Below are 1,126,972 nucleotides of genomic sequence, written 5' to 3'. Positions count from 1 at the left end.
GGGCCTGCATTTTCATCTTGCACTGGGGTCACAAACTATGTAGTCAGTCCTGCCCCTCCTCTTCCACCCACGGCCCCCCAAAGCAAGAAAACTAAGAATCGTTAGGAAGAGGGCAGCAATGGGGCAGCTTTGCCAGGCAGGAATGGCCCTGAAGGGATCAGCCCAATGCAGAGTATTGCCATGGACCTCCCTTCCTCCTACATAGAAAACCAGAACGTGGAACTGGCCATAAGCGTCATCTGTATCAACCTTCTCCCTCTTGGGAGGCTTGGGGGCCTGACTCATGCCGGGGTGTCTCACCATTCCTGCTAAGCACTGGGCTCCTCCCTGCTCTTAGGGCTCAGGTGGAAACGTGGGCTGCCCTGGAGTGGATGTGGAAACCATCCAAACACCACCCGACATGGCAGAGCTGGGCAGGATCTCAGGGAAGAACCCAGACAGCCATCACAACCCAACTTCCTTTATCAGTGAAACAAACCGCAGCAGATTAGAGAAAGGACTGACCCAAGTTCACACTGTGAGTCAGTTTCCCAGGCTGCTCTTGTCATTGATTCTCTTTTAGATCCTTCCCCTTTCTATGTAGCTGGGATCCACACGGGGGGAAAAATACTATTCTTCGGTCACACAGATAACGTAGTCCCACACCCAGTGCAGAGACCAGCAGGTTCCGCTCCTCAATTTATATTGGTCAAATTAAATCAAAGATGATCCTGATATCTTAAAACTGCAGCAAGATGAAATGATTACCATTGGGTCTCTTCTCCTATCCCAAGTTCTTCTGAGAGCCTGAGTCATTTCACATGTCTCAGCGGGAAAGAAATCAAAGGAGGAGGGGAAGCTTGACAAAATTTAAACATGTAAATAAATAGAGTAATGTAAATTACAATGCAAATAAGACATGCTTTTGAAACACTGAGACTCCAAGGAAAATAGGAAGGGCACTAGTTAGGATAAAAGGTATTGTACCTCTGTGTAGGTATGGAGAGTTACTTCTGGGTCCCAGTTCACTAACTCTCTCCGGGTGTTCCTGGGCAAATACATCTTTGAGAAAGTTTCTCTCTCTGGCCTTTGGCTTCCTGGTCAACCACATGAAGAAGATCAGACACACTCAAAGTGAAGTCCCTTCGAGGGCTGGCATTCTATGGTTCTAAGTATCAACTGTTATCACCTCCATGTCAGTGTCATGACCAAAAGACTGATCTTCAGAGTAAGATTACATTCTAGAACCTAAGTTGGTGTGGCAAAATAATGAAGACAGCAGAAGAATTCAATTCAAAAAGTTGAGCTCTGACTATAGGAAGTGACCCAGAGAAGAAACTGCTACAGAATTCTTCTGATGCCAAAGAGGATACAACTCCGAGTGACAAAAGCATATCGGAGTGGGTTGGGCCCCCAGATCAAGCCTTGGGCAATAAGGCTCCCACTCCTAAGTGACTCAGTTTGGACTGACACCCCCAGCCCAAGCACAGTCACTTGCACAGTCATTCTGTTCTGTTGGGACATGTGAAGATGAAGGGAACAGTGGCCTCTGAGGCCAAGGCCATATTACTGAGGGACTTCAACACTAGGCCAAGAAATTTGTTCTTAATTTTCATCTTTATTATGTTTTGAGGACCATATTCCCTGATTGTCTTGACAGTTGATGAGTTCCTGTGAGATGTGACAGCCTCAGATAGCCTCCCCAATCCCATGGGGAAGGGGAGGGAGTGTCCCTTTTGTCTCACTTCATCCCTGACCCAGCCACACCCCTGCAACATGAGGGATCTGGCATGTCGGAAACATTCTGTGACATCTGAACCAAAGCCAGAGCTGCAGTGTGGGCTTCGTGACCCCAGTCTCAGGCCATACCTTCAGCTCAGGGCATCCTTTAGTGCCGGGTCCAGGAAAGACAACCCTGAAGATATTTGATGTGCGGGCAGTCCGCACCACTGGCTTGAGAACTTTTCACTAAAAATGCATATTCTCGGGTCCCATTCTTGATTTGCTAGGTGAGAACCCCTGGGGCGGGCCCAGGAATCTCCATGTTAAGAAGTTCTGCCAGAGAGCTGTTCTGCACACAAAAGCTTGAGAAGTAGAGTGTTAGACTTTCTCAATCTACTACAAGAAAATTCCAAATTGGAACAGCCTGTGAAAAACTCAGGGGCAGGAGCTTCGAGGCTGAATCCGTCTGCCTGCAAGGAGGCAGTGGTGAAACCCACACAGCTGAGCGGTGGGCAGAGTGGAGTGTGTGATAAAGTTAGAGGACAAATAATTTGTCCATAGATGACCCACAGCCCTTTTATTTCTGTCTTGCTCCTGACTCCAGGATGTTAGAGGTCTTAGTTGAACTCTGAGTTTCAACACTCTCCATCCCAAATTCATAGCTGTATTCCTGTTCTCTCGCTGCCTTATTATACACAAGAGAGGTGCTTGCTTAGCAATGATAATAAGAATTAAAGATGCAAGGGACAGGGGCCAGAGCCACCCACATGATGGGAAGGTTCACAAGAGAGAAAGCCTGAAGGCTCTAGTGAAAGGAAGGAGTTTGGCCATCCGTGCTTCTAGAGAGGCTCTCTGCCACGTTCAGGTGTGGGGTCAGTGAGGACAGGCTCCCACTCTCTAGAGTTTTCTTAAAGCACCCAGGTGACGTGGGACTGCAGAGGGAACCTGCCACACAACATGCCATATCCGTTTTCAGAGGGTGTCAACACCCTCCTTCCCACACCTGCTGTTCCCAAATATCACAACCTGATTTTTTTCTCCAACCTCCTGTCTTGATGATGATGATTAAATATTCATGGGATGCTGTGATGCCAGCATACTTTGTGAAATTTCAGATACCTTTTTTTAAATGGAAGCTTTTTTTTTTTCTTTCAGATGATCCCAATTTTGAAGAGAGGTAAAAAGAAGGACAAATGCCAGTGACTCAAAAACTAGAAACTGAACCCAAAAATCTAGTATCCTAAGTTTTCACAAATGTGTACCAAGCCCACAGCATCCCACTTTAAGAAGAAGAGGAAAGCACAGAATCTAGAAAACAGAGACATCCAGGAGTTGTTCGTACTACAAAAGAATTTTTCATTTTAGCGTGGGGTCCACTTACATAGCAAAATCCCCAGCTCTGAGTAAAATACAAGTAAATTTATTCCTGTCTGTATATATTTATCATTTAGTTAATTATCACGCAAAAAGAAGTTCACCTTATTTGAAAATAAATGTATATTTTTTAGAAGCAGAGTCTGTTAGCTAAAAGCATCATCTTACCCAGTTGTTTTCAGAATGAGATTCAGGGGGCCCTGGGTCAACCAAGATGCCTTGGGGGCCACCATGAGACATAGGCTGAGCCCAAAAGGGTAGAGCTGGGGGGTGACCATCCCAAGTCACCCAGCACGATGCTACTCCCCCCAGGGTATATATTAGAGGTACTTATAGGATTTAATTTTTAAGAAGTTGGGCGGAGGTCTCAGTATACACAGAAGCCTAATTCCTTAATTTTACATTTTGGGAAACTAACACAGAGAAGTGACTTCCCCAGAGTCATATATTTTAGCTTCAGTCCAGTATTTCCTTTTACACTGTACCTTATTGCCCCACAGAATTTGATTAAAGAAGCTTGTTCATCTCCTAGGAAAGTTAGGGCTTAAGCCTGAAATCAATCATTAAAATAACCAGTCATAATGCCCAGCTCAGAAATAATCATCAACCGAAGGTAAATCGCAAAACATTTTCTTGTTGAACAAGCCTGACATTCTCAAAGGTCTCCAGATGAGCTGGATAATGTCAGTGTTGATCACAGCTCCGTCTTGAATCACAACACAGATAACTTGAGCTAGCACCTTCTAAAATGTTATTCAAAATAGCAACTAAAGTAAGGCACCGTCAAGTTGAATCAGTGCCTCAGAGAGAAGTCACTCAGAGGAAGATGTATTCATAAGAACCTTATGTTGGATCAACATGTGTCCTATATTCATTTATTTCTAATTATTTAACAAATACCTGTGTCGTTGCTTGCTATGTGCCGGGAACTGCTGTAAGCGACTTACGAATATTAATTATTTCATCCCCACAAAAACGCTGTGAGGAAGGTACTATATATCATTGCCATTTTACAGGTGGGAGAGCTGCTCCCCAGGAGACTAAGTAACCCTTAGTTACCACGATCACACAGCTGTTCAAGTGACGAGTCTCAGAGACAGTCTCCTAGGTCACATTCAACACAAGGGGTACTAGATCGCCATCAGGATTATTTCCCCAACCTCCTCCGAAGTTACTCCAAGACCTCCAAAAAGCAGAATTAGAATCTGTGCCGTTCATTTCATTATTAACATTCAGCTGATAATATCATCTAATATCAAGGCCTTGTAGTCTGCCAGCACCGCGTTAATATACTTAGAGGCATGACAAGTCTATTAGGGAGACAGCATCATTAGACCCATTTTGCAGCTGAGGAAAGAGGCATAGAAAGGTTATGAAATAGGCCCAAAGTTATGGGAACCTAAAAGGTAGAGTTGGAATTCAAAAGCAGATTTATCTCACCACACGATGTGTATTCTAGTAGCGTTCTTTAACTGACTCCTGCAGATTTGTTTGTTTTGCCCAGAGTGTTTTTACAATTTTTTTTGAATGAGATGCTGAAATCTACTAACTGAGAAATTCCCATGAAAAATCCAGAGTTGGTAGGAGGCTTCCCTCTTTAGAGGAGGCATATGCCCTTTCCAGGATGTCGTGGTTTCCCATCTTCGGACACCCAGCTGGCTTCGTGCCGTTATGTTTCTAGCCTGGCTCCGTGAAGCACTTAAGCTTGAGCTGCTGGGCAGGATACTCCGGGAGGCTCCCCGTGGCAAGTGATCCTTGGCAGACCCTCAGAGTTTTTCAAACTTGAGAAATGTATGGACAGGTTTCACAAGGAAAAAAAAAAAAACAATAGTGGCGCGAACCTCTGAAATACATCAAAAATCTCTGAGTTACCAGAGCCCTATTCAAAAATCACTACGTTGAGATGTAATTGCTGTGACCTACGCAAATATTTGCAACTGCAAATTATCACTGCACAGCATAAAAATTGATGCCACTTGTCATTACCACTGAAATAATACAAAATATAAAAGCTTCTATGGCATAATGCTTTCCAAGGTCATCAGCCATGGTGGAGCATGTATCAGTCCTTCGTTTCTTTTAGGGCTAAATAATATTCCACTGTACGTCTATGCCAGATTTTGTTTATCCATTCATCCATCTGTGTTTGTCAGAGGCTGGGGGAAGGGGAGAGTAGGGAGTGGCAGCTTAATAGTTATGGATTTCCTTTTGGGGTGATGGAGAAGTTCTGAAACCAAATAGATGATGGTTGCAACAACATGTAAATGCATTTGATAGTTCAATGGTAATTTTATGTTATGTGAATTTTACAGCAATTTAAACAAAACTTTAATAGCATATGAACCTTCCAAGAAAACTGACTTCAAGGAAGCAGTAATCAAAGTTAACTTATTTAGGTTCTTTATTTGATAGACTTACACGTACTCTGATCTCTTTTAAAATAGAAACCAGCATCACTGATATGAACCCTCAGAATCCCATTGTCTTTACTTTAAATTCATCTGGTCAGTTCCCCTACTTGTATCTTATATTCACAGCATCCTGGATTAACCTGTTTTCAAACGATTCCCAAGGCTTTCCCATCTCTGAGTCCTTACTGTCTGCTTGACTTAGAACTTGGAATGCTGCCATGCTAGCCATCACAGACCCAGATAAATCCCATTACCTGGCCATTGCTAGAGCCAGAGGTAAACATCACTTCTGATACAACTCACTGTACCTTTCTTGTCCTCTCAAAATAGCTCTTAGTGTTTCCTCATTGCAAATCAAAATGAGTACAAAATTAGTATCCTGTCAATAAAGACTCTTAACAATAACGCCTCACCTTTATTCCCCATTATGTCCCTTTATATATCATATCTTCCATCCAAACCAAACTGTCACCATTCCCCAAATGTGTCTCATGCGCTTCTACGCCCGAGCCTTTTCTCAGGATGTTCCCTCTGCCTGGAGCCCCTCCCCATCACCTCCACCTAGAGGAAGTCTTCATAGCCCGAGACTTTCTCAACTGACCTTCTCCACCGAGTTTCCTCCAATTGTCACCAACCTGCCACCGCCCAGGTGCTACCTGCCTCGACTTTTACCCTCCACATTCTTTCACCTCTTTTCCAGCACATACAGTCTCTGTCTCATTATATAATTATTTCTGGACTCTGCCATTCCCTGATCTGGGAACTCTTTGAGAGAAGAACTGTCACTTTAATCACAGTAAGTCCTGTCATCCCTGGCATATAATAGGTGCTCAATTAACATTTATTTCATGGAAAGGAATGGTATAAAATGGAACAAATAAAAGGTGAAAAAAACCAGATAAAGACCTAGGCACAATCATTTAGACCTAGTGCCAGGGGCTTTTGATCCTAGAGAATGAAATATTTTGTACAGTCGTGGCACCTGAAAAAAAGTAGTTGGTGAGGGGAGGCAGGCAGATGTGGATAAGAAGGACAAAAGGAAGAACTTACTATTTATTAAGCTAGGGAGCCAAGTACTCTGTTGGGCAGTTGGCATATTTGTATCGTTTGGTTCTCACAAGATCCCTGCATTCGATGGCTGAAGAAAGCTAGGAGAAGCAAGAGTGAATGCGTATGTCCATGCCACTCTCTCACGTCGTCCCAGCTTACCATATGTACACTACCAAATGTAAAATGGATGGCTAGTGGGAAGCAGCTGCATAGCACAGGGAGGTCAGCTCGGTGCTTTGTGACCACCTAGAGGGGTGGGATAGGGAGGGTGGGAGGGAGACCGAGGAGATATGCGGACATATGTATACGTATAGCTGATTCACTTTGTTATGCAGCAGCAACTAACACACCATTATAAAGCAATTATACTCCAATAAAGATGTTAAAAAAAAAAAAGAGTGAATGAATTAGTTGCTCACGGCCACACAGGCAGTCTGATTCTAATGCATGTGCTATTTCCCGAAGCATGTGGTTTCTCGTAACAAAAGGGGAGAAAGACCACCGTGCCTATTCCCTCTAATCTTGCCCTCCATGCTGATCTTCTACTAGATTTACGTCAGCAGTCATAGGTAATAAAAAATTAACGATAGGGCTTCCCTGGTGGCGCCGTGGTTGAGAGTCCGCCTGCCGATGCAGGAGACACAGGTTCGTGTCCCGGTCCGGGAAGATCCCACATGCCGCGGAGCGGCTGGGCCCGTGAGCCATGGCCGCTGAGCCTGCGCATCCGGAGCCTGTGCTCCGCAACGGGGGAGGCCACAGCGGTGAGAGGCCCGCGTACCGCAAAAAATAATAATAAAAAAAATAACGATAAAAGCTGTACATGTACATGTCTACCACGTACTCAGTGAATAGGTACTTCACACACATTGTCCTAAAATTTCCTGATCATCCCATGAGGTAGGTATTACAAATATCATTACAGGGAAGGAAACTGAAGTTCAGTGATGTGTCCATGGTCATGCCACAGTGCAAAGCCAAAGATCCAACCCGGATCTCTATGAGGTGCCCTTCCAGTTAAAGCTCATTTCCTCTACTCCATAGATTCTAGTCATAAGGGATTTAAACACAAAAACAAAAACAAAACACCCTAGAAGGAATCATTGCTTTGAATACGAAGCACACAAGAATCTTCCATTTGGTGATCTACATTTTTATCCCCCAGAGAAGAATATACATGGAAACAGTTCTGGCAGGTGAAGAGGGTGGGGCAACGCCAGCATCCCAACACTTCCTCTGAGCTTTTATCTTTCCCTGGAGTTCTTTTATTTTGATGCCTGTTGCCACCACCAAGCTAAGTCCCCATCTCCCAGGGCTGGGGAGGCAAGGAGGATGAGAGAGAAATACTTTCCCGCTTTTCTTCTTCCCTCAAGGTAAACATAATCTTTCTCCTTGTTTTTCTTAGCACAACTGAGACAGGCTGACATATTCAAGATGAAAATTTACCAAACACTGAGAAAAACCTAAAAGTAAACAACGAAAATAACAGTACAAAATAGACGACCGATCCTAAGACTTCTAATTAAAGAAGGGGTTTATTGAGCACCAAAGTCTATTGTATTCCGCCAACCAAAGATTATCGTAAATAATATAGCTGCACCTTGCATGGGGTCCCCACCCCCCTGATGCCCATGTGGGATTATCTTCCCACCGTGAAGAAGAAATCGCCCAATCAGATCCCCAGAGTCAACTCACAGACTGCCTAGGGTCCTTCCACTCAATTTTATTTTTCTTTCAGAAAATTCAACTCATAGATCATTTGTCAAGAGGTGCTAACTGACATCCCAGACATCTGTAAGTCCCAGTGAGGTCTGTAGCCCATCTCAGTTCAGGCTGACAACTCCACCCACTTCCTTCTCAGCAATGTCTACCCCTCCACCCATCTGCCCACCCAACCACCAGAGAGGTGTTCCTTTGGAATTTGAATTTTAGAATTTATTATGACATGAAGCAGAGAGTGGCAATGTCTGAGAAGGCCACCTCCTACACTCTTTTGCAATGCTTACAAGACTGATGACAGTGAATCTTTGCAGCTCAAACTCCACAAAAAAACTTTCCATCAAAGCATCACCTACCACAACAGACTTTACCCCAAAGTTACGGGTATGAACCTGCAGGACCTGAGAAAAACAGAAGTCCTGTTTCTCATTGTCCATCCCACATTGCCTTCCTAAGACCAAGAACAACATAGAAGATAATTTAAAAACACCAGCCACTGAATCAAATCATTCCTGTGTGGGACTCGTGGCTGACTTCAAGTCATTGATAATAACAATGACAAGAACACGTGAATAACAATATCGGTATGAGCAAACGCAGCTGCCTTATATTAGTGCAGCGCTCCATAGTCTATGAAAGCTTCCCATCATTCATCTCTATTGGGCTTGCCGTCAGTTCTAAGAAATCACCAGGACTGGGGATATAACTCTGTCCTTCTATCTTCCCAGCCCTCCTCCTCCAGAATCATCTCTCACTTTCCCCTGGTCTCTCCCTCTCTATGACCTTGACACACCATGCTTGCTTATGCTTCTCTAATTTTGTCCATCCTATTTCCTCTACCTGAAATACCACCGCCATCTCTTCCTTTACCTGATGAAATATGCCACCTTTGGAGACCTATTGCTTGGGTAACTTTTGTAATTCTCAGAGTTGGTTCTTCCCTTGCTTATCTCTTTATCTGAAAAGCTGGAAAGAAACTTTATCTTTTTTTAAGTGTATTGCTCAGATTAATTACCATTTAAAATATTTTTTAAAGAGTATACTTTGATTCAACATTGAAGCAAAAAGTTGTGAGCACAGAATGGCACAGACCCAGGGCAGCAGGGTGTAAATGTGGTGTGAGTGGAGTACATTTTTATCATTTTAAGAATAACTACCAGCTACTCTGAAGAAAAGTCTGGAGGCAATAAGCTTTATTGTCTTCACAGCTTTCACAATAATTCTTCTTAAGAAGAAATTTGCCTTTGTCTAGGGCAAAAAGAAAAAAAAATACCTTGATAAGCTCTTGAGATAGAAAATGTGTTTTTGCGGACAGCTTCAGAGAAGTGGGCAAACCTCTGCAGTGAAAATGAGAGTAATCTGGTTTTATTCCTCAGAAGAGGGAATGAGAAAAGAAGCCAACAGAGCTGTGAAAAGAAGGAAAACAGAGAGAACCCAACAAGATGGGAGCAAACTGAACTAAATAAATGGAGGCCAGTGTAATTCCACGTTGGTGGGAAGGATGGTTTAAGAAAGGTGATGCCTGCTCTTCCCATTTGATGGTATTAAAAGGCTTTAGGTCCACTTGATTTCTGGGAGCCTCAGTTTCCACAGCTGTCCAAAGAGAATAATAATGAAACCTAGTTCACAAGGGCTGTTTGGTGGACTGAGTGATGCAAATTAGTAAGAACAGTTTGAAAACCAGGAAATAATGATAGTGACTATTTCCTACATGAGATGGTTTGAGGGACCCTCCCGTGGTGATGGTGAATAACTATGAGGTCGTCATTCAATATCTTTTCCATCACAAAAGGTTTGGGCAGAGTCTTTGTTTTATAAATGTAATCCCTGAGAACAGAAAGAGTGATGTAACATTAATAAAGTCCTGCAGTAAATAGACAATATCCTTTTAATCCATTTGCTTATTTATTCAAGCTTTTATTAGTCTCTATAATACACATTGCACAATACACGGCACTAGTAATTCAGTCTTTGGTGTTGTTAGACAGATCAGGTTCCCCACAGCCAGAAAGGAGAGAGGATGGTGGAATTTATGAGAACTTCTGTCACGTAGACCCAGCAGGCTCCAACTCATCAACCTGGTCCAGGGAAGAAGATGGGGGGCACATTCACAAAGCAGATGTGCCCGTCCTCCTGGGAGGCAGCAGGAGGGTGTTTTGTTTTGTGTCTTATTTTCATGGACATGTCCTCCCTAAAGGTAAAGGATTTCTGCCACACTCTCTAAACAGTCTAATCCCTTCCTTCTTTGCTTTTTCTCTTCTTCCTTGTCTTTCACCAAAAGCATCATTAGGCAAACCAGAACAGAAGGTGGCCGGAACCTGCCCTGTGTGTCTGCCTCAGAGAGCTCCGAGCCAGAAGGAAGGTGCCCCTCACCGAGTCCCTGGCATTTGATGTCCAGTCTTGGAAAGGAAGTGTGGCCATCTGCCTTGGACTCTACTGAATAGATAGAGCCTCACAGCTCAGTCCTGTGGACATGTGAATCGCGGACCACTTGGAACAGAAACAAGCCCTCTAACGCAGCCTAAGAAATGATCACTCCAGGGTCAGAATAAAGCCCAGTGGGACGGCAGGGGAGAGAAGATGAGAGAAGCAGGTCAGTGCCTGCTCCTCAGAATGCAAGACAGAACCATGGCTGGCTGAAGGCTCGTTCAAGCTTCTAAGACACACCGCTGATATTGGTGAGAACCAGAGAACCAGGTTCAAGGAGCCTCATGGAAAACATTGGCTCCGGAACTCTCAATTTACAGATGAGGAAACTGAAGCTGAAGATGAGAGAGGGACAGCAGGTGAGTAGCAGAGCCAGAGCCAGAGCCAGAGTCAGAGGGGCCTGTCACTTCCCTCACTACTCTAATAGGACTCTGGTCACCTGCTGAGGATAGCCAGAGAAGGGCAGTGTTGTAGGCGGCTGTTTCAGTGATGCTCTGTGTAAGGAATCTATCCCACAGCCTGAGAACCCCATCAGCAGACCATCAACAGGCCTTGAGATAATACAGTTTACGTCAAAATGACTTATTTCCTGAGTGTTTTCTCGGCTGTGCCTTAAAATAAAATATATGTGTCTAATCTCATCCAGCTCTGTGCTACCTGCTGGCATCAGAGCACAGTGAGGGAGTGCTGATAGAGAGAAGCTGCAACAGAGTGTGAACTCTGCCGGGAAATTAGGGGAAGGGTGATGGCAGTGGAGAAACCCATCTGCCCAACTGAGCTGGGTGCATCTCCCATGAATGTCATCCTGGCTCAGCTCTTTCGCATAGTAAGAGGAGAAAGGGCACAGCCAGATGGACCTGGTCTCACTGTCACAGAGCAGGTCTTCCCCATCACAATAAAGGACACCCTTCCAGTGACTCCATCACAGACTCTCAAAGTTATCCCCGACTTTCTTTTTCTCCCATTTTGCATCCATTCCATCAGTAAACACTGTTGGTTCTAACTCTATAATATAGCTTATATTTCTTCCCTGTTGCTGCTATAACAAATCCCCACAAATGTAGTGGCTTAAAAACACAACACAATTTATTTTGTCTTATAGCTTTGGAGGCCAGAAGTCTGCAAGGCTGCATTCCTTTGAGAAGCGTTAGGGGAAAACCTTTTCTTTGACTTTTCAGAGAAGCTTCTGAAAGCCAGCTCTATTCCTTGTCTCATGGCCCCTTCCTCCATCATCCAAGCCAGCAGTGTAACATCTTCTCTCTCTCCTTCTCTTATCCTCACATTGTTTTTTCTCTTTCTCACTCAGCTACATCCCTCTTATAAAGACCCTCGTGATTACACTGGGCTCATCCAATAACCCAGAATAATCTCCCCACCTCAAGATCTTTAAACACACCTGTAACATCCTGTTTGCCATAAGGCTCTAGGGATTAGAACACGGACATGTTTGGGGACCATTATATAGCCTCCCGCAGAGCCCAACTCTGATTATATTCTCAGCAAGCCTAGCCTCCACTATCACTCACCTGGTCTATTGCAGTAACATCCTAACCGGTTTCCCTGCTTTTGCCATCCCTCTACCAACACTGCCCTCCCCTACCCCCAGCCCTACACACAGGAGTTCTTCTAGAAACAGCAGTCGGAGTGATTTATTTGAAATGTAAGTCAGATCACGTCAGTTCTCTGCTCCATACATTTTCTGATCTCCAAAGCCCCTGTGATCTAGCCCAGTTACCTCCTCTGGCCACTCTATTCCTTGCTCGCTCTGCCCCAAACACACTGGCTTCCATGCAGGTCCTTGAGCAGTTTGCACTTGTTGTTCACTCTGCCTGAGAACACTCCTCTCCAGACCCTCACATGCCCACCCCCTTATCTCCTTCAGGTCTTTGATGAAATGTCACTGTCTTAGCGAGACCTACCTTGACTGCCCAACTTAAAATGGCAAAATCTTCACAATAAGGCCGCTTCCCTCCTCTCCTTCCCTGAGTTATATTTCTTTCTAGTATTTATATTGATCTGATATACTGCAGGATTTACTTATCTATTATTTTCTGCCTCTATCACCCCCAACACACACAGACATGTACACTACATGAGGGCAGGGATTCTTGACGATTTTGCTCACAGCTGAAACCCCAGCACCTAGAAGAGTACCTAACACGCAGTAGGCACTCCACAAATATCTGATGAATAAATGATTGAAGGTTCTTAACCTCTCTAAATCAGTGAATGAAGTTACTCCTCTGAACCTCAGTTTTCATACCTATAAAATGGGAGTAACAATAGCCATTTTGCAAGTTTCTCAGGAGGTGTTTTGCACATGCCTTCCATTTTCTGTCCAGCATCCAACCTTTCTTTCTATTTCTGAAGAATATCCCACGACATGAGTTATGGATAAGATGAAGTGCCTTCTTCCCATCCAAGAAAAACAAAAGAGTTTCCCTCGCTTTATTTCCAGACATTCGGTAAATGGACATATGATCTAGATTTGGCCAACAGATGCTTCTAAGCAGAGGGCCGGCTTTGAAGGCATGATGGGATTTACTCACAGAGGCTCTGGTCCAGTCCAGTGGCATATAGACATGGTGCTGTCTTAGCTAGTCAGTTGTGGCTGAAAGATCCTCACTGCACTGAGGGTCTTCTAAGACGTGATCCTCTTGGCCCTCTTAAGACTGCGTTGGCTTCTGCCAATGGTCCAAATCTAGTCCCCCTCCCTCTCCTCAAATCAGTCAGCCCTCTATGGCTTCCAATCAGTTCTTCTTTTGCCTACGCTAGTCAGAGATTTTTTTGCCTGCAGCCAAGCCCCTGTAGTAGACTCAGGGGGGAGATCTGGAACAGATGCTACTGGTGCCCCATCCAGATCCCGCTTGCCAACTGGTGCACCCATCTTGCAGCCCCTGAAGGTAGTGCAGCTAACAGTTTACACACGTGATGTTCAAAGAACCACCCTGGGCTAATGGAAGCTGACTCCCCAGAAACACTTGCGAGGTTATCCCATCCCTCACCCCTTATATTCAATGACTGACTGATCCAGGAGTCAAGAAGCCCAGACCTCTTGCTTCAGGTGGGAACCACTCTCCTGTGTGAATTCTACTCCAGACCTGCCCTGAATCAGAACAAGCCTTGATGTCACCTGAGATCACATTGTTGCTTGGTTCTTCCCTTCCCTCTCCTTCCCTTTCCTCATTCCCTTGGTGACATTTTTCTGCAGAGCATACCCTCAATTCACCATGTGCACCCAAATCCCTTCTCAGTTTCTGATTCTAAGGAACCTGAATTAAGAAAGATCTTGACTGATAACCAGATGAAGAGAACTAAAATATTTACTTGAAACAACCCTAGCCAGTGCTTGGCACGTAAATGCCCAATCAGTGCTAATGATGATACCTGTCAAAGTCTGGCAATGGTAAACTCATTATCTGATATAACCTCCAACTCCATCTATATTGTGCTCTGACTGTCAGAAGAAATATTTTCCTTAAGTTAAAAGATGTTTCCCTATATACGTCCTGTTCCTTTGTCCTATTTCTCTCCTCTAGAGTGATCTGAGACACACCTGATACCACTTCCATAAGATAGCTGTGTAAATACCAGTGTGGCAATCCTAGTTCTTCTAAGGTGTTCTCTTCACCGAACGAACATTCCCAGTCAAGCAGACACAACTGCCCCACCATCACACAGTCCTCTGTAAAGGAAACTACCCTTGTACCGTCTTCACTGAGTGATGGGATCTCCCTCTGGGTTTAGAGTAGTTATGTTCATAGGCTAGAACCTGGCTTCTGGCCAAAGCTGTTTAGACCAGGAAGTGCCCATGACCTAAGGGTTGCTGAAATATAGGCTAATCAACAACTATGGAATGACTTGAAGAAAACAATCTACCCAGCCAGGGGTTATGGTAATTAACCACAGTAATCAGATCATGTCTCACCAGATTTTATAACGTGGACTAAATGACGAAGCTTGGTAGCATGGAGAGAAAAGGATAGATTCTGAGAGAAGCAGACATGACAGCAGCCGAGCTGCACTGAAGACGAAGCGCAGGATCAAAGCAGGTGTGCCTTCCTTCCCACAGTCCTTAGAGCAGGTCTAAGTCAGTCTGTTGGATCCAGATCGCCTTCCCTTTCCAGGCGCTGGGTGAGGCCCGATGGTTAAGATTCACCTGGCTTCCAGTGAACCCAGAGGCCTGTTTTCACATGTATGCACCCTTAAAATTAATCCTCCATCGCTCGATCTAACTGGAGTGACTTTCCCTTTGTCCCAACCAAGGGAACTTAACACCCTCAGTTACTAAGTACAAAGTAGTACCCTATTCTAAAGGCCTTTGCAGTGCAGTGGTTTTAGCTATATTTCGGGTCAGTTTTGACTCCATAGAACATCTCCAACGTACCTACATTACAAAGTGAGAAGACTGTTACTGGATATCAGCTCTCCCTCTCAAGTCAAATCAGTTTCTTCAGCATTGGTGAGTGCCTAATAGTACAGGAACTGCAAAACCCACCTGCTCTTCTGAATGCTGGAACCTATTGCACCCCAAGGACAAGCAGCGCTAAGGGACTCGTTTTGGAGGCATGCATGCCATTTGAATTATCTCCACTGATCTTCGCCCAGACATCTTGAGAAGCGGATGGGAGCCAACACTGGACTTTTACTAATTGAAAATTACTCAGCAGTTTCAATCAAAACGTTGGGGGTTTTTTGGTACCTGAGACAAAACCAACGAAATCCAAGGCACTGTCAGAGATGGAAGGTCCTGGAGAGTCGATGTCCTTATTTCACAGGTGGGAAAACTGAGGCCCTAAAATGAGTGACTTACCCAGGGTCACGTATGCAGGAGCTGGGAGAGCCAGGGCTCTAATACAGACGTCAGAACCTCCAGCCCCGCCTCGCTCCCTCAACATCCACCCCTCCCTGCCCTCAGGGAGCTACAAAGGAAGCTGAACAACCCCAATGCATGAGTAGCACTGCATTGTGTTTACTTATTGATTTTCATTTGAAATTATTCCAGAAAAAAAAAAAAGGGACATCCGGTCTTAAGGAAACTCTACTGAGGGCCCACATGTCTTCTGTATCCATATGGGTTCTTATATTGAACATCCATTGAAAAAGTAGTTATTGATCATGTACTGTGAGCCAGGTCCCAATCCAAGCACTGAAGGCTTCTTCCTTCGAGGAGTTCAGAGTTTAACAAAGGGAGACGAGCATCAAAACCAACAGTTACAACTGAGTGAGGTCAGTGAGCAGTGGATATTCATACGAAAGCTAGACAGTGCGCAAAGACACTCCAGTCTCGCCTCGCTGCTCGTCAAGGGCTATAGGCTAAGTTACGTTTCCACTTTCTCTAATAAAACAGAGAACGGCGCCAACCCATTCACTCCAAAGTGTGATATTCACTCGGTTAATGTTTACTGAACTTGGCACTGGGTGCATAAAAGGACACTGGCCAATGTGTCCTCAGGAAAATAACAATTAACTTAAGTAATACAGGCAAGAGTCTATGCTAAAGTACCTGTTCAACCATGTGGAAAATTCTGGGTACATGATCAAGTCCTGGGAAAAGACTGAATGGAAGTTAACATCTTTTTGTGAAAGCTTCCAAGAAAAGGTGGGAGCCTGAGTTGGAAAGATGTGGCAGATGTCAGCTGCCAGATGGCAAGAAGGAGGCAGTTCCGGACACAAGCCTGAAACAGAGAAGCTAGTGTGGGAAGGTGAGAGCAAACTGACCCCATCGTGCAGAAAGAGTGGGCAAGGCGTGAGGAAAGACAAGGAGCAAGAGAAGGAATGAGAGGAAGTGCTGTAGGGTGGGTGGCATTTGTGTTTTGAATATGAAAGTGTAGATCTGAAAGGGTAGAAGGATAACCACATCAGGGGAACAAAGCAGCTTTTGGCCATCAAGGGAACAGTCACTATTGATCAATTAGACTGAAATCCCTCTCCTTGTGGCAAATGCCATCCAGAGGCTACGCATCTTTACAGAACAGAAAGACCTGCAGCTCTCCATAATTCAGCCACTCATCAAAAGGCTCTTGAATACTTTCCCAGAGTGCAGTTCTTAGAATGAAAGCAACAAGTTGCACGACATTAGTGAGAGCCAAAAGATTCCTTCTCAAAACTCCTTCATAGATGGTCTGTGGGCTGAGGATGGAACATATGCTGTAGATACTGAATGTGAGTTAATATACTGGGCAGTAGACAAATGATGCTTAATAGACACTGCAGAGATGACTGGTGTCTAGTCACCTTCCTACAGATGCCCTCTTATAACGGGAGCCAGGGACCGGGTGATATAGGTTTAGTGTTTAAGAAAGTTAATTTACTCATAAAATGGGGGTTACCACAAAATGGGGTTTTCAGAACTGTAAGCAACTCTAGTAAAAGGCATAAGAAAGAAGTCAATCTGAAAAGGGTACATACTGCATGATTTCAGCTATATGACTTTCTGGAAAGGCAAAACTTTGGAGACAGTAAAAAGGTCAGTGGTTACCAGGGAGTGGGGAAAGGGATGAACAGGCAGAGCACAGAGTATTTTTAGGGCAGTGAAACACTAATGCGAACTGTGCACATTGGTTGATTATGACGTGTCAATGGAGGTTCACCAGTTGTAACAAATGTACCCCTCTGGTGATGGATGTTGATAATGGGGGAGGTTACACATGTGTTGGGGCAGGGAGCATATGAGAAATGTCTGCACCTTCCTCTTAATTTTGCTAAAACTGCTCTTAAAAAAAAGAGTATTTTTAAACATCAAAAATAAGTAACACATTTTTTTGATTAATTTAAAAGATAGGAAAAGATCTAGAACCTAGTATATGAAGACCCATGTCATAGGAGGGAAGGATGTAGTTACCTTCAAAACCAGGCAGAGATGATCATGTTAGCTAAGGGACCCTTCACAGTGGTAGGTATCAAACCATGTTTTGCTGGGCCTTAATATTGCCCCAGAGCATCCGTATATACCAAGGATGGGAGATGGGAGAGGGGAGACAATTCTTCAGGCTCTGGACTGTCACTTCTGCTTCAATCTGAATATCTATGGCTTCACCTCGTTCACATAATGGATTTCCATAGAAGATTTCAAATAAACAAGAGGGTCCAGATGCTTAAAATCATACGTACAGACACTTGTCTATATTACTTTACCAACGAAATCTGATCCCATCTTTTCCTGCTAACTCATCTTGAGTGGACTCATTCCCTTGCTCAGACATTCAAGGTCCTTCGTGGTCTGGCCTCAAACTTCTTCCAGCTTTTTGTCTATAGCTTCTTTCCCACGTTCCTTACCAACCAGACTACCTAACAACTTACACTTTACACTCCTAAAATGGCGCTTTTTAAGTTAAAATTACTTGCTAACATGTCAAGTGCTTCCATTAGACTGGGAACTCTTCAAAGGCAGGAACCATGTTTTGTTCATTACTGCTTCGTAACAAACGGGAGAACAGCCTGGCCCCTTCTAAGCGTTCGTTGAGTAAACGTTCTCATTCAAATTGCAGTGACCAACAGTTCCCACCAGATGGCAGTGTGTGGATACCAATCAGAAGGGAGGGGAAGGGTTTAGGGCAAGATGCCTTTCATCTCTGTCCTTGCAGACCTGACAAGCAAATCTCTGCAGACATCAGGGCTTGTGACTGGGCAGGAGAATTCACATCGCTGAATCAGAACCTCAGGCGGCCGTTGCATTCCCTCGATACTGCCTCTCTCTGCAAACGTTCCTCCTGGAGGCTAGGAAAGGATTATGCTGCTGTGTTCTAGGAAGGACGGAGGAACTTGGAGTTGAGTTTGATCGTCACAGGCACAAGGTGACCATCTTTTCAGCACTTAGGAAAAATGGCCACCAACACCCACTGATTGCTGCCATCTGTCGAGGTTCTTTAACCTCCTGCCCACCCCTGTCTGCCAGACCCAGGCAGCAAGCAAAAGTCAGCCAAACTTGCAGGCTGACTTCTGAAGACAGTGTCTTCCTGGGGTTCCTGCCTTCTCCACTTGAGAGTACTGGGATGGTCAGCTCAGCAGACCTGAGGTGCTCTGAGCATAGAGCACCTCCCCTCTTTACCTGGGGACCCTGTGCTCTGCCCTGGAGCTTCTCAGAAGCAAAGGGCTCCCAAATGGAAGACATCCCCAGTCCAAATGAAAAGCAATGAGAAACATCTCCAAAGAAGGTCCCAGACTAAAAACGCCCAGGGGCAAAAGGGGCCTCACCTTTTCACGTCCTTCTGTTTCTGTGAGTCTCTCTCCTCACCACAGTCCTGGAAGGCAGGAGCCTTCCCTTCTTGCTACTTTGAAAGCTTCTATGTTGTTTCTGCCATCATCCTAGATGCTCTAGCTCCTCTAAACTCATCCTATTCTTACAGACCTCTCCTTTCTCACTGCTAGAGCAGAATTTATAATGGGATGTGAGTCAAGAAGATTCTGGACAGTTCAGCTTCTTTTAACCATGCAAGGCTCTCACTTCTAAGGGGGGGGGTCTCCCTGGAGATGGGACTCACTGGCTAACTCTGCCCCGCCCTGGGCGACATGCCTCATTCAGTGAATAGCAGGGTGGTTAACACTCAGGCTTTGGAGTCAGCAGACCTGGGCCAATTCTGGCTATGCCACGTCCTAACTGTGTGACCATGGGTGAATTGCTGAGCCTCTCCAAATCCTTGTTTCCTCATCTATAGAATGGGGAGAGTATCTGCATAGCTCAGAGGGATGCTGTGCTAGTTAAATGACATGTAAAGTGTTTAGCACAGTACCAGTTCAAAGTGCACTGAATAAATGCTAGCGATCGCTACAAGCATTAACAGAAATACCCTGCAGAAGACACAGCTCCCTGGGAGTAATTCTTGGTGTTACACTCAGCACAGCTTCAGAAACATCTAAAGAATCCAAAAGCTCTTCATAAATCATGTCAGGACCCATCCCTTAAATGAGAGCCGTTTTGCTTTTATTTATTTAGTCTTTCGTTCAATAAGATCTAACTGAGTCTATAAGCTGGGGCAAGCTCGGGGGAGGCCATGAAGATACCCGTTTGTATGAGACATGGTCTCTGTCCTCAAGGAGCTCACAGCGCATGGAGAAGCCCACCCATAAGCAATTACAGTGTAGTGGGATCCGTGCTCTAACCTGGGTATGCACATGATACAGCAGATGCAGAGGGAAGGAGCCTGAGACCTGATGACAAGGCATTGCCATCCTTCATGCTCTAACCCTTGCCTTCCTGTCAGCGTCTGCTCCCAGAAATAACTGTCTCCCTGATGATACATTATGATATCTCAGACATCTAAACTTGGCACTGACCATGCTCTCTTATGGAATGCCCGCCTGCCTGGAAACGCCTACCAATCCTCCAAGTTTCTGCCTAAAGGTGGCATCCTGTGAGAAGTCTTCCTCAGTCCCCCCAAGGAGACTTCGGGGCTTCTTCTCCCCAAGTAGCTGTGGTCTCACTGAAAGTGGGACCCGCACACTTCCACGTTGGCCCTCAGCACTTGACTCAGTGGCCAGTGCACAACTGGCATTCAGCAATGGTGATGCACAAATGAAACCTGCTTCCATGCTCCCCACACCGTCCCGCCCCTTGCAACTAGCACTGGCCTTATTTCAGCCAGTCCAGGGAAACTCAGGTCGCCGAATAGAAGGTCCACCGTCTGTCAAATCACCTGGATCCGTTATAGGAATGCTCTATTGCCACAGAAAGTTTTCTAACGTCATCTGAAGTTTCTTTCCTACTAACGCCCACCAGTTTGGGCCTGGTTTTTCTCTTTAGAACAATGCAGAATAAATACGTTCCTATTCTCTTCAACACGGCAGCCCTTCAAATAAATGAAGATATCAGAAAAATATAATATCAATATAAAATCCTCCTTTGTGCTTTTCCTCTTCAAACACACACAGCTATTTAAGCCATCATTAACACACATTATTTAAGTGCCTAACATACGCTGAGCTCTTCTTAGAAGCTTTTTTTTTTTCACAGAGATATATTCACGTTTGGTCCAATTTCTTCCTAAGCAAGAAAACGGTGAATGGTAGACAAATTTACGATAGTGGTTACCTCTGGAGGGGAGATGAGGAAATGGAATGGGAGGCTCCCTTCTCCCCAAAGAAAAATAAATTAATCAGTTATTACATCCCCAGAGAGTATTCACTGAATTTTTTCTCACACACAAACACACACACACACACACACACTGTACTTTATTTTTACAAGAGATAAATAAACTGACACCAAGCATTGTAAATGGGTGACCACAACAAAAGCAACAATGATTGCACTTACCAAACACGAAACACACTCATACTACGTCATAATATTGACATTCAGTCCAGGAATCCTCCACTGTAACAGCTCCTTTACTTTGCAGTGAAAATTGATTTGTATATTTCTTGCCTCTGAGTCCTTGTGGGTTCTTAGAAGCTTTGAGTGTCATAAATTTAGTCCTGATACCTCCAACACCACCAGCATACACATACCTAAGTTTTGATTTATTTCATCATGTTGGTTTCAGTCCCACGTTCTAGAGGTTCTAGATCATTTTAGATACTAAACCTTCATTATTGTTATTAATATTTCATTAATTTATTAAAAATACATGCCAAGCATATTAGGCTTCTTTTTAGCTACTCATATTGAACTGAAAGGGCAAGCAACTCTATTGCTTCTTTATAGGTAATGAGACTGAACCATCAGAGATTAACCCCTGTTCAATGTTACCTTGCTGATAAGGGTCAGAGACAAGAGACAAGGTCAACCCAGCCTTCCTCCAAGACCAGGCCTCCTTCCACTGTATGTACAAGGCCATCTCTTTGTGCCAGTCTGTGGCATTTGCTTTTCATTTTAGTTTGGTGTCATCTGCAAATTTGGACATTTCTCCTTCTAGAGAACCTTTCAAGTCATGAATAAAAAATATTGAAAAAAGCCTTTGGTCCTCGCCAGGGATCTCTTTCTAGCCGACATGGAGCTGCTAGCAACCCTTAAGAGACATTTTTGTTACCTAACTGTGAAACCAGTGAATACATGACACAATCCTGCTCATATGTCACCATCTTATGCAAAATCACATCACAGGAAGCCGTGTGAAGTCCGTTGCTAAAACTTCCTCATCCTGCTGATTCACCAATTTAGTGGCACAATAAGAAGAGAAAATGTGGTGTGTCTAGCATGACCCGTTAGTGGTACACTTGCATGAACTTCCAGTGATCAGTGCCTTTTCTTCAAAATGCCCACAGATCAGCTGTGTAATGATCTGTTTCAAAATTTCAGCAGGAACCTAGATAAACTCATTATTTCCTGGCTTCAGTGTTTAGTCTTGTATTAGGATGCCAAGTAAACCCCTTTATTCAAAGGGGAAACCCTTATGAACCTGTCAAAATGTTACCTGTTCCCAGGGCTATTGAGAAACATCACCAGTTACGTCGAATGCTCAGTTTGACAGCAGAACCTCCTGCTTCTTCATTTTGGTGCACGACGTCACATCTGTATTTCATGTCCCTTTTTCTTTCATTGCCTATTTGTCACCTGGCAGATTTCCCTAACCCCCAGATTGAAGGCTAAAAGCTCTTTAAAACTGTAGGAATAAATGGCTGCCTATGAGGTATGCGGATCTCAGAAGTCCACTTACAGGAAACAGCTCTCTTGCCCCAAGTGTGTTAAATCCAGGAGGATGTGGGTGAGGTCAGATTGTTCATCATTGTATCCCCAGTGCCAGGAGCATAGTAAGTGCTCAGGAAGTATTCTTTTCAGCAAGTGGGGAGAAGATACAGCAGCTGCAGACCAAAGAATAAAAATACGAAAGTACGTATACCTTTAGGAGAGGGAACTCAAAGTTTCGAACTCATACTAAATTATGTGTGATTGATCTGAGAGACTTCCTAGAAACTAGGTCTCGTTGGAAGACTGCAGGAAGAGTTCCTGAAAAGGGAAGGATGGGAGGATGGGAAAGCTGCGGAGAGAGGAAAGGGAAGGGAAAAGTAGAAGGGCCGGGGAGCTGCACTGGAAACAGTAGAATAAGCTATAATGTTGGAGACAGAGGTCCAGGGTTTAAGCCTCCAGGGTCCACTGTTGGCTGTTTGCCCTTGAATAAACCTCACACCTTAACAGAGCCTCAATCCTAAGTGATGTGACAGAAATAAGAAGTCACATCTCACAGAAGCGCTGTGAGCATCTAATGAGATAAAGAATATGAAAGCACTGTTATCAAATCAGTGTCACCTACACCCAAATCTGTGTTGGGGTCAGCCTGAATAGAAGAGCAGTGGATCACAAGAATATAGCTAGGATGGATTAAGAGACTGCTGTCTAACTGTGAGCTTTCAGGCAAACTTGAAATGTTTCTGACTTAGGAGAAACGTTGATCCCCACCGGGTTGAGAAGACAGTGCTTATGCAGTATTGGAGCAGCTGAGAGACAAAGCCATACACTACCCATCCAGCTCTGGGTCCTCCAGTCCACTGAAACTCAGTACATCCTAAATTGAATTTAGAATCTTTCACAGAGAATCAGTCATCCCTATTTCTGTTACTGATAGAACTGTATCTCAAGCCACTTGAGCCTGAAATCTGTGTCTTCATTATCAACCCTCTACCAGTCTAAGTGGGGGGGGGAGGGGGGGAGGGATGGAGAGAACTGATGCAGATAACTGCCATCCTGAGACAGCTTTTCTCTGCTCTGAGCCCCATTATTCTCATCTGTTGAATGGAGACGACTCCACCTGCCCCACTTGATTTCAGCATTTTATGAGAATCAGTGATTAATGTGAAAGCTTTTTGAAAACTGTAAAATGCTCTGAAAAAAAATAAAGATGTTCTTAATATTTGCAATAGTTAAGACTAAACTTGCAAGACTGCCTTTGTCTAGCTTGTACGCAGAAAACTGAGTCCAAAACACTGCTATTTAGTAATACCAAAAGATATTGTCACAAACAATTCATACTACCACTTGTCTAATTGTTCTACTTGTTGTCTAGCTAAATAGCTTGAATCTACAGAGTTCTGATGCTGAAAGAATTAAGGAAATCATTACCACATTAAAAGTGCAAGATTTTTTAAAATATATTCATGAAGTGGTGGGAAGCAGGCTGAGAGTAAAGTAAGTTTGGAAGTGTTTGCTTTCCCTAATTCAATGGAGCCAATGAGTTTCTCCACTGAGCCTCAGTGCTGGGCTAAACAGTCGAACAAGCCTCAGATTTCTGTGATCTCAATAAGAAATGGCCAACTGGCAGCTGAAAATAACCTGCATCATGGGGTGACTCATCCTTCACACCTTTGGGTGAAACCTTTGCAGCAGAAGGCAGCAAGTCGCAAGCACCACGCAGGGCTGAAGTCAGATCCTCTGGGGTCTTCAGAAGCTGCAGATTCCTCGTGACGAGGGACCTTAGCATCATGTCACGACGAGGTACAGAGAATCACAAAGTGAAAGCTACCCTAGATCACGGATCAGAACAAAGTGGCAAAGAGGAGATGGAATTTAATTTAAATGACGTTCATTGAGCCTGGAGGTGCGGAGTAGGATACAGAGATATAAAAGGCATAGCCCTGCCCTCCTCCTACAAGCTTTCGAACAAGCTGAGGAAATAGATATGATTTTTAAAAATTAAAAGACAAGGGGCTTCCCTGGTGGCGCAGTGGTTGAGAGTCCTTCTGCCGATGCAGGGGACGCAGGTTCGTGCCCCGGTCCGGGAGGATCCCACATGCCGTGGAGCAGCTGGGCCCGTGAGCCATGGCTGCTGAGCCTGTGCATCCAGAGCCTGTGCTCCGCAATGGGAGAGGCCACAGCGGTGAGAGGCCCGCGTACCGCAAAAAAAAAAAAAAAAAAAAAAAAAATTAAAAGACAATTTAGAGCATCCTCAGGGCTTCCATGGTGTCTCCAGATATAAGCAATCCCTCAGCATAGTTTATGAAGCCAGTTATGACATGGCCCCGCCTCCCTCTCCATTTCTGGCCTGGCCTTGGAGAACCATCCTTAGTGAGGCCACATGGTCAAAGCCCTTCCCGGTCACCCCTTCTGGTCACTCTGTTTCTCCCAGTTCCTCAAACTCTCTGTGCTCATTCGCCTGTGGGACTTTGCGCATGCACTTTCCTGTCTCTCCCATTCTTGTTCCTACTCAACTCTCAGTGTCCACTTAAATACAGCATAGAGAAGCATTCCCTGACGCCCCACCGCATCTAAACCAGGGCCCTATCTTCTTGTCAGCTAGAATCCTGTTTTCTTCCTTCATTACACATATGGAAGCTTTCAAGTGAGTAACAAGTAATAAATTGTGGCTTAATCTGTCTGCCAGCTTCCTTGTGGCAGGAATGGATTATTTACCACTACATCCCTAGTGCCTAGCACTGTGTCTGGCACACATTTTTTTTTTTTTTTTTTGCGGTATGCGGGCCTCTCACTATTGTGGCCTCTCCCGTTGCAAAGCACAGGCTCCGGACGCGCAGGCTCAGCGGCCATGGCTCACGGGCCAGCTGCTCCGCGGCATGTGGGATCTTTCCGGACCGGGGCACGAACCCGTGTCCCCTGTATCGGCAGGCGGACTCTCAACCACTGCGCCACCAGGGAAGCCCACAAATAATTTTTAAGAGACTAAATGAATCAATGAATGAATGAGTAGAATTTCTTCCCCCATGTTGTCCCGATCCTCCAAAGTACTCTTCAAACGTTGAAAGAATATTATGCCCCAGGTCTCTGGTGTTTCATACACCTTCTGTGCCTGTGATTCCCGCTTGGAGCACATCCAGTAAAATGTATAAAACTTCCTATTTAAAGAATAGTTGCACAACAAGAGCATCAACTACCTTGAAATAATGATTTTTCTCCACAAAATGATGCAAAGACCTGGAGGCATGACGCTTCCCTCTCCCACTGAATTTAAAGCATCATGTGATTTACTGAAAACTGGTATCTTTGAATTTCCCAAGGAGACGTCTATTCTGTAAAGCTTGATGTAGTCTGGCAAAACATCACTCATCACCAGATAGGACCCAGCAGATAACACGCCCCCTCCAAATACTGTGCTCACTGTGGCATGGACACGCCCCAAGCAAGTCCGAGAAGAGCGGCCAGGCTGGAAGGGGGGCTCAAAGCTGCACCGGAACAGATGAACCGGTTTGCAGGGCAGAAATTGAGACACAGACGTAGAGAACAAACGTATGGACACCAAGGGAGGGAAAGCCGCCGGGGGGCGGGGGGATGAATTGGGAGATGGGGATTAACATGTATACACTGATGTGTATAAAATGAATGACTAATAAGAACCTGCTGTATAAAAAAATAAATTTAATTTAATTTAAAAATTAAAAAAAAAAAGATGCACCAGAATAGGAAGCTGAAGGTATAAGAGGTGCTGCATGAGAGTAGAGAATGTTTGCAGGGTGCCTGATAGCCTCTCCAAATACCAAAGGGCTACCACCCAATTCGACTTCTGTTGTGTGTCCCAGAAGAAAGGCTCAAGCTGGGGGTGAGATTTGTGATTAATATAAGGAAAAACTGTTTCACAGAGTCATACAGAAGAGAATGGGCTGCCTTAGAAGGGACTGACATCCTGGACACCAAAGGGATGCGAGACCAGAACAAGAGAACAATGAAGGGTGAATCTGTAAGAGACGTGAAACATCTGATTTGGGAATGGGGATGGTAGGGAAGAGGCAGTGAATACTAAGGGGCATAACCGCTTGAGTCAGGTGTGTGCTTAGGCATTTAATCCTCACAACATCCTAAGTTGTGAAGGTACTCTTAACACCCTCCATTTCATAGATGAAGAAACTGAGTTACACGAAGCTTCAGAAAGTGCCCTATGGCATCAATCCAGGGATGGCATCAAGATTCATGCCCAGGTTCACCGTACTTCAGAGCCAGTGCTCCAAAGACTGCTAAAGTCCCTTGCAAACCTAATATTCTGTGACATTTTGAACACAGAGATATCAAGGAAAAAAATCAATAAACCAGTCTCAAATGTAACTCATGGAGCTGAGTGAGTCCTTTGCCTTCTCCCTTCCTTTGTCCTCCAGTGTAATGCCTATGCTTGTGAGTACAGAGCATCTAACCAGGTTTCAAGTTTCCCGTGTGTCTCTGTGTGTATAGATCTGACAGGGCTAGTTCATTTCAAGTAACCAAGTATGTCTTTGGACAGCTCTTGTCAAGATCCAATAGAAGAGCCAATTCCAAAAATATGTTCCTTTAGTGGTTTTTTAGGGTTCTCTGCTCTGCACGGATTGACAATGTGGTAACAAGAGACATTCTGGAGACTGGATTTAATGCAACCATATGCTAGACAGAATGAGAACCCATATTGCAGCAGACCAGCCGGTACATTTCCATGTTAACAGAAGCTTGACTGCAAATTACATTTAGTCTCAACAGCTCAGTTCACTGCACACAGATGCCATGGGGGACTGTGAAGTTAGCGAGATGTGGGGGAGTACGACTAACATTTTTTTGTTTGGAAAAAAAAATCCTTCAGCTGATAGAATGCCAAGGAGCATCAGCGCTGATGCTGAAAAGAAAATGCTGCTATATTTGTTTTGCCAGGAAAGGAAAAGTAATCATTGTCGCGAGTTGTTAGTCAAATTATGAATATGAGCTCGGCTGGTAATTGTCTGATAATACAAACAGTGATATCAGGGCTATCAGATGCTTCATGTGCTGTTTGACAGCTAACCCGTACGTGCTCTCTGAATGAGGAGTTGGTTCACTAATTCCAAAAGTTAAGCAGACAGAAGGGCGGGTAATGGAGGAGAATTTCCCCAGGCTCCTGGCTTCATATCCAGGACTGGATCTGGGTCAGCTTCCTAAAGTGTGGTCAGTATCTCCCCCATGCAGAGGCGGATCTGTGGAATTATAGAAAGAGCACAATATGGGTTTGAGTTGCAGGTCTATCTTTACTTGCTGTGCAACCCCGGGTAAGTCATCTAACCACTCTGGGCATAGGTTTCTCCACTTCTAAAATGGGGATGATAATATTCAACCAGGTCCTCTTTCCAAGGATATTTTGAAGATCAGCTGAGAGCTGGTGTGTGAACATACAGTAAACACATGGTGCTCTAAATGTTGGGGCTATAATTTGCCTACTTGGCTGCGTTTCTTTTTGTTCCCATTTTAAGAGCTGAGCTGAAATGATTTCTTGTCCATTGTCTCGTGCCTGGAGCAGAATTTTTTTGTCTAGGTACAAACACTTTTCAGTTAGGATCATCCATCTTCTTTCTTTGAGGAGTCTGGCAACCGGGCACCTCTCACCCAGAGCCTGACTTGACTCCTTTATCAGGTGCTTTTCCCATAGGGAAGCTAGAAGGCTTTCATCAGCTCTCATCAAGGATGCAGAATGCCTTTATTCTCTCCACCCTCCTGTACTCCAGACTCCAAGCTGTGGTAGAGACTGTTCCATTCAACAATACATGTTCTCCCCTTAACCGCTAGTTCCCAGAACCCCATTGCAGCTAAGTGTGGCCACGTAGCTAGGTTCTGGCCACAGGAATATGAACAGAAGTAAAGTCTACGACTCCCTGGTCTTATCTTTAAACTTCTTGCCTCATTCTCTGTTGCCATCCACCAGCTGAGTGGCAAAGACTCAAGGATCTACGGGAGGACAGAGCCACAGATAGAAGGAAATTGGGCCCCTGAATGGCTATCTGGAGCATAATTCCCTGCCAACCTGCTCTAGGGTCTGAACTGAGTGAGAAATGAAAGTCTACTCTCTTCATCCACTGAGGTTCATTGGTTGGTTGTTAAAGTCGGTAGCCTACCATAAAACCCAAGCAATCATCTATTTTATCTTACCATATAAAATGTACTGTTACCAGAAACACAATGAGTATCTCATCAAACACACCCCCAACACAGCACGCACATTCACACGTTTCCTCTGCCTCCGTCATGCCCCTCAACCCCAACTATATACTTTTCTACTGAGCAAACTCCTACTTCCAGGGTTCAGCTCTGAAGAACCCACTCAGATGGAGTTAATGGCTTTCTTTTGGGGGGTTTCACAGAACTTGTAAATGCCCCTTATTGGATTATAGTGGAATTATGGTTGACATACATCTCCCTCCTCTTAAGGCAGAGAAACTGTCTCACTCAAACCCTCAGTGACTGTGTGAGAAAGCATCTTTCTTATTTTGCTTCTGTTTTCTTTCGTCCACTAGCTGTGGGATTGGGGGCCCTGGGGCTGTATCTTCAGCTGAAAGATGGAAGAGCACAGAGGCAAATGTAAATGCCCATTTAACTTTACAAGCTCTCTCCCTACAGCTCAGGAAAAGAAAGATCATATCTCTCTTTCTATACATCCACCCACCCCTGCACTTGATACCTACAGAGATGTGAGGAGGGGGCGGGTACTGGCCTGAGAAAAGCCTACAGAATGTGTCATGGGCATGAAGCATGCCCCATGAATGGAGGCCTCCTCCCTCTCCCTGCTCACCCCGTCTCCCACTGTCACCCCACTGGAACCCCTATTGATCATCCTTCAAAAGGCAAGAGGTAAAACCATGGCCTTTTCACATCGGCGTCCAGCTCAGCCTGTCAATCAGGGATGCTTGGAAGATACAAATGTAGAGCTCTGTCCACAGCAGGATGAGATGCTCGCATCAAACACCGCCTTGTACAACTTAAGGACACCCTGCTGGGTCCCAGCTCTAAGGGAACAAACCATTCTTGTTTTTGTTTTCCAGTGGCTATTGCTCTTGTCCTTGTTTTGGTTTGTGATCTATTCCCCTTCCCCCACTTTGGGGTTTTCAAGAATTGCTTTATTTACTTACTTTCTTCTATTTGTTACTTTGGGCTTTTCTATTTGCTGCTCTCACATCCATCTGCGGTGGCATTAACTATTTTTTTCAGCTAACACCTAGGGGAAGCTCAGGGATTTTCCAACGGCGGTGAGACACAAGGATGGCTACATTAGGGTCCTGGATTGGGAATGGGCAGTCCAGCTGAGTTCCAGCTCTATCACCTACCAGGGGCAAATCATTTCACCTTCGTCTCCTTGTCTCTACGAATAAAAATATGAACTCGGTCCCTCTAGACTGTAAGCTCCATCAGGGCAGGGGTCATGTCCATGTTGTTCAAAACTGAACACACCCAGTGCTTGGTATGTTGTAAGCCCTCAATAAGGATTGTTCAGTGACCGACTGTCTATGGTAGAGACCAAATAAGGTAATAGACATAAAAAAATCTTTGTAAATCCTGTAGTGGTATACCCAGGAAAGCGTTATTATTGCACAGATGGGGAATGCATGGACTGTCCTCAAATTGAGAGTTGCTTAGCTATTTTAAGATATTGAAAGATACTTCGGCAAATACGTTTCAAATATGCATAATATCCTTGGAGTGGCCCAGGGATGCAATTCAAATGGGAGACAGGGCGGAGAGGTAATTGCTGTCTTAGCAAAGATGAAGAGAGGAGAAAGCAGCATGTGTTAGAGAGGCCTGGAATGTTCCAAAGCAGAAGAGTTACATGCCAGAAGGGAATCTTATGCTCACTTGTTCTAGCAGAACAGGTTTTATTGGCTGGCCAACGTCACTGAAATCTAGAGTCCGATAAGGATTTTCCCAAGGAGTCATTATTTCTTAATGTGTTTTATATTTATTTATAATCCCACCGAGTCTGAAAAATGACTTACTTGTCAAAATAGACCATCCCAGCTGACACTTGAGCTGGTCGAATCTCTCATCTCATTGATGGGAGGAGAATTAAGAAAATGATGTGCCCAAGGTAACTCAGCTGGTGTGATATTCAGTGCTAGCCACATTCCGAACACAGCTTTCTGAATCACAAATAGCTGGGAACCATGATATTGGCCTATAGCAAGAAGGAAGATTAAAACACAGAAAAGGCACACAGAAAGAACAAGGGCAAAAGTAGAGCCGCTTCTTGGGTTCCCTATGGCTCTCCATCCTTTGGTTCCAGCTCAGTTCAAGGCCTAGTTACTTCCTTGCCCCTGGGTTCTGACACCCTCACATTCTTAAAATAAATTTATCTTTGTAGCCTGGCTAGCAGAGTTGGGTTTCTGTTCATGGGAACCAGGAGTCTTTACCAACCCAACTACTTGCGAGATGCTCCTTGAGGGTTCATATGTTCCCACAGCTCTGGCACAATGCCCTGCACAGAGAGGGTGCAGTAAATATAAGACTTGATACTGAAGCTTCAGGAATCTTCCCCAATATCCTCTCTCCAGGAGTGGCTCTCCTTTCCCCGAAGTCCCCTCCCATACAGATCTTGACTGTAATTGTATTGTATTGTAATTGCCAATAGACTCATCCCATCTCCCTTTCTCAATGCTCCCCTGTCCCAACATAACCCCCACAGGTTGCCATCCAGACCAGGTAGTAGTGGTGGAGGTGAAGAGGCTGGAGACCACTGTCCTAGAACTGTAAGCTTGTGTATTACATGAAGTTCATCAAGCATCCACCATAAATTACTCAATGAATGTCAAAGGAACTGAAAGGGAACAGAATCACCATTCCAGACTTGTGACAAAGAAATGAATAAAATATAGTCCCCAGCCCTTAAGGAGCTTAGAATTTGTTGGGAGATACAAATAAACACACACAACTAGAATATAACTTAAACATCGTAAGAGACACAAGTACAGGGTCCTCTGAGAGCTCAGACATCATTCTGGGACGTGGGATCAAAGAAGGCTTCAGAGAGTAGGAGACATTTGAACTGGGCCGTGAAATATGCATAGGACTTCCCCAGATGGCCAGAGTCAGGGAGAAAGGCATTCTAAGCAGAGGAAATAACAAGTGCAGTGACAAAGAGGGGTGGACACATGTGCCAATGATGGGGGGCTACAATTCATCTGGAATGGCTAAACTAGTATTTTCCAGGAGATGCTCTGGAAAAAAAAAAATGCTCTATGGCCAATAAGTACCGGAAATGCATCCTGTATTCCCATTTAGAAATTTTAAATGCCTATTTGCCTATCCAAGTCTCTGAGAAACAAGTTAGGAGACTACGTAGCTAGTCCAGGGAAATATGGCACAGGGCCTGAAGAGGGGCAGCGAAAGTGAGGGCAAAAGGGCATGTGTGTGAGAGAGACCTCAGAGGACGCATAATCAAGACTTACTAAATGCAAAAGAGGGAGGGATTTAAAAGGACCAAGTTTTAGCTTGTTGGACTGAATGGGTGGCAGTGCCATTTGAGAAGAGAAGTATTTGAGGAAGATAGCACAGATTTTGCTTCAGTCCTGTTGAATGTGAGCTGACAATGGGGCAACCACGTGAAGATGTTAACAGAGAGCTGACAATACAGGTCTAGGTTCCAGAAGTGCTGCTGTAGTTCAAGAAGATGCTGGACAACCATTATAACCATTATGGAAGAGATCAATCGCTGGACAGGGCATTGGATTGGATAAGCTCCAGGGTCCCTTTTGGCCCAGAACTAGTATGATTTTATGGCCAGAGGGGCCCACACTGAGGAGTGTAGATGGTCCAGCCTCTGCCTGATCACGTCCAAGTACATAACCTCTTGCAGCTGGTCATGGAAGTAATGACTGCAGAGGAGTCTGACATCTGCACACATCCCAATGAATGGAAGCGGTTTTAAAAGAAATGTCTTTTACTAGTAAAACTTTCTAATGACCCCGTTAAATGGTTCCATTTCTTATGGCCTGGCCTCACTGGGGAGAAACAATGGAAATACAGGATATTCAAGAACCATCATGGAAATTGAGTGTGTTCCTTTCAGTGTATTTCACTGACCCTTCCTAGGTATCCATGCAGCCTGGGAGAGTGGAGACAGCACTGGGCTGAAAGTCAGGTAGCCGAGGTCCTGACTGTATCATTAAACCACTTTACATCCTTCGGAAAATTACCTACCTTCTATGTGTCTCCATGCTTCGATTTACACATCTGTAAAATATGTTAAAATAATGTTACCCTCACTGCTTATTCCTAAGGTTGTCAGGAGGGTTCAATGAGATGGGTTTGTATTGTGAAAGATAACATTAACAATGGAGACCGCCTGTTCTAAATATACATCTTAAACTAGTGAAGTCTCATGGGGCCCTGGACACCAAATCACAGAACAGGCTCATTTTGCAGATGGGAAATCAAGTCCCAGGGAGGGCAGGTGATTTACCCAAGATCAGACAGGAAGCAGAGCAAACCCAGCATACAGGTATGTGCTCTTCCTTCCAAGCACCACTGCCTTCCAAAGACCAAGAACTGGGATCATGGTTGGAAAGGAACCACAGGCTGGAAAAAAATGTGGTTGAGTAGCCAACCAATAGTATTCAGAACCCCAACCAGCAAATCAAGCCTTCAGTGTGAGTAGGCCAGCTAAAACCTATTTACCCCATATTTCTACAAACTGAGCAATCTTCCTTTGTTTGCGTCAAGCTGAGTTGGCCACAGCTGAGTCTCCCTGACCCCTCAGCTCAATGACTTCAACATACACTAACACATTCTATGATGATGAGCATTTTTATATTGATATCTTCACTGACTAGATGAGAAGTTTAGACATACGAACTTCACCCTCTCTTGTAGATCTTCTCCTCTCTAACCCCAGAGGGAATGTTCTAGGTGGGGAGCCACGAGCTGTCCTCTGACACCAAATGTGTGTGGGATGGTTTCCTACACCAACCAATTGTCCAGCTATCTAACGCTAATGACTCAGGATTAAGGTGGACCCCACGGGTTAAGAGCTCATTTATGCAAGACTGTCCCCACTTCAGATGCCAGTTTTACCATGTATACCTCTGACCAAAGAGTTATCAATTCAGGGGCTTCCCACAAGCCTCTCCTCACGTTTGATAATTTGCCACAGTAACTCACAGGACTCAAGAAAACACTATTTACTATCACAGATTTATCATAAAGGATACAGGTCAGGAATAGCCACATGGAAGAGACGCATAGGGCAACACATGGGGGAAGGAGCATGGAGCTTTTCTGCCCTGAGTGTGTTACCCTGCCAGTACCTCAATATGTTCACCAACCTGGAAGCTCACCAAACCCCATTGTTTAGGGGCTTTCATGGAGGTTTCCTTACGTTGGCGTGATTGATTAAATCCTTGGCCATTGGTGTTTAATTCAAGCTCCAGCACCTCTTCCCATTCCAGAGGCTGGGAGATAGGGCTGAAACTACCAACCCTCTAATCATATCTTGTTCTCTTTCTGGCAACCAGCACCAATCCTGAAGCTATCTAGGGACCCCCAAACACCAGTCATCTCACTGAAAAAAAAAAAAAAAGACATTCCTATCACCCAGGAAATTCCAAGGGATTTAGGAGCTCTGTGTCAGAAGATCAAAAGATGCTCTTATTACTTCTATCACTCAAGAAATGACAAGGGTTTGAGGAGCTCTATGAGAAGAACCAGGGACAAAAACTGAGTGGTGTATATTCCTTATTATGCCACAGTGGTCCCACTTTATTTAGGCAGTGTCTCCTCAGTGACCCTCCTGGATCTGACTTCTCTTTCATCTCTTCTCCCCACACTTGACTTGTTATCTTCCCATAGTGTCACGCTTCTCCCCCTCCCCAACTCTACAGAATACAGGGCAACACCCAAAACTTCATCTTGGCATTCAAAAGCCTTTTGGATCTGGTCCCAATCTGTCTTTCAAGATTTCTTCTACTCCCTTACTTGTACCCGACACGCCAAACTAAACCTGGACTCTTCACTGAATCCTGAATACACACAGGCCTTCCTTCACACTAATCTCACACTCCGGTAGGCCATTCGTCAAGGTCCACCTCTGTTTCCTTTGCACCTTCATAGTCTCATGTTTTTCCTGTTTTCAGCGCACATTTTCTTTCATAATACCATGATGTGTGTACTTGTCCCACTTCCTCATTAGATGGTCCTCATGTCCATCCCCCACTGCACTCAGCTCAGTGACTGAAAACCAAGTCTTAGCCAGAAAATAACATATTATTTGAGAGAAAAAAAGATACACACACTGCACCAGAACTGAAGACCACCATACTCAAAAACAAAAGCAAAAACAAAAACAAAACACCACTGGCTAAAGATGAGAGCAGTTCCATGCAGCTTCAAATCAGAGCTAAGTAGCTGGCTCTCCAGACAAGCACTTGGAAAAACTGTTTTACCTGTTCCCCCTCTTGTCTGTTCAGTTGCCTAAGTTGCTTTGAAGTCTGTAAAATGGCCAATACCTCCAATCAGAGCGGCATTTCCTTTCCAGACAGGAAGACTGCTAAGGAGAGAAGCCACGCTTGTTTTTGAGGTCTGGGCTGCTGCGGTGACTCATCCAGTAAAGCCAGAGCCTGTCTATTTTGATCTTTCTATGTTCAGAGTCTATTTACGGTTGTAATTTTCTTTCTTTCTCTTTCTCCCTTCCCGCCTATGGTGACTTATCGGACTGGTCACACACATTTGACAAACGGAACCTGTATGAGGAGAGAGTGAGCAGAATGGAACAGGCTTTCAGCTAAAACCCAGGAATGAATGAATGCTGTGTTTACAGCTCTGATGATAGTGTTCTGGTAACGACTTGGCCTTTTTCTCCTTGACTGAATATTCCCCTGGGTCTGCCAGTCTGGGCTCCTGTTATTTAATGAGGACATTGGAGCACAACCTCAAGATGTATGCAAAAATGACCTTTTCTTTGGGCTCATTCCAAATGCAAAGAAAAGTAGAGCCCCAATTAGACAGGGTGCTTCTGGAATAGAGCTTTGGAATCCACTCTTTTCCCCAGAAGCTCAGAAGCTTGGAATCACACCCTCTCAGAGCCAGAGAGAACCATAGAGATGATCCGGTTACCCATTTTCATTCTGTGGATGGAGAAATCCAGGACCAGAGAAAAAAAAGCAAGTCGTCATAAATCATCACCGGGCAGGCATAATCACAACAAAGTCAGGCTTGGGGCCTAAGTCTCTACATTGTAGTCAGTCTACTTTTGAATGGGTCGAGATAGAAATTAACAGCTGGCTAAATGGTGGCTTACAGAAAGGAAAAGCTTCTCTTAATTTCCCCTGTGTGATACTGTGGCAGCATTACGTTCTCCTTTAGCTGTGCTCACAATGAGAGACTAGCAGCATGAGCAAAGGAATTAGCCTCTAACTACAAACTCTAACTATAAACTCAGTGTCACACTTATAGCTTTAAAACGCAAGAGGAAAGAGATATGGGAACATATGTATATGTATAACTGATTCACTTTGTTATAAAGCAGAAACTAACACACCACTATAAAGCAATTATACTCTAATAAAGATGTTAAAAAAAAAAAAAAAGCCAATATAGGATTAGCATAAGAGTCAGTGGTGTTGAGTCTTAAATAGGACAACCTCTGGGGTCCCAGAGTTGCCTCATTCACTCTACACCTGCATTTTGGCTTCACCTGCAAAATGGGGAGGTAATTCGTTTACTGACTGTGAGCTTTCTTATAAAGTTTAAATGAGAAAACATGGTCAGAAAGTTCTTGGCAATATAAAGCTCTGTTCTACTCGTGAAAAGGATTTTATTATGTTGTTAGACTTCCACTTATAGGGTCTTATTTTCTTCAACTTGGTGATTTCATAGTCTCCTATCAAAGGAGACCCCTTAATTCTAAATGAGAGATTTTAAAGATTATTTTTTGCTACAAATGTTTCACATGCTCGTTGTAGACTACCCGAAAATCCAGAAACGTATTTTTAGAAAAGAAAATCAACCATCTCATTACCCAGCTATAACCACATGCTTACACTGGGACTAAATTACTATAATTTTGCCTTTTTTGTGAGCTTTTTTCCCAGGTCATTTAATGTATGTATATAATATGTATCTGCATACTATTCCATCAGAATGCATCATAATATATTTAAATGACAATCATTTTTTAAATATTTAAGTAGTTTATTAGTGATTTCCTTAACATAAGTTTAAAGACTGCATGCAACCCAAGTTGGAATTTCTCTGAGCCGTCCTATAAATAGGGTGACCCTATGTTCTCTGGTCCAAAACAGGGCATTTTTTTAGAGTAGAAAGTCAAACTATTGATAATTATGCCGTGACAGAAAGCATAAATCTGAACCATTTTGGGCTAAGTGGGACATATGGCTACTCTACGTACAGTCATAAAGAATTTTGAAATATCACTGCCCCCAGGCAACACTGCCTAAGGTAAAAAATACACACTCTAGAATCAGAGCATTTGGGTCCAAGATCGGGATCCACCATTGTTAGCAAAAATAACAGAAGAGCACTGGACTTCAGTTTCTTCATTTTAAAATACAGGCTACTACCTGAATCGCAAACTTATCTGCATTTGAGTAAGAATGTAAATGAAGGCCTGTTGTAGTTGGAATAAGCTCAACAGTTGGGAAGATTTTTTTGTTTTTTTTAATGGTATTAGTGCAATGGAGCTGGGTTCTCCTCACATCAGCATTCTTCATGGGGTGTTCTAAACAATTCACATTGCGCCTGAATATGCAAAGCATTCCTCCAACAGGAGGCAGGACAGTAAACCACTGACCCACACAGGGAGAAGCGACATCTGCCCCTAGATGGATCTCATTACACTGCACATAAAAGGACAATTAGTGTTCTCTTTAAAGCTGTCCTTTAGCTTTATTGACTGCTGCTTAAAATAACAGGCTACAGCTTAGAAATCGTTTGACCATGCCAGTCCTTTATCCTCTGATGATATCTGGGTCACTGGGATTATACCTATATGGTCTGTTTCAGTCCCCTGTTAAGAAAGAAAGCACCAAGAACAGAAGTTTAACTTTTCCAAGTAATTTCCAATTTCCTACTGAGGAACAATGCTTGAATTCTCTGAAGCCTCCTAGTTTCTCTCAGGCAGGAAAGGAATTGTGTGTCCCAAAGGCAGTCAAATGGTTATCTTTTAGTTGGGTTCTTCTCTCTATCAATTAAGAGAGACTACGGTGCTTATAACTCTATGAACGAAGGCATCCAAGATCTGCACATACATCATCATATGGCTGGGGTTGCTGTACACTACGCAGAGCGGGCCTTGCAGTGAGAGCTTGATAACTGCATTCTGGATACACCTGCTCTTGCCATAACCACCAAAGCAGTCATTTATCCGTTCAGTATTCAACTGAAAAGCTTCATTATCACTTTCATAAAGTGCCTTAAGTATTGACCTTTATCAGCCTCCTTGAGATATGTGTACATCTTTCTTTTCTTCACAGTGCTTCACCCAATGCCTTATCTAGAAATAAGTGTTTGATCCATACTTGTGAAGTGAACAAAATAATTCCCATTCCCTTTCCAAGGCACACTTGAAACAACCATACGTTTACAGTAAACCAAACCCTTTTACTTTCTCTTTCACCTGTGCTTTAGTGACAGGAGCAATAAACTCAGAATTACAATAACTGAGTTTAAATGAGAGTGAAGCTACAACTCTTGCCTACAGAAGAATTTCAATTAATAAATGTAGAAGGAATAAGAAAAATAGAAAATGGCCAGAATACCACAGTAATCGTGCGGTAAGCAAGGTCCACCAATAGATGCTAAAATTAGTTGGTGAAAGTTTAAACAGAAACATGGTATTTATACCTCCTCAAGGCATGTCCTTTCAAAATATTTAGTAATCACAAAGGAAAAAAAATAGTAAATTTACAGTGGAGAAATCCAGCAGATGCCTTTTTTTACCAAGTGATTAATGTTAATGTTTCCAGTAGTACCTATCAACGTAATCTGATATGCCTTGAGAAATATACATCCCCTCTGCATTATCCTTCCCAATACCTTCAGTATAATCACAAAAAAAACCATGGTAAGCCAGAATTGAAGGTTATTCTACAAACTAACTCATCAGTACTCTTCAAAACTGTTAAGATCATGAAAGACAAGGAAAAACTGTGAGGCACGGTTCCAGATGGCGGCAGATGACGAAGGAGATGTGGCAATGACAGTAGTGTGGGAATCAGAATTGGATCCTGGGAAAGAAAAAGGATATTAGTGGAAAAATTGGTGAAATCTGAATAAAGTCTGTACTTCAGTGAATAATACTGTACCAAGGTTAACGTCTTAGTTTTGTTTATTGTTCTATGGTTATACAAGGCATTAATGTTAGGGGGAGTTGGGTGAAGGGTAAACATAAATGCTCTGTACTATTTTTGCAACTTTTTGGTAAACCTGAAATCTCAAAACTTGGGTGCTAACTGCCACCATCCATGTCATGTCCTTGGGTAAGTTGCCTAACCTCTGGGACCTTCCCCTTTCACCATCTCTAAAGTTAGGAGACCTGTCCTGCTATTCATTAATGTGAGGTCAAAATGAGACAAGAGAACTAAGGGCACTTTTAAAATTATAAACTCTTTCTTTAAAAAGGTGTTTTTATTATCATTTACCCCCCTTAGACTTTTCTGCCTCATCCACCTAAGGTTGCCAGATAAAATACAGGATGCCCACTTAAATTTGAATTTCAGATAAATAATAGATTTTAGTATAAGTATGTCCCACATGATAATTGAGATACACTTAAAAACCGTATGTTTGTTTATCTGGAATTCAAATGTAACTGGGTGTCCTATATTTTCATTTACCAAATCTGTCAATGGTACCTCCACCCAACTTCCAATACTCTGTCCCTTTCTTTGAGACAGCCATTCCTTCGCTCATTCAGTCTCTCTATACAATGCTGATGCTCTCGGCTCTGAGTATCCTCTAGCGCAAAGATTCCACCTATGCACTACAGCAGTCCCTGCTCCAGGAATCACCCACGAAGGTTAGTCAATAACAGGATGCAACTCTGGCAAAGTGAGCTCACAGGGAATGTGTGACTCCGAGGAATCTCTTCTCTCTGACTTGTGATTGTACGCAATTCATTTTTTAATTGTTAGGGTATTTTTATGATTCACCGCTCACAACAGCCCAATGATAGTCTTAGGCACATTTTTAAGCCACAAGGAAAAATCGGAACAACCAACAGCCCAGATGATAGACCACCTCTTGAGACCTGTGGTCTGGTTTGGGGAGGGAATGAGAAAAAGAGGGAGCACTGAGCACAACACTTTCACATACATCACCTAATCACGTGGGGAAGTGAGCCTGTTCTCTCTTTCCTGAGTAACTGAGGCTGAGGGAAGATGAAGAACTCAGACTCTCTTAAACTTGTAAGGACATGACCATCTTTTTGCTTTAGGTCTTTCATTGCATACACTTCTTATTCCTCCATCATGTGGTCATCAAGGTTCTGCTCAAGGGCTACCTCTTTTTGTGAGTCTTCCCCCCTGATTCTCCAAAACAGGTATGGTTTGTTTTTTTTCTGACTTTCCACATTACTTTGAAAAGAACTAAGACCTTTACCTGGGATTGTAGTCACACATGTCCACATCTGATCTCGTTTTTTGGCTTTGAGGGCAAAGACTGTGTTATGTTCATGTCAAGATTTCCTACAGTGCCTCCAAGCAAAGGTGAGACTTTCTAAATTGGGGATCGAGAGGTCAAGTCCTGGTTCAGATTAACCACGAACTTGGCCCATTGGTAACAGTACATACTGTTACAGGTAGAATTTCAACGTCGGTAAATAGTGTCTGTTTATTCACATATATAATTGCCTAGATGATTTCTAAGATCCTTCCAGGTCTGACATCCTGCACTCCGGGACCCTGATGTCTGACGGAGCAGGCATCTGAGTAACGGTCTTGCGCTGCCTGGTTACTGAAAACAACTTCCCGTATCACAATCTTCCCTTTAGGTTGAGACTCCCGCATTCCTTCTCTCCACCTCGGAGGTGTATCAGAAATACTAAAAGCAAGGATCTTCTGTAGGGGATGCCCCAGGCTCCAAGCATGCCACTGAGCGAGCAGTAGGCTTTCCGTGAATCGATAGCATTAAATCTCGGCTGCCTTTTCCCCCAGGTCATCTTCAGGAACGATGTTTGCTGCCTCAAAGGGCAGATGTAGTTTAATTCTAACCAGCAGTGGTCACAGGCTCTAAGTTTATATGTTGCTTTACAGAATATTCCTGCTAGATTTAAGTAGAGTAACTTCAATTACATTTCATCTTTCGGGGCCTTAGGTTACCAACTGTCCCACAATGGAAACCATGTGAAAAAGAGATGCTCTTCTTTCCTCACAGTGTTAGGTAGAAATCAAATAAGATATAACTAGTAACCACTTAGAAAGTGCACATCACAAGCCAGGTACTGGGTACTTCACATGCATCATTTAATCCTTCTAATGCCCCTGGAACTTTGGTATTACAATTCTCATTTGAACAATGAGGAAATCCATGCTCAGTAGGTTTAAGCAAAGTGTGCAAGGCCACAAAGCTAGGATATAATTGGAATGGGATACAGATGCATTGCTGCCCCACAAACCCATGCTCTTAACCTCGTGCTCCCCACTTCTTACAAGAAAATGCTTTAAAATCAGAAGGCATCACGCACATGAAGGAATTGTCACTTAATCCTCACAACACATCAGGGGATGGTAACGCAGTTATTTTTATCCCCACTTTATAAATAAACATAGATCGGACCTATTTTTGTCCAGCTAGTAAGCTGTAAAACTAGGAGCCAAACTCATTGCCTGGTTCCGTGACCAGATTCCCTCAACTAAAGAAAGAGGTATATAGTTCCCTGTGCTATACAGTAGGACCTTGTTGTTCAGCCATTCTCTATATAATAGTTTGCATCTGTGCATAACTGAATCATTTTGCTATACAGCACAAACTAACACAACATTGTAGATCAACTATACTTTAATAAATAATTTTTATGTAAAAAAAGAATAAAAGGTATTGCAAAAAAAAGAAAAAGAGAAAGTCATAACCTTCAAGCTCTGTCTGAAAGTAGAATGGTATATATTTTTAATACTAGAAGAAGGTCATGCCACCTAACAAGAGCATGGCTCTCCCCTCCATGTGTCTTCTGAGTCAAATTGACTTATTTCCTCTGGAACAAGGAATTTTCCCGATGTCAGCACCTCATAGCTCGAAATGGGCTTTTCTGTCTCATGTATCATCCCCCAAACCTAAACTGCCAGGAAAGTCCTGCTTCCAGAATTGTTATTATCTATAATGATGCTCTAAACTAAGGGAAAGAGCCGACCTCTGTTCCAGGCATCAGCAGTGCTTGTTGCGTTGGCAGGGAGAAATCCACCTTGCACTTTGTCAGGAAAGTTAATCTGACATGAGACAATAAAGATGGAAAGCCACGAGGGCGATGTTCCCGCAGAAGCACTTTGCTGATCATGAAAGACATTTTCAAAATAAAACAAAATATAACAACAGCTAAAAACCAGAAGCTCCATTTTCTGAGCAGATAATGAAATCTCTCACTGAAGAAAAAATGTAAAATCTGCCATGAAGCATCTTGCAGAAGAAGAGGATGGTCTGCTCAGAGGTCTGAGGTCTTGGAACTGCCAGGATCCTAACGTGGGGCTGGAAGGTGCCGTTTCCTTTGTGCCTGTTATTAAGAAGACACATGAATAGGGAGACCAAAGAAGGATTAAGTGGGAGAGAAGCTGTTTACATGAAGCTGTAGCTTTTCATTTCTTTGCCAATCCCCTACGTCTGTGGACCTCAGAAAGCAGTAGAAGCAGGGAGGAATTAATCAACTATAAACAAACAACCCTGGAAAAGATCATATGGTCTGGCAGGCCCAGGGCTCAACAAATAATAAGCACCTTCACTTATGTAACACTTTATAGTTCACGGTACACTTCCCGTTAGATTATTTCTTTTGATCCTCAAAAACAATAAGGGAAGTCAGCTGGGATTAGAATCCCCATTTCATATGGGAGAAAACTGAAACCCAGAGAAGGAACGAAATTTTGCCAAGGTTACACAGCCAGTTTGTAACAGAACAGGAATTTGGAGCACTTTCTCTGACTCTAGAATACGGGTTTCCCCCCACTATGCAACATTATTATCATAAAGTAAATGCTTAAAACAATAACACTTATGGTTTGAGTATAAGCACAGTTCTTCATATAGCTGCATAGAAATTAATCAAGTAAATAAAATCTACCTTTATCATCCAAGATTAGAAAACAGAAAGTATAAGCGAGCACTTAGTGCAGGCAGGTACCTAAAAGATCACCTATTAAACCGAGTCAGGATGAATCACTTAAGATCTCATTGCAAGATCTATTGTTGCTTTGGTAGAAAGTTTATTTCACTTTCAAGATAACAGGCTAAATGTCACGATTTCTTTAACGTGGGTCTTCTATACGAAAATAGGTCTAGTCACTGCAATGGTTCACCCATTCAACAAATATTTAAGGGCTTCCCTGGTGGCGCAGTGGTTGAGAGTCCGCCTGCCGATGCAGGGGATATGGGTTCGTGCCCCGGTCCAGGAAGATCCCACATGCTACGGAGCGGCTGGTCTCGTGAGCCATGGCCCCTGAGCCTGCGCGTCCGGAGCCTGTGCTCCGCGACGGGAGAGGCCACAGCAGTGAGAGGCCCGTGTACCGCAAAAACAAAACAAAACAAAACAAATATTTACCTTGCTCCTAGCCAGTTGCTAACCTTCCCAAATTGAATGCAAAAATACTTCAGTAGGTAGGTTTCATGGAGGAAGAACTAAGGATCACTATTTTTAGCAATGACTACAAAATAACAAATATTTATTTAAGATAAATATTTTCCTCACGTGTGAAACGTGGAGGATATTGACTCGTGCTACCAGGAGTTAATAAAGACAACTTATATTGTTTGTCTGTATTTTTTCTATAAAGTCCTTTGCTCTCAAAAACTCATAAGAGTGGAGAAAGGACAGCCTCTTCAATAAGTGGTGCTGGGAAAACTGGACAGATACATGTAAAAGTATGAGATTAGATCACTCCCTAACACCATACACAAAAATAAGCTCAAAATGGATTAAAGACCTAAATGTAAGGCCAGAAACTATCAAACTCTTAGAGGAAAACATAGGCAGAACACTCTGTGACATAAATCACAGCAAGATCCTTTCTGACCCACCTCCTAGAGACATGGAAATAAAAACAAAAATAAACAAATGGGACCTAATGAAACTTCAAAGCTTTTGCACAGCAAAGGAAACCATAAACAAGACCAAAAGACAACCCTCAGAATGGGAGAAAATATTTGCAAATGAAGCAACTGACAAAGGATTAATCTCCAAAATTTACAAGCAGCTCATGCAGCTCAATAACAAAAAAACAAATAACCCAATCCAAAAACGGGCAGAAGACCTAAATAGACATTTCTCCAAAGAAGATATACAGACTGCCAACAAACACATGAAAGAATGCTCAACATCATTAATCATTAGAGAAATGCAAATCAAAACTACAATGAGATATCATCTCACACCAGTCAAAATGGCCATCATCAAAAAAATCTAGAAACAATAAATGCTGGAGAAGGTATGGAAAAAAGGGAACCCTCTTGCACTGCTGGTGGGAATGTGAATTGGTTCAGCCACTATGGAGAACAGTATGGAGGTTCCTTAAAAAACTACAAATAGATCTACCATATGACCCAGCAATCCCACTACTGGGCATATACCCTGAGAAAACCAAAATTCAAAAAGAGTCATGTACCAAAATGTTCATTGCAGCTCTATTTACAATAGCCCGGAGATGGAAACAACCTAAGTGCCCATCATCGGATGAATGGATAAAGATGATGTGGCACATATATACAATGGAGTATTACTCAGCCATAAAAAGAAACGAAATTGAGCTATTTGTAATGAGGTGGATAGACCTAGAGTCTGTCATACAGAGTGAAGTAAGTCAGAAAGAAAAAGACAAATACCGTGTGCTAACACATATATATGGAATTTAAGAAAAAAAAATGTCATGAAGAACCTAGGGGTAAGACAGGAATAAAGACACAGACCTACTGGAAAACGGACTTGAGGATATGGGGAAGGGGAAGGGTGAGCTGTGACAGGGCAAGAGAGAGGCATGGACATATATACACTAACAAACGTAAGGTAGATAGCTAGTGGGAAGCAGCCGCATGGCACAGGGATATCGGCTCGGTGCTCTGTGACCGCCTGGAGGGGTGGGATAGGGAGGGTGGGAGGGAGGGAGACACAAGAGGGAAGAGATATGGGAACATACGTATATGTATAACTGATTCACTTTGTTATAAAGCAGAAACTAACACACCATTGTAAAGCAATTATACCCCAATAAAGATGTTAAAAAAAAAAAAAACTCATAAGAAATATGTCCATACAAAGCAAGAAAAAGAGGAAGTCTTCACTTGAGGGGAGGCGGGCGGTGGCGGGGACGGCAGAAGAGTTAGCCAAGCCCTCCTGGTCAGCCTGTCTCCAGCCTTCTCCTGCCAGAGCCCCATTAGGGAACCGCTGCTTTATTCCCTGTACAAGAGAGCCCTCAGACCCCTCCGAGCCCCCTGTGCACGTTGCAACTGCCTCTCTTCTAAGCCACTGTGTTTTACTATCATAAGGAGTTTTCCTGCCTGACCTCCCCCCCGACCCCACCAGACTGAGCGGCCCTTGAGGACAGGTCCCATGTCTTATTTCACGCCCCCACGCCAGAGCCTTCCCCATACTGTCTCCCACACTCTGGAATCCATTCATTAATGCGTTCTGAATAAAAGTCTGAATTAGTGAGTGAGCGAATGAAAAATAAGTATCTTTAAGGGGGAAGGCAACATTCCTGAAAGATCTGATCAGAACAAATACAATCAGGGAAAGACAATATTCTGTGGCATCGCTCTAATGCGTTTTGAAACCTAACTGACCATAGGGTAACATCCCTATTTTGTAAATGGAGGAGACGCCCGCCTCGATGGACCTGCCAAGACCAGCAAGTCAGGGTCTGGGCCAGAGGGCCCCCGGAGAATCGTTCCCAGGCACATTCTTGTCCTTAAGGAGCATGGCTGCTGTCAAGTGAACCAGCCAAATCCTCCTGATTACCGGAGGTCAAGAGCACAGGCAGCAAACCATTTCTCTGCTGGCTTAGGCCAAGGAAAGCCTTGACAGAGTGCCAGGAAGTACAATGAATGTTTTACCTTACAAATGCTGAGGAGACAACATGTTCCTTTTAGCATTAATTGCTTAATTCAAAAGAAGCCATTTAGAATCTGAGCCTGGTCTTTTTCTTTGATGAGTAATTTCAGGCTGCCTACCAAAGCTTTTGTTTGTTGGGAGGAGAGAGGAAGAGAAAGCATTTTGTTAAGGCATTTTAATTTTCATATTTAATGAAACAGACTGGGTAGCAGGTTCCTTTGATTTTATTTTTCTGTTCTCTGAATACCTTCTTGTGTATTCCATATTCTGCTGGAGCTTCCTGCAAGAACTTTTCAATATTTCATGAGTTAAGGCTGTCAAACGTTACCCACTGAATCAAATACATTTCTTGCACAAATATTTGGTTGTTATTATTATTGTTACAGACCAATCATAAAAAGCTGGAGAGAAAGGGAACATGTACTGACGTTGCCCCATATTCTCTTGAGCACATAAAATTATACAACTCTCTGAAGCCCTGTTTTTATTGCTGCATCTAAAAGGCTTTGCATTCTTTACAGAATAATTTTTGAAGGGGTTATTTCTCCTTATTAAAAGAGAATTAATCAATCAATCAAGTATTTCATTTGTTTTAGTTAATTAACAAAAACACCACTGGATTAGCGTCAGGAGGCAAGCTCGCTCATTTCAGCTATTATTTATTATGGTGCTTTCTCTCTCTTTCTCCTGGATAAAAGGAGGGCAGAGACTTTGTCTGTTTCATTCATAATTATAACAAAACAAGAACAGTCCTTGGACCACAAAAGGGGCTCAATCAATATTTGTGGAATAAACGAATAAGATAATTCAACGATTTGACTTGCTTTTTCTGGGCCTCAATTTCCTTGTTTGTGAAAACCCAAAAGGATTGACAATGTCTGTGTTCTCCAGCTTACATAGTTATTGTAAGGATCAGAAGAGATAAATAATGGCTTTGTGAAACTGTTGAGTTATGCACATAATTAAAGAAGCAACAGCATTAGTAATAACAGAGGGTCTGTACCTAATCAGCTCCTGTGGCCTTGGCCTAAACATTCCCATTCCCTAGGCTTTCATTTCATCATCTATAAACAGATAGGCTTGGACTTGATGATCCCTAAATTTCTTTCCAGCCCAAACCAAGATCTTTAAACCAGTCAGCAAATACTTAGTTAGTCCCCACTCTATGCAAAATACTCTTCTAGGAAAAAACACCAAGGAATAATGGAAGAGATTTCAAAGAAAAACAAAAACAATAACTTTTCTAAAGTACTTCTTCCTGGTTATTTTTTGAAATATAAAAGCAGCCATTAAGCGAAGAACATGGGAAGATGTGAAAAGCAGATTTCACAAGAAAAAAGTCATTTGGGGAAATCAAAAATTGAGTTAGCTGCTGGTACATATCTTGTGGACATCATTCTGACCTTCCAAACTGCTTGTGCAACAAACTTGGATTTGACATTTTGTGTTGGCTTTTACCATCTATCTAAGGAGAACTATCTTTAAAAAGAGCAAGAGTATGGTGCATAAAAATGTTCAGGAAAATGTAGATTTGTGGGGAGGGGGAGCCAAGGAGAAAGGAGCACAAATATGCTATTATGATTTAAACAATCTACTCCCTTTGAGTGGGTGGACAACTCAAGGCCATTCCAGCACAGAAAGAATAAGCATCTTCACAGCTCTCTGGGGAATTCATTGAACCAAGGAATCAGAAAAATTCCTCCAGAATTCAGCTGAGCCATGAAGGAACCAACCCATCAACAAATGTAGGTGTTATATCCATAGATTCTACAGGAAATTAAACCTATAAGACCACAAGTATATACACAAAATACCCTCAGTGATATTTATAAGATCATTCATGATATAAAGCTAAATATTCTTCTAACATAACATGTCCAAAATTAATTTCATACTTTTAATTCTCAGACCTACTCATTTCAATTCACCATTTCACCTACACAAACCAAAAAACGCAAAAGTTTTTCTTGAGTTTTGCTCCCTCACCTTCTATGTCCAATGATTGATCAAGCCTTATTTTTATAAATGACCCTCACAAAATCCAAAGAAGGGCACGGGAATACCTCTAAGTGGAGGAGTGTATTTGTCAGAGTATGCCAAGCTATGCCTCAGTAACAAATAATCCCCAGAATACCAGTGGCTTAACACAGCAAACATTTACTTCTTGCTCATGATACAGTTTGACGTAGTTTATCTCTACTCAGTGTTTCTCCTAAGCCATGATTCAAGGATTCAGTTGCTTCTGCTTTTTAGATACAAAAAATATATAGTAGAAAGGGAGACAATATATGAGATATTTTCACAGGCCAAGCTTAGAAGTGGTTTACATTCCATTGGTTAAAACTCAGTCACACAATCCTAATCTAATCCTTAATCTTAATCAGTCACTCAGTCCTAATCTAGCTTCATGGAGGCTGCTGAGAGATGCAGCCTTCTAATGTATCCAGGAAAAGGAAGTTGTGCAGTGAACTCAGAGCCATAAGGACTGATACTTAAATTAGATTATCTTATCCTATTAAAAGAAATTTATCAGGCACTAAGATTCACAAACACTCAGGGTTCTCTACCTAACTGACAAAATCCACTCCTACTTAAACTGTTCCTACAATTCTTATGGTTTTATCCCCCAAGAAAATTAAAATATACAAATCTGTGTCTTTATTGTCACTTATCTCATTCTGAGACAAAAGATTTCTGCACATACAGTTCTGCACAATTTAATAATTTAGCTTTCCCACAAGTGTAATCCTTTCTCCATTACACAATAAAATGCTTTACTAGTCAACTAAATTTTCCCATTTTCCCACATTCCTTTGAAACTGCAGAGATCTCAACATAACCTGGGCTCAGGCAGAGGTGTCTGACAATGAGGAGAAATTTAGATTTCAAAACCCTGAAGTCAGTTGACCCACACCATCAAGGTTGACCAGGTGTGCCTTTCAGCTATAATTTAGACAAAATTTCCTGAGTCCTCTTAACATTTTTGCCTCTCCAGCCCCATGTAGCCAACCAACCCTCATTCATCTTTCAGGTCTAAACCTAGATATCACTTTTCTCTGGGAGGCTTTCCTGGCCACCAAAGTCTGTTTGGGTGTCCCTTTTATGTGAACTCAAAGTACACAGTTCTTACTTTTCTCATAGCAATTGCCATGCTCTGTGTTCAAAGCATCAATTTTTTTTTCCCCCCGATGGGGAGGTGGTCAGTATTCCTCACTAAACTGTAAGCTCTTTGACATAAAGATGAGTTCTGGTGGCAGTGATGGTGGTGGCGGTGGTGGTCATTGTGTCTCCATCTCCTAAAGCCACGTAGATCCTCAAAACCATGTTTGTTGAATGAATAAATGAATGAATGAATGCATGCACGAATAAGGAAAAGTAGCAGCTAAATAAATTTTGGAGTAATTTAAGGGAGGCCAAAGAGTGTGGCAATTGGTGATCACCACTGAAGTCCATGTAGATGGGAATAAGAAAGTTTCAGAAGGATTACCTCTGGAAAAGAGCGATGACTTTCAAGGCACACTTGAACAACACTTCTTTCACAAAACTTGCTCTGGTCACCTCAACTTAGAAGTGGTCATACTCCATAATCATAGGACCTATATAATACATGGGGTCTTTCTTATAGTACTGAATATATGTGATTTTGTGTCATAGTGTCTTTTTCTTATGGTTCTAACTAGATGGTGAACCCTTGAGACAAGGAATATACTGTGTTTTAGTGTATTTCTCAATACTTAGTTCACTGCCCTATGTGTAGTAGGATTCCTAAATATACGTTGTAGATATTATACCCTATAAATGTATGTTGAATTGAGTGTAGATACAACATACAGTAGAATTTTATTCTGAACACACAATAAATTTTTACATCTTTAAATCTGTTCTTGTGTGTTTATGTTGTTTCAAATCTTATCTTGAAGACTCTGTTTCCAGTCTATCTCCCATTTCATATAATTGTTCAGGAATATCAATGACTAATAGTTTATAGACCATAAAGTAGCTGCATGACTTCTGGCAAATTCTTACACCCTGTGTTTCATTATTCGCCTTTGGAAGAAGAGGATAGCAAACCTCTTCCTAGATAAATCACAATGTGGTCTATAGCTCAAATTGGATATTGTTTATTATCACACTTAGAGTGTGAGAAAGTCTTTTAACCATTTTACATTACAGGCCACCTGAAGACAGACTAGCTGTTCACTTTGAGGGAAGAGACCAGCAGACTCTTGGGGTAATATAGCTCCCACCTTTATGACAGTTACTCTTAAACAACCAAGTTGTTCCTTTGTGTATCTTCTGGGACCAAGGTGGGCAGTTTACCTTTTGCCTATAAAATATTCAAATGGGTAAGAAGAGGAATTCATATTATACTGTAGACGAAACATTCTCTTGTCATTCTAAATTATTCCCTTTAGCATCATTCAATATATATAGAGACAATGAGGTCAAAGATAATTTTTTTTTAAATTCAATATAAAAATGTTTCAGATTTGAACAATAAGAATTTCAACCTATTATCAAATTCTCATGCAGAAATTGAGATCCAAAGATTAATGTCCTTTCTTATTGTATGTTTTGTGCCAAGAGACAAAATCTTCCCTATTTCTTTTTCATTTCAGCCAGAAGGTCGATTGGCTCAGAACCCTGGACAGAGTCTGAGTTCCGGTATCATCCTCAGCCTGAACTCTGTTAATAGAATAGGGTAGTTCCTTAAATACCTTCCAAATTAAATTAATCTAATCACGGCTTTCTCGTGGCTCACGAGTTTTAAACACCAGAAAGTTAATAGACACAAATATCACAATGCCTGCTCCACACCATCAAAATATAAAAACCACAAGCAAATTCCCAGCCCCTAGAACAAAGACACCAGTGAAAATGATGCCCTAGATCTCAAGTATAGAACATTAAGACGTGTAGCTGTTGCCAGGGCACAAGCAGATAACCAGGATATCTGAGTAGAGGAGAGTAAAGAGAAAAAAATAATATCCACACCTTTCAGCCTTACGAATCGCTTTGCCCAGAGTCTACTTTGAACAAAACTTGGAACTTATACTTGGTAAGAATAAAAATCACTAAATTAAGAATAAGGATATTTACCCTAACTGCATGTGGGGAGAATTCACCTGTGCATACTTTCAACTTTTCTTCAGAGAGTGACTTTCTTGCTTTTTTTCCAGGTTTAGAAATTTTCAGTGGTCGCAGCCCCAGGCATCAGTCATTGTTGAGTTTGTTTGTTTTCCTCAATCCAACATACTAAACCTCTAAAAATAGCCAACTCTACCTTGAACCTGTGCTCCTGATACATCAGCTCTGGATTGAGAGCTAATGTAGCCTCCACACTCTATCTTAAGCAGGCATTGTAAGCATAGTGGCTATTGCCACTGCCTCTGACAAACACTGCATGTCTAGTGTTTTTGCAGTAAGCACCTTTGCTATAGACATTTTTGCCACAAACTTTTCATTGCATAACTAATTACCTTAAGGCAGTTTTGCTGTGAAAGATAAAATAACTTGTTGACAGTTTTTGGTTTGACAGTTTGGTTTTAACTGGTTGAAATGTGTTAGTATTTCTTCCAGTTACTGATATTACTGATGGCTTTATTGAGCTGACAGATGATGTTGATTTAGCCCAAGAGTTGGTTTCTTATTTTGAAACACACTACATTGGAGGAGAGAGGCCCAGGGCCTCATAGGTGCAGAGTTGAACCCATATTTCCCATAGAACTCCAGAATGTCTGTCAACAAACACGTGACAAGATGCTAAGAGCAAACAACACAATACAAAGCTCAGTTACAAACATTCATCCTAGTATTTGGAACTGATACCTCTCTTAATGAAGGAAGAAATTTTAGCGAAAAAGAAAAAGTGTGATGCCGAACAAGGAGACGAATCAACACGCAAAAAAAAAAAAAAATGTATAAACACTATGAACCAAAGACTTGAAAGACAAATGCTTAGGTACAACCCACAAAACAAAGCCATTTATTTGCACAGTATTGCCACGAACGTACACACATTTTAAATGTATTCAAATATTTTGTATTTCACAATGGAGTCTTTTTAATTTTGTTATTCATATCTCATGTTTCATTACATTCTTTTTAATTCCCTCTTTTATTTTTCATGATTTTCTCTTTTACAGCAAGTTAGTTATACAGCAAAAATGCTTGTGGCAAAGATGCTTAGAACCCAAACACTGATATTTGGGGTTTTGTTACAGCAGCTGGTATCACTTACCCTTACTAACATAGGGACTCCTTCACAGAGAAAGTTATGAAGTCATGAGTTCTGAGTTTTCCAATTGTGTTTATTTTCAACAGGATCTGGTCTGTCCACATCTCCCAGTATTCCATGGTCAGATTTTGAACATGCTGTACCATCAGATTAATATTTTTATCAAGTCTGGACACCATCTCTATTGACTTAGTATTTTTCCTTTAGTATGTCTCTGTGTTTGGCACAGTTAAAATGCCCTTTCAGGTCTCACACTTTCTCACTTGTTTCCCAGATATTCAGCTCTTCCCCGTGGAGAGCTCGGGATGCCTCTGCCATCTCCAACACCTCCTCATCTACTAACATGGTCTCCACTGTGCCTGCTCTGGCTACAACCAGAGTAGCTCCAGAAGCCAGGTCACAAAGGTGCTGCTTCCTTCTACCACTTCTGGACTTGGATGCAGTGCAAACCCATAGGGTATGGAACCCGGCTTCCCCAAGGACTAAGTACAAGGGAGTCTCTCTGTAATGAGAAGTTTGAGTAACAGGTGGTTGTAAGGAGCTGACAGGTTAATTCCTCTCCCTCCTCCTTCCAGAGATGACCCCCCTGATTGAACAACCACTGATTGCATATGAAGATGTGGACAGCTCAGTAACTCCCACCTTGTATTTCCTTACCCTCTTTTCCTCTTTACCCTCTTTTCCCTCGCTCTCTCTGCCTGAGACTGTACCTCCCAGTGAAGTATTTGTATTAAACTTTGCCTCAGGTGAAGGAAGAAAGACTGTTTGAACTAGAGAAAGAGAGATTTCCTTAAGGGAAAGTCTGAGATCTTGGAGGACAGGCAAATTGATATGAAAGGAAAGGGGGATACAGCCAAGTCTAACTTCTCTTTGAGAAGAATATTTTTAGTGCCTTTTTTTATTATTTTATTTTAAATTGTGTTAAAATATGTAAAACATAAATTTTATCATCTTAACCATTTTTAAATGTACAGTTCAGTAGTGTTAAGTACATTCACATTGTTTTGCAACCAATCTCCAGAACTCTTTTCATCTTGTAAAACTGAAACGCTACACTCATTAAACAGGTCTCCATTCCTCCCTTCCCCCAGCCTCTGGCAACCACTATTCTACTTTCTGTCTCTATGAGTCTGACTACTCTAGATGGCTTATATAAATGGAAACATACAGTACTTGTCTTTTTGTGCCTGGTTTATTTCACTTAGCAAATGTCCTCAAGATTCATGCACGCTGTAGCATGTTTCAGAATCTTCTGCTTTTTAAGGCTGAATAATATTCCATTGTATGTATATGCCATATTATTTATTCATTTACCTGTCAATGGACACTTGGGGTGCTTCCACCCTTTGGCTATTCTGCATAATGTTTCTATGAACATGGGTGTACAAATATCTTTTTGAAACTGTGCTTTCACTTCTCTTGGGTATATACCCAGAAGTAGAATTGCGGGGTCATAAGTTAATTCTATTTTTAAATTTCTGAGCAACTGTCATACCATTTTCCACAGTTCCTGCCCCATTTTACATTCCTTCCAACAGCACACAAGTGTTCCAACTTCTGCACAGCCTTGCCTAAACTTGCTATATCTGTATTTATCTATTTTATAGTTGCCATCCTAATGGGTGTGAGGTGGAATCTCAGTGTAGTTTTGATTTGCATTTCTTTGAGAGGGATTTTTAAAAGAGATTTTTCAGTTGATAGTAGATTCAAACAGGTAATGAGCCCAAGGAAAGTCTCACAGAGAAAGAGAGGGATGATGATAAGAGTTAGAACTCTATTGTTCTCTCCTTTGCCCCAGAACCAAATGCAATTTCAAATAAGATAAAGAGTAAGGGAAATAAGGCACGTTGATCTAATGCTAAAGGCTAACACCTAATACAATTTAGACACCATGTCTCACCTACTGTTACTTTGTGGAACTCAGTTTTAGCTTTTATAATTTTAAAACCCAGCCTGCAATCCTGGAAAAATACACAGCAGGGAACCATTGGTCAACTATTAATACTTTAAAGGTTTGTATAATGAAACACCAGCTGCATTGTACAAATCTATGCCTTCTTTTGTCCAAAGTACACTGTAGATGTGTGTACTAGTGGAAATCCAGCTACATGGGTAAAAGGTAAGCCAGTGCCAATCACCTAAGTCAGATACACACAAGAATTTGGCTTACCAAAGTATCAAAGCCTACACCTATTGCTCTAGCTATTGTGCAAGGCTCAATTTCTCCTGGAGGTCAGCTTCCAAACACCAGCCCTTGGGATTATTGCTCAAGGTGCTCAGCCCATGTACCAATCTGTTGAAGTTTGCATTGGGAGACAGTACGTAACACTCCTTTCTCCTCTCAAGATCTGATCCATTTAAGAAATGACTCAGGAATCATCAAAGATCAAAATATCAGTTTTACTACATAGAAAGGGCTTTTCTTCCTCCTCAGTTTCATGCTCCACTCCTGAATTGAACACATATATCCTGCCTTAAGCAGAGCTGGGCAATATAACCACAAGCTCCCACCAAGCAGTGTGTGTGTATGTCCTGGGATCAAGTCTCTCCAACAGTAGGTGACTGGAGCAAACATAAGTGTTGTCGTCCCCTTACTTCTGCAAAAACAGAAATCCCTACTTTACGTACTTTACTTTCTCAAAATATTATCTTTGTCTATTAAGAAAAGTTACCTCCAGTGCCTGAATGGTTGAGAAAGGCTCTGGAAAGCATAAGGGAGATAAAAACATTTCCCACTTTAATATCTCCAAAAACTGCAGATGCGCAGGCTCAGTAGTCGTGGCTCATGGGCCAAGTTGCTCCGCGGCATGTGGGATCTTCCCAGACCAGGACTCGAACCCGTGTCCCCTGCATTGGCAGGCAGATTTTCAACCACTGCACCACCAGGGAAGCCCCTTATTTTTATTTCTAATTTAAATTTTCTATAACAATCATGCATTATCTTTAAAATCAGAAAAGAACACTAGAGCATTTTTTTAAAAAAGAGTGCAGTGTTATCATTTGGACAAGTTCATATAAGAAGAAAATTACCAGATTTTATGAAGTACTGGTTCCCCACCTATGAAATTTTTTTGAAGTCAAAAAAGATAACCTGAATACACAGCACCTAGATGTCTGGCATAATCTCTGTGCCCAACAAATTGGTTTCTTTCTCTCCAAAAGTAGCAAAGCTTGCCCTAGAGCTGGTGCCATTGGAAGGAAGGAAGGAAGGGAGGAAGGAAAGAAGGAAGGAGAGAATATAATTATATAGCAATATCTCTTATGAATATAGATGCAAAATTTCCACAAATTACTATCAAATAGAATCCAATAGCATATAAAAAGGATTCAATTGATCCTTTTTGTATTCATCATGACCAAATAAAGTTATCACAAGAATGCAAGGCTGGTTCAACATTTAAATATCAGTCAGTGTAATTCATCATATCAACAGAATAAACAAGGAAAAAATAGATCACCTCAATAAATACTGAGAAATTTTTTGGCAAAATCTGACATCCATCCTGATTAAAAAGAAGAAAACCTCTCAGTAAACTGGGCATAAAAGTGAGTTTCCACAATCTACTAAAGAGTACTCACAAAGAGCTAAGCTAACATCATACTTAATGATAAAAGACTTTCTCCCTAATGCTTTTCCCCTAAGACCAGGATCAAGAAAAGAATGTCTGTCCTCACCACTTCTATTCAGGTACAAGCCAGTGCAACAAGACAAGGGGGAAAAAGGCATATAGGATAGAAAGGAAGAAATAAAAGAGTCTCTATTCACAAGTAAGATGATTGCATAAAGACAGAATCTCAAAATGTATCCAAAAAAGTAACCAGAACTAATATACGAGTTTAGCAAGAGTGCAGGATATATGGTCAATCATATTTCTGCATGCTAACAACAGATAATTAGAAATTTAAAATGTAAAGGTCTTATTTACAATAGCAGCAAAAAGCATGAAATACTTATGTATAAATCTTTCCAATTATCTAAAAGATCTTTGCTGAAAACTATACAATACTGATGAAAGAAATCAAAGAAGACCTACATAAATGGAGTTATATACTATGTTTATGGGTCAGATTACTCAACGTTATTAAGATGTTAATTTTTCCTTAAATTCATCTACAGATTTAAAGCAATTCCAGTCAAAACCCAGTGGGATTTTTTTTTTAGAAATTGACAATCTGATTCTAAAAGTTACAAAGAAAGGCAAAGAAGGCAACAATGTTGAAAGAAGAAACAAAGTTGGAAGATTAATACTACTATTTATACGATACTATATATAGTCAACTACTATAATAATCAAAACAGTTCGGTATATAGAGAAAGGTTAGACATATAGACTGATGAAATGCAGCAGAGACTCTGAAACAGACCCACACATGGTCAATTGAGTTTCAATAAAGGTGTAAAGGCAATTTCAACAGTCATCTTTTCAACAAAAAGTCCTGGAACAACTGGATGTCCACTTGCAAAGAAACAAACAAGCAAACAAAACAAAACAAAACGAAAAGAACATAGATCCTTGTACCTTATGCAAAACTTAAAATGGGTCATAGACCTAAATGTAAATACTATAAAACTTCTAGAAGGAAAAAGGGGGAAAAAACCTTTATATCTTTGGAATCAGCAAAGAGTTATTAGATAAAGCATAGGCCATAAAAGAAAATTTGATATATTGGACTTTATCAAATGTAAGAACTTCTGCTTTTTAATGACACTTGGTAAGAGCATAATACGAGGCATAGATTGGGAGAAAGTATTTCCAAATGATATGTCTGATTATGAACTTGTAGCCAGAATATATTAAAAACTCTCAAAATTCAGCTACTAGACTAAAAAACAATTTAAAAGTGGGTAAAACATTTGAACAGATAATTTACCAAAGATATAAAAATGGCAAGTAAGTCATGTAGATTAAAATCACAATGTAGTACCATTACATACTCATTAGATTAACAAATAAAAAACAAACAAACTGACAATACAAAGTGGAGCCGGTAGAACTTCTCACACATTGTTGATGAGAATGTGAATTGTTATAGCCACTTTGGAAATTGATGTGGCAGTATCTTATAAAGTTAGGCATAAATCACACAGTGCAGCAAACCTATTTCAAGGTATTTGCTCAAGTAAAATGAAAACCTATGTCCACACAAAAACCTGTGTGTAAACGTTTATAGCAGCTTTATTTGCAGTCACCCAAACCTGGAAGCAGCCACGGTACATATGTACAATCAAATACTACTCAGTAATAAAAAGGAACAAACTATTGATACATTGCAATAATGCAGATGAATCTCAGACGCATTATTCTAAGTGAAAGAAGCTGGACTCAAAAGGCTTCAATAGTTTTGATCCCATTTAAGTGACATTCTTGAAAAGCCAAAATCACAGGGAGAAAAAAACAGATCAATGGTTGCCAGGGGAGAGGGACTGACTACAAAGAAACACTGGGGAATTCGGGGGAGTGAGAGAACTGTTCTATATCGTGATTGTGGTGATGATTAAAGACTAAGTATTTGCCGAAACTCACAGAACTTTGTACTAAAAGAATGAATTTTACTATTTGTAAATTTTATCTTAATTTTTTTAAGTGAGAAAAACAGTTCTTGATTGTACAGCAAGTATGCCTCTCAGTCCTCTCACCTAGGTGTACAATAAGCATTCATTTTCTATAATTCAATGTAATATTTCTATCTTGAGTTTCTATTCTGGTGGGTTGGTGGACAAACTTACTGCCAATTCTTCCTGAGACTTATCCCCCTATCCTTGTCTCTCCCAAGCTTATGCCATAGTTAGGACTCCATATGCAGTAGCAAGGTGAGAGGGCAATTACAATAGAGTTACAGTCATAAGTCCACATGAGCTGCTGTATCCACTGTCCCATGGTGCATGGCTCATTATATCTGATAACTCTCCATTGTTTCCCTATCACTCTTGGGGAAAAGAGATTTTTCTTACAAGGCTGCTGCGTATCAATTTTTACATTGTATTCCATGCAGGAGGCTGCCATTTTCTCTTTAGGATATCCTTACTGCTCCATCAGTGCTGCTGGGAAGTAGGGGGGAGGGGTCCTTCTTCCCTCTGGACCACAGAGCTCTCTGAGTCATCCTTTCTCTCTCCCCCTCTCCCTTTTCCTCTCTTTCTTTCCCTCTCTCTCCCTCCCCCATTCTCTCCCAACCCACACACCCTCACAGGCTTACAAAGTGCCCAGAGGAATACTCTGCTCTCTCCTCTGCCTGCTTCTGGCCAAAATACTTTGTCTATATCCTTAAATACCAACCTTTCACCTTCTCTACAAAACTCTCAAAGTTCCCCTGAGGGCTTAGGCTTTTCAGTGACAAATGTCAGAAGGACAAGCAGGCTATTTCTGAGCTCAGCCCTTTCCCTGCCTCCCCTGAAGCCGTCAAGTGCTGAGTTAACTACAGGGGTGCAGAGAGAGGGAAGGGAGAAACACTGGTTGGAAAAAAAAAAAAAAAAAAAAAGACGGATATCTTAAAATATTACTCCATCTCATTTGGATAAAAAAAATCTAAAGGTGCTACCTTTATTGCAGTTTCCTCTACAGGTAGATGGAAATATCTGAGCAAACCACATCATTTCACAAGGTACCATAAATGTTGGGTTTTGATTTGACATGGTTAAAATTATGTTATTATGTTATAAATTATGTTATTCTACAGAATGCAGAAACGAATGTAAGGAATAATGTGTGAACCAACAAGTGACAAAGAATGTGCATAAAATCTTACTTAGAAAAGTTGTGGTTCCGGGCTTCCCTGGTGGCGCAGTGGTTGAGAGTCCGCCTGCCGATGCAGGGGACACGGGTTCGTGCCCTGGCCGGGAAGATCCCACCATGCCGCGGAGCGTCTGGGCCCGTGAGCTGTGGCCACTGAGCCTGCGCGTCCGGAGCCTGTACTCTGCAACGGGAGAGGCCACAACAGTGAGAGGCCCGCGTAGTGCAAAAAAAAAAAAAAAAAGTTGTGGTTCTATCAGCATTCTGGACAGTTGTTCTGAAGAAAAAAAAAGAAAGAAAAAGAGATTCTAAAATCTACAATTTATTAAAGCTGTACTGCCCAACGGTAAATAAAAAATAATCAGTGAAAAAGACTAATTAATTCACATATTTACATATTCCCCTTTTTTTAATCCTCCCCACTGGCAGTCATGTACTTTTGAGGGGGACATCTTGAACCCCAGGCTCACTTAAAACAGTCTTTTTCTAGCAAACAGCTAGCCCGGAATCTCCATATTCTGAAAGCTGCTGTCAGCTTACCCGTGCTTCCAGCCCCACATGAAGTCAGCCTGCCTTGCTACCAGACAGTCCAAACAATCGCGCACTGGCTCTGAGAGCAGAGAGCACTCTCCAGGTGTCCAAGATTCAGGGAAGCTACTGTCCAGACATATTGAAGCCCCGTACTGCACAAGCCAGCAACTCGCTGGAGGGTTAGAGGGACCACATTTAGTTGGGTAGGCAACCGACCTGGTTTACCCCTGGGTGTATATGGTAGAAGTGAGGCGGTGACTTCCCCATCACACAAAGTACTCAAGCAGGCAAAAGATGACTCTGGAGGACACAGTGCAGAGGAGATTCAAAGGTAGTTGGTCTAAATGACCTATAAAATCTCCTGCCACCGTTAAGACCTTATGATTCTATGAACTTCCCTTTTTTCAAAGAAGTGAGAAAAAAATACTACATGATAAGAAATTTCTCTTCTTTAATGAATCAAAGCCTGGCTGATTCCATACAGAAATGAAAATAAATGATACCATATTCAGGAATTATATAACCTGAGATATAAATCAGAGATAGTATACAAATTAAGGAATATTTTTTTAATATACATCAATTCAGTGAAATACTTGTAGTGATATACATAACTCTTCATTTGAACTAAGTTTGTGTTCTATGACTGTTCTGGGTTTCTATGGTTTTCTGAATGTAGGAGAATAAACAATAGACCTTACTAATTTGAAACAATGAAAGAGTAGTATGACTCAGTGGGGAAAAAAAGGCTAATGTATGGAATTTCTATAGAGGAATTTCTTGCATTGCTTTCAAGTCTCCACATTATTGCAAAGCAATGACAAAGTGAAGTAAATAACAGGAAAAAAAGCATAATTTGTAATAGACATATTGTGATGCAAAAGATATGTTTGAGAGTATTTTTAATTTTTTAAGCCACTGGCTTGATAAAAACTAATGTTTTCATTTTGACCAATTGCTCTCATAAGAAAAATACATTAAATGCATTCAGATGGAGACACTGTTTCCTTTAATCAATATATATTACATACAGCCTGTGTGAAGTTCTGTGAACCCCAAAGAAATGGGATCAAGTCAGTGAAATCCTCCCCTCACATTCTTCTCTAGCATAGGTCACATGAAGAAATCAAGTTTTAAAAGTCATGGGGTTGCAGGAGACAAAGGAAAATTCTCTGTACGTTTTGCTCAATTTTGCCATGAACCTAAAACTGCTCTAAAAAAATAAGTATACTGGAAAAAAAAAATAGGAGATTATATTTTACCTAGATCTTTCTAGGAAGCGGTTACTATTTTCTTCCAGGTTAAAAAAAAATTCACTTGTGGGCATTAAATCATTTCTAAAAGAAACTATTTTTAAAAATTACTAATAGAAAGAGCACTAGAAAAATAAATAAAAGAACAAAACAATTTTGTCAAATCAAAAAATTTATTTTAATTAAAACAAAAGCACTAAACTGAGTCAACAGCTCCACATGTCACCAGCTAAGTGAGTGTGTGTTAGTTCCTTTTTCTGGACCTCAGTTTCATCAGACAAAAACTGGGACAGTAATGACCACCCTTCCCTACCTAAAATGACAGGAACCTGAAAACCCTTTGAAAACAACAAGGCCACATACAAATGTAAGCAAGGAAGAAAGACAACAGTACGCTTTAGGAATCATTCATTCATTCCCAACATAAACCAGGCTCTCCGCCAAGTGCTGGGATTTTCACAATAAATGAAGCAGACAGAATTGCAACCTTTTCGGAGTTTACAGTGTAGGGGAGAAGGCAGGTGCTACATAATCATACAAGTAAACGTATTTAAAACTGTGATGTTTGCCATGAGGAAAAAGTAAAGGCAAGTTGGAAAATATATCATGATGGGTGACATGATTTGCATGGGGACTGGGAATAAGGGGTAAAGGAATCAAAGAAAAGTTTCTCAGAGGCTTGAAGCATGAGGAGTTGGCAGGCAAATTTTTGATGAGAAGAGGTTGCAGGGAGTATTCCAGGCAAAGCAAAAAACACGTACAAATGCCTTGAGGTTAAAAAAAGCTTGACACATTCAAGGCACTAGCAGAAGGCCAGGGTTGCTACTGATGGTTTTTGTGTTCCTGCTACCATGATAATGATTTCATACTACTTTTGAGAATAGGCTGGAATAACTATGAATATTGACACACCAATTTTTACTTAGGCTAAACTTTCCTCAACCAATGTTTCCAATTTAGATGTCTCTATATCCAAAGCAAATCCTAATCTCTACAGTTTTAGTGTTTATTATGCCTAAAGGACATTTGAAATATCCTCTATTCTGTAGGCTTCAAAGAGAAAGTCAACCCATTAAAATTAAAAATTTTAAAAAGAAAATTGATACACCAGAATCTATCCTGAGAAAAGCTAAGTGAACCCGAAACTATAACACATGAGCGACAGTTGAAGGTCCTAAGGCTGGTGGTGCTGAAAAAGAGAAAACAAAGGAGACACAGTCTTGATCCCACGTACCTCCTCGAGCTGTCATGTGGAGAAGAGGCGATGCTGACTGTCTTTAGTGGACACCAGAGGATTTCACAGTTAAAGCCTGCAGGAGGGCAAAATGTTCCTCAGTGCATAAGAAAGAACTGGATAAGAGTGGGAGATGCCTAATTTTGCAGAGGGAAGAAATAGGTATTCCTCTAGAAGTCACAAATAAATCATAAATATAAGCACAGATTACATCGCTCCTTCGGGACACTTAGAGAAGATTCAGGTATCTTTAAAGACCAATGTAGTAAACAACCTCTAAAGTGTCTTCCGGCACTGAGAGATGCCATTGAAAAATGTCACCTTAACAGAAAGATTTAAGAAACTATTCTCAGAAACAGAGAAGTTTCATCTCCCAAAACCCTTAACCATTTAAAAGACTGGCACTGTGATGTAAAAGAATGAAATTAGAACACTCCCTAACACCACACACAAAAATAAACTGAAAATGGATTAAAGACCTAAATGTAACACCAGACACTATCAAACTCTTAGAGGAAAACATAGGCAGAACACTCTATGACATAAATCACAGCAAGATCCTTTTCGACCCACCTCCTAGAGAAATGGAAATAAAAACAAAAACAAACAAACAGGACCTAAAGAAACTTAAAAGCTTTTGCACAGCAAAGGAAACCACAAAAAAGACGAAAAGACAACCTTCAGAATGGGAGAAAATACTTGCAAATGAAGCAACTGACAAAAGACTAATCTCCAAAACTGACAAGCAGTTAAGGCAGCGCAATATCAAAAAAACAAACAATGCAATCCAAAAATGGGCAGAAGACCTAGATAGACGTTTCTCCAAAGAAGACATACAGATTGCCAACAAACACATGAAAGGATGCTCAACATCACTAATCATTAGAGAAGTGAAAATCACAACTACAATGAGGTATCACCTCACACCAGTCAGAATGGCCATCATCAAAACATCTACAAACAATAAATGCTGGAGAGGGTGTGGAGAAAAGGAACCCTCTTGCACTGTTGGTGGGAATGTAAACTGATACGGCCACTATGGAGAATGGTATGGAGGTTCCTTAAAAAACTAAAAATAGAACTACCATATGACCCAGCAATCCCACTACTGGGCATATACCCTGAGAAAACCATAATTGAAAAAGAGTCATGTACCACAATGTTCATTGCAGCTCTATTTACAATAGCCAGGACATGGAAGCAACCTAGGTGTCCAATGACAAATGAATGGATAAAGAAGATGTGGCACATATATACAATGGAATATTAGCCATAAAAAGAAATGAAATTGAGTTATTTGTAGTGAGGTGGATGGACCTAGAGTCTGTCATACAGAGTGAGGTAAGTCAGAAAGAGAAAAACAAATACCATATGCTAACACATATACATGGAATCTTAAAAAAAAAAAAAAAGGTTCTGAAGAACCTAGGGGCAGGACAGGAATAAAGACGCAGACGTAGAGAATGGACTTGAGGATATGGGGAGGGGGAAGGGTAAGCTGGGACAAAGTGAGAGAGTAACACTGACATATATACAGTCCCAAACGTAAAATAGATAGCCAGTGGGAAGCAGCCACATAGCACAGGGAGAAAAGCTCGGTGCTTTGTGACCACCTAGAGGGGTGGGATAGGGAGGGTGGGAGGGAGACACAAGAGGGAGGGGATATGGGGATATATGTATATGTATAGCTGATTCACTTCGTTATAAAGCAGAAACTAACACACCATTGTAAAGCAATTATACTCCAATAAAGATGTTAAAAAAAAGACTGGCACCATGATCAGGCGTGGGATGGCCTTGATACCATGGCCATCTGAGAGTTGTTGAGAGCTTTGTAAACCATAAACGGTTTCAACAAAGTATTTGCCAGTGGAGAGAAATTTTTATTCATCAGAAACCTTCTTTAGCATTACCCAGTATGGGTTTAGAAGAAACAGTTTGGTAATGGAAACTGGGGTAGGAGGTGGGAGCCCCAGGTATCTGGCTTGAGCAAAAATCCCCAGGTCTGGGGAAAAGTTGTTTTATAATTTCTGGAGGTAGATGGGGATGGGTCAGGAAAGTTATAGAGCCAGAACAGATACTGAACGTTGAAGAGCTATGCAAATGAAGGTAATGGGGCAGAAGAATGCATTTCAATATGAGATAAAGAGCAAGTGTGACCCGAGAGAGAAGGTATGTTCAGGAAAGTACAAGAATCAATAGTTTGGGTGCACGTCGTGTGAGCTAGTTTGGTGAACAGGTAAGCTAGAGCTTTGCTCATGAAAAAATAAAAGTTGACCCAGTAGGTCAGGGATTCTTAACCTTGAGTTTCTGTTAGCCTTCTGAACACATGAGTATAGTCACTTATTGGTACAAACGAGGGCTTTGTTCTGTGGTGCCCGAGATTTTTCTTAAGGAATCTGGCAACTCAGGATGAGCCAAGGGCGAGTCCTGGCTTTATTTATGTTGACTTAAGTATGATTATGAGACAAGATGGGGCATAGAGACTGACAGAGATTTTATCAGGTCATCATGCTGATGAAATTTTTAAAAGGTGACCTGCTATGATAAATTGTCCTTAAATCCTCCTCCCAAATCCACCCCAAATGAGGGATTAGAAAGTTAGATAGCATTTACTGAACGTCTATTACCTACCAAGTATTGTATAAGTGCTTTATTCTCAACTCAAGCCTGTAAAATAAATGCTATTCTCATTTTACATCAGAAGAAGAGGTTAGCTCCTTTACTCATTTCATTTAGTCATTCATTTATTGAGTCAACTTATATTAGTTAAGTGCCTCTTATATGCTACTATAGGTGGGGGCATCTATCAGGTGCTATTACAGGGGGAACCTGCCAGGAGCTACTCCAGGAGACACCTATCGTTTTATCTGTTCAGCACCTCTTCTTCTGAATAGTACCACTTCTGTTTTTGGATCTTCTTCTTTCTCCAGTCTGTATGTATCACTAAAACTTCCATTTTCTCATCTACCCGTATTCCCTGACCACAAGCGATGGTCAACTAACTTTTGGGATATGGGACTAAGAGAAAATCAAAACAAGGTCTGGTCAATAGCTGAAAGCTATAAGGTGAAATATTGAGGAGCTGAGATGGGCCGTGATTTTGCCAGCTAGAGGAAGTCCGTAGTGAAAGGGGAAAATGAAGTTGCCATAGCAACAAACAGCAGAGGCATGAGACAGAGACCAGATCCTGATAGCAGTCATTTATCTGGTCCATTGTATGCCTTTCTCTAGGTGTTCACCTCTTCCTGAGATTCCATGAGTATATCCCAGGGTCCTTCAAAAATTCTTTCTACATAATCCTGTCTTTTTTTTTTTTTTTTTTTTACTTCTAATTGCTCGTTACTGTGCTCGGCATGGAAGACACAAAGATGAAAAACACACAGTCCCTGCCTTATGGCACTCTTAAGAGGTGTTTCATAAGGACACATGTGTGGACATAGACCATTACAACATTATCAGTGGGATGGGCGGGGGGACATGATCCCCTACGTTGTGTATCTGAATCAGCCAACTACCCCTTTCCTAGCCACTCATCCTCTGCAAGATCTTGATCCGCTTCCTCCCTCCAGGCATGGGCATCTCTGACTAAGAATCTGGCTATAGTGATGCACAGTAATTGATGCAAGGTCAGGGGCCTGCAAACTTTTTCTGTAAAGGACCAGATAATAAATATTTTGGCTTTGTGGACTATATAGACTCTGTCACAACTATTCAATTCTGCTCTTATAGTGCAGAAGCAGCCATGGAGAATATTTACATGACTGATCTGGCCTGTGTTCCAATAAAACTTTATTTACAAAAACAAGTGAGAGGCTGGATTTGGGCCCATGGGCCACAGTTTACCAACCCTAGCTCTAGGTGTTTGGGGCAAAGTGAAGTTCAGAACCATGATGTGCTGTGTTCATCGATAGGCAGACGTATGTACCAAGTGCTGTAGAAACTCAGAGGCAGCAACAAACTATGCTATGAGCATCAGGAAAACACATTTCTGCAAGAGATGACATCTGAACTGAGTCTTTAAAGAAACACAAGGTGGAGTTGGCCAGAGCAAGAAAGGATGGTAGGAAAAGAAGCATTTACAAATGCAATGAGCTTTGAAAGACACTGGCACTTGAAGGACTGCCAATAGTTCCCTACTAGTGGGGCAAAAAGTAAAATGTTAGGAGGATAGTAAAAATAAGAAAAAGGAGAGAAGCAAAGAGAATATTTTGTAAAAGACTTAATATGCTAGGAAATTTAAACTTTATCCTGAAAGTTTGGGGGCGCCATGGAAGAATTTTAGGCAGAAATTATCTGCCAAAAATCATTAATCAGACATCACCCAATTCCTTTTTTTTTTCTCTAACAATCTTTTAGGACTATAAAAAGTAGAAGCAGGAATTTTACATAGGAAAACATTGCAATTGTTCAGATATGAAGTGATAAGGGCCTGAATGTAGGCAATGAAGTCAGTTGAAGCATTAGAATCAACAGGATCCAACTTAGAGACAGATTGTATAGACAGAAGGAAAAAAAAGATACTCATAGGGCAATTGGGTAGAAAAAAGGGATAGTCATCAATATTGAAACATTTGGGGCATGGTGAGTTTAGTTTGGGACATATTGAGTATGAGATACCAGTGAGATTCAAGGTGAGATGCAGAAGTAGAGTCATCAAAGGGCTATGAAGGTAGATCAGCTTTTATATACATCTCCTTACTACATATGACCCTATGAGGTAGGTGCTGTTCTTATTTCCATTTTGCAAATGAAGAAACTGAGGTAAAGGAGAGGCAAGGGGAAGTGGTTTTTACAACAATTCCAGCTGGATTACAGAATTGCTACTTAACTGAATACAGGAGCAAGTGACAAGTTCATATGGAAAGAGTATGTAGGATGAGAAGAGAGGAAGACTGAGGCTGAAATCCCAGGAACAAAAACTCACAGGAGATGGGGACAGTAGTGACTGTGGTTATACACTAAAGCCAAAATGTCTGAGTTCAAATCCAAGTTCAGTTGCTTATTAGCAGCTGTGTGATTTGAACAAGCCATTTAGACACCTCCAGCCCTGTTTCCTCATCTGCAAAGTGAGAATAATAATAGCGCCTAACTCCTAGGTTGTATGCATCAAATGAAAGGACGTATGTGAAAATCTGTCCAGGTAGCATGGCAATAGTGATTACTCAAGAAATAGTTGCTATTATGGTTATTACTAACTTGAAAAGGAAAAAGAAAAAAGAAATGACTGGCAAAATAGGAAAAGTAGGAATAGCTACAGTCCCAGAAGCTAAAGAAAGAGAAACTTAAAGAGACAGGAAATACACAAAGCATCAAATACTATAGAGAGGTCAAGAAAAACAGGTCTCAACCAGATCTGTTTGGTTTACCCGCTTCAAGGTCATGTATGGAGTTGTGGAGGCAGCAGCCAGACTGGCTGGTTGAGGAAAGAGTGGGTGGTGAAGAGGCAGAATCAACAATAGCCAAGTATACTCTCAAACGGTTTGTAGGTGAAGGAGGCAGGCACTGTTGGCTAAAGGAGGTATCGGTGGGATGTAGTTCTTAATCAGTTTGGGTTGCTTAGAGAGGAGAGATGGGCAATTTTCTATGCTGCAGGGAAAAGGCAAGTAGTGAAGAAGATGAAGATTCAAGGAACAGGAGAGAACAGTTGGAACAGAGGGCTTGAGGAGCAAGAGGTACGTAATGAAATCCAGAGCTCAGGGGGCAATTGACCTGAAAGGTAAAGAGATACCTATCTGACAGAGGCAGGTGTGGACAAGATAAGGAATGATCCCAGATACACTTCTCATCTGATAACATCAACATCACTGTGAAGTAGCAGATATGGTACATTGCTGACAGTGATAGAGCCATAGGATAGAGCAATTGAGTCTCTAGAAAATTCTACAATGTGTGTTGTAGGAAATAAAAGGAGGTCAAATTCTGGATACATAAAAGACTTCACAGGTGTCATTGATGACCAGACTGAAGCTGAAACCATGAATTTGTAGTGGTTACAATTTATGATTTTCCCCAGTTGGCTCAGCGGTCTAAGTGCAGGAGCAGAGGAAACAGAGTGGAGTTGATCAGAATGTGCAGTGGTCAAGAAAAGGGATGTATGATACCAACAAGAATGGCTCTCTAGGCTGGACAGAAAGAACAGATGGACAGGAAAACAGAAAACTGGTAGGTGAAGGAAGGTAAGCATGGACATCACAAGGAGTGTCGAAACTTCAGGGAATAGATGAAGAGGGTGAGAGGTGGAAAGATAGAGGTTTGTGGTCAAAGGATGAAATGCTGAAGTTTTTGAAAATCAAGGAATTGGATAGCCCTCTAGATAGTGACCACCCAGTACAGGGGTAGGACCTAGGGAAGGAGGGAGAACAGCCAGTTGCGTGCCTAAGTCTCCAATGAACGTGGAGAGAGATTAAAAGGGCCATGATTGGCAGTGGGGCTGGGGTGGAATGTGGAGGATTTGGGTGGTGTAGCCAAAGACTATGGTATCTGAGAGCAACAGAGAGTAGGAGGAAGGATAATGACTTGGAAGCAGCAATGTGGGACGCAGGAAAAAGTCCCATTGCTCTGACGTCAGGGTAAGACTTCAGAAAAATGTGTTGGAAATTCAGGTAAGAGAACTTCCAGACAAGTGGTACACCCTGGGGAGACCAGCTTTCAGTAAATGCAGAAGATAAAGAAAGAACTCAATAAAGAAACTAAAAATACGAGTTTGTCGGCATGGACAGGCAAACTTCAATGGAGCAATGCAAATGGCTGGGAGGGGTGATGTGCAAAAGGGAAAGGGAGGAAGCAAAGCAGGACAGGGATGCAGAGATGTGCCCGGACGAGCAATAATGACCCAAGGGCATGATTACCAAGGAGAGCTGTGATGTGAAGACTGGCAGAGCTCACTGCCTACGAATTTCCAAAAGAAACTTTGGAATAAACCTGTTCTGATGCTAGAAAACCATGGCATTTACTCAGAGTTCCAAAAAGCATGTTGGTAAAAATATGATGCCTCCAAAATAATCTTTTTCTGTGTGTGCAGGGCAGCATTTTCTTTTACCAAAAACATAGCTTGTGGTGGAAACTGTAGTGATTCCACTACCAAATAAGAGGGCGCAGATCTCTCCAGCTGGCACCAACAGCTACCTGGACTGATCAAACCAAGTGTCCCAGCTCACCTAGTCACCCAACAATAAAGCTTATACTCAAACCCTTACCTAACGGAATCAAGGTCTGTGCTTACTTTTTTTTTTTTTTTTTTTTGCGGTACGCGGGCCTCTCACTGTCGTGGCCCCTCCCGTTGCGGACCACAGGCTCCGGACGCGCAGGCTCAGCGGCCATGGCTCATGGGCCCAGCCGCTCCGCGGCATGTGGGATCCTCCCGGACCAGGGCACGAACCCGTGTCCCCTGCATCGACAGGCGGACTCTCAACCACTGCGCCACCAGGGAAGCCCAAGGTCTGTGCTTTTTGTATTAGTTTACCTCTATTTAAAGCAGACTATCAATAACTATTCTAGCTGTTTCTCAGGGTTACTATAGAGAAAGAGTTAACATTTGGAAAAGCAATGAATTTTGCTAGCGGAGATAAGCTACACCGTACAAATATTAGTCACCACTACTACCAAATAATTTATGGTGTAACAGTTTGAGGTATATACTATAAACAAAATATGAAGTGCAATAGAGTGGGGTAGAGAGGTAAGGCCAAGAGCCAAGGGGAGTGACTTGGCAAGGGTTTCTGGAGGAGGTGAGACTGGAGCTGGCCATCGAATGATGTGTTTCATTTTTCCCAAAGGTCCCTCTCCTCTAAATTCCCAGCCATACCTTGCCTAACTCCATTTCAACCAAGCTGAGGAATCCTGACCTTCCGTAGGGAATGGGGGGAAAACCAGCAAGGCCTCCCTCTGTTCACTGGAGCTGGGTGTGGGATGGGAGAGCAGGGCCCACCTACCTCACAGGCCATCATCTTCCCTTGGCAAAAACACGTCTTGCTGCTCCAGCACAGCTCCTGTGGCCTGACCTCTTTTTCAAGCCTGTGCTCAGGCTGCTTATCGGGCCTGACCTCCTCCAGCTGGATCTTGTTTTCCACTTGGCGTCTTTCTTCTCAGCTGTTTCCATTTTAGGCCTCTGTTACTGATTCTTGAAAGCAAAGTAGCCAAGCCTCTTCCCTCTGCCCAGGTCATGGCAAAGGGATAGTATTTGGGCACAGTGGACCTAGGTGGGACCAAGGTGTCCATCATTGGCCTTCTGGTAGAGCTCTCATTTGGGTACAGCTGTGCCTTCTCTAAGAGTCTGGGGCTCAGAAGAACAGGACTAGATAACCTACTGTGTAAGAACAAAATGAAGAGAGACTCAACAGGGAGGAACCGCAAAGACTTTGTTTTTCAAAAAAATGTCTAAAGGACAATCCAAGGCCAGAGGGAGTAGATCCCGGAACAGCCATTGTCCACCTTCCTTCCATTTTGAGCAGCTGAGCTACCAAGCGGCACTCAGTCCAGCCCCACGCATTATACAGCGTTTTTCCAGCTCTGAGGCCCAGCACGTACAGAGCCAGAAGCTCACCCATGCTGTCACATAAACAACAAAGACACACAGAAACCTTTCTCTACATTTTTGTGCCACAGATTTTGTGTTGTGTCTCCACCTCCAGGAGCAAGCGGCTTCCTGGAAGGCTCAAGGGGATAAAAGAAAGCAAGACTGGTTCTCCCTATTACCCACTGTCACGCCACCGCCCTGCCCGCCTTCCCCTTCCCACCCACAAGCCCTCCTACTCCCCAGGGTGCCATTCTGGAGCCAAAATCCACTTTGTCAGTGTAAGAACAGCCCTGCCTTCTCTTGCTCCACACACCATGTGACCCTGGAGAAACTCCAGGGCATATTTCATCTGGCATCAGCAACTAGAGGTCACCGTGACCCAAGACTTCCTGCATTCTCGGGCCTGGCAGCCCCTGCCAGAGCCAGCCATAGCGGGGGAAGGAGAGCGCCACTTGGTGGGGAGCAGACCACGTGTGGTGTCTGTCGCCCCGGCTGCCAGCAGACAGCAGCACTGGTTTTCCACTGCCGGCCATTCATTGGACTTGGAGAGATTTGTTCCTTCCCTGGGACCAAGTCAACAAGCTGAGACCAGAGGAGCTGCAGCCCTGGCATGCAGAGTGAAGCCATTTCTGTTTGCATGCACACCGTGGGCAGCAGCTGTGCTCCGTGGCCCCCAGAGATGCTGATTCCCCACCTGTCCTACCTGCTGGGCACTGCAGTGTGACAGGGTTCAGGATTCCCAGGGATTGCTTTTTTTTTCCTACATAAGAAAAAACAAATTGTTATAGAGCCCAGAGACTTCATGTTTAAAGAGGGTGAAGGTGAACCTCTAAGGCTGGGAAACAATTTTAGGATTGGTTCGCAGAGGCCCCTTGCATGCAAGAACCATGAAGTTTTAGGGCAAGAAAAGATCGTAAACCAACCAAGTCGGTGGTTCTTCATCCAGTTTGGTAAAGAGACCCTTTGGTAACTGGTGAAAACAACTCACTCCCTGCCCTAAAATAACCCATGGACACACAAGGTTTGCTCACAATTTGGGGAGTGCAGGGACTCCTGGAGCCCACCTGTGGAAGGTCTTGTCTACCTCCAGTTCCATTCCTTTCCCACTTAGCCCTCTCATTTTGCAGAAGGGGAAATGTGAGGCCCAGAGAGGATGTAAACTCTTGCAAGAATAGAGGCTATAAGTGGTCCTACTGAACCCAAGCCTCCTACTCACATCTTTCTAAGAGATCGCATGATGCCCTCTCACCCCTGGAGCCTCTCTTCCCTTTGTCTTATTTTCTTTACTCTTATTGTCTTTCTTTTTCTTCATTTTTTCCCCTTTCTGCCTTCTCTCCTTAGTTCTTCCCTCTTTCATTCTCATATGCTTCCTCTTTAAACCTTGTTTCCTCTGTGCTTTCTCTGACCCCACTCTCTTTTCTTTCTTTCTGCCCTGTACCTCAGGCACTCAAGCAACTGATCAGTCTTAACTCTGGGGTCCTCTGAATAGGTCACCAGCTCCTGGTGAATCCAGAGACATAACGTGTAAACCTAGGAAAGAAGGAAATTGCAGAAAGTAGTCAAATCAAGAAGAAAATCTCTCTCCCCAAATCTTCAGGATAGATCTAGCATAAATGGGTCTTTTCTTCCTTAGTAAAGAAAAGATGCATACATAAAGAGGGAGAAATACAAAATCAATCCTATAGGTCAGTGGTTCTCAGAGTATCATCCAGGGACCCCTAGGGATCTCTGAGACTCTTTGAGGGGGTCTACAAGGTCAGAACTGTTTTCACCTTACGGTGAAAAGATAAGATATTCTTTGCCATTTTCACTGTGTTAACGTTTGAATTGATGATACAGAAACCACAGTGGTTAAAATTTTCTGGGGCCTTAGCATGTGTCAAGGCATTGAAACCAAATTGGATTCATGGTCACTGTACTCCTCACTGCTATGGAAAAGAGTTTTTTTAAAAAAGTAAATTTTATTTAAGAATGCCCTTAAAGAAGTGGTTCAAATTATTTATTTTATTAAATTTAGAACCTTGAGTACACATCTTTTTCTGTTTCATGACAAAATGAGAAACAGGTGTAATGCACTCCTACTGCCTCCTGAAGCATAATATTTGTCTTAAGGAAAAGTAGTCACGTAACTGAGAGGTAAGCTATACCGATCACCTTTTCCAGTTTTATCTGCAAGAATGACTGACAAACTGTGGTTATTTACACCTGTGTGTTTAGCAGATGTTTTCATAATAATGAACAAAGTGAGGGAAAGGATGTCACTTCAAGGGCAGATTGACAATACTTTTTACCAATCGTACATTCAAGCTTTTGGTCAAAAATTAGAATGTTGGAAAATGTGTATCCACCACCATAAACTTCATGGCTTCACAATACTTAAAACTTTTCTGATTAGATCAGTGGAGATGGTAACAAATGGGACTACTTGAATTTTGGAATCAAATATGTTAGCATTTGAAAGATCAGTGTAAGTCAGTAAAGCAATGTTTTCCAAATGACCAATGCCTGCATTGGAAAAATGTCCCCTTGAAATGTAAGATAGATTAATAGATTTCACTATATCTGAGTACCAAATGTTCATTAATATGGTTTCAGACTCCACAATGCAGCTAAATTTTAAGAAACTACCACATATTGAATTTTTGACGTAGTAGCAAAGAAAAATGTCTACAATTATCTGAAAATGTTATTAAAATATTCCACCCCCTTTCCCAACTGCATGTATGTACAAGGCAGAATTTCCTTCATCTACTTTAACTAAACACCGTATTATTGCAGGTTGAATATAACAGAAGATAAAAAAAAATCTACCAGTTTCAAGTCAGACTTTAAAAGATTTACAAAAATGTAAAATAATACCACTCTTTCTTTTGGAAAATATGTGAATTGGTGAATTTTTTTAATTTCTCAGTTTTTTGTTTTTTTGGTGTTTTTTTTTTTGCGGTACGCGGGCCTCTCACTGTTGTGGCCTCTCCCGTTGCGGAGCACAGGCTCCAGACGCGCAGGCTCAGTGGCCATGGCTCACGGGCCCAGCCGCTCCGCGGCATGTGGGATCTTCCCGTACCGGGTCACGAACCCGTGTCCCCTGCATCGGCAGGCGGACTCTCAACCACTGCGCCACCAGGGAAGCCCTAATTTCTCAGTTTTAATTTCTAATACAGTAAATATGAATAGGTATAACCCATACAAGAAAAACTCTCTAGAGTCCTCAATAACTTGAAGGAACACAAAGGAGTCCTGAGGCTAAAATATTTGAGCACCCCTGCTATAGACTGTCCTAGGAGGAAAGAGGGATAAATCAGTGCAGCACTCATTTGCTGAGCATCTAGAATGGGCAAGGCTCAGTGCTAAGTACTATGGGGGATCGAGCTCTTACAGACCTCACGGTCCAGTGAGAAGACAAGACATTAAGGTCAATAACTACACTACGAGCACAGGAGTGCCACTGGGGAGAAGAAATGAAGAGCCACCAGAGCGTCACGTGGGGTATAGGGAAGAGGTCTAGAAAAGTCTTCACAGAGGAGATAACAGTCGAGAAGCCCAAATAGAAACTGAACATTTAGAAAAGAAAACCAAAAAGAGGCAGAGGGGATGGGGAGGGGTTGTGCCTACCAAGCAAGGGGAAGAACCTGGGAACAGAAGAGCAGACGGTTTATTGAGTGGAGAGTAAATATTCCATTAGGACCAACTGAGGTACAGTATGCAAAGCCTCATGGTAGAAGCCCCTTGTACAGTTAGTGCTCCAGAAATGTGTGTCAGATGAATCTATATATAAAAACAATGATTGACTAAGCCATGGATGGGCTTATCTGTATCTTATCAAGCCCACTTCCCACAGTGTAAAGGAGAAAGTTTTATGGATAAATCTGCTAGAGGCCAAGAGAAGTGACATAATTCATACAAAAGCAGAGGCAGAGCTGGGCCCTGATCAAACTTCCCTATCCTGTCTTCAAAGTCTCCTTCACCAGTCAATTCCTTCTGAAGTCAAGTCCTGGCTGGAATTTCTCTGCCCAACTTGGAAGTGATACCGAATGAATAAGGGTGAGCCAGATAAAAACTTGGAGATTTAGCATTTGAAGCACTTCCTCAGAATACCCATACCCTGATAGGAGCAGTGAGTACTCAGAAATGAAAACATACTGCTCTTGTCCTCATAGTCTCTTGAACAAGACATTCAGGGGGGCAAGACCCATCTGACCATGACTGAGAGAATAAGTACAGAGCACAGAGAAGACCTCTGTCTAAAGACCTCTGTCTAAAGCTTCTAAAGAAGCTTTCAAGAGGGATGGAGAAGATGGGAGTGATTCAAGAGACTTTTAAAGGATACAGGCTGATTAGATACATAGATACAGAGCACTCATTCACAGCCCTGCAGGGCTGTGAGTCTGTCTTCTTTGTCTCTGGATCCCTAACACTCAGCATAGGCCTATCATAACAGAGACGTTCCATAAATGTTTGATGAGCTACTCTGAATACAAGGGTGAGAAAGAGATATGCTACTGAGACCCAATTTTTTTCCAACTTTATGAAGATATTTTTGATGTATAATATGTGTAAGTTTAAGATGTACAACACGATTTGATACATATATATATTGCAAAATGACTACCACGATAAGGTTAGTTAACACCTCCATTGCCTCTGATAATTACCATTTTTGTGTGTGTAGTGATCACTTTTAAGATCTACTCTCTTGGGCTTCCCTGGTGGTGCAGTGGTTGAGAGTCCGCCTGCCGATGTAGGGGACACGGGTTCGTGCCCTGATCCGGGAAGATCCCACATGCCACGGAGCAGCTGGGCCCGTGAGCCATGGCCGCTGAGCCTGCGCATCCGGAGCCTGTGCTCCGCAACGGGAGAGGCCACAACAGTGAGAGGCCTGCGTACCGCAAAACAAAAACAAAAACAAACGAAAGATCTACTCTCTTAGCAAATTTCAAGTATGTAATACATTATTGTTAATTATAGTTACCGTGCCATACATTAGATGCCCAGAACTTTCTCCTCTTATAAGTACAAGTTTGCGCCCTTTGACCAACATTTCCCCATTTCCCCTACCCCCCAGCCCCTGGCAACCACAATTCTAGTGTCTATTTCTTTGAGTTTGATTTTTTTTAGATTCCACATATAATGAAGAACATAGAGTATTTATCTTCCTCTGTCTGACTTATTTCAGTTAGCATAATGCCCTGAAGGTCCATCCATGTTATTACAAGTAGCAGAATTTCCTTTTTTATGGCTGAATAATATTCCGTTGTAAATATAAGCCACATTTTGTTTATGCATTCATATCTTGATGGACACTTAGGTTGTTGCCACGTGTTGGCTACTGTGAATAATGTTGCATTGAACATGGGGGTGCAGATACCTCTTCAAGAGAGTGATTTCATTTCCTTTGGATATATACCCAGAAGTGGAATTGTTGGTCATATGGTAATTCCATTTTTAATTTTTTGAGGAGACTCCATATGATTGCACCAATTTACATTCCCACCAACAGTGCACAAGGGTTCCCTTTTCTCCACAGGCTCACCAATACTTGTTGTCTCTTTTCGATAATAATCTTTCTAACAGGTATGAAGTGATACCTCATTGTGATTTTGATTTGCATTTCCCTAATGATTAATGATGTTGAGCATCTTTTCATGTACCTCTTGGCCATTCCTAAGACTCAGTTTCAAATATGCCATGTTATCTATGCTCTGGTCTGACTCCGCACTCTCCCCTTCTCCACCATTAGAAATCTTGCCGGTCATTGGGACCCAAATCTGCCACTTCAGGCAGCCTCTCCTGGACTGGCATTCGAAAGGTAGAAGGTGTCTGATTTCACTGCAGACAGAGCTTCCTAGGCAGCCACGACAAATGAGACCGTAGCCACTGCAGATCGAGTCTGTGTCACCTTCACACAGTCTTTCTCATCTCCCTCTCTCATCAGGCAGGGACCACAAGAACTGCACTGGTACCCTAGGCGTGAGTCAGAATCTCCGCAAGAAATGCTACAGTCAATACACATGACACAAGACTGATATGATGCCCTGGAACCGGGGGAGCAACCTGCAAAGCTGATGCCAATCACCTCCTGAGGTCGCGCACTGTGCTCCTCCAGGATGGACGGGCTGCTCCCCAGCTTGCCCAGAGCAAGGAGGAAGGCTTCAGTGATGGAGACAGCAAGAGGATGAGCACCGCTAAAGAAGGGCTATTGCGTACTTCTCTCACTGCCCCATCAGCACTGACGTGCAGAGATTCAGCCCTACCCATCATCTCCAAAAATGCCCACATTTAAAACACTTCCCCTCTGGGGGATTGGCTGACAATATAAGTGACACCATGAGATAGTTAATTACACCTGGGTGAACTTTGGTGCTGTAACTCACAGAGCTGTGCTCATCAGAACAAATGACACAAACTTAAGATGTAAGCAGGAGTCAGTGAGCTTTCAACAGGATAAATAGCAAGCCAATTCCAAACCCATGGACCTGAAGCAGTCTGGTCAACCCAAGACTTCCTAAGCACCATTTAAAGGGGAATCTCAGAGCACTTTCAACAGATATTTTTTGTTTATCAACAAAGCTTTAAAAGTGGGGGTTTCAGAGGCATGGTGGAGTGAGTAGGAGAAGCGGGGGCAGTCATGGAGTGCCTGAGGATGTATAAGAAAGAACTAACTTTACTGAAGAATATCTATTCATCTTATGAATCCAGGTAGAAGGTTACCTGTCCTGGACCCCCACTTACTCATGTGGAGTGACGCCTCCTCTCAGCTCATCTCATGTGACACCCTTTGCATCACCTTCTTACAACACACATAATGTGTCATAGTACTCTATTTCCAACTCTGTCTCCCTATAGGACTCTGATGGCCCCTGAACTCAGGGACCTGGTGGAATTATCTTTGTGTCCCAGGGCTGGAACCTAGGGCTGGGCCCATAGTAGGAGCTTGGTATATTTAGAGGCTGTATTTTGAGTGAGACTCAAGTGAAAAACTGAAAAATGAACAAATTGATTAGAAGTGGAGATAAACCTAAACAAAGCCAATGTCCCAAGGGCTGCTCTGACCATGTCTTTCTGTTAAGCTGCTTTCTTTACCAAGAATAATACTGTTCGATCTTAATTAAAAACAGTTAGAACAGCTCTTGGAGGCACAGTAAATCTCAAACTCTAAAGAAATAGATTTTGATAAATATAGAGAATTGGGATTGTGTTTCCTTTGTAAAACAAATACCTTTAAAAATAGGGGAGACATTTTTAGGTGTGTGAGCTTTGAAATTCCCAGAACCCAACATACTGGAAATTAGTGGCCTGAGCCCAAAATACAGATGGTTTCAACTGCCTTTCCATTGTCCATCCACATCCTGAAAATTATAGGAACAATCCCTATGATAAAAGATCACATTGAGCTGCAAATTCAAATCAGTCAGGTTCCAAGATTTAAATGGCTTCCTCTTTGGCATCTAGGTAAATATTACCAGTAAAATCCCTGCAAGCCCACAAAATAAAAGACCATTTTATTTAGCTCACAGAAACAATCCATACAACACAGGACAAGATGCCTCTCCAATAAACTTATGAAAATCTGCCTTTTTGTAAGCCGAAATTACTATTCCCCCCGTTCTCCCGGGTTACGTCTCTAAGGTCACTATAGCCAGAGCTCTCTCTGAATGTCAAGGGCTACTCAATTAATCTTCTTGTTTGCAGAGATTTGAAAGCATTTAAGGAAGGTCAAAAACTAACATCAAGCAAATGCAGCTGAATTCCCCACTCTTGTGCAAATTTCACCTTCATTCTGTTCTTCTTTCCCCTTTCACTGTCTTTTCTTTGTTGACACTTCCTCCCCAACTTCTTTTTATTTCTTCTTTCTTCTCTTCTCTTCCTTTCTCTCTGTCTTTCTTATTTGCTTTACTCTGTTCCCTTCCCATTATGCAGGGTTTGGCTTTTGGGTTATTATCCAATTACCCTGGAATATTTGGTCTATTTCATCCAAAAAACTATGTCTTCAGCATCCTTCCATTTACTCCCAGGAGTAAAGAAAGAAAAGAGTGTAGGATGAGAATAAAGACAAATTGTGTTCCTCAATCTAAGTAAGTTAGAGGGATGAAACATACAGAGAGGAAGATTGCTGTGGTTTAGATTTTCAAGGTTTGACAAGTTCCATCCATTAAGTGAGTTAATACATGTAACACTTAGTGCCTTTCATGCCACAGACACTCAAAAATGTTAATTTAATTGTTTCTGTCATCTTAATTATTAGCTGTGCTGATCAGCCCTATCCCCAGCTTGTGATAAACAGCTGGTAGCAGTGGTTTGCTCATATGCTAAAGCAGTGAAAGGCCACTCTGAAGTTGGGAGGGGGCTGGATCTAGAAGCCCACATGCTACCATGCACTCCTCTGAGCAGAAGGCCTGTTCCTCCTCCACCACACAGGAGCAGGTAAGCAACAGGTAACTGACAACCAACTTAAAAATAAAGAGAACAAAAGAAAAACACGAAAGGAGAGCTTCCCTGGTGGCACAGTGGTTGAGAGTCCGCCTGCCGATGCAGGGGACACGGGTTCGTGCCCCGGTCCGGGAAGATCCCACATGCCGCGGAGCGGCTGGGCCCGTGAGCCATGGCCGCTGAGCCTGCGCGTCCGGAGCCTGTGCTCCGCAACGAGAGAGGCCACAACAGTGAGAGACCTGCGTACCGCAAAACAAACAAACAAACAAAAAAACCCACTAACAGGAGCTTCAAGATGGTGAAAGAGTAAGACGCGGAGATCACCTTCCTCCACACAGATACACCAGAAATACATCTACACGTGGAACAACTCCTACAGAACACCTACTGAACGCTGGCAGAAGACCTCAGACCTCCCAAAAGGCAAGAAACTCCCCACGTACCTGGGTAGGGCAAAAGAAAAAAGAAAAAACAGAGACAAAAGAATAGGGACGGGACGTGCACCAGTGGGAGGGAGCTGTGAAGGAGGAAAGTTTTCCACACACTAGGAAGCCCCTTCGCGGGAGGAGACTGTGGATGGCGGAGCGGGAAGCTTCAGAGCCACAGAGGAGAGCACAGCAACAGGGGTGCGGAGGGCAAAGCGGACAGATTCCCGCACGGAGGATCGGTGCCGACCGGCACTCACCAGCCCGAGAGGCTTGTCTGCTCACCCGCCGGGGCGGGCGGGGCTGGGAGTTGAGGCTCCGGCTTCGGTCAGAGCGCCGGGAGAGGACTGGGGTTGCCGGCGTGAACACGGCCTGAAGGGGGTTAGTGCGCCACGGCTAGCCGGGAGGGAGTCCGGGGAAAAGTCTGGACCTGCTGAAGAGGCAAGAGACTTTTTCTTACCTCTTTGTTTCCTGGTGCGCGAGGACAGGGGATTCAGCGTGCTGCTTAAAAGAGCTCCAGACACGGGTGCGAGCTGCAGCTAACAGCGCGGACCCCAGAGACGGGCATGAGACGCTAAGGCTGCTGCTGCCGCCACCAAGAAGCCTGTGTGCGAGCACAGGTCACTATCCACACCTCCCCTCCCGGGAGCCTTGCAGCCCGCCACTGCCAGGGTCCCAGGATCCAGGGACAACTTCCCGGGGAGAACGCACGGCGCGCCTCAGGCTGGTGCAACGTCACGCCGGCCTCTGCCGCTGCAGGCCCGCCCCGCACTCCGTGCCTCTCCCTCCCCTCGGCCTGAGTGAGCCAGAGCCCCCGAATCAGCGGCTCCTTTAACCCTGTCCTGTCTGAGCGAAGAACAGACGCCCTCAGGCGACCTACACGCAGAGGCGGAGCCAAATCCAAAGCTGAGCCCCGGGAGCTGTGAGAACAAAGAAGAGAAAGGGAAATCTCTCCCAGCAGCCTCAGGAGCAGCGGATTAAATCTCCACAATCAACTTGATATACCCTGCATCTATGGAATACCTGAATAGACAACGAATCATCCCAAATTGAGGAGGTGGATTTTGGGAGCAACGATATATATTTTCCCCCCTTTTTCTCTTTTTGTGAGGGTGTATGTGTATGCTTCTGTGTGTGATTTTGTCTGTATAGCTTTGCTTTTACCATTTGTCATAAGGTTCTGTCCATCCGGGGGTTTTTTTTGTTACTTAAAACAATTTTTTTTCTTCACAATTATTTTTTATTTTAATAAGTTTATTTTATTTTATTTCATTTTATTTTATCCTCTTTCTTTCTTTCTCTCTTTCTTTCTCTTTCTTTCTTTCTCTTTCTTTCTCTCTCTCTCTCTCTCTCTCGCTTGCTTTCTTATTTTTTCTCCTTTTATTCTGAGCCGTGTGGATGAAAGGCTCTTGGTGCCCCAGCCAGATGACAGGGCTGTGCTTCAGGGGTGGGACAGCCAAGTTCAGGACACTGGTCCACAAGAGGCCTCCCAGCTCCACGTAATATCAAACGGCGAAAATCTCCCAGCGATCTCCATCGCAATGCCAAGACCCAGCTCCACTCAACGACCAGCAATCTACAGTGCTGGACACCCTACGCCAAACAACTAGCAAGACAGGAACACAACCCCACCCATTAGCAAAGAGGCTGCCTAAAATCATGATAAGGCCACAGACACCCCAAAACACACCACCAGACGTGGAACTGCCCACCAGAAAGACAAGATCCAGCCTCATCCACCAGAATACAGGCACCAGTCCCCTCCACTATGAAGCCTCCAAAACCTACTGAACCAACCTTAGCCACTGGGGACAGACACCAGAAACAACAGGAACTATGAACCTGCAGCGTGTGAAAAGGAGACCCCAAACACAGTAAGTTAAGCAAAATGAGAAGACAGAGAAGTACGCAACAGATGAAAGAGCAAGGTAAAAACCCACCAGACCAAACAAATGAAGAGGAAATAGGCAGTCTACCTGAAAAAGAACTCAGAGTAATGATAGTAAAGATGATCCAAAATCATGGAAGTAGAATGGAGAAAATAAAAGAAATGTTTAACAAGGACCTAGAAGAACTAAAGAGCAAACAAACAATGATGAACAACACAATACATGAAATTAAAAATTCTCTAGAAGGGATCAATAGCAGAATAACTGAGGCAGAAGAACGGATAAGTGACCTGGAAGATAAAATAGTGGAAATAACTACTGCAGAGCAGAATAAAGAAAAAAGAATGGAAAGAACTGAGGACAGTCTCAGAGACCTCTGGGACAATATTAAATGCACCAACATTTGAATTATAGGGGTCCTAGAAGAAGAAGAGAAAAAGAAAGGGACTGAGAAAATATTTCAAGGATTATAGTTGAAAACTTCCCTAATATGGGAAAGGAAATAGTTAATCAAGTCCAGGAAGCACAGAGAGTCCCACACAGGATAAATCCAAGGAGAAATATGCCAAGACACATATTAATCAAACTATCAAAAATTAAATACAAAGAAAACATATTAAAAGCAGCAAGGGAAAAACAACAAATAACACACAAGGGAATCCCCATAAGGTTAACAGCTGATCTGTCAGCAGAACTGCAAGCCAGAAGGGAGTGGCAGGAAATATTTAAAGTGATGAAGGAGAAAAACCTACAACCAAGATTACTCTACCCAGCAAGGATCTCATTCAGATTTGATGGAGAAATGAAAACCTTTACAGACAAGCAAAAGCTGAGAGAGTTCAGCATGACCAAACCAGCTTTACAACAAATGCTAAAGGAACTTCTCTAGGCAGGAAACACAAGAGAAGGAAAACACCTACAATAACAAACCCAGAACAATTAAGAAAATGGGAATAGGAACATACATATCGATAATTACCTTAAATGTAAATGGATTAAATGCTCCAACCAAAAGACATAGACTGGCTGAATGGATAGCAAAACAAGACCCGTATATATGCTGTCTACAAGAGACCCACTTCAGACCTAGGGACACATACAGACTGAAAGTGAGGGGATGAAAAAAGATATTCCATGCAAATGGAAATCAAAAGAAAGCTGCAGTAGCAGCTCTCATATCAGACAAAATAGACTTTAAAATAAAGACTATTAGAAGAGATAAAGAAGGACACTACATAATGATCAAGTGATCGATCCAAGAAGAAGATATAACAATTATAAATATTTATGCACCCAACATAGGAGCACCTCAATACATAAGGCAAATGCTAAGAGCCATAAAAGGGGAAATCGACAGTAACACAGTCATGGTAGGGGACTTTAACACCCCACTTTCACCAATGGACAGATCATCCAAAACGAAAATAAATAAGGAAACACAAGCTTTAAATGATACATTAAACAAGATGGACTTAATTGATATTTATAGGACATTCCATCCAAAAACAACAGAATACACATTCTTCTCAAGTGCTCATGGAACATTCTCCAGGATAGATCATATCTGGGGTCACACATCAAGCCTTGGTAAATTTAAGAAAATTAAAATCATATCAAGTATCTTTTCCAACAACAATGCTATGAGACTAGATATCAATTACTGGAAAAAATCTGTAACAAATACAAAAACATGGAGGCTAAACAATACACTATTTAATAACCAAGAGATAACTGAAGAAATCAAAGACGAAATCAAAAAATACCTAGAAACAAATGACAATGAAAATACAATGACCCAAAACCTATGGGATGCATCAAAAGCAGTTTTAAAAGGGAAGTTTATAGCAATACAATCCTACCTTAAGAAATAAGAAACATCTCAAATAAACAACCTAACCTTACAGCTAAAGCAATTAGAGAGAGAAGAACAAAAACCCCCAAATTTAGCAGAAGGAAAGAAATCATAAAGATCAGATCAGAAATAAATGAAAAAGAAATGAAGGAAATGATAGCGAAGATCAATAAAAGTAAAAGTTGGTTCTTTGAGAAGATAAACAAAATTGGTAAACCATTAGCCAAACTCATCAAGAAAAAAAGGGAGAAGACTCAAATCAATAGAATGAGAAATGAAAAAGGAGAAGTAACAACTGACACTGCAGAAATACAAAAGATCATGAGAGATTACTACAAGCAGCTCTATGCCAATAAAATGGACAACCTGGAAGAAATGGACAAATTCTTAGAAATGCACAACCTGACAAGACTGAACCAGGAAGAAATAGAAAATATGAACAGACCAATCACAAGCACTGAAATGGAAACTGTGATTAAAAATCTTCCAACAAACAAAACCCCAGGACCAGACGGCTTCACAGGCGAATTCTATCAAACATTTAGAGAAGAGCTAACACCTATCCTTCTCAAACTCTTCCAAAATATAGCAGAGGGAGGAACACTCCCAAGCTCATTCTACGAGGCCACTATCACCCTGATACCAAAACCAGACACAGATGTCACAAAGAAAGAAAACTACAGGCCAATATCACTGATGAACATAGATGCAAAAATCCTTAACAAAATACTAGCAAACAGAATCCAACGGCACATTAAAAGGATCATACACCATGATCAAGTGGGGTTTATCCCAGGAATGCAAGGATTCTTCAATATGTGATACACCATATTAACAAACTGAAGGAGAAAAACCATATCATCTCAATCAATGCAGAAAAAGCTTTCAACAAAATTCAACACCCATATATGATAAAAACCCTCGAGAATGTAGGCATAGAGGGAACTTTCCTCAACATAATAAAGGCCATATATGACAAACCCACAGCCAACATCGTCCTCAGTGGTGAAAAACTGAAACCATTTCCACTAAGCTCAGGAACAAGACAAGGTTGCCCACTCTCACCACCATTATTCAACATAGTTTTGGAAGTTTTAGACACCACAATCAGAGAAGAGAAAGAAATAAAAGGAATCCAAATCGGAAAAGAAGAAGTAAAGCTGTCATGTTTGCAGATGACCTGATACTATAACATAGAGAATCCTAAAGATGCCACCGGAAAACTACTAGAGCTAATCAATGAATTTGGTAAAGTAGCAGGATACAAAATTAATGCACAGAAATCTCTAGCATTCCTATAAAATAATGATGAAAAATTTGAAAGTGAAATGAAGAAAACACTCCCATTTACCATTGCAAGAAAGAGAATAAAATATCTAGGAATAAACCTACCTAGGGAGACAAAAGACCTGTATACAGAAAATTATGACACTGATGAAAAAATTAAAGATGATACAAATAGATGGAGAGATATACCATGTTCTTGGATTGGAAGAATAATCATTGTGAAAATGACTCTACTACCCAAAGCAATCTACAGATTCAATGCAATCCCTATCAAAGTACCACTGGCATTTTTCAAGAGCTAGAACAAAAAATTTCCCAATTTGTATGGAAACGTAAAATACTCCAAATAGCCAAAGCAATCCTGAGAAAGAAAAACGGAGCTGGAGGAATCAGGCTCCCTGACTTCAGCCTATACTACAAAGCTACAGTAATCAAGACGGTATGATACTGGCACAAAAGCAGAAATATAGATCAATGGAACAGGATAGAAAGCCCAGAGATAAACCCACGCACATATGGTCACCTTATCTTTGATAAAGAGGCAAGAATATACAATGGAGAAAAGACAGCCTCTTCAATAAGTGGTGCTGGGAAAACTGGACAGGTACATGTAAAAGTATGAAATTAGGATATTCCTTAACACCATGCACAAAAATAAACTCAAAATGGATTAAAGACCTAAATGTAAGGCCAGACACTCTCAAACTCTTAGAGGAAAACATAGGCAGAACACTCTATGACATAAATCACAGCAAGATCCTTTTTGACCCACCTCCTAGCAAAATGGAAATAAAAACAAAAACAAATGGGACCTAATGAAACTTCAAAGCTTTTGCACAGCAAAGGAAACCATAAATAAGACCAAAAGACAACCCTCAGAATGGGAGAAAATATTTGCAAATGAAGCAACTGACAAAGGATTAATCTCCAAAATTTACAAGCAGCTCATGCAGCTCAATATCAAAAAAACAAACAACCCAATCTAAAAATGGGCAAAAGACCTAAATAGACATTCCTGCAAAGAAGATATACAGATTGCCAAGAAACACATGAAAGAATGCTCAACATCATTAATCATTAGAGAAATGCAAATCAAAACTACAATGAGATAACATCTCACACCCGTCAAAAAATCTAGAAACGGTAAATGCTGGAGAGGGTGTAGGGAAAAGGGAACCCCCTTGCACTGTTGTTAGGAATGTAAATTGATACGGCCACTATGCAGAACAGTATGGAGGCTCCTTAAAACAGTAAAAATAGCACTACTATACGACCCAGCAATCCCACTACTGGGCATATACCCTGAGAAAACCATAATTCAAAAAGAGTCATATACCAAAATGTCCATTGCAGCTCTATTTACAATAGCCAGGACATGGAAGCAACTGAAGTGTCCATCAACAGATGAATGGATAAAGAAGATGTGGCACATATATACAATGGAATATTACTCAGCCATAAAAAGAAACGAAATTGAGTTCTTTGTAGTGAGGTGGATGGACCTAGAGTCTGTCATACAGAGTGAAGTAAGTCAGAAAGAGAAAAACAAATACCGAATGCTAACACATATATATGGAATCTAAGAAGGAAAAAAAAAAAAAGGCCATGAAGAACCTAGGGGCAAGATGGGAATAAAGACACAGACCTACTAGAGAATGGATTTGAAGATATGGGGAGGGGGAAGGGTAAGCTGTGACAAAGTGAGAAAGTGGCATGGACATATATACACTACCAAACGTAAAATAGCTAGTGGGAAGCAGCCACATAACACAGGGAGATCAGCTTGGTGCTTTGTGACCACCTAGAGGGGTGGGAGGGAGACGCAAGAGGGAGGAGATATGGAGATATATGTATACATAGAGCTGATTCACTTTGTTTTACAGCAGAAACTAACACACCATTGTAAAGCAATTATACTCCAATAAAGATGTTAAAAAAAAATACACTAACAGTGGCTACCACTTACTGGGCACCAACGATGTCCCTGATATGTTGTATATTTGTTTTTAATGACCCTGACAGGAGGTGTCACTATCCTCATTACACAGATGAAGAAGCTGAGGGTGATAGAGATAAAGAACCGTGTTCAAAGTCACAGAGGCAGTGAATGACAAAAATAGGACCTGAAGCTGGATCTGCCAAGGATCACAGGTAACGACATGCTTATGATTCCACATCTAGAATTTGTCAGAAGTAACTTGACATAGAGCACTTGGAAAACAGTTGTTTAATTAATTGACAAGAGAATAATAATTTCAGGAGATGAATAATGTTAGACCTACGAGGATATTTCAGATCAAATCCAAAATCCTCATTTCCCAGACCACAGAACTTTGAAAGGAAAGGTGACCTATCTAAGGAACAAAGCAAGTCAGTGACAAAGCTGATATGAAAAATTAAGTCTCATGATCCCTGCTCCAACTGTTCCCTAGATCCTTGGACAAGACCACACGCCAGGCCCATGAACTAGTCTTTCAGCTACAGTGACCATGAGGTGCCCATCTTGGCCTTCCCTCTCCTTCTCTGGGTTCTGCTGGTTCTCCTCTGTTGCCCTCGAACCTTCTAGAAGAAGCCTCACCGTTGCTGCTGTAGCCCTGGTCAGAACGCAACATTCCAGCCACAGTGGTCAGAGTTTCCAGGCCTCTGTCTCCAGGGCTGTGCTGGCTTCCAGGCAGCGTCCGTGAGAAGTGCCTCTTCCACAGCTCAGTGCTACCCTTGGTCACCTGGGCCCCAGTGGTTCTGCTTATGCCAAGAATCTCACAAAATAGTTTTTAAACAAGACCTGCCAGCTTCCTCCACCCTGCCCACCCCAGTCCACACTAATTATAGGCACTCAAAGCCATTCAGTGGAAAGAATGAACCATGCTGTCTTCTCTTTTTCTTGTCTTTCTCTTCCCAGACTCTGTCCCCACCCAAACTTCATCTCTCTCTCCCCCCAGTTATGTATGTGATAAGACACAAATACCCATAAATATTTCCTCCGTGTGTGTGTGTGCGAATGTGTATAAACGCAGCAGTGATGCTATAAGCAGTCAAATATTCTGTTATGCTCGGTATTAATTTGCTGGCCTCTTTTAAGGGTCAGTCACACAGTTAATGGCTACTACAGCTGCCTTTATTAAAGTTCTGACCACTGGAATTTCTCTCTCTGAGCTCAAGAAATTCAAAGTAAATTGTAAAGCTTGACACAGAATCAGTCCGAGAAAAGGGCAGTGAGTGACAGGGCACCTGAGAGTATTTGTCTCTGTTGCTCAAGTACTATAAGATGTCGCAAGTCTTGAACTGGACTTGGAATCAGTTGTAGGGACTCCATTAATGGGGGTGTGTACAGGTAAAGCCCAGAAGACTTCCTGCAACCTTGAGGAGTTAGGCAGAGAATTCACCAACTGCTGTGTGGCCTTCTGACAAGAAGCCTAACAGGTTTCTAGGTTTTCATCTTACTGGGTGAAGTATATTAAAAAAAAAAAAAAAAAAAAGAGTTCCACATATTCATCTTCCCTTGGTAGATCCTCTCAAAAGCTATGTAAGGTCCAGAGAGGTTAATTAATGATCTGTCCAAAAACATGCACCCAGGGATGGCAGAGCCAGGCCAGGAAGACCCAGGTCTTCTCATGTGAAATAGCATGCCTTTCCTGTGCACATACTTACCTGCAGACCTTCTTTCCACATATGAGACACTCCCTCTCCTATTTTCCCGTCTTGTCACTCACCACTAACAGACTCCTCTCTGGAGAGACAGTTATAGAGTCTACTCTTCCCACTGAGCTGAGGCCAGTAGATATTGATAGCTTATTATCAAATGGCCTCCAACTCTTTACAAATGAGTTTAACTCCCTCCTAAGTCTCTTTTTGATCTCAGAACAGAAATTAATTGAACCTAGATGACTCCCAGGCAAATTTCAACCTCTGTAGGCAGATAAATAGTACTACAAAAAGAAAGTTTCACCTATATGGAGTTACAACCAAGGAAACCTAAAACATGTAACACCATTAATGTTGCAGGACATTGTAAATTTTGACATACAGTTTTCACAAGGAAAGAAACTGGAAGAGAAGATAATTATATTGAGTGTGTGTATGTGTGTGTGTGTGGTGGATTTTTTTAATGGAAAGAAATACATCACTACATTTTAACAAAACTTGAGAATAGAGAGGTAATCTTTGTTACTAAAGGATACAGCGTAAATCCAGCAAGAGGTCTTCTTGGTCTGCATTTCCACCAAATTCTCTGTATCATTCAACACTTTATGACCATACTTTGTTCTTTTCTTCTATTCTTTCATTCAAACACGAATTTTGGCTTGCTTATTATGTGAGGACACGTTACCAGTTGAACCATATTCCCTGCCCCTGTACAATACTGACTCCCCAACGTGTCCTGACTTGTCTTTTCATTTTCCTTCTTAAATTCTACATGTCTTCCTACCTTTCTAATTACACTCTGTTACCTTTATGTCAGAAAGAGAAAAACAAATGCTAACTCCTTTTTATCTCCTGCTTCTTAGGACATTAGCCAAGGCTAGTCCTTTGCTCTCACAATAATCCCTCTCCCATGCATTCTCTTTTCATCTCCTTTTTATTCATTCTCCTAGCCAGCTGATGACCTCCAAAACCACACTGCCACTTCTGTTCTTTCAACTACGTGCCAGTAGTATGTCTGTTTTCCTAGATTTGTCTGTTTATATTTTGCCATTATCTCAAATCCAACTCATCCAAAGGGTATACATCATCTTCTTTCACCAGCTCATCTCAATTACAGTTATTCTTCCAGTTAGTCAGGCTGAAAAATTGGCATCATTTTTAACTTATTCTTCATTTTTACCTCTTATAATCAGAAAAGTTTGTCAAACACTGAAGTCTATTTATTCCTCTCTATACCTGCTGCCATTACCTTGTGAAGACTTGCTGGTCCACATGTGAATTATTGCAGTGGCTAGATTTGTGGCTTCCCTGTCTCTGGTCTCTTCTCACTCCAACCCACTCTGCATAACCCTTCGAGAAATTATTCCTTCAACACCACTTTCATCATGTCACTCCTCTACTCAAATATCTGTGATGATTTTTTTATAAATAATTCTGAAGCTCCTTGTCAGGTTTTCAAAGCATACCATGTCATGGTATAATCCTGTTGACTAGATTAATCCCAGTACTACTCTACATGCACTTCCTCATCTACTCAGAGTGGCTTTCCTATTCTGTCATAAATATGCCACACACCACTTTGTATTTGCTCACGTAGGTCCCATTTTCCACAAGTGGCTCATTCTTGACCCTTCAAGTCTTGAAATTCAACTTATCCTTCAAGACCTAACCCATGCTCCTCTTTCTTTAGGAACCTCTGTTGGTCAGCTGCCAGTTTGCTCCCGGGTCCATACTCTTCCCTTGTGCTCCCTGTATCATTACTAGGGAACTAGGCTCCTTTGCCCTCAAGCTTCTAGGTAGCTTTGGGCCCCAGAACCCATAGGAAAAGAGTAAAGGGGAAGAGGAAAACTAGCAGCATTTTTCTTTTCTTTCTTCTATGCTTTCTGTGATGTCTCCAATAATGGCTATGTCTCCTCCATGGCTCTGGCTAATATGGACAGTCCCAGCTTCTTAAGTCTGGAAACAACACCACCTTTCTTTGGTCCTACCAGGTTAAGGGTGGTTTTTGTTTTCCGTGTTACCTCAACAGCCCCTGTTTGGTTTCTCAGCTCTTCTATCACAGGTATGGCCAATTCCCTACATTGAAATTCCCTCTATTTAAATATTTAGCATTTCTGTTTCCCTGTCCAGACTCAAGCAAAGTTGAACAGATAACTTTAAACATCCTTCCTTGCTCTAACAGTCTTTGTCCATTACCACATAATGTAGCCCTTTGTTATATAGGGGTTGGAATTGTGCAATACTTTTTCTCATTTATGCATTCATTCAACAGATGTCTATTAATATATATAATGTACATTCAACCATATCAGGTCTTGGAGGTTGAAGGGCGGGCACAAAAAACTATTGGGTACAAAGCATTTATAATCTTGGTGGTAGGGAGAGTTATCCACACACAAGTCAAGCACCAACATAGCAGTACTTGGATAAGGGTAGAGTGAATGCAACAGAAAATGATCGCTGTCCATATTTAAACTTTTTGCCCTAAGAGATGGGGTTTTAAATATGTGCTTAGAGGATGAAGTTTATGTCCAGAAGGTCATTAAATATCAACTGGTTTATTTTTTCACTGTAGAAATTGCATATGGTATTACTGGGTTATGGGAAGTATAGAATGTCAACCAAAACCAAGAAAATCAAAAAGATTTATTCATTTGGCTGCTCTGGGTCTTAGTTGCAGCACATGGGATCTTTAGTTGTGGCATGCGAACTCTTAGTTGCAGCATGCATGTGGGATCTAGTTTCCTGACCAGGGATCGAACCCAGGTCCCCTGTATTGGGAGTGTGGAGTCTTAGCCACTGGGCCACCAGGGAAGTCCCTCAAAAAGATTTTTAAGGCCAAGAATCAAACACCAATTAATCCTTTCAAAAATTATTATTAGGTTGCATGGCTATTGAATTAATAATGAAAAGAGATCCTTAAAATGAAACAAATTATTTATTCATTTATTTTTGAACTATACTGGGTGCTGGTGAAAAAATGTAAGGCATGGTCTCTGCCCTTGAGAAGCTTACAATCTAGTATGGGACACAAACAAGTAAACAAACAATAATGTATAGCCTGATAATGATAATAATGGCTACCTACTATGTACCAAACATTACACTATTACTTTACTTAAATTATAAAAACAAACATTTTTGCAGATATTATTACCACATATCACATTATTATTGTACAAGAATAAATACATAAATAAAAACATAGACTCAGAAATTGAAACTTTGTTTAAAGGACACAGCTAGTGTGTGCTGGAGCCAAAATATTTAAACCTAAGTATGACTAAACTCAGAGTCATGAGTCACTAATTACAGTGCTTCATACTGTATCTGTCACCACCAGATCATTTTCCTTCATACAACCGTGAATCTATACAGCAATAAAGAGCTTATAGGACTTACCTTACAAAGGAGTTTAGACTACAACCTAGCTAAGGGAAAGAGCTTTCATTGCTAATCTCATGTTTCCTCTTCTTCCCTCATTCAGTAGGAGGTATGTAGGAAATTAAGAATGCATTTGTAGGACATTCTAATTATAGAAACACAATTTTAAGGAAAAAGGTTTCAGGAAAAATGTAATGAGACAGTGTTCTTCAGAGTAGATTAGCTGGAGAAAGTTTCTGTGACCAACTTTGTTGGGAAGAAACCAACTTTGTTAGCTTTGCTTGAGGAACACTGCATTAAATTTGAACCACTATATGTTTGGTTCTGTTCAGGTACAGAGCGGACAGTGCAATTTCTCAGTTCTCCAACTAAAACAAAGTTCAAGAAAACATGTAGTAAGAGATATTTATATTTCAACTAACCCATACTGAGTTCTTGAAAAGTGTAAGGTGTGAATAGCAATAGGCTGGCTCGACTGGAATTTATGTTTCTCTATGTCACTTTTTAATTGAGCTATAATCAACATACAATAAAATGAACAAATCTTAAGTGTTCAGTCCATTGAGTTTTGACAATTTTATACACCTGTATAGTCACTCCCTCAAATAAAATACTGAATAATTTCACCATCCCAGAAAGTTCCTTGTATCCTTTTCCGTCAATTCTTTCCATAGAGGCAACAACTTTCTAACTTCTAGCCCCATAGATTAGTTTCACCTGTTCTTGGGCTTTGCCTAGAAACAGATAGTATGTATTTTTCTTTTGCATGTAGCTCTTTTCAGTTAATATATTTTTTATGTCCACCCATGTTGTTATGTGTCAGAATAATTCATTATTCTTTATTGCTAAGTAGCATTCCATTGAATTAATATACCACAGTTTGTTTTCTTATTATTCTGACAGGGGCATTTGCATTGTTCCCAGATTTTAGCTTTATTAATAGGTTTTCTAGAAACATTGTTGTTTAAGTTTTTGTGGACTTATGCTTCATACATTTTTGAGTAAATACCTACAGATGGAATTGCTCAGTCATGGGGTACATACACATTTAACTTTAGAAGAAATGGCAGAACATGTCTCCACAGTCATGTACCATTTTACACTCCCATTAGCAATGTATGAGAGTTCCAGTTGCTCCACACCATCACTGACAATTTACTGTTGTTAGTCTTCTTGATTTTTGCCATTTATACCTTATCTCACTGTGGTTTTAATTTGCAGTAAGCACTTTGTCATGTGATTATTAGCCATTAATACATATTCTTTTGTGAAGTGTTTGCCCATTTGTCTACATTTTAAAAATTTAACTTATCTAGTCTGATTCAATGTCATAATATTTAATTTGATAGTTCAGGTATTCATATATCGATTCCAGAATAAACAGCGATAGATTTGCCTAGGTGGCCCATTAGTGTATCCTTGGAAATTATTGGGCATGTTTTGCTTAGTTACATGACTTTACCTCTTCCAGTAATAATATATATGTATTTAAAAGCAGGGAAGGAGAGATATTAGCCCAGGGGTTAACAGAAACTTCCGTGTGGAATCATTAAATCACTTACTAACCATCTGCTTTTGGTGATGAGCCCATTCTGTTTTATTACAGAAGGTTTTTTGTAAAGAACAGTCTTAGTGACACATAATGCACATATCTTAAAAATAAGTGATATTTGACAACCTATAGCTTGTTGAGAAAGGAGCAAACTAAGGTGATTCAAAGACCATTACAGCTGGAAGGGAACTTAAAGCTCATCTCAGCCAAACCACAAAGTTCTAGAAAAGACTGAGGCCCATAGACTTAAGTAACTTCCCAGCCAAGAACAGAACCCAGGTAATTTTACTTATAGCCCAATGCCCTTTCACCGTATTATGATGCTGTTAAAGAAGAAAAGTACTCTCATCTCATTTATAGTCCAAAGTATTAAAGAATGTCTAAACTCAGTAGAAGTTTAAAAAAATACTAAATGGAGAAATAAAAGCCAACAGAAAGGCTACTTGGAGTCACTAATAAAAATGTGGAATCTGAAGCCAGGAAACCCGGATTTGAATCCCAGCACTTTCACTCATTAACTGCACTTTAATATCCTCAACTGAAATTTGAGGTTGATGACAATAAATATGTTGTTATATTGAGAAACAGAGCAGAAGTGTAAATTGGGAAGGGGATGTTGAAACAGAAGACCTGCTGGCCTCCAGAGCCAGAAGTCAGGAGTGGCAAAGAATAATGGGATAAAAGTGTTTTATGTAAGATGGGTGACAAAAACTAGGCTCACTGCTTGAGGCTAGGGATTTGCTGTAGGGGGTGTCCACATGCATAAGGGACAGGGGGGAAAAGGGTTGACAGTTTTATCCCTGAAGCTATGTTTTATAGTTTATAGAAAGCTGTGGAGCCAAGGAAGTAGGACTACAAAAACACAGCCTGATGTGGAACTGAGCTAGAAACCCACTGACTCAAAGATTGGATCTCGGACTCTCCGGGTGGTCCAGTGGTTAAGAATCTGCCTGCCAATGCAGGGGACACAGGTTTGAGCCCTGGTCCGGGAATATCCCACATGCCACAGGGCAACTAAGCCCATGCGCCACAACTACTGAGACCGTGCACCACAACTACTGAATCCCATGTACCTAGAGCCCATGTTCTGCAACAAGAGAAGCCACTGCAATGAGAAGCCTGTGCACTACAACGAAGAGTACCCCCCACTCACCACAACTAGAGAAAGCCTGAGTGCAGCAACTAAGACCCAGTGCAGCCAAAAAATTAATTAATTAATTAATTATTTTAAAAATATTGGATCTCGATACCTCTAAAATCCCATAGAGCTGAAACCTTAAAATGCCATTATAATATCAGGCTTGGGACTGGGTTTATAGGAGAGGTAGTTTCAAAGGCCTGTGAAAATAAAAAACTACTGACTATGAAGAAAAAGAGACAAAAATAATCCCTCTGACTCAAAATTGCCCTATTAGCCCAAATTTGAAATGAAATGATGAAATCTGTAGCTAAGAAAGACAACCAATGAAATCAATGATTAGAACATGAATTAACTCTTTGTAAAATTAATTTTAAGAGACAGTGTGAAAAAGACTTAAATAAGAATGTTAGCCTAGCCAGAGATAAAGGAAGGCATAACATAATTAAAATGAACCAAAGATATGAACAAATGATAAATAATACAAGAATAAGTAGATATGACAATATGAACTTAATTGAAAAAGAACAGAACAGAGATAACAGAGATATAGAAATAGAAATATTAAAGAACAGTTAAGAACCATGGAGAATAAACTGAGATGCTCCAACACACATCTAATAGGAGTTACAGAAGAAGAGAAGAGAAGAAAGTTAAGAGAAATATCAGAGAAGTTTCCCAACTTAAAGAATAAAATAAGTTCTTAAAATAGAAAACACTCCAAATACCAATGTGGGTTAATAACAACGAATCTACACTACAACACATGAAGCTGCAGAATTTCAGGGACTAAGAGAAAGGCCAAATTCTACAAATAACAATTATACTAATGGCATGAATGAAAAAATAACACATATTTGTGCTTACATTTCCTAAAAGAAACATGGAAAGGATAAACCAGAAAATAATCAAATTGCTTACCTACCAGGGACACAAGGGACAAGGGAGAATGACACTTCTATGAGTATCCTTTTTTTGTAATGTTTAACATATGAGATCATGTTAATTACCTACAAATTCAAAACATAAAATTAAATCAGCAAAGATGGGAAAGGGAACAATAAAACCAAGTATAAACAGAAATCAATGAACATAAGTATACCAAATGACTCACATAATCACATTAAATGGGAAAGAAAAAGAGCTTATTCAGGTAACTTTTGACACTGTCCTTTGTCTATATATCTTTCATCTAAAGAAAAAAAAAGAACTGGAAGCAAATCTTGAATTTTTTAAAATTGGTTTGTTTTCATAGTGTTATAACAATATTTAAATAATTTTTTTGTGTTATGGGATTGAACAAAAGAGTAAATATATTGAAATTTTGGGGAGCTAGCGTTCTTACTTGGAAGGAAGGGAATACAGACATGGAATGTGGGAAGGGGAGGATTAACTCTGTGGGGGTGAAATGGAATTGGAGGAACCAGTTTAAATTCATGATTTCATATGGATGTCTATTTCCTGGACCTGTCCACTGAAAGGTCTTGAAAGAATGACACTCCCATAGCAATGAACACAGCTAGTGCCCAGATCTTGGATTCTAAATATCATTCTCATTAAAGAAACCAGTGCTCCTTGGGAAGAATGGCTGATTCGAGAACTGGAACAGGGGAAGTACAAAATAAGTATGAAACATCTTGTGCCAGAAAGTTAAAAAGTATCTAAAAAATGGAGGCATATACAAATACACAGAAGTCTACTTGAAAGTGCTACCATTTTAAAATCTAGGACAATTTGAGTGTAAAAATTAATAAGGATTGTTGTGGATTATAACCAGTTGAATATAAGAATCCATCAATCCATACTAATAATAAATAGGTAGATGGATAGATAGATATAGTTGGATGGATGGATGGAAGGGTAGACAGTTAGATAGGAGAAATGCTTCCTTACAGATGAATGCCAACTGGTAAATATAGAAGAAATGATGAAATTGGAAAATAACAGTTTGAAACCATTATAGTAAAAATTAAACTTAGGCAAAAAGCAATAATGAATTTTGGCTAGAGGAAGGTAGTTTTGTGAGTAACAGGACATCTACAAATCTAGAAGTATATCACTACAAATTACTTATAAATTAAGAAAGGAAAAAGCTGGAGAAACCAAACACTTTAACCAAGTGATCAAAATTAACCTTACCAATGAATGGGAAACAAGACATGTGTGTCTGGATGTGAGGTCCCTGAGAAAGACACAATACCATTTATAGAGTAAACGAACCAAAAGGAATATTATCATGAGGGAACATCTGAAAAATTCACATTGGGGAACAATCTTTGAAACAGTGGACCAGTATTTTTCAAAATTATCAATGACATGAAAAACAAAACTGAAGATTTGTTCCCAATTAAAAGAAAATAAAGAGCCATGGCATCTAAATGCAATGTATGACTCTAGATTGGATCCTGAACTGGGGGAAAAATAACAGTTATAAAGGACATTATTAAGGCAGTTGACAATTCTAGAATATGATTTGTAGATAAAAGTATTGTATCAGTGTTAAATTTCCTCAACATGTTGATGAAAGAAGGGAAATCCTTGAGTAATAAGCCCATCTGTTATGCCTCTTCCTCCATATAGTTTAGAATCCAAGTTCAGTAAGAATATTAAATATTCATTTTCCCCCTTCATCACTGTCCAGTCTGCCTGATGAGGCCCAATATGGCCAACATTTCACATTTCCTGATCACTACTCCTCAACTAATTGAGGCTTAGCTGTATTCTTTACACACATGCCAAGGAGGAGAGAGATGATACAGGGCTTTAAGAGTCTGCAGCCTGCCTGAACCCAGCTCCGTGGAGACTTTCATAGAGATCCAGGTCCTGATTGTATTCGTGGGAACCGAAGCTGGATTGAATTGAGCACACAACCTAATTAACAGATTTTGAACCTTAGAAACCTTCATTATGCTAAAAATCCCACATCATCTTTTGAAGCTAAAAAAAAAAAAAAAATGTAGCTCTATTCATTACTTTATTGCAATAAGTGCATCATCTCTGCCTTTGAATATTCTGAGGCTAATGGTATGCCAAAGTATGCTGAAAAGAAAGATTCCAAATGTAAAATAGATAGCTAGTGGGAAGCAGCCGCATAGCACAGGGAGATCAGCTCGGTGCTTTGTGACCTCCTAGAGGGGTGGGATAGGGAGGGTGGGAGGGAGACGCAACAGGGAGGAGATACGGAGATATATGTATACGTAGAGCTGATTCACTTTGTTATACAGCAGAAACCAACACACCACTGTAAAGCAATTATACTCCAATAAAGATGTTAAAAAAATAAAAAGGATTCATAATAGTTTTTCTTGTAGGGAGTTCTCTGTATGTATACACATATGCCAATGTGAATGAAATTTTTTATACCTGTGTGATGGCCTCTTTCAGCAGTGTGTGCACACGGAGGTGTGTGTTTACAGATGCACACTGGTGTTTGTGGGTGTAGGTTCATGCCTCTGCACAGGCATGTGGACACCCCTGCACTGATGTATTTCTGTGTGTACATGAAAACTTACACACTGCTGAGTATAAGGTCGATAAACAATATAACTATTCAGGATCTCACAATTGCAAATGACATTAAATCAAACTGAAAACTGTTTAAGCAAAAAGGAAATTTACTGACACATTTAACTGAATTGTCCAAGGTTAGCTTTAAATCCCCATTTGGGAAAGGGAGAAGTAGGGACCCGCACCTGGTGGTGACTAATTCTCAGCACAATGCTGCTGAGCAGGAATGCCCAGGATTCCCTGACCAGGAGTTCTTGCTTTTGGTCAGCTGATCTGGGAGCCTCCGCTGAGCTCTCCCCAAGGCACTTTGCATTTTTTGAGTTTTAGGCTCTTTGCTTCTGGGGAATTCCTGGGGCAAATAAAAAATACAGAAGTCTTATCAAATCACCATATTTGAACCCAATAATTGGTCAGGGAATTTCTGTTTCCTAGCAACAAGCCTCTCTTCATCCCCTTCACCCTCAGCTTTGTGGTCTGTCTTGATCAAAGGCCAGTTTGAAACAGTGGTCTCCCAGGGAATCAAACTTCTTCAAGCCCTAATTTAATTTCCTGCCATATTTCTTGGGCCACTGCATTTGCTCATACTAACTGAAGATGAGGGACATCTGTTTTTTCAACACTAAGACTCTGGGATTCCTGGGTACTCAGATATCTGAAATTTCAAGTTATAGGTAGAAAGGGTTTTCAGAGCAGAACTGTATTGTCATTCTCTCTTTCTCTCTCTCTCTCTCTTTTCTTTTACTATATGTTTATATAATTTAAATTATTATTGAGATTATTGTTGATTTACATGTGGTTATAAGACAAAGCACAGAGATATCCTCCAGACACTTTTCCCATTTTCCCCATTGGTAACATCTTGCAAAATTATAGTACATTACAATCAGAGTGTGTGGACTTTGATGATATAATCAAACCAATCTTATTCCAATTCCTCCAGTTTTACTTGTGATTATTTTTGTGGTGTGTGGTCTTTGTGTGTGTGTGTGTGTGTGTGTAAGAAAAGATGTTCAACATTACATCATTAAGGAGTTGCAAATTAAAAGAACATGGAGATAACACTATACACCTATTAGAATGACCAAAATTCCAAACACTGACAACGCCAATGCTGGTGAGAATGTGAAGCAATGGGGGCTCTCATTCATTACTGGTGGGAAAGCAAGATGGCACAACCACTTTGGCAGTTTCCCACAAAACTAAACACATTCTTACCATATAACCCAGCAATTATAATCCTTGACATTTACCCAAATGAGTTGAAATCTATATCCACAAAGAGCCTGAGCACGTATGTTTATAGCATTTTATTCATAATTGCCAAAGCTTGGAAGCAAGCAAGTTGTCTTTCAATAGGTAAATGGGGAAATAAATGGTGGTACATCCATACAATGGAATATTATTCAGCACTAAAAAGAAATGAGCTATCAAGCCATGAAAAGACATAGAGGAAACTTAAATGCATATTAGTAAGTGAAAGAAACCAATTTGAAAGGCTACATATTTTTTGATACCAACTATATGACATTTTGGAAAAGCTTAAACTATGGAGACTTAAAGCAATCAGAATTTGCCAGGAGTTGTGGGGAGACAGGGATGAATAGGCATAGCACAGAGGATTTTTAGGGCAGAGAAACTATTCTGTATGATACTATAATGGTGAGAACATATCATTATATATTTGTCAAAATCCATAGACTATACAACTCCAAGAATGAACCCTAATGTAGACTATGGACTTTGAATGATAACAATGTGTCAGTGTAGGTTCATTGATTATATTGTTATTGGTACAATAGCAAATGTACCACTCTGGTATGGGATGTTAATATTGGGGGAGGTTTTTGCAGGAGAGGGCGAGGAGGAAGTATGTGGATTTTCTCTCTACTTTCTACTCCGTTTTGCTGTGAATCTAAACCTGCACTAAAAATAAAGTCTATTAAAAAAATTAGTTTGGCATATTTGTGTGGGTCTATCTCCAGGTTCTCAATTCTGTTCCATTGATCTATGTGTCTATCTGTCCATCAAAACCACACAGTCTTGATTACTATAGCTATATGCCTTAATAGAATGATTCCTCTCACTTTATTCTTCTTCACAAATTCCTTTGCTTATTCTAGAGTCTTTGGATTTCCATACAAATTTTGCAATAAGCTTGTCTATGTCTACAAAAGACAGTTCTGGGATATTGAAAGAAATAACATTTTAGGAGAATTAACACCTTTAAGATGTTGAGTCATCCAATCCATGAACACAGTATGCCTCTCCATTTATTTAGGTCTTATCTGATTTCCTTAACCAACATTTTGTAATTTTCATATTCTTAAAAAAATTGTAACTATGTGAGGTTATGGATGTTAACTAAACTTATTGTGGTAATCATTTTACAATATATACATACATCAAATCATTGTGTTTTATACCTTAAACTTATACAATATTATAGGTCACTTATTTCTCAATAAAACTGGGGAAAAAACACCTGTTTTGTTAAGTGTAGACACATAAGTGTTTTATTTTCTTTGGAATGATTTTTGAGTTGCAATACCCAATGAAAACTTTGAACTTTTAGGCTCAGGCAAGTTTCCTTGACAGATGTTTTACATATGCAGTCACAATTCACTGCTGGAGGAATTAAGTGCATCCTGTGTGACTCCACTAGGAGAAGACTCTTAGAAGCTTGTGCCTGATTTCCTTCAGACTTTGCCCCATACACCATTCCCTTTGCTGATTCTGCTTTTTATCCCTTCAAAATAATAAACTGGAAACAGGAGTATAAACACTTGAGTCCTATGAGTCCTTCCAATGAATCACCAAACCTGTTTCTAATGTAAGCATTTTGGTGCTACAAATTTTCCTCTCAGGACTGTTTTAGATGCCTCTTACATATTTTGGTGTATTGTATTTTTCAATATAATTTGGTTCTATATATTTTTTAATTTCCTTTGAGATTTTCTTTTTTACCAATGAATTATTAGAAGTGTGTTATTTAACTACATAGTTAGAGATATTTATTTCCATTATGGTCAAAGAACACATGTTGTTAGATTTCAATTCTTGTCAATTTATTGAAATCTACTTTATGATCCAAGATATGGTCTGTTTTGGTGAATGGTTCACAGGCACTTGAAAAAAAACTGTTTATATTCTGCTGCTGTTGAGTGGAGGATTTTTTTTTAATATGTCAATTAGATACTATTGGTTGATTATGTTATTCATATATCTTATATACATAAGATACTTTCTTATATATACTCTCTGATTTTCTGTCTAGGAATTCCATTATTTGCTGAGAGGAGGTGTTGAAGTCCTGAATTATAGATTTAACTATTTCTCCTTTCAGCAACATCAGTTTTTGCTTCATGTATTCTGAGGTTCTTTTGTTTAGTCTGTACACTCTAAGAATCATTATGTCTTCCTGGTGGATTGATCCTTTCATATGTAATTTAACTCTTTTTCCACTTTATCAGGTATTAATATACCCACACCTGCTTTTTGTTTTGTTTTGTTTTGCTTTGCTTTGCTTACTGTTCTCATAGCATGTCTTTTTCCATACTTTTATTTTTGATATAGCTATGTCATTGAGTTTGAAGTGTATTTCTTATAAACAGTGTAGAGTTCTTATGTACTTATTTTTCTAATCAGCTCTGCCAATCTTTGCCTTTGATTGGTATATTTAGACCATTTACATTTAAGATAATTATTGATGTGCTAGTACTTAAGCCTGCCATTTTATTATTTGTTTTCTGTTTGCTTTCTGTGGTTCTTCTTTCTCTGTTTTTCTTTTCTTGCCTTCCTATGGGTTACATGAACTTTTTTATGATTCCATCTTGATTTATTTACAGTGTTTTTGAGAGTATTCCTTTTTATGGTTTTTGTAGGATTTCTTTGGGTATTACACAGATCATATATGGCACATCACATACTACTGGCATCAATATTTTACTACTTCAAGTGAGGTGTGACAACCTTTCTTCCATTTAGGTTCCTTTACCTTCCTCACTTTTAAATATCATTGTCTTGAGTATTAGATGATGTTAGAATTTTTGTTCAATCATCATTTATGATTTAGAAAACTCATGAGGAGAAGGGTAGCCTATTGTATGTACTCATATTTTTGCTCTTTTTGCTATTTCTTTTTCCTCTCTAATACTCCAAGATTTTTCTTTTTTTATTGTTTCCTTTCTGATTGAAGAAATTTCATCAGCTGATCTTTAAGGGTAGGTCTGCTAGCAACAAATTCTCCTAGTTTTTCTTCATCAGTGAATGTCTTAATTTCCTATTTATTTTTAAAGGACAGTTTCACCTGATAAAAAATATTCAGTTGACTGTGCTTCCTTTTAACACTTAAAAAATGTTGTGCCAGGATTCTCTGGTGGCGCAGAGGTTGAGAGTCCACCTGCCGATGCAGGGGACGCGGGTTTGTGCCCCGGTCCGGGAGGGTCCCACGTGCCACGGAGCACTGGGCCCGTGAGCCGTGGCCGCTGGGCCTGTGCATCCGGGGCCTGTGCTCCGCAACAGGAGAGGCCACAGCAGTGAGAGGCCTGCGGACCGCAAAAAAAAAAAAAAAAATGTTGTGCCTCTTTCTTCTGACCTCTACGGCTTCATGTGAGAAATCTACAAGTAATGCCTCATTTCTCTCTGGCTGCTTTCAAGATTTTGAAGCCATTTTGAAAACTAGAGATTTTGTCTTTAGTTTTCACATATTTAATTATGAAGTGTCTTTGTGTGGATTCGGGGGAATTTATCCTGCTTGTGATTTGCTCAGCTTCTTGAATCTGTAAGTTTCTGTTTTGGCTTAAGTTGTAACATCTTTGAATACTCTTTCAGCCCCATTCTCTTTTGCTCAGCTGTGGAACGCTGATGTTATGACTGGTGGTATTTTTGTTATTGTCATACAAGTCTCTGAGGCTCTGTTTTGTTTTCTTTTTTTCAGTCTGTCTATTTTCTTTCTGTTGTTCAGATTGGGTGAATTCTATTGATCTGTTGTCAAGTTCACTGATTCTGTTCTCCTGCTTCTATTCAGCCCATGCAGTAAGTTTTTTTTTTTTTTAAATGTCTGACATTTTATTCTTCAGTTCTTTAAATTCCATTTGGTTCTTTTTTGTAAATTCCATTTCTTTGCTGAAGTTTTCTCTTTTTTCATTTGCTTCAAGGGAATTTGTAATTGATGTTGAATCACTTTTGTGTGGCTGCTTTCAAGCCTTTATCAGATAATTCCAACATCATATTCATCTCCAAGTTGGTGTCAGCTGATTGTCTTTCTCATACAAGTTGTGATTTTCTTAATTCTAAGTATGATGAGTAATTTTCTATTGTATTCTGGACATTGTTTCTATTATGTTAGGGGAATCTAGGTCCTATTTAAATCTTTTTACATTATCACTTTTTTTAGATTAAGCATGCAGGTAGGTCCTGGCCTACATTTTTGTGCTGTGGTTCTAATGATAGCGTAATTTGCACAGCACTTTCAACGTTACTTTTGTCTGGTTTATGTGAGGTTATTGGGGCTGGTCCCTGCTGGTGCTGCCTGAGGTGGTGGAAGGATTTCTCTGGGCTGGGCCACTGTGTGTTCCTGGTGGGAGAGAGGAGTTTCAGGCCTATGGACACCAAAAGGGTCTCCTGTCCAGGCACTTGTTGTGGTAGGACCCCCTACCTATGCCCTTCAGGTCCCCAGTGTCTCTGGGCAAGAAATGGAATCTCAGGTTCTTATTCTAAGAGGATTCCCTGGCTAGTCCTCTTCTTTTTGCTAAGTTTTTCTTCCTGCTTCCACCCCCACACACTGATGTCTCTGGGCAGTGGAGGAAATTCTCAAGTCCAGTTAGGAAGGCCACTTCCCTCAGCTGCTCCAGATCAATCGCCCTTGCTGGTGATGTTTGGCACACCTGATGTTGTCATAGAGACTCCTATTTAATCTAGGAAAGAAGGAGTCTACCTGGGCTGCCTTCCATTGCTAGGTTGGAGGTCAGGAAATTCTGGGATTCCTTTTTCTGTTTTGGTGGAGGGGGGACTATATAAGAAAACTTGCCACTGTGTTTTTCCTCCAGTCCTGGGGTTCTAAATGAGTTTGCCTCTTTATTACCACTTTTTAGAGCTCTCCTTTTGGTTGCTTTTATTAAATAATGTAAGAGGGTTTATACTTGTGCTTAGTGAGGAGGAACACAATCTATGCCATCTTGTCCAGATGTCATTCTCTTTTCACCAATAAGCCAGCTTTAATCTTAGCTGATCTCTTTCTTACAGAGCTTTTCTGGAGGCCAGATGTTAGCCAGTAGACTCTAACATCATGAAAAGTACTGCATAGTCCCCAGAAGAATAAAGGAACTCCTCTGCCTTTCATCCAACTCAGCCAGTTCTACATTTTTTTTTCATCAGTCACTTGCAACATCTCACTTCCTGGATTAATTTCTATATCCCTTAGGACCATGGCATAAGCAAAACAAATTGACTAACTAAAATGTTTAAAGGATTTTATTGTAAGAAGAAGGATCACTTGCAGAATTGAAAAAAGAGGGGAACATGTGGAAGAATCAGGCTTGATAGGTCATAAACAGGTAATCCCAAAAGTCTCAGTAGGACAAACATCCTGAGAACTTCATCAGTCTCGCCACTGAAATAAATGAAGAGGAAATATTTCTTCTATTTTGGGGTTATACTATTAAGACTCAAATTACCAGAAAAAAGGGGTCCCTTTGCCTACATTTGTCACAGACCTATTCCTTGGTCAAAAGATGGCAGAGCTCTTTGATTAACAGCCTTTCTAAGACAATGCATGATGGAGGAGAGATAATTCCCTCAAAGAATTTTGCAGGGCTCCATCAGCCCCTTACACTCACTAACTAGTTCTCTTATTTGTAATCATCTCTTGGTCTATACCTAAATCCTGCCTTCACATTTTCTTCCCTAAAATAATATAGTCTTTGAACTAATTGATCTTGTCAAGATTCTTTACATTCCAAGTGATAGAAATCCAACTCAACCTAACACATGTATACAAAGAAAATGTATTAACTTAGATAGCTAGGAAGTTTACAGGAAAACCTCAGACAAAACTGGCTCTAGCAGTTCAAATGAAGTGACTAGGATCCAGCCTCTCCTCTCCACCTCTTACCTCTCCTTGACTCTTCTTCAAATGTAGGATAAGCTTGGCTCCTTACCACGATTTCTTAGCACAAGGTCTTCATGACCTGGCACTTTTCTAGCCTTATTGCCTGTATTTTGTAACTCTGACTTCAGATACTGGCAACTGAAACTCTCCGTATTCCACAAAGATGCTACACCTAAAACACTTTGCTCACCCAACCCGTCTTCACGTACTAACTCCTCTGACCCTCTCCTTCCTGTGCTAGAAAAAACAAATCCCCCTTCCTCAATGCAGGTTTGTTAAATTATTAGTTACTCTGCATGCAATTTACATAATGTCCTAATTTGTCCTTATGTATTGTTCTAAGAATACAATAACAATACAGGTAACATGTAAGAACCTCTGGAGCCAGACTGTCAAGGTTTGAATTGCAGATACACAGCTATGGACTGTATGACCTTAGAGAAATTATATAACCTCTCTATGCCTCAATTTCCTCATTTGTCAAATTGAAACAATAATATTATCTCTCTCACAGAGTTGCTGTAAGGATTTAATTGAGTTTATACATGTGAAGTTCTTAGAACCGTGCCTAGTACATAGAAAGAGCTCCGTAAATATTATTGTTATTGTTAAGACCTCCTTATGTGCTAAACACTTGGGACTATGTCATATAATCCTCACAACAGACCTGTGAATTAGATAATATCATTATCCACATTTTAGATATTAGGAAACTGAGGCTTGAAGTGATTAAATAACTTGCCCAAGATCACAGAGCTAGCAAGTGATGGAGCCAGTACTGGTACAAATCTGCCCTGGCACATCCTAATGATCTTGGAGTCTTTGTGCTAGTGTGCAGAGGGGCAAAACTAGATATGTTCATAGAAGGAGGATTGTCCTCATAAGACTTTCCTCAGTCTGTGTTTGCTACATCTTGCTCGTGAACTGGTCTCTGCACATATGGGCCTTCTCAAAGCCTCTGAGTGTGTCCTCTACTTAGTATATTTTGAGGTCCATTTCACCAATGCAGCCTGAGCAGCAAAAGCATAAATCATCCATCTCTTCCCCAGCCTCAGGAGTAAAGACGAAACGTGTGTGTTAAATACAGCTGCTGTAAGTTAGCCACATCCTGGGTAAATCACCTTTACAGAGAACCTACTGCTTTGCCAAGAAAGCATTAGCTTTAAAAAACCAGCATTAAGGATTATTTTTCTTAAAACAGTTTCATGATGCATGCCTCTTTCTTGAGGATGCTTATCTGTGGAGACTGTGTTAATCCTAACAGTACCTTGACCCTTCTAAATTCACTGATCCAGTGGGATGCTCTATGAGCCCCACAAAGTGGTCCACACACAGATATGTATGCATACAGAATAACTTAGTCAGTTAGGTTGGATATTTGGTACTATGTTATAATAACCAGCTAAATTCTTCATTTTCTACCTATTACACTGTCAGCTGAGGCCAGACCACTTTGTGGAGACTTTTTATGTCCCAAAATTACATGCTTTGATCACACAGAAGGAGTCCACTGATAAACTGGTCAGAGTTGGCTTCAAGGAGAACAAAACACAGGGTGGTGGAAAGATCCCAGGCTGCTAGGTTAAAACCTTGGCTCTAGCAAATATTTAAATTACTTGTCAACTCTAAGGCCTCATTCTTCTTGTATGAGTTGTGTAGGTGAAGGTGTATTAGGTAATATCTAAGGCACCTTTCTGGCCAAAAATCTGTGGGTGCAGAGCTCACCATCCAGGTAAAGAGTAGCCCAAATCAAATGAGTTTCAATTAACACTTTGGAGGTCCAGAAGTTCCTGACATACATATATTCTTATGTTAATACACATATAGAGATATGAACTGTGCCTCAGAAATAAGAAGCACAGTTGTTGTTGTTGTTTGGGTTTTTTTTAAATTTATTTTATTGAAGTATAGTTGATTTATAATGTTGTATTAATTTCTGCTGTACAGCAAAGTGATTCAGTTACACATATACATACATTCTTTTTCATATTCTTTTCCATTATGGTTTATCACAGGATATTGAATATAGTTCCCTGTGCTATACAGTAGGACCTTGCTGTTTATCCATCCTATATATAATAGTTTGCATCTGCTAATCCCAAACTCCCAATCCTTCCCTCCCCCACTCTCCCTCCCCCTTGGCAACCACAAGTCTGGCGAATAGCTCTCTCTTGTCTTCTATCAGTGGGTCCATTTCTTCTGGTGTTTTATTTACTTATTTTTTTTTCAGCGAAAGGTTTGCCCACAGCTGTTAACACTTTCTCCCTTGGGCCACACAGAAGGGTGGTTAAAGAACTCACAGAAGGTGATGGGATTGTAAAAATGAGACCATAAAATGTGTAAAGAGCGATCATGTCTCTGTAGGAAGTGCATCTTCTCGCACATGCCGTCTTATTATCATCTCTGATGATTTTCTTTTTTTCTTGCCTCGTGTCTAGACAAAATAAAACTGCTGGAGGTTTCTGAAATAATTTCCAATCCGAAAATCTTCGTTTTCAAGGTATAGCCCAGAGGAGTTATTTTCTACTTCAATGATTTAGACCCAAAGAGACATGGCACACAAGCAGGCACCTCATGGCTGAAGCATACATCATATGCTGGCAACACAAACAGTAATAAGCCCAGGGCTTCAAATGCCACTGTATATAGAACATTTTTGGATTCACTCACTGATTTCCGAGGAATATTTTCTTGCTCAGCCTTTACTATGCCCCCAGCAACTCCCCAATCCTAATGGGCCTTAGAGAGCTTACAGAAAGCCTGATAGATGTGATGTCAAGCTGTTAATTTAGCAATGCTCCAAGGAAGAAGAGAGAGTGATTAATTCTTACACTTCAGAAATTATCCCTCTGGGTGGGGAGGGAGGGGGGAATCTCAAGATGCCGTTGGAAGAAGAAAGAGTTAGTGGGAGTAAAAAGCTTAGGCAGTTGAGATTACATACCTTCTTCGATATTCACCTGGCGTTGGTACTTCCCAAAGGTTCTGCCATCATTTTGATTAGTAGCCCCAGACAGTGCAGTCCCCAAAGGAGTCAGCATGAACCAGAGTAAAAACTAAAAATCCCATCCTGGTCCAGGACTATGTATTCAAGCTGTCCATCTGTCAGCATTGAGAGAATGGTTCAACCATTCCAGATGGAGTTGCACACAAGCGAGGGAGAGAGAATAAACAGCCATACGTCTAGTATTACAACAATGGGAGTAGGCATGAAGTGCCCTGCATGTCCTCCTCTCCTTCTGGGTCCCACTTCTCTATATCCTTCTGGCTGCTTCTGGAAACACTTCCTTTAAACTGGCTTCTTTAAAACTGAAATTTTGCCACCTGGTCTGCTTCTGGGACCACAACCCAAGTAGGGAACATTACTTAGAAAGAAGATGGAAAAGGAGATGACACTAAAGGCTGTGGCATTGATGACTTTAGACTGGGAACTGGGAGATGCTTTCCCATAGCCAATTGGTAACCTTGGAAAAGCACCTCCTACTTCTGGCCTAAGTGTTCATACACAGAACTTTTAATTTGGTCCAGAGGAACTACATAACTAAATACCAGGTAAGATTTCATTGGAAAAGATAATTTAGGGCAAATGGATATTTATAGAAGACCACACATATACACATGTCTCAGTAATATACATGTTAAATCTCTTACATTGATATCAATTTTTATAGCATCCTTCTCCATCTAGTTGGCCTTGACAGAAAGAGCCATACCTATATTTTCAGAATAAAATAAAATAAAGCTGCCTGGATTCCAAGCTCTTTCTCTGCCTTCAACAGGGGCTGTACTTGTTCCAATACTTTTTTTCTTCCCCTCGGGGTTCAATGAAGACTCAGGTGTTTTTGGTGGTAGTCTGGTGGTAGTCTGAGGTGGTATTAAGGGATGCAGTTGAAAGTGTTGACTAATAGCCATAAAACAAAAATTGCCTTCCCTGGACAGCTTCCACCACAGGGAAAGAAGAATGGAAAATGTCTTTAATCTTCAAACTTTTTAGAGAAACCAGTAAATCTTTTCAAGAAGCTTTAAAACCTCTGTTGTAATGTTTCTGTTATACAATCTTTGGATTTTCCCTGGTTTGTCAGATGAATCATTCCCTTTTCACTGTATTTCCCTGCTGGGTTTTTGACTTAAAGAATTCCCTGCATAACTACTCCCTACATCTCAGGCCAGGAAATTTTTCCTAGATATTTCCAAGAGAAACAGCTAACTCTGCCTCACATATTTAATCATTGGATTTGCAAGAGCCCTGAGAAGCAGACTTGATCATCCCTCTTACAGGACTGCATCGTGTTCTCTGAGCCCACATGGGCTGTGTGTAACTCAGTGCCCAAGAGGAACAGAGTTTACCAGCCATATCTGTCTGCCAATCAGTGGACTCTGAAATTAAATCTTACTGTCACTAACCTAGAAATTCAGTGTGCACACGAGGAACCACTGATCCCCAACCAAGACTCAACTGGGCTTTTGCCTCAGTTTCCTCAACTTGCTGGTCCCCGCACACTGCCTCTTCACAAGGCCCCAGGAGTCTGCTGACCTCCTACCAGTTCCATTCTGGGAGTGGTTTCCTAGCTGAGACCCTGAATCACTATGCTGTACACCAGAAACTCACACAACATTGTAATTCAACTATACTTCAATAAAAATAATTTTTAGGAATTCCCTGGTAGTCCAGTGGTTAGGACTCCAAGCTTCTACTGCAGGGGGCAGGGGTTTGATCCCTAGTCGGGGAACTAAGATCCCACACAAAAAATTTATTTTTAAAGAAAAAGAATTTAATATTAATGATAATGATTAAAATTCTACCATTTAGCAGAGAATTACTCTCTTCCGGCTCCTATTCCATGCACTATACAAATATTTTCCCATTTTACAGATTAAGAACTGAGGTTTAGAGAAATCAAGAAATCTGTTCCAGTATTACTGTTATAACTGACAGAGTCAAAATTGAATCTAAACATCTAATTCCAGTATCTGTTCTTTTTTCCACTTATACCACAAAATGTATAAATTCTGATCTTATTATTTAGAACATTTTGAGACTTATTGCCCTTCTTTCTCCTAGTGACCAATAGCAGTTATACAAACCATTTGCCCATGAAGATGAAATGAAAAACTGGACCCAGACATCAATGAATCTACTGTAATTCTTGCAATAGAATGCTGTGCAGTTGGCAATTCGATTGTATTAGCGCTGAACATAAAATCATATTTTATTTGGGAAGTCCTTTTGTTTGGGAAGTCCTTTAGTATTCTTAGAACTGAAATATCATGTTTGCCATTCACGGTATTTATCTTTACTGTAGTGCTTTAAAAATATATATATGAGCATTGGTTAAAAATAGACCTTAGCCAATGAAGGGCACGGTTAATAAATAAGCTCTCTAAGGGTATATTTCTGCTTATGCTGGATAAATTAGATCTTCCAGGGTAGCAGTTTTATTTGGTCATTTTCCAGGAGTACTAATGAATACTCTGAGTGCCGGAAAGAGTTCATTTTCTTCACCCAGGATGAGCATTACACTTTCAAAGAACAATCACACTTTGACCTAAAATGTAATACTATGGCCCTTTTACGGTATACTAGCTTAGGTTTAAATGAATGAACTCTAATCCTTTGTTCTGATCATAGCCTGCCCCTTCTCAAAAATGTCTAGTGGCTCTCCACTTTCAAAAGAAGTCCAAAGCTTCTGTCATTCTAGTTTCTTCTCAAGACCACCACCAACTGACTTGATTTCTTCCCCACCTCATGTATCCTAGACCACAGCTCTTTTCTGCCCAAAATAGTTCCTTCCTGCCTTTGCTATGCCTTTCTTAACCTGGGTCTCCTCTCCTACTCTTTACCATTTTTACGTATGAAAAACATACCTGTCTTTCAAGGCTCAACTCAAATTCCTTCTTTTTCATGATGTCCCATTTAATCTCTCCAGCTCTGAAGTCCCTGGGATACTTATCTCTTTCTTATAGTACAGGTCACAGGCTACCTTGTATTTATTAATTTATGTCCATGTCTCCTCTGTCTCTTTCCTGTTAATTCTTTGAGGAGATGTACTGATTTTAGACATCAAGATTCATTTATTTACCCAACATTCCCTAGATATCAGCTTTGTGCCTACTATTTATAGAAAATAGACACCAATGAAACACTAATATTGGATCATGAGATAGAAAAATGAGACATGAAAAAAGTTCAGTTCCTTGTGTTAGTTCCCTCTCCTGGGTATAGCTCAAATGCTATAGATGGCACTCATCATTCAGAGACTTCGTTATTTCGAAAGAGCCGGCTTTCTCCTCTGGTAATGAAAGTCACTTCTTGCAATGGCATTCTTGTGGAAACTTTTGGCTCCAGTCAGTAGCCATCTTTGGATCACAACCCAGCTACTACTTTTAAAGGGCAATTCAACCACTAGCCCCAAGCAGAGATGCCAATGTCACCGTGCCCTTCTCCAATTCAAAAGAGTGGGCGTCATAGAATTCCAGGGCCATTCCAGCACCAAAATTGAGGTGGTGAATGGCATGATCTCAATATACACAAGCCAGACCCTGCAGGAAGTTGTCGCCCAAAAAAATTTCAACAAGCTAAGCACAGGATGGACTTTGGTGACAGACTGCTTCTTAGTAAATCAACAAATTGTTCTTTCACCTGGGGAAAATATGAAAAATAAAGAGAATACTTAATGTCACAGAAGGTCAAATCCCATAAAAGGCCTGCGTGATATGTGGTTCAAACTTGCCATGTTGGTGGATGGAAAAACTGAGCCTCAGAGAGAAATGGCTTGCTCTGCGTCACAGAGAAAGCCAGGGGAAGTGTTGGGAGCCTCTCCACAGCCTGACCCCCCGATTCCCCGTCTTGGGGTCGTTACAGTGCTCCTTCTGTGTCCCTTTTCCTTTGCACCCTCTCCATATTTTTTCCTCAAAGAAAGAATCTTATTTTTGTAAAAACTCAGACTTCATTAGGCCCTATTATATTCAAGCCAGTATTTGATGCTTATCTCTTAGTTTGGATTTAGTCTGTGTATATTCTGGCCTCTGTTTTCTGAGCAGGACCCATTTATTTGTGACCTTAGAAGCGAGATGAAACTAGAAAGGCCTTATAGTTAGTAGGTGCAATAGTATTCTCTGTGGCCTGACAAAGGAGACTAAACAGTGGATGGTCAGTGTCACAAGTGGTGGTGGGAACCGGGCCTACTATGGCTAGTTGCCATTGTCCCCTTTATGTAGGTCTTTGGGCCAAGACCAGGGTTCTAGTGCCCATCCTGCTGGTGAGACACCGTGCATCTCACACAAGTAACTCTCCCCCTCTCTGGGCATCGGTTTCCTCCTCTGTAAAGTAAGGTTCCTCCCAGCCTTAGCAGATCATATGTTGTGATATAAAGCTTTATCTAAATGTCAAAAGAAACTATTGCATTTTCTATTTTTTTGGCATACTTTTCTTTGGGCAAGACTGAGTTCATTTTCACCAGGGATTGTCAAGTGTGCCCTAAGCAGCTGAGATATAAAGAAGCAGTCAGAAGCCCTGGACGTGAGAGTCAACTCTGACACTTGCTAACCCAGTTATTACGTAACCTCTCTAGGACGCTGTCTGCTCATCTGCAGACATGAGATGACAGACACCTTCCTCCTTGCTCTTCATTCAAAACCCATTTATTGAAAATCTACAGTGGACCAGGGTTGGCGTGAGGTTTTTGAGATGTAGCTATCTAAATAATCTATAAATTGTGAAACACCTTATAGATGGAAAATGTTACCAATATTTTTATTCACTTCTAATTTAAAACTTTTTATGTGTCTAGCAGACTTGGATGACTCAAAGGGGGATAAAATACATGCTAAGATGGTAGAAAAATAAATGCAACCAAAAAGCATGAAATTGGCAAAGACACTTATTCTTGATAGCTTAAAAACTCATTAAAGTTGCAATCATGTCACCAAACTTCATCTTCTTTTGGCTTTCTGATACTTATTTGACCTAGGATAGTTTCCAATTCCTAAAGATGAGAATATTTTAGTGTTTCAATGTTTGGGGCCTCTTAAGGACATAACCAGCCCTGATACCCATCAGGTAACTCAATTCGCTTCAACCATTGGTTATGGAGCACCCCACTACGTCAGGCCTCTAAGGTTGACATTAATGACCCAGAAGGATCCCAAGCTTAGGGGAGGGGGTGTTGATTTTTATAGCAGAATCCAGATTATTAGGCTTGAGATTTATGTCTGGATTTGTATCTGACATTCAGCATTCTAAAGAAATAAACAGACCTGAAGCAACAAGGACAAGACGGCTCTGTGTGTAAAGGTGAGGGCTCTGTGCAAGGCAGTTGCAGAATCTGCTGGGTTCCTCCCCCATTTGAAAGCCTAGCAGAGAGTAAGCTCAGGTGGTCCAAAAGAAGTTACTCTTCTCTGCCACCAGAGAGCCCCATCACCAGGTAATAGGGCAGAATATTGCCAACATCTGTGTGAATGACTCAGACTAGGAAGTTCCACCTCCCCACTTGAAGAGGTGGTAATCCATGCCACGAGCACCTCACCCCTGCCCTGTGTGTGATTTTGGTTCGCTCCCTAATTAATAACGGAAGTATCTCCCGCATATTGGAGGCTCCATGACATATGTTACTTAGTTAATCCTCACAGTAGTCCTGTGAATTAGGTAGTATTGCTAGTCGCCTTTGACAGAAAAGGAAATTGAGACTGAGCGTGGTTAAACAGTTTGCCCAAATCACACAGCTAGAAAGGGACAGAGTCAGGATTTGAACCGAGGCTGATTTCAGAGTTCAAATTCTTAGCCATAATGCTGTGTTTTCCCTGTTACCTGGATAACTCAAGCAGCTTTTAGTTCATCATCTTGGACCCGGCAGTGAGTTCAGAAAATGTAATGACCATGCTAAGTGAAACTTCAGCTTGTGAAATGATCCAGTTTCTAGAGGAAGGTGAGCTCCTCTTTAACCAAGTGAGAGAAAGCAGAAAAGGGAGGAAGGGAGACCGGTGCTGTCCTAAAATAGCTGCGGCTGCTCTGCACTTCAATAACCCCTCCCCCATTCTGTTTTCATCCATCATATCTAGAGCTGTGATGTTATGCAGATAAAGGGCAAAGGAGTCCCAGTTCAAGCTGCAGCTACTTTCAGCCTATAATTGAGACAAGTCTGGAGAAGCCCACACCTATATAGAGGGGGTGCTCAGGACTGAACAGACCTGAGGAGTCTCCTGGGAAATAAGTCAGTCTAAGGAATGTTGCCAAAACCCAGGCAGAGATGCCTGAAACTGCATCTGAACTGGAAAGAGGAATAATATTGAAGACCACTCTTCACTCAGCTCAGTCCCCAGGGACTTGTGCCCAAATCCTGGGGAAAGAAGACTTGCAAGTAAACCTTTAATGGGACGTTTTCACCCATTGTCGCCATAAGGTTTTGGGTGTAAGGGGATAGATACACCACCATGGAAACAGTGTAAGAGACAAAGGCACAAAGAGGCGGAAGGGATTTTCTCCATCTCATCGACATCAGCAGGAGTAGCACCAGTATCAGTAGTGGTACCAGCTTTAGAAGGCAGGCACAGAAATGCTCTTAATGGTGGACAGAACGGCATTTTGATTCCATTGGTGGATGCCAAGGACCTCAGCCACAGCAGGAAGGAAAGCAGTTTGCCTGAGGTGGGATTTAGAGGACAAGAGAAAAGCCCAAGAGAACCCTTGGCATAACTCTCTTGGCACCATCCACAGGGCATACCAGCAGCAGGCACAGTGACGAAACTACCAGGGAAACGGGCACTTTGGCAACCATGACTGAGGAGGCTTATTTTTGCATCCGTAGGTGTACCTGTGGGGATGCTTAAAAATAATTGGTGGATGGTTAGAGAGTTGAGATCCAATATCTCACTCTTTTCTTGAATTTCTAGGGAGAGAGAAAAGTCAATTTAGTCTTCATTAATTCATCTTCATTAAAGTTCATTTTATTCCTCACCACGATGAGGACATCATATGGAAGATAAGATTTATAAGAAATGTGATCTCACTTCACAGAGGGAGGTGAGATCCGAGAGTTATAACCAGGTCCCAGGGAAACTCTCTTAAGGATGGGACAACGTCTCTTAAAGGAATGGATCAGTGGCCTGATTCCAGTAGATTCTTGAGATTAACTTATTAGGGAATGGATATTTGGGGAGAGAATTCCATAGCAGGCTAGAGCTATGTTAGCTAACTTTTTGGAAGCCACTTCCAGCTCTAATGTTCTGTGGTTCTTTGAAAAAAAAAAAAAAAAATCTGGAATGAGAGGGAGATATCTGAGAATGATCTCCTTTCTGAGGTTCCCTCTGAATTGAGACAAACTTCACTTATTTTCTTGGTTTTCCTGAAATGACAGGAAAACAAGGAACATTTTTGTTTTAATAACTTGGTGTTCAAAACTAGATTTGTGGGCTTCCCTGGTGGTGCAGTTTGATTAAGAATCCGCTTGCCAGTGCAGGGGACATGGGTTCGAACGCTGGCCTGGGAAGATCTCTTAGTTGCCGCAGAGCAACTAAGCCTGCGAGCCACAACTACTGAGCCTGTGTGTCACAACTACTGAAGCCTGTGTGCCTAGAGGCCGTGCTCCACAAGAGAAGCCACCACAAAGAGGAGCCCGTGCACTGTAACGAAGAGTAGCCCTCGCTTGCCGCAACTAGAGAAAGCCTGCACAGCAATGAAGACCCGACGCAGCCAAAAGTAAATAAATTAATTCATTCATTAAATTAAAAAAAAAATCACAGACCATTACTTAAAAAAGAAACTAGAGTTGTGCTAAAACTGAAAAAACTTTGTGGCTCTTGGTACATGTTTTCACAGCCATATTCACTTATGGAGTTGCTTCCCTTTCACTATGTGAAGGGAAAGAGCAGAAGGGGGTCTCCAAACTTCTAAACCTCCTGTCTGCACTCAGAGATGTCATGGATTTCTCTTATTTGGCTGTCCCTGAAACCTATATTCTATCTACCACCACCACCATTCCCCTGGGTTAAGAATTGCCTTCATCCTGTGCTAACAACAGTTTTTTTAAATGCTCCGCTATATTCCTAATACTTTTGATGTATTTAACTTCCTAGATAGTTTCCACAACAGAGCACTGAAAAGTTTGGAGAGTGCCGGAGAAGGGGCAGTATATGGGCCTTGACAGTGTCCTAGGACTAAGGTAGAATGGGGCAATTACACTCCAGATCCAGCAAGGAATACAAGCCTGCACACTCAGGAGAGCCTGCTCTAGCTTTATTATGTTTCGTTCCTCGCTGTTGTTTCCACCAAGCAACATCTCCTGACCCAAACTATAACGCTCTATCCTTGTATATGCCATCTATGGCTCCGTGTAAGTTTCTCTAGGGTATAGATCCAGAAGAGGAATTTCTGGCCATGAGATTTACACATATTCAATTTCCTGACAGATTGCTCTACAGAATGGCTCACCAGTTTACACTCCCACCAGCAGTGCATGGGGATTCTCATTTCCCCACATCTGTGCCAACAATGGTACCATCTGACTTTCTAATTTTTACCAATCTGGTGGGTGTAAAATGAGTCTCATTGTAGTTTTAATTTATATCCCTCTCATTGCTCGTGTTGTTGGGGATCTCTTCATGAACATGTAGGTAATTTGGGTTTCCCCTTCTGTGAATTGCCTATTCATAGTCTTTGCCAGTCCCTCTCTTTTTATTGTTGATTTGCGGGAATTGCTTAATTATTCTAGATATTAATCCCTTGTCAGTTTTAAATGCTGTAATTATCTCCTCCCAGTCTGTCTCCCATCTGCTACCTTTATCTACAGTGTCCTTCGCTGAACAGAAATTCTTAATTTTTAATGTAGTCAGATCCATTTTTCTCATTATGGTTTGGACTTTTTGGGTACTGTTCAAGAAACATTTCCCACCCCAAAGTCACCAGGCTGTCTTCCAACGTTTTCTCACTAGCTTATAATTTATCTATAAATTTAGGAGTTCAATGCATTAGAAATTTTATCAATTCTTATTTTTCTCTATTTATTAAGCCACTTTTGGCAATACTATATGCTAAAAAAATCCATCTTTCCTTCACTGATTTATTGCATCAATCTAGTACATACAAGGACATCTAATCATTTATAATCCAAACTGAGAGGGATTTGAGAGTAAAGGGGTCTATTATTTGTAATTTTAGTAGGCCAACAGGCACAAAGTTAGGACTTTGCCAGGCAAATTGGAATAGTCACCTTAATTTTATACCATATATCATAAGGGACTGTTTATGGCTCTTTAATCTTTTCCATTATTCTATTTATCTGTTAACGTTACAGGCCGCATTGTTTCTTTTATGGTTATGTAGTAATACAGAGTACAACAAATATGCCCTTTTGCTTTTCTTTTCCAAAATTGTCATTTACTTGTGGACTTTTATTTTTCAAAATATATTTTAGACCCAGTATTTCAGATGTCTCTGCAGAAGTCTTGCTTACAATTCTAAGCGCAGTTTATTTAAGTTGGGAGAAATTTGACATCTTTAAAATGTTAAGTTATCCCATCCATGAACATGGTTTATCTCTACACTTATTTAGATCTTCTTGTATGCCTTTAGATAGAGACATTAATTTCTCCAAAATCATCTTATACAATTTTTATTAGGTTAATACACATATTTTAAAATTATATTGGTATACTGTGAATAACAAACACATTTTACTTATTTATTCCTGGTGTGAAGAATGCTGTTGGTGGTTGTATCCATCATTTATCCAAATTATGATTCTACACCAAATAGCATAAAAGGTTGTATTAGTTTCCATAAACGGTTATGTCATCTGAAACTCTTTCTCTTTCCAATATTGATCTCTCACTGTGTTTCTTGCTTTATTATACCAGTTATATTATACCAGTTATATCCTGTAGCATTAGGTAAACTAGTAGTGTAAATAAGGCTTTTTTGTCTTATATGAAACATGTCTAAAGTTCCTTCTTTAAATAAGATGTTTGCTGGAAATATTTCATATATAGCTTTTAGCTAGTGATGTACTTTCCTATGCCTGTCTTTGTGAAAAAATTGTATAGTATGTAAAATCTGAATTTTATTCAGTAATTCTCTACCTCTATTGAATTAAGCATATGATTTATTTACTTAGTAAACTAATATGCTATTTACATTGATAATTTTTTGATGTGAAAAAGTTCTTGCATTGTTGAGTTAAACCATATAAGATCATAATGTGTTTTTTTTTAATTAATGTAATTTGTGATCTAATGATTACTTTGGAATTTTTACATCTATGTTTATAAATAAAACTGGCCTTTTTTTAACATATAACATTTTTATACAGTCAAAAATCAATGCTACACTAGCCTCAGAAAATAATTTAAACACTTCAGCCTTTTTTATTTTTTTATTATCTAGGACACCTGTATAAAGAGGATTATTTGTTTCTTAATTTTTATTTTAAGAAATCACTTACAAACTGTTTAGTAGAGGATAGAGGTTGGGATGGGGACCTTTCCAAGAACCATTTCAGTTTCTTTTATGATGTCTGAATGTTTTATTTATTTATTTATTTTTGGCTGTGTTGGCTCTTCTTTGCTGCATGTGGGTTTTCTCTAGTTGCGGTGAGCGGGGGCCACTCTTTGTTGCGGTGCGCAGGTTTCTCATTGCAGTGGCTTCTCTTGTTGCAGAGCACGGGCTCTAGGCGTGTGGGCTTCAGTAGTTGTGGCATGCAGGCTCAGTAGTTGTGGCTCGCAGGCTCTAGAGCGCAGGCTCAGTAGTTGTGGCTCAAGGGCTTAGTTGCTCTGCGGCATGTGGGATCTGCCCGGACCAGGGCTTGAACCTGTGTTCCCTGCATTGGCAGGCGGATTCTTAACCACTGTGCCATCAGGGAAGTCCCTATGATGTTTGAATTTGAAATTATTTTAATTTCAAATTTTCTATTTCTTTTTCTGCTGATTGTAGATTTTTTTTTACAAAAATTTAATTATTCCATCTAGGTTTATCAGTTTATAGGTCTTTCATGTATTTACTGTTTTTGTAATCTCCTTTACACATATAATTTATATTACACCTATAATTATAATCATACATCTGCTCATTATATCTATAGTTATATCTTCCCATTTTGTATTTTTCTAACTTTTATTTTCTTTCTTATCAATATTACCAAGTACCTATATATATTATTTATCTTATCAAAGAATTAAAATTTATTTATTTGTGCTTATTTATATATTTTTATTGTTTCTTATTTCATTAATTTTATTTTCTTCTTTTTATTATTTCTTTCTTCCTCACTTATATGGGATAATATTATGTTGTTGCTATTTTTCTTCTTCAGTGGAAAATAAGTTTTTATTTTTATAGATGTTTTTAAAGCACCAAATTTCCTTCTAAATGCTGTTGTTCCAATCTTTTATTCCTTTTCTTCCTTTCATCTGTTTTAACTAAGAGTTTTCAAGGACTTCCCAACTCCAGATATTAATTTACCTTTATTCCACCATAGTTCTGTCAGTTGTTGCTTTATACATTTGAACATACATTGTTACGTTGGAAGCAAATATGTTTATGATTGTTATATATCTTCATCTGTTGTTTGGGTTACCAGTATGTTACATCTATCTTTTTTTCCTGATGATAATTTTTCTCCATTTCTAATTTGTTCAAGTTTGAAATTGCTATTCTGACTTACTATCAGATTGTATTTGTCTAGTGATTTTTATGCCTTATTTTTAATCTTCCTGTACACTCTTCTTTAAATGTAGCTTATATAGATAACATAATGGTGTTTTTAATCCAAACTGAAAAGGTCTGTTTTTGGTGGGCAAGTATAATCATTTATATTTATTGTAACTACTACTTTGTTAGAACTTACTTCTACCAAATTGTTTTGTGTTTTTTATTTATAAAAATTTTATTTGTTTCCTATTTTCCCTCCCAATATACCTGTCATTGGATATGTCAAAATTTCTTCTGGTTGTTTGGAAATTATGCATTTGATTTTTAATATCCTGAAGTAATTCTTAAATTTTCAGGACACATACCTGTATTTAAATCACCAACAATTTAAAAGCTAATCAATATCTGTATATTTTCCTCAACCAGACAAATGCTTTAATGTGCTCTGATGAACCTTTTGTCTCCCCCTGCATCTCCCCAAACCTTGTGGGTATCACTGATAATCTATACATAGAATATTCTACATCTTTTTTCTTTTATTAAGAGGGATAGCAATTTTACTGTTACTTGCTTAGTTGTCTCCAATATCTATTCTCCCTCTTTCCTATAGTGAGAGAAACCTGGCTTTTTTTTTTTTTTTTTTTTTTTTTGCGGTACGCGGGCCTCTCACTGCTGTGGCCTCCCCTGTTGTGGAGCACAGGCTCCGGACGCGCAGGCCCAGCGGCCATGGCCCACGGGCCCAGCCGCTGTGCGGCATGTGGGATCTTCCCAGACCGGGGCATGAACCCGCGTCCCCTGCATCGGCAGGCGGACTCCCAACCACTGCGCCACCAGGGAAGCCCAGCCCTGGCTTTTAATTGAGCACACAGCTACTCAAAATAAAGACTACATTTCCTAGCCTCATTTGCAGCATGACTATGTGATAAAGTTCTGGCCAAAGATATGTGAGAAATTATGTGTGCAATTTCTGGAACGTTTACTTCAAGAGAAGGAACATGATTAAATAAGTGGTGCTGGGAATGCTGGACATCTACATCTAAGACAATGAAATTAGAACTTTTTCTAACACCATATACAAATATAAACTCAAAATGGATTAAAGACCTAAATGTAAGACTGGAAACCATAAAACTCCTAGAGGAAAACATAAGCAGAACACTCTTTGACATAAATCGTAGAAATTGGGGGTGGGGGGGTGGGGAGGGAAGAATCTGTCTCCTAAAGCAAAGGAAATGAAAGCAAAAATGAACAAATGGGACCTAATTAAACTTAAAAGCTTTTGCACAGCAAAGGAAACCACTGACAAAGCAAAAAGACAACCTACTGAGTGGGAGAAAATATTTGCAAATGATATGACCAATAAGGGGTTAATATCCAAAATATATAAATAGCTCATACAATTCAACCTCCAAAAAAAAAACAACCTAATTTAAAAATGGACAGAAGAACTGAATAGACATTTTTCCAAAGAGGAAATGCAGATGGCCAACAAGCACATGAAAAATGCTCAACATCACTAATCATCAGGGAAATGCAAAACAAACCCACAATAAGATGTCACCTCACACCTGTCAGAATGGCTATCATCAGAAAGAACACAAATAACAAATGTTGGTGAGGATGAGGAGAAAAGGGAACCCTCCTACACTGTAGGTGGGACTGTAAATTGTTGTAGCCACTGTGGAAAACAGTATGGAGGTTTCTCAAAAAACTAAAAATAGAACTACCATATGACCCAGCAATTCCACTCCTGAGTATATATCAAAAAAACCCCAAAAAACACTAATTTGAAAAGAGACAGGCACCCCAGTGTTCATAGCAGCATTATTTACAATTGCTAAACTATGGAAGCAACTTAAGTGTCCGTCAGCAGATGAATGGGTAAAGATGCGGTATATATATATATACACACACACACAATGGAATACTACTCAGCCATAAAAGAGAATGAAATTTTGCCATTTCATTCTGGATGGACTTGGAGGGCATTATGCTAAGTGAAATAAGTCAGAGAAATACAAATACTGTATGACGTCACTTATATGTGATATGCAAATATAAAAAATAAAAGAAACTAGTGAATATAACAAAACAGACTCACAGATATAGAGAACAAACTAATGACTACCAGTAGAGAGAGGGAAGAAGGGAGGGGCAAGATAGAGATAGCAGTACAAAGATAGAGGTACAAAGTATTATGTATAAAATAAGTAAGCTATATGAATATATTGTACAACACAGGGAATATTGCCAATATTTTAAAATAAATATAAATGGAGTATAACCTTTTAAAATTGTGAATTACTATGTTGTACACCTATAACTTATATAATATTTTATGTCAACTATACTTCAAAAAAGAGAGAAGGGACATGACCTTTCTTTTCCTTTTCTTTCATCCAGCTGCTTGAAACATACTTTAGTTTTGAGACATTTTTGATCATTAATGTAATCAACATTTTTAAGAGGAAAGATGAACAAGCTATAAGCAGCCAGGATTCTTGACAATCCTGTGGAGCAAAACCATCCCACCAGTCCTGTACCACCTACCACTTGATTCTTCTTAGGAAAAAAATAACTCATCCCTTGTGTATTCGTTTTCTATTGTTCCTATAACCAACTGCCACAATCTTAGTGACTTAAATAAATTTATTATCATACAGTTTTGAAGATCAGAAGTCACAAAGTCATGGTGTAGACAGGGCTATATCCCTTCTGGTGGCCCTCAGGGAGAATCTGTTTCCTTGCCTTTTTCAACATCTAGAAGTTACCTGCATTACTTGGGTCGTGGACCCTTCTTTGGATCACTCCAATGTCTCCTTTGGGCATCGGATCTCCTGTTCTGACTCTGAGCCTCCTCCCTCCTTATATTACACTGGGCCCATCCACATAATCTATGGTAATCTCTTTATTTTAAAATCTGCAACATAACCCCATCTGCAAAGTCTCCTTTGCCAGGTAGTAACAATAGTCACGTGTTACAGAGATTAGGATGTGGACATCTTTCCAGGCACCGTTAAAATACCTATAATACCTTATTTAAATAACTGTTAACTTTGGATCAGTTTTACACATAGCTAGACCTAAATTCTAATATTCCCTTTTTTCCCAAACTCTATTAGATTCTTCTTATTATCCCTTGTTTTTATTATTTTTTTTGCTTCTTTTCTTGTTAAGATACTTCTTCCAAGAGTGCCTGCAGGGAAGATTGTTGTTTGGAAAACTCTCTTTGACATGTCATGTACAGTCTCTGTCTCCCCACTTCTCAAACAAGAGCTGCCTGAAATTTCCTCTCTTGGTCTTGACCATCCCTCCACAAAGCCAATCATCAACAGTATTAATAAAGAACCCAGTCTGTGCATATTTATATTTCAAGAGCCTAAAACAGTGCCTAGAACACAGTACTTACTCAGTAAAATTTTGCTAAATGAAGCACTGAATTTGTTTTTATGTGACATCCACAGCAAAAAGAGAAAAGCCAACAACATAAGGGATAAGGCAGGAGAGACGCTAGAAAAAAATATTCATTTACCTCTCAATATTGCATGCCTGGACTTCCAGAGATATGCACATCTATATAAAAAGGCTTGATATAAATGTATAGATATATATAACATCACTCACGCACATATCAAGTACATGTATACCATATATCCTGTAGATAGGAGTTGTCTTGCCCACTTTTCAACTTTACATAGTTTTCAGTGCCTTTTTTAAATTTTGTATTGAATATTTGCTCCAGCAATTGGTGATGGAGTGTCAACATTGACGACAAGAGACCTCTAATATTGTGGTCAAGGGCACAGACACTAGAGCCAGATACTCTGGGTTCAGGTGCTGAGTTTGTCTTTTACTAGCTATGTGACCTTAGACAAATTACTCAACATTTGTGTGCCTTAGTTTCCTCACCTGTCAAGTGGGATGACAGTGATAATAGAAGCTCATTGATAGGATTTATGAAGGGTTTAAATGAGTTAATAAACATAAAGCATTTAACTAGTTGCAAGTAGTAAGCTCTATAAGTGCTAGCTATTATTTTTTTAATGGCATTTATGAGGCCTTCAATCAATTTTAAATGAGTAAATTAAATCACTTTTCCCTTATACTGTATTGTGAAGTTTGCAGGAGCAGCAGCGAAATGGAATCCATCCCATTCCATGAAAGATTGTCATAGACGATAATCTGCCCATTAACCTTTCTTTATGCCTCTAAGAGCAGTGGTCCACTCCCCTCCCTAGGGTGGACTAGAGTGGGGTGGGGTATGGGAGCATGTTTGGAGTAAACCCTCCAGCTCCTCTCTTTGCTTCTTCCCCTGCAGGGGGATTGCCTGCATTTAAATTTTAGTAATTTTAATTGGGAATAATCGTTGCAAGAATGGGAAACTGGTTGTAACTCAAAGCCAAATTATCCAGTCCAGATTTATTAGGGAAAATAAAAAGCTGAGCCTGGTGTATTTTGACTCCTGAGTCCAGTGACTATTCAAAACTCATCTGAGAAAAGGGTATGACTGACACCTCAGAGATAGTGTTGCCAGATAAAATAGAGGATGCTCAGTTAAATTCGAATTTAAATTTAACTATGTGTTGGTTTTGTTTTGCTTTTATTTTCGTCTTCTGCTAAATCTGACAACTCTATTCAGGAACTCCAATAATCATCTTACTCAATTCCCTCATTTTATGACGGGGAAACTGTGACATTGATGATGAAATAAAGTCTCTTCCATCTAGCAAATGGGGCCCGAGAGTCAAACCCAGGTCTTATTATGTCTTTTCTTAAGTGAAGCACAAAAAATTTCAGGAGTATTGAGGTTAAAAAGCAAGTAAAGGGGGGGAGAAACATCTCTGGTTTCTACCTCTGACCTAAAAATATCTTAAATTTGGGATTCAGCTTCCCAGTCATTTGTGAAGCCCTATACTACCTTATTGTTGTTCTTAAAATCATTGACCCATTAATTAAGATCTTGTAGGCCTGCTCTGGAAAAGCTTATTGAATTGCTTTTATCTGTTCTACAATAAACGACAGACAGAGGCAGTTTGACATTAATTACGTTAAAGCCCTATCCATCTCTATTGATGTTAGCTCCCGTGAAATGTTTTATAACATCAATATTTTATACTGTTTATTCCCTGCTCTTTTTATCAGAAACAGCAGCATCATAAAACACTGCACCTCTAAGTGAATCACATTTCCACAAGCCTGTTTTTGACTGTGAAATCACACCTCACACATAAACTGATTCTCTGTTTTTCTCCTTGAACAAATTTAAATTTCAATAAAGAGGTATTATTTTCTCTGGCTCCCTTAGCACAGGCTAGCAGACATTATCATATTAACAACTTTAGGACAGAAAAAAAAAAGTTTAATTTTCATTGAACTTCTTCCACAACTGTTCAACCTACCTAAAATAAATTCTCACATCCAAGCCACTAAATCATTTTGTTTTTTCCATCGAAAACACTTATTCGATTCCATTTTCAGTAAGAAGTAGACCATGACTGGGGACATGCAGAAACTTAAATTAGTCTCCCTTGCTCCTCTATTCTAAGATTCTTGCTGTTTTCTCTAAAACGCTTGTCATAATCTGCTCTGTAGGCAAACTATTTATGCATGTGTCTGTCTTGTCTGCTGGAATGGGAGCTCCCTGAGGGCACGGGCTATGTTGAACCCCAACCCACATAGTAAAAATAAAGTATTGTATTTGTTTATCACTTCTCTGTTTACAAAGACAAATGACCATGCTAACTGCCGTTTATTGAGCTTACCACACTTCAGGCAATGTGCTCAGCATCTTATCCAAAGTATATCACAACAATACTGAGTAGTGAGAAATATTAGCACACCTCCCTTACAGGTTAAAAACAAAACAAAACAAAACTGAGGCTTCAGGGATAATTCAAAACAACTAGAAAATGCTAGAGCAGGAATTTAAATCTAGATCTCTTTGCACCAGAAGTTCTTTGTTTGCTTAATCGTTAGTTATAATGGGTGAAGACCTCAGATGTGAGACCATGACTGTGATCCTTCTCCATCCTTCACTTGGTACCAAGGAGTGCAAAAGCAAACGCATAGAGAGTGATGCTATGGCCCTGGAGAAGAGATCATTAAGTGACACGACTGGTCATCTTCCAAGGCTTGATTATCTGACCTTTCACTGTTTTCCCCACCTTTATACAGTGGGCAATATGAAGAATGCCCAAGGGTCTACCTCAAGCGCCACTGTTACGTGGCAAGTAGGGCACTGGAATGGGGATCAGGGAGCTGGAAGCCTGGTCCTGACACTATAATTTACCAGAGTTTCTCCATCTGTAAAATCATGAGATCAAACTGTATAATCAAAATATAGATAACAGCTGTATCTTCCTATAATCCATGGGAATATGAGCTTCCTGAGAAACCCAGCAACTGGCACACAGTAAGTCCTCAATAATAAATACTTGGATAAAGTAATGAATACATGAGTGAATAACAAAAATATGGCTCTTACTCCAGTTCCTAGGAAACACAAATAAGGTTTCCCTTCACTTCAGTGCATGAGAGAGGATGCGAGCTCACTGTTTGCAATGCTGGTGTTTTTAAGCCTTCCAACACACTTCCATCTGGCCCTGGTTTTCCATTTTTCCAATCTGAAACAACTTTTCCCACTCACTGGAATCACTTCTTATGTTTACAAAACAGATGATTTGGTGATTTTACATAATTCATCCTAAACATAGACTAACTCAAACTGAGTCCAAGTGCCATCCACCAGCAGCAGGGAACATTGCATTGGATGTAAAAAAAAAAACGATTCTGTATGCCTTTGAAAACCTAGCGAAAACTGCAACCTGACAATATTTTTAATCTCAATAATGTTGCCTCTGTGAGCTTGTCCTGCATACACCCTGCATGCGTTTACATTCCTATACAGGGTTTATAGTGTTTTGGTCCATTACAGATGGGTTGTTCAAGTGAATCCAGAAAAATGAGATTTTTAAGCATAGTTCTGGCTTTCTATTTACTTACCTTACTTAGTCCAGATGTAAACTTTTAGAACAGCTGCATCCCTGATGCAAAGGATTTACTGGTTGCTTACAGGCATTCTGGGTTTCTGGTGGGGTATATTTTGAGTTTCTCTTGGCAGGGTCAGTGGAGGCAGAGTGGAGCAGGCTGAAATCTAGTTGTTTACAGAAGTAGGCCTGAGAGATAAATGTAGTGGAACCACAGGCGTCATTAAGTGAAAAACTTTTATTTTCTGGTTGGTCAGGGAAAAAAGAAAGTGTTGATTTGGGATTTTTGTCTAGTGCTTTCCCACCTTCACTATATAAGCAAACATTTATAGAGCATGCCAGGTACCTTTCTAAGCACCTTACATATACTGACTCATGTAAAACTCATAACACTTTGATCAGCCCTGCCTTTTTTTTTTTTTTTTTTTTTTGCGGTACGTGGGCCTCTCACTGTTATGGCCTCTCCCGTTGCAGAGCACAGCCTCCAGACGGGCAGGCTCAGCGGCCATGGCTCACGGGTCTAGCCGCTCCGCGGCATGTGGGATCTTTCCGGACCGGGACACAAACCCGCGTCCCCTGCATTGGCAGAAGGACTCTCAACCACAGCAGCCCCAGGGAAGCCCCTTTGCCTTTCTTACAAAGAAACAAAAGCCCCGAAAAGTAATTCCATTTGCCAAAAGTTATTCAGTTATATAAGTGGTATAAATCAGGTTTGAAACCAGACAGCCTGGTTGAGAGTCGATGCTCTTACCAACCATACCGTACGTACCAAGCTGTATCTGGACTATCCATTCTTGATTATTTCAGTGGCTTCCTAACCAGCCTCCTTACTTCCCACCTAATACCCACACCTTCCAACCCATCCTTCACCAGCATAATCTGCTTATAATGTAGCTTTGACCCATGTCGTTCCCCAGCTCAAAATTCTTCAGTGGCTCTCAGCCATCTTCCCAAGTCAAGTGATACATCCTCACCCTGCTACTCCAAGGCTCTACAACTCTGTCCCACCTCCTTTTTCAACCTATTTCCTGTATCTCTACCTCCACAAGTATTCTGTTCCAGCTAAACTTAAACCCTACTTGCCACTCCCAAAACACAGTTTTGATTTTTCTATGTCCATGATCTTGTCCATAGGGCATGGAAAACCCTCCCCAATACCAAGCCTAATACAAACCTCACCTGCCTTCCAGTGTGCAAGAATCCCATGCTGTCTGTCATGGTCTGAATTAAATCCCCCTAAAATTCATATGTTGAAGCCCTAACCCCCAGTGTGACTATATTTGGAGATAGGACCTCTAAGAAGGTAAGTAAGGTTAAATGAGGTCATAAGGCTGTGTCTAAATCCAATATGTCTCATGTCTTTACAAGAAGAGGAAGAGACACCAGGGATGCACACGCAGAGGAAAGGCCATGCGAGGACACAGCAAGGAAGCGGCCATTTGCAAGCCAGGAAGAAAGGCCTTCCCAGACCTCTCTGGCACCTTGATCTCGGACTTCTAGCCTCCTCAAGTATAAAAAAATACATTTCCGTTGTTTAAGCCACCCAGTCTGTGCTATTTTGTTATAGCATCCCAAGTAGACTAATGCACTCTCCCTTACTCCTTAAGGTAGGGATTCTCAATCTTGTGTTCAGTGACTGTTTTTGAGTCCTTTAAATTTTGGTAATGCCCTAATAGCAGACTAAAAATTTAAAAAAAGAAAAAAAACTCAAAAAATCACTATTAAAATCAAAACGATCACTTCTGAGGAAAAAGTGTCTTTGAATGTTTAAATATCACATTTTTTTGCACTTTTTCTGGGTCGTTGTACTGAGCTGTATTTGTTTTTATTTTAGACACGTTGACTGATCTGATAGTACTTTCTTAAATATTTGGAAGACAACATTCTTACATATTCTAGAGAACATTCCAGAAAGCAAGCACAGGATTGATTATGCCAAGTCTCTTCCTTCTCACTGTCAGTAAGTTTCTCCCTGCTCTTACCCTTATTTCAGGTGAGATGTCAATCACTGGAGTGTGTGTAATCACTAAGACCACAATTTAGTTTAACACTGTTCACATTTCATCAGCACTCCTGAAAAGCACACCAGCAAACCAGTTAAGAATTACTGCATTTGGGCAATGACCATCTGAGAATCACAGGATAACACTATAGGTAAATATTAGGCATAAATATTAGATTTACTTCTCTTGGCAAAGGACTTTGCATTAATAAATGAATAGAAACAAAGGACCAGAAAGTGTTGGTAAGTAGAAGGAAAGATTACAGGGTGATTTTGGTGTAGTTTTCTTTTTTTAATGTCTCTCTGCATTTCCAAATTTTCTCTGGTGATCAAGGATTACTTTTTGAATCATGGGGAGGGGGAGGGAAGAAATTTTTACTGAATAGAATTCCTAGCTCTCTAGTCTCCAGGGTCCTTCCTTATAGGATGTCAATGGGTCTTCCTTCCATAATTAGCACGTTTCTTGCCCTGCTCCTTGGTCTAGCATCCACCCTTAAGCATCATTTACATTCACCAGGTCAATGTCCTTTCCCTCAGGTCAGTCAAATAATTGACCATATTAATGGGAACTAATGAATTAGTAGGGTTCAGTGCGCTACAACCCTGATTAATACATCTGAATTTTGATCATGTCTTCAAAAAACACCCCCCCAAATTTGGATTTTCTAGCCTTAGTACTAGCCAGTGGTCCATGAAAGTATGGGTGGGGCTAGACCAGCCTTCTAATCACTAACCAGAATGTGGTCGCTTATTCAGTAGCTCTTCTCTGTGCTGGAATAAATCATTAGTCCTGTGGTATCAAACAGACAGCTGCAGCACCACGCCAAATTGCAAGGCCCTAATTAATTCCCTTAACCTTTCTCGTAACCACTTTTGCTGATCCACTCACTGTCAATCTGGAGAAGTCAAGAGGCCTTAGAGAGACAAGAGAAAGTATTGAGATGTCTATGCCTTACCCTGCTGGGACACAATAAAGCATAATGCTTAAGGACTCTATTCAAACAAACAGATTTTGTTTTGATTTGTTTTGTTTTACTTAGCACATCTTAAATTCCAAATGGACTTGCCCCATGACTGTTCCCTTTACCATACCCATTTGATGCCTTCCAGAGCCCATACACCCTGCCATGCATCATGCATGGAGCAAGAACAATCTCTGACAGCAAAGAGCAAACCCAAAATAAGAATGACATTACTTTTGAGCCTGCCAGGCATCCTCCCAGCCCAAGGAAGACAGTAAAAATTCTTGCTTTGAAAGAAGGCAGAGGATACCAGTTAATTTCTCATTGAGACATTCCACTATTTAGTTAAAATAAAATAGTGCCAGAGCTTGGGTTAGAACTATATTTCAGAAACCCAGGCCAGGGTTACTGTCACCACATTAATGATTCTCAACCTCGGCTGCACATTGGAATTACCTATAAAACTTTAATAATTACCAATGTCCGGACACACCCCAAGAGATTCTGATTTAATTGGTGTGGAGTACGGCCTGTGTATCAAGACCTTTAAAAGATCCCCAGGTGAATCTGGTATGCGGCCAAGCTTGCAAACCACTGATCACAGTGTACTGCCTCTCCTAGTGACTAATGGCCAACCATCCAGGTCCCATAGATAGTGAATGAAATAGTAGATGGACCTACAATTTTCACCCCAGCTTCCCCTCTCTGCCCCCTCTCCCTGTTCGCGTATGTGCAAGTACATACTTAACACAACGAGTTGTTTATTTAACCAGTGGCTGTTGCATGTGTCATTGCATTGGGTATAGTGGCTTTCATTTAATAGATGCCCAATTAATGCTGAATGAATTGGATTAGTTTACTAATGATTTGTTTATATAGGCCTATATTTAAAATTTCCTTCTACTCTTAAGCCTTTTAAGAGTAATAAAAATATCCCCAAGGGTAGAAGAGAATTAGATGATTTTTTATAAAAAGACAACACATAAAGGGAATTTCCTTCCCAACTCAAAGTAGAATCTCCTTGGCCAAGTGCACATGCCCAGAAACACTTTTGTTAACGACTTAAAATAAGGGAACATAACTCCCAGCTGATTTCTCTTCCTTATAGAATCGTTAATGCTTAAAAGGTCACAAAAGCAAAGCTGTCAGCAGGATTTTCCTGGATGCGTAGATGTTCAACTTTGGCTGAATCATCAGTAAAAATGATAATTTCCTCTTCATTTAGAATTTTTCTTTGAACACACCTCAAAATACCCCTGGAGCGCTCTGAAGAGGGTCATAAGTTCCGCCTCAGAGCTTGATTTGCAGATACCTCACCCCAGCTCCCCAGTCACCTCTCACCTGCTCCACTGGGAAATCAGTAATTGCTTAATTAAGACTATGAGCCCCCACTATGCATCAGACACTTTACCGGACACCGAGGTGATGAAAGATCTATGAGTTCAAGCAGTTTATGATCTGATGCATAAGAACAGATGTACAATTCTGGAATGGACTCTAAAGTATTCTATGGGGTGTTGGCTTCAAATTCCAGAGAGACAGACAGACGGAGCAAGGTGGGCCAGGGTAGGCGGAGAAAGCTTCCAAAGGCAAATTCCCAGCTGCAGACTTCTAGTGGTATGTGTATTTGCACTGAGTACAGGCCTCTGGGCAGGCATTTGAGGAGATAATGGCTAGATGAAAAGGAAGAAGCTTTCCCAGCTGGCTCGAAAGGACATCTGAAGAGCAGGTTCCTAAAGAGTTCTGCTCCATGCAATCAGTGAGGGTCCATGCTATCTTGTGACTCTCCCCTCCTCTGCATCCCTGGGTTCCTCACCATTCAGCCAGATGGTGAGTCCTAGGAGAGACGGGATCAATGAGAAAGGTTCTTAAGGGCCAAGCCTGGAAGTGGACACATGACTTCTATTCTTATTCCATTGGTCATAACTCAGTCATGTGGTCACCCTGGACCACAAGGAAGATGAGAAAAATTTGTCTCCAAGCTCAGGAAGAGGAGAATAAATCAATATTAAAGACTAGTAACAGCTTGCACCACAGTGTGCTGTTCTGGCCATCAAACTTCCAGTTTACTTTTTTTCAACATATTGAACACACTTACATCCTCCCCAAAAAACACAACACCAAGTCCTATCCAGTCACTGCACCAAACTCAAAGTCCAGGATGTCTGAATCCATCCTCTCTGTCCAATCGGGATATATCTCCTCGTGGTCCAGCGACCTACAAGCTACATGGAATATATAATAGTGAATAAGGAAGGATTACCAAAATAGAAATACTCACTCAACAAAAAAGAATGGGAGACATGCAAAAGTGACGCATCCGTATTAATTCCTAAATCTCTCTAGGAAGGCATCTTGAAGGCCTCCTACTATGCGGGTGGGGAAGGTTAGTTGACTAGATGTTGAAGCTGCCCTTGGGAAGAGCTCTCCTGTCTATTTGTTTCTATGACAGCTGGCTCCCTCTCTGGGAAGTTCTTGCCTGTCCACTACCCTATGGCCATATCTGAAGTGAATGTGCTCTTTTGGAGCTGTCCAAATTTCACAGCCAATTCGCTGCTGGTATAAATATGAGAACCTGAAGAAAATAGAGCAGCATTTTCAATCCTGGATCATAGTTTCTCTGACATTACAATGCACTAGAAAATTTGATAGGTTTATAATCTATTTGCTTCTTGTCAGTTCCTCATGCAAATACACACACTCAAGGTCTTTCCTAGAGAGAGGAGAGATGAATGTTGGTGAGCATTACTGGTTTCTGCTATAACTACCCAGTGTGTAAGAAAGGGGGGGGAGATAAGAATATGCATTTATATTTACTTGTTATTTTAAAAATAAACAGTAGAATGATAAGTACAATGAGCAAGGGAACACAAAGTGAATAGAGACAGGGTGGGAACGAGATTCTCAGTTTACATCTGTTAACACTGTTTGGATTTTCGAAACACATAACTGTAATATTACCATTATGCAAAAACGTATTACTATTTCTAAAAAATAGCAACTTTTAAAATGTACATAAAGAAAACCTGGTGCTCACATACATCCCAATAGCCTGTCTTCCTTCAGCTCTTCAGAAGCATCAGTTCTCTTTGTGGGCTTCACTGACAGTGTTTATTTTCCCTAAATTTTGCTCAGATAAAAATGTGAGCACATTGAATCAGGGGCAAGAACCAGGTGGTCAGATTCACTCCGAAATCCTCAGCCTCTCTCCAGCTCCCCAGAGGAGTGATGGCAAGACCTAAACGTATAGCTACAGGTACACCTAAAAAATTACAACAAGGAAAACTCTGAGGAAAAAATAAGCCATGGCATTCTCTGGCATACATGAAGGGTCTTTTTAAAAAGTTACAATTGGGGAATTCCCTGGCGGTTCAGTGGTTAAGGAATTCGCGCTTTCACTGCCAGGGCCCAGGTTCAATCCCTGGTCGGGAACTAAGATCCCACAAGCCACTCGGTGTGGCCAAAAAAAAAAGTCACATTTGGGTAAGTAGAGGAAAGGAGAAAGGACTTCTCAGACTAGCCTACAAGACAAGAGGAAACTGTGAAACCAACCCATCCAAGGATCAAATGAAATCTCTAATTCATACCCAGACACCAAAAATGAAGCAGGGATTACACAGGGTCCTGCTCTTAGAAGGGCCCAATCTTGGGTTAGTGCTCACTCTACCATCTTGAAATTCTTAATAATTTTTGAACGTAAAGCTGTATAGTCTCATTTTGCACTGTCCCCCACACATTATGGAGCCAGGCCTGCTCTTAGATAAAATTTTCATATCTTACTAGAGCTTATAAGACTTTCCTAACCAGGTCCATTTTCTCTGTCTTGTCAGCCACTCATCTTGCTCTTTCTGTCTGAAAACACACACACACACACACGCACATGCATGACTCAAACATTTGCACCCCATCGCCAGCCCTTTATTAAAATACTATTCAATCTGTAGATCTCTGTTTCAACATTATTTTCTCTGCCTTGTCACACTCCATTCCATAATTAGTCCCAATCACAGGCTATCTCTGCTGCTCCAATATGGCACTCATCTCCCTCTATGGTAACTGTTATTTGCTTTTCTGTATCTTTCAGAGAATGCTAAGATCCATGCCACTGTGTACTACTTCATCCACAGTGTATTATATAGCTCCTATAATATTATGGATATATGTACCTAATACTTCATAGTGAATGGTTAACAAACAGTAATTGTCTTTTTAAATTTTTTTCAAAAGAAATAAATATGCAAATGCTAAATAAAAGAAAAATAATGAAGCAGGGGACTAGGCAACACAAAATGACCCTGAAGTCAGTCAATATACTAGGCACAGCTCTGCGACAGCATTCCACAGTGATGAGCTACAATAAGTCTCCGTAAGTTTAGAAGCGCGGTCTTAAAGAAGAGGGCGGAAACTTGGTCTGTATGGTCCCAGGCAACAGAAGTATAAGCCTAGATGAAAGTTCCAAAGTGTCCCCAATTAAGAAAGTTTAAAAACAGTGGTCCAGACATGGAATGCACTGCTTTGCATTTTGAGGAAGGAGTGCCACGGAGGCCTGGGGCTGCACTAGCCGGAGAGCTGCAGGAGCCCTTGGGGCCAGGAGGTCTTTCAGTCCATGCCAACCCTGAAGCCCGGGGACTCAACACCTTGTGGATGACTTTGGCACTGTAACTCTCTCTCATTCTCTCCCTTTCTGTGCCACTGCTTGAACGCTGTGCCTGGGACGTGGTGTGGACCAAGCAGTAAGTAGTACACAAACACAATCACTGTTTCTGAAACCACAGCTGCAGAAGACAACGGCATGTGAAAAAAAAAGTGTTTGTTTCACCTTTAACACAACTAAGGGGATAAGCTGTGGGGAACACATGACAGAACTTCATTTGGAAGATTCAAAAGCCATTAAAAAGATAATAATAACAGCTAATATTATTAAACTCTTAAACATATATGCTAGGTGTAGTTAAGTGTTTTTTATATTTTAAGTCATTTAATCCTCGGAGGAAGTGGCCTTTGAGCAAGTGCTTAAAAAATAAAAAAAGAAACTGACATTCAATATAGTGGGCAGGTAGAACATAATGACTGAATTCAGGCCCTGGGTGAAGCCTGTGTTGGTTCAGAGCAAGGTCCCAATAATGTCCTCTAATCCTTTTCGGTACTGGAGAATTCTGGCTCAATATTCATCAGATGAAGGGTGACATCTACAGACATGAAACATGTAGATTCAGAAAGCTCCTTAGGGTCATCATTTATCAGCGTATAGCTACAGGGAGAATGGAGTAAGCAGAGTTTTGTTTTGGTTTTTGGTTTTTTTTTTTTTTTGCGGTACGCGGGCCTGTCACTGTTGTGGCCTCTCCAGTTGCGGAGCACAGGCTCCGGACGCGCAGGCTCAGCGGCCATGGCTCACAGGCCCAGCCGCTCCGCGGCATGTGGGATCTTCCCGGACCGGGGCACGAACCCGTGTCCCCTGCATCGGCAGGCGGACTCTCAACCACTGCGCCACCAGGGAAGCCCGTGTTTTTTGGTTTTTGTTTGCCTTTTGTTTGTTTGTTTTTAAGTTCTTGAGTTTGGAGAGACATTTGGAGAGCTTGGTATGAAGTACTCTGTTCTATAGCTGGAGCTGCTAAACCTTCAAGGATAGACTTAAATGCTTTTGTTGTGGTTGTTGAGCATGAAGATAAATAGATTGAGCCAACCTGATTGGCAAGACTCTCCACAGCTCAACAACTCGTATCTAAGAATTACAAATAACTCCAAATCACAAACTCCTAAAAAAGAGTTTGTAGTCTAACAGCAAAGGAGAATGGTGAAGACAGGGACTAGAAGCCAGAGAATCCTGCCTTCAAATCCAAATTTTGCTACAAGTGTTGATAACACTTGGACACAATCTCTAATCCTCCCATTCAGCAAGACTCTTGTGATGGATGTGAAAAGACATGTCTTTGATCCCCCTGCAAGGAAGGTTTTTTCGCTCCAGTTGCCGGGATTGCTGTCACAAGTCACCTCCAGCAGCCAACCCTCATGGATTGCCTCCCATGAAGAGCTGCCTTACCCAAGGTGATACCCTTCCTATTGAGGCACACATCCAAGAATGGAGGCTGGGCTGTAAAGGCCTGGCCATTACAGTCAAGGTGGGACAACTCTGATGGACCACTTTAGCTCCAGAGCTCCTTGCGGTATTAGCTGAAACTATCAGTCAACTGTGTTCCCTTATGGCCGCTCCACTTCTCCCTCTGCCTACTCCTGCGTTGGCCCCCTCCCTCCCACAGGCACTGATCCCAAGGGTGCTCCCTAGTAAACATACTGGTAACTAATCTCTGTATCAGAATCTGCTTCCCAGAGAACTCAAGCTTCCATGGTCACTAGTATTTATCTGCATCATCCTTCAATAAAACAAAGGTCAAGAGGGCTTCCGGGAAGATGGAGGAAGAGTAAGAGGCGGAGATCACCTTCCTCCACACAGATACACCAGAAATACATCTACACGTGGAACAACTCCTACAGAACACCTACTGAACGCTGGCAGAAGACCTCAGACCTCCCAAAAGGCAAGAACCTCCCCACGTACCTGGGTAGGGCAAAAGGAAAAAAGAAAAAACAGAGACAAACGGATAGGGACGGGACCTGCACCAGTGGGAGGGAGCTGTGAAGGAGGAAAAGTTTCCACACACTAGGAAGCCCCTTCGTGGGCGGAGACTGCGGGTGGCGGAGCGGGGAAGCTTCGGAGCCGCGGAGGAGAGCGCAGCAACAGGGGTGCGGGGGGCAAAGTGGAGAGATTCCCGCACAGAGGATCGGTGCCGACAGACTGGCACTCACCAGCCCGAGAGGCTTGTCGGCTCCCCCGCCGGGGCGGGCGGGCCTGGGAGCTGAGGCTCGGGTTTCGGTCAGAGCGCAGGGAGAGGACTGAGGTTGGCGGCGTGAACACAGCCTGCAGGGGGTTAGTGCACCACGCCTAGCCGGGAGGGAGTCCGGGGAAAAGTCTGGACCTGACGAAGAGGCAAGAGACTTTTTCTTCCCTCTTTGTTTCCTGGTGCGCGAGGAGAGGGGATTAAGAGCGATGCTTAAAGGAGCTCCAGAGACAGGCGCGAGCCGCGGCGGAAAGCACGGACCCCAGAGATGGGCATGAGACACTAAGGCTCCTGCTGCCGCCACCAACAAGCCTGTGTGCGAGCACAGGTCACTATCCACACCTCCCCTCCCGGGAGCCTGTGCAGCCCGCCACTGTCAGGGTCCCGGGATCCAGGGACAACTTCCCCGGGAGAACGCACAGCGCGCCTCAGGCTGGTGCAACGTTACGGTGGCCTCTGCCGCCGCAGGCCCGCCCCGCCCTCCGTGCCCCTCACTCCCCCCCCCGGCCTGAGTGAGCCAGAGTCCCCGAATCAGTGGCTCCTTTAACCCTGTCCTGTCTGAGCGAAGAAAAGACGCCCTCCGGAGACCTACACGCAGAGGCGGGGCCAAATCCAAAGCTGAGCCCCGGGGAGCTGTGGGAACAAAGAAGAGAAAGAGAAATCTCTCCCAGCAGCCTCAGAACCAGCGGATTAAAGCTCCACAATCAAATTGATAATTGAGAAGGTGGACTTTGAAAGCAAGATTTATGATTTTTTCCCTTTTTCCTCTTTTTGTGAGTGTATGTGTATGCTTCTGTGTGAGATTTTGTCTGTATAGCTTTGCTTCCACCATTTGTCCTAGGGTTCTATCCATCCGTTTTTTTTTTTTTAATCTTTTTCTACTCTTAATAATTATTTTTTTATTTTAATAACTATTATATTTTATCTTTATTTTATTTCACTTTATCTTCTTTCTTTCTTTTTTTCTTCCTTCCCTCCTTCCTTCCTCCCTCCCTCCCTCCCTCCTTTCCTTTTCTCTTTCTTTCTTTCTTTCCTTTCTTTCTTTCTTTCTTCTTCTACTAATTTTTTCTTTCTACTTTTTCTCCCTTTTATTCTGAGCCATGTGGATGAAAGGCTCTTGGTGCTGCAGCCAGGAGTCAGTGCTGTGCCTCTGAGGTGGGAGAGCCAACGTCAGGACACTGGTCCACAAGAGACCTCCCAGCTCCACATAATATCAAACAGCGAAAATCTCCCAGAGATCTCCATCTCAGCATCAGCACCCAGCTTCACTCAACGACCAGCAAGCTACAGTGCTGGATATCCTATGCCAAACAACTAGCAAGACAGGAAAACAACCCCACCCATTAGCAGAGAGGCTGCCTAAAATCATAATAAGTCCACAGACACCCCAAAACACACCACCAGACATGGACTTGCCCACCAGAAAGACAAGATCCAGCCTCATCCACCAGAACACGGGCACTAGTCCTCTCCACCAGGAAGCCTACACAACCCACTGAACCAACCTTAGCCACTGGGGACAGACACCAAAAACAACGGGAACTACAAACCTGCAAGCATGCAAAAAGGAGACCCCAAACACAGTAAGATAAGCAAATGAGAAGACAGAAAAATGCACAGCAGATGAAGGAGCAAGACAAAAACCCACCAGACCTAACAAATGAAGAGGAAATAGGCAGTCGACCTGAAAAAGAATTCAGAATGATGACAGTAAAGATGATCCAAAATCTTGGAAATAGAATAGACAAAATGCAAGAAACATTTAACAAGGACCTAGAAGAACTAAAGATGAAACAAACAACAATGAACAACACAATAAATGAAATCAATAATTCTCTAGAAGGGATCAATAGCAGAATAACTGAGGCAGAAGAACGGATAAGTGACCTGGAAGATAAAATAGTGGAAATAACTACTGCAGAGCAGAATAAAGAAAAAAGAATGAAAAGAACTGAGGACAGTCTCAGAGACCTCTGGGACAACATTAAATGCACCAACATTCGAATTAGAGGGGTTCCAGAGGAAGAAGAGAAAAAGAAAGGGACTGAGAAAATATTTGAAGAGATTATAGTTGAAAACTTCCCTAATATGGGAATGAAATAGTTAATCAAGTCCAGGAAGCACAGAGAGTCCCATACAGGATAAATCCAAGGAGAAACACGCCAAGACACATATTAATCAAACTGTCAAAAATTAAATACAAAGAAAACATATTAAAAGCAGCAAGGGAAAAACAACAAATAACACACAAGGGAATCCCCATAAGGTTAACAGCTGATCTTTCAGCAGAAACTCTGCAAGCCAGAAGGGACTGGCAGGACATATTTAAAGTGACGAAGGAGAAAAACCTGCAACCAAGACTACTCTACCCAGCAAGGATCTCATTCAGATTTGATGGAGAAATTAAAACCTTTACAGACAAGCAAAAGCTGAGAGTTCAGCACGACCAAACCAGCTTTACAACAACTGCTAAAGGAACTTCTCTAGGCAAGAAACACAAGAGAAGGAAAAGACCTACAATAACAAACCCAAAATAATTAAGAAAATGGGAATAGGAACGTACATATCGATAATTACCTTAAATGTAAATGGACTAAATGCTCCCACCAAAAGACACCGATTGGCTGAATGGATACAAAAACAAGACCCATATATTTGCTGTCTACAAGAGACCCACTTCAGACCTAGAGACACATACAGACTCAAAGTAAGGGGTTGGAAAAAGATATTTCATGTAAATGGAAACCAAAAGAAAGCTGGAGTAGCAATTCTCATATCAGACAAAACAGACTTTAAAATAAAGACCATTAGAAGAGAAAAAGAAGGACACTACATAATGATCAAGGGATCAATCCAAGAAGATATAACAATTGTAAATATTTATGCACCCAACGTAGGAGCACCTCAATATATAGGGCTAATACTAACAGCCATAAAAGGGGAAATCGACAGTAACACATTCATGGTAGGGGACTTTAACACCCCACTTTCACCAATGGACAGATCATCCAAAATGAAAATAAATAAGGAAACACAAGCTTTAAATGATACATTAAACAAGATGGACTTAATTGATATTTTTAGGACATTCCATCCAAAAACAACAGAATACACATTCTTCTCAAGTGCTCATGGAACATTCTCCAGGATAGATCATATCTTGGGTCACAAATCAAGCCCTGGTAAATTTAAGAAAATTGAAATTGTATCAAGTATCTTTTCCGACCACAACGCTATAAGACTAGATATCAATTACAGGGAAAGATCTGTAAAAAATACAAACACATGGAGGCTAAACAATGCACTACTTAATAACGAAGTCATCACTGAAGAAATCAAAGAGGAAATAAAAAAATACCTAGAAACAAATGACAATGGAGACACGACGACCCAAAATCTATGGGATGCAGCAAAAGCAGTTCTAAGAGGGACGTTTATAGCAATACAATCCTACCTTAGGAAACAGGGAACATCTCGAATAAACAACCTAACCTTGCACCTAAAACAATTAGAGAAAGAAGAACAAAAAAACCCAAAAGTTAGCAGAAGGAAAGAAATCATAAAAATCAGATCAGAAATAAATGAGAAAGAAATGAAGGAAATGATAGCAAAGATCAATAAAACTAAAAGCTGGTTCTTTGAGAAGATAAACAAAATTGATAAACCATTAGCCAGACTCATGAAGAAAGAAAGGGAGAAGACTCAAATCAAAAGAATTAGAAATGAAAAAGGAGAAGTAACAGCTGACACTACAGAAATACAAAGGATCATGAGAGATTACTACAAGCAACTCTATGCCAATCAAATGGACAACCTGGAAGAAATGGACAAATTCTTAGAAATTCACAACCTGCCAAGACTGAATCAGGAAGAAATAGAAAATATGAACAGACCAATCACAAGCACTGAAATTGAAACTGTGATTAAAAATTTTCCAACAAACAAAATCCCAGGACCAGATGGCTTCACAGGCGAATTCTATCAAACATTTAGAGAAGAGCTAACACCTATCCTTCTCAAACTCTTCCAAAATATAGCAGAGGGAGGAACACTCCCAAACTCATTCTACGAGGCCACCATCACCCTGATACGAAAACCAGACAAGGATGTCACAAAGAAAGAAAACTATAGGCCAATATCACTGATGAACATAGATGCAAAAATCCTCAACAAAATACTAGCAAACAGAATCCAACGGCACATTAAACGGATCATACATCAACATCCAATGGGGTTTATTCCAGGAACGCAAGGATTCTTCAATATCAATCAAATCAACGTGATACACCATATTAACAAATTGAAGAAGAAAAACCATATGATCATCTCAATAGATGCAGAGAAAGCTTTCGACAAAATTCAACACCCATTTATGATCAAAACCTTGCAGAAAGTAGGCATAGAGGGATCTTTCCTCAACATAATAAAGGCCATATATGACAAACCCACAGCCAACATCGTCCTCAATGGTGAAAAACTGAAACCATTTCCACTAAGATCAGGAACAAGACAAGGTTGTCCACTCTCACCACTCTTATTCAACATAGTTTTGGAAGTTTTAGCCACAGCAATCAGAGAAGAAAAGGAAATAAAAGGAATCCAAATCAGAAAAGAAGAAGTAAAGCTGTCACTGTTTGCAGATGACATGATACTATAAATAAAGAATCCTAAAGATGCTACCAGAAAACTAGTAGAGCTGATCAATGAATTTGGTAAAGCAGCAGGATACAAAATTAATGCACAGAAATCTCTGGCATTCCTATACACTAAATGATGAAAAATCTGAAAGTGAAATCAAGAAAACACTCCCATTTACCATTGCAACAAAAAGAATAAAATATCTAGGAATAAACCTACCTAAAGAGACAAAAGACCTGTATGCAGAAAACTATAAGACACTGATGAAATAAATTAAGATGATACAAATAGATGGAGAGATATACCATGTTCTTGGATTGGAATAATAATCATTGTGAAAATGACTCTACTACCCAAAGCAATCTACAGATTCAATGCAATCCCTATCAAACTACCACTGGCATTTTTCACAGAACTAGAACAAAAAATTTCACAATTTGTATGGAAACACAAAAGGCCCCGAATAGCCAAAGCAATCCTGAGAAAGAAAAACGGAGCTGGAGGAATCAGGCTCCCTGACTTCAGGCTATACTACAAAGCTACAGTAATCAAGACAGTATGGTACTGGCACAAAAAACAGAAAGATAGATCAATGGAACGGATAGAAAGCCCAGAGATAAACCCATGCACATATGGTCACCTTATCTTTGATAAAGGAGGCAGGAATGTACAGTGGAGAAAGGACAGCCTCTTCAACAAGTGGTGCTGGGAAAACTGGACAGGTACATGTAAAAGTATGAGATTAGATCACTTCCTAACACCATACACAAAAATAAGCTCAAAATGGATTAAAGACCCAAATGTAAGGCCAGAAACTATCAAACTCTTAGAGGAAAACATAGGCAGAACACTCTATGACATAAATCACAGCAAGATCCTTTTTGACCCACCTCCTAGGGAAATGGAAATAAAAACAAAAATAAACAAATGGGACCTAATGAAACTTCAAAGCTTTTGCACAGAAAAGGAAACCATAAACAAGACCAAAATACAACCCTGAGAATGGGAGAAAATATTTGCAAATGAAGCAACTGACAAAGGATTAATCTCCAAAATTTATAAGCAACTCATGCAGCTCAATAACAAAAAAACAAACAACCCAATCCAAAAATGGGTAGAAGACCTAAATAAACATTTCTCCAAAGAAGATATACAGAGTGCCAACAAACACATGAAAGAATGCTCAACATCATTAATCATTAGAGAAATGCAAATCAAAACTACAATGAGGTATCATCTCACACCAGTCAGAATGGCCATCATCAAAAAATCTAGAAACAATAAATGCTGGAGAGGGTGTGGAGAAAAGGGAACCCTCTTGCACTGTTGGCAGGAATGTAAATTGATACAGCTACTGTGGAGAACAGTATGGAGGTTCCTTATAAAACTACAAATAGAACTACCATATGACCCAGCAATCCCTCTACTGGGCACATACCCTGAGAAAACCATAATTCAAAAAGAGTCAAGTACCAAAATGTTCATTGCAGCTCTATTTACAATAGCCCAGAGATGCAAACAACCTAAGTGTCCATCATCGGATGAATGGATAAAGAAGATGTGGCACATATATCCAATGGAATATTTATTACTCAGCCATAAAAAGAAATGAAATTGAGCTATTTGTAATGAGGTGGATAGACCTAGAGTCTGTCATACAGAGTGAAGTAAGTCAGAAAGAGAAAGACAAATACCATATGCTAACACATATATATGAAATTTAAGAAAAAAAATGTCATGAAGAACCTAGGGGTAAGACAGGAATAAAGACACAGACCTACTAGAGAATGGACTTGAGGATATGGGGAGGGGCAAGGGTAAGCTGTGACAAAGCGTGAGAGAGGCATGGACATATATACACTAACAAACGTAAGGTAGATAGCTAGTGGGAAGCAGCCGTATAGCACAGGGAGATCAGCTTAGTGCTTTGTGACCACCTGGAGGGGTGGGATAGGGAGGGTGGGAGGGAGGGAGACAGAAGAGGGAAGAGATATGGGAACATATGTGTATGTATAACTGATTCACTTTGTTATAAAGCAGAAACTAACACACCATTATAAAGCAATTATACTCCAATAAAGATGTTAAAAAAAAAAGGTCAAATTTGCATGGAGTGACCTTGAAAAATTAGTTTACCTCTTTGGGCCTCAGTTTCCATCTGTAAAATGGGGGCACTGCATATAAGGGCTCTTCTATATGTATGAGCCCATATAATATGTGGAATTTTCCCAGTTACCAGCAGAACAAAAAGCCCTACCTACGCAGTGTGAATCCAGAAACTGAAAAATTCACCTTGATTTAAAATATTACATTTCTGACCCAGGTCTCTAATGCCTACAGAGTCACATTTCTGCTCCATGATTTAGACTTCAGGTTTGTCAATAGCTAAAATACATTAAACTGGTATTAATTCAAATAAAAATGTTATACTGTAGGATGTAATATGTAACCTTCATGGTAACCACAAAGAGAATAGATATAGAATACACACAAAAGGTAATGAGAAAGAAACTTAAGCATTTCATTACCAAAAATAGAACTAAACACAAAATAAGAAAGCAATGCAGGAAATGAGGAACAAAAATGTATACCACATACTGAAAACAAATAGCAAAATAACAGAAATAAGACCTTACTTATCAGTGATTAAATATAAATGGAGTCAGTTCTCCAGTCAAAAGAGAGACTGCATCAGAATTGATGAAAACTCATTACCCAACTGTATGCTGTTTATGGGAGACTCACTTTAGCTCCAAAGACACAAACAGATTGAAAGTAAAAGTTTTAACAAAATTGACAAGGCTTTACCCACCTGTACTGAAAGATAAGAGAGAAGAATCTAATCACTGAAATCAGATATGAAAGTGGAGACATTACTATCTACTCTATAGAAATTATAAAAGGGTATATGAACAATTGTATGCAAACAGATTTGTTAACCTAGAAAAAATGAACAAATTTTAGAAATACAAAATCTACCAAGACTAAATCATGAAGAAATATAAAATCTGAATTGAATCTATAACTAGTAGTGAAAATCAGTTTCAAAAATCTCCCAGCAAAGAAAACCACTGGTCCTGAGAGCTTTACTGATGAATTCTAACAAACAAATAACTAATACCAATCCTTCTCAAAATTTTCCAAAATACTAAAGAGGAGGGAATAGCTTCTAACTCATTCTATAAGGCCAGTGTTACCATGATTCCAAACCCAGATAAAGTCACAAGAAGAAGGAAAAAAAAAAAAAAACGGATTAATATCCCTTATGAACACTGATGCAAAAATCTTCAACAAAATACTAGCCAACCAAATTCAGCAGCATATTAAAAAGATTACACACCATGACCAGTGGAATTTATTCTTGGAATGCAAGGATGGGTCAAGAGATGAAAATTGATCAATAAAATACACCTCATTAACAGAATGAAGAAAAAAAAAACAAATGATTATCTCAATTGATGCAGAAAAGCATTCGACAAAATTCAACACCCTGTCATGATAAAAACGCTCAACAAACTAGAAATAGAAAGAAACTATCTCAACATAACAAAAGTCACATATGGAAAACCCACAGTGAACATCATAATCAAGGATGAGACACTAAAAGTTTTTCCTCTAAGATCAAGAGTAATGCCAGGATGTCAAATTTAAACATTTCTAAATAAAGTAAAATCAAAATGCAATAAAATTGGAAAGGAAGAAGTAAAATTATCTCTGTTCTCAGATGATATAATCTTATATGTAGAAAACTTCAGAAATTCCACACACACACACACACACACACACACACACACACACCAAAACAAAACCTGTTGAAACTAATAAATGAATTCAGCAAAGCAGCAGGATTCAAGATCAACGAGCAAAAATCAATTGCATTTCTATATACTAGCAATGAAAAATCTTAAAGTAAATACAAAGACAAGTTCATTTACAATAGAATAAAATACTTAGGAATTAACCAAGTAGGTGAAAGATTTGTACAATAAAAACTACACAATAGTGGTGAAAGAAATTGAAGACATAAATAAATGGAAACACATCCATGTTTATGAATTGGAATATTTAATATTATTAAGATATCAATAGTACCCAAAGCAATCTACAGATTCAATGCCATCCTTATCAAAACTCCCAATAATTTTCTTGCAGAAATAAAAAATCCACCCTAAAATACATATGGAATATCAAGGGACCCCAAATAGCCAAAACAATCTTGAAAAAGAACAAAGGTGCAAGACCTGATTTCAGAACTTACTACAAAGCTACAGTAATCAAACCATGTGGTACTAGAATAAAAACAGACATATACACCAATGGAATAGAATAAAGAGTCCAAGAATAAACTCGTGCATATATGATCAAATAATTTTTGACAAGGGTGTCAAGACCATTCAATGGGGAAAGAACTATTCAACAAATAGTTCTGGATATCCACATGCAAAAGAATGAAGTTGGATCCTTACCTAACACCATATACAAAAATTAACTCAAAGTTGGTCAAAGACCTAAATGTAAGACCTAAAACTATAAAACTCTTAGAAGATAAAGTAGCGCAAAAGCTTCATGACATTGGATTTGACAATGATTTATTGGATATGACACCATAGGCACAGGCAACAAAAGAAAAAATTGATAAATTGAAATTCATGTATATTTAAAAAATTTGTATATCAAAATATCAACAGAGTAAAAAGGCAACCCACAGAAAGGAAAAAAAATATTTGCAAGTCATATATCTGGTAAGAAATTAATTTCCAGAGTATATGAAGAATTCCTAAAACTCAGCAATAAAAAGACAACTCAATTCAAAAATGGTCAAAGGACTTGAGTAGACATTTCTACAAAGAAGACATACAGGTAACCAATAAGCACATGAAAAGATGCTCGATATCACTAAGCATTAGAAAAACGTAAATCAAAACTGCAATAAGTTACCACCTCACACCCATTACAATGGCTACTACCAAAAAACAAAAACAACAAGTGTTGGTGAGGGTGTGGCAAAATTGGAACCCTCGTGCACTGTTCGTGGGTGATTATAATGGTATAGCTGCTGAGAAAACAGTATAGCAGTTCCTCAAGAAAATTAAAAATACAATTAACATATGGATGATCTGGCAATTCAGCTTCTGTGTATATACCCAAAAGAATTGAAAACAGGATCTCGAAGAAATATGTGTACACCCATGTTCATAGCAGCATTATTCACAATAGCAAAACACAGATGTGACCCAAGTGTCCATCAACAGATGAATGGTTAAACAAAATGTGGTATATACATACAATGAAATGGTATTCAACCTTAAAAAGGAAGGAAATTCTTCAATATGTTATCACATGGATGAAACTTGAACATTATGCTAAGAGAACTAAGCCAGTGACAGAAAGACAAATACTGTATGATTACACTTATACTAGGTACTTAGAGTAGTCAAAATTATAGAGACAGACAGCAGACTGGTGGTTGCTAGGGGCTGGGGAGAGGGGAGAGTGAGGAGTTGTTTCATGGGTACAGAGTATTTGGTTTTACAAGAAGAAAAATGGTTAAGGAGATGGATGGTGGTGATGGTTGCACAACATCACCAATGTATTTAATATCCCTAAACTGTACACTTAAAAGTGGTTAAGATGGTAAACTTTATGTGATAGATATTTTACCACTGGGAAAAAAAAGTTTCTTCAAGGGAAAACATTCTTCTCCTTCCCCTTCTTTTGGTTTCTTTGTTTTATTTTTGGTTTTGTTTTTGCTGTTTCTCTTTCTAGCTTCAATATCTCAACACAAATTTATTGAACCTGAGGAACACCTAAATGAGTGAATACACATCCCTGGTTGGGAAGATTTGATATATTATGTTGTTAACATTCTCCAAAATTTATTTTTACATTTAATATTATTCCAGTCAAAATTTGAAGGTCTTTTTGAAACGAGTGTTCTTTGGAAGACTTACACACCCAGAAATAAAATGGGATTAAAGAGCTACAATTCTTTAAATAGTGGAGCAGGAACACAGAGATGGGTAAGTAGAATGGAGAAGAAAGCTAAAAAAACAGAGCCAAACACGTATAATAATTATGTATTTACATTAAAAACGAGGTAAATGCATTGCATTTTTAAAATCCAGTCATCTGTATACTTATATAGGAATTTCTGTAGGTATATCTCAATAATTTGAGAGGGCAAGCATTTTAAATTAGAGAAGAAATAAAAGATTCAATCGTTAAAGTGTATTGATCAATTTAACTATTTTGAAAAATAAAACCTTAGATATTAAACTTATACCATAGACTAAAATAAATTTTAGTTTAATTAACCCTTTAAAAATATGACTGATATTTATATGATATCAGTATAAGGCAGGCAGCTGTAATATAGTAAAAGATGTACACATTGAATCCAACAACAATCCACTGGTCAAATAAATTAGATTGAAGCATATGTAGCAGTAAACAGTTGTTACAAATTGAAAAAAAAAAGTCAAATACTCCAATAGAATAATGGCCAATGGCTAATTTTTATATATAACTTTCAGTCTACTCAATATTTTTAAAATATCAGTTTAATCAGTAGGGACGTGTTATTTTTTTCTATCAAATTGGTAAATTTGTTTCTCTTTTTCTTTATGATAATGTCCAAATTTGGCTACAGTGTGAGGAAATACACAACTAGTGGAAGTATAAACTGGTTTAATCTTTGGCAATATGTAGCAAAAGCCTTACATCTTGCATCTTCCAGAGTATTTGAGCCAGCAAATCCAACTGTAGGAATTTATCTTAAATAAATAATCATATGGAAAAATAGGTATGTATGTGAAAATTGTTTACTACAGTACTATAGCTAATAGAGATTATTGGAAATAATCAATGTTTGACAAAGGGGAATATCAATTATATAATCTACAATGTATTCATACAATGGATATCATACAGCCATTATAATTATTTAATAAATGCAATAACTTTCATTTCTTGCCAGACATTTTTCTAAGTGCTTTACATGTGTTAATTCATTCAATCCTTATGAAATCCTATGAGATATATACTACTTATCCTTCATGAGGAAATGGGCAAAGAAGTTAATTTGACCTATATCCACGGTTAGGAAGTGGCAGGATGGAGTACAAAGTTGAGCAGTGTAGCTCAAGAGCTACAACTCCTAACCACCATGCACAATCCCATATTGTGGTGAAGGAATATTTAATACACTGCAGAAATGCTTTGCTCCCTTCAGAATCATATCTCTTTTTCAGTAGCTCTTATTATAGGCATGCCATGAGTGCTATGATCAATGAAGAGTGTTCAGACACAAAAAGCCATTTTTTTGTTCACGTCAAGAATCCAAGAGGCATCCTTAATTCTTCCTAATCTCCCACCCCTATGCCATCTAGTCCAACAGAAAGTCCTATTATCCGTACCTCCAAAGTATGTCCCAGATATGACCACTTCCTTCCTTCACTGTTCCCACCCAACAACAAGACAGTTTTTACATTCATTTGAAAGATCTCAATATCTCCCTAATTTGGTCTCACTGCCTCTACTCTTAATCCTATGATCTTTCCCACACAACAGTCAAAAAGATATCTTTCTTTTTTAATATTTATTTACTTATTTGGTTGCTCCAGGTCTTAGTTGCGGCAGGCGGGCTCCTTAGTTGTGGCATGCAAACTCTTAGTTGCAGCATACATGTGGGATCTAGTTCCCTGACCAGGGATCGAACCCAGGGGCCCTGCATTGGGACCTTGGAGTCTTATCCACTGCACCACCAGGGAAGTCCCAAAAGATACCTTTTTTTTTTTTAAACATCTTTATTGGAGTATAATTGCTTTACAATGGTGTGTTAGTTTCTGCTTTAAAACAAAGTGAATCAGCTATACATATACATATATCCCCATATCCCCTCCCTCTTGCGTCTCCCTCCCACCCTCCCTATCCCACCCCTCTAGGTGGTCACAAAGCACTGAGCTGATCTCGCTGTGCTATGCGGCATCTTCCCACTAGCTATCTCTTACATTTGGTAGTATATGTAAGTCCATGCCACTCTCTCACTTCGTCCCAGCTTACCCTTCCCACTCCCCGTGTCCTCAAGTCCATTCTCTACGTCTGCATCTTTATTCCTGTCCTGCCCCTATGTTCTTCAGAACCTTTTGGGTTTTTTTAAGATTCCATATATATATATATGTTAGCATATGGTATTTATTTTTCTCTTTCTGACTTCACTCTGTATGACAGACTCTAGGTCCATCCACCTCACTACAAATAACTCAATTTCGTTTCTTTTTATGGCTAATATTCCATTGTATATATGTGCCACATCTTTATCCATTCATCCGATGATGGACACTTAGGTTGTTTCCATCTCCGGGCTATTGTAAATAGAGCTGCAATGAACATTTTGGTACATGGTTCTTTCTGAATTATGGTTTTCTCAGGGTATATGCCCAGTAGTGGGATTGCTGGGTCATATGGTAGTTCTATTTGTAGTTTTTTACAGAATCTCCATACCGTTCTCCACAGTGGCTGTATCAATTTACATTCCCACCAACAGTGCAAGAGGGTTCCTTTTTCTCCACACCCTCTCCAGCATTTATTGTTTGTAGATTTTTTGATGATGGCCATTCTAACTGGTGTGAGATGATATCTCATTGCAGTTTCAATTTGCATTTCTCTAATGATTAGTGATGTTGAGCATCCTTTCATGTGTTTGTTGGCAATCTGTATATCGTCTTTGGAGAAATGTCCATTTAGGTCTTCTGCCCATTTTTGGATTGGGTTGTTTGTTTTTTATATTGAGCTGCATGAGCTGCTTGTATATTTTGGAGATTAATCCTTTGTCAGTTCCTTCATTTGCAAAAATTTTCTCCCATTCTGAGGGTTGTCTTTTCGTCTTGTTTATGGTTTCCTTTTCTGTGCAAAAGCTTTGAAGTTTCATTAGGTCCCATTTGTTTATTTTTTTTTTATTTCCATTTCTCTAGGAGGTGGGTCAAAAAGGATCTTGCTGTGATTTATGTCATAGAGTGTTCTACCTATGTTTTCCTCTTAGAGTTTGAGAGTGTCTGTCCTTACATTTAGGTCTTCAATCCATTTGGAGTTTATTTTTGTGTATGGTGGTAGGGAGTGTTCTAATTTCATTCTTTTAAACATAGCTGTCCAGTTTTCCCAGTACCACTTACTGAAGAGGCTGTCTTTTCTCCACTGTATATTCTTGCCTCCTTTATCAAAAATAAGGTGACCATATGTGTGTGGGTTTATCTCTGGGCTTTCTATCCTGTTCCATTGATCTATATTTCTGTTTTTGTGCCAGTACCATACTATCTTGACTACTGTAGCTTTGTAGTGTAGTCTGAGGTCCGAAGCCTGATTCCTCCAGCTCCGTTTTTCTTTCTCAAGATTGCTTTGGCTATTTGGGGTCTTTGGTGTTTCCAAACAAATTGTGAAATTTTTTGTTCTAGTTCTGTGAAAAATGCCATTGGTAGTTTGATAGGGATTGCATTGAATCTGTAGATTGCTTTGTGTGGTAGAGTCATTTTCACAATGTTGATTCTTCCAATCCAAGAACATGGTATATCTCTCCATCTGTTTGTATCATCTTTAATTTCTTCCATCAGTGTCTTATAGTTTTCTGCATACGGGTCTTTTGTCTCCTTAGGTAGGTTTATTCCTAGGTATTTTATTCTTTTTGTTGCAGTGGTAACTGGGAGTGTTTCCTTAATTTCTCTTTCAGATTTTTCATCATTAGTGTATAGGAATGAACGAGATTTCTCTGCATTAATTTTGTATCCTGAAACTTTACCAAATTCATTGATTAGCTCTACTAGTTTTCTGGTAGCATCTTTAGGATTCCCTGTGTATAGTATCATGTCATCAAAAGATATGTATTTTTAATGTGATTCAGAACATATCACTCTCTGACTCAAAATCATGTAGTGTCTTCACCCAAATTCTTTACCATAGCCTTCAAAAGCCCTAGCATGCTCTGGTTCCCTCCTTTCATCATATAATAGCATATTTGCTTCCTGTGTTCCAGCCATATTGACCTTCTAGATGTTTTTCATACAAGTCAAGCTTGTTTGCATTTAGGAATCTTCATGTACACACTTTTCCTTTCTCTCAATCTTTTCAAGACTGCCTCCTCCTCCTATTTCCAGCTACAGCTCACATTCTACCTCCTCACAAAGGTCTTTCCTTAAAACCTAATTTGAAATACACCTCATTACTCTTTAACCACGCCACAGTTTTATTATTTACATCTAAATTATGTTACTCTTGTATTTCACACATTTGTATGTTGGCTGTCTACTCCCACAAGAACATAAGTTTCACATACTTTAAACCATTAACCCCCCAGAACCTAAAATAGTGTCTGGCACATAGTAAAAATTCCATACATTTTTAGTTGAACAAATGAGTGAATGAATATGAATTTTTTTATTTGTCCCTGAATTGTTTTCACTCACAACACTTCCAACACCGAATGTGTGGTTTTTTTTTCCTCATGTTAACCAATTCTGACACCAACTGGATGTGTTACATTTCAATTCTGACACTAACTACCCCAAGTTAGCTTTCAGGGCTCAGTTCCACAAGACTGTCCCCACTTCAGATGCCAGCCCTAAGTATTGGATCCTCAAGTTACCCATGCTTCTGTCTAACTTAGCTACAAGTTTAACGGTTCCCATAACCACCCCCCCAAACCCCATCCCCCTGCAAGTTTCAATATTTGCTAGAACAACATACAGAACACAAGAAAATGCTTTACTTACTATTATCAGTTTGTTATAAAGTCTACAACTCAGGAAGAGCCAAGCGGAAGAGATGCATAGGACAAGCTACTGCAGGGTGACGTGGAGGCACAGAGCTTCCATGCTTTCTCCAGGAACACCACCCTCCCAGAACCCTGCTGTGTTCACCAACCTGGAAGCTTTCTAAATCTCGTTGTTCAAAAATGTTTATAGAGCTTAATCTCCGACCACACCCTACCCCTTCCTGGATAGGCTGAAAGTTCCAACCCTCTATTCTCTTGGTCTTTCTTGTGACCAGCCCCATCCTTGAGCTGTTTAGAAGCCCTATCATAAATCCCTTCATTAGCATAAACTCAAGTGTTATGAATAAACAAAAGACATTTCTACCATTCAGGAAATTCCATGGGTTTTAGGAGCTTTGTGTGTCTCAAGAACTGAGACAAAGACCAAATATATTTTTATATTATATCACAGTCTCTAAGAGTAAAGTGAAATCCTGGTGTGAAGAAAAAGGGTATATCTCTAAGGTAAAGCAAACTGAGGGAGAAGAAGAATCATACATCTCAAACAAGACACTGGGGGAGGAAGCGGAGGGCATCCGGGGATGGCAGGAGGAGGCAAGGAAGATTGCAGATGAACTGCCGAGGGGAAAGTCTCCCTCTTTTGAGTTGGTAATAGGCAACAAGATGCATAGGAGATCACTCCTGAACTATAGTCATTCAGATGTTCCTTCCCTGGATATATCACCAGGAGCTAGAAAAATAACAACTCTTTTCAGGAACCTGAAACTTTGTGCTAGTTCTTTGAGGCTGCAGGGTAAGTATCTCAGACAGTGAGCTAATTGGGCAAAATACAGGGTGACCAACACATCCTAGTTTACCTGAAACTCCCAGTTTTAAAACGGAAATTCCCATGTCCCAGAAACCTCCTCAGCCCCTGGCAAACTAGGATAATTGGTCACCCTAAAAGATCAGAACTTTGCATGTTCATAAGCAAAACTTTATATTTTTCTATCTTTGACTTGAGTTCCCTATAGCTTTCCTCTGACTTTAATATATTTAAAAATCCCAGGAGCAACTTTCTGCAATATACAGAAATTAAGAGTGCTTAAAAGGGACCATCTGATGGTGTCAGTGTGATTATAGTGAGTGAGCCCCAGGGGAAAAATGACATATAAGGAAACAGAATTGGTGCTTCTTGGCCTAGCGATTCTCCTACCTATGCCAAATCTTGAAGACATTTTGCCAAGAAAAAAATGAATGGAGAGAAGGAGAAAAACATAAATGATTTTAGAAACTTTTAGCTTTTAGAAACTTCTGTTTGTCCATGTGGTTCTGGATCTTTTTCATTCATTATGATAGGCACCACAAGTACACTTCCAACCTCAAGTGTCATGTGTTTTGGATTGGGGAGATTTTATAAAACTGATACTTGAATCATTTCTTCTCCACTGTTTACTCTGGTCTTTCTGGAGTGCCTAGTTGTTGGGTGTTAGAGCTTATGGTTTGATCTTCTAATTTTCTTTTGTTTTCTCTTGTATTGATGGTCTCTGTGCTTTTATTCTAATAACTGGCTTATTTCCTTAATTTTATATTTCAACTATTTTTCAGACATTTTTATTGTCATATTTTTAATTTCTCAGAAACTCTGTCTTATTCTCTGGTTGTTTTTGTTTTATCTTTAAATATATTAATATAAAACATCTTTGTCTTATTTTTGGGATGTTTTATTTCTTCTTACCTCTCTGAGGAAACTATTTATAGTATTTTAGTTGGCTTTTCTATTAAGTCTGCTTGTTTCAAATTCCTTTTTGTTATTTATTTATTTATTTATTCTGTTTTGTGAGAGACTCTTCTCAGATGTTTCTCTTTTTCCTTGGAATTGTCTGTTTCCTTTGCCAAATTTTCTGTTAGTCTGAGAAATTTCTCTTGTTGCTAATAAAGAACTCTTTATATATTAAGAATATTGTAGGCAACCATTTTCCTACTGAATAATCATTTGTCTTATTTGAATATCTGTATAGAAAATTTTTAATTTTATGTGGTTAAATTTAGTTGTCATTTTATTCAGAAGTTTGGGTAATATTGAGGCCAGCCTTCCATAATCCAAGATTGTATTTCATAAAATGTTACATTTTTTTCTAAAACATTTATTTTTTTAACATTTACATTGTTATTCCATCTGAGACTAATTCTGGTGTAAAAAGTGAAGTAAAGGGCTTCCCTGGTGGTGCAGTGGTTGAGAGTCTGCCTGCCGATGCAGGGGACGCGGGTTCATGCCCAGGTCCGGGAAGATCCCACATGCCGCGGAGTGGCTAGGGCGCGTGAGCCATGGCCGCTGAGCCTGCGCGTCCGGAGCCTGTGCTCCGCAACGGGAGAGGCCACAACCTCTCGCATGAGAGGCCCGCGTACCGCAAAAAAAAAAAAAAAAAAAGCGAAGTAAAGGTTCCACTTTGTTTTTTCCCAGATGACCAGGTACATGTCCTAACATAATTTATTGAGAAATTCACTGATTTGAAGGGTTACATTTAGCTGAATATCTTAGAAACCTGATCAAAGTGATTAAATCAAGTAGGTGTTTTTCCCCATATTTAACCAGAAAGCTGAAAATAAAAAAAGTCTCGTAGTGGATTTTGTAATGTCATTAATATCCTAGTCTCTCTCTATTATTCTCTTCCTTGTAAACTTTATTTTCATGATTGCTTCAAGTCATATAAAGACTGTCTGACCCCTTACAGAAAATCAGCTTATTCAGGGAGGAAGGGAGAAACGAGAGGATAAAGAGAATAAAGGGAAGGAGAAGTATCTTATGGATCTTCTTAGGAGTATCTCATGAACAATATTTGCTGCAAGAGAGGCTAGAAAATAATTTTTTAAGCTATATGTATTGCTGCCCTAAACAAATATTAGGCTTCCATTAATAAAAGAAAAAGGGAGAATAAATTTTGGATGCACTACTAACAGTTTTGTGTACTAAATTGTTACCTGTGGACTTGGTAGATGACCTAGTGCATTTGCCTACATATAAAATAATAATGCAGAGTATTTTATAAAGCTGTTAGAGCACATGGGGATTAATTAGTTATATGTACTTAAAAATGAAGAAAATTAATAAGGCAATCATTAACTCCAGGAAAACCAAAGAACTGTATACAAAAACTCAAGCAATCAAGATTTACTATTTATCTCAACAATAAACCTTGCTTCTATAATCATGATAATGTAAATATTGAAGTCTTTCTGACTTCAGGAGAAAAGAAAAAACATTTCAAACAGCCTTGAAAGTTCCCATTTTTCCATCCTTGCTCATCTCCTGGGTTCCAGGTTACAGTGCATCAAGGACCTCTGTGAGGAGACTAGTAACAAGAGGAATATCACAGACTCTATGGATTCCAGTGGACTTCACATCATTTAGGACACTCTCCAGCTTAACTTTTCTCTACAGAGTCCCTGATAAATGGTTACTTGCCTTCTGCTTGAACATATCCACATATCCACTGACAGGGAGCTCACTATTCCTCCAGACAGTCTATTCAATTCCTGGACAGCTCTAATCACTGCCAAATCATTTCTTATAATTAGGTTAATGTCAACCAATTCTACTTCACTCTAGTCACCCTTTTCTGCTCCATAAAGTTTTACAGTATATGTTCAATTCCTCTTTCACAAGAAAGCAATCAGTTATTTGAATATTATTGTCAAGCTACTCACTCATAATCCTCCCCATGTCAAACTCTTCCTCAGGCTCAATCATTTGATACGGTTTCACATTCCAGTGACATTTTGGGCATCTTCTTTTGGATGCACTTCATCCAGTTAATGTCCCTCTTAAAATACGGCACTAGAACAGAACACGATTGCCAGATGGAGTGGGAAAAAATATGAAATACAAAGTTTCTGAATTTCACATTATATTTAGAAGGTACCTTGTAATATGTTTCCTTTTGGGGTCTTTTTGGAGATCTTTTGGCAAAAGATAGGACTGTTTGTCTTTATAAAAACTTATGGAAAACCATGCATTTCATCCCCCAGACTTTTACCAAAGACATCTGTCCCCTTTCACTATCCACAATGCTAAAAAAGTGCCCAAATCTAGGCATGGAGTGAAAGAGAACGGGGTCTGAGTGAGTCATCCTCTCTTTCACGAATCAAAGGAGAATTGTAAACTAGGATTCTTTTAACAATGTTGAATATCAAAGAAGTCCAGGATGAGATCTTTTTCCAACACCCTGCCCTGCCCACAAGAGACCATGTCCCAATTTGCTGGATTCAAACAGCCAGGCTCTGTTTCTGATCTGCAGCCTGTCAGTATTCTTTTTCTTCGTATCTACTCATTCCTCTTCTTTATACTCATTTAGAATACACTAATGGAAGTAGCCTGCCACGAGGCTTTCCTTTCTGCCACTTTTTCTCGGGAAATGTGATTAAAGAACTTGGAGTGGGCTGTTTTACGCACAAATATTCCGACAGTCTCTTAGCGATAAATGGCTGTCGCTTCTATTATCTGTCTGGCTTTGAGTTCTATTATCTGTTGTGAATTGTTGCAGGGCTCTGTAAAACAGTTTTTAAGCAGCCTCATTACTCCCTTCCACACCTTCTGCTCCATCTGAGAGTGCTGCTGCTGTGATTGCTGGGTAATGTTTGCCATTAGACAAGGCACATAAAAGAATCAAGTTATGACTAATTCACTTGATGGCTGTGTGCCCTGTGTCATGCTCATTAACACCTCTCGACTTCATTATTAAAGAGAATCACAGAGCAGATCTCAGTGGGCTCACATTTATACTATAGTATGCTTTAGTTTTCCATCTGAGCCACATCCTTAACACCAACTTCTCCTGATCACCCTTACATTCTACCCCAGGCCTATTCCACTCAGCCACACTTAACTAGGTCTTTCACTGAATAAATAAATGTGTATGGGGGTCTGTGGCCGAGAGGCCTTTAGGTTATCTGGAAATGTGAGTTTATGCCCTCTGAAGAATCATCCAACCAACCTTCAACTGAAGAAGTCATCAGACATGCTCCTGATGGAAGTCCAAAGGGAAAACAATAACACCTTAAAATACTGACGTCTACTCAGCCCTTTTGTAATTATTATTTAATTTGAAGTTTACAACCACTTTTTGTGGTAGACTGAACAAATAGTACTCTATCCGTAGCTTGAATACTAGATTTTCTAACTCTGAAGAAGCATCATATAGAAGACAAACAGGTTATCTACAATTACAATGCTGGGCAAAATAAAAAGCAGTAGTATTATTTATGCTCGACTTTCCCAAGCTTAGTGATCAAAGTAATGGCAAAAGAAGAGAGAGAGTATTTTCCTTAGTACTGACTCATAATGTTCTCATCCAAGATTATAGGGGCGACATACTTAGCTGCCTTAATCATTAACTCCAGCTGAACAGTCATAAGTTCACATGGTAACTATGACTATTGTTCACTATTATCTAGGTATCCTCTACTTCTGAGTCCACGGAGGATTGCACTGATCTGCCTCTTGAAGTTGGGCATGGCCATGGGATTTGACTTGGCCATGAAATGTGAGTGGAAGTGACAAGCATGATTTTCACGTGGAAACATTTATTTGCAGATGCTTTCATCTATAGCTTAGCTCTTCCCTTGCCATGAGAATTACAGAAGCATGTAACCATATGGCGATACCATAAGATCTAAACAGCCTAAGATACTGAGTTAGCACGTGGGAGACAGTAGCTCTGGAGAAACACTTGGACTTTTAGTAGAATTTGAATGAGCACTAGACAAAATTTTGTTATGATAAATTACTATGATTTTGGAGTTGTTTGTTATCACAGAGTGTATAGTCTATACTGACTGATGTAGTTTTCATTTGCTCTAGATGTATCATAAAATTAAGCCATTTGTGGAAAAGAAAAATAGATGCAGCATGGCTGAAGGCAAAAGGAAATAACTGAACTTAAAGTCAAAATTTCAAATCCACACTACGACATGAACTCTGCGGGTACCAAATAATGGTTGGCAAGGTTTTACAATGCACAAGGACAACCATCTGGTATGGACAAGTGACATCTGAAATCTAATCCATGTTTTTCTCATCATGGTTCAGTGCTATGCCCAAGAGTGGGTACCTTTCTCCAATTTGCACAAAAGTGCTTTACGTGAAAGCCGATCTCACTTTTTTTTTTTTTTTTTTTTTTTGCGGTACGCAGGCCTCTCACTGCTGTGGCCTCTTGCGTTGCAGAGCAGTCTCCGGACGCGCAGGCTCAGCGGCCATGGCTCACGGGCCCAGCCGCTCCGCGGCATGTGGGATCTACCCAGACCGGGGCACGAACCCATGTCCCCTGCATCGGCAGGCGGACTCTCAACCACTGCGCCACCAGGGAAGCCTTCACTTACCTTTTAGATGTCCTATGAGCCATCACTTAACTTCTCTGAAGTTTTCATTTTTTTCTCATCTTTAACATATGAACAAAAATCTTCACCTCTTTGTCTGTTAGGAAATTTAAATTAAATAAGAGATATAAAAGTGCATATATAGTATCCATATGATAGACCAATAGCATTCAAACCTGAAGCGTTAACTTTGATTGTTGAAAGAGCCCTTCAGAAAATGTGGAGGTAATGTTTGTATCACAAATGACCACTTTTCAAACTCTTTGGTTTGGGAAGCTTCACAAATGTGAGTTACATTGCACTGGTTCCAGTGTTATGATAACATGTGTTTCCAAGTGACAGAAATCTGGTTTGAACTAATTTAGTAAAAAAGAGAAGGGGGGGTGAGTGGGAAGAGAGTGGTAATTGGTTCACATAAACAAAACAAGATTTGAGTAAGCAAACCACCAGAAGAGGAGAGATGAAGCTGGACTTTGAAACAACTAGTATCAGGGACTTGAACATGACCATACCCCTCTCTTTTTTCATGTCTTTTTCTTTTTTGCTCTCTTCCTCTCTATTTGTCACTTTCCTTTCCCCTCACTGCACACTTGCTTGTTCCAGGTAACAAGAAACAGAGCTGCAAAGGTTTCCTGAATTTTCCACCAGAAGATAAAGACTTACTCTCTTTCTCAACAACATTTCAAGAAATTCTAGAAATAATTCTGATGGCCTAGTCTGATCAAGGACACACACTTAGACCAATAAATCATTTCCACATAAGAAAACACCCTGGGACTTCCCTGGTGGCTCAATGGTTAAGAATTGCCTGCCAATGCAGGGGACACGGGTTCAATCCCTGGTCTGGGAAGATCCCACATGCCGCAGAGCAACTAAGTCCATGTACCACAACTACTGAGCCTGCATTCTAGAGTCCGTGAGCCACAACTACTGAGCCCATGTGCCACAACTACTGAAGCCCACGTGTTCTAGGGCCCACATGCCACAACTACTGAGCCCATGTGCTGCAACTACTGAAGCCCACGCACCTAGAGCCCGTGCTCCGCACCGAGAAGCCACCACAATGAGAAGCTCGTGCACCGCAGCGAAGAGTAGCCCCCACTCGCTGCAACTAGAGAAAACCCCCACACAGCAATGAAGCCCCAACACAGCGAAAAAAAAAAAGAAGAAAAGAATACACCCTGACTGCCCCAATTTGAGTAATATACCATCCATGGACCAGTAAACTGGCCAAAAATGGGATCAGGGTCATAGAAAATCATGGTAGCCCCAACTAAAACCAATCAGTTGGAATGGAAGAAGAAACAAAGAAATGAAAAATATAGATTAGAAAATACTATAGATGTCCAGTTTAGATAGTAATTTAAGGTGAATCAGGTCGGTAATGTGAAAGTAACAAAAACAAATTCAACATTCTGATGGGAAAGGAAGATCAAATTATCTTTATAATGGGTTCAGTGACAGAATTTAGCAATGTATTTCTAGTTGTTTGAGTAATTTTCCAGAAAGACAGATTGTCTGGGCCAGCTGGATGTTTTCCCATCCATTACCTCTCCCATTATGGGGCACTATCCACTCATCAGGGAGATTTAGATGAACCAGAAGCCATTTAACTACATTTCTCAGAATCCCCTTTGTTATATAGTTCTAGATAGAGTTTGTCAATAAGAAAAACTCACATGAGATTTTGGAAGGCAGATGTGATTTAGGAGGTCAAGGTGGCCACACAGAGGGCCAGAGGAAAGTAACACAGCCAAACAAAACACTCGATTGGGAGCCTTCCCTGAGACTCAAGAATTACAGCAGTTTCCTGGTGAAATCTTTGAAACTACTCATTATAGGGTTTCAGGCTGTTTCTCTGATATTTTAACTGCACCCTTCCTAATCTTCCCTTTCCCAGAAAAATCTCGAATTCCTATATTAAAATATTATTCTATATTCTACATAGAATTAAAAAACTCTATTCTTTATATAATTCAATATTATATACACTTATATTCAATATAAAACATACTCCTGCATTGCTTAGACTGACTCTGGTTTCCTGTCCTAACAAGACTGGTACAGGTGAAGATCCAGTTTGGTACAGGTGAAGATACAGTTAGATGCAAGTAAAGAGATTCTAGGCTGGTTCACTATAAAGTACAAGAATCAGAGTGAATTTGGTGAAGAAAAAGAATGAAAGATAGAATCGGGGGATTGATCGCCCAGTAAAATAATACAGCAAATCTCAGGATGCAACATGACAGAAAGAATATACTTACCTATAAAATGTCCAAGTTTTTTTTCTTGTGCTACAAAGAATGTTAAGTGGGACAACTGGTAACTGTAAGATTAGATAATATTGTATCAATGTTAATTTCCTGATTTTGATAATATACCACGGTTATGTAAAAGAATATTTTTGTTTTCAGGGTATACATACAGAAGTCGTTAGGTTTTGCAACTTATTCTCAAATGGTTCAAAGAAATTGGGTGGAAAGAGAGAGAGAAAAGAAGGAAAAGAAAAGAAAACTGGAATTCCCAATACTACCCAGCAGTAACAAGGAGAGGAGCTCACCAATTGTGTGTCAATGGAGACCAAGTTGGGAACTTAGCTTCCAGCCCTACATGGCAGTAGCAATGCAGCGTCCTCCCCTCTCCGTGCCTAAGTCGACTCAGTAAAAGAAAGCTAAAACAGAAGGTTTTAGTAAGATCCAGTTTCTCATAACATAGTTCCAAAATGTCCACGTTTCAACTAAAAAAGAAAACAACCCATTCATGCCAACTACAAGGAAGATCTCAAATTGAATGAAAGAAGACAATCAATAAATGCCAACACTGAGATGACAGTGATGTTAGAACTATCTGACAAATATTGTAAAGCAGCCATCATAAAAATGCTTCAATGAGCAATTATAAACACAGTTGAAGCACATGACAAAATAGGAAGTGCTAGCAAAAAAATAGGTCTCAGCAAGAAACAGAAAATACCTCCCCTCCCCAAAATTAAAATTTTAGAACTTAAAAATACAATAACTGATATTTTAAAACTCAATGGATGGGATTAACAGCAAAATGGAGGGAATATATTAATTAGTGAACTTTAAGAACAGTAGAAATTACCCAATCTAAACAAAAGAGAAAAACAGACTGAGAGAAAATGAGCAAAGTCTCAAGTACCTCTCAAAGTCTCAAGCAAAGTCTCAAAGTCTCAAATATAACAAAAGATCTAACATTTGTGTAACTGGAGTTCTAGAAGGAAAGAGAAAAAGGGTGGGACTGAAAAAATACTTGAAGAATTAAGCCTGAAAACTTCCCAAATTTGTCAAAGAAAATGAAAAAAAAAAACAAAACACATAAATTTCCAGATTCAAGAAACTGAGCAAACCCAAAGAAGGAAAAAAACAAAGAAATCCCCAACAAGATGTATCATAGTCAAAGTTATGAAAATTGAATACAAAGAAAAAAATATTTGAAAGCAGCAAAAGAGAACCCAAAGCAAACCTCTATGAAAAACACCATTCAAATTACAGTGGATTTCTCAGCAAGAGCAAGTGGAAGCCAGAGCAAGTTGCATAACATTTTCCAGCATAAATAAAAGAACTGTCAATCCAGAATCCAATGTTCAGTGAAAATATTTTTCAGAAGTGAAAGGGAAATCAAGACATTCTCAGAAACAGGAAAATTAAAAGAATTTGTCATCAGAAGACCTACCATAACAGAATGGCTACGGAAGTTCTCTAAAGAGAAAAGAAATAATAAAAGAAGGAATACCAGGAAGGGAGAAAGTACATGTAAGAAAAAATATGGATAAATAAAAATAGACTATCCCTCTCCTCTTTTCCAAATTATTCTTGTTTTCTAAATTATTTTTGACAGTTGAAACAAAAAATCATAACACTATGTGACGAGTATCTAAAGGTATGTAGAGAAAATGTTTAAGAAGTTATATTTTAAGTGGGGGAAGGCAGAGAAATATAAAGGGAGGTAAGGTTTCATATGTCACTCAGACTGGTAAAATGACACCAATAAACAGTGATAAGTTATGTGCATATAATGTAAAACCTAGAGCAACCACTGAAACATCTATAAAAAGAGATAACATTCAGTTATAAGTCACAATTCTAGTTATTACTTTAAAATGTATATCTCAGAAATAACTAAATTTCCTTGTCAATTGCATTATTATGAACTTTCATCAAATCTTTAACCATGGTCATTTTTAAGTCTTTTGTCATTTACAGACAGTTCTGGGTGTACTCTGATGCTTTTGCAAATATGTTCCTATAAAAGGGTTTCATCTTCAAGGAATTCATGGAAAAGACCCTGACAAGTACAGGTTTCTGGTAACTGACTATACTGCTGAACTGAATGAATAAGCATTTTCAGAACTCTAATGGAAAACTGATGAACTCATAAAGTGCTAACGAAAGATCAAGATGAAAAAAAAATTAATTACATGGGACTGAGTGAACTGATGAGGATGATTATAATTTTTGTGACTTTCTGTTTGAATTAAAAAAAAATCCCTCAAGGACTCAGAGGCAAAAAATATACAAATCAATTTTCACTGCAAAGTAAAAGAGCTGTTACAGTGGAGGATTACTGGACTGAATGTCAATATTATGACATAGTATGAGTGTGTTTCATGTTTGGTAATTGCAATCATTGTTGCTTTTGTTGTGGTCATCCATTTACAATGCTTGGTGTCAGTCTATTTATCTCTTGTAAAAATAAAATACAGTGTGTGTGTGTGTGTGTGTGTGTGGAAAAAAAATGAGAGGGCAGGATATTCACCCCCAGAAAATGAAGAGGGGGTTGGGGGAAGGAAACCAAGGAAGGATGAAAATCAGGGACATAGCCTGCAAAACAGATGGCTAGCATTTCATATTTTTATGGTTTGGAAATAGAGGTCTTCAGAACACTGAAAAAAAAAAGAGAGATAACATTCAGAAAAGCTATAGAAAAATCAAAATGGAATTCTAAAAAACTTTCAAGTAACCCAGGGGACATTAGGAAAAACAAAAACAGAAACAAAAAATAGACTAAAAAGACAACAAAAAAAAATGGCAATCTTAACCCTAAGATGTCAATAATTATAGTAAATGTAAACAGGCTAAATACATTAATAAAAGGCAGGGATTGACAGAGAAGAAAAGAAGAAAAAAGTGATATAAATCATGCAACTTGATATTAAGGCTCAGTATATACTTTCATTAATCAATTCAGTTTAGTATTCATAGAGGAATAGACACATAGATCTATGGAACAAGATAGAGAACCAAGAATTAGATTCACAAAAATATGCCCAGCTGATTTTTGACAAAGGTACAAAAACAATTCAATGGAGGAAAGACACCCTTTTCAATGTATGATGCTGGAGTAACTGGACATCTACAAGCAAAACTAAATAAATAAAAAGAGGGCTTCCCTGGTGGCGCAGTGGTTGAGAGTCCGCCTGCCGATGCAGGGGACATGGGTTCGTGCCCCGGTCCGGAAAGATCCCACATGCTGCGGAGCGGCTGGGCCCATGAGCCATGGCTGCTGAGCCTGCGCGTCCGGAGCCCATGCTCCGCAACGGGAGAGGCCACGACAGTGAGAGGCCCGCGTACCGCAAAAAAAATAATAAATAAAATTAAAAAATAAATAAATAAAAAGAACTTCAATATAATCCTCACATCACCTTATATAGAAATTAACTCAAATGGATTATGGACTTAAATGTAAAATAGAAAACTACAAACTTTTATTTTAAAAAATAGGAAAAAGTCTTCAGTATCTCGGGCTAGGCAAGAATTCTTAAAATTGACACTAAAAACATGATCCTTAAGGAGAAACAAATGATAAAGTGGACTTCATCAAAATTAAACTCTTATTCCAGGAAAGACTTAGGCTATGGTAGAACAAGATACAGACTGGGAACAAATATTCACAAACCTCATATACAACAAAGGACTATTATCTAGGATATATAAAAACTCTCACAACTCAATAGTAAAAACAAACAAACAAGTAAGCATTTAAAAGATGTCCATTGTCATTTGCTAAGAAATTTAAATCAATACCATAATAAGCTATCACTACACATCTATCAGAATGGCTTAAATAAAAAGTAGTGACCACACCAAATGCTGGTGAAGCTGCAGAGAAACTGGATCACTCATACAGTGCTGGTGGGAATGTAAAATGGCACAGTTACTTTGGAAACAGCTTGGCTATTTCTTTCAAAACTAAACATGTAATTACCATACAAACCAGCAATTGTACTCCTGGGCATTTCTCCCAAATAAATGAAGACTTGTATTCATTCAAAACCTTACACACAAAGTAAGGTTTATGGCACTGTGTTAGTTTCTAGTGCTGCCATAACAAAGTTGCACAAACTGGGTGGCTTTAAAAACAAAAATTTATTATCTCACAGTTTGGGATGCAGAAATCCAAGATCAAGGTGTCAGCAGAGTTGCTTCCTTGGGAGGGTCATAAGAGAGACTCTGTTCCATGCCTCTTACCTAGCTTCTGGCAGTTTGCTGGCCATTCTTAGTGCTTCTTGACTTGTGGAAGCATAACCCGAATCTCTGACTTCATGTTCACATGGTGCTCTCTCTGTGTGCATGCCTGTGTCCAAATTTACCTTTTTTATAAGAAAAGTCAAACTGGATCAGGGCCCATCCTAATGACCTCATTTTTACTTGATTACTTCTGTATAGATGCTGTTTTCAAATACAGTTATATTCTGAGGTACTCGGGGCTAAGACATCAACATACGAATTCTGGGGAGATGAAATTCAATTTATAACAAGCACCTTTATTTGTAATATTCCAATACTGGAAACAATCCCGATGTCTTTCAATAGGCAAATATTTAAACAAACTGTGGTATGTCCATACCATGGAGTATTACTCAGCAATGAAAAGGGGGAGGGGGATCTATTGATACACACAAGAACCTGGATGACTCCCCAGAAAATTATGCTAAGTGAAAAAAGCCAACCCCAAAAGATTACATACTGTATGATTCTATAACATTCTCAAAATTATAAAATTGTAAAAATAGAGAACAGATTAATGGCTGCCAGGGGTTAAGGAGATAAGAGGGCGAGCCAGAAATGGGTATGGCTAAAAGGGGAATAAGAAGGATCCTTGTGGGAATGGAATGTTCTGTATCTTGACTCTATGAAAGTCAAAAATCCTGGTCATAATATTGTGCTATAGTTTGGAAGGTCTTAGCATAGGTAGAAACAGGGTAAAGCATACGCGGGATCTCTCTGTATTGTTTTTTATAACTGCATGTCAATTTTAAGTTATCTCAAAATAAATTTTTCAATACATACATAAATACATAAATTAAATATTAGTTTTAAGTTTGTGCTATTTTTCTCAGATTGCAATAATCATATATGACAAAAGCTTAAGACTTAGAAAATAAAGGATAATACATGGGGAAACATTTTTAAATCACTCATAATACACATAAGGTTGGACTGTTATTTCTAAAAAGTAATGAGGTTACAATACATACATCTGGGATCACCCTTCCCCTTTAAGGGGAAGACAAGATTGAGTCAAGTACATCCTTACTTCCATGTCCCTTTCAGTGTTCTATAAGAATTGAAACAGGCTCCCCAGATTTCTGTTCTTGCCTGGAGATAGGAGCAAGAAGTGATTAGAGCTCACAGATGCCTGTGTTTCTGAAGTCCTGCTTCGGTTGAATCAGTTCTGTTTGTGGATCATCTATCAATTCTGCTCATGACATATCCAAGTTGTTGCAGTCCCACCCCTTTCCTAATACTCTACTCTCTGGAGATAGGTATGTGCTTAATATGTTTAACTAATGATCAAAGGAAGGAAACTGAAGAGAGAACTACATCATACCAACAAAAATGTACTAAAACTGAACACCAGACTTCTTTGTTCTAGAAAGCCTTTGATTCTCCCACAACTGGATATTGTCACTGTCCAACTTTCTCCTGAGGTCTTCAGCCTTATGCTACCTTCTAACATCTTGTCTTTTCCCTCTTATTCGTTCACTTTTCTTCCCACATTCCCAAATTCCTATTCATCATTTATTCAAAGAAGGTTTCCTTCTCCTTTGTTGTTCTAACTCCTGGTAGCCCATGACCTCTGAGTATCACTTTTCCAATAAGCATCTTGTCAAGGATTTTTCTAAACTAAGACATTTTCTTCCTTAAGAGAAATTCCTGTACCATTTGTTAAGGAAACCCATCTATTTCACTTACCACAGTACAAAAGTATATGGTCTCAGTGGATTCTGACTAGCCATGTGTCAAGGGACATTATCTAGAGACAGAGGTGATCAAATACTCTGATCTTTGGTTTCTCTGAATCATTACTAATATTGGCCTGCTCCAAACTGGTTAAGTTTGGGGAAATGAAGGATTTCAACAATCATTACATGAAAAAATAATAATGCTAATAAGCGAGGATATCTGCTACAGTCATTCTTCCTTCTTTCTTGTTAACAAAAGCCAATGTTGCCTGAGCAGTAATATGCCAAATCCCAAAGTATCAATCATGATGGATATTATGAGCTGGACTGTATCTCCCCAGAACTCAGACTATATTGAATCCCCATTACCTCAGAATGTGACTATATTTGGAGATAGGGTCTTTAAAGAGGTAATCAAGTTGAAATGAAGTCATTAATGCATTAGAGTGGGCCTTTGTCCATTATGACTGGTGTCCGTATAAGAAGAGGAGATTAAGACACAGACACACATAGAGGAATGACCATATGAAGCACAGGTAGAAGACAGTTATATACAACCCAAGAAGAGACGACTCAAAAAATAAATAAATAAAAAATAAACAACCCTGTGGACACTTTGACCTTGGACTTCTAGCCTCCAGAATCATGAAAAAATTCATTTCTGTTGTCTGAACCACCCTGTCTTTGTTACGGGTAGCACTCTGTTATGGCAGCCTTGAGAAACTAATACAATGGCCCCAAGTCAATCATGGAAATGTATTTATATTTTGCATATGGCCTGGTTATAAAAAATTAGGTATAACAGGAAGTCTTTAAGAGCTTTCCCAAAACTCTTATGTTGTGCTTTAGACATTATTCTATGAAGATATGATGCTTGGAACTGTAACAGCCATCTTGAAAGCATGAAAGAAATACAAAGAAAATTCCAGGAACATGGGTCTCAACCTTTGACACTGATGAATTGCTGATCCAACCCGAGAACTGCTAATCTCTGGATGTCTTATTTTGTAAGTTTCATTAATAAATCTGAACTGTTTGGATTGGTTTTGAGAGGTACTCACTATTTGCAGCCAAAAGCATCCAACTGTTACACCTGTAAGCATTGCTACAACTGTTTTCATGTGAAGTCAGTCCCATTCTTTGTCTGAAATCTGAAAGACTCATTTTCAGAGGTAATATTAGTATAGCAATCACCAGAATGGATTTCAACACGTTTCAGAAAGTGGAGGGAAATGGGTAGAGGTACACTAAAAAAATACCATTAAATTGTATCTAAAGCCTTTTGGTAGCAGGTATTCCCTCCCTAGTCTTGGCATATTAATTCCTTCATTCCAGAAACATTTCCCAAGCATCGTCTACTTATACTATGTTGGTGCCATTTCCATTGAAAGAGATATTGGGCTTATTTATACTTTTTCCTGACTCTGGTTCAAGATTGTTTACTGTGTATATGGAGACTGAATATTTCAGCAAGACCCCTTTGGCTGACGAACAGAACCAACTGAGTGAGGTAAAACCTGGCCTGGTGACTTTGGCTCCGAAAGCAGCCAGACACTGTGCCTTCCACTTTCTTCCCCACACCATGATAGAGCATCCACACCGGCCCTATCAGAAAATACCTGAAGGGACAATGTTAAAATGCACAGTCAGTTGGTGGCCACAGAGGGACGGTGCAGCTGTGAGTCTCTGCTCCGGGGAGCCTCGCAATGGCACAGGCTGCTTTCCAGAGAACAATACCATTTGCAAAAGCACGCTGACGCCACCGACACACGGTCAAGCGCCATTCTCCCTTGAGTCTTGCTGCTCCAGAGGTGAGAAAACAGCTGACAAAATTGGTGGCAAGTTAACTCATCCTTCTGAACCAAGCAACTCATAGCTGGAGTGAAGAGGGAAAAGTAGAATAAGCCTTGGGTTTTTGTTTTTGTATGTATGTGGTGATGACAGCCAAGGAATCATTATCTTCTTTCCAGGTGCCCAATAACTGAACAGCCACTTTTGAGGGAGCCAACGCTACCAGCTCAGTATTGTTGTTACCCCATTAAGGGGTGGGTAGAGGCTGGCAGTGAGACAGACTGTTTTAATTGGCCTCCTGGAAGGGAAAGCACCGAACGTTTGCGGAATGCTTATTTGAGCCAGTTTCAGAGTCATAAAAGTGCATCTTTGATACACAGAGAGTTTATGTTCTTCATAAAAATGCTAATTGCAATCTTTGCAGAAAGGAGTGGCTTGAATGCTTACCCCTTCATCTTTTTAATATGAATACGGTTTACTATGTGGATGACCTTGTATTCATTAACAAGGGACAAGGCTTAAGTCCTCTCTGCAGCCTTACAAAACCCACTTCAAGGATTCTACCACTGCGAGTCTGAGAGCATTCAAACTCTTTTCATGGAAAACTGGAAAGCAATCTATTTGTTTCTTTAAAAAAAAAATCTCTTAATACAAATACAGAGGGGGAGTTTAGAATATTTTTTTCCTTCAGTGAGTATGTTTTTCCAAGGTCAATTTGGAGATTCTTCCTATTTGGCTGAGAAAAACTGGAGCCCCAGTAAGCGTGTTCACAGCCCTCTCTGTGGCTTGGAAGCCTTCCCCACCTACAGATGCTACAAGAAGTTGCTGATGTTTCTCCAGGGCCCCACTATTTGCTTCTCTCGCTACAGAGAAGGAAGGCAGGGTGATGAATGAGGTTTTATTTATCCTGCGGGATGACTCATTCAAGGAGACTTTCCAACCCAGAATCCTCATCTTTCTTTGCTCTATTCATCCACACTCCCAGCCCCTTTTAGTTTTTGGTCCTTGGGTGGGTTACCATTCACCCTCTCCTGTTGAGCTCTCCCTCCAATCTCAAAAAAATAATAAGAATTTTTTTTAAGTTAAACTTCCCACAATTGCACTCAATTTACTCTGGGAACGCATTTAAAGGGCACGGGTTTTGAAACATGATCAACAAAATAATCAGTCTGGGTTACATTAAATACCATCTTTCCAGACTGAGCCAAGCCTTAAGAGGGAAAACAGCTCCCTTCGATCCCTCCCACCATGAATGGGACTCTGTTTCTCAAAAGGGTTTATTGAATATTTCCCGAAATGATGTCGTCTTTCCAACCGGGCCTATGCGCAGTCTTTCTCAGAACCCCGTCCCATCTTTGGTCCAGCTGCAGGCAGGTGTTACCCAACGGCGTTGGGCTTCTCTGCTGCTCACAGCGTCTCCACAGCAGATGCTCTGTATTCTCAGGAATCCTGCTCTTTTTTTTTTTTTTTTTTGAAAAGGGGTGGGGTGAGGAGACACTAAACAGAAGGGAATCAAAACGAAGTAGACTAACTGGACCGACAAAACATCACATCATCTAACCAGTTTTTACTGCAGCCACACATCCAGGAGATCAAATGTCAAAATCTGGGTTCATAAAACCAATTTCTAACATCTCTATCATCTTTTCTAATTAATTAGAAAACATACAAGATATTGCTCTTTAAATTTTGTCCTTCCCCATCTGCAAATCAGACAAAGAGAAAGAAGGAACACAGAGCAGTAATATTTCTTATGAGATGCTGCCGCCCAGTCACATAATAAAATAGTCATATGGAAATCGTCTCTTCTGCCTGTTCTAGGCCTGGCACAGTCCAGTACTGACCAAGGAGCCTGGGTTAATAGTAGCTTCTGTGGACTGCATCTTATAGGAGGTCAGGCTCTACCCCAGGCAAAAGTGACCAAGGCTGGGAGGGATCAGACAAATCAGACTGTGTGTTAGGGAAAGCAGGGGGGGGTTTGTTTTGATTTGGTTTGTTTTTTTGGTTTCTTTTGAGTGTAACTGCTTTACAATGTTGTGTTAGTTTCCGCTGTACAACGAAGTGAATCAGCTATATATGTACATATACCTCCTCCCTCTTGGACCTCCCTCCCACCGCCGCCCCCATACCACCCACCTAGGTTATCACAGAGCACCGAGCTGAGCTCCCTGTGCTATAGCATAGGTTCCCACTAGCTATCTATTTTACACATGGTAGCGTATTTCAAAACACGGGTTTTAACTCAAGGAAGGCATTCTACAAATACCAAGTTTAGGTCAAGGCTAGCATCACAGAGCCAAGAGTTCACAGCCAAATTAATCAGTATCGAATGCTACTATGCTCTCCTAAAGAGAGGACAGGTACTTAATGGGGGGCGGGGGGTGAAGCTGGTGAGTATGTTATAGTTGTGAGGAGTGGAGAGGTCTTCCTAGAAGTATTGATACCTGCATTAATGAACGTGTCTTTAATTAACCAAGTGAAGAATTGCTGGGTGTCATGAGGTGAAAAAAAGTAACAAAGGAAGTAAGAACCACAATAGCAAGAGTATGGAGACAATAAACAGCATAATATGAGGGAGAAGCACAAGAATATATAAATGATGAATGAACGAACGGCACGAAATGAGTAAGTAATGGCAAAGGGCATTGATGGCATTTGAGAAGGAAAGCAACACAGTCAGATAAATAAATATAGCAAGAATGTGTTGCAGGATCTTGGGAGAGTCATAAGACAGAGAAACCTGTGACCTCCCCTGTTTTACTCCTGTGGTCACACTATGTGCAGTTTTATAATTTGAAAATTTTAATGTATATCTTCTCCCAGGTACAATTCTTTTTTGTCTTCACCATGTCGGCATCCCCAACACCAGCTAGATATCTAGCACATAGGAAATATGCAATCAATGTCTGTGTTAAACACATGAGTATATGGATAAATGAATATAGAAAGTGTATAGAAACCCAGAGCAATGACAGCCACGATAGAAACAGAGATAAACCCAGGCAAGTCTCTATGAGGTGATAAAATCCATAGCGCTTGGTGATTGATTCGATTTGAGGAACAAAGAGGGAGAAGTCAAAGGTGACAGTTTAGGAACTCAGTGTCTGAGTAAATTCCACAGGTTTGGGTGGAGATGATAGGGGGCTACATTCCCAGGACCCAGAGTAAGACCAGGTCCAGATGGAGAGGAGGTTGGCTTTGGTCCTGCTGAGTTAGGGTAGTGATAGTTTTTGCTGAAATGTCTAAAAGAGCTAAAAATACAGAACTGGGGCTCAGAAAAGAGGTCAAAGCTAAAGAGAGAGGTTTGATTTTACCTGTGGAGAGTTTGTTCGTTAAAGCTATGGGCAAGGATGAACTTGTCCAAGAGGGTGGACAGAGAAGAAAAAGCAAAGACAGAGCCTTAGGGAGGGTGGCAAGATGAGCTGGTGTCTGAAGCTTGGGGACTGTGTCTTGATATCCTGATTCAGTTATCTGATCTCTCAGCCACCCAACCAAGCCAGAAAACAGCGCAGATCCTTGTCCTGCCTAGGGAGAGGAGGCCTTTAAATGCATGTGGCATTCCAGCCCTTCACTACAATCAACAGTTCCCGCATTAACAATTAACAGCCACAGTGCAGCTCAAAGATTGCCACTCGAGCCTGTACCTTGCAAACTTATTTTTCCCTCTGATGCTCTTTAGTGTCTGACAATGTTATTAAAATGAAAGGATTTTTTTTTTTAATGAGCTGGAAGGAAATCCATTTAACCAAATTGTTCGAAAAAGGAATAAAACACATCAAGACTCTTTGCTTTGCGCCAATCCACCAATATAGGATCCTGCAAAAACCTTCTTATGTAAATATTTACAAGGAGAGTAAAAAAGGAAAGTGGTTTGGGGAGCAACCAGATGGAATAATACAAGAACAAACTTGAATACAGTCAAAATGGGATTCGGCAACAACAGGGCATCCTCTCAGGGATCTACTACTGCCTGGGGGGAGAGCAAAGAAAAATACAGAGTTAAAAAGAAAACCAGCTCTGGGAGAGCATCTCTTGAGCCCCATTTCAGCTAATCTCTGAAAACTGGGTTTTTGTTTTTATAAAATCTTCAAAAACCAATTATAGTAGGCTCCCTAATAATAACATGTATGAATTAATTCATTATTCATCACTCCTCCGGAACCAACCTCTACCCTCTCCCGAAGTCTTTCAAAAGATGCCATTTTTGTGCCTGGGGGTCCATGAGCAGGAGTGGGGCTTCCTCCTGGGTTGTGAGCCTACGATGCTTTCTCAGTTTTCATTTCTCCATCTGCCTTGGGTAGTTTGATTACAAAGAAAGGGTCATTAACAAATATATCAATTATATAATGTTTCTGTAACTGCTTTCCTGCCCTCCCCTCACCTCTCCCTGGGTTTCCAGTGCAACCCTCTTCCAACTCAGGGAACATTTGAAGCAAGCTTGGCACACGATGCATTTTGCAAACAAACCACAGAATAACATGATGGTAAAAATGTGAGCTGCAAATTTAATAAATAAGGAAATAAATAAGTGCGTAACCACAGAGGCTTGTCTGGTTCCTCGGCCCTCTGACCACAGAGGCCCTCTGCAGCCTGTCCTCACTAGCGGGGAGGCCAGGAAACTGGGAAGACACTTCAGCCTTGCCCAGGGGTCTCAGGGGTGGAAGTTACTCAGAAATAGATTTTTTTCTCTCTCTCTCACTGTGAGGTAGACAGTTCTATGTCAAAGCTATCCAACAACAAAAGATATCACCAGAGAGTGGGAGAGGTGGGCTTCTTGCCACCGTTGTCTCAGATTCACCCACCATTTTTGAGCACATAATAGGGGTCTGTGTCTCAATGCATTCACAGGACATCTCTTTAGTAAGTTGGGGAAGAGGATATGATTAGTTCTATTATGCAGATGAGCAAACTGAAGCCCATCAAGAAACAAGTAGAGGTCAGATGACAACATTTCACAGATGCTATAAAATCTCCCTAATAACTGGAATGGGGGAAGGGAGCATAGAAGAGCCATGTGTGATTTTTGTTTTGTTTTGTTTCGGGGTTTTTTTGGGGTTTTTTGCAGTAAGCGGGACTCTCACTGTTGTGGACTCTCCCGTTGCGGAGCACACAGGCTCCGGACGCGCAGGCTCAGTGGCCATGGCTCACGGGCCCAGCCGCTCCGCGGCACGCGGGATCTTCCCGGACTGGGGCACGATCCCGTGTCCCCTGCATCGGCGGGCAGACTCTCAACCACTGCGCCACCAGGGAAGCCCGCCATGTGTGATTTTTTAACCCTGCTTTCAAGACTGGCTGCTGACACTATTTATAATAGCCAGGACATGGGCAACCTAAATGTCCATCAACAGAGGAATAGATAAAGAAGATGTGGTACATATATACAAGGGAATATTGCTCAGCCATAAAAAGGAACGAAATTGGGTCATTTGTAGAGACGTGAATGGACCTGGAGAGTTTCATACAGAGTAAAGTAAGTCAGAGAAAAACAAATATTGTATATTAATGCATATATGTGAAATCTAGAAAAATGGTGTAGATGACCTTATTTCCCAAGCAGAAATAGAGACACAGACGTAGAGAACAAATATGTGGATACCAAGGGGGAAAGGAGTGGGGTGGAAGGAATTGGGAAATTGGGATTGATACATATACACCATTGATTCTATGTATAAAATAGACAACTGATGGGAACATACTGTACAGCACAGGGAACTCAACGCACTGTGGTGTCTTAAATGGGAGGGAAATCCAAAAGGGAGGGGATACATGTATATCTATGGCTGATTCATTATGCTGAGCAGTAGAAGCTAGCACAACATTGTAAAGCAACTATACTCCAATAAAAATTAATTTAAAAAAATTAAATGTATCCAGAAGACAAAAAAAAAGACTGGCTACTGAGATATCGTCATTTACAAAGATTTTGAGATGAAAACACCAAAGTCAAAACACCAGGCTTGCCAAGTTTTTCCCTAACTTTTACTTTGAAATCCTGATGGCCCCAAACTCCTCTTCACCAGAAGACTTCTGTGGCTGATGGGTTCTGCTAAGAGTATGACCACTACAGTCCAATCAAAGATGCAATGGGAAGCTGAAGGTTGGGCCTGAAACTGAATAATAGAGTGCAAAATTTTTGATTCAGGGCCCAGAATCCAGTATTCACTAATTTTTTATGCCCTAGGACAGGGCTTAAGTATCAGGAATAGAAAACAGAATCCCTCATGTTTAATATTCACAGAGACAGCAGCCTGCTAGGCACTTTAGTTGGACCTCCTGCATCACACAACCATAGAGGACCCCATTCACTGCATGGTCATATGAATAGTGTTGGGCAGTACACATGACCTGCAGTGCCATTCAGGAAAGTCTGTCTTCAAGGAGATACAAAAAAGAAAAAAAATCAAGAAAAACACAACCTCAAATAAGTTAACAATCAAATGAGGGAGACAGATGTGGATGCAAATGATGCTTAGAGGTGGGGGTAGTTATAAGCGCAATGTATAGGCTGAGAATGAAACCACTGTCCAGTTTACTAATCTCACATCAATTAATGCTTTTGGTTGTCACAACTACTCCATGAATAAGAGGTATTATCCCCTTTTTTTCCAAAGAGGAAAACAGAGTTTCAAAGTAGGAAAGTGAGGGACTTCCCTGGTGGCACAGTGGTTAAGAATCCGCCTGCCCATGCAGGGGACATGGGTTCGAGCCCCAGTCCGGGAAGATCCCACATACCACAGAGCAACTAAGCCCGTGAGCCACAACTACTGAGCCTGTGCTCTAGAGCCCACGAGCCACAACTACTGAGCCCATGTACCACAACTACTGAAGCCCATGGGCCTAGAGCCCATGCTCTGCAACGAGAAGCCACTGCAATGAGAAGCCCACACACCACAATGAAGAGTAACCCCCATCTGCCGCAACTAGAGAAAGCCCGCACGCAGCAACAAAGACCCAACACGGCCATAAATAAATAAATAAATAAATAAGATTCAGTGCTTCCTTGTAAAAAAAAAAAATAACAATAAAAAAACATAACAATAGAAAAACAAAGCAGGAAAGTGATTTTTCTAAAATCTCTGGCTCTTAGGTAGGAAGCTAAGCCCAGCCCAGGTCCCGAGGCTCCGCCTCAGAGCCCCTCCCCTGCCCCTCCCTGTCATGTTGGAAATGCTGTAGAGAGGGAACAATAGCATCAGGGTGCCTGCTGCTAAAAGCCACAGTCAGGGAAGAAGGAAAAGAAACTTTAAGAATGCAGGAGGCATAGAGATGATGCAAAGGAGACTGGAAGATGGGGTTGTGACATATCATGACTCACAGCACTTCTGGATTTATTAAAAGTCAAACCACATTATTCCTTGTCTAGAAGGTAACATTCCAAATGCTGAAGCTTTCTGGCTTTAATACAAATTTTATTGTAACTCAATTGGGAAGGAACTCTTTCTAAAATCGATTATGCATTTGTCTGTATTCTAAAACAAAGCATAAAGAATATAAACTGGCCGTTTCTGAAAGGACTAGAGGCTGTCATTTTCTTCACTGAACTCTAACGTCAGATGACATTCTAGAGGACTCTCTCAATTTCAGGACTGCTTGACTCCCACACTCGACCCAGAATGCTGTGATTTTTCCATTCTTGAGGATTTGTGGTAGGGTTTTGTTTCGATCTTCTGTCTCCTCTGTTATCAAGCCATCCCCCTTGTATTTCTCTCCATTTTCAACAGCCTACCTGTAGTAGTCCCTTCTCTCACTTTTAATTTGCTGGTTTTGGTCTCATGTGTATTTATAGGTGACCAAATTTATTAGCAGTTTGTATAAACTAAAAGTAATCAAGCTCTGAGTGAAGACTACAGCCCATCAGCAAACCGTAAACATTTGTGCATTAAGCGTGAGCCCTTCTTGCGGCTGTGCCCGCGTCCTTTGCTCTTACTTGCAGGGTTTACTTGTGTTCTTCAATGAGTGGCCTTCAAGATCTAAGTCAAGTAAAACCTCCTTCAGAAGACATCCCATGAGTCCCCAGCAGAAATCACCTCTGCCTCTGAACTCCCAAACCACCAGATGTGCCTCTGGGGCGGGGCGGGGGGCACACTGCCTACCTCTGGGTTATCGTCAGTGGGGCTGCTCCCTCTACTACAATGGAAGTGTAAAGACATGATTTGCACTTGACTTGTCTTTAATATCTTCCCCCAACCAGGGCTTTGTCCATCGTGAAGACATACATGTTGTCTTTAAGGGGATTTCATCCTAGTAGAAGAGGCAAAAGGGAGGAGGGAAAAGGGGAAAAGTTGGTGGGGAAGGAAGATAGGGAGGAGATGGGGAAGGGAAGAAGAGAAATAAGCGTGGTAGACCCTTTATTCCATTAGCTCAGTTCGTTTTTCCAAACCAGCTATCAGCAGCACCAAGTGGGGCCATTTCTGGCATTTCCTGAGTCTCTTGCTGGATTCTGTCCAGTGGCTGCCAACAAATGTAGACAGTTGCCACCACAGCTAGGACAGAGGACTGAACGTGGGCACCCAGGTGAGCGCCCCCCCCCCCCCCGCAAGCCTGCCTGAAAGGACACCAAAGGCCAGGAGTTGCGTGCGCGCACACATACACACCCGCTGCCTGGAGGCTCGCGGGAGGAGAGGGCTGTCCCAGCTGGCAGGAGGCTATACAGTCCGGTCACTGCAGGCTCTGCCTTTTCCTGGCTCCATAGCGCTGAGCTCATCCTGGGGTGAGCTCACCAGAGGCCCTCCCGCTTTCTCACAGATATTCAAACGAGCGAATGTTTTATTTTAAAAGACTTTGTTCGGGGCTTCCCTGGTGGCGCAGTGGTTGAGAGTCCGCCTGCTGATGCAGGGGACACGGGTTCGAGCCCCGGTCCAGGAAGATCCCACATGGCGCGGAACAACTGGGCCCGTGAGCCACAACTACTGAGCCTGCGCGTCCGGAGCCTGTGCTCTGCAGCAAGAGAGGCCGCGACGGTGAGAGGCCCGCGCACCGCGATGAAGAGTGGCCCCCGCTTGCCACAACTAGAGAAAGCCCTCTCACAGAAACGAAGACCCAACACAGCAAAAATAATAAAATTAATTAATTAATAAAAGACTTTGTTTAAAAACATGGTCTCAGAACTTTCTCTGTTCCTCCTGCTCTCATGCTCACCAATGCCAGAGTAAGAAAACTAGGCCAGTTTGAAATCAACAAAATGCAAGTTGTTAAACATTTGGTTGGACTCCCAATATATGCCCTATGAATATCCCCGCTTTGGAACTTCCACAACCTGTCTTCTTCCAGATTTGCTGTTAAGTGAATTGATATTCTGATTCACCACGGTATCTTCCCAATGTGCGAAGCATGGTGTTGCCACATAGCATTCGCCTTTTAAGCTCTCGTGGCTCGGATGCTGCAAAGTCTCTCTGTTGTTTTGACCTTTCCAGTACCTACTTTCTCCTATTCTGGCAGCAGCACTTCACTTTTCCTTTAGAGAACCACCGCTCCGGCTCTCAATCCACGTGGTTTATGAAGAACTGACCTCACTCGTCTAGGCTCTATTTGTGGAGGAGACCCAGGCTTGGCCAATCAGCATATCTAAACTTGCTGGCCACAGTGACCGACCCAGATGGGCACATGCCCGTGTCACTCCATGGAGAGTTAATTGTGGAAGTTTTGCCAAAATTACTTGGGGAAAATAAAACAACTTCCCGTTACCGTTTGTGAACTGATAGGCTATAAACCTGCAGCTGCTGAGAAACACCAAGAAAAAGACGCTTGATAAAGAAGCCAGCACAGAGAAAACCATAGCTGATGGAAAAAGAGAAACATCGTTCTGATTTTCTCACTGGCTATCTGTTGCAATTATTTCGTTAGGTGGCCAAAGCATGATTTTTCACTTAGTCGACTTTGAGTTGGGTTTCTGTTTGTTGCAACCAAAAGTGTCCTGATTAGTACAGGTGCAGAGACACATGTAATATAAAATTCTTATCGTTATAATGTTTTATAGTTTGTAAAGTACCATCATATACATTATCTCATTTAAATATCATAAAAATTCCCAAAGGTGGCTATTATCATGTTCCCTATTTAATAAATGAGAAAATGGAGATTAACGAAATTACCTAAGCTCTGGTAGCCAGTAGGTACCAGAGCCAGGACTGAAATCTTGTGTTCCTGCTCTAAATCCAGTGTCACCCACCCTCGTTACAATCAAAAGGAGGCAAGGTGAGCCCGTGTATAACGTTAAATAGCACAAAACATGACAGTCCGTTCGATGGTAAAATATACCAGATAAGGCAGCATTTGTTTGGTGGAAACATTGATGGTTCTTAGAGTAAATGATGTGTATCCTCAGAGGCGAGAGAGCGCTGAGGACTGGCCGGCATTGGGAGAACGTATGGAGGGGAAGGGATTGCACTGCTGGTAAATTTTCCTAGAGGATTTTAAGGCATCTTGTTGTATCACATTCAGAAAGGCCTCTAAAAAGTCTTCTAGTCCAATCCCATCTTTTTACAAAAAATAAATAAATAAGGAAATAATAAAATAAATAAGGAAATAGTAGGATTGGTAAGAGAAAGGGGTTTGTTATTATTATTATTGTATTATTGGTCTTTCACTGACTATCTACTGACTTCCAGGCTCTATTTATGTACAGTATCAACACTGCAAGTTAAGTATTATTATCCCCATTTTCCAGATTTGAAAAGCAAAACCCAAAAGTTTTTCCCTTGGTTCTTTTGTACAAGCTGTGCTTTTACCACAGATGCCCTTCCTTTTTTATCCAAATAAGGAGCACCTTCTTATCTTCCAAGATGTCCCTGAAGACGCCTTCCACAGAGACTTTTCTACCCTCCACTCAAGCACCAACGAACCCTGACAAAGCACAACACTTCATTAGACCTAGAGGTTTCCATTCACCCATCCGTCTCCCCTCTACCAGACTGTGGGTTCCTTGAGGTTAGATACTTTATTTTATTTACCTTTGCATACCCAGTACCTGGCTTAAAAGCTGGCACCAGAGCTGATGAGAGGAGTGAGAGAATGAGAGAAGAAAAAACAGAGGACACAGCCTTAAGTTTAGGGACATGCGCAAAGTTAGGAGGCTGTGAAAGAACTGAAGACGGTCAGGATGGAGATGTTTGAGTAGAACCAGAGTAACGTTGGGTCTCAGGAAACACTGGGAAAGAATGTCAAAAGTATGCAATGCTGCCGAGAGATGCAAGAAAACCGACAGGAGAGGTCAGACAGTGGATAACCATGCTGGTTTTGCAACCTGCTGGTAATTCTTTGGAACAAATTATCAGGGCTTTTAGATTTATTGAGAGAAAAGCTTTTTTCTGCAAGCGATCTGGAGGATTTATAAAGTTGAGCGATGGTGTAATTACACTTCTGTCTGGTTTGCCTAAATGACCTAGGGTGAAAGACCTTTGGGGCTTCCGGTTTGTTTCCATCTTCAGAGCAGAGAGACGGGCTGTAGCAGCTTTGCTCTCCTGGGGGAAACCCAGCACAAACGATAGCGAAGCACATTTCGTATGCCAAGGATATCAGGGTTCAAAACCAAAGTGCAAGCCAAACTGATAATAAGCTTCACCAGGGTTTAGTTAAACTCATAGGTGAGAAATTCTTAATGGATTACTTAAAAAAAAAAAATCTAGAAATACAGGAGCGACTCTCCTCGTTTTAGTTGTTGCAGTGAGAGAGACAACCCAGGTCCTTCTCCAGAATACTCTCCCTGGCCACTATCAGAGACCCAGTCCGGGGTGGATTAGCCTTGGGTCTCTTCCCAGGGGGAAGAAAGAAGAGTAAAGCAGAAGACCTAATTTCAGTGTTTCTTCTGACCGGAGGTGTAGTGGTTATGCAGGACATTTCCCTGCTCTGAACCTCGATGTTTCTACCTGTGAAGTGGGTAGTGTAATAATAGCTGTACCACAGGGCTGGTGTGGGAATCCAGCAAGATACTGGCCTTAAAAATTATTTCTAAACTCTAAAGTGTTATCCCAATACTACAAATTTCCAGCCTGGTAGAACTGCTTTCTTTATCAGTAGAGGTAAACGGTGGAAAGGGCCCCAAAGTGTGAAGTCCAAACCCACACAACTCAATCTTTTTTCCATTTATCTTTTGACCTTTAGGATTCATTAATCTCAGTATAAGCATCTGCTGAGATAGGGACTTACATTTTTATTCTTTCATCACTTATTTACTGAATACCTATTATATGCTAAACAGTGTTCTAAGCACTGGACACATGAAGGGAAGAAAAACAATAGTAAAAATAATAACAACAACAACAATAAATACCCAGTACACCTTGAGCATTGTCTATGTTCCAGGCTCTGTATTAAGCAGCTGACATGTACTCCCACATTTAATCTTTTTAACACAATAGGAGTTGGGCATATTTATTAACTTCATATCACGGATGAGAAAACTAAGACTTGAAGACATTCAGTAATTTGCCCAAAGTCACACAGTAAGTGGCAAAGCCAGGGCTAGAACTAGGACTGCCGCAGGCTGCCTGTCCCTAAAGCCTGTACGGTCACCACCGGGCTAGAGTGCCGCAGTGGACAGACAGTACCCTTCCTCTCACAGCACTTGCAGACTAACCGAGGGTGCAGACAGGTCGTCGGGCAATGACAGTAATTGCCTCCACGGGGAGCACCTGGGGAGAGCAACCCCTCTCAGGCAGGGGGCCCTGTGCCTGCCGGCCAGGATCTGAGGCAGAAGGCAGCGCCTGACTCTAACCGGATACTTTCAGTACGGAATATTTTCCTCTGAAATGGTTACAACCTTTTAGATCTAATCATAATACTACCCCCCTCACGTTTCAACCTTTTAGATCTAATCATAATAACTACCCCCTCACGTAGGGCTTCATGTTTCTGACCTCTGTTTACAAGGTATTTTACACTCATGATCTCATTTGATCCCACAGTGATGTAAGGATGGGCAGGGCTGGGACAGTTAGCTCCATTTTACAGCTAAGAAAACGGAGGCCCTGAGAGAGAAGGATCCCGAGTCATTCCAAGTAGCAGACCGGGACTTCAAACTAAATCATCAGACTCAAGTCCAGGCTCTACCTAATACCATCTAGCATCTTGGTCCAGAAGATGTGACAAACTGAATTACCTCTCTTGTCAAACCTGCAGATGTGTTACAACAGACCTCAGAGTAGGGTTTTGAAGCTCTTCTTTCCATAAACCTATAATTTTTTAGGTAAAGCTACTTTGTAGTTATAGAGTGTCTTTCGTGACTTCTAAACACTTTCAGCCTCAGAGTTGAGAGAATTCTGTACCCCCAGGATTACTTAGCCATTAACTTTGATTTCCCCCGACCTTGTCTAATGTGATCATCTAATGTGATCACCTTAGTAATTTTAAAACATTGCTGATCACAGTACATATCACTTAGGGATGTCTGGCACACACAGAGCACATCAGTATCAGAAATGCACTGTACTTATTCTCTAGGGCAAGGAGAGCCCTCCAAGCAGATTTTTCCATGGGCCTGAGCTTAAGAATAGCATTGGGATATGAAATCGATTTCCAAGTATCATGAAAAAGTCTTCAGAGACTTTGAACACATTTTCTACTTGCTGAATATAGTCAATATAGTTTTAAATACCAGAATATGTTATTTATTTCCACCATTTCTCTCTCCCTCTTTCCCTTCATCCCCAAAAGGCACCCAGCCATCTTGCCAGGGGAAACTCCATGCAGGCTGTCACTTTTATAGTGATTAACACTTGGTGAGGACAAAAATTATTACCTCTGACTTCTATGTGTCTTAGTAGTTATGAAGGATAAGAAGGTGATGAATGAGGGGGTTCTCTATAGAGGTCTGAAAGCTATTAATGGAAATATAAGGCTCTTTCTCTTCTAAATCTTATCCAGGATTGTTCATGTAACCAAACATCCCTGAGTTTGATTTCTGTTGGTCCTGGGCATGTCGGAGAGTTTGTGGGATGACCAAGCTGAACCACCGATTCCTTTTCTTAGGAGACGCAGGTTGAAATACTTTGTTATTCATCAAACTCAAAATTTGAATATGTGATCTGAAATGTATAAGTATCTTTACAGTGACCACAGAGCAGAAATCCAATGCAACCTGTAAAACCCTGGGCATATGATGACTGCCAGGAGGGGAGGGTGTGGAAGGGAAGGCCCAGCCAGACTGCAATTGGAATACATATCTGGAGGACTCAAGGCTACTAGGGCAAGCCACTAGACATTCTAACCCTGTAACTGAGCACTGCCGAAATCGCTACTCTATCCTCCAAAGCTATCCTTTGAAAAGAGCACAGCTCTGATCATGGTACTCAGCAGTTCAAAATTCATCCCTTTCCATCTAACTCCAGAGTGGTCCATGTTGTTTGTCGCAGATGTGATTCCCTCCACCTGGAATGCCCCCTCAGACTTTTTCTCCCTGGAAAACTCCTACATCCTGATCTCCAGCAAGCTCAAATGTCACCCCCTCTGAGAACTCTTCCCTAACTACCAGTACAGTTAGTTGTTCCTGCCTCTGTGCCCCCTTAGCACTTTGTACATACCTCCAGGCTAGAAGCAACTGTTGCATTGTAATTTTTTTTTTTTTTCTTTTCTTTTTTTTTTTTTTTTTTGCGGTACGCGGGCCTCTCACTGTTGTGGCCTTTCCCGTTGCGGAGCACAGGCTCCGGACGCGCAAGCTCAGCGGCCATGGCTCACGGGCCCAGCCGCTCCGCGGCATGTGGGATCTTCCCGGACCGGGGCACGAACCCGTGTCCCCTGCATCGGCAGGTGGACTCTCAACCACTGCGCCACCAGGGAAGCCCGCATTGTAATTTTTTATAGGTCTCTCTCCTTGGCTACGTTAGACTAATATCATACCATATATATATATATATATATATATATCTCCTCTGTGTCATACACAATGGCTGACACATAGCAGGCACTTAAATGTTCGATGAAAGAAAGAAAAGAGAAAAAAGGAAGAAAGAGAGAGAAGAAATCAGGGAGGAAGGAAAGGAATGGAGAGGTGGAAGCAGGGAAAGAAAGGAGAATGAAGGAGGGAGAAGGAAACAGAAGAAAGAATGAAAGGAACTTTGTTTTCCCAACTGATAATCCTACTGTGAAATAGGAATAATCTCTCCTCCCTCTTTGCACATATGAAGAATCCATATTTATTTCACATTCTCTCAATTAAGTTGCTCATTTGGATCTACTAAGACATTTATTGATTCTTGGTTTTCTATTGATTCTGAAGAGGTCCTTAGGAAGATTTGATAAGTGTAGAAAAGATAAATAAGTGTACAACTAATAAACTCTAGATTACATAAGCAAACATTACTTAATTACATTCCTATTAATACACAGACTCTGTAATGAATCTTGAGGCATTTAATTATCAATTTGACAAGATAATCTAAGGGTAGTCGATGATTATACCAGTAAATTGTTTTTAAAAAATCACTGACAATTATTAAGTCTTGTAACAGACATCAAATTAACTTGCTGGAGCTGTCTGGTTAAATAGACAGCAGTTAATTATGAGGTACTTACACATGCCTCACATTTTAATGTGCAAGCCTTTTAAATCGTGTAACGTCGAAAATGTTGTGTAAGGGAACAGTTTACCCATGGGGAATAGTCCTGTTCTGTGCAGTGTGGCCACTGGACAGCAGGAGCATTATCTGTGATGTCCAGTCTGGCTTGTCCCACTTTTCACCTTGGAACAGAAAGACAGAACTCCCTGAGAAACAATGATTGTCATATGCAGTCCGGCCTCTGGGGCCATTCAAACTCTCTCTCTCAAAAGGAGCGATGGAAAAGTGGTCACATGACAAAAGTTTAGGATAATAATGGTAACATTTGCTACCTTATGAGCACCAGCTATGGGCCAGACACCATGCAAGATGCTTTATATGGACTATCTCTTTTACGGTCAAAAGGTAGAAAATCCCATCAATAGGCAGGTTTCCCTTGGAACGCTTAGTGGAGGAGGAGGCATAAGAAATTACATGTACCAGGCCACTGAGATGACTTCATCTTAGCTCAAAAGAAGGCTGCTGGCCACAAGGTCTGGAACCAGACACAGAGCAATGGTCCCAGTGTTGAAGACATAAACCCAGCCAAAGATCATTTACTTTTCAGGAATCCCAAGTACCTACTTTTCCAACTCCCCTCCAACCTGGATTCTGTGGTCCCAGGAGACACCTATTTCCCCATGGCTGGGCCACTTTTTATTTAATGAGCAGAGGAAAGGTGAGACTTTATAAAGCATCTTTATTCTGACCCTCACAGTTCCAGATTTGACATTCTTTCTGGAGACTGACTTATTCACCCTATATCTTACTATCATCAAAACCCACAAACTAAACACTGGCATAAACTAAACACTCAAGAGAGTATTTCTTCAATTGAAATGAATTGAACTGAATAGGATTGGACTGGATTGAACTGGATTGATTAGATTGGATTGGATTGGATTGGATTGGATTGGATTGGACTGGATGGGCCTGCACTGGATTGCAATCCATTGGACTGGACTAATGGAATTGAACCTTGTAAGGAAGGAGAACAGACTCTAGAACCTATGTTTCTTTACTTTTAGGCCAAGGCACTTTCACTGATAATAAAGCAGTATGAGAACTATGCAGGGACTCTGTCGTCAGACTACAAAGTCCTAAGTTAAAAGTTCTAAGTTCCTAAGTGGTGATCAGTGCCACCACTTATCAGCTCTGTGATGTAGGGTAAATTCCTTAATCTCCTTGTACCTCCCTGAGTAAAGCTAGGACAATCGTTGTACATACTTTATAGTGCTGCTATGAAGATCTATTCAATTAAGTCCTTGGAATAATGCCTGGCACATAGAATGCACTATATAAATGTTTCTAAAATAAAAATAACTTTTAAAAAATCATCACTTTGAATTGTATTCCACTTTACATTTTACACAGCCCTTTCACATATGGCAATTCACATCACAGATGCATTGGAAGGATTATCCCTATTAATCCCTATCTTGCGAATAAGAAAACCAAGGCTCATAAAAGCAAGTGCAGATCAAGAAGTCAAGCAGAACGTAAATAATCATAGGACTTGAGCCCAGTTCTGTCTTATTTAAGGCATATTTTCAGTTCAGTTCAGTATGATATCCCTGATAGTTTTCATATGTAGTCCTGACTGCGGTGTATGCTGTTAGTTGCCTGATAGGCAAGACTTAAGTAAAGTCATAGCATCCTCAGTGTTACTGGAATAGCCTTTTTCTTACCCAGTACTCAGCAAAGCAAAGGATTGCAGCCTGGACTAAGGTGAAAGGTCTGTGATGCGGTGTGATAGAAACAGCTCCACTGAAGGAGTCAGGAAACCTGAATTCTGGCCTTGACTCAACCACTAACTTTTGTCATACTGATAACTAAGATTGATTGAGGGCTTACTCTGTGCCATGCACTATATTCATATCTTTTAAACCTCACAGCAAACTGTGGGCATTGAGACTTTTATTATTCCATTTTTCAGGTGAGGAAACCAAGGTATAGAGTAAATAAGTAACCTGTTCAGGTCAAATTGCTAGTAAGTGCCAGAATAAATCTTATTTGTAGAATGAGGGCATTAGACCACTGTGACCTCAAAGGTACTTTCCAACCCAGTCCATCCATAATTCAGGGAGTTCTTGCCTAATCCTCAGTCCCCTGGGAGGTAATTCTGTGGTTCTGAGCAACGCTACATCAAACCTCAGACATCTCAAGGTCTCCCAGGACACCAAGGTTGAAAAACTGGTGAACTGTTGCATAACGTGGGATTTTTCTAATCATTGAAAGAATGAAACTTAAGTGAAAAATAGTCAGAAAATAAAAAACCCAACTCTCCCCCAGCTTACCAATTTCACGTATACATTTATTGTATTTGTAATCATGAAGTTCATTCCATTTTGCATTTTTCTTTCTTCACTTAATTTACTATCACAAACATTTTTCCAATAATTATGGCTAAAATTCTTCATAATTATCATTTTCATGACTATATAAACAATCAGCAATAACTACCAGATGATATTTGACCAAAATATCATAATAAAATAATTACCCCTTTGCAAAATTATTTAAGCAGTTTGGGGCGTATTTTTTAAATATATACTGCTGCAATGAACCTCTTTGTGCAGTTCATTTTTCTCCTCAGGTATGTTGTTTCTATAGCATACATTCCCCAGAAGGCAAGGCTAAGCAAAAGGCGTACCTATGTTTGTGGCTCATACACTCTGTAAAGACAGAGTGTAATGTTGATAGTGACCACAAACGGCCCTGCATTGATGAAATCTTAAGACAATGAACAGTGAATCTGGTTCCAGATTTTGAGTGAGTATTACTGGTTTGCTAAGGTGAGCAAACATTAATTTAATAGAGGTTTTGAATGCTGAATTCTTGGTGATTGGCTTCAAGGGGGAAAAGGTCTGTAAGAAGTGCTTACAAGAAACAGACTTACAGGAGTAAAATGAGATTTTATGGGAAGTTAAAAAAGCCAAACCTTCAAGAGATCAGTACTCAGGAGACATAAGCAAACCAGTTCTCTTGGACCCCACTGGGATATTTTTATCTTAATACTAAAGAAACACACTGCCATCAGTGTCAGCTAATCAGAAAATGTGGTTAAAGTTGGGAATCATCTGATATATTTTAACTTAAGACATTCTATTTGCCAGTCAGTAGGCCAAGTCCTTTCTCTAAGCATACCTTTTCTAATTCCAGAGTTCCTTCTCATTTTTCTTGACTAAACCACTCCCATGACATATACTCTATTATTTCCAGTTTCAAGTGTTTTTGTTTTTATTTTGTCTGCTTTTGTTTTATTTGTCTTAATGGAGGAAATCTTTAAAAACCTGCAGAATTCTTCTAGATTTTCATTTTTGTCATCCTTTACAGTTGTTTCACCCACAAATTGACTATAGAGTATTTTTTGGCAACTCATCCCCTTTAAGCCTTTCCAAAGCAATTAATTATCATTGAAACAATCTCTTTATTTTCACACTCATACTTCATTTGTTTGCATAATATTTAAGTTATATAATTACATTAACTGATACAATTGGCATAAATAAGTTTGGGGGGAAAAAGTCAACTGACCCTTGGTAAGCATACAGTTCACCTGATGGGAGGAGATGGGCCCAGGACACCAGAGAGCAGCCTCACAGCCATGAGTATTTAGTGTGCCGTGGGCATCTGTCAGAATGCTTTACAAAGGGAATTGAGGGCTTCTGTCAGCTAAGTGGGAGTTACGTCTACTGACTAATGAGTGTTCCTCAACATGGAAGAGGAGAGAATGAGAACTGGATTCCTGTACCCTGAATGCAGAAGCAGTATATATCTGCTGTCTCCATGTCAACAAGGGGCTAAAGAGACACTAAGTGTAACTCTATGAAAAGAGTTAGAGCTTACATCCTTCACTTTCTTGGAAACCTAATTCTAAGGTTAACTTGGTGATTTATATGAATTTTAGGGTGATCCTAGACCCTTCTGGTGAAATCTAAGGAGGTTTTTTCTCTCTCTCCAAGAAAATTCACAGAAGCGTTAACAACTACATGCAACTTCAGAAAGCTCATAGGTCTCCTGGTGCAGCCTGATCCTATAGGATTCTGAAGATCCCCAAATAGGGATTACTATTCTAAAAGGGAGGAGTGCTTTTGTAATGGTAACAGTGCCACCATTTGGGAGGAACTCTGTGCCAAAATACAATGTACACTTGAAAATCTTAAACATTAGCTCTGGACCAGCCCTTAGAGATCAAGTAGTTTCCCTCATCTTAATAAATTGGGGCTCTGTCCATGAAACAGTGCTCAGAACAGAATAAATTATTTTTCTGTACTCTACTAGCTTAAGAAAATAACCTCTCCAATGGCTAGTGAACAGGGCCGTAGGTGTATTTGAAGCCTAAATATCTGGCCAGAGTCCATCTTCCAGATTCACTGAAGGTGAGAGATTCTGGAAGGTGTAAGAATTGGATCCTGAAACTAGAGCACCAGCAAAAGGTCCTGGGCTCCACTTCAAGCTTTACTACAAAGTCACTGATGCTGGAAGTCATTTCTATTCATGTTTAATTAGTCCCAGTAGATAGTTTGACTAGGAAATTTCTAAGATTCATTACCAATCCCCAAAAAGAAGTCTGGGTTTTCCTCCTTTTCTTGGCCTTTTTTCCCTTTCGCACAACCCAGAGATGATGGCCACTAGGGGTCAGACTTGCAAGAAAGAGCCCTAGTCTTGGTTTTGGTTTTGGTTTTTATAAACTGGGAGAAAATGAGAGATCTCTAGCCTGGCAAGTAGCACCATGTTTAAACTCTTTCAACATGGGAGACTCTATAATAGTCTTAAGACTTCTAAGAAACAGAGGTTTCCACAACCCTCTCTTCCAAGAAAGTCTTCCTTATAGTTAACGTAGATCTCTCAAATATAATTTGAATCTCTTACTGCAGTGCTTCAGTGGATACTGGTAATTCGTGGCTGTTATCCTCTGGGTAAGATGCATGTTCTTCTGAGCAAGCATCAGTTTATGTCTCACTCTTTCAATAAATACCACCTAACCACCTGACACTGTTCACAGGATACACAGACATGGACCAGCCCTCAGAGAGTTTTGATGATCTCCAACAACTCTGGTGTTGGCTCTAAAGTTCAGTAATGACATGAGATTACGTGTCATTTTCTTAGGTAGGGCCTCATTTTACACTTTTCAAAATAGAGGAGTCACAGTAAATGTCCCTTAAGCCTCTTTCAGGTCTATGGCTGTAGGATTCTATGGTTCTACTTGCTGGGCTATTCTAATCTCCTTGTAGCCTTCTTTCAGAATTCTTTCTTTCAACCATCTTAACTATGCTTTATACTTTGTTTCCCCTCAAAACGTGTCCATATTTTATGCTTCAGATGCACCTTTTCTCTAAGTATTCTTCTCACCCAGAGTTTACCATTTGCACTCATTTTCCAGGCTCTGTTCACCTAGGAGCACAGAGGGTGCCCTGGCAGAAGGAGAGCCCAGACACATGCTCCTCAGCTGGACACAGCACAAGACCCTCAGCCTCTTCCCATCCCACAAGGAGCTTAGTTTAGTTGTTGTCTTGTTTTTAAAATACTTGTTCTATATTATAAATTCTCTGTATATGTGTAAAAATTTCAACCAATAAAAAAGTGTCTAGGGCTTCCCTGGTGGCGCAGTGGTTGAGGGTCCGCCTGCCGATGCAGGGGACACGGGTTCGTGCCCCGGTCCGGGAGGATCCCACATGCCGTGGAGAGGCTGGGCCCATAAGCCATGGCCGCTGAGCCTGTGCGTCCAGAGCCTGTGCTCCGCAAAGGGAGGGGCCACAACAGTGAGAGGCCCACGTACCGCAAAAAAAAAAAAAGTATCTACATTCAAGAAAAAAATTTCCCGTTTCTTCCTCTTGCTCCAATTGCATGTCTCATAGGTAAAGACTATAAGCATTTTGGTGACTTTACCTCCATATTGTTTCTTTTTGTACACACACACGCAAGCTTTTTGTTTTTACCAATTCAGAACTCTCAAGGAGGTATGCGCGCCGCTTACTAAAGATAGCTTTTTAGTGGGAATGAACAAACCGCCAATACATACAGTAACAAGAACGAGTAACTGAAAACATTACATTGAATGAAATTAGACTCATACAGACATGTACATACTATATTATTCCATTTATATGAAGTTCTAGAACAGGTCAAACTAACCTATGGTGAAAAAAATCAGAATAGAGTTCCTCCCTAGTTGGGGAAGACAGGGATTGACTGGGACGGGACATGTGAGAACCTTAAAGGGTGATGTTAATATGCTATATATCCTAGTAGCGGTTTGGGATACACAGATGTACTATATGTCAAAATTCAGTGAATGTGTAATTAAGACTGTTCATTTCATTGTATATAAATGTATATTAAAAGAAAAAAGTCAACAAATATTGATCTCTAGCTAACGATATTCATGCTGAAGAATTTAAGAAGTGTACTGTTATCTGCAGTATCTGCTATCTTTGAAATACATAAAGTGTGGATTGATGGATAAAGGAATGGATAAACAGATAAATGATTAAGCAAGTTGGTAAAATGTTAATGGTAGAACCTAAGAAGTGGATATATGGGTGTTATGAAATTATTTCATCTTTGCTGTAGGTTTAAATTTTTTCACAATAAATGGAAAAAAAGACTGCCTTAAAATTTTTTTAAACATACAAATAGAATAGACTATTATTGATAATTGATTATTATTATTGATAATAACGATAAGTCATCACATTTTTGAGCCCTTAAGAAATAGCATAAAAGCGAGAGGCCCAATGCGGTCCTCTAGATCCTCACAAATTAGTAGCTACGTCATTCACATAGGCTCCAGGAAGAAGAAAAAACTCTCAGGAAATAGTAGTAATAGCTATGATATATTGGACACTCCTGCTATAAACTTCAAATACATTATGTTGCTAAATCCTTTCACTGTGAAAAATATTAGTTTTCCTATTTTAAGGAAAAACACGATAATAAGGCTTGGACTTAAGGCAACTAATTCAAAATCACATGACCAGTGAATGGCTGGGCCAAGATTAAAATTGAGTCTTACATAACCCCAAAGCCCATGTTCTGCTCACCAGAATACACTCTCTCTCACACAATGCCCCTCCTGGCCTCTGCCTGCCAGGGAGAACCACAGACCTGGCCTCAAGGAATGCAGAGGATGCAGAGAGAGGGGTCCCCAAAGTTATAATGGAGCAGTAGCTGTCTTGGTCACTTGGACTGCTGTGGTGATGGCTAAAGTTAGCTCCAGAAACCCTCAGCATCCATCAGTGCAGGCTTCGACATGAAGTGACAGCCTCAGGCTTTGTAGAGGAAGTTAAAGGCAGTAAACTCTAAGCCAGCAGTAAAAATTAAATGTGTTCCGATGTGTTGGATCAAAACTTGGAAACCTCATGGGTTCCACCCTCCCCCTTCCCTACATAACAGCTGCACATGTTTGTTTTATTTCTCTCACATCTGGCCAGCCCATGTGTAAACAGAATGAAGGGTCAGTGTGAGGATCTCTGAACTCCTCATTTCTCATAGCCTCTTAAGGATATAGTGAAATGGGGCAGAGCCTGAGTTAGGAAATGTTTTTTAATTTCATTGGGATTTAAGCAGCAGTTTCCAAAGGCACGTTAGGATCTCTAACATATGGGTCCTTTTTCACGCCTTTGTAGGGAGGTAGTGTTGGGGAGTGGTGAGACCTCTGGATTGAGAATTGGATGACCCAGATTCCAATCTGGGCTCCTCCAATAACTGCCCTTGAACTTTTGGGAGATTTTTTCTTTCTAGGTCTCATTGTACCATCTGGGTTATGAGAGGGTGAAATCCTCTCTAAGGTTTCATCCAGCTTTAATATTCCATTTTTCAGCATAATTTCAGTGTTCACCATATTACTGCCTCTATTTATTCAGTGAGTATATTCCTAGCCACTGCCTTTCCATTGTCTGCATGGTACTTCAAAGAGTATCAACCCCCCAAAACTTTTTAAAGTTCAGTAACTTTCGCCTTGTTTCCCTCCAAAGAAAATGTTAGAACTAAACTCAGTGCTAAAGATAGGGTTCAATCTACCAATTATTGCTTCTGTTTAAAAAGCTAATTATTTAAGCAAGATCTTTTGCCGTGTTCAAAATTATAAGCAGATTAAGTATTTGCTGAGCCTGATTTTTAATGTGAAATGTATGACTTTGATATTCAAATATACTTTTAAAAATTTCAATACATTTTCATTTCCTAAAAACTAGATCAAGGTAAAGTTCTTGTTTAAAATAAGCATGCTATTAGCCTTGATAAATGAAATGCAGACAAAATAATGCATTATGAATTTATAAATATACCTTTAATATAAGGTAACGACTGTTGACTTAATTTAGTGAGCAATGAATGGCTGATGACAGTTTTTAATCTAAGGAGTAATACAATCTGAGATTAGAAATTGAGTTATTTTAAGAAATTGCTCTTTGAAACCCAGCCATTAGGCCTCAAGAAAGTAGAATCCATAATTTTATGCCCATTTCACTAGACCTAGTTTCCCCTCTTTAAATCCTATTTTTCCACCCCAAGATGATCTTTTAGGCTGAATTACCACGGTGGATTCTTTCCCCAAATACTAATCAGCAAGATGAGACAAAAGAAAGAAATTGAAATAGAGGGAATGAGAAATGGAGAGGCAAGAGAACCTCGTGAAATGGATCTATCTTATTGTGAGCTTGTATTTAAATAGGGGGAGCTCGGAGCTTCCCTGAAGGGGAACCCATGTCTCAAGGAAATCCCAATCCTTTTTCATCCTTTCAGAGTCCCCGTTGGCCCCATTTCCAAGATGGTTGAGACTGCTGGGGCCTGCTCCAGTCCAGCAGAGGGCACTCTTGGAACAGAATTAAGGACAGTGGTGGGAAACTCTGGGAGGACAATCTCAACCTCCTTCAACACAGGGCTGGCTGGTGTTATCTGAGCCTTCTGTGCTGACCTGAAAGACAGATCATTGGTCCTTCTTGCCTTGTCATGTAGAATTCTGCCATAGTCCAGTTAAACTGCTGAAGACCCCATTTTCCAGTTCTACCTCTCTTCCCACTACCAAGAAAAAAAAAATGACTAACTGATCCTTAAAAGATAGGAAATGAGCTAAGAAATGTGGCATCCAGGTGACTGCACAGAAAAGCTGCTGAGAGCTGAGAATCAGGAAAAGGTTAACCAGGTTTGGTATGTGTCAGGGAGAGTCAAAGCAGCTTAAGCAAAATCACCTGTCTGCCTCTCCTTACCTCACCATCCACAAGAAAATACCTACATTTTTCTAAGTGGTGGCAGATATCATGGACAGAGCCCAAATAATGACACAAAATGAACCTTAAATTAGGAATGGGTAGCAGAAATCCACAAAGGTTTTTGAGCCCAAGGATGATGCAATCAAAGCTTAGCAACTGGGTCGCCTAGCAGAAGATTTATCCATTGCAACCCAGCTAGTAGCCAAAAATAAGCACCAAGGAATAGTGCAGATCTGGGGTCCAGCCCTGCCTCTGAGGCTTCCTGGCTCTGTGTCTTGGGCCAAGTCCCTTGGGTAAGTCTCTTTAAGCCTCATTTTCTTCGTCTATCAACTGAAGGAATTGAATCACACAATCTGTCAGATTCGTTTCACATTTTATATTCAGAGTATGGGTTTCTAGCATCTTAGAATTACAATTTAAAATATTTGGGGGGAATCCATGTACGGCAGGTTAAGGGTAGCTGTCCATTCATTCAATCACTCATTATTCAGTGAACGCACATGTCATTCACAGGACAGAAGAACTGGTGTCAGACTTTCAGCCACATCGCCACTCCCCTCCAGATACGCCCTTCATTCACCAGCAGTAGGGTTGTGGTGTGGGGCTACAGGTAAGGGAGAAAACATCAGTTTCTTAGCTGGTTTATAGACTCTGAGGTGGATTGTGGAGCTCCATCAGTCAACTCATGTAGAGACTTGTAGGCAAATAGGACATGAGTACTAAAAGGGACCTCAAAGTTCAACTGCTCTCCCCCATCATTTGATAAACGCTCGGACACAGATCTCAAGACAACATAGTAATTGATAGAATCATCCTGGATTATTTAGCCCTTATGGGTGAAATATCACTTTCACCATATAACCTCCATACCTGCTAATCCCATAAACTCACTGGATTATTTAGATTTTCTTCTTCCAATTATTATTGGGTCCTTGCACTGCTTACAGAAAACCACAATCCCTTCAAAACTTCTGACACAAAACCGCAACTCAAACAAAGGAGCACTAAGAAAATAGTTTGAGTAAAGGACGTTTTCACTAGGGATGCTCTGATATTTTGATATTTTGCTTCAACTAAAGTTAGAGGGCTTCAGTCAGTTCACTAGTCATAAGTGGACTTATTTCTCCACTTCACACAATGACTCAGATCCAGCTGAACCCTCATTTATTTATTTATTCACTTATTTACACAAATGTGGAAAAAATTTTTTAGGAAGCTTACAATAAAAAGCATACATATTTTTATAAGATTTTTTAAAATTAATTTATTAGTTATATTTGGTTGCATTGGGTCTTCGTTGTTGCGTGAGGGCTTTCTCTAGTTGTGGCGAGCGTGGGCCACTCTTTGTTGCAGTGCGTAGGTTTCTCATTGTGGTGACTTCTCTTGTTGCGGAGCACAGGCTCTAGGCCGTGCAGGCTTCAGTAGTTGCAGCAGGTGGGCTCAGTAGTTGTGGCTCGCAGGCTCTAGAGCACAGGCTCAGCAGTTGTGGTGCGCGGGCCCAGCCACTCCATGGCATGTGGGATCCTCCCGGACCAGGGCCCGAACCCGTGTCCCCTGCACTGGCAGGCAGGCTCCCAACCACTGCGCCACCAGGGAAGCCCAAGCATATGTATTTTTAAATCCAACTATAAGACAGGAGCATACGTTCAATTATCCCTGAACCTAAAGGAACTATTGCAAACCCCAAAATGGCCCCCCAAAACCCCACTTTTAATAATATATTCTTCTTTACTATATGAGTTCACCGAGGGTTTTCTATGTGGGTCTTTACCTAAGAACCATTAAGTAATTTAACAGACGATGTCCCTATAGCACCTTCATACTAAAGAATCTTCTAGGTGCCAGTCTTATAGTGGACCTGGGTAAATGGCAAGGCAATACTGTCAAGTCGTATTTTAAAGGCAGAGTTCTGAGGCCCCGAACCACGTAGTCCTGGATGGTATAAGCCTTCCTGGAAACCTAACACAGGAGAGGGCGAGATCCAAAGCATCTTGAGGGGCAGCCGGTTAGCATGAACCTCAATTCAATCTTCTCAAACAGCAGCTGTCTCAGCCCGACTAGGAAGTAGGCAGCAGACAAGTCTAGACAGAGGTTGCTGACCAGGCCTTAAATCCAGATGTGCTCTGTTGGGACCTGAAGAAAGATCTCCAGGTTCTGGACAAACAGGGAGTCCTCCGGACCTGCTTAAGCTCTTAAGACTGCTCAGGCTTCCTACCTGAAGACCAAGGCTGCCAGACATAGCTTTGTGTCTAACAGAGCAGTTACCACCTCCCCCTTCACACACACACACGCGCGTGCATACACACACACACACACATGCGTGCACAGGCTATTTCCTGATGGTCTTTACTGTAGCATCACAGTATGTTCAAGTTACTCAGGGCCATTATTACCCATTTATTTTACAGAGATAGAAACAGAAGCTCAGATGGAGGGGAGCCGCCATTTGCTTGAGGCCAAACTGGGATGTGACAGATGACAGCTCCAGAGTCTGCCCCTCCATCTGACAGATGTGTCTCACTAAAACACACTGCAGATCGTGCCGTGCCGCGACGCAGTCCCCTCCACTGATCCCCCATGGCCCTCAGGAGAGAGTGCAAATGTCCCCACCCAGCATTAAAGCCCTCCGTACAATAGTCCTGTTTGCTTTTTATTGCCATCTCCCTGTTCCCCTTCTTGATTGCTCCCATGACTCTCACTCCCACTCAAACAGCCCAGACTCATTCCCAGCTCCATCTCCAGACTGATTCTCCCGCCCACTTCCAGTTTCAGAGAGGTTGTTCTCAGTGAACTGAGGTGTTCCAGAAACTAAGGCAGCATCCTAAAATGACTTCACATACCCTCCATGTGTGCCCCTCCAGGGAGTCCAACATACATTGACAGGACATTTTTACTTTTAATCATACTTTTTTGTATAATTACCAAGGCCTCGTAAAGCCTCAGCCCCCTCCTGTGTGGTAGGAGTGGCAAATACACCCATTTTATAGGGGAGATGAAGGAAGTGAGACCCAATGCCGAGAAAGGGCATATGATTCATGCTCCAGAAAGCAGTGAGTCAGAGAAGGCGAAAGAAGACCCAGCCTTCCTGACGCTGGTGCCCCATTCTCAAAGCCAGGCATCTTGCCTGCTGTTATTTCCAAAAGCTTGGTGTCTTTAAAAATAAGTCAACAAACACTCAGCCCAACAGGCTGACTTTTGAGAAAACTTATGATGCAAAAGGCAAGAGACCATATCCTTCCTACCCTCTGAGCCATACCTAGAATGTTAACTACATATTTTGTAATAAAGCAACTCTGAGCTTTCCAAGCTGTGACCTCCTAAGGCAACTACGTAAATGAAAGTAATTCTGAAGAGCGGGACCGTTAAAGAAACTGGGCAAGACCACAAATCCAGCTGAGGCTGGAAATGAGGGCTTCATCCCACAGACCGAGTGACCTTCTCTAGCGTTTGATACATATTTCCAACACCTGGCAGCTGTCCGACTATTGAGGGGCTGAGAAGCATGGAAGAATTGGAGTAAGCCACTTCTAGTTGGGTCAGAACATCTGTAATCTCGGAAAGGCTTGTCAAAAAGAAAGTGGCAGTAAGTCCTTCTGTAGTTCTTCCCGAGGGAAGAAGAGAACCAAATGCCTCCAGGCTGGAGAAAAAGGTAGGGCTGACAGCCCCCAGGGAATTGGGTAAGAAACAGCTCTTATATATTCTTCACAACAGTTCACACACTTATTAAGTCTACTCATGTGCCAGGTACTTGCATAGAGACCCAAAGCAAGGTGACCACAGAATTGATCATCCAAACCAGAGCACTCCAGAGTGAAAGAGGGAGCCATTAATTATACTAGGGCAACGGGCATAAAGTAGGAAGGCAAACCAGGATATTTGGTCACCTTAACCTTCAGAGCTGAGATCAACAATAAAGGGTGCCTATTCATAGAGAAATGTCTACTCCATAAGACGGATATAATAAGCACAAAGATGGCTGGTTATACTGAGACAGTATTAAAAAGTCCCAAGAAGAGTTGAAAGAGAAAGATATCACATCTCTAGACTCTTTCGAAAGAGGAGTTGTCATTTGAGCTGAGTTTTGAGGGATGCAAAGGATCTGCATGTACGGTAATGAAATGTCAGTCTTCCAGGTGACTGTAAAAAAGAAACTTTGGTCAATCTCCAGTGACAGGGGAGCGTGGGCCTCCATGGGACATGGTGAGGAGGTAGACTGTATCTGCTGTGGCTGCAGTGGAGGGCGGAGTGAACCCAGTCAGGGATGAGACAGGAAGAATGCTGATGCCCGGCTGGACTTGGTTTTAATTTTGTGAACACCACCAGGGATGAGTTGTCCTCCTTTCCTAAGTGGGGTTGCATAAATCAGCTTTCCCGGTCTTGGACTTGGGGTGAGACTACCCAGATGTTCAGACTCACAGGGCATAGGCTGCTGCCGTTGTCACCAGGCCAACTGTCTTCCCTCCACTACGTAAGGGTGTCTCATCATTTGAGGAACTGCTCGACCTCTTCTGGTTTCAGTACCAAGCACTTTCTCTCTCCATCCAGCCGCTGGAGAAGTGGGTTTGGACGTTAGGGGGAAGTGTCTGTTTGGCAATCCAACAGGGCTAGACAGCTTGGGGGGGGGGGTGGATTTTAAGGGCTTTCCCCTTGTGAGTATTCAAACCTTTGAAGCTTCTTGGTGAGACTACTTCTATTCCTATTTTTCAGGAGTACACACGAGTCCAGAAGAAGTTTGGACCTTGGGGCTTTCAGAGGAGTCAAGAGAGACAGAACATCTGTGCATCTGTGACACTTAAGCAGAGCTTTGCAGTTTGTAAGTGACATTCACATTTGAGCCTCACAATTTTGCGAGATAGGTCAGGAAGGTGTTATTGTGGCCGACAGTTGACATATAAGGGAATGAAGGAGCAGAGAAATGGGTGACTCATCCAAGGTCACGCAGCAAGTGACAGAGCTCAAGTCTCCTGGAGCCAGGCCCTGTATGCAGGCGGCCACCCCACAGCCTGTTCTCAGAAAGGAGACGAGAGGAGGGGAAAGAGGAAGAGGAGGCCGAGTGGGAGGAGGGAAGGAGGAAGAGGGAGCGTCGCAGAAGAGGGATGGCAAACCCTTCCCTCTAGTCGTGGGGTCCGGGACGGACCTAAAACCTTCTCCCTTAATCCTTTCCCATTCCAGTTCCATTTTTCCTCCTGGACCCAATAAAATGGGCCCGAGGCCGTGCGGTAGGGAAGGGCTGCCGGGTAACGTCTTCCCAGAGACGCGAGCTTGGCCCCGCGGGGTGGCCCGGCCTTTCAAAGGCCACTTGTACACTGGGACGCGGCGCAGGGGCGGCCGGAGAGCCCGGGCCAGGAGGAGGGGCCAGGCCTGCCTTTGGTGCCTAGAAATCAAAGCAGCCAACCTTGGGCTTTTTCTTCCCCTCACACTGAGGCACTTTTATTGGCGAGATGAAGGGAGGCAAAGCGGGCCTACAGTCCTCGCTTTGCTTTTGGAGGTTAATGACCCAGTTAGCAGCTCTTGGCTGCGTTTCCGACATTTTGCAGACATCAAGCCCCGCGTCTCTGCCAAGTACATTCTGTTCCCTGGAGCTCATCCAATGCATCTCAGATTACTATGTAATGCGACAAAGAGGGAGAGGTGGCTGGGAGGGGCGGCAGGGAGGGCGGGGGAGCGGGCGGGAGCGGGGAGGGCGGGACGCCGGAGCGGCGGGGCGGGGTGAGGGGGACGCCAGCCTAAATATAGCTCTCCTGCACACGCAGCCGCAAGGTGAGGATGCGGAGGGCGCCGGGACCCCGGCAATAAGTGAAGGAATCCTGCGGCCGAGAGCCAAGCCCCCGACCCGGGGCGTCGGTGGGGTGGGGGCCGCCAGGGACTCCGGGCGCGGAGGGCGGGGAGAGGAATGATAAGGGGAGGGCCTAAGGGAATAGGCCCCGCCCCGAAGCCCTTCCCCCTGCAGCGCCAGCTGTGGCCGCAGCCCGCACGCTAATTATAGACGTGAATGGAAAGCGGCAGCTTTTGAATGATCGTGTTGCTCGCGCTGCCTTTGGAGGCTGAGGAGCAGGTGCTGCCCCGCTAGATACAAAGTGATTCATTTAAAAGCCCTCTGTCACGCACGCACGCTCACCGACGTGCACAAATCCTCTGGCTCTCTCCCACCACCTCCAGGCAGTGCTTCCAGAATTGGTTTTAAGAGGCCTGGACCCCGGGGTGTGGGACAGAGACGGGGGTGGGGGGGGGGGCTTTTCCTGTTTCTTTCACCCATCCTTCGAAAACTCCCCGTGAATAACAAGAACCTTAGGCCTTTTCAAGCTGTGGGAAAGTAGCATCTTGTTTTACGGATGGTGAAACTGAGGCTGGGAGAGAAGCTGGGATGTCCCCAGGGCACAGGATGAGTCAGTGCAGAGCCAAGAGAGCCCGGTCGCCTGACGGCCTCTCCCTTTCCCTTACCAGGCTGGAACCTGAGCAGAGTTCACTTCAGTGACATTCATTTCCAGGCATGGAGCCTTCCTACGTACATCCATCCTTCCCCCTCCTTTCTCGGTTCCGCTCCTCCCCCATCCTCCCCCGCACCTCCACCCGCTCCTACACAGAAAACTTGCTAGTGCCAGCTGATTCTCACTGGTAGGTTTAATACTTCCAGGCCTGGAAACTGGGTAACATGGAAACCATGCCCATCTTCCTGTCAGGTTTGTGGGAGTCAACCTGATGTGCCCTCTGTCAGCGTAACCGCGGCATAACCACGTCGCGAGGAATTCCACAGGCGGCAAAACCTAGACGTGCCTTCCTCAGGGTCTCATGTGCCTCTAGCACCCACAGTGGGCCGAGTGCTCTCATGAACATCATGACCTAACCCAGGCCACACAAGCACAGTAGAAAGTCGTATGTCCATTTCACAGAGTCCCTGTAGAAATGGAGTGTCGGAGGGGGAAGTGACCTGCTCACAATAATCTGCTGATGAGTGGCCAAGTTGGGAGCCAAACCCCGGACTCCCACCCATGTCCTGGGCTGTGTCCAGTACTCGTGCTGTGGTCTGCAAGGGGGGGCAAGGATCCACCTAGTCATAGAAAGGGGTCGCTCAACGTGACCTGGGCATCTCCAGCGTGACCGCTGGCCTCCCCTCCCCATGATCTTGGGTCACTGCCCCAAATTCTTGCCTACATCCTAGGCCATGGCATGAAACTGGGCACAAACAGCTGCTGCTTTCCCTAGGGCCAGAAGTCTCCAAGCCTACTCACTGCTCCTGACTCCAAAAAAAAGGCCAGCCTCACTCACTCTGGGACTTATCCGAGCCCCTTACCTTTGCTGACCACTCTGGACATAACTCTTTGCCTGTGTCTCCCTGGTGCCCTGAAGATCTCCACCAGATGGATGAATAAAGGTGCAACAAGTACCATGCTGAAAAAAAAAGAGGGAATAGGTGTGCAGGATATTCTAATTGTTTTGTACTTGCCTCTTGGAAGCAAGGCACTGTATCCTAGTCTTTGTAAGTCCCCACCCTGCCCAACATACACAGGGTCCAGCCCAACGAACTGAGCAGAGCAGACCCACAGATGTTAAAGAATCATAAAACTTTCACATGGCTGAGGAAATTTGTATATACCTAGGCTGGCCATTGTCATGTGTCTCTGACAACACAGATGAGTGGTTCAAGCCATGTACAAGACCAGGCTCTGCCCTGATCAGTTGTACGATATTGAGAATATCGTACAATTCTAATCACTAGTTCTCAGTTTTCTCATCTGTGAAATGGGCATGATTATACTTCTCTAGTTCTCAGTTTCTCTCTAGTTCTCAGTTTAATCTCTCTAGCTCTCAGTTTTCTCATCTGTAAAATGGGCATGATTATACTGCATAGAGGTCTAACCGAGCAGTACTGGCAGTGCTGATCCTATGTGAATGATTGTCTCTACAATCACTACCTAGTTTGGAACCCACATTCAGCTATGGGTAAGTTTTTTAACCTCCACATGCCTTAATGTCCTCATGTATAAGACAAGGATGATAAGAGTACCTCTCTTATAGTGTTGCATGAATTAAATGAGCTGATAGATGTAGAGGGCTGGAAATTGTGCTTGGCACAGAGTAAGTGCTCAGTACACATGGCTGTCCTTTTTATTGGAGTTAGATCTAATATATGGATCTAATATATGGAAAGTCCCTAGCATATTGCCTAGCAGAGTGTCAGCACCTAGTAATAATAATAACTATTATTATTTCCTCACCTATAAAATGAGATTGTAATAGCTCCTCTCACACAGGATTGTTCTGAGGATTAACTTAGATAATATCAATATATATGAACTCTCTTTGTAAAACTATACAGGACTGTTCACATGCTTCACTATTAACTGTATTATTGGGGTACTGATTCAACACATCTTGTGTGTTACCTGCACCTCTTATTTGAGATTCAGAGATAAACAATATCCATGTGTTCAAGGGGGAGATAAGTATGTAAGGCCTAGGATGGGTATAACTATATATAACTATCCTACACCAGGCAGAGGGTGATGAGCTCTCTGACTAGCACAATAAAGCGAATGCCATGAGGCATCAGGGAAGGAAGGCAAGCAGATACACTGAGGCAGAAAGAGGAGTTCAGGAATGGCTGCAGCAAGGAGACAGGTGCATAAACAGAACCTGGATGAATGAGCAGGATAGAGGTGAGAGAAAGACATTCCTAGTAAAGGGATCAGAAAGAGCAACGGCCCAAAGCAGGAATAGAAAGGAGGTAATTGGAGAACTGCAAGCACGTCCGTGTTCAGAGAACAGAGCCTGACAGAGAAGGGCTGGGGAGGTAAGCTAGGAGGCCAGGCAGCATAGTCCCAGGGAGCCCAAGAGGGCCCTGTGATCCTCACTGATGACATGGAGGAACGATGTGCTGGGGACAGTCTAGGGATGAGGATTCATGGTCAAACTGAAGAATCCCATGTAGCAGAAGTGCAGACAGAATGGAGGAATGCTTTTGCAGGGCCAGAGCTGAAACGGCAGGAACTGGGATGGTTTCATAGCTCCTTCAGAGCACCTCTCAGATTTCATAATTGTATATTTACTTTTGTGTTTCGTTCTTTTTTTTTCGCGGTACGCAGGCCTCTCACTGTTGTGGCCTCTCCTGTTGCGGAGCACAGGCTCTGGACGCGCAGGCCCAGCGGCCATGGCTCACGGGCCCAGCCACTCCGCGGCATGTGGGACCTTCCCGGACCGGGACACGAACCCGCGTCCCCTGCATCGGCAGGTGGACTCTCAACCACTGCGCCACCAGGGAAGCCCTTGTGTTTCGTTCTTTATTTTGACATGTAAGCTCCCTGAGTGATGAGAGTAAGAGTCTTTCTTTTCTTATTTATCCCCAGTGTCTGCCATGGTGACTGACACATAGTAGGAGCTCAATAAAGACTCACTGAGCACATGTATGCTCCCTTGATTCCAAGGCCAAAAGCACCACCCACGTGGTCCAAAAGCAGTCAAAGGATTCTCCGAGGTTTTTCCTACCTTTTGCTTCAGCAAACAGGTGTCCCCAGGGTTAAAAATTCGCTGCACAGGAGAGCTGGACTTATTTCACAATCCTTCAGATAGGTCTATTTTTAGAAAATAAGATCAGAAAGAACTGGGAAAAAAGGGAAAAGAAGAAACCTGGAGCAGATATAAAACTCCTCCTGTAACTCTCCATCTCTTACCTAGTTACCTTAATTAGCATCTTCTGTTTTTAGTCCTTGCTTTCTAAAAAAGGAAAAAAAGAAGAGGAAGGGAAGAAAGAAAGAGAGAAGAAAAGAAATTACCCAAGAAAGCTATGAGTGTGATCAACTGGTTTTGTCGTCTTCTCTACCCCTCTATGACCTGGATCCCTTCCCAGCTCAAGTTGGGAAGCAGAAAAGAAATGCAACTGGTTTCAGTTGTTAAGGATTTGGGACAGGCATCTGGCTGATAGAAACTTTGCCTACTCTCTTATTTCAGCCTTCTCTAAAATATCAATGTCATTGCCTTTCTTCCTCTCTCTTGGGATGGTAATTTGGTGCTACGGTTCCTGATCAGAGGCACAGAAGGCCAGAGGTGGAACAAACAGAACCTAGAGATTATTTGGTTCAACTCCTTTAGGTTATAAATGAGAAAACCAAAGAAAAAGAGAGAGGCAATGAATTCTCCAAGATCATCCAGCTCCCCTGTGATGGAGAACAGGACCCAAGACTTCAAATTGCAAGTTGAGTGCTCTTTCCATACTCCATGAAACCCTCTTTAATGAAGTAACATTCATATGGTATCACATTCATATTTCCCTGAAAAAAAAAAATAAAGATAGCTTTGAAAGAAGCAGATCTGGGTTTGAATCCCAGTTCTACTATACACTAGCTGTGTAACCTTAGGCAAGAAGCCGGATCTTCTACAATAATAATAGCCATCATTGCTGGGCACCGATCTTGTGTCAAACTCAGGAAAGTTAAGAAACTGGTCCAAGGCGATACAAGTTTGAACCCAGATTAGTCTTATTCTAAATCCCATGAGTTTTCCATTGTACTACACTGCTTCTCAATGCTTCAGATTTCTCATCTGTAAAATATGGGATATTTTTAAGAATAAATGAGATTAAAAGTGCCTAGAACTGGGCTTCCCTGGTGGCGCAGTGGTTGGGAGTCCGCCTGCCGATGCAGGGGACACGGGTTCGTGCCCCGGTCCGGGAGGATCCCACATGCCACGGAGCGGCTGGGCCCGTGAGCCATGGCCGCTGAGGCTGCGCGTCCGGAGCCTGTGCTCCGCAACGGGAGAGGCCACAACAGTGAGAGGCCCGCGTACCGCCAAAAAAAAAAAAAAAAAAAAAAAAAAAAGTGCCTAGAACTGTACTTGATGTATACAGTATAAACAACAGCTATCATTATTTTGAACAACACATCTTGAATACATGTTACACCTGAGGTCTTACCATTTTGATTACAGTATATTACTCAAGAATGTTAGCTCCTATCAGTCATCATCACCATACTCATCAGCCTCCCCACTCCCGGTCTCAGCATTCCCCTGATGTGTTCTCTCAAGGGGTTGGGTTCCAAACATGGAAGATCTAAGCAGAACAGGTAAGGCAGTGTGGGACCTGAACCCACCTACTGGTGCTGGAATGCTGAGCAGACAACTCAGGTCTGGCAACAGAGCTACAGCCATTCACAGACCAGGTAACCGAGTATACACGTACAGATCCTCTGGGGGGCAGAGTACAGGGATTTGAGATGGGCAATGGCTTCAAAGACCAAATCATGGGAGCAAGGTCCGAGTTACCATTTCTGGCAAAAGCCAGACAAGATGGTAGCTAGGAGGAAATAAACCTGGGTAGGAAGATCACCAGAAAAAGAACATAAAAACCAGGATTAAAGCAAAAACCAGTTGGAAGCAACAGAGATTAAAATGGACCTAGGGGGACTTCCCTGTTGGCGCAGTGGTTAAGAATCTGCCTGCCAATGCAGGGAACCCGGGTTCGAGCCCTGGTCCGGGAAGATCCCACATGCCGCGGAGCAACTAAGCCCGTGCGCCACAACTCCTGAGCCTGCACTCTAGAGCCCGTGAGCCACAAGTACTGAAGCCCGCCCGCCTAGAGTACGTGCTCCGCAACAAGAGAAGCCACCGCAATAAGCCCACTCACCTCAACGAAAGAAAGCCCACGCGTAGCAACAAAGACCCAACGCAGCCAAAAATAAATTAATTTTTTAAAATTAAAAAATAAAATGGACCTAGGGCTTCTGAACGTGACAGATGAGTCTTTTATTCCCCCTCTGATTATAAAATCTAATAAATAACCATGGAATTGTCTTGGTTATATAAATAACCATGGTATTATTTGTGGATATGTCGTTTGGAGTGAAAGTACGAAAACATTCGTGGGAATGATACCTACCAAATTCAAATAGTGTTTTCCTTGGTAGAGAGTAGGAGGGAAAGAAGGAGGGAGGAAGAGGAAATGGCAGGTGGGGGCTTTAACTATGTGTGTTACATTTAATTTCTTTTACGAAAAAAGAGATCTGAAGCAAATATGGCAAAATGTTAGCATCTGTTAATTCTGATGGTGAGTACATGACATCTGTTATATCTTTTCGGTACGGTTACATAGTTAATAACTTAAAAATATAAAGCATAAATGTATTTAAAATCTAATAAATTGTATTAATATGTAATCACTGTAGAAAATCTGGGGATTTCATGAATAATAACATAGGAAGATAATGAGTTTTAAAAGTTATGATGTTGGTTAGCTGACGTGATATTTCTCAGGTAAGACAATAGGTCTTAATCCAATGAGATTCATAGAAGAAGTTCGTGGTAGGTTTGCACGCTGACAGTCCATATATGTGTGTTAGGAGGAAGACTTCAGGATTCTTCAAATCATACTATCTGGCCAACTATTCCAGAAGTGCCCAACTGTTGATCCCTAACCTGGCTGGCCAGAAAGTCCCATTTTAAGATAAGAACCAAGATGTTATACTCTCATATGGAAAGAAAATCTAGAGACTGCTGGACCATCAAAGCTAATGTTACAAACGTCACAAACTAGAATTCATGGATGGAAACCCAGCAAGGATATGAAGAACAGAACACCCCCATCAACCACTGCATCTGATTGACATTTACAGAACACCCTGCCCAACAAGAGCAGAATACACATCCTTTTCCAGTGCACATGAAACATTCACCAAGATGGACTATATCCTGGGTCGTAAACCTTCTGGATGTCTCCCATGAAACAGGGACCTTCAGACCCTCACTCAGAAATGAGTCTCATTTTACATAAAATTGATGGACCATCTGGAGTCTCTGATCACAGCATGACAGAAGAGAAAAACAGAATTGCTTCCCGATGGGCGACACTCATCAGTAATAGCGGGCTGCCAAGCCATTTGGGAGGAGACAAAAGAGCTCTAAAATACAGACGCAAGGGCCCAGAGCTTAGCAGTCGAGGGCCATCTAGTTCAGGGCCAAAGCGTAACAGGCCCAGAGGTGCCCGAGGCACTCCTGTACTGATACACTCAGTGGTTTAGTAGAAAGAGCACATGTGAGTCAGCTGAAGAGGGTTTGGGCTTGGCTCTACCACTAACCCACAAGAGGCTGTGGGCCGGTCCCTTTCACTTCTCCTTTCTGAGAACCGGCTTCCTCTTGGGCAAAATGGAGTCACTAGAATCTAGTGGCTAGGTCTCCACGTTGATTTCCACTTCTACCTCTCTGTGACTATTTTTGTGTTCACTCTAATACCCCTGGGTCTTCAAAGAAAGGATAAATAATTCCTGGTGACTTTTGTGTTCGAAAGCAGGGCACAGTGTGAGACCTCAGAGGGCGTGTTTGCTTTCATGCCCTGGCTCGTTCCCCTCCACAGTCAGAAGCATGCTCACAAGTATCCCGAAGGGTTCCACAAGGACATATTTACAAACAGCTTCCAGAAAGCATTAAAATGGCAAAAACAAGCCTTGCAAGAGAAATTCTGTATACCAGACAATTTAATTCGGAACAATGAACCACATGAGGGTGTATAAATAACTAATTACGCTGGACAACATGAACAGCTTTTGGGGATGATTGCAAAATTGGGGAGGAAGGAAATGTGATGGGTATTTATATATTTGGGCTTCAGTCAAAGATTTCATATTCACTCTTAAGCAATTTGACTTGCAAAATTAGCTCAAACTAGAACACGGTCAAACGACTTGAAACTGGCAGCAGGTCTGCTATCGAAGGGGGAATGTTTGTGCCCAAGCGTCCAGGAGACTGGAATGGAGGGCTGGGTGCACGCCTGTGCCGTCTCTGCAGGATGTTCCGTGAGAGGTGCCTTGGTCTCCACAATGACCCTAAGGAGGAAAGACTGTTCAGGGGCGTTTGTAATAAGTAGTTTCAATGGGAAGTCAAACTCATCTTGATATCACACAAGCCCGTATTCCTGGACGCTCAGTTCCACGTTTTTCCTGAGTCTGTACTGTGTGATCAGTACTCTGCCAAGTCCTGGAGATATAGCGATTGGATCTCTGTGAGAAGCACTGAGATACCTCACTCACCACTGTATGTCTGGTGCCTACCTCTGCCTCTGGTACCTATATACCAGGTGTGCAGAAATACTCGTCTGACCAGTGAATTGTTGAATGAAATGAGTAACACACAGTCCTTACCTAAACAGAATGCTCGGTCTAGTGGATGACATAAAACTGGGCAGTTCTCTCTAATACAGAGTGGGTGTCAATAGTGTGATCACCAAGGTGCCAAGGGCTCAGTGAACACAGAGGAGAAGGAGTAGTCAATTCCGACCTTAGGAGCTGGCAAGGCTCTTTCCTTCCTGCTGCAGTGTCCTCACACACCCATTTCCCTGTTGATACTCTCTGCTAAGTCCTATTCATTGTCATAACATCACTTCCAGATTTGAGCAGGACCTTGAAAAAGATTCTGACAAAGAGAGATTTAGGAGAAGAGAATTCCAGGAGGATACAGTAGCATGACCAGAAGCAAAGAAAGAGGAAAATGCAGGTAAGAGGGACTGAAATGGTCCCCAGGAGCAGACCTGTCTTCCCCACAAATGACACACTAAGGAATGGCAGGGGGAACCTCAGTGATTTTTGAGGTAGAGAAATAAAAGTACCAGAGCTGGAACTTAAAAAAGTGGCTCAAGAAGCTTTCTGAAGGATTGATTGGTGGAAAGAGAAACTGGAGAGAAAAAGAAAATTAGAAGGCTGCTAAAGTAATCCGTGGAAAAAGGGATGGGGGTCTGACCAGGGCAGCCCAAGTAGGAATGAAAAGATCAAAGACAAGGCTGCAGAATGATTGAAAGGAATCAACATGTGAGGAGACAGGAGATGGAGAACCCAGCAAGAACCCTCAAGTTTCTGCCTGGGAGACTGGCTTCAGGGAATGGAACTGTGAGCAGAGATTGCAAAGCAGCAAAAGGAGAACGAGTTTGGGAATGAAGTAAGAGTTTGATAGGGACACGGCCAGCGTTGGAGGTGCTGAAGAGCCATTAACGGGAACCACCCCCAGACACGTGCAGATCAGGAGTAAGATGTGGACTTAGGCGGCACCTGCCCAGAGTGGGTACCTCCATTTTCCCTGCACAACAGCTCAGCCTGAGCCTCAGACAGTGACCCCAATCCTCCAGGATGCGAGAACCCTCTTTCTGCGCTTTTGCTGGAAACAGCGGAGGCACACCCTGCTTGTTATTCGGTCATTGGCACACATGGAAGTACTGCTCTTGCATCCTGGAAAATCACCTGTCTAACTTGAAAAGCTTTTTGACTGTCTCTCCTTCTGCTGGGTTCTTCCAACCAGTGCATGCAGCCTGGGCTGTCCCAGCCCACACTCCGAGTGAGACAGGAAGGAAGGGGGCAGGGCACAACCATTAAAAGAATGACACAACCATTAAGAGTGGGATATGACATAAACTGGTTAGAACCTACTAGGTCCAAGATGGCAGAAGATTCAACTTCCCGTAGACCTTGAGCCTCATTCTACACTCATTGTAATAATTAGCATGCTAAATACACACCCGCAGGCGCCATGACAGTTCCAAGGCTGACCAGAAAAGGGCAAAAAGTGGGTGGTGCCCCAATTCCTGGAAATCCCCACCCTTCTCCAAGATAGACTATTCCTCCCACTCAGCCTATGAAACTACCCAGCCCAGAAAAACTAACCTCCCCATATTTCAGGGTCACCTCTTGCATTCTGAGATGGCCCACACTCTGCCAATAGAATGTGTATCTAAATACGACCCCTTTCACATTACAGTGGATCGCTCTTGAATTCTTTCCTGCGGGAGGCCAAGGACCCTCACTTGGTGGCCCGTCCCAGGGGCTCACCCGAGACCTGGGACGTGACCATCCTCTTGCACCCCAATTTTCCAGCAACACAAGCAGCCACAGCTAAATTCCCCCTCACCGTGTTGAGCCAAAGAAAAAAATGGACTTGGCAGAAAAAGAACTCAAACAAAACCCCCACATAGCTAGAAAGCCTCCTCCCCCCTAGCAGAAACTTTAGCTTTGACTGACAGAAAGATTACACCCCTAAGTTTTTCCAAACGTAAATAATAAGGAAACACAGCCAAGTGCCAGATGGCTGTGAACGAATTGCCCAAGGTGAGGGGCACCACACGGTTAGTTGGTCATGACAATGGACAGAGAGAACATTGTTTCTCACCAGTTGTCCAGGGTCAGGCACAGGGAGGGAGAGGCCAGACCGATGCAGACACCCTCAGCTCTCAAGGAGTTTTTCCTTGAAAGAGAAAAACAAAGGCAGGATGAGAACTCCCCCAGCTGCTTCCTCCAGGAGATCTGCTGCAGCAGAAGTCGCCCCTCACAGATCTGCCAAGAAGGAAGCTTTGAAATTACTACTGACGAGGACACAGGGTCAGAAGTTCCTAGAATTACTTCCTACTTGAATCAAAGAAGCGCAGGAAGAGAAGGGGGTCTGCCATCAGATGTGAGTGATTTTGAACCCTGGCCCACACTCCGATCCCCTGGAGAGCTTGACTACCTCTGGAAGTGAAGGGGGATCCTGCCCAGCAGCCTGACAGCACAAACCATTTGCTCTTTTCAAGGCCCCAAAGTGTTTAGCTTGAGCCTTTCGATGGGAGTAAGAACATTACTGCCCTAGGGCAGGGCCACGGCACCCTTCTCCACCTCTCTAAGGGATGCCCATTATTTTCGTCTTAATTTCAAAATTATTTCTCTTGTCTTTGATGTTGGTATTCTTCTTCTTACCGTGGGAGGCAGCAAATTTGGATTTGGAAAAGGCCCGAGGTTAAAACCCACTCTGCCACTGGCAGGCCTTTTTGGTTTCCCTGCTGAGGGTTCCCAGGCCCTTCTGAGGAATAGATAATACTGTATGTGCACATGGGAAAGGGCTTTGTGCCTTTATGCACTCCACACATCAGAGATCATAATCGTGCACTGACTAAACCTGTCAGGTGAGTTTTCTTCCTCCTCAACTGCTGCTCCGTTTCCCCTGAGGGTCATGCAATGTGGTAAGTGGCCGTCACCTGCCTTCTCCGGCTGCTTTCTCTCTGTCTCTGTCTCTGTCTCTGTCTCTGTCTCCTGCGGAACTGACATGTCTACGGAGCACGAGGCTACTCAGCATCTCCAGTCTGTGAGAGCTGCTCGTGTGGCTGATGTTAGAGCAAATTAGACAGGAAAATAAAGCAGAATGATTCCCACCATTAATATAATCCATGGGTGAGCTGTGACAGGGCGAGAGAGAGGCATGGACATGTATACACTAACAAACGTAAGGTAGATAGCTAGTGGGAAGCAGCCTCATGGCACAGGGATATCGGCTCAGTGCTTTGTGACCCGCCTGGAGGGGTGGGATAGGGAGGGTGGGATAGGGAGGGTGGGAGGGAGGGAGACGCAAGAGGGAAGAGATACGGGAACATATGTATATGTATAACTGATTCACTTTGTTATAAAGCAGAAACTAACACACCATTGTAAAGCAATTATACCCCAATAAAGATGTTAAAAAATATATATATATATATAATCCATAACGAAGTACAGCCAAGCTGATCAGAGGACGCTAGATCAACCAACCTTGCCTAGAACATTCTCAAATAAAGGGAGTTCATTCGGATGGATGGGAACTTGGAGGCAGATGGTCCTGGGTTCCAGTCTCAGAGCCAGTTCTGGCTGGGTCACTCCAACAGGGACACCTAACTTCTCACATTGTCCTTATCAATATAATGTGGTTAATAATAATAACTAATGAAAAGAGTTAGCAATATTAAATTAAATGAGATAGTAACTGTGGAAGTGTCTGTCACATAATAAGTCCCCAGACTTATGGGTTTCCTTCCTTCCTCACAGGACCAGAGAAAAAAAGTAATAGCAACAATGACAGCAGACGCTAATGTCTATATAGCATTTGTGATATAGCAGGTGCTGTTCTAGGAGCCTTACTTGTATTGACTCAATCTTCACAACCCTTTCCATCCTCATGTGACAGATGGGTGAGCTCAGTGAGATTAAGCACGTACTTGAGGCCAAGTAGCTCTCGGGAGCAGAGTCAGGGTTGAACGCAGGTAGTCTGACACTCAAGCATTGCGCTTACCCACCATGCTCTAGTGTTTCCCATGATCACGGATAATAACCCACAAGGGCGCTTTCTGCTTTGTTCTGAGATTTGATGCATAGGTTTTTCCCCTCTCATTAATACAAAATGGCTTTCTAGAAAATACATATTCTAATTAGTTTTTTTAATATTGTAAATGTGCTTTCCTGTCATTTATAATGACTCAGCTTCTGACAAGCTTGTTAATTGAATGCTATTTTTCCCCCACCTAAACCTCCTCGGCAAAGTTCACACGTGTCATGCAGTTATTTATGGTTTCAATATCCTATATGTAAACTGAAGAATGTTTACTAAAGTTAGAATTAGCAGTGATTGATTTGATTTCCCTGAGTCGGTAACTCGGGAAATGAACAGGTAATTTAGTATTTACAGAAGAAGGTCAGGCATGGTTTCTGGGAGGGGTCCCCAGATCGCTTCCAGAAGACTTTGCTCAGCCTTGCCTCCCCCAAAACTACCCCACTGTGGATCAGGAGAGAAAAGCACCGCCTCTACATTTGCTTCTGCCTGATTCACTTTTCTCCCTGTGATGGGATCTACTCTTGACACCTCCACAGACACTGTTGCCTGTGGAATAAAACCAAGCCTCAGCTAGGCCTCAAGGGTCCTCCACACTTGTCTAATATTCCAGACTGCCTCTCCAAAACTGTCTTCTACCACACTCTAGACTCTGCTCTTCCCCAGTCACTCAATGATCCCTCCTTCCCCCGGGCCTTTGCACAGGCGGGCCTTCCCTCTTTCACTCTGCCAAAGTTCTAGTAAATGTTCAAAACGGTTTAACCTGCGCCTTCCCCACATGTATGTCCCAGATACCCCCAGTTCAGAATTATTTTTCTTGCTTGAGTTTCCCACTGCATAAAACTTTGTTAACATTTTAGAATTCATCACTGATCATCCTGAGGTGTGTGTGTGTGTGTGTGTGTGTGTGTGTGTGTGTGTGTGTTCCTTTCACCAGAGCAAACCTATAACTGGCAGGGTGAAGGTCACATTCATCTCTAATCACCATCACAGTCCTTCATCAGCACAATCCCTGTGAAAGGAAGCTTTCAATAAATGTCAGTTTACTTGAATTGAGCTTCTCACACAGCAGAGTGAAACCACTTCGTGCTTTTGCTTGACCTGAGAGTCCACCCCAGAGGCTAAACCAGCCAAGGAACTTTTTCCACAGTGACTATGAGGCAACTTCAGCCATCAATCTCTGAGAGCTGGAAAGAAAACTCTTCTTCAAGCATCTGGAGATTTACTTAACTAAAAGAGTCATTCCACCAGAACGTGTGATTGTGATTTCTCTTATTATCCAGGGTATGAATAAGAATCATTATCATGATAAGTTAGTGGCAAGAGTCATTGATTTATACAAAGGAAAATTAATAATGTACCATGAAATTGTATTTATAGAATCTTATTCAGGCATTCTTTGCACATACTCTCTAATAACAAGAATTTGGACTTCCCTGGTGGCGCAGTGGTTAAGAATCCGCCTGCCAATGCAGGGAACATGGGTTCAAGGCCTGGTCCGAGAAGATCCCACATGCCACGGAGCAACTAAGCCCGTGCGCCACAACTACTGAGCCTGCACTCTAGAGCCCACAAGCCACAACTACTGAGCCCACGTGCCACAACTACTGAAGCCCATGCGCCTAGAGCCCGTGCTCCGCAACAAGAGAAGCCACCGCAATGAGAAGCCCGCGCGCCAGAATGAAGAGTAGCCCCCGCTCACCGCAACCAGAGAAAGCCCGCATGCAGCAACGAAGACCCAACGCAGCCAAAAATAAACAAATAAATAAAAATAACCACACAGATATTTTAAAATAAAAGAGTTCACTCTGTAGCATTTTACAATTGGTATATCAACCTATGATTTCATCCTCATACCAATCTAGAGAACCTGGACTCACTGACAATTTACAGATAAGCAAATCTAAGTCCAGGCAGACCAAGAGACAAAGAATTATTAAGTGCTAGACTTGGGCCTCAAACTCAGGACCCCTGACTATATGCTGGATTATCTTCTCCCAGATGTTGTGCTATAGACTGAATGTTTGTGTCCCCCTGCAAAATTCATATGTTGCAATCTAATCCCCAGTGTGATGGTATTAGGAAGTGGAGCTTTTGGGAGGTGAATGGGTCATGTGAGTGGAACCCTCATGAATGGGATGAGTGCCCTTGTAAAAGGGACCCCAGAGAGATCCCTTGCCTCTTCTTCCAGGGACATGACAGCCATCTATGAACCAAGAAGCGGCCCTTCACCAGACACTGAATCTGCCAGTGCCTTGTTCTTGGACTTCCAGCCTCCAGAACTCAGACACAAATGTCTGTTTTTTAAGTTATCCAGTCCGTGGTTTGTTACAGCAGCCTGAACAGACCAGGACACGTTGCCAAGGGTGGAACCTCCAAAAGGTACGTTAGTCAGGTGAGCAGCTTCCTCTCCAGGCACCGGGGGTCTTGTCCGAGGCCTGGGTGTATATTGTTTGTGCCACCCTAGCTACACCTGGGCAAGCACACTTTAGGAGTCTCAATGCTGTGGAATTGCTCATCCCCAGGTGTTTCGGTATCTATGGCTCTCTAGACTTCTGAGAACATCTCAGGGCCTTACTTTCAAGTTTTGTATCCAAGTCCCCTACATTCAAGAAATAATGTTATATCCTTACTCTCTAAACGCCCCCTTCTCCCTGTCACCTTCACCCCGCACCATACACTGCCTTCTTCTTTCAAATATCTTCTTTCAAACTGAAATTAGCGACATAACTGTACCCAGAGGATGGGTTGTTCTAAGTGAGCTCAATCTGCATCTAACTCGGTAGAACATTAGTTCACAAGATAAACTCCCCAGTTACATAGAAGAGGGCTCAGCACACAGAAAGCACTCGGTATATATCATTGCTGAGGAAAGTTAAATAAACAAGAAATAATAATATTAATCAGCATGTTATTTAGATATGGGGAGGTAATCACCATCAAAACTAGAGCCAGGATGGTCAGACATCCTTGCCTCTGAGTAAAATGACTCATGGTGGGAGGGACATAAATCAGGAGCGTATTGCCTTTATTATATGCCTTCCGCAGTGTTTGACTTCGGGGAGGAGTCAGCCTAATCCCAGCCGAAGTCTTTTTTTGGCCTTTCTACCTGTTAACCACATCTTCCCCACCTGAAGATGGAAAACTGCCCACTGGGGAGCCCGATGTTTGCACCTGTTTTAACCATGTGTGGCTGTATTAACGTTAACAAAAATTCAAACATTCAATATATTTTACAGATCAGTCTGTTTATATGCTTTGCACCTGTGGTTTCTGGGTTGCATAAACAAAGGACCAAAAGCCTCTAGCAAGCATCCTTTCTTCACTCTCCTTCCTGTAGCCTAGAACAACGAGGCCAAATGGAAGAAATAAGCAAACACCAAAAGAGAGAAGCACAGCCCTTTCACAAGCTCAACAGTGTTTCTTTCACAATGGTTTACTAAGCCATCTCCCCATCAATTTTCTCATGATCCTGGGCCCAGTGTCCACTGAAGTCCCAAACCACCCCTTATGTCTCCTGCTGTCCACACTGAATCTGAGGCCTCCTTAGCCCGTGCAGAGGGAGCGTCCCTCCAGGCTGGTCTCATAGAAGGAGCCCAGGACACGTCCGTAGGGCTTCCGATTAGCCGGATGCTGAGGGTGAGTGTGGATGACGTGCCATACTGGAAATGACACAATTTAAACAAAAGCCCCAAATAAACGTTTAAGTCTGAAATTAAAACAAGAGTGACAAAGAGGAGTGGGTAGAAGCAAGATGTGGGCTCTGGGCCTGCCTCTGCTGCCCAGCGGCTGGATGTCTCTGAACAAGTCACTCCTCTGGACCACAGGCTGCGACTCCTCACAAGAGGAGGACGAAACCCTGCCTCGCCAGCCTCATAAGCTGGCTGTGATCCTCAGAGGAGATGGAGGGTGTTAAAGAGTCTGGGGAGCTATAAGGCTCTGTATATTTGGAAAGTTTCTGTTACCATGCATTGGGCTGGAAAGAGCAGAAACTGTTTTAGTTTTCCCTGGTCTGGAACTAACTCAGCAGCTTTGGGGCAGACCTAGGGTAGGAATCCTGGCCTCCTGCCTCCGGTCCTAGCTGTTAACATCCAGCACGTTGCTCTAGAATAGAATTCATCCTATAGACGTCAGCTTTAAAAGCCAGCCCAGAGGGGCCGACGGCTGCCCGCCAGGCCCTCCCCGCAGGACCCCAGACGACAGTCGCGCTGACTCTCTGAAACCTGTGCTTTCTCCCCAGGCTTAAACTTTCAGAGCCAGGTTCAGAAAAGAGGCATTGAGGGCCTCCCGTTTCTGGGGAAGGTTCATGGCATTTAGCTGAATCCCAACAAGCCTGTGAGGCAGGAGCAATTAGCACCCCATTTTCAAGATAAGGAGCCCAGCTCTCTTCAGCCTGAGCTCCTGGGCTTTATGGTGACTGGACATGGGGCCAGGAAACTAGCTACGAGGTATCAGAACCCAGCTCCAGGCTAGACTGGGCCAGAGGTGGTGGATAACCCACCATCCTCCCTCCCTGCAAAGCACTTACTCTCCAGGGAAGTTCTAGAGGCTTCTGAGAGGAGCTTCTTTAACCCAGCAATAAGAGTGCTGCCAGCCTAGGGGAGACGTCGAGAGGGCCCGTCTGTTCCTCTGCTCGAAGGGGCCCTTGCAGGGGATGGTTATACCCGGGACAAATCTCCAGGGTCTCCGTCTGGCAGAGGACCCTCTCCGGGTGACCTGCCCACGTCAATCGGACTCAGGCTGAATGGGCATGGCCTGCACGGATTCCCAGCCAGCCACAGCCTCGTCTGAGACCTCCGAGTTCCCGGTATGCACCCAATAGGTTCTAGGAGAGGGTCTCTTGGTCTCTGGTCAATACAGGACTCAGGAGAGAGGGCTGTCACCCTGAAGCTGAAGCAGCCGTTACATTCTCTAAAGATCTCTGGAGGCCATGCAGTCTTTGTCTCAGGGTTTGTTCTATCCAGCTCAGCATTTGATACAGGTTCCAGCTCAGGACTAGGGGATACTGGCTCTAGGACACCCTTAAGCTAAGAATTGCACTGAATCTCTGCATCCAATCTCAGCTCTGGAGTCAAGGCTGGGGTCCCAGATAGAATGCACTCTTCCACTGATAGTGGGTGCGATCGTCCCCACAGGCCTAACAGATAGCCCGGCCCCTGCTCTCTCCAGGTAGCTCAACCTCTTACAGTTATGCTTCAGGGCAGCCCCTGGGCTCTTCAGCTCCCACCTGGGCCACAGGGAGGTAGGTGGACCTCGGGGGGTGAGAGGCTCACAGCCTCCTCCCGCCTCTCTGACCATGGCCTGGGACTTCTGGGTCTGGGTTTAAGAGAGTCAGTCTGTGGCTGTGGGACCCGGGTTTCGGAGAAGCACTGGGGCCTGAGCCTCTCACCCACGCGGGGAGGGGCTCCAGGAGGGCTGAGGGTATGAGAGGCCAGCTCAGGGTTGCTGTGGGGGAGGATGGCAAGCTACGCTCAGGCTTCTTGTCTCCTTAGCCTCTGGGCCTTCAGGAAGGAAGTCGCCTGGCTTCCCTGACCGCTGGCAGTGGGCTGGCAGGGATCGAATTCTGATAGTGGCATTCTGAAAGGGCAGCTGGACACAGCCAGGGCAGGCAAGGATCCTCCCTGGGCCTCTACCCATACGCAGGCCATGAAAGGGATCTGTGGGGGCTGGAGATGCGTAGGACCTCGGCAGGGTGAAGGCTGCAAGGCTGGGGCAGTCACAGACTTTCAGGCCTCAGAGTCTGAGTTGTCTTGGAGGGTTCTGGGCACCAACCTGAACTGGAGGTGATTCCGAGAGAATCTGTGTATCCTCTAGAGCCAGAGAGCGGGAGAGAATTTGGGAATGCCTGGACCCTGATTGGGTTTGGCTGGAGAGCTACAGGAGCCGCTTCCTCCCCTACAGACTCTGGAAATAAACCCATGGGCCGGTCTCTCATTCTGGGCTTTCCTGGGTCTAGCAGGAGAGGCCATTGCTGGGCAGAGGCCTGTCAAATTCTTCTGGCACAAATCCAGGAGCCACAGGTGAAAGGACTAGGTTGTGAGAGTGTGCTTTAGAGCAGCTGTCCTGAACGGATCGGGAGGGCCTGGAAGGTTCAAGTAACCATCAAGCCCTTCCACTCCACAACCCTTCCCCCAAAGGCTACAGAAAGGCCAGGCTTGTGGGCACAAGCACCTTGTCAGGAGAACACAAATCTAGGCCAAGGGAGAAGGCTGCCAGGCCACCTACTTATTCAGGAAGGTCCTTGGGGGGTCCTGGGAGACAAGCAGAGCATGGCAGTGTGGCTGGGGACAAGCAGTGAGCAGAGATTCAAGCAGTGATGGGGCTTGGGGGACCTGGGAGCAAGTACACGTTCCCACACCTAGGTCAGCTTTGGGGGCAGGCCAGGTCCCGCTAAAAGGGGAAACGTGAGAAGTCAGGATATTATTAGCTGGAAGGTAGGATTCTACTCCATGAGTTTATAAAGGCAGGGCCCCAGGCCAAGGAGGAGCAAGGTTAGCCCCAGGTTCCAAACGCAGGCAGAGGAATCACGGCACCCGGGCCAAAGGGGTGAAGCAGCCACGGTGACTTGGTGCTTATTTCCCAGAACTACTGATCCCGGGCTTCTTAAATCCTAACTGATTTTTTCCTTAATAAAAATAGCATTTATGCACCAAAGAACCTAGGGCCAGGCTGAGCCATTACAGGGTCTACATGGCATCTGGCACAAGTTACTGGAAAGAGGATGGAAAGCCCAACTCCATCACTAATTCTCTGTTTGGCCTTTAATAAACCCCATCACCCCCTCGGGCCTTCGTGACCTCATGTGTGAAAAGAGGGTGTTGGATCACAGCAGAGGTTTCCAAACTGCTATCTGGGAAGCCCAGCCATCTGAGGAGGGGTCTCAAGGGGTCAGATAAGACGGAAGCTAGAAAAGGAGGCCAAAACCCCATACCCACAACCGCCTAGAGCACTTCCATTTTTCAGTTTAATACGTTAGATTTCCATATAAGATTTTCTGCGGAAGCCGCAACAAGAAAAGGAACGAAAAGGAAAGGAGAGGGGGAAATAAAGACTAGAAAAGAAAAGGAAAGAAAGGAGACAAGACAAATAAGGGTTCTGAGCTGGATCACCTCCAAGCTCTTTCAGTCTTGTCCTTCTCTGACTCACCATGACGCTCTCCTGCTCACATTTTCAAGAACCACTTCTGTTCCTTCCTGCCACCCTCTCAGGGAAGCAACCATACATAAGCCCAGAAAAAGCCACTGGTGAGATCTCATTTCCCAGCTCGGAGGAGTGCTGGCGCACACAGGAGGAAACTGGGGGGTTTATGTGGGCTGGGAGGGAGGAGATTTGAGGCCCTGAGCTGTAAATCAGGCTCAGAGGTTTGGATTCCCTGCCGCGTGACCTTCAGATGCCCCCTCCACTCCAGAAGCCGGCATGCTAACATCCAGGCCCAGGGAAACATGCCCAGCTCCCAGGCTGCCCCTGAAAGCTGGGCCCACTCTCAGGAATTGTTTTGATTTTTCAGGGAAAACTAGTCCAAGCCAAACCTTCCCTCCCAAAAACAACACAGGCAGGGATTTTGGATGTGCTTGGGAGATGGAGGCTTTGGGTTGGCTCTTTGCCATTGCCCCCGGCCGGTAAGACCAACAGATAACATCCATACCTGAATCGGTACAGATGGTTCCTAATTGCGATTTCTTTCTATTCTAAACACCTCCCACTCCTGCCGAGTCTCAGGACTTCCTATTTTAAATGGGTCTGCTCTCCCATTTGCCAGCCTCACTGCATGGTTGCACGTCCATCGATACCCAGCCCACGAGTCCAGGAATTCCACAGTCGCCTGGAGATGTGGCAGTCCAGCCCGAACTGGGGACCTCCTTTATGCGCACACGCGCCACCCAGCCAGGGCGCTCTGCCGCCCTCTCACACAAGAGGAGGGTAGGTGGAAGCTACCTGACCATGTAGGATGGTGGGATGAAATCTGGACGAGGAGTCAAGAGTAGGATTCCCTGGGGCCATCACAGCTGGACCCTCCCTCCATGTGAGCCTCGGTGGATCACCTGCCCTTTCCAGGCCTGTTTCCTCCTCTGTGAAATGAGGGAGATCCCTCACTCACTCAACCAGCATTTACCATGTGCCTGCTTCCTGGTGAAGTGGTTCTCCTTGACCAAGGTCACAGCCCAAGGAGTGGCATGAAAGCCACATCAGTCAAATTAACTCTGGAGTTCAGTAGGGTATCTGATGTCAAGACAGTTCTGCCTGTGTAAATGAATTAGATGTATTCTCATCCCTGGGAAAGCTAACGGTGTAGGGAAGGAGAGTGTGACATCAAGGGATAATCACCTAACAGGGTGGTAAATGCTCTGAGAGGCTGCTCTTGCAGTGCGTCCCAGAAGAAGGGACAGCTAAGTTGAATTTTAAAGGCTGAGCACCAAGCAGGGGAAACAAGGTGGAGAGAAGAATGTGGAAAGGGTCGAGTTTGGAGAATTTCAAGTAATTAACCAAGGACAGGATGCCCTCGGGGTGAGAAGGGCAGAGGAAGTAAGAGAGGAAGTAAATCAGATCTCCAGGGGCCTGTGTCCATCAGGCTATGTGTGTTTCAGGTTATGGGCTACTATTTTTGTTGCTGTTGTTGTCATTTCCTGAAGGGAGTGGGGAAACACCAAAATGCAGGGAAATAAGATAATCACGTTTGTATTCTAGAAGTCACACTCTGGCCGTCTTGTAGGGCATGGTTTGGAGAGGAAGAGAAATGGAAGACAGGGAGATCACTCTGGAAGCAAAAGCAAGAGGAGATGGTGTCACACCCCATGTCAGGCAGGACCGGAGTGAAGAAGGAAGCGCAATCCAAGAAGAGAGTAAGGGCTGTGACTAGATGAGCATCCTCCACTGCTGACTTTCTAGGACTCGACAGCTAAAGAAGTCTCCCGGCACACATTCCACCTCCCATTTTTATCCATCCCTCCTCCCATCTCCCACACACCACGAAGTCTGGCCGGACCCTCCCACTCCCAGGCTTGGATAATAGGTGTGGCAGCAGGCCCAGGAGTTCCCGCCATCCCTTCCACCAGCATGTTCTGCTGCCTGAGCAGTTGGCTGCCACCATGAGTGTTAATTGGAGAGACATCTGAGGTGACCAGACTGGTGACGCCGCTGCCATGATAGACGCACTCCATCTGCTCCAACAAGGCGCGTCTCCTGCACACAGGAGGCCGGCCCCACTCCCTGGGCCTGGGACTTGTGAGAAGTGAGACTCAAAGAAGTTAGATTCACGGGCTTTGAAACTGAAAACCGCCTCTGAGAACGTCGAACCCAAGCCGCTCGGTTGGTGAGGAGGAAACTAAGGCCCCGTGCCACCCAGGCTTACTCTTGGAGCTCAGGGCTAGGACATCTGCTGACCTGTCCCCTGTCCTTTCTTTGTAGGTGGGTAAGGTGGGAAGCCGGAGACTGAGTGTCTAAAATCATGAGCTGACCTGTATGGGTCCCTCCACAGATCTGCTCAAACTCTCCACGAACTGGTAAGTGTCGTGACTTGAGTTTAGGATGAAATTTTCATGGAACCTATCCATTTCTTGGAAAATTTTTATGGAAGTTTATTCTATGATCTAGCTGGAAGGGACTTCGGAAATAGTCCAGGCCAATGGTTTTCTCACTGGTATTCATTTATTTGGGTTTTGTTTTTGTTTTGTTTTAGTACTAGAGCCTTTTTCAGATAATGAAACTGAGGTTCAGAAAGGGTAGCACTTGGGTAAGATGACGTAAATTTAAGTGATGAAGTTACAAAATATGGTTGGAACTAAGCTCTTGGAACCCCAAGCACATAGTTCACATCCGTTATCTCATTTGGTCGTCGCGACTACTCCCTCTGCCGCCCACACCCAGTTCCACCATGGATGAGGACAGAGAGGAGAAAGTTCCGTGGTGAATAGTGTCTGTCTTATTTTAAGCTCTAAAATCTTCCAGAACAGACTCTTTTAATATTGCCTGATCAATGTATGGTAGTTTCTAATTAAGTATTCACTTTCACGTATATAATCTCATGTTCACTGTGAAGAATGTCACATATGCCATTTTACAGAAGGCAGAAAATAGAGAAATGGGGGAGTCCCATCCAGGGACCCCTGTACCCGGGAGTTACCGTGCATCCTGAGAGTACCCCCACCCTCCTCAGTTGCCTTTTGTGGACTGAACTCCAGGGTGAAGGAGAACTGAGCTGCTGAGCTGAAGAGATGCTAATCTGCAGCGTCACAAATAGCACTGCAACTTCCTTGATCTTGGTTCATCAGCAGGGAGATAGAAGTCATCAAAGAGACCAATCTGAGATCTGTAATTAACGAGGAGGCAAAGCATCCTGAGGAACCAGCAGTGATTGGAGGTCTCAGTGAAGAGAAGAAGGATGTCTCCTTTCTGAGAGTCAGCCAACACCAGGAAGCCCCAGCTTGGCCTCCTCTGCTGCCCAGATGCTGAGAAGGTAAATACGTTGGACCAGGCCTGCCGAAGGACAAAGGTGAAGCTATGTGGCGGGCCCTCGCATCAGCAGGGTCGGCAGTGCAGGTAAGATTGGATGCCAGAGGACCAACAAGGTGCTCCTAGGAGACCCTGGTCATCTGTGGGCCTGAGGCGCATCCTCCATCTGGGTGGGGGATGGAGGACCATGCCTAGGAGGGGCTCAGGACTCTTGTCAACACCCCTCCACCTGGACAGTTTCAGAATAGGTTAAATCTGGCTATAGTGACCCTGAGAGGGAGAGAAAAGCAATGGAAAATGCAGCTATAAGCAGGGCCATGGTTTTTTATGGAAGGGGGCTTGAAAGGCATTCTAATTTAGCCTATTTTTGGTCATGTGGTGATTGAGTCACTTGGCAATGACAGCTGCCTGATTTTTGGAAGCAGCTAACAACCCTCCCACGGCAATAATAGTGATAAAAATAATAAGAATAGCAGTGGTAATTATTAGTATAAATATATATTAAAATAACTACTATTACTTTAAGGACAGTTAACAGATATAAACAGGTTTTAGTCCACAACAGTCTTTACTGTTCATTATTGCATTTGCTTTTCACAAAACCCACAGTTGGTAGGCAAGGCAGGAATGGTAACCACACCCATTTTACAGAAGAAGAAACTGAGGCCCAGAGACCAGGACTGGATTCCCTAAATTGTACAGTAAATTAGTGGCAGAGCAGCCAGGATTTGGAGGTGGAAGAAGGGAGGAGGAACGTTGAATAATCTGGACCTGCTAAGTCCCAACGAAGAGGGATGCAGATTTCCCTTTGGAAGGGATGCATAGTGTTCATCCTCCTGGGTAAGATGGCCTTGGAAGGATACACTGTTGAATGGGGAGTCAATATCCCCAAAGATCCAGCTGTGTATGCGGAATGTGCTTTAAGAGGAACACCTTAAAAAAGGGAGATTCCCGGGACTTCCCCGGCCATCCAGTGGTTAAGGCTCTGTGCTTCCACCGCAGGGGGTGCAGGTTCCAATCTCTGGTCGAGGAGTTAAGATCCCGCATGCATGGCCAAGAATAAATAAATAAATAAATAAAAAGGGAGATTCCGGTCTCTGGGCCTTGAGGACAGAGTGGACAACACTCACAGCTGCCCTGGCCTCACCTACGTGATAGATGCCACAAGACCAATCGAATAGAATGAATAAGCTGTTTATACACACCTCCGGCATGGCTCTTAAAGATCACGCTTGGGCTTCCCTGGTGGCGCAGTGGTTGAGAGTCCGCCTGCCGATGTAGGGGGTCCGCCTGCCGATGTAGGGGACACGGGTTCGTGCCGCGGTCCGGGAGTATCCCACATGCCGTGGGGCGGCTGGGCCCGTGAGCCATGGCCGCTGCGCCTGCGCGTTCGGAGCCTGCGCGTTCGGAGCCTGCGCGTTCGGAGCCTGCGCGTCCGGAGCCTGCGCGTCCGGAGCCTGTGCTCCGCAGCGGGAGAGGCCAGAACAGTGAGAGGCCCGCGTACCGGAAAAAAAAAAAAAAAAAAAGATCACGCTTACCCCCTGCCCTGTCAGCTCCCGCTGCTCTGATGCGAGGAGCTTCTTGATGTCCAAGACTTTATTTCTTCTTTGTCTTCGGTGCCTATTACATTGCAGTGATCAGTACGTGTTGATTTCATGTGTGTGTAAAGAAATAAATGGATATACCAAGAGGCACCTGAGCTGGAGGCTGGGGAGACATGAAATGCAACTCTTGACCGAGATAACCTGCTTTTTGGTGCCAAGAACTTGGTCTCTGTGTGTCTTCCCCTATGACACCACTAATATTTACTCCCTTGGAAAGTTCAGTGAGAACAAAAACCACATGTAGTCTGAGAGACAAAAGGTTAGATAGCGGCATGAACCCCAAGGCATCACTGATAGGCTCTGCTTAATAAATGCCACACAGATGCCGTCCCCCTCCACGTTAGGCCTGGCATTATTTCTAACCTGATGAAAACCCAGCTACCTGAAATGATGCCCGTTTAGCTGTTCCAGCCCACCTGGCTTCACACGTACAACAGTTTCAATCTAGTTCTGGGACTTCACCCAAAAGACCATTTGATTTAAATGCAAATACCCCAAACAGGGCATTTGATTTAAATTCAAAGGCATAATAGGCATCTACATGTGCAGAGCTCTGTGTTAGGCACCCAGGGGATAAGACCATTAATCTGATTGGTCCGTGCTCTCTAAGAGTTTGCAATATTACGAAGGACCGGATAGTACCAGGCAAATAATAAATAAATGCTAAGTAGAGAATATTAGTTTCTTCTTGCAGCTTTAAAAAATTACCACAGGGGCTTCCCTGGTGGCGCAGTGGTTGGGAGTCCACCTGCCGATGCAGGGGACACGGGTTCATTCCCCGGTCCGGGAGGATCCCACATGCCGCGGAGTGGCTAGGCCCGTGAGCCATGGCCACTGAGCCTGCGCGTCCGGAGCCTGTGCTCCGCAACGGGAGAGGCCACAACAGTGAGAGGCCCGCGTACCGCCAAAAAAAAAAAAAAAAAAAAAATTACCACATACTTCATGGCTTCAAGTGACACAAATGCCTTATCATATAGTTCTCTAGGTCAGAAATTTGAAAAGGGGCAACTGGGCTGCATTTTTTCTGGATGCTCTAGGGGAGAATCTCCTTCCTTACCTTTTCCAGCTTAGAGAGGCGACCTGCATTTCTTCGCTCCTGGCCCCCTTTCTCCATCTTCAAAGCCAACAGAATGGCAGCTTCTTTTCTCTCTGACCTTCTTCTGCCCTTTTTTAAGGACCACTGTGATTACACTGGGTCCACCTGGATAATCTAGGATAATTTTCCCATTTCAAGATCTTAACTTAATTGCATCTGCAAAGTTCCTTTTGCCGTGTGAGGTGACATGGTCACAGGTTCTGGGCATTAGGACATGGGTATTATTGGGGGCCATGATTCTGTCGAGCACATAAAGGAACAGTTAGAAGCTTTGGGGGTGCAAAGAAAACCATAGTAAATTCCAACAAGAGGCTTGAGGGTCAGAAGGGCGTCACAAAGGAGACAACATTTGAACTGATCTTGAGGGATAGGTAGGATTTTATAGGGTGAGAGGACAGAAGAAACGATGACAAATAATCTGGTGAGAGTGGAATATAAGATCTATTTGGAGGCTTCCCTGGTGGCGCAGTGGTTGAGAGTCCACCTGCCGATGCAGGGGACACGGGTTCGTGCCCCGGTCCGGGAAGATCCCACATGCCGCGGAGCGGCTGGGCCCGTGAGCCATGGCCGCTGAGCCTGCGCGTCCGGAGCCTGTGCTCCACAATGGGAGATGTCACAACAGTGAGAGAGGCCCGCATACCGCAAAAAAAAAAAAAAAAAAAAAAAAAAAAGATTTGGGAGGGAAGCACTGGGAGAAGAGGCTAATGGTATTGTTTAGGCCAAACTGAGGAGCACCGCCAATGCCATGTGAAGCCCTTTGTGTCCTCTATGCAGGAAGACCTCAAACATTTTTTAGAAATGTCCTGTCCTTCTGAAAGATCATTTTCGCAACAGCATGGAGGATGTATGAGAGAGGAAGAATGTACAAGAGAGGGTAAGGCGACCAGTTTGAAGTCGTTGTAATAGCCAAAGCAATAAAAATGACGACCTTGGCAACGGTCTGGAAAGAGGGGAAGATGTAGAGATACTGAAGAAGTAAATTTGTGAGGACTTGGTAATTAATTATATACAGAAGGTTAGGAACATGGAGGAGGTAGAGCTATAAATGCAGTAACTTGAACTGATACCCTTATGTTGATTGTTAATTAGATGAACCATTAGCTAAAATGCATATGGGAAAAGGAGCAGGTTCGGGGAAGAAAGGGGATGGGTTCAGTTTAGGACATGCTGTTGAATCCAAGGTGCCTGTGGGGCTTCCAGGTGGAGATGCCAGCAGAGAGGCGGAGTTTCAGAATTGGACAATAATTGACAGAACAAGACCCCTTGCATTTGGCTGCCTCCCATCTGTCCGGTACTAGGATCATAGCTAACATAAGGTTTTGAAATGAGTTTCTGAGAATTCTCATCACATGGCAGAAATTCCAGTTCTCAAGATTGAAGGAAGCATGACAAGAAGACACACTGCCACCTCCAGGCTAGTGATTCTCAGACATGAGATTTTCACATGTCACAACGAGGGAGCAATTGTGGGTGCTGTTCTCAAAGAATCAGGAACAGAACCCCTGTGTATCCGTGACCAAAGCCAGCCTGTGTGTGGCTCAGGTTATGAGCAGAGGCAGAGAAGAGTGGGTGAGAAGACAGAGCTCTCTAGGAGTGGGCTTACTCTCCTCCATTTGTACGCATTCCAGCTCAACCCTCCTTCTACTTTCCTGCCTCTATGACTTATGACCTCCCCTTCCACTTAGATTGCCTTTTCTTCTTCCCATCAAGGCTCAGCTCAAAGGCCACTTCCTCTGGAAAGCCTTCCATGGTTCACCTCCAAGGACATAATACTCTTTCCTTACCCTTGGTTGTATATTTTTTGTGATTTCCTGCCTGTAGTATCTATTACAATCATCTGTGTTATAAGTGTTATAATTAGCATTATAATGATCCGTGTATTTAAGGCTCTCTTTCTCACCTCACTCAGAATTTCTTGAGAGTGCAGATTTTGCCTCATCTACTGCTGTGAGCATGCCAGCACCTTATGTAATGCCCTATACACTGTCAGTGCTCCGTAAATGCAGGATGAATGGATAAAAATAGTTGTTTGGGCATTTGTGTTATTCCCTCCTCTCTCTCCCACCCTTTGATAAACAGACTTTGAGTGACATCCTTGTGGGAAGGGGTCAGTTCTTACTAAACTCCCAAAGCCTCTCTTATGGATACCTTTCACATGACTGGAAATCCATCAAACATTGTTGAACTCACTTGGGTTGATGACTTATGACTTTAGCAAAGAGACATAGAATAATGAGGCCTGGGATATACTTATGTTGAAGCAATATGCCATGAGACATATTTAGGGCAGGAACTCTGACTGTCTGATTCTCATCAGTAGCCCCATACTTTGTGTTTGTCATATTCTAAGTACCCAATATTTGTTGAGTATTTGACTACCTATAAAATAGAAAAAGGTTGGGGAGTAAGAAGAGATAGTTTCTAGGAAAATTCTGTCTCTCCTAACTGTACAACTGTACACGTCAATCTGTATACCTCTGATGCCCTTGGAAGTTCTGAAATGAAATATAAATTTACGTCTCCATCATTATTGCAGTGACATGTTCTTTGATATATAGTTGGTGGCCTAATTCTTCTTCAAGCCTCTTGAAAATTCTACCAATAACATCGTTTGTTTTTGTTAAGGACTATAATTTAAAATGCATTTTCTCACTTGATCCTACAAGCACCTATGGGGAAAAGTATTATTATCTTATTTTACAAGTGAGAAAACTCAAAGCTCAGTGGGGTAAAGTGATTACCCAGGGTCACACAGCCAAGCTGTGAGGCTCCAGGTATCTTGATCCCAAGTTCTATGCTTTCCCCCTAGATCTCACTGCATCTTAGCCACCAGTAAGGTAAAGCTCTATACTGTATGAAAAACAGTATGTGCAAGACAAATTCTCCAGTCTGCAGTTGCCACCTCGCCCATGCTGGCATAAGCAGGTGGGTTCACTGGGCCAGTGAATTCTTCTCTCTCTCAATGCAAAGTCAGTCCAGCTGTGTCAATACTCTGGCCTGTGAGGCCCAGGGACTCTGGTCACAGAGGTAGAGAACTTTATAGTGAAAAATAGAAGAGTACCTAGATATCACCTCCTTTTACGTGAGGCACGAAGAGGAAGTGACTTCCGAGTTCTCCTGAGTCCAGATCTTGTCTCACGAAGACACATGGGGCAATCAAAACTGGATTCTCTGCTTTAGGAAAAAAGTGAGCCTGGCCTGCATTTGCCCTGACCTGGTGGGGAAAGTCTGAATTAATGAGACAACAAAGACTAAGAGCCCCTTCTCTCTGGGAGTAAAGGAGTGTGCAACCCTAGGTCCCTCAGAGCAAATGCCACAGCAAAGATGCTCTCAGGAGCCTGGGGGAGTTGAAGCCTCATCCCTTGAGGAGTGTGACAACCTGAGAGTCTCTGCTCCAAGCCACAAGCTGTCTCTGCCTATGCGGGTGGGCTAGAACAGGCCAGGCCCAGTGGTGGTGCCCCAGGAGAGGTCCTACCTCAAGACCCCCAGACCTAGATGGCCTCTAGGGGACACAAGGTACGGGACTTGATTTCTCCCTGAACTCGATAAACAGTCAAGCTCAGGTCCTCCATTTTCTCCTCTGTAGAGTGTTGCAGGACAGCCAGGGGGATTAAGTGATTTCATCATTGACAGACACTAGCCCATTGGAACACTACTGTTTTATCTTTACTTCTAAAAAAGCCAACCACTTAATCCATAAACAAGGCAAGAGAAAGGTGTTTTCTGATTTTTGGCATTAAACAGGATTTTCTCCGTCAGTGCTTAAAGCACTCTACACACCGTTGGCATTTGTAATTTATTAAATGTCTTCATAGTCATTATATCACTTCACTCTGCTAGTAACTCTGTGAGGGAGACAAGCCAGGTTCTCATTCATTCACCGGGTAGTTACTAGGTAATGAAAAGGCTTTGCTCTGTGCCGGCAGCTGTGCTAGATGTTGGGATCACGTGTGCAAAAGGTGGCAGAAGGGGAAACTGAGGCTCAGGAAGACGATGTGATTTTTCCTAGGAGTACAGAGGTACTCTGCAGGGGAACTGGAGCCCAGAGCCAGTTCTGCCATGTGGCCTTTCCTTGTCTACACACACCTCACTGCCCATTTCTGCACACAGAAATTCAAAAGGATGATCATCTCTCCCTCTTCCTTTCTTCTCCTAATTTACATATTGCTAAATGATGAAATTATACAGTACATAATTCCACAGCAACTCTGCTGCTTAAAAAAAATTGGGAATGGAGTAATTAGGCAGAAAGTATTCTCAATTAGGCAGTAGATTCTGTTTCTAAAGCAGTAAATGGGGAAGAGATATTTTTTAACTGTCTCTTGCATACATTGCCACAGAATGATTGCTGCCTTGGAGAGCAGCAGCGCGGCTCTGAAATGGAACCCTCTGGTCTGGCCTCCAAGCAGTATTTTGTATCTGAGTTTCCTGCCTAGTTGGACTCTCAGATTTCAAAGGTAACCTCACACTTGCGAATCTTTGGAACAACGTGGCAGTCAAGACCACCACTTAATTCTAGGTGTCTTCTCTAGATTTCTTTGTTTATTTTGAGGTTGGAAATGTGAAAAGTCCAGAGGTCTTGCCTTTGTGCTGGGAAGCAGCAGAAAATGATGGAAAGTATCTGGGTTTTCTGGAGCTGGTCTTGAATTCCTGAGCTGCCACCTCCAAGTTGGGTGGCCTTGCAGAATGCTACCTCTCTGAACTTTAGCTCTCTGGGCTAACGAACACTGGGTAATTCCAGCCCCGAAATAATAGTGAGGATGCTGGGAGGTAATAGTAGTAAGTGTGAGGCCATGATTTTAGTTCCCAAACAGTCCTTTCCTGGTCTTATCTGCACCTGAACATCTATAATCCCCTGTAATGTTCTCTCAAACTATTTCTGAGCAGCCTGAGGGGGTGACTCACACATGCTCTCATACACAGCATCATTTGGAATATGTCATTTTGCCCCTTCTAGTTCCTTCTGTTGACTCTAGCGATGAACTGAGGCAGAATCTCCATGCTGCCACCCCAAATTCAAGTTCATGTAACTGTCAGAGGTGCAGACAGCACTCATAGTGGTGCCCTGAAAGCATTAGAGCTACCTTGTGCTGCCTCCTTCTGTGTTCTATAGGCTGAGGTTCCATGGGCCCCTACCGGAGCTGCCTGGCGTTCCTAATCCTCACAGACTTTCATGAAACCTTGCTTCAGATTTATTGCGAGCATCCATTCTCCTGAATTCTGGCATGAGTTGAGGCAAATAGGTACCATATTCTGAGAATGGCCGCTCTCCTTTCCCAAGGTTCACGTTCTATGGACCGTTGTCCTCATCCCTCTCCCATCCCTTCGAAGCCTTCCTTCCCAGCAGGTTTCTCGGTCACCACTGCAAATAGTCACCCGCTGACCTAGCCCACAGACCTTCCAGTCCTCTGCCGACAGGTCTGCATCCTAGGCTAGGATGAACTCAGCCTAGCTGCAGGTCAACGTTTCCATATCACAGATGTCCACACTACAGACATACACGTGTATATATACATATACTATACATATATATATATATATATATATATATATCCACAGATAATAAATTGTTATATTGTGCTATACTGGCAACTGGAGGATACAACTTAGCTGAATACAAGTAACCATGGGGTAGATTTTTAGGCTGTCAGGCTAAAGTTGCTTTCTCTCAGATCTTGAACAGTGCACAAGAAGCATAGGCTGTTGCAGGGACACGGAATGGGCATCAGCTGTACTGCACTCTTTCAAGTATGAGTGCCACCCATGTGAAATCCATTTCCATAATTCAAATACTGAAGCCAAAGGCTGCTGGGGTACCCTGAACCTCAGCTGGACTGGGACCTCTCAGAGGTGGGTCCTCTCATTTGCAGAAGCACTCAGATGTCCCTCGCCAGACCAATGGCCATCAGCCCAGCAATGCCTGGCAAGGTCTGCAGCATCCTGCTTGGAGGTTTTTCTCTTAGAAGGTGACGCAGAAACTCCTTAAATGAAGAGAACCGAAGACAATAGATCACTTCCTATGTCCATTTCACAGAGGAAGACAGTATTTCAAGGAAGCGGATGTTTCAAGTCTACACGGATTTCCACTTAGCCTCTGACCTCTTCTACTGCTGCTGTAAATCTGACGACTGCCCAGCTGTCAGCTTCCCAGACGGCATTCCTCTGCCATGGCCCTCTAGGAGAAGAAAAAGTGCACCAGAGGAGAGAGAGACTGTCTCAGGCAAGGTCTCTGTGAACACAGCAAATGGTTGTAGCATGACATTAATGAGAAGCTGAAGGGGGTGAGGAAGAAAGGGGGTGTGCGTGTGCAGGCACATGTGCGGATGTGTGTGCCCCTTGAAGCCCTGTCCTTCTAATGATCGTTTCCTCTTGGTACCTCAACTGGGGTTGGAATTGTTGCTTAGGAATCAGTTCTGAGGTTGCAGTTATGGCAGTAATTTTGTTTTAAAACACTTTATGATTTCAGAATTGGATTTCAATCTTATCCCTAGTCACCAACCGACTAAGTGACCTTGAACAATTCATTTAACCCCTCGAGTCTCATTTCTTTTGCATAGCTGAGAAAACTGTATTTATCCCACAGCATACGTGGAGCACCCACTCTGTACCAGGCTCTCTGCTAGTTGTGGTGTTTTGCGGGGGGAGGGGAAGAAAGGAAATAAGCAACACTTTCTAGCAAGTTCTAACAGGACCGCTTGATTCTTAACACTCTCCTCTCTTGGCTTGCGTGGCACCATTTGCTTTCTCTGGGATCAGAACCTGTCTGGCCCCCACTCCCAATCTCATCTTTCCCTGCACAGGCATCTTTCATGTACACATCTATAGACTCTCTCTCTCCCTTACGCTGCCTTCCATATTCTCACTCTCCTGAACTATGAAGTACGTGTGCTATTTAGATCGCCCAACACTTTTCTATATACATGCTCCCAAAGAACCATTTCTTTCATCTTCTTAGCATTAGCCCAGTTATAATTTTATCCTCATCTTTATTCTTTAATTAATGGCCATCTTACTCATTTGATTGAAACTTTTCATGTAGACAAGACTCCCATCTTCTCTTCTTCACCACTCTATCTGCAGAGCCTAGCACGTTCCCTGATACCAAGCGGGCACTGAATATCTGTTAAATGAATGAAGTAATAAACCTTTTGTTTCTACCCTGCTCTTCCATAGATTCTCCTTCGGGTTTATTTAAGCCCAACTGCCTCATTTTACAGATGAGAAAACTGAATTCCCGGGAGAAAGAAACTTGCTCAACATCACACTGCGCCTTAAAGGCTGAGAGAGAACTACACACCAGGTTTTCTGACTCCAGGGAGAGAAGATAGAATACCTATCATTGCTGTTCTTCCTTTCCTTTTGGAGTGTAATTGAAATGCCTCAGGGCTTACCAGTCTGTGACTACCAAAAAACAAAGAGGTAGGGGGAGACTTTTTACTGAAAGTATGATAATACAAACTCCTAGTTGCCAGAAAGCAGCTTCCGTTAAGGTAACTCCCATCTGTGGTTGGGAGTCCCCAAAAAGGAGAGTCACAGGGACCCACAAGCAGAGTGTCAGCAACAACCACCATTCATCCGCCCTACTCTTCGCCTCTCCGCCCACTTGTCCACAACCGATTCCTACAGAATGAATTCTAGAAACCTCCCGGCTTCCACCCACCATTGCAAGAACATCAATTTTGGTGTCAAGCCTTCTGTCTCCAATGTTTTTAGTCTGCAGGATGCAAGACCGTCACTTGTTTCCTGCAGAAGGAAGGAAAGCAACTCCTCCCTCCCCCATGCCTTATGTACTGTTCTCTGTGCTCAGTCTCGCAAAGGCTTGTGTCAATTCTCCAGATCCTATCAGTCTCACACTCTTCTCTCTACAGGAACCACAAATCAGCCTGAGGGCCAGTGAGGGACAGCAGGTACCACTGATACCCTGGATCGTCTTCCCCAGCACAAGCCCCCAACCAAGTCTCTCAAGGGACCTTGATGAGGACTGAGACTGGGGAGCATGACGTGGTGTCTGTCTACACAGCCTTAGTCCGAGCTTGGCAGTCAGTGATGTAACTTTTCATCAGTACCTGGGCTGAGACCGCACAGAAACTCAGACGTTTAGACAGCAAAGCTGATGACCTTGCTTCTCCTTTGTAACAAAGCACTTTTTGCTGAAATCAGAGCATCGCAGGTAAAATTACCAATTATCTGTCAGGGACTTCCTTTATATTGTAGTGCGTCTCTCACTGAGTGCAGCCCACTGTGCTTCTCACAGAAGACCCCTAATACGTGTGCTTTCCGTTTATAGCACATACAGGGTAACTCAGTTATTTTGAGGCCGTGGATTTTGTCAAAACAAACACGTAGCTAAAAGTCATATGCCAAGTTCAAAGGAGAGTGAAATGGAACAAAGTGCTACTTGGTCTCTCCCAGCAAGATCCTAGAGGGTGATGGAGTTTCTCTGCTCTCTCCTCCACCCCTTCACTTATTCATTCGTTAGGATTTGGGCTGGGACCTGGGGCTACCAACATAATAAGACCCAGGCCTTGGCCTCAAGGTGCATTTAATGTCCAACTCTACCGGACACATGAAAATAGAAACAATCTAGCATCCGGCTTACTAAAAAAAAAATGCTGGCCGTGGGGGTGTCTGGGGGAGAAATGGCTAGAATCCAGATATCAGAGGAGCACAAGTTAATTCCAGAAAGATCTGAAATAAAGAGGAAAATGCCAAAACAGGAAATTGGATATAATATGGACAAACAAAGTCCTGGAAACTGAGTGGGAAATCAGGTGGCCAAGTACGTCCAGACATTAGATAAGATCACTAAGCCATGTGTATTTGGGTGCCAACAGAACCAAGCCAGGAGGAAAGAGAGGGCACACACAGCATCATAGCCTCTCCAGTCTAGGCAGGCTCCTGGGTAACTTGGGCTGACACAGCCAGAAAAGCAGAGGGGCAGCTCAGACCCTCTGCTGGGCCTCAGAGACCTTGCAGGGCCCTTTGTGGACTGAGATTTGATGTGTGACCCCAATTGAACAATGTTCCTGTTTTGGGGGGCAACTCTCAATCACTTGATCAAGGTCATATCAAAGAAGATTTAGGGCTAAAAATAGGGCCCCCAGACTCCACAAATTCTCCTGGTTGTCTGAGGACTCACAATTCTGCAGAAGACAAGGCCCAGAGAGCTCCCCTCCAAACTACGGATGTGGTAGGGAAGTGGAAACCAAGCCGACATTTGGTGTGTTGTAGCATTCCCAGCTCTGGTTTAACACAAGTGATGTGTTTCGCTCACAAACTGGCACTGAGAGCTCATTTACATTTAAATAAGAGGCTTGTTAATGCCAGCAGGAGGACGCTGTCAATGCCAAGCCTGGCTCAGGATTCCTGCCAAGGAGTTTCTAAGAGCATTGCTCTAGGAAACTCCCCCAGAAGAGAAGAAAGCATGCCTTCTCATTAAGACAACTCCACCACAGTGACATTTGCCTCAGAGCGGCAAGCCTTTGGCTGGGCTGGAAGCAAGTTGTCAAGTCTCAAAAAGTTATTTGTCTCCAAGACTGTCTTTTAGTTCAGTTCGGCTCCATACACACTCCAAGACCACCTGGCACATGTAGGGTGGCCTGGTCAGGAGGGTGGCAGGTTCATTCCTGACCGCTGGCCCCTCCAGTCACGTCAGGAGTTCCCAAGAAGCACATGCAGATCATCTTGCTACATAAAGAGAAGACCTACCCCATTATTGGACAACTCTTATTATTGGAAGTTCCTTCCTGGCATTGACAGGAAATATGTTTGTCTCTTGTAAGGATGGTTCACTCAAATACCTACAGATGCCAAGCAGGGAACATAGAGGATGAGACGGGCTGTTTATGAAACCCTCCAAAGTGGTTGGGAGTGTAGCTGTCTAGTCTAAAGGGGAATGCGCTACTCAGTGAGAACTGATTTTGGTTTTGTAAACATGGGTCTTGTTCTCTGTAGCTTAAAAACTAATGTGGGGACTTCCCTGGTGGTGCACTCGTTAAGAATCCACCTGCCAACGCAGGGGACACGGGTTCAATCCCTGGTCCGGGAAGATCCCACATGCCACGGAAAAACTAAGCCTGTGTGCCACAACTACTGAAGCCCACATGCCTTACAGCCCGCGCGCTGCAACTACTGAGCCCACTCGCTGCTACTACTGAAGCCCACGTGCCTAGAGACTGTGCTCCACAGCAAGAGAAGCGACCACAATGAGAAGTTCACGCACCTCAATGAAGAATAGCCCCTGCTCACCACAGCTAGGGAAAGCCTGCGCGCAGCAATGAAGACCCAACGCAGCCAAAAAAAACACAAAAAACAAAAAAAAAACTAATGGGGATGTCAGGTAATTAGACAAGAATCACAACACAATTAATGAGTGCTATGATGGGGAAGTAAAAAGTGCCGTGGAGTACATAGGAGCAATAGGGGTACCTAACTCATAATTTAAAGGTCATGAAGGAATTGGCATTTAAGTTCAATCTGAAGGATAAACAGAAGTTACCCAGGCAAAGAGATTTAGGAGAGAGGGAGGGGCAAGTACCAAGGTCCTGAGGCCATAGTGAGAACAAACTACATTAGAGAACCTAGAGAAATTTTGTATGGTGAGAGCTTAAAATTCAAGGGAGGGAAAGGATGAAGAGGTAACTAGGGACTAGACTGTGAAGGGCTTTCCAATCCACTGAAATGTTTAGGCTTTAACCTAAGAGCAATGAGTTTAAGCAGAGGAGTAACAGGATCAGGGGTGATGCTGGCTGAGTCTTCTAAAGGTTAAATACCCCCAGTTCTGGTAAAGGAGGCAGCACAGTGAATAGAGAAGAGCTCAGGACTTGGAGTCAGAAAGCTGTGGGTCTGGGTCTAGCTCCATCACTCTGTAAACATGGACAAGCCTCATATATCTCTCCTGTAAAATGGGAAGAACATGTACCATTGCTGGTGAAATAATGGTGACAGGGTACTGTCGCACTCTGTTGGTGGTAACGATAAAAGCATAAATTATTATGAAAATCTTGTCGGGGCTGTTTGACAACATGTATCAGAAGCCTTAAAACTTGCATTCTCTTGGACCTAATAATTCCACTTCTAATATTTAGCCTAAAGAAAAAATTAAGTATTGTTTGCAAATATTTAACTACAGTGGTATTCTATGCAGTGTTTGTAAGAGCCAAAAAAAAAAAAAAGAGTGTAATTTAAGTGTCTGCTGACTGGACATTCTTCAAGTCCTTTCTCCTGCTGAGGTCATTTTGGCCGTTAATATTTAAGCAAGTTTGGCTCAGGGACTCATCTCAAGCGCAGGGAAAACCCTGGGACCCCGATCCCAATATCTCTGGTGGTTCTCATTCTCCAAGTTGACTCTGCCTCCAAAATCTGTTTAATTCTCCATCCCTGCTCTGTTTTTGCATCTGCCCCTACTGTCGCTTTTCTGTCAAGTACCACTCTGCGTAAGACAATCCACCCCAAACATCTTTCACTCTCCCATGTACCTTGGCGAGGAGTACACAGAAAGGAGTGTGGTCAAGTTTTACTAAGGGTTTGGACAGTGAAAGGTTTCATGTTCAGCAGACAACTACCTTTCTCAGCACCCTCCTCCACCCATTCTAAGCCTCTTTCCATCTACTCTCTTCTTTGCTTTCCAGGATCCTGCATTCTTGGCCTCTTCTTCGGCTACCCACGCCTAGGCTATTTCCCTTCCCTTATACTTTTCAGATTCATCTGGCTCTCTACTCCTCAATTCCTACGCCGTACTAACCAGAGATTCCTGAATGGACTCTACTCAGTATCTTACCCATTAACAGCACAGAAGAGCCTTAACTTAAGATTTCTTTCCCTTTCTTGCTCCCTCAATGGTGTCTGTGAATGAAAAGACACACCAGAAAGATTTATTTCCCCACTCAAATGCATTATTCCAAACTCTTCCCCTTTGAGAAGGCAAAAGACGCACAAAAAATTGGTTTTGGTTTTCATCTTCTTACCACCCTTGGAAATAGTCTCCATGTCCCCAAATCAAGGATGAAATCAATCATGTTACAACTGTGCAATGGAGCACAATGGAGAGGGTAAGATAATATTGGAGAACAGATACCAACATGTGAAAATGTTCAGGCTCTTTGGTTAAGTGAAAAATGAAACTACAAAACAATATATGTATGGCAACTCCATTTAAAAAACATGTATCACTTGTTTGCATATAGGAAGAAAGACTGGAAAATGGCATTACTGCTTATCTCTAGAATTTTGGTTTTTAATGGGAGTAATTTTGCTGCTGGAGGGCATATGGCAATGTCTCGTGACCCGTTTGTTGGTCCAGTGCGGGGAGGAGACAGTGTACTACTGGCATCTAATGGGTAGAAGATGCAGGGATGCTGCTAAACAGTGCCCAGGACAGCCCTCCAGCTCCGAATGTCAGTAGTGCTGAGGTTGAGAGAAACCCTCCTCTAGATGATGGGCTTATGGAATACTAAAACTTTCTTTTTTGCTTGTTTTTATTTCCTACTTTTTCTACAACGAGCATGTAGTTCATGTGTAGTTTTTATTTGTTTGTTTTTGTAAAACACATGAAGAAAATACTTCTGGAAATGATCTGGAGCAAATCCCTCTATCTTTGCTATGGAGATGACTCATATGAAGGTACTTAGCACAGTTCCTCAGGTTTCCTCATCACCACGGTGACTTTCTCTAAACTCACGCCTATAAACTGGGGCCAAGGGGCAGGGGACCCTCTCCCCCAGAAGAAGCAGATGACCCTCTCCCCAGCTGTGCTTCCAGTCCGTCTCCCTACGTGGCTTGAGCCTTTGGGCACTGTCATCACATTGCTGACCCAGTGAACTTGCTATTCACAAGTCTGTCACATATGTGATCTCCGAAGGCATCTCAACAGAACTAGAGGTGGAGCAGGGCTCTGGCAGAGGAGACAGGGTGCCTTGCACACCCAGAGTTCCAGGCTACCAGATCCGCCACTCACGGAGCCACGTCTTGGGGATGCCATTACCTGAGAGAACCTTTACCAAGGAATGGTTCTTGTGGTAATCAAAGTGTGTTTGCTTAGAAGTTTAATCACTTGAAGAAGTGGTTTATTGCCCCCCACAGACTCCTCTGCTGTGAATGTTAGTCCTAATTAGTAGCTGAAATAGTCATGATTTAGCAGAGCCTCTGTATTTGATGGCTGTGGTCTCTGGGCCACCAATCACAGTTGAAAAGGAAAAGGCAATCATCTCTGCCTTGTAATGAATCCTTCATCCTAACTCCCAGGGAGCTAAAAGGCCCTGTGGGAGGGAGATCACCTCGGTGCTTTGTGACCACCTAGAGGGGTGGGATAGGGAGGGTGGGAGGGAGGGAGACGCAAGAGGGAAGAGATATGGGAACATACGTATATGTATAGCTGATTCACTTTGTTTTAAAGCAGAAACTAACACACCATTGTAAAGCAATTATACTCCAATAGACGTTTAAAAGAAAAAAAAAAAAAAAAGGCCCTGTGGGGACTGGCTTTTCCTTTGACCCTAAACTTGGTAGAAACTCAAAGGCTGTAGAAATGACTCGCCCCCTGAGAAGAGTGCATCCGACAGCTGGAAGGGGCTTTGGTTGATTTTCAGAGCGGTGCTGTGCCTTCCTATGAATGCATCCAGCTTCTTGCAAAGAAAGGAGCAAACCTCAGAGAGGGGAGATGTAGTATGGGAGAGTCAATCCCCTCTGCCACCAGACTGGTTGGGGGAGAGCAGAAGTTGAGTGGAAGCTAGGAGGGCCAGCAGCCTGGAAAAGTTGGGTGAGGCAGGGGCTGGCATCTTCTGATGCTTTGGAAGGAGCGAAGGAATGGAGAAAATATTGGGACTGAAAAACTTGGGTTAGACGATTTCAGCTATCCATAATCTGCCATGATGAGGGAGAAGGGACTCTTCTGATCTTCCAAAGGCACATTTGATGGGTGTCCTTCCTCTCTGTTTCCACTCTTTGAACACAGTTCTAGAGCTTCGGTTCTGGTCACTTCTCCATTTTCTCTCTGACAGAAGTCATTACCAACCTGTCTCTACTGATCTAGTCCACATGGAAAAGGCTCGGGATCTCTTTACTCTCTGTAAACACCACTCTGCAAAAGAACTTCCCAGAAGGCAGAACTAAGAGGAATAGTCTACAGGGAGATGGAAGGAACTGCTGGCAGTCCAAAGGTGCGAAGGCTTGTTTTGGAAGGAACAGAGCTCCCGAACTAAGAAAAAAGGTGTTTGCATCGCGCCTGATGGGGGGTGGGGGAAATGTCTTGGTGTCCCAGGGACACTGCAGATCTCAGGATGGGCAAGGAAAGTGTTGAATCCTCACTAGATGACCTGGGCAAGTTCCTTTCCAATTCGGATTGTGATATTTTTTGTCGCTTTTGTGAATAACACAGGACAACAAAAACAAAAATGACAAAATCCAAGAACAAAAAGCCATTGCTAAACTTAAGGGAACCCTTGGGAGGTTGTTTTTATTTTTTTCCCTCTTCCATTTTTTTTTTTCCCTTTCTCAAGTGGTTATGATGAGCAGCAAATTATCCTGTCCAGACAGCAACGTAGAACAGCCTGGAACGTTTCCATTCTACTGAGTCCAAAAAAAAAAAAAAAGTGCCAGAGGAAGTAATATTAGTCAGTACTCAGTCACACTTGAAAACAATGGGATAGTTTAGGTTGGCCTGACATCACACATTTGCAGTTGGCTATGGCCACGATGAAGTCCTTTTAGAGGGCAGATTTTGTCCCGGGTTTGAAGGGATTCCTCCCTGCCCCTGGATTACAGTAAAGCATATGAAATGGTTCTTCACAGCCCCTGAGAGAAAAAGGTTTGCATACAAACTCAGAAAGACTTGGGAATGAAAAAAAAAAAAAAAAAATGACGTGGGAAATCTCTCAGCGACAAGTAAGGGCAAGTGTGTACTGGTCCGGTCTTCCTCTCCTCCTGGAGAAGTGTAATTGTTTCCCTCCCGCTCTGCAGCCACACCTCTGTGTCCATTTCCTTTAGGGACCACTCTAGCAAGAGAGCATATCTTGACCCTTACCACCCTGTACAGAAGCGCCCATTTACTCATTCATTCATCCAGCCTCCTCTTCATACGCATGTATTCCAGGCCTGTTACACCTGGCTCAATGCATACAGGGATGAATAAAACACAATTTTCAACCTTCAAGGTTTTAGTCCAGATGGAAATTTAACTAGAAGAAAAGAAAGAAATTTTACTTTAGTACAATAAGTATCCTACTATATGTCTGTTAGAAGTTGTATGGGCTTACATACGTAAGAGTGACAACTATCATAGTGGAGGTCAAAGAAAGAAAAATTCTTGGAGGTGGTGGCATGGAGTCTGGTTGTTGAAGTGTCAGTAGTGTCAAAGGTAAACAAAGCCAGACATTAAAGTGGAGAAAACATTTTATTCTGTAACTACTGACGGTAGGGCAAAGAGCTTTCCATTTGTGCAGTGGTGACTGGGCATTGTTTTTTTTTTTTTTTTGCGGTACGCGGGCCTCTCACTGCTGTGGCCTCTCCCGTTGCGGAGCACAGGCTCCGGACGCGCAGGCTCAGTGGCCATGGCTCACGGGCCCAGCCGCTCTGCGGCATGTGGGATCTTCCCGGACCGGGGCACGAACCCGTGTCCTCTGCATTGGCAGGCAGACTCTCAACCACTGCACCACCAGGAAACCCGTGTTTCTTCCTTTTTACCTATTTATCTGGCTCATTCCCTTCATAAGAGAGTTGGGAGGGAGGAAGCTCTCAGACCTGGATTTAGGAATCTTACTTGTGATACTTCATGCAGAATTCGCTACCACTGTTAGTTTTACAACATCATAGGGAAGTAATGAATATTTTATTTACTTCCTGACTGTAATAGCCGAGTTAGAAAGAGGTAAAACGCTTTGCTTTGGACATGAATCTGGGGTGAAACTGAAAGAGGATCAATTTAATTCAATGGGATAAGAATTTATTTAGGGTCTGTAATGTGCCAGGCTGTGCTAGATACTTTGAGGGCAGCTAAATTAACAAGATCATTTCCTTCCCAGAAAAATCACGGAAATCGTTTGGGTATGCAGACATGTACATAACTGAGGAATGGTGGTATGCTAGTTTGCACTGGAATGGTAATCCAGAAGAGGGAAGTAGTCAGTTTCAGTAAAGAAAGCAGTGAAGGCTTCATGGAAGAAAAGTCTTTATAGAAGATGCCAGGGGCAGAGAAGTGTGGGGAGGGAGAGGGGAAGTGTTCTATAATTGCATGGCCCACGCTGAGAGCTTTGCTCCCCATTTTCCATTCATCTGCATCTACATTTACTAAAGAAGTTACTTGTAGGATTTTATATGAAAAGTGCTGAAAAGTGCTTAGCCTTCTTCTAAGGCAGCCTTAAGGTCATTAAGGATGTATTGAGCACTTGACTCTGCACTGGAGTGGAAAAAAGAGTTATCAGAAAGCATTTCTTTTGGAATTCCCTGGTGGTCCAGTGGTTAGGACTCCATGCTTTCACTGATGAGGGCCTGGGTTTGATTCCTGGTGGGGGAACTAACATCCCACAAGTTGTGCAGCACAGCCAAAAAAAAAAAAAAGCATTTCTTCCTTTTCTTTCTCTCTTAACTATTATATTATGAAATATATGATAGGTATATAACACATATTATAATGTATAATAATAAAATGAAGGCCTATGAACCCACAATCCAACTAAAGAAATCTAATATTAATAACAGCACTGAAGATCCCTTATGCCATGTTTTTCACCAATCACATCTCCCTCCTTTTATCCTAACTCCACAACATAATGAGTTTTCTTGTTTTAAAATTTCCTATAAACAATATATCTATTTGTTTATGAATGTTTTCCTCTAACATTGTTTCTGAGAATTGACCACATTGATTTATTCAATTATAGATAATTAGTTTTCAGTGTTATGCATCATCCTATTGCAGAAATATACTGTTATTTACTTACCAATGCTCCTTGGAAGGACATTTGTCTTATCTTCAGTTTTCTGCCATTACAAACAGTACAGCTCCGTATGTCTTTGTACATGCCTTTGGGTTACATGGGCTAGAGCAGCATTATTGGTCATGGGATTTCCACATCTTATTTTCCAAAGTGATTTTAACAATTTATACTCCCACCAATATTGTATATAAATATCCATTGCTCCATGTCATCTCCAATATTTGACATCATCAGCCTTTTAAATTTTTGCTGATCTGGTGATATATGATACCACCAGATAACTTATATCTTATAACAAATGATAACATATTGGTTTTCATTTGCATTTCCCTAATGACTAACATAAGTGTTTTTCATATGTCAATTGGCCATTTGTATTTCCTTTTCTATAAAATGACTGTTCTTGTCCCCATTTTTCTATTGAATTCTTTTTTCTTAAGAATTCTTTGTATATACTGGATAGTAATCCTTTGCTGTTTTTATGTCTGGCAAATAGCTTTTCCTAGCTTGAAGCTATTATGAGTCTTTTGATTAACTACATTTCTTAATTTTAATGGTGTTTAAATTATTATTTTATTTACAGCTTTAATGTTTTTTATTTTGTTTAATAATTCTTTGTAACATAAAGATTCTTTTTAGCGGGTCTTAAAGTTTTGTATACATGAGGTAGGCTTTGGATGTTATTTTTTTCCACATGGAAAACCAATTATCTCAGCATCTACCCTTGCCACAGTGATCTGAAATATCATTCATGTCAAAGATTAAGTTACCATAAATGGATGGTTTTGTTTTAGGATTCTCAGCTGTGGTCCATTTAGATTATACATGTCTTTTTCTTATACAAATAATACATTGCCTTAATTACTATAGCTTAGAAAGTTTTATCTGGTAAAGAAAATTACCTTTTCTTGTTCTTTAAAAATTTTTTGGGTATTTGGCATTTGGTTTTCTGAGTAAATTTTAGACTCAGCTTGCTAAAGTCCATACAAATTCTGCTGGGACTTGGATTAGCATTCCATTAAATCTATGAATCAATTTAGGGAGAATTTACATTTTTATGATATTATTTTCCTGTCTTTGAAGATGGTATATCTTTCCACTTATTTAGATCTACTTTAATGTCTTTTAATAAAGTTTTATGATTTTCTTCATTTAGGTATTTTATATTTTAAAAAGGATATTCTAGGGTACTTTACATTTTTGATCACTATTATATATGGTTTATTCAAAAATACATTATCAAAAATACATAATCAAACTGTGGCTATTGCACAGAAATAGAATGCAGTTTTGGTATATTAATGTTATATCTAGCAAACTGTTATGTGTATAGCATACTGATTTGACAACCAAATACATTGAGATGATTACCACGATAAGTCTAGTAACCATCTGTCACCATACAAAATTATTACTGTTATACTATGTTCTTTATGCTGTACATTACATCCCTGTGACATTTATTTTATAATTGGAAGTTTGTACCTTTTAATCCCCTTTATCTATCTCACCCAACATCCACTCTCCTCCCCTCTTGCAATCACCAGTATGCTCTATCTATAAATCTGTTTAATGTTAATTATTTATATATTATTTTGGGTTTCTATATATAGTTTTCTGTAGTTATACCATCTATGAATAATGGCACTTTGGTTTCTTACATTCTATTCTTTATATCTTTTATTCATGTTTTGATTATAACTGTACTGGTCAGTACAAAGTTGAATAGAAGTGTTGATAGTGGGTATCCTCTTTTATCATTTAAAATAACTACTTCTAATGTTTCACCATTTGTGGTGATTTTTGCATAGATAGACTTTACTCGAGGAAGTTTCTTTCTACTCTTAGTTTGCTAAGGGGTTGTTCTTTATTATGAATGTTTCATTGTATTACATTCTTTTCCTGCATCTATTGAGATATTATGATCGTAACACTACTATTTTGTTCTGTGAAAGTGGTGAATCACATTAATAGATTTTCTAATGCTCGACTATTCCTATATTCTTGAGATAAACTCAGGTTGAGATTGAACTATATGATTGCCATTCTCTCTGCTCACCATTCCTTGTGCATCACTGATATTCCTTCCTGGTTTATTTTCTTTCTTCCTGAAATATGTCTTTTAGAAATTTTTTTAGTTACGCTCTATGGACATTAAGCCCTCTCAGTTTTTGTTCATTTTTTAATTGTCTTTCTTCTTCCTAGAAATGGAGATTATATATAAAACTCTTTTTCTACTCTCTTCCACATTATTAAAACTGTCAGTATGATAGCACAGGACTCGGGGTCAGGCCAGGACACAAGATCCAGCCTTGTAATTAAATTACATTGTGACCTTAGGTAAATTCTTTCCTCTCTCTGGGACCTAGTATTTCCTCACAAAATCAGAGAACATGCTCTCTATTTGCCCTTTCTAGCTCTCACATTTGATGAATAGGGGCAAATAAATATAGGTGCAGTGTTAAAACACAAAGCAGAAGGGGGCCAAAGAACATACAGTGAGTAATTTGAGGAAAATAGGGAAAGGAAAGGCAAGTTTACGTGTTACATGCCCTTCTCTGTTTACAGCTTTCTGGCAAGAAGTTACGAATACGCCGAGCCCCAGTGATGTATCTACCATTTGTTAATTCAAAGACACACCTTGTGTCTGGTGCCTTTGAAAATGGCGGCCTCTTGCAGAGCTCTCAGACGCCTCAGCATTAGTAGGCTGAAACATGAGGTTGGAGAGATAAAACCCAAAGCCTAAGTGGGAAGGAGTTTCATGTACCCTCTAGTTCTAGTCACTCTTACATTTTAGACTGGACTAGGGGTCAGGGTACTGGGTTCTCTTGTAGATCTGTTTAAAAAGTTAAAAATGAGTGTTCAGTGAACGAATGGTGATCTGGGATTCTTAACTTTATTTCTCACATTCTTAGCATATTCATCTATAAAGTGTGGGCAAATATTCTTCCAGATCACAGAGCTATTAAAAATGATGTGATAAATAATGAAAAGTTTTGAAAATGCTGACTTGTACTCTCCCAAGTGTCTGATTCTTCCTGTCTTCTTACCATGGTTGTTTGTCAGCTTTTCTAGAGACTTCTTGAAAGCAGGACTTATGTCTGATTTATATCTGTATCCCTCAAGGAGCCTAGCACAGAGTAGATTCTCAGCATTGGAAAAGTATGCATAAAACAGGTGGAATAAAAGTGTGAAAAGTCAGCCAGCCGTCAGTGATGTGAGTGGAGAACTCTCCATTTGCCGCCCCCCACCCCAGGAACTGATTTATTTGGATCCAACTTTAAAAGGGGAAAGTTCTTTACTTGAAAGTTTAAGACAAAGTGGTCAAGTCATTCCTGAACATATCTAACCTTAAGATCTTCTGTGCTAACAGTGGAGAAGAGTGGGTGCCTTCATTCTCTTGTTGGCATCATATTTGCTTTGAGAGACGTTCCCTTTCTCAGAGGACCATATGGAAAGCAAATGATGTAAAAAAATGAATCACAGTAAAAGAGGTTAGAAGAAAGGAGACAGGGATTATCCAACTCAAAAAGAATTCCACACACAGGCAAGTAAATGTAATAACTTTATTGGATTTCTAAATATAATAAAGTAGTTGCAATTCTTTTACAGAAAAAAAAGGAATATGATTTTCGTATTTATTCTTATAGAGCATTGGAAAAACATAATTGATAGGAAAAAATTGATAGAAGGTAAATAGAAACATGATTTAATATAGTTGGTAATGTATAAAAACAAAAGAAAATAACCCAAATCACTTGCTTATAACAGGTTTTATTCTCTTATTTTCATAAGGAACCACGAGGGCTATTTTGGATATGTCAGTGATGGTTCATGATGTAGTGGAGAGATGCAATTTGCTAAGAATAAAAAAGAGAAATCTGTATTTTGGGAATACCATGGCTCTGTATCATACATGTGAAAAAAGGCATATTCCCTATACATTTGTGTGTGTGTGTGTGTGTGTGTGTGGCTTTCCCTAAGTCAGAGAATGTTATTCAGACTCGCAGCTGATCATGATGGGTCTATGATTGTATTTAGTTAGTAAGAAGTTCTTGTTCTTTGACACATTTAGCACAGAGAAAACCTGGTTTCTCCCCCTTTTCCCTTGATCTGTCTACTTGTAAATACCATTTAACATTACATAAAACTCTCTCATAGTCACAATCAGATTGAAACCTGGAGCAAAGCCATCCTGTCTCTTTCCCAGTCCATCTTTTTTCTAAGGAGGAAAAACTCTGTAGTACCCCAATGCCCCTTTTGACATCACACAGAGATTGAACTCTTATCTAGTACTAACATCTGATTCTCTATAAAAAAGAAAATGACTAGTGTTGAAACTGAATAAAGTAAAAACAGAACAAGAAAATCACCAGGAAGAGTAGACGGTTTTAGTGAAGAGTATCACTTTCTCCAAGAAGACAAGTGGTCTCACAAAATGATAACTAAGGAAGGGTGGTCCACACTCTGGAAATTATGAAACCATGATCCGTTCCGCCCTCCTCCTTAGTTTAAGTAGTGGAGCCCCCTAGATAGAAAGCAGAATGGTGGCTGACTTCAAGGGCATGGGAAGCATCTTCTATTGCTTGTCCCCCTTTACTTCCATTTGGTGAAACTAGGTGGCATAGGAGACAACTTTGTGACCAAGAGGATGCCAAGAGCTTCCTTGGGGAAAGGCTAAATGGAGGTATCCTGCCTTCCCAAAGCAGAGGCAGAATCAAGTGAATGTGGAGCCAACTGACTTGGGAAGAGAGCGACTTGGCAAGTGTAATTTGCCAGCTGGTTGAGTCAGACGACACATTGAGAAAGATCTTTTTTGGAAGCACGTCCTCCCTTCAACCCTTTTCCTAAAATCGTGCATAGTCTACCTCTTCCTATTTGTCCAGAGCCTCTCCTACTGCCACACCTGGGTAAGAATCCAACTTTCTAGGCTGAGCCGCCGCTCCATCGACAATATCTACAGTTACAATGTCAGTGACAGAACCATGGAAACAAAAGCCATTAAATAACAGGGGCTACTATTTTTAGGAGTCAAAGTAAAGATGCTCTAAGGATCTGGCAGGGGCCTTTGGCCCCCTGAGCCTCCAATTCTCAGAGCCAAGACTTTTCTTTAGTTTTCACTGATGTTAGCCTGAGAGATAAAAGGAGAAGCAATGTGCTGACATTCTAAGCTCACCAATGCTCAGTTTATAAAACACACATACGACACATATCCTAATACAGACCCTGGCTCATTAATTCCCTTAAACAATTTTTTTCCCTGACTAAATGTTCCAATTCCATAAAGCATAATATATTCCCTTGAAGTAGATACAGGAAACCTCAGCAACATGCCACCACCCAGTAGGATAAAAATATAAAGTGGCTGTATCAGCAAGGAATGCTCAGGGAATGTGCTTGCAGCCTGTTTCACGGTGCCACTTGGGAGGGGATATTGGAAACGAGGGACTTTCATTTGGCAAGGTTTCCTTATCTTAGCACCTACTCCTTTCGATGGTATGTTTTTGAAGGCTGCACGGTATGACTCTGGGTACCGTGTGTACATACATATGTAGGAATAACGTCTATGTTTCTCAGAATAGGCACTTTTTTGAAGGCAGTAAATCTAAAAGTAAAGTTAACAGAGCCTATATTTAGTGCTCATCTTCTCACTTTGCTGATGTGTATGCTGAACAGAAGATCACAGATTTGAGTCAGTCTCGCAAAGAGGCCGGAGTTGGCAAATGGCTATATTCAGAGCTGGGGAAGTCTTGCCAACTCAACTGTAGCTGTTAAAAGGCAGACTTGGAGAAGGTGCAATCGTTTTTCTCAAAGGTGACAGCACAGAAGGAGAAAAGCCTGTGACAAAGCCATGAAATAAAAGCTGGTGTGTACGGCTCAGAGAAAATTACTATCCTCCGGCTCTGCATCTTCATGTCACGTCTACTTCATGGCACAGATTTGCAACCCGAAAGTTCTTTCTTTTCCCTTCCTTTTTTGGGGGGTGCATCTCATAATTGCACATATTCCCAGTAGAGAAAGAGACAGCCCCAAATCTGTTTAACTAATGATAAAGAATGATACAGGTAAAGTTTAAAAGGCAAAACAAAACAAAAAAAGTAATTAATTGCATAGATACCAAGGCAAAAGTTCAATACTGCATCCTGCTGTGAAAGTTTTGCATTTAGTTTAAATTTTCACTGAAGGCACATTAAATCACATAATTTTATTCATGCTAAATAATCAGACAATCGATGCCATCTTTAATTCTATTTGCTTTTTCATGTGTCTCCTGAAAATTAATGAGGACTACTTCAGATTTTTTGGGGGGAAATATTCTCACTTTGTTTAATAAGAAATAATTCTTGGATAATTTGCTCATCAGCTTTCCCAAGAGAAAAAAAAATGGGTACTAAAAGGAAGAAAGTCATTTAAAAATGATTTTGCAACTAGTTAAATAGAAGCTAATGGTGGGTGACAAGATTTAGTTTCCAGGGTCCTAAATCTCTTTCATCAAGGATACACCTCAGTTCAGATATTTCAGTTAAGTAAGAAGGCTGGTACGGTTTATCCCAGTTTCAACTTGCTACCCAGTGAGGAAGGTCCAAGGCACTTTAACACTTTTTGGCAGTTTTGCCCTGATACGTTAATGTAATGACATTCATCTAAAAACTAAAAGCAGAAGGCACATAGGGTGAGTAAAATGCAAACACTGCCCAAATATCAACTCACCTTTTACTGTTTGAAAGTTCAAATATGAGGCCATTCCTATTGTTGGCATTTAAATGATAAAATCCCTTTTCCTCTCAAAGTCTGTGTTTGAAGGAATGAAGCATGTTGGCAGATACATCACAACCTGGCTAAGCTATTCACCTACTTCTGGTTTATAATCACTAAGTGATCATCAACTGTCACCCAAAGAGAAAGAGAGATGAAAAGAAACTGGATTTTTTCCCTTTATATTTGTCTCCCAAGAAAGAAGAAAAATGGAGACATATATCCAGGAGAAGCTAGCTCTTCCCCTTGTGCACTTTCTAAACTAGCTCAGAAATGGACTGAGATAATTTGGTGAGGGAAGACATTCAGGCTTTAATATTTACTCCCTCGTGATGGGGGAAAAGGAGTCAAAAAAACAACTCATTCTTACGCCTCGGTAGGAAGCAAAGCAGGCACCGTACAAGGTGGCAACACAAATGCATCAAATAATAATCGCCCAAGAATAGTTCTTACCCTTTTCCCAACAGGTAGAAATATAAAGAGTGCCTCAAGCAGCAGAGATAAATACCTTAGTCTCCACCCTCACCTCAAACTGCTCTGGCATATTTTAAGAGATAAATGGATGCGTACAAAATTTAAATAGCTTTTCCTTTTCTTTTTTAGCAGTCACTAAAATGGGTCAGGTCTAGGAATTATTAGTTTCTTGGCCTGAAAAATCCAAGTGTTTTAAAATAAGATTTCCTTTTTGAAGGATCAGCCTTCTTGGAAGATGTCTGCGTGTGTGTGTGTGCGTGCGTGTGTGTGTGAGAGAGAGTGTGCGCCTGGGTGCAAGCACGTGCACGGATGAGCGTTTTGAGGACAACACAATTGTGTTTTCCCTAAGCATGGGGGGTAATATTGTGTACAGTGGAGGAAGAAAAAAATGCATTCATAATTTCCTTTACGTTATGTAAAGATAAATCAGAGCTTGTGGCTCCCTTGATTTTTTTAAAGGGCTGCTTTTTCATATTCACAGCTTCACTGTCCTTTTATTCCCTCTAATAAGACACCACAGTTTCTACCCAAGCGAGTCTCGGCTCAGGCGTACTCACCCAGATAATTCTGATAAGTTCTCAGAATGCTGCTTCTGCTACTCCACTCCTGTAGTGGGGGTTATACCTGTTATTCTACGAGAAATCACTTTCCACTCTATCGGTCATCACATTAATCAAACCTCACGGCAAGATCAGCCACCTTTCCAGGGTCTAAATTGACATGTCAGCCAAGGAGACTCGCCTGCTGGCCCCGCCGGCCCCGCCTGTGTTTCCCAGGTGTGAAGACTGGAAAGGGGTGAGAGGCCGTTTGTTATTTAACTTGGCCCTCATTAATCCCGGGGAATTCAGCAGAGGGATGATGAGACCAGCTTGATGGTTGGAAGACTCTAGGGAGGGAAAATGCCTAGAAAGCTTATTAGATAAGCTCATTTTAAAGGTTCCCTGCAGTAGATTTAACTCAGATGAAGAAAGATATTTTTCAATCAGTGGACAGATTTTAACTTAAAGCCAAACAACTATAATGAGAAATGGGAGGAACTAAAAACCCAAGAGCACACATCAAAAGGCACAGCTTCCTGAGGGATGCAGCTCAAGAGAAGGCATGCCCAGTTGTTGAAATGCCACGTAGAGCAGGTTCTAGAATATACACGCAGGCTTCCAAGTACGTAGGCTGGAAACAACAGAGCACCAAACGCCTCATGATAAGCACACACAAATCACAAAACGACCACAGCAGGGTATAAGCCCAGGCTATCAAGTAGCTAAAGCCAAGTCGCAGAACGGCAGTCAATCCCATAGCATTTGTTCACAGACATTTCAAGGTCAAGGTCGGTTGGCTGGCTCGGAAATGCCTGATGCTGTGACATATACTTGGTGGGCCTCGATAAATGTGAACTGAGAGAAGAATAGGCATTGTTTACCTACAGCAGTTCCTGCCTCTGTGGGGCATAAATCGTAGCCCACAGGAGAATCGTCCTAAGGGTCAAGTCACTTCTTTCTGCACGCCACTGGATTCTAAATGACATGGTCTTGGTTGATAAACGGAACCTCACAGTTCCAGAGAGTTTTTCAGTTAATGTAAAGTAAACCACGGTCTCTGGGGAAATTTGCTGCAGTGTACTTCAGTGCCACAGTGTTTGTTCTTAGCGGTGGCCCTTCCTCACTGGCTCCATCACACTGCCAATCAGAATACCTAGTAGTTTCCCACAAGATGACACAGAAAATGCATGCAAGCTCTAAATGATCTCAGACACCACAGTACACACATGGCTCTGCCACCTGATAGCTGAGTAACCTATGTGAATTTCCTTGGATGCCCTCAAACAGGGGGCACGGTGGTCTGTGAGAAGCATACAGCGTGCTTGGAGGTATTTTGTGCCCTGAGAGCGGCCACTGGAGAGAGCACTGGACTTGCAAGACCTGGGTATGTCCCCAAATGTACCACTTACCAGCTCTATCACTTTTGGCAAGTCACTTAACAATTCTGAGCCTCAGCTTTCTCTTCTAGGATAGGGCTATTAATAACCTTCCTCCCAGGGCTGTTTTATGTGTGAAAGCAGTTTGTAAGCTCTCTTAGGAATTATTATTTCAGAGCTCAGAAAGCCACCTCCGAGTCCTGCCCAGGAGCCTGATGACAGGTTCTGCCGATAGGACTCTGGAATTTAAGGCTGGGGTGGCAGGGCTGCAAGCCTTGTCCTCCCGAAGACCAAGGAATGGTATTGACACTAAATAGTAACTCGGGACAATATGGAAAGAATGTATACGTTTCTATGTAAAACCATGACATAATGTAACCTCCTTCCTTTCGCAAAGGACAACTGGCCAGAGGTGATGCATTTCAATAGAACCAGTATTTTCTGCTTTTGACGTTTTCCTTGTTAGAAGTGGAGATCGCACGCTGACATTTCCCAACATTTTAAGGTCATTATCAGCAGAATGAATAACAGGAGAGGGTCTCATGGGTTAGTTACTGGCGGAAGGCATGAAGCTATAGAACAACGGTCAGAACAGTTTGTCTTTTGAATAAGAAAGTAAAAACAGCAACCCCAAACTCATACTCTGAAACCTAACCCTCAGAAAACCCTTCAGACTATTTCTAAGGATGTTTAAAGGTTTTTATAATCTTCAGCTAAAAAAAAAATCAAAGTTTATTTTTTGTAAAGTAATGTGTTGCCAAAAGCAAAATATGTTTGGAAGGAAAACAGAGGGAGGAAGCGACACTTTATTATGTACTAAAGATGAATTTTGTGTGGCACCAAGGAGCACCTAAGCCCCAAAGGCTGTTTCTGGGAGCTTGGAACAAAGCATGATGGAGGAAATGGAAGAGCTTAAGAAGTAATGAGCTCCTTGATGCAGGTGACGCTAAGCAGAGTCTGGATTATCACTTAGCAAGAAATCTATAAGGGAATTTTAACACCAAGTGGAATAGATGAATGTGGAGTCCTTTCCAACTGTGGACCTAGAAGTAATAGGAAAATAGAGGTGTCCTGCTCATCGCCTTGTGGGCTCAAAAGATAGGGGTGTTTGGTGCAAGAGTGGAGTACAGAGCTATGAGCCAATGCAAATGTGCATTTTGTATGTTATCAAAACAGATTCCTGTTGATACCCTATGGGTTGGATTATAATTTGACAACGTATCCCATCTTACGTTTACATAGAGATGAAAAAGCAAACTGAATCAATCTTGCTCTATGCTTTTCCCTTCTCACCGACCTTGAGTATCTGGAAGCGTTTTCTCCTGTGAAGGACATTCCGGAATCTGTGATCCTTAAAGCAGAAGGTCTTCTCTGAACATAACCTATGCTCTCCTTTTGTTTCTGGTGCCGTCAATATTCTTCTCTGAACTTCTAAATCAAGCCAATGAACCAAGATTCCTTAACAAAGTTCACTCTTCCATGAAGCCTTACTGATACCACTGGGGAGAATTACTTTTCCTGAAGCTATATTCCTTCCTGTGGAGTGCAGATTGAACCTATTTGATTTTACTGCAGTTAGCTTCAATCAGAGTTACTTAGGGGCTGATTCCCTTCAAGTGATTATTACATTGAGGAGATGAGTAAGGGGTAAAGATGTTAGAAAGACAAAAGGATAGAGAAAACACGGACTCCTAAGGGTAGTTCTTAACTGATCAAGTAGGGAAGCTGCTCACTTGGTCTAGAGTGCAACATCTATAGGTACTAACATTTGAGCCCAGAAGAATGAAAGCAAGCCTCAAAAGCCAACCAGCCAGAAATATTTATGTGGAACCGATAAAGAGCCCAGGACTCTTTTTGTGTATTCAGTATGGGAACATGGACAAGAAATGTCTTATTCTTGAGAAGACAAGAACAAAGGGAAAGGGCTGAAGAGAATTTATGAACATTGACCAAGAAGTGGGAGTCTTATGGATGACATATATACTAACTAGCTCACTTCCTCTTTTGACTTTTTGGTAACAACAAAAACAGTAAAGGACATAGTGTAAGAGGACTGTTTTGCACACATGGGAGATCTATCCTCATCAAGCTTTCACTCTCCTGGGTCTGAGTCCTTGGGGGAAGTTTCCACATCGAATATCAGTTTCCTTTGGATGCTTCCAATTCCACTTACTTTCAGCCCTGAAGAAAGTGTTTTTACCTAGCCTGACTTAAAGTGCTGGCCCCATTTCACCAAGTAGATGAAACAAAATTAGAAAATATTGTTGGGTCCAACTGTTCAAAGGAGAAGCAAGAGGGTGATTGGACTTGATACCATGTCAATCAATGAGGAAAAGTTGAAAGAGTCAGTGATATCTGACCTAGAGGCAACAATTTAGACATTAGACTTCTTGTGCATAGCTCCAGAGCCAGAGTTTTGTTTAACACGGAAGAACTTTTGTAGAAAAAAAGCTGCCCCAATGGTAGAAGGGACCGCCATGAATACTACTACATACTAGCCAGCTCTAAGAAGATGTGAAATGGGGCCTTGTCAGGAAAATAACGGGAGATTCAGATGCTTAAAGGACGCATGATTTGTCTAGGAACAGCACTGGGGCTTGGGGTCAGCTATAGCCCTCTACACTGGGGTAGAACACAAGATGACATAATGAAACCTGTCTCAGTCTTGGTAGATCATTCTATTCCTGGGGTTGAACACTGAATTTAGAAGCTATGTTCAGTACCAAGTTGATTGCATTTGTGGGTCATTTAATAAAGACTTCTATTTGGGCCTATTAGGTCAATGTCTAACAGAGTTAGATGCATGATGTTTTCTCTTGCCCATAAGTGAATAAGTATCCTGGAAGAAGTAGCAAGCACACAGTAGGGAAGGATTAATGTAACCATCTTAAGGTATTACAAAAGAATTAGCTATCGGTTTCCCTCATCTTTCTAGTATACATAACATTTTGCTTGTAGAATCCTACAAAATCTGTGCTTATAACAAGGGCTAGGATAAGAGATATTTATTAGTGTGGTTAGAAACTGCTGTAAATTAAGTAACAATCAGGAATAAAGGGCGAAGATTTTAGTAATTTTTTCTTTTTTTGTAACTTCACGGGAGAAAAGTCAATGAGTTTAATAAAATGCATCTTCCACACAACTTCCCACAAGATAAGCCCCACGCATGTTGGATAACAAAATTATAGAGTCTACAACTTTTTGCCCAGGGTCCAGGAAAATAAAAGAGGTAAAGGAGTAAGTGTCTTTCCTTTCTATATTGAAGGAAAAATGTGCCATTTTATATTTCTTCTTTGAACTTAGTAAGCTAAAGTTAGTTTTCTGTGCTTGTAACTAAAAAGGAAAAAGGCAGTACAAATCAATTCTAGCATGGCTGTTTAGGCAGGGCCGTACAGGACGTGGATGACTGGATTTGAACAAGAAGCCCACAGACCAAAACAACGCCTGCTTACCGTGCTCACCAAGTAAGTACATCAGAAGGGATGAAATACTGAATGTGTGAAAATAGAAACCTCTAACCTTCAGAGATGCTTAGGGCGTAGTACAGCTTAACTAAGACTACGTAAGAATATGCATTGCCATCTGTCACAAAGAGAACGAGCTATGGCCCTCTCACAGAGGGATGAAATGACATGTATTATAAAAGTCTCGTGGGCTTCCCTGGTGGCGCAGTGGTTGAGAGTCCGCCTGCCGACGCAGGGAACATGGGTTCGTGCCCAGGTCCGGGAAGATCCCACATGCCGCGGAGCGGCTGGGCCCGCGAGCCATGGCCGCTGAGCCTGCGCGTCCGGAGCCTGTGCTCCGCAACGGGAGAGGCCACAACAGTGAGAGGCCCGCGTACCAAAAAAAAAAAAAAAAAGTCTCGTGTAGTTATGGCCGTGCCATGGGGCTGAGAAGCAGCTCCCATTTTAATTCTCTCCTGACAAGGGAAAAATACATGGTTAGCCATAGTGATTTTTAAACACCTCATAAACCTGGAAATATAAATATTTTACTTGTTTAAAAAACTACAATTGCCAATCCTTAAAACCCCTATGAAAATTCTGAGTTACACGGTACAAGAATCTTATTGTTTAAATTGTGACCTGCCCCTTCTCTCAAATTCCTCCTTCCCCGCCAAAGGCCTCTCTTCTTGGAGACAGGTAAAAAAAAAAAACAAACTAAAAAAACCAAAAAAAAAACCCCCCAAAACCTCTGCCTGTTTATCAAAACAACACATTCACTGAGACTATCATTAATTCTCGGCCAATTCATTTGTGTATTGAATTACGTATGTATTAGTTATGCTTTTACTTTCCTCATCTGTGACCCTCCTAAAAAGGAAAATCAAGATCAACTTGTAGAAAACAGAAGGGCAGAAACCCAAAATAGAAATACAGTCCTAGAATTATAAGCTTTTCCTAAACAAATTTATAAAAAATGGACACAGAAGGCATGTTTTGATCAGTATTAGCCAGAGTTCAAAAGAATCTCAGACTCATTTTAAGACAATGTTTTACCGAAAGACCCAGATTGTTCTTCTCAGGTTGCTTTTTATAAACAGACTACAGGTCTGTAATCCGTGCTTCAGGAAAAACTCTGTTGCTGACCTACTCCCTGCAAAATACTGTGATTCAAGTATTAGGGTTTAATATTACTGTCATGGGAAAAATGCTGATATGTGTAAAAATTCCAGAAGAATAATAGCTTTCCCCTGCCATAAGGAAAACTCTCAAGTTTCATTGATCTAAAATAACATGCCACCACTTAAAAATATGATTGTTTTGTTGGTCAAAATGCTTTGGATTAAAAAAAAATCTCAACCTAGTCTTAGAAAGATCACTTTGCCTATAGCTGAGAAAAGTAGGCCAGTCATAAAGGAATTTGCCAAGAACTCTGTGATCTGAGTCCCTGATGAAAACTCATTAAAATAAAACTGAAAGACTCTATTATCTCACCTCACTTTATGAATAAACACAATCTGGAAAAACAGGCACTTTTAAAGAAAGAATTGATGGATGACACATATATTTTGCGGCACAATTCTTCCTTTAATATGATCATAATTCCATATGGCTTGTAATGCATTGATTTAACTTATTTATGAAAAGTCCAAGCACGATAACATTAATGAGTAGGAATGGGAAGGAATAAGAAGGGAGACAAGGCAGGGGTGGGGGTGGGGGGAGAGAGAGAGAGAGAGAGAGAGAGAGGAAGAACTCTCACCACGCCACACAGCTTTAATCAGATCACTTTTTAAAGGTTGAACTATAAGTGAACTAAACAACAGCTTCATAAGAAAAGTTATCTGTCAAGGAAATAACTTGACCTGAAGTGTTCATGATTGCACCATAATAATGACTCAGAACCAAGATCCTCAACTTGTTCTGTACACTATTAAATTAAAAAAAAAAAACAAAAAAATTGTGGCAATTAAAAAAAAAGTGGACATGCTGAATAGGTGTTAAAGGCTCAAGTGGAAGTCTTTCTTCACTATCTAACTAAAACGAGAGTAAGACCACTAAGTCACTAACAACACCCAAGACATCACCTCGTGGCATAAGAATGTTTACCTAATTTAGGAATCCGTAAGGTACTTCTAAGAGATGGCGAGAACAGAAATACTGTTAGAATACATTAAGATGAAGAGTTGAGATTTCTCTGGATTTTGACTTTTTGATGAGTATATCTTGGAGATTTGGGGATGGCTATTTAAGTGACAGACTCTTCAGTGGAGCATTCAGAGTAGTGTAAAGATTCTTTAAAAATAAGGCACAAATCCATGTTGCTCTCTGATTGTCTCCCATGAAAGTGCACCAAAAGAGCGATCTCAGGAAATGAACTTGAGGCACATTTTGCAGAGGTATATCTTTTCCAGCCTCCTGGTTTCCTACAGATGGCTAAAGCATGGTATGGAACATGCTGTCATATTTCATTCATAACACACATGTACTGTAGCTCTAGGCAACAGATGGACAATCGCTTGTTTAAACTACAAATGTGAAATACTAAGGTAGAATAGCAATATTTCTAGAAATGTATATGGAAAAAAAGCCTTTCCAAGCCAAGAGGAATGGTGAGAGGCTGTGAGGTTACATCAGTGTTTCCCTGATCTCCCTGGCAGCTGCCATAACTTCCCCAACACCCTGCAAAACTTGATAATGGAGGGATCAAGGGGCAGCCGACACAGATTTGACAAGAGAAGCCCAAAACATATCAAATAGAAATAACACTGTTACTCCTGGCTGGTTCACATTAATAGGATTTTTACTAACTAGGAAAACTGTTGGAAGTTGTGTTTTCAGAGTCCTGTCTATATTCCATAAACCCTCTACTATAGCCCCATGGTAAAATGCTCTTCTTTTCCCCCTGGGACCCAAATATAAAACACTTGAGAGTGTTATATGCTTGAAACATCATCACAAACATCTCTGCAGAATCTTTCATAGTGAGAAAACAATTATACTGTTGATATCTCCACTGTATTAATCAGCATACACTCAATGTAGTAATTTTGATCAGAGAAGTTGCTCTTACAGAAACAATTTGTTAATGAAAGAAAAAAGAACCCACATCTTTGAGCTGCAGACATGTTCAGGATCTCAGAGTCTTGATGCGCTTTGCTGGGACACATGACTTATTTTTGAGTTTTAAAGGCCGATTTATTTGCAGATGAGACTCCACACTGAGTTGCCATGAGCTGGAGATCCAGGCAATGGAGAAATCTAACTATGAAACGGTCTGCAGAGCCCAAGACACAGTGGGTTTCTTTTTCCTTTTCCATGTCTCTCATGTTACATAAAATTACCAAATATTTGTGTTCTTGACAATTTTTTTTAAAGCCAGTATATTTTTAGTATATTTTTACAAACTTTTTCTTATAGACTCTATGATTCTTTTCTATTACTTATGTATTTAAATGATTAACAATCAAGACAATATATCAAAAGACAGTAGAATTATAATCCTTAAGGTATTAGATCTTTATATCTCTGTTATAGGCAAAATTTCATGTAGCTAAAACAGTAAAACGTGATTTGGCATTGCTGACACCAAATGATTAAGAGAAGATAAGAAAGCAATATAAATCATATATTTAAGAAATCCTGAAATAAAATATTTTAGGATCCTTTCCTTATTATACCTTGTGAAAGAAAAAAAAATCTAAATCTAAATATCTATATACGTAGGTGTGCACATTCATTATTATAAAAGTATGATAAGTCTATATTAAAAAGAGATTTACTTTAAAAATCTTTGGTAAAGATACTCTGAGGTTATGTGATAAAATGCACTATAAAGATTGTAAGCAAGCAGTATTCTGGCAATGCCACAGTGAGGGGTCTGTGAAAGCATTTTTTTATTACTCTCTCTCTTTTTTTTTTTTTTTTTGCATGTAAACATTCAGTTACATAAGGACTTAAATGTAACAAACAAGTAGAATGTTATTGCATTTTTATAGTATAAATATTTCATAAATTCTCCCTCCTTTGGCAAAATTCATACTCATAGGACTGCACTCCAAGAGATAAAATCCAATTCATACTAATAGGACTGCACTTCAAGAGATAAAATCTATCTCTCAATAAACTGGGCTCTTTGCTTTTGACCAAAAGACAATTTCCCCCCAAGTATTTCATAGAAAACAAGTTACTGAAACAATTCAAGCAGATTATATTATCATTATCACCTCAATTGTCTAATAGTCAGTATTCTTTGAGATCATCCGCATGGTCTGGCCTTTCATTTGGGAGACAGAAATTCAGAGATACAGTTGCCACTGTATCCTAAAATTCATATGCTGCCCGAAGTGGACCCCTCGTATTTCACATTATGAGAAATGTGAGATCAAGGATAAGGGCAGCAAGGTAAGGAAAGGACAGTCAAGGGTCAAAGGACCCTTTGAAAAGCTGTAACTGTGGTGGTTCTAAAACAAAACCGTTTGGGGACCAAAGCAAATGAGCCACAGATTAACTCAGAAGAGCTATAAGCTTAAGAACTTCTTACAGAAAAAAAAAAAAATCAACCACCTTTATGATGATTCCTACTGAAGTAAAATAAATTTAACTGGGACTCTTGAGGCCTGGGTTGCAATTCAAAACACGCACAATTTTTCATTTCTGAGTGTTAAAATTAAAAATTAGAAACAAAAGTCAGACTAGAAAACTTTGTCACTTTCTAATCATGAAAAAATATCTGTGGAATCAGGGAAGGGTATACAGGGGAATGTAGCTATATTTGTTATATTTGATTTCTTAAACTGGGTGGCACAGAGATTCATTATATTATTATTTATACTTTTGTTTATATTTAAAGTACTTCATAATTTAAAAGTATATACTTGTGAAAAATTTGAAGAAAGTTTTAACTAATCTTAATCCAAGATACTTAATTAGTTTACAAAACAGTAACCTGCTACTAAAAGAAGCGTCCTTCCTTAAAAGAAACATGTTAAAACGTAATAAAGTATATGCGGTCCTGGAGCTGGCAAGTAAGCATTTCACTGCCCAGTAAGAGTTTGAATAAAGATTCTAGGCAGAGACTGCATATTTTTAGCTCAAAAAGGCAATTTTTTTTCAGTGATTGTCTTTGAAAGTGTGGTGTAAATGTCACATCAATGATATGAAAATGTCTTCTGCAGTATGTAATTTGAGTTGCAGAAGGATTATAAGAATAATGAGACTGTGGTTTCACAATCTTTTCAAGCTTTCCTGTCTTTTTAAAGTAAACTACACAAAACTAACACAATTTTATGTGCCCTGATTTGCAACTGTCAGGCAAAAAGGACCTGGGCCTGGAAAAAAAAATTTTTAAACCGCTCTTTATAGCTATTTTCCTCTAGAGAAAAAGTCAATTTTGGTACTTGTGTTTGGATATTTTAAAAAAAAAAAAGGCAATATTTCTGGCATGAAAAGAAGAACAGTATTGGAAATGTTATATTCTAGAGAAAACCAAGTTTGTCCATATTATTATGTCCAGGTAGCATGGAAAAGGAAAATCTTAAGATAATATTTTGGGGTAATAATGAGTTTTTCGAATATAACCCCAAAATGCTTTATCCAGCATACCCTATCTGTAATTTCTTTAGAAAAATATTGAAGTTTGGTTCTCTCTCACCAGTATCTGTTTTCAAATGAGCCCCAAACACTGGTCATTATAGATTTTGAATTAGGATGGCTGCAAATTCAATGAGGGCTTCTTTTAACCTATGTAATTTACAGCTTAAATTCTTTATAGCCTGACATATAATTGTGCATTTTCTTTTCCCAAGGGACACGACTAGTTTAGAGCAACAGAAAGAACTATTTTTCAATACACAGAAAAAGAATGGCTACCTTTTATGCTCACTGGCAATGTGGAAGTGATAGGATGGAGCCTTCAAGCCTAAAAGCACCTGTGAGTTGGCAAACTCACCCAGGAAAAGCTGTGTGACAGCAAATACCACACTAAAAAAAGCCATTCAACCAGATGAAAAGTGAGACAAACATAGGGATTAAAAGTTAAAGGAATGCAGAAGTGAATGGGATGGAGCATAATCCGTGCAAAAATGTGCAAGTCCTTGGGAACAAAGGCCCATCAAGGTCCTACATGATTAAATGTGAAATGTGTATTTGGTGAGAACTTTAAAACATCTCATACTCTATGTGTTTCTAAAGGAAGGTTAATAGTGGATGAAGTAGAGACCATCCCATAGCTTAATTGCCTTTCCTCTCTTTTCCTATTTCTCTTCTTATATTTTTTTTCTTGTGTTTCATCCTTCTCAGCGCCACCAACTAACCGCTAAATAGGTGACTGGATTTAAAGGTCAGTGCTAGCCTTGGCAGTCAACACCCTGATGCGGGCAGAGTTGCAGGTCTTGCAGAGGATGTGTCCATCCAAAGGGTAGCAGCCTTGGTTATCTCCTTCAGACAGGAGACCACCACAATCCTGGAAGAAGGAAGACAGATGGAAAGGATATCAGTGAAAATGGAAACAAATTCCTTTGCTTTCCATTCAAGGCTTCCGTAATGAGGCCAGCTACTACCTTTCCTCTTCATACACCGCCAGCCCCTTCAACTCCTTCTGCAGGATATAACATGGTATGCCTTGCATTAAGCTTAAGTAGAGACTGGGGACATCAATATGAACAGGGTGAAATGACCCTCCTGAGATCACTTAATGGGAAATACAGGTACAGGAAAAGAAGAACCTGAGGGTCTAGGCTCCCAACTAGTAGTTTTGCTCCCCTCACCCAAACAACGAGAACAAGCACAAGAGAAAATAAAACAAGAATAGATCCCGAATCATTAATTCATCTTTGCCATTTATCATTAATTTAAGGATCGCTCAAAAGTAATATACAGGTGCAGGGACAGAATCTCCTGGTAACTCCAGGGCAGAAGCTAAGTTGTAGAGTGACTCCTGCTAAGCAGAAGGGCCACCAACGGGCTCTACTTACTTATTCCAACTTTAGAAAGAAAATAAAATCTTAAGGTTTGGGGGCAGGGGGTAGAGGGAAATGACCTGCTGTACTTTCTACAGGATACAGCACGGAGGAGGGGACACTGTTTCTCTTTAGTCATAAAACCTAGTGTAAAAGCTGGAAGTCTTTTATTCTCTTTGCTCATGTGAAGGCCAGAGAGAGGCACGTAGGGCCAAACAGAGCACACTGCATGAAACAGGTGGTCGTTACAGCTCAGGCGGTGAATGGAATGACTGCAGTCCTGGAGAGCAGGGGCCACCCTGCCAGCCCCACCAGCCTGTGTCTTGGGAAAATCTCCTCGTGGGACTAGAAGAGCCAATCTCATGAGGATGTGGTAATAAAGAAGTTCATACTATCTCTCGCAGACGGCTAATGCGAACTGCTGCACTCAGGAGAGCTAGTAGCAAACAAGAAAAGTGCTCTCAAAGAGGGGCTCTGGGTAAGTCATAGGACAATAAGAAAATGTTTTAAAATCATTCTCTGAATGATCTTATACCTTTTCATACCCAGATTAGAGGAGAAAGACTTGCTGCCCTTTGCTGTATAAATGAAGACATGGCCCTCAGCCAAGAGGCTTCCCTTGTCACTTCCAGCCTGGGTTACAGGCCTCTTGTAAAACACAAGTCCCATGAACACAGGCACTAGGGGCTCCCCCAGATTTAATAATTGCTATATTTACGAAAATCTGGCTCTAGTGGGCCTGGCAGGGTGAGGGGGCACTGACCACAGACCTCACACCGGTAGCAGTGAACATGGAAATCGCGATCCAGAGCCACAATCCGGACAGTCTCTTCCTGGCCGGGGGCTGGCATGATAGGCTCCTTGCACACAGAACAGCGGGGGGCAAACTTCCTGGAAACGGAGAGAGAGTTCTGGTTAGATACTGAGCATGGACACTGGCAAAAAGATGAGACTTGGAGGTGAAAAGAAAAGGTGTAAACCAAGAGCCGGGACACCTGGTCTGCTGTCTTGTGTGACCTTGAGCAAAAGTCACTTTCCTTGAGTCGGCTTCCTCAGCTTAAAATAAGGGACTCACACTTGGTGACTGTTGAGGTCCTTCTAGATGATAAATACCACGATATCTGGTGAGGTAGGGGAGTGAGTGTGTGAACTGCTTCTGCATGAAGAGCTGCCGTGGCGTGGGATTCACCTGTGGATAGATCGCAAACACAAACCCTGGGCTTGGGCAGGTCAGCCAGAGAGGCAAGGAGGCCCCTACTTGTTTCTGACTTTTGCTTCTAGACTTTTGTATGTGCTCCCCAAGCCCTACCCAAGTATCCTGAGGTTGGTAACTTTGCCTCATTCCCAATTATTAAGCCTCTTCTTTGAAATGTGTCTTGAATTCTAGGAATGAACACAAGAAACCTCAAATACGTATCTTTTCAAAGCAGCAGAGGTTAGCGAGTTTAAATACTCTTTATACCAAACTTCCTATGGCCAAATCTGCAATTCCTATATTTTGGTTGTGTTAAACTTTTGTTTAAAAAGAAAAAATTATAAAGCTGTCCAGTTCTCTATTCTTCAAAGGATTTTAGAACTTCCAAAGGGTATGTGTATATGAATATACCACCCAACACACACACACACACACACACACACACACACACACACACACACACACACACACACACACATATATACACATATGTTTTTGAGGTTAACTCTTGGTGAGGAATTTTAATATTTCCTAATCTCTTAATATTCCTTAATATGACCCATGGCCGTAACATTTTTTTTTCTCGTAACAGATTAATAGGCTGCAAATATAGGCTGTGCACCCATATGTATCTTCTGGAAATTAGGTGTTGTCTTTATGAAGGTGTGAAATGAGACGTGATTTGAAACGGACATGGATAAGAACTGAAAAGATTAAAAAAGAAAGACTGAGCAGCTCAGTTTGACTGAGCAGCTCAGTAATGGTTTTAAGATTAATGATGTTAAAATTTATCTATTTGTAGAGAGACTTAAAAAGAAATAATGATAGTAATCTAACTCTTTGCAGAGCACTTTATGGTTGTCAAGGCATCTTTACATACATTATACTCTATATGTACATATTAATTTTCCTAGCAGCACCCAAAAGGCATCTGTATGGCTGCAATCTAAATAAATATGAATTAAGCAGCAGATCAATTGATTGCTATGAAAGAAAAATTTAAAGGATCATGGTACAATTGCGGCAGTAATCAGAGTTGTTATAATTGGTATTTTATGCAAGAAGTTCATACTCAGTGGCAAAAAAAATTGCTTTGGACTACTTGATTATTTTTGAATCTGGGTCATCAGTAGTGAAATAAGCAGCCTTCTGGAATCAGCTGCAAAATTTCCTTCCCCAAACCCAATGGGACTGTAAAGTCTGTGAGGTCAGAAGTGTGTCTTGCCTATCACTTTATCTGTGAGTCTTCCCCAATGTCCCCAAGTAGGATTACTAACTCCTTGAGGATAAAATATCTTTCACTGAAATTGCCTATTTTAGCAGTAATTATCTGCATATCTTTGGAGACCTCAAAACTGTGAGCTTCCAAAGGCCAGGATTTGCTCTATTTCTGAGTTTCTAGAAATAACTAGTGTGGCTGGTGCAGAAGGTAGAAAGTCAGGCAATATCTAATGGAATGAAGTATTTGCCACATTTCGCATAAAAAGATGTTGCTCAGGCCTTTACGTTCAATCTCAAGGTTCCTCTCTGGAAAGGCACAGACTGTATTCTTGCTGAGTAATGATTTCTTCTTACCAATTGGCCTCATTTCTATGATGGGAAAAGGCAAAGTGAAGAGACAGGAAGTGATTTCCACCGTCCCCACTGTGTTCCTTGGCCGGCATTTGGAGGATTGTTAAAAATCCCAGGTGGTCTATTTCAAGGCTCAGCTCACTAAGCAGACGATAATAATAAAATTAATTTGATACAAACACTTCTGATGGTTAAAATTGTGTGCTTATTATTGCGCCAAGCCTTGTTAAGCACTCTATACCCTGAGCCTTATTTTTTACTCATAGCAAACATTATTAAGAAATACTTTTATCATTCTTGCCTTACAGCCATGGGAGCCAAAGCTCAGAGAGGGATGATCTTAATCATTGGGTCCTGGCACATTTCTGGCAATCCACAAATGGATGCTGAGTAAACAAATAAATGGATGCATGTAACATCCCTGATAAGAAAGCACAGATAGTGGAATAAAGACTCCACACAGTGAAAGGGTCAGTTAAATCAATCTGCTTTTCTGAGCTCACTGTCCTGGCACTGGGAATACAGAAATAAACTCAAACTCCAGCAATCACACTGGTGAGGGAGTTCTATATATTTCTGCATTTGTTCTATTAACATATATACGTATCCTACCATATTGCAAAAATGATTTAAGGGGGTTACTGTAAAATAGCATGTGTGCGTGTGTGTGTGTGTGTGTGTGTATTCTTTTTTACTAATCAGGCTATGTAAAGTGCTATCTATAGTGAATTTACAAAACTATAAAACATAGAGAAGGAGATATAAATTCAAACATGGGTTTAGGGAGCGTTTGAGATCAGAGGAGGATTGTTAGAGTAGATGATAATTGAGTTGGGCCTTGAAAGATGGCCATTTAGGTGAAATGGAAAGTAAGTCTGTGTGTGTGTGTGTGTGTGTGTGTGTGTGTGTGTGTGTGTGTGTGTGTGTTTTGGGGGTGAGGGTGCGATACAGGCAGTCTGCCAGGTAACTAGTTTGAGCAGTCATCTGAAATGACATATGGGAAAGGGTTTCTGCCTAATAGGATGGAGGATTTGGGCCAACCCTGACTGATGGCAGTTATGGAGGGGACAGCCCATAAGCAAGGCTTTAAAAATAGCACTTCAAAAGCTTGTTACTCAGAGTGCAGTCCAAGACCACCTGGGACCTTGTCAGAAAGGCAGAATCTTAGGCACTCCCACCCCAGACCTCCTGAACTAAAATCTGCAGTCTAACAAGATCGCTAGGTGACTTGTAAGCCCACTGAAGTTTGGGAAGCACCAGTTTAAAGGACGGGTTTCTAAGCAGGAGAGATAAATCCCTTCTCCTGGGCCTCGTGCATCTCACCATAGCTTCTATTCGCAGGCTGTTCTAGTTTCAGCCAAGCGGATCGAGAGCCTTTCTTCACTCTGGGCCCTTCGTTATTGCCTAAGTTGTTCCTTCTGCCAAGAATCTTCATTTCCCGTTTAAAACACTCTGCTTCCAGAAGCCTACTCAGATCCCAGGGCCGAGTAATATCTTCTGGCTCTGACAGCTCAAGCCCTTGCCTGTGCCTCACATCGTCACCTTTACAGTCTTTTCTGCCTGGTGCCTATCACACAGAATCTGCACTTATTCTCTCCCCTCCTCCTGGCAAGCTCCATGCAGACAGGGGCTTCTCTAGGTATTTCTACCTATGCAATTTCTCTCCTTTAGCACTAAGCACAGTAATTGGCACATAGAGGGCTCTTCATAGATGTGGTTGAACAGAATTGAAATACATCTCCCAAAAGCTCACAAATGGGAGATCTGTTCAGAATGACCAGGAATCTGCAGAAGGCAGCTATGTTCCCCTTCTCTGCAGTCCACTCTCCTTAGCCATGCAATGTCCATGGCTGACACGGCTAATGGGTTGGACTTGTAGCTGCTTTTTATTCCAGTCCTTTCAAGACTCAGAAACGGAGTTCTGTAAAATGTATCTTTTATTCTTCTTTGGGAAATGGAGAAAAGATCAAAAAGCTTCTCCCCCTGCATACCTGCCAATCATGCAGACAACATGATTTTTAATAATTTGTATTTTAACTGGCCACTGAATTAGCGGTGATGGGAAGCATTGGGGGTTTCAGATTCGTTTTCCCTTTCAGTTGCTCAAGTCTGCCTTCCTGGAGTGTTCAGACCCACACACATGTCACCAGTCACAAGTCTCTAATTATGCTCCCCACTCCTAGAAATGAAAGATAAATGGCATAGATATAAACTTACATTCGTCAGAATTGATTTCCTGTTTTAATTGAGGGGTGTAACATATCAGTCTTTTTCAGCAACAGAAACATGTGTGCTCTGATTATATCTATCAGTCTTTCTTGGATTAGGGTAAGTCTAAGAAAGGAGAGAAACAGTGACAGAAATACCCTCCCCAATGGTATCTTTTCACTTCCCTTAAATAGACGCAGGTTTTTTTTTTTTTCATGTGTAATTAGAAGCTAAAAATATCAATAACGTGAAGTACAATTTATGCTGTGACTGCCCTTTCAAAGTGAGCCCTTTCTTATCTAATTCAGGTCGAGAATTCCTGCCTCTGGGGTTTTGTTTTGTTTTTTCAATGTATTCAGCCTCACATCTTTCGGTGAGGCTTTCACTTTCCCTGCTACTTGAAAAGTGGTCAGGAAATTCTTTTTTAAAAAATATGAATCTCAGGTCCCCAAACTGTTTGTGGCAAGTACCTCCCAGTTGCTGACAATCAACAGAGCGGTGAAAATGAACCCACAGGAGTGCACATCTGGAGGCCATAGAACAGATACCCCAACTGGTGAGCCGTAGGAGCTTCATCTCTCTGACGGCCTCAGTTCTTAAAGCCACTGCGAAGCAAACACGAGCCAGAACCTCCGTGTCTGTCATTTACAAACCACATCTATAGCTGTCGTATGGTTCCTGGAAATATGCGACAAATGTGATCAACCAATTAACCAGCCAACAAACTGGCCAAATAAGAATAAGCAAAATGCAAAGCTATACAATTGTCATGAAAACTCCAGCTATAATAAAGAGGGATCGACAAATTAGAGAAGTGAGGAGGTGGTGACATAATTTTCCAGGCCCATCTGTTAAGCGGTCTTGACCTTAAGATTCTACTTTTTAATCGTCATCGAAAGATTAGGAAATATCCTGAGGAAGAGAAGACCTGGGTGGGGGTAGAGCTTAGCAGAGGGTGTGAATATGCTGATAATGGCATAAGATAGCCTCCAAATATGTGAGAGGCTGCATTAGCAAGAGGGGTTGAACTGTTCCCTGTGCCAGTCCCTCCCATAACCTCCTATATGCAGAGTGGCCAAGACGTAGAGGTCAGCTCTAGAGAGAACCCTAGGCTGTCTCAGATCGGAAGCTTTAAGACAGGGTCTGGTCTAATGACCAAACTGAGGAGGTCAGAGAAATTGGGCAATTTGTCCACTGTCACATATCTTGTTCATGTTTAGGCCAGGGAGAGCTACCCCAGGATCCTGCCTCTTTCCAGTACACATGTTCTGCGGCTAAGTCAACTTCCTCATAATTAGAGCTACACAAAGATGTGATGCATAAGCCCCAGGGAAGTCTTGAAGCAGAGGCCAGGCTGGAGGACCACATGGAGTACCTCATATCAATTCCTGCATTGGAGGAGGGGATAACGTCCCACCAAATCCGGAGATCCTATAGCTCGGAGAGAGAAGAGTGTGAAGGCCCGGATACAGGCAGTAAGAATAGACCCCAAGAGGACACCTAGGCTGCAGGAGGGAGAGCAGGCTGCCTACTTGTGGAAGTCTTCGATGCAGTGGATGAGGCCGCCAGCGTCCACGGTGAACGGGATCCCATCCAGGCTGCGGTGGCACATCACGCAGGTAAAGCAGTGAGGATGATAGGCCTTCCCAGTGGCTCGGAGAATCCGCTCCATGATGGGCTTGGAGCACACGCTGCACTGCTCCAGGGTATTCTGCGGAGGAAAAGAAAAATGCCAACGTTAGGCTAAGACGTGAAGAGCTCCATTTATGTAGTAACTTACAGCATGGCAAGCACTGTTACAGAACACATGGGCTCACGTACTTATCACAGTGTTTGGAGGAAGGCAGAGTATATATCTTCATTACAGAGAGAACGAAACACAGATGGATCAAGTGGCTTTTCTAAGGTCATGCAGGTTCTGGGTGGCAAATCTAGGATTTAGAACTCATGTTGTCTGACTTCTACTCGTGTTCCTTTCCAATGCAGCAGGGGTAATAGCAAACTTTTCTGTAAAGGCCCATGTAGTAAATACTTCTAGCTTTGTTAGAGCAACTCAATTTTGCTGTAGTGGCAGGAAGGCAGCCATAGACAGTGTGTAAGTAAATGGGCATGACTGTGTTTCAATAAAACTTTATTTACAAAAGCAGGCTGGATTTGGCCATGGTGATAGTTTCTTGACCCCTGAACTACATAGTCCAGGTTCTCCACTGGAAGAATACTTCGCTATTACTTCTAAAACTTGATTAGTCATCAAAATCCTAGTGGGGTCACCAAGGATGTTAACATTTTAGAGTGGTCTTTCTGATGACCCAGACTTGTAGAGAGCATGCTGGTTGCAGAACCCAATCAGAGCTCAGCATAATCAATGAGGCTTTGGATCATTTAAAGCCTTGATTCAAACACCATTCCCACGCTTAGTGTTGTGAACTCTTGATGGAAATGTTGAACCTAGAGGGGTTCCAGTTTTGAGAAATTAATTAAGAAAGTCAATTTATTTGGCTTTAAAAATATGCTCAGCTTTAAAAATAAATCCCCCCCCCCTTTAAAAGGGATACCATTTATTGAGTCAGGACTCAGATAGATTGATACAATTAGCTGTTAACTTTCTATCCTTGCCTAGAATACCATGCTCTCTTACCAACAGCCATGTTTCACATGTAATACGCTATATTCCAACTGAGAAGTCTGGACTGACTCAATGAGTCTACGATTTAGAATAAACCTGGGATGGGGATCTGATTAGAATCATGCAGAACTCAAAGGGATGTGGAAATCAAGGAGTAATTTCCCTCTCACCACTAGAACCTTTAAATGGGCATGAGGCAAGGCGTGCCTATAGGTAGATAACTAGTGTGATGATGACAACTACAGCAACAGTTCCTGACTGGCTTCTTGTTTCCATCTCTCTTCCTGTAACACTTGCCCATCCTCACAGTGACTTCCAGCTTCCTTTCTAAAACACAGATGTGACCAAGCAGCTTTCTTGCTAGAAAAACTTATATGACTCCACAATGTGAAAATAGCTCGTTCCTTACCTGACATGCAAACTCCCTTTTTAGGCTCAGATTCCCCTGACGTCTCAGACTGCTCACTTCTGTTCAAACCTATGAGAAACTTCCATATTTCTGTGCATTGGCTAATGCCTAGAAGGAATCACAATTTGCTATTTTGACCTTTCAAGGTACGGGTCAGAAGGCGGTAAAGCCTTCCTCAATGCCTTCAGTTGGAATAAATTGCTTCTTTCTCTCCCCTTCCTGAGCACTTAATTCATGCTGCTTAAAGCACTTACAGTGTTCACTGTATTGAAATTATTTGCACATATGTCTATTTCCTCTACTATACTGCAATTCTTTAAGGGCAGGGACTATGCCTTAAGAATGTATTTCTCTGTCCCATGCTTCACCCAGTATACTACCTGGAATAAAAAGAAACTCAGGATGAATGTGTGCGAAAAGAATGCAGGAAGGAATATTGTTTACATCGCACTTTGGCATCACAGTGCTGGCCCGATTCCCCTAACTCTGGAATCCAGAGGACAGTAAATCCGTCACCGTACTCTCCTCCAAGCTGCGGTTGCTGGAGGTTCTGAAATTGCTTAGTATGCCTCTGGTCACAGTCTAAACTCATGGAAACTATTAACCTATTTTCCCCCCATTTTGAAGTGGTGAAATTAAAATAGCAGAAGAACATAAGATGAGAGTGGAGATGACGATGGTCTCGACAATGAAGGCCCTGGTTCTTTTCTACCCTGGTGATCTGAGCTAATGTGGCTGGAAACTGTCTTCCCAGGGTTTGTGTTTTGCTCTTCTGTGGGTTCTAACTTTTTTTTTTTTTTTTTTTTTAAAGCCAACCCTGTAATGGAGTTGAACAAACGAGAAAATGCTTGACCAGAAAATATTTTTGTTTGCATTGAGGCTTGGCTGCAAGATTCAAGCCCATTTACTCAAAACCAGCAGCAGCATAGAAGGTAGAGTCAGTTTCTAAGGAAAGACTTTATGGTCCATGTTTAAAGAACGGGTAATCTGAACATTTCTGCTACAAAGGAAGAACAGTGTAAAATATACCTAAAGTGAGACTATTGTAAAATGCCCCTAAATCAGAAAATAAAGGCTCCAAGAATGCATCTGACTAGAAGCTTGGACTAGCAAATGGTTGAGGAGGACGTGTGAATCTTCTTCAGCCCGTCCTCTTTATTTCTCCTTTCAGTCTTCAACTGGCGCACTAGGACCCTTAGACATATCTGCTCCTAAAGAAAGGATAAAGACTCTTAAAATGTCTGGGAGGAGGGCTCTGGGAGTTCCTCTAGTCCAGGCCTCTGATTTCCCAGGTGAGAAAACAGACCTGGAAGACTGATACAGCTGGGACCTGAGTCATGGAGATGATTAGGGACAGAGGAGGGGTTGGTACCCCCGTTTCCTGCCTCCCAATAATTCAGATAGGTATCTGATGAATTCATTATGTAGCCATAGAGAGACAAAGTTGCTAGATGAAGAATATGAATCGTCCCTCTGGATTTGTCAACATCTACCTTAGGTAAATGATTTCTTCTCTCTAGACCTTGGTTTTCTCACCTGTAAAACAATGATTAATTCCAACTCTGCAATTTTGTTACTCCGTGATATATCAGTATTAACAGAAACAGGTAAAGGTCAATGTTTCCATTACTAGAGATATACTAAAAACAACTGGACAACCCTTCATCTGAGGCTTGAAACGAGGTGTTAGAAATCTGGACTATCTAAACTTTACTGTACCTTACCACTTGGAATTCCAGAAATTGCTAGGGTAGAATTTTAAGCACGATAGAGAAAGATCTCTGTGTCTTTTTATAGAAGGTTATTTTAAAGCCGGACTAAAAGATACACTCTTTATATAAACATGAGGCTTTTCTGAAGCAGGTTAAAATGAAACGGTTAATAAATAAAATAGTATTTAAGGAAATAGAAAAAGAAATAACAAGTCTTCAAGCAAACAAGTGGAAGAAGGGTGTCTCTAAGTACATCTACTCAAATTACATCTTGTATGTGAAGTAGGGGTGCCAAGTTTGACAGACGGGAATTAGGAAGGAAGAGGACACTCCAGCATAAGAACCTTCCAAATCAGTAGAGTGTTTAATGGCCTGGCTCTGAACCCATCTCTACTGGGACCCCACCCGTGGAGCCCACCTTCCAGCTGCCACACTGAGCTCTCTGCCACATCTTTAATAAGCTGTGTTCTTTTACAAACCCAGACTACCTCACATCCTTCTTTGTCTAGAGAAGACCTACTCATTCTTCGAAGTTAAGCTCAAACATTACCTCTTCTGCAAAACCTTTCGTAATTCTTCCTTTGTTATACTCCAAGCAAAATAAGTCACTTCTTCCACTCCCATAGGATTGTATGATGCTTCTATGACACTGAATATTATAATGTCCTTGATTTAAAGGTTTATGTCAACCTCCGTGACCAAACAGTGGCACCCTGCTCTCCCCGTGTGGAGCTATGGTCATAGGTTGAGTTTGCTAGGAATCAGATTCTGAAACAGAGCTTTGCACTAAAGAAGTTATTGAAGAGTGGCTTTGAGCTCATGCCTGTGGGTGAGAACAGGAAGCATCTGGATAGAGGGAGGAATTGAACTATGATTCAGTTATAACAAAGGCTTCTGATGGTTTCACGGAGAACTCTGGAGTTAGGATGGCTCTGCAGAATTGTCTTTCCTTGAAGCTAGGGGGTAGGGCTTTTATATCCCTACATCTGCCAGCCAATGGATACGGGCTGCTTGCAAGGAAGAAGAGAGGGACTCAGCTGTGAACCGTCAATCCCAGCCAGTGGGGGAGTGAGAGCCTCAGTCCTGAAGGGGGTCCGGGCAGTGCAATACAGCATCCACAACAGTAAGCATCCTTGCCCAGGACCTCCATGGTCCATGACACACATTAGGCAACAAGTAACCAGGTGTGAAACACCTTCTAGATTAAGCTGAATGAAGAGTCTAGATTTTACGCTTTTTAAAAATCCTAGGCCCTGTTTGGAGATTTTAAGAAGTTTTTGAAAATGTTTTAAGCAGTTACTTCAGTGAGAGTGTGGTTAACAAGAGAAGATGTTAAGAGTAGCAGAAAAACCAAGAAATTATTTAACTGCTAAAAGGCACAGCTTATAAACTTTTCTGAAATGACGGCAATACAATTGTGATTAAAAACAAAAAGTTAAGTGAAAGTAAAAATAAAATCACCAACAGATCTTGTACACAAAACCCCCCAATGCACCTGTTTTTAAATTAGAGATACAATCTGGTTGTATCTTTTCTATCCTTGGATATTGTATAAATAACTTCTCTAATTCACAGTCAGAAGAGCTGGAAGAATCATCTGAATCTACATGAAGCATACAGGTAACATAAGCATTGACTACTAGTTAGATGATGGAGAAAATAATATTTCTAAAATTTATATATTACTTAGGTGTGTGTGTGGTCGCTGTTGAAGATTTTAAATCAAGAGACATAAATACTTGAAGATTTGGAAGACTATAAAGTATTGACATTTAGAAATGTTAAAATTTTCATTTCATAAAATTAAAATGTGATCTTATATTCAGTCTTTATTGTTTTTTTTTGTTTTTTTTTTTTTTTTTTAGGTACCAAAGCAATACTGGAACAGAAAAGACTCTTGGAAAGATTAAGGGTGACATCTCATGTTCTACATACAGTTTTGGTCTTGTTGAGCTAAGAATAAAAAGAAAAAAAAAAAAGGAGAGTTAGAAAATATGAGACTTTTAAAAGTCTTTAGAGATTATTCTGGTCTAGAAGTTTTCAACTTCCCTCACTTGCCTCCCCCTTCCATAATCCTTTGTTCAGGGAAACAGTTTATCAAAGAAGCATATCCAAAAGAGTCCAAAATCACTTCTGGATAAAGAACAGGAAAGGATGGAGCCTATGGGGAATCCATATAGTACAGTTTAAAACCCATCCGTCTGGTCCAACTACCAGATTCAAGAAACTAAGGTGCAGAGAGGGAAAACTACTAGTGGAAGATTTGGAATTAGAGTATAGGTCTAATTCTCCATCCATTGGATAACCCCACTGCTATATCGCAGTATACCTGTTCCATATTTCAGTAGACATACATACTCCACATTACAAATATAAGGCTGACGACCGGCAAGCTACATGCATATAAATAAAGAGAGGAAACACGTTGAGATCTTAAGATAGTTCGTCTACTGTCAATTTCATTGGCTCCCACGGGGTAACACAGAAAATTCATTGTTGGATCCCTAGCATCTACAACAGTATCCTTGCATAAAATTGATGCTCCACAAATATAGGTTTCATCACGAATAAACTCTGGATACTTGACATAAAATAAAATTATTCTATTTAATCCTGGAAAACAAGTCTCTAGTGCAAAGCTTCTCAACCGGCAGGCTAAGACACAGTGTGCCTCAAATGGGCCCCAGGTATACCGTATTTGGGAGGGTCAGAAGGGGCCAGGGGTTCCATAGGCCCTGAGCAGTCACCTTGGGCCAAGCGAAGCCTCATCCACTCACGCCAGTGTGCTGAATGAATGCCATCACTTTCCACGTGAATCGTGATGTGAAAAAGGTTGGGAAGCACAGCCTAAGTGTAGGTGTTCCCAACAGAATAGCAACACGGTACAGTAAGAAGAGAACAGGGCTACGACTCAGCAAGCTCCGTTGAAATGCCACTGACATTATTTAAACTCAAATAATTGTATTACCTACTTTAATTCTGGAATACAAACTTATTCTTGATTCTGGTAATCAAGGCTTCCCAGGTAATGACAGTACTTCTGGGTTTCCTTCACAAATGAAGACATCATTTTATCTTGGTAGTTTTCCTAATAAGCCTGCAGTACAAAACTGCCCAACAGCTCTGCCTCCCAGTGAGGCACGCATTACTTATTGAAAGTTTTTTGTGCACTTTCCAAGTGTCCTTTGCCTATATCTATATCTTAATCTAGATCTATACTGTATTTATATCTAGTATGTGTTTCAAAACAGACTGAAAATAACAGTCTGAAAATAACAATGGTAAGCCTAGTGATATCCCATCCCTATGACTGTGATTTTCCAATTAGAATAAAAATTCCTACTCTGTAGATGAGAATTCTCATTTTTCAAAACAGGAAAAATTTTGAGTCAATTTATCAAATGCTATACATTTGATAAATACATCAAGATGTATTTTCTTTTGATGTCATTACCGCCACACGCAAAATGACAGCTATGAAACATGTAACTGAAAATTCAGTAAAAGGACTTCAACATTCTTATTTTTGTCACTTCTGTTACTCTTTTTGAGCACAACTCTTTGCATCTAACGCCTGTGTTACCTCAGCTTTCTCATAAATACCCTTTAAAACACTTTTCACACGATTTTCTGATAAGCAGAGCTGCCTCTCCACATAATTTAACATTGCAGGAAGCCTAAAGAGGGGGACAAAACATTTAACATCCTGGCAGGTACGGCTGAAGAGAGAACAGACGGACACCATGCCTGCCCTCAGAGGTTCCCACCATGGTAGGAGAGGTAGACACTTCTGTAAATAACTGACTAGAGGCGAAGGGCACAACAAATTGCTGTTATAGAGGAATGAGTAATGTGTGATGGGAACACAGAGAAGAGAGTAATTACTTATGAATGGTGAGGGAGCAGGCAATGTGGTGGTGATGTACGATTCTGGGAATCTATTCTAAGTGGGATTTGAGTTGGCTCTTGAAATAAAAACCCACATTATAACACTTTTTGGAATTAATGTTGTGTTATAACAAAAGTCTTCATTATATAAGTCCCAGATATGCCTACACTGAGACAAAATTCATTTCACAGGAAGAATATTGTAACAAAATCAGTGTATTGGGCAGCATTGGTAAAAGGGAACTCAACATTGCTAGAGACGTGTGTCTTGGTGTTAAACTAACTCAAACAAAACATGTGTGACTATTAACACAGAATTTAGGGAAAACAATTCTTATAAGATTTTCTGTTTATATTTGAACTAAATAAACTGGATTTAAAATTAAGAAATGTGTCTTAAAACCACAAGGGAAAAAAACCCACAGAAAGGACACAAACATCAAGACAATTAGATCATTTTATTCAATTTTTCCATGAGCCACAAATCACATTCTTCACAAAGTAAATAATGCCCTCCCGTTTATTCTGAAGCACTTAGGTTGGGCTTACAATCTGAGCTTTAGCGAATTAAAAAAAGAATCTCCATTAAAGGACATTTAGTTTGTCTACACCTTCAGGCCCAGAGAGGTGCGATTTTACCTTAAAATGTGTAGCCCTTGTGGAATGCTAGTTCGTTCCAAACAAAAACAGTTATCTTGAACGTCTCCTAACCCTTGAGAAAAATGATGGGGGAGCTGGGACTTGACAAGCGTGTCAGACCTTTATGCCAGGAGCAAAATTAAAAGATCACAGCACTCTACTGAGATCATTGTGAGAGGGGAAAAAAAGAGTAGAATTCCTTTCCTTCCAAGCTAAGTCAGATCATAGATTTCCCTTTACAACATCATTAAGGTACAGTCTGTTGGGACTTGTTAACTCAGGAACCAGAGAAGAGTCTGTTATGTGAGGTAAGAGAATTACTGGTAGATTTAAGAGACCTGGGTTTGAAATCTAGGCAATTTTCTTGACCTCTTCGATCTTTTGTTTCCTCATCTAGTATAGGAGAATGAAAATATTTACATGGCAGTGTTGTAAGGACTAGATGAGATCACATATATGAAAACAAGTACACAGTGCCTGGCTGTATAATAAATGTTAGTTTTGTGTAATTCTTACAAATTCTAGGAGAGTAGAACATAGATTGAATTAATTTGACATTCCTTGATCATTTAATTATTATATGTAAGCACTACATTTCCAATTTTTGTTTCATCATCAAATTTCTTATATTTTACATCTCTACTTAAAGAAATGGATTATTGAAGGAACTCTGTGCATGATACTCTAGGACAACTGGATTACATAATAACATAAAATGGGCTCCTGGATTCCTAAGAGGTTCCCCCCTACTTCCATGAGAATTTTGTGGAAAAGCTGTTCTTCCTTTTATGTAAAATTATTATACCTCAAACCCTTAAATACCTTAGTTCTTCATGAAAGTAATTTACATCATTTTATACTCTCAAAACAAAAACTGACACTTTGCTTTGGTAGTTTTTAAAGTTTAGTAACTGTACACAACCAGGACCTCATTTGATCTCCACAACAGTCAGTAGAATGGTAGAATTCTTACCCCTGTTATATTCCATGTGCCTATAAATGTGGCTGGATTTGAAACCCTATGTCTTTTTTTTTTTTTTTTTTGCGGTACGTTGGCCTCTCACTGCTGTGGCCTCTCCCACTGCGGAGCACAGGCTCTGGGCGCACGGGCTCAGCGGCCATGGCTCGCTCCGTGGCATGTGAGATCTTCCCGGACCGGGGAACGAACCCGTGTCCCCTGCATCAGCAGGTGGACTCTCAACCACTGAGCCACCAGGGAAGCCCGAAACCCTATGTCTTTTAAGTCCAAAGACAATGCTGTTCATTCTTCTACTTCACACTGTTCTCCAATTAACAGATTTTTCCTATCTCTTGCTATCTGGTTCCCTTTAATGGCAATTACATTGAATGGAGATATTAACCTTTAGCAAACTGCTGTGCTACAGCCTTTCACAAATACACAGTTTGCTTGAACTTGAAAAAATTTATTAAAATCATCTTGCCCAACTCTCTCACCTTATATACTAGGACACTGCATTCAGGAAAGTTGATCGCCTAATGTTGTAAACTAGTGAAAGAGCTGAGCACTGTATAGAAACCAAGGTTTCTAACCAATGACCTTGGCTTCTATGTAGTACTCTTTCCAAACCCCATACTAAATCCTTTCTGGAGTACCAAAACTTCTCTTTGGTGTTCCGGCCCTTGTTAACAATAAGAATATGACAACTCTTGTTGGTTAGTTATCGACAATTATTTACACAACCAATGGAAAATCATTAGGTGGAGTATATTACATTATTTGGGTTTTTGTCACTGTCAAAACAAGGCTGTCTCACACTGATAAGTATAGAGGTTCTCTGGCCAGTAACTCAGAGGGGCTAATCCTAAACTCAGCGTCATGGCATGATGTATTAGGTCCAGCTTTTATAATGCCTGCTATTTGCAACTTGTAAACAGAGGTTATTAATAGACATTCAGACCAGTTTCACTGAGGCAGACACTTTGCAGAGCAGCTAGAATATCACGGCATCTTGAACAAAATTCCATAATCTGAGTGTCAATTTTATCATTCATAGAATGAGATATAATTATCCTGTCCTGTCTACCTCCCGGAATTGTGATAATTAAATGAGATGAGAAATGTAAGATGCACTCTTTAAGAATGTAAAGAGATGTAAAAATATTGTCATAAAGTGCTTTCCTCTGGGTGAAATTACTGTTCCACGTGAGAACAGAACCTAATTATTAGTTCTTCAGTTTCTGACTAATCAACTGAGAGGTTACTTTGTATTACTCTTATTACTGGAGAGAAGAAAATATGATCTGTACACACGGACATCCACAATACTATGTATATTGAGTTTGAGAAAATACAGTGTGTTTTTTTCCTTTCATTTTTGTTGTTTTGTTTTCAACAGATATTTTCCTTATTATAATTTTACATACCTGGAACACCTAATAAGTGATGGACCAGTTACATAACAGGTATTTAGGATGTACGCAGAGAAGCCTCATGGAACAACATGTAGTTTACTGCAGATACACTTGGCAGGATCCCTAACTAAACCCCTGATACCTGTGCCTGTGAGGCACCATCTTAACCACCCTCAATCATGTTCTCTTCAATTTAGAGTAGACAGGAGGTCCTGATGGGGAAAATGACTTATCTTTGGGTCCCGATACTAAGCCCAGCACTATTTGAAACTGGAATTGTTGAAACAGATGTTTATGGAAATCCCGCATGGTCCAGTGACAAAGAGAAATGACCCTAAGCTAAGGGCTGTGCTCTAGTCTTGCAAAGCCCAGCCACTGGCCGGGAGGCACGTGCAAAGCATTTGCTTCTCTGGGCCTAAACTCCTTCACCTCTAAAATAAGAGACTTAAGTTAACAGACCTCTTGGTCCCTCGAAACCCCATGATTGCTTTGAGGCTGAACAAAACTTTCAATAGGGCAGGGCTCATTGTCTTGTCCACTGCTTCACCCCTAATTCACTGAAAAATGACTGGCACACAGAAGGAACAGAATAAACATTTTATTAAGTCAGTAACTGAGTGATTGGGAATGAATACTCCCAAGAGTCATCCAATAGCACTTATTCCCATAGACAGACCTGAAATTCCATCACCATCCTCAGATGGCCTTCCATCACCACACTATGTAAGCAGTCCCCTCTCCGGAGCCAGACTCTAGCTCATGACCCTGGTACTTTCTTCACAGTCCTTATTACTATCTGATATCACCTCCTGGATTTCGTTGCTGACATACTTAGTGCTTACCTCCCCACCAGCCTGAGACACGACTGCATCCACAGCCTTTGGAGCAGTACTTAACACCTAACAGGCACTTAATAAGTATTTGTTGAATGAAAAAAGTAAATGACATTTAACTACCTAAGGTCTCTTCCAATTCCTGGGTTTTTTGGTTCTACCTCAGCAAGAGTTATGTTTCTCAGAAAAATCTGTGCTACAAACTTCGCTAAGAATATAAATGACCTGAAGTTAATCACACAACATAGTAGGTAGGACAACACTCTTTTAACTTATTGTATTTGTCTACCATGGGTAACTGATCCATCCAGGGGCAAAATCTAAAACTGGGGTTTCAGTGATGATGTTTTCAGCCCCATGTATACATAGCAATGACTGCCTGCCTGTGCATTTCAGATCCGAATTAAATCTATTGTGAATGATCCATTAGAGTCAAGAACTGCAAGCAGAGACTAGAAGTGTTCCCAATACCATTCTGCTCACGTGTCGGTTCCCTTCAGAATTGCCTGAAACTCAGCTCTGCCGAGATGTTTATCTTCTACCTGGCTTTATGAATTGCAATTACTTCCTAAATTATAACAAGTCATAAGTGGTCTGGGCCAAACAACTAGGGTCACAGAAGGTCTCTCCTTGTACTTCTGGGGATGACAGAAAAGCTTGTTTGAACCAAACTTGATCCTCTTTCAAAAGAAAGAAAACTTTTAAGCCTTTAACTCCTGGGAGTGGCAAAGAGAACAGCCAGAGGGCCATGAGCTAACTTCCATTCTCTAGAGATCAGTCTAACAGATTTGGCAATGACTTGGCTTCTGGTGAAAACAAGCCCTTCTAATTAGACTTCTGCTGGTGGAAGACAAAAGACAGCACCATCACTTAGAAAGCCCATGACGACATGGCAACATCATTGCTGCGACTGTGTAGTTTCCTTCTGAGCAGAGCACTGTCAATGTATATGTCAAACACTGGGCTCCGGCACCTAGTCACGAGAACGTGACCTTCTGAAGAGTACAAAGTGCAGCTGGTGAAGTGATTTCCTTTCCTTCGACTGTATCTTGGCTGTAATATTTTCTGACCCGAGAAATAAAATAATTCCATGTTTTGGTTCCTCCCTCTACCCTCACCGTGCCAAAAGTGGTTTACATTAAGTAGGTAAGAAAGGCAGAAACAACGAATATAGGGTTTTCCATTCTGTAACTACTGAAGAACAAAGGGGACAGAAAATACAGATGTTTTCTCTTTGCTGCTACAGAAGGGTGGTGGACTAACTCTTTCAGTGTCTCTGGAATGCAAATTTTCTTTCACAGTTTAGCAGTCTTTTTTGGATTTCAGCACAGTGAACTAACACTTTCCTGTATTCCAAGACCTCCAGAGAACCAGATGGATGAGAGGAATTGGGGAAAAAAAGAACCCACGCTACTTGAAAAAGGTATGAATTTCTCACTCTGCATCTAGCCAAGAGCTCTGAAAATTAGAAGAGTGAAATCACTTTGGGTTTGTTCAAATGCATGCCATCCTAGAGTTGTTTGTGGTGGGGTAAAAAAAAAAAAAAATCTAAAATGATTTGATGGTTTAGAGTCTGCGTTCAGTTTAAACTAGGAAGCAAACTTTAACAGAGATGATATGTTTACTATCAAAGGCAGGAAAGAATGTGGATGGAGATTACACAAGAGCATCATCCAATATGCCTGTGCTCTAAAGCCAGTCACTACTCCCCAGTGCCGAACTTTTCAACTTAACACTCAAGGCCCTTCAGGATATTGTCTTCCCTTCCCTTTCCAGGCACCTACCCCACCGTTCCCCCAATACAGTCTTTAACCTGTCAATCCAAACTTTTTAACACTTCACACGCCTTGTTCTTGCATGATTTTACATCCACGGTTGCCTCTGCCTTGAACATTTCTTAACAAGTTAGATGGCTCAGATTTTATGACCCAGGGCATGTGAATGCAACCTTCTTTACTAATCACTTCCCTACTCTTCTGTTCTTTCACGGCACTGTTCATACCTTCATTAGAGCACAGACCCTGTGTAGAGTGTCATCTGTCTATGTGCTATGACACAGTGTACTTTCCGAAGATGGGACATCACATCACATATCTCATCCCATATACTCCTCTTCTAGTGTGATCCTGACAGTCCATCAGGGAGAGATGGATGCCTGGGAGGACATCTGTAACTGCCTGGCCAATGGAATGCGGCAGAAGTGATGCTGTATGACTCCCAGTGCTACTCATAAAATGAGAGATAGTTTTCTTTTGAGACACATACCTTTGAAGCCCTGAGTTGTCATGTTAGAAGCTGAGCTACCCTGAAGCTGCCACGCTGAAGAGACTACACGCAGATAGAGGGAGATGCCTCTATCTGCGAAGAACCCCAGCTGTTCTAGAACAGGTACTCAAGTATTCCCAGGCTGGGCACCAGACGTATAGGTGAAGAAGTCTTTGGGAGAACTCAGATCCAGGAATCTCATGAGGGACCCCAAGCCAGAATTGCTCAGTTGAGATGCTACCAAATGCCTGACCCACCAAACGTGAGAGATAATAAATGTTGATTGTTCTCTTCAGCTACTAAGTTTTGGAGTAGTTAGGCATGTAGCCATAGTAACTGAAACATAAGCACAGTTTCCATATTTGATTACGAGCTCTTCCAATATAACAATTAAAAATGTATGTTTCTACCATGAAAGAGGATGAATGAACTATGGAAGAGATTGTTTGTTGAAGAAATACTTGAATGAATAAATATTAACTTTTGGACATGGCCACATAAGTTAATATCCTGTAACTTGATGAGGCCAGTTAGGTTTATTCAGCTAAGGCATTCTGAGTAACAATAATGCCCAAACCATATAAATGTAAAATAGACCTTCCTCTTCCATACGGGGGGATAATGTGTTTTTCAAATTTGGAAAGCTATTGTTTATTCCCAGTAATAGCCTGAGAATAAACTGGTACAGAACTATATGTATAGAGATCTTTTTCTTCAAAAGCTTCCAGTACTATTCTTAACATCTCTACATGTGAAAAGACAACAACTTTCTCTTAGCGTTGGCATCAGTTAATAAAGACAAATTACCTAGTTAATTGTACTGTCAAAAAAATTAAGGCGCTACAACTTCACATACAACATGGAGTAACATAAAATTGAGAAGGACCTTAGGGACCATCTGCCCCAGTCAATCTGTCTGATCCATAAATCCCCTCTGTAACATCCTCAGTCAATCAACACTTGTCCAGTCCCTGGGACTGCTTGTGCCATGTCCAGTCACAGCAGACTGTCTCAGAAGGTGTCCATTCTACCAGTAGGTCTAATTGTTAGAATATTCTTTACTATATCAATTTAAATACCTGTCACCTCATTAGCCCTATTTCCACCCTCTCAGGACAAGTCTGTTGCTTTTTCTATATAACAGCCTTAAAGAATACTAAAAAAAATTGTCCCTCCCCTTAGCCTTCTCTTTATTGGGATAAATATCTGGATTCCTTCAACAATTACTTATGGGACATGAGTTCTTTCATCTTATCCTCTTGACCATCCTCTTCTGCGCCAGTTCCCTTCAATGTGTGGGCCCCAGGAATAAACACATCACTCTAGGAACTACTGTTTCCCCTCTTCTACACGCTCCTCTTTATATGAGTGCTGCTGAAGGTGCATCTACTTTGCTGTGGTCTTATTTATTATTATTGATCTTGGGGTCAAACTGTCTCCCTTACAAGTCTTTTTTTTCTTTTTTTTGACATGAATGTCTGTCAAATTAAATGATCCTCATATGTACTTGGAGAGTTAATTTTTAAAGCTAAGAATAAGGTTTGGCTTTTGTCTCTCTTATATTTTACCTTGTTGGATCTGGGTTACTGTTCCAGATAACAAAAAATTTTAGTAATGTTAATGATCATATTTTACATATTTTCCTCCCATCTTTTACCTCAAACCAGTAAGTTCAAGTTAGGTATATTTCAAGAGCTAAAATTTTGCTACTATTAAAAGATGTTTGACAGCAAACTCAGTATCAACTTCCCTCTTCCTGCATCCCATGAGGCACCAAGTTCTACTACTGTGCCTACTAAATATGTAAATTCATCAATTATTCTCCTTCTCTACCATATTATTCCATCATCTCTCACCTAGGTATAATCACAGTAGCCTCCTAATTGGCCTCTCAGCCTCCCCGTTTCTGTCTACTCCAATCTGCCACCATGTTGATTTGTTTACAACACAACAGCACGGACTCATCAGACAGCTTTAAAAACTAAAGATTCCCGGACCACTCCCAGACCTATTTCATCGTTATCTCTGGGGTCGGGGCTCAGACATCCATAACTTTTAAAAAGTTCTATGATTGTGCCAGAGCTTCCCGATCTTTGAAGATTGTCTGAAATGTGAGTTTTTATAAAGCAAAAAAGAACTGATGATGCATCTAAACAAATTTATTGTGGGTATCTGGAGAAGAGTTTTGTCAAGGATTTAGATTCCTTTCAACGACCTCCTAGGAAACTGAGGTGGCCCCAGAGGAAACCCAAGGAAGCGAGGAGAAAAGAGATGGGAACTAACGTTTGCAGCACTAGATACCTACTTCCTTACTAAGCACTGGACTAGGCCTTTTCATGGGTATTATACCGTTTAATTCTTAAAACAATGCCACTGATAAAATACTATCATTATTTTAGAGGAGAAAAAACTCAAGTTTATATTTTTAATCCGTATGTACCTGAAGTCACAAATTGGAACACAGGAATTAAATGTGGGTCTGCCTGACTCCTATCTACAAGGCCTAGGGATTAATAAATACAAAAATATCTTAAGCAAAGGAGAAACACTGCATGTTGTATGGACACATACAATGATGAATTTATACATTTCAAAGTGGTCTATAGGCTTTAATTAAAGATCACATCTCTGTGAGAAAAATCTAGAGTCAGGAAACAGAATACTAGGCCTGGAAATGTCCCGAATTTGCCATGGTATGCCTTGATAGTTGTTCTATAGCTGCTCTTCCCATCTTTCTTTAGAACCTCCACATTTTAGCTAGGTACACAGCTGTCCTGAATAAATATGACATTTTTCAGCCTTCACTGCAGGTAAGTTTGGCTAGGGACTTGAAGATGGAATGGAAGTGTCCTCAGAGGGAAGGGGTCTGGTCTCAGTCCATTGGGATGCAGGAGCTGCCTTCTTGGGCCCCTCAGTAGGAGCCACAAGCTGAGTATGGCTGAGGAAACCAGCAGGAGACTGGGTCCTTGCCTACCACTGTCCTGGATCTCTACTTCCTTCCATAGAGAGAAATCAACATTGTTTTGTTTCATCACTGATTTCTGTCACTCCAGCTGAACCTAATTCTACCGAATAAACTTGCTTTGTGATGTCCAGTCATCCCTCTTCTTTGTTTCAGTTTTCTCATTTATGTTAGAAAAAGGTTGGACTAGATGACACTTAAGGTCTATATCACATTCTCTATGACTGAATGACATGCCCTATAGAAAAGATTCCAAATTGAAATCAGGCTCTCAAAGAGATATCTGCACTTCCATGTGCACCGCACTGTTCACAACAGACCATGTATGGAAACAATCCAAGTGTCTCCTGACAGACAAATGGATAAAGAAAATGTGGCATACACACACACTGGAATATTACGCAGCCTTAAAAAAGAAGGAAATCCTTCTATTCACAACAATATGGATAAACCTGCAGGACATTATACTAAGTGAACTTAATCAGTCACAGAAGGACCAATACTGCATGATTCCACTTACACAAGGTATCTAAAATAGTCAAATCACGGAAGCAGAGAATACAATAGGGGTTGCCAGAAGCTGGGAAGAAAGGGAAATAGGAAGTGCTTATTGAATGGGTCTAAAGTTTCAGTTTTGCTAGTAAATTCTAGAGATCTGCTCTACAACATAAATGCCTATAGTTAATAATATGGTGTTGTGCACTTTGAAATTTGTTAGGAGGTCAGATCCGATGTTAAATGTTCTTACCACGAAAAACAAAGCAAAAGCAAAGCAAAACAAAAGGGACACAAGGAAACTCTGGATGTTGTTGGATATATCTATTATCTTGATTGTGGGGATGGTATCATGGGTGTCTGCACTGTCCAAACATCAAATTATACATTAAATATGTGCAGTTCTTTATATATCAATTATACTTCATAAAGCTGTTAATGGAAAGAAAGTCCTAATGTTCTAAAAAAAATTCTTACCTCCAGCAGCTTGACACCTGAACTGCTAGTGATTGGCCCTTCAAAATCCATAAGAGGGCTATGTCAGTATCAGTGGAAGCTACTGGAAGAGAGGAATCCACTCCAGTGCAGAATGCCAGTATAAACAGTTATCAAGCAATTGCCTATCGCTGGATATTCTAATGACAGTCCACTCAGCTCAGCCCCACCTGGAAACTCACAAGACTTGAGGCTTTAATAATACCCACAGGTCTCAATCTAGAGTTTGTATCACCCCATGGTGGAGACATGCATAATAATTAGACAAGATTATTCATCATAAATGATTAACTGTAATCAAGGCCTGTAGACTCTCATGGGATGGAGAATAACATTTTATGATTTGTGATCATAAATACTTATTTGTTTATTTTCAAAATCTGCCTATCAGGGCCAGGATTAAGGGAAAGCAAGTGAGGCATTTAGGGAGCAAAATTTAAGGAGGTGTTCACTTTTAGTTTAAAGGATAAGTGGCTGGACACTCAGCCACTCCTCTTATGTAACCTCCAGTCCAGCCAAATCAGATGCTCGCCTTACCCTGAACATGTCCTACACTTTCCCCCTTGATGCTTCTCCTTCATATGACTCTTCCCACTTCATCTCAGCCTGGACAACATCAGACTCCAGTCGTATGTGCTCTCTTCTCTGATGCCTTACCCGAGTTAGTCCCTCTCAGGCAGAATTGGCTGACACCTCTTTCTTCATCCATAAAACTTCTGCAGGTGTACTGTTGTGGCATTTTTGAACTGGTTTTGTGAACGTTGATCTCTCCCACCCTATTCTGAGCTTCTTGAGAAGGGACCAAGTTTTACCCACCTTTTGCATCCCCAGCACAGTGTCTGGTACAAAACAACAGGGATGCAATAAGAGTGCTTTTGCTAATGGATGACTCAATAAAAGCTCAAATGCGAAAACGCCTTTAAGTTGATTTTGTTGAGGTTAACAGTGTGAATCCTCATCTGGTTTACTAAAGTCTAGAATTCATAGAGAAAAGTTAGGTTTAAAAGACAAAAGGAATAGCCTGGAAGTTTGGGCAGCAACTGTAGCCATTTTCCTTATCTGAGGCAAACACAATAGTAAACGCTTTGTAGCCATGTAGCATCTTTCTCCCATGAGCTCTCAGCCCATTGCAGACATGATCTTCTTCAACTTGTGTTTGAATCAACTTGCTCCAAGGTCAGAGTCAGTATTTGACAGAAACAGCAGACGTAAGAGCTCCCGATTCCCATGTCAGTGCTCTGAGTTCCAGAGCACACTGTCTCCGTTAACAGTGTTCTTCTTGTCAGGGATACATGGTATATACACAGGAGGAAATTTATGAAAGAAGCAGGCTCCAAGATCTGCTTAGATATGCTTCTACACCCACTCATGTTCCATCAAGGAGAACGAATCACAAGCACTCCAAACAGTTACCTGAAGAGAGGACCATTTCAGAATTCTAGACAAATAATGCATCTCTTGCAAGTGAGAAGTTACTTTATGGTGTGGATCTTTTTTGTAATTCACTAATCCTCCCTCAAGCCCATTGAATTTCTTAATCTCTCTTAAGCTTTTTACCATCCTCCCCCACACTTTCTAGTGACAGGAGGAAGGTTTCCAGACTTTGGGGCTGCCTTAGCCTCGACTACACCATCAGGAGACACCTACCCATACAGAGGTCTTATCTCTGCAATGCACACAGAGTGTGGTCACTTAGTAAACATTCTGATTATGCCCCACCTGGTCCTCCACTGGAAAAGAGTGTGTATGAGGTCTTTAAGATATGATTTTCTGGATCTAATCACAATTTGGTAAGATATAAGGCAATGATAAAAGATCTCAGACTCTGTGAGTGTGCACATGAAATTTACACTTCATTTTGGAAGTTCCAAAGCTAGAGATTAAAACTTTGGGCTTTAATTTTGATGTTATAATGAGGAGTAGCAGAAATGACAACTCCAAAGTAATTGCATTACCACCTTTATTGGGTTCATGCCTTACGTGCCACAAATTTTATATGTATTATCTAAGAACCTCAAAACAACCTTGAAAAATAGAGACTACTATTACCAATTTACAAATAAAAATATCAAGGCTTAAAGAGGTTAAGTGATTATCCAAAGTCATTCAACTGGAACATAGCTGGGCCAAGATAAAAAAATTAGCCTTTCTAACCCTGCAAATCCATGCTCTTTCTTGTCCAATATATTGCAAAGAATATACCCAAGGAGATGGATAATAAAAATGATAGATACTTCCCAAATCCATTTTTGCTTAGAGATGAAATTTTGAATTTTCCACTGTATATGAGTAAATATACTAACCTCTAAACTCCCTTGGTATCCAAAATAATTATATTATTTTGACTTAAAAGAAGCTGGGAAAATATCCTTCTTCACTGTTCATCTCCCTCCAGTTAATTTCATTCTAAGGACAGATACAATTTCTTAAAGTGAAGCAAAGTTGCCTTTAAAATAAAAAATTCATAGAAAACATTTCCCATAGGGAGAATGGTTGTGTTTCAAAGACCCCGTCCTTCTTTTTTTTTCTATGAATTGGGAAGAGAAGGAGAGGAGGTATTAATAAGTTGAGTTGTAAAGTAAAACAGACACTGCCAAGTGAATAATATTAGCCCAGGACTAGCTGAAATATAGGTAGGCCAGCACTTGACTATCTGCTGTCTAAACTCAGATGACACAACTATTACTACAAACAGGAGGAAAAAACTTAAGTCAATAGTTTAGAATCCACCACCAAAGACAATGGTTCAACATGGAAGGGAGACAGAAAGTACAAATCCACAATGTAGTTTTGAAGTATGATATAAAATACAATAAAGTATGATATTGCTGATTGACTTTGCAAATTAATAGTATTTAAGAACATGACAAATAGATGAAAATTTAAGACCCAACACTTTTTAGGGAAATCTTTCTTGCGGCAAGTTCCAGACAACATTTCTTCTCTATGCTCCAAGTCTAGAAAAGGAATGTGTGGGGTGTGGAAGAGGAATAAGGACCAGAGAGATTTGTCGAATTATCTGATGCTTTGGATACTTCACCACAGAGATGTAAAAGAGTGAAATCCTAGGACTGACCGATAAGGATGTGATGTGTAGAGCCCAGAGGAAGGATTTGCAAAGAACCATGGGATCTCTGAGATGAAAGAGCTGAAGGGTTATCCAGTCTAAACAGACCATTTTACTGATGGAGAAACAGGCTTGGTGACGAAGTGGCCAGTGATACTGCTGAGCGGGGGCAGAGCTGCTGTCTGAACACAAGTCTCTTGACTCTCAGGCCAATGTTCTTCCCAATTCCACAAGACACTAGTGGAAACAATGACATAATAAACGGCTACTACGAGAAGCAAAGGTATATGCCTAATGGTTCAAATTGGTTTCAGGTGACACACACCTGCGGCCTTTGGGCCTGAACAAAAGATGGATTTGACCCAAAGATTCAATACTTACTTATATCCCCATGTTTTCCACTTATATAAATTCATGACCAAATCAAAAAAGAGGAGAATGGATAAAGGAATTGGGAGTACGTTCATACAATGGAATACTGCTCAATAACAAAAAGGAACAGACTGATGATACAACAGCATGGATGAATGGATGTATCTCAAAACCTGCATGTTGAATGAAGAAGCTACACACAAAACCAAATATGGTGTGATTCTATCTATCTGAATTTGTTTTCCTTTTCTTTTTTTGCGGTACGCGGGCCTCTCACTGCTGTGGCCTCTCCGGTTGCAGAGCACAGGCTCTGGACGCGCAGGCCCAGCGGCCATGGCTCATGGGCCCAACCGCTCCGCGGCATGGGGGATCCTCCTGGACCGGGGCACGAACCCGTGTCCCCTGCATCGGCAGGCGGACTCTCAACCACTGTGCCACCAGGGAAGCCCGTATCTGAATTTTTTAAAAAGACAAATAATTTATGGTGACAGAAGTTGGAAAGTAGTTGCCTCTGAGGGTGGCAGGTGGATATTGGTTGGAGAGGTTCACAAGGGAACTTTCTTGGGTGATGTATACAATTGTCAAATTTCATCAATAGTTTAGAGGCCCCTAACAGAAACACTCAGGATCTGAGTATTTTATTGCATGTAAATTATGCCTTTTTTAAAAATGAGAAAAAAAAGCATGAAGAAAGCAAGTAATAATATTAAGTGATATTATAAATAAATGCTAAAATATACTAATATAATATTTTAAAATATAAATAAATAAAAATAGGAAAACCATTAACTTTATAGCCCATTTAACACAATGAATGTCCTAACTAGGCAGGGGTCTTACTCTCAGAGTGCAAAGAAAGAAACTAAAATTGTGCTCTTTCTTTTTATAAGGATGGACATCATTAGAAAGAGATGCTCTATTTCTCTGCTGCCTTAAATAGCTCCTATTCATAACTTAACCTTTTTTTCATAATGAGATCTGTAGCTCTTTCAATCAGCTCTTTCAATCAACATAGAAAAGTTCAAGAACACTTTCAGAGAAATCATCTGGTTCCAACACACAACTGGGTAGTTGAGAAAACAGATTCAGAAAGGGGAGGTGACTTTACCAGAAGAGGCAGGACTAGAAGTTAGTTTTCTAAATTTTCAGGATAAGCTCTTTTCATTGTACCACACTAGCTCATGACCTTGAGAGATGCCTTAAAGTTAGCCTGCCTTCAGACATTCAGCTTTATAAAGCACCGTCCCTGAGAATACTAAATGCACACAGGTACACGTTATAGAGATTGCTTTTCTAATGTCTTCCATGTGGGCTGACAAAAAGGACCCACACACTTTATCGCTAGGCTGGTCCTCATGAAGAACCTACGGTACTTACAGTACTTACAGTTACCTACAGTAACCCCAGCCCTGGTGCTCTCCTAATTCTCCTGATAGGTCAGGGGTGATGTGAGGACCCCACAGCCCACAGTAATCCTGTGCACTGGGACCTGAGAAGGAAAGCAAGTCCCAAAGACAGCGCCATTTCCCCACGGGGTCTGGATGCTGCCACATCAGACTGCTGCTCCACCGTTAGTACAAACTGAGCCCGAGCTTGCTCTGCGGGCCTGAGGGAACCAGAAACAAGGCTGGAGGTGGAAAAGAACGTTACTGGATTCTGGAACAAGTCAAGATGCTATTACTGGCTCATGTGATTTCATATCATGGGCAAGTAACTTCACCATAGTTTCCTCATCTGTAAAACAAAGATAATAACGTCCCTTTGTGGGACATAGTGAAAGTAAAATCCAGCTTCTCCAAATGCAGAGATTCACTGTTAGCAGGGCTGCCGTAATATCTTTCCTTAGCTTGGGGAATAGCTGTATGGCCTCCTTTCCCAATTTCAACATCTGGTCTAGGTCTGAGAGGAAGACATGATTGTGTGCAGGTAAAACACAGCCTAACACACAGTTGCACACCCAACTATACCTTGAATTCACAGATACTGGTTCCCAAATAGATAAGAGGTGCAACAAAGATCCAAACATAGCATTCCCTGCCTCCACCAACAGCTGGAAAAAGGAAGGGAATCTTGAATTTCTTCAAATATGAAGGAATAGGAAAACATATGGTTGGGGAAAAGAAACTACCTCTGCTTCGTGATAAATCTTTATGTCTTTTAATTTTCTAGGAACTAGGATTGGATAATATCCAGCACCCTAAATTGACTTGATGGGTGCATTTTTCTCACATTTTATTTGTAAAGCAGACATTTATAATTTACTATTTGTGGATAGCAAAACTAAAGTTCAGAAAAGTTAAGTACTTATCCTGGATCGGCTGTATAAACAGTTAAGTGGTGAGGCTGGGTTTTATACTTAGGCCTGTTTGATTCATTCCTGTGGCTTCTCCCCCTTTCTCTTGCTGTTGACTCAAATAAATAACCCTTTTAGCAGATGTCTGAGCCCAGTCTTGACAATGATTACTGCATTTACTGCTAGTCCTAGAAGTGATGTGCAAGATGTTTGCTGGAATCTTGGGGGCTCTAAGTACAGAATAAACATCAGGTATCCTTGTTGACCTCATAAGGGAGCTGGGCCTTGAAATCTAACCTAGGGTAACAGTTGACACTTGCAGACAGCTTTTAGATATTTAGATAAGACTCTATTAAAAGCACCAATAAAACCTTTTCCCTGTTTATACGCCACAATGTCCACTAGCTTCAGAGTTTTTTTTTTTTTTTTTTTTTTGCGGTACGCGGGCCTCTCACTGTTGCGGCCTCTCCCATTGCGCAGCACAGGCTCCGGACGCGCAGGCTCAGCAGCCACGGCTCACGGCGCAGCCGCTCCGCGGCATGTGGGATCTTCCCAGACCGGGGCACGAACCCGTGTCCCCTGCATCGGCAGGCAGACTCTCAACCACTGCGCCACCAGGGAAGCCCAGCTTCAGAGTTTAAAGAGGTTTTGTGTAGCCCAAATGCCTTTCCCTACTTGTAGATGCAGTCAGGGTTCTCTCTCATTAAGAATTTTAGGTAAAAAAGACCTCCTCTTTGGCGATTCTTATCAAGTTGTGAGCAAACAGAGGTGTGGGAGATACCACTGCAAATTGTCACTCCCATCCCCCAGCTTGAACGTCCAAAGTCTTATAAGAAATTGCATTTCACATTTTTAAATGGGGAATGAAACCCACTCGTGTGAAATGGAACTGCTTCCAACCTAAAGCTGTATGTTTTCAAGGAATAAAATTCTTTCTAGAATATATTGTGAGAAAGACGAGACAGAGAGGGGTGAGGGGCTGGGTAAGCCAAGCCTTTCTGACTCTGATCATGTCAGATGTTCAGGAGCTCCACAGCCTTAGGAAAGAACCTGGGTTTAGGAGTTTCAAAATGTGGGTTCAAATCTCGCCCATTATTCAGAAGCAAACTTGTGTCACAAAGTCCTTTATTCTCCTACAGTCTCTCTTTTTTCATCTGTAAAATGTAGATCACGATACATCCAACATTCTACTACATTCTATTATTTAATACATTCTAGATTTAAATATAATATATCTAATTAATGTAATATATATCTATATTAACATTCTAATATACTCTATTATTCAGTAATAGAATACTAAAGTAAAAGAGAACATTTATTTTAATACTAGAATAACATTAAGTAATATTAACAATAATAGAATGATAAAATAATAAAGTACTGTATAAGTCATAAGATGTTAAATAAATATTGGCTGTCTTTTGAGATTGTTACTCATGAGAAGCTACCTGACCAAAGAAGATTCAGAATAGGAACCACTAGAGATAGTGGTTTTTAATAATATGAGTTTGCATAGGTTAATCCTTGGGCGGAAACTGTTCCACACTTTCCCATACTGGATAGATAGGACGACAAGGTTTCCAGGGTTCCTGACGTTCCTAAACTCATAAGGCTAAAAGGACACTGTGCAAGGATTCAGACAAGGATTTTATAGAACTAAGCAAGGTTCTCCTCATTTCCTGGCCATTCTGCCTCCTTTTTTTGACTCAAGCAATACCCCTTCCTATTTCCTAACTTGTTAAGTTGTTAATTTTTCTCCAAGTAATGACAGTATTTAGAAAGACCTCTAAGGTGGAAAAGATTTTGGAAAGCAGGGCTGCAGGCATAGCAGAAAACAAACCATGGCTTTAATAGTCACTGGCCATCAAACTTGAAATAAGGGCAACTTCAAGATTTGTCAGAAAATATGAACTCGGTCAGCAGAATAGAATGAATTTCTCAGCTGGTTATGAAAATGACTATTGTTCTCTTTTCCCCCGAACAAAAGCAACCTCAATTTAGCTATGAACACAAAGGACAGAGGTCTTGCCTGACAGTGAGAATAGCATCGCTGGAAATGAAGCAGGTAGCCCAGAATACTTCTCTACCTCTAGAACCAGTCAGTTTAGGAACAGTCACAAAACAGAGTCATATTACATTTGTATTGAAAAACATATTGTGAATATACACAGAGTATCTTGATTAGGGAGAGTGCAAACTCTTAATTCATTCCCTAGCCATAAAGAATGCAAATATGTCAGCTTCGTCATCTGTAAATGATATGGATGTAGATAGGATCTCTAAAAGCCCGTGCAGCTCTGAGAGTTTAGGAATTTAGGACCCATGAACACAAAGTTAGGCAACCAAGCTGGCCATGAAACCCAGGAATTGAGTCTCATGGACTGAATGCCATTTTGTGGGAAGATACTGAAAAGATTAACTCTGTCATTGGAAATATTTTAATTTCTATTCATTTGAGCTCTACTGAAAGTAGAGTAACACAAACCATTCATTTTGGTATTAAAAAGCAATAAGAGGGGATATGGGGATATATGTATATGTATAGCTGATTCACTTTGTGATGCAGCAGAAACTAACACACCATTGTAAAGCAATTATACTCCAATAAAGATGTTAAAAAAAAAAAAAAAAGGATAGGATAGTTATGCCAAACCTTAATGAATGGATAATATCAAGGCTGTAGAAACTGTTTAAGAGAATTCACAAAGAGGTAAATGGCCAACTTTGTGCTTGCATGACTTGGCTACAAAACTGGACAAGGAGTGTATAAGAAAAATATAAATGAATTAATCTCTGGTATGAAAATAGATGCACAAATTCTAAACAAAATATTACCACAATGCATCCAGCAATTTATTAAAAAGTACATCATGACTAAGTAGGATTTACCTTACTATCTCAAGGATCTTTCGGGCATCGGAAAATCGTTCAATACATTTCCTCAGTTTAACAAATTAAGGGAGATGATTCGTATGATCATTTTAGTATAGGGAAGGATTTCTTAGTACGGAAAGTCACATTAGAAAAAGACTGATAAAATTAACTACATTAAAATTAAAAATAACATTCATGCTTAGTATAAGACACCCCAAAATGTTTTTAAAAAGCCACAAACTGGGAGAAATGACTGCAATGTATAACACTAAGAAGGGATTAGTACTACAAGATAATAAATAGACAAAAAAAACAAAGAACAAACAAAAACATTGAAACAGCTGACAAAGGCAATTAACTGAAGATGGATTCTGAAAGGCCAGGAAACATAACCTCAGTAACAGTGAAATTTAAATTAAGACCGCTATGAGATACCAATTTATATCCAGTCACCAGAATGACACAAAAGTTCTGATTGATATGAAGTACTGTAAAGATATAGAAAAATAGGAACTCTTGTACACAGCTAATAGGATTATAAATAGGTACTCCATATTCAAAGACAATTTAATAATATTTTAAAAGTTTTGAAATGCACATATTCTCCCATCTAGCAATTCTACTTCCAGGGATAGTTCTTTAAAACAAAACTCTAAGAATGTAAAGGATGTTCATTGCAACATTGTTTGTAGGAATACAAAATTGGGAAAAAATAAAATGTCCATAAGGAAGAGAATCACAGTGTAAATTTTAGTACAATGGAGTATTATGCTTCAATTAAAATGAAAATACTAGGTTTACAAACATTTATTTGGATGTATCTTGAAAACAATGTTAAGTGAAAAAGAGATTCAGAATTTTACATAAAATATATTTATGTAAATGTAAAACACAGTATGTCCAACATATAATGAATATTAAAACAAAAGCAATAAGAAAAATGTACCAATTAAATGTCTTATGAAAACCTAGGTGGTGCATCTAACTAACAGAATTAAACAGCTCCTGGAATCAAACTGAAAATTCACCCATGCATTCATTCATGCATTGAGCCTCTACTGAGTGCACAGCATAATTATAAGCCCTGCAGGGATAGAGTGAGCAATCAGATCATGGATGCTACCCTTGTCACGTTGCGCACACAGAAACAATACGAAGGAACCACATACAGGCCTGGAAAGTTGACAAAACTGAAAAGTCATGGAACACCAAATGCTTATTGTGTAAGTCTAGGGAAAGTACGAAAGCCCTAAGACCGGCACCAAGAATTGCTATAGAAATATGAACACACAGAAACGTTTTGTGTTTGCCCTCCTCCAAGTCTACAGACTAAAGAGAATCATCTTTTATTTTATGCTTAAAGGGACAACATCAAAGAGCTGAAGGCTCAAGATGTGGGGAAGCGAGAGCTTACACAAAGAGAAATCAAAACAGTAGTTTGGCAGTAGAAGCTTTTGATACATTTTTCTTTATTCTCCCCCTTCTTTAAAGAAAATTAAAATAAACATTTCCTGGAGTTTCAAAAAACCTAACATGACCCTACAGTTCTAGACAGAAGTAATATACGAAATTTATCTGAACTAAAAGGCAAAATTGCCAGAAAGCATTTGTTCTAAATCCTGGCAGACAGGTGTTCACAAGATAGGTAACAAAGCCCTTGTCTTCTTTATCAAAAATGAAAAGACATGCACAGGAACAAGATGCACATGGGAGACGATTATAATGGTTTCCCTGCAACAAAAACTATTGTCCTTGCCTAGGAAGACTGTGCAGAGGCTCGTCCTTGAATCAAGAACTGTTACCTTATTGTAAACACCTCTCCTGTTAGATAGGGATGGACACACGCACCCTGCCTGCACACACTCCACTGACATCACAGTGGATGGAGCTTTTCCTCACGGTAGCAGACGTCCTTTCTTGCTGCCACCACTGATGGCTGCTGGAACTCTTTCTCATTTGCCTTATAGCTTATTCTCTAGTAGGGTCAGGACACGTGAGTAATTATTTTATCTAACGCTGGATTAAATGAGTTTCCCTGTGGGCTAAGGGATGCAACTAATTGGTATAAGCGTCTGTGATAAAATGAGAATAAACCATAAGGAAAATACACAGAACCAAGCAGGAATTAGTTGTGCCACAAACTCTTCCCAGGACTTTCAGTGATGCAAAGTGCTCCCTCAGGGTTGAGTTTCTTCATCTCTGAAAAGGGAAGACTGTAGTGAATTCTGTCAAGATCTATGAATTGGAATACTCATTCATCTCTCAACTACTAGAACATAACCTATCTGTAATTTGGGTGCTACCCATACGGATTGTCACCGATCATTCAAATCCTTTCACTTGGGGTCCCACATACTATGGCAAGATTTAGGATTGCATTACTGGTCCATGAGAAAAGTGTAACCTATCAACAGTCATTCACTTATGAAATAAACAGTTATGAAACATCAGCTTTCTGCATTGTCTCGTGCTAGGCACTGGGGTTATAATGAACAGGACAAGGAGGTTTTCTGCATTGCAAGAGCTTACCACCTAGTGGGGGAAACTGAGGAAGTAAGAGATAACTTAAAATTTCAATGGTGGGGTTTATGGTAGGTTGATTAAAAATTCTCTAGGCTCAAAGACGAGAAAGCAGGTAACTGCCTTGGTGGGGAAGGCTGGTAGCATGACATCTGAACAACTGAGATCAGCCGCCAGAGGAACTCAAGAAACCAGGCTCCAATATGTCACTCTAGCATTCAGCTTAGCACCAGACTTCCGGCCAAAAATCCAAAACAAACAAGGAAAAACAAAAAATGCAAATGAAAAAATAACAATATAGGTTTGATAAAGGGTGAAGACACACAGTGTAGCACTGACAGCACATTGCTATACGCTCCTGCCACTTATGCTCCCATGACATGTATTACGCTGACAAGAGAACAGGGTGTGTACGGAGGCAGGTAAAATTCAGACCCAAGGTAGGAAACATTTTTGTGAGACCAAATATAAAAGGCTATATAGATATTTGGCTGACTGAACACTTTTTAATCTAAGTTTTTAAAAGGAGGGGTTTGTGGAGGATTTGGGCTTTAATAATGAGATCTTGGTTTTATTCTTCCTAAAGTGGGCAAAACAATAAAAATGTCACTACAATAAAATAGTGATACTTTTAATAATAAAGTGAACCATACAATGTAAAGATAGATAGCAAACAGACCCTGAAAAATACAAGTATAAACATATTTTTCTTTTCCAAATGCGGAGAATCACAAATACATAAACAGTCTGTACGAAAAGAATTAGCAGCGCTTTGCTGGGATATCCTTGAATGGACAGATGAAACAGCCTCATCATTTCTTGGGCTCTTGGGGATTAATTGACTTCATTGTGGCTGTGGTTGTAGGGAGGACTCTTAAAGAAAATAAATGAGTTTGGGGCTGGCTGAAGGTGTAAAGTGGCTGGATTTGTAAGTGAAGACATTTTGCTTAGTGAAATCTCTCATCAGGTAAACTGCCAAGACTCCAACAGCCCTTCAAGAACAGACAAACACGTTCAAACCAGTTTTGCCTGTAGACAGAGCAACGCTAATTGCTTTACGCAGATTCTCTGGAACCTTTCTGCATGCAGAAACATTCAAATAGCCAAGCTGTATACACTGTCTCCAGGATCCAACCCTCCACCTGTGGGAAGGAATTCAAGTTTCAACTCTATCTCGCTGCCACAGGTTTGCTTTGGAGTCTAATTACCAACTAAGTTTGATGACAATGTAACTGGCTCCAGGGCCTTCTTGTTCCTTCCAAACAAAACGAAAAACAAATTCCTGAAGCAAGACCTGAAATGCACTGCTGGGAAACCAGGGTCAGTGATGCAATTCCAAACAGGGGCTGGTCTCCTCTTATCTTCACATCGGCAGCTTCCCTGGAGAGCCTGTCTTCATAAGCATGGGGCAGCTTTAACAGATATTTACTGACAAATGACTATTATTTTAATAATGATAAGCATTTGCAATCATTTGCTGACGTACAGCCACCAATATTTTCATAGATGCCACCTCACTTCATGGCCACAATTCTATAAGGAAAATATGCAGAGCAGGGCTTATTAACTTATTTAACTGGGTGAAAGTTTAGACTGCGGCACAGCAGTAAAACTGGGAGCAAGAGATCCGGTGCTGTCTACCTGTCACAGGCATTCCCCTTCAGTCCTTCTTTTACGAGAAAGGATGGCTCTGGACTGTTAGCCACTTGGGATAGTTCAGACCCAAGAGAACTAGGACCTCCTCACCGGCCTGCCTGAATCCATGGCTCATCCTAAGCTATGTCTGCAGAGTGTATTACCTCCACAAGAGCTGAGCTTGACAACACGCAAACCTGTTTAACACTGAAGTGGGCTGCCCTGTGAAATGGTAGCTCCCTGCCACTGAAGATGTTTAAGCAGGATCTTGGCAACCACTTGAGTCGGACAACAGTAGAGGGGACTCCTTCACCAGGGGAGGCTTTTCTGAAGAGTATCTGTTTAGAATACTGTAAAGAGTACTGTATTAGCTTTCAGTAGCCGCCTAACATTCTTAGTGGCTTAAAACAACATACGTTTATTATCTCGTGGGTTTTGAGGGTCCGTGCATGGTTTTTCTGGATCCTCTACTAAATCTCACAGGCGTGCAATTGAGATGTTGGCTGAGATGCGTTCTTATCTGGAGGCTTGACTGGGGAAGAATCTGTTTGTAAAGGATAGTTGATCCGTGATGCAACAGAAACAATCCAGGATAACCACAGAATCTGAATAGGTTCCTGGACTCTGCAATAAACTTGCCCCATAATGCTGAGCCTCTTACTATAACGAGACAGATCAACACATCACTTAGTATCACTGAATTGTACAGATAAATATAGAGACCTCTGGGGTTTGCCCAGAAACAACCTTCTGCACTGTTTCTTAAGTATGTGTGTTCATTGGGAGAGGGGCTATTTTAAAATGATATTTAAACTCTGGAGAGGGGGGTTGTGCATACACTCTTTTTTCAGCCTATAAGCTTAAAAACGCTTTCATAAATTCTATATTCTTTACCATTAGTGTCAAATCTTAGATATACCTGAAACTTCTAAAGGGCTTCTGTTTCTCTGGTGTGTGTGGAAATTAGAGAAAGTGTCCATTTCTTTCCTTCACATGCATCAGTCATTATATTTTCACAGAGTTTATTCATCCCCCCTGACATTTATACACGGCAATTTATATTTTCTGAAATTTCTTAACATGGCTTTTAATCTTCAAAGTATTCCTGTGAGTCAGGGAGGGCAAGAGTTAGTTTTATTTTACAGAAGTGAAAATTGAGACTTTAACGCATTTTCCAGGGTCACAGGGTGAGTAAATAGCAAAACTCGGGTGAGAATTCAGGTCACCCAAGTGCCAGGCATGAACTTTTTCAAATTCGATATCATTGATTCAGGCAATGGGAATTCAGGTGTTGGCCCTGCCTCTTTGCCGTGTGCACCTGGATTTTTCACTTCACTCCTCTGAGCACGTTTCCTTACTAGAAACATGCAGCTGATAATATCTGAAGTTTGTACCTCACACAGTTGTTCTAAGGATCAAACGAGAAAATGTATGAAATTGGTCTTTTACTAGAGAGTGCTAAACAGCTAGAATAACATGATTACTAGAGGTATAGGGCATGCATGTGGGTTTTGACAGGGGACTGGGTGACTCCCAATAGAGAGAAATGGTTAAGACTGCGTGAAGGTGGAATGAGGCTATAGGAGCTGGCTGGATCCACAGTCAAATGATCCTCAAAAGCTTCTGTGAAGGAGCAGAGGGGTGTGTGAGTCAGGGAGACAAGGACCATGAGTTTGGCCTTCTGTAAGAGGTGGGAAGGATGGTGATGAGAAAGCAGGGAGGGGACGAGGAGAGGATGCAGCTGGTGTTTAGATGTGATATGAGAATGGGAAGAATTAGAGAAGGATTCTAAAAACTGGCTTCCAGGAAAGATTACTATGTCTAGGAAAGGGATACCCCATTTGTTTCTTTCTAATTTAGCAAGTGAACATAGATTCTTCTGTGTGCTGGGCACTATGAGGGACACAGAGACCAACAAGAGGAGGCTGTTGTCTTCAAAAGTTCACTCCAGTAGGAGAAACAGACACAGATGAAAATATAGGTATTTTGAGAAAAATGGAATATTAAAGGCATAACGTCAGAGGAGAATATCATACACACAACATATACACATATGTACTACATATGCATCATATTTATATATTATACAATATAAAACATCACATTAATAATAATACAAACTAACAATCATTAAGTGTCTACAGGGGACCAGCCCCTGTGTTGAACACTTAACAAGTATCATCTCATGTAATTTCCACAACAAACCAAGAAGATACCCCGAGAAGAAGTCTCTTATGATCCCTGATATAAAGACAAGGACTCTGAGGCCCCAGGAGGTCTATTAACATGCCCAGTCACATGACTTGGATGGATGGAGCTGGGATTCCACCTCCAGCCCATGCTGTCTGACCCAGCACTGAGACCTTTGGTCCCTCCTCCTCTGGAACTCCCTCTTCCTTGCCGGCTTATTTTCTCTCAGCACTTATTACTTTCCCAATATTCTATATAACTTCCAATGATTTTGTTTATTGTCTCCCCCTTTGAATGGAAGCTCCACGAGGAGGAATTCTTGTGTCTTTTGCTCACTGTTGTATACTCACTAACTAGAACGGTACCTGGGACCAAGTATGTCCCCAGTAATATTTTGTTGAGCAGATACATGAATCAATGTTAAGAGATCGCATTATCCTACTGTGGGTCTCCTAGCTAGGGAAGAAGGTGGCCAGATGGAAACATTTGGAAGAAGAATGCGATGTACCATGAAAAGGTAGACGGAGAGGAAAGTAGGAGAATGGAAAAAGTTATGCAGATAAAGAAACACTGAAAGCAGGTGGTGGGGAAGCAGATGGGAGGAACCGGGGTTGTTTGCAGGTCAGTGAGGAAAAGGACGATGAGAGAGATTTACAGTCCACATTCCACCAGGCGCTCAGCTCAGTACACACTCAAAGCTCTGAATTCCCTCACGTCGCGCTGCTACATGGTTGGAGAAAGGAATCTTGCCCCTGCCCCACCATCTGGCTCCTGCCCACATCTCCTCCTACTGCTGAAGTGCAGAACTCCCAGTATTTTCTTCCTGTCTACTCCTCTCCCCGTTGTGGGAATGTCAGCCAGCTCTACTGCTACTTCCTTTCGTGCTGTCAATGACCCAACTGCCTGACCTTCACTCATTCAGTCGTTCACCAAGTACAAAATTGAGCAAGACTTGTCTTATCCCCTTACCTGGGTTTCTGATTCAGCTGTGCAGAACCACCACATGATGGAAGTAGTCATGTTTCCCTCTCAAGTCACTGCTATTTGGTTTGTATTTGTACTCTTTATATCAGCAAGAAAATAAAGGTATGTGGTGATGTGCTGCAGGGGTGGGAAATTATCTTCCCATAATCATGTGTCTTGGCAATAGCATGTTTATGTCATTATTATTTTAGCTTTGTTTCAAAAGAATATACTAAGTGGTTGCCGGATCGGAGTTACAAGTCCTAGCTCTCTTATTTCCTTACTATGCGACCTGGACTGGTCATATATAAATCTTTGTTTCCACATTTGAGAATGAAGATGGTATGGTAGGTGAGGTGGTGGTAACATTTTGAAGTTCCAGACGACTCTAATATTCCACCCCATTATTAATAAAATTTCTCAAATCTCCTGTATAACCAATCGCTTTTTAATAGCCCCAGTCAATGGAACAACTCGCCTTGGCATCCTGCATGTGGTTTCTGCCCTTTATTCATACACCTATTCAACCAGTAGTCTTTGAACAGCTACAGTGTGTGAGGAACTAAGCCTGCCCTAAACCTGATTAGGAAAGGGGCAGGAGGAGATAAGATGGGACCCTACTATCATCTCAAGGAATTTCATATCTAGTAGGAGATAAAGCATATTCAACTAAAAAACAAATAACACAAGATAAAACGTGGCTGAAGATAACCTGGGTAGCACAGAGATGACAGTGGAAATTCAGAGGAGAGGACTTTTACTTTCAGCCAGGACAATTAGGACAATATCTTTTCAGAGGATGAGGTATTTGAGTTAGGTCTTAAGGGCTAGGACTCATGCCAGTGGTGGAGGTGATGGTGGTGGTGGAGGTGATGGTGGTGGTGAAGGAATTCCAGGCAGAGACAACAATACAAGCAAAGACACAGTGATGGGAAAACCTATTGCTAATGTGAGGGGATAATGAAGGAGGTTAAGGACATAGAGTTACCAGTCAGATCATGGAGGACCCATAATGCCAATCTAAGATATCTAGATAGTATGTGATAGATATCATTTGACATTGCACATTAAGCCACATTCCTGTTTGCATGCAGTCTTCTGCCTATTAAAAATGTCTGTCCTAATACACACTGCTCAATTAAGACTAATAGGCCAGAACTTTCCAGATGAGACGTTGAGCTAATTACTACTGAAAGTTAATGGGGCAAGAACCTACACTGAGGACAGCAAGATGTGTCCAGTAAGTAAATCAACAGAAACCAGAGAGTATTTTGTTAGTGCCCCAACCCAAACCAAGCATTAATTGGATGCATTCAAAAATGGCAAAAACCCCTCGGCCTACAAGAGAGCATGAGCCGCTCTCGAAAGAGAACTAACCTGTCCACTGGAGAGTCTGCAAGTGTTTGCAAGGGTACTGTTCTCTTCAGTCCGTCTTCTGGGAGCTGCTTCTGAACCCAAATAAGTGACAGGCTATAGAGAATGAGCTGTCTGCCACGTAGAGCGGCACATAAAGACCCAGGGGAGGGGGAGGGGGAGAGGAGACTTGACAGGGTAGAGAGAGGAAAGAAAGGCTAGGTAGGATTATGTCAGCGGGTAGCCTAGGTAACCAGAAAACATCTTGTATATTCTGCTTGAGAGTTCAGTGGCACATGGAAGAAAAATGTGCCCTACTTCTGTCAACGTCAACAGCATGGGAACAGGACATCTCTGTGCCTCGGTCAAGGTGAGAGCACTTAAGTCTTAAGCATTTTGCAAAAGAAGAAACACACAGATTTGGAGTGTGTGTGTGTGTGTGTGTGTGTGTTTGTGTGTGTTGGCGGGTGGGGGGAGGTGGCATTGGAGTGTGGTGGTGAAGAAAGCTCTCACAGTGAGCGGGAGGTATTGTGAAGGTCCCAGAGTATCGGGGTTACGTAGTTCTGAAGGCAGCATCCTATCGACTCAAGGGTGGAGTGGATATTCTGCAAGGGAAGGGCTCAACCCAGTTGACAGGGCTCAACTCCAGAGACAGGACATGGAGACACCTTGCTATCATCCTCAGTTTGGCAGACCACAGGGTTCTGGGGCAGAGAGAGAGCACTGGACTTTGTAGGTTCACTAATGAGAATATTAGTGTCCTAATCATTATGGCTAATTTATAGCTAATACTTAATAGCACTTATAATGTGCCAGGAGCTGTACTGAGATATATGTATGTGAACATACACACACATATATATGCATATGTGAGAATGAGTATATATGTATGAGTATACAGTCAGCCCTCAAGATCTGTGGATTCTGCATCCGCATATTCAACCAACCACAGATCAAAAATATTCGGAAAAAGTTCCAGAAAGTTCCAAAAAGCAAGACAAATTTGCTGCATGCTAGCAACTATTTACAGAGCATTTACATTGTATTTACAACTCTTTACTTATGTAGCATTCACACTGTACTAGGTATTAATAAGTAGCCTAGAGATGACAAAGAATACAGGAGGAGGTGCATAGGTTATATGCGAATACCAAGCTATTTTATATAAGGGACTTGAGCATCTGTGGATTTTGGTATCTGTGCGGGGTCCTGGAAGCAATCCTCCCACATATATTTGTAGACATATGTAGTCACAGACATTCTCATTTAATCCTCATGGCAATTCTGTTACAGAAACTTACAATCCTCATTGTAGATAAGAAAACTAAAACACAAAGAAGGTATGTAACTATGCCAAGACCATCTAACTAGTCTGTGGTGGAACTGGGAATTCTACACAGACAGTCGGGTCATGGTCCATATTGAGGAAAAAAGGTGAAACCGCCAAGCATAAAGAAAAAATGTACTTTCACACTTGTGAGCTCTAGTGAGTATGCATGTGCGTGCGCGCTCATGCACACACACACGCGCACACACACACATTAAAAGAGATACTCAGGTACCACTGCACCGGTACTGAAATGAACCTCAGATTGTAAAGGCGGCATCAACGGTCACCACTCTATAACTTTATCACAGTGATGTAAAAAAAAAAAAAAATAGATGATATTAATAATCAGTACTAACTTGGGTATATGGTTGTATAGTTCATAAGAACTTTCAAAAGCAGACATTTGCATAGAGTGTGGGGGGCTAGCAAACCATAAGCAGCAGGGGTATATGTTTTCTGCTTATTATGCAGCTGCTTCTGGTCACTTAGGATGAATTTCTGCGAATCCATGATAGCAACATGATTCTCAGATATGCCCTCACTCGTCATTCCCAGAACCATTATCCCACTTTACTCAAGGCTTCTAAAGTTCAGTACGTCATCCTCACCTTGGCCTTGGATGACTAAATTTATGAAGGAGACTGTGAGGTTTCATTTTGGGACTCAGATGAAGCCAGAGAAATGTGCCAGAGATGACAATGGACATATGGTACTTAAAAATGATTCTGACAGAATTCAGAATAGGCATGCCCACTGATTTCACATTTGTGGTGATGCAGCTGACATACCATCAACACAAAGTAACCACCCCCACATTGCAGGTTCACGATCTTGCACGTGGTTCAAGGAGAGACAGAGCTCTTTGAGGGTTGTACTGTTCCAGTAGCTCACAGGCCAACTCAAATTGATACCATCCAAACTCAAACAGCAATTCCCAGCACTCTGGAAGGGGCTGTCATTCTAGATCAGTGCTGTCCAACAGAACTCTTAGCAATGATGAACTCTTTGCACTGCCCAATATGGTAGCTACTGCTTATTTGTGACTGTTGAGCATTTGAAATGTGGCCCATGGGACTGAGGAGTTGAATTTTTAATTTTAATTAATTTACATTTAAAGAAGCCACAGGTAGCTAGTGGCTACCATATTGGACAATGCAGTTCTGGTTCACCTAGACCAGCATATTTATTTTACTCCTCCCACGAGTCATCTCCTTTAAACCTGACATCACCCAGATGAGTGAATGCACTGTTCAGAAGACAACACTGTAGCGACAGAGGGTAAATTATTTGCTCAAAATGGCCCAGCCATTCCACAGCAGAGCCAGGATTATAAAATAAACCTCCTGATTCTTCTTCCACTTAACTACATATTTCTGAGATGAAATTATGGTACAAATAAATAGATTAGTATGAGTCAAATCATGACCATTAACCTCCTCTTTTCTCCTTAAAATTAATGACTTTCGTAGCAAAGTATACTTAATTAAGATCTAATGGTTTTAAGAATTAGCAACAGTAAAAACAACAAAAAAGGTCAGCCACAAAGATTGAATAGATGTGTAAAGGGCAGAATGTAAAAGTTTTATGACTAACAAATGACAAAGCTGGTGAGTTGAAGACATAATTTGAAAATCCTAAATTAAAAGTTATTATTAATAGCATAATCTTTTTGGACTAGTAAAAACATGCTAAAAACCCCCATTAGAATCTTTGCCAGCTGATTACTATAGTTCCACATCTTACCCCTGCCATGTGCTAACTTTATTTAACTTCGTTTGTTATTGGCCTTTCTGTCTGTACTAAAGCTGTTATGGATTGTCATAAAAATCCAAAAGTATTCTGGAGTCCTGGGAATGCAAAAAAGCCTCCTCAAAACAAAACATTTTAATTTGTTTTACTTGTTCTTTTTTTATTAACATTTACAACACAGAAATTGTGTTTGTTTTTTCCTCCCTCCACCCAAATCTGTACCCAATAAAAAATGTTTCCAAACTGGGATGCCAAGTTTCCATTCAAATCCCATTTTATTTTATACCCCTGGGCGAACCCTCCTTAGAACAAAGATTTACACAGAGGCTTGGATGAACTTAAAGTTGAAATAGTGAGATAAACCATCCGGTAGCCATCTGAGTCCTCCCAAGCCTTGACGGCGCTGGGAGAGGAGCCTTCAAAGGAGAATCGCCGGCTTCAGCGAGGTCAGGCTCTCTCTCTGGCTACTAGGGAAAGCTGCTTATAATCCTGAAGGTATTTATTCTCACCCATCTCCTCCAGAAAGGCTGAGAAATCTCACACCCCTTTGCCATATTATTTTGATTATTATCCTGGCTTGCTCCTCTCTCACAGATTGGCTGGAATTCTGAACAAGACTCTCGGAAGGAAGTACATAACTGAATTATAAAATGTCCAAGTAAAACCCTTACAGAAAGAGACAGGCCATCTAACCTGAACCCAAGCCTTTGTGCAGGACTGCTCCCCTCTCAAGAAAGCTACCATAGTGTAAGGTTTACAGTTTCCTGTACATACATGTATGTATATATACACACACACACACAACTATGACAGGGGATTTTACTTTGGAGGGATTTCACATTGACATAAGAAAGAATTTCCTGTACATATGGTCCCCAATTTTAGACACAATGCATTCCTGGAAATTGTATCATATAGCAGATCACCAGTAGGGAAAGCTGTGATTGTGCCTGCTTCTTTCCTTCAACAAACATCTACTGAATGCCCACTATGTCCCAGGCACAATGACAATCTCTGTCCCATTCACGTGGTCTTCAAAACGATCCATGCATCAGACTGGGTAAGACTGTAAGAACAGAGATAAGTGTTTAGGAGGCTAGGTCAAATGAGAGAGCAGCAGAGCGCCGAAGAGTAGGCACTGCCAGGACACTTTTTGGACCGCTGAGTTTGGAACTTAATCATAAACTACCTGAAACCGTGACTTTCCAAGCAGACTGTCAGCATCCTGTGAACATATGCCATGTCAAACTCAGGTGACACAAGACCCCATGGAATTTCAGTGCTCTCATCAACCTGCTGCTTCCTCTATCACTCTTGACCCATTTCTCCCAGAATTTGGCTCAGACCTTCCTGATGCCTCATGCCTCCAAATTCAGGCTCACTTCTCTTAGCCTAAGTAGATGGCTTCAGCCTTCTATGTTAGACAAGATAATGTTCATATGCCACCTATTCCCCAATATTTTTCCACTTCACCTCAAAGAGTCCTTGCTGTCATTTCATGACCCGTGTTTCCTTTCTCAGAGGAGAAAGTGTAGCCAATCGCCTCCAAGATAACCTTGACAGTCAGTAGGGACTCTTTCAAGGCCAAGGTTCAATGCTTCTAAAACCCAGGGCAGTTCTGTATTAAGTTCTGAGTCTACAGGGAGAGCAGAAAACAACAATTCCTTTAAATGCCAGAAAGAAATAGGGTACCAGGGAGCTCTCAAGGAGCTACTACTTTCCTTCCTGTGGAAAAGTAGCCCACATAGAAAGGAATCAATAGATCACTCGATATATCCCCAAAGTAAAAATTGGATTAATGCCCCCAAATTGTTTAAGGATGTTTCCTGCAATCTTAATGTATAAGAATAGAAGAATAAGTGAATGGTGGTATAATCATGTAGTATAAATGTTACACAAATATTAAGAACTAGGTTCTTAGAGAATATTTTTGGGAATATGTGGGAAAACGTGCCTGGAAATAAAAGAGATTTGGAATAAAACCACACACACATATTATCATCAACTTACATACAAATATGTAAAAAGGTATCCAATATGTAAGCATAAATAAATTTTATATAATATATAACATAAGATCATATATATATATATATATATATATATGATTGTAATTTTGTTTTAAAAAGAAACAAAAAGATTAGCAGGTAAACTATTACAAAATGTTTATAGTAATTAAATAGTGAATTATGGAATTACAGGTGTTTTAAAATTTCCTTGTCAAAACGTGTTTTTGTAAAAAAAAGTGTTGAGCATCATAATAAAAAAAAGATCTAAACCAATAATTCCCCACACCGGAATCACCTAAAGAGCTTTAAAAAATACTGATGCCTAGAACCCACCTTCATATATTCTGTAAGTGGTGTGAGGTGCTGTCTGGGTATCGGAACTTTATTTCTTATATACTTTTTAATTAATTTATTTATTTGTGGCTGCGTTGGGTCTTCGTTGCTGTGCTTGCGCTCTCTCTAGTTGCAGAGAGCGGGGGCTACTCTTCGATGCGGTGCACAGGCTTCTCATTGCGGTGGATTCTCTTGCTGCGGAGCACGGGCTCTAGGTGCACGGGCTTCAGTAGTTGTGGCATGTGGGCTCAGTAGTTGTGGCACACAGGCGTAGTTGTTCCACGGCATGTGGGATCTTCCTGGACCAGGGCTCGAACCCGTGTCCCCTGCATTGGCAGGCAGATTCTTAACCACTGCGCCACCAGGGGAGCCCCTGGGTATCAGAACTTTAAAAGCACCTAGGTAATTCTAATGTTTAGCTAGAACTGAGAATCAATTTTAAAAATATGTTTATTTTCGGTCTTCCCTGGTGGCGCAGTGGTTGAGAGTCCACCTGCCGGTGCAGGGGACACGGGTTCGTGCCCCGGTCCGGGAGGATCCCACATGCCACGGAGCGGCTGAGCTCGTGAGCCATGGTCCCTGGGCCTGCGCGTCCGGAGCCTGTGCTCCGTGATGGGAGGGGCCACAACAGTGAGAGGCCCGCGTACCGCAAAAAAAAAAAAAAAGTTTATTTTCAACCATATGCTTTATTTATTTTAAATATACATGTTCAAAAAAGAATTTGACTTGAATTACAAGTAAAAGTCACATTCATTAAGGTTGTTGCAACTAAAATCTGAAAAAAAAAAAAAAAAAAATCAGAGACTACAGAGAAGAATGGAGGAGAGAGCTGTACCAGAAACCTAAAAAAGATAGTTACTGTAGCACAGCATTAAATTTAGGCTTGCGCTTCCTGGTGACCAGGACAAAGAAAGGAATTTAATATAAAATAAAAATAATTAATTTCTATGAAAGAAAATTAGAACTAAATTCTAAGAGAAAATGACCTTGGACATTGATATAGTGGCAAACATCTTTATCAATGTGTCACAAAAAATAGAGACATCTTTTCTTGTAAAAGTTTCTAACACTGACTTCTCATAAAAGCCAAAGGTAAAAATAAAAGCAGAATACTATAAAGTGTTTGATATTAATTTTGTGAAACATTTCCGTGGTGGACTGAGCTAAACGGTCTGGGCTTACTGTAGGTGACAATGTATTTCTTTACTATCAAAAGGATTATTCAAGAACACTGAAAACTAAAATGTGTGTCCTTTTCATTGAACTTCATATATCTGTAACACAGAAGATAATTTCTCAGTTTAGTACTTTCAGATATGTGAACTGACCAGATATAGGAAATTTAACTTTGGGGCTATGTTGGGGAGTGGGGTACCTTGGGGAGATGCAAATGCAAACAAAGAATGAAATAATTCAAGTCAGCAAATATGAAAGTAGGTTTTTGGGGAAAAATATTGATGTGAACGTCTGAGAACTGCTTTCCACCTTTTATACCAATTAACACACAGACTCAGCCGTAAACAAAAAAGACAACGCACATACTTCTGTATTTTAGTGATAACTTCCAAAATACATTTATAAACATTTGACTCAAAATAACTTGAGAATTTCAACTTGAGTCTCCTCTGATCTTTACTCAATTGCTAACTCACACACATACACACACGTGCACACACAAGTTTACAGGAGAGCAAAACATACCAGGGAGTATAGTAAAGAAATTCTATGGGGGAAAATTTTTGACCTTTAACACAGAAGCAATGATGTATTGCTAACAGTATTTAATGTGAGGGCTTTAGAAAAATACTTAGCACACTTCCTTGGGAGAATCTGCTAAAAGCAAAACTGACCCTATTACACAACAGTGAAAATAACTCGAGTCTTGTGGACTCTGCATGTGTAGTGGAAGTCACAGACACTACGTAACCTTTTGAAATCTCTAGTCTGCTTCACGTTAGAGCACAAAGCTTCCTTTTCAGATATTATGGCCAAACATTATATATATATATATATATACACATATGTATGTATATACATATAATTGCACACACATATATATAATACATACAATAATTTAATCTCTTAAGGCTTTTAAATTGATGGCTGGCAGAGTTAGTTGCTTAAAAATCCAGGTTTGGTCATGCTTATTCCACCGCTCACAAACCTTCCTGTTGACCCCCAGAGGTGAGTACACCGTTCAGGACCCTCCTTGAACCAGCCCTAAATGTTCCTTCTTATCCTTCTACCTTTATTTTCTACTTCTGTCTTTTTACATTCCTGCCCCACTGGCTGGATGATCACCACCCACGTATTGATCTTGTCCAACTCTGATCCTCGGCCCAGGCTCTTCGATCTTTCTCCTCCTTTCTGCCCAACGTTATTTGCCGAAGGTTCTACTCAGTCTTTAACACCCAGTTCCCATCTCCTCTACAAAGTATTCTCTCCCTGATCACCTGGTTAAAATAAATCTTTTCTCACCCAATTTTATATTTCTATTGTATCACCCTTCAAATTCAACTTTTTTTGTTTTGTAAACAACTTAAGGTTTTTCCCTTCCTCTTACAAACTCCCAGAAGGCAGAGTTTGCTGTGCGGGTCTTTGTAGCACCTACAGTGAGGTGTACCATAGGTATTCGGTACAGATTTTTTAAAAAATGTAGTTGGATTTTTAAAGCCAGATTAATCAAATAGAGTCATAGAGGAATAACAGAGATGGCAAAAATTTCATAAATTATACACATATAGAAATAACATATGTGTTGCAACTCTTTAAAGATGAAGGAAAACAAATTCTTAAATTAGCTTCAACTGAATTCTCCCGACAATTATCAGACAATTATCTTCATGGCGAATTATTTTCTCTTCCTACAACCCAAGTTGGTGTTAAAACAGATGCTGACCATACAAGGCTGGGAAGGAAGCTGGCACGTGTTATGTGTTTACAAGGAGTCAGGTACTTCACATATGTAATCCAGTAGAAACACTGCAAGGAAAAAAATTAACCCACACCCGCCCTGCTCTTTTTTTATTTGAAGAAACTGAGACTAAGAAAGGTAAAAAATTTTGCCCAGGGCCACACTGCTTGAAAACAGTATAAACCCTGGACTGTAGAATTACAAAATCTACACTCTTTCTACCCCACCAAGCTGCCTCTCACAAATACATAGTTAAGACTTTAGCTGAAGATGCAAAAGAGAATGGTTCTCATACGACCTTACATTGTTTTAGGGCTTTAGAGCAACACCTGTCCAACTGACGTGGAGCTATCAATACAAAATCCTGACATTTGCTTAGAGTTGTAAGGGAAGAAATAGCTCAAGGGAGAAAGTAACAATAGAAACTATTATAGCACTCAGAAGAGCTTGAAAATTATTAAAATGAGGATGCATGCTTATATCAACTATTAAATAGTTCTGTCAGATTACACATATTGTATGCTATTATTCCCAAAAACACAGGTAGATGTACTAGAAAAACAAAAAGGGCATTGATTAAGAACTCATGAGGCTGATTCCAGTACAGAAAACCATGGACTCAGCGGTGGTATCTTGAGTAAGTCTTTTCCTTTTCTGGGTTGTCGTTGTGGCCCATCTGTTCAGTAAAGGGGTTGATTACATGATTTCCAATGAACCCTTTGATTCTGACATCCTGTGAGCCTGAGGCTACTGACTGATATACCTACAAGATCTCACTAACAATGAAGACAGACCCTGCTCATGCCTGCCCTCTGAACATTATTTGATGTGCATTGAATTATGATCCACACCATTTTCCTAAAAGTATTAACTCATTGTTGATGCTAAGTTAAGAATCAGAAGGAAGAACAAAAATGTGAATGCCTAAAATAGGCCTCTGAAGGTGATGTCCTCACTACTTTCCTTTAAAGGGTGCCCAGACACTTCACTGCACTGGAGCATCTATTTCTTCACTTTAGGTTAGGACGTGGAATTTCAGTTTTGAGACAAACACAGGATCTGGTTTTCCATTTTTGTTCTATATACAAAGCACACTTACAACCATGTTGAATTCAAGCAGAACTCCTTTCCATCCCACGAGCCCACAAGAATTCTAACAGGGCTGGGTTTTGTTTTGGGGTGGGCAATGGCAGGAGCTGCAAAACTACTTGTAAAATGGAAGAAGGTGTGATACGTTGCAGAAAAGGGATGAGCTGCCAGGAGCAGCGAGGATGGAAAAACCTGGCATCCTAACTGAAACAGCTGCAGAAGAGGCATCTAGTTTGTTATATTCATTTACGTATCTTTATAGTGCAGAGCTAAGCGCTTAGGCAGCCCTTTTGAAATCTGAAAATGTGTTTTCCACTCATTCAGAGCTTATACATTGGCTCAGACTAGCTCTTGTTAGGAAGGGCATCTGGGAGGTCATGGCCCATTGTATGCCAGAGTCTGCATTAAACTTCGATAAAGCTCTGGGAAAATAGGGTGAGCGCTGCTGGGAGGATCTGTAGAACTGTACCAATATCTACTCCCACCAAACCACTCTGGTAGCCAGGGCCCATCACAGAGGACATTCTCACAAACAATTATAATGGGGAGATGACAGGAAATGGACTCACTTGCTCTAAAAACTTTGTGTTGGCTTTATATTAATTCATTTCAAATTTATTTGAAAACGGCCCTGTCTTTTCAAGGAGCCCCATTTTCCCCTTTCCATTATTTACAGATGCCTGTTTCCATGCAACAATCAAAGAGGCAGAGGAACGCCAGAGTACTGGTTGCTTCTCACTGCTCCGTTTTGAGGGAGAAAAAAGGAAATCGAGAGTGGCTTTTCTTCTATCAATGAAGGAGTTGTTATCCATGTTTTATTGCAATATTTTTTGTACCCCTACTGGGTGCTTAGCTCTATGCTAAGTGCTGGGGATTATATATGATTTTTCCAGTATTTAGGAACATAAGATTAGTTATTTCACATATTGGTCTTGGCTTCCCAAGTACATTCAAGTTCTGTTCATTCCCGGCAAGTAGATAAAAAGCATAAGTTTGTTTGACACTGAATCCAAATGGCATGGGATTTTAGAAAAGGGGACACTCTCAGGAAAGGTTTCATTAATACTGATTTTAATATATATGATGGAGGTATAAGCTCTGCCTGATTTAGGAGGGAGAACTGGGAGAGTAAACCAAAAGAGCTTCCCAGCAGATGAGGAGATTGGAGTTCTAGCTTAGATAAAGAGAGTAGAAGCAATGACTATGAGGTACCGAAGTACCTGTGGCGTGTTTTATAATTTATCAATCATAGTTTCTGATTTTACCTCGATGATCTCATTAGGAGAGAAGGTCAAAAGTGAGCTGAAACTTTACCCATTTGAAAAAACAAAAACAAAAACAAAACCTCGCAAAACTAAAAGATCATATGGGCAGGATATAGATTTATTTTTCTTCTTATGAAATTTACTTTTGGCTTCTCTCTGAACACAAGGGACATAAGTGATCAGCAGTTGATGCAAAGACCTTAGTAATGAAATATGCTTCCCTGTGGCCTGTAGGAGCCTGCCTGCAGCCCACCATTGGCTTGAGGCAGAGAACATGGCTAGTCCACCCTGAACAGTTGCCAAGGCAACAGCCAGCAATTTATGACATTATGTTCTGATCAGGGTGAAATAGACTGACCCTGTGACAACGCCAGGAGAAGACCAGCTGCTTGGAAAATCACAATGCTTACCCAAAGTCTTCTTTCAAAAGACGCATGCAGCAACAGAAAATCCAAACCAACATATACGACCATGAAAACAATTGCTTTTCCAACAAATCCACTGTGGAGTCCTGGCCTAAATATAAAAGTTGATGACTGCTTCTATTTTTTTTTTAAGCAGTTAGAATCCCCTGATATTTTGTCTCATTCAGAGATATAATCTTAAATCCAGACTTAGATTATTAACCAACATCAGCCAGAAAGGAAACGACTCTATGTTGAAGTACTCTTAATAGCAAACCTATACCTGTCTCTATAGTCCTTGAACATCTTGGCTTTCCTCATAAAATATTCATGGGAATAGATGCAAAGTCTAATTATGCCTGCATCACATCAGAATGTTTATAGAAAGGCCAGAAAAGTTATCCAGGTGGCCTGGGAGCTGCCTTGAGTTCAAGGGATAGGGTTGGGTTTGGAACAAAATCCAAATGGCATGATGAGGCTTTGTTATCCGTAGGGTAGCCACCAGAGTGAAGAGTCAGGGGCACTAAATTCTAGTCCTTGAAATACGTACCTAGGAATAAGTGTCTGGATCTTCACAGATGTTTAATACTTGTTGGCTGAGGTTAACAGTAACTAGTGTTCTTTAAGTTTTAGTGTGTGTGACGCACCGCTTGGCATGTATTTTCTGATTTAGTCCTCACAATTGTCCAAAGGGAGGAAAGACATATTATCCTTGTCCCCATTTATGGATGTGAGCACTGAGTCCTGGAGAAAGGAAGAGTAATTGGCTTGATACTCCATAGCTCACAGGCAGGGAAGCCTGTCTCCTGAGCCCTGCCTCTAACCAGTCTGCTATCCTGCCTCTCAACCAAGAGACGGAAGCAGTGCAAGGTCCAGCTTCCCACAGCGGGTGACAGATGAATCATATACTGTTTCTGTCTTCTAAGAGGTTACAAAATAGTCTGTGTTTTAGTGTATATGTGTGTGAATGCGCATTAGAGTAAAAGAGGGGTGGAGAATACATTGTAGAACCAAACTCACAAAACATGGAGTCGCTTATGTCAGGGACAGCATGGAGACAGTCAACGCAGGTGCAAAAAGGAAAATTCACCTTGCAGGGATTTACAGCTCTTCTCAGAAATCAGCAGAGGACACCAGCCAATCCCCAAATGACAAATCTGTTCACGCCATTTCTGGACCTCTTTGTTCCCCTGACTCAGCTTCCCTGATCCAACCTATCAGCTGAAAAAGCCAAATAACTTCCATATTTGTCCTATACAAATCTGTGAGCCTGCGAGTAACTCGGAACTCACTGGTTCTGTAGCCTTGAGTTTCCTCAGCTTGCAAGTCAAAAGCTTTGTAATAAACTCATGTTTCTGCTTTGTTTTATTCAATATGCAGAGTTTGGGTTTTGACAACATAATGTGTGCAGACAACTCTCATCCAAGCCAGAACAAATCTACTACAAGAGAGGAAAGAAGAATTTGGGGAACAGCAAAGAGTAAGTTTAATCCCATTGGACCTGGGAGAAGCCATTTAGTTTATTTGAAAGGGAATATAGGAAATTCAGGTGAGGGGGCAGTTGAGTGGAATTTCAATTAGAAGTAAATAGAAAAGTAAATAGAAAAGCTTAATTCTTTAACCCAGAGCCATTTCCATAAGAGTGGACTGTAATACTGTTAGGGTGTAATAAAGAAAGGAGGAAGAGGGATTTTAATATTACTCCTGGGGTACTAATTATCTTCACCTCTACTTTTAAACTGAGTCAGTGCCATATAATGATACTGGGAAAGTGAGGCTGTGAAATGGTTCCCAAGCTAACTGCTAATTGTGGTTTGTGTTCTCAGTTACTATCTCGTTGTATAGTTTTGGGCACCTTCTCATCTACTCACTGAGAGAACTAGACCAGATGATCTCCCAAGTGAAGGCCCGATAGCATCTCCTAAGGTGATATTGGGATGCACTGACCATGACAGATAAGTGAATGAATGCTTTGTTAACCAAATTCCCTTGGGGAACGAGCTCCTTTAAAATAAGCTCGATTTTGCTCAAGTGGGTCCCTGAACTCTGCAACAGCGTTAACCTCGTGGTGCCTGGCAGTTTCAAGGGACAGAGTGTGTAGCCTCTGTGTGACATCTAGTGTTATCTGGTTGAGAGATTATAAACACAGTTAGAAGGGGGACTAAAACTCTGTGTGATGCGTAGTAGGCATCCAATGATATATCGAATAAATGAACAAATGAGTACTGATTAAGAATTCACTACTTACTAGCCTTTTAACTTAACAGTGACCTACTTTTCTCTTTTGATATCAAGTAAACAATCATAATAGTGGTACTGATTTAACAGATCACTGATATGGTTAAATAAGATCTGGCACGCAAAATGCTCAGCACAAAAACTAGCACAGAATAAAGCATGAAGTTGGTGATATTACTGAAGAACCCAGAGGGACATGCATGATTGAATAAATGGGTATTGGTGTTACTGCAGTTAAATAGCTAAGGTATGTGTTCATCTCACTGGAGGCTAATAAGTTCATGCATATGAGAATATATGTAGTGTATAATTTCCATTATTCAAAGGCCATTTTTAAATTTAATTCATGAACTCTGTATATATCTGGGTGGCACAATTCTTTAAGCTTTCAGTGCTCCATTTATTACCAGGACTGGCTCCAGAAATTGGGGAAAACAACAGAAAACTTCACACTGATTCAGAAGCTATGTTTTGTTCATAATCACTCATCAATTCCCCTTTTCAACTGGGTTCATTCTCCTCTCCTTCCTCTGCCCTCACTGATGGATACTTTAATTTAAACAGAAAACATAAAGGACACTAAGAGAAGTGCAAATTTTTCTCGAGTCAAACCTGTACCTGGAACATTAGACGTCTGGAGTAAACTTTATTAGACATAATATACAAAAACAATAAAATATAATTGGCTCCTGGGGGTGAAGGAAATCTTAAAAATTACCCATGAATAAGTGAAAAATATGTCACTCTGGGCTTAGCCCTTTGAATTATTTAATAATCACATCTACAAAGCCCACACCAAATCTGCTCCATCAGTGAACATTTTAGAAACTATTTAGTCGGTTTTTAAAATATAATCTTAAAAAATCCTCGATATGCTCAAGAGAAATGAAAAAAATAAACACAGTTGTGAAAGAAACAAACTGAATTGTGCTGTTTTGGGTCCTCCTAGTCATCTTTGCAAATTCCTTCAAAGTATGCATTTAGATCTTTTTATGTTCTGATTACATTCACCATTAAAACACTGGGTAAAATCCACCATTGCCACTATTGTGGGATTGGAGGCTTATGCTAGCTGCAAGAAATAACCTTTCAGAATTCTCTGGTTGTATGGAGACTGTTATTTGCCCACTGGCACTGCAAGTACCAATAAAAGGAATTGGGAAGCATTATAATGAAGAATTTTGTACCTGAAACACACAGAGGAAAAAGAGAATAACCAGGATTCTCCAGGTTTTACTTTATTCTCTGCTGCCTAGATCATCAAGTGTATAAACGACCTTTGGTTTTGAACAACAAACTATATTTGCAAAATATTTAAAAACTTGCTCACCCTTGCCCTTGAACAGGCCAGGAGGAATTAAGGGAATAAGAATTCTGTCCTTATTTCTACAACCACAAAGTTCACTACCCAAGGTTTCACGAAGAATAAGAAGATGAGTAAGACAACGTTCCACCACTCAGAACTTTGAGTACAGCTGGGAGATTTCAACAAGTACATTATCTTAGCAGAGTGCAACCCTGGGCAAGTCCTTTCCTCTCTCTGGGTCTTAGTTTTCTAATCTGTGAGAATTTAGGACCTGGTGATCCCTAAGGGACTGCCATTCCTTAATGAATGGTTCCGAGATTAGTTCTTCCAGGGGAAAAAGACCCAGATAACCTCAATATCTCCTTAAAACAAGGTCATATATTTCATTCCTGACATAATGACTCTAAATTCTATGAACTCTCTGAAGAAGATGACTCTGAGATCAAACTGATGTGGGATGATGCTGACGCTGCTAATGATGGCAGCTAACATTTCTTGAGCACTTAAATATGCATGATGGTGCATTATTTAATTCATGTTGTTATTATGATTATTCACATTTTAAAGAAGGGAAAACTGAGTTTTACCCAGCTGGGATGTGCAGAACTAGGATTCAAGTTAAAACCTCCAGATTCCAGTTCTTAGCTGATATTTATACTACTACACTTGAGGGTCCAGATCAAATGCCGTGTTCTCCAATATGCTTTTCCTGATTCTTCCAGTCACGATTTCTCTCTCCTCACTCTTTTTTTTTTTTGGAAAGAACTTGATCACATCCCTATCTTTTAAGCTCCTCAACAGCAGTGACTTCTCCTTCACCTTTCAATTCCTAAGTGCCTATTGTGTTAACAGGTTCTCAGTTAATGTTTGAGTACGTGAATATCCATAGATGTATTATGTTACATTTTAAAAGATGGCCTGTGGTCATTTAAGACAGGTGTACTTTTCTATAAGTTATACTTCATGGAAAATTTTTAATAAAAATAATTTATCAAGATTATACATATATACCTTATAATACTTATGTATGTATATATATATGTACTCTATAACTCATCAATTCTACTCCTATGTCTACATCTTACAGAAATATTTATATATGTGCACCAAAAGACATGTGATCACAGAAGCGTTATTTGAAGTATTGAACCCAACTCTAACTAATACAAACTTCTCTCCATAATAGAATAGAAAAAATTTTAATACTTTTTTCATAAAATGGAAAGCTATACATAAAAGAAAATGAATAAACTGAGATGGATGGCTTCTTCATAGGATGAAGAAAGCTGGAAAGACCATCCTTACAACAAAAAAACATGCCAGACAGTCTGCAAATCCACATTTTTTGAACCCATTAGAGAAGTGAGGCTGTCCAGTAACCAACTAACATGAAATCTAAGGAGAGACAGATGCCTCCAAGGAGAGACAGAATACCTGAGGCAAATGCCTCTGAATGCCATACTATCTGGTAAGAAGTCATCTAAAATTATTAACACATTGTTAAAGGCTGGTTGTGGATGAGTATAAGAACACAGAGCTCCTGGGCAGTGAAGATAGAAGGGAAATTTGATTCACGACCCCTTTTTAGGAGTTTCTGCACAGATCTCACCAGATTCTCACCAGAACGGCCTGAGGTAGGGTGAGAGTCCTGATAAAGTGTCTGTTCTGGTGTAAGCCTAGGGAGAGGAAGAGCAGCAGCCCTGCAAGAGGCCTGAAGCCCTGCCCAGATCCTTCTCTCATATTTCCCTTCAGAACAAAAGCCTTAAGCCCTTGGGGAAAGGGCAGTGAATCCTGTTGCCCTTAGAGCACCAGTGAAAACCTACTGTGGCTGGGGAAGGAAACAAAATAAGACTCTAGTCCTGGGGGAGAGGCAGGATCATCGAGACAGCTTGCTCCTGAGACCCACAAAATACTGCCCTAAAACTGAGATTGAAACAGAATGGAGAGCACCTCTCTGGCTTTACGAACATCAAGTAAAACATCATAGCAGTCTAGTATTGGGAGAGAGACCAGAGAGAGTTCTCTGAGGTACAGGCACAAAGAAAAGACCTGAATCTGAGGGTGGAACAGATACTGAGAAAATCCCTTTGGCAAACCACTCCCCACTGCAAAGACAACATTAAAGGAATTTGAAACCTGTGTTGCACTGAGGGTAACTGAAGCAAAAAAACAAAAACACCCCAAACTAAGGGCAACTCATGACTATGCTGACTCAAGCACCCTACACTAAAGGTCTAACAGAAGAAAAGATATGTCTACTTTCAGGCACAGAATATTTTGGCCTAAGTCTCTACTATCCTATACAAGATGTCTGGCTTTCAAGAAAAAATTACAATGCACATAAAAAGCAAAAATAACACTATACCTTATAGTGCATATAACTCTATAACCCATCAATTGTACTCCTATGCCTGTACTTTATAGAAATATATATATATATATATATGTGCACCAAAGGACATCTGATCATAGAAGCATTATTTGTAGTAATGGACCCAACTCTAAATAATACAAATTTCTCTCAGTAATAGAATAGAAATGATTATGTTATTTTTTATACAATGGAAAGCTAGACATACAAGAAAATGAATAACTGAGATGGATGGCTGCTGCATAGGATGAAGAAAGCTGGAAAGACCACTGCTGCCATCCTTACAACAACAAAACATGCCGGACAATCAAGAGACAAAGCAAACAGCAAAAACAGACTCAGAACACAGATATCAAACTGTCAGGGAATTTAGAATAACTGATTAACATTAAAGGCTTTAATGGAAAAGGCAGAAAACATGATCAGCAGAGACACAGAGACTATCAACTATGAGACTATGTCTTGTTGTCTCTTATGAGAATAAACTGAAAGTGCTAGAAATGAGAAACATAGAAGAAAAATGCTTACAATAGGCTCATGCGTACTCTCAACAACTGGGGAAAGAATCATCAAAAGTGAAGATAGGTCAATAGAAATTATGCAAACACAAGCATGCAAAAGAACAGAGCACCAAAGAGCTGTAGGACAATATCAACCATACATGTAGTTAGAATCCCAGAAGGCGAAGAAAGAGGGAATGAAGCAACAAACAACAATTTGAAGGGGTAATGGCTGAGTATCTCTAAAATTAAGGACAAACAACAAAGTGCAGGTCTGAGATGCAAGAAATTAAGGGACCATCAGGAAGAATATGTATAAAAACTAAAACTAAAATAAGAAAATGAAAAAACCCTATAAATATACCATTTTCAAACTGTTGAAAAACAAAGAAGAAACCTTGAAACCAAAGGGGAAAAATATATACTGCATAGAAAGCAAAGAAGAAAAATTTTACAGAGACTTCTTGTCAGACATTATGCAAGTGGGAGAATAATGGAATGACATCTTCAAAGCGAGGAAAGGAAAAAATCTGTCAACATAATTCTCTACTCAGTAAAAATATCTTTCAAAATGAAGGAGAATTGAAAACAAAGATTAAGAGGGAATTCATTTCTCACAGACCTCTACTGCAAGAAATGTTACAGGAATTTCTTCAAGCAGAAGGAGTATGACACCAGGCAGAAACTTGATTTACACACACAAAAGGAAGAGTGCTAGAAAAGCCTAAATAAATAAAGTTTTTCGTACTTTTAATTGCTCTAAAAATTGTCTAAAGCAAAGTTAGCAGCAATGTGCTGTGTGTTAATAGCATATCCACAAATAAAAAGAAATGACAAGAGCATAAAAAATGGCAAGGAGAGTGGGAATATTCTGTGGTAAGGTCCCGATACGGTACACATAGTGATATATATAATATTATTTGAAGGTGGACTCTGATTAATTAAGATGTATGTTGCAAATCAAAGGACAACACTAACATTCAAATCAAGAGTATAAATAATTGAAAAAGAGTAAGAATAACATAGTTGTGAAAAATACACAACCCAAAATAGAAAAAGAATCCAAATATTTAGAAATTAAATAATATAATTCTAAATACCCAGGGGTCAAAAGGAAATAACAGAGAAATTAGAAAACGTCTTGAATGAAAATCAAAGTGCAACATGTTAAAATTTATAGGATGCAGTTAAAACAGGGCCTTTCAATTAAATGTTTATATTAGAAAAGACAAAAGACCTCAAATCAATGATTGAAGATTTAACTTTAAGGAAATAGAGAAGAGCAAATTAAAACCAAGGTAAGAAAGAGAAACAAAATAATAGAGCAGAAATCAATGAAAGTGAGAGCACAAAAACAACAGAAAAAGTTATTGATGGAACCAAAAGCTGATTCTTTTGAGAAAAAACAAAACAACAATAAAATTGCTAAATTCTATCCAGACCGATCAAAGGAAAAAAATTAGATAAGACATAGATTTAAACATCATGAATGAGAGAGAAAACAATACCACAGTACCTACAGACGTTAAAATAATAATAAGGGAATACTGTAAACCATCATTGTGCCTATAAATGCAGCCATTTAGATCAAATAGACCAATTTCTTGAGAGACACAAACTGTTAAAGTTCACTTAGGATAAATTAAATTTGTAGGTAAAAGCTTTCTAACAAAGAAAATTCCAGGTCCAGATGGCTTCACTAGCAAATTCTGACAAACATTTAAGGAATAATACCAATTTCCACAAATTCTTCCAGAATTTTACAGAGGATGGAACACTTGTTAATACCTTTTATGAGACTAGTATTACCCTGATACCAAATCCAGACAAAGACATTACAACAAACAACGACAACAACGATAAACTATAGACCAGTATCCCTCATGAAGATAGATGCAAAAATCCTTAACAAACTACTAACAAATTAGATCTAACAATACATAAAATATTTAGTACAACATGACTAAGTAGGTTCTAAATGATTAGTGCTCTTTCCCCCAAGTTCTCTCTCTGATATCATCTCCTACTACCCCCCGGCTTGCTCACTTCTCCGTGGTTACTCTGGACACTGATGTTCCTCCAGCACTGAAGGCATGCTCCTGGTCTAAGGTCCCTTCCTGGCAACTTTCCACTCCCTGTTCAAAGATGGTCTTCTCAAGTCTGACCCTGACCACCCAATTAAACGTTGCAACTTCCACTTGTACTGCATTCTTGATTGCCTGCTTTTTCTCCTTTTTCCTCTCCATTGCATATATCATTTTCTAATATGCTACATAATATACTTTGTGTCAGGTTTATCATTTATTGTATATCTTCCCCTGCTAGGAAGGCAGAGGTTTCTGCTTCTCTGATGCCTACAAAGACCCTGGAATATCTGCTGAAAGAACTGAATGGATAATTGTGAAGTACCTCTAGATAACTATATATTTTTAAAGGAATAAAGAAGAGTTTTGAGTATGCAAGAGTAAGTTATCTTGTAATATAAATATCTACCACTTTCCCATTTAAAAAATCTATTTTGAATAAGCCTGTGAATTAAGCTGTTATACTCAGTCTTATTTAATGAATAAACTGGTATAAAAGAGTCCTGTAGATGACTGCAGAATTTAGCCCCTTCTTAAATGAACAAACACAGAAAGAAGCATTCAAGAGAATGTCCTCAGCTACTACCTGGACCATTTAGAGTTATTGCTCCACTCTTATTTCAGAGAGAATGAAAGAATGAGAGCCATAGCTACATCTTTTTATTTTTTTCTTTCAAGTTTAAAAAACTAAACTGGGAAAAATCAAGCCCATTTCAGAGGAGATGAGTGCTAAAATATCAACGCTAGTCTACATGATATGCGGATATGTTAAAACACATTTAATTACTACAGTTCCTGTTGAAACTAGCAGCCCTTCTTTCAACACCATAATAAAGGGCAATAGATACTTGGATTATTCCTTGCATTTCTGTAAGGTACTATGCTATTCACAAAAGGTAAGAACATGCATTATGTCTCTACTCTACCCTAGTCATCAGGATGACAATGCATGCATGAGTACTCTCACTGTAAAAGAGAAAAAAGAACTGAGGTTTAGAAATGTTAAGAAGATCTGCCCAAGATTAACCAGCAAAGAATGGCAAAGTAGGTAAAATAGGAGTCAGGACTGCAGTAGGAGGCAGGACCCTAAGGATCTGGGTACTGCTCTGGTATTAACTAGCTGAGGGTCCTCAAGGATTACCTCTTAACTTACAGAACTGAAAGCTTGGCCCAAATCAGCTACTCATAACTGTGGGCAGCAGATTCCTGCTGGGCCTTGAGTCAGCAGGGTCCTCAGATGAATGCATCATCTACGAACTACATAAAGTAACAGATAATAAAGAAATAATCAAAATAATAAGTCCTGAGCATTGTCTATAGTTGTATGCATACTTTCAGTTTCAAATATATGTTGAACAAAAATAAACAAATGGGATCTAATGAAACTTAAAAGTTTTTGCACAACAAAGGAAACCATAAACAAGACGAAAAGACAACCCTCAGAATGGGAGAAAATATTTGCAAATGAAGTAATTGACAAAGGATTAATCTCTAAAATTTACAAGCAGTTCATGCAGCTCCATATCAAAAAAACAAACAACCCAATCCAAAAATGGGCAGAAGACCCAAATAGACATTTCTCCAAAGAAGATATATAGATGGCCAACAAACACATGAAAGGATGCTCAACATCACTAATCATTAGAGAAATGCAAATCAAAAATACAATGAGGTACCACCTCACACCAGTCAGAATGGCCATCATCAAAACATCTACAAACAATAAATGCTGGAGAGGGTGTGGAGAAAAGGGAACCCTCTTGCACTGTTGGTGGGAATGTAAATTGATACAGCCACTATGGAGAACAGTATGGAGGTTCCTTAAAACACTAAAAATAGAACTACCATATGACCCAGCAATCCCACTACTGGGCATATACCCTGAGAAAACCATAATTCAAAGAGTCATGTACCAGACTGTTCATTGCAGCTCTATTTACAGTAGCCTGGAGATGGAAACAACCTAAGTGTCCATCGACAGATAAATGGATAAAGAAGATGTGGCACATATATACAATGGAATATTACTCAGCCATAAAAAGAAATGAAATTGAGTTCTTTGTAGTGAGGTGGATGGACCTAGAGTCTGTCGTACAGAGTGAAGTAAGTCAGAAGAGAAAAACAAATACTGTGTGCTAACACATATATATGGAATCTAAAAAAAAAAAAAAAGGTTCTGAAGAACCTAGGGGCAGGACAGGAATAAAGATGCAGATGTACAGAATGGACTTGAGGACACGGGGAGGGGGATAGGGTAAGCTGGGACGAAGTGAGAGAGTGGCATGGACATATATACACTACCAAATGTACAACAGATAGCTAGTGGGAAGACGCCGCATAGCACAGGGAGATCAGCTCAGTGCTTTTTGACCACCTAGAGGGGTGGGATAGGGAGGGTGGGAGGCAGACACAAGAAGGAGGGGATATGGGGATATATGTATACATATAGCTGATTCACTTTGTGATACAGCAGAAACCAACACACTAATGTAAAGCAATTATACCCCAATAAAGGTGTTAAATATATATATATATAAGTTGAAGATATTATGAAGAGTAAAATAATTATCAGTATTAGCTATTATGGAATTCATGACAGCTATCTGTCAGCATCTTATGTGTATCGACATATATTAACAGTATAGTTCACATGATTTAGGTGTTTGTAATGAAATTGGAACTTAATGTTTACTTTCTAAGCACCCTTCCAATTTAAAAATGCTAAGTTGTAGAGTCCGAGACAGATCACTTTATGACAAATCTAGGGCTCTTCCTCCCATGGGAGTGTTTTTCCAACATCTTTTTAGACCCAGGAGACTTTTTTTTTTAAGCCTTTATTGAATTTGTTACAATATTGCTGCTGTTTTACGTTTTGGTGTTTTGGCTGCGAGGCATGTGGATCTTAGCTCCCCAACCAAGGATCGAACCCGCACCCCTGTATCGGAAGGCGAAGTCCTAACCACTGGACAGCCAGGGAAGCCCATACGGGAGCCTTTTTTAAATCTCAAGCCCAAACTTCAGCATGAAATGCAAGTGAAAACTGGGCAACTCTGTTTGATCGATGTCTCTGTGTAGCTGAAGTAAGAAGGGGGAGGTAGGACTCTGGAGAGCCCAACCAGCCAGGCCAATTCTTCCTACTCAGGGTCTTCTCCGAGGAACCCACGGGGCTCTGCGGGGCAGTTTCAAAATAACCACCAACAAAAGGTTAAAACTCATGTAACTTCTGATACTTCAGAAGTTAAGTTTTAAGAAAACAAAAGTTTTAAGAAAAACATAACTCAACCAAAAAAAGGACAGAAGATGTGAATAGGCAAATGGCTACTAAGCATATGAAATGATGCTAAACCTACTAAAAATTATAAAAATGAAAAAGAATCCCATTTTGGGGGGCAGAAATTTAAAATACGAACATGTACAAGGTCAGGGAGGGTATGTGGAATCAGATATTCTTATACACCATTGAGAAGAATGAACTGGGACCACCGTTTTGGAGGACTATTTCAGTAGGTATCAAAATGGAAATGCACATACACTTTTGACTCAGCAAGTTCATTCTAGAGATCTACTCCACAGAAAGTCTCAAAACTGCATAAAGATAATTGCACAAAGATATTTGCTTTTAATGGCAAAACTGGAAACAATGTAAATATCCATTGGTAGAGAAATGACTAAATTATGGTTCATGCACCCTATGAATACTATTGTACCATGACAAAGGCAGACCCATATATACTATCATTTTCAGAAAGATATCAATCCTCTATTAGGGGAAAAACAAAAGTCCTGAGATGTAGAATATTATGTATGCTGTGTCTGTATGAATACGTATGTACACATATGTGTTTTATAATGTATAAAAAAATTCTGGATTCTGGAAGTAGATACACAGAACTGTTAACAATGGCTTCTAGGGAGAGGAGTTGGGAAGAATTTCACTTTTTATTTTAGATATTTCTGCATAATTTTATTTTTTACTAGAAGATCAATTACTTTTATAATTAAAAAAAGAACTCTACTGTATAGCATGCTGCCTCTAAACATTGCTTGGATGAGGAAATGTAAGCCTAAATTACACATGAAGTGCAAGAGACAATTCTGAACCTCACTTCCATACCCTTCTGCTGATAAAGTCTATAAAAAGAAGGTGACAGGCACACTTTATGGGAATTTCAGCCCTTTACACATTCTGAAGATAGAAAACACTAAATACCACTAATGATGGAAAGAAAAAGGATGTCAACAACAGTAAAAAAAAAAAAAAGATTTAGTGGCATTAATAAAGACCTTTGTTAAAACAGCAAGACACTATTAAAATAATTAATAGGGCGAAGAGGACATGGAAATGGAAGGCAGTGAAGAGTAGAGCCTGGAAGTTTGCAGTGACCCCCATGTCATGCTTCTACAATTCTTGCGAAACACATCTCTGAGAAAAACGAGATCAACGTACAAGCCCATAAAAAGAGAGGTTTAAATTTTAAGTCGTTTTGTATCTGTTGCGAATACAAAGGTTAAACGGGTATTAAAAGAGCCATACTTCTTTCTGATTAAACTTTGATCCAAAGATAGAAGAAAATGTTCAAAATGAAGTAGAGACTTTATTAACAGTTACAGGAGATGCTGTGAGAGTTAAACAAAATCTCACTGGCTGAGGGGGAGCTCTTTTTTCTTTTTTTTTTTTTCAGCTAAAGGTGAGGTTGTAAAATTGGAACCTTCTTGCTGTGCCAGACTGAAGGAAAACCTGTTAAAAGGCAGTTGACTAATTCTGGATTATTTTTTTATTATTGAGAAGACTTGGCTTCCACTGACGGGGAAAGAAGCAAACAACTACACACATGTAGCTGAACTGGCAATTAAATAATTATTCATCACAATCAGTTAATCATCCCTTTAAGTGAAGAGGGTGGAACTCAGCTGCAGCTGTATTTTCACACACTGAGCAAGGATATTCAGTAGCAAGTGACAGAGTTCATAAAACCTAAACCTGTAGAGGCTTCACAGAGGGTGAAATCTGCCTCCTCTTAAGCATCTTTCCCTCATTTCTATTCAGCATCTTCCCAGCCTGGGCCACCCAAGTGATGGTGAGTACTGACTCAAGTCAACAAGTGGCTACTTCACGGTCCCACTGAAGTGTTCTTTGACGCCAGGAACTGTAACATCTATTTCTGCCACCTCTCTGAGTAGTATTTCAAAGCAGCTATATCTTATACTTTAAAAGGCACATAAAAGAATCGGAACCTGTCCAGGGCAAGGAGACCAAGATGAACACAGGGAGAGAGCAGAACATCTGACCTGTGAGGAAAGACAGGATGGACTTGGACTGTTTACTTTCCAGAGGAGGCTGTGTAGCAGGGAACTGAGATTTATCCTCGAATGTCTGGGAGAGTGAACAGACTTTATTATGTCCCTGGACATGGCTAGATTTATGAGTTGCATTGCCTATTTAAGTGATAATTCAGCTTGGAGAAAGTATCAAGAAGGCAGTGTCAAGAGCACAAGTCCCGGAGTCTGACTGCCTGAGTTTAAGTTCCAGTACCTCTAACATCTGGACAAATGACTAAGCTTCTCCAAGTCTCAGTTTTCTATTTTATAAAATGGGATGGATCAGAGTACCCATCTCAATGCATGAAATGCACCACATAAGTATTTACTAAATATTAAAATTATTATTTATAAGATATTTTGTATTTTGCATAAACAGAACATACCAACCACAGACATACCAATGTGTGCAGGATATAAACTACCCTCTTTAAATATCTACCATAACAAAGTCCCACACCAGGAGTTCTCTTGTAAGTTTTCTCATTTATTCCTCACCAGAGATTCTCCTAGTGAGGAATTTAGAAGATTTAGATAGGTTAAGAAACTTGTCCATGGTCATAAATAAATGTTTTAATCATAGAGCTCTATTTGAACTAAATTCTTACTGACCTCAAAACACTTTGTCCCACTAGAAGGAGCTCTAGGAAACACAAATGCCGGAAAGGTTACAGGCCCTTCTCTCAAAAGCTGCTCTTATGGAGAATATAAGACATACACATATAAAGGCATAAGTATATCAATAAAGATAACCTATGTCATAAAGTGAGTAGGAGAGAAAGTGATTACTTCCAAACTGTGAGACAAAAGGAAGCTTCAGGGATGAGGTGACACTGGAGTTGGCCATGTAAGATTGTGACATAAAGGTGAAGGGAAAGGCATTTCAATGCAGGGCACAGAATGAGCAAAAGCAGAAAGTCAGAAAAGGGTAAGACTTTTTGAGGAATACAAAACAGGACAGGCCAGCTGAAGCATAGGATGTATGAAATGAGATGAGAGTATCTGCTTTTTGATAATTCGGGTCATATGAAGGCTTTGATCTCTCCAACTCTTCTCTATCTAGAAGTCTAGAAGGTTCCATGATTTTAATCTTTAGGCAACATTGAATCTGTAGGAATGAACATTCATCAGGCAACATGGATGGGATGGACTGGATTAACTGCAAGACGTCTTACTACCATTTTAATCATCACGAAGCTCAACCCTCTGGCACAGGAAGCACTACTATGTATGGACTGTAATACATGGGCTGTATCAGCTCATGTGTTAACAAACTGAGGAAGAACACTCAATCATAGCTTGACCGTGGTTTTCCAGCAAATCCAGCCAAAGATAGCCTTCGAGTCCTGTCAGTTTCTGTCTTTTCCCTTTGTTAAATCAATAAAGCCCACACTCCCCAGTTCAGAGCCCAGACTTGTGTTATCAAGAAAAATAGCTGAAGACAATTCCCTCAAGCAGGTTTTCTATTCAGTGGGAGAAGAATAAAATCAATAAATTTGTCCTCAGGGCAGATTTTATGGAGATGAGAGTCTTGAGTTCCAATTTGAAAGTTAGTTACAGTTTTAGAAGGAAAAGAAAGGTCATCTCAGTGGGAAGAAAAGGGGATAAAGAATAAGTGGCCTGGTTCAATCAGAAAGGGTCTTTTAAAGATTATGGAGAAGGGAGAACTACAATTGGATCTGTGTGGAAAAGTGGAACGTACATTGGACTAGGAATCAGAAGGCTGTCATCTAGACCCATTTCTGAAAATAACTGCTGGAAAGTTGCTGATAAGTTGGAATTGCGTGGCAGAGGCAAGGCCTGGAAATATGACTCCAAATCCAGTTGTGTCTCCACTGAATCATGTAGTAGATGATACAGACAGGGATCACATTTGGAAGAGGAAAAACCCTTCACTCTGCAGGTTGTGTTCTTAACTAAGTCACGTTTCCATCAAGTTTGTCTTACTCTTAGCTCTAGGAAACAATGAGGAGAACTGGGGACGTGGAGAATGCGTGGTGTGTGGCTAAAGGCCACAGCACTTAGGGAAAAGGCTCTGCCATTCACTCACTCGTGATGTTGCTTCCATATCTCCCCTATTGCCAAAGACCTTTCAGGAAAAGCCTGTGATGGATGAGTGGTGTAAGAAGTAATGAAACGGCTGGGCTTTCCTTTACTTTTGGGAGAGTGGCTAAAATCCTGAGCATGGCCCAAGTCCTTCATGGTCTACCTCTGAAAACCCACCTTGCGTCATGGTTCTCCCTCAGCCTCTGAGCTCTGACCACACTGGCCTTCTTTCAGCTCCTCAAATCAGCATGCTCTACTGTCTGAGATGGCCAAACTCCACTCACTCCTCCTGCCTCAGTGAAGGAGCACTTCTTCAGGAAGCCCTTCTTGACCCCTCCGTCTAGGTCAGGTTCCTCTGTTTTAATTCTTTTAAGACAATCTTTTTTTTTAAAAAGCACTCTGTCCAGTTCTCTGTAGAACACAAACTTCCTGAGAGCAGGCTGCTTGTCTGTTTTTGCTCACCACCGAATATCCAGTTGCTGACCTGTGGTGGGCCCTCGATGAATACTTGATGCATAAGTAAATAAACATTTTCTTCCTCAAACATAAGGTACATCCCTCATCGAGGGATGTACCTTATGTTTGAGGAGTTAGAGGTTAAATAATTATCTAGTTGGGGCCCATGGAATCTATTTGTTAGTCATTATTTAAAATCAGACCAAGACAGAAAACACACACGGGAATAAAGATAAATTACATTATGGAAAAGTGTCTTTTACATACTTTGTTAAGCTAAGTGACCCACAGAGTTTGATTTGGAAAATTCCGGGAAAGTACACTGATGATGATGATGATTAAAGCATGGCTAGACATATACCAAACCACTTCCTCTTCTTTTGGGGCACACGGTGGCTACGTTTCCAAGCATTCTTTGCAGCTGTAGCCAAATGACTGAGTCCCGGCCAATGGAATATGAGTAGAAAGGAAACACGTTACCCAGTCTGGCCCAAAACCATCCTCACCATCTCATGAGATCCTCAATGTTCTCTCTTCCCTCGTCTGAGAATCTAGTATGGGACATGCAAACTCTAGGGAATGGTGGAGCCAGTGGATGGAATAAGGCAGAGACTCTGCCTCCCCAGATGGAAAGCACCTGCCAAATATCTGATTTTATCAGAGAGAAATAAACTATTGTGTTAAATCACTGAGATTTGGGAGTTTATTCGCTACAGCACTCAGCACTACTTGCCCAAACTAATACATCAGGCATGGCATTAAGAAAATTATATTTTTAAAGTCATCTTCCTCCATAATATTTGAGGTGAAATCATAAGGGTAGATTTCAAATCGACCTTCTGCCCAGTTCTACTGCTCAGTTTTTTTCGGCGCTTGTAGATTCCCAGGGCTGGACAAGATCTTAGGGCCATTTTGTCTAGCTCCTAGCCAATGCAGAAAGTAACCTTTTTCATCACAGGTCACCAACAGTCTCAGCTAAGACCCTCATAAGAGAAGGCAGGAGGACCCTTGAGATGGCTCTTCTCCGCCTGTATTAATTGTTATAAAATCGTTTCGTTTCTTTCTTTTTTTTTTTTTTTTTTGCGGTACGCGGGCCTCTCCCTGCTGTGGCCTCTCCCGTTGCGGAGCACAGGCTCCGGACGCGCAGGCTCAGCGGCCATGGCTCACGGGCCCAGCCTCTCCGTGGCATGTGGGATCTTCCCAGACCGGGGCACGAACCCGTGTGCCCTGCATCGGCAGGTGGACTCTCAACCACTGCGCCACCAGGGAAGCCCTATAAAATCGTTTCTTATGCTGAACCCCAAATCTCTTCTATGGCTTCTTCCAGTGAATTATTCTTTTAACACTTAAAGAAATGGGTTTAAAAAACCATGTGCCCCTCCTTGCCTTCTAATATAAACCCAGTTAAACATAAATTGGGAGCATGATAGAGTAGTGGAGGACAACCACAGTCACTTAAACCACAGTTGCAGAATATGCGAGAAAGTTTGAGAAAAGAAATCTAAATTCACCTGTTACGCTGGAGACACTTAGGAGCTGGAGAGTTATCTTCCTTACAAATGAGCCGCTAAAAGTCAGATTCTTATGTGATATTTGATTATTAATGATTTGAAGTAATATATTGCCTATGCCTGGGCCTTACTTTTAAATATTCTGATTTCATTGTTCTGGAGTGGGGACTTAGCATCAGAGTTAAAAAAATTTACCTTTTTGTTTGTTTGTTTTTTGGCTGTGTAGCTTGCCGTATCTTAGTTCCCTGACCAGGGATCGAACCCACGTCCACTGCAGTGGAAGTACAGAGTCCTAACCACTGGACCGCCAGGGAATTCGCTCTAATTTTTTAATGATTCGAATGCACAGCCAGAGTTGAGAAACAGTGAGATACACTTCTATCAACTATCAATATAAATTATCCACGTAGGAATACTGCAGGGAATAAAATGTAAGATTGCTTACAAAGATTCTTGCCCAACACAGCCCCTAAAATCAGGCTGGATTCATGGACTGAAGGAAAAAAAAGCATCTTTTCTTGCCATGATTTTCACTCATTATCCAAGCACCCTAAATTGGAGGAGGATGATGAATCTTGATGAGAAAGGCCTGGCTGGAGGTCAACCAAGACAAGGACTTATGTCCTGCAAAGCACTTCCAAAGGAAATTATGCCAGCAAGTCACTTTCTGTATTACACAGGAGAAGCCCAGAGCTCCCTAGAGGCATGGGAATGTGAGTTCCAGGAGGACAGGGACCAGTGTACCTTGCTCCCGGCTCTATTCCAACATCTGCAACACCGGCCCCTAAGCACCTAAGGGTGCATGCAAATTCTTTTTATAGGTTCTTTGAATGATATTGAACCTAGTTGGATAAGAAACTAGAAAAGCTGTCCACTCACTCACAGGAAGAAAAGAATGGCTTCTAAGAGACCTGGATACCCCTTTGCTAATTACTAAAGCTCATATGCCCCAGACGAGCAGGCTTCACTTAAAGGGTGGTCATTCTGGCTTCAGAGCCAGAGAGTGAAATGATTGGTTACGTCCCTCATCTGGGTCTCAAATTCACTATGGGCACAATGGGAAAGGGTAACTTGAGTCCTTCATCTTGACAATCTCTTCCTTCTAGATTTCTAAATAACAAGAAACTTCTCTGTGCCTCTGATTGCTGTGTGCCAGCCCCTCGGAAGCTAACGGCCACCACAGCTGGGCTCGCTCTGATGTGGACCAGTGCCCACTAGAGGGACTAGAGACACATTCACTCGCAGCCCACAGCCCCGACTTCTTCCCTTCTTCAGATGCTTCAAGATGCTGTGGCTTCTACTCTTTGTAAAAACCTTCTCTTGCACCAGAAAGTGAGGAAGTTTGAAACTAAACGTAGCGTCATCTTTATCTTCCACTATCCACACAGCTAATACTTGAATGCAGTGCCTCATTATGCCAGAGGTCTTATTAGCAGGGTAGGGTGACTGAGCAGAGGATCCCACTTTGATTTCTGATTTCTGATTTCAACACACATTGTGGGTGAGTGGGGAAGAGGCGGGACAGACTGATCTAAACCACTCTTGTTTCCTTTTTGCTGTTTCTCCTCTGCCTCAGAGTCAGCCAGGTAGGGTTGTTTACTTTGAGAAGAATCTGTGAACTTCTAGATGGTTTTGACTGCACTGCCTCAGAGAAGTTGGTCCTGCCAGGAACAGGAGCCCTTCAGAAGAAGAGGGAACAAATGATTCTAAAATTCTGCCAGTGCAAAATCTGAATTCTTGTCTTAAAATTTTTAGTAAGAGGTTGACTGAAACCCTGAACAGAAAGGTAGGATTCACGGCCCCACCTCTCACCAGTGTCCAAACTGGTAAGGCCCAGCACAAGCAGAGGTGGAGGTAGTGAGCTGGCCTTGGGGAGGGGGGGAAGAAGGGTTATTATGGTGCCACTCCCTGAGACCATAAATATTGACGGACATGTGATAAACCCATCTGATTGGAGCTGAAACCAGGAAAGATGGAAAGCAATTTTCAAAGTGAGAATGATTCCAAGTATTCTAGCCCTTCCCTATTAAACAGAATCTTGAAGGACATTAAATTGTCAGCTCCTATCCTGCCCTAAAAACTCTGGGGATATACATGATCACACTGGGCACAGTGCTTGGGCTGAGGGAACAGAACAAGGGGAAGGTAGTGGGAAGAGAGCCTGGTGTAGGAGCAAAAGCAGGGTGCTCAGGCTCAGAAGACGTGGGGTCTGTCTGGTCTAAAGCTTATTCATGCAGTACACGCTGATGACGCATCTACTGTGTGTCAGGCACCAGGTCATGGCAAGGGATGTAATAGCGCCTTCAGTACAACCGGAGGACAGAAACTTTCCCTGTCCTCGAAGAGTGGGCTGCAGACAAGCAGAGCCCAAATCCAGAGCAAAGAGTAGCAGGTGCTATGAAGGGAGACCCAGAGCGCTATGAATTGCACACATCAGCCGGACAAAACCGTCTCGAGAGGCCAGGGAGGCTCCATGGAGGAAGTGAAAAGTCAACTGAGATCTGAAGGATGGGAGAGAGTATTCTAGGCAGACAAAGATTATGCACCAGGGGCTGTGGGTGGACCAACCATGGTGCAACTGGAAAACTCAAAGTATCTGAAAGGAACCCAATGCGGTCAGAGCGGAGAGTGAAGGGATGAGGCTGGAGAGATAGAAAAAGTCTGCCTTATCTCAGCCACCTCTTTGGGCAGCTGACTCATTCAACACATGTGTCATTGGCTCAAGGCCAGTGACAAAAGGTCCCATAAACAAGGGCACATTTAAATACGTTACGAAGCTTTGCATTTATATACAGAATAACTAGGGACAGGGCGCACTGGGAAGAACTAATTGAAGGGTTTGAAATAAAGGAGCAACATGATGAGGTTTGAATTTCAGAAAGATCATTCATTCTTCCATTAAGAAGATATTCTGGAGTAGGAGGCAAGCCCATGAATCTAGGTGGCAAAGGCGCCAGAAGGAGCAAAGAGTAGACAGGCACTCATTTGTCTCCGATGTAGGGCCTTCAGCTGCAGAAGGAGGCTATTGTTGAGAGGTGATGGGTGGCCTCTCGGGTCCTCCCACGCTGAGGCCTACGCTCCATGACAGCTGACAGATCACACGGTGCAGGAAAGGCCAAAGATTAGTCACCTGCTTGCTATTATGATTCGGGGTGAAGGTGGGAATTCTGACTTGCTGAGTGGGATTATTAATTTTTTCTTACTTTAAAAGTCATATAAATATAAAGCTTCTGAAGTGTGTTTTTTCTTCTTTAAGGTTTTTCTATTGTGGTCAATTAAATTGGGCAAACCAATGAAACCCACTGCAGCTCACTGAAAGAAGAAAAACTGTCTAAGCTGAATGCTAACTTTTCAAATTTTTATATGTATACACATGTATACTCATTTAAAAATCAAACTGGCACAGAAGGATATAAAGTGAAAAATAAAACTCCGTCCCAGAGGTAAGCACCCCAAAATTGAGGATTCCTACAATTTTTCTATGCTTGTACACAAATGGGTGGTTGTGTGTGCATGCATGCACGTGCGCGCACACACACACACACACACACATACATTCACACATAAACACCCTTTTAAAAAGTTTCTCTTTAAACACAAATGAGATCCTTTATGTACCGTTCTGCCACTTGTTTTTTCTTTAACTAGTTTTTCTTGGGTGTCTTTTATAGCACATATAGATTTATCATGTCTAAGTCTCCATGTTGTCGTATGAATTTGCCGTATCTTATTTATTTTGTAATTTTATTTAACTAGTCTCTACAACATTACAAACAATGCCACAATGTATATTTCTGAACAGGTACTGCTGTGCCCTTGTGCAAATCAAACGGCACACTGTTTGAAATTAAATCATAGTGTCGAAATATGGGTATAATTAAAATTTTGAAAAATACCAAATTTTGTTTCCAAAAGATTGTGTCAATTTGTACTCTAATCAAAAACACACAAGAGTACCTGTTTCCCTCAGCTTTGCCAAAAGCACGTATTAAACTTGTAAATTGTGGTCATTTTGATGAGGGGAAAATGGTATTTTAAACTGCATTTCTTTAAATAAAATAAGGCTGAACATCCTTTCATAGGTTTAGCAGCTATTTTTATTGTCTCTTTTGTGAATCGCCTGTTGATGTCCTCACTCTTTTTGTCTAATGGATGATGCTTTTTAAATCAATTTTCATGTCATCTTTATATACAATCAAAACTATTCATTCCACTGTTTATTATTTTTGTTCACATGAATAAGTCACTGAACCTCAGTTTCCAAATGCGTGAGGATTAAATGAGATAATGGACATGAAAGCATATTGAGAAGTATAAAGCACTACAGACAGATAATTCTTAGACTTTACAAGATTTCTTCACTGGAGTGTTCCAAATCATTGCACACATATAATCTAGCCATACAATGGGACACAATGAGATGTGTTTACTGCCATAAAATAAAGACACCCTTTAAAGGGATGGGCACGTCAAATGATCCACGGCAGCCCCTTAGTCAGCGGCAGAGCCAAGCGGGTCCAACTTTACTGATTTCCAGTTCAATGTACTTTCCACTAAGCCAGACATGTTATAATAACTGTTAAAAAACAACAAAGAACCCCGACTCTCTATGGATGAGGTAACATATTAGGTGAAATAACCACTGATGTTGGAGGGACCACGAACTGGGAGGATTAGCCACGCCCCACTGCGATGAGCCAGCCAGCAGCGTAGCAGCCACTAAAACTGAGAAGGAGAGCCAGAGACTCATGATGTCACACTTAGCGTCAGCACCGGTTAGACCCTGATTCATTCTGGTCTACACAGTGTGAGAGAACTTGCAAAAACAATTGAGAAGAGGGCTGGCAAGATTCACAGGAAGTGACTAAAAGGTCTGGAAATCAGGGGCCGTGCAGCGGGGAATCATTCATCCAGTACACGATCATTTATGCCACAGCTGTCCCTATAGCACTTATGCGTATGCCTTTGTATTCAGTGATCTCATCTTTGTTCAGTTCAGTCCAACCCAGCAGTCAAGAAACATTTGACTGCTTGCTATAGGACACAACGAGGAACAAGATAACATCTCTGCCCTTGGGGAGAGTGTATAGAGAATGGGGTACATGAGAAGCACATGGGTCATTTAAACACAATCTTCTAAGTGGTATGGTAGAGGTAAAGCATTAAATGCTACCACAGTGCACTGGGGAGGACAAGGTACAAGGACCACACTTTTATTGATGTCTAAATTGAGGTCTTAAGGAGGATAATTCTTGGCTAGGTGACGAAGATGGAAGTGAGAAGGTCACGTATTCCAAGAATGGAAAGTATTTGCTCAGCCACAGAGATAAGAGAAAGTCTCCCTGTTTCAGAAGAGAGAGAGAGAGAGAGAGAGAGAGAGAGAGGGAGTGTGTGTGCGTGCACGCGCACACACGTGCGTTCATGCGCACACATGGGCACGTGTATGTGGGTGCATGTGGCTATGGGCTTTTTATACGACAGTCTGAGCAGTGTGAACTTTATTGTGAAGGCAGTGAAAAGTCACTGAAGGATTTCTGAAGGTAGATATAAAGGAAGCTAAAGTATTATATCAGAATTTGGTGAGTGATGGATAAGAGGAGACAGTGAAACCAGGGCAGGAATCAGGACAGCTCCTGTGCCTTTAATCAGGGAAAGCAAGTGGTGTCATTCACCATGGAGGAACATAGGAAAGAGCTTTTTTAAACGGGAAAATTGTGTGTTCTGTTTTGAAAGTGTTGAATTTGTGGGCCTATAAGCCAATTTATGAAGACTGGTAAGTGGAGAGATACATCCTCTGGAGCTCAGAGGGAGCTCTCAACTGCAGATCTTGGCCAGAGAGTTTTCAGCACATAGATGATATTCGTGGTCACGGGAGCAGATGAAATCACTTAGGAGAGCGTGGAGTGAGACCAGAAGGGGGATTAGGGCAGAACTCAGAAAAACATTGAAATAAGGAAGGAGGAAGGAAAAGAAAATCTGTTAAAAAAGAGTGGGGAGCTGTGAGTAGAGAGGTAGAAGGAGAGCCCAGAGTGGATGGTGTCACAGAAGCCAAATGAAGAACACGCTTCGAGGAGACAGTGTCAACGGCTTTAAATGGTGAACAGGGCTCAAGAGAGAGAAGGACAGAGCAGTCCCCAGCATATTTAGCAGCAAAGAGGTCACTGGTGGTGCTGAGGAGTGCAGTGTAAGTGGAGAGGTGGGGACAGAAGCCAGATTGCAGGGGGTGAGTAGTGAGTAGGAGGTGAGAGAGCAGAGAGAACAAAGCTTAGATGTGTGTGTGTGTGCACGCACCTGCACGCACACACACGCGCACAGGCACATATTCATTTCTAGGCAATTTTATTACATGTATACATGTAATATGTCCACCACCACAGCCAAGATACAGGACGGCTCCCTCACCACAAGGATCCCTTCCATTGCCCTTTTATAACCACATCCACTCCTACCCATCCTTAACCCTTGACTTCTCCCCTCAACCGTAACCCCTGGCAAACGGTGATCTGTTCACTGTATCTAGCACCCTCTCAAGAATATTATATAAGTAGAATCATGCAATATGCAACCTTTGGGGATCAGCTTTTTCCACTCAGCATAATTCTCTTGAGATTCATCCAAGTTGTGGTGTGTATCAGTAATTCATTCCTTTTTTATTGCTGAATAGTATTCCTGGGTAAGAATATACCACCCGTTGAAGGACATCTGGGTTGTTTCCAGTTTGGGGCTATTATGGATATAGCTGCTATGAACAGATTTTTGAGTAAACACGTCTTCATTTCTCTGGAATAAATGCGCAGAAGTCAACTGCTGGCTTATACGGTAGTTGTATGTTTAATTTTTAAAGGAACTTCCAAAGTGTTTTCCCGCATGGCTATACCATTTTACGTTCCCACCAGCAAGGTATGAGTGATCCAGTTTATTCACATCCTCTCCTGCATTCCATCATCATTGGCCATTAGGGAAATACACATTAAAACTATAATGCAATATCACTATACACTTAGAATGGCTAAAATGAAAAACAGTAGCAACACCATCCAGGTACCTATCTGAGACATGACAGCAAACTGATGGTACTTAGACGCTTGGGAGGAAATGAGAGTGACTACAGAGAGGACTGAGGGAGAAAAGGAGCTAAGAAAAGCTAGACAATTTAGGGACATGCAAGAAGGAGCAAGACAGCAAATCTGAGAAGTAGATAGACAGAAAAATCCGAAAGCTGGAGATGCCAAGGGAGCTGGGAGGATAGCTTTTTAAAGACGAAATGCCCATCCCATCCCCTGCTGAGATATCACGTCAGATGAACGCTGACATTGATCTATGGTTTGGGCAACGTGGAAGTCACAAGTCACAGATGTCCTCAGCCAGGGTAGTGGAGGTAGGAGTGCTGGGGAGAAAAGCCAGAATGTGAGATAAGGAAAAGGAGGCAGCATGTGTAATGAAAAATCTTCTAGAGTCTGGCTTTGAGGAGGAGATAATGCAACAGCTAGAGAGAGCTGTGTAGTCAATGGGGGCGGGGGGTGGCAGGGAGGGGATCTACTCCATGCTGGAACACAACTGGATGCTAATGAGAAGAATCCAATCAAGGACAGGCAGAGGATCCAGGATGAAGAACAGATGAACAATGGAGTGAGGGTTCTCTCAAGATGAAGGAAACGGGATCGGAATACATTTATGCCAATTGGTGTTTGTTTGATAATCTGACGAGCTCTTCTGCTTGTTGTAACAGAAGGAACAGAGAGGAGAGGCACAAATTTGACAGCAGAAGCTGAGGGAGTATCTTCTGGTGGCTTTCATCGTCACTGCGGAGAATGAGGCAGTCATCTCTTAAGGAGGGGGCAGTGGGGATGGGGTGCAGTCAGATACTGGGGTAGAGTAGAAAATGTAGGTAACACCTGAGAGCAGCATGTAAGAATGTAGGCTGTGAGTGGGGTTAAGGTAGGTCACAATTTATTCTGATATCAACATGCCTGGATGTGTGCTTTTCTCCAGCGACATCCAGTCACTTTGGTGAGCGAAAGACAAGTGGTTGAGTTCATCCAGATTACAGTATTGACAGGAAAGAGTGACAGGAGAGAAAAGCAAAGGATTGAAGGAAGACATTATGATGTAAATTTCTATGGTATATTTATAATCTATTTTCCAGAGGAGGTATGGTATGATAAATGTCTTCAGCAACAGATAGTATTTATTAAACACCTATTAGGAGGCAGGCACTGTGCTTGGCACTTACATGAACTCATTTAACCTTCCCAGGAGCCCAGCACAGTAAGTACTATCCACCTCCTTTCATAGCCTTGCTTTAAAGAACTAAATAACCTTGACCCATCACAAAGTACAGAGTAGTAAAGTTTGGGTTCAAACAAATTTCTCTTTGATTCAGTCTGAGTTCTGTGCATTTGCAGCCTTCAGTTCAGGTACATGGAGACTGTGCCTGAACTGAAGTGACAAACATGGTCCCGAATGTCACAAGACACTGAATTTGGATTTTTCCTCTTGGTATGTCCTGATGTGAATTTGCAGTTGCAGGTGCAGCTAAGTACCCTTTAACTAAAAAAGGCATTACCTGCTATTGTCATATTATTTCCATGCAGGGCACATGAATAACTCTGCTACTCTTTAAAGAAGATAGGTATACCATGTGGGCTGTGGATGCAAGCATGTCGGGGGTTTATGGACAAACAGGTCCCTTTCCTGTGTTCGACTTTCATGTTGGAAAGACTGGTAGAGATCATTTTCTCCACTCCCCCTTCCTTGACAAGAGCCATCTCTGATGAGTGATCATCTAGAACCCGCCCTTTTCCTTCCAGTGTTCCTGTTTGACATGGTGTGTTCAGTCTCTTTGGGGATCTCTCGGGTATCTGCCTTCCTTTTTATGCAGTACGTGTTGCTGAGGGCTGAACATGACCCATCCCATGAATGGCAGTAGCCGTTGTCTCAGAAAGTTCTATTTGATATTCACAAAACCCTGAAAAATATTGTTATAGCAATTTTACATGAAGAAGAAAGTGAAAACCCTGTTTACCTCTCCCAGTGAGTTCTACCCCATGAATACACACAGGACCAATCTAACAGCTCTTTCACCCGAAAGCTCTCCAGTGCTGTCACAGTCAGGGTCCAGATGCCTTTCACCATCCAGATGCATGCTTTAAATACAACTTGAAAATGAGATTGCTCAATCTCCTTTGAAGGGGTGAGCATTGCTTAACAGTTGGAAGTGTCTCCTCCATTACTGGAATTGGCTGCGGAGTACTGTGGTTACTGGAATGGGCTTTATGGCTGGGACACTTAATCAAATGTGGAAAATTTCAGGAGCATTCTGAAAGAAAGAGTGGGTCCCATCTGATAAGGACATAGATCCAGAAACAGAATGGTGTGATGAGAAGGCTCCCCGGGCAATGGTGAGGTGGAATAGATGTGCAGTGATGGTGGTGAGGTCAGAGAGGCAGTGAGGAGGAGGTTTTTCACTAGAAGGGAGAAACAGGTAGAAGCATTAGACTTTTACTGCAAGTCCAGACTAAGCATAAGCCTGGGCTTCTGGACGACTGTGTCCAGGTGGCTGGGGAAACTGGCTGGAGACTAGGAGCCCCGAGCCTGAGCTCTTCCCCTGACCCCATAACTTATTTGTTTGGGATCATCACTCTTCACTGAAGCCTCACTTCTCCCACTTGTGTTTCAGAATTTGGATACAAAATGAACCTGTTGCTGGGAACCCTTAAAGAGGTTCCATTTGCTGTCTCGGGTCTGGTCCTCACAGACCACCCATTCCCCCAAGTTACCGCAGATTCATTTTGGATAGAGAGGCTACAATGCTCCCAAGAAATGCTGCTCTAATGCAGCTCCTAGAAACCCAAAGGATTGCTTTCAAATTTACCAAAAGCCTTTGAATCTGAATAACACCTCCGGCAAGGGTATAGAAATTAAAGCTCTCCCTCCCCGCAAAGCATTTAAAAATACATTCTACCCAGGCAGAAACCGAGGAAGAGATAACCAACTAACAGGTGCTCTGTTTAAATGACAAAGTTTAGAGCCACAATGTCTTACATTCAAATCTTCTAACCAGCTCTGCATTCTTGAGTAAGTCCCTTAAACTTTCTGAGCCTTGACTTCCTTATATTAAAAAACAACAACAACAACAAAACATACACACAAAAACAAAACCTGTACACCAAGCTCAAATTTAGATTGGAAATGTTTTAAAAACTGGAAAGCACTAGGTATTATTATTATTGTTCCTTAATTCTAAACAATTAATGGACATCACCTATACCAAGACAGTGCTGACTGCTAAAGGTGCAAAGACATAAGTAAGTTACCCCTGGATGGAGATGAAACATGTACTTTAATGTAAGTTAGAAAATGATAAATGTCGTAAATCTCGTTTTACTTCTTATTAGAACAGATTGAAGAGAACAAGATCTAATATGCAATTTTACTTTATTCCAGTAGAATTGGGCGATGGGTTATAAACTTTTCCTTCAACTTTAAAACACGTATTGTTAATCAGAATCTTCTTTTTTGTTGTTGTTATGTGTTTGTCTTTTTAAATCAAGTTCTACATATCCCAAGAGGTCAATTTCTTTACACAAGGTAATGGAAATTCTAAGTACCACACTGGAAGAATGATATTGATATGCTGGACGAATCCATTAGAAAGTGGTCAGGATGGAGAATTTCAACATTCATTCAACACATGAATGGAGAAGAAGAGAAGATTCAGATGGACTGGAGAACTTTCTTCAAATACCTAAAAGGCTTTCAAACGGGAAGATGTATTAGCTGTCTACTTTGTGGACAGATGAGTAGCTGTTGTAAGGAAATAGACTTCCAGTCCAAAACAAGAAGTAACTTTATAACCTTTAGAGATTTCAACAAAGGAAAAAGCTGCCTTGAGAGCTAGTAAATTTCCCATCCCTGGAACTACCCTTATTTAAAAACATATAATGGTAAATCCATTGCAAAACAACTTTGCAAACTCCAAGGCAAAAAGACTTCTTTTGAAAAGTGAGTAAGCACGCCTCTGTTTCTTTCATAAACTGTTCACTTGCCTAACGGGCACAAAATGAAAGTAGACCTCCATAGGCCAAGACCCACCCAGAGAAAGAGAACCAAATGGCACACTTGATGAGTTTGAAGGGGCCTTTTATGTACTACTCAAGTGAGCCTCTGCCGTCATTGGATCCCCGTGCTCCATCCTACATTGATCCACAATCCTTCCTGATTTTCTGCTGTCATTTGCACTAAATGCAATAACTTATTGTCTATAAAGTCTGCTTTACAATCTGGTTTTACTCATCAAGGGAATGTGCCTGCAGTATGTACTTTCTCCAACATCCCTATCTCTTGACAACGTTATCATCAGGTACTTTTTCAGAAGGGGAGGTGGCAAATTACTTCAAACTGCATGAGTTTCTGTAAGTGCAATAACATTCCTCAATTTTTAAAGGGCATCTTATTTTTTTTTTTCTTTTAAAGTTGTCATTTGAATTCAAACTCTTTGGAAAACATGCGTAATAATCTTAATGATCCCACTGAGCAGTTTAAATTCAAATTGTGGAGCATTTGAAACACCATGCTGGCAGCACTTTCCATAAATTACTTTCACATTCAATACACACACACACACACACACACACACACACACACACACACACACATTTAACCAGTACCACACTCAAAAATATTTAAATTACAGTTTCTCTTTTCTAGTCCCATTTAAATTATTATTTGATTGATAAATTAGTGCCATACTATCTGCTTATACATTTCCAAATTAATTTTCAAGAAAATAATTTTGTGGTAGGCATAAACTTTTACTTGCCCTCAGGATAAATGGAACTTTGCTTTGTTCCTGGCTTTGGTGCGAGCTTGTGCTTGCGCTTGTATGCACACATGGGTGGGTATCTTGCTGTCTGGTATATCAAATCCAGTTTACTCATTTATTTTGCAATTCACTCTGTACACTATCATTTTTAGGAAATGCTGGGAGACAATCAAAAAGGCCACTTTTGCTAGAGAGACTGCTCAACCTAGATTCTTTATAATGAGCTCCTATCTACAGCAGAATTGAACTAATTACATCTTGAGAATTTAATGATTAAAGGAAACTCTTAGATATATGAGAGAAAAACCTCATTTTTGCTTTATTTCTAGTATCTTTGAAATTAATATTTGTTCACAAAGCTTGCCAGTAACATTTCAGAAACCAGGAAATATATATAAGTGAGCTGGGAAATATTCTGTTTGTAATATATGGTCGAAAGAAAGCAATACAAAATGTTGGCATTGTGCAGCGGAATTCCAAGCTTGTGCCATTGACACATTTAATCACAACTTGGCTATGAGGAAAAGTTTCCCCATAATTTTGAAAATATGGGTGTTCTTTGGCACTGAAATCCATCCCCTTCCTGTGCAAAACAGTTGCAATGTTTGATACCACTCAAATTATCAATGAAACAGTAATGATTAGATACTCGGGAATAATTAGAATTTTTAAAGACTGATTAAAGGCTGTTTTGATGTGTTAACAGCCCCTAATGAAAGATACAATTCACTGACTGAAGAAGAGAACAGTCATACAAGTACAACACTCTAAACTGCAAATGTTGGGCAAAGACTAGTTAAAATAGAGGATCTACTATATTGAGTATGTTAGTATTTAGAAGCTATCTCATAAAGTTGTTTATTTTTCTTAAAAGTGATTTTTAAAAGGCGACCTCAAATTTGTAAATTAAACTCTGCTCTACTCAAGGGCCAGCTGGAAACTTCTCCAGTGTGAGAGTCAGAGGGAAAAATCATTAGCATCATCAACAACAGATATATTGACTGAACGCCAGCAGAGTATGAGGCCTGTGCTTGGAGTCTCGGGGGAGACAGAGACACGTGCCATGGTAAGATATTTACAATCTAGCTGGGGAGACAGGACTGTGACATGCTTAGATAAACAGCTACAAAATTATTCCCCCAATCTTATGTGTCCCCCTTCCCTCAAAGACCCAGTTTGCACTTAACATGCTACCTATTTGTTTGAATGACTATCTCCTTCAAATGAGGAACTCCCCAAGGACTCGGGGCTGTTTCTTTCTAAACTTTGTAACCCTAATGCCCACTACAATATTTGAAATATAGAAGGTGCTTAGTAAATACTCAGTGGTTGGATAAATGACTGAAGAGCATTTAGTCAGGCAACTGAGATGCCAAGGTAAGAAAACCAGACTCCCAGTCAGAAGAGGGAAGTCAGAGCCCATTTCAGTTTCTTAGCTATATAGGCTACTTTCTCTGAGCCTTAGTTTTCTCATGTTTAATCTAGGAATAACACCTGCCTTGTGGAATTGTTGTGAGAATCAAATGAAAAACAACTATAAAGGTACTTTGGGCACATGCATTTAAGTATAAGGTATTATTATGCTAAGCAATTGGTACAGGTGGTGAATGCTAAAAGATATATAATTATCATAGCTGGACAACAGGTAGGTTATTAAGAGAAGTTGCCTAATACCATGCAATAGTAACTCAGGGAATTGGGAGTCAACTTATTCCTCCCTGAAAGCCTAATCATTCTCTTCCATGTGAAGGTAACACAAATACCTAATAATAAACCGGTTGTTATGTGATTTAGGAAATTCACTTGGCTCTCTTCCTCCTAGAAAAACTGTATTCTGGGCTTCAGTTTACTAATATGCAAAAAGTGGGGCTTGGTTAGAGAGTCTTCAAGGTCCTTTCAGGTTTCAATGGCATCAATATTGACTCCCACTCAATTCTACTAGCAAAATGGACTCAAACCGTCTAAAGGTATAGTAGCACTTTTTCATAGTTGTTAAGTACCCACTTTTTCCGAAAAGGAAGAACAGCATCAACATGGCTTTTCCAACGGTTGCTGTTACTGGTGGTCTCAGGACAAAGGAACTTGGCCTTTGTAATAAATCCAATTAAGACGCCATCAGAAGAAGGTAATGAGTCCGAGACTATCTTGTTGCGTATACAGAAAAACCCATGAACCAGAAGGTATTCTTTGCTTCCTCTGTTCCCACTTTCTCTGCAGAATAATACACATATAATGAATGTTCAACAAATCCTTACTTAGCAACAGGCTGGTTTCTTTTCCTTTTATCCCAGGTGTTGTAAAGGAGTTCAACATGGAAAACAAGTGTTTAGAAATTGGAATTATTTTTGTGCATTCTTTTCCCCCTATCATATCCAACACTACTTTCAAGGCCTAGCTCAAATGCTGCATCATCTGGGAGGTCTTTCTTGGTGCCGGTGCCCTCCAAACCCACCCTTTTCTGAGCTCTCATCACTGCCTGAGTCTCCCTCACAGACAGATTCTGCCTTGCATTAATTATACTTGGGTATGTGTGTGGTGCTGCTTCTCTGCCTAAGGGCTCCGTGAGAGCAGGGATTGCACCTCATGCTGCTTGTATCCCCCACAGCACTGAACTCAGCCCTCTGTACACAAAAGGTGTTCATCCGATGGCTCTCACAATCAGCAAATAGTTTATTCTTCAGTTAAAAATATCAAAGAGACATATGTTTAAACGCTTGCTTTTCCCAAGGCAATGGAGACAGTAATCCTCCCCTCCATCTCCAGGATTCTATTCCATAAAAACTCAAAAACACTCTTGAGCAAAGTCTGACAGCACAATTCACAAAAACAACCTTCATTTTATTTTACTCTGAACTTAATTAATAGTAATGCTTAACCTACCACCTCTTAATTACATTGGCAAGTTGGTGAGGCTTATTGATCTGTGCCTGAGGAGTTAATTCCAAAAGAGACTTTGACAAAAAGCACTGTATTGGAGAACACATCGTTATTCTGGCAGCTTTTCTGGAATGACCTGCAGACACTGCCTGGCCAGACACAGGCCAGTTTGGCTTCCTGCCACTTGTGCCAATTTCCTAATGATCTAATAGGAATGCACAGCAACTCTCCAAAGAACCAAGTTTTTCTCTTTTCTCTGGTCTAAAAAATGAGGTAAGATCTAGTGGGTAAAAGTGTAACCTTAAAGGAAAATGCAGCAGAGCTATATGATGTTTTAAACATTAATAGGGCCCTACTGAGGGTCCACCAAAATTCTTTAAAGGCAACAGGATACGCAAATACCTGTTAAATATCTCAGTATGTAGCATCTATATCTAGAAACACGGAATATTCTAATCACCACTCCATCAACCAGGACCAATAATGCATTTACAGACCTATGGCCAAAAGGTGTAGTTCACTGTTATGGACTGAATTGTTTCCTCCTAAAATTCATGTCCAAGCCCTAACTCACAATGTGATAGTATTTGCAGATGGGGCGTTTGGGAGACAATTAGGTTTAGATGAGGTAAGAGGGTGGGGTCCTCATGATGGGATTAGTGCCCTTATAAAAGCAGACACCAGAGAGCTTGCACTCTCTTTCTTTCTCCCTGGCATGTGAGGGCAGAGTGAGAAGTCGACGTTCTACAAGCCAGGAAGAGGTCTCATACCAGAAACCCACCACGCTGGCACCTTGATCTTTAATTTCCAGGCTCTAGAATTGTGAGAAATTTCTATTGTTTAAGACACACAGTCTGTGGTATTTTGTTATAACAACCTGAACAGACTAAGTCATTCATTAAAAAAAAAAAAAGTACTAAATACCTCCCAGGGTGAGAGGTATTGCTTTGGGCACTATTTTGGAAGATGTGGAGTAAGGTTTGGGCATGAATAGGAAAGAGACACAAAGAAGAACAGGAAAAAATGAGCCTGCTTCTTAAGGAGCTCACAGTCTCTATACATGTGGGTGAGACTGTCTGCCTAATGTAAGGTTAAGACAAAGGTGTATGATTAAAACAAAGGTATAGATAAAAGCTCTGGGGAGTCAGAGGAGGAAGTGCTTATCTTCAGCTGGAAGGACACAGGGAAGGATTCTCAAAACAGCGGTAACCAAACTGGGACCTGGGGGCTGTAAAAAAAAGAGAAAAAAAAAAAAAATCCTCGTTGATTAAAAGAAGACCTATCTGATGACAAGCCACCTGTTAACTTGAATTTATTTAAGAGAAAGGTAGAGGCTAAGATTTAGAATGCAGGAGCTCAAAGTTCTGCTCTAATCCTATGCTAATTCCTCACTTTCCAAAGCTCTTGGTTTTTTACGCCTTGATTTTGTTAATTTGTAAAAAGGAATAGTAACAGTTCTCATTAACCTGTCAGGGTAGAAAAAGAATAAATATGTGGTATTAGAAGAAACTAAGATTTACCATGTGACACACTGGTACTGGTCTCTTCCTCCACGAAGATGTTCTTGTTGAATTCCTCCTTTTTCCCCCAAATGTCACTACTCCCTTCCCTTAGTTCTTTCCTCTGAGGCCCCAGCACATTCAGTGCTATCTACTTTATGGAAAAACTATTTGTCTATTGGTTATGCTTTTATAATAGAATTTACTTAGAGTTTTTGCCTAAACTAGAATAAAAATATAAACTTTCACTTTTTTAGGGATACATTTTAGAAGGTTCACTTTTATTTTAACTAATGTGTCCCAATGGCTTTATTGATATAAATTGCCTCAATATCTTTTAGCATTATTAAAGGGCCCATAAAGTAAAAGTAACTTCTGTGGAAGATGTTTATGATCCAAGATAACTGATACAATTTAAAAACTCATCACATATGTGCATTTGCGATCTTCAGATTTCTTAGAGTTCTCAGTGCATCTATGCATTCATGACATCCCAAGCAAGTCTTCTCCCCTCTCCTGGCATCCTATTTTCCTGTATTGTAAATGTAGGAGACTGAATTATTAAATAATCTTCAAGTTAAAAAAATACTTTTTGAAGACCTATCAGGTATACCAGATATACCAGGCCCTTGTCACTACGAAGGGCTCAAAAAGAGTACCTGCCTTGCTATAAAGATGATGCTAACCTCACCTGGCATCCCCTGACTCTGCAGGGAGGTGAGTAAAAGAGAGGTTCAGAAAGCAAATTTTTTTTTTTTTTTTTTTTAAGTAAGCCAGGCTGCGGGAGATAATTACCATGTCCCATTCAAAGTCATGAGAACATCAGAGAACCTCCACCCTAACTCCCCGGCAATTTTCATCTGTAAGTCGGGCCTGTGTGTTTGACCTTGAGTACAGTAGCTCATATGAAGATTCTACAGCTGGAAGCAAGACAGCTGGCTTCACTCTCACATCCCTCCTTTCAATCTTTTACATTTACATTTCAACAGTGACTGCTCCCAGGCTCTGGGAGCCAAGTTCCCTTCTTTGCTTCTTATACACACATAGAGTTCCAAATCCAAGGTATAGCAAAGGGCAAATGGTCAAAGACTCTCTCAGCAGATACTGTGATCTAGAGGGAAACGCAGTCCCTCTCCAGCCCCTCTCATCCCAAATAATTCAAATCAGTAAGGAAATGTGCCAGAGCCTCAAATGACTATAATACCAGTTGTAGAGGGTTAAGTCCTATAAGAGCAGGAGAAACAAGAGCCTTGCATGTTCAGGAAAGGCCACATCTATTTGGAGAAGTTCCAGGAAAGCTTTTTAAGGTTGGATGACACAGATTTTCAAATGATGGAGACGAAGAAAGGTACAAGACAGACAGCAGTCTGGGCCCAGAGAGAGAAGGCTAAGATAGCAATGTCTGGGAGAAGTGTCCAGTTTGGTCAAGTGTTCGAAAGGAATGTGTAGGAGAGAGATGGGGGTAAAAGTGAAGTATTTGGGGGACTAGTTCTTACAGAAACTGGGGCTGGAGGTACAGGCACGTGGATCTCAAACCTGAGCATGCCTAAGAATCTCTCCTCAGAGCCTTGTAAAAGATGCTAATTTCCTGGCTGGCTGTGCAGGGATTCTGGGGAGTGGTCCAGAATTTTATTTTTAATGAGGACTTCAGGGTGATTCCAAAGCAGGTGACCTCTGACACGTTTGGAGAAACCAAGTTTCCAGAGTCTCGTGACTGGCCACTGCCCCTCAGACCCCTGGAGCTCTCAAACCAGTAGTGTGCAGGTAACATTGCAGAAATGGAAATGATGGCGAATAACCGTCCTTTGGTGATGCAAGTTAGGCAAACTTCTCCTTTGCAGGTTTTGTAGGTGTGTCCCCGAGGCTTCATCTGTGCAGTTAATTTACGACTCAAAGCCCCTATACCTTGAGCTTTATTCAGCCCTGTCAACCTCTCTGAACCCTCACTTAGCCACTGAGGTAAGAAATACCACTTTCATTCTATTTGTGAGGAAATTTAAGCTAAAAGAAATGAGGTGAATGCAGCATAGTAGCTGGCCAAGCTGGGTGTCGGTGAGGTCTGACTTTAAATTCCATATCCTTTCTCATTTGCTGCTTCACATCAGGTCCCCTAAGTGAAAGGCTGATATCTTACCTAGGACTCTTGAACTTATTTTCAGGTTTATTTTTAAGATCAATTTGAAAGCATAAACTCTCTCTCTCTCTCTCTCTCTCTCTCTGTCTCTGTCTCTCTCTCTCTCTCTCCCCTCTGCCCAAATCCTTTTTCTGCCAATTGAAAATGTTATTTCATTTTTCTCTTCTGAGGGTATGGAGTAGTTCAGAAGACCCTACTAACGCAGATTCCAAGCTGTAGCTGGGTAATTATCATTCCTTTATCCTTTAAGACATATAAGATAAATATGAAAGAAAACGAGGAACAGACTCCTTCCCTATTTTCTTTCCATCCTTTTATCTCTAAAGTAGGAAGTTTACTGAACCACTGCCAACAATTCACTCAGCCTAATGAAGTATATAAGTAATAGGATTAAATAATCTTAAACCATTATTACAGTGGCCTGATGCTGACATTCATCCAAACTCTGCCAAACACCGAGCGGTGAGTTCATGCTTGATTTAAAAATAAACAAACTAGGCCAGTGGGAAGGTTCTAGCATAAAGTTGCAGAGGCATTTAACCTGGAAATCTGAGACTCTCCATCTTGGTTGGGGCTGAAGCAAATGCTGTCCTATTTCTAAACTCTCCAACCAAAATTTACACCACCACCATTTTCTAGGGATGTTTCTCCGGGGCCTGTAGCCACATATGGTTAAATCTCTTCATGTCAGTCACAAAGAAAGCAGTTCTTTGAAGGCATCAAGGCTCATGGTTTCTATTCCTGCCCCTGACATTAATAAACCATATAACCTCAGGCAAATCAGTCAGCTTTCTTGGGCTTTAGGTTTTCTTGGCTATGAAAATGACGTTCTTGAATTTCTAAGGTTCCTCCTGGCCCTTAAAAAAGCATTCTAATTCTATGACAACAGAAATGAATATAGTTTGGGATAGGAACTGGAGGAAAAGGTTTTGTTCAGCTAGGTCTTTCTTATTCTGGGAGGTCTACCTACAGGTGTGAGCTTTACTACCCTTATCAAGGACTGCCTTGAAGCCTGCAGGGATGTGGTGGGCAGTAATGCAAATCAGCAAAGGACTGGGGGCTAGCTGGGGAAAAGGGCTAAATAAAAACCATTAGCAGAGGACAGTGCAGTAACTATTCTTCTCCCACTGAAAGCTGTGCTGTTGTATAATTACAAGGTGCTGATAGAAATGCCTGTTAAAGTGAGAGGTGCTTTCCAAAGCATATTCAATCCCCAAATCATTTTGCTCATGAGTTAATTATTCCTGTAAAATTTTGTAGCATTCTTCACTTAGATCGTTTACACTTTGAAAGGTTTACCTAGGTGTTTTATATTGTTTGTAACTTCTGTATAGGGATTTTTTTTCCCTGTTATATTTTCTAAACTTAAATTCCTGATTTTAATGTTGGTATGTTACTAAACTTCTCTTATTCTAATACTTTAGGTTTTCTCAGATTTTCTTAAACAATAATCTTATCATCTGTAAACATTTATACATCCTAGTCTTATAATTTTGAGTAAAAAATCTCAGAAAAATAGGCATGATACAATGCCATTCATTTAAAATTAAGAAACACTGTATACGAACAATACTACATATATACATATATATATTTATATAGTATATATATTTATAGGTATAAATATATATATTAGAGATATGTAGTAAAACTACAAAGAAATGCATGGATATGACAAAAAAACAATTTAGCATAGTAGCTACCTCTGTACAGGAGTCTTGAGAATGTGATTAGGGACAAGAACCTAAGGGATTTCAACTGAATTTCTAATATTTTATTTCTTAAATTGGATAATGGATACATGGAATTTCATCTTATTATGTTTTTTATCTTTATCTGTGTTAGAAATATTATGTAATTGAAATACATATAAAACAAAGAAAAACTCATATATAGAATATATATTTATCCTTTGTTTCTAAATTTCCATTACAAAGACTAGAATGCTAAGAATAATATTGATATAATAGCAGGGATTCTGTGCATAGCTAGGAAAATCTAGGAAGAAGGCTCACTATTGGTTTATTTTATCCTACTGAAATTATACATCTTTTTTCTTCTATTTTACTGAGAGCTCATTTTGAGTTACTGCAACTGTTTCTGTTTCTAAACAAGAACGTGTGACAAATTTCATTAAATACCCTTTTGGCATCTATGGAGATGATTATCTAGTTTTTAAAAATTGGATATATCAATACAATGAATTATGTTAAAAGATTCCTGATACTATTCTAACATTGGAATCATGGAATAACCTGGGTTGTTTTATTATGTGGCATTCAATCTGCTAATATTTCACTTAGGATTTCTGCATTTGTGAAAGTTTGATTCGCATAGAGTGTTCTTTGGGGGGCAACCTAGGCTAGGTATTATGATTCGGGGTCAGGCTAGCTTTACAAGATGATTTGGGAGCTTATCTTCTCTTACTAAGCTCTGAAAGTTGAAATAGCACAGGAATCAGTTGTTCTTCCAAGACCTGAAAAATCCTGTTAGTGAAATTTCTTGGTTCTTTCTCAGGTGGCAGCTCTGCATTTCACCCATGTTTATCAGGTTATTTAAGTTTTCTTCCCCTGTATTTAGATATGCACAGAAAATAGCCTCTTTTACATAAAATTTTAAGTGCAATCATTTTTATATGTCTTCTATACCTATGCTAAAAGCTTCTTTTTTCATTCCTAATTTTCTGTAAATTTTGTTTCTCCCTTTTTTTCTTGACTATCTTCACTGGATGTTTATTTTATTGTGCTTTTCAAAGAATCACCTCCTGGACCTGAAAATTCAGTATTTTTCCACGTATCGATAACTGCCTTTATTTTAAACTAATCCCTTCTCCCTGTGGGTTGATTTTGTTGTCCTTTTCTAGCTTTTTAGGTTCATATATTTGCACTCTTGCTGCAATTAATGATTCTAACTTTACTTGGAATTCAAGTTTGGCTGCATCTCATCCTCCTGTCATGCGGTGTTATCATTATCACTACTTTCTAAGAATTTTTTAACCCAAGAGTGTGTTTGTTTATCCTTTTATAGATTTCTTGTCTTACTATAACATATGTACAACTCTGCCTGCCAAAGTAGGAACTGTCTACATTTTCCTTTCAGACTATCTTATGATGCTTTTCTAAATCTTCCACAAAGATTTGTAAAGATATAATCTGTTTGGTTGTATGGACCAAAGAGATTATATTAATCATATTAATCATATTATTCAACTTCTATAATTGGTTTGTCAGAGACTGCAAGAAATGTGTTACAGTTTTATAAAGACTATGGTTTTACAATTTTCATTTCATATTTCATCAATATTTTTATATCATATATTTCAACATAATGCTATTTAATAAAGAGACTCAGAGCTATTCTTTGGAAACTGTGACATTTATCAATAAAATAATTTTCTTTGGCTTGATAGTTTTGTCCTAAATTGTATTTTGTCTGCTATATTTTTCTCTCTCTCTTTTTTTTTATTTGGCTGTGCTGCATGGCTTGTGGGATCTTAGTTCCCCCACCAGGGTTCGAACCCAGGCCCCCTGAAGTGGAAGCATGGAGTTTTAATCACTGGCCACCAGGGAATTCCTGTCTGCTTTTAATATTATAGTTAGTAGGTAATTAATATTATTTTCTTTTGGTCTGAATTTGCCATTACATCTTCTCCTATCTCTTTATTTAACATCTTTATTGGAGTATAATTGCTTTACAATGTTGTGTTAGTTTCTGCTGTATAACAAAGTGAATCAGCTATATGTATACATATATCCCCATATCTCCTTATTTTTACCTATTAGTTTTATTGGTTCATGGCTTATCACCAATTTATTTGCTCTGGATTTCCCACACACTTTTTTTTTTTTTGCGGTACGCGGGCCTCTCACTGTTGTGGTCTGTCCCGTTGCGGAGCACAGGCTCCGGATGCGCAGGCTCAGCGGCCATGGCTCATGGGCCTAGCCGCTCCGCGGCATGTGGGATCTTCCCGAACCGGGGCACGAACCCGTGTCCCCTGCATCGGCAGGCGGACTCTCAACCACTGCGCCACCAAGGAAGCCCCCACCCCCACTTTTTGATTAATTTATTTGTCTGCTGGAATATTTCTTTGAGTCACTTTTTCAGAAAGGGCATGTACATAATACACATTCTTTTTGAGTGTCCATGTAATATTTAAAAGAAACTATTTCTGTAGAAGGCAAAGTTTGATATACTATTAAGTAATAAAAGCAAGTTATTAGCATACGGTATTTGTCTCTCTCTTTCTGACTTACTTCACTCTGTATGACAGACTCTAGCATGACCTCATTGTGTTTGTGTATGTGTGTAAACATTTATACAGATGTGTGATTATATTTATAAGCATATATCCATACAGAGGTACACTGAAATAGAAAAGGAATATGTGGTAAAGAGTAAACTGTTATAATATTTAGACGGGAGAGCTACATACCTTTTAAAATATTTTCTAATTTTTCTCTAATAAGCATGTAATAATTAAAAACTGAGTTTTCATTTTTTTTTAAAGAGTTACTATACTACCATAAGAAAATATATTCTGAGCTCAATATGGTAATAGAGAAAAAATTAATAGGAAAAAAGAAATCTAGTAATAACAAATGAGATTTTCAGTGATTTGCTGGATATGTGGAAAGAGCTGGACTTGAGAATCAAAAGCCAGGGTCAAGTCCTGGATCTGACACTCATGCTCTGTGAAACGGAGCAAGCTGATTTTTTCTAAAACTCAGTTTCTTACTACTGGAAATGAAGGCAATAATAACTGTACCTATTTTCTAAGATCACGAGAGAGTGACATGAGATAAAAGAAAAGTGCTTTGTAAAAGTTAAAGCACCACAAAAAACGTTAGTTATTCCTATTTTATTTTTAACTATAAAAAGAGGCTTTTGTCTTAAAAACTGAGGCATTTCAAAGACAGCAAAAAGTAAATGCTCAAGAAAAGACAGGGCTATGGTTTTACGTTGGTAGAAGTTCAGCCTTTCAGGTTCTGTAATACTGGAAGGCACGACTCATGTGTTCATCGATGAAAATCATGGGAATCGAAGGCTGCAATCCTAGGCGGCTGTCAGTATCTGCACATTTTTAGGAAGCTGAACACTAGTTTCAGGGTGGCAGTATGGATCCAGCCATAAAATGCAAGTTAAATCTGTTCCGTAGTCTTCATTTTTGTCTTTTACTTTGAAAATATCAAAGCCACTGTAAATGGGACTAATAATCTTCCCCTTGTCTGTTTCACAAGATTCTAATAGGTATGGTAAGGTGCAGTAATACAGACTCGGGAGCACTGTAAAATGTAAGGGGCTGTACAAACGGAAGAGATAATTATTCATAGTAGTTAGCGTGGTTAAATCTCTCAAGAGCATACTTGACAAATTCTCTTCTTGCTTGAAGCACTTTTCTCTTCCTGGGTGAGTGCTTGTGGGATGATGACATAACATTAATTAGAAAGTGTGTGTGTGTGTGTGCACCCGTGTGTGTGTGTGTGTGTGTGTGTGTGTGAGAGAGAGAGAGAGAGAGAGAGAGAGAAAGAGAGAGAAACACTCCTTGGAAATGAGAGAGCAGAGGTGGGCAATTAAGAAAAGAGGAGGAGGGAAGTTCATGTGAATTTTTCAAGTTTAGTCCAAACTCCAAGTCCTTTCCTAATACCCACATAAAGCACTGGCCATAACTGCAGAGGTACAAACCTACCTCCTAGTGTAGCTTGAAAAGTTAGAATGTTTTGACTGTAGCCATTTAGTGACAGAGGGAGCAAATGGCTGTTAGTGTGCTGGCCACGAATGCGTCAAATTCAGGAAACTTCAAGTGTTTAGTCTCCTGTGGAGTTGGCCTCCTATTTCCTGAGGTCTTTTAATCGTTTGGATTGCAACTATAATAAAAATGTCTGTACCAACTTCCACTGCTGGAGAGTCAGGAGTTGGATTTCACCCACTCTGAGTAAGAGCCCTGGTTTAGGGGAAGATCCTTGGCTGCCATTTCATAAACAGACTTTCTGAGAATCTCTGATGCAGCGTGTCTCTAGGCCCAGACTCTTTGGCAATGCTGAGAACACAGCAATTCTTTTGTAAATCTGTACTTATGAGTAAACCTGTCTCATTAAGGGCAGAAGGACACGTAAGTGGGAGGCATGGTTGCTGCCTATACCAACACAAAACTCTTCTTAAGCAAAACATGAACCTCTTCTTCTCATATATGTCCTCCTATTCTTTCTATGACATCTATTTATTTCAGTATTTCCATAGCAACTGCAGCTATGAAATTACCCCAGACATAGAGGATTTCTAAATTCTATCAGATTAAGCTAAGGGAAAAAGCAATGAGAATAATGTTATTAATCAGATTAAGCCCTTATATTAGTAAACAATTTCTTCATGATGTACAAAGTATGACACTTGTTCATTCCTTCCCTTTGAAGACAAGGAAGAAGTTCATATCTCCCTTTAATAAACGAGGATACTGGTACTCAGAAATTAAATGACTTATCTAACATCACACCAGGAGAGCAAGGACTAGAACCAATGTATTCTATTTACGTCACTTTCCTTCCCAAGGAAGCTTAGCGCTCTTAATTTTAATTTGTTCATTTATCCAAATCCATAAGAATAATCAAAACTAAGCTTTTAATAGATCTATCATCAAATTAGAAAAGCTTCTCATTGATTTTGCTAATCATAAAAACTCAAATTAAAAACAATTACATAATGCATCTATTAAAAATCGGTTCAAAAGAAACGTAAACGAACCTCTTCAGTAGTGGATACGGTATAGTTTAACATTTGGTCTCATTATTGCTCATGGTTCTGAAAATTGGAAAATCTTTTTAAATAAATCCAGTAAAAGTTCTCCAAATTGTCATAAAGTAAGCTTGGTAACATCAATCAAAGGATTTATGTTAAGAGCATAATTCAAAATAAAATAACATAAAAATTTGTACTCATTTATAGGCACATTATGTACAATACTAAAAGTCTGGAAAATACCCAATATCTTCCTAGTGGCCAATGGTTTTAAAATGTGGTGTGTAAACATAATGTAAAACTAAACAGATAAAAAGCTAAAATGGAAATTATTAACAATGGAAAGCTATATACATATTTACATTAAGTCAATCAATAGAAAATACAAAGGAAAGCATGTATAAAATGATTAAAGAGAATTACAATGCTTTACTAAATCCAAATTTGTTTTATTACAGCTATGTACATGTAAGGATTAAGGATTCAAGAGATCATAGGAAAATATGAATAATCATTAAATCAAAGATAAAGCCATAACTGGTATAGTCTCTCTCCAAATTATGTAAATGTTTAATTTAAATATGATCTTAAGTTGATCAGTAACCAACATAGGAAAGAATAAATTAAATTTATATTAGACTGGTCTCCTTCCTGAACTCAGAGCATCAAACAGGGTGGTCCTTACACAGAAATAACTGACTAAATAAACCACTATCTTCAATATTCTGATTCCATCAACCAAAAAAAAAAAAGGCACAGACTGAGCCCAGGGCTTAGTTTTCTCTGTTTTGTACAGGATGTCTTTCAGACATCTTGTTTCCACTAATGGAACAAAAGGCAGTTTGAATGAATGACATTGCTCTATCCTAAGGGCTTTGGTTCCAAGAGAGATACATACAGCCCTAGGGTCCTCCTTAAACAAACTCTATTTTCAAAACAAACTTATTTCATTTTATTATCTCAGCTTCCCAAACCTCCCCCAAAAGAGAACTCTACATTTTCCGTGTGGCAGCTTAGTGGACTCATGAAAGTTCAGAAGAACTTAAAATGCTAAAACATCCATCTGAGGGCTTGAGGGCTGTGCTGAACTCTGAAATCAATATCGAACAAGGAAAGGTCTTTCAGTAAAGCTTAACTGAATTCTGATAAGAATTAAATTACATTTAGAGTCACCACGGATAGATCTCATTAAAGAAAAATCTTGATTAAAGTTTCTTCAGAGGGAGTGAAGTCAAAAAGGATGGTAAGAATTTCCATTATTTGAATTCACCCACTTCTTCCAAGGATGTGATTAAATATCACTCAGATAGTGCGCCTTGTCACGAGCATAGTATAGTAACAGGCAACCAAGGCCTAAGGAAACACATCCTAAAGAATCACTGAGCTGCTCCGCCTGGAATGGAGATGGAAACCTCAGCCCACGACTGTACAAGCTCATAATTAGCCAGCTTAGACTTTCTTAAGTTTTACTATACCCTCAGGAGAGCAAGCAACGCTTTTAAAAATGAGACAGGGGTTAAGTCTGAGATTTCCCAAGCCCGATGCATCTCACTACACACGTAAGGTTTTCAGAAATGCTAAACAGGCCAGAAATCTTATGAAAATTAATCTCAGAGTAACATTAATTCCACTAGCCTTCCCTGAGCCAGACAAGTATGCTTTACGAGGACTGCCTCATTTCATACCTGCAAGTCTGGGGAGGATCCAGTCTCATCACCATTATATATATGAGGAAACTGAGGCTTAGAAAGATCAAGGAACTTTCCCAAGGAGTCAAAGTATTAAGTGATGCAGCGCGCCTCAGGCTGCTGCAACGTCATGCCGGCCGCCTCTGCCGCTGCAGGCTCGCCCCGCATCTGTACCCCTCCCTCCCCGCAGCCTGAGTGAGCTGGGGCCCCCGAATCAGTGGCTCCTTTAACCCCCTCCTGTCTGAACGAAGAACAGACGCCCTCAGGCAACCTACACGCAGAGGTGGGTCCAAATCCAAAGGTGAACCCGGGAGCTGTGCGAACAAAGAAGAGAAAGTGAAATCTCCCCCAGCAGCCTCAGGAACCACGGATTAAATCTCCACAATCAACTTGATGTACCCTGCATCTGTGGAACACCTGAATAGACAACGAATCATCCCAAATTGAGGAGGTGGATTTTGGGAGCAAAGATATATATATTTTGTTTTCCTTTTTCTCTTTTTGTGAGGGTGGCCGTGTATGCTTCTGTGTGTGATTTTGTCTGTATAGCTTTGCTTTTACCATTTGTCCTAGGGTTCTGTCCGTCCATTTTTTGTTTTTTTTTTTCTATTTAAAAAAATTTTTCTTAATAATTATTTTTATTTTAATAATTTTATTTTACTTTATCTTATTTTATCTTTTCTTTCTTTCTTTCTTTCTTTCTTTCTTTCTTTCTTTCTTTCTCCCTTTCTTTCTTTCTTTTCTTCCTTCCTCCCTCCCTCCCTCTCACTCTCTTCTTTCTCTTTCTTTCTTTCTTTCATTCTTCTTCTACAAATTCTTTCTTTCTACTTTTACTCCCTTTTATTCTGAGCCATGTGGATGAAAGGCTCTTGGTGCTCCAGCCAGGCATCAGGGCTGTACCCCTGAGGTGGGAGAGCCAACTTCAGGACACTGGTCCGCAAGAGACCTCCCAGCTCCACGTAATATCAAATGGAAAAAATCTCCCAGAGATCTCCATCTCAACGCCAAGACCCAGCTTCACTCAACGACCAGCAAGCTACAGTGCTGGACACCCTATGCCAAACAACTAGCAAGACAGGAACACAACCCCATCCATTACCAGAGAGGCTGCCTAAAATCATAATAAGGTCACAGACACCCCAAAACACACCACCAGACATGGACCTGCCCACCAGAAAGACAAGATCCAGCCTCATCCACCAGAACACAGGCACTAGTCTCCTCCAGCAGGAAGCCTACACACACACTGAACCAACCTGAGCCACTGGGGACAGACACCAAAAACAACAGGAACTACGAACCTGCAGTCTGCAAAAAGGAGACCCCCAAACACAGTAAGATAAGCAAAATGAGAAGACAGAAAAACACACAGCAGATGAAAGAGCAAGATAAAAACCCACCAGACCTAACAAATGAAGAGGAAATGGGCAGTCTACCTGAAAAAGAACTCAGAGTAATGAGAGTAAAGATGATCCAAAATCTTGGAAATAGAATGGAGAAAATACAAGAAACGTTTAACAAGGACCTAGAACTAACTAAAGAGCAAACAAACAATGATAAACAACACAATAAATGAAATTAAAAATTCTCTAGAAGGGACCAATAGCAGAATAACTGAGGCAGAAGAATGGATAAGTGACCTGGAAGATAAAATAGTGGAAATTACTGCAGAGCAGAATAAAGAAAAAAGAATGAAAAGAACTGAGGACAGTCTCAGAGACTCTGGGACAACATTAAATGCACCAACATTCAAATGATAGGGGTCCCAGAAGAAGAGAAAAAGAAGGGGACTAAGAAAATATTTGAAGAGATTATAGTTGAAAACTTCCCTAATACGGGAAAGGAAATAGTTAATCAAGTCCAGGAAGCACAGAGACTCCCATACAGTATAAATCCAAGGAGAAACATGCCAAGACACCTATTAATCAAACTATCAAAAATTAAATACAAAGAAAAAATATTAAAGCAGCAAGGGAAAAACAACAAATAACACACAAGGGAATCCCCATAAGGTTAACAGCTGATCTGTCAGCAGAAACTCTGCAAGCCAGAGGGAGTGACAGGACATATTTAAAGTGATGAAGGAGAAAAACCTACAACCAAGATTATTCTACCCAGCAAGGATCTCATTCAGATTTGATGGAGAAATTAAAACCTTTACAGATAAGCAAAAGCTAAGAGAATTCAGCACCACCAAACCAGCTTTACAACAAATGCTAAAGGAACTTCTCTAGGGAGGAAACACAAGAGAAGGAAAAGACCTACAATAACAAACCCAAAACAATTAAGAAAATGGGAATAGGAACATATATATCAATAATTACCTTAAATGTAAAGGGATTAAATGTTCCAACCAAAAGAAATAGACTGGCTGCATGGACACCAAAACAAGACCTGTATATATGCTGTCTACAAGAGACCCAATTCAGACCTAGGGACACATACAGACTGAAAGTGAGGGGATGGAAAAAGATATTCCATGCAAATGGAAGTCAAAAGAAAGCTGGAGTAGCAATCCTCATATCAGACAACACAGACTTTAAAATAAAGACTATTACAAGAGACAAAGAAGGACACTACATAATGATCAAGGGATCGATCCAAGAAGATATAACAATTGTAAATATTTATGCACCCAACAGAGGAGCACCTCAATACATAAGGCAAATATTAACAGCCATAAAAGGGGAAATCGACAGTAACACAATAATAGTAGGGGACTTTAACACCCCACTTTCACCAATGGACAGATCATCCAAAACGAAAATAAATAAGGAAACACAAGCTTTAAATGATACATTAAACAAGATGGACGTAATTGATATTTATAGGACATTCCATCCAAAAACAACAGAATACACATTCTCCTCAAGTGCTCATGGAACATTCTCCAGGATAGATCATATCTTGGGTCACAAATCAAGCCTTGGTAAATTTAAGAAAATTGAAACCGTATCAAGTATGTTTTCTGACCAGAACGCTATAAGAGTAGATATCAATTAGAGGAAAAAATCTGTAAAAAATACAAACACATGGAGGCTAAACAATACACTACTTAATAACCAAGTGATCACTGAAGAAATCAAAGAGGAAATCAAAAAATACCTAGAAACAAATGACAATGAAAACATGACGACCCAAAACCTATGGGATGCAGCAAAAGCAGTTCTAAAGGGAAGTTTATAGCAATAGAATCCTACCTTAAGAAACAAGAAACATCTCAAATAAACAACCTAACCTTACACCTAGAGCAATTAGAGAAAGAAGAACAACATAACCCCAAAGTTAGCAGAAGGAAAGAAATCATAAAGATCAAATCAGAAATAAATCAAAAAGAAATGAAGGAAACGACAGCAAAGATCAATAAAACTAAAAGCTGGTTCTTTGAGAAGATAAACAAAATTGAGAAACCATTAGCCAGACTCATCAAGAAAAAAAGGGAGAAGACTCAAATCAATAGAATTAGAAATGAAAAAGGAGAAGTAACAACTGACATTGCAGAAATACAAAGGATCAAGAGAGATTACTAAAAGCAACTCTATGCCAATAACATGGACAACCTGGAAAAAAATGGATAAATTCTTAGAAATGCACAACCTGCCGAGACTGAACCAGGATGAAATAGAAAATATGAACAGTCCAATCACAAGCACTGAAATTGAAACTGTGATTAAAAATCTTCCAACACACAAAAGCCCAGGACCAGATGGCTTCACAGAGGAATTCCATCCAATATTTAGAGAAGAGCTAACACCTATCCTTCTCAAACTCTTCCAAAATATAGCAGAGGGAGGAACACTCCCAAACTTATTCTACGAGGCCACCATCACCCTGATACCAAAACCTGACAAAGATGTCACAAAGAAAAAAAAAACTACAGGCCAATATCACTGATGAACATAGATGCAAAAATCCTCAACAAAATACTAGCAAACAGAATCCAATAACACAGTAAAAGGATCATACACCATGATCAAGTGGGGTTTATCCCAGGAATCCAAGGGTTCTTTAATATGTGGAAATCAATGAATGTGGTACACCATATTAACAAACGGAAGGAGAAAAACCATATGATCATCTCAATATATGCAGAGAAAGCTTTTGACAAAATTCTACACCCATTTATGATAAAAACCCTGCAGAAAGTAGGCATAGAGGGAACTTTCCTCATCATAATAAAGGCCATATATGACAAGCCCACAGCTAACATCGTCCTCAATGGTGAAAAACTGAAACTGTTTCCACTAAGATCAGTAACAAGACAAGGTTGCCTACTCACACCACTATTATTCAACATAGTTTTGGAAGTTTTACCCACAGGAATCAGAGAAGAAAAAGAAATAAAAGGAATCCAAATTGGAAAAGAAGAAGTAAAGCTGTCACTGTTTGCAGATGACATGATACTATACATAGAGAATCCTAAAGATGCTACCGGAAAACTACTAGAGCTGATCAATGAACTTGGCAAAGTAGCAGGATACAAAATTAATGCACAGAAATCTCTGGCATTCCTATACACTAATGATGAAATAACTGAAAGTGAAATCAAGAAAACACTCCCATTTACCATTGCAACAAAAAGAATAAAACATCTAGGAATAAACCTACCTAAGGAGACAAAAGACCTGTATGCAGAAAATTATAAGACACTGATGAAAGAAATTAAGGAAGATACAAATAGATGGAGAGATATACCATGTTCTTGGATTGGAAGAATCAACATTGTGAAAATGACTCTACTACCCAAAGCAATCTACAGATTCAATGCAATCCCTATCAAACTACCACTGGCATTTTTCACAGAACTAGAACAAAAAATTTCACAATTGGTATGGAAACGCAAAAGACCCCGAATAGCCAAAGCAATCTTGAGAACGAAAAACGGAGCTGGAGGAATCAGGCTCCCTGACTTCAGACTATACTACAAAGCTACAGTAATGAAGACAGTATGGTACTGGCACAAAAACAGAAAGATAGATTAATGGAACAGGATAGAAAGCCCAGAGATAAACCCACGCACATATGGTCACCGTATCTTTGATAAAGGAGGCAGGAATATACAGTGGAGAAAGGACAGCCTCTTCAATAAGTGGTGCTGGGAAAACTGGACAGGTACATGTAAAAGTATGAGCTTAGATCACTCCCTAACACCATACACAAAAATAAGCTCAAAATGGATTAAAGACCTAAATGTAAGTCCAGAAACTATCAAACTCTTAGAGGAAAACATAGGCAGAACACTCTATGACATAAATCACAGCAAGATCCTTTATGACCCACCTCCTAGAGAAATTAAAAGAAAAACAAAAATAAACAAATGGGACCTAATGAAACTTCAAAGCTTTTGCACAGCGAAGGAAACCATAAACAAGACCAAAAGACAACTCTCAGAATGGGAGAAAATATTTTTCTCCCATTGCAAATGGAGCAACTGACAAAGGATTAATCTCCAAAATATATAAGCAGCTCATGCAGCTCCATCACAAAAAAAAAAACAACCCAATACAAAAATGGGCAGAAGACCTAAATAGACATTTCTCCAAAGAAGATATACAGACTGCCAACAAACACATGAAAGAATGCTCAATGTCATTAATCATTAGAGAAATGCAAATCAAAACTACAATGAGATATCATCTCACACCAGTCAGAATGGCCATCATCAAAAAATCTACAACCAATAAATGCTGCAGAGGGTGTGGAGAAAAGGGAACACTCTTGCACTGCTGGTGGGAATGTGAATTGGTACAGCCACTATGGAGAACAGTATGGAGGTTCCTTAAAAAACTACAAATAGAACTACCATATGACCCAGCAATCCCACTACTGGGCATATACCCTGAGAAAACTATAATTCAAAAAGAGTGATGTACCAAAATGTTCACTGCAGCTCTATTTACAATAGCCCGGAGATGGATACAACCTAAATGTCCATCATTGGATGAATGGATAAAGAAGATGTGGCAAATATATACAATGGAATATTACTCAGTTATAAAAAGAAACAAAATTGAGCTATTTGTAATGAGGTGGATAGACCTAGAGTCTGTCATACAGAATGAAGTAAGTCAGAAAGAGAAAGACAAATACCGTATGCTAACACATATATATGGAATTTAAGAAAAAAAAAAAGTCATGAAGAACCTAGGGGTAAGACAGGAATAAAGACACAGACCTACTAGAGAATGGACTTGAGGATATGGGGACGGGGAAGGGTAAGCTGTGACAAAGTGAGAGAGGCATGGACATATATACATTACCAAACGTAAGGTAGATAGCTAGTGGGAAGCAGCCGCATAGCACAGGGAGATCAGCTTGGTGCTTTGTGACCGCCTAGAGGGGTGGGATAGGGAGGGTGGGAGGGAGGGAGACGCAAGAGGGCAGAGATATGGGGACATATGTATATGTATAACTGATTCATTTTGTTATAAAGTAGAAACTAACACACCATTTTAAAGCAATTATACTCCAATAAAGATGTAAAAAAAATAAAATAAAATAAATGGGAAAAAAAGGGTGAAAAATAGACACAAGAATTACAAAAACCAGTGTATTCTGTGGCCACTTAGTGTATGGACGAACAGTCATAGTTGCTCCTAGAGGCTCTGCTGAGCTCACTGTAATAAATAAATTCCCTGTGGTCCTAGATCAGTGTGAACAGACAATCCACACAGTCTGTTTACAAAGGCAGGGAATTTTGTAATTTTCTCATTCAACGAAGATTTCTAAGAGTGATATTTGAAACATTTTTACTTCCTAAAGAGACATACTTTTGTTCACTAGACTTTTCCTGATATGTAATTGTCCCTTCCAAAGCAACGGGATATCACTGTGTTTGTGTTTATGTTCTGGATAAACTAAAGCCTTGTGGTGTGTTTATGTTCTGGATGAACTAAAGCTTTGCGGTGTCTGCACCAAATACGAGACTAGTGTGACCAACTGAATTTAATCCTGGCTTTGACACTAATAAAGTAAGTCATTTTCTTCTTCTCTGTGTATTCTCACTTCTTTTTTTTTTTTTAAATAAATTTATTTATTCATTTTTGCCTGCATTGGGTCTTTGTTGCTGCATGCAGGCTTTCTCTAGTTGCAGCAAGCGGGGGCTACTCTTCGTTGCAGTGTGCAGGCTTCTCATTGTGGTGGCTTTTTTTGTTGAGGAGCACAGGCTCCAGGCATACGGGCTTCAGCAGTTGTGGCGCATTGGCTCAGCAGCTGTGGCTCGCGGGCTCTAGAGAGCAGGCTCAGTAGTTGCGGCGCACGGGCTTAGTTGCTCCACAGCATGTGGGATCTTCCTGGACCAGGCCGCGAACCCATGTCTCCTGCATTGGCAGGCGGATTCTTAACCACTGTGCCACCAGGGAAGTCCCTGTATTCTCACTTCTAAAGAGAGGAGTTAGACAAATGATCTTAAGCTTTTTTTTTCCAGCTCCAACATTGTGTGGTACTATAATGATGTTATATGTGGCCAAGTTGCCCTTGGGGAGGAAAATGAAATAAAATTGAACTTAAGAGATGCAAAACAATATTTAATCCTGCAAGATCTTAATCTTGAAGAAATTTCAGATCAATGCTACAGATTCCAGGGCTGCAATGAGTTTGAGCTTTCAGGTTATGGGAAAATCCCAGTGAGGCCAGAAACTTCTGCAATAAACCTGAACCTCGGGGCTCTGCAAAGCTATGTGTATAACTTCCAATACCTCGCACCCAAGGTTTCTCTTACGTTGGAATGCCAGGGGTGCTGAGGGCCAAATCATGCCTCTTGTGTGGGTTTGCAAAAAAGCACTACTTTTTCCACTAACAAGTGTTCAACAGAGAGATAAAATCGTGTAGAAGGATAGAAAGGAAATTTACTTTAGATTAAAAAAATTTATGTTCTTTTACCAAACTGCTCTATCAGAAGATAGCTTAACGTGTAGATTTAAGTAGCCTGACAAACAGCTAAGATAATGTGACTATGAGTATTTTTTAGTCACCCAGCTATGTTATTAAAATATAGTTGTGTATTTAAAAAAAGGAGACAATTATTAGCTCAGTCAGCATGACTATTTATTTCCCTTTAAGGTACTCTATAATAGTTTCTCTAACTGCATCATAAAAACCTGCTGAGTATGACAGGTAAGAGAAATTCTGGGTAGAAAAAAGGTGATTCAAAGGACCCAGGAGTTTGAAAGACCACTCACAAGTCCCAAGGCCGTGCAACGTTTCTCTACAAATACGACATCAAATACGGAGTGAGATCTAATAAGAAGTGGTGTGACGCTGCTACTTGGGAAACCTTCTGATGCTTTAAGGGGCAACGTGCTAGCTTGTACATATATGCTTGTAAGCCACAGGGTGATGATCTTTCTGGCAGGCCACGAATTGAATGGTAGCCCCATCTCATGCACCCTTTGACCTCATATGAACAGGGGGCATATGGATAAAAATTAAGATATACCAATTCACACACATGCATATTTTGAAATCTGATGAGAAGCAAAGATCTGATGGCTACGTTTGAGCTAGAGTGACTGGCATTTTGCCAACTAAGTCATCTTTGTAAAGTACCTGAGGACCAAATCTGAACTTACGATGTAGCAGGGCTCACAGTAGGCTTTCTTCTCCACCGCATAGAAGGGCTGCCCTCGGAGCTTGTTGTTACAGACGATGCAGGTAAAACAATCCACGTGGAAGACCTGATCCATGGCAGTGCATCCTGTACCTTCCCCTACTACATTTTCCCCACAGCGAGCACAGCGGCCTGAAAGAAAAAAGGGGTTGACTGTTCAGAACACCTTCAGTCCTTCTAAAGAAGACAATGCGTGGTGGGGACAGCACATCTGTAATGTCAACAGCAGGTGGGATCACCACCGCCGCCATCACCATCATGAGGCAGGATGACCGCTACAGCCCCCATGAGGCCAGCATGATGGGGATTTTACGAATCAGTTGAGAAGTTGACCCTCACAGCCAAGGTCCCACGGAGAGTGACTGAGTAGAACTCAGGTCTCCTGATGTTGAGGCCAGTGCTCTGCCTCTAATCTCACACACAAATTAAGAGGAACATGAGTCAGGATGGTAGGAGTGGAAGGCATAATCTAGAAAAGTGTTTCTCCTTGGACAGACTATGTGTCCAGCTAGACTGTGAGGGAACTGGGTCCAAACTCAAACTTCAACTCCTTCCACAAAAGCCTGGCTTGCAAAACCTCTGCATCCAGCCCTCAGTGACAGGCAGATAAAAAAGTAGTCCCTTTTATTTCCAGATAGCGCTGACTGCTAGAAAGTGTTCTCGTATTGAGCCGGAATGCCTCCTCATTCTGTTACCCAATAGTCCCAGTTCTGTCCTTTAGGGCCTCAAGAAATAAGTCTCATCACTTACACTTGACACCCTTTAAGATATTACAGATAAGCATTGCCTCCAAGTCTGTTTATAGTTTGAATATCCCTTAATCATGCAACAGTTCCACAGACTGTAGGATTTTGAGTCCCTCATGGCCTAGGTTGTCCCTGTCCAGCCCAGTGTTCTGCAAATTTTCAGCATGATTAAATTGATTTGTGGGGCTTCTGACCACATATGGACACTGTGTTTAGGTTAAAAAAAAACTGCATTAAAATTTGAATAATAACATTAACATGTAATTTACAAAAAAAAAAATTTATGTCATTGAGAGGCATTGTGCTGGCTGCAGTCTGTATCCATAGCTGGCTTCACCATGGGAATCTTGAGCCAGAGGTCAGAGCCGCATTCAGTTTCCCTTCTTATTCTTTATTTCTACGAAGGTAAAAAGTTCTAACAAGTAATTACAAGTCACTGGGAACGTCAGCAGGAATCGGCAGGCTGTTACAGATAAGCTTTAGCAAAACTAGTGCTTCCTGTGGGTCAGGCATTGTCTATGTGCTTTACGTATATTAACTCATTTCATATTCACAACAACCTATGTGACAAGTACTATTAGTATCCCTATTTTACAGGTGAAGAAACTGGGTTACATAAGTGGTTGACTACCTTCTAGCCCAAGCAGTCTAGCTTCAGTGTCGATGGTCCTAACCGTTCTGCTGTCTTGCTTCTGCCTAGTTCTGTGTATCAGGATTGAACACAGAGTTGACACTATGGAGAGATTTCTCACTAAAGGCTGCCTTCAGCCCTCCATCACATTGGATTGATGACTATTTCACACCTAGAAGGGAGGAGGTTTAAATGTTTCAACTTGGGAGAAAAGAGGCAAATGTGTTTCTAATCCTCTCTTGCACTGGCCCTGGAAAGTATTTCTGTACATTTTGTTGCAGAATTTGAATGCATCTTTAAAATATAGCCCAAACTATAGAACATTTCCCCCCTAAAGAAAGAGAAATATCAAGCGCTGAAGAAAGAGTCCAACTTTTGGAAACTGAGCCACTTCCACCATAGTTGATATTTTTATTAAGTCTTGACATCATATTCTTGACATTTGATAAACTTTTATAAAATAAATGTTTGTAATAAACTTTGTGGCTTGATTTACAAACTTCTATCCAAGAGTGAACTTGTGTCTGTTTTTTAGTAAAAGATGTACAACCTTAGAAACGTGCTTTAAAATTTTAGACTCTCATTGCCTTTAGTATCAAAATTAGGATTTTCATATGGCACTATTTTGTGATTATTCAGGAAAAAACACATTGATTTACTAGAAAGTTCACTATACTATGCTTGAAAAGGATGCTAAAAGTCTGAGAGCTTCATGTCACTATCTGACAACATTTCACTACAAAGAACATATTGGGAATTACAGGCGAATGGATCACCGATCCATAAAATATAATTTAAAAAATTACATCATCATCATCACAGCATTCCAAATTTTCTTTTTCAACTGCTTGTGCAAAATAATCACATTCATCCCAGTGTATATAGATTCATTTCCAATATTTATACTGAATTGTCTTCACTAATGTTTACATTTGTAATATTAATCTAAAGTGGTATTTATGGGATTATCTTTATTACTATTTTTTCTACTTTCAAAGAATCATATTCAAATCACTGATCTATTTTGGCGAACTGAAGAAATAGGGTAATATAGTAATGATAAAAAAAATGTAGGTTTCGCAGCAGTAGATAAAAACATACTAATGACATGAAAATACTGTGAGCTTAATGGCAATGTTACTGAACATTGGATAAACAACACCGATCAACATAGGTTTGGTGGTACATATGCAATCTTTAAGATGTGATGATTCATTAAGAGCATATTGGATTCCTGTGAATATTGTAGTTTTACAATTCAGATTCATTAAATGCAAGTCAACAAAATAATTATTTATTACTCTTTCCTTTTCTAGACACCAAACTGGACTCCTTGATACTCCATCAGGGACTACCAGCGATCTGTGGACCACACTTTCGAAAAAATTTGTTCTGGCCAAATGTGATTGACTATTGGTCATGGTGGTCGATGAGACAGGTAGAGGTAGCAATTATGATTCCAGACCATGGCTGCCCAATGTGTAATATCTGGAATCCAGGAGGCTGAGTCTACATGGTTTATGGAGAGTTTGAGAGCTACCCATGAGGATCTAGGAGAAAATTTCAATCACTGATTAAAGGGAAAGGTTGGAGCAAAGCCCTAAAGGGCAGGATGAAAAGCTAAGCTTTGGAATTCTCATTGTATTCAACAGGCATTCCCCAGGTATCTACTCTTTGCCCAGTACTGTAATCTGTATGATACCCAGAAATGAATTAGGCGACGTCAGTGCCTTTCACATCAATTATGAGACTATATAACATCCTACAATCACATGACAAAATGTGGTGTCATCTGAGAAAGTGCTCTGGAGATGCGGGAGGAACACCACACTTGAGACGGCTCAGGAAAGGTTTTGTGGAGAAAGAGGCATTTAAGTCCAACCTTAAAGGATGGAACTTTGACAGGTGGGGATGGCAGAGAAAAAAACATTCTAGTTTTTCCACATAGTGGATGAGTGGCTGGGTTTCCTGGATCCAGACACTCTGCAGTGGCTTGGTGGTGGGACAACAAGGTTTTGTCCTCTCAGCTATGAAAGCAGATGGACTGTGTTCACAAGGAACAATCTTTTCCTTTATATTTTGGAGAATATTCTTCCAGAGTGGGTCAGGCTAATATGCTGGACCCAGACATGACCAGCTTGCTGCCTCCCGTATTTTTCCTATTCTTGGGAGAAATCGGGGACACCAGGCTCGAGGGCAGTCAGTCTGGCACCTTTAAAATCACAAGCACAGAAAAGAGCAAAGAACAAAAATTAAAAATAGCTCTCTCTACACTTTCTGTCTACAGCATGACAGAAAAGATGCCCGAATGTTACCTTTTCACATTAACAAAAATGTACAAACTATACCTTTTAGGGAGGCATTCACAATGGAAAGAAAGTCACTAGAGCATAATACGTCCTTGCCCCTAGAGGGGCTCATGCTACACATCATTAAAAGCATCCTGCAATCTTGCTGCCCATCTTGGAGACAAATATCTCAGCGCTTTTAAACGAGAAAAACCAGGGGAATGGTACCAGACTTGGAGGCATCAGAGTATGAAGGAAACATTGTTGATTAGGGGCCAGTGGAAAGCTCAGGGTCAAGTTCAGACCCAGGGATGGTATGAGGAGCTCACTGGCAAAGCTTAGCACATAACTTAAAAAATCCAAGGACAGGGCTTCCCTGGTGGCGCAGTGGTTGAGAGTCCGCCTGCTGATGCAGGGGACATGAGTTCGTGCCCTGGTCCGGGAAGATCCTACATGCCGCGGAGCGGCTGGGCCCGTGAGTCATGGCCGCTGAGCCTGTGCATCCGGAGCCTGTGCTCCGCAACGGGAGAGGCCACAGCGGTGAGAGGCCCGCGTACCGCAAAAAAAAAAAAAAAAAGAAAAATCCAAGGGCAGAGAGTTAGACAGCCTGGGGGTAACTTTGTCAGTGAATTGAGATGCCAGAACCAAAAAAGTCTTGTCCATGTATTATCGTTTGTTATATATCGATAACGCATTGTATCGATTGTGGAGCCAGTCAGGGATTCTTCTCACCCCTCCCCCTCCTTCTTCCCCACTCCCACAACTATTACAACCTCTGCAAAGTCTCTGAAATGCTTCTCTTCCATCACACGTCTGCTGCCCACATTGGGCTTATTATCTTTAATGGGTCATTGCAATGACTTCCTGATTGTTCCACTAGCTCTGACTTACTCCCTCTTACAAATGGACAGGCTTTATGGTGGTCTTACTACTTGAGCTAAGTCTAGAAGTTTAGATAGTTTTTGAACAAGCCATTTTAGGAATGGCATGGGTGAAGGGCGACGTTACAGTCAAATCTACAAGTTAAGCAAGACAGGTGGAGTGGTGGGACATGGGTTTTCATATTCACTGGTGCCAGCTTTCTCTTTCTGTAATGTGAATTTATTTTCTTTATAATATGAAAATAAAATTTCATTTAAAAATGAAGTTCTTGTGACCAGTACACCATTAATACGATAGGCCATAGACCCTCTTCTGCAGATACTGCTTGTTTCTGAGGTGAGACCAAAAATGTCCAGTCATTTTGAGAGTCGGTGGCATGGTGATGGGGGGGTGACATACTCTCAAACTTGTGCATCATTCAACATCAAAAGCAAACTAGTACATTTATGCAGACATAAAGCCAGGTCACATATGTCTCCATCTCCTCCTTGCCACTTGCCTTGTAACAGAAATTTTTGGCATAAGCAAAATTAATAGTCTATCTTTAAATATTATAATGACTTGAAACTCTATATGCCAATTGTATGATCTATCAGCTTTCTCACTAAGCACCTTTTCAAATATATTCTGAACAAGTCCTGCTCCAAAAGTTGAATCAATAAAGTTACATCAGAGTAGTGAACTGATAGCAAATTATTCCTAGAAACAAAGCTTGCTCCAATTTACCCTACATGTGTCCACTGGAGTTATCTTCCTAAAGCACAGGCTCCATTAAGTTGATTCAGAAATTATCTTCCACTGAAAGTACAAAAAGATCATAGAACAAGTTTGTACTCTTTATGTGACAGGTCCATATGACATTCACTGAAATCTAGGATGATGGCATTTTCTAATCACCAAAGCTTTTACTTTATGAAACCCTGTAGTATCAATGCATGGCATAATAGATAACCTGTTTTTTAAGCTGCATAAGTCCTAGGACAGTGATTCTCAACCTTGCCTGTATGTTGGAATCATCTGGGGAATTAAAAAAAAAAAATACTGATCTCTGGGTCCCAGCTCCAGAGATTCTGATTTCATTGGTCTGAGGTGGGATGTCTTAGGATTGGAATTTTTAAAAGCTCTCCAGGTGATTGAAAGTTAAGCCACTGTTCCAAGGGGTGCCTATTTCTGCACTGCTTGTCAGAATAACAGCTGACAAGAATCGTCCAGACAGACCTCATCTGCACGCAAAACAGTTAGGGGACAGACTGTTAACCATGAGTTGGCTGAAAAAAAGAAATTTCTGTGGCATCATAATATATCTTGCTTTTCACCAACAAGAGTAATTTCCCTAATGCTGTCTCTTTATGTCTTGGTTTGAAGAGTTTTCAGTGGCTTTCCATCCATTGATAACATACACGAAGAGAATCAGCTGAGTTTTACCATAAAATACTTTGACAGCATTAAGCCAGAGAAAGCAGTTCACATATATTAATTACAAGTATTCCTATAGAACAGGCTTCTTTTGTGCTGTAAATAAATTTATCATATGGCACTGCTATGTGGCCTTAGACGATACAGAACACACAAAGAATGTCAACCGATAGCCATTTAAGATAATGATACCACATAGTATACATTGTACATCAAATCAAGTTTTATATATTTTCTTGGACTCTGCCTTTAAATACTGTACCAGTATCCAGTCTCCTATGGTTAGTGCTATTTAGCTCTGTGAATCTTGGGATCCTTAACATATATTAAAAGCTGGACTGCAGGACACATCTAATTTTGTCACTGCTTGTGTGTATATAATTGTATTATACTACTTCACTGTTATTGCTTAGATGGTCCTTGCAGAGACGGCTTGCAGATTCAACGGGCACATGGATGGGAGTGAGAAGCAGAGGGCAGATAGCTGTTCTCCTCTCTTTCTCTTCTCTATTCTGTCTGTCTCTCTCTCAGGCACACATGTGCACAGGCAGACAACAGGAAAAGGAGCAATGACTACAATAGCACTAGAACCAACGGCAGACATGTAGAGCTTTCAGAAGGAGACAAAATAAGAAGCATTTTAGTACAAAATAAGAAATTAAGCTAAGTAACAAGAAAACAAAACAAAACAAACAGACTCTCAAAAATTATCAGAGAGAATGGTTCGGGAATGGGTGGACAGAGGCCTGGGCAACAAACCAGATGAAATGGAGTGAGAAACGAGTGACCTGGTAAAAGGAAGTCATTACAAAGTCTAACCATGCGGTGATTCATTTATAGACACATATTTGCTTAGGTTGGACCTTCAGGTAAGGAGGTAAATTGGGAGGGGAAGTCCCACATAGGACTGCATAAGCAAGCATGTTTCACTGATTTAAATACACTGCATTGTGAAGGAGCATAACAAAAACATAAAAGAAAATTACTGTATTTTTTCCATTGGGTCAGACACTGCCTTAAGCTCTCTACAAGCATTCTCTGGTTTAGTCCCATCAACATTTATCTATTCTTATTTGACAGATAAGAAACCAGGGGTTAAGTCTCTTGGCCAAGGTCTCAAAGGTAGAAATGAGGTGAGGCTGGGATGGGAACCAGGTCAGACTTCTAAAGTCCATCTTCTCAATCAGCTTGTGGTTTTCTAGGAATACACTTCATTATTCAATCATAACTGTGATGTTTTCGGCATTGCTGAGGAGTGGGGTGTGTTCCTACTCCCAGGGAAAGAGGAGCCAGTAAAGCATCACATCTCCAACACCCCAAGCCTCAGGTGAGCTCAGTGAAGTGTCAGAATCAGCTACATGTGGTGAAATCAGTACAGCTAAGGGTCCTTCAGAGACCTTTGGTTGAACCCTAACCCTTACCCTTTGCTGAATCTCAAACTCTGGCTTCCCACTAGGAACGCTTTTAAAATAATACTGATGGCCACACTCTGCTTGCAGAGATTCTGATTTATTTGGTTTGGGGGGCGGGCCCTACAGTCACAATGCTAATGCGCAGTGGGGTTGGGGACCACTGTTCTAAAGGGAACCACGCGTTCATATGTTCCACAAAGCGGAGTTCATCCTAGAGTGTTCTTAGAAAGCACTGATGTTTGGGACCAAAAGACCTGGCCCTAAGGAACTCCATCCTAGGAAACTGCAGAAGGAGCAAGTTGGTCACCATGTACCCTGGTCCTAACCTTCACTAAACTAACATAACAGGCACAGTGGTCAGGAAAATTACTTCCTGACAACAACTTCCAGTCTCAGGAGGAGCAGTAAAAACACAGCCCAAAACCAGGCAACAACAAAAGCAAAACAAAAAACAATACTGCTTTGCAGTTTGGGATACAATACATGGTGCCCTTGGAACAAAATTACATATTCCATGGTATAAAGGCAATCAGACAGAATTGCGACTCTTGCCCGTGTGACTCACTAGCTATGGGAACCTGGACAAGTTTCCTAAATTCTCTGATCCTGAAGTCCCTTGTTTTCAAAACAAGTAGCTGAGTCATCTATCCAGTTATTCTTTCAACCCCTCCACTAATGCACTTACTGAGTCTCTATTCTGTGCTAAGTCCTGTGCACAGGGGTAACCTTTTCTCAGCCTCTGTAAAAAGGAATGGATAAACAACAAGGTCCTACTGTACAGCACAGAGAACTGTATTCAGTATCCTATGATAAACCATAATGGAAAAGAGTATAAAAAATGTATATATATATATATATATATATATATATATGTATAACTGAATCACTTTGCTGTACAGCAGAAATTAACACAACACTGTAAATCGACTATACTTCAATAATAATAAAAAAAAAGTCATGACGATGACTGCCTTGACTATCTGGTCACCAAGTTCAATGATGGGAACAGCTACAAAGTGCCTAGTACAGTCCCTGCTTATTTCCCCCTCCAACTAAGGAGGCAGAGGAAAACTTCAAAACGAAGAGCTCATTATGACTAGGACCAGAGATGGTGGTCCATGAGCGGGTAAGAAGCTGCTGCATCTATGAGGCAGTTACGTAAGATTTATATTTACCAGTATGGTATTAATAGAATTCAGTGCTCGAAATTCAATCCCAATCTTGAAAAAATCTGTGGACCCCAGAGTGATGATAATCAAGATTTATTCAGCACTTATTATGTGCCAAGCACTGTTTTAAGTATTTAAATATATTATCTCAAGTAATTCTTCCAACAACCTGATGACGTAGTCCTCTCATTATGTTCATTATAGTATAAGAAGTGGCAGCCTAGAGAGATTAGGTAGCTTGCCCAAGGCCACAGAGTTAACTACTGAAGCTGGAATTGGGGACCAGTCGGTCTGGCCTTAAAGCCCACTTAACTAGTCCTTTAACCTGGCTTTTGACTTTAGAATTCCAAAATTCTTAAAAACATCTGGCCTGGCAGATGTAAGCTTGCATAAACCTTACAACATTCCTAACAGGAATATTAGTATCTGTTTTGGCTAAAGCAAGATTTCTTTTCACTTTAATTTTTACACACGGGCATTTTCATATCCCGACTCTTAATTTTTAATCTATTCTTCTATATTTAAAATTTATTTCATGATTGATCTGTTAATGGAAAAAAAATCAGTGTTTACTAGTACAGTTAAAACTGCTACTGCAACGTTTATTTTTGACTTATGATTAAAATGTGCTCTAGGGTATCCCTCATGGGAATGTGCATTTCCCTCAGCCTCCACTCAAAGCTGAAAAAAACTTTGTTTGCCATGTTACTTTTAGTTTTATTGATGGGAAATCTCCGAATGTATTTTGGTTATTTAAGAGCAAACCTAACGCTGTTAGGTAGTGTTCCCGAAGCTACTGTATTTCAATGCCTAACGATAGCCATAATCTTCTCATTATAATATTAACAAGCACTCCTTATACTTATATATTGCCTTATAATAGTAAATGTGCTTTCTTACCCGACGCTACCAAAAAGAGCAACATGAAAGCTATAATTAACACTACTTCTTTTAGCTTTCTGATATATGAAGAATGAGAGTAACCCTGCAAATTCACATAAAACTTCATCATTTCCATGTTCTCATTTGAACTTTACAAAAACTAAAAGCCAGATAAGACAATTATCCTCTTTTAACAACTGAGTTAGCCTAGGAATAACTCACGTGCATGACTTGAAAGGTAGATAATAGAGTTGGAATTCAAGCTCAGTTCATCTGACCCCAAGGCTACTGATCTTTGAGCTGGACCACGTTACCTGCTTGCATGGTGCTGGACCCAGAGATGGGTGATAGTCTCACCTGACACGTCCCAGGGAAGCCAATTAGTCTTACTTGGGTTTTGGATTTTCTACTTAGTGCTGAAATGCCCATAACACATTGTTAGAGGATTTTAAAAGTCCTAAAATGTAAGAGCGTGTGAAAACTTGGAAACCATCCAGTGCAACCTCATTTACAGATGAAAAAGCAAAGGCTCAGGCAGAGGCAGCGCCTAGATTAAGATCCTACAGCAAAAGCCAACAGCAAGTGAGACCTGAATTCAGGCCTTCAGGCTCTCAGTACAGCGTGCTTTCAGCTGCACAAAACTATTTCCCAGTGTGCTGCCTCAGCTGTTAGTTTCTTTCCACTAGCAGGCGCTGTGGCCTGAGCATAAGGTAAAGTTTCACTGTATCAATACATCAAAGTACTGTGTGGGGACTGCAGTCCACAGGATGACTCCTACGTGATTCCAGAACAAGGTTAACGCCATTACCCTCTGAAGCAGCACAATCATTCCATTTCTGTCTAAAACACCTGGTATACTTTGGATTTGTACATCTGTATGCTCTGAAAATGGAAAAAAAGGCAGCAGGATGTGGGGTACTGGGTCCTGCAGAGGCACCTTGGGACCAAAGAAGGCCAGGTTCGGGTTTCTGTTTGACCATAGCTGGTCTGAATCAATTTGGTTTGTACATTTGAGTTACGTTCAATATTCACTTGATAGGTTTCCAGTTTTATTTTGTTATTTATTATTATTTTTTTTAAAGACTAAGAACCACTTGAGTGAAATAAGTGGCAGATTTGTGGTTAGAAGAACTGGGTTCTAGTCCTAGAACTACCATATCTGTGACTTTGGGCAAGTAACTAGGTGACTCAAAGTGTTACTGGGAGGAATATATATATACTAAATTATAAGTGACAAGAAAATGTAAGGAATTCCTTCAAAACATATCACTGTAAAATAAATTTTGTTATGAATATTAATACAAATCACATGCACAATAGAGCAGAAAATATTTATGTATCTGGGACTTGCATCCAGAGACCACATTCTAAGGAATTCCTATGCAAAAGCTACAAGATGGAATGCAGTACTGGATGTGAGTGGAGACATTGTGAGGAGCTAAGCTTTTTGGAAATGCTGGCAGTGCCATTTATCTTCGTAGTGGAGTGGGCAGATGGATGCCGTGAATATTTGACACATGATGCTACATCAGAACTCAGAGGGACACCCAGGCGTGAAGTCTTAGACCTCAGGCCATCTTCACCCTTGCGTGTCTGTAAAATCCTCGTTGCTAAACTGCAGTCGGCATGGATTCCATCTCTGGCACTTGCATAGCAACACTGAGCTCTCTGAGCGCTGAACTGACGTCTTGGGAACAGTTATTAATACATGTATGTATGCACACAGTATGTGAAAATATGCAAGATTGAAAGCGATTAGCGGATTGCTTTTAGGTAATACTTCCCACCGGGACTATGCTCCTGGAAAAATTCCTCTTTCTCAAAAAGCTTGCACAATTGTCTGCTATCACTTACCAAAATGTTTGGGATAAAAATGGTGTCAATTTTAAGGAAACACACTTATCAATTTTCTTTGTTAACATCTGAATAAAACATGAGAAGGTTCCTACTTTTCCCCTCTCCTCTTTCATTCAGAGAATAAGTCCCTTCACAACCTGGCTTTAAGTGAGAGAGGAAATAAATAGTCACCCTTCTTTGCCACCTCCGGAATAGCACTATCACTGAGTTTAAAGGTAGAAAAGTTTAAATTCCATTCTAATAAATTCCACTGGTTATCATCATTTCTGAGGTGCAGTGCAATGTTTTATAAAAAGAACAGAGCAAGAAATCACATTTCTACCTTGCAGAAGCTTATGGTCCTGTGAGATCACGGGAGAGCAGCACAAGAAAGGCACAGAAAGTTCTACAGGAAGGATCTGGTTGGGATTGAAAGAACACTTTCTGGACCATACGAGAGTTTGAGAAAAATATGGAACATTTCCTTAATGTAACTGGGCTGGACATATACTTTCTATCTCCTGTTATAAAATGAATACACTGAATCAGCTGTCAGGTGTTTTTCTAAGCACCTTCCCAGTCTTCAATTTTTCATTCTAAGATACATTTTATAAGATGAATATGCAAACTGAAGTTAGATTAAGTCTGCCTGAGTGTAAGGAGAATAAGCTCAATAATAATCTTTGGACAGCTTTTCAAGACCCCAAATTTGTTGAAAAACTACAAAAGTTATGAACTCAGAAAAGAGAAAAACACAAGAACACCAGGCAATAGGCATGTTCTATTTATGTCAGCGGAGTATTTCTGGTGACTCCTCTTGTGCTAATGTAGTTTCCATTTTTAGATTATCATATTTGGTAAACATTTAATTTTTACAGGATGACTAATACCCAAGTGCCTCCTATCTAGTGAGATAAGTAAAGGGCTCTTCCTTACTAAGGCTTATAGGGAGCTCCCAGAAACCAAGTAAATCCACAGAAACTGCACAAAAACAGATAAGCTCAGTAATGGGTTTGCTGCATCGGCTCGTGCTTATGTGCTTTTATCTGTAGTTCTGTCTTGGGCAAGAGATACCACACAAGGGGAGTGCAAAGTTGAAGGTCTTTAGCAAAAATGTGGACTGTAAACACAGCCTGGCATTATCAGCATTCTGTTAAGTTCAAAGAAGAGACAGTTACAACAAATACAGCTTGCTTTATTTCTGAAACAAAACCGTGCACATATTTGTGGCCATACTACTGATTAACCTATAGATTGTTCCTTTCATCTATTCAGAGTGTTTTTCTGCCCCTTGTTGCAACATGTTGGGGTTACTTTTTCCCATCTGGAATATCCTCAAACTGTTCTCTTAGAGGCACTAGAGAGAAGAATGGTACAAATGATGAAGAGACTAGAGACACTGACTTGTACAGAAAGATTAGAGGAGCTATATATGTACATATAACGAGGCCGAAGGATGACTAAGGAGTGCCACGATGACCGTCTATAAATATTTGAAAGGTGTAGACACCGAGGAATAAGTTAGCTTGGTCCAGGTGGTACAATTGGAAGCGATGGTGTATCTTAAAGAAAAGGGAAGATCTCTATTAAAGAAAAATGTTTAAATAAATATAAATGTTTAAGATGTTATCCATGGGATACAGCAAAACTGAAACAGAAAGGCAGTTTAAAAATATTAGCATAAAAGTCAGAAGACATGGGCTTATGGGTTGGTTTTACCATACATACACAGCTATGTGACCTTAGGTCATTTAACCACCATGGGCCTCAGATACCTGTTTCATAAAGTGTGAACCAGAATTAGATATTTTTAAAGTGTGCTCCGAAGAACCTTAAGGGTTCTGAGGATTCAGCTATGTCAGATCCTGAGAAAAGAAAGAAGACTGGAGGGGAGTGATGATGACCAGAGCCCCTTTATCAGTTTCATCTCTATACCATCAGCTTCCTCAGAATAAGTTTTTAGGAATTTCCTAAGTTAAAGAAGTTTGCACGAGAAACTCTCCAACTTAAAAAGTTTGAGGAAGGTATTAGAGATCAGTTTTAGACCTGTTCTTGTTCAAAAGACTCCTGAGAAGACAGAAGACTCATTAAAATTATGCTTTCACAAAATGTTTACTGAGTACCTACTATGGGCGAACATAGTTGATAAAGCAGTAGTGCAGATACGCCCTTGTGGAACGCACATCCCAAATGCAATTTTTAATATAGAATTGCCCTAAATTCTAAAATGAATAGAGGCTTAACTCATGTAATTCCATGTAAGACTGAAAATAATTCAACACTTATTGAGCACTTACTATCAAATCCTTGAGACTCATGATATATAATATAGAAGGTCAACATTCAAATTAAGCAGATATTGAGCATATACTATATGTCAGGCACTGTGTGACAAACTAGCAATCTTCAGTTTCCATCCCAGTGGCCACTCAGTCGTGTGTCTTTTTGCACAACCAGTGAACACCGCCATGAGCACAGCCTGACTCATGCTCCAACCTGCTACCACAGTCAGCTGGATTTGATCCTAAACCTACTCATACCATTTGAACTTGTTATTGCAATTAAGCTATTTAATGGACTATTATGTAAGTTAGCAAAAAAGTGAAAATGTTTTAATTTTTAAAAATAACATCTAAATACAATGTTTTGGAAAAGTTCCAGAGAGACATTTCACTTAGGGGAAAAAAAATAAATTATTCAGTAAGGTATGGATAAGCAACTTTAAAATATTAGGAAAAAAAGCTTAAAAATTGTAAAGGATTCTGCACTCACATTATTTCACAAGTGTTTTTAAATTCTTGCTCTCTGACAATTTCCAACCAGGTTGGAAATTTTCGGGGACACATTATGACATTATGCACAATGACACAACAGACACAAAGCCGACAGCCCTCACTCAGATATGTCTTGTGCATATTTCAAAAAAAAGGTGAAATATGCACTTTATTTATTTATTAAAATAAACTTTATTGAGGTATAATTTACATGTAACAAGTGAACTCATTTTAAGTGTGCATTTTGATAAATTTTAAGAAATTCTTCGGCCCTTGTAACTATCACCATAATCAAGTCCTATAACATTTTGATTACCCTGAAAAGTTCCCTGTGTCCCATTAGAGTCAGTCCTCTCCCCCAGCTTCAGAAATCCACTGACTGTTCTCTGTCACTATAAATTTGTCTTTTCTATGATTTCATACAAATTAAATTATATAGTACATACTCTTTTTGGCAGGGGAAGAGGTCTGGCTCATTTCGCTCAGCATAAAGTTTGTGAGGTTTTCCCACGTTGTACTTATTGGTAGTTCACTTTTTTATTAATGATGGGTAGCATTCCATTCTAAATATATAGCACAATTTGTTCTTTGACCTGTTGATGGGCATTTGAGTTGTTTCCAGTGTTTGGCCATTGCAAATAAAGCTGTTATGAATTTTTATGTACAAGTCTTTGTATGGATAAATGTTTTCATTTCCCTTGGGTCAACATATGGGAGGAAAAATGCTGGGTCATATGATAAATATGTGTTTTATTTCTTTAAGACACTACCGAAGTGTTTTCCAAAGTGGTTGTACCATTTTACATCCTCACCAGCAATGTATGAGAGTTCTAGTTGCTCCGTCTACTAGTTAACACTTTGTAATGTCATTCCTTTAAATCTCAGTTATTCTAATCAATTTGTAGAGGTACCTCACAATTTGTACTTCTCTGAAGACTAAAGGTTTGGAACATTTTTAATTTGCTTATTGGTTTTGTATATTTTATTTCAATAAGTGTGTTCAAATATTTTGCCAATTTTTAAATTGAATTGTTTGCCTTCGAGTAGTAAGAGTTCTTTCTATATTTTGGACACAAGTGCTTTGTCAGATACGTATATATTGCACTTATTTTCTCCCAATATATGGTGTGTCATTTCATTAAAAATTTACTGAGGTAACACTAGTTTACAAAATTACGTAAATTTCATGTGTACAACCTTATATTTTTACATCTGTATCCCCTACAGCATGCTCACCACCAAAAATATACTGATGGTCGTAAGAGGGGAGGAGGGTAAAATCAGATGGTATTTGTCTTTCTCTTTCTGACTTATTTCACTCAGCATAATACCCTCTAGGTCCATCCATGCCATTGTAAATGGCAAGCTTTCCCTCTTTTTATGGCTGAACAATATTCCATTCTTTTTTATCCATTCATCTGTGGATGCACATAGGTTGCTTCCATATCTTGGCTACTGTACATAATACTTCAATTAGGGTGTATATTTCTTTTTGAATCAGTGTTTTTGTTTTCTATGGATAAATACCCAGAAGTGGAATCACTGGATTGTACAGTAGTTCTATTTTTAATTTTTTGAGGAAACTCCATAGTTTTGCCCATAAATGGCTGTTCTAATATACGTTCTCACCAACAGTCCTCTAGGGTTCCCTTTTCTCCACATCCTTGTCAACACTTATTATTTCTTGTCTTTTTGATAATAGCCATTCTGAGAGGTATGAGGTGATATCTCTCACTGTGGTTTTGATTTGCATTTCCCTGATGATTAGTGATGCTGAACATATTTTCATGTGCCCATTGGCCATGTGTATTTCTTCTTTGGAAAAAATGTCTATTCATATCCACCGCCCATTTTTCCATCAGATTTTTTTTTGATATTAAATTGTATGAGTTCCTTATACATTTTGGATATTAAGAATATCATTTACAAATATATTCTCCCATTCAAATTGCTTTTCATTTTGTTGATGGTTTCCTTCACTGTGCAAACATTTTTAATTTGATGCAGTCCCATTTGTTTATTTTTGCTTTTTTTGCCCTTGACTGAGGAAACAGATTCCCCACCCACCCTCCCCGCCCAAATACTGCTAAGACCAATGTCAAAGAGTGCATTATCTATGTTTTTTTCCAAGAGTTTTATGGTTTCAGGTCTTATATTTAAGTCTTTAATCCATTTTAAGTTTCTTTTTGTATATGGTATATGAAAGTAGTCTAGTTTCATTTTTTTGCAAGTAGCTGCCCAGTTTCTCCAAAAACATTTCTTGAAGAGACTGTCTTCCCCATTGTTATATTCTTGCCTCCTTTCCATAGATTAATTGACCATGTAAGTGTGGGTTTATTTATGGGCTCTCTTCTGTTCCATTGATCTATGTGTCAGTTTTTGTCCAATATCATTCTGTTTTGATTACCTTTGCTTTGTAGTATAGTTTGAAATGAGGGAGCGTGATAACTCCAGCTTCTTCTTTCTCAAAATTGCTTTGACTATTTGGGGCCTTTTGTGCTTCCATACAAATTTTAAGATTTTTTGTTCTAATTCTGTGAAAAATGCCACGGGTATTTTGATAGGGATTGCACTGAATCTGTAGATTGCCTTGGTTATCCTAGGACTTGGGGCACGCTGGGTGACCTTAGCAGATAGGCTAGAGCACCTGAACCATGTTCCTGCAATACTATAAGGTGGAAGGGGAATGCAAAAAATGGCACTCTCTGGCTCCTCTGACACCAGAGAGTTCCAGCAGTTTCCTGACCATTTGGCAGATGCATTGGGGCTAGCAAATGGATTTTTTTCCCGTATACTCTAGGTATCCTTTAAACTGCTCCTTTTTCACTGTGCTTCAGAGTGGGTGAGTCTGTGTGCAGGCCCCTCAGTGATGTCCCTTTCCACTGCAGGTTTCTGCATCGAGGGTGGGGTTCCTGTCAGTACTGTATCTCTATCTGTCCTACCCTTCTCTATGTGGTCCCTCTGTCATTTGTTGTGCGGAAGCCACTCAATCAGCTCTCAGTTCTTCTTCAGGAGGAACTGCTCTATATGCAGGTATAGATTTAGTGTGTCTGTGGGAGAAGGTGAGTTCAGGGTCTTCCTACATTGCAATCTTGGACTGGAAATTCATTTCATTTTTAAAATGGGGTTTTTGAAAAGCCAAAGTTTTAAAATTTTTATAAAATACAATTTATTGTGTTTTTTTTTTTTCATTTGGCTTGTGGGTTTTTTTTTTTTTATACCTTCTCTAGGAAATCTTTTCTTCCCCAAACATCATAAGGATTTTCTATGTTTTCTTGTAAAAGTCTTATAATTTAGCTTTGACATTTAGGTCTATGACCCAAAACATGTGTAAGACCTTTACAATGAGAACCATAAGACATTGCTGAGAGAAATTAAAGAAGATCTAAATAAAGAGAGAAATATGCCATGTTCATGTATTGGAAGACAAGTTAAGGTGTCATTCCTCCCCAATTTTATTGGCACAAATTGGTAAACTGATTGTAAATTTTACATGGAAATGCGAAGAATGCAAAATAGTCCAAATAATTTTTAAAAAGAACACAGTTGGAGGACTTATGTTATCTGATATCAAGATTTGATCTAAAGGTACAGTAATTAAGACAGGAGTACTGGTACAAGGATAGATATAAAGGTAAAAATATTAAAATTAAATTATGTAATCTTTCTCTCTTTTTCTCCATTGGGATTCCCCAATTCAAAGTGCATTTTGATTAGCTCAGCGGACCCAAATGCATTGAAGAAGGTTCTATTATATTTCTTTTCCATAAAATTTTGCCACGAAATTTCAAGGTTTTTTGTTTAAATAGCATGTTTAGGAAAGCATCACACTTCCTTTACTAATTTCCTCTATAAGGATACTAAAAACTACTATTTTGATTGTTTTTGATGGTTCATACCAGTGAAACATACTAATGCCTTTTTATTTGTTTTCCTCTCCAGAAGAACATTTGTACATATTTTATCAAATATATTACTATTGTCCCTCAAATTGTTTTATTTGCTAAAAAAAAAAATTGTGTATGGTCATGGAAACTGAGAAGAGGTAGATGATGAGCACAGAGATTTTACATTCTGTCAAGAGATCGAATTAATACCTGTTTTTTGATGTTAAACAGACAAAACTACACACTTTTTTTTTCCTGGTGTGGGAAGGATGATAATCATTTTGCAACGCACAGATTCAAATTTAAAAGTATTTCATTACGATGAAGCCATTTCTTATGCATCACTATATAGAGATATGAATTTTACAACCTGCGGAGCATATCAAATAAGTTTATATGATCAAAATCTGAAGACAAAAGACTTCTAAATGGTCCTTACCCTATGAATTCAGGCTTATTTTTCATTTCTTACCATTTATTGTGCCTGAAATATTTAAAGGGCCTGAAGTATGAAGCACTTCTTATAAAGGAATATTTTTCACTAATAAGTGAATGTAATTTTTCTAACTCTGTGGAATAAAATATTCATAATGGATTAATGTGAAAGGATAGAGACACAATTAAATGTAATTTCTCCTTATTAAAATTGATGTCAGATATTGGACTTAGATAAGTACGCTTTAATAGAAAATATGAATGTAGCAGAGCATAAAATATGTTACTATATTACTTTTTTCTTCCTAAAATGCAAGAGTACACTCGGAAGTCCGCAGGTAGATCCATTACTCATTGCTATTATTATGAGCAAATTAAGGCTCATAGCCCATTAGGTACCATAGTCCCTATTGCAAAAACAACATTTAGTAAACAAATTGGCTTGATGATGCCTGAGTTAACATCTACATTAGCTCTCTATTGACAACCTGGAGGAAATCACCTTCCAGAGTCTGTTAGTGCATATGGAAATACATTTTGGCCCTGGATGGACATAGATAACACCCTTGCAGAGTTCTGTGGGCGTTCAGACTGAGAAGCAAAAGGCAAATTTTTTATTACTTTTTAGTATCAACAAATTCGAGACAATGATGGCCATTGAATGATAATCGTTGATCATTTACCTTTATGAAATGTGAGATACATGTGAGGACCTAAGAAGCAACTTTCAGAGATTGTTATAAAAAGGCACCGTTGTCAGTCAAACTGTTTTATCAAGCAAGAGTAAGGGATTACTCCCAATTCTGGTCTTTAGCAGGAGATAAAGATAGGATGATGGCAACTCAAAGGACTATCAAAAATTCCGGTCTTCAGTAGGCTTATAGATAGATAACACTGTTACATCCACGTCAACCTGGTTTATCAAGAATATTTGTGACCCTGAAGTAACTAACTCCCATCTCCAGTTACAAGGCTCTTCTATCAGATGGGAACAGATTTTCAGGAACTTCTGGATTTATCTTATCACCCCATCCCCAGTTTCCCAGAATTCATCTTCTAAAGAATCATGCAACGACACACCATTTGAAATGAAAAGTCCTCCATTATAGGAATATAGAAAGTTATCCCTATACAACTTCCTAAGAACCAGCATAGATCCTTCAACATTACAGAGAATTACATGTTTCCCTCCTGACTTCTTTTTCCCAATTGCTCCATGTTTTCCAACCTCTATGTCTTTGCTGAAGTTATTCCTACCTTCTTCATGCCCTGCAACCCCTTTTCACCAATCACAAGTATAAATAATTATCCAAAGCCTGTCTCAAATGCTGCCTTCTGACAGAAGCGACAAGAAACCAGTCCTTTCCTTCTCTCTTTCTAATAAATACTGCAATATTCCCCTGCTATGAATTGCCTGTTTAAAACTTTGACCCATTTTTCTGTTGGGTCATTCAGGAACCCTTTCTTTATACTCCCAAAGTATCTATAACATCTCCCTTCTTCATATTATTGTAGAAATTTTGGCTCTTTTCAGGCAATCATATTAATTCAGTTTGTGTTACAGGGATTTATATAGTTGACTGATCCCCACGATAAGATCTTGAGAACCTTTACAGCAAAAGCATTTATTTATGTACTCCATGGGATCCCAGCCTATGCCTGATAGAAAGACTTCAAATAAGTATATACAGTGGTAAGCCCCCATTTTTAAGAGAATTTTTTAAACAATCAGGACAGCAAGTCTTTGCAAGAAAGGAGTTTGATATTTAGGCCAGTTAATGTTCTCACGGTGAGAGTTGAAAGGTACATTGCTCCTTGGTTTATAGGAATTATGTCTTGATATTGCCAAATGAAGGAATAAAATGAATATAACTTTCATATCAAAAGTCAAATAGACATAGCACCAGGGATCCAATTAAATGTTCAAAGTTAAGAGTTAGGGGACACCAGAAAACTTGTGTTATCAACAAAGAAACTATTTACATTTGTGATTAAAAGCAGCCCACATGCTATCAAGTGACTATGTTTGGAAATGGGAATCCCTCGTACCTATATAAAGCACCACAGTAAAATAGAGAGCTTTAAACTCACCACTAGGGTAGACTAAAATTCTCCAGATGGTCTCAGTCTCATTACTATATTTAGAAAGGAGCACTCAGGAGCAAGGTTTCTGAAGTCATATTATCTGCCTTTAAGACCTGGCTTTGTCACTTACTGGTGTGTGTCCTTGGGCAAGTCACCTAACCTATCTGGACATAAGTTTCCTCCCCTGGTGAAGCACATATAATGTTTTATTATATAATAATATTATTATTCAATATGTTTCAAAAGGTATAATCATACCTACTTAAGCAGAGTTGCTGTGGGAATTACATGTCAATGCATAAAAAGAGCTTTGCAAAGCACCTAGCGCATCTATAAATACCATCTTTACTGTTACTGTTATTGCCAAAGAGTCTGCGGATACCCTGAGTGACTGATCCTCATTTGGAATAACATTGCTGAGAGCTTGTTTGTTATGAAGTTTAATTTCCTTATAAACAGATCAAGATGTGGGACTAAGAACAAAAATGCGGTCCCTGACTCTACTGAAATAAAAGCATACAGGTACCAAAAATAATAACAGCAAAAAGTGGGGGAGGTGAGAAGGGGAAGAAAGAGAATGTACGTTGGGTAGGAAGGTTACAACAGACAAGATATTTCAATTTATCTCTGGAATTTTTTAAAAAACAAACAGCAAGGGGCTTCCCTGGTGGCGCAGCGGTTGAAAGTCCGCCTGCTGATGCAGGGGACACGGTCCGGGAAGATCCTACATGCCGCGGAGCGGCTGGGCCCGTGAGCCATGGCCGCTGAGCCTGCACGTCCGGAGCATGTGCTCCACAACGGGAGAGACCATAGCAGTGAAAGGCCCGCATGCCACAAAAAAAAAAAAAAAAAAGTAAAAACAAACAGCAAATGAGAACAGGTTGCCACAAGATGTGGAATAGGCCACATCGTAGAATAAGGTAGGTTGGAGCTAAGAAAGAGGTAAAGTGAAGGCTGAACTGCGGACCATTCTAAACTAAAGGTTTCCTGGACATGATGACTACAATTTCAATCTGAATCGCAGGGTCGGAAAAGGTGGATTTACACTTCCTTAGTCCCATACTTAGAGGGCACTGCCACATCTCCTAAGGCTATTAGACATCTCAGAATCCACAATGGGTATATTCATCAACAAACCACAGCCAGCGCCAGCCAAAAATCACTCTGATGTTGAAGTGGTGTGAGGGTCTAGAACTGCCTAAGAGCACAGATATTACTGAATATATGCTTTCCCCATCTCAAAGCTGATGTCAACTGGGAAGGGGACAACTGGCACCAGTAATTTCTTAGTTCTCTTCCAGAAGAGTGAAAGAGGATGATCAGTGGGAAGGAGTTCGGAAATTCATCCACAGGAAATTTAGTCTTACTGTCTGCCAGGGTTGGCAGGCCCATGGGTATACAGGGAAGGGCTCTTGCGTAAAACACTGGCTCATAGAATCTTTGAGCCAAAAGAGACAATCTCAACAAATCTCTCTGGATTCTAGAATCCAGGTCCCCCCACTTCCAATCTAGAACTCTCTTCACTATCTCACTCACAACTTAATTTACTTGTTCTTTCTTACATTCTTATTTTGCTAGTTAGTTCTATTTCTCTTCTTTAAATGTATTTTATGATTACAAAAATAGCACATGTTCATTGTAGTTACTTTGAAAATTAAGGAAAATTATGAAGAAAGTAATAATCATACGATCTGATTAGTAAGAACTAGTCTGTTTACATTTTAATGTGGTTTTTTTTTTGTTTTTTGTTTTTTTGTGGTACGCGGGCCTCTCACTGTTGTGGCCTCTCCCGTTGCGGAGCACAGGCTCCGGACGCGCAGGCTCAGCGGCCATGGCTCACGGGCCCAGCCGCTCCGCGGCATGTGGGATCCTCCCGGACCGGGGCACGAACCTGTGTCCCCTGCATCGGCAGGAGGACTCGCAACCACTGCGCCACCAGGGAAGCCCTTAACGTGTTTCCTTAAAGAACTTCTACACGTATTTTTAACTTACGTTTGATCATACTAAATACACAAGTTTAAACCATTCCCCCTCCCACAGAAGAGCATTTTCCTAAATATAATAAATTCTTCAAATACAGTATTTTAATATCGCCTCATTTGGGATCTACAATATTTTATAAAACAGGTCCCCTACTTTTGGTCATTTAAACTTTCAATTTCTCCTTATAAATTATTCCTCAGTGAACATTTTTGTAAATAGGTTTTGTTCAACTTTCTATTTCCTTGGGATAGATAGATGATATGTGTGTTTATATGTGCATCTCTCTCCCTGTCTGCCTGCCTATCATCTATTCGGATTGAGAAATATGAAACATTTAAAGTTCTTGAAGAATATTGCCAAATAATTTTCCAGAACTACTGGGCTAATTTATATTCCCACCAGCTGCAGATGAGAGTAGTTTTTTCCCCTAAATTTTTGCTAATTTCATATGAAAAACTAGACTTCAGTTGCTTTAATTTTCGTTTCATTTTAGTGAGAATAAAATTTAAGTTAATCATCCACTGTACTTATTCTGTTAAGAATTGTTTACAGCCTTTGTGTTTCCCTATTGGGATTTCTCCAACTGTGTAAAAGTTTTCATATCATATATAATAAATATTTATTATCATATTTATTGCAAATATAATTCCCATTTATTTTTTCTTAATTTTAATCTCTGACATTATAAATACTTTAAATTTTTTCTCAAATCTATTGCTGATATCTTTTGTTATCGTCCTTATTGCTTTATAAGCATAAAGCATAAAGAACATCCTTTCTCAATACTAGATCAGATCAATTCAGATCTGATTACATTTCACCAGAGGTTATTTTTAAATTGTTGTTAGTTTTTAAACATTGAATTCTTTAATTCATCTGGATTGAGCAGATAGTATGAGTTAAGGAACTTTTTGTTTTTCCAAAAGCACTATTCTTTGGATAAGCCATAAACCTTATTTTTAAAGTAGTTTAAACTTTCAGGAGACGTTTGTGACAGGTCCTGTCTACCTCTCCTAATTTCACTCATGCATGCAAGGCTAGCGGGTACCCTAAATCAGAATCCCTCTAACTCTGCTAGAATGGTTAAATGAATCAGTTGGCCTATCCCATGTCCACCTTTGCAAACTGGCCATAGTTGGTTTATAACTCCTTATGTCTGACATATCATTCTGAAAAGATTTGGGGGCATTTCTCTTCCTCTATGACTTTAAAATATATTAGGACATTACATACAATGAAAATTGGATCACAAGTAAGGTGATTTAACTTGGTTAATTCATTTAAGCATTTTGCCTTTGTACCTATAATATCTTTATTGTTGACATGCTTAGGGCAGCTCTGCTGAAAGATTAATCAGACCATTTAACTCTCTGAAACAAACACACACTAACCTCTGAGGAACAAGGTTAGAAATGTCAAGGTCAGTGGTCACTGCATCATGATCTGGCTTAATGAGAAGAATCAGACTCAACAGCATTTGAATTTATAGATATGGATCAGGTGGGCTACCTGCTAAAAAAAGAATTCTGCTTATGATCAAAGATTTGAACTACACTAATTTGAACAACATATGCATATATATATAACTTTCAAGGGTGGAATAAGTGAATGCTGGGTTCACATGTAGAGGATGGCATTCTTGAATTCAGGGCACAGGGTGACACTGAGTGGCTACAATTTCAAGAAGGGCTGAATACCCTCAGGTTCTTGACCATCTGCTCCCCAAACCTATCAGTGTTTCTCCTGGACTCTTTTCAAACTCAGCAAATGCATCCTTTCCACTGAAGTCATTGGGATGGATGACAATCTTCGCAGGTCATCTAATCCATGCACCTGCCTTTAGGCAGGGCTGCTCTTAAAACCACCCAAGACAGATGGTTCTTTACTGTTCTCAAAATTCCCCAGGGAAGGAGGTTCCACAGGCTGCCACAATAATCCATTCCCATGTCTCCCAGTCACCCGTAGGACACTGAATCCTAAGTATTTAGTTAATAGCAGGTGGCAATGAGACAACTCTTTGTCTCTCTCTGAAGAATTGGAAACTGGCCAAATTAGCCATGGGGCAATTGCCAAAGTGTACAGGAACCCCAATGTTGCTCTGAGCTTTACAGATATCAAGTTAAGTGAGGGTATTTAGTGTTCCCAGCTGACAAAACACCAAATCCAGCAATGAGCTGGGCACGTTTTATAATGCTCAGTCTGGAATTTATATGTCAGTAATAAATTTCAAGGCTTAATTTCTTTCAATTTAAAAAACAGAAAAATAAAAAGATGAAAATAACTTGGGAATAAATTTCTAAATAATTCTTAGATGGAAGAACAACTGAATTATAAAATATTTATAATAAATCTAAAAACACATATCAAAAACCCATGGGATACAGATGAAGTTAGAGGAATATTTATAAAATTAAATGCTTTCATTATTAAACAAAAGAGACAGAGAATAAATGAACTAATATTCAGATTAAGATGCTACAACAATGGATAACTAAATGAACTAAAATAAGGTAGGAAATATAAATTAATAACACACTAAATGTAATGAGTTAGAAAACAAACAAAAAAAACAACTCCACACACATATACATATACACATAAGAAAACTCTTAGAAGAGCTTAGCTAAAAGGAAAATTTTTAAAAAGAGATAAATATAGACAAAGATATTTTAAAAATTACGAGTAATATGCCTACATCATGCTAACACAGTTAAAAATGCTGATGAAATAGATGATTTTTATAGCATTTGGATATAAACTGCCAAATGAATTCCAAGAGAAGTTTAAGCCTTCAGCAACCTCATAGTCACTGAAGAAATTTAAAAGTTTGTTAAAGATTTACCAATGAAAAAGACAGATGACTTTAAAATTCAGTTCACCCTAATGTTTAAGGAAGATATAATTTCTAAATGAATCAAACTATTCTAGACCATATTAAAAGATGGGAAGCTTTCAAACTGATTTTAGGAGGTTAGCCTATGCTTAATACCAAAATATAATATTGGGCAAAAAGAAAAGTAGAGCTCAATCCTAATTTACGAACATAGGTGCAGAATTCTAAATGAATAGCGTTAACAACTTGAAGCTATCAGTTTATTAAATAGTAAAAATTATAAAGTAAAATGTAAACCAACAATGTAAGGATGGGTCTACTTCAGGAATTCTACTAACAGTCATTTACACGAATAAATAAAAGAAAAATGTAGGTAAGGTTAAGTAAATCTGATAATTTAATAAAATCGAATGGCTATTTCTAATTTAAAAAATACAAGTAAGAGAGAAATAGATTGAAATCTCCTATAATAAAAAAGTATTTGACTGAAGCTACTAGTAAACATTATGTCAAAATATGAAATGCTGAAGTCATTTCTATTGAAATAAGTAACAAGAAGAGATGTCCAATATCATTGCTACCATTCAGTAACATTTAAAAAAAACTATAGTAAAGCCATAGGACAAGAAAATGAAATAAGCAGTATAAACACTGGAAAAGAAAAGACAAAATTGGTAAATAACACTGTATGATTAAAAGAACCCAAGTAACCCCAACAAAAGAATTACAGAACTAATAACATAATTCAGTAATGTGTTTGGATAGGTAAGTAAAAGTCAAGAGCTTCCTTTTATACAAGCAATTACCATTTAGAAATGGAAACAAACAAATACAAAAATTGCACAATAGGAACAAAAATTGATTTAGTTTACTGAGGAAAGATATATGACTTAGATGAAGAAAATTATAAAAAAATGTACTGAAGGGCATGAAACAGAATTGAAATAAAGGGAGAGAATATCACAAGGAAGCCTGATTTTTTAAAAAATTGACTCAAGTACAGAATTATGGAGCAACATGCAAAGAGTAACTTATTTTTCAGAAGTATTACATAATTGTTTAGCTTTTTCAGAGTTTTTTTTTTGTGTGTATGTCTGCATGCATATTAGCATGGATATACGTATACAGACACATATACACAGACACATACATACATACACAGATTTTTGGCGAAGGAAAATAAAACGGGATGAGTATACTTTACTGTAGACGTAGTCACGCTGCAGCAAAGAAATATAGGAATGTCCCATTTAGGCTATGCCTATTGCACAGTAACAATGAGACTTGGGTTAGAATTTAGGACTGTAAAGGTAATCATCCCTAAAGAAACAAAGTTCAAACTCTCAGCAGGAGCTCAGAGACAGCCAGTGCTGGTGCTTTTTCACCAAGTCTGACTTCCACTTATTCTCCCACTTTGATACCCATGGCCAAAGTAGTGGCTAGTCCAACTTTTCTCCCTGGCTCAAGTAAGAGAAAATCAAATATCTCTGAGGTGAAACAACAGAATAAAGAGGAGCAGAAAGAAGAAATTTTACAACTCTAATAGTTTAAAGAATATTTTTCACTGATATTATTCAGTTTGATCTATATCTCAGTACTGTAGGAGACATATTTAACAATTTTATGAAGAAGAAATATGAATCAGACACCTTAAAATTTTTTTACTTTTCTCTTGTCAGTAGGATATTCTTTTATGATCAATATAGGTTCATCTAATTGTTATAATCAGTCAGAATTAATATGGCAACTTACAGTGCAGTGGTTCCTGGAAGAGGGAGTTTTGGATGTAAATGCAAGTGTATCTTGAGGACCATTAAAACGCATCCCCTTATTTCTCCTCCTACCCAGACCTCAGAATAAGTTCACTCATTTCTGAATTCTGTCTGACCTGATTCTTATGGTCGGAAATAAACATTTCCACTTGGGAACCATGTTTGTTTTCTAATTGAGAAAGAACCCATGCTTTGATGAACACGTCCTTTCCCATAGTACCAGTCATAAGACTCTTTATTTCCCTTTAGTGTCTTCCATAGAGCTACTACTCAATTCTAGAACTAACTATTAACTATTTCCAGGAAACACAACCGTTTTATAGGACTACCTAAGCCTGGCAGGGGGTTGGGAATAGAGAAGCTTTCCTCCTGGCCTCTTCTCTTTACCCATAAACTTTTTTTTTTTTAACATCTTTATTGCAGTATAATTGCTTTACAATAATGGTGTGTTAGTTTCTGCTTTATAACAAAGTGAATCAGTTATACATATACATATATCCCCATATCTCTTCCCGCTTGTGTCTCCCTCCCTCCCACCCTCCCTAACCCACCCCTCTAAGTGGTCACAAAGCACCAAGCTGATCTCCCTGTGCTATGCAGCTGCTCCCAACTAGCTATCTATTTTACATTTGGTAGTGTATATATGTCCATGTCACTCTCTCACTTTGTCCCAGGTTACCATTCCCCTTCCCCTTATCCTCAAGTCCATTCTCTACCAGGTCTGTGTCTTTATTCCCATCTTGCCCCTAGGTTCTTCATGAACATTTTTTTGTTTGTTTTTTAGATTCCATATATATGTGTTAGAATATGGTATTTGTCTTTCTCTTTCTGACTTACTTCACTCTGTATGACAGACTCTGGGTCCACCCACCTCACTCCAAATAATTTCATTTCTTTTTATGGCTGGGTAATATTCCATTGTATATATGTGCCACATCTTCTTTATCCATTCATCTGTTGATTGACACTTAGGTTGCTTCCATGTCCTGGCTATTGTAAGCAGAGCTGCAATGAACATTGTGGTACATGACTCTTCTTTGAATTATGGTTTTCTCAGGGTATATGCCCAGTAGCGGGAATGCAGGGTCGTATGGTAGTTCTATTTTTAGTTTTCTAAGGAAGCTCCATACTGTTCTCCATAGTGGCTGTATCAATTGACATTCCCACCAACAATGTAAGAGGGTTCCCTTTTCTCCACACCCTCTCCAGCATTTATTGTTTGTAGATTTTTTGATGATGGTCATTCTGACCAGTGTGAAATGATATCTCATTGTAGTTTTGATTTGCATTTCTCTAATGATTAGTGATGTTGAGCATCCTTTCATGTGTTTGTTGGCAATCTGTATATCTTCTTTGGAGAAATGTCTATTTAGGTCTTCTGCCCATTTTTGGATTGGGTTGTTTGTTTTTTTGATATTGAGCTTTATGAGATGCTTGTAAATTTTGGAGATTAATCCTCTGTCAGTTGCTTCATTTGCAAGTATTTTCTCCCATTCTGAGGGTTGTGTTTTCATCTTGTTTATGGTTTCCTTTGCTGTGCAAAAGCTTTGAAGTTTCATTAGGTCCCATTTGTTTATTTTTGTTTTTATTTCCATTTCTCTAGGAGGTGGGGCAAAAAGGATCTTGCTGTGATGTATGTCACAGAGTGTTCTGCCTATGTTTTCCTCTAAGAGTTTGAGAGTGTCTGGCCTTATATTTAGGCCTTTAATCCATCTTGAGTTTATTTTTGTGTATGGTGTTAGGGAGTGTTCTAATTTCATTCTTTTACATGTACCTGTCCAGTTTTCCCAGCACCACTTATTGAAGAGCTGTCTTTTCTCCACTGCATATTCTTGCCTCCTTTATCAAAGGTAAGGTGACCATATGTGCGTGGGTTTATCTCTGGGCTTTCTATCCTGTTCCATTGATCTATCTTTCTGTTTTTGTGCCAGTACCATACTGTCTTGATTACTGTAGCTTTGTAGTATAGTCTGAAGTCAGGGAGCCAGATTCCACCAGCTCCATTTTTCTTTCTCAAGATTGCTTTGGCTATTTGGGGTCTTTTGTGTTTCCATACCAATTGTGAAATTTTTTGTTCTAGTTCTGTGAAAAATGCCAGTGGTAGTTTGATAGGGATTGCATTGAATCTGTAGATTGCTTTGGGTAGTAGAGTCATTTTCACAATGTTGATTCTTCCAATCCAAGAACATGGTATATCCCTCTATCTATTTGTATCATCTTTAATTTCTTTCATCAGTGTCTTATAATTTTCTGCATACAGGTCTTTTGTCTCCTTAGGTAGGTTTATTCCTAGATATTTTATTCTTTTTGTTGCAATGGTAAATATGAGTGTTTTCTTAATTTCACTTGCAGATTTTTCATCATTAGTGTATAGGAATGCTAGAGATTTCTGTGCATTAATTTTGTATCCTGCTACTTTAACAAATTCATTGATTAGCTCTAGTGGTTTTCTGGTAGCATCTTTAGGATTCCCTATGTATAGTATCATGTCATCTGCAAATAGTGACAGCTTTACGTCTTCTTTTCCCATTTGGATTCCTTTTATTTCTTTTCCTTCTCTGATTGCTGTGGTTAAAACTTCCAAAACTAGACTGGCTGAATGGATACAAAAACAAGACCCATATATATGCTGTCTACAAGAGACCCACTTCAGACCTAGGGACACATACAGACTGAAAGTGAGGGTATGGAAAAAGATATTCCATGCAAAGGGAAATCAAAAGAAAGCTGGAGTACCAATTCTCATATCAGACAAAATAGTCTTCAAAATAAAGACTATTACAAGAGACAAAGAAGGACACTACATAATGATCAAGGGATCAATCCAAGAAGATATAACAATTGTAAATATTTATGCACCCAACATAGGAGCACCTCAATACATAAGGCAAATGCTACCAGCCATAAAAGGGGAAATCGACAGTAACACAATCACAGTAGAGGACTTTAACACCTCACTTTCACCAATGGATGGATCATCCAAAATGAAAATGAATAAGGAAACACAAGCTTTAAATGATACATTAAACAAGATGGACTTAATTGATATTTATAGGACATTCCATCCAAAAACAAGAGAATACACATTCTTCTCAAGTGCTCATGGAACATTCTCCAGGTTAGATCATATCTTGGGTCACAAATCAAGCCTTGGTAAATTTAAGAAAACTGAAATTGTATCAAGTATCTTTTCTGACCACAATGCTATGAGACTAGATATCAATTACAGGAAAAAACCTGTAAAAAATACAAACACATGGAGGCTAAAAAATACACTACTTAATATCCAAGAGATCACTGAAGAAATCAAAGAGGAAATCAAAAAATACCTAGAAACAAATGACAATGAAAACACGATGGCCCAAAACCTATGGGATGCAGCAAAAGCAGTTCTAAGAGGGAAGTTTATAGCAATACAATCCTACTTTAAGCAACAAGAAACATCTCAAATAAACAACCTAACTTTACACCTAAAGCAATTAGAGAAAAAAGAACAACAACAACAAAAAAAAGCCCAAAGTTAGCAGAAGGAAAGAAATCATAAAGATCAGAAATAAATGAAAAAGAAATGAAGGAAACGACAGCAAAGATCAATAAAACTAAAAGCTGGTTCTTTGAGAAGATAAGCAAAATTGAGAAACCATTAGCCAGACTCATCAAGAAATAAAGGGAGAAGACTCAAATCAATGGAATTAGAAATGAAAAAGGAGAAGTAACAACTGACACTGCAGAAATACAAAGGATCATGAGAGATTACTACAAGCAACTCTATGCCAATAAAATGGACAACCTAGAAGAAATGGACAAATTCTTAGAAATGCACAACCTGCCGAGACTGAACCAGGAAGAAATAGAAAATATGAACAGACCAATCGCAAGCACTGAAATTGAAACTGTGATTAAAAATCTTCCAACAAACAAAAGCCCAGGACCAGATGGTTTCACAGGTGAATTCTATCAAACATTTAGAGAAGAGCTAACACCTATCCTTCTCAAACTCTTCCAGAATATAGCAGAGCGGAGCCTACCTAGGCAGGCCCAATCTAATCTCAGAGGTCTTAAAATCAGAGCGTTCCCAGTTGCGGTCAAAAGAGACTTGACTATGGAGAAATGATCAGTGATGCTATGCTGCAGGCTTTGAAGATGGAAGAAGGGGGCCACAGGTTAAGGAATGTGAGCAATCTCTAGAAGTTGGAAAAGGCAAGGAGGATTGTCTCCTGGAGCCTCCAGAAAAGAATGGAGCCCTGCTAACATGTTGATTTTAGTCCACTGAGACTCATGTTAAACTTGTGACCTACAGAACTGTAAGATAATAAATGTGTATTGTTTTAAGTCCCTATGTTTTTGGTAATTTGTTATAGGAGCAATAGAAAATGAATACAGGCCTCATAAACTAGTTCTGACACAATCCTTTATAGTTGATAAAATACCCTTTCATGTCACATCAAACCAATTTGAGAATGAAGAAGGCAGGAGAAGCCCTCATGTTCTGCCTACCCATGCCCTACCTTCTTCCCCTTGTGAAAGATGATTTGAACTAAGGTTGCTATGATAAATCCAATCATACTTCCTTACCAAATTCCTCAAATATTCTTTTCTTATTGTTTCTACATTTACAAATGAGTACCAAGATATCTGTTACCTTAGGATAACTCACTCAATCCATAACTACCAAAAACTTTGCAAATAAATGATACAAAAAAAAAAAGTGAGGTTTCCATTTTTATAATGCATTTATAATAATGGAAAGAACCGAGTTTTAACCTGGGCACTGCTACTTGGTGGCTGTGGCTTGGACTACTGCTTCTCTCTGGACATCATTTTCTTTATCAAAAAAATGACAGAATTAGGAGATGACTTCAAGGTTCTTTCTATGCTAAACACTACTTCTAGTTTAAATTCTTAAGGAGGAATCCAGACCTTGAAATGTTTTCTGCTTGAAGGTAGGACCAGCACAAATAACACACATGTACATATACACACGTCTAATGATTTTCTGACCATCTGTGTATTTTTTGAAAGTTGAGAATCATCTTCAAATTTGTAGGTTCATGTGATCACTTTTAAAATCTGCTGGTCCTCCATCAGTTGAATCTGGTGAATGGTTCACATAGCAGGTACTCAGCAGCAGTATCGCTGATGTGCAAGAAGCAGAACACACACAAAACACACCAAGAACACAGTCTCCTCGACTTGCATTTTTGCATGCCTAGGCACTTCCTGTTTGGAACTGAGTAGAGAGATAGCCATTTCTTTTTTCTCACTCCACAAGTCACTTAAATCTGTTCTCATGAAATCTCCAGCTTCATTATCCCTTGTGAACTGGCTCTATGAAGTTATCTAGGCCACTAGTAGTGTTACATGGCAAGAGAAGTGGCTATCCCCTCAATTTTTTATAAATCACTAATCTGATATTGCCCTCTGTTTAACAACAGTCAACAATCTCCCAGTTTTCCACAAAAAAGATACAGAAGTTCCTTTCTATGACATCACACCTGATCTTTCACCACTGCACCTCAGGTTCTCTATACTCCCATGTCCCAAGACTTCCCCCAATTCAACTTTGCTTTAGTCCTAGGGAGCTTCTGATATGAAGTCTGTAATGCTTCCCGTTCCCCAGTACATCCTGCTTTCCTACCTCTATTCTATTGAACATGCTATTTTTTCCTCTCCTTTTCTACTTGGAAAAATTCTGTTCCTCCTTGAAGACTTGGCTCAGGTATCACCCAGTAATCTCCGCACTCACCCAAAGACCTCCAGACATTCTCATAGCCACATGCGCAAAGCTCCTTCATAACATTTATCACATGGTAAAAGGATTATTATATATTTTTGACTCTTTAACCTCTAGTAGTCTACCAATCTCTTGGGAGCAGAGATTTCTGAATTTAATTACTTATAGCACATTTTTTTCCCCCCCAGAAAAGATTTATAACAACTCTTGATTCAACCCACCTAGGTCAGCGATGGACATATGGTAGGCTCTCATACTACTTAACAAACAAGCCAAATAACCTTAGAATCTACTGTGTCATTACTAGATATACTGATTCACTAGAGAAGAAAGATCACAGAAAATCTAGGAGACAATTCTCCTTCTGAGTTTTGTCATCTCTGCTATTTGTTCTGTTATCAAAGGAACAGAAATTGAAAACAGACACCAAAAAAGCTATGCAACCCACAAACCTACTATTATGAAAATGTGCATTCCATATTGATGAGCTGTTACTTTACTAGAACCAAGTGAATAGGTGGAGAACAGCATAAATTGGCAAACTCATCCTCTCTTGACCAACTGATTTGTTATGGGAACTTGGGCAAATTAATCACTCCCTTTGTTTTGCCTTATATTCCTCTAGAACTATCAAGGAGGGCATAGTGCATTCCACAAAGGCAGTTTTGAGGAATAAACAGGAAAATTGCCTAATACCGAAAGTCAGAGGGCCCAGGTTCTACAGGTAGATGTGAAATAAATGAGCTGTGATCCTGGGGAAGTTACTGTCACTCTCTGATTCTCAATTTTCACTACATGAAAATTTATCAGTAATTCTCAAGCCACCCCCCCCCCCCTTTTCTTTCTTTCCACCACCTGGGGACTATAGCACACTCCATCAGCTAAATTTTCTCCAAGTAATAGCATTTTCTCAGTGGAGGTGGGCCTAGGATTATGTCAGAATCACAATGTATCTACAAGGTAGGTGTGTGTGGGTGTGTAGGTTTAGTGACAAAGTTCCCTCAGGTGATTCTTAGTCTTCAAGTTGAGAACCAGGAAACTCCCTCCAGATCCTGCCAGCAAAAACAACCTATGATTTTATAATTTTATGAATGAATAGTACGAACGGCACAGAAAGGACAGTAGTGTAAAATGCAGACTGCCTGCAGCATAAGTAACTACTTAAGAAAAAGTATGATCATGAAAAAGTCATGTGCTGAACAAACAAGAATGGACTGGTTTATGAAAATTTAGTCTGTGCCTCTTACTATCTTATTTGTGTGACCTTGGACAAGGTACTGAACTGCCTTTGGACTGAATGTTCTCATCTGTAAAATCCAGATACAAATGCCTCCCTGCAGTGGGATTAAGTATGATCAACTATGTAAAATATTCAAGCATGGTGCTTGGAACATAGTCAGTACTTATTAAATGGCTGTCAACAGTCATGAAGCCAATCTGTGCTAGATGTACATAAATGGATCCCAACGTATTCTTGTCTTTAAAGGCTAGGGTTCCATTTCTGGTTTAGAATCTCATATCTAGTTCTAGAATGAACTGTCTAGAACTAATGTGAGTGAAATGAATATCAAAGTTATTTTAATGTGTTCTATATTTACTCAGTGACCCAAAGGAGCTTGTTAATATTTTACTATATTAACTGGAAATTCCAGAAGATCTTATGTGTGGCCTTCATCGCAGACTGGCTTCAAGTTTATACCCAAACACACAAAGTCTAAATAAGCTGTATCATAATGTTCTAATACCCTTAGTATTGTAATAATACAGTGAACATTTTTCTGAACAGTAACTGTGTGTCAGGCACTGCTGTGAGTAATTTACATGTATTAATATTAACTTTAATCCTCAAAAACACTCTCATAAATACTATTATAATCATCCCTATTTTGCAAATGACGAAACTGATGCAGAGAGGTAAAAATTCCTTAAGGCCACTGTGGCAAAGGGGAAATTCAAACCCAGGAAGCCGGATCCCAGAACCCAAGCTTTGGGCCTGTCTGGTACAGTGGATAATGGTAGGAGTTCTCGATGAACTGTTACGAAACCTAAATTCTAGACCTACCTGGGTGTCCTCAAATAAGCTATTTTCTTTCTCTGTCTAAACTAAAAGATTTGGATTGTTCAAATATTATCTCTCTCCTTTCTGTGAAATTCGAATTCATACTATCCAGCATTTTGAATGACAAGGATTAGTGTCTGAGGGAGCCTCCATGTTTTTACTTTAAAAAAATATATATTTACTTTTTTTTTTTTGCGGTACGCGGGCCTCTCACTGTTGTGGCCTCTCCCGCTGCGGAGCACAGGCTCCGGACACGCAGGCTCAGCGGCCATGGCTCACGGTCCCCGCCGCTCTGCGGCATGTGGGATCTTCCCGGACCGGGGCACGAACCCGTGTCCCCTGCATCGGCAGGCGGACTAGCAACCACTGCGCCACCGGGGAAGCCCTAGATTTACTTTTTCAGCTGCTGTTTTCTTTTGTTTTTCTTGGCACGTGTTATGTTGACAACACAAACCATTGAGTCTACATTTCTGTGTTTGTAAATGTTTATGTTGCTATTTATTTCCTTTGTTTAGGAGAAATAACAATTTATAAAACACAAATGAAAAGGAAACAAAATTAGGCAGACCAGATTTCACCAGCAAGAGGAACCTCACAACTCCATTTGTCACATTTTTACTGTGTTACTTCCATCCCAACCGCCAATGTTGCATTCACTGTCCCCCTTCTTCTGCTCAATTTTTCTCTACAGGATACATCACCATCTGACATAGGATGTATTTGACTTATTTATGTGTTGTCTTTCCTTACTAAAATGGAAGCCCATAACAGAGGCTTTATGTCTGTTTTACCCCTGCTTTGTGTCAATGCCTACAACAGTGCCTGCACACAGTAGGTGCTCAATAAGCACCGACAAATAGAACTACATTGCTTCCGGATAAGGAGGATCTCGGGGGGCTGAAGGCACGTCATTATGGAACTTCTTCTGTTTTCTCACCTCACTTAATGTCATTAGCCACCGAATACAGAAGCTCAGGAATAAGCCTCGACGCATCCCTCTTACTCTCCCCTGAACTGTCACAACATGACTGCCTTGGCTCAGGTTCTGTATTATCCCCATAGGCTGAGGCAAATGACCTTCAGTCTCCCAAATCGCCTCCTGTTCAATGCCAGTCTCCCCAGCAGGACCCAGCATGATCTTTAATCAACGCCTATCAGATCATGTTGTTCCCTTGCGTAAATCCTTCATGGATCCTCAGGGCCTTCAGGACAGACTCTAGACTCTTTAGCAGGAAACAAAAACCCCTTTTGATCTGACCACTGATCATCCTTTTAGCCTCATTTCCCCACTACATTACCCTAGTCATTCTGCACTTTTTGTAATCCTCTCTTGGTCTCTTTGTATCCACTGAATCGTTTGTCTGAAATGCCCTTAAATTCATGGTTTACCTGGGAAATTACACCACATTCAGCCCCGACATCACCTATGCTGGAAAACCTTTCCCCACTTTTCCAATCACACTAAGCCATTCTAACTTTTTTCCTCCCATAAGACTCTTCACCTAACTCCAGTAATACATTTATCATATTGTAATTCAGTTATTTTTAAAACTTCTGTTTCTCTTTTGTAGACTGTTTAATGGAAATTAACACAGTGCTTGGCACATAGTAGGCCGTCAACAACTACTGAATAAAGAAATGAACAAATACCATAAATGTCCTATCTAGAAATCCTTATCCTTCTCATTTAAAAGCACGCTTATAAACAAATCAGATCCCAAATTCTTACCGATGAGACAAAGTTTAGAATTTTCCTAGTCTTACCTAAACACATCTTGTGGCCTGTCTAAGGTATCTCTTGACTTTGACAGTAACTGCAGTGCTGAGGCCATTCCTTCCATAGGTATCTTCTTACGTGATCTCCAAATGAAAATCCACCTTGAACCTAATGTATCAGTGAGAATGCTGCTATGACAGACACACGGTGGAAGGTAACCGGATGCACACACCTGAGTTGTATTTCCTTGGTCGGCCAGAGGAGAACCAGAGCAATGGTATCCCCACACCACCTGTGACCAGAGATGTAGAGCAGGGGAGATGCCAGGATAGTAGGATGTGGGGTAGACTGTTCCCAGGATTGCTTTAGAAGCACAAGAGAAGTTTTCTTTAGCATCAGGGTATCACAACAGCTTCCTGAAGACAACACACATCCAAAATTAGGAGTGGGAACTAAGTCGAAGAATCAGTTAATCAGTGTCTGGCTTCCTGAACCACCTTAATGAAATAAAATGCCAAAATTCACAGATACGTTGACACTCCTGCTGACAGCCTAAAATAGCATCAACTTCCGACTGAGTGAGCCAATTGCTAGCTAGTGCATAGAACTCTTCTACCTGATGATATGTCAATAGGGTGACCTTATTTTCAAGATAAGTTCCCTTCTCCTTGCTGTCTCTCATTTCTGCTTTGACAGTGAGACTGCACTTGGCTTTTTCTAAGGCTCACTAGATTAGAAGATGCCACTGCAGATGGATTGCTGAAAGTGAAAATTAACTATTTCCATGTGTGAAAGAAAGCTTCACTGGATTGGGATGAAGCATTGGGAGAAGGGACTTTCTGGATTTAGATAATGTTAAAATCACAAGAAGCAGGTTTCAATTTCAAGAGGGAACAGAGGAATAGAAATGTATATTTCAAGTGCTAACAAAAATAGTTTTACATTCAGCACTTGTCTTACATTGTCTGGAGTAAGTAGCACACATGGGCACTATTATCCTTGTAGGGGAGCCAAGACGGTATCCCTGAAGACATCTGGTAGACTGCAAACAGAATGATGGCATGCAGGGATTTCTATCTGCTGCCTGGCCAGTTGTGGGACTCTTCAATCAGAGGAAATCAAATCATACTAAAAGAAGTCTCCCAGGAGAAGCAGAGGGAGAAATAGAATGGGATTTGGCAGAAAAGCCATATGATGAGCACAGGCTTTGTGGCCCAATCTTCTGCCAGGCCTCGTTAGCTGCCCTTCTGCAAGCTATAGTCATTGACAAAGTACATACAGTGGTTAGGAGGCAGACTCTGGGTTCAAATTACAACTCCAATAATTACTAGACGCTGGGCAAATTATTTACCTTCTTTTTGGTTCAGTTTTCTCATCGGGAAAAGAACAATGCCTACACCTCACACGGTTATAGTCAAGAAATATGTATAATGCATACAAAACTTGTAGTATATAGTAAGTGCTCAGTGCATGCTAGTCTAATTGCAAACAGAACCATTAGTGGGGATATTTAGAATCAAGTCAGACTACAGAAGCTCTACTGCAAGCAAAAGTCTTGATGGAGGGGCACAGAGAGATTTAAGAACTCATCTCCTTGTGGTGATCTTCGGCGAAGAGCAAGATAAGGAAGAGGTGGTCTTTCTTCACAATGATCTTACAGTAAGGTAGCAGGTATAGACATATAAACATATATTATGTATATTACATAGGATATATAACATATATACACATGTGTGTATGTATATAGAGATGAGAAATAAAGGCCATAAGAATTATGAATAAAATACAACAGTAACAAAAATTTAAATGAAATTAATGCTGACTTAGAAATTGGAGACTATATCCTAGGGTAGGTTACAGTGCCTTTCTATCTGTGCCAAACCCTTTTTTAAAAAAGCTACATTTCCAAGTAAGGTAGATTATACATCTGAATCCTGGACTCCAGCAGGACAAAGTCTTCATTTTTCTTTAATCATTCATATCAATAACCCAAGTAAGTTAAATTCAAGGAAGCAGCAATTCTACCCCGGCCAAGTTTCTGTTATTTTGCTGTCTCCCTGCTCCCTACTGATCTGACAAGGGAAACTGGGATCAGATGTGGTCCAAGCTTGTCCCATCTCTGATTGGCCTCTAAGTGTTCAATAGAGATCACAGGTACATTTCTGAATGTTTTGGACAACTTCTGATGAGTCCCAAACTCTCCTGATCGGAATGCTTTAAACAAAGCAGGAAAAAAAAAATCAGCAAAGAAAAAATTAACCATGTTTTCTACTACCTGCAATTCTTAGCCTAGTAGTAATACACTCTTTGTTCTGTGGAAAAACACTCTATATTGATTCTGCTGACACCGACAGTAAAGCTGTGTGGTGGCTGGCTTTATTTTATTTTTTCTTCACATCTCAGATGAGAAAGTGGGTTATGATTCATCCTGCACAATCTGAGTCAAAATTCATTTTTGTCTCCTTTCAATTAGTTCTTCTTCATTCCACATTAAAAAGCAAGAGTAGTTTGCTCAGCAAATGAGAACACTGTGGTATGTCTGTGTGTTGTTTTCTCACACACAATGACTGAAAAACATTTTTTGTAATGATATTCCAATAACAAGAGAACATCATAAGAAAATTCAAAGTGTTAATTTAAATAGAGATAAACAGTGACACTAAAAATTCAGAGCGGCTGATTATTACACACTAATCATAAGCGGCATAAATCAAGCTAGATGCTGCACTGGGAAGCAATACTGACATCTCTTAAATTTTTGATTTGTTATGGCTTAGAATATATTTTCACATCTATTTCTTGGTCCTCACAATAATTATATAAAATATATAGGATAACCTTTATTAATAGGTGAAATAACTGAAATTCAAAAAGCTTAAGAGGTTATATAAAGTTGCTTAAAGTACATGTAATTTAACCCAGAAAACCTACATTAAGAATTTGGTTCCATCTCTTAACGGGTCCTTGTTTAAGCTGATTTCTCTCTAATCCTAAAACTGTTAAAAAAAATGTTTTCAAATAATGCATAATATGTTCTAAAGCACATTGCAAATGTCAAATGTCACCAATGTCACGCAGAGAAGATACTTGGACTTCCTGACTCCAGGTCCAGTTTTGGTGTCACTATGCCATGTAACAAAAGATGAATTATTTATTTTTATGACAATGCTATATTATACACTGAAGACCATGATCACATTCATGGTTACTAATATTAATATTATTTATGTATACAAAGTATCATTAGTGAACAACATATTAAACCAGGAAAATCCTTAAACAGTGATGCCAGAATATCCAACTCAGTACACAGTGTTCCTTATGTTCTACAGTCTTAGTTTATGTTTGTTAACTGACATTTAAAGCTACTTCAAATGATGTGAACCTTCTCGTATATCTTAGGAAATGAGGAACAATACTGAGCAGAGTATAAAACAGTCTAGGAAATATAATTCTTGGGTTTCTTTTCCAATTCTTCTGAAGCAAGCAATGTTGCAATTCTACATAGGGCAGCTATTTTCCTACCCACTTATGTTTTAACGGTGTATAGAGGACAATATACGAAAAGTATTTGAGGTAAGTAAATTAAAAGGCCAAAGGATCCCAAGAGATCATGAAGTCTATGAGAGATGAGGTCCGTGGAAAAGGGGCTGGCCTAATATGTCACAGCAAGATTGTGGGACAGTGACTGGCCCAGAATCTGGCCTCTGGTTACTTGATACCTGGCTCTTTACACCACTACACGGCCTCTCATGATAACATGATGCTGGGTATAAAAAAAAATTTTTTTTAGTAAAACTTAACTCAGTGGGTAACCTTTGACATCATTTCACCAAAATATTCCATCAATTTATCTTCTGGTTGAGTTATACACACATTTCTCAGTATTTTGAACATTGGAGGGTTCATGGATGAACATTTTAAATTTAATTATGGTATTTAGTTTCATGCCTTTTAGGGGGAAAAAAGCAACAGGTACTTTAATCCATAAAATCAAATTATGGATATTATTGACATGAATGAAGATAAAATAGGTTAAAAAATAAATGAATTGATTTGAACAAAAATGTTAGGCAAATAATACTACAGATGGTTTGCATATGTGGTGAAAATTACGAAGGTGGCCTCCAATGACCAATGAATGGGAAGCTTTCAAGTTGGAAGATTTATAGCCAGCTCTCTAACTGTGCCATGGTCCTAGGGCTGAATGGGGTGTGTGTGTGTGTGTGTGTGTGTGTGTGTGTGTGTGTGTGTGTGAGTGTGTGTGTGTGCGCGCGAGTGAGTCTGTGTGAGTGTGAGTGTCTGTGTGTGTCTCTGTGTGAGAGTGTGTGTGTGAATGTGTCTGTGTCTCTGTGAGTGTTGTGAGTGTGAGTGTGTGGAGAGCGAGACAGTAGATATTAGTAACTGTTTTCAATTACCTCCTGCCTACTGTATCATCTTAGCCTCCTTCAACAAGTCACCCCTGCAGTGTTTGTGTTCCTTCTTGTTGAATTTTAACAAATGATGTTCACTTCCAGGTAGGAGTGGAGCCAGGTCCAGGACTGATATAAATTGAAATTTTGATAGTCAGAGAACCAAACGGGGACTGAGATCAGAACTGTGCAGTGCTGTAATGAAACTGGGAGAATTTAATGTAACATGACTGGCATCAGAGTGAGAATTAGGAAGAAAATCAGGATAAGGTCATTAATTTGGACCTGCTTGTGGGATTTCCCAGTTTATCGGCCTTGGATATTTTCCGCTCGCTTTTCTCTTAAAGCATTCAATTGTCTTTGCTGAGAACTCTGTCCACAAATAGTGCTTCACCAATAGGTCTCTCTATTCCCCAGCAATAGGTGGACTCCTCTGGCATTTTATCTGGCACAGGTCAGCTGGCAATAGTGGCAAAAGCCCCTGAACCTGGATGAAAAAGAGTGTATTTTCCACTTCCAGTCATGAAATCTGTTTTCCATCAAAGCCCTTGGTGCTAGAGGATTGAACAAATGCTTTCTCTCCTTGGTCATTATGTTACCTTGTTTCTTTTCTCTCCCATAGCACACACTTCAATGATTGGTGTATAGCAAGCACTCAATAAATATTTGAAGATGAGTGAATCCGTTCAATTGAAAGTACAACAGATGCCTACCAAGTAGAACTCTGCAGATGTTCAAACACTGGCTTTGCTGACAGTCAATTAATTATGCCTTCTGACAATTCTAATGTCACTTCAAAGTCTGGAAGGAGATGATTATCTGGTTTTAGAGAAAGTTGTGGGGAAAGTTCAGGTTGGGGGAAAGGAGCGTGGTTTGAAAAGGAAAGGGAGTTGAGTTCACAGTTATCTGTATTTGTGTGTTTAAGATCAGAAAATGCATAATTAGCACTTGTAGGTTCGGGTCTCAGCTCTGCATGTCTCAGTACACAACCACAGACAACCTACAAGTTGAAACTTTCTTTTGCCATACACATTGTGTGCCCCGCCAGCTCTTTCTCTCTCAGGACATCAAGCTTATTTCCACAGTTATTAGGTAAAGGATGCTTGATTATAAAGTAAAGATCTCTTTTATACTTTTTTTTTCATTCTTTGATAAAGAGAATGGTGATCCCAATGCAAGAGAATGAGTGAGTATCTGCTGTATGTATGAAACACCAATCCTGGGTGAGTCTTCCCAGCCTTGAAGGGGTGGTAATATAAGAGAATGATCTTTTATAACTGGTTGCTAGGGAAAAAACATGTAAACATGGAGAAAGGATTTTTTTTTTCAGTGTGATGCCCTGCCCATCTGACCCAATTAGATTAGAACAGAAGAAAATTGAGGAGGTAAGAGATTGTCTTGGGAACCAAGGACAACAAAGGAATCCCTGAAGGGAGAAACTGTGATTTAGAACTTAAAAAAGAAAATCCTAACTATGTAACCTATCCATTGACGAATTTCAATCTTTAATTTTCAAAGAAAACACAGGGAAAAGAGATCAAGTCCAAGGGTATCAACCTAATTTTGACTGAAGTTCAATGATCGTAGCAACCATGTGTCGTTCTACCTTAAACATTCTCTAGTGCCTTTAAGTGATTTAAAAAAGGAATGAGAAAGTCTGAGTTACAATCCATGGCTCTGTCACTAATTAGTTTGTGAACCTAGAAAACTCCCTTATTTTCACAATATCTAAAAATGAGAGGATTTTCCTAGATAGTCTTTAAGATTCCCTCTAGCTGTAACATTTTAAGATTCCATAAGGTGTTAAATAAATGAAGTATTTTCCCTCTGTAGTTTATACCATGTCCTGCCACAAGGAGTATGGAATGTCTGCTCACAATTTTTATTCATGGGTTTATTAATTAATTAAACATTAAATATCTCCTATGTGCCAGGCATTGATCTAGGACCAAAAATGGGGACACAGCAGTGCACTAAACAAAAACTACCTTCAAGCAGACTTATATACTAGTGAGGTAAACAATAAATACTACAAGTAAGTAACTTGATGAGTATGAGAAAAGAGGATATTGACAATCTCTTCAGTTCATTTATATTTGAAAATCAAGGAGATAAGGACAGTATATGTACAAAGGTTCTAACAAGTTTTTATCATTTTATCATTTTTAAGGGCAATGTGTTCTTAACTCAGATTTGAATAAGGTGTCACCACGTCTGGGTTCACAAAAACAGCAGGCCCAACCCACTCCCTCACCTTTGTGAACAGCCCTGACATTCCTCTTCTTACCATCAGAGACTAATTTCTATTCTTTGTTCAGAAAGGAAATTTTGGCCATAGAGTTCAAATCACTCCCAGCTGTATGACCTTGAACGAGTCATTTGGGCTTTAGTTTTCTGGAACATGAAAGGTTGTCCTAGATAGTTTCTAAGATTAAATTATTCTTTATGATACTACAAGTCTAGGTTTCCAAATCAATGCTTAAAAACACACTATGTAGCCAAATTAATTAAAAATTAACGTGTGCTGAGACAGAACACATAAAATGCTTAGGATTATTATTTATTTAGTGCTGTGACCATATATTGCCCCAAGCAAACATTTTACCAGAAATCACTACCACAAAAGTAAATACATCAAATATGTCTCATTAATAGAAAACATTCTATTCCCATGACCCACAGAGACCTTAAACAAAAAGCTAGAGAAACAAAACCAAGAAATCCATTTTTTTGCCAAATCAATACCACCTTTTCTCTAAACCACTTATTTTCTACTTATTCTTCCATTGTGGTTTTGGGGTTTTTAATTAATTAGGTTATTTTTCTGTGAAAATAAGATCCTTACGGTTTCAGGTTCCATCTGTACTAAAGGCAGCTCCCACTTGGAATCACTTTCTAGTTTGTAATTGACAGGAGCACTTTGGAAACCATTTCCTTGACACAAAATAATAAAAACAATGAAATACAAATTACTTAGCACTTACCAGTTGAAACCCTCTAAAATCTTTTCAAAGCAATCACATTGTTCCTCGTACCGATGAAGAAGCTAAAACACAGAGTATGTTCACTGATTTACCTCATAGTCTATGACCAATCCAGCAACATGGTGCTAAGAGAGCATGATGGGGTGGAAAGAGAACAGGATCTGGGATCAGTAGGCCTGGGCCCCTGTGTAATTCTGATGCTAATGGGATCTATGAGTAGCTGGGGTGGCAGAGGGCTCTGAGGAATGGGGAGTCCCTTAATCACACAGATCCCGTTTCTTCATATGCCAAATGGAAATAAACACACTGTCTGCTTTGCAGGGCTGCTGTCTAGTTTAAATTAAATTACATAACAAGTATAAAAGTGCTTTACAAAGCACTATATAAATGTTAGTTGTAATCATGTAATAATAATGATAAGCTGGGGTTAGCACTAGACGTTAGATGCAAGAGCTTGATTCCCACGCAAGTTGAGATGCCTAAGTCACTGAATATCAGAGTTGGACAAGTATTTTTGAAATCTAATCTCATAGTCCATTGAATGCTTGAGTACCTTTCACCACTTCCCCAACGAGGGGTTACTGGGCTTTGGCCTACGCTCTTCCAAGAAATTTCTTCTGTCTGTTAAACATGTTAATTCATTATACCAAATGTCAATTTGCCAGCTTCCCCTCACTTGCCTTTGTAGCTAACTTTGGAATAACACATATTAAGTCTAGTACCTTTTTGACATGGCAGTTCTCCAATAGCTTTCAGGGCTCCAGGCTTTCTTTTCTCCACTCCTTCAACTGTAGCTCAAATAGTGGTTTCCAGTTTCCTAAGCCTCTTAGTCCAAGTCCTCTAGACATGTTCACTTATCCTTTGGTCTTACTAAAATAGAAAAGAAATAAACCATCTTCCCCATTGTCTGGGGCACTCTGCTTCTACTCACGAACATCCTTTGGACCTCCATCTTGCTCTCAGTTGAGAAGATACAGAGTACCAAGTATGGTGAGGTCGTTTTATCAGTAAAGTACTCGTAGCACATTCCCCTCCATGCCTTTCTTCTCTTAGGGCTTGACACATGCCGGGCCCCCACTGCCTCATATCTTCCACCCTGTCCTCCTGTCCTTTGAAGCAATAAAGCCTACTTCCCCTAGAACCAACTCCTGGCTTTATGCAAAAACTCTCAATATGCCTCACTAACAATGCTCAAGAGATAAACAAAAAAATTCTTAGATAAATGCCAAGTTCTGTGAAGAGAATTTACCTAGTGCTGTTCTAAAGGCATAGGGATTCTTCAAATGGCTCACTAAACAATATTAAGACTCACACACTTCAGGTTTTTTTTTGGAAGAAGGAATAAGACAACACCGTGTAAACACTGCCAAGATAATTACAGCTTCCTGCTTTAAAATAAGCTGGTAGATATTTTTAGTCCATCCTCAGATATATTACATTGTTCATTTCCAGAGATACTGTATTCCAAGATTGTTGCCTTCTGCCTTAGGGTCTGTACAGCCAGAACACCATTAGTTTGGAGAGAATCATGCCATGGCCACAGGCTGAGACATGGTTCTCACCTACAAAACATGCTTTGTCTTTCAAAATGAATGAAAACACAAAACTTAGAGGCTCTGGGTATACCAACCAACATGGAGAACACCTGCATAAATTCACACACATGGCTCAAGGATATCTAGAGACAAACTCAACTTTCCTTTACATTTCTCCCTCAAAACTATCTGAAAAATATAAGCTCCAAATGCTGGCCACTAGCCCTGTAAGCTCCCTAATTTTCTAGCAACGAAAACTTTCTCCCCCATTAATTTTAATAGCTAATTTAAAAATCCTCCCTCTCCTATTTTAAGTTCTGAACTTTACCCTAAATTATAGTAATTTATAGTTCATCACCCCTTGTTCTTTCTATGTATCTACCCCTGGCACTGAGAATTTCCTCTAGTAGAAACATAGTTTTCTAGTTGCCCAGGGAAACAGGTTGCTCCAAGATACAAGCACTTGAACCAAGGCCTGTAGCCTTGCAAATGATGTGAACTAAAGATCTACTGCCTGGTTAACTGAATTAGATGAGAATTTCTCCTTACCTTCAACTTTCTTCTATATTTCCTCTCTTCCCCCTATAGCACAGCATTCTAGGCCCACTCAAGTACACCCTTGCTAATGGAAAGACACTTAGGAATCTGCTACAGCCAAAATTCAAGTCCAAGTAGGTGAAAAATGTTCACAACATGAGAGGCTATCTTCCCTTCAAAGATCTGGACTTATCATACTGCTCTACTATGATTCATCTGCTATGGCATTTAGCTAATACTGTAATGCAACAGATACAATTTTTGATGAAGATGTAAAAGGAAGGGCATGGAAGCACTAAAACTAGCACATTTTCAGAAGAAATCATTAAAAAAAAAATCAGCTGAGACTCAATTGAAGGTTCCAGCTTGTAATATTTTATCAAGAAATGACTTGAGGAAACAATCACTATAGCTTTTAGTGATTTTTAGTGATTTGCTTTCCCTTAAGGTCAACAGTCAGCTAACATGGCTGATAGAGAGGTATTAGGTGGGTTATCTCCCTAGAGTATGTATCTGAGCCATGGCAAAAAGCCTATGCTTAGTGTCACATCAGTTAATTCAGGAGTTAAAGATAGTCAAAGTATATTGCCAGTGACATTGAAGTCTGGGCTACAGACGCCCTCAGAACAGTTGGTCTCTTACTTAAAGATCATGACTTCAGGAGGTAAAGGATGACATGAGGCAGGAATAGCCACCTACAGGAACAGTTTATGCCTTTTTGTAACGGTAATGAATCAGAATGGACTTGCGGTCTGAAGAATAAGTCGAAATCCTAAAACTTATAGCTGTGTGACTTGAACAACTCATTAAGTCTCTCTGAATCTCTGTTTCCTCATCAGAGAAATGAAAACTTCATGGCCAGATATATGAGTCAGACCATGACTGGGAGTGGGCTTTTTAAACTTGTAGACCTTTAAGTAAATATAGCTTTCATCATCTCCACCACAATGGTTATCATCTCACCAACAATAGAAAGGGCATGTGTCCAGTAGAAAATAAAGAAACAGATACACAAGAAAGGGAAATTTTAAAACAGTCAAGTTTACAAGATAAAGGAATGACTCTCTACTTCTCCCGCCCAAGAAGGGAGTGTTAAGATGATTCATTTGTGGGGCTTCCCTGGCGGTCCAGTGGTTAGGGCTTGGCGCTTCCACTGCAGGGGGCGCAGGTTCGATCCTTGGTTGGAGAACTAAGATCCCGTATGCCATGCGGCATGTACAAAAATAAAAGATAATTCATGTGTGATAGGCTTCAATACTCCTGGGGGGAGAAAGGGTATCCTTTGTAGCTGTGCAGTTATAGTATCTCTCATAGTTATAATCTGAAGCTATTCTGCCCTCCTCATAATATCTCTACATCTAACTATCTTGTTTCAAAATAAGTTGCTGACATAATGACACTTTACCCTAAATACTTCAACATTTTGCTCCTAAAAACAAGGATATTATCTTATATAACCACAATGCCATTACCATACCCACAAAATTAACAATGATGTATTATCTAATATATAGTTCATATTTAAAATTCTCTAAACTTGCCCTAAATACTTTGTTTTTTTTTGTTTTTTTTTTTTTTGCGGTACGCGGGCCTCTCACTGTTGTGGCCTCTCCCGTTGCGGAGCACAGGCTCCGGACGCGCAGGCTCAGCGGCCATGGCTCACGGGCCCAGCCGCTCCGCGGCACGTGGGATCTTCCCGGACCGGGTCACGAACCCGCGTCCCCTGCATCGGCGGGCGGACTCTCAACTACTGCGCCACCAGGGAAGCCCCAATACTTTGTTTTTTTGATCCAGATTCAATCAAGATGCATGCCTTGCATTTGACTGGCATGTCTTTTTTCATTTTCTTTAATCTTGACATTTTTAAAGAATTCAGGACAATTGTCTTGAAAAATGGCACATCATTTGGATTTGTCTACTTCCTAATGGTTGGATTTCAGATTAAGTATTTCAGCAAGACTATGTCACACAGGTGATGTTGTGTACTTTCTACTACATCATATCAGCTGGCACATGTCAGTCTGTCCCATTTTGGTGATGCTAAGTTTCATCACTTGGATTAAGAAAGTTTCCAAACTCTCTATTTTTGAAGGTATCTTTTCTCCTTTGACTTAAGTCACCTGTGAGGTGACATTTTGATATTCCTCCCCTACTTTGAAGCATGCCATGCCAAAGAAAACAAAATTCTTTGTTTTCTTCAAACAAAGAGAAACTGCTAAGAGTAATGGGAAACTCCATAATGAAAAACAAAACAAAACAAAAATATACTCATGAATTATTCCACTCAAGGAAAAAGAAAATGGGGGCTGCACAGAAAAAAATGAACATGACCACAGGGGAATCTATTCCATTGACACCATTTATTTACATTTTGTTCCCTCTCACTCACTGGTGCAGCTCATAATCTAGTAGGAGATCTTCGACATGAAAGCATTTAATGACCTTCAGCAAATCAGTTATAGTGTCAATGAAAATTCCAGCATTAAATAGGCAAAGTGATAGAAAAAGTGAGGGGGTTGAGTTGGGGCTGGGCATGTTAACACAAGAGTGAAAAGTTCTTTGAAGGTGGTGATTAGCAATGCTATTTCCAGCCCAGAATGGAACTCAGGTAAAATTCTGATAGAGAACAAGAGATGACTCTTCTTCATCTCCCTTGGGTCAGGCCCTTCTGTTGCAAACACATTATTATGTAGCCGTCCTTCTCTCATCTTCAGACTTAACTCTGTCTTCTATGCTCACCTAGTGTCTCAGGCAGACCCAACACAGTGCTGCACCCCTTGCTGCACTGACATTCCTTACATGCCTGCCTCTCTCCTGTCCTTCCCAGAACTTGTGAATGCCCTGAGGGCAGAGACTCTGCTTGGTGTCCCTTGCACACAGCAGCAGGCATGGAAAACATGTTCGGGAAATGTTTAATGTTTGAGTAGAACAGTAAACCATAGTTCTGTTAACTCATCCTTTGCTTCCTGCTTTTATCTAGCCAGTGAGAGGTAGAGCTGGCATTCAAACCAAGGCATACTGGCTTTGGAACCCACATTCTTAACCACATTTCATGAAACAGTTCCCATAACCTTTGATCTCAACGTGCAGCACTCATTGTGTAAGATAAAGTCCTTAGTCTTTAGGCCATTGGTCCCAGCCTACCTCTCCCACCTTATTTCCCAAAATTTGTTCCTTCCCACATGGGTGCCTCACTCCAATGATTTTACTGCCTATTATGTTAAAATTCTGCTCCTCAGAAATGACATCACTTCTCTACTATCATCGCACTTCCAACTCTCTATTACCGTAATTTTAAAAAGGCTATCCACTTCACAAACACTTTTCCATTCCTGCCTCATAATGTTCTCTCTCCTTTCTTCTCAGTTCTCAAAGTACTTTGGCTGAACTTCAAATAAGTTACTTGTCGCTTTCTGCCTTGTGTTAGGATTAAACACCACAACGTTGTACACATCCTCTCTTATATAAGACTATAAGCTCCTTTAAAGGGAAGGCCCACGTCTCCCTAGCTCCACATGTCTCCAACACCTACCTAGCACAGTAGCCTGCACATAACAGGCCCTTGGTGGATATCTGCCATATAAAGTAATTTTCCTTACATAATCTTGGCCTCAATTTCTATTTTATTTATTCTATCTACCTAGAAGAGAATGCCCTTCTCTTATTTTCCATCTGTCCAAAGCTGATCTCCTCCGTAAGACCCTTCCTAAATGTCCAGACTAAACTCTGGAAGTGAAGGGTATGTTTGTTACCTGGGCTGTGGTGACGGCATATAAGCGTACACATACATCCAAACCCACCTAATTGTATACATTCATTATGTGACTTTGTTTACTTCAATAAAGCTGTGGGAAAAGTTTTAGAAGAAAAAAAAATATGTATAGACCTGGAGTTTGGATTCTAATCCAGTCCTGCAACTTATTAGCTGTTGGTATTGGGCAGATTACTTAACATTTCTGTGCCTTGATTTCCTAATCTGGAAATAATAATAGCATTTACTTCACAGGGTTATATTTTTTTCTGTAAGGATGAAATGAGTTCATTCTTAATGAAGTACATACTGTGTAACAGTGCTGCCATATTGTAAGCACTTAATAAAACTTATCATTATTCCACATTCTCTCTCATGGTTTGTAACACTCATTTGGCAATGATTATTTACCAATTGGTGACATATGTTCTATTTTTGCTAGGAACTTAAGTTTAAATCACGTATTATTAATGGCTTTTTAATGGGCATATCTTGTTTTCTTTAGTAAAGCATGGGATAACTTTGATTATTGAGCATATTCTACATGCCAAGAACTTGGCTAAGTGCTTTCTATAAATATTTCATTCAGTACTCACTATAAAAGTATAAACTAGCCATTATTTCCACATTATAGATAAAGCAAAACAAAAAAATGTAGAGAATAAGCAATTTGTTCAAGTTGTCTAAGCTAGTGAGTAGTAGAGCTAGGACAGTTCTTGAAGGCAAAGATAATATTTAATTGATCTCCCAGAGCGATTAATATATACTCATTAACACAGTTAGTACCTATGTTCAATGTTTTTTACTGCTATCTATTTTGTTGCTGTGAAAATTGAAGCATATATATTTGGTATGTTAGCTTTTTGTGCTTGGTATACCTTAATACAGAGGCCTTAGTTTTCACTCTTAATAAGCTTTTTTAAAAAGTTACCTTAGGCTCCAATATAAGCCCTTCTCCCATGTCAATGACGAGAGCGTGATAAACTTTTAGTATATTTTAATATAACTAGAGACTTCTTTTAACTATTCTCTATGCATTTGTGCTAATCTCTAGCAACTTACATTTAACTTTTAGCTTTATGTACTTCTCTGCATTAATGCTGTTTCTACAGAGAACTTACTATGAAAGAAATGCTAAAGCACATTTGCTTCACACCTGTGATTCACCGAGGTGGGAAATGGGGTTGAGGCAGTTGAGGAACGGGCCAATATTGCTTAGCTGGTAAAAGGCAGAAAAGGAACTAGAACCAGAACTCTTTATCCCCACTACTGTGCTCTTTTAGCTAAGCTACACTGTCTCCTGCATACAAAGAAATGTCACGTTTTTCATATTTTAACCCAGTCCATTTATGATGTGGCTTTGTGCCCTCACTTTACCTGTCATTACATATTCCCAAATAGGAAGCAAGTGGGAAGACATGAAAATAGGAAGTATATGAAGAAGTAGAAGTCCCGTGCAATTTTTCCACCTCTATGCCTTTGCTTCCACTGCTCCCCAAATGTAATATCCTCTCTCCAGATGCCTGAAAAGCAGTGCTACTCAGAATGATCTACAGATTCCTATCTGACTAAGACACTCTGCGATGAGACAAGTACAGACACAGACAGTATTTAGAAAATATGATAGCAATTTAATAGAGTAATTTATTCCTGTTAAATCTAATAATGGTAAAACTCATTCTTCCATTTTGTATTCTGTTTATTTCATTTTCTTAGTAACTAATTTTAATTGTACTCTATGGAAATATTGGTCTCCAACAGATTAGGGAGAAAACAGAAAATCTGAAAGGCACTGCTTTGAGTCCAGGTTCAAGAACCACCAATTCTTCTCAAAAGCATTCCCGATGTTCTCGATGAATAGAGCTTTCACATTTTGTAAGCCTCTCTTATGCCTCATAACTTTCTACCTAGATTAGCAATTGTTTGTTTTTCTTAACTTTTCTAAATAATTCCAACCTCCCTGAGGATAGGTTATGTATCTTTAACACCTCATACTTGGTGTATAATTCATAAATTCACATTACAAAAATGGAATGGATGGATTAACCACTGATAATTATTCACAGGTTTGGAGAGAGAAGTTAAAAAAAATATAAAGGGAACAACTTTTCCTAAATAGGGAAAGGATTGAAAGCACCAAGTTTAGATACTACCCGATTCCACATTTTGTAAATGAACATTTAGATCAGTGAGAGACCTGAACACACACAGAAACCCGATTTCTGCCTAATAAGAAGCTAATAAATTGTCAAAAAATAACTTTTAAAATCAAATTTGTATTCAAGAAACTCTGCATTGCCCCTGAAATTTTAGTCCAAGCTAAACAGACATCACATTTACAGCAGTCTCACAAAGCAATTTCCAGAACACTCAGGTGTGTGTGTACATGCATACCAGCTCCAACACATGCAGACTCAAAGCTTTTACCAGTGGAGCCGGTACTATTCCTAATTACTAATTAAGGAAAACAGAACACAACATTTACTTCAGAACTCAGCCCTAGACCCCACTCACCAAAGTATTCATCGGCGGGTGGATTTTCCATGTCATACAGCATCTTCTTGGTCAGATGCTCGAGCTCATCTTCAGGGCGGAATGAGGAAGGGACAGCCGGAGGCCCCATGGATCCTGTTTGTCCACTCTGAAAGGCAGAAAACACAGAGTCCTTTAAGTGCAACCTAGACATCAACCAAGGCAATCAGGTAGTGTTTGCACTGTAGAGGAAAAAGCACTGGATGGGGCCATTAGGAGGCCTGGGTTTAATATTGGTTTTATCAGCTACTCAGTGTCTGACCTTGGGGGCACTACTTTATTCACTTGCCTTATATAGATGAGCCATCTGTCAGGCTTAGGAATCCATGTTTACAAAGAACAGGACTCTGTTTCATTCAACAATTGCTAAGCAGTCACTATGTGCCAGTTGTAGATTTATAAAAAGAAGATGCAGAAACTGAGTCTCTTTCCTTACAGAGCTTACGGTCAAGTAAGAGATATAGGCACCCTAGTAATTAAAGATAAAGCAACTGTAGAAAGTGCACAATCAGAGCACAAAGGGGACTCCCTCGTGGCCAGAGAGGAAGAATTCCAGAGGAGAGGCATCAGCACAGACTAGGATTTATTCAGCTAAAGGAGAGGAACCATAAACGTTGAAGTTTTTTTACATTCAGGTGAGGAAGAAGCCAGGTGGCATAAGGAACTCCTATGTATAAAGTTTGAGATAAGAAAAGAGATGAATATTATTGGGTACGTGGGGTCCACAAAGTGAAGGGCCTTGTGTTCCAGTTAAGGAGGTTGAGTAACCCCCCTGCCCCACCCCACCAGACCACCCCTGCACTGCAAACCACCAGATGTCAAATGAGGAGGTAAATCAGCAGCGGTAAACACTGGATTGGTGTTAAATAGGCAGATGTGCCTGAATTAAAGCAACGCAAGGGGAACCAAATGTCAGGTGAAAGAACACTTGAGGTGATCAACCAAGAATCTAAAGTACGTAAAGAAAGAAGAAAGACCAGAGGCCAGATGTAAATAGCTGGTGCTATGTAAGTTAGAGGGAATTTGGTATATTTTCCTTTGCCTATATTATAACTTTGACCACTTCCGATATTACACCCCAGTATCTTCAAAGTATTAAAAATAAAAAGACTGTTAAAGGTTTAGAAATATCAGTGATGCTATCCCCCATGGCAAATGGGAAGAGCCGACATTGGGAATGCACTGCCTTGATCTTACGCGCTCTTAAAATTGTTGACCAAGAGTTTCTCCTTTCATGAATAGTTTACAAGAATCAGTTCAACAAGACTTGAAGCTGCATATTCATTCACCCGTTACCTTCACTATACCAAATGAGTTCTTGGATGTGAAAATCCTGTGAAGAACAAATCCTTGTACAAAAGTTTCATTATTGTTACCAGCAACATTTCAACAGCTAAGGAGGGTATTAATTACTTGTGTTACGGCTAGGGCATGAAATGCCTTCTAAACATATGTGAAATCGTTGATTGCCAGCTATTTGGCCTTTTCTCTCTAATTATCTTTCATCTGCATCTGCAGGATCATTACCTCAATCTACTCATTGTGAGGTAAAGAAACTGGCACCCAAAAAGATCGGGCAGGGTTAATTAGGATAAAGCCAGGGTAAGAGCCCATCCTAGATTCACTCATTTGTCCTAAACAGTAATCTCAGGGCCTCCTCTAAACTGCAAATAATGCATGCCCTGTTGAGTTAGTGTGAGGGTTAAAGAAGTTCTTGATCATTCACATTTGTTTTGCTTATTAGTTTATGCACACGTTCTTACAGTGCCTATTTTGTGTACCCTCTGCAAGCATCAGGGAGGAACACAAAGTCGTTTTTGACACAGTCTTTGCCTTTGAAAGGACTGGAGTCTAGTGAGGGTGAAAGACAGACACAAATGATCATCAGTTCTATAAAGCACACTATATTGGGGGGAGTGTATGCAGATATAAACATTGGAGGAGTGATTTGCTAGTATAATTAAACTTCAAATTGCTCATATATGCTATCAACTTTCAAGAAAATTTTACAGAAATATTCATATAAGAAAATAAAATTATTGTGGCCAGAGATAGTGAAGGGATATAGGGTGTGGCAGTGGCATTGTGGTTGGAGACAGATTTAATGAGGTGAGCTTGTGAACCTGTCTGAACTTGAGACCCCCTTCTGTAAAATGGGCTTGCAATGCTACCTCACGGTCTTTGTTAGAATTAGGATGAGATAGCTTGCATTTCATGCTAAATAGAGCTTAACTACTTTCAAGCCATGGCAACAAAGGGACTCTAGATCCCCCAACCTGCCTCTGAGGGAGGGGACTATGCCAGTTCAGGTGACAACATTGAAGACGAGATAGGAAAATTATCTACAATTTGTTTTTGCAGGTTTGCAATTAAGAGAGAACTTGAGCCCCAAATTTGGTACTACCTGACTCTAAATTCTACGTATTCTTTTCCAACCAAACATTGCTTTCTATAGAGAAAGTGCTAGAAACGTATGAAATATTAATGGTGGTGGCTGTTTTAATTTAAATCAACAACTACTAGAGAAAATCTGATAATTCCTGCTTCCAGCCTTAGGGTGAACCCTCAGGGAATGGACACAATTTATTATTGTTTGGCCCTAAAATCTTCTGGCTTCCCTTTTCATATAAACAAGGGCAGCAAGAAAGCCAAGTCTGTCCTCTGTAAATCAGAGCCAGTAATTGAGAGTCTACCTTTAGCACTTACATTTCAAGCAGAGGCCTAATTTCAAAGTACTTACCTTGTCAGTATTTCACAGATTTTAAGAAACAATACGTATAGTATACCTTTTATTCTACAAATACTCCTTCCTATTTGCTTGCTATACTGTTTCTGAAGTTTGGAAAAGGCTCTTTTCTTTTAGATTCTAATCTCATATATTGCTGATCTTGGATTCCTGGTATTCCTTCTGAATAAAGACCCCCAGGAGATCATCTCTTCCAGTGTTTCTGGACCTTATTTGGCTAGAGAACTCTCCCCACTGTCCCCACCTCCAGTGGGAAATACTCAACCTCTGTGGAATACATAGTGGTAAAAAGTCAAGTTCTTCCCAGTTGTCTCTCACACCCAGGAAAATACAGCTCAGGACTTTCTTCAGGGTTCAAGTCTCGTAGGTAGTAGTTGTTTAGCACTTTCTCACTGGGATGAAGAGATCCCTTTCAATCTCTCTCTCCCAGGAGTGCTTAGGACTCAACACATCCTAGGAAAAATTAATAATTGTGTCCAAATCATTTTTAAATAAGCAGCTTCTAAAATTGTGTCTGGGCAATAAAACACAATTGAAAATTTGTAAGTGGGGGGTGAGGGGGGGCTGGCAGGGGATGTGATATATTATTTTGTTTTTTATTTCTTCAGAAGTAGAAATATGAATAGTATCAGCAGTATATTCATTGTGACATAATAACAGTTCCTTGTATAAGTGCCTGCTTTCACATATGTCATCTCAAATGCTTATACAACAGCCCTGTGTGATATATCATCCTATTTTATGGATGAGGAAATTGAGGCTCAGAAAAGATAACTGAGCAATGCTGTGTGCAGTACCAGCCCTGAAAGCCAGCAGAGCCCTGAGACTAGGTATGCTGAGTTGGCCGTGTTTTGGCTCCACTTCAAGGCCTCGCTGGATTCCAATATTGTTATTTCCAAGCCTTCCAGCTCTATCACTATAGTCATTTGGATTTTAAAATAGTGATTGTATTATCTAATAAGCAAAGACGTTTTTCAGAGTGGAGGCTTACTGCTAAATAGTGAAACAAAAGCACTGCAAAACAAATATAAACACAGCCTCTAGCCTTTTCTAAGTAAAAGACATTCTTATAAGTATCGATATTAATCACTAATATGTGCGTTCTTTGAAATGCCTGGACCTCCTAGTAAAGGCAAAAAAAGAAAAAAAAAACATTACATGACCCATAGATGAAATTATTGAGAAATAAATTTCAGAGAATTCCTTCAAAATTCTCTTAACATACTTTTCCTAAGGGAATGCCAAGTACTAAGCACTATCATTATAAAGTCAAATTATTCAGGATTCCTGCCTCTGACAACTCAGTTTAGGAAGAGAGAGACATGAAAATAGGTAATTACCGTAAAGTGTAAGTACAAAAACACAGGTATGAATTCAGTGTTCTGAGATAACAGAACACTGCCAGAAAGGAGGTGACCACTTAGTTTGATATTGAAGGATAAACTGGATTTTACCAGATGAAAGAAAGGAAGAAAGAAAGAGAGAGAGAGAGAAAGAGGGAGAGAGAGACAGAGAGAGAAAGAAAGAAAGGAAGGAAGGAAGAAGAGAGAGAAAGGAAGGAAGGAGAGAGAGAGAGAGAGAAAGAAAGAAAGAAGAAAAGGAAAAAAGAAAGAGAAAAACAGTAAAGATATTCCAAGAACAGTATGTACGAAAGAACATGGATATTAGCAAAAATGTTAAGAAATAGAGGAAGAACAGAGCTAGGATGAGGCTAGAGAAATGGGTTGTGGTCAAAGTCAAGACTGTTTTAGGCAACAGATAATCTTCAGGAGATTTAATATGGTGGGCTGACTTTTGCCAAAGTCATGCTTCTGAAATATGCCTATTGGCAAATATCTTATACCCAAAGCAAACGATGACTTAAAAAAATGCAACCAGACACCAATTTAATGGTTAATATGCTTTAAAAGAACTCTGATACGTACTATGTAAATTTGCTAACTCCTCAGCAAAATGTGTTTCCTCTTCCTTCTGAGCACACAGCTAGACTATTTTCCATTCTCCCTTGCAGTTAGATACAGCCATATGAGGCATAGGAAGAAAGGAGCTCACTCCTGGAGGACAGCCATCCACTGACCAGGCTGGCTTGCCTCGAACTGTTACAGAAAGGAGACTGGAAAGAAATATGCTCAGAGGTTAATGGTTAAAAGTGATGGGCAGTGGTTTATATTCCTTTTATTTATACTTTCCTTTTTCTACCATGAAGATTTTTTTCATCAGATGTGAAAAAAATTTTTTTTTTCCTGACACAGAAGTGTCAGGACACAGAAAATGTCCAAGTATCTACAGCCAACTCTTCTCTGCCATGGTTCTTTCCTTGCTAGGGGCCCAGCTGATTATTGTTCTGGGGAAGGCCTAATATGAATACCACAGCCAGATTTGGATCTAGGTAAAGGTTATGGATGAGACTGTGCAAAAATAAGGACTGTTTCTGCAAACAAAATGCATATGGACAGAATCTACTTGGTGAGCAAAAAAACTCTGTCAGATTAAGAATAGCACAAATAACAGTATCCATCATACTTATATAACACTTCATGGTATTTGAAGTGTTTTGTATTTTCTTACATCAGAACCTATTAAGTCAAAAGACCTATTTATCTCTCTAATCTTAGTTCCACCCTTAACGTATCCAGTCATTTGGATCAAATCATTTCTATTCCCTGAGCCTCGGTATGTTTATGCGTAAAATGGTGTTTTCAAAGATTCCTTTGATTTTAACTCTATCACATTTTTGTACCCGTAATATGCAGATATTTATAGATATTTATAGTGAAATCACAGGTATTCATATTTATGGCAGCTTTGTAGCTTATAAATACAGACACACTGAGCAAGTGGAGACCTCATTATTATAGAGATTTCCATTTACATGAGGACTTAAATCACTTGTCAGCATCCCCTGAAACAACCTAGAACTTCATTCAGCATTCTAAATCTGAGTAAGCAGCTGGCAGGTCACAGGGTTTCTGCAGCCTACAGAGCTTTCAGTACACATGGGGCATGAAATCAAGAACATACAAAGGTTAGCCACCCTTTCCTACTACCACCCTTCCTTGGGTGGGGAAAGCAGAACTGTCCCTCCTAAAGAGAAAAGGAAGCAGGGTAAACAGCCTACACTAAGGTGCAAACAGCAAAGACCCCTAGGAGAACACCCACCTCCTTGAATCTTTGTTACCACCAACTTAACTAATTAAATGTATGTGTTAAGAATCCATATTACAAAATGCCACCTAATCTGTCATCACATCAGCCTCTGGGTTACTCTGATGTTGACCTCGCCATGGGCCATTTTTCTCCCATGAGTCCTTACCTGCTGTTGATTTCCTAGTTACAGAGTGCTAGGTAACTGGAACTTAGTACAAATCTGAACCTTACCAGAAAAGCACTGCCCAGGCAGATACAACACTGGGAAAAGGCAGCCAAGATATTCAGAGGGATTACGTGATAATGAATACTCTATCACTCTAGGTACCAGAGCTTCTCATTTTTCTTGTCCATTTGCAATGATGTACAAGAGGTTCCTTCTCTCAGAGGGAAAATAACTTCAATTACACGTTCTTGAAAAAAGAAACACTGAAATTATCTTCTTTCAAACGGTAGAATTAGCCCCATTTTGAGCTGAAAGCCTGCCAGAAAAAATATATTTCTGATATTTTCGTTCTTTTTTTCTCCCCTTATTTAACTGTGTCAAGTTTGCAGTTTGCAATTTCCTGAGGCTGCTTCTACTTTCTGACTCTCACTGAATTATCACACTCTATGCTCAACATCTCACTGTTCAGTGGAAGGAGCACCCCACTTCAGGCCAAAGGCAGAAGATGTGCTGGACACCCACTCTGCTTCAGGTTTAAAGCAATGGGTCTCAGAGAAGGAAGGGGGAGGAGGAGAACCACTTATTAACAATTAGAAACCCACCAATGAACAATCCTCACAGCTGCACGGGAGCAGAAAGGCATGTGCTTAGTTCTTCTATTCCTAAGGTCCATTTTCTTGGAGAATGAATGGTTAAGGGCACAAAGAAGACCATCCAGAAAATCTGACTTTAAAAGTTTGATTGTACCTTGGAAATCCATGCCAGTTAGTCTTCAACTTTCAAAAGGTTTGTTTTCTTACAACCCGTTTTTCATATTCCCTTTCTCATGCCATGCACGGATGCCCCTAAATCACCCTTCTTAGGCCAAATTTGGAGTCATAGCCAAGGACTGATGATTCTGAATGACAGCCTGCTGGAGTTGCCAGATGTCACCGCAGCCAGGGGAATGTGCTGGGTGTCCACCTAGGGGCTGTGGTGTTTGCACACCAGAGAATTATGGTAACATAGGCTGAGCTGAGAGGTAGTGGCTTCTCTCCATGCCCACCCCACCAGTCCCCAAAGTATCAGGGTAGCCTTAAGAGTGCCTCGCTTGGGGCATGTTTATTTCTGGCCCTGACAGCTAGGGCACCATCTCAGTTCCCCAAGGGTTTGTTTCTCTATTAGACTTCCCATCTATAAACTGGAAGATACTAATATCTAATTCATATGAAGAAGCTCTGTAAAATATTAAACATAATATTGTGTTTAAATTACAGTTGCGGTTACCAGGAGGGACACCTTACAAACCACTAACGAAGATGATTTTCTTCTTGGAAGTGGAATGTCTGCAGATAATAGTATCTCTCCAGTAACTTCATTCTTCTATCTGCTGATAAAGTACTTCAGTCTAGTCTATTTGAATTTCACATTAATTGTCGTAGCAAGAGATGTAAGTCCTCTGAGTCTTTTTCATTGTAAATCTTGAAATACATGACATTTGGTGAACGTATGCTTTGCTGGCTCTCCAAATTGTTAAACTCTCTACATCTTAGCCTTTGGCACCAAAGATAAACAGTAAAGCAGAGCTCATGTTTGGTTATTCAGAACGAAGTAGCCTCCCTTATGTGTTCCTGCCTAGATAAGCTCCAAGCAAAGAAGGCATAACCACATATGCTCTCCCACCTGGTAGGCAGGTAGGAAAGGTCAGAAGCAGGAGTCCCAGATACTCAGGGTCAGGGAGAAGCTAAAGCAAAGACCTCTTACCAACCTGCTTCATAGTTCTCATTTCATGACTCCTTCTCTCCATACTCCCATGTTCTCCATACTTTCCATCCTTCAAGAAGGCAGGCCTTCCTTAAAGGAGAAAGCCAGTAGCCTCTGTGGCAGATGATAAGATCTCTATCAATCTGCTTCCTTCTTATACACCACCATACATGATTCCTACACAAGGCTACTAGAAGCTATTTCCACAGCACGAGAGCTAAAAGCTACCTGCATTTCTTTGCTCCATTAATTAGGCCAATGTGTGCTCTGCAGAAGGGACCTGATACAACAAAGGAAAGACAATGACAAGACATTATTTCCATTGGTAGGTTTCACCTCAAGACTCAAGACATAAAAAGTTTGATGAATGGGATGAACTGTTGTTCAACGTTGCGTTTTCAAACAAAACGAGGTCTCAGTCTTTGCTGTGCTCCACTAGTACCTGGCAGTGACTTCCGCTGAAAAGACATTTCATCTTCATTTGATTGCCTGGAACAATGCAAAGGGCTAGCTGCTCCAACACTGGGGAAAAGTGTTACCACAATGCACTACTTTCCATGTACCGTCCCACAGAAAAGCCACCCTCAACCAGACATCTTACTGTTTCTCTTACCAGGGCTCCAGCCTTGACCATGGTTCTAATTCACTGGGGCTTTACCAATTCCTTACTGTTACATATTTAGATAGTTTCACAATTCTTGTCATTATCATGTTAAAAAAAAACAAACAGAAAGATATTAAAATAGTACTATCTGATAATTCCAAATGTATACAAATATATATGTAAGGGTGCCAGCATGTGTGTCTATGTAGGTACAAAAAAACAGACACTGGAAGAAAAAAATACCAACATGTTAACAGCTCATGTTAGGATGATGGGAATATTAATTTTTTCTTTAATATTTTAAAATTATCTAAATATAGTAAAAAATGGATGACCCTTAAAAAATAAGAACTATTCTTTACAAAACATGGGATGTCAGTCTTGTCTTTAGCATTTTCAGACACAAAGCCAGAAGAAAAAGAAGAATGTAAAGTGGGGACAATTTGTTGAAAAAAATAAAGGCACCTAGATTTTCAGTCAGATATGCACAGAAACACTTTCCTATTATACATGCTGTTTCTATCTAAGTGGGCTTGACAGATGCCTGAACGTGACACAAGACACTGAAATAACATGCAAATCAGTTTTCGGTTTTAATATGCAAATATGACGCTTGGCACATCACTTTCCATGGCTGAGGTGAATTTCTGTTTTTGAGTTTTTCGTGGGAAATGCACGCCAGCAAACAAATGGTTAACTCCCCATATTTCACCTAACACAAGGTGGTTTTCATTTGAGTCAGAAAGGTTCTTGCTCAGCAATCCAAGGCACTTAGGATGCAAAGGGAGGGCATGTGTTTTGTTCAGTAACAATGCCACCCGCCGCAAACAAGTCCATCCTCTGACAGATGCACTGATCACACTGGATTTCTGGGCCTTGGCGGGGAGGCAGGCAAAGTGTGTCCGTGAGAATCACAGAGAAAAGGTTTTTTGCTTGACCTGTGAAAATCAAATCAAAGTAGCTCAACGTGGTGGGAAGATTAGCTTCTGGAGACAAAGACAAGCAAGGAGTCAAAAGTCCTTGCTTCCAGGATACTGAAGCAGTGTGAAAAACTGTACCCTCAGTGAAATCTACATTAAATTATCCACAAATGCTAGTAATTAGGCATTATGGCAATCATCAAGATAACTGAGGTGTATTCAATATCTCAATTACTGGAATTGAAATTCCAGTTCAAGGAATGTATAATTCAGTCAAGAAATCAAGGCACATGAGGGAGAAATAAAGAACGAAGCAAAACACTGACTGCTGATGGTAATCAGTATGGTTTAGACACTTAAGAGTATAGGCTCTAGGGGCTGGCTACCTGCTTGGATTCAAATCCCACATCCACCACTTACCACTAGTGTGACTCAGGGCAAGATGCTTCATGTTACGAAGTATTAGTTGCATAAACCATAAAATGGGGTCAACAGGACGCACCCCACGAGTTAAATGAGATGGCCCACGTAAATCATTCACTGCCTGCACGGATTAAGAGCTTATTCTTACCCTTAAAGATATGCTACACAGTAATAGATACCACGTGACTACTCCAACGGATGATGTGAATTTAGAGGAAAGAGAAGGTACAGAGGACTGGGGCACAGCAAAAACACGCCACGGGGGATGAGAAGATTGCACTGGGGCTTGAAGCAAAGGAAGAAAGGCCTTTGCATTTCCACGCTCCTTCACAGGCAACAAGGAACTCTGGGGCAACACACACGCTCGCTGCATTTTATTTAATGCTTTCCAAGGCAGGAATGTGTGTCTTCTGTACAAAGAAACAAACAACGTTAGTGGTTTGTTAAGTGACTATGTTAAGTGACTTAGCCAAAATCACACCCATAGGAAGGGGCAGAGCCAAGAGTTAAGCAAGAGTCTTCTGATCCCAGCTCAGTGTTTTTCCACTAATTTACAGCTGCCTCTATATATTCATTTAGAAATATGAAACTTACATGATCTGTCATAAAGATTAATCAAGACAGTCAACCTCACTGATTAAAGCATGATGCTAATTATATCAGAGGTTGGAGACCAGTGTGGCCCCATTTACTTTCAGAAACATTGATTGTGGTGTAATGGAGAAAGTGTGGGCTTTGGAAGCAGCAAAAGCTGGTTCAGATACCAAGTTATATCCCTTATTTTGCATAACACTTCACAAGTTTTTTTAAACGTCTCTTAGCATAAGCATCTTCATCTGTAAATGGGGTCGGGGGGCAGGCAGGGAATAGGGAATGCTTCCATTTCAGGGCCGTTGTAATACCTAAGATGATACATGGCATGTGCTAATATTTAATAGGGGCTCATGACTTGTATTAAATGCTCACAAACAGTCTGTCAAATTGAGCTATGGCTACCCTTCAAATGTGGCAGAAAGGTGGATGAGGGAATATGAATGACTCAGTGCCATTCATCAGCACTGCAGCAGAGGGGGAAATAGATCACGCCCTGATAACTGAATCTAAAGGTCAATAGCATTGAATATTTCTAACTGATCAGCAACCTTGATTCAAATAACAGTAATTCTGTTGAAGGAGTATCTCCTTCCATAAACTCTGAAAGGTAGAAATATGTAAGGATTTAATTTATATATTTATTGATTTATAATTGATGACACTGAAAATAGTTAAGGTATCCTGAATAGTTCAGCAGGGACCAGACAACGTTCAAAATACGTTAACTCATTTAATCACCGCAGCAGCCCCATCAGATCAGAGATTCCAGTTTTACAAATGAGAAAACTGAGGCACAGAGATCACCTTGACAGTACCTGGGGACTTGGAATCAGAATGCACTCATCAATCCAGAAAGTGCATGCTTAACCATCATACAACCGCCTCAGCCTCTCAACCCATCTGCATTTTTTTTCAGAGGGATTTTATGATCTATCTACTTATGTTGAGGAGAATTTAATCTTGTATTATGAAGTCTTGAACTATCAAAGGAAACTTCCTAAGGGACAAATACCAACAAATTTCTTTTAATTGAAGTATAGTTAATTTACAGTGTTGTGTTAATTTCTGGTGTACAGCAAAGCGATTCAGTTGAATATATGTAAATATATTCTTTTTCATATTCATTTCCCTTCTAGTTTATTACAAGATATTGAATATAGCTCCCTGTGTTACAGAGTACGACCCTGTTGTTTATCTATTTTATATATCGTAGCTTGTATCTGCTAATCCCAAACTCCTAATTTATCCCTCCCCTGCCTTTCCCCTTTGGTTTCCATCAGTTTGTTTTCTATGCCTGTGAGTTTGTTTCTGTTTTGTAAATATGAAGTATTTACTGTTTAGAAAGATGGCAACCTAGAAAATAACAAGCGTCCTGGGTAACTCTGATGTAGGTGGACTGAGCACAAGAAGTAGAGAGACAGGGCCACTTTTGATGTCTTCATTCACGATTCAGCAAGAGAAGTAGAACTGCTCTTCAAAAGACTACTTCCTTTATCAATCTCTGGGGGGTAATGCTAAATCTTAAAACAGTAAAAAGAAATGGTAACTAGCACCGTACTAGAAGTGAGCAAAGGAAAAATCATGTAAAGGGTCATTAATACTCTGATATAAAAAACTAAAATATAATACCACTTCCTAGTGACCAAAGTAATAATTTTTTTTCTGCTGGGTTAAAAGTCCAAGCATGAATAAAACACTACGCAATATTCTATTCTATAAGAACTTGGGCCTCACCGAAATGTAAAACGCTGTAGTCTGCGGTAGTCTACTGGGAGGTAACTGTAGATCTCCGGCACTCTCTGAGCATTCCAGAAACAGAACACACTAGGGATCATTTAGTGGTAGGTGAATCCCCTCATTTATAAGGAGAAAACTGAGAGTCAAGGAGGGGAACTGAGCTGTCCCGGGTCACCTAAAAAATGAGTGGTGGAATCAAGAAGGGCTCAAATCAGGAAAGAGGTCTATTTTGAAACTAGTTCGCTCTTTTTCCACCGTGAAAGATGCACGCAGCACAGCGATGCATTCTCGATGCCCCATAAAGTACGTTCCCTCTTGGCACGACTCTGGGAGCCCTCGCCTCCATTATGCAGCATTCTGAGATCCTGAGACGGAAGCTGCTTTAACGTGAAAATCATGGCTGTTATTCTCGGCGAGCTTACACAGACTGACAACAGCTGGCACAAACAGGTGTGGTCCCCAGAGGAGTCTGCAGGCTGTGCTGGTGTCACCCCCATGCCAGTCTCCTTTTCCTTGACTTCACAAAAGGTGTCTCTCCTCACATGATGCAGACCCCGCAAGCCACTTATCGTCACAGGGGAGTCCAGAGTCCTAGGTAAGTTGGCCTCAATATCTCCCCTCTCTTCTTCTCCTCTATTGTTTCCTAATGACATACATGGCTTTCTGAAAGAAATACTTCCTTCTGGTAAGAATTTTCTTGATCCAGGGCCTTATTCAATGCCCAGGGATTATAACAATACCATTTACTGTCACTTACTGTCTACATGTGTTATCTCATTTAGCCTCTGAAATAATCCAACTACATGAACACTTTTGCTGCCTCACTTTACAGATGAGGAAACAGACACAGAGACTCCAAAGAGCTTTGCTCAAAGTCACGGAGCTGGTGTGAGAAGGAGCTAGGATATGTATCCAACCACACTGATTCTAGAAACCGCCTCTCAAGTTCTAGTAACTAGAGAATAAGACACAGAAGGATGGGGTTGAAAGTGTCACTATAATAAGAATGAAGTGGGGTGGTTAAGAATCCGCCTGCCAATGCAGGGGACACGGGTTCGAGCCTTGGTCCGGGAGGATCCCACATGCCGCGGAGCAACTAAGCCCGTGCGCCACAACTACTGAGCATGCACTCTAGAGCCCGAGAGCCACAACTACTGAGCCCACGTGCCACAACTACTAAAGCCTGTGCGCCTAGAGCCCATACCCTGCAACAAGAGAAGCCACCGCAAAGAGGAGCCAGTGCACTGCAACGAAGAGTGGGCCCCGCTCGCCGCAACTAGAGAAAACCTGCGCACAGCAACCAAGACCCAACACAGCCAAAAATAATAAATAAAATTAAAAAAAAAGAATGAAGTGGATTTGATATCATTAAGTGCCAAAAACTTACAAACAGTTATTGTTATAACACCACCATGAATATCATCAAAAACTCTATATGTTTCATCATCACTGTCATTCTAACTACCCTCACTGATAGGTAGGAAGCAAGTTAGTACTGGCTTTATTCTTTTTCTAACCAAGAGACGTATTGCAGTGACTGACCCAGGTCACTCGGCAGGCAGTGCCTCCACCCTCATGACAATGCTGAATGTTATGGACTCAGCTCACAGTGCTTCTTGAATATACAATGAGCCTGTGGGAGAAGAACAAGTACAAGATGTTACAGTACATCAAGCACATTAAAGATCACATTGTTTCACATATGAGATGCAACCGAGCAAGTTCCTAACAGCACAGAAACTAAACATAACCGAGGAGATGATTTTAAGTAATACATTTACTCAAAGCACAATTGCCGAGTGCCTAGCAAGTGCTAGAGCTAAAGAAATTAAAGAAATAACTGAGACATGGCCCTGCCCTCTAAGAGATGTAGTAGGAAATATCAGACATCTGAAAATATCCAAAAATACGATAACCAAAGTTAAATGTTTTAATCAATGCTACCAGAACACAGAGAAAGAGGAGGTGGCTCACACTGGGAAGACGAAGGCACACTCACAAGGGAAGGTGGCATTTTAATCACGTCTTGGATGAATACGGAATTCGGACATGCAGAGATGTAGCAAGAATGACATTCCAGGTGAAGACCCCAGGAGGGACACACGAGAGAGTCAAGTTGATCAGTTATCATCTTTCATTTCAGGTAAAAATCACATGTAATTGACCTTCGGCTCTTCTGCCCTCTATGTTCCTTTTTGTTATTTTCACTGTGCTGTGCATGAAGATGTCCGTAATACTTTAGTGAAAGTGAGGGAATTGTCTACTGGGACATCCACCCCTACATGAGGCTGCAGGAGGAGATGTCTACAGAGCAGCACGTGACCTCTGCACGGCAGGTCAGCTGCTCCAGACTCGAGTGCATCCTGCTCACCGAAATGTTTGCTTTTCACTGCTGAGCTTAAAAAAAAATGATTGCTTTAGTGAGAGGCTGAAGAAAATGAGCATACAAGTGGCTGTGAGGATTTCTGACGCCAACAACTCAGTGCCTAGAGGAAGGTCAGAGTAGAGAAACATGGGGGCCCTGGGACTTTGCCGCAAGGGCTGTGCCAACACATAAAAGATGAGAATCATGATGGAAGCTGTTTATTTATTTGTTTGTTTATTTGCTTTTGCAGGTTCCACAGAGGGATATGCTGTCTGTAAGTAAAGCTTGGCTGTACGTTTTCAGGAATCCTCCCCATTTGCCCCTTAGAAATCTACATAGGCATCTATGTTCCAGTTGATATGAAACAGTCATACAAAACCAGATTGAAAAAAAAGCTAAATGTGCTTTACTGTCTCTTTAGCTTAATCTGCAATCTTGGATAGTAACTAGGAGTCAAAAATTACTTTCCCCAACTAAGAAGTCTATATAGGAAACAAACACAGAGCAGCCTAGTGGTTAGGAATTTTAGGTCCCTCTTTGCCATAAACTTGCTGAATTCGACTTAGATAGTCATTTCCCCTCTCTGGGTCTGGTTCTCTCCAAGCTAAGATTTATCGAGTCAGGACCTGTTCTAAATGCTTCAAATGCACCTCACCCTCCCAACCTCCTGCTCAGGTAGTTACTCTTATTGTCTTTATTCAGCGATGAAGAAACTGAAGCCTGGAGTTGTAAGTATAGTGCTCAAGGTATCACAGCCAGGATTCAAATACAACTACAGTCCATGGCCTTGACTGCCATACCATGTGTGGTATTATGAGTGTTGCACTGTCGGTGTTTTCTCTTCTCTGTTTTCTAATCTTTTGGCTATGTTGCTCTCGTAAGTTAAAATTAAAATTTATTAATCCAAATCGTATTTACTGAGACGGCACAAGGTGGCAGATATGCATGAGTCAGCACTTTGATTAGAAAGGTGAAGATAAGATTAGAAATGCAAAACACCCCACAACACAGTAGCATAAACTGACGTTAAATGTAGCTGGTACTATTTCTTCTCTATGGAAAAGACACAGACAGACGTATCCTAAAGGGTAAGAAAAAGGGTCTTGGATGAAGATAAACAACAGTGATAAGAGGTAACCATAATTACCAACTAAAAATGTCCAGGCATTGTACTAAATCAATGTTCTACAAATTACATGAAATAGCATTAGACCTCTTTCTTCAAATGAGGAAAACAGAGGCCCTGGAAGGTTAGATAGATTGTCTATACAGTCTTGCAGGTAGTACAGGGAGAGCCAAGATTCAAATCCTGGACTGTCTGGCTCTAGTGTTTGTGTTCTTAACCACGAAACTACCTCTAGAAGAGGGAGGATGGGGAAGGAGAGAAGAATGCCGTGACTATTCTCTTATTCTACCTGGTTCTGACTACAGGGATTTTGGTGAGTATTTATAGAACCCATCTATATTTCACACTGCTATTTATCATCCTTTAAAATGTGTTATTGCTTGTGCTCGAAGGGAACACAGAAATTAGGCCAACCTCTCACTTCCAACTTGTAGATTAAAGAAACTTGGAACATTTTGCGGAATGTTAAAAAAATTAGAGGTAAAATTGGGAAATAAATGAAAACTTCTCTTTAAACGTGTGGAGCAGTCCCTTTAAAGCCACATATTTTTCACTTCGAAGGGTATATCACACCTGCATTACTGTGGCAAACTTAGAAGCTTGTCAGTTTAGCTTTGCCAAGTTCTAAGTTCCAAAGGGAAAGCCTAAGCCACAGCAAACAGCAAGGAGGTCAGATGGAGGCTGAGATGTCAGATACTATAACAAATACCAGAGTCAGAGCCAGAGGACTAGGGTTTCAGCCCTAAATCTGCCACATACTAGTCACATGACCTAGCATATGTCACCTGATCTCTCTAGACCTTATTCTGGACCAAGTGGGTTCTACCTATACTTCACAGAGTAGGTTCGAAGATAACTACCCTTGGAAGCATTATAGAAATCTTTAAGAGTTCGTCACATGTAAATATGGTCAATCTGTTGAAGACATGGTCTATGATGGAACAGGTTTACCTTGTGATCAGTCAGGGGAAGAGAGACAGTGATTTCACAGGTCAGAGAAGCATATGAATCTTAAGAACCCCATTCTGCGTTGCCTACGCTCACTCACTGAGTCAAAAAACAAACCCAGATCTCCTGACATACCATCATGGGTTAATCAGACAAAAATGTACTAGTATCTATCCTCACAGTTTCTCTGATGTCACAGCAAACCTCTTACAAACACACAGCACAAGGAGCTTTATGACTTTGGGAAAGTCAGTTTACTTTTGTGGGTCTCAATCTCCTTGGTGACTGAATGAATACAGTAAAGTGTTCAAACTCCGACCATATGGACTTCAGAGAGATTTTATTAGGAATGAGTGACATCATGAATTGTGAAAATGTGAAAACAACAAAATGTCAGACAAAGACCAGGGACAGCCAACGCCACCCCTTTAAGCCACTGTGAGAAGGACTCAGTCACTTGCGAGTACAATTATAAGCACAGGCAAATCAACTTCTCCTGCCAAGAAGTTCTGTTGCCCTTGATGAAGTGATAGCATTTTGGCCAGAGAGAAAAGTTCGTCATTTTCCTTTGACTTTGCTTCTGACTTTTACAAGATGCATGCCTGGGATTCAGGGACTGAGGATCCACAAGGCAATACAGTCCTGACTGCAGTTCACAGCCTGGAGTAAGCAACTTGATCACTGCCCAAGCAGAGAAGAGATCTGCCAGCTACAGATCCTAGGCTGAAATCCCCCCAACCTACAGGCACCAGAGTACACAGGCCTTCCAACCAGCCAGACATCAGAAGTGTACTTCCGGAAGCCTACCACAGGCCAGGCACTGTGATACAGAAAGAAACAGATTACAAAGCTCCTGCCGTGTCAAGCACATCCTATCTTCTCATTGAATCTTTCCACATCCTCAGTGAGGCAGGTGCTAAGAGCCCTGATTTATAGATCAGTGAACTGAGGTGCATACGATAAAAATAAATAGAGCTGGGATTGGAATCCAGGTTTAACTCTGAAACTTGCACTTTTTTTTTTCAGTTGAACAAAAGTGCCTGCCCTCCAGGAGCTCACAATCTAGTGGGAAAGTCAGAAAGGCAACTCAATAGACTGTGAGCTCCTTGAGGGCAAGGACCATTTTTTATTCTTTCTTGTATCTTCAGAGCCAAGCGTGGTGTCTGCCACGCAGAAGGTGCTTAATTAGTGTCTGCTGAATGGATAAACCATAATCAGATGTTTTCTCTCTCAAAATACAAATCCACTTACGCCACTCCTCTGTTCTCACACATCTCTGCTGGGTGCTCTTTGCCAATCCCTGAGAATTACTTTACAAAGTTCTTTGCAGCCTGCCTTCATAGCCTCAACTTTCACTATTCATGCCCCTCCATATGCCCTGTGCTCCATTTCCCTAACCTCCAACCACCTGGCCATGGAGGTGGCCATCAACAAACGTTCACTGAATGAACACACGAATGTGAGAAGGGAACGATCAGTGCTGTGTATGAGCCCTGAATATAATAACGCCTTGTGAACACCAGGGTTAGATTTATCCATTAGGAAGCGTCACAGAAGACAATATATTTGGGCCATCGAACTCTAAAATCTCAAAGGCTGGATGACATTGCATAGGGAAAATTCAGTCCTTTTTTTTTTTTTTTACTATTAATTAGACAAGTGACATCAGAACAAAACATTTTTCTTTAAATCAGAATATAAGCTGTGGCAAATTGTATCTTCTCCTCAAGGATCTGGGTGCAGGGCCAAAAGCCCATCATATGCATTACTGTTCTTCCTCTCCTAAGTACTCAGGGAAAATTGAGTCTCATCTGGCATGCAGTGGCTCTCAGCAAGGTCATGGTTCTTCTGCGGTGGTGCCTAGGGCAGTTAAGGTAAGAACTGTGTTTTCAAAAGGAAGAAACTTCAGTCATCTTTGAAAATAAGACACATGGTTAGCCAGGATGGCATGGGAACAGTCCAGGCTCTGGTCAAGAAAACAGAAGGAGTAGGAGAAAGTTGGAGACACTCCTAAGTTAGCCCTTCCATCCCTGAACCCCGAATTGAGTAGACCATGATGCACTGCCCGAGTAGACAAGAGATCAGTTCCTACAGGACTGTGAGATGTCGGGCATCACTCAGTTTGCTCATCTCTAACGTGAGGCAGCTGGAACTGAACTAGATGATTTCCCATAATTTGGAAACTGGAAATGAGAAAGCATGGAGAAAAGAGATAAGCTGTAACCAAGCATATCAATCTAAAGACTCCTTAGAAAGCCACAGAATTCCTTTATTATTTTGACAGCAAGCCAAATTCAGAAAATCTATCCTTTCAGAGAGCCTGACATTGAGGCGCTCACATCAGTACATATACTTCACCTCACGCACATACCAGGTGCCTTTGCTGGTCCCCAAGCTAGAGTCATAAAGCCCCTGCTTACTATCTATTTGAAGATTAGAAGCAACTTTCCTATCCTTGATGTTGACGTCCCCCTGCCCCTGCTTTTTCTGTACTGCCTGCAAATGTGGCCCAGAGATAAGAGATGGAGCAGAAGCAAAGCACCAGCCCCCCCGAGCACTTGATGAGTCGGTCTCACATTGATTCTTCTCGTGGCTGCCGTCAGAGCATTTCCATTTCCTCCCTCGGTTCCCCCATCCTCTAAGTCATCGGTTCTGAAGGCTGGCTGCCCATTGGAATCACTTGGGGAGCTTAAAAAAGAATAATACCCACTCCCCACCCAAGAACAATTAAATCAGGATCTCTGGGGATGAAGTTCAGGAATTGGTGTGTTTAAAAGGCTCCTCAGATAATTCTGACCAGCAAATGGGGACAAGAACAAGTGCTCGTTTAAACACTGGAAGTCATATACCAAGTTAACTTCTGTCTTTTTTACTGTGTGGCATTCCTCATGGGAATCCTCTACCCCTCCTGCATCGATGGTGCCCATTAGATTTCTCCCCAGAGCCATCAGTCAGGGTAAGAGTTGCGAGAACGGCTGTGGGGATAAGCTGGAGCCACTCAACTTAGTTGAATGGAGGCTAGAACTTTCTAGACCTTCTCCTTATCATCACTGCCTTTCGTATAGGCCTGTGGCTACATAAAATAAAATCACCCAGAGGAAGAGCTGGTGCTCTGATTGGTATGATTCATCCTTCATGTTGTTGTCAGTATTAATAATGCCTACATTTATTGGACACTGAGCGTGTGCAGGCACTGGGCTAAGTATTTAGATTATTGCATTTAATCCAAAAACCCCTGTGATGGGCTTCCCTGGTGGCGCAGTGGTTGGGAGTCCGCCTGCCGATGCAGGGGACACGGGTTCGTGCCCTGGTCCAGGAAGATCCCACATGCTGCGGAGCGGCTGGGCCCGTGAGCCATGGCCGCTGAGCCTGCGCGTCCGGAGCCTGTGCTCCGCAACGGGAGAGGCCACAACAGTGAGAGGCCCGCGTACCGCAAAAGAACAAAACAAAACAAAACAAAACAAACCCTGTGAGGCAAGTACAGATAATATCTCCATTATACAGATGAGGAAACTGAGGCTCAGTGAGATGAACTATGCATAACACACTCTGGCCCAGGGCTGCCTGTCTTCAAAGCCGGTAATTATACACATTAGGCCATGGTGATACCCTGACTGCATCACTGTCTTCACAAAGATGGAGGGAAAATGAAGCTCTCAGTATGTCCATGTTTGCCTCCAAGAGTAAAAAGTCATCCTCTGGACCTGTTTGTGTGCCTAATAATACCTCTGACACTGGCCTAAATAACGGCCAAACTGAGTGAAGAAAAGGGAGGTGGTGCTTGGTAGAGGAAAGAGAACCTTTAGAGGAAAATCGGTTGTTAAATTAAGAAAATTTTTAAGCATAGGTGATAAACTAAGCATGGCAGCTAAACTCAGCACAGGCCGTGATATCAAATGTTTTTCCAAAAGATTTCAAGAGGCATCTGAAAAAGGGAGCTGTGCAGCTCCCAGGCAGCGGGTTCGTCTTGCTGGTTGATAAAGCCAGCACCGTGGAGAAGGGAGAAGAGCTGCAGCTGTGTGTGAGCCATTGGAACTGATGCCCAGGCGGACAAAGAAGCTTTCCTCAGCACTTTGCCCTGCTAAAGGGCACCCCCTTCAGGGGGCTCTTTACTCCTGTCTCTCCTTTTCTCAGTGGAGACTCATCCCTACCTAGGAAGGGGTGACCCAGAAATTATTTAAGAAAGGTAGAGAAGGTTGACCAAGGGAGCAAGAAAAATGTCTACAACTCAGAATTCCTTGGCTCCAGCGGGACATGGGTTGTACTAAAGCAAATGGGTTGAATTTGGAAAGCTTCCTTCACCAACAGAGAGGTGAATACCTTTTAGGGAAGTGGTCCAGCTTGCTTAATTTGGTCTATGAACCTGAGGGTGCTCTCTCTCAGGACGGCAGGTATTAGCAGTTAGCTTCTCTACCTTGAGCACAGTGCTGCAGCGGACACAGGCGTGCTCGCTTGCCGTGCTGGTCTTAGACCTATCATTGCCTAGTGGCCTCACACAGACAAATGCAATTACTATTCTTTCAACACAACCACAGAGGCCATTTTCCACCTCAAGGCTACCTAATATTATGTCCACTGTCCACATGTCCACTGTCATGAATGCCAAGAGCCAGACAGTCCCAGACATCCTCTGTAGGGTCAGTGCTACTTGTCTTCACGTCCTACTTCAGATGCCTCATTCCTTGATCCTGAACCCAAAGCAATGTCTTCTTCCTCTCACCTCTCGAAGTATAGCGTAGTGCTTATGAGCACGAACACCAGAGCCTACTGCCTGGACCCACTGCTATTAACTGTGTGACTCTGAGCAGATGACTTACCCTCTCTGTGCATCAGTGCAAAATGGAGATAATCACAGTGCTCACATTTCAACAGGCTGTTTTGAGGATGACATGAGTTAATAAACAGAACAGTGCTTGACACGTAATAAGTGCAATATAAGTACTTGATAAATGAATAAGTATCCCCTCTGAGGCACCAATTACTCTCTAGCCAGTAGTGTACATTATATGCTTCTAGCACATTATAGGAACTCTTTTTTTTTTAACATCTTTATTGGAGTATAATTGCTTTACAATGGTGTGTTAGTTTCTGCTTTATAACAAAGTGAATCAGTTATACATATACGTATGTTCCCATATCTCTTCCCTCTTGCATCTCCCTCCCTCCCACCCTCCCTATCCCACCTCTCTAGGTGGTCACAAAGCTGATCTCCTTGTGCTATGCGGCTGCTTCCCACTAGCTATCTACCTTACGTTTGGTAGTGTATATATGTCCATGCCTCTCTCTCACTTTGTCACAGCTTACCCTTCCCCCTCCACATATCCTCAAGTCCATTCTCTATAGGAACTCTTAAGTGTTTGTTTCGGGATTAGTAGTGTCCATACTTTCACAGCATGGACCCAGCACCTGACTCAGAGAAGGCAAACAGTAAATGCTCATTGAAATGAATTGTGTTGAACTAATGAGTATCAATGCCACATTCCTATGATTCTGCAAACCGAATAGCAAAGCAAGAGGCTTTGGCTAAGACTGAGCACCTTTGCTATCCTATAGCATCTTCCCAATAGCACACAAAGAAAACTAGTAAAAAGGAATTTTTGTTTTCTTCTCAGGGCTGTATAATTTTGGTCTCATGTTAACATGTGTCGGGGAATAAAATATGTATTTACATAAAATTTCTGGTAATGGCATCTTGAAAAGTAATTAAATGAAACAACAGAGTCTATCTGCTGAGGGCTCCGTTTCTAACACTAGGTGTGTGATGATGTTCTGGAATGTGACCTGGACACGTGCTCCCCACAAACCATCTACCCATGAACCACAGGGGGAGAACCTGGCTCATCTATGACTTCAGGAAGCCAGAACTTTCTTAGGAATATGCAAGAACCTGGCAGACCTTAGGCCCACTGACATAACTTCCTGGGTAAGGTGAACATAGGTGTTCCATAATTAAGAAGACATACTTCCTTCTCCTCCTCTGCCAGCTTTCACTCCCCAAAAGAGTTTGGGAGAGAGTTTAACCTAAGAACCTGGAGAAGACTTTAGAAATCATCTAGGTTAATGGTCCTCAACCTTTTGCTCCTAGGGCCTGGTGTGCCATGATACCTGGATAATAGAGCTTCAGGATGACTTCAAAATTTTAAAAAGCCTAAAATACACAAGTATTTGGCTGGGGTTAGACTGTTTACTGATAGAATATCAACTCATTGCGGTGACATTGGTTGTATCACTGTATGATCAAAGTGTCTGAGCTGGAGTATAAAAACTGGAAAAGAATGCACATTTCCTTAATAAATGCAGCTTGTTGGGCAGTATCTTCAGCACAGGGGGTCTTAATTCCAAACGTAAAATGAGGTGCTTGTGCTGATGAAAAGATCCAGCCTGAGATTAAAATGACATAAATACTCAGGTTTCCTGACTTCAAGTCTTTTATTTCTTTAACTACATCATAGCTGATACTTCTGACTGGATGGTCCTTACAGGGGTGTTACTGTATCTACATTGATTTTTTTTTTTTTTTTTTTTGGTATGCGGGCCTCTCACTGTTGTGGCCTCTCCCGTTGTGGAGCACAGGCTCTGGATATGCAGGCTCAGCGGCCATGGCCCACGGGCCCAGCCGCTCCGCGGCACGCGGGATCTTCCCGGACCAGGGCACGAACCCGTGTCCCCTGCATCGGCAGGCGGACTCCCAACCACTGCGCCACCAGGGAAGCCCTACATTGATATTTTATATGTAATATCTTTGCATCTATAGAATAAGATGTCTTGACCCTCCTATTGTTCACTTACACTGGCTTACTTGCTGTAAACATATAGACAACTCGAAACACACAAACACAAACTGCCCTCCCTACCTCCCCAACTGTGATTTCCTAACTGACCATTCATTTTCATAAACTTGTCTTTAAGAAATTTCAAGACTTTTCCCTCATTTCACGCCTTGTGCCTTTCTGTCAGATTAGGAAATAATCAGAGTGCACAATCGAAAACCCAAGCGGGCAAGGCAGATGGACCAAAAACACAGCAGTTTGACAAGCTGTTTCCCTAGGAAACCAGGCAGAAAGCAGGATTTTGACCAAATATAGAACTGGCAGTCAAAATGTGGAAACAGAAACTTCCAGTCGTGGATGGGCGGGAAACCCAAACAGCCCACCTCTGCAAACCACATACAGGAGGTGAAACCGAAGGAGAGGCGTGCGCTTCTTCGGGTGAATCCAGGAAGCTCAGAGGACATGCACGTCCACGGTGCTAATTCCAGGATGAGACGCTCACATGGGTCTCCAGTGAGTCTCCTGAGCCATTTATGAGAAAGGAAAAGGGCAAGAAATGAGTCCTACCTACACCGAGCACCCCAAGTTCATGGACTACAGCCTGACTCACGGTCTAATGGAGAATCGGACTCATGAATGTGTAGACATGCCTTTCACCCCATTATGATCTGTCTGAGTGAGTAAGAAGAGAGGCCTTGGGGAGCTCATGGGCTTCTCACTGCCGCTGCCACAGAGTCTGTGACTTAAGATCTCCTTTGTACAGTTTTTTTACTGACTCATCTCTCCCCTCATGGGCTTCGGATATAAGCAAATGCTTGTTTTCTCTTGTACTTCAGTGTAGGAGCCTGTATCACTGTATACCTTATTCCTCTTTGTAGTCATCCTGTTTTAAGATAAAAGCAAAACAGAGTGGTGCCTGAGACTAGAAAGTGACTGTTGCTACACGTCAGTTTGCTGTCAAATGTCTCCAGGTCCTTCCATGCATCAGGGCCATAAGGGGTGTCCTTTCCTGGCTGCTGTGTATGCACCAAATCCGTCTGCAATGATAGGGGGAGACGGCATGGAATGCCTGCCTTCTGTTTCAGCAAAACATGGTATTTCATTCAGATTTCATGGTGATTATTGACATCCTTGGACACTCAGTACAACTTAGTAATTTGCATGGATGTTTACTGTGTTTGCCAATGTGAGCTATAATTAGGGTGAACATAAACTTTTGACAACAGCCCAGCCTAGTTCTACTCCTGAAATGCCTGCTCTGCTGCTTCCTTCAAGCCCTTTGCACTTGTCAAAGGGACCATAACAAACCCTGCTGCATGTCCTTGGCCTGACCAAGCAACAGCCCTGACAGGTACCGGTGCTATCAGGGCAGGGAGAGCCTACAATAGGAATTAACAAGGGACTGGAAAAGTACAAGCTGAGAGCTGCAGGGTGTGTGTGTGTGTGTGTGTGTGTGTGTGTGTGTGTGTGTGTGTGTGTGTGTGTGTGTGTGTGTGTGTGTGTGTGTGTGTGTACACTGACACATATGCTAATAAAGGCAAGAGGACGGAAAAGAAAGGCTTTTCCTCCCCCAAAAATCACACAATCTGTGTTATCATTGGATTGAAAAGCCAGTAATTTCTTGTGTACGCATCATGCATTTAAATTTGGAAACAAATTTTCCTTGTGTGACTTTTCTTGCTTTGCTACTAATATAGCAAATTCCCAGAAGACGGAAGGGAAAGGATATGGAAATAGAAAATCTGAGTTCAAGTCTTGGTTGTGCCCATGACTAGCTATGTGACCTTGAGTGGTCTCGAGGCTTTAGGTTTGGTACCTGCGAAACACAAAGACAAGCACGGTGTTGTATTCACCTCACAAGGTTTGGATGACCAAAGAGTTAACATCTTCATTCATTCATCTAACAAATATTTATTGAGCTTCCCCTCTTTGTCAGGCACTGTTCAAGTAGCTGGGGATATAGTCATGAACACAACAATGTCCTTCCCCTAAGAGAGCTTATGCTTGTGGGTGCACACAACGTGTGTGTGTGTGAGTGTGTCAGAGAGAGAGAGAGAGAGAGAGAGAGGGAGAGAAGCAGAGAGAGAGGAGCAATATACACACATATTGAAAAGATACACATGCAGATAGACACTACACACCCATGCACACAATATTAGGATAGTGATGAATGCTACGGAAATAGCGAAAATCTGTACGTGGTAAAAACGGCACACAAGTCAAAAGTATTATTTAGCATTATTACACTAGGGCCTTAGATATAAGCTTTCTATAGATGTAATATATCCTTCCTTTCAGCTTTCCCACCTTCCCTCCCTTCTCTCCCTTCCTTCCATAAATATTGGTTAAAAGCATACTTTGAGAATTGCATTGGGGTGCAGGTTCATAAGGGAAGCAGATAAATTAGAAGCAGCTCCTGCCCTCAGGAAGCTTGCAGATGGCATAAAGATAAGGCATTATGTAAGTTACCATCGTTGTACGTACATGGTGATCAAAGAGATTTCAGAGAAGAGTAGGTCTAATGCCTTGGAGAGTTCCCCCAGAGAGATCACTTGAGCTTGGGAGGGCAACAGCTCAGGATGTACCTCCTGGAGGCGAGGGGGAGGCAGAGCATGCAGTGGGGAGGGCTGTCCCAGGAAGAAAGGAAGGAGGGAGCAATAGGAGTGTGTCTTAACATGGACTCGTGACGCCGGCTGTCTCCCAGGACGTAAACGGGAAGTGAACTTGGGAAGATGCAGTGGGGACCCATCAGCCCCTGACCCTGGAGAATCAGCCCACTTAATGTTCTCAGCTCCATTTTCTCTGTAACAGGAAGTCCTCACTTCTTTTGGGAAATTAGTTTTCCAGCCTCTAAGTTCTGGCCTTAACCAGAGTAAAACGAGATCTGTGTTTCATAATGAGATTTTCCCTAATTTCAAAGTTTGGGTAACTATTACACAGACTCCTTTCCAGTAACAATGACACAATGATCCTTTCACACATGACTCCTAAGTAAAGGCATCTTCCTCTGTTGGGTCTGTATCTCTATTTACTTCCTAAAGTTACACTTTCAGGAAAGCTGAGGCCTTTCCTATAAATTGAAGCAAATGATTCTTTCTTTTCTTGCTGCTGTTTGAGTCTGAATGTGTCACCGTCATTTTCTGCTGCTGATTTGGGGATAAGGCCGGGTAGTAAGGAAGTGTTCCTCCATTACTGCAAGCATTTGTAATACGAGGTTAGAGAATTAAGTTATGCTTTTTGGCTTGATTTCAAATACCCTTCTTATTATGAAGGGTGTGAACTGGAAATAAAGATGTCTTCTTTCATTTGAAAGATTGTGAGCATTTTTGCTTGATAGTCCAAATAAATGGATGAAAGCTGCCAACAGTATGTGGCTTCAAATCAGCTTGTTCTTAAAGCCACAGTGAACTGAGACAATCAGCTGTGATCCAATTTAGAAACACTCCTCTAATTGTTATGACTGAAGAATAAAATCTGAGCAGAGGGTAAGGAAGCATATAGTCAGAGCTTACGTTTCCCATTTCCCTGAGAGATGGAAAAGAAAAGAAGATGATGATGATGAAGAAGCAGCAGCAGGAGAAGCAGACTCAGCTCTGTGTTGGTAAAATAGCAATTTGAAAAAAATGCCAGATCCCTATCAAACTACCAATGGCATTTTTCACAGAACTGGAACAAAAATTTTCACAATTTGTAAGGAAACACAAAAGACCCCGAATAGCCAAAGCAATCTTGAGAAAGAAAAACAGAGCTGGAGGAATCAGGCTCCCAGACTTCAGACTATACGACAAAGCTACAGTAATCAAGACAGTATAGTACTGGGGCAAAAAAAGAAATATAGATCAATGGAACAGGATAGAAAGCCCAGAGATAAACCCAAGCACATATGGTCACCTCCTTTGATAAAGGAGGCAAGAATATACAATGGAGAAAAGACAGCCTCTTCAATAAGTGGTGCTGGGAAAACTGGACAGCTACATGTAAAAGAATGAAGTTAGAACATTCACTAACACCATACACAAAAATAAACTCAAAATGGATTAAAGACGTAAATGTAAGGCCAGACACTATAAAATTCTTAGAGGAAAACATAGGAAGAACACTCTTTGACATATATCACAGCAAGACACTTTTTGACCCACCTCCTAGAGAAATGGAAATAAAACCAAAAATAAACAAATGGGACCTAATGAAACGTCAAGCTTTTCCACAGCAAAGGAAACCATAAACAAGATGAAAAGACAACCCTCAAAACGGGAGAAAATTTTTGTAAATGAAGCAACTGACAAAGGATTAATCTCCAAAATATGCAAGCAGCTCATGCAGCTCAATATCAAAAAAACAAACCCAATTCAAAAATGGGCAGAAGACCTAAATAGACATTTCTCCAAAGAAGATATACAGATTGCCAACAAACACATGAAAGGATGCTCCACATCACTAATCGTTAGAGAAGTGCAAATCAAAACTACAATGAGGTATTACCTCACACCAGTCAGAATGGCCATCATCAAAAAATCTACAAACAATAAATGCTTGGGAGGGTGTGGAGAAAAGGGAACCCTCTTGCACTGTTGGTGGGAATGTCAATTGATACAGCCACTATGGAGAACAGTATGGAGGTTCCTTAAAAAACTAAAAACAGAACTACCATACAACCTAGCAATCCCACTACTGGGCATATACCCTGAGAAAACCGTAATCCAAAAAGAGTCATGTACCACAATATTCATTGCAGCACTATTTACAATAGCCAGGACATGGAAGCAACCTAAGTGTCCATCGACAGATGAATGGATAAAGAAGATGTGGTACATATATACAATGAAATACTACTCAGCCATAAAAAGAAACGAAATTGAGTTATTTGGAGTGAGGTGGATGGACCCAGAGTCTGTCATACAGAGTGAAGTAAGTCAGAAACAGAAAAACAAATACTGTATGCTAACACATATATATGGAATCTGAAAAAAAAAAAAAAAAAAAAGGTTCTCATGAACCTAGGGGCAGGACAGGAATAAAGGCGCAGACGTAGAGAATCCACTTGAGGGCACGGGGGTGGGGAAGGGTAAGCTGGGATGAAGTGAGACAGTAGCATTGACATAGACACACTACCAAATGTAAAATAGATAGCCAGTGGGAAGCAGGCGCATAGCACAGGGAGATCAGCTTGGTGCTCTGTGACCACCTAGAGGGGTGGGATAGGGAGGGTGGGAGGGAGACGCAAGAGGGAGGGGATATGGGGATATATGTATACGTATAGCTGATTCACTTTATTATAAAGCAGAAGCTAACACACCATTGTAAAGCAATTATATTCCAATAAAGATGTTAAAAATAAATACATAAAAAATTTAAAAATTGCCAGAATAAAATGATCCTTTCCTCTGATGGATGCTCCTCTGGGAGCAATGAGCATTCAGTGCTTATTGGCTCATATTCACCAACAATTCGAATGACCATTTTGCTGCTGCTTCCTCATACCAGAGGAGATTAGAACCAGTAAACATTAGAAGGTGGTAGGAAAGACTGTGAGAGGCGGCACAGTGACAGCAGAAATGGCAGCTGACAGCCTGAGGGGACAGGAGAGACAAATTCCTGCATTACAGCAGAGTCAATAATAGATAGTCATGATGATGACCTTGAGTCATCAAGAGGTTTCAGATGCTTAGAATGGTCTCTATGGACGGAGAGAAATATGAAATGTATTTGAATAAGGTTTTCAAAATAAGCCATTACAACTGCTTACCATTATTATTATTATTACTATTAATTTTGTCTCTGTTAGAGGAGAAAGCTTAAGCTTTGTGGAAAAGTCAAGTGTAAGGTACAAAGTGGTTACATAGAGCGTGTATATAACACATTCATGAGTACACAGAAATGCACCAATTCTCCACTGAGCCCAAATATTTTTCACACACACACATACACACACACACACACACACACACACACACACACACGTATTCAAAGTCTTGGCAAACTAAAGCAAGATAATCACAAATACTGAAATGTGCATTTGCTTGGCTAGAGTGGACACGGTAATAGCCATGATTTTACAAACAGGTGAAAGGGCACAATCTTAAAGAAGGTGGCCCCTATTATATTCCTGATAGTAAGAAAAATAATGAGTGAACTTTCCCATAGATTTTCATGATTTACAGCCACACCTGTGTTGTTATCTGCATGTTTTCTAACCACCCTGTGAGGTGGGCCTTCCAATGATCTCCATTTGACACCTGTGGAGTCTGAGGTGTCTAAGCCTTGGCCCACGGTCATATGCTGCTGGGTGACTGGAGCCCAGGTCACTGAGTTACCATCCCACATGGCTTCTTCTGTCCAGCACTACTCCTCCCTTAGTCAGGGGCCTCTCTACCAAACATACCCCAAAGCTCACTTTGCTACTCCTACTACGGATTGTCTGTTCAATGCCAGCCACTCCCCGTGTCTTCTCATTCAATCTTCCCAAGCAATCTGTAAAGCAGATTATTAGCCCCCATTTTTCACATGAGGAAACGGTTCTCGGAAACATCAAGTTACCTTCCTACATCAGCAGATTTATAATCTAACTGCACTCACTTGAGCCTGGCCTTCTTTTTGTGCATCTTTTTCTTTCTTCCCACAAAACTCAGAATTTTCACTTCCTTAATTATCTTTTTCCTTATAAGGGCAAGATCTAGGCCTTATTTATCTGTATTCCCTCATCGTATCTAACAAGGGACATAGTGGATGCACAGAAAATGTTAGCTAAATATATGTCTGTGCATAAAGGAAAGAGTATAAGGTTTGGAATCGGCAAGTCTAGGATTTATATCTCTTCCCTGATATTTTTGAGCTTTGTGTCCTTGGGAAAGTCTTCATAAGCCTTAGGAGTTCTCTGCTAACCAGTGATGCAGAATTGTATAACGTATTCTGAGCCCAGAAGATAATCAATACTTTCTTGGTTAAGTTACAGTCCAATTGATTTCCCCATATTCTTTTGGGTGACCTATTCAGAATGTTTTAGAAATAGTTTAACAAAAGGCTTTCAACTCATAAAATAAATCTGAGCTATATGTAGCTATACCAAATGTAATATCCCTCACGGGAAGAAGAATGTGGTTTGTCTTATTAACATTCAAGCATACTTATCTGCTCATTCATTTCTTTATTCACTCATTCATTCAAAATTGAGGGAAACATGCCATAAGGCAGGACCATGATGGAAATGGAAGCTCCAAGAAGAGGGGCTCTGCTGATACTGGAACAGAAGCTAGAATAATGTGATGAGTGTTATAAAGATAGAAGTATGAAGTAGTGTTTCCGGGAACTTTCCAAATAGCTCTTTATCTTCCATTTCGTTGGGTGAATAAAGAAATGATAGAGAGCTTAGTTGAGGGTTTGGTAATTTCCCACGTAAGTCAGAAGAGGCATGACCACACTGGGGCCACATTGGGCTACAACTTGTTTCAGAGTATTAGGATCCTCTGTCATTTCCAAACTGTCAAGCCCCTGTCTTCCAGCAAACTACACCTGGGGGTCACCTAGGCCTGCGGGAGATGAAAGAGGCGGCTCTGATACAGACACATCCTTCTTTTGGCCCGTTTGAGGGCCTGCCCCACTTCCCTAACATTCTTCAGGCTCAAAAGTGACCTTGTAAAATGGCAGTTTCATTTTAAGGCTCCTATTCTCGTGATTTTTAACTGAATTTCGCTAGAATGCAGACGACAGAGCAGCTCAAAGAATGATCTCCACACCCCATTTTCCAGTAGGAAAAGTTCTGATATGCCACCTATGGCTCAGAAAGATTTAAAAACAGCTCTCAGAGAAACTCAACTTCATATAATTCAACTGGATTCAGCAAGGAGGTATCAATGATTTTCAATCTTATCCAACTTCCTTATAACACATAGTCAAGCGACATCTCCTTTGAAGAGATACTGGAAACTGAGGAGCACATTTAAGACCAACACAAAGCCACAGATAAGTCAATTCCTAAATAAAATACCCTCAATGATTCTGAAGATGGGGTAACAAGCCACTTTGACTTAGTAACTATTCTGAAGAGAATGAAAGATGAAGAAAATGGTGGATTCTAAAAATAACATGATTGTATTAACTATTGCTGCATACCGATAAAAACGTAGTGGAGTGAAACAACATCCATTTATGGTCTCAGTTTCTGTGGGTCCTGAGTACCATCGTGGCTTAGCTGGGTCCTCTGCCTCAGGGTCTCACGGGCTGCAAGCAAGGTGTCTGCCAGGATTGTGGTCTCACCATTAAGTTCAACTGCGGAAGGCTCTGCTTTCAAGTTTACATGGTTGTGGGCAACATTTAATTCCTGCAGGCTGCTGGACTGAAGGCTTCAGTTTCTTTTAGCTACTGGCTACACTGAACTCCTTGTCACATGGTCCCCTCCATACGGCAGCTTACAACATGGCAGCTTGTTTCTTCAAAGACACCAAGGGAGACAGCCTCCTTGTAGGACAGATATGACAGTCTCATGAAGCACAATCCTGTATGAGTAATCTTGTACATGCCATCACCTTTGCTTTATTCTATTGGTTAGAAGCAAGTCACAAGTCCTGTCCACTCTCAAGGGCAGTGCCATACACAAAGGTATGAATACCAGGAGGTGGGGAAAATTAGGAGCCACCTTAGGGTCTATCTGCTTTCATGACATTTCCTGCCTTCTGCATAAATATCTGTTTAAGAGGCTGCAGTGGTCTTAAATACAAGAGATGGGTTTTCAATTGAGAAGAAACTGTAGGTATTGATGAAGATTTTGCCCTGTCATCATCTGCCTGATACAGAACACGTATTTTTTCCTCTGTTAAGCACAAAGACATATGATAAAGAATGGAGAATGGGCTTCCCTGGTGGCACAATGGTTAAGAATCCGCCTGCCAATGCAGGGGACAGGGGTTTGATCCCTGGTCCGGGAAAATCCCACATGCCGCGGAGCAATTAAGCCCGTGTGCCACAACTACTGAGCCTGCGCTCTAGAGCCCGAGAGCCACAACTACTGAGCCCGCATGCCACAACTACTGAAGCCCACGTGCCTAGAGTCCGTGCTCCACAACAAGAGAAGCCACTGCAATTAGAGGCCCGCGCACTGCAACGAAGAGTAGCCCCCACTCGCCACAACTAGAGAAAGCCCGTGTGCAGCAACGAACACCCAACGCAGCCAAAAATAAAATAAATACATAAAATAAATATAAATAAATTTATAGGGCTTCCCTGGTGGCGCAGTGGTTGAGAGTCCACCTGCCGATGCAGGGGACGTGGGTTCGTGCCCCGGGCGGGAGGATCCCACATGCCGTGGAGCGGCTGGGCCCGTGAGCCATGGCCGCTGAGCCTGCGCGTCCGGAGCCTGTGCTCCGCAACGGGAAAGGCCACAACAGTGAGAGGCCCGCGTACCGAAATAAATAAATAAATTTATAAAAAAAAAGAATGGAGAAAACATTTTTGTTTTTGTTTTTAATCCTTCACAGTGTAACCTCTGGACAGAGTTAGAAAACTCAAGGGCTACTTTGAGACGCATTAATCCTGCTCTGAAGTCCAGCCCTGGACTCAACTTCAGTGCTAATGGCCTGTCCTATACCCACTTCAAATTACCTAAGAGATGGGGAAACAGAGTAGGTGAGTGAAAACACTTAACTGAGAGTCACTACAACCTGCCCTTGGGATAAAGTGTAGCTGTTTCAACAATTTGGTGTATCCTCTCAAAAAGTATAAGGCAGGATTTTATCAAGAACATTCCATGAATAGACAAATATTCAAGGGTTGGGGTCCACTAGAACATGGTAGTGACTGCTACTTACTTTTTCTCCAGCATGTTCCCTTTTCTAATGCTTTCTTCTCAAAAATATTATCTTTTTATCCAGTCTATCTCAAATTCTGAATTAGAGATGAGTAATCTTTCACCCCTAGTACTCTTTCTCATTAATAAATAAGGGGATTTCAGTGATCAAAACTTAAAACTGGTTTCCAATGTAAAAGGGAAGAACACCAAAACTTAAAACTGGTGTCTATTATAAGAAAGAGGAACACAGCAGCAGAGACATTAAGGTACAAAAAGGAAAACTGAAAATTAAGAATTTTGAAAGCATGATTCCAGAATGGTTTTTTTTGCGGTATGCGGGCCTCTCACTGTTGTGGCCTCTCCCGTGGCGGAGCACAGGCTCTGGACGCGCAGGCTCAGCGGCCATGGCTCACGGGCCCAGCCGCTCCGCGGCATGTGGGATCTTCCCGGACCGGGGCACGAACCCATGTCCCCTGCATCGGCAGGCGTACTCTCAACCATTGTGCCACCAGGGAAGCCCCAGAATGTTTTTTGTAACAAGGTCAGCCTTTAACATTTTCGAGGAGAAAGAACACACCTCTTTTGATGCATACTAAAGTAGTTAATATATGTCCCCATACTGCAGTGGGCAATCAAAGCACACTAAGAATTGTAAAATCATTAAACGCTAGAGCTGAATTAGAACTTTATGATCATCCAGCCTAATCCCTACAATTCCAGGAGGACACTGGGGGGCTGCGAGGTTATACACTAACAGTAACCTGACGGTAGGACTGGAACTACACTCCGTACACTTGGCTTCTAAACTTAGCCAATTTTACCACCACCACTTTGTGATGTGTTGTTCTTCATACCCAAACAGCCATACATACACCAGGAAATACAGACTCGAAGATATTCCTCCTATTTGCTGGAGCTATTGTCTCCCTCTTTCTCCCAATCTCCCTCCATCCTTTGTACTTGTGTGTTTTGGTGAAGTTTCTGAACAGGGAAGGAAGTCAAATGATGGAAATGGAGACCCAGGCTATCCATTCAGATCTTATTATTCCTCAAAACTGGTTAACACCCACGTGCTCCCTCTGCGAGGCTCTCATTATACCCCAGCGAAAAGTGACTTGACACACACTGCGTCATCTCTGTAAATTAACCTAATCAGTGCCAGTTATCTGATTGTTTCAATTCTTCCATCTTTTTACCTACCATCCAGAAGGACTATTTTTCTCCTTTTATATTATACAAATAACTAAGGCTAGTGCCAGGCATGTAGGAATGGCTTAAAAAATATTTGATTATTCCGATGCCCACATAATCATAATTATTTTCAACGGGATTGGAATGGCATCAAAAAGTCATTTTGTCAATGACTTACACAACAGAATACCAATATTTCATTCACACATCTCTAGTTGCTAAGGCAGGATGCATGCTCTGGGATTATAGACTTTGAAGTAATAGATATGTCATAACCACTGAAGCTTCCATCTGCATCTTCTGTATGGTTTTGCATGAGGTGGAAAGAGCATGGACTTTGAAGTCAGAGATGTTTGGGTTCATAGCTCATCTCAGACACGTATCCTCAGGCAAAATATTTAATATCTCCGAGCTCCAGATTCCACATTGCAAAGTGGAATGGTAACCCACACGTAGCAGGGTTACCATGAAGATTAAATGAGAAACTGTATAAGAAGAAGCCTAGCCCAGTGTCTGCTGCAAACTAGGTACCCATTATATGTTACTTTTCCTTCCTTACCTTCACTGAGAGTATGGTATTAAGTTAACTCAGAACTTGGGCACAGCAGTATCAACAAAACCCAGTGAGGTTTACAAAGGAAGAGTTTCCTAATCTAAATCATATTGCGGTATGCTCAAAGATTCAAATGCATTACTGTGTATCCAAGACAGGATGGAAAAGAGGGCGGAAAGCCAAGCCACTTCTGCAATGAATGAAAAGTGAGAAGAAAGAAGGGAAAGAAATCAAGCAAAAATAGTAAAAATTTACCCAAAGTGTCTACAGAAAAGAGGTTGGGAAACAATGAATTGAATAGTAGTAGGAAGAAAGATTATTAGGAATTTGAAAGCTGGGAACTCCTTTGTGCCAAAATTAAAAGTTAAAGAGTTTCCAACCACATTTTTGTAAACCTAGCGTCCCTGAATGTACTAAGTGAACACTTAGCCAAATATGACTAGCTCGGCTCAGAATGCGGCAATTCAATAGGGAGGGCTGTCAGGCTAATTTGGTAAACCAAGAGTTCAATAATATATTCCAGAAAGCGGCGGTGTTTGTTATGACATGCCCATGGTTATAATGGGTTGGGAATGTTCTTCCTTATACTCTACAGGAATGAGATGCAAATAACTCAAGGGGTATATTTCATCAGTCATCTCCCGGACAGACTGAATCTTACTCAATCTTCTCTGAAGGCAAGACAAAGGAAAAAAAAAAAAACCACCAAAAAAACCAAAACAAAACAAGAGGCTCTAATTTTCCTCAAGAGACTGGGTGTCGGTCTTGGCCATATTCCAATTTACCGCTTTTCAGTTACTCCACCAATACACCACCCCCGCTCCAGTTTCAGCAGGGCATGTTACGTTTTCATTTCTTGTCTTCAGTATGGAGAAGCAGCAATGTGGTCCATTTCTTTTATGCCAGGAGGGGCAGGAAGGTGTACAGAATCCAGAACCATAGCTTCAGGGAGAGCTAGAACAGTCGAGATCAGCGGGTTAAATTAATCCTTAGCTGATAAATGAATTCTGCCAAGTGATCTCTCCCCAGTGATGTCTTAAAAGCCTCAGAGACAGAAAACATGAGTCTAGTTATCATCGATATTATAGATCCTAATTGAAAATGGGAAAGTATCGTAGAAGTGCTATGTCCATTAATTATAGAGGCTGTATGCTATCAGCCCATATTATAAATATTTAACAGTTTACATAAATGTTGATGGGGTGAACACATCTTTATCTTTCTTTGACACTATTTTATAGTTTCTGTTTGTTTGTTTTCACATGCAGGGCCCTCAGCCATTCAAGAAATGATGTAAACTGACCAAACTCACAGGGGCCCTCACAAGAAAAAAAAGAAAAGAGGGCCTTCTTTACCATGAATTTGCTTGGCGGAAGTTGAACTTCTCCTGGCTAGCAATAAGCTTTCTCTCACTTGAACCTCCACAGGTTGTTGTATGTGTACCTCCCTAAGCATTCTCATCACTTGTAGGAAAGTTATTTATATGATATTTCATTCCCTCTATCTGAACAAACAGACCATGTGGCCTCCATCTTAGTGCCCAAATGGGAGTTAAGACAGTTGGAGAGTCTCAGTAAAGGAGTGCTGAATGGAAGCAAAACAAAAGAACAAATGAAAAAAGAAATCAGTTTTGTCCTCAGATATGGAATTTGTGTTAAACTTTATGTTATGAAGTCTACAGCAATTCGTACACTGTATCAACTCCATTCTTCCAGTTCCTGTCCTTTCAGGGTCCAGACATTTAGAAGAGAAGCCATTCTTTCTTTTAGCCCCAGTTCAGGGAGCAACCCTAGAAGGTGCTGTCAAAGCAGTGAAGAGAATGAACGAAATTTTTTTTGTGGAAAGAACAGGTGACTCAAGAGCAGTGAAAGTGCAGACTTCAGTGGCATGGAGTAGGAGGAAGGCACCTGCCAGCACTTCCTGGGGTCAGGGAGTGAGTTGGCAGCAGCGAATAGAAACAAAATGGTACACGTACCATCACTCTCAGGCACACTCACTGAATGTGAGAAAGGGCAAAAGACAAATGCTATTTTTACTTGGGTCTTTTAACCATCTTTGTACAATAACAAGAACAAAGACAAAACAACTAATCAAAATGTTGCATATATTAAAACAAAATAAGTGCAGCCCCTGTGGACAACAGTATGGAGGTTTCTCAAAAAACGGAAAATAGAACTACCATATGACTCAGCAATTCCACCCCGGGTATACATCCGAAAAAACCAAAAACACTAGTTTGAAAAGATACATGCACCCGGATGTTCATAGCAGCATTATTTACAGTGGCCAACATGTGGAAACAACTAAGTGTCCATCAACAGATGAATGGATAAAGAAGGTGTGGTATATATATACACAATGGTATACTACTCAGCCATAAGTAAGAACAAAATTTTGCCATCTACAGTCCATGGATGGACTTAGCATTATGACGTCAGGCAAAGACAAATACTGTCTTATATCACATACACGTGGAATCTAAAAAATACAACAAACTAGTGAACATAACAAAAAAGAAGCAGACTCACAGATGGAGAGAACAAACTATTGGTTGACAGTGGGGGGTGGCGGGGGAGTGGGCGGTACACGCTATTGGGTGTAAGAGAGGGTTAAGGATGTATTGTACAACACAGGGAATATAGCCAATGTTTTGTAATAACTGTAAATGGAAAGTAACAGTTAAATATTGTATAAAAATTAAAAAACACAAACAAAACAAGAGCCTAGAAGACAATGTACCAAACTCAGCAGGGTGAGCCCTGGGGAGTGAAGGCTGCTATCAGTGACTTCCACCTTTTCTTTCATATATTTTTGCATTGGTGAAAAAAAAAAATAACATCCTTTGTAACAATTTAAAACTTAAAGACAAAAAGTCACCCTAAACAGCATTTGGAAAACAGACTGCCTTTTTTATTTTTTTTTTCTGGTACACGGGCCTCTCACTGTTGTGGCCTCTCCTGTTGCGGAGCACAGGCTCCGGACGCGCAGGCTCAGCGGCCATGACTCACCGGCCCAGCCGCTCCGCGGCATGTGGGATCTTCCCGGACCGGGGCACGAACCCGCGTCCCCTGCATTGGCAGGCGGACCCTCAACCACTGCGCCACCAGGGAAGCCCCAGACTGCCTTTTACGAAGTACCATGAAAGATTATAATAAAGCTGAGCCCTGCCTTCCAGGAATGCAAATAGCTTCCTCATTTCTGCTCCTCCCAGTTCTTACTTAAATTCTTGTACAGTCAGTTCAGACTCATTCAGGCCCCTGATACAAAAAGTGTGAGCAGGAAAGCATTCAAAATGCAAAAATGAAGATTAATGGAGGATTTTCAAGCACTTCTATTTAAACAACGTTTTGCACAGAGTGTGTTCTCGCTCTTCGGCGGCAGTGTTGCTAGAGACCCCTGAAGAATACTTATTTTTTTCATAATTAGAAGTCCCACAAGTGCAGTAAACGATGCCAAAAGAGCACAATGTTCAGAGCTGTCATTTATGGTCAAATAATTAGTCGACGTTACATTCAAATGCTACCTCTGGTATTATAGCCTGAAGGGTTCTGTATTTCATTGAATGCAGAGACCTATTCCAGTAATTTGTCTAAAATAAAACTCCTTGCTTTCTGGAGAGAATGGGTCAACCCCTCTAAACCAGTTACATTTCAAAATGCAAATAAGGAAGAGCACAGAATTAAGTAGAAGTTTTTTTCCCTCCCAAAATAACATATGCAACTACCTCTCAATTGCTTTTCAATAAGTCATCTCCTTTATTTAAACCACATACACATACGCAAACATGTATGCACACATATGGGTGTGCATACACATGCTCAGTGAAAATGTTAATTAGGTTATCTTCACTTCAGAAGCAAAATTATGCTTGGTATGCAGCAGACTACCAGGCAACTCTTTAGAAAAATAGATGATACATGGGTATTCAAATTCATTCGCTCTTTGATGAGACATTTATTGCACCTCTGCATGCAGAAGACCTTGTGCTATATAATACCATGTGGGGAAATCAAAAGATACAAGGGACCCCCATCTGTGCAGAAGTGTACAAGTACAGGCACAGGACAGTAATACAAGGTTTAACACAGAGGGTCTGTGTGCCTTAGCTAGGTATTAGTCCCAGAGTTTTTCCAAAACTCAGTTATTACTAGTAATACTAGATGTAAAAATGGTAAGTAATCTTAAACTTCTATAAAAATACTCTAGAAACGCAGAGTAAGAAGGCACTCTGTCAGTCTCACATAGAAAATGGTGACATCTTTGATTCCTCTCTGCCTCTCCCGTCCCACACCCAATCCAGTGGCAAATCCTGTCAACTCTACCTCTGAAATACAGACACAATTGGAACACCTCAGCTACCACCTGAGTCCAAGACACCATCACCTCTTGCCCAGTCTATGGTAACAGCCTCTTAACTGCTCTCTTGCTACTGTCCTTTACCCCTACAGTTTATTCTCTGCAGAGCAGCCAGAGTCATTCATTTAAAAACTGGTCAATGTGGCCCATATATACAATGGAATATTACTCAGCCATAAGAAGAAATGAAATTGAGCTATTTGTAGTGAGGTGGATGGACCTAGAGTCAGTGATACAGAGTGAAGTAAGTCAGAAAGAGAAAAACAAATACCATATGCTAACACATATATATGGAATCTAAAAAAAAATGGTTCTGATGAACCTAGGGGCAGGACAGGAATAAAGACGCAGACATAGAGAATGGACTTGAGGACATGGGGAGGGGGAAGGGTAAGCTGGGACGAAGTGAGAGAGTGGCATGGACATATATACACTACCAGATGTAAAATAGATAGCTAGTGGGAAGCAGCCGCATAGCACAGGGAGATCAGCTTGGTGCTTTGTGACCACCTAGAGGGGTGGGATAGGGAGGGTGGGAGGGAGACCAAGAAGAAGGAGATATGGGGATATAAGTATACGTATAGCTGATTCACTTTGTTATAAAGCAGAAACTCACACACCATTGTAAAGCAATTATACTCCAATAAAGATGTTAAAAAAAAAAAAAAACAAAAAAATGGTCAGCACATGCCATGCCTCAGCTCAAAACACACTATGCCTTCTCAACTCATTTAGCATAAAATCCAAGTCCTTCCATGGCTTATAAAACCCTACAACACCTGGTTCTTGGCTGCCTCTCTGACCTCATGTCCTGCAACTCTCCCCCATCGTTGCACTCCAGTACCTGGCCTTTCTTGTTTCTGCATAATTTCAAACCTGCTTGGGCTTCAGACGTTTGCATTTCTGTTCCCTCTGCCTGGCATGTTCTTCCCCAGATCCTTCACACATCCTACACGTCATTCAGGTCTCAATCCAAATGCACCTAATCAAAACAGCACTTCCATAATCTACCCCACTGCATCCATACTCCATCTTCTTAATCTTTGTTTTTCTTCCTAGCATTTAATATCATTGAACCCTGTGTGTGTGTGTGCGTGCGTGCATGTGTGTGTGTGTGTGTGTGTGTGTGTGTGTGTGTGTTAACTGCCCTTTTCTACCCTCTAGAATTTAAGTTCCATGAGAGCAGGAACTTTAATTTGTTCACTGCTGGGGTGAACACTTCAGCACCTAGGACGATGCCAACCATATAGTAGGAGCTCACATTCTGGTGTAGGTCCTTAAAGGGTGGAAGGATCTAGACATGACGAGGATGGAAGCAGGATCCAAATTATTCAACCAACAGATGTAAATCAAGTTCCAGTGTTTTGAGGACACTCATTTATTCAAACTATATTGAACGCCAACTTTGTGTGAGGCACTGTGGTACTCTATGCATAAAAAGGCCAAAATGGAAAATACAGGTTGTCTATGAGTAGACCAAACTCCAAGAGGCTGGGAGATGTAAAATACCTCTCGAGGAAGTTGGAATCAGGTTAACCACTAAGGTCTACAGTGTTAGTTATAACCTGAAAGGAGAAGGCTAAGAGCACTTGATGTATTAAGAGTAACATCAATCCAATCAATAACCTCACTATTCTTCCCGCCTTACCATGCCAGAGCTGCACAGATTCTCAATGAACCTCTTGACCAATTTTCATTTCAGCTGGCATGAAAGTTGTATTTTCAGAACATGTCACTTTACTTCCATTGACTAATCAAGCAGTTCTGATGGAGCTGTGACATTAACACTGATCAGAGCTGCCCTGACCCATTTCACTCTAGTGTCACTCAAGTTTGAGGAGTGAGCTAGGTTAGATTCTGAGAATTCATGAATTTGTGGATAAAGGGGGCAATGGGACAAACTGTTAATCTTAACAAAAATGTTACTCCTTTTATCATATCAAGATGAATTCTTCCTATTGCTATTGTGAAGGAAAAGGGGAGGGGAGGGTATTAGTCAATTGGATTTGTGCTTTTTGCTGAGAAAATTGCCAATTTTTATTTTTCAATTTCAGTGAAGTAAATATTGAAACATGATAAACTGAAGGAAATGCTGACAGCTTTGCCAACACTTCTAGATGTCAACATTTATAGTTTTTAACATGATTGCAAAGAAAGTCATGTGAAATTTTTAGGGATACGGGATAGTATGCCAAAATAATTTATTCCCCATATATTTATTAAGTGAAAAAAAGGCAATGCTAGGTTCGATGGAGATAGTAACTATAAATACAAACTATTTCTCTTTTCAAGGTTGCAATATCTAGTGTCAGTATAACAACTATAATCCAAGATAGGCTTTAATAAATGCCATAAAAGAGGCAGAACCATTTTAGCCTGGATGGTGCTTGATCTGAGACTTAAAAATTGGAAGAATTTTGGGCTTCCCTGGTGGCGCAGTGGTTGAGAGTCCGCCTGCCAATGGAGGGGACACGAGTTCGTTACCCGGTCCGGGAAGATCCCACATGCCGCTGAGCGGCTGGGCCCGTGAGCCATGGCCACTGAGCCTGTGTGTCCAGAGCCTGTGCTCTGCAACGGGAGAGGCCACAACAGTGAAAGGCCCGCATACCGCAAAAAAAAAAAAAAAAAAAAAAAAAAAAATTGGAAGAATTTTAAAAGGTAAAGAGAGCATCCCAGGAAGAGCTAAACTGCATGAACAAATGTGTGGAGAAAAGGAAACTGCTGTGGAATATATGTGGGGGGCTGGAGGTATTGAATTTGGTCCATTAGGTTGGAAACACATAACTGACAAGTAGCAATGATGGGCGCCAAGTTCAAAAAGGTAATGAAAGACAATTATGGAATGCTTCAGATGGCAATGGGGCCAGCAGTAATAATGGTACTGACTGAAATAAAAAGTCTGTGGCCATGAGATGTGACAGTTCAGAACTCCTTGACTTCATTTTGCTCCCCTGTCTCCTACCCCTATCCAGTTTGGAAGCAAAGGGAGCTGCATCCAAAAATAAGTATAATCTTCAAATATGTTTGTGGTAAAGGCCTTAGCTCCAACCACATGTGTTAAATCCAATAGCAAAATTATAAAGGGGAAGAGGAAGTAATATGTGTGCCAACACAGAGGTGGGTTTAGTTCAGCAGGAGATCCGTCTCAAAAATGCCCTCAGCCAGAATTGGTTCAAACCCCAATGGCTGGCCTGAAGTAGCCTTGGCTAACAGTGGACACAAACATGAACTAAAAGGGTGGAGACTATTGGCTTAAATAATGGGCAACCTGGGTTCTCATCTTGTGTTTTCTATTAAATAATGTTAAACGCCTATGTGACCATCGGCAAATCCCTTCCTCACCCAGACTCTTGCTTTTCTCATGGGTAAACAAGGAGCTTTGACTAGACAAATTAGGGCAGCCTTTTAACTCTAATAATCTGACTTCATATGCTGTGTGCTCCGAGTAGGTAAGACTCTACAACCACCTGAGGGCTGACATGGAGTTGAAATGGCCTTTTCTCTATCATGATCCCATTGCCGTTGCCCAACATCAAAAGGCTCACTACTTCCCTCTGCAGTTTTCCTAAAATTATACCTTGTTCCTTCTCTCCTAGTCTATATATCACTTAAATATCCCACTGACCTCGTGTTTGTATCTGATAGAGCTCCTAGTACAGGATCTTACAAATAATGTTCATTCAATAAATATTTGTGGAGTGAATGAATGAAATGTCAGAGTTTTTGAGTAACATAGCAGATTATATTTCCAGAAAACTCTTGAAGTATTAACAATAAATATCAAGGAAGATTACACATTGTTGCTCCCATTATTACACTTTTGGATATATCTTAGGCAATTGGCCCAAAAAGAAGTAACTGTCCAAAGGAGAAATCAGCAAATCACTCAGCGATCATGTATTTCCATGCCAGATTGTGATTCGTAGCTAAAGTCTTTATCCCCAGATTCATGCATCAGAGAAGGATGAGACCTGAGGATCGAACTTCCAGGCCTGCCTCTTATGCTCACATATCTATCAAAGAGGCCGATTACATCTCGGCTGTTTCAGTGCCACTGGTGATTCTGGAATTAAGAGTTGTTCAGCACTGAAAATTACTTGTTTGTAAGCAATTACACATACTGCACTTCTTCCTAAGTTATCTAACAACGATTTAATACCTGAAGAGTTACATAGTTCACAAAGAAACCATACCACTGAGTTATGGTGTTTGCAGTGAACACCTCCCAATACCCACTCTGCATAACACACAGTGGGTGTAAACTAAATGACTTCCCATTGTACACTGTTCATGTCACAGGCGTAAAATTATAAGAGTTTCCATCTTCAGAGTCAAAAAAAAAAAAAGGAAATAGGGAAAAAAAAAAGCCCCTAATTTAACACATCATCTTTAAGAATAAATGAGGTTACAAATCTACATTTGGAAGAACAGAATCTAGTCCATATGTACTAGATACCATTTTTTTTTTTTCAAACTCAAACTCCGGATTTCAAAATGTATACTCTCTCTATATACTGAGGTAACAGCTTGTCAGAGGAATGTGGCAAAAGCAACAGCAGGACTAGCACAGCAGATGGGTAGTATTTTTATACTGGCTTTTAAGTGATAATGTGAGTTTACATAGGGTCATCCTAAATATTGTTTAAGTGCATGGAATGACTTGAGTCACTGTCTAACCTTGAGTAGGCTGTTTTGCTTTCAGTTTTTGTCTAAATTTGCTGCCGTCAAGGCTTCATCGAGAGAAGTCTATCTTTTCTTTGAAATAGGAACTGCACAAATTTCTCAGAAACCTTCTTTTCTGATTCTTGTAAATGTTTTAAACTGACATTAAGAACATAGGGAAGAAAACAGCTATGATAACTTCTCTAGTTAACACAGTGGACTAACTCAGTCTCTGTCAACAGGTCACAAAGGATATGTGTCCTGGGAGAAAAAACATAAAGCCCTGCAGGGTGGTTGGTGACCCTAAGTTTTCATTTCCACTCTCCTCTGTGAATTGGCTTCATAGAATCTCTGAGCCTCAGTTTCCATATCTGGAAGATATGAACTACTGGACAGAGTTGCAGGGGTGGGAGGTATCAAAAACAAAGAAAGCACCCACCAACGTACTCAGGGTTCACACCCTTCCCTTCTTGTGCCTGGGTCTAGTTCACTTTATGATAAAGTGGAAGGAACAGTCTTGCTGACGTTCAAGTTCAATTTCAAAAGATTTTATGGATTTTTAAGCAATTCTATGGAATCAGAACAAAAATTTCATTTGGTTCATTCACAAGTAATGTACATCAATCTTAAGAAAATCTTAAGGAAGCCTTAGGATGGTAATTTTTATCAACACCTTTTCTGTGCAGCAAACCCGAGGGATAGAACACACAAGGACTAGGAACAGTGGCTTCCTTTACAGTGAGACTTCTTAAATGGGGATGGGTAGGTTGGAAGAGAGTGGAGTGGAGGTTTCAGGATTTTGGCAAGGTGTTAGATACTAGTTCCTTTGAAAAGCTGGGACGCCCAGTATAATACAGTCAGAATGAAAGCACCCAGGAGGCCGGTATTTTTTATTATTGTGCTCAGTACTGTATCTCCAGTGCCTAGAAGAGACACACTCAAAAATATTTATTAAAGGACTGTTAAATAAATGGCAAGCTCATTCAAGCATACCATTTTCCCTCTTCCCTACCGAAAAATCATGGTCCTAAAGAGATCTGGGAGGTGTGCTCTTTTTCCCAAATAAGAAAATACTGTGTTCAGAATTAAACATCTTACCTAAGTTTACATATCCAGAGAGTGCCTGAAGCAGGATGCCATCCCAACTTACAGTTTTCTATTCTTTCTCCTAAGCCAGGTTACCTTGATGAACCTTATAAGCTGAAAGGCATAAGGTCAACTCAATTGACCACAGACAAGGCTGTGAATCATTCTGACCTTTCAAGTTCCACCCCTGTAAGGATGGGTTAATAATATAATACTTCAGAGAATCCCTGGCTCAAAAGAGATCAAATTATAAGTGAGTAAATAGAGAAATAAGAATGTGTTCTCAGGTCTCTTGGGTACAAATAGGAATATGTGACTTTGCTTTGTAAGTGATAAAATACTACAGAAATATTAATAATTACTGACATTATGATTCTTGGTTTATAAGCTTTAGTCGAGGCACTTATTCACCTACTCATGAATGAACTGGCCAGCGGCTGATACGCAGTGTCTGGCAAAGTTGGCATTCTGAGATTGAATGACTGGATAAGTGGATAAGAATGATAAAATCTTAGAGGGATAAATGTAAATGACTGTATTTCTGGTAAAACATTAATTGTAGAATTATAGGATGGGTCAGATCCTTCCAAATAAGGCAGAGGTTAAGATAAAATTATGCACTAAATGCAAAATTCATAGGTCCCCATTTACTTCTTCAACAAAACTGATCCTTGTTACAAAGGAAAAGACAAATTGGCCTCAAGACACTTATTTTTAAAATTGTATTTGGGAACAAAGTAATATGTTAGCTATATTTAGAGAGGAAATTACAATTTTCTAATAAAACAGTAACTACTCAAACATGAATTGTAGGAACTATGATGAAATAAATTGATTTACCAGAATCTTTCTTTCCTGTGTCCTAAAATTCTACCCTTTAGATTGTCTGAAAATTTTACATTTTCTAGAACTTAATGTTCAGCACAGAAAAGGGGGATGTACTATTTACAACAATATTCAACATATTCAATTCCATTAAAATGATAGTTTAAAAGGTCAAACAGGGCACACAGTAACAAAATCTGAATTTGAGAGGAACCAGCAAAAAGGAAAAACAGCACAGGATTCTCAGGCAACCCTTGATCACAAGCAGTCTTAAGAGTTCCATAAATCCAGACAGTGGTTCTCCAAAGACACCAGAGTGAAAGGATAGATTCCTTCAGGGGGTTTAATGCACTGGGAGTGTTTCTGGTTGTCACAATGGGTGTGTGTGTGTGTGACGAGGTCGTATGGGCATTTAGTGGGTAGAGACCAAGAACGTCAGTGTGCTTCCATGCACTAGACATTGCCAAAAAATGAGGAACTCTCTTGCCCTAAACGTGAATAACACCAGTTGAAAAACACCAGACTACGCCCTACTTTACTCCCGAGTTTTCCATAATTTTGATCCCTAGTAATATTTCTGTAGCTAATCTGATGGTTAATTTGATGTGTCAACTTGACTTGGCTAAGGGATGCCCAGATAGCTGGTAAAATATTATTTCTGGATTTGTCTATGACGGTGTCTCTGCAACGGATTAGAATTTCAATCCGTAGACCAGTTAAGAAGATCTGCCCTCACCAATGTGGGTGAACCTCATCCAATCGACTGAGCATCTGAATAGAATGAAAGGGTGGAGGAAGGGCAAATTTGCTTTCTGCTGGAGCTGGGACATCCATTTCCTCCGGCTCTCTGGTACCCATGCTCCGGGTTCTCAGGCCTTCGGACTGAGACCAGGAATTAAACCATCAGTGCCTCCCCACCACCAACCCTACCGCCCCGCCCCCCACTCTGGTTCTTAGACCTTTGGATTCTGACTGAATTAAACCACTGCCTTTCCTGGTTCTCTAGCTTTCAGACAGCAGACTGTGGGATTTCTCAGCCTCCATGATTGCTTGAGCCAATTCCTATAATATTTAAGTATATGGATAGCCTATTGGTTCTGTTTCTCTGGAAAACCCTAACACACCTTTCACCTGAAAAATCAATCTTTGATCAAAAAGATCACTAACACAAAACAGAAGATATTGACAGTCTCAAAATTATTTAGAATTTTTAATTTTTTCACATAACTAGAGGACATAGCCGGTGTAATGGATCTCTCTCTCACACACACACATTCTCTCTCTCTCTTTCTCAAATGGTAAAGGTAAGTAAAATTTTAAAAATTGTTTTGATCAGGCCACTGAGTATATGAAGGTGTTAGAATACACAGGCCTTGAATTTCACAGTTTTAATAAAAGCAGACATCTTGATAGTCAAAGAAATAGGTCAACTTGAAGCACATTGTGTGATTTTCTTTGTTCATTCATTCAAACAAGGTTATGGAACACCTCCTAGGTTTTATGCACTTAGCAGCATACCAACATAGGAAGCAGGAGATTAAAACTTCCATTAGAGGTGTATGATCAAGGGCAAGAAGAATTCAGAGAGGGGCATTCACTTTTAGCTCAAGGAGCTGAAAAGGCTCACTGGCTAGGTGGCACCTGAAAACAAAATGTTCCTGCTCTACCCACCCCGACACTCTGAGTGTGGCACGTGGTGGTGATACGCGGCTTACAATGGACTGGGTGTGCAAACCAGGTAACATCTAACTGTATAAATTCTACAGCCAATTTCATTATAGTACCTTACAAAAGCATTTGCCCCAATTACAAAATTCCACAAAAACCATCCTGAAGACACAAAATGACAACAGTTGGCTTTTTCCCACTTACCATAGTTTTTCACATTGCATCAGAAAACAAGGTCATGGCATTGTGTTCTGAACATACGTGGAATATTTATCATGTGTACACAAACCACATGTAATAGCCATGCTACTTGTTGTATGTAGCTTTAAGCAGTTAACATGCTTGATACTTAATATGACAAAGTAGGGTGGAGAAGAGAATAGCAAAAACTTGTTTGAAAGAACTAATTTTTAATTTATTAGGTGCAAAGGGATTTAGAAGCAAAAAAAAAAAAAAAAAAATAGAGCCTCCTGTGGAAACACTTCATTTACCTAACAGCTTGAAATCTTTACTGTGGATTACCTTTAATGTGAGTTCCCCCACCCCTTTTTGGAGTTTGTATACTGCAATTAAAGGAAATATGAAGCCTAGAAGCCAGGCACACCACGGACCTTTAATCATCCAGATCTGAGATGTCTGCACTTGAAACAAGAATGGGACGTCCACGCAAGGTTCACGTTCCGATAGAAATGTCTTCCAGTGATTTTCATGCCACCCCCACCGCCTGTCCTGGGTTTTTCCTTCTCTCTTGCTTCTCCTTTCCCTGCGGTTTTTCTGGGGACTTATACTGTCTTCTGTTCCGTTTGATGACACTTTGACAATTAGATGCATTCCGTTCAGTTCAGAAGTTCATGAAATTCAGATAACACACCATTCTTGCAAACTGACTGATGTTTATTAATGTAACATGTGAAACGGGTAATTCACCAGGGAATTTGAGCCATTCTTTGCATTGCTCAGACACCTAGAATAATGCGGTGTGTCTGGAATTCATCAGGGACATCATGATAGTATTTACACATTTAAAGAATCCTTGAAAGTCACATGCCTCTGAGAAATTCAAGAATGTGTGCATTGTGCAAAGATAAATCAGATATAGGCAATACGCTGATTCACAGCCCTAAACGGCTTTGATTTTTGTGTCTGCGTTGTGGGGGGTGGAGAAGGAGAGGGGCAGGGGAGAGGCAATAAGAAGTTCTTTATGTAATTAAGCGCTGGGTTTTTAATAAGATGCTTGAGATTATTAACAGGTAACCTTTAGGTTAATAACATTAATCTTTAAATTTAAATAGTAAGTGCAATTTTCAAAGTTATTTTCCTCTGTTTGTTATGTCATTAAGCTGGGGCTTTCTATTACGTTTTTCTAAAGAATAAAAACAAACATGAATGAAAACAAGTATTAACTGATCCAGTCCTTAGTCACATAATCTTGCCAGCAGGAAGGATTTCCAAGTTACATGGAATTGAAAGAACTGGAACTCAGGGAAGGGCATATACCCACCAACCATCTGCTCCCTCAAATCTTTATAACCTGTGCCAGTTGAGCCCATTAAGACAAAGATAAGCCCAATGTCTACCACCTGCTGGGCACTCTTAGATTCTCTGAGATAAATCTCTTCCTCTTTGGAAGCTCACAGTTTAGGAAGAAATAAACAAGTACCATGTATGCATAACTGAGAGCAATTATTTAAATACTGCTAATGTTCCATAGATAAGCAAAAGACTGAGCTGATGATTCCGCCTTCTTTTCCTTCCTCTCTCCCCTCTCTCTTTCTGATGACACTAACCGCAGGCGTTGAAATGTCATCATGTGTACAAGTTTGCTTATTGCAGTAATGGTCAATCATTTTACTTAAGAGTTAAAAAAAGAGAGATTAAGCACTCACTGAGCATCAGAATATTCTTGTATCCCACCAAGACTGCTTTATACTACATGAATCAAAGAGAAAAGGAATACAGAGAACTCGAAGAAAAAAATCAGCTGCTTGCAAGTTAATCTTTTAAACCCATTTCAAGATACGCTATAAACAAGGGACAGTACACTGGAGCAAATGTGGTTGGACAAAAACATCTTTGACAAGAGGATAAGAAGACAAGCACAGATGGAAAGAAAATATTTGCGAAAGATATATCTGATAAAAACTGCTATCCAAAATATACAAAGAACTCGTAAAACTCAACAATAAGAAAATGAACAGCATGATTAAAATATGGGAAAAGACCTGGACACCTCACTAAGAAAGATATACAGATGGTAGGTAAGCATGTAAAAAGATGCTAAACATCTAATGTTACTAGGGAATTGCAAATTAAAATAACAATGAGATACATTACATATTTGTTAGAATGGTCAAAGTCCGAAACACTGACAACACCAAATGCTGTCCAGGATATGGAGCAATAGGAACTCTCATTCACTGCTAACAGAAATGCAAAATGGTACAGCCACTGTGGAAGACAGTTTGACAGTCTCCTACAAAAATAGACATACTCTTACCGTAAGATTCAACAGTCACACTCCTTGATATTTCCCTACATGAGCTGAAGACTTCTGTCCATGCAGAAACCTATACATGGATGTCTGTAGTAGCTTTATTAATAATTGGTAAAACTTGGAAGCAACCAAGACACCCTTCAGTAGGTATATGGATCAATAGACTGTGGTACATCCAGACAATGGAAGATTATTCAGCCCTAAAAAGAAAGGAGCTATCAAGCCATGAACGTCGTGGAAGAAACTTTAATGCATGTTACCAAGTGAAAAAAGCCAGTCTGAAATGGCTACACTACTGTACAAGTTCAACTATATGACATTCTGGGAAAGGAAACACTATGGAGACTGTAAAAAGGTGGCTGATTGCCAGACATTAGAGAGGAAGAAGGGATGGATAGGTAGAGGGTTTTCAGTTAAGACTTTCAACGGTAAAACCATTCCGCAGGATACTATCATAGTGGATACATATCATTATACATATGTTCATATACGTGGAATGTACAACAGCGTGAGTGAAAGTTACGTGAACTTGGGTGATTATGATGTGACAATGTAGGTTCATTGATTGTAACACATGAACCGTTGTGGTGCAGGGCGTTGATGGTGGAGGAGGCTGTGTGTGTGGAGGCAGGGGGTTGGGAAACCTCTGACCTTCCTGCTCAATTTTCCTGTGGTCTAAAACTGCTACAAAAAGTAAAGTCTTTTCAAAACACACACACACACACACACACACACACACACACACACACACACACATCTTTGGAAATTCACTTCAGGCTGGGAAAGACAAGAAATCCTATGATGCTTAGCACTGTAGCCTAAAATAGTTGAAAGAAAGAGGTTTTTAAGAGAGAAAGGATGGATTGACTCCAGGTTCTAGTCTCTACTAGTTGTTTAACAACTTCTCTAACAACCTCCACATCTGTAAGACGGGATGAAATCCCTAAGGGGTTTTGTGAGCATGAGAATGAGATAATGGACACACAAATGCTCCACACTTCAAAGCATGTGCGTGCTACTGAACATTTCTGCTTTTAGGTGGTTGCGGTAACTTTCTTAAAGAATTGATTCCAAAGAACTTAGGTTTTCTGTTTGCGTATGCAAAAAGAGAAAAAAATATCATGCATTCATGGTGGGGAAATAAAATTGGAGTAGGAGGTAAAAGCCCAGTGATTGGTGGTCTTAGAAGGGTTCCCACCCATCCCAAGGACAGAGGCAGAAAGTAAGGAGAGGTTGGGGGCTCCCCTGGTGGCGCAGTGGTTAAGAATCCACCTGCCAACGCAGGGGACACGGATTTGAGCCCTGGTCTGGGAAGATCCCACATGCCGCGGAGCAACTAAGCCCATGCGCCACAACTACTGAGCCTGTGCTCTAGAGCCCGTGAACCACAACTACTGAAGCCTGTGCACCTAGAGCCTGTGCTCTGCAACAAGAGAAGCCACCGCAATGAGAGGCCCACGCAACCCAACGAAGAGTAGCCCCCGCTCGCTACAACTAGAGAAAGGCTGCATGCAGCAACAAAGACCCAACACAGCCAAAAATAAATTTAAAAAAAAAGTCCTAAAGAATAAGAAAAACAGAAAGTAAGGAAGTTGGGAATGTAAAATGAAAAGCATGTACACAAATGCACACATAGGTGAGCTGTGCCATGTCATTCCACATCCATTTATTCTCACAATCTTAGGCATTAAAAGATCCAACCAATGTAGTCTAGAATCAACTCATTTCTGTTATACGTAAAATGAAAACCACTTGGGCAAGAGATGAAGAATGAAGGGAAATGGATTAAGAACAATAAGGATTAAAGACAAAGTTAGCAGGATTGCAAAATCCTTTCCAGCTCTCAACTTATGTGTGTCACGTGAGTGTGTGTGTAGGATCCAATCCACAAGGCAGAAGCAATAATATAAAATTAAAACTGAATAAACTAATCAGTGCAACGCAAGAAGCCTGATGGTGAGAACCTTTGCCAAGCTATGAAATGAAGGAAGGATCTGAAGCAATCCTGTGAGGGGGGTACTCTGGCAGCACTTCTGGGCTCTACTGGGGCCTCCCTCCAAGCTCCCAACACACCTGTTTCTCCACCAGACTCTTATTTAGTATAAACTGAACTTTGATAAACAACTGTGGAAACATTTGTTAAATAAGTGAATAAATGAATGGCAAAAGAATATATTGAAGGCCACCCCAGATTCCTTCCTTTATTAGCAACTTGTGAGCAACAGAGATAACCAAGTATACCAGCTCATCTGATTGTTACACAAAAATGATTCTAGGGAAAGGATTAGTAATCCTATTTTATAGATGAAAAGTGAGGCACTGAAAGAAGATGTAACATGGGAATATGGCCTTTCTAGCAAGCAGCTGAGTCCAGGTTTCCGGACTTAAATAATAATGTTCTATCCACTGTATCATATTCCAATCATCTCTAAACAAAGATCATTAAGTCCCTGGGAGGCAGAGGGCAGAGAAATATATCACATATAACTAATTATCCCCAACACCGAACAGGTTATTTTATACCATAAAGAATCTATCAAGGGCTTCCCTGGTGGCGCAGTGGTTGAGAGTCCGCCTGACAATGCAGGGGACACGGGTTCGTGCCCCGGTCCGGGAAGATCCCACATGCCGCGGAGCGGCTGGGCCCGTGAGCCATGGCCGCTGAGCCTGTGCTTCCGGAGCCTGTGCTCCGCAACGGGAGAGGCCACAGCAGTGAGAGGCCCACGTACAGCCAAAAAAAAAAAAAAAAAAAAAAGAATCTATCAAGATACACTGTTGTTTTGTAACACTTATCAAGTATCTAGACTATATTTGTTAACAAAACTGAGATGAATATAGGCTGCCAGCTCTGTGGTCATAAGAGTACCTTGTATTTCTTGTAAAGACATTAAAAATTTCCAAGTCGTTCTATCATTATTTCTCCTGCAACTTTCAAGCCTAAGTGTTGTGGGGAAATGGGGCCCTAGAGGATCATCAAGTAACTCTTTTGGCTCAAAGGCAAACATAATCAGCCTAAAACACCAGGTCAGCAGGCCAGCAATGAAGCCAACAGCAAGAAAGGACCTCATTGTCACAGTTTCCTGATTTTGGAGGGAGAAGGGCTAAAGCCCCCCAAACTGGGAGGCTCTAAAAAGTCAAACACACATATAGATGGAATATTCATATCCTTTGTATTGTTAATCCACAGTTAATGTCTAAAGTTCATGAATCCTCAGATAGAAAACATGCCCTTATTTTTGAAACATGGAGCAGTGCAAATGCCAGGGAGAAGCAGCTAAATGTTATTTGCAAAGTAGGACTGGGATATTGGAGAAGAGTGGAGCATAAAAAGGATATTGTTTGTTTTACACCTATTAGTCCTATTAGGTTTGTTAAACTAGAAGAATGTATTACTTTAATTTAAAAAAAGAGAGAAAAAACTTGAGAAATATGGAACATTTAAATGACAAGATTGCACAGCAAAGGAAACCATAAACAAAACAAAAAGACAACCTACGGAATGGGAGAAAATAATTACAAATGATGAGACCGACAAGTGATTAATTTCCAAAATATACAAACAGTTCATACAGCTCAATATCAACAAAACAAACAACCAAATCAAAAAATTGGCAGAAGACCTAAATAGACATTTCTCCAAAGACATACAGACGGCCAATAGGCACACGAAAAGATGCTCAACATCGTTAATTACTAGCAAAATGAAAATCAAAACTACATAAGGTATCACCTCACATGAGTCACAATGACCATTGTTAAAAAGTCTACAAATAATAAATGCTGGAGAGGGTGTGAAGAAAAGGGAACCCTCCTACACTGTTGGTGGGAACATAAATTGGTGTAGCCATCATGGAGAACAGTATGGAGGTTCCCTAAAAAACTAAAATTAGAGTTACCATGTGATCCAGCAATCCCACTCCTGGGAGTAAATCTGGAAAAGATGAAAACTCCAATTTGAAGAGATACATGCATCGCAACGTTCATAGCAGCACTATTTATAATAGCCAAGACATGGAAGCAACCTAAGTGTCCACCAACATATGAATGGATAAAGAAGATGTGGTATACATACACACACACACACACACACACACACAGAGGAATATTACTTAGCCATAAAAATGAATGAAATGATGTCATTTGCAGCAACATGGGTTGACCTAGAGATTATCATAGCAAGTGAAGTAAATCAGGCAGAGAAAGACAAATACGACATCACTTTTATGTGGAATCTAAGAAAATGATACAAGTGAACTTATTTACAAAACAGAAATCGACTCACAGACATAGGAAACAAACTTATGGTTACCAAAGGGGAAGGGGGGAGAGGGATAAATTAGGAGTATGGGATTAACAGATACACACTACTATACATAAAAGTGATAAATAACAAGGATCTACTGTATAGCACAGGAAACTGTATTCAATATCTTGTAATAACCTATAATGGAAAGGAATCTGAAAAAGTATACACACACACACACACACACACACACAACTGAATCACCTTGCTGAAACTAACACATTGTCGAGAAACTACACTTGAAACTAACACATTGTCGAGAAACTACACTTCAATAAAAAAATAAAAATAAATGACAAGAACATTGGTTACTCATTCATCATCATTGCTACTGTGTTGATTAATAAACAAATATGTCAGATAACACCAAGGAGGTCAAGGAGATCAAAATTTAGTAGGGATATTAAGATGCCCTCCTGTCAGGTGCAACATTACATGTTTTTATATGTCACTGTTCAGTTTACAGAGCACACTCTCATAGGGCTATAAGAGAGGTTCAATAACGAAATAAGAAATTATTTCCATCTGGAGGAATCTGTGAAGGTGTCACAGAAGTGGTCTTTTTGAGCTTAGCTAACCTAGACTGAAAAAAAAAAAAGGAGCATTCTTCACAGAGGGACAGTTTAATTAAAAGCAGAGAAATAGATGGTTAGTATGCATAAGGACCAGCTCTTTGATTGGACTGGGTAAACTGTGGAGACTGCGAAGGACAATTGGCAAAAAGTAATGGAGAGAGAACAACAAAAAGTCCATGGATATCAGGCTCTGCAGTGCAGGCTTCCTTCCATTGTCATGGGAAGCCGTTCAGAGCAAAATTAATGAGTAGCAAAGTGACTAAAGCAAAATGAAAAAGCATATAAAACATGAAGTAATTAGTCGTAAGGCTAAATTTATATCAGCCTGTGATCAATGATTTAAAATACTGAGGAAGGCCAAGTGTTGCAAATAACATAAGGGCAAACATTTTTGAAGTTAAGGTTGTAATGACAGTCACCAAATTCTTTGCCATTTTATATTGTTTCTTGCCCAGGTCAAAGTAAAACAACTATAATAAATGTCTTACATGCTCTGTTTTTGTGTATACATTCCTTGACAGCTCTGGGAAACTCATACATCACTAGAGTATTAAGGGGAATGTGCACACTGGAGGGGAAAGAGGAGAAAATAACTGAATTCAGATATGATATCCTGGGACAACTTAAACCCCCCAAACAATTAGGCATCTAATAAAGTACTTGAAAACCTGTAAAACATCCCATGGAAATGGGCCAACACGGACCCTATTTGGAAAGCCCTGTGAGAAAGTAGGAATCTGGTATTATTTTCAAAGGAGGTAACAGAATCTCCTTTTCAAGAGCTATCAAATAGGTGGTTAGCTAGAAGCAGGATCATGTAGTAGAAAGAACAAGTGATGCGATACCGGAAAGTCTGGGCTTGAATTCTCACTTCATGTTTTACTGGTCCTGTGGTCTTGAGAAAGCCTCTTCTCTAATCCCCAGTTTCCTCACCCATTCCACAGGGCTGTTGTGAACCTCCAATGTCAATGTTAGTTATTAGTCACTATTATTCCCTCAAGTGGAGAATTTTCATGGAACCTTCATTCCAAACGGAGAAAATGAGCTTGATTTGCTCAACCTCATACCTCTAGCCAGTGGGAAAGTCATGTTAAGAGTGAGGGCTCCAAAACCCCTCCAGATTTAACCACTAGAAATGGCTCCCCTGCCAGTAGGGCACAGTCTGATGTCATTTGCTGTAACTGGGGAAAAACAAAAACTTAGCCACGAGGCCTTGGCAGGTGAGCGAAAAGGTTGTCACTGTTTTTTCCCAACACTTCGTTTTTAAATGTAATTGTTTGTTTGCTTTTTTTTGAGTCTACACAATCTGTTCTTTGATTTGGAATCTCAAACAGTTTGCTATTACTTCACGGCTTTGAAGATCAGCTTCAAGAAACGAAATCAGCGAGCTGTCAGACAGTGAGCATTAAAGCCGCCAATATTTGCAAGCATCACCAGAGGAAGAAGCCCTCAAGTCCTGTCTCCACGACCCTCACTTAGAGGCCTGGCAGTACCCTTCACCTTAGTACTGCTTGGCATGGGGCCTCTTCTTAAATCCAAGTGTTTTCTAAATGTGAGATTTTTGCTGCTTGCAATTTGGGCAAGGAAACACCAACATCACAGGTTGGTGTTTTCTGAAGTCACAGTTAAAAGCTGCATCCAGTAGATTTTGCTTGAAAAGTTCAGACCAATGTCTGGATTATCTAAGATAACTAAATTTGTACTTCAGCCAATTCTCTCTAACCTCTAGTAGATACCTTTCTCTATTCTTTAAGAAGAACACATTTCAGTGACTAGAATCTTGGAATCTTAAGGCTGGAAACAACCTCCATGGTGATCTATTCAACCCCCAACCTCTGCTTCATTTGATGAATCCCCACTGCAGTCTTCCAGTCCAGAGATGGAAATCTCACTACTTTCAAAAGCAATGGCGCTTTACTTCAGACAGCTAAGTTTTGGTCTTCCTGTCATTGAGCTAAGCTATCGTTTCTTCCATGTACCTTCCACTGACCATTATTATGCTGTCATGTCTATTATGCAATCTCCCTAATTCTGTCTGCCAAAATTTTGCCTTATTCATTTTCTAAAACCCACCTTAAATTTCATTTCTCCTAGAAACTCCGCAGGGCTACTCTACCCTTTTCGGATATCCCTTCCCTCATCTCGAACCTGATGGTGCTTACCAAGCTCTGGGTTCTTTTCCAGATGATAGTAGGAACTAGACCTTCTCTTCTGGACCTTCTTACCCTGAAGTTAAGAGGGGAACAGGGGCATATTTTAGACCCACGCAGATATTAGGTGACTGGATCATGTGTCAGTTAAAGGGATAGTACATCATACCCTTCACTGCAAAACAAAACATAAGACTAACAACACTTCATTTTGCATCTTCTGTTCATAGTTGGCTTTCCAACAATATACATGCCTTCACCCAATGAATAACTTCTACCACTTTGTTCTATACATATATATGCTTTTTCCATATAAATTATGTCTCCTCCCACCCTACCCCAGGGCAATTTTCCCCTTCTACAGGATGCCAGCCCAACACTATGAAATCCCTGGACTGAAACTATTGATTGCATGAGTCTGTTCTCTGAGTATGATTAGGATTATTTTCTCCCTGCTGGTGTAACCAAGTTGAAGCTCTTGTCCTCATTACTGACTGATTAAAGGGACAGCAGGTGGGTGTGGTCTAAAGTTCATCTGTGAAGGGCTCCTGCTACCTGCAGATGTAGATTCTCCTATCCTCAGCCACTAATCCAGGAAGGGACTGGCTAAGCTTTTGGACACCACGAAGAAACTCAGCAGGACTGAGAAATATTGATAGATTTCATCAATTTGCTGAGTGCAGTGCTTAAGCATGCAGTTATTTGCAGAAAACTGTGGAAAATTGCTCCATTTGGCATTGTCATTGATTTGTGGAAACATGTGGAGTTTGCGTGTGTACGTGTATGTATACACACACAATTCAGAGAGAAAGAATTTGATTGTCTGCATTTTGAGGATTTTCTGATTTTTACCCTAAAGTATGTGGGAATCTTAAAGTAAACTGTGGCTATATTAATGAGAGGTGCCACTTTTAAGCCATACTAACAAGCATAGGCAGATTTAATCTCCAGAATTCTCTGCCTCCCTAAGTATACTCAAACCAGTTCCTCTATCAGGAATGTCACTCTCCTAATACTCTGTACCGTGAGGTCACTCATTGCCCAAGCTCAGTGGTAAGACCCAATCAACACCACTTTCCTCTTGAAGTTCCTCTCAACTCCTAAAGGACATTGTTCCTCTTTGTGGCACTTAATATACTCCACTTTCTGTACACATTGTATATTGGTGCAAGTCTATTGGATTTATCTTTTGCATAAACCTCAGTATTCTTGCTAGTTCCAAATATGATGAGGTCCCCAGCATAACTTATATTTATAAAGCGTAAAATAGAGGTCATGGACATTTAATAAAGCAAGCAATGAAATACCTTCATCGAGTCTAAGCTCACAGAGAACAGGGGATGCTGGTATGGTAACCTCTCAGCCCATTCTAGCATCAAGCAATGGCAATAGTGGCAGATCACTAACTGAGCTCAGTTTACAAGCCTGAGGACAGATACGATAGGATAATCAATTAAATATCTGTCGGTTTTATATCCAAAACCCATGAGCAGATGCCATCCAACTACTGGCGGTCATTCCTTAATTAATGAGGAAATGGACATGGTCAAAATGTATAAAAGCAAAAGCCAACAAAGAAAATACATTTACTTCATAAACCAAACGACTGAGGGCTGTATACATGACCATGATTGGTCGCATTGGGGCAGGTGCTTTAGAAATGCCTATCTTTGCAGACTTTGTTATCTTTCACCATCTGGCTCCTTCTTCAAGTTGGAGCATCTGTTATAGATGAGCGACTTCAGTCCAAGAGTTTCTCTGTAACTCATCTTTTGGGTATCAGGAACTCATGCTTTCATAAAAACAGTGCTCTAATTGGAGGTTAGGCTGCAAGGCTAACCCCAAAATTCTATTAAACCTGTGATTATGTGAATCATATTTTCTGAACCCAAAATAGAGACATGGTATGAAAAGTTCAAGGAAAAGAGAAAAACAATGATAATAACAATAGTAACTAAACTTTGCACAGCCAGCGACTGTCCTAAGAACTTATCATGTGCTCATTTAATCCTTACAACAGCCCGATCAGGAGAGTCCTTGCCCAGAGACATTGGGAGATGTGCCTAAGGTCCAGGCTAGTAAGTTAAGTAGCAAGATTGAAATCCTGATCAACTCATTCCAAAGCCCATCTCTTAACCTCTATACTTTATGACTTCCAGCTAAGAAAAAAATGTGCTGAAAGCTCCAATTTATTTTTTTCAAGGCCACTCTTGTTAGGATAAGAATTGGCAGTAGAATCTGTTCCTTTAGCTGCGGAACAGCAGTGGGAAGAGACATTTCTAACACACATTTACAATACAGTGTTAAAGGTTTCCATGGTCCAAGCCAGACAACTAAGGAGAAAATAGAGGTTTTGGGGGCTAAAGAGCTTGAACATTTGAAGCTAGGGATCTGGAGAGACAACCGAGCACATAAATGGAGAAAAGACATCTGGAACAGGATTTGGTAAGGGGAGTGGGCACAAGGTCAGAAGTCCATGGTTGCCAGACTGTGAATAATGGGACTTGGTGAATGGTGGCTTTTGAGGCCCCTCCCACTTCTCTCACATTCTACGAGGTGTTGGCATTTCACCAGATTCCCCACCCTCTGTCCAAAACTCCCTTAGTGAAGGAGGAAACTGTGTGATGAGGGGGTAGAGGGTCTATGAGCTGGTATCCACAACAAGGAAGGGAAAAAGGGATAACAGAAAGCAGAGGAAGCTCCAAGTAAATGGAGAATAAGAGAATCCAATGACAATCTAATGAGGGCAGCCATACTTATATAAGAGGAAAGCGTATGGAGTCCCGACCATGGTTACTTCAACCAGCAGCATGTACAATAATGCCAAGTGCAAAAAAACATTTCTTAGCAATGTCTGAAATAAAGCAGGTTACTTTAGTGCAGGCAAAGTCAAAGGCCCCTTTCTCCCATCTTTCAGACCAATTACAAGCTCCAGGGAATATTTGTAGACTTAAGTCAGGGAAGTTTGACTCAGGGGGACAGTCTTGTGGCTTTGGAGCCAGAAGAAGTAGGGTCAGGTCAGTTTTACTGTTTACAAGCAATGGAAATTTGAACAAGTAACTTATCTGTCCTGATCAACTCTCAGTTCTTAATAAAACATAGAAAATTATTATAACTAACTTCCATTGTAAAGACGGATTACAGATGAATAGTATTTCATAAACTGTGATGCCGTTGCTAGCATACCAAGTTATTTCAAGGTAGAGTTGAAGCTACTAGAAATAAAATATTTGTTTCTACCCTTGATCATCTATCAAGGCTCATCCTTTCAGGTGCAGGTGAAATCTTAACAACCCTGTGATACCTTTCCCCAAAATTACAAGAAGTCAGGCCACCCCTACTCTATGCATTCTCTCGGCCTCTTTATTCTATCTCCCGTATGACAGCATCTATCACTGGGAGAGCATTTGCTGATTTGCATGTCTGTCTCTGCTAACAGACTGGGAGCTCAGACTGTGTTGTATTTGCCTGAATATCCAGCATCTGGCAGAAATTCCTGAAACACGCAGTATCCTCAGAACAAGCTGGTAGAAGAAGATGAGGAATTATACTCTATGGATTTCTTGTCCATCATCTCTTAGCTTGGGGTTTCTGTTTTAAGTTTTTTTTTCTCTTCTTAATTGTTCTGAGTTTTATTCATGGAGAGTTTCAGGACCACATGTTACATAAATAGTAAAGTAGGATTAGGGACATTAGAATTTTTGTTTTCTTTGTCTGCTTTCCTTCAGAGATTCATAAGTTCCCCTAGTTTGGCAAACTTCTTCTGTAAAGAGCCAGATAGTAAATATTGTAGGGTTTGTGGGCCATTTGGTCTTTGTCACAACTACTCAACTCTTTCTGTAGAGAGAAATCAGCTACAGACACATACACAAATGGGTATGACTGAGTTCCGATAAATATTTACAAACACAAGTAGTGGACCGGATTTGGCCCAGGAGCTATAGTCTGCTGCTCCCTGTCCTAGATACTAACTGAAATCTTCTTTGCTACTATTTCCAACAGTTCCAAGTCACTTAGATAATGTGAAACACTATGTATCAAATGCCCTATTGCTCCAACAACTGATCCTAAGTTGCTACCAAGTGCTTACCACTTGTGAAAATGCTCACGTCTTGATTTTCAGTCTTTTATCTTCTGACAGCACCTGGTATAGGTCCACTGAAACCCAACCACAAGGACGTAAGATAATAGGAAAGACAAACAATGCAACCAATGTGTACATATCTTGGCTAAGATGAGCAGAAGTAAAGGTGCAATCACGATGGCAAGCATTCAGGGTTAGAAACAATGTCTCATGATAGCGGAAGAATGTATGTCCTCACTTTATGCTAGTACAGTGTCTGACATGGAAGGAATGCACGGTAAACTCTCAAAAGATAGATGGGGAAATGTGATTCTGGCTCACAGGCATCATTCTCAGTAGGAAATGCCTGAGTTTGTGATTATAATGACACCATCTTCAAGAAGTTCTATGTGTCTTTTTCTTTAACTCTTTTATAGATCCATAACATTTACTCAGCTGTTTCTTCCTTTTTTTTTTTTTTTTTTTTTTTTGCGGTACACGGGCCTCTCACCGCTGTGACCTCCCCCATTGCGGAGCACAGGCTCCGGACGCACAGGCCCAGTGGCCACGGCTCAAGGGCCCAGCCGCTCTGCGGCATGTGGGATCCTCCCGGACCGGGGCACGAACCCGTGTCCCCTGCATCGGCAGGTGGACTCTCAACCACTGCGCCACCAGGGAAGCCCTACTCAGCTGTTTTTGTCTCCGTTACTAACTCACAAGTTATTCCTAACCGAATTATTCATCTCCATTAGGATATAGAAAAATGTCTGTCATATTGAGGGCATGAACTTTTGTGGAATGAATGGATGGATGGATGGATAAGTGGATAGACAGATGCTGTGTTATCATGTGAGGACTCTTTCCCAATATGAAACATATCATTAGGTGGTAACTCAGATAGATAGATACATAGATGGACACATACATAGGCTATAAATACTAAATGACAATAATGATATAGAAAAAGGGCAAGGTAGAAGCCAAATTCATAATTATTACCTATGACCGAGGCAAATTCCTTCAGGAAGAATTCATCAAAGTCTCCTATGTGCTTCCGTGGTATCCTGTTCATTATACCTAGCTTACAAATTTGGAAATAGCAATTTACACATCTGTCTCCATTCCTCGATGATGAGCTCTCTGTGGACAGGAATCACCGCTGACTCAAGAATCATAACTGATTCATCTTCTGTCTCTGTCTCAGATGCTGCTTCATTTCTTCTGTAGCTCATTGCAAGGCCTGATCTAGTAAAAGCCTCCATAGGTATTTGAAGACTAAAAGCTCTTGGATGCCTGACAGAGGAATGTAGGGATTTTGCTATCCCCTCAGAACTAGAACGATGGTCTTTATCTAGCTCACAATTTCACCTGTGGTTATCATTTCCCACAGGGGGGCGGGTTTCACTGCAGGAGCTCTGAGTTTTCTTACAGTCAAGTCCAGTCTCCTTTGGGGTGGCTGAGATGAGGGCTTGTTTGGTTACAACTGTTAAAACTAGAGAAGCATTAAATCAAAGTACCTCAACTGTCATCCAAAACCTGGAGGCCATTTTGGCAAATAGCCGTATCCCCCCTTCCTCCAAGGATATTTTTTTTTTTTTTTTTTTTGCTTGAGTAGTTACAATATAACAATAGTCTGGATTAAGCATCATCGTTTACCTGTAAATGGTACTGTCAGAGCAAGATGCACTGGAAGCTTAAAGCTATTTTAAATTTAGGGTTTCAAGAACTGTAAAACTAATTAGCTTCTCACTATTACTTTTTTGCATTTGAAATTTCTTTTCTTGAATTTACGTAAAATATGGAATATCCTTGGTACAAATAGAACATTCCTGCTATTAAGCTGAAAATGACAATGATAGCATTTTGACAAAATAACACGGTGATAAAAGCATTTTGTAGCCAACACTTCACACGCCAGAATTAGAATCAAGCAAACACTCCTCTCCTATCCTGAAACATTACAGAAAAGAGGGAAGACCTTTACAGAGAGAAGGAAAACATATTTTTTGACATGTGCATCTTAGCTTGGTTACAAGAGCTAAGAAACCAACACAACCTAGCAACATGCTGGCCCAAACTGGCCAACAATAAAATAGAAAGGGGAAAAAATAAACCCCCATGCCAGATCCGCCTCAAGTGGAAATCTTCTTGGTGCTTGACCACCAAAGTCTGCAGTTAACTCTGGAGAAATCCGCCAGCCTCAGGAATACTGGAAACAAATACCTAAATGATGGTACCATTTATTGAAAATAAGGGTACCATGAAGAGGATGGTTCTAGAAGCAGGGGAGCTGGAGAGAGCAATGGAAGGAAAGGGAAAAAATGAGAGACCAGTAGGACAAGAGGACAAGGCTTTCACTGCAATGGGCCAAAGCTGATGTCTCGAAGAGAGCTGAGTCAGGCCCAGCTCTGTCATGGTTCCCTCCTCATCCATCTTCCTTCGTGAGTATTCATTATCTGAAAAGAAAGACCCCACAAGCCGGTCATAAGCACACACCAGGATCTAACTTCCCATCCTGATTTGGCATTAGGTGAACCCCTGCTAGCTCAGTGCATTCCCAGGGGCCTGTGCTCGTCATCTATAGAGTGGAAATAAGTAAGGCACAGCCCTTTGGGAGCTCACACTGGTGGTACAGAAAGAACTCAACATCCTTCGTCTAGCCTGCATGGCCCAGAGAATTACACCGGTAGCTCATTTTCTCCAAGCAATTCTTAGGGAAAGTTTAATCTGAAGCTGACCGCATCATGTGCTCAGATCAATGCAGAGTGTCAATTTATTAATGGAACGTGAGAGAAGTCCAATACTAATTTTCCTATTAATATAGTGCTCTATTGTCTATGAAGCACTTTCTCACTGAGTCTCACATTTAAACCTCACCGTAGCAGAGTGAAATAGACAGGCCAAATATAAGTATCCTGGATTTCCAAATCAAAACACCGAGGCCCAATAGGACCAAATAACTGAAGTCCTATCTTCTGACAACAGGCCCTGTGTGCTGGCCGCAAACCGTGCAGCTCCCTTCACTGGTACTGCCTCATCTTTAATTATGAAAGAGTAATACTTTTCGAGAAGTGAAAAGTATGCTAGGTTAGCTAAGGCAGAGCAGAAAAGGATCAGGTCAGGACAACAGTGACACGTTAGGGAAATGACTGGCAGTGACCCTTTTCTTGGAAAAGTGTGCTTGAGGGAGATTCAGGTGCTCAGATGGTCTCTATTAAATCCTTGTGGCCAGAGTGGAGGTCATGTTTCTTCTGAGGTCCCCATAATAACCAGGACTCATGTGAACGCACACTCTGTCTCATACCCACACACCTTTTATTGTCTCTTAAAGATGTTCAAGGGGGAATGGGGAGGGAGGGCAACGGCAGAGAAAGGTTTCTCTTAACCTTGGAAGAGCCTCAGTAGCAGCTGTGTCCTAAGGTGTAAACACACTAAATTAAACAAAAACTAAGAGAGGGCAAGAGAAAAGGAGCAAGTGAATCAAGTCTTCTCTTCTGTTTACAGTCCTTCCTGGCAAATATTTTGTCACTAATGAAAGATCCATTCATGAAGCCCTATCTCCTAATTAGGTAGGTGCTTCCAACCAGGCCCTGCAGCAGAAGCCCCTTAGACTGGGCCAGGCCCCCTGATACTAAACACTGTATGAGGACCACTGTTAGGGTCTCAAGGTAGGCAGTGGCCTGCACAGGACAGACCCAGAGCCATCATGGTGGGACTGGTGGGTGGAAGGTGTACTGTGCTCATCTCCAACTGGGGGGTTACACAGGGAAATCCAGAAATGAATAGCCCCAAACAGCAGTCCTAATAGCATAAGAGGAGGACTGAAGGGAAGAAAGGTGGTAAATATTAGTGGAGTATCCATTATGGGGCAAGCATTAAGCCAGACACGGACCCGTTATCTTACTTAATAAAGGTCAACACCCTGCTTGGCATGCATTATTCATAATGAGGCTCAGGGAGGGGAAGCAACCGAACTCTACAGACATGCCCAGGAAGTAGCAATGAGATCTGCACTGAGGTCACAATGATTCCTTGGTCCTTTTATAGTTTCCTGATGCTTTCCTGTGTTTATGCATCTAACCCTCAGCACAAAGTGATATAAAGAAAACTTGTGTTTTGTTTCCACCTCAGGAACAATTGAGCCTTTTCTGTCAAGTGAGGGCATCAGAGGAGATGATTTCTAAGGAAAATTTCAGATCTGCTAATGTTCCAATTCTGTGGAACTCTAGGGGCTTTCTGTACCTAAATGTAGCAAGCTACCGGTGGTTTTGAGGTCATGCTTCACGACATACCAGCTTACCGTGTGGGTGATTCCACTTGATATCCTTACTTTTATAAGCAAGCTTACTTCTGTGGGCTTCAATTGACTCATCAGTAACACAGAGACAATAATAACCCTGCCTTAACTAACTCAAATTTGCAGGGAGTTTATATTACTTTGTATACGAAGAGTCATTTTGTAAATATTATCAGCACTCCTGCTCCTCCAAGGGTTAACCTATAGAGTTCCAGAACTGCCTCAATACGCAAGACGTTGGGTATGGTTCTATCTAACGCATTGCTGCTCTAGGCAGTGGACTGAGGTTCTGATGGCCATTGTTGGCCACTCCCCTGCGTAAATCCTAAAGGACCATGGAGGGCAAACAGATATTAGGATCTTAAGGTGAATGACTGAAGCTATATAGTATATTTCCCCAGCATAATGCCTTATCATATCCACAATATCACTCCTTCCTGACAACAACCCTTAGATGTAGGGAAAGAATATTTTCTCTACAGGTGAGGGGACGTATATAATGTCAAAATCAGAAGAAATATCAGAAATTATTTAGTTTTACTTCTTTATTTAAATTTAGGAAAACAGAAACCCAAGTTTTGGAAGATATGGGCAAAGGTATGAGATATAAAGATGTTTGGTACTCAACATTTCTCTAATGACTAGAAAATTTTATTTTCTGCCAATATTGTTTAGAACTGCATTCATTCTTTTGATCTAAGTTATTTAAAGATTTTTGGGGGGAATTCCTTTCTTTTTTCCTTTTTTGTTCAAGGAATGATATTTGGCATTGGTAAAAGGAAGCACACAACACATTTCTTCTAAATGTACTATCCCTTTACAAATATTTTATGACCAAGGAAAGAAGGGCTCAATAGGTTTCTCTGAAGCTATGCTCAGTTACAAGGGACCACACGGCAAAACTGATGTTAGAAAGAAGGGATCCAGGTGCCTACACAACAGCTATTATTGGGCACCTATCACCTAATAAGAAGAAAGTGACACTGCACTCCACTGGTGAGTCCACACCTCAAGGACAACATCTGATTTAGAGCCATACATTTCTTAACATGGATGAGGGCAACACCCTGAATACAGATGTGGTCCTCAAAACCATATTAAAAAAGAACCATTTAAGAACTGGCAATGGTCACCCAGATGAAGAGTATATTGAAAGCATTTATGACTACTGATTTCAATATACTAAAAAGAAAGCCATGTAAACAGGTATGCCTTTCCTTCCTTCCTTCCTTCCTTCCTTCCTTCTTTCCTTCCTTCCTTCCTTCCTTCCTTCCATCGTCCCAATATCAGAGAAAAAGTTCCAGAGCTTAAAAGTAGCACTAGGGTTTAGAAAGCTTTCAGCTTAATAAAAGCAGAATAGATCTATTCAAAGATGGGATGAACTGTTTTGGAAGGTAATAAGCATCTCATCACTGGGAATAATTAAGCTTATAATAACTAAAGTAACCATTAACTAAGTATATAGTATGTGTCAAACTGGGCTACCTGTTTGCATGCATTTTCTCATTTACTCTTGACCACAATCCTATAGGTACATGCTATTATACCACTTTGCAAACAAAAAAGCTGAAGCTTAACCTCACATAGTGAATATAAGGCAAAGAAAAATTCTGAGCCCAGTTCTACCTGATTTCATAATTTATACTAACCTCTTTCTTCCCATTCCTTTCCTTCTCTGCACCCCATACCAGGCCACAGCCACCTAGGAATGGATCTCTCCAACAAATATAAGATTCAGAAGAACTGATTTTCCTTTTGTTGAGTTAATGAGTCTGCCTATAGTCAGTTTTATGCCACCCATCACCCATAAGTATGGCGTTTCCTCCCAATTGTTGATCCCTTGAGTTAAAGACACCATCATGCCATAGAGCAAAGCCTCACAGATGAAGCCAACGTATCCCGAATCCTTAACATTAAAAGTTAATCTCCTAAAGGGAGACCTTACCGAACACTGAATGAGGGCATTTATTCCATTTCTCAGTCCGACACTGTGTGTGGCTTCAGGACAGTTGTTGACTACTAAACGTTAACCAAACATCCTATTTTTAGAAGAATATTCAGCTCCATCTTTATAGTGTCTGGACTTGTAACTACCCATTTCTCTAACATTAAGCTGAGCCACACAAGAAAATTACTACAGTGATAGTATTTCCAGGGCACACTGAGTCACTGTCCACTGTCTAAAATGGGAAATAAATAATTTGTGAAGATTTGTTGGCACAATGAGAAGGAGGATACTCCACTGTTGCTGTTCCGTAGTAAACCTCAGGGTTTAATGTGGGGGAAATGATCTATTTCCCCCCAAAGGGGGTTGCTATCTTGTTTTCTTAAATAATACTTCAGGCTTAGGATTAAGAAAGTAAGAGTGGGCAGAGGCCAGTACCACCAATAATTATCACGCGTCACTGCTGTAAAAGCAAAGATGCAGTTTGCTTCTGATGCTAACAGGCCTTTTTGGGAGAATGAACGATCAGAGTCACCCTACCCAGCAGCCAGTCAGGAGACAGGCCAAGGATCAAAGGCCTCAAGATTCAAATCCCAGGCCACACAGAAAGAAAAGGGTGTCTATCAGAATAGGCCAAATGTCACAGCTACTGTGGGAGGTTGCCCTGTCCCCAGGTGAAGTAACAGAAGCGTTTTGTCTGTACTTCGTCCATCCGAAACCTTCCTTTGCTGCCAGCTTCACCTCCAAAGGAAAAGAAGAAGAAGAAAAACAAAACAAGTCCAACTGATTATACAGGCGATGGTAATGTACCAGTCTTCACTGTGGCCAACACTATTTTGATCAAACCTAAGCTTCTTCTTTTTTTAAAAAAAATTAATTTATTTTTAACATCTTTATTGGAGTATAATTGCTTTACAAGGGTGCGTTAGTTTCTGCTGTATAACAAAGTGAATCAGCTATATGTATACCTATATCCCCATAAACCTAAGCTTCTTTTAAGATAGTTCTCCAACAAATATTTCTCTTCAATTTTGATCTTCTCATAGGTGAAGAGAAAGGAAAGGATAAAAGAAACAAACAAAACTCAAAACACGATCCACTCTCCCAGCAGAGCAGCATGGTGTAAACAAAAATAATAGTTACGCTCCTGGGTTCTGAACCCTCACAGAGTTGCTGTAGAAAATAATTTTAATGGAGAGCCAGAGAGTCTTGCAAAACACATAACGAAGCCACAATAAAGTGGGATACTTCTCCTGCTGCTCCGATTAGACCACTTCCATTCAATGGTTGTAACTAATGGCTTGTTTTTCCTCTGGTATTAGGAGCCTTATTACTGTGCTGAACATAACATACCTCATTTTGTTTTCCTAGCCATGCTTGTCTCTTTCCCTGATGACTACAATTCTATATTTATGAAATCACATAAAAATAATGTATAATCTTCCTTATTACTCCCTCCCAAATAGTATAAAATTATTCAGAGGACAATAGATTAATGTACGCTCCAATGCATGTACGCTTTTTTTTCTGACCACTTCTAACTGACAGTCTATCCCTCTCTCTCTCTCTCTCTCTCTCTCTCTCTCTCTCTCTGGCTGGAGAACACACTGTACATTAGAGATAATTGACTGTGGAATATGATGATGTTTATTCAAAAACAGGTCACACAGACTGCAATTTCAGAGTCTTCCTTTATCCTCCTTACTTATTCTCATCCAAGGGAAATGCATAATACCGTTTCCTGCAAATCAGAAATATGGAGTCTTAATTGCTCCTTTAGATTTAACCTACTGAGAAAAATCCACTGCAAATGTACCCACCTCCCTTGAGATTGGCGACATTTAGAAAACTCACTTCCGATTACTCATATGTAACAAACTGGGATGAGATAGATGGTGCACGCATATCATTTTAACAGTATGTTCTACTGTTTCTAAACAAGCACATTATGGCATTTAGACTTGTCTTCTCAGGAATTTCACAAATGGACAGTAACCGCTGAGTGGGAAGGTACGGTTGGGGGGAAAACATCTCGGGCTGTCAATAACCTCTGGCAATGGTATGGACACGAAGACTGGTCTTTGACCTTGGGGTAGAGCTTTTCCTCCTGTCTGCTGCTGGTACATTCTGACTAATTCAAGTAAAAAACGGAGTTGTCCAAAAGGCAACAAGAATTCTGCCACTGAAAGTATACTCATGTAAATCATTTGTGCTGTACAAAGAGGCAATCATGTTGAATGGGTTGAATTTCACCCTAAGGTGACTTTCATAGGGATCTAGTTCTCAATCTATAATACCATTCAACTTTTAGGCCAGACACTGGGTAGAGCAGGTGACTAGTAGCATACTGTCATCGCACACACACACGCGCGCACGCACACACACACACACACACACACGAGTCCATCACTTTCCTGCCACTTCTCAATGTAGTCTAATATAGGCCTGTGTTTAGGAAATGGGGTCAGATCACAATCACAATGATCTCATTCGTTATAGTCTTTTAAGAAATGTTTACTGAGTACTGGGCTAGGTGCTCAGAAATATGCTAGGTCTAGAAACATGAAGGGAATGAGATATAAACCTGGAGTTGGTTAAGAACTTGTTATTTGAAACATCATGGTGATATGTCCTTGGTATTTATTTAGAGAAGTTCTCAATGAACTTGTGAGCTAAATACTAAGCATTTGATTCATAGGCTCTTTAGGCACTTGTAAAAGAGAAAGGAGTCCAATCTCCTTGTTTCATAAAACTGAAGAAAAGAGATGACTTGTCTAAAACCACTTATGGATTATTAACTAGAGCTAGAGCCTAGGATTTTTGACCTAGAAAAGTCTACTTTCCTATATCCCACACCACTTCATTTTTTAATTTCAGTTCGGTCACTTAAGTCTGGTATTGACTTAACAAACATTTATTGAGCGCCTACTGTGCCATTTGAATGCTGAGGAATAAATTTTCATTATTTCAAGGGAAGTACACATCGTTCTTCCATCCCCCAAGGCATCCTCTCATTTCCCATGGCATCAAATTCCAAAACAGAGAACATCGAGACTCCAATATATCAGAAATGGTACACAGGATGTTGGTGTACTGAGGCAATTCCCAGTCCCTGCATACTTGGAGTGGGGCACCCCAGGGACTCCAGCAGCATTGTCGTGTTCAGCCCTCATGTGGTTCGAAACGCCCTGAGTATGTCGAAATAGTCGGACAAAGCCTGCTCTCACCATATTTGTGGTGGGCTAGAACCAAACGTGCTGGGAACCCCTTGAGAACAAGCTGTCTTATGAGATCTATGCTCCACAATTCAAATGAAAGAGCTTGAGAAACACATCCAGACTCTGTTTGGGTAGATGCAATGCAGGCTTTCTACACTGCCACTACCGATGGCCAAGAAGCACTGTCACAAAAGGGAACCTTCCTAACAGCCCAGAATGTGAGACAGAGGCTTCTGAAAGCTCAGAGCACTCAAAAATCTATCCTTTCTTTTTCCAGATGTCTTTGGAATTAATACTGAACACGAAAATTCATAAATTTGAAGCATAAAGTTTCGACACAGAGCCCGTGAAGTTTGTAACCAGGAACAAGAATAATTTCAATCCAGCTGCAGATTCTCTGCGATGTCCCGGGTTAGGGGGATAGAACAGTCGTGGAGAACCAGAACTGAATGGTGGGCTGGGAGACCTTGTGCTAGTCTCCCTTCTGTCTTCTATGCCTTGAGCACTTGGCTCTAAGCATTACTTTCCTTGCCTATTTCCTACCCGACTGAAGTCTTCACAAGCAAGGACTGTATCTTCTTCATCTCGGTAGATGCAACCCCTAGCACAGGGTCTGGCACATGGTAAGAGCTCAATCAATGTGTGTGGAGTAAATGAGAGGAACAAGGGCTTGAACTAGATGTTACCTAAACCCCTCTCTAGCGCTTTAGTTTATTAGTTCAAACGACAAAATATCAGGGTGGTCGCTTGAAGGTCTGAGAAGAGGGACGATAAGGAAGAAAGCTTTGATTCCAGAATCTGAGGCACTAAGTGCTTCCTGGTACTTTCTTTTTATTAAGGTTTATGGAACTACACTTTCTATGGAAGATTTTCATTCAGCCTTTTGTAGAGATCTCCTTAAAATATACCTTGTGCTGAACCGCTAGACTGACTGAAACAGGTAGTACAGCTCTGGTCTAATCAAGCTATGCAGTTTATCTGATAGTTCCATGGCAGACAGAATGACCCACATCTGGAACAGAGCAAAAAATGAGATCACAGAGTGAAAAGACTTCAATTCTTATGACCAAAAGCAAAAGAGAAAAAAAAGAGGAACGCTATGTCACGTTAGATAATATTTTGATGAAACATCCGTCAAAGACAGAACTGTGATAGTTTGAAGAATTACTGTATGAGTGATATACAGATATATTTTTCAATTATATCCCTGCTATTTTCCTTGTAAATATTGTGACTGCATTACTTGCCCTTTGTCAGAGGAGGGATTGATTATTTTTATTGGCATAGTCCCCTCACTCCACTCAATTTTATTTTAATATACTCACGCCATTAGAATAAGTTATCTGGGAAAAAAATCACCATGGGGAGCAAAATTAGGTGAGATACAAATGTGCTCGAGACAAGTGTGTTCATTCACTACAAATGGAAGAGTAGTCTTTGTACAGTCTTTCCTATTATTATTCCTAAAAGCTCAGTACACAGACAGCCATTCCCACCACACAGTACTATTAATAGTGCCCACAGGGCCGCTATCTGCCACCATTAACCCTTACGATACCAGGTACGTCAGCAACTGATTCATCATTACCTTTACTTCTCAAATTACAGTAAGAACTGTCATGGAAGCCACAACAAAAATCAATGTAACATTTACTGAACATGTGCTCTGTACAAAGAACTGTGTTTCCACAGTGAAGTGGGAGGCAACCCGGCTGGGTTCTGTTTAGACTGGTTGGTGCCTATGCACTACCAGTTACCAAGGTATTTGTGCCCTTTACTACAGAGTTCCTTACTCTCAAGGGACTCACAGTCTAGTACGTTGACAGCAAAATGTCTCTTTCGTGAAAATTAAAATAACCAACAGATCTATATGACTTGGCAGAATGATGCAAAGACGACTGAACGTGCAAATATCCCTATTGGTTCCGTCACCACGTCACACTGGGTGATGCTGGGCCAATCACTTGCCTCAGATCTCCTGCAGAAGAGAAATTCTTCTAGATTCTTCTCCCTCTGGGCCACAGAAAGCTCAGAAAGAAGGCTGTGCCTAGACTGCCTTCTATGGGAGACAGAAGAGTCGCTGGAATAACTGAAACAAAGGAGCAAATGGGAGTGGCGAGAAAAAAAAGGAAACACAAGCAAATACTAAATTTGGGAGAGAGTCGAGGACTAGTGAGAGAAAAAACCAGCAAGTCAAAAATGGAGCATCAACATTGCTACTAAATATCATTGAAGAATAGATTCTATCTGTCCATGGGTGGTAGTACTGAAACATGGGGTCTTAGTGAAAGAGTTGTCTGAAATCTTATCTCTGGTGAAGTAGACAAAGCTATTAGCTTAATTCCTTCAGATGCTGTCACATAAATGACTTAAGGGATACCACAATAAAGATGTGATCAGATGTTCTGAACCTTGAGCCTTAAAAGAGGCACCAAACTCTGGAAGACATTTCTCAAAAGCACAGAGATGGCCACCACATCAGGGATTTCCCCTTAGTCCATTTGTTTTGACCATGTAACCAAATAAACCTTTAAATGCTACAGATACAGAAAAAGGTCCTGTAGAGGTGCAGCCATGTGCAGCATCGGCGGTCTGGAAGGCCCTTCTGTCTTCCCAGTATCACCAGTCCCAATCCTAGCCATCCTTTAGGCTAGATCAAAGGCTGCTTCCTCATAAAGACTTCCCTGATCGCTCAAGCTGAATGTGACCCTAAATCATCTGATACCAGTAGATTTTTAACAGCTTTGGCTCCTCATCACTTTATCCTGTGCTGTAGACATCATCATATGTGTTTTATCCCTCCTAACACGGGGTCTGGAATAGGGTATACACAGAATAAATATTTAAGAAAGAAAAATATGGAAGGAGGGAAGGAGGCAGGAAGGGAAGGAATAACTCTTCCCAAGCAAATACCCAGAGTAGAAGAGATACTTTTAAACAAACATGGATTGACAAGAAATGAAGCTTCAGGGCCCGTCACTTCCTTCGGCCCCTTCTAAGACCTTCGGAGGGTCCAAGCAATGTGTTCCTTGCTGCCTCTTTCCACTCTGACTGTCCTCTGTTACATACTCATGTGGGACAGTGTTGGAATGGTGTCAGGAATTTGGAGGTTTGTTTAGGGGAAGATGAGTTGAGGATACATTTAGTTGAGCATCGTCGGATACATTTATGTACGGTTTGCTGTCACTACAGTGTGTGCATAAGGCATGGCCAATTACCATTGTGTAGGAATGACTTCCTGGCATACTTTCAATGCCCCTGGGTCCACTCCTCTCCTAGCTCTGGGACCCAGGGTTATGGAGCCAAAAATCCTGTGACAAGAATGTGTCCTGCAACACCCAGCATGTGGATTATGCTGGTAGAGGAGAGAAACAGGGTGTGAAATGTATGGAGCCAGAAGCTAGGTCAGCAGAAAGTTCTACCAATTGTCAGATGTGTAAAAGTATACACACAGAGAGGACTACTCAGTACTCAGTGATGCAAAAACAGATGCTTTCCCTTATTAGGACTGTACTCAGTGATGTACTAGAAGCAATTATAAATGTACCACTGACTTGATTTTCTTTTTTGATGTGGATTTCACAAAACAGAATGTATCAGTGTATGAACTCACAGCAACAGTATACGTATTTTCGTAACAGCTTTCAAATAAAAGAAACTTCATAGAAGATTCCCCAAATTTGACAATCATCTTAAGTTTTAGGACATTAGGACATTGCCAACAACAGTTGTACAGATTAAAGGAAGTTTTCCAAACTTTTAATAGTAATAATAATAACAATAAATTTCTATTAACCATTTAAGAGGAAAGAGTGAAATTATCTTTCTATTCTCCTTATAGAAAAAAATTACAAAGTTAGGTTGCATGGAGAGGTGACCAGAGAGCATGCAGCCACAAGATGTAAGAAAAAGTCATTGGGAAAAAAAAAGTCATTGGGCATTTAATTAATTAATTAATTAAAATGATATTTTTCTGGATTTTGTGACTTTTGTCATGTTTCACAGATTTTTAAAAACAATTTAAAATATGTCTCATTCACTTTTCTCACTTGAAATAAGTATTCATTTTCTTACATAATTGTTTTGGGATGAATTATGTCCCCCCAAATTCATATGTTGAAGTACCCTAGTACCGTAGAATGTGACTGTATTTGGAGATAGGATTTTCAAAGAGACACTTACGTTAAAATGGGATTGTCAGGTTGGGCTTAATCCAACATGACTGATGTCCCTCTAAGCAGAGGAGCTCAGGACACAGATGCACAAAGAGGAAAGAGCAACTGAGGACACAAGGAGAAGATGCCCATCGATAAATAAGCCAAGGAGAGAGGCCTCGGAAGAAGCCAACCCTGCCAACACCGCGATCTCAGAATTCCAGCCTCCAGAAACATGAGAAAATAAATTTCTGCTGATTAAGTCATCCAGTCTGTGGTACTTTGTTATGGCAGCCCTAGCAAACTACTGCAATAATTTTCTGGTCATCATTTTGTATTTTTAAAAGAAGTCTCCCCAAAGTGATAAGCTTCAAAGCTTTAGGTCCCACAGAATCTGAATATATCTACACACACACACACACACACACACACACACACACACACACACACACACACAATCTCACTATTCACTGTTGGGTAGCGAAACTATAGTATACTATAGTTGGTAACTATAGTAGCGAAAGCCAAAGCTGTTTTGTCAGAAATTCTTACTTTTTATACATACTTCTTTACAAAAACTTTCTATCTTGAACAGTCATTTATACTGTAGTAACTACCAGTTAGGATTCAATCATTTAATCAAAAGGTTTATTTGGCTTCTGAAATTTGTGTAACCTTGGCATCTACAGAGACATCATCTGTAGAGCCTTCCCAGATGGAGCACTGAAGAACACCTAGATATCACTAGATATCAGCCCCAGCCTTTTATTGACTGTCCTGTTAAATGAATTTCCTATTTTTCAATCTAAATTTTAAGCAACTGCAGAGGGCATTCTGTAAACAGAAAAGCTGGGGATTGTAATTTCTTTTAGTTCCATGTTGCATGCTACGGATTTTATAGACAAGGGACAAGGATTCTATGATTTATACAGTGTGCAAAATTGGGGAAGTGACTTGGATTCTCTAAAATCGTGTCATCAACTGCAAAAGAAGATAATTGCCCACTCTTTGTCCATCTCAACAAGTTTTGTTTTGTTTTGTTTTCAGGAACAAATGAGACAATGGATATGAAAATGTATTACGTTAAAAAGTTCACTGTTATTTTATTGAAGGCAATGGTAAATCGCCTATCAATGTAGACACAGGATTGTTCTTGATCTCCCAAATCTAGAGGTTTAAAAATTGTTTTAAAGTCCTGCCTGTGAGACCTTGGACAGTCATTCTCTGGGTCTTAATTTCTTGTAAATGGGCAAGATGGCTTCTTAGGAAAGCAAAGGGACACGTTTCATCTCTGACAGCCTAAAAATCTGTACTGAGAACATTTTTGTGGTAATTATTACGTTCCAGAAGACTACTGGGAAAGCTTGTTTTCATTTCTAGGACTTTTTTTTTTTACTTTGTAGTTGGTTAACACTCAAAGTAGAAAACTAGACTCCTGTTTTTAACAGGGACATTTAGCGTGGAATAAGCATGGAACCAGAGGATATAAAATGGAAACCAATGACTTCCTCACCTGAACACCTCTTGCTAAAGGAAAGGGTCCTTTGTAAACATGATCCACGCAGTTAAGAAAAAAAAGGAAAGCGAGCAGCAACAGCACACTTGTGCTCCCCCGTATTAACAGCCTGGTACTAGAACCCGTAGAACTGCCACAGAAGGCTGAACAATCCTGGGCTTTGCCCGTGACCACGTTCACACTTCCACGGTTCATTCAGTAAGGCTTTCCAAACAAACCTGGCCTAGGCTCACTCATTTGGCATTTCTCCTGTAGGAATGCAACTCAATGCTCTACCCAAGGGTTCTAAGAATGACAGTTTGGGATATTTATTGATCGATTTAATCCTCTCTCAGGACCGGCTCATTTTGAACCAATGGCAAATGTCACGAGTCAACGGAACATTCACTTTGTCTGGCTTTGTACTTTGGATATAAGTGGGTTGGGTTTTACAGCTTACTTTAACTTTTTCTTTCCCCTTACCCATTTCTGATCAGCTCTTCAAAGACAATGTCAATTATTCATGCCAATGTACAAAACAATGTTACTCCTGGCATTTTGCAAGCTAGTTCACATGTTTGGGGGGAATTATATCACACTTGAAAAACTGGGCATTGTTGGTTTTGTTTTCTCACTTGGAGACCCTATGCTGATGCCACACATTGGCTCTGAGGAGGCCTTCATATCTTCATGCATCTTCATGCGACGTGTCCTGCAGCTCTCAGAGCTCAGCAGTACTTTCCTCTCGGAGATTCAAGGCTACTGGCTAGATTCTTGCCTATGACATTCCATTTAGCTCCATTCCATAGCCCACCCATCACACCCCTCACGGTGACGCTTCGTAAGTACCGGGCAGGAGAGACCAGTAGATGAGGAATGAAGAAATGAACTTATATCATCTATTAGAAAAATAATTAGGAAATCTTTCCTGGCAGATAACCTCTCAATAGACTCATGCTAAGAAGAGAGATCCTCAGCAGCTTAGCATATGGGTCCTACTCACGATCAGAAAAGAACGTGATTTAAGGTTTACAGCTGGGTTGCCGCATATCAGGGAGGAGTTTTGTTAACATCCTTTTATAGAGAATTTGTGTAGTATCATGCGTGGCTAAGAGCTTATCATGTGGTCTTGGGCGAGTAGCCTAATCCCTCTCTATCTTGGTTTCCCACTTAGTAAAAATTCAGGATATTAATAGTACTTTCTTTTATACTTTCTTCCAGGACTAAACGAGCCAACGCACATGAAGGCATTGCAAAGAGAAATAATGACTCGCCTTGGGTGATATCTAGCACTCATATTTGAAAGCAGGTTTGAAAACTTCAGAACACACACACATTTTGCCACACTAGATTTTCAAACATAAAGTTTCTTAAGTGATTAGAATGTGCTTGCTGAGGGGACATGAGCTCCCAGTAGTTAAAAATCACTATTGTTAATATTCATCATTTATTAGGTATTACTTACCCACTAACTTTGGTAAGTAACCAAAAGCTATGTTACGGTCTTCACTAGGCATGCTTGTATTTATTTTGTTGTTGTTATTCATTTTAATTTCTAAAAAAAATTTATTGAAATATAGTTGATTTACAACATCGTGTTAGTTTTAGGTGTACAACCAAGTGATTCAGTTATATTGATACATATATATAAAATATATATGTTTACTTTTACATTCTCTTCCATGATAGGTTATTAGAAGATATTGAGTATTGTTCCCTGTGCTATCTATACAGCACAAGCTTGTCTTTCAGCTATAACATGTTGAGATATAAGTGGTGAGCCAGCCTTTATATTGATCTTATTTTTAGAAGGTAAATGGCAAGAAAAACGGAGAATCAGAATGGCAGTCAATTAATATTGAAATAAATCTAAGTTAAGGAAGATCTTTTGATTTCTCAGCCATTAGAGGCTCTGGATAATAAAACAATCTAATCTTGGCTACTTTCCCACCCCTCATTTTGAATCCCACTGATTCAAAACTAATAGAGGTCACATCCTACATGAACCCTTGCAAAACTGAAGATCACTACCTCTTCTGAAGATCACTAGAACTCTCTCAGGCCCTTTCTTTTAGCATTTACAATCCCTGTCTTGCGTGAACTATTTGTCCATAAGTAACTGATCGTGGCGGGAAATGCTCTATTCTCTAAGCAAGTGGGGATGCTAACTCTATTTTTTTTTTTTGTACTTCACACTGGTCAATAAGAAGGTAAGAGGGCTTCCCTGGTGGCGCAGTGGTTGAGAGTCCGCCTGCTGATGCAAGGGACATGGGTTCGTGCCCTGGTCTGGGAAGATCTCACATGCCGTGGAGCGGCTGGGCCTGTGAGCCATGGCCGCTGAGCCTGCGCATCCGGAGCCTGTGCTCCGCAACGGGAGAGGCCACAACAGTGAGAGGCCCGCGTACCACAAAATAAATAAATAAATAAATAAAAATAAGGTAAGAATGGTCAGAGGCCAGTGTCACCAATAATACATATCTCAAGCTCTTTGAGGATGAACTAAATTTTAGTTGATTTTTTGCTTATCTTTTGGCATCTAGAAAAATGGTATATGTTATTTGTTGAAAGTAAAAATTTAAGAAAAATAGTTCTATGCAGCAATACACTAACATTGGTACTTTGTAAGTAGCTCTTGAGCTGCACAGAAAGACCTTAAGATATCCCTAAATTGCAGGTGCTGGGAAAGCGGTCCCCTGTTGATAAACACTTTGGGCCATTTATACAAAGAATCGTTATAAAGATTGCAAAGTATTGCAGTAGTAGACGTTTCAAGGCAAAGGGATAACCTGAAAAGATAACTTGAAAGAGAAGGGTGAGACAAAATATCGAGCTGATGAGAAGCACATGTCAAGGTGAATGACACGTGGTGTGAACAGAAAGTCTTGAAGAACGTGATGTCATCATCATCTGCCTTTTATTGGCTATACTGCCACCAGGGGTGGAGACTGGATGAGGAAGAAGGTCCCTGTTATCCCAGTGAGCCTGTCATAGAAATAGAAGTAGATAAAACTCTCATCCCTCACCCATGTCCATGCTGTCTTTAACTGAGTATTCAGTTTTTAACTGCTCAAGTGCCATTTAAAATATATATATATACAGTAGTGTCACACTACATCTTTTTTGGCGAAGTAATTAAAACCAGAAGATTTTGAAAAACAGTCAACTCTAGTTCGTCTCCCAAACGTCTTGAACCATCATGGCTTCCATTACTACCTATCTTGGGAAAACTTGCCCTGCCACTTGTGAGAGAACAAGTGGTGTGTATTTGCTATTTCCACTTCTCATTCAACAACCACCCTCCTCCACTGTCCCTAGAGCCAGAGACTGTGAGTCTGTTTAAGTACAAAACTATAGGAATCTGCAGATATAAACTCTGTACTCAGAAAGTGGCCCATACCTTCGCAATTTCGTAACATAAAAGCTTTTCTATTTGCAGATAAGAAAGTTCATAAGCCCATCTTTTCAATAGTTTTAAGGGAAACCACAGAAGCATCAGAACCTAACAAATCTTCCTACAACCACTTTGATCTTACACAGTGGCTGGGATTATCTTTAAAAAAATCCAGGCCCTATCAGTCCCTTGCTAAAACGCTCCAGTGGATTTCCATTTCATTTAGAATAAGGACAAACTCCTTACTACAGTCCGTAAGATATGGACCCTGCTCACCTTTATCACCTCATTTTATTCATTCTCTTCCAACAACTAAGTTCTAGCCTCCCTGGCTTTCTTTCTATTCCTGTAAATGCCAAGCTGAGAGGACTCATCCTTGCTGTCCTCTGCTTGTAATATTCTTCACCCAGATCTTAGAACAGCTGGCCCCTGTGCATTATTCAGGTTTTGGCTCAAAGGTCATTTCTTCAACGACTTTCCTGAGTTGGCTATCTAAACCAGCCACGCTCTATCTCATTATTAAAATCTTTTATTTTATCCACAGAAAGTATCGCTCCCGAAAACTATGTCTTACTGCCTCTCTTCTGAAAACACTACTAGAATATAACCTTGAAGAGGAATGAAATATTACCCTCTTTCTGACTCTAACCCAGCACCAAAAGTAGACATTGAATTGACCTAATTTGCTTTAACTCTTAACTTTGTTTATATTCATGAAAATTTATAAAAGAAAGAGTTTCTGGATTCAGTAAACTACTTAATCTCTCCAAGACTCAGTTTTTATCTGCAAAGTGAAAATAATAACACTATGTACCTGAAAGTGTTACTGAGAAGATTGCATGAGCTAATCCACAGAAAGTGCTTAGCACAGTACCTGATATAGCTTTAAAATATTTAACAGCCCCATCTATCACTTAAGATTTTTGGTTCCCCTCCTTTATACTAAGTCCTTCAAATTGTAATAATAACCTTTCAAATAGCTGTGGTATTTTATAATAAAAGAGTACTTGCCCATCTATCATCACGCAGGACTTTCTTTGTAGTTTAGACTCCAACCTCAGATTTGATGTCAAATACCAGGGTCTATCTACCATGGCAACATTATCATGGTGTTAAAGGGAGGGCTGGGGAGCTCAGGTAGTAGAAGGCGGGTGGGATGGGGAACACGCAGTTTGGGGAAATCATACATAAATGGGTGGCATATATTGAAAGACCTCAGGGCTTTGCACCCTTTTCACATAATAAAAGTCACTGTCACATCACTGCAGACTTATCTGGATAAAAAAATAACGGAGGGAATGATCCTGTGCTCAGCATTTGTTCATTCATTTTTTCTGAGGACTTACTACTTGTCAGACAGTGTTCTCTATACAGCAGTTAACTAAACAGAAAAACAAACAAACAAAACTCTGCTCTCGGGATACATTCTAGAGGGAGAGACACAAAAAAACAAATGATTAAGATACATAGTACGTTAGATGGAAATAAACATTACAGGGGAAATTGGGAGATTGGGATTGACACGTATACACTGATGTGTATAAAATGGATGATTAATAAGAAAAAATAAAAAAATAAAAAAAGGAATCAAACCAAGCACACCGTGGAGGTTCCAGATAGCTCAGAGCAAACAGTAACTATATATGGGCTGTGTGGCCTGCACTAGCTTTTAAAATTATTATGTTTTTAAGCACTTATCTATGTGCTTGATACAAATGATAAAAATACGTGGTCTCTGTTCTCTAAGAGCAGGAATGCGCAGTGAAATCATAATGTAACAACAACAACAAAAAGAACAAAACAAAAAACATTACAGGGGAATAAAGTGAAGGTAGATAGGGACACTTTGGGGCAGTGGAGGGATTTTAGGGTGGTCAGGGAAGACTTCTCCAGCAAAGTAACCTTTGAGTGAGGTCCCGCAGGAGGTGAGAGAATAGGCCACGTGGATACCAGGGGGAAAGGGCTCAACAAAACAAAGGCCCTGAAACAGGAGTGTGGCTGGAGCAGAGGGAAGGTGGGGCGGAGCTAGATGACGTCAGCCTGTTAATGGGTGGAAACAGTGGGGCCTTGTAAGCACAGTTCCGGCTTTTTGTTTTTTTCCTTGGCTGAGATGGGAAGCTGTTGGAGTTTTGAGCAGGACAGTGAACGAATGTGACAAACAGGATCACTCTGGGTTGAGAACAGGGCAAAGTGGAACAAAGGTGAATAGAGCAGAGCAATAGGAGGGGGTTAAATGACCCAGGCAAGATGTGCTGGGGCTTGGACAGGTGCAGGCAGTGGAGGCGCTGAGACATGGTGGCGTTTTATACACACTTTGAAGGTGGAGATGAACGCATTTTGCTGTGTGAGAGAAAAGAGGAATCAAGCATGACTTCAGGTTTCAGGCTTGAGCTCCTGGAAGAGCAGACTCACTTCTGAAAAGAGCAACAATGCCATGTGGGAGAAGGTGAGATCAGAAGGCCCTATTTCCCTCAGTGATGAAGAAAGCTTCTTTAGGTTTACACATAACATGAGCTGTATGGGACAGAGACAAGAGCAATTTAAACTGACCACAACAAAGGAGAGAAAGACTACAATGATGTAGGCTGGGAGATTAACAAGGACTAAAATAGACTCCATCTGAAAGAAGGTTAATCTACTGGTAATACAAGCTAGGAGCTAAAGACCAGAAGAGACCAGGAACACAGCTAGAATAAAAAAAAAAAATTAACGTACAAAAGCACAGCTATTAAAAAAAAAAACAAAGAACCCTCAGTAATAAGAACTGTACGTGGGTCCATGTCCATCATTTCACTTTGATTGATTCTTTCATTCATGGGTGCCTGACATATGCAAGATACTATGTTAGGTGTACAAGAAACACAACTGAATTAGACATGATTCACACACTTGAAGAACATAGATGTCTACCTGGGGAGGTAGACACATAACATGATTAAAATCAAATGGGATGTGGGGATGTGGAGAAATTGAAATGCTCATACACTGCTGGTGGAAATGTAAGATGGTATAGCTCCTTTGGAAAGCAGTCCAACAGTTATTCAAAAGGTTAAACAAAATGTTACCACATAACCCAGCAAGTTCACTGCTAGGTATATACCCAAGAGAGCTGAAAGCAACGTCCATACAAAAGCTTGTACTCAAATATTGATAACATCATTCATAATAGCCAAAGTGGAAAAAACCCAAGCACCTATCAACTGACGAAAAAGTAAATATAGTGTAGAATGTCTACACACTGGAATATTATTCAGCAATAAAAAAGAATGAAGTACTCATATGAGCTACAACACAGATGGAACTTGTAAATATTATGGTAAGAATCCAGTAAAAGACCATATATTGTATAATTCCAAATGTCCAGATCTGGCAAATCCATAGATACAGAAAGTAGATTAGTGGTTACCAAGGGCTGGAAGGTTTGAGGGAAATGAGTGACTGTTAATGGGTAAGGAGCTTTTTCCTGGGATGAGAAAACTGTTGATGGTTGCACAACTCCAAGAATACACTAAAATAATAATAACAATAATAACGATTGAATTGTACATTTAAAATGAGTAAATTCTATTGTGTATGAATTATATCTCAATAAAGTTATTACCTATTTAAAATATCCAATAAGATGTATGCTATAGTAAAGGGATTTTAAAAAGTGCTGTGAGAAGAATTCAGAAGAAAGACAGACTAATAATATGTGGGGACTGGATGAATGGTCAAGCTTCTCCAAGCACTTAATATTAGAGATAGCTCTTGAAGGCTAAAGAGTAGTTGACCAGGCTGGGAAAACAGGAGGGATGCAGAATCTATTCTGTAAGTAGCAGGTTAATTTGGAGTTTTGATATTTAATTCTTCCCTGCCCCCAGCTTCCCACCAATAACCTCCAGCTCAAGATGTAGTATATACTGGCTAAGAAAAAAATAGCTGAAAACTACTCAAGCAATTTTAATGAGAACATAAATTTTGCAAAGTCATTTCCATATTTTCAGTAAGGGGTTGGTAAACTTCTTCTGTGAAGGGACATACAGTAAATGTTCTGGGCTTGGAAGATCATACAGCTTCTGCTGCACCTTCTCAATTTTACTGTTTTAGTGTGAAAGCAGCCATAGATAATATTTAAGCAAGTGAGCATGGCTGAATTTCAAATAACACATTATTTACCGAACCAGGTGGCAGGTGAGATTGGCCCATGGGTTGCAGTTGGCAGGGCCTTGGTCCATGTTCCCCACCTGCCTTGCTTAACTCTTATCTGGTTCTCTGCTGGTCACTAGCAATTTCCCCACCCCTGCAGGGATTACCAGCCTCAGCTGTCTCATAGAGAGCCTGCTTAATACTCTGCATCCTTTGGATGGGATGAAAAGCAGGATTAAAAATGGGGTTTCGGGCTTCCCTGGTGGCGCAGTGGTTGGGAGTTGGCCTGCCGATGCAGGGGACACAGGTTCGTCCCCTGGTCCGGGAGGATCCCATATGCCGGGGAGCAGCTAGGCCCGTGAGCCATGGCCGCTGAGCCTGCGCGTCCGGAGCCTGTGTTCCGCAACGGGAGAGGCCTCAACAGTGAGAGGCCTGCGTACCGCAAAAAAATTAAAAAATAAAAAAAAATAAAATTACGGGCTATTTAAAAAAAAAGGGGGGGGTTCATCTGGTAAAGATTATAAGTATTATCTTTATAGTAAGTCTATCCAAATTCATGTTAAAGATTGCATGTATGCACAATGAAAAATACATTTAGCTAACAGATCTATAAAGAATACAAAGCATACCTCTACTCTCTTATCCCTTTTCACAATAATACCTAAAGGTACATAAAAAATAAACAAGGTGTCTATATTTGAGCAATAAATATACCAAGTACTTATAAAGACAGAATAAAAGGGGGCCTGTTATCTGGAACTTATATTTAGTATATAGCTTCAACTCCTGGACTCTTGAAATAATGTTGACTGAATCTTGGGTTTCAAATGTTAAGTGTGTTACATCCCAGAAATACAACTTTAAGGTTTTAAAGTGTTTGGCCTAATGAATATTTGATGTTTGGATAACTGTACAGTGAGCTAACACGTGTAAATACAGACAGCTACGAATGAAGGCAAGTGTCACAGAGTAGCAAGAACACATTGGGTTGGCAGTCAGAAGACCTAAGAGCTTATCCTTCCTCTGACATTGGGTATTGGTATGATACTAGGCAAGCTGCCCCTGGACATGTTACAGAGTTTTCCCCACCTATGAAAGTATTTGGTAAATTTTGTAAGCAGTTACAAAAATGCTACATGTTATTGTTACATAAACTAAGATGTTATAGTTAAGCAAACTTCTGAAATAAACCATATTGTATTTTTCTGAAGAACAGTCACTGAATTCTAAGGATGAAATAGAGCAAACACTGTATTATTTGCTAAGAGTATATCCAAAAGTTGGGTTTTCCATATTGCAGAAAATCAAAGACCTAACATAACAAGTAAATATTTCTGGGACAATGGCAGTTTTGGAAAGTCAACTATTTGACTTTCACTTTGGGATACTTCCCAATATTCTGTGTGTAACATCTGTCAAAGGTTTTATATTCACCACTAATTATTATACATTGATAGTGGTTGAGTGTCTTTGTTTGCTGGGGAGGAGAACAACTATAGTTTCTCCTCTGAAATAGGACAGCGTGGTTGTTTGCAGCTGGCCAAGAAGGAAAGAAGATTTCTAGAGGGACATATCAGTGGGTCCACTTGCAAAATGAAGTGCATTCTCTTGCTCTTAAACACAGAAAAATTACATATTGCTAGAGTCATTTGTTAAAACGATTTAATTTTCCAAAGAGATTAGGGACCTGGGATACTTTCAAACATCTAAATCTATAGAAAACATTATACAAGTAAAATGAATAAATAATATTCACAGACATGTCTTAGTGTACTAGGACATCCATCCTCATGGTAACTTTTAAAATCAGGGGAAGGGGCTTCCCTGGTGGCACGGTTGTTAAGAATCTGCCTGCCAATGCAGGGGACATGGGTTTGAGCCCTGGTCTGGGAAGATCCCACATGCCACGGAGCAACTAAGCCCGTGCGCCACCAAGTATTGAGCCTGCGCTCTCAAGCCTGCGAGCCACAAGTACTAAGCCTGTGTGCCACAACTACTGAAGCCCACGTGCCTAGAGCCCACGCTCCACAACAAGAGAAGCCACTGCAATGAGAAGCCTGCGCACCGCAACGAAGAGTAGCCCCTGCTCGCCTCAATAAAACAAATAAAATAAAATAATTTTTTTAAAACTCTAATAAAACAAATAAATTAAAAAAATAAAATCAGGAGAGATGACAGACTGAGTCAAAATCATAAAGACCCTAAGAACCAGTCGTCTCACTGGAACAACTTTGAGCCTGAACAAGGAACACCAGAATGGCATCCATCTTCTACTATTAAGAGGCCTTACAGAATTAGTGTGGAGGTCTAAGGCCAGGAGATCAGCTCCTTTTAACAATAGTTATTATACCTTTTAAAGGTCCTTTATACTTCCGATCTTATTGGTCTTGAACCAATGTAGAGAGAAATTGTGATTTAGAAAAAAGCGTCAAGTTTTCTACTCAAATGTGCCACTTACGAGTTGTATAACTAACTCTTCAGGTCACTGTAACTCTTCAGGCCTCAGTTTCTCATCTGTAATTTTAAGGGATTATAACCTACTGATTCTGAAGATAATTTCTATGTCTGACAGTTTCAACAGGCCGGTCTAGAGGAACGGAGAGTAAAGATTTATTATTTTTATTTTCCAATTTCCATCCTTCAAATTTGTAGGAAACTGGGCTTCCCTGGTGGCGCAGTGGTTGAGAGTCCGCCTGCCGATGCAGGGGACGCGGGTTTGTGCCCCGGTCCGGGAGGATCCCACATGCCGCGGAGCGGCTGGGCCCGTGGGCCATGGCCGCTGGGCCTGCGTGTCCGGAGCCTGCGCTCCGCAGCGGGAGAGGCCACGGCAGTGAGAGGCCCGCGTACCACAAAAAAAAAAAAAAAAAAAATTTGTAGGAAACTGTCTCTTCTTCAATCAAGAAGCAAATCTTCCAAACATATAAAGTTGATGGATAGACTCTTATCCATAAAGGAAATAAACAGTTGAATCAAGAATTTATTTGCAGGTGAAATGATCAGGTGGAAAAGCCTAAGGAGTCTTAAGAAGCTAGTAAAACTGTTAAAGAGGTCATAAGATGCAAGGTCAATATTAAAAAATCAATGGTATTTGTATACACTACAAAATAACTGCCAATTAAGAATTTTTAAAAAATACCATTTGTAATAGCACCCAGAATATGAAATAATTTAACAAAATATGGGTAAAACTATAATACATTGTTGAGAGAAATTAATAAAAGCATAAATAGAATGAGAGATATACCATGTTCATGGGTTGGAAGACTCAATATTGTTAAGATATCAGCTCTTTTCAAATTATAGATTCAACAAAATCTCAACTGAAATCACAGCAAGTTATTTTGTGGAAATTGACAAGCTGATGCTAAAATGTATAAGGAAATGGAAAAGACTCAGAATAATCAAAGCACTTTTGAAAGAGAAGAAAAATGGAAAGCTTATATTGTCAGATTTCAAAATCTTGTATAAAAGTCAGAGATCAAGATAGTGTGGCATTGGCTTGAGGAGAGATATACAAATTAATGGAAAAGGATAGAGTCCAGATGGACCCACACATCTGTGGTCAATTGATTTTTGTCAGAGGTGTCAAGGTATTTCAATGGAAGAAAAGAGTCTTTTCAATAAAGCATGATGGAAAAACTGTGTATCTCAATGGGGGTAAATGACTTTTGACCCTTATCTCACACAATACACAAAGATTAACTCGAAGTGAATTATAACCTTGAATTTACCTGTAAAACATCTAAAAGAAAGCACAGAATAAAATCTTTATGACCATGAGGAGGCCAAAATACCTAAGGAAACAGAAAGCATAAACTATAGAAGATAAAAGTGATAAATTGACCTCCAACAAGAGTAAATACTTCTGCTCTTAGAAAACAACATTAAGAAAATGAAAAGTCAAGTCACCGACTGGGAATGCATATATCTAAGGACCCTTACTCAATACATAATGTACTCTTCCAAAAGAAAAAAAAAAAGAAACAATCCAATTTAAAAAATAAATCAAAAATTTGGTGACACTTCACAAAAGAAGACATACAAATGGCTAATAAGTGCGTGAATAATAAGTGTTCCACATCATTAATCAAAAGGAAAATGTAAATATAAACCACAATCAGATACATCTATACAGCATGCAAATGGCTAAAATTAAGAAGGTTGACAACACCAAGTGCTGCCAGGATTAGGGAGCAACTGAACCTCTCATACAATGCTGGTGAGATTGTAAAATGGTACATTTAGGAAAACAATTCAGCAGTCTCTTAGGAAGTTAAATATTTACCACACAACCTAGCAATTCCTCTGCTAGGTATTTACCCAAGAAAAATGAAAACTATGTTCATATAAAGACTTGTACACGAATGTTCATAGCAGCTTTATTAATAATCAAAAATGGAGGAAAAAAATGCCCCCAAACAAGTGAATGGATAAACAAAATGTAGTACATCCATATAATGGATACATACACAAATGAAGCTCAAAAAAATTACAGTGAGTAGAAGGAGCCTAGATGCAGAGTATATACTATCTGATTCCATTTATATGGAATTCTAGAAAGGGAAAAAATAATCCATGTTAGAAAGCAGAAAGGTTGCCTGGGGCTGAGGGTAAAGGGGGCTGACTACAAGAGGGCTCGAGGGAGCTCTGTGGGGTAGTGGAAATGTTCTCTATCTTGATTTTGATGGTGGTCACCCAGGTGCACAAATTTGCCAAAGATTCACTGCCTTGTGCATTTCAAATGGGCACATTTTATTGTATATAAATTGAACCTCAAAAAGGTAATTAAAGAATCTGAATCAACAAATTCTATGGACATTTGGCAAATGCAAAAAGTAAAAAAGACTGTGTCCATAACAGCATACACATACACACATGTATCCCAGAAGGAATGTAAAACATTAGCACAATCGTGAACATGAGAAATTATCTAGCTACTTTGGACACTGAGTTGCTCATGTGACAACGTGTGTGTTACTGAGGTCACCTAAGCTAATTTGGTGGTGTAGGTTTGGGTTTTGGCATTTTGAGCAACAATCTGCTAAGTTCTAAAGCAGGGCTTACTCCTTATTTTATTAGGACATAGGAAGTTTCTTCAAGTACCTTCATTAAACAAGAATGTATTATGTACTGTCTTAGTTACTCTGGACGAAACAGTGCTCAGATACCATCTCTATCCCCTAAATCTCAGAGTCTACTATATGCTAGGGCATAGGCTGGTGAGGGACAGGTACATAAATGATTCTAGTACAGTAAGTGTGTGAAAATTTACATAAGAGAGGGTGAAATAATGTGCAACTTAATTTTAGAAAGAGAAGGCTTCACAAGAGAGAGTAACACTTTAGTTTGGTCTTAATGGGTCACGTTGGATATGCAAACATTTAATTTATTTGGAGGGAGGTCTGGGAAGGCATTCGAGGAAGAAGAAGCTCCACGATGAAAGCTATAGAGATGAAAAATAACTAGGAATGTAATTTCTCAGCTGGAAGCTGGGATGCTTAAAGGGGGAGATAAAACTGGAAATCTAGGCTGGGGTTTCAATTCATTCCATAACTGGGTGGGGACTCCTGAAGGTTTTTGAGAAAAGGTAATTAGTGACGAGCGCAGAGCTGTGGGGTAGAAAGGTTAATCTGATAGCATGTGTAGGATGAACAGGTGTGGAGTGACTAGAGGTGGGGACACCCAATAAAGGGCCATTTCAATGGCTCAGGTGAGAAACGGGGACAACTGAACCAGGACAGTAGCAAAGGGCGCTTCAGGAAGAAAACAGATTTGAGATACTGTGAACACAGAAACACTGGAATAAATTGTACATAGTGATGGGAAAGAGGAAGCATAGCTCCACGGTGCTGAGCCTGGGTGCCCAGCAGGGATCTAACGGTGCTTCCGCTGAAGCTGTTGATCTCAGGACACAGCACCGCAACTGCCTGAGCCTATCGACATGTCTGCCTGTGATGTGGGCCATGGCGGAGCCACGCTCAGTGGCCGCCAATGCTGATGTGGCGCTCCCCCCATCCAAACACCAAACCAACATCCATCGTTCACCAGGTGGAAAGCATGAGGACAAACCTTCTGAAAACCTGATTTGGAATCGTGGCTCACCCATGACTTGGACATATGACCTTAGGTGAGTGACTCTCATTATTGAGCTTTTGAACCCCGATCAGTAAAAGAGAGACAAAATCCTCTACCTGTGCTTATCGCTTACGTTTTTTGTGAGGTCCTCAAAGCATTTTGGAAACTGAAAAACCCTGTGCAAAGGGGAATTACTCATATTACGGTCACTGTCCTCCTCAAGCAATCTCTTCCATCCTCAGCTTTATACAGACCTAGGTGTTATTAGCACCTGACTGGAGGCCTATATCCACATCTATCCTTCTCCCCACCCAAACTAACACTTCTTTTTTGTTTCTCTGATCCTGGAATTGAGAGATATTTAGCATAGGGATTACCATAAAGATAGTTTTCTCCCAAATGCCACCAATTCTTGCAGGACACCCAATATATACAACCTCCATTTCACTGTGGAAAAGACCACAATGAAATGAAATTTAAATATTTTGATATTACTTGAATATCTGAAACATTCTCAAATATTTTCTTAATCTCAACAATTCCCAGGTCTTGGGGATCCGTAAACACTGACCCTGGTAGTTCACTACCTTCACTCTCCTCTCTGACGCATTAAATATCCCCAGATTCAAACACTAAATGAACAGTAGGAATCTGTTCTGACTCTGGATAAGATAAACTTGGTGTTGGATTTATTGAAAGGTGATTGGTTGATCTCCAAGTTCTCACTCTCCTGAAGGATTTTTCCAAGGAAATTTTAATAGATGGTTTTAGAATATAACTTACCCCCACCCCCACTAGTTGGGTCTCCACAGCTTTCCAGAGATGCACAGCACGAGCACTCTTAACATATTGCAGAGGATACCTGTCTCTGCAACAGAGCTGAGGCTGCCATAGATTAGGTTTATGACAAGGAAGTGGAAGCTAAAGCTACCTGCCACTGTGGACCTGAAAGTGATGACTGCCTCTAGGTCCTGGCTCTGGGGCTTTCAAGCTGACTCACCTTACCTGAATATTGGAGAAAATACACATCCTACCTCACGGGAATGTGAGGATAACACACAGGACAAAAGTTCTGTGAACAACCAGCAGATATCAGCTTTTATAAAATGGCAAAGAGAAGAGATTCCACTGTGTCTTTAAGAGGATTTCCAGTGAGAAGAGAACATTTCTCTCTTACAAAGACTTGCTTATAAAAATATTTTTCAAGGAACTCAGCTCACATGGTCCAGGAAACACATTATGGTCTACTGTAGCAAGCAAATTCAGTGCTCAGCACATTATGGAAACACAAATATAATCACGATCCCCCAAGGCTTGTAGGTTCTGATTTGGTCTCCTTCCTTTCTTCATTCTTTTCTTCCTTTCTTTTTTTTTTTTTCCTTTTCTTTCCTACTTTCTCCTTCCCTTCTTCTACCTCTTCTTCTATTTCACACCATGGCGTGGAAAAATTAAAGCAGCTTATCTCAAATCTAAAGGAGATTTCTTTCTTTCATTTTTTGAAAACGTTTTCCTTAATGGGTTAAATGCCAAACTCCTAAGAACTTCTCAACGTAACAAAAGGTAATTGTTTTAAGGCACCGAGGTATGCTTTCCATCAGTGCCTAAAAAATTGGAAATAAATGAAAGCCAGTGAAAACGCTGAATAGTCCTCACTTGGTAATTATTCAGCCCTTGGAGATTTCCAAGCCTTTTGCAATCATTAATTAATTAGTGAGGATGACATTCCACTTTACTGAGGCTGGGAGCAGGACATAAAGAGGTCTAGAGGCTTTTCCTCAAGCTGAAAGAAGAATATCAAGGGAGGAACTGGGATTCGAATCAGGAGCTCCCTTCTCAAGCCAGGAGTCACATCGCTAAGCCAAGCAAAGTTAATATTTGAGACAATAAGGTGCTCTGTGCACAGGTGCAGTTGAATACAGTCGTGTTCTGCTCAAAGACCAACTGTGAAAGAGCCCACCCCTTCATCCACCAATGCTCCCACAACACACACAGACGATATCTGTAGCTTCACCAGCCTCTTTCCCCTTTCCCAAAACAAAGACAGATGGCTAAATATCAATCTCTAACCACTCTCCTTAATAATCACAGCAAAAAGTACATGATTTGATTTTCATTTTTTAAATGCACAATATGATGTTAAAACACATGACACTGTTGAAAAACAAATATTTCAGAATTTTTTTTTAAATGACATGAAATCCACTGACGTCCAGAATCCTTAACAAGGTAATAGATCATCCGGAATCATTCTTTTACTGCAATAAGAAGGAAAATAAAGTTTCATGCTTTCTGGAGAGGGGTTAATAAAAGTTCATTCTGTCACCCCAAGTAAGCTGATGAAGACAGACCAAATACTAGTGATGTTTCTGGACCTAACATCTTAGAACCAGGTCTTGCAGCGGGTGCTGATCCTTTTGTTTACACTACTGGATTGGTTCCAGAGGGCCCAGTGACATGATGGGAAATCATGAAACTCAAAGATTGGCTTTGTACTTCACCAGATCATTCTCTCCACCTAGACATACTTTTGCTCTGTCTCATGTCTGTTTCCCCAGGTGGGGTAATAGGATCCTTAAATAACTCAGGGCCCATCTCCTGCTCTTAGGAACATCACTCAGCCATCCTATCACAGTCAGGCTGCTTTGGACAGGGCAAAACTGCATACCTATTGGAACTTAAATGTTGATGGCCATTGTCCCAACCTAAATTTTTAATCTTCTGTAGGGGAATTTGTTGCAATTGTACCAAAGTGAGGTAAAGTTGAATAACCCCATTTTCTTCTGAACCGGTTGCTCTGGGGTCAGGATGGACGAATGCAAATATACTGCAATGTTAACGAAGGGCAAGGTTGTCCAGCTTGGCTATTTTGGGCAATATTTATTTTAAAAACAAAACAAAAAACCCTCAATAACATTTCTTTTCATACAGAGATTTTTGGAAAGAAAGTCCTTCCAAGAGTAATGTTTCAAAAACACTTAACATTTTCACTTGAAATCTTTATGTTGGAAGATGATCATGGCTTGGTCCACTTTCATGTATTGGGCAATCATAAGGTTGATGGATGTCTCCAGCTACCCCCAGGCCCCACTTGCTGGGAAGGGCTCTTTCCTCTAAGGAACCTAAAATCCATGTGCATCATTATCAGAGCAGATGCTTTCATGTGAGAACAGTGATTTAGTAAACTCCCTATCCAGAAAGTAAGGACCTCACTAAATTCTGTTACAATGTTGAAAATGTGAATGGATATGCCTGGAAATGGACAATCTCAACTGTGTAAAGGATTAAAAAAAAACAAACATATAGTCCAAACTTCCACCCAGTACATCCTCCCAATTTATCATTGAACTTCTCGATAATCAAGGGCTCTCCAATTTCTGATTTCTTACAGTTCTTACTACGGGGAAGGGAGTGCTCGGTTCTAACACAATGGCTGGAAACTAGATTGGTTTCTCCATCTATCTCCTTCCAAGTAACTCTCCTTGGTTCCTCTTTTCACGGTGGGAGGAAACATCATCATGTTGGTTCAAGGACACATGAAAACTCCAAGTTGTAGGTGAGTAGGTGTGTATAGTATTATATCTTGCCTATTCACAGGAAGTAATTGAACATGTTGACTTAAAACACATACATGCTTGAAATTAAATCAAACAACAAAAAAGATAACTGTCATAAAGAATTTTTTTAAGTTGCCTAATAGGGTTAATGGCTGGAGAGTAATATTCTTCCTGGAGGATCATTAATGTAGATAAACAAGGGGTAGTACACAAGTGCCATTCTACTATAGCCCCTTCCCAAAGAAAACTAGACAAGGTATCTGCATTACCTTAGATCTCCTTAGCCTCACCTGTCTCCTGGGCCCTTGTCCACTTGTTCTTCCCCAGCAGTCACTATGGTACCAAGTTTGCTTGGGTTCTGACCACCTTCACATGAGCCCAACCTGTCATCAGCTCATCTCATACTGCCCTGAGCACCTCTCACCTCCACATGTGGGGATTCCCTGTCCCTGCTGAGGCATCAGATACTTCAGATCTATTTAGTGACCAAGTAAATGCAACATCTAACTGTGAGGAAGTCTATGACCCACAGAAGGAAGCTCTGACCAACAGGAAAGGAGCTGGAAGATAAATTATTTTCCCTTCCTCTCCCCGAACAGATTGTCCTGAGCTGCTACGGTTCATATGGTCTTTTGGAAGATGGTCCTTCAAGATTGAAAAATTAGTTGTACTTGATACTAAACGGAAGCCATATTGGTAACACGCCCCCATACCCCCAAATAGGATCTCCCCATTTTCCTGCTTCGCTCATGCACTTCCTTCAGATTGTACTTTCTAATGAAATAAAAGTAGCACATATACTTCTGCCTTAGGCTCTGCTTCCTGGGGAAGGCAGACCAAGATAGGTACCCCCTTATTCCCATCACTATATTAATGAGTTCCCTACCTTTTGTTGCAGTGGTGGTGCACAGGGGGCTGAAACAGGATCTGTGATATAGGTCTTCTTGGGACCAGCAACTGGATACATCCCAGCAGGGTTCTGATTCCCGGTGCCAAAAGGAGTATAGCCTTGTTCCCGCTTCCAGGTATTTGGGTGACCTTGTTGACCATAGGCAGGATCAGAGTCATTTTTGCCCCCATAGCCAGGCCCCGCTGCACAATAGGGTTCATAATAACGTCCTTGGTTGGGGGCATACCCATACCCAGGCTCAGGCTGAAGTCCTGGTGGTGGGATATACGCGTAATCCATGCCTCCCCGTGTAGAAGGAGGTGGACCCTGCCCAGCGATAGGAACTGGTTGAGTGTTATAGGCCTGGGCCCCTGGCCCTGAGCCATAAAATTGTCCTGGTGAAGGGGCAGCCATGTAATGAGAGCTGGGCTGGGCTGACTTCACCTGCACGTTGAAGGTAGGCCTTGAAGGGGTAGATGCCGTAGTGTAGGAGGCTGGGACGGGCTGAGGCTGGGGTTTTAGCGTTCCAATTGGAGCCACGGGGATGGGTCCAGCCTGGGGTACAGGCTGTGGCTTCAATGTAGACTTTTTCGTTGCCGTCAGAGGGGGCTGGTTTGGTATGACCATTCTCTTATGTCCTGTGACAGGGGTGGAGACTGGAGGAGAAGCTGTTGTTGAGCTAGTAGAGCCCTAAAGCAGAAAAGAGAAAAGGAAAAAAAAAAGACAAAGATTATTGCTAATAAAAAATAAAAATACATAAACAGACAAATATTAATAAATGCCATTCTTACTTCTGTATTAACTCGGCAAAACATAAACAAGGCATGGCTCCTGCCTTCTAAGAGTTCACAGACAACACAAAAATCAGTTGTGCTTCTGTGTCCCAATTCCATTTATAATAACATCAAAAAGAAAGAAAAAACTTAGGAATAAACTTAACCAAAGAGGTGAAAGTCTTATACACTGAAAAGTACAAAATGTTGCTGAGACATTAAAGAAGATACAGCTAAATGGCGAAAGACATATCATGTTCATGGATGTGAAGACTGGATACTGTAAAAATGTTAATACTACCCAGAGCAATGTACAGAATTAATGCCATTCCTGTCAAAATCCCAATGGAACTTTTCTGCAAAAATAGACAAATCCATATGCAATCTCAAGAGACTCTGAATAACCAAAACAGTCTTGAAAAAGAAGACTGGAGCTCTCACACTACGCAACTTCAAAATTTATTACAAAGCTATAATAATCAGTGTTCCATTGGCATACAGACAGACATAGACCAATGGAATAGAATTGAGAGCCCAGAAATACATCCTTGCATACATGGTTTGATTTTTGACATGGGTGCTGAGACCATTTGATGGGAAAAGGATAGTCTTTTCAACAAATGGTGCTGGGAATACTGGACATCCACATGCAAAAGAATGAAGTTGGACCCTTACTTTACACCGTATACAAAAAGTAACCCAAAATTCTAGCTCTAAATGTAAGAGCTAAAACTATAAAACTCCTTAAAAAAAACACAGAAGAAAAAAATTCATGACATTGGATTTGGCAATGATTTTTTTAAAAATACGTATAGAAACATCGAAAGCACCAGCACCAAAAGAAAACAGATAAATTGAACAATGGGATCTCAAACAGACTACCCGAAGACTTGGTCACCATACTGCTAAAAGGCAATACTAGAGAAAGAGAGCTGAAGGACTAAGCAGAGGGAACAAAAAAAAGCAATGAGGGGTGCTGGGAGAAATAAACAAATACTGCTGGTACAACCAAAGAAATACTAAATTTAGGATCAAAGATTCCTGTCAAAAAGTGATTTACCAAAGATTACGCAAATGCAGCCTCCTCCCTTTACATCTTTCTGTTTTTTGTCGCATTCATTTGTTCAATTTAGAAATACTTACTGAATGCCCTAAAACTGTCCTAAGGCCACAAAGATTAAAAGACTTTCTGCTGAACTGTGAGAGGTCTTGGTTAGGCTGGGGATAAGTAAAGGCTTAGGGAAGGTTTGAAGATTCAGACATTCATCCTAAGGCACTAGTCTATTAGGGATCTGTAAACATTCCAGTGACAGACTGTCTTAATTTTGTGCTGGCTTACTATGATTAGATCTGTTGATACAAGAAATGAATGACCACACCCTAATTCGGTTGTTCATTAATTTCCAGGTCAATTCTAGTATGTATAGGAAGAAACGACACAAGACTTTATATTACTCTAGGGTGATTTGCCCACACCAAGCCATCAGAGATACATACATGTGGGGCAGATGCTAGCTGCTTCCCCATACCCACCGCCCTTCTTCATTACTCAAAAAATTTCAGTTTTGTTTGGGGCAGCAATGTGCCCACTCTTCCCTAGATTACTTTGCAGGTAGGAGTTGCCATGTGACACAGTTCTGGCCAATGAGATGTATGCAAAGCATTTCTGGAAAAGCTAGAGCTCTCCTGACACAGCATGATCCCTTCCTACTTTTCCCTTTTCCTCCTTCCTGCCTGGGATGTGGATGTGGGGCTGGAGATAGTACAGCTATCCTGTCCCCACCATAACATACAAGTATACTGATTTAGACATATGGCTTTCTGGGAATAGCTTTCTGGTGATCTAGGTTGATCCAGAGATAAAGATTAAAACATTTCAGGGATGTTTGGTTAAAATATAGTAGTTCTCTTTTTTTTTTTTTTTTTTTTTTTTGGCCATGCCATGCTGCTCGCCTGATCTTAGTTCCTGGACCAGGTATCCTGGAACTAAGGGATCAAACTTACGCCCCCTTCAGTGGAAGCGTGGAATTCTAACCAGTGGACTGCCAGGGAATTCTCTGTATAGAGGTTCTCAACTGGAGAGGAAATCACCTAGCGACCAGGGAGAGTTTAGAAATGTGTGGCAATGTTTTTTACTGTCACAGTGATTAGGGGATTCTATTTTCATTGAATGGTTAAAAGGCAAAAACACATCACTGTCAAACCCAAGATGACAACAGTGCCCCTGTTGAGAGACACCAGTAAACTCTTGAGCCACATGTCTTCTGGGAACCTGATTGTGAAGTTCCCAGCTGTCAGCCAGGAGGGTCACTGGTCCTTTCTAGGATCTCTCTTCTACCACACTCTCTCCTCCTATTTAAATCACTGCTCTCCCCCTTGGTCCTCTTGAACCTAGGGAGATGACAGTTCTGACTCTGCTAGCCCCAGATTATCACTTTGTCCCTAATGGCTTCTCTATCCCCAAGTGGACCTACGTACACAATGCATTTATAAATCAGCTCCTTGAAAGGGACTAGTTTCTGTGTGCTATCATTTTCATTGGGATCTGACTGTGACGGCTATCTTTTCCTGTCATATTTGTGATTTGTCTCAACTGTAGTTTCCTAGAGATTTTGTAATTCTAGATTTAGTTTTCTGTTAAGTTACAGAAAGCTGTTGAATAGTTATCTTTTTTCCTTTTTTGATAGCCTCTGAGGGAGCAAACCTGCCATTTCCTTTTGTAATTTAAGCATCATTGAGTACTCTTGTCTTGGTGGATAGCCTTTCCCTTCTGTATGAAGGTCGTCCCAATAGTACCCAACAGAAGATGCAGTTTCCACATTAAGTGGTTTGTTAAAATATATATCCTGAAGAAATTCCTAAATAAATGCTCAGTAAGACCCTGACATTCTGTAGCACAGAGTATGGAAGAGTCAGTTTGAACCTTAAAAAAAAAAAAAGTAAGGTTAGATTTTTCTAGTCAACCATGTCGGTCTTAAAAAATGTCCACATTGGGGACTGACTCTTCCCCCCATTAGTGTGGTACTGGCCACTGAACAGAAGAGAAGCCCTGGCTCACACCTGGCTCTGGCCCTAGCCCCTCCATCTCCAGCCCCTCCTCCTACCAAGGTGATAGCTGCCAGCACACCCTGGGGAAAGATGTAACTCGTGCTCACTTCAGATACAGTTCTCCCACCAAAGCCACTGGGTAGACTGTATAGGGATGGTCTCACACAAGGACACCTCTTCAAGACCGGGATGGGTAACTGTTTCATCAAATTTCATTGAGACAGAGAAAGTTAAGCAAAATGAGAAGGCAGAGGAATTTGTTTCAAAGGAAAGAACAAGGAAAAAAAAACCTGACAAAACAACTAATGAAACAGAGATAATTTATCAAATAAAGAGTTCAATCAAGGCTTTAAAAAAATGATGCTACTGTGCTATGAAATTTTGATAAAAGCATTGTATTAAAAGTGCTTAAGTGTTTATCAGTGTTTAGGTGTACAGAATTGTGCAAAATCACTGATGGAGTATTTTTGAAAGATGACGATAATAATAATTGTTATTATTATTGTTAACTATAATAATTACAGCTTAAAAGTTTACTGTGTTACACCCTCTACTAAGCAATTAACAAATCTATCGTTTTATTATAATTTGTTAAAAGTTCCTGAGAAATAAAAACTAAACTTGATAAATGTAAAAAAAAAAAAAAAAGTCCACATGGACGGAACTGAATATAAGAAGGAATAAAGCTTTGCTTTTCTTTGATGACTCAAGATCAGCAGAAACCCAGAGTTCCTATTTTAAACACTTTACAAACCCAACTATAAATGGAGACAGTGACTGAGCAACTGAGCTAATGACAGGCATACTCTGGGCCGCAGCTGGAAAGGAGTCTGCCCCAAAAACAGATACTTCAAAAGTCACATACTTTGAAGATGAAAACCAATCACATTCATAAAGTAAACAAAAAAGAATGCAGACCTAACTCCTCAGAAGCAACTTTTTTCAACAAATTTCTTTCACTTTTTCTTTCTTGGTGAACATACACACATGTGCACACACATTCACTACTTACAGATTCCTAATGTCTTTGAAGGAAGGCATCAGGGAGCAATTTCAGGAGCCATTGCTATCTTCTAGGAAATATCTCCCTAGATGAGAAGGTTTCTCACAACTTTATTATGAATTCTGCTGTGTATGTGCCGGCATGTTTCTGAGTATTTTCTATTTCAAAACTACGTGTGTGAAAATAGCACATTTAGCTCTATTTTTTTTCCTTTGCAATTTTAAATTCTTTACCTCATTGGAGGTGGAAGGGGTAAAGAACAGGAATCATTTTAAAGCATACTTATTTATGCTCTTGATGATAAAAGAAAGCTATGGCAACACTTTCTTGGCCCACATATTCAATTAAATACACAGCGAATCTTTTCTACTTACTGGATTAGTAGGCACTTCCAAATATTTATTTTTGGCATTTCATTTCTTTTTTGTTCTTTGCAAGAATTCTTGAAGTTTTATCATGATTTAACATTTTCATTTTGAAAAACAAGCACATTTTTAAAATTACACTCATACAGATATATACATATATATATACACGTATATGCATATTTTTCCCTGAGACTTGAATGTCTCTGTAGCAGTGTTTTTATGTGGTTATTTTTCCATTAATTATTTTCTAAGCATCTTCAACATGGAAAGCTCAGCGAGCTTAATGGGAGGAGGATAGTGTCCCAGGATGAATAGCGCATGTCTTCCTGTCCCCCAGGAGTTTGTATGTAGTCTGGTAGAGGGACTGATCAATTACTGTTTGAACGGATGTCTCCACTACCAGGCAGAACTGGCTGTGGCCATGAGACAAGAACAGACAAAGGGCTGTAAGAGCACCTCTCGTGCTCACCTTTGGGAGCAGGCCCTCAGCTTCCTTTCTGCCCAACTCAGAACAACATCTTACATTCCTATATCCCTCTCACCATTGACCCGCCCATTCCCTGAACACACCCTGCATGTACGTACACACACACACACACACACACACACACACACACACGCACGCACACACCCCTAATCTACTATTATGTCTTCTATATAAGCCCTGATTACTTCTGGCATCCCTGTACTTTACCCCCGTCTCACTTTCTCTCTCCTAGTTCTGGCTCCCATCATCACTTCTCAGAGCTGTTTATTGCTGTGATCTAACCTCACTTCTCTCTCAATCTCCTCCTCAATATTGTCACAGTGATCTCTCTAACATGACTATCTGATCCCAGCTCTCTGCTGATCCAGATTTGCCAATGACTCTGCCTTGTGTGGAACTCTTTTTAATCATGGTGTACTCTCTCTCCCTTTTTTAAATACACTTTATAAGGATGTTCCAATCTAGCCCTTGACTTTCTGTCTAGACACCTCCTTATTTCCTATATTAGTCACAGCATATTAAGCCTAATCTTAGGCTTATGTAGAGATGGGAATAGACCATACACTCATGTGTGTACTCATATCTGTCCACCAGCACCTCCTTCTATAGTCTATGATTTGTTCTTTATGACTCTCCTCCATGTTTCTCATCTGCAGCTCAAACATAGCCATCTTCTGCCTGGAAGTTGCCTACTGATTCTTTAAGTCTCTGATCAAATGGTGCCTCTTCTGTAATGTCTTTCCGGAAGTCTGGAGACATCCATTCAACAGTTACTATGTATTCGCCCCTATACCAGACTATAAACTGCTGGGGGACAGGGAGACATCCTATCCTCTTCCCATTAGCCTAAAAGAGCTTTACATGTTGAAGATATTTACAAAATAATTAATGGAAAAATAAAAACATAAAAAGACATAAAAATCCCCTGGAAGGATTTTGGGGGTTTTCTATGGTCCTCTGGCTTTACCGCCAATGGGCTTTGTACATACCTCCATTAAAGCAAATACCTTACAGGGTTTTCATAACTGACTTGCATGTTTTATAAGTTGGGAAGAAGTCAAACTGTAAGCTACAGAAAATCAAATTATCACGGTCATAGATAGAAATTTGTCTTTTGTAATAGAAAGGGCAGCCAAGAACCACTATGTCTGTTCAACAGTGACATCAAGGACCCAGGCTCTTGCTAGCTTTCTGCTAGAAGTACTTTTCCAATCTTTCTATAAAAGTGCTACTGACAACATTAGTCAACATATTGCCCAATCGCCCCTGAATAAAGGTCCTTTGTATCTGACATAGGACCTCCTCGCCTCTATTAACTCTCTCCAGGACCACGCCCACAACTTGAAATAGCTCCCATGTATGATGACTCTCTTGAAGTTCTCTCTCCAGAATCCATCTGTACCTGAAATGCTAGACCCCAATAGTCAACTGTCTAGTTCATGTGTCTACTTGGATGTCTCATTCGCTCTTCAGGCTCAAGATGTTAAAAACTGTTTTATCATCTCCCTTGAATCTGCTTTTCATGCCTTTCATCTGGTTTTCTCATCCACCCCAGCACGGTTCAATGAGAACACTAGGAGTCATTCTTCAGCCTCTCCTTCACATCCCATTCAAGTATCAAATCCTGTGGATCCTATTCCCTAAATAGGAAATTCTATATCTCTCAAAGTTGTCTGCATTTCAACCATTTCCTCTGCTGTAATTCAATTCCAAGACACCACCACCTCTCACCAGGAATTATCCAACAGCATCCAAACTGGTCTCCCAGTATCTATGCTTGTTCCCCTTCAATGAATCCTTCATTCTGTAGGAAGAGTGATTTCTCTCAAATGCAGATTTAATCACATTACTTTCCTGCTTAAACATCTTCAGTGGTTTAGTAGAGTGATTTGGACTCAATCTATTTCTTCTGTCTCTCCTGAGAGGTACATGTCATGTCACTCTCAAGAGGTACATGTCATGTTACTCTCTGACACTGACTTCCTTTCATAGCTGATGTGCTAGACTCTCTCCTGTCTCATGGATAATACCTCTGGGTCTTCCCACCTCTCTCTGGATTCTATATCTAGCTAATTCCTAAGAACCCCTGAAGTCTCAGCTTGAGTGTCAGATTCCTCAGTGAACCTCTGCCCAAATCGTCTGGCACAGTGAGCTCTTCTACACATATCACACTTGTGTATGTCTGTTCTCATAAAGTTAGAGATTGTCCCTTTTATTCGCTGCTGCTTTTCCACTGGCTTTTTCATATCATAGTACATAGTAGGCATGTAACAAACATTTGAATAAATAAGTAATGGTCTCCCAAGAAAAGTGCATTTCTCTTGTCATATTACAACCAAATATATAAAATGTGAGCTATCTCATTTCTCTTATTACTTGACAATCAAGGAACTCTGATATAACACATTTTTTAACGTCTTTATTGGAGTATAATTGCTTTACAATATTGTGTTAGTTTCTGCTGTGTAACAAAGTGAATCAGCTATATGTATACATATATCTCCATAGCCCCTCCTTCTTGCATCTCCCTCCCACCCTCCCTATCCCACCCTCTAGGCAGTCACAAAGCACCAAGCTGCTTCCCACTAGCTATCTATTTTACATTTGGTAGTGCATATATGTCAATGCTACTCTCTCACTTCATTCCAGCTTACCCTTCCCCCTCTCCGTGTCCTCAAGTTCATTCTCTATGTCTGCGTCTTTATTCCTATCCTGCCCCTAGGTTCAACATAACCATTTTTTCTTTTTTTTTTAGATTCCATATATATGTACTAGCATACAGTATTTGTTTTTCTCTTTCTGACTTGCTTCACTCTATATGACAGACTCTAGGTCCATCCACCTCACTACAATAACTCAATTTCATTTCGTTTTATGGCTGAGTAATATTCCATTGTATATATGTGCCACATCTTCTTTATCCATTCATGTGTCGAGGGATACTTAGGTTGCTTCCATGTCCTGGCTATTGTAAATAATGCTGCAGTGAACATTGTGGTACATGACTCTTTGAATTATGGTTTTCTCAGGGTATATGCCCAGTAGTGGGATTGCTGGGTCATGCGGTAGCTCTATTTTTAGTTTTCTAAGGAACCTCCATACTGTTCTCCATAGTGGCTGTATCAATTTACATTATTTAACACATTTTTGACTGGAGGCGTATTATGGCCACAGGCGTTAGTTTCTGCAAAAATCTCCCAGTCAATAATGTGTTCATGCATACTTAATTACAGTAATCTCATTAGTCTCTCCCTCCCTCTAAACAGTTTAAGGACTTTACCTTTTGAATTTATTAACACTACTATCTTTCAAAGAAGCATTTGAGGTGCTTATTTTCATTTCAATGGTCGGACTGTATATGTAAATTCTACTTGATGCCAGCTCAAACTCCTACAGAAATAGTCAAAGGGCAAATTTTAAATAAAAGTACCATGAATGGGCTTCCCTGGTGGCGCAGTGGTTGAGAGTCCGCCTGACAATGCAGGGGACACGCGTTTGTGCCCCGGTCTGGGAAGATCCCACGTGTCACGGAGCGGCTAGGCCTGTGAGCCATGGCCGCTGAGCCTGCGCGTCCGGAGCCTGTGCTCCGCAATGGGAGAGGCCACAACAGTGAGAGGCCTGCGTACCGCAAAAAAAAAAAAAAAAAGTACCATGAAAAGAAAGAGACTAAAGCATTTTAAAATAATCTTTAACATGTACTGAAAAGAAACACATTTTGAATTAACTATCAAATAATTACACTATCCCAATCTCCTCAAATTTAATGAATCCAAGGTATTTATTAAACAAAAATTTATTGAAATTCTGCTCTGTGTCAGGCACTGAGCTAGTTGCTAAAGTCACAATAAGACAAAGTGAATCAAAGTCACTGCACTCAAATAATTCTTAATTCATTCAATTTTTTGACAAAATTTGGTGTAATGAGCAAAACTGATTTCTACTTAGAAAGGAAACTTTCTAAGGTAACAAAGGGGAAAATATACAAAAGCTAAAGCCTGACATATACACAGCAACATAAAACTCAAAGCTCCTTCATTACATTTTGATTCCAGCTGTTATAAAGACATGAAAACATGCTTAAGATGCTAAATGAAAATGTAAATATTAAATGAAAAACATAGAATGGGAAATCAATCATGTGTACAATACAATTGAGGCTACACAGAACGGTATTTCCATATGGACAAGGACCAGACAAACTATGGAAAGAGAGATGGTTGATTTGTTAGAAGATAGGGTTACAAATATTTCAACTTCAATTTTCTTTTCATGACAACTGTTTCAAGTTATTTGAACAAGACCTGATGACCATTTGTCACTTGTAGTTATGTATTTTATCTGTATATCACTGTGGCAGTAAAAACAAATTAAAATACCTACTGGTATCTTTAAAAAGATGTATAATAATAGCAAACACTTATGTAACATTTACTTTCTGTAAATATTTTGTATTCAATGCAGTTTATACTTACTCCTCACAAGTACCCTTGAGACAGAAACTACTACTTACCCCTATTTCCCAGATGAAGATACTGAAGTACAGAGAAATTAAGTAACTGCCCAAGGTTACACAGCTAGCAGGTGTCAGATCCAGGACTCAACCCAGGTAGCCTATTCCATAGTTAGAAGTTTTAAAAACAATTCTACGTCTCTCGGGTAAAGAAAAAGTAAAATAAACCACATATGAGAAATTCACAAAAACACAAACAAGAGGCCTTCTCAGTCTATGTGGGTACAGAAAAATATTTCTCTCCTAGAAGAAAAATAATGGAGTAAGTGGGACAACAGACAGCAAGTGATACTCAGTGCCGTTATCTGGGAAACAATAGAGTGACATGAACTGTACACAATAAGAGTTCATAGTCTAAGGCAGCTGCTGTACTGTGCCAGCTGATTGCTGTCGTATAAAAAATGGATCCAACATTCCTCTTCTGACTTTAAAGCTTTGCTCATGATTGATTGATTGACTGATTGCAAACACCAGGAAGCCAAATTTTGCAACTTCCATTCTCAGTTAAGGACACTGGCAGATAGAAATATCACCAGGGAGGATGAGCAATTAAATTGAAGGGTCATGCAGTAGAGCTCAGGGGGAAAACAATTCCAGCTTTGCCACTATTTAGAATTGAGTGACACTGAAAAATTCCTATTACTTCTCCAGACGGACTCCTCATCGGAACAACAAAGAAGACCAGGGAATACTGTCATTTTCTCCTCCTATCTTTTTCTTCAAATAAGAGTCTTTCTATAACCCAAACAAGAAATGAGCTTCACTGGACAAGGCACAGAGTTGAGGGGAGCATGTCACACTTCTTGTTCTTCTAATACTATTTATTCCTCTACAAAAAAAGTCAGAAGGACATTCAAACTCCAGTGATTCTAAGGGTACATTCTGAATACTTGCAGTGAGTTTTACTGGCCAAAAAGAGCTTGATCTCATCATAAGGATTCATACCAGGTAGGTACTTAACAAATCATGACTGGATAAATAAATGGACAAGCTTGGTGTTTGAGTGTATACAGTGAGAAAAAAAAAAAAGAGAACCATGGCTTACCCATTTCAGTTATAAAGCCATGCATACATTATTTGCTACTTGTTTTTTGCTCAAGAAAAATTACTTAACATTTTCTCCAAGGCCTTAATATAGAAAATAACTTAATTTTGCTTTCTTGAGTCCCCTCACTGATTATCTTCCATAATTCAGGGTTTAATACTGACGGTTGCATTCCTCACTCATTCGAGTCACACCTTATCCACTTGATAGATGACCCCATGAGCTAGAAAACAACCCAACAGACTAAGAGAACAATATATGAATATGCTACTCTACATTTAGAGAAGCGCTTCTCAAGTCTGACTGCACAACAGAATCACTGAGCACTCTTTAAATACCAAGTATCTTGCATTTAGAGCTTTTTAGATACAAATTATCTTAGACCCATCCACTTGGGGAGTGAAATCTGGAAATTAAAAAGGGGAGGAACAAATGATTTTTTTGTTGATACCAGAGTCAAGAACCACATTTTTAGGTTCTGTTGTTAAGCAGAATAGGGAATCATACCTGGAGTTGGGGGCTATGGGTGATGGGAGGCTTTTATCCCAATTGTCTTCAAAGGGCAATGTTTATATAATTTAGACTTAGGAACCAACGTGATATTTGTTTCTATAAACTTCCTATGGGCAATCTGTGGGTTAATTTGGTGATATGTATCAGAAGCCCTAACAAAGTCTCTACCTTTTAAGAATTTAACCTAAGGAAATACCATGGATATTTAAATCTTCAGATTTCAAGAAATGTTCATGGTAATGTAATTTATAAAAGTAAAAGATTATATGCAATTTAAATAATCAATACATGGGGATTGGTTAAATAAACGATGGTATATTCATATAATGGAATACTGTATCATTAAAATGTTTCAAAACATAGCAACAATCTAGCAACTCCACTTCTGGATGTATACCCCAAAGAGCTCACAGTAGGGAGGGACTCTAAGAAGCATCTGTATACCCTTGTTCATAGCAGAATTATTCACAATACCCAAAAATGTGGGAGCAACCGAAGTGTCCACTGACAGATGAATGAATAAACAAAATGTAGTATAAACATACAAGGTTGTATTATTCAGCCTAAAACAGGAAAGAAATTCTGAAACATGCTAAAACATGAATGAGCCATGAAAACATTCCGCTAAAGTGAAATAAGCCAGCTACAAGAGGACATACATTGTATGATGCCAATGATATAAGGTACCTAAAGTAATCAAATTCATGAAGACAAAGTAGAATGTGGTTACCAGGGTGGTCAGGGGAGGGGGAAATGAGGAGTAATTATTTAATTGATATGCATTTTCAGTTTGGGGGGATAAAAAAGTTCTGAAGATGTACGGTGGTGATGGTTGCACAACGACGTGAATATACTTAACACCACTTAAATGTATCCTTAAAAATTATTAAGGTGGTGAATTTTGTTATGTATATCTTACTATAGTAGAAAGGAAAGAAGGAAGGAAGGGACGGAGGGAGAGAGGGAGGGAAAAGAAAAGAAAGGAAAAAAGAAAAGAAAGAAAGAAAAATCAACCATTTTATACATTTTAAAATCACATTAGGGAACATTGTTTTATATGTGTTAATCAATATATGCATCTATCTGTATCTCTCGTATACACATACACACGTATAGAGCTAGAAGGATTTGTTCCCAAAATGATAACAGTGGTTAATTTAAGGGGGTGATTTTGGAGCATATACTTCTCCTATTTTCCAAAGTTTCTAACACAATCACATATTGTGAAAAATATATATAGATCGTCCTCTGATATGTGCATATATACATATGCATGTAAATATATATTTTAAATAATATATGAAATAAATTACTTTAAAAATTAATAGACACCAAAAAATAACACTATAGTATCCCAGCTTGGGTGTGTTTGTACATAGAAAAAAAGGAAGGGACACAGGAAAACTTAAAAATGATTTTAAAATACTTTTTTTTTTTTTTTTTGGGGTGGTACGCGGGCCTCTCACTGCTGTGGCCTCTCCCGTTGCGGAGCACAGGCTCCGGACGCGCAGGCTCAGCGGCCATGGCTCACGGGCCCAACTGCTCCGCGGCATGTGGGATCTTCCCGGACCGGGGCACGAACCCGTGTCCCCTGCATCACCAGGCGGACTCCCAACCACTGCGCCACCAGGGAAGCCCTAAAATACTTTTAAAAGGTTAAAAAATGGCATCAGCTGATACGATTAACAGAAATTTTTATTTTTGTCTTCATATGTTTTTGAATTTTCTACATTAAAAGAAAAAGTTAGCTCATGAGTAGCAGCGGAAAACTGGTGAATGGTTAAAGTGATCTCAAAGATTACTTTTGAAATTAAAATCACAGTATTTTAACTGGTGCCACTGAGTTCAAAACAATGCTGCCAAAATGGGGATGGGGACACTACTAATATGCTAATTTTCAGTCATTGATGGACACCTAAACCGCACACACACACACACACACACACCTGACGAGTCCCCCAAAGAGCTCTTGTCAGAGGGATACAAAAATGTCTTACTTCCGTGCATTGTATCGGTACTTGTTCACTTCACACTGCAGTGCTTTGGGAACACGTACAACAGCTAGTGAGGGGCTATTCTCAGTAACTTCAGAAGGCTGAAATTGAAAAAGCAGTACAGTCTGGTGTGGTAGTCCAGGGCAGTTTTTGTCTTAGAAACTCTCCACTTAATTAATTCTCACAGCATTCTGAATGGTATATGATACTTCGAAGACAAAGGGCTCCCTGGACAACTGAAGACATGGATGCCAGTACCTCAACTTGTTTTCTCAGAAATAAAATCAAGGCAGTTGGGAGCACCAAGATGCTGCCTGAAGTCCTCCTTTCTTAATCCCTAACTATTCAACAGAGAAGCAACGACCCAGGTGGGCCCTGCACCCACATGTTCATAAAACTAGCATGTCATCATGTTAAAATCAAGAAAGCCAGTATTTTAAGGAGTGTTTTCCTCCCAATAAACATCAAATAAGGTGGTATGTCAACAGTTTTGACTTGGAGAGGTGTCCAGGGCTCCTATTTATATAAATACCCGTACAGTACAGAACACTTAGTCCCCAGCATGCATGGGAGTCGCACTGGATAAAACGCCACTGTGATGAGGGTTAATTCAATCTGAGTGTGTTCTATAATCTAGGAATGTGGCAAGAGAAGGGCCTACTCCCATAGCAAGTGACCTCATGCACTGAGTCATCCCCTCAAGGGCCTATGTGCTTTTCTCCAATCAGGCCAGGGAGTTAGTGAAAAGCACCTAGAGTTGAAGCACCTAGTCAAGAAATAATAAAACACCCTCTCTGTGAGAATATGATTGTGCAGGTGCATTATTACATGACTGGTAGCACCGGAAGTTGGAATCATTCCTTTGGTGGGTAAACTGGCAATGAAGAGCCATTAAAATGCCCATAACTTACACTGATTGTATGTCTAAAAATAAAATAGTAGAGGATGCTTGAGAAAAACATGGTGCATTGTTCTGACGGAATGTTATACAACCGGTAAGCAAGGAAACAGGTATTCAAAGCAATGGTCTATAAAGAAAAGCAAAGTAAGAGTGCATATGTATACTGATAAAATTGTAAGCCAGTAATATTTAAGGTTAGTAGGTATTTCAGAGACTTATAGTAATGTGACTGAATGTTATAAATATGTCCATACTAATTTTTCTCCCCTTGGTATTTTAAAGGTTGTTGATTCCATCTCGTAATTACCTTCAGCCTTTCCAGTTCTCACTACTGATGTGGTGATACCCTAGTTTTGTCCACCATCACTGGTGCCCTAGTTTACTGCAATATGTATATATACATATATATGTATATTGCATACATACACACATATGTGGATACAGGTATTTTTAAATATGACCTCTTATTGGTCACTAGTACACTCTGCTGCAATCAGAATATTCCTAAAATGCAAGTTGATCGTTGCCTTCTTTTATTAAATCTCCCAAAGGTTCCCATTGTTCTTAGGATGAAGTTCAATTTCTTTTTCCTGATACAGCCATCACTTTGCTTTCCAGTCTCCTCTCTTCCTTCCCTCTCCCTGGAACTTGATGCTCCAGCCATCCTGCAGTTACCGGACTTGGACGCTTTCCAACCTGCCTCACCTCCCAACTCCTAACCAGTATTCATCCTTCAGGTTTCAAATGAATGACACTCTGGAAAGCCAGTCAGTCCTGAGTCCCCATGTCTCAGTAAGGTGTCCATCACTGGTGTCCTTTAACAGGCCGTACTTCCCTTATGACAGCCCTTGTCCACTGTTTTGCAATTCCTTCTTTAATGTCATCTTCCCCTCTGGGCTTCAAACAGGCAAGGACTTTGTGTGTCTCATTCAACATATACTTAATGTCCAGCAAAAATATACTCCATACGTATTTATTCAATGAATGAATGATTTCAAGAATGCATTATTGACAAACTCTACAAAAGAGAGGTTCAATGAAATAAAACAAGAATGGCAGTAGTTGGCTAAATGTTAACCACTCCATACTCTTCTACTTTCCCCATCAGCTTTTTTTTTGCCAAGTCACGCAGCATGCAGGTTCTTAGTTTCCCGATCCGGGACTGAACCCACGCTCCTGTAGTGGAAGCATGGAGCCTTAACCACTGGACCGCCAGGGAAGTCCCTTCTCACCAGCTTTGTGAAGCCAAACCCTTAGTTATTTACCCAAGAAGTATTTAAGTATGATAGAGGATTCTGTAATTCAATCTAATTTTTTAAAAAGTATTCTGAGTTAGTTTATGCATTTTAGGTTTCTTAGCTGTAGGTAATAGGAAATGTGGTGAGGCTGGTTCAGTAGCTTTTGGTTATAATCAACTACCATGATAGAACCAACCATTCCAGTCTATTGTTGCTACTCAGAAGCCATTAAAAGACAGAAAGATAAGTAAAAGAGTGAGATCCTTCCAGGAAACCCCCAAGTCCTATAGGGGTTTCTCATTGCTGAAGTTTGCCTGTCAGGGTGGAAGTTAAAATGTGCTCACCTTTGAGACACAGTCTGAAGACAGCTATCTGGTGCAGATGTAGACACAAAGGAATTTATAAGAAGAAATAAAGTTGACTTATTTGTACATCACTAAAATACATGATATTCTTTACAGAATCACAGAGTATTAGAGCTTGAAGGAATTTGAAGGTCATAAATTTCTACCTTCTCCTCAAGGAAACTAGAATCAGGAAAGATTCGCCCAAGGTGATAAGGCCTTGACAGGTCAGAATTAGAATCCAGTTTTCCAAGACCACTGTTGGAACTCTAATACCAGTGTCCCTGCCATCACACCAGAATGACCCGACTTAGTAACAAGCTTACCAAAAGGCAACAAATCCAGTTTTGTTTTGTAACAAAAGTGAACCTCAGTATATAGACACTGGGCAGTATTGCATGGAAATCACCCACGAGGCTCAAATGGGGACAGGTTGGGTTGCTGTGTTTTCATACAGGAGTTTCCAAAATAGTAGTGGAATTCAGTGAGGGAAGCCACCAGTGTGAGCAAGTGGCTATATTTGCTTCAGTGGAAACAAACAGACCCTTCGTTCACATATGTCCAAAGGAATCTGGGTGACCGAAAGCAAGTAAAAAGAAAAGCAATAGGTGGTGTGTTACAGTTCTCAGAGAATACGGTGAGCAAAAATTTGCTAAGACCTATTGAATGTTTCAAATAAAATGCTGCAAGGACACCATATTTACAGCACAATAAGCTCACAGCACAGTCACTAGATGTTTGCTGTTTTTTTTTTTCCTTTTTGCAGAAAAAAGGCTCATTTTTAAATGACAATTACATTATTATGATTTGAATATACACCATCCATATTATAGATTGTATGGGAAAATGAAGTTTCTCTTCTGCTAATATATTTGTTCTCAGAAATGGAAGCTGTTTGTCCAGTTACTGTAGACAGATAAAAGGGCTGAATCACAGAAGGGTATAATTTCTAAGGAGAGAGCACTTTTGTCACCAAGTAAGAGAAAGGGTAGAAAATGTTTTCGTAAAGAGCAACTATTAGGGACAAATAAGAGCTCTAGTCACCAAACCTGTACATATCCCTTTATCCTTGTAAAACAAGCTATGAAAGCACATAATGACTAACTGCAGCAAAATTACTCACATTCTAACTTTGCACAATCGCTAAAATGGTTTCGGTTTTTTAACCCTCCCCCTTCAACAATTCTGCACTCCTAAAAAAATTTTTTTTCAACCACAGCACAAATGGTTATAGCAAGCGAGTGCACCAGGCACATCTGCTGTTCCAGAAAGAATTCACTCTCCTGTGCCAAATCCACGTCTATCGGAAGAAATAAAAATAAATTGCGAGCAGGTTCAGCAAATGCCCGGATAAATCCCGCAATGACCACATGGGGGTAGATTCATTTCTGCCCGTTGGTGTGGCCAAAAAAGGGTGAGGCAATGGAGGAGTTGATCTGGAAGCAAAGGTTTCTCTCACGCCTGTCTTTGTCACTCAATCACGGAGAACACACTTAAGGTAGCTCCCTACTCGCTTTCTCTGGACAACTATTTAGGTAATAGGATTGAGTTTTTATAACTTCAGGTGTGAAGGGAAATTGGCACAGTGTTTTCCAATATATGGATAGTCTCCTTAAAATACCAATGACAAGAGCAACAATAGTCCTGGTGTGAATGGCCCCTCAAACCACCCAATGCTATTCTGTCCATTTATATTTTTGAAAGCTTTGCAGATAGAGTCCGTATGATATTTTAGATCATGCAGTGTGGTAAATGTGCTAAAATATGAAGTAGTAAAGAATTTGTTTTCTCTTTTCTAGATAGACACTGTCAGCTGGAAATTTGAAGACAGCTCATGGGAGGGACCACCACTATTTTGGCCATGGCACATGGTGACCGAGCCCTGTGGAAGAGCAAGGGAATGATGGCTAGGCCAAGATCAGGGTAGCAGCACCACTACTAAAACCCTTCAACACCTGAAATCCTACAAATGGCTGATAGAGTTCAATCATTTGGGGGCTCATTTCTTCAGTGGAACTTCCTTCCAAAGGTAAAATGAAGAGCTGTTTTATCCTTCTTTCTTTCTTTTTAGCATTACAAAATAGAAAACAGTAACAAATACAGATAAATATTCTTTGGGACACAAATTTAAATTGGGACAACAAGGTCTGAAAGCCCTGGGTCAAAACAAATTCACTTATGTTGTTCTTTGGGTCTCAATTTCCTCAATTTCATCTTATAAAAAGATGAGGGGATTTGAATGGAAGAATTCAAAGATCTCTGGTTGCACATAGAGCATCTCAGGAAAGCCTTTGATTCCATGAACTCTGATACCTGAGGTCCTCTGTAATGGTGTATAAACTGAGACACTTCTCATTCTGATACTATTTTCAAGATTCACTTTCATACATCTCAAGATCTATATACGTTACAGAATGCTAATCCCCTTATGTTATAATGTTACAAGAAAATAAAAGGACATAAACTTGTACATATAGCATGACTAAACTCCAATATCTGAATAAGAAAAAACACTGAGTGGTTATTATTAAGAAAACAGGCATTTTTCCCTTTCATTTTGTTTTATAAAATGAATGTGTATACTAATATTTAAGATAAAATAGCTTTATTTACACAGAAAAAAATCGTACCTCCAAATATCTTTTCCTTTCAGAGAACACACTGCATTTTCCCAAGCCACACAATAGCAGAGAAATACATTAGTTGCCCCTAAATATATGACTTAAGAAATTTTTTTTTTTTGAAAAACGGTGTCATTCATACAGTCATCAACCATTAACTGACCACCTTCTAAATGCCAGGAATTTTGCCAACTGCTGGGTAACAAGTTATGGTTCCTGGCCTCAATGAATTCAACTATAGCCAGGGAAAACAGGCAGAAAACCAGTGGAAACTTCTCAGATTCCCAGAAGTCTGACAAACGCTACTTGGAAAACACTGCTCCACTGCAACCCATTCATTTTTTAAACAGAGAGCTGAGTTCGAGCCAGCCAAAAAGCACTGTCTTAAGAGGCCAAGGGCCAGGGTCCTTTATTTTACTCTGTAACTACTGGAAGACATTAGGCAAGTCCCTATCTTCGCCATTCCTCAGCTCCTTCTGCCTCAAGTGCTGGCTAAAAATCCTTCTTTTTTGAACATCACATAAGCAGCTGAATTCAAACATCTTCCTCTAGCCTGTGCTTCCTCTGATATCCAATGTATACCAGATAAATGCCATTATTTACGTAATTCTTATGCACGCTCAAGTTTAAGAACTGTGGTGCTAAACAATGTAAGTTGAGAGTAGGGACCATATTCTAATATTCATCTATTATCCTTTCATAACACTCAGAAAATGGGAGCACAAAGATTAAGGCACGGCAGGCTATCAAAACATCATTGAGGAAAAAAAATGAGAAAAAAAAACATCACTGAGGAATTAATGAATTAATAAATATATTTAAGTATGAAGTAACTATGAAGTTATGCTCTTTTTTCTTAATTTTGTGTGTATGTGTCTGCCCTTGTGGGTTCGAGGTATCAACTGTATCACTATTTGGTGATAAAAAAGGAAAATCACAGGAATAAAAAGAAAAATTACCACAAATGATCCCAGGCACCAGAGATGTAATCTATAGAGCTTTTCATTTTATTGCTAGATTTCTTCACTCAATACCCCAGTCGTTTAAAAAAAAAAAAAAAGCAGCAAAACATACAATTTCCCAGAAGCATTGATCATAGATGGCAGGCAGTAGAACTATTTAAAATGTTATTTTACCTTATAAAAAGATAATTCAACTTCGACTATTTATTGTGTAACTCAATGATTTTTTAGTGATGTTTGAACAAAATAATATAATTCACTCTTGAACAAATTAATATAATGAGTGAATAATATAATTCACTCATTTCTCACTGAATGAGAGCGCTAGGTGAGCCCTCATGTAAGTTGCAGTTTCCTCATTAAAACAGTAATACTCATTGTAGAAAATACAGGAAATATTAACAAAATTAATAAAGAAAATGAAAAAATTCATAATTCAAAACCTTAGTGACAGTAATTGTAAATTTTGGTTAATTTCCAAGCTTTTTTTTTCTATGCAGTTACATGTATATTTGTGTGTATGTTTGTGTGTGTGTGTGTCTGAGTATGTTTGTGTGTATGTGTGCATGTGTGCAAGCACGTGGTTGGTATGAGTGTTGGTGTTTAAATGTGAACACTGTTTATATGCAGTTTTATATCTTACTTTTTCTTTTAATATATCATAAATGATAAATTTAAAAATTCTTCAGAAAAGCTGTTTACAATGTGGTAACCAAGTAGTCAATCTGCTTTAACAGATATGAACACTCAAATGCAATAACCTCCTATTTAGCATACACGTTTAATTGCAAAACCAAGACCAGGATGGAAAGAATTAAGATTTTCCTGCTGTCCTGAATTATGCTATATTTTCTTGACAACGTTTCTGATAACAAAGATTTGAGGAGGTGCAATGGTTTATCAAAACACCAAGCATGCACTTCTAACAAAATGTCAACTCCCCACCCACTCACTTCTCATGTATATCAGATGATCTATCAGCCACACTACACACATGCATTCAGACCCACGCCAAATACCTCAATGTTAAACCCTCTGATATTGAATTCCACTCTGTTATCTCAAGACATCCGATATTTGAGATGGAGCATCTAAGAGCATTCACTAATTATTATTGTCATCGTTATCATCATTATTATATTCCTTCTATCTGTATAACAGGTAGATTGTTATGAAGCCACATGTTAGAATGATAGGACCAGGACTGTGTTAAAGAAATATTAATCTAGAAGCCATATATTTATGAAGGGCATAAAGGAAGCCAGATGAGAAGCTATGGCAATAATCCAGGCAAGAAATGATGAGGCCCAAATGAGGGGCAAAGTTTGAAAGAAAAAGGCTCCCACAGCATCAACTAGAGAGTTTATACCTGTACAAATTCTGTCCCAGCAGATCTTTTTCTAGTATCTTTTATTTTGTACAATGCTATTTCCAAACATGAATAAGTACGGAGCAAACGAGATCCACTGGTGTAGCTGATTTGATGGAAACCAAGAAAATATAATTGAAACGATCATTGTTCAGACACCTAGGGTGTCAGAACAGAGAGAAACAGAATCATGGAAAAGGGCTGTAAAAACTGAAGGTCTCGAGTCTGGTAGTTAAAGTTAAGTGATGTTTTTCACATTAAGTAATCCATGGTTCCTTTAACAAAGTGAATGATTTGTTTCTTTTGGGAAATCCAAGTATTACAGCAGTCATACATATGTTTTAACAGAGGGGCTAGACAATTTTGTGGGGAAGCACAACATACGTGTCCCAAATGACCTAAATGATTTGACTGCAGCCAAAATCCAATGATATAATCTTGTCTCTGATTTGGAACGCTATCATCTGGTTGTGGAGATTCCTATATAAACCCTCAGGGGGGAGAGGGAAAAAACCCAAATTATACTGCATTTATTTCACATACTTATTAGACTATCTAAATAGTTCAACCAAAATTGGGATTTGGCATTAGAAAAGCATGACCAATTTGGTTTTGTTAAATAAAGCACTAACTGATTGTTTTCCAATGATGTCAAATCTCAAATTAAGTCTTAGAAGTCACAGTCTATTTAAGTAGAACTCAGTCCCAGGGATCTAGCAACACTGAGTCTGCATTGCTACATGCAGCTCGGGTTACAGCTGCCATACTCCCTCATCACTTCGTAGTATTTCCCAATCAGAAACGAGGTGTCAGTTAACCATTTATCTCCTTGCCTGTACTGTGGTTTTTCCTCTAATGAAGGGTAAAGTGAAATATCTCGTTTGCAATAACTTGTCTATCTAAAACAATGGAAAGAATATTTGCTTTAGGAAATATGGAAGAATATGTAAATTATTCTTAGGTGTGCTCTATGTAAACAAGAAGCATCTATAAAGAGAAAACCTAACCTAAAAAGCCATTATGAAACAAACCATACTTTTTAGTCTGCTTTGATCACTTACCTGGATCTATAATGATGAAATTACAACCCTAGAATAAATGAATTATCATTTAGCAATGAGGAAACAGAGATTTTTTAAACCTATGTACAAGAGTGCTATGCAAGGCAACAGAAACAAGAAGCAGACATGGAAACACTGTTGCAAAAACAAACAAAAAAACAATGACAAAAGAAAGCAAAAATAAAATCAAGCAAAAAATGCGGCAAATAGTAAAACCTTCGTATTTTCAAACAAGATATACAAGGTATGCATTTCATGTCTTTAAGTCAAATTTTGTTATTTTTAATAAAGTCTACAGCCTTTAAAAAATCCAATAATAAAACATTTCCCAATAGAATTTGCCACACTATCATGTTTTATGATTTTATGGTTTGTTTTTAAAATATAATCAAGTAGCTTCAATGTCTAAAGATTAAACTGTTTTAAGCCTCACAAGTTATCAGCGTAAAGAAATAACGCAAAATAACTTTTATCATGGGATATAGTGTTAAAATATTCTTTCAGAGTATAATATTTTTAAAGACATAACAGCATTAGAGTTTCCAGAATGTAACTGTTGGTTTATAACCCACATGAACATCACACACACAAAAATATATCATTCGGGCACAGAGTTTCCTGTACAGTTTTCATAGAGTATATATGTGCATTAACCGTATATATAGTATTTAAATATTTTGCCTAATTAACCACCAATAAAGAACATCATTCACAGAAGTAACAGATCTGCTTTCATTTTCTTTTAATAAGGAATTTGTCATCCTTTTCCAAAACTACTGAGAGCTAAATGAGGGAAGGAAACACAAGAGGAACTCACATATTGCTTAAATGGACTAAATGTATCTATTTTGGTTCCTCCTAATTTTCTGACCTTTGCAAATGCCCAGAAGTGATAGGATTAATGTAAAAATATAGAACACATCATGTACATTCAAAAGTGTTTCAAATAAGATATAAAGAAAAGCACTCTTTGCTAATTAAATAAGCACAGCAGATCACAAGGCAAATGGGCTCTTTGGAGTAGGATGAAATTCATCACATGAGTTCCCTGGATTCAAGGAGCTGACATACCAGCAAAAGAGGCAAAATAACACTAGCAAATGCCTACAGCATAACAGTTGAGAATACTAAGAAACACAAGAGAAGTTATTAAGGTTTCAGATGCATCAGCTCCAAACTGGCAGGCAGAGAGAGGGGCTCTCTGAGCTGTCTCATGGAGTGGACACAAAGATGGCTTCGTGTTTACAATTGCACATTCCTGCCTTGCAAGAGGAGGGTGGATTCTGTTTCAAGCAAAAGATGTGAGCAGAGGCACAGACAAAAGGATAGGGCACACGGGAGAGCAATCAAGTTTGGCAGGAATTTAATAATAGCTGAGACATCCTATGTGCCAGTCCTTACCTAAGTGCTTTACGTACAGCAAAGGGCCTGTTATTCCCATTTTATAGATGAGGAAACTGAGGTCTAGTGAGTTTAAGTAATTTGTCCAAGGTTACAGAATAATCTAATATTGGTGTCTGAATCTACACTTTGCGGTTCCAAAGTTGTTCTGTTAGCCACTTCTACACTAAAAGCAAGTACCTAAAACAAATCTGCAAAATTAGATCAGGACAGATTGTGAAGGGTAACAGCTGTCTTTAACTGTAGTTGACAACTAATCTGATAGAATTAAGAGACAAGTATTAGGGCAAAAGAAGGGCAGGAGCGGGACTCTCAGTGCCGAGAAAAAAATACGTTGCAAGGAGAACAATTACTTTCTGAAGAGAGACACTGTTTCATGAAGAGTAAGGACACACACACCTCTGATGCAAATTACTTCTGTTTAGCTGAGGGTGACATTTTCAGTCTTGAAAACGGCAGCTTACAAACTATTTTTTAAAATTAAAGCCCTATCGTCATAGCTAGATACATTATTCTGTATCCACGTACAATCTCAGTCTAAAAGATAATATTTTTAAATATCAAAGATTTTCCTCCATGTATGATGTCATTTAAAATTCTTTCCTCACAGGACACTGGCGGTATTTAATTATCATGTTAACACATTGTGAAAATTAAAACAACATCAATGATGGCCACAGAGCCAGAAGCATGACTTTCCATTTATTAGGAACCATCACAGTGCAATGTACTGTATACTTCTTGAAATTAACATTATTTAATATTGCTTGGGGTTTTTAGAAAGAGTTAGAGGGAGGGAGAGAGCAAAAAGCCAACAGATGAACCATTCCCTAAATATCTTAACTAGTGAGCCCACCGAAAAGCAAGAAATCTATTTTATTTTAAAAGAAGAAAAATAATACAAGATCCTTTATTAATGTAAAGTCCTGAGTACACTGCAGCAGATAATTCTGGCTGTCAATCTCTTTATTTAATTCAAAATTCAACAGACACAAAGCACATAACCACTTTAGGAAAGGCTGTTTCAAAACACACTGCTGGGCTTCCCTGGTGGCGCAGCGGTTGAGAGTCCGCCTGCCAATGCAGGGGACGCGGGTTCGTGCCCCGGTCTGGGAGGATCCCACGTGCCGCGGAGCAGCTGGGCCCGTGAGCCATGGCCACCGAGCCTGCGCGTCCAGAGCCTGTGCTCTGCAGCAGGGGAGGCCACATCAGTGAGAGGCCCATGTACCGCAAAAAAGAAAAAAAAAAAAAAAAACACTGCTTTTTTATTACCCTATTACACAAAAATTATGGTAACTTCTTAATAGAGTTATGGAAACAGGTCGCATTATTAATTGTATTGCAAATATAGTATTTAATTAAAGATACATTATGTTGATAGGATTTAGCATCTGGTGCTCGGGCTTTGCAGACCGCGTAGAGTAACAACGTGAAAATACTCACTATAAATGACCTCTTGTGTTTCAGTCCTCAGTACAGTCAACTTTCTTTAGAACAACAGTTAAGGTCTATTATATGTCGTGGAAAATACCTAGGACTAAGGGAGAAACTCATTTGCAACTGCCATGTATTACATCACCCAGTTTTCTGTGGGTCCCCTGCTCTTGGGAGACATAAACAGCTTTTCTATAAGCATGTTAGTGACATGGGTGCTGTTTAGTGGACACTCACACACAATCAACTGTTTCTAAATTTTAAAACAGATACTCTAAAGACTTACATTAGTGTAACATCAAGTTTTCTTATCTATACTTCCCAAAGTTGTCCAGAATCTAATGTCAATTAGATTCCGGACAACTTTGGGAAGTATATGGTAAGACTAATGAGACCTAATTAGTAGCGATTCATCATTTACTGCACTTGTACTGTTGCCTACAGGGCTTTATTTCTCCCACTAAACCACAGTCATATCTCATTACTATTGCTTCATGACTACATTCTGGTCTAAATTTTGTCACTGGCACTTGGTTAAGTAAAAGATTTTTCCATAAAATCTAAAGAACCTTTTCCATTTAAAAATGTCAAGTCATATATATACACCACCAAATGTAAAATAGGTAGGTAGTGGGAAGCAGCCGCATAGCACAGGGACAGCAGCTCCGTGCTTTGTGACCACCTAGAGGGGTGGGATAGGGAGGGTGGGAGGGAGACGCAAGAGGGAGGGGATATGGGGATATGTGTATACGTATAGCTGATTCACTTTGTTATAAAGCAGAAACTAACACACCATTGTAAAGCAATTATACTCCAATAAAGATGTTAAAATAAATAATAAATAATAAAAATGTCAAGTCAAAGTGTTCCTAACTTAAAAATACTACAGTCAAATTAAGACTCTCAACAACAATAATAAAAACAACAACAAATGAGGTATTTTCTTTTCCTTCTGGTTTAAAAAGTATTCCAGGGACTTCCCTGGTGGTGCAGTGGTTAAGAATTCGCCTGCCAATGCAGGGGACACGGGTTCAAGCCCTGGTCCGGGAAGATACCACACGCCGTGGAGCAGCTAAGCCCATGCGCCACAACTACTGATCTTGCTCTCTAGAGTCCACAAGCCACAACTACTGAACCCATGTGTGACAACTACTGAAGCCAATGCACCTAGAGAAGCCACCGCAACGAGAAGCCCATATGCCGCAATGAAGAGTAGCCCCGGCTCGCCAGAACTAGAGAAACCCCACACGCAGCAATGAAGACCCAACGCAACCAAAAATAAATAAATAAAATAAATAAATTTATTTTTCAGGTAGAATGCCTATTTCCTCTTCATTTGTTAGGTCTGGTGTGTTTTTATCTTGCTCCTTCATCTGCTGTGCGTTTTTCTGTCTTCTCATTTTGCTTATCTTACTGTGTTTGGGGGTCTCCTTTTTGCAGGCTGCAGGTTTGTAGCTCCCGTTGTTTTTGGTGTCTGTCCCCAGTGGCTCAGGTTGGTTCAGTGGGTTGTGTAGGCTTCCTGGTGGAGGGTACTAGTGCCTGTGTTCTGGTGGATGAGGCTGGATCTTGTCTTTCTGGTGGGCAGGTCCACGTCTGGTGGTGTGTTTTGGGGTGTCTGTAGACTTATTATGATTTTAGGCAGCCTCTGTGCTAATGGGTGGGGTTGTGTTCCTGTCTTGCTAGTTGTTTGGCATAGGATGTCCAGCACTGTAGCTTGCTGGTCGTTGAGTGAAGCTGGGTGCTGGTGTTGAGATGGAGATCTCTGGGAGATTTTCACCGTTTGATATTATGTGGAGCTGGGAGGTCTCTTGTGGACCAGTGTCCTGAAGTTGGCTCTCCCACCTCAGAGGCCCAGCACTGACTCCTGGCTGCAGCACCAACAGCCTTTCATCCACACGGCTTTCAGCACCACTCCCGTCGCCTCGGGCTGGTCTCCCCCATTCTCCAGGCTTCTGAAAGCCTCTGAGCTGCAAACCCTGGTCTCCGGGCTGTGCTGACCTTTTCCTTCGCCACCACCCTGGGCTCTCAATAAATTTATTTTTTAAAAAAAGTATTCCACATTGTCATGAAAACTTGGACAAGCCTGCACACAGCCACTTCTGCAGGTAGCAATGACCTTGCTCTGCTTGAAAGCAGAATGTAAAACTCTGCATACCTCATCCTGCCCCAAGGAGACCCCCTCCAAAACACTGTAATCTTTTATTACAAGATGCAGTATGTGAGAGCATTTGGAGATGGATAAAGAAACCCTAGGAGTGTTACCTAATAATGCTGCTCCTTACGTAGATTTATATATGTATATAAATGCACAGATATGTGTTTCTGTGTGTGTTTGCATGTATTTCACCCACATTTAATGAAGGAACAGAAATAATCTTGGCAATTCGGATATAAAACAGTACATTTAAAAGTCCTCTATTTATTCCCTCATGAAATACTGATATAAATATACAGTAATAGTTAGCTGTAAATGGAAAATAGGTTTTCAATTGTAAACGGTTTGGACATTTTCAACTTCAAAATTTTTAAGTTTTGTACCCCAGGGGCAAAAGCAGTATTTATATTCAAACTCTAGGACAGAAAGAAGAATGCCAAGTCCCCTAGACTGGTCCATCCGGCTTATAGAAGGGATCCAATTCTCTATTTCACTGGGGGCCATGCTGTCAGAGTTGTGAGAGAATCCTCTCTACTCCCAGGAGTCCATTCAGTTGCCAAGGGAATGGTTCAAACTCAGAAGTCAGTCTTCAGAAAATAAGGAGAAGAAGAAGAAGAAAAAACAGGAAAATAACCTGACTTACCCTAACATAAAATAGTGAACCTTCAAAGAAGCAAAATGTAAAACAAAAAGGGTAAAGCCCGTGCATTTCAACAACCCATATAAACTTGTTACTAAAAAAAAACAGGCATTAATACGCTAAAGGCAACAAATTTAATAAACTTCTAACAAGTTATTCTACCTTCTTGAGGACTCTGAATTCTCTAAATGAGTCACTGGTTCTCTGTAGAATTATAAAAAAGTTGAGTCATGCCATGCCATGTAATTTATTTCTTTATTTGTTCCTTTAGGTTGCCAGCTGAAATGTGGGGTCCCTAGAGAAACGTTCAAATGACATATATTTGCCAGAATTCAGTGGAAAAGCTTTCCATCTCCAAGTCGTGTTGTAAATAAAACATGAAAACATATTTTCTAAACTCTTAAGGCAATGATGTTTCATTTCAATTATACCAAACAACTTTTGTTCAAGTTTTTTAAACTGTTGTAGAAATGTTACATGAATGAGATTTTTCAGAGAGGGAGAAATTTATATCACAGAAGGAACGCAGACCATCTTCACCAGTTTGAATGTTAACAAAGAAGTTGGTTGAAGAAATCTGGGTTTGAGAAGTGAGATGATGCGTAGCGTATTAAAAAGTAAGACCCAGATATAGAAATATGGAAGAAAAATTGAGGGAACAGGATGTAAAAATGAATAATTTAGATATAAAACATAAGGCATGAACCATGCCAATAAATAGACATAATTTAAATAGAAAATGTCCTGTGATTGTTTTAAGCCATGACCAAATTCACACAGATGCAAAAAGACCAAAAGTAAAAAACAACATCGAAACCTATTTTTTCCTAGTCTAAAACTGGAAATAGGAGCTTACTTTTTAAAGGAAAAAAAAAAAAAATCCCTCATTTAATTCTTGTTCTTATCAGAGAACCTTCTTTGTCAGTTTTAACAGCAGATTAATCACTTTCACAACCTACGGAAAAAGTTTTCTGGAAAGCATAACAGCCTGCAAGTGTAAATGACAGTATTACTTTTCCTACAGCTCAGCCGCCTACAAATTCTCTCTCATCCATGACTCAGCATGAGGTAAAAGAAGCTAATGAAAAGGGCCACATTTCCTTTAAATTTGTGAACTTTCTTTCAGCATGTAGAACTGCTAAAAAAAAAAAAAAAAAAAAAAAAAAAAGCTCCCCAAAAGCTCAACAGGAAAGTGAAGCAGCTCTCCATGAATGCTTGTCAGTTATATACCTAGGAACTTCCTTCCAAGTAACGCTAAAAGTAGGTTTGTCGTTACCCATCCAAGGCCGAATGTTATAATCTATTGGGGATTTAGTGTAAACACATCTCTGTATTACATTTATAGGATTCTGGTGAGAGGATAAAAATGTTGCTATGCTGAAACCAAGATTTCAAAAGGAAAGACAGAAAACATAGAACTTCGTGGTCAAGACAAGGGACTTGTCCTGGGGCTTTCCCTCCTAGCAAAATACCACTTGATTTGATTGTGTAAACAGCTCTCTAGAAGCAGTCAGGTTCCTAGGGAGCCACCACAGAGGTAGGAGAATTATATTTTTTGGCATGTTTTCTCCCACAGAAGGAACAATGTGATCACTTTGTTGGAAACGTAAGTGAATTAGTGAGAACATCTTGTGAACATTCATCAAATATTCACTGAGTGCTCAAACTTTGCTAGACACTGTGCTAAGCACTGGACAGCAGGGACAGGAAGCTTAACAAGATGGTCAAGGTCAGTAGTCAATATCTGCACAGAACTTACAGTGGGTGGACACTGGATGATCGAGTGGGAGGAGAAGGCAGTGAGTAAATGAGCATTCACAGGACAGGACAGACAGTATGTGGATTAGGAAGTTCAAGGAAAAAGATCCAGGAGCACATAGCAAGAGCACCCAAACCACATAAGAGCAGAGGGGGGTGCTGAACAATTTCTCAAAGGAAATGACATCTATGCTGCCACATGGCGACAGAGGGCTGGGAGCATGGATAGTGTTCAACGCCTTTGGGGATCTCAGAGAAGTCCAGTGTGGCTTCATGGAGCATAAGAGGGGCAGTAGTAAAAGAAGTCAAAGGGCATAAAGCATCTTAAAAAACAAAAAAAAGTAAAGAAGAACAAAACAAAACAAAAACAACCCTGCTATCACTATTCCTGTTTTACATATGGGAACAAACCATTAAAACTGGTTACTTGTCCAAGATCACATAGCACATAAGTGAGATTCAAACTCATTTCTATTTAATTCCAAAGTCTGTTTTCTTAATCATTCTGTTATACTGCTGAGCTAAAAAGATAAGGCATTAGGGGAATTGTACAGTGAGATTTGCATTTTAGGAACAGACTAGGTGGCAGGCAAGGGGCTACAAGGAAACCAGTTAGGAGTGTATGGCGAATGCCATACATACATATGTGGTACATGTGAGATCCCTCAAAGGCAGTGGAGATGGGGAGAATTAGAAAGCATGTTTAGGAGGTAAAACTGACAATAAGGGAAAGAGAGGAGTGTAGAAATAGTACCCAGATTTCTGGCTTAGGAAAATGGTTAGATGGTGACACCAGTAAATTTAACAGCACAAGAGGAGAAGGAATTCCAGGGAGAAGTTGATGAATTTATTTTACACATGTTGAGACTAAGTTTTCTGTGATATAGACAAATGCACCTGGCTGATAAGCACTTAGAAAGGTCTGGATCTGAAGTGCTAGAAAGCTTGCTGAGACACATCTATATAACAACATTACAGGACAGGTATTTGAGGCCACAGAATTGAGAGTTTCCAAACTGAATTGGGAAATAGAACAAGAACAGACTCCAGGAAAGACGTCCCCCACCCCTGGTCTCCATCACCACCACCACCAAAGAAAACCAACCTTCTGGCAGAAGAAGATGAGCTAAGGAGATCCTTAAAAGTGGAAGTGTTCAGAAAAGGAGGCAGAAAAACCAAGAGAGCATGGTATGTAAAAACCTAGGAAAGTTGGCAAGATGGCCTAAGTGCTGCAGGTTGAAACAGGGCAGGTACACAAACGAAACTCTGGAAAAAGCCAATTGAAAGAAAGTCAACAGCGGGAAGAATGGGCTGAAGTACTGAACCATAGAATCTAAATTGGATAAGAAGAAATACAGTCAGGGACTGATGGGGAAATAGAAATAAAGATAATGGAAGGCAAAGATGCTGAAGAAGAGTAGAGTATGAGTTGTCTAAGAGTTAGAAGAATACAGGGTTGTGGTTTTGTTTTGTTTTGATTGTTTGATTAAAGAACAAGGCAATAATAATATCCAGGTTGTAACCCTGGGATCGGTGGCTACAGTTGAGTGGAGATAAGAGTCACAGGAGACGTGAGATCAAGGGACTGAGAAGCCAGCAAATTAAGCCCTGAAATCTTCCAACAAGGCTAAAAGCCTGGATCCAGAGGAGAGACAGTGAGCCATTTGCCAAGAGGTCAGTGAGTGACAGCCAAGACCAGGAGAAAAGGGGATGATAGCAATGTGGAAGAAAAAGCATTTTAGCCAAATGCTTTCAACTCTGAAGAAGCATTTAAACATGTTATAAAGTTGTATCGATAACTCAGTACAGAACGCAAAAGAAACTACAATCAACTCTGATGTTTGGAACTTAGAACTAACACAGAGGAACTACCTGACAAGCAATGGTTCTATTCCCAGAGCAGGTAGGCAAAGGCTTTTCAGGTCTCAACATGCATGAGGTAGAACACTAGTCTGTCCACATTTACTGTCCCATATATCTATCATCACTCCGCCACCGATTCCGATGCTGCTGCTGGGATTCTCAAGTCTCCTCCTGCACCTTTCCTGCTTTCCCTATTTCTGGTATCAGTGCCCGTGGCTTCTCTACCACAGATTGATCTTTTGTAGAAAATAGCTAGCCTTCTGTGATGATCAGTTTTGTGTGTCAATTTTGCTAGACTACATTCTCACCAGTTATTGAATCAAGCACTAATCTAGGTAGGGCTGTGAAGGCATTTTGTATAAGTGATTAGAGTCCATAATCAATTGACTTTAAGGAAGGGAGATTATCCTAGATAATGTGGGTTGGCCTGATTGAAAGTTGAAAGGCCTTGAGAGCAAAGCAGAGACTTCTTTAAAGGAAAAGAGATTCTACCTATAGACAGTAGTGTCAGCTCTTGTAGCAAAGTTCCAGCCTGCCCTTCCTAACAGCCTACACTACAGATGTTGGATTGCTGAGCCAGCCCACACAATCATATAAGATAATTCCTTGCAATGAATCTCTTAATATTTACCTCCTACCAGCTCTGGTAAAACATTGACTAATATACCTTCCATAGGCATCACCAGTCACACTGGTTGATCTTTAACCAAACAACCATTCATAAGGTCTGCCAAAGTTGCTGCAAGACTCTATGTAGGGATTGGTTCAAGATGGCGGAGCAGAAGGATGTGCTCTCCCTCCCTCCCACGAGAACACCAGAATCACAATTAACTGCTGAACAATCATTGACAGGAAGACACTGGAACTCACCAAAAAAGATACCCCACATCCAAAGACAAAGGAGAAGCCACAATGAGATGGTAGGAGGGGCGCAATCACAATAAAATCAAATCCCATGACTGCTGCGTGGGTGACTCAGAGACTGGAGAACACTTATACCACAGAAGTCCACACACTGGAGAGAAGGTTCTGAGTCCCATGGCAGGCTTCCAAACCTGGGGGTCCGGCAACAGGAGGAGGAATTCCTAGAGAATCAGAATTTGAAGGCTAGCAGGATTTGATTGCAGGACTTCGACAGGACTGGGGGAAACAGAGACTCCACTCTTAGAGGGCACACACCAAGTAGTGTGTGCATCGGGACCCAGGGGAAGGAGCAGTGACCCCATAGGAGACTGAAACAGACCTACCTGCTAGTGTTGGAGGGGCTCCTGTAGAGGTGGGGGGTGGCTCTGTCTCACGGTGAGGACAAGGACACTGGCAGCAGAAGTTCTGGGAAGCACTCCTTGGCATGAGCCCTCCCAGAGTCTGCCATTAGCCCCACCAAAGAACCCAGGTGGGCTCCACTGTTGGATCGCCTCAGGACAAACAACCAACGGGGAGGGAACCCAGCCCCACCCATCAGCAGTCAAGCAGACTAAAGTTTTACTGAGCTCTGCCCACCAGAGCAGCAGCCAACTCTACCCACCACCAGTTCCTCCCATCAGGAAACTTGCACAAGCCTCTTAGATAGCTTCATCCACCAGAGGGCAGACAGCAGAAGCAAGAACTACGATCCTGCAGCCTGTGGAACAAAAACCACATTCACAGAAAGATAGACAAGATGAAAAGGCAGAGGGCTATGTACCAGATGAAGGAACACGATAAAACCCCTGAAAAACAACTAAATGAAGTGGAGATAGGCAACCTTCCAGAAAAAGAATTCAGAATAATGATAGTGAAGATGATCCAGGACCTTGGAAAAAGAATGGAGGCAAAGAGCGAGAAGATGCAAGAAATGTTTAACCAAGATGTAGAAGGATAAAAGAACAAACAAACAGAGATGAACAATAGAATAACTGAATGAAAAATACACTAGAAGGAATCAACAGCAGAATAACTGAGGCAAAAGAATGGATAAGTGACCTGGAAGACAGAATGGTGGAATTCACTGCTGCGGAACAGAATAAAGAAAAAAGAATGAAAAGAAATGAAGACAGCCTAAGAGACCTCTGGGACAACATTAAACGCAACAACATTCGTATTATAGGGGTCCCAGAAGGAGAAGAGAGAGAGAAAGGACCCGAGAAAATATTTGAAGAGATTATAGTTGAAAACTTCCCTAACATGGGAAAGGAAATAGCCACCCAAGTCCAGGAAGCGCAGACAGTCCCATACAGGATAAACCCAAGGAGAAACACACCGAGACACACAGTAATCAAACTGACAAAAATTAAAGACAAAGAAAAATTATTGAAAGCAGAAAGGGAAAAACGGCAAATAACATACAAGGGAACTCCCATAAGGTTAACAGCTGATTTCTCAGCAGAAACTCTACAAGCCGGAAGGGAGTGCCATGATATACTTAAAGTGATGAAAGGGAAGAACTTAAAACCAAGATTACTCTACTGGCGAGGATCTCATTCAGATTTGATGGAGAAATCAAAAGCTTTACAGACAAGCAAAAGTTAACAGAATTAGGCACCACCAAACCAGCTCTACAACAAATGCTAAAGGAACTTCTCTAACTGGGAAACACAAGAGAAGAAAAGGACCTACAAAAACAAACCCAAAACAATTAAGAAAATGGCAATAGGAACATATATATTAATAATTACCTTAAACGTGAATGGATTAAATGCTCCAACCAAAAGACTTGCTGAATGGATACAAAAACAAGACCCATATATATGCAGTCTACAAGAGACCCACTTCCGACCTAGGGACACACACAGACTGAAAGTGAGGGGATGGAAAAAGATATTCCATGCAAATGGAAATCAAAAGAAAGCTGGAGTAGCTATACTCATATCAGATGAAATAGACTTTAAAATAAAGAATGTTACAAGAGACAAGGAAGGACACTACATAATGATCAAGGGATCAATCCAAGAAGAAGACATAACAATTATGAATATATATGCACCCAACATAGGAGCACCTCAATACATAAGGCAACTGCTAACAGCTATAAAAGAGGAAATCAACAGTAACACAATAATAGTGGGGGACTTTAACACCTCACTTACATCAATGGACAGATCATCCACAATGAATGTAAATAAGGAAACACGAGCTTTAAATGACACAATAGACCAGATAGATTTAATTGATATTTATAGGACATTCCACCCCAAAACAGCAGATTACACTTTCTTCTCAAGTGCGCACAGAACACTCTCCAGGATAGATCACATCTTGGGTCACAAATCAAGCCTCAGTAAATTTAAGAAAATTGAAATCATATCAAGCATCTTTTCTGACCACAATGCTATGAGATTAGAAATGAATTACAGGGAAAAAAAGGTAAAGAACACAAACACCTGGAGGCTAAACAATACGTTACTAAATAACCAAGAGATCACTGAAGAGACCAAAGAGGAAATCAAAAAATACCTAGAGAAAAAGGACAATGAAAATATGACAATCCAAAACCTATGGGATGCAGCAAAAGGGGTTCTAAGAGGGAAGTTTATAGCTATACAAGCCTACCTCAAGAAACAAGAAAAATCACAAATAAACAATCTAACCTTACATGTAAAGGAACTAGAGAAAGAACAAACAAAACCTAAAGATAGCAGAAGAAAAGAAATCATAAAGATCAGAGAAGAAATAAATGAAAGAGAAACAAAACAAAAAAAAACAGCAAAGATCAGTAAAACTAAAAGCTGGTTCTTTGAGAAGATAAACAAAATTGATAAACCATTAGCCAGACTCATCAAGAAAAAGATGGAGAGGACTCAAATCAGTAAATTAGAGATGAAAAAGGAGAAGTTACAACAGACACTGCAGAAATACAAAATATCCTAAAAGACTACTACAAGCAACTGTATGCCAGTAAAATCGACAACCGGGAAGAAATGGACAAATTCTTAGAAAGGTATAACCTTCCAAGACTGCACCAGGTAGAAATAGAAAATATGAACAGACCAATCACAAGTAATGAAATTGAAACTGTGATTAAAAATCTTCCAACAAACAAAAGTCCAGGACCAGATGGCTTCACAGGCGAATTCTATCAAACATTTAGAGAAGAGCTAACACCCATCCTTCTCAAACTCTTCCGAAAAATTGCAGAGGAAGGGACACTCCCAAACTCATTCTATGAGGCCACCATCACCCTGATACCAAAACAGACAAAGATACTACAAAAAAAGAAAATTACAGACCAATATCACTGATGAATATAGATGCAAAAATCCTCAACAAAATACTAGTAAACAGAATCCAACAACACAGTAAAAGGATCGTACACCATGATCAAGTGCAATTTATCCCAGGGATGCAAGGATTCTTCAATATACGCAAATCAAGCAATGTGATACACCATATTAACATACTGACGAATAAAAACCACATGATCATCTCAATAGATGCAGAAAAAGCTTCTGACAAAATTCAACACCCATTCATGATAAAAGCTCTCCAGAAAATGGGCATAGAGAGAACCTACCTCAACATAATAAAGGCCATATACGACAAAACCACAGCAAACATCATTCTCAATGGTGAAAAACTGAAAGCATTTCCTCTAAGATCAGGAACAAGACAAGGATGTCCACTCTCACCACTATTATTCAACATAGTTTTGGAAGTCCCAGCCATGGCAATCAGAGGAGAAAAGGAAATAAAAGGAATACAAATTGGAAAAGAAGTAAAGCTGTCACTCTTTGCAGATGACATGATACTGTACATAGAGAATCCTAAAGATGACACCAGAAAACTACTAGAGCTAATCAATAAATTTGGTAAAGTTGCAGGATACAAAATTAATGCACAGATATCTCTTGCATTCCTATATACTAATGATGAAAAATCTGAAAGAGAAATTATGGAAACAGTCCCATTTACCACTGCAACAAAAAGAATAAAATACCTAGGAATAAACCTACCTAGGGAGACAAAAGACCTGTATGAAGAAAACTGTAAGACACTGATGAAAGAAATTAAAGATGATACCAACAGATGGAGAGATATGCCATGTTCTTGGATTGGAAATATCAATATTGTGAAAATGACTATACTACCCAAAGCAATCTACAGATTCAATGCAATACCTATCAAATTACCAATGGCATTTTGTACAGAACTAGCACAAAAAATCTTAAAATTTGTATGGAGACACAAAAGACCCCAAATAGTCGAAGCAGTCTTTAGGAAAAAAAGCAGAGCTGGAGGAATCAGACTCCCTGACTTCAGACTATACTACAAACCTACAGTAATCAAGACAATATGGTCCTGGCACAAAAAACAGAAATATAGATCAATGGAGCAAGATAGAAAGCCCAGAGATAAACCCACACACATATGGTCAACTAATCTATGACAAAGGAGGCAAGGATATACAATGGAGAAAAGACAGTCTCTTCAAAGTAGTACTGGGAAAACTGGACAGCTACATGGAAAAGAATGAAATTAGAACACTCCCTAACACCATACACAAAAATAAACTCAAAATGGATTAGAGACCTAAATGCAAGACCAGACAGTATAAAACTCTTAGAGAAAAACATAGGAAGAACACTCTTTGACATAAATCACAGCAAGATCTTTTATGATCCACCTCCTAGAGTAATGGAAATAAAAACAAAAATAAACAAATGGGACCTAATGAAAGTTAAAAGCTTTTGCACAGCAAAGGAAACCACAAACAAGACAAAAAGACAACCCTCAGAATGGGAGAAAATATTTGCAAATGAATCAATGGACAAAGGATTAATCTCCAAAATATACAAACAGATCATGCAGCTTCCTGGATCCCTTGGAAGCTTCTACTTGTCCCACAAGAAGGGGGGGAGCAATTACAAGACATAGAAAGCTAATAAAAATGTCTTCATACTCTACATACAAAGTGAAGTAATTAAAATAAGGAAGAGGGCAGCAATGGGTAGTAATAACAGTGGAGAAAAACATATAATTGAAGAGGCAGAGGTAGCAGGCGTTAACTGATGCAACAATGCTTTATAGGTTTCATCTGCATATAATTATAAATAAATACTAAATGCTTTAGGTCATATTTTTTTAAATTGGGAAAGGAGGGGTTTACAATACTACAACCGTTATAGTGTGACTCTCATGAGAAATACGAGAGGATTTTTGATAAAATAGCTCCTGGAGCCTTGTCAATTGCATTGCATATAGTATTATATTTTGTACAAGCTATGGTTTGAACCTGAGCTCTTAACTCGACAGGGTCTTTAAAAGTATAATTAGATCCAGAACTGATATATCCTGACTAACTAGAAATACTATACATGTACTTTTTTCATTCTCTACAATGGGATTGCTTTTGCTGTCATCGTTGTTGTTTCATTTATTTTAGTTTAGGTAACACAGAGACATGATGAACATGTATGGCCTTTCTGTTACGGAATAATCTAAAGCACAGTATATCAATGATGAAAGATCTTAGTCTGACATCCTTATTTTACACATGATTAAATGCCAAGGAAGGTAAGTAACTTTTCCGGTATGATGGAGATTAGGTGAAACCAGGTCTAGAATGCAGGTTTTCCAGCTTTTAGCCAGTGTTCTTTCCACCACACACTGCTGGTAAGAAAGCTTTAAAACATATTCACATACACACCTCCACATCCCTGGTTTTCCCTAAACGTAATAAAATCCCAAGGGATGCTTTCCGCAGGATGCAGAGATTGCTTTGGCAACTCTTAACCGCATTCCTGGAATCCATTTGCAAATGCTGGTCAGCAGAGCCTGCTTCATTCCCTTTTTGGTATTACTCACTCAGCGAAGGTTAAGTATATGTGAATTATCATAAGTTTATTTTTATTCTCCCACCACCCCCTTTTTTTGGTAAGTGATCAGTGACTACAAGGCACAGGAAATACATTTCACTGAATGATTTTCTAAAATCAAAACTCCATCTGGGCTGGAACTGAGACAGACTTAGGGATGATCATTTATAACGTTAATACCAGCTACAACAAGCCATTCAAAGATGATCAGAGTGAGGAGGGGGTCTCCATCTTTTCCTGAAAGTACTTTCCAGGCTGAACCTTGGCCACCACACTGTCTAGTGTGCCAGGTGGAAGAGCACAGAAGCAGCTGGTGATCGCGTTGTGACTCAGTGCACCTTGGGGAGGGGGGCCACAGGAGGAACTCACTCAGAATTGTAGAACACGAGTCTCAACTAGCAAGTACTAAATGTGGTCTCCTTAGTTGGACAGATCAAATTGAAAAAAGAAAAAGGTGAGAGGATAGACTACTAAAATCAGTCTCCTTAAGTGAGAAATAATATTTCCCCTTAAAAAATTCAGAGAGACACACAAACAGTTGCTCCCTTCACTCTGGATTAAGTTCATAGCATAATAACTAAAATGAACAGTATCACATGGACTGACAAGGTAAACACTACACAAAGAAAAAAGCATAAGTAGAGTAGGGTGGTCCCGTAGCAGATATCTGTAGAGAAAAAGTAAAGTGTATAAGCTTTAGTTATTGGGACCCAAGCTCCTGGCTGCTACAAAGCTAATAAACCAAGATCTTGCAAACTTGGAAAGAAAGGAAAAGAAATCATCATGGCCACTGAGAACCATAAAGGGCACTCAACTTGGACGAGTGCTACTAGAATCACCAGACTTGGGTTTAAGTGTTCTGTTCTCTCTCATCAGGGTGGTTGGGAAGGAAAGTCTATTCATTAAAGACTGAACTTAGTGCTAAAAATCATAGCTCTACTTTTGTTTTGAGATAGGTTCAATACCACAATGATATGTGGATACAAGGGCAAGACATCTCCTCTCAAAACACATTCTATTTTTCTAACACACTATATTTAAGATCAGTATTGTTTCAGTTTCTGTTCCGAAAGGTGCTAAAAAGGTGCTGGGCAGGGACAAAAGAAAGAAAAAGGGATGGAGGGAGAGATTAGATAGATTAATAGACTGATAGAAAGAAGAGGGAGAGAAGAGGGAAAAGGGAGGGAGAGAGGAGGGAAGAAAAAAGTAATGGTTTAAAAATTTTCCCCTGTAGATGTTTACTGTTAAAGGGTGTTTTACTTTGCTAAAATACTGTATGCGTGTGTATATACATACATACACATATTTATACAAATTTATGAAATGAGACATTATATACACATTTACCCAAACATTTATATAAATTACACTACACCTGTAAAACAAAAGTAAAGTACGTTAAGTATAGAAACTTTAAAAATACGTAGAATATAAGAAAGAAGTCTTATCTCCTATGACCCCAGAAATAACTGTTAGTGTATTTATCACTTTAAACGTTGTAAAATACGCATAGGTACTTGTATGTGTATGAAAATATATGTATGTCACAATCCAAGTAATATATAGATTCCTATCTAATTAAGAGGAAATATAATAGATGTGGAAGTATCAAGGGTGTTATTTCTCATTTCACATGGAGTAAATTAGAGAAGAATTTGCTGTCAGGGAAATAAAAACAGAGTCAGGATTTTAAAATCTAAGTCCCTACAGTTATACATAAGGAATATCAAAGATACTCTCAGACTGTTTTACACAACTAGAAAGTATTGCGATTAAGAGAGAGGTGAATGTGAAAGATAGCTGGTAATCACAAGAGTGACACTACTACCGCCCAGGAGATTACCTCTTTGCAGTGGAGAAAATACTTCTCACTCATTTCTTCACAACCCAACATACTTATCCAATATTATTATTGTTCCATTGTTCTCATGGGGAAATGAGGCCTGAAGACATCAACCAGAGTAGTTAAGGTCACTAAGCCAGTAAATGCGGGAGCCAGGACGTCAGCGAACGTCTTTAATTACTGACAGGTAGAAAAGCTAACACAGAATGTAGAATGTTTTACGAAGACGCATAATTCTCTTCACCATTTTGAAGTTCTGCTTCTGGAAATCTGCTCCCTGGTGACAGAGTGAGTCATGGGAATATCCCTTCTCCAGGGGTACACAGTAAGATGCGGCCCCCTCTCCTTCCCTGGTTATTATCCTTCTCGACAGGATATGCCAACACTCTTTTCAAGACAAAAATAGTTCTGGCATTAGAACTTCAAGAACTCAGATTCAGTGTTTTTAATCCTTGTTTTGTTTTCTGAGATACAGAAGATTGACCTTGACACAGTATGGTATAAAGAAAACACCGGACTCCAAGTTAGGAACTTGTGCTCAAAACTCACCATCATAACCTCACAACCCTGCAAATGAGCAAACCATCTCTTCCAGCTTCTCCTTTACCTCCTCTAGAAAACAGAGCTAATAATAGAGCTGATGAAATTCACTGAAGTAATAGGTAGTGCACCTGACATAGTGCGTGATACATGCAAGGAAGTAACCCAACATCCCACCAGCCTACCAGTTACCATCTCAGGGAGCTGACAGCCCACTGGCATAAAGAACATCACTTCCTCCAAGCTGGTGTCACTGGGGTAAGCACTGACTATCTTCAATTCTATGTAAATTCTGTGTATTTAAAGGAAACTCACCAATCAAATCACTGTGAACCAAAGCAAATTCTTTGTGCATCAGAAGTCTGTAAAGGGCCAAAGAATATCGAAGAGCTGCATCTTTTCCTGAACCAAGTCTGGATATAAACCAATAGGCTGAAGTGGGATAAGAACCACACAAACAGATGACCATGAGCCTTGGCCATTCAGATCAGAGCCCTAAATCAGCAGACTGTGGTGGGGTGGGCGTGGCTACTCAAAGGGCAGGCAGAATCCAGTCAGGCTTTTTCCATGCCCTTCCATGCTCTCCAGCCACTGCTGAAAGCCAATGGTCCAAAAAGACAATCCTAGTGTAACTCTCAAGTCCAATCAATCACCCAAAGGAGCATTTTTTTGTTTGTTTGGTGGAGTGAAAGAATGATTCCCAGTGGCCCTAAGAGGCAAGAACAACTGGTGAGAACCCATTTCTTAGCACCCTTCCAGCAAGAAGTCCACGTCATCAGAACGCTAATTTAATAAAACCGGAACGGTGGTGCTATAATTGGATTGCCTTTCTAGCTAGTGGGTTTCCAGGGTAACCGTGTTCTTGACATAGATGAAATGCACCTAGTAGCACAAAGATTAAGGGTTTGGCAAGAGTCAGTGTCAAACAAGAGGTCAAGGATTCAGGCTGAAGAGAGCTAGCTATCCCGAAAGCAAATTAGTGAAAGTGGTCTAGACTCAAAATCCCAGCCCTGCCACGTCCCAGCTGAATTCCAAAAAAAACAAAACAAAAACAAACAAAAAAACAAAAAACCTTTAACTTCTCTAGGCTTTGTTTCCTCATCTGTAAGATGAGCATAATCAAGGCATCTGTCTCATAGGGTTGTTACAAGGATAAAACAGGGAACTTAAAACAATAATTGGTACATTTTAAACTCTAAGTAATGTTAAAAAAAAAAAAAAAAAGCTATGACAGATGTCTCTAAACCTAGATATTCAGAGGCCTGAAAAACTAGAACAGTAATTTTTGTTCTTTTCAGTTTAGTGCTTTGGAGGGAAAGACCCTGAAAGCTTCCCAAAGGAGCCTGGAATGGCTTAAATCCACGTTGCCTTAAGGTCGTGCTCATGTTTATTCCTGCCTCCAAGGCCCTGACTTCTGGGAATATGCTGCCGTGTCAGAGGCAATCCGGCAAGTCTTAATTGAGGAGGGACACAGCTTTTCAGGCCACAAATTCAGGATCGGGAAATCTCCCTTGCTTAAGGGGTAGCAGCTAACAGGAATGGCTCATAGCCATAAATACAGCAGCCAACTTAGCACGCTCCCCCCTCAGGGGAGAGACTCAGCTGCTGTAAAAGTAACACTTATGAAGAAAAAGGGAAAAGGGAAATTTTCCTTTTGAATGAAAGAATGCATTTCCGGGGGGGGGGGGGGCGGGAGGAGGCCACATACCTTCCTTTGTGTCTGTTACAGTTAGAACAGGTATCTGAAGGTGAAAACCTAGAATTAAGTTCAGCTGTAAAACCTATCATGCTGGGACCCCCACCCCCACCCCACCCACCCACACAACAGGAAGTGAAGCTGGCAAAGGAGAAAGAGAGCCACTAATAAACGTCTGTTCTCACACTCGCAAACTTCCAGGCAACCGACAGCGAAGCGCCGACGAAGATGAAGTTTGAGAGAGAGAACATGTACGCACAAAAAAAGTTTCTGTTGTCCTCAGATTAAATGCTGAGGCAGGAAGAGATACTATTCTTGAATCAAGTGAGAAAAGATGGTAAAGTGTGATATTAAAATGCAGCACACTGGAATAAGTTTGCCTCTATAAAAACTGTTCTGTATGTGATTTAAATTAATGCCTATATTTGTGGGAGATAAAATTAAAATGAAGATAAACGGTGCCAACACATAACGTGTTTGCTGGAGCAATAAATAAGGCAGTGAAAGGTACTTTACATTTCAGTCACATCTATCCGAGCGGGCAGCTCACAGCATTTGAGGAACCTTTGTTAATTGAATGTTATAAAAGATTTGTGAGGCCCCCGGATGGTTAGTGTATGCGTCTTTCAAAGAGACAGGGAGGTTCAATGACCCAGCGTCTTCTGGACGCCGCTCATTGGCAAGCCCAGGGCGGTCAGGCAGTGCGCTTTCTAGCTCAGCGGATTCTCTGCCTGACGGTAGGGCCCAGGACACAGAGCTCCTTTGCCCCGCCCCATAACAGACATCAGATGTCCAGCTCTCTGTTTATTAACTATCTCAGTGGACAAGACTGCAGTTTTAGCTGGGAAGAAAGGCAATAATTTTGACGTACATTAACAACAAATCTCTCCTCTCCCCACTTACCTTTCAAGACTGTCCCATGAAGGATTAAATACTGTCACATCATTTACCCTCAGCTTGCAAACTTGTCCATTGAGTGATGCCCTGTCTTCAAATCAACCTCTTCGATCCCGTCCTCCCCCATGTCCTCACTAAGCCTGCCCAGCACAAAGCTGCCAACTAGTCACCGGCTTTCTGTTTCGTGAGTCCTGTTCTCTGAGTCCCACAAACCCAAGGAACTCAGTCTATGTTCAAAGGTCTACTTGATAGGTGGCCAGATTAACTTACGAAGCTAAGTCAAGCAGGATTGGGCGAGCACTGACACTTGTGTATGGATAACTGATGATTTGGTATACTGGGTTCACTATAATCTTCTATTTTTACATATGTTTGAAATTCCCAAATAGAAAAGTTCAAATAAGTCAAAGAGGGAACATTCACAGCAACCCTGGCGGCCCATTTACTGGGACAACACTCCTCTCCTGAGCTACTAGGGGAAGTGTGCTGGTCAAGGAGGATCCCTGGCTTCTGAAGATGAGGTTGCAAAAGAAACAGGGGAGTCACCTTTTGTGCAGGTCATTTTAGGATTCAGGTGAAATTTTAGGGAGCCTTAGGGATCACTCAGTCCACTCTCTTGTTTTTCAGAAAAGAAGAAATCTCAACTGTATCTTCCTTTTACAGTTTAAAAAGATACATTCAATTCCATCAGTGCAGTAGATCCTGCAACAGCCCTGCTCTGCCTCTTCTGCACAGGTTAATCTACCGCTTTTCTGCTTCGGTTTCCCACCTGTACAATGGCGATCATGAGCATATCTGCTTCACAAGGGCTAAAGGACTCCACACCTGGAAAGCACTTACAATGCAACAGTTCCTGGTATATAGGAACCATTATTATTATTATTTTTGCAAACTTTGTGGTAGTCATCAATGCTACTTTCCAACTCTGCTTTCTGGCACCCTTATGGCTAGATGGAGCCATATGAAGGGTTTTGCCTGACAAGCTGTGAGTAAAGTCCACATGTGTTACTTATAGGCCAGAGCATGCAATTGCCAGGTAAAGACCCTCAGAGATCTTTTATTCTGGGATGGGGGCCAGCAGTGTTTGAGATAGTGGCTATTCCATCAGCCTGCAAAGAAGTTCTGACCCACAATGAACAAGTAACAGAAGCAAAAAATAAGCTTTTTTTTTTGCGGTACGCGGGCCTCTCACTGTTGTGGCCTCTCCAGTGGGGAGCACAGGCTCCGGACACGCAGGCCTAGCGGCCACGGCTCACGGGCCCAGCCGCTCCGCGGCCTGTGGGATCTTCCCGGACCGGGGCACGAACCCATGTCCCCTGCATCGTCAGGTGGACTCTCAACCCCTGCACCACCAGGGAAGCCCCAAGCTTTTGTTTTAAGCACTAAGATCTGGAGAATATTTGTTAGCACAGCATTGCCTGAACTATCCTGACTGATACTTCTTACTAGGGTTTACAAAATGCTTTCACTTCTATTATTCAACTTAACTCTCATAAGCAAGAGAAAAGGGCAGTATGCAGGCATTTCGAAGATGTGACTTTCAGCCCAAGTTAGTGCAGTATCCACTGAATGAATGTAGGCAAGTCTTACTGATATAGCTGCAAGTCAAGTTCTCTAGACTTTAGGTAAATCCAAGGTATTCTTTCAACACACTTGACTCAGAATCAAAGGCCTTAGGACTGTTAACTTTGACAATGTACCTACCCACATTAACCTCAACCCAAATACTAATTACAACTGCTAGCATTTTCTGAGTGCTTCCTACAAGGTCCCATCAAAAAAGGTGTCACTAATTATAAAATGCACCAGTAGTTATTGCACCACTAGAAACAAAAATACTGTGACTTAAATTATGACAGTGTTTTATTATTAGAATTGTTGTTATATGTTATTGAAAGAAATGTTTTAAAATTATTTAGACAGTTTTTTAAAAAATCTGTCACTCCATTGCATATATACAAAAATATATAATACATGTGAAACAAATCGAAGCATTCCAAAAGCTTCTTCATATTCAGAGTTCAACCCTTTGAATCACTTTTCAACGGAAAATCATGGAAGTTTTATGCTTTTTCCCATAATACTGTTCACTGGGCCACCCATAACAATGATAAAAGAGGGTTCCATTATCACCCGCATTTTCTTCCAAACAAGTGTTCATGTGCATTTGCAACAATGACAACTATGTCATTGCTAATTATTCACCAACAGTAATTAGTCAGCAATGGTTCAGGATGTGAATATGGGTTTTAGAATTGACAAAATATAAGTATGTGAGAGACACAGTGCTTTACTGATCTAGGTGTATTACTCCTCATAACAGCTGCATGAGGTGGGCACTGTATTATTATAGCCATTTTGCAATCAGGAACTGAGAGGCATGGAGTTACTACATTGCCTGCTGAACTTCACACAGCTAGTAAGTGGAGGATTCGGAGTGTTGCATCTAAGGTCGCTCCCATCTTTCGAGTAACTACTCTTAGCCACTATGTGGTACAGCTTCTCATTACAGCAATCAGATCAGCACTTTTTTTTTGCGGGGGGGGTGGGGTATGGGGTGGAGAGTGGAGGCACAAGAATTACAAACTCTAAGTAAGTGCTCACTTGTCTCTTAAAGTTTACACATTGGTCTGTTTTGTTTAAAGCAAACCAAAGGGGCTTTGGGGCTTCCCTGGTGGCGCAGTGGTTAAGAATCCGCCTGCCAATGCAGGAGACACGGGTTCGAGCCCTGGTCTGGGAAGATCCCACATGCTGCGGAGCAGCTAAGCCTGTGCACCACGACTACTGAGCCTGTGCTCTAGAGCCCGTGAGCCACAACTACTGAGCCTGTGTGCCACAACTACTGAGCCCGCGTGCCACAACTACTGAAGCCGCACGCGCCTAGAGCCTGTGCTCCACAACAAGAGAAGCCACCGCGATGAGAAGCCCGCGCACCATAACGAAGAGCAGCCCCCGCTCACCTCAACTAGAGAAAGCCCACGCACAGCCCAAGGCAGCCAGAAAGAAAGGAAGGAAGGAAGGACGGGAGAGAGAGAGGGAGGGAGAGAGGGAGGGAGGGAGGGAGAGAGGGAGGGAGGGAGGGAGGGAGAGAGAGAAATGAAAGAAAGCAAGCCAAAGAAAAACTGACCCTTGTATTACTGCCAACTCTTTTTTATATACTAAATGGACAATTTAGCAGATGTCTTGGCCTCCTTTTGGTTATCTTCAAAGAATTATTGAAAAAACCCTGCATTCAGCTCTATCTTCTTAAAATATTGGGATGTATGTGCAGTGAACACAGATATATAACATCTATACCTACACAGACATACATGCTGTAGCTCTTAAAACACATTTTAATCGCATTTACTTTTACTAGTGTCTATGTTTCTACACGGATATTATCTTTGGATAGGCAAAGCAATCACCACTATTGGATATTTGAAGACCAAACGTGTGCTTGATCCTTACAGAGCATGAAATTAGACTTAGTCTATGCCCAGGGGGGGCAATCGTACTGAACAAGTATAACAGTTGATTTTTTTTCAGCAGTTCTTTGTCTCTTCTTGAAAAAGGACAGTTAGCACAACGAAACAATTACTTAGGAGGTACCATACAAAGCTTTGAGTGTAGTTCTTTACCAAATGAGTATTATAATTTGCTATAATTCTTCCTCCTGATTACATACAGTAGCTATTTCATTCTCCAAATAATATCTTATACTTTTTTTTTTTAGAAGTTGGTTAAATTGCTTAGGAAGAGAATATTAGGCTTAGTTACTTTGAAGGGTTATACAGTGGGAGTGACTGTATAATTATCTCTACCGGGCTCTCACCCACTATACAATGTTGTCTACTATATCTACTGCTTTCCTGTTGGGAACTCCAGTTAATCCTAACTAACTAGCACAGAGGAAAATGAGGCAAGAGGATTTTATTTTTAACTTGGGACTGAGAAAATAAGAAAAAGAAATGCTAAGATTGATGAAATCTGGTGCATTTGCAATTTTTATTTTAAGCCATTTTAGATATATGAGCTACCAAATAGGTACAGTAATTCAGGCCGAACAGTTACTTATGTAGCAGCGTCCTATCCAGTACTCTCTGCCTGAGACCAATTGTCCTTTAAGCTACTGCACAGCTGGGCTATTTTATGTCTGGCAATTACTACTCTATTCTGGATGGGGAGTTTTATTTTATTTAACATTGATGTGGATTTTATCCTCAAAATGCCAAGCAGTCCAAATGCTTCATACATACTAGATTTTTATAAACAATTCAATGGCATCCAGCAGAAAGTTTAACACAAGTCCTTCAACAAATACATCGAGATTTCTAGACGAATTCCATTCCCCAGTGTTGTTCAATGATGTGTCTATTTATGTGTCGGCATCTCCAAAAGACAAATGAACTCAAGTGTGGAGCCTGGAGCAGTCTTACTCATGTACATATGACTAATGACTGACACAGGGCTGGCACTTTTACACTTCTCTGCCCTAAATTAAGAACAGAGAACATTACTTTCATGCAGATGTTAGAAATTAGAAGTTCAAACTGTGTTATACTCCTGAGTTACTGAGTAAGCCTATCAGATTGCTACTATTCAAAACAAACTGTCACTAAAGTGAAATCACATTCATTTAAAGACTGATGACCACTAAAGCAGATTGGAGGTTACATAGGGTTAGAGGTGAGAGTAGAGAGTGACTACAAACTGGTATGAGATTTCTTTTCAGGATGGAAGAAAAGTTCTAAAATTACAGGGGTAATGATTGCAAAATCACTGAATTATTGAGTTGTAAAAAGGACAAAACAAACAAACAAACAAAACTGCCCCCAAAGTCCTCCTCACCAACACAATTACTGTTAGTATTTCTGATTATGCATTCAGTTGTCAATTCTTATAATTAGGCTTAGTAGCTAGACTGTTTTTGGCTCAAACACCAGCTCTTCCACTTACTAGTTCCAGGTTTCACCTCTCTAGGCCACGATCTCCTCATCTGTAAAATAGGGGGAAATGATAGGCTTCCTCATTGGGCTTTTGTAAGGATCAAGTGAATTAATACATGGAAGTGACACAGTACATTTTCAATGAATGTTGGTTAACATTTCCATATCTCTTGTTTAATTATAATTTCCTAATATTAGAAATTATTGAACATTGGTGCAAAGGGTAATTGAATTTTATATAAAATGTTAACTAGAAAAACCATAGAGATGACATACTCCTAAGTTTCATTTACAACCCTGGGCTCCTCTGATTCAAGTATAGCCAGAGTTATCTCAGATGATTAGAAGCATACTTCTGATTTCTTTTCTCAAATCTTCAATGTTCTAGTCTTCTCTCAAACTGTGGTCCCTACCCTCCACCCCCAGCTGCCTACAGGATGAAGAGCACAATGTACAAATTCATTGCACTGCACAGAATCCATCTATAAGCTGCCCTTCAACCCTCACCAAAGTACTATTTTGGCTCTGTTCTTTCTCTGTTTCACTTACCTCATCTTCCAAGCCCTTCAAATTCCTTACCCGGCTGAAAACCCCATTGTTTTACACACATTTACTTCTACAATTGTAGTTCCTTCTGCCTGGACTAACTGTAGACTGCCTCAACAACCTCCTAGACATCCTCTGTGACTCAACTCAAATGTCACATCCTCTAGCTGACCTCATCCTCCTCTGTGACCTCACAGTAAGACATACCATTTCTGTGAAGGCACACATTGACGGACTCTCTGACCTTCAGACCCAGCAGAAACTGTCCTTCCCACACTGTCCCGCATGCTCTAACTCTACTGAACTGCCATGGGTTACCTATGTCTAACCTCTGTGCGGTGGCACGTTTCTTTCCTCCTCCCTAAAAATTCTCCCTTCTCTTTTGTCCCCAGTCATCAACCTAGCAAACTCTTAACAGGCTTCTCAGATTCTGTTTAGAGATGACAACCTCTCAGAAACCTCCCCAGGTCTCCCAAGAGTGGGTTTTCTTTGTCTCTCTGATGTATTCCCCCCGAGTACCCTTTGCTGACACCAAATGTTGGTCTTTAACACCATACTGAAGAGTCTATTAAACAGACCCCCAGACACAGAAAACTTATGGTTACCAAAGGGGAAAAAGGGGTGGGGAGGAATAAATTAGGGGTTTGGGATTAATACATACACACTACTATATATAACATTGATAACCAAAAAGCACAGGGAACTATACTCAATATTCTGTAATAACCTTTAAGGGGAAAGGATCTGAAAAAAATAGATATATATATGTATGTATAAATGAATCACTTTGCTGTTACCCCTGAAACTAACAAACACTGTAGATGAACTATACTTCAATAAAAAAAAAATAAAACAAAAGATTCTGTTGATGGACATTTTGTGAGAGGCTAGGTTTTGTAGAACTACTGTCAGTCTCTCTAACCTCAGCACCTAAACAGTCCCTGGTACATAGCAGATGCTCATAAAATAATTGTTGAGTAAATATATAATCATCTCCTTTAAAAATAATTTCAGTCAGGGCTTCCCTGGTGGTGCAGTGGTGGAGAGTCCGCCTGCCGATGCAGGGGACACGGGTTCGTGCCCCGGTCCGGGAAGATCCCACATGCCGCAGAGCGGCTGGGCCCGTGAGCCATGGCCGCTGAGCCTGCGCGTCCGGAGCCTGTGCTCCGCAACGGGAGAGGCCACAGCAGTGAGAGGCCCGCGTAACGCAAAAAAAAAAAGAAAAAATTCAGTCAGTGAATTGTACGGTAAATGAATAACATATCAAAAAAATCTGTTGTAAAAAAACTCTGAGTTACCAATCCGTAATTTTCACTCTAGTTTAACCTCTCAGTTGCTGGACAAAGGTCTTATATGCTTGCATCCCTATTGTGGAGCCGGGTACCTATAAGATGATCAATTATATTTAATTTCATGATTTAATAAAAATGAAAATGTTAGCTAGATTCTAAGCTACTGAACCACTTTCTACAAATGCCCAATTTATATGATGTTTCTCAGTAAGTAAATTAATAGTGATATCACAAATCATACAGCTAGAAAACTCATTTATTTCAACATCCACATTTTATAAATAAGGAATCAGGTGAAACAAAAGCAGCAAATTACCCAAGATCACGTGGACAGGATCCCAAAAGAATGCTTCCTCCAAAATCACTATCATTAATGGTGTCTGACTTAGAAAGATGCATGTCACTGTTGAAGTCAGATCGAGAGTTATGAGTGTAGACTATGCAAGGACCTAATACTGGTGCTAAAAGCTATTTTTAGAAATAACAGATCACCAATTTTTATATATGATCAGATTAAACAGGTGGTGATAATCATGAAAAGAGGAATAAATAAACTCTTCACGGCCTAGGTCTTTCATTTACCAGTTGTGTGTCTTGGCTTGACATGAGTCATTATTTGATGGTCTATTTCAAGACAGAATTGATATTTCTAAACAGCTGATACCAAGAGAGGCAATACCAAAGAACCACAGAAGTGGGGGAAAAAAACTCACTAATGATTTCTTTTATAGAACAATTCCATACACTGTGAAAAGTTACCACTTACAGATCTGTAGTATCGGAAACTTCCACTTGGAAGAGTGTAGGCTTTTAAAAACTCTCCAAAAAAAAAAAAGAACAAAAATCTCCAAAACTGACACCTAGGCGTACATATGTTTGGCAACTAGATATCACTAGCACTGTACAACATTAGAAAACTAACTAGGGCAAATCATTTCATAGCTTGCTCTTCAGTGTACTCATCTAGAAAAGAGGATAAAACAACCCATGTGCTTATATTCCTCTCTAGAATATAAGAACTTCCCTAAAGCACTAAAAAAAATATAAGCTTAGGGCTTCCCTGGTGGCGCAGTGGTTGAGAGTCCGCCTGCCGATGCAGGGGACACGGGTTCGTGCCCCGGTCTGGGAAGATCCCACATGCCACGGAGCGGCTAGGCCCGTGAGCCATGGCCGCTGAGCCTGCGCGTCCGGAGCCTGTGCTCCGCAACGGGAGAGGCCACGACAGTGAGAGGCCCGCGTACAGCAAAAAAAAAAAAAGCTTATAAGGTATGGTGAAGAATACCCAAATCCTTTGCTCCTGAGAGACAAAACTCAGCATCTTCTATGAAGCCTAAAATCACAGCCACCTTAGGACTGTAAGCATCTATCCCCCCTGGTCCACCTGACCCATTCCATGTCCTTAAAAGATTCAAGCTCATTTCTGTCTCAGGATCGTGCATTGTTCTGCAAGTGCAAGTTCTCAACTTGACATTGAGTTGTCACTTCAGAAGTCAACTCCTCAGAGAAGCATTGCCTGACCTTCTCAGCAAGCATCCATTCAGACACTCCAATCCGTACTTTGTTTCCTGTTTCACTGTCTAAATTTGTTTACTGACTCGTTGTTTATGTCTTACTTTCCTCTCGCCTCTCTTCAGCATTTAAGGTCAGAGAAAAAAACAACAACCTCATCTGCCTTAGTTATCTCTCATCCTCAGTACCCAGAGTTTATACTATGCAGTAAGACTCAATAAAGGTGAGATAAATGTAGCATAAATAAAACAACCTAAGTTCACGGCCTAGGTCTTTCACTTACCAGTTATTTGATCTCTGGAAAATATTCCTGGCTCTATTTATTAAAATAAAGATCAGGAATCATAAGTATATCTGCCACATGGTGTAGAAGTCAATAAGATTAGGTACAAATGTCCTACAAACCACAAATATGGCATTCAGACAGTGATAACAGTATCGCTCTGGAAGACCTATTATGGGCCAGGCTCTGTTCTAATAAGCACTTTACACATGCAATATGATGCGTTTGATAGTAAGACGCATTATTATTTTTTTTACTGGTTTCTATTTAATCTATAAAACCATGAAATCTTATCAAATCAATCACAGCGTGCATATCAATCTCAAAGAAATTAAACCATGGGGAAAAATAGGTGCTTCATAAAATGGAAGGAATATAATTTTATACATTTAATGCTTTAACAATCCTATGAGATGTCCTATTATCATCCACATTTTCCAGATGTGAAAACCGAGGCACAGAGAGGTGAAGTAGCTTGTTTAAGGTTACACAATGAGTTTTAATGATGATAAGACAAGAAGAAGGACTCGTGAAACTCTGTGGCTTCAGCTCTCCATAAAATATCAAGAATTAGATTTGCTTTTTTTTTTTTTTTTTTTTTTTTGCGGTACGCAGGCCTCTCACTGTTGTGGCCTCTCCCGTTGCGGAGCACAGGCTCAGTAGTTGTGGCTCACGGGCCCAGCCGCTCCGCGGCATGTGGGATCTTCCCAGACCGGGGCACGAACCCGTGTCCCCTGCATCGGCAGGTGGACTCTCAACCACTGCGCCACCAGGGAAGCCCTGCTTTTTTTAATAATACAATTCAACCAGGAAATTTTCCTCACCAAAGTGTAGGGTGTACAAAATTCTAACAATTCTCATGGCAAAGTATTATGAAAATAAAAGTAGAAAGATACCAGTTTTAAATACTGAACTTCACTTTCTTAATTTGCATCCTCTTTGCATTTATATAACTCAATTCTTACCAGACCAATTTGTACTCGTTTAGATTTTGCTTTTAAGTTTTCTTAATCCTTTCATTGATCTGTTTTCTGTATTCGTAAAGATATGGGCAGCTGTTCTGGAGATGACAGTCTATTTGGGTTTAGATCTAATTTCTGCCCTTCACTCTCCACGCTTTTTGCTCTGAGCTTAGTAGGCATTAAATAAATGTTGCTGACTAATTAAAAGCAAAAAAGAGATCTGATTTGGGATATTAAAAAAAAAAAAAACACAACTCAAGCAAATATTATCGTGAGCTTCCCAAATACGATTAGTGGCAATATTAGTGTAATTTATGTAAAGAGAGATCATGGCTTTTTGAACTAAACAGAAAAATCCTGGGGTGTGATATGTATGGGGCGGGGGGAGTCAAAAGCAACACATAACAACACTTCAGAGATGTGACTGTAATATTACCAAGACTTGATCATTGTTCTTAGTCTGATCATAGTTGAGATTAAAAAAAAAAAAAATCTCAGTTATTTGGTCAGGTTATAAAAGTAGCTAATGAAACTAATGTATGAAATATGACCCAGATTTTAAAGAGCACGGTCCCCATCAGTGCTCATTTTGAAAACAACATTCTTTTATATATAAAATCCCTCAAAGTACAGAAAAGTTGTTTGCCGAGTCCTGCTCCCACATACGAAAGTCAAGACGTAATATTCAAAATCACCTGTGAAATTCTAACATACATGTTAGGAAAAGCAGACAAGGTGTGAGCCCTTTTGTATTGCCTTATAATCAGTAAGGGAAGATCAAAAAGAAACACAGTTGTTAACTTCTGCAATTGTTCGTCATCAAAGATCTTGGCTAGTTGAAAAGTTACCGAGAACATAAAATTAAACCTTATTAACCCATTTTTCTATCATATGAAAAGTTCTATTAACTACACTGTAAAAGCTTCCTTGCTCATACACAGGTTAAGAACTAGAGGCTGCTACAAAGTCATTTTGTCTCTAGATCCTGAATGACAGTACACAATCGCCCATCCACACCATCTCTTAGTGGCAGGTAGAGATGATTTGCATAGTCTGGCAAAGAGCTTTATCCACATGTGCAAAAATTTGAGAGTCTGTGAGTAAAGGAACTTATATACATTTTCCAATAATACGTGTTACTAACAATAACCTTGAGGTATAGTAAAAGTCCCTTTTGAGTCATCAAATACTGAATGCTTTCAATTATTTTAGTATCAAATATATCTTATTCTATTTGGTTCTTTCTTTCCCCACAATCCATAAGACACACAATATGCACCTGACAACATATTTATGAACAAATTAAAATTCTATTCAGCATCCAAAAAAAAAAAACTACTAGAAATTTTAGCTTTGATTGGACAGAAGTGGAATGAAACCTTTTGGAAGTTGTCAAAGCTGTGATGCTATCTCACAATTGTTTTCTAAAGGGCTCATTGCTGTGCTAAATGTCTTTATCAGAAATCCGTAAAGTATGTGTGTATGTATTGCTAATTCATCCCTCTTAAGGAATATCGGCACTTTGAAGAAAGGTTTACTTGGACAGGAACTTACCTGCCCTATACTCACAGGTGTATACTCATAGGTGTGTTTGTATATGAAGAGGCCTCTGTGAGGAGCTGGACATTTCACATGATGGAATTAGCAATGTGAAAGTATCAAGGGAGCCAGTTTTTTCTGCAAGGATTTTACTGTTTGAGCTTTGACTAAACGTCTTTGGCTGGTAGTTTTACATTCTGTAAAAAGGCAAATACAAAAAGTTGTTCTTGAATACCTTAAAGAGTCACTAAGATGTGAACATTACTTGAAATACAAATCTTTAGTAATGACAGTCATTTCCTTTATTAATCACGCTCTTATGGGAAATTTTCCATTTTAGATGCTAACTAAATTTCACCGAGACTGCACATCAGAAACCTAAGGATTCTTTTTCACGCTTGGATCAGCCAAAATGACTATTTTACAAACTCACTTGAAAATCTCTGAAAGTAGGCACAGCTGATTGCAGATAAGGAAACGAGGCTCTGATGTGATACTGCCATTGGAGGCAAGCCCAAACGAGCTTTTGCATAAGTTGTAACATTAGGAAGAATCATGTAGTCTACACTGCCTTTCAGCAAACCTAATACAGCGATTGTGCTACCCAACAGTTTTGAAACCACAGTGAAAACTAAGTACTCATGGAACCTGGGCCAGGAGCCCAAGGCAGAGGCAAGAGGAAAATCAGAGGAGCAGATATCTAAGTTACAGAACTTGTTACCTCGCAAGCATGGGGGAGAAAGCCCACCTCAGAAAGTCAGTTCACCCTGACTCATAATTCCTCCCTCTTTCTTACCCCACTGGACACTCAAGTCCACTCAGCAGTACCCACCACCCAGCTACATTCCAGACCTCACTTCCACCTCTCGCCACACTTCCTCCAGAATAGGTATCCCTTTAATCCTCTTTGCCTTAGCCATCTGGAGTCTCTTTGTCTTTACAAGACATCAAATCACTCCACCTTCATCCAATCCCTCAACACCCCATTTGGAACTGCCATCACTAAATGAAGGGGGAAAGTTCATTCTGTACTCGAGTTTTCCACAAGGAGGGACCTTCCATGAAGAAACATTCCTATTGTCGATCTATGCCCCACTCAACCTCCTGACAGGGAGCAATGACTTAACCTTGTGACTTTGAGGAAAGAAACAAGGCAGGTACGGTTCAGCCCCTTTCTGAGCTCCACTCAGAATCTGCTGCCTGCAAGATCATGCTTTTCTCTACTTCTTCAGGCTCAAAATTGTTTAGGGGAAGGGGGAAGGGTGTGGAAGACAGCTTCACTTCAGGAGGAGCCTGCAGGTGACAAGTGCTGACCACTATCAAAGGGCCACCTGTCTATTCAGAGGTAAAACAGTAGTAATTTCCTTGGACCTAAAGGTAATGGCAGTCATCCAAGGTACTTTTTTTTTTTTTTTTTTTTTTTTGGCGGTACGCGGGCCTCTCACTGCTGTGGCCTCTCCCATTGTGGAGCACAGGCTCTGGACGTGCAGGCTCAGCGTCCATGGCTCACGGGCCCAGCCGCTCTGCGGCATGTGGGATCTTCCCGGACCGGGGCACGAACCTGTGTCCCCTGCATCGACAGGCGGACTCTCAACCACTGCGCCACCAGGGAAGCCCCCAAGGTATTTTTATCTGTCATAAGGCTGACATTTTAGTCTCCAACTATCTGATTCCTCTATTTCTCAATGGCTGCTGAACATGGGTAGAAAGGAGGGTACTATTTATTGTGTTCCCTGAAGTCACAACAATTAATACTCAATTAGCCTTGTTCCCTTGTTTTTCATCCAATGTCTCTGCTAACCTTTAACTCACAGTCACCTACAAGGTCTCCTCCTTCCCTTGTTCACTTCCTCCCTCTCTCCCTCCCTCCCTTCCTTCCTTCCTTCCTTCCTTCCTTTCATTTTATTTTATTTTTGGTAGCTGTCTTGGATGTGCAGATTCTTGAGAAGGGCAAGAAATAGTGCAGACCTCATCATTAGATTTCAAGTGGGCCTCAGTGCTACACCACAACCTTTTCATGGATCTCTTTATTAAACATCCCCCAAAGGGTCCATCTAAATGTCCTTGGCCTCACACACGCCTATGCCCTCTTTCCACACATAACTTCCCTCCCTACTTTGGAGAAGAGTAAGGCTCTATTAGCATAAATGTTCTCCCCTAGTCAGTCACTTCTCATCAACCTATCTTTGTTTCCATAGATGTACTTGTCTCTCTCTGCAGGAAGAGGAAAAAAACACCCCATCTCCTTGCTAAGCAAATCCTTCCCACTGTGTTCTTGATTCCAGCCCCTACTGCCTCCTCTAGAGCCCAGTTCCCTCATTCCCTCCCTTCTCCACACTCATTAGTATCTTCCGTGGCTCCCACTCCATGGGTGCATTTCCAAGGGAATATAGGTCTCACTTTTACTTGGGGGCAGAGGATTGTGGGCACTTAGCCTTAGTCGTCCTCTTCTCTTCAGCTAGCTTTTTCCTTTTTTACAGTAAACTTCTTGAAAAGATGGGTAAACTGAAGCTTAGAGATGAAAGCTAAACTACAAGAAGCTCCAATGTTTGTTGGAGTAACGTAAGAACCAGAATCTAAGTCTTCCAAATGTTTCTGGAGCATGTGGACTTGAATGCTGCATCTTCAAAACCTTCCAAATGGCTGAGTTAAAACCTCACCATGACAGAGGAGGGCATAAAATGTTGAGTCTCTACCACATCCACAGCTCTGTTTAAGGTGAGAGCCTCAAAAAGTTGTTTGTTTTTTAAATAAATCCACTACCACATCTTTGTAAACAGGTAATTCTGAGTTTGGCCCACAACTAACTGGATCAGAGACTGAACCAAAACCAGCTCCATGAGATGTGTTGGAGGAAGATGTGTTTCCCAATTTGTACTGGATAGGAACCAGCTAAAATAATGGATCCCATTGCTTCGAGTGTAAGGCATACAGAGAAAGAACGGCGGGTAGCAGAAACAGAATGGGGCAAAAGCAAGAGATATACAGAATGGTACGGAGAAGTTCTAAGGCAGGAGAGGGCGTTACAGAGTGAACATCACGGTGTCCAGAAGAAGACTAAACAGAGTCATCGACAGGAGCATCAGTAGGAAATGGAAAGAAAAACTGAGTGAAGCTAAGTGCTAGGAATGGAGACCCACTGGTTAAGGAAACATGGGGTGTTTACTTGGAGGGAATGACAAAATCAGCTACTGTTGTATCCTCAGTGATCTTCCAAGTTTCCATGGGGCTTGGTTGTCTGGCTACTGACATGGTTTTTGGACTTCTTTCCTTCTCTTTGTATCCTTTCCACAAATTCCCACCATTTAGTGTCATCTGAGGTAGCTTTAAGCACATCTTGATTCCTGTTGTCCTTAGGTCCGAAAAGGACCTAAGGACAACAAACCTGCGAAATAATTTCTTTATTTTAAAAGAACTTAGGCAAACAGGATTCTGACCCATACTATATATGGTTTTAAACTAAAGCCTTTTAACCATGAAAAAGAAAATAGAAGGACGGGGGAAAGGGAGTTTATTTTGTGTCTCTGCTTGTCACACATGATTCGTGATTTGGGAAATATCTGCGAGCAGGCTCTTCTGCAATCTATAAACTGCACAAGAGCTCTCTTCTCTTCCATACCCACATTTTCAGACTTTAACCCCTATTAATTACCTCCAGTACGAAGCAGCAAGAAAATGTGGAAAGAGACAGGATGGCTTGGAAGGTAGAAATGACTCTCTGCACACTCATGTAATATAACTGGTAGACAAAGTTAAATCAGATTTTTTTCAAGCCTGATTATGCAAAACTCTTGTTTCTTAACAAAGAATAAATTCATGGTAGTTTTGAGCACACGGCACCATTTGCATTTTTAATTCTGATATTTTCATTGCATTAAGTAACTTCTTCTAGCCAAATGAAGAATGTGGCTGTCCTAAGTAAACAAAATTGTCACAAGAATACCCTACTCTTCTTCCATGGTGAGTGCCACCTGTATGCAAGCCACAGAGCCATGGAAAATAACCTCCCCAACGTTTACTCTCCTGGCCACAAGAGTCTGTTTAGAGAAGTGTCTAGATTCTTCTGAAAAACACATCCTTGAACAACTAAGTGGAAGCTCAGGTCTATAACATGGGATGGTGGCTTAAACTGACTTCTGATAAACCTGGAAATTCCAAGCAATTCCAATTCCAGACATTTAATTATGGATTCACACAAAAAAGAAGATACCATGCAAGGAAACTCATCTTAATATGACTTATAATAAAGAAGAGCTGAAGCCCATCCTCAATGCCGATCAGTGCAGAAGAGGTACACAATGGTGCATTCAAACTATGGAGCATTGAATGGGTGTTAAAAACAATATGGCACATCCCTGTTTATGGACATGAAAAGGTCTGGAGGAAAAGAACAAATTAGAGACAAGAGATAATATCATTCTACTTATGTTTAAAATAAATGTTACCTATACAGCCATAGCCAGGTATTGAATATACTAATGTATTGGTAAACAACTGGGAAGATGTACAAACGGACTATAGTGATTACTTCATGAAAAAAAGTACGGAGTTGGTGTGGGTAGAGAAGAAATAAATAGAGTGGTTAGTGAGGGATGACTTTGAAGTGCTATTCTACATACTTCTGATTGTTGGGATAGTGTCATGAGAGTTTATCCACATACTCCATTCACACATATGTTTCAATAAAGTTAAGGAAAAGGATGCCTCCAATGTACTGCACACATATTTGACTGATGGGCCAGTACAGAAAATTGGAGGAATCACTGGATTCAAAATCAAAATCAAGGGACTTCCCTGGAGGTCCAGTGGTTTAGACTCCTCGCTCTAAATGCAGGGCATAAGTTCCATCCCTGGTCAGGGAACTGAGATCCCACATGCCATGCAGCCAAAAAAAAAAAGAATCAAAATCAACAGGACCACTTTAGAAGTAGGCGTTTGGGGCAATTCATTCAACCTGTGTGTATTAAGGGGACAGTAGTTTCTGGCAGGCAAACTCACAGACTTGATGTCAGGAAAGGATGAGAAATGAACACAAGGCCACCCTATAAGCTGCTAAGCGCTCTATAAATCTCAACTACTACTAGTAGTGTTTGCGTTATTTGACCTCTCCAATTTCCCCAGAGAGAAATGGACAAGTTTGTGATAATAGATAATTTATTTTCAACTCCTCTGTTTGAGCCACATCTTTTTATCTCCTCTGTCTCCTCTCACTAAGGTCTGAAATGAAAACAAACATCAAATGAGGCCATAGGATTCTATTTTATCTGTCACATACTGCTGTCATTAAACACACTTGAGATGAGTGGGTTTAGTTCATATAAAACTGCTTCTTTCCCAAGCTCAACAAACACGAAGTGGGGAGAAAACGAAGTTTGCACTTGAATCGCGCTTAGAAGCGCTACACTTCAAGGAGATCCATCTGGCAGGCTGACACAGTAATAAGTTCTTTTAATTGTCAGGTCAGGCAGATTACAGATCCAGGCTGTCAATTCTTTCATTGCAGTTTTATTTTGTTACTGGCAGCTCATTTTTTAAAAAAAATTCTCCTAGTGATTCAACATAAGAAAAACCACCTACTTTCTCTCCTTCCTAGGATTTTAGGCAGGCAGCAATTCAGTGCGACAAGCATTTCCTACCGAGCACCAACTATGCTGGAACCATGCTTGGTGCTGGATATTCAAGAAAGAATATATACAAAATTCTTTCCCACAAGAAGTCACTACCAGCAGGGGAGATAAACTCCTACAATCCCAAATGACAATCATATGGCTCAAAGATGCTGGTATACCGATTTTCTCCATTGTTGTAAAGGAGTTACTTCTCAGATGTACACATCTACTTAATCTTGACAGATTATCCGCTTGCTGAAGTAAAAAGAGCGACAGTCAGGAGACCCTTAAAAGAGGTGTGTATGTGCATATGCGTGTGTGTCTGTGTGCGCGTGCCTGCAGTACACACTGTGGAGATCCCCCAAACTCACGCCAAACTGCCCTTCCTCACAACCTTATCTCTAACTGCTCACCTCCACGCATACAGATCCTCAGTGATGCCTCATTCTCAATAGAACCTGAACTTTCAAACTGTCCTATCATTACTCATAATTTCCTCTTTTGGATGTCTCCCTCCTCCAAACTTCCATTATACCTTAATTATATTTCTCATAGAATGCACTCAATACATAGCTGTAAAGCCTCCTAATTGCACATGCAACAAGCATTTCCCTGCAAAATGCAAACAATGACAGATAGTATTCCAATAAGTTACAAAGGAGAAAAACTTGCTGAAGAATTTACCAATCATTAGAGTTGAAAAGAACCTTAGAAAAGATTTAGTTCAATGCTTTATAAAAGATAAATGAGATGTTCAGACAAGTGAAGTGGTTTTTCCAAAGTCAAATAATTAGTGGAAGAGGAGGGCTTGGAATCTGCTCTTCTGACTTTTAGCCCAGTGCTCTTTCTACACCATACTGTTCCCTTACATTTTTGAGTAATGGCAGGGACGTGTACTGACAAGCACAGTGGATTATTAACCATGGGATGGCATTCCATTAAAGAGAGGGGAGAAAAATCAAGGGTGCTTATTAAAGTAAGTGTGCTTTCTTTTACCGTGACTGCCTCTCGAGTTAATACTCAAGGCGAGGCACATTCAGCTACCGAGTGCATCGCTCTTGCCCATCACAGTGAAGAAATGTGCTTTACTGAGAATTCTGCAGAAGCCAAGGTAACAGTGAATTTCTTGAGCTTAACAAGGAATTTAAATTTAGTAATGTATTGGAAAAGGAGGGAAATGTAGATCCTATAAGCTTCAGAAAATGTCTGAAAGTTTCGATTTATACTCATGTTAGAAAAGACAGATTTGCTTAGGGTCTAATAAGCACAAAGACACACTAACTCAGGTTGGGGGTCACGGTTACATTCAGAACAAAGGCCAGACATTGGTCTGGGAAAAGAAGGATGCTGCCTGAAATCTAGGTTACGCAGCACTTACTATAGGACTCCTGGGCAAATCATTTTGTCTCTCAGCCTGTTTCCTCATGTCTAAAATGTCGATAAGAATCCCCATCTCCAAGAGTTATCATGACACTTCAATCCTAAAGAATAAATAAAAATACTTTGTAAGCTCTAAGATATCAGAGGAAAGCACTGCATTATCATTATCAGGAAGGAAGACCAGCCCCTGAAGGGCCTGTAGATTAGCCAGGCTTAGAAATGTTACCTAGTGCCTATTTCAGGGGTAACAGTGGGAAAATATAAACTTTGAATCCTAAGAAAGGAAGGGAACACAGGAGGGGATGGCCCTCAATACTTCAATATGTAATAAACAAAAGCATAAATAATCTATGCAGTTCTCGGGAGACCTTAAGGGATAGGACTGTCATTTAAATATGTAGAAGGAAATGGCTTGGCATAGGTCAAACACTAGGTGAACCTGAGAGTTAGGACTGGAGTCCAGGTCTGGTGGATCCCACACTACCTTATGGAGACTGAAACAACAGAAGCCTAAGAAACACACAAGGAAACTGACATCACAGTGCTGAAGAGATCTGCTGGGGAGTGATCTGAGGGCTCACTAAACTGGATGGGATCCTGAACGGTAGTTGCCTGCCATTTTTCCTAACTTATCAGAGCAGTGGAAGACCCCTTGGGGATAGAGTAGCAGAGAGAAAAAGCAGGTGAAGCAACAGAGACCACGGGCCATCTGGAGGAGGGGAGGCAAACCTGCACATACTACGGGTCACGGGATGGACCCATGCATGAATAGAATGCTTTCTGTGCATTCTTTCTCATAATTCCAGCCACGTCAAAAAGTAAATGTAATCATTCCTCTCTTACCAATGAGGAAATTAGGATCTGGAGAACTTCAATACCTTCCAGCACTCACAGAGCTGCTGAGTGGTAGAACAGAATCCAGGTCCAGGATTATCAGAGTGAGACCAGGAGCTCTTTGTGCTTTGCCAGATGGATGGCCCCAGCCCTGTCCCAGCCCAGCAGGCAGAAGGGCCTGAGATGCTGGAAGGAGGAGGTCAGGAGAGCTGCTGTGTAGACAGCTGGCATTCAAAGGAGAAAGTGGTTTGGGGAACAGTGTTACATTCACATTTTCTGAAGTGAGTTTATGCGAGGTAAGTGTTTTTATTTTCTCTGATGGGAAACTGGGCAATTCTGGGTACCTTTTTCAAAGGAAAAATATTTCTCTTTGTGGCACTGCTGTGGTTAAAGAATAATAAAATATGCAAAACTATAAATATAACTGGTATGAGTCAGGAGCCAGAATGACTTGGACAAAGAGGCTAGCAGGAAGCTTTGTTTTCCAGTTTTGAGCGAAATGGTTGATTCTGTGAACATAGAGATTCAAGAAAGAAAACAACACATATCATTGGTTTTCCTTACTAGAGACAGTACTACATATGGCAGCTCAGGCTTCCTGTAACTGGAGCTCTTATTATACCATCATCCTTAACTCACAAAAATCAAATTGTATTTACTCCCTTATAATGCTCTTTCTTGCCTGGTGCCTATTTCACTTATCATTTTACACTCTAATGAGATACTGAATAGGTTACATTACATATACATCTGACAGAATATTTAGGACTCAATTTTCACCATCACTGAACAGCTTTATGCAATTCATATATTCAAAAATGTGTGAATAATCAAGTACTTGTGATCATGATGGTGGGCCAGTTAAGAGCTGAAGGTTGGGTCATATGTCATCAGAATGAATTACTCCTCAATCCCAACCTGGAATTCCAGGTGGAGGAAGCACTGGAAATTAACTACTTCCGCTCCCTCATGTGACATCTGGAGAGACTAAGGCCCAGAAGGGGCAGGGACATGTTAGGGTCACATGGCTAGACAGGAGCATAGGCAGAGCGGTGCACTGGAACACAGATATTTTGTTTCCTTATGTCTGTGGAGATCTGTGTCTCCCACTGGAGACAAGAAGTCAAGCTCTTTGTTGTAACAGTAACTCTTCTTTTACCCGTGAGTTCAGAATAGGACAAAGGCCATCGCTCCTCTGAGAAAAGCGCAGTCCTATGCCCATCACTAGACAGAAAGTTAATCAAATGTAATCGGTGTGGCCCACTATCCTTTAGATCATCACATTCATTTGTGACCTTTGGGGAACCTGTAGTTTTATTTTGCTTGTATTTAGAACTGTAAGTGGGAGGTAAAAAGGCAAAAACAACTATGGCCTCGCAGTCCTGGAAATTCTATTCGCTGAGTTGTTTTAATAAGTATTGAAGCAGCCACACAGCACAGGGAGATCAGCTCGGTGCTTTGTGACCACCTAGAGGGGTGGGATAGGGAGGGTGGGAGGGAGGGAGATGCAAGAGGGAAGAGATATGGGGATATATGTATATGTACAGCTGATTCACTTTGTTGTAAAGCAGAAACTAACACACCATTGTAAAGGAATTACACTCCAATAAAGATGTTAAAAAAAAAAAGTGTTGAAGGTTTAATTCCCACTCCCCCACCCTTTGTCTTCATTGGTTCAGCAAACATCCACTGAGAGACTAACCCATACCAAGTATTTTTGTTAATTTTACTGATTGTTTTATTCCATTTACGGGTCATTTACTATGTGACAGATACTGTGCAAAGTGTTTATCTCATTGAGGTGGATAATATAATTTCCTCCCTTTAAAAAGAAGCACAGACAAAGGTAAAATGAGTTGTACACACTTCAACAACCAGTAAATATGGAACGAGGATTGGACTCCAGGCAATGTAATTCCAGAGTCCTTGTATTGATAATTTAGTGTGGCTTCCACCTGCACAAAGGAAAAGTAAAGCAAGTGTGAGCCAACAGCTCAGAAGAATGATGAGAACTGCTTGTGTCAAGGTAGCACCCATCCAAGATTTAAATCCAGTGGTCCATTGTTAGTCCTCATGGCATTTAACCCAACAGTGCAGGTAACTTGCTCCCTCCCTCCCTCCTGAAGCACCTTTTCCACAACATTTTTGGATGGCTCTGTCTCTTGCTTCTCCTCCCACCTCAATACCCCTGTTCATGACATCTCTAATGGTTCCTCTGTGTCTCCAAGGGACCTCAAAGTCGTGGCCTCACAGCTTAATCCAGCATCTTAGATAATGTCACTCAGTGCCAAGATTTTAAATTCATATCTCCTGACTCCTAAATCTATATCAAGTCAACACTTTGCCCTTGAACCCCAGACTCAAATATATAATTGTCTACTTGACCACTATTTGGAAGGCTAACAGCTCAAATTTAACATATCGGAAACCAAATTCCTGATCACCTTTCCTTCTCAAAACAAAACAAACAAAAAAACAAAACTAATTATCTTTTGTCCTCCTGACATCTCTCTAAATCGCATGTCCATCCTTCTCATTGCTCAGGCTTAAAACCTAGCAGTCATTCTTGACTCTTCCTTTGCTCCTATATTCTACATCTAATCTGTCCACTAAACTGGTTGATGAAGCCATCAAAATATATCCAGAACCCCACTACTTCTTAGCACCTGCTCCATAGCTACCAACCAACTATCATTTCTAGCCCACATTCAATTCTCCACAAAGCTGCCAGAGTGATCTTTAATGTAAGTCTGATCACATGACTTCAAGTGGTCCCCATCTCGCTCAGAGTAAGAGTCAAAGTCATCAGAACAGCCTACAAGGCCCTGTGTGACAGTCCCTGTCACCTCCCTGCCCTTATCTTTTCTTACTCTCCTTAAGATCACTCAGCTCCAGCTTCCCTTGCCAACTTTACTCGTTCTCAAACAAGCCAGTTGCCAGCCAGGCTCCTTCCCAGTGCTTTCACATGTGTACTTTCCTCTGTCCGCAACACGTTTCCCTCTGTCCTAAATACCTGCGTGGCACACTCCCTCACCTACTTGCCTTCTCTAAGCTTCTCTAACTGCCTGATGTAAAACAACCACAATTATTCCACTCCAACCAAGGCTCTCTCTCTCCCCTTTTTGTCTTGCCTTATTTTTCTCTACAGCATTTAACTCCATTGGACTTAAATGTTTATTCACTTATCTGCTTATGATGCCTCTCCCTAGAGGAAAAGGAACTGTTTGAGGAAATACACTGTTTTATTCATAGCTGCACCCTTGGCCTCTAGAAGAGACTTGTCGCCCAACAAGTGGTCAATACATATTTGAAATGATCCTGAATACATGGCTCCTCCTGTTACTCTTATAGGGGTTCTAGAAATAAGACTCAACTTGAAGAATCCAATAGCGTAAAAAGTAAGGCAGCAGTGTAAGCACTTCTAAAAGTGGCTTGTTGATTTAGAATCAAAGTAACATATTATATGTCACCATAGATTTGGACTGTGAGTCATAGACTATTAAACTTGGGAGGCAGCTGTGCTGGACCAGAAAGAAAGTAATGGGGAGTCAGGTGATGATGGCTCCAGCCTTGGCGGTGCTACTGACCTACTGCATGACCTCAGACAAGCAGCTTCAGCCCTGTGCGCTCTCCTCGTTCATCCAAATAAAGGACAATTCACCTCAAGTATCTAACGTTTTGTAGTTTGGTATGAAATTCAACTACTACTTGTTCAACAGATACCCCTCTGAGTTCGGGTAGAGAAGATCAGTTCACTGTTGTCAACTCTACTTGCAAATTAGGAAAGAAGTCACATTTGAAATTCCATGCCTTCTCTGAAAAAAAACATAATTAACATCTAAAGTGGAAGATAGAAGCTTCTTCCACTCCATGCACCACAGTGGATGTTAGACATTATCAACTACAGCATAGAAGGAACAAGTATTCAGGATGCTAAACTCTTCCAGATACACACACCTACACACACACATGCATGCACGTGAAATTCACACACGGGAAAACAACTTGCAGTTTTCCTTCAAATATGCTCATTTCCCATTCTCGATATGCAGTCTCACATAAGCATAAAATGCATTTCCTCATAAGTAACAGAGATGACCTTTAAAAATGCAACCTTCTCTTTGTTCCCTAGCCTGCAACCTCATGAACATCAAAGCCAGTTTGCTCTTCTGCATCAACATTTCTGCGATCAGATATAATGTGGGTACCCTGATTCTATCTGTGTTAAGGCATCATGTCACAAGTGACTCGCTTGCCAGGTGATCAGGCATTGAACACGGCTCTGACACCATGTCCTTTGAGGTTGATCCCCCCTTGGCAGTATCACAATATCACAAGCCAACATCCTGTTTAGCTGCTTTCCTCTGCAAGACAACAGGGCAATTGGAACTGACTGAACAATAAATCTCAACTTCCCTGTTCCATCAGGAGAATCTTTGAATTTACCAGGCTCCTTCTATTCAGCAATTCCTCCTCAGGATTACGAATCATTCCTGAACAAGTATACAAGTTAACTGTCCACTTTTACATTAAAGGCAGAGGGGAGCAGTGCCAATTCTCTCATTAGACTTCCTAGATCTGTTCCTTGGGGACCCAAGAGAAAGCTGGGGGTTGCTCCTGGGTTGAATATATGAAGAGGCCATCCACCTCCTCACTCAGGCTCTGTCAGCTCCAGGAAGCACGAGTTCTACGTACCGCTGTTCCGAGGAACAGGCATCTCTTTGTCCACCGAAGCACCCCTTGCTGCTACCAAGTTCCAGTTTCCAAAATCTGAGACACCTTTGCCCGATGAAAGCCATCCTGAACTTTTCACCCAACAAGTCAGAGACCATGAATGGCATTCCTTCAGGCTCCAGAAAAACTAAGTAGGGAGAGAGGGTAGAAAAGAACATGGTACAAAGGAATGGGGAACGTAATACTATGCACAGGACACAAAATATGTCCCAGGATACTGAGTTCAAAAATAGACTTAATTTTCCCATAGAAATAAATGCAAAGGATTGTTGGGTACCACTGAACTTCTTACTTCAATAGCTTAACTTCATTATAGATTAAATATCCTTGTACTAAAAAGAATTGACCAGCTCCCTGTTGCCATCAGGTTACTTTAGAACTCTACATAAGGCACAAAACACGCTTCATGATCTGGCTACTTCAGCTCTTCTCATTTATATCCTCACTCTCTATACATTATTAACAATGTGTAATTATTTACATTCCCATAAAAAGACTATGGTTGACAGAATCATGGTTCCCCTGTAGATATCCACACTCTGATTTCCTGGAACCTGTGAAAGCATTACTTTGTTTGGCAAAAGAGACTTTGCAGGTGTGATTAAGATGAAAGATCCTGAAATGAAGAGATTATCCTGGATTATCCAGCTGGCCCTTACCTAATCACATGACTTCTTAAAAGCAGGGAACCTTTCTGAGCTGTGGTCAGAGGGAGACATAGCTATAGAAGAATGGTCAAAGAGGTGGAATGTTGCTGGCTTTGAAAGGAACTGGAATTTCCTTTTGAGAAAAATAGGCCACAAGCCAAAAATATAGTGTCCTCTACAAGCTGGAAAAGGCAAGGAAAGTGATTCTCCCCTAGAACCTCCAGAAAAGAATGCAGTTCTTTTAGCCAACACCTTCCTTTTGGCCAACGAGACCTGTACTGGACCTCTGAACTACAGACCTATAAGATAATAGAGAACTGTGTTGTTTTAAGTCACCAAGTTCATGATATTTTGTTACAGCAATAATAGAAAACTAATACATATACCAAGCTCATGTCCTCTTTCTGGCCTTTGCCCATAATGTTTCCTGAGCAGGTAATGGTGCTTACAGAATCCTCTACTTACTTCTCATAGAGTTTTCCAGATCATATTTAAATCAGAAACACATGACTATTCTCCCAACCCCAGTTCCCACTGGACCTCTCATAACTTGAGTTTAGTCAGTGCTGGGCCCCTGGGACCTAGCACAGGGTGCTATAGATCTACTGTAGGACCACCGCAGTTCTATTATAAATATGTACTGAATAAATAATTCTCAGTGGGAGATTAAGATTTAATAATTCAAGGAATTACGAAACGTCAGAGATCATAGTCACAACTTAGAAGTTAGAAAGTAAAGACTCTCATTTGATAGATGAGCAAATTGAAGCTCAGGGATGGGAAGTCCCATTCTTTCAGTGAATCAGTGAACATTCCAACTATTTGCACGGGTTTTTCCACCTGACTTGCAAGGACCTTCATGATGGAATCACATCTTTCTAATCTGAACTTTTACCATTCCTTCCTCCTTGTATCCTACTCCAAATGAAAAGCTAAACTGCTCAGGGTTTCTTGAAATTGCTTATGCTAGAGATCGCTGCTCCTACAGCAGCACTACAACCAGTATCACTGAATGCTCACAGTTGATCAGTTAAATAAATAAAGGCCAGACTCAAACAGGATTTTTTTCAGTGTTGATTTTTTTCAACAATGTCCCTGGCAGAAAGAGACTCTTCAACAGCCACCACCATCCCTCTCACCTCCCAACACCCATAAGCTGTACATTCTCCATTCACCTCTTATGGACCAAAGCTCCTCTCTATTCTCTGTTACTGTATATGTAATAGTTTCCCTACTAAAAGGTAAGTTTCTAAAGGGAAGGTTTCTTTTCTACAGCCTGGTGACTAACATAGTATCTGTTCCATACATATCTGTTAGTTTGATGAGAGGCCAATATGTTTTTTAAATATTTGGAAATATTAGCTATTCTATAAACAACTAGGTTTATTATTAAGTTTGATATTACTATGTAGAAATTTATACAGTTCTTACTGAAAATATCCTATGATCCAGTTTCTTACTGTAGCTACAACAAGCTCCCTAAGGATCATAAGGAGAAACTTTGTCAAAAGATCCATGGACACCAACTAATATTTGGAGACATATTTATTATGTCTTTCATTGATATCATCTCATTTAACACACAACCCCATGAGTTAAGAAGCACAGCTACACTGTCTCCATTCTAGAAATAAGGTATATTCATTCCTACAGCTTTTCTCACCATGATCTATGTTTCTTACCACCTCTAACCAGCAGCCTTTCCAGCCAACTCTCCAGTAACCTAAAGCCTGTAAGTGCAATGGACTAGCTGATCTGTGCTTTATAAAGATCTCAATTACCAAAAATAAATGAGTGCTTAGGGCTTAGGCACTATGGTTAATACCCCAAAACCTGGTTTGTTTGTCTTATTTTTCAAAAACTGTTGCACTGCTAGTTTTTGTTTATTTGATTTCTTATTCTGCCCTATCTTGAGTTATACTTTTAAAACTTTGCACAAATCACTATTTATAACACAGAGGATTTTTTCAATTTAAACCGTTGTGGACAGTGTCAAATGGGGAGAAGGAGTTCTGTTAAGATTCCGATAAAGTTAAGACTGCCTTTGAATTACCTTGGTCACATTAACACCAAAACAACATCCCTTTTCTTTTACCATAGAAGTACCTTGTCAATATACTATCAATACATCATCGGAGACCTACACGAAGTTCAGGAAAGCTTCATGACCAGCGTGCAAGTGATGATGTAAATACAGTGACAGAGGTCACAAACATTACTTTCCACAAAAGTAGCAATGAAAACTTAGCACTAATATTTTAATGCACACCAACCTTGAACCTCCATGTGTTCATCAACTTCCAAGGTAGGAATGATGAACTAATGAAAAGACAACTTGACTGGTAAGCATAGTCCTATTTTACTAAATCCCCTATCTTCTAAATATTCTAAATACTCTGTAAATCTAAGCCAGTGATATGTCTCAGTGTTCTCGGTTATAGTAAAGTGCAACATATATGTGGCAGTGCTTTGGAAAAGATACTGCTGAATAAGCCTAAGATACTGGTTCTTGCAGGGAGTGGAACTGTACACAACAGCTAAAAGCTGTGTCTTGGCTCTGAATATCCCTGCAATGAGGTAATAGTGAAGCCAGTCCAAGTGTTTGCTAGAATAAACAAGAGGCCACTGATGAGATCTGACATGGCTTCCCCCACCTCCCCACCCCCAGGCAAACAACTAGGCAACAAGGTCAATAGCAGAAGATGGTGTGAGAGGTAAGGGGACAAAAATAGCCATACCACAAATGCAGATAATTTTGCGTGTTTTCCAAGAGACCTCTTATGGGACCATCTCAACAGAGCTTAATTACACCTCTATGTGGTTATAAATTGAATTATTTTCCCATAATGTACCTGCCCAAAATCACCAGAAAGAGACAGAGAAAGTGATAAGGACCTAGATGTTCTGATTTCCAGTCCAGATCTATTCCTACCATAATAGGTCACCTCCCCATCTGGAAAAGTTACTTGATATAAATCTCAATGTGCAAAGAATTCTGATTTATTTTTGAAGAGTCTTTCAAGTGGCCAAATCTTTTCTCAGGACTATCTCAGAGTACCACTGTGTAGTAGATAGAAGCATGGGCTTTGGAATCAGACAGCCACCGCTGTAATTCCTCCTTACACAGTCATGGGCTGTGTGACTCTGGAAAACTTACTTAACCCCCTCTCACACCTCAGTTTCGTCCTCTGTTCAATTGGGATACTACTAGTACCACCTCTTAAGTATAAACATGAAACAAGATGATGCACGCAAAACATTTAGCGGACTATGACTATTACGTCTTCAGACAGTAAAGATCACACCTCTAAGTAGTGCTCAGAATGTATGGGTATGTGTGTGCGCGTCTCTGTTATATGTGTAAGGTGTGTGCATAGGCATGTTAAGTGTAGAGGGGGGTGTGTTGCATATGTGTATGTCTGTGTGTTACTGTGTGTACATAATTCTATATGCACATGTATGCTGCATAAGCGTAGGTGTGTATATGATGTGTTTGTATAAATGTGTAAGTATGGGGATGTAAGTGAACGTGCATATGCTTATGTGCATGTAGAGCTGGGGAAGCTAGGAAAGGGGTGAAGGAAAAATTAAAGAACTCAGGGTCAGGTAGATGGGAAGAAGCTAGTTTACAAATAAAAATAAAGGCCTTGACAGGTAACACTTTAGAAATGCATATCCTGTGTTTGTTTAAAAAAAAAAAGCAGAAGGGCAGTTAGATATCTCATAGCACAATGATGACACATCTTTAGATTAAGTTTCCAAATCTATCTTCCCACTCTAAGGTCTTTTCTTCTCAGAAATTGCTGGACAGGGAACGAGCATAAACGTGTGAGCCTGTGCTCAGATGTTTCTTACCCACTTCAGGAAAAGGCTGTGAGGTGGTCATAAGAATATAAACTTAATTGTTAATGAAGAACTTCATTCCCCCATAAAGAAAAGGAAATGGGTGGTGGTGGAGGCCTCTGTGCTCTTTAGTCTCAGGTAAGCTGAGTTTATATGGATTGGGTTTATCAGTCTTTTCTTCACCTCATATGCTATACTTGGAGATGATGAGATAAAGCAAAATGCTACAGCCTTCAGTGGTAAAGCCAGACCACTGTTATAAAGCAGAATTTTCTGGTAATCCGGCTTGGAGCTACCAAAGATACACAGACTACATAAAATTATTTTTTAAAAACCACTGTTTGCAGGTTTCTGAGATACCAGTCAAGTCGACATCCTCTAATGTCTTCAGATGGTGTCCATGGCATCAGAAAAAAGGACTTGGAGAGGTAGAATTACCACAGTGAGGCCTCATCAATTTATATCTTTCTTGGATTTTCAAAAAATAATATGGAGCTTTCATATATGAGGGGAGATAGCATATTCCAGTACTGCCATATTTTATGTTCCAAGTCAAAAAAACAAAACAAAAATGGAATCATTAATGAGTAAAACAAAACAAAGACTTCTCTCAAACTGTCCACCAGCATCCAGCTTATATGGGAAACTGTTTTGTATTGGAACATCTCATACATATTTTCATAAGTTCAAGGGCTCTAAACACGTTAAGTACATTCCAGAAATGAGAGCGGCACCTGTTGTTATCAAAATATTAAGCTCGTGGTTTTCTTTTCCTGCCATTCCTGTGGGAGTCTTTATTTCTTCTCAGTCAGGTCTCACCCCTAGCACCAAGCACCTGTTAATGACTATTTAGATGGACCCACAGTTTTCTGGGACATCTTAGGACCACCTGGCCCCTGCACCCACCGCTTTCCAGTGGAGGCCATTCTCTACAAACTGCCCTGTGAAAGGAGTGTGCGGCAGCATTGTGAGTGGGCACGTCAGTCTCCAGCTCAGGACTGGTTGCCCTCCTCTTTAAGACTGAGGCGCTTGATCCAGAAGACTTCCAAGGACCCTTCCCACATTGTAGTATTGGACAGAGGAAAGGTGAAATATGTAGCCTTTTACAACGGGCTCTGCCATCAGTACCATCCGTGCCCCTCCTGGTGTCTACCTTGCCTCCTTCCTGCTTTTTAGATCTCAGTCAAATCTGTCCTGATTCTTGCAGGCCAAGAGATACAGTGGCTGGCAATTTTTACATTCCTAGCCCTTCTCCTTTTCTGCCTTTCCCCTCCCTCTTCTTCACCCCCAGGATTTCCTCATTTATTATCCCCACATCCAAGGCAGCAATATACGGCAGCAAGTCTAATGAAATGTTTGAACCCAATGAACCAACACATGGACAAAAAGTGAGTAAGTACTTAATTCCTACATGATGATAATTTATCCAACTCAGCAGGCCAAGCTCTCTCTATCCATGAAACATGACACTTCTGAAGTATCTACCATAGGACGTCATGAAAGGGAGTGGGAAGCACTAGGATTGATCCTTTTGGGGTCTGAGGTAGGACAAGCTATGTGTCTTCCTCAAGGAATGAAGGCCTCATGGAATATTTTCTAACAGAACCCGAGGGGACTAGGAATCCAAATCCTTCATCTGTGAATTGAAATGCTGGCACAAGAGAAGAGAAATAGATTGTCTGCTAAAAATCCCTCAGCAAGTTAGGGGGAGAATTAAGATAAGAATTCACAGGCTCTGCCCACTGCACCAAACTGCCTTCATCATCTTCTGGTTCTTGTACTCTCTCATGGGCTGGGCTTTGAGCCACAGGAACTCCTAGTAGGATCAGTGGTGTGATCTGACCCCACATGGGCCGTGAGTGACTTGTGCCCCTTGCTAATCCCACGCTCAGAAGCAAAACGATCATTTGGTTTTTCCTGAGGGCTCCAGGGAAGGACATGAAGAATTAGCACAGGGCAATGGGACTGGTTTTCACATTAGAGATGGAGATGCCTCAGGGCAGCACCTGGAGGGAGCAGGATAACACTCAGCAATGCTCCAGAGTCCCAATGCCGTATTCTAACCAGAGCTGTTTCACTTTAGCCATTTTATATACCGAGTTCCAACTCAGAGCTCATTTGAACAGAGATCGCACCGTGGGGGACCACTGATGTACTAGAAATGTGTTGGGACTTGGAGACAGAGGATATGGATTTAAGCAATGATTTCTCCAGTCTGCTTTTCGTGAGAATTAAGGCAAGACATTTCATATTTCTGGACCTAAATTTCATCTTATGTTAGATGGATTAACAACCTATATGTGCTAAATAATCAAAAAGACACTGTACAGTAAATGTGATTTTTGTGCAGTGAAGCCCTTCCAAATCATGACTCTTACCACAGGACACTGCTACAGACAGGCCCAGCAGCTTTATAAAGAAGGGATGTGAGAGGAGAGGCTGACCCTAGTGGCTCCAGTGACTTATGACTGGTGTGATTTTTACCCTGATGGGACACATGACTTTCTAGCCCCCATCCTGACAGCGTTTAGGTGAGTCATTGGCAATGAGGTATTTGCACTGAGGACAGATAGATAGAGGGATCACAGAGAAATGTAACACTGTGTATGTTTGTTGTCTGTTGCCTGAGATTCCCGGTCCTGAGTCATCACTGTGTCTATAAGGCAGACGGGAAGACAGAATGAGGGAATGCATTTGCAGAAACGTTTACCTGCCTTCCTTTCCAGGCATACGCCATGACATCTGCCCTACGCACCCTGAGTTCCAACCAGGCTGAACTATTTCCAGTTCCTTAATATATCTACGTAAATGCCACCTCTGGAAAGCCTCCTCTGACCTCTCCAGGAGGAGACTGGAGCATCTTCCTCTATGAATCCATAAAGTTTTGTTCACTGCATTAGTCATATACCCTTGTTATCTGTTTAGACATCTGCTTCCTACACTAGAAGTCCCTTGTGGGATGGGGAACAGTAAGAACTGGGATCCCCTTGATTTTAAACTGCAGCATCCTGTACTCAGCATGGGCTTAACAGTTGTTGGTTGAATAAAGAAGTGATACGATTTGATGAATAAGTAAGTTTTAAAAACTGATACAAATTAATACATAAATAGCTATAATTTTCTCAATTTGGGGCTAGACTTTAATAAAACTTCCAACATAGAAAACAATTCCAATATAGGATTTAGTTTGCTGGATAGGTCACCAGGCAGAATACCAAATAGCTGAGCTTTGGTGGGACAAGGATAGATGCCCCTCAATTTCTTTAGTTTTCCAATATTGTCCCCTGTTGTCCATTTTCTCTTCTCATCTGTCTCTTCTTACTCAGCTGCTCTCCCTGGCTTGCCCCAGACTCCCATATGTCTTTTTAAATTAAAGGCAAAATCCTCATGACCACTGCAATCTCTGGATGGAACCAACGGCATGTTGTTTCTTTTCTTGAGGCCTCCTAGCATTGGTCCCTGGAGCACCCAGGGACAGGCTTAGACCCATCACTTCAAAGGCAGTACTGCTCCTGCATGTGATCCCTCCCTATTAATACTGCTTCTCCAACTATCCACTCTTTTTAAGGTAGATAGATGGAGATGGGGATGGAAAAGGTGTGGGCAAGAGCATGGTATGGAGAAGGATCTGAGACATAGATAAAAACATAGAAGTGTTCAGGTAGTGTGATTAAAAGTATGGGCTCCAGGGGCTTCCCTGGTGGCGCAGTGGTTGAGAGTCTGCCTGCTGATGCAGGGGACACGGGTTCATGCCCCGGTCCAGGAAGATTCCACATGCTGCGGAGTGGCTGGGCCCGTGAGCCATGGCTGCTAAGCCTGCGCATCCAGAGCCTGTGCTCCGCAACGGGAGAGGCCACAACAGTGAGAGGCCCACGTACGGGGGGGGAAAAAAAAGGTGGAGTCTATGTCCCTTGCCCTTGGTGAGTCTTTGTGACTATCTATCTTAACCAACAGTGTACAGTGGAAGTGACACTATACATGACTTCTAAAACTAGGTCATAAAAATGCATGCACTTCCACCTTGTTCTCTTGGGATATTCACTCTCGCAACTCAACCACCATGTTATAAGGAAGCCCAAGTAGTGTGTGGAGGTATCCACATGGGGAGAAACCATGATCCCTGATGCACAGCTCTAGCCAAGCTCCCAGCACCAACCTACCAACGAATAGTCACATATCTTGAAAGTGAATGTTCCACCCCCAAGTCAAGCCACCCAGCCATAGTTCACAGAACAGAGATAAACAATCCTCATGGAGCAGTAACAAAATTATAGATTTGTGAGCAAAATAAACAATACTATGTTTGGGGTAGTTTATCATGTACCGGTAGATGACTGATGCAGATCTAGAAATAGATAAAATTATCTGTATCTTTATGAACTGATATTCACCCTTTCTGGGGAAAGGGGGTGTTTGTTTTATGCACATCATTTGTTTCAACAAAAACATAGTTTTTTCTAAAAGGCTGTTATAGGTTATAAGGAGTTTTCACAAACAAGAGTCAATGTGTTCATCACACATAAATAAGTATACATGACAAATGATAGCTCCATGTTACTAATTGAGTAACCATGTCTTAAGAAAGTAAATCAATCAAGGTCACACAGCTACTCAGAGGCAAATGAAAAATCATGAAGCCACATCTTTTTACCCCAAATCCAGAGCTGTTTGCATTATATCATGCTGACAATCTGGACAAAGAGGTTTGAAGACTTGATCCAACTATTGGCTCAGTTACAACCCTTGTGGCCTGAGCAAGGCCCTCTATGAGCCTTGGAGTCCTTGAGAAAATGAAGTGTTTAGATCAAAAGACCTCTAAAACCCCACACAGCTCGAATATTCTCAGAGAGTAGAAATCCTCCTACACCTGTTAGAGCCTTTCATTACCTCTTATTCCTTCCAGACTGGATTCTTCTCTTGATATCCTACCTGCCTCCTCTGTCCTTGACTCACACATCCACCAGATTCCACAAGCAAATTCACGTTTGTGTTAAATCCCTGTGCACAAGAAGTCTTACTTCACCCTCTCCTATGGTAGGCAGGTTTCTAGGATGGCCCCTAGTGATCCCTGCCTCCTGGTATTCACAGCCTTGCATAATCTCCTCACTCTGAGTGTGGTCTGATCCCAGTCACTTACTTCTAACCAACAGAATGTGGTATATGTGATGGGATATCACTTTCACAATTAGGTTTCACATGATTATGACTTATATCTGGTGAGCAGCCTCTACCTTTTGCCATCTCAGATTCCATGCTTTGATGTAATGAGCTGCCGTGTGAGCTGAGAGCAGTAATGAGCTCTCAGTAATGAGCTGCCAGGAGCTGAGACCAGTCCCCAGCCAACAGCCAGCTAGAAACTAAGGCTCTCAGTTCAACAACCCAGGAGAAACTGAACCATTGACAACAACCAGCTGGGCTTGGAAGCAGATCATTCCCCAATCGAGCCTTCAGATGAGACTGTAGACTCTGGGGCCAATACACTTATTGCAGACTTGGGAGAGACTGTGAACTGATGGTCCAACTAAGCTGTGTCCAGATTCCTGGCCCACAAAAACAATGTGAGAGTGTGTGCTGTTTTTAAGCTGCTAGATTTTTAAGCAATCTGTTGCACAGCAATAGGGAACTAATACTTTTTACTATGCATTAATAATAAGGGAGATCCTCTGAATGTCACTGAAGGGAAAAACTCACTAAAAACATGAAAGCCATGTCTCCACCCACACCACCCAGCATCTCTATCTCAGGGGATCCAAAACAAGACACAGTCTTGTTACATTTTCAATCATACCAACAGAATCACAGCCCTAGGAGACCCAGTCAGACCCTGAAGGAAAGGGATGGTGGAGTTATATTGTATCATATGAAATGCAAACAGCAGTTAGGCCTGAGGCATGAAAAGGAAAATATACTATTAGAATAGATCCAGGTCAATGTGGACACTCTGTTCAGAGTTTCTCAAGAAGGTGATAAATATCATTTAAAAGCTGCCTTATAACTCTAATACCATAGACACTATGAGTGGAAGGAATGAGTAAGATCTGGCCTCATTTACAAATGGGGACCTGAGCCTTAGACAGAGGAATTGACTGACTTTACACAACCTGTTAACTGCAGAACTGGGAGCAGAATCCATTTCTGTTAGCTCAATTCAGTTCTGTTTCCAACGCAAATGCAAAAAAAAAAAAAAAAAAAAAAAGATTCATTTCAAGCAAAATAGCAATTCACGTATTTCATTCTTAATAAATGTGACTTGCAGGTATCTTACATAAAAGGACACTAGGAGAAAAATTCATAGTACATGCATATGTGTATGACAACATCTCACATATATGTAAGTATTCAGATGCATAAATAGCTAAATGACAATTTCTAATTGCTTAGTTTTAAAAGCAGATTAGCAGAGAAATCAATGTTGGAAGGAAATGAAAAAAATTCTATGCAAAAGGTGACAGGTTTATAATGTACTACTTCCTCCCAAAATCTGTTACAAATGTCAACATTTACCCTAGATGAGTGAGAGAATGATGTGCCTATCATAAAATATATTATGTTTAACATGATATTGCATCTGAAAACTGGAATGAGTTTGAAAAATATTTGTATAGCACTTCATAATTTACAAAGCACTTTAATGCACAGTATGTCATTTACTTCTCACAAAACCATATATGGTAAGCAGAGGAGGTATTCATATCGTGGATGAAGAAAATGAGGTTCAGAGAGATAAAGCAACTAAAATTCATACTTCCTAACATGGCAGAGCTGGAATTGGAATGCTAGTTTTCTAAATCTAAATGCTTAGTCTAAGAATTAGAGATGCAAATCATTCTCAATTAAAAACAAAAATCTTCCAGATTCTGTCAATTTACTGTGTAACCAGGGGGAAATACTTCTGAGTTTGGGTTTCCTCCTCTAGAAAATGAAGACATTAGGCTAGTGTCCACTACTGACACTAGAGCGAGCCTTCGGAGAGTACAGCTGTAGAGGTGAGACAAAGGAGGGAAAGGATGCTGCTTATAAAACATTTGACTGACAAATCAATGTTTGCTTTAAAGGGTTCTCAAAGTATGGTCCCAACATCAGCACCATCTGGGAACTTCTTAGAAATACGAACACTTGAGAATCACTGCAGATCTACTGCAATGGAAATTCAGAGAGTGGAGGCCAGCACTCTTCTCGACAAACCTGCCAGGGCATCCAGAAGAAGAGTAACTTGACCACAGCTGTCCACGCTTTAGTCTCTGTGCAGGTGATACACAATGAGAATAAACTGTACTAATAGTCCAATATTAGGCTTATTAAATTGTGACAAGATCATAATCTATGAATCATGATTTTTGTTGTTTTTTGCGGTACGCGGGCCTCTCACTGTTGTGGCCTCTCCTGTTGCGGAGCACAGGCTCCGGACGCGCAGGCTCAGCGGCCATGGCTCACGGGCCCAGCCGCGGTGTGGGATCTTCCCGGACCAGGGCACGATCCCATGTCCCCTGCATCGGCAGGCGGACTCTCAACCACTGTGCCACCAGGGAAGCCCATGATTTTTGTTTTTAAAGTGAACCTTATTTGGTTATCAGAGGGATTACCCTATAATCCACAGAAATAGATGTTGATGATTCATGCATATGTCAGATGAAAGGTTATTTGCTCTAGCATTGGCTTTAGAATCCATGCATTAGAAGCCACTAAAATAACCAAAAGAACCGGACAGAAGCTGAGGAACAGCTAGACCCACACTCTTTGGCATATTGTAAGAACGATTTCAGCTATATGTAAGATAGATAATGTGTTCAGAGTTGTATCGTGATTACAGACCAAATTTATAAATCAATCTTTTTTTTTACATAAAAGCAACAACTTGGACAATTTTAAAATAGGCATTAGTATTTAATTCCCAATAATAAGATCTGCTACTGCAAATGGTGCTAACTATATACCAAACACTGCTTTAAGTGCTTTACACATGGTAACTCATTTATTCCTCATTACAATCCTATGAGGTGGATACTATAACTATCTTCATTACAGAGATGAAAAAACTGAGGTACAAAAAGCTTAACTGACTGATCCCAGGTCACACAGAAAATGGTAGAGCTGGGATTTGAACTCAAGGCAGTCTGGTCCAAGAATCTATGATTTTAATCACTACCATATACACAGCATTTTCAATAATCTTGAATTCTATGAGGCTGGTTCCAAATCATCCTGAACACCATGAATCTGGGTTCACATTATCTTGAAAAACATGAACTTGGCCCTTCAATTTGCAGACACTTTCCTCTGGTTGCACATAATGACTCCCAGAAACTTCAAACCAGTCGTACAGAGAAATCTTCTCTAGTGAAATAATAAAAGGATAGAAAGAAAAATCAATATATACATATTTTTTCTTTTATACAGGGCAAAAGCCATACCAACTCAAAGCTAAAAACACCATGAGAGATCATCTCATTCCTCAAGTCCAGTTTACAGATATTGAAACAGACCCAAACAGAGGTAGTGATATCTTGGCCAGTCATGGAAATTCTGGACCTTGTAAGACATCTTAAATAATTGTTTCCAGAGGTCTAACCAAGTTGTCCAACTTGTTTTTAAGAGATGACATGTTTTTGCAAGGCTGAGGAAGTAGTCTCTTTCTGCTTCGCCCTCACACTGTTTCACCTATAGCCCTTCTCAGTGTTCATCTGAGTTCTATTGATATTCGTAAAGACTATCTTCCAAGGTCATTGAAGGTTCTTGTCAGTAAGAGTTCTTAAAAAATCACACATCTATACTAGCTATTATAGCAAACAGCACAAAACCATTATTGAGGCTGAGTAGTTTGTCTTAGACACAGAAACAGTCAATTTGGGGGCCTGGAATAGGACCAAGGTCTGTCTTTCCTTCCAAGTTTTATATCAGGGAACAGAAAACTCCAAACCCTGTGACCAAGAATGAGAGTACCACAAAATCTTAGCATCATTCAAATCAATTCTCCCATCTGTTGCCTGAATTCTTTTCCCGGCATTATTGCCAAAATTCATTTGATAATGATGATGGTGGTGAGAGCAACAGTAATAACAGTGTCATTAAGTGCTAGATAGCATATCCACACATTATACACACACCCATTATTTCACGTGGTCCTCATGTAAACTCTGAGATGTATTATTAACTCAGGTTAATAACCGAGGTTTTAGAGAGTTTAAATAACTCACTTGGCAAATGCCAGAGTATCATTTCAACCAGCTCCAATGAAGGCAAACTTGCCATTTTCTGAGGCAGCCTGCATTGAACTTCAACTGTCCTTATTGGTAGAAAGGTACTGTCCTTATACTGTATTGCCGATTCCCTTTCTTGCCCTCTAAATATTAGGCTTTGTTCTGCTCTCTGGAGCTGCATAGAAGTCTGTTCCTATCTGCAGAGATTCCTATCCAAGTAAGGATGGAAAGCACAGAAGCTTCCACAACATCCAGGCTGAGTTCTACCTCTTCCTCTTCCAGAAGCATTCTATAGGTGCTTCTTTCTTAGGATGTATACTCTGTGCTGTAATTGTCAGGTTTGTATTCTCCCAATAGACTGTGAGCTTCTTTAAGGCGGAGGCCATGCACAATTTTATCTGTGTATTCCAGGCACACTGCTCGATATAGAGCTTTATTTGTTAAACTTTTAAGTGAGATATAATTTACATACCACTAAATCCACTCTTCAAAAATGTACAGTGTTCCTTAATATATTTATATCACTATCTAATTCCAGACTATTTTGATCATTCCCAAAATAACTATTGTCCCCACTGGTAGTCACTCCCTATTCTCCCCACTCCTCAGTCACTGGTGGCCACCAATCTTTCTATATATATATATTAGCCTATTCGTATAAATAGAATCATGCTACATGAAGTTTTTTGTGTCTGGCTTCTTTCATACAGCATAATTTTCAAGATTCATATATGTTATAGCACGTATCAGTATTTAACTTATGATTAAATAACATTCAATTTTATGGACATACTACATTTTGTTATTCATTCTTCGAATGATGGATGTTTAGGTTGTTTCCACTTTCTGGCTATTATGAATAATGCTGCTATGCACATTCATTGACAGGTTTTTGTGTGGATATGTTTTAATCCTTTTGGATATATAATTAGGAATACAGTTGCTTGATCATATGATAACTCTATGTCTCATCTTTTGAGGAACTGCTAGACTTTTTCTAAAGTGGCTGTACCATTTTACAATCAACCAGCAACGCATGACAATTCCAATTTCACTACAGTATTGCCAACATGTGTTACTGTCTGTCTTTTGTATTATAACCATCTTAGTGTGGGTAAAGTGGTATCTCATTGTAGTTTTGATTTGATTATTTCCTGGATGACTAATAATGTCAAGCATCTTTTCCTATGCATATTAGCTTCTTGTATATCTTTGGAGAAATGCCTATTAAGATCCTCTGTCCATTTTTTAATTGGATTATTTGTCTTCTTAGTGAGTTGTTAAGAGTCTTAATATATTCTAGATACAAATCTCTTATCAAATATATGACTTGCAAATGAATTCTCCCAGTCCATGGGTTGTTTATTCACTTCCTTGATGGTGTCCTTTGAAGCACAAAAGTGTTTAATTTTGAAAAAGTCTAATTTATCAAAAATGTTTTAGCCGTTTGTACTTTTGGTATCACTGACTAATCCAAGGTCATGAAGATTGCTCCTATGTTTTCCTCTAAGAGTTTTATAGCTTTACTCCTGATATTTATGTCTTTGATCCACCTTAAGTTAATTTTTGTATATGATATGAGGGAGGTGTCCAACTTCATTCTTTCACATGTGGATATCCAGTTGTCCCAGCATTATTTGTTGAAAAACTGTTCTTTCCCCATTGAATATCTTCGTATCCCTGTCAAAAATCAATTGCTATAAATGTAATGGTTTATTTCTGGACTCTCAATTCCATTCCATCATCTTATATGTATACTTTATGCCAGTACCACACTGCTTGATTCCTGTAGCTTTGTATTAAGTTTTGAAATGGGGTAAACCTCTGCATTTTTTTCTCTTCAAAATTGTTTTGGCTATTCTGGGTCCGTTGAATTTCCATATGAATTTTATATTTCACCTGCCAACCTCTACAAAGAAGAAAACTGGAAAATTCTGACAGGAATTAAATCTGCAGATCAATTTGGGGATCTTGCCACCTTAACAATATTGTATCTTCCAAGCAAAGAATCCGAATACCTCTCCACCTATTTGGGTCTTCTTTAATATCACTCAACAATTCAACAGAGATTTTATGTTCAGTTATAATCAGTAAACAAAAGAAAAAACTAAATAAATGAGTGAACAAACCAATCAATGAATAAGAGAGCTCTTAGTAAAACATACACAATGGCCACCTTCTCAAATCACATTTCCCTTTTCAAAAAGCCACCCTTTACTAGTCCCAGTTTTTAAGCTACATTTCTGTCTTTTCCTCGTATTTTTGTTTCTTGGTTTTTGCTTTTTTTTTTTTTTTTTAATAAATTAAGGGCAGACGTGCCCACTAAGCAACTTGAGGCAGAGACAGCAGCACATGCATGGCGGGTTTCCAAGAAGATTTTCTTTTCTTTTTTTTCAGAATGGATATTTATTTATTTATTGGCCCCCTCACAGCATGTGGGATCTTAGTTCCCCAACCAGGGATCAAACCTGTGCCCCCCTGCAGTGGAAGCAAAGAGTCCTAACCACTGGACCACCAGAGAATTCTCACATTTTTGGTCATAAATTTTATAGTTTCTTTCTCTTTTTTCCATTGATATGATGCAGTGTGGTGGAGAGGTGATGGCTGAATGATGCACCTCCATTCACACCTTTCCTTCAGAAGGTACTCCAGGAAACTTGTTCTAACACAGCTGCCAGCACACCACCCTGAACCTCCCTCTTTTTTTTCTCCATGCACTGGTTGTGAGGTCTCATCTACAAGTAGACTTCCCTATAAACGAAGTAAAGCAACATAATTTTTAGCTATGCTAGGCTGGCTGATGAGAAAAGGAGCCGTACAATTAGGATTACATAGAGCATTATGTCATCCAGGATGCTATTTGTAAAATCTGTTCCCTGGCTTTGACTGCCTTGGTAAGGATCAATTTAACACCGGCCATTTAGGAAATAAAACAGCACTCTGTGTAGGTTGGGTGGCAGAGAGAGCCAAGGAGACTCCTTACTACACCTCTAGCAGTACCTGAGAAATAACAATTTCCAGTATTTTCATATAAGTGGTACAATATCAAGATGGAATTCAAAACAGTTCAAGCAATTTACAAATGATTCGGGTAACAGGCTTACATGTCTCACTACTAGTACTTCAAGCTTTCTGAAACACCACATTTCTTAAAAGGAACAAATAAATATTCTATCTCTTTAGCCCACTTTAATTCTTTTATTTTACTTACACAAGCAGAATATGTTACTTTAATGGATCCACTGTTTACCATCAATATAAGCAAAGAATCCATTTAGAATTAAATTATCTCTTTAAAATAAGTATGAAGTTTACATATTTTTAAGGATGTTCACAGGGACATATAGGTAGAAAGTTTATTTCCATTTAAAAAGCACAAGTTAGGTTAAGGCAATTAATTAGTTGTGAAAGAGCTTATAATTGGCATACACTTATATCATTTCAAATATCATGTCAGGAGGTATCAGAAATAATGTGGTAAGGAAGAAGATGAATCATAGGGTCTCAAGCAAAAGTCATATGATAATTCTGCAGACTTTTGCTTTTTTTCTGAGAAAAAGGAAGCATATATCAGCTCATCAGTCAGGTAACTTTTTGTCTCCTATCATTGAATTCAAAGAATTGATTGTGTTGATCTTTGTTTTAGGCAACACTGAGTAACATGAAGGTCTTCTCTTTTCAGCAGTTCCTTAGAGGATGCAGAAAAGAACTTGATATTTATTTTTATATCAACCCAATAATAAGAGAATAGTTATAGTATTGAATTTTAACCCCAAATAATATCATCTTTTCAACCAAGTGCATTGCCTTCAAGTGATATAAGGCAGTGCAGGGGCAAAGGTAGAAATTTTAGCTGATTCAGCAGCTACCATTAAGTTGTCCTTACAAAACTCATTTGCCTCAGCTGTACTATTTTTTTATTGGTGCAAATACCTGTTAATTATGGAAAAATCAGAAAGCAGTTATAACTATGTCATATACTAACTCGATATCAATTCCGGAGTGGGTTCTCTAGCAGGTTTCTAGGGTGTGAATCTTTACAACATTATTGGATTTGATGACAATATTTACTTATTTATTCAGCACATATGAATTTGTATGTCTCTTGTTTGCCAGGAAACGAAAAGATAATCTTGCCTCAAGGACTTCATGCTCTGGCATTTAACACAATTATATTTTTACTGTTCAAGCTTAAGGCATTATACACTTTTATACTGTCTCTGTAAGGTATACTCTGTGAGGTACAATTATTAAATTTTTACTTTATATTTGAGTAATTTTTGATTTAGAACAACAAAACATAATCCAGTTCTATTCTGTGGTCTTGAACCCCAATATGACAGCACAGATGAGGTGCATGTTTGGGTGAGGGCCCGGGACCTCAGAGAGGTCAAATTCACAGAGAGGCAAATTCTAAAATTCACAAGTGGCCCTGTCTGTACTTACAGATGAAAATTATACTTACTGGCTCAACAGCAGTAAGTGCCCAATTTGTACCTTTTATTTCAATAAAATTCCCGTTTGTAGTTTTATGTAAACTGGGAATATGTATGTTCAAACTATGAAACATAACAAATTAAACTTTCATATTTGTAGATGATATATTCACTGAAAGGCGATGTATAACTTTCCTGGTAATTCTTGCACAGTGTGAAAGGAAACTTAGCAGTTATACTCCAATGTGGGATTTTGTGGAGAGGACAGACCAGTTACTCACCATGACAAATGGTGATATGTAGGATTGGTGACTAACCACCTCCAACCTTCTGTCTAGAGAGGCCATCGTTATCATCATTATACTTTAGTTTGGCATATAAAGGAAATGGATGTCAAAATGCACAAAACAGTGACAATATCTTATCTGAGATCCGGCTTTTACTCTTAAAACACAATATTCCCATGTATTTGCCATGGTAAAATCTAATCATCTCGAGTAAAAAATATAGCCGGATTTGTATTTTGTTGTTTATTTGCTTTTAAATTAAAAAAAAAGAAGAAGAAGAAGAAGGGAATAAAGGGAACCATGGGGTTTGAGACCAAGGCTGCTACCAAAATAGATATTTAAACAGTGGGAGAGGACGACAGAAATAAGAAAACCAGTCCTGACAAGAAAGCTCTTTAATTCTGCAAATGTGATGTGTGCGTCTGCATGGACATAAGGCTAATTATTTCCACTAAGATGCTGTTGTAAAATGGAGAAGCTCAACAGGCATCTTTGTGAGTTTCTTTTGAAACCAATGCCTGGATGGAGTGACTAAGTGTAATGAAACACAATCATCTCTGAGCCAAGGTCTTGCAAACATATCACAGCTAAAGGTTACCCCAGGGACCATGGCCAGGGTACCATAGAAGACTCCCCCCCTCCCTGCCCTAGGCTCCAGCAGAGCTGGCTTCTCCTGGGTACTCTCAGCAGCAGCTGCCTTGCTTACCTTCCTCCTATTTCACTGCTGGGAGCTAACCTACACCACATACTCAGAGCACACCCTTACATTGGGACAAGTAAAATGGGCATTTTGGGGCAAAAGTTTTGTAGAGGTTCAATTCAAGGTAGATCTTCAACCTAAAGTTCCACTCTGAAAATGTTACATTTTCATGGTGCTCAAAACAAGATTAGATGTTAACTTTATTATGCTTGTCACATAAGACACAAACACAAACATCACCGTCTTAAAGAGGAGAAGGAGGTATACATGTTATTGAGATGCAATTATATACAATCTAAAAATCAATTGCCCGTCATCAAACTCACGGCATGCAACTCTGAGTCAGCTAAGGGCTCCACCACCTCGACCTCATTGTTACTTAATGTTGAGGCTTCCTGGCAGGTAGAGACTAATTCAAAATAACCCAGATCTTCTAAATATGGGCACCGCAAAGAATTAGATCCCCTCTTCTTTTAAAATGGTATTTTTGCCTCTCTTATTTTACTGGACTCCATTTGGTATCATATATGAGGTTTCTACTATATTTCGACTTTGACCCTAGCTCTCAGAGAAAACTATTAGTAAGCAGACAGTACAGAGACATAGACAAATCTGTTTTTCTTTCTTAAGCAAATCACAGTATGCACCTCATTTTGTCCCAGTTGAATATGGGAAGAGAAAATGACACTATCCACCCCTTTTCTCTTTTTCAACAGTATAATACCCAGTTCCTATCTCCATTCCCAAGAAGCCAAAAAAGCAGCAGCAAAGTCCCAGTCTGCAGGGATAGTCTACATCGCACCACACAGTATCAGCATGTTGCAGCCTTCATCTCCCAGTAGCCTACATGTTTGGGTTGCAACGAATAATATGGAATATTAAAAATTTAATTCCTAATTAATCTCCCCTGCAGCTGCTCATGGCTTTTGCAAGCTAGAACATGGAGCATAAGAGAACAGAAGATCCATGGCACCATAAGACTCCACCCTGATTATGCTGCCTGCAAGCCCTCAGGCCACATGAATTCCAAATAAAAAGCCTTCCATGCAACACAGACACACCTGAAATAATTTCTTAGGTCGCCTCATGGATTATTGCTCCATGAAAGGGACTCAGTGTGGCAGCACTGGAATTTCAATTCGAGATGTGTCCATGTGATCAAACAGCATGTATGTACTCAGTTTCCAAATAGACTAAGAAATTACAATACTTTTAAAATGCTTTGAATGAGAAAGATAAATAGATCATTGATAGCGCAACCAGCATTCAGAAAGGATAAACCCCAAACCTTCAAAGACCTGAAGCTTCAAAGTAAGCTCCAGACACAAGCTAGCAATCCCAAAACAAAAATGGGAAGGATTGAGTGGACTGTTGTTCAAAGCCAACATCTTATTTCTTGTAACTCTAGAACAACATGGTCTCTCTGCAAAAGGGGAAAAACTGTAGCTACCATGCCCATTTTAGAAATATAGAAAAGGAAGCTAAGACTGGTGATGTGGAGAATTCACACAGTTGGAGCTCCTTTTCGAGAGGTGATCACAGGGAATTGAGAAGATAGTGCTCTTCTTATTGGCAAACTTGGGAGCCTAGACTATCAAACTAGGTCCAACCCTATTCTTATCCCTGGAATCTCTCCAATTTTTTTCATACTAGTCTAAATGAGGATAGTGAAATTTCAATTCCAAAGAAATTTGATTCAAAAATACTAAATCCCCAGTTACAATTAATATACAATATCTGAAAGTTCTTCCAAGTCACCTAGGTACCAGCTCCAACCCTACTAAACTCACTGCAGGGAAGAAAAGGCAGCTTTGTAGTAGGAATTCGAAGGCCAGCACTCTAGGCCTGGTTTTGTCAAGAGAAGGGAAAGAAAATCGTTAAGTCCATGGATTTATCCTTTGTCTTCTAAGAAATCAAGAGAATTTCACTGTGACCCCGTGTGGCTCTGCCCAAGAGTCTAAGTTGTACTTTTATTAACAGTAGAAAGCCAGATGGGTGGGATCTAGACACATACTAATTCAAAGACACTATACTATCATAAATTTTCTGTTTATCTTTATGTTTTTGATCTGTCTACTCCTTTATGTTTCCAAGCTATATTTTAAGGAAAGTACCACAAAAGAGAGATATTTTGGAATAAACTAATTGAAATGCTAAAGGGAACCAAGGTGTCCCTTGGTTGCCCTTAGCATCCACAGGGAACCATTACATCATGGTTCAAGCAAAACAGAAAAAAATCATTCATCCTACCTCTAACTGAGCCTCCCTGAGCAATGCTCTTTCCCTCTCTAGACAACAACTTTCCTTCTGTAAAGTAAGAGTTTGGCTACATGACCTCTAAGCTGTGATACTCTCAGATCATACTGAGTCTGCAATTCACCCCACAACCACTTCCAAGCTTCTCACACCTGTTTTTCTAAAACCACTCCCTAATACACACATTTTTAAATGATCAGAAATTTTATTGCTAAACACTAAGGTAGTTTAATTGCATTACTCTGGGCAGTGGCTGGCACAGATGTACAATTTATATCTTCTGTAAAACTTGCTGAAGGTGTTACCCTCCAAACCCTCTGTCTTCAGAAACACTGTTGCTACCTGCCCCTCCCCCCAAAATTTCTCCTTTTACTGAGAGAGTCCTTGGGCATCAAGGCTACTTAGGTATTAAATTAGTGCCTGTGATTTCATCTGCCATTCACTTTGTATTCCACATACCCTATATCATAATTGAACTACCTTATTCTTCCAACAAGACATTCACTTTCAAATTGCTTGACTTTCTCATTCCTGTTATTCTCTCATTTGAATCCCATGCCTTTCCCATGACATATGCAGCCAAGGGAACTCAACTTCTACCTGCTCTGTGCAGTCCTCCCCGACACTTCCCTAGAAAAGTATAAAATATAACGTTGATATTCCTATCTTTGATTTCCCAACAATTTCAACATCTGGTGAGTCACACAATAACTTAAAGTAGCACATCCAACAAAGCCCTTCTTTTGTGTCCCTCTGAATTGTTTATGCATTTGTCTCTTCCGTAAGACTACGGATTACTCTAGATCAAGAACATGCTGACACACCAACCTCTACATTTCCAATGCCTAATCCACAGTGGGATCTCAATAAATGTTAGCTGAATGAATGAAAATGTGGAATGAAGCCGTATTTCCCAAATAAAAATATGGATAAATAAGCGAACAGAAATAAAGTTGGGACATCTGAGAGTGGAAATTGCCCCTTTCGAAAAAGGAAGAAAAAGCCCCATAAAAATCTATTTTCAAGAGCTCAGATATTTTTCAAAGTTGTTATGTGAATAGAGCAACTTTGGACCACTTACTGTACAAACATTCCACCTATATGATCCTTTTCTGCTCAATCCATGAGTCAAAGCAGGCTTGCAAAGGTGATTCAGAGGTGGGTTCGGGAAAAGCACACAACACATGCTTGAATAATGAGAAATCACAGACCTGCTAGCCTACTTTAAGTGGTCAGGTGATTCAACAGGTTTTGCAGTTTGCTTTGGATCAAAAATGGAAACATCAAAATTGGGCAGCAACAGTCTACATTTCTAGGACTTTTCAAGTACCTTTTGATTACAACACAACACAGTCTACTGCGGACATCATCTTCTCTTAGCACATACTTTTAATATTTTAAGTGTGTGATTACTGTTCTCACAGCATATAATTATGTTAACCAATAAATACTAACACATCTAATTTAGTTCCACCAGAGTAAAGATAATTCAGAAGAATGAGCTGCTCCTCCCAATTAACTCTTGCTTTCCTAAATTAGAATAATAAAGAAGTTAGAAGGGATCACTCTTTAATTTCTGAATGGAACAGGCAGCTGAAAAGTGGAATTCTCAACCTGTTCCACTTAAGAGTGATCACTATTAATTTTTAAAATTTTTATACAATTTCTAAAGGTAATTTTCCATTTACAGTTATTACAAAATATTAGCTATATTCCCTGTGTTGTACAATATATCCTTGAGCCTATCTTATACCCAACAGCTTGTACCTTTCACTCCCCACTCCTCTATTGCCCCTCCGCCCTAATTTTTTTTTACCCTCTGAATGTTTTTCTTTTTATGAGAAAGCCATACTCAAGGGACACTGCTACTCATGTGACTGATTAGTGTCCCTTGAGTATGGCTTTCTCATAAAAAGAAAAACATTCAGAGGGATACCCTCAATCTGGTTCTAGAACTTAAAAATCAAACACGGGTCTAAATTCAAGGTCCAGCTGTGCGCATGTTGTAGTCATATGTCCTAACTTAGTTTCCTCATCCACAAAATCAGCACACCATCTATATCTCAGAGTTGAGATATCTGTATTTCACTGAAGTGTGAATAGATGTGAAAGTGCTTTATTTTACAATCAGTAAAGCACTGTGCAAATATCAGTGATCATGAATGTGTGTGCACAGTGAGATTGCGCAAACAAAAATGCGGCTACTGAATAAACCCATTAAAATGCAGTGGTTTACGGGAGGCAGGTGCAGACACAGTCTTAAAGGATGAAGGCTATATTAAGCAAAAACCGCTATGCAGAATCTCCCCAATGTATATCAGGGTATGAGAACTCAGGAGGGGAAAAAAAAAGAGCAAACAAAACTCCTATTTAAAAAGGAGGAGAGGGCATAGAAGTATTTACTCACGAAATGGATGAGTCCAGGGGCAAAGTCAGTGGCCTTGCTGTTCCGAGAAAGTGGGCTTGAGGTATTTGCTTGAGTGGAATTGGAAACATGCTTAACATCAAACTACAGTTTGCTGGAAAACATTTCTGAGACCTGGGTCCATCCTCTTGCATCTTTTCAGAGTTTGTCTTATTTCCTATGTTCCTTTTTCAGGATGAATCATAGCTTTCCCCTGCTTGAAAACCTTCAACTATCCCTCATTATTTATAAAAGACAGACCAAAATCTTAATCTGGCATTCAAACAAGTCCACAGGCTGTTAGCAGGAAGCCCCCAGGCATGTAGTCCACTTGAAGCTTGCGATGGCCCCGTCTGAAGCCATCACACTGCTTGCAGTTCTCTGAATGCAGCCTGGACCTTCCTGCCCCGTGACTCAGGCTGCTCTCTCTCCCCTCTTGCTTCCAACATCACCGTTCCACCCATCCCTTAGCTGAACGTGCAAATCTTCGGATGAACCTTCTCAGATGTTGCCACCTTTCAAAGAATATCTCGCTCTTTTCCTTGTGCTCCTATATATCTGCCATTGTTGAACTTAGGATAGTATAGGCTCCTGACAGATGACAACTCGGTCCTATTTTTCTCCCTTTCAACCTCGTAACAGTTCCCCCAAAAGACCACAGCCCATGCTACATACCTGCAGCTCAGCACGTGTTTACAGAAATCAAGTGAATTTTCACCACTGACAGGTCTAGTGGAGCCAAGGGTAACAAGAGCTAAGGAAGAGCTGAGCTCTAGTGTGTTTCGCCTTGTGCCCCTACATAGCTGACAGTCCCATTGTATGTCTAGAAAAGGCAACGGGAACATGTCTAAAGAAGAAAGCACCTTACGAAGTTCTGTGTTGAAATGACTGACAGCAGAGAAGCAGGACTGGCTTTTCATCTGTGAAATGAACCATTGTGAATATAGAGGCTGCTGTTGAAGAACTGGAGTGCTGTAGGTCAAGCAAACATCCCACGAGAGTCAAACAACACGGTGACAACAGTGCCAGTCCAAGATCTGCATGCAGAGTCCTGCTGGCTGTCTTCTGAGGACTCACAAGCCCTGAAATTGACTTGCCGTTACTTTCTCCAGACCGGAGGGAGGCAGGGAATGACCACAAGCAGTGCGAGGTCGGCTTCCAAAATGCAGATAATAAATGAAGGTGCAGAAGAACAGCCATGCTCCAAAGGAAGCCAAAGGGTACAAAGAAGAACTGATAACAAGGCACCATTTGCATTAAAAAAAAAAAAAAAAAGATTAATTGCTGTCACCAAATTCTGGTAAGATTGGGGAGAAACTGATATATTCAAACTGCTGGTGCCAGTATAAGCTATGTACCACCCGTGGAAAGAAAAGTAAAGAAAGCACTCGTAATCCCCAATGTAGAAATCCCGCTCTAAAAAAACCTGAGTTAGGGAAATAGCTCCAAAGAAAATATACACGAAAATGCCCCACACAGCATTACTTCCAACAAGCAAAAAAGCTAGCCGCCTCGATATCCAACGTAAGGAATTTCTTAGAAAAGATGTAGCCCTCACCCTAAGTTTAACATAGTCATGCTAAGCCATATTTCTGAAGATTATACCAACGTATAACAAAATATCCACCTAGACAAAGCCAGAAAAAGAGCAGGGCAATGGAATAAGAGATTTAATTTTATAACATTTGTGTATAACACTGTTGGGTTATTTTAAAGAAAAGACTAATCAAATCAATGAAAGAAATGTCTGTTAACTAACACGTTGATATTAAATAAAAAGACAACTTAGACCGTTGACTCTGAGAAAATCCAAAAAGAATGGAAGGGATAAAAGAAGCAGCTTGTTCTTTCAGATAATTGCAGGTTATCTGTGGTGACTATTTGCAGATAGCTCTTACCTGTGGAGGCCGAGGCTTGTAGGGGGAGCTGCACTCCAGGTCGGCCAAGATGCTAGTCAATGAGTCGATCTCAGCGTCCAGGCTCGAGCGTCTCTCCTCAAGGGTCTTGCCTCCAGGATTTCCCTGTGAGAAGCAACACAGTCATGTTAAAAAGGGCAATTTCCAGTTTCCATCCATATCAATCTGAGTTCAAATTTCTCAAGTTATACTGTGACTCTGTCCAAGGTTTTCTGTACCTCATTTCCTTTAGCTTTGATAAAATCTCAGTGAGGTAGGCTGGAGAATTATCCCTCTTTGACAGGTAAGAAAACTGAAATAGATGAGGTGATTTTCCTAAAGTCATACTCATATTTAGAGGATATTCCCTTTGATGAATATCCAAGTTAAAGGAAGTAAATGTCTCCATCCCTGCCCTCAAGGAGCAGATCCAACTAGGGACATAACGCAAATTCCACGTTCAGAAACCACTGTATAGAATGATGACATTTTAGTGGGAGCAGGAAAAGGCAAGGAGAGACTTACAGTCCAGGAAGAGGAATGGAATCAGTGTGAGATCAGTAGACTAGGTGTGTCTGTGTCAGAGAGAGATGGCAAGCCCTGAGCGATGCCCCTAAAAAGTGAACTAGGATAAGACCGCTCAGGGTCCTGGCCAAGGGGCTGCAGAGGAAGCATGTGGCAGTGACCGCTGATTATGAACAGGGGGATCTGTGGATTTCATATGTCAGTGTCCCATGTTAGCGCGAGCACCGACTGCTACCGGCATTGAGAATCCATGTGGAGCGAGCAGAGGGCAATAACACCGCCACAAGGGCATCCCCAGGAAGTGGGAGCAAGCTTAGGACAAACGAGCCAACAGTTTGCCTAGAGCTTAAGGCAAGGAAATAGAGAGTGAAATAGCAAGGAACCATAAAGGTCGCCCTAGAATTTGGAAGCAGGGTGAGTTAAAATAATTTTTTAAGGTGACAATGTAATAACGATCATGGACATGTGATGAGAATGTGTCTTAAGACTCCATCAAGAAATCACAGTGAATCTGCAGTAAGGCCCGGTAGGAATGAAATAATGGGAAGTTAGTGTAATTGAATTAACTCTATTGCACGTGTCTAAGGAGGTTAAATATCAGTATAGTGTCTGGAAGAGTTTAGAAAAAAACCAAGAAACCAGAGTTTCCTCAGTGACAACAAAACCTAGGGTCCCTGACAAGCTAGCATTAAAATCTTACAATTCTTCGGGTAAATTTATCTTTCTAATGAATATGATGCACCAGACAATGATAGCATAATGGTATTTCCAATTAAGACCACTAGTTTCTTTTCCCTTAGAAGCTTGTTCCCAAAACCTTCCCTGAGTTCTTATTCCTTATTTAATTCTCTGCATAAAACATCTCTATTGGGATCTAGCATATTGGTCAGTCTCTTGTGAATTTAGCCAGCATGAGTTAATCCCTCTGGACCTTATCTATCCCAGGCACGATGATAACATCAAGGTGTATGAAGCTATAGCCCAGCCCCTTGGAGCCAAACCCAAAGACTGCTGCCTGCCCCGTAGGCAGTGGCATCTGTTCTTGTGAGCCCTCTTTAACTATGGGTACCTTCAATCACATTATCTAAAACCACCTTCTCATCATTTTCTCTTTCTGGATGCATTTGTATGACCCCTCTAAGGCCCTCTATCCCCTCACCCTGTTTGGTTTATTTTTCTTGTAATATCTATCACCATCTAACATTATATTTTATGTATATTTGTCTGTCTATCATCAGACTCCCCAGGAGAATGTAAGCTTCATGAGGGCAAGGAATTTGTCTGTTTCCTTCCTCCTTATTTCCCCAGAATCTTGCTCAGGGCCTAATCCATGAACGCGTTCAATGAATAATTTGAGTAAATAAATGAATAAGTAATGGCAGACTCTGCCATAGGTCCAGCCCGTAACCTTTTCCATATAAACATCTTTTGGGTAAAATCAGCTAAAAGTACAGCAGGATCAGTGGATGCAAATGGAAGCAAAAGGCTCAGTGTGCCTGTGTGTACACACTTGTGTGTGTCTGTGTATTTCACGCTATATGGCCCAGATTTGAAAGTCATCCTTGTGAAAATTGAGAGGCTTTCCTCAGCCCTCTTGCTACAGCCAGAAATGGGAAAACAGTGGAATGACAGGTTGGTTATGTCTTCTCAGAGCCTGAATTTCCAGTTGACCAAACCCTCTAAGACCAGTGGGTCTCTGCCCTAGGACCAGATGTTTTCAAAGAGCTAAGCCCTCTATTAGAGGTGATCTCATCTTTACTTCATTGAGTATTAATAACTATGAAATACTGTGGTATCATTGAGAAAAAAAGACCCTAAAAATTTTAAATTCAAGTGAACATTCTGGCAATGGATTCTGGTACAAGGAAAGATAGGACCTCAGTTGTGTTATGGAAGGCAACTGAGAATTGTGTGAACCTGATTCTCTTATATGCAGTTATAAAACATTATTATTAACATGAATTTGATCACTGTATTCCCATATACTCATAGACAGCACAAAATATTGGTAAGGGTGGTGGACTGGAGTCTAGTTAAATTCTTCCCTGGGCCATAGTTTCTTCATCTATAAAACTAGGAGAACATCACCTGCCCTACCGAAGCCAGAGAGATGTTACAAGACTCAGATAAGAAAATGGATGGGAAAAACACTCTTTAAATCGTAAAGTGCTATAATTATTATGATTTTCATAAATTGCATTAATTACAGCAACCAGTAACTATAAATTAATATGAATAATATAGCTATTGTTAATTCTTCTTCTTAAAGGGAGCATCATTCATTAAGTATTCCCTTGGGGTATCAGTAAAGAGACAGGATTTAATCAGGTCTTCAACATCTGTACTTCACTGTAGCAGACAGCACAGCAACTGCCCATGCCCTGAGTAAAGGGTTACCATGGAGCCTCAGAAGTCACAGAATTACCCTGAGCCATGCAACGAAACAAGTAATTATAGTGTCCGACCAGCCTGTGCATGTAAGACCTCATTCTGCCTTCCCTCTGAGTTGGGACGACTCCCCATTTTCAGTTTCTCATATTAGCTTGATGCCATGGAACAAGTTCCAGCCTAATGCTGTGAGATTTTTCACCCAAGACCCCCCTTGCTGCCCTACCTGGCTTTCTGATAAGAACTTTGTTCCTACATTTCAATCCCCATTATGGACTAGGATAGGCTTCTTTCTCACCACTGATTCTCTACTTAATGTCTCAGTTCAAACAACTGAAGTCCTGCACAAGTCTCACCACCAGCCCTTCCCTTGGTGCTTCATCTGCTGCCACAGCATCTTTAGATCCGGGAACTACCTTGCTACTCTCAACACTTTACACTGCGCACTGCAGGACACAGTCCTATAACCAGCTAATGGAATCCTACACACTTACCTACACGTCTTCTCCTTAACTCCCTGTCACTGCAGCCTTACTAGTCACCTGACGGTTGAATGACCTGCCCGAGGCCAAGTAACAATAAGGAAGAGTCTCCTGACTCTTGGCCTAATGTTTTTTCCAGATACCAAAGGGCCTCCTATAAAGTGGTCACTATAATAATAATGATTCTTAAGCTCTTCAACAATAAGTATTATGAGAGATTCCATTGTCTTAGCCCAGGATCTGCCAAAAACAAAGCCTGAGACAAAGGCTTGTGTGCAGGTCACTGATTTTGGGAATCAGTCCCAAAAAACAGTACTGAAGGACCGGACAAGTTAAGCAGGAGAGGAGGGAAAGCCAATTCAAAGGTGCTGAATTGAGCTGGTCACCAATACGGATAACTAGGGCTCCACTTTCCTGGGAACCCTCTAAGGATCTCCATGAAACGTGCCTCAGATTGTCCCATGTAGGGAATGAGAGAAGAGAATGTTCATCCTCTGGCTCTAGTCCTCTACTGGTTTAGAATCACCTACAGGGATATTAACTCCCTCATGCTTGTCCCAAGAAGTACAGAGGTAGCAGAAAAGTCCCAGGACAGAGAGTGAGAGAAAGGTTTTACAGCTGAGGCTGTACTGCCTCAGGTACTGCTAGGTCACACCTATGCAGTGGTGGTTGCCATGGCAATGGCTGGCATCTGAAGGTGGAATGAGAGGGTGAGAAGTAGGGTACAAAGGGTGTCCAGTGACTGTGTCCCCTATTAACAGCTATAAAACTCACATGAATAAGCCATTCATGGGATATTATTTCCTATAAGACACTTAATTTCATTCATTCAATAAATATGTATATGATAAAAGCTCACCAAATCACAATCAGGGCTTATTATAATTTGGAAAATCATAATCCTTAGTGCCACTACTAGGATTACAGGGTGATGACTCTCCCACTGTGAGTACACAGAAATATACTTTAAAATAGGGCCCAGAACCAGAATTCATAGCATGTGAGGCCATTTGGGTTACATCGCTAGTCCACTAACTACAGGTGATAGATAAGGAGTGCCAGCAGTGAGTCATGAAAGAGCATTACTTGTATTTATTTATTTACTCACTCTTTACATCCAAATATCTTATGTAAAAAATTAACTCATAGAGAAGTTGAACAAGTAGCAAAATGAACTCCATCCACACACCCTTCACCCAGATTTATCAATGGCCAACACTTTGCCTCCCCTTCTAATAACAAAAATATATTTGCTTGCTTGTTATTGTAGTTTAACTATTTGAAAGAAGTTGCAGAAACTTCCTCTCCATATACTTCAGCTTACATATCCTAAGAACTAACTTTTCAATACCATTGTCACACCCAAGAAATGTAATGTGGGTGCAGTAGTAATCTGATGCATGCGTGTTCACATTTCACCAGAAGTCCCAGTAATGTCCTTTTATCAATTGTTGTTAATTTCCATCCAGAATCCAATCAAAGATCATACACTGAGGTGACATGTCTTTTTAGTCTCTTTTAATTTAGAACAGGCCCCAGCCTATTTTCCCCTTTCATGAAACTGACTTTGTGTAAAGAATTCAGGCCGGTGCCTTATAAAAAGTTGAACAATATGGCTTTGTCTGATGACGAGATTCAGATGACACAAGTTTGTCAGGAAGAGTCCATGCATGATGCTGTGCTCTTTCCACTGCATCACATCAGGAAGCTCATAATGTTATTTGGCCATTTAGTGATGACAAGTTTGACGACTTGGTTAAGGTAGCATCCACCAGATTTCTTCACTGTAAAAGTGTCTTCTTCCCTTTTAAATCAATACATGATGTGTGAGGCGACACTTTGAGACCCTGCTAATATTCTGCTCATCACAAACCTTTCACCCAATGATTTTAGTATCCATAGACAATTCTTGCCTGCGTGATTACTGCACTGGTGGTTGCAAAATGGTGAGAGTATCCATTACTAACAAATGGAAATAAATGGATCCTGCTTAGCATAATAACAATTTATTTGTTAAGTATTCATTTCCTTTTTGAGGTAGGGAGCAGAACTAACTGCAAAGTCCTCTGCTCTGAAGAAACATCAGGAACCTGACGATCAAATCAGCATTGTTACAGAGAGAGTTCTCGTTCAGGCGGTTAAGGAACACGAAGGACTGGGGCATGGTCTAGTTAATTAAGAACCACCCTCTACCCTAGGAAGTTAACATCCTAGAATTAGAGCCAATCCACAGTGTCATTCTCCAAACACGCATGAACTGACCTAATCCTCAACAACATCCAGAATCTTTGAGGTGGCCAAGCGATCACACTGACACATCGCAGAAGGGGGATTTGAAGAGCCAAGATCCGCATGTGACTGCTCAAAATAATCAGAGAGACCACTTGATGTTGGAGGTACTAAATCTGTGATATTTACATTGCATTTCACAAAGCTCACGGAACTCCTCGGGGCAGACCCTATGTGTAACACTAAGGGACTCCCAACCCCTACCTATGCCTGGACCTCCCTTTGTGGTCCATTAGAGAAAAAAGAAGCTCTCCCTGAGAGCTGAGCAATATAAAACTATCTCATCTTAGGGAATCCTAGGAGGCAAGTGGCACAAAATAGTATATTCCTTTTACAACAATTTTGATTTTCTTTTCAATGGTATTATTTCAGTATTAATAATACAGTGTGAATTTCACTTCATTCTTGTATTCTTTTATGGTTAATAAAGTTCATTATTCCCTTATTTCTAAATTAATGTTAAAAAGATACTGGTTGGTAAAAACAAAAGGGATACAGAAAAGCTGTATTATCTCTAAGCAACAAAACTAAGTGTCATTTATCCATCATCTTCCTTTCTTTGATGAAGCTGAGAAAATAATCAATGAATTTCTTTGTGATCATTTTAATTGAATTCTACTTCCAAAGCATCCTTAACAAGAAAAAAGTAGTGGTGGGACTTGCCTGGTGGCGCAGTGGTTAAGAATCCACCCTCCAATGCAGGAGACACAGGTTCGACCCCTGGTCCAGGAAGATCCCACATGCCACGGAGCAACTATGCCCGTGCGCCACAACTACTGAGCCTGCGCTCTAGAGCCCGCGAGCCACAGCTACTGAAGCCTGCGCGCCTAGAGTCCATGCTCCGCAGCAAGAGAAGCCACCGCAATGAGAAGCCCGTGACCACAACGAAGAGTAGCCCCTGTTCGCCGCAACTAGAGAAAGCCCACGTGCAGCAACAAAGACCCAATGCAGCACCCCCCCCCCAAAAAAAAGTAGTGGTGAAGGCTCTGGAGTCAGACTGGAGGGGTCTGAAACCTGGATCTGCCATTTACCAGTTTTGTGACCTTAAGCAATTTACCTAAGGTCTCTGGGTCTCAGTTTGTCATGCAGTTGTAAAGATTAAATGAGTTCATACATGTCAAGTATCGTTCGCATCTTAAGTATTCAGTAAACAACAGCTACTCAGTCATTACCTTGATCACAGTCTCAAAATAAATGCTTTGGCTGACATGGTCAGTCAACTGAGTATGTAACTTTTCAAAGCATTTTGAGTCAAAGTAGAAATCAGCTGCTGGGGGCTTCAATGAGATGCGGCCCCTATGCTTCTTAACACCTGATGGTGCTAGGCATTAACTGGGAAGCATATAATTCTGCATGAGCAGTTCTCAAACTTCAGCCTGTGTAGAACCACCTGGAGAGCTTGTTAAAACACAGATTACTGGATCCCACTCCAGAGTCTCTGATTCTGTAAATCTTGGGTGGGGCCCGAGAACTTACATTTCTAACAAGTTCCCGAGTGATACTGATGCCGCTGGTCTGAGGACCACACTTTGAGAACCACTGCTCTAAGTACATTTCTAACACAACGAACATCTGATAGGGTAAATAGTGTATATTTTATATGGTTATGGTTGCCATGAAAATGCCAATAGGCAATCCAAATAATGAGTAAGAGAAACCTGGATCAAAATAAAATGGAAACAGTAGCACTGCTTCTTAATATAATCCCGCACGCTATATAACAGTGTGAGCACCCTCATCACACTGATTCCGGTAATGCTGAGTTGACAGGCAGCAGTCAGCAGTAAGAACTCCAGAAAATATGGCCTATTTTATCTAACGGAAATGTCATTTTATTGCATTTGGAGGAAAATGTTGAAAAGAGAAAACAAAAAGGTTTAGTTCATGTGCATTCTTCTTCCCACTCATTGAGTTGAAGGGCTTACCTTTCCAAAAACCCATCTATCTCATCATATATACTCCTCCAGGAAGGCATCACTGATAACCCAGCTTATATGATAATTGACTCTTCTTTGTCTAATTCTCTCTGATAGCAGGGTTCACAGGGTAACTCATTGTCGGTTCACGTGAATGGCTCTTATCCCACGCTGCTCCACGAAATCTTTGTGCTAGGCAGCAAGCAGTCTAAGGAAGGCATGATCCCCAACCTCAAGAAGCCACAGTCTACTGGATAATATGACTTTCACCGCTGCCTAGTGGTATCAAATACACTTATGTTCTTTAAGACTCTGTAAAACCACACAGAGGCAGAGATTTAAACAAACAAACAAACCTTCCCTAAGAAGCTTATTATCCAATGGCTGATAGAAATACAATTCAACTTTTCTAATGTGCAAAGCTAGGCTAAAACTCGAGTCTCATTATTATGTAAGAAGAGTCATCTACCCCACAGGTTAAGGACCCTGAGGAAAAATGCCATAAAAAGCCATCTTTGGTGCAAACACTGTAGCATTCAAAATAGAGACAACATCTTCACAATTCACAGTAGAACAATACTTCGGCAACTGAGTATGGCAATGAATAAACAGAAAGTAAGGTGACAACAGGAAACAAAGAGAGGTTTTCATGGTTCTAGCATACCTGGAGCAAAAAACATCAAGATAAAACTTCAGCACTAGGCTTGACACAGGCCTCAGTTTTTTCCTTCCTATTCCCTAACATCCCATCCTTTTCAGGCCTTGAACACTCACCCAAAGTTGATAATGTTTGGTCAACACACATCTCTTTAAAGCAAACAGTCTTGGCCCCAGACCTTGTTGCCAAAAGAGCCATGTTTTGGACCATGGGACTCCACTGCACAGCACTGTGACCCACAAAAGCAAGGCTGGACAGCCCATCTGCAAACAGCCTGGTGAATCTAACCTTTGGTCTGTGACAGAAAGGTGAGCTAGGCAATAAACCTCCTTCTCTTATAAATATGAACTAAGCAACATGTGACAAAACTGCCATGAGGATGAACTGTGGTCATGATAAAACAAGAGGATCATGTTCATGGCTAATAATCAGAGCATGTAAGAAGATAAGATGCAATTATTGGAGAGAGGAGATTCATGGGAATGCAAATAATAGAAAAGAAGAGGATCATAGAGTGAAGAAAGGAAAGGAAGAAGAAAAAGGGGAATAAAAAGGAAAGAGATATGGTCCCATCCTTGAGCCTTCTGGTGTCAGATCTCATCCACATGGATCCTTACGATAAACTCCTTTATATGGAAATACCCCAAGTGGCCTCTGCTGCACAGTCAGCCTTACTGAAGCAGCCAGCACAAGACCCACTCATTCACAGGGATGACAGCAAGAAGGCAGGTCTACTTGTAACACCATCAGGGAGTCACTTTTCCTTTCTGAAACCCAACTTTCACTTCTATAAAATGAAGGGTATGAACCTGCCAGGTACACTTTTATTTTTTTTTAAGCTCGAACATTGCATGAGTCTATAATGATGTTTCACAGCTTGCCTGCCACTATCTCTGCTGCCCACTCGCAACCAGACCCAAACCCACCAGAGTTAGGCCCACTCAGAGTTTAAGCCAACTCAGATGTAAGGAAGGACAGGGCTATGGTTAAAGTGGTCCGTGCTTGAGGACACACAAGCAGCCCCTTTGTTCACTGCTCTATTCAGAAGCAAAACATACACACACACAAATAAGTGCGCGCGCACACACACACACACACACATAATATGGAATTATTTCTACTGGATTCTAATCTTTATGAAATAAATATTGATAATGTACTCTTAAGGTAGTCCCTTAAAATTAAAAAGTCAATTTGTATGAGAATAGCTATATAATAACATAGAAAATATATACAGTATCTATCCATCGATAAAATAGAGCCATAAAAATAACCATAATAAGATCAATTATTTGACAGTAAAAGAGACATTTGGCACACTTTTATTAAGCAGCAGAACCCTATGGGGAAAATAAAATCATACACGGAACCCCATTACTTAAAACAGATAAAAACAGAGCTGCTCTGGTTCAAGTACAAACAGGGAAGGGTACAGTTCCACCCACTGGGTTTTTCCCATTGCCTCCAATAACGTCTGCTGAAGCAGTTCTATAAAAGATACTTGGAAAATCACTGCTGCTGATTTTCTGGGCGAGCTATAGAGGAAGAAACAGGATCCTTAGGGGAGCCACCTTGCCAGTCAGTCCACACACATAGTTTGGCAACACTATACCAAGCTGCCTTTTCTGCACTGTGTGTGCCTGTGTGTATGTGTGCGTGTGTAAAAAGGAGATATAGCCAACTGAAATAGCTATAAAGATACCATCATATAGTGTCATGGAAACTTTCCCAGGAATGCTTTGCTAATACAATTAACACAAAATAATACAAGTATTAGAAGTTTTAAAAGGTAGAGAAAAAAAGAGTTTGGTTTGCCCTTAAGGAAATAATATCTGAGCGGGGAAGGGAAAGAACAATTATCATTCGAACCTACGAAACAAATAGACTGACGAAATATTTTTGGTACCTGCTGTAGCATGCAGTAGAAAATAGCCCATGCCAGGTATTTTTGCAATTAACTTTGTTTTAAAACCTCATGGAAGACAGTTTTCTGATTTTGCATTTTGATAACACAGGACCAATGGGTTGGGGCATGATAAATTCCAGAAACCACTTCCTCACACTCCCCAACAATGCGACAGAAATACCAGAAGCAAATATTCAAATACTTAGAAATGTGATGGTAACATTATATATTGGTTCATCATCCTCACGCCTTTCATCCTTTAATCCTTTCAGGACTCCTCAAAACGTTACCAAAATTGAAAACGAAGGAAGTGTCCAGTTCCCGTGTCAAGCACTCCATGTCAAGTAGCCAAAGTTATAAAGCCAAGGGGCTCATCATCGAAGCAGATAAGGGGTAAGAAATTCCTTTAAACTTTTGTGTTTCTGAATCTGTGTGCTAAGCACCATCAACCAGGACTTACAAATAAGAGATGTCTGGCAACGTGTGAATAGATTATAGACGATTGGCACAGAAAAGGTAACTCAGGCTCAGAAATATTAGAACTGGAAGGGGAACTGAAGCAGTTATTCCAGCATTTTCACTTAAATATAATAAAATGCCCCCAAAGAAGTGATTTAGATGTCAGCGATAATAATTCAGTGAAAGGACTGAAATCAGTCTAAAAACTGAACACCTTATACTGTGAAACATCTTCTCCAAAGCAAATATCTCATACGTTATTTCAACTGTTCTTCTTAAGAATCCATGAAATAAGCAGAAAGTTACTCTCATCCCATCTTCCGGATGTGGAAACTTTATGGAAGAGAGGAGCACAGGCACTGTCTGAGGATTTCCAGCCTCACTTGTGGGACAAGATCAACAAAATTAAGCAAGGACTCCATCCTCCAACCGGTGGAGAATGCAATATGGACACGCAGGTGCAAACCAGTGCTACAGAAATTCCTAGAAGAGAGACACCAGAATGGATGGAGACACTCAGATTCATTGAAGTGGCATTGAAGACAGGAAGATCCTTAGTTAACATCTATTACAATATCATAATCGTACCAAAAAGGAAACAAAGGCCCAGAGAGCATAAGTGATTTACTACTGGTCAAACAACCAAGTGATAAGGATGGCACAGGGAGACCTGAATCAATGCTTCTTTGTCCCAGTCTTCCCACTCAAAACTCACTGTCAAGTAAATGAAGACAGGATTGTAATTTTCTCCTAAGAAACTAGTAAGTACGCTAATGTCAGAAGATGACTGAATATTTAGAAATGTTGACCCAGAAACGTGACACATTATCCACCCAGTGCAACCACAGAAATCCCTTTAGTGAATACTGAGGCGCATGTGTAGGCAAGGAGAGTAGAGAAACAACAAACGAGGCGTTTTGTCTTGGTTCTGCCTTAATTCAGTAGGGTGACCCTGGGCAAATCATTTTCCCTTTCTAAGCCTGTGTTTTCTCAACAGCAAAATGATGGGTTCAGACCTGATCTTTATGTTTCCTTTTAGTTTAAAAGTTCTGTTACTCTAACACATTCATATAAATACAACCTACCTAACATTATGAGGAGTTTAAAGTTTTTCATTGTTGTTGTTGTTGTTTTCCCTTATAGCCACTTACTGGAACCAAATTACTCTGTTTCTACTTAGTGTAAGTGTACTTTGATAGTCGACAATACAGAAGATATAGCGCAGATACTAACAAGATACAATTTGAAACACCCATTTCAAAAACAGGGTTACTGATAACTTCAGAGAGGAAGCTGCGTTCAGTTGTATTGTTTTCAGAGTCACTAGCTGACTAATGGAAATGGAAAAAGATAAGTGAGAGTGACAACGTCCTAGCAAGCAGGCAGGAGGGGAAAAGGCAAAACACACGTCATGTCTTATCTCAAAGGCTAAGAATGGAAAAAATATGGGGGAAATTACCTAAAAGGGCAGGACTCATATTTTCTAACAATCAATGATGCATCAGTTCCCTAATAATCATTCTAGATCTGTTCATCATTTTCTCTTGGTCAAACTCTCTGTTCCAAGATAGTTCTGGGAAATATCCTATGAACTTGCAGCATTGCTGGCCAGCTACCCAGTGCACTGTACACAGCCTGGGACACAGTTACCGCTGAGAACATGGAGAAAGAAAATCATAGCTCCCTCTCTCTACGCTGCCATTATCAACAGAGAAGTGCCTAAGCGTAGAAAAGCACTTTCATAACTATTATCTCATTCAATTCTCCCAGCAATCATAGAGACTGGTAGCTATTATTCCTATTTTACAAAAGAGAATACCGAGGATCAGAGAATAAAAGACTTTTCCAAGTAACTCAGGTAGAAAACAGAAGAATTAAAATTAGGGACTCAAACATTTTGCTCCAGAGCTCTAATTCTTGTACTTTCCATGACACTAGGCTGGAAATGTTAAAGGCGAAAGGTCTTCCCTTCAAACATGAAACGGAGAGTATAAGGGCCTATTAGGTTACCATGAATTAGGTCACGGCTGCAGCTACTGTTAAAAGCCAAGCTCCGTTCCTCCCTCTCACCTTCTATCTCCCCATTTAGCACAGTTTTCATTCACTTTTCCATAAATATTTATCAGATATTCACTACATATTGATATGAAGGACAGGAATTACTTTAAAGAAAAAAAAAAAGGAGAAAGGAAAATCATCGATTCTCCGTCCTCCAGGGCTTACAATTCCATTAGAGGGGTTAGTTCGTCCACATATAACTGTAATATAGGGCTGAATACAGGCAAGTAAGTATTAAAGTATATGAAACACAAGATGCTAGAGCAAAAAAACAGAAAATCAGAGAGGGCTGCACGGATGCAGTGAGAAGTGAGACGATCTTAGAGGGAGAAAAATATTTAAGACATATGCCACAGGAACGTAAAGATATAGACAGAGAACACTGCAACGTGCACTAGCACTTGGCAAATACAAGCGTCCTTTTAGGTGAAGATAGAGGAGGATCAGACTCAGAGGATCAGCTGTGGTCAGATTATGCAGGTGTGCAAACCCTACGCATAGAAGAAGCTTGGCTGGCACCCAGGGAACAGATATCCAAAGGATAAACGTGGTCCTCATGACGAAAGGAGAGAGTGGGCAGGGGTCTTTGTAAGCTGGGACTTAGTGTAGATGTGGAAACAAACACATCGTATGAATCACATATATTTTGGGCCGTGCACAGACAATTTACATTAATGACACTCCCAGGAGGAATTCCTATTTTTACGAAAAGGTTGCCATTGATAAAAAGTGAGTATGGGACCATAGCAGAAAGTTGAATTCACCTTAATCAGGAATGAATGTGAGTCCGCAAGAAAACAAACATTTCTGCCTTCGACCTCGGAAATACAAATGAACAAGTGCTATGAAAAGTCTGTTATTACCCCCAACAGAAACTACAGAAGCCAAAGGAGGCAAGGGATGATGCTGTCTCAAGCCTCAGCGTTCTCAGCTCCACTGAAAAAGCCTTCCTCTACTCCACAACTCTGCTCATGCCTCTTATCAGGCTTTCCTGACAAATGTTTCCTTTTCGTAGAATATTCAGAGTCAAGCCATAATCAAATGGCTACTATTTACTTAGTGATGGTTCAATACCTAGTCTATATTAAAGAACCAGGACAAATAACAAGGAAATAATGAAAAACTGAATTTGTCATTTCTACCATTCCTGCCCTCCTCTCCCCTATTGCATCATGAATTTTCTTCTTTATGACACATTCCACTTAAACCAGTTCTAGATGCTCTGTCCCCAACTGTTGTCCAAAGTGGAATCCAGGCCCCCACTTGAATTTCACTCAAAAGGGTTTAAAGTAGTGAGATATCTCAGCAAGTCATATCCCCTCTTGGTTTTAGTCCCCACCAATGAAATAGAAAAATAATAATACAACTCCCACCGGGATACTTTGAAAACCAGGTGGGCTAAGGTCTTGGGAACCACATGTCCTGTAGAATGCTAAGGGTACAGCAGGTTCTTCTGTCAGTGTTGGCTCACAGGGTGTTTGGAAATGAGAGAATTGGAGGATTACACTAAGCGAATGGTAGGAGACCCTACAGATATTAAATCACAAGTCCTGGTCTCAGGATGAGGCTAGCTTTTGGTGGTGAAAAAAAGACCCTACAAGAAGGAAAAGGTTGAGGTTTTGAAGGGACACTGAGCCGCCTCTGAGGATAGAAGCACCTCAGATGCCCATTAAAAGGGAAAATCCTTAGGCCCCCTCCCAGATTTACCAAATCTGAACTTTTGGGAGCAGGGCCTAGCGATCTGAATCTAACAAGCCCTTTGCAACCTCTCCCCTAATTCTTTCCCACACTCAATTTGAAATCTGCTGGCCTAGAATTTGGTTATTGGGCGCTAATGCAAGTGCTAACAATAACTGGAACAATTTAATTAAAATCCCACAACTCTGAACACATTTAAGGAGAACTCTTTACTAATGTATTCTAACCCAATTCCCGGGGACAGGGAAAAGACTTTTCTCTCCCTCGACAGCTCTGTGTTCTCACCCACAGTGCCAACAGAGCAAACACAATCCACTTCACTTGTCCTCGTCTGTAGAAATGGCAGCAGCGTTTACCACCTTGAAGGGGCGCTGTGAGTTTCCATTTACGGGCGTTTATAAAGTCTTCTGAGTGTTCTGATAAATCAACTAGAAACGGGCATTACTCACAGCACCCTGTTGGAGCTTAATACATACTCAATTGAAAAGCAATGACAACAATACAGCGATATCCACAAATCAGCATTCATTATAGCCGTGTATGATTCTCACCCTATCGCCACAATTTTATCTAAGCAGAGCTGTTTCTGTCTGGAGACTGTAGAGTCCCTCTCATTAACGAGGAGTCATCTTTGCTCAGTGGTATCCACATTTCCTCCAGTAAAGTTCACATCTCACTTGCCTCAGAGTTCTGATTTTTCAGAGGAATTTCCTATTTGGCAAACACTAGGATAGAAAGCAAATATCTCTTTCCTGAAGAAAGTCAGGATCCTGCAAAGCATCTTGGACTCCTCCAGTTCCCATCTCCCCTCTTTCCAAATGGCTCTGAGCTCCCCTTCGCCATGGTCATGGCCACCACCCCATTTCAGGCGCTGGTCTGCCTCGCTAGACTCGCAGTTGACTCCAAACCATCCTACCATTGCCACTTCTGACCAGTCAAGGCCTGCTATATTATAGAAAGCCATCTAAATGGAGACCAGGTAATTTTATTCTCTTTCATAAAGTTCTTTATTGTTCCCAAATGATAACTAGTATAGCCTCAGATTGGGAAAATCCCCAAACTGTCACCTAAACAGCTAAAGAGAAGTAATTCGCTTATTTGAATTAGGGGAGCGGCTGTAAGGCACTCGGGGAAAGAAAGAGGGCAGAGAGAGACACTCAGGCAGAAGGAGCAGCTCGAGCAAAGGGCTGTAACACTAGGTGTCTCTTTATCTATGTAGTTCAGAGTTCAGCTTTCTCCAGGGGCAACATCTGGTAGCCGGCCAAGACTCCACTGATGGAGGTGTCTCCCTCCCCTCCCCCTGCCTTCTCTGCCCTGTCTCTCAGGAACCAGAGCACATCTTGCCGTCCTCGGTTTTGCTGACTCCAGTCTCCTCCTCTGCATGAGCCTTTACATGCATAGTTGAGGTTGAGGAATCTGTGCCTAGTGGGTTTGAGGTTTCATCAAGAGAAAAAGAAGGAACTTAATGTGATTTCACTGAGTAACTATTTTCACTACAAAAAATTCCCATATTTATTTTTTTCCCTTTTTGAAATGGCACTAAGGAAATACATGCCAGACTGCCATGAACAGGGTTGTACTTTCCAAACAGTAGCAAGGACTAAAAATAGAAAAGCTTGATTTGCTCAAGATGTATATAACATAACTTCCTCTCCCGCTTCCTTTCCCCACCATGCTGAGCCAGTGCACAGAAGTGTACATGTTGGACCCTTTGAGTGTTTACAACAGCGTCAAAAGCATCAAAAGGGTGATAAGCCTATGTATAGTACATACTCCATAGAGGTTTCCAGAGAATTCTTATTGCCAAGACAAAGAATGAATCAATCAATCCACAAATATCTACCAAATATCCCTCAATGAGATAAACACTATGGGTGATACAGGAATGTGAGCTGTGATCCAACCTTCAGACAGTTTCTGAAAGGGGAATAACAAGAGAATAATAGATAGCATTCAACTCTGTGAGTCCAGAACTTCCAGTTGGGATGGGGGTTGGGGTCACCTCTCCTACTGTGTCACCCTGGGCAGTTGACTCAAGAAATCTGCGCACCCATTTCCTCATCACAGGAAAGATGAACTGGATTACGATCCTTTCGAAGCTGAGGCTCTATGATTTGTGACGTTAAGTGATTTCTACAGGTCTCCCCCATGTCGGATTTTGATTCTGGCTTTATGATACAGAGTTTGGAGGCACATGATGTAATGACATCAGTCCACAAACAGGCATATATTCAGTGGCAGGAAAATGAAACATAATTAACTGATCCATCCATTAACTGATTCATTGTAGCCTTTACTATGAACCAGATACTACTGGATACTCTATGCTCTTTACCTTAACTAAGCCTCAAAATAACTTTCTAAGTGATCATTCCCATTTTGCATGTGAAGATAACTGGTAACACAACTTCCTGGCACTAAACCCTAGGTTCATGTCACTTCACCACACCACCCAGTCAATAGAGTCAGGATGCAAAGAAGGGAGAGATGGGGATGACACAACTGGCGGTGTCAGAGGGTACGAATTAGGCTTTTACAAAATGGGAAGGATTCCTGATCAGTTGAGAGCTGAGGATACTTCAGGCATCAAGAAAGACACAAGGAGAATTAACTCACATGGGAAACTGACAGTGACGCCATCAGCCTCGCAAGAGCAAAGATGGAAAGAGCACAGTGGGAGACGAGGTGTACTTTAAAGGATGAGGTAGGTCTTGGAGTACTCTGAAAGTCAACTAAGAGAGGAAATTTAGTGTGGCAGTCAAAAGAAGCCATAGAAGGAAAATAACATTTTTCGAAGACTAATTGGTTAGGGAAATGCAGCTGGAAGGGGAAAAAAAACACAAAGCAATGAGTCTACTGTGATATGGAGAAGGAATGAACTAGGACATCAAAAATGAAGAGACTAGAGCAAAGCTGAGAGTCATTTTGAACCAAAAAAAAAAAAAAAAATCAGATGTTGGTGATAGATATATTTAAAAAGCAAGACACATCAACAGTGACCACAGAGTTTAGAATTTGGGAGCCAAGAAAATATGGTGGTACCTCTAACAGAATGGAAGTTTTGGGGGAAGACGTGAGTAGAATTTGTACACCTATTGAATGTGAAGGGGTTCCCTGTGGAAAGATTTTCTATGGATAAATGGCACAATAGTTGTCAAAGAAAGACACAGTGCCAAGAGTCGTAACCAGTCCAAGTCATTAAATAGACAGGGATGGAAGTTGACTCTGTGAGAGTTGTGACTTCTACTGAGAGAAGACAGAAGGTCAAAAGGGAGAACACTGAGTGGGCACCTAAAAAATTAGGGACAGAAAAAAAGAAAAAGGGAGTTCTAAGAAAGAAAAGAAATAGTTGCAGATCTAGCAAAGGAACCAAGGAGGTTCTTTTTTTTTTCTTTTAATATTTATTTGCACTGGGTCTTAGTTGCAGCAGGTGGGCTCCTTAGTTGTGGCTCATGGGCTCCTTAGTTGCAACACACATGTGGGATCTAGTGTCCTGACCAGGTATCGAACCTGGGCCCCCTGCATTGGGAGCATGGAGTCTTAACCACTGTGCCACCAGGGAAGTGCCCCAAGGAGGTTCTTTTTAATGAAAATTGAAGGAGGAAGCAAGGAGGTTCAAGTCATCAAGAGTGTTCCTTGCCTGACAGAAGTAGAAGAATGTCTCAGAAAAATAACAGTCATTAGCGAATCAGGGATTGGCGGGGGGGAGGGGGGGTAGGTGGTAGCAGATGCATACAAGAGCCATCTCAATAGAGTTGAAATGACTTAAGTTCATGGTAGGATTGTAACTTAAAATCGGAGAGAAACATGGTGGAGGGGAGGGGAGAGAGCCTCATTTGCTGAATCTGTAACTGTGGAAATAGTTTTCTGTAGTAGCTGCCATGCCCCAAAACTGGTTTCTGACCCCACTGGGTCAGAAGAGAAACACCAAAGTGACACTGTATGGCTTTCAATGAGCTAAAAGGAAATGGAAACAATCCAATAGGCACATTTCAAGTTACAAAATGCCTTGCTGTAAAATGATAATAAAAATGATGACGTTCCCTGAATGTGCACAGTGAAATATTCTTCTGGTTGCTGTACTTTTTATTTAATTGTTTGATCATCTCTCAATGGAATACCTGAGTCTCAGCCAGCCAGGTCCTCTGTGCAGTTCTGAGACAGGTTTTCTGAAGTCAGGACCCTGACTCTCAAGTGCACATATCGGCGCAGTAAACTATGGCGTGACTCTTTAAATCTGTGTTCAGGGGACAGTCTGCCATGCTCTTTTCAATACACATCATACATCAAATATACCATTGAAGGCCATTCAGTTAATCATTGCTCTAAATATATAATTTCTAATAGAAAGAATGAAAGCTCAATGATGCTAAAATAATGTTATGAAAAATACATATTTTAAGGTAAATCCTTTAATTACTGATCCAGAAAGTGCTATCAAATGGATTATTTTCATCTGACTGTCCAAAAAAAAAAAAAAAACCCAGAAGATGAGAGAAATAGAATTATCATACTAGTTCTATGACTGAAAAATTGAGAGATTTGGCTTAGAGATGATCCTCCCCATATCACATATCACATGGATGTGTCATCTACAGGTCAAAACAGAAGGTGGTTTTAGGATAGGCACAGACTCCTTTAAGCACTAAAGGGAATGACACAAACTATGGGGAAAGGAGGGAGTGTCTGGGCTCGCTCGCTCTCGCTCTCTCGCTCTCTCTCTCTCTCTCTCTCTCTCTCTCTCTCTCTCTCTCTCTCTCTCGCTCTCTCTCTCGCTCTCGCTCTCGCTCTCGCTCTCGCTCTCGCTCTCTCTCTCTCTGCTTGTTTACACCGGGTACCACCAATTTTACTTTTTTCTACAGTAATAAAAACTGACATCTTTACTGAAGTTTATTGACAAAATAAATATAAAAACAAACAAAAAATTTGGAAAAAATTCCATTTTAAAGGCCTACAAGCAGCTTTCCTGTATTTTAATGTCAAAGTGCAATCTTCCAATCTGTAAAGATGCAGACAGTTTTAAAAAGGCTAAAGACAATATTGCAATAGAGGATTTTACAACCAAACTCATAAAAGCGTGGGCTACCAATTAATGAAATTACTTGGAGAGGAACATGACAATTGGTGTTTTGTGTCCTTCATTGAAAAACAGTATAAAGGAAGAGTAACAATAAAGCGGTGCTGCCAGAAGAGAAAGAAATGGACTGGCATGACTCAGAAAAAGGCAGGGTCTCATTCCTGCCCCAAGACACCTAACACTATGGAAACCTGGACTATTACGTAACTCTCTGAGCCTCAGTCCCTTCACTAGCACAAGGTGGAGAATTATCCCTACCCTCCCCCTTCATAAGTTATTTAAAGGCTCAAGTGAGATAAAGTATATGAAAGTCTTTCATTAAAAACAAGACAACAAAACAATGTCAATTTTGGAATTTACGAAATTTACAAGGTAGGAGTCTTGGACAGGTCAAACTCACAAAAGTTAATGATAAAATAATGATAATAATAGCTTAACCCCTCAAGGATTCATATAAGTACGGCATGCAATAATATATTTGCAGTTTTAAATACCTGACTTTTGAATGGATCAACCCAAATTAGCTATGCACAGAAAATCTCCCTAAAACATTAGAGTTGCAAAAGTAAGAGTTAATGCCCTCGGTTTTTGGTTTTGGCATCCCCTATGTCCACTTTTACCACTTCTTTCGGATCAAGTTGTTTTGTTCTCATGTTGAGTGGATTACGTAAATTACAAAGGAACTAAAGGATCTGTGAGCCCAATAGGGCTTCCTTACCAAATCCACGGATAAGAAGTACATGGTACAATCGGTGAGGGGATTGTCAGGGAATACGCCGGAGGCTGGGATGGAAGATGTGCTTATTTCCACTAAAGAATTACAAAGAAAGCTATCTTGGTGGCCCCTGGCCACTAGCCATAAACACATATTGTTGATGACTTTGGCTGCTTTTTGAGAATTTAAAATGATCTGCCTTCTCTCATTTGAAGGGATTTGATACTAAGTCAAGAGGCTTAAAAGTCCCCTAAATGCATTTTGTTTTTGTTTTTATCCATTCAGAAATAAATCACTGCTTCCATGAAACTTGCTGTGAAATCTAAGCAAGCTTCCTCAAATCTTTGAGGCTTAATTATTTTTTGTATTTGTTAAATTAAATGTGTGCTATTCTTACTTGTGAAGAGCAATTCAATAATATACAGTATTTTGCAGTTTGTAAACAACTATGAAGTTATAAAAAGCTAATATTTTATTATTGGTAATAACACCTTGGGGCGTTGAATTTTAGAGTCATAAGAGAGCTAAGATTATTTAATTCAATCATTTTGACGAAAGAGCTTGTGGGAGTATTTCTTTGGTAAAAAGCCTTAAAATCCTCAAGTGAACCTTGGCGGGGTGTGGCACATCATTAGTGAACCTTGGGGAGGTGCGGTACAAAGCAAAGGACAGCAATAACTATGCCAGAACTCAGCACAGAGAACAGTTAACCCAGAACTGGGTAACCGTAATAGCATCAACGGTAAACATTTACTAAGCTCTAGGCTATGGCAGGCTCATATGATATTCTCTACGTAACCTCACAACAACACAAAGAGGCAGGTACAACAATTATTCCCATTCTACAGATAAGCAAACAGGGGCATGAAAAGGTTAAATAACACGATCACAGTCACATAGCTAGTGAGTGGGGAGCCACGTGTGACCCCAGGTAGTCTGGATCAGCACTTACAGTGTTCACCATCATACTATGTTGTCCCTGAAGTTTTACTTGGCCTAGATGATGCAATCAGGGAGGGCTTTTCTGTGGTGGCGCCCTCAAGGGCAGCAGCGTGAGCTTGAGATAAATAGCAAAAGATAGCAATACCTAAGCTGACTTCAAACTGCCTCGACAAGAAAGGTGAGGGGGTGGGGAAGGCTCTTGGAAAAGAAAGTTTGGGGTACATACTGAAAACCAGTCGAAACAGCAGTGAAATCACTTAATGAGTTCATTCTTTCTAATAAAAGGTACTTTGCCAGAATCCCTGACACTCCTGGTGACATAGTCATCGAAAGGCATGACTGGGGAAAAAGTGAGGAAGGAAACAGAACTCAAGCAGACAGCACCCCGCAGAAGGGCTGGCCACAGCCTACTGCTGCCCTCACTGGGCATATATGTACAGCATGTAAAACAGGGGCTTTGCTACCTGCCAATGGATCTTCACAACTAATAAATAGCCTTGATGCTTGTTGTTCTGTTCTTGGCATGTGTATCTAAGGGAAACCCGTTCCCTGGTCTCCCACACAGTGACGACTGGATACACACACCCTGTGGCTGACTATTTAAAGGACTATATGTTGAGGTAGGTTCCCTCTATGCCCACTTTCTGGAGAGTTTTTCTCATAAATGGGTGTTGAATTTTGTCGAAAGCTTTCTCTGCATCTATTGAGATGATCATATGGTTTTTATTCTTCAATTTGTTAACGTGTATCACGTTGATTGATTTGTGTATATTGAAGAATCTTTGCATCTCTGAGATAAATCCCACTTGATCATGGTGTATGATCCTTTTAATGTGCTGCTGGACTCTGCTAGTATTTTGTTGAGGATTTTTGCTTCTATGTTCATCAGTGATAATTGGTCTGTAATTTTCTTTTTTTGTGATATCTTTGTCTGGTTTTGGTATCAGGGTGATGGTGGCCTCATTGAACGAGTTTGGGAGCGTTCCTCCCTCTGCAATTTTTTGGAAGAGTTTGAGAAGGACAAGTGTTAGCTCTTCTCTAAATGTTTGATAGAATTCACCTGTGAAGCCATCTGATCCTGGACTTTTGTATGTTGGAAGATTTTTAATTAGTTTCAATTTCATTACTTGTGATTGGTCTGTTTAATCACTTCATTGTACAGCAGAAACTAACAAAACATTGTAAAGCAATTATACTCCAATTAAAAAGAAAAAAGTGGCATGTATGTTTCTGATTTAGATAAAAGATAAAGTTTGGAGTACAAGCGAGCTAGGTCTACCAGAACAGCAGATTCAGAGCGGCCCCCAAGCACATTTTCTCCCTAAATTCAGGTGTATATAGCATTTATAATTTGAGAGTACATCATCGCCACAAAATTAAAAATAAAGAAAGGAAGCAAGCAAGAGGGATTCTTCCATATGGTAGAACTATTGAAAAAGAATACCAATATGAAGAATGGGAGAAAAAGTCCAAAACCATAAAATAGGAGTTCCATAAGGAAGAAAACGGCAAATGAAAAATTAAAACTCATTTTCCCAACATCACAAGAAAATCCCCCTTAGCTAAATAAAAACTTGACTCCTCAGATCAAACAGATTCACTGAATGCTGAGTAGAAATACTGGGGTGAGGGTGAGGGTGAGGGAAGCTGTATCTAGAAACAGTGTAGGAAAATTGCTGAATCCCACAAACAAAGCTTACAGATCAAACAAGAAAAAGTTACTAAATTGGAAAAAGAATCAGACTGGCATCAGATTTCTCATCTGCAACACTAAAGACTGAATGATACAAAGTAATAACATAGAAATCTTTGTTGAATATTGAGGTAAAGAACATTTGACCCTAGAATTCTACTGCAGCCAAACTTTTACTTAACGATGAAACCAAAAAAAAAGTCATTTTCAGATATGCAAGGACTTAGAAAATATATCATCCATGTAGCCTTTCCCAAATAAACAAATAAGTAAGTAAATAAATAAATATTTTACAAAGTACTGTAGGAGGAAGAAATTAAAAAAAAAAAGGACATAAAAGAGCCAATATGATGAATTCAAGAAAAAGAAATAGCAAACAAGAAACAATGCAATAAACAAAAGCTATAGTTTATTAATAATGTGATGGTACAATTTAATGGAGAAATAATTCTTTAAAAAGAGGTGTTATAAAGTTTAAAATATTGCAACACATTCTCCAAACTGTGTTAATAATACTTTAGATGAGGCAGGAAAAGGAGTGCTCAAACTTCATATGGTGTATATATTAGGAGTGGGGCACATATGCATATCATAATTTTTCCTTGATAGAGAAACATGTTTGAAAATATTTACTCCATATTGTTTGATTTATTTACATTACTAAGAAAAAACATGCATTACTTTTTAGATGTACAAAAAATAAATAAACGTATTTCAGCTTTGAAGGAATCACTAAGGTTCTTGATGGGAAAGACAAAATGGGATAAAAACTTCCACTGACTCAGAAAGAACCAACTTAAGTTTCACTTAATTTGGGCAGAGGAAATTTTCTGAAATATGCAAATATTGTAAATTACTCCCAATAAAGAAACTCAGGAGCTAAAGCAAATCTAACCTCATTGGTTAGCTCAACACACAACAGAACTGACCGCAACCTATTTCCCCATAAGACTTTTCTTGTCCAGCAATCAGCCAAACTTTCACTGCAGAATACATGCATGTGTCCTAGATTATTTCAGAAGAGTAGCAGCAGTGGTGATTGAGTTGATATGGGTGAATGAGCCTGTGGGTGCACACCTACTCCACTATCGATCCCTGGGAAAGGGTTTACCTTTTAAAATAGATTCTTAAAAAACAAGGAAGAGAAACTATGACATTCAAGAGAAAGGGTCAAATTACTAAATGAAACATTGGAATAGTCCCTATCGGCTGTGGCCTGCTATTTTCAAAGAAGTTTTTATAAGTCTAGACACCAAAAATATCTCATTTCTCACCTGAATACCCAATCAGAGGATGATTCAGAGCGAAAGGCAAACAGGAAAACTCCGACATTCGCTTCTAGAAAGTCACACCGCCCGGAGGCTGTGACATGCCTAAGAACCCACCAGCCCTGCTAAACATACACTCCTCTACATGTGTGGACCGTAAAAGGAGGAGATAATCACGAAGCCAGCTGCTGCTGCTACTGTTGTTGCCAGGGTCACAAATAAGCCTACAAATCAACGAGGGCCCCTCGCGAACACGAGACCCAAAGGAACAAGGCAAAGGGCCACGAAGAAATAAGCATCATGCTCACTCCTCTGGTATGTTTTCATGGATCGAGATAGTCTTATATCCTCACTACACAGGAAGGGTAAGCACTTCAGAGTGGATTAAAGTTCTTCCTGAGCGTTTTGGTTTTGCTCTAACAATATCGCATCTCTACTCTTAATTTTTGTAGACTGGATCTCCTTTTTCACCGAGCCTCTTCCTTCCTCACCCCACTACCAGGCAGCAGAAGGGATGACTTCTATGGTAGGGTATGTCCAAACCATATAAATAAAGCAAGGCCTGCTGCCTATTTCTGTGAGCTCATGAATGAATGTGCCCATGGCTGGGGGCCTGAGTTCTCCACGTCTACAAGTCAAATTCTGTCATTCCATACCTGTTATCATGATAGCACTAGACTAAGGGTCACAGGACACAGATTTCAGTTCCAGTTCTACTGAAACATCAATAGATTTTTAAGCTATTATTGATAAATGAAATACATAAAGTGAGTAAGTAGATAAATGACTACAATCCACCATTCACCCTATACATCTATGAGCTTTGAAATTGTTTTCACAAGAGTAGAAATGACTTGGCCCACAAACTTTTGGACCCTGACTTTAAGACAAGACAATAAAGGATTTCAGAAGCTTCTCCAGAAACAGACTTATAGACATAGAGTACAGACCTGTGGTTGCCAAGGAAGGTTGGGGGAAAGGGGAGGGAGGGGTGGATCGGGAGTCTGGGATTAGCAGATGCAAACTAATATATACAGAATGGACTGACAACAAGGTCCTACCTTATAGCACACGGAACTCTATTCAATATCCTGTGATAAACCATCATGGAAAATAATATGAAAAAGAACATATATATAACTGAATCACTTCACTGTATAGCAGAAATTAACACAACACTGTAAATCAACTTTACTCCAAATCAACTATACTCCAATAAAATTTTTAAAAATTAAAAAAAAAAAAGAAATCTCTCTTCTTCCTTCTCTTTTCAACAAACTCTGGGCATTTCCCCAAGTTCAGTGAATAGCTCACATGACACTGTTTTCATGCTCTCCTCAGAAAAGTGACCTCTTTCAGGAGTTTTATGGGTCACCCCCTTGAGACAGACACCACCTCTCTCTCTCCTGGCCTGACAGTTCCTTTGAATGCACATCATTTTCTAAGTGGGTAGGAAGAAAATCAGTATGAGGAAATCATAAAGGGACAAATTTCAGTTCAATAAGAGAAAGACATTTGTAATACCTGGAGTAACCAGCAATGGATGAGACAGTCTGTTTTCTGAGGTGGAGGGGCTGGAGGTACCCTAGCAAAGGCAGCCATCTGCCTGAAGGGATGGAAGAGCTGATGGGAACTGGAAAGGTAAAAGCCCAGGGTCACAGACACGTAAAAGCAAGCCACGGTCTGGGCCACAAAGAGAGAGGCAGAGTGAGGAGGTGTCAGCTGGTGGTCATGAAGAAAAAGTCAAGCAAACATGTCATAAAAAGGGGAAGTTAAGTATCGGGCACCTGAACTCAAAGCCATCAGGTATCAGCAGGTAAATCCCTGAGGAGCTCAAGGAAGTCTACCAGACAACTCAGAGCTATTTGCATAGGGCTTCCCACAAGGGCAACACATTTTGTCTGATGGTGTGTTAAAAGCACCACTTGGCACCCAACAACAGACCTGGGGATGTTAACCTTATATTTCAATAGTAACAAATACCTGCAATGATTTCAGAATATTCTGTATTCTTATACTTGTTGCTTTATTGCCTAAAATTCCATTCCCCCATTGGAAAATTAAGACCCTAATTAGCCATCAAAGTTCAGTTCAATTGAAATTGTTTCCAAGAATCCTTCTTGCATGTCTCCACACAGAGTTAATTTATTTCCCCCACCCTCTACCTCAACAAAGGACGAAGATTGTGCTTCTGATCAAAGCATGATGACTAAGGAATAATTTACTACGAAACACCTTAATTTAGAAGTTGGGTATATATGCATCTTCCAAGCTTGAATCGGAGGTTGTATCTGATCTATTCCTTGGCCTTCAACATTGCCTCAGCTGTAGTAGTCACCCATAAACATTTTGTTAAATTGAAAAAAAATTAGGAGAGTCAAACGACAGAAAAGGCACTTGAGTTATGATCTCTAATTCCCTTGCAAACCTGAAATCCTATGACATATTCTGCCCCTTTAAAACTTCTCTAAACAATGCTATATGCCTGCCCATTGGCTGGCTGAAATAGAAAGGAATTACCAACTGTGGCATGAGATCAAACAAAGCTAACAGTTCCAACGTTGAGACTCAGGGCACTAGACCCATGATGACAAGTTCTAAGGCTATAAACCCCAGTGTATGTGTCTGACTTATAGAAGTTATTCAACTTATCATGAATGAATGAAGTGACTGCTAAATGGTCACCCCAAACCTTACAGCCACTAGGCTCGAACTGATACTGACAGAAAAGAAAATCTCTCATTGATTTTCCAAGATTCATCTTTTCCCACAAAAATGAGAATTCTCAAAACAAGAATTCTTGACACTAAATATTTGCCTTTTGCAAAGGAAAAAGAAAAAAGTTTACAGCATACATCAGAAATTCAGAGACAAGCAAAACTCCCAACAACACCTGGTCCTTCCAAACAAAGCATGTTACCCCCTCATCGGAACCTCAGAGTCCTGAGAGGCCTGAAGCAAAATCACGTGCACAGTGAGAGGAAGGACAGATAAAGAGTCAAGATTTCTCAAGAGTTCTGTCAGAAACGATAGGATCCACATCTTCTTGGGTCTCAGTTTCCTCACTTGTGAAGAGAGGGAATTAATTCATTCAGCAAGTATTTGAAAAGCTGTAACTAGATGCCTGGCACCAGGTTTAGACTCAATGATCTCTTAGGTCCCTTTCAGCTCTGAAAAACTTATAATTCTTAGAGTCACACTTAATAGAGGTTCTTTTGGCTCTGACCTGAAGATCTGGCTGGAAACATAAACAGATTTCTACATAAAAACACACATTTACCAGCTATAATTTGGACTTGGCAACAGGAGTTTTCACCATTGGCTGGGAGAAAAACGTGCAGAATTTTCTCCTGTGATTACATTACTCTGAGTTCCATCGTAGCTCAAATCTAAAGTTGGGGCAAATATGGCCAGAGTGGGACCAAGCCTCTATCACATCACATCACCACCACACAAGGAAAGGACATGCCCATTTTCTTCTTCTTCTTTTTTTTTTTAAATTTATTTTATTTATTTATTTAGTTTTGGCTGTGTTGGGTCTTTGTTGTTGCACGTGGGCTTTCTCTAGTTGTGGCGAGCGGGGGCTACTCTTCCTTGTGGTGCGCAGGCTTCTCGTTGCGGTGGCTTCTCTTGTTGCGGAGCACGGGCGCTAGGCACGTGGGCTCAGTAGTTGTGGCTCGCGGGCTCAGTAGTTGTGGCTCGCGGGCTCTAGAGCACAGGCTCGGTAGTTGTGGCTCACGGGCTTAGTTGCTCCGCGGCATGTGGGATCTTCCCGGACCAGGGCTCGAACCCGTGTCTCCTGCATTGGCAGGCAGATTCTTAACCACTGTGCCACCAGGGAAGTCCCTGCCCATTTTCTTTTGAACTTACCAACAATCTTCCACATATTCAATAAAAACACACCTCTCCTACCAGATCTGCCCTTTTCCATTTGGCAAAATCTGTTTTATTTTTTTATCCTTCTTCCTTCTGTTTTATAGAACATAAGCCAACATGGCAACAGGCTTTTTGTTTATTTCCTTCCTTTTCAAAAACAAAGTCATAGTTTGGATATAGTTAACAGGACAAGATCTATACAGAAAAAGACTTTTTGTAATTTTATGAAAGCCCCAGGTTTGATTTTTCTTAATGAAACCCTTGGCAAGCCTTATTATTATTCTTGTCGCTGTTACTTTTATATGGCGACATTTATAACATCAAAATATCTGTAAGGTGATTATAGTTTCGTATATTCAAATCCATCTGTATTTCATTTAATTATTAGAGGTAGATACAGTTATCTTATCTTTAATTACAAGAAAAGTGGGCCTTAGGGTGACCTGGTCAAGATCATGTGACAAGAATAAGCTGCTCAACTAGTATCAAACACAACTCTTCTTGTCACAAGGTCAAGCAAACTTTTCAGAACTCAAGATTTTAAATGCTTACAAAATAGTTACATAACTATTCAAGAAAGAAGATAGACTAAACAAAGTGTTAATTGCATAAATTAAACAATATGCAAAGAACAGCCCTTACTAACATGTAAGTTTCATAAGGGCAGAACCCTGTTTGTCTTTTTTGCTATATAATACCTAGTGCTATAAAGGTGCCCACGCAGAGCACAGAAATATTTGTTGAGTGAATTAATCATTTCTACCTTTGTCTCCTCTAACCTGAAATTTAAGAGAAAAAAAGACACAATGACCTGAACTATTTAAGCAGTTACTTTCTATGGCTTTTCCTCTTTAAAATTTATTATGGGAAATCTTAAACATATACAAAGGTAGAACAAATAATGAATTAAACCTCCATGCACCCAACAATTATCAACTCATAGCTAATATTTTCTCACTCAGTAGCTCCCTACTCTTACGATTCTTCTTTATTGGAGTCTAGTTGATTTATACTGTTGTGTTAGTTTCAGGTGTACAGCAAAGTGAATCAGTTATACGTACATATATATATATATATATATATACACACACACATATATACATATATATATACATACCCACTCTTTTTTATTTTTTTTTAATAATGAGATAACATTTATTGGGTATATATTATGTGCCAGGTTCTTTACATATGCTGTCTTATTTATTCTGTACAATAGGGAGGTAGGTGCTATTATGATTTTTTTTTTTTTTTTTTTGCTGTACGCGGGCCTCTCACTGCTGTGGCCTCTCCCGTTGCGGAGCACAGGCTCCGGACGCGCAGGCTCAGCGGCCATGGCCCACGGGCCCAGCCGCTCCACGGCATGTGGGATACTCCCGGACCGGGGCACAAACCCTTGTCCCCTGCAGCGGCAGGCAGACTCTCAACCACTGCGCCACCAGGGAAGCCCACCCACTCTTTTTTAGGTTCTTTTGACTTTAAAGCAAATACCAGGCACTATTCACTTCATTCACCAATCTTGCCGACATTTCTCTAAAAAATAAGGATTTTTTTCTTTGACGTATCTACAGTAACATCATCACCCCTAAAAATATGACAATAATTGTATGACAATATTATTTAGTTTTCCTTCCGGACATAACTGGCATTTACCTGCCTAAACAGTGGCAGCTGGTCACCAGTGGCTCTACGTGAACACAGGCTGAGAACTTTTACTGAATCTAGCCCTGAGTCACTTTGCTCGCAACACTCCCTGGAGCACAGATACTTCTAAATAGTCAACACATACCGTACTGTGCACGCCTGACCTCACTCAGAAGAGAAAACCTAAGAAATTTTGCTGTTGCTTTTGCTAGAAAGATGTTGCTGACCAATTAGTACCCACAGTGACCAACCAGAACCTTAAAATATCATCCTTACTCATTTAGAATGCAACATCTGTGGAAAGAGAAAAAAGGCAATAAAAAAGCCTGCTTGTGTGTCTCCAGGATAACAAGAAAATGTGGACTTCTCAAATGGCATTCCCAAAGAATGACTTTCAGTTTCAAAATAAAATTAGTAGGTAAAAGGATTTCCAGGGCTTCAGAGGGCAAGCCAGCAGAACTCTGGGAAGCTTGAGCTGGGCAGCTGGCATTAAAATGCCTTAGTGCTTTGTGAGGTGTAAAGCTCTCTCTGTAGGCTCTGGATAAATGTTCATCCACCACAGAAACAATCTCAGAATTCAGGATTCCTAGCATGGCTTATAAACATGACTTCAACCCCAGATCTTACCTGTGGCCTGAAAGCACTGTCATCAAGGGGAGGTGGAGGAGGGAAGTTCCCAGAGCCCGATGGAGACGCACTGGAATCATCTAGAGGTGGAGGCGGGGGTGGAAGAAAATCACCTGCGGAAAGGAAACACACACATGAAATTAACACGGATGCAATACTATAGCACTCTTACAAACACAGACAGTCCCCAACTTATGATGGTTCCACCTATGTGCAAAAGCAACAGGCATTCAACAAAAAACGTACTTTGAATTTTGATCTATTCCTGGGGTAACCATATGGGGTGCAATGCTGTTGTGATGCTGGGCTTCGGCAGGCAGTCTCAGCTCCCAGTCAGCCAGGAGATCGCCAGGGTGAACAACCCATACACTTACAACCATTCTGTGCCCTCACAACCATTCTGTTTTTCACTTTCAGTACAGTGTCCAATAAATGACATAATAGACTCAAGTTTTTATTATAAAATAGGCTTTGTGTTACATGATTTTGCCCAACTGTAGGCTAAATGTAAGTGTTCTGGGCATGTTTAAGGTAGGCAAGGCTAAGCTATGATGTTTGGTAGATTAGGTGTATTAAACGCATTTTCCACTTAACATTTTCAAGTTACAGTGGGCTTTTCACGATGTAACCCCATCATAGGTCAAGGAGATTTGCATTAGCTGGCATTTCACTGCGTTGTAATTGGCTTTGACACATAATTTTTTGTCCTGCACAGCAATTATTCCCTAAGTTCTCCTCAGTTAATTAGCATCCTTAACTTTCAGGAGAATGAGGACCAGACTGGATACTTAGAAGTGACATAAAGCCGGTGTAGAAGCGTGTCAAGTACATTTAGCCAGAACAGGGAAGGTGCTTGGAGCGCTGGATTACTGAGGTGTATTAGACTTGTTGCTTGTCCTCAATGAATTTTCAGTCAAGTAGAGATGGAAAAAAATGTATAAACAGGTAAGGTAACACAAGGTGCAATTTATTAAGCTCTACAAACTCTTTTGGAAGTTAAGATAAAGGAAAGCTTACATTCATTTGGAGTAACAAGGAAGCTTTACTGGAGAATTTAAATTGCCCCTGAACATTATGATGTAGATAGTAAGTTCATGCTAGACAGAAATAAAGGAAAACAGAGGCATAATGGTAAAAAAAAAAAAAAAAAAAATCAGGGTCTAGAGAATAAAAAGCAAGTTACAATATAGCATAAACACAAGAATGTAAAATAACACTAGAAGGTTATAAAAATTAAAGCAGTATAAAAATAAGCTTTTAAGTGTGTTCCACATCTAGCATAGAGTTTGAATTTTATTGTGCATGCAGTGAGGATCCATTAAGGATTTCTGAGAAGGAAACACTTCTAAGAATATGATTTACTAAAGACTAATCTAAAAGTGTGTGCAGGACAAGATTAGGAGAAACTGGAATAGGAAACATCCAATTTGGAAATCTATACACTATCCAGGCTTTAGGATACTAGGAAACCTAACATCGCTATGGGTTCTTGGTATGGAATCTTTTAAAATATTCTTTGTAAGAAATTCTATTAAGAAAAGGAAACCTTCATTTTCTGAAAAAAATTTCTCTATGTGCCCTTTTCCTTTTAGCAATAATGTTTTAGACGTGTTGGGGAACTGTCCTCCTCTATGGATGAATAGTTTTTCCTTGCATTTCAGCTGTTCAACACTTAGTGGTATAGTCTCTACCACTCCATGAGTCACTGTTGGATAGTACCAAAACATCACAGCTTAGGTCTTCAGAAAAGAAAGAGTCTAAATCTCACAGTGGAAGGATGGTGACTTGGACTGATTGTTCCGATACACCTTTGAGATCGTTCAATTGAGCTCCATTTGCCTTATAAATAACAGTCTTACACAGAGAACAGGTTTGTGGTTGCCAAGAGGGAGGGGGAGGTGGGGTAGGGATGGACTGGGAGTTGAGGATTAGCAGATGCAAACTATTATATATAGAATGGATAAACAGCAAGGTCCTACTGTATATAGCACAGGGAACTATATTCAAATATCCTATGATAAACCATAGTGGAAAAGAATATGAAAAAGAATGCACATACATGTATAACTGAATTACTGTGCAATACAGCAAAAATTAACACATTGTAAATCAACTATACTTCAATAAAATAAATTTTTAAAAAGTAACAGTCTTAGAGTTGGAAGAGTAGCTAACAGCTGTCAAGTCTAGCTCCCAGCCATATTCAGGCTACCAAGAAGTCAAACACACTATCTTTAGAGTACTCTGTTTTTTGGACTCTCACCATGCACCGGGCACTGTGCTAAGATTTTCCTAGGCTACCTCTTACGCCCACCACAACTCTCTATGCTGATGGTTCTGAAACTTTAGAGCTCACTAGGATCGCTGGACGGTCTGGTTAAAACACAGATTGCTGGGTCCCACCCCCAGAAGCTCTGATGCAGTAGGTCTGGGTCAGGGTCTGATCATTTGCATTCCTAATAAATCCCCAGGTGATGCTGGTGCTACTGAGCCTGGGACCACACTTTGAGAACCATTGCATTAAGCAAAGTGTCATAGTATTCCTACTTTGGACCCCGTAGAATTGGAAAGGTTCAATGGCATGTCATATAGAAATATCTCTACTTCTCTCATCCTTCTGGGTGTGCACATCTGAAGATATATGTTGTCTATATCCTTATTAAAATTATAAGTCTCATAAATCTTTATGAACTCCACCTCAGAGTTCTAAACATTGGCTAGATACTAGAATCACCAAGGAATCTTATCTAAAAATGCCGATGCCCAAACTCTATCGCATACCAATGCATTCAGAATTCTCAGGGATGGGGAGAAGGGATGAGATGCCCGTATTCCTGTAAAACCCAGATAATGCTAATGTGCAGCCGGGACTGAGAAATTCACTGGCCTTCAAATAAAAAAATGAAATACCTATCAAGCAAAAAGGATCGTCACCAAGATCTTTTCTACCTTTAGAAGTCATAATGTATGAGACAAAAGCCCACAATGAAGTTTTAGGTGATCTGCAAAGAAGTCTAGGTTGATGGAGACTTGATGATCAAATTCTACTTCACAGCTTAATTTTCAGGTTCAAATGTTCTATCTGGACCTATGTCTTCTTCATATTCAATTTAAAAGAGGATTTCTCAGCACCTTCTTATACTTTACCAGATGCTTTATGTCATAGGAATTGTCAGAGCATTAAACAGTATCAGAACTGACCAAAATCTTGAGGATCAGATTATGAAGGTAGAAACAGAGGCCCACAGAAGACACAGGAACTGCCCAAATTCTCAGAGCAAACTTGTCTTAGAATAAAAAGTACACCTGCCTGTCTCTGAGGTCCCTTCCAACTATATCCTTCTTGACCCTATACTTCTGTCATAGAAATTAAATATAGTGAGGTGCAGGTTGATGAGAGTCCTGGGAGGGTGAAAAGGAACCGAGAAAGAAAATACAACGTATTTTTTTAAAAGAAATATCTTAAAAATAACATAAATCTAGACCATGTGTTCTAGGCAAGATTACGCAGATTTATTAAAGTCATAGTGATAACCTCATAATAAGTATCTGCTTATTTTAATCAGTTACTAAGTTAGACCAAGGTTTTCCATCTTTCAAGCTCAATCATCATAGGCTTTTTTCTTTTGCGGTACGCGGGCCTCTCCCGTTGCGGAGCACAGGCTCCGGACGTGCAGGCCCAGTGGCCATGGCTCACGGGCCCAGCTGCTCCGCGGCATGTGGGATCTTCCCAGACTGGGGCACGAACCCATGTCCCCTGCATCGGCAGGCGGATTCTCAACCACTGCGCCACCAGGGAAGCCCCATCATAGGCCTCTTGCTACATTGTTTAGAGCGGAGCTCGTATTTTAAAAGGGTGTGGAGGACTGGGTGAACGTAGAAAACAGACACACACACATGATAAAGGGATAGAAAATCGGTCCTTTGAAGGGAAGCATGACTAGTTAAGTCAGTTGCAACGAAAAACTCTTCGTAAAGAGTTTTAAATCAGACTAAGAACTATTATGAGAATTCTGACTTAAGGCTCACCATTTTCACAGGCAGGTCAACAGAGGGAAATGCCTCTAAGTAACAGTAAGTTCAGCTTAAGAGAGAAGGTACAATTTCCATGTTTAAGGAAGATGACAAAAAGGAAAGAACAAAATGTGTGTATATAAATGTTGCAGGGGAAGATCCTTTTCTTTTCAGTAGATTTCTTCAAATGATGAAAGAGCACCTGGCTGAGATGCTTGCAGGGCAACCCTCCTAGAGGAAAGAGCACCTGGACGGAATCAGCTGTAGTATCTTACAACCAGCAATGCTAATGTAGACCTTCACATTAGTGCATGCCCTGCCCTCTGGGCTTGCTGGGGAAATCCAAGTGAACTCCCAGACCCTGTGAATTACAGGGGCACTGAATAAATCAAACAGGCAAGCCAAAAATGGACACACATCAGGCAACTGGGGAATGCAGTGATACATAAAAGCTAAGAAAGAAATATTTGGTTTTATTAGGAGTAGAGTAGTCACAGACACATGTCTATAAACCTGGTTTCCTCCTTACCCTTTTCCTCACCATACAAAGCCTACCCAACACGCAAAATACATTTATTCCTCAATTACCAGCTAAAATGATTTACTCCAAAGTTACACTGCCAGTGAAATACAGAGCTGGCAATGATGCTCACAATGCCTTGGAGAGAAGCAAGAAAAGATCCTGCTTGACTTGCTCTAAACCATCCCACCTCGTTGAGCTAATATTCAAAAGGTTTTTGCTTTGTGCCAGATGTAGCACCATAAGGCAGTGAAACGGTGAGTTCGGCAAATGAAGTCGTATATCCCTGATTGCCAAACACTACTTTATTCCAGTTGACATCAGAAAATAGCCCGTTATGCATACCATTAACTTGAAGAGAGTGAGGAAAAACTCCCAGAAACCCAGCCATTTATATTTTCTCAAGCTACCCTTTCTGGTCTAGGGGTAAAAAGGCAGTGGCACTGAGAAGCAGATGCGGCTACTTGATTGTAACTGAGTTATCACCCACTGTAGTTACCCCAATAACATGGCTCAGGCATATATAAAAGGCAGCTACCTGACAACAGTTTGCTTAGCCCTTCATGATATGAAGTCCCCCATGAGAGGGAGAAAATAACAAGAGTTTACCAACAAAGAAGATGGTAAGTTACCGGTTATGTATGGCTGTAAAAATACTAGGAAGGGAGCAATCAAACGCAGATCATCAGTAAAGTCTGGATTCATTTACTACGGCTAAAAGAAAAAGCAAGCATCATTCTCCTTCTTCTTGATCCAAATATCCATGTAAACCGACATACACACACATGCAGGTTTAGATAACAGCCCCTTTCGTGCCTCATACAGGTTCTATCCCAGCATCTATAATACTTGATTGCATTTATTCTCTCCTAGCGAGAACTGAAACTCCTAACAAACAGAGCCCACTCATAATTTATCTTTATATCCCCGCCACTTGGCATAACGTTTGGGTCCTGTCATCCCTCAGTAAACATAGGTTGAAAAACTAATTGAATAAAAAGCCATTTAATCACTCAGTTGCTTTTTTTTTATTAAATGACCTGGTGTCTTAGGTGCCTTTCAAACATCCATGTTCAAATCACCAAAAGGATCTAGCTAAAATGCAGGCTCTGACTCGCCAGGTTGGGGCTGAGGCCTGAGATTCTGCATTTCTCACATGCTCCCAGGTGATGCTGATGTAGATCTGTGGACCGCACGTGAAGGGCTCTTGCAGTTGGCAGGTGTTGGCTCTCTAACTTTCTTAAATGGAGAAATTCTGGTTGTTTAAGGAAAATCTAAACTTTAAGGTAATTATAAATAAAATTACTTTGCAGCTCCCCAAATTAAGAATTTAAATTATGAGTACACAAGAGATTGGGTTGGAACACATACACACACACACACACACACACGAAATAAAAATAATTATGGTGACCAAATCATAAGCTTCAAGTAAAGACAGTTACTCTTTTCCATTAATAGTAACTAACAGAGAAAGGAAATATGTTCCAAAGAAAATAGTACAAAAGTTCAAGCCCAAAAACTTAAAACACAAAGCCTAGCTCTACCCTTTACTTTGGAAAAGGCAGTGCTACCATCTCAGGTTCAGTTCTCCTCACCTATTAAACGAGTATAACAATAGCCACTTCACAGTGTCACTCTGCAGATCAACCCAGTTAAAACTGAGACTCTGGACATTTTTTTTTTACTATAACCCAGAGTAAAGAAATAACCTTTTATATGATGATGCAAAACTCCTATCTGGACATGTGTAAGTACATGTATATCTGAAACAAGGGTTTCATGAAACCATACTTATTGCATGTAATCTACACTGACACTTTCTCTGTTATTTATTTACTTTAAAGGTGTTGTGTGTGACCCACTAAAGTGACTGTGACCCATAAATAGGTCTCAATCCACAGTTTGAACACTGCTAAGCTAAACTGTATGTAAGTGACTTGTACAACGTGTACATGATAGATGACATTTTTTTCTTTTCACTTTTGCACAAAAGAGCAGCTGAGTCTAAATCTGCCCACTCAGTAGAGAAGACCAAATCTGAGATGATGAAGCTCTCCGAGCAAGGTTGAGAAAAGAGAACAAGTGAGAAGATAAAATAAACAGAACAGGAGTGAAAAATCTCTGTAAGGTGGTTGAGTTATATCACAGCTGCAGCATTCTCCTCATAAATGAGAGGCAATTTATTATGAAACCAAGCAACTGAAGACTTTGTTTACAATTTTACCCTCAAATCCATCTTCAGTTTGCATTAAGACAGATGTGCTACCAAGAAAACTCCATCAGAAAGCACACTGGGTAAAATCAAGGTTTTATGACATTAAGGTTTATGACATTAAGTAAATGTTATTTGTGTAATAACATATATACATATATGCCCGTAATATCAGGGAGTATCTTTTAAGTAGATTCCCAAGAAATTGTTAAAGGCAAGTTGCCTCTAAGAAGATCAATTTTGCAACTGGGGAACAAGAGTGGAAGAGAAACTCACTTTTCGTTATACAAGTTTCTAACCGGTCATTGTTCTACCCACTTATTTTAAAATAACACATACACACAATTCAAAAGAGAATTTTCAGTACCTAGAAATGTGTCATAAGTTTTTAAAAGCCACCAGGAAATACTGGGATACGGCAGAGATCAAGGAACCATTGAGGATAAGGCCCATTTAATGCATCACCTCCCAGTCTTCTCCCAATCTAGTTACTACCGATTGGTTGTAACTAAAAATAGGAAAGGGGTTGCACTGATTTACTCAATGTGTGGCTCCTATTAGAGATAGGATAAAAAGCCTGCTTATTCCCAGACCCAAAGCCTAGGCACCATCTCACAGTGACCACACAGACCTCTTTCTTGGATTAAGCACTCATGGAGCTACTAATAAGGCAGCTCCTGAATTTCCATTTTTTTCCTGTTCTCTCAGTGTGCAACCCCTTTGAGAACTCACGGGCAGAAGTGATAATTATCTGGGAAAGGTTGGGCATCCCTGGTTCCCTGTCCTCACTGTCATCAAAATAGCAACAATACTGCCCCCCTTAAATGACACATCGTCATCTGTAAATGAGAAGATATGTGACCTCAACCAAGTAGCTTCAGTTCTCTAGTTCTCACACGAGACATTTTTGGAGTTCATGCTTTTATTATATATAATTATATATTAGAAGAGAAACCTTTCTACTTTTCTTCCATTTTTATTTTCTGCTGCTTAACTAAAAAACAAATAAACAAAGTTTTGATTCTGATAGTACTTAATTTTCTAAGTCATGTTATTTAAATGAAAGGTCAAAATTAAAGAGTGATGGAACACAATAATGGTATGAGATGATATAAGAAATTCAGCATTCTTGTATGCTACTTATATATAAATAGGAGTGTTAAAGATAAAACTTTCTCAAGAAAATTTGGCAACAGGTATCAAAAGCCTTAAAAATGTTTATACACTTTGATGCAGCGATACCACTTATAATAAATTATCCTACTAAAGCAGTGACTAAAGACTATACAGGGAAGCATGTTAAAGAATCTTAATCACAGTGAAATACAATGGAAATGATCAGACTATTCATCGATAAAATCGGGGTAAAAAAATCAATTGAAGTCAGTCACACACTGGAAAATTGTGTTGCCATCAAAATGATGATGTTGATCTAGATCTGACATCTATTTAGCCATTGACTGGACGCCTTCTATGTGCCAGGGATTATTTTAGACACCAGAAGGAAACATCGAACAAACAAATAAATAAAACAAACACAAAGAGCTGCACTCGTGTAATTTATACTCTATCAGGAGAAGAAGAACACTTAAAAAATAAATTACATAAAACATACTTGATATCAAATCTTGATAAGTACTATACAGATATATAGGGCAGGGAAGGGGGAAAGGACTGCTAGGGTGATGGTGGAACGTTGCAGTTTTAAAGAAAAAGGTTGGCAAATGCCTCATGGAGGTGATATCTGAACAAAGACTTACATCTAGTGAAGGTGTGAGTCATGGAGTATCTGGGACAAGTACATGAAAAACTGTTTCTGATGTATTACCTTGTGAGAAAAAAAATGGGCTACTGAATATTGTTTATAATATGGCACTATTTCTGTATAAACATTTTGTATACGTTAATAATGTTGTCTATAGCTCACGGGATGGTTGTCTACAGCTCATGCCTTCTCCTTTTGGTTTAATTGTTATACAATAAATGTGAATTATAGGCACGCATTTTTAAAAAATCAAAAGGAAGATACTTTGAAATGAATTGCAGAATCTACTTAAGCCAGTGTTTAATTTTAATGCATCACTATATTTACCCAAGCCAAAATGTAATGTCTCCGTCATCCTTCTAAATAACTTAGCTTGAAATGCTCTTTCAGATTCTCAAATTAAAAGCAGGAAGAATGATTATCCTAAAGTAGATGAAGTCTCCCTGATTTTCAGATGGACAGTTTCACTCTACATCTAGCTAATACGGAATCCCTGGGTCGTCACTGAGTTCAGTAGTCCTCATGTTTGACCACAAATAAATAGTCTGTGTGAAGGTGAAACATCTTAGGGCATCATACCTAAGTATACTGTGTTTCTCTATCACATAGTGGTTTCCATTTGTTGAAAAACAAATTCACTTTCTTAGTTAAGAAACACTGAATGATTTTCAAATAATATGAAATTAGGAGGACAGTCTGGTTCTGCAAATGGACTAAAACCAAATAGCATTTTTGAATCCACCAAGTGTCAATTGTCTTACAAAAAGACAGTAATTTCCACCGAAACAACAAACCACACACCATATAATTTGGCTTCCGAAGATGGGCATTCAAAATAAACAGGGCAATGATTTAAGCCTAAGCGTCAATCTTCTACCAACTATTGAGATACCTTTAGCCCCACACCAAAAAGTGAAATTCTCTCAGTTTAAAAATTAAAAATTCATGCCGTGGACACAGAATGAGGCAACAGTCTAGAGAAACAAAAAATCTTAACACTGAAAAAAGAAGCTGGCAAACAAATATCAATGTGCTGAGAGACTATTCCAAAAATACTCTTTTTTCTTGGAGATGGGACGTCACCCTGTGGCGGCCACTGAGGCCAGAAGCTTACCTTCCTTCCAAAGATGGTGATGGAGCTGGAGGGATGATAGTTTCAGAATAAAAACACTTTAAATAGCTCATTTAAACTTGTTTCACCACTGCTATATCTGGATAGAGTGACCCATCGTCACTTCCAGTGACAACATATTGCTCCTTCCTGATTTAGCTCTATTGGAGCACATATTCTGCTCTCTGTTAGTTTAATTGCAGATCTACTGGTTTCTCCTATAGACTGTAAGCACCTTGAGAGCAGGCTCTCTGTTTTAGAGGGCACATAGAGCACACAGGAGATGCTTGATGAATAGTAATAATATTACTATTATAAATGATTATTATTATAAATCTATATTATATTAAACTGAATTGAACTCTGAAAAAATGAACATATGTACTTCTACCATGGACCATTTTGCCCCTTTTCAATTACTGACATAAGGTCAATACACTACAGTACTGGGGGCGGGGGTGTCATAGGTTCTGCATCATGCTCATAGCTGGACAGTTAATAACATCGGTCTTAAAGTAGCCACCTAGTTTTGCCGTTGTTGCTATCATTGCTATTGTTGTCATTGTTTTTACACATTAACTTACTTGGAGCATGTCTTCAGGATACAGGCCCTGAGTCTTCATCCCTAAGTCACCAGCTGGCTATGGGGACACCCTCATCTCAAGAAACACTGCAACCATGTATACTGTACTTGATCTTTCTTCTGCAATAAAAGGTCTGTAGATAGGTCTTAACAGCATCTTATCCCACAATGTATCTAGAAACTCCTTCAAATCCTCCAGGAATGTTGGAGGGTCAGGTTTCTGTCCATAAAGGAGACTTGGGAATGGAAGAGGAACAGGGAAATGAAGGAAGTGGAAGGAGAGATGTCATGTGAATAGAAACACAAAATAGTAGTGCTTGAGGTGTTGAAACAGCTCTGACTTTTAAAGGAAGGTATGCATCGGCATCTCAGGAAGCACTTTCTTTTACTGCATACAGCGAGGCCCCACTCTACGATTCTTAGATCAGAAACTTTGGGGTTGGGACCCAGACACAAGTATCTTGACAAGCTCCCCACATGATTCTGACATGTAGCCCTGGTTAAAAGTCACTGACCTTCATAAAAGACAAACTAAGACTGAGAAGCTATCCTAGCTTAAAGAAAACTAAGAAGACAAGGCAACTAAATGCAACTTGTGATTCTGGACAGGGTCCTAGACCAGAAAAAGAATCTTAATAGAACAATTGATTAAATCTGAATAAAGTCTATACGTTAGCAAGAAGTATTGTGGTCAGTGTGTTAATTGCCTAATTTTGGTAACTGTACTATGATTATGTAAGATATCAATATTTGGGGAAACTGGATAAAGGCTAAGTGAGAATCCTTTATACTATTTTTCAACGTTTGTGTGAAGCCTGAGATTATTTCAAAGTGAAAAGTAAAATTTTATTTTTTAAACTTTAAGGAAAAAAGTCATTTATCTAGTCCAATAACTTTTATTTTACACATGGAGAAATTTCAACCAGTGTGGTAAAGAGAAACACATATAGTGTAGAACCAGACCAAGAAACCCACTGTGACCCTGTATCCCCTAACTTCCGGCTGAGGACACATTTACCACGATAGGTGGCAAAATTAGTGTGAGAAACTGAAGCTGCTTAAGCATACGGAGGAAACCTGCTCGGCCCCTACAACTTCAGAAGACTACGAAGAAGAGGAAAGGTTCTTACTATTTAGGAGACTTGGATTAGATGATCAGAAACACGTGAAATATCTTCAATAACACCCAGGCTAAATGCAGCATGGAGAGGCTGGGAATCCTAGCGTGACGATCGGGAGCGATGAAATCCCATCACGCTTCCTTGGCCCGACTGTGTGAGCCCATTTCCCTGCCTCAGGAGACTCCCTGAGGATAAGAAGGGCTGTCTGAGACCAGGGCCTTTGTGTGATTTCTCCAGTCTTCATCTTTTATGCACAAATGACTTCAAATCCTTCTCACTGAGAAATTCTTGTTACTATTTATATAAAATGATGCCAACGTTACTCACTCTCCTTCAACCCTGCCATTTCATCGAGACTGAGGCTTAGCAAATGCATAAATGCTTTAAAAATAATCAAACAGAGACACTCATTTCATCTCAAGGTGGTTGTTTTTTGGCATGTTGTTTTTTTTTTTTTCCCCCAAAAGAATACTGGAGCTGACAGGTACTTGCTCTAAAAATTTACTTCACCACCTGCTAGCTGAAATATTGCTTTCATGGGTTTATAATGTATTAAAAGGTCACTGGCTGTTTAAGTCTTAAACAGTTTTAATCATTCTAAAAGTCTCTTAACAGTAAGAAAAGGAAGCTGAGAACAAACAGCAGCAGGGACTCTAATTAAAAGGGCCAATTCATTTAATTTTATTTGGGGTTAATTATTCAGGATTCATTCTTTGATGTGTAAGGAATAGCAATTAGTAATTTTAGTGATTTGAGAATCATTGGAGGTGTAATCAGTTAAAATGAGTGAGTGTTTACAACACAAGATGGTGAATTAGTCTCTCTCAGCTGGAGAACAGGAACATTAGGCTCCAAGAGATCAAGGCTAAGGATTAGAGACGCTGGTAGTAACAGTCACTTCAAAATAAAACACATGTCAACAGCATCTAGCATCCTCTTTCCTCTGAGCTAAGGCAATGCACAGAAGCTTCATGAAATTACCTTTCACCAGATCTCCATCTTTGCTGCTCTTGCCAACCACGTCCCTTCATTTGGCTCTTGCCACCATGGTAACCGTAAATGCATTACATTAAAAAAAAAAATTCTACACCATTTATAAGCAACATAAGACCCAGAATAACCATGACACTCATTTATTCCACGTCGGCATCTGTAACTGATGGCTGGGCATCCCCATCTGAACCTCTAGCTCAGTGTTCAAAACTGAATTCAGATCCCCTAACCCACAGACTTGCTCAGCTCCTCTTGTGTCCTTTATTTTTCTATGTATTTCAGTACAATTCTTCCAATCACAAAGGTTGGGAGAAAACCCCTTCTCTCTTTTTTGTCTTGTTCATTCACACTCAATATAGCAAGCCATATTAAATTATTCCAAATATTCCAAATCCATTTACTGCTCTCCAACTCGACTGCCACCAAAATACTTAATGACTAGTTACCTCATATCTAGACTTATGAAACAGCCTAAATAGTTTTCATTCTTCCCAGCCTAGTCCTTTCCAACTAATCTTATACACTGTTGCCAGCTTGAAAACTTCCATTGGCCCCCAAATAACCAAAACAATCTTGGGGGGGGGGGGGGAAGGACAAATTTGGAGAATTCTCCCTTCCTGGTTTCAAAACTCACCACAAAGTTACAGCAATCAAAATAGTATGGTGCTGGCATGAGGAAAGACATAATGACCAACGAAATAGAATAGAGAGCCTAGAAATGAATCCTCACGTACATGGCCAATTGAGTCAATGGCAACTGAGCTGGAGTTTTAGAGAAGGATGGCTTGGGAATACTAGAGGCTTGGTAAGACCCCTGGTCCAGGTTTCTCAAAATCTGACAGGACCTCATCTGGCACAGGCAGAATCCTTAAACAGGATGGGTCTCTTAGGAGAAAATGGAGAGCAATGTGACAAGTTCACTCCACTGTATACCCTCCTAGAGTGCTCCGGTGAGTATGCATTCTTTGAGATCACTGCTGCCAACACCAGCTCTGCCAAGTTCAGCACTTCAGAACGCTGACTTTTGTTCAGCCACATACGCAGTCATATATCCGACTACGTTCCTTGACTCTAATAATTTGTTCATGCCTTTGTCTGCAAGAAGACCTCCCTCTCCACCATTTTTCATTTTGAAACCCAAGCTCTTCTTGGAGCCCAGGTCACCTGCCAACCCAACACAGCCTTTCTTGGCTGCCTCCCGACAAAAGCACCTTCCCAACTCTCACCCTCCAGAGCCCTTGGAGAGCATGTTCATGATGATCTTGTTGAGAATACAGGACCCTTTTACCTGCACCTTGTGTTCCTTGAGGGCACACATCACGTACGATTCATCACTCTAGCCCAAAAGCACCTCTTCCCATGCCTCAGAGATTTGAGATGGACAAGAGTTAAGAAAATATTTGCTGAGTGGGTATATACACAAATTCTTGACAACTACAAGTTGAATCCCAGCCAAATTAAGTTACCCTTTAAAGGAAGAATCTGAGTGGTTATCAATCTCAAAATAAGTATGTATGTATGAGGGAGAGAGAGTGAGAATGGTGCAGGGGAGGGGAGGAGAGAGAGAGAGACAGAGAGAGACAGAGAGGCAGAGGAGTGTAACTAAAACAATAGCAGAATGAAGTCCTAGCAGCCAAATAAACAAATACTGTGCTCTCCCCGGAATGTTTAGAAAACTTGGAAAGGAGCCACATAAAGAGCCCTGAGGTGGCACTAACTTGGCACATCAAGTGCTTCTGTGACTGATTAACCCAACATTTCCTTGGGTCTGGGAGTATTACTAGGTCACTTTTATTATGGACAAACTGTTCTTGAACAATTTGTAAGACATTGCAAACAAGCTATTGTGATGAATCAATCAAAGAGGTCAGTTTTGTCCTGAAAACCTGCCGAAAAGGCCAAGGCAAAACAACCACCACCACCACAACCAGGTAGTCAAACAAACAAGAACATCCCCAAACCCCAGTGCCTTTCGCTGAGGTCTGAATGGGCTCTTCTTGGCCCACGCTGACCTATAAACCCACGCCCTCACGCCTACAATGGGCAAGTCCTGCATCACGAGAAAATGTCAAAAGGCCTTCAAAACCTATTAGGTGCTGCAAAATCTATTAGATCCATAAACTTACGTCTTTTCGAATTAGAATAGAGAATTCAAACAGTAATCTCCTGAAAGGTCAGATTTTGTCTCTAGGGAGGCACTCCAAGAAATACCTCATTCTTCGTATTTCATTCACTCTGCTTTCTTCACTTCCTCAGATTAGGAAGTCATATGATAGGAGACGGTCCCCAGTGCAAAGTTTGGTGACGTGTTCTGGGCAGAAGTTCAGGCACTTTGTTATTTTAACAGACCTGGCCTGGCTGCCCAAAGACATAATTTAGCTAAATGCGGACCTCGTCCCCTCCTCCTGCTTCATTTGGCCAGCTGTCTCAGAAGGTCTTTCATTCTGGAGGGCAATGGATTTATGGCTCTCTTTTATTTCTCCAACAGTAGTTCCACTTCTTTTGAGTTTCAAGTTCAATGAGCTCAGCCTTGGCATTCAAGGTTCCCCTTATGTCTCATCCTCAAGAGTGTTTGTCCCAGGTTCGTTTGCCAAGGACTTGGTGGCAGTTCCCTTCCTGACACTCAAGCTGGCAATACCATGCTTCTTTTTATAAACAGACCCATCCCATTACCTGAGTTACCTCTTCAAGTCCTACTGGCACTTGCATGGCTTAACTGGCACTAATGGTACAACTTTATAAACTCACAAAATCATCAGGTTAGAAAGGAATTAGAATGGAATAAGGAGGTTCTGCTAATCTACGAGTCAGCAAACAATGGCCAAATCCAGACTGTCTCCTGTTTTGTAAATAAAGTTTTATTGGAACACAGCTACAGTCATGAACTCATTTTTCGTCTATGGCTGCTTTTGTGTTCTGTTGGCAGAACTGAGTAGTTGAGACAAAGACCTTACAGCCAGCAAAACCTAAAATATTTTCCATCTTGACTTCCAGAAAAATTTGGCAACCCAGATCCAGCCCTTGAACTCATTTTATAGATGAGAAGATTAAGATTCGGTAAGGTTAAACAATGTTCCTAGGGAGTAAGCAAAATTTGCAAAGCACAATGATTAGGGCAATGCTGGGTATAAGGTACATACACACTCGGTAAATACTAGATCTCTCCGGTGTTTGTCAGAAAATTTTACTCCTTTAAGGTAGAATAGTGCTAAGTTTTTTTTTTAATGACAACATTGTTGCCTTTGAGAAATTCATTGCCCAGAGAAGAGACATAAACAGGTAATATCAACATAATATCGTAACAGTTTTCTACTGCTGCTGCAAAAACTTACCACAAACAATTGTTTAAACACAACACAAATGTATTATCATACACTTCTGTAAATAAGAAGGCGGTCATGAGTCTCACCGGGCTAAAATCAAGGTGTCAGCAGGGTTGCATTCCTTGCTGGAGTCTCTAGGGAATCCATTTCCTTGCTTTTCCAGCTTCTAGAGGCCACCATCATTCTGTGGATTGTGGCCCCCTTCCTCCATGTTCAAAGTCAGCAAAGGCTATTGAGATCTTTCTCAAATCACATCACTCCAAAGACCTCTTCCATCTCCATCATTCATTTCTACAGACCCTCATGGACTCTTAACTCCATCTGCGACCTTTATCCCCTTTGCCATGTAACGACATATTCACACACTCTGGAGATTAGGACATGGACACCTTTGGGGCCATTATTGTGCTAACCACAGGTGTCATAAAGAAGAGAAGTGTGCACACAGTGCTATAAACCCCAAAGGACAGTTCGTCTGCATGGGAGCACCGTGTAGGCAAGAGTCAAAGCTCTTTCATGGTACAAGTTTTCTGGAGTTGCCCACAATTTTCTGAAAATGTCATCCTATTTCACCATATTTTAAATTTAAATGTATTATTTAAAGTTGTTCCACACACATAGTTCTTTTCTTTTGGCAACCATCATCTTGATACCACATTTAAGAAAAGAAACCCTATTAGATATTAGGTTGAGGACTTTAAAGAAGTAAGTTTGAGTTAGAATTTCATACTCTCCCTGTGGGATTGCTTTTCTTAGGTCAATTCTGTGGATAAGGAAACTTAGATAGACTAGGAACCTGCCCACACAGACCCCAGCTAGAGCCTAGAGAAATTTATTTCATCTCTCTGAACCACATAAACAGAATGAAAAATGTTAGGGCAATGTTTTTACGATGCTCTACATGGCAATGCCTTAAAAAGCCGGGGGGTGTGTGGGGGGGTGATAAAATCTATTACTTTGAGAAAAATAAATGTTATGATTTAGCAAAATGATAGAGCTACACATTTTATTTCAAGTATAGTTAGCTCTTTAGACAAAACTATAACTGAGACTAAAGGACATAAAAATATGTGCCATTACTGTTATTAAGCTGTAGAAAGAAAAATTAAGTTTGCTTACAAAAAATGTTAAGAATTTCACAGAAACATTAACAAATGTCTATCAATGGAGTGTAACTGCATTTACAAATCCTAAGGCATAACAGTGAAGACTGAAGAGAAATTACCTGGTTTGAGAATGTGTGAGTGACAAGTGACTGGAAGTGTTCAAGCAGAGGCAAGAAAACTACTTGCTGTGTACATTATAAAGATCTGAGCTTTATAAACCCAACAGACCTGGTAAAATGGCCTTTAAAGGCCCTCTCGATACTGGTAGTTTGTGATTTCATGACTTAAAGTATAAGAGTCAATTAATGGCAATAAGAGACTGAAGTTTCTTTTTAATGGATATAGTCAGAAAATGCCCTCTGATGCCATGATAGGCCAGTTATCCCAACGACAAGTAGGTGCTTACCAAGCATATGACATCAAATAATTCTTGAAGCAAGATCCCGCAGAAAGCAACTTGTAATGTAGGCAATACCTATGGTCTGACCCGACTCCTGTGTCTCGCTGCCTCACTGAAAATGAAGCTCTTTGTATTCAGAATTTCCCAAAAAGTTATATCTTACTCACTATAAGGCCATAATTTTCCAAAGGACAAATGAGTGCTCACCCAAGCAATGCGAAGGGGAGTACCTAGGCTGTCAATTCTTGCAAATGTGACCCCTCGGAAATCCATTAACCTGCTCCTTGGAAACAGTTTATTCCCTTTGACTTAATAAGTATATAAAAATCTGGTAGAGAGGCTTCAAAACATGGGAGAACTTTCTGACCTGGCCCTTGTTAACCGAGATGGAGGTGATGCAACAATATTTCTTAAATTAAGGTGTACACATTTCCACCCTTTACAATAAAACCAAGTAAAATACCAAATTACCGAGACGGAAAATTCCCACCATAAACAACCAGAGCTACCCAGAAGAGAAAGACAAGACATGCAGTCACAGGAACTCAATGCCCTCCTGTTTACAGAAAATATACACACATTCCCACGCAGAACCCTTTCCTTGTGAATAGAGCTCAAGGTGCAGGAAATAGTTTGATAGAGACATTATATTACTTAGACAAAACTGAACTAGATTATCTGTTTGTTTATTAGATTACGGCTTTAGGCACATTGTTCTTCACTAAGAGCTCTTGACATGAGCAGACACACACATTCTTTGGAATGAAGGCTTTTGTGAGAGTATTTTATGGTACTTAGGCTCTTGAAAAGACTTGCGAAAGCCTTCACACCAGAGGATTAAACCCAGTCTTTGGGGCCACCACATTAGGAAAGTACAGTTCACTTCACACAGCTTTAACTAGGACATGTGAGCTTTCTTGGACACAACGCCAAAGGGTTCCAACTCATTCACTGCGGCATTTCTCATGCGGACCCCCACCAGCTCATCTTAGTCACAAACCAAACACCAGATCCTGAGTGCTGGTGGATGAAACTGAAAGCAGAGTACTCTAGAAATGGAATTCTACTAGGTTTCATTTCTACCTGTCACTAAAGGGGGGGATATACTCTTGGTTTTATTTTTATTTAAATTTCAATCAGAAATAATAAATTCTTAAAATAATAAATAAAATAATAAATAAATTCCCAGAACGTATCACATCACATATTCTAATTCCATATTTGCCTGTGAATAAAAGATCATGGATTAAAGTTCATGGCGTCCACGAGGGTTCTAGTTTGATTTTGTTAGTTTGTTTTCAATAGTAGGGCTTTTTCAGCCTCGAATTGGGTCTAAAATTAGACCAGTGTGTTGAATTCAAAGAGTCTCATTTTAAGCTTCCTTAACATTTAAAGGACTCAGAATGACTGTTCATCCCAAACTGTCAGAGGTATAAATGTAAAAAGACCACGTATTTCTAGATACAGAAAGACCTCAACACTTTATTCAAACACCTGCAGCCTTTGTTTCTCTAGTATTTACGGTGTTGGGCTGTGGAGATTCTCTTAATCCCCTCAGTTATAAAATGAGTACAGTAAGTATTGATCTACCCTTGTAGTAAATGATTTTTGTATCTTGTTGTTCTGTTGATGATTGTCCATGAAATCATTTGAAATCATGGCATCTCACTGTTTCATCAATCATTAAAGAAAGAGTTCTTTGACTAAAACTTACAGAACCCCATAAGGTACACCTCAATACTTCTTCCTTTTTCTTAAATCTTCTGTCTGTAGAATCATGTATACCAATGCTCTACAACAGAAATTTCTGCAATTTTGGAAATGTTCTATATTGTGCCAATACTCACCAAATGTGGCTCTCTTCAGCACTTGACATGTGGCTAGTGACTGAGAGACTAAATTTTTAAATTCTATTTAAGTTTAATTAATTTAAATTCAAATTCACATTTGTACCTTCCATGTTGGACCTCACAGATTTTGTCATATTTTACTTAGAATTGTACTCCCTACCGCCCCCCAAAAATGTCTTCTATAAAAGAAATCCAAGATTTCAATAGCAAATAACTTAAACCATATAAAGATTTTAGATTACGAGCTGGAAACATAAACACACACCTGCATTTCTATTTATTTAAATGGAGCCATACCTGTGGGAAGAAGAATTATGTCTCGCTTTCTCTCAAAACTCCACAAATCCAACACTGTTTCAAGCACACTTACAAATGAAAGACTGTAAACAGGAAGAGTTTTCTTAGTATGCACTGGTATAAAAAGGACAAAGCAGGGCTTCCCTGGTGGCGCAGTGGTTGAGAGTCCGCCTGCCGATGCAGAGGACACGGGTTCGTGCCCCGGTCCGGGAAGATCCCACATGCCGCGGAGCAGCTGGGCCCGTGAGCCATGGCCGCTGAGCCTGCGCGTCCGGAGACTGTGCTCTGCAATGCGAGAGGCCACAGCAGTGAGAGGCCCGCGTACCGCAAAAAAAAAAAAAAAAAAAAAAAAAAAAAAAAAAAGGACAAAGCAGCCCCGGAGCCAGTGCTGGCTCTGTCATGGGCTTGCTGTAAAACTGGGACAAATCGGTCCACAGACAGTTCTCGTGCTTCCTTTTAATGAATAATCTTACCTTTACTCATTAATTTTGCTATCTCTTTTTCTACATATGTGTTTAGTGTACAGGCTTGCATATTTTGTTCCATTAATGTCTGTCTAATCTTGTGTAAACACCTCCTCATCATCAGTGTAAGGATGTTAATGATGATCAAATTGCAGAAAGGATGCAAAAGTGTCTCAGGAAAGCCTAGAATAGAGCAGGCAATGAACACAAGCTGGCTGAAGTCTACTCTCCGCCTCACCAAAAGGTGGATGAGCAAGAGGGCTGCACAGCCGGTAAAGTTCCTACTCAGGTCCTATCCCAGCCATGACAAGTTAGCACACTGCTCATGTCTTCTGACACAGAGGAGAACATTTAATGAAATTAAGTGGGGCAGAACTGGATTCCTGCAAGTTCACTTTCTTTGTAAAGACACTGCAAAGGTGGCTAAGAAAATCTAAAATGAAACTGATGAGGAGGAAATGTTTACACAGAATAGACAGACATTAATGGCACAAAATATGCGTGCCTACACGCTAAACACATATACAGTAAAAGAGATAGCAAAATTAATGAGTAAAGGTAAGATTATTCATTAAATGGAAACACGAAGACATATACATATGTCACTTAAAAAATTAATTTAGATCCTCACCTTAAACCAAACTTAGTTCCAGTTTGGTTTAAAAGCTGAATATTAAAAAAATAATTGAAACCAACTTGCACACGCTTCCAAATTGGAACACAATTGAAAATAAACACCCAAAAAGGTAATGCATACATACACTTATATACGAAGCACAAATTGTCTAAAGACGCTAACACAATATACAAATGATTTTTAAAAGTTCAATGAAAAGGATATACATGTGAGAGACAGCAGAGTATCAGACTAGAGACTAGAGAATTTAAAACCACAAACATGCCACTAATTAGCTTCATTACATTGGGCATGTTACTTAGTGTTCTGTTTCTCAGTTTCCCCATCTGAAAAATGAGAGAAATAGTAATAATAACCTTTTTAGAAGTTAATTTAAAGCAGCAGAAGAGGTAGTATATAAAGACAATTTAGCATCGTGGCTGACTGTATGTACCAAAAGTATAACTGGTTTACAAATACGTGAAAAAAGTTGCCATATTAATAATTCAAGAAAAGGAAAAAAATAGTTTCTCATAGAATTAGAGTATTTTTTAAAAAATTACCAGCATATGGTTAAACAGGCACTATCATGCATTACTAATGGAAGTATAATTTGGTAACCTTATGATAAAAATTTGGTAAAATAAATCCAGAGTTTTAAAAATGCATCATACCATTAGATTTAATAATTCCACAAATGCGAGTCAATCTGAAATACTGGGTGGGATGATGCGTGTAAAGAGATGGGGGTGGAGGGAGTATGGAATTATATGCCCAAAGACTTTAATAGTGAAAATCGGAAAACAACCTAAATCTCGAATGTTAGAATATTGGTTACATGGACACTAAAATTCTGCCTATAATTACTTATTTCATAAGGCTAGGCATATATAGAAACTTACCAAGAAGAGCACTGCTATTTAAGCCTGACTCAAAAAGTGAAGAACAGGGATTAAAAATACTTGGTAACACTGTATGGCCCCTATTATATTACAACTTCTTTCAACAGTTTCTCATAAGACGCGGTATCAAGCCCTCTCTCCATCCTGGCTGGTTTTCTCTGGATGACAATATCTGTTTTACAGTGGAGTGCTCAGAAGGGAATAGCAAGTTTCCCAGTGGAGGTCTGGTTGGGGGAGAGAAAACTTAGACACAAGGCAAACTCTATTCCATAAATGGACACTCCTTGCTCTATATTGCTAACTCGTATCAAGTTCATTCAAGGAACACACTCCTAATCACACAATTTCAGACATCACACACTGGCTCCTTATCATCTTAATTATGCTCCCTGCTTTCAACTTTACCAATGTTCTTTCAAAGTAAAAGTTTAGAAGTAAAAGTTATACATACGGTCTTAGAAACTAAGAAAACATAGTTTCCTGAAATTTTACCATATATCATAAAGGAAGAATCTGGAATAGCCTATTCTCTTACACTAGGAAAAGAAAAAATCAGTGCTGATAATGGGGGCAAAGGATTAAGGAGAATGCTGTTCCATTGGTCACTGTCCCTGGAAAAAGTCAAGTTTTCTGTGACGGACAAAGCCAGGTTTTCAAGTTCCACTACTGTCTCCAGGAGATGTTTAATCCAGAGATCAGTCATTTGAAGTCTACAAAGACCAAACTGGAGAGAATATTTAAGGAGTACCTTGTTCAATCTCCTTGTAGAGAATGGAGGAAACCAAATCTAAAGTAGAGGTGCCATTCTCAAGGGCACAAGCTCTTTGTGAGAAGAGCTCTGAATGGCCTTGATATCTGCACTCCAATTCCAGACAACTTTAAGAACTATATACTCTTTGTTTATGGATCCTGTTCAGATTCAAAAACAGGAGAGGCAGGCACAGCCAATAAAATTGGTGTTAGTGTTGATGAACAGAAAGATGTCTTTAAATTAATGAGGCAGCTGTTTATACTCCAAAAATTTTCATCATAAGGCAGACAACACTAAAGCTAGAATTTTTTTTTTTTTTTCATTCCCACCAATTGTGTACAAGCGTTCTACATTCTCCACATCCTGTCAACACTTGTTATTTTCTGGAGGGTTTTGTTTTGTTTTGTTTGTTTTGATAGTAGCCATCCTAATGAGTACGGGGTAGTATCTCATTGTAGTTTTGATTTGTATTTCCCTAATAATTAGTGATGTTGAGCATCTTTTCATATGTTAATTCTAAAGCTAGAATTTTTACACAACTGACTACTTTACTCAATGTGCAGGAAATGAATTCATCAAACTGCTGCTATGAAATTGTCAACCAACTCTCCATCTTTCCTTGAATGTAGACATTCCAATCTCAAGCAAGAGATTCATGAACACAAGAAAGATGAAAAAACTGTTGACTAAGATAAAACATGGACATGTAACTGGCCATTCTCTTGATCTCAAAATGAAGGATCCCAAAAGAATAATCAACACATATTACTAAGAAGAAAATAAGTATGCTGTTAACCTGATTCTATTGATGATAGTCAGATATAAAAGTTCAGAACTACATTTGGGGTGAATATTATGAAACCCTATCTTTCCCTTGAGGTCACATTCGATTAGAAAGGTCCCCATGAAAGTAGATTCTCAGAATTTCCTTTTCCACAATTTTTATTTTAAAGAGCAAGACCATACTGAAAAGAACTATTTTGGAAAATAGAGCTAATGAAGCAGGTTTCGTGGAAAAGTCCATTCTGAACAGGAAAGTCACTGAGCAATGGGGAACCGGAACCAGTGCATAAATTCTTCTCCGTTCCTCCCATAAGTGGACTATTTTGAGACACACTGGTGGTGGGGGGGGGGGGGGATAGGGGGATGGGCCTTTTGTGAAGACATGCTGTGAAACCAAGCCATCAATTCCACTTGTTAGGAAGTGTGGCCAGCTTGCTAATGTGGCCTTTATACCTGCTCTCCCTCCTTCCGTGTCTCGCTCTTCTTTTCCCCTCCTTTCCTTTCTTGCTTCCTGGGGGGCTGCTCCTTCCAATCAAGCAAGCTTTGCCTCAGGCACTGTTTTCTAGGTAATCTGTACTTGGTACACAAAGACCCACTTCCTCAACTCAGGGAATGGGAGGAATCACCGTAGTCAAGTATTAAAGTGCGCTCAACCTGGGCTTACTTCAGTAACTTTACTTACAGTGCTTTTTAAATTAAGACCACAACTCTGCTACAAATAGAATACTAAATGATACTCAGATAATTTAAGAATGCTAGCTGTTTGGGCTTCAGGGCAAAAGGATCCGCTAATGTTAATCTAGTTTACCTGATTAGGCAAATACAAACAAACTTAGACTAACCTACTGTCTCTCCCAACCACTTATAGTTTAAACCCTCATCCAATAACACCCTCACAGTGTGCCCCTAACACTAAACCTACCTCAAGAAAGCAGCGAAATGGGCAAAACAAAAGACTGCCTTTTCTAATCTCCTCTTCCATAAAACAGTAGCCACTCTTATACCAAAGCCACAAGATCAATAAATAAGCCTCTTTCAAAAGAGACTTCCTAACATGCTCTTCACGGCTGTTGAGAAATCTTTTAGATGCAACTACTAACAATGAACATTTACAACAGCAATTAAATTATAGGGTAGCTGGGATTCGCTTCAAAATAATCTTGGGTGAGGGAAAGAAATAGATATATAGATGAAACAAGACTGGCCTAAGTCAAATCATTGCCGAAGCTGGATAATATATTCATGGACATTTATTGCAGTATTCTCGTTACTCTTGTATATGTTTGAATTTTTCCAGAGGAAAACGTTTAAACAATGAAAAGTAAATACTTTTAAAAGTTATAATAGCAACCCCCTCTCTCCTAAGATTAAGAAAGGTAATGAAGCTTAACTGTTCACCTCATTTCTTAGCTGAATGTGCTGCCCTCATCTTGTTTTACAAAATAAAAAAGACAGCTCTTCAGGATCAAGAAAAAGTCCATCTTCAAGCTAGTCTCAGCCAGTATGTTTAATGTTTCATGCGGGTTGGAAGTACCTCAAAGCCTTGCTGAATCTTTTATACACATACCCAATTTACCCCATATACAAGTTCTCCTTCAGTTTTCTCTTCAGAGCTTAAAAAGGCATCTAGTGCATGCAAAACTATTAGTACCACTTGGTTCATATTTACTGGAAACTGTCTGCACTGGAATTCTAACTTGTGAACGCCTGAGGTAACTGTGCAAGTACAATATTTGCATTTGCCTAAGGAAATGAACTAAAAATACAATATCTACTGCTCCATATATCAGCTCATAGTTTAATTCCAACATGCTGCACATTACATCAATAATACCACCATTATTTGTATAGCACCAATCCAGTGACCTCAGAGGATGAGGGGAACACTACCATATTTAAATTCTCAAATCATCCCCCCCGAGGAGTGCAAGTGTTGGGAGAAATGACACTTAAACAACGCGATTCCAAATATGGGAGCATTTCATGTGTTTAGACCCATCATAGTGAAGAGCTAGTATTTTGCTCTCAGTGGGAAACTCTAGGCAAATTCTAGCACTTCAATGCTTCTTCCTCTCTTTAAAAAACAAGATGGAATTAAAATTAGATTGGCACCCAAATGTCCCAGTATCCCAGCACATTTCTCCTGAGTACTAGGATCTTTTGAAAATTATTATTTAACTGCACCACAAGATAGTAAGTTTACGGTGAGGGGGTGGGTCATAGAGTAGGAAAAGATCCGAATGCCATGGCGCCAACCTCTTACCTTACTGAAATATCTCCTCTCCCAGCTCACCCAGGGGGCTTCCCTGGTGGCGCAGTGGTTGAGAGTCCACCTGCCGATGCGGGGGACACAGGTTCATGCCCCGGTCCGGGAGGATCCCACATGCCACGGAGCGGCTGGGCCCGTGAGCCATGGCCGCTCAGCCTGCGCGTCCAGAGCCTGTGCTCCGCAACGGGAGAGGCCACAACAGTGAGAGGCCAGCGTACCACCAAAAAAAAAAAAAAAAAAAGCCTCCAGCTCACCCAGGAACAGTATTGTCCAGACTCAAAGACTTCAGTGCCTTCTGAGGAACACTGTCCCATTTTTTAACAGGACCAAATTCTGGGGAAGATTCACTCCAAATTGACCACCCATGTGTATGTGCCCAGAGAAAACTGAAGGCTTCTTTCTAATGGTTCTCAAATGATTCTCTTCCAGATGTGAAATTCTGGGACTCTTTAGTACATTTCTGATTTGGATACCAAAAGGCAGTGCTAGAGTTTAAAGAGTTAATGCAAATACTAGAGCTGCCTAATTTTCTGCAAGAAGCAAGGCCAGCTCTGGCTAGTTACCTCTTGCCCTTTCCTCACAGGATTCAGGGACTAAGTGCCTGTCGCATCCTCTACACAAGCAATCTTAAAAGTAATTAGAGACTATTATCATGTCACTTCATGCACTTTCTGCCTTGGACTTAGCTCTTTTTCTCATAAATCACAGGCATTCCCTAAAGCCCCAGCTCCATTGGTTTAGCTTACTTATTTGCTCAAGGTTCTCACATTCTTCTTAAACTCAGAAGCTGAGGTTAGCTCTGCCATCAGTGGCCAAAAGAAATGCAATGTTTCTTTGAAATATCACGGAATGTTTCCGCACCTTGAACCATATCAACACACACCAATCCCCACCCTGACTCTCATACACCAAACCCCATTCAGAATTAACCAACTGTTCAAGTCCAGCACAAATGTCACCTCCTCCATCAAGCCTCTGCTGATTTCTCCATTCAAGTTCTTTTCTGTTCTCACTGCATTCTCATCGCAGATATATGTGTCATCCTTTTGGCATTATCATTTTCTACCTTGTAACCGCATCTAGACATACGAATGTGTAAGTTCCCTGCTGATGGAAACTGTGATTGATTTCTATGACCCCCCACCATCCGCACAGCAGTTTCTCAGATATACTTGGCCATCACTCAGAAAAAGAAATGCATTTTACAGAGATCCAACACAACCTAAGTACATGTGCTTGTGCACCCACCCACCCCTCCCCCCCCCACACAACTGAAAAGTTTTCCCAAACAACACGGACCCTCACTACATGTGACACGTTTATTTTTGCTGGGCGTATCACAACCCACTGATTTGATTTGTTACCTACTAATTGGTTGTGAACCACTTTGGTAACACAGTATGTAGTACAGGGTGTCTTACATAGTGTCAAACAATGCCAAACGGATGCATGAGTCAGCTAACGAAGACAGATTTACTTTTTCACAATCGTATTTGTCAACTATACTTCTCTTTGTTCCCTTAATAAAAAGATTCCCTGCAAAATGATGGACAAAACTAATATCCTTTTTACAGGTCAAGCAAAAACTAATATCCTTTTTACAGGTCAAGCACTGAGAGCCGGCTTTACCATTGACCAGAGCAGGTCACATTCATTTTTTTGCCCTGAAAAGTTTATCAACATTGCCGTTCTCCTCCTTAAGTCATTATATTATGATAAAGAGATCACTTTAAGCATCATATTTAAATCAAGTACACATATCTACTGTTTTCAACCTTAACCTATGTCTTACATAGAACAGGTGATGGATAAAATTCCACTGAGTTAAATCTCATACATGATATCAATGACTTCACCAATCAAGGGAAGCAAGGATTTGAGCACTTTTCCTCTGAGTGTGTTTTATTTATTCCAAACATTAATTGAGCCCTATTATCAGGAACGCATAAAACCTCATCTTCAGCTTCAAGGAAATCACACTCTCCTGGGTGTACGTAGATTCCATTTTACATGAACTATATAAAAGAATCTTTCTAGGAAGAGAACGCCAAGAATATCAGGTCAGCACCTCCCTTCCCCCGCCTTGTCTGTGCTTACCATGGTAACACTTTGCTCACCCCCAAATTTTATTATTTATGATGATCTGGAGATTTCATCAGGCTCTCACCTAAAAATTTCGTTATATAAGCCACCGTAAAACCACCCAGCTTAATGAGGTAACACCTATATTATCTATTAAACCGTCTTCTACTCTAATAGTCTCGCCCTAGAACTGTGATTCTATTCTAGCTCATCTCTTATAAAGACACACATAAAAACAGGGTATTAACAATCTGTGTCATCTCCCTTGTAAAAAGGCTACTTCTCCAAATGTTCAAGACTGAGAGAAGTTGTTTTTCCAATAACATATTGTGAATACCTTCTAGAACATAAGACAAATAGTTAGCTTATCCTTGTGTATAATGCCTAAAAATTGAAGTTGTTTGCAAATAATATAAATAAAGATGTTATGGCTGAATTATTTGCAGGTAGGAAAGTTTATCTTAAATTATAAGTTTCAAATTCCACAGCTGAGAAATCTTTGAAAATGCTGAAGTCTTGAAACACAAATCAAAGAGATATGTTAGTTTTCCACTGGGAAAAGTTACTGAGAAATATCATTGCCTACAATTCTCAAACATTATTAACTGAGAATGTCGGTGGCTTTAGGCTTCTATTTTGAGCCCCTGCTCTCCTGCAGCTTTGCAGGGCAATTAAGAGCATAGGCCGTGGAGCCAGGCTCCTGGGTTGGTGTTCTGGCTGTCATGTGCCGGCTACATAACCTTAGACAAGTTACTTAACCTCTCTCTGCCTCACATCCTCATATGTAAAGTGGGAACAGTAAGATTAGTTGCCTTAAAGAATTTATGATGATTAAATTAAATAAACATTGAAATACGGAGCACAGTGGCTGGAATACACTAAGCACTCAGAAAACGGTAGACATTACTCCAGTACACTGCTCTCAACTGTATTACAAAAAGGTAGGACTATACAAAAAGGAAAGAATGGGGTATGGTGGAAAGAATTTTTCATTAAAATGTGAAATTAGAGGGACTTACTTGGTGGCACAGTCGTAAAGAATCCGCCTGCCAATGCAGAGGACACGGGTTCGAGCCCTGGCCCGGTAATATAGGACATGCCATGGAGCAACTAAGCCCGTGCGCTACAACTACTGAGCCAGTGCTCTAGAGCCCGCGAGCCACAACTACTGAGCCCATGTGCCACAACTACTGAAGCCCGCACGCCTAGAGCCCGTGCTCTGCACAAAGAGAAGCCACCACACTGAGAAGCATGCACACCGCAACGAAGAGTAGGCCCTGCTCACCGCAACTAGAGACAGCCCACGAGTAGCAACAAAGACCCAATGCAGCCAAAAATAAAATAACTAAATAAATTTGTTACAAAAGAAAATACATGTGAATTAGAACCTCTACAGTTCTACCTGCTCTATTTGTGACCTGGAGTTATTTAAACTGAATCCTGTCTCCTCATCTGTGAAATGCTAAGAAATAAAACAGAAGTACCCAAAAATGTAGCAGAAACTCAAAGGAAATGAAAATAACTCTCAGCTAAGAAATCAGAGGAGGCTTCACAGAGAACGTACTATCTTGATATAGATCGTAGAATAGACATGTGGAAGTAGAAACATTGAAAAGTGTGTTCTAGACTCGAGGAAGGAAAGCATGGCATGTTTTCAGAGAATAGCACATGGTCCAATCTGGCCAGCACAAAGAGTGTAAAGGGAAGCAGCTGGAGTTGAGGTTAAACAGGCAGATTCCATCGGCAAGGGACCATAGGTTCCTGGTTGGATTGGGACTTATGCCCACAGGCATGTGGATACAATAAAGGGTGCAATAGGCCATTAACAGGATCGGGTCAATAGTTTAGAAGAAACAGTGCAAGGTACAGAGTGATCGGAGGTCCAGGGCCTGGAGATAAGGAGTTCCAGAATCTATACAGGGTCTAAACAAAGCTACTGCCAAAGAATGGAGGGGTATGATGCCATGGAATGGCAGAGACGATGGGGATGTAGAACAAGTTGATCTCAACACCTGAGGAAGAAGGAAGCAAAAAAGAAAAATGACATAGCTGTGCAGTGTCATACACAGATGCCTGTGGAGGAGGAGATTTAAAAGCGATGAAACCAAAGAAGCCACAAGAGGTGGTCCACCTAAGGAGAAAGCTTAAACAACCAACTACAGTCTCTTTCCTGTGTGCCACTAGACACAACTGAGAACCACGTTCACGTACGGTATGTGAGCTACCTTAACGCAGAAGTGAGTTTGAACCTAAAGATCTAGGGTCAAGAAAAGAATTGGGGTTGGGGGAATGCTTGGAGAATAGAGATGTAGGAGCTATAAGGAATGAATAAGATGTGACAAAACAGGGTTTTTTCATAGGGCACAAACTAACTCCATGAAATAGACAAGATAAGGCAAAACCAGGCTATGGTCTCTCTCCCATGAAATGGACCATTTGCATTAGGTATTATGCCTACTTCATCCCTCAGAAAATGAAGCAAGGGCCGATAACAAAATCTCCCCTCAACATCAGCCATTTTCCACCCATAAACACTGATGGTCGGGGGCAAAAGTGGTAGGTGGAAAACATCAAACTATAAGGTCGGGAAGTCAGGAGTGGGTAGAAACTGTTCAAAAAAATATTTTTTTGCTGTTTTCCCTTTACATCACGGGTCAGTTAAAGGAAAAGGAGACTTCTGCACCCCTGGACAAAAAAATAAACTTAAAGAACTGTTAAGCATTTTGCATGACAATACTGACTGAGCAGACAAGAGCCTGACTGTCCCATAGCAAGTGCAGTCTTCCTGGGGACAAGAAGAAACAAGAGGTGTGGAGATCAGTCAGCTAAACAGCAGACTCAGAACCCAAAAGCTACCTATTTTTATAGCAGCTCCACACCAACAAACTATGTGCCCTTGAACAACACATACTTTTGATATATTGCTGGGCTTATGGCAAAAGAAGAAAAATAAGAAGTGATATTTGCTGATAACAGCAAGGAAACTTAACAAGAATGCACCTCCCCGTGATAGTAAGATTTCAAATCCTACAGGCCCCTGATGAAGAGGGTCTCAGACAAACTGTATCACCTTCTGATAAAGGTAAACAGAAGGTTAAAAGAGATCTGAAACCAAATCGTTAAAAAACAAACAAAAGATCACTGGAACACGGGCTGCTTGAATTAGAGAAAAATGAAGGGAGATAAGTGCAGGAAAGAACTCCTTGCCTGCCTTCCCGAGTTCATCTCACTCACTCCTCAGTGCTATGTCTTGTTCACGGCCATATTCTGGACTATAGTAAGCGCTCAACAGAAGTGTGTTAAATAAATGAATAAAAGTCTTCAAAACAACACTCGTTTTTCCCTTCATTGAAGATACCAGATTCCTTCTTGCCTCTGGGTCCCTGCACAGGTTATTCTTTCTGTCTGAATATTCTTCCTCAGCACTTCACCTCATCCTATAACTTTCCTGACGTACAGCAACCCCACGCACTTGTATCACATAAATATAAGTACGTCAACTACCCCCATTATATACCAGAACTGCTTCTACTTCCTCTTCATAGCACTGGTCATGGTTCATGTTGACATGAGTGCTTGATTAGCAGCTATCCCCCCAACTAAACTACAGGTTCCAAGAAACCAAAGGTCATATCTATTTTGCCCCCAACTGTGTTCCCAAGTACCTGAAAAGGTTCCTAAGATGTTGTTGTCACTCAATAAATTTTGGAAAAAAATCGAGGAATGAAATAAGGACCCCTCAGTAACATCAGTAGAACAGTCTGCCTTGATAACACCACCTCCTCAGAGAATCTGCTCCTACCCACGAACCCTGCTGGCAACTTGCCTCTCATGACCACCGTCCTAGAGATCTATTTGACCAGAAATGGACACCCTGCCATTGTGAAACAAACCTGTCACCCTGGTAGTTTTGAGAGAACAAGTCTGTTTATTATATGTAGAACAGAAGCAGAAACTAGAAGTTACCACTCTACACCCATCATATTAGTAAAAAGTATAACGTCACATGATACTGTGTGTTGGAGACAACAAGAATTCTAATGTTTTACTGGGGGAAATGGACCCCGGTGCAGCCTACAAGTAAAAAAGTTTGGCAGAACCTAGTGAAATTGAGTATGAAAACGTACTGGGACCAAGCACTCTACTCCTAGCCACAAAGCTGAGCTAAGTTCTGCCAATCCTTGAGAGCACTTGTACAAAGGCGTTCAACACAGGTCACAGGTCTGTGAGAGCAGGGAATCGGAGGCAGCTTTGAGGTATATGAAAGGAAAATACCTGAGGAAAATGAATCCATGAAATGCAGTAGATACATACTCTGGAATACCCTGCAGTGTCAGAAACAGTAAACCTCCTTGAGGGGCAGCAGTGTAAATATATCTTTAAAAGACAACGCTGATCATATAGTCAAATGCAAATTAATATAATTGTTTAACCCATTAGTAATAGTGGAGCAGCAGTTCCCATTCTGGGGGCAAGACTGTATATCAGAGATACTGCAAGGGTCCTAACCATTACATGCTCACTGAGCGTTACTTGTGTATATGATTAAATATACCTCACACAAGCTTCCCAGTTTTGAAGTGTAGGCAATTTTTTCTCATCTGTTAAAAAAATTAATACCAATATTTTAGCGGTATTCAAAGTGAACAATCTAACCCATACGAACAATGTCTGATAAAACCTAAACCCTCTATGAATGTTATCTATGTACTCCAATTAATAAAAATACTACTTAATTTGGGGAGCAAAAAAAGACTACGCTGAGCCACAATAACAGCAAAAAAGATAAGAAATACGACTGGGTCTACAGCACAGTACCACGATCTATGGGCACAAGAGCAAACTAGCCAAGAGGGAGATGTGCAGAGTCAGACTACGTGGGGTTTGAACCCTGGCCCTGCTACTAGCTTGCCATCCATGTGACCTTGGGAAAGGTACCTTCTCTGTGCTGCTTTCTAATCTATAAAACAGGTAAGATAATAGTCCCTGCATCAGAGTTTATTGTGAGAATTACTGGAGTTAACACATGTAAAGGACTTGGAACTGAGCTTAGCAAGTGGGAAACAGATGATAAACATTAGGCATTATTATTAGGTAAATTAAAATGCTATATATTTGTAAAGATTCATGCATATATAAGGACTATTCCAAACACATTAAAGCAGGAATCTATGGGGTGGAAGGGAAATGGGAATAAGGATAAAGGATGAGGCAAAGAAAAAATTTTAAAAAAACAAAAAATAAGACAAAAATAAGAAAGAGGGTCTTCAAGAACCAGTTGTGGCAATTTACCATCCTTGGAGTCATACAGTTAACTCAGTCTAAAGGAGGAAAGAGCAGAGATGTACATGGACTCGTGGGATGGAGCTGCAATAGAGTGAAAGTCTTGAAATTCTAGTTTCCGAGGACCCCAGAGCTACTGTGGCTCCCACTTTCATGGCTTTTGATCTCTCTTGAATTTTCTAACATACAGCAAACCAACCTTCACTTGGCTTGTATGAGTTGGTTTCTGCTTCTTGCTACCTTAAAGCATTTAACTAAGAAAGGCCCTCAAGTGGAAAAGAGATCAGACTTGCTCTGTGTTACCTCAGAAGGCAAAAGACTTGAGAAGACAGAATCCAGTATAAGAGACAGATTTCCGGCATATGATTCACCCAACAAATAAACGGGCTCCAGGGAGTCACGAATCACTTATCACCTTGGATGTGCAAGCAGAGTCTATGCAAACGTTAATCCAGGATGCAAGGCCTGGATGGGAGGCTGAACTAGTTAACTTCCAAGGCTTTTCAGGAATGCAGGATTCTAGGACTCACTAAGACCTTTATGAGCAGAAAAAGCCTCAGGGATACTAAGACAGTGCAAAACGCTTCTGTGATACAAATGTTGGAGGAGATGTTGTCGCCTTACAGGCATTGCGCCTGTTTCCTCCCACTGGCACCATGTGCCATGCATGTTTCACGGGTAAGACTTGTCCGTGGTCTGCCACCTAAACCCCAGTGAACGTCCTAAGCAAGACTGACAGAAACCACCCTTGTGATTTGGCCACACACTTCGTCCTGTCTCCATTGCTGCAGCAAATATGAGATAGACCTGCCTTACTTCCAAATCAATGAACACTTATTCAGTATCTATCCTGTGTCAGCTTTCACGTATGTCATCTTGAGGAAACTGCCTAAAACCCAGGAAGAAGGGACAATTATCGCCATTATAAAGACAGGGGGAAAGAGAGCTCAAAAGAAACAGAGTTTTCCCAAGTTCCCAGGCCACACAAAGCCAGAATCAGAACTTGAACCCAAGATATTTGTCAACAAATATGATATCTTTACAATATATCACAAATACCTCTTAGGAACACATCCCACATTTTGAAGTATCAAGCCCTAAAGCTAAATCCTATGATCCCCTCCTTGGGAATCTATACACATTCAGTTATCCAGATTCCCCTTAACATCCTGAGTAAACCCCCTGCAAACACTCCCTGTTGATGACGTTGATGAGTTGGAGCATTGAACACTCACCCTCCTGTCTACTCTCCTGTGTGATGGAAGCTCGGGAATTCTCCCCGCCACCCAGGCGCAGAGGAGACAACCTAGCCCTCACCAAATGAGAGTCAATGGCAGTAAATGCAGTGGAAACAGTGCCTACTATAGATCAGAAGACAGGTGTTCTTATCCCTACTCCACGGTCATACTGCTATGGGAGCCTGGGCAAGTCACCTTTCTCCTTGTAAAATCAGGTGGTGAGATGAACTCAGTGATTCTCAAACCAAGTTTCCCAGAATCATATTAGAAACGTTTATAAAGTACTGATGCACAAGCCCACTGCAGAACAGTTAAATCAGAATCTCTGGTGGGGAAAGCCCTGGTACTTGTAGTTCATAAAAGCTCTGTTCCTGATTCTGAGGTAAAGGCAGGGTTGGCAGCCCAGATGACCTTCCAGGTTTTTCTCAAGACTTTCTAAGGTTCTTGACCCAAAAGAATCAAAGAGTTAGACCACTCAGACCGCAGAGGCACTTCAGGCTTTCTGAAGCTTCCATGCTTTCACGCCTCAGAAAGCCTCTTTAAGGCCAACAGCCGAAGGAGAGACACCTTCTTGTCCTCCAATAGTCATGTGGTCACCAGCATCTGCAGTTTAGAAACAACTGTGAAAACAGCAGTTCAGCAGTTCTATGGCAAATAGGACATGTCTAGAAAGCTTCGAAATGAGAATTAGGGCTAAAAGGGGCATAGAGGAAATGTAAAAATGAGAAATATAAATTGTCCAATCCTACTCTGGACAACTCTACCTCACCGTCATTCTGAAAACATAATTGTTAGCAAGCAAAGGCTTCTGAAGAAGGAGAAGGCGAGCTGGGACTTGGAGATGACAAGGAATGAAGGCACCAAGAAAGGCTGACAAGTTTTGGAATAAGCTCAGTATTTTCATCAGTCAGTAAAAAATTAGGAAAGCTCAGGGAAATGAGGTTAGAAAAGTAGAGTGGGGCTAGATTATTAAAAAACAAACAAGAAAAAGAAAACCCGCAGAAAATTTCAGACACACTATAAAAGCAGTCACCTTAGGAGTGACTAAGGCAGAGAAGTTAAATGTCATTCACAGTAACCAACAGGTCACAAAGACGCTTTTACAAAGAAAGAGCTGAGATGATCTATGGTCCATTTCATGAAGTGTTGGCCCTGATAGCCCACTGGCAAAGAGCCTGGAGAGTGGCAAAAAGAGACACATTTCAGAAAAACTAAAAGCCAAACACCACCTGCTACTTTCACTGGTTCATAAAGGCCAGGTGAGATTTGAGTAGCAGAAGGAAGCCAAACCTACAGGCTCACTTCAAGTGATGAGATGATCCCGGTGTGCTTACTAAAGAGAGCTGATTCTAGTCATTTCAGCGGTGTCCCACAAGCCTTTTTAAGGTAAGTATTGTGGACAGGACTCTCCTGAGATTATTAAGCACAAAACACACGTGCAAGACCACTGCCTTGGAGCGGAGTATGAGAAAGTTGTTTTTACTGAAAACTGAAAGCATTAGGTGCCAAAGTGGCTGACAACTCCACCCCCCACGAGATGGGACATGGAAGGACCAAATGAAATCATTCATTATAAGAAGAGAGGCCTTTAAGGATGATGGGACCGATGGCAAATCATTACATCTATTCTATATCACAAATGACTGGGGAATTCTTTATCTTCTTACACTGATGTATAACACACTGATGTGTGTGTGTGTGTGTGAGAGAGATTTTCACCACTTGAGCCATTATACACTTATTTCTGTATAGTCTATCCTCCCCCTTTTTACAGCATAAAATCCAGGAGGGCAAGGACTTTGGTCATTGCTTATTCCCAGTCCTAAAACAGCACCTGGCACATCTGAGTTCTCGATGCTTGACTAAATGAATGAATGAACAAATGAGTGAATTAGTGTCTTTTGTCTTCTATGTAATGAATTTATGCTTGCATCTTTTCCTTCACAAAATCCTGAGAACCGTCTCATTCAGGTATAACAGATATGTTTTCTTAGTTAATATGTAATCAGAGAAGCAGACAACAACCTTTTGATTTCAAGTTTAGTATTGAGATGCACAGCTAAAGTGATAAGACTATTTTGTCCATAATTGTGTCTTAATGTCTCAAAATGTACCTCCATTCCACTTTCTTTTCCAAATATACATGCAGAGATACAAACTCACACACACATAGATACAAATGGATTATCTGTATTATCTGACGAAGAAAACAGCCCAACCGTATCAACGCCGTAGAGGCTGAAAATGTGTCATCCCTGTAGTTTAAAATATTGAAATCTTTCATTATTCTCTTCAAAAGAAGTGAAAAAATGTCCGAATTTCCAAAGATGAAATTTCCAGGTTGGAACATTTTAATGAAGAGAGGAAAAACACAGATTCTGAACAGGTCTGAGACAGATTTAAAGGCGTATTTGAAAATTAGGCACTGTACATTCTTTATACACATGCTGACAAAATTAAGGGCATACCATCCTTTGCTGAATGAGAGCTTATTAGAAGTGCTGGTGTGAGCCATTTCCTTTTGTTCCCTGGAGAAAAAGCTAAGGCTTGAAAAAATACTTTGTTAATGAATCATCTTAAGCTGGCGAATTTAAGTCAGTAAGACTGATAAATTAAGGTTCTGATGGCAACACGATTCTTTCCTGTCATGCACATGGTAGAGCTATAACAGGAACACTAGTTTCCATCTTAAGGATCTGGGAGGATTGATACAACGCTGAGATTCGGCATTGCTAATTAGGAATGTCAGCGAAAGTTCTGACGCTCTCTGTGTTGCTGAAGTCACAATAGCAGAGAAAGGTACATAAGACTCATGCTCCCATCTTCTCCTTAGCCAGAGGGTGAAAAAATAACAGCCCCTTCATACTCGTTCAGCACTTGCAATTTACAATTCACTTCTGCACACAACTACCATTTGAACTGTATTGAACGTTCGAAACATACTGTTTACGCCCATTTGATAAATCAGGAAACTGAGTTCAGTAGGATAAGTGACCTCTCCCACGTCACAGAGCCTGCAACTGATAAAGCCAGGCCTCAAAGGCAGGCCAGTACTTCATTTTTATATGCAAGGCTGCTCTGAATTACAGCACCGGCAAGAACTTGCCTTCTACTCTTTCGCTTTGCTTACATCATTTTCAAAAACAAACAGGGATCGCCATTTCTGTTGTTGGGACAGTGGTAAATGAATGAACCAGTAAATGGAGCCCAAGTATGGAAATGGCTTCTACGTTTAGCAAGCATTATGTGTCCCTTTGTGTATAAGTGCATCGGTTGTAAAAGCATGGAAAGTCAAGTTCAAGTAGTGAAAATCAAGTTCTGAGAGGACAGATCACAAACATGCTTTCATGACTTGTCCATCTGTCTCTATCCTGCCTTTGAAACAGAAAGAAGAAAAAAAAAAAGTGTCTTTCTTAGAATGCTTTTTGCCATCCCCAAAATGGTTTTACAAACAGACACATAAACCCCTGCAATGTGTTGTTAAGTGAGGAGGCCCTGGGAGCCCGGGAGAGCTTCTCATGGTTACCCAGATGCTCCGCTGCTTTGTAAAGCCAGGTGACATCCTCCGGACAAAACACCTCAGCCTGACATACAACCGTGAAAAACACTAGACATCTTGGCGGAGCAGTTTCTCTTAAAAAAGGGGCTTATATTTAAAAAAAAAAAAAATGTATTCACAGAGCTTAAGTTTGGGAAACTCTCCACAGGGAAAGCATGAACTGAAGCCATAGCCACAAAATAGTCTAAGCAAGAAAAGCCAAAGAAACCTACTTCAGGAAGCACCTCACTTGGCCTCGTGCTATGAGTGACAGAAAGTGTGGGGCTGCCCGGGCTGCCTACCTGTCACGTTAATACATGAACAATCTAAGTGTCAGATTCTGGCAAGAAAGACAGAGGGAGAGAAGAGTAAGGGAGAAGGGTGGCATGGATAGTTAAGACAGGGGTTAGAGAAACACAATAATTGATGGATAAGGAGAAATAATGAACACATTTAACTTTGCAGAGTCACTCTGAGCCCTGACATCAGTGATCACAATTCCCACTGTCTCTCTATTATGACCCGGTGATTCATCCTCACGATCCGTTCGCTAAATATACTGTTCTTTCTAACATTGTTCCCATTCACAAAAAAATCTACTTTCCAAGATCCAGACGAAATGCATCTCCAGGAAGCCTTGCCCAACATCCCTGATCAGAAAAAATATCTTACCTCTCTCTGCTGTTCGCAATAGGCTTTGCCCAGAGCTCTGCTAGAATTCATTTCACATATTTTAAATGCCTCCTCCCCCCGAAATTATTAGTTTCTGAGGGTGGAAACCATGTCTTGTTTCTCAAGACAAACTGCAAAGCATCTATGTCAGGGCTTGGAATAGAGGTTTTTAGTAATATTTTCTTAAGTTGAATTCAAATACTTAAAAGGCTCCTTGTAACACTGACATTCTGGACTCAAGAAGTGTGTATCCATCTTGCTTCATCATTTATCCATTCATTAAACAGTTATTTACTAAGCACCTGTTGCCTGCCACCCATTGTGCTCAGACCCCTAAGATGCAATGGTGCCCCTTTGGAGTTTACAGTTGAGTCTGGGCAGTGGTCAAATAATTATGAAATTAAAACTGTGGTAAGTACTGCAATGGAAAAATTTAGGAGCATTTGAAAAGATCCATTCAGCTCTAACACTGAAACTTCCAGGGACCGGTTATCAAAACACAGACAGAGGCAACTGTGATAAAAACAAGAAAAGGAGTATGAAAGGCCTTAAATGATGACAAATGCAGCTTCACTTCAGTTTTATTTGTATTAGGAACTTAAGCAACATTACAAAAGAAGAAGTAAATGTTCAACTTCATCCTATATCTGTGCTTCTAAATTGTCTTCTGATATATTCTGATATACAACATGGTGAAAGATTATACCTGCCTCAGGACTTTGAAAATCTGTTCAGCCCTTGCTCTAGAACGCATCAGCTGTTGACTCTGAACTTCCCCATCTGTAAAATGGAGACCATAAATTCTGCTGTGACAACTGCACGGGGTTGATGTGTAAAGATTCAATGACAGTGGAGTATAAACACATTTTGTAAAGTGCATATCGTGTGCACACGGAACTGTCAACCCAAAAGTCCGATATATATATATAAAACCATATAAGATATATACATATATTCATATATATACACATAAATTCCTATATATATTATGTATATAGTTGGATTTTGCATTATGCTACACAGTTTTTTCATCATAGCAATTTTTCAGTCACTCTGTTGTTCTTTTTTACATTTTCTCTGCCAGCAGGGAATGGGAGAGGGAGGTAAGAGGATATCAAAGTCTTTCTGCCTGACTCCTCTGCTCACAGCCAGGATAAACAAAGGACAAAGAACCAAGGACCTGAGTCAAACCCCAAAGGTCAAGCTGCACTGCTGGATGACGGTGCCAATTAACATAACCTCTTGTAAAACTGTTGCCAGCAATAAGTATCTGGAAAAATTCTGAGACTTTAATGATACCATGAATTGACGATGAGGGGAAATGGTAGCATAATTTTTACCTAACGTTTTGTCAGCAATCATAGAAGAATACAAGACGTATACAACTGAAACAGCATATTTACATCTAGTTTCCTATATAAAGAATGCTGACGTAAAATCCTAGACTGCATGTCCCTTCTCTATCAATCATAAAGAACTGCAAGAAAATCCTAGAAAGAAATGCTAGCACTTCCCAAGCAGCAGTAACATCATTTATTAATAATAACATGTAGTAAATGCTTACTAAATGTCAGGCACTGTTAAAAGAACTTTCAGTACAATACCCAACCTTCACAAAACCCTAGGAAGTAGGAATAATTGTCCTCATTTTTTTTTACAGAAGAGAACACTGAGACTCAGAGAAGTTCACTAATTCATCTCAGATCACACAGTCAACATTGAGCAAACATACTGAACAGTACCATTTATCTGGCACTGTGCTAGGAGGCCAGGACAGGTTGGGGAGGGAAAAAGTCAAAAGAGAGACATCCTTGACCCAGAGATGAGTCACAGACTGGTTCGACCCAAAGAATCTGCAGCAAAGCTGAGACATGAACATAAATTACTACAATCCAAGGTAGAAAATGTTAAGTACCATGAGAAATGCACAGTTAAGTTCCATCTTGCTATTTATGGGTATGCGGGCGGGTTGGACGTAAGGGGTACGTGCGCAGCAGGTGAGATGAATTCTAGGCCGAAAAAAATTACAGAATTAACGTGGATAACCTTATTCTTCACAACTTTACAAACGTCTGGGACTTGATTCCTTTAGGATAAGCCTATGGACTATGAATTCTCTGAGTTTGCTTCCTGGGGTAATTCAGTAATACAGTTCACAGTAAGTAGACTGGAAGGTTCCTGAGGACAGGTGCTGTCTGTACTGTATCCTCATGCCTAGAACGGTGTCTAGTACACAGAAATATGGAATTAGGGGTCGAATAAATTAATGTGTTAGTTAAAAAGAGAGCAAATGAACGAATACAGAAGCACAAAGTCAGGTGTACACTGTTAAGAAGCATAGACCACACTGGAGTTCATGAACTCAAGTTCTCTGACTGCTAAAGCCCTGTCCCCAGGTGTAACTTTGCAAACACGAGTGCCGAGGGACTTTTGCTAGACAGCAGGTGGGAGTTCTCTTAACCGAGAGACATACTGGTGACCCACCTGGTCAGTGATTTGAAGACTACCAAGAAGCAAAGCATGAACTCTTGTTTTATTCCCCATTATGGCAGGAAGCACGGAGTGAACCACAGAAGCTGTATTATCTAGAACTTTCTTGAGAGCTATAAAGTAACTCATTTGCAGAAGTCGTTGATTTCGTACAGGGGGGCTGTTTGGTGAGACTGAGGAAGCCAATGATGGCTGACTTCCTGGAGTGAGTCATGGCCGGAACCCCCTTTGACAGTATTAATAGAACAGGGGGAAAATTTCCAGGAAACGTCAATTACCACAAGCACCAAAATAGAAAAGACTGCTAGTGACTTAATCACTAAACTTTTGGGGAGACTGTTCCCTTTCTTTATCAGAAAAAGCTAACAGTACATCAAACTAACACATTTTGAAACTAATTAACAGCATCCTTTCATAGTTTGCAGAGTTATCTTTTAATTCTACATGAAGGTTTTGCTTTAGCAAAATGACCATGCATACTCTGGGCTAATTCCAGTTAAACCAAGGTTCCGAGGTCAAGATTTAGAAACAGACATATGCACTGAATGATTCATTCATCCATTCATTCCTTCCTTCAAACCTTAAATTAATAGGTACTTAATGGGCATCTACTACTATGTTCCAGATTCATATTCCCTAAGAAACAAAGAAATAAATAAAAGAGATAATAACTATGATAAATGTCTTGATCTCTGCTCACTGTTGTGGCTAAATCTCTTCACGTTGTTTGCAGGTTATATCGTCATTAGGATGAAGAGATTACTTCTGTTTTGTAGCCTCAGAAAGTGCTAGAAATCTTAGGTCAAGCTAATAGGTTTAAGAACCTAAGGGGTTTAGTCCTACTCTAAAGACATGCCATATCTGCCTTCATAGCTTCATTTCCTCATAACCTGGCAGCATAACGTAGGACCTATGTGTGCAAGTTCTGGGACCCGAATGTCTGGGTTCAAAGCCTAGTTCTGCTACTTAATAACAATGTGACTTAAGAGCAAGTTATTCCACGCCTCTGTGCTTCAGCTTCCACATCCAACAAATGGAAATGAATGGCAGCACTATTTCATATGATTATTATAGGGATTAAATGAGTGTATATATATGTGTGTGTATACACACACACACACACACACACACACACACACACACATATATAATCAGGAGATACATATATATATTTATATGTTCGGAATGGTACCTGGAACATAACACTTCAGAAAATTTTACTATTTTTCTCATTACTATTATTACCCCCACTTAGTCCAAGAGGGGGGGTTTTCATTACTCTGCACAGGAGCAGAATCAGTTGCACAGCTCTAACCCTGGTCACGTATGCCAACTGACCTCTGTCTGCTCACTCACTTGCGATGATCTCTGTGCTCCGCCGTCCTGACTACAATGAGACCACATGCGCCAGCCCAAAAGGATATTATATCCAGGCAATCCAGTTGGACCACCTTTCCCTCACTGCGGTTGATTTGCTTCCAGTGCCTATTTAAATTCAATAAGTGTGGCTAAGGAAATAGCCTGCCCATCCCATGCTCACCCACCTCAAACACATAAAAACCTTCTCGACTAACCAGCTCCAAGCATCCTTTCTGGCCCCCAAGTATTTCACCACAGCTGCTGTACTAACTGCAGAATGGAATTTAATTAAAAGGATATTTTGGCAAGAACCAGTAATAAGTTGGTCATAAACATGTTCCCAATTTCTTCAACATGCTCTTTCCTTAAAAAGCTGTAGCTGTGAAGACCTTCACTATGTTCTCTAACAGAAAACACTGGAAGCAACGCATATGATTGGCAACATGGCAATATTTGAATAAATTCTGAAATATCTACTCCAAGGACTGTAATACCATTGCTAAATACGATGACGGAAATTCTTATTCTATAACACTAAATGAAAAAAAATGCAAAATTACACCTCTCCTGATTACACATTATAAAAACTACAGACCATATTACTGAAGACATAGAAAATTAGGTTGATGTGTTAGGGAAGCAGGATTGTGGGTATTTCTTAAATGAGTTTATTTTCTTATTCTTATAAAAAGCACATGTGCACATTTTTAAATATATCTCAATAATCTTCAAATTTACCTAAAGTCCACAAAGAAAAAAATATCTTAAGAAGGATTTATACGATTGAAATACATTAGAAAACTTCAAGTGCATAACACATCATCCTAATAAGCAGGAACTTTTCCCTCTGAAGGATACAAAAGTACTCCCAAAATTAAATCCAGGCATCACTCAGCACATCACTCAAATGCAGGCGCTTTGGGTCGGAAGCTCTCATATCCTCCCAGATCCACCTACTCCTGAAGCCCACAGAAGCGGCAATGTGCCTAAATCTCATTCATCAGCAGCCTCAAGTGCTACTTAGGAAGGGTACTCACAACTAAGAGCATCATCTTAATTCCTAATTATTAGCATGTGAGTGGCTGTGTAAATGGCTGCATGAGGCTCCCTAATTCCGAGGAGTTTTCATCCTTAACTCACACTATGGTTCTAGGCTCCAGGCTGGAGGGCTGGCAGTGTCTTCTCCTTTCCTTCTCTTTGATCATTCCTTCCACACCTAGGAGACCAGAACTCCCTGCTGGTGTAGACACGTCCTACTGCCATTGTAGTCACACATCTCTCTTCAGCTGACCACCCGTTCCACCCCAATTCTGCCTGCTTACCCCTCACCACCCCACTCCACATCTCTCACCCCATAGCCAGTCTGTATCTATACAACCTTCAGCCCCACCTACTTTTGACTATCCAGGCCTAAAAACACACACTCTTTCTCAAAATTCCTACTGAACTTAAAGTCTCGATTATTTTCTAATTGGCTCATCATTTTTCAAATCTCACCAAAAGCACTTTTGAGCATTTCAAATATAAATCCCAGGTCTTAAGTTTTTGTCGTTGTCCCAAGGCAAAATGTTAGAAGGTGGGCATCATTCGTGAAGTGCCCTTCAAACATCCTGTTTTCAGAAATAAACTCAACCCTAGTAGCACCTGTTATTTCTTCCCCAGAGTATAAAGAACCATGAATCCTAGTTAACAGCTAGGATCTACTGCAAAGTTTGACTTTGTTCTGAATGCAACCTCAGAATTGTGTGGATATTCAATTGAAAGGAGAGAACAAATAACTTGCCAGAATGAAGGAAATTTTTACCTTAGCTACACCAAAAGGGAAGCTCCAGCCAATCAAGAAGGCCACCACTGCACATGACAAGAGCTAACCAGAGGGAAGTGTGGTCCAGTGGAAAGGACTCTTCCTAACTACGCACTTACGGCCTATGTACATCACCGAGCCACCCGGGGTTGGTTTTCCCAATTGTAAAACAGTGAGACTGAACAATATTATCTCTTCGTTTCCTGTTCTAAAATTGTATGAAGCTATGATTCAGCTACAGAAATTGCGTAAAATTGGTTACTCCTAAGAGGCGTGGAGTAAAATTGTTCCCATGGAAGATCATGCGTTTAGTAAGGCCATGAAATGGGCTAAAGGCTCTCCGTTCTGTGTGCCCCCCGCGTGTTCCTCTGCCGCCCGCCTGCATGTCCTCTTATGTCTTCCATTCTAGGCTAATATCCTCAAACGTTCTTTTTCCTACACCAGAGCAAGATAGAAATTCATGTTCTTAACTACATATAGTTCATGAAGAAGCTAACATTTTATTTGTGTCTACTATATGGCAGGTCTCTGATATATCATCTTTATATCATTATTTGAAATTTGGTACTAATATTTCAAATGTTCAAATGATGAAATTGAGGCTTAGAGAGGTAGTAAATAAGTTGCCTGATGTCTCCTGGCTTAATGAATAATGAATCTTTGATTTGAATCCAGCCATCTCTAAATCCAAATTTCATGATCTTTCTGTTGTATTTTGTATGCTGACTCCCAAAATCTGTACAAGAAATATTTGTTAAATGTGCTCACACTGAGATACAGATATATATCTACCTATATCTGTATATTCATATCCAGCTAGCTAACTAGCTATCAGAAAGAGGGAGGTCTGTGTCTTTGAGAGTATGCCAAAGTGGAACCTTGCCAGAAGGACTTCTATTTTGAATAGAAATCAGAACCTTAAACTGAAGGCATGAGGTTCTAATGATAAAAGTTTAGATATCAGGAGATACCAGGAGAGGAATCTGACGGCCATGATGGCTATGGATATATACTAGAGATGATATAGGAACTTGGCCGTGTGGCAAGAAGTGTGGCAAAATAGTTCGTCCCAGTTAAGCTTAGGATCAGGAGGTGAGAATGGGTGAATGGCTGGCTACCTGATTCTTCGAGGTAGTATATAGGAAACATAAACTAGGGAGGGTGCATTGGACAAAGATTCAGAATATTTGTTACTTCTTAAACTTATTTATTTTTTTAAAAAATCCTAGTCTGTTTTGAGGGTATCAAAACCTTTAGCAAAGAACTTGTAACCATTTCTTTTTCTTTCTACTGAAATAAAAGCGGGAGGCGGTGGGTGCTGGGGGAGTGGATAGGAGCCTCCAGAAATGGGAATAAAAGCCTAATCTGAACACTCCTTCGTTCGTTCATTCAGCAAACATCCATTGAGCACCTGGGACATTTAATCCTACACACCCAAGAGCTGTGTAGGATTAGAGGTAAACAACGTGGGAACTTTACTTGGGCTGCGTATTTGAGCCAAAGAAGGGGAGGCAGGAGGACTCTGGCTAAGAAGCTATTTAAGAGTTTCCTTTCGGCTTTGTCCTTATCCAGGCTGGAGATGCACCCAGAGTATTTTTTGGTCTATTTGGTTACTTGTGAACTTAAAAAAAAAATGTATATTAAAAGTAAGGAGATGGCATAGAACTGTTATGGAAATATATTTCAAGATGAATATTGGCTGCTGTAATGATGGGTACAGTTGATCCACCATGACCACCATTTAAAGGAAGATGGGAAAATCCTTACACCTTTGTAGAAATGGACTTTGAAAATCTTGGTCCAGTGGTTGTGAGAGGGTTAAAGAGTCTGCTGTTTTGTAACCAGGCCCAGTGATCTTGTATGAGACATGTCAGGGTGTTGTCTGCATGCCGTCTTTGCTGATCACAGTAATCGGGTCATAAGAGAAAGAGAAGTAATAGAGTGTCTCTTAGCAACCAACCCCAGAAGAAAGAGAAAATTACTCAAACCTGGCCATCCAGCCAGGGAGGTAGCAAGAAAAATAGTCTGAAAGACTGCTGAAAGTGCTCAGGACCATGATTTCTACGTGGCAGCTCCTATAGGCTGGCTTGGGTCTCTCTTTTTTTTTAAAGGAAAGTAAGAAATAAATAAGTAAAGAAACAAACAAACAAATCTCTGAAACAGAAACCTTTCTTTCTTTGCCTTCCTTCCTCTCTCTTGTGGTAATTTGTTTTTTTTAAACTTATCTCAGAAAGAGGGAGAAAGAGGCAAAGGGTGGGCAGGGACCAAAGAATCTTTGTCTCCTAAAACAGGAACTTGGTGGTCCCAAGCACGAGAGGATGCTGGGGGAGGGAGGTGGTGTCATTTCATTGTGCCCAGTGTTTCCAGATGAGACTGGAAATACTAGAATGCTCCCCAAGGAACAGGAATGCAAAGTCTAGAGGTGGTATTAGTAGTTTTATAAGATCTGTTTTTGCCTGCCCTGCTTGTTAACTGTGTAGCAGTCAGCTCTGTAGCTATTAATATTTATCACTACAGACTTTGGTCCAAGGTAGTGACTTCCAAACCTTTTTTTTTTTTTACACAAATGGCAGTCAGAAATAGATTTTACATTAATAATTACACACACACATATAGATACAGATAAAGATGTGAAAGAAAATTTCACTTCACAGTACATGCTCTTACTTTACATGATAGACGTTGATGTTTTCCATTCTATTTCAGTTTTTAAAATACTTTTGGGGATCCAGTAAGTTGATTTTATGATCCATTAATGAGTTGCTTTCTACAGTTTGAAAAACACTAGTCTCGGGGCGGCATTTGCCTTCCATTTTAATTGTATTAAAATAATGCCAAGCAGCAAGTTCAGCCATGGTGAGGAGTCCTCGGCCAGCGCTGGGATGTTCCGAGTAACGGTTATTTAAGCTAGATATTTTCTTGTCATCTGTCAAGTAGATGCATCCTAAGATCTTGGCTTGAAATTTAGGGGGATAAACCTGAGGCAATTCCTCATGGCCTTTCAACAGTTTAGAAAAAGTGCCATAGTGTGGCCGGGAAGCACGGGATGCTGCCCAGGAGACTTGGTTCCAGCTGGACACATTCTTTTCTCACTTGGAGCCCCTTGATTGGTGATGGGGTTGCATTAGATAATGTCATAAATTCCTGCTGACTGTGACATCTTGGAATTTGTAGCTGGAAGGGACTCCAGAAATTATCCAGTCTAATCGCTTTATCTCCAGGATTCAGTTTGAGAAAAAGCACATTGACAGACTCCCTTCTTCCTAAGTCTAAGGCTCTGTGTTAGGAAGCCATGTACACAAAAGACTGAATCCTAGTTTCTCACCTCAGATGTCTCAGTCTGGTATAGGAGTAACGACGTGTACACAACTAAGTTCAGAAAGACACAACTTGGGAGTTCCCTGGTGGCCCAGTGGTAGGACTCTGGGCCTTCACTGTTGTGGCCAGGGTTCAGTCCCTGGTTGGGGAGCTGCGATCTAACAAGCCACACGGCGTGGCCAAAAAACAAGGAAACAAAACAACCCACAACTTGTTAAACACTACAGTTAGGGTAGAATTAAAATATAAAAGATCACAAGAAAGGATAAATGAATCCGACTGGGAAGGTAAAGGCTGAAGGCTACATTAGTGTAGGAGAAGGAAGCTTTCGGGCTGGACTTCGAGGGGGAAAAAAGATTCATACACGCAGAGATTGATGATAGTAGTCGCGCAGGTAGACTAAACGTTGTAAGTAACGGAAGAATGGCATCTTAATTGCCGCCTCTGAGTTATGTTTTTTGACCTCTCTGAACTCACCAGTATGAGTTCAGTATGGTGAACCCAGTATGGTGGGCTGATTCCCACCCCCAATCCCACCCTGAAATTTTCTATATTTTATGACTGTTTTTTCTTCCCAACTAACATGACCCCTTAATAATGACCCATTGCCCACTACCTAGTGATAAGGTGAAGTTTGATTAAATAATATCTGTACAGCACTCCCTGCTGCTAAGAGACACATGCTTATATAAATACAAGGTGTTATTACAAATTTTTTCACCCCTGGGGGTGAGGAAAGTAAATAAGGAAACACAAATTAATACCTATGGTTTTTTCAAAACAAATAATGCTTGAACATTTTTCTTTTTCTTCTTGTTTATTTTTCCCTTTTAGGCAGGACCTTATTTAGTTTGAGCTGATCTTTTAATAGTTTATAAACCATGGAAATACCCTGCACTGTTGGGGATATTGGAATTAATGTTCTCAGTGATGTCACTTTCTGAACGAGACTGGTTTGGTTAAGTCAGTTTAAGGGACTTAAGTGCAAACACCAGAATGAATCTGAGGACTTTGGGTTTGTAATTGTGCTTCCATTTTGGGCCTTTCCTTGAGGAAACACCAGACACTCACATATCTTACTCAACCATCCAGTTCTCTGAAGTTTTCTGATTGGTGTAATGAGACAGAAAGGTGCATTGCCCTCTTGGAGTTCATTTACTGAGCTGCTTTCTCTTCAGAGGCCTCTTCTAGAGCAACTGTCCCATAGATTATACTCTCGATACTTCCTCTGGCCCAGACCTACTGTTAGCAAATTTAGTTAACAGGACTCAATAAAATTCCTTAATATTATATGTTATTTTACATTTGAAAAACATTCACAGCCGTTACTTTACGTGATCCTTAGAACTCTTCTTTGATAGGTAAATGGCAGGGGATACTCTTCCTATTTTGTAGATGTCTCAGCTGAAGTATCCAGAGGTGATGTCATCTCCTATGACTCACGTATAACGTCACAGTACCAAGACCAGAATAATAGGGCTCCTGACTCCTGAGCCAAGGGAGGTCAGGTAGATTGTGGAAGGTCACTGCCGATGTACAATTCAGATGATCTGTTTGAACACTTCTGATTTTAGGTGAGGAAACGGAGGCTGAGAGAAATGGAGTTCCTAGCGTTTTGGAGGTCATTACACAGAAGCAGGTCTTCAATTCCCTGTTTCAGGGGTTGAACGCAGTACCTCACAGATTTATCCCTCTCCAGGTCCCCTGTTCTGATCATAGCATTGTACAGTGCTCGTATTACTTGAGAAGTATGTGTGCATTTCACAAATAACTCCTCCTTATTGTCAACATCTTCTATGTATAATTAGTATTCCTTAAGCACATATTTACTTAGGCCCTAATGTTTGTCCTCAAAATGTAGACTTGCTTGAGTCCCGTGAACTCCCAACTTATTTATTGAACTATAAATCCTATTTGCCCTCATCTAGCTACTTAATCTAATCACAAGAAAGTTCTAAATTCATCTGTTGACCTTACTACCCCCCAAGACCTTGTATTCTTTTCCATTTATAGTGAAGGAAAAAGAGTATTTTCAAAAGTATACACATGAATTTTTTAAAAGTCAGCCATAATAATACCACATAGACTAGTCCTATAAGTAAGCCTGACAAACTGTGCTGAAATTGTAACGGCAATCCTTGGTACTTGCACCTTTGTTTAGGAAAAGGAATTCTCTTAGAGGATTTTGCCATTTTCTATCTGCACTCAGTAGCACTAAGTTCTGTTCTGGGTCCTGACAAATGACGCTTTCCAGGATAGGCTAAATATAATGAAATAATTAAAAGCTTTAGAAACCCTACAATGTAACTGTTCGGCTTGAACGGGGGTAAGAAGATGGGGTGAGGGACAAATCACTATCTTGTAAGGCTCCAAGGGCTCACATAGGGAAGAGGATTTTTCTTTGCAATTCACCTGAATATAGGAAAATATCTTTTAATCCAAAAGTAACACGAGTGACTCTATAAATAAAATATGCTCCCACCTCCACCATATATTAAAGTCAAAGCAAACTTCAGATTGTCTAAGAGGACAGATCTACAAAGGGGGATTGCTACTGAGTCTTATGTCATTCTGGAGGGCTTGAGGGTCATTATTTTGTTTTTGTTCTTGTTTGTGTGGCTAGAGAAGTTCTGTTATCTCTTATTAGATTTGTGCCTAGGCATTTTAAGCTTTATTCCCTCTGCTAAAGGGACCTTCTCTCACTATATTTTCTAAACTATTGTTACATTTAAAACTATCAGTTTTGTATATTTAATTTGAGCCACCTTCATAAATTTCATACATATTATTTATTCAGTAAATATTCACTGAATGCACCTTAATCGTGTTAGGCACCGTGAATTTAATGGTGACCAGCATTCCTGCTGGTTCCTGCTCTTAAGGCCAAATCAGCTAATTGGCAAGGTAACTCTGATGATGCCTCACTAGAATAAGTGCCTGCTTAATTTGTTTCTCCGTTCGCTCTTCACCGTTCCTTTCCCAGAGATTCATAACTCAAATGTGGTTCCCTTTAATGACAACTGGATCACAACGAGGGAAATGCAATTAGATTGTTACAGATTTTTTCCCCCTGAGGGTACATGCTTACAACATTAAGTACTAACTAAACTCCATGACAAGAGATTATAAATTTATAAGACTAAGTGATATGGCCACTGATTTTATGAAAGCAGACTTCAAACCAGAATAAAGATGAACTTTCCAAAAACTCAGAACTGTCCAAAGACAGAAAGGCCAGTTTCAGTTTCCTGCACTAGAAATATTCAAGAAAAGCCTGAAAAACACCTTGTTAGAGACAGTAGAAACTCAAGTATCAGAAGAGAGACTGGTCTGCCTCAGTGGTTCTAAAGCTTCGAAAGTGTCTTAAAAAAAAAGAAAAGGTGCCCAGATCAATTATATTAGAATATCAGAGGGTGAAGGCCAAGTCTTGGTATTTTTAGAAGCTCCCCAGGTGATTCTTTTGCATGTCATGAGGGTAGAGAACAACTGAGAGACATTTAAAGCCCTCTGCAATAGTGTGTGGGCTGTTTTCTAAAATGTTTGTAGATTTTAAGCCCCAAAGTAAAGGGAAAATATGGTAGAAAGACAGTGGCATAACCTCTTCCACTTTAGCAGGGTCATCAAGGAGAAAGGCAATAGGCAACAACATTGGCTGTAATAAAAGAGTCCAAGTTCTAAGATGGGTTCATGAAGGAGAAAGGTCAGAGCTATCAGTAAGTAATACATTGAATGCAGACAGAGAAAGGGAGACATACATTTTGAGATTCCAGAGACCATTACTCTCTCAGGCTCTATATGGAAAAGTTGTACTGAGTGAGATATGCATTCCAGATTGTTGGGAGTTCTTGTCCTTTTCTTCCCTTTATTTATTTATTTTTTAAACCAGAAACTCCCCAGTCACAGTCTCACCTCTTCCAAAGCTGCAGTTATGTTAATGAGATGTTTGCAGAATTCACTGGAATTTTGGGAAGACTGGCAGGAGAAACAGCTTAGCAAAATTATTTTATCAAGGGTAGAGCTGTGGCTTTGGGTATTGAAAACAGATCTACCAAAGGCATAAAAGCAAATGTAAAATAAACTCAAGGCCCCCACTGAATGTCTATGATTTCCAAGTACCATAATATGCTAACACTATAACACTAGAAAACAGCCTATTTTTAGTTCTTGAGGTTGTTTTTGAAAATCACTGTGCCACTGAACCTTTTTTTTTTTTATACTACATCTTTTCCATCCCTTCAAAATCAGTAATGATTATTCACCGAGATACCCTATAGCCAAAGGCAACAGTGGTAATAAGGTTGACAGAACCTGGGAAGGGAAAAGTCCACCTCTCCCCTTCAGTGGCTCAGAGGAAGAGAAAGGTAAATGGGGAATAGAAAGGTAAGCACATTGGTCAAGGACAGAATGAAAGCTGGCACTGGCCCCAAGAGAAAAATGCAGAAGTTCTGACTCTCAGCCTTATTGCAAACCACCAGCCATTCTCACTTCCCCTGCCAACAGAGCTGACTTTTGCCAGGGAGGGAAGAACTAGTTTCACAAACAATTATCACAACAAGAAACAGGGTGGGGTATGAAGGAATCATAACCATGGTGGATTGTTTTTTTGACTATATGATCACTGCCAGGCTTTCAAAAGAAATCAATTTGTTCCTTCAACATTTTACTAGACTAGTTTATAATAAAATCAAATCAGTAATTGTTGCTTGCGTTGATGTAGCTGAACTTTCTGTTTAAGAGTACAAAAAAGCTCCAGAGGATGGAGAGGCAAACTTGACCCAAACAGTTAACCTCCAAAATATAAAAGCTGCCAGAAGAGCCACCACAAATGAACCAGGGCAGGAAAGCAAAAGGGGATTTTCTACAGCCATTAATTGCCGTATTACTATTATTATCATTATATAACACAGTAGCATATGGGGAGTATTAAATGGTGTACTTTCCAAAGAAACTCTGGCCAACTGGGTTAGGCAATGGCCTCCTTGAATCAAAACCTATTGCTCCTTGAGGCTTGCATAGCTGCCTTGATTAAACACAGCGGCAGGCTGCAGTTGAAGGGATGATTCTTCTTTTTTTTGAAGGGAGGTAGAACAGAGTAATTGCCAGATGTTTGCAATTTTAGCTATAAAAAGATGGCTGCTTTCCATTCCTGAGTATGTTGAATTTTTTTTTTTTTCTTTCTACCCAAGCTATTGTGGTTCGCTAAAATAGGCCACTGCACTGATGAATCATCATTCAAAACTGCAATAATGGAAGCAGAACAAATATGACATTTTAAATTCACATATAAGAGAAATAAGTAAAAATGTATGGGTAATAATTATATGCTAGGCAACAGAAAGCATATTGCAGTATAAAGAACTCAAGAATCTCCTCTTGACTACTTTCTACCCGTAGGACCAGGTATAGTCAATTTCATCACAGAACCTCCATCTCCTCAACCATCAGATGGGAATGAATACCCCTGCATGGTTAGAGGAAAGAGCCCATGCCTTATCCATCTCCATGCCTCGCCTTACATATGCACGGCCCAGAGGAGATGTGCAAATAGATATAAATGTGTATCAAAACCATATATCATGAGATAATTGTGTATATGCATTGTATGTTATATTGTACATTCACTGTAATTTCTAATATAATTATTAGAACCTGCACCACCATCACCACCAAATGCTCAGTTCTCTCTTCAGACACTGCCTCCTACATTTGGCAAGAGGAAAAGGAAACCCTGGCTTTTATTTAAGCAGCATTAATATTACTGGCTTGGGAGACTGGTGACCTCTTAGGCAGGGATGTTGTCTTTCTTAATGAGTGAGTTAAGTAACTCTTTGAGGATTTGATGACATGTGGACCCTTTCCCTGAAAAAGACATACACATGGAGACCAAGTTTAAATACAATTTCAGGAGACAGGCTAAATTCCAAGTATGAATCCCAGAGATAAATGGGACCCAACATAATATTCCTAAGCAAATTAATTAATTATTTTTATGTGATGATATAATTAATAACAACTCTAAAATCTCTCTGCCTCATTTAAGAATTTAGAAAACAAAAGGGTTTTTAAATTAATAAAAATGGTTTACTTTATACAGTTTGCTTTATATAATGTTCACTTATGTTATTATCTGTGATACTAGTTCAAGAATAAAAATGTTCCTTCTTAAAGAGATACCATACATATGAATCCTTTTTCTTCCATATTGACATGGTTAAAGTAAGGCCTCTCTCTGAGAAAGGTGTTTTGCAAATTCCAAAAAGGACATATAAACACATCACAATTCTACCAGGAATAAGACAAGCTGATCCTAAAATGTCAATTAGCAAAACATTATCATAGAACAGATAAAACCATGGTATTTTAAAAAATAGCCAGTAAGAATTATATTTAGACAATTATGATTAAAAATCTATAGATGAAAAAGCTATGGATTATTACTCCCAGGGTTAATGTTCATGCTTTAATTTTAATAATAATAATAGCAACAATAATGCTGGCAGCTTCCATCGATTTCACCTTTATTTTGTGCCAGATACTATGCCAAGTTATTCACTTAATTTTGAAAAGTTGAGATACGTGTATCTGTATTTTAATGTAAGAACATATTGAGAGAGCTTAAGTAGCTACTTAACCTAGTTAGCCCAAGTTCCTAGAGAAGTAAGGGGTAAAATCCAAACTTGAACCCAGATCTATCTGACTTGAGTCTATGTGCTAAACCACTGCCTCCTCTGAGCCTCCCCTCTTTTATCCTTCCAATCCTGTCCCGGCCCCAAGTAGACTCTTCTTTCTGAACCCTCTGAGTAGTTAACCATAAAGCCACTTCACAGACAGAATTTATAGCTTTATATTGTTAGTTACCTGATCATTTTCATATGGCAGGTTTCTAATGAAAATATAAACTGCTTAAGGGCTAGCATGTGTTTTTACTCTTTCCCTATCTATTATAGAGTTCTGTTCAATAAAAATGGCATAAGGTGCATCTGAATTGGGCCGAGTAGGGGAACTGAAGTAAAGGCAGAGGGCGAGATATGAAAATGCAAATTCAGTCTACTGGGAACCATACTGGGTGGGTATGAATGACACCTCAAATGGTGATGTTTCTAGATACACATCATATAACTTGGAGATTTCTTTTTCCAGTAAATATTTTTTTTACAAAGGAAGCACTTAATAAACTACAAGTCATTATTATATATGAACAGATCAATAACAAAAATATCTGCAAATTTAAATGTCATTTTAATTTCATTTTAATGTCAGTAAAACTACCAATGACATCTAACAAGTCTAAGCAAAATGACATAATTCACCAGAATTAATGGATATTTCAAATGGTTCTTCCAAAGGCTCTCTGAAATAATGTCTTCTTGGTAATGACTTACAGAGATTACTTTGGCTGTTTTATACTTTCATACCTCATCCCATACACACCCATGCACAGGTGATTCTAAGTAATTTTCACATATTTTTGGACAAATTCAATTTTCAAATATCTCTGAATGGTAATGACTAGGGAAAATAATTGTGAGAATTTTCTTCTTTTAAAAAATAATAATAGCATTAACATGAGATGCAATGTAGAGCCAAGGAAAACCTCTGGACTTGGAGTTAGGAAGCAAGGATTCAAATCCCAGCCCTGCCCTGTGCTGGCTGTTTCACTTTGTATTATATCCTCTGTAGACTGAGGGTGATGATACCCATCTTTTATAGTGTAACTGAAAGATTAGGTTAACAGTGAAGCAGATGAAACAGACTAATAAATCCACTAAAAAGTCTTTCACATCGTTACAACAAAGTTCTCCCAGAGAAACTGTTTTAGTAATAGCAGTGGTCAACAATTATTATGCACTGGTTATTCTACATTACCAATGCTTTACTTAAGGGAAAACACTCAAGTTTGGTCAAATGTGGCTTCTACATTTATAAGCTTTGCTGTGAGTCCTCTGAATCTCAAATTGTTCATTTGTCTCTAGGAACCTTAATAATATAGGAACCATAATAATGTTACAGGATATGGTGGTTATTAAATTAGATTCTATGTGGGAAAGTGCTTCAAAATCTATTCACACACACATACACACACACAAAATCTTTAAAGTTGCAAGTTATAGTGAATATTTCATAATAAAGTTCTTCCTTCACTGCTTCCTATTTTCTCAGGATCACCCCAAAAAGGAGATAAACCAGAAACAAAAAGAAAAAAAATGTTTTAGTTGCCTCACATCTCACATTCTTAAGGATGAGTGTTTGACTACGTAAAAAAGGCTACTTTGACCTAGATTGGGGAGAATTAAAAGAGACTTGGTTTTTTTCCCCTGCTTTTTGGACTTAGCATCTGTACAGACAGAAACATTTCATTCTTAAGCATGATAGACGCTTGGAGAGAAATGGCCTGATCCTTCTGGCCAAGACCACCAGGATAGTAGCTCTCGCCCATGGTGTAATAAGATCAGTATGCTTTGTTTCTTGGTGCTTCCTGCCTGTAGCTACCCAACTTCCTGGAGCTATTCCTAGAGATGTGTGTCAAAGCACACGAGACGCTGAGTCTGCTCAGAGTGAAGTTACTTTGCTCATATTGCAAAGTTCACAGGAGCCCCAATGCACCACCTAAGGACGTCAGCAAAGAGCTGCTAAAATTACAAGGGTCAGAACCGGCACCTTGCTCTGCGTTTGCATATGCCGTTCCCTTTGCTTGGCATGTCATGCTGTCCACCACCCTCTTCTGCCTGGCTAACAACTAACTCACTCTCCAAGACTCAGCTCAGATGTCCCCTCTTCTGTGAAGCTTTCCCCAATTCCTCCTACACCACATCCTTCATCTTCTTAAGGGCTTACAGAATTTACAGAATTCAACTTCTGCTATTATATGTCTACCTTTACTAGCAGACCATCTATTCTGCTTGAAAGCAGCAAGATACAGAACAACATACAGAATGGATAGTAAGAGAGAATGCTGCAAAGTCAAAGTGCTAGCAGGGTCTAGGTGTCACACCTCAGGGATCTGCCCTCCTCTCTCTCTGGTGCTATCCTCAGCCGTCCAGTCTCTGGATACTGTAAATTTAAGGAAGGATGATAAAAATATAACAGCATGATATTTCTTTCTTTTACAGCTCCTAGGGTCAATCATTGTTCCAGGGTATGATTTCTTTATATGGCACATTTAGCCAAAGGCTTAGGTGTCGGATTTATTTTTATAATATTCATAATGAATCCATTTATAGATGATTTACATAGGCCTGTTGTGACCCAAAATCGGCTGACATTTCAGGCGTTGTTACCTGAAGTTACACAAGAGCAAGTGCTCTACAATGAAAAAGTTTGGGCACTGCTGAGGCATTCTAGAAGAATCTTTTTTATTTACATCTTCTTCTGTTTTTGGATCCCAATTAAAATTCCTTGGAACAACATATGAAGGAAACTGGTATTCATGGTGAAAAGCACAGCATCATGAAGGACGATTTGAGCCCCTGAATCGCTACATTGTTCATACGATAAAAGATGCATAAGACTTCCACAGCCACTATCCTTTACCAAGGAGAGAGTCTGTACCCACAGGACCTGGAGAAGGTTCAAGGGCATTAAAAGATTGGCCCCTGGAGTTACTGAAATAAACAAATGGTTCCCAAACTTTGGTTGAGTGTCAATCGGAATTATCTGGCGAGTTTTATTTCATTTTGTTTTAATGCAGATTTCTGGGACCCATGCCCTGAGATTCTGATTCTGTAGGACTGACATGAGCCCCAGGGACCGTGGTTTGTTTTTTTTTTAATGTTCCCCAAGTCGTTCTGATGACTGGCCAGCTTTGAAAAACACTGGTGTAAACCACCATTGTAACAGGGATCTTCAACTGGTGCATGCAAGATGGCACCTTGAGAAGGACAAGAAAACATTAAGAAATCTACATGTATGTATTTACCTTATTGTTCTGAAAGTTTTTATTTTAAAATATAGACTCACAGAAAGTTGTAAAAATAGTATAAAGGGTCCCATGTACTGCTCACCCCGCCTCCCCCAATGGTAACGTCTGATAAAGATACAATACAAAATCCAAGCCAGGAAAACTGACATTGTTTCGTTACTGTTAATTAGCCCTTATTCAGTTTTCACCATATTTTAACCTGAATTCCTTTGTCTGTGTATATAGATCTATGCTATTTTAACTCATGTACAGGTTCATGTAACCACCACTGCAATTGAGATACAGAACTCTTCCACCACCAATTCCCTGTTGCTTTTTCTTGGTATGAATTCCCTGCCCCACTCCATCCCCAATCCTGTCCCCTAACAACCATTAACCTGTTCTCCATCACTAGAGTTTAGTCATCTCAAGAATGTCTTATAAATGGAATCATACGGTATATGTAATCCTTCAAGACTGATTTTTCTTTTTTCATTAAGCACAATGCCCTTGAGGTGAATCCAGGATGCTGCCTGTATCAATAGATCACTCCTTCTTATTAACGAATAGTACTATTCCACTGTATGCATGGACCTGAGTCTATTTAAACATTTACCCATTGGAGGACATTTGAGACGTTGCCAGTATTTTGCCATTATGAAAAAAGTTATGAACATTCATGTACAGGAGTTTTTGTGAACATAATTTTTCATGTCTCTGGATTAAAGGCTCCAGGGTACAACTGCTAAATCATATGGTTAGTACACATTTATGTGGGTTTTAAAAAAAAAAGCCGCCAAAGAGTTTTCCAGAGTTATTACACCATTTTACACACAACTACCAGCAACGTATGAGAGATTCAGCTTCTCCACACCTTCGCCAGCATATATGATTTTTTATTTTACCTGGCTTAAGGGTGTATGGTGACGCCTTATTGTAGTTCTACATTTATTTTTATTCTTGAAAAAGAAATTAAGCTTTCTTCACATTTAAAACATGGAGTGAAAATTGTATCACACATTTATAGAATTTAAAAATGAAGATTAAAGAGCACCTCACCACACAATATTGCACTCACTATTCACAGTTTTTGGAGTCAGACACGGATGAGGAATCTACCACCTCATGAAGGCATTCACTTCAGCGGTTAATTAAGCTGACAGGTTACAAAATAAAAGAGATTTTTGTCAACAATTCAGGAATTCGTTTTCGTTCTAAAACATCTAATCCACTCACTCTGTGCACATACGTTAATTCTATCACTGTAGATTCTAAGCAAGTCACCCAAAACACTTCAGTGACACAGAACAGTGGCCATAATGGAAGGATCCACGGGATCCAGACTCAGCTTCACCACTTACGGTTCTGTAATATTGAACAAACCACCCGACCGCTCTGAGCCTTGAAAACTGAGGTACTAACCCCTGTCTGTGTTCAACAATTTTGATTTGTTATTTACAGCATTCCTAGAGAAAAGGTCCCATACCTCCTAGAAATGGATTAGGGAATTAACTATCCTTATCTGACCAATGAGATTGTATTAGATAATTTTAAAGATTCATCCTGGTTCAAGAATTTTATAATATATATAAAACTGAGGCACTGTGATTCCTATCACTGTTATTAGAGGTTAATACTGTTTACCAGTATTTATATTATTAGTAGTAATAATTATTTTTATATTACTATATACTTATTAGTCTTATAGTACTAGTATTATAATTTAGAAAAATTATTAGTAATAGTGTGTATAAAATTATAAAATGCATTTATTAAATAAATACTGTTTTATAATTTTATAAATATTACTTAATATTAATAAAAGCAACTAGTTATTTTTATTATAATAAGAAATACACTCTATGAGGGCAGAGATCAATCTCTGTTTTGCTCATTACTTTAGCCCCTAGAAGAGTGTCTGGTACAAATTCTGTTTTAAGTAAATGATTGTTTAATAAGTATGCAAAAGTAATTTCTAGAGTCGTAAGGTATTTTATAATCTATAAAACATTTTTACACTCACTGTTATATTTGATCCTCAAAACAATCTGGTGAGATAACTAATATTAACAACTAGTTTTATAAATTAAGAAATATGGAATAGAAAATTGTAATGCCCAAGGTCAAGTGGTGAAACTGAGGCTGGCATGTAAATACCCTGACCACCAAGTCAGCACTGAACCTTGGCTCTTTGCAGTGTCAATAAGACCTATGAATATTTAGTAAGATCTGATTTCACGATTTCACCCAAAGAATTACAAGTTCTTTCCTCTTCAGGAAGGTGCAATGTAAAGATCAAATTAATACAATTATTACCCAACCCTTTAATGAATGAACAGCTTGTCCTTTTTCCCCCTGAGGCTCTGAAAATTAAAACTCATGTACTGGCACTCCACAGTGATAGATGAGGCTCAAGATGCTTACCCTGAACCAGAAAAGGGACATGCCAGTCAAACTCGAGTCTCATTAGAGTTCCTGATGTTTCAGTGAAGCTGCGACTGTCCTCTTGACAGACCATGCATGGTTATAACAAACAGTCTGAGAAGTCGCGAGTGTTCTTCTGTGATGGCTGGCAACTTAACAGGGCTGTCAGAACTACATAAAGAAGATGTTTCCCATTTGTACCTCCAAAATCACAGGCCAGATTCACCTTTCATGTCAGGGAAGAGAGACGATAGGACTCCAGAGACAGGAGCGTGAACTGCAAGTATAAATATTTTAACATCACCTTGTTCAGAGCTCACCGTCAGTCCTTATATATTTTCTACTACCAATTATTCCAGATGTAAAAAAGAAAAAGCTTTTACTAACTGTAAGAAGAGAAGCAGCATCAAATTGGCTTATATGGGCAAGATTAAAAATGGCAGAAAAAATCCATTCTAAATTACTTCTTCAAATATATTGCCATAGGTGGCCATCCGTTTCCCTCACATTCTAGCCATCTGTTGAGAAAACAAATATGTGCTGCCTGACCAAGTTACATGACTTCATATCACTGAAAGCTAGTTGTGCACCAAGTAACAATAATCAGACTCATCAATTCCTAGGAACCAAGCCCCAACTTTGTCTCTTCCAATCTAAGTCAGTGGAGACCCAATGGAATGAGCACATTCAGGGCCTGAGCTCTGGAGCCAGTTCAGCCCCAAACTCTTGGGTAACCTTGGAAGACATTCTCTTCCCTCTCAGACTCAGTTTTCACATCTGACAAGTAAAAGAATTGGCCTAGAAAACCTTCAAACACTTTTCTAGTTCTGCTGCGCAAAGATTTTGTGGTTAAAACATGAAGAATGGCTCTGGCAGGAGAGTGGGATGGAAACAAGCTTGGCTGCCATTTCCATCAGGAGAGATCAGTTGCTTATGAGGACGTTTGCTCTGGTTACTATGTTTACCCCAGATTATCAATCACCTATAACTATTCCCTCTCCATAGAATGGGTTAGTAACCTCGGGTAGTAGAAAGCACAGAGAGATCTAGTAAAAAATTTCCAGGCTTAGGACCCTCACTGAATAGAATTCACTTCACCTATTCTGATTTGACTTTACAAGTCAAGGTGAAGCGATGCAGGCAAAGCTTGAAAACAGAGGCTTTGTTTATGTTTTACAGAAGTGTATAAGGTAATATACATAGGAAAAGTTTGTGAAAAGAGCAACCATTTTGAAATTAATTTCAAAGAAAAATCATGAAATAATAAAATAATGGAGTTAAAATAGATGAGGCTGTCTAGCCCAATCTCTAATAAATAGAAACCTTTAAAATCAGCAAGAGCCCTAGATATAAAGAATAGAGCCTAGCTCTACAATTTTACTAACTACATGATTATGGAAAAACTTATTTCACTTCTGGTAGTTTACCACTCAGTAAAATGGCAATAGCATCTGTTCTACCTAACTCAGAGAGCTACAGTAAAAACTCTCTTTTGAGAATTAAATAACAATAAATATGGAAGTGCTGTATGAACTACAAAGGAGTGTACAAGTAAAAGGAATTCTACTGAAAGGGTCACCTGGAATTTGTACCCTATGGATTCATTTTTTTAAAAATCTTATATAAAAAATATTTCTTAAAAGAAACTTGAGACACTGGAGAAAGTCAAACTCAAGCCGTAAGATAACTCCAACTTTACAAACTTGCAAACTTTACAAATCATTCTGTATGATAATCTATTGTAATGAGGGATACAAAATACTATCAAATGTCATTCAGCCAAACTACTGAGAGAGAGAGACAGAGACAGAAAGAGAAAATTTCCAACTGCCAGAGTTATAACAGTAGGAAAATTTCAAAACTATCTCCATAAAATAATGTATTAGTACAGGAAAAAAGCTCACGTACTTTGGTATCTACCAAGGACAAAAAAAAGAAAGATCTATACCCTATTCTGCCATCAAAGTCTAAGACTCTGAGGAATTTTTGAAAATTTGAAGCAAAGAAAGGACCCTGATTACAGGAAAAAGAACACTACTGCTGGGTGGGGCTAATGGCGGACTCCAGGAGGGCTCACGCCAAGGAGTACTCCTCAGAACTTCTGCTGCCAGTGTCCTTGTCTCCATGGTGAGCCACAGGTGCCCCCCACCTCTGCAGGAGACCCTCCAACACTAGCAGACTTTGTGTCGAGAAGCAAGAGCAACTACAATCCTGCAGCCTGTGGAACAAAAACCACATTCACAGAAAGATAGATAAGATGAAAAGGCAGAGGGCTATGTAAAAGATGACGGAACAAGATTAAAACCCCAGACAAAAAACTAAACGAAGTGGAGATAGGGAACAATCAGAATAATGATAGTGAAGATGATCCAGGGCAAAGATCGGGAAGATGCAAGAAATGTTTGACAAAGACCTAGAAGAATTAAGAACAAACAAACAGAGATGAACAATACAATAACTGAAATAAAAAATACACTAGAAGGGATCAATAGCAGAGTAACTGAGCAGAAGAACAAGATAAGTGACGTGAAAGACAGAATGGTGAAATTCACTGCTACGGAACAGAATAAAGAAAAAAGAATGAAAAGAAATGAAGACAGCCTAAGAGGCCTCTGGAACAACACTAAAGGCAACAACATTCGCACTATAGGGGTCCCAAAAAGAGAAGAGAGAAAGGACTCGAGAAAATATTTAAAGAGATTATATTCGAAAACTTCCCTAACATGAGACAAGATATAGCCACCCAAGTCCAGGAAGAGCAGAGAGTCCCATACAGGATAAACGAAGGAGAAACATGCCAAGACTCATAGAACTCAAATTGGCAAAAATTAAAGACAAAGAAAAATTATTGAAAGCAGCAGGGAAAAACGACAAATAACATACAAGGGAACTCCCGTAAGGTTAACAGCCTATTTCTCAGCAGAAACTCTACCAGCCAGAAGGGAGTGCCATGATATACTTAAAGTGATGAAAGGGAAGAACCTACAACCAAGATTACTCTACCCTGCAAGGATCTCATTCAGATTTGATGGAGAAATTAAAAGCTTTACAGACAAGCAAAAGCTAAGAGAATTCAGCACCACCAAACCAGCTCTACAACAAATGCTAAAGGAATTTCTCTAACTGGGAAACACAAGAGAAGAAAAGGACCTACAAAAACAAACTCAAAACAATTAAGAAAATGGCAATATGAACATACATATCGATAATTACCTTAAACGTGAATGGATTAAATGCTCCAACCAAAAGACAAAGACTTGCTGAATGGATACAAAAAAAAGACCCATCCATATGCTGTCTACAAGAGACCCACTTCAGACCTAGGGACACATACAGACTGAAAGCGAGGGGATGGAAAAAGATATTCCATGCAAATGGAAATCAAAAGAAAGCTGGAGTAGCTATGCTCATATCAGATAAAACAGACTTTAAAATAAAGAATGTTACAAGAGACAAGGAAGGACACTACATAATGATCAAGGGATCAATCCAAGAAGAAGATAAAACAATTATAAATATACATGCATCCAACATAGGAGCACCTCAATACATAAGGCAACTGCTAACAGTTATAGAAGAGAAAATCGACAGTAACACAGTAATAGTGGGGAACTTTAACACCTCACTCACACCAATGGACACATCATCCAAACAGAAAATTAATAAGGAAACACAAGCTTTAAATGACAAAACATACCAGACAGATTTAATTGATATTTGTAGGACATTCCATCCAAAAAGCAGCAGATTACACTTTCTTCTCAAGTGTGCACAGAACATTCTCCAGGATAGATCACAGCTTGGGTCACAAATCAAGCCTCAGTAAATTTAAGAAAACTGAAATCATATCAAGCATCATTTCTGACCACAACTCTATGAGATTAGAATCAATTACAGGAAAAATAATGTAAAAAACACAAACATAGGGAGGCTAAACAGTACATTATTAAATAACCAAGAGACCACTGAAGACGTCAAAGAAGAAATCAAAAAATACCTAGAGACAAATGACAATGACAACACAATGATCCAAAACCTATGGGATGCAGCAAAAGCAGTTCTAAGAGGGAAGTTCATAGCAATACAAGCCTACCTCAAGAAACAACAAACATCTCAAATAAACAATCTAACCTGACACCTAAAGGAACTGGAGAAAGAAGAACAAAGAAAACCCAAAGTTAGTAGAAGGAAAGATAAGAGCAGAAATAAAGATCAAAGCAGAAATAAATGAAATAGAAACAAAGAAAACAATAGCAAAGATCAATAAAACTAAAAGCTGGTTCTTTGAGAAGATAAACAAAATTGATAAACCATTAGCCAGACTCATCAAGAAAAAGAGGGAGAGGACTCAAATCAATAAAATTACAAATGAAAAAGGAGAAGTTACAACAGACACCACAGACATACAAAGAATCCTAAGAGACTACTACAAGTGACTCTATACCAATAAAATGGACAACCTGGAAGAAATGGACAAATTCTTAGAAAGTTATGACCTTCCAAGACTGAACCAGGAAGAAATAGAAAATATGAACAGACCAATCACAAGTAATGAAATTGAAACTGTGATTAAAAATCTTCCAACAAACAAAAGTCCAGGAACAGATGGCTTCACAGGTGAATTCTATCAAATATATAGCAAAGAGCTAACACCCATCCTTCTCAAACTCTTCCAAAAAATTGCAGAGGAAGGAACACTCCCGAACTCTTTCTATGAAGCCACCATCACCAGACAAAGATACTACAAAAAAAGAAAATTACAGACCAATATCACTGATGAACATAGATGTAAAAATCCTCAACAAATTACTAGCAAACAGAATCCAACAACACATTAAAAGGATCATACACCATGATCAAGTGAGGTTTATCACAGGGATGCAAGGATTCTTCAATATACAAAAATCAATCAATGTGATACACCATATTAATAAATTGAAGAATAAAAACCATATGATCATCCCAATAGATGCAGAAAAAGCTTTTGACAAAATTCAACACCAATTTATGATAAAAACTGTTCAGAAAGTGGGCATAGAGGAAACCTACCTCAACATAATAAACACCATATGTGACAAACTCACAGCAAACATCATTCTCAATGGTGAAAAACTGAAAGCATTTCCTCTAAGATCAGGAACAAGACAAGGATGTCCACTCTCACCACTACTATTCAACATAGTTTTGGAAGTTGTAGCCACGGCAGTCAGAGAAGAAAAAGAAATAAAAGGAATACAAATTGGAAACGAAGAAGTAAAACTGCCACTGTTTGCAGATGACATGATATTATACATAGAGAATCCTAAAGATGCCACCAAAAAACTACTAGAGCTAACCAATGAATTTGGTAAAGTTGCAGGATACAACATTAATGTACAGAAATCTCTTGCATTTCTATATACTAATGATGAAAAATCTGAAAGAGAAATTAAGGAAACACTCCCATTTACCACTGCAACAAAAAGAATAAAATACCTAGGAATAAACCTACCTAGGGAGACAAAAGACTTGTATGCAGAAAACTATAAGACACTGATGAAAGAAATTAAAGATGATACCAACAGATGGATATACCATGTTCTTGGATTGGAACACTCAATATTGTGAAAATGACTATACTACCCAAAGCAATCTACAGATTCAATACAATCCCTATCAAATTAACAACGGCATTTTTTACAGAACTAAAACAAAAAATCTTAAAATTTGTATGGAGACACAAAAGACCCCGAATAGCCAAAGCAGTCTTGAGGGTAAAAAATGGAGCTGGAGGAATCAGACTCCCTGACTTCAGACTATACTACAAAGGTATAGTAATCAAGACAATATGGTACTGGCACAAAAAAACAGAAATACAGATCAATGGAACAGGATAGAAAGCCCAGAGATAAACCCACACACCTATGGTCAACTAATCTATGACAAAGGAGGCAAGGATATACAAATGGAGAAAAGACAGTCTCTTCAATAAGCGGTGCTGGGAAAACTGGACAGCTACATGGAAAAGAATGAAATTAGAACACTCCCTAACACCATACACAAAAATAAAGTCAAAATGGATTCGAGACCTAAATGTAAGACCGGACACTATAAAACTCTTAGAGGAAAACACAGGAAGAACACTCTTTTTGACATAAACACTCTTTTTGACATAAATCACAGCAAGATCTTTTTTGATCCACCTCCTAGAGTAATGAAAATAAAAACAGAAATAAACAAATGGGACGTAATGAAACTTAAAAGCTTTTGCAAAGCAAAGTACAAGAAAAAGACAACCCTCAGAATGGGAGAAAGTATTTGCAAACGAATCAATGGACAAAGGATTAATCTCCAAAATATATAAACAGCTCAATATCACAAAAACAAACAACCCAATCCAAAAATGGGCAGAGGACCTAAATAGACATTTCTCCAAAGAAGAAAAACAGATGGCCAAGAGGCACATGAAAAGCTGCTCAACATCACTAATTATTAGTGAAATGCAAATCGAAACTACAATGAGGTATCACCTCACACCAGTTAGAATGGGCATCATCAGAAAATCTACAAACAACAAATGCTGGAGAGGGTGTGGAGGAAAGGGAACCCTCTTGTACTGTTGGTGGGAATGTAAATTAATACAGCCACTATGGAGAACAGTACGGAGGTTCCTTTAAAAACTAAAAATAGAATTACCACATGACCCAGCAATCCCACTACTGGGCATATACCCAGAGAAACCGTAATTCATAAAGATATCCCAATGTTCATTGCAGCACTATTTACAATAGCCATGACATGGAAACAACCTAAATGCCCATCGACAGATGAATGGATAAAGAAGATGTGGTACAATGTAATATTATTATACAATGGAATATTATTTAGCCATAAAAAGGAACGAAATTGAGTCATTTGTAGAGACATGGATGGATCTAGAGACTGTCATAGAGAGTGAAGTAAGTCAGAAAGAGAAAAACAAATATAGTATATTAACGCATATATGTGGAACCTCGAAAACTGGTACAGATGAACCGTTTGCAGGGCAGAAACTGACACACCGATGTAGAGAACCAACATATGGACACCAAGGGGGGAAAGTGGCAGGGTAGGGGTGGTGGTGTGAGGAATTGGGAGATTGGGATTGACATATATCCACTAATACGTATTTAAAAAAAAAAAAAAAAAAACAACTACTGCTAGTACTTTAAAGACCAAAAGAAAAATTGCATCATCTTATTGCTCTCATCAGTCTAGAACAGAACGTGATGAGACAAAACCATATATACATACCAACTTCATTCCATAAAAAAATACGTAGACACTTAACATGGTAAAATTTGCAAGAAGACAAAACAATAAAATATATATATGGGCTCATAAGCATATAGTACAGGACACAAAGAGGTATTTGGAAATGCAGGGGCATTCCAAGAGACACACAAGTTGTTGAAAAAAAAAATCAATGAAAAATGAGAACAATGGTAGTAAAATAAAAAGACCCTAAGGGCTAAAGAGCTACTAACTTGGAAAAAAAAGTACACCTACTCTTAAATGTGCCAAAGCCCTTTAGAGAAAGTTATTAGCAGAATACCTTGTAAAAAAATTATAACATACGGTATCACATAAATATAAGTTGATGTGGAAAACATGTGGATACTTTTTCTACTTTCACAGTCAGAAATTAAAAATGAGAAAGCAAACCCCAGAGATTACAGACATAATACGAAGGTGAGAAATGTAATCGGTAACTTCAAGGTAGCAGTGGTTAAACAAATCCTGGGCTAAAAAGCTCAAGGAATGGGACGACGAGGTAAAAGAAATTTAAACAGAACCATAAAGCCTAAAAAGTGGTTAAGAAGCTCGAATCTGTGCCTGGAAAAGCACGCTCATATTGCTGTACTTTACTATTATCACCGCAAACATCATTGAGTAGCTACTAGGTGTCAGGTGTCCTGCTGGAGGCTGTTGGGAGTAAAGGTATGAGTCAGGCAGCCCCAGCCTCTAAAAGGTCCGAGTCTACCAAAGGAGACAGGACCATACACAAGTAAATCTATTAGAAGGACAGTTGTGAAAAGGACTGTATGAGACACATAGAGGTTATGGCTGAGGGACAGAGTAGAATACAGTACAAAGTCCTGATAACTCTGGACTCAAACAAAGGGGACCCGAGGACTGGTACCAACTTGACCACAAGCAGGCCGTGCATCTCTGAAAAAAACACTCTCACTCTCTGCACTGCAGTTCTCATCTTTATACCAGCGAAAGGTGGACTGTGTGATTTCTGTTAGTTCTACACTCTGTCTTTGTGGCTGAGGTTCTTGGAAGTCAGGGCCTGAATTAAGCTATGAATGTTAAGGCTTTATGGGCTAGAAATTGAGGGCGCGTATGTACATAGGCAAAGAATGGCAATGGCGTAAGCTGAGACACGAGACCTCATCAACTCACGCGGTAAATGAAAACTGTGTTACCTACTACCTGGGGATTTCACTAATGGTACAGAACATTCTAAATGGACAAAAAAAGAAAATGGATATAAACTTTAGAAAGTGTATAAAAAATTAAACAAAAATAACATGAATTATAAAAACACTGAGAGCAACAGAGGATGCACTAACATTTAAATTAAATATAAAGGAAAGCAAATCTTACACTTCTAACAAATATCATGTCATAATATATAGCAGATGAAGAGATGGAGCTATATTTTAAAAAGTCTGAATATCCATGAACCTTTATCCACGTTTGTCTTTAAAATGTATATATGCAAGGGAAATTTCTTCCTTTACGTATTCAAAAAAGGTTATATTAAAAAGAAAAGAGAGATTGGCAGAATTGCAAGAAAGACTCAAGACTTCAGAAATTCAGCGAGACTGAGTTGCTTCGAGAGAGGATGCCACATTCCAAACTGTTTATTGCAAGAGAAGAATTACTGAGCAGTGCACTCACCCATGCAGCCATCCGCCACCCATCCAAATATATATACACATAGGAACATACAGACATACATTTGACCATACACAATCATTCCCACTAAAAACACAGTAGCATAATAAGAGCCAAGAGGAACATAAGGATGAGTGAGAAACCACGTCTTGTTGCTTAAATGGGGAAACAAAGCTTACATTCTTATAAGGAAGTAGGGAAGTATCACCATCATATGGGGCCTGAGTGCCACATATGCCAGGAAGAGAAGGACCAGCAGCATAGCAGGCTGGGTGAAGACCACAGCCTCACTTCAGAAACTTTGTAGCCACAAAACCACAGAGAATGTCACCTCTTTTCTCTAAGCTTCCATTTCTTTATGTGAAAAAATACTTAGTTCACGGGGTTATAGGAAGGTAATAAAATGACAATGAAAAGCATAGTGCCTCACACGGACTATCTGGTCAGTAGTGGCAGATAGAAGAGCAGGAGGGGGCTTCCCTGGTGGCGCAGTGGTTGGGAGTCCGCCTGCCGATGCAGGGGACACGGGTTCGTGCCCCGGTCCGGGAAGACCCCACATGCCACGGAGCGGCTAGGCCCGTCAGCCATGGCCGCTGAGCCTGCGCGTCCGGAGCCTGTGCTCCACAATGAGCAGGAGGAACAACAAAAGAAGTAGGAAGTTGACAGTCAGAATAAGATGTATGTGGAAACCCAGGGAAAGGAGTGATTACTTCGGATCTAGGTCAAGTCCAGACACTGGAGAAGGTGATACAAATAGGATTGTGACGGGTGACAGAAGGGTGTGAGGTGGCATGTTAAGAAAGAACAAACATTTGAGCAAAGAGCTGCAGAGGATCAGAGATGATGCCACTGTCCCTAGAGAACCAGCTAGACAGTGGGAGAACCTCACAGAGTACAGTGACGAGGATGGGACATCTCCATGCAGGAAGAGTCGGCCAAGGGGACAACTCACCGGCATTCACAGCACTCGTGGTGAATCTGACCCCTCGTAGAGGGGTCTGAAATGCAACCATTACCTGCTTCTCTCCTCCCTCTCACATACGCCAACACAATATAGGACCTGCCCCATCCTGCCCCTTGAGTGTGCATCGATTGTCATACTCGCTAGACTTCCTCACACCTCTGCCTCCTTCTCTGTAAGAAACCGTGTCTTTATTCCCTTCACATTAGAGGGGAGTCCACTGTTTGGAATCATTTTTGGACACATGTCCAACGGCAAGGGGGAGGGACGACTGGGTGGTAGACATATTTCTACAAGACAGTGGGATGGGGATGGAGGACACAGCAGTAGAAGAGCACTGAGCTATGAATGAAGAGATGAGGGTTCTAGTTTTAGCTCTGGCCCGAACTCACTGTATAACCATAGTCATATAACCCCTAAGAGATCTCAATCTTTATTCCCCAAAGAAGAGCTGCCTAGATGGTTACTTGATGCCTTTTAACCTTTGACAGTCTATACAGTATGATAACCACACCACAGATTCTTGAGCTACCTTGTTCCAACACAACATTGTACTACAGATCACTTTTTATTATATTGAACTCTCCCATGTGGGGCACCCACCTCTGCCATCCTTCACTCACCTTCACCGCCAGGTTGCTTGTATGGGTTGTACTTCGGCTTTGGAGCAACGACGGGGGCAAACTTCTTCGGTGGTTGTTGTGTGGACACTGAAATGCTGGGGGTCCCAAAGGAATGGGTGGTCTCCATCCGTGCAGACACATGGCCAAGGGGCTCAGGAGAGCTTTTGGGTGGCAGCCAAGATGGGTGAGACATTGTTGAATCTGGAATTAAAAAGAAACAAACAACAGTTGTTTTTAAAGAAACACAAAAATGAAGGCAATATACTTCACTTCGTTATTACTTCTTCTTAATCCATACTTAATAAAATCTTGAAAAAGGACTCTGAGAAGGAGAGAAGGAAGGAAGGAAGGAAGGGAGGGAGGGAGGGAGGGAGGGAGGGAGGGGAGGGGGAAGGGAGAGGGAGGGGGAGGGAGGGAGGAAGGAAGGGAGGAAGGGAGGAAGGGAGGGAGGGGAGGGGAGGGGAGAGGGAGGGGGAGGAAGGGAGGGTGGGGGAGGGAGGGGGAGGGCAGGGAGGGAGAGGGAGGGGGAGGGAAGGGAGGGGGAAGGAGGGGAGGAAGGAAGGGAGAAAGGAAGGGAGAAAGGGAGGAAGGAAGGGAGGGAGGGAGGAAGGGAGGGAGGAAGGAGGGGAGGGAGGGAGGAAGGAAGGGAGGGAGGGGGGAGGGAGGGAGGGAGGGAGGGAGGGGAGGGGAGGAAAAAAAGGAGAGTTATGAAAAACTTGCCTTAACTGGAGGAGGAGAAAAATTGAACACTCCCCTCAACCAATCTAGAATTCCTCTCTTCCAACAGTTACCTATTTTAGTGCCTAGGACTCTTCAGGAAATAGACATGAGTAAGAAATGGTCCCTAACCTTAAGAAGTTTCTATGGTAGGAGAATCTTATACTAGCAAGGTTGGAAAAAAGCTTCAATTTTATTAATAATCTATTAAAATGATTACCACATCAATTAAATGGTGGTAAGTTACCTAAATGAGGTGATATTATCTAAATGAGGTAAAAAAAAAAAATAAAGTGTTGCTGGAATGTAGAAAAAGATAAGATCACTTCTTGCAGGGAGCAGAACTAAGACCTCATTAATGAGGCAACCTTCAGACTGGGCCTTGAGTGCTGAGTAGAGGTCAGGCCCCAACAAAGGAGGCAACCTTGCATGAGCAGAAAAGCACACAGTACTTCAATTTAGCATGGCTGTGGGGGAATAAGGAAAAGTAGCTAGCAAAAGAACTAAAAATGTGGGATGGAACCAAAGCACTGACAGCTTTGCATGCAAGCTTGAGGAGTTTGAATTTATTCTGCAGGCATTAAGGAACCCCCAAAGGTTTATTCTTGAAACAAGGGTATGACTAATGCATGGCAGGACATTTAAAATGATCCCTCTGGCAGGAGCAGTACTGCTCCCCACCAAGGGGCACTTGGAAATTGCAAGGAGGGACATTGTCTGCCACAATGCCTAGGACAACTACTGGTACTTAGTAGCCAGGGGCTAAAATATTCAACCCCTATAATGCACAGGGCAGCCCCGTATAACACCCATCAGGAACTCTGCTGAGCGGATACCATACAGGACCTCTAGGAAGAACTCAGCTAGGAAGGGGATACACCAGCCAGTCCAGGGGCTATCCTACTGGGATTAAAAGATACTCTGTGAGGAAAGAAGAACGATGTCTTGGCGTCAGGGTAAGCCAACCAACCCTACAGGCAGCCTGCAGGCTGGGGCCAAGCCTCACAGACTGCCACTGAGGAGGGCTCTCCAAGTCTGATTGCAAGAGCTCTCCAGCGCGGGGAGGCCCGGAAGGCTCCCTCACCCTCTCCCAGCCCCAAATCCATCCCATAATTTATTAATTGGACTGAATTAATTGAGAGGCCTCCATAATTACCTCCAGATGTCTGTAACAACAAAGAAAACTGGAAATGCAGGAAAAAATAAAGGCCTCAGCACGTGGCATGGCCAGGGAGAGATGGGGCCCAGCGTGGCCTGGGTAGCATTACACCACGCCAGGAGGGGTGACATGACCCTGAGCAGCCCCGCTGCCCTTATCTGCTGTCCCAGGTTCCCCTGCTCCCTGTCCTTAACTCACAGAGTTTCATGACAACCAATGAGATGACAACATTAAAGTGTTTTTTTTGTTTGTTTTGTTTTGTTTTGCAGTACGCGGGCCTCTCACTGCTGTGGCCTCTCCCGTTGCAGAGCACAGGCTCCGGATGCGCAGGCTCAGCGGCCACGGCTCACGGGCCCAGCCGCTCCACGGCACGTGGGATCTTCCCGGACCGGGGCACGAACCCGCATCCCCTGCATCGGCAGGCGGACTCTCAACCACTGCGCCACCAGGGAAGCCCTATTAAAGTGTTTTATATACTGTCAAGTGCTAAGCAAAATGAGGGGAGGAAAATTGTTGGAGGTGTAGGTCTCTCAATCAAAGAGGATGACGTGAAGCAATGAGGAAGCCTCTAAATTAGGAATCAGGAGGGTTCTGTTACTTAAGCCAGTGGGGACACTGGCTTTTCACTCTGGTTGCAGGGCCTTATTTTCCTCCCCTGCACCTTGTACACATGCTAATGTACACAGACACTTGGTAAATTGTAGGTTCCTTGGAAGAGCGGGGATCATATTTTATACATCCCTAAACCACCATTAAGGCCCAGCACAAAACCAATACAGAAAAACAACTGTGAATCTGGTTTACCCCTGGTTCTTAAAACTGGCTGCACGTTTAGAAGTCTTGGAGATTTTTTTTTTTAGATACCAAAACCAAGCTCATCTTTCAGGCTTGAGAAACTTTAATTTGGGTTTTGTTTGTTTAATTGAGCCTCAGTTTTCTACTAAAAGGGAATAAAGTGTCCGTTCTACTCTCAACAAGACCAAAGTGAGTGTAAGTGGGGAACAAGTAGGATAAAATAAAGATTTGAACATTTTAACGTGCCCTGCACATTTGTAGTATAAATTTTATTTGTGGATTTTTTTAAAAATGGGTTAATATTATCCTTGCAAATTTTCTATAAATCTCAAGTTATTCCAAAATAGAAACTTTCAAAATGGGTTAATATAGGATACAGTGATTTCTAAAGCAAAGAGGCACATTTCCAGAGCAACCACGCGTTGCCAATTGACTGTAGAATCCTGGCCTTTTCAGAAATTCTGCAGATATAAAGGAACAGGAAACTTCTGGGAGAATATGAAAGATGAAAATGCAAGCATCCATGTGTAAACCATGGACCCCACCATATTTTCAGTTACCCCAGCACCATAGAGCACCCTTCCACTGTACTCTGCATGGAGGCAACCCCAGTGACACCCCCAGTGAGTGCCAGGGTCTGGCCAAATACCTGTCTGCATAAGACCTTAACAGCATTTTCTCAAGCCTTTCTTCTATATGTTACCAATGGCCCGGTGACAGCACTCCCGGGATTTATAATGAAATTTAATGACCCTGAAGACTTGCTCATGCTGTGTCCACCATCTATAATGCCATTACTTTCTACCAAGTACACCCCCCCACTTTTTGTTATCTTGACCAAGCTGAAATGTCTCTGATGCTGTGAACATTTCCCTAGCTCCTTCCAGAAAGAGTAACTTAATTCCCAGGCTCTTGTTTCATACTAATAACAGTCCACATGTAAGCTATTTAATCACCTGCCTATCTACCCCAATAAGCTGGAAGTTCCTAAGTGGTCTCACTATACCAGCACAATGCCTGGCCAGGAAGCCCTTAGAAAAATATCTTATGCATGAATGGGTGAATGAATAAATGCTGATCTCCTTGGTTACTCCTCCCTTTCTAGAATCTGCATCTCCCTTCTTAGCGTCCACTGATGGAATCACCTCTTTTTTCCCTCCCTTAATTTAGAGATGTAATGAATAGTGCTGATAGATTTCTAGATATTGAACCATCTTTGCAGTCCTAGAAAAAAATCCTACTCAGTCACAGTTGTCGTGTTTTGGTACATTGATGAATCAAATATTCTACTTTACATAGAATTTCTGTACATATAATACTAAGTAAGATCTTCTGTAGTGTTTTCCTCTACTTGTTTTACTTATCATTATTAGGTTTTGATATGGGGGTTCTGCATCCTCTTCTACTGTTTGGATTAGTCTACTGATAAGATTGGAACTATCTGATCTTTAAAGGTTTATCAGAATTCAGTGTAAAGCCATCTAGATATGAAACTTTCTTTAATAATAGAGCTTAATCATAGTTCCAAGAACTTCTACAATAATGGTAGCAGTTGTATACTTCTTTTGAGGTCATTTTTCAGCATTTATATTCTGCTGGAAATGCATCCATTTCCTCTAGGTTTTATCTCTGCTCCCCTTCCCCCAAGCTACCTCTCGATTAAAAATGATGTCTCATGTGCTATGTATCATTTAGATCTGAGCAGCAATTCCTACTAGTCCTTGAAGACATAATTCACATTCTCCGTCCTCCAGTTCAAGCTATGTCCCCTTTCACTACATTTCCACAGCACCTGGGATACTGCCGTCACCACTCCCATCACACGTCACTCTGCCTCTCTGCTTGCCTGTATCACAAACGAAACTCTTCAATCCTTGAGAGCAGAAGTAATTATCATGCTCCAACCTCACGGCCTAATACATAATAGGCACTCAATAAAAATGTCTGTTAATTTAATAAATGAATAAATTTATTTGCCAAGCCCTAGAGCTCCAGATAAAGCAACGTCTCATCCTGTACTCAGATGGTTCAGATGATCATCCTGTTTCCAAGGAGTTTAAAGCCTACCTGAGGAAGATATATTTTTATATGTGAAAAGAGAAAAAGGGCAACACAAAGTATACAAAAACAAAAACAAACCAACTGGGGTATGTAACAGGACCTAGCACAGGGGTACGTTGAAAGCTAGGGGGCTCTGAAAGACAAAGGGATAAGCAAAAGGACAATGCCTGAAAATTCTGTGAACTGAAGGAAGAAGCAAGGCATTTCTTTGAGAAGGCAGCAGATCAGCTGAACTGAAATGAGGGACTTAGAATGTTTGGGGGAAAGATTTGGAAGGTTAAAATGAGCCTTGCTCATTTAAAGGTCTTCTACAGAGAAATAAAAAGCTAGAACTTTTATCTTTGAAAAGGAATCTAACAGGAGTGAAAATTCTATGTAAGAAAAACTAATCTATGCAAAATGGACCCAAGGAAGGAGATAAATACAATAGTATAGACATAGAGTCCCTATGACCCCAGTTCTAGTCTCAGCTTTGCCAGTGTGACCTTTAACGAGAGAGGATGCTCATTTGTAGAATGAATGTCTGTAAAGTCCCAATCAGTTCTAATATTCTAGAGTGCTTTCCTTCTCTGAAATCTTAATTACAGCCCTTCATTTTGATAAATGGGTTTGAGAAAACCTCACAAGTTTAGTGAACAGACGAACTAGAACATTTCCCTGGGGTTTCTCAGCTTCTCAGAAAGAGACCCATGGTAAACAGAGAGAGAAGCACTGGTGAGAGCTGGTTTTGCTGGACCAAAACTTACCCTGCTCTTACTTCCTCTGGTTCTCGATTGGTTTCACTCTAAGCATATAATCATCATGAAAGCAAGAAGTGAAAGGAAGATCTACACAGAGGCTCTGAAAATACACAAACACCATCAGAAGAGAGGAAAGCAAGAGAAGTGGCCCTCCTCTAAGCAAGATGCCTACTGCTGATGGGAGTTAAAAAGCTGGGGCTTCCTAAGCACTGGTCTTTCAGGAACTGTCATCAAATGCAAAGCAATTAAGAAGAACCTAAGAGGTTTCACTTATTGCCGCTCTGTTGCTCTTCTGTCTTCTCCTCCTAACTGTTCAGTGGGTACAAGAAAGCTACAGACCTCCTAACTGTTCAGTGGGTACAAGAAAGCTACAGACCGACAATAAATAGCAAGTGTTTATTGAGGACTTACTTTATGCCAAGCAATTTTCTACTGGCCACATAATCATTCTGACTATTACATGAGGTAGGGTTATCTTTCTCCATATTTAGCAGATCAAGAAAGTAAGGCTCTAAGAGTTAAATAACTTGCTCAAGGACACACAGCTAAGGAAGAGCAAAGCTGAAGCTAGGACACAAGTCTTGGACCCAAAAGCCATGGTCTTCACCATGGTACTACCTGTCTGTTTGGAGGAAAAAGAAAACACCATAACCCAAAGAAAGTCATCACTTAGAAACAGGGGATTTTACTTTCACATCCATCCCTAGCTCCTACGTCCTACCTGCCAAAATGTCTTCTCTATTTTGTTCCATCAAACCTAACTGTCATGAGCCCCAGGATCACAAACTGATGAAGCCAAAAGTCTAGCCAAATTGATTAGACACAAGAAAACACAAACAACTGAAAAGGGCCACGTGACATCCAAGACCCTTCCTCTATGGGTGGGAAAACCTAGGGCTACAGGTAAGGTGCCATTTAATACTAAAAATGGCTACCAAGCCCCTCTAAAGATAGCATGTGGATGACAAGTCACTGTCATCCCCAAAAACAGAGTGAACTAGTGCTTGCTCAAGTTTTGCTTCCTTTCTAAAATCAATAACAAGGGAGTTCCCTGGCGGTCGAGTGGTTAAGACTCCCATTCCCACGGCGGGGGTATGGGTTTGATCCCTGGTCAGGGAAGTAAGATCACGTATGCTGCATGGCGCAGCCGAAAAAGTAAAAAAAGGCTTACAACCGATAGTACTCTTCTTTAGACATTTACATAGCTCACCAAACTTTAAAAACAACCAAGCCCCGTTGTATGGTATTATCTAACACCAAGTGCTATAAGCTTAAAGAAGTGGTTTTCAGAACTGCACACTAGACTGATCTGGGAATCTTTATGTATGTATTCTGATTCAAGGGTTGGGAATAATTGACTTAACTTAGAGTGTTTATTTTAATCTTTAAATTATGTTGCATTAGTCCCTAAATCTCCCTTGGCAATTAACCCAAGCAAGGCCTGGCTCTTGGTCAATGTTTGCTGAATAAATGAATGACACTGAAAGAAGAGACAGGTATGAACAACACTATTTTATTGGTAGAAGAAGAGAGGCTGAGGGGCCTTGTGACTTAGACACCAGAAGTAGTTGATAGCCGATTGAGTTTAGGATTCGTGTCCCTTAGCAACATTTTCTCCACTTAAACAAGCAATTAAGATTTAAATAACACTGTCCTATACCTTTGGAGATTTTTCATGATCTTCCCTCTTTGTATAAAAGTCAGTGCCTTCCTAGAGTTTCAAAACTGCTTTCTTAAGGGGCTGTTAAAATGGTACACTGTACTTGCCTCCCTAGACTACAGCTAATGATCCTTTTCTACATCTTGGTCCTCAGCTGCAAGATACCTGATCTTCTGAATTCAGACCCAGCTCCCAGTCTCAGCTCTGCCATGAGCTCATAGTGCAACCTTTGCTCTCTCTGGGATCACAGTGACCTCCTCTGAAAATGATGGGACTCAATTATTAGATGAATGCTAATGACAACTCTACGCACAAACTCATGAGTCCAGGGAAGATCCCGACTGTGGAACTAGCCAGAAACAAGTAAAAGTCAGCCATGGAGATTCCAAATCATCCATAATTCTCCTCTTAGGTCGTCAGTGAGGAAACACAGCCCTCTTTTTTGTTGTTGTTCTTTTTTTGTCACCCGTTTCCCTGTCTCTTCAATCCTCGCCATTGTGGGAGGGAACCTTAGAATGATCTCAGAGATTACCAAGGTATCAATCAAGATTTATTATGCACAAGTAAATAAGTACTTTAGGCAAACCTTTTCCAAACGGTGTAGGTAAGTCCCTACCAGTGTAATTACGAAGCAGATATGCTGTGGCGTGTGACGGAAGCATGGGAAGACAACGTTAAGCAACAAGGCAGGCTGAAAATTGCACACAATTGTTATTTGAATAACAAACGTAATCACTCTTCCTCTGATGAGAGCTGGAAGGGCAAAGAGGATCTGCCGTGGGCTGAAAATGTCACTGCATTCACTCCACTTCTCTTTACAGGCAACTCTGGCCCCACACTAGCTAAGTGCCCTACTCTCTGCATGGACAGCTGCCATTACTCGGAAGGGGTGACGAGAGAACAACTCTATAGAAATGCCAAACATTTATATAGACTATCTGACAGACAGATGGAAATACTGGAAAAAACACTGGACTGAGATGCAGAGGACTTGGGTGGATTTCCAGTTCAGCCACTAACTGGCTCTATGACTTTAGTCCCTTGACCTCTTTGAACCTCAGTGTGTCTCCCTATCTGTAAACTGAAGATGAGATGCCTGCTACCATTCCTACCATTCCTTCCAACCCTCATGTTCCATGACCCCCCCTACAAGTCCGCCAGCCGAGCGAGCTGAGGTTTCTTACAAATCCGTCTTCACTCCTATGAGTCCCCTTGACTGGGGGTGGTAGAGTGAGGGGAGGCAGACCAGGAATCAACAGGTTAAATGCCAACCTGCCTTGCACAGAGTTAGTACGAATACAAATCAATGTGAAAGGTGCAATCCCTATGACTGGCAACACAGCTGGTGGCAAGAAAAACGCAACTACACTTGCAGATGTCAGTAAACTGAGAAGCAGAAAGAGGGAGAAGCATCAGTCCGTTCAAGTAAACGTTTGTCTCTGATAAAGAAGTGAGGCGGAATAGAGACATAGTCCACATTGCACTGTCACTTCAGATTCAGAATATCACACGGAAAGGGAACAAGCGACCCTGACAGGGAAACAACAGCACTGGAAGACCAGGCCTCTCAGAAGATGGTAAAGGAGAGAATGGAACCAAACCAATTACTACCTCATGGGCTTTTATTTGCCGCAACTGGGTGACAACAGCCAGGACAGGCTACTCAATGGCTAAGAAGTCACAGGGAGTTGCACCTGGATTCAACCCAGTTGTTCTGCTTCCGGAAGGTGTTTGTGGTGGAAAAGTTTCACTAAGCAAGTGAGAAACTCTTGCTTATTCTTGGATACTAACTAGAAAGAGTGGGTAAAAGGCACTGAAATAGACATGGGATTAAAGAATTTCTCTTCCAAAAGAGTCAGCACCCACGCCATTGGAGATCAGCACTAAAGTCATGAGACCCCAACTTTGCACTCTAGGTCACCTTTAATGACAACGGTTCTACTTGGCTAAGTGAACAAGAAAATAGGCACCCTGTCTGGACCTCAAATTCTCCAGCTCTGATCAGCTCGGTGCTTTGTGACCACCTAGAGGGGTGGGATAGGGAGGGTGGAAGGGAGACGCAAGAGGGAGGGGATATGGGGGTATATGTATATGTATGGCTGATTCACTTTGTTATACAGCAGAAACTAACACACCATTGTAAAGCAACTATACTCCAATGAAGATGTTAAAAAAAAAAATTCTCCAGCTCTAAAGTAATGAGCATTAAGAGATGATCTCCAACATGCTATGTTCTGCAATGGTAGGCTAGTCTGGGGAGTGTGCTGTGCTTATTTTTTAAATGTACTCTTAAGGAGCTTTCTCTTAAGTCTCTGATTCTAGCAGACTTTTCTGTACAAGGCCAAGAAAAGGGTGCAAACAATACCTTGAGCCCTTTGAGTTCAGTAAGTCTACTTCTAAAAGTGGAAATCTGGATTTACAAAGATGAGATTCTGAGTGCCTGATTCATAAGGGTTTAAAATTCTGGTTTATACCCTGCCCCTCCACCAGGATGAAAAAGTGACCATGGGAAAAAAATCACCAACAGCATCTCTAACAAGGCCTAGCAATCCCTTTGGTGGTATCTGGCTGGAATCCTCTCATTCCAAACCCACTGCCAAGTGGGTAGGTCCACAAGTTAATGGCCACTCACTGTCTGCTTTCCCCTGACAGCCTGTTCAAACCTGTATTAAAATACATGAACACCGTGTTTTAGCTGTCTGTTTATAAGTCCTTTGTACCCATTAGACAGATCAGTGACTATTACTAGCACTTGAGGGATGTTTTCATTGATTTTAATTTTTTAAATAATTTTTTTGTTCTTCTTTATTACAAATTCACTTTGATATCCCAATAAAACCATATTGAATAAGAGAAGAAAACCTCTATTTTAGATATATCTTGAAACGTAGAAACGTTTCACTTGGTCTTCAATGAATATAAACCTTCTATTGACAAATCTCAGGCCATATTTACATGACACTATATGTGACACTGTGAAGCAATGTTTGCTCAGACCATATAACCTGCCAAGAGTAATCACAGCAACAAGACACAGAGTTAACTGTTACCCTCCAGCCTTCTAAACATCATATTGCTCACAAAACTGTCACCTGTCAACTGTGCTGTTTGTATCCTAATGTCTCATACCGGTTGTAAACTAGTTCAGAGCTTTTGCATAGAGTTTGGATGCTATCATTTGAATTAACATTATTGAATTTGGATAATATGATTATTACAAGTTAAAGTTTCCAAATTAATCTTTGTTTCTCTAATACTTAATTTTCATCTTAAATTTCTGTTAAACCCCAAATCTACTTCATTCTAAGGTTAAAATGTAAGGATATTGCTAAATTAAATTAAAATGCCTAGTCACTGGAAAAATAAAGGAGGAGGAAGAAGAGACACAACTTTTCATCCTTCAAGGATCATAAGATACAGCTTTAAAGAAGAAAGAGACTCAATGCATTATATGCTCTGAAATTAAAATTTCCGTTTAACACCAATCCAAGAGCCTGGAGAAATTTCTCAGTATTTGAAATGGTATGAAACAGGCAGGCTTCTCATTAGAATGTGTTATAAATTCAAATTATGGAAGAGAGGCTAGTTTTCCAATTTCACATTTAATAGCAAAACAATTGAAACCATTTTCAACTGGTGACCTTTTTCTTAAGTCATGTTGGAAGCTGCTCCACTTTTATTTCAAGATTTTGAAACAGAGACAAAATCTGTAAGAGCATCGACCAATAGCCGCTGAGTAAAAACGAGCCAGGCTGTTTCGGATCAGTTTCAGAATGACATGGGTGGATGTTTATTCCCTTTCAAATTTCTTTCGACGAGAGCGCTGATGTTATGCCTTCTGCATTTTTATTAATTACTGACTACCATGCAAAAAAGGCAATGCCATGTGTGAAGAATGTACTAAATTGGCTAATATTCTGGGGAAATAAAACACATACATACACATGCACTTTAGACATAGGTAAGGCAGCAGCTAACGACTTACGAATATAGAAGTTTTAATATCCAAGAAGCATGAAATTGTTAATGAAGTTATTTCTTCTAATATGGAGCTGAAGTTGAAACTTAATCACCCTCTGTGAGTGTGTTTGTCCAAATCAATGACAAGGAACTTATGACCTCACAAGGCAGCCCCTTCCATGGCAGGAAAGTTATAACTGCTAGAAAGTTATGTGAGGCTGAAAACTATTCCTCTAAGAACCACCGATCAGTCCTGCTTTTTCCTTGGAATCACAAGCCCTCTTATACATAGAAGCCCTCCAGATACTTAAAATATATATATATTTTTTTAGTTTTGTATGTAACTTTTTCTGTGTCCCAAGTTTAAAAAGTCACATTCTGGGCTTCCCTGGTGGCGCAGTGGTTGAGAGTCCACCTGCCGATGCAGGGGACACGGGTTCGTGCCCCGGTCCGGGAAGATCCCACATGCCGCAGAGCGGCTGGGCCCGTGAGCCATGGCCACTGAGCCTGCGCGTCCAGAGCCTGTGCTCTGCAACGGGAGAGCCCACAACAGTGAGAGGTCCGCGTACCGGGGAAAAAAAAAAAAAATCCCATTCTTCCCTTTTTTTTCCAACCAGCCTTATAGCTTTAGAACAATAACATAAAATTTTAAATCTCAAACCAGTAGTTTTCAAACTTTTCTTTGGCAAAAAATTGTTTCTTCATGCCAAATCTTTAAGAAAATCCCAAGAATAAAATAGACAAATTGATAAAAGAGTTCCTCGGATTTATTTAAATCTTCGTCCTTCGGCAGAATACACTTGTGGGGGAAGCATAAAACGTATTACTTCCTTAGCCCTCCAATGAGAACTATGCTATGAGCCAGGTTGAAAACCCTCTGCTCTAAAATCTTACAGTGATTGTAAGGAAATAAAGAACACAGACGGTATCTTCCTATATTTTCCTAGTGCCTAATACAGAACCTGTCCCATCATCAGCGCTTAGCATGTGATTAGTATATAAAAGAGAAGGGAACCTTAAAGATTTGGGAACATAAAGAGTTAATCTCTGCTTCTGAATCATGTCAGTTCACATTTCAAGCACTGTTCTCCACAATTCCTTATAATTAGGGTGACTATACATCCAATTTATGCCTACTGTTTCAGTGTAATTATCAACAGTGTCCCTTTTCACTCTCAGAAGTGTCCCCATTTAGACAATACCTTATATATAGTCACTTTACTTATAACAGCAATAATGAGGTTTTGGTCACTGAGTCCAAGAGAATTCTGAATATGATAGGGTCCTCTCCCAAAGGCTCCATATGGCCAAAGACCTTCCAACTTTGAGTCTATTACTGCAACTGCTAAGAGGGCAGAGCAATTAGCAGTGAGAAGGTCTTGGGGGCTTCCCTGCTCCAGAAGCACGTGCTTCGCAGTAAGGATGGAAGAAGGTACCAGAATGATTGCGCAGGAGTAGAAGAACACAGGATACAGGAGAAATCAAGAAGAAGCTAGTATCAACTACCCTACTCACTCAGCCTCTTTCTCCTGAAGTAAAGAATATCACCTTTTCCAAGAAAATCAGATTATTTACTTCAATTATATCTTTACCACCTGCCCACTCCTGTCCCCATGACCATCAACATTACCAGTGATTTTATGTCTACTGTTTCAAGTAGAAGGACAATTTGGAACAGGAAAAATTAGGGAGTGGGCAAGAAACAGAAATAAAATGTGTCCAAATGTATTCACTAGGGTACCAGAGTAAAGGTGGAGGGGATTACTTATAAATGTTTTACATTTTTAAACAGGGGTTGGGGGAAAGTTAAGGGAAACGAAGTCAAAAGAATTCAATGCCGGCCCATTGGCTATATGTCAGTTTGATTTATTTTAAATAAACGATTTTATATTGATTTCCCTTGGAAATTCAAAATGTATATTCCACAGGGGCGGGGGAAGAGGCGAAGCATTCAAAGTGGAAAGTTGACAACCCCTGCCAAAGACGGAACTCCCCGCAGACATGGTAAGCACTGTTGTATCATAAAATCGCATGTCTCCTTGTAGTACCTTCCAAGATGTTTGAAACCAAAACAGTTTAGAATACTCTCCCAGCTCAGGATCTTCCCTCCTTATGGCAGTTTTTCTGATAAATAGGAATTCCCCTTAGGGATTCCCTAAAGTAAAACTCTTGCCTTCCCTTCTGTTATATAATTAATTACACTGACAAACAGAGATCTAATGGAACGTAATTGTTAATCCATCCTCAGTTTAATATCAACTACACACAGAGCCTTACAGAAGCCATGCCCAACATGTGACAGCAACCCTTACTGTGTTGGAAATGGCGGATGAGCACTCAACCTTGCCATATTGCAGAGGCTGTCTGGCAGGGTAGGGTTTGATTGCAAAAGAGATTTTGCCAAAATATGTGTACCAGCTTGAGACTTGGAAGATAAAAGTAAGATGGAAGCCACGCTCTGCCACTTTGGCTCGCTGTCTGCTGGAAACACGGTCATGGAGACAGAGGGTTTTTCTGCATCCACATTCCAACATTCAGTCTTCAGCCCTGTGGTTGTCAAGAAGCAGCTGCGGCAGAGAGAGCAGCTGGACTCCAGGTTTTAGGGTCCAGTTACTACCTTCCCGATCGTGGCTTCTTAATCTCTGGTTCACAAGTAGTGTGCCGTGTTCCTGACCACAGCAGCTCCATGGTAGCCTCATGAATCTTTGCTGTCCCCCACACAGTAATTTTATGTGGTTCTGAGATTTACTATTGGAAGCTCAGCCTATAGCCTGCTCTATACAATCTTCCAATGATTTTGAAGCACCTAACACCCTGAATTAAAACCTTTCTGGTTCAAATATCTAGAGTGGTTTGTTTCCCAGAGTAAACCCTAACTAAACCCCACCTCCAAACCCTCAAAATTCCATTTGCCAATAGACAGTAATGATATTTTATCAACAAGAGACAGGTTCAAATCACTCACTGTGCGAAGAGATCTTGAGTGCCTAGGCAAAGCCCTCTGATTTTCACTAGGGAGCAGAGCCATGCCCAGGGCAGACACAGTGCCAGCCCTCTCAGAGCTCAGAGACTGGTAAGAAGAGACACGGGGGGAAGTATGAAGCGACATGCAACAAGCCAGCAGAGAACCTAATCTAACTCCATTTTATCACTAACTGGCCACGTTTTCAAATCAAGGGGGCTAGATGGATGAAAGTCCCTTGAAACTCTAACATTCCACAGTTCTATGAGTCTTTGTACTCATAAGGGAATTTACTTGGATTCAAGTCCTAACAAAACTTCCTAAATTTTCAGTTCCCTCAATCTGAAGGTCAGAGCACAAAGGTCACATAACACACAAGCCTCATAGAGTTAAAATAGAAACAGGAATCACTGAGCCCCAAATGTGAAGCATTATAGCAGCCTACAACTAGAAAATCTCAGGGAAAAAATCCAAACTCATGGTTGCAATGGTTGTTAAGAACACCAAAGAACAAACACAGTTTCTTCAGGGTCTCTGTCTTCTCTGAAAATGTCTGCCTCACTGTCTGAAAAACAAGGGGAATATTTACATGTAACTGTCTTCTCTGAAAGTACTCAGGCCAATACGTAAAAGAAATATTAGGCAAATGCGATAATGCTTAGATCTCTCAAGAAAAGTCACCAGTTTCTTCATGTCTTGGACAAGAAAATCCCTGAAACTCATAAAAGAGAAGCAATTTTGTGGACAGGAAGAAAAATGTCAGCAGAGTCAAGGTCATGCATTTAAAAGCAGTTCTGCTACCAGCTCCAAGGGCAGTCCAAGGCCAGGGCCTTCCAGACCTCGCTGGGCCTTAGTTTCCTCATCTGTAAAATGGAGACAACAATCTCTGCCCTGCTTACCTCATAGGTGTTGATGAGGATTAAGTGTGACACAGGACACAAGAGCATTTCATAAACAGCAGATGATACATATATATGAAGAAACATTATTAGTAAAGGAATTTCAAAGGAAAGCTGTGAACGGTACTTTGCAGCAAAAGGAAATATAAATATAGCCATGATTTTACAATTTTATAATCAGGAGGAAGAAGTAGTGTTCAGAATTGTGACAAACAATGATGTCCAAAAGAGAAGAGAAACCAGCTTGGCTCTGTCATAATGGTCTCAGTTCCTGTAGCACACACAACAATGGAAAGACTGCAGGGAGGGGCAGAGGCACCCTTTGTGATGGCAGCTCACCCAGGACATGGAGACCCTGGACGAAGAAAAGGACGCTTCCACCTCAGTCACTATCATAATCTCACGGTGTGTGTCCTCTAAGAACTGTGTGGCTCTGTGCAAGTCACGTCACCATTTTCTCACTCATATCTCTTGGAAAACAGAAATAACCATCATCACTCAGGAGTGAAACATAATTCTGATCATTGTTTAAAGCAGTACAATTGGAGGGAGGGAGGCTCAAGCTCTAGGGTTCCTCACCAGGACAGACAGAAATGCAAAGGTAGATCTTGCCCACAGTTGGATTTCAGGCCCCAAAGAGCATTAGGTAGGTTCAGGTAATACTCAGACAACAACTAACTCTCAAGGAGCTGGAAGCAGCAAAGCACCACTCAGGATGGAGAAACAAAGTGGTCCTCCAGGGCTTCCCTGGTGGCGCAGTGGTTGAGTCCGCCTGCCGATGCAGGGGACACGGGATCGTGCCCCGGTCCGGGAAGATCCCACATGCCGCGGAGCGGCTGGGCCCGTGAGCCATGGCCGCTGAGCCTGTGCGTCCAGAGCCTGTGCTCTGCAACGGGAGAGGCCACAACAGTGAGAGGCCCGCATACCACAAAAAAAAAAAAAAAAAAAAAGTGGTCCTCCAGCCTCAGTCTATTGGCAAGTAGCTGGCCTAGGACACGGGTAAGAACTGAACTGAAAATCAAGTCCCAGGACCTCGAGCACAAAGTTACAGGAAGAGTTATCATTCGTGACGCAAAATGGTGCCCTGTTAGTCTGCACTGGTCTGGAGATACCACAGGTCTCCAGGGCCTGGAGACATCAAGTGACAAGAAGATAAAATAAGTGAGATAAATTAACCCTACTTGTAATTCACTGAAGAGGAGACCTCAATGGAAAACAAACATAGCAAATAATAATAATAACACACATACACAACTGCAACAGTAGAGAAATGCAAATTAAAACAGCAAGGAGATACTACTTTCCACTCACTGGCAAAAAAAATGAAAAGATACACAAAATTCACTTTGGGAACAGATGTGTGAGGAAACTGACACTTACAATATTATGTTTCTTCTTACAAACAGATGTGTTCTCTGTTTCTTTATTAGATGTGTGACTTGCCTACGGCCACTTTGGTGCCACAATGGCAGAGTTGAGTAGTTGTGACAGAGACACTCTGGCCTCAAAGCCTAAAATATTTGCTACCTGGTCCCTCACAGAAAAATTTTGTAAACCCCAGTTCTAAAGTTTAAAAAGTTATTATTTCCAATTACTAAAGATATAATCAATCTGTTCATTTATTAAAGCTTTTCTCTAGTTGTCTTTTTTTCTTAACATGACCTTTAATTCATAGCAAGGTCTATTCTGATATATATTCATGATACAACTCTTTTTTCATTAATGACTACCAATTACCCCAATGCCATTAAAAGAACCCTCCCTGATCAGCTCGGTGCTTTGTGACCACCTAGAGGGGTGGGATAAGGAGGGTGGGAGGGAGGGAGACGCAAGAGGGAAGAGATATGGGAACACATGTATATGTAAAACTGATTCACTTTGTTATAAAGCAGAAACACCATTGTAAAGCAATTATACTCCAATAAAGATGTTAAAAAAAAAAAGAACCCTCCCTTTTCAAAATGTTTCAAGGTGGTCCCTTTATTGCATATTGAATTTGACCTGCAGTTGCTCTGTTTCTGGGTGAGTTATGTCACCCCAATGGCCTTCATCTATTCCAGCACCAACACTTCAATTATGGTTCCCTTATAATCTACTTTAGCATCTGGCCAGGCTGGTCCCTGTCCCTCGTTACTCTTGTTTTTCAAATTTCTCTTAGCTGTTCTGCCTGTTTATTATCTAGACCATGTTAGAATTTTTTTGTTAAGATTCAAAAACAATTAACTTGTAAGTTGTGCTGAGATTACATAAAATGTAGGGGTACGTAACTACTTAACAACCTTAACATTTACATTTATGAATAAGGTATGTCTTTCAGTTTATTCAAGGGCTCCTTCATATGACTCAAAAAGCTCGAGAACCTCTTTGGACAAGTCATGTACAATTCTCATTAAAATATGGATTTTTCATTTTGCTGTGAAGAGGTTCCCACAGATCACAAAGTATTCATTTTCAAATGCCATAAACAAAATATAACTAGACATGAGGACACATGTTTAACCTCACAATAACCAGAGAAATACTAGTACCAAGAAGACAACATATCTAATGCTGGCCACTGGGGAGACACTGACCCACTCACTCATTCCTGCTGCAATTACAGAAACATCCCTTGTAGAACACAAGTCATCGGGGAATTTGAGTAACCATAAAATGCTAACCTCTGACCCTGAGATCTCAACCCTCCAACATGTTTAAGATTTTTGATGAACTAAGCTATATTTATGCATAAAAATGTCAATCACAGCAATACATAAAAATAATGGAATAATTAAGTAAGATATGGCATGACCACTCAATGAAATATTAAACAGTTATTAAAACTGTAATCTTTCAAGAATATGCAGCAGTACAGAAAATGCTTAATATATGATGCCATATATGTATATCATACGTAGCACTATGGTAATTTTTGCCTAATAGCTAAAGACTGGAAGGGAATATACAAAAATGATAGGTTGTACTTATCAAGGTGGTGGAATAATGGGTGACATTTTTCCTCCTAAATGGTCTGAGCTTGATATAATGTTGCAACTTTACTTAAAAAAATTTTTAAAAGAGAGGACCAATTTTAGGTGCCTTCCAGATCTAAGGTTTGCAATTCCTTTGTTATTTAAGGTGGAAAGATGAGACTCAGGTGTCTGATCTGACTTTTCTAAGGCCCACAGATCAAGTCACAGACAGAACTGGGACTAAAACCCACGTCTTCAGACTTGAGAGGTAGTATTCTTTCCTACACAGCATTTTTGTGTTGTCATTTTTCTCAAACCAACTCTAGGGTCATTTAAAAAATTTTATACATTATTAATATATAAAATAACAATGAAACAATTAATATAAACGAAAATAACAATGTCCAATTACCTCTCTAAGAGAGCAACTGCTTTTAAAAATCCTACAAAATGCTTTAATGTGCTAGAGATTGAATGAAACTTCTTTTCTAAACATGGCTATTCAACACAGCAGAGGATATCAAAGTATGTCTTCTCTACAAAAGCTTGCTTAGTAGAATTAGTCATTTCTGCATAAAATCATAAAGCAATTTCAGTGAGTTAAGCATTAACTTAATAAAAAGGTAAACTCCGCCTTTGGACACTTACTTTAGAACCTGTGAAGTCTCAACCTGCAGTATTATTACTCTAGAGGAGAAAATACCTTCGAAATTCAAAACCTAATAAGAACTAGTTCCTTGACTTTTCTCACTGCAGCCTGACAACAAATTTGGCAGAAGAGGTATTTACACACCTGTATACACAATGGATAACCATAATTAGCTTGTAATATTCCGTAATGCCTAAAGATAACATGTGGAACCCACATGTATTCTAATGTTCTGTGAATTTTGAGAGGTTCTAACTAGGTCCCAGCGGAGGTAATATTTGGAAACGAACAAGGTAAAGAAGTCATCAAATAAAACAGAGTTAGGAATAAGGGGTTAATAAGGCAGAGAGACCGGTGTGTGTGCATGCCTGTGTGCGTGCACACGCTGTGATTTAAGCATCATCTGTTGAAAGCACACTTTCCAAGAGTCTGAGCAACCACTTCGAGCAACTGGTGAGATAGCTTCCTATTTCCTGATATGCTACAGACCTCTCTCCCTAATTCCTATGGTTTTCTAAACATTGACATACACATCAATCATCCTCATACTTTCTCTTGTTCATCTTCTGAAAAAAAAACCCCATAAATCTTTCATTCTGCTTTGATACTATTCAAATCATAATAAAATTAAAATTAAAAGACAGAGGGCTTCCCTGGTGGCACAGGGGTTGAGAGTCCGCCTGCCGACGCAGGGGACACGGGTTCGTGCCCCAGTCCGGGAAGATCCCACATGCCGCGGAGTGGCTGGGCCCGTAAGCCATGGCCGCTGAGCCTGTGCTCCGCAGCGGGAGAGGCCACAACAGTGAGAGGCCCACATACCGCAAAAAAATAAATAAATAAATAAATAAATAAAAGACGGAGAGTTAGAGTGAGGCAAAAGCCAGATAAAATTTTGTATAATATATAAAGAATATATATATATGCACATATACATGTGTGTGTATATATAGTTTTATTTTTAAATTTTATTTTAAAATTTTGTATTACATATAAAGAAGAATCACCTCAGGCAAGGAGAATGTGGGCGTTAAATACACAATGGTAAATGAGTACACTGGCAACTTCATGACAGCCCCCACTCAAGTTTAATCTTTTCTTCTCACATACTCCAATACACACTTTTGTGCCTTTACTGTTGAAAGCATCCTAGCCCAGCCAGTGCTAGAAACTTCCTGTTAAAATGTCTGTCTCTTCCACTAGATGTAGAGCTCCTTGAGGGCAGGAACTACACCTTAACCATGTCTCAAGTCCTAAAGCATCTTACATGGTGTCTGGTTAAAAAAAAAAAAAAAAAAAAAATGAAGTGGCAAACCATGCTAAGGAGGTGAGGAGAAAGTAAAGAAAACTGAGAATAATATTTCCCCAAAAATCAATTAAAATGGATCATGGGGATCCATACTGGCGACATTCAACACAATAAAACAAACAGTAAATTTTCCCCTGATACGTGGCCAAATGTTTTCTATGCCTGGTGTCATTCCTGATTATGTCTTAGGAACAAACGCACCACAACAGGGTGAAAAGGAGAGTGCCATCTGAGGTAGAATAGGATGGAACTGGGTTCAAAAACAGAATCCTAATGAAATTTTAATGTGACAAAAGTCAGGAATTTCATCCCAAAATCTGAAAAATAAAATTAAAAGGCAAGAAGCTAAACAAACATCAGTAAGCCTGAGTGGAAAGCACAGAATTGGCACCGATCTGAAACCAGGATCCGCACTGACCTGAACCAAATATGGATGAACCCTCTCTGGGCCTTAGTTTTCTATGAAGCAGCTGGACTCTATGTTCCTATAGGATTTAACTGTCAGCAGACACACTCTTGGCATCATTGCTGGGGCAGAGTGAGAACATCAGGATATCAGGAGAGACCCACCTGATGGCAGTAGGACAGCACACCAGCAGAAGGTGAGACACAAGGGAGGGGACCAATAAAGTCAAAGGATAAATTCCTTATAGAGAAGTTAACATCCCACTAACATACAGGGAAAACTACTTCAAAATAAATGCTACAACAACAACCAAAAAACAAAAAGCAGAAGAAAAGAAATAAGACTCTAATCATTATTGTGCAATGAATGTCTAATACATACAGGTACTGAGGAAGCTTAAAAGGAAAAGAATGTATATGAGAGGAAAACGTGTATATAAAGGCAAAGGAACTTAGAGTTTACCTGGAAAGTGAAAACAAATATCATAATTACTATATTATAAATGTGGGGAAAAATTACCAAAGGAGATTTACAGGACTTCTGGGGCTGGTGGACATTGCCCAGGTTAGTGACAAAAGGGCTATCTGGGCAAATGGGACTTGAGATAGATGTCACCCTCTGGAAGGAAAGGAGGAAGAGAACTTTTTTCTCTCTTCAAAAGTTCCTTGAGCCATATTGCCTACTGCTCTGCTTTCACTGTATCCTGACAGTTCCCAACTTTAGTCCTGACCTTTCTTCGAAATTTTAGTCCTGAACACACAATAATTCATTTGCTAACCTTTCAAATCTGAAAAGCTAAAAAAAACTCCCATTCTGCCCTATACCCACATAACAGAGGAGCTCCCTTCAGTATTGCCTATTTCAATGACTGCCTCCATCCAGTCTCCAAAATTAGAAATCAGGGAGCCTCCTCTGTAGGAGGGTAAGACATTGGCTTCAGGTACTTTGCTTTCCCTCAACACTGTTTTGTATGTGACAGCTCCACCAAGGACCTTCTGGGATAGAGACGTGTTGACCACAGAGGAGTAGGATAGTTTCCGGGTCCCCCACCACAAAACCATCTTAGGAACATTAAAACACTCAATTACTAATGATTCCATCTTAGCTCAGTGAGGTAAGTGCTCAATAATGCTTGTTGAAGGAAGAAAGGAAGGGGAGAAAGGAACAGAGAGAAGGAGAGGGAAGAAAAGGAGACAAGAAGGGGGGGGGGCTTCCCTGGTGGCGCAGGGGTTGAGAGTCCGCCTGCCGATGCAGGGGACACGGGTTCGTGCCCCGGTCCAGGAAGATCCCACATGCTGCGGAGCGGCTGGGCCCGTGAGTCATGGCCGCTGAGCCTGCGCGTCCGGAGCCTGTGCTCCGCAGCGGGAGAGGCCTCAACAGTGAGAAGCCCGCGTACCAGAAAAAAAAAAAAAAAGAAGAAGAAGAGAGGGGGGAAAGAGAGAGGATGAGGGTCAGAAGCAGAACCAAAAGGTCAAAAAGGAGCATTTTAATTTTAAAATGTGTGTTAAAGTCTCATGGTTTGACTTTGGGTTTGTTTGTATCATTGTCACATGTTGACAGGCAATGTGTTCTTAATTACAGCACCAAACTGAATGTGTTTGACTTCTCTCTGGGCTTCTACTACCCCTTTATCAAAGGAGGGTCAATCAACTCCAGAGTCTAAACAAGGTAAAAGAGAGAAATGCAAAAGACATGCTTGGTGAAAAGGCATAAGCGTGAGAAGCATGGGCTCTGGCGTCTCATTGCAGGGTCTGAATCTAGGTTCTGTCACCTACCAGCTCTGTGACCTTGGACAAGGTGACTTAATTGCTGTATGACTGTTTCGTGATCCATGAGGGTGAGTTGTAAAGATTTAATAATATAAGCAAAGGAGCTCAATATGATTAGTATGGAAGCGATTTTTCCTCTTTGGAGGGAAACAAACCACTTCAGAATCTTAAAGGCACTGGGGAAGGAGATAATGCCGCCACACAAATTTAGAGAATTACACAAACAATTTCAGGAGGCTCGTGGACCAGTAACCCTTAGGTCAATAGTCCATGAACCAGATGATCTCCAAAATCCCTCCTCTTGCAAAAACCTGTGACATAAGCAGCTCAGAAACAAGCAATGAGTAATTTCTGTAGGCTTTAAGAGAACCAAACATTTACCAAGTACACTTGGGATACCTCTGACTTTCATTTGATTGGCAGGAATCTATCAAGTGACTATAGGGAACATAGCCAAGGCCACAAGTCCAAAGGAAATCAAAACAAAGTAAGACTCTGCTACAGACTGAATTGTGTTCCCTACAAAATTCATATGTTGAAGCCCTAACTTCCAACATGATGATATTTGGAGATAGGGCCTTTGGGAGGTAATTAGGTTTTGATGAGGGTGGGAGGCCCTGATGATGAAATCAGTGCCTTTATAAGAAAAGACACCAAAGAGTTTGCTCTTTCTCCCCTCTCCATGTGGGGACACAGGGAGAAGGTGGTCTTTTACAAGCCAGAAAAATATACCGCACCAGAACCGGACCATACTGGTACCCTTATCTCAGACTTCTACCCTCCAGAACCATAAAAAATAATAATAATAATGATAAATTTCTGTTGTTTAAGCCACCCAGTCTATGGTATTTTGTTATGGCAGCCCAAACTGACTAATACAGACTCTGTATCCCAAACAGCCCATGACAGGATACTGTAGAGGCAAGCAAATGGACCAGAGGAGAGCCTGTTTCCTCCTGATGGGATAAACATACATAGTGGGCTTGCCCATGAAAATATCGCCTTATCCCAAGTGTCCAAGGAACAGCATTTTTAATCATAACCTATATAGTTTTATTTTTTACATGCTTCTAATAGTTTTTTATAACAACTATAACAGAAAAAAGTCACCTGTACTTTTTTACTCACTCCAGCTAAAAAGCAAGAGGCAGAGGCCAAAAAAAGCAAGAGGCAGTAGAATGTGAGCAAAAACTACTCGGGAGTTAGGAGTTCTTGATCTCACACCTGGCTTTCCACAACCAACCTAGGTGACCCTGGAGTTTTAATTACCAATTTCTCTTTATCTTAGATCTATCGAGTCCTAGTACTCCCCTTTCAGAAACATCTACATCCTGAAAGAGGTTCAATCTTACTCCTAATTTTCATACTCTGCTCCCAATTATATTTCCGTCTATATTTACCATAGGTTCCCCAACAAGCCCTACTCTGCAGACCCAAAATTCTACTTTCAACCCCTCAAACACAACCCATGCTTTCTTAAGAAGGTCTTTCTCTTACCTCGCCCTAGTGCATCATTTTGGGGTGAACTTCCTTCTGTTCTCCGGCAATCAAAAACCTACTCACCATGCCACAGCATGGATGCAACTGGAAAATATTACAGCAAGTGAAAGAAACCAGTCACAAGAGTGCCCATATCATGTGATCACATACACATGAAATGTTCAGACTGGGCAACTCTACAGAGCAGGAAGTAGATTGGTGGCTGCTTAGGGCTAGGTGCAAGGAGGTTGCTTTGGGGAAAGAAGGGGAGACTGCCCATAGGTACAGGGTTTCTGCTGGAGGTTTTGAAAATGTTCCAAAATTGATTTTGGTGATGGTTGTGCAACCCTGGGGATATAATAAAAAACCACTGAATTGTATACTTTAAAAGAGCTAATTGTATGACATATGAATTAGATCTCAATAAAGCTACTATTTATATAAAAAAAAAAAGAAGAAAAAACTTGCCCATCCAACTTGGCTTTTCAAGTGCTGTATAAATTTACTCTCCCCACCCTGCGAGAATTAAAATCCTTCAATTAAGCCCCCTCGGCCTGTCATTTGTACCTCTGATTAACATATTTCCTTCTGGCTGGCAGTATAATTATGTTTAGTTATTCCCATGCCTGCCTCCCCCACTAAACTATGAGGGCTTTCAGAGGAAAACAAACCTTTGTCAGAGATTTCCATATCCAGGCCTCTGCTAACCATGAGGTTCTTTTGAACGCATTAGAAAAATGCACCCGGTCTTGGCTTGGCAAATAGAGGGGGGGCAGGATTTGACGCCCACTTGCCCTCCTGCCCTGGAGCAGAATATAATCCGGATGGCAGCAACCAGCAGGCTCTGCCTCTACCCTGTTGCTTCTCACCTCCAAAGGCCCATTACAATACCAAAGGACCCGAGGGAGGCGCTCTGAATAGATAAATAAATACATGCAGAATGAAAATGATACATCTGAAACCATTTCTTATGATGAGACACTCCCAGATTCCAGCAAAAAGCTCAAGGCATTGGTATTTCAGTTTTTCTTTACTGTTATGTATTTTTGTGTTACTTGACAATGACATGAAAAGTGTTTTTCTTGCTAATTGGATTCAAGGACTTTGGGTGTACACATGAAACATGGTGAATTATTTTAACACATCTAGGAAGTAGTAAGGAAAACAGAGAGTTCTTCTTTACTTAAGTCAATTTACAATTACTAAACCAGGTCATGATGTTACAGAAGCCCACCACTTTTAGGGGGGAAAAGCAAGGAAATATTCTTTTTTCTTAAAATAAATTTATTTATTTAATTATTTTGGGGGGATGCATTTGATCTTTGTTGCTGCGCACAGGCTTTCTCTAGTTGTGGCGAGTGGGTGCTACTCTTCGTTGGGGTGTGTGGGCTACTCATTGCGGTGGCTTCTCTTGTTGCGGAGCACGGGCTCTAGGTGCGTGGGCTTCAGGAGTTGCGGCACGCAGGCTCAGTAGTTGTGTCTTGTGGGCTCCAGAGCACAGGTTCAGCAGCTGTGGCACTCGGGCTTAGTTGCTCTGCAGCATGTGGGATATTCCCAGACCAGGGCTCGAACCCATGTCTCCTGCATTGGCAGGCGGATTCTTAACGACTGCACCACCAGAAAAGTCCAACAAGGAAATATTCTGAAAGGAGTTTTATCATCAAACCAGTTTTTAAAACATTCTTCCTCACCTCAACTTCCACAGTACTTGAGCTGAGCACTGACCATTTTCTACCTTATATGAGAGGTATCTGTCCAAGCCCACTCCCCTGTGCCCATCTTTCCCTGGCTAATTCCACTTCTTTAGGGAAACATACCTCGTCCACAAACTAGGCCAAGGGGGAAAAAAAAAAACTGTTTAATATTCCCACCACACCTTGTACCTTTGCTTTGTGGCACCTATCACAGCCATAATTATATAATTATCTGTGAAATTATGAATGTGGTGGTTGCCACTCCTGGATCAGAAGTCCTATGACGAGAGGGCTTGTATCTGCTGGTATGCACAGTTCTGGTACTCGGTCGTGGTGGGCACTCAAGAACTAACTGTTGATTAACAAAGTGAATCCTCCACCCCTTCAAAGTATTACGTCCTTATAAACAGGGATAGTGTCAAATTTATTTTGGTATCACTGTTCTGTCTGGTAGGTAGGTAATATCACATAATTCATAGGTAGATGAAGGAATAAGTGAACTCCAGAGTGGGTCACTTATGGGGATTGGAGAGACCATCCATTGGAGAGGTGTGTTAGTGGTAAAATCTACTGAGTGGATTAGGAGTTAAAGGCAACCCTCCAAGAAAGCTGGTCCCAGTAAGAGATCTTGGAAGAGCATCACATAAAGAAGGAAGGCAGAGTCAGAGAGATGGAAGATGACTGTGACCTGAGATTTATGTCAATGTCCTTGGGCTCTAAGAGTCAGTCCATTTTCTCCCAACTTCAATGGGTGTGACTCTTCCCCAGATGCAACTGGGCTACAAATCTTGGGCGGTATGCAAGCAGAGCCCAAGAAAACCAGGCGTTCAGAAAAATAAAGTAACAGCACAACCAAAGCAATCCGAAGCAGCCAGGAGACTCTGGTGGAGAGTCTTCAATCAGAACTCACTCAGATAAAGTCAAGGAGGCATGAGAAAGTCAGAGCGCGCACGTCACGCAGAAAACAAACGGGCCGCAACTTGAAACTTGCCTCCCCTGTGGAGACTTGTCCAGAGTCACACCACAGCAACCTCAACTGGCTTTTTATGTGAAAAGGTCATTCTGTCAAACACACTTTGGGGAGATGCCAATGACAGGCCTCCCTGAGGGGTTCAAAGTCTCTAAGTTTGGCCAGAAAACAAACGGTGCGCATACAGGGAGATACTACCCTTTGCCAAACCCTGCAGCAGACATTGGAAATACACATTCCAGCACTGAAAACCTGCTATCAAGATTCTGGAAATCTAATGTGGCGTTAAATGACAACCAGCACCGAAAACCTCAAGAGCTAAATGATAATCATGGAGCTGATCAGATGAGGACTCTGACAACAGGACACACCTGGGATCGCTGGAGAGTTCTTCAAATCTATCTAGCTGCCGTCATTCTGGGGCACCAGAGCAGAGTTTGAAACCCAGCTCTGCCACTCACTGGCTGTGCAGCCTTGGGAAAGTTACTTGAGCTCTCTGTGCTTATGTGTCCTCATTTGTAAAATGAAGATGATGATGGCCCTCATTTTACATGTGAGCTCTGATTACTGATCAGCGACTGAACCCTTGAGGGGTAAAAAAAAACTGCTGAACAGAATCACAAATCCCAGAACAGAAGGGCCCTTACATTCAACCAGAGTCCAAGTGCTTCTTTTACAAAGAATACATCTCAGGCCCAGGGAAGGGAGAAACATACCCACAACCATTGAGTAAATCACCAGCTGATCCAGGTAAGCAGCCGCCTGGTGATTTATGATGCCAGGTGCTATTCACTAACACACAGATCTGCTGTCAGAATTGTGAACTAACAGATGTGCAAGGCTTAAAACGGTACCTGGCTCAAAAGCGGCAGTGTAGTTGTGTTTGCTATTATTATCGCTTACCTGATTGCTATAAATATGCTTACAAGTACTTACAGGGTGCTTTATACTTTACAAAGCCTCTTCATATCCCTTATCTCATTCAATCCACACAATTCCAGGAATCATGATCCCCGAGCCCCGATGAAGAGACTGGGTCCAATGAAGCTCAGAGAGGTTTTTTGGTCTTCCCAGGATCCCATAGCTAGTTAGCAGAGAAGTGCAGCCCAGAACCCATATTTTCCACTGTTAACTTTAAGGCCCTTGCCTTCTTCACAAGATACTACACCACCGTTATTGCAAGCACCAGACTACAGATTCTGCAGTAGCTTTTTAATGGGGAATTTCCTAAGATCTCTAACCACCAAATCCTCTACCTAAAGGAAAAAACTCAAAGGCATGAGAATTTTTTTTTTGCTTTTGCTACAACTGGGTGAAACCTCACAGAAGGAATGTCTTCCTTGGATCTGAGCTTTCTTTCCTGTCTTTATAGCCCTCCTGCTGAAGACATGGGCAATGGAGAAAGAAGGGAGGGGCTGAAACTGGGAGAAAGGGGGAGGGGAAGAGGAGAGAAATAACCACACAATGATGTATAACTGAGCCATAGCCCTCAGGCACTTGGTGATAGCCAGTTCTTCTCCTTCTGTCGAAAACCTTAAATACCCCCTTGCTGCAGTGAATCTCTCAGCCTGAAATAAGAGAGATTAAAATGTTCAGCATGACCCTCTTTTTCACACCTATCTCCTCCATGGAAGTGAATCGATTTCTCAAGTGAACAGTATCAAAGACCTGGCCTGAGGTGGGTGAAGTTCCTTTAAAAATAAGAAAGGAGACAACCAAGGAACTGTGGAGGGTCTTCTTACCTTGAGGGGAAAAGAGTTTCTAATTATGGGCATCTATCTATCATCTGTGTTAGGTACATATCTACCTACCTACTATCTAATCAAGAGAAGCAATTAACTCCTTTCTTTTTAACAGAGTGTACAATAAATAAAAAGTTACTAGGCTTACTTTAGTAAGTAAGTGAGAGTTCTTGATTTTTATTTCTGGTTTTGTCACTAACTAGTAAAGAGACTTAGAAAGGTCACTGAAGCCTTCTGGGCCTCTATTTCCTCATCTGTCAAGTGCAGGCTGGGACAAGATCAACAAGGACCCTTCCAGCATTTAAAAAAAAAAAAAAAAAAAAAAAGCTAATATCCCAAATAAACAAAAAAAATGCCATGATGGTCAAGCCAACTGTTTCAGAAAAGTTAAAGAAAGTATTGTTTCCTCCACAAGCCCTGGTTTTGAATGCAAGAAACATGTCAGTTTAAAAGTACCCATATTCGTGCCTTTGATGGTGAAAAAGTCCCCCACCAAAAGCCATAAAAGTTTTGCTTAAAAACAACCTATTTTCAGGAACAACTCTCCAAGTTAAAGCCCTAATTCACAAAATTGGGTTTGGCTCGTACAATACTGTCTTCTTTCTGCAATTATTAGGCTCTAAAAGGGTTGTTGTTGTTGTTATTATTTTTCTCCTAACAACATTTCATTTGAAAAGTGTTTGATCCTGAAATAAACCTGTAATTTCTCCTATGGAGAAGGGAGGGCAGGTGAAGGTCTATAGTTTAGCCCAGATGACTTTATATTTCACACAAGATTATTACAAGATGACAGATGTGAACCTTAAGAATTTTAACAATAAAGTCATGCTATCCAAAGAATGTTCCACAGAACACAAGTCTGGGAAATCATCCACAAAATGGTTCCATGATAAAATAAGTTTGACAAAGCCTGAATTTCACATTACAGAAAGGAATGGTGTGGTTACTGGTTTTTACCTATAGGTCTTCTCAGAGTTAATCTTGCTAAAGGTACATGAAGAATCTCCAAAATGGAGATTGCAATAAAAGCAACTGATTCCCAACCTGATTTGGCCATTTGTAGAGCTAGTATACCACGGAGCACACTTTAGGAAATGTTGCCAATGGACCATGACAAGGACAAAGCTTTATCCCTGACAAAATCCCTACCCCTGAAAGGTAAGGTCTACAATTCAATTAGGAACTTGTATGTTTAACTCTATCTTTATGTACACCAGATTTTACAATAGATGTAACTATAACCAACTAGAAACTCTGATAAAGTGATTTCTGTCTTGAAACTTTCTTGTAAATATAGAAGGAGCCTCATGCCAGGAGGGCTGGGTTTTCCCTGCGCTGCAGATACACTCTGTAACGTTAGGCAATGCTAAAGGGAACTTTTTCCCCTCTCTCCTTCTCTCTCTATTTTTTCTAATTATTCATAGGCTTAACACAGAATCAATTTTCCTTAAGGCAGAGAAACAATGAGAAAATAAGCAGAGAGAGCTAACAAGGTAATTGAGAACGGATGTTTCCCCATCTAAGGGAAAGACCCCACTGTACACATCAATATTTGTCTCAGGGCCTCAGTTTTCTCCCATTCAGAATGAGGTTAGTGGATTTCATGGTCTCACATTTCATGCTTCTATGACTTTTTAGGTTGGCTCATCAGTACCTCTGAAGGCGATTCCAAGGGTGCTTTGAGCAGTGGAAGCAACTTGGGACCAAGCGCTCCCTGTGCTGGAATGGTACCCCCACAAGGCGTGCTACTTGCATCTACGTGTTCCAGGGTGTTGGCTAAAACTCCAGTCTCGTTATTTTGCAACCATGCCATGTCATGTTTGGCCAGCTCACATTATGGGGCCTCATCTTGCTAGAAGTGTCAGTAAGTTTAAAGCCAGCCTGCCATGGCGGAGAGCTGATGGAGAGCGGCCACAGTGCTGAAACACACTCACCGACCTCCCACAGGGCTGCTGGTAGCATCCTGACGCATAGTGACCTTCCTCTACAGGAAAGGCATTTAAATACCCAGATCTATTGCCCAGCGTACAACGTATTCCAGGAAATACTCATACTTCCCGCCCAGATTTATTTTTAAGGGCAGAGGATTGAGTGATGTTAATACTGGTTCTTTAAAAAAAAAAAAAAAAAAAAGAAGAAGAGACAAGGAGAAAAAAGTGACACTTTGATATATATATATGCAAAAGCACCTACATCTCCCCTAAAAGTGATCTGAGAAAACACAAAGAGCACTCAGTTGGCCTTCATTATAATCCCTCTACAAACATCCAACATTTCCTGCCTTTGTCTCTCCCATTCTTCCTCTCTTACACCGCCTTTAAAAGATATTCATTAGGGCTTCCCTGGTGGCGCAGTGGTTGGGAGTCCGCCTGCCGATCCAGGGGACGCGAGTTCGTGCCCCGGTCCGGGAGGATCCCACATGCCGCGGAGCAGCTGCGCCCGTTGGCCGTGGCCGCTGAGCCTGCGCGTCCGGAGCCTGTGCTCTGCGGCGGGAGGGGCCACAGCAGTGAGAGGCCCGCGTACCGCAAAAAAAAAAAGGACATTCATTAGAATGTACCTCTCTTACACCCCCTTTAAAAGACATTCTTTAGAATGGCTCCTTTGTCCATTTCTTATACAGGACCTGGGGACTATGAAAGCCTCACTCACACACTCACTGGCTTTCCAACTGAGGTCCCACCTGCAATAACAGCTCTCCAAAGGGCCTGGATAGTGGCCAGAGGGCAGCACGAGGAAAACGTGAGAAAACCAAGTGCAGTTCACACGCTTCACTTAGCCTGGGAATTCTTTTCCCCTTTTCGGTCAGGTCAAATTCTACCCAGCATTCAGGTCCCAGATCAAATCCCTCCTCCTCCAGGAAGACTTCCTTCATTTTCTCCACATATGCATTCAACCCCAACCAAAGTTAATGTCTCTCTCCTCTAAGAACCACAGATTCCTTAACTAGACCTCTTAATATTTAGGAATACTATTCAAATATCTTAACTCTCATTGGTGCGATCTCTAGTCTATCTCCAATAAGAGTTATCTGCACAAACTTTCATGAACCCCAATTTCCCCTTCAAAAAGTCCCTTAAGGGCAAAGACTGGGTCTTGTTGAATTCATCAAATATAAAGATAAAACCTGTCTAAACAAAGACTTAAGACAAGTATATAAATAATTATCTTACAGGAATGATTCCATTAAAGATAAAACAACAAGGATAGATGAAGGATCCCAAACTAGAAGCGAAGCAAGTCCGTGTGGCATGTGTACTAAAGACCTTCACACACAGAACAGTACATTGCCCTATAAAAATGAAGGCAGCTAACATTAACTGAGCACCAGCTATGAGTCAGGTAGAGCCTTAAACATTTTCCAGGTATCAACTCTCTTAATCTTCAAAGCAACCTTGGAGGTAGGTACTGTTTTTACCTCCATTCGATAAGGAGATGAGGCAAAGAGAGTTCACACAACTTGCCCAAGCAAATACAAGAGCTGGCTTCACACTTCGGCAAAGAGACTCCAGCTAACGTGCTTGACCACCATGCTCTCCTGCTTCTACAAAAGACTGTCCACATCCTGCACAACGGAAGAGGGAAGTGGTACTCTCTAGAACCCAGTCAAAGGAGGTACCTTTGCAAAAGGACCCAAGAAGTAACAGCATACCGGTAAAGGAAACTTTAAGGATAAACATCACATTCTAGACGTCTCTACCTGCGCAGTTTGAAAGGAAAAGACTTAAGCCACTTTCAAGCTGTAGCTTTTTCTAATTTACCTGACTTCCTCAAACTGGAACTTACTCATTCTTTGCTGAGAGCAGTGAGGCTGAACTTCTTTTTCCTTGCACTGTTATTTTACGAGCGAAAGAAATGGGGTTATTACCTTGACTGCTAATGTTAGAGATGCTTTGTGATGACCTGGTCAGTATTTTCCTTCCAGAAAAAGGGAAAGGCCTTTTAGCAAAGAACTGGATGTGAAAAATCAAACTTAAATGATGAAAGAGAGCATCTTGTGGCCAATCTTAATGAAACTTAATTCTCAGATGAGGAATTCTGTAGTAAACAACCTCTTGATTCTGTGCAAAACATTTTTAATTTCATGCCCTGCTAATCACACAGCTGTTAAATTTCCCTTCCCATCAGTTGTAAAAAAATAAATAGATAATAATTGTAATAATAATTTAAGAAACAGTTGGGCTTCAAACAAAATTTGACCCCTAATGAATTTTCCCATCTGGAATTAATAATGTAGTGGATAGTGAAATTGATTCACCATCAATTCAGTGGATTTAGTTGATATAAACTTATATTACATGATTATAAGTATCAAAATGTAAGGCTCTAAACATCAAAGGCCTCTGACACGCGGGCCACAGAACGTAAAGTCAATCTACACTGCGTTCCCACACAAGTCTGGCACCTGATGTTTCTTCCAACAGATTTTAACAACCTGTTTCCTTTCGTTGTGACCTTATCTCCTCTTGGCCACAATAGGCACTATACGCATATAAGTACCACCTAGACTTGGTGTTACAGGCTTGGCGATCCAGAGCCTGGAGAAGAGAAAAATCAGTGTGAACGCGTCAATCTAATCAATACAGGGACATTTTTAAAAGGCAATCGTTAATGCTGCAAACCAAAACAAGGGTGAGGATGAAAGGGGTTTTTAAATAGTTGGGGAACAGAGAAAGAGGTGGTCCAAAGGAGTATGATGATATGGTAGCAAGGGTGAGCCAACTTTGCAGGCAAGAGAGGCTAAGGACCAGTAAAGAAAACACCAGCAAGGAAGTGGCAAAAAGGAATATCCTGTTAAGAAGGAGGGGACAGATATACTAAAGGAAATAAAATAAGCACAGTCAGATGGACCAGAATATCAGAAGGGGATCTTCAAAGAAGATCCTCTGTTTCTGTGCATCAATACTTCTCCCATAACCTTGGCTATAAAACACTATAGGAAATGCCTGGAGTACTAACATAGTGTCTCTTCATCTGGCTTGCTCCAACCTAAAGTTGGTTTGCTGAAATCCTTTCAGTTCTTCAAGGCACGCTCACACGCTACCTCCTTCAGGAGCCCCTCCTCCGGGTTCCCACAGCATGCCACCTGTGTACCTCTCCTTTGTCACCTAGGGGGTTTGGCTTCGTGAAACAGCTAGTTGTGCATGTGTCTGTGTCTCCCACTGGACTGTAAACTCTGTGAAAGAAGAAATTACACATCCCACCATATTTTTATTCCTCAGTGCCTGATCTAGACTTCGCACTGTAGGCACGTAAGGAATGCATATGCTATCTTAAGAAAACCTAGAAGAGGACACTTCCTGTTTTAGGTATTCTTGTTACAGAAAACAGAAATTTAAGGATTTATAAACTTGGCCACTAGCAGTCACCCTACAAACCCCTGTAAGTGACAACCACTATGAATATTTCATCATTCTTCTCAAGTTTAAGTGAGAAGTTCATAAGATGAACACAATTTTCATAATCATTATCACGGCCTACCTGAAAGTTCAATATAAAGGCACGTTGCTTTTCTGACCTGAGCACGGGCTTATAACTGTCAGTGTCAGTGTGAGAATCATTTCCAGAAACTGAAAAGAACTTTCCTGAAATCTCAGCATCACTTCAGCCCCACCCTCCACTCCACACCTCATCAAAAACCAACAGCATTTCCTTCAGGCCTCATCATTAATGATAAAGTGAATGAGTCAACTGCACAAAACAAACAAAACACCAGCAGCAATTTACTGTGAACATCGTGCATTTGTACCACACTTTACATACCCACTCTCTCATCTGATGTTTTCCGTGAGCTTCTGCAGCAGGAGGAAATGGAATCATTATTTTAGAGATGAGAAAACTCAACTCTACAAGATGTGATTTGCCCCCAAAACACACAGCTCATAAGCAGCTATGACAACCTGTGAATTCAGGATTCGAGATTCTCCATCCAGACTTACGGACTTACGTTCATTTATTCAATGTTGTCTCTCTTATCTAAAGCATTTAAGCAGACACAAGAAGTTGATAATGAAGCCCCAGAGACTTACATAAATGAGAAGTTATCTAAATCAGATAGGGCCTAGGTGAGTTCCATTAGAATATGAAAGAAGGAAAGACAGAGAGAGAGAAAGGAAGAAAGAAACCACTTTGCGTAAAGATAGTTAAATTTCCTGGAAAACAGGGGTCTTGAACTGTACTTTAAAGGTGTATTCATCAAAGTGAGCCCACAAACTGACAGTTTCAGAATCATCCGGGAGCTTGTTAGAAATACAAATTCTCCCACGCTGTGTTCTCAGACCTCCGGGACCATAGCTTCTGAGGGTGAAATTCCCCAGGTGATTCCAATGCACAGCAAGTTTGACAAGTGTCACTTGAAAGTTAAGATCAGACCTGAGCAAATAACAAGAAGGTAACAGGTAGGTTCCAGGAAGGGCGGGGTGGAAGTGGGGTGACATTAAAAATTCAGAGGCCCAGAACCCAGAAAACTCAAAATGTGTCAGCGAAGAAGGCCCAGAACTCTGGGCTGGAGAAGAAGTATCCTGTGAAGGACGGGGTCTGAGTGAAGTTACGCTGAAATCACACAGTAGAGAAAGCTGAATGTAGGCAGAGCAGGGCAGCTCTAGAATCACTCAGGCCCCAAGTCTGAACCTTGAGAGAAAGCATGTAGCCCTAAGCAACAAGAGCACCATGCAGTTCAGGACAAGAGGTCCCACGGGGTTCAGAAGGTCTTTAGAGGAGAAGCTCTTTTACAACCTGGAGAAACACAAGTTCACCAGGCAGACAAGGATGGAAAGGAACATGGTCAAGGTCCAAGATATAAAACAACGTGATCTATTCAGCAGCACTGAGACACCCTGGATATGGTGTCCTCATCTATACAAGAAGAGATTAATAATCCTAACCTAGTGGGATTGTTGAGGGGATTAAGTGAGAAGGTGTTAACACGACGACTCCGAATGTGGTGTCTGGGAAGGAGTAGACACTCAACACAGTCCACTGCCTTTCTTCCCCTTTCAGGACAATGCAGCACCTGAGAGTGAGCTAGGCTCCTTGTCGTCTCCGGGGCTGGCTGGCAAGCTCCTGACTTGAAGGATGTTTTCTCATAAACGTTCACAGGGCAGCCTGCTGGGGGTGGTCCTGTGGTTGCGATCTATTGCACTCAGACACATTCCAAGACCTAGGGCTCCTTCACTTCCTGCTTCTCACTCTTACTTTTTCAGAGGGGTTGCAGGTTCTCAAGGTTATCTTGAGCACAGCTTTCTTTCTAAATGACACATAACCATTTCTACAGGCAAAAGTGCTCTGTGCAACTTCTTCTTTCAGAATGGGACTTCGGGCTGCCCTGAGAGTGGATCTGCTTCTCCTCTCAGAGGATCTGTTGGACAGCAGACACAGATCAGTCCAGCTGGTGGGCTGGAGGTCTCTGGGAGTCTTACCTACTCGGGGATGTTAACGAGGGTTGCTCAAAGGGAAAGACCAAGTTCCAGAGTCAACTGAAAGTAAGCTGATGGCTGTCCCACAGGGCTCCCTGGAAGGTTTAACTAGCTAACATACATTGTCAATACCTAAGAGGGCGCCAGAGCATGTTGCATTCTCCAGGCTTACGGGGGACACATCTTTTTAGACTGGTATCTCCTTGGACTAGTACTTATGGACCACGCACAAGAAAATAAATTGAGTCAAAGCATGATCTACATGAGGCAGGGATCATCTATTTGCCTAGAGTTGACTCCCAGAAAGATGATGAAGATGGCAGGTTTTTTGTTGTTGTTTTTTGGTTGTTTTTTTTTTTGTGGTACGTGGGCCTCTCACTGTTGTGGCCTCTCCCATTGCGGAGCACAGGCTCCGGACGCGCAGGCTCAGCAGCCATGGCTCACGGGCCCAGCCGCTCCGTGGCATGTGGGATCCTCCCGGACCGGGGCACGAACCCGCGTCCCCTGCATCGGCAGGCGGACTCTCAACCACTGCGCCACCAGGGAAGCCCAAGATGGCAGTTTTGGGTTATGCTTTTTCATCTTCCCATTCATCACCTTACTCACCATGTCCTCCCCTTCCTCCACACACCCCTTCCCTTCCCCATTCCTCAGTGCACACTGTTTTGGAAAGAATCTGCTAAACTCATCAGCATTTGATGAACTAACGCCTTCTTTTTCACCACCCTGCACTTCGATGACTCTATCCCATTGTTCATTCCATTTGCTCAGAAAGCCTCCCCCTTTATAAAAATCCCGCTCAAGGCCAATCCAAGTGTCACTTTCCCCAAGAAGCCCTCCTTAATCCCCTGCCCTCCACCCCAGCTGGAAGTGATCATTCTTTTCTCTTCTCTGAACTTTCTCAGCAAGTTTCTACTTTCTACTTTATAGTTATTTGTGTGCTGTCTCACCTTCACCTGTTGGTTCACCCCTTTCCTAATACTTTCACACGTATCATCTTGTTTCAGCCTCATGACATGCTGGGAGGTAGAAAAGGCATGTATAATTACACCCACAGTATGCAGACAATGTAGCTTAGTGGTTAAGAGAGCAGCTGCTGGGGACAGACTACCTGAGTTCAAGTCCTGGGCTGTACCTTTTGGTTTGTCCCCATGTCATCCCCTCTATCCAAACAATCCTTTACACTATTCCACTTCGACCAAAACTATACACAAAATGCTTCCTGTTCCATCGAAAGCTGGATGTCTAGAGTGTGACATTGGTTTAGAACATTTTGCCTCATCTCACCAGTTTCTTTAAGGAACAAGTCAGGAACCACTCCTGGTTTTTTTCTTATCATCCTATACATGTATTTTGGGTCATCCCTTCCCCCCCAGCCCAATAAGCCCAGGTGCATCCCCAATGGCTAATATGTGACTCAATAAAAGAACATCCTGTCTTGGCACTCAGCTACTGCTTCTGGGCTTCCACCGTTTAGATGAGATCCGTTACCAAAGGGCCATTTCACTATAAGTAACTGTCATGACAAAACTGTACACTTGGGCTTCCCTGGTGGCGCAGTGGTTGCGAGTCCGCCTGCCGATGCAGGGGACGCGGGTTCGTGCCCCGGTCCAGGAAGGTCCCACATGCCGCGGAGCGGCTGGGCCCGTGAGCCATGGCCGCTGAACCTGCGTGTCTGGAGCCTGTGCTCCGCAACGGGAGAGGCCCGAACAGTGAGAGGCCCGCGTACAGCAAAAAAAAAATAAAATAAAATAAAATACTGTACACTTGACCATTCTCTCCCTTCACAATTCCAGATATTAGGAGAGTTAAACTAATCCCCGAACTTGATCCCTGAGGAACTTTGAAAATGATGCTTCTGAATGTCTAGCAAAATAGACATTCATCCTCTCTCCCATTTTTAGGACACTATTTTTAATCTATGAGAAATATTTTCTCCAATTTGATTTTATTATGTTCATACTTAAAGGCTTTTCTAAAGTCTTGCTACATCATATCCCTCGATCATTTGTCATTCTTACAGTCTTTTCCTTGATTTGTAATTCACAACTTTTTAATTCACCTGCCCCATCATTCTGGGAAATATATACAGGAATATGTCCTGCAGAGTGGATCAAGGTGGTAGTGTATGGGGTGGAGGGAAGGAAAAAATAATGGGTGAAGTAAAATTTCACGTTGTGGGTGTTCAACCTCCTCCTCAAATTTGGCTGAAACGCTCCAGCTTAAGGAGTAACATTCATATCCTCAACCAAAAGCAGATTAAATACCTGCCAAAGCTTCTATATCTTCCTCTGTCTGTACTTGTTCTAAACAACAGTCTTTGATGATGTAGAAATCTGCCAAATTGGAAAGTAAGTTTATTAAGACTAAAAAGCTGCAAGGATTAGACTCAGACATGGATGGGCCCTCAGTTAGTGGCCCTTCCCTCACATCTCACCATGGAGAATCCTTTGCCATTGAAAGAACTTCCACAGAGGCCACATGGACGCACAGGCAGAACCTGAGGCCAGATTAGCCGAGATCTGCTGGAGTGGCTGCCAACGGATACCTCTCAGGAAATGAGCCGCAGAATCAGAGAACACTGACTTTACATCGCAGAGTAGAGTGGCTGCCAACAGGTAGGCAAGTTGGTCGCTTAAGCAGTGGAGCCTTTTATTTAAATGAAATAGTATATAAAACTAAATTTAAACAGATCTAAGAGTGAGCTGCTCAGGCAGAAGGGCCCAGAGTCCTCGCCACTCTCCCCACACCCCATCATCTGAGGCTGTACGTCCACCCAGAACTCTGGGCTCCTTGAAGGTATAAGTTTAAAAATACACTAATCTAATCTAATTTCAACCTTAACAATTCTTCAGAGGAAACTGAGGCCCAGAGATTGAGTGTGGTCCTTGTATCCAGAGCTAGTAAGTAGCATAGCCACAAATTCTTCCGAAGGAAACCATGCTGCCTTTCCCCAAGCATAAAATATTTATGTTCTAGGATTCTGCCCTTTTATTAGGATGAAGAAGTTGGTATGATCAATGTGCCAAGTAAAATTCAAAAATGTGTCCAAGGTCAAAGAGTAAGGACATCTAAATTACACCTTGGGAAACCCAGCTTGGAGAAACACAAAACATCCATTCTATCAAGGTTTCATGGGATGGTTTTGCAGTGAAAACAACAAAATTACAGTAGGGGAGTTTTCTTTTTCTTTTAGCTTCTATACATAAATGTGTCAGGCACAAAAGTCAAACTACTCTGAAATGTTAAATCCATTCAGTTGTAAGTAAAGGAAAACATAGCAGCATGTGTGTGAGCTGTGGGAGACACGTAACCCAAATGTGTTCCTTGGGTTAGTAACTTGAACTGGGAATTCATTGAAAAAGTGCAAGGAGCCTACAAGAAAGAGAACTGAGCAAAAAACACTGTGAGACACGTTTGATATAATAGTCATATGATTAACAAACTGTCACATCAAACTTTCCCACAACGTGGGAACACTTTGACACTTCATATTTTTAAAACTGACATTTTGATTCATTACTGTAAATAGCACATTGGGTTAAATATTGTGACAAGGAACAGATCATATATATATGATCATATATATACATATATATATGTACATATATATTCACTCTATATATTACGTGTGTATATTTTTCCTAGCTCTGTAACATTTTAGAATATACGCAACCTTTTCTTACAGTGACAGTTTGGGCCAGTATGTAAACAGGCTATATTGCACTATTTAACTATCCATTTTTCTTGCAAGTAGGCAGATGGACAACATTTCTTCATTCCACAGAAAGTATATGAAGCAGAGGAATTTCAAAAGTAATAGGATGACTTCTAAGAAATTCTGAACAAGACTATCAACTCCAAGGAAAGGACGTTATCAAAGTTGTTTTGATTTACTGCACTTGAGTTCACAAAATCATTGTCACAAACATGCATAAAACATTTCTCTTGTCTTCAAGGTGTTCCCAATCTATTTAAAGAGACACACACATGCAATTCTAAAGCAAGGCAGACTGCTTCACACATGCAAGAAAAGTGCAAAGTGCTGCTTCTTTCTTTTCCTTTCCTTTATTTATTTAGTGTGCATGTGCATTGCTTATAATAAATAAAATGTTTTCTAAGCCATAGCTCAGTGTAAACTAATTCAATCAAATTAAGCAAAGTATGGGCATCAGTGGGGGCTGAAGAAATTTAGAAAGTTTGCAAGAATACTCAGATTCCCAAGCCAAGCTTTCTTCGCAAAGAAAATATAAAGATAATGTTTGGTTTCCATCTAACACCACACAATACACTCTTCTAACCTTTCACTTTATCTACAGCTCTAAAACAAAAGATAAGATATTCATCCCCTTAAACATCCAAGTTTTGATTTCAATTTTCTCTGGTAATTTCAAAGTTATTATGTACTTTCAAAGTATAGACAACTTTATAAAAAGACTGAGCTAATCTCACACACACACACACACACACACACTACAGAAATAGATTCCACGTATATTTGTTTTATGTATTCAACTTTCTCTCTGGACATTATACCATTATTATTCAAATCATTCTCCTATTTAAACACCTTGAAAGTTAAGACACAAAAAGGAAACATGAGATCTATATATATCAAGATATTATGCTCACTACAGATAAGCTTTGCCTCTGTACTGAAATTTAAATTAGACAACGGTGGTCTTCCAAAGCACATACATAAAAAAGGAAGACTGCTCCACATTTATGTTCTTTCAGAAAGGATGCAGGATGCTATCAACCAAATGCCTCCAAATCCTATGAGAGTTAGGAGGCATAATGGATATCATTTAATGTATATGACAAATATTGAGAAAAACCTACAAAACATGAATATCAACCAAAACCCAGGCTTTAGCTGCAGCATCAAAAAATTCTTGCATCCTTCATTCGTAACCAAAAAAAGTGCTCTAATTTTGTTTTTAGCTAAATTAGTCAATTCATTTAGGGCAGAAGGCCTTTTTATCCCCATATTCTGGATGTATCCAAATGTATTAAAAGTTCAGAGTCTTACACACCATTTCAAAGTTTCTTTCAAACTAAGCAAATTAAAGAATATAGAAATGCACTACTTTTCCCTCGGCTTGCTGAAAAAAAAAAAGCAGCCTAAGGTTGTCCAAACCATAATAAGTCACTGTTTCAATCTGAGGACTCATACTTACTTTTCCAAACTCTTAAGGGGGTAGGTTACAACCTTCAAAGGTTGGAGACTCCTCGATAGAAGGGTGAACCACTGTCTACGGAACAACTGCTCTTCCATAGTACTGGGGAAGAGTAGAAGTAACATTACAACATTTGAAGACAGGAGATCTAGATGCAAATCAAACCTCACCATTTACTCCTTGAAGTGAATTGGAGCAGGTCACTTGGCTTTTGTTTCTTCATTGTAAAATGAGGATAATACTGGACCGTGTACTGGGTTTCATGAAGATTAACTAAGAGTGTACAAGAAATCTCACTGAATCCTAATTGGTCAGAACACTATTCCCCCAAACTTTTATTTGCCAATTTTCACCATCCATTAATAAAAATGTTAAGAGGTCATCTGAATTCAACTAAGTTCAACTCAACAAAAACTTCCTCGATGCTCACTGTATGTGATTTCAGTCTCTGCCAGGTGCCATGATTGAAGGCGGGCAGGGGAAGGAGGAAGAGAAGGAGGGAGGAAAAAGGAAGGGAGGAAGGTCCAGCAAAGACACAATTTCTGTCCCCAAGACCCTGTAATCTTGTGAAGGAGACAGCATTTCACATATGAACTTTCTGAAGAATACTTAACACTATATAATAAACTATCCCAAAAAGGGTGGTGCTGACAATGGCTTTTAATGGTAGTTTTATATGAGGTGTAACATGAGGTGAGGAAAGTGTTCAGAGCAATAGAGAACGTGACCTAATTATTCCCCTGCCCCTGTAAGCATCTACTTCTCAGTGGACCAACCTGTGGAACCTGACAGAAAAGAGCCTCTTCGGATGGGCCTTGCTGAGGGGCCCCTCGGGCATTTACACTGGCCTCTATCGCCCCCACTCTATCCGTAACCCCCCTCCTTTCCTCATTCCTCCCTCTGCACTGAGCTTTCCCCTCTCTCTTCACCTCCTCTGCCCATTCCTAGGGAAGCCGTGTCCCCGGGTCTGGCTCATCTCCATCCACAGCCATCTGGGCTGAAAAGGGCCCTGAGGCAGGCGTAAGGGTGGCACAGTTGGAACATTAGAGCACTGAGAATCAAGAGACCTGAGTTCCTGTCCCAGCTTTGTCCCTACTTCACTCTGTGACCTTGAACAAGTCACTTCCACTCAATGGGCCTCAGTACCCTCACTCATCAAAGGAGACTAGAGGATAGTTAACAGGCTTCTTGCTCCTAAATGTTCAACGTCTGTGACCTGACCTACAGCTTCCAACAGTTTCCAAGTCATAACTGGGGGCCCACCAGTCCCAGGCCTCCTGGAGAGGCACTGACATGACCACATCAACCGTTTCTACCGTGGGGAAGGTCAGGGACTCCTTCAGAAAATAGCTGATCTAAACAGAGCCCAAGGAGTGTCATGGCAACACTGCTCGCAAGCTGCCAGAGGTAGGGAGGAAAGGCAGCCAAGATGCATGTGCAGCTGCCACATTTCAGCACAGCACTCAAACCTCGTTAATATCATCTTGCTTAATACCGAGTCCCATAGATCAGAAGCTATTTTTACTGTGTATTTAACAGATTTGTGTACCGTCTTCCCTGCCAGCGTTTTCACAGTCCAGTACAGGAGACTCTGCCATTGGAGAGCCTTCAGAACCTGAGGCCACCCAGGGTTAACTCAGGAGAGGGAGGGAGGGGGAGAAGGCGAATGAATAGAAGGGAGAAAAATAGACGCAGTGGGGCTGGAGGCTAGGGGAGAGGCGGGAGTAAGACGTAACCAGAGCAAGTAGGAGCCAATACAACCAACCCCCGAGTGTGAGGCATTCTTGTCTCAGTTCTCCAAAGACTCAGGGATGCACGTGTGGAGGAGAGAGGGGGAGAGCTGAGTCCTCTCTTATATTCGGGGGAGTATAGGTCCTCCCACAGCAATTGTGATCACCACCTCCGCTCGCTTTCATTGGTCTCCCCCATCAGTTCCCCTTAGAACAGCCAAGAGTACCACTCTGCAGAGCCCTCTGCCCACACTCTAGGAGGCAAAAACCTATCCACTACCGTGCACTCTTCAGAGCTTACAGGGAAGGGCTCTGGCTAAATGTCCTGTTTCAATCTCTCTCCCGCGTGTAGGGGTGGGAATTCTAGATTACGATGACTGACCGAGCTGAACGATGTGAAAGCACCTGCCACGGGCCTGCCACATAGTACGTCACAGTAGACACCCAGTAAATGCCTGCTTGCTTCCATCTGTCTCATACGGCAACAGCGTCACGTGTACCACCTTTATTCCGAACATTCTCCGTAGAAAGAAGGAACCCAGCCAAGGCTTGCCGAGTGGTGAGCGAGAGCTCAGGTCCCAGCCATCCCTCTCCTGCTTGGTCATATGGGGGCGCCATTCTCAGACCTGCCACTAATTGGGCAGGCAAAGTAGGGTAAGCCATTCCTTCCCCGGGAGGGGGCTCGACTAGACAGAGAGTTTTTAAGTTCCTTTCCCGTTCTGAAATTCTATAAATCTCTAAGTGTCATATCCATCTTAAAAACAAGCAACAGAGGGGAAAACCGTTGAAGAACACAGTCGTGTGTTTATTGAGCACGATACAGAAGGCCCTGTGCCAGGAGCTAAGGGAAATGCAGAAAAGCAGAATGAAGTAGTCCTTAGATTCAGAACTCTTATAATATATGCATATTGGTGAGGGGAGATAAGAGGAAATACAAAAAGATGGCAGTACAAAATAAAGTCAATTATAAAACAGAGTCCAATTCTAAGACTATACTTCTGAGCCAAGGGGTGGAGAGAGAAGGCTTCCTCAGGGGGAGGGATGTGTGCTGGTCCCTCAGACAGGAAAGCAAAGCCCAAAGGTAGCATTTTACAAGAGTGGACCCTCCCCAGTGGAAGGGTCATCAGGTCTGTAAGATGGTTAAATACCTTGTCTGTTTTATGTCTTAGATTATTTTAAAATTCTGTGTTTCACACATTAAAGGACAGAATAATAATGGTCATCCCACCCACTCAGCATCATCATGCTCTGTGGGGTCACAGGAAGAGCAGTGAAATAGGAAACAGGACACTTGGGTTCTGAGACCTGCTCCATTGCCACTATCAGCTCCCAGCCTTTACCTAAATGGCTTATCTAGATGTGGGATAGGAGATCTTGAAGAATTCCAGTTGGAGTTCTTGAGGCTTCTTGAGAACCAAACTGTCCAAAGGTCATGCTTTGCTGTTGAGGAGACCGAGGTCCGCCAGAGAAGAAGTGATTTCTCTCAACTACACATTTCTGTCATCTGTGCCCAGCTCTCTGGGCAGGGCTGGTACTCACCTGCTTCTGGGACTTGCCTCAAGCTGATTCTTGCCTGCCAGAGATTTCCTCTGAAGTCCCTGTAATATCCCATCAAAGTCCATTCAATCATCCTTCAAAGTCAATTCCAGTCCCTGGTTTTATATGAAACCTCCCGTAGAAAGAGCTCCCACATTCTCTCACTCACGAAGTATAATTTCTGAGCCCACACACCACACTGAGTCCTGGCTGGCCCTGAATCAAACTCACCTCCACACACCTGCCAGCTCCCTGCTTCGATGTCTTAGCGAGCCACCTTTCTCCGTAAGTGCTAAGGAAATGCTTCTCAAGTTAGGCTGGTCTGCACCTCGATTTTCTGACACTCGGCTAAGTACCTTCTCGAACATATCATGCTGCCTCTGATCATCACAAGCCTGGATGTGTGCAATCCTCAGAGCAGCCAGAAGAGCTTCAACCACCTCCAAATCCATCAAGCTATTTACCAGGTCGACTAAACACACAGCAAGAGAGGAGAGACAGAAAGAAAAGAAGAGGAGGAGCAAAGGGCATGGACTGCAAATCGGATAAAGAGCCATGCCTGTGAGCTGGGATGCCCTGGAGTCACCATTCCGGGTTTACAAGGGAGAAATCTGCAGTGCAGACACCGGTGGGGGCCCAGAGTCTCACACACAGTCCCCAGTGGAGCAAGGAGGTCCAGTGCTGCGGTCTGAAAGGAGGCCGTGGTAAACTGAGAGATGGACAAAGTCTCAATACCTAGCCATCGGCTAGGCAGGTCCGTTCCGTGGAAAGGAAGAGCATGGTAGCCCTCGACTGCAAAGGTTTCATACTGAGTGACACTCCACCAGTAATGTCAGAGTGAAACATGGCAGAAAGATTCATGAGGTAGAGCTGTGCAACCCAAGGCACACATCAGATGGGAATTTTAAATAATCCCTTTAAACACAAGAGGACTCAGATGCCAGCACACACAGTGATGGCCCCAGCCAGACAGCAAAGGCATATTGGCACCACTGTAATTTGTCCATTCACCAATATGCTTCCGGAAAAACACCCATATGCTTTCTTTTAGCTTCCATATGCTTTTTTAGCAAGGAAACTAAAATATTTCATTAGTTCTGAGTAATTAATAATTACTTATTTCACAATAGTCTCCCTCATTAAAAAACGAAAATAACTGATTAAGCTGCAGGATCCTGGCTTTCAATTCAAGCTTTCTAATTTAATTTAATTTTATTTTTTTAATTCTTCCCCTCTAGGAATTGAGTAATAGAGTAAAACAGCAAGCGTGGAAATACTGGCACTATGGGAAAGGAAGAGCTATCATCCACACAGCCCAGCATTCCTCCTGACTGAGACATCGTGGTTTAATGAAAAGAACACAGACTTTGGGAGCCCAAAGCCTCGGGATCCAATCCCAGTCTGACCCCTGGTGAATAGTACTTCTGAGGAAATGAAGGGCGTTGAAAAGATAAAGCCTGCTGGATTCCTGCAACCCGGCCTTCCATTACTTTCAGGGAGCGACTTCACAGGGCTTCCTCCTGTCTCTTAAGGCTTGGGGAAGGCATGTCACGGAATGCTGGCTCAGACTCAGTCCGTGTCAGCAGGCCTGTGGCCAACAGTCTTGGAATCGGTCTCCAGCGGAACACAATGCTTCGCAAACTCTAATGAGCCTAGGAACTACCTGGGGATCTTATTAAAATGCAGATTCTGATTAGGAGGTCTGGAGTGGGGCCTGAGGTCTGCATTTCTAACAGGCTCCCAGGTGATGCTGCGTTCCTGGTCTTCAGACCAAACTCTGAGAAGCAACTTGACCTGAAAAGTATCAAGGTGAAGTGAGGAAGTAGAATCTGTAAGAGCAGGACATGCGTGCCTGTCTCAGTGGGATAGGACGGGGACTGTTAATCATGTGGACAATAATACGTCTGTGTGTTGTACAGCACAATGGTATTTCACTTACCCTCACAACAGTCCTGCCAATAGGGTGTGATTTCCATTTTACAGACAACAAAACTGAGACCCAAAGAAATCAAGTAATGCATCCAAAGTCATGCAGCTCATAATGCTAGGCTCCCAAGCCAGTGTCAAGTATGAGCATGAGCTGATGGAAGACAGAAAATTTAAGCAGCTATGACTGCAGAGTGCCAGTACGAAGCCTGGTTCTTGTTCTGCTGCCCCCTCCCGGGGCCTCCGTCTTCCCATCCAAAGCTGTTACCCCTGAAAATCTCCAAGGCCTCTTCCATGTCTAACACCGGCTTCACTCCCAGGGCTCCCACACAGACTCACAGTGGGTCACCAGGCACTGAGATTAAATTCACACATGTGGCAGTCATTACATCTTGGCACGATCCAAATTCTAGCTGCTCACATCTGCATTTGTGCTGATCTGTGCACTGCCAGAAGTCTATCTCTGGTAAAAAAATCTCACGCTCTGGGCTTCCCTGGTGGCGCAGCGGTTGAGAGTCCGCCTGCCAATGCAGGGGACACGGGTTTGTGCCCCGGTCTGGGAAGATCCCACATGCCACGGAGCGGCTGGGCCTGTGAGCCATGGCTGCTGAGCCTGCGCGTCCAGAGCCTGTGCTCCACAACGGGAGAGGCCACAACAGTGGGAAGCCCGCGTACCGCAAAAAAAAAAAAAAAAATCTCACGCTCAATATAACAGGGAGAAAACAACCAACGGATTCCCCAAAGCATCAAAATTCCAATTCAGTTGATAACTCGCAGTATGGTCAGGGCTCTATGACCCTAATCACTCTGCCTCCTCCTGCACTCACTTACAAAAATGGAGAGTCTGAGACCACTAACCTGATAGAAGTTTGAAAGAAGAGGAAAAACATGAGTTATTTATAATGCAGTTTATACAACTGCCCAGCTTTTCTTATTCTACGTTAAAGTACCAGAAGGGCATTTAATTAATGAATTATCATATAAATGATTCAGGATATGTGATCTTGTCCCTCTCTGAACTCCCAGAGCACACATTCACTGTACTCCTCAGGGGACCACTGGCCATTTTCTACCAGGAATTTCTATCGTTTATAGAATTGTTTCATTGTCCCTATTCACATTCAGTGTTATCTCTGGAGGTATTCACATATTTTCAAGCAGATCTGGATTTGAATCCAAACTTTGCGATTCATTTGCTGTATGACGTTAGGCAAATTACTCAACCTCTCTGAGCTCAGTTTCCACATATGAAAAGTGGGAAAAAATAATTTTCTATTTTATGACATTAAATGAAATGATGTATTAAAATATATAGCACTTAACAGATTCTGGGTTAAAAGTACCTTTGAGTGAGTGAGTGAGTGAATAAATGAATAGAGCAAGCAGAATAAGAGTTTCAATATTAAAACATCGCTCAACAGTTTGAAACATAAATGTCCAGAGTCACACTCATAAATGAGTCTGACACTCAGAGCAAAACAATAGGTGAATTGTGGGAGAAATCCAACAGCAAAGGAAATGTGTTACCCAAATGTCATCTCAAACTTCGCACACTGAAAAAAGTATTTCGCTTAACCTAGAACCTATGTATGGCCTTCAGAAGGTTTACAAACCTCCTGAAATTGTAGACAACATTCTATGCAGATGTGCATTTTCTAACTAGTTCATAGATTCATCTGAGTTTCCAAATATTCCGTAATCCTCTCCCCTACCACTACACACACACACACACACACACAGGGACGAATTAATAACTACTGCCTTAGGCAAGTCCCTTGACAGGAAGGGATCTGCCAACTGAGAGAGAAAAATTTCACTTAATAAAACAAGGCTGAAAGATACAAGCATGCGGTTTAGAAAGTACAGGCGGTGGAAGTTTTAATGATAAGCGCTCCAATCCAGAGAAAAGAGCTCTGAATCTAAGACTCAGCTTGGCTGCAAACTTGCTACAGGACCTTAGGCAAATCAGAGACTCAGGAAAACCAGGATCTGGGGAACCTTTGACATCCAATCTATTTCACCCTCCTCCTCCTCCTTGCATCTCATAGATGGAAAAACTAAGGTTCAGAGGAAGGTAATGCCTTCACCAAAGTCATAGCAAATAAAGTAGAGCCAGGATTTGAACCTCAGACCCAGTAAAATGATTTCCACTCAGTGTGTCATTATTATGAAGTACAAGGTAGGTGTTTAGACCCAGTGGCCTCTAAGTTATCTTCCAACTGATAGACAATTACGACTCTCTTCTCTGGACCTGGAAATCTCATGAAAACATTAGTTTGGTTTTGGCAAAGATCATTCTAGCTGCTTCTCAGCCCCAGCCCAGTCCCACAAGAACAAGGCAGAGAGAAAATCTGAAAGAATGAGAGATGCTGCTATTAATCTTGTGCAGCACAGAGACTGGGAACTGCAGGCCTTGAACTAGATTTCACTGTGTTGGCTATTACTCACCTGTCCTCCTGCGTATTAATCCTGCATCTGCCTTCTCTTTATTAATGTTCCCAACTCTGCACAGTACACAGCCAGCTAGGAACTCATCCTTAGCTTCCTATAATTCATTGGATCAGAAAAGGGCAAGAGGAAACAGTGTGATGTCAGGGTCAAGTAATCTCGTACAGAAAGAACTGCAAGGGAATCCACAGCTTCTTAATAAACACAGAGAGCAGAGGCCAGCCAGAATCCTCTATTCCATGCTTCACGGAATAAGTCTGGCATCCACTTATGTTTCAAGGGCATCTCACATCCCTGCGTTAACAATAGGATTGGTTTTGCCTGAAAGATAATGTCCCTTTAAATGGTGGGAAGAGAAAGGATACTTCACATACAGAGATTCCTCTCCTAAAACAGAGGTACAACTATGGAGTCAGAAGAAAGAATTCTAGCCTAGGATCTGCCACGAAAAGCTTAGACAAATCATATTCCCTCCCTGACCCCAAAATCTCCATCTCTGAGATTTGGCTAGATGGGTCCTTAAAGTTCCCTCTGCCTTTGACATTCTGACCTCTCCTTACAGGTCACTGACTCAACCCTGGAAAAGTCAAACAACAGAAGAAGAACCTCTCTATATTGCTAGTGAAGTTTACCAGAGCCTCAAAATTGAGACCCAGATTATCAAGCAGAGAAACATGAAGGAAGATAGATTTTTATTTTTTCCTTTCTAACCAGAAACTGAATGTTGCTGGGGGTAGGGAACAAGCAATGCATAAATGCCCAATCACAGTGTATATATAATTCAAATCACTAACTGCCCTTCAGGTATGTACAAGAATCAAAAGCTAAAAAGAACAACTATTTTCACACACTGAACTCTCCTATGACTTTGGAAAAGTGGCAGCAGGAGGAAGAAAGAATTGACCAAGAAATAAAATCATAGATATTAGGACATTTGACTAGAAATAATGCCATAAGCACGTGGTCCAACTCTACCTGTTGTTAGATACTGAAATGGACCCCAAAGAGGGAAAGTGACTTGTCCAAGGTGACACAGCCAGAGCTGGGAGTAGAATTAGATTCTCATGACTCCCGGTTCGTAGAACATAACCCATAACACATTACTTCACTCCTGCAAGCGATGAGATTCTATCCAGGTAACTAAGAAAATAATTTCAAATATTTTGAAATAACAATAACTCAATAACAATAACTCTACCTCAAATAACAATAACTGATTTATTGGATTTAAGGCAGACTAGGGCTGCTTCTATCAAATTATAATAAACAATTCACTGTAGCAATATAGACAAGTCCATGAGAATTAACTGTGCATTATTCATCCTTGCTAATGAATCACCCTGTGGAAAACAGGGATAATCAACAGTCTACCAAAGGCAGAAGCCTGTTCTTGCTCAAGTACAGATCTTCCCTGTTAAAGAACATCAGGTATCAGCTCTAAATAGTAAACAGGGGATACAGTTTCAGATTCCATGGAGTACAGCTTTAAATAGATTCGGTTTGGAAATGGGACATGGAACACACCACAGTCAGTGGATCAATGTTGAAAGCTGAGAAACACAATGATTACACTAATTAAGTGGGTACCTGTTGACACATCTACTGTCAAGTCTAATTATTTATTTAAACTGTTATTCTTTCTTCATTACTGCCACTGACACCAATTATTACCACAAGATTATTTTAAATTTCTTGTAGCATGCCCCCAGAATATTTACTTCCCTACCTTCCAAAGGCTATGTGAGAAGATTTTATCCTTTTTTCCCCACCAAATCTACTTCCAAAATAAAAAAAATAGATGAATAGATGAATGGATAGATGGATGGATGGAGTGATAGAGAGATAGACAGAGAGATAGATGAAATTCCTCTTTCTCAAGAGCAATTTTTCATAAGCTTTCCAGCCTTGCTTAAACTCTTCTTTGTAGCTTCAAGATGGGTTTCAGTGAGGAAGTGGGAGCAGAGTTAACCACTTTTCAAAATTTATTTTATTAATATTTAACAACTGGCATTTGGAGGAAAGTTAATATAATAACTGCAGTTTCTAAGTGAACAAATAGATCTCTGCCTAACAGAGCCACCAGAAATTATGGTATCACATGTCTACAGTACATTCTTCTCTGATGTGTTTATCCCTGAAAATACATGAAGTACATAGGAAAGGATTTTTTTTGCAGAGGTGTTTTATGGACTAGAGAGGGACAAAAAGATGGGCAGGAGTCACTCCTGTATTTTTGGCTACCAACTTTTCTTTTAGTAAACCTCTCTTTTGAAGAAACGAGCATAAAGCCTAAACAACACAAGTGGCTTCTAGGTCTGATCTGCTCATAGAAGAGTTTCACAGTCCATATGTGCCCCCTCACCAGCCTTCTTTGCACATGACCTCTTCTTATTCCATGTGTATGATGAATATCAGCTTTGAAAACCGTATTCATATAACACCAAAATTTCCACTCATTTCTAAATTGCTAACTCCTGCAAATATGGGTCAGTACCAACAAACCTCAATTCTTTCAAAGGTCTGTGTAATTAAAATTATGTTTAAACTACTATATATAAAATTGATAATTAATAAGGACCTACTGCATAGGAATTCCCTACTGCAGGGAACTCTACTCAGTACTCTGTAATGGCCTATATGGTAAAACAATCTAAAAAAGAGTGGATGTATGTATATATATAACTAATTCACTTTGCTATACACCTGAAACTAACACAACATTGTAAATCAACTGTACTCCAATAAAATTTTTTTTTCAAATTATGTTTGGGCTTCCCTGGTGGCACAGTGGTTGAGAGTCTGCCTGCCGATGCAGGGTACGCGGGTTCGTGCCCAGGTCCGGGAGGAAACCACGTGCCGCGGGGCAGCTGGGCCCGTGAGCCGTGGCCGCTGAGCCTGTGCGTCCGGAACCTGTGCTCCGCAACGGGAGAGGCCACACAGTGAGAGGCCCGCGTACCGCAAAAAAAAAAAAAAAAAAAAAATTATGTTTAAGATCATGGAAAGAGGGACTTCCCTGGTGGTTCAGTGGCTACGACTCCAAACTCCCAACGCAGGGGGCTTAGGTTCGAGCCCTGGTCAGGGAACTAGATCCCACATGCATGCCGCAACTAAGAAGCCCGCATGCGGCAACTAAGAGATCCCACGTACCGCAACTAAGATCTGGCACAGCCTAAATAAATAAATAAATATTAAAAAAAAAAAAAGATCATGGAAAGAACATACCTAAGGGATAATCAAAATATTCATCAGTACAAATGTTTACAGTACTTGAAATGCTGATATCAAATCTTCCACAAAGTTGCTATTCTATAGGGCCTGCAGTTAGGATCACCATAGTGACTACTTCACCTCTTTTTGGCTAAGACTTCTAGAAGATTAGAGAGAGCATAAAGGAGCTAGCTGGGAAGTACAGATATCAGATGGTTATCTGCAGAGGAAAACTCACATTTTCCAAATTTTAAAACTTTTTATGCTTCCTTAAACACATAAAATAAATTTTATGCTTCCTTATTTGTTTTTTTAAACTTGTCTCCGTTTTCTTTTTTTTTTTAACATATTTATTGGAGTATAATTGCTTTACAATGGTGTGTTAGTTTCTGCTTTATAACAAAGTGAATCAGCTATACATATACATATACCTCCATATCTCCTCCCTCTTGCATCTCCCTCCCACCCACCCTATCCCACCCCTCTAGGTGGTCACAAAGCACCGAGCTGATCTCCCTGTGCTATAAGGCTGCTTCCCACTAGCTATCTATTTTACCTTTGGTAGTGTATATGTGTCCATGCCACTCTCTCACTTTGTCCCAGCTTACCCTTCCCCATCCCTGTGTCCTTAAGTCCATTCTCTACATCTACATCTTTATTCCCGTCCTGCACTTAGGTTTTTCAGAACCTTTTTTTTTTTTTGATTCCATATGTATGTGTTAGCATACAGTATTTGTTTTTCTCTTTCTGACTTACTTCACTCTGTATGACAGACTCTAGGTCCATCCACCTCACTACAAATAACTCAATTTCGTTTCTTTTTATGGCTGAGCAATATTCCATTGTATATATGTGCCACATCTTCTTTATCCATTCATCTGTCAATGGACATTTAGGTTGCTTCCATGTCCTGGCTATTGTAAATAGAGCTGCAATGAACAATGTGGTGCATGACTCTTTTTGAATTACGGTTTTCTCAGGGTACATGCCCAGTGATGGGATTGCTGGGTTGTACGGTAGTTCTATTTTTAGTTTTTTGAGGAACCTCCATACTGTTCTCCATAGTGGCTGTATCAATCTACATTCCCACCAACAGTGCAAGAGGGTCCCCTTTTCTTCATACCCTCTCCAGCATTTATTGTTTGTAGATTTTTTGATGATGGCCTTTCTGACTGGTGTGAGGTGATACCGCACTGTAGTTTTGATTTCTCTAATAATTAGTGATTTTGAGCATCCTTTCATGTGTTTGTTGGCAATCTGTATATCTTCTGTGGAGAAATGCCTTTTTAGGTCTTCTGCCTATTTTTGGATTGGGTTGTTTGTTTTTCTAATATTGAGCTGCATGAGCTGCTTGTAAATTTTGGAGATTAATCTTTTGTCAGTTGTTTCATTTGCAAATATTTTCTCCCATTCTGAGAGTTGTCTTTTTGCTTGTTTATGGTTTCCTTTGCTGTGCAAAAGCTTTTAAGTTTCATCAGGTCCCATTTGTTTATTTTTGTTTTTATTTCCATTTCTCTAGGAGGTGGGTCAAAAAGGATCTTGCTGTGATGTATGTAATAGAGTGTTCTGCCTATGTTTTCCTCTAAGAGTTTTATAGTGTCTGGCCTTACATTTAGGTCTTTAATCCATTTGGAGTTTATTTTTGTGTATGGTGTTAGGGAGTGTTCTAATTTCATTCTTTTACATGTAGCTGTCCAGTTTTCCCAGCACCACTTATTGAAGAGGCTGTCTTTTCTCCATTGTATATTCTTGTCTCTTTTATCAAAAATAAGGTGACCATATGTGCATGGGTTTATATTTGGGCTTTCTACCCTGTTCCATTGATCTATATTTGTTTTTGTGCCAGTACCATACTGTCTTGATTACTGTACCTTTGTAGTATAGTCTGAAGTCAGGGAGCCTGATTCCTCCAGATCCGTTTTTCTTTCTCAAGATTGCCTTGGCTATTCTGGGTCTTTGTTAAACTGGTCACTGTTTTCTTGACAAACTCAAGAAGAATGTATTCTTCTGCCAAAGTCCCAACTCCTTCACACTGGTTCCCCAGGAGAGTGGAATGAAGACACTATAGGCCCTGGGTTTCGAAAGACTCTAACTCATGTCCTGTATTCTTAAGATTTTTTTTGTTGTAGCCTTAGATTATGTCCTTTTGAGATGTGTTTTGGGCAGTTAAGAGGCAGTGACAGACCCAACGAGTAAAGTTTGGCCCCTTCAGAGCCAGGTAACACTGGTAGCATAGTGTAGTGAAAAATGCACTCAATCGACAGCCAGGAAACTGGAGAGAAAGCCCTCCTGCTATATACTCACTGGGGATACAAGAAGGCACTAGATAAGAACATCCTAGGTAGAGAACAAACATATGGATACCAAGGGGGAGCGGGGGGGCAGGGAGGGAAGACTATGATACTATTATACATAGTATCAATAGTGTACATATGTCAATCCCAATCCCAATTGGAAGATTGGGATTGACATATATACACTATTGACACTATATATAAAATAGATAACTAATGAGAACCTAGTGTATAGCACAGGGAACTCTACCCAATGCTCTGCGGTGACCTAAATGGGAAGGAAATCCAAAAAAGAGAGGATATATGTATATGTATAGCTGATTCACCTTGCTGCACAGCTGAAACTAACACAACATTGTAAAGCAACTATACTCCAATAATTAATTTAAAAAAAAAAAAAAGGCCATCCTAGGACATGGCATACTGTGGACACTTAAATACTTCCAAGGTGCCCAGACTTTTGTGCTTTTGATTTGAACCTTAAAAAGCTAGGAATTGGAAGAGAAATCAAATCAAGAAGACATAAAACGGGCAAAGTTCACTGTCTTGGCCATTTTTCAGGTTTTGATCCTCATGAAATACCTTACTATTTCTTCTGTTGGGAGTGAAATCTACCTTAAACTTTACTGGCTAAGATGCCTACCAGCATTTCATAAACTTGATGATGCCAAGCTTCTCTTACCTTGGACAGCTAGCTCTTGGAATGATCAGTGGACACAAGGTTCAGCAAACTGCAATGCTAGTGTCTGTAAATGAAACAGGTAAAGGTTACTCTTAGGTTCCAAGCTCTTATTTATTCATTAACAATCATAAACTCTTCTATCTATACCACAGTTTCTTGTTTGCAAAACACTTTCACATTCATTATCTCATTTCACCCCATGACAACCTGGTGAAGAAGCAGGAAGAGATTATTCTACCCACTTCTTAGGTGAGGAAACAGAAGCTCACAGAGTGAAAAGGAGGATGAGAAGGGAACTAACATCTCTCGATTAACTTCACAAATGTCATGGGAAATGGGTATTACTGTCTTGATTTTACAGATGTGAAAACTGAAGTTCAGAAAAAGTAGGTAAATTGTCCAAGACTACATAGTACAGTACATGGCAGAGTGAGAGTCTGAACCCTCTGAGCTCTGCCTGTTCGTCCAGTGGTCTTTCCTTTATACCTAGGATATTAGGTGGGAAAACACAAGGACAGACAACTCACTGACTAGATCCACTAGACTTAGTGGAAGAGGGAATAATGAAATAAAACCAGCTATTTGATTGATGTGAAGAAGTAGCAAAAACACATGGGATTTAGAGCCAGTCAGACCTGTCTTCCTCTTACCAATGGTCTTAGGCAAGTTACTTAAGCCCCAAATGTCAATTTCCTTACACGTAAATGTGGCACATAATACCTACTTCATAGCCAAAGATGAGTTAAACTTTTTGTGGAAGATTCTCCTACATTATTTCATATTTATAGGCATGGACAGCGGTGGTATAAAAAACGGTAACATTTCTTCCTATGAGCCCACACTCATATGATCAAAGAATGATGCTCTAAGCACACAAGGCTAGAGGATATCTCTGGGTTGGGTATTTGCTTGATTTGTGACCCTAGTTTTAAAATACCACAATATTTATCTAGATCAATCTTAACATGGTCTCACCTAACAGCAGCACAAAGAACTTTTGTTCCAAATGACAAAACCTCAAAAGTTAAGAATCACGTGTCCCCTCAACCCCAAAAAGCAAAAAAAACTGCTTTAGGTGAATGGCCTGAAGGTTTATCACAGATCATTCTAAAGTTTGTGCCTGTATCGTGCTTTAGGTTCAGAGAGATGGAGCTTCCAACAGGAGTGCAAGAACAAGGGGATTTGTTTTAACATAAGGATAGATTTACTGAGAAGTAAAGACCTCTGAGAAGTTTTATGAATATATCCCATTTTCATACAGGGCTCAAATCAGATGATATGAATAGAGCATGGTTGATAGGATACTCTGCAAGAAACTCTTATCATATGCCACCAATATCAAAACATTAATCATCTTTAGCATTATGCTTTATAGTTTGAAAAATATTTCATGACCATGTTTTCTCAAATCATCCTCGACATAACCCCAATGAAACCTTACTACCCCAATTCCACCAATCAGGAAACCAAACTTCAAAAATCACGTGGTTAACATGGAACAGATAAAAGTTTAACCTTGTATCTTGATCCCCAAACAAGTAAGGACTCTTCTACTACACGATGTAGGCTTCCATTTGGGGGCGCTCTATTTGGAAGGAAAGGTAAAATGAGTATATACCCAATAAAAGTCCATTGTCAAGGCACCAAAGCACATTTAGTATTGAGTCCTGCTTCACTGGCAAGTGAAAGGAGAGAGACTTCACATCTGTGGTCTAACCAGAAGGTGACACATTACTAAGCTGAGGCAAAAGACGGTTCGATGCAGGGTTACCATGAACACTTTCTCAGCTCTCCCCAGTGAAGTTTCAGAGATGCGACATCCGTGAGCAAGCTATTGAAACACAAGCCACAGAAACAACAGAAGGCTGTACCACTGAATTTTCGTAAAGGGGTCTCCATCACTAAGTTTCATCTCACACCGCAGAAAAGCTGAAACCTTCTATCTAAGAAGTTCACCGTCCTCTTCTCACACGGTTTGAGTGGCACGTGTCCTCAGTAACTCGAGTATTTCCCAATGCAGTGGAGTTCTCCACTAGACCCATAAAGACATCTGGGACAAATAACAAATCCCACTCTAGCGTCTTGGTAATAAAGTCAGTTATCTTTGGCTGCCTCTGTAGATTTTATGACTGCTGGCCCAGAACCTGGCAGGTCTGCATCCTCTATCAAATCACCCATCCTCTCCCAAGAAAACTGTTCTCATCTCCAGAAGCAATTTCAACCAAAAATAAAGAAATCAGGATGATCAACCTCTAACTTACAAAATTTCAACTTATTAATTAGAATCAGTGCAAAAGCAAAACTCACCAAACCTAGCTGGGACTAGTATAAAATAATTCATCATTTCTACTGTATTTGGGGGAAAATAGGAGAGAACAATGGAGCCAAAGGAAGAGAGAGAGAGAGAGAGAGAGAGAGAGAGAGAGAGAGAGAGGGAGGGAGGGAGGGAGGGAGGGAGGGAGGGAAGGAGGGAGGGAGGGAGGGAGGGAGGGAGGGAAGGAGGGAGGGAGGGAGGGAGGGAGGGAGGAAAGAAAAATGATGGGGAATAAGGAAAAAAGAAGAGAGGAATGGGAGGACATGAGAAATGAAGAGAGCAGAGAGACCTGTTTCGACAGGTTTTTCACAAACCATGGTAACATCTGGATTGACCACTGCACCCCAGAACATTTTTTAGGCAACATAACTCTAGATGATGATCCTGACATTACGAACAAAAATTCCAACCAAATGGCATGAGAATCACTAAGGTCAATGTATAGATGCCCCTTAATACTTGATACTTTACAAGTGCTATAGTACAAATGAGCAGTTGACAGAGCTTTGTAAAAACTTCCTCTAAGCCAATAAACAAGTAAGTCTTCAGTCTTGTGGTCCCAGATTTTCTTTCTGAACAAGGGGGGTTATCTTAAAAAGAACACTGGAATGGGGATTGAGGACCTGGGTTCTGGTTTTAGCACTACAATTCCCAAGTCTTTTAAATCAGAAGTTGTATTAAATATACATTTTTCTACTTCTCTTTCCATGGGTCTTGACCATGGTTGTCCCTAAACCACTGTGAAAAGGCCAAGAATTATTTTGTCTAGACTTTGTGCATTTTGGTAAGTTTTGTGGATTGGTAAAGGTGGTGGTGAGAGGATTACTTATAACTTAAACAATGTCATAATCTTAAACATGATTATTAGGAAGTCTGACCCCAAAAGCAATTGAAATGTGAGATTAGGCCAAAGGCTTTAGATGACAGACATGGAATGTCCTTCATTCCCATCATCAAATCCCGTATGAAGAACATTTTTAAATGCACGCTCACCTGATACCCTAAGACATTTATCAAGAATACAACGTACTCCATGGCTTATGAACAATTTGGTTGTCTCATTAAAGTAATGTTTGCCAGTATTTAATTGCTTCCCTCCCTGATTTTAATTTCCTCACCTGTCAGCATCTATCAAAGGCACTGAGATCTTCTGACATCCTGGCTGATTGTGTTGAAATTAATCATATTTTTAAAAAGTAAATTGCATGGCCTAAAGGTAATGCTCATCTTCTTCATGTGATATTTATAAGGGTTCTATCAATGGAACTTATAATCTAGAAATTAAATCAGAGGCTTTAGGAATGCTAAGCAGAAATATAAGTAGCTCACAAATTTCCAGCACTGGACTTCAGAAGATCGATACTTTAAAAAATGCAATCTACAAGTGTTTACTGAACATATAGCACTTGCCAGCAGTCACTATTGGGTAAACAGAAGAAAGTAAGACAAAGCTACCTCAGAAAGTTTAAGAAACAAGTGAAAATTATTTAATTAAGCTGAATTGACCTTGACAAAGTAGCCAACAATCTGGTCACTCAAAAGATACATTTTGTATTTTCAGCTGTGATCAGTTATATATATTGTGTCTTCACATGGATTAATGATTTTATTCTTCACCTCAAGCCAATGAGGTGAAACTGGTATTACTGTTAGTATTACAATAGTGTAATATTACAATATTGCTACAGTAGTAGCAATATTCCTATTTGACAAGTGGCAAATGTGAGACACAGAGTAGAGAAGGGACTCTTCCTTAGATACCTGGTTATGGGCAGAGCTGGTCTGTGAGCTAAATAAAATCAGACAATACAGAATGATCACTTTGAAATAAAGAGAGAAAATTATTTGTAAATCCTCCATACATAATCATTCAGCGCTAATTCTTGTGCTAATATCTATCTGTAACAATGCTTAAGATACTCACTAAGGAAACCCACAGGCACTAACCTGTTCTATAAGAACAGGTGAGATGAGATGATGGATGGGGAAAGACTTTGTAATGTGTCCTACCACCATGAGATTATTTTTATGTATTTATGTTATTATTCCTACTTTGGAATACAGAAATACGCATTCATGCAGTAATTAGGTCCCAAACACTAGTTCTAAGGCCCCTAAACTAACCAGAAAAAAAGGCAAATGTTGCATGTATGCAATTCTGGGCAGCAGGGGTGGGGAAGTCAATGATAACACATAGAACTTAGAAGTTGGCTTTATAACCAAACATAACTAACCCCTAGTATATGGGTCTTATCTTTCCAGTGGACTCTAAGCCCCTACTCAGCCTTTAAGCGTATCTCCTGCTATGAAGCTTTTCCTGACCCAAAGGGGTTTGGTGAAGCAGTCTCTCCAAAGATGACCATAATGCCTAGTTTCATATCTAGATCACTAAAATTACCACACTGTTTTATAACTTTTCCTTGATTCTATGTATTGAAGGAGAAACCTTGTCCAATTCAATTTCTTGAAACCAAACCCCAAATCCAGAATCTGGTCCTTAGCAGGTACTCAAGAAAATGTTTACTGAATGACTGCATGAACAAATGATAAAAGTGTTCTATGTAATTCCTATAGCATTTAGATCAATACATGTCATATAACAAGTACTTAGGAAATGTCGGTTGAATTGAAATTAACTGAACAGTTAATTTAAAAAGCATATTGTTCAACTAAATGATTCTAAAAACTACTAAGTAAGTGGTTCAGTGAAAAGTTAAGTAACCTGCAGTGGCCCAGCCATCATTAACCCAGTAGAGGGGTGAAGAAATGTTCTTCACAGGAAGAATAATAAAGGCTGAACATATGAACAGAAATGTAGGCAGGAGTTGAGAAAATTCATGTAGAGGAAAACAATACTTGTCAAGAAAACCATGTTAAATGATATAAAATTTAAAAATAGAGAGGGAAAATAATCTAGAGATAATGAAAATTTCTTTTAAAATTATAGGTATAAATAAAATCCAAACAAGGAACAATGGAAAGAGGAAGGAGAGATTCTTGAAATAATGAATACTAAAAACCAGGTCATATGTGGGAGAAAAAAAAATCAAAGACAGAACAGTGTGTGTGTGTGTGTGTGTGTGTGTGTGTGTGTGTGTGTGTGTGTGTGTGTGTGTGTGTGTATACACACACACACATATATATATAAATATATAAAACTATATATATATATAAAACTGAATCACTGTGCTATACACCTGAAACTAATATGATATTGTAAATCAACTCTACTTCAATAAAAAAATTAAAGATTTTTTAAAAAATTGATCAAGTCAAAAGTAATATCTATTACATGCTATGTTTCTATAACTGAGCTAAGCCCTTCACATATTTTAATCCTTAAAAATATGCTTATAAGTCATTATATTTCCCTCTTGCATCTGAGTAAAGGAATGCTTAGAAAGAGTAAGTCATCTGAGCAAGTTCACACACCTAGTAAGTTATGGTACTAAAATTCATATCCCAGCTTTTAGGCCCCCAAACTCATACTGTTCTCAGTATAATAACAAAGAAAAGAAGTCAGTTTGAAAGGGGCATTTAGAGTTGGATGGCAAGATGGAACTCTAGAAAGTGGTATGAAATAGGGAAGGCATAAAGAATATGAGCATCCTGGGACATAAGTAGCAAGAAGAAGCCTGAAGGAGGAATGAAGATGGTTGGGGAATCAAAGCTATCTTGAGGTATCTGAGGATGTGTCCTGTATAAGTCATATTATACTCCTGAATAATCTACAATGCTGGAACTATTAGGGTTGAAATGATAGAAAATCCAGTTTCAGAGCAATGCAAAGGAGAACATGAAACATGAAACTGTCCAGCAGCAGAACCAATTGCCCCCAAAGAATTACAAGTGTTCAAGTAGAGGCTAAGTGGCCATCTGCCAGGAAAGGAATGCATGACATTTGGTGGGAGGGACTCGACATGAGAAGGGGGCCAGTGCAGCTCTGTGTTTCAGAGATTTAGCTGGCCAATACTGAGACATAAACAACAGCTCAGGGCTTCCCTGGTGGTGCAGTGGTTGAGAGTCCACCTGCCGATGCAGGGGACACAGGTTCGTGCCCCGGTCCGGGAAGTTCCCACATGCCGCGGAGCGGCTGGGCCTGTGAGCCATGGCCGCTGAGCCTGTGCTCCACAACGAGAGAGGCCACAACAGTGAGAGGCCCGCGTACCGCAAAAAAAAAAATAAAAAATAAAAAAATCTGAAGAATGTCCTTTGAAGAAGAGATAAAAATAACATCCACTCAATACACCCATGGAGCTCCCATGATGCACCAAGCATAGGACAGACCCAAGCTCCAGTTCTGACAAGACAGCAGAAAACATTGTGAAGAGTGAGAACTACTGCTAGGCAATTTCTGAGCCTAATAAATGGCTGGGAAAAACCATAACTACAAGTCTAAGAAAGAAAGAAAAAAGACTTAATGGTTTGCAAGTAACTAAGGACCGGAAACATCAGTTTTGTGGAAAGAAAAGGAAGTTACCAAAGGCCTAGGTTTAGGGAAGAGTTGATTCACAGGGGTGACCAAAGGCCAAATCTGATCACATTTTGGGGTAATGAAAACAGACATGGGGGAAGAATCAGAAAGTTAGAAAACAAAGTTTAGCTCACAAAGTCCACAGGTAAGGGAAAGCAATCATTGTTGGATGAGAAATAGGAAAAAATGACATCTTGCAAAAGAACATCCAACTTATTTGAAAATGAGAGAACAATACATTTGAGGGTCTGCAAACCTACTTTTACGGCTTGCCAGACATACTCATTTTCATACACTGCAACTGCTTTCAACCCCCAACCTCCCTCAAAACTACTCTAAAACAGGAGGAAGGTATTAAAGAGAAAATGCAATGCCTAGGTCTGGTTCTACTGCCTCTCTCAGCATCCTTCATTACAATTTCAAAATCTGACCAATTTTTATTGAAGAAGACATCACATGAAACATTAACATAAGCAAAAGCAAAATTAAGAGTAATTTTTATTGGACAACCTCCCTCCTTCAGGGAAGTGGAGAAGGAAAGAGAGAGAGAGGGAAAGAGGGGGAGAGAGAGGGAGAGGGAGAGAGGAAGAGAGGGAGAGAGGAAGAGAGGGAGAGAGGGGGAGAGAGAAAACAAGCTTTAATAGAGAATTGAAGGTCGAGGGTGGCTGGCCGGTGAGAAGACTTGTCGTGATATGAAAGATAATGGTTGTGTGTACAATTTCCTTTCCTGTGACTTTTAACTAATCTAGGTGAAGAAGGAAGTCGTTGCTTCAGCCCAAACTCACTGATTCTTCTCTCCCCACAAAGCTGGAATTCTAAACCAGAAAATGAATAAGCAGTCAACTGCTCCCTCACCTTCTCTCCACTCAGCAAAGACAAAGCATGCTGTTTAAAGAGGCAGCAGTGGTAACTACTGAAATATTGAAAAGCAGAAGAGAGAGCAGTGGTGAAGTGGTGAGTACAGAGAAGGGAAAATATGCAAAGGGTTTAATATGCAAAAAATATAGAAATCTTCCTAAATATGTTCAATAATTATATGCTTTGGCATCACCATATTCACAAAAGAACGTCACGAACATCTACCTTGAAATTTCTGAAACTGAAACAGGAAAATAAAAGAAAAAAAGAAAGAGGAATGCACTAACAACTGAGTTCTTGTCCCTGTTCTACCACTAACGGGTGGGGCTGTCTTGGGTTGGTCTTTTCCAGATCCCCTCTGTCATAAAATGCAAAGACTGGATTAGATCAGTGACTCTCAGTGTGTGATCCATAAACTCGTAGGTCCTCTAGACCTTTTCAGGAAAGTGTAAGTTCATAATACTAAGACGTTATGAATCTTTTTCACTGCGTGGAATTTACACCAATGGTGCAAAAGCAATAAGTGGGTAAAAATGGCTGGAGTTTTAACATGAATTAAGGAAGCGGCACCAGATGTACTGATAGTCATTGTACTTTTCACCACCAAGCACCCACAGTAAAGGGGGGGTTCAGGGGGACTGTTTCACTTAAGACTGTCCTTAACGCATTAAAAATCCTTAATTTTATTAAATCTCGGTCCTGAGGTTTTCACATCTTCTTCGTAAGACTGATACATCTTTTTAATATTCTGTGTGAGATAGTTGGAAGTATTCACAAAGCACTTCTGCTGAATCCCAAACTATAATGGTTGCCTCCAAGAAACACACATGTGTGATTGTTTATATTGAGAGATGAACTAACAGCTCTTTGCATGAAACACCGTTTTTATTTGAAAGAATGACGGACAAACTGTGGTCATTCTGACTTGGTCATATCATACATTTTCTCAAAAATAAACCAAAAGAACCTATCATTTCAAGAAAAACAACTAACAGGATTTATTGTCGTTGATAAAACTCAAATGTTAAAGTGAAAATTAGAATTTTTAAAACCTTGCATCTACTATTATGCACTTGACATCTTCCTAATACTTAAAATACTTTTTTGATGAAATCAGTGGTGATATTAATGAATGTAATTGTTTTTTTAAATGCTAAAGAATAAAACATGTCAACATTTGGAAGATATGCATAACTCCGTGAACCAAATAACCAGTGAATGATGTTACACAATCAAAGGTGAAAATCAATTCAAAGTAAAAATTAGACCAGTGGATTTTAATATAATGGATTATAAAAAGAAAAAGATTTATTGATATGAGTTCAGACTTCACATTGCAACTAAACTTTAAGAAACTACCACTTGTCAAATTTTGGTGTATTATCAAAGAAGAAAATCCACAATTACCTCTTTTTTACTTCCTTTTCCAATCCTTTCTGTAAATCCTTTCTGGATTTTCTTCATAAATTTTAATCAAAATACATGTTGCAAAAAAATACAACGCAGAGGTAAGAATCCAGTTGCCACTTTTTTCACTAATTTCTTTATTTTGGAAAATGTACTTATTCTCATACAAATATTTTTATTAAAATATTGGTTTTATTTTTGTTTAATTTCTAAGATAATGAATAGCATTAGCTATCACTCACATAAACAAAAACTCATTTTTAAGAGTGTAAATAGGTCCTGAGACCAAACCACTGGACTAGATGGGATTTATGTCTGCTCCCTTCCCACCTCGTACTAATCTTCTTTGGTTCTAAACCTTTAGGGAAGATACAGAGTGGCCTCAGTTCTGTGTTCAGATCCTGCTACCTGTTTACCTTAACGCAGCTGCAATGTTAGTGAGCATTTAGGAACACTGAAACATCTGTATGGCTTCACCATGGAGTAGTCCTTTGGTTAGTCAACAGACATTCACTGGGTGCCTTCCGTGGGGCAGCCTCTGGTTAATACAGCACGCGGACCAGAATCCAGACTCCATTACTACTTAAGGGATGCTCTTGGTCAAGATACAAAACCTCTCTAAACTTGTTTCTTTAATGTAAAAAAGCATTAGGACCCACTCAAGATTACTGTGTCGCTCCAGTGAAATGATCCACTGAAAAGCTTAGTATACACAGCACCTGGCCTATAGTAAAAACTCAGTAAATCGTACCAACTGTTATTATAACTAGGATGTCCCTTACCAAAACAGACTGTTTGCCATGAACATGAAAGAAATAAAAACAGTTTAACATACATATTATCAGGGGCTTAAAACTCAAACCCAGTTACCAAAGCATTCAGCTCCATGGAAACATAGAAGCAAAATTATCCAGGAGCTCTTGTTTCTCACTTCAAGAACAAGAATCTGGGGAGTTCCCTGGTGGCCTAGTGGTTAGGATTCCAGGCTTTCACTGCCATGGCCCGGATTCAATCCTTGGTCGGGGAACTGCTATCCTGAAAGCCGCAACGAGGCCAGTAAATAAATAGATAGATAGATATAAGTAAGTAAATAAGAAAATAAATAAATAAAATGTCATTATGTTTTTTTTTAAAAAAAAAAAAGAACAAGAATCTGTCTGTGACCAGGAATGAAATCAGGGTTGTAATAATGACCCAGCCGCTGCATAATTGCCTAAACTTTCTGTGGTCAAACGAGCAAGCAGTTCATACTCAGCATCATTCTCAGCACTGTGGTGACAGGACAAAGGACAAGAGGGGAGTGAGGATTCAAACCAAGTTCCCGATTAGACAAAACTTTGACTTTTCCTTTGTTGGAGCAAAAAGTCGTGTTCATTTTATCTCTTTACTCCACTTCATTTGAAACACAAAAGGAATGAGGTTGGGGAAAAATAAGGATGCTTGTCAATCATGGTCAGACCAAAAGTGAAAAAAGATGCCCTAATATTGCTAAGAATGGATTATAAGTAGGAGAGAGGAGGTCCTTGATACGTTTCTTTCTTTTTTTCTTTTTTTTTGTTTTTTTTTTGACCGCATGGCACGGCATGCAGGATCTCAGTTCCTGGACCAGGGATGGAACCCATGCCCCCTGCAGCGGAAGCGCATGGAGTCTTAACCACTGGACTACCAGGGAAGTCTTGATAAGTTTCTTTAAATAAAAAATATAATCTGGAGGAACAGACAAAGGCACACTTACCTCCAAATTTTTATAAATATTTAAAGGTACTAATCATCAAACTAGTTATATCGATGAGGCCCAAATTTCACTTTTAAGGGAAAAAAAAAGATGTCTTTTTTTCACTTTATTTCATTAACTCTAAGTATAACCACTTCTAGTGTCAATATCTTACTAGCCTGATAAGACTTCAACTGCTGATTTAATAGAATGATGTAAGTTATGCTTCCAGAATAATGTATAGAAACGATCATGCCCCCTTAACAGCACTTGGATCTTCAATCAGGAAATTCAATTTTAGCTGCAAAACTATGTTTTGGCAAAAGTGCAATTGAACTCAGTGTACTTGTCACATTTCTAAATATACTCCAGTCACCATGACAACAAGGGAGACTGATGGATCGCTTAAAAGAGTACGGTATATTTAATTGTCAGCATTTTAAACTGACTCAGAAAAATGCTGTGTGATAGGTCTACTCACCATGGTTACTGCCGGCTGAGTCCATAATAATCAAAGGTTCACATACACACGTCGACAACGTGCGCACAAAGAACATAAAACTCAGAAGGCCCTGTATTTCCTACCAGGCCAATCGCCAAACTTAAGGCTTTAGAAAGACTTGTTCTCATTAAGGTGCCACCCAAGAACCTCTCTCCCAGATTTTCAGGACCTGCATCTGTACCCAAGGCCACTAGAGCAAATCCTAAATCAGATTCCAATGCCTGCGCCACCTCTTAGACTAAAGATAAAGACTAACTTAAGGTTAATTTCTCCTGGAACATATCTGGAATAGGGAGGAAAGAGACTCTTCTTTCCTTGCATGTGGATTTGTTTCCAAATGACAATCTTCTGGGACCCATTCATTCCCTAAATAACCGTTTCCCAAGTGCCTCTCCTATGTAAGGCAATCTTCCACAGGCTGGGGATACAGTGCCAACAGACAAGGTCCCCACCTTTAGATAGCTGACATCCTAAAACAGGAGGAAGATAAAGGTATCAATAAATAATACTTCAAGAGAATGAGATAATCCAATTACCTAATCCATTAGAGTATACTATAAGCAGTGCCTGGTGTATAGTAAGTACTCAGCAAGTATGCAGAAAGGTCACAAGGGGAAGTCATAAAAGTATCGAGTTTCAGACTCTACTGCCATAGTCAAGGTTATGAATGGTGACTTCGACTGGGTCACTACTCTATCCCAGTGCTTTTCCACAGCGCACGCTCACCTGCTTAACCACCTCTTACAAAAGAGGTAGTGAGAACAATCAAAACCAGGAAATATTCCAGAGGCAGAACAAACACACACTGGCCAAGCAGAGCAAAGGGGGTAGGTGGTAGCAAGTGGCATTGGATGTAGGCCATGCAGCCCGGTAGGGAATGTGCCCCAGGGTTCAGCAGGTCTGGAAGGTGCTTGAGATGCTGCCTGTCTAGCAAGCTAAGAGGCTTGACGGTGATGCTGTTGCTTGGGGAACCACAGTTTGAGAACAAAGGTTCTAGGAGAGTCTGGAGGCAGGAACACCAGTCAGGCAGGAGGCAATGAGAACGTGTCTTAGGGCAATAATAGGTGGAACCGAGAAAAGGGAAAATATCCCAGAGATGCAGCAAAAAAAGATAATATCCAAAACTTGAGGCCGAACGATCCATGAGCGCAAACATAAAGGAAGATGGCAGAAGTGATTCCAAGCTTTCTTTAATGACTTTGTTCACTCAGTAGATAGTTTCCATCTTTCTAATACAAAGCCCTTTCACAACTAATGTTTCCTGTAGCCACAGTCTATCCCTATAGGGCAGCATCAAGGAAAATGATTGTGGTGACATAATAACAATAGCAAACACAATACCAGTCATTTATTGAGAGCTTATTCTGTGCCAGGCACCTTACTCCATGTGCTACCGCCAGTACTGACACAGTCCTATCCCTGTTTCACAGGAGATGGAACTGAAACTCAGCATGTAGACTCGCCCAGAATCACTCCTGCTTCGGCTGGACTCAAACACAGGAACGGACCCTATAATCCATGACCTTCACCTCAATCCTGCCTGCGAAGTTCAATCTATAGGAGAATTAGATGCCCATGTAGGGCATGCATCCTCAAAGTCAGAGTTCTCTTCTAATATGACTAAGCTTTAAGACTGCAAGTGGCAAAGCTTGATCCATGGACTCTATCTAGTAGCATAGGAGTGAAGCAACCAAGGTCAGCTGGCCTGTCTGCAGCAAGGCTGTGACTCAATTCACACCTCACAAAACAAACATGGCTTGAGTGTTTCTGTGCTCACACTCACATTCCTATATACCTACTCCATGTGCTTTTCCATGGCCCCACGCTTACCCTCTCAAACTTGATTCTGCTTTGCGTTATACCTTTTTCTGCCCGGAGAGTTAACAGGCTCTCTATACATTGATGTATTTGGAGTAACGATGTGAGAAAGAGGCCCTCGTTGGTGAAGATGCATGGTGAACAGTAGTGGATACTGACAAGGCATCAGCAGGTAAGAAAGATGAGCTTAGACATTTGCCAGCCCAGGAAGTGGGTAAGAAATGAACCACAAGATCTTCCTTCTAGTCACCCACACTGCGCCTTCCCAGGATGATTCACAGGTATGGCTCCACGGACCTGACAAAGGGGACCGTCTTCAGGAAGATGAAAGCATGTTTTTATGCCTGCTCTCTCTCTTTTTTTATTTGTTCTTTCTTGAGTAGTAACTATTAATTGTGCTATGCGGGCAGTACAGAGATGAGTCTACCGGGAAACCAGCACAAATCCATCAAGTGCTTTTAGTCCGAGCTTTTTAGAAGCAATTGCTTACCACATTTTCCCTGCTCTTTTTCTCACGGCTAGAATTAAAGTGGATTTTACCACACGATCACCGCAGTGCCCTCCTCCCCCACCTCCAAATGAAGACAGAAGATGGCTAGTGGTCTCTCACCAGCAAAATCACAAGACCTGTGTGAGAAAACCAATTCATTTAGTGTTTGTAAAGCCTAAGGATTGGTCCCTAAAATAAGTACTGCACCTTTATTAACATATGAGAACCCTGTGATGTAGATATTGTCCCATTTGAACCAATGAAGAAATTTATGCTCAGAGATAATATGTTACTTGTCTAGAGTCTGACAACTAGAAAATAGCAGAGCTAGGAAGTAAACACAGGTCTTCTGACTCCAAAGCCAATACTTTTTCCACTCATTAGAGCTGCCATGTACACACTTCCAAGAGAATCCACTACCTTCCATTCTGTTCAGCAGAAGAATCAAAGCTTCAAACAGCCTTAGAAATAGGCTGTATATAACCAAAAAAAATCTCCTTTGAGAGGCCTTTATTAGGAATACTGAGCTACAAAGCCATTGTAGATTCTGTAAGCCTTGCCTCTAACCGAGGCAACGTGTCCTGGACTGCATCTGGACATTAGGTAGAGTCTGCACCATTCATGTAAAATCAAAAATCATGGAGGCTCCTGAATTTCCCAGCACAGGGCTCAGGCCAAATAACAACATAGCACAAAGCCTGCTCTCTCACCCAGCCCCAGGGCTTATACTGAAGAAGGAACACTCAAGGGAATGAACGTAATGGAAGAGTAAGGGCCTGTAAGTCATGTGTTCACAGAGGCTCTGGCTCAGCATGAAGCAGAATAAAATTTAAAAACCAGATGAAAAGTTAATATAGCCCAAGCTTAAACTCATTTTTCATTAGTATTCCTAGATCCTCCAAAGCATAGGTAGATAATGAAAAGGATTCAACAAGAGGAAAAATAAGAATAATCCAGTCTTCAGGCCCTTGGATTTAATATCTGAACAAGATGAGGATTAATTTGTGCACGCAGCATCTTTTTCTGTCTCCCCTTACCCGGGGGGTGGTAAACTTAAGCATTTTGAAAAGATTCTTTATCATAAGCAAAGCTGACAGGGACACCTGATGAGAATGATAATTAAATCAAGAAGTAAATAAACACCTGGATCAATGTTCTTTACTTTTCATGACTGACTTAAGAAAAAAGGTTGCCTTATAAAGGGGGATATTTCTCTCTTCCAACCATAAATATAGGGTAGCTTCATAAGGTTTTCACTTCTTTAAAAGTTATTTTGCTTCTCAACAAATGCCAGTTAGCCACCTTCTACGTGTTAGTGTGTGGTTTGGCGGGAAAGGATGGTAGAAAGAGAAAGGACACCATCCTTATTTTCAAAGAGCTCAAAGTCTGGTACCTGAGGCCAAGCACAAAATGTTGTGATTTTTTTTTTTAAGTCAGCAAGTTATGTTCTCAATTATGAAAATACCAAATGTCAGATTCTTCTCCAGTCCAAGCAATCATGTAAAATGAACTAATTCTTCTGAATCAGACTTTTTTTAAATGAAAAGTATGACTGTTGAAGCCTTTCCTTTTAATGCCAACATTATTAGAACTCAGAGGAGAACACAAGGTCAATTCTCTGTGCTCCATACTTTTCCCAGGTTCTAACCACTGTCCAACAGAAATATAATGTGAGCCACGTATGCAATTTAAAATTTTCTAGCCACCACATTTTAAAAGAATATTAAAAAGAAATTTATTTTACAAATAGATACAAAATTTTATTCTTTCAGCATGTGGCAGAAGCCACATTTCAACTGCTTAACAGCCACACGTGGCTAGTGGCTGCCATACTGGACAGCACACCTCCAACTTCTCAACCTTCACCTAACAGAGTGAAACATTTGTTGCAGAAAGGTAACAAGTTTTGCAATAGCTATTAAGATACTCCACTCCCACGGGCAGACCCAACTCACCCCATATTGCAAAGTATTTCTCTCAACCTTATACCTCGAGACCAAGAGATTGTAGGTCACTGTGAAAGCAAATGCAAGAGAGAGAAAATGCTCCATCTCATATGTGAGGATGAGGAAAACCAAAGAGGACCAAGGATTATGCCCAACAAGATAGCAACTTAGGGCTTCCCTAGGGGCACAGTGGTTAAGAATCCACCTGCCAATGCAGGGGATACGGGTTCGAGCCCTGGTCCAGGAAGATCCCATATGCCACAGAGCAACTAAGCCTGTGTGCCACAACTACTGAGCCTGCGCTCCAGAGCCCGAAAGCCACAACTACGGAGGCTGCGCACCACAACTACTGAAGCCCACGCACCCAGAGCCCGTGCTCTGCAACAAGAGAAGCCACCGCAATGAGAAGCCCGTGCACCGCAATGAAGAGTAGCCCCCACTCGCCGCAACTAGAGAAAGCCCGTGCGCAGCAACGAACACCCAATGCAGCCATACATACATACATACATACATACATAAATTTATTTTTTAAAAAGTAGCAACTTAGCCACTCTACCCAATGGGATACTGATATCATCACATAGAGGACCTAAGATTCTACCCTCAAATCTTTTGTGTCTTGAATCAAGTTTGTTTTCCAACTCTAGTCATCAGTACTTCTCTTCCCAACCCAACTGTGTATCCTCTGAGAATAAGACAAGGTAGGTAAAAATTCAGTAAATATGCAATGCGTCAATGCATGAAGCTACAGAAAAAAAGAAGTGAGAAACTCTTCACCTTTTCATATCTTCTGGTTTGGGTCCGTGAATACGGAAGATTCCGTTCCCTTGTAAAATGCTAAAGGGCTCTCCCTCTATCACTTTTTCCCCCAAGATAGGAAGGAGGATGATAATGGCTGGCATCCATGAAGCCACGCCAATCAAGGAGAAGGATCATCTCCAGAAGTCTGGCAGAGCCCATCTCTCTCTCTTTCCTGCCTTCCCTAGTGTTCTCCTTTCTGTTGGAGACTTGGTTTCTAAGGTGGGCCCCAATCCCTGTGTTGTTCACTGGGTAAGAATGCACAAAACCAGCACCGTCGTTCAACTCTCCTCACAGGCAAGGCCCAGGGTTAGGACTGGAGAAATGTTGAAGCCAGCCCCAAGACTAGCCTCACGTCGGAACCACATTTTCTAGCTGAGCTTTGGCAGACACTTGCTTTAGGAGTTTTGCACTTCTGTTAGTATGAAGCTGGTAGTTTGAAGACTAGTCAGTGATGGTCACCACTAATGTGTCAAGATGTCCTAGTGTTAACAGTCCCAGGCAAATAGTCTTTAGTTAAAACATAATAAAACAAAACTGATCAACAGCAATGTTAACATCTTAGTGAGAGGTCACGTTAATATAATGTAGTCCCTGATATGAAGCCATGAGAAGGGCTTTACTTCTATGGTGGTCTTCCCCAAATCCACAAACCTAGTCTAATTATGTGAAAACATCAGAGGGACATTCTACAAAATACCCTGCCCAGTACACTTAAAAAGTGCCAAGGTTATAAAAAGCTAGGAAAGGCTGAGAACGGTTACAGACAGGAGACTAAGAAGACATGATGACCAAATGCAGAGTATGCTGAACTGGAATGTGGAACAGACAAAAAGCATTAGTGGAAAAACTGGGGAAATCCAAATAAAAGTTGTAGATTAATTAATCATGTGAACTGATGATACTTTCTTAGTTTTGATAAATGTACTTTGGTTACGTGAGCTATTAACAGTAGCAGAACCTGGGCGAAGTGTATAAAGGAACTTTCTACTCTTTTCGTAACTCACCAAACAGAAACAGGTAAAAATTACTGGGGAAATGAACACCCTCAGGCTGCTTCCAGCCAAACCAAAACTCTATCAGGAAAAGAGCTGACGACACTGAACTATGAGAAAAGACATTACATAAAGTGACTTCTTGCTTTTTGTTGTTCTTATAATAAATTAAAAAAACATTTCCAATTAGTTAAAAGATTCACTGCAAGCTAGAAATTAGCTGAATTAAAAAGACTTTTTTAATTATAAATAAAGGAATCGAATGTGAAAGGACAACTTGGCCAAAAAAAATATTGGTAACTGAAAAAGTCACATGTTTGCTAATTATTGAAATTTTTAATTTTATATTTGGAACGGCATTATATAGGGAATCATCTTCCCAAATCATGTTTGAAAGTTTCAAAGATTATATTGGCTCTGTTTTACTGAAAAAGAGTCTGTCTCCATCTGTGCTAAGAAGAAAAAATGCTTAGCCAACACATTCACAGGGTTTTCAGATAGCAGTGTGTCCAGACTTTTTAGTTCCCATCCCAAGTGTCTGTGAAACTGTATAACCTAGGCTGGAAAAAATCCTTTTCAAGGAATCATGACACTTTTTTTTTTTTCAAATTTTTCTTTCAAAAGTCAGTTTTTCTTCAACTCAGTTGACTTGATTCGCCAAACCAACCAAAGTCTAAAGCATAAGAGAAACTAAATTATACCATCTTCTATAGATAGGCAGATAGGGAGGGAGGGAGGGAGGTGGGGAGGAGAGTAGACAGAGGGAGGAAGGAAGGGAGGGGGGAAGGGAGAGGGAAGGAGAAGGAGAGAAAGGGAGAGGGAGAGGGGGAGAGAGAGAGAAAGAGAACAAGAATAAAAGCTAAGACTGTCTGAGCCCAGTATGTAAGCTGAAGTCCTCCATTAAAGGAAAAGGACTTTTGGAAACAGTTTACTCCTTCCCGAAGCCTTGGCACTGTAACAGGAATATCAACATATTCACTGAGAATTTTTTTAGCCCTAGTTTTAGAAAAATGTTTTCCCTTCAACAAAGGTAGTGAGTGTTATAGAAACCAAGTCATGAAGCCCAACACTTTTTGGATGAGGAAACAGTGAAGCTAAAACAGAAATGGAATTACACAAATCAGCTCTTTCCTGTCAGAACCCCTCCTAAACACTCCTTCAGATATTGAACCTTGAATTAAAAAGCAAGGCCCAAAACATATATATTTTTTTTTAAAGGCAAGTATTGTGAACAAAGTGTCATGCTAATGGCAGAATATGGAGACAAATAAAGAAGACAAGGCCATCCCCGACCCTAAGGAGCTTTAGAACCACTCTTACACTCCTTGGAGGGCATGTGGAGGGCTTCCCTGAAGATGGCTCTTCTCTGAGGATACTCTTTTCCCTGCAGCCTCTCTGTTTGTGTCTGCCTGTCTTCTCACACTCCAGATACACAGGGTTCAAAGCCACTGCCGGTATTTTTCTAGTCATTCCTTCACTATCACACACCCTGGCGCTAGCCTCCTATTCTCCCACCTCTAATTTTTACTTATACTTTTCCACTGAGGCTTCCAGTTCCTAAGATCGTCTCTTTCCTCCCTGGGCGCCATCCCTTCATGGCAGCATTTTTTTTCCTGGTTTAAGGTAGAGCCCACGTACTACATTTCAGGCATTATTTTGGCCCTTTATCTGTCCTAACCATCCCCAGTGTTGGATAAATACAACAATCTGCCTTCCCAGCTCTCACACCTAGTAAACATAACCTTAACAGACTAAATTATCGACAATGCAAAAATAACTTCAATAACAACCCTCTCGATTTACAGTGTAGAACTAATGAAGCATTTCCTTACTTATTAACCTCATTTGATTCCCACCACCCTAGTAAACAGGCACAAGAGAACTGGATGCCCATTTAACAGAGGGGAAGCAACCTCTACCAAGGGCTCACAGGAAAATTCTGGCACTGCTGAAACTGGGACCCAAATCTCCTCATATGTGACCCAAGGCGATTTCCGTTATCCCAAGGTTCTACGGTCCCCTAAACAACAAAAGACACACCAGGAACGGAGAGGACAAATCTTAACCTACACCAGAATTAGACCAGCATTTTTAGTTGGTTTAGAAAGGGGGGAAAACTCAAAGAAAAAAGTTCTCCAACTGATTCTGGTAGAGACGATTAGCAGAAATATCTTGTAAAGAACGTGGGTGTCCTGGAAGACTCATCGTCGTCGTCATTATAATTTCTAATTATGCTATGTGGGCAGGTGTCCGTGCAGCAGAAACACCATTGGCACCCAGATTAGCAATTTCATCAGGAGACTAGAAACTTAGTCTGCAGTTCTTAGACCTCAGAGCCTGAATCACAGCTTTCCCCTCCAGGATCAGCAAATAAACTGCCTATGCCTTAGCAAGGATTGTTAAGCCTGCCGAGGGAGGTCATCAAATATCAGGTCCATCAAAAAGCACACACTGGTGCAATAGTACAGGAGGCCTCCCGGGAGCCCAGAAATACCACTAAATGCAGAGACAGAAGGCCGGAGTTGTAGTCCCACTTCATGCCTCTAATTCACTGAGTAACTTCGAATGAATCATTTGCCTTCTTTGCACTTTTGTTTTTCATTCTCATCTGAAAATTGAGAGTTTTTGAACTTAAACTATGGTTTTCAAATGAGACATGGGAGGAGGTCAGGAGGGAAAGCGGCCAGCAGTAGGGTTTTGGGCTTCCCTGGCTCTGTGCCCTCCCCTCTACTAGAGCAGGTGTGTTTTCATCATTTTACATTCTGGACTTGGGCCTGTCTGCAAGATTTAGCTTGAACAAAGGACCCAAGTCCACAAAAATCATGTGCATGATCTCTGATAACTCGTCAGCTCTCACATTATGATTCTACTCAAATATATTTTCTCTGGGCTAATCTTTACAAAATTCTTTTTACTCAGGTTTATTTGATTTGGGGGAAATTGTATTGGTAGACTTTAAAAATAAATCTACTAATAACATACTCTGAAAACAGAACGTGAAGCATGTCTAATATTTTCTCATGCCTCCACATTAGTAGATACCGAGAGAGAATGTCCAAAGATGGCAGAGATGAACTAGAGCAACAGGAGAGAACCAGCCACAGATCCCATAATTATTTTATAGGGTTATTTATTCATACAAAAATATTTCTTAAGCACTTGCTATGTGATAGGTGCTATGGTAGGCTCAAAATGAACAAACAGACAGGTTCCTATCCTCGTGATGCTTACATTATAATTGGATCTGGTATTTTAGAAAATTGTACATAGCCAAATAACTAAATCAAAAACAAAATGTATGGCATACAGCTAGAGAAATGTGTAAAGAAAAATGTATTCCTTATTTATATGAACAAGAAAACAGAAAGGAAAATACGTGAATTAAGAGTCAAGCTCGGGCTTCCCTGGTGGTGCAGTGGTTGAGTCCGCCTGCCGATGCAGGGGCACGGGTTCGTGCCCTGGTCTGGGAAGATCCCACCTACCGCGGAGCAGCTGGGCCCGTGAGCCATGGCCGCTGAGCCTGCGCGTCCGGAGCCTGTGCTCCGCAACGGGAGAGGCCACAACAGTGAGAGACCCGCGTGCCGCAAAAAAAAAAAAAAAAAAAAGTCAAGCTCAATTAGGAAAATGACAACAAAAACCTAGTCACAACAGAAGAAACATACTACTGAAGATTTTAAAGAGAAAATAAAGAGTGGTACAGCCAATAATAAATGCAAGAACTGTTTTTTGAATGAATAATAAAACTTTTGCTAAACTAATCAAAAGGAGGATGGGGGGTGGAGAAAACCACGAAACTTTAAATAATAATGTGGAAATAACCATAAACAGAGAGGAAATGAAAATGATTACAAGAAATTATTTAACTCCATGCAAATAAATTTGAAATAGGTGACTTTCCTAAAATACAATTAACAAAAGTGGCCACAGAAAAGATATAAAAGAAAATCAGTCAAATTACTATAGAAGAAATAAAAAGTTTTTAAAAAGCAAACACCTCCACTGCTCTAAAAAAGGCGCCAGGTCAAGGCAGTTTCACAGAGGAATTCCAACACACTTTTAAAGAACAGATCATATAAATGTTATTTAAACTATTTCAAAAAGGAACAAAGAAAAGAAAAGCTTCCAAATTATTTTTATGATGATTTAAGTATAGCACTAATAGTAGAATCTGACAATGCAAATACACACACATATACACAAACATATTTTGAAACAGTCTCTTTTATGAACATTGATGCAAAAATTGTTAATAAATCACTGAGATCTAAATTCCAACAACACTAAAATAAAATAAAATAAAATAATGCACAAACTGTTACAAAGTGGATATTATTCCAAGAACACTAGCATGATTTCCTGTTTGAAAAATGTGTTTATATATTTCACCAAATTTATAGGATAAAAGAGAAAAACAACTCTCTTCTTAGAAAAGAGAAAAGGAGACAATGTATGATTATTTCCATAGTTTCCAAAAAGGTATTAGATAAACATTTAACAACGAGTCTCCACTTAAAAAAATAAAAATAAGAAAACACTCTCAGAATAAGGATGGATAGTTTTTAACACAACCTATTTCTCAAAACAAAACCCAACATCACAATGAACAGGGAACATTATGAGCATTCCCATTAAAGTCAGAAAGAAGAGGTCATTCACTCTAACACTAACACTGCTATTTTATATTCATTCTTCTCTGGGTACAGACAATATAATTAGAAAAAAGCTGTGAGTTATAAAAATTAGAAAGAGGAAGGTAAATTATGGGCAGATTATATGATTACTTAACAAGAAACTAGAAAAAATTTAATTATTCAAGTAATAAAAGAATTTAGTAAAGCGACTGTGTAGAAAAAATACTGAAACCAAGAGGCTACACACACACACAATTAGTTAGATGGTATAAGAAATTTCCATTAACTAGAGCAAACAGAAAGTACCTAGGAAAACAAACCTAGAAGAAACATGCATGGTCTACATGAAATATTTAAACGCTCCTAGGGACACAAAAGAAGACTTCAACAAATGGAAAGGCATAGTGTTCTAATAACAAGAAATAACAAATTTACAATGCATAATGTATGAAGTTAATGAATAAATTTAGGGCAACTCCCATAAAAATGTCAACAGGACATTACTTTTAAAACTGGACAAGTTCATTCTAAAGTTCACGGAAAAAATAAACAAGTGCTAAAAGACAAAAACTTGGGATAAAAAGGAACTAATCCGAGTGAAGTAGCACCATCAGATAATAAAACATTACACAGCTACAGCAATTGATAATGATGCATGAAGTGACAGATGAATGCAACAGAAGGCCCCCAAAATGAGGCAAATTCCTAAGTATTAAATATTTAAGTACTTAAGCACTAAAGTACTTAATATATAATAAAGGTGGCTTTTCAAATCAGTGTGGAAAAGATGGACTATTCAGTAAATAGCTTTTGGACAGGTGGATCTGAAAAAATATAAAAATGGATCCCTACCTCACACCTTTTACCAAAATGTAATTTCAATGAATTGGTGATGAGAGACAGAGAGGCAGAGAGAGACCAGATGAAACAACCAGAAGGAAAATTAGAAGATTTTTTAAAATAAAGTGGAAAAAGCATTTCAAAGTGTTACACAAAACCCAAAAACCATAAAACTAAAAGATTGAACTGACTATATATATTTTTAAAATTTTGATCTGTAAGTTAAAAAGACAAATGCAAAATGGCAGGGTATTGCTCCTCCTATCACAGACTAAGGGTTCATCTTCTTAACTGTAATAAATCAATAAGCAAAAAATCCAACAATACAATAGAAAGGGAGGCAAAGGGCAGTTCACAAAAAAAGGAAATACAAATGGGGATAGTCTATTTAAAATGATGTCCAAAAATCACTAAACAGAAATATAAATTAAATCTACAAGATACCAGACACAAGATACTGATACAGAAATCATCTAGATATATGATTATATGAAAAAAGCAAGATGCCAAATAATGCGTGTAGTATGCTCCCCTTTGTGTAAATATTCTATATACACTGGGATATAAAGGAATATAAATATTTATATATGCTTGTTTATACCCAGTTTATTTCTACAAAGGGACATAAGGAACCGATAACAATGTTTGCCTCTTGTGGGGGGGTGGGTGAGGGCACGGGCAGAGTCAAGAGATAAGACATTGATAAGAGTAAGATTTGCTTTTCATTACATGCATTTTTGTAACTTTTTAATTGTGTACTATCTTTTTGTGTTGATTCCTCAGATTAATTTTTAGTTTTCTTTAGAGAAAGTCTGACCAACAATGCATCAGTGAGAACTTCAAATGGAGGGGAAGGAAGCCTGCTAGATGGCCAGCAACCTTCAGACTCTGCAACTGAACAGGGTATAGCGGGAATGAGAATGACAAAGGTGTCAGGGTTTGAAGCCTAAAGCAGCTACTTAATAGCTTTGACTTTGGGGAAGTGCTTTATTCTTGCAATACCTCAGTTTCTACAGCTGTGAAACAGAAAGCTAAGATTCACACCTCAACAGAGCTGTGGTGAAAATTAAATAAGATAACAAGTATAAAGCTCTTAGCCCAACTCTTAGGTCTGGCAAGGAATATATGTTCAATAAACGTTAGCTCCCCGTACTATAAGGACCATTCCTGAATTAATAGTAACGATAATAATAATAATCTTTCTAGTGCTGTTCTGCTCAACCACATCCATTCAACCAAACACCCACGCCCCACCCCCTGGCCTCAGCTTCCCTTCCCACGGCCACGACACCCCAAGTCCCCATGAAGCAAGAGTTGAATAAATAATCACCAATTTTAAATACTACTCAGGAGAATGACTGGAAAACATCTATTTCAACTCCCACATTTCAGTGAGAAATGAGCAGAGGCCAGCTGTGGTTAAGTGGCAGCCCCAAGGGATGAACACTCAAGTCCCTGACCTCCATTCCATGGACTTTTCACCACATCTCATGTGTTGGCAAGGAATGGGCCTCTTTCCCTCAACTCCACTGTTCTCTCATTTTTAAAGGGTGCTTTGTTTTACCTCCAGAGAGCTCCCTTTTTACTCTATAGCACACCCCTCAATCCGGCATCTCTGGCCTCTCCTCCTAGTGAACTTGAATAGTCCCAATACACACAAAGTCATCTTGTGTCGGGATGCTCATGCCCATTAGAGGACAAAATTACCCTTCTTGCAGCGCCATAAACGGCCAACTTCACCCGTCCTCAAGAAAAGGGGAAAAAAGAAACAAATAGTTTTAAGAAATGCAGGCCCCTTCCTAGAATGTGATGACTTAAAGATGGCTAGTTAGAGACCACGCATCCTCTGCGCACTGGGGTTTGTTAGTGGGGATGGTGGTGGTGAGGTTTTTGTTTGTTTATTTTGTTTTATTTTTCTTTCTGTGTTGGGTCTTTGAGAAAGAGTCTATTATGGTTGCTATCAATTCTCATTTAGAGAAATAAGGACAAGGGTATTAATAATGAAACAAAAGTACTCCTTTTTACTCTCTGTGGTCTGCAAGGAGTTTCATATTCCACTCAGATCAGAACTCCATGTTTTACTGATGTGAAAGTGTGTGGTTTTTGCGATAGCCAAGTTCTTCTAATATTCAACTTTCTGTTGTTTCTTACTTGCGACTTACAGTAAACGAATCCCAATTTTTCCCCTTTGTCAAAATCAGCCCATTTTCAAAACAACAAGGCCACCTCAGACATGGCGCTTTTCATGAATATCATAGAGGCATGAGTCTATTCAGACCCAGTTTATTGCATTAAACAGTCTTAACTATGAAACAGATTGCCCAAATTGTATCTTTGGACTCCACGGAACATAACTCTTCGGGAAAAGCACAGAAGGAAGTCCAGTCCCGCCTTTGCTTTTCTCCCCTTTCCCCCAAAGTCCTCTCAACCTTCACTTTTGGCTACATTTGGACAGAGAAAGCAGGGATTATCATTCTACAAGAGGAGAAAAAACACTGCTGTCATCGCTCCCTTCATCATCATCCTTACCTTGGTTTCAGTGCTTTGTCTCGCACAGGGGCTTATTTCCCATCCTATCAAGCCTGGGAAATGAGGGGTCGCCAAAATGACGCTCCCTCACTTTGTATTAGAAGAAACTTAGGCTCAGAAAGGGCAAGTGAATTGCCCAGAAGCTTCCAGCAAGAACTAGCAAGAAGAAGGCCTCAACCCAAGTTTTATCTTTGGGAAACAAGATCTCCTCCACTCCCCACCCCATCTGGGAGAGCGGCCCAGAGTCTCCCTCCATCCTGTGTACATCGCTGGCTCTTGGCTGCTTTGTCATGACAGGCTCTGACTCCATTAGCAAGGCTGTACCTGATGGCACAACTGATCCTGTCAGGGTCGGTTTTGGTGGTTCAGTGCCTGGGCCACACCAGCGGTTAAGTATTTTCACTGTCACCGAGGTCCTTCAGCTGTCAGATGTGTCACAAGCAATTTGTTACTGTCATCGTTAAAGTCCTAAAGTTCCAAATGAATTGTTTTTATTTAGAAACTAGTGCTCTATCAAGGTTTATCCCTATGATGTTGTCAAGCACACTCCCACTGACTTTCTTAAATGGAAGAATGACAGGCAGAGCTATAGTTAGGTCTCTACTTATTCCATGTAACCTCAGCCTGCCTTCCGCTGGTCACAGCCCATGGTGTTCTGTTATAGGAATATTATCTATTGTAAGAGTCTGTGATGAATAAAGGCTGAGAACTACTGCTGTAGGTGGTGGGAGCAGAGTGACCTACAGAAGTTGGCTTTCCTAGAAAGAGAATATTTGAATTCCCTGTAGACTGGGTAAACCTCTACCATCAATCCTGAACCTGTTCTATGGCCTGATCTTTGGGTAAAAAAACTCAGAATGCCCTGCTTGTAATCCCTAGCTGTCTCACTAAAACACTGTACCCAAACAGGGTAAGATGAGTGTGTTACCTATGACTCAATTTACACTTACACTTACACACACACACACACACACACCACAGAAGGGATCCAGTCCAGCACAGCAGATGAGCAAAAATGCCACACAGTCCATTCAGTACATGTCAAGACAATTTATCCTAACAACATACAAGTGATAAACAACAGTATTCCAAGTTTCAGTGAAGTCGGCATGACCATCACTGTTACCAGCTTCTCTCATAGAACCAAATATGTATTATCTGTCTTCTTCACTAGAATGTAAGTACCCCGTAATGAACGACTGATTATTCATTCAAATTAATATTTAGGGCTTCCCTGGTGGCACAGTGATTGAGACTCTGCCTGCCGATGCAGGGGACCGGGTTCGTGCCCCGGTCCGGGAAGATCCCACATGGCGTGGAGCGGCTGGGCCCGTAAGCCATGGCTGTTGAGCCTGCACGTCTGGAGCCTGTGCTCCGCAACGGGAGAGGCCACAACAGTGAGAGGCCCGCGTACCGCAAAAAAAAAAAGAATATTAATATTTACTAAGTACCTACTATGTGTCAGGCACTAATCTAGATGGTGGGGATACAGCAAAAAATACCCAACTAAATTCCTGCCCTCATGGAGCTGACATCCCAGTGGTAAAGGCAAAAAATTCACAAACAGGTAAATGAACACATAACTTTCAGAGAGTAATTAATGCTCTAAAGAAAAATAAAACAGGGTACAGAAGGTCGGGAGTGCCTGATGTGGAGAGAGAGGTTGTTATCTATATTGCTTCTACCTCTAATCACCGATTTGGAGCTTTTTAAAAAATACCCATGCCTGGGTCCCAACCCCAGATAGTCTGATTTAATTAGCTTGGAGGTAGGCTTGGGAAAGAGTATTCTGAGGGTACTCCAGTACCCTCTAACATACAATCAAGTTGGAACCACTGGCATGCTTGGTTTTGAAAATGAACAGGCCTGGGTTTGAAACTCACCGGTTACATATGATCTGTGTGATCTCAGGAAAGATACTTAATCTCTCTGAGCCTCAGTGTCCTTACCTATAAATTGGGATAACAATAGTAACAGTACCTCTGGGTTACTGTAAGAATTAAATGAGGGGCTTCCCTGGTGGCACAGTGGTTAAGAATCCTCCTGCCAATGCAGGGGACATGGGTTTGAGCCCTGGTCCAGGAGGATCCCACAGGCCACGGAGCAACTAAGCCCATGTGCCACAACTGCTGAGCCTGTGCTCTAGAGCCCGTGAGTCACAACTACTGAGCCCGCGTGCCACAACTACTGAAGCCAACACGCCTAGGGCCCGTGCTCTGCAACAAGAGAAGCCACCGCCATGAGAGCCCACGCACCGCAACGAAGAACAGCCCCCGCTCGCCGCAACTAGAGAAAGCCCACACGCAGCAACGAAGACCCAATGCAACCAAAAATAAAAATAAATTTAAAAAAAAAAAGAATTAACTGATATATGTAAAGTCCAAAGAAGAGTGCCTAGGACATGGAAGGGACTCAGGAAGTGTTAGCCATCATTTACTGTTACCTTTAACAGTTAAAAATATGCACAGAAGATGCAAACTGGAGGGCTGCAGGTCAAAGCAGGTCCTTAGATGGGTTCTGTTTGCCATGTGCAGTGTGGACTTTTAAAGCACTTTGTTGTTGTTTTGAGCCAAAGTTGATGTTACTGAGATCATAAGTTGCATTTTTCTCCTTCCAAGAGAAAGTATCTCTTGCAATGTTTTAAATGTATTTGAATGAGTTACCAACATTCGAAAACCTAAACACGTCACATAAAAAATCTGACCATGCATTCCTATGTGCAATAACTGATCAGTGCCAGGCAGCGCCACCCTTCTCAGAGACAGCCCTCTCAAGCTCTCCATGTCCCCCATTACCCCCTTCAGCTCTCTCCCCAAGACACATGCTCAGACTGTGGCCAAGAACAAGTCCCATTTCATCAGCACACTTGCACTTTTGTCTTACCTACGAAAAAAAGGAAAACAAAATATGTCCTGCTCCTAAGACTCTAAGACGGGAGAAGGAAAGCTAGATAAAAGGGCTTTGTGTTTCAAGCAAAGGGACCAGAAGCATTTCTTTGTGACAGTCAAGGATCTCTGTCTATGAACTGTGTCAATGCAGTGTGTCTGTGTCAAAAGCGAGAAACTTACGCATCGTCTGCTCCCTCTTTTACATAACTCACATGACTCTGTAGGCAAATGACCTCTCATATCCTGGGCACTGAAATAGGAGCTTGGCAAACATTAGCTCCTTTAATCCCACAACTCCAGGGGTTACTTTTCCATTACGACCATCTTCAAGATGAGGAAACCGAACCTTGGAAAGGATAAGCAACGGTCTTGGGTCACATCAATAATAGATGGCAAAGTTAGGTATGGAACCAGAACCTTCTGACGTCAAAGTCGAAACTTCTTCCACCACGCGATGCTCCCTCCACCCAGGGAACGATTTAGTGTAATTTAACTACTGAGGTGAACAGTAACTAGATGGGAAAGAACACTATTAGTTTAGAACAGGATACTCTCTCTCTGGCCAACAGGCTTGCTGTCCATGCCACTGATGACGAAGGCCATCTGTGTCTTTTGGATGTTGCGAAACCTGCAGATGACACGATGAAACCTGCTCCTCTCTCTACCTTTTGTCCCATGTAAAGATAGTTCTACTCTTAAATCTACAGCCCAACAGATTGCAAAAAAAACCCAAAAAACAAAAACCATCACCTTGTGTGTACAGGTGTGTGTGTATGTGTTGTGTTGACAAAGATCAAAACCAGTGGCTAAAATGAAACAGCAAGACACGTTCAGGTTCATCTCAAACAATGTCTCTTGGCTAAAGCCTCCCTCGATTCACCTCATCAGAATTAACCTGCCTCCAGATTCCGGCACAGGTTATTTGTACCTAAGATTTCTGTATCACATTATATTTATGTGTTGTATGTCAACATCCCCACCAAACTAGAATTCCTGAGAGAACGAACCATCTTTTATTCACTTTTCTATGCCGTCCCCAATGCAGCCCTACCATCAACGTTATGCACAAAGCATGGCACAAAGTCAGATGCAAAATAAGAATGAATTACGTGAATACGTAAAGATAAGACTGACCATTTTCTATCCATGTTTCTTTAAGTAACTGTATACTTAGTATGAGCACCTACAGAGCTAGGCTTTGTGGAGATGCAAAGATTAATTTTTTTAAAAGCTTTGTTTCAAGATGCTCACCATCTCCTGGGAGAGACAAATGTACATATATAACCATAATGCAAAAGAAATAAAAATTAAGTCTCCTAAAGATATACAAACAAAGTTCTGGCAGTTGAGAGAAATGTGTAAGATATGAAATTCTCAGGAGTCTGCTATAATCTTTAAGTGGTCAATTAAAATATATCTTACCCAAATAAATATGCAATTTCTTTCTCTGATAATTTACTGACATTTCTTTTTTGAAGTTACTGACATTTAACTATCAAAAGAGCTGTTAAGAAAGGTCTCAGCCATAATGAAGAATTCAACTTTTTTTTTAAGGAAATTTAAGAGAAAGTATCTTTGTATTTCAGCAATTCTGTAAAAGCCTGACTTTTCTGACAATATGACTGCAAAGAAACTTGTGTCAAAACACACAAGAAACAAAAAGGGTGCTCAAGATATTTCAAGTCTACAATTACTTGCTGAATACATGCTAAAGTGCCAGGAAATATGTTAAGCTCTCCAGGGAAGCAGAACTCAGTGTTTATTTGGGGTAACAATGAGATATGGGTCCAAGAGAAGATATTAGGATATAACTTGATGATAAGCAGCATACAAGAGGTATGGGCAAAAGGCTATGAGAGTCAAGGGGAAGAGAAATTATGTAAACTAGGACCTTTATTGATAAATGTGGCATTGCACTATGACAAGAAAACTAAGTTGAATAACTTGGTATTTGCGTTACACTCCTGGTTCTGCCAATAATTTGGTGACAGAACTTAAGCAAGTCACTGCCTACGTTTTAGTTCAGTTTCCCCCATCATTAAAGAGACATATGGCCCTCCCAGTGGTCACAGTCTACAAACCTGGGCATTCAATTAAACGACCTTCTGAATTGGAGTTACAGCAAGAGAAAACAAGTTCTCTACTGTATTGTTTGAATCCATTTGCCCTCTTAGATGTTTGCCAATCAAGAATTCAAAAGCAATAAATCTAGAAGCTACACGGAATTTGATGTTTTCATTATCATTTATACAACTGACTAAATTACATGCCATCCCATCATAAAGGCTAGAGTACTCCTGCAAGATCAGTAGGGGACATATGAAGGTGGGCAGATAATTATGGTGGATATCTACCAGAGTTCCCCCTCCATTCTATGGGCAGAAGGTACAGGACAAATCTAGGTCCAGCTGCCATCAGCCAATACCGATTCTTTTGGAAGGAAAAGTAAAAATTTTATTTCCCATCAGAAATGACCCCAGTGTATCTTTCCTGTGTCATCTCCCACTACTACTTCCTTGCAAACCTTTATTCATAAGCTAGTATTGGCCAAACTTGCCTTACTAAATCAGAATTTCTAGGGAAGGTACTGGGAATCTGTATTATTAATAACAAGCAATTTCAATGATTAGGCAGGTCAGGGAAATCCTATTACAGTATACATCTAAACTACTCATTATTCATCACAAATGACCTGCTTCTTGTCAATGTGTGTGTTTCTTCTGCCTGCAGTGTGCTTCTCCCATCTCTGGCTGGTGACTTATATTTACCTATTCTTCAGGATCCAGTTAAAATACCACCTGATTCCTTTACTCTCATACATGTATTCTCATCTCCTCTCTTGGATTATGAACTCTTAGAGATCATAGGAGGAGTCTCATTCGTTCATTCATTAGTTCATTCACTCAACAAATATTTATTGAGTGTTTGGCATCTACCACATGCCAGGCACTGTTCTAGGCACTGGTGACATCGCAATGAACAAGACAAAGTTCACAATTTCATGGGCATTCAAGTACTGGAGTTGGCAAACTGTGGCCCACAGACCAAATGTGGCTCACTGCATGTTTCTCTTAAAGGTTGTACTTGAAACATGGCCACACTCAGTTGTTTACGTGTTGTCTACGGCAGAGTTGAGTATTTTACATATTGTCTGATAGCAGAATGAGTAGCTGTGACAGAGACCACACAGACCACAGGGCTAAACTATTTACCACCTGCCCCTTTACAGAAAAGTTTGCTGACCCCTGTTCTAGTAGATCCCCACATAGCAGAGTGCCTGGTAGACGGTAGGCGCTAACAAATGCTGAGAGAATAAACCGAAGATGGAAAGTGAGAAATAAGATCATGTAAGGCCATGCCACTCTCTCACTTCATCCCAGCTTACCTTTCCCCCTACAGGGGTGGGATAGGGAGGGTGGGAGGGAGACACAAGAGGGAGGAGATATGGGGATATATGTATATGTATAGCTCATTCACTTCGTTATAAAGCAGAAACTAACACACCATTGTAAAGCAATTATACTCCAATAAAGATGTTAAAAAAAAAAAAGATCATGTAAGGCAGGTCCTATTGCAGAGCCTCTTTTACCTACGCTCTACCTTCATTCCTAGTGATGTCAAAATATTAATAATTGACAATTTCTAGCATGTTATTAGCAATGTTACAGTTTAGGATGATAAAAAGAGAGGGGATAAGTTTTCAAACCTATAGAAAATTTAAGAACTAAATAAATTTGCTGTGTCTTCAAAAGTCATGACTATTTCAGGTCCACCTGTGATCATACCGGCTGGTCTGGCAAAATATATTACAATAGCTGTTACGTCTGGCTTTCCAGAGCTTACAAAAGTTTGAGGAGAGTTGTTATTGTATTTCACTGGTTTGTCTGCTTCATTAGATGCATCTTGTGGATGGGAACTTTGTGTCTTTCGGATCAAGCTGACTAAGAAGACTCATGTTAAATCAAACACAAACACAGAGCTGCACAAGAGGAAAACCCCATTCTGTCAAAGAAGTCAAGTTTATAGATTCAGTCTTATATCCACATCCTCAGAACTGTCTTCTTTATCATGTCCATATGCAAACCCTCTCATCTTTCAAGAAAAGAACTGAAAACTGCAGGATCCTTTTCAGAGGCTGAGTTACTATAAAATTTAAAGTGGAGAGCTGACATACAGCTAAGGCTTTACAAGTCTTCAGCACAGTGTCAGTGTGGTTTACTGCAAAGAGGAACAGTTTTAGAGTCTAACAAGTCTTAATTCCAAGAAAGCCGTGCCACTCGTTAACCATGTAAACTAGGAAAATTGTTTAGCTTCTTCAAGTCTCTGCCTCTTATCTACATAATGGGAATAATACAAGTTACATCACAGGGCTGATGTGAGCATTGAAGAAGATAGTTAAGTGCAAAGCAGCTTTCTTAGAACGAGAAGAAAATAGGTTTTCAGTAACAGTAGGTTCCTTTCTTCCCATTAACAAGTTCAACACAGGCCCCTACACCTCAAAAATACCCTTGTTTGATATATCTAAATTCCCTAAAAATGTTACAATACATTTATTAAGGCAATAAATTTAGAAAGATGTCATTTGCACATCTCTGACTTTTAATCCAAACTCAAGAAAATTCTGTTCCCCTCTGAATTTACTACTCAAAAGCTATAGGGCTTCCCTGGTGGTGCAGTGGTTGAGAGTCCGCTGCCGATGCAGGGGACACAGGTTCGTGCCCCGGTCCGGGAAGATCCCACATGCGGCGGAGCGGCTGGACCCGTGAGCCGTGGCCACTAAGCCTGCACGTCCGGAGCCTGTGCTCCGCAACAGGAGAGGCCGCAACAGTGAGAGGCCCGTGTACCGCAAAAAAAAAAAAAGCTATAATATAGCTCTTGTTTAGTCTATCTCCTGGTGACTGATTTTTAGCAAACTATTACTTGAAACAACATTCCCTAAAATGCAAATATACTAAGAACCCCCTGATGAGCATCATAGAATAGGTAATCAGGTCAGTTTTGAACATCCCCTCTGATTTCAAGGTGAAACAAAAATGGTCAAGTTCTAGTCATTTTCACTTTCTGGTTCTTGCACCCTTGATTCCTGCGACCCCCTTTGTAAAATGTAACAAAGAAATGCATGTGCTTCCATATAGTCACCCTTCACTAGATATGGATAAAGATGAGCGATGGAGACGGAGAGAGGTAAGTGAGTGGGTAGATGAAATGGCCAGGGGAGAGATGATTAATTAGACGGATGATTGGATGGATAAGCGGAAGGATGGATGGGTGGAGGCGTGGAAGTCAGGCAAATGTAGATGAGAAGATGCCAAACAGACATGCAGAAATTCATAAAGAGGCAAAGAGATAAATCTATGACAAAAAAGCTCAATCTCAGGACCGAAATACTAGCACAACTCCCTCTCTAGCCCACTGCTCCTTAAATCTCCATTCTTAAGACTATCCAAAGGTTTCCCATCATTACATCATCATATTCAAATATATGGTAACCATAGTATTATGTATCTGCCCAGCAATGGAAATTGAACCCTTTGGGCAAAACAAATTGACCATATCCTCCTAGTAAGAGAAAATAAAAATTCTTCCAGAAGGCATCAAGCAACTTTTCTAATGCAGTACATTCATGAGACTACCCTTACTATGTTTCTCTAATTAATGTTATGTTAATTAAGAGAAGGTGGCCTAATAGATTTTGTTACCGTCAGAATTTTCTCTAAATTAACAATTCACAGGTGTACTTTTACCTTAAAACTGAGATCATAACTAAAAGTACTGCTAAACTCCAGCCCAATAGATATTACTATAGGATGAAGTGAAATACGTCAAATTCCTCTACTGTAAAAACAGTGTCAAGGGCGCCTGCCTTGTTTTAAAGCAAGTTTTCTTCTTGATAAACAGTCAGCACTTAATAATAGAAACAATGGTCAAATATATCACAATAAATGCAAACACAGCACTCACATAACGCAACATCATGCAGTGATTAAAATATGTACTTTTGAAGAATATTTAATGACATGGGAGAATGTTACACTAAAGTATTACCTAAAGGAAATGTATACAACTAAATATGTGTAACATGCTCCCTCTTTAAAAAAAGAATAGAGTGGTTATATGTGTAAAATAGAACGGTGGTTATCTCTGGATGATGGGTTATGGGGGGTTTAATTATCTTCTTCGTACTTTTATGAACTTTAAATTTCTAAAATGAGTGTATATAACTTTTATATCTGAAAAAGAAAAGTTTATTTTGTTTTAGGAAAATGTCCAGCAGCTGTGCTAAGGTAACAAATAGGAAGGGTTTGTTTGATTTTCCTGTTGACATGGTATTTTCATATGCATTAGTAGCTCATCTGATCCATTCAACAATTCAGAGTGATGGGGTCAAGGATCCCCACCGACGAGCAGTCAAGCTCATTTAGCAAAATGGGACAGAGCAGACCCAACTCAAGGTGTCCTGGTACAATATCGCCTTCTTTACAAGGTCCATTCATTTATCTCAGCAAAAGAGTCTTCTTTTTCAGGGACGTTTTTCTAAAGGGGCTCCAACCTTGTTTTGCTCTCCTCCCAACCCCAAACTGTCAACATGCTATTAAAAAAAAAAAAAAACTACACATATAAGCATACCTGGGCTGCCTAACACCTCACCCCAGAGTAGGAAGGGAATACTGTTCAAGAATGACAAAATGTCCCACTGTTGCTATTTTCAAAGCATATAAAGCCAATTATCCTAATGGGACCAGTCCAATCTATGAAGGGCATGTCCGGGCACAACTTTTTTAAAGGACACGGTCTGACCTAGATAAAGAAATCTGAGACAAGGATTTGAAAGCTGCTTAAGATGACAGAATACTGAGGGAGGCTTCGAGTCAGCAGCATCAAAGAAGCACCTCAGCTCAAATCTTGCTGGTCTTGGGATGACTCACCAGCACTGCTGTGATGCCTTCCTGCCCCATTCATCAGACAAGTTTTTTTCCATTAGATTTATTGCCGAGGTGCTCCCCAGTAAGGTGGTAAGATCAACTCTGCAGTTTTGGGTTTTTTTCTCTTTTTTTTGGCTGCATTGGGTCTTTGTTGCTGTGCACGGGCTTTCTCTAGTTGTGGCAAGCGGGGGCTACTCTTCATTGTGGCATGCGGGCTTTCTCTTTGCAGTGGCTTTGCTTGCTGCGGAGCATGGGCTCTAGGTGTGCAGGCTTCAGTAGTTGTGGTGCACAGACTTCAGTAGTTGTGGCTCACGGGCTCTAGAGTGCAGGCTCAGTAGTTGTGGCGCACGGGCTTAGCGGCTCCACAGAATGTGGGATCTTCACAGACCAGGGATCGAACCGTGTCCCCTGCATTGGCATGCAGATTCTTAACCACTGTGCCACCAGGGAAGCCCAACTCTGCAGTTTTAAAATAGGGGAGATATGACTGAAAAGTCATAACACTGATTCCACGTACTACACTCAAAAAAGCCCAAGGAGAGTAAAATGTTAGTTGAAGGAACACTGGCCTCCATTTCACCTCTACCACTAAGTAAACACACCAGAGTCTGTTCTGGATTTTTTACTAAAGAATTAGCTGATTCTGACAAAACCTGGTGTATTACTAAAGGCATAAGACAGATTAGTTAGGTGGGGAATATATAGAGGAAAAGGCTGGGCCTGCTTAGGCCTGTGGGCAGGAATAGAGGTTGTTTTTGTAAAAAGGTTGAAACCTATAGAATAAGATAGAGCCTCACGATTGGCCTCATCTTTAGTGGGAATGAGTTAGAAACTCCTGCTCTCGGTCCCTGTGCTGTGGAAACTTCTAGAACAGAACCCATAGCACATACATGTGGGAACAACGAGAATGTTGTTGGGCAAAATAAACACTCATTTTGGGCATGAGCCTGGGGAATACAAGAAGTGGATGGTCAGGACACTGAGCCTTGGTTCCCTTATAACATCAGCCAGCTTCCTCTCCACCCTCCTTGACTCTCTTTTCAGGCCCTGAGTTTGTCCTTCCCGTCTTGGAATCCACAGCTTAAATATCTTTTAAAAAGCTTTACCTCTAAGCACTGCACAACGTAAGTTAACTAAAAAGAGTAGATTTTAAGTTGGAGTGCCCACTGGAATTACCCAAAAAGGTTTTCAAAATGCAAATGCCCATGTCCATACCCAAAGATTTAGGGATGCAGACTGAAAATCTGAATTCTGATAAAACTTCCCTAAGGGATGCCGAGCCACAGATTCAGGTGAGAAACTATTGCTACAGGGAGCAATCACCAAACTGGGAACTCAGGAGAACCAATGGGAAGAAAAGCAATGGGGTACCTGGGCAAGTGTCCCCAGGAGGACCAAGTGGCCCATAGGTAACCCGCATTCATGGTGGACAGAGGGAGGAAAGGAGGACCGGAGAGTAACCAGGGTAACAGACAGGTGCCCCATGGGAAGAGCAGTCTGTCCTGTCAAAGATCTCCAAAAAAGAGGATCCACTTAGGAGACATGGAGTGAGATAAACAGGGAAATTTGGACAGGATGAAGGTTTTGCAGGGATGGGGATGGGTTTGCAAAAGGTATTCACCTCAAGAAGGCTAATGAATCAATTTGTACAATATATTCAATTTATTATCTTGAAAACAGACAGGAGATAAAAATAGATGAGCATATCCTCTGCACGTTTCTTTAAATATTGCTGTAACAACAACAGGATCCAGAGGAACCCTGCATGGAAAGAAATTTGTCATCGGCCCCCAAGTCAAAGATGTATAATCCATCATGGCCACTAAATGTCTAAAACAAATCTCTTCAGCCACAACAAGGTAGAGCGCTTAGCTAATTACAACTCCCTGATCCCTCTGGATGTCAAAGCCAAGTCCAATTCATTTGTCTTATGAGTCCCTATAAACAAATCCTGTCACGTCAGTACGAAAGCCCCGATATAATACAAAAGATTAATCTGGCTGATGAAACCTAGTCCAGGTGTGCTAAGATAATGATCTTCATATTTGTCTATCACTGTTTCATCTGTAAAATGGGAATAACAGACTTCTCCCCACAGTATAAAAAAGAAATAATACCCTAGGCAGTTGCCAAATAATGAAATACTTAGCTCTAATTGCTAAATAAATGAATTACATAATTAAGATCTACGTTTCCTTTGTTTTTCTAAAAGCAACATCTAGTTCCTAATTTGCATCATCAACCTATTCAAACCTGAATTTCAAGAATCCCTTCTGCTTTATCCAGAATTCCAAATATGGAATTTATCTATTTGATTAGATTCTCCCACTTCTGTTATCCTTATGGAAGCTATGCCTTTACCCTGTGGATTTCTCTATCCTATGACATTCTCTGGAAAGAAGTCTGGGAGGGAAGCAAAGAGTCTGATATTCACGTGTGAGGTCTGAAGTTTAACACTGAGGCATGGTTGCTATTTCTGAAATGGGGGTTGATTCTGTGACTGATGGACCATAGACCCTGAGACCTGTTTACTCTAGTTTGAGTTATCTAAGTGTGTCCTTCAGTGTTTCCCAAATAGATGAACCAACCTGAATGACTGAATTACATTACTCTCTGCTCAGAAAACTGCCCCTCACTGCACAATACAGCTCTGTCCTTCCTTCCAGCCTCCCACTACTGCCCCTAAAAAAACTATGTTGGGATGTGGGTAAGAGTTGGGGGGGGGGGTGAGGAACCTGGGGATGGTAGAACATCTCTTTTCTACCTTGCTTTATGCCCTTCCATGTTGGACTCTCTCCAACCCCCTTGTCCACAGGGAAGAAGGGGTGAGTTATCTAAATACTGACTCTGGAGAAGGAACTGCGCATGGGCAATTCAGCCCCTTCCTCCCAGTCTTAGGATGTACCTGACTGCGGGAAGCATACCCTCCCTGCCGCTAAGGTGAGGAATTTTATAGGCCAAGTCCCCTACGGGGGAGTTTTCACAGGTAGAAGATACACGAGAGGAAGAGGGTAACTTTGATTCAGGAATGCTGTGTTAACAAGCCCACTGAGCTAACAGGCCTAAAGCCCATTCTCCAACTAGGCTTTATCTCCAGCTGCCTGACGCTGCATTACCTTCAACTGGTTTCTAGATGAACACACAAGAACAGGAGGCAGGATAGCAAATGGTGCTGGAACTGAGGCTTAAGGGCCAAGGCAGAGGCTACATTAAGCCTTAACGAACTCCCTCCAACCCCGACACGTCACCTAGTCTGACCACAATGAACATACCCGATCTTGCACGTGACCTTGCATGGGGTACTTTGGGGCTTCTGCCTTCACTCACACTCTTCATTCATCCTTGAACTACCTTTCCAAATCCTTCGCTGGCCCCACCCGACCCCCAGGCCAGGATTACCTAGCCTTCTCAGATGCAGCCAACCTCAGGGACCTCTCCATTCCCTGTATCCTCACTGCTCATTCTCTCTTGGTCTTTATCACTCTGTAAGCACAGACATTTTTAAATGTAAGTCTAATCTCTGGGAGAGTCTTAGTGTCTTCACTGTCAAGTCCCAATCACCTCCTCCCCATCACTGCTCCACTGGCAAAAGTTAACTAGTGTTTATTGAGAACTTATTATGTACCAGGCGTGAAACTAAGAGCATTATGTTCATTACCTTGTTTAATCTTCCCTAGGAAGTAGGTACAGTTATCATTCTCTAGAAGGAACAGGGTCTGTGCTCAAAAAGGCTTATCATGCCAAGCACATCTCACTGTGTCTGGTGTAACTATGGGAGTCTTGCAGACTTGAGACAGAACAGCAGATGGGGATGGGAAGTGAGACTCAGGGGGACTAAATTCAGTCCCAAACTGAGGGTTCCACCTTCACTGCCTTGACCTTGACCTTCACCTACACTTGCCCCTGGCTTTAAGGAGGAAAAGAAGTCTCACTTTAAAAAAAAAAAAAGAAGAAGAAAATGGAGAAAAAGTCCAGGTGGTCACTGCTCCATGGAAGGTCTAACTGCTCAATGTGAAAAGGCTCCCCAACCTGAATCCTTGCTCTGAAAACAGAGGTCTGGATCCATGTGGTTTTGTCATGAGATGAATAACAAGCCCCGAGGATTGCTCGAATTACAAGGCCCAGACCAGATCCACTCAAATATAGCTGGAAGCTTTCTAGTAACTCTTACTGTGCATGGGGAATGAGCTGCTCAGAGAAGTGACTCACTTACTGGAATCCGTGCTGCCTGCATTACTCAGCTGATATTAATACACCCACTTGTTCATTAAAGTTTAATTGGCGTTCATGTGAATTGGTTTCACCGGATACTTAATCAAAGACAAGTGTTTGTGTATGACGTGTTCACATACAAAGCTAGAAAGCACAGCTCTTCTCCAGCCTCTGCACACTTCCACTGGCTGCTCTTCTAACTCTGTTGACACAGTAAGTTAGTCAGAGAGGGTGGGACAGCGATCTTGAAAAGAGAAGGGGGAAAAGCTGTCCAAACACAAAACAGGAATCAATGATAAATCCTCTGTGCCGCACTAGACATGGTTCCCTAGCTCATCAGCGACAGTCTGACACTGGCCAGGACTCAAATGCCAACTCCTCAATACAAACTTGTTCCTTTTTGGAGTTCATTATCAAAACTGCAGGGCTCCTTTTCTCCCTGGGCACCTGTCTCCCAGCCGTACATCTTCATTTTTCAAATGGGTAGATAAGGAAATTAACCATCATTCAACATAATCACACACTTTTCTTGTACTGACAAGCAAACCATGAACGCAATCCCAAACGCCTATTTATACAATCAGGGCTGTCAGTACCCTGTTATTTCTTATCAGATATCTCACTAATCAACATTTCTGGAAATGTAAGTTTTTAAAGCTCTTGAAAAGACCGTGCATGAAGTTGGGGAGAAAAGATTTCAAGTCTGGTGGCTCTGATTGTACTATCAATTTTTCCTTAGGGATGGTCACCGTTGTAAAGTACGCATGACTTCCTGGCCCAAGACAAATCAAGGTGGGTTAAAAACTTGACACTCCAGACTAACCCTCAGAGACTGTAGGTTGAAAAGCAATGTACTGATTTTTTTTTTTAATAAAGCTGTTGAGATTTGATTCACACACCATACAATTCACCCATTTAAAGTCTACAATTCGGTTTTTAAAATACTAACAGAGTTGTGCAACCACTGCCACAATCTAATTTAATAAATTTTCATTGCCCCAAAAAGAAACCCATACTCATTAGCAGTCACTCCCTACTCCCCACCCCACCCCTGCCAGCAACCACTAATCTACTTTCTGTCTCTATAGACTTTATGAACTTTCCTCCTGTAGACTTTTCATATAAATGGAATCACATAATATGTGGCCTTTTGTGACTAGCTTCTCTCACTTACCATAATGTTTTCAAGATTCATTCATGTATCAGGACTGCATTCCTTTTTATTGCTGACTACTACTCTGTTTTATGGATATACCAAATTCTGCTTATCCATTCAGCAATCCGCCTTTTAAAATAAAATAGGGCTTCCCTGGTGGCGCAGTGGTTGAGAGTCCGCCTGCCGACACAGGGGACACGGGTTCGTGCCCCGGTCCGGAAAGATCCCACATGCTGCGGAGCGGCTGGGCCCCTGAGCCATGGCCACTAAGCCTGCGCGTCCGGAGCCTGTGCTCTGCAACGGGAGAGGCCACAACAGTGAGAGGCCCGCGTACCACAAAAAAAAATAAAAAATACATAAAAATAAAATAGATCTACCGAAGAATAGCAAATTACTTAGCAGCACTCAGCCTGGCAGATAATTTGCTAATCCCCTTCATGATCCAGTCACCATCAGACACGTAAGGTAAGTGGGGTTGTAGTAGGGCTTCACACATGTGGGAGGAGGCGGCAGAGCCTAGCAGCCTCAGCCTTTCAAAAGTGAAAGCTCATCACTGATCCACCTGCGCATTGCTTCACAGTTTACAAAGAGCTCTCGCTGGCGCCATGTAGCTAGACAGTGGTTCCTTGAGGAAGGAACTGCCATGTCTGCATCTCTAACTTCCCCAAGGCGCCCAGCATCACTTGGAATGCACTGAACGGACAACACGAGCAACCATTTCTCTCTCTAGGAAAGCCACCTTTTCCAGCTTCTTAAGATATGACCCAACTACTTAGTAATAGGCACCTACGATGTGCCAGGCGCTATCATGGTGATTAATAAGATAGGACACCTGCCCTACAGGGGTTTAAAATCTAATAGAAAAGACCAAAGGAATCCACACAGGACAAATCAGTGCCAGATGAACAGAATTAAGAGTGTGAGTGAACTGAGAGAAGGAAATCTCTCGCTTATTACATCTCACTTGCCATGCTAGTGATTTCGTTTCTAACCTTGTTTGTAGAGTGGGAGCTAATTACAACATGACAATCATAGATAGTACATAGACTTTCATGGAGATAGAGAATTCATAGCTATGAGTGTCCTAAAAAGGTACAAACTGATCTGCATCTGGAGCATAAAACAGAGCCAACTTCAGCACGCACATGATTAACATCACCAGATAAGGTAGACCAAAAAAGCAACCATCCGTGCTTCCCTGGTGGCACAGTGGTTGAGAGTCCGCCTGCCGATGCAGGGGACACGGGTACGTGCCCCGGTCTGGGAAGATCCTACATGCCGTGGAGCGGCTGGGCCCGTGAGCCATGGCCGCTGAGCCTGCGCGTCCGGAGCCTGTGCTCCGCAACGGGAGAGGCCACAACAGTGAGAGGCCCGTGTACCGCAAAAAAAAAAGAACCATCCAAGATGGAAAGTCAAGGGGGTCACCTGTCCAAACCAAAGGAATTTCTGCCTCCTTCAAAGCAGGCTTTTTAAGACACTGTCAGGAAGCTGGCAATTCACCCAGAAGTTGCCACCTAAGAAACCATATACTGTGAAGGAAAGAAATAGCCTTCCAAAATACATGTAATCTAACCATACTCTGGTACATGAGGCCAATAACACAGCACTGGGCTTATTTGGTGCTATATGTCTAAGGGACTCAAAGACATTTGCCAAAGAGAACTCAGTCCTTCCCACCCCCTAAGCAAGTGTAGAGTTGACTCCTAGTCATTAAGAAGCTCAAGAGCATCTTCCATTCCTCTGTCCTGTATTCCGAGGACACACCTGAGCTCCCAGACAAAAGTACTTTGCCATCAAACGGGAAGTCCAACTCATGTTTCTGTTTTTTGGAGTGTAGGGATGTATACATTCCTTGGATCCAACTCATGGAACATGAAACATTAGGTTTTCACACAAACCAAAAACAATTGACACACTTAAGGAGAGCTTCTTTGACTTAAAATTTCTACCAGCATGAAACTCTCTTTAATATATTCATCCAGTTTGTACATCAGTACAAGTGTTCCTTTTCAAATTCCTATAGCAAGTTCGTACATCCTGTTTCCTAATTACCTCATGCAAAAAAGGGAATTTTACTTTCACCTCTCTTGTTCATTAAAGCAAGTTTCAGGAAATACTTTGACATTTGATTTTTAAAAAACACCTGCTGATTTAACAGAAAGTTTTAGAGATTCACTGCTGCTTATACTTGGGGAGAAACAAGTTAATATCAAATCATAGTCAACTTTTTAACCAATGGGAAAAAAGAAAAATAAAGGGGAGCATTTTTCAGGTTTATGGCAACTCTATATAACCTAGATAGCGCTTGGTAAGACCTTATCACACCCGAACGAGGGTGGTGAAGCAGAAAGCAGCCCAGAGTTAAAGGTCCTAGGTTTGCATCCATCACTGCTTTAAGAAAACTCACCTCATCTCTCTGAACCTCAGTTACATCATCTCTAAAAGGGAAATGAATGACAAGCTCCGCCTTGCCTACCTCATGGGGCTGTCGTAAGGTGCACATAAGAAAATGTGTATTTAAGTGCTTTGCAAACCGCAAAGCCCCATACACAACGTGAGGTATTCATAATATGAGGCATTATCTCAATATCCTTTCCTATAAAGACATTTTTTAATGACATGAGCAAACACTTGTGCCTTTCTGTTTCTATTTTGGTTTTGTTTTTTTTTTTTTTTTTGCGGTACGTGGGCCTCTCACTGTTGCGGCCTCTCCCGTTGCGGAGCACAGGCTCCGGACGCGCAGGCTCAGCGGCCATGGCTCACGGGCCCAGCCGCTCCGCGGCATGTGGGATCTTCCCGGGCCGGGGCACAAACCCGTGTCCCCTGCATCGGCAGGCGGACTCTCAACCACTGCACCACCAGGGAAGCCCTCTGTTTCTATTTTGAATAAGCCAAGGAAACACCCCCAAAATCAGCACTACCAGTTCCAGGAAGCTTCACTCTCTCTCTCACACACACACACACACACACACACACATGCACATGCACACGCACACACACACACACATACAAGCTTTTTAACGATAAGTGCTGTATAAGACAATAAGCCCAAGAAAACACCAGCTCCTGAAGAATCTTCCATCTCTGAGCTATCCTCATGGGTACAACTTTAAAATTAGTGTCTTTCAGTGCATCTTATTTTTTGAAGGTGTGTGAAATATCTTAGAGTGTATCACCTTTCAAAAACCGTTATGCCAAAATCCCCACCCACCTCCTTCTGGTGCAGGAGAAATGGTCCCAGAAAGAAGCGGCCCCCGCATATCAATGTCATCTGGAGAGGAGGGGAATGGGAGCCAGCACTAAGGACAGGACCAGGCACGTGCAGACTGAGGGAAGACAGGACCTGCCTGGATGACCCAGGAAAAATTCCACCCTACAGGCCATCTTGGATCAGCAAACTGACCCTCAGAGCCACATGGCAACGCTCCAGGAAGCAGCTTATCAAGGATGTGGATGCCTTCAACTCCCCACGCGCACTCTATCATCTGAAGTTGACTCTCTCAACTACCATCTGCAGATAAGCAAAGATCAAGGACAGAGAAGCCAAAACTTTTCCAAGGTCCTGAGTGGCTGTGCAAATGCAATTCCTATGTCCCAGGCTAAACTGGTTCCCGGTCCTTGAGTGAACAGGCCAGGGTCCTAAAACAGGCCTAAACCGTTCACTTGGTACCCGTCCATCATTGTAGCAGGACGGAATAATGAGAGCTAACACTTACAGAGGGCTTGCTGTGCCAGGCACCATTAAATATGCTTCACACACATTTTTAACTTATTTTTTAGCTTATTGAACCCTTACAACGACCCTATGAGGTAAGTGTATGAGATGAGGAAACCGAGGCACCAGGAGATGGAGTTGTTTGCCCAAGGCTCTATAACAACACGTAGTGGGCAGATTTAAACACTGGTGGTCTGGCTTTGATGGCCGTTCCTACCCGCACACACTCTGCCCATCCCTGGGTACTTCCCACACTGGCTGAACCCCCACCAGGAGCCAGGCACCACTGGAGGCTCTCACATATATTTTCTAATTTATTCTCACAGTGACATTGGGAGACAGATTCTATTATCTGGAATTCAAACAAAGACACAGAGACTCTAGGAGGTCATTTAACCAAGGTTTTAACAAACACTTAGAAGCATACTAGGATTTGAACCCCTGTCCAACTTCAAGTTTGGTACTCTTTGTAAACATCCAGGTTCTGCCCCAGCTCTGACAGCAGCAAACTACACAGTCCTCTAATCATCATTAGCACTGTCTATCTATATCTACCTAGCTATCTACTCATTCAGTTTATGACAAGTGGTGCAGCAGAAAGAACATGTGTTTAGGAAACAGGAAGACCAGAGAGGTTCCATCACTTACCAGCTGTGTGACTTGGACAAATTATTTAGCTACTCTGTGCCTCAGTTTCCTCATCGAACCAATAAGAACAATGATAACAGTACCCACCACCACCTCGAGGATTGTTATAAAAATTAAATGAGATGATGCATGTACAACATTATGACAGTGACCAATACATCATCAGTGCTGAATAAGAATTCACTAATAATTGAGTGAAACCTGAAGATTAAATGGCATAATCTAAGAACAATTCCTAGTAGAGTTCCAGTCATATGATAGCTGCTCAAAGACAAAACTGATCTTCATTTGTTGTGCATTTCCTCTGATAGTCTAAACATGTCTTGTCTCACAGCCCTCTCTGACTCAGTCCCTAAACCCCACCACATGGCCAGCACATAACTTGCACATTAGAGATGTTCAGAGTCAAGGATCATATGATCCTTCTCTGAACTTACTGAGGAAAGAAAATCTAAGATGCTAATCTAAGATGCTAACTTCTCTGAAAGGTTGGGAGCTTCGGTTGTCCATTTTCACCGGAAATGTTACCTTCAATGTGAAAATTACTACCCGTAATTGAAGTCCTAAAACACACTAAAAGGCCTCAGTTGAATGTTCTTATTTATTTCTGATACATTTCTCAAGAAATAAAGAAGAAAAATGATTTCCCAACCTCCACATTTTTAAACTTTTTGTCTGTTTTCTCTACAAAGACTACCGCATTACTTATAAAATCATTTATTTTGCATCAGGTCCTTCACAGATGGTCATCACAGGGCTTTCCTCAGTCATTCACTAGTGAGCACAAGAGAGGAAAAAGGGAAGGAAGGAAGGAGGGAGAGAGGGAGAGTGAGGGGGAGAGAGATGGGAGGGGAGATTGTAAATACAAGAAATAGAGGACATTTGACATTAAAAGAAAACTCACATGGCAGAACTGCTTCAACCAGGACATGAAAGGAAAAACAGCTGTAAAAGTACATCATTAAATTTGGTGGAAAGGAAAAAAGTGTGTGTGTGTGTGTGTGTGCGCGCGTGTGTGTGTGTATGTGTTTAGGTACATGCACACACGCACATATATGAAAAAGAGCTAAGATGAAAAAACCATCCACCACTAGGCGGGAAAAGGGGTGCCCACACCAGGAGTTTGGGGCAGCGTGCAAAGGGTCACAGTGCTGCCAGGGCCCTGGGGCTGGAGGACTAGATTTACAGCCCAGCTGTGCTGTGTCATCCAACTGCCCCATCTGGAACAAGCCATTTCAACTCAGTCTCCTATGCTCAGAATGGAGCCCCCCCCCCACCCCAGGACTGGTGTGCAATCTAAGCAACAAAAGAGATATGAAAGTGTTTTGGAAACACCTGTACAAACATAAATGGGCGTTAGTAACCCGTTTATTCCAGTGCGGAGGAGAGCGACTTTTCATCTGAGCCACCGTGCCTCAGAAGTAGAATCTACTCCCATCCCAGCCTGCTTTCAGCACAGGAAGAAGGGATAGAGACAGTTTTCCAGGGAGGTGATGCTTTTTAATTTCTCTATTATTTCCACAACAAAATAGCAAAGATCTGCCCCCCTTTTGTTTTTCCAAATAAAAATAGATTATAACCCTACCTTGCTAATAAATGCAGGTTGGAGCTGTCCTTAAGTAAAAGCTTTTGATAACAAATTACCTGCACTAACTGCTGTTTTACTGCTGAATTTTTCATTGTTGCTTAAGCACAGCAATTATGCTAATAAGCCTGGGAGGATGGTACATCGACTATTGAACCTGACAGATAAAATACTCGATGAAATGCTCATCTCACCTGAAAACTGGAAATCAGACAGCCTTATTAGTATTTATGGATACGGCATCTTAAACATGGTTTCTTTCAGATGAATATATATGAAATCAATGTTGTCTCCTAATACAGCCTGCCATTTCGGGGCCTCTGTGTGCTTTAAATTCAAGGGGACGATTCCTCATTGCCTCAGCGTTGCTTCTTGACAGAGAAACGAGAACTTATTGGTCATCTCTGCCACGGAAAGAATCGGGCAGTAAAATGTGTTTCTTCCTGCACCTCCCTCCCTCTCTGCCCATCCCATCTAATCCCCCCAAAAAGGGAAGGTAAGAACTGTCTTTCTGAGCAGAAACAGGAGGCAGATTTGACAGCAACAAGAACCATTTGTCAAACCAACTGGCTTCTCTCTTCACCTGACAGGAGGGAAGAGTGATGTGTCAGAAAGGACAGGGAATTGAGGATCCAAAGAGCTGGCTTCTCATCTTGAGTTTTGCCATTTCCTGCATGGGAGGACTTGATGGGACTCGGTTTCCTACAAAGGGACCTTCAGAGCCCCATGATCAAGTGTCTCTGAGAAACAAGTCTCCACGGCAGACATAAAAAATGGGGGCCAAAGCCCCAGTGTCTACGAAGAATGAAATATTCTAAGCCAAGGTAGACACACCATGGGAACCTGAGATTCTAGAACTTGTGCTTTGATTTACATTTACACGGTCCCTCCTTACCGTGTATCCCCAGTATACATTTGAAATGGTTCAGCTTAAATTCAGAGACCTCAGACACCAAATACAAAAAAATAAACAAGACTGGACTGTCTACCAACTGTCCTCAGGAATTTAATTGGTTTTCTGCTTTGGTATCAATACATTACTTCTGGGAGTGAGCAAAGAAGAGAAGTCAGCTGCCTATTTTAAGCAGCAGAAACTAATGCTATCTGAATATTGCAATATTATTTATTTTAAAAAATCCTTCTTTAGGGGCTTCCCTGGTGGCGCAGTGGTTGAGAGTCCGCCTGCCGATGCAGGGGACACGGGTTCGTGCCCCGGTCCGGGAAGATCCCACATGCCGCGGAGCGGCTGGGCCCGTGAGCCATGGCTGCTGAGCCTGCGCGTCCGGAGCCTGTGCTCTGCAACGGGAGAGGCCACAACAGTGAGAGGCCCGCGTATCAAAAAAACAAAACAAAACAAAAAAATCCTTCTTTCCTTTGATTTCCATATGAACCCCATAAAGCAGGAAAGAGAAAATCCTCTTCTCCAGAAGCTGCTGTAGATAAGAAAATTAAGAATCAGAGAGGACTTCCTCATCCAGCCAGAGTACGCGGGTTCTGGGGTTAGGATGAGCAGTTTTGCCTTCTGACTAATTCCAGCCTGCCGCCAAGCACACTCAGGTCCTCCGGGTCATGGGCCTGTTGACTCACCCCAAATACCCAAGTTACTAGTCACTGCTGGACAAGAGAGGCAGTGAACAGGAACCTCAACACCTGCAGCAGCCACATCAGTGACTTCTCCCACCACCTTCAAAGGGCTGACATTCCTTCCAGAAGTTTCTATCTCCCCCGGGTAGGTCGTAGGCATGGAAAAATTCAGGCTTGCCCGGAATGGAGGAATTTGACATGTTGTGACAAAACTGGGCACAGATCCCAGGACTCCAATTCACTCTGGGGCCTTGGAGAGTCCCCTTCCTCTATAAGCCCCCGTTTCCTCCTCTGTGCCGCTTCGTCTTTTCAAGACAAAAGATGTCCCTTGGCCATTAACAGAAGGGAAAAGAGAGAGAAAATGGGCTTCAAAAATACAGAGTTCAATGCAGCTTACAGAGGGCCCTCACATCCCTTTCTTCAGCAAATCCTCACGGTGCAGCCGAAGCTGCACTGACTATTATCCCCATTTTGCAGATAAAGACGTGAAGGCCTAAAAATTCAGAAATTCCCCCCAGATAACACAAGAGCTAGGAGATCCTCAGCCCATAGCTGGGGGTTAGAGGGAAATACTGGTACAGGTGGTCATCCCCAAGGCAGGGTAGAGCCAGTAGATTCTATAGGCGTTAAGCATAACGTGCCAAGACACACCACCTCCAAACAAGAGAAAATTCTGGTATTCTTTTACTATTAGTGATCACACCACCCATGGGAGCTGACCCACTCGCTACCATCCCCCTCTGCTTCACACACCTAGAAAGTCCAGCACCCCTTTATCTTTATCATACGAGGACCAACAGTGCAATCTGCAAAGCATCATCACAACAAATTCATCAAGTAGGAATCAAAAAGCCATGCACTAAGAAGTCTATTCACTCGCCCAATTTTCACAGGTCTCACAAAGCAGGGCCAGCACCCAGACCCAGGCCCGCTGTTCTTTCCACTTGATTAAGCCACCCCTGAATTGCCAGGGCCACCATCTCTTTAGTAAACAACCACAGCAGAAAGTCAGCTCTGAACTGAGACATCTCCCAACAGAGTAACGATTCGAGTCATACTTCGAGGAATAATTTCTGGGAAAGCAGAGGAGGTGATGCTATCAAACAGTGAAACTTAAAACTCCTACTCACTACCTGCCTGGGAGGGAGCAGGAAATGGGGCTGAGGCCCTTTCCCTACATGCTCCCCCTGCCCATTTCTGTCACTCACAGTCATTACTAAACTTAGCGCTTTAAGCAAATGAAAGATGTTTCCTAGCTGCATGGCCTTGGGTAAATCCCCAACCTCTTTGGTCCTGTTCCTAATACACACTTATGCACACATGCACATACACAGATGCACATGTGCGCGCACGCACACACACATATACACACACACACACACACACACCTTAGGACCGTCCCTTCTTTTCCCTAGTGGGATGGTGACAACAGAAAGCCCCTGTCCTGCTTATCCTGAGAAGTCCCGCAGCTACACCGTAATTGTTCATGTGTCTCCAGCCTCTGCACCCAATACTCTGACCAGAACCCTCCATGTCTTCCTTGGGTTTCCTAATTCCCATCCTCCTTCCGCTAAGCCCCACTTCTCCATCCTCACCTGCCACTCTCCTCTGTCAGGCCTGGTCACCTCCACCCTGGACCAGCAATAACTTCTCTCTCCATCACCAATCTCAACCTTCCCCTCGCATCCAAAATCCACCTTTCCCTAACTGAAATACTGCCAGCTCTCCAACAAATGAAAGCTCTTAAAACACCCTCCACTGGACTGGCTGCACTTCTCCAGACGTGCTCTGGTTGGTATCCTCCTAAAATCAGCATCTCCATGACTAACTCTATTCTACAGGTCTGGTTTCTAGAGAGAAAGGTTTTGTGCCCAGGACACAGGAAGGAAGTATGGCGCTAAGGGGAACTTCAGTCAACACCTCTGAGACACATCGCCCCACAGCATACATCTCACCACTCCAGAGAAGCTGGGGCAGTGGGAAGGGTCAATCCCCGGGCCAGATGCTGAGAAACACCACCTTGCTAGGGCTTTTACAAACATTCTCTAATCTTTACAACTGAGCATGCAAGGTATATTTAATGTCAAATAAAATCCACTTAAATTGGGGCTCAGAGAGGTTTAGTAACTCAGTCTCACTGAAGTTATATAAATCATCCTAATTCAAGCAGCTACTGGAGCTGGGCTCATAACCAAGTCGATACGATTTCACTGAGATTCTCTGTTGTTGAACCATGTCCGGTGCTACCTGCCAGATGCTTTGCCTAGATAATCTCAGTTAACATACATAACAACCCCTCCTAGTAATTATTAGTGTCCCATTTTACAGATCTGGAAATTAAGGCACATGCCACACAATATGTCTCTGGCACATTTAGGACTGGAAGCAGGGGTCCTGGACTTGCTCTTTTTCTCTTTCCTCTGTATCACGCATCTTTTTCACACCTGAAGTCTCTATCTGTGATGTGTTAAACATAAAGCGTTTTTCTATGCATGAGTCACTAGAAGCAATACTCAGTAGTCCATGCAGAATCTGCACTGCAAGTCAGGAAAAGGTGTTTCACAAGCAGCAATTGAGTTAAGATCCCAATAGTGATGGTGGAAGGTGGATTTCTGGAGCACGCCATGTGCGTACAGCCTGACCCTGGACTGTTCCCAAGGGTCAGAGTCACAAAGCAAGGCTGGAGTTTCACTCAGTTTCACAAAGCACACCTTGACTTGTCCACCTTCCTTGTAGCAGGGGCAACCGCAAAGTCTTTTTCAAGAAGATTTATAACCGAAGTCAGAAATCCAGAGGTCATCACATAAACCACTTCCTCCTCTTCAAAAGGAAATCTTCTCCTTTGTTGAGGAGCACGGGCTCTACGCGCGTGGGCTTCAGTAGTTGTGGCACGCAGACTCAGTAGTTGTGGCTCACAGGCTCAAGAGCGCAGGCTCAGTAGTTGTGGTGCACGGGCTTAACAAGAGAAGCCACCGCAACGAGAAGCCCGCGCACCGCAACAGAGAGCGGCCCCCGCTCACCACAACTAGAGAAAGCCTGCACACAGCAACGAAGACCCAATGCAGCCAAAAATTAATAAATTAATAAAATTGTTTTTAGAAAGGAAATCTTTTCTGATAGAAGGTGGATACTCCAAGAACTTGAGAGTTAGAAGAAGAGATGGTGCACCTTGACCTATCTCACTGGGAATGTCACCAGCATCTTAAGCAGACATCACCTTTCCCTCTGCCTCTGGAAAAACAGGATTAAGAAGGAGGCAGGGAAAAGCTGATCGCTGCTCTTAAGAGCTATAGGTCCCTAAATCAGTTCCCAGGAGCCCTTCTAATTCCTTGGGTTAACTGTAGATAACCTTCCAACCCCTCAGGCCTCCTAAGTAATTCAATTTAACACATATTTACAGAGTGCCTGAAAATGCCAGCTACTGAGCTAAGCTCCAAAGGCTCAGAGATACCCGCCTTCTGCAGATCAGAGCTCAGAAACAGATATCACCCATTAAAATACAAGATGGTCTGAGAAAGCGTTTCTGGAAATACAAACCATGGGATGGGGAATGTAGGAGCAAAGAGACTGATTCCAAATGGGAAAGCTGATGTTTCTGAGAAGGCGGAATTTGAGCTAGGTATGGAAGGGTGCTGCCGGGCAACCACAGCGGGCCAGGCAGAATGGCCCTCCACGTGGGATGAAGAGTATGAGCATGGGGTAGATAGGGGGAGTCAGGGGGCTGGGGAAAGGCAGCCTGAAGTCAGATCGGCTAGGGCCCTGTGCAGGCTTATCGCGTATATTAAGGACACTGGGAGGCCAGAAAAACACAAGGCAAGTCTCATGACAGAAGCTGTGAGCTCACTACTCTCAGGGCACCCCAGCAAAATAAAACCTACCCCTCCAAAAAACCAAGGAATGTACATGTATATGCAGCCAACCTCCTAGCATGCCACAGACAGAACAAGGAAAGACATGTTATCACTCACTCATGCCCCAATATGGCCTCTTGAGTCTGAACATGGTACCACAACCTCCAGTGTTAAAGACAAGAAACGGAAGCCCAAGAAAATGTATTGGTGAGACCTGGCAATTCAGAGCTGGAACTGGGTGGCCAAAGCCTGATTCTCCAAAGGCCTATAACATCATGCAAAGTATGGTCTCTAAGACCCAATTTAAGCTAAGGACAGAGATTCTTTAAAATGAAAAGAGGAAGAAAGGTAAGAAGGTAGATAACCAGGGAGGGAGGGAAGGAAGGAAGAAAGGGAGGGAACAGATGAGAAGGGAAGGGTAGGTAAAGGAAGAAAGGAAAGTCTCCCAAGGCCACGGTGAGAAGGGAAAACAGTATAGGTACCACTGCCTACGGATAAAGAATGATTATACCTAAGTCAAACATAGGGAATTCCTTACAGAAACTAAAAATAGAGTTACCGTATGATCCAGCAATCCCACTCCTGGGCATATTTCCAGTGAAAACTCTAATTCGAAAAGATACATGAAGCTCAATGTTCATAGCAGCACTATTTGCGATAGCCAGGACATGGAAGCAACCTAAATGTCCAACAAGAGATGAATAAAGAAGACGTGGTACATATATACAATGGAATACTATTCGGTCATAAAAAAGAATGAAATAATGCCATTGGCAGCAACATGGATGAACCTAGAGATTCTCATACTAAGTGAAGTAAGCCAGACAGAGAAAGACAAATATCATGATATCACTTACATGTGGAATCTAAAATATGAAACAAATGAACTTATTTACGAAACAAAAATAGACTCACAGACATAGAAAAAAAAGAAAGAAAAAAAAACTTACGGTTACCAAAGGGGAAAAAAGGGTGAGAAATAAATTAGGAATTTGGGATTAACAGATAACACACTACTATATATAAAATATATAAACAACCAGAACCTACTGTATGGCACAGAGCACTATATTCACTATCTTGTAATAACCTATAATGGAAAAGAATCTGAATCTATAATAGAACTGCATCACCTTGCTGTACACCTGAAACACTGTAAATCAAGTGTACTTCAACTAAAAAAATAAATAAATAAGTCAAACATGGCACTGCAGCTCCAAGTGACTGTTCCAGTTTTGATAGTCCTGGTATTCTTTTGAAAAAACAAAGAATGTAAACTTTTTACAAATAATTTTTGAGGTTTTTTTTTAAACCAAGAAATAAATATATATTTATAGCAATATAAATGTACAGGGGAAAACTAGACGCATACTAAATTTTTAATGATGGTTCCTTCTTGGGAGAAAAAAGGATGAGGGAGTAGGAAGGGGTTTGGTAAGTTGCAGAAAGGTTCACAAACTCACTCACTCCCTGCATCCTCACCCTTGCAATGTAAGTTTCAAGCTTCTCTACCCATGTTACTACAAAGTGTGTATTCATTCATGGACCCATAAATTAATCCACTGCCTGTTTCATAATCCACCCTACGTGTCTCCATCTTATCTATAAATACATAAAAGATTTTAAATGCTTTATTAAATTCAAAGGTCTCCCTACTACGAGTAACGATAGCAACATTTACTGAATGCTTAATATGTGCAAGGTGTTGTTTTAGGATTTCACATGCATTACTTCATAGAGTCTTTCTCTGTTCTATCATTAGCCCCACTTTATAGAAGAGGAAGCTGAGTCACAGAAATTAAGCAACTTGCCTAAGATCGTGTAGCTACGAAGCAGAGGATGCTGGATTTAAACCCAGACAACCTGACTCCAAAACCTGCCCGGTCTACACTATGTCTATGATATCACTCTAATCCACCAGCTGATTAACTGAAACAAAAAGGGAAATGGCGAGGTGACCCTGTTCCAGCTCCTGGTGAACACAGCTTCCTTTCAAAGACTCATAAATCATCTGTCGAAAAAGCAACTCTAGAATTATACCGGGAATCACAATAAAGTCAGCAGATTCTAGACTCCGGATACTGGTTTGTTTGGGTTTTGTTTTGGTTTTTTTTTTTTTTTTGGTAACTGATATCTATTTCCTCATCTCTCACTTCTGGCATTTCTGCTGATTTCCAGGTTTCCTCAGAATTACTGGCCTCCCTTCCACAGTCACCATCAGACGTTCCCTGTATCCTGAGATGCAGTACATGTGTCCCATGAACTTTGAAATCATTTAGTAGAGCAGACTGCTCTCTTGCAACCTCCTCTTCGGTCGAGGACATCAATTTCTTCTTAATGACGTCGATTCTACCCTTCCTAGCTCACAGATCATCCCCTTTCCCTTGATAGAGATGACTGACAGAGGCAGAAAACAGTCATCTGGGCCATTACATCACCCTCCCCAGGTTACAGAATACTAAAGGACTCCCTCCCCTGGAGCCCATTCTAATCCCATCCCTGTCCAAGAAGTAACTGGAAACGAAAGGCTGTGATTGGCTGCCAATTACATCATTGCTCTACAGGCCTGACTGAACTCTTAATTAAGTGAATGCCACTTTACTTCCTCACCTGACTCCACGGATGAATAAATAACCACAAAGAGAACAACATGGGGTGAAGGCAGTAATAAACTATCGCCTCTGGCTCAGGTAGGAAAGAGGAACCATTTGCTGGGGTCACCTGTCATTAAGAACGATTTGGTCACCAGGTGAGGACATACAGTTCTCTATATTAAATTAGAGGAATGATTCAAAGGGGACCAGTTTCAGCTGACAAGAGCAAAAAGAAAATCAATTTCAGGTTGCCAGGACAACTAGACTTTTCCTGCAAGAATAAATTTGATACAGCCCTAAAATCTGACAACTAAATGTTTCCTCACATTACATCATATCCCCAAAACGTTTGTTGAACCAGTTAGATAATCAAGCCTACTAATTACTTTCTACAACATCCATAAGACACAGGATTGATGCTCTTGGCTCCAGTCTGGCTTCCCTCTAGCAGCTCCACTCAGTACCTTAGTTTTACAGTGAATGAGGACTATGATGTGCTTCTTCAAATAAATCTGAAGGCTTATCATTGTCAGGTTGTCCTTGGATCCTGGAAAAGGGAAGGTGAACACCTTTTGAATATACATCCCCTAATGGCTGAGATCTATACCCATGTTCCCTGTCGTATCATTCACCAACTACCCCTTCCAAAGAAGGGGTCCAAAGTCATAGAATTATATTTAACACAATGTTGGATCTAAAGGGACTTGGGAGATGACCCTTGTTTTACCAGAGAGTGAATCCAAGATACAGATAGGCAAAGCGATAGTTCAAGGTCAATACAGATGGTCAACAGCCAAGTCAGGACTGGAATCCAGGTCCTCTGATAATGGCTTCTGGGCAATTTCCTTAAATAGCTACCATCATTCCACCTCTGCCTTAGAGACTCTGGGAGCTAAAGTAAAGTCCACTTGGTCTCCTATTAATCCTCATGAGGCAATGACACCAAATGGCCTTATCCCAGGAGTTCAAAGTCCTGACCCCAGATCCAATAATATCTGATGAGATGAGCCTTCTCTATGCGTTTATGTTCTCAGAAGGTTGAATATCAACTTACCTCCAGGGGCTATTAAAAACAAGAACAGCTAATAAATCACTGGAAAGCACTCTGCAAATGTAAACTAATACAAAAATGCTAAGCACCAATCATATAAGTGGCCCAGGCTGAGGCAGGTCTCTGGAGAGCAAATGATTTCAAGGGGCTGAGCTGTGCTCACCAGCATCCACCAGAAGATGTGAAGGTTATGCCTCTCTCCAAACTTCACTCTCTTCTCTTAGACTGCTCTCAAAATCTCAACTATACCTCTAGATCTTATTATAACATATTGTATTATGATGGATATGCAGGAAGGTACTTGCTATCAGTTCATACGGTCATAGAGTCTTTGCTAAGTGTGGAGAAACACTGAGAGGAGATCAGAATCCAACAGACAGGAAAGTAAATGTCAAGCTGTCCCTCATTGGTGATAAACCAAGTAAACCATGAAAAACAATGAACCCACTAGAAGGTACCTGTCAGCAAATCCAGCCTTGAGAGCCAATTTAGCATCTGATGAGAGGTCAGAAGAATAGAGGGCTCTGGCTACAGGTGCCAACGGGAGAAAGAAGTGAGGAAAGAGCATTCCTTCCATCCAATACCTAGTCCTTGACTCTCATAAGCAAGGCGAGCAGAAAAGGGCGGGAGAGGCAACCAGGGGTGAGTAGAGTAATTCAGAAATCAAAAGCTGGTGCCAAACCCTGTCATCACATTTTGTGTGATGTTGGGCAAGTTACTTAAACCTCTCTAAGCCTCAATTTCCTCATCCATCCAACACAGATAATACTACTACCTACTACACTGGCTGGCTTTGAGGATTAAATGAAAGGCAATATGGAAAACAATTTAGTCGGTGCCTGACATTTAGTACATTGCAATGAACAAGAGTTATCATGCTAACCAGAGAGACTGGGGGCTGGAATCCAGCACAGAAACAAAAGGCAAAAAGTAAAGCATGGGACTTCCCTGGTGGTTCAGTGGTTAAGAATCCACCTGCCAGTGCAGGGGACACGGATTTGAGCCCTGGTCCGGGAAAATCCCACATGTCGTGGAGCAACTAAGCCCATGCGCCACAACTACTGAGCCTGCACTCTAGAGCCCACGAGCCACAACTACTGAGCCTGCGTGCCAAAACTACTGAGCCTGCGCTCTAGAGCATGCAAGCCACAACTACTGAAGCCTGCGCGCCTAGAGCCTGTGCTCTGCAACAAGAGAAGCCACCGCGATGAGAAGCCCGCGCACCACAACAAAGAGTAGCCCCCGCTTGCCGCAACTAGAGAAAGCCCGCGCACAGCAACAAAGACCCAACGCAGCCATAAATAAATAAATAAATTTATTTAAAAAGAAAAAGTAAAGCATGATGTTAGAGGTCAAGATCATGGGAACAGAGAAGAAAAGCTCTATCCTACCAGTTCTACTTTGTATCTACTAGGGAGTTATCATGGCCGCATTCCCAAATATCAGATTTAGGGGTAGATGACAATAACCCAGAAATGGTCAGGCATCTGCAAACCTCAGACTTGAGTGGAAATCCAGAAGCACTTGAAAATTCAACCACTCGATCAGTGTAACGGTCAGCTCTCTGCCTCTGAGCCACTAAAACCTAGGACTGAGTAATAAATGTGGCTCCAAGAGTCTCATCCCAAAACAAGAAACAAATTTTAGTTTTTGTAAAATGCTCCCCCTCCCACCCCCAGTTCATTTAACAGACTTTAACACACATGGACACAGTCCATGCTTCCTAGGGAGGTGAGAAATGGGCACAAGAACCATGAAATTAAAGAGTAAGTCCCATTAAGTCAAGCCCAGATAAAGAGACATGAGACTTCAGAGAAGCAAAAGAAACTAAATTTACTGAGCTTCTATTCTGGCAAAGATGCATGATAAGAATTGAGAGGAGAGAATCAAGGAAGACCTCCTGAGAGAAGCACCTATGAGCTGATAATCTGCTGGAGCACCTAGGATTTGGCGCCACGTCCATCTCTTCAACAGGATCCTGCCAATGCAGTGCTGCTGGATGGGCAACCAAAAGCTCCAGAGCCACCAGCCACCCTTCCCTCCAGGTTCCAATTGGCAGCACGGGCATCTACCCACCACTCCATGCCTGGAGGTGAAGCAGGAGCACAGGGAAGCTAGGGTGTGAGCACCAAGCTGGGAGCAAGCCAGCATCAGGGCTCATCTGCTGCGCCCCCATGTACGAGGCACAAGCAGACATAAAGAGGAGACAAAGAAAGGAATGAAGAAAATATGGGCTTCTTGGTAAGACAGGGTGAGAGAATAGAGGGTGCTGAGTCAGGTTATGAAGAGAAAAAAAATGAGAGACAAGAGAAAGAGTAGGAGGAAAGGGCAGAAGGAAAGAGCTGGTGTGTTGTTTGTGGTGTTTATTGCTTTAAGCATAATTCTGCCAGATCATTTTTTTAAAAATCATACTGTGTTAAATCCTTCAAATGTCAGCTTGAGAGGACTTTGTTTTATTCGCTGAGAAGAGTTCCTGGAATATAGTAGGTGCTGAATAAATATTTACTAATTGAATGAATAATGCTCAGCTACAGTGGGTCACTGTTGCTGAGAAGAAAGAGGCTTTGAAAGTCACCAAGAAAAACAGCAAGATTCTGTTTATACTTCAGTTCACTCACTTTCATAAGGTGGGATAACACAGGTGAAAACGTAGTTCATGGCTCCTGGTGGGCAGTCACCGCATATTCACCAAATTTGAATCAGACTGACCCACGCTTCAGGACAAAGGAAAGGCAGGCCATTCCCTGGATGAAATCCCTCTTATACTGATGATTCAAAGGCAGGATGGGCCCTGACCATTCCACTGTCTCCTTTGGAGAAAGGTGCCCTTTTCCATCGCTTGAGAATACCGATGGTCAGGAAGTAAAATAGAGGTGACGACTACAGACTCCGTAAAAGACATAACAGTTGAGGAAGAGGACAGGATCCAGAAAGGACTGGATTTAAGCAGAGAATTAAAGCCTTGCCTATCAATTAAAGACTCACCTATCAATATTCATGATGTTCCTTCCATCCCTCTCCTAACGGTAACTGGAAGGCTTAATTCCTAGCCAGTTCAGAAAGTAACTTTGCCCACAATGAGGAATATACAGTGACTTGAAGATGGAAACACTAATTGCAAAATGATGAGAGGGGTCAACACCAACCATTTCACTCTACCACCATAAGATCTATCAGAAGTTTCTATAGCCCGTTATTATTTATTACACATGAAGCACTTTCTATCTGCAAAGTGCTTTGGAATCGTGTTTTATGAGTTACTCAGCATTCTTAAATCTAAACACAGCTAAAGCCCTAGCGGAGGGGGGTTAACCCTGTGATTTACTTATTCATCACACTCGATGGGTCCATCCAACTCCTCCCAATGACTGAACAAGTCGAGGAAGGGGCAAAGAAAGCACAAAAACTGATAATCCAATCAATCCAGTTCTTTTGTCAAGGCCCCTGGTACCGGCAGTAAGAGGTACAGAAATACATCTGACACAGCTCTTGACCTCAAGGAATTTGTAGTCTAGGGCTATCTGAGGGAATCTTTATGCTCCCTTGCAACTTAAAGAGTTTGCATTTCTAAGAAAGTATAAATAGTTTTCAAATCCCGTGTGCAGAAACATGTTCCTACATGATCCAAAATTTGAGCAATTATACAGATATAATTCTGGTCCCAAAAATGGAGTTGAAAGAGTACAATGTGGGCTCATTTCCCCTAATTTTCACCTTCCAGAATCAAGATAAGCAGCCCCAAATCATGTAAGAGGAAATTTTAGGAGAAATGAGAGTTAATAATCTCTCTCAAGAGCAGACAGCCAACCCAAGGAACTTACTCTAAGAAGAAAACATAAATTTAAGAGAAAGATTCCATTTTCATAAAGCCACTTAACAGATGAATACATTAACACTGATGGAAGTTACAAATAGTTTGGGTGTTTCTCTAAACATTAAAGATCAAAGCGTTTGGAGCAACGACCCCCTACAATAAGAGATCACATGAAGTAGTCAAGTACAGTCGGACATAACACCTGATGAGAATAACAGAGGAGGGACTGATGGATGAGAGGAAAGATGGGGTATTCTACACACATTTTAAAGTCCTTCCCAACCCTTGGTTTATGATTCACTTCTACGGATTAGCATCTAGCACTAAACCTGGCACATATTAAATGTCTGATAATTTTTAGTTCTTTGCTGTCTTAAGTAAATGAAAGTACACGTGCCAAGAATGAACAGTCCCAAACTAGAAATCCTCAGTTCTGTTCCCTGTCATAGTGCCCTAGTTGAGAATTCAGCTGTGAAAGTGAACTGACTGTCACATCACCCTACTCATCACCAAGACTGATTCACCAAATATTATGGCTCGCACACTTCACAACTAATTAAATAGCATCTTCTACCATCCTCTGATGGGGGAGGTGGGTGTGTACGTGTGTGTGTGTGTGCGTGTGTGTTTATCCTGATTTATTGGATAGGCTGAAGCTTCAAAAAGAAACACAGTGCAGGCATAAAAGCACTAGACAAATCTCTGCCGTGCCAGCTTTTACCCTGCGACACTGGGCAGCCTCTTCAACTTTATTTGAGCATCAGTTTGCTCTGAAGTAAAGTGATGGTATATTCTTCAGCCTGCCACCTCACCTATGAGGATCTGATGAGTTAATGGGTGTGGAAAAGGGTTACTCCACTGGAAAGCCCTGTAGAAACCGATATCACATATCATACTCCCCGAAGGGTTAGTCACAGCCAATAAATTATTACTGTTTATATGATTGCTCTTCCCTGTGGTTTTCTCATAATAGCACCAAGGGTTTGTAACCATTACAATGTATGCTTTCTACCAAAGCAGAAGATACACTGTGCTCAGTTTCCTTAAATATCCCCTAACTCACTAGTAGAGTCTATCACAGAGGCCCAGGATCCTGATTCATTCTTCTCAATTCCACTCCAGCCCCAGTTACGCTGCCTGGTCATGGTGCGCAGTCTCCTCTTTTTATACACACACCTACCTCCGTGGCACCAGAGGGCTCAAAGTCAAGATGAAGGCCACCCATGCAAGGAAAGGCTGCGACCATCAGTTGGAACTAGACTGTGAAGGGAGTTGAATGCCTTGCTAAAAAATTTGGTCAAAATAGTATAATGAGTGGGAACCCACAGAGAAGCCATCCTGTCTTTGTTCTATTGGACATTAAGGAGGACTAGTCAGAACTCTGTGCAAGTTGATGAGCTCAGTGTGACTGGGGATATGAAGTAGGAGAAATATGAGACATGAAGCAACGATCTGGAAATACGTTCAATTAAATAACCTCCAAGGCCCACTAGCATTTCACTTTCCAGATGGAGAAATGAAGGCCTAGAGACCTGAAGCATCTTGACCAAGTCACAAAGAAAGCTCACGGCACAGGTGCCAACAGAACACAGACCTCTTAGCTCCCACTCTCTCTGGAGCAATCGCTCTCTGCTTTCTCAGTACTTGCCTGTCTCCTCCTCCACCACCTAGGACTTAGCGTCTATGCGGGAGCATTTATTGGTCCCATCGAAGGGGCCGTCACAGCAAGGCAGAGCGGCACCGGAGCTGAGCCTCAGCAGGCAGAAGGGGCTCCCCTGGATGCCTGCTGAACCACCGTGGGCTCCTCCAAACAGCACCTTTCCACGAGCGCTCAGCGTGCTGGTGGCCATGGGCTGCCATCAAGATGGGAAAGCCCGAGGGCTGGAACGTTTTGTCAGGGAACAGAGAAGCCTCCCTTTATCTCAACTGAGATAAATGAGAGAAAGAAAGAAATCATGTCTGGCCTCATAAAGTAGAAATGACTGCGGTCCTCTCGAGGGCCAAAATTTTGTATTTTTATTTCTTTCTTAACCTTCTTAACATGTGTGACAGGCAAGTGACTCATCCAATTACTAACTGGAAAGCCAACACCTCAATTTCACATCCCTAGTTCCATTTCCTGAGGTGTGAGGAAGTTTCTGGAGCTGCCTCCTACCAGCCCCGCTTCTCCCACAGAGGAGACGGAATTTATAAAAGACGCAGACAACTGATAAGGCCACTACAAGGCTGCATTTGCTAAGTGCACACCTGTTCCTACAACTCTGTGTTGGGCATACCTGAATTTGTTCTCCAACAAGAGGGACCAGCAGAGGGGGAAGACCTTGAGGAAGCAGTAAATGCACCCATCTCCACCCTCAGTAAGAAGCTATCTGCCAAGTGAAAGGCTAATAACAATGTGTCCAAGTTATATTTAAGGAAATCACAAAGAAAAATTCAAGACCAGGGTTTTTATTTTGTCTTTTTAAGTTCAAACCACAGAAAGTATTTGGAAGGATTAGAAACTACTTTCTGTGGGGAATTCCACAGGAACTGGAAAATCTCAGGCAAAATTAGAACCAAAGACAACAGAAATAGTAGAGATCTCAGAGATCACCATATTCAGCCCTGTCACTCTGACACTGAGAGAAAACAAGCCAGAGAGAGTTTCACAGCTGGATGGCGGTCTTACTGGGCTGAGTACCCACATCTGCTGACTCCAAGAATAATTTTTTAGTCCTCATTGCTTGCTAGCATTGACTTCAACACTGACTCCAAATTAAACCTACATGTGACCCAAAAGAAAAGGGAAAATAAACTGTTCCCTGTGGCAGATGCCTGGAACATTGGCTTCTTTCTGAAAACGTCACAGTTTCATGTTCTGCAGAAGATGGAAACCAACGAGGGTCCTGTTTTGTCAGTTGCGAAGGCACACTTCTCAGGAATGCATTTTATGTCTGGTATTCTCCCTCCACTCCCTCACCCTGTTTCTCTTTTGGCCATATATGGAACTGAGCTCCAACGCCTGGGTCACAGAACTCAGGCCTCGGGTATGAAAGCAATCTGCTTTCTGAGCTGTTTGTCTTTACTGGAAATTCGATGAATCCATCTAGGAAACATTTACTAAAATGCAAAAGCCAGGGAGAATTGATTCACACCCTGAACTTGGCACAGAGAAAAAGATTTTTCTTTTGCTCACCCAAAGGTATGCTAACCAGATTCTGTGGAGAAAGTGACAAATTTAACAAATGTAAGAGGGTCTCTTGCTCAAGAACTCTGTGTGTGTGTGTATATGTGTGTGTGTGTGTGTGTGTGTGTGCGCACGCGCGTGTGTGTGTGTCTGTGCGTCTGTGTCTGCAAATGCTGATGTGTTTCTTGGGGGAGGGGAGGATAGTTGTCCTAATACAAGAATTAGAAAGACAAAATTGACACTGAAGAAAGCAAGACATCACCAGCAAACCAATCAGAATATGTATTAGGCATTCATCTTCCCTGATACGACTTAGTTACCTCTTCATGTGGTGTCTGACTTTCAAACTTTGGCAAGTTGCATTTCAGAAGCAGAAAATCTCTTTGAAAACTGGCATTACCTGCAATTATCATTTCAATTTAAAACAAGCATTTACTGAGCATCTATAATTCCCAACAATATTTTTGAAAGGACTTATACGAAGAGAATTCAATAAGCACATTCCCCAGACATGTACACTTAGGACAGAAAGATCAGGAAAGAAAAGCTATTTTGAGTGAGGGAGAAACCAAGGGCCCAGGAATAGAAATGACTTGCCCCATGGTGCACAGATCAGTAATTTCCCATGGTGAGCACATAAAATCTAAAAGGAAAGGAGAAGAGACTGCATAGAGATGTTACAAGCTCCAAGAGCAGAGAGAAAATGACCACCTGTTAACTCTCAACAGTATGCGGCACTCACTGTAGCGTGTGGTCACCCACAAACTAGCCTTGTCGTTTTCAAGAGAGCACTTTTGGTCTCCCTAGTGAGGACCAAGGATGGGCAGAGATCACATCCTCTATGTGAAAGGCCTCTGGAGGCAAGCAGTCCTGGTTGGAATACACGGTCCATTGACTCTGTGAAGAGGAACCTTCAGCAACTTACTTGTCCTCTCAATATCTCCAGGGATTCGTCTTCAAACCGGACATGATCATTTCTACCTTATACGGTAGCTGAAGAGATTAAATGAGCTTTTCACAAAGTGTCTCCCTAGCAGTGTTTGACAAATAAATAAGCACTTAATAAACAGTAGCTGTTAGTAGCATATTCATTCATAATTCCTGCTACAAGGAGAAAGAATACTTCGCTACAATGGTATGAGTCAGGGAGCCTAAGGTTCACATCCCCGTAATTCTTCCCAACCTGACTGTGAACTGCGAGCCTAACTCTGATTCTACATGTATTACCTCGTTGAGTCTCCTTTGCATCTGCATTATCGTGAGGCTCAAGTGAGATCTTACCTAGAAAAAAAGCTCTTTAGAAATTGTCTTGCAATGTGAAAATGTAAAGTATGATCATAAAGCTCAGAACCTTCTTTGGGGAACAGTAGAGTGTCATACGATTGTAGGTACCGCGTAAGTATCAATAGAGAAATGAGAGATGGCCCATGCTTTACTTTTCTGCCAAAAAGCAAATTCAGCATTTAAAAAAAAAAAAAAAAAAGGTTTCCTTAAAAATGGCTTGAATGCCATGCTACTCCCCTCATAATGCTCCTGAGACAGAGGCTGTGGGCCCAACAATGGTAGCAAGAGTTTACTGAGATGACTGCTCAGTGCAGTGCAATGAACAATTATGAGGTGCTGGCCAGGGCAGGCCCAGGTGAGGAGGCCTGGGGGCCGAGCAGCCACCTGAGAACAATCACCGGAAGTAAGCGAGCCAACAGGCCCTCAAAACGTGGGATTTCACAGCCAGTGTAAGATCATGTCTCCCTCTGGGCCCATCTTCCTCACCTGTACAGGTGCCACTTTCTCAACCTTGAGAGATGTCCAGAAAGGCAGAAAGCTTAAAGAAGCCAGAAGCATGGTCACCAGGGCTGCCAGAAGTCTTGAAGCACCTCCATTACAATGGTTTTCAAAGTGGGCTCCACAGAGGCACGGAGTTCTGGATGAGAACTTGGCCCTGGATAGAAGCCTAGTTAACAACAGCGTCACCATAGAACCATACTTTGGTTATTCTACATTCAGGTATCTTCTGCTTTTCGAAAGTTTTCTTTATAGCACTTTGCTTTTATGAAAGACCTACATTACATTTGTTTTCACTCACCAAAAGAAAGCCGAAGAGGATTTTCGCTTTACTCCATTTCGGCTCATAAAACATTTTATACGAACGCTCTACTTCTGGATAGCAGGGGAAACCTGCATTGGGATTTCCCATGAGATTTCATGAGGGCCAGTTAATGTTTCTTGGATGAAGGCCTGGGAATGAGGGGCTAATGAGAAACAATCAGAAGGGGTTAAAAGTGCTCCAGAGAGCATGCACTGCAATCAGAGAGGTCAACTTCCCCCCACACACACCAAAAGGCTGGAAATCTCTAGAAAGATTTGAGAAGCAAGAAGTGGAGCCAGAAGGACAGGTATCCCAGGTCTGGAAGTGCCTTAACTTCTGTCCTCCACGCTCATCTCTGGGTCTTCACACCCAGGTCAGCCACCCGGGAAGAAAGCCTCTTCCTGCATGGTGGCTGGGCCCTGAAGGAGAAGGGCGAAGCCGGGACAGGAGAGCACACGCTTTTCTCTGGCTCTTCAGATGGCACTCTGGCAGCTCAGGTTAAAGTCCCTCTTGGGCGCCAGTAGACTTCAGCTTTGCATTCCTCCACCTCTCCACGGGCCAGATAGGAATAAGAGGATCCACGTCAACCTTAGAGGAGTCTGGCGAAATCGCAGGCAGGACTCTCCAATCTGCTTAGTAACGGCAACAGAAAGTGCTAAATTAGTGAGTCAAGAAATATTTCTGGAAGAGCTATTCAACCGGAATGCTTGGAGATCCACCCGCATTGCAATAACTCGATCTGTCCTCATCTTTTAGAACACCCATGAGCCCGGGTTTAAAAGAGGACTTCACAGCTCCAGGGGCGGCCAAATAAATAAACAAACACATAGAAAGCTCTCAGTGGCTGATTGAAGTTATTAGGGAGAAAGTTATGTTCTCGATAAGGATGCGATCTCTCCCTCCCTCTCTCTCTCTCTCTCTCTCTCTCTCTCTCTCTCTCTCACTTCACATCTTTTCCCCAACCACTTTTGGTAGTGAGCAATTTGTCATGCTTCCAAGGGAAGCGACGCAGTCTCCTGCACGGCTGATCCATCTAAAAAACACATCATCTGTCTCTGCGGCAGAAAGCCCAGTTGGAAGAAGCAAGTTCTGTGCGTTCAACTAGAAAACACTTCTTGTTCTCACTGTCAAAATAATTCTGTATTAAACTTCTGGGATATGTGACTAATGTGCTTGGAACCTTTTGGAGCGACTGGTTTATTTATTTTAGGGAGGGGAGGGCTGCTGCTCCTGCTGGGGGTGAGGAGAGAAAAAGAGGAGGAAAAAGGATGGGAAACCGTGAAGAACAGGCCCAGGGTCTGCTCAGACCTCACATCGGCTCCCGGGAGCCGGCCCTGCCACACTTCATTATCAGAAGCCAGACAAGGCCCCAGGCCAGGCCGGAAGAGGAAAGAAAAGACATAGAAAGACAGGCAGTGCACGCTTCCCAGAGTCAAGGTTGCCTCACAGTTCCTAAAAAGACTCGGAAAATTAAAAAGTAAAAGCAAAATAAAACACACACGCACCAGAGTAATCCTATCACAGCCCTTTCTAAAACTCATACTCCCTCCCTTCTGCTTACAGGGGAAAAAGCCCCCAAACCTAGAGGAGGGTGCAGGATTTACCCCTTCTACGATTCCTCACCTCCGCAGCCTGCCACTCCCCACGCTTCTATGTCTTCCTGTACCTCTGCTGCTCCCTTTGTCTTGAAGACGCATGTCTCTCTTCCTTGTTGATTAAAGTCCTAGCCATCTTTCAAGACCTTTCAACACCACACCCCCCGGTGAAGCTTTCCCCAGCAGCAGCAAACAGCACCTCCAGGTGATCACCAGTTGTGGGCAACCCAATCTACCTACTCCCGGCCCCCCCTTCCATCCCCAGAAGCCAGAATCCCCACAGCAACCACAGTGCGCATGTGCACGCACATACACACACAGCCAAGCCCTTGCAGTCCGAAGTCCAATTTTCCTATCTCAGCATCCCCCGCAAATAGCTTGAGGCCTGCACATGCCAAGCACTCAGGAAGGCAAGCCCATCGCTGAAACTTGGTACCTTCCACACCAAAGCATTTTCAGTAGTAAACTCAAGAGACCAAAAAAAAAAGTCAGCTGAAAAATCTTCAGAAAAAGGCCAGGAATTTGCTCATGTTAAACCTCTAGAATCAGCACTTGAAAACTGCCCTGCTCACTCCTCAAATCCCGTTGTGTGGTCAGTCTCCTCTCCAGCCTTGAGTCAGAAAGTGGGTGGAAGTCTGGGAAAAGAAATGGGGAGGGGTGGCAGGAGGGGAAGCTCCCAGTGGGAAACAGATCAGGGAAACAAATCTAAAACACATCATTTTTATAACTGAGATCGAAATTATCTGCTTGCCTTGTGTTTCGTTTTAATTTTCCTCCAGCTTCTCATTTGTAATACTTATACGATTAAAAAAAAAAAAAAAGAACAGAAAAAGGAAGAAGGAAAGAAGATGTTTGGAAGTGAAGAATAGGGATGGGAGAGTGACCAGGACAACGACGAAAGAAAGACGAAAGAAAGAGCGAGTTAGTCTGCTTAGGCAGGCCCTCCCTCTGAACTTTCTCTCCAGGGAGCTATTTGGCAAGAGAACTTCAGAAAACAGTTTTCACTTTCCTTCTCCAAACTCCACCTCCCTCCCCCACCTCATTTTAAAAATCAGCTCCAACCTCCTAAAGAGGGAAAGATAAAGTGAGACCCAATTCGCTTCACATTTTATACCACTTAAGGAAAACCATTTCTTGGAGCGACTGCTTTACAGTTCAGAGAATAACCTTCTCTCTCATCCCGTTTCTCTCTACTTCTGCAGTTTTCCTTTCATTCCTGTCTTTTTTGCCTTTCTTCAACTTGGAAGGGGTTCTCTGCCCTCAGAACTAGCCTCATCCTTCTTCCCATTCAAAATATCTCTTCTCTCTCCCTCTCCCTCTCTCATTTTACAGATAGAACAACACACACAGTGTTGTTTCTATTTTTTTCTATCTGTAAAATGAGAAGTTGGTTCTATTTTCAACACAGATAGAACAACACACAGTGTTGTTCCTATTTTCTTGCCTTTATTAGAAGGTAATAAATACCCACAAAGTGTAACTTTATTCATTCATTTATTCAATTTAAATACAGCTTAATAAACACCTACTAATAAGCACTCTGCTCTCAAGGAGCTAATATTCTAGTAGGGGAGATCAAACAAACCCATCCAAAACTGTAAAGCAACGTCGATGGTGATGTGGCAGAAGTGGTGATGGCAGAAGTGATGGACCTCCCGCAGCTCCAAGAACCATGGACGCCTTCCTAAATAATGCACTTGGCACACAACAGAATCTCTAAAAGAAAAGAAATCTGTTAAGGGAATAAAGAATATGTGAATTAGTGAAGAAAGAAATGGATAAAGATGCCTTTGAGCCTGGCCTTAAAAGGATGATTAAGATTTGGACACACATGAAATGAGAGAGCCAACATGTTAAAGTTAAGGGTCACAGCTGCACAGAGGCAGGAGAACGAGGGGACCGTCTCAGGAATGACCAGAAGTCTAGTGCAAAAGGGAAATGCTATCAGTGGAGGAGTTGGAAAGGTACCCATTTAGTAAACAAAGAAAGCACTTTCTATGTAATGGATTAGGACCTAGTCACTGGTAAACCTTTACAAATCCTAACTCACTTACTCCCCAGAACAATCTTCTTGCCATTTTACACATGAAGAAACTGAAACACAGGTGCAGTATCCTGCCCAGGTAAGAGTGCTAATTGGCGGTGGAGCAGTCTGGCTCTTAACTGCTACATTATTACATCTTCATATTATATCAGTGTCAAGGATAGATCACAGAGGGCCTCAAATGCCAGGCAGGAGTCCATGATTTGTTCTGTATGCAAAAGGAAACAAGTGAAGGTTTGGGGAGTTAGAATAACAGGGTCACATTTAGAGAGAATGAATAATTTGCATTTGGGTATAAGACTTATTGGAGCTCATGAATGAATTACAGACTAAGATGAATCCACCTCAACTTCACTCCCTGCCCCACCCCCAGTCAGTCACGCTCATCCGTCACTGTTTCATTAAGTACACAAGTTTAACAGGATACGCGGTCATTTCTTTCTGTGTACACTCAGACCCTGCAATGTGATTGAAAAAGTCTGTTCCCATCTGCTTTCTGGGCCCAGGATCCCATGGAGCCTGCCGTAGAGGGAGAGCATGGCTGCAGTCAGCAGTGAATGGCCTCTTGGTCCAGCCAGAATGCTGCGAGAGGCAGCATTGTACATGTATTGAATAGTCACAAAAATAGCTCTGAGAAAGGACGCAGGGAAAAAACCTGCACTCTTTAGAACTGACGTGTTTTTCCTCTTCTCTTTCCACCACTGCTTCTATGACCTAGTAAGGAGGTATCACTGTCGAGTAGGAAGAGCCCTGGACCGGAATTCAGGAGACCTGGGCTGAAGTGTCGATTGCCACTTTTTTTTAATGTGATCTTGGACAAGTTCTAGGCCTCAGTTTTCCTATCTGTAAAATGAGAAGTTGGTTCTCAACCAGAGCGATCGTTCCCCTTTGTGTGCGTGTGCATGCGCGCGCGCGTGTGTGTGTGTGTGTGTGTGTGTGTGTGTGTATGAGGTTAGCCTGCCTCAAAAGAGATGAATGTGCATTTTGGTTGAAATACAGTATTTTTTTCATCTCAAGTGCTTTAAAAATATTATACAAAGTAGAGCTGAGAACGAGATTGTGGAGAGTGAGTTCAGGTAAAAAACCTGGGGTCACATAGCCAAACAGCATTCCACAAATAAAATGTCAAAGTACTGACCTGTCAAGGGTGGGATTACAAGCGGTTTTCTTTTTTTTTTTTTTACACTTTCCTCCACATTCTAAATTTACAACATGAGCACATGTTACTTTTACCAAAAGAACCACTATGTTTAATATTAATTTGATTATTACTTAATTTTAATAATAACCGGAATCATACCTGCAGGGAATGTCGGGAGAGTCCAGAAGCTCACTAACAATGTGAGTGTCTTCATTTTGGTAAATGAAGAACAGAATAGACTGTCATGACTGCCACTGTGGCCCCCGCGCACCCAGCCACCCTCCCACCGCAGCACGTGCGGCTTCCGGGTGTGCGCGCTTCCGCCAGGCTGAGGCCCGGAGGGCGGAAGCAGCATCGCCGGCTCTGGTTAATGCCTGCGCCGAGCAGGGTGCCAGCCCCGTTCTAAAAGCTTAGTCATGTGATATCACTCATAGGTGGAACCTAATTTTTTAAAATGATACAAATGAACTTCTTTACAAAACAGAAACAGACTTAACAGATATCGAAAACAAACTTACGGTTACCAAAGGGGAAACGTGGGGAGGAAGGATAAATCAGGAGTTTGGGATTAACATACACACACTACTATATATAAGATAGATAACCAACAAGGACCTACTGTATGGAACAGAGAACTCTGCTCAATATTCTGTGATAACCTATATGAGGAAAGAATCTGAAAAAGAATGAATATATGTATATGTATAATTGAATCACTTTGCTGTACACCTTAAACTAACACATTATAAATCAACTATACTTCAATAAAATTTTTAAAAATTGAAAAATAAACGTTTAGTCAATATGTCCTCAAATAACAAATGATCTTGCTTAGAATTACTACAGGAGTAAAGCTGATAATATCCAATTTTATCTAAAGAACTTTTTTAAATCATGAAGCCATAAAAAAGGGGGGAAGGGTCATTTTAAAAGACATGTAAACAACCGCCACCATAAAAAATCCAGGCTCTTCTTTCACAGAGTTTAAACATGAGCCTCCCTCCCCAGTGAGCCTGCAGGGGATATTCTGTAACTAGGTCACTGGATTTCACTCTATCACGGTAGACCTCTCCAAATGTTCACCAAAGCTACCAACATCTCATGAGGTTAATTTTGGACAACTGCTGAGTTGAACTAAAAGTAACACATTTACTCAAAAAACATTCAGGGAACGGCTCCAATATTCTCAGCACAGCAGAAGACACCAAAATTAAGAGGCTGCCCCACCCTCCAGAAGCTTACAGAAGGGGAAGAATTATACACACGCATAAATAAGAATAGCTCAAGGTACAATGTGATAAGTTCTAAACGTGCTCCCACTCAAAGCAGTGTGGGTTCTAGGAAAGAAAATGTTATTTCTAGCCTCTGGGATGAGGGTCTGAGGTAATGTTCCAGCAGGACGAGAAGGGAACAAAGGCAGGGATCGGGCAGACCCTGGTCCAGGATACAGTTCAGCTGGCTGGAGCCCAAAGACCGTAAAGAGTGGCCTTAATTCCAGAGTGAAAGACTGGCATCAGACGATGGGGAGAATTCTGAATGCCAGCCTGGGAGGTTGGGTGTACTTCCACCAGAGCAAGATGCAGTGCCTCTGCGTGCAGTGATCTTGTCAGGTGAAGCCAGTCTTTTCTACGTAGCAGTAAATTCAATCAGTAAACAGAAAGTAAAGAGGCTACCTATAAACATATATCCAAGCTAGTGTAAGTAAGCCACAACAGGCTCAAGAGTAAAATCGTTGGAAGTAATTGTAAACCCACAACTAGAAAACACACTCCTTCCAACGCTGAAGATCTGGTGCCGGGGTGGGGGGAGAGAGTGAATTAGGAGGTCAGGTGGCAAAAGTCATGGCTCTGTCTTTTGGTTGCTCCAAAGCGGCTCATTCCCGTCCTCTAAGGCCACTGATTTCAGTATCTGTGTCTGTTCCCGTAACACCTTCTCCAAAGTCTAAGACACCTCAAAAAAGCATGAATGCGGGGGCTTCCCTGGTGGCGCAGTGGTTGAGAGTCCGCCTGCCGATGCAGGGGACACGGGTTCATGCCCCGGTCCGCGAAGATCCCACGTGCCGCGGAGCGGCTGGGCCCGTGAGCCATGGCCGCTGAGCCTGCGCGTCCGCAGCCTGTGCTCCGCAACGGGAGAGACCACAGCAGTGAAAAAAAAAAAAGCATGAATGCTTTGGATGAGTAAATTCAACCTCTCAATGGAATGATAACATCATAAGATTGAGGGTTCACTGAAGTCAGAAGAAAACATACCACATCAACAAAAGAGTGAAGAGAGGGCTTTTCTGGCCCTAAAGCATTGATTTTGGCTGGACATTAGAATCCTCTGGAGTACTTATTTTTTTCAAATGCTGATACCCAGGGCCCCACCCCAGTCCATTTAAATCAGAATGTCTAGACGGGGGACACAGGGACACAGGCATGGTTATAATTAAAACCCCAGGTGATTTTAACACACAGCCAGGATTGAGAGTCACTGCTGGAAGTTTGGATAAAATGTTCAAAGGAAAGCAAGACAGCAAATAAATGAAAAGAACTGACTGGCAGTTCAACTCAAGCAGCACAGTAATCCCAATCAGGCACCAGCTCCTTGTCAAGGAATCCTCCCTTCGGATGGGGAGTCCAGGGTGAGCTCTTGGCGGGGGGAGGGGAGGGTCAGCTTCCCCCGGGGCCTGTCAGCGGACGCCTTCTGGAGGGTCATCAGCATCCTGTAATTAATGCAGGTATGTCCCCCACATCAGAACACAAGTCAAGGACACCCGGGCAGCAGGAGCCAGCATTGGCTCATGTAAAGTTCTCCCTCCCACTGTACTAGGACAGGAGGAAGGAAGAGGGTGTGGATCTCAGTTTCCAGACCTCAACGCCGGGGCAGCGGGGCAGCGTGGAAGTGGGGCTAGAGGCTTTGCAGTTAGGTAAATGCTGACTCTGCCACTTTCTTCGTGAACTTAAGCAAGTCCTTATTTGCAAAATGGGAATTAGAATATAAGCCTTGCATGTTGTTTTTCTTCTAAGGTTAAGAATGCTGTGTGTTTGCAGCAACATGGATAGACCTAGAGATTATCATACTAAGTGAAGTAAGCCAGACAGAGAAAGACAAATATCATATGATATTGTTTCTATGTGGAATCTTAAAAAAACTGATACAAATGAACTTATATCCAAAACAGAAATAGACCCACAGACATAGAAAACAAATTTATGGTTACCAAAGGGGAAAGGAGCAGGGAGATAAATTAGGAGTTTGAGATTAACATATATACACTACTATATATAAGATAAGTAACCCACGAGGATCTACTGTATACCACAGAGAACTATACTCAATATTTTGTAATAACCTATAAGGGAAGAGAATCTGAAAAAGAATATATATATATATATATATATACACACACACACATATATGTATAGCTGAATCACTTTGCTGTACACCTGAAACTAACACAACATTGTAAATCAACTATACTTCAATAAAAAATAAAATAAAATAAAAATACAGAAAAAAAAAGATGTCTGGTACATACTAGATGCTCATTAAATGACAATGAATATATTATTATCATTATTGAGCAAATAAACCGACCTGAAATTGTCCCCACAATTGTATTCCATGACCACACCGTAAGCTGAAGACAAAAATAAGAAATATATGTGGCAGACAACCAATTTCATCTCATACACCAGGAAGAAGTACTATTTGCACTTCCAGTGACAACTAAGAACCAGCCTGTTTAAACCTAGAATGTAATTTATTGCCCTCAGTCATACCTGTCAGCAAATACAAACTGGCTTGGACTCCAACAGTCATCAAGACTCACCTTTCCTCTATTCACCCTTTATCACACAACAGAAAGACAAAGCTGAAAGGTCTCTGGAGAAGACATGACCATCAGGCTCACTGTGCAAGCGAGAGAGGAAACCAAGGCTGACGGGGACACACAGCATGTAAGGAGCACGTCTGTCCTCAAGCAGGTTGTCAATTTTAATTAAACTTAGAAGCTACTGATGTTCAGAATAGAACTGTAAACACACCCTAATTAATGAGTTTACTAACACTTCTTCTCGTAAGACAGGCAGCATGGAAATTAAATGCCTTACTCTACGTGTGCCAGGAACAGCTCCAAAGCCCAGGACTAAAAGCCAGGTCTGGGGGATTCCAAGCACTGGAATGGAGATGGGGTCAAATGTTCAGGGTCCCCCAGCACCTGATCCTTAAGGATCACCAGCAGAATTAGTAGATGGCGACCATGGAACCCATTTGTAAACAAATTAACGGTAGATAAACGTGAGGAATTTGTTCCAGTCTGAGCTGGAGACACCTACATGGTGTCTCTCGGTACAAAAGCATAAAAATCCACTGATAGAAGATTTGTACCCATTACCCACTTGGGCCACATGCCAAATAGCTGAGTGTTAAAAATCAATACTAAGCCAAAACTGAGACTGAAATCTATTACCATCATCATCTAGATTTCCTTGATGCAAGAATAAATGCAAAATTTCTCTGTGTTGAAGATAATTTATCAATTATTTGTTGTGCATGATCGTGGAGGTTTTCCTGATCACGAAATGTTGAGGGGACAAAGTTGGCAATCTTCCTGTAATTTACCTTTTAAAAAAATTAAACAATTCTTAAATAGGACTTTTCTGGAAAGATTCATGGCCTTATTTAATATTAAATACTGAAACTTAAAAACAGTTCCTAATAGTCACTCTTTTTAATTATGAATGCATTCACCAACCAATCCTATAATGATTCAAATTATAATATAATTTAATCTCATAACAATGCCTCTATTACAACTTATATTTTTATAAACACTTATTAGCTAAGAAAGAATATGATGTTCTTCCCAAAGTTACCTCACTAATGCACCCTATTAACTAAGATTTCACTAATCTAATGCTAGCATTTACTATCAATTTCCCTAATTGTTTAACAATTCAAAAGTTCTTAATAATTATTTTACCCATAAATTTAACAACTTTCACAATCACCATTAAATGTTTTGCACTTATATACTTTTATATGTCAATAATTTGTAGAATTTCAGGGTATAAAACACCTGTAGAAGACTTTTCACTACAAATTACATGCAAAAGATTCACCTATATTTGAAAGTAACAATATGGAAATTAATTTGCCAGATATTACGTGGAAAGTAATATCTGGATATAAACAACAAATCTGAAATACATGTTTGTTCATATTGCAAATGGTTTTATGCTGATATGACAGAACTTATGTGATGTTAGCACTCAATCGCTTCCTGCACAGAGATGCCCAAAATATTAATGAAGTAGGCATATGGCTATCTTACCCTTCCAAGGGCTGAAGCAGAGATCTATGCCAAAGAGCATCTTTACACGAAATATTAAAGCAAAAACCCAAGTCAGTGCATCCTTAAAGGCAACTGAGTTGCCTAATTCTAAAATGGCACTTCTAGGGCTTCCCTGGTGGCGCAGTGGTTGAGAGTCCGCCTGCCGATGCAGGGGACGTGGGTTCGTGCCCCGGTCCGGGAGGATCCCACATGCCGCGCAGCGGCTGGGCCCGTGAGCCACGGCCGCTGAGCCTGCGCGTCCAGAGCCTGTGCCCCGCGACGGGAGAGGCCACAACAGTGAGAAGCCCGCGTACCGCAAAAAAACAAATAAAAAATAAAAAAATAAAATAAAATGGCAGTTCTAGATTTTTAGTGTCTTAGTGTGGAAACACAACATGGGGCAAAACCCAGCATTTTCAATACATATATATCAAAGGCCTGACATGAATCAGACACCGTACTAAGATACCTAGAACTCACAGTTCAGCACAGGAGACAAATATGTATACAACAACCATCACTGTGTTCATAGGGGTCTGGCACAGAGTGTGTGTGGTGGGGAGGAGGGTGTCAGGAAAACCTTCACAGAACAGGACTTTCAAGCCCCAAATGGAGGCTGCATGACCTGAATCTATGAACAATCTCTGAGAAACAGTGGTGCTCTAGAATGGCAGAGTGGACAGGAAGAGTGACAAATGTCATGGCTTTCCAGACCTGGCTTTGAGTTTCAGTTCTGTGACTACCACCCTCTGTGACCTGGGAGAGTAACATAAAATATATGAGCCTCAGTGTCCTCATCTGTAAAATGGGGTAGCATCTCTATTTTGAGTGGGTGTTGGAGAGATTGTACAAGGTATTTATTGGAAGCATCTAGCACAGTCCCCGGCTGTGGATACGGCATTCTGTATCTTTTTTGCTCCTTTCCCAGTATCAATGCACATGCCTAGTACATGACCGCAGCCAAATGGTTCTTAACCCTGTGGTTGAAACAACCAAGATGTTTCCACAACTCCATCAAGGCAGAGGGTACTTTCCCAAGAAGCCATAATAGGAATAACACTTAAGTAAGCCACTCAAACATTTTATAACCTCCCTGGCATGGGGTGGGAGTGAGTCGGGATGTGAGAGTTTATCTGTGTTTGTCCAGCATTACACAGAGGAAGCAGATGCTGTGACTAGTGAGTATGGCTGAGAAAGACAAAGCCTCAGGGATCTAAATATTTAGGCATCAATTCCTGTTAGAAGTCCTGTTGAGAGGTTACACTCCAAGAAGGTGACTATCCTTCGATAACAGTTGCCCTGGGTGATTTTTTTTTTTTTTTTTTTTTTTGCGGTACGCGGGCCTCTCACTGTTGTGGCCTCTTCCGTTGCGGAGCACAGGCTCCGGACACACAGGCTCAGCGGCCATGGCTCACGAGCCCAGCCGCTCCGCGGCATGTGGGATCTTCCCGGACCAGGGCACGAACCCGTGTCCCCTGCATCGGCAGGTGGACTCACAACCACTGCGCCACCAGGGAAGCCTGCCCTGGGTGATTTTTGATCCTTCAGCTACACATGCCACATCTTCCACCAAAGGAGAGGCAGTGAAGGAATTCTACCCACTGCATCTGGTGGGCACAAGCTTGTTGGGGCCCTGAGAGGAAGATGCCCATGGAGCAGCGAATATTCTCCTTTAGATCCTCCAAACGCTTTGCTCCGATTCTTCCTTCACCATGCAGTGTCTCTAACAACCAATCCCATTCCAACAGCATCCAAGGCAGAGCACAGACACCGGCAAGCCAGTTAATGCAAAGCTCTTGCTCCCAGGCATGTATGAAAGTGGCACTGAGTTGATCCCAGGCTGCCTCATGTATCTGACTAATGCAATTTCCTCCCCATCCCACTACCGAAACCCTGATTCGCTATTTTAAAAAAGGGGAGTGGGAGGTTCCAGGCCTAAAATGTTGAGGACCAGATAGATACAAACTGTGCTGACCACACAATAAATTGAGGCCCTGTCTCATAACTGGCAGACACTTTCAAATCAGCAGAGGTAACACCTACTGAACTGGTACAATCTTACTGAACTTGTCCTGCCCTTATAAGGGCACCTTCATCTGTAGTGGCTCTCACCTTCTTCTGTAGTTTTAGAATATATCACCTTCTTAAGAATAGGTGGGCATATCCAATTCTGGTTTAATGTCTAGTCACTGAAATTCATGATTCATTTATTGAGCAAAAACCATGTGCACAGATGGTCCTGAGCTAGCCCCTAGAAGTACAAAGGTGAACCAAGTTACAACCATTGACTCACGTAGCACAATGATTTGCCTTGTAGGCACTAAGTAAAGGTTAACTGTTGAGTGTTGCAATATATAAATATTATAAATATTAATTGTAATGTTAAAAATACAGGACTTATTTAACAATGGAGGACTGGTTTAAAAAGCAAGCCACAGAACAGCAGTCTGCAGTGTGTACACACACACACACACACACACACACACACACACACACACACACATATACAGGATAGAACATTATTCACTATAATGTATTTTGAGGTAATAGGATTACAGGCAATCCAAATTTTGTTCCTTATACTTTCCTGTGTTTTCCAAATTTTCTATGATGAAAATTAATTACTTGTATATTCAAAAAGAACACAAATATAATGTTGAAAATAATGAAAGGGCTTCCCTAGTGGCACAGTGGTTAAGAATCCGCCTGCCAATGCAGGGGACACGGGTTCAAGCCCTGGCCCAGGAAGATCCCACACGCCGCGGAGCAACTAAGCCCGTGCGCCACAACTACTGAGCTTGCGCTCTAGAGCTCGCGGGCCACAACTACTGAGCCTGCGTGCCACAGCTACTGAAGCCCACGCACCTAGAGCCCATGCTCTGCAACAAGAGAAGCCACTGCAGTGAGACGCCCGCGCACCACAACGAAGAGTAGCCCCTGCTCACAGCAACCAGAGAAAGCCCGTGCACAGCAACAAAGACCCAACACAGCCAAAAATATAAATAATAAAGAAATTTAAAAAAAAACAGTTCATTTAACTTTAAAAAAAAAAAAGGAAAGAAAAGAAAGCACACTAATAGCTCAGAATTCTGAGTTCCCAAAGAGCTCCTGTATTAAACCTAGATATCTGACACCTCAGCCCCTCACTCAGAAGATGTGTGTGTGTGCACGTGCATGCACGCACCTAAGTACACATTTATGACTGATACAAACTAACCTAAAATATGGGATCCTCTGTAAGATCCTGGTTGGGATGGGAAGGTGCAGGGAAGATTGGACAAGCTCCAGGAGATAGGTGGTCATCTTTCAGAGCAGCTGAAACTGGAATACAGCAGCACAGTCGCTGATCAGAAAAGCGATTCAAATCTGTAAGATGCATGAGACAGAGAAAACCAACCGTGGTTTCCAGTCCAAGTCCTAAACGGAAAATGCAGGAGGGCAGAGCTCCCGAGCACAGGCATTGCCTGGTCAACTAGCTGCTTCTCCCAGGGGAATTTCTATGTGTGTATTTCGGGGTGACAAGCGGCAATGTTTATATCATTTACGTAGTAATGATTCATGATTAAGATTTACACCTCTAGAGAGGCCAGGAAGTTATACACAGAATTCTTTGCAAATATGTTATCCGATTGTCAGGACTAAAAAGAAACTGCTGTTTAAAACATATACCTTTGGAAGGGGAACCAAACCAGAAACACTGTAGCAAGGTCAATGAGAGCTGACAACTTCAAGCTCAGAAATACTTAATGAGCACCTACTACACTCCAGGCACCACAGGTATTTGTAGCACAGTAGGTATTTGTAGCACAGTAATGAATAAACGCCTTCACAGAGCTTAACTTCAGAAGAGTTTAGGAGGAAACAATAAAACCAAAAAGGGGACATGGAATCCTGCTACTATATGATACAATATTGCAGCCCAAATACACTTGATGGTACAGATCGAAGTATCAAAGCTATTAACAGGTGTAAATGGGTTGGGAGGAGGGGGGCAGTTATTTGTTCCTGATTAAAGAAATTTGACAAATTCATACTAAGAGCTATGAGAAGTCCTACAGCAAAGAAATGTGTCTAAATTTGCATAAGCTGTCATTTCTCAAACATGTTTGACCACAAAAATTTCCCTTTTCATGGAATAGCTATCCACAGATCAAAGAAGGCTAACGTTTAGCAGAACTCGGTTTGCAAAATGCACAAAAATGCCTGTGCCATCAATATTAAATCATCAGGTGAGTTCTTTTAAAGAAGACAGGAGACATTTATTCTGCGTTCTATAAAAATTAACAAACTTTTCAATTTTGACACCTTAAGGTATGAAACTTATTTATTTGGAATTCTTCTTTCCCCAAAATCTAGGAAAAAGAGATTTTGGTATATTTCCCAACTTGATGGAGATTTATGGAGCTGTAAAGCCAGCCCCCCAAAACCCTAAAACCTCTGGGATCTCTTCTCACCTCATGTGGCTATGGGCTACAAGCAGAGATGTCAACTGAAACAAAGGCAGTTGGCAGAAGTGGGCAAAGTGAGTAAACAGCGTGTGACCAGGTGCTACAGACAACAGACAGAGTCACAGGTGCTCACCAAAAAGTATGCAGCCAAGTTCTCATAATCTATTTCAGGTAGGAGGAGTGGTTACAGATCACTGAAAAGGAGGAGAGGACAGATAATGCCTAAGCCCCTCTTTTGTTTTAAACATCTTTCCTGTTAAATATGTTAGGGGAAATGGATAAGAGAGGTTGACTTATAAAAGGTCAAGTATTCTGGATTGAAAGTGAGGAGATACAGGTTTGATTCTGGTCTCAGTCTTTAGCCAGAACCTCTAAATTTTCCTCTAATCACCCTATTCCACTGTTCACCATCATTCACTCTCCTTCACATCTAGTCAAGGTATAGGTTAAAAAGTAACCATCAATCTCAAATCACAAAGAATTGTTTAACTAAATGGTGTTGGGGCCCTAGACAGTCATTTGGATAAAGATAAAATTAGAGCCATTCATCACATTACATATAAGAATAAACTGCAGGGCTTCCCTGGTGGTGCAGTGGTTGAGAGTCCGCCTGCCGATGCAGGGGACACGTGTTCGTGCCCCGGTCCAGGAAGATCCCACATGCCGCGGAGCGGCTGGGCCCGTAAGCCATGGCCGCTGAGCCTGTGCGTCCGGAGCCTGTGCTCCGCAATGGGAGAGGCCACAGCAGTGAGAGGCCAGCGTAGCGGGAAAAAAAAAAAAAAAAAGAATAAACTGCAAATGAATCAGAGATCTAAATGTGAAAAGTGAAACTATGGGCTTCCCTGGTGGTGCCCCTGCTAGTGTAGGGGACACGGGTTCGAGCCCTGGTCTGGGAAGATCCCACATGCCACGGAGCAGCTGGGCCCCGTGCACCACAACTACTGAGCCTGCGCACCTAGAGCCCATGCTCCACAACAAGGAAAGCCACCGCAATGAGAAGCCCATGCACCACAAGGAAGAGTAGCCCCCGCTCGCCGCAACTAGAGAAAGCCTGCGTATAGCAACGAAGACCCAAAGCAGCCTAATTAATTAATTAATTACTTTTTTTTTTAAAGTCAAACTATGCAGGTACTAGAACATAACGCGAGCAAACATCGTGTCAGGAAATGCTTTCAAACTATGATCAAAGAACAGAAGCAATAAAAAAAGATTGTTAAACTTGTCTATATAAATATAAATGTTGCCTTTTTTCATGACAAAAAGAGAAAAGCACTATAAACAAAGTCAAAAAACAAACTGGGATAAAATATTCATAATATATTTCATAAATTAAGGGTTAATTTACAGAGATATTTTTGAGGGAAAAAAAGACCAAAATCCAAATTTAAAAAATGGGCAAAAGATATGAACAGACAATTCAGAAAAATGGAATTTATAAAATTAACTAATATAGTCTTTAAACACAGGAAAAGATGTTCTACTTCATTCATAATAGGATATATGCAAATTTAAACTACACTGAGATATCATTTCTCACCCATCACATCGGCAGCAATTCAAAACCTTGACGATACACTCTGTGGTTGAGGATGCTGGTGGGACACCCCCATGGAGAGGAATATGTCACTACCTACCTAACAAAACATTCTCCCTTGACCCGGCATTCCCATTTCTAAGAATATAACCTGAAGATACACCTCCAACATTATAAAAATAAATATGCATAATATTATTCATGGCAGGAAACTACTCAACTGTCCAAGCATAGGAGATCAGTCATATAAAACAAAGAGACAGAAAGAGAGAAAGAAAGAAGGAAGGAGAGGCAGAAAATAAGGCAAAAAGATGGAAAAAAAGAAGGAAGAAAAGAGAGAGGAGGGAAGAGAGAGACAAAGAGAAAGACAGAAGGACAGACAGAAGGAAGAGAGAAAGAAAGAAGGGAGGAAGAGAGAAAGAAAGAAGAAAAGAATTTTTAAAAAGCAAAGTACAAAAGAGCATATATGTTACCTTGTATGTAAGAAAGAAAAGGAAATATGAGAGACACAAGAAGGATAACCAGGAAAACAATGAGGGTGATTACCTACAAGAGGTGAAGGGAGTAACAGGGTAGAAGAAATATTGGAGGGAGTAGCACTTCTCTGGGTATACTTTTTTGTTTAGTTTTAACATTTGAAGCTTGTTAACATTTTACGTATTCAAAAATTAAAATTAAATCAACAAGACAAGGGTGGGAAGGAGAGAAACTAAAATCCAAAGCCAAATGAAACAACTGAACTCAAATTTCAAATGAACAGCATAATGACACTGAGGGGTTGGGGGGAAGGATCGTAAAGAAAAAAGGACCAATCCAGGTAATTCCTAAACACAGTATTTGATAATATACCCTCAGTCCTGGGAAGGGTTAAAGTTGGGGGAGAAGATCACAAGCAAACCCTGAACTCTTTCTAGCAGGTTTCTTTTGTGTCATGTACAATAATAAAAATAAAATCATTATTATTATTATTATTTGTATACACATATATGGATACACATCCATATAGCACAGGTATGTATATATGTGGGTGCTTTATATATACACGTATTTGCCTATATACTTTTATGTGTAAAATTTCCCAGCTCTGGCCATTGGAAGGGCATAGGACCAAAGGCACCACAGTACCCATGAGCATACGTAGCACTCAAATATTGGTCTCTAACACCATTCTCCACTGAAAACAACCAGGACATACTGAAGAAATGGTTGATTTCAGAGCTCAAGCAGAGAAGATACAAGATTAAACTAAAATACCTTTTTATCTGAGCAGGTAAATAAGTGCTAGCAACAACAAAGATGGGGACATATCACAAGGACACAGGAGCCAGCTTAAAGGGGCTCCACTGCAATAGTCTGGGACAATGTAAGCATCACAATAATTAAATAGCACTAATGAATTATACAAGGTTAAAAGAGAAATCTGGAGTCCATACCTATATTTGAAACAGAGAGAAAGAGAAGGGAAGGAGTCTTGCTTAGACTAGACTGCAGAATGTTGCATAATAAACATTAAGAAAGCACTAAATATAGAAAAACATCATTTTGCAGACATCATAGTAAAGACTGGTTTTACAAGAATTTCAAGGAAATTTTTGATGAGGAGCAAGAATAAAGTATCTCCTCGTGGACTGCTTAATAACTGCAAGGGGAAAATGGTAACTATATAGTGCAGAAACTGAACAATACCTTGACTCACCATCGTAAACCTCTAGACAGAATTCCTGAGGAGGGCACAAAGAAACAGTGGACAAACCCAACATGAGGACTATTATATTTCTCAAAAGGGGGGCACTGTATTCTTCAAAAATGTCTACGTCATAAAAAAAGAAGAAAGGCTGTGAAAATGTTCCAGATTAAAAGAGACTAAAGAAACATGACAACTAAATGCACTGCCTGATTTTAGGCTGGATTCTCTACTAGAGGGGAAAAATGCTGTCAAGTATATTATATAACTGGGCAAGCTGACAAAACAGGAGTACAAAACAATAAAGTATTAAATCAGACTACAAAAAAAGAAAATTCCAGACCAATATCACTGATGAACATAGATGCAAAAACCCTCAACAAAATACTAGCAATCAGAATCCAACAACACATTAAAAGGATCATACACCATGATCAAGTGGGATTTATCCCAGGGATGCAAGGATTCTTCAATATATGCAAATAAATCAGTGTGATACACCATATTAACAAATTCAAGAATAAAAACCATATGATCATCCCAATAGATGCAGAAAAAGCTTTTGATAAAATTCAACACCTATTTATGATAAAAACTCTCTACAAAGTGGGCATAGAGGGAACCTACCTCAACATAATAAACACCATATACGACAAAGCCACAGCAAACATCATTCTCAGTGGTGAAAAACTGAAAGCAACTCCTCTAAGACCAGGAACAAGACAAGGTTGTCCACTCTCACCACTATTATTCAACATAGTTTTGGAAGTCCTAGCCATGGCAATCAGAGAAGAAAAATAAAAGGAATACAAATTGGAAAAGAAGAAGTAAAACTGTCACTGCCTGCAGATGACATGATACTATATGTAGAGAATCCTGAAGATGCCACCAAAAAACTACTAAAGCTAATCAATGAATTTGGTAAAGCTGCAGGATACAAAATTAATGCACAAAAATCTCTTGCACTCCTATACACTAATGATGAAAAATCTGAAAGAGAAATTAAGGAAACACTCCCATTTACCACTGCAACAAAAAGAATAAGATACCTAGGAATAAACCTACCTAGGGAGACAAAAGACTTGTATGCAGAAAACTATAAGACACTGATGAAAGAAATTAAAGATGATACCAACAGATGGAGAGATATACCATGTTCCTGGATTGAAAGACTCAATATTGCGAAAATGACTATACTACCCAAAGCAATCTACAGATTCAATGCAATCCCTATCAAATTACCAATGGCATTTTTTACAGGACTAGAACAAAACACCTTAAAATTTGTATGGAGACACAAAAGACCCCAAACAGCCAAAGCAGTCTTGAGAGAAAACAACGGAGCTGGAGGAATCAGACTCCCTGACTTCAGACTATACTACAAAGCTACAGTAATCAAGACAATATGGTACTGGCACAAAAACAGAGATAGAGATCAATGGAATAGGATACAAAGCCCAGAGATAAACCCACGCACCTATGGTCAACTAATGTATGACAGAGGAGGCAAGGATATACAATGGAGAAAAGACAGTCTCTTCAATAAGTGATGCTGGGAAAACTGGACAGCTACATGGAAAAGAATGAAATTAGAACACTCCCTAACACCATACACAAAAATAAACTCAAAATGGGTTCGAGACCTAAAGGTAAGACCGGACACTATAAAACTCTTAGAGGAAAACATAGGAAGAACACACTTTGACATAAATCACAGCAAGATCTTTTTTGATCCACCTCCTAGAGTAATGGAAATAAAAACAAAAATAAACAAATGGGACCTAATGAAACTTAAATTTTGCAAAGCAAAGGAAACTACAAACAAGACGAAAAGACAACCCTTTTGCAAATATTTGCAAATGAATCAACAGACAAAGGATTAATCTCCAAAATATATAAACAGCTCATTCAGCTCAATATTAAAATACCAAACAACCCAATCCAAAAATGAGCAGAAGACCTAAATAGACATTTCTCCAAAGAAGACTTACAGATGGCCAAGAAGCACATGAAAAGCTGCTCAACATCACTAATTATTAGAGAAATGCAAATCAAAACTACAATGAGGTATCACCTCACACCAGTTAGAATGGGCATCATCAGAAAATCTACACACAACAAATGCTGGAGAGGGTGTGGAGAAAAGGGAACCCTTTTGCACTGTTGGTGGGAATGTAGATTGATACAGCCACTATGGGTAACAGTATGGAGGTTCCTTAAAAAACTAAAAAATAGAATTACCCTATGACCCAGCAATCCCACTACTGGGCATATCGCCAGAGAAAACAATAATTCAAAAAGAAACATGCACCCCAATGTTCACTGCAGCACTATTTACAATAGTCATGTCATGGAAGCAACCTAAATGCCCATCAACAGACGAATGGATAAAGAAGATGTGGTACATATATACAATGGAATATTACTCAGCCATAAAAAGGAACGAAATTGGGTGATTTGTAGAGACACGGATGAATCCAGAGACTATCATAGAGAGTAAAGTAAGTCACAAAGAGAAAAACAAATATCATATATTAACACATATATGTGGAACCTAGAAAAATGGTATAGATGAACCAGTTTGCAGGGCAGAAATTGAGATACAGATGTAGAGAACAAACGTATGGACACCAAGTGGGGAAAGCAGCTGGGGGCAGTAGGGGTGGTGCTGTGATGAATTGGGAGATTGGGATTGACATGTATACACTACTAATAAGAACCTGCTGTATAAAAATTATATAAATAAAATTCAAAAATGTATTAAATCAGTGTTATGGGTACTGAATTTGATAACTATAATGTGAGTATGAAGAGATGATCTTTATTATTAGGAAATACACACTGCACTTAGGCATAGGGGGCCATGATGTATCATGATATATGCAACTTCCTCTCCATCACTGTAGAAAAAATACTGCAGAAAAATATATATATATGTATATGTGTGTGTGTGTGTGTGTGTGTGTATACACATATAGAAGAAAATAGAAAGAGAGGGGAGACTGCAAATGGGATAAAATGTTAACAATCGATGAATCTGATGAAAGCATATGGGTATTCTACCATATGACCCAGCAATTCCACTTCTGGATTTATATGTGAAGAAAACAAAAACACTAAATTGAAAAGACACACGCACCCCAATGTTCATAGCAGTATCATTTACAACTGCCAAGATATGGAAGCAACCTAAGTGTCCATCAACAGATGAATGGACAAAGAAGATGTTATATATAATGGAATATTGTTCAGCCATAAAAAAGAATAGTTTTGCCATTTGCAACAACATGGATGAACCAGGAGGGTATTATGCTTAGTGAAATGAATCAGACAGAAAGAAATACTGTATGATATCACTTACATGTGGAATCTAAAAAATAAAACAAACTAGTGAATATAACAAAACAGAAACAGACTCACAGATATAAAGAACAAACCAGTGGTTACCACTGGAGAGAGGGAAGTGGGTAGGGGTGAAATACAGGTAGGGGATTAAGAGGCTGAAACTACTATGTATAAAATAAATAATCTACATGAATATATGGTACAGTACAGGGAATATAGCCAATATTTTTAAATAACTATAAATGGAGTATAACCTTTAAAGCTTGTGGGTCACTATGTTGTACACCTGTAATTTAAATAATATTGTACATCCACTATATCTCAATAAAAAAATAATTTAAAAAATTTTAAAAGCTTATGGGTATTGTTTGGACTATACTTTTTATGTTGGAAATCACTTACAGTAAAAAATTAAAGTAATAACCACTGAGAAAGAGAAGGGAAAAAAATGTAGCAATTAAGAAGTAGCTCTGGGCTTCCCTGGTAGCGCAGTGGTTGAGAGTCCGCCTGCCGATGCAGGGGACGCGGGTTCGTGCCCCGGTCCGGGAAGATTCCACATGCCGCGGAGCGGCTGGGCCCATGAGCCATGGCCGCTGAGCCTGCGCGTCCGGAGCCTGTGCTCCGCAACAGGAGAGGCCACAACAGTGAGAGGCCCGCATAACGCAAAAAAAAAAAAAAAAGAAGTAGCTCTATTTTCTAACAGGATTTGAAAGTAATTAATAAATTAAGTCAAAACTACTTCATTCTATATAATATGTGTCCATATGTTTCATAGCAACACAAAGAATTTTGCACATTTTAATTTCTCAACATGGAAAATTATCCTATCATTTCTTCTTCTAAAACTCCTGGGGTAAATAATACATAACATGTACAAGGCCACAGTGTATATGTAACCAGGGCTACAATTACAAGATTTGTAGGTCAATTCAAGCCTCTGAAATTCCAGTTCACCACATTTGCAATCCGAGTACTATTTCCCTTCTAGAAAGAGCAAGTTTAGAGTTGGAAGAAGAGCTATATCTAACAAGGTAATAGCTACTATCAATTTTTTAAAATCTATCAGCAGTGGCCTTTGAGGTTAAGGATCACCAAGTGCACAGTGCTGGGGAGGGGGATGGGCAAGGAGCATTCTTTTTGTTAAAATATAGATTAGGTCACATGTGCTACACACCTAAACTTCCCAGCAGGAGGAAAAAACAGTGAATCAGGCCTTGCAGTTTTCTTCCTGGATAAGTTTGGAGACGGAAATAAAAAGATATGAAGGTTAGACATTATGAGGTCAAGAACCATCAACCAAATAGAACTTGATGTTTAAACAGAAACAGGTAAAATATCTGGGAAGGCAGCAGAACTCTCAGCCCTCTGGTTCTAAACCAGGGCCTGCTGACTGGGGGAAAAATATATATATATAAATTACAAAGTATACTGCAGCTGAATACTAGGTATTGTTCCTTTCCAAAAAGCATTAAAATATAAAGTTCAGTTAGCTTAAATGGTATTTTATTGCACATACTTTAAAAAGACCTGAACGATTAAAGCAATGAAATATATTCCTTGCTATCATTTTATACGTTCTTAGAAGCATAAAAGAAGGCACGTACCAGTGTAAAAAATATTAAGCCCTTCTCTCCCTTCATATTTATTTTAAGGCCTCACAGAACTTATGAGCCTTCTCAAGTAGAGTTCCCAGTGCGTTCGTGTTGTTTGGGTGAAATTCTTGGTCCTCCAGCAGTTTCACTTGTGTGTCAGGGGTGTGACAGCCCATGGAGAGAGATATTTACCAAGATACCACCAAAGACACTGGTTAAAGATCAAGACGAGATCAATGGGTCTCCAAGCAGCTCTAAAATAAGACTGAAGCTCAGACACTCTAATTCAGGTGAGCAGCTTAAGGACAGGGCATTTTTTTTTAATATTTTTATTTATGTATTTATTTGGCTGCGCCGGGTCTTAGCTGTGGCATGCGAACTCTTATTTGCAGCATGTGGGAGCTAGTTCCCTGACCAGGGATCGAACCCAGAGCCCCCTCCATTGGGAGCGTGGAGTCTTAGCCACTGGACCACCAGGGAAGTCCCAGGGCATTTTTTTTCTTAGTTCCTCCAGAGATTTTAATAGGTGGCCAGGCTTGCAAACCACTGGACTGGAAGATTATAAACTCCTCTGCAGCTCCTAAGCTCTAGGAAAAACTTCAACCACCTGCTGCTTTACAGTATCCTTAGACTGACACTGACAGCATCCTACTATTTCTCTCGCTCGTTCAGTTTCCACAAAAATAAAATGGCAAAAATGACAAACCAATTTCACCAGGCTAGAGGAAAAAAAGGTGATAGACTTTAAGGTACTTTGTAAATGTATCCGTTTTTATCAACTTCCTTACATAATATATAAAAGCGTTCCTTAACTTTTCAAAGGTATTGCTCTCCTACCAAATAGTCTATAAGCAATCCAAGCCTCTGAAAATAGCCTCAACCCTCTTTTCCCCACCCAAGTACCTGGCAACTAGTACCTTGGGAGTGGTACTTGCTCACAGAATCATAGATCCCAGGGTAGGAAGCGCTCCCCAGAAGTTGTCTGGACAGCCCTCCGCTTTCATGTAGAAAAGAGGTCATTAGCCCATTTCACGCATGGGTCACGTGAGGCTCAGAAAGCTCAGGTGATCTGAGCTTAGTCACACTGACGTCCCACAACTCCACACCAACATGCCTCTCGGCTTGCTGAAGGTCAGAGGCTTTCCTGTCGGGCCTTTACAGTGTGAGATGACTACAGTTCCTGTTCTAGTTCATACAGGTGACGAGACAACCAGAGTCCCCTCACCAGGCCTTGGTTCACTAACCTCTAGCGAAGGAGGCTGAGACCCCAAAACTTCTCATCTAAGGCCGTAAAATGAAAGAAAAGCCTTAGATGTCAATATGGTGTTGTCACTTAATAGATTAATAACTTTGAGCAAGGTATTTAGCGCAAGAGGGAAAGAATACCCTCTAGTTACATTTCAAAACGTGAGCTTGGGATACGAGAAAGAGCAGAGAATGTTAATCACAAACAAATGAGTGCAATGAAGTGCGGGGTGTCTGCTTCCTAGAGGGGTCTGAAAATTACTGAGGCTGATGACTACATGCATTACGGGGTCATCATTCCACTTAAAGGTCAGAAAAATGAAGATGCCTAGAAGTATCTGTCCGTTCCCCAAACTCTCAGATACCATGGATTTAATGTTAATGAGGAAAAAAAAAAAAAGTTGTGGAGATCATCTTGATAATCTCACTTTAGAGATCAAGAAATGACAAGGGATAAAGAAACTTTGTCAAGATGACAGAACAATGAAGAAGCATATACAACACCCAAGGGATACTCTCAGACATTTCTCCATTAGAAAATCCTTACACCATGTCACACTATTTTATGCTATCAGCCAATACATAAAATGGAAAACTCTGAATATATATTTCAACAATTACAGTCAAGAAACGGAAATCTTTGTTTCCCCAACATATTACGATTTCACGGACAAAGGAGAACGGTAAGAGCAGCACGAGATATTTACCATTATTTGATTTTTTTTTTTTTTTTAGCGGAGCACACCCAAAAGCAGAGTTTTTTGACCTACAAAAAATGTGGGGGTTGGAGAAGAAAACATGCTTTATTGTTTGATTATTAAGTTTACTTTGCCGTCTTCATTGTACGGGAGGCATTAGCACAGAAGCTGCCTCCTAAGACAAGGTGAAAGGCCTGGTGGCCTAAGACCTCATTCTCACAGCCCACGTTTTCTGTCAGCTCAAGAGGGCAAGGACCACACCAAAAGGATACATTAATTAACTGTGAACTGCAAAGGCAGATATAAGAAATGAAGAAATGAAGGAAGAGAGAAAGAAACCATTTGACAACATTTTGTCCACAAGTTTCTCGAAGAGCCTTCCCAGACCCTGCCTTCTGCCATCCCAACCCATGTCCTCTGAGGTTTGCTCTCCCATGTTAATCTGCCCCAACTCTCAGTTCTTCCAGCAGTCTCCAACAGCAAAGGTGGGAGAGGATTGCCAATTTCTCGTGAATCCTGAAGATTTCCTTTCTGAGTCATGGGAAACTGAAATAACTCGGGGGGCGGGGATGACTTTAGAAAGAAACACAGTTTTAAATCAGTTCCCACTAATTTGTTCTGCTGTGTGGTATAAGTCCTGAACACAGGAAAAATTAAGTTTCTAGAGTTGACACAAAAATGGGAGTTTTTGTTAGGTTCTGTCAATTGTCACCGTGGCAATTCTTATTAGGATTTTTCTTACTGTCATTTTTTTGTTAAATTAATTATAGTTTGATCAGTGTAGGAGCTATTTTGAATCCATGGGACTTTCCTCACCAGATTGTTTTGGCATTTTAAAGTCACTCACATTCAGGGCCTAAACAATATGGCAAGTATCTCTTTTCCTCTCTCATTTATACTCAAATTCTAAACAAAGGAACCATCTGTTCTCTCTCTAAAAACATCAGCCCTTGTTTTCATTTCTCCGTTAATAATAACGCCTCAAAGTTATAGCACGTCTTTTTCCAACTTGCTTATTAAAGCATTCTATAGATACTTCCTCATTCATCTGCAACATCACCCCTGATAAACTGGGGAGAAAAGGGAAATGTTTGTCAATTTTTAATTAGATACGTGACTATCAGATGTTTGATGAGTTTTGTACAAATGACCGCATGTGAGCCTCCGAAAGGACGTGGCCATAACCTGGCCCAGCTCTGACTCTTCCATATGTAAAAGGGAGACCAGAAAGGAGAAGTCACTTCGTGATCTATTTTTGTACTTGGTCCTCTATCCCCGACTGTAAGCAGTCAAGGTGAGAACCGTGTCTTACACATTTTTTGTGTCTCAGGTAACTGATGTGTAAAAAGTACTCATTTAAATATTTCTTGAATAAATGAAAATTTTGAGGGTAGTTCCACAGATGGTTGTAGCAGAGCTGGGGTCGGAGCTCAGCTCACCCGCCCTCTTATTTAGTGTGTTATTTTTAAGACCAAATAGACCTAAATGCAAGACGAATCAAATAGGGACACCACCAAAAAGGGGGGGGGGGGGCACATAAGATGCAGGCCTGTGTCTAGACGTAAGAAATTTGTTGAACAAAGCCAGTAGGCATCACCAAGTTTGGCCACTGGCCACGCTGAAACACAATCCATGCTAAGGCTGACTCTTCAAACGCTCTGCGTTCCCTCTGGGCTCCGAGTACTTGGGGATTTGGTGGAACTAGTCCTTAAACATGACCCAACTGGAATAAATGATGTGTCTTAATGCCAAAGGACACTATGTCTCTGTAACAGCCCTGAGCCCAATAAGAGAGCACCCTCCACCCTGAGATTTCCCCTCATCACTCTCTGTAACCTGAGAGCACTCAGTCTCGGGATCATGAAATCTACCAGCCTAGAGTTTTCCAACGAGCAGAGAGGTCACTGAAATCAAAACCTTTTTTCCATGTGCCTCGCTGGAAATCAGCAACTCATTTGGCACATTTTTCTTATTTTCAGAATGCCCTATTCCCCACTGCTACTCCTTGAAGCTAAAGGGAAAATAAATTGTTTCTAGAAAAGCAAGTTAACTGTGGGATTCTGTCATCCGAATTGCTTCTACACTAATAGTTCCAACAAAGTTGGCAACTCCCTAAAGAGTCTTCAAAAATAGATTGTCTGTGTAGATGAGAAAGCTAGAGGTCTGAGGAGAGAAGGAAATATCCCTTTTTTAAGTAAAAGAAAAAACAAAAGAAATCATAGAGCCAAAGAGAATTCAAGTATATTATAATGTGGTCTCACATAAGGTGAATTTGTTTCAGATACAAACAGGAAACAAATTAGTAACAAAATAAAAACAGGACTTCCCGGGTGGCGCAGTGGTTAAGAATCAGCCTGCCAATGCATGGGACACAGGTTCGAGCTCTGGTCTGGGAAGATCCCACATGCCGCGGAGCAGCTGAGCCTGTGCGCCACAACTGCTGAGCATGCGCTCTAGAGCTCGCGAGCCAGAGCTGCTGAAGCCTGCGCGCCTAGAGTCTGTGCTCCGCGGCAAGGGAAGCGACCGCAATGAGAAGGCTGCAACAAAGAGTGGTCCCCACTCACCGCAACTAGAGAAAGCCTGCGTGCAGCAACGAAGACCCAACGCGGCCAAAAACAAACAAATAAATAAATAAAATAAAATAAAAATACAAACAAATCCACATAAATGAACCTTCAAACAATTCGGGTGATTTTTTTCTCAAAGCGGGGAGGTGGGTGGGCATGGTGGGGCGGAGGGAAGAGAAAGACATGGGAATAAGGATGGAGTCACTTGAACGCCCAACACGCTGTGTCTGACACGGACACAGAGGCTGCGGGCGGTGTCTGGCATTGTCCAGCCCACGGTGGGAAGCATTTATATCAAGCCACAAAGTATCAGCAGGAGAAAAAGACAGCGAGTACTTCAGGGCAGACAGCTGCAGAGAGGGCCCCTGCACAGAGCCGACACGGCAAGCTGAATGCGTCTTACATCAATAGTCCTTCCCTCGCTCACCACACTCGACTCCTGGAGGCCTTCAGGGTCAAGGCTGTCCCCAGAACCATTCATTATTCCTGCCGCCACTACCCGTTGACCCGCTCTCAATATGTTCCTGACAAGTTTGCCCTTTTCACACATACGGACCTTCCTGCTCTCAGGCTACCTCCGAAAATATCACCTTGGACTTCGCATACATCTCCGGTAATCCAGCAACCTAACGTTTAACATTTAAAAGTGAAAGGGTCCTACGTTAAAGGACATGTAAGAGATCCACAAAATGTTACTTAACTGGCCTTCATCTCCAAACCTTACTTTTTCAGAAAATCATTTGGAAGATGGCCACTGGGGTGGTCAGTCAAGCGTTCATCTGACGTCTGATTAGGTGTCTGTCACGGCTGCAAGAACAGAGAAGACCTGTGCTTGGAGCTGTCACAGACCTTGACAATCTCCTCCTGGCAAAGCCACCTCTGAGAAAAGAACCCCTAAGAAGGCAGATGCTTCCTCTCACATGAGTGGCCCTACTGGCTAACCAGTAAATACGACTTGATAGTGATGATCGGTACTTTTTCAAATAAAAGTTTCTATCAAAGGATGTTGCCGGTGTGATATTCTAACTACTCAGTTCAAGTTGGATGATTGGGGGGCAAGGCTCTCAACCACTCTGGACATCAGTTTCTTTTTCTACAAAATAAAGCAGTCCAGTTCAATAAGCTTTAGACTTCCTTCTGGCTCAGAAATCTTGTGCCTAATTATTTAGTTCCTGCTGCCAAGTGGTCTGCCCTCTCCCTCCTAGTTTGTTCATCTCCATCCTCTCTCTCCCTCCCCACCCCCACTCCTCTTTCTCTCCCCCCGCCACACACACACACACACATACACACACACACACACACAATCCACCCCAACATCCCTCTTATCCAGTCCACAAACTTGTTATTTAGGCAAACTGCAAGCAATTCCTATCCACAATCCCAATCTCTGCTTAAGATCTGATACCCAAAGGATTTTTTAATTAGTTTATGAGAGGAAAAAAATGGGACACGAGGCCCCCCCTTTACACACAGACCTCACCTTGAGATGAGATCCTCTGGGGGCTCCAGCAGTCTCTTCATCCCCTGGCCACAGAGGCTGCCACCTGCCAGGACTCCAGCTGCTCAAGTATGATCTCTACCCCTTACTCTCTGACACCTTGAACAAGTCATTTTACCTCTCTGGGCCTCAGTTCCCCTAACTGTAAAGTGAGGCACTCGGGATAAAATAAATGCCGATGTTAACTACCAATTCTGACATTCTTCTCTAGAGCTCTGAAATGTCATCAGACATCAAAACAGACACCCTCCAAAGCCCTCTCTCTGATATTGGTGTTGACCTACAGGCTCCCAGGTAAATGCAAGTGACTTTTGCATGATCTTGCACAATAAGTAATAATAGCGCATCAATAGGGGCAAGTACTTCTAATTTGTGTTTGTTTATTTGTTTATTTCCAGGCTAAAGAAGTTGTAGGAACCACCTGCTATTGGCCTTGGGAGATCCCATGATGCCTTTTTTTTTTTTTTTTTTTTTACAATGGACCAGAAGTGCAGAAACTAAAAAGGTAAACGTGGAAACCACACAGTAAAAACATGGAGCCCGAAAAATTGAGAAAATGATTTAGGGTAAATAATACCACATCCCTCTTAAAACATTTTTTTAAAACAATAATGAGAGTAAGAGGAGTACTATAAAGTAAAACTAAAATTGAGCGGAGAAAAGACTGATTTGCCTAGGATTCCTCTCAGCCATGTAATCAGCGCGCATAGCGAAGACCGTATAATACTCATGTTTCTATTTGTTGCCCTCAACTGACACGGTTGGTCGTTTGTTTTGTTTTAAATAAAATGGGGAAGCAACAAATATATTAAATCCATCTGCAAAAAAACCCATATTTGCATGTGGAAAACAAATAAGTGGGTGTCTGAATGGGTGATTAGGCATGCAATTGCCCATCTGCACCGGGGGCCCCAGCCTCCCTGCAGGTGCGCCTGACGCAGGAGCAGAGACTCAGAAAGGAGGGTCCTCCACCACAGAGAGCGACAGGAGGGAAACCATACCCTCCGCAACTGGACTTGTTCTGAGCTGCCCCCCCGGTACTGTCCCAGCTCTCCATCCACTGTCCCTGTATCAAAGCTGAAAGCCAGAAAAAGCTTTCGTCATCCTTTTCTTAGATTGCTGTGAATTCTTTAAATCACAAAGGCAATTTTTTTTTCTGAGCATCTTCAGTACGTGCTTAACAAATATTTGTTGTTGCATCTGTCTTTATGAGAATGGGCGGCCTCCTCTCCTGCACTCTTCACCTCGGTCACTCCACTCCAGCCACGCTGGCCTCCTCACTTTTCTGGAATGCGTCAGGCATGCTTCGGCCTCCGGGCCTTGGCAATTGCTTTCTTTCAGCCTGAAACATTCTTTCCCCTCTCTTCAGCTGACTGCCTCACCGCCTGCAGGCCCGTGTGCCTGCGTACCCAAGTAAGACCTTCTCGGACCAATGAATTTTAAATCTGTGTCATCCCCACACTCTGTGCCCTTAACCTGCTTTATTTTTCTTCTGAAAATAGATCACAACCTAAATATTATCTATTTACTCATTGATTTACGTGTTGCCTGTTCCCATCAAAGAGAAAGTTTGTCTGATTTTGTTCACGGTTCTTTTCCCTACACCTGGAATAGTCTAGCACATGGTAGGTGCTAAATACACGGTTGTTAGGTTAATGAGCCATCATCATCATTTGCAAACCGCTACACTGGGCACCATGGGTCCTCTTATGGAATAAGACAGGATTTATGCTCTTAGGAAGCTTCTACAACCTTGTGGAGAAGGAAGACTGGAAATCTGCTTACATAGCAGAGCAAAGCAACGTGAATGCTCCACTGGAGGTATAAACAAAGCACTCTGATAGTACAGAAAAAGCAAGTTGTTGACATTGGAGGGGGCCGTGGGTGGGGAGCGGATTGAAGGACACCAAGAGAACAGAATTCTTTGGAACTGTCTTGAAAAGCAGCTCAGAAATCATCCTCAAAACTGCATTCAGCACAAACAAGTACTAAGACATCCTTAGTTAGCCTCCTTTCCTTCATCAATAATGCTAAGTGAAACAAGATTGCCCAAGATAAGTCAGCATTTCTGTGTGCCAAGACCATGGAGAAAAGAAGAATCACTTCCCTCCATAAAGCCTTCGCTTTACAATGGAAATTATTTAACTTGCACACAAAATGCACACAAAACATGTCTATAGAAAATTCCATGCTCTCCGGACAGGAACGACCTTAAAGGGCATCTAGTCCAACGTCTTATTTCCTCTGCGAGGACCCATCAGTATCAGCCTCTACCTAAATAACCCTAACGCCCGAAATGGCCCATGCCACTGTGGTCTGCTCTTAATACTAAAACGTTCTCCCTCACACTGTCTTTCTGTTGCTTCCACCCACTGCTCCCAGAACTCCTTCTGGGGTCACAAAGAGCAAGTTCATGGCCCCTTCCATGGCAGAGTCCCACTCTGCTCCCTCCTCATGCATCCCCTTTCTCTCTTCTCCACACTAACCACTTCTGGTTCCTTCTTTCATCCATCCTAAACTGCCCCCTTCCTTTCCCTCATCTAACTCTCTCTGTCTCTCACTGTTCCAGGACTGTTTTTTTTTTTTTTTTGGAGCTGACCTAGTGCTCAAGCAATTTAGCATTCTTTGGTGAGCTGAGCATTTTGTCTGGGGTCTGGGAGAGAGGCACAGAGGATCCAAAGGAACATGGGTTAACTCTGTGAGCCTTGACCCAGGAAGAAGACCCTGGCAGAGTAACCTAACTTTCTGACCTTGACCTTGAAATGCCACCATTGACATAAATTAGAATATTGTAGACATTATAACTCTTTGGAAGCAAAGAAGGCAAAGAGGTAAAGAGCATCTCCTGAGCCCACTCCACCCCAAGGACACGAAGAATTTGGGGAGTCTTGTGCCTCCGGTAAACCATGGTCCCTCTAGTCTTGTTGATCCCAGCTTCTCAACTCCCACGGCCAGGCTGCATTAGAATATGTAGTTTTTAACCATCTCTACATCTGAGCATTGGATTCTAACCACTACTTGCCTGTGTGACCTTGGGCAAGACACTTAAAGTCAGCAAATCAAAGCATCCCAGAAGGTAAAACAAAAAGAGAGCTCTAAATCATCCAGTCCAAAAATTGCCCAGAGACCTCCTGTGCGCCTCCACCCTCCCTTCCCCACCCACAGCCATGGCAGACACTGCTAAATGATCACGGACTCTTTCCTTCTCGGTCAGGATACCACTTCAGAATCCTTCTCAACACAGCATCTCAAAGAGCCACTACCAAGCCACCATGCGGCCACATGAAATGAAACCCAAACTACTCATTCTTCAGATGAGGAAAACTGAAACTCAAAGATGGGCCGTGATCTCCCTGTGTCTCAGTGTTAGGAGCAGAACCAGAACTACAAAGGCCCCCTCCCTGTTTTCCTGAGTCCTTTCTCCTCTTCTAACTCTGATATTCTATCAGTGTTCCTTGCAGTGGGGATGGGGAACTTGCTGTTGTATTAAGTGCTGTGGTATTAAATACAGAGAAAGGGTTTCTAAATAGGAGGCAGAAGCTTCAGAGAAGGCTTGGAGGAAGAGGTGCACTTGAGCTGGCCTGAAGAAGTTTGCTATCTGTAGGAACCAGTGAGCTATATCTGCCTTTTGCCAAAGAAGATTCAGGATGCGGGAAGCATTTCCTGTAGCAAGAACAGCATAAGCAAAGGAATGGTGAAAACCATGGTGTGATGAGAGGAGGCTAAGGGCTGCTGAGAGAGCTGTAGCCAAAACAGAGGCCAAGGAGAGCATTGGGGGAGGGGAACAAAGATGATGACAAGAAGAGATTAGAAGAGCCAACCAGAGTCTTTGTGGTGTTTTAAATGCTGATTTTTTTTTAATTGACTTAAAGTCCTTAAGACTTACAAATGGGAAACAGAGATAAGAAAGGACCGGAGGGAAAGTAAAGAATCCATCTCTATTCTCAACGGAAAAAAAGCCTTGCCCTAAACTGTATTACAGGAACACTTTCATTATGTAAAAGCCTATTTTGTTTTCATGTCATTCTTAGATTACATCATAGAGTGGCTGTAGCCGTCTCTCGTACCATATTATAAATAAATCACCAGCTTAATCATAGAACAAACCAGGGCCCTAGATTTAAGAAGAAAATATTAGATCATTTTTAATAACTGATATAACTCAAGCCAGTCACCACTGAAGCAGGGGGAAGTGATGTCATCCTAAAGGAGTCCAAAGAGGAACGGGAGAGGGTCAGCCCTGGGCAGGTCCCAGAGAAGCTTCCATTTACAAAGGAAGAGGTGGCTGATGGTAGCTGAGTGGAGCTCATCCTCTGGACTGAACAATCTTGTCATGAAAACCAACAATGACTTCTTAATAGACCTTCCTCATGAAACACAGTGTACACACAGTTGTTCCCAAAACGACTATATTTCCAAAGACCAGAAAACATGAGCATATTCTGATGTCTGTATTTACGTCTTGGGAGCCATTGAGCAAAATTATAAATGTTAAGGCTTTTAGTTATTCAGGAAAAGATGAAATCCGGGGTGACATATGCAAATGCTGCAGGTCTGGCCCAAGCCGAGGAGACAGTGCAAAGTGCGGACATCGAGATAATGGTCTGACAAAGAAAAGAACCAGGGTGGTTTCTAGCAGTTACAGACTATTAAGGAGATTGGAAATGAAACCGTTTAATGTGCACCAACTATGCACTAAGAAGCATACACAATTGGCACGTTAAATACGTCATGCTGTTCTGTGAGCACAGAAGAATCTGTAAGCTAGGGGCTACTGGCACAATATTTTTCAGATATGGAAACCCGTTTAAAAATGATTAAACAACTGAAGTAAGATTATGCAGCTGATATATGACAGTCTCCCTATTCCAATTCCGCTTTATCAGGGACATATAGTTTTCTGAGGCAGGAGCCCGATGTGTCCCCCTTTGCCTGGCACCGTATCAGTAATAAAGCTATTATCCTCTAAAAAAAAAAAAAATTCCACTTAGCTCATTGCTTTCCCCCAATGAAAACTACTTCTTACTATCGACTTTCAATAAAAGTTAAATAATTGATAAGAAACACTTTGAAAGCACCAAAAGTAAAAAAAAAAAAAATATTGAAATCCAAAAGGAACCGTGGAGCTGGGAATAGTATTAACATTCTGGCCAGTGCCAGTCTCAATGACCAAAGCTGGCCTTCCTTGTTTTGGCTGCAGGGCTGCTAATGAGTTTGACCATCCTTTTAAGTCTCCCATTTCCATTAATTTTTAGGAATGTTAAGGTGGGCTCTAAGGGAACCTGTCATCTTCTATAAAATGTACTGCCGAGCCTGGTTTTATAAAAAGACTATTTTGGTGGGGGGAGGAGACGGATGCTCTGGAAAAGGGCTTTCTGCCAGACAGAAAGTATTGACTGAGGTTTTCTGTCTGATCCTGTCAGTCTCACAGTAATGTTGTGTATTGGCTCACTGTTCTTAATACAAATGTTATTCATAACTGCAGAGACACACTGTCTGAGCCAAGTAATACTGATTTATGCAACTTTTCAGGACACAGTGTGACTCAATAGGAGATGTACACCCTGAAATTTAACTAAAAGAACAACACCAAGGCTCAAGTCTCCAAATTTTGACCTATTTTCCCCAATCTCTTTCTGGGACAGGACAGAGGTTGCGAAAAGCAGAGAATACATGCCTAAAAGTTGTATGGACTGATTTGGAGGCAGAGACTGTGCAGAGAGGTGGAGGAGACGCACTGGGCCAGAGTCTGAGGTGCCTTAGATGTCCCTCCCATGGCTACCCCTGGCTCTGTGGCCCTGGGAAGAGTCTGTCCCCTCTCTGGGTCTTGGCATCTCATCTGCACAGCAAAGAGCTCAAGTAAGAACATGCAAACATTTCCACCAAAGCAGCCCTAACTGCTAAACAGGGCAAAGAGTTAGAGGTAGAGTAGCACAGCATTAATTAAAAACTTGTGTTCTGGGCTTCCCTGGCGGCACAGTGGTTGAGAGTCTGCCTAGCGATGCAGGGGACACAGGTTCGTGCCCCGGTCCGGGAAGATCCCACATGGCGTGGATCGGCTGGGCCCGTGAGCTATGGCCGCTGAGCCTGCGCGTCCGAAGCCTGTGCTCCGCAACGGGAGAGGCCACAACAGTGAGAGGCCCGTGTACCGCAAAAAAAAAAAAAAAAAAAAAAACTTGTGTTCTTCCTCTGAAAAGCCATGCTAGTTTTGCATTCTGTGTGATTACATACCAATGCGTATATTCAGATTTTAAATGGAGTTCTCCCCCAAAAAAGTCTTCAAGTAAAATTGATCCACAGAGGTGCACTGAGAATATGCACTTTAGCACCTGCCATGTAAGCTTGGGTGTCTGAGGCAGGCAGCGCCCAGAGGGCCCCCTGTAACTCCACCTCCTGTGCTTCAGGCCCTTGTGCAGTCCCTCCCCTTGACTGGGCTGGATCTAGTGACTTGCTTTCAGCAAGCAGAATGAGGCAGAGGAAGTGGTGCGTCACTTCCAGGATTAGGTTACAAAAAGGCTGTGGATGTGACTTGGTCTGAGGGATTGTGTCTTGCTCACCTGCTCTGAGGGAAGCCAGCTGCCACGTTGTGAGCTGCCTATGGAGAAGCCCACAAGGCGAGCAACTGAGGGCAGCCTCCAGCCAACAGTCGGCAAGGAGCTGAGGCGCCCAGTCCAACAACCCGTGGGGAACTGGATCCTGCCAACGATGTGACTGAGCTTGGTGGTGGGTCCTCCCCAGCGGAACCTTCAGATGAGACTGCAACCTCAGGACAGACCTGGAGGTACGCATCTAAGCTGTTCCCAGATTCCTGACTCACAGAACCTGTGACATAATGTTTCTTGTTTTAAAGTGCTAAGTTTGGGGTAACTGGTTATGCAGCGATAGATAAAGAAGACAGCATTCCAATCTGAGAGGTCCAATCCTGGATTACTTTAAAGGCCTCTACCAACACCACCATTTTTCTTGAGGCTTAGGGAGTAGACCAAAAGAGACTGGCTATCAGGAACTGTTGAAAGGAACCTGTGTCCCACAGAATGTAGAGATGATTGCTGGCTTGGTAACATATACCCAGGCATGCTCTAGCCACCTGGAGGTGACCACGGAAATAATATCAAAATCAAGATGACGCTTTCGGCAGCAGTACAGTGATGGGAAATAAACCAGAGACTGAAACACATGTGGAAGGTGAAAGGCTCCTTGCCTGCCCAGCTGTGTTCTGCCATCAGCTACACCACCATCAGAACGTGTCCAGCCAAACTGCAGCTCCATGGTTCACTGAGAAGTTCTGAGGTCAGGCCCCCTCCTCCTAGAGACCTTCCCCAATGTTCCCAATTCTTTCCACTCCCCCATCCTTTCATCTAAGCCCCTTGAGAAGCTATAACTTAATTACCTCGATTTCCCAAGCACCTAATATAAGACCTGGTGATCAGAGGGAGACCTTCAAGATGGCGGAAGAGTAAGACGTGGAGATCACCTTCCTCCCCACAGATACAACAGAAATACATCTATATGTGGAACAACTCCTACAGAACACCTACTGAACGCTGGCAGAAGACCTCAGACCTCCCAAAAGGCAAGAAACCCCCCACATACCTGGGTAGGGAAAAAGAAAAAAGAAAAAACAGAGACAAAAGAATAGGGACGGGACCTGCACCAGTGGCAGAGAGCTGTGAAGGAGGAAAGGTTTCCACACACTAGGAAGCCCCTTCGTGGGCGGAGACTGGGTGGCAGAGGGGGGATGCTTCAGAGCCGCGGAGGAGAGCACAGCAACAGGGGTGCGGAGGGCAAAGTGGAGAGATTCCCACACAGAGGATCGGTGCCGACCGGCACTCACCAGCCCGAGAGGCTTGTCTGCTCACCAGCTGGGGTGGGCCGCGCTGAGAGCTGAGGCTCAAGCTTCAGAGGTCAGATCCCAGGCAGAGGACTGGGGTTGGCTGCGTGAACACAGCCTGAAGGGGCTAGTGCACCAAAGCTAGCCGGGAGGGAGTCCGGGAAAAGTCTGGACCTGCCTAAGAGACAAGAGTCCATTGTTTGGGGGGGCGTGAGGAGAGGGGATTCAGAGCATCGCCTAAACGAGCTCCAGAGATGGGCGTGAACTGCAGCTATCAGTGCGGATCCCAGAGACGGGCATGAGATGCTAAGGCTGCTACTGCAGCCACCAGGAAGCCTGTGTGTAAGCACAGGTCACCATCCACACCTCCCCTCCCAGGAGCCTCTGCAGCCCGCCACTGCCAGGGTCCCGTGATCCAGGGACAACTTTCCCGGGAGAACACACGGCGTGTCTCAGGCTGGTGCAACGTCACGCTGGCCTCTGCCACTCCAGGCTCGCCCCACATTCCGTAACCCGCCCTGCCCCCGGTGTGAGTGAGCCAGAGCCCCCGAATCAGCTGCTCCTTTAACCCCATCCTGCCTGAGGGAAGAGACGCCCTCAGGTGACCTACACGCAGAGGCGGGTCCAAATCCAAAGCTGAACCCCAGGAGCTGTGCGAACAAAGAAGGGAAAGGGAGAGCTCTCCCAGCAGCCTCAGAAGCAGCAGATGAAATCCCCACAATCAACCTGACGTTCCCTCCATCTGTGCAATACCTGAATAGACAACGAAGCAACCCAAAACGGAGGCAGTAGACTTTGGGAGCAACTGTTGACTTGGGGTTTGCTTTCTGCATCTAATTTGTTACTGGTTTTATGTTTATCTTAGTTTAGTATTTAGAGTTTATTATCATTGGTAGATTTGTTTATTGATTTGGTTGCTCTCTTCCCTTTTTTTTATATATATAAATATATTGTTTTTTCCTTTTTCTCTTTTTGTGAGGGTGTATGTGTGTGCTTCTTTGTGTGATTTTGTCTGTATAGCATTGCTTTTACCATTTGTCCTAGGGTTCTGTCTGTCCGTTTTTGTTTGCTTGTTTTTTAGTGTAGTTTTTAGTGCTTGCCATCATTGGTGGATTTGTTTTTTTGGTTTGGTTGATCTTTCTTTCTTTCTTTTTTTATTACTTTTTAATTTTTCTATTTTTAATATATTTTTTGTTTTAATAACTTTTTTATTTTCTTTTATTTTTTTCTTTCTTTTTTTCTCCCTTTTCTTCTGAGCCATGTGGTTGACAGGGTCTTGGTGCTCTGGCCAGATGTCAGCCCTGAGTCTCTGAGATGGTAGAGCCAAGTTCAGGATATTGGTCCACCAGAGACCTCCCGGCTCCACGTAATATCAAACAGCGAAAGCGCTCCCAGAGGTCTCCATCTCAACGCTAAGAACCAGCTCCATTCAATGACCAGCAAGCTACAGTGCTGGATACCCTATGCCAAACAACTAGCAAGACAGGAACACAACCCCACCCGTTAGCAGAGAGCCTGCCTAATATCATAATAAAGTCACAGACATCCCAAACCACACCACCGAACGCGGTTCTGCCCACCAGAAAGACAAGATCCAGCATCATCCACCAGAACACAGGCACCAGTCCCCTCCACCAGGAAGCCTACACACACACTGAACCAATCTTAGCCACTAGTGACACACACCAAAAACAACGGGAACTACGAACCTGCAGCCTGTGAAAAGGAGACCCCAAACACAGTAAGATAAGCAAAATGAGAAGACAGAAAAACACACAGCAGATGAAGGAGCAAGATAAAAACCCACCAGACCTAACCAATGAAGAGGGAATAGTCAGTCTACCTGAAAACGAATTCAGAATAATGATAGGAAAGATGATCCAAAATCTTGGAAATAGAATGGAGAAAATACAAGAAATGTTTAACAAGGACCTAGAAGAAGTAAAGAGCAAACAGACAATGAAGAAAACCACAATAAATGAAATTAAAAATTCTCTAGGAGGAATCAATAGCAGAATAACTGAGGCAGAAGAATGGATAAGTGACCTGGCAGATAAAATAGTGGAAATAACTACCGCAAGGCAGAATAAAGAAAAAAGAATGAAAAGAATTGAGGACAGTCTCAGAGACATCTGGGAAAACATTAAACGCACCAATATTCAAATTATAGAGGTCCCAAAAGAAGAACAAAACAAGAAAGGGGCTGAGAAAATATTTGAAGAGATTATAGTTGAAAACCTCCCTAATATGGAAAAGGAAATAGTCAATCAAGTCCAGAAAGCGCAGAGAGTCCCATACAGGATAAATCCAAGGAGAAACATGCCAAGACACATATTAATCAAACTATAAAAAATTAAATACAAAGAAAAAATAGTAAAAGCAGCAAGGGAAAAACAACAAATAACATATAAGGCAATCCCCATAAGGTTAACAACTGATTTTTCAGCAGAAACTCTGAAAGCCAGAAGGGAGTGGCAGGACATATTTAAAGTGACGAAAGGGAAAAACCTACCATCAAGATTACCCTACCCAGCAAGGATCTCGTTCAGATTCAATGGAGAAATTAAAACCTTTACAGACAAGCAAAAGCTAACAGAATTCAGCACCACCAAACCAGCTTTACAACAAATGCTAAAGGAACTTCTTTAGGCAGGAAACACAAGAGAAGGGAAAGACCTACAATAACAAACCCAAAACAATTAAGAAAATGGTAACAGGAACATACGTAGCGATAACTACCTTAAATGTAAATGGATTAAATGCTCCAACCAAAAGACATAGACTGGGGCTGAATGGATACAAAAACAAGACCAGTATATATGCTGTCTGCAAGACACCCATTTCAGTCCTAGGGACACATACAGACTGAAAGTGAGGTCACAGAAAAAGATATTCCATGCAAAGAGAAATCAAAAGAAAGCTGGAGTAGCAATTCTCACATCAGACAAAATAGACTTTAAAATAAAGACTACTACAAGAGACAAAGAAGGACACTACATAATGATCAAGGGGTCAATCCAAGATGAAGATATAACAATTGTAAACATTTATGCACCCAACATAGAAGTACCTCAATACATAAGGCAAATGCTAACAGCCATAAAAGGGGAAATCAACAGTAACACAATCATAGTAGGGGACTTTAACACCCCACTTTCACCAATGGACAGATCATCCAAAATGAAAATAAATAAGGAAACACAAGCTTTAAATGATGCATTAAACAAGATGGACTTAATTGATATTTATAGGACACTCCATCCAAAAACAACAGAATACACTTTCTTCTCAAATGCTCATGGAACATCCTCCAGGATAGACCCTATCTTGTATCACTAATCAAGCCTCGGTAAATTTAAGAAAACTGAAATCGTATCAAGTATCTTTTCCGAACACAACACTATGAGCTATCAATTACAGGAAAAAATCTGTAAAAAATACAAACACGTGGAGGCTAAACAATACACTACTAAATAACCAAGAGATCACTGAAGAAATCAAAGAGGAAATCAGAAAGTACCTAGAAACAAATTACAATGAAAACACGACGACCCAAAACCTATGGGATGCAGCAAAAGCAGTTCTAAGAAGGAAGTTTATAGCAATACAATCCTACCTCAAGAAGCAACAAACATCTCAAAAAAATAATGTAACCTTACACCTAAAGCAATTAGAGAAAGAAGAACAAAAAACCCCCAAAGTTAGCAGAAGGAAAGAAATCATAAAGATCAGATCAGAAATAAATGAAAAAGAAATGAAGGAAATGATAGCAAAGATCAATAAAACCAAAAAAAAGAAAAAGATCAATAAAACTAAAAGCTGCTTCTTTGAGAAGATAAACAAAATTGATAAACCATTAGCCAGACTCATCAAGAAAAAAAGAACACTCAAATCAACAGCATTAGAAATGAAAAAGGAGAAGTAACAACTGACACTGCAGAAATGCAAAGGATTATAAGAGACTACTACAAACAACTATATGCCAATAAAATGGACAACCTGGAAAAAATGGACAAACTCTTAGAAAAGCACAAGCTTCCAACACTGAACAAGGAAGAAATAGAAAATATGAACAGACCAATCACAAACACTGAAATTGAGACTGTGATTAAAAATCTTCCAACAAACAAAAGCCCAGGACCAGATGGCTTCACAGGCAAATTCTATCAAACATTTAGAGAAGAGCTAACACCTAACCTTCTCAAACTTTTGCCAAATATAGCAGAGGGAGGAACACTCCCGAACACTTTTTATGAGGCCACCATCATCCTGATACCAAAACCAGACAAAGATGTCACAAAGAAAGAAAACTACAGGCCAATATCACTGATGAACATAGATGAAAAAATCCTCAACAAACTACTAGCAAACAGAATCCAACAGCACATTAAAAGGATCATACACCATGATCAAGTGGGGGTTATCCCAGGAATGTGAGGATTCTTCAATATACGCAAATCAATCAATGTGATACACCATATTAACAAATTGAAGGATAAAAACCATATGATCATCTCAACAGATGCAGAAAAAGCTGTTGACAAAATTCAACACCCATTTATGATAAAAACCCTCCAGAAAATAGGCATAGAGGGAACTTACCTCAACATAACAAAGGTCATATATGACAAACCTACAGACAACATCATTCTAATAGTGAAAAACTGAAACCATTTCCTCCAAGATCAGCAACAGGACAAGGCTGTCCACTCTCACCACTATTATTCAACATAGTTTTGCAAGTTTTAGCCACAGCAATCAGAAAAGAAAAAGAAATAAAAGGAATCCAAATCAGAAAACAAGAAGTAAAGCTGCCACTGTTTGCAGATGACATGATACTATACATAGAGAATCCTAAAGATGCTACCAGAAAACTACTAGAGCTAATCAATGAATCTGGTAAAGTAGCAGGATACAAAATTAATGCACAGAAATCTCTGGCATTCCTTCATACTAATGATGAAAAATCTGAAAGAGAAATTAAGGAAACACTCCCATTTACCACTGCAACAAAAAGAATAAAATACCTAGGAATAAACCTACCTAAGGAGACAAAAGACCTATATGCAGAAAACTATAAGACACTGATGGAAGAAATTAAAGATGATACAAACAGATGGAGAGATATACCATGTTCTTGGATTGGAAGACTCAACATTGTGAAAATGATGGTACTACCCAAAGCAGTCTACAGATTCAATGCAATCCCTATCAAACTACCAGTGGCATTTTTCACAGAACTAGAACAAAAAATTTCAGTTTGTGTGGAAACACAAAAGACCCTGAATAGCCAAAGCAATCTTGTGAAAGAAAAATGGAGCTGGAGGAATCAGGCTCCCGGACTTCAGACTATACTACAAAGCTACAGTAATCGAGACAGTATGGTACTGGCACAAAAACAGAAATATAGATCAAAGGAACAGTATGGAAAGCCCAGAGATAAACCCATGCACCTATGGTCACCTTATTTTTGATAAAGGAGGCAAGAATATACAATGGAGAAAAGACACCCTCTTCAATAAGCGGTGCTGGGAAAACTGGACAGCTACATGGAAAAGAATGAAATTAGAACACTCCCTAACGCCATACACAAAAATAAACTCAAAATGGATTAAAGATCTAAATGTAAGACCAGACACTATAAAACTCTTAGAGGAAAACATAGGCAGAACACTCTATGACATAAATCACAGCAAGATCCTTTTTGACCCACCTCCTAGAGAAATGGAAATAAAAATAAACAAATGGGACCTAATGAAACTTAAAACCTTTTGCACAGCAAAGGAAACTACAAACAAGATGAAAAGACAACCCTCAGAATGGGATAAAATATTTGCAAATGAAGCAACTGACAAAGGATTAATCTCCAAATTTTACAAGCAGCTCATGCAGCTCAATATCAAAGAAACAAACAACCCAATCCAAAAATGGGCAGAAGACCTAAATAGACATTTCTCCAAAGAAGATATACAGACTGCCAACAAACACACGAAAGGATGCTCAGCATCACTGATCATTAGAGAAATGCAAATCAAAACTACAATGAGGTATCACCTCACACCAGTCAGAATGGCCATCATCAAAAAATCTACAAACTATAAATGCTAGAGAGGGCATGGAGAAAAAGGAACCCTCTTGCACTGTTGGTGGGAATGTAAATTGATACAGCCACTATGGAGAACAGCATGGAGGTTCCTTAAAAAAGTAAAAATAGAACTACCATATGACCCAGCAATCCCACCACTGGGCATATACTCTGAGAAAACCATAATTCAAAAAGAGTCATGTACCACAATGTTCACTGCAGTTCTATTTACAATAGCCCGGAGATGGAAGCAACCTAAGTGTCCATCGACAGATGAATGGATAAAGAAGATGTGGCGCATATATACAATGGAATATTACTCAGTTAAACTGAAATGAAATTTAGTTATTTGTAGTAATATGGATGGTCCTGGAGTCTGTCATACAGAGTGAAGTAAGTCAGAAAGAGAAAAACAAATACCGTATGCTAACAATATATACGGAATCTAAAGAAAAAAAAACAAAAATAGTTCTGAAGAACCTACAGGCAGGACAGGAATAAAGACGCAGAGGGAGAGAATGGACTTGAGGCCACGGGGAGGGGGAAGGGTCAGCTGGGACGAAGTGAGAGAGTGGCATGGACATATATACACTACCAAATGTGAAACAGACAGCTAGTGGGAGGTAGCCACACAGCACAGGGAGATTAGCTCCCTGCTTTGTGACCACCTAGAGGCTGGCATAGGGAGGGTGGGAGGGAGATGCAAGAGGGAAGAGATATGGGGATATATGTATATGTATAGCTGATTCACTTTGTTATACAGCAGAAACTAACACACCATTGTAAAGCAATTATACTCCAATAAAGATGTTAAAGAAAAAAAAAAAGACCTGGGCAGAGAGCAAGCACACGCCCTGTGAACCAGGAGTAAATAGTTGGCAGCAATCTATACAGGACTCAGGGGGCTCTCCATCCATTCGCCATCAGCCCCCCTCCACCACATAGTAGCCCAATGGGGGAGAACCTGAGAACTCCTGACAACCTAGGGCTCTGCCCAAGGTAGAGTACAAGTGTGTCCACTGTGCTGAGGTCAGGAAATAGAAGCATGTGGAATTAGGAGGAAGGAAACAAAAGAGCCAGCTCCACCTTCTACTTACATGGACAGCAAAACATCTCCGACAACTCATCCCTTGGTTACAGAACAGCCACAGGGCCTCAGGAGTCTGGATGAGTCCCTGCTCAGACCCAACAAATCCTTTCGTAACTTTTGAAGCAGTAACATAAAAGCATTAAAGCTGGCTATACAGATGGTCACACATGCCCAGAAATCACCTGACTGACAGGCTGCAGGGAGCCAAGACCTTCACCTCTGACGGAAGTGACCAATGCTTTGCTTCCGGCAGAGATTAATACCTGATTCTTCTGAGGACCGAAGAGGAAATATTAAAACTGAAAGCCCTTGGCTACCATCAACAATTGTACGCTAGTATCAACAGAGGGAAATAATTTCCTTCCTGACTCCCACTAGGCCAGTCACGCCTAGAGCAGGTATGATTATCTACTCAAACAATGCAAGTCTCAAATGGCTAGACTATAGCTTCTAGGGAATTTCTCAAAGCACTGAGACTTCCTCAGTCTCTGAATCTACCTCCCTCCACCTCCTGCTGCCTAGAGCAAAAACAAATATGGAAAGTAATCATGATACACAACTTCATCTCAACTTCAACCATGATCATTAAGCTAGGTTCCAGGTCTAGCTCCTTTCCAAGACTGAGGACAAATTACTGCCCATCCAGTCCTGGGGATGATGTGGGTACAGAGTTGGAAGGAAGGACACACACTGAGCATATACTATGCACCAGGAACAGTGCAGAGGATTGCACATTCCATTGTCTTATGTTTGTTTATATTCAAGATCAATATTTTTCTTTATTGTCAATGTCTTATTTTTCTTTATATTCTTTATGTTGAAACTAAAGAAGGAAACAAGTGTAATGACCTATCATGTATGGACCACACTTTACAGTTTGCAAAACAAGTTGGCATCTATCAACCCACTTGCTCTAAACAAACACGAGAGGTGGGCAGGACAACGATTATTATTCCTAATTCTCTGATCAGGGGGATGAAGGTGGAGGGATGTTGTTTTCTAGGGTTGCACATCTAATATTTGGCAGGTCTTCTGATACCCCATGCCACCATACTCACTGCCTTTTTATGCACTCGCAAACTTCTTAAGGTGTACTGGTCCCAGAAGCCTATTTCTGTCCAGTTATTTGTTTCATTCTCATAAAACCATGAAGTTCAGCCTCATCTGTGCTAGAATTCCTAAAGCTTTCCAACAGAGAATTGGCCAGCACCTGATAGAACACCCTCAGGAAAAGGGCCAGTCTCTACCTTTGGATTTAGTCTGTCTATCCAGGAAAATGCACTGTGCACCTATTACGTGCCAGAGATCCTACTAGCCTGTGGAGCTACACATATGAGCAGGAGATGCTGCCCCTCTTCTGACTGCATTTTATATTCTTAAAGGCCATTGTCACGTGTGCCCTGCATCCTGCCTTTACCGGTCTCATTCCTGTAACAGTGGGACATCATTTCCGGTCCTCTCAGCATCCTAGTGTGGAGAGGCCAGTTGGCTAACGTCCCTTTCAGAGGAGGAGGCAAGGACTAAAGTTCAACACCCCAGGAGAGCCCCAACAGGAGGGTAGAAAAAAGGTTTATGGTCGCCCACAAAGCCTTAGTCCTCTCTCTGCCCCGTATCAGCACTCACATACTCTTCGGAGGAACCACCTCTTCTCCACTGTGTAGCTGCCATAAGCTTCCAGGTGACAGCAGGCAGCCAGCTCGTGACCAAGAGGGGAAACATCCTGAGGATGAAGCCAACACACACACAAGAGGGCAGAGCAAGGAGCACTGCAGAGAAACGGAGCCCAGGTCCTGCTCAAACTGAGCCTAAGGCCCACCTGACCTCGGGACTTGCCAGCTTCTGGCAGGGTCACCCACCCACGTCGTTCTCTCTATACTGCAATCTGAGGCTGCATCAGTGTTTTGGAAGACCACTGCTGGCTCATAATTAGCTTATGGACAACAGACGCTTCTGAGTTTCTTCCAACGTGCTCCTGGTAAGGTGCTCTCTCCCATTGTCACGACACACTCGATTTTTTGTTTGAATCCAAGTACGAGGCTTCATATTCATCACAATTTAATTTTAAGCACTGAAAAAACTCAGGCAGTAGAGCGGAGAACAAAGGTTTACATCTGATGCTCAAAGTATATGCTTAGGGCAAAACATCTCAGACCATGTTTGAAATGTTAACAGAGTCCAAGCAGTGGTTTCCAGCCTTTCATCTTATGCAGATCCATAGATGCAAAGAACACTGGGTGTTCTTTAAATATACATTGATTAAGAAAGCAAAGGGTGACAAAATGTAACTGGAAACTCAGCCATACTTTTAAATGAAATTAGGTTTTATGGATCACAACAGCATCTGCTCCCTTTTGAAAAACTACACCATAAACATGGCAACACATATTATTTATCTGGTAAAAAGCCAGAGGTGGGGCATATAGGGACTGGCCCTGGAGATGGAGACCAAAAATCTAGAATTCTAAACAGAAGCCTTTCCCAGAATCCCCCAGCTATTTTCCTCAGATCCCCCTACAGCCCAGGGTATCCCACACCATCGATTCTTTTCTAGAATACGATGTTCTACCTGCTAGAAACACAGAGGAATTCCAAAACACAAGGGAAAGTTTCCCTTACCTGCTCACCATTCTCCTTTCTCAGTGTGCAACAGGATTCCAAGATTCAGACTCAGATCCCTGTGGAGCCCGTGCAAGCCCTTTAAGACACAGGTGCACACCCCTGACTAAGCGAATTTAGCTTCCCCTACCTCAAAGGGTTGATGTGAAAATACAGTAAGATCACAGAAGAAGCATCTTGCACTGGGGAGAGCAAGAGCCGCTCAATACTAGTAATTCTTTTCTTCAGAAACGCCCACAACACTGTTCATTGACACTTTCTTTCTGGTCCTTCAATTTCAAGAACACTTCCCTCCATGACAAAGGAGAAAGAAGGAAGCAATGCAATTATTGGCAATCTAAAATCCTCATTCGTCCAAATCTTCTTCCAATTTCTCTTCCTGCCACCTTCCAAGAGCTGAGTCCTGCCTTTGCTTTGCCACACATTCTATTAGCATTATTATATCCTGTCCATTGCCAATGAACTCGGCTCAAGAAGACAGGAAGAACATTTTTGTTCTTCTTAGTTCTTAGCCCATCCTAGTTACCAGTGCCCATGCTTTAAATGGAAACCACTGCTTTTTAAAACTCATTAAAATATGCATATTGATTACAAAAGGAAAAAGGTTTCTTCTTTGCATAGGACTCACCAGCTGCGGACAGATATCTTCCCTCCGATGAGTGTCCTGCAGAACAACAGAGAAAGCACTGAACTGGAATCAGGTGACTGGATTCTGTCTTCAGTTCCGTTTCCTCAATGTTCCCACCTGTGCAAATGGGAGAAGAAGGTTGCTTATGAATCTCTAGGATCTTACCAGCTGTAGAACTTCCCAAGTTTATGAACTTACTGGGTAAACCATACTGGGAATGAAGACCAGGCTTGAAACCTGCAAATCTAGTGGCTGACCTCGGTATCTCCTGAGCGGCCAGTCAGCTCCTCGCACTTCTATTTCACTAATGTGCCTTAGAATGATGAGGAAAGAGAAGGCTGGTACCCCAGTGTTCATACCTCAGCTTTCGGGGGGAATATGACTTCATCATAATATCAGAAGTGAAACAGATAGATCAATTAGATACTCACATTTTAGGCAAGAAAAATTAACAGCAAAATCTGAACTACAATAAATAAACAGAGATAAGGAGTATGAGTTTGGAGATAGATTTCTAACTATGGGATCTAGTGGCCGCTGTGAACCTCAGTTTCCTTGCCCAAAACATGAGAGCCAGTGAGCAGCAGAGGGCTGGACAACCTTGATGCTTCCTGGGAAGTCCTCATTACTGGAGGACTTTATTTATTTCATTAAGAACAATCAGTGTTTTGCTACGGATTCTGCAATATATATTCCAACAGACAAGTATTCCAGGGTAGCTGGTTGTTACAAAATGTGTCTTCTGTAGACCCAGGGGAAATCCACATACCAGAAAAATGACTACTCCCATTTTCATTGCTGTCATTTTAAACAGTATTGAACCAATCATACAATTGTTTTGTGAATATGATCCCATTCAATCTTCAAATACCTGTACAAGCTCAAAGTTGAGAGAGACCTTAAAAATAACCCACTTCAACTCTTCCAACTGACAGGAGAAGAACCTGGGGGCCAGAGGAGGGAGGTGGCCACGCAGGAGCACACCATTAGTGAGTGGCAGGCCCCCCAGGGCTCAAGTCCGGGGCTCGCTCCACTGGACCGAGGTACGGCCACTGTAACAGAAGAGGTCACCGACACTCGCTGGCAAGAGACCTGCCATCAGCCACGCAATCAGCTTCAGAGGAAAACCAGGACTTACACACCCAGACCTCAGAACACCGGCTTCAAAGCTCTTGCATAAACACATGAAAGGATGCTCACCATCACTAATCATTAGAGAAATGCAAATCAAAACTACAATGAGGTATCACCTCACACCTGTCAGAATGGCCATCATCAAAACATCTATAAACAATAAATGCTGGAGAGGGTGTGGAGAAAAGGGAACCCTCTTGCACTGTTGGTAGGAAGGTAAATTGATACAGCCACTATGGAGACCAGTATGGAGGTTCCTCAAAAAACTAAAAATAGAACTACCATGTGACCCAGCAATCCCACTACTGGGCATATATCCTGAGAAAACCATAATTCAAAAAGAGTCATGTACCACAATGTTCACTGCAGTTCTATTTACAATAGCCAGGACATGGAAGCAACCTAAGTGTCCATCGACAGATGAATGGATAAAGAAGATGTGGCACATATATACAATGGAATATTACTCAGCCATAAAAAGAAACGAAATTGAGTTATTTGTAGTGAGGTGGATGGACCTAGAGTCTGTCATACAGAGTGAAGTAAGTCAGAAAGAGAAAAATAAATACCATATGCTAACACATATATATGGAATCTTAAAAAAAAACAAAAGGTTCTGAAGAACCTAGGGGCAGGACAGGAATAAAGACGCAGACAGAGAGAATGTACTTGAGGACACGGGGGGAGGGAAGGGGAAGCTGGGATTAAGTGAGAGAGTGGCATGGACTTATATATACTACCAAATGTAAAATAGCTAGCTAGTGGGAAGACGCCGCATGGCACAGGGAGATCAGCTCCGTGCTTTTTGACCACCTAGAGGGGTGGGATAGGGAGGGTGGGAGGGAGGGAGATGCAAGAGGGAGGAGATATGGAGATATATGTATATGTATAGCTGATTCACTTTGTTATACAGCAGAAACTAACACACCATTGTAAAGCAATTATACTCCAATAAAGATGTTAAAAAAAAAAAAAAGTTTTTGCATATAGCCCAACAGCAGAAAGAGACTAAGTTGGGAAAATGGAGTATAATCAAGGTGAGTCCAGCAAAGCAATGTGTTTCCTGAGAGCTAGCGCTCTTGACGGGCATTCGAAATTTCAAAGCCATCTCACTAAAATGAGAGAAAGGCATAATTTCAAACTTGCTGAGGGGATGGAATGTGAGGAGTCCAACACTGGCTCTGTGAACAGTAAAATCTCAAAAACAATAAATAAATAAAAACAAAAAGACCCCACCTCCAAGCCCCAGGAAACCTAAGCTTCTCCTTGCAGAGGGAGATATCAATCATACCGTTTCTACAACAGCAGCAAAGGGCAGCTGACTTCCCAGATTTTCAAACCTCGCTGAAAGGTAAAGCTCTCCACCTTGGGCCTGGGGCAATGTCTCAGGCACTGGCTAGCTTCTCTCCATGCACAAATGAACAGGGTTACCCTTTTCCACTGTCAACTTTTCTTCTAACAATTTTTTTTCTTCTTTTCCATAAAGAGAACAAGCAGTTCTGCTAAAAAACCACTGTGAAATGATTGAAGTTCTCATGCAAACAAACCATTAGCAGAGTTCAAATGCAATTTAAATTACCAGTTGTTAAAGTGCGCCTCGATTTCTCTGTAAGTTTCCAAGGAGAATTACATACTATACACCATTTAATTGGTTGTTTTCTATTTTTTAACATCCATTTATTTCCCCCCCCCATTTTATTTTCAGAAGTGTCTATAAAAGCTTCCCTTTAAAAAATTATACATTGTTGAATAGATTAAACCTGAAGATTGGAAAGTAGCAGAGAAACAGCTGCAGGATTACGCAGCTCAGCAGTAACTGATGGTTCTGACACCACAAGACATGCAGTTTTAAAATCTTAGGAGTCACCTGATGGTGCCCTCACCGTTTACAGATGAAGACGTTGAAACCCTGAAAGGGAAAGGAAGGCTTGGCCCAAGTCCTCTCACTGGTCAGTGATAGGCGCCAGGTGAGAACTCCCTACCTCCCAGCCCCGTGCTGCCTCTTCCCACTACCACATGTTGGAGGAGATGATGGGAAATGCTCAACAGATTTAATTTCCACCTGTAATTTTTTTTCTTAAAGAAAATATGAAGTCATCTTCAAATACACCCCTGACCTCAAAAGTGCAGCTGGCCAATGGCAATTATCTCCCCAAAAGGGAGAAAGAGAAGTAAAGGCTGATGAATGAGTGCAGTCAAAGGAGCTCCAAATGAGCAGATTCCTGGCAGGAAACGTCAAGACACTCTTCTAGACTCATTAAACAAGTTATGGGACATTAAGACTGCCCATTTCCATTGCTTTATCTGGCCCAGAACTTGTGGCTGCCCTGGAATGAAGGGATAAAGGCAGGTCTTGTCACTTCTGTAAATGGAAAGGATTTCTAGAGGCCATCACAAGTACAGGGCGAAGTTCAAGGCTTTGCTATGGGACCTGTGTAAATTATTTAACCTCCCTGAGCTCAAGCTTTCCTGTCTTCAAAGTGGGGCTAATATCACCTACCCATCAGGGTGTATGAAATCATTTCTTGGGATGCCGTACCCAGCATGCAAAGCACAGAGCCTGCAGGCAGCGTGCATTAATCAATTCTCACCCCCTCATCTTCCAAAGCTTCTGTCTACAATTTCTCAAAGCCTATGGTTCTGTGGTTCTAATTTATTAGAACTATAACTGAGTCTTATAAGCCATGTATGTTCACTAGGCCTGCTAGATACTGTGTGTCCCCTGACTGTAAATTCATTTATTTCGTCATCCAAAAAATAAAACAAAATAAAATACATGCCTGAAAACTTATACATCCATGCATTTTCCACCAAAGGCAAACTCTTTGGAACCGCTATCTAAAAATGTCCTTCGAATCCAATTGATGAGCCAGACAGTAGTAAAAACCCCAATTTAATGCCCAAGACCTCATTTCAACTGTCCATCAGCCCTATGAAAAAGATTTCCCAATTGTCCACTGAGGAAACTAAGGGTCAGGGAGGTCAAACAACTGTCTAAGATTTGGGGGCTAGTAAATGGTAAAGCCAAGACTTGACCCCAAGTCTTCAAAATCAAGCTCCACGACCTGTGTTTTATTATTTTGCAGTTAAAACTATACTATGGACAGCTGTTCTGCTAGAGGCAGAAATATACCTGGAAAAAAATCTTCTGCTGTGTTCACATTTTAAAACGAAGTCTGAACTTGCAAACTAAAAAATGTTCACATTAAAAGCAGATAGATCCTTCTTGAATGTCACCCTGCTGTTATGTTCTTTTTTTTTAATTTACTTTATTGAAGTAGAGTTGATTTACAATGTTGTGTTAATTTCTGCTGTACAGCAAAGTGATTCAGATATATATGTGTATGTATATATGTATATTCTTTTTCACATTCTTTTCCAATATGGTTTATCACAGGATATTAAATATAGTTTCCTGTGCTATACAGTAGGACCTTGTTGTTTATCCATTCTATATATAATTGATTGCATCTGCTACTTCCAAATTTGCAATCCATCCCTCCCCCACCTCCCCTTCCCCTTGGCAACCACAAGTCTGTTCTCTATGTCTGTGAGGCTGTTTCTGTTTCATAGATAGGTTCTTTTGTGTCATATTTTAGATTTCACATGTAAATGATATCATATATTTGTTTTTTTTCTTTCTGACTTACTTCACTTAGTATAGTAATCTCTAGGTCCATCCCTGTTGCTGCAAATGGCATTATTTCATTCTTTTTTATAGCTGAGTAGTATTCCATTGTGTATATATAGCACATCTTCTCTATCCATTCATCTGTCAATGGACTTTTAGGTTGTTTCCATATCTTGGCTATTGTGAATAAGGCCGCTATAAACATAGGGGTACACGTATCTTTTCGAATTATAGTTTTGTCCGGATATACACCCAGGATTGGGATTGCTGGATCATATGGAGAAAAGGGAACAATCCTACATTGTTGGTGAGAACATAAATTGGTGCAGCCACTATGGAGAACTGTATGGAGGTTCCTCAAAAAACTAAAACTAGAAGCTGCCACATGATCTTGCCGCTATGTCTTAAGTGAAATAAAGAGCTCAGAGCCCTGGCACTAAGCAGACATCTGCCAGGTATGTGAGAAGCAGGCCTGAGAAAGGTTAGCAATGAGCTAATATCAGGGCAACTCAAAAACATTATTCAAGTGTCTGGGCTCATGATCAAATGAATCACGGGTAATCCTAGAATGAGCTTCTGAACACCCCCCGGCGCAACTGTTAGCTGCCACGATGTCGATGCCCTGCATTCAGAGGTGCACAAAACAGGCATTTGCTGGTACCTCCTGTCCTTAAGAAGGCAGAGTGTACGGGCCTCGCAGATACAGGCGCTGAGTCAGACATGCCTTGAGCTCTCAAAGAGCTCACAGGTTCAAGAGGGACACACTCGCCCGTGACAAGACAGAAGGAAAAGTGTGCAAAGTACCAGTACGTGCAGTGTCCTTTTGAGGGTCAGGAAGAGCTCTGCGGATGACGCCTTCTAAACTGGGCCTGAAGACCTGAGAGGATTTCCAAGTATGAGGAGGAGGGAAATAGGCCCAGAGAACACGGTGTGCTAAGGCCTTAAGGAGACGAGTTCAGGGTGTTCTTCTTGGGGAAAGTGACTAATCTGGTGAGGCCAGTGGCAAAAATACATGGAGGGAGGTGGTGGGACATGAGGCTGGAAAGGAATGCTGTGGCCAGAACATGGAGGACCTCGTGTGCCAGGCTAAAGCACGGGCTCTTGAGACTCATGGCTACCACATTTTGGAAAATGACACAAGAGAAAGTTACATGGAACTGAATCCCCTTCCGTAATCAGCTTCCAAACACAGCAAGGGTGGGAGTGTCTAAACGAAAGCTTCCTCTGGAGGGACCCTTCGCTGGGGCCCCACCCAGAGAAGTCAGAGGAGAGGGTGGCCCTCAGAGTTGCCCCAAACCCACCCCTCCACTGACACTTTGCTCTAGTCCGGAACACTCACCCATGGAAGACCCAGAAAAGAAACCAAGTCTCGTGTTCCAAACAGGATTTCCATTCCGCCTTTAGGGAAATGTCAGCACTACGCAATCTGATGAACCAGAAGAACACAGGCTAAAATGGGACCCTTCCTGCCCTTAAAGAGCTCCCAGTCTAGAAACAGAGATAAAATATAAAGTAGGTGATGGCAGGTGCCACAGAAGCAGCACAGATGACAGTACAAATCTTCCTAACACGCTGTGGCTTGGTGTGATTATTTGTACCCGCTTGACAGATGAGGCAACTCATCAGGTTAACTGACCTCACAGATCACACAGCTAGGAAGCATCAGAGCCAAAACTCAAATCCAGATCCCATGCCTGTAAGCACCATACGGTTATACTTTATTGCCTCCTGGCCCACTGTGTTGTGAGTTAGCAGAACAGAGAGATCGCTTCTAAGGGAGTATGGACGGTAAGGAACGGATGGTGATCAGAGGTTACTTCATTCAGAAGGTGGCATCTGTGCAGAAGTTTACAGGAGAAGCAGGAGTTCTAGGGATGAAGATGGGAGAGTTCATCTCAGGCTAGAAGAACAGCATGAGTTACAGCATGAAGGTGAAAAAATGAGTGAGTGGGAACATCAAGGGTGTTCACAAGCTACTGCTGTCTGGTTATGATGAGCCCTGGGTAGCAGGGGCAGTTTTTACTTAAATGCCAAAAATACTAGGAAAATGTTACGAATAACAAAATAAGTGAATTAAAAGTCAGGGAAATGCCGCTGAATATACTAGGGAAATAATAAATGTTTCAAAGCAGGACCGTGGCATGGTCTCAGCTTTCCTTGGGATTCTGTGCTTCAGTGCTAAGACCATGCACTAACCTTTCAGGACCTGGGCCAGAGTCAGGAATAAAGGGCCTTCAGGTCCTTTCAGGTCAATGTACAGCGGGACCCTGGACCCTCTGGAGGTTAGGGCTTCTATACCTATCTCACGGATCCTGACCTTCTCGAGAAGAGTTTCTACAGATAACTAAATGAGTTCCAGGCCCTCGCTGGAGCATAAGTACCCCCCAGTTGGTAAAAAGAGCATGGAGTACAGGACGGGAGTTATAGAATCAAAAGGCCTTACACTTGATTCTTGGATTCTCCACTGATTAACTATGGAATGCTGAGCAAGTCACTTCCTTTTAACGAAGGCACCGTTTCCTCAGTTGTAAAATGGAAACGATCATACTTACATAGCTAGGTTCTTGTGAGCATTAACAAGGAATCTGTGAGATTAAATATAAGGATACGTGTTTCTACATGTGGGGTGACATGTTTAGAATACGTGCTCCCCCGAAAGCCACCACATTGATAGAAATAGTATAAAAACTGCCCAATCCTCCTGGTGAAGCATCTAAATCTGCAATTGCCAACAATCTTCCCCCTGTTGAAAATTGAGCTATATTCCCCAGGCAAAGTCATTACATCTTTTTGTGCCAAATTGTTTTCATCTTTTAAATGACCCAGTAATCCCACTTTGGGCAATATACATAAGGGAATAATCCAAAAGGAAAAAAAGAAGGCAATTTGTTCAGAGATGTTATTCATAGTGCTATTTCTAGCTCCTTATATATCCCTCTATTATAGCACTTATCTCACTGTGCTGTAATTATCCACTCCCATACGCCTCCAAATTATCTTTGAATCCATCCCCGGCACCTAGCACAATGCCTGGCATACAGTAAGAACTCAATAAATGTTTGTTGACTAAATGAATGGGTAATATACGAGAGAAATTTTAAAAGAAATTCAAGTGAGCAAAAACAAAACATTGTTTTTAAGAGATGATGCTAAAAGAGTGTAAAAATAAAAACCCAAAAAACAGGGCTTCCCTGGTGGCGCGGTGGTTGAGAGTCCGCCTGCCGATGCAGGGGACGCGGGTTTGTGCCCCAGTCCGGGAGGATCCCATGTGCCGCGGAGCGGCTGGGCCCGTGAGCCATGGCTGCTGAGCCTGCGCGTCCGGAGCCTGTGCTCCGCAAAGGGAGAGGCCACAACAGTGAGAGGCCCGCATACCGCAAAAAAAAAAAAAAAAAAAAAAAAAAAACACTGGCAACTATAGACTGCAAACTATTTGAAGAGGAGTTTGTCAAGAAGCCTCAGGAGTGAATTTCAGATGACTTTGTCTATAATCTCTGAGCATCTCCAGGCTTAGGCCAAGTGCAGTATAAGATCGCCATGAGACACCCTGGGAAAAGGTCACATGCTAGGTCACTTTGGCCTGGTGGCCAGAGCACGAGGCCCGGTCAGGAATCTTGGATTCCCAAACTGACTCAGCCACTACCTAACACTGACTAATCACCTAACTTCTCTGAGACCAGTTTCTCCATTGAAAATTGGAGTACTTACAGGGAAGTCCAGCCCATGAAAAGGAATTACAGGGAGCAAGGCAAGGTCCAGCAAGTGTGAATTCAAATGTAAGTAAAAGAGGAGGGCTGAGGGGTACCCTTGGACCAGGGTCCCCGAGGCAAGGCGGAGCTTTGAAGCCCCAGCTCTTCCGGGCCCCCACTGAGCCTTCGAAATCCATCTGACAGGGTGGTTGAAGGCGCCTCACCACAGAGTTTACCGGAGGCAGGAGTTTCTGCAAGAACAGAGGACACATCAAGGAAAAACCGTATGTTAAATATGGCCCATGAAGTCAACATCACTCTGATGTTCTGTATCCTTGGTGGGAAAGAATGCTTTATACAAATACCCAGAAGGAGCAAAGGAAGCGGCACGTTCTGCGGGGCTCATCGTGGGGCGCTCCAGCAGCTCTCAGCCGGGAAGTCAGAGGCAGGAAGCCACTGCCCTCCGGTCCTTGGCCAGAAGCTCAAGGCTAGAAACCAAAGCGGGGAGCACTCAGACTCCTTAGTCCAAACCAGCTGCACGTCTGCGCACCCCACTCCACCTCCATCGGGGTCTCTCAGATTGCTGCCCACTTGAGCTTGACATTTCTCTGGAGGAAACTGCACCTGACATCCTACAGAGTTAGACGATCCCACCAAAGCATGTCATGAACCCATCCCCTTCTCTCTGGTTCCACTTCGACGACCCTAATCACTGTGACTACCACCTTTCACCTGGATTATGGCTTGCTTCTACTCCTTGCAATGCGTTTCCCCCACAGAAGTCAGAATGACGCTGGTAAACGTGACTCAGATGCTTCCCTGAGCATCTTCACACCTCAACTCAGCTCCAAGCCCCTTCTCAAGCTCACTGACGCCTACCAGCCACGGCCTTGCCCTCATCTCATGCTTCTCCCCCAGCAGTCCACTACCTTCTGGCACACTGGTCTCCTCTGTTCCTCAAACACAAACTCATTCCCACTCCACAGCCCTGGCACTGGCCCTGCCCTCTGCCTACAATGCTCCCTGCCCAACCCCGACTTTCCCATGGCTGGCTCCTTGTCATTCAGACCTCAGCTTAAACATCACTTCCTGGGCTCTTCCTCATTCCCTCACGGGCAGAGCACCCTCTGTGAACCCTCCTAAGGGTTACTTATTATTCTCTGCTGTTTACATGTTCATCTATTATCTGCCTCCTCCACACAACCCTACTAGAATGTAAGTTCCAAGGGATCATTGTTTTGTGTGTCTTTTTCTTCACTCTAAACCCAATACTGGATCAGCGCCCAGAGCAGTAAGAGGCACATAATTGGGAATCCAATAAAGACTTAATGAAATTAGATGAATGCATGCAACAGATGACAGAAGCCTCAAAGGCTGCATCAAGGCAAGTAGCCCAGCACTGCGGCTAACATCCTGGGCTTTGGAGTCAAACGCGGATCACTGATTCTTGCAGTCAGGAGCTGTAGGAGTTCAGGCAAGTTTTCCCACTTCTCTAGGCCTTATTTATCTCAACTAAAAAGGGGACAACAGGACTTCCCTGGTGGCGCAGTGGTTAAGAATCCACCTGCCAATGCAGGGGACACGGGTTTGAGCCCTGGTCCGGGAAGATCCCACATGCCGCGGAGCAACTAAGCTTGTGCGCCACAACTCCTGATTCTGTGCTCTAGAGCCCGCGAGCCACACTACTGAGCCCACGTGCCACAACTACTGAAACCTGCGTGCCTAGAGCCCATGCTCCGCAACAAGAGAAGCCACCGCAATGAGAAGCCCGTGCACTGCAACGAAGAGTAGCACCCGCTCGCCGCAACTAGAGAAAGCCCGCACGCAGCAATGAAGACCCAACGCAGCCAAAAATTAATTAATTAATAAGGAAAAAAAGAAAAATAATATTAAGGGTGGGGCGGGAATGTGGGGAGAATTAAAGGAGATAAACCATGTGGAGCGCCTAGAACAGGGCTCACCACAGACGAAATGTTCGCTGTCATCAACTGCAGCCCCATCTTCCAGGCGGGAAAACTGAGACTCAGAAAGGTGCATGAGCCTTCGCCCAAGTTAGACACTGAGTTAACAGCAGAGTCAGGTTAGAAAATCTCCTTTTTAGTCTCTGTCCACTGCTCCACAGACCAGTTATTCCTTAGACAATAATAATAACAAAAATACCTGATATCATGTCATCGATTTATATATTCTGCCTTGTTCCAGAAAAAATCTGAAGTACCTGACAAAACATGCACACCGTTCATGATTTTTTTTTAAAGTAATAAAATTGGGAAGGGAGATGGAAAAATAAGGTGAAGGAAAGGGACAGAAATATAAGCCATATGTCTCATACCATTTGCTAGAGGTGGGCTTCACATTTGGCTCTGAGCTTCCCAGAGGCCAATATAAACCAGAGGGAAATACCTGTGTACATATGGTCCTTGGGAACACTTGGTTACTGAAATGTCACAGCACTGTGTGAGGAGGTGTCACCACCCAGGTGAGAATCACCCTGGTTTTTCACACTCTTGCCAGCTGAATTCCACCATCTGCTTACACTCCTGATCACATGCACTCTAAAGCCACACGACCTGGGTTCAGATCCCAGCTCCACTACTGACTGCATGGTGTTGGACAACTTATTAACTCCTCAAAGCCTCAGGTCCTTCCGCTATAAAATGGAGGTAAAAAATAGTACCTAAATTAAATGTGGTGGTATATATACAATTTATTACTATTCAGCCATAAAAAAGGACATTCTGACAAATGCTACAACACAGATGAACCTTGAAGACATTATGCTGAGTGAAAGAAGCCAGTCACAAAAGGACAAATACCGTATGATTCCACTTCTACAAGATACCTAGAAAATTCAACTTCTTAGAGACAGAAGGCAGAATGATGGCTGTCAGGGGCTGGGGGAGGGGAAAATGAGGAGTAAAAGTTTAATGGGTACAGAGTTTCAGTTTTGCAAGATGAAAAGCATTCTGGAGATTGGCTGTCCAATATATGACTGTACTGAACACTACTGAGCTGTACACTTAAAAACGGTTAAGATGATGGGGCTTCCCTGGTGGCGCAGTGGTTGAGAGTCTGCCTGCCAATGCAGGGGACACGGGTTCGAGCCCTGGTCCGGGAAGATCCCACATGCTGCGGAGCAACTAAGCCTGTGCGCCACAACTACTGAGCCTGCGCTCTAGAGCCCGCGAGCCACAACTACTGAGCCCGCATGCCACGACTACTGAAGCCTGCGTGCCTAGAGCCCGTGCTCTGCAACAAGAGAAGCCACCGCAGTGAGAAGCCCGTGCACCGCAACAAAGAGTAGCCCCTGCTCTCCGCAACCAGAGAAAAGCCCGCACGCAACAAAGACCCAACAAAGCCAAAAATAAAATAATTTTTTTTTAAAAATGGTTAAGATGGTAAAAATCGTTATGTGTATTCTACCAAAATTAAAAATACAATTAAAACAATAGTACCAACTGAATCACTTTGCTGTACAGCAGAGTGTACACAACATTGTAAAGCAACTATACTTCAATCAAATAATTTTTAAATAAATAAGTAAATACCCCCCCAAATAGTACCTACTGACAGGTAGCTGTAGTGGTGAATCAATGTAGGTCAAGTGCTTAGCCCAGTGCCTGGCACCCAGAGAGCAGTCAGTGCATGTCAGTTCTCCTTATGGGCAGTCAAAGCATTCCCATTGGTACTACCAACCCTAACCTCTTGGTGCCCATGGTCAGCATCACAGCGGGAAAACATCCCAAGCCTCGACGCTTCAAGGTAGGCTCCTCTCACCTGGTGAACAGAGCCTACAATCACGGCCCAGGCACAGCGGGTAGGAGGAGGTGGGGTGCGTGCAGGTTCCCGGGAGGGAAGTCCCTGTCTCGTCTCCCCCGTGCTTCAGAGCCACTTAGAGAGCTGCTTCCCCTCCCTTCCTCACCGACCACACAAGCTCAGGTGTGTCAGGGCACTTTCTCCCCACTATTGTGATCTGTCACCTAAGGCCATGGGCATCAAAGCACTTCTCCAAAACACATCTCCAACATCTTTCCTGCACTAGAGAAAGGGGTCCCCAAGCTGATCAGAAACTGATCTGACTACGAAGCGTTACTCATTAGGGCCGTGTAACATCGCAGGGACTGTAGTGGGGTGGTGCCCTCCTGGTCTCTGTCGAATGCTGCTGTCACATCAAAGAAGGCTAAAGAAGTCTGTGTGTGTGTGTGTGTGTGTGTGTGTTTAAAATCTATTCAGAATCAGGGCTCGCCTATGAATGGGAATTATACTCCAGAATTCTTGCAGCTTTAAGAATAGTGGGAGAGGCTTAGATGGAAAGCCCTGATCAGTTTCTTTCAAGGCCTGTGCATAATTTCATCTCCACGGGTAAAGCTGAAATAAAGGCCTCCACTATTCAGTTCCTCCTCTTGGACAAGCTATCATCCTCTTCCAGGAAAGAAAAAGATAACAGGCAGCAAAGCAGATGGGAAGGTAGCAGCTCACATTCAAACAATATTCACATGACCCAAGGAAGAAAAGGGTAAGTAGAAACCAAAGAAGAAAAAAAAAAAAGTGAAATTAAAAAACCAACAAATTCAAACCTTTGAGTCCATGTAACGTGATAGAAAGAGGTCTGACCTGGGAGAACTTGGTTCCAGTTCTCAATTTCTCACAAATTAGATCAATAAGTGTGGGCAACTCTGGCACCCTGAGTCCCAATTTCCTCATCTGCAAAATGGGCATCTTCTCTGCCTTTTTCTGAAGGGGCAGCTTCCACGTAGTAGAAGGAGGAATGACCCGAGAATAAAAAGATTCGGATTCTAATCCCACCTAACTAGCCATGTACCTGCGAGGCAGGTGAGCTGCACTCCTGGGCCTCCCCTGCCCACCATCATGCTGTAAAATGAAACAGATCAATCAAATCATCCCAACTCTGGTAGTCCATCAGATCTACGCAGGGTCCACACACCAGGTATTTACTGCGGAGTGGATGTCGTGCAAATGCTATACAGAAACCTTTTGCGTACTCTTAAGTCCAACCATAACTCTGCTTTTCAAGATAAAACTAGCCCTCCCCAAGTGTCCACCAACACCCCTTCTGGGGTGTTACTCTAGCCCTAGCACTCAGACAGACAACAACACTCCCAAATTATCTTTCTCCCCAAATTAAGTTAGGCCTCAGGTGGGAGGAATAACTCTAATTTTTAATATACGAATAGAATTTTTCCTCAGGCATAGCCCGTCTCTGAATCCCACTGTGAGAAGTATTACCCTGGGAAAGCAGCTGTCCACACCCCAAACGAAAGCAGCTAGCGCTCCCAGCCACATGCCCCATCACCATGCAAGCGAACCAGCCCTCAGGACTCTGAGCCGTGGGTCTGCGGGCAGAAATGTCACTGGCTCTGGCAATAACGAAATACTCACGCGCCGTCAGGCCCCACAGGCAGCTGGCCTTCCGCTGGCCCTCACTCTCTCTCACACACCCTGAGTCCCGCTGCAAAGAGGTGGTCCCCAGGCCCGAGGGGAACAGTACTGAAACCTTCTCTCCTCGGCTCCCAGAACAAGGGGCAAAGGAAAGGAGGGGGAGGGGTGGGGGGGAGGGGGGGACTTTGTTTCTGGAAGCAAGAATTCAAATCCTGCTTCTCCTAAACCCTGAGTCACCTCCTTCCCTTCCAATAGATCAGTGTGGTGGGTAAACATTTCCATATATGGAGAAGCAGGCTGGAGGATGTCAGAAAAATCACCCTTCTCTCCTCTGGCACTTGAAGAACATGCCCCACTAAAGACAGAACTCCTTACTCAGAGTGAATGTTTAACCCCCAAAGAAGTGGAGCCTCAACTGTTCCACAGGCTCTCCTGTTACAGGAAAAAGGCTCCCCTGTCCAGACAACGAAGTGACTGGTTTGAAAGGCTTTAAGTTCATCTTAGGAATGGGGCCATCTAGAATGCAACTACATTTATGAAGTCAATTTATTAATGGGGTGGGGTGGGGGGTGTTTAGGGGGATGCACCTGAAGAGGGTCACCAAGAATCCAGCCCACAGTTCTTTCAGTGGCAGATGAGTACGAAAACAACCCTTGGACCCCAATCCCTGACCCCCTTGGGCCTAGAGTCCTCTTGGGAACTTAGTTTCGCATGAGTTCTTCATAGGACAGACACCAGGCAAGAAGACCCAGAATAAAATCAGACTTCCAGGAGAAAACTGGAGGCAGGGGGGGAGGGTGGACAGAAGGGTGACATGCCCAATTTAATTTGTAAGATTCATTCCTTTAGTTTGTAAGATTAATTCTAACCCGAAGGTCCTGAAAAGTGTCCAATGACTAAATTGAACCAGTGGAGTCAATCAGGGATGAATCTGGTCTGAAATGACTCCAGACTGAATTAGAGAAGAAAGGAGAGAGATGAAATGGCAGTGTGGGGAAGTCGGGGTCTGCTCAGAGAAGGAATCTGTATCTTGGCTTCCTAGTGGTTCTATTTCTCAGCACAATCTTATTCTACTGTTGGCTGTAAAGGCTTTCTGTAGGTCAGATGAGCCATTGTTCAGAATCATCGCCCACTTGCTACTTTTTGGGCCTTCACCATGAGGGTGCTTTTTCTCATCCCAAGGCAACCTTCAAGCAATAAACACCACTGTTCAGGGAGCAAGGGGACCCAAGCCCTAAGCCCAGATCAGTCACTCCTTATCACTTTGGACAAATCTCTTCTCCTCTCGTAGCTTATATTCTCTCATCTACAAATTGGGTAGATATCCCCAAACTGTCCAACTATGTGCTCTAAAAGCAGCTTCTGTCCAGCCTATCGAACAGTCCTGACATTTATTTTGATCACTTGTTTTCTATTTTTGCAAGCACACGACAAGTACCTGAAAAAATGGCCAACACTTCTTATTCGTTGCATGTTTCATAAGTAAACATAAATATAAGTGGTTACTAAATGAGGTAAGGAAACAGGATCAGAAAACCTTCCACCACATGCTAGAACCAGAACTCAGCACAGAATTCTTGCAACTGCAGTACTCCCAAGCGGTCCCAGAAGTAGGCTTGAAGAGGGTAAGGAGATGGTCCTCGTGTGTAACTGACACTAAACCAGCCATCAGACTTAGTGCTTCTGTAGAAAGACTGTCATCCTTTCAGGAGCTCAGAGTTCCTTCCAATATTCCAACAGGACCATTTCAGCAGAGGAAAGAGATATTCCATGGAAAACAACTACCCAGGGATGACCTGGGAACTCTGTAAACCAAGGACCAAGGAGGGAACTACAGAGACAGGAATGAAAACCAGAACGAAAAGTCTAAAGCTACCCTCCCTTCTGCTAGCAGCATTTGGAGATCAGTTTCCATATCCACAAAGCAACCCTTGATTCCTTAATGTATGTGTGTCTTTCTTCCTCGTGACCCCTGACAACCACTGGCTCTGGGATCTCAGGGGAAGAAAAGACCATAAAGGCCACTGAGCCCAATGTCTCTCCTATTTATGAACCAAACCCTCCCCCCATGGCATCCCTGAGGTCTCCAGTGAGGTGGAGATCATTATCTCCTGCAGCTGTAAATTCCATCGTTCCAACAGAAAGTTCTTCCTTATATGGAAATAAATATGGCTTCCGGGCCTTCAACCTCTGGCTCCTTATTCTGCTTCTCTGAACCATACAAACAACCTATGTCTGTCTCATGGGTCTGGAACTTTTGTAGGTGAATGTGGCTACAGAAACAAAGCTCTCCAAGATCTCATTCCTCGGTCACCTTGGCTGCCTCCTGCCAACTTGAGGCCCATCCTTTCTGGATTTTTCCAATAAGCATTAGTGCTTAGCAACCCATTCTGCATATGTACTGCTGGCCTCGTGGGTTCACAAGACGTACCCTATTAAATCCCAGTCACTGAGAAAAGAGAGAAAACAGACTTTGTGATCAGTTCCTCATCCACCTGGACCCCATCAACCACACCACATTCCCACCCTTTGTGGACGAAGCTCAGGAATGCGGATCCCCTCCCCAGCTCCCCACTCCTGCTCTCCAGCCTGGCCAACCTAAAACTGTCTCCAGGATACAAGACTGTTTCAAGCAACATTAAGAGCGAGCTCTGTAAGAAAAGAGCACCTTGCCAACATAAGCGCTCTCAGAATCACAAAGCGGCCTGCAGGCAGGACCGCGGGGCCAACTGGAGGAACACAAGGCTGGGAGCTCGTGATCCCTGACAACTGCCGGCACCATTCTCCTCAGTGTCCTTTCAAAATGGGGGAAAAAATGTTCTTTTCTGCCACAGTTCTGATGTGGCACTATGTGAATTCAAGGTATGTGTGATAATGATGCCTCACATTATTGCATTCTTTACAGCTTAGTAAGTGCTTTACCAGACAATCTCATTCAATCCCTACTGACAGCTATCCCTGGAGGATTATACCCACTGTAGTGATAGGAAAAGTGAGGCTCAGGGAGGTTAAGTATATTCCCAAGGTCACAAAGATGGTAAGTAGTGAAAAGAATGCTGGTTTAAGAGTTAGACTATTTAAGATTCCAGTTCCAATTCTGCTGCATATGAAATAAATGACCTCTGGCCAACTGTTTGACTTTTCTAAACCTCAGTTTCTGCAGCTGAAAATTAGAGATGAAAAGAGCCCCTCTGCCTACCTCTCAGAGCAGTTATGAGGATCAACTGAGATAAGGCTAGTGAAAGCCCTCTGGAAAATGGGTAGGCGTTACAAAAGTGTAGGGGATTCTTGTGATGACTTGTCAATGACTGTGCATTCCATTACAAACACAAAAAGCAGCGAGGTCATTCTCAAGACAAAGACACATTAAGGCTCTGGGAATTGAAGGGAAATGATACGACGTTCTGCAGGGTTCTGTCTATATGCTACTCATTCGTGCAGTTGAAACTCAGCATCAACTGTCAGATTTTCAGCCCCACATCACAAATGTCCCCAGGACTGCTCAAGACAAACTCGCCCTTTTTGGCTACAAGCAAATGCCAGGCCAAAAGGAGGTAACAGAGATGGGCGCTGGGAAGACCCCCTGAGAGTCTCAGTTCTGAAAACCTGACCTGCAATGTTTTCCTTGGAGAACTTGTTAGAAACACAGGCTCCAGTCTCTCTGCAACAAGCCCACAGGGAAAGAAACGCACGGTACGGAGCTATTTACCAGAGAACACTAAGGAAGCTCCCGAGCATGAATTAATCAAGGGTACAGGATACTTCAAGCTGCAGATTCCAAAAGAAATCTCCAACCCATTAAACCTCTCGCCCAGCTCACAGAGGCTCAGCCTGGCATTCGGGCAGCCCAGGCTGCAGAGAAGCCCGTTTACATACCAGAGGTCCTGCAGCAGGTCACCAGGAGCCAGGAGGCACCCAAGAAGATCTGAGAGCTCAGGTGGGAGAGCCTGGCTTCCTTCAGGCCTCCCCCAACACACTAGTCATCAGGATTCTCTTCAATTCCTGCAAAGACCCAAGTCAGCCATGGCATTTATGGAAGGGCCGGATCTTCCCCAGAAATCCATTCGCAGGGCTGATGCACACACAGCTCAACGATGACTGTTTTCTAGTTTGCATTTGATCATCTGCTTCCTTATGCTTATAGGTGAAGGAAGACCCTACATGATTTTGTTGCACAGATGTGTGATTCCTAGCATGAGTGTGCGCCTGCATCCTCAGGGATGCTATAGCAAAGGGCTTTGAGATGCAAACAACTTTGCATCTCAAAGAGCTCACAAGCATGAAAGAGAAAGGCTGACCATAATACAGGACAAGAGACTTCAGTAGGGTCCCCCTCGATGGGAGAGATGGATTTCCGGGTCAGCTATTAAGAGGGTAGGACAGGAAAAGGGGGAGGTGAAGGAGTAAAGGACATTCCAGGCAAAAGGAAAGATTTGAGCCCAGGCGATAAGGAGCTATGTCCAGTGAACAGCAAGCTTAGCGGATGTGTAGGGAACTAGCGGGACAGGTGGGCAGGTGAGTGGAGACAAAGAGTAGCTCAGCAAGGTAAACTGAAGCCAAATGATAGCTGGAGGCTAAGGTGACTGGATTCTAGTTCTAAAAACAGTCTTTTTCTGAGAAGCAATCCTTGATCACACCACTGATCATCTTTCAAAAAGTAGTCTCTTTGGCTCCTCACTGCTAAATAATAACAATAACAAACATAATTTATAGAGTATTTCATCTGTGCTGAGCACTGAACAAAGCAGGCTGCATACACTGTCCCATTCAACCCCATCAACAACCCTGTGAGCTAGGCAGTCTGGCTCCCATAATACAGATCAGGAAATGAAGGCTTAAAGATAAACTGTGCCAGTCTTAGAGAAAGAAAGTGGGAGAGGCCAGGATTAACTAACTCACAGTGCAAACTCAACCCCTTGCAATTCTAGACCATACTCTCCAATTTCTAACCTTCTTCTTTCCTACTGCCCAGACTCTTCCTATCCCATTTCTATGAGATAAAATCATCCTATCACACATAATAATCCTATATAACAAACATAATGATCTCCAAAAATAGTTGACAAAATTCCTTATTTGATTCTGTTTCCCCACAAAGTCCTTGGAGTCAGGAACCTTGTCTGTGTTCTCAGCACTGTACACACAGTGGACAATCAATAATTACATGTTATTCAGTTAGACAACATCTCTGAAGGTTGGGCCGTGGAAGTAACACAATACTGGCTGTAATTTCCACTCTCTTCTACATAGAAATGGAACTAATCTCAGCGAGGGTCCCAAGATCCAAAGGGGAGACAGAGCCAAGTTGAAAGACACAGGTCAAGAATCATGTGCCTGGAGCAGCCCGAAGGCTCTGCAGCTACTCAGGGGATGCATGACTCTGAACCTACAGCCAGGTGCTCCAAAGGCCCATCAGAAGGAGGTGGACAGGACACATATTTCCTTGACAAAAGGAAAAAGCTCCGAGACCCTCACAGCTGTGACTTGTGTTATGCCACTTTGCCTTTCAGCCTTAGTACAAAGACAGACTGGGCTAGCACAGTGGTTTTCAAACTTTTTTTCCCTAGCAGTAGAGCTTTTCCATTATGCAACATGCTTTGTGGATGCTGAGCTTGTAACGAAGATAAAAGCAGAGCTGCTAAGACTGGGCTCCAGAGCCCCCTTCCCTCCTACTCTTCTGACCATTTGTCACCTCCCTTACCTTGCAGCCCAACCCCAAGGCCCCTCTCGGAGTCTCCCAGGCTCAGGGGAGCACAGCTTGAAAACCAGCAGCCTCTGAGAGCTTCACAGTACCTTCCAGCTCTGATTCTAGTAACTTCCAACGTCTGAGATGTACCTCCTTTTAAGCAGCTCTGCATTTTTACCAGTGAGACAGGCAATATATGGTGTAGCAGGGAAGAAAGAGGTCTCAAAGTAGAAAACTTGGATGATAATCTATTTAAAGACCTGTGTTCTCAGAAGCAAGTTATTTAAACCTTGCTAAGCCTCAGTTCTCTCATCTGTAAATGGGAAAGAATATTGTTATCCACCTAATAAGGCATTTATGAGAATTAACTAATTTCATGCATAAGTTGCTTAGCAGAATGCAACAATAAATACTGTGTTATGATCACTCCATCTATAAATCCATCTATGTCCACAGATGAAAACGCAGGTAGCACTGCATCCAGGGCAAAGAAGATGCTCAACAAGTGTCAGAGGTCCAATTTTTTCCTTCCTTGCTCTCATGGACATTTCAACCTAAACAAACAATATGATGGCAATAAAGAGCTAAAGGGAAGAATACATTTCATGTCCCAAATTCCCTACAGATCATCTTTGAAAATATTACATCTTGTCTCTGGAAACTTTGAAACTCATGGCCATCTCAGGCTTCCAAGGATGTCAGTCAAGACAGTCCAGGGTGGAGAAGGTGAGTTTGAGAAAACCAGTTCACTGGCACAGGAGAAAGTGTGAGACTTGGTATCCCAGGATCTGGCTATAAAACTATTATCATGGGCTTCCCTGGTGGCGCAGTGGTTGAGAGTCCACCTGCCGATGCAGGGGACACACACGGGTTCGTGCCCCGGTCCAGGAAGATCCCACATGCCGCGGAGTGGCTGGGCCCGTGAGCCATGGCCGCTGAGCCTGCGCGTCCGGAGCCTGTGCTCCGCAACGCGAGAGGCCACAGCAGTGAGAGGCCCGCGTACCGCAAAAAAAAAAAAAAACACTATTATCATTTTTATTATAACCTCAAGTAAAAAGTCGAACCACTGAAAAAAATAACTTAGAATGTGCCCAAAACTTGGGAATCACCTCATCTTGAGGCCCCTGCTCCAACTACAAGATTCCCTCTCACCTGAGTTTTGCCCCACGTTCCCTGAACATCCTGAAGGTGCTGCCAGGTTAACCCCCAATTTCATCCCAACTTTTGCAGGTGACCCCTCACCAGTGCTCTGAACTGCACAAAAAATAATGTCCAACTTCCTTCAGGCCAGCACTCATGGCCTCCAGGATGGGCCTCAACCCATCTTTCCAGTCACACTTCCCATTACATTGTCACTAAGGGTACCAGGCAACAGTATACCCCCAATTCCTCCCAACTCCAAGGGTTGGCCATGCTTCCCCCAGGACTGTGCCTCCAAATCTGAGCGCCAGATCTCTTTACCGTGCAGTGGGCAAGAAGAACCCTTGGGAGTGTTTTGTGATCAGGATGTAGTCAAGAGTGTCTTCACTGCCCCATCCTTTCTCTAAAGATGGTCCCACCAACTACTGGTCCATAAACATCCACATTATGGGAAGAAGAAATATTTATGTATTTCTTTGCTGTCAACAAAGCTTTTCACGTGCCGCACCTTTTTAAACACTTAATGTAAGATACGACCATGACACCCACTTTGTAAATGAGGAACCTGAGGGTCCAGGATATAGTCAGGAGCTGAGCTGGTAGCCAAGCACAGGGCTTTGGCTCCAGAGCCCTTACACACTACACTCTCCCCCAAGAGCTGAGTGCAACTGAAACCCTGCTATAAAAGGTGCCGTTCTCCCGGCCAGCTCACTGCATGGCCCTGGGCACATCACTTTCCTTCTCTAAGCCATAAAATAAGGGCTCTGAGGTCATCCCACACATCTACATACCCCTTTCCCCCTCCCCTTGAAAGATTTCTGAGATAAAACCTCAGAAGGGAATTACCAAGGTAACGTCTTGTGTATGTGTTTGGTCAGTTCCATCCCAAGCTTTCCCTCCCAAACTCCCACACCCAATGCGAAAGAAGGAAGAGTGACTGACCCGAGTGTCAAAAAGCCACCAGGACTCTACAGGACACAGCACAGGGAATGCAGTGTGGCAGGACCACCATACAGACCAGCAGGCTGCTCCCCAAGAACAACTGCAGTCATGGTCACAGTGCACGAACCTTGTCAGCAGCTTGCTGATTTGACCGGCAATTTATAATAAGCTCAAGATGCACAAGCATGAATGCGGACAGCACAGTATGCATCTTACATGCCCCGTGGCCTATGCGCTCCACGAGGGAGGGCAATGGAAAAATCCCTCTTTCCTTCAAGATTCTGAAGACACTAGCACGTCTTCTCTCTTTAGCATGAGCAACTACAACTGCTGTCTGACCGGAACACCCCCCTCCGGATGCGAACAAGCTGCTGTGCCCTCTCTGTGCTTTCTCCTGAAGTCCAAATGCTCACTGCCAGGCTCTCCCAGGACCATAGGGTCCTAGATCTGGCAAAACTCAAATAGCAACTGGTCCAACTCCTGTAAACAACTTGTCTGGGGGCATTCATTCATTCAAAAAGCATCAATGATGTCTCCTTAAGGCACAGCGATAGGATGAGGCTAGGTTTCTGCTCTCAAGAACCCTGCAGCAATATCTTCAGTGGCTTCTCAGCGGCCACAGAATAGTCCAAGTGCTTTATCTAATATCTCAAGTTTCTCAATAACTTGGACTCAATCTTCTATTTCCACCATGAACTCCCTCCCACTCCCACTCAGCACACATTCTTTGCTTTATTCAGACTGAACTCGTAGCTCCTGGTGCTTTTGCTTGACCTACGACCCTTTCCCATGCCAAGATCAGTTTATATATAATCCTACAAGACCAACTGGTAGTTCTCAACTGGAACAAGACTGCTCTTTGAAGAAAGGTAGTTATTTCAGCAGTGTCTCACGCATTACAGGGTACGGAGCATCTCTGGCCCTGACCACTGAATGACAACGGTGGTCTGGCCTCCAGCACTGAGATAACAAAAAACACTCCACCACATTCGCAAATGCCCCTTAAAGTGATGTTACTGCCCCCAAACAGACAGTCACCGGACCACCGTCACCCTGCATGAAACCTCCCTTGCTTCTCGGTCCAGCCAGGAGAGTCTCTCTCCTCTGGATTTGCTCAGCCTGCTACCTAGGACATGGACAGTGACCTTCCTCGTACTCTTCTCACTACATACTTGACATACTCCCTTTCCAGGGAGGGCTCCCAGTGGGAGAGTCCATGACTTATCTCTGCCCCTGGTGCCCAAACTAGCACAGCACCAGCCTCATAGTAAGTGTTTAATAAACATTTATGAACAAATTACACAAACAAGACAACTGTCCAGGGCATGACTCCCAAGAGGAGATTAAACCGAGCTGGAAAATCACAAATCAACCAGTACTGTCAATACTAAGGAGAACTTATTGCAGGGCTGAGACTGAGCAAATGGCCCGCTTTTCGGTATATTATAGTAATGTTATACATTTTATCTAAATAAATATGAAGTAGAACACTCTAGCCGTTATATTACAGTATTATAATGAATTATACACATTAAGTATTTGGGGAGAATAGCCCTGGGCATTTTTAAATGACTGTCAGTGGCTGATACATTCTCTCAATTGGCTCCAAGTTCCCTTACACCCTCAGAAGTGCCTTCCTGGGTCACAGAAGCAGACTGCTAAAAACTACATTTCCCACACTCCCCTGAAGCTAATAAACTAGATTCCAGGAATAAGATGTACTTGTGGGAGACTTAGAAGGTGGAAGTGAGGCTGAGGCCTCCTGCTGCTTCTTCTTCTGGCAAGCTACACCTTGTAAGCATACGTCAAAATGCCGTTCCGTTTGCTAATCCAATGTCCCGCCACCAACCATGAGGACATTGGGAAAAATGTCAGGGGTCTCTGTAGGGGCTGCCTAAGCCCATCTCCCTTCTGCCCAGGTTGCAGCTGTGGGATAAATTCTTAAACTCAATTGCTATAGATGTAGCCTCCTGGCTCCCACTGCTCCAACCTTTCCAATAATTTTTTTAGCATCTCTTTCCCCGAATTAATCCCTTTCCATTTAAATTATGTGGAATGTCTTTCCTGCACTTAAGCCTGAAACACACGCAGAAAGGGGGAAAGAAAAACAACAATAGATCAATTAACTGCTCATCCATTCGTCTATTTCTGACCTGATGGAGACCTCTGTCTATCTATACCTAGACCTTCTCCGTTGCCTGTGTGAAGGGGAGAAAAATATGTCACTTTACTGTAACGAGCCAAACAGACCTAACGGACATAAGTAGCAGGTGTCATAAACTAGGTGATGATCAACAGAAACTCTAATTCTTATAAAAGGAAGCACGCTTATAGCATAATTACTGACTCTTTCCTGACAATTCTTTGGCTTGACCTCTGTTTTCCAGAACTGCCGCTGAATCCTTCAGTACCTCAAAGGCATCCCGGCTGCACACCTAGCCCATCTGCTCTGTGCAGCCCCACAGAAAAGGCCTCCAGAAATGTCTGTTCCCGTCCTTGTTTCCTTATTTGTAACACAGGGATAGCAATAGTACCTTCCTCGTAGGTTTGTTTAGAGGATTAGGTGGATCACTGTGAGGAAAGCAGCTATAAGAGCAACTGGCACAAAACAACCGCTCACTACGTGTCACCTAGTGTATAACCTAGCGGCGATCTTAGGACACAGGTCTAAGGCCTGTTTCACTGATACAAATGAGGAAACTGAGACTCAGATTCTCTAACTCTCCCAAGGTCAAGACGGCTGGTGAGCACGGCGTGGAGGCAGGATCCGAATCCAGCTCCATGGCCTCCCACCAAATCTGACGCTCTCTGCACCTCATATTAGCAAGCATCCTGCCTGCTAATATGAACACCTAATGGAAAAAGGTATTAAACAGGAGGAGCAAAACCAGCCCAGACATAACGGGGCTGTACCTTGGGAGCTCTCTGGGCATCACAGGATGATAAGGCCAATGTCATAAGCCCTACCCTTCAGCACAGTCAGCTCCTGTGGATAAAATTAGCTCAGCTCTGCTCCAGTGCTACCTGGAGCCCTGAGGCAAAACTCACCCCAGGCACAGCTCGACCTCACCTGACCCTCACTCTCAGGAAGGGTCTCTCATGCACCTCATTAGGGCCTGAGATGACTCATTGTGCTCTTTCCGGCTCTGGCTGCTAAGGTCACCTCTCTGCTCTCCAGAAAGGCAGCTCCAAAGGAGAAGTAAAGATAAAAATTCAAGCAACCGTCCTGCATTCCTTTCCTCCAGGGCAGCTCACGAGCAAGGATGGATGGGGTGCCTACCGGCCATGCCAGCTGTGCCCTGGGGGAAGGAGGCTCTGCTCAGTTATACAACCCAGCTCAGGACCAAAGACAGACACTAGCCCAGGTGGACGGACTCCTGAGATCATCCTCCTTATTTGACTCTGGTGATGATGGTACTGACCAGGGGAAGGGCCCAGTCTGTACTCCTGCATGCTGTAGAACACAGCACACTGATGATGACCACCAGGGTCTCCTCTTCATCCTCCCAACCCAGTGCCACCAGACTTGAAGGTGGAGCTCAAATGTCACCTCTCCTGGGGCCTTCCCTGCTCCCATCCCTACCCAGCTAGAATTTTCACCACAATTTCCACAATGCCTTATCTCTACCTTTTTTTTTTTTTTGGCATTTATTTGTTCAACAAATATCTCTTGCATACCTATGTTGGACTTGAGGATACAGAAGTGAAAGGAATAACCCTTACCTTCAAGGTAAGACAACCAACTGCAATAAATAGCCCAAAATGGGGGAAGTGGAGCTATCAGAGGTCAGAGGTACATGCCAAGCAGAGTTGATATCACAGCAAAGTCTTGAAAGGAACCTGTGAGCTACCCTGATAAGGTGGGAGAGAAGCATGTTTTGACAAGGAAACAGTGTGTTAAGTCGTGGAGGCTACAGAGAATCCCGTGTATATTCTGGAGCACAGGATCTGTGCTGGAGATTAGTGAGATGAGGATGAAAAGAGGCAGGGGCTCAATTCCCAACAGCCTTCTATTTTATGCAAAGGGGTTTGGATTTTACCCAAAAATCATTGAAGGATTTTAAACACAGAGATTTGGCATGACTGGATTTGCATTTTTTGGAAAATCACTCTGGAAGAACAGAGAATGGAATGGAGGAGGGTGAGAATAAAAAACAAAGGCCAGTTGAGCATTACTGAAACCCTGTAGAAGAGAAATGCTGAGCGTCTGAACTGATGCGGGGCAGCAAAGGCGGAGTGGGTAGGTAGGGTGTAGCTACCTGTAGTGGGTGAGGAAGAGCAGTTACCATGGTTGACTCAACAAGGTCTGAGGATGAATAGACAGAAAGGTGAGGTAAAGGGAGGAAGCATCCAGAATGAGTCCCAGTTTCCGGGCTTGGGTGACTAAGCAGACAGACGTTGCTATCATTCAGTAAGGTGACAATGCTAAGAGAAAAAGATAACATTAAGATTTCCAGGGCTTCCCTGGTGGCGCAGTGGTTGAGAGTCCGCCTGCCGATGCAGGGGACACGGGTTCGTGCCCCGGTCCGGGAAGATCCCACATGCCGCGGAGCGGCTGGGCCCGTGAGCCATGGCCGCTGAGCCTGCGCGTCTGGAGCCTGTGCTCCGCAACGGGAGCGGCCACAATAGTGAGAGGCCCACGTACCACAAAAAAAAAAAAAAAAAAGATTTCCAATCGGAGCATCCAAAATGCACTTACATATATGGCTCTGGGGCTCAGGAGTTCCAAACCCAATATAACCCCCTAGGAGTCATGAGCACAGAGACACAGAAGGAGGCTAAAGACAAAGCTTTGCATGTGAGCAGGGACAAGGGCCAGCAAAGGAACCTTAAGGACAGATGCAGAGAAAGAATGAAAGAAGCAAGAACGGTCAAGAGTGACCATACCACAGAGGCCAGATCAGAGCAGTGCTAACAAATGACTTGGCCCCATAGACCTGCGTGAGAGCTGCTTCCGTCAGACTGAAATGGGCTAGGAGGCCAAAAGAAGGTGAGGAAGAAGAGAGAAGTGTAAAGACAGAGAAGCAAAGAAGAGGGATGGCATGTTGTTGGAGAAGGTGAAACGAGTATACATCTTACTTCCCCTACTAGGCAGTAGGCTTGGAGAGCAGTGCTGCCCAGTAGACGGATAATGCAAGCATCACTTGCAATTTGTTATTTTCTAGCAGCCAACTTTTTTTTTGTTTTTTTGGTACGCGGGCCTCTCACTGCTGTGGCCTCTCCCGTTGCGGAGCACAGGCTCCGGACGTGCAGGCTCAGCGGCCATGGCTCACGGGCCCAGCCACTCCACGGCATGTGGGATCTTCCCAGACCAGGGCACGAACCCGTGTCCCCTGCATCGGCAGGCGGACTCTCAACCACTGCGCCACCAGGGAAGCCCTAGCAGCCACCTTTTTAAAAAGCCAAGAAGGAACAGGAAAAATTAATTTTAATAATATATTTTACTTAACCCAATATACCCATACTCATTTCATAGGTAATGAACATAAAATTTATTAATAAGATATTTTACCTTTTTTTTATACTAAGCCTTTGAAATCCGCTATTTTACACTTACAGCACATCTCAATTTGAACTGGGCCACATTTTACATCCTCAACGGTCACATGTCATTCTGATTTTACCTTGATGAGTCAGGACTCAGCATGGAAGCTGGCGCATTGCATTTTTTTTTAATATGGTGAAATGAATGGACAGGTGATGGATGGAAGGATGGATGGATGAACTGTCATACCACTGAGAAAATTACTGAAGTCTCTGTGGTTCTTTGCCTTTATCAACGACACTTTAAAATTCCAGTCTTGGGTCATATTATGACTGGAGCCTTGGTATAGCTTAATATTAATATAAACAGCATAACTTCTATTCCTTCTAAACTTCCTCTCTTCCTTCAAAATTCAAAAACAGTGTCAGTCTCTAATTTTCAACTCTGTCAAACACTGGTCAGAAGATCTACCACTAACACAGATTTCAAGCAGGTCGCTTTACCTCTTTGAGCTTCCGTTTTCCCTACCATAAAAATATAAGCCTAGGGCTTCCCTGGTGGCGCAGTTATTGAGAGTCCGCCTGCCGATGAGGGGGACACGGGTTCGTGCCCCGGTCCGGGAAGATCCCACATGCCACGGAGCAGCTAGGCCCGTAAGCCATGGCCGCTGAGCCTGTGCGTCCAGAGCCTGTGCTCCGCGACGGGAGAGGCCACAACAGCAAGAGGCCCGCGTACCGCAAAAAAAAAAAATATATATATATATATATATAAGCCTAACTCTGCATATCTCATAGACTCACTGAAAACTCAAAATAGTGAAAACACTAAAGTATTACACAGAAGCAAGGTATCACCAAGAAGTTTCCCCATATTATAAATATAAACCATATGAGCTTATCATATTATAAACTCCAATCGTGCCTACATGCACACATACAAAACAAATAAAACTCTGCATGGCTACATTAACATTAGTATTTTAATTTCCAATACCACTATTCTTCCCGTGTCCTTGCAAAAACCACAGAAGATGTGGTCACCAGCCTTAAGTACAGACTTGAAAGTGCGGGTCCAGCATGTGGGTAAGCCTGGGAGATGGTACAGTTGAGGGCTCCATGGCCTTTCAACAGATGGGACACAGAAAACGTCCTGTATTGGACTGACCACTTACGGTTTAACAGTGAAAATCCTCTCCACCCCATTCAACTCCCAAGAGCGGAATGGTAATAACTATTTGCTTTCATTCGGCTTTTTGAGCGTGAGACACAAATACTGGGGGAGATTAGAAAAGGTATGAAGCTGAAATGAAGACTTCTTAGGGGCACAGTTGCCAAATGGAGAGAAAAAAATTAAGATGATCAGTTTGTTTCTTCTGCTGACCGGGGTCACCATCAACAAACATGATTTTTAAAAAAGATTCCTTCAAAACTCTGCAGCTGAGTGACCAAGAATGAGGGCCACTCACAGACCCCAGAATGAAGGAGCTCATCTCACCATCCAGCACCTAATTTTAGCGGTGAAGAAACAATAAGAAGAAGAGAATGCGCAGGTCCCTAGTTATAGGGGGAGGAAGAGGAGAAGAGGGATAAAGGGAGTGGGTTACCCCTGGGGTTACGTTATATGAGTGGCACCTCGAAGCCTTAAACCCTGTTGATCAGAATCCAAATCTTTTGTTGTCTCCCTTTATGTGACCCCTGATTTGTTTAAAAGCCAAATTAAAAATTATCCACTAATTAACCCAGCCAGATAAAACTATTGACACACAGCTTGCAGAGTATAATACCAGGAAAAATTTTTAAATATATAAACTTAGCTGCAAATGCCACTTAATCCAACCTCTGTTCTACTAGCAAAAGACAAACCTTTGTTCCACTTGGTATTTCTCAGCCACACATTTTCCACAGCCAGTAAAGTTCTTCTGGCAAACCAGCCATCACAACCAGTCTCCACCCGACCGCACACATGAACACATCACCTTTCTATGCTGACCACACAGCAGAAGTCAGACTTGTGCCCTCATCTGCCAGGTTTAAAAGAAAAACCAGATCACACTAGTACATCCTGGTCATGGAAGGCAGGGTCCATTTATAAAATATTGCTGTTGTTGATTAACAAACACTTGTTATGTGCCAGGTAATTTTCTAAGCTTGTTACCGATATTAACTCATATAACCTTCCCAACATGCCCTATGAAGTACGTACCATTATCATGATTCCCATTTTACAGATAAGAAAACTGAGACACAAGTAGACACAGAGGTAGATAGTGGTGGGGCCGGGAACTGAATCTAGGCCATCTAGCTCAGCGCCTGTGTTTTCCCCTCCACGCTACGCTGCCTCTCAGTTGGTTTTGTTTGTCCTCCTTGTTTTTATTGTTGGGGGAGAGAACACAAACATTAATGGACAGTAAGAAATATGAAGGGAGCACAACCAACACATTCTCTCCCTAAAGTCAAGTGACAAGAGAGGCCAAATCTTAATGAGGAACCAAGCAGCTGATTTGCTCTGAGAAAGCCCTTTCACAAGACCAGAAATACGCAGTGTCCGTGAGATCAGTATACTCCCTGTCACCATCAGGAGGTGGTCTCAGGAGAGGTGAGGTCAAGTCCAAGTTTCAGGGACGGCAGGAGAGATAGATTGACGCATCACCCCTGTGATGTCAGGCTGAGGGGGCTGGAAGGCACAACCGAGGCGCTCTCTTCCCCGAGCACTGTCCATGTTCGGAGTAGGGACTCCGATCCCCATTCTGCAGATGAGAACACTGCTGCCCGCAGTTTTGTTCCAAGTTACAAGAGAGGCACCCATTCCTCACAGACGTCACTACGAGTTCATGGGACACAGTGGTGACACAGTGCAGGGGGGCACCGTTCAGGCTCTGCAGTCAGACAAATCCAAGTTCAGACCCTGTTCCTGCCACTGCATGACACCGTGACAGTTACATGCAGAGTTTTGACTTCTTAACCCATGAAGCGGGGAAGGATAAAAATCCCTACCTCCCAGGGTTACTGGCAGATTAGAGACAATGCTTGCAAACAGCATAACACCTGGCCCAGGGCAGCTACTACAGTCCTCCCCGCCTTATCTGCAGTTTCAGTTACCCAAGGTCAATGCGGTCCAAAAATATTGAATGGAAAATTCCAGAAATGAACAATTCATAGGTTTTAAATTGAGGGCCATTCCTGAAATCTCACGCCATCTTGCTCGGTCACCCCCAGAGTGAATTATCCCTTCGTCCAGCATATCCCGCGCCTCTTAGTCACTTAGTAGCCGGCTTGGTTATCGAATCTACTGTCTCGGTATCAGCGTTTGTGTTCATGTCATCCTTCTTTTATGTAACAACGGCCTAAAGCGCAAGTGTAGTGATGCTGGCAATAAATGGTGAAAAGTTCTCCACTTAATAAGGAAAAAAAAAAAATCGTTTGCTGAGGTTGCTAAGATCTACATACAAGAAGAATGAATCCATGAAATTGTGAAGAAGGAAAATGAAATCCATGCTAGTTTTGCTGTCGCACCTCAAACTGCAAAAGTTATGGCTACAGTACATGATAGGTACTTAGTTAAGATGGAAAAGGCATTAAATTTATACAAGATATTTTGAGAGAGAGACCACATTCACATAACTTTTATTACAGCATATGGTTATAACTGTTCTATTTTATTATTGTTATTGTTAATCTTTTACTGGCCTAATTTATAAATTAAACTTTATCATAGATATGTATGTATAGGAAAAACGTAGTATATAAAGGGTTCAGCGCTATCCACTGTCTCAGGCATTCACCGGGGGTCTTGGAACATATCCCCTGAGGATAAGGAGGAACCACTGCATCTTAAATAAAAATAAAAATTGCCCGACACACCCCCTGCCCCTGGATCTTTTCCTTTCCCTCGTGGGAAGGATAAAATAGACGTGGCGCTCTTCCTCCTTTCTTCCCTGCTCTTTCAATGGCACTGCTATGCTCACAGTGACCTGGGCATAAAATCCCTTAAGCTCTTCAACCATTCAGTCATGTCCTCTGCGCTTACATACACTGGTGCTCTTTTTCCTAGAAAGTTTTTTACCAAACTCCTATTCATATTATAAAACCCAACTCAAGCCTCACTGACCCCAGGCAGCCATTCTAATCATTCCTTCCTCCGGGCTTCGTGTGCACATCAATTATTACAATGATGACACTAAAAGATAATTGAATAACCACATGCAAAGCTAATATTCACAGCACACAGAGATGTGGTGATACAGATAGCTAAAATATTTAAATATGTCCTTGCCCAGCTTCTGTTTCGAGGCCCTAAACGTCCTCACGCCACCTCAGTTTTCCCAATCCCTCCCTTAGGACCCCTCGAACCTCCCCGCAATCCAGCAACAAAAAGATTCCCTGGGGCAGAGCTTGTGCCCCTTCCGCACAGGGGATTATACACATATAAATATCACCTCTGTCTGTAGGGACAACTCACCTCTAAACTAAACGTGGACTTACATACTTTTTGGAGCAGGACAGGTATTAATTACTGGCTAGGATGCTCCTTGAGGACCAGAAGCACTTGATTCGTCAGCATCCAGAACACGCCCCCTAGGGCAAACTCGTAGCAAAGGCCCAAGTGATTCACAGTGTCTCTGACAGTCCTCCCTCCTCAGCCAGGACTTAGCACATAGTAGGCTTTCAGTAAGTACTTGCTGCCCGATCGCCCTGCTGTGTGCAGCTTTGGAGTCAAACCCAGTTTGACTCCCGCCTCCCCCAGCTGCCCAGTCCGTCCCCCGACCCCAGCTGCTGGCCCTCCAGTCCATCCTTACCCCCCAACGACACAACCGAGAGGCCAGCTCTCTGGTCCACGCCTCCAATGGCCCCCAGTTCTGACAAATCCAATCCAGACTCTCCTGAGACTGCACGGGCGTCCTCATTCTTGACCTCCTTCTAGGAATACAGAGACAACCAAAGGGCACACCATTCCTCAAAGTACACAAGGGGCAGTGAATAAACATAAGAAGTTACCCTTTAAAAGTTAACCAAGGCTGTTAAAAGCAGCTGCTGATATTTTTATAACGTATTAGGGTTTTAAACACCTTTTACATCAAATTGATTCACTTCCTCCTCCCTCATCATCCAGTGAAGTAGGAAGAACAGGGATTACTTTCTCCGATGTTAGTGATGGGAGGTGACTTCGCCACGTAATACAGCTGAGTCACATCGGCCACGACTGAATTCTAACCTCAAGAACCTCAATCCAGAGCTGCCGGGTTCCCTTGGGTAAGCGCATCTCCTTAAGGCACAATTTTACAGACTAGGATTTGAAAACACAACATCCAACTCTGTCGCTCGCTGGGTCCTAAAGCTGCTGTATTCTCCTGTGTAGCACTTCTCACTTTCTGAAAGCATGCATCTGTTTACTTGTCTGTTGTCTGTCTCACTCCCTAGACTGCCAGCAATCCGAGGCCGTGGACTTTGCCTGTCTCCTTCATCACTATATCCCAGCACCTAGAACAGAGCAGGGTGCACTTGACTGGGAAAAGAAAAGAGCATTTGGACTCAGACCCAATATTGACTCCCTCCACCCTCCCTTACCAGCAGCCTAACAGTGGACAACTAAACCTCTCCAAGCCTCAATTTCGTCATCCTTAAAAGCCAAATGATGACACCTACTCTCCAGTGTGCTGGGGAGGGGTGTAAAACAATATATATATTTGCCAGTGCTCCACACAAGATAAGCACTCAATAAATGTCAGTCCCCTTTCTCTACCAGTCACCAGCTGTGCTTCCTTCAACCCCCGCCCACCCCTAAATGTCTCCTCCTATCAATCACCCCCATCTCCTGTAGCCCCCTAGGGCCACAAATAAGCCCTTCTCCACCTCCGCCCTTCTCCACCTCCGCGTCAGATCCTTCCTGTGGCCAGTGTCTACGAGAGAGGCCCAGGCTGAGCTCACAGCTGCAAACGACCACATTTTCATGTCTGCCAAGCTCTGACCTACTTCCCAGCCAGACCAAAGCAGGTGATGCTGGTAGTGATTCAGCAAGGTCTCTTTTTTTTCCCCCAAGTCATCTTGAACATAGGTCATAACACAGAATCATGGGCTCACAGAGCTCAGAGCTAAAAATGTCTACAAAGCCCAGCCCATGAAGTGCAACTCTCTTACTTTATAGACGTGGAATCTGTATTCTAGAGAATGGAAGTGTCTTAGCCAAGAACAAACCCCCCAGGTTCCCCAAAGATCAGTTAACAACAGCATGGCTCCAGTTATACCCTAAGATACAACCCTGGCTTGCCCACCAAGTTCCCTCATCTCAGAAACGATTCCTTGTGTCTCAGAGCTTAAATTCTTGCTGATTCCATTCCAGGCAAATGTATTCTCTCCATTGTTAAATATTCTGCATCTCTGTAGATGATGGAATATTTCTCTAATTTTCAACCCCATGAACTACAGTTTACACACCTAGAAATAAAATTGCAATTGTTTTAAATTATAAGAGATGGTATAAGAAAAGACCAACAGACTAGAAGTGAGGGGGTATGGAGTCTAAACTTGGTTCTGCTACTAACCACTTATATGACCTTGAGTGAGTCCTGCTCCCCTCTGGGTCCCCTTTCTCTCATATTAAAATGGGACTGTTGGAGCAGATCCTCTCCAAGCTGTGATATTCTGGATCTGTGTGTCTCATCGTCACCTTCAATATAATATTATCACCCACTATCCAGAATAATTAGACTGTAACTCATTAAGCCCAGAATTTTTCCGTAGTGTAACTGGGTATATGTCCTTTAGCATGTGATCAGTGTTGTCAATGAATTGTAAAGCTTTTCAAAAACAAGGGTTGCATTTTCACGTAATTATGTCACACAGACTTTGTAAATGCTGCCAACTGATGAAGTTTTAGAGTAATGCATGCTATAGGGTGAGGATAAAACAATAAGACAGTCTCATCAATACATCAAAATTTAGGCTTCCCGTGACTGTGGATTTCTTCACAGTGGTTCCTTTATTCTAATAATCCTGCCATTCCTCAAATCCCTTCCTTATAAACTTGGTGAAGAAGCAGCTGTAGATCTTGTAGAGTATTCTCAACGGGAGTACCTCTGATTTTGGAGATGGATTCTTATTTTTCCAACAGTCACTGAGAGCCAATTCCAGTGAATAAGGGAGATAATCCAGTTGCAGGGGATCAGGCTGAATAATACTTGGCCAAGAAAATTATCACATGAAGCTTTTGGGCGATAAGAGCATAATGGGCACACGTCACAGAGCCACAGCTGACCCCAGAGGACTCACCGAAAGAGGCTGATACGATACTCAGTGGATTTCTAAGCAGTATCAGGTTTGCCATAAATTACACTCAATCTTCCTAAAGCTGCCAAGAAGACTCAACGTGCTGATTCAGAGGTGGTACTTCTCTCCTGCTTCCTACTGCTCTTTTCCCGAAAAAGAAAAAAGTTTCTTAATAAGAAATGCCAGGTGAACTCTATGAGAACCCAACACGAGCATAGTCACTGGAATATGTCCTCAAAGATGATGACACAGGTTCCCCAGTTATCTTTCCCTACTAAGCACTCATAAAACAAACTAATGAAAAAGACCTTATGCGTTAAAATGTTCATAACAGTGTTACTTAGAAAAGCAGGTAATTGGCAATAATCCATGTCCAAAAATATGTAAATGGCTAAATTTAAAAACAGTACATCTACCCAATGGAATATAAGTGGTCATTAAAAATATGAGAATTATATGGGACTTCCCTGGTGGTCCAGTGGTTAAGACACCACGCTTCCACTGCAAGGGGCACGGGTTCAATCCCTAGTCAGGGAACTAAGATCCCACATGCCACGTGGCGCAGCTAAAAAAAAAAAAAAAAATGAGAATTATAAAATAACCTGAACATGTCTATGAATACTCACTGGAGAAAAGAAAAGAGCAAATAAAACTGCCTAGTAAGAATAAGAAAGTACTAGTGGATAATATTTTAATAACATACCTTCTTTTGAATAATAATTATGATGACTAACAGCTGATGGCATGACTCATGACTCCTCCATGACAGCCTGGAAATATCTGAAGCTATGATAAAGACATAGGGTTTAAATAGAAGGCAATCAGAAACTCCAGAAAAAACAAAAGACTACGTGAGAAATCATGACGCAAATTCGCAGAAACCAGTACAAAATAAAAGAAAAAGTTGATGGAACTTCAAGAAGAAATGCAGAATAGACTCCAAGCAGGTGGGAGAGCAGCTAGAAAGACAGAAGATATATAGGATATGGTAGAAAATACTTAATTTTCTTTGCCCAATCAAAAAAATACAACCCTCAAAATTCAAGAATATTAACAACAACAACAAAAAAGCAAGAGTCTCAGTGTAGAAATAAACAACCTGGAATGATTTTAAACAACTAGAGGAGAATTAGAAGGATCTATTAGATTTTGGTGCTAACTAAGGGAAAGTTCAGTCCCCTGTGAGTGGCTTAAAGGTGGTGACCTCAGAAGCCTAGAAACGGAAATGAAACCACAGCACATGACTTAGCCCGGTATTGAGCAATGTTTACCTAGAAATCATAATGTAAATGTTGTTGATTGTTTTCAGTTTTTGAAATCAACCCACAGACACAGCACAGAAGACTCAGTGATGGCTACAAAACTGTATAAAAGTGCATGTAGACATATATCTGTTATAAAAGCTGGAGATGCAAAAGGTAACATAAAACATAACTGACAGATTTTAAGAGTAAAAGTGGGAGACGAAAGGTACAAAGAAACCTCAACATCTTCATCTTACAAAATGGTGGGTAAAAAGATACTGCCACAAGTTGATATGGCAAGGAACGGAGATGAATACACATTACATACATTTATAAAGGAAACTAACCCAGAGAGAGTAAAAGAAATGATCCAACTGTCAAAAACTGGGAAGGGGGACGGGAGGTGTCAGCGTGTATGTGAGTTAGTCCTTGCCTATCACAAAAGACAAAAGTCAAACACCTAAAACTAATAACTTAAAAACTAAAGATATAGGCATACTCTTTAGAGATATGATAATAACCACTAGAAGAATTAAAAACAAAAAATGGTTACAAGTGGGGAAGGGACTGGGGTAGGAAGCGATGGGACAATAAATTCTTTTTCTTGTTTTTTTTAATAAATGTTTCTGTAGTATTTTATTGTATTTTTACTATGAGTATTTATTCGAACAACATTTAAGATTTTTTTAAATAATAAAAATAATATTTCAAAGGAAAAAGGAATTGCACAACCCAGAGGTCATAGAGGTCAAATGTGGAGGGGACTTCTTGGGAAAATCATTGCAAAAGGACACTCGCACGGAGATACTAAATGTACAGCCAGTCCCCTTTTTAAGTCACTTTGCCCCCTTTTAAAAACCTCCCTCTCCCCTTCTCTCCCCAAGCTCTTTAACTCTCTCCTAACTCTCTCTTTATCTTCCTATAAAATTTTGAACACTCTATGTCCCTCAATTTTCTTCACTGGCTTCAAAATAAAAAGTAAACCTCAATGCAAACTTGAAAATGTAAAGAATCCCTGAGGAAGCCCTAAAATCAACAGACAGCTCAGCCTGTGCAGTCCTGTGGCCTAGAAGCACACCAGGGCCTGGAGGTTGGAGCTATAATTAGCTGCTTCTGGGCAGACAACAAGGACTCCTGTTCCCTGGAAAGGAGGTAATTAAAGGAAGCGGATTTAGGCCCGAGGTGGCAAGTCTCAAGGAACTGTGGCTCCGGGCAATCCCAGCCTACACCCCAAATGAGGAAATAGGAATCTGCTGGCCTGACACTCCATTCCTAAACCATTTTTTCTTCTCTCCGGTTTCTAAGGCCAGGGAAATGCCAGCCATCAGCCCAATCACTTTTTTTTGGTCACTTAAGACCAATTTACTGGGCACCCCCTATGTACCAGGCATGTGCTCAGTGCTACAGGGAGGGTGGGGATGAGTCAGACCCAAACCTTGACCTCAGGGAGCCAACAGGGGAGCACAAACAGAATTTAGAGCACACAGCACTCCTGATAGACTTTCTCTCCCATTCCTGCAGCCATCCAGCAGGGTAAGACACTTTCCCCCTGTTTTACAGATGAAGAACCTGGAGCTCAGAGAAGAGAAACCACCTTCCCAAGGTCACGGAGCTGTAGAGTGGGCACAAACTCAAAACCAGGCTTCTCTAGCTCTCAAACCCAAGCCTTTTCTCCCTGTGCCACCAAAAGTAATAGGAAAAGAAGGCATCTCTGCAAAAGGGGCTAAGGAGACAGGCCAGTGACCATGTGTGAAACTTTCTCAGAGCTCAGAGCAAAACTCACGGATTTCCGTTTTTAGGAACTTCCAAAATTTCACAGTGCACCTGTGCCAGTGTCTAAAGGGCTCCCTCTCATACCGTCCAACACCTTAGCTGTCACCATCTCAGCATTTAGAGCCTTTCAAAACGTGGGCCCTGGCTCAGCTTTTATCTCCCAGGGTTTGGCACGCCACAGGGTCCCTGCTTTACGTAGGAAAGGATCACCCAGCACGAGCCACCAAAAACCCACAAATCTGAGCTCCATCGCCACAAGCCTAAGGGAGATAAGCAGCTCCAGCTTCATGCCCTTGTCTCGCATCTCAGCATCGCCCACCTGAGACCCTCCAAATACAGTCAGGCTTCTAGCGTGAGTGTCCTGGAACAGCAGCTCTTCCTGGCACATGTCTCTCCTGCATAGGGAGGCCTGCCTTCTGCAGTTCTGTGTCCATCTGCTAATTTTCCCTGCATATCCACCCAAAACTGTCCCCATAAACTTGACAGGGGTGATGCCAAATTTCCTCTGCTTGGGAAAGAGAAGAGGCACAGGGGAGGGGAGGGGAGGCTTCAGGTAAGACTGGATCGTGACCTTGTCACGAAACAAAGATTTAAGATACAACTCAGCTACTGGCTGCACCGGTTTCCCCATTACATGTGGCAACCCCATGATTTAGGGACACTGCTTTGCTATCCTGTACAAAAAAGAAATCTAGAGTTTGGTGTTCAACCAAAAAAAAATACAGCCTGAGGACTGTTCTCCCTATATCACATCCACTGATCAGTTCCTCTTACCCCAACCCTTCTTGTAGGCACATGGACACTCCTGGCCCTTTATCTGGGCATCCTGAAGTCAGAACCAAGGTTGGTACTGAGATTAGCTACTTAAATATAGCTGTGCCGGGCTTCCCTGGTGGCACAGTGGTTGAGAGTCCGCCTGCCGATGCAGGGGACACGGGTTCATGCCCCGGTCTGGGAAGATCCCACATGCCGCGGAGCGGCTGGGCCCGTGAGCCATGGCCGCTGGGCCTGCGCGTCCGGAGCCTGTGCTCTGCAACGGGAGAGGCCACAGCAGTGAGAGGCCCGCGTACCGCAAAAAAAAAAAAAAAAAAAAAAAAATATAGCTGTGCCTTGCAAGTCTTGGCCCATGTTTGTAAGTTTGCTACATATTAGCAAGTATCCACTTGGCTACCCGCTACCCAGATACCCCCATGAGAATTTTCCATGACTTCTTCAAAACTTTCCAGCCTATGAATTTAAGGGGACTTCCCAGGCATTCCCTCATCCATCCTTAATGGTCTTATACTGCAACCGGAGGTGAGAAGTAACTTACATTGGGCATAAGTATATGAAGGCAGATGAGGGAAGTCCTTCATTCATACCTCTGGCAAAAATGTACTGAGCAATTAATTCATGTAGGCACTATGCTGTGTTAAGTGCCTGGATACAGAGCTGAAAACACAGGGAGGCTGCCCTCAAAATATTCAGCCTAATAGGAGGCCAAGGACAAGCAAATAAATGAACAAGTACTGACACAGCAGAAACCAAGCCATCCACTCCTGACTCCCAGCCTCCTCACGGGCAGCAATGCACATCTCCCATGAGCCAGCATCCCTGGACCACTCTAACAGATGCTAAAACACACTTCAGTTCTCCCAGCTGGAAGTGGTGGGAGGAAGATACAGCATCTGATAGGTTAGTAATACACAGTGGAATCTATTTCATGCTGAAGAAAAGGGGGAAAAAATAGAGATGAAAAGGAACTTTTCCAAGAGCTTCTTCAGCTTTCAATTACTAGAAGATACCAGACAGAGAGACGGAGACAAAAGTACTGGGAATCTCCCAGCTCTTTCTGGCGCCACACACCAAAGCACTGAATCCAGGTCAAGATCAAGGAGAGCAAAGAGATGTGGGACCCTTACACACCTCAAGGCCACAGAGATAACCAAGTCTCATCCGCACCTTTACCTACACAGCTCCCTCTTCCTCACAGGTCCCTGCCCGACCTCTCCTTCGAGTTCACCCCTGCTCATCCTTAGAGGTGGGCTTTGCTCGCTCCAGCCACAACGGCCACACAGCAAAGTGCTAATGGAATTAGATAAGACACCCCTGCTCTTTCTCCACTACTTTGCGAAACAAGAGTTTAACAGATCCTTGTAACTTGCGGAAGAAGCCCAAGAGACTCATTCTTCAATTTCTTATCAGCCGAGGCCCTCCACAGCAGGGCCCAACCTGCCTTGTCGGCACACAGTGAGCTCCATCCTAGGGAGTCTAAGCATCCTCATAAGCCCAGTTCAAGTCCAATACTGTCCACAGAACAGTACAATTCCCTGCCCATAGAACCCACCCCGTCCTCTAAGCCTACGGGGCACACGCTTTCCCCACACTATCTGCTCTTGGGTAGTTTATCTTTTCAGGGGAGCATGTCCTCCCACCCCTACTGGATGGGGAGCTCCCTGTGGGCAGGTCCTCACACCCAGGACACCCCAGAGCCTGACAGTCGTGGTGCATTGGAGGCACTCAGAAAACCACCACAGCACAGCTCTCGCAGCTGGAAGTAAGCCATATAAAATCAAAAATTCACCACCTCGGGGCTTCCCTGGGGGCGCAGAGGTTGAGAGTTCGCCTGCCGATGCAGGGGACGTGGGTTCGTGCCCCAGTCCGGGAAGATCCCACATGCCGCACAGCGGCTGGGCCCATGAGCCATGGCCACTGGGCCTGCGCGTCCGGAGCCTGTGCTCCACAACGGGAGAGGCCACAACAGTGAGAGGCCCGCGTACCGCAAAGGAAAAAAAAAAAAATTCACCACCTCTCAGTGATCAATCTATACATTTTCACATAATGTACTTTTTATTGTTTTATGACTAGACCCTCCAATTAGATTTACAACACCTTGGCCAGTCCAATCCCCATCTGACAGTCTCCCGCCAAGAGGCTCTCCTTGAACACTTCCAACGACTAGAAGTCTTTCCTCGCTCATTTTTTGATATCTTTTACCATGTATTCTTAAATATTGAGTTCAATCTATCTCTATGGGCTTCCTGGTTAAATCCCTAGGAGCAGCAGGTGAGAGGGGGTTAGCACAGGACCAGCTGCAGAAGCAGTGTCACGTGACAACTAAGAGCGTGGACTTTGAAATCAAGCAGAACTGGGTTCACCTTCCAGCCTGCCGCTTGGGAGAAGGCATCAAACCCCAGGCCTCTCATGGCTGTTAAAGGAGTAACAGAAATATAACTCAGGCAGAGTGCCCAGCACAGCGAGCACTCGATAAAGAGCAGCTATCATGGTAATTAGTTCTATTCCTGTTTCCCATTCCGGCCTGCCGCATAATCAGAGCGCTAATCGCACTCCTGACCTCTCCGTGATGCCCGTCCCCCCTTCCATAGGAGGTCTTTGCAAAGCCTCAACCGACATCACGTTCTGTTTGCCGCTGGTTGGCAGGACTGGAAGCAAGGGCTGACCACACCTGTCATTAAAACCCTGGCACCAAGAGGACCGTGAAAAGTCAGGGGGAACACAGATTCTTGAGCTACTGCCTTGAAGGGTGCTGTCCACCCACCACTCCACAGAGTGAAGGACATCAGATGCCTCAGCAGCTGCCTCGACCACTTGGAACTGTGGACGGTCCTCAAGCCTCTCCAATCACAGCCCCTAACGCCGGCACCAGGAAGGAGGACAAAGGTAGGGACGAAAGGGAAGAGCAGCACGTGATCACATCTGTCCTCTACAGCCAGGCTGCTGAGCCACTCGCTGCCCTGGGACACGTCTGTCTCCTCTTCACCCAGTTTACTTCCCACCCGTCAGCAGCTCAGGGGCTGCGTCCTCGGGTAGAAGACACAGGATCCAGTCCTGGCTTCGGACTAAACGCTAGGTGATCCCGGAGGCTCAGTGATCTCTTTGAGGCTCACTTTCCTCATCTGCACAACTGGATACTGGCTTAGACTGCTGGTTCGTTAACCAGGGAAGCCTGGCAAAAATTAGGGAATTTTCTCTAAGTACTCGGGACCAGGCTAGCTCTCAGAAATTCTGATTCAGGACTGGAGTGGCAGCTTGGCATATATATATTTTTAAAATTCTCTGGCTGATTCTGAAGGTTAAGAATCACTGGCCTTAGTGGGCAAATTAGGGGTATGCAATTAACAGGTATAAACTACTATAAATAAAATAGATAAACAATAAAGATTTACTGTACAGGGAAGTGTACCCATTACCTTGTAATAAACTCTAATGGAATATAATCTGCAAAAATACTGAATCACTATGCTCTACACCTGAAACTATCACAATATTGTAAATCAACTATACTTCAATTAAAAAAAAAGAATTCGGGCTTCCCTGGTGGCGCAGTGGTTGAGAGTCCGCCTGCAGATGCAGGGAACACGGGTTCGTGCCCTGGTCCGGGAAGATCCCACATGCCGCAGAGCGGCTGGACCCATGAGCCATGGCCGCTGGGCCTGCGCGTCCAGAGCCTGTGCTCCGCAACGGGAGAGGCCACAGCAGTGAGAGGCCCGCGTACCGCAAAAAAAAATAAATGCTTTAGTTCTACGTCTGAGGCAGAGCCAAGGTGTCCTGGGCATTCCAGCAAGAAGCCATTAATAATATCTGAAACAGAAAACCGTAAGGAGCAGTGAGGAGGTAGTTACCTTGTGGAGGAGAGCAACACAAAGTAGTATGTACGGCAGGGCCCCACTTTGGAGGCTAGAACTGTAAGGGTTCTAGCCAGTAGTGGTTTTTATATTTTTTAAAGGGAAAAAGAAGGAGGGAGAGGGGGAAGGGGAGGGGGAGGAGAAGATGTGACATAGACCGTATGAGGTCTACAAAGCCTGATATATTTACCGTCCAGCTCTTTACAGAAAATGCTTGCCGATACCTGGGCTAGAAAGATAGATGCACAGATACGATACACAAATTTCACATTGGTTATTGCAAAGTGGCTACAGGTAGTTTTTCATTTTCTTCTCTGTGCTTTTCCATATGTTCCTTATTTTCTTCAGTGACAATGGATTACTTTGAAATTAAGGGTGAAAAAAAGTTCTTGTACTTTGGGCAAGCAATCTCATGTCCAAGTAATCTATCTTGGAAAATAATCAGAGGTGCAGATAAAGAATTTGGTAAAAAGGATGTTCATCACAGTGCTATTTACAATGATGAAAAATTAGAAATTCAAATGTCAGCTACCAAAAAAAAAAAATCAACAATTATGTTATATTCTTATGATAGAATAATATTCAGTCATCAAAAATTACATGTATGAAGAACTCCTAACGCCATAAAAAGGTGCCCAGGCTCTACTGTTTGGTGAAATGGTAACATACAAAACTGTATATACTGTTAAGACGTGAAGTCAGTCAAATGCACAAAAAAGTAATGAAAAGCACTACTCAGTAATATTAAAAACAAAAGGGTGTTTGAATCTAAATCATGGATTTATGAGTGAGTCTCATTTTCCTCCTTTATTTGGTTCTATATATTTGAAATATTTTATTATGAGCATGTACTGCTCTTAGAGCAATACTTACAAAATTTGGCCTTGTTTTATGCTTTCACAATTCTTCCTGAGGGATTGAGAGGAGGTTCGAGAGAAGGAGACATCTGTGCTACCTTTTGAGGGATGAGCAAGTTGTTCACCAAATAGAAACAAAGGGCCCAAGGCCAGGAGGAAAGCACGTGCAAAGACACAGGCGTGTGAGACGGGGTGACCAATAACACACTTGCGGTAGCTGAAGCACAGCATGTGACTGGCAGGGGTTGGCAGGAGACACTTCTAGAGCCGAGGCAAGGTCAGATGATGGCAGAGCAGAGGTGTGCCCAGGGAAGGATTTTACCCACAGGCCATGGGAGACGGTGAGCGGGGAAGGCAGAGGCCAGCTGGGAAGCTGGAGGAGAAATGCCTGCCCTAAAGCAGAGATGGGGATCGCAGAAGCCCAGGCAGACCAGGGAGAAAACTGGTAGGCGAGTGTCTTCCACTTAGCTCCACTCACAAGACGATTCTCCTTCATTTTCTCCTGACAAGGCTGTGCACGTATTTGTGCCTAGAAATAAAATTGATTGGGAAATCAAACCAACAAGTTCCTATTGTCCCAGGCATTGTCAGAGGCCATTCTGACTTCCTCCTAAAAGGAGACCCAACTAAGCCTCTGCGTTGCTTCACAAGTTACTTCTGAGTGTCAGGCACAGATGCCAGGCAAAGGAACAGGTGCCATTCTGTCCAGCGGACCCAAGGCAGGAGGCTGAGTGGACGAGGAGGGAGAAGAAGAAAGCCTCACACGAGGGGAACAAGGCGGATGAGGTAAGACAGGGCCAGCAAGGGCGGGTCCCTCCTCTAGCAGGAGGTCATGATCTTGGAGGAGAGAAAAGGCTGTGCTAAAGTCCCATTCAAGACTGGCTTCCCAGCAGGATGAGAAATGGGGCTCCAGGAAACCAAAAGGAAGGGTGTCGGTGGGAAACAAGAGGACCTACTCACAACAGCTTTCAATGGAAATATGAGAGCAAGGGAGGAATTTAGAAGTGCAGAGCATGTGTTGGGCAAACAAGTGTGTCCAAGATATGGGCACCCCAGAAGGGCAGGGGCTCCGGAATCACAGGGGAAGCCAGGGGAAGGAGATCAGTCTGGCCAGCCCTCCCAGCCTCCAGGGGCCCTGGAGCCAAGGCAGGAAATGAGCTGCAGCACTGAGGCAGGAGCCCGGGAGAAGATGGCAGGGCTGCATAGAGGGCTGCCTGGCAGAGGTTCACGGATGAGCCAGAGAGGGAGGCAATGCAAGAGGAGGCCGCTGTGGAAGATTCTGCACAGCCCTCAAGGATGGCAAACTCAAAAGCCCTGGGTTGAGCACGCCGCCAAGGTTAACAGGGAATGGGGAAGACTGTGGCTCTGTAGGGCCCACATCAACGCTCACAAATGTCTCTCTTTCTCTTTTTTGATGGCCAAACATTTCTGCATGTCTGCAGAGCCACTGATCTGCAACCCTGATGGGCTCTCTCCATCACTCAGCTGCCGGGACGCTTCCTCTGTGTCTTATACACACACACACACCCGGCGCTGCTTTGCCCGCTGCCCCAATCTGGTTTGCATGTCTGTTTCCTGTGTCGACCACAACCTCGCAGACGGCCGAAAGGGTACCTTATTCATCTTCTCAACCCCGTCCCGGGAATGGCAGACAGTGGACACAGAGTCAACACGTGTCCTCTGCTCCACACCTCAGCTACGACTCTCCTTTTACACCAAGCAAAACACCTGATGGATTCTCACTCTGACTCACCAACAGTGTGACCCACAGTTGAGGGAACCAAAGAGGTAAATGATCACCTAGAGTTTAATCCCAACCAAGGAAGAGCGGTTTGATGCAGTGGGTAGGAGCCAAACAATGGAAGAATGATACCGTACTGTCCTGAGTGAAGATCTGAAGAAAGAGAGATTCCAAGACCTTGGAGGAGCACGTGGGAGGCGAGGAGCCAGGAGCTCAGAGTAGTCCCAGACAGCAGAGAAGAGAGACCAACCGAGATGGGTGGAGAAGGCAGGATATGGGGGGTCGGCCTACGTGGAGTATGGTGCGAGGGGAACCTGCCAGAGGAAGAAGGAGCATGAGGGGAGGGGGCTGTGAGGAGCACAGGGGCCCTTCCCACGGGCGTGTGGTGCACTCAACGGGGCCCAGACTTCCCATCGTGGATCACTCCCCCCACCTGTGAAATGAGCGGAATCCCTGAGGTCTCCCCAAGCACAGACTGGCTATGGAGCCACAAGAGAGCCTGGACACCCTGGGAGCACCATCCACCGCCCTGACACCCCTGTCGAAGTGAGACCCCAAGAGCCTCGCTCTCCTCACCGGTGTGAGACGAGGGTGCTGCAGTGTCCGCCCCATCGGAGCCCCCAGGCCCACCTGAGCCGAAAGCTCCAGGGATGTGAAAAGAAAAGAATGTGTACTGAATCAGCCCGGGACAAGCCACATTCTCGTAGATGCTTAAACCCTACACAATCCTCACACACATACTCCCATCCTCCCAGCGTCCCTGTCGTCCTCTGCGATGACTTCCCAGATTCCTGTAGCAGCTCCATCCCCCCATCTCTCCTGCTTCTGCAGCTCTTTGGTGCTGCCCTATAATACGAACACCGCACAGGTCTCTGGTATTTCATAACCATGGAGTGTCTTCCCACAGACAGGTACTTTCATTCTTAATCCAGACAGAATGGAGGACGTCCGCATAATCACCATCACTCCCAGTTTACAGATAAGGAACCTGAGGCTTGTGGGAGACCTCATCTTCCCCAGAACCACCCCCACTTCTAGCCAGGCCTCTCCCAGCTCCCGGACCAATCATGAAAGACAGAGCGATCAAATCCAGGACCTCTCTAATCTAATCTATTTGCTGCTAAATGAGCCCAGAAACCAAGGTGCCACGATCAATCCTGGGTTCTGATCACTGCACTGTCTTTCATCCTGTGCTGGTTCAGAGTGCAGAACCAGGAGTGCACCTCCAGGCCCTAGTCCAAAGCAGATGCCATGACTCTGGCCATGCTCCAATGCTGGCAGCCCTCTCCCTGCCAGTCCTGGGGGCTCTCCACTGGTGGGGGTCCCTGACATGGGAGTGAGGACATCTCTTCGGGGTTGCAGGCAAGCCCCTCTCTGGGCTGGCTGGCCCAGACCACCATCACTGGACCACCCCCAGGCCTGCTGCCCCTTCCAACACCAAGCCTCGTGTCGCCCAGCTCCTTTACTGGCCTCTTCCTCAATACGAAGCATTCCCTGTCAACCCGCAACTGGCACCAGGCAGACAGATTTCTACCTTTTCCCAATTTCTGTCCTTTTTCTTGCTCATCATGCTCTTCTATTATATAAACTAAGTCTACTTGCTACAAATTATAGCTCAGAGAGGTCAAGTGACTTGCCCAAGACCACACAGCTAGTAAGTGGCAAAGCTGAGACTTGAACTCAGCTCTCCTAATTCCAAGCCATGTGTTTGTTCCACTACTTCCCACTTCCTCTCAATTGTAGAGTTCAGGAAGCCACCTATGCACGAGGGGGTAGGGACCACATCTTACCATCTTTAGTAATAATGATGGCAACAAAAGCTACCATTCACAGAGTGAAGGCCGGGTACATGCTCAGCACTCTCCCTACAGTCCTAGGAAGTGTTACTGTTCTCATTTTCAGATGAGAAAGTGAAAAAGTAATTTACTCAAGGTCAGACTAATTGAAGCCCATGCTTTCAGACTACCACAGTGCTACAGCACCTCGGGTTCAAGTGCAATTCCCAGTGCACAGCAGTAGCCAAAAATGGGGATTAACTGAATAAGAATATGTAGGTGGAGACAAGTAAATGGAAGGCCATGAAAAATAAGTCTGTGACCAGATCAGGCAAAGCTGGTGAAACCAAACCATCACCCTGCAAATAAATTATATAATTAAAAATAAATAAAATAAAAAAATAAAATAAATAAAAATAAAATAAAATAGCTAAAATAAAAATTAAAATAAAATAAAAATAAAATAAATAAAATAATTATTTTATTATTAAAAATAATATTGTTCCTGGACAGTCTCTGGTGACAGTATGGAAATGACTTCAAACCAGGATTCGTGGTTTTCACTCCAGCCTTGCTCCTGACAGCTGTGTGACTCTAGGCAAGTCCTTTCCACATACCTCTGCATCTCATTTCCCCATCTATAAAAAACCAACAGACTAGCAGTTGGACTAGGTCAGTGGTTCTCATCAGCACTGGCACAACCCGTGAGCTTGTCGGAAGTACAGATTCATGATCTTGCATCAGAAGCTCTGGGATGGGGTCCAGCAAACCCTCCAGGATGACTCTAGTGCTCCTTTGAGTCTGAGAACCATGACACTAGATGATGTTTGGATCCTTTCATCCCTAACCACTCAGAACCTTAAGCGTCCGCAGTTCAGCATCATCAAAGTCCTCCCAATTCCGCCACTCTGATTTCCATCTGACGTGAACTTCAGTCAGCTGGCTCTCTCATCTGGCCATGTCTGACACCTCCTCCTGTGACTAATACAGAAGGCCCCAAGAAACAGACAGTTAACTCCACTGCACTTCTTTTTCCATTTACCACCTCAGCGGTATGCATCCTGTCACTATACTAAAAAAATAAAAGTAGAGACATTAGCAAGGAAGCCCAACCATGAGCACTGTGGCATCCTGGCACCATCTTTAAAAAAACTGGGATGAGGACTTATTCCTAAGGAAGTCAGTAAGGGACTGCCAGATACCCTGGTGCCTTTCTAAGCCCAGTGATCTCTCTTTGCTACCAAGCCAGCTGAAGGAATGAGAGAGCATTTGCTTTGTACACCAATAACACACGTAGATGAAACAAAACATTTCTTGCTTGGTCCTTCTGTGTCAAAAGAAAAAAAAAAAATTCCAGATAAACCTTACAAGAATAAAAACATATCCCAAAGAATACTCTATTCTCTATGCAGACTATCAACAATGGACTATTCACTGCTTCAACCCTGAAGTAGTGCCTGAAAGTCTATTGTGGAATGAATGAATGAATGAACGAACGAATAAAAGTGCGCCTTCTCAGTACTGATACTGGGGGGATGTAGAGATTAGCAACTTAAAATCCTACTCTAAAGGAACTAAGTTTAAGAGTACTATGGGCAATGTCAAACCTGTCCATCCATCCATCCATCCATCCATCCATCCATCCATCCATGCATCCGTCCATCCATTCGACAAGTGTCTGCTATACGTCTGCCAGATTCCAGAGGATCGGGAATGAATGTCCTAAAGAAGTTAAAGACCCCAAACAAGATAGGAACACAAATAACTACAATAGAAGGTAAAACGTGCTCAGTGCCCTGCATGCAGTCCAGATAAAGGGCCAGGGAGATCATAAGATGAAGGGATTATTTCCTGCTTAGGGGCAAAGGGTGGAAATCAAGGCCCGTTTCATGGAGGAAGTGCTGGCTTTGAAGATCAATTTGGATTCAAACAGGTGATGATGGCAGAAAACAGCAATCCAGACTGAGAAAACGTTATGATGAAGCAAGAGTGAGGGGAAGTAATGGAGGTTAGGTTCCAAAAGTCAGTTGGTCCCATTCAACACAACCATAAATGGCTGGATAAAAAGAATATATGTGGAGACAATGAAAAGATCAGCGGTTGCCAGGTTTTGGGGAGACAGGTAGGTATGAATAGGCAGATGACGGGATTTTTAGGGCAGTGAAATAATCTGTATGATATAATGATGGATACATGTCACTATACATTTGTCCAAACCCACAGAACGTACCACATTGAGAGTGAACCCTAATGTAAACTATGGACTCTGGATGATAATGATGTACCAACGTGGGTCCACCAATGGCAACAAACATACCACTCTGGTAGGAGATGCTGATAATGGGGGAGGCTCTGCATGTGTAGAGGGCAGGCGGCATATGAGAAATCTCTGTTCCTTCCTCTCACTTTTGCTGTGAGTCGAAAACGACTCTTAACAAGTAAGTCTTTCAAATTTAAAATTTAAAAAATCTTTTAAAGATATACAAAGGGTTTACTTCTCCGGGATTTTGCCACTGCCTGGACGCCTTCAGCTTCTCCACCCGGCCTCCCTGCTGGAGATGGCCTCCCTCCATCTCTCCTGGCACTGAGCACGACGCCGGACACCTGCTCGCCTCATCCTGGGTACCAGTGACTGCCGCAGGCTTAACTGTACTTACTATGCCATGTCGTTACACTACTGTTTTCTGTAATTTATAAAACACATACTGCCCACGAGTTTGTATTTTTAATTCCTATAAGAACTTTTGGGATCCAATTTGTGTGAAAGTCAGACTGCAACATAATGTTGTATTATATGATAAAAGCCTCCAAGAATAAAAGCAGACAGTATATACCCCACTTATCAGCAACTCAAACACTGGTTCCATTTCTGAGTGTCACAGATTTCCTTATGAATGACTAGCTTTGGTTTTGTATCAATTTGCCCCCATCTTCTTGAAATCAGTTCTAATGATAAAGTTCCCTAATTTTCAAAGCTTCTTTTTTTCAAACATTTACTGAGAACCTACTACGTTTCAGGCTATACTAAAAGTAAGCATCTTGGCTCATGTAACTTTCACAAGGAAAACGGTGGTACTTTGTGAGTATTAAGTACAGTGAGGTATCACTGACCGCCGAACACACTTTATAGATAAGAACAACTGAGGCATAGAGTGGAAGAGCCTGGATCCAAACCCAGATCTTCCAGAGTCCCTGACTGTTGCTCACTCATCCATTCAACAACAGAGACAAGATTGGGATATTTCCATGATCCTTTTTTGACCTTCTCTGGGCTTCCAGTTTCACGCAGCATCATCACTCCCCATTCAGGGGTCTCAGTCTCCTTCCATGGAAACAAGGAGACTGGATTATGGTGATACTTAAGCCCTGACACTTAAGCCCTGCTTTACCAGAGTCTCTTCATATAGAAAAAGCAGGGAAGGGCAAGAAAGGCGGGTACGTCCTGCCCCACTTCATCCACAGCTGCTCCAGTTTATTCCTTCAGCATTACTTGTTGTAATAGGCTTTTCTATAAAGAATCCCTCCCTAACTATTGAAAAAAAAAAATGAAAGTTTAGAGCCACTCTAGGCAAGGGAGATATCAACTAAATGCAATGTGGTACCCTGGGTTGTATCCTGCCAAAAAGAAAGAGGACATTACTGGAAAAACTGGTGAAATCTAAATAGAGTCTATAGTTTAGTTAATAGCCATGTACCAATGTCAGTTTCTTAGTTTTGACAAATGTACCATGCTAATGTAAGATGTCAAAAATGAGAGAAATTGAGTAAGGGGTGTATGAAAATTCTCTGTACAATCTTTACAACTATTCTGCAAACCTAAAACTATTCCAAAATGAAGTTTATTTAAAAAGACACAAAAAAACAAAAGAACCCACAAAACCTCATTCGTCTCTAATACCTTTTCCAAATCACAATTTGCTGACTTTATAAGGATAACACATAATAACAGCAGCCAATATTTAATGGATACTTGGCAGGTGTCAGGCTCTGTTCTAAAGGCTTGACATAGCTCACTTGATCCTCACAAGAAGGAGATAGGTAATTGTCTTATTCCCATTCTGCGGATAAGGCAACAAAATCCTAAAGAGACTGAGTAACAAGTCAAAGTAGTAATGGTAGAGCCAGGATGCAGCCTCGCTCCAAAGGCCATGCTCTTAAAGCACTACACAGATCAAAGCTTTCAAACGTTTCTGGATTTTTTTCAAGTAGGCCTATGTAACTGGGAAAATCCAAAGAACTAATCACAAAGACCAAGAGGTGAGGGTTACGTTTAATACAAAGAAGAGGAAACCAAAGGATTCTCAAGGTAAATTCCTACCTTTGGAAAATCTTTCCTGGAGCAGAACCAAACCTCACTGCCATTACCAATGGCGACTCCACGTGTGAATGACATCTCTGGGCCTGTGCTGTGTCTTGTGCTCCCTGACACATCATTCTTGATGATTTGCACTACCAGCCCATGTTATGGCCTCTGGTGTGTCACTTGCCAGGCTTCCTGCTGACATTTTCATCCCTAAAGTGTCTGTCCAGGTAGATGGTGAAATCAAACATGCAGGCTGCCTTTTCTAGGTCTGCAAAACAAGCTTCAGCTTTCCAAGTGATTAGTTTTCCTAAGAGTCCATGCCGAGGACCTAAGAGTTCTAGAAAGCAAAAAACCTTCCTCTCCAATGTATAATGTTCCTCACTCACTATGGTTTCCATCAAGTGTCAACGAGACGTCAGAAAGCTTCTCACTGCCACTGTGGGCTCCCTCTAGGCAAGACTGGTCTCATTCATTGAAGAATATCTGTTCAATAGAGAAACAGTTCTGAAGAACAGATAGTCTCCTGAAAAGATCTGCAGCTGGCCAGGACCGCCATTCCCCAATCTGCCCCACCATGGTAGTCATTTGTCTTTAGAAGGTTCCAGAGTGGACACCTTCCATGGGCAGAGCCAGAAGGAAAAAAGGAATCTAAGGGGGGGCTGGCTATCCAGTTGGGCAACAGGAGAGGAACATTTACAGCAGGGAGAGTGTTGGCAAAGAATAGGTAAGCTTGAGTGGCAGAGGAGAAGGAGGTATGACTAAAATATAACAGGCAATATAAGGAAAATGAATCCAGTTGGAGGCTGGGCATAGGAGAACCACACCTCCCATGTATGGACATAGAGCTCTGCCCATTGCCCATTTCCAGGCTCCAAAATATGTCTCATCAAACAGCCCAGACTGACTCCAGCAAATGTTGACTTAGCAAATGCTAACACTCAACATGTTTAGTTGAAAGGACCCTGAGAGCACACTGGGCCTACACCTAACATTTCACAGATGGATAAACTGAGGCTCAGACAGGGGAAAAACTCGTGCCCAGAAATAGAACCCAGATCTCCCCATTCCTTTGCCCGTGCTCCCTTCCGTACAGACATGGTTAACAAGGTGCGTACTGAAAGAACCCAACCTGAGGGCAAATCTCCCCTGCTATGGAGGACCAGATCTGTAGATTATCCTCCACTTCATCCAGCATGTTCCATCTGCTGGTTGCTCCTGGACAGGAGAAAATTCGTAGCACTATTTCAAGTGAAGTAAATGACTTGTCAGGAAGAATATAAAGGGTAGCTTGCCTCAGATGGAGAGGATGATACAGATGGATAAGAATGAAAAATGCAGACACAGGTGACTCATCAGAACAAGGGACGCTAGGCTGGAAGGAAAGGTGGAGAGTGTGGGATGTGATGAGGCAAATGGAAACCGGACCTGCCAGACTGAAGCTGTCAATGAAGAAGCAGAGACGCCTCTTCACAAGGCAGAGGCTCTACCCCAGACGGTGTCAGGATGCCTTACAGAAGGGATCCCTCCCGCAGATGGGCAGTCACTCGGTGGAACAAGGCCTAAAGAGCAGACAGTTCTGCACCAAAAAATCTGCCGCCTCTTACCTCTCCAGATTTAGGCTATAACAAAAATTGGTCTAAGTTGTATCCACGTGCTGGGGTGGCTCAACCAAATCAGCCATGTCAGAATTTCACAACTGTTCTGTTCTCGATGACTCTTCAGCAATCCTCCGGACCTCTCCACTTACACAAACTGTGTCTCTCTCGCAAGCCCAACTCTCCTCTAAGGAAAGTTTGCTCTGATTTCACACCTTCAATCCCAGCCAAAAGTCCCTATGTCTGAAATCACCCACTTTTTTCTGCACACCTTTCATACAAATTAGAACTTCCAACCCTGTATGGGTTACTAGGGTACATGCCTGAGTACCCCTGCTAGGCTGAGATGCTGAGAGACAGGATCCATGGCTCACCGTGGCTTTTCCCAAAGCACATTGATAGACTAAGACCAAGAAACGTCCAGGGGCAGGGTGAAAGCTGGTGATGCAGAGAGTCTAGGATCTAAAACTTTGAGAACAAACCTCTTGGGAAGTCACAATGAACATTAGTTTCCTAAAGATTCAGAAAAGTCCCACAGTCAAGATACCCATTTAATTCTGTTTAACCTGCCAAACTTTCTTGGTGACAAGACCTTTTCTCATAGAACAATAAGGGACCTCAGAGCTTCTACAGGAGCACCTTATCCAATATTTCCACTACTGCTCGTCTCATACTAGACTACATGTCTTCCTTAACAGCAAGGACCTTGGCTAAATCATCATGGTATCTCTGACACCCAGCAGAATGCCTTACAAGATGTAGGCCAAAAAATATGTGTTCAATGAATGCCCTAAATCCAGTCCTCTCATTTCTAAGATGAGAAAATAAAACCAAGTATGTCAACATGACCTCCTCTGTATCTTCCTAAGTGTCCAAAAGAATGTCTTACACAGAGAATGTGTTCAACAATTCTTGAAGAATGGAATGCAGTGGAATGCAATGGAATGCAATGGAATGGAATGCAATGGAATGGAACAGAAAAATTTCTCAGCTGCGCCCCAAGCCAGAAGTTCCCATAACACAATAGACTCCTACCTCTTCTCCTCCTCCTTTACCCAAGTTGGGTGTCAAGCAGATGAAAATGAAGATGACAAATCAGAAGAGGAAAGCCATGAGAAAACCAAAGGCCCTTTGGGGTGAGAGGTGGGGAAATGGTGTTTGCAAACTGATGGGGATAAACAAGACCTGTCTGTATCTAATTTAGACTTCATAAGATAGTTTGCTGAATGTTAATTAATACTCAGTGCTTGTTACCAACTCTGGTGATTAACTTAATTTTGAATTAAATAAGCAATAAATGCTTAACTGAAGTTCTATTAAATTTTACCCAGCAAGTGAGGTATATGAGGCTCTTAATTGACTTTAAACAAGATAGTTATGGCAAGTTAGCTGAACTTTTATTACCTGAAGATAACTGCCTTATTAAAACTAAATTGACTGCTTTATTTGATAGAGAAATATGTCACCTTCTTCCCATTTACCAAAAACATGTCCAAAAAGGTTCATACAGTTGGTCTAAACGGCTTAGATGGGGTAATTTTGTTTTCTAGTCCTATTTTAATAATAAGTGTGCTGGGGACTTCCCTGGCGGTCCAGTGGTTAAGACTTCGCCTTCCAATGCAGGGGGTGCAGGTTCGATCCTTAGTCGGGGAGCTAAGATCCCACATGCCTCACGGCCAATAAACCAAAACAGAAGCAATATTGTAACAAATTCAATAAAGACTTTAAAAATGGTCCACATTGAAAAAAATCTTTAAAAAACTAAATAATCATAAGTGTGCTCATTTAAGAATGAATGTAAATGTAAGAGGCAAAGAGCTCTAGGAAGGAGTTATATATGAGACTGAAGAACCGGGTGATCATATTTTCTAAATCAAAACTCAGGACTCTGCTTTCTCAACGTAGGCTACTGATACAAAACATACAATATCACAATTACTGTTCAAATAAATGGTTGGCTCTGCTACTGAACAAGCTGAATGACTTTGGTAATTAATCTCTTTTTTCTAGATCTCAGCCACCACACATATTACACGAGGAGGCTGGAGTGGAGATCGCTGACTTTACTCACTTATTTTTTTCTTTGTGGTATGCATAGCCCCTGGAAGAGTGCCTGGCACATAGCAGGTGCTCAATAAACATTGAGTGACTGAATAAATGAATACATAAACTAAAGTTTAGGCAACTCAAAACACTAAACATTTTTAGCCCTTTCATATGAACCTTCTCCAGCTCAGACCATTTTTAAATATTGCCATTTGACAATTCACGCAAGGGGACACACAAACTCTAAACCACTTCTCAGGATATTTTTTCAGTAATTAAAGGAATGCAAATTGAAACAATAATGAAATATGATTTCCTACATATTAATTTAGCAGAGACAAATATAAAGTTATAAAATTAAATTCTAGGGAAGACATGGAGAAACCAGTAGATTCACCCACTGCTAATGACTCTGCAAATTAGTACAGTCTTTCTGGAGGCTGAATAGCAACCAGCATGAAAAGTAATAGAACTATTCAGTACTTTGTGCCTATAATTCTCCTTTGAAAGAACTTAAAACTTATTTAGCCAGCTGATAAACATGTATTTAAGGTCTACCTGCTATGGGTCATACTCTATGGGGAAATACAAAGGAAAGGATCTTGGCTGTCTTACCATCTGGTGGGTGACAAGAGAGAAAAGAGGGAAATGATAGCATTTTTCAGCAGATCACATGGCAGGCTTCAGTGCTTTCCTACCCTGACCACAGAATCCTTTCCACAATGACATTACACGGAAGGCACTATTATCCTCTTTCACAGACGAGCAGTTGGAGGTTCAGAGAGGCTAAGTAACCAGTATGATTATATAACTATCAAGATACAGTGCCGTGATTTGAACCCAAACCTGTCTGACTCTCCAGCCATACACGCATTTTCTCCTACATCCCTGAGGAGATAAGATACATAGTCACATAACCACAAAACACAAGGGACAAAATGGTAACCGATGTGCGGGAAAGTGGAAGTGCCAAAGAAATCACTGTCTTCAGGAAATAATTTAGAAGGAAGTAAAAGCTATTTATTTGTCCACTGATGTTTACAATGCATGTTTTAACATATTGAATTGTATTAAATGTCTTTAAAAACTAAAAACTATCCTAGTGTCCACACAGGTAAAGTCAGTTTCAACAAATCTTTAGTTATATATAAGATAAATATAGGGCTTCCCTGGTGGCGCAGTGGTTAAGAATCCACCTGCCAATGTAGGGGACACGGGTTCGAGCCCTGGTCCGGCAAGCTCCCACATGCCGCGGAGCAACTTAAGCCCGCGCGCCGCACGACTACTGAAGCCTGCACGCCTAGAGCTCAAGCTCCGCAACGAGAAGCCACCGCAATGAGAAGCCTGCGCATCACAACGAAGAGTAGCCCCCGCTCGCCGCAACCAGAGAAAAGCCTAAGCGCAGCAACAAAGACCCAATGCAGCCAAAAATAAATAAATAAATAAAATAAAATACATTTATAAAAAAGATAAAGACCAGGCCAAAAGAAGAAAGAGCTTTTCTTGTAATAATATTAAGTGGAAGGAAACATTGTACACAGACGGAGAAGTGGACGTGCCCTTTCGGGGGGCTTAAGATCAGGGTTATGGTCCCCTAAAAGATCAGAGAGAGGTATTCAGGTAAAAGAGTTTTGGTGGGAGCTTTTCTGGCGTGGTTTTTTTTTTTTTAATGAAGCTGAGTAAATGTATTCTAAATGAGTTCTTTCTCATTGTCTTTTGATCACAGATTAATTAATGTTTAGAGGAGCTCAATTAGGTTTTTTTTATTACTAAAGATATTCTTAAAACTCAAGTTGTCATTTATTACTTCATTTATATTATTCATTCACATGTTCATTCAGCAAGCACTGATTAAATCCTTATCTTATATCAGGATCCACAATGGATTTAAGGTTATCAATAGGAATAAAGCTAGAGCCTGTCCTGGGGATCTGCGCAGGCTGGGAATAGGAGGAATCTAAAATTGTGCAAATAAAAACCTCAAGTTGAAGTCCTGGTTCAACATCCGGCTAGCTGGGGCCCTGAGCAAGTCATTTAATCTTTCTCAGCCTCACGTTCTTGATAGTAAAACTTGAACAATAATAATAACTGCTCACAGGACTATTTTGAGGATTTACCTGTAATTTGTAGGAAAACACATGATTAACTGTAAAGCACTATAAAAATGGCGACTGGTCGAAAGCATCATTAACTGTATGGTGGATTCCATTTTGATCAGGATCATGGAGGCTGGCCTAGGTGACAAAGGTCTCCCTGGTGAGTATTAACTTGCTGCTGCCCCCAAAATGGTTAGTCCCTCACGACTCTGCATGAACTATGGCCCACCATTCTCAGTGCCTAATCACCCATTTTTAATTCTCTCTGCCTTTTGTCCAATTTGGCTAAAATCGTCCTGAGGAACCAAATGGAGAGAGGAACCCCAGGTAAGACCGTTATAAGTATCTTCTCCAAGGAAGGAAGAAAGGGAAGGAGGGAAGGAGGTAGGAAGGAAGGAATTTTAAAAAAAAAAGAATCAGGGTTAATAGACCTCAAAGATATTCTAGACCAAGTCTTCAACCACTGCCTGAGTTTTCACTGTAACATCCCAATCAGCCACTGCTTGAATATCTCCAGTGATCACAGATTCCGTAACTCTAGAAAGAGCCAATTTCATTCAGAGTTAAGAGATTCCATGGAACTCCTAAAAGATAAAAAGTGATGGAGATCTTCCTCTTGAAAAACGGCTATCTCAGCAACTAGGTACCTGTTACCCTGGGCAGAGGATGGATCACCTGGGGGTTATGATGGAACCAGGGCTGTGGACTCTGTATGTGTTACCTGCTCAGGGCCTGGGTTTCCTCTTGTTTAAATGAGGAGATTGGGTGACCTCTATTCCACCTGTGAACTGTCCCTCAGAGCCAATGCCTCAACCTCATTTCAGCTTCCATTTATCTGGTACCTGGACTACAGCAGCACATCTCACCATCTCCAGTACCAGGCCCCTCCAACCATCCGTAACCCATCACTTTTCTAAAGCACAGATCCAATCATCTCCCTTCCCTACGTGATGCGCCTTTCACAGCACAGTCTCAAGTCCTCAGTCAGCAATCTAGATCTTTGTCAATCCACATCCCAGCCCACCCCTGCACCCTCATTTCCATGGCCTCTCTACTCCACAGCCCATCCCCAATGACTCCAGTTTTCCAAGGTGCCATGCGCTTTCTCACCTGTTCGTGTTATTTCCCTTGCTCAATGACCCCCCTCCTCCTCTAGCCCACTAGACAAATCCCCACTCATCCTTCAAGGCCCAATCAAATGATAGTCCTTTATCTGTGAAGTTTCCCCAGGGTCCCTAGAGTTAGTCATCATTCAATTACAGTCACCAGATATTTTTTTCCACATACTTTTACATCCTCTCTTGATTATTTAAATGACCTCTGGAGGCAGGGATGGCACCGCATTCACGTTTCCATCCCCCAAGCCCAGACTAGAGTTTCACTCATTCATTCACAGGTACACCCAGCACCTGGTGTGGAATGAATGAACACACAAACACATCAGATCGATGGACAGATGTATCTGGAGGGTCCTGTCCAGCTGTCATTACTGGAACCCTCATAGTTTCCTATGAAGTGAAGCTGCTGCAGCCGAGAAGAGAAGTCCAGTTTGGAAACAACCAGACTACAGGAAAGCTGACCTGCCTTTCACCTCATTCTAAGAAAAGGTGCCGCTTACCCTCCAGGTCACTTCAGAATTTGCCTTTCCCATGAAGTCAGGGCACACCCTGCCCTCTGGGTAGCAACTCCCTCCTCCAGTTCCTGAAAATGATTCATTTTCATATCAAACAAGACAGAAGCTCTAGGTGCCAATTAAGTTTTTTTAATTTCTGGTTTTTTTTTTTTTTTCTTCCTGGAAACTAAACAAGAACCATATTCGTTGGAAACTCATTAGAAGAATAAGTTACTCTGGTGACCTCTTGGCACAGAACTTGGTACCGCATTAAGCTGCCACAGTTACAGTTAAAGATCTTTATTAAGATGGGCCATCGGCTAGAAAATAATAGATTTAAAAACCCAGCTAAATTACACACATGAGGACTTCCCTGGTGGTCCAGTAGTTAGGACTCTGCGCTTCCACTGCAGAGGGCCCAGGTTCAATCCCTGGTCGGGGAACGAAGATCCCACGTGTGGTGTGGCCAGAAATAAATATATAAAAGACACACATGGACAGAGGTTCAATCTTATTTCTTAACTATAAGTAGCCAGAGCAATTTAGCTGCCCCGTCACATCCTGGGCTAAGCCTTCCTGTCCTTCCATGTTTAATCCAAGGCCCAGCCCTTCCAATAAGCTTCCTCACACGTTCCAGAGAACTCAATAAGCCCTCCATCCATACCACTCTCCTGGCGTTTTTTTTGTATTCTAAACAGGTACTAACACATTTTTATCAACCTAATAAAGTCTAACTGCCTACAAGCTAGACATTCCCTTCAAACATCCTCAAACTTTACCTTTATAAAAGCAGTTCACTGAACAAACATTTCTTGAGCACCTAGCATCTCCTCTGACAAAAACAGTAGACATTTGTTGACATTTGACTTTAGTCCTGGTCTTATACATATTACTTATACCAGCGGTCCCCAACCTTTTTGGCACCAGGGACTGGTTTCCTGGAACACAATTTTCACACGGACCGGGGTGGGGGGGATGGGGGGGCGGTGTTGGTTCAGGCAGTAAGGTGAGCGATGGGGGGCGGCAGATGAAGCTTCACTCCCTGGCCCACCGCTCACCTCCCGCTGTGGGCCCGGTTCCTAAGAGGCGGCTGACCAGTACCGGTCCACGGCCTGGGGATTGGGGACCCCTGACTTACACAACCTCACTCAGTACTAACAAGTAGCGTGACCTCCAATCAGAATACCTCTGAGAGTGGAAGGGGACGCTGTATATACTACACCAGAACACAGGCATAAACCAGGGCTGTCCTGGCAAAACCAGAAAGTACGGTCCCTCTACCTCTGCATCAAGTACTGTTGCTACAGCCATTTTTACAGACAAGGAAATCGACACTAACATTAAAGACAGGATTCCCTTAACGCCCAAAAAGCGGTCTCCTGAAAATGCCAAGGAATTCGCACTACACATGCCCACGGCCATCTTCTCCGAAGCTGCTGGTTGATGGCCTGAGTGACTAAGGAATGCCGACCACGGCTGCAGCGGAAAAAGTGCCCACTGTGGGGATGGAATGAGGTCAAAGCACCCTTCTTGAAGGACAATGAAACAACTCTGCCCTGTCCTGACCCTCTTGCTTACCTGCCCTGTGAAAGGTTCCCATACAAGTTTCTGAGGAAGGCCTGGAACCACCCCTCAGCACCAGCTTTCCATGGGAACTACTGGAGACTTCGATGGGAGGCCGGGAAAGAAGCAACGACTGCACTAGAAGCAGAGCGCAAACACAGCGCAAACCAAACCCCAGAGACGCCCCGCCCCCCGCCTGCCTCTTTGCAGCCTCCGCAACCAGAGGAGCTGCCGCCATGTCCGCGCGCGCCTGCAATGGCTGGTCGTCCGGAACTGCTCCACCTTCTTGATCAAGAGGAACAAGGAGACGTACAGCACCAAACCCAGTAACCTAAAGGCCCGCAACTCCTTCCGCCACAACGGGCCCATTCACCGCAAGACTGTGGGTGTGCAGCCGGCGGATAGCAAAGGGGTCATGGTAGCGATGAAGCGGTAATCCGGCCCGCGAAAGCCGGCCACCTATGTGCGGACCACCATCAACAAGAACGCCCGGGCCACACGCAGCAGCATCCGGCACGTGATCCAAAAGAACAAGCACCGCACAGATTGGCGCCTGGCCGACCCCTGGAGAGCCAGCGCCATCCTGCGCTGCCAGAAGCCTGTGACGGTGAAGAGGAAGCAGACCTGCCCACCAAGAGCTCCTGGGTGACCCCCTTCCCCAAAGCAATAAAGATGTCAGCCGATTTTTCTCAAATAAAAATAAATCTAAAAAATTAAAAAACCAAGAGAGAGTTGGAGGATCACAACGGAGAAGAAGAAACACTGGACAGCCATTCACTGGTGACAAACCATCCCTCTGCATAGCCTGGAAATGCCTGTGAACGACTGTGGTACTCGCCCCACTTCGCAAAGTGACTGTTGTCAACAGTGATGCCCTCATGAATAAGAAGTCTAAAAATGAGTAAGTAAGTACACCAGATCGGCCGTGACCACCTCAGGGAGCACCCTCCCTTAAGTCGCACGGCTAAGACTTGAACTTGGAGCTGCCTGGGTCTAAATCCCACAGTCTCCTCTAGAAGGTCAAGGTGCCATTCCTGTGGGCTAGACACCTTGCTGGGCACCAAGAATTAGCCACGTGTACCCACTGCACGGCCACATTACACACTATACGGCCATGTTTAAAGCACTGTCAGAGAAATGTCTGGTTCTCACAGATGCATTGGGATAGATCACATGATCTAAAATCGAAGGTAACTGAGGCTCAGGAATGTTCTGGAACTTGCTTAAGATCACAGGGCTAACGTGTGACTCAAACACAGGTCTTTGTTTTCTTACACCAAAAACCAAGTTGGTGATGGTACTGCTGAAATGATAGCATCTGAAGCCCGTATCCTCAGGGCTCTGGGGTCTCCAACCAGATTCTCAGGTGCCTTCCAAAGTCACAGACGGGCAGCTAATGCTACCAATTACCACACCATGAAATAATAACAGTTTCTCACCTGTGTATAGGGCTTGCTAAAGACTTTCACAGCAATTATCTCCTGCTCACCAGCAGAAGTGAAGGAAGGAACAAGACAGGAGCTCTAGAGCTGGGAGTCTGATTCTCACTGTACCACCTAAGCACCACAGGGGAAGTTCCTTCACCCCTGAACTTTTACAAGATTGATCCTGCCCACCCATCTCTTGGATGGCAATTGTGAGCTAAGTAATAAAAAACAACCGTAAAATGCATTCGCCACATAAAAAGTGCTACAAAGGCTACGAAACGCTAATGGGTTCTATGAGATGGGCTGTGATGGGGCAGGTTTAAGAGGGAAAGAAAAAACAGCAGGATCTACCCCGTAAGGGATCTAATGCTGGCAGCCTGAAAACTTTTAGGAAAGCAAAAATAAGTAAAAATAAAAGGGGAATGAGGGTGGGGGCCGCCACAGGCAAAGAACCTTAAAGTTATCATGCAGAAGCTTGGTTCCGGCAAACAAGCGACAGGAATAAATAGAAAAAGAAAGAAACCCCCAAAGCACTCTCAGACTGAAAATGAACCTTCTTAATCACTTTGTTTTCAAAGTGCAAAGAACAAGGTTCAAGCCCAGCAACAACGATCTCCAAGTTATAGTCCCTCCCAAATTCTCCCAAGCAAAGCCCCTGGGGGTGGGGTGGGGAAGGAATGTGTCCAGCCAGGCTCAGCAGAGAGAGAACAGAGCAGGAAAGGGAGTAAGGGCCACACCCAACTCCAGCTCAGCGGACAAGGGTGTGACTGAGCACTTCCCTGGGGCCTCAGTTTCCTCACCAGCAAAAGGAGGAATCAGGTCGCTCTGGCCACCAAGGCCCCAGCCCACAATTCTAAGGCATGAACTTGCTGCCAGCCTGTTGCTTCCACTGCCTACAAGCTTTGGTGCCGATAACATACTTTTTCCAGTCCAGGTTGATAAGCTGGCAAATAATTGGAAGGACAAGAATAGGAACTAAGCTGCCTGATAAGATTCTAACAGTAAACAACTTTTTCCCTCTCTACTCTGCTGACCTGATGCAGGCCGGTGTTTCCTGACCTGGAACATTGCAGCAGCCTCCTAAGCGGTGTCCCCGCCTCTGGCCCAGAACTGCTATCACTCTGCCACCAGAGTTCTCTGAAACACAGACCCAACGACACCCTCCTTTACTCAAAAAGTAACAAAAGCCCTCCTGTTCCCTACCCACCACCACCACTGCCATCATTCTTAGCTCAAGCTGCCAGCCCTTTACCCTCTAATCCTCCCTGGCCAGTCCCATCTTTCTCAGTGATCTCCAAACACACACCCCAAACACTCTTAGGCCTCAGGCCTGTGCCTGTATATCAAGGTCTCTCTGCCCAGAAAGCTCTGTCCACCATAATAACCCCTACTCACCCTTCAAAACCCAACCCAATGTCTTCTTCTCCATGAGCGTTTTTTCCTGTTCTTCCAGGTAGTCAGTCAGCCATTTCTCACGGCTCCCATTATTTCTTTGTTCATCACTCTAGTAGGGCCTTCCCATGTTCTATTGCAGTCTGTCTCCTAGGCTGGAATGAAGATCCTTGAAGACAGAGCCTTAGCTGTCTTTGTAAGATCAGTTTCCAGCATTTCTGTCTGGCATGGGGTAATCATTCAGGACCCGAATGATGTGCTGAACTGAACACAAGAGACAGAGATGCATGTGATCACACATGTAAGTGGGGTATAAGGGGGCTAAGAGTCTGGGAATGGCTTCATGGCACTAGCTGGGTTTTCTGTATCAGTAAATGTTACTCATTCTAAATGAGTAAACAAGCAGTTACTAAACATCTTCAAGGTACCAGAGATGAGAGGTATTCAAAGAAGAGAAAGCCAAGGTCTTATTTACTTTGCTGGGTGCCATTCCTAGGATCTGTCTTCTCGCCCCTGAAAATATCTTACCTGTAAGTTATCGAAATGCAAATAACCCACCTGAGGTGGGTAGGTCACAGAAAGAACCTTAGTTGATCCCTCAGAGTCCTGAGCCTGAAAGCCTTCTTGGAGGAAGAGGTCTGCGTGACCTAGGGAAGGCCGGGATCCAACAGGAGCTATCTGGCTCGACTCCGGAGAACATTGTCCCAGGAGCCATGGACCAAGGGCAATGACTGAGATCAAGACCCTCCATCACTCCCCTACTTTGTTATCCTGTTTCCCCAACTGCCTCTCTATGGGGTACCTCAAATCCTTATTACTCCAAGAGACTGGGGAGAAGGCAATGTTGAGGGGAGGAAGCAGATGTTTCCTAGAGAAGCTCTGTCCTCTCCAGTTAGCTTTGCAGAGCGAAGACACCCAAAGGGTAGAGGGAATGGCAGCATCTCAAGAGAGACCGGTCTGAAGCAGCACCAGTATGGAAGTGAAAAGCCTGCTTGCCCAGGGAAACCCTGGATTATGGTCCTGCTGGGGCCCAAGGAATGGGTACTGAGTTAAATTCTGAGGAAGAACATTGAAAGACAGGGGTGACTTTGTGAAATAAAATTCATATTTCATGGCAAGGCAAGAAAATTTAAACATAAAAATGCTTCCCTGCCCTTTGGCCCCCTGTCTCCCCGCACTGCGCATCGAGTGTCTGCATTACGTGTCTGCATTACGGTTCGACCAGACCTCCCCCAGGGGCAGGCATACCTGCTCAACCGTCAAGAGCAACACGCTCCTAGCATCAACCAGAACGCCTTAATAACATTCCTTCTTGATGTTGCAGGGGTCATGACCCACCAGGATGATGCTTAGATCTGCTAAGTAAACTGTTGATAATATCAATACATCACGTGATGTACAGCCCTCTGTCTCAAAAAGCTTATATAACCATGCCTTGACTTCTAACAGGCGGAACAGTTCTCAGAGTGTTCTGAGATGCTCTTCCCGGGTTATAATGCTCAAATTTGGATCGAATAAAATTTTCCAGTTCTTTTTTAGATCGACTGATTAATTTTCATCGACAATTTCCACTTTTCCTTCTGTGGGCAGAGAGAGAGCGGTGAAGATCACGGAAAGGTTCTAAACTCGCCATTTCACTTAGTAGTTGTGTAACCTTATTTAACCAAACTCATTTTCTCATCTGCAAAATGAGATTGATAATCATAAAACCTACTTTAATAAGTCAGTATGAGAATTACATAAGTACACGGTAAGTACTCAAATTTTTTAAATTATGTTATTATTATTAAGAAAGAAGGATCGAAAGATAAACATTTTCTAGCCTCAATTTTGTGGTTTACCTGCTTCCAAGCATGAATCCCATGAACCCCCTGGCCACCCACCCACCCTATTTGTAGAAAGTCAGGAGAGGTGAGGTCCTCATCAATGCATCAGTGTCCTTCCCCATTTCTATGACTCGCATTAAGAAGGCACTGCCATTTTCTCCACACATCCAAGCCATCTAGAGCAGACTCCCACATCACGATTCCATTCCTTCTTCCCTTCCCCACCTCTGCTTCACACACACCTTCAAGCCCATGGATTTCCACCCAGATAAGCTTCCTGCATGCATCACAACTTTACCTCCCCTTTCCTCGCCTCGGTTTCTTCCAGCTGGGTGCTGCCTTCCAATGCCATTATCCAGGAAAAGTCCCCACCCAGCAATGCACACGCTGAGCTAGGACTCCTAATTACTGCCCAGGGTCAAAGTCTCAGCTCCACTCAACCACTTACTAAATATGTTACTCTTCTTCCTGGGCTTAGCATCCCAATACCTAATCCCACAGATGCTTCCAGAGCCCTTGCCCAGCCTTGTTTTCGTGCAAATCTCTAGAGAAGCCTTTAATGGCCTCTAGAGCCCACAAGATAAATTTAAATCTACTTAGCAAAGAATGAAAGTCCTCCCTTTTCCCATTTCCCACCACCCTGTTCATGCTGGCCATGCAAAAACCAGCCTCAACCACCATGCTCCTTCCCTACATTCGTCTGCGTATGCCTAACAGGTTCAGCCCTTACCTGTTGTTCTTCCACTTGGGCGATTCCTATATAAGCCTAAAGATTCTCTTCAGACACTGCTCCCTCTGGTAGCTTCCCTGAGGTGGAACGACATCAGTGCAGCAGAAACATAGCCCTCGAACAGCACCACACACACACACACACACACAGGTGCTCCCCAAGAACAGGGACCGTGTCCTCCTCATCTTTGCACTCCCAGGGATAGCCAGCTCCTGTTTCACAGAAGGGAGGCTCCAGAACCCGTGTGCTTCCTCCACTGCTCCTCTCGTTCTGTGTAGAAACAGCAGCGTACTCCGTCCTCTGGTTTTATTATGTTACCTGGCATCTTCTATCTCGCTGCCCATTTTCCATTTAATGCAGCAAATCTCTGGGCTAAGGGATCCTCCCAGTCCTCATGAGTTACATTCTGCCCTTGGCCAAACCCCCCCCCCCAAAAAAACCCACCATCATTCCAGCATCTTCAGCCATAGTTCTGAAATCAAATTCAATTTGAGCTTCCCATTCCTAATTAACCCATGCTAGCTCCACAGCAGGGTAAAGTCAAATATTAACATCAAGAGGCAAAGTTCTAGGCTGTCATTTTGAGCACATTTCTAATTAGCTCTGTGACCTTGGGCAAGAGGTAAAGTCGAGATGACAGGATCACCAGGCCCAATTCTCAGGGGACTTTTGAGATTCAAATGGAATAGCTGATGGAAAACTTTTATAAAGTGCAAAGCACCGTACATTCATAAAGGGTACGATCAACAAATTTTATCAACTCTTAACCCTCAAGGGTAAGATGTACCATTATCAACTTAGAACGAAGCGCTGCTCAACTGACACATCTGTGATCATAAGACAACCCAATTTCAGTGATATCAAAATGTGAAAAAGTGTACTTTTATATGCCTCAATACATACAATGTACAATTTATATGCCTCAATAAAATAAGGAACCTGCCGTAAAATTCTCATCTTTGCCAATGGCACATAACAGACACTCAGTAATACACGTGGGGTAAATGAGCAACACCCCACCGATAATATTCTTAGGCCAGATTATGGCCTCTCTCACTGGAATGGGCAGCAGAAGGCCTCCCAATGCCAGTTCCTCTCCTCTCACTCATGTCCCAGCCTGCTCAAAACCCTCAAATGATCAAGTCATATCCATGCCTGGCATTTTTAAGGACCTTCATAATGAAGCCTCCTTTCCCATCTCCCACTGCCTGGAACTAACTGTCCACTGGCATATGTCACTCGAAGAAGGGTCCTACTCAGTCAGTCCCAATCATAGTAACCAGCTCCACAGCTGTTTCTCCTCCTTCTGTCAATCCCCAAAGCCGGCTCTAGGCCTGCCCGCTGCTTACAAGGAGCATGACCCTGGGCAGCTGCCTGACCCAAAGGCCCCAGGCGTGCACCCCTACCATTCAGACAGCTAACCCCGGCTACCTATCTCGCATCTAGAGTCTACACTCTAGACTCTGCAGGCCGGGGTGTTGGTGTTGGGGGACTGCCTTGCAAAAATTAAATGCAAGATACACATTCTTGCACCTAGAGACCGTCACACAGAGTGAAGTAAGTCAGAAAGAGAAAAACAAATACCGTATATTAACGCATATATGTGGAACCTAGAAAAATGGTACAGGTGAACCGGTGTGCAGGGCAGAAATTGAGACAGATGTAGAGAACAAACGTATGGACACCAAGGGGGGAAAGCCGCGGAGGGGTGGAGGTGGTGGTGTGATGAATTGGGCGATTGGGATGGACATGTATACACTGATGTGTATAAAATGGATGACTAATAAGAACCTGCTGTATATTAAAAAAATAAAGTGTATTCTTATACTGAGATAAAAAAAAATACACATTCTTCCTTTTGACTGAGCCTGGTGCAGGCAGAGACCCTGAAAGGAAGAAGGCTGGTCATGGGGTACAGAGAACCCTACTGGAAGGTCTGGCCTCCCACCGGCTACCATCATTCACTGTAGGCTTTAGAACTGGCACCCATCTTCTCTGGGCTTTTATTTATGTTTCCCTATCCGTAAGGGCAGGGAGGGTGAGGATGCAGGGGAGAGGAGAGTGTTAGCTGCTTTCTCTCCTTCCGCTTAAAGGCTTTCTTAAAATGCTCTTGTGCTGGGGGAGGTAAGCTATTGCCAAGTCACTAACACCTTCGTGAGAATGAGTTTTATTGGTAAGCAAGCATTAGAAAAGGGGGAGGAGGTGGAAAGAGAGACGGGATTGGACACAAGGTTAAGCGAGTCTGGTCCTAGAAAAGCAGCTCAAACGTGAACCTACATTTTTGCATCTTGTGTTGAGGGCCAGCAGACATTGGATCACTGGGAAGGGAAGGGAAGCCACAAAGCTCTTTCAGCTCCCCCAGCACCTCAAAGTCCCAAAGACACCCCTCAGGCCCAATTCCACTGATTATCTCATCTCCTGTACCCACGCCTCCCAACCCTGTGCTCCCAGCACAGTAACAGAGCTCCATCCCCACTCTCCACATTTTGAGTCTTCTCTGCTCTGCAGTTGCCTCCCGCACGAGGCCTCGCTCCTTTTGCCTGGCTGGCTTCAGAAAACCCCCCATCCTTCCAAAGCCTCTGATGCTTCCTGAGGGACGAGGAAGCCAAACTCTTCTCCGAGCCCCTTGAAATTTTACCCTTGCCTTTTCCCCAGCACTTAGCACCCTCAACCTTGGGTCACGTCTGGCTCCTCGGGTTTGACTGTACGCTCCCTGAGGGCAGAGTAAGGGCCCTAAATGCATCTGACCCAACAACCCGGCATGGCGCGGTCTCACAGTGGGCGCTGGAAAACTGCTTGGAGAAAAGGAACTAGGAGTCGGGAGCCATTTATTTTAATCATGGCTCAGCCTCTAGTGAGCAACTTTGGGGAGCCTCTCCTCCTCTCTGGGCCTCAGTTGCCCCAACTGGAAAATGGGGGAACTTGATGTGAGGGCTCCTAGGCCCCTTCCACTGTGACAACTGTGATTCCGCGAAAGCTCGGAGCTACTGGGTGTGGCCCCGCCCCCTGGGAGCCCTGAAAAGCCCGGGCAGGGGGCGCGCAGGGAAGGCCTCCACCCGCGCCCAGCCCCCGGTCGACGCTTCCCAAAAAACACGGGGTCCCCCTCCCCCACGCGTGCACCCCATGATTACGCTGCGGCCGGCACTTCCGCACCGCGGGCCCTGCGGCCCGGCCCGGCCCGGGCGCGCGCTCGGCGCCCTGCGCCCCGCGCTCCTGCCACCCCGGAGGCGCTCGCGCTCGGGGAGGGCTGGGGGTTCCCGAGGCGCCCGCGGGCGGAGAGTGGGGGGAAGGAAGGAGGATTTGCAACAAATACCTCGGGGAGGAGGCGGCCGGGGCAGCGGCGGCGGCGGCGGCGGCGGCTGGAGGCGGAGGCAGCGGAGAAGGAGGAGGTGCCCAGGCACTCCCCCTCCCATTGTCCCCAGGCCCGGCCCCGCGCCCGCACCGCGCCCCGCGCCCCCGGCCGCGCAGCCAGCCCTTACCTTGCAGCGCCTGGCTCTCCCCCGCTCGCTAAAGCTACTTATCCCAGGAAAGCTCGCACGGGGCCCGGGAGCGAACCCACAGACAAAAAGTGAAACTTCGGCAGGGCTGGAGCGGCTGCTGGTTGGTGCCTTTCCCCCTCCTTCCTCCCCACCGTCCCCACCCCCTCCCCTCGGTCTCCCGTGCGGTGCCCTGAGAGCTGGAGGCTGACGTCAGGGGCCTGAATTCCTGACTTTGCCTGCACGCATTTGTCCATGTAAGGTATGGGAAGGCGGGTGCCCGCGGGGCCGCCGCGCCACGCTGCGCTCGCCGCCGGGGGAGGGGGCGCCCGCCGCGGGCCGTGGCCTTGCCCCAAGGTGGGCGCGCTGACGACAGTTGATTTCCTGGGAGGAAGGGAAGACGCGGGGATGCGGGGAGACTGCAAAGGAGGAAGAGAAAGGGAGCTGTGGAGGTTTTGCCTGCACTGGAGGAAGAGGAAGGAGACGTAGAAGGAGGAAGCGGCCGGGGCGAGGGGCTGCCGGAAAAATGGGGGAACCTGCGTCCACTGTTAGGGCACCAGATTAGGGGGCTGAATCTGAGCAGACGAGATCCTGCCGTGGAATCCCCTTCAGAGATCTTCCTCGTGAGCCCCGCCCCGGATTCCCAGCGAGGTTCAGAGCTGGCCCAGACCAACTTCCAACCCGTCCACTTCACACATGGGAAAACCGGAGCTCTCGGAAGAGAAATGACTCCTACAAGGTCATGCCCGCCACAGATCCAGGCGCGGGACCCGGATGCTCGGCCTCCCAGCTGTGTTCCTGTCTCCAGGCAGAGCCCTGACTCCCTCCTTCCCGCGGAGCAGTGAACCAGGCTAGATGTCAGCGGACAGCGAGGATACCCTGGGAAGAGATTCAGAGCTTCCCTGGGCCCCGGAGGGAGTCAGTTCCTGGAATGTTCTAATTGCCAGTGAGCCCTGGATAGCCATGCCTATCAGTTGCTTCAAGGCAACTCCCTCTATCCGGTGCTCAAATAAACGAAACCCTGGAGTTCACTTCACAGCCCTGCCGGAAGCCCAGAAAGCTTATTCTGTGCTTACAGCTTCAAAAAAAATCTGCGAACTGGGTGAAAGGCAAGCCTGTTCTTGGAAGGTTTGAGTGGGACTTTTTTTCCTCAGACGGTTGTAAATGTGAGCAACCAGGGGACCCACCAATAACTGTGTCGGGGGGTTAAAACGTGCAGCAGACATTGCCTGGAAGACACTCCAAGGCTGGAGACTGTTTCCTTGTATTTCTAATCCTACTGATGTCCTCACCTCAGCACATCATAAAAGCACTTTCTCACTGGTTTATTAGATCTTGTTAGGACAAATTATAGTCCATCGTTTACATCTGAGGTAAAAAGTCAGGTTAAATGACTTACCCAACACAAAATAAGCAACAGAACAAGCACCTGAACCCGCCTCCCCCCAGCCAGGTCACCTGACTAATCCCATGATTTTTCCACCCAACAAGGAGGCCCTGACCTCCTAATTTCTGTTAATGAATGTTGAGAGTACACCGTGAGTTACTAATTCATGAAACCTCCAAAACTTGGTTCTTTGGGGATTTGGTGGGATTCTTTTTGACCAAGAATTAAACGGAGAAACACATTTCTGCACTTACCATTTATCGAGCATCTTCTTAGTGCAAAGTCTTTGAATCCAGACATTCTTGGGTCCAAATTACTCCATCTCTCTTGCTATCAGTTTCTCATCTACTCATACAAAAAATATGAAGATAGTAGTAGAGGTAAGGTCAAGGGTACCTATTCCATGCAATGATGAAATATTTTTGTCTTTGCAACTAATGTAGTTTGAAATAGGAAACGAGCTCTTAAAGAGATTTTATTCTGGGGCTTTAAAAAGATCCTTCTGTTACACCACAATTCACTTACTCTGTTCTCAACATTTCAGCAAACCCACATTCTGAGTGCTATTGTTTAACATGAAAAACTCCTGGTATCACACCAACTAAGAATAGATTCACCCATTCCCCATTGGACATAACGGGACTTGACCAGTGCTGCTTTTTTTTTCTTCCCCAGTAACCCACTCATAAAGAATAATAGGGTTCTAATGAGGATTAATAAGATTTAATAACGTATAATTAGCATTCATTTCCTTCATCATACACATTGTAAGAGTGCGGTGTTAGGGCTTTCCTGGTGGCGCAGTGGTTGAGAATCTGCCTGTCAATGCAGGGGACACGGGTTCAAGCCCTGGTCTGGAAAGATCCCACATGCCGCGGAGCAACTAGCCCCGTGAGCCACAATTACTGAGCCTGTGCATCTGGAGCCTGTGCTCCGCAACAAGAGAGGCCGCGATAGTGAGAGGCCTGCGCACCGCGATGAGGAGTGGCCCCCACTTGCCGCAACTAGAGAAAGCCCTCGCACGGAAACGAAGACCCAACACAGCCAAAAATAAATAAATAAAATTTTTTTTAAAAAGGCAAAATTCCTTTAAAAAAAATTTTTAAAAAAAGAGTGCAGTGTTAGATCTAGAAATGCTCCTAATTATGTTGAAACTGTTGTATGAGTGTGTTGGGGAAGATCACTATGTCTCTCCTCCTGAAATATTTATGAATTGCTCAGGTGGGCCTAGACTTAGCACAAGCATTATATAAAGTTAATCACAAAAGATCATTTCTGCTCAGGAGGCACTCACCAGGAGTGTAAGAGGCAAAGTCATAAATTGGATGCTTGGGCGAACCACATGCAGTGTTGTCATCGGTGCAAACCCAAATCAAAAGCCTCCTCATTTGCTGATCTGGTTTCTTTTGTATTCACACTTTTCTCAACAACCCTATTAAAACCTGCTGCGTGCAGGGACTTGGGAAAGAAGGGAAGGCTGTGTAAATCTGCAGCCTCAATGCTAGAGACATACAGGTTTACCAATTCAGAGACTAAAAGAAGCACGGAATTTCAGGTGGGGCGGAGGGCATGTGACTGGAGGATTGCCAGTGATGACACCAAAGACTGAACAACACTAGGCTGTGTTCCCACCATTTGCTTGCATCCATGACAATCCCTTTCCCCAAGGCCTTTGTGTAGCTCTTGTCGGTCCTTTCTCTGTCCTCATATATGCCCGGCAATATTCTAAGGATTTTTCATCTGCATTTCACTTAACCCTCAGAAAACCCTTCTGAGGTTGGCATTATTATTTTCTCTAGCCCAAGGAGGTTAAGTAGCCTGCTCTTAACACAGAGCTAGTACCCGGTTAAACTGAGACGCCCCACTGAGCCCAGGCAGCCTGACTCTTCCCTTACCCACTGCTGAGTGGCCATCTGGTCTCACATTGAACATTCCAATGTGCAGAACTCATAATCTGCCTATGGCTGCCCAAGAGGAAAAGATATGAAGAGGCTACTGGAGAAATAATAAGAACAGGGACACTGAAGATGGAAGGTAAATACCAACCCTATTGGTTGGTGGCTGGTGGCCAACCCTATTGGCTGGTGGCCTCTCCAGCCTGAAACCCATCAGGCCAGACTCCTCAGTGTAGTTTGCATAGCTCTTCAGCCTCGTGTCTGCCAGTCCTGAACCCTCCAGCCAATTGGAGTTCTGGTGGTTTCTCAAACACCTTAACTGACCCTGCTTCTCTGCCTTTATACGGGTTCTTCTTTCTCCCGGGCGCTCTCTTTCTTCTCCGTACACCTGACAACCCTTACCTAGCTTCTTCAGACTCGCCTTAAATATCACGTCCTCTGAGAGGCCTTTTTGCCCCTCCCGCCACCTCCAGTGGATGCATTGCCCCTACAGAGTGATGGGAGCACTGTGCTTACCCTCGGTCCCTGCGACTCTGCATGATGTCACTGGTCACCTTGTCTTTCTCAGCTACTGGGCTGAGAGTGCAATTTGTCTCTGAGTCTCTGACAAAGTGCCTGCCGTTGTCAATGTAGGCATTCAACTGTTGTGTTCTGTTTTTTTCCTTCTTGTTCCTGGTCAAAGGAAGAGGAAGATGCAGAAGGTAAAAGGCCTGGGCATTTAAATAAAATCAGATAACTTCCTCAAGAGATGAAGACTGGATGTAAGCAGACCAGTGGGAAGGAAGAGGAAGAATCAACAGAGCCTGGCCACTTGGAAACAGAAGCAGGATGGGCATGGGGAGGCAAAGGAGAGGAAGGTTTGTAGTCCTTTGCTTGTCCTAAAACTGCTTTGTAACCTCATGGCAAGTCACTTCCTCTTTGGTCTCGGTTTCTTCATCCACACAATTAGGTTCTCAGACTTTATGTTCTCCAACACTCTCTTCAATTTGAGGCTACTTTCAACCTGTTGACCAAATTCATCTTCCCAGAGCATAGCCTGCCACATTATACTCTGAACTTGTAAAGGTTCCATGATATCAACCACATTAAGTCCAAACTCCTCAGCTGCCCCTCCCTGGTTCCATGATCAGCTTTTTCCAACTGTAGACTGTACCTCCAACCCTCCACCATCACCACACACACACACACACACACACACACACACACACACACAGAGCTTCCTTCACTTCCTGCCTCAGGACTTCTTTTCATCTAGTTCCCTCTTCTCAAAATACTTTCCCAGGCCCACCTCCATGAATGCAGATTTTACCTGTCTTGCCAGCATCCTCTCAAGCAATCTCTTCCCTGTTGCTCATTCCCTCCAAATCTCCTCTACTGATATGAAAATAATTCCTCTATATTCTGAACAAGGCACGCACTGGATTGTCCCATTGCACTGTAATTTTTCCGAAGTGTGTTTGATCTGCTCCTGTCAAACATACAGCTCTTCACGGTGGGCTCCATATCTCCTTCATTTCTCCTCCCCAGCAGCCATTGGCAACACCTGGGACTTAACGATCCAATGTTATCCAGTGAGGGAGTGAATGCAAGAATCCTTCATCTTGGCTAGAGAAGCAACACAGTTGATATCGTCTCTCTGGAAGACTGGTCATGTTATCTTAGACCATGACTCTGGGCAGGTACCAGGAGGGATGAGGGAGAGGGGGAGGATTTAATATTTGTCATTTGTTACAATGTGCCCTGTGTGCGAGATTCTAGAGAAACCGTGCACCTCAGATTGGGGCTTGAACCCACAAGGCTGGGACTCAAACCCAGCTGAAACCCACAGTCTTCCAAATAAGATCACACACCTGGTTTCAGGATTTAGTGAAGCTCAAGATTTAGGTTCTTGATGTCTCATCACAGAAAGAATTCAGTGAGAGACAAAGTGATAGGTAAGAACTGGATTTATTTAGAGAGAAACACACTCCACAGACAGAGTGTGGGCCATCTCAGAAGGTGAGAAAGGCACCAGGGTATGGGGTTGTCAGTTTTTGGGGTGGGTAATTTCATAGGCTAATGAGTGGGAGAAGTATTCCAGCTATTTCAGGAAGGGGTGGGGATTTCCAGGAATTGGGCCACCACCCACTTTTTTTTTTATTAATTAATTAATTTATTTATTTATTTTTGGCTGGGTTGGGTCTTTGTTGCTGACCGGGGCTTTCTCTAGTTGCGGCAGACGGGGGCTACTCTTCATTGCGGTGCGTGGTCTTCTCATTGCAGTGGCTTCTCTTGTGGAGCATGGGCTCCAGGCTCACAGGCTTCAGCAGTTGTGGCTCGCAGGCTCAGTAGTTGTGGCGCACGGGCTTAGTTGCTCCGCAGCATGTGGGATCTTCCTGGACCAAGGCTTGAACCCATGTCCTCTGCATTGGCAGGTGGATTCTTAACCACTGCGCAGCCAGGGAAGCCCCGCACCACCCACTTTTTGATCCGTATGGTCAGTCTTGGGACTGTCATGGAGCCTGTGGGTGTGTCATTTAGCTTGCTGGTGTGTTACAGTGAGCTTATACTGAGGCTCAAGATCTAATGGAAATCGACTTCTCCTACATCTTGGACCCATTTTGTTCAAATCAGCTTACGTTATGTCCTCGAGCTATGTCATTCTTTCAAAAGTTGTGCCCTTCCCCCTTCCCTCCTGTTTCACTAGGTCTTGTCACATTTAGCATATATCAATTTTACAAATTATCTAAGGATATAGTTCTGCTCTGGGAGTAGACACAGAATTAAAGCAATGGTTGCTTTTCAACTTTATATCAAATAAATTCTTTAAAAAAAATACTCAAGGTTAACTTTTTCCAGGAAGAATTAAGCACAAGTGACAGTTTAAATATTTGATGTGTCCTGCTCTATAGCTGAGCTTAATTCTCTTCTCAAGACTATTGTACCAGCCTGTGATGCAAACAAGACCTCTGACCAGATCAGATAAGCATCACCCTTTTGTAAAGAGATGAAAACTTGGTAAACAATAGTGGTAGGCTTTTATTAAATGCAGTATTAAAGATAATGAAGTCTATTACAAAAGGTCTGTTTACTCTCTATTCTTCACATCTCATTGTACAATGGGAAAAAATTATCTCCGTGTAAAAAAGGAATAGATTATCAGACTTCCTAAATGAATATTTTCTCCCTGTTTTGAGAGGGAGAAAAGACTTGGATTTTTCTTGAGGGAAAAATGGTATCACAAACTACTTTCTTTATTGGTTTTGAGAAATCAAGCCAATGTAGACAAATGATAGTTTGTATCTGCCCATGAATTTCTGCACAATTTTACCCAGCTTTGCAGCCCAGTTTTCAGCCAGAGGCTGTAATCATTGTTTGCATTTTATCAGATCGCAGGAACAGATTATCTGAATGCAGTCTGGCCCATCCCAACTCACCCTTGCACAAGTCTGCTGGCTTTTGACCTCAGGTAAGCCCAGAACATAGGAGAGCTGTGACCACACCTGGAAGCCAGTGAAACTTCAAAGATCAGTCAGTCTAGTCTGACAGGGGGCCAGTCTGTGATAGTAGAAATGTTGATGGATGGAGCTTTAATCCCTCTTTGGTCCACTACCAATGAAAAGTTTCACAGAGACTCAAACACAAAGGGAGACAATTTATGCCACCTTTTTATTTTAACAAGTATATAATATGCACTTGCTAACTGTACTAGACCTAGGAATAGTGTTGAGAAAATAGACACAGTGCCAGTTCTACATGTTAAAACAAAGATAAAACAGGATAGCAACTCCAAGGGAAGGAGTAGGTGAGATAGCTCGGCTGAGATCTCCCAGTGGACCCCTGGATGGACTGGACCTGCTAACGTCAGCCAGGAGCCTCTTTTGATAGTGATGGAGCAGGCTAGGATGAGCCCGGAGACACCCCCCAGGGCCTGTTGAAGGAACACAAACGTGGAGCACACATCTTTGTCCTCACAAAACAGCAAGAGGTAGAAAATAATGTCCAGAGGTTTGATGTCTGCAGCCTCGGTCTTGGTGGCCTCTCTGCTTCCTTTAGGAAGCTGTGTAGAGCGGTATGACTCCTGAAGAGGGTCTGCTCGTTCTTGATGATGTGCGTATCTGGGGGTATGCTTTAGGATGTAGTTTGCCCCATTCGTGGCTGTGATACACGGCCTCACCCACTCTTAGGGAATCACAGCAGATACCAGGGCAGGAGAGAGAATCTTTGCCCAACAGTAGGGATTTGATTAGATTTATATTTCCAACTACAGTTTTAGGTGAATGAAAAGAGGTCCATGATATATATTTTGACAGCTTAATTGCGGTATAATTTATATACCATAAAATTCATTCATTTTAAGCATACAATGATTTTACATAACTTTATGGAATTGTATAACCATCACTGCACTCTAATAGTAGAACAGTTCCATCATCCCCCAAAGAAAGCTTGCATCCATTTACAGTCATTCCCCACTTCTGCCTGCAGCCTCAGGCAACCACTAATCTACTTTCTGTCTCTATAGATTTGCATATTCTGGACATTTCATGTAAATGGAATCATAAATTGTGTGGCTTTGCATCTGGCTTCTGTCACTTAGCATAGTGTTTTCGAGGTTCATCCATGCTGTAGCATGTATTAATGGTTTCTGTTCTTTTTTATGGCCTAATACTAATCTATTGGATGGATATACCATATTCTCTTTATCCATTATCAGTTGTTGAATATTTGGATTAGTTCAACTTTGGAGCTATTATGAATGACACTGCTATGAATGTATCACGTAAAACTCTCTGTGTGGTCGTGTATTTTCATTTATCTTGAGTATACAGTGTTTTAAAGTGGAAAAAAGAAGGATAGGCATATAAAGAGGAATCTGAAAGGATATGAACTTAGGTTTTCAAAGTGATTATCGTTAAATGGTAAGATGATTCCTTTTTGCTTACCAAAATTTTCTTACAATAAGCTTATATTATTTTAACTTTTCCTATGTGTCTGGAATGAGACAAAGACAATATAGCGCTCATTTTTTAAGACAGAAAAAAACCCAACAAATATTTGGAAAGTTGCCGTCCCTCTTTTGACAATTGAATCTTCTTAGGAATCCTTAGCAGGTGGTTTATAGTGAGATATTATTTTGAAATATTTAATGAGATTTTTACCCGTATTTCTAACCGTTAGTCCTTCACTCAACCAGTTAGCTGAAGACATTCTGTGTTAGTGCATTCCCAGAGAAACGGTGGAATAGACCTCGAATTGAATGAGACTAGGTTTCTCCTACCTTGCAGAATAAATTTAATTTTAAGTAGAAGCTCCCAATTATAGACAATTTTCATATTTTTATTTCTCACTTTTGAGTTGCAGACTTAAACTAGTATTCTCTATAGGTTATCCAACCTTTACTTGAGAACCCTCAAACTCAACATGGCTCTAAATTCAACTTCCTGAGTCCTCCCTACATTATACCTCCCTACTTCCAACCATCCCAGTCACAACCCTGAATCATTCCTGACATCTCTCTCCCCCCAGCTCCTCTCTTCAATGAGTTGTCAAGTCTAGCAGATTCTGCCCTAAACAGTTCTCTCGCACTTGTCCCCTTGTGTGAGGTCAGGTTCTCATTACAGTGTAGTCCCATCATTGATGCATGTCGCATCCACAAATTCAGCATGAGAGCAGAGAGAGGAGAGAGGTAACCATGGAAATGCCGCTGGTGGTCCTTACCACCAGGGTTCTTGTGAGCAGGAGGTGCAAGATGTGAACCTGCCCTCCCACACTGGGTCTCCCAGTCTCTGCCCATCTTTCATTGTCAACTCTCCCACCTCTATGATTTTGTTGTTTAATGGTACCCATTTTTTATTCAGCTTGGTCCTCAGTTAAAAGCCAGCTACTGCTTCTGGGGCTCAACCAATAAACAGCAATTAATTCCAAAGCTGGAGGAAAAACAGGCTGGGTTGGGCACCAACAGGGCACCTTCCTAAGTATTTTTCAAGGATAATTTCAAGCAAAAATTTTCACTATATGCTTTCATTTCAATCACTAACACTAACATTAGATGGGGCTCCACTGAATGGTCACCAGGAAAATTCAAAGGCACGTTGAGTACACAATATTAGCACAATCCTACCAAAGAAACAAAAAGAATAAAAATAAATATACACCTAGAATAGTAGGTCAGCAATTCACATTTGCATCCTAAAATGATTTTTTTAAACCAAGGGGGCTTGGTGTTTTCACCTTCCATTTGAACCTTAGAAATTCCCAGTCAGGCACATGATATTTCATTTGTCAGGTTGACTCATAGATTACCCCACTACCTTAATATCTCACCTTTAGATCCTGATCCCCTCTAGTTCCAGATCACCCAGATGGCTACAGCTGTGTAACCTGAGCCTCAGGTACCTGCAGGGCACTGAGAAGGCTCTGGCAATAAGATATAGCTTCCTTTCTGCAGGTTTTTTATTATAAGTTTTCTCTTTGCTCACACATATGGCTTAATAGACAGACAGGAAAAGAACAAGAACCCTTCAAGATTTCCTTAGCAGAAAGATAAGCAGTGTGAATGTTTTCTGGTGGTACTTGCAAATTCCGAATAGGACAGGTCACATTTTTTAGGCCCCCTGTACCATGCACAGATGAAGCACTCAACCATATAACTGAGCCCAGGGGAAGATGCCCAGGCAAGGAGTCAAGAGACTTGGGTTCTAGTCCCAACTCTGCTTATAATGAATAATGAATGTGAAAGCACATTGCAGACTGTAAACACCATGCAAATGTATGAAACGATTGGTATTGGTTTCCATGATTCCTAGTACTGCTTTTCCTATCCCCACTGAACCTTTTCAACATTGTTCTCAAAGTTAGCCTCCAGTGTTCTCTCATGGTCTATTTGACCCTTAATTTGTCAACTTATTTATAACAATAGATCTACTAAACCACAGTTTGACCCAAATGCAATATATATTGAGCCTTGATTTCCCTGAATAGAATGTAGATAAGAAGACTTTCTAGGGCATCAGGCTCTTAAATGGAGGATGACTTAACTGATGCTTAAATCCTCCTTTTCTTTAAAGAGAAAAAAAGTGGTTGAGCATTGGGATGATGGCTGAGTCTCCAATTAAATTCTTTAAAGCACATGGCTTTGACATTTTAGTCCTACCTCTGATTACGGTTAGAGGATTATGCTTGATCACCATGGCAGAGGTAGAAGAAACAGATTTGATTTTGTTTCCTTCTGTTTTATATTGACTAATGATTACAGTTCAAAAAGTGTCTACATTGCAATGTTTCCCATTGCATATTCCACACTTAATCAAAAGGAGAGTAGCATTCGTTAGGGTAAAGAATAAAGAGAATCAGGAATCCTGGGCAGTTTATCTGATCCTGTTGCTAATCCCCTGCTTACAGTTTGATTATGAGATGACAAGCTTTCATACTTAGTTTGTCCTTCTAGAGAGTGAGTGTAATGCCGGAAGCTCTCCCTGACCCAGCACCGTTTAGCTTGGTTCCTGTCTCTGGTCCCTCTTAGCCTGCCTCATCACTTGTGGGTCAGCCTTGCGTGCATATACAGGTATGTAGCCTTTAGAAATCACCAGATCCCATCCTCCACTTTAATAGGTGAGGAAACTGATCCTCTGGGCAAGATCTGTACCCGACAGAGCCCTAGGTAGCTACCCCTTCCCCCATCAGACCTCTATTTCTACTTTCTCAGAGCTAGGAAATCCCAGCGCCACCCAACAGACCTGCACAGAATGAAAACCTGAAGACACCAGGAACTGGGCCAGAAATGGACTATGACATCCAGCTCTCCTCTGAGAATGAGTTCGACCCTGACCCAGGTGGACAGAGTGGAGTCAAGGATTTACTGTGTTATAAAAGCAGATGACCACTCATTTAAGAAACGGTAACCAGAAAGTAAGACCACCATGGGGTCTGTTTAAAAGATATTGATCGTATCATGCAGGGTTCTTAGTTGTAAATTAGCTGTGAATTAGTCTCTGACAATATAAACAAAATTAATTTATTAAACTGATGTCGAGGAGCTTCCATAGCTTTGAGACTAAAGAGCAGATTCAAAGACTATATAATAAGCTATTTAATTGCTCCCATGGTGACACTCCTAAATGCCACAGCTGGCTATGGACATTAGTGCTTGCACCCGACCCTAGGTGCTGCCTCTAGAACTGCCGCTATGCTGCATCTGGAAACTGGAGTTGGCCAGTTCTGCTCTGCTTCCTTGATCCGCTCGTGTTAGTGCCTAGACCAGAGACATCTGATTGGCAGAGCCTACCCCGTGTGCCCTGATGGTAAGGGAGATGGAGAAATCGAGTTTCCAGCATTTTCAGTTTCTATATGGAAAACAAGCTTTGCTCCACAAAATGGGAGAGTCTCCAAATGTAGGAAGGAGGAAGGAAGAGATTCAGATGCTGAGACACAAAAAGAGTGACAGATGTCCATGACCCTATAGAACAAGGGAAAAGAGAATATTATCCTGGAAAAACACAGGGAGAACAACCTTTGATTTGCCCAAGGAACCAGAAGAAAATGAGAAAGAAGTTTTCGGTATTCTCTAAAAAGTTAAAGGCAATGCCTTTTGCAACAAGGACATAAGTAATAAAGAGAGACTCCAATATGAAAAGACAACAGAATAACTGAAATGGGAAATGGGCAAATACTTAGGAAATTTAAAAAGTGCCAAGAGCAGAATTAACATCCACTTTGGGGGCAAGAACCAAAGGCAGAAATCACCCAGAAAAATCTAGCCAATGACATAGAGGATAAACTTCAGAGTCTCTCCTAGATTATGGAAAAAAGCCTAAAGAGATCAAAGTAGAAAGGGAAAATCATCTATGTAAATCAGGGGCCGGAGATCCAACCTGAAAATTATTGAAAGTAAGTCCTTAGGAAGAAAACAGGACCTGGCTCAGAAACAGTCACTGGTCAGAAACACTGACTGGGGCATCAGTAGAGGAAACTTTCCCAAGCTGCAGAGGTTACCTGGGTGTGCAAGTCACAGGCTCCACACTGCATTCAAGGCAAAACCAAAGACAAGATTCACACGCACACACATCAGGGTGAAATGTTTGTAACACGGAGTAAAGCAAAACGACAACAACAAATCCCGTAAACATCTGGGTGGCAAAAGGAGTTTACCTAGCAAGGAATAAAAATCACTTTAGCCTCAGGACTTCCCTGGTGACGCAGTGGTTAAGAATCCGCCTGCCGATGCAGGGGACACGGGTTCAAGCCCTGGTCCGGGAAGATCCCACATGCGGCGGAACAACTAAGCCCATGCGCCACAGCTACTGAGGCCGCATGCCTAGAGCCCATGAGCCACAACTACTGAATCCCACGCGCCTAGAGCCTGTGCTCCACAAGAGAAACCACCGCAATGAGAAGCCCGCGCACCGCAACAAAGAGTAGCCCCTGCTTGCCACAACTAGAGAAAGCCCACGCCCAGCATTGAAGACCCAACACAGCCAAAAATAAGTAATACATTAATTAATTAATTAAAAAAATCACTTTAGCCTCAGCTTTTTGGGCCATAATACAATGTCAAAAGTAAATAAATATTTATATCATTTTGGGGAGAAAGGTTTTGACCAAATGAACATGTTTTACTTGTGTGAAAGCAACGGAAAGACATCTTAGGTGTGAAAAAGAAAATACTCCAAGGTCTCGCTTCTGAAAGTATGGTCTGTGGACCAGCAGTACCAGCACCATCTAGGAGCTTGTTAGAAATGCAGAGTCTCCAGCCCTCCGGACCTACTGAATTAGAATCTGCATTTTACCCAGATCCTCAGGCAATTCCTATGCATGTTACTGCCTGAGAAACACTGGTTTAAGACGAACCCTACAGACCAAGAATGGAACCGAAGTTATGAACTCGGGAATGGTGAAGTGATGGTTTAAGTGATTGGCAAACTGCTCTGTGAACTGTCAACAGAGCCCCCACCTCATCAGAAGGTCCCTGAGGAGCACGGTCAAGATCACCCATGACTAAACAGGTGGGACGAAGCATCTGCAACAACAGGAAGCATTGGTGCCCTCTTGCAGTAGCGTCTGGATCGAAGTTTCCCTTTCATGGCTTTCGTTGTGGCATTTTATCTCTTCTGAGACTAATACTGTCATTGGACACAAGAAATTTCTCTTTCAGGACCTATCGCTTAATTATTGAGAAAAACAATTAAGTGTGATTAAAACAATGTTTTAAAAAAAATCAGAACAGTTAATGTCTGTTTAAAAAAATACCGGAAGGGGGCTTCTCTGGTGGCGCAGCGGTTGAGAGTCCGCCTGCCGATGCAGGGGACGCGGGTTCGTGCCCCGGACCGGGAGGATCCCACATGCCGCGGAGCAGCTGGGCCCGTGAGCCATGGTCGCTGAGCCTGCGCGTCCGGAGCCTGTGCTCCGCAGCGGGAGAGGCCACAACAGTGAGAGGCCCGCGTACCGCCAAAAAAAAAAAAAAAAAAAAAAAAATACCAGAAGGAAATAAAGCAAATTATTAAATAATAAAAGTTATTTCTTTTTAAATCGCTGTATTTTTCAGGTTTTCTTGAATGAGCTGATTATTACAGATTATAAAAATAAATTTAAAAAATAAATGTTTTCTGGCATGGTGAGAATACTTAAGCCAGGAAGCAAATCATAACTTATATGGGATACTTCCCCTAAGCCTTCCTTTCCAGCATTTTCTCACTGTTCCCCTTCCTGCTCTCTGTTCTAACAAAACTACCTTATGCTTTGTCACCCCACTGTCTTTACTAACTGGGAAATCCACCTCTCCCAGCCTACCAAAAATATCTGAGGGGACAAATCCTATAGTCTTTCAAAGCTGGTTCAGGTGACACCTTCCCTACAAAAACCTCCCTGATAGTTAGAACCATTGGTATTCTAACCCTCCTTCAACTCCCTGTATGTTTCTTCAGGTCTTTTACACTTTATATCTCATATTATTATGTTATTAATAGTAATAGTAGTATTAGTAGTAATAGTCTAATGCCTTTGCTATACTATGAGCTCTTCAAGGCCTTTTGGAGTTTTGAAAATACCTTGATTACAGTAAACACCAATAGGTGTTGTTAAGTGAATGATGCATCATTTGTCCTAGGAGTTGAGGCAGGTGCAAAAGATTGTGGAAATACCCCACAATCTTTTCTTTTTACCAGCTGTGTAGCATTGCTTTGAATTTGGTTAATATAGCAACTGAGTGGTTTTAGTAACAATAGCTTTTTAGGCTTGACAAATAGAAAAACCAAGGAAATACTTGTGTTTCTTTTTAAAAAACACCAAAAAGAACATGTTGTATCTTTCTGTATTTAGAACAACTTACTATCCTGCCTTGGGCAACTTGCTTCCTGGGCTCCAGAGGAACTGTTTGCTCTAAAATTAGAAGAAATGAGTTTGGATTCAGAGCTCTCTAAGGCCCCTTCCAAATCTAGCCTTCTACAATCCTAAAAATGATGATCAAGCCAAGTTTGGCTTTTAGGGACTTCAGTTGTTGTGTTCCAAATATTACAATGTCAAAGTGCTATAACTATTAATAATAAATGCTTAGTATTTACAAGAATATGCAGCCTGATTCTTTCTTGATTCTCACATCATCTAGTCTCTGCTATAGTATTATTTTTTTTCTTTTTAGAGTAACCTAAAGCCAAAGGCTTCCTCTCTCATTGTTTGCCTTCTCAAGTGGAGACACGCCTTCTGCAGCCACAGTGGTCCCCAATTAACATTTCTCCTTGCCACCAGTGCACGAGCCCCCATGACTCAGCAATCCCAGCCTCTGATAAGAGTCCATCGTCATGACAAAGCATCAACCATTAAGCTTTCTTGCACACTAGTTCTGAGTCAGGCAAGTACAACTTCCTTCCCAATGTAAATCTCGAGATCCAATTAAGTGTCCAACTTTGAATTCATTCCATGGGAATTTTATTGGTAATCCATTAGGTACATAGTTATACCTCGTAAACTGTGGATGATACGTAACACGTAATCTACCATAACACAAACAACTAACGTTTATTTCCAGTTTTACAGTGGTTTCCACATATATGTGTGCCATATTGTCTCTTAGAATTCATATCAACGATTGTTGAGTTGACTTTCAAATGTGTTGTAGTTAAGAAATACCAAGAGAGGCCTGCTGTGGTCAACACAGGGCAGAGTCCAGTCGTCAGCATTGCTGCATCAACAGAGATGGGGACAGTCTGTTCATTCAACCAGAGGTGATCACTTAATATGTCCATATATCATCTCAACTGCCCAAGTTGAAACCAAAGTTTTCTTTCTCCATAAAGTCTTCCTAGATTTCCACCTCTCCAGCCAGAAATATCTCCCCTTTTCTGAACATCCATAGTACTTTTCTTATATCTCATCTATTATATTTTTATTACATTAAAAAAACTTTTTTTGAAGTTTTGAATTTGATTTTATTTTTTTTTATACAGCAGGTTTGTATTAGTCATCCATTTTATACACATCAACGTATACATGTCAATCCCAATCTCCCAATTCATCATTTTTACATTAAAAAAGTTTTATTACATTTTTCCTTCTTGTTCATATTTTATTGCCTCGGCTACTCTGTGCATACCTACTCTAGACCCATTGAGGCAGAGTCTAAGAGGCATCTGTAATTATAAAAAGCCTCATGGTTCATATGTGGAGCCAGAGTCACCTGCGTGAAGGGCAGAAGCCGTATACATAAATCACACATCCCTTGAGAGAGAGTGGACACAGTGGTGAAGAGCCCAGGTGCTGGCGTGCCAGACTCCCCTGCTTCACAGCCCAGCTCTGCCACTTACAAGTTAGGCCTTCAGCAAGTCACTTAACCACCGTGAACTTAATGTGTGATGAGGAGATAATAGAACCTGCCTCATGGGTTCATGGTGAGCTTCAGTGCGTCAACATGTGTAAGCACTAGGAGTGACTGACTATGCCTGTCAACTCTTATTGTCCCCTATGGAAGCCTGTGCCCAGGAGCTGCTTTTTGATTAAATATAAAAAAAAAAAAAACCATAAGCATATAATTCTATTGCTGTGAAGCACAACCACATGCATAGACTTGCATCACTTATTTCTCAGGGGACTTAGGCGAACTAATTGATTTAGGTTCATAAATGAGAGCCCTCTGTGATCCTTACAAAGCGTACATACCAGTACATGCATTATTTCTGTCTTTACAACAATCGGGCCACTTTCTTCTCTCTGTGGCAAAGTTCATTCATGGGCATGTAATTGTTGTCAGCAAGCACAGGGCATTTCTAAAGCCTTCATTGGCCCAACCATGCCATGGGTTGAGAGTCCCCAAGCAGAGGAACTTTCACAGGTCATTTCCCAGTGACATCTGACAAACTGGAATCCTAACAGAAGCCCCAGGTGAGTGAGGCCAGAGGGTGCACTGGCCAGACCTGTGGACGCTGTGGGCAGGAGATTAGACTTTACGGTAGCGCCGACAAGTGAAGGACTCTGATTTATTTGCACTTTTCCTACAACTTGTATATATTTTAGTTCCCAGGCTGCATTTTTCATATGCTATACCTTGTTTAAATATCAGGAAGTAAGAAAACTTAAAGTAAGTATCTTTAAGCAAAAATCGCCATTGGTTAGGGCAGGAGCGTGTTTGCAAAGATGGCTACAGTAATCTCTTTGCAATGTGACTCTCTCTGCTATTCCTCCCACAAAGAGGTGGAGTCTACTTATCCATCCTTTGAATGGAGGCTGGCCTTGTGACTTTGACTAATAGAAGAATACAGCGGCAGTAATATTTTGCAACTTCTGAGCCTAGGCCTTGAGAAGCCTTGTAGCTTCTGCTCTTACCCTCTCTTGCTGTGTTTACAACTCAACTGCATGTGAAAAACCCTGAGCTGGCTTGCTAGATGTTACAGGCACACAACCTAGAAAAAAGCGCACAACATTGTAAATCAACTATTCTCCAATAAAAATTTAAATAAATAAATAAATACCCAAAATTAAAAAAAAAAAAAAGGAAGGGTTCAGCAACTACGAATGAGTGTAAAGACACTTATATAGCTCAGACAGCTTATTCACAGACAGAAACTAAAGTGAGTTAATGAACTCCCCGCCCCTTTCTACACAGGTGAACTCAGATTTCCAGACATTTCCAGAACTCAGATTACCATGGACCCTACAGCTCCACTGTTATCTCCATTTTCCACAGGTGAGGGACCTGGGCTGGGAAACTTGTTTGAGATCATTCAGACCGGGCAAGGCTCTAACAGGAGTTTACTGAATCTAAGCCCAGATCTTTCACACTTGCCAATGATGTTTGGGAATTGGTAACTCTGTTGAGTTAAAGCTCAACCACAGGAAAATTATATACTACATGTATGTCATTGCCCACTATGGTCACCATAAACCAAGATTCATGATTAATTTTTTTTTTTTTGGCCACACAATGTGGCATGTGGGATCTCAGTTCCTCGACCTGGGATCAAACCCGTGCCCTCTGCAGTGGAACGTCGGAGTCTTAATCACTGGACCGCCAGGGAAGTCCCCCGTGATTGATTTCTAGCGAGTGAAATAGCCTGTTTTAACATTCTTGTAGAAACACTTGCACTCAAATGTTAGAAAAGCAATGGCTTTCTTTCTTCAGCAACCCACAGAAAAGAAATGAACCTGCCCTTGTGACCCCAGAGGTGCAGAAGTTAGAATCAAAATTTGGACGTGGCAGGAGGTAGATTGTAGCTTATATTTTTTTAATCCTTTTTTTAAAAAAATCTAATTTCTGTCAAAAAATTGGCATCTCCCATCCCTAAGATGTCCAGAATCTCGCAGATGGGACTCCAGGGCTAGTCAAGAGGCCAGGTAATCTGACATCCTGGATTCCTATAAGGAAGTTTATAAAAGCTGAGGTCCTTGGACTGAAGTGAGGATTACTGCTTTTATTGACTCTCTGAAAAATCTTGTCCCCAGAGAAAAGGCTTGTTGCATCTGTTCCCCAAACATTGAGGAAACCTTTATTCAGGACCCTTTTGGAACATAAAGAACATTTGTTCTGACTAGGTAGCCTGGCAACTGAAATTCACCAGTCCTTCGTATGTGCACATTACAGTGCCAGAGGTATTTATGGCAGGGTCTTTAGGGATCTCAGATACCCTTGGCCAAATGTCTTCAGTATTGGGGAGACAGGCTTCTACAAGAGGAAAAGCCCCCTGTAATTTTTGTCTATTTCAGTTTTCTCATGCATGTCAAAGTAGGAAGAAGTAAGGTGGGGGAGGGCAGGAAAGAAAGAAACTGGTACTGGTCCTTGAGGGTATGCCAGGCAGTAGACTAGGGGCTTTGCAAAAGTTATCTTCTTGAATCCTGTAGACAACCATAGAGACAGCTGGGTTTATTCTCTTTATTTTACAGACAGGAAAACTGAAGCCCTGAGAGGTTAACTTCTCCCTGGTCCCATAGCTAAAAGGGCTCTAAAGCCCCTACCTTTCCCTCCAGCAGCCCCGCAGAAAGGCTTTGGTGAAAGTAGCTCAGTCTCTCTCCCGGAGTCCAAAAGAAGAATCATGTACAGTGTTCTTAAGCCACGTAATCTGTGTCATACACACAAGCCCTCACCACCCCAGGAGGCCCCCAAGGAAGGGAAAACAGTGTTCTGATTCACCGGAAAGCCCACTGGGCTGACCAAATGCCCATCTCTGCTCTGAATTCCAGTTTGTCCACTTGTAGATAAAGAGCTTTGGACTACTTGCTTTCTTCAGCCCTATTTCTAGTTCTAAAAAATGTCCATGGAATCAAAGAAATGATTACCTGACTAATGTGTGTTAAGGAATTTCTTTCAACAGGGAGAATCCCTACCTCTGTGAGTTTTATTTAAAAATTTTTTTTCATGTGCATACTTGGTGGGAGTAGAAGGTGCGAGAGTGGGGGCCTTTATTTATTCCCAGGGTGTCTTTGGCATAAGCAGGATCTGCGAGCTTCCGCCACACATGAGCATCACAGACATCTCCCCCAGGGGGTGTGAGCAGAGCCCCGCTCAGCCTTTGCTGAGAAGCTAGCAGCCTGCCAGGTGGGGCTGGAGGTGACAGGGAATGTGGTGGGAGACAGATGGAAGAGCAGTATTGGGCGTCAGCAGTATTGAGATGCCGTTCTAGTGTGGGCCCCAACTCAGGGTGTGATGGCAGGTAAGACGTGGCTCTTCCAGCCTCTAGTTTCTCAGCTCTGAAAGAAGGAACTTGGGCTGACAGATGGCCAAGCAACCTAATAAGATGGCCCATGCATGATCATATAACTTGATTCATTGGTTATAGACTTCAGTTCTTTAGAGCTGGATTTAAAGGTATGCCCTTTGGACCTTCTTTCAGCCTCATAGATCATCTTGAGCTAGTCAAGTTCATTTTGTACACTGTGTGTCTGTGAATAAGTTACCTTATGGATCATCCCAGATTCCTACCCCAGAAACAAAATAGATTTTGCTCTTTATTGAGCAAAAATGTATTACTTGAGAAGGTGCAAAGAACCAACCGAAAAACTCCTTGAATTAGACAAAAATGGCTCTGGGGAAGTTACCCACTCATCGTTGAGAATGGGGCTCGCTACCCCTCACAGACAGTCAAGTAACTGGTCTAGATTTAAGAACCCAGTCTCAAGGAGACCAGAGAAAGATGCTAAGCTCAGCTCTTTCCACTAGTGCTCAGACCAAGTCCCAAGTCGTCCAGCCTGAGAACCTTCAGTGAGTCACAGCCAGCTGAGAGGCACAGCTTGAAAAGGACCATAGGTCTCTAGCACTTGGAAAGCATTTTCATTAAGCCTATTAAATAGATGCTAGTACATTCTCCCACCAGATCCAAGAATCCCTTCCAGAGCATCCCTGACAAATGGTTGTTCCCTTTCTATTTCAACATTTCCAGCAACTGGAAATGTACCACTTCAATATGACAGCCAGTCCCATTCTTTTCCAGCAATTAGTTAGAAAGTTATACTGTGAGAGCAGTCTCTCTGTAACTGAGTAAAGAATGTCTTTCTATCATTCACTTGTATCAAGCTTTCTAAAGGAGGAACCATCTCCTATAGAGCTAATCAGGATTGTTAACTGCAAGCAACAGAAACAGACTCTGGTCCCTTGTGAAAAGGTACTATATTAAAGTGTTATTAGGGCTCACAAAACAAGAGGGAGACTGAAAGAATGAGCTTGGGCATCAGGCAAGATCTACAGTCAAGACTGTATTTCAGGAACAATCTGGTCCATGTGTAGGTGCTCTGACTGTCTGAGCTGCAAATGTTTCCTCCATCTATACCTATTCACTAAAGATTCCAAGTCCTAGGAGTAAGTGTGTGATTGGTTAAAGCTCAAGGCATGTGGTTTAGACTTGGAGAACTTACAAGTCAGCCTTTCTTCTAAAGGAGTGACCATAAAGCCTTAGTCATTGAACTCTCTGAGTACATATATACGGCTTACTTCTTTGTACCCTAATTGTGCCTTGTACAGACTAAAAGCCCACTGCCTGTCTCTAGTGGAGACACATAGTTCTCCTCCAGGAGGGTTTTTTGTTTCTGTGTTTTAAATAAACTTATTTATTTATTTATTTTTGGCTGCATTGGGTCTTCGTTGCTGCGCACAGGCTTTCTCTAGTTGTGGCAAGCGCAACTCTTTGTTGCGGTGTGCAGGCTTCTCATTGTAGTGGCTTCTCTTGTTGCGGAGCACAGGCTCTAGGCACAAAGGTTTCAGTAGTTGTGGCTCTTGGGCTGTAGAGTGCAGGCTCAGTAATTGTGGCTCAAGGTCTTAGTTGCTCTGTGGCATGTGGGATCTTCCCAGACTAGGGATTGAACCCAGGTCCCCTGCATTGGCAGGTGGATTCTTTTTTTTTTTTTTTTTTTGCGGTACGCGGGCCTCTCACTGTTGTGGCCTCTCCCGTTGTGGAGCAACAGGCTCCGGACGCACAGGCTCAGCGGCCATGGCTCACGGGCCCAGCCGCTCCGTGGCATGTGGGATCTTCCCGGACCGGGGCACGAACCCGTGTCCCCTGCATTGGCAGGCGGACCCTCAACCACTGCGCCACAGGGAAGCCCGGCAGGTGGATTCTTAACCACTGCACCATCAGGGAAGTCCCAGGAGGGTATTTTAGAAAGGAGAAGAAATGAATTTTGCCATCCAGTCCAGTTGTACCTTTCAGCTTGTTAATGCTGTGTATAACTTTACACTTCTATTACCTGTGCTAAAATGCACCAGTATCACTTAATGAACTTTTTAATTGGCTCTTTAACATGGTAGTGCAATCAGGCTCCTCATTTGATTCATCCAGAAAAATCTTCAGACAGCCTGAAAGGAAAAATGTGAATCACAGTTTAAATAGATGCTTTTCAACTACTTTGTAAGACAAACAGATGTATTAATTAGCACATACTTTAGGGCATGTTTTATACTTGAAAGGAAAGGAGAACAGAATATCATCTCATCAGAGGCAATAAGAAAGATTTGCGTTCCAACCCCAGAAACAAAATGGCATCTTGTTTTCAGAAATGCCTATTCCTGAGAACAATGAATTCAGGGGCTTAGATGAGGGCTGTGAAGGCCTGAACAGGCCAGAGAAATGATCTCTGGATTTATGGAACAAGGAGGCTCTTGTCTAAGAGGTATATAAGAAGCAGACCTCAGCCTTAGTAATGTGGGGAAAAGCCTTTTAACATAGATATGCATGAAGAAATCCAGTAGTCATAGAGCTAAGACATTTTAAAAGGTCTTTAGTAACACAGTTGTGCTCTTATATTCCAAGAACTTAAGTATAAGAAGATTAGGCTGAAGGTAGAGGCAAAATTCTGGGCATACATGATATTATGCTAAGTGTTACTGAGATAACAGAGACAACAAGGTCCCTACCTTGCAGGAGATTTGAAGGGGTCACATGGACACAGACATGAATTTAATGTAGCATGTTTTCTTATTGTGGTAAATTCATTTTTTTTTCTTTTAACTAAAAGGTGAGACAAACTCTTTTCCTTAAAGTGATGATTATGTGATTCTTTCTTGCCTTGAGTTTCTTTGGCATCCATCCCCACCCACCTTGGGTCATTATTTGTAGGTCTATCTTATTAGATTTTATGCATGAGAGAAAGAATTATGTCTCCTTCCTTTCTCTGTCTCTCTCCACCCCCCATTCTTGCCGAGCACATAGAGGATTCTCAGTATGTGTGTGCAGAACGAAAGAACCATGAGACAGAATCAGGAAGACATAGGGCTCCTTGTAGTCCAGGAAGAATTCTTCCAGTTTAGACAAGGCTGTATAAAGTTGGCAAGGAAATCCACCTCTCTGAGTCCCTCCTTTCAAATGAAGGGGTAGAGTGTTGGCTAGATGGAGGATGGTCGTTTTCAACTTACATGCCTACTCAGATTGCTAGTGGCTGATTGAGCTCTAGTTTGGGAAGGATTTGGAGGCCGCATCTGGGCTTAGTCAGGAAGAGGATTGTGATTGAATAGCCATGTCTGTCATGGGCATTGGAGCAGCAAGTAGTTGCACGTGTCATCTCTCTGTCGGAAGATACCTGCATCTAGGACCTTTTAACTGTTACTCAAACTGAGAGCTTCAGTAGGTAACTAAGATGGAGATGGACCAAGGAGATGGTCAGTTTCTCTGGGTTCTTTGAATTCTGTCTTTGGCCAAATTGCATACTTCTGGTATGGGCCGGCCGGATGCTGCCTGATGGAAAAGAAACAGGACATTCTGAAGCTTCTGTGCATCTGATCACCCGTATGCCCTGCTCACCTATAGGTTGTTGTATCCACATTGTTTTATAGAATGAGGACGTAAATGATTTGTAAAAGAACATTAACAGAATATGAAAGTTATAGGGGAGTCATTGCCTGCCCTTCCATGTAGATAGCTTCTTACCCTCTAGGCAGTTCCCTAGAAAAATCATGTCTATCAAGTATGCAAGTGAAACTGAGCAGGCAAGGTTATGGTATAACCGGGATTTCCAAATGCAGGCTGATGGATCCTGATGTACTGACTGATAACCACGTAAGATGCTGGTTTTAGGTACAGCTTCCTGGGTCCTTCCCTAGAACAAGTGAATCAAAATCTTGAGAATAGCGTTTGGGAGGAATAATTATGTTTAAAATATTTTCACAATGATTCTGGTATGAAGCTAGGATTGGAAAGTACTGTTTTTGATTGCTGAATCATAGTCCAAAAAGTGTCTGGAAACGGTGAACAAAGAAGATAAAATGTCAGAGACAAATGTAAATTCCTCAATTTTACAATAACAAGAACTGGGGAAACCTAGGCTGACCACCGCATGTGTAATAAATCTGCAGTATTTGATTTTCTGTGAACTCAGGATGAACTCTGAGACTCAGCCTCCCGAATGGCAACTGTGGCGTTAGGCTAAACGCATATGAACGTAACATCCAGAGCAGGGGAGGAGAGCTCCCTTTCCTAGTCTGTGCTCTTGGAACACATTATTATACTGGATTATACTGTTGATTTAATAGTAGTAATTGTTCTTTTTCAGTAGTAATATCTAGCAGCAGTAATACATTTTTTTATGAAGCATTTCATCGTTTACAAGCTTTCTGTGTCCAACATTTCATTTACCATACATAAAAGCTTCAGTTCAGCTGTGTTGATGGAATACAACCCATTGGTAGATGCACAATTCAAACCTAGGTCTTTTATCCCCCAAGTCCCATGTCATGTTTGACAGTTTGGAGAATTTATAGACCAGAGGAGTAATAGAGCTGAAAACCGTGCCATCAGGAGAACTGGAGTTTCTTATCCTTGAGAAGATGTAATAAGGCCTTATGTGTTGCCTCCAAAGGTCTGGTGGGTTTCCATGGGGAGAGAGGATAGATTGCCATGGAGGCCCCAGAGGACAGATCTGACCAATGGTAGAAATTACAGGGAGACAGACCTTGACCCACACCTTGACCCAAGACATTTCTTAGTAGTCAAAGCTCTTTAAAAATGGAACAAACTGGGCTTCCCTGGTGGCGCAGTGGTTGAGAGTCCGCCTGCCGACGCAGGGGACACGGGTTCGTGCCCTGGTCCGGGAGGATCCCGCGTGCCGCGGAGCGGCTAGGCCCGTGAGCCATGGCCGCTGAGCCTGCGCATCCGGAGCCTGTGCTCCGCAGGGGGAGGGGCCGCAACGGTGAGAGGCCCAAGTACCGAAAAAAAAAAAAAAAAAAAAGGAACAAAATGCCTCCAGACAGAGGCTGGAAAACTATTTACTAGGAATGCATAGGGAAGAAGTTTGGGGTTGGTGACTTCAGAGGTCCTAGAAAGAACCCTGAGTTGTGAAACCCAGGCCCATCCAATCTTCTGATGATCAGGGTTGCTGAAACAGCAGGTCTGGGGGCAGGGGTTGCTGGGGAGAATGGTGACCTCAGATGTGGGAACCTCCCACTCTGTGCCCAAGTGGAGAAGAGTCTCACCTCTTGCCCTCTGACCTCTTGCTGGAGAAGCTCATGCCTTAGGCTGAGCTAGAGCATTGGGAGCAGCCCGATATCCCTTATGCTTCTGGCAACCACAGGGTCTCTCCTTTTCTGTCTGTTTAGTGATCACTGATTTAGTCATGGAAACACAGATTCCCAGAGCTAGAGGGCACTTAGAGGTCACTTGGTCCAACCTGGCCACATTATAGATGAAAAAACAAACAGTGAAATATGTGACTTGAATCACAAACACCATTAAGTATTAGAGTTGGAAGAGGATCTTAGGACCCCCTGGCCATGCCCCTTCATTTCTCTGCCACTTGAGAAGGGGCGTGATTGTCCCACCCTCATAGGGTGAACGATCGTAAGGCCGAGACTGCGGCCCAGTCTCTCAGCATAGTGATCCCCTTTGTTCCACACGTCACCTCCTGTTTCTCCCTGGGGATCTTTTCTTTCTGTCCCAGTAAGGACAGTATCTTCTGCTGTGAGATGGATAGAGGCTGGAGCCGAGCTCACAGAGCGCCCACCCCATCATGCCCAGCACCACCTTCGCTCCAAGCTGGGCCTCAGGAAGGCGTGCAACCCCGCCATGGCTGCAAGCAGGGTTCTCCAAGCGCGAAGCAAAATATTGGTGTTTTATACTCTGCAACTCACATCACTGAGGTTTTCAAGTAAACAGACTAAACATTCTTTTGGATAATTCTACTCATTAATCCTTCCCTGGGTGAGTTTTGTGTGTGTTTGTATGTTGGAGACCAGAGTTAGTATTATGGGTGGAAAATAGAATTTAGTATAGAATAGAATTTATCCTTATATTTGTTGAGATTCTTTTAATGGAGTGAGGAGAGAAACAGCATTTGGCTATTTTCTTCCTGCTTCTCTCCCTCCCTCCCTCCCTCCCTCTCTCCTTCCCTCCCTTCCTTCCTTTCCTCCTGAATTTTCCACCTCAGGGCTACAGGTGCTCATCAGTTGAACAACGAGTGTCCTCACTCTGAAGACCTAGTGCATACCGCTCTAATTTAAGGATGCTTTATTCTGCCTTTCAGCTTCTTTGCCTGTCTAAGAACACAGCTCTAAAGAACGGGGCCATCAGACACTCTTCTTTGCGAAAGTCTATACCCAGAGCCAGTGCAAAATCCCTCTTAAGTCTGACTAACACCCTCATTTGTTCTGAACTTATTATCTCTGCAAGGCCTGGCGTTTGCAGTCACAAATACCAGAGGTTACCAAATGCCCGGCCTGTTTCAAAATTTCTATTCATGATTGCTCACTGCTCTTTGAGAAATTTTCCTTTCTCCACTGGAATTTTCCATAGAGTACTCTACCCTAAACGTGAATTTTTCTGGTGAGACAATCTGAATATCCCATTTACAGATTTTTTTAAATAAATCATGACTGCACTTGCCATTTTTAGCAGGAAAAAAAGTCCAAAATCAGAAGATCCACCTCTCCTACATCTAATTGCCCTAGGAGGGGACTCTCTAGGGTAAGAGTCAGTTTCCCCAAAGGTACTCAAAAAAGAAGAGCTTGGAAACTAGTGACGTCACCTCCTGAGAGAATGGAATGAATGTGGAAGAGCAGGTGTCTCCTTGGGATGGAAGACCTGAGCTCATCTCCTGTTTTTTCTACTCCTCAGAACCTAGACTGACAGCTCTACTGTTTACAAGCTGTGTGACCTTGAGCTTAAGTGACTTAACCTCTCTGTACTTCATGTGGGGGTAAGACGGCTCCACACTTCATATGTTTGTTATGAGGAATAAAGGAGTATCTGCATCTAAAGCATGGTGAGAGGGCTTCCTTGGCAACAGAAGAGCTGAAGCGGAGGTCTGGAGGCTGGCGTGAGGTGCCTGTGTGAGGGACAGGGCAATGAGAAGAAAGGCCAGCTGATCTGGGCAGGGCTACAGCGAACGCAGTGGGGCCGCAGATGGCCAGGGCTGGCCAGACCTGCTCACTGAGGGCCTTGGGAACATCAGGCCAAATGAGGATGCGTCGGAGAGCTGGGATTCCCTCTTTTCAGATGAAGAACTGGAATTCACAGCTGGGAATAGACAGTGAGGTCAATCACTGTTTTAGCAAATAGACCATATAACAAATTACCAGATTTGGAAAAAATGTTAGCCAGGAGGACAGGAGATCTCAACCTTGTCTCAGCCTGCTAGGAATCTGATATTTGACTACGGCAAGTAAGTAGGCAAGTAACTTGCTCTTTCCGAAGGCTCACTTTCCCTGTTTCTTAATAAAAGAAGCAGGGCTAGGTTACTAGATTTTCTCCTCTGGCTCTGATATTCTGTGATTTCTGACATATGAGCATTCTCCTTAGCGCTTAACAAGGAGAGAAAAGGTTATGCTGAATTGCAATTACAAAAAAAAAAAAAGGAAACCCTTAAGCTCTGATAGAGCTAGTGAGCTGTGCACCATTTCTAGCAATCCTTGGCAAGTGTTTCATAACAGGAGCAGCCTGCTTGCCCTTATGGAATATTTGCAGAAAGGGAGGTACAGATTGTGAGCAGGAAGACACTCGAGACGTTGAATATCTTTGAACGTCTGATAAGAAAAGGGAAAGGAGGAAATGGCATTTGACGGTAATTTTATTCACTCAGTAAACATATGTCAAGTGCACCCTGTGAGCCTGTGCAGCTGGCCCACGTGAATCCCACTTGATCTGGGTCCTCAATAAGTCACAGTTTCAGGTAGGAGATAGACATGTAATAGAAAATCGACTCTACAGACATAGTGAAAAAAGAGCTGGAGAAAGGAAGGATTCTTCCCAACTGGGGGAGGATTAGGAAAGGCTTCACACAGGGTGTTGTTGAACTAGCCTTTAAACGATGAGTAAGGTTTTGATAGGTGGAAAGTGAGAAAAAGGGGCATTCCAGGCTGAGATAATGGCATGAATAAAGGATTGCAAGTGGGAAAGTCTGGGTATTTTTAGGGCACAGAGGTAGGCCACATTGCTGAAACAGCAGCATGGGAGATCTCAGAAAAGTGGCTAGAAAAGAAGGGATGTTTTCTGTTTCTTAGTTGCTTTCACTGAAATTAACTTACTGATGGTTCTTAGTAGAGAATTCTACCCAATATTCATTAGAGGGACAAAGAACCATATATAAAATGCTTGGGAAGATGATGTCAATGTTTAATAATCCAGCCAAGGTGTGATCAATGTTTAATAATCCAGCAAGTTTGGAGTACAGAGGCCTATGGAAATGACATATTGTCAAGAAATGAATCTTGGTTTTCATTCTTTGGCTTTCTATTAAGAGTAAGAAATCTACTGGGGACTCAGTGATTATGGTGAGGAGACTTGGACAAGTCCATTTATATCTTCAGGTCTCTCTAGATGAATGACCTGCAGTGAGTTAAGAGTGACTTTCTTTTGTTTTTTATAATTAATTAATTAATTTAATTTTGGCTGCGTTGGGTCTATGTTATGGTGCACGGGCTTCTCATTGCGGTGGCTTCTCTTGTGGAGCACGGGCTGTACGCGTGCGGGCTTCAGTAGTTGTGGTACACAGGCTCAGTAGTTGTGGCGCACGGGCTTTGTTACTCCGCGACATGTGGGATCTTCCCGGACCAGGGCTCAAACCCGTGTCCCCTGCACTGGCAGGCGGATTCTTAAGCACTGTGCCACAGAGAAGTCCCAAGGGTGACTTTCAAAAATAAAGATTCTGGGGCCACATATTCAAAGCTCATTTGACCCTGTCACAAACAAACTCTGTGACCTTAGGCCCAATCAACTGGCCTTTCGTTGTCTTAGCTTCTTCCTCAGGAAACCGTGGCAATGCCACAGTGCCCTGAGTCACCGTGGGAGGCCCAGGGTGGGGCGTGAGAAGCCCTGGAGCAGCAGCCAGGAGCTGGGACTTCTAGGGTGGGCTCCAGGCGGAACTCAGGGTCCCGTGGCCCTGTGTCGAGGCTGCTTTCCTCATTCTAAGAATAGTAACAGTATTGCTTCTTACATCGTAGGCTTGCTTGAACATTAAAAAAGGTCAAAAATGAGTTAAAAAAACCATCACAAAAATGTGATAATATATGATTACTTAAAAATTCGCTTAGGGCTTCCCTGGTGGCGCAGTGGTTGAGAATCTGCCGGCTAATGCAGGGGACACGGGTTCGAGCCCTGGTCTGGGAGGATCCCAAATGCCGTGGAGCAACTAGGCCCGTGTGCCACAACTACTGAGCCTGTGCTCTAGAGCCCACAAGCCACAACTACTGAAGCCTGCGCGCCTACAACCCGTGCTCCGCAACAAGAGAAGCCACTGCAATGAGAGACCCGCGCACCGCGATGAAGAGTGGCCCCCGCTTGCCACAACTAGAGAAAGCCCTTGCACAGAAATGAAGACCCAACACAGCAAAAATAAATTAATTAATTAATAAACTCCTACCCCCAACATCTTCTTTAAAAAAAAAAAATTAGCTTATATATATGATTAAAAATAGTTTAAAAACATAGATATGGAGTATATTTAATCAAAATACAAGTTTACCAGCCACATCACATATATTTAGCACAAAATTTACGTCTAATGCAACAATCAGAAAAACTTAGGATGGAAGATTAGAAAGAATATAAGACTTTTCTTGAATAATTTTTTTTTCGATAAAACATATAAGATGCAAAAGCACCTATTTGGGTCTAGTTTAAGACCTGCATTGGATGATACCTTGGAAATTGTCCCTTTGGCTTAGAGACAGAGCATCGTTTGCACAGGGCAGACCAGTCCTCCAAGGATATCCAGTTTCCCTGGGGGCAGCTCTCAAGTTTGAAAGGGTCTTTCTTGTGGAGTTTTTGGAATTTTAGAAATTCAGAAATGAAAGCGCCCTTGGAGTTCATCTAAGCCCATCCCCCAGAGAACACAGAAATATCTTCTACAACCCAGCTCCTGGGGATGGGGGTCTCTGGGCCTTCCAGATGGGTTTCTCAGCACTCCAAGGAGAAAACCATGGCGTTGCTGAGCAGGCCTAATTGTTAGAAAAGATGCGCTTCTTTCTTGGCCCAGGTTCTCTGAGGCCACTGCAGACCGTGTGGCCTTAGGCCCGATGAGCTGATATTTGGAATCTTAACTTCACAGAGCAAGGCTTATCTGCCTTCCATTTGATTACCCTTCACATACGTGGAAACCCAGAATTATCTGGGGTTTTTTTTTTCAGCGAATCATTCCCAGTTCCTTCAGGTGTTCTTCATTTCACCCCTTTCCCCAAGCCTTTCCTGACTTTGGGCCCCATCGCTTAATGTCTGGCTCAACTGCCTCTCCCCTGACTTCTTGCTGCTTGAGTCCTACCACTCATGGAAGCCTGGGCCCTTTCTTCAAGGCAGTTTCCTTGACCCTCCCCCTTAGAAACAATGGCTCCTTCATTCGGACTCCAGACGTGCTCTACTGTCTACCATCTTCATTTTCTGCCTTATCTACATATCTGTGACTATATAATGAAAGAAAGGTCACACTTTCTTCTTATTGACCTACATTTTGGGGAGCGTTAAAGTTATCATTTACCTTCAGCTCGAAGAGTATAGGACCTTCTCTATGTGTCAGCCTTGGCTAATTATGCTAGTGTTTACATCCATGGTGGAGATGTTGGAAAAGGAGCATCATTCCCTGACTTACTGCTAGAAGAAAATTATGTGGTGTGGCTGCCCTTATGTGAGAGGTCATATGCTGTCACGAGCACAAACCAGAAGACATAGATCTCAGCAGATGGACAGTCTTGCGTCTGCCACTTACCCTTCTTGTGCTTCGTTTTATTTCAACTCTGGGATGTGAATAATAATATCCTCAATATAGGGCTGTCCTGAGAATCCAATGAGGGGCTATGTGACAGCGCCTGGCTTATAGGAGCTGCTCCATAATGTTACCTGAAGCCAAGTAGAGTAGAATTGCAATTCAGTATGACCCCTTAAATTAGAGAAGTTGACATGAATGTGCAGGATTTTGCTTAGCCGAGGGAAAGGGCGTTCTCTGACAGAAGAGGAGTAAACAGCTATTATACAAGAAGAGGGGATGACAGCTTACGCTCAAAATAAATATCAGAGTGCCATACGAATATCGGGAGGTATTTTGTAAAGAATGCAGTAATTAGAAATGAGCATAAGTTAAATATTGTTTAATGATACCTTATTATCAAAACTCTTTAGGCCTTGTTTATAGTTCTTTGTCTCAACACTGTAACTGAGGACCTTAAGCGAAACCATACAGGTTGGAGCCGCAGTCTTCTCGTGTGCAAGATCTAGATGTTTGGAAGAAGTGATCTCTAAGATCTCATCAGCTCTGAAATCCTTAGACTCCAGCATTTTTAACTCAGCGCAAAAATCCTTACATTAAAAAAAATACATATATATAAAACCACTGCATTTATGAGCATTGGGAAATCCTACGGAAGAGCTCTCTCAATACCAGCCATCAGGCATCAGAAGGGATATTACTGTAAGGGTGGGGATATGGGGGGGGGGGTGTGACAAGCTTTTTTCCATTCCCCGTGAAGACAGAGCCAGAGCAAACTCACTTCAGTTGCATAAGGGAAGTCTTTCCAACTATCTGGGGTGTGTAACCCAGAAACAGTTACCAAAGAGAGCTTGGGAAATCAGACCTTTAAGAAGAGCAGAGCAAAATGTTTCAGCAAATGGCTCTGTGAAGGTCTTTCCAGCCCATTGGCTCTCAGACACATCTCTGTGCTTGGTTGGCTATCAGGCATCTCCCGACTCTACATCCTGGCCTGGTTCAAGCTCTTCTCACTTTCATTCAATGTTACTAGGGAGTGTGACTCAGAGCCCGATGCGTGAGCTGGATTCCTAGTTGCTCAACCTTTTTTATAAGCAGTTAGATGACGCTGTGTTGGTGCTAACGTGCTTCACAATGAGTTGCATTAGCTGCTCCTTGCAATTATTTTGAAGGGCGTCTGCTGTTTCCCCATTTTTTAAGATGGAAATACTGACAACCGGAGAGATGAGGGCAAAATCAAAGATGGCACTGGAATGCATAACTTCCCAAGCCTGAGCCCTTAACTTGGTCTTCAGCTATCCATGTTACCTAGTAAGTCCTAATAGGTACCCATTTAACAAATAGGAAAAATAGAGCGTGAGCATGTGAGGGGCAGGAAAATGGATAATCTACACACCAGAGACCTCTACTATACTTACTCCAGAGCTAGAAAGAGAATACAGAAAATCCAGCCAAATGCTGTAAGCATTTGGTGTCACTAGAATCACTGGATAGAGGTAAACATGGTCTTTGACCTGTGCCAAAGTTTGTGACCTGGGTGCCCGGGACCATGGACCTGTGGGAGTATGTCCAAAATGTCCTTCCTCGAAATACCCAGGAAAATAATGTGTTGTAGGAGTGGTATTCAGAGACCTGGGTTCGAGTCCCAGAAATACCATGAACTGCTGTGGGAACCTGGGCATGTCCCTTCTGGCTCTGAGCCTCAGTTTCCTTCTCCGTGCTGAGGCAAGTCTGTGGATGTTGGGGGGCAGGAATTGTGTTCAGTTCATAGGTAAACTGCCTCTTTCTGCTCCAGTGGTGTCACTGTGGAGGTGTGGATGCTTCTGGGGCCACGTGCTGTTGCAAGATGGGTCTCACAGCCTCTGGAGGATCACGAATATCAAGATCACCCAGGATTATCAGACCACAGCCAGCACCACCATGGCACGGAAATGCCATGTACAGAGTGGGTATTCAGCATGTGCCTATTATGGGAATGCATTGGGCTCAGTTGTAGGCAAAAAAGACCTGAAAAACAGTGGTTTGTACAAGATAGAAGTTTATCTCTCTGCAGCTATATTGTAGGCCTCACGAAGATGTCCATGTCTTAATCTCCATAACTTGTGAGTATCTTAGGTTACATGGCAAAGGGGAATTAAGAAGGCAGTTGGAATTAAGTTTGCTAATAAACTGACCTTAAAATACGGAGATCATCCTGGATTATCTAGGTGGGCCCAATGTACTCCCAAGGATCCTTAACAGTAGAAGAGGAAATTGGAAGAGAGAACCAGAGTGATGGCAGCATGAGAGGGAGTGGCCAGCTGTTGCTGGCTTTGAAGATAGAACAAGAGGGCCACGACCCAAGGAATGTGGGCAAAATTTCCCCTATGCTTCCAGAAAAGAATACACCCTGCTGACACTTTGATCTTGCCCAGTGAGAACCTTGTCAGACTTCTGATCTATAGAACTGTATGGTGAAAAAAGATTGTGTTGTTTTAAGTCAATGAATTTGGAGCAATTTGTCAGAGTAGCAATCAGAAACTAATACAGTCCCGAAGATCAGGGACCCAGGCTCCTTCTCTCTTCTCAAGCTAATGTGTGACTTTCATTCTCAAGGCCACCTCAAGGACAAAGATGGCTGCTGCAGTGCCAACCATTACATCTGCAGTCTGAGTAGAAGAAAGATGAAGAGAGGAAAAGTTTTCCTCTGAGAGAAAGAGGGAAAAGGGGAGGGACAAGGAGGAGGTAGGAGAGTTTCTGGAAGTCACACATACGTCTGCTGACTTTTCACTGACTAGGACTTAGTCATCTGGGCACATCAAGCAGCAGGACAGGCTGGGAAATCCAGCTGACTGATTCTGTGGCCGGTCAAAAACCAGGGTAATTACTGAAAAGGAGACACTAGATGTTTGGAGGCAACTAACAGATCTGGCATGATACTGAGTCTTTTTTGCTCTCTCTATAACAGATTTTTAAGGAAACAAGTTCTACTCTCAAAACCTGCTTTTGATGCATGGTGAGAAAGAGTGTAGACTCTCAGTGTGTCAGTTACTTGTCTTCTAACCCTTTCATTTTGGCCCAACACACACTCTCAGCCTTTCTCTCCACTTAACGGCCTTTCAGAGCTTATCGCTCTCCGCCTTGATGGCCCCTGTCTTTTTTCAGGCAGAGACTTGTCACCTCTTGTCTGGATTCTTTCTGAAGCATTTGGCACTCTGTTGAGGTAGATGGTGTAGATATATTATCCCCCATCTCCCCCACCTGAAGAAAATGAAGTGCAGGGAGGTGATGTGACTTGCCCAGGATCCCAACTGGTAGACGGCAGGGGAGCAGTGTTGAAAGGTGTTTGGCTGGGTGTCGGCTGCCTAATTGCACCAGAGTCCTTTTCCATTGCTAACCAGGCCTCTAGGTGGGAAATAAATTTACTGATCTTGTTCTGGGATAAGTTTTTTAACTTATCCAAAATTGTGGCAATGTATAATCTATTATCTGTTATGTAGAGCTCCAAGCAGAGTAGAAGTGGGAGAAGAAGAGATAGAAAACAAGGATAGGGGTCAGCTGTAAGGTAGGCTTCCTCATTCTCAGAATCTGTGTTGACATGCCGGTATTCCCCCGAATGGAACCTCTCCATAAATCCACTGCCCCACCCATATTACCAAAGTCTCTGTGTTTCCAGGCTAGAAACCTTGGGATTGTCTTTTATTCCTCCCTCTCTTACCAGCTCCTTTACCTGGTTCCCCATCATCTAGTTATTGCCAGATCCTCTGGATTATAAGTCAGCAATGCTTCCTTTATCCATGTCCTTCTTGTCATTCCCACTGCCACTGTTTTTCTGTTTCATACTTTGGTAGCTGCCCAAGTGTCTACCTTCCTCCCATCTGTCCCTCCCTTCTTCTTTCCCACAGTGCTGTCAAACAGTGCTGTCTAAAATGTAGCTATTGGTTCCACCACTGGAAAATGTTCAATGCCTCTCCCATTACACGGGAACATAGTCCAAACCTTGCCCTTTCCTGCTTTGCTGCCCTTGTTCACACTATGCCCTTTAAATGGAGTCCCCTTCCCCTACCAACATTCAATAGCCAAATCTTACACAATCTTCAAAACAGGCACAAGGGGCACTTTATCTCTGAAACCTTCTTTAATATCTGTCCCCATATACCCAATGAGGGAGCAATTCCTCCTCCTCCATTATGACCTTCTAAAATTTTATTTTTCTGTTTGTAATTGTATATTTATTTGTATAATTATTTGACTAAAGTCTACTTCCTCCATTCCTTGTGTAAGTTCTAGAAAGTCTTGGTCACCAGGCAAGGATGTGGAGAACAGGGACCCCTAGTACACTAGTACATTGGTGGTAATGTAAATTGGTGCAGCCACTATGGAAAACAGTATGGAGGTTCCTCAAAAAACTAAAAATAGAACTACCATATGATCCAGAAATTCCACTCCTGGGTATTTATTTGAAGAAAACAGAAACACTAATTTGAAAAGATACATGCACACAATGTTCATATGTTCATAGCTGCATTACTTACAGTTGCCAAGATATGGAAGCAACCCAAATGTTCACCAATAGATGAATGGAAAAAGAAAATGTGGTATGTGTGTACACACACGCACACACACACACACGCATGCATGCACACAATGAAATATTACTCGGCCAGAAAAAAGAATGTAATTCTGCCGTTTGCAACATCGTGGATGGACCTAAAGGGTATTACGCTAGTGAAATAAGTCAGACGGGGAAAGACAGATACTGTGTGCTACCACTTATATGTAGAATCTACAAAATAAAACGAATGAATTAACAAAACAGAAATAGACTCAAAAATGCAGAGAATATGCCAGTGGTTACCAGTAGGGAGAAGGAAAAGGGAAGGGACAAGAAGGAGGTAGGGGATTAAGAGGCACCAAATACTATGTATAAAATAGATAAGCTACAAGGATATACTGTACTGCACAGGGAATATAACCCATATTTTACAATAACGTTAAATGGAGTATAATCTATAAAAATATTGAATCATTTAATAAAAAAGACATGATCACCATTGTATGACCAGGGCACAGTGCCTCCACATTGTACGTACTCCAAAAATATTGAATGAATGAATGAATGAATGAATGCATCAGTTGGATTAGTTCTCATGGTTGCCTGGTTATATCAGTACGCCTTGAATGTTTATATAAACAGGTAAAACATATATATTATATATGAATATAAAGATATCTATAGCTATAGATATATCTATCTCTATCTATAGATATAGGGATATCTTAACACACACACCAGACACACACACACACAGACATATATCTATATCTATCTATAGCTATACCTATTTCTATCTATCTATCTATCTAATTATCTATCTATCTATCTATCTTTTGAGAGACTGAGGTTCCTCACATCCTACCTACCCACCAAATAACCAACAAAAAAATAATCAAAATAATTCTGAACAAGAAACACAAATGGGGGCTTCCCTGGTGGCGCAGTGGTTAAGAATCTGCCTGCCAATGCAGGTGACACGGGTTTGAGCCCTGGTCCAGGAAGATCCCACATGCCATGGAGCAACTAAGCCCATGTGCCACAACTGCTGAGCCTGTGCTCTAGAGCCCGTGAGCCACAACGACTGAGCCCGTGTGCCACAACTACTGAAGCCTGCATGCCTAGAGCCCATGCATCGCAACGAACCCGCTCACTGTGACTAAAAGAAAGCCCGCATGCAGCAACGAGGACCCAACGCAGCCATAAACAAACAAACAAACAAGTAAATAAATTTATTTAAAAAAAAGAAACACAAGTGGGGAGGAGTTCAACTTTATTTTATTTTTTTGGCTGCACCACGAGGCTTGCAGGATATTACTTCCCAATCAGGGATCGAGTCCGGGCCCGGGCAGTGAAAGCACCTAGTCCTAACCACTGGTCTGCTAGGGAATTCCCAAATGTAACATATTTTGAAAAAGCTCCTAAGTGATTTTGATAGGAATGCTTTCCTACCCCACCTCTTGGGCATGCCTTTTGCTGCCCACCCAAACGAAACTCTTAATGGACTAGCTGGAGTCTAACTCATCTCTGTATCTCTACCCTCCAGCACCATGGATGCATCACACCTTCAGGAAGTGAATGACAAACCAACTACATGCGGTGGAGCAGTGCGTGTTGCAAATTGAAGAAATATTGTTTTCTTCTCTTGCCCGGAGCAAAGGAATAGTTAGAAAGCCCAACCTCTTGCCTCTGCCAGAGAGAGTCCTTTTGGTAATGAGAATGCTTGGTTATACCAAAAAAAAAAAAAAAAATTCAAAGCAAGGGCCAAACATTTCAAAAGGTGAGCAGACGGCCCTCCAGGTAGTGTTCACTGACTAACTGGGATGCTTTCAACCGCCCGAGCTAAAATTGGTGCTAGAGGCTAATGTCTTGCTTGTCTCGCCTGTTTAGAAAGTCTTTCTCTTTCTACGACGTGTTTCAGGAAAAGAAGAAAGAGAAATGAAGGAGAGAAAAAAAGACAGCTGCTAGGTTGTCACCAGAGGGGAACAGGGTCTAAAGATGCAGTATGTATTTGAAGATTGGACTGATCCGGCTCACCTTTCATCTCTTTTTATTACTACTTCACACTCCCATGTCAAGCATCATTTCCTATTAGGATCCTTCCAAAGAAAGGAGCTTGCCTTGCTTTTGCCTCCCCCAAACTTCCAAAGGCATTTCTGATCTCTTTGGCTACAACTAGCTGAGAGGGGCCACGAACTCTCTCTTTCCTGCCACTCTGAGGAGGAACGCAGAAAGCAGAGGTGAGGGCAGATGACCTGCCTTACAGTGGGAGTAGGGAGTGCTCTGCCCAAATTAACATCATAGAGAGAGGCTGAAGCTCTCCTTCCCCGACGCTGGCATCAGAGTCTGGTTCACAGCAGCAGTCTGAAGCGGATTCTGTGGGGATGCAGGAAAGAGAGGTAGAAATAGTATTGTAGTTAATTTCCCATTCTACACACACACAGAGGCAGAGGGAGGGCAGCAAAGCTACAAGTGACAGCAAAGAGTGGATAATCCCAATTCCACATCCATACACATCTGCTGGAGCATGGTACAGAGCTGGCTTGGGGTCTGGAAGAAACATTTGTTATCAATTTTTCACGAAGTGGATGAGTGAGAATTGACCCAGTTTTTTGGACAAAATGCAATTGTAAAGTTGTGATTTTCTTTACACTTCCTACTGTTGAAAAAATGCTTAATTCAGGGTTGCTTGGCTATAGGTGCGTTGATCTTAAACTCACTCCCCCTCTCCCGCTCCCCAGGGAATTAACACTGGATTAAAAGGCAGTTCAAAGCATGGTGAGAGGAATTGTGATCAGCTTCTCCAGGAGCACTGGCCTCACCCTGAATTCTCAGGCACCCTGGACCTTTCTCTCTTTTTTTTTTTTTTTTTGCGGTACGCGGGCCCCTCACTGTTGTGGCCTCTCCCGTTGCGGAGCACAGGCTCCGGACGCGCAGGCTCAGCGGCCATGGCTCACGGGCCCAGCCGCTCCGTGGCATGTGGGATCCTCCCGGACTGGGGCACGAACCCGTGTCCCCTGCATCGGCAGGCGGACTCTCAACCACTGTGCCACCAGGGAAGCCCTGGACCTTTCTCTTTTGAGTCATTGATGAGTGGAGGATACATCTTATTTAAAACTGTGCCTTGGACTCTGGCCAGTGAAAATGTGTAGACTGGGTCAGATTTACAAATACCTGCCCCTCTTCATGGGGAGATGGGTGTCTGGCAGAAGCAGGAGTTTCCTCCTCAACACACCACAGTGCCCACCTTAGAGAATGGACTCTACAGCAGAAATTGAGCCAGGGAGGTGTACATGCACCGCACTGACACACCACCCCTCCAGCGAAGGTTCTAGAGAAGAGCTCTGACAGAAACCCGAGACTATCAGAAGAACCCAGGAAACCTCTATCCTGTCTTTGGTCAGAGACCCAGACTGCAATGACTTCCCCTTATTTGGAGATAATGGAAGAGAAAGACCCCCAATGGAGGCTCTTTAAAAAAAAATTCTATCATGTGAAAGAAGGACTACCTTGTATTCAAGATGTAGAGAGAGGACACACATTTGGAAAGATGTATTGTTGGGCCACCCTGTTGTGCAGCCTTCTTGAACAAGGCTGTGAAACCTGGAGCCAGCCCCTGCAGAGAAGCAAATCACATCATGTGAGTTGGGATGCAAGCTACTTTCACTGGCCAGTAGCCCTGTGCTTGGAGGCCCTTCATCTTCAGTCTTGCCTCTGTGCCATCCCTGAAGCATGGACCTTATACTCATGGTCCAAGGTAGTGGTTAGAGTTCCATCCATCACATTAATATTCCAGGCATCAGGATGACAGAAGAAACAAAAGCACACACTCATTATCTTTTAAGCAAAGTTACCAGGAACTGCTATACACTTTTGCTTACATTCTATTGGTCCAATTTTATCATATGGCCACCCTCAATTGCAAGAGATTCATCCTAGTGTCATATTCATTTGAAGTATGCATCCTTCGCTTATTTAAACGAATGAGATCACTCTGCTAGGTAATTTGCATTCTTGCTCAAACTACCTTGCATATGCAGGAGCGCTTAGTTCTTTTTAATAGTTGAATGGTATATGTCACTGTATGGATGTACCTTGATTGAATTTATCACTTGACATTTAAATAATCTACCTCTCCTTTCTCCCCAGCCACAGCCAATCCTGCAGTAAATATCCTTGTCTATCCTTCTAGTGTACTTTGTGAGCAGTACTTTTTTTTTTTTTGCTGTTCTTTGTCTTAGCTTGAGTTCTTCAGAAGTCATAATTGAAGTAGAACTGTGTTGTTTTACCTCATTAAGGAATTTAATCTCAGGCAACATGAGGGAAAAGGGAGCAAAGCAGGGAAGGAGGGAGAGCCAATATAAAAATGGTTATTGAGCTTGTCATTACTTTGTGATACTGATTGCTCAATAAATGGGATGGTACCCCAAGCTGCCTTAGAAACTGCATCTACTGACTACCCATTGATAGGGGGAGAAGAGAGAGGACTTTATCCCCTTTATCCTCCCATTTGTCAAAGGTTTACTCCACAGAGTGTTAAATCCCCTGCACTTCTGACTAGCGCATGTACACTCAGGGCTACTGACCTGGTCGTGCAGCAATCTGTGTAAGAAAGCCCTGAGGTAGGAGATGAGCAGGGTTCAGTGTGAACATGAGATGGTCAGTTTGTCACTCTACAGTTCACCGAATCCACACAAAACTGAAACAAGAAACATGAGGCCAAGAGGATCTGCCCTGGTACAAGCAGTGGACTGTGTTAGACATTTATTATGCACCCCCTGCTGCTCTGTTTATTCTCCTTCTTATATCTGGTTTCCATGCTGCAATAGAGAAGGATCTCTACAAGAACGAGAATGCTTCACTTCTTTTCTATTGGGGGGATAAAAGTTCAATGAGTCTTCTTCAAGGTGGTCTTGAAGCCAAAATTGAGATGCATTATATCTCTGTTTAACCACTCTTTCTAAACGTCCCTCTCCTTGGCTGCCACATCAGCTGGTCGGTTCGCATGCCTGGTGGAGTGGCCAGTTACACGTCTTACATCAACATCGCAATGCATCCAGCTGTCCCCTGAGCCACACTCATGCTACCGACCACTACCTCAGTCCACATCTGCTTCATCTCTGCCTCGACTGTTACAATGGGCTTTCAGTTGATCTCCCCAGCTTTCATCTTTTCAGCTCTCCTTTCCATACTCATGACCATTTCCAGACGAAAATTTATAAAACTGCAGATTGGTTTATGTGATTATCCACACAAAAACGGCTTCCCCTTGCTCATGCAATGAAGCCTAAAGTCCTTAGCTGCAAACTTAAGGCTCTTGTTAATCTGACTCCTACCTGATTCTCCAGCGTTATCTCCTCCTTTGTACCCTCTCTAACCTCATGTGCTCTAATCCCAGATAACCACTCTTGATTTTATGCTTTCCTGTTGTCACCCCTCTTCTCATGCTGTTCCTATCACATGTGCGCATATTCAAACCCTACTTACCTTTGGAGGCTCAACACAATGAAGATACTTACTAAACTAGGGGGTGAGGGATAGAGTCAATGGGAAATGAAGAGAAGCGGTCAGGGACCAGCCCAAAGAAACAGGGAGGTTAGTCAATAGCAAGTTTAGGGACCTCTTGCCCTATCACTCACTGGGTACTCTACCGTCTCTAACACCCTAACTATAGTGTCCTTCTTATGAGTTTTTGTTTTTCACATACTTCTCTGGTTTTGATACATCACTCCTTGTTTAGATCAAAGACTTCAGAACCAGGAGCAGATTTAATGCTGAAAATTAATATGCAATATTTTACACTAAAAAAATAAAAATAATTTCTGTGAATTCTTTGATTTACAAGAGAAACTACACTTACATATTTTCATGTTTAATTGACTATGTCACTTAACTCTGTTTCTGTTTTTTTTAGATAGACCAATACAAAAGAGGGATTTAAAAGCCTTTCCATACATGTGTGTGCTGAGCAATACGTCACATATTTTCTGGAACTTTTTTTGAGAGCATATTCAACAAATATAGTAATAATTATTTATAGATTAACTAGTATATTCTAGGCACTGTGCTAGTGGTGAAAAAGACACACGCTTTGCCACTAAGGGGCTTACATACTAGTCAATAAAATAGACAAGTGAGTAGGAAGTTAAATATAGGAGGAAAAGTGGTTTTATGGGACACTGGAGAGCTAGCAAGGGGATGGGAATGTGTGACACCTGGATAGGGGATTAGAAAAATTGACAGGTGAGCTGAATCAGTCTAAGAGAGAGTCTCAGTGTCAAACGTTCATTCATCTGTTTCTGTAGTCATTATTCAATCATTCGCTTTTGTCACTTCATACAGCAGACCTTTACAGGGAGCTGCGGCAGACACTCTTGGTTAATTAAACTGTTTTATTCCTAATCACCTTCCAAATAAGAGTAGCCATTTCACCCGAGTCTCACCAATAAGGTGAAAGAATAAAATTGCTGCAGGAGTCCTATACATATTTTGATTCCCTGAAAAAGATACCACCATTTTCCTTTCTCCTTTGTTTTTGCAGGATTATATATATATGATGGTTGTAGCTGCTGCAGCCAGAATGTAACCATGAGGGAAAAAGCCCAGAGAATTTCGACTTAAAAGAATTGTGATGACTTTATTGAGCCTCTAAGCTAGCATCAGCAATCATCTTCTTGTGTATATTTTACGTGAGAAAAAGAAACTTCCATTTGTTGAAGTTGGCATAGCTGAGTTTTCTGTTACTTGCAACTGAAAGCATTCTCAACAAAACTGGCCATGTGCTTTGGGCCAGGCCTTTTGTTTGGTGATCTCTTAATAAAGTTGTCTGTTGCGAACAGCTTGAAAAGGTGAGAGCCCACTGCAAAGGAGCAGGTGATATCTCTTCAGTTGTTCCTCTTCAGTGAATGAGGCACTAAGATTTATAACTGGGAGACTGGGACAAGAGTTATAGGTATCTGGTCCCCTGTCTCAGCACCATCGTATATTTCTTTAATGAAGTGTGAGACCAGAACTTCATAAATTCACATAGTAGCAGAAACGGGCAGCAGCTCCTCAGCGTAGCTATTCAGGGAGCCCAGCATCACTCTCTGCGTATTAGAGAAGTTCATTGCTGGTTAAAAATAGGCTTGGAGAGAAATCGCTTTTAGACCACAGCTCATTTTGGATTTCTCTGGAGCTCCATTCTGGGCCACAATGTATTTCCTTTTTCCTTTCCTTTGAGTAAGAGCACCGAGGCAGTTCTGAGACAATAGACGCATGGTTATCTTTAGGTCTGCTGTGCACTGAAAGCAGAACTAGGGGGAAACAACAGTAACCCCTTGGGCACAGGGAGAATTACAGCTTTTTAATAAATACCCGCACTGATTGAGGCTTCACTATGGGCGAGGCTTTAAATCCTCAAAACAACCCTATGAGAAAAGTACTATACCTAGCCTCTTTTCTCTGATAAGTAGCCTGAGGTTCAGAGCAGACCAGCAACTTACTTAAGGTCATGCAGCTAGTAAGTAGCAAGACCAGGATTTGAACCAAGGGCTGTCTGGTTCCACTCAGCACCGTGCTCTCAGGCTGGTCACACAGGGCTTTCAGCCTCACGTCATTTTGATCCTCAGAGCAGCCTTGTGAAGGAGGCAGGGCGGGGAGATGACCCCAGTTTGAGGAGGAGAAAACTGAGGACCAGAGAAGTGAAATGATTTGCCAAGGTCAACCCACCCATGCGCAGTAAAACCAGGACTTGAACCACAGCTTCTGACTTTGTCCTGTGAGCACAGTGCAAGCTGAGCATTCAAGCCCCTCAGTTCTGAAAGAAGAACATCCTGAATTTTGGGGGGTTGACTTCTGAGGTTCAACAGCAGGCCCTATATCAAGGAACCAAATATCCCTGGGCTAACCTGATTTATTCAGAGTCTATGATAGATAACTTCCTACCTAGTACCTCTGTTGAATGATATTTGGTACTGACATTTAAAATCCCCAATGTAATATTGTTTCACTCTTAATGTAACAGTCCTTCAAATAAAGGCGGGGGGAATGAGCTGGAAGGGATAGACGTCTTGAATAGGGGACTGCCGATTTAGCTGATAAAGCTAGTATAACATCTCTTTGAACATTTAAATTATCCTGTGACAAGGAAGCCGAGAATTAACTTATGAGGGGGATAGGGTAGGTATTGTACATGTGAATATTTTTTTAAACACCTGAGTTTTGAAAAATAAAAGTGGTCTGCCCACATTTTCAAGCACAGTCGTAGTCAAAAGAGAGCTCTATGGAGGTAATAATACCTTGTGTTTAAATACTGCTTGTCTCTGAAGAGCTCAAAGCATGCTGTAATCATTTCCTTATTACGATTCTCAAAGCTTCCTGGGTCAAAAAGTTACAAAGTTTATACCTTAGCTTTCTGGCCTCAGTTTCCTCTCAGAGAATTTGAGGTGAAAAAGCAGGCTGGGGTCTCAGAACTCTATCAGGGCCCAAACCTTCCCCACCCTGCCCCCATCTGCCCCTGCCGGTCTCCCCAGACCCCCGTCCTTGTCATCCTACTACCCTATTTAGCCTAGCTTCTTTTTTTTTTTTTTTCTAGATCTAACTGGTTACTCTCATGACATCGAACCACACAATATTTTAATTAGAAGAGTTCCACTCCAGTGAGCTAGGGCTGAGCACATAGTTCCAGGTGGGGATGGGGGAGGGTCCCTTCAGACAGATGGGTTTCACTTTTATCTGCTTTTAGATAATATTGGAGATCTGCAGGAGATTTCATCCTTTTTTTTTTTTTTCTTTTGCGGTACGCGGGCCTCTCACCGCTGTGGCCTCTCCCGTTGCGGAGCACAGGCTCCGGACGCGCAGGCTCAGCGGCCATGGCTCACGGGCCCAGCCGCTCCGCGGCATCTGGGATCTTCCCGGACCGGGGCACGAACCCGTGTCCCCTGCATCGGCAGGCAGACTCTCAACCACTGCGCCACCAGGGAAGCCCAAGATTTCATCTTTAAAGAGGATTTTTGCTGTTAAAAAACTGAAATCTGCCAGTCCAGTCTAACCCCTTCATTTTGCTGATGGAAGAACTGAGGTCCCAAGCAAGGGAGTAACTTGTTCAAGGTTCCACTCCAGCTGTTGGGTGGCCCATCTGTCCTTGAACCCTGGTCTCCCGGTGCCAGTCTGGGGCTCCTGGGAGGCCATCAGGTTGCTTTTCCCCCAGCTGTCACTTTCCCTGACATCACCCCAGTCCGTAATGTAGACCCATGGCTGTGGGCTCATGCCTGGGGTGACTTGAATGCTCCTGACAGAACAATATCTACTTCCTTTTTCAGAGTTAAAGGGACTTATTCTACCTGGGAAGGTTAGACTAGACCACGAAGGGAAGAGCAGGGAGAATTAGTATGTGCCATTTTCACCTAGTCCCCAAATGGTTCTCCATTTCAACTAGGTCATGAAGAAAAAAAGTGTAAGTACAAACACACACATATATTTATATAGCCCCTGCCTCCCAGTGAGCTTGAAGCATACATAAACACACACACACGCACACACACACACACACACACACACATGTTTTATTAATTCTCCTCGAGGAAAGGAAGGATAATTATTGCCAGCCTTTTTTGTAGTGAGAAAATCCAGGCACAGAAGAAACTCATCATGACTCAGATCATGGCCTGAACTGGTGGTGTTGGCATAGACTGTCTAAACATTTGTCGTATCATATTGTACTCCAGGAGCAGAGTCTGGGAAGTTGAAGACCCAAGTTGTAGGCCTGTGTTGAGATGTGACCTTGGGCAAATCACCCCCTGAGCCTCAGTTTCCCCATGTGGTAAATGGATAGAGGAGGGGTGTTGGCCGTTTCCTCTTAATGGCTCCTTTCTTTGTACTACGAGTTATGTGTGCAGAGGTTGAAAGAAGCAGGGGTGAGCCCGGGGCAGCCCACGTGGATGGACTGTGGCTGTCGCTTACTTCCCTAACCCTGGGTATTCTAGTCTTTGTAGGGTGTTCAGCTTGCATTCTGCGGGCTAATTTTGTTGGGGTCCTAGACCAGACCACATACCAAGGGTTGAGGCTGCTCCACAGAGGGAATCCACGTCCCAGCTGCTGTTATATGAATCCTGGGGCTTAAAGTGAGGATGGGGTGTGTTGACGTGTATGGGAGGTGGGGAGGAAAGTTCAGGGGGTAGTGTGTAGTGAGTGGTGTGTAGTGGGTCCAAGCGTGGAGATACATGAGTGGTTCTGCTGCTGTGGGGTTTGCCCCACTGGCCTCAAGGAGGCGTGCCAGGAGCAAGATGGGGGACTGGGGCTTTTCTGGTGGTGCAGTGGTTGAGAGTCCGTGTGCCGATGCAGGGGACACGGGTTTGAAAGATCCCACATGCCGCAGAGCGGCTGGGCCCGCGGAGCGGCTGTGCCGCTGAGCCTGCGCATCTGGAGCCTGTGCTCCGCAACGGGAGAAGCCACAACAGTGAGAGGCCCGACTGCAAAAAAAAAAAAAAAAAAAGATGGGGGACTGGCTCCGTTAGAGACCCCAGAAGTACCCTGGGAGTAGTAGTAATTTTAGGCTGTTTCTAGCTTTCCTTTCCTTTCATTATTCCTAGAATGGTAGGTACTTCACTGTAAGTCATCCCTGACACTGTTCCGAAGAAGATATATAAATAGCCAACAAGCACATGAGAAGATGCTCAATGTTATTTGTCAATAGAGAAATGCAAATCAAAACCACAAGGTGATACCACTTCCCACCCACTAGAAGGGTTATAATGAAAAAGAACAAAAACAAACAAAAAAAAACCCCCCAGAACAACCAAACGGAAAATAACAAGTGTTGTGAGGATGTAGGGAAGCGGAACACTTGTATAATGCTGGTGGGAATGTCAAATTGTTCAGCCACTGTGGAAAACTCTTCGGTGGTTCCTCAACAAGTTAACACACAATTACAATACGATTCAGCAATTCCACTCCTACGTATATAACCCGAAAGAGTTGAAAACAGGGACTCAAACAGATACTTGTACACCCAAGTCCATAGCTGCATCATTCCCAATAGTCAAAAGGTGGAAACAACCAAATGTCCATCAACGCATGAATGGATAAAAGTCTTGTGGTATAGACTGACAATGGAATTGTTTTCAGCCATAAAAAGGAGAGAAGTGTAGTAGCTTCAGAATCATACACTAGATTAGATTAGCTCAGATTAGGATTAGAAATGAGGAAGAGAGAGAACAAAGTCTGCCCCTGGCGTTTGTGAAGTCCAAGGAAAGTGTACAACATGAGGCCCCTGGCTTGCGGCTCACCTCCTCCTTTCCCCACCCCTGCTTGCTAATGCATTGTGAGCGCCTGGAATGCGCTTATAATGCATGGGCTCCAGCCTCATGACAGAGATCCACCCACAACCCAGTCCCCACCCCAGCCCATCCCTGGCACCCTGCACACAGCTGCCGCTTGGCCTAGGAGTACACACACTAGCATCATGTTTTGTCCTCCACAGGACAGACCTGGGGAAGCAAGGTCCTAGCAGTAGGTTCAGGACCATGTGGGCAGGGAATTCTGGAGTCCTGGGTTCTTCGTTTTTTTTAAAATTTCATTTTATTGTTTTATTTGGCTGCGTCAGGTCTTAGTTGCGGCACACGGGCTCTTCACTATGGCGCGCAGGCTCCAGAGAACACAGGCTCGGTAGTTGTGGCGTGCAGGCTTATTTGTCCCATGACATGTGGGATCTTAGTTCCCCGATGTGGGATCTTAGTTCCCTGACCAGGGATCGAACCCACATCCCCTGCATTGGGAGGCAGATTCTTAACCACTGGACCACCAGGGAAGTCCCTGGAGTCCTGGGATCTTGGACTGTGGTCTAGAAGCTGAATATGACTCTAGGTGGGCATGTCCCCTAGTGCCTGTGGACTCCTCACCTAGTGGAGAGGAGAACACGTGATGGGATGGCCTGGGGCCTCAAAAGTGCCGGGTCCTGCTGGACAAATCGGGTACAGGGCCCGGGGTGTTCTAGTCTAAAGCAAGGCTAGAAAGAACTAAGATGTATTGAGCCAGGCCGTGGCGTAGCACTTTTTGTTTGTCACTGATCATTATCACAATCTCAGAAACGATTACTTTCCCCATTTTACAGGGGAGACTCACAAAAGTAACTTATTGAGGGCCACACAGAGAGTAAGTGGCAGTGATCCTAAAGTCTGTGTTTTTTCAAGGACTGTGATTTTCCATGGGACAACTGGCGAAGGCACCAGAAAATTCTAAGGATGCTTTCTAGACAGAGGTGGTGTATTTTGCCGTCAGAAGTCAGGCTGTGCAGCAGGTTAGATAGGATTTTGCCCTCGCATTTGCTTGGTGATGAGGGAGGGTCTTTGCAGGTTCCCTCTGCTGCTCTGCTCAGGGCACCCAGAGCATGTTCTATAGCATTCCCGGCAGTTCAGGTTGACAGTCTGACAGTGAGCCTTGATATAGCCACATCTGTCCGGGACCACACAGCCGTCAGTCTAAACACTTCCACTAGCACAGCTGTGCGAAAGGCACCCTTGAGTTCCCTGGTAAACAAGGCAGGGCAGTTGCCTTGGTGTCTTTCCATCCCTCTCAGTCTCATAGGAGATTATCCGCATCACAGTCCAGAAGCCAAGAAGCCTCTGAGCAGCACGATGAGATAAATTAAACCAGAACTTTCCTTTACTACTTTCCTTGCTACTGAAGAAAACGTTTCCTATTCTCATCCCGTGCCTTGGTGTCCTTGTTTGGAAATGAGGCATGTAGGCACTCGCTTCATATGGTGAAGGGCTTTAACGTGGGTTCTTCTGAATGCTGCTTTTTAAATAGTCAGAGTTGTCTACCCAGGGAGGTAGTGAGTTCCCTCAAACTGTTGATTTTTAAACTGATGACGGAAGACTTGACAGTGGTGTGTGGAAGATTCAAGAATTAGGTGCTCTCTTGGGCTTCCCTGGTGGCGCAGTGGTTGAGAGTCCGCCTGCCGATGCAGGGGACACGGGTTCGCGCCCCGGTCCGGGAAGATCCCACATGCCGCGGAGCGGCAGGGCCCGTGAGCCATGGCCGCTGGGACTGCGCGTCCGGAGCCTGTGCTCCGCAACGGGAGAGGCCACAGCGATGAGAGGCCCGCGTACCGCAAAAAAAAAAAAAAAAAAGAATTAGGTGCTCTCTTAAGTCTCTTTTAGCCTTATGATTAAATTACAACTATTTTTTTATAATAGAAGAGAAATTGTGTTAAGTACCATAAAGAAGCACAGATTGAGCCCTTATAAAGATATTACATAAAGAAGAAGCTGATTCTGGCTGGGAGAGTTGTAGGAGGAGTCATAGAAGGGGTGTCATTTGAATTTGGCCTGGAGAAATGGCTAGAATTTGATGGGAAGAACAGCAGAAGCAAAGGCGTGGAGCACGGAGCAGCGACGCATGAGGACCGCTTGTACAGTTAAATGGAAGTAGTTTATTCTTTTTGCAATGTGATGTGGAGAGTGGGACATATTGCTGGTTTAGTAACTTCAGGTTAGATGAGAAGATGGAAGATCTTGAAGCCTAAGACATTTTGCATTTATCCTGAAAAACATAGGAAGTTATCAGTTTGCTTGCTTGCTCTTTAAGCAAGAGTGATGAAATAGTCATTAATGCTATTCACTGAATATTTCTGGGTCCACACCTTCTGGACACATGATAGGATTGTACTTCCTGGCCAGCTGTGGATGGGGCCATGAGATCAGTTCTGCCCAGTGAGCTGTGAGCAGAAGTGGCCTTTGCCACCTCCAGGCAGACATTGATCTATCAGTGTGAGACCCTCTGGAGCTCTCTCATCTCTTCCACAGCCTCAGCAGTGTTTCAGATGGTGGCTGGTTCATCGACCTGGGTCTCAGAGGGGTGACAATAATGGCATGCAGCTGAATCCCCAGCTCCCAAAGATGAACGTGTAGTGAGAGTGAGAAATATGCCTTTGTTGTTTCAAGTCACTGTAGCGTTGTGTTTGTCCGTTACTGTGGCATAGCCTAACCTATCCTGATTGATGCAAATAATGACATCAGGGCTGTACTTCAGGGCTATGGTATGCAAGATAGATTGTCTTTAGGAGAGACTGGAAGGAGGAAGCAGAGTTAGGAAAGAGTGCAATAGGCCAAACCAGAGATAAAGAACCTATGAGGAAGGGCAGTGGACAGGAATATGGAATGGAAGTTATAGACGTGATGATTTTCAAAGGCGACTCTGAAAACGGAGCAGTCACAGGACCTGGCAAACAATCAGATCTATCTGCAGGCAGATGTTTGACTACTTTCAGCATCCCACTCTGGTGCAACACACAGGATTCCCTAAAAATATCCCTGGAAACTCACTGTTTTGCCAGAACAATTAATTCTTCGGGACCAGAGGCTCCCTCTTCTCCCAACAGGAGGAACTGCACCCAAATTCAGCTTCCAGTGGGATCTGGCGGGAGGTTTCTTCTCCCAGGTAGGAAGGGCTGCTTCTGAACCCAACTTCTTATGATTCCCCAGGGTTTGCAGGTGCTACCCGGTTATCTTTCTTAGGAAACTCCTGTAAACACTGAAACTCACTGGCATATAAAAGCCAGACAGCCCGGCACTCATGCAGTCCACAGTTACCCTCCCCCAATCCCCAAGTATGCTCTCAAGCCCGACCTTTAAAAGGGAACGTTCAGCTATGGTAAATCTAGCAGGGTGTCCTGGCTCTGGCATTCCTCTCCATGGAAAAGTAAGAAACTGGTCCACATGTCTTCCACTGCTGACCTTTGCTTTGTAAGTTTTCCTAATAATCCCTGTTGTGAAACCCATATCACGCTCTGAGCCCCTGTTGCATGTTGCAAAATAGGTGTGACGACAAAGGGGCTCAGCTGCAGCACCACCACAGATGCTGACTTACTGTGTCACTCCGGATGAGGGAGTTGGGAGAGCAGGCGTGCAGAGGCCCTGATACGACAGGATGTATCCTGCTGGCCTGGAGTTCCTTCAAGCAGAAAGACCGAGAACACCCCGGATCAGAGTGAAACACAGAGCCTAACGCGAAAACGTAACAGTACTCCGAGATGTATGTTCCCCTCCACCCTGGTAAAAATTATTTGATTGTATTCAGTAAATCACCATTTTTTTTTTTTTGAAAAGAGGGTCATTATTGTTCAAAATGATCAGCCTGCACATTTCCATTTTTCAACTCCATCACAGAGCTCTTGGTGAATTCTCTCTTTTTTTTTTTTTTTTTTTGCGGTACGCGGGCCTCTCACTGTTGTGGCCTCTCCCGTTGCGGAGCACAGGCTCCGGACGCGCAGGCTTAGTGGCCATGGCTCACGGGCCCAGCTGCTCCGCGGCATGTGGGATCTTCCCGGACCGGGGCACGAACCCGTGTGCCCTGCATCGGCAGGCGGACTCTCAACCACTGCACCACCAGGGGAGCCCTCTTGGTGAATTCTTGAAGGATCGCAAGGCATGGACAACTTCCCTGTGAGTTGACTCCTTGGGACTCAGGGCACATTTCCTGGATGATGCTTTCAGTGTTAAGCGGAGCCCCAGCGCATCTCTCTATGGTCTCTGAGCCCCATAGTATAAATGAAGCATAATATATTTGTGTTAAAAATAGTAAAACCCACTCTAGTAATTTAAAATCTAGGGCGGTATTTTTGTTTGAGTTTTTAGGTAGCACATTGGTACTTGAAGACAACAGAGGGTGAGGGTACTGACAGGACTTTGGTAGGATTGCCAGAGTAACTTCTGGGCATTTTCATGGACTTTCAGGGGCTGATGAAATAAGTTTCTTGTGATGCTCACTTCACTATAAAACGCAAGCCTCCCTTTGCCTTTCACTTGGGGTGTCATCCACACTACGCTGAGGGCTGTCAGTCTGAGAGAGTGGTTTAGGGCTCACGCCAGAGTTGATGGAGGGGAAAGAGAGCAGAAGAGAGATGTTCCTGTGGTAAATGGGAGGAAGCTGGAGAGGAGACAGGAAGAGAGGCCCAGAGAGGCTGTGTTTGCACGTGTCAAAGAGAAGTGGTTGGAGGGGCCGTACCTCAGTGGTAGGTGGTAAATGAGGGGAAAGGGGAGCCACATGGTAAATGCAAGGTTCCCGGAGGAAGAAGAACCTTGTGGGAAAGCCAGCCTCCGTGCTGGCCAGTTCGGTTTCTCCCGGTGTGTGGGATGAACCAGAAGCATCGTGTGGGGCCTGTGCCACACGTGTGTGGGATTTTACAGGCTGGAGTGTGTTTCCTCATGACCATAGCAGCAGCGTGGTGTGAGAGGCTCCCAGTGAAGACCCCTAAGCTCTTATCCTGACTTCTACTTTAATTCATTACATGAATAGGGAGTCCCTGCGAGGTGGCCGGCCCGGGGTTGGGTGCTGAAGGGTCAAGAGTGATGTCGCCATCTTGAGGAACTTGGGTCTGAGGAGGAAGCAGCTGTCCCCCCCCTGCTGTGTTCCGTGGTCATGTCACTTACCCTCTCGGGAGAGTGTGGTTTATGTCTCTGGGGTGAGTGGACTTCCTGATACTGAACCCCGGTTGTGTTGATTTAGCCATCCTTCCACAAGCACTGCTGGAAAAGAGGAACCTCTCTCAAGTCCAAGGTCTTGGTTGCTATGTTTACACCGGGGCAAGAGCAATTGAGACCGCATGTGCTCGGAGGGCAGACTGAAGGGGAAGAACTGGAAAGGTGCACAGGCCACAACCCCACTTCCAAATGGCCCGGCGGAGAAGTGACTCTGCTCCTCTCTACCCAGGGAGGGGTGCAGGGGGCCTGGGGTATCCCACCTTTGTAGCTCCCTACACTGAAGGAACCATCAGAACGGAGAGTAGGGAAAAGGTTTCCCCTCCTAACAGACATGTGGTAGGGAAATTTATTCTAGCCCACAACTGTCTTATCATTTCCCACTGGGATAATCGTCCTCTAAACTGGATAGGAAATGAGAACAAAATGGGAGCGAAACACATATATGGTGATGTACGCACCTCCATCTCACACATTCTAGTGGGAAAAAATAATTAAATGCTTGTCAAAAGACTGCTGAAATATATACCTGGCTTCTACTTATTATCAAAAGATATAAATGGCATTGACTAATTTCATTTAAAATGTAATAGCTTATCTTATTTGCATGTCCAATTCTTTTTTTTTTTTTGGTGTATTATAAAGCTGAGCAACAAAGTTCCTCTAAACTCAAGTGGGTTGAAGCCTTGACATGATCAATAAAAGAAACTTGGCCACGAAGTGTCCTCAAGCTATTGGAGCATAAACGTGAACTGGTATTGTGTCGGTTGCAATTTTCTCTTATTTATCCATCAGCATCTTCAACTAAATATGAGTGTGAAGAGCAGTTGCAGATATAGACAGGCATCAGTGTCTGTAGAATTATTCAGAACCACTGACGTGTGAAATATCAGTATTCAAAAGTACTGATTTCTCCCGTGAGGTACTTTTCATATCTTATTTTGATATCTGAATGCAAATGAGCCTTAGTAAACCCTTCCTCACCTGGGTTCTTTGCATGATGGTGCAACTGCATCTGTTTATTACAGACAATTAACAAATATATAGCCCAGTTTAGATTTATACAAATCGACTGTTAGGTGAGTTACCAAAAAACATATTTGAAGGTGAAAACAAGCCTATCTTTAATTACAGCTCTGTTGATTCTTGGCTTTCTATAATTATCATGATTTGCTACAGTGTGTGGGTATGTTCACTGCCGAGAATGGAGAGTTTGAGTCCAGGCTCTGCCACTTACTAACTCTTGGATCTGGGACAGTCACTTCCTCTGTCTGACCTTGGGAAAATCGGGATGGGCATCCTCTCCACGCCTATCTTACTGGTTTGCTCAGCGGCTTAGAAAACAGGATAGACGTGATAGCTCTTTTTTTTTTTTTTTTTTTGTGGTACGCGGGCCTCTAACCGTTGTGGCCTCTCCCGTTGCGGAGCACAGGCTCCGGACGCGCAGGCTCAGCGGCCATGGCTCACGGGCCCAGCCACGCTGCGGCATGTGGAATCTTCCCAGACCGGAGCACAAACCCGTGTCCTCTGCATCGGCAGGCGGACTCTCAACCACCGCGCCAGCAGGGAAGCCCGACGTGATAGCTCTTGGTGAGATTATCCAAACGTGTAAGGAGGAGCATGGCTCCGCATAGAAGAGCCCTAGAAAACCAGGGGCACATCTGCTTGTGTCCTAGGAGATGCATAGACACCGAGAGCTCTTTGGAAAAATTACTTTTGCTGTTATTGTTTCAGTCATTTTCATCATTTAGCAGCCATGACTAGATGTAATAGTAATCCCACCTCTCCCTCTTAGAGGCCTCATACATCTTGCATATATTTAATTTGACAAACACTGATGAGGAGCCGACTGTGTACCAGACACTGTTGCAGGGGATGGACCTGGAGTTGGGGAAGAAACGTTCTTACCGCACACAAGTGATTCTAATGAAAGGCAGAGGCGTGAACGGGCCTTTGGGGTGGCACAAGCTGTTTGCTGAAGGAGAGCTTCATTCCCATGGGGGTGGGTTGAAGGAGTGCTTGTAGGAAAGGTGGGATTTCAGCAGGTCCTTAAAGGGCCTGACACAAGTGTCTGCTAGATACTTGCTAAAGAATGGGCCAAAAAAAAAAAAAAATCACTTTTTGCAGCAAGGCTGGTTGAATCCATCCCTGGGTGGCAAGCCTGCTGCAGTCTTCTTTCCTCTTCTTCATGGCTGAATGTCTGGAGTTTAGCAGAGGACCAGCACATAGTGAGCACTCAGCAAATGTCATGGAGGGAATTACGGAGCAAAGTCATACTGCAGTTTTGGAATGCAGTTGGGTGGGTCAGACACTAAAGAGAGGGAGTGCACCTTGCTCCAAGAACTTGACCAGGTCACTTTCCTTCTGTCATCAGGACACTGGATGGGCACATCTGATCTGCTTTACAGGCTTGTGAGCTGTCTGCTGCTTGGGAGGTCTCTGGAATCGACCGCCAAGTAGCAAGAATAAAGCCACTTTCTGGAAGCGTGCTGGGGACGATAATGACTATCATATGAGATTTAGCATGGGAGAGACAGCGTCATGTGAAGCAGCCATGACTGTTCTGTACAGGAGGGCCAGCCTGAACACTAATACCAGAATAAAAGAAAAAGGTGATTAACAAAGGTAATTGTCTATTGTGTCGAGGAAAGCTTCCTAGGGCACTTTTCTTTAAGAAAGTTAATTATCTTCATAGATAGCTAGAATATTAGGGTTATTGGGGGGAAAAACAGCTGATGTTTCATCTGTAATTATTGGTGACATGCTAATGAGTTGAGAAAAAGAAAGCTGATTGGCCCAAAGGCTTAGCGCAGAAAGATCATTGGGGAAGAGCAGAGGATGGGTTGGCCAACCTCTGAGTTATCGCCACGCAGTTATCAATTAATCACTGCTTCCCGTTTTAGCAGAGATCATGTCTGAGGAGCAGGCAGGGGCTTGTGGGCACAATGATTGTACTTTGGGGGGAGTCGCTGAAAGGTGCAGAGAGCACCGTCCAGAGTAGCCTGTGCCTACATCCTCACCCACCTGCGGGACTAATTTTATCTTTGTTTTAGCTGTTCGTGGAGTCTTTAGAGACTTGGAGCTGCTGGTCTCCCTTGCATAAAGTGTGATGTTTTGTAAGCATGTAAAACACTCTTACATATTTGAATTTGTTTTGTCCCGTTTGCAAGAGTCAGAGAAATGCTGTTGACCTCAGGTTATGGGAGTTGAAGGTAGTGGGGAAATTAAGGGTAAAGCCTCTCTGTGGCAGAGAGACAGACAGGGCCTCTGGCTATGAGGAAATGTTCGCTGCCCTTCTGGAAACAGCTGTCATGCCTTGTGGCCATCTCCTCGTCTGTGGAGGCCCCTCAAGTCACTCTGGTGTTCTCAGGCCTCGGCTTGTCCTCCATCCTAGCACCTCTTCTTGTCATGGCTACTGACCTCTTTTTTTTTTTTTTTTTTTGCTGTACGTGGGCCTCTCACTGTTGTGGCCTCTCCCGTTGCGGAGCACAGGCTCCGGACGCGCAGGTTCAGCGGCCATGGCTCACGGGCCCAGCCGCTCCGGGACGTGTGGGATCTTCCCGGACCGGGGCACGAACCCGTGTCCCCTGCATCGGCAGGTGGACTCTCAACCACTGTGCCACCAGGGAAGCCCCAGTGGCTATTGACATCTTCTAGGTTCTCTTGTCTCATGGCTTCTCCTGTGTGATCTCACTCCTAGGTCTCTGAGAGCCTCCATTTCTATACCTACTTGTCCCCACTTGTGGTCATACCACCCTTAAGAGAGAAACCACGCGACCTAGAGGATCTCTGTTGGCAGGACTGGCTTCACGGGTGCGCAAGCTGTGCATTCTCACAGCACCCTGCGCTCCGAAGAGGCCAGCACTGGGTTTAGTTTCCTCCTCTGGAAAGACTCTCAGCAGTGTGACACCTCCATAAAACCACACATTACATTACAGTGTCTTTATCTGCTTGTGTATCTGTCTTGTCTCATATACTGTTAGCTCCTTGAGAGCAAGAAACACATCTCTTTCATTCCTGTGTCCCTGGCACCTAACTCAATATTCAGCCTCTATTAGGTGCTCATTAAATATCTGTGGAATGGGGCTTCCCTGGTGGCGCAGTTGTTGAGAGTCCGCCTGCCGATGCGGAGGACACGGGTTCGTGCCCGGGTCTGGGAAGATCCCACATGCCCTGGGTGGCAAACTTGCTGCGGTCTTCTTTCCTCATGGAGCGGCTGGGCCTGTGAGCCATGGCCACTGAGCCTGCACGTTCGGAGCCTGTGCTCCGCAACGGGAGAGGCCACAGCAGTGAGAGGCCCGCGTACCACAAAAAAAAAAAAAAAAAAAAAAAAAAATCTGTGGAATGAAAACAAGGGCCCGCAGATGGTTGGTGGCACTGGGACTATAACCAGAGTCTCCCATCTCTCCACCTTGGGCTTCGACAACTGCACCAAATATGCAAATGGACTTTCAGTTGACAGCTTCTGTCAACTGAAGAGAAGACTTGGAGACTTTCTTCTCTTCTGTCTTTTGTGAGGTAGATTCCTAAGCCGCCAAAATTGCCCCTGCTGCTCCACTCCAGCTGTACAGACACCGCCCCAAGGTGACCCGGGCTCAGAAGAACCCAGTGTGGCTTAGCATGGACCCCACTTGGCGTAGTTGCAAGCAACAGAGGCAGGCAGAAAAGAAAGCACTAAGAAAATTCCAGTGTGGGAAGCTAGGAGGCAAAGGAAGTTGTGGGATACAGAGAGCTCTCATTCTTTTCTCTCTCCAGGTTTCTTGGTTTCTGCCCCAGTTCTGTTATTCAATAGTTGTGTGACCTAGAGCAGGTCGCTTAACCTTGATGGAATTCATCAATAAATATGATAGTGACATCTCAATTGCACACCTCGTGATGTCTTAATAGGCTCAAATGAAAGTGCTTATAAAAATGCTTTGTAAAATTTGGAAAGCATGTTGCTCATATGATGCTGTTATTCCATGTTATTCCATGTAATAACATGTCTGTTCTTCCCAAATATACTTATCACACATGTGGCTTTCCACTGAAGTTTGGCCAGGCTCGACAATCCTAACTGAACATTGGTTCCTAGGGTAAAAATAGAGATTTGTGGCAGTCACGAAAACCCAGAAGTGCCTTTATTCACAGGAAATATAAATGGCAGGCAGGCCTTGTTGTTGCCTCTGGGGAGGACAAATGTTATCAACTTTGGTCTTTATACCTTGTAGAAGTTGTCTGTTGCTCTGACATTTCCCCATCAACCCCACTTCACATCACGTCAAAACATATTTACCTATGACCTCGTAGTATGTAACAGCATAAGGGATAATGTAAGATATCCTGTCTGAAGTCTTAAGAGAAAAACCAGACGCCGACATGAATAATTATAACCCAAGGCAGACCATAAAGGAGGGAACCACAATGGTCTTTGACAGCTTTGAAGAGGAAAAATGACATCCCACTGGAAGGTTGAGGAATGATTTATGGAGTCTATCTCCGAATCTTGTCGTTCTTGGACCCAGTCCCTTCGATAAGGAAAAACCCTTCAAGGTTCTTACAGAGCTCGTGGACCCGTAGGGAGAAGGCATCTTCAGGAATCTTTCTCTCTCAGAGCCTGGGAATAGCACTGTCAGACTGTTTCAATCTCTCTCTCCCTGTGAGACCCAGAGCTTTGCAGAGATGAAGTTTGAAATTCTTGGCCTCCTAGAATCTTGACTGGGTTGCCTCTAGGCGAGCCCCTTAGCTTCTCAGTTTTCTCATCTGGAAAATGGACATAGTAATACTAACTTCAAAGCAATGTTGTAACATTTAATTAATGTTTTCAAAACCTTCTGAGATCTACAGATGAAAGACCTTGGAGAAGAACACAGCCTGATTATTATATGGGAATTAATCCCTTCATCAGCCTTTGGGAGTTCTCTCTTTGTTCAATCTGTACCCTCTTTGGGGGTCACTGGGCTGCATTTCCAGATGCAAAACATTCTTACAAGAAGAAACAAGTGGTTCTTGATTTCCTGGACACCCCTGGGAATTTTTCAGCTCAACATCATCCCTAGACTATCACCTTCTCTCTTCTTTTTTCTGCCTCTTGAGGCAAAGGCCTTAGTCTTTCACACTGGGGCAGCGGTCAGCCTGGTCTCACCCTGGAGCATGCTGTGGGCGAGAAAAAGCTCACCCATTGATAATACGTTTGTTAGCTTCAAAGATTCAATATTTTCTGCTTTTTGAGCTACAGGGAAAGTGTTCTGCCCACTCTTGGAATCAGTGACAGCTTCTTAGCCCCTTAGAAAACATAGCTCCCTTGTCCAGCATCTGATACTTTTCATCTCTTCATCCTGAAAATGAGATGAACGTCCTTGGCCTGTGATTCCATAGGAGGAAGAACGAGCCCCCAGATGAAGTCTGATAATTTCCTTTAATTTTATCATTGATTTGCTTCTCTTGGCCTTTAATTTCTTTAGATTCCTCAACTCTAAAGTGACTATAATAATTCTTCTCAAAAATTTGTCCTGAGGAGCTAATGAGATCATATAATTGAAAGCACTTTGTAAACTCTAAAGGATGTGTAGATACACAGAAGGGAAGTAGAATATTATCTGATTTGTAATGCAGAAATCGTTGGATACACCCAATGCTTACAGAAGTGGATTTGGCATAAAAAATAAAGACATAAAGATCAGCCCCACTCTTTCCAAGTTTGCTGAAAGAACCTCCTCTACAAGCTCCCTGTCTTTTGAACATCCGGTCTCTGAACACCTCTAGTAATGGGGAGCTCACTTCCCATCAAGGCAGTCTATTTCATACTTGGAGGCTTCTCACTGGTAAAAAGTTCTTTCTTTGGCTAAGATGACATCGGTCTCTCTGTCACTTCCAGCTGCTTTGCAGTTCTAGTTCCTGATTCCACACCAAAAAAATCAAACCCTCCTTCCATATAATGGTCCTTCAGATTTGTGAAATCAAGGTTCCCATCTCTCCTGGGTTCTCTCATCACCAACGAAAACTCCCCAGTTCCTTTCATTTTTCTCAAGGCACTATTTCTAGGCCTTTCACCATTCCAAGAGGTAAGATCCATTATTTACCCAAGAAATGGGGGGAGCAGAGGCTCTAGGACCAGCAGTAGAGCAGGGTGGGAACAGTTGGATCCCTGTGCACTCAAGGTTACAAGGAACAGCATGGAAAGGACGTTTTTATCACACAGACTAGAGCCAGCTAGCTCAGCACCCAACACTGTCAGTGCCTCGCACACAGTTGGAGCTGAAGGAATAAATACCGTGAATGAATAAACACAGTGAAAGATTTGTTGTCCGTAATGGATACATATTTTCAATCCTTCAGACCATTGTGATTTTGGAGTGTCTTTTAATAATTTTTCAGCTGCTGTATCACTATGGAGGGACAGGACAGCTTTTAGTTTCTTCTTCAACCCTGAGGTATATCAAATTCATCCAAAGTTCTATCTTTGGGTCTCATACTTTATAGGTGCACATGACAAAATGGGGTATGGGGGCAAATTGGAGAGTGGTTCAGAGAGGATGCCTTCCCAAGATCTCTCTTACGGATGTTTGTAGCTCTTTCCCACGTCCAGTCTTACAGTGACAAAACTTTTGGCCTGGAACAGAAATGAAGTCCCAAAGCATTAAAAAGGGGGTGGGGAGGCCTGAGTCACAAATCCAAGCAGAAGAGATATGGGATGTCAGCCACTCCTGACGACTGATCTCCTTTATAATGCCAGATTCTATTTGGTTAATAGTTACTGAGAGGTTATGATATTCCAGGCACTCTGCTAGATGCTTTAACACATAATCTCTTACTTAGTCCTCCCTTCTATGTGATGAGAAATGTGTCATAGTCTCCCAGAGTCAAGAGAGATTGGACATCAACGACACTGACCCGCAATTAGTGTTCTATCTTCCAAGGGAGCATGCTTCATTCATTAATCAAGAAATGTCTATAAAGCCCTCAGCAGTGGTTCCCAGACTCGGGATTCTTTTAAACCTATGGAGTTTTTGCAAGAAAATCTCTGAATCCACATGTGTGCTCAAGATTGTCTAGAGACTGCAAAAGACAGGCGTATTTTACTCATATGTACTTGTATTTCTCAAGCATATGTGGGCGCTGTTGTGATTAATCAGATATAATTTTTAAAACCAGGCTACGAAAACCATGGTGGTGTTGTCATCATATACTCTATGAATCATTAGAATTTTTAAATTAATATACATTATTTTTTGAGCAGTTTTAGTTTTACAGAATAGGCAAGCGGAAAGTACAGCAAGTTCCCATACTCCCCTTTGCCCTTCCGCCAGTTTCCCCTGTTATTAACTTCTTGCATTAATGTGGTATATTTGTTATAGTTAATGAGCCAATACCGATACATATTATTAGCTGAAGCCATAGTTTACATTAGGGTTTACTGTTTGTGTTGTGTATTCTATTGGTTTTGACAAATATGTAACGACAAGTATCCGCCCTTACAGGATCATACAGCATAGTTTCAATGCCCCCAAAATCCCCTGTGCTCCACCAATTCATCTCTCCTTTCCTCTCTCTCAATCACTGATTTTTTTTTTTTTACTGTACCTACAGTTTTGCCTTTTCCAGAATGTCATATAGTTGGAATCACGCAGTATGTAGCCTTTTCACGTTGCCTTCTTTCACTTAGCGCTATGCCTTTAAGGTTCCTCTTTGTCTTTTCATGGCTTGATAGCTCAATTTTTTATTACTGAAAAATGTTTTATTGTATAGATGTACCATAATTTGTTTATCCATTCTCCTATGGAAGGACATCTTGGCTGCTTCCAAGTTTCAGCAACTATGGAAAAAGTTGCTGTAAAAATCCATGTGCAGGTTTTTACGTGGACATACGTTTTCAGCTCATCTGAGAAAATATCAAGGAATGTTATTGCTGGATTGTGTGGTAAAAGCATGTTTATTTTTGTAAGGAATTGCCAAACTGTCTTCTGAAGTGGCTGTACCAACTTTTCCATTCCCACCAGCAATGAATGAGAGTTCCTATTGCTCCACAGTCTCATCAGCATTTGGTGTGTACTCAGTGTTCTGGATCTGGGCCATTTTGATAGATGTATAGTGTATCTCATTGTATTAATTTGAAGTTCCCTATTGACATGTGTTGTTGAGCAACTTTTTTTTTTTTTTTTTTTTGCGGTACGTGGGCCTCTCACTGCTGTGGCCTCTCCCGTTGCAGAGCACAGCCTCCGGACGTGCAGGCTCAGTGGCCATGGCTCACGGGCCCAGCCGCTCCGTGGCATGTGGGATCTTGCCGGACCGGGGCACGAACCCGTGTCCCCTGCATCGGCAGGCGGACTCTCAACCACTGTGCCACCAGGGAAGCCCTAGATTCACTTTTTTGGCATGTAGATGGTCAGTTATTTCAGCACCATTTATTGAAAAGACTATCATTTCTCTATTGAATTGCCTTTGCTCCTTTGTCAAATATCAGTTGACTGTATTTACGTGAGTCTATTTCTGGGCCCTCTCTTCTGTCCCATTGGTTTTTCTCTTCCTTTGCCAGTGCCACATCGTCTTGATTACTGTAACTTTATAGTAAATCTTACTGTTGTGTAGTGTCAGTCCTCCAATTTTGTTCTTCTTTAATACTGTGTTGATTATTCTGGATATATATATATATATATATTTTTTTTTTTGCCTTTCCACACAAACTTTAGAATCATTTTGTTGCCATCCACAAAGTAACTTGCTGGGATTAATAATCCCTTGATTGAGATTGCTCTGACTTTATAGATCAAGTTGGGAAGAACTGATATCTTGACCATATTGAGCTTTCTAATCCATGTACCTGGACTATCTCTCCATTTATTTAGATCTTCTTTAATTTCTTTTCATCAGAGTACTGTGGTTTTCCTCATATAGCTCTTTAGCATATGTTGTTGAATTTATACATAAATATTTCAGTTTTAGGGGTGCTAATGTAAATGGTATTATGTCATTAAAATTTGAAAGTATAACTGGTGTCAAGTGGGAAGTCTGTGATATTTTTCAGGTTAAAATGTGGTCTGAATAATCCCAAAGATGAGAAAGTGCTGGCTGACGTGATGTTGGACATGAAGTAGCTGACGGTAGGGCTCTGAGCTCCTGTTGCCAGAAGGGTGTCTAATGGTGTTACGGCGGCAATGTCACGGTACACTGGAAGGAAAAAATCTCATTTGCAGCTCAGACTTTAAACGTGAAATAACTTTTTCCATCCAAAAGAGTTTAAAACTCTTCGTCCTTGTCACAGACCCCATAGAGAGAAGTGGGCACCAAAGAGCCTGTGCAGAAGGTCCAGGTTAGAGGAATGAAGAACTGTGGCAACAGCCCAGCATTTTATGTTTTTCACTAGCAGAGTAAATAACTCACAATGCTCACGGGATAAAGATAAAAATTCTTACCATCGCCCACAATCCTGGAATGGTCTGACCTCTACCAGCCTCTTAAACCATACATCCTCCCTCCTCTGCTCAGCCACTTTGTCCTTGCACATCCCTTTCTTTGCCACACTTCTTTCCTGGGGATTTTTTTTTTTTTTTTTTTTTTTTTTGTGGTACACGGGCCTCTCACTGTTGTGGCCTCTCCCGTTGCGGAGCACAGGCTCTGGACACGCAGGCTCAGCGGCCATGGCTCATGGGCCCAGCTGCTCCGCGGCATGTGGGATCTTCCCGGACCGGGGCACGAACCCGTGTCCCCTGCATCGGCAGGCGGACTCTCAACCACTGCGCCACCAGGGAAGCCCCCTGGGGCCTTTTCATATGCTGTTCCTCCCCCTGTTTAGCCAGCTCTTGGATCACTTCCCTGATCCGCCTCGGCCAGGCCTCTGAAAGCACAGCTTACTTCTGAGCCATATTACGTTGTGATTTTATATTTATTTATGTGATTAGCTGATTACAAAACTGTAAATTCCTTGAAGGAATTCCTTCCTGTATTCCTCACCTTTATGGTCCCAGCGCTGCAATTGTTGAGCGAATGGATGATTGATGGGATATACTAGAGAATCATGAACTGTGTATATTTCTGTTTTGAGTATGGGGACCGCTCAATGAATCATTTAGTTTCCTAAAGGGCTCCTCTAGGTGTTACGGTACATGCAGCTACCTGGTATGGTTGGTTCCCCACCCAAACACTGTAATCAATGTTCTGGTCCCTAGAGCAGTGAAACTTGAGTCAATAGCTTCCTTTGCATGGTGTTGGCTAACTGAGGCTTATAGCGCTTTGGGTAAACATTAATTCTTTTAAATTTTATTTAGCAAACACGTATTAAATGTCCACTATCTACCGCACATTGTGTTAAATGAGAACCAGGTATGGAACCCCTGCAGCCATGCGTCCACCTGGGAAGACTGGTGTGACAGTGTCGGAGGGGTGTTCACCAATCCGAGCCAAGCTGAATGTTCCAGGGTGGAGTGAGAGTAGGGGCTGTAAATTGTTGGCTCTGGGGCCCAGGCTGCATGCTTTTCTTTTTTAATTTTAATTTTATTATTATTATTTTTTTGGGTCTAGTTGTTTTTGCACGCTTCTTTCGGCTGTACGACCTTTCTAAAACTTTTGGACCTGAGTGTCTTAGGTGGGTCCCGCATGTTTTGTTCCCTCAATCTCCGACCACTCCCTACTGTCTCAGACCTGGCTTGGGATTTCTTGTGTTTCCGCTGCCTGCCGCCTGGTCCCTAAGCGCATCCAGTTGGTGACCCTTACTTGAGTCCAGTCCTCCTCTGGGGTCAGTGGCCGGCCAGAGAGAAGGACTGCTTTTCACATTCCTATTTTGTACAGGACCTGGGGGAGCCATACAGCTGGATCACACAGGCCCTGCTGAAGAACTCACAGTCCAGTCAAGGAAGTGACATGCACATAAACGGTCAGAACACTGTGCTTCCGAGTGTTTACAAAAGCAGCTGTGAGAAGGGCAGTGACTGGAACACACGCTTCCGACCCGCATGTTTGTGGGTCTGGTTCACAGGACGGTGGCGGTGTGGGCGAAGATGAGGCAAAAGCAGCCTTCAGGCCCTGGTCTCGTCCTCCATCCGTGAGACACACTGTGACTCTTGCTGTGGGTCCCTGCGTGAGTTACTTCAACTTCACCTCTTTGAGCCTCAGATTCTATAACTGTAAACTGGAGGTGATGTAAGGGGCAAGAGGGTTGTTGTTTAAAAAAAGGGGTTGAAAAAAAGAATGCCTATGAAAACGCTTAGCATGATGCTTCATACGGAAGAGACAAGCGGAGACTGCAGAATTTGAATCCTGCTTTACAGACCTTCACAGAGACTGCTGCAGAATACGTCTCGGCAACTCTTGGGCCCACCTTCCAAAGGACGCCTCGGTAAGGGGTCGGGCAGCCCTCCTCCTCGCCCAGCCATCGGCCGCGTAGAGTGCCCTGTGCCAGTAGCAGGCCAGGCCATGTGACCCCTTCTCCTCCTTGGCTGTTCCCACTGGCAAGCAATGAATAGCCAGAGAGACACCCTCCATCGTGCCGAGAGTTTTCCCAAGGAGCCCAGAGGGAAGAATGTTCTGTGTTTTTGCAAAGCCTGACCCTCTTCTGGAGCCAATTCTGGTGGAGATACAGGAACCTAATTGTTTACTGTTCTTCAGGTCCCCTCCATTGGGGGCCACTTAAGCCCTCCTTTAACACAATGAATGGAATGCTTCAAAGAGTCAGTATCTGACAATCTCAGCTTCCAGTGGTCACAAGAGCACCAGGAGTTTCAGGTTTACAGATTCAGAGAGTGTCAGAGCAGGAAGGTGTCCCAAACTTATTTGTCCAACTCTCTCACTTTACAGCTAAGTAAACTGATGCCCAAAGAGACAAAGCCAGTGACAGACCTAGGTCTCCTGCCTTCCAGTCCTGGGCTTCTGCCATGACACCATGCTGCCCTCCATGTACGGAAAGAAACATGGAGCATAAATGTGAGTGTGTGATTCCACTAGTGTCAGTTATCACAAATGATACAACAGCGGATTCAGCCCCCCCACCCCCCCAAAAAGAGTGTGTGCATGTAGGGGGGATTTATTAAGTTCTGTAACTAAGGTGTACAGGAGGACGTCTGGCTTTGGCAATGTTATCGGGATCCGGTTTTTCTCTCTCCATCTCTTAGGTCTTCTTCTCTTTTCCTTCAAGAAGACCACCAGAAGTTTCCAGGGCAAAATCCTTTCAGGATCATGTGCCGTGGGAAAATACGAAAATTCTCTGTCCCTGCTTTGTCTGCAAAAATTCCAAGGTTCACCTTGATTGGGGTTTCTGTATCATGTGCTCTGCTGTCAGCCAATCACTGGGGCTGGAGACTGCAACGTGCTAATTGCTGTAGGTCCGGACCACATGCTCCACCCCAGGGCTGAGGGTGAAGCCCACTCAGACCCTGTGGATTGAAAGTGGGGTGCTGCCAGGAAGGGGAAAAGTGGTTCAGTGGCTAAAAAAAAGAAAAATGTCCTCTGTGCCCCCGCAGTCCTCCCACGTCTGAAAATAAATGTGATTATGTCTTAGGTGCATCAAATCTTCCATCTCGTCAATTTAGGGAGTGTTTTGCTCTCTAGCAAACAGTGCAGTTGAGACAATAGAAATTAATGAGAAGAGACTGGGGCATTTTGCTGTGAAGTGGAGTTCTGGGGTTTAGGTAACATGACATTCTACAGTCGATCAGCTAACCTGTGTCTTATTCTGCATGTACTTCTATGAAGTAAAAAAAAAAAAGAGACAAGCAAACAAACAAAAATCAAAACCAGCCAACAAATAAACGAACGAAACTACTCAAGGCCTTATCTTTCAGCTTGCTGAGAAAGTCTGATTAAACATATTCCAACGTAAGACAGGGGCTACTGTAGCCGTATGAGGGGCTTTCTTGGTACCTAGAAATATGCAACCCACCTCACTGAGCATCAGTTTACTCACCTTAAAAGTCAGGTAATGTCTAACAGTTGCACAGAGCCAACCATTTATGAAGCACTTTCATGACAACTATTTCACAGCCTGGACAGACAGGAAGGTGAGGCACAGAGAGGTTGAGCAATTGTCAGAGGTCACCCAGCTTGTCAGTGGCAGATCTGGGAAGCCAGCCCAGGCCCTTTGACCTCAGAGACCATTATCTTTCAGTATGTCATGTTTTCTCTGAGAAAGTGAACACATTTTAAGTGTTAACACTTTTTATTATTTCCCATTTTAAAGGAAAATATGCTTGGAATGCAAATTAACATCAACAATGCATATTTTATTTTTACTATCAGATTGGCAAAAAAAAATTAAGAGAATCGATGATATTAAGTTTTAGTAAAGGATATAAGAAAATAGATCCTCTCCTACACTGTTGGTCAACCTGCAAATCAGTGCAATACTTTCAGAGTCAAATTTGTGTTTCTAAGGTGACACATACACAAATGTTCATTGCAGCATTGTTGGTGATGGAGAAAAACATAAAGATCACTAGAGGTCCATTCACAGGGGAATGGCTTAACTGCAGGGTAGTAATATTACGAAATACCGGGGAATACAGTACATCTATGACAGCTAACAAGGCTAGAGCCCCTCTATGCGTTAAGTTAAAAAAAATTGTAAAACAACGTACACACCATTAGACCATTTACATAAGGAACAAGCTGCAAGACACACTGGGGTATTTCTATATGCACATGTAATTAGTTGCATAGAGTGAAGGGCTAAAATGATACTGATAAGTACTAACAACAGGAGTCAGGGACGGGGGTGGGAGGAGAGGAGGAGAAGGGTGGGGAGTTAGCAGGGAGTAAGGATTGGGATCGGGGGTCAGTCAAAAGGACATTTGCTTTTAGATATTTGAACATTTTGCAGTAAAACTATATTCATGTTCTATTTGTGTAGTTTAAAATACTGAAATACAAAATAACCCGAGGTTCTTACTAAAACATATTAGGTCTTTTTTTTTTTTTTTTTTTTTTTGCTGTACGCGGGCCTCTTACTGCTGTGGCCCCTCCCGCCGCGGAGCACAGGCTCCGGACGCGCAAGCTCAGCGGCCATGGCTCATGGGCCCAGCTGCTCCGCAGCATGTGGGATCCTCCCGGACCGGGGCACGAACCCGTGTCCCCTGCATCGGCAGGCGGACTCTCAACCACTGCGCCACCAGGGAAGCCCAAGTCACTTGAATTAAGAAATGTTTTATTGGTAGCTGAGTTTAGATGGAAAAGATGCTGATTCTTTTCCCAGTTCTCCAATCATTACAAATGCTTATCCAAAGCCTCCTCAGTTCCAGGTCACCTTGCAACTTCGACGAACTTGTAGATCTATAGAACTTTATGTCTATAAAGTTGAACAGCAGGTGAACAGCAGGGAGGAGGCTACTGGGGACTAGAGGCCAGTTACCTTCCTGGTTCTTTTCCAGATGACTCATCCGGGAGTGGGGTCACGACCGCACTCCTGGGACTCCATCTCTAGAGAGAATAGCTAATCATAATGCTTCCTTCCCTGCTTTCTTGTAAGGATTAAATCAGCCGGTGATTATGAAATTGTTAGGGAGCTGTCAAACTTGATAAAAATGTTAGAGAGTGATGTCATTGCTCGTGTTTCCGTTTTTCTGAGCCTCAAAGTTGAAGCGATTTGCCCAAGGACACGTGGCTGCAGGACAACTTCGGCTCCCTCTTTGTCACAGTCCTGGTGGCGCTTTGCAATAATGCTCGTACTGCACTGTCCACAAACTGTGAATGTGCCTGTGTTCTCTACTAGGTGGGGAGTCCTCTGAAGTCAAAGACCCAAGCCCAGTCATCTTCTTAGCCAGCATCTGTCTAACATCTTGCAGGCCTTCAGGGAATATGTATGAGACTTTCTGGACTCAGCTTCTCCTTCTCTAAACGAAGAGTGGGATCTAAATTGCTAATATGGGGCTTCCCTGGTGGCGCAGTGGTTAAGAATCCACCTGCCAGTGCAGGGGACATGGGTTCGAGCCCTGGTCTGGGAAGATCCCACATGTGGCGGAGCAACTAAGCCCGTGTACCACAGCTACTGAGCCTGCACTCTAGACCCCGAGAGCCAAACTACTGAGCCCATGTGCCACAACTACTGAAGCCCGTGCACCTAGAGCCCGTGCTCCACAACAAGAGAAGCCACTGCAATGAGAAGCCCGCGGACCGCAACGAAGAGTAGCCAGCACTCACCGCGACTAGGGAAAGCCCGTGCACAGCAACAAAGACCCAACGCAGCCACAAATAAATAATAAATTAATTAGTTTTAAAAAAATCATACAAAAATAAATTGCTAATATCTTTTTCAGCTGAGAGGGTCTGTGATTTAAAGATCGAGGTCTTCACTTCACTCATCTTTAACCAGATGGTTGACTCACCCCAAATCCTCCGAAACTTGGACGTTTCAGCTGGATGAGAAGCTGAAGGATCAGCTGGTCCTTTCAGGTCCGGAGAGAGAGGAGTTTCTGCAGGGACCTGAACTGTGATGTCCTTGGCTGATGTACTTGGAGGTAATAACACCTTGTGTTTATGGAACCTCTTGTTTCTGAGGTGCTCAAAGGGCTTCCCAGACGTTATCTCACTCTTCCTCATGATCATACCCTGGCATACCCAGCGCCCATGGGTTAAGTGGTTTTCCCATAACCCTCCGGCGGCTGAGTCAGGACCAGAACTCAGGTCGCCAGACCTCTCATTGCATCCTACCGCTTTCAGGATCGATGCTCTGCCTCACGGAGAAGGGACAATTTACCATCACCACTGTAAGGGTTTGGGACAGCTGCTGGAGCCCCTGGGAAAAAAACGCTCTTCTCTCCTCTCCTGCTCCAGCCTCATGAAGTTGATAATGTATGAACTGATTCTAATTTGAGCGTGGGTGATTCATCCTCTGGAAGAATGAATCAGAGACATCTAGTGATGCCAGAGTGCAATATGGGGGGCCATTGGAAGCCTGGGTGGTCTCCCAGGTTCGGTGGGTACTGTGCTTCAGTAATACGACATCAGAAACCTTAGCTGGACCATCCATTTCACTCCTTGATTATTTCCTACATGATAAAATGACATTACGGAAGCTGGGAAAAAGGACTGGATTTATAGTCAGGAGATCTGAGTTTCGTTCAAGTATTAATATGTATTCCGGTGCCACGTGCTACTGGGAAAAGTACTTAATCTCTCTGTTCTTCAATTTCCCCATTGATGAAAATGGGTAATACCTGCCTCATCAATTTGTTATAAAGAACAAATAAGAGACAGTGTAAGCCAGTCGTGGTTCTGGAAACATTGGGGATACTTGGTAGTGCCAGGGAATGATCTAAGCCACAGTGATATCAACTTCAGCCAAGATTTTGGGGAAATTAATTTTATATTAAAATAAGGACACATTTATGATAAAGTAGCAAGTTAAGATTGAATACATTTTAAAGATAAATTTTACTTTGCTCCAGAGATGGAGGAGGTCGTGACTGATCCTCTATCTCCCCATCCCACAGAGGATTCCTCTTCTCTCTGCCATTGGGTGCTGTTAGGGACACTGGGTGGAGAAGTTTGAGAAGTGTTTGTTTAAATAGTTCATTCCTTTGATTTTTCTGAGTTATTTTCTTGTATCCATTTTGGTTCCTTAGTTGATACTAGCTCAGGTTCCTGTAGCAATGACTTCACAACTTTTAAAAAATATCATGTCCTGAGATTTTTATCAAGTGTCAGTATAATAAATGGTTGTGTGGAGAATGATTCTGCATTGTCTGCAAAACCACTGTTGAAGATTTGGTTCCTTATGTTACTTAGCGCCTCCTATAAAAGGATGTGGATGATAAAACTCTTCCTCAAATTTTCTGCCCAACAGAAGTTGGTCTCCTTTGAAGAATGAGTATTTGTACTTTTGATCACATAATGAAAGCCAGGTAACTCAGCACTTTTCTAATTTTGCTTTAGCAGTCAGGAGGCTCAGAGCTGTTTTATTCTTATATTTAGTAAAAATTGAATCCAAGGTTCCTGGCATGATTATTTCCTTTCTTCCATAACGTGGCAAATCTGTGTATTTAGCCATCTGGTATTTTTACTGCAAGCCTTCTCCAGGCTTTTGTTTTGGTTTTTTCGAAATAGATAGGGTATCAATGATAAGGAAACCAATTCTGAGATAGCCTTATTCCAGAGAGAGAGGAAGAGATGCTAAGACTCACCTTTAAAATATAAAATCAGATTTCTCCAGAGGAGAGGCCTGAGGCCAACCTGGGAAGGAGCCTGGGTTTGCCTGTGGGCCTTTGAAGTGACCGACTGGACAGCTACAGCTTGGGAAGAGCATCACCACTCAGCGGCCCACTCTTCTTCCCACCACCTTCCAACGTGGATCCTTCACAGTCTGCTGTTCTTTGGCAGCCAGTCCCCCACCCCAGCATTTGCAGGTCAGGTATCAGTACAAATGGAGGTTGCTGGTCATACCCCACTGTCCCCACCCCCTCCCCCCTCTCTTCCATCCCTGGCCCTGCTACTCACTGGCATTGATAGGCATTCGCACCCCAAAGACAAATGCTTTGCAAACTTTTCCACCCAAGTATTCCTGAGGGCAGGGAAGAGTGGGATGTAGATGTGAAGCATTAATCACACCCCCCATCCCTGGACCACACCTAGGGGTGTGCACCCTGGGGCTGTGATCTGCTCTGGGGATGAGGAACCAGGGGAGAGATCAGGTAGGGTCTGGAAGCAGACCTTGGGCCATTTGCACAGGCTCTTTCAGGGTCCCAGGTACCCAGAGTTTGCTTTGAAAGGGGGATGTGGGTTCCAGGTACACATGTTCATGGCACCATGGACCTCTGCCCCGTAAGGAAGGCCAGGGCTGCCCCTAAGGCATGGGGCCCAGGGCAGGGTGGTGGTGGCCTGGTTGTACTGTTATCTGGCAGCCCTCGTACTTAGAAAGACTACCCTTGTCATTCCAGCTGACCCGCTCCGTGTCTCCTTCAGTCATACGGTCCTGGAGTATTGAAGCTGGAAGCAATTATGGAGACTCCTCATTTTCAAGATGGGAATATCAAGGACTAGAGAGGCAACTAACCGACTCAAGTCCTTTAAATTGTGTTCTAAATACCTGTACCAAGTCCTCCAAGGATGGAGGTAGAGTAAAAAGAGAGAGAGATTTATAACATTATGTAACGGTCATAGCATAGCCAGATCCGTGTCTGTTTAATACATCTTTTTTTTTTTTTTTTTTTTTGCTGTACGCGGGCCTCTCACTGTTCGGGCCTCTCCCGTTGCGGAGCACAGGCTCCGGACGCGCAGGCTCAGCGGCCGTGGCTCACGGGCCCAGCCGCTCCGCGGCATGTGGGATCTTCCCAAACCGGCGCACGAACCTGTGCCCCCTGCATCGGCAGGCGGACTCTCAACCACTGCGCCACCAGGGAAGCCCCTGTTTAATACATCTCTGATTAAAAATTCCTAGAGGCTCATGGATGAGCAAGGTGTGAGAAACGAAAGGTGGGAGGAGGAAAAAATTCATATCCAACTTCCACCGTCAGAAAAAGTATTTTTCCCCCTTGGATATATTGCACGGCAGAGATAAAAATTAATAGCTTTGTCGCCTGTGATCTATTATCAGCCAAAGTACAAGACTGTGGCTCTCAGTAATTTTAATGGAAAAACTGAAGTCGTATTATCAGGTGATAAGGCTGTGTCAGGCCTTATTTTATTCTCTTATCTCGCTTGTTCAAGGCGAGGTGTTCTAGCCCCGAGGGATGAGCCAGGCTACTGTGACTGTGACGTTCCCTGTGCCTTGATCTCACTCCACCTTTTAAGATAACTGTGGCAGGTGAGAGAGGGCTCTGGGGCCAGCTGATTCTGAGCACGGGTCCCAGGGAAGGCTGGGACGGCTGAGATCCTTGTCATAGGAGGCTGGGACAGGTAGCTTGCAGACTCTGTCCCATGGCCCAGGTCACCTACATAGCTGAAGCTTTCACAACTCCTCCGGGAGAATTTATTCAGCCCACACTAACTGGTGATCTCGGATGTTCCCAGCGTAATGTCTGATAGGGAGGGAAAGATGAGTCATGCCGGTTCCTGCAACCCTAGGGAAGCTCGGGCGGACAGACGGTTGCAAGTTTGGTTGCATGGGAAGCAAACCTCCTGCTCTGGGCTTCTAGAGTCCATTTACCTAGCTGCACTCCGGCTTCCGTCACGGTGCGTGGTCATTTATTTGTCTGCGTGTCTGTTTCTTCTCCTGTTGGAATGTGTGTTCCTCTGGGGCAGAGACCAGACCTTAGAAATGGTCTCTGGTCCGTCTTCTGTGCCAGCTGAAATATTATCAATGTTTGTGTACTACATTAAGGTGAGAGCTACTGCATTTATTCACCTGTTCATTCATTCATTTAGTATCCAATGTCCAGTTGCTGATTTCATTATGTAACACTACCTCTAGCCAGCCTTGTTACTAATATCAGAGATTTACAAAAGGAGTAGCTCAGCTCTGAGTGTCAGGTGTGGCTCATGGAGGAGAATAAAGGAGACCCCTGCCCCAGCTCCCTTGTCACACCAACAAAGACCCCTGGCCTCTCATCCTTTGCCAGCCCTAGGGGTGATTCAGAACTGGCTGTGGACAAGACCCCTGAGACGTTGTAAAATGAGTGCTGGCCACCGTGGGACAGGTTGGGTTCTGACTGCCCCAGGTCTGCCACTTCTTAGTTGGGTGAGAGGGGACAGGTGGCTTCCCCTCGCCGAGTCTCAGTTACTTCACCTAGGAAATGGGGAGGATAGAACTTGGTCTTGCCTTCTTCACAAGGCTTTTGAAAGAGTCATGGGTGTGACTGATAAAAGTGCACCAGGGGAAGCAAAGATTATTACAGACTAAGGCAGCTCCCTCTGCACCGTGCCCTAGGACCCTTCATGTGCTTTGCAAAAAAAAGCCATCCCATAGGCACACACCATGCCTTCCTTTTGGTATGTTGAATAATTATTTCTTCCCTTTATTATGTTTCTGAGAGTCTGGAGGAGTGACTTGGCAAGAAGTGGAACCAGTCCCCAAACTGCCATCCCCTGATGGCATCCACATTTCACTAGAAGCCCGTGTGGAGCTCAAGAAGACTGCATCCTCAGCAGGGGCTTTCTTGGGGAGATTTTATGGTTATTGGCTGGAAAGCCAGTGAAACAATGGTCACTGGCTAAAGAGCCAAAGGAAGTCCTCCAGGCCTGCACGACTCAGCCCCCGGAGAGGCTCATTGCACGTTAAAATCAAGGGAAGTGTATATATGTCCACGCCACTCTCTCACTTTGTCACAGCTTACCCTTCCCCCTCCCCCATATACACACTACCAAACGTAAGGTAGAGAGCTAGTGGGAAGCAGCCGCATAGCACAGGGAGATCAGCTCGGTGCTTCGTGACCACCTGGAGGGGTGGGATAGGGAGGGTGGGAGGGAGGGAGATGCAAGAGGGAAGAGATATGGGGACATATGTATATGTATAACTGATTCACTTTGTTATAAAGCAGAAACTAACACACCATTGTAAAGCAATTAGACTCCAATAAAAATGTTAAAAAAAAATCAAGGGAAGTGCTGAAGCAAGACAAGGCACAGGAAACTATCAGAGATAAAAGACAGCATTGATCAAAATACAATCCCAGACTCCTCTTCTCACTCCTGCTGGGGTGGAATTGAAATAATCATGGTGTCTCCTGGTCAGAGTCCTGGAGCCCTGGGTTCTGGGAATGACTGGGCAGGAGTGATCTTGAACTAGTCCTTGACCTGTTCTGTTTTCCAGGCTTTTATCTGTCATATGAAGAGGCTGATTAATTCCCAACGTCCCCACTAGCTCTGGCATCTAATGATTCTAGCTATCCAACTGTTTTATGATTCCCGGATACTCTGAGGTGATTTACAGGCAGGTGGCTCTTGTCTTATGATTCCCCCAATGTACTTCTGGGTGGCCTGAGCCCCTGTCTCTACAGGAGGCCCCACATAGCCATTAGCAGGGCCTGGGGGACCGACAGCAGTAGGCTTTTTCCTCCAGAACATGACCCTGCACTAGCACTGACCCCTGTGGGGTTTAAGCTGAATGTTGGACAAGGAAGCAGAACATGGGTTCTAGTCTAGGTCAACTGTGACTCATTTAATCCCTTAAGGCCCATCTCTGGTGAACTCTCTTTTATGAAGCTTTCCCAGATTCCCACGTAGAAGATTCTGTTCCTCCCCTGTTGTCCTCTTAGTTCTTTTACCAGTCTGTGAGAGTGGTAGGGGCTGGTGGAGTCATCTAGCTTCCCACACAGGTGCCAGGAGGATGTTGTACACGGTAGAAGCTCAATAAACATGAATCAGCGAATTTGAGATTGAGATTTGAATTAGATATGGATTCAGATCGACAGATATAGCGAACACATTTCTGTGATCTCCTTGGTGCTTGGTTAATGATTCCCAACCAGGGATCCCTGGTGCCCAGAGATCTATTTAAGTAATAATGAGAGGAAGGAGGGAGTAGATAGAATTATTTGGTTGTAAGTGACAAAAGCCTGACTTATATTGGCTAAAGAAAAAAAAAGGGGGGACTTCTTGGGGGCAGAGCTGGCTTCTGGTTTGACAACCAAGGCGCTTGAGTTGTCATCAGCTTCTGCTCTCTCACTCTCATCTTTGCTTCCTTCTGTGTTGGTTCGATGCTCAGGCATACCCTTTGTGGTGGCAGTATGGCTGGTAGCAACCCCAGGGAAAATGAAAACCCATTTCTTCCCTAACTTTTTCAAAAGAGTACTGGGCTTATCTCTCAAAATTTATTGTTAGTTAACCATCCTTGTAACCAAAGAGGAAGTGGACTTGGATTGACTTTGGTCCAAGTATATCCCTGGAGCTGGGGGTGGTCTATGGATTGATGTGGTATGGGGTGGGATGGGGAAAAGGGGTTGGTGCTGTAACCAGAAGAAGGGGGATTGATGCTTATGGCAAAACCAATAAAGTGTCTTCAAAATATTTTCAGTGTTTTAGAAAGCCTAGCAGAAATAGTCCATTTACTGATGTTAAAGTCACAGATGCTAATGAAAATGTTAAGTTTTTTTTACCTTTGTCTGAAATTATATCAGCTCAGTTTGAAAACATTGGAAATCTCTTACTGACCAGAAGCTCTTTGCTTCATAAAGAATGGAAAGGAAAGTTAATTTCTGGCATACCTCATTTAATAACACAGATTCATTTTAACTGTAATTACTATGAATTTTTTCCCTGGAAACATGTATTATACATAGCATGTCATAAATATTTCTACCTGGGATTGGAGGGTTAGAATATGCTCTCAGCCAATAAGAGATGGATAAACTTGGCTGCGTCCTTTCAGCCAATAATCATTACTGCCCCATCCTACAAGTGGCTCTCAGCCAATGGGCACTCCAACTGCACTTTGAGAATTAAGAGTCTTTGGTGACTTGTGTTTTTTCCCCCGGGACCCTTTCTTTTTGCTGTATATATTGTGCTCTGGTCACGCTTTGCCATGGGACTGTAAGTATTGGAGAAAGATGAAGAAACAAAGTTGAGTAACTTAACTGCAGGAGCTTAAAATGCAAGACTCAGGAGGTCTTCAAAGAAAGTGTCCAGAGTCAAGATGTAGAAGCAATTAGGCAACTGTGGAGATCTTTTGACCTTAGGAAGGGCCTGGTGAGCACATCTGAGCCCAGGGGTTAAAACCCTGTAATAATAGGTAGGAGAAGCCATGGCCAGGGCAAGTCATAACTTCAGGGCATTGGAAGGAACCAGAAGATCCACTGCCTTGGAGAGTCAAAGGCTGGGAACAAGTTCTTTTTGTCTGGCCAACCTACAATAGTTGACTCTTTAATTCTGAGGATTTACAAATGCTAATGAAAAATTTTGTAGCTGCTTTATGTAATCATTAGAGTATCTTAACGAAGGGAAAAAGAATATCTCTGCCTAGCATCCCTTATCTTAAAGGAACCCACTCTCTGTTCAGGTTTTACTTTTTTCTGAGTAGTTCAAGTTGATTAATCTGGAGCATCACCTGCTTAGTGGACTCTAGATCTGAGGCAGGATTAGGGGTCTAGAGAACCAGGCAGTTCCTGGACATTCCTGCCTGAGGACAGACAGTGGGTTGCATAGGTGAGGGTCCGCAGACTGAGGACCTGCAGTGGTGAAAAGGAGAACAAGTTAGAGAGCATGCTGCAGATGGTGTGCAGCGGGGAGGAACAGGCAGGGAACCCCTGAACCCCTCCCTGGTCCACACTGAGCTCTGTGTGAACGAGTACCTGTATTTGAGTTAAATGCTGCTGTAAGCACATGGCCCATCTGGGCTACGGAGCTAACCCAGAGCAAGGCAAGGGCCCAGCCTGTTCATTCCCAAGTCATAAGAGCTCCGTTGCCTGAATCAGGAGGTGATCTTAGAGATGATCCTTGTCCTACCTCCTCGTCCACATATGGGGAAATTCAGGCTCAGAAAAAAGGGGACAATTTGCCTACAGCTGGTAGGATTTTGGTATGTTGGTTCTACCATCTAATGATACCAGGATCAACTAGGAATGCTGGTTAAAATGCTGATTCTTGGGAACTAAGCCAGACGTAGGAGATTGGATGTCCTGGAAGTGGGCCCAGGAATCTGCATTTTAGCAAGTACCCCAGGTGATTCCTAGACACCCCAAGTTTGAGAAGCAGGGGTCTAATGTTCCAAAGCTGGTTCAGTATCGACTCTGTAGAAAGACTCCCGACTCCAGGCTCACTCCTCTGTCTGATACCAGAGGGCTGACAGAGCTGGTGACCGTGGGGAAAGACAGATCCAGGAGAGTGAATTGGGGAGCTACGAAGAGTGAGGTTTTGTTTCTAATTCTTCCTGCACTCTGAGAAGACCTGGTTGCCTTTCTTCAGACTAGATATAAAGATATGAACCAAATGATTCCTGTCTGCCGATCAGGCGCTATGATGTTTGAGTGAGCGTGTCTTGAAATACTGTTACTCCCTAAACTGCAACTGATCATTTGACAAATGAAAAAGCTCACAAAAACTCCTCTCTCTCTCTCTTTTAAAGTTAATAGCTCCTCTTTAGTCTCCAATACTGCATGTGTAACAGTTTATCAGGTTGGCATGCATCCTTCTACTGCGTTCACATCTCAAACTTAAATTGCAGAAAACGTCTAGAGATGATCTCCAAATCTTAACTACAAAGATTAAAATGAAAAGAATCGGTTCTTTTTGTTATTTTTACAATGACACAGTTCTTTACTGATGGTTAAAATAACATTTACCTCTTGCTGTAAAGTTGTGTGTATTGTCTTACGTTTCACTTATGTGAAGACTTCTTTAAGCTTTTTAAGCTGGATTCCATTGGGATGTCCTAGGACCCCAGTAGAACTAGAAGTTAGTTGCTAAAATTTTAATTTTCAATTATAAAAAGTCAATAAATAGCTCATCGAGTTACTAATAAAGGTTAAACAAAAGAATAGGTTTTTTTTTTCTTTAAAAACTCAGCTTGTATGTGTATGTTTCTTTAGAACATTTGACTGGGATTCAGGACAGGGATCCGATGCTGGCTCTGCTCTAAATAGGCTGTGTGAACTTGGACAAGGCACTGCCCTTCTCTGGGCCTCAGTTTCCCCTTCCAGAGAACAAGGGGGTCAGGTGATTTCTGAAGACCTCTTCAGGTCTGAAAGTTTCAGGGCAAAGTACCAAGGGGTTATGAAATGTCACACAGTGTGGGAGGGAACAAATATGTCATGATTTCGTTCCAGTTTAATCTGTTTCACATTTAGTATAGTCCAATCTGAGACAAGTCCTCTGTGGAACACAGATGACTCACTTCCTGTCCTAAGTGGGTCTTCTCTGATGTGTGGAACGGATCCTTCTTTCAAACGTCAAGCCGACCAAGGGGGTTAAGTCTATGGGCCTCTGGACAAATTCAGCATGTTCTTTATCTGTGTCAAATTAAACCTGGTAATTAGCACACACAGACACACACACACATACACACGGACATTTAAGTACATGGCGGTTTAGAAGCTAGAGATTCCTGAAAAGTGTGTGCACTTCAAGTTTTTGTAATCACAATCGCAACTGAAATGAAGATTATGGTGAAACTTTTTGTAAGGTGACAGATGTCTTTTGTGTAAGCAATTATGAAGGCTGAAAAAGCCCAGCATATTTCAGAAATATTAAGAGTCAATTGTTTTGGGAACTAATGAAACTTCAAAGCTTTTGCACAGCAAAGAAAACCATAAACAAGACCAAAAGACAAACCTCAGAATGGGAGAAAATATTTGCAAATGAAGCAACTGACAAAGGATTAATCTCCAAAATTTACAAGCAGCTCATGCAGCTCAATAACAAAAAAACAAACAACCCAATCCAAAAATGGGCAGAAGACCTGAATAGACATTTCTCGAAAGAAGATATACAGACTGCCAACAAACACATGAAAGAATGCTCAACATCATTAATCATTAGAGAAATGCAAATCAAAACTACAATGAGATATCATCTCACACCAGTCAGAATGGCCATCATCAAAAAATCTAGAAACAATAAATGCTGGAGAGGGTGTGGAGAAAAGAGAACACTCTTCCACTGCTGGTGGGAATGTGAATTGGTACAGCCACTATGGAGGTTCCTTAAAAAACTACAAATAGAACTACCATATGACCCAGAAATCCCACCACTGGGCATATACCCTGAGAAAACCAAAATTCAAGAAGAGTCATGTACCAAAATGTTCATTGCAGCTCCATTTACAATAGCCCGGAGATGGAAGCAACCTAAGTGCCCATCATCGGATGAATGGATAAAGAAGATGTGGCAAATATATACAATGGAACATTACTCAGCCTTAAAAAGAAACGAAATTGAGCTATTTGTAATGAGGTGGATAGACCTAGAGTCTGTCATACAGAGTGAAGTAAGTCAGAAAGAAAAAGACAAATACCGTATGCTAACACATATATATGGAATTTAAGGAAAAAAAATGTCATGAAGAACCTAGGGGTAAGACAGGAATAAAGACGCAGACCTACTGGACAACGGACTTGAGGATATGGGGAGGGGGAAGGGTGAGCTGTGACAGGGCGAGAGAGAGTCATGGACATATACACACTAACAAACATAGTAAGGTAGATAGCTAGTGGGAAGCAGACGCATGGCACAGAGATATTGGCTCGGTGCTTTGTGAAAGCCTGGAGGAGTGGGATAGGGAGGGTGGGAGGGAGGGAGACGCAAGAGGGAAGACATATGGGAACATATGTATATGTATAACTGATTCACTTTGTTATAAAGCAGAAACTAACACACCATTGTAAAGCAATTATAGCCCAATAAAGATGTTAAAAAAAAAAAAAGAGTCAACTGTTAAACCATCCTTGCATTTGGCTATGGTGGGCGTACTTACACAAGGAATTTGGCAAAATCAAGACTTTTTTCTTCAGAGAGCCGGATTACCAGTACATCACAGTAAGACCCAGAGTTACCAACTCAAATACCCTTTGAAGAAAGGAAGTAACATGTATAAGTGATTTGTTCAGATCTAGAAACATTTCTTTCAATGAAATATCAAAGCATGCTGGCCCCTTGCTAGACTAAAATTAATACCTAAGGAAGTCCAGAAACTGAAATTTCTCAAAATAAAATCTATGTTTATATAAATATATATTATATAATATATAAAAATATAAATTACACATTTATAAATATAAACATGTATTAAATATATCTATTACAGGTTATTACAATACATCCAGCTCCCCTATTACTTTCCCCATAAATATTTTAAAATTTGCATGATAGAAAATCCCTGATGAACATTTTTCCTGAATTCATACAGTCTGTCTCAAGATGAAGCCAAACTTTCACCTCTAATTAGGGAGAGATGCATCCCCTCTACAAGAGAAAGCAGTAAGATGTCAGTTGCCACTGTAAAGATTCCAGCCCAGTGTTGCTAAATCTTTTGCTTTCTCAAGAGAAGCCAGAAATCTGGGTTTTAATGAGAAACTTCCCAGCTACTAAAAGTTGACTTAAAATTTTTAAAAAAAGCACTGTGGGCCAAACAAAACACTTGCACAGCCTTCATCGGGCCCCAGGGCTGCCAGTGTGTAACTCTATGTGAAAGTTCATGTACATGATCATCCATCTGGGGGAGGGGAGTGACCCACCCCACCTCCAACATGCCAGAAATCAACTTTCTCATGAACCCTGGCACATGGCATGTAGATATCAAATTTATTTCATTAAGAAACATTGTTCAAGTGACATACGTTGTCCTCCAGCATTCTGGAGCGAGTCACATCAGTTACATTTGTTCTTCCCATTTAGCTGTGGGCTCCTCCAGGTAAGCCCCTGGACTGCATCTTTATCTCCTCCAAGCACGTAGTACTGAGGACAGCAAATGGGAGCTTGCTATGGAGGGAGCCTTATAGACATCTGGCCCAGTCTCTTGAAGAAACTGGTGCCCAAAGAGATGAAATCACTTGCCCTGGGCCTCAAGAGTGAATTAGGAAAGAACTAGAACTAACCCAGATCTCTAAATTGTAGATTCCAGGGCTGGAAAGGACCTATGGTTCTCAGGAAATACTTGCTGAATTAATGAGTATGTGAAATAAGGATAGAAGAATCAGTGAATGTATGAATGAGTGAGTACTATCTGAAATGACCAACTGCTTTATGGAATAAGTTTACAATATGGATCACGTGAGTTGGGACTTGGTTTCAGTTCTTCAGCTCACTACCGTGTTGCCTTAGGCATGTCCTTTATCCTCTCTGGTCCTTGACTTTCTTATCTATATGCTGTCTTATATCTCAGTGTTGTTTCAAAAATCATAAACTAATAGCAATAGTCAAGATTATTGAGTGCTGTAAGCCAGCCATTGGGCTAAACGCTTTACAAGGATTTCATCAATGCTTATGATAGTTCTATGAAGTGAACACTGTTCATATCACCTCCATTTCGTAGATGAAGAAACAGACACACAATATTACAACTAACCTGTCCAAGTTCACACAATTTGTAAGTAAACAGTAGATGGGATTTGAAGCCAGACATTTTATTCTGGAATTATAACAGCAATAAAAATGTTATGAGAAATGAAAGGATGACACAAATGTATGATCAGAATGTTTTGGGGAGTTTCAGAGACGTGGCATTCCTAAGGCTCTTGAAAAGAATGATGTTCAGAGTTAAAGAGACATTTTTTTCTGTGTTTCACACTGTAGAGTTGACATTCGAATCAACTTGAGTATTAGAGTCAGTGACCTCTGGGGAATCTTTTAGAGTGATGAAAAGAGCTGGCTTCTAGTCCTAGAACCTTTCTGGGGAACTTTGAGCAGATCCTCTCAGTTTCTCTATATATTCACGGTGGACTGGAACACATTAGAAACTATTTCAGCTCTGATATCCAAAGGCCCTATGGAGGATTTAATAAGAAACTAACTAACATGAGTCAAGATTATTTTGGTTGCAAGTGACAGAAACCTAACTAAAATAGCCCAAGCCAAAGAGGGTATTAATTAACTCAGTAATAGAAAATCCTAAGAGTAGCTTGCTTTAGGCTTGGCTGTATCCAGGGGCTCAGATAATATCATCAGGTTTTCTTCTCTCCAGCTCTCTCCACATATGGGCAGGATAAACACCTGTAAGACTCACATTATATCAACTAAGTAAACCCAATGGGAAAAACTAATCATCTTCCCTAAAAGCAGAAAAGTCGGGCTTCCCTGGTGGCGCAGTGGTTGAGAGTCCGCCTGCCGATGCAGGGGACACGGGTTCGTGCCCCGGTCCGGGAAGATCCCACATGCCGCGGAGCAGCTGGGCCCATGAGCCATGGCCGCTGAGCCTGTGCTCCGCAACAGAAGAGGCCACAGCAGTGAGAGGCCTGCGTACCGCAAAAAAAAAAAAAAAAAAAAAAGCAGAAAAGTCATGGTGAGCCATTGGATTGACTTGCTTTGGTCTCATATTCACTTTCATCTTCATATGGTGACCTGGCCCAGGACATATGTTCGCCTCTTTGCCTATGTGGGGAGAGTCTGTTTCCGTATATAGTACACAGGATAGATTTTCCACTGAATAAGAACTTTCTATATGAGAAGAAAGAGAGAGGGTGCTGGGCAAGAAACAGAGAAGTTGACTCCAAGAAGCTTCACCTCCCACTTAAGAGGAAGACTGACAGAATGGGCATTCTGGGGCTGAAGGGCTGAACTTTCAGCTCAGAATCACAAGCTGTGCTGTTGGTCTTCAGTATTAGAAATAAGTCATTGCTATATATGTCTTTTGGAAAGTTTTCCTCCACCTTCAGGGACTTTTGGACTTTATTTTGGTTGCTATTTTGCCCTATAATTACAGTTCCTTGGAGGAATATATACAGCAATGATCTCAGCACAGGTAATAAATTAGGCAATAAATGATGAAGCTTTGAGCAAAGTTTGCCAGAGCTGTATTTATGAGGAATCGGCCAATTAGGCAACTTGGCTAACGCGTCTGATTTAATTCACCACCCCCCTGGTTTGTACTGGACGGGGTGACCAGCCCCTTTGCCTTTTTTAGCCGGCACAAGTAGTTACTTGTGCTAATCAGCAGTAGGGCAGAGGGGCAGGAAATATCCACCAGCAAGATGTGATGGGTGACAAAAACCTCTCCTGGGCACTGACTTCTAGGACGCTAATGGATAGAAAAGTATTTGATCAGCCCCCCCACTCAAAAACACCTACACTTACCATTTGGATATTCACCGCTTATTAGAGCTAGAAGAATGTTTAGACATTACCTAATACAACTCTTTTATTTTTCAGATGAAGAAACTGAGGCCCAGAGAGGGCAAATAACTTGGTCAAGGGAGTGCCGCTAAGGAGTAGCTGAACCAGAACTTCAACCCAAGGCTCCTTATTATTTTCCAAGTGCTCATCCCTGAGTGGCAAGCTCCCTTTGGTTTTGCCCTCAGGACTCTGGTAAACATTTTGAATTAGGGAAGCTTTGCCCTGGAGGAAACTTCATTTAATTTGATCTTCGCTGGAAGTGCAGGGAAAAGAAGAAGTGTCTGTTGCAATGCCTTAGACTTAAATATTCTCAGCTCGCTTCTGCAAGCTCAAGGAAGGAAGGAATAGCTTGAGGCTCTTCAACATTAGAAAATCAAAAGGTAATTCATGAATCTTTGAAAGGTACAGAAGGGATATAAGTTAAGTTTACTTTCCTAAGTCTATTTATGTTTAGTTAGTATTAAAAGAGTGCTAAAGGAGGAGTTTGGGGATCTAAATTCTACTTGGATGTGGATCGTGATGGGTAATCTTGGCCAACTCATTCTCTCTGGGTTTTGGTTTCCTCGTCTATAAGTTTAGCCAATTCTTAAGACCCTGGTCAACCTCAATCTTCAGGGGTCTAAAGAAATTTCTATGCTTTGAGTATCATTGTTTTGGGTAGGGAAGGAACTTTTTGGATGGAAGGTAGCCAACCTAAAGCCAGTCTGCCTTTGCAGATTAAGTGCTCTCCTTACTAACTTGGCCCAATGGAGGAAGTACAGGGCCAAGAGCCTAGGACAAGACTGTGCTTCCCTTTGCTCCCTGACCTTGGGCAAGCTCTTAACTTTCTCTAGGCCTTAAAAAAAAAAAAAAAAACAACTCTCAAATAGTATTAACGCCTTTGCAGGCTTGCCTCACAGGGCTGTAGCCTGGAGCTAAAGAATGTAGAAATCCTTCATGATATGCAGGCTCTTTTATATGTGTGACTGAATACTGAGTTTGCCTTTGGTGACTGAGAACAATGTAAAAACAACCTGTAGATCCAAGTTTCCATGTGGCCAAGACCACACCGAGGGAACTGAAATCTTTTTTCCTCAAGGTCATTTTGTTTTCTTGTTTTTCCAGTAATAGTGCTAGTTGAAACAGGGTTTAATAAAATGTCCATACACCCAGTTTGCCTGGTACAGTCCTATTTGCTATGGTCGTAATTATTAACAATTTTTCACATTCAAAAGTGTCTCTATTCTGGCAGTAAATTACATTGTTACCCTTAGACGTAAATATCATTCTATTCAACCTCTTCACTTCACATATTGGAAAATGGAGGCTCAGAGAAGAGAAATGACTTCCCCAATTCACTCAGAGTTTGCCCAGAGCCTGGACTTGGCAAACTCTTTCTCCTTGTGCCTGGGAAGAAAGCGAAGGGGAAAGCAGGGTGAGAGAATGCTCCCTTTGTCTGCCCTCTAGCTTCCCAAAGCAACTCCTCAGCAGGAGCAGCCCCGCCTCTCTCTCAATTTCCTGGAAAGTGATCAGCAATCCTGTGGCTGCCAGGGGCCGAGAGGGAGCTGGGGGATGGAGCAAGCATTGCAGGATGCTGGAAAAGGAAGCCTTTTCTCTTCTGTACCCAGAAGAACAACCCCAAGGGGAGAACGACTCCCTATGACTAACTAGCCCTGAGTTAGGCACATAGGTGTTTTGCATTAATATGATTGTTCACAGAGCACGTTTATATCCATAATCTTAATTGGTCTAATTCTCACTGCCTTTGGAAAAGGTCTTGGAGGCATGATTATTCCCATTTTGTAGTTGAGAAACTGAAGACTTACAAAGACAGTTGATTTGCTTTAGGTTTCACAGTCAGTGTCAGAGATGGGAACAGGGCTTGATCTCCTGACTCCTGGCCCCATGTTCCTTCTACTTCTCCTTGCTGCCTGCAGGGTCTACCTTTAGGTATCTCCTAGGAGAAACCTCATTATAATAAGGTACTTTGGTGTTCAAGTAACTAAACCCTTTGGATGCAGCCCAAGGCAGAGCCACCTTATAACCCTGAATTTGTCTCTGTGGCAAATAGTAATGTCAGAACACGGTTCATGATTAACCGTGGTCTTCGTTCTGTTGACATCATCTTTGAGAAAATGAGTATGTGGATGGGGAAAACGATATTGAATCCTGGTATAAAATTTTTGCCTTTAAAATGATTGCTGGGGGGCTTCCCTGGTGGCGCAGTGGTTGAGAGTCCGCCTGCTGATTCAGGGGACAACGGGTTCGTGCCCCGGTCTGGGAGGATCCCACATGCCGCGGAGCGGCTGGGCCCGTGAGCCATGGCCGCTGAGCCTGCGCGTCCGGAGCCTGTGCTCCACAACGGGAGAGGCCACAACAGTGAGAGGCCCGCGTATCGCAAAAAATAAAAATAAAGAAATAATTATTGCTGGGATCATGGGGAATAGACTCTCATGACAGTCCTTAACTGCGCTGTGCTTCCAAATCACTGACCTGATCATTTGCCCAACCCCTGTTTCAGAAAGGTTTGCTCTAGCGGAGACTGAAATTCTTTATTTGGAACTTGACACATCCCAGACCTGTAAGAACTCAGCATGACAAGATATGCAGCTACATCCATCATTACTCAGCCCTAAGCAGGCAGCAATGCAGGGCAAGGCTTTGATGGGCAGAAGTCAGGGACCCCAGGTACGTCCCGATGGTGTGTGAGACTCGCGTGATGTTAGGAAAGCCACTCTTCTGTTAGGAAGCTCAGCTGCTTCAACTGTCACATGTTGAGATTGGATTAATCAATGTGCTGCTAACTTTGAAAGCCACGTGATTATTTTTTCTGAGAATGCTGTGGGAACCCAGGATGTAGAAATGGTAAAGCAGGTAGGGCTAAGGACTTGCAGCCCCTTCATTTAATCCACTTGTGTTGCCATGTGACATCTGTATGGACGATATCAGTGTGGAAATGACTGGATAGTTTCCCAAAGCCCTTTTAGTCCCCAACACTGGCATTCCGAGGACCAGTAATATTGTGGATTGATTGAACACCCGAGGGCTTGCAGTGAGCCCAGAATTCAGGTTCCAGAACTGGGCAGACAGGGGAAGGGGTTATAACGGCGTCACGAAGTGTAGAATTTGGGGTGGAGGACAGCATGATAACAGTTGTTACCCTTCACAGGTGCACAGCACATTTTAGTTTTTGTGCGTCAGTTTTAAGTATTTGCGCCTCAGTTGTCTCTTTCGGGCTTGCCCAGCCCTGTGTTCAGATATTTACACGACGACCATTCATAAGGCGACAGTGGTATGACCCATGCTGTGGTCGTGCTCGGAATATAAAGAGGATCCATTCGATCCTCAAGAAGCTCATCTTCTGATGAAGGAAAAGGCGTGTAAACATATCATTGCGATTGCAAAATCGAAAGCCTCTTAGAGAGGTGCATGCAAACGTTGAGGAGAGAAGAGAAAGAAACGATTCACTTTTCCTGGGGAGGGGAAGAGGCATACTTAGGGTGTGGCTCTGCAGGGGGCGTTCCCTAGGGGGTTAATCCACGTCATTCTACCTGCTCTGTCCAGGCTACTTGAGAAAGCCAGCGGGAGAGAGGGGAAGAGTTTGGGGAACCCGGCCAGCGGGGAGCAAACAGAGGTGAAGCTGTGAAGGTAGATTCACTGGGAAGGGCTTTGCATGCCGTGCAGAGAGTTCGGACCCCGTGGCAATGAGCTCTTAGTTTTCCAGTTGAGACAGGCCCACAGGCGCCGGAAGGGAACTGCAAGGCCGGGCCAGCCAGCGTCCTGCCGCTCTTCCTGCTACCCTGGGCTACCTTCAGCAGGCCTGAGCGGCGCAGGCCGTGGTGGGAGAGGCCTCCGGGCTGTCGATCCGGCTCGTCGGCGCAGGCCCCGGCGGGGAATGGAAGTGGGTGGGGTGAGGCCGTGCAGGAGAGGAGGGGCCTGACAACAAGGGCGACATTCAAGGCCTGCACTGCAGCCGGGCGAGGAGAATGGAAAGCTACAGCCTGTCGGAGCGTCCAGCCTTGGCAAGGCGGTCGGGGCCTTATAAGGAAATGTTGTTCTCTCCCGGCCAGAGGCGCTGGGACGGAGCCCTGTGCCCACAGGACAGAGCTGCCCTTGTGGGAGGAGGCCGGGGTGCCACCCGCCCTCGGCTGTGAGTGGGAGCTCTCAATGGGCCACTTCTGCAGGCTCAGCATTCCCTCTCAGCCCCGGCCGGCCGGCCGGCAGCCTCCACCGGCACCGTGCCCTCCCACTCCCCGGTGCCCTGGGCTGATTGGAGGAAAGGAAACAAAACAAAACAAAACAAAGACTTGGCCCGATTTCAGGCCTCAATGCTGTTTGATACCGAATTACCCCGAAAACAGGCTCAAGTCAGATTCCCTCTCCTGTCCCCGCAGGGAGCACGAGAGAAGGGATGGCTCTGTGCCCTCTGTCCCTGCCCTGCGCCCAGTCTCTTCCTTGTGACCACAGGACTCCCAGCGCTGGGCCCTGTGGGCACAGAAAGGCAGGACCTGAGGCCGAGAGCGGGGGAGGAGGAGGCCTGGTGCCGGTGCTGAGGAAGGGCAGAGCCACGGGCGCATTCGTCGGAGCAGGGCGACTCTTCAGGCGCCTCGCCAGGGCCCGACAGGCCAGAGGGCCTGGGAGACTCGGGAGGCGCAGAGGAAAAACACAGCCAGCCCACAAAGCAATGGAGCGGGCGCCCTGGGAGAGGGCGGTTGGCATTAGTCAGCTCCTGGAAGGAGCACCTCTCCATAGGTGTGCCACCGCCGTGAGGCGTGATTAAAAGCTCCCTCGATCCCTAAGGCAGCTCCCTGAACCTGGGATTGGGGGTGGAAGCAGAAAAGATGCTTAGCGTGGCCTTTTGCTTTGCCTATTCATAGCCTCACAGGCACACGAAACCCTGGAGCTACCAGGAAACAGGTCAGCCAGCTCAGCTCTCTACCTAAAGCTAACGTGGCAGACCTTCAGGAGGCCTGTGCTCTCCCCGTGACCAGGAACATGGTCCCTCAAGCCAGGCCCTCCGGTACCTACAGGTGACCCTGCATGTCAGCCATCACGGGCCCCCCTGAGGGCACTCTCCAGGGCCCAGCCATGAGAGGCACACAGGGAACAAACTGCGAAGGAGAAAGTTACGAACACTGAGGAAAACACAGAAAAAATGCTCTTAGAGTTGAGAGAGAGGGAAATTCCTCTTGAATAGGTGACCAGAGCAGTGGACAGTAAAGGCCCGGGTGAAGAGAAGGCACTTGGGGTGCAGAAAGGCTCGGAGCTCAAGAAGTGACGTTGTGAAAGCTTGGAGAGTAGGGGAGATGGTTTCTGGGGGCTGCTGGCACGGGCAGGCAGGTGGGGTGGGACGGCATGGGGCTGGCTTGGTACATGGAGGGACGGGCATGGCTGCTGTAGAGAGCTGGGAGAGCGGAGCTTTGTCGCCATCCTGGTTAGCACCAGACTCTGGAGGCCCTGAGAGTCAGAGGGAAGAAGAGAGTCAAGTGAAAGACAGCTGGGAGCCATGGAACGCTTTTTTTTTTTTTTTTTTTTTTTTTTTTTTTGCGCGGTACGCGGGCCTCTCACCGCTGTGGCCTCTCCCGTTGCGGAGCACAGGCTCCGGACGCGCAGGCTCAGAGGCCATGGCTCACGGGCCCAGCCGCTCCGCGGCATGTGGGATCCTCCCAGACCAGGGCACGAACCCGTGTCCCCTGCATCGGCAGGTGGACTCTCAACCACTGCGCCACCAGGGAAGCCCTAGAGGTGTCTTTTGAACAAGCAGTGACGTTTCCCCCAGGAGAGGACTAGGACAGGCTGCTTTGGTTCACTTCTCTTTTCGAATTGAGGCTTTTGTACACCCGTTGCTCTGTTCAGAGGGGGTTAAGAAACCTCATCTTCAGTCCTTTTCGGCAAGAAGTGATTAAAAAGCACCCAGGGTTGAAAGGCAAAGACACAGTGATGCCATCTCATCTCAGAGAGCCTGTCCTTTGCTGGGCACCCACTGATCACACACTGGCGCTTGTCTCACTGCTGATGGCAGACGGGTGGCCTCCTCCATTTTCCCTCTGTTGCTTCCTTCTCTTCCTTTCGAGGCCCGTCCCCATCGTGGCACCTCCGAGGAGAGAAAAGGAGGCCCTTCGCAGAGGAGAGCAGGGCTGACTCCTTGCCCGTGGGGAACACCGATGGGCTCTCGGGCAGAGCAGCGAGCGAGCTCAGTGTTCCAGCCCTGGGTTCCGTGGTCCACTGCCCGGGATAGCTGTCTCTGCATCAGGCTTGGGAAGAACTTGAACTTGATCCTCACACGTGGTTCCTGCCTCGTGGCCATGAGGGCAGAAACTGAGGAGCTGATGTTATGAATCTCAGTAGCACATCTTGCTTCCCATCAACTTTTTCTTCCCCTTCAATGCAGGCACTGACCCTTAGGGTCATGGAGACACAGTTCCAGTGCCCCTGCAGTAGGCAGGGTTCAGTTTGAATTTGTGTTAGATGAAAATGAATTTATCTCTTCCTTTTCAAGGGCATATGTGAGTATTTTATGGTGAGATATTGTCTTAACTCTAAAGAGTGAATTTCAAATAATAATAAGCTCAGATGGTGGCTAAAGTCCTATTTTGTGATATCTTCTTGGAGCCCCTTAATTTTTATTGCCACCTCTTAAATTGCCTACTAACCTCAGCCTCCATTTCAGGGAAATGTCATCGGCAAATCTCTGCAGATTTTCATTTTGTTTAATTTTACCTTACTGTTCATTCCTTATTCACCCATTTATTTGAGTTGCTAATGAGTAGTTCAGAAAAACAGAAAAGCAGAAAGGGAATGCAGTAAAAGTCTCTCTCTTACCCTTTCCTCAATTTCCTCTTGTCCTCCCCCAAAGCAGCCTGTGTTACCATCTGCTTGTGTATCCTTCTCCTCTGTGATGATATTATGGAAACCATTATCAAGGACTTTCCTCATCCAGTAGATATAGGTTCAGATTCAGAAAGATGCAAGCTTGTCCAAACAAAAATTTCTAGGGGCAGTTGCTCTCCCAGGTTTACCTTCCCGGGATACTGATCCCTGATCCTGGATGTCGGAGAGCCTCACCTGATTCAGGTGTCTATAGAGCAATCCCTGATGTCCTAAAGGACTTCATCATGATGTGCTGAGGATGCCTGAGAGCAGCCTCTTGAATGAGATTTAAATACCACCCCCTGCATGATCTTATGGAAAATGTATCGTACAGAGACTGTACAATGAGTTCTGGTGCCAAATTAGGAAGGATGTGGTATCCAGGTGGCTAGGGTTGAGGGAAGAGTCCCTGAGGGGTTAGCATCCTCTTCTCTGGGGCAGAATTCTCTGGTTCCTCATGGTTTGAACTGGACTGAAATGCCTATCATTTGTTCTAGACTTCTACTTACTGACCACGGAGGAATTTCTGCCTGCTCACCCTGCGACTGGAAGCTCCACTAACACTGCAGCAACTCACCCATCACACAGGAGCACCGCTGGCTCACTGATCGTGCAGGGGCACTATCTTGTTCAGCGATGGTGTTGGAGCTGCATTTCCTCAGCGAGAATCAGGATTCATCAGTCCTGGCAGCTCTGGTCTCTGCATACTGGTTGCTGGGAAGGTTTTTAAAGACGCTTTGGTGGGAAGACTTCCTGATCCGGGTCCAAACTGAAAATGGATACTCCATTTGCAAGACAGTGACACTTCCAGTGTGGTATCATCAAACATCTCCCAAGCAACAGCAGCCTGGAACATTATTGTTTAACCACTTCTTGCTCAACATTGTGTGGGTTTCACTTACAGAAGGATCTACGTGGTAAGTGAGGTAGGAGCAGGTCAGCACAAACAGAACTATAAATATCTTGATAGAGACAGGTGTATGAAATCGAACTCAGTGGGGAAAACAGACGTAGATAAACAGCTGGATAAGAACACAGGCTTGAACCCACTGAAATACTAAGATGATATAAAAGATAATATTAAAGAAAAAGTTACCTGTGGTTCTTTTAGTTTTTGCAACAATTTTTGTTTTCCACTGTCCCTTTAATCTTCTTGTCCAATGTACAGTGCACATTTTTACATAGCTGCAATCCTATCACATATACTATTCAGTCTGTGTTTTTGCTTCATATTATAAGCACTTACCATATTGCACCAACCTTTATTTTATGGCTGCAGAAATGCCGCTGTGGTGATTCACAATACATTTCTTGTTTTTACCTATTGTTGCAATTTTACGTCTCCAGCTGCTTAGTGTTATGGATAATTTGGCAAAGAACATCTTAGGATCCTTTGTGCTTTTGTTGATTTCCTTCAGATCAATTTCGTGGAAGGAGATGATTTGGCCAGAGTAGGGACAGCCTTATGAGGAGGAGCATTCCCTCTGGCACAAGGCTAACTGTGTCGGGCAGAGCCCTGAGCCTCATACAGATCTTTTTTTTTTTTTTTTAAAGATTTATTTATTTATTATTTATTTATTTATGGCTGTGTCGGGTCTTAGTTGCGGCACGCGGGATCCTCATTGAGGCACGAGGGATCTTTCGTTGTGGCATGCGGGCTTCTCTCTAGTTGTGACGGCGGCTTTTCTCTTCTCTAGTTGTGGCGTGCAGACTCCAGGGCGCCTGGGCTCTGTAGTTGTGATACACGGGTTCCAGAGCACGTGGGCTCTGTAGTTTGCAGCACACAGGCTTTCTAGTTGAGGCGCGTGAGCTCAGTAGTTGTGGCATGCGGGCTTAGTTGTCTCGCGGCCTGTGGGATCTTAGTTCCCTGACCAGGGATCAAACCTGTGTCCCTTGCATTGTAAGGCGGATTCTTTACCACTGGACCACCAGGGAAGTCCCTCATACTAATCTTATTGGCCTGCTGCTCTAAGCCAGCAAATAGCATGTCACCTGGCAACTGAGCAGAAGAGCAGAGGTTTACTAGGCCCTGAGGGAGACCTGTTACTGCACAAGTTCTCTACTTTTGATAGCAGACTATATATGGGTGCCATTCCAGGGGTCCGCTTTATTTGCAAAGGTTGTTCATTTGTGGTTGCCATATAAGGGCCTCTGAACCAACCACTGTTTGGGAGCAAAAGCAAACCAGTGCTGAGATCCCAGCTCTTGTACTGTGGCTGCAGGGCGAGGGCTGCATGGGGTGTAGAGATGCAAGTCACCGTATTCTTGGTGCGAGGACACGGTGGGCCTCATCAGTGGCAATGACCAGGGGCACAGCCCTTGGGGCAGATGTCCAATTATGTTCAACCCAGATGTCAGCCGAGGCCCTTGGAGATTTCTTAAACTTGACCCAAACCCCAATGCCAAGCCTCGTGGGAGCCTCAAATCCATCACCCTACTTCCGCGAGTGCCCACAGTGTATGTCATCACACCTCGCTCAGCCTCCACGCCCGCTCATTGGAGTGTGTTATTCAGTTCTGCCCCACATCGGTTCAAGGAGCAAAGCCAAGTTCCTTCCCTGGTCGTCACAAAAATCCCCTTGCACCCAGGCCTTTGTGAATTTGGTAACTTTACTGAAGATGGAGGGTCTCATCATGGACTGGGCAGCCTTTTTTTCTTTTTACCCCCTCCCATCTCTCTTTGTCAACCTCATGACCCCTGGGCAACACGCAGCTTATTTCCCCCGTCTTCCTCAGAACAGTTCTCCCACTTTCAGGCTCCTTCTGTACCATCCAGGGAAATACATGTCACTCCCTGAAAGGGATTCTGCTGGATAAGATTTCTCTGTCCATTGTCAGTACCATGCCCTTGCAGGAAGCTGGCAAGTGTGGAGTTTTATTTTGTTTTGTTTTTTAAAACGAGATAAAACTTCACACAGTGAAGAGGTGTTTGCAGGGTACGTTATAGATATCATCTCATTTAGGTCTCCCAGTGACCTTGACAGGTCATCAATTGGACAGGCATTCTTATCCTGACTTAGAGGTGTGGAAACTGTGGCAAGGAGAGGGGAAAGACCTGTCTTAGGCCACTCAGCTGACTATCTGATGAGCTGAAACTAGAAGCCAGATCTCCCCTGGGCTCAGTGAGTGGTCCTTTTTCACATCACGCTGCCCAGCCAGCCATCTGTTTGGGCGCCTCATGGAGCTTTAACCATGGCAGGCATCGATAAACGCCCATTGACCGTGCCATCGCCTTGTGCCTGCCTTGAAAGAGTGCAGAGGGAAGGACGCGTGAATAAATTGAGGGACTTCTTATTACCCCAGTACCAACTTAGTTAAAACCAGGTATGATAGACCCAATATGGTATACACATACAAAGGAGTATTACTCAGCCACAAAGAGGAATGAAGTGCTGACACATGCTACAACGTGGCTAGATCTCAACACGTGATTCTAAGTGAAAGAAACAAGACCCAGAAGGCCACGTATTCAAAGACTCCATTTATACGAAGCGTGCAGAAAAGACAGGTCCATAGAGACAGGAAACTGGTGGTTGCCATTCCGGGTGGCCGGGGGCGGGGGTGGAATTGATGACTGAATGGGTGTGAGGTTTTCTCTGGGGGCGGTGAAAATATCTTGGAACTAGAAGGAGGTGATGGTTGCACTACACTGTGACTCTACTAAATGCCACTCAGTTGTAGACGTTGAAATGGTTCATTTGATGTTATGTGACTTGTACTTCAATTTTCAGAAAAAGGAAAACCAAGCCAGCAAATAAAAGCCAGGTGTGAATTTCATCCACCCCCGTCTTCTGCTCTCTACTTCCTTGCCTGGTTCCAGGTCGTGATGTTCCCTCCCTGCGCGAGGAATGAACACGCAGACACAATTTTCAGTTCTGTCACTTATCAGCTGTGTGGCCTTGAAGAGTTCATGCCTCTCTCTGGACCTCAGCCTCCAGATCTACAAGATGAGGAGAATGACGCAGATTTTACCCAGAGTCCCTCCTGGGTCAGCTTCTGGGATCTGGAGGGAGGAAAGGGGATGAAATTCACTGAGGGGAGGGAGGCATCCTCTGAGTTTCTTTTGAACCTTTCTCTTCTCAGCTAGTGGAGTGCGGTGACTTTCAATTTCCTCGGCACCAGGGAAAGAGTCACAGAGATAACAGCCTTGGCCCCTGACCTGGCTGGCACCGCTGGGGCTCCCACCATGCTTCATTGAGCAACGTGAGCCCCTCGGTAATCCTGTTAAGCCGCTGGGGCTGTGAGTCATTTCCATACCACCCGAGCACCTTCCTGTCCGAGGAGGAGAGGCGCTCCGCCAGAACGTTAAGACTTGACCTGCAGCAACATTCTAAACATAAACTGGAGCTTTTAACTGGGCTGTGACTTGGAAACCCATCATGCCTAAATTAGCGTTTAGAAGAGCTCAAACTGTGCTCATTTGTTTACTTATGACCCCTTTTCTGAGCCTCTGTGACATCCCAAGCCCTGTGCTAAGCTTCAGGAAGACACAGCTATATCTGAGCCTCTGTCTTCAAGAAATTCAAGGACGTCTGGGAGAGACAGACTTGTCAGGGGGGAAATGTAGCACTACAAAGGCAGGGGGAAAAAATGTAAAATAGGTCAGGGAGCAGTCCAGAAGAGAGAAGCATTACCTCTGAGGGTGAAGGGAGAGGGCTGGGGTGGAAGGTCAAGGAAAATCTTTACAGATGCAGGGACACCTAGGCTGGGCTTTGAAGGATGAGGCGGGCTTCCCTGTCCCAGTGGGGCTCCAGGGGAGTGTGATGTTTAAAGCAGTACCTGAGCGGAGAGAAGCGTTTTGTCACTGTCCATGTTTAGAATTGCCAGTGCAAGGTGCCAATAAAAAGAAGGCTACATTTTAGTTGGTTTTATTACTGATTTTAAATTCCTACAAACAATGCACCCCCTTATTGCCTAGTCTGGTCCAGATTGCTCTTTCCCCCACTACTACCAGGCATACAAGGTGGGGAGGGCATTCAAAACAGTGGGAACAGAATGTACCCAAAGCCCAGAAGTATGAAACTTGAGAATATATTAGTGGAATGGCAAGCAATTTGGTAGGATGGGACATGGGGTATTTGGAGAAGGAGAGCTGGAGATGAACTGAAAATGAAGCCTCTTTCCTTGCGGGCCCAAGTTACTGTGTTACGTCTGGGTTTTATCCTAGAAGGCAATGGGGAGCCATAGATGGTTGTAAGCAGGAGCACGATCTAATCGCCGCTGTTGTTGATGTAGCACTTTGAGAGCTGATAGGATAGGATGGAAATGAGGATGGAGGAAGGAGACTGGTTGGGAAGCCCTTGCTGTCATCTGGGAGAGAAGATGAGAATTCTATCAAAGCTGGGTCCCGAGGGGAAAAGCAGAAGATGGGCTCAAGGGATATGTAGAAACTCAACTCCAAAGGCTTAGAGTCTGATTGGAGGTGTGGATGGGAGAACGAAGGTCTAAATGATGACTCCGACTTCTCTTCCCACGCAAGTGTCAGAGTTGGGGAGATGTTCAGGACCACCCACTCAACTGCTGTGGGCCAAGGAAGGGTAAGGTACTTACCACCCAAGCTCTTGAGTCAGTGGTGGAGTCGGTGGGAATCCCTGTCTCTAAAGCCCCTGTTGCAGGGCTCTCTTCCACTGTGGCAGCCCTCCTGTTGCCTTGACTCTGCCCTCTGCCCACCTCCGCTGGCTGAGCAGTGCACTGGACAGGCCTGCGTTCCCGCCCAGACGCTGCCCACAAGACAGAGTGACCTCCAGGAAGACCCTCCCTTCTTTGAGTCTTTGTCTTCCCATCCCCCAAAGAAAGGCCTGCAAATGTGGGGGGTCTCCATTTTTTCTCTCTTGCTTTCTGGTTTTTATTTTGCTACAGTCCATGGCCATTTCCTCTTGCTTTACATTAAGCTTACTTCACTTATTTATTCTCTCTGCCTGGACCTGAGGGCATTTGTGTCTGGGAGTCCCTGGGCTGGATCGCCTCCCAAGCCTCTCCGTCTTATCTCTAGCAATCTGGGCTTCTCCGGGTAGAGGATATGGTTTTCCAGAGCTGGACCTCCTCTGGCTCAGAAAGGCTACCTCCTTCTCTTCTGTGGCTCTCCCTAGGTTCTCTACCCCTAGAGCAAAATCACCGGATGCAGGTGCTGCGGATCTGTAACTGTGTCTGCTGGGCCCACCGTAGCTCTGACCAAGCTTGCTCAGGAGGAAACAGCTTTGGGGCCTGTGATCTGTGAAGACAGTGTCCTCGGTGTGGATGAGCCCAACTTGCCTGCTCTCTTGGGGCCTCACAGTCTCTTGGGTCAGATGCCTTAGAGGCAGATCTCAAGGAGAGAAAGTGGCTCAGGTGGGCTTCCTCATCTAACCTTCTTCCTCCCCCTTCCTGCCCCTCCCTTCCCAAGTGGCAGGAGACTCAGAAGGCAGGGAGGGGTGAGGGTTCCCAGACGCCCTGGGGCCACCCTTGCAGCCAAGGCAGGATCACTTCTTTGGCTTTCCTGTCCTTTAGTCTCTTAGCCTCACTTGAACTCTTCATACACTTCACGTGCGCCTGTTTGGGGCATCTTGTCCTGTCCTCGTTTAGAACTGTCTTCCAGATGAAACTGCCTTCTTGTGACTCCCAGTGACTGGTCCTCTTAGAACGTACCAGATCCCTCTCTGGCAAGACCGTCTTTTGAATGTACGGAAAAAAAATTTTATATCCTACTCCCATCCAACTCCTTTCTCTTCTGCAGGTTATCACACCTCTTATGTCATGTAGTTGCCATACTCTTGGACTGTGGTGCTTCCATAAGGCAAAGATTCCAGATATGGGTTAAATAACTTCTGAAACAAACCAGAAATGCCAGTGGCCTAACACAAAGGAAGTGTACTTCTCCATATATAACTGGTCCTGGTCAGTGGGTCGTCTTCTGCCACACAGTGATTCAGGGTTCCAGGTCTCTGCTAACTTGGATCTCCATCATCCCCTCCCCACTGCCGGGGACAGAAAGGAACGGTGGAGAGGGCACAGAGAGCCCCCCTGGAAGGGCATCTCTAGCCCTCCACTCTCATTCCATTGGTGAGAACCAGTCACGTGGTCTCACCTCATACTCACATGAACTGGGAACTACAGTCCCCAGCTGGTCTGCTGTCCCTTGGAGACAAATTTATGAGGGGGAGTGGGAAGGTGGGGGACACCTGGAGGGCAGCAGGCCACCTTGGCCACACCTGAGTCACTCTCCTGCCTCTCACTTCCGAGCACCCCGCTTGGGGGACATGTTAGAGGCTGAGAATGGGGCCCCCTCTTGTTTCTAATTGGTAAGCAGTGTTTTCCTAAACTTCAGTTCTGTAAACACCACTTTGGAGACTTTGGGTGTATTTGCATAACACCTGTACTCTAATTGACATAATATTCTCTTTAAATCGATTCACTTTTTAATTTAGTTTCACCTGAATAATACATCTAGGAAATCATAGTTTTGATGTGCTAATTATATTTTCCCTAATATACTCTGAAATAAATTTATAGTTACTCCAATAAAAATATTTGCACATATACCACCCCAAATATTTGCACACACAGGTAGTATGCATTGCACATTTGGGGACATATGATGTTTGAGTCTGTATAAAACCCTCCATGATCTAGCCCTAGACTTTCTCTCTGACCTCATGTTCTGCCCCTTCCCGCAACCCTCCACATCCACAGATTTTTTTTAGTTCCTCAAACCTGCCAAGCTCATTCCTACCTCAGGACCTTTGCACCGGCTGCTGTCTCTGTCAGGAGCACTCCCCTCACCACCCTCACATCTGCACATGTCTGACTCTTTCTAGATATTAAAGTATTAGCTCAGATGGCTCTTCCACAGGGAAACACCTAGTCCAGATGTCTCACACCCTAGTCCACTCCACCCTTCAAAGTCACTCCTCGTGTCAGGCCCTTCAAAGCACTTTTCAAGATCTGACATGCTCTGTTTATTTGTTTGCTGATTGATTTACTGTTTCTCTGTGCCCAGTAACACTGTAAATGCAGAGAATTTTTTTCTATTCTATTTACCCCGCTTTCCCAGCACTTAGCACTGGGCCTGACACATAATACACACTCCATAAATATTTGTTACATGAATAAAAACCGTAGAAAATAGACACATAGGTCACTAGTCAAATGAGACCTAAAATACAGTTTTATCAACTGCTTGGTAATCCCTGATATGCATCTCCTCTACTGCTGGAGAAGGCAGCTGGGAGGTTAGGCCACCATGATGTCTCCAATTCCATCCCTGCAATTCACAGGTGCGCTGGTCACCTGACTTGCTCACGCAGCCACAGAGAGAGAAGCTGGACAAGGGAGAGCTGGAGGGCCATACCCACCCCTAGACGACACTTGCAGCAAGGAGGCAAGAGGTGAGGAGAGAACAAGCCAAGGCCCAATCACCCCCGCTTGGGGCCGTGAGCAGCCATGGTGGCCCAGAGAGCCTGCCCACTGGAGCACGTGGTCCAGAGGCCATCAACCTCCACCAGATTGGCTCCTGCCCCTACTCCTTGGTGTGTGTGTGTGTGTGTGTGTGTGTGTGTGTGTGTGTGTGTGTGGCGGCACTGGTGGGGCTGGGGATGGAGGTGGAGTGTAAATAGGGGATGTCGAAAAACCTGAAAGTGTCCAATCCACACACACCCTTAAATGGGACCTGGGATCTGGGAAGGGGAGTGAAAGTCTCCTTTCTTTATGAAGAGAGTGGTCATAGTTTTCCTTGCAAAAGGAGGCAGTCCACAAAAGAAATCCAAGTTGCGGGAAAAGGTCAACGTTTCCATCTCCTCCCCTCTCCGGAAGTACATTTGTCACAGATGCCGTGATGCACCTGCCTGACCCCCATTCAGAACCAAGGTGCTCATTCCTGCCACTCACTGCTGCTGGATCACAGCTGAGTCTCTTCCCAGGAGTCGTCCTAGGCCAAAGGGAGCGGCCTTACTCAAGGTAATACCCCCAGCCCGGGGACAGTTCACATTCAATGTGGGGTACAAAACCCTGGCCCTTTGCCTCGACTGAGGACAATTCTGAAGGGCCAAGCCAGTTCTAGACCAACCTTGTCTGCTGTCCAATCCTCCCCTTCTGTCCAATCCTGTTTCTTTCTCATTCCCAATAGACTCCTTGCTTCCCAGATCTTGGAGTCTCTTCCCAGGGAACCCTAGGACAACATGGGTCAAACCCTAGTTGGCTCTGCCCTCCACCATCAGTTGCCCTATTGCCTAGGTGAGAACTAATTTCTCACCAAGTTTTTTATTAGATTTGCTTCCTGTACTTGAAGTTGAGACAAGCCACATACAAACAAATGTGTGGGTGCGCCTGAGAGAATGGTGGTCATTCCCTTAAAACTACTCAAGACAATAAAGGTTAAACTTAAAGGAAGGCGATAAAAATAAAGTAAAGTAATATTTCTAGAGCAGTTGACATTTCTCAAATCTGTTTCACATGAAGCATTGGACTCTGTTTATGTTCTGCCCCATTTGTGTGACCCCACCTGTTCCCCCTGTGCCTTCCACATACTCAGGGAAGAGCCCCTGTGTGTCCTACCTCCACCAGTTTTCTCAGACACCCTCACCCTGTCAGGCTGGGCCTGAGCTTGGGCATGACCTCACCACACTCAGTGCATGGGACCCCCACTGTTGCAGCTCCAGTGCCCAGGACCCACCAGACAGGACCATGTAAGCTTGTCTCCTCTCATGGTGTCTAGATGCAAATGGTGAGTCAGATCTTGGATCCCCAGTGGCTGCCCAGAGGAATGGGGTGATACTACCTGGAAATCCAGGAAAGCTCGTTCTCTATGGGGTGAAGTTTGACCATCTAGAGACTGGTAACTGTTATACTCTCACCCTTCTGCTGTCCCCTCCTTGCCCCAACAATGGACGTCTAACAGAGGTTCTATCTGTCCTACCCAAGGACGTCTCACCAAATAGCACTGGCCGCATTATCTGGCGATGCTGTGGCCAGGGTCATGCTCACATTCTTGGACTTGTTTCCCCTCCTTTCTGCCTCACTTCTCTTTTCCCCTCTTGCTACCTTGAGATTACAACCCCTCAGGAAAGCATCAGCATGTAAACTACATGTAAGCTTTGCTTTGCGTATTTCTCCCTAGACAACCCAGATGAAGACATGGCATTTGCTTATTTGATTGATTTTCACAAAAAGTCATTCTATGGGGGGTAGGAGTTCTTACTGCCATTTTTCAGTTGAGTAAACTAGAGTTAAAATGAACTACTCAAGACCAAAGCTACACAGTATGTGGCAGATCAGGATGTAGTCTACCTGTTTCGTCTCCACATTGGGTGTTTTTCTTACACTTGAATTTGCCCTGCCCCTCCCTCCTAGCCTTAGGTATGGGAGAAGGTCTCTCAGACATTGTTAAGATGGTGACACAATTCCCCTACTGCTGGGATCGTGGAGGACACTGGGCTGTATTGCTTGTGTTTGAATTTTCAGTTGCCATCAATCACCCTGATCCAAAGTGTGTATTTTGCAGAACTATCTCATGGCAAGTTTTGGAGGAAAGATGACTCCTAATCACAAGTATTTGCAGTGCTTGACCTCTTTGCACTTTGGCCAGTGATGTTGAAAATGGGTCATGTGCTGTCCTGAGGGACCCTATGGTGATGTCTGGAGGATTTACTGGCCATGCCATCTTCTTAGGCCTCTCGTGGAAAGCACAGAGGTGCTGTGCCTGACAGAGGGCCAGATGCCATGCAAAGAAAGTCTTCACAAATCCCAGCTTCCTTCTTTTGTTTATTCTCAGGCAGCTTCTATTCCTAGCTTGTTGAGTGTCTTTTTTTTTTTTTTTAAATCAGGAAATTGTGTTGGATTTTGTTAAATACTTTTTCTGTGTATTTTGAAATGATCACCTTTTTTGTTCTTTATTCTGTTAATATGGTGCATTGATTTTCATATGTCGAACCAACTTTCCATCCCTGGGATATATCCTGCTTGGTCATGGTGTATAATCCTTTTTATGTGTTGCTCAAGTCTCTCTTTCTCTTATGTCTTCCATATTTTTTTCCATTGATTTTTTTCCCTTAGATGATAAACTTGCTCACATTTCTTTCATAATAACAGAGAACAAAACAAACTTACCTCATGGGCTCTATTACTGTCTTCTCTCTCTTCTTCCATTTTTATTCAAGTTTTGGAAAGGGTTGTTCTCTTTCTGGCTTTGTATCGATTTGTAACTTAATCATAATGGAAACTGCTTTCATTAAGATCAGGAAGGACTTCCTAACTACCGAAATCCTTATTTTACCAGACTTACATATCATTCTCCAGTTTCCTACTGCCTTCTTTGAAACTTTCAAATTCCTGGTTTTCTTTGTATCTGTTTGATTATAGTGTCTTGCTCTCCTTTGTGGGCACTTTCTCCCCTGCTTAGAAAATAGTGGTATTCCTTAATGTTCTGTCTTTAGTTCACTTCTCTTCTCACTTTATACCTTGTCTGGGAAAACTTACAGATACTCATCACTTTTATTATCATCTACATGCTAATGAGTACTGAATTGTTACCTTTTCTTGGATCCAGCCAGGTATATTCAAACACCTCCTGGACATCGCCACTTGAAAGTTCCACAGGATTGTCAAATACAAGAGGTCAAAACAAAACTTTGAAACCTTCTTATCCTGCCTAACCTGTCCTTCTTCCAGCCTGAGGCAAATCTCTGGAATTTAGGGAAACTTCAATGGCTTCCTAGATGAGGTGAGGATTGCCTTAGTTTACCAAGGCAGGTTGGCAGTCCTGCCTTTTCATTGGTGTGAGATGCTGGGCAGCAGAAAGAGAGAATTCAATATTTTGCCCTAACTTCAGAGAGCTTTTAGTCTTAAGTAAGAGACAGGAAGAGACACAGCTGACTTTATTCCAAGAAAGGTTAAGAAAGAGCAACAAAAATGAATGATAATAGGAGATCAAAGGAGAATGAGCTTGATTCTGCCTGGGAAGGTAGCAGATGGGAGTGGGGAGACCTCCCAGACAGAGACAGTGATTCTGAACTGAGACAAGAAGGTGAGTGGGACTTAGATGTGCAGGAAGCTAGAGAATTGGCTGAGTTCTCATGAGGGATAAATCCAGTATGTTCAGGGAGGAGCATATGGTTTGATGTGTCTGGTGGGAGATTGAAAAAAGTAGCAGGTATCCAGGTGAGGGCCAGAATTTGAAGGGTCTTGAATGGCCCCATGGAGAATATGAGATTTTATTCTGTAGACAGGAGAGACTCCTTAATGCTGTTAGGTAGTGTGGTGTCAGGGTCTGAGCCATATTTCGGGAACACTCAAGGAGTCCTATGCATCTAGAGTTTACATGCATTTAAAGTCATTCTTGGGCCTCTCAGAGTTAGTGATGTGGAAAAGGTCTTGAGAAGTCACCTGTCCTTGTTAGTGCTCTGGAAGGTGTGGTTCTTATATTTAAAAATAAGAAGATAATGAAGCTGCATTGGACATTAGCCTTTGAAAGATTGACCATCTCTGCCCAGGGGCTCTTCCTCCCCACACGCTTCTGGCACTGTGTCCTGAAGTGCCTCTGAAATGTGTGTCACTATTTTCCGAGGGTGGTAGGAAAATATATATGAAACAAACAGGAACGAAAGAGGCCCAAAGAAAAACCCACCAACAGCCATACATGGCAGGTGTACTGACTCTTCCTCATTCAACAGCCTTCCCCCACCTCCCATCCTGTAATGTTGCTGAGGTCAAAGTAGAACACGTACAAAGAGGGGCTTCCTCAGGGTATAAAGCACAAAACTCTTTGAATGCTTCATAACCTCCAGGGCTCCCTCTTCCCTAAAGACTCCTAGCTCTTCTCCAATAGGAAGAGATCTCCCCCTCCTCTGCTTTCACAAGACACTCTGATATCTGTGAAGTTCTCATGGCATTTGTTCCTGACTGCTTGTGAATCCAAGAGCAGGACTGTGTCATCCATCACTGTGTACTCCATGGCGTTCAGGCTTCTTAGGGCAGTGATCTGCAAATGTGCGCAGCCTTGGGGGATGTAACCAACAATCTTTTGGAGAGTGGGAAGTAAGTATTAGAACTTCATTTACGCTTATTTCTAATCCAAGATAAGCAAGAAATCAAATGTTATTATTCTTTAATATATAGATCGACAAGAGTATGTACATACAAAATACAAATAAATAAATAATAAATGAGGAAAGCTCAAAAAATTTTGTTGTTGAGTTTGATTAAGAAAATGGGATCACAGCTCTAGGTGCTGAATTGATGACTGTTGCATGAAGTAACTCTAAAGTATTTGACGATGAATAGGAAACTTATTGCCAAAGAAGAACCTGGGTCTTTAATTTATTCATTTATTCTTGTCAACAAACAAATACAAGCATTACATAGTGCCTTTTATGTACCAGGCAATGTGCCAGGCTCTGTGGGTTGTTTTGTGGTTCAAAGATGAATACAACATATGTACGAATACTTTGAAGATGTTTTAAATCCACATAATATAATAGAATGGGAGCGAGGTTACAGGGGAGCATATGGGCAAATGGGCACCTTTGTCTCCTCAAAGATCTTTAAAAAGTCCATACATTGACCCAGCAAGTCCACTTCTAAAAATATATCTAAAGTACAATTAAGGATTCGTGCAAACATTTAGGTACAAGAGTGATTATCACAGCATCATTCTTTTTTTTTTAACGTATATGTATTTTTAATTTTAATAAGATGATCAGATTGCCCTCCCAAAAAGGTTGTCACAATTTCCAATTCTACTAACAATACATGAGTCTTCTTTCCCCTGTATTCCACCAACAATAGATATTAGGAGCTTTATAGTTTTTGCAAGGCTGTTTGGTATAAAGTAATATCTACTACTTGAATTTTTCATATCACTATGAGTGAATTTGTACATCTTTTTGTGTGGTTTTCTTTTTTATTGGGGGAGGAAAATGATGGCATTTGATTTGCTGTTCTCTAAATTGACTTTAATATTTTTTTGAGTTATTTTCTCCTTGTCAGTTTGAAAGATATCTTTATTATATATAATAGCTATCATAATAGCTATATATTATATATATTACAGCTATGAAGTTATATTTTTATTATATTTTTCTCCAAATCTAATATTTGATTATTGACTTTAACTTTTCTTGCTGTGCATTTTTTTTCTTTTTTTTTTAACACCTTTATTGGAGTATAATTGCTTTACAATGGTGTGTTAGTTTCTGCTGTATAACAAAGTGAATCAGCTATACCTATACATATATCCCCATATCTCCTCCCTCTTGTGTCTCCCTCCCACCCTCCTTATTCCACCACCCTAGGTGGACACAAAGCACCGAGCTGATCTCCCTGTGCTGTGCGGCTTCTTCCCACTAGCTATCTATTTTACATTTGGTAGTGTATATATGTCCATGCCACTCTCTCACTTTGTCCCAGCTTACCCTTCTCTCTCCCCGTGTCCTCAAGTCCATTCTCTCCATCTGCGTCTTTATTCCTGTCCTGCCCCCAGGTTCTCCAGAACAATTTTTTTTTTTTTAGACTCCACATATATGTGTTAGCATACGATATTTGTTTTTCTCTTTCTGACTTACTTCACTTTGTATGACAGTCTCTAGGTCCATCCACCTCACTACAAATAACTCAATTTCATTTCTTTTTATGGCTGAGTAATATTCCATTGTATATATGTGCCACATCTTCTTTATCCATTCATCTGTCGATGGACACTTAGGTTGCTTCCATGTCCTGGCTATTGTAAATAGTGCTGCAATGAACATTGTGGTACATGACTCTTTTTGAATTACGGTTTTCTCAGGGTGTATGCCCAGTAGTGGGATAGCTGGGTCGTATGGTAGTTCTATTTTTAGGTTCTTAATGAACCTCCATACTGTTCTCCATACTGGCTGTATCAATTTACATTCCCACCAGCAGTGCAAGAGGGTTCCCTTTTCTCCACACTCTCTCCAGCATTTATTGTTTCTAGATTTTTTGATGATGGCCATTCTGACTGGTGTGAGGTGATACCTCATTGTATTTTTGATTCGCATTTCTCTAACGATTAGTGATGGTGAGCATCCTTTCATGTGTTTGTTGGCAGTCTGTATATCTTCTTTGGAGAAATGTCTATTTAGGTCTTCTGCCCATTTTTGGATTGGGTTTTTTGTTTTTTTGATATTAAGCTGCATAAGCTGCTTGTATATTTTGGAGATTAATCCTTTGTCAGTTGCTTCGTTTGCAAATATTTTCTCCCATTCTGAGAGTTGTCTTTTCGTCTTGTTTATGGTTTTCTTTTGCTGTGCAAAAGCTTTTAAGTTTCATTAGGTCTCATTTGTTTATTTTTGTTTTTATTTCCATTTCTCTAGGAGGTGGGTCAAAAAGGATCTTGCTGTGATTTATGTCATGGAGTGTTCTGCCTATGTTTTCCTCTAAGAGTTTGATGGTGTCTGGCCTTACATTTAGGTCTGTAATCCATTTTGAGTTTATTTTTGTGTACACAACATCATTTCTAATACTGCAAAATCAGAGACAATCCAAACTTCCAACAACATGGAACTGCTTACATATTAAGTGTTATATCCATTCAATGGAACACAGCCCAACCATTAAAATTGATATTTAGATACATATTTAATTACATTGAAAGCTATTTACAACATTTTAAAATCAAAATGGGTTATACAGTATTATCTAATACAGAATGATTCTATTAATATACACAACTATAGGAAAAGATTCAGGTGGAGTGTGCTAAGATCTTTTTTTTTTTGAACTTTTGAATTTTATTTTATTTATTTTTTTATACAGCAGGTTCTTATTAGTAATTAATTTTATACACATCAGTGTATACATGTCAATCCCAATCGCCCAATTCATCACACCACCACCTCCACCCCCGCCCCTTCCCCACTTGATGTCCATACGTTTGCTCTCTAGATCTGTGTCTCAATTTCTGCCCTGCAAACCGGTTCATCTGTACCATTTTTCTAGGTTCCACATATATGTGTTAATATATGATATTTGTTTTTCTCTTTCTGACTTACTTCACTCTGTATGACAGTGTCTAGATCCATCCACGTCTCTACAAATGACCCAATTTCTTTCCTTTTTATGGCTGAGTAATATTCCATTGTACATATATACCACATCTTCTTTATCCATTTGTCTGTCGATGGGCATTTAGGTTGCTTCCATGACCTGGCTATTGTAAATAGTGCTGCAGTGAACATTGGGGTGCATGTGTCTTTTTGAATTATGGTTTTCTCTGGCTATATGCCCAGTAGTGGGATTGCTGGGTCATAGGGTAATTCTATTTTTAGTTTTTTAAGGAACCTCCATACTGTTCTCCATAGTAGCTGTATCAGTTTACATTCCCACCAACAGTGCAAGAGGGTTCCTTTTTCTCCACACCCTCTCCAGCATTTGTTGTTTGTAGATTTTCTGATGATGCCCATTCTAACTGGTGTGAGGTGATACCTCACTGTAGTTTTGATTTGCATTTCTCTAATAATTAGTGATGTTGAGCAGCTTTTCATGTGCTTCTTGGCCATCTGTATGTCTTCTTTGGAGAAATGTCTATTTAGGCCTTCTGCCCATTTTTGGATTAGGTTGTTTGTTTTTTTAATATTGAGCTGCATGAACTGTTTATATATTTTGGAGATTAATCCTTTGTCCGTTGATTCGTTTGCAAATATTTTCTCCCATTTTGAGGGTTGTGTTTTCGTCTTGTTTATGGTTTCCTTTGCTGTGCAAAAGCTTTTAAGTTTCATTAGGTCCCATTTGTTTATTTTTGTTTTTATTTCCATTTTTCTAGGAGGTGGATCAAAAAAGATCTTGCTGTGGTTTATGTCAAAGAGTGTTCTTCCTATGTTTTCCTCTAAGAGTTTTATAGTGTCCAGTCTTACATTTAGGTCTCTAATCCATTTTCTAAGACTTATTTTTAATTTTAGTTTAGTTTTTTTTTTTTTTGCGGTATGCGGGCCTCTCACTGTTGTGGCCTCTCCCGTTGGGGAGCACAGGCTCCGGACGTGCAGGCTCAGCGGCCATGGCTCACAGGCCTAGCTGCTCTGCAGCATGTGGGATCTTCCCGGACCGGGGCACGAACCCGCGTCCCCTGCATTGGCAGGCGGATTCCCAACCACTGAGCCACCAGGGAAGCCCTTAATATTAGTTTTTAAATCAACATACTGTAATGTACAATTGTATGAGTTTTAACTATGTATAAATTTGGCTAACCACCACAACAATCAGGACAGCCAGATCTATCACTTCCAAAAAAATCCTTGTGCTACCCTTTTGAGTTAACCTCAAATCCCTGGCAACCACTAATGTGTTCTCTGTTGCTATAGCTTGGCTTCCAGAAGGTCATATAAACGGGGTCACACAGTATATGATTTAAAAACTCACTTCTTTCACTCAGTATAATGCCTTTGCGATATGGCACTAATAGTTCCTTTCTTTTTATTGTGAGTAGTATTCCATTGTATGGCTGTACCACAGCTGTTTACTCATTCATCTGTTGAAGAACACTGTTTTTTTTTTTTACTTTGAGGATACTCTGAACAGAGCTATAAACATTTGTGTACAACTTTTATTTTCTAAAAACGTACCAAACTGTTTACAGATGGTTTTACGTTTATCCTTTCTCACCAGCAATGTATGAGAATACCAGTTGCTCTGCATTCTTGCCAGCACTTGGTATTGACAAGGTTTTTTCCTTTTTTTTTTTCTATTCTAATCATTCTAATGGGTGTGCAGTATTCTGTCATCATGGTTTTCATTTTCATTTCATAATGGCTAATGAAGTGAACATCTCCTTTTGTGTTTATTTGCCATCAGTAGATGCTCTGTGATAAAGTGTCTATTCAAGTCTAGTGTCCATTTGAAAAATCAGACTGTGTGTTTTCTTTTGATTGAATTTTGAGAGTTCCTTATACATTCTTGTTATAAGTCCTTTGTCAGATGTGTGATTTGCAACTATATTCTCCCAGCATTTACCTTGTCTTTTCATTCTCTTAATATTATCTTTCATAGAGACAAAGGTTTTAATTTTTATGAGGTCTGATCAGTTTATCATTTTTTTTCTTTTATGTGTTGTGTTTTTTGTGTCATAACTAAGACATTTTTGCGTAACCTTAGGTCATGAAGATTTTCTCTTATTTCACTTCTAAAAGTCTTGTAGTTTTACATTTTATCTTTATATCTGAGATCCATTTTAACTTAATTTTTTCTAGAATGTGTGATGGTTAGATTGAAGTGGTTCATATACTTGCATATAGATCTTCAATGGTCCCAACATGACTTTTTGATAATAAATTAAATTGCCTTTGTGTCTGTGTAAAATATCAACTGACTATGCTTGTGTGAGTCTATTTACGAACTCTGTATTCTGTTCCAATGATCTCTGTGTCTCTTCTTTTGCCAAAACCACACTGTCTGATTACTTTATCATAGGTCTTGAAATCAGGTAGGGAGAATCCTCCAATCTTATTCTTCCTTTTCAATTTTGTTTTAGTTATTCTAGTTCCTTCACCCCTCTATATAAACTTTAGAATCAGCTCCTTTGTATCTACCAAAAAAAAAAAAAAAAAAACTTGCTAGGATTTTGATTGGAATTTGATTAATTCTATATATCGGTTCATAAAGAATTGACATCTTAACTATACTGAGTCTTCCAATCTGTGAACATGGTATATATCTCCATTTGCACTAAGATTTTAACAAGGTTTTTGGTTAGATTTTGGTCATTTTCTTTTTGCTTATTTGCTTACTTTGATAGTGTCTTTCTTTAAATATTTATTGTTATGTTTAATTTAAAAATTGAAAGGCCTTTCAGTAGGCAATGGACATGGCAGATCAGGAGAAGAGTAGAACTAGAGATTAGAGATGTCTGTCATGGAGAGTTGGAAGCAGACCCATTTGCCAGTGGAGTGAGGAATTCCAGTATATAGATATGGCACCTGCAGAGTATGGTATGGGGTAGCTGTTGTTCCGAATCAGGGAGTACCAGGGAGAAGAGGAGTTTCCAGGAGAAAGTCAGCCAGTGATAAGACAATGTCACATGCTGGTTTAGGGTCTGGGCATTGTAAGAGGTTAGGAAGCAGGGTCTTAGCTATTGGGATTCAAGAGGGGGACATTCAGTCTCTCATTGTAGTAGAGATGGTTAGCACAGGCTTGGGATAGGAAGCAGGCATTCTGGATACTAAAACTGGAGTGCACACGGAGGGCTATGGGAGAGGAGCAAGGCAGTAATCCAGATATGGACTTGACATCACTATGGAAGGATTAGCCAGATCACTAAATTCTGAGTCTCTTGGAGATCTAAACTAAGCCTCCTGAAATTCTACTTGACTAAGTCCTAAATTGGTCCTAAGAATGGTACAGTGTTAAGCCTGAAGGTGGAATTCAAGTAGCCTCAGTTGTGACAAGAGAAGGAATGTTGGGTAGAAAGCCAGGTGGAGCATTGCTCACCTGTTCACTTATTCACCCAGTATTTACTACATGAAAGTCATTCTTATTGTTATTGCTACAGTTGACGGCAATGCTGTCTACTTGTGGAATGAGCAGATAGTATGCCTACACACGCTTGAACACACCCACACATTCACACACGCATGTGCACATGCACACATGCATGGGTGGTTGCACAGAAGGAATGGCAAGCATTGGCCAAATGCCAGCTGGGAAACCCACAGTGATACTGAGCCTTAGGCGCTGGCAGCCCCATGGATCAGTTCACAAAGTAGCTGCTAACATCAAAGAGCACTGGGAATGTCTCAGAACTGGGACAAAGGTGGCTGTAACCCTGAGATGTCGCGACACCAGAGAATAAGTTGATGCATTTCCTTGGGATTGAAAAATATTCTAGGTGGCATTTGAACAGCTGAGCCTAAGGACACAATGAATTGACCAAAAATAGGAAGGGAACCTACACAAAAATATATTAAATAGTTCTTGATTTAGGTAGCAACATGAATGGGGTAATCTTTTTTTTCCAACAAGAAAGGGGATTAGCAGCTTCTTTTCAGCATCTAAAAGCAAGAAGACCGCCAGTCTCTTGAACTTGAACTTGCTTATTATAAGCCCTTATCATAAACCATCACTCTCTGTGTATCGATTTCTAGCCAGCGATTAACTAGATGTGACCTTAGAGCCTTGATAATAGCTGGGGGACTCACTCAACAGAGGGAAGCCTGCTAATTTTATGAACAAAGCAGGTATTTACAGACCCCTTCAGCCTCAGGCGAGTACTTTTCCATCCAGGTGGCATAAGAAGTCACAAACACAGAGCTCTGATGGGCCCCTGAACATGAGTTTGCGTTGACCATCAGGAAGGATGAGGCAGTCTAGGCCTGAATGGAAATGACTCAGTGCCAAAATTGTGAGACCAGCCACCTGCTATGGAGGGTTGAAATTCAATGCCTACATCCCATATAATAAGATTACTGATAATAATGTCATTCCCTTTTGCATACGTTATACTTTACAATTTTTTTGCATCCTTTATCATAATATTTTTTTCTCTATGATTCCATTTATATAAATTTTAAAAATAACTCAAGTAAACTATATTGTTCAGAGATGCACACTTAGGTGGTAAAACTATACAGCAAATTAAGGAAATGATCACAGTAATGTCAGGAGAGCGGTGACTCTGAGGGGAGAGAGCAGGTATGATTGGGAAGGGGCACACGCAAGCCTTCTGGGGTGTGGCGTGTTCTATGTCTTCACTTGGATGGAGTTTACACAGGGATTTACTTTGCAATAATTTGTTAAGCTGTACATTTATGACCTATGCATTTTGTGCATGAATTTATGTCTTACTTTACACACAGCAAACAAAAAGCTGAAAAAGAAAAGAAAATCAGTTTCTTTCCTTTGCGTCATTCCAACCATGATCGGTTGTTAGTTATTGAGATTCTTGGCTAGAGATGGCTAAAGCAAATGCAATATTTAACATGAGACTGCCTTGGTGGTATTTTGGATATATTGATCTTTCAATCCCTTAATTTAAAAATATCAATCTCTCTATATAGTCCCAATCTGAGAGTCCCATGGAAGGAGTAGAGACTTATTCAAAGTCACCAGCTAATGTCAGAGTTAGAACTCAATCCCAGGAGTTCTGACTCTACATCCAATGCTCTTGGGTGATGATACTCATAATATTCCCAGCTTTAAAAATTCCACAAATATCTTTATTTCAAATTGAATTGAGTTGGATATCTTGGTAAATGGTAGAATTGTCTTTTGGTTTTCAAACTTGCTTTAAAAGATAGAGAATGTTTGGCTCTATACTAGTATAGAGATGGCTCTATGCTAGTTAGAGATGGTTCACTTAGTGAACCTTAAAGAAAGGTTCACTTAGTATTGAGAGTTAATCCAGTAGGAAAGATATGCCTGATTTCCTAGTCACCACAGCATCTTAAAAAATTAAAATCTTTTACATGTAAGGTTCAACTCATTATAACATTTTTGTACATCAAATATATTTTGTGTTCATTATAAGCATTTAGAAAAATTCAGGAGAGATGACGAAGGAAATAAAAACCACCCACAATCCCAACCTTCTGAGATAAGCGTTGTTAAATTTTGATGTTTTTAATGTGTTTGATTAAAAAGTGTTAGCAAAATTGATATCCTAAAAATATTGTTTTGAAACTTCTTTATCTTAACAGTATATTATGAACATTTTTTCTTATTAATAATTCTTCTATAACACATTTTTAAGGCCTGCGCATTGTACAAACGGATGTATCATGTTTTTCAAAAAGCTAATTTCCTTTTGTTGGCTATTTGTTCTTTCTCCAATTACTTCTATTGTAAATAACACCACAATAAGCATCTTTGTAAATGAATCTTTGCATATACCCATTATTATTTCCTTACAGTAAATTCCTAGAAGTGAAAACATTGGGTCTGGGTCAAAGGGTATACACACTTTAAAGGCTTTTGATATATTTGCCGAATTACCTTTCAGAACGATTGTCTCAATTTATGGTCCCACAAGGAGTATATAAAAGTGTTCCCCCAGCCAAGCCAATACCAGATATTCTAATCTGAAATGTAAAAAAAAAAATTGTTTACTATTAAGGTTCCATTTTCTCCTGTGGTTTTTTAGGCCTCATGTTGATTTAGTCCTTTAGTCCTTCAAGAAAAAATGTGTATTATCTCTCTTATAGGAGTCCTGATGATCAAACATGAATTACAGAACTGAGATATCTCACCTGTCTATGCACGTTTAAAATTTTCCACTTAAAACATGAAGGGAATCCATTATTACTAAAAAGGAGAGTGGATTTTTGTCTGTGTTAACACTACAGTTCTCAACTGAATCACTTATTTACATACCTAATGCCCCATTAGGTGTTCTAAGCACACTTACATATTGTTAAAATACCTAATGATCATTCTTAGAAATGGGAAGTCAAACAAGCCCAGTGTATAAACTTGCCAGATTCAACAAACTCCTTGGCAATGTGCTTACAAGACCCTATGGGGGACAGCAGTCAGGACTAGGCTAGACATAATAACTAGGCTAGACAATAGGCTAACATATTAGCTTAGGAAAAGAGCTGTCGATGCAATCATAATCTACTTGCCTGCATTTCACTGACATTTTTTCTGAGCTTATGGTGATAGAAAACTATTTCCCACATTCCTACTTAGGCACTCAGCAGAAGGATAGGCAGGTTAAATCCCCATAAAACAAACCTTGCTACGATGCGAATCTTTCTGTAATTGAAAGAATGTTAGGCCCCAGGTGGAATTCCATGTATTTGAAATATTTTTTGATATCATAAAATCCTAACACAACAAAATAATTGGGACAGTACTTTGGTTTACATTCTGTTGGGATTTGACTTATTAGTGATAGCTTGATTAACAAGGCTTCTGGAAAGAAATCTGCTTTGATTAAAACATCAGCCTGGTGGACAGAAGTTTGGGAGAAGTATGGACTTGTTCTTTGTTATTCCAGAACTCTAGAGGGTAGAACTAAGGTCAATAGGTGGAAACAGAGAGTCTGATTATAGATTTCTTAAGGAATACATTTCTAACAACCAGAACTGTGCCAAGAGTGGCTGCCTTGTGCAGTAGGAAATGCCCCTTTTCCTGTAAGGGTCCAAGCTCCTGCTGGAGGAGTCGGCAGGGATGCTGAAAAGGAGTTTCCTGTATTCTGGGACCCAGGGTCTGTGTTTTTGGAGGGGATCACATGGACATTGTTGGGATGGGTGGTTCTACCGCAGGCTGTTTACTAAACAACAAGGAATGTGAGAAATTTCAAGTTCATAATTTTCAAAAGGCTTATTCTTTTTTGAATAATATGCTAGTCAAATATGATTGCAGGGCTTCCCTGGTGGCGCAGTGGTTGAGAGTCCGCCTGCCGATGCAGGGGACGCGGGTTCGTGCCCTGGTACGGGAAGATCCCACATCCCGTGGAGCGACTGGGCCCGTGAGCCATAGCCGCTGAGCCTGCACTTCTGGAGCCTGTGCTCTGCAACGGGAGAGGCCACAACAGTGAGAGGCCCGCGTACCACAAAAAAGAAAAAACAAAAAATACTGATTGCAAAGGTGAGGGCCAATATCAGCTGAGTTAGGCCAAAGTGACAGGTTAGATTACTTTCCCCAAATCTCGAAAACATCTATTTCTTTCTCACAGAAGCTTCATTGAAGGCTGGAGCTCTGTTTCAGTCAGTGACTTAAGGATTTAATCTAGTTTAATTTTGCATCACACCTCGCTTAACATATGACTTCTAGGGTCTCCATGGCAAGGGAAGAGAAAGCATGGAAGACTTACATACATTTTTCTATTCTTTTACTTATGTCACTTCTACTTATTGTCCATTGGTCAGAACTAGTCACATGGTCCATTGTAGTTGCAAAGGAGAGTGGGAAATACAGTCTTCCTGTGTCCCTAGGAAGAGATAAGTGAAGTAGGTCTTGCGAACCTATAGCACTAGTTTTTGCTCCTGAGTTTTCTTTACTTTTATATTCTACCTTGAAGAAAAATCATGTGAACTTTATCCCATCATAGAATAAGCTGTAGCATGACTTAGCTTTACCACAGTTGCAGAAAATTTGTCTGGTCTGAGAAGCTGGGGATATGTTTTCTCCATGTGCATCCTTGCCCTCTTTCCTGATGCTTTATTTATTTGGAGTAGGGTTATCAAGAGCCTCTATATAGTTCTAATATATAGTTCTAATATTTTTCTGACTTTCTGCTCTGGATTCGGTAGTCCTGGGCCTTCTGAACAATCGCTGTTGAGGAAGAGGAGTGTATGAGTTTGCTAGGGCCATCAAAACAAAGTACCACAAACTGGGTAGCTTAAACAACAGAAATTTGTTGTTTCATAGTTCTGGAGGCTAGAAGTCTGAGATCAAGGTGTTCTTTCTGAGGGCTATGAGGCAGGATCTGTTCCATGCTTCTCTCCTAGCCTCTGGTGATTTGCTGGCATCCTTGGTGTTCCTTGGCTTGAAGTAGTATCTTCTTGATTTCTGCCTCCATCATCATCTGGCGTTCTGCCTGTGTGTGTGTCTCTCAGTATCCAAATTTCTCCTTTTTATAGAGACAACAGTCATTTTGGATTAGGGACCTCCCTAATGATCTCATTTTCACTTGGTGACCTCTATAAAGACCTTATCTCCAAATAAGGTCACATTCTGAAGAAAGAGACCTGAGTTTAGACCTACTTTCCTTTTCTGAGTCTCTGTGCTTTAACCTATAAGAAGAGGAGGATGGACGGGTGAACTTTGAACTTCTAGCCTGATCTGAGCCTCTGATACAGTTAGTGACACTATAAGATATAAAGACATCATGATAGAAGAATTCATGACTAGAAGGGTCTATGTGGCTTTCTGAGTCCCTAATTTCCTATTACAGCATGGCTTAGGTGCAGGGAAAAGAGGTTATAAATTGTGGCTTATGTTTTTAGGGTCTCACCCTAGCAGGCAGGCTTGAATGCAATCTCTCTCTCTCTCTCTCATATACAAACAGTTATATGCACACACCTTTATTTTTGAATAGAAAAAGGAGATTTTTTAATAGTAGAGTTTTTTTAAAATCCCTCCCTTCTTTTTTTCCTGGAAAAAGATGAAATCATCTATTTATTCTGGACCAATTACAAGCACTAGAAAGCACAGGAGGAAGAGAAATCTTGAACACAAATAAATATACACTGGGGGAAGCGGGTATGGAGGAAACTGTTATTGATTGGCCTTGTAAAATCTGCTGCTGAATTGATAGCAATTTCTGGAAACGCCAGACATTTATTTTGTGTGGCTTGAACAGCAGAGATAATAAACGTACTTATGAAGTGGGTCTCTTGACACTATTTCCTTGAGCCCCTTATAAGAGCACACATACATAACGGGTGTGATAGGTCTACAAGCCATAGTGAATAGGCTTCAGATTTAAACCCCAGGCTGAGTTGCCCACCCCAGCCTCTCCACTGGGTTGGACATAGCATTTGAATAAGTCTCTATCAAAGAAACACAAACAATTCTTGCATGAAGACGTGGGAGAGGTGTCCTCATCAGCTGTGGAAAGGCAAGCCTGGGCTTATTCTGATGTTCAGGGAAGAAAATCAGATGCTGAAACTGCTGGATCCTGCCCTGCCCTTCTGCATTTCTGGACCTGCTCTGTTCGTTGTTTCTTTCTAACAATGGGCAGCATACCTTATCAGGATGCTCCCTCACCCCTACCCATCACCCTCACCTAGTCCCTTCTCCCACTCCTTATGCAAGGGCACTTGATAACCTTGCCAGGGCCAGTAGGCCTAAGAAAAGACTCAGGGGTGTAACCGAATAGAGAAGTTGCTTGGTATGCTTCAGCATAGTAAAAATAATTACTGTTTATCGAGTACCTATTAGGTGCTATGTACTTTAAACTCATGACCTCATTTATTTCTCACAACAACATTTTGAATTATTATTCTTTAAACAGTATTTTGTAAGAAAGTGAAGCTCATTCAGGTTAAATAAGTTACCCAAGATCATGAAGTTGTTACAAAACTGAGCTAGATTTGAACTCAGATCTAATTCTAGATTATTTCCATTCTGCTTTTGCCCACTGGTGTGTAACAGGGATTGTGGGAGGTGAAGTCATAACATGAAGAGGGCCTTGAATGCCTGGTGAAGGCACGTCAACATTATTCCTGTGCAATAGGGAATGTATGAAGGTTTCTTTGAAAATATAAATGGTATAATCAGACTTAAGTTATAGAGAGATCTTTTTGGTGCTTGTGTTTAGGATGAACTGATGCAGGTAAACGCACACGGTGGGAGACCATATAAAGGATACAGTAGCAGATATGGTGGGAGGCAAAGAGGTTCAGACTAGGAGATGGACAATGGAATCACCAAGAAGTGGCTCTTGACAGTAACAGGAGTGGCAAATGTTTCCCCTTTTCCCTACTTTGTCTCTGGCTCCCTGCCCTGCTACCTCACCTTCTCCTATTTTGGGATGGCGGGAGGATTCCCTGGAGAATATTCATTCCCAGCCTGGGCCTCTTGATGCAAAGTCAATGTCAAAGATGTTGTTGGATACGGATGCCTGCTGAGCTAGGAATAGATGGAGATCACTTTTCCATCCTGCTTCCTTAATACATCTCCATTTAGTATGGTGCTGCTAAGGAGAATTTGAACTACTAATTTGGATGATGGGAGAAGATGTTCTTCTATAAACTGGTAGATTTCCAAATCCCTGGTTGTGTCCTGTCTCTTCACAGTGAACCTATATTTTTGTGAGATAGTCTTTAGGCTCTGAAAACCAGTCTTTCCCTTGAGATCGGGATCGGTGGCGATAGTGATGCTTTCCCTCCAATTACTCAAGGAACCCGCTCTTTTCAGATGCTAAATCAATCCCAGTTTCAAGAGCAGGTCCTGAAAAATAGCTCCCTAAATATCTGAAGAAGGGAAGTCAAAGAGACTCCTTGGATGAACTGTCATGTGAGGACCCATATGAGTTAATTGTTTAGATGCCTTTGTGCATGTATTTTGTGCCATGCCCTGTGCCGGGGCCTATGGAGGAAGCCAAGAGGAATCATACAGGGTTTCATCCTTCACAGTATAGTAAAGGAACATAAGTTCATGTTCATAAATAACTTCTATACAATTTCACACCACAGAACTGCCACAGACAGTATAGGTCATAAGAGTTCCAAGGGAAATAGGGAAGATAGGTTGCAGTTTTTGAGTGGCCCTAGAATGAGAAGAAAAATTATTTTGAAGTTGTGGGGTATTCCAGGTGTAGAGAATGACAATAGCCAGGTGAGGCAGTGAGAAAGCACAGAGTGTGCAAAGAATCCCAGAGAAGAATCCAAATTACTGCGATCCCAATTCACTGAGGTTCATGTGGCCTATGGAAGGGAAGAGTAAGAGATTGAAGAGATGGGTTAGCGTCAGATAGAGAAGAGTTTAAACACCAGGCAGATGCAATAACTCTACATACAAAAATTTGACAACTTGGATGAAACAAACCAGTTCCTCTAAAACTACCACAGTTTACCCAATACAATATAGACAGTTTGAATAGTCTTATAATTATACAGAAATTGTACTCATAATTTAAAAAACTTTCGATAACAAAATCTCCAGTTCCAGATGGTTTCACTGAAGAATTCTTTCCAACATTTAAAGAAGAGTTAACAGCAATTTTACACATCTGCTAGAAAATAGAAGAGGAGAAAACAGTCTACAATTCATTTTATAAAGATAGTATCATCCTGATACTAAAATGACAAACACAGTACAAATAAAGAAAACTACAGACTATATCCCTCATGAATATAGAAGTAAAATCTTAAAAAAAAAAGGAAAAAACCCCAGAATGGAACAAAATAGAAAAAAATATAAATTAGAATTTATCAATTATGAAAAGAATTATGCACCATGACCAAGTCGGGTCCAGAGATGCAAGTCTGGTTCAGTATTAAATAATCAGTTAATATTAATCCACCATATTAATTATCTAAAGAAGAAAAACCAAACGATCATATCACTCAATGCAGAAAAAGCATTTGGTAGTCAGTAAGATTAAAAGACAAGCAACCAGCTGGGAAGAAAATATTTGCAAATCACATATCTGTTACAGAACTAATATCTAGAATATATAGAGATATCTCAAAATTCAACAGTTAAAAAACAAACAACCTGGGCTTCCCTGGTGCACAGTGGTTGAGAGTCCTCCTGCCGATGCAGGGGACGCGGGTTCGTACCCCGGTCCGGGAAGATCCCACATGCCGCGGAGCGGAGCGGCTGGGCCCGTGAGCCATGGCCGCTGAGCCTGCGCGTCCGGAGCCTGTGCTCCGCAACGGGAGAGGCCACAACAGTGAGAGGCCCGCATACCGAAAAACAAACAAACAAACAAACAACCTAATTTGAAATCAACAAAGATATGAAGAGACATTTTACCAAAGATGACAAGTGAACACATAGAAAAATAATTCAACATCATTACAGATCAAGGAAATGCAAATTAAAAACACATGAGATACCACTATACACCTATCAAGAGTGGCTGAAATAACAAAAAATAGCAACAACACGAAGTGCTAGCAAGTATGCAGAGAAACTGGTTTCATGGGAATGTAAAATGATCTCATCTCTCTGGAAAATAGTTGGGCAGTGTCTTAAAAAAAGAAGTAAACATGCAACACCATGCAACCCAGCAGTCGCACTCCTGAGCATTTATCCCAGAGAGAAGACTTATGCTCACACAAAATCCTGTACGTGAGTGTTTATAGCAAAAGTTCACAACTGTTGTAAATTGGAAACAAATGTCTTTCAATGGGAGCATAAACTGTGGTACACTCATACATGAGACACTACTCAATGATGAAGAGGAATTAACTCGATGCACACAACCTGGATGAATCGCCTGAGAGAAATTATCCCGATAGGAAAAAGCGAATTCCAAAAGGTTACATATGGTGTGATTCCATTCCTAATTGACAAGATTTTAGAAATGGAGACTAGAATGGTGGTTACCAGGGATTAAGGGGTGGGGGGTTGGGAGTGAGAGGGTATTGGGTTTGTCTATAAATGGGCAACACGAGACATCTTTGCGGTGATGGAAATCTTCTCCATCTTGACTTATTAACATCAATATATTGATTGTGACGCTGTACTATAGTTTTGCAAGATGTTAACATTGAGGGTAAAAGGTGCCCAGGCTCTCTCTGTATTATTTCTTATAACTACATATGAATCTATAAGTACCTAAGCATAAAAAGTTTAATTAAAAAGATAGTTCAGAGGAGACCCAAACTAGGATGCTGATAGTGGGGTGGGGGGGCGGGGGGGATGAACTGGGGTTGTTCACATGACTGGTTTTTTAGCCTCTCTTTTTTTTTTATTTTTTGCGGTACGCGGGCCTCTCACTGTCGTGGCCTCTCCCGTTGCGGAGCACAGGCTCCGGACGCGCAGGCTCAGCGGCCATGACTCACGGGCCCAGCCGCTCCGCGGCATGTGGGATCTTCCCAGACCGGGGCACGAACCCGCGTCCCCTGCATCGGCAGGTGGACCCTCAACCACTGTGCCACCAGGGAAGCCCCAGCCTCTCTCTTGTCTTCTCACTTACTTGGTAAAGAACCGCGAGGGATTCTCCACCCAGTGTCCATTGTTGCCTTGGAGTATTGTCCTGTTCCCATTTACTTCAATGACTTCTGGAGGCAAATCAAAGGGACATTCATTCATAAGAGCCTTTGAGGGACCAAACTGGCCTCACATTGGTCCCAGTGTCCAAGGTTGGAGAAGTCACATAAAGAAATTTTCTAAAACTCTCCAAGCCAGTAAAGAGGTGGGAGTGGAGGCAGTATGGGCACGAGCTGAATATGAGCTTGCCTGGTAAGCCCATTGGATTAATAAAGAAAAAGAGCAAAAAGTGAGAGAATGCTGGCTTCTGGAGCGGTTGGGAGGTCCTCCTCTCCCCTCTCCTTCACACCCATGTCTGCTCCCACACACGCACTCCACCTCAAGGATGAGTAAGGGTCAAAAGCAAGGGTGTTCAAATGTAAAATAGATGGCTGGTGGGAAGCAGCTGCCTGGCACAGAGAGATCAGCTCGGTGCTTTGTGACCACCTAGAGGGGTGGGATAGGGAGGGTGGGAGGGAGACGCCAGAGGGAGGAGTTATGGGAATGTATGTATACGCATAGTTGATTCACTTTGTTATACAGCAGAAACTAACACACCATTGTAAAGTAATTATAGTCCAATAAAGATGATTAAAAAAAAAAAAAAAGCAAGGTTGTTATGGACTCCTCAGTTAGGGAGGGAGCTTTTGCAGGGCTGAGCTCATAGCTTGGATGTTCTATCCCAGTTGCTTGCAGGGGGCGGCTCTACTTGGAGGGTGACTGCCCTGGGAGGGCCTGAGGGAAGAAGGCTCAGGGGGAGTTGTACTGCTTTCAGCCTGCAGCCTGAGCACAAGGGGACCTGATGAGTCCCAGCGGCCCAGATCAACTGGAACTGACGGGGGTCTGGGGGCCGGGCCCAGGCTTGTGGTAATACATCGCTCCTCTGCCGGACTTTGCTGCTGCACGGCTCCCTCAGGAAGAGGTCAGGGCAGTTTTTGCAGCCTGGACCAAGATTCCAGATCTGAGAGAAAGAGAGAGGGAGAGAGAGATGGGGCGGGGGGAGGGAGGCAAAACAAGTGAACAGGATATGGTCTTTTTAATTTTTTTTAATGTTGAGCCTTCTTTTAATTTATTTTATTTATTTTTTGGCTGTGTTGGGTCTTCGTTTCTGTGCGAGGGCTTTCTCTAGTTGTGGCAAGCGGGGGCCACTCTTCGTCGCGGTGCGCGGGCCTCTCACTGTCGCGGCCTCTTGTTGCGGAGCACAGGCTGCGGATGCGCAGGCTCAGTAGTTGTGGCGCACGGGCCCAGTTGCTCCGCGGCATGTGGGATCTTCCCAGACCAGGGCTCGAACCCGTGTCCCCTGCATTAGCAGGCAGATTCTCAACCACTGCACCACCAGGGAAGCCCAGGATATGGTCTTTTTCCCCTTTCTCTTTCTTTCCTCTTGCCTCTCACTTTTTCTTTCCCTCTCTTCCTTACCTAACTTTAATCCCCTTTACATGCTTTTGTTGTTGTTCTTATTGTTTTATTCTGCATTTTACTTCTTTGCCTAGTTTTATTTTAGTTTTGTCTTCTTTGGGTGGTTGGTTTGGTTTTGGCGTTGAGTAAAATGATAGCAGATTCTCCAGGTCAATGGCAAGTCTTTCTCATGGCCTCCATGATGTATCTGCAAACTCCACTCTCCCCAGCTTCCCCCTTGTCCGTCCAATCCAGCCACACCTGACTCTTCACTGTTCCTTGCACGTGCCAGGAAGGTACCGCTTCAGAGTGTTGGCACTTAATGTTTTTTGCTTTTTTTTTTGCTGACACCCCTCCCTCCCAGCTCCATATATCCCCATGGCTCATCTGTTCACCTCCTCAGGTCTTGACTTAAACACAACATTTCAAGGCGATGGTCCCTGAACAGTCTGTGTAAAATTGTATCACACCCCTCAACACTTCTTACCTTCTACATTTTTATTCTTCAACGCATGTATAACTCTCTTACGTACTCTGTATTTTACTTTTATCTCAGTCACTGTCGCAGTGCCTCAACTAGAATGGAAGCTTTAGGAAGGCAGGGCTTTTGCCCATTTTGTTCACTATTGAATGTGCCTAGAACAGAATGTGGTATAGAGTAGGCAGTCCATAAATATTTGACCAATGAAAGATGGGAATAAGGGAGAGAATAAAATTCTTTCTCGTGCTAGGAAGACATGTGTATATAATATGTAATGTAAATGAAATATATCATTAATTAATTTAATACTTTAAAATATATTTAAAATAAATCTAGTTTAAGTATGTATGTATTGATAGATTGATTAAAAGTCTGTGACCTTGAAAAGAACCTTGGACTGGAGTTTGAAGAGTTGATGTCAGTTCTGGTGTCTTTAAAACAGATCTGATGGGGCAGAAGCATTTCATCTCCCCGCCTCGGTGTCTGCCCTTGTGAAATAAGTATAATGTTCCCTTTGTACCTTACAGGATTATCATGAGAATCAAATAAAATATTGGACAGGGGTGTGTAAAAACTAAAAGGGAAATCACACATACACTCGAACCTCTGCAGGGATAAAACACTGTTATATTAATGTTTAGGTATCACATAATGAAAGGATTCAGAATGTGATCTTCCTTATCCTAATGGTGATAGAAACGCATAATATAAGAGAGCTGGGTATTCTGTAGGACTTAATCTCTACGCGATACCGTGAGGCTGTCTGAGGAACTTATCTTATGAAACCTGAGTGTTATTTGGGAGCTTATCAGGAATGTTTCCTGAGAGGAAAGGAGAACAGAGCTCAACCGTGTCATGGAATATTCCTTCCTTTCTTCCATTGCCCCAAGCCCTGTGCTGTTGCATTTCTTGCTGTGTATTATTGACAGAGGAAATGCTGATTCATGGGTCTGAGTTACAGGAAACCTTGTTTCCTGGTGAAGAAACAAGCCTGGTGGTGCTGCCAGCATCCTCCTCTGTCAGTTCTGCCACAGACCCTTCTCCCAGGCCGGCACCAGACAGACTGACAAGGGGTAGAGCCAACTTGAGCTTAACCACTGAAGTTACCTCCCTTGCAACAGAGTTTAGCACCATGCCTCTCTAGACCCTTTGGCTCTGACCCCACGATACTTTTCCAGCTCAGCTCCCTCCTCTTCCTTCTCATATCCTGAGCTGTGGCCACACATGACTACTGCCAGTCCTTTGTGAATACCTTGTATTTTCCAGTCTCATTGTTTTGGCTCATGGTGTGCCCTGCCTGGAATGGTCCCTGACCCAGTGTCGGCTCATTGAAATCCTACCCATGCTTCCATCCTGCTCAGCAGCTACCTGCTATGTGAAGCCTGCTAACTTTCCTTCTCTTTGTTTTTATTCTTTTTAGTAAGGGTATTTTCCAATATGCACATAAGTGGACAGAGCTGTACGGTGAAATTCTATGTACCCATCTCCCAGCTTCAACAATGACATGATTTCTTTTAAATAGTACTTGATCCCTCCTTCTTTGAGCTCTTCTAGTAGCTCTTATGTTCTGTACTTAACCCATATTTGCTGAATTGAATGAGAAGAAGGTGAATCGGTGGACTTAGAATGCTCTGTTTACCCACCTGCCACAATGGGGAAACTGAGGCCCAGAGAAGTGAGGTGAGTCACCCAATGTCATAAGACAGGGAGCATCATGCTGAGACCAGAGTCTTCTGAAGGACCCCATGGTCTAATTGGAAGATGTGAATAATACACTTGTAACAAGTACATGTTACTGGATCTCAAGCACTACAGGAGTTCAGGTTAAGTGATTAGTACGTGTGTGTTGAGTGAATACATTAATCTTCTATCCAATTGATTTTTTAAAATAAATTTATTTTATTTATTTATTTTTGGCTGCATTGGGTCTTCATTGCTGCACACAGGCTTTCTCTAGTTGTGGCGAGTGGGGGCTACTCTTTCGTTGTGGTGTGCGGGCTTCTCATTGCGGTGGCCTCTCGTTGCGGAGCATGGGCTCTAGGTGCGCGGGCTTCAGTAGTTGCAGCACACAGGCTCAGTAGTTGTGACACACGGGCCCTGTAGTTGCGGGAGGACCTAGAGCATGTGGACTTCAGTAGTTGTGGCTCGCGGGCTCTAGAGAGCAGGCTCAGTAGTTGTGGCGCATGGGCTTAGTTGCTCCACGGCATGTGGGATCTTCCCAGACCAGGGATCAAACCTGTGTCCCCTGCATTGGCAGGCGGGTTCTTAACCACTGCGCCACCAGGGAAGCCCTATCCAATTGATTAATAAGACGACCTCTTAAGCTTTGCATGGAGCAGCCCCCTGGCCCTCTCCATGCTGTAATCTGATGTCAACATGCTGAAGGCCTTGGAGATATCTGGCTTATATGGAAAGAAAACTCATCTAATTCTAAAGAACACTAAGAGTTTGTGAAAAGTTTAAATTGATAAATATTCTAAAACAAATTCTATGTTATTACTACATGGATTAGAGAGCAGGCATTCTGTGTCTGAAGAAAGTAACTGATTCTGAGTTAACTTGGACTGGAAAGTAGAGAGAGAAGTTAAGGGAGTCTTAAGTTTTGTGGTCTGGAGTACTTGTGCCTTTGGTCATTTGGGAGGAAGGTAGGAAGAGAAAGCGTGGAAAGATAAAGCAAAAACTAAAAAGCCAGTAGGGGAATCATGGCAATTTTTCATCTTGATCCCGATTGGGCTTGAATCCGGATCTTGGAAGGACAGCAAGAGGTCATTTGGATGTCCTGAGATACCCTGACTTTACCGTGTCACAGTGGAAGGAAGGTCATGAGCCAAGAAGCTGTTGCCACTGGGGTGGAAAATACAAAGTGTGTGTGGATTGTCCTCATAAAATGAAGTTAGAAAACAATTGGAGGGCTTCCCTGGTGGCGCAGTGGTTGAGAGTCCGCCTGCCGATGCAGGGGACACGGGTTCGTGCCCGATCTGGGAAGATCCCACATGCCACGGAGCGGCTGGGCCCGTGAGCCATGGCCGCTGAGCCTGCGCGTCCGGAGCCTGTGCTCCGCAATGGGAGAGACCACAGCAGTGAGAGGCCCGCGTAATGCAAAAAACCCCACAAAAAACAAAAAAACAATTGGAGATCCTTTCCTTGATAAAGATCTTTCGAATCAGATTCTTTCTAAAGGTCACATATAATTAGGACACAATCCCTGTCTTTCCTTGGTAAGGCAAAATGGGCGTGTGCTGTGGAGAGCTGTAGGGGTCTCTGACCAGGCATCCACCAGGCCATCCGTCTGCACTATCGCACTGGCCCGTGAAAACGGTGGCAGTCACGCCATGACCTAGGTCCCAGGGAGGCTGAGGCTCACCCAAGTAACAGACACAAAGAGATCTGTAGGCTGTGAGGTGCCCCACCAAGGTCATGACATCTGCCATCACTAGAAGACAGGAGTAGTCATCTGACGGCCTTGGAGTTGTCTCCGGGAGGCAAGAGGGCAGGATAAGGAGACGAAGAAGAGTTCTTAGAATCGTGGGCTCATGGTTTACACTTCAGTGTGGTCCAGAGACTGGGTGAGGATAACGTAGGAGAGAATTATGAAATTGTGGCCCTCCTCTATGTTTGTCTCTCTCTGCTGGTGTCCCTGTGAAGTTTATCATTAAAAGTGTCGGAAAGAATACGTGGCCGTGTGCCTAGTTTAGAGGCAGCAAGTCGAGGGGAGGGTACTCAGGAGGAAGTGGGGTCCTGAGTGATGCTTTGAGTTCTCTAGGTGGTCTGGAATCGTGAAGAGAGGAAAATGGGTAGAATTTATGGCTCCCATAGGGAGGAAAGAGGATTTTAGGTTTAACGGGCAGATGGGTTGGGTGTGTTCCTACTTGGGCTGTGGGAATCTGTTCAAGTACAAGCAGGAACAAAATAACTGCTCAAAGGAGACCTGCGATAGTCACCAAAGATAGATAGGATTCCACTACAGCAGGTGATGGTTTGCCCTCTAAAATCCATGAGAACACACTTCCCTCACAAAGAAAACTATCCCTCCCTCCACCCCACAACACACATGCTCACCCACCTGTTTTATTTGCTTAATGATTCTTTCTTCAAGGGGATATAAAGGTTAAGTGTGCCCGGCACTAAGTAACCATTACAAACTCCAGACGTGGCCCTCGGTACAGCCGATCTGAATCGAACACCACCGAGGGGCAGGGCACTTTCTCGGGCCTCTGAGGTACGCAGACTGGAAGAGGATCTGAGCCCTCAGAATGCTAAGGCCTTAGCAAACTCAGGTGGTGTTTCTTTTGACCCCCGTGAAAAATTTATCTTCTTCCACACTCTCTTTGGTAAGAGACATCAGTGTTTCCAAGCCAGACGCATTCATGGGGTCGTGTGAAGGGCACGGTCCTGGAGGGCCTGGAAGATTTCCATTACAGAGTTCAGGTGAAGGCCTCAGCTCCGGCTCCGGGGGCCTGCCTCACCTGAAGGGAGTCAGGTAGGAAGAGAATGCTTTGGCTGTGCTGAGCAGATCTCATTAGCCGTGGGGTTAATCCTGAGCTTAATGTATATTCGTTAGACTTGTTTGTTTCCTGGTGTCGTGTTTCCACTCTTAAGCTGAAAGTTGTCCTGTAGACTTTGGCATGGGCTTAGCTGCATTCTCACTGAAACTCAAGGCCAGTTTGTCTGCGTAGGAAAACTTCTGATGCCTTCCCGTACAAGGATGACACCTGGGTGTTCAGGTCAGATGATCAGGCCCAGAGAAGGTACAGAAAGAACGAAGGTTCCTCACCAGCGCGCCTGTAGCTGGTGAACAAGAGACTCTCAGGGGAGACAGCCCTACTGGAGTGTTGGCTGACTTCGGCTGTGTAGATAGTCTCACCGTAGCCAACCTCAAGCTACCAACATGGTCACTGACTGTGGAGTTGGGAAGAGATGTCAAGAATCAGCTTTGTGCCCTGGTGGGATCCACCCCAGCACACCACCCGCCAGCGGTCAGAACGAGGCACAGCGGCACTGGCCCAGAGGAGCAGGAGGAGCTGGAACCCAGAGACCAGAGGAGACGGTTAAGTAGGTAAGGGTGTGGGCAGGGCCAGCAGCACATGAACACAGACAGGAGATGACAGGCCAGGAGGTGGTCAGCACCAAGCCAGCCATAATAGATGGTCATCCAAAGAGAAACAGCTACTGGGGACGGGGAAGGGTAAGCTGGGATGAAGTGAGAGAGTGGCATGGACATATATACACTACCAAACGTAAAACAGATAGCTAGTGGGAAGCAGCCACATAGCACAGGGAGATCAGCTTGGTGCTTTGTGACCACCTAGAGGGGTGGGATAGGGAGGGTGGGAGGGAGACGCAAGAGGGAGGGGATATGGGGATATATGTATGCATATAGCTGATTCACTTTGTTATACAGCAGAAACTAACACACCACTGTAAAGCAATTATACTCCAATGAAGATGTTAGAAAAAAACAAAAGAAAGAAAAGCAGCTACTGTTCACTGAGCAATACTGTGAGTCAAATTTCTCTGCATTGTCACTAATTCTCACAGCATCTCCGCCAGGGTATTTTTATTCCCATTTTACAGATGAGGAAATTGAAGCTCAGGGAGATAAAATGGCTGGTCATGTGAGACACGGTGGAGTGAGAATTCAAATCTGAAGTTTGTTTCCACTACAGCATCAGGACAGGGGAGGCCAGGAATAAGGCCTGCTCCTAAATGTGCCAGACAGGATATATGGCTGCTGGTGGCCGACTCTGATTCCTGGGACAGCCGACAGTTTTGTAGGAATGAGGGCACTGGTGGATTATGAAATCAGGGACTCAGTATCAGGGATGAGTCACTGGACCTAGGGTGCCAGGTCAGAGAGAGATGAACTTGCTGCTGGGTCACAGTAAAGGCCCTCAACCTTGGAGTGGGATTGAAAATTATTAAGTTGGGAACTCTCTGAGTGTCATCTGACCAGAGTATCCATCCCTGAGTCCTCTTTGTAGCCGTTGGCACTTCTGAAGAAGGACCTTATATAGGATGACTATGGGTACCTGTGTTTTATACCAAGAGGATGTCTACAGTCCTTTAAAACTGTACTACAGTCGATGGAAGCTAATTTGAAAATACAAATGTGTATTTAATTAATAAATTACTTAGGACACTACACAGTTCAAAGACAGAGCTGAGGCTATTGTACAGCTATGCACTGTGTAAGGCAGGGGTCCCCAACCACCGGGCTGTGGCCTGTTAGGAGCCAGGCCGCACAGCAGGAGGTGAACGGTGGGCGAACAAGGGAAGCTCCATCTGCCGCTCCCCATCGCTCCCCATCACCCGCATTACCGCCTGAACCATTCCTGCCTCCCCAACCCCCGCCTGGTCTGTGGAAAAATTGTCTTCCACGAAACCAGTCCCTGGTGCCAAAAAGGTTGGGGAGCACTGGTGTAAGGCATGGAGGTTGGATGAGGGAGGAGCTGTGTGGTCCCTGTGGGGATGCAGATCCAGTGAGTTAGGTATTGAAGAGGGATGCAACAAAGTGTCTGGAAATTGGAGAGAAATGAAAGCCTAAGGATGAGATCCAGAAGGAGAGAGGGAAGAAGCCCACCCTCCAGGTGGAGGATCAAGAAGGCCCAGTTCTGGGAAGAGCCTGTAAGGCTTCCAGGGACTCCACGTGGGGCTGGCTTGATAGGGAAGCCTAGGTGGGAATAAGTTGCTGAGAAATCAGGTTTAACTTTACTGGTATTTCTTATCTGCTTATGTTCTGAAGTTTCTTTCCTGAGTAGGAGAGTTTAATCATATCTCTTCACTTTCAGTATTTGTGTGTATGTTAATTGCAGTGGCACAAGGTGGGAAATTCAGATATTATTGGAAGGAAAACCCGTAGGAGATTGATGGTGGGGCTTTGCGACGTGGACGTCCTGTCTACGGGGGACTAATCTCCCTTCTCACTCTTGGGTGCTAGTGGCCAAAGGCCGTGCCATGCCATGGGCACTTTCATTTGTGACAACCACTCTATGAGGTAGGTTCTATTACTATCCTCATTTTAAATCATAGACAGGAAAGGTTACTCTGCTAATAAATGTCATGGGGAGGATTTGAACCTCAGGCACTCTTCAGAACCCAAACCTATACTAATAGGGCAAACCATAGAAAATGGTCTTTCTTTTTTTAATTTATTTTAATTTTTTTAATTTTTAAAAAATGTTTGGCTGCGTTGGGTCTTCGTTGCTGCACGTGGGCTTTCTCTAGTTGTGGCAATCGGGGGTCTACTCTTCGTTGTGGTGCACGGGCTTCTCATTGCAGTGGCTTCTCTTGTTGCAGAGCATGGGCTCTAGGTGCGCGGGCTTCAATAGTTGCAGCACGCGTGCTCAGTAGTTGTGGCTCGCGGGCTCTAGAGCGCAGGCTCAGTAGCTGTGGCATATGGGCTTAATTGCTCCACGGCATGTCGGATCTTCCTGGACCAGGGCTCGAATCTGTGTCCCCTTCATTGGTAGGCGGATTCTCAACCACTGCGCCACCAGGGAAGCCCGGTCTTTCTTTTAGATTGAATATTTGTAATTCCATATCGTGCTATTTTTGACCCTCTGGATACTGAGAGTGTCCTTGAAGCAACCAGATCTTGCTGTTACAGTGAGCAGACCCAGGAACCAACCTCAGCTGCAAGGTGGTGGTGTCCTGCCTCTTTTGTCACATGTGATGCCAGCAGTGGGAAGAGAACTTTTTCAGTAGCAAAGGTGATGAACGTGTGAGATTTTCAAACCTGCAGACGTGACTTGAGTGGCTTCCCTTTGGGTAATGGACACTGGCTAGAGACCTAGAAAGGGATCGGCCACAGGGTGAACTACTTGAGAGAACCAGCATGGTTTCCAGCACATGATGTCGAGAAAATGGTGAGCAAAGAACTCGTGCTTAGGTAAGACTTCACACTGGGATGACGTAAAAATATTGCTCTCCCCTGTACATTCACCATGCAGCAACTCAGCCTCTTGGCACGTGGTAGAAATTGTGGACCAGAGCAAATTTTGGCAGAGAAAATGGTGATGAGGTGGAAGAGTCAGCATTTGCCCAAATTGTTCTTCCACTGGCTGAGCCAGGTGACTTCAGGAATGTTGCTTACACTTCCTGGGGCCTCTGTAAAGTGGGCAGGCTGATTCTTTCCAGCTTTCTCTCTAGATGGTTGGGAGGATCTTAAGAGCTTAGAGAACGTAAGTCTTTGTGAGCTTAGAAAGACAAAAAAAAAAATTGTCTGAGGTAGAAAACAAAAGGTTTAATTTTGTAGGAAAAAGAGGGAAGCAATATGGTGGCTGGTTTGGAAGTCTGGACAGGCTCACTACTAGTGGGACAGTGGATGGGTCAAAGGGGACAGTGAGAAAGCACTCCTGACACTTCGCCCAAACCTGGCCCAGGGCCTGGATGTCTACAGAGGCCACATCCCGTGCTGCTGACTCAGTGCCTTCACCTGCTGCAGAGGGTGACTAATTCCAATGCCCACCACAACAGCTGTGGGCTTCCTGCCCCTGCCTGCCTCCGGGCCCCTCTCAGCCTCATTCCTCCCAGCCTCCTCCCTCTGCCCCTTTCTGGAACAACTGTGCATAATCCGTTCTCCCTTCTCCCTCCCCCAACACTCCCACCTGCCCCTTCTGATTCAGTGCCAGCAGCTGGTCAGTGAGTAGAGCCAAATCAAACAGATGTGTGTGGGATTGGCCGGCACGTGTCATAGGGCTCCCGGTCCAGACCCCTCCCCGAGCAGGGCTCTCTCTCAACTGGTCAAAGGCTGGGGGCCCCTTTCCAAGCGCACTGCGGGGCTTAAGCCGAGAAGTGGTCAGATGCCTCTGCCCTCTGACCCTTCTTTTCTTTCTCCTCCTCTTGCAATTCTCTTTTTCTTTCTCTTAGAGCAGCATCCCTTCCCCTTCTTGACTGCTTGTCTTTTATTCTATTTTTTATTAAAAAAAATTCTTCCTCATTAATCAAACTCACGAGCCTTTTAAGGATTACGTTAAAAAAAGAAGGCAGGACACCTTTTAAAACAGGTTTTGAAGTTCAAATTCTCGTAGATTCATAAAGGACATCACAACAGGCCAGAAACCAGCCAGAAGAAGAATAACAGCTGGTCTTTTTCACCGCAGCCCGTCCCAGCCCAGGATCTTCAAGACATCACTTCCTTCCTTCCTTTCTTAGTCAGTGGCATGCAAAATTCATGGTAATTCTCAGAAGCAGGTACCCTTGCAAGCAAACATCTTTGATTTTTCTGTGCAATTGGCTAATTCTCCTCACTCCCACCTACCTGTCTGTGTGGGGATGACTTGAGAACAGCAGCAATTAACCCAAGAGAGCCCTGTGACAGATCAAAGCCCTCTGGGCACTGAAATCTTGTTGAAAATAAGATTAGCAGGTCTAGCATAATGATACAAAGATTGCTCTGTGTTTTCAAGTATATTTATTTTTTTCTTAAAAACACAAGAAGTGAAACAGCTTGCATTCTAGCTGAGAAACAGTCCCAACAGAAACGATAAACAACAACAAAATAGTGTAATGTCATACAGATTTTTCTAAAATAATGGTCTTACAGGTTGATAATGGTTACTGGCTACCTGAATGTCTCAAAATTCCACAGTCACGCATGCCTTTTGCTTTTGTTTGATGAATAGAAAATGCAAGGTTACTGGATTAGGCCTTGCTTAGTTTTCTGAATATCGCTTAAGAGAGTGTTAGCGTTTGAGAAATATTAAATTATAATAATGTGTTTCCCATCTTGCCCTGACTTCCAGGAAGCTCAGAGTTGAATCTAATGCTTAATCTAACAATTATATTAGCTTTTGCCATGTCTTTTTGTTTTAATCTAAATATCTAGTTCTATCTTTTTATACCTCAGTGTATATCTTCTTTAATGTTATAAATCGTTCAAAATTCTTTTTTGGAAAAAAGGATGATATACTAAATATGGGGAATTCCATAAAAATGACTTCTAATCATGATGAAGATAATGACTCATGATACTTCACTTTCTACCTTTAATTAGTTATTTATGTACTTGTCCTCAGATCCTCATTAGACCTCAGATTTCCTGAGGGCAGAGCCACCAGCGTCCGGGAATCTCCCCTGGGGTGGGTGTTTAGTAAGATTCTGTTGGATAAATACAGCCTGAGGATTAATTTTAGAGGAAATAGAATGAAGTTTTCTTCCCCTTTCTTTTCCATTCCATTCCTTTCCTTTCCTTTTTTTCTTGTTTTTTTTTGCTTTCCTTAGAGAAGACTCCATTGATGTGATCTTTGCACTCAGGCAGCTTGCAGCTAATATACGGGGATGCTTCTACTGTGCTGGGTGAGAAGTTATTTCCTCCTCATTCCCCTTTGAAGCCCATCGTAAATTTGTCTTTCTCTGTATTGTTCTCTCCCTCTTCCTGCATCACACTCAGTAATGTTCTCCTACATAAATAATAACCACTTCCATTTACATAAACACCGGTAACAGTGGCACATTCCTTCCCAAAAGGATTTGAGATGGCCGGCTTAGAGGACTTTTAAACTTTACAGCGCACTCTCAGATGCCATCACTGTTATTAGCTAATATTTATTGCACGCTTGCCATGTGCCAGGCGCTAGGCAAGGGCTTTTTGGACACGACCTCTGTTAGCCCTTACAGTAATCCTATGGAGAGGCGACCGATAATATCCCCACTTTCGATGAGAGGAAAGTGCGAGGCTCTGGAAATTGCCCAAGGCGGCACAGGGGGAAGGGAGCAGGACTGGGATGGGAACCCTGACCTGCAACTGCGAAACCCAGGCTCCTATAGCCTCTGAATACATATAATCCCTTTGCGTCACTGTTTCAACCCAGTGAAATGGGTGAAGTGGGGGTGATTCGCTCTGTCTCACAGATGAGCGGAAAGAGTAACAATGTTTACTGAGGCCTGATGATGTCCGGGGCTTACAGTTTACTCATTTGGTCCCTCCAGTCATCCTATAAGGTAGACATCAATTTCTGCATCACAAATGAGGGAACAGAAGCTTCGAGTGTTTAGTTAACTTGCACTGGCACTCAGCCGAGGAGGCAGGATTTGAGCCCGGTCACTTTGGCTCTAAAGTCCAAAATTTTTTTTTTTTTCATTGTACATGTGGAGGTAACAGCCCAATTTCACACAGTAGTTTCCAAAAAAAACCAACCAACCAACCACCAAGTTCAGTCAAACTAGAATTCTTTAAACTGCCCTTTTCAAGGTCCGGTGTCCTGCTGGGGTCAAAAAGAGCAGTGTCTGTCTGGCTCCTGAGTGTCTTTCCCCATGTGACCTTGAGGGGGAGGGAGCATCTTATTATGACTTGACAAGGAGAATGCAATTGAATTTCCATCTCATTCAGAGCAGAGAGAGAATAGCTTTGGGAATGAGGCTAGTTTGAAACAAGGGCTCCTGAAGCTAATTAAAAGCTAGGCGGGAGCTGTGCTTTTCATTCCTTAAGAATGTTCGACCTCATTAAATAGGAAAAAGCAAGTGGAATTTTCTGATTGTTTTTTTTTTTTTGGTCAGGTTCTGCAGGGGACGGGGGGGCTCTGAGCCAGTGAGACACATTACTACGGCTTTCAGTCTTTCAGTCTGCACGGTGCCGGCATCGGGCATCGACATCGCTGTCGTGATGAAGACTTACCCTTCTCCAGCGCTTATCACCCTGAAAGGATCGCAGCTTGGTAAAGCAGACGCAGGACACACGCTCCCTGCTTCAGGCTCCAGTTCCCCAGCACTCCATCCCCCCTAGTCACAGGGGGTGGAGGAAGCCTCTGTGGGCTCAATACAGTGGACCAAGTAGTTGGTCTTCATAAAGGCTCCACCCACAGACACCTGGAGCTAACAGACACTCACAGGCACGAGGTTCCAGTCAAAAGGGACAGAAAAATTCACAGACTCTCCATGTGGCTTCTGGATGGAATAGAAGACTCCAAAACGGACTTAGAACTCACAGTGGGAGCAGCAACTCAGGGGCCGTATGCTCAAGCCACAGAGTTGCCCGGGACTGCAAAGATCAGGCTCGCAGAGGCTGAAACTGGAAATCTTTAGGTTTTGATTTAAAAGTTTCCATTGATGGGGCACCTACTGAGTGCCAGGCACTGTGCTAGCAGCTTTGCGTCTATTGTATCTAATCTTTCCAGCCACCCTACAAAGTAGGTGTTATTATCCTCATGTTAGAAGTGAGGAAACAAGAGGCAAAGGCTACGCTTTCCCTTTTCATGGTTCTTGGTCTTTACTAAGTTAGTACAGCATGATCAGAGGAGTCCTAGTTTTACAAGGTATCGGAACTGGAAGGGATGTTAGAGGTCATGTCTACCATCTGAGGATAATGATGAAAAAAGATCCAAAGTGAGAAAAGTAAATTGTTTTGCTCAAGGACACACAGCAGAGCTGACACCTCCTGCTAGGCCTCTGGGCTTGCCGTGTGGACCTGTCTTTTCTTCTCCGTGTAACAGCAGGGGAACACAGTCATGTCATTGCTGTCTGGGAGGAATGGAACAAATGTCAAGGCCTGTCTGTCTCTAAGCAGTGATCACCAGAGACATGGCTGTTTTCAAACCGATTCTCACTTGATCTGCTCAATATTCCTTAAAAAGGAAGGAAGGGGAAGCTTTGCAGTTTTGGAAGATGAAGCAACTTGCAGATGATGAAAAGGGACATCCGTGTCTATCAAATGTTTTAAGCCCCTCAGAAGTAAGGTGCAGGAGAAGAGTGAACTGTTTTGGTATTTTCTTATTTCCATCATCTTGTGATCTCACCTGTCACACACTGGGAAATCTTCCCTTCAAGACAGTAATGAGTTGCTTTTTTTACTCCCTGGTTTTCTCCAAACTGCTTGGGGTTGCAGTGGAAAGCTCTTCTAGAAATGTCCCTGTTTCATCTCACCGAATCTCTAGGGAGTGTATAGTCTACATTCACAGCCATAACATAAACCCCAGTCTCTTTGAGCCACACGCAGGATTACCCAGATGCAGGCATCTGGCAACTCAGAAAGGGTCCTACGTGCTGGGGTCTGGCTGCAGCACCATGTGCAGGATGGTTAAGAAGCATTGGGGCTGGAAGGGATCTTGGAGGCTATTTCAAACTCTTATTTTCTGAATCACGTGGTACCTGTTTTTCATTAAACAGTGGCTTTCAGAAATTCTCAGGGATTGAACCTGTTAGTATAGTGACCGTCAGGGTCATTTGCAAAGGCACAGAATAAGCAGTTTAGATGCTCGGTTCTACTTTTCACTTGGAATGTTCTTTATGAGCCAGTTTTATTCATCTGTTAAATCAATAAAATACTGGATGAACACATGTTTTTAAGTGGAATGAAATATAAAATCCACACAAGTCTTAGTCATGGTCCCTTCACTTCAGTCACTGCTTGACTTGCTGGTCCCTGAAATCACGTCATGACGATGCCCACTAGAAAAAGACTAATAATTTCTTCAATTTGCTATCAGTGCTTTACACTCTTATCACAAAGGACTGGAAGCTTTGAAGTTAAACTTTCAGATCTACTTTCCCGCTTAACCTTCAAAAGCACCCTGCAAAGTAGATGGGAAAGGGATCTTTATCCCCCATTTTGCAGATGAGCCAACTGAGGCACAGCCAGGTGAACTAATCAGACCAATCAGCTCATGCAGTGTGTTAGACACAGGAATAATGGGTCTCCTGAATTCTGATCAAGAATTCTTTCTTCTGTATTATATAGGGTAAGTGCTTAACACTCCCAGATTTGGAGGATAGGTTTGGCCACTAAAGCTTTCTCCCAAGATAGGAAAAACACCTGGCTGCTGCTTGCCCCACCACAGTAATGACCCCATACCTCATGTGCACTCAAGCTTCCCTGCCTTGATTCATTCTGGTCCCTCCGATGCGAATGCCCTCTCCTCCCCTTCTCCAAATGACCGGCTCCTCCTAATTCAGTTTCAGGCCAACTCGAATCGTACCTCCTCTCCACGCGTTCCCTGATTAAATTCCTTTTCTATGTCTTTGCATGCCTTTGCTACAGCACGACAATGGGCCCTAAGCAGTAGCCAGACATTTCTTATGGAGTCACAGAAGGAAGAGAAGCCTGTGACCAACTAGAAGGCCAGCTTGTTGAGATCTGGAAGCAGGTCTTTGTTTTTGTATTTTCATCACTTAACACAGTGCCTGGAATATAGTAGATATTTGACCTAAGGCTGTCCAGCATCTGAAAAATAGGCTGCTCCTAAAAAAAAACAAGGTGACAGGCAAGGAGTGATGTAATAAAAATGGAAACCAAGATCTCAGGCTTCAGATTTCAAGGTGGATTTCTTGGGGCTACGGATAAGTTCCTGCAGTGCTGTGCATCTGAGATGGTTACGAACACTTTGGAGACTGAGGGACTTGGAACCTCTTGTGAGATGGATCTTCCAGCAGTTCCTGTTCTGAGTGAACGTGAGCACACTAATGGCTTGAAGGCTGAATGCTGGTGTGCCATGTACTGTTGCCTTAGACCAGATTTTTCCTTCTAAGTGTCAAAAACAACTTTAGATGGAGAAAATGAACTGAGTGGGGTGAAAAAACCTACAAGTCCCAGAATAACCTCTAGCTTGGTAATGATTTATCCTATTTCATTGTTAATTTTGCAATTAAGCAAGAGTACTTTATATGCCTGAATAACCCATGGACCGTATCATCATCAAATTAATGTGTCTGTAACAGAAGACTGATTCAGTGTTCAACTATTAGGATAACAAATGATGCAAAGCCCAAGTTTTCTCTCTCTTTTCTCTCTCCTCCCCCCACAAAACCCGCTGACACAAAAGGTCAACTGCCTGAAAGCCTGTTGTTTTGATGACTGATGTGAGATTCTATTGGTTAAAAATGTGAGAAAACTGGCTACCTCCCCTCCCTCCCACTTCAAACCAACTGTATGTATGTGTGACAGTGTGTGTGTAAGTTTGGATGAAAAAAAATTGTGGTTAATTCTTCTTGTTGTGTACTTCCTGCCACTGACATTTGTTGCTGCTGCTGTGTAATGACGTTGAGGTTGGGTAGGAAAATCAGATGCAAATGACCTATTTACTTATTCCCCAATTATGACTACCCTTCTCAACTCCTGTTCTTGGAAAACCTGGAAAGCAGAGAAAGGGGGTCAGGAAAGCCAGCTGAACATGGCCTTGCCCTGAAGCAACCCCTAGAACTTTAGTTCATCCTAGTTGATAAGATTTTTGAAAAAATAAGATTCTGTTTAATAAAATGGTATATATTTAAAAAAATTATAAGTCACGAATAATGGCTTTTTAATAAAGACTTTTGTGGCTTAGGCCAAGGACCGGGATTTATGTCTCCCCGGGCTCAATTCATCAGCTTTTTACAGGGACTTCAGCAATATTTTACCATCCTCATCCACTCCATTTTCCACAATTAGTGGGGTAATTTACAAATATGTTAATCAGGGCTTCCCTGGTGGCGCAGTGGTTGAGAGTCTGCCTGCCGATGCAGACGATGCGGGTTCGTGCCCTGGTCCGGGAAGATCCCACGTGCCGGGGAGCGGCTGGGCCCGTGAGCCATGGCCACTGAGCCTGCGCTCCGCAACGGGAGAGGCCACAACAGTGAGAGGCCCACATATCGCAAAAAAAAAAAAAAAAAAATGTTAATCAGATCACGTCTCTTCCCCGTCTCAAATCTTTCAATGGGTTTCCATTCCACTACTTAGAATAAAGTTCAAAGTTCTTGCCATAGCTTAGAAGGCCCTACATAATATGTCCCCTGCCGGGGAAAGCGGTATGGGTGGGGGGTGGGATGAACTGGGAGACTGGGATTGACATATATACACTAATATGTATAAAATAGATAACTAATGAGAACCTGCTGTATAGCACGGGTGAACTCCACTTTGCTATACAATGGAAACTAATACAACATTGTAAAACAACTATACCCCAATAAAAAAAAAAATGCCCCCTGCCTTGCTGTCTGGCCTTTTCTTTTTCCCTGGCCCCCTTGAGGCTGCTTGCTTTCCAGCCTAAGGGCCTTTGCACAGGCTGTGCCTGCTGCCTGCTTGCCCCTCTGCTCCTGTCCTGGCTCACAGCATATTGCCACCTCTTTAGATAGGACTTCCCTCACGTTTCCCTGTGCATTCCCCTCTCATTACTGAATCATAACTTGTAATTTTATATTTATTTCTGTGCTGAATTTTAATGTTATTATCTGTTTTCTCACTAGTCTATAGGCTTTATATCTGCTTTGTTTGCCACTGTGTCCAGTTCTGGGCCTATCGTAGGAGCTTAATTAATATTTATTGAAAGCAAGAATGGGCAAACCATTGACTTTCATAATACTTAAAATTCCTTAGCCATAAAATGGGAATAGTCATCTTTATTCTGTGGCTAGCTATGGAATTCATTTTGATATTTGTTTTGCACTGAACTTTGAGATGTTAGGATATTGGCTGGACGTGGAAGGAATGTGAGACTGAGAGTTTTGTTTTTTGTTTTTCCCTCTCTACTCAAAGTTCACTGGCTCATGTGGCAGGGATTAGACACAACCCCTATTCTTCATCCCGAGCCCGGCAAGGGTAGCCACTCCATGACTGGACCTCCTTTCCTTCCGCCCCTTGGGTTATCGTCTCTGCCTTTAACGAGCCAGGTAAATCCTGGGGAACGTGTAAGCCAACTGTTCAAGACTTGCTCCCTCCTTCTTTAGGAGCTTCTCATTGTCTAAATAACCCTGGATATTTGAAAAGAGGTGCACAAAAAATGTGGGAGAAGATACTAAGTACAAAATGTCACTGTTCCCCCCCACCGTGTCTTCTCAAAAGGCTTCAAATCCAGTCCGTGTAATTTCTGCTCGGCCTCCCTTCTCTTCGTCCCTTTCCAGCCCTGGGATGCCACAGACAAGAGTTCCAGGTGTGTTCCTGCAGAACCCACGACTCTACTTTCTTTTGAGCCCTGAAATTTCTTCCAAGGTGGATACAGAAACCTGAGAGAGGTTGAGAATAAAGAGTCCAAAGGAGTTACATGTCTTCTGGAAAGCCAGTGAATGTCTCTGAACTTTGATTTATCTATAAAATGGGAGTTAAAAATACCAACCTAACAGCACGATTTAAGAGTAGATTAAATCACATACGTAATAGTATTTTTACGATGTCTGATACTCAATAAATATCAGCTGATTATTCATCAACCACTTTCACTTCTCCCTGCTCTTCTTTGTCCGCTCCAAATGCACGTGATTCCTTCCACCCCGGAAGAGAGGCGACTATCGTTATGTTGGCCCACCTGTTGGTCAAGAAAGTGGGAAAATGGCTTGAGTTTAGAAGATGAATCAGTTCGGAGCATTGACCTCACATTGGATTTTCCATCTCAGCTCTGTGTGTGCTCTAGAGTTTAGCCTCTAGAATTCCAGTATGCGGAGGGGTTTTAATGGTAAGCAAATTCAATCTTCCCCACTCATTCATAACTAGCAATCTAGTGAACAAAGCAGTCTTTGTAGAACCATCCCACTGTCTGACTTTGCAAACATGCTCCATTTCCACTTCCCAAGGGAGAAAATCCTAGAAAGAATGTGAGATGACCAGAAGAGAAAAAGAGATGCCACCCAACTACTAGCAAATCCCACCATCAAAGTAGAATCCTAAGCTTGCTGTGTTGGCCTAGAGAAAAATAGCTGCGTTCTCAATCAGGAAGTGTTCTTTAAAAAAATCAGTTCCCTTCAAACAGTAGGGTCCCTGAGCATCTAGAAGCTAAGTGGATGAGGGATGTGGCAACATGCTTGTAGAAGACCAAGGATCTGCCTTGAACCATATGACACCTGCCTGGGAGGCAAGACTAGGCTGGTGACATTTCAAAGGGATGAGAGAACTTCCTGGTTTCCAGCTTTTGCTCTCCAATGCTGTGTGCTTTCCAATAGAACTTGGTTTTCCCCATTCTGCCTTTGTTTTTTCCTATGTCTACTATGCAGAATTCTGCTAAGGTTCTCAGGCTGGGAGAAAGCTTCTGGTTCTGTGCCAGACTCCTCTTCTGGGACTCCCCCTCCTTGAAAAGTGCAAGCCTGGGGACTTCCTTGGCAGTCCATTGGTTAAGACTTTGCCTTCCAATGCAGGGGGTGTGGGTTTGATCCATAGTCGGGGAGCTAAGATCCCACATGCCTTGCAGCCAAAAAACCAAAAAACATAAAACAGAAGCAATATTGTAACAAATTCAATTAAGATTTAAAAAAATGGTCCACATCAAAAGAATCTTAAAAAAAGAGAAGGAAAAGCACCAGCCTGGAATCAAAGAGTTGGCCCATTTGAGTCGGTGGATCTGAGTTCACGTGCCAGCTCTGCCATGTACACAAGTGTGACCAGTCACCTCACCTGTCTGTGCCACAGTTTCCATATGGTAAATGGAGGAAGGCGGCGTCCACCTCAAGGAGCTGTTAGGGGAGATTACGTAAGACATTGAAGAGTGCCCGGCACTCGGTCAGCAATCACGTCTAGTTGGTTCCCTTTCTTTTCCAACCTCCCCTTACTCCACCATGTTCTGTGCTGTGGAAGGAGCCTGGCAAGCCTCAGGGACTATGGGAAAGGTTGAAAAGAAAAATTTCAGGTGGAAATGGTCTCCGGGACTTCAAGATGGAGGTGAGGAGCTCTGTTTATCAGGTTAATTTCTCACATGAAGGAGTCTTGTCTTGAACTTGTACCAAAGTTTGGTTGTGCAGGACTGGGGCCTGGAAATAAAATTGAAGCTGTAGACAACTTTCCTAGTCCAGATTTATGGTGCCACTTTGAAATATACCCAAAATTCCAGAGGAAGAATTCCATTTCAAAACTATGATTTTTATTTTTCCTCTTGCTGAAAGTGATCTTTTCAGCAAAGGAGCAGGAGCATTTGAAGTTCATCCGTTAAAAGACTTGTGTGTTGGGCTTCCCTGGTGGCGCCGTGGTTGAGAGTCCGCCTGCCAATGCAGGGGACACGGGTTCGTGCCCCGGTCTGGGAAGATCCCACATGCCACGGAGCAACTGGGCCCGTGAGCCATGGCCGCTGGGCCTGCGCTCCGCAGCGGGAGGGGCCACGATAGTGAGAGGTCCGCGCACTGCGACGAAGAGTGGCCCCCACTTGCCACAACTAGAGAAAGCCCTCGCACAGAAAAGAAGACCCAACACAGCCATTAAAAAAAAAAAAAAAAAAAAAAAAAAAAAGACTTGTGTCATGGCAGTGTTAGAGCAAATGAAAAGAGATGCCCACATTGTTGGCTTTACAGCAGAGAAGACAGAATGTGAAGTAAGTAGTAATGATGAATTGAGTGAGGGCTCTGAGAAGGGTAGCACACTGTGCCCTGAGAACACATGGCAGAAGCACGAACCTAGTTTGGTGGAGGTGGTTGCGGGGGAGGAGGACAGAGGTGTGGTCAGGGGAGGCTTCCTGGAGGAGGGGCATTTAAACTGAAGCTTGAAGAGTGAGGAGAGGAAATCTACATGCAGAGAGTCAGAAAGGTAGAGGAGCCAGCATATGCAAAGGCCCCCCCCGGTGAAAGAGCACGAAGCAAGGTAGAGACTGAAGGACGTTTGCTTGGGCTGGAGTAGAGGGCAGTAGGTAGGATGAGTCAGAGAAATAGGCAGGGGCCTGCTCATGAACATTCTGGGAAGCCAAGCTCAGCGGTATAGACTGTATCCTAGGACCAACCAAGTGTTTTGCTCAGAGTGACCCTAATCGGCAATGCTGGCTGCTGGGTGGGGCCTATCTAGACAAGTCAAGCAAGAGAGGCATGTGGCTCGGATTCAGGCAGTGACAACGGAGGAGAGAAGAGGAGGGACCAAGAGATGTTTAGGGGAAACCTGGGCAGGAAGCGGCAGGGGGTTGGATGTGGGGTGCCGGAGGAGGGGGGAGGTTGGAGGAGGATACCCAGGAATCAGCCCGGGTGAGGTTTAGTGAGACAGTAACCCAGAGCAAGAAGCAGGTGCTGGCAGACAAGGGGTGAAGTTCAGCCTGGGAGCTGGGTTGGGGGGTTTTAGTGTGTACACAAGAGCTAAGATGGAGATAAAGATTTGGAGGTTATTGGCATGTAGGTCATTGTTTCTCAAATTATATTCCAGGTACCACCTGCACCTGCGGTATTCGATCAAAAGAGATGACTGGAGGAAGGCTGGGATAACGGCTAAAGAGTTGTTCAATATTTTGCCCATAAAATGTGCAGAGAGAATATAAATTTGAACACACTTAGCGGGAATGGTGTCTGAATATTCCTGGTGTGGTGAGATGGCAGAACCGCTGAAGAAGTGAGAGGGTTCCTTTCCTCTCCTTCTCTCGTTCTTGTTACCCATTCCACACCCCCTTGCCCCCAGCGACACTCATTTTGTTTGTTATGTTTTTGGGGGAGGAATGGTGCAAATGAAGCCCAGCCCTATTCTTTTTTTCCTTTCTTTTCTTCTTTTTTTAGTCTAATTCAGGACAGAAAAAGCTTTCATTGAAACAACAGATGTCATCTGCTTTGGTCCTTTGTGGTGGTTTTATTTTATTTTATTAAAAAAAAATTCTCCTGCAGATGAGGCTAATTTAAACATAATGAAGAGGCAACAAGAGACCTCTCACAGAGAAGGCTCAGATTCGGTCTGACTCAGGGGAGGGAGACCAAACAAGACACTGTCCTGTCCACCGGGCTCCCCTCTGTAGGACCCCAGCAGCTGCATTTCAGATGCAAATGGGAGAAGAGGGTGGGAGAGGAGGAGGGGAGGGGAAGGGCCCAGGAAGCTGACATGCAGGTGTTGAGGATTCCAGACAGCCCTGTAACAACAGGCTCTGAAAACACAGAGCTCACAGACAGAGCGGGCTTGAGAGCGTTGCTTGGAGGGCTCAAGTGGCCCCGCAGCTGCAATGGACATTCCTTTTCAGAGCCATCAATGGGCCCTGTATTGAAAATATGAGAGTCAGCAAATGGCACGTTCGGAGAAAGGAAACGCTTTGGGAATGGAGCAAACACCAGGCTGAGGGGGCTTCTCTTTGGCCGTGCTCATGATTGAAATCCACGAACAGGCATGAGATAGATATTTGCTGTACGACACTGGCATCCTGGGGCTGGAAGGATTCCAGTAAATCAAGTCCATCCCTCTCATTCTGTAGAGGAGAAAATACATGGCAGGGGCCTGCAGGGCTTGCCCCAGGTCACACAGTGTGTGAGAGGAACAGCTAAGAGCACAGAACCGAGAGAGGGGCATCTGTGGAGCCCTCTCTGTGCTAGATGACATTCAATATTGTGTGCGCATGATTTAATTTGCACAACAGACCTCTGAGAGAATTTTCATGATTTCTGTGTTTAATATGGGGAAATTGAGGCTTCAGTGAATTTAAAACTTGTCTCAAGTCAAAAAGCTAATATGTCATAGAGTCATCATCAGGATTTGAACCTAGATGTGTATGTCTGATTCCAAAACTCATGGCTTTTTTCGTTACACTTCATTCCTGATTCCTGGGCAAGTACTCTTTTCTTTCAAGCACACACATGTGCACGTACACACACCTGTTCATATGCAAATATTGTTTCTATTCCCATATACGTAAAATGCATGAATATATATATATACATACACACATATACACACACACACATATATATCTCGAAAGATGAAACTCTTGACTTCAGACATATAATTTTTTTTTTTTGCGGTACGCGGGCCTCTCACTGTTGTGGCCTCTCCCGTTGCGGAGCACAGGCTCCGGACGCGCAGGCTCAGCAGCCATGGCTCACGGGCCCAGCCGCTCCACGCCATGTGGGATCTTCCCAGACCGGGGCACGAACCCATGTCCCCTGCATCGGCAGGCGGACTCTCAACCACTGTGCCACCAGGGAAGCCCCAGACATATAAATATTAAACCACAGCACTGTTGAATTCAGTTACGGAAGAGTTATGGCTAAGATTGGTAACACCCCTTTGCACTGTGTCTGGCACAAAGTATGTAGTCAATAAATATTTGGATTTGAATTGTTCCTTTACATTTGAAAAGGTGCTTTTCCTTAGAGACAGAATCTAGTGTGTACTAGTATAATTACTCCTATGAATCCTACATGTTTGCATTGTGCCTGTGTTTACGAGACACATTCACATGTATTAGCTCATTGCATTTTGGTAATACTTACGTAAGGAAGGTAAGCAGGGCCACTAGGGCCATTTTATAGATGAGAAAACTGAGGCTCAGGGAGATCAAATAATTTCCCCAGAGAAAGCTGCGAGGTGAGCTCAAGTCTGCTCACGCCAGCATGCTGGCAGGAGCTGTTTAGTGAGGGGCAGGTTAATGAGGGGGGTCAGAAGAGGAGAGCCATCAGAATACGGGTGCACCTGTCTTATCTGCTGAAATATGCTGTGGTCCGACGGGTAGACCTCCAGATTTTCAGGCAGATGACCCAACACTCTGTGAGTCTGTGAGTGTGGGGTTGGTGCTGGGAGGTACAAGGACCATGGAGATAAGACCTGGGGGTGGTGAGACTGTGTGGGTGACTTCCTTTGCACAGATGTGTCACCCTCTTGTGCCTGCCTGAGGACTGTGGCAATGCCTGTGTGAGTGCCCACAGACAGGCACGCACGGGGGTGGATGACGCCCATGACTTGCTGGAGATGTGGTTAGAGTCCTGGCCTGTGGTGGTTTCTGGGTCCTCTTGTAGAGCACTGGCTTTGAGCAGTTCTGTGATTTCAATCGGAGCTTCTGAGACAAGCCACTTTGAGTGTGGGTGGACCCACAGTCCCACTCCTTCCTTGGGAAAAACAACTCAGCAATATCTCCTACTAATGAGTGGGCCGGGAGTGTGAGCTGTGTTATTTGAAGGATGATGCTGTATAAACTCTGAGGCTGATAGAGTTGTAAGGTACCTGGATCAGATGCCTATTTTATGGATGGAAACACTAAGGATCAGAGGACAAAAGTGACTTTATTATTTCATGCTTGTCTTTAATATTTTATTTATTCAAAAAACATTTGTTACATAGGCATTCTGTGAAAGCACTTGCCTCCAAGTATCTCTAAGTGGAGAGAGAGACATGTATAAACAAGAAGTTACAGTGCCAACGGGTGCTTAGTAAGAGTGACCATGGTTTGAGAGAGAGCTCAGAGGAGGTACCAGAGCATTTCTGAGTATCTGAAAGGGCCACACAGAGGAGATGACCTTTCCGCTGAATCTAGAGAGTTAAACGATGTTGCCAAAGGCAGAGAAATGCTTACCTGTGGAAAGAACAACATGTTCAAAGACCCAGAGGAGGAAAGAGTGCACGTGATACCAGGACTCTGAGGGTTAGCTCCAGTCTAGGTGGTGTCTCTGTGCATAGGATTTGTGAGGTGGGATCAGCAGACGAAACCAGAAGGTGGGCGGGTCCTGGAACCTGAAGGGCTTCATACACCAGACTGAGGAGTCTGGGCTGTTTCTTGTAGGAATTGGGGAAGCATTGAAGGATGTTAAGCAGGGTGATAACAACATAAGAAGTGAGGTTTGGACATAGCATTCTGTGGACAGTCTGGAAAAGACCGAAGAGAATCAGGAGTCAGGGAGACCAGTTAGAAGAGGCCAGAAAGAGTCCTAGTGAATGATGACAAAGGTCCAGCCAGAGTCAGCGGTAAGTGGGGAAGGAGAGGAGGAAATGGAGTGAGATATTCAGGAACTGAAATTGACATGGATCGTGGAGCGATGGGAGTATGGGTAGAGGAGAGGCCCAGGGGGGGTCTACGTTGGCTGGTTGGGTAGATGGTGGTACAGCCAGTGAGAAGAGGAACTGAGGGAGGTGGGCGGGAGGGGGAATATTTTCAATTTTAAACTTGTTGCACGTGCAATGTTTGGGGATATCAAAGTGGTAATATAGGTGGGGAAGACAGTCTGGAACCCAGGAGAGAGGCCCAGTTTGGCAATCAGGCAGCTGTCAGGATTAGAACCCCTGCACACTGATTTTGGTGATATGGGACACTTTTTAAAAACCAGTTCATCAAAAGTGGTATCCAAATGTGGCTCAGTCCTTGGGCTGAAAGCCTCCAGAGGGCAGAATGACACCCAGCATCTGCTCTGGAAGGTCCCCCTGGGCCGGCAGGGTTTAGCTCACCATGAGGTGAGGTGTGGGGGGTCGTGAGAGGGTGCACAGGCCCCTGCCTGTCTGCACCGTGTCAAAGCCTGGAACTTACCAGGGCCACACACCTTTATCTTCGAGCCATCCTTCATCAGACAGGGTATTCACTCATTTCCTCTCCAGCCCCCGTGCCCTTCCCACTACCACTACCTCCTCACCTTAGTCACTGGAGCTGAGTCATCCTGTGAACCTCTTCCTGTCACCTTCCCCTCCATCGGGGACGGAAAGGGTTTGGGCAGGAGCCACTGGGCATAGGTATTGCCATCTGCTGGCCAGATTGGAACAAGGGAATGGGTCTCAGACTCCAGGTTCCAATCCCTTTTCTATCGTTTGCTTCCCAGGAGGCCGAGGGAGAAGGCTGGCCAGTCTCTGTGACTCACAGAAAGGAAAGGAGAAAAAAGGAACTAATGTGGGCAGAGCACACCTCTGGGGGGCCAGGCAGTGCCAGACATGTTAACATCCATCCTCCACCACAGTGGCCTTAGGGCAGGGGTGTTATCCTCAGATGGGGAACACGAGGATCACGAGGTCAAGCCATTTTCCCAAGGTCACATAGCAAGTATAACTGAATGATTTCAAAGCTCACGCTATTTGCACTACATTTCTCTACCATTGCTCTATCATCTCTAGGGGGAGGATGGCACTCCAGTCAACACATGGTGAATACCTGCTATGTGCAAAGCATAGCCCCAAAGTGGTTAATAGAGGCATTTTGCTCCTGAGAAGCTCAACATGTCATGTTGGAAAGCCTTGATCCTTTGATTCATTCACTCAATATTATCTGAGCTCCACCAATGGGCAGCGCCCGCAGGGGGGCCATGGAGATGGAGGACACAGGGGCTCAGCCCTGGCACACTGGAACACTGACCTCGGGATGCAGTGGGAAAGCAGAGGAAGGGATTTTTCATATTCTGTGAAGAGTTCAAGGAAGATTTCCCAGAGTTATTTTCGACTGACATCAAGGTTGAGGCTTTTATAGACCAAAAACGTGGGGAAGGGAAGCCAGGGCTGAGACAACTACAAGCACCCTACAGTGAGGAAGTATAGGAAACGGCAGGTGTAAAGGAGAGTAGCATGGCTTAGCAGATGTTGGGGAGATGCTGGATTGTTGAGATAAGCTTTCAAAGCCCCACCAACGAGAGAGAATTACTAAAGATTTGAGTATTCGTGTGTTCTGCTGACCCCTCAGCTCTTCCTTGTACTTACTCCCTTTACTGCTCCCTTGATATCAGGTGCTGGGTGAGGGGTTTGGGGGACAACAGAGAGTAAAAATCAGGGACAGTCTCTGCCATCAAGGAGGTTAGAGACCCATATCAGAAGGTCACACTTCAATGGATATTTGCAAACTTGGATAGTGTTAGGAAAGAAAGGAAGATGGTGTGAGAGGCCATGGAACAGGGGGACATGTTTTGGGAGGATGGTGGTGGTAAGCAAGAGCTGCTTTGAAGAAATAGCACTTAAATTGAATCTGAATTTACTATATAGGAGTAATTAGATGGTGTGTGTGTGTGTGTGTGTGTGTGTGTGTGTGTGTTGAATGGGTGGTGGAAACAGGGGGCAGAGGGCAGAGAGTATTATCCCAGTAGGATGGCATTAACAAAGAGGAGACAGATGATATAATAAGCATTCTAGCAAAATAAGAATGCAGGATGGTCTGGAAGCTGTTGGCACCTTGTTGGGGTCCCTGAATCCAGTTATTGAAGCCATGCCCTTGTGCTTATCCCGAGGAACAGCAGCTGTGTTTGGTCTTGGTGACATTCCTGGGTTTTGCTCTATGACGAGGACCTTTGTGTCTCAGCATCTTCATCTGTAGAGTGTAATGGAACTCACCTATGTACTTTTCAGAATACTGATACTAATAAGAAATGACAAAATACAAGTTATCTATAGACATTTCCTGAAGGATTAACATTGGAGTTGATGTAAAAAGTCAGAAAAGAGCTTCAGAGTGTTAATTAAACATACATGCCCCTATGCATGCACAGCCCAGGACTTAATGATGTCAGCTACTAGTAGACAGGGGTGGGTCTTCATTTCCATATCCACCTATCTCTAAATAAAGAGGTGGGATTTGAATAGAAGCACGGCATGGACACCCCTACTGTGCTTCTTAGGAAGCTCCCGAAAAGAGAACGCTGCTTTCATTTCCCTCCATTTCTTGCACGCTTTTCCTTCCTGGGCTACAAAGGGGCTTCAGTTTGGAGCCAAAGCACATCAGACACGAGGATTAGTGTCCGAGCTGGGAGAAGAATCCAGATTTCCACAGCACTGAGCTGCCACTTTCTGAGAGCTGAAGCCCTGGCAGAGTTTTCCGGTTTGTTGTATAAAAGCCTAAGAACACTTAGACCCTGCAGACTTCAGAGACCAAAGAGAGAATGTGTCCATGTTATTCAGCAATTTCCCATCCCTGAGAGTTTAAGGGCAGGGACAGTCCTCCGAACATCAGTGGGCATTTTGGCCTCCAGCCTCGGTTCTGCCACGTATTGACGGTATGACCTTGGACACAGTCACTTCCTGGATCAGAGGCCCTGTTTGCCCAACTCCAAAGCAAAGTGGCTGGTCCAAGGTCTCTGACCTGCTGTGTTTCTAGGACTTGAAGCCCTCATAGAAAGACCCTGGGTAGTATTGAACCTGGTTTTGTGTCACTGTTTGCCTATGTTTGCCATTGAAAGGGCTCTCTTTCCTGCTCGCTGTTGCCCTATCACCTAATCCCAAACTGCAAATAAGGTTTTTTTCCACACACTTTCAGTACCAGCATTTCATGGATGGCTTCCACATAATTTCAAGATTTTCTGTTGATGAGGGCCCCGGGAGTCTGAACTGATGCCAGATTAAGTTTCATTTTTAATACAGGTAGTGCGGTGATCAGTCAGGGCAGGTGGAGTTCAAGGTGATGGATGGCATGATCAAGGAATAGCTGGGTAGGAGGGGCAGATTGGTTTGGTCTAAACAACCCATAATTAAAGCTTTCCCCTTCACCCCCACTGTCCAACGCTCTCCTTCCAGCTCCTGACCGAGAGTGAATTTCCCTGACAGTTAAAAGTTTGCTTGTGAAATTTGATAAACTAAAACAAAATTTACACTTCTACATTTTTATGTATATATGTAATGTAGTACAATGCATACAGTTATATATGTGTATGTATGTATATATGTATTATAGACACACTATATATATACACCATATACACACTATGTATACATATATACATACATATGTGTGTGTGTGTGTGTATATATATGTATATATATCTTTTCCTTTGATTTGACTCCTGTATATACCCTGATTTTTTTTTTTTTTTTTTGGCTGCACTGTGTGGCTTGTGGGATCTTAGTTCCCCGGCCAGGGGATGGAACCCAGGTCCCCTGCCGTGGAAGCGGGGTGTCCTAACCACGCTGGACTGCCAGGGAAGTCCCTCCCCTGATTTTGATACAACTGTGCTTCCTAGAGTCGTAGAAAGTGGTAAAAGCCCCAATGCTGTAAGAAGGCCTATTATGAAGGAGCTTTCTGACCTCTCCAAGACTTATACAAAATAAGAAAATAGACTTCGCCCTCCTGAATTGAATCAGGGTAACCCCCAACTCATATCGCTCTCTTTGGACGCTCGTGATAACCCTGTGAGGTAAGTTGGTCTGGATGAAGAAAGAGATCTTGGAAAGTCACCCAGCTAGCAGGTTGCAGGACTAGAATTCAACTGCTACCTTAAGAAAAGAAAGAATAATGTAATAATGTATACATTATTGTATACAATATGTATAATGTATACAAAGAATAATGTAATAATGTAATTCTAATGTAATGCATCTCTCATTATGCACCTATTCATCCAGTTTTGCAGATGAGGAAACAGAGGTTCCATAGCTGATCTCCAAAGTGCCCTCTGGTTTGTGACCCGGCCTGGCTCTACTGAGGACTTGGACAGATTCCATCACACGGTGGTGCTTCTTTTTGCTCCATTATGAGCGTTACCATTCTGGTGAGACACTTTTAGTCACGGCTTGCATGTCTGTCATTCTCTGTCCCTTGGAAAACACATTTCATGGTCCAATAGAGCAGAGTTTCATCCAATAACACTTTGACTGGGTGGCTTCAAAGTGTGGTACCAACCTCCGGCTGGGTTTGGGGCAGTAATGCATAACAGTCGGGTAGTTAAGTTAGAAACAACAGTAACACAACAGCCAGGTTTGGTCCAAAACCCTAATGATCCCCAAACCTCACGCTGTAAGTGGAAGAAGTGGAAGGGGATGGATGAGTTTGTGACTCTGTAGAATTCCTACCTTATTCTTCTATAGCCAGACGGAGCAAGAAACCCCATCTAGCCATGGCCCCAAATCCCACTCTGTGGTTGAAAAAAACTTGGGCTTTGTTGACCACCTCTCAAGTCTCAATGCTGACAGGCTGGGAATAAACGGGAATAATTAATTCTAAAATTATCCCAAAGACAAATCTTTTTTTCCCAAAGATATGGGTTGCTTGAATGTCTGGAGTGTGTGGTATTTGGGTTTTTCTTCCATCATTAATGCAATTATACATCTAGCTCGGGTCCCAGGGCTCTAGGGTCTCCAGAAATGGAGTGTCTCATTTCCAGGTCAGCCCTCGTCTGAGTGCCCCAATGCGCCAAGGCAGCAGGCTTTCAGAGTTTAATCCCCTCAGATGCTCCGACCAGGGTGGCTTGGTTTGTGGTTCACCTCAGGACAATGCAAACTGAGCTATGCATTTACTGTAATTCTAATCAGATGACTCTATAATTGGAAGAACACCAGTGGCATTCTGTCTTTGGAATCTTCTCCATTAAGTGACTGAACGAGGGCCAGGGGACATTTGCTTGTCCCAAATGCAGGTCCTGATAGAGATGTTGGGATCTGGGTACTATGTTCCATTCTGCAATAGGATCAAGTTCTTCCTTTGTTGGTAAGATTCTAAATCAGTCTGGAATTGGCACATCGTGTGTATACCAGCCATTTCCCCTCTGCTTTCAGTAAAGTCCGGCCAATTGCTCTTCTAATAGTAAAGAACAAGTGAAATGAACATAGTGTGTGGGTGGCAGGTAGGTGGGGGATCTGTGCATAAGCTTCATGACAGTGACTGAACATTTTAGATAAACATTTCCAAGTCTAGATCATAATCATATGTGGTCACGGTTGCCTAAAATAGCAAGAATAATAATCTGAACTTCTTCATTGCTCTGGATAGCCCTGTTAGAGATAGAAAGAAACATTAAAGACAAGTGCATTGAGGAACCAGTTCGTAGTAGGAGCTTGGCAGAGTATTGTGTGGCTTTGGGAAACGTAGAAATGAATCAGACCTAGACCCTGACCTTGAAGAGCTCATATTGAGAGAGAGATATAAATCACGCTCATAAAAATTATAATCCAAGATAGAAAGTACAAGGCCTGTGGCACTGGGAATTAGAGGAAGGAGAGATCACTCCCTTGTGGGGATATCTGGCTTGACTTCTTGGAGGAGGTGGTTTTGAGCCAGATTTCAAAGAATGGGAGGGATCTGGTTCACAGAAAAACCAGGAGAAGAGATCACAGGAGCAAAGCTGAGAGGGAAAATGTGAGGATGTGGGCATTGGTGAGGGCTGTCTCTAAGCAGCCAGGGTGAGGAGGACTTTATGCCCAGGGTCAGGAATCTGGGCCATATTCTTTGTCAGTATTTCTCAACACTCAAGTGCAGACCCATGGGGACCTTATTAAAATACAGATTCTGAAGCAGTAAGTCTGGGGTGGGGCCTGAAATTCTGCATTTGGAATAAACTCCAAGGTGGTGCTGAGGCTGCTGGTCTGAGGACCACTCTAAGCAATGAGGAATCACTGAGGATTCTTTTTTAAGTTTTTTTAAAAATTTTTATTTTATATCGGAGTATAGCTGATTAACAATGTTGTATTAGTTTCAGGTGTACAGCAAAGACCACGGAGGTTTTTAAACAGTAGGGAAGGAGTTGCTGCTATAATCAGCCTTACACATCCCTTTAAGGAGATATTCTGAGGTTGCTGACACACACACACGTGCGTGCGAGCATGCACGCATACACACACACACACACACACACACACGACTGGTACGGCAAGCAGGGTTCATGTGAGCGTTTGCTTTCTATCCTTCCTTCCTCAATTGTACTGACTCAAAATAAAAATCCAGTTAGAGGGTGAAAGTGGAAAAGGGGTGGAAAGATAGTCAAGACCTGGATTCAAGAAACCAGATAGATACAAACCACAATATAAATGCTGTTTTTGCTTCAGAAATGGTTTCTTCTCCTGAACTGTTTGCTGAAGGGCAGAAGTGAGCTGATGAGTGCCTTTGTATTTGAAAGCAACTTAAATACTGGCCCTCTGGCTTGGTCATTAATACAATTTTGCAATATGATGAAAATACTTTAATTGTACTACGGTTGAAAGAATAGAGATTAGAGTCAGAAGATCTGACTTAATCCTCTAACCTTTCTGGGTCTCACATGAAGTTCCTCATCTAGAACATGGGAGAATCATCCTTTTCCTGGTCAGCTCTCAGTTCTTCATAAAAAGCAAATGAGTCAATGGGTATGAAGGTCCTTCTTAGACTGACAAGTGCCTTGCAGGTGAAGCGCTTGGCAGGTGCAAGGGCCACCTCTTATTACTACAGATGGAGATATTAGTCTTTGCTCTTGGGAATTGCTGGTGGAATGACTTAGCATCTATGGGGAGGGGCCTGTGACAGCCTCAGGGGCAAGGCCCCAGGTACTAAGGTGTGCGAGGTCCTTCCGTGGAGTTTTCATCCCCTGTCACAGCAGGATGCACCTGCAGCCGATGGGTCAGACTTGCCCTCGCATCTGGCTGTGTAGCTTCCTGTGATCTCTGGGGAAGTGTTATCAGCAGCAACATTGCCGTGCGAAGCATCCTCTGGGAGTGACTTTGAGGCCAGACTCAGGTGCTCGTGAGCTGTTGCCCGAGTTATGTCCTGTGTTCTCTGCTGCCCAAGGAAGGTTTTTCTGGCTCCAAACCCAGAGCCAGTAACACTGGCAGGTGGGAATATTATTTAAATAAGGGTAGAGTCAAGAACATTAGGGCTCCAAGGGCTAAGGGAAAACAAGCAAGACACCAAGAGGCAGTCTTTGGGCCAGATAGAGAGGAAGGCAAGGAGGTGGCATTCAGGGTCTGTAGGAGAGGAGAAGATAGCTCCTGAGAGCCAAACCTGCAAAGTCAATAACCTGGACCAGAAGCTCATTTTTAGGGAGGATTCTACTGCATTTCATGCTTGATAGAATTGGGTGTTCTTAAAACAGCAGGCATTAGAGATGACCATGGGGGTCAGGTTCAATCCCTTCATTTTGTACATGTGGCGACTGAGGTATCTGGCAAGGGCTTGCCCTGGTTAAACTCTAAATTAATAGAAGACCCCAGGGTGAATGCCAGGTCTCTTGATCACCTATTGAAGTTTGGGAAGGATCATCCTTTTTGCCTCTCTTGGCCTCAGTTTCTTCATTTGGAAAATGAGGGGAATGGAAGAGCTGTTCTTTCCCTTCTAAAATCTTCCAGCTCAAGTATTTGATGAGTCCCAAGGACCCAGACTCAATATAGGCCCAGGACATTTCCCCCTACAGGCTGTGCTCTGAGGAATCACATCCTCTCCCCTTATTCTTCCTCGGGAATCTGCAATAATGCTTAATTCTTGCTCCCAGACTCACTTTCGCAAGAGGAAATCAATAGATTCTTCAAGCGGTTGGACCACAAGATGATGCCTGGGCCTAGTTTGTCAACCAGGTGGCTCTGGTGAGGGAAGTCGTATGAGTCATTGTCGGCCAGAAATGTAAATCTAGCTTGAGGCTTCCCTTGAAGCAAATTTAGGTCATTAATAATAGTGAACGTTACAGCACGTTACAGTTACAAAGCACTTTACATACCTCATTTGTTTATCACAACTATTCAGAGATGTAGGTGTTATTGTTATGCCCATTTTACAGATGAGAAAAATAGGCCCGGGAGGCATGGTAAAACTTTCCTAAGGTGACAGGAAGTGTGAGTGGTCAATGTGGGACTTAGTTAAGTCTTTGGACTTCATAGTCCATGCTCCATGCACCACCTCTCTTTACATCAGGCTTCCTACTGCCAATTCATCCTCCATGGAAATAAACAACGGCAAGTAAGGTCAACCTACTCAGAGTCATTACCATGAAGAAGCAATGGTGGCAGCACCAGTGTGGGTATGACAATCATGGTGATGGGCCCGGGAACAGACCTAGAGGGGCTGACAGTTTTACTACCTCTGTCCACCTACCCTGCCTCTTTCACCTTCCATTCCTCAGTTGGAAGCCCAAGCCTCCTGATTTCCAAACCAGGGCTTTTTTTTTTTTTTTTTTTTTTCCCTATTCTGTAAAACATGAAACATAATTCAAACTCGTAAAAAGGCTGATGAGAACTGTAAAAAATACCCATTGTGGTAAACTTTCTTGCCGTTAGCCAAATATTTCCGAGTCTATCCACTGCTGGGCTTGTAGTGGGACTGTACTTCCTGGCCCCCGTGAGCAAGGGAGGACGATGTAATTAGTTCTGGCTAATTAGTTGTGAGAGGAGGCGACCATGTCACTTCTAGTCTGGAGCGTGTAATTGTTCTTTCTTTTCCTTGGCACAGCTGCCAGCAAGAAGGTGGTTGTTGCTCTGTTAGCCTTGGTCCCTGAGTGACAGCGATAAGCAGAGTCCCTCTGTTAACCCACCATGTGTGAGCAAAAAACCAAATCTTTGTTGTTTGAAGCTACTATGATTCTGATTTTTTGTTACTGCAGCAAAACCTAACCTATCCTGACTTTTATATTCATATTTCTACCACCCTGACTTTGAAGAACATTAACGTTTTCTTACACCTGCTTCAGCTTGTAAAAGAAACAAACATCACCCAAAACAACTGAGTCTCTTTCTAGCTTACCTCTTCCCAGCCCTTTTTCTTGTTCCCCCAAACAAGCACCATCCAAAGATGGGATGCCTCTCTCCTGTCCATGTTGGATACCTTTACTCCATAAATGTGTCCAAGACAATAGATAGTGTTGTTTCATGTTTCTAAAATATGCATGAATGATATCAATATCATGCTGACTTATTCGGCAAATTGCTTTTTTCATTCAATATTATTATTTTAAATATGCTGATATTGGTACATAGTTCATTCCCTTTAACTTCTACATCACATTCCTTTTTATAACTGTGTCACAATTTATGAAGCATTTCTCTACTAATGGGCTTTTAAATTTCTTTTACTTCTTATAAGCAACGATGCAGTGAACATCCTTGTGTAAAGCTCTTTGTGTATATGTGCAAGAATTTCTCTGAGTTGTGAACCTGAGAGTGGATTTGCTGGGATATAAGATATATATATAGCTTCAAATTTAGTAGATATTGCCAAATTTCTCTCCAAAGCGTCCGTACCCATTTGTAGTCCTATCATCATGGATTTGTGCTTTGCTATTGCTTTATATCATTATATAAACACTTCATATTGTCAGACTTCAAAAATTTTGGCTAATCTGATGGATGTGAGATGGCATTTCTTAATCTTTTTAAATTTGCATTCCTTTGATTGTTAGTGAAGTTGAGCCTCTTACCATATGTTAAGAATCATTTCCTTTTCGGCACTTTGCATGTCCCTATAGTCTGCCAATTTATTTCTATTGTTTTTTCTTCTTCTTATGGATGTGTAGGATTCCCCCCCCCATATTCAGTGTATTAATCCTTTGTCAGTTACATATTTTGACTATGCGCCTGTGACTTGCTTTTAATTTTGTGCATTGCCCAGTTCTCATTCTCTTGCAAGCCACAGGCTGCCTGCTTCTGGACACACTTGACTTTTCAGATCACAGCAACAACATGGTGAAAATGGCTTAAAGGTGTATTTTGAAAAGTCCGTGTGAATAAATGTTCCCTGACCCTAAATATCTGTAGTAGGCTAAGGAATGTGTTCTTACAAAAGAATCTGTGAAGGACCTATTTTGCTTACTCAAGGATCTCATTTGCTAATATAATTGTGTGGTGAAAGCAAAAGAACCAGGTGTAAGTGGAAAAAACCTTAGTCACTAAGGCTTGTTCGGGCTGCTCTTTGCTGGATACCAGGGGTGACACGCTCCCCTGCCGCGGTGAGTCCTGGCATGATTTGCCTGGCTGTTTTGACATTCTGTAGCCCCAACACATGTGGGAGGACACCTGAGAGAAGCTTCATGCGCAGGTGGTCTCTCCTTCCCCCATACACACCCTGGAGAGCCGTTGCAAGGGTGTGATGATGGCGAGGCTGGGACATGTTCATCAGAGGTAGGAGAAAGCAGTGTCTTGGAAGTGCTTCTAGATTTCCAGTGGGGTGAGTCCCTTTCAAGCTTTGTTTATCTCTCGGTGCCTCGGCTAACCCCAGGAGAAAACCTTAGCTAAGGACAGGAAGCTCAGAGCACCCAAAAGGATGACTACACAACTCAGGTCTATTTATGTCTGCCTCTCACGTGTCCCTCCGTCTCTTCCCCAAGAGGCTGGGCTGCGCAGGTGCTCTAAGGAAGCCTGATGCACCATCACTCCCTAGGAAACCAGTGGGCATGGCGGAAGCCGAGCTCTGGGATCAATTACGCTGGTGAAACTACAAAGGCAAGAGATGAGCCAGGAGCGTAGTGGCTTAGGAACGACTTTCTGAAAAAAGACTTGATGTTCCCAGGTGGAACCCAGTGCCCCAGGGGAGGTGACCCTGCGTGGCTGACCGACCGGCCGTAGCGCTGGGGGCGAGGAGCCAGGACACGCTTTCCGTTCCAGCGGACTCACTTAAGTGGCAAATTCTTTTCTCTCGTGCAATCCTCTCATCTTCAAAGGGAATTCAGTAAGCCCCACAATGCCATCAGCACTTGGCCAGGTGTTGTACTGGCCCATTAGGTGCATACAGGCCACTACCCTAGGGAGCGTGCCGAATGAGGTGGAGCATCCGGCTGAGACCCGTCGACATCCCCCAAGATTGTCGTGAAGCAACTTCTATAAACCCTCCAGCCGTTTCAAACGGTGTGTACGTGGTTCTCAGCGCATGCTGTGTTCTGTCCTCATCCCCGTGCCTTAGCTCACTCTGTTCTCTTTGCCTGGAATGCTTTTCCACTTTGTGTGCTCAATACCTTCAAATGCCAACTCCCAGGTGCAGTCTTCTCTGATCACCCTGGGCAGAACTGACCTCTCTGAAGTCTATACCTCCCCATCCTTATAGCGTTTTGTATCGTTGTTAATATGGCGCATACCATATATGCCAGAATCGTTTGCTTACATGTTTATCCTCCATAATGGAGTCTGAGTTTCTTGAAGGTGGATTCTCTGCCTTATTCATCTTTGTTTCCCCACCAAGAATTCAGTAGGTGCTCAATACACGTGCCAGATTAAATACAGCAAGGGCACAATTCACGCTTTTATCTGATTCCACCTTGTGGTATGACTGTAAGCAGGTCACGTCTCTCTGAGTCTTAGTTTCCTGCTCTGTAAAATGAGAGTGGGGAGGATAAATGATGTAAAAGGCTTCTAAGAGGTTTTCTGACTCTATTGTCCATGATTTGAAGATTCTGGTCTCCTAGCAGAAAACTGAGAGTTCATTATAACTCTGTAAAGACCAGGGTAGTGTTCTCATGTACATGTATTAAAGGGTTCCATATTCCTTCCCGCCTCTAGTCTGTCACCTTTTAGAAAATGTGTACTATTTTGCAAATTCTCTGACTAAAGTTTCAAGAATCTTGTGAGATTGATTGATTACAGGAAGTATATACATTTTATCTTCCCTGGGGAATAAAACTGTTGAGCTAAGTGATTCTTTGAAAGGAACTTCTGACTATATTTTCTGACGACGTTTGTCAGCCTGGATGTGTGTGGAAGGGGTCATTGTGTAGCTGTGTATGTCACCCCAGCATCTCTCTTCCCACCAATGCAGGCCTGCTACCTGTGTCAGGCCCAGTAGCTCCGGACCCATGAGACCACCGCTTTTCCTATGCCACCTCTCTGCCCCTTGAGTTATAGGTTTGGAATTCCTGCAAGAATAGGATTGAGTAGCTCTCATATTCTGAGAACACATTTATAAGATGCTAATAATACACAACTGTGATCTTTGTAACCGACCTACGAAGTGAGGCAAGACAGAGGTTATTATTGACCCATTTTGCAGATAGAGCTAAGACTCAGACAGGTGAAGTGACTTGTGCAAGGCTGCATGGCTAAGAGGATCTTCTGAGTCTGGCCTAGTGAGATCCATTTATCCTCCACTGTTCTAAATTTCATTGACCCCTTTAAAAATTGTTTAGATTGCTGTTTTCTTGACTGATTGCTCTGAGGCTTACTATCTGGTGAATCCGAAGCAGGTGAATTCTAGCAGAAGGAAAGAAAGCTTCCTAACCCACTTCTGATTTTGTGGTACCAAGAAGCTGCACTCATTAATGAGGAGGGAAGTCAGATGAGTTAGAGCTGTCCATTGGGGGTTTCTATCATTAGCATCTCACTTTGCCAGTGAAGAAGTTGTTGAAGCCTGGAGGGTCTCCCTCTGAAAACCTGAGAAGATTCAAGCTGCAGGGCAGGGTTGGGGGACATCTTAGGAACATGAGGTCTTAGTGCCCTCCCTTTACTTCTCCAAATCCAGCTCAGAGGGGGCATAACTTGCTAGCTGTATCTGTGAACTGGAGATGATACATCCTTCCCAGCTTACTCAGTGGGTTGTTGTGAGGGTCACATATTATATGGAGGTGACAGTGTTCTGGAAACTCAAAGTGCTGGGTGAAAATCAGGCAGCATCAGTATACTTCCATAGCTACAAATGGTCTTACTGGAGGGATAGGAGCTCAGACCAGTGCTTTTTTCCTAAAAGTGGTTCCAAGAAACATTATGCAAGAGAACACATAGCATGAAGTATGAATAACCACAGTTCCTGCCCTACCTACCTGTCAGAACACTGCAGAGGATTAAGTTAGGTAATGATGTAAGAGCATTTTAAAATTGTAGCAATTGCTATTATTATGACATTCTTGTTCCTCAAAGGTTAAAAGGTAGTTCTTCTATAAACAAGACGAAAAGACAACCCTTAGAAAATATTTGCAAATGAATCAATGGACAAAGGATTAATCTTCAAAATATATAAACAGCTCATGCAGTTCACTATTAAAAAAACAACCCAATCAAAAAAGGGCAGAAGACCTAAATACACATTTCTCCCAAGAAGACATACAGATGGCCAAGAGGCATATGAAAAGCTGCTCAACATCACTAATTATTAGAGAAATGCAAATCAAAACTACAATGAGGTATCACCTCACACCAGTTAGAATGGGCATCATCAGAAAATCTACAAACAACAAATGCTGGAGAGGGTGTGGAGAAAAGGGAACCCTCTTGCACTGTTGGTGGGAATGTAAACTGATACAGCTACTATGCAGAACAGTATGGAGGTTCCTTAAAAAACTAAAAATAGAATTACCATATAACCCAGCAATCCCACTACTGGGCATATACCCAGAGAAAACCATAATTCAAAAAGGCACATGCACCCCAATGTTCATTGCAGCACTATTTACAATAGCCAGGACATGGAAACAATCTAAATGCCCATTGACAGACGAATGGATAAAGAAGATGTGGCACATATATACAATGGAATATTACTCAGCCATAAAAAGGAACGAAACTGGGTCTTTTGTAGAGATGTGGATGGATCTAGAGACTGTCCTACAGAGTGAAGTAAGTCAGAAAGAGAAAAACAAATATCATATATTAACGCATATATGTGGAACCTAGAAAAATGGTACAGGTGAACCAGTTTGCAAGGCAGAAATAGAGACACAGATGTAGAGAACAGAAGTATGGACACCAGGGGGTGGCAAGGGTGGTGGTGGTGGGATGAGTTGGGAGATTGGGATTGACATATTTACATGAATATGTATAAAATAGATAACTAATAAAAACCTGCTGTATAAAAAATAAATAAAATAAAATTCAAAAATTCAAAAAAATAATAAATAAAAGAAACTGCCAAGTGGTTTAATAAAAAAAAAAAGGTTAAAAGGTAGTTCTTAATAACCTGAAAGGAATTTACCCAAACCCTCTGTGATGCTATTTATGTTGTAGCCCTGCCTCATCTTGGGAGTAGTTTTACTTGGCTGAGAAGTACAAAATGGGCTGGGTTGGAACTCCTCTGCTCAGATTTTGTTTCTCATATCTTTTGGATGCTCTTTTTGAGTCAACGGCTCTAGCTTTCTATAAGGATCTGTAGGCTTCCGCCCCCCTTGGCTCTAAGTGGTCCCTGAGGACTAATTCCCTTTCCAAAGAGGGCTTTTTTTGGTTTGTTTTCACTCTTGTACCTGGGGAAAAATAGTTACTCTCATAGATCGTAAAGAAAAACTCCTCAGGAGGCTAAAATATATTTGAAGTGGATAGTGTCCAACCTTAGCTTGATAATATCAAATGAAAACATATATACTTTTTATTTCCAAAGAGTAATAGAGGCAGCTTATGATATGGGACATGCACTGAGGATATTAAATTGTAAATAAAAAATTAAAGCCATAAAAATAGCAAGAGAACAAATATGTTAATTATAAGGCTTCATTAGCATATCATTGCAGTTGAGCCTTAAATATTACTCTGAGCTTCCTGGCAGGCTGGGCAAAAGGTAAACATGATGACTTATGTCCTTTTTTTCTGACTGAAGGGTGTGTCCTGATTGCTTAAATTTTTTTTCTGGTACTAATTTTGAAAACAAATTTCATACCAGGTAACCCTCAAGGGTAATGAATGTCTCTAGCAAGAATTTCACATCTAATGCAGGAAAGTTCTTTTTATATTTCTATCTTGTTTCCATTTCCGAGTTCAAAGGCCCATATTAACTAGGAACTAAATTCCTTCCCCTAGATAGTCCAGAGTCACCTCAAACTGAACAAATACCAAATCGAATTTAACTTCTTTCTGAAATTAGTTCATTCTCCTGGCTTCGTTAATTCAGTTGAAGCAGCGCATGTACAAGCTGCCCTTGCCCGAAAAATCTCAGGTTGTTTAGATGACTCCAACCCTAACCTCCAGCCTGCACCCGGTCAATCCTGGAGACTCTGTCTTTTGATTTTGTTTAAGTCCCCCCTCTCCTCTTCACTCCCATCACCACTATTTTAGGTCAAGCTCTCACCATGTCTCACATGGGCTACTGCAATGGCTTTTTAACTTGCCTTCTTATTATTTCAACCTCTTTTTCACACTGCGTTTCTGGAAACTGATCTATAAAAGATGAAAACCTTCTGCAAACTTCCCAAAGGCTGCACGTTGCCCTCATGGTGAAATCTAAACTCCGGGCTTGGCAGGTGAGACCTCTCACCTGCTGAGTTTCCAGCCTCATCTTGCTGCCACGGCTCTTACAAATTCTCTAACACAGGCTACTTGTTCCCTAAGCACACATCATGCCTCCTGCCTTTGCACAGCCTGTTCCTTCTGCCTAGAAATCTCTCCTACTTTGCAAACTTGGTGTCCTCCATCTGGGAAGCTTTTCTGATAACCCTTGCAACATCCACCATAGTTAGGTTCTCCCTGCTCTGGATGCCCCAGGACCTGGGCGTATCTCAGGTTATACTTTCCACATGGTGCTGTAACCACTGGCTTAGTTTCTGAATCCTCCAAGAATATTAACTCCTTAAAGACGGAAATGGGATCTCATTCATCCCGGATTTCCAGCTCTGTATGTATGTCTGACATAGCTGGAGCCTGATAAGTATTTGTTGACCAAATGGGTGGAAGAAAAGAGAGAACACTGTTAGACATGTCCCAATGAGGCCAAGTTCAGGATGTGTTCACTACCGGTACAGGGCTCCACAGAACTTTTTCTTTAAGATATCTGGAAGAGTGAGTGGATAGACAGCACTTTAGATAAACCTCTCTGAAAGTATCTCTCTGTGCCAGCCTTTGGTAGGAGCTGGTGGCTGACAATGAATGGTTTTGCTGTTTGCAGAGGCCTCAGTAGCTGATATTCTATGCTGACCAGGCAAGTCTGTATACCTTGAGCATCCTGTATGTGGGTGGATGGGTAGGGACAGTATTATTCTATTAAGAGAAGAAAGAAATCTGACCAGGACATGGATTATGAGGGTATCTCCCTGCACACCCAGGGTTTCCCTCAAGAAGTACTGCTTTCTATCAATACCCTGGCACAGCATTGATCCAGTCCTTTCCTTGCTCCACTCCATCATCATGTAGCATTTTTGTCAAACGCATCTGAATTAACTGGGACACTTGTTTAAATGGCAGACTCCCCAGGCCCCCCTCACCCCCCAAAAGACCCCTGCCTCAAAGATGGCCTCCAAGTTGGCTGGGGAAATCTATCAAGCAGGCCCCATTGCTTAGCTCCTTGCTGATCCTGTCGTGGCTCTAGACTGACGGAGCTTGGGCTTGATCTTGTTTTTAACCTCCACAGGTCATTTGGTGTGAAGGTTTGTGGGCACAAGCAATTTCCAATGCCCCTGGGCCCAGTACAGCAGAGCTAAACTACCCCACAGGCTCCGGGCACCGTTCTCTTCATGTTACACAGGCCCCACCTGAGAGCAGCTCTACTTCAAGGAAGGGATGCGAGCTCCTGTGCAGGGTTTGGCCAGCGTGGCACAGGTTGGTAATTCTTATGAATAATAATGTCCAGTAATCCATTTTTGGAAGTAAATAATAATCATTCAAAGCCAAATAGGATTTTGCTGTTGTCCAAACTCTTGCTGTTGCGTGATTTCCTTTTATCTCACGATAGCCCTTTGAGGCGGGCAAACCAGGGCTGTTCCCATTGTATAGACGTAGAAACAAGGTGGCTTGTACAAGGTCACACAGATGGGATGTTAACACCTGGTCCCAGGTTTTCTGACTCTTTTGTTTTTTTTTGCAGTACAAGGGCCTTTCACTGTTGTGGCCTATCCCGTTGCGGAGCACAGGCTCCGGACGCGCAGGCTCAGCGGCCATGACTCACGGGCCCAGCCGCTCCGCGGCATGTGGGATCTTCTCGCACCGGAGCACGAACCCGCGTCCCCTGCATCGGCAGGCGGACTCCCAACCACTGCGTCACCAGGGAAGCCCTGACTCTATTTTCATGCTGCATTCCATTCCACCTTGCCTGTTGATCTCTTATCAGATTTGCAAGTTGAGGAATAGGAACATTACTAAGGATGTTAGAACTGTATTTTAGGGCTCAACAATGTCCATAAAGAAATTTGCTATCAAATGCTAGGTACAAAGTTAAATAAAAATAAGAATTTCCATTTCTGAATTGTTGGAGGAACAGACGCTGTGGCTGGATGTTAAAACTTATGCCCCATGTATTAAGAAGTCTTCCAAAATCCATTATACCAACCTAAGCCTTGAGCAAAGTTTCCGGGGTGTGCTGCACTCATTAGGGAGAGCCAGTTGTGGCCCTCTTTTCCTCACTTCATGGTTTAGTGATGTCATATCGGTAGCTTGAAATCGGCATGGCGCAAGAATTTACCCCATGGAAGTCAGCAAATGCTACAATTCAGGGCTTTGTCATTCCAGAGAACCAGTTGTTAAACATTTACCAGCACACCACTGCTTCCAGCTAATAGTGACTGGCACAAACTTAGAATCTGAAAGTTCTCCTCTGTCATCTGCATGGGACCATGTTCAGTGTTGATTTCACTTCTAACCACAAGTCATACCCCATTCGTGGGATTATGCCATTCCTTAAACAGGAGACTCTTTCTATCTGAGCTTGCAAAATCAAGGCAGTGGGCTTCTACTAATAGTGCTTCATGTTTGTATAGTTGGCAAAGTGTTTACACACCCTTCATCACTTCTGAGGTTTGTGTGGTCTGTGGGGCAGATGCCTTCTCCTCTTGGGAGAGAGGAAGGGCCTGAGGATCCCACAAGGGATGTGACCTCTCTCAGGGGCATAATAGGCCTAGCAAGTGGTAGACAGGGGCTTGAACGGGGTCTTCTGCCTCCTTGCTCTGTGCTTCTTCCCCTTGTACCAGACCTCCTCCGTTAGTTGGGACACTTGCAATACCTGCAGCTCAGGCTGCTGTCTGGGGCATAGAGAAGGAATGCCTAGATAAAGTCTGGGGTGTAACCTTTCTCTTAGCCCTTGAGAGAAGGATAGACATGCTAGCTTGGGAATTTCTGCAAAATAACAGCTAGCTCCACTTTACTGATCTCATGCAAGGGGAAAAGTCTACTTTCACTCCCCCTTCTCCTTGATCCTCCCTTTGATTCCTTTAAAAACTGTTATGGGGACCTTGTGTTTTTAGGTCCTGCTCTCAGAAGAAATTTCGAGTCTCCTGAGTGACCGGCATTAATGCCCTGCTTCCCCTCTTGCACAACTCCCACCTTCTCTACTGCCTAGTGATGGAATTATTGATTGGTATGCATTTCACAACACATTTTCAAAACATGCTGAAGGTCAAGAATTAATGACTCATGGGCAGTCACATTTCTTTCGCCATGGCCCCTCTATATTATATTGATGAGGTTGGTGAATGCAAGGCATGGGAGAAACTGAGAAAAAGTTAACTCTGTCCAACTCTGGCCATCAGGACTATTATGTAGCTTGAAAAAATAATTCTTGATCTTCTATTTAGTGCTTGATCTGCTGAATCACTTGGTTTTTAATACCCAGGCTCTTGAAGAATATAAGATGTAATTAAAGGATTTCAGTGCTGATTTTGCCACCAACTTGTCCCAGGGGATCAGAGTACCAGAGAGGTACTAAGCTGAAGAAGAATCTTGGATTATATCTGAAGGGAATTTTGCTGCTCCGATTGTCCGTGATTGTACAGCAGTCCTTCAGAGAACAAATAGATAACCCCCGCTCCAGTCTTGTAGATAATTATTCACCTCTCTGCTTGAGGCCAGTAAGAGCTCCCCTTGGGACAGTGTGGAAGAATGCCTAGCACAGGAACAGAGAGTTCCAGACCAGGAGGCAAAAGGTCTGGGTTCACTCTCAACTTTGCCACCTATGATTTGCCTTCACTAACAAGTTGCTAGACCTATTAGAGTTTCAGTTTCCTCATCTGTGAAAGGGAGACATTGACAAAGACCTTCTTTCAGAGGGCTGTTTCAAAGATCAAGTGATATCATGTGTGTGAACTTTTCAGTTATAAACTCTAATGCATAAAAACCCTACAATCTGGTCCTGCATGGGCTGGTTTAAAGGTTTTGGGGCAAAGAATGTCAAGGTGATATTTTTTTCTTCTTGATATGAAAATTTTTTTCTCACCTTTTTTTCCCCCCCCCAAAGTAATCTAATTTTCATAATTAGAATTTCTGAATGCCTTTTCAGTAACATTTATGGAACTGAAAATTTCTTAATGATTCTCCCGTAGGTGTTCATAGTCTAAATACCTGAAGGTCCTTTAATATCATCACAGAAATAAGTGTGATGCAGTTGAAGTAATTAGTGGAGCCTGTGCCTCCTTAGCAGCATGGGTCCTCCCCACAGATACTCCTGCATCTTCCCCCTCTCCAAGCTGGTGTGGGCAGCATTGCTTCCCTTGCTCCCCACTAAAGAACAAACCAGTAGAAGAGGAAGTAAATTCACTTATGTAAAGCACATTCTGAGTGAGGAAAGGCAAGCATGTGTTTTGCCTTGACTGAAATTGCTTTGTCCCACCAGTTTGTCCTCTCTCCAGGACATATCAGAACTTATACAGACCTTGGCGGTCACCGCTCTCACCTCTCCATTGTGAAAAAGAGCCACAAGGCTTAGAGCTGAGAAATGACTTCACAGGGTCACACGGCTAGCTTGGGGAAGAATCAGGATTCAAGCACCCATCACCTGACTTCTCCCGTCTTCTCTCTCATTACACCAGATATGGAGAGAACACAGAGAACCTAAAAGAGGAGAAAAAAGAAGTACATCCTGGTTGAATATCTTGGGCTTCTGGTTTTCAAGGACAGTTTGATGACCAGCAGCAATAATGCCTCAAAAGCTGTGGTGATTAGCTTGAATGAACTTATGTAATAAACACTTATCACAGCACATGTGGCATCAAACACCGGCTAGATCTGAGCGTTGGAGCCAAAGCTGCTTTCGTTGTCAAAGAAAAGGTTGGGGGGAAGGAACTTGGCTGAGCAAAGCTGACAGACTTTTCACTAGAAAATTCAGAGGTAGTTTTTGGAGGAATGGGAACACATTTCCAATGGTTTAAAAAATTTATTTAAATGTGAGTGGGTGAATTTAGTAATTAAAGAAGCGAAGGCCACTGAGAACCATTTGTGCCTTAGGCCTCTTCCAGACTGGTCCCTTCTATCTGCCTTGGTCAGAGTCCTAGAAGCCTCAAGACGGGCAGGTTCAGAGGTTTGCCCAGAGCAATGGCTGAGGTTGCTGATTTCCATCTAGGCTCCCACACAAGCACATACCAAACCACTCATGCTTCTCCCTGGAATATCTTCTCATTACCAGAACAAAGTCAGAGAGGCAGGGGCCATCAGTCTCTCAAACTGAGTCTATCCATACAAAGTGGATTCTTCAGCCTGTTTTGGAGGTTAACCTACATCAACAGAACAGGACAGTTGCCAAATACATGGTCACTTCCCTTTGGCTACCCACAAATTTTTGAACTGCAAGATCTGTTCATTTATTTACTTGTTTGATAGTTATTATTGGGAGAACATTTGATTAGAATACTTGCTGGATGTGCAGCTCCCTCGACCTGCGTGTCCTCACCTGTAAGATGCTACTCATTATCTGCCTCGTGGACCTCGCCAGTTGTTTCAGGCATCATTTGAATGACACATGGAAGTGCTGTTTCAGCTCTAAAGGCTGCCATGAGAGTGAAAGAGTGTTGCTACTACTCTGTGCCCAACGATGTGCTAGGCACCAGGGGGGTTACAAAAGAAACGTAAGAGATGGTCCCTACCCTCCAGGAACTTCCAACCCTGTGTTGGGAAAACAAGACACACCCAAATAAACCAGGTATGTAACACCTCAAGGCTGTATTTACTACTTAAATGATGGCTAAAGACTGACATTTGTAGGAGCTCAGAGAAGGCCAAGATCATCAGCAGGCTGGGCAAGTCGGGAATGCCTCTTGGAGGAGGTGAGGCTTGAGTTGGGTGACAAAGTAGGCAGAGAAGACAGAGACGGTCTCTCCGTCAGGGTGTGGCACACCAGTAGTGGAGGGCTTCCTTGGTAGTCCAATCTACTTGGAGTTAGACTCCCTGTCAAGCTTGAGTTATGGATTTAAGAACTTGAGAGCTTTGAGAGATTTATAGGAAAGGGAAAGTCAGGAGAGCTTTTAGATCAACGATAGGTTATGATGAAACAATGATTTAGGAGGACTCATATGTGAAGGATGGACTTGTGGTGAGATACAGGAGAGAAGAGGGCTGGTGTGGGAGTCTAGGCTCGGGGTGTGGTTTGGACCAGACCAATGGAAATGGTAAGAGAAGGAATTACATGTAAGTGAAAGATCTCTTTGTAACAGGAAGACAAGTCACATTATTAACCCTTCCTTCCTTGTTCGTGTCTACACTTTGGAATTTGAGTTAAATTGGGTAAGGAGGGGCAAAAAATAGGGAGCATCTCTATAAGTACATTGGAAGAGTCTAGAAAACCCGAATTGGTCTCACAGTGTCTATTTGTCTCTCTATAAAAAAGGATTTGAAGTGGCTAGCTGATCCATAGAATGATAGATTTTAGGAGCTGGACAAAACCATAATGTTCACCTGTTCACACCTGTGGCCAACTTCAGAATTTCTGTTCCAATATCCCCAGCAAATACTCATCCCTTCTCTTCTTGAACTTCTCTAATGAAGGGTGTTCACTACCACTTGAGGAAGACCTTGCATGGTTGGATGTCTGTAGCTTCACAATTTTAAAAGTTTGAGCTTTTGTGAATTTTCCTGATTGGCTCTCTTATTGGCTCCCAGGATCATCCAGAACTTTTTACATTCCTTTCATCTCTTCTGGACTCAATCATTTTAAATTGAAGGTGCAGGCCCGGCCTTCTAAGTTTTCCTCATCACCCACATTTATAAATTACCTTTTAAATTAAATAAGTAAATTGACACAAACTCTCATCACTTCTATCTTTAGTTATCACTTGACCCAAAGACAAGAGACTTTGATTCTGGACTTTACAGAAAAGATAAATAAGTAAGAAAGGAAGGAAAACTTGTGGTATCCCTCTTATCCTTCTTTCTTTACGTCAGCCGGGATGTTTTTATGCCCTTGCACAAAAGTCAGGTCCCACGAACCCATGAAATAGGTGTTTTCATCTCTTTCCTTTTTCAGCTGAGCAGCTGGATATCTTTCCAGGGATTCGGTATCAGAAATCAAAGCCAACACGTGGGAAGTTTGACTTGATTCAGGACAGTCTTGCCAAGTAGCCAAGTGGAGGGTGAAGTCAGGTCAATCAGAGGGGGCAGCAAACGTGAAGCTTTTAAAAAACATGCTGTATATTTGGAGCAGGAAAGGACCTTAGTCAGTAGCAGTTGTTATTAATAAAACATAAAAGCAAAAGAAACCATCACCATCATCATCGTCATCATCATCATCATCAACCAGGCAAACCCTAAAACGTCTTCACTGACACAGAAGGAAGGAGATCTGTGTAAACACACTATTGTCCTCAGATGGTCTTTTATCATTGCCTAAGTTATATTGCCATGGTCTCTTTCAGGCTGTGTTGCAGAAAAATTTCAGCATTTACTTTAAAAGTTTAGGGGAGGAAAGATAATCTTTAACAAAACATAGAAAATGCTCCTTCAGATCAAAACCAACAAGCAAACAAGCAGAAGCAGGTCAGTTCTCTTTTTGGCACTGGGCAGGACCATATGTTTCCAGAGATGAGAATTTAAAAATAGCCTGTCACACAGCTCACATTGTAGCCCTAGGACATGGTAGGGTGGGAAGGATTGCCTCACACTTAATAATAGTGACACTTCACATTTACACCAACCTCTTCTCAAACTAACTCAGACTACTTTCCAGTTATTTATTTTTCTTAAAAAAGTCAAATCCTTCTGGAGTCCCTAGAAGTTGAGTAGGAGCTGGTACAGTTCTTCCCACTTCACAGAGACAATGACTGAGGTATTGAAAGGTAGAGTTACTAACTCAGGATTATAGAGTGACTCAGGGGTTAGTCTTGTGCTGTTCAACTCTGGGCTGACAACTGCAGCAATATCCTGGCCTGTGAGAGCCACGAGTTCATAGGATGTTGCACAAAAAAGAGAGACAGTTGCTTCCCACTGCTTCTGTTTTGAAATGCACTTGCCTTTCATTTTAAGCATTTCATCAGTTTCCAGTTTTAAGGCAAGTAGCTTATAAGCCGTGCTGACCTATATTTGCAGACCAACTTACAGAGGCATCACAATAATGTAACTTTTCACATCTCCACAATTCCTTGCAACTGAGATGGTTTTATACTCACCATCTCATCAGGTCTGTGTAACGAGCTGTAACTTAGGCAGGGCCAGAGGTATGAGGGAACAGAGGCTCAGGGTGTGAGAGAACTTTCTCACCTGGTGAGTGCAACAGACAACACCGACAGAAACCCAGGTCTTTTCTCTGCACGTCTGGGGTGTTTTCCTGCCCCACACTGTTGCCTAGGTCTAAGCCAAGTGGTGAGACTTGCTGTAGACTGTGTGTTACTAGGAAAAACATCCCCCTCTGTGCCCAGGTTTGACTCCCCCTAGCCCCGGTTTGGTGCCCAATACTCAGTTTCTAATTGGTGGCATAACCCTGAAGAGGGATTTTAGATGTGGCAAAAAACCAAGGGAAGTCAGTAATAAGCTCCCTTTTCCGGGGGAAGGAAAACTCTTGGCATACTGAGAGGTTTAGGCAGACAGTCTGGATACAAGTGGAGTCCAGTGATGTGTTATTGACAAGTCTTAACCCCTATTTCTACCATAACTCTCTCTGCTCTGTGTCATAACCACTCTCTTTCCAATACTATAAATTCCCTTCCTGCTTTCCCCTTCATTGGGCTAAACCCCAATCCTGGTGAAATGTAATTATTTTCTCTCTCCTCCTTTGCTTGCAAGTAAGCAACAGAATGCTGTTAAGAACATTGCGGTATTTGTTTTTCTCTCTCTGACTTACTTCACTCTGTATGACAGCCTCTAGGTCCATCCACCTCACTACAAATAACTCAATTTCGTTTCTTTTTATGGCTGAGTAATATTCCATTGTATATATGTGCCACATCTTCTTTATCCATTCATCCGATGATGGACACTTAGGTTACTTCCATCTCCTGATTATTGTAAATAGAGCTGCAACGAACATTTTGGTACATGACTCTTTTTGAATTATGGTTTTCTCAGGGTATATGCCCAGTAGTGGGATTGCTGGGTCGTATGGTAGTTCTATTTTTAGTTTTTTAAGGACCTCCATACTGTTCTCCATAGTGGCTGTATCAATTTACATTCCCATCAGCAGTGCAAGAGTGTTCCCTTTTCTGGAGATCAGCTCAGTGCTTTGTGACCACCTAGAGGGGTGGGATAGGGAGGGTGGGAGGGAGGGAGACGCAAGAGGGAAGAGATATGGGAACATATGTATACGTATAACTGATTCACTTTGTTATAAAGCAGAAACTAACACACCATTGTAAAGCAATTATACTCCAATAAAGATGTTAAAAAAATGTTTTTGGATCTATTGAGAAAAAAAATAAGGGTTTGTCCATTTTGCTTATCTTTTCAAAGGAAAAAAAAGAAAAATAAACAGATTAAAGAACAGCAACAACAAAAAAGAACATTGTGGATCTTGCAGACCAGCTCACCTCACGTTTTTGACCACAGTCCTCAAATGGACCGTGCCAGAGCGCCCTCTAACACTTTTAGCAAAGTTGCTTTTTCAGGCTCTGGATCTATTCTTTCATACCTTTATCTCACTCCTTAAATATCCACCATGTTTCACTCTCTCCATCCCCCAGAATGATGACTTTCCTTCACTGCTATCAGAGGAAATAATTCCATCTTTCCGCCACCAACTCCTTAACTCACCTGCCTCTGCACCCACATACACTGCCTCCTTCCTATTAAGTGGAGAAAGTGTCACAACCTCTAAGGTCACCTCTTCCATGTGTCCTCTGGATCCTGTCTCCTTTCACGTACTTCTTTCCTGCAACATTATTTTCGCTTATTCTGTTACATCCCTTCTACAAGCAAACAAATATGTCTTCATAACAACCATTAAAAAACAACTCTCCCTTGACCCTACACACCCCGGCAGCTACCATCCCATTTCTCTGATGCCTTTACAAAGAACTTTAAAAAAGTGAGATCTACATTTCCTCTCTCCTTTGCTCCCATCCTCTCCTCAACAGTGCTCCAAATTTCTTCCGATCCTGTCTCTCTACATAACAGCCCTTATCAAGGTTACCAATGATGGATGTTTAGGAAACCAAAATGTACTGAACTAACTGGACTATTCAGCAGAATTCAACGTGGTTGATCCTTCCAACTTTGAACGTTTTCTTCTCTAGCCTTCCCGTGATTCCACAGTTACCTCGTTTGCCCTTACCTCATGTCTCCTTGTCTGACTCTTCTTCTATACAAATTTTGGAGTGCTCTGGGGTTCTTGTCTTAATTCTGTCTATACTCTTCCTAGATAAACTCCTTGAGTCCCATGGCTTTAATATACTATCTATATGCAGATAACTTTAAATCTCTATCTCTGTCTGACTTCTCCCTTGAGCTCCAGACTTGATAACTCTAATTGTATATCTAATAGGTATTTCACACAAACCATGACCCAAACCAAACAATTGCTTTATTCTTCCCCCACCCCCAGTTCCTCCTTCCCAAGCCTTCCCTGTCACGGGAAGTGGCCTTGAGCCTTCTAGCTATTTGTTCAGGGTCAATCATTGAATCATTCTAGTTTTCTTTATTTCCCTCAAAACCCCATGTTTAATCCATCGGCAAGTTGCATTGACCTTACTTCTAAAACAGGTGTCAACTTAGACTATTTTCATCATCTCCACAGCAACCATCTTATTCCAACTACCATCATGTTTTTCCCATCTAGACTTTTGCTCCCCTACTCAGCTTTCTGTGCAGTCACCAAAACGGTATTTGTAGAGTCATAAATTATAATGTTACCTCTCTGCCAACTCCTCTTACTGTGACCTATAAAACCCTGCGGGACCTGTCCCCTGACTACCTGTCTAGTATCATCTGCTTTCATTCTCAGCCTTGTCCACAATGTTCACTGGCCTTTTTCTCCCTCAGACTTGCTAACGCCTTCTAATCTGAGGACGTCTGCACTTGCTTTCCCTTCTGCTAGATGCTCTTCTTGCACATTTCCAATGACTGCTTCATCTTGTCATTCAAGCCTCAGCACAACTCTTGTCATTCCCTGAGAACTAATTCGCTTGACCCACATTGCTAAGGTAGTCCCCTCTAGGACCAAGTAAATAAGTAACCTGCCCACCTTCCCCCACTCCCAAACAGAAGTGTGTTATTTAGGTTGAATTTAGGTGAATTAATTATATCCTCAACTTTCATAGTCAATATAAGAATTAACATTGAAATTTGTGACTACACTCTCCCCTGTGGTTTAGAGGACATGATTTGGCATGTCATTCAGTGGACTTTCTATAAAGCCCCATTTGAGGAATTCTGTTAGGTCTAAGGGCTAAAAAGTTTGCTTCCTCTGAGGAACTAGTAAGGGGACACTGACTTTGATTTGTTTTTTGGCTTTGCTAATACAAAGCTCAGAACCAAAATCTTGGCTGCATTATTGCAAATGTGTAGAACTATAGCACCTGGTTACCTGTCTAGACAGCAGTGTCCAATAGAACTTTCTACAATCATGGAAATACTCCGTATCTGCAATGTCCAATAAGTAGCCATCGGCCACATGTAGTCACTGAGCACTTGAAAGGGGGCTAGTGACCCTGGGAAGCTAGATTTTTAAAATTATATTTAATTTTAATTAATTTAAATTTAAATAGATATATGTGCCATTGAACAGCATGGGCCTGGGTATCCTATGGTCCATTTCTAAGACATTAGAGTTTATTTTGATGCACGCTTTATTATTGATTATTGGATTTCCTATAAGTTGCTTTGATCCTTTGTGGCTGGTAAAAAAATAAAGAAACCATATTTAAGTGAGTAACTGAGTTTGCAGGTAAGTTAGTAGGTTTAGAGCCTTAGGCGACATGGTCAGTGAATGCAGACAATGAGTCTTAAATCCTCTCTCTGTTCGGGAGCTCTGTGGAAAGGGCACCAGCAGCAAGTCTGAGCTCCGGGTTCTAATCTTTGTTTTGCGGTTGTGACTCCAAGTGATCCAGATATTCAGTATGTTCAGATGTAAAATGGGACTTACGGATTGATGACTTGGTGTCTTTGGCATCTGGGATGCCAGATGTGTAGCCCCTGCACTCATTTCCATGCTTTCCGGAGCCTAAGAAGCTGGCCCTTGGCTACCTACTTGGAACATAAGGCAGACCATCGGGAGGTGATTTCATTCATGCCTGTGCCTAAGGTGGGGTCATTGATAAACCAATTTAAAACAAATACGAAGAGTCCCATCTTCAAAGCATCTTTAGGGAAGGAGAACCCACCCTAAGTGCTTAGGTATTTGGATGGTTTTGAATGCAGGATGAGGTATCATTTCTTTTATTATATAAAAGCATAGGACTGAAATCAGAAGACTTGGGTTCCAGTCCCATCTCAGCTACTAACTAACAATGTGACTTTGATCAAGTCAGTTTCCTTTCCTCTCAAATGGGAGGATTGAACCAGATGACATTTAATTTCCTGTCTCACACTAGCCATAACAATAAAAACTAACATTTTCTGAGTGCTTAGAATGTGCTGAGGTGCAATACTTTATCTAGTCCTATGGAGATCGATAATACTACTTCCACTTTCCAGGACAGAAGAAACTGAGCTTCATTGTTTCCCGAGAGTTGGCACATGGTGGATTCTCTATCTGAATCTGGTCTGCTTTCAGGATTCACTTTCTTACCTGTTCTACCTTCTTTAGAATTTCGTGTTTTTCCATAGGCCAGAACACCATTGTTTTTCTGGAGTTGCCTTAATCCTTTCAACCAATGCTTTCCAAATCTGGGCCCCAATGGCCCCAAATATTGTCTCCTTAGTCCTTGGAGTGACCAGAATAAAGGGGTTGGTTGTCACCATGCAAGAACAGCCATGTTCATTTGCCCAGTATGCTGTATAAACACTGTCACTTTCTAAGGATGCCATGATATGCAAAATGTTGGGAAGCATGTGGACTTACATATATATCATGACTCATTTGAAGAGTTTAGCTTAGACATTTCACAAGTCATATCATATACATTATACAAGATCTTATCAGGAAGAGATGGTCTATCCCACAAATCCAAATCATCACTCCCTGAGATGGGAGTATCACAGTCGTTCCATCTCAGAACGTGGCCTTAAGCTGATCCTCAAAATAGAAGTTATTTTGCTAGGTGATAGAGTAGCATCCCTGTGTTGGTTAGAATTCTAGAAAGTTAGAGCCAGAAGGAAGTTTAGAAATTTTAAGTCCAACCCAAAGAGGGTAGAGGATTTTTTCAAGGTCAGTGTCAAAGTTGGAACAAAAACTCTGGTCTCATGCCCAGTCCAGGGCCCTTCCCCTACCTCTAAACCCCCAACTGATCATCAGAACTGCTTTTCTTGGGAGATGATGCAGAGGAAACATAACTGAAATTTCATCTCACCTCTGCAGATGTCAGGAGCAATGGAGCACCCGTGGTAGGAGAACGTGACTCCCTGGCTCCTTCAAAGGCCACAGACCCATGAGAACCATTCAGTGTAGCCTGAGCCACATGCCCGGAGGCCACAGCAGCACACAGGAAAGTGAGGGGAAGTGGAAACGTGTGAGCAGATGCCTCAAAGCGACGGGCTCACCACCGGAAAAAAAAATAAAAATAAACACGCTCAGAAATAGTGTAACTGATATGCAAAGGAGATCAAAACAAGGGTTTTAAAATATCTTGGCTGCTTTAGAAGAGGTGAGAGTGGTAAATGAAGCGGGGTTACAAATGTGTGTTAGGGGAATGGAGTGATAAGTGGAGATGGTTCACTGCAGCCTGCTGGGCCATGGGAACCTGGAACGCAGGGGTATTTCAAATGAAAATGTGGGAGGTGTAAATCCCCACGGGGAGCTCTGAGGCACGCATGGACCTGGGAGCAGGAACCCCAGAGTCCCACAGCCCCAAACTCCTCCCTCCCTGACCCCCTTGCTCTTCCCTGAGATTCTGCCCCCTTTGCAGTCATGGACATTTCTCCTGGGGCAGGGCATTGAGGCTCAGACGAGCCAGCAGTGGAGGCACCCCGAAGGCCACCCAACTTGGCTGAACTTCAAGGCTCAAGGAGCAGTTTGGAACCAATGTTCCAGGGTTAAGAGCTGGGGCTGAGCAAACTCACGGAAGACAAATTCCCCAGTCTTGCAAAGTGCAATTCCCTTTCCTTTCAGTGGGTCGGGAAGAACTGCAGACATGCACTCTCTTCAAAGGAAAGGTTTTCTTTCGAAACTGGCTCCTGAAATGGGAAGCCCAAAGGTTAACTATGGCTGTGCAGGCTGTTTATAGGCTCCCTCTGCCAGTGTAACCATCCCTAATAATAGCTCAAGGGACGTGGGACATTTCCAGCATCAGAAGGCCATCGGTCAACAGCATAGGTACAAAAGGGCGCACTTACTCCTCTATAGGTCCAAATGGCCTCATGGATTTTAACAGAGGAAAAATACTGGGCAAGAGTCGGGGGTGGCGCATGGAGGGAAGAGCCTGGGCTTTGGAAATTAACCATCCCTCGTACAGGTCTAGCATTTATACTTACAAAGCACATTCACATCTATTATCCAGTGAAATGGGCCAGGCAGGGGCAATCACCCACATTTTCCAGTTGAGAAGACTGAGGCTCCAGACTGAATGGTACAAGGACACCATTAGCGACCCACAGTGCTGTGTGTTCATTATAGGGCCCTGAGGAGCCAGAGGTGGAAATCTGGTCCCTTTGATCTGAACTTGAACCATCCCTCATCCCTCTCCACCTCTTCCTTCTCCTCCCTACTCTTCCTCCTCCTTTTCTGAGGGAAGAGGTGCATTAACTACTTTAGTTATGGAATAGAAGATTTTTACTTTTTATTTATTTATTTATTTATTTATTGGCTGCATTGGGACTTCGTTGCTGCATGCAGGCTTTCTCTAGTTGTGGCGAGCGGGGGCTACTCTTTGTTGTGGTGCACGGGCTTCTCATTGCAGTGGCTTCTCTTGTTGCAGAGCACGGGCTCCAGGTGCATGGGCTTCAGTAGCTGTGGCACGCGGGCTCAGTAGTTGTGGCATGCAGGCTCAGTAGTTGTGGCGCATGGGCTTACTTGTTCTGCAGCACGTGGGATCTTCCTGGACCAGGGCACGAACCCGTGTCCCCTGCATTGGCAGGTGGATTCTTAACGACTGCGCCACCAGGAAAGTCCAGGATTTTTACTTCTGATCCAAAATTTTTTCTGTGTTTCTTACTTGTTTGGTCATGGGAAGGCAAATCCTACTCCCAACTTTTCTTGAACTTGGTATTTAGTAGAGAACCACCAATAGATGCATGTGACTGACCTTTTTCTGATGCGCAAAGCCTAGCCCTGGGCTGAGGCGGGGAGACAGCAGGTAAAGGCAAGCTTGAATCCTGCCTGATACAGGTTTGCTCTGAGGCCACGGGAGTAGGGTGGCTGACGCAGGCTGAGGAATGTTGCAAGGGAGAGTTCACTGTGGGCTGAGGATATCCGGGGGAGACTTCTAGCAGGAGGTAGCCCTTAATGAAGCAGCATCTTGAAGGACAGATCTGGGTTGAAGTGTGGGGAGGTGGTGCAGAGAAGCCACAGGATAAAGGTCCAAAGGTTTAAAAAGTGCAGAGGATATTGTCAGAAATTCAATCAGACCCAACAGTTGGAAGCAGTGGAAATCATATTGAGGAGACACTTTGGAATCACACTCTGGAGGGCCTTGAAACGCTAGCTAGATCACTGGAATTTTATCCTGTAGGTGGGAGGAATCTCTGAAGCTTTGTGGATGTAAGAGTAGTCTAAGAAAAATGGTGATCTAGAAAGCTCCTTTGAGCCAAATATGCAAGATGGATAATAAAGGAGTAGCTGGGAGAAGAAGACTTACAAGGAGCACTGGACTTGGAGTCAGAAGGCTGCCAATGCTGCTTTCTAACTATGTAAACTTGGTCAGATCATGCCCAGATATATGCACAACTACGGGATTGTCTCCTCTTGAATGTGAACACCTGCCCTGCCCACCCCTCAGGGAGGTCCTGGACATCACATACAATGAGGTTAAAATGCTTTGTAAACTATAAAACTGCAGAACAAACGTGGGGGGGGTAATAATCCAGCCTGGCAGGAGGCGGTGGAAGCATGAGTTGGTTGGTGGCTCTGGGGTTGGGCAGTTGGGCGGGGAGGTTGAGTGAGAGGCTCCATTTAGGGGGGAGCATCTTCCCTCTAGAGGGATATCTTTTTTCCTCCCTGGCAAGTCCCGTGTCACCTGGCCCAGACAGGGGGCCAGCAAAAGATGGGGGCGTGTAGAGCCAGCCGTCGAGAGCCGAAGACCAGAAGTCCCCTGGGTCCCTAGTAACTTCCTCAAGGGAAAGAAAGAAAATACACAGCTAGCTCTTCAATCTTGATCTGGAAATAAAAACACAGTTGGGTTACTGTTTTGCAGAGTTGCCGAGTAATTGTGGAAGGCAAGGAAGAGCCGGTTTGCACAAGGTGGTTGCTCAATGGAAAAGTCTTACCAGAGGAGGTGTCCGGGAAGGTACAAGCAGAAGTCAGCGCAGCTGTTCTCAGAGCTTCTTGTTGGGAGAGAACTTTCTAGGCTTTCAGCCAGCCCTGGGCTTCTAGTGGAAGCATTTCACAATCTCCTCCTTTCTCCGTGGGTTATGTCCTTGGATTGAACAGCCAGTGGGGGCTTCTTGGGTGAGTGGAAAGTGCACTGGACTCGGGCCCAGAGCTCTGCATTCCAGCCTTGACTCCACCACTGCCCGGTGGTGTGACCCTTCCTCTTGGGGCCAGAGTTAGACTAGGCTGCACGATCCCTGGGGCGTCTTTCAAATCTAGACTCCTGGGAGGTGGGGGACAGGCCAGCCTGTCTCTTCAGATTGGGATTCAGAGGGGACAGCAGCTACTGTGAGTGAACTGACCTACAGCCCAGAGCCACTGAGCTCTGTGACCAGGCTTTAGCTCTGGCCACGACGGCAACACGGGGAATTTCAAATGAGGTCAGCTTGGGGCAGAGGCAACTGTGCCAACCAAGTCTGGCAATTCAGATGAATCAGAAAGCTGGGATCCCTCCTAGTTCACCTGCAGTGAGCTGTGGAGCTCCATGTAGCCGGGAGGAGAATTTTCCTAACAGATTCCATGTACAAGGGCAGCATCTCCCTTTGAGCTTGGAAGAGCATAAGACACAGATCATTTCCCTCCCACTCCCATTCTCTTTCCCCAAGTCTTAGGAAATAGGACCTCTTCCCTGCCTCTTGTCCCGTTTCCCAAGCAGAGTCTCAGTCATAAATGCAGCATTTTCTCTCTCGTACTCACTTCCCCTATTCTTTCTGGTCACCAGGAACAGGACTGGCCCAGGCTTTGGGAAGTATAACGTTGGGACATGAGGGTAAAGTTCACTGAGCTGACCTGTTGGTCCCTTTGGCTGCCCAGGCTGTGCCGTATCCATTCAGGCAGAGTCGAGTATTGAGCCGCTCTGTCTCATTTCTAGAGAGGGACCCATTACTCCCAAGCAGCTCAGGATCACCAACAACTTTCTCCGGCCTTCTGTCCAGGGTCCAGGGGAACAGTCGAATAAAAGAAACCTTTACTGAGCACCTATGAAATGCTAGAATCCATTTTTAGATGAGACAAAGGATTCAGAGGTAGGTCAGTTTCTGCTTCCAAGGCGGGAGACAGGATAACTGGAAAATCACTATAAAACCATGTAGAACATGGGGACAGCCATCGTACAGGGACACTTCAAAAGAAGGAGAACTGGTACTCGGTTGGAGATGATAAAAGGCTGTGTGGAACAAACGACTTAAGACAGACGAATCATCAACGTCATTACGAATACGGTTATGATTATAGCTAACTTTTGTTCAACTCTTACATGTTCTAGGTGCTGTGCTAACCCAAGCCCTGTGCCTTGTCTGAGTTCCTCTTTATGAAAGCCCTTCCCGCTTAACGTGAGGCTCGGAGAGGTTAAGTAAGCTTCCCAAGGCCGTCCTGTGGGTAAATGATCAGAGCCCATGCTTTCCACGGAGGTACAGTGTGAGGTATTCCTAGTGGAGAATAAAGAATGACGGCTTGCAGTGGGAAAGTGCAGCATAATTTGATGGGGAGCTGCGGGTGTTAAGATCAGTGGGCCTTGAGGGCTAGTGGGGAGTTTGACTTTGTTCCGGCAGCTGCAGGGAGACCGGGGGTGTTTGAGCAGCACTTGGCTTAATGAGAAGCTGGCACTTGGAGTGGTAATTTAGCAGGGAGAGCAGGGGGACCGCAGGAGGACTGAAGCTGAAGGGAATGAGCTGAGAGACCTGGGTGTAAGGATAGAGTGATGAGGTGGGAGGAGAGGAACGACCTGAGTCTGATCCCCTCTCCACCCATCCCCCTGCTCTCAGCATCAATGGCACGGCACGCAGAGGAGTGGAGGAGGGCGGCCTCCCTCTGGTGAGGATCTACAGGAGCCTGGGGAGCTTTCCTGTCACTCCAGTCTTACGTCAGGCCCCGGCGGGGTGGCTGGCACTCTTTCCTCATCCTCAGTGAGCGGTGCATCCTCTGAATTAGAAGCCTCTGTACCTGTCCGCTTTTTACCTTTTCCATCACTCTCTTCTCCCCACTCTCAAAACCCAAAGCAGCAGAGCCAGATGAATCACAGAGTTCTTTTAATGGAATCAGGGTCCAAAGGAGAATACCTGGGTGGAACCAGAGAGAGGGTGGTGTGAGTCCTCAGCCACCTTCAAGAGATCAAGGAGGAGGGCTTCCCTGGGGATGCAGTGGTTGAGAATCTGCCTGCTCGTGCAGGGGACACGGGTTCGAGCCCTGGTCTGGGAGGATCCCACATGCCGCGGAGCAACTAGGCCCGTGAGCCACAACTACTGAGCCTGCGCGTGTGGAGCCTGTGCTCCGCAACGAGAGAGGCCGCGACAGTGAGAGGCCCGCGCACCGCGATGAAGAGTGGCCCCCGCTTGCCACACCTAGAGAAAGCCCTCGCACAGAAACGAAGACCCAACACAGCAAAAATAAATTACTTAATTAATAAACTCCTACCCCCAACATCTTCTTTAAAAAAAAAAAAAAAAGAGATCAAAGAGGAGGTGGGTCAGAGAGCGACAGAGGTGGGGCAGGTGGAGGAGGGAGAGTGTCCGTGAGAGCGAACAGCGAAATCTGATGGAAGCCAGTGCGCAAACTCCATCTCCGTGCTCCCGAGGCGCCTGCTGCAGCGACGGTGGCCAAGAAGGCAAGAACGAAAGCTGCAGAGTTTTTTGCCTCGGCCAGGTGAGTGTAGCCACCCGTGGTCATGCTCTTCCTACCAAAGAGCTGCTTTGACATCTCAGAGCAGCCCAGGGTGGGATTCCAGGCCTCACTGTCCCAACAAGAAATGCAGTCAACATGACAGCGAGAGAAAGGGGCCCCTAGAGGCAAGTTAATCCAATCTGTGAGTGTCCAGAGTGGGTATGTGACTCACTGCCACTCACAGTCGCCTGTCTTCCCAGTTTGCTTTATAAGCACGTGATGCTTATGGGCCAGGCGCTATTCTAAGCATTTTGTAAGTTATTAACTTATTCAATTCGCATAACGTCCTGTGACGTGGCTACCTTTACCCTCTCTTGATGATGAGGAAACTGAGGCACAGAGACATGAACGAACTTGGTCAAGTCCTCACGGTAATTGGTAGAATCAGGATTGAGCCCAGGCAGTTCAGCTACAGGGTCCAAACTCTGAACCCCTGAGCTCTGTTAGTCTTTATTCTAATTTCCTCTTTAAGTCCCTAGCACTCTTACAAAAAAGGGAGATCAGAGCAAATCATTTCTAAAGTTGCACCGAGCTCTAACACTGTGATTCAGTGGAATCAGTAAGTGGTTAGGTCTCAGGCTGTGAGTTTTCAGGGGGCTGTTAAATACGTTTTGGTGTGACACAAATACCCCATGTGTGTGCATTTCACTGAGTTCTGGCGTTGGCTGGCCACCAGCCTGGCTGTGACTCAGTGGATCTGCTGGCCCATTGCAGGGCCCCAGATCTTCACATCAGGGACTCGCAGATTCTGCACCTCTTTGCAAAGCTCTAGCCAATGGGATTGTGAAAACAGCACTCAATCTAAGCAAAGAAGTGAGATGCGGAAGTAACTAAAGATTTGGGCTGCAGGGGTACAGTGATTCAGTGAGATAAGGCTGGGAGGAAACACTTAGCCCTGAGCGCTGGCTGTGGAGGTAGACCAGAGGCTTCGGTTTCCTGAGCAAGGACAGCGAGGCAGGTGATTGGGTTGTTGGCAGTGGGGTTACTTGAGTGGAAGAAATATGACCTTTCTAGTGGCCCAAATGAGAAAGGCTCTGTATGGTAATACAATCTCAAGTTTCCCAGTTTGTTTAAACATTCAAATGGGATCTAGCTAAATTCACATTGTGGATTCCTCGGTGGGAAGGTAGTAGGTAGAGTGGAAAGAACACGGGCCTGGTGTTCGGACATCTAAGTTCCAACCCTGGATCTTCCCCTAGCTAGGTAAGAGGTGTTAGACAAGTCAAGTCCCACCTTGGCCTCAGTTTACCTACGATAGCAGTGACAATTTCTTGAGTCGTTGGCACGCTGAGAACAATTCCCAGAGCTTGACATGTATTACCCTTTCTTTTTTTTTTTTTTTTTTAATAAATTTATTTTGTTTATTTATTTTTGGTTGCATTGGGTCTTCGTTGCTGTGCGCGGGCTTTTCTCTAGTTGCAGTGAGTGGGGGGGCACTACTCTTCACTGCAGTGCGCAGTCTTCTCACTGCGGTGGCTTCTCTTGTAGTGGAGCATGGGCTCTAGGCGCGCGGTCTTCAGTAGTTGTGGCTCGCGGGCTCCAGAGCGCAGGCTCAGTAGTTGTGGAGCACAGGCTTAGTTGCTCCGTGGCATGTGGGATCTTCCCGGACCAGGGCTCAAACCCATGTCCCCTGCATTGGCAGGCGGACTCTTAACCACTGCGCCACCAGGGAAACCCGTATTACCCTTTCTAATTCTTATAGCGGTGCCTTGAGGGATGCACTGTGTTTACTGCTATAACCCAGAGGAGGAAAAGGAGGCTCCGAGAGGTGAAGGAACTTACCCAGGGTCATACACTAAGCAGCGGACTGGGAATTGTTCCTAGGGTGTCTAGCTACACCTCCCACATTCTCAGACATGACACTCTACTGCCCTTGCCTTTATAGAGAGGGGTGGGTCTCTGGAGGGGCTACAAACAAACCTATTTAGGATGCTTGTGATGAAGATGGCCCTTCCAGGAGGCTGTCTTTGCTCATGCCTTTGTGCCCGTGGAGTTCGGCAGCTTCCATCAACCTCGCCTGGACGGCCAGCTCTGTGCGGGCAGGGCTCCGTCCCTGAAGTCCTAGTGAGAAGCACCATGCTTGATCCGTAGTATCAGTGAATATCTGTTGAATGAATGTAAGGAAGAATCACGGGGCCTGGCGGAGCTGAGAACAGTTGAAGTGATGGGAAGCATGAGAGAAGCAGCATGGAACTAGCTCAGCGGAGTGTGAGCTGGTCCAGACAGTCTGAAACCTGAAGATGGTCACCAAGAGTTAAGATGTGGGCTTTCAGATGAAGAGCTGTGGTGTAACACGTGATCCCCTTGTAATGAACAAACTCTCCCCTGAGGAGTTCATGTATGGAAATGCCTGCCCCGTAGGGCCTGGCTGCTAACAAAGGCCCTTGAGAGTGAAGCCCAGGTCTGTCAGCCCTCAGGGAGGCCTTGGCAAGCCGTTCAGCCTCTCTGGGCTGGGCTTGCCTCCTCTATCTAATTCCTTCTCTAGCCAGTTGGGGTTGGGACTAAGCCCTCAGCCTCTTATGACCCCACCCCAGCTTTTCTTCCTGCACAGGGAGCGTATCAAGCCCTGCTCTTCCCAGCCACCTACTGCCCATCACAACTTACCTGTCTTGTGTTCTGTGTCTTCAGGATCCTGTCCTCTGCTAAGCGACATTTATCCTTAGCTACTGCAGTGAACACACCTGTTGATGTGCACTTGGGTATTCACGTGCTTTGCCCTGGTGAAATATTCACATTTCACCAGGCCCTTGAAGACATAGTTACTGATGGGACGTTTCAGCCCTGGAGAGGTTTGGGGGGGGGGGGCAGATGGTTATTAATCGCAGGGATAACAACTACCAGTACAATGGGCAAAACGCTTTGTCGTCCTTTATCTCATTTGACTGCCATGTGCAAGGGCAGGTTGGAGGGGCACCGTGGGCCTGTGAGAGGAGACCTGTGTGGGTCCAGCTGTGCCACTAACTGTGGGATTTCTTTCTCAGTGTCTTCGTATGAGAGAAGGTTGATGAGATGATTCTAGGGCTCCCTTGGATTTAACCTTCCTCAAATCTAGTATTAGGGGCTTGTTTTACAGAGAGCAAGTGAGGTTTAGGTGGTTTGGCTGTTTAAACTCCATTCTTACACGGCTTCCTTATGTGACCTTCTTACTTACGTGGCTCCCCAATGTGTAAAGTGCTGGCCCATGCTGAGACAGGCAGCACAGAGGTTATTATTATTACACTCATTTCACAGACAAGGACACAGAGACTCAGAGAGATTGAATGAATTGCCTGGAGCTACACAAAGCAAGACGAAGGCACTGGGATTTAAACCCAGCCCTCAGGATGGCCAACCCTGCCTGTGGGGTTAGTAGCAACTCTTGGGAGCTCTTGGTCTGGTTTTTCTTGTGCTCCCCTGAGATTTAGGGCCAGATTGGCTCCCAGAGAGCTGCAGCAGGGCTCTAGGGTGACTTTACTCTGAGAGAATCGGGCTACTGCTTCCTCCTCAAATCCCAGCCCCTCAGACTCTGTGCTGTGCCCCCTTGCCTATGGCAGTTGCGAGCAGCTGTGTGCTGGGTGTTCTCTCTCTCGCCCTCCACATCCATGCTCCTTCCTTCTCATTCGGCCTCTCCAGGAGATCAGTCGTTTCCTCTGCCCTCTGGCTTCTGGTTGGATTCAGCTCAGCACTGATTAGGTGAGCAGAGGGTGGGAGAAGGGAGGATGGTTCTCTCCCAGCCCCTTCTCTGCGGGCCGTAGGTTGGCAACGGCTGCGTGCATCTGTCAAAGGCCACAGAGCCATCTGGACAGCCCTCTCCTAGCTCTCCAGAACTGCCTAGCCCACGAGGTTCTGGCAACTGCCTCTCCCTTTGCCCTTTCAGCCCAAGGACTGGTAACGGCTCTCAGTTATCGTTAGCCTCAGGGTGCACCATCATCTCCTGGCTTTCCTTAACCTTGTCTACACCTTCATAAATTATCCTTAATTAATCTCTCTTTGGTCACCCTCTTTTGAGTGTGTCCTCTGCTTCCTCCTTGGACCATGACTGATATACGCTGCCTCTTTCCTTCATGTCTCTAGTCTTCCATTTCTTAAAGGCACGATGATCCCAGGCTTTTAGCATGAAGCTCTGCCGATATTGCTTCTTGCAGGGTTTAACAGAAAAACAAAACCGAGCTAAAGAGAAAAGCAAAAGGTTGAGGTGGCCATGGGGTATGGTAAAGGGCACTGAGCTTGGACCTGGGAGCTGAAGACCCAAGCTTGCCACTAACTAGCTCTGTCATCCTGCCAGTCCCCTGGCCCTTCCAATAAAAACAAGGAAGAATCATTTTTGTGTTATTTTCCCCGTAAGCCTCTTGGGCAGATCAAAGGAGGTGATGCCGGTGGAAGTACTCTGTGAATGCTGAAGCCTTTTCTGAGCATTAGGTGTTACTGTTGTTGTTTTTATCAGACACGACATGTAGACAAAATCCTCAAAAGGCCATGTGCTGCATTTTCCAATGCACTCAGATTTCCCTGTTGCCCATATGCCTCCTGGATTAGGAGATCTGGCATTTGCGGAATCCAAGATTGATGTCCAGGGAGGGTTGGCCAAGTCTGGACCCACATGAGCAGAGCTAAAAATACCCTTGACCTCAGCGGGAGCATCTCAGTCCTGAAGAGGATGAACCCAAGGGACAGAGACGGTGAGGGAAATGACCTCCATCATTCATCGGCTGGGGTTAGGAGGGGGCAGGGAGAAGGTGGCTGTCACAGGCCGTCCTTGTCAAGAGCCAGTGGGAACACTGGCTTGATCTTTCTCCCTGTCTCTCTGTCTGTCGCTCTGTCTGTCTGTGAATAGGATTAACCTGAACCTTTTGTACTTTCCTGTTAGAGAGAAGGCTACATCTTAAAAGCTCTTCCTCATGGCCAAGCCTCTTAGAGGTTTTCCCAGCCTGCCTTGTGGCAAAGACAAACACCTCCAGCCAGAGGGAGGTAAGGAGGTGATCCTAGGACCCTGGCTGACTTCCATCCAGAGAAGGAGACGTTAATCCAGGAGCCTTGGTTTGATTTCTCTGGGGATGGGGAGTGGTGAGGTTCATCGCCTCTCTATCCTAAAGATCAGTGGTTTGGGAACAACAATCCTTAGAGCTCTAGACTGTTGCTATGTAAAGTGTGGTCCCTGGATCACCAGCGTCGATATCGACCAGGAGCTTGTTAGAAATGCAGAATTAGAAAAAGAAAAAAAAGAAATGCAGAATTTCAGGTCCCACCACAGACCTCTAGATCAGAATTTGACTTTTAACCAGATCCACTATGGATTCATAGGCACGTTAAAGTTTGAGAAGCACTATTCTAGAATCCTTCTGAAGAAGCTGAGGGGGTCACACAGATAGGTTGTCTATGTGGGGTCCCATAAAAGATAACATTTGAGGGCTTCCCTGGTGGCGCAGTGGTGGAGAGTCCGCCTGCCGATGCAGGGAACACGGGTTCGTGCCCCGGTCCGGGAAGATCCCACGTGCCGCGGAGCGGCTGGGCCCGTGAGCCATGGCCGCTGAGCCTGCGCGTCCGGAGCCTGTGCTCCACAACGGGAGAGGCCACAGCGGTGAGAGGCCCGCGTACCGCAAAAAAACCCAACCAACCAACCAACCAAACAAAAAGATAACATTTGAAAAAGAAGTTTCACTTGTATTTAAAAAAAGAAGAAAAGGTTGAAACAATGTGATCTTTCCCTTTCTTTGATAGGAACTTCTGCTGATGTTAGGACTCTGCTCCCTGTCTCTCCCTCAGTCCCCACGCCCCAGCCCCAGCCTTTCCACTAGATCCTCAGCGCCTGGTACAAGCCTGGCATGGTGGCTGCTCCATCAGTGCGGGGCTATGTTAGGCGACTTATGGGAATGGGATTATTTCCCAAGCTGCTTCTCGGCTCCAGCCTTGACAGGGCTGCCTGGTGAGGCACTGAGGACAAAAAAGGAACTTGCCCTGAGCTGGGAGTTTAGGACTCAGCTCTTTTCTCTGGAAGGGGAGGGCAGAAGGGTGTGGAGCTGCCTCCTCCGTAGGTGGAATTACTCGGGCAGCTGAGTGTTTGTTGTACGAGGAACAGCCTGGCAGGAGCTGAGAAGAGAGAAGTCTGCCACCAGCTGGGATCTGGGCCCAGCCCCACGGCAGCAGGTTTTCAGGATTTCCAGAGGGAGTGCTTGGCGGCTCGCAGTCTCAGTTTGCTGCAGTTATAAATATCTGTGATTTGCATTCCCTTCACATCCTCCCCTGGAGCTGCTCAGCGTGTTCTGCCGTCGCTCCCCCCCTGCCTCCACCCCCAGCTCACACAGGTCCCTTACCGGCAACATTCATGGCTTCCAGTTCACAGCAGGGGAAACTGAGGCTCTGCAAAGCCACCCAAGGGCCCCACCTACATCTGAGCTGACTCAGGGAAGAAACTAGCACCTCAGCACAGCCTCAGAGTCCTTCACACTCCAGCCGCAGACCTCCTGGCCTGAACTCTAGCCCTTCCTCATCCTGCGTTTACCCTCGGTCCAGACCACCCACCCCTGCTAGCCTTCCCTGAGCACATGAGCCCTCGAGCTGTGCAGACGTGTTCCTTTCTCTCCTCTCACACCTTGACACCCCAGACATACACCTGTGCCTCTCTCCGGTGGCACGACTGTCCTCCCTTGACTGGAGCCATCTGACAAAGTGCCTCCCCCATCGCCACCCTCGCCAGCTTTCAAAATCATGGAGTCAGGTGTGTTGCAGGCCTCTTGGTCCCAACTCAGTGCCATCCTCAGAAAACACTTGTGTAATGATGAATGAACCAGAAGACAAAAATATACAAGCTAGTGGATGAAGCAGAGACAGAGTATTTTATAGACTCTCATGGGTGAAACGAGCATGCCATTCAACAGTTCTGACGCTTTGCAGGAGCTCATGTGAAAAAGATTTGGAGCAGAAGCTGCAGATTCCTAATGAAAAACATCTCTCTGGGGTTCCCCTAGTGGCGCAGTGGTTGAGAATCCGCCTGCCAATGCAGGGGACACGGGTTCGAGCCCTGGTCCGGGAAGATCCCACAGGCCGCAGAGCAACTAAGACCATGTACCACAGCTACTGAAGCCCGTGTGCCTAGAGCCCATGCTCCGCAACAAGAGAAGTCACTGCAATGAGAAGCCCACGCACTGCAACGAAGAGTAGCTACCGCTCGCCGCAACTAGAGAAAGCCTGCACGCAGCAATGAAGACCCAACACAGCCAAAAGAAAAAAAAAAAAAAAATCCCTGTGGCTTAGAGACGTCTTAGGTACAAACTTGACACTAGCTTGTGATTCAAGACACTTGAGTTATCTGAGTCCCGGGGTTGGTTGGTTGGTTTTCACCTGAAAATGGACATTCTGAGATTATTTACCACCTAGTATTGTTAGGAAGATGAAATAAAGTGATGTACATGTAAGATGTTTATTAGAGGATAGGCACCTCCTATACTCTTAGCACTTCTCTACCACTAGCTCCTAGGAGGGCTCTTCCTTTCTTCTCCTATCCAGAATCTCAATTATGCCTGAGGAAGAGGAGAGAAAGGTGACAGGTATTCCTGAATTTGGAATTGAGATATTCATTTCAGGTCACAAATGCTCTGCATCTTCAGAACTGGTTTTCCAGGATTCTAAACACAATGATTTAAAAAATGGAGTCTGATCCAGCCCACACTACATTCTTCGTTCCCATCACGGAACTATCCACCAGTGATTCAGGAATTACGCAAGCCCAGCCTCTGGGCCAGTGGTCTCCATTCTGGCTTCGGTTTGTAGAACCAGTGAAGTGGGGTTGAAGAAGGACTGGCCTGGGATCCTCGGGACCTGAGTTTGTCCTCTGACTCACTTGGTGACCATTGACCGTTCATCCCTCCTTTTTGGGCCTCAGTTTCCCATCTGTCAAATGAGGAGACTGGACTAGATGCCTCACAGGGCCAATCACCTTAGAGCTACATGGAAAACAGGAACCTCCACAGCCTCTGCTCTCTAGGCTTCTCTGTTTCTTTCTTCTCACCTGTCTACCTATCCTGATGAGTGGGGTCTGAGTTGAAGGAGAATAAGCCCGTGAAACAGTGCTTTATGTATTCAGAATGGTTCCATACTCATTACAAACAGCTTTACAAACAGCTCAATGGGGGGCAGATAAGGTGGATGTCATAATCCCTATTTTATAGACAACAAAACTGAGGCTCAGAGGAAGAAAGGGGCCCCAGGGCACATTGCTCAGCAGAGGCCAAGCAGCGCCTTTGCATTCCCAGTTCTGATTTTCTCTGCCAAGGACTCCCAGGACGGGTGGTGGTTATACTGCTGGGTTGGTTCCTTGGACCCAAATGAGCCTCTTTTGGTTCCTCCCAATCTCCCTCCCCTGCCCGGGCTCTGCCATATTGGTCCTTGCTTGGCCTCCCAGTAAGAGAGGGATGTGGTGAAGCTGAGTCCCAGGTGTGTACACAAGGCGAGGACCCATGAGGCTCCATTTCACCCCCTCTGCTGCTTCCTCCTGTGCTGAAGTCCTCATCCAGGTTTCACCTCCTGACCAAACCTCCTTGTGAGGGCACAGAGATGGGGGCGCTATTGTTCTCTGCATCTGCAGGTAGAGGCTGCTGAGGACAGAGACAGGGCAGGGGAATGACCTAGGCCAAGTGTGACAGTGAGACTTCTGAGCTGCGCGGTTGACCTGCTCTGATGGGTTGAAGACAAGTAATTGGGCAGAAAGTCACGGACCTGGGAGATGGAAAGATAAGCTTCCAAAGAGGGGGTGGGTAGGTAGTATGACACCTGCAGTGAATGGGTGTATGAGTTACTGCGGAGATTAGTCAAGGGGATTTGGAGGCATGTAGGCAGCTCTGTGGAAACATTTCTCGCACCCATCCCTTCCTTCCATTTTCACTGCCACCACCCTCTCACTTCTCATCCAGGAGGTTGCAAGCGCCTCTTGACTGGTCTCCCCACTCCAGTCTCCTGCTCCATCCCACGCCCACATGCACCCCAACCTACCTGTTGAGCTATCGTCCTCAGAGCTCCAGCTGAGCACGCAGCCCCGCTGGACTGCGAACTCTTCCTGGCCCTGTACTTTTCCATCTCTGGACACGGCTACTGTTTTCTTCCTGCTGCTCGGCTCTGCCTGTGAGTGCAAATCCTACTTCACTCAGTTCAATGCCACCTTCTCCCCATGATACCTTTCCTGGTCCTGCCCTTCTCCTCTCCTGGGGGAGTGATCCCATGTGGCTTGAGTGTGTATAATACCTGCTGGTTCCATCTCTACTTTTAGAGCATTTATTGTCATCTACCTGGTATCATAATGATTTCCGTGAGTGTCCTGTCTCTCCTGCTAGACTGGGATCACCTTGCAGTTAGTAAGATTACTTTCAAGTTTGTATTCCTCATGTCTCAGCTGCTATTTAGTTATTGGATGAATTAATAAAGACATAAGTGAGCCAGTGCTTCTTTGGACAGGAAGCAGAAGAGCTCTACCATCTAAGCTACAAATCAAGTTAACCATAAACCCAAAATTAAACTGAGAAAGTCATTTTGAGGCACGTGTGGAGGGAAATGCAAATAGATACATTCAGAGAAAGGCGGATCAGAAAGAAAAGAGCTTGGCACGAGAGTGCAACCCAGGGGACCGAGAAGATAGGTACGAGGGAGACGACAGTGTTTTATGCCTGGTAACAGGAGAAGTCAACAGAAGCTGGAAGAAACGCCTTAGGGTGGGACCAGAGGAATCATAAGTCTTCCATTTAACCCTTGAATGGCTCCATAGGTCCTCCCCCTGGTAGAAGCTGTAGGAAGGAAGAGTGCCCAGAACATTAAAGGGGCATCAAAAGTTATTGAATTCATCCACATTTAGTATTTACCTTGAGTCAGTGAAGAGTAGCAACGTGAGCAAGACACAACTCTTTTTTTAAAAATTTTTTTTACATCTTTATTGGAGTATAATTGCTTTACAATGGTGTGTTATTTTCTGCTTTACAACGAAGTGAATCAGTTATACATATACATATGTCC

The 1,126,972-nt window shown here is 41.8% G+C and overlaps 3 protein-coding genes and 1 non-coding gene across 8 annotated transcripts; 3 read left to right on the top strand and 1 right to left on the bottom strand.

Moving 5' to 3' along the window:
• Positions 1 to 243,860: 243,860 nt before the first annotated feature.
• LPP (LIM domain containing preferred translocation partner in lipoma) lies at positions 243,861 to 938,440 on the bottom strand. Of its 5 annotated transcripts, none has more exons than XM_049710229.1 (12): positions 938,304 to 938,440; positions 869,854 to 869,970; positions 758,307 to 758,370; positions 703,973 to 704,173; positions 634,275 to 634,387; positions 604,057 to 604,179; positions 511,515 to 512,207; positions 417,358 to 417,484; positions 365,046 to 365,215; positions 266,363 to 266,541; positions 260,626 to 260,746; positions 243,861 to 259,359 (listed from the first exon to the last, which is right to left on the bottom strand). In XM_049710229.1, exons 4-12 carry the CDS (start codon positions 704,163 to 704,165, stop codon positions 259,231 to 259,233), a joined length of 1,848 nt encoding a protein of 615 aa, XP_049566186.1. In that variant the 5' UTR covers positions 704,166 to 704,173; positions 758,307 to 758,370; positions 869,854 to 869,970; positions 938,304 to 938,440; the 3' UTR covers positions 243,861 to 259,230. The 5 variants fall into 5 exon arrangements, with proteins under 5 accessions (XP_049566186.1, XP_049566187.1, XP_004278532.1 ...); XM_049710230.1 differs by lacking the exon at positions 938,304 to 938,440 and adding an exon at positions 938,138 to 938,199; XM_004278484.3 differs by lacking the exon at positions 938,304 to 938,440 and adding an exon at positions 883,705 to 884,446.
• Positions 910,499 to 930,098, top strand: LOC101272381 (uncharacterized). Its single transcript, XM_049709848.1, is given in 3 exon segments — positions 910,499 to 910,648; positions 910,785 to 911,042; positions 929,592 to 930,098. Coding segments are annotated over 3 exon segments (915 nt in total).
• On the top strand, positions 928,257 to 928,329 carry TRNAG-UCC (transfer RNA glycine (anticodon UCC)). The gene has a single exon. It is a non-coding gene; the product is annotated as a tRNA-Gly (tRNA).
• LOC117196068 (serine/arginine repetitive matrix protein 3-like) lies at positions 937,783 to 953,968 on the top strand. The gene is made up of 3 exons (XM_049710239.1): positions 937,783 to 938,424; positions 942,265 to 942,439; positions 953,197 to 953,968. The coding sequence occupies exons 1-2, from the start codon at positions 937,948 to 937,950 to the stop codon at positions 942,316 to 942,318; spliced, it is 531 nt and encodes a 176-aa protein (XP_049566196.1). The 5' UTR covers positions 937,783 to 937,947; the 3' UTR covers positions 942,319 to 942,439; positions 953,197 to 953,968.
• The last annotated feature ends 173,004 nt before the right edge of the window (positions 953,969 to 1,126,972 follow it).

Source organism: Orcinus orca, chromosome 5, assembly GCF_937001465.1.
Source record: "Orcinus orca chromosome 5, mOrcOrc1.1, whole genome shotgun sequence".
Taxonomy (NCBI): domain Eukaryota; kingdom Metazoa; phylum Chordata; class Mammalia; order Artiodactyla; family Delphinidae; genus Orcinus; species Orcinus orca.
The sequence above is the reverse complement of the archived record's forward strand: the minus strand, read 5'-3'. Positions and strand labels throughout refer to the sequence as shown.

Coding starts and splice junctions, on each gene's coding strand:
- LPP (XM_049710229.1), bottom strand. CDS start 704,165: ATGTCTCACCCATCTTGGCTGCCACCCAAAAGCTCTCCTGAGCCCCTT. Junction 604,180..634,274: donor ACAGTGCTTTCAGGCCACAG/GTAAGATCTGGG, acceptor TGCTTCTCACAG/GGAAATCCTGGAGGCAAGAC. Junction 266,542..365,045: donor ACTGTGAGCCCTGCTACATC/GTAAGTTCAGAT, acceptor TTTCCTCCGCAG/AATACCCTGGAGCAGTGCAG.
- LOC117196068 (XM_049710239.1), top strand. CDS start 937,948: ATGATTACGCTGCGGCCGGCACTTCCGCACCGCGGGCCCTGCGGCCCG. Junction 938,425..942,264: donor CAGGGCTGGAGCGGCTGCTG/GTTGGTGCCTTT, acceptor TCCTGGTCAAAG/GAAGAGGAAGATGCAGAAGG.